The sequence below is a fragment of the Syngnathus floridae genome, chromosome 3, assembly GCF_059516105.1.
Source record: "Syngnathus floridae isolate MCC-2025c chromosome 3, RoL_Sflo_1.0, whole genome shotgun sequence".
Taxonomy (NCBI): Eukaryota; Metazoa; Chordata; class Actinopteri; order Syngnathiformes; family Syngnathidae; genus Syngnathus; species Syngnathus floridae.
Genome location: NC_142415.1, coordinates 15,205,629 through 16,207,962, shown reverse-complemented (window position 1 = coordinate 16,207,962; position 1,002,334 = coordinate 15,205,629). Strand labels below are relative to the sequence as shown.

At 41.5% G+C, this 1,002,334-nt stretch overlaps 47 protein-coding genes, 14 long non-coding RNA genes and 1 other non-coding gene across 140 annotated transcripts; 28 read left to right on the top strand and 34 right to left on the bottom strand.

The window, feature by feature from the left end:
* Positions 1 to 15,383: 15,383 nt before the first annotated feature.
* LOC148400820 (transmembrane protein 266-like) lies at positions 15,384 to 39,914 on the bottom strand. The gene is made up of 11 exons (XM_088371611.1): positions 39,268 to 39,914; positions 38,390 to 38,511; positions 32,118 to 32,309; positions 24,393 to 24,547; positions 23,874 to 23,947; positions 22,437 to 22,493; positions 22,066 to 22,204; positions 20,526 to 20,641; positions 19,884 to 20,079; positions 17,372 to 17,434; positions 15,384 to 17,252 (listed from the first exon to the last, which is right to left on the bottom strand). The coding sequence occupies exons 2-11, from the start codon at positions 38,401 to 38,403 to the stop codon at positions 16,780 to 16,782; spliced, it is 1,479 nt and encodes a 492-aa protein (XP_088227737.1). The 5' UTR covers positions 38,404 to 38,511; positions 39,268 to 39,914; the 3' UTR covers positions 15,384 to 16,779.
* A 32-nt stretch (positions 39,915 to 39,946) lies between these two features.
* On the bottom strand, positions 39,947 to 44,574 carry fbxo22 (F-box protein 22). Of its 3 annotated transcripts, none has more exons than XM_088371613.1 (7): positions 44,367 to 44,574; positions 44,038 to 44,170; positions 43,713 to 43,800; positions 43,538 to 43,630; positions 42,230 to 42,382; positions 41,884 to 42,046; positions 39,947 to 41,606 (listed from the first exon to the last, which is right to left on the bottom strand). In XM_088371613.1, exons 1-7 carry the CDS (start codon positions 44,495 to 44,497, stop codon positions 41,213 to 41,215), a joined length of 1,155 nt encoding a protein of 384 aa, XP_088227739.1. In that variant the 5' UTR covers positions 44,498 to 44,574; the 3' UTR covers positions 39,947 to 41,212. The 3 variants fall into 3 exon arrangements, with proteins under 3 accessions (XP_088227739.1, XP_088227741.1, XP_088227738.1); XM_088371615.1 differs by having other exon boundaries at positions 43,737 to 43,800; XM_088371612.1 differs by having other exon boundaries at positions 43,538 to 43,657; positions 43,737 to 43,800; positions 44,367 to 44,573.
* A 455-nt stretch (positions 44,575 to 45,029) lies between these two features.
* Positions 45,030 to 53,236, bottom strand: LOC148400818 (tropomyosin alpha-1 chain-like). Of its 10 annotated transcripts, none has more exons than XM_088371169.1 (10): positions 53,068 to 53,235; positions 52,734 to 52,859; positions 50,792 to 50,925; positions 49,755 to 49,872; positions 49,611 to 49,681; positions 49,453 to 49,528; positions 49,293 to 49,355; positions 48,979 to 49,048; positions 48,428 to 48,506; positions 45,030 to 45,535 (listed from the first exon to the last, which is right to left on the bottom strand). In XM_088371169.1, exons 1-10 carry the CDS (start codon positions 53,179 to 53,181, stop codon positions 45,532 to 45,534), a joined length of 855 nt encoding a protein of 284 aa, XP_088227295.1. In that variant the 5' UTR covers positions 53,182 to 53,235; the 3' UTR covers positions 45,030 to 45,531. The 10 variants fall into 10 exon arrangements, with proteins under 10 accessions (XP_088227295.1, XP_088227293.1, XP_088227301.1 ...); XM_088371166.1 differs by lacking the exon at positions 45,030 to 45,535 and adding an exon at positions 45,542 to 46,648 and having other exon boundaries at positions 53,068 to 53,236; XM_088371170.1 differs by lacking the exon at positions 45,030 to 45,535 and adding an exon at positions 47,630 to 47,837.
* A 1,690-nt stretch (positions 53,237 to 54,926) lies between these two features.
* Positions 54,927 to 100,972, bottom strand: LOC148400817 (talin-2). 4 transcript variants are annotated; one of them, XM_088371065.1, is made up of 59 exons: positions 100,763 to 100,972; positions 89,751 to 89,852; positions 87,306 to 87,367; positions 82,659 to 82,814; positions 82,375 to 82,472; positions 81,817 to 81,946; positions 81,444 to 81,596; positions 81,160 to 81,302; positions 80,005 to 80,132; positions 79,862 to 79,925; positions 79,673 to 79,777; positions 78,515 to 78,670; positions 77,828 to 77,929; positions 77,282 to 77,358; positions 76,646 to 76,826; positions 76,359 to 76,472; positions 76,137 to 76,245; positions 75,840 to 76,048; positions 74,967 to 75,065; positions 74,575 to 74,742; positions 74,366 to 74,500; positions 74,125 to 74,284; positions 73,874 to 74,040; positions 72,726 to 72,854; positions 72,544 to 72,657; positions 72,301 to 72,414; positions 71,493 to 71,627; positions 71,162 to 71,290; positions 70,983 to 71,085; positions 70,674 to 70,882; positions 70,133 to 70,252; positions 69,868 to 70,065; positions 68,989 to 69,128; positions 68,509 to 68,602; positions 68,247 to 68,336; positions 68,030 to 68,152; positions 67,480 to 67,623; positions 67,158 to 67,319; positions 66,888 to 67,028; positions 66,603 to 66,784; positions 66,100 to 66,232; positions 65,677 to 65,778; positions 65,004 to 65,174; positions 64,782 to 64,928; positions 63,579 to 63,680; positions 63,371 to 63,490; positions 63,157 to 63,303; positions 62,918 to 63,084; positions 62,084 to 62,267; positions 61,882 to 62,007; positions 61,578 to 61,694; positions 60,971 to 61,156; positions 60,792 to 60,899; positions 60,423 to 60,528; positions 59,713 to 59,837; positions 57,997 to 58,185; positions 57,746 to 57,928; positions 57,401 to 57,526; positions 54,927 to 57,131 (listed from the first exon to the last, which is right to left on the bottom strand). In XM_088371065.1, exons 4-59 carry the CDS (start codon positions 82,792 to 82,794, stop codon positions 57,003 to 57,005), a joined length of 7,629 nt encoding a protein of 2,542 aa, XP_088227191.1. In that variant the 5' UTR covers positions 82,795 to 82,814; positions 87,306 to 87,367; positions 89,751 to 89,852; positions 100,763 to 100,972; the 3' UTR covers positions 54,927 to 57,002. The 4 variants fall into 4 exon arrangements, with proteins under 4 accessions (XP_088227191.1, XP_088227189.1, XP_088227190.1 ...); XM_088371063.1 differs by having other exon boundaries at positions 89,755 to 89,852; XM_088371064.1 differs by lacking the exon at positions 100,763 to 100,972 and adding an exon at positions 90,189 to 90,210 and having other exon boundaries at positions 89,755 to 89,852.
* A 981-nt stretch (positions 100,973 to 101,953) lies between these two features.
* On the bottom strand, positions 101,954 to 104,069 carry ddx28 (DEAD (Asp-Glu-Ala-Asp) box polypeptide 28). The gene is made up of 2 exons (XM_088371066.1): positions 102,567 to 104,069; positions 101,954 to 102,451 (listed from the first exon to the last, which is right to left on the bottom strand). The coding sequence occupies exons 1-2, from the start codon at positions 103,835 to 103,837 to the stop codon at positions 102,052 to 102,054; spliced, it is 1,671 nt and encodes a 556-aa protein (XP_088227192.1). The 5' UTR covers positions 103,838 to 104,069; the 3' UTR covers positions 101,954 to 102,051.
* Positions 104,070 to 108,207: 4,138 nt separating this feature from the next.
* nfatc3a (nuclear factor of activated T cells 3a) lies at positions 108,208 to 145,585 on the top strand. The gene is made up of 10 exons (XM_088372026.1): positions 108,208 to 108,747; positions 118,036 to 119,215; positions 122,062 to 122,224; positions 131,616 to 131,815; positions 132,206 to 132,378; positions 132,569 to 132,709; positions 134,913 to 134,968; positions 135,660 to 135,786; positions 137,056 to 138,150; positions 144,328 to 145,585. Exons 1-10 carry the CDS (start codon positions 108,657 to 108,659, stop codon positions 144,408 to 144,410), a joined length of 3,309 nt encoding a protein of 1,102 aa, XP_088228152.1. The 5' UTR covers positions 108,208 to 108,656; the 3' UTR covers positions 144,411 to 145,585.
* Positions 117,674 to 117,755, bottom strand: trnas-cga (transfer RNA serine (anticodon CGA)). Its single transcript has one exon. It is a non-coding gene; the product is annotated as a tRNA-Ser (tRNA).
* Positions 145,586 to 146,491: 906 nt separating the features above from the next.
* Positions 146,492 to 159,783, bottom strand: esrp2 (epithelial splicing regulatory protein 2). 3 transcript variants are annotated; one of them, XM_088372028.1, is made up of 16 exons: positions 159,637 to 159,783; positions 159,305 to 159,457; positions 158,767 to 158,895; positions 155,086 to 155,199; positions 154,457 to 154,571; positions 154,246 to 154,341; positions 153,858 to 153,912; positions 153,521 to 153,631; positions 153,296 to 153,428; positions 152,691 to 152,733; positions 151,490 to 151,791; positions 151,182 to 151,409; positions 150,903 to 151,101; positions 150,180 to 150,366; positions 149,612 to 149,807; positions 146,492 to 147,208 (listed from the first exon to the last, which is right to left on the bottom strand). In XM_088372028.1, exons 2-16 carry the CDS (start codon positions 159,434 to 159,436, stop codon positions 147,047 to 147,049), a joined length of 2,202 nt encoding a protein of 733 aa, XP_088228154.1. In that variant the 5' UTR covers positions 159,437 to 159,457; positions 159,637 to 159,783; the 3' UTR covers positions 146,492 to 147,046. The 3 variants fall into 3 exon arrangements, with proteins under 3 accessions (XP_088228154.1, XP_088228153.1, XP_088228155.1); XM_088372029.1 differs by lacking the exon at positions 159,637 to 159,783 and adding an exon at positions 148,233 to 148,333 and having other exon boundaries at positions 147,061 to 147,208; positions 159,305 to 159,630; XM_088372027.1 differs by lacking the exon at positions 159,637 to 159,783 and having other exon boundaries at positions 159,305 to 159,630.
* LOC148400812 (leukotriene B4 receptor 1) lies at positions 159,746 to 161,838 on the bottom strand. Its single transcript, XM_088372033.1, has one exon. The coding sequence runs from the start codon at positions 161,775 to 161,777 to the stop codon at positions 160,734 to 160,736; it is 1,044 nt and encodes a 347-aa protein (XP_088228159.1). The 5' UTR covers positions 161,778 to 161,838; the 3' UTR covers positions 159,746 to 160,733.
* Positions 161,839 to 163,020: 1,182 nt separating this feature from the next.
* Positions 163,021 to 172,017, bottom strand: LOC148400811 (E3 ubiquitin-protein ligase AMFR-like). Of its 3 annotated transcripts, XM_088372031.1 has the most exons (15): positions 171,885 to 172,017; positions 171,603 to 171,805; positions 168,466 to 168,777; positions 168,172 to 168,264; positions 167,925 to 168,089; positions 166,986 to 167,138; positions 166,842 to 166,882; positions 166,525 to 166,657; positions 166,296 to 166,429; positions 166,097 to 166,207; positions 165,815 to 166,011; positions 165,635 to 165,738; positions 165,429 to 165,569; positions 164,633 to 164,832; positions 163,021 to 164,538 (listed from the first exon to the last, which is right to left on the bottom strand). In XM_088372031.1, the coding sequence occupies exons 3-15, from the start codon at positions 168,718 to 168,720 to the stop codon at positions 164,379 to 164,381; spliced, it is 1,887 nt and encodes a 628-aa protein (XP_088228157.1). In that variant the 5' UTR covers positions 168,721 to 168,777; positions 171,603 to 171,805; positions 171,885 to 172,017; the 3' UTR covers positions 163,021 to 164,378. The 3 variants fall into 3 exon arrangements, with proteins under 3 accessions (XP_088228157.1, XP_088228156.1, XP_088228158.1); XM_088372030.1 differs by lacking the exons at positions 171,603 to 171,805; positions 171,885 to 172,017 and adding an exon at positions 169,210 to 169,376; XM_088372032.1 differs by lacking the exons at positions 171,603 to 171,805; positions 171,885 to 172,017 and adding an exon at positions 169,210 to 169,376 and having other exon boundaries at positions 164,633 to 164,808.
* Positions 169,880 to 172,771, top strand: gnpnat1 (glucosamine-phosphate N-acetyltransferase 1). The gene is made up of 6 exons (XM_088372035.1): positions 169,880 to 170,077; positions 171,020 to 171,187; positions 171,265 to 171,327; positions 171,439 to 171,566; positions 171,702 to 171,763; positions 171,965 to 172,771. Exons 2-6 carry the CDS (start codon positions 171,034 to 171,036, stop codon positions 172,110 to 172,112), a joined length of 555 nt encoding a protein of 184 aa, XP_088228161.1. The 5' UTR covers positions 169,880 to 170,077; positions 171,020 to 171,033; the 3' UTR covers positions 172,113 to 172,771.
* A 191-nt stretch (positions 172,772 to 172,962) lies between these two features.
* Positions 172,963 to 175,942, bottom strand: styx (serine/threonine/tyrosine interacting protein). Its single transcript, XM_088372034.1, has 12 exons — positions 175,693 to 175,942; positions 175,389 to 175,421; positions 174,838 to 174,891; positions 174,669 to 174,766; positions 174,535 to 174,595; positions 174,415 to 174,451; positions 174,306 to 174,345; positions 173,984 to 174,034; positions 173,762 to 173,834; positions 173,598 to 173,688; positions 173,464 to 173,513; positions 172,963 to 173,136 (listed from the first exon to the last, which is right to left on the bottom strand). The coding sequence occupies exons 1-12, from the start codon at positions 175,867 to 175,869 to the stop codon at positions 173,059 to 173,061; spliced, it is 843 nt and encodes a 280-aa protein (XP_088228160.1). The 5' UTR covers positions 175,870 to 175,942; the 3' UTR covers positions 172,963 to 173,058.
* Positions 175,943 to 180,922: 4,980 nt separating this feature from the next.
* Positions 180,923 to 191,946, bottom strand: LOC148400808 (uncharacterized). Its single transcript, XR_015857600.1, has 3 exons — positions 191,525 to 191,946; positions 190,213 to 190,417; positions 180,923 to 182,032 (listed from the first exon to the last, which is right to left on the bottom strand). It is a non-coding gene; the product is annotated as an uncharacterized LOC148400808 (long non-coding RNA).
* Positions 191,947 to 208,516: 16,570 nt separating this feature from the next.
* Positions 208,517 to 210,470, bottom strand: LOC148400807 (uncharacterized). The gene is made up of 3 exons (XR_015857544.1): positions 210,390 to 210,470; positions 209,410 to 209,486; positions 208,517 to 209,184 (listed from the first exon to the last, which is right to left on the bottom strand). It is a non-coding gene; the product is annotated as an uncharacterized LOC148400807 (long non-coding RNA).
* Positions 210,471 to 258,665: 48,195 nt separating this feature from the next.
* On the bottom strand, positions 258,666 to 355,112 carry mdga1 (MAM domain containing glycosylphosphatidylinositol anchor 1). 7 transcript variants are annotated; one of them, XM_088370951.1, is made up of 20 exons: positions 354,802 to 355,112; positions 354,671 to 354,702; positions 354,508 to 354,599; positions 353,246 to 353,335; positions 325,736 to 325,875; positions 311,970 to 312,144; positions 292,748 to 292,944; positions 291,526 to 291,658; positions 285,983 to 286,252; positions 284,298 to 284,627; positions 283,445 to 283,741; positions 280,636 to 280,902; positions 280,355 to 280,503; positions 276,296 to 276,476; positions 276,090 to 276,113; positions 273,000 to 273,152; positions 272,749 to 272,910; positions 269,540 to 269,670; positions 262,071 to 262,188; positions 258,666 to 260,807 (listed from the first exon to the last, which is right to left on the bottom strand). In XM_088370951.1, the coding sequence occupies exons 4-20, from the start codon at positions 353,310 to 353,312 to the stop codon at positions 260,722 to 260,724; spliced, it is 2,880 nt and encodes a 959-aa protein (XP_088227077.1). In that variant the 5' UTR covers positions 353,313 to 353,335; positions 354,508 to 354,599; positions 354,671 to 354,702; positions 354,802 to 355,112; the 3' UTR covers positions 258,666 to 260,721. The 7 variants fall into 7 exon arrangements, with proteins under 7 accessions (XP_088227077.1, XP_088227076.1, XP_088227075.1 ...); XM_088370950.1 differs by lacking the exon at positions 354,671 to 354,702 and having other exon boundaries at positions 354,760 to 355,112; XM_088370949.1 differs by having other exon boundaries at positions 354,508 to 354,702.
* Positions 347,643 to 350,804, top strand: LOC148400806 (uncharacterized). Of its 4 annotated transcripts, none has more exons than XM_088370955.1 (6): positions 347,643 to 347,848; positions 348,535 to 348,596; positions 349,192 to 349,369; positions 349,426 to 349,509; positions 349,594 to 349,869; positions 350,061 to 350,804. In XM_088370955.1, the coding sequence occupies exons 3-6, from the start codon at positions 349,303 to 349,305 to the stop codon at positions 350,447 to 350,449; spliced, it is 816 nt and encodes a 271-aa protein (XP_088227081.1). In that variant the 5' UTR covers positions 347,643 to 347,848; positions 348,535 to 348,596; positions 349,192 to 349,302; the 3' UTR covers positions 350,450 to 350,804. The 4 variants fall into 4 exon arrangements, with proteins under 4 accessions (XP_088227081.1, XP_088227078.1, XP_088227079.1 ...); XM_088370952.1 differs by having other exon boundaries at positions 348,531 to 348,596; XM_088370953.1 differs by having other exon boundaries at positions 348,456 to 348,596.
* On the top strand, positions 351,507 to 352,262 carry LOC148400805 (uncharacterized). Its single transcript, XR_015857481.1, has 2 exons — positions 351,507 to 351,617; positions 351,964 to 352,262. It is a non-coding gene; the product is annotated as an uncharacterized LOC148400805 (long non-coding RNA).
* A 7,781-nt stretch (positions 355,113 to 362,893) lies between the features above and the next one.
* On the bottom strand, positions 362,894 to 370,947 carry LOC148400803 (AN1-type zinc finger protein 3-like). 2 transcript variants are annotated; one of them, XM_088371353.1, is made up of 6 exons: positions 370,557 to 370,947; positions 368,439 to 368,479; positions 367,925 to 368,110; positions 367,174 to 367,236; positions 365,556 to 365,783; positions 362,894 to 364,544 (listed from the first exon to the last, which is right to left on the bottom strand). In XM_088371353.1, exons 1-6 carry the CDS (start codon positions 370,637 to 370,639, stop codon positions 364,390 to 364,392), a joined length of 756 nt encoding a protein of 251 aa, XP_088227479.1. In that variant the 5' UTR covers positions 370,640 to 370,947; the 3' UTR covers positions 362,894 to 364,389. The 2 variants fall into 2 exon arrangements, with proteins under 2 accessions (XP_088227479.1, XP_088227478.1); XM_088371352.1 differs by having other exon boundaries at positions 367,174 to 367,239; positions 370,557 to 370,945.
* On the top strand, positions 370,333 to 383,390 carry LOC148400801 (uncharacterized). Of its 10 annotated transcripts, XR_015857553.1 has the most exons (4): positions 370,333 to 370,674; positions 370,795 to 370,967; positions 375,486 to 375,525; positions 377,780 to 380,355. It is a non-coding gene; the product is annotated as an uncharacterized LOC148400801 (long non-coding RNA). The 10 variants fall into 10 exon arrangements; XR_015857557.1 differs by lacking the exons at positions 375,486 to 375,525; positions 377,780 to 380,355 and adding an exon at positions 382,564 to 383,390 and having other exon boundaries at positions 370,340 to 370,674; XR_015857556.1 differs by lacking the exons at positions 375,486 to 375,525; positions 377,780 to 380,355 and adding an exon at positions 375,845 to 376,019 and having other exon boundaries at positions 370,340 to 370,674.
* On the bottom strand, positions 378,375 to 383,334 carry slc7a9 (solute carrier family 7 member 9). 3 transcript variants are annotated; one of them, XM_088371350.1, is made up of 13 exons: positions 383,196 to 383,334; positions 382,925 to 383,049; positions 382,541 to 382,688; positions 381,326 to 381,568; positions 380,970 to 381,095; positions 380,788 to 380,887; positions 380,649 to 380,693; positions 380,395 to 380,518; positions 379,990 to 380,093; positions 379,735 to 379,831; positions 379,505 to 379,654; positions 379,266 to 379,440; positions 378,375 to 379,000 (listed from the first exon to the last, which is right to left on the bottom strand). In XM_088371350.1, the coding sequence occupies exons 2-13, from the start codon at positions 383,012 to 383,014 to the stop codon at positions 378,939 to 378,941; spliced, it is 1,464 nt and encodes a 487-aa protein (XP_088227476.1). In that variant the 5' UTR covers positions 383,015 to 383,049; positions 383,196 to 383,334; the 3' UTR covers positions 378,375 to 378,938. The 3 variants fall into 3 exon arrangements, with proteins under 3 accessions (XP_088227476.1, XP_088227475.1, XP_088227477.1); XM_088371349.1 differs by having other exon boundaries at positions 382,925 to 383,332; XM_088371351.1 differs by lacking the exon at positions 378,375 to 379,000 and having other exon boundaries at positions 379,266 to 379,369; positions 382,925 to 383,333.
* Positions 383,391 to 383,786: 396 nt separating the features above from the next.
* On the top strand, positions 383,787 to 387,783 carry nudt19 (nudix (nucleoside diphosphate linked moiety X)-type motif 19). Its single transcript, XM_088371669.1, has 3 exons — positions 383,787 to 384,667; positions 385,074 to 385,281; positions 385,348 to 387,783. Exons 1-3 carry the CDS (start codon positions 383,891 to 383,893, stop codon positions 385,545 to 385,547), a joined length of 1,185 nt encoding a protein of 394 aa, XP_088227795.1. The 5' UTR covers positions 383,787 to 383,890; the 3' UTR covers positions 385,548 to 387,783.
* Positions 387,784 to 389,201: 1,418 nt separating this feature from the next.
* On the bottom strand, positions 389,202 to 390,614 carry LOC148400799 (regulator of G protein signaling 9-binding protein). The gene has a single exon (XM_088371671.1). The coding sequence runs from the start codon at positions 390,154 to 390,156 to the stop codon at positions 389,416 to 389,418; it is 741 nt and encodes a 246-aa protein (XP_088227797.1). The 5' UTR covers positions 390,157 to 390,614; the 3' UTR covers positions 389,202 to 389,415.
* A 7,792-nt stretch (positions 390,615 to 398,406) lies between these two features.
* zdhhc7 (zDHHC palmitoyltransferase 7) lies at positions 398,407 to 405,976 on the top strand. The gene is made up of 8 exons (XM_088371822.1): positions 398,407 to 398,572; positions 399,093 to 399,195; positions 401,623 to 401,972; positions 402,056 to 402,180; positions 402,262 to 402,358; positions 402,465 to 402,546; positions 402,722 to 402,852; positions 403,485 to 405,976. The coding sequence occupies exons 3-8, from the start codon at positions 401,628 to 401,630 to the stop codon at positions 403,665 to 403,667; spliced, it is 963 nt and encodes a 320-aa protein (XP_088227948.1). The 5' UTR covers positions 398,407 to 398,572; positions 399,093 to 399,195; positions 401,623 to 401,627; the 3' UTR covers positions 403,668 to 405,976.
* Positions 405,977 to 406,226: 250 nt separating this feature from the next.
* Positions 406,227 to 410,906, top strand: terf2 (telomeric repeat binding factor 2). 2 transcript variants are annotated; one of them, XM_088372210.1, is made up of 14 exons: positions 406,227 to 406,448; positions 406,625 to 406,720; positions 407,041 to 407,171; positions 407,401 to 407,484; positions 407,618 to 407,758; positions 407,860 to 407,975; positions 408,147 to 408,644; positions 408,859 to 408,960; positions 409,053 to 409,154; positions 409,265 to 409,369; positions 409,442 to 409,567; positions 409,891 to 409,958; positions 410,037 to 410,077; positions 410,569 to 410,906. In XM_088372210.1, the coding sequence occupies exons 1-14, from the start codon at positions 406,307 to 406,309 to the stop codon at positions 410,725 to 410,727; spliced, it is 1,911 nt and encodes a 636-aa protein (XP_088228336.1). In that variant the 5' UTR covers positions 406,227 to 406,306; the 3' UTR covers positions 410,728 to 410,906. The 2 variants fall into 2 exon arrangements, with proteins under 2 accessions (XP_088228336.1, XP_088228337.1); XM_088372211.1 differs by lacking the exon at positions 408,859 to 408,960 and having other exon boundaries at positions 406,228 to 406,448.
* Positions 410,709 to 412,188, bottom strand: nip7 (NIP7 nucleolar pre-rRNA processing protein). The gene is made up of 5 exons (XM_088372216.1): positions 412,016 to 412,188; positions 411,834 to 411,920; positions 411,382 to 411,520; positions 411,155 to 411,295; positions 410,709 to 411,086 (listed from the first exon to the last, which is right to left on the bottom strand). Exons 1-5 carry the CDS (start codon positions 412,069 to 412,071, stop codon positions 410,967 to 410,969), a joined length of 543 nt encoding a protein of 180 aa, XP_088228342.1. The 5' UTR covers positions 412,072 to 412,188; the 3' UTR covers positions 410,709 to 410,966.
* Positions 412,143 to 418,675, top strand: LOC148400795 (CDC42 small effector protein 2). The gene is made up of 5 exons (XM_088372217.1): positions 412,143 to 412,288; positions 414,219 to 414,467; positions 414,603 to 414,704; positions 414,808 to 414,883; positions 415,842 to 418,675. Exons 2-4 carry the CDS (start codon positions 414,414 to 414,416, stop codon positions 414,880 to 414,882), a joined length of 231 nt encoding a protein of 76 aa, XP_088228343.1. The 5' UTR covers positions 412,143 to 412,288; positions 414,219 to 414,413; the 3' UTR covers position 414,883; positions 415,842 to 418,675.
* A 361-nt stretch (positions 418,676 to 419,036) lies between these two features.
* On the bottom strand, positions 419,037 to 421,233 carry LOC148400794 (interferon regulatory factor 1-like). The gene is made up of 7 exons (XM_088372214.1): positions 420,982 to 421,233; positions 420,622 to 420,721; positions 420,057 to 420,227; positions 419,805 to 419,948; positions 419,665 to 419,738; positions 419,369 to 419,462; positions 419,037 to 419,237 (listed from the first exon to the last, which is right to left on the bottom strand). The coding sequence occupies exons 1-7, from the start codon at positions 421,069 to 421,071 to the stop codon at positions 419,092 to 419,094; spliced, it is 819 nt and encodes a 272-aa protein (XP_088228340.1). The 5' UTR covers positions 421,072 to 421,233; the 3' UTR covers positions 419,037 to 419,091.
* Positions 419,149 to 427,389, top strand: LOC148400792 (uncharacterized). The gene is made up of 3 exons (XR_015857786.1): positions 419,149 to 419,522; positions 419,638 to 419,754; positions 420,995 to 427,389. It is a non-coding gene; the product is annotated as an uncharacterized LOC148400792 (long non-coding RNA).
* On the bottom strand, positions 421,844 to 427,088 carry LOC148400793 (uncharacterized). 2 transcript variants are annotated; one of them, XM_088372208.1, is made up of 9 exons: positions 426,839 to 427,088; positions 426,106 to 426,214; positions 425,870 to 426,018; positions 425,591 to 425,736; positions 425,344 to 425,521; positions 425,113 to 425,206; positions 424,963 to 425,038; positions 424,789 to 424,862; positions 421,844 to 424,478 (listed from the first exon to the last, which is right to left on the bottom strand). In XM_088372208.1, the coding sequence occupies exons 1-9, from the start codon at positions 426,894 to 426,896 to the stop codon at positions 422,108 to 422,110; spliced, it is 3,255 nt and encodes a 1,084-aa protein (XP_088228334.1). In that variant the 5' UTR covers positions 426,897 to 427,088; the 3' UTR covers positions 421,844 to 422,107. The 2 variants fall into 2 exon arrangements, with proteins under 2 accessions (XP_088228334.1, XP_088228335.1); XM_088372209.1 differs by having other exon boundaries at positions 426,112 to 426,214.
* A 278-nt stretch (positions 427,390 to 427,667) lies between the features above and the next one.
* Positions 427,668 to 459,103, top strand: smyd3 (SET and MYND domain containing 3). Of its 2 annotated transcripts, XM_088372213.1 has the most exons (13): positions 427,668 to 427,874; positions 434,255 to 434,318; positions 434,389 to 434,496; positions 434,968 to 435,025; positions 435,101 to 435,243; positions 451,614 to 451,681; positions 452,307 to 452,396; positions 454,187 to 454,289; positions 454,398 to 454,508; positions 455,862 to 455,949; positions 456,069 to 456,243; positions 458,608 to 458,716; positions 458,873 to 459,103. In XM_088372213.1, exons 1-13 carry the CDS (start codon positions 427,714 to 427,716, stop codon positions 458,969 to 458,971), a joined length of 1,377 nt encoding a protein of 458 aa, XP_088228339.1. In that variant the 5' UTR covers positions 427,668 to 427,713; the 3' UTR covers positions 458,972 to 459,103. The 2 variants fall into 2 exon arrangements, with proteins under 2 accessions (XP_088228339.1, XP_088228338.1); XM_088372212.1 differs by lacking the exon at positions 452,307 to 452,396.
* On the bottom strand, positions 443,875 to 455,308 carry LOC148400791 (uncharacterized). Of its 2 annotated transcripts, XR_015857784.1 has the most exons (4): positions 455,225 to 455,308; positions 455,024 to 455,127; positions 453,953 to 454,020; positions 443,875 to 444,154 (listed from the first exon to the last, which is right to left on the bottom strand). It is a non-coding gene; the product is annotated as an uncharacterized LOC148400791 (long non-coding RNA). The 2 variants fall into 2 exon arrangements; XR_015857783.1 differs by having other exon boundaries at positions 455,024 to 455,253.
* A 1,184-nt stretch (positions 459,104 to 460,287) lies between the features above and the next one.
* kif26ba (kinesin family member 26Ba) lies at positions 460,288 to 510,406 on the bottom strand. Of its 5 annotated transcripts, XM_088372204.1 has the most exons (29): positions 509,986 to 510,406; positions 509,669 to 509,883; positions 507,530 to 507,922; positions 492,971 to 493,615; positions 487,775 to 487,956; positions 483,788 to 483,998; positions 477,219 to 477,434; positions 476,984 to 477,077; positions 475,325 to 475,470; positions 475,077 to 475,193; positions 474,300 to 474,486; positions 473,971 to 474,160; positions 472,343 to 472,514; positions 471,331 to 471,648; positions 471,093 to 471,272; positions 470,692 to 470,818; positions 470,347 to 470,578; positions 470,082 to 470,183; positions 469,871 to 469,992; positions 469,507 to 469,686; positions 469,185 to 469,435; positions 468,446 to 469,088; positions 467,322 to 468,196; positions 466,973 to 467,205; positions 466,742 to 466,891; positions 466,381 to 466,607; positions 465,239 to 465,501; positions 464,746 to 464,890; positions 460,288 to 463,849 (listed from the first exon to the last, which is right to left on the bottom strand). In XM_088372204.1, exons 2-29 carry the CDS (start codon positions 509,726 to 509,728, stop codon positions 463,701 to 463,703), a joined length of 6,810 nt encoding a protein of 2,269 aa, XP_088228330.1. In that variant the 5' UTR covers positions 509,729 to 509,883; positions 509,986 to 510,406; the 3' UTR covers positions 460,288 to 463,700. The 5 variants fall into 5 exon arrangements, with proteins under 5 accessions (XP_088228330.1, XP_088228331.1, XP_088228332.1 ...); XM_088372205.1 differs by lacking the exon at positions 509,986 to 510,406 and having other exon boundaries at positions 471,093 to 471,269; positions 509,669 to 509,974; XM_088372206.1 differs by lacking the exon at positions 509,986 to 510,406 and having other exon boundaries at positions 493,082 to 493,615; positions 509,669 to 509,974.
* LOC148400789 (uncharacterized) lies at positions 473,990 to 481,749 on the top strand. Its single transcript, XR_015857787.1, has 7 exons — positions 473,990 to 474,168; positions 474,384 to 474,491; positions 475,090 to 475,159; positions 476,988 to 477,087; positions 477,187 to 477,252; positions 477,360 to 477,455; positions 480,968 to 481,749. It is a non-coding gene; the product is annotated as an uncharacterized LOC148400789 (long non-coding RNA).
* Positions 494,939 to 509,457, top strand: LOC148400788 (uncharacterized). The gene is made up of 3 exons (XR_015857785.1): positions 494,939 to 495,004; positions 507,332 to 507,446; positions 507,634 to 509,457. It is a non-coding gene; the product is annotated as an uncharacterized LOC148400788 (long non-coding RNA).
* An 861-nt stretch (positions 510,407 to 511,267) lies between the features above and the next one.
* LOC148400786 (PWWP domain-containing DNA repair factor 3A-like) lies at positions 511,268 to 515,898 on the top strand. Of its 3 annotated transcripts, XM_088371160.1 has the most exons (15): positions 511,268 to 511,381; positions 511,461 to 511,575; positions 511,886 to 511,951; positions 512,211 to 512,512; positions 512,689 to 512,902; positions 513,085 to 513,213; positions 513,295 to 513,365; positions 513,526 to 513,602; positions 513,682 to 513,742; positions 513,826 to 513,901; positions 514,022 to 514,072; positions 514,146 to 514,393; positions 514,751 to 514,975; positions 515,042 to 515,130; positions 515,213 to 515,898. In XM_088371160.1, the coding sequence occupies exons 3-15, from the start codon at positions 511,945 to 511,947 to the stop codon at positions 515,265 to 515,267; spliced, it is 1,605 nt and encodes a 534-aa protein (XP_088227286.1). In that variant the 5' UTR covers positions 511,268 to 511,381; positions 511,461 to 511,575; positions 511,886 to 511,944; the 3' UTR covers positions 515,268 to 515,898. The 3 variants fall into 3 exon arrangements, with proteins under 3 accessions (XP_088227286.1, XP_088227285.1, XP_088227287.1); XM_088371159.1 differs by having other exon boundaries at positions 511,315 to 511,575; XM_088371161.1 differs by lacking the exons at positions 511,268 to 511,381; positions 511,461 to 511,575 and adding an exon at positions 511,686 to 511,710.
* A 439-nt stretch (positions 515,899 to 516,337) lies between these two features.
* ahctf1 (AT-hook containing transcription factor 1) lies at positions 516,338 to 532,012 on the top strand. Of its 4 annotated transcripts, none has more exons than XM_088371158.1 (40): positions 516,338 to 516,550; positions 518,635 to 518,761; positions 518,876 to 519,026; positions 519,211 to 519,313; positions 519,418 to 519,598; positions 519,676 to 519,883; positions 520,366 to 520,482; positions 520,573 to 520,657; positions 520,737 to 520,887; positions 520,966 to 521,098; positions 521,405 to 521,586; positions 521,740 to 521,801; positions 521,907 to 522,035; positions 522,217 to 522,307; positions 522,402 to 522,491; positions 522,591 to 522,731; positions 523,011 to 523,115; positions 523,187 to 523,283; positions 523,354 to 523,477; positions 523,571 to 523,630; positions 523,728 to 523,871; positions 523,981 to 524,171; positions 524,286 to 524,430; positions 524,518 to 524,649; positions 524,813 to 524,960; positions 525,041 to 525,191; positions 525,269 to 525,370; positions 525,503 to 525,641; positions 525,732 to 525,947; positions 526,047 to 526,734; positions 526,827 to 527,105; positions 527,191 to 527,287; positions 527,509 to 527,618; positions 527,684 to 527,970; positions 528,049 to 529,728; positions 530,003 to 530,222; positions 530,305 to 530,436; positions 530,516 to 530,604; positions 530,805 to 530,887; positions 531,284 to 532,012. In XM_088371158.1, exons 2-40 carry the CDS (start codon positions 518,641 to 518,643, stop codon positions 531,477 to 531,479), a joined length of 7,560 nt encoding a protein of 2,519 aa, XP_088227284.1. In that variant the 5' UTR covers positions 516,338 to 516,550; positions 518,635 to 518,640; the 3' UTR covers positions 531,480 to 532,012. The 4 variants fall into 4 exon arrangements, with proteins under 4 accessions (XP_088227284.1, XP_088227281.1, XP_088227282.1 ...); XM_088371155.1 differs by having other exon boundaries at positions 530,302 to 530,436; XM_088371156.1 differs by lacking the exon at positions 516,338 to 516,550 and adding an exon at positions 516,599 to 516,745 and having other exon boundaries at positions 530,302 to 530,436.
* Positions 532,013 to 535,504: 3,492 nt separating this feature from the next.
* On the top strand, positions 535,505 to 538,900 carry LOC148400784 (uncharacterized). The gene is made up of 8 exons (XM_088370403.1): positions 535,505 to 535,828; positions 536,282 to 536,427; positions 536,498 to 536,604; positions 536,829 to 536,959; positions 537,308 to 537,738; positions 538,045 to 538,130; positions 538,190 to 538,373; positions 538,440 to 538,900. The coding sequence occupies exons 1-8, from the start codon at positions 535,768 to 535,770 to the stop codon at positions 538,584 to 538,586; spliced, it is 1,293 nt and encodes a 430-aa protein (XP_088226529.1). The 5' UTR covers positions 535,505 to 535,767; the 3' UTR covers positions 538,587 to 538,900.
* On the bottom strand, positions 537,874 to 542,009 carry LOC148400782 (uncharacterized). Its single transcript, XR_015857408.1, has 2 exons — positions 540,236 to 542,009; positions 537,874 to 539,075 (listed from the first exon to the last, which is right to left on the bottom strand). It is a non-coding gene; the product is annotated as an uncharacterized LOC148400782 (long non-coding RNA).
* LOC148400783 (kinesin-like protein KIF28) lies at positions 539,928 to 540,986 on the top strand. Of its 3 annotated transcripts, none has more exons than XR_015857407.1 (3): positions 539,928 to 540,037; positions 540,273 to 540,492; positions 540,749 to 540,986. XR_015857407.1 is itself a non-coding variant. In XM_088370408.1 (3 exons), exons 1-3 carry the CDS (start codon positions 539,984 to 539,986, stop codon positions 540,935 to 540,937), a joined length of 423 nt encoding a protein of 140 aa, XP_088226534.1. In that variant the 5' UTR covers positions 539,982 to 539,983; the 3' UTR covers positions 540,938 to 540,986. The 3 variants fall into 3 exon arrangements, 2 of the variants coding, with proteins under 2 accessions (XP_088226534.1, XP_088226533.1); XM_088370408.1 differs by having other exon boundaries at positions 539,982 to 540,037; positions 540,298 to 540,492; positions 540,764 to 540,986; XM_088370407.1 differs by having other exon boundaries at positions 539,982 to 540,037; positions 540,298 to 540,492.
* On the top strand, positions 541,825 to 545,435 carry LOC148400781 (uncharacterized). The gene is made up of 8 exons (XM_088370404.1): positions 541,825 to 542,021; positions 542,659 to 542,801; positions 542,872 to 542,978; positions 543,185 to 543,312; positions 543,881 to 544,272; positions 544,561 to 544,646; positions 544,708 to 544,891; positions 544,982 to 545,435. Exons 1-8 carry the CDS (start codon positions 541,961 to 541,963, stop codon positions 545,126 to 545,128), a joined length of 1,248 nt encoding a protein of 415 aa, XP_088226530.1. The 5' UTR covers positions 541,825 to 541,960; the 3' UTR covers positions 545,129 to 545,435.
* Positions 545,436 to 545,547: 112 nt separating this feature from the next.
* On the bottom strand, positions 545,548 to 556,099 carry LOC148400778 (uncharacterized). The gene is made up of 6 exons (XR_015857411.1): positions 555,807 to 556,099; positions 553,300 to 553,451; positions 552,296 to 553,203; positions 551,062 to 551,129; positions 546,745 to 546,965; positions 545,548 to 545,618 (listed from the first exon to the last, which is right to left on the bottom strand). It is a non-coding gene; the product is annotated as an uncharacterized LOC148400778 (long non-coding RNA).
* LOC148400780 (uncharacterized) lies at positions 546,877 to 547,531 on the top strand. The gene is made up of 3 exons (XR_015857410.1): positions 546,877 to 547,010; positions 547,184 to 547,234; positions 547,313 to 547,531. It is a non-coding gene; the product is annotated as an uncharacterized LOC148400780 (long non-coding RNA).
* On the top strand, positions 548,567 to 550,948 carry LOC148400779 (uncharacterized). The gene is made up of 5 exons (XM_088370405.1): positions 548,567 to 548,780; positions 549,376 to 549,767; positions 550,059 to 550,144; positions 550,218 to 550,401; positions 550,492 to 550,948. The coding sequence occupies exons 1-5, from the start codon at positions 548,720 to 548,722 to the stop codon at positions 550,636 to 550,638; spliced, it is 870 nt and encodes a 289-aa protein (XP_088226531.1). The 5' UTR covers positions 548,567 to 548,719; the 3' UTR covers positions 550,639 to 550,948.
* Positions 552,024 to 558,176, top strand: kif28 (kinesin family member 28). Its single transcript, XM_088370401.1, has 27 exons — positions 552,024 to 552,079; positions 552,292 to 552,552; positions 552,814 to 552,864; positions 552,943 to 553,095; positions 553,181 to 553,216; positions 553,316 to 553,435; positions 553,504 to 553,611; positions 553,764 to 553,918; positions 553,978 to 554,089; positions 554,157 to 554,224; positions 554,333 to 554,475; positions 554,554 to 554,675; positions 554,889 to 554,979; positions 555,065 to 555,125; positions 555,200 to 555,323; positions 555,396 to 555,531; positions 555,618 to 555,736; positions 555,825 to 555,932; positions 556,022 to 556,114; positions 556,197 to 556,337; positions 556,398 to 556,468; positions 556,557 to 556,691; positions 556,772 to 556,938; positions 557,082 to 557,176; positions 557,571 to 557,700; positions 557,759 to 557,892; positions 557,952 to 558,176. The coding sequence occupies exons 1-27, from the start codon at positions 552,026 to 552,028 to the stop codon at positions 558,108 to 558,110; spliced, it is 3,147 nt and encodes a 1,048-aa protein (XP_088226527.1). The 5' UTR covers positions 552,024 to 552,025; the 3' UTR covers positions 558,111 to 558,176.
* Positions 558,177 to 558,303: 127 nt separating this feature from the next.
* On the bottom strand, positions 558,304 to 575,466 carry fzd3b (frizzled class receptor 3b). Its single transcript, XM_088370402.1, has 11 exons — positions 575,307 to 575,466; positions 573,440 to 574,231; positions 563,068 to 563,264; positions 562,698 to 563,000; positions 562,459 to 562,621; positions 561,941 to 562,240; positions 561,503 to 561,754; positions 560,230 to 560,378; positions 560,027 to 560,141; positions 559,769 to 559,923; positions 558,304 to 559,684 (listed from the first exon to the last, which is right to left on the bottom strand). The coding sequence occupies exons 2-11, from the start codon at positions 573,752 to 573,754 to the stop codon at positions 559,498 to 559,500; spliced, it is 2,136 nt and encodes a 711-aa protein (XP_088226528.1). The 5' UTR covers positions 573,755 to 574,231; positions 575,307 to 575,466; the 3' UTR covers positions 558,304 to 559,497.
* A 360-nt stretch (positions 575,467 to 575,826) lies between these two features.
* On the bottom strand, positions 575,827 to 579,387 carry krtcap3 (keratinocyte associated protein 3). Its single transcript, XM_088370406.1, has 6 exons — positions 579,225 to 579,387; positions 578,373 to 578,557; positions 578,033 to 578,092; positions 577,742 to 577,939; positions 577,516 to 577,650; positions 575,827 to 577,412 (listed from the first exon to the last, which is right to left on the bottom strand). The coding sequence occupies exons 1-6, from the start codon at positions 579,235 to 579,237 to the stop codon at positions 577,341 to 577,343; spliced, it is 663 nt and encodes a 220-aa protein (XP_088226532.1). The 5' UTR covers positions 579,238 to 579,387; the 3' UTR covers positions 575,827 to 577,340.
* A 182-nt stretch (positions 579,388 to 579,569) lies between these two features.
* LOC148400774 (nuclear receptor-binding protein-like) lies at positions 579,570 to 588,056 on the bottom strand. The gene is made up of 18 exons (XM_088371682.1): positions 587,837 to 588,056; positions 587,141 to 587,498; positions 586,815 to 586,937; positions 586,229 to 586,324; positions 586,044 to 586,133; positions 585,618 to 585,658; positions 585,445 to 585,539; positions 585,102 to 585,185; positions 584,422 to 584,480; positions 584,247 to 584,345; positions 583,947 to 584,079; positions 583,690 to 583,777; positions 583,465 to 583,515; positions 583,003 to 583,138; positions 582,877 to 582,930; positions 582,663 to 582,726; positions 581,645 to 581,700; positions 579,570 to 581,424 (listed from the first exon to the last, which is right to left on the bottom strand). Exons 2-18 carry the CDS (start codon positions 587,360 to 587,362, stop codon positions 581,365 to 581,367), a joined length of 1,551 nt encoding a protein of 516 aa, XP_088227808.1. The 5' UTR covers positions 587,363 to 587,498; positions 587,837 to 588,056; the 3' UTR covers positions 579,570 to 581,364.
* Positions 588,057 to 588,929: 873 nt separating this feature from the next.
* Positions 588,930 to 597,266, top strand: kctd3 (potassium channel tetramerization domain containing 3). The gene is made up of 19 exons (XM_088371601.1): positions 588,930 to 589,376; positions 589,617 to 589,670; positions 590,257 to 590,302; positions 590,498 to 590,571; positions 590,644 to 590,702; positions 591,413 to 591,493; positions 591,560 to 591,703; positions 591,770 to 591,854; positions 591,924 to 592,114; positions 592,189 to 592,304; positions 592,551 to 592,638; positions 592,730 to 592,846; positions 593,097 to 593,267; positions 593,354 to 593,509; positions 593,583 to 593,679; positions 593,985 to 594,178; positions 594,326 to 594,464; positions 594,544 to 594,666; positions 594,774 to 597,266. Exons 1-19 carry the CDS (start codon positions 589,306 to 589,308, stop codon positions 595,315 to 595,317), a joined length of 2,550 nt encoding a protein of 849 aa, XP_088227727.1. The 5' UTR covers positions 588,930 to 589,305; the 3' UTR covers positions 595,318 to 597,266.
* On the bottom strand, positions 589,781 to 592,967 carry LOC148400773 (uncharacterized). Its single transcript, XR_015857627.1, has 3 exons — positions 592,485 to 592,967; positions 591,939 to 592,358; positions 589,781 to 591,860 (listed from the first exon to the last, which is right to left on the bottom strand). It is a non-coding gene; the product is annotated as an uncharacterized LOC148400773 (long non-coding RNA).
* Positions 597,267 to 597,833: 567 nt separating the features above from the next.
* Positions 597,834 to 718,193, bottom strand: ush2a (Usher syndrome 2A (autosomal recessive, mild)). Of its 4 annotated transcripts, none has more exons than XM_088371582.1 (95): positions 717,673 to 718,193; positions 716,528 to 717,143; positions 715,530 to 715,744; positions 715,192 to 715,413; positions 713,889 to 714,057; positions 708,099 to 708,234; positions 706,293 to 706,356; positions 705,744 to 705,845; positions 705,489 to 705,678; positions 705,160 to 705,368; positions 704,246 to 704,467; positions 703,040 to 703,133; positions 697,624 to 697,819; positions 697,131 to 697,261; positions 696,786 to 696,993; positions 694,043 to 694,326; positions 693,454 to 693,679; positions 693,249 to 693,386; positions 693,012 to 693,192; positions 692,253 to 692,416; positions 691,980 to 692,138; positions 691,676 to 691,904; positions 691,432 to 691,555; positions 691,184 to 691,331; positions 689,370 to 689,651; positions 688,105 to 688,280; positions 687,874 to 688,021; positions 684,565 to 684,671; positions 684,083 to 684,206; positions 678,916 to 679,046; positions 676,728 to 676,854; positions 675,981 to 676,082; positions 675,540 to 675,728; positions 675,187 to 675,317; positions 674,830 to 675,109; positions 674,036 to 674,260; positions 672,780 to 672,860; positions 671,274 to 671,462; positions 670,158 to 670,298; positions 669,191 to 669,266; positions 668,748 to 668,833; positions 667,557 to 667,716; positions 666,234 to 666,396; positions 666,011 to 666,158; positions 663,434 to 663,591; positions 662,776 to 662,923; positions 661,313 to 661,468; positions 660,036 to 660,183; positions 659,112 to 659,254; positions 653,432 to 653,934; positions 653,192 to 653,358; positions 652,893 to 653,059; positions 652,738 to 652,826; positions 650,041 to 650,375; positions 649,244 to 649,399; positions 648,719 to 648,882; positions 647,973 to 648,182; positions 646,380 to 646,582; positions 646,205 to 646,317; positions 645,899 to 646,127; positions 645,517 to 645,685; positions 645,210 to 645,431; positions 638,713 to 638,936; positions 637,744 to 638,044; positions 636,586 to 636,783; positions 636,335 to 636,489; positions 633,135 to 633,333; positions 629,384 to 629,491; positions 628,435 to 628,618; positions 625,966 to 626,123; positions 624,371 to 624,529; positions 623,614 to 623,776; positions 622,686 to 622,903; positions 622,479 to 622,615; positions 609,612 to 609,693; positions 609,385 to 609,530; positions 608,973 to 609,314; positions 608,533 to 608,894; positions 607,811 to 608,180; positions 607,368 to 607,649; positions 607,116 to 607,285; positions 606,186 to 606,516; positions 602,967 to 603,176; positions 602,775 to 602,867; positions 602,500 to 602,645; positions 602,270 to 602,388; positions 602,072 to 602,170; positions 601,806 to 601,982; positions 601,429 to 601,512; positions 601,152 to 601,293; positions 600,963 to 601,050; positions 600,348 to 600,413; positions 599,863 to 600,045; positions 599,630 to 599,735; positions 597,834 to 598,470 (listed from the first exon to the last, which is right to left on the bottom strand). In XM_088371582.1, the coding sequence occupies exons 2-94, from the start codon at positions 716,996 to 716,998 to the stop codon at positions 599,649 to 599,651; spliced, it is 16,611 nt and encodes a 5,536-aa protein (XP_088227708.1). In that variant the 5' UTR covers positions 716,999 to 717,143; positions 717,673 to 718,193; the 3' UTR covers positions 597,834 to 598,470; positions 599,630 to 599,648. The 4 variants fall into 4 exon arrangements, with proteins under 4 accessions (XP_088227708.1, XP_088227707.1, XP_088227706.1 ...); XM_088371581.1 differs by lacking the exon at positions 597,834 to 598,470 and adding an exon at positions 599,234 to 599,556; XM_088371580.1 differs by lacking the exon at positions 597,834 to 598,470 and having other exon boundaries at positions 599,234 to 599,735.
* A 5,347-nt stretch (positions 718,194 to 723,540) lies between these two features.
* On the bottom strand, positions 723,541 to 863,204 carry esrrga (estrogen-related receptor gamma a). 10 transcript variants are annotated; one of them, XM_088371529.1, is made up of 15 exons: positions 863,129 to 863,204; positions 861,880 to 862,032; positions 836,099 to 836,153; positions 835,887 to 836,013; positions 812,402 to 812,564; positions 810,322 to 810,377; positions 810,028 to 810,245; positions 773,455 to 773,613; positions 761,076 to 761,500; positions 757,377 to 757,505; positions 748,963 to 749,073; positions 746,278 to 746,460; positions 730,802 to 730,908; positions 730,560 to 730,722; positions 723,541 to 728,181 (listed from the first exon to the last, which is right to left on the bottom strand). In XM_088371529.1, the coding sequence occupies exons 8-15, from the start codon at positions 773,610 to 773,612 to the stop codon at positions 727,937 to 727,939; spliced, it is 1,521 nt and encodes a 506-aa protein (XP_088227655.1). In that variant the 5' UTR covers position 773,613; positions 810,028 to 810,245; positions 810,322 to 810,377; positions 812,402 to 812,564; positions 835,887 to 836,013; positions 836,099 to 836,153; positions 861,880 to 862,032; positions 863,129 to 863,204; the 3' UTR covers positions 723,541 to 727,936. The 10 variants fall into 10 exon arrangements, with proteins under 10 accessions (XP_088227655.1, XP_088227656.1, XP_088227657.1 ...); XM_088371530.1 differs by lacking the exon at positions 812,402 to 812,564; XM_088371531.1 differs by lacking the exons at positions 835,887 to 836,013; positions 836,099 to 836,153.
* A 206-nt stretch (positions 863,205 to 863,410) lies between these two features.
* On the top strand, positions 863,411 to 887,932 carry spata17 (spermatogenesis associated 17). Its single transcript, XM_088371381.1, has 10 exons — positions 863,411 to 863,532; positions 863,791 to 863,880; positions 864,829 to 864,910; positions 866,526 to 866,576; positions 868,611 to 868,714; positions 875,027 to 875,150; positions 876,332 to 876,568; positions 877,618 to 877,748; positions 878,841 to 878,923; positions 887,231 to 887,932. The coding sequence occupies exons 1-9, from the start codon at positions 863,465 to 863,467 to the stop codon at positions 878,875 to 878,877; spliced, it is 924 nt and encodes a 307-aa protein (XP_088227507.1). The 5' UTR covers positions 863,411 to 863,464; the 3' UTR covers positions 878,878 to 878,923; positions 887,231 to 887,932.
* Positions 887,933 to 905,479: 17,547 nt separating this feature from the next.
* greb1 (growth regulating estrogen receptor binding 1) lies at positions 905,480 to 936,834 on the top strand. 2 transcript variants are annotated; one of them, XM_088371863.1, is made up of 39 exons: positions 905,480 to 906,157; positions 906,227 to 906,354; positions 907,648 to 907,694; positions 908,449 to 908,501; positions 913,011 to 913,094; positions 918,162 to 918,391; positions 924,681 to 924,841; positions 925,084 to 925,191; positions 925,263 to 925,439; positions 925,528 to 925,710; positions 926,323 to 926,436; positions 926,519 to 926,650; positions 927,293 to 927,442; positions 927,535 to 927,660; positions 927,834 to 928,019; positions 928,328 to 928,464; positions 928,630 to 928,900; positions 928,989 to 929,117; positions 929,282 to 929,452; positions 929,537 to 929,734; positions 929,813 to 929,996; positions 930,082 to 930,265; positions 930,346 to 930,482; positions 930,554 to 930,905; positions 930,973 to 931,088; positions 931,159 to 931,364; positions 931,432 to 932,041; positions 932,107 to 932,263; positions 932,344 to 932,446; positions 932,524 to 932,679; positions 932,797 to 932,933; positions 933,005 to 933,166; positions 933,245 to 933,449; positions 933,529 to 933,691; positions 934,700 to 934,818; positions 934,904 to 935,136; positions 935,216 to 935,416; positions 935,489 to 935,627; positions 935,718 to 936,834. In XM_088371863.1, exons 7-39 carry the CDS (start codon positions 924,688 to 924,690, stop codon positions 935,879 to 935,881), a joined length of 5,964 nt encoding a protein of 1,987 aa, XP_088227989.1. In that variant the 5' UTR covers positions 905,480 to 906,157; positions 906,227 to 906,354; positions 907,648 to 907,694; positions 908,449 to 908,501; positions 913,011 to 913,094; positions 918,162 to 918,391; positions 924,681 to 924,687; the 3' UTR covers positions 935,882 to 936,834. The 2 variants fall into 2 exon arrangements, with proteins under 2 accessions (XP_088227989.1, XP_088227988.1); XM_088371862.1 differs by lacking the exons at positions 905,480 to 906,157; positions 906,227 to 906,354; positions 907,648 to 907,694; ... (1 more) ...; positions 913,011 to 913,094; positions 918,162 to 918,391 and adding an exon at positions 923,647 to 923,992 and having other exon boundaries at positions 925,528 to 925,719.
* On the bottom strand, positions 927,140 to 928,030 carry LOC148400768 (uncharacterized). Its single transcript, XR_015857707.1, has 3 exons — positions 927,819 to 928,030; positions 927,527 to 927,652; positions 927,140 to 927,421 (listed from the first exon to the last, which is right to left on the bottom strand). It is a non-coding gene; the product is annotated as an uncharacterized LOC148400768 (long non-coding RNA).
* Positions 936,835 to 940,080: 3,246 nt separating the features above from the next.
* On the top strand, positions 940,081 to 950,075 carry lpin1a (lipin 1a). Of its 2 annotated transcripts, none has more exons than XM_088371587.1 (23): positions 940,081 to 940,222; positions 941,220 to 941,420; positions 941,616 to 941,711; positions 941,920 to 942,016; positions 942,174 to 942,387; positions 942,821 to 942,889; positions 943,244 to 943,336; positions 943,466 to 943,580; positions 943,762 to 943,930; positions 944,020 to 944,172; positions 944,251 to 944,344; positions 944,436 to 944,635; positions 944,975 to 945,068; positions 945,395 to 945,464; positions 946,242 to 946,334; positions 946,409 to 946,473; positions 946,562 to 946,697; positions 947,076 to 947,224; positions 947,308 to 947,394; positions 947,459 to 947,611; positions 947,720 to 947,834; positions 947,924 to 948,027; positions 948,102 to 950,075. In XM_088371587.1, the coding sequence occupies exons 2-23, from the start codon at positions 941,229 to 941,231 to the stop codon at positions 948,277 to 948,279; spliced, it is 2,736 nt and encodes a 911-aa protein (XP_088227713.1). In that variant the 5' UTR covers positions 940,081 to 940,222; positions 941,220 to 941,228; the 3' UTR covers positions 948,280 to 950,075. The 2 variants fall into 2 exon arrangements, with proteins under 2 accessions (XP_088227713.1, XP_088227712.1); XM_088371586.1 differs by having other exon boundaries at positions 944,017 to 944,172.
* Positions 950,076 to 951,076: 1,001 nt separating this feature from the next.
* Positions 951,077 to 953,354, bottom strand: LOC148400765 (uncharacterized). Its single transcript, XM_088371042.1, has 2 exons — positions 953,290 to 953,354; positions 951,077 to 952,433 (listed from the first exon to the last, which is right to left on the bottom strand). The coding sequence occupies exons 1-2, from the start codon at positions 953,352 to 953,354 to the stop codon at positions 951,194 to 951,196; spliced, it is 1,305 nt and encodes a 434-aa protein (XP_088227168.1). The 3' UTR covers positions 951,077 to 951,193.
* A 900-nt stretch (positions 953,355 to 954,254) lies between these two features.
* On the bottom strand, positions 954,255 to 963,849 carry cnsta (consortin, connexin sorting protein a). Of its 8 annotated transcripts, none has more exons than XM_088372229.1 (14): positions 963,683 to 963,849; positions 961,992 to 962,104; positions 961,433 to 961,792; positions 961,194 to 961,313; positions 960,751 to 961,007; positions 959,807 to 959,837; positions 959,181 to 959,267; positions 958,888 to 958,969; positions 958,446 to 958,467; positions 958,301 to 958,358; positions 957,257 to 957,777; positions 956,835 to 957,014; positions 956,286 to 956,439; positions 954,255 to 956,154 (listed from the first exon to the last, which is right to left on the bottom strand). In XM_088372229.1, exons 2-14 carry the CDS (start codon positions 962,002 to 962,004, stop codon positions 955,943 to 955,945), a joined length of 2,097 nt encoding a protein of 698 aa, XP_088228355.1. In that variant the 5' UTR covers positions 962,005 to 962,104; positions 963,683 to 963,849; the 3' UTR covers positions 954,255 to 955,942. The 8 variants fall into 8 exon arrangements, with proteins under 8 accessions (XP_088228355.1, XP_088228356.1, XP_088228348.1 ...); XM_088372230.1 differs by having other exon boundaries at positions 960,751 to 960,908; XM_088372222.1 differs by having other exon boundaries at positions 960,751 to 961,313.
* On the top strand, positions 963,050 to 966,903 carry LOC148400763 (uncharacterized). Its single transcript, XR_015857788.1, has 3 exons — positions 963,050 to 963,342; positions 964,694 to 964,872; positions 966,257 to 966,903. It is a non-coding gene; the product is annotated as an uncharacterized LOC148400763 (long non-coding RNA).
* Positions 964,014 to 968,062, bottom strand: tfb2m (transcription factor B2, mitochondrial). Its single transcript, XM_088372231.1, has 10 exons — positions 967,897 to 968,062; positions 967,119 to 967,455; positions 966,720 to 966,909; positions 966,495 to 966,586; positions 966,226 to 966,379; positions 966,010 to 966,158; positions 965,720 to 965,809; positions 965,574 to 965,630; positions 965,338 to 965,486; positions 964,014 to 964,837 (listed from the first exon to the last, which is right to left on the bottom strand). The coding sequence occupies exons 2-10, from the start codon at positions 967,410 to 967,412 to the stop codon at positions 964,648 to 964,650; spliced, it is 1,365 nt and encodes a 454-aa protein (XP_088228357.1). The 5' UTR covers positions 967,413 to 967,455; positions 967,897 to 968,062; the 3' UTR covers positions 964,014 to 964,647.
* Positions 968,063 to 969,037: 975 nt separating this feature from the next.
* Positions 969,038 to 974,256, top strand: LOC148400761 (saccharopine dehydrogenase-like oxidoreductase). 2 transcript variants are annotated; one of them, XM_088372233.1, is made up of 13 exons: positions 969,038 to 969,322; positions 970,490 to 970,602; positions 971,005 to 971,085; positions 971,467 to 971,596; positions 971,708 to 971,757; positions 971,839 to 971,969; positions 972,168 to 972,285; positions 972,503 to 972,622; positions 972,698 to 972,754; positions 972,983 to 973,094; positions 973,219 to 973,300; positions 973,492 to 973,581; positions 973,752 to 974,256. In XM_088372233.1, coding segments are annotated over exons 1-13 (1,284 nt in total). In that variant the 5' UTR covers positions 969,038 to 969,123; the 3' UTR covers positions 973,753 to 974,256. The 2 variants fall into 2 exon arrangements, with proteins under 2 accessions (XP_088228359.1, XP_088228358.1); XM_088372232.1 differs by having other exon boundaries at positions 969,039 to 969,322; positions 973,492 to 974,256.
* A 122-nt stretch (positions 974,257 to 974,378) lies between these two features.
* On the bottom strand, positions 974,379 to 979,407 carry gcfc2 (GC-rich sequence DNA-binding factor 2). Its single transcript, XM_088372221.1, has 18 exons — positions 978,992 to 979,407; positions 978,765 to 978,866; positions 978,277 to 978,477; positions 977,917 to 978,189; positions 977,625 to 977,725; positions 977,365 to 977,516; positions 977,104 to 977,287; positions 976,853 to 976,976; positions 976,695 to 976,731; positions 976,454 to 976,551; positions 976,179 to 976,378; positions 975,962 to 976,106; positions 975,767 to 975,888; positions 975,536 to 975,612; positions 975,396 to 975,462; positions 974,970 to 975,116; positions 974,748 to 974,884; positions 974,379 to 974,677 (listed from the first exon to the last, which is right to left on the bottom strand). Exons 1-18 carry the CDS (start codon positions 979,317 to 979,319, stop codon positions 974,545 to 974,547), a joined length of 2,628 nt encoding a protein of 875 aa, XP_088228347.1. The 5' UTR covers positions 979,320 to 979,407; the 3' UTR covers positions 974,379 to 974,544.
* A 339-nt stretch (positions 979,408 to 979,746) lies between these two features.
* On the top strand, positions 979,747 to 1,001,929 carry itsn2b (intersectin 2b). Of its 3 annotated transcripts, XM_088372220.1 has the most exons (41): positions 979,747 to 980,152; positions 984,594 to 984,671; positions 985,569 to 985,661; positions 985,803 to 985,866; positions 985,942 to 986,099; positions 986,260 to 986,412; positions 986,677 to 986,722; positions 986,921 to 987,057; positions 987,779 to 987,842; positions 988,178 to 988,315; positions 988,405 to 988,493; positions 988,661 to 988,923; positions 989,033 to 989,182; positions 989,276 to 989,416; positions 989,491 to 989,578; positions 989,778 to 989,917; positions 990,460 to 990,540; positions 990,727 to 990,884; positions 990,956 to 991,782; positions 991,864 to 991,985; positions 992,094 to 992,342; positions 992,508 to 992,704; positions 992,976 to 993,031; positions 993,284 to 993,450; positions 993,534 to 993,552; positions 993,630 to 993,751; positions 993,901 to 993,997; positions 994,101 to 994,298; positions 996,910 to 997,031; positions 997,097 to 997,203; positions 997,300 to 997,483; positions 998,137 to 998,235; positions 998,313 to 998,396; positions 998,510 to 998,593; positions 998,735 to 998,797; positions 998,935 to 999,084; positions 999,177 to 999,295; positions 999,472 to 999,554; positions 999,627 to 999,710; positions 999,870 to 1,000,043; positions 1,000,264 to 1,001,929. In XM_088372220.1, the coding sequence occupies exons 2-41, from the start codon at positions 984,665 to 984,667 to the stop codon at positions 1,000,410 to 1,000,412; spliced, it is 5,526 nt and encodes a 1,841-aa protein (XP_088228346.1). In that variant the 5' UTR covers positions 979,747 to 980,152; positions 984,594 to 984,664; the 3' UTR covers positions 1,000,413 to 1,001,929. The 3 variants fall into 3 exon arrangements, with proteins under 3 accessions (XP_088228346.1, XP_088228345.1, XP_088228344.1); XM_088372219.1 differs by lacking the exon at positions 990,460 to 990,540 and having other exon boundaries at positions 979,749 to 980,152; positions 992,511 to 992,704; XM_088372218.1 differs by lacking the exon at positions 990,460 to 990,540 and having other exon boundaries at positions 979,751 to 980,152.
* The last annotated feature ends 405 nt before the right edge of the window (positions 1,001,930 to 1,002,334 follow it).

Here is a 1,002,334-nt window from a genome sequence, read left to right as displayed (position 1 = left end):
AGACTGAGTACAATCTATCAACTTGGTGTGTCAGTGTTGCGAAGGAGAAAATGTGCATTTGGGGAAAAAATGTGACATATTGATGCTGTAAAATCGTTTAACTCAAACTCCCCAAAATTTTGTAACTCTCAAGATTATTTTTTCTACCAAAGAAAATTATGAGAATTCATTTGTAAAAAAAAACAAAAACAAATGAAAACCACTCATCATTGATAAGGAATCAAATAAAACAAATAAACCATCATGTGGAAAGAAATGAGAATATTATAAGAATTTTTTTTCAAGCAAGCAAATGTGGGCCTCTTCTCATTAGCTCTAAACACAAGCAATTATGTTATTATTGATGTCACCATATTGCGATCCTTAATTTTGTTGGCACTATAGTTTCGGTTCTAACGTTCCCCAGTCTTTTCCAATTCTTATTTTTTTCCGCTTGTGAACGTCACAGTGGGTTGAAATGAAATTATAATTTACACCTGTAGAGGGAGCCAAAACGCAAACCGCCCAATTAGTGCTCTTTAAATAAATCAGTGCGTAGGTAGCGGTGCACCTTCATTCAATTTCCTCTACATGTCATCCAAACAAGGTCATTGAAAATTCATGTAAGTAAACGTGTTAATTGAATATGAATATGTAAATCAGCTCAGATAGAAAAAAGAAACACAGAATCCGATGGACGACAATTTCCCCAAAGAGTCTCAATGCTTTTTACTCGAAAATGTTTGCCAATTTAGCCGCCGCGTCGCAAGCCAAGCGTAAAGTACACGTTTACACGTTGGATCGCTGAATTAATGTCGAGGAGATCATTTAATTGAGCTCTCAGGAGTCCCATGCTCATGTTTATCACATGACCTGTCACGTGCCACGACAACAACAAACATTATTTTTGGATATTCCTCTTTTTGTGAGATTAAACTTGATTTGATTGGACATCTTTAATAATGCTCATTCTGTAAAATGATTCAATTAATACTATTCTCAATTTCCACAAGCTAATTGAATAATTAATAGCATATCCTCCAAGGGCTGGTCACTCGCTATTTTCAGCTCTTCCTCCTATCACTGACCCACTTTTTAACCTAAGAGCCATTGTAAGTATCCAGAAGAAGAAGAAGAAAAAAAAGCAATGACGGTCACCATGACAACAGTCTCCTGAGTGGATTCCTTGCACACTTGTTGGGAGCAGCGTGCACTTAAGAAGAATGTCTCCAAAAGGAGAACCTGAGAAGCTTTTTAAAGTGCCATGTATAATTCATTTGTATTTTTTTTACCGGCTTCAACGTGTATATGTGTGAGACGTGTTCTCAATCTGTCACTGTTTGTTCTCAATGAGACTTTCTTTCTTAAATGCACACATCCAGCTGTTTAGCGGCGCGCACCCTAAAAAAAATCTCCACTGCGCACTCACACCCCAATCATGTTTACACACACTTTGCCCAGTTGGAGTCTTTGCTGTAGAAGCCATTCGAGTTGTTGATTTTAAAATTTTGGGAAAAATAGTTTTAAAATATCCCATGTTTGCCGCAAGCTTTACATTATGCCATCACCTTTTGTTTAATGAGAATGCAAAGAATGATCATGTAATGTTAATGCGGCTAAAGTGACTCCCCGTGTGCCATTATTAAAACATGTCAATAATGAAGCGTCTAATGGTCACTCTTCATTCCTTTAGGTTAGGATCGGCGTGACAGCGAGCGGCGGCCTCCTCGTCCCTGAAGCCATTTGAGCTGTCGGCGCCGTCGACCTGTCACACACGGACGCTCGGCTCTCACGCCGACTTCTCATACGTATTGACAAATTGTCTCTGTGTTAGTGTTGGCTCGTGAGTGAACGGTTCGTACAAAAAGAACAAATCTTTTCAGTGAACGAGAGTGAATGAATCACTTCCTAAGGTGATTGGTTCTTTTGTCAGTTCATATGACTTTAACCAGTAGATGTAGGTAATGTGCATTGAAGCTGGTGCCACCTCGCCATAAAACAAAACGAAGAAGAAAATGACGTGACTTCCTGTTCACGAACGAGTCAGTAAATTGCATTTCCCGTTTATCAACTGAATGGATCTGTGCGTGAACGAGTCAGTGAGTGAGTGGTTTTTATTTTCCGTTCATCGCGAGAACGGATCAGTGAGGGAACAAATCCTGACTTTCCCGTTCGCGAACGAGTGAATGGGTGAACTGCCTTCTTTCCCGTGCATCAACGGACCAGTCAGTGAACGTGTTGCGTCTCCTGGCGTGAACTATGCAAGCCAGAATGTGGATTTATGATTTACCAAGGAAAGAAAGAACCACTCACTGAAACACCACTTCTTTTATGCACGTTTTCTCCTAGCTAACGGCTAACTTTATTGCGTGAAGGGATGCGCCGTTATGCAACAATGGGGAGATTCTGCTTCTCTTTGGGTAATCTTGATTTTATAACACTTAAAGTAGTTTTGAAATAACGTGTATGCATATATACGCCTAAATACTGTTATCCAATATATCTATTGCAATTTCACATTGGATTGCTGGTTTGAGATTTACTTTTACTGTTATTATTTTATTATTATTTTTAATAAACATTCAAACCTGTTAAAACTTGTCTGGTGTTTTATTCCTTGGTTTTATTTTTTTGGGCATGAAAACAAAAATCTGACATTTGGTTAACTGCCTTATATGACAATATGTATGTGTTTTATATATTTTTTTCAATAAACATTTATGTTAAAACTTATCTGGTGTTTTATTCCTTGTTTTTAGAATTTTTGTTCAATCTTTTATTCAAACAGAAACACATTCGTTATAATAACACCAACTACAATCCAACAAATACAAAATCAAAACAGCAATGTCGGCATAACGTGTGATGGCTGGCATAGCAGCAACACTGTCACTCACTCGTGAATCTTCGCGAACGAACCTGAAAATGGCAGTGTACCTAATAGAGTGTCCGAATGACGTCACAGATCAAACAGCCAATCAGAAAGTGGGGGTGAGGGCGGGTGTGGCACTTTTCACTTTCAGTTAAGCTTTGACCATGATTTTTCCCTAATGAACTGGCCTGTTATTAGGTACACCTGAAAATGGCGGTGTACCTAATGGAGTGTCCGAGTGATGTCACAGATCAACTAGCCAATCAGAAAGTGGGGGTGAGGGCGGGTGTGGCACTTTTCACTTAAACCAGGGGTGTCAACCTCCAGTCCTTGAAGGGCCGCGTTCCAACATGTTTTCCAAGTGACCCTCGTTAAGCGCACCTGCGTGAAAAGTTTTAGCTTCTTTCACGTTCAAAAGGAGCTAAAAGTTTTCACGCACCTGCACTTAACGAGGGAATCACACGGACACTCCATTAGGTACACTGCCATTTTCAAGTGTACCTAATAACAGGCCACTTTATTAGGGAAATATCATGGTCAAAGGTCACAGGTGTCAAGCTCTAGTCCTCGGGGCCGCGTTCCAACATGTTTTCCAAGTGACCCTCGTTAACCGCAGGTGCGTGAAAAGTTTTAGCTTCTTTCACGTTCAAAAGGAGCTAAAAGTTTTCACGCACCTGCACTTAACGAGGGAATCACACGGACACTCCATTAGGTACACCGCCATTTTCAAGTGTACCTAATAACAGGCCACTTTATTAGGGAAATATCATGGACAAAGGTCACAGGTGTCAAGCTCTAGTCCTCAGGGCCGCGTTCCAACATGTTTTTGAAGTGACCCTCGTTAAGCGCAGGTGCGTGAAAAGTTTTTGGTCACTTTCACGTTCGGAAGGAGCTAAAACTTTTCACGCAGGTGCACTTAACGAGGGAATCACACGGACACTCCATTAGGTACACCGCTATTTTCAAGTGTACCTAATAACAGGCCACTTTATTAGGGAAATATCATGGTCAAAGGTCACAGGTGTCAAGCTCTAGTCCTGGGGGCTGCGTTCCAACATGTTTTCCAAGTGACCCTCGTTAAGCGCAGGTGCGTGAAAAGTTTTAGCTTCTTTCACGTTCAAAAGGAGCTAAAAGTTTTCACGCACCTGCACTTAACGAGGGAATCACACGGACACTCCATTAGGTACACCGCCATTTTCAAGTGTACCTCATAACAGGTCACTTTATTAGGGAAAAATCATGGCCAAAGCTGAACTGAAAGTGAAAAGTGCCACACCCACCCTCACCCCCACCTCCTGATTGGCTGGTTGATCTGTGACGTCACACGGACACCAAGCCTAAGCCTAACACAAACCCTAACCCTAACCCTAACCACAGCAAGAGCAAGCCTAACCCTAAGCCTCAGCACAGCAAAAGCAAGCCTAAGCCTAACACAAACCCTAACCCTAACCACAGCAAGAGCAAGCCTAACCCTAAGCCTCAGCACAGCAAAAGCAAGCCTAACACAAACCCTAACCCTAACCCTAACCACAGCAAGAGCAAGCCTAACCCTAAGCCTCAGCACAGCAAAAGCAAGCCTAAGCCTAACACAAACCCTAACCCTAACCACAGCAAGAGCAAGCCTAACCCTAAGCCTCAGCACAGCAAAAGCAAGCCTAACACAAACCCTAACCCTAACCCTAACCACAGCAAGAGCAAGCCTAACCCTAAGCCTCAGCACAGCAAAAGCAAGCCTAAGCCTAACACAAACCCTAACCCTAACCCTAACCACAGCAAGAGCAAGCCTAACCCTAAGCCTCAGCACAGCAAAAGCAAGCCTAACACAAACCCTAACCCTAACCCTAACCACAGCAAGAGCAAGCCTAACCCTAAGCCTCAGCACAGCAAAAGCAAGCCTAAGCCTAACACAAACCCTAACCCTAACCCTAACCACAGCAAGAGCAAGCCTAACCCTAAGCCTCAGCACAGCAAAAGCAAGCCTAACACAAACCCTAACCCTAACCCTAACCACAGCAAGAGCAAGCCTAACCCTAAGCCTCAGCACAGCAAAAGCAAGACTAAGCCTAACACAAACCCTAACCCTAACCCTAACCACAGCAAGAGCAAGCCTAACCCTAAGCCTCAGCACAGCAAAAGCAAGCCTAACACAAACCCTAACCCTAACCCTAACCACAGCAAGAGCAAGCCTAACCCTAAGCCTCAGCACAGCAAAAGCAAGCCTAAGCCTAACACAAACCCTAACCCTAACCCTAACCACAGCAAGAGCAAGCCTAACCCTAAGCCTCAGCACAGCAAAAGCAAGCCTAACACAAACCCTAACCCTAACCCTAACCACAGCAAGAGCAAGCCTAACCCTAAGCCTCAGCACAGCAAAAGCAAGACTAAGCCTAACACAAACCCTAACCCTAACCCTAACCACAGCAAGAGCAAGCCTAACCCTAAGCCTCAGCACAGCAAAAGCAAGCCTAACACAAACCCTAACCCTAACCCTAACCACAGCAAGAGCAAGCCTAACCCTAAGCCTCAGCACAGCAAAAGCAAGACTAAGCCTAACACAAACCCTAACCCTAACCCTAACCACAGCAAGAGCAAGCCTAACCCTAAGCCTCAGCACAGCAAAAGCAAGCCTAACACAAACCCTAACCCTAACCCTAACCACAGCAAGAGCAAGCCTAACCCTAAGCCTCAGCACAGCAAAAGCAAGACTAAGCCTAACACAAACCCTAACCCTAACCCTAACCACAGCAAGAGCAAGCCTAACCCTAAGCCTCAGCACAGCAAAAGCAAGCCTAAGCCTAACACAAACCCTAACCCTAACCCTAACCACAGCAAGAGCAAGCCTAACCCTAAGCCTCAGCACAGCAAAAGCAAGCCTAAGCCTAACACAAACCCTAACCCTAACCCTAACCACAGCAAGAGCAAGCCTAACCCTAAGCCTCAGCACAGCAAAAGCAAGCCTAACACAAACCCTAACCCTAACCCTAACCACAGCAAGAGCAAGCCTAACCCTAAGCCTCAGCACAGCAAAAGCAAGCCTAACACAAACCCTAACCCTAACCCTAACCACAGCAAGAGCAAGCCTAACCCTAAGCCTCAGCACAGCAAAAGCAAGCCTAACACAAACCCTAACCCTAACCCTAACCACAGCAAGAGCAAGCCTAACCCTAAGCCTCAGCACAGCAAAAGCAAGCCTAAGCCTAACACAAACCCTAACCCTAACCCTAACCACAGCAAGAGCAAGCCTAACCCTAAGCCTCAGCACAGCAAAAGCAAGCCTAACACAAACCCTAACCCTAACCCTAACCACAGCAAGAGCAAGCCTAACCCTAAGCCTCAGCACAGCAAAAGCAAGACTAAGCCTAACACAAACCCTAACCCTAACCCTAACCACAGCAAGAGCAAGCCTAACCCTAAGCCTCAGCACAGCAAAAGCAAGCCTAACACAAACCCTAACCCTAACCCTAACCACAGCAAGAGCAAGCCTAACCCTAAGCCTCAGCACAGCAAAAGCAAGACTAAGCCTAACACAAACCCTAACCCTAACCCTAACCACAGCAAGAGCAAGCCTAACCCTAAGCCTCAGCACAGCAAAAGCAAGCCTAACACAAACCCTAACCCTAACCCTAACCACAGCAAGAGCAAGCCTAACCCTAAGCCTCAGCACAGCAAAAGCAAGACTAAGCCTAACACAAACCCTAACCCTAACCCTAACCACAGCAAGAGCAAGCCTAACCCTAAGCCTCAGCACAGCAAAAGCAAGCCTAACACAAACCCTAACCCTAACCCTAACCACAGCAAGAGCAAGCCTAACCCTAAGCCTCAGCACAGCAAAAGCAAGACTAAGCCTAACACAAACCCTAACCCTAACCCTAACCACAGCAAGAGCAAGCCTAACCCTAAGCCTCAGCACAGCAAAAGCAAGCCTAACACAAACCCTAACCCTAACCCTAACCACAGCAAGAGCAAGCCTAACCCTAAGCCTCAGCACAGCAAAAGCAAGACTAAGCCTAACACAAACCCTAACCCTAACCCTAACCACAGCAAGAGCAAGCCTAACCCTAAGCCTCAGCACAGCAAAAGCAAGCCTAACACAAACCCTAACCCTAACCCTAACCACAGCAAGAGCAAGCCTAACCCTAAGCCTCAGCACAGCAAAAGCAAGACTAAGCCTAACACAAACCCTAACCCTAACCCTAACCACAGCAAGAGCAAGCCTAACCCTAAGCCTCAGCACAGCAAAAGCAAGCCTAACACAAACCCTAACCCTAACCCTAACCACAGCAAGAGCAAGCCTAACCCTAAGCCTCAGCACAGCAAAAGCAAGCCTAAGCCTAACACAAACCCTAACCCTAACCCTAACCACAGCAAGAGCAAGCCTAACCCTAAGCCTCAGCACAGCAAAAGCAAGCCTAACACAAACCCTAACCCTAACCCTAACCACAGCAAGAGCAAGCCTAACCCTAAGCCTCAGCACAGCAAAAGCAAGACTAAGCCTAACACAAACCCTAACCCTAACCCTAACCACAGCAAGAGCAAGCCTAACCCTAAGCCTCAGCACAGCAAAAGCAAGCCTAACACAAACCCTAACCCTAACCCTAACCACAGCAAGAGCAAGCCTAACCCTAAGCCTCAGCACAGCAAAAGCAAGCCTAAGCCTAACACAAACCCTAACCCTAACCCTAACCACAGCAAGAGCAAGCCTAACCCTAAGCCTCAGCACAGCAAAAGCAAGCCTAACACAAACCCTAACCCTAACCCTAACCACAGCAAGAGCAAGCCTAACCCTAAGCCTCAGCACAGCAAAAGCAAGACTAAGCCTAACACAAACCCTAACCCTAACCCTAACCACAGCAAGAGCAAGCCTAACCCTAAGCCTCAGCACAGCAAAAGCAAGCCTAACACAAACCCTAACCCTAACCCTAACCACAGCAAGAGCAAGCCTAACCCTAAGCCTCAGCACAGCAAAAGCAAGCCTAAGCCTAACACAAACCCTAACCCTAACCCTAACCACAGCAAGAGCAAGCCTAACCCTAAGCCTCAGCACAGCAAAAGCAAGCCTAACACAAACCCTAACCCTAACCCTAACCACAGCAAGAGCAAGCCTAACCCTAAGCCTCAGCACAGCAAAAGCAAGCCTAAGCCTAACACAAACCCTAACCCTAACCCTAACCACAGCAAGAGCAAGCCTAACCCTAAGCCTCAGCACAGCAAAAGCAAGCCTAACACAAACCCTAACCCTAACCCTAACCACAGCAAGAGCAAGCCTAACCCTAAGCCTCAGCACAGCAAAAGCAAGACTAAGCCTAACACAAACCCTAACCCTAACCCTAACCACAGCAAGAGCAAGCCTAACCCTAAGCCTCAGCACAGCAAAAGCAAGCCTAACACAAACCCTAACCCTAACCCTAACCACAGCAAGAGCAAGCCTAACCCTAAGCCTCAGCACAGCAAAAGCAAGCCTAAGCCTAACACAAACCCTAACCCTAACCCTAACCACAGCAAGAGCAAGCCTAACCCTAAGCCTCAGCACAGCAAAAGCAAGCCTAACACAAACCCTAACCCTAACCCTAACCACAGCAAGAGCAAGCCTAACCCTAAGCCTCAGCACAGCAAAAGCAAGACTAAGCCTAACACAAACCCTAACCCTAACCCTAACCACAGCAAGAGCAAGCCTAACCCTAAGCCTCAGCACAGCAAAAGCAAGCCTAACACAAACCCTAACCCTAACCCTAACCACAGCAAGAGCAAGCCTAACCCTAAGCCTCAGCACAGCAAAAGCAAGACTAAGCCTAACACAAACCCTAACCCTAACCCTAACCACAGCAAGAGCAAGCCTAACCCTAAGCCTCAGCACAGCAAAAGCAAGCCTAACACAAACCCTAACCCTAACCCTAACCACAGCAAGAGCAAGCCTAACCCTAAGCCTCAGCACAGCAAAAGCAAGACTAAGCCTAACACAAACCCTAACCCTAACCCTAACCACAGCAAGAGCAAGCCTAACCCTAAGCCTCAGCACAGCAAAAGCAAGCCTAAGCCTAACACAAACCCTAACCCTAACCCTAACCACAGCAAGAGCAAGCCTAACCCTAAGCCTCAGCACAGCAAAAGCAAGCCTAAGCCTAACACAAACCCTAACCCTAACCCTAACCACAGCAAGAGCAAGCCTAACCCTAAGCCTCAGCACAGCAAAAGCAAGCCTAACACAAACCCTAACCCTAACCCTAACCACAGCAAGAGCAAGCCTAACCCTAAGCCTCAGCACAGCAAAAGCAAGCCTAAGCCTAACACAAACCCTAACCCTAACCCTAACCACAGCAAGAGCAAGCCTAACCCTAAGCCTCAGCACAGCAAAAGCAAGCCTAACACAAACCCTAACCCTAACCCTAACCACAGCAAGAGCAAGCCTAACCCTAAGCCTCAGCACAGCAAAAGCAAGACTAAGCCTAACACAAACCCTAACCCTAACCCTAACCACAGCAAGAGCAAGCCTAACCCTAAGCCTCAGCACAGCAAAAGCAAGCCTAACACAAACCCTAACCCTAACCCTAACCACAGCAAGAGCAAGCCTAACCCTAAGCCTCAGCACAGCAAAAGCAAGCCTAAGCCTAACACAAACCCTAACCCTAACCCTAACCACAGCAAGAGCAAGCCTAACCCTAAGCCTCAGCACAGCAAAAGCAAGCCTAACACAAACCCTAACCCTAACCCTAACCACAGCAAGAGCAAGCCTAACCCTAAGCCTCAGCACAGCAAAAGCAAGCCTAACACAAACCCTAACCCTAACCCTAACCACAGCAAGAGCAAGCCTAACCCTAAGCCTCAGCACAGCAAAAGCAAGCCTAACACAAACCCTAACCCTAACCCTAACCACAGCAAGAGCAAGCCTAACCCTAAGCCTCAGCACAGCAAAAGCAAGACTAAGCCTAACACAAACCCTAACCCTAACCCTAACCACAGCAAGAGCAAGCCTAACCCTAAGCCTCAGCACAGCAAAAGCAAGCCTAACACAAACCCTAACCCTAACCCTAACCACAGCAAGAGCAAGCCTAACCCTAAGCCTCAGCACAGCAAAAGCAAGACTAAGCCTAACACAAACCCTAACCCTAACCCTAACCACAGCAAGAGCAAGCCTAACCCTAAGCCTCAGCACAGCAAAAGCAAGCCTAACACAAACCCTAACCCTAACCCTAACCACAGCAAGAGCAAGCCTAACCCTAAGCCTCAGCACAGCAAAAGCAAGACTAAGCCTAACACAAACCCTAACCCTAACCCTAACCACAGCAAGAGCAAGCCTAACCCTAAGCCTCAGCACAGCAAAAGCAAGCCTAACACAAACCCTAACCCTAACCCTAACCACAGCAAGAGCAAGCCTAACCCTAAGCCTCAGCACAGCAAAAGCAAGACTAAGCCTAACACAAACCCTAACCCTAACCCTAACCACAGCAAGAGCAAGCCTAACCCTAAGCCTCAGCACAGCAAAAGCAAGCCTAACACAAACCCTAACCCTAACCCTAACCACAGCAAGAGCAAGCCTAACCCTAAGCCTCAGCACAGCAAAAGCAAGACTAAGCCTAACACAAACCCTAACCCTAACCCTAACCACAGCAAGAGCAAGCCTAACCCTAAGCCTCAGCACAGCAAAAGCAAGCCTAACACAAACCCTAACCCTAACCCTAACCACAGCAAGAGCAAGCCTAACCCTAAGCCTCAGCACAGCAAAAGCAAGACTAAGCCTAACACAAACCCTAACCCTAACCCTAACCACAGCAAGAGCAAGCCTAACCCTAAGCCTCAGCACAGCAAAAGCAAGCCTAACACAAACCCTAACCCTAACCCTAACCACAGCAAGAGCAAGCCTAACCCTAAGCCTCAGCACAGCAAAAGCAAGACTAAGCCTAACACAAACCCTAACCCTAACCCTAACCACAGCAAGAGCAAGCCTAACCCTAAGCCTCAGCACAGCAAAAGCAAGCCTAACACAAACCCTAACCCTAACCCTAACCACAGCAAGAGCAAGCCTAACCCTAAGCCTCAGCACAGCAAAAGCAAGCCTAAGCCTAACACAAACCCTAACCCTAACCCTAACCACAGCAAGAGCAAGCCTAACCCTAAGCCTCAGCACAGCAAAAGCAAGCCTAACACAAACCCTAACCCTAACCCTAACCACAGCAAGAGCAAGCCTAACCCTAAGCCTCAGCACAGCAAAAGCAAGCCTAAGCCTAACACAAACCCTAACCCTAACCCTAACCACAGCAAGAGCAAGCCTAACCCTAAGCCTCAGCACAGCAAAAGCAAGCCTAACACAAACCCTAACCCTAACCCTAACCACAGCAAGAGCAAGCCTAACCCTAAGCCTCAGCACAGCAAAAGCAAGACTAAGCCTAACACAAACCCTAACCCTAACCCTAACCACAGCAAGAGCAAGCCTAACCCTAAGCCTCAGCACAGCAAAAGCAAGCCTAACACAAACCCTAACCCTAACCACAGCAAGAGCAAGCCTAACCCTAAGCCTCAGCACAGCAAAAGCAAGCCTAAGCCTAACACAAACCCTAACCCTAACCCTAACCACAGCAAGAGCAAGCCTAACCCTAAGCCTCAGCACAGCAAAAGCAAGCCTAACACAAACCCTAACCCTAACCCTAACCACAGCAAGAGCAAGCCTAACCCTAAGCCTCAGCACAGCAAAAGCAAGCCTAAGCCTAACACAAACCCTAACCCTAACCCTAACCACAGCAAGAGCAAGCCTAACCCTAAGCCTCAGCACAGCAAAAGCAAGCCTAACACAAACCCTAACCCTAACCCTAACCACAGCAAGAGCAAGCCTAACCCTAAGCCTCAGCACAGCAAAAGCAAGACTAAGCCTAACACAAACCCTAACCCTAACCCTAACCACAGCAAGAGCAAGCCTAACCCTAAGCCTCAGCACAGCAAAAGCAAGCCTAACACAAACCCTAACCCTAACCCTAACCACAGCAAGAGCAAGCCTAACCCTAAGCCTCAGCACAGCAAAAGCAAGCCTAAGCCTAACACAAACCCTAACCCTAACCCTAACCACAGCAAGAGCAAGCCTAACCCTAAGCCTCAGCACAGCAAAAGCAAGCCTAACACAAACCCTAACCCTAACCCTAACCACAGCAAGAGCAAGCCTAACCCTAAGCCTCAGCACAGCAAAAGCAAGACTAAGCCTAACACAAACCCTAACCCTAACCCTAACCACAGCAAGAGCAAGCCTAACCCTAAGCCTCAGCACAGCAAAAGCAAGCCTAACACAAACCCTAACCCTAACCCTAACCACAGCAAGAGCAAGCCTAACCCTAAGCCTCAGCACAGCAAAAGCAAGCCTAAGCCTAACACAAACCCTAACCCTAACCCTAACCACAGCAAGAGCAAGCCTAACCCTAAGCCTCAGCACAGCAAAAGCAAGCCTAACACAAACCCTAACCCTAACCCTAACCACAGCAAGAGCAAGCCTAACCCTAAGCCTCAGCACAGCAAAAGCAAGACTAAGCCTAACACAAACCCTAACCCTAACCCTAACCACAGCAAGAGCAAGCCTAACCCTAAGCCTCAGCACAGCAAAAGCAAGCCTAACACAAACCCTAACCCTAACCCTAACCACAGCAAGAGCAAGCCTAACCCTAAGCCTCAGCACAGCAAAAGCAAGCCTAAGCCTAACACAAACCCTAACCCTAACCCTAACCACAGCAAGAGCAAGCCTAACCCTAAGCCTCAGCACAGCAAAAGCAAGCCTAACACAAACCCTAACCCTAACCCTAACCACAGCAAGAGCAAGCCTAACCCTAAGCCTCAGCACAGCAAAAGCAAGACTAAGCCTAACACAAACCCTAACCCTAACCCTAACCACAGCAAGAGCAAGCCTAACCCTAAGCCTCAGCACAGCAAAAGCAAGCCTAACACAAACCCTAACCCTAACCCTAACCACAGCAAGAGCAAGCCTAACCCTAAGCCTCAGCACAGCAAAAGCAAGCCTAAGCCTAACACAAACCCTAACCCTAACCCTAACCACAGCAAGAGCAAGCCTAACCCTAAGCCTCAGCACAGCAAAAGCAAGCCTAAGCCTAACACAAACCCTAACCCTAACCACAGCAAGAGCAAGCCTAACCCTAAGCCTCAGCACAGCAAAAGCAAGCCTAAGCCTAACACAAACCCATTAGGTACACCATCATTTTCAGGTGTACCTAATAACTTTATGCATTTTTTGCACGTGTCAAGAATGTGTATTTGACTACTTGCTCTTTATTTTGGGGGACACCAACACGTTACACAACGTAAAAGACATATACATATTGTCATCTAAAGCAGTTAACCAAATGTCAGATTTTTGTTTTCATGCCCAAAAAAATAAAAACAAGGAATAAAACACCAGACAAGTTTTAACAGGTTTTAATGTTTATTTAAAAAAAAATTAATAATAATAATAATAAAAGTAAATTTCAAACCAGCAATCTAATGTGAAATTGCAGTAGATATATTGGATAACAATATTTAGGCGTACACGTTATTTAAAAACGACTATAAGTGTTATACTACGATACAAGTGTTTACCAGCTCAGTGGCCGGGGAGGAGAGTGTCCGCCCTGAGATTGGGAGGTTGTGGGTTCAAACCCCTGCCGAGTCATACCGGTGACTATAACAATGGTACCCATTTCTTCCCTGCTTGGCACTCAGTGTAAGGGGTTGAAATGGGGCCCCCCCCTGCTGCTCACGATCATCGGGACTTTTGGCACTTGTCTATTTCGACCTGGCAGGCAATGGCCGTCTGCACTCTTTTGTACTAGTCATGTGCATTCCAGTTTTAAGTGAAGTGAATCTTTAGAATCGATTCACTCAAAAGGTTTGTTTGAATATAAAAACAAGGAATAAAACACCAGACAAGTTTTAACATAAATGTTTATTGAAATCAAAGTCAAAGTCAGCTACTAATAATATTAAAAGTAAATTTCAAACCAGCAATCCAATGTGAAATTGCGGTAGATATATTGGATAACAATATTTAGGCGTATATATGCATACACGTTATTTAAAAACGACTATAAATGTTATAAAATCAAGATTACTCAAAGAGAAGCATAATCTCCCTGTTGTTGCATAACGGGGCATCCCTTCATGCAAGAAAGTTAGCCGTTAGCTTGGAGAAAACGCGCATAAAAGAAGTGGTGTTTCAGTGAGTGGTTCTTTCTTTCCTTGGCAAATCGTAGATCGACATTCTGGCTTCCATAGTTCACGCCAGGAGACGCAACACGTTCACTGACTGGTCCGTTGACGCACGGGAAGGACGGCAGTTCATCCATTCACTCGTTCGCGAACGGGAAAGTCAGGATTTGTTCCCTCACTGGTCCGTCCTCGCGATGAACTGGAAATGCAAAGCACTCACTCACTGACTCATTCACTCACAGATCCGTTCGATTGGTGAACGAGAAATGCAATTTACTGACTCCATGAAGAGGAAGTCACGTCATTTTCTTCTTCGTTTTGTTTTCTGGCGAGGTGGCACCAGCTTCAATGTGCATTACCGACACCTACTGGTTGAAGTCATATGAACTGAAAAATGAACGAATCACTTTCTTTCACTGAAAGAAATTCGTTCTTTTGAACGAATCAATCACTCACGAGCCAACACTATTGCCATTGTGTGTGTGCTCAGTTTGTAAATCACAATTTTTCATTAAATCATAAGACTGAAATAAAATGAACTATAACCTTTGTTCATATTTTGAAACTTTAACTTTGGCTGATAAAGCTAATTTGAAACCCAAACGCTTACCCGAAGAACCAATTTGACAACTAAGACTGGCTTCAACCTTACTTTGAAACCAAAGTTCTTATTAAGAACAACCAAGTTTTGGATAATTTAATCTTTCAAAACCATAATTTGAAACCAAAACCCTGGCTTTGAAACCCTTAGCTCGTCGGGTTTCGAACCCAGACTTTGAATTACTAACTCTTGAAAGACCATTTGGCTACTCAAAGCTCAACCCAAATTCTCTAGTCCCAGTTGCTATGAGTAGGCCAATCAGCCTCTTGTTGTGACAGCTCTGCATCTCAAAATGAATAATTGATATTGAAAATGCATGAAAATAGAGTTGCTGATGTTAATCAACTACAGCAAGTGAGTGACTGATCATCAGGGTGACAATGAGCACGCAAGCAAAAGGCGCACTAACAACAAACATCTTGATCCTGGGCTCCCTCTGCTGTAATCGAGTTGAAATTGTACATAAAATAAGGAGAAAATAACATTTATTTGCAGCATACTCAGCATTTAACCAAATATTAAATATTAAAATAAAATTAAATATTTAAATGGAGCCATTTGATTAAAAATGCTTGTTAACCCTTGGATTAATTTTTTGCACTGATTTTGATTTTGCCCTTATTTCACTCTCGCTCATTAGATTTTCACAATACGACGACATGTAATATATATGTGTGTCAAAATACATGAGTGACAAAGTTTTCTGTTAACCAGTGTTATTAATATTATGTAAATGGATACACGTTAGACAGAGAGCAGTTAGAGAAATACTAATGTTTTATTTTTGCTATTTTTCATCAAAACACAACACCTGTATTGGCAATGACATTCCCCTCCATCCGCCCCAAGTATGTCAAGTTTACAAAACTGTCTGTAAACATTAAAGTGCAAAAGAATTTGCTCACAATTTTAAAGGATCATGCTGCAAACACTCGCACCTCATTAAGAGCTGGCATCACTTCCAAACTTTTGATTCCAATCAAACATTTTGGCCAATACTTTTTTTTTTAATAATTCAACAAGAACAACGAAAAAGTACTGTATGTATAAATCTTGTTATATTTCCAACTCGGTCATTTGAAAACAATACTACAAAAAAAAAAAGTCATTTGTTAAGGAATCCAGTCATGTACCCTGTGTGTCTCTTTTAGGAAAATAGAGACCATGGTGGATAAAAATTGATCACAGAGGTAAAAAAAAGAAAGAAAATACTCTAAAAAAAAACAACAACCTCTAATTACCTGTTGGAAAGTCCAAGATGAGAAACAGCATCTTTGTTCATTTGTTTGGAATACTGACCAATGAGGTTCACTGAAGGCTTAAACGGCCCCTTTGCTGGTTTTGATTGCTAGAAAGTTCTGTGCCTTTAAGAGCAGTTCAAAGCAAGTATTTCGGACGTGTGTTCAACAACACGTTAGGTCCAGGAGGGATTAACTATCAATTCAATATTCCATTTTATGGGTTGGTAAAATTTCAGAATTCTCTAGTAGATGTACTCACACTTGGCTATTTGAAACATGCTCGGGCTCTCTTGACTCCCAAAATCCAGTTCATATGATGATGATCGCTCCTCTCATCAGCTAAACACCACAATGCACAATGGAAATAAACAACACAAAATAATCAACAGAGTCAAGAAAAGAAGTCAACAAATTGTTCAATGATTCAAAGGCACATGAGTCTGAAACTGCCACAGTGCACAATAAAAATAAACAGAATGACTCAAAATAATCAACAAAGTAAAAAAAGGTAGTGGCACGTGAGCAATGGACTTCTCATATAATCACTGCTCCTCTCAGTAAGCTTAAATTTGTGAAATAAAGCGATGGCACTCTTGAATGGGTCAAAGCACGACTGTTGGAAGTCAGACACGATTCCAGAGGCCAAGTGTGAGTACACCCTGAGTTGTTAACTTCTTTAGACAGCAAATTAAGACTGAATCACCCAAGTCTTATTTTTCCTTACTGGTTTCAAGACATAATTTGAAGATCCACTTCGACGTGGGGGGTTGTTGTATTTGTTGTGCTATATGTGGTCAGCTAGCCTCCTCCTCATATCCATCATGGAGGACCAGGGAATGTTGGAGATCTTGGTCCTCAGTGAAGACAGAACAACTCTCACGAGGTCTTCATCAAGTGCAGATGTAAATGTGCTATGTGTCCGACATGTGTCCCAGAGGCGTGTCGGCCGGACCAAGAAGACGGTACTTCTCCTCCAACGAGGGCTCGGCGGCGCCGCCCTGTAGGTGGATGAGCGGCTTGGTTTGCAGCAGGACGCAACCTCGGCCCCGCCTCTCCTGGTGGTTCCTGCGGTTGAACACCTTTATTCTGTTGTCCAGCTCCGGGCTAGCCTTCTCTGAGCCTGTGGGACTGGGGAGCTTAAGGTTGACCGGATCCACCGTAAGTCCTTTCTGAGCGAGGCGGGAGTCCTCAGAAAGAGACGAGAGGAGCTCCTGGACCACTGTGCTCTGGTCCTGTCCCGAGAAAGGAGGGGGGCAGCAGGGGTGGGAGCTGTAGTTCAGGTTTAGGTCATGAGCGGGATTGGGCTGGATGTGATTGGTGGGGCGGTGGATGTCAATGGAAGCTGTGGTGACCACGCCGGTTCCTAAGCCACACGTCTTGCCATCTTTGGAAAAGAAAAAATAAAGTCACAAGTCTTGTTGAAGTCATCTGCATCTTAATTTTTTTTTTTTTTTTTGCATAAGGTTAGGGTTAGGGTTAGGGTTAGGGTGTCAAGAAACCTACCACTGCTTGCTTCGCTGTAGTATTGGCTGATGTAGTTGTTCATGTCATCACGGACAACTGGATCTGAGTAGGTAAACAAGACAGAATTTTATTCACAAAAATTAATGAGATATAAAGAAAACATACATTTGAATGATCTATTATTAGCTTAGCTGGACTGCAATAACTGTTGACATTGCACTATTGAAATGAGTGTCACAAAGTAAACAGGCACGGACTTAATTGGATTTTACACCCTTGCGGGTACTGATCCATTTCAGTATAAACACTACCAACGATTTCAAATGGAACCTATCTGTAGTGTTTACAAGGAAATATTGACAAAAATGGCTTGTGCCTCAGGCCACAGGTGCTTAAAAGGCTCACGCTCTGCCGAGTAGTGCACCAGGAAATAGACCGGACCCGTTTAGGCTGGCCTCAGCTTGACAAAAGCACGGAGGCTCTTTGTTGGGGGGGCCGATGTGCGCGGTTGAATGGCGGTGATCTTGTGCTCGCTTGATTGGTCTTGAGCTCACTGTCTGCTGGCTGAGTGCGAAGCGCGAGTAGCTTGAGTGCAAGCCCCCGTCCCGCGGGACACGCTGCTGCTGCAGACTCTGATGGGTAATCTCATTTATTTTTCATTCTAAAATATTAATCCCTGGGCCACCCCCGGAGAAGAGGCATTGCACTCACTAAAACAAGACGGAGACAATCGCTGCACAATTAATAACACATGAGTGATGGAGGTGAGGCTGGGAGGGGGGGGGGATTAGCTGTCCGGCATACATAAAAAGGCTCTCGGCTCTTTTTTTTTTTTTTTTTTGTGAGTCAGCCCAGTTATCAAGCTGTCACTTGTGTGTGGAAGAGGAGAAGTGACATGCTGGGTCCTTTTAGTGCAGCCGTACACTCTACTGTACACCTGATGTAGTGGTGGCCAAGTCATTACAATCAATTTGGATATAATCACAAATTAAAATGATTTTTCTCTGATTCCTTGATTCCAATTCCTTGATTCTATTAGCATGCTCTATAGCAGGGGTGTAAAATTCATTTTTGTCACGGGCCGCATCATAGTCATAGTTTCATTCTGAGGGCCATTATGACCGTCAACAAATTGATGAATAAATAAGTTTGAAACCAGAGACTAGTAAAAACGGTTAAAATATTTTTAAAAGATCAATGGTAACAAAAACTGCTAGCAATATCTGTATTTTTCAAAAGTAAAGACAATTTGTAACTTTAGTATTGACACATGAAGTTGATGCACAATTTGTCTTCGGGGGGGGGCACATAAAATGATGTGGCGGGCCAAATCCAGCCCCCAGGCCTTGAGTTTGACACACATAGGGTTGAAGTACTGTCACTGTGACTTAATGCGTCACACGTGAAAGAGTTATTCTACCTGCTGAGGCAGATTTCTTTTCTGTACTGGTGCCTAAAAAAGTAGCTTTTTGGGGGTGTTGCAGTGTGAAGATAAGAAAGCAGCAGAGCAGTAAGTGCTCAATGACCTGCTTCGAGGAGCAGATGTCGTGCTTGAGTGACAGCCGATGTTGTCACCGTGTGACACGATTTAGTACTTCGAAGGCGGCATAAGACTCCATCTCAGGGGACACTTGGACTTTCTGGGGCATGGTGTCATGGTTCAGGTTGAGAAGGGAGATGGCAAACTGACTTGATTGAAGGTGACTTGACCTGAACCTGCTGGCCTGCGATTGCTCCTCCCAGTGACCATGTCGGCGTGGAAAGGCCCACTTTGTATCCCGCAGCCAGATTTGCCACCACGGCGACCCCATGGGTCAATATTGTGGTTCGCGATTGAGGTTTGCAGGTGAATGAGAACAGATGTTGACAGGAGCCCACTGCCCTCTTAACAAGGCCCAATGCACAGAGCACTCTGTCGCCCAAGTTGACCAGGTGGCTGAAGCACGACGGGCGCTGAGAGTGACACAGTGTCAGAAAACATGCTTGTTTTCTCCAGCGTTCAGCACATCCTAAAAGCTTTTTTGCATTGATCTGGTGTGCCTGCGGTCAGATGGCTGTGCTGTGCGAGGATGGAGGAAGCTACGAGGCCGCTCCAGGGCCATGCGGGGCCTTGCACCATTTAGGAACTGTTTGTTGCACATAATTATGCACATACGTGATGCTGCACCTCTCTGCTGGTTTGTCATGCTGCCTTCTCAAGCAAACGCTCCACCTGGCCTGATTACATTCACTGGGCTTATTTAAAATATTCTATTTGGCCTAGATAGTTAAATTCAATTGCAATTAAATCAACATCAGACTCTGAAGTCTTTTGTTGATGTTTTGTAAAAAAAAATTCTGTATCGAGGGGGGGAGTGATGTCATTGCCATAACTTCACCACTTACTGTCCACAAGGGGGCATATTTTCCCTGGTTTCTCTGGTTAACACATTTTTTAATGTGTCTGTTTGTTTGTATGAACTTCCAAATTGTCACAGATAAGCTACAGTAGGATTCCACTTCTGTTCCCACAATATTCACTTGCACTGAGACCCCGAGAGTTTAAGTGTACCTGCAGCGTTGTGCAGCTCTCTGGGATTCCTGTGAGCGCCCTCGTCATCAGACTCCCCAGGAGTCAAGCCCTCCACAACCTGGAAACTCCTGCCCTGCTTTGCCCACACACGATGCATCTGCATAGCAGCCTCGCGCTCCGCCGCCAGGTCCAGGTCCTGCTGGGCCAGGTGAGCTCGCAGCTGCCTGATCTCAAACTGTACCACAAGGATGGAGCGGTGGCATTGCAAATGAGGACGGATGAAGATGAAGACAGGATGGGGAGGTGGAAGAAAAAATTCATACAGTGGAGGAAAGTCAGGGATCTGTATCAGTATATCCAATTTGTTTAATTTAGTTAATTTGGTTAACAAAAAAAGTATAGTTTTCAATTTTCACAGATTGTGTACTTTTTTTTTTTTTTTTGCAAAGATGTGCGTGGGATAGCGTCAGCGGAGTGGCATTTGGAAGAGATTGACTCTATTAATGAAGCTTTGCTGCCCCCTTGTGGCAACAAATTGACCAACACCTCCCAAAATAAAACATTTATCTGGAATAGTTGCACCCCCATCATGTACATTATGCAGTGCACAATTTATTAATGCAACTCTGCAGCTCACTCATGTGTTTGGTGTATGTTAGGATGAAATGAAAAGGTGCTCACAGCCTGTTCCTGGCAGATTTGCGTGAGACGCTCCAGTTGCTCCTCTCGCACTGCTTTCGTCTTCTCGCACTGTTGAATTTCCAGTTCCATCTCGACTTTGACTTGGAGCACGTAAGCTGAGGCCAAAAAGGAAATGGATACGTTATATTGAATACTTCATGGGAAACAGTTTAAAAGATTGTAATAAAGCTTATACTTGATTGGAACATACTTTAGCAGGAATTATAAATGTGCCTTAAATAAAACTCAAGATACCAAACTGAGCTTCAACGCTGCACATTGAGCAAATTATTTCATTTTTTCAACACCCCTGCAGCTACACCACTAGGTGGCAGCAAAGTGCTTTGTGGCAATGAAGATAATTCACATTTATTGAACATTTGAAATCATTTTCACAATTCCCCTTAAAGTCATGCCAGAGTGACAAGACTTAAGATTTGTGTATTATTTTCATTTTATAATTCTTTTACTTTTTTCATTCATTAAAAATATTAATTATAATGGAAAACCGATGTTTTACGAGGTTAACTCAAATATATATTTAAAGAAAATTTCAAAATAAATTTTCATGACATCTGCTGCATTTAACACAAGGAAGGTGGACATGAATAGCCACACTTAAATTCACAAAGCAATTGAGTTAATGTTGAGACACAATTTCCAATGAACCAGACTGTCCTTTTAAATCACAAGCCGTCACCAATTCTTGCTTTTGTCACAAACATAACGTGATCCAAACTCACACGACAAGCTAAGTGACAAATATACGGGCTGAGAGCCCAATTCACACACGGCCACTCGGTGAAGACGTCCTCTCTCATTCAGCTTGACACAAGCATCAAGCTAATTGTGAGAGGGACTCAATCTTGTTGTAAATGTGCACCTCTCACTCTCTGGCGTGTCTCCCCGTCCAGCCAAACAAAGAGGCTCAATCACTCACATGTATTAAAGGGAGCAGGTGGAAGTGCACTGAGAGATCAACACCTCAACTGCATGAAGAAGAAGGAAATCAAATAATACCGTCATGGGAATTAGAGCCTGGATTACATGACGATGAGCAAATATGATGTCATAGTGACGATATCCATGTCCTCCATTGTTGGGTTTTTTTGGGACAGTGATAAAGTGCAACTTTATAATGGTTTTGAGGACTATTAGTAAAAAGCACCTCTCATCACCGATGAGCAAAGTGGAAAGAGAGTTGCTGTGTGGTCTGTTTGCATGCAGCAGGGGGACCACGGTGAGGGTGACCTCGACACGGATATCGAACCGGAGCGCATTAGCATAGAGGAGAACAACCACTATATTCATTACGGTCCCTGTGAATGTGCTTATCCAGACCCTACAATCGATCCAGGCCTGAGTAGACGAGTGACAGCAAATTACTCTTGGGGATGATCAATAGCTATATTGCTCTGAATAGTAAATAATTTGTATAATGATGGAGAGAACGAGGTCAGGAGGGACCAGGTGCTCACAGCAACCCGTTAACTCGGTCCATATGATTTAATAAACGGCGTGGACATTGTCTTTGACTCACCGTCGATGATCCTCTTCACCCTCCAGATGCGCAGGGTGATGATGAGGCTGATGGCGTCCCAGGGGCTGCTGGGCCCGTTGGCCACCGTGGAGGCCACCATGGGGGCCAGGGACAACACGATGACGGCTCCATCAAACACCTGATGATGACAACGCTATGCTAATAAAATGCTAGTGAGGTTTAATAACCTAAAGCAGGTTATTGGGCTATTAACATTGGGGGGAAATACTAACCATAGTCTCAAGTTCTTACTGTTCCTACAAAGTTGGACGCAAACTAAGACTAGGAAATACTAAATGTGGTCTTGTCCCAATACTTTTGTCCACATAGTGCACACTGAGTATGATACGGTAGAAGGTGAAGAATGGTACCTCGACTTTGTTTTCGATGTAGTCCCAGATCCCGAGCACAACAATTCTGAAGACAGTCTAGAGACAAATGAAGACATTAAGTTATGTGATCAACCGCATTAAGGTCCATCTTGCACTTTGTGGTCACTTTAGCGACGCGCCTTTCGGCAGCACCATTGATTCACCCGCCAATTAGCATGAGAGGTCACGCACAAGTGGTCCGCCAAATCCATCATGCGTTGGTGCCATTTGGATATTTGATTTGGAGCCAACGAAGCGAAACGCTTTAGAACTTGAACAATGTTCTGACTGGTAGACAATACCAAAGTCATTAAACACCCTTTAAACGTCCTCCCGTTGACTCTTCACATATGACGTCATCGGCGAGGATGGATCATATTGCTTGAAGCCCCCCCTTCCCCCCAATGCTCATTAAATTCCACTTCAATTATTGCTCCTGCTGGCTAGATGATAATTAACGTTTGGTTTAGGGCATTAAGGCCGGCGCCGGCAGTGTAATTGTTTTGCACTGGAGTCAGGCCCACGGGTCAAACGTTTCCCTCTTCATTTAGTATTGCACAAATATAAAGTTTTGTCTTTTAAATGTTTTAAATTACAATTGTACTTCAAAAATCAATCGTTTACTCACCATAAAGCCCTTAAGTGGCTATTCTGAAGCCGAACTATCAATACTAGTATGGACAGTAATGGAAGGAAGACATTAAATGGAAAAAGTGAACAATCGTAAACATAATCAAGTAACAGCGTCTACAGCTATGCTAATGATGATATGATACAGGAGGTCTTTGCTTTACAACATAGCCGCCTAACCAGATTTTTTTTTTTATTATAAACATCAGTACACACTCTCCTATACTGCATCTCTGTAGTCATAATTACAGTAAATATTTTCAGGATGAAATAATAAAATCATCAGCCACATAGCATAAATTGCTTTCGTCTTATTTCAATGTTTTTGTAAAACAAGAAAAAACACGCAAAACCAAAAAAGATCCAATAAAACATAGCAATGTGTGTTCTAAGATTTTTTTTTTTTTAAAAACTTATTGAAATATGACCAATTATAATATGTGGCGGATGAAATGAAAAACAGGGGAAAAAAAGAAACAAATAGAAATAGACGTTGGTTAAAGCACTCATTAGCATCTAAACCAGACGTACTGAGATTTTGTTTTAAATGCTGCTTAATAATGAGTAACGCAGCAAAAAACAATCCAATACTTAATGCAATTGTTAGGAATAAAAAGGATCATGTTTAATTGGTTGTTGATTAACATACGATAAGTAGTGGATTCTTTCCAACTAATTTGCTGTCTAAAGTAGGATAACATCAAGATCAGCTACCGACTCATCACTTCAGAATTACCTGGCTAACTAAGAAGTAGATGAGATTAAAAGGCAGAGTCTCAGCGGAATAATGGCACTAAATCACATTACCTCTGAAAAGAAAAGTGACAGGATGATGAGACTGATCCAGTGGATGATGCTGGCAAACTGGAAAGCATTGGTAACTGCAGACACAAATAAATGCAGCCTTGAAATAAAGTACACTTCTAAAGCACCAAGTCGTCTTTCAACTAGCGAGGACACTGTGTCCATCACGGGGCCATCATTTACTCCAGTGTCAAATTGTCTACAGCGCTAATCTTTTCGGTTCATTCCCCGAAGACTGTGCTATCATTAAAGCTGAACGCTGGCCACCAATCAATGGAGATGCGCGCTCGCCTCCTGCCATTGACAAGATGCCTGCTTCGTTATCCTGTCTCGGCATTGCTGTTCATCATCAATTGGCAACATGCACAGCCAGCGCACGTTTGATTGGCACCACTAAAAAACAGTGAGGATGCACTACTGGATTTGACTTAAATTTGTTTCCCCTTCTCAGTTACTCAATGTGGTCATTACAAAACAAGCAATTATCAAAAAGCATGTGTTGAAATAAAAGGATGGACTCACATTGAAGGAGTTTGGTGTCGATGAGTAGCTCCAAGGAGAGGAAGAGCACCACCAGGATAACGCAAGCTACTAGGACACAATTGAAACCAGCACTGAGCAGACACACTTGCCATAGGGCCACTCGACGGCCACAGCAAGGCTTTAGCCAGTTGGACCTGCAACACAACACAACAAAACTGTGGTTGTCTATTTCTAGATGAGGACATATTTGTGACATCAAGGTAAATTTACATAGACGGATGGAAATGGAAAATAATTTGCAAAGCAGAAACAACCAATTAAAATTGAATTTTTAAAAAGAGTGACACCAGAATGTAAAGAGAGTGCTTAGCAATAAATCTGGAGTTCCCATTGTGGCCAACAGAGGGCGGTAATTTGAAGAGATGCGCTCTAAATTGAACTAAGGTGAGGATGTTTAGACTTGAGATAAGAGAGGGCATTGACGGAGGAAGGGACAGTGAAGCTTTGTGAACTGCTGATTTGAGCATTAGCTGCATCTAAGACTGGAATTTTAATGAACTTCCAATTCATCAGGCCATGAAGAGGACCACTGTAGCAGAGCTTGATTGAGGGTAGCGGCATGCAGCAAAATCAGCATCTTGACTGTCAAGTGAGAGAAGTCAAATAAGATGGAAAACAGTCTCAAATATTTTTTAATAAATGGAATTGGAGTTGCAACTGTTAATTGACAACTAATTGTTTATCAAAATAATCAATAATTAGTTTTGCTATACTTGATGAAGATACTTTAATTAGTGACAAGTGTTTGAATGTTAATCATTTTATGTTTGTGCATTTGGTTTTACTTTGAAATAATGTCCTGATAATAATATAATATAGGAATGATAATTAATTAATCTAAAAATCAGATTCATATATTAATCAACAAAATAATAAATAAAAAATTGATTATTAAAATAAGGGTTAGTTGCAGCCCGCATATGGAATGTCATCTGTCATCTGGCAATTGACATGTTGGCCTTAAATAGTCTAACATGACCATTTTTTTTCCATCATTTCAAGTCATACTGAGAAGCCTGAGGTAGGAGCACTGAGAAGGAACAAAGCCTCTCAGCAGTTCTCCAGCTGGAGCGGAAAGTTGGCACCGCTCTCAATTTTTGCCTCCTTGCCATTTGCTGGCACAAAAGAGGTGGTCGACATTGGTGAAGTGTTTGGCCCCTTCATCATTTGACGTCTCCATTGCTTGGCACACGACTCACAAGATTCATTTGAACTGAAATGTGTCTGTGTTTGGAATTGCATCGCTCTTTTGATGGGTTAACACAACAACATAAACTAAAAGTGACCACAATTAGTATTATAGCTCTCTAATTATTTTTTGGGCTCAATAGCACAAAAAAGGGAAGGCTGTTTGGGGAGAAGTCATCTAAATCCACGCTCTTCATGACACGCGAGGGATTTGCACTTCTCAGCCTGCAATAATAACCTTCATCAAATAATTTACAGCCACCACCAGCTGTCTCTTTCATCTAAACCACTTGCAGCATCAACTTAATATTTGATACGCTTAAGAATAAATTCTCCAAATGGCCTCAAACCATTTGTAAAACCACATTCAAGAAACTTTTAAACACTTCCCTGCAAATTACTATCGTCAGGGTTTAATGTTGCTTTAACAAATGATTTAAAAAAACATTTTTTCCAATTTACTACTGTGGCGAAACAGAGCCATAATAACAGCTACAAGGCCAAGAATCCTAATTTGCACAGTACAAGTACAAATCACAAATAATGTCAAAACGTCATGTCAGATTTCAGCATATGTCAGTAAAGCTCCATTCAAGCATCAAAGTAGTAAGTTATGTGATCTAAGTAGATTCACATTCCGAGCACGGAAGAAGTTCAACCACTGTCACCGTTTTATACTTCTTTAAAATGTCATTCAAAAAAAAAAAAAAGTCTTCCTGTATTCAGACAAATTGTGTTCACTGTTCAACCTTAGATGTTCTATTGTATTTGAGTAAAGAAAAAATACGGGGAGCCATGTTCCTTTGCTAGCAGCAGCCTTTGTGCATTGATGCCAGGATCAGATTTATCATCAGAGGATATTAAAATGAGTCCACATGGCAATAAACCTTTGAGTTATGATTTCCAATGATAACACCGGCCATCTTGTTACAGGCTAAATGCGACATATCACACACTCAGGCACAGATTAAAAAAAAGCTTGCAATGAGACCAGGAAAGGAGGCGGAAGTAGCACTGATAAGCCAGCCATGAGTGTATTGTTAGTTCTTGTGTGGTGCCAAAAGTGGCCCGACCCGATCCGGCCCAGACGGGGCGTCGCAGAAGCTGCTTTCGACACATGGGGGATATTAATGAGTCTTACTCAAGCAACAGAACAAATTCTTCTGACCCATTAGGCTCTGACAGTCTGTCACAACCACCTGGCTTGAGTCATAGTGGACAAGTTCAACCTTTGCAGCTCAATGCATTTTAGAGAAAGTCTTTATTTATTCATTTATTTATCTATTTATCTATTTATTTATCTATTTATTTAAATGAGCTCTTATATGAACCATTTTCATAGCTGCGCGCAGTTAGATATTGGCGTAAACCAATCAAATAGGCTCCGCCCCTCTCTTTAAAATTCAGTACAGGTGAGGTATGCAATCTAAATGCTTGAAGCAGTCTGAACTTTTAAAGAACTGTGAGAATCTCCACTTGTAGATGATGTGAAGTTGGCTGTCACGTGACTGTGTGGGATTTTTTTTTTCTTTTCAGGCTAAATCAAATATGGAAATATCTTTCTCATTTTAATTCCTGCTTCCGAAGCATGTGTTGATACAGCTGTCAGCACCCGAGATGGAGTGGGCCTCGACGGGAGGGAGATTAAATCAGGGAGGGTAATCGATAACGGTGTGTCGATTGAGACACTGAACGCTGGGAGACCCACAAGCGTCTGATGATCAGCTCTGGTAAATAATAAAGTGTGTCTTGACAAATACTACAAACGTTTTCGACTGGTATATTCTTTTGTCTTGGATAATGGATCCAAAATAAATATAGATTTGCTCAGGTGTACCTAATATTGTGACCAGAGAGCTCCAGATAGAAATACATGCATTTAAACACCAAATGAAACTTTTAACTCTTTTGCCACTGGCTTTGCCCGCAGCAGAGGAATTAAGGAGTCTGGGAGATAACATGAAGCAGTCGCTCCCTGGTCACTGCCTCTGACAACTTCTCATACTGGCTAATTAAAGTGGGCCAAATTACTCGACTTGTACTTCTCTCTCACTTCTGACAAAGCATTTAAAAGTAGGAGCGATGATGAGTTCGTTTGACCTTCACATGGCACTCTTTCAGAAAGATTTAAATTGACATTATAGTAAGCAACTAAACAGTAAAAAACAGCCAGCAGTCACCTTCCGCCTCCTAAAACCAACAGAGTTATTTCCAAAATTGGATTTTTTGACCTTCGCCCGAAATGTACTGGTGACGGGCAAAGATGAACTTTCCTCTTTTATACCCTTGCTCACGTCACGTTTCGAAGAACCATCTGGACCCCTTTGCACATTTAGAACGGCCGCATCAGCGGCATATGCTACTATTTTAGTTTCTGGCAGGCGTGAACTTCTCCAACAGGATGGAAGGTGACATCATGCCACAGCTCACGTATGCACTAATCAAGCCAAAAAAACAACATACCGGCTCACACAAAGAAAAAAATACATTAGTGTAGCCCAAAATATATATCTTTGGAGCTTACAGGTGGTTTGAAAAATGATTCTCCCAACTCAGAAGATGAACAGGACAAGAGACTGGAGGCGGGATTCAGGAAGTATGACCATCATCATCTTTATGATTGCTCCACTTGTCACTCACCGCTCCATCAGTCAACCATTAAAAAGGTTGAATGAATGAGCCTCCTCGATAGCTCCATCAGCTCCCACAAAAAGCAAGGAACCCAAACTTGAAATAATGAAGAAATAAGGAGAGCCAACAAATAAAAGAATCATGACCACTGTGGGGGAAGAGTGGGCATCCATAAAAGTGCTGAACACAAGCCCACGCCACCTTGATCCTCCCAGCATTTTTCCAGACAGGAAGATGGATGGACCCAAGTCTATTAATAAGTACACTTTACTCAACAGGGCGCCAAAACTGCTAACACTGCAAACGGCCCCTGATACGAGTTGCAACTACCACCTCCCACAGTGGTGCCCACTCATCTCCCGAATGGAGCGACAATGCAGTTAAGCGAACTCTCCGAGCGCAACTTGGAGGCTCTCTGGAGCCTGACGACAAATGATCGCAACACCATTTACACCGGGTACTCCTGGAAGCTTCGACTTGATTATGGGAAGGAGGAGGAGAACAGCTGAAATCTGTCAAAAATAGATTTTTTTTTTAAAAATGGGAAAAGCGAGGCTATCTAAATATACAGGGCATCAACGAAGCAATGCTATTGTTCCTAATGAGCTGTGACAGCGCAGGATAAATTGGAATATGAAGTGAAGCATGATTACAGAGGATTAGATAACAAGCGCCACACAGCCCCGGTTTTTCGCTCGCGCTCGGTTTATAAATACATTTGCTGGCGTTCCGTCGGCGCATGCACACTTTGGCGGCGGTGGCGTACAGTGTGAGGCGAGAGCGGTAAGGTCAGCTCCACCTTCACAATGCTACCGGCTGTGATATGCAAAAAGCCGTTGACGGGAGGTGCTTCATCACGCCGTGGCAGCCTCTCGTTGTGATTAATCCCCTCCGCTTGCTTCCCGCCATAAAACGCCGGCAGCTTTACGTTAGATGCAAATTGTGATGGCACCTTTTTTTGGGGTGGGGGGGCTCGTGTGGCACTTGAATGGCGCCAAGGGTCTTCTCTGTGCTCTCTGTTAATGGTTGCCCAATGTAGATCTGCAGACTAATAACTGAAACAACACTAATGGAATGAATAAGTGAATAAATATGTGGAACATTTAGCAGGATTGAATACTTTAAAAGTCAAAGTGAAGGCAACTAAATGGGAAGAAATGTTGACTATTTGTATTCGTTATTTTTGTTTGCATCTGAGTTTCTCGTGTACAATAGATTGAGACAGAGCTTTCCAAAAACAAATTAGAGCAGTAGAACTAAAAATCTGCCGTAAGCAGTGTGTGTAAATCCAGCCTGAATCATCTGTTTACTACCTGTAGTTCTATCGCCATTATATCCATTAAGGTCATGCCTGACTGGGCCATTTGTCAGCTGAATTGGATCGATGTCAGATTGCTTTCTCCCCGAAACCAAAAAGCATCGACTTTTTGATCTGGACCAAATCAAGCTATTCAATAGTGCTGTCAAATCAATCATATAAACTGCGGACCACAGGGAGCGAGTCTGAAGAAGGGAGCAGACCCAACCCCATCAAGATAAAACTGTCAGTTCCATATTTGTCTTTGTTTGTCTGGATCTTTTGGTTACAAGCTGTTTACTCATTTGCAGGGATTGACTTTGACTTTGATTATCAGAACTTCCCCGAAAGATCCCGATGTTCTTTTTAGCTTTAGCGTGTCTAGCTTTAGCTATGTTAAAGCGAGCTTTTGCATATCTAGTCCATATCTACAGATGAGCAAAACATACAAAAAACTAAATTGGCCTTCTTGATCTGTTTTGACAGTATGCAAAAGGTTGAAGTGCGTGCTACTGCCACCTACAGAACTTCAGTGGAACGGCATCCAATTCTAATCTCGTCCACACTAAATGATACATAAACCTTGACCCATTGCTAAAAGAAAAAAGTAAATAAAGTTTGCCTATGTTTCCACTTCCCTAAATAAGTTTTGCTGACATTTGCACACATTCTGGAGTAAGTGGAAATGGGCAATCCACTTTCTCAGATGGGGTCAGTGGAGCCGCTAACATTCCATCTCTATACGTTTTCATTTTTACGGCTGTGGATTGCTTCGCCACCGCCGGCCGGAGTCTCGGCTCGGTTCAAAAACACTTCATCATCCTGTACTGCCATAAAGGAAAAAAAAAAGATTTCATCTGCCCCATTTCCCTTAAAGGGAGCTCAGCAAATGGTCTTTCTCTTACGCTAGATGCACTCTTGCTACTCAACTTCTATTCATGACACACTATCATGGTCCAAAATGTTTGACCGCTTGGTGTTGGGAATATGCTGAGTTGACAATTTAAACCGTAATTTTGAAAGCGTACAAATATCATTTGTATGCCCAATCATAATTTAGCTTAAAATGGGTATTTCCTGATTATTAGGAAGTTCTAAAGTTCAGAAGCTCCTCCATCACCAGCACGAACCAGCAATAATGAACTCTGGCGTAAACAGTGATGATTGTGGATGAGTTATTTAGCAAAACTAACTACCTGCTACTGCGGGCTAACTTTAAAGGCATATTGATTGTGTAATTAGCAGACGGAGGCCTTGTGATACTCAAATCTAAAAAATGAACTAGAATTGTGTCAACGACGTCCTCATGGTGAGTGAGATCTACTCATTTCACATGATTGCAAATTGGATGCACGATTATGATGACATATTTCATACACGGTCAGCTTCCCATGCCAAATAATTAGGTTGTGTAAATTGAATTATTGCTAACACAGCCCACGACTGAGCCCGGCTTTAAAGTGATGCTTGTCTCCAAAACATTGCCTTGCAGGTGCTTTACTGGTGGAGCTACAATAGGAAATGCTGCATGCATAATTCAACACTGTAGACACAGTCGTGTTTCCCACTAGCCTTCCCCGGGACACAAAAAAAAAAAAACTGTAGCACTCACCGAGACAAGAAGCAAAGCACGATAACAAAATGTACAATGTTTATCGGTGCAAATACAAATACGTGCCAGAGTGAGGTACAAGTATCAGTGCTGCCAACTGCGCCGCTGTGAAACGGTCGGTTTAGTGACCTAAACGATATAGTTGGACCGGGCTCGTAAATTACAGCATGGGTCCATTGGCTCCCTCGCATCCGCTTACGGTGTTGATAAGTGTCCTGATGAGAGTGTATGTTACGCTGGGATGGAGTCACAGGTGCACGACACAATGGAAAGACTGGAGCGTGGAAAGCAATGTGACCTCCTTTCCATATGTCACACATACAGAAGGTAAACATAACTGTTGGAATCAAAAAAATCTCTTTACCTAGCCAAACATTGTACCTGTTTTAGACAATTTCCCTGCAGCCTTTGTTATGTTAGTAACTTAGTACAGTAACTAAATTGCAGTAATATAAATCTTTATACACTATATTAAGCTTGTCATGCATTGGAGTTTAATTTATATCCCAGAATGGGAATAATCACATTGTATAACTGCGGGCGTGTTATTTTCATATCGGCTGAAGCCAAAATAGAGAAAATCTTGTAGAAATATGTTGACATCTGTGATGTAACGGGTAAGCTTGCTAATTAATGCAACAAAAATAAATATCTGTGATCTCACAGCAAACACTGACATTATTTGCTGGATAGCAATTTCTAAGAAGCACATTGCATGATATGTAACTCGCATTTACCGTAATAGAGAACAAGAGTGGCGATGAAAAGGTTTGTCGTCAGCATGATTAGTAAGTTTGATTAACCTTTTTTATGATGATCACATATTTCTCATTATGCAATAATCTGTTGCAGTCTGTCAGTGCAGATGTCGAAATGCTTCCAAATAAAATACCCGCTTGGGAGTGGGAGGGGTGGGTGGGGTGGGGGGTCTACTTGTGATGTGTCATCAGTGCAAACTCATCAACACTTTACTCACCCTTCCCGGGCTTCATCTTCATCGGCATTGGAAAGGAGCTGCGAGCCAGCCATCGAGAGGTCCAGCGCCGCGAGCGGAAGGTCTCGGTAGCCGAAACTCACCAGCTGGACCGGAGGAGCCAAGCATTGGTTCTCATCGTCCACCTGCTGGGAGATGACCTCCAAGTCTGCCAGAGCTGCAGTCCCCACGTCCCTAGTCGACCACCAAGACAAGACGGAAGACGTTATGATTGCGCTCGCTCGTTGCCTGACATTTAAGTGTTTGATAAAGAGTAAGAAATGGATCAGTAGAAAATGAAACGCACATTTAATTGTGCTTACTTCCTCTTTAATGCAGCGGCCGATGCGTAAAAATAGTAAAAGATGGCAAGCAAGACAATGTGAGCGGTGACATAGCAAGGCAGCCCAGATGAAAAAGGAGTTTAATTATTCAGTCGGGCAACACATTCTTATTCACAGCGTTGCCCTCGGGGTACCAGCGCTGGGTCACCGAGGGTCACGCACAAACACCCACTCGGCATCGTGAAACGACTGAGCGCTCACGCGGTTTAGCAACAACAGAGAAGTTGCCGGTCCGACGTTTGCTCGGAGGGAGCGTAATAACTGGGGCGTGTCTTGCTTGAAGTGCAACGCTCGCATACATTTGTGACCACTGTTTAATGCATTTTCAAGCAGCACAAAGCAGCAAGAAAGGACGAGAAGAGGTTATCGCTTTGAAAATCTGAGATACATATATATATATATGTATAAAATCAAATATAATAATTACATAAAATAAATAATTAAATATAATAAATAAATTATGTATGTATATATATATATATATATACATAAAAAATAGTTTGTTGTATTATTGCAATAATGATCTATGATTTGGATAACCAGCTAAACCACATGTGTCAAACTCAAGGCCCGGGGGCCAAATCCGGCCCGCTACATCATTTTATGTGGCCCGCGAAGACAAATTGTGCATCAAATTTGTGTGTCGATACTAGAATTACAAATTGTCTTCACTTTTAATATCTTTTTTTTTTAATATTTGACCAGTTTTTACTTGTCTGATTTGAAAAAGAGTTATTTATCAGTTTGTTTTGTAGCTTTTACTGTATATAATATGAGGTGCTAATTCATTTATTTGGGTTTACAGTTATAATGGCCCTCCGAAAGAAGCTATGACTATAATGCAGCCCGTGAAAAAAATGAGTTTGACACCCCTGAGCGAAACCATCGCTAGCGCTGATGTCATTGCTAACCTTACTCTTCAAAATGGGGTGCAGTGATTGACTAAAAATGTGCTAAAGTGGTGAATATATGCTTTCATGACTTGTAGCACATATTTTTCTTCATCAGATTTTGATAAAAAATTTGAGTAAATGTCACAAAGAAATTGGCGGGGAAAAAGCAACGGTCAGAAAGGAGACACGCTCAGGGGAACAAGGATCTCTTGTGAGACAGATCCAAATGAAAGGAAGACTGAGGGCAGCATCAAAACAGGCCATTGCAACAAAGTACTTCAGTGCCCAGAGAGAAGGCACAGCAACAAGTTAACATTATTTTTTGTTATTTCTACATTTCACATTGGCAAATCCCCCTTGACAACACACCCTGATCCATCTTAGTGTCTCAAAATGATAGCTTAACACCACGGTCGGCAAACAGCACAGCCAAGACCCAGTTGGGCCGCCTCAATTGAGCACGGAGGTGGAAACAAACGGCGAACGCGGCCGCAGACTGACTCTCCGCGTGTTTGTGTGCGATTGTTGTATTTTTAGACCAGAGCAGATGCTGGTGTATCGAGTCTGATGTGATGTCATTGCCTCTTCCTTTGTCAGCTGAGTAGATCCCCACTCGCCTTCAAACGTCAAAGGAAGTCAGGCACGGGTGGGGGTGGGCATGTCAGGGGTTATGCAACAAGCTCAGGGGGACAACAAACAAAAAGAGGAGCTCTGAGCAGTAAAAGAGGGGAAATGGCGCTGAGAGAGACAGGGAGGATTGCATGTGAAAAGTGGAGGTAATAAATGAATGGGAGGGAGGTGTAGATTGGAAAGGCGAAGATGGATGGCGGAGGAGAGGGAAGGATGAGGGCAATGAAATGAGATGATGAGGAACCATAAAGATGGAGCCGCCACATTCTGTTCAAGTCAGCCTTTTTCACATTTATTTCAGCTACAATTCGCTGGGAAAGAATTCAAAATAGCTCGGCCATTTCACACGTGTCTGCAAGTAGTGGCTGGAGGCACGCAGTTGTTTTTACGTGCCATCCATTAGGGGCGTGCATCTCGGCACAAAAAGACGATACGATTCGAGGATTTTAAAACGTAACGATTCAATTTGGTTTGATTTTTTTACGATTTGGACTGATGTGGTGCAGCTGCGGCTTTTGCCGTTTTTATGAATATGCAAGCTTTGACATGTTTGTAACTATTGAGGTTGTTTTATGTACATGTTGTAAAAGCTTACATGTTGTTGCATTTTAAAAACATGACAAAAGCCCTAATTTTAAAGTTAACTCAATTTAAAGAACCAACAAATTGTCATCAACGTCAAATCACTTTTTGTTTCCTAATGGATAAACATATGACACATCCAGCATTAATTGGGACATGGTGTCAATATAATTAACTTAAATTTTGTCCATTGTCAATCTCACATGCCCCCATAATAGTAGTTGTGCGACTTTGTTTCAAATCCATTTGCACTTTTCAAGTCCCGCTTTAAACAGAAGGCTTTGAATTGTGATGAGAGAGCACCGAGTGACCTGAAACATTCACAAGAGAAGCACGCAACGTGACTGACTGACAGATGGACAGACAGCGTACCTTTAGGAGAGGAGAGACAGGTACACACATGAAGGATGGAAAGGTACACACATACACACTCATTCACTTACTCACACAGTTTATTAAAGCATACAGTGCTAACGCTGAAAGGCTTTTGGCTTAATCGGCACAATCGTAACTCTTCAAGGTCATCAACGTAGTCTCTGATGGAAAGTGCACAGTTGTAGAGGAACTGTTTAACTTGTTTTATCATTTTGCTTAAAACATTAATTGTGAGTATATTTATACATGCTAGACAATTTCAGATTACACAGAAATGTAATATTTATTTATTTATTTATTTACTTATGACGACAGGGAAGGTCTTTCCTGAAAATGATTAGATGTTGAATAATTTGGAATTTTAAGTTAAAAAATGGCCCAAAAGTGAAAAATAATGCCGAACCAGATGAGAAGAAAACAAAGAGACAAAGTGGCTGATATGGGTACTGTATTATATTTTCAGTAGGTTCTTTTCCCCCCTCTTAGTTAATGAAAAGAGCATTGGATGTTATTGCAGTCTTATCTCAAGAGCTCCTGCCTTCATCCCAATTTGATGGGATTATTTCCCGCAGCGAGAAGGCCTCACATTTCTTTGAAGATACACAAAAACAAATTCACCCAAGGCCAGGATGCTATTGCTCATACGGCAAATGCAATATGTATTGTGCAATTCGACAAAATTGATATTGAAGGGGAACACAGGAGCTTCTGCAGACCACAACTTTTTTATTGTCTGTTCAGCAATTTGTGTGTGTAAGCGATGCCGCCTACATGTGTGTAAATGCAACAACAAGCCTGTGCATACAAATAAATGAGAAAATTCATGAGAGAAAAGGCTCCCTCCCTGCACAATTTTACATAAGCACAACAAATGACACACTGATCGGATTAGTTTTGACCAAGATATTACTTTGAAGTTACAGCGGGGAGTCAGTACACACCTGTCACCAAATAAAGTACTTCCGATTAACCCCAAATAAAGTTTCGGCAGGCTTCAGTTCTAGCATAAAACCTTTGCGGGAAAAAAAGCCTGCTAGAACTCCTGAACTTTATTTGGGGTTAATCAGAGGCACTTTAAATTGCTGCATGTTTTTTTTTATCATATGTGGATTTTCACAAAATTAAATTTTGTGGCAGCCTATGTTTGTGTTACTGGGGATTTTTTTTATGCAATAATTAAAAAGATTTTTATTGCTTTGAAGAATTACTGCATTGAAGTAATAACTACCTGAGGAAAAAGTCAGTATTATTTAAACATTTTAATATAAAAGTTTACAAAAACTCTGTTATTCAGACAAAAATAATCATAAAAAATCAAATACTTAATTTGTGTTGGACAGCAACTATAAATCATTGTCTTTGATGTATTTTCTTGTGCGATTGAGTTCGTATGTGCCCTTAATCAACTTTTTATTGGATTAATGTAATATTAATGACTGAGACGAGAGAAATAATGAAAGGGACAATATAAAATCGTTAACTTTCGTGTGCAAAGCTTGCCACAAACACATCGTATTGCTGTGGCTTTGCGGTCTAACGCACACACACACACACACACACACACACACGCACACTTCATGACCTTTCTTAGACCCCCTGACGCTCTTGTACAAAAAGCAGCTTGGTAATTGCAAATATACTCTGAACAACATTAGCACATGTACACACTAACGAGCCATGGAACATACACACACACACACACACACGCACGCACACAGAAAGAAGTGATATTCAGGGGAGTGAAATCTCCCCGAGGGAGGCAGATAAAATTAAATAGCGGACTGTAATATTGAGCGCCAGGTAGGAAAGGTCATTACGAGACAAAAGTTGCTCAGGGGATTTCAGTGGCCAAAACAGAAGGTCATGTAAGTGACTGCGAGGCAGAGCCACTGAAGAATATGCTTCATCCAGCAAGTGTGAGTGTCTCGCTCATGATAACGGTCATCCTTTTTGAAAATGAGGAAAGCCATGCATATTTTTGAGATATATTATCTGGTTTGGGGTCATAGCTGACCTGAAGCCAATGCGAGCTGACAGGATTCAAACCAGGGAACCTTTCAACTGTTTGTCAGATATGCTAATCACTAGGCCACTGTGTTGCTGATATCAGCAATGATTAGGTTAAATAAAAAACAAGTGGAAAAAAAAAAGGTATCCAGCTACTTTATCATCAGTTCAAAACGGCTTTAGTGAACTCCATGCACTTATACAAGTTTAAACTTTTATTAGACACTGTTCATGAATCATAACCCCAACACCACCCGGACTTTCAGTAATATAAAACTAAGATCTACTACCCGATGAAAATCACGATGATAAAGACGCCGTAAAGTGGGCTAGCTGAACGAGGCACATCAGGTAGATGGCAGTAAACGGTAGAATGACTTAAAAGATGCCTCACAGAATGTCAATAAAATTGAATTAGATTGGATTCGGATTAGCAAACGTGATGTGCTAAAAATATATTTATGAGCATGTATGAGTATTTATGATTTTAAACACTTCATAAACCAAACTTGTATTCAGGGGCACCACCTCAGGAAAACTCCTTAATACTGCACTAGAATTCAACTCCAAATATATTTTTGTCAGCAACTAGAATAAAGTTGACTGCCCCCATAAAATAACTGAATATTATCATTTATGTCTTTTTTCCCCTTCTTTTTAATCTTCATTCTCTCACGTTCCTCTTTCATCACAGCTTGCCCACCTCGCAAACACCCACTCACTCCACTTGCAAAGATACTCAGAATAGACTGTTTGATTGGCTCAAGTCCCATCACAAAGCACACAGTTTGTTTGTGTATTTCCTGTATGCTTGCATTTAATGTAAATTATTAGATTTGGTCAAAATATTGTACTGAGCCTCTATCAAAAGGTGACTAGAGTGACTGGACTAGTCAGGATAGGCCCAGTTCACCTGTGACCCAAAAGAGGACAAGCGTTGTTGCAAATGGAAGGAACCTGACTCATGCAAAAAAAAAATTGCAAGAAAAACATCCTAGCACTAAGCAACCTACACTGATTTTTAACAACATGGCCTTCTGGTCAGGGTTAATGGAAAAGGAGTGACATTTCTGCAGAATCATACATGCAGTACTATGGATTTTCACATTTGAAAGTGAAGATGAGGCAAAAGACGGCGGGTCTGCGGAACCTCTGGGACTTTATTGACAACCAAATTACGGTTGAAGTGGAAGAAAAAGCCAAAGCAGCAGAAAACACAACAAGCTCACCTTGCCTGTCTTAGCATTTGTGTCACTATTGTGAAGCACTTCTCATGTACTTTGTAGTATTAACACAAGAGGAGATACAATTAACTGATGGATTAAGATGCCTATGCTCCATTTTAGCGAGGGCAAAATTCCGTATGAAGCAGAACACAGCCACATATTGAACAATGTTGTCGTTCTTTGCACGTGTGCATGCGTGTGTGTATATATAAACTCACCCAGCATTAGCCATGTCGTCTGGTGAGAGGGAGGAGAGATGTGTAATTCTTATTGCCACTTTCCACTCGTCCGTCCTTCTCTTGTAATTCACCGCCTATATGCTGCTGCTTTCATGGTGAACCTATTGAGCAGAATACATTGAGAGTGATGAGTGACAGACACAAAAAAAGTATTTGTACAGTGGAAGTTGACATGGCAGGGGGAAGCAACAAACCCATAGCGATGGATGAGATGAGCCTTAGGCTACATTGCCAACATTCAACGTGTTGTAGTAGTTTAGCTTCACCTACATGATCTGATGAGATCCAATGCAGGAGTAAGTGCATCACACTTGCACATATAATCAAGTCAGTCATTTCACAATATGGATGAATTTGTTGAGTTTTTGTGTGTTAAAAAAAAAAGGACTAAAGGTATTATTTTTGTACAAATGTGGTTGTAGTGGTATACAAACTGCAAACTATTTTCCCTTTATTTGATTACAGTTAAAAAAATGTGTACATATTAATCGAATAAACATTTGTAAAATTTTACTTTTTCATTATAAGGTTTTGGTGAGCTATAAATGAGGGTTATTAAGAGAAGAACTACATTATTAAAACTGCAGTATTAAATTAATTCCTCTCTGACAATAGCAATTTAAAACGTTTCAGTTTTAAATTGCTATTGTGCTACTCAAGTTCCTGGTTGGGAATAAAGTAACAAGTAAGATTTTCAACTACGCCAACATTTTGTGTCAAAACTTTTGACGACTCTTCATCACTTCACACTTGAATGTGTGAGCGCGTTCAGGTGGAAAAAGTATTTTGTGAGCTGCCCAAAAAAAAAAAAACCTGAAAATGGAATTTATGGAGGGAAAAAGAGCTACTTCGCCTACCTGAGTGAGACTCACATGGCCGAAGAGTAAAAGCTCCCCCCGAGTGAACCTCAAGCGCGACACGCTTCGTGGCCCGGCATCGTAGTAGCAGCTGCTGCACTCCGGTTCGGTACCACCGCCACCATCAAAACCGGAGCCATGAGATGACGCCGCCGATCGGCGGAGGGCTTCCCCGGCGAGCTCAGCGGGAGTCCCGCGGAGGAGGAGGAGGGAGCGAGTACGAGGAGCTGTCCGAGTCCTGAAGCGGGTATCCAGCTTCCTTCCACGGTAGCAATGTGGGCGAATTCTCAGCTCAACGGCGTAAGAAAGCAATTCGCCAATGATTCGGGTGACATTTGCATCGCTCCAGTCACGACGTGTAAAAAAAAAATGGATGAGGGCTCGCCAAGCATGCAATGAGCTTCCCTCACGATCGTCAATTGTGGAGAGCCACGAATGTTTTTATTAGCTTTACGCCCGCTAGGTCCGTTGTCGAGAGCGTTTTTATGGTTTCCAAAAATAAAGATACTATGGGAGTAGAGGGTTTGTCTTCGCGGCAATTGGCTTAAGCGTTTGTCACTCATCGGGATTAGCCAGCCGATGGTTAGCGCGCACATCAATCAATGGATGCTGACCATGTTAGACGCTCGTTGCACAGCGTGGGAGCTGAAAAACACACAAGCACGTAAACGGCTCACGATTCGTTTTGTTTGAGGTCTTCATTTATTTGATTTGGGCAGATAGAATGAAGATCTGATTTTGGCACGTTGGGTAAGAAAAGTGCACTTGTCACCCAGACGAAAATAATTCTCTCAAAAAAAAAAAAAAAAGATTCACTACATTACATACATTCAAAGAAAACTATACTCACCTATTATCTGTTGAGAGTTAGTACAAGAAGATGAAATATGATGAACATTTGTGGGCTTAATGTATATTTTCCTAAAGTTTTTCTATGGTTTAACTTGCATAACGGGCTGTCCACCTTTTTCTGTTGCAGCGCTTGTACTTGAGCTCAAATTTAAAAAAGGGGCAGTATTCTTAAGCAAAAATATTTGAACTCTTCAAACAAAACACAGAAGGATTAATATTAAATATCAACATTTACACCACAATGCAACATACATGTGGAAATTGCACCTTGACCACAGCCAAAGTCAACATTGAAAACTGGAAGGCTGTCAAATTTGAGAGTACCAAAACATTTGCCAATATTCAGTTAGTTCCCATCTCCACTTAAGATAGAAAAACAAAGCCTAAATGCTGTGCCAGGTGGTGATGACCTTGAAACCCAACAATGAAAGGGCAACAGTATTACATATTTTAAGTATTCCCCCCAGAAAACTTTGTCAAGATTTGGCATAACAGTTGGGGAAGATTCCTTTCTGTTTCCATTACATTAAAGGCATGCTTGAATGCATTTAGTATGGAAGAAGTGAAAGTTCTTCAAATGCTTTAACAGAACTAAAACAGGAACACAGTGCCACCCCCTCCCACCCAAAAAAAAAAAAGTCATGTCAACTTTACCGCTGTTCAGTATGAAAGGGAATGATGACGAAAACGAGCTTCTTCTTTTTTTTAACGGCAGTGTAAAGCTTCACCAAAGCTCTACAATGTGCTTGTGCACATATTGGGCATGCGTCTGAATACTTTTGCCCACATTGTGTAGCAAAACTGCCCTAGCTTTTCAAAAGGAAAGTGACATCTACTTGTACAGGAAGAAAAAGTGCCTTTGCCAGAAACTTTTTAACAATAGCTCAGGGTGCAAAACCCTATAAGGTGACCCAAAATCCGCCTGAAACATTTATGTTTGACAAGACTGCTACATCACGGTAGGATACGATAAAAGATGACGCGTGTTATCCTACTGTAACTATTGAGAGAGACGCAAGCGGTTGGCCGAAAAATGACTCCAATGCGTTCCTGCTCAATTTGTGTTAGTCAAATGGTAGTGAATTTGTAGCCATCAACCCAAATGGACCAGCGTCATGACCGTGGTGTACTCGTGCTGAAGACAGTCCGCGTCGGAGTCGCACAGTGTGTAGTCATCTTTGACGATGCGGTCGCAACCGATTTCGCCGTTGCCGAAAAGGCCGAACAGCGGAACTCCGGGGAAGACCTTGTGGAAGGCGTCAGCCTCCACATTGTGCTGGTTGTTATAGTAATTGTGCCCTCGGCCTACGCACGCAAACATGAAGCCCAGAGTGTTCCTCTCTGGGATTTTGGCGGCTTTCAGCCTGCGGATGGTGTCTTCGGCCGCTTTGGGATTGCTAACTTCCTGGTCCAGAAGCACCGAGGCGCCCTGCACTTTGGGGCCGCTCAGGGCCAGGCCCACCACACCATACGCACCCCGGCTACAACTGCAAAGAGCAACAATGTTGTCAAAGATGGAAAAGTACAATGCATCTGCTTGAGATTTCAAATGTGATGCTAGTCAATCCAATATCAATTAACCAACATCATTTTTACAATAGTCCAATAGTTCGCAGTCCTGAATTGTCCAAGCTCCACCCCCCCATGCTTTCACCCAATCACATTCAGATCCGCTAACAAATGCGCCCTGTTGCGTAAATACACACACCCTGCCTTTACATGAGCAAACAGCGCACGCAGCGAAATCTGCTTTGTGTTTCTTACCAGAGGCTAGCGGGAAAGACACTTTCTACTAGTCCCCCTGCGATGAGAGCTTTGCTCTTGGCCAGAGGCGTCAGGATTTGGCCAAGGAAATGGGCTCCTCCAGGTTTATACGCCTCATAGACAAACAGCAACACAACTCTCAACTCTGGGTTGTCAATGAGTCCTAAAGAAGCCCATGAAAAAAAGAAATCAATACACTTCATGGAACATTGTATCCTTTTATAAGAGTCACCGTGAAGAAACAGTATCTCACTGTGTTGTAGTGAACATTTGCATGCGTATTGTTAAAATGTCAACCATGTTGTTTAACTCAGATTGTGATTTTTATTAGCACTGCTACACTCACCAGCTTCTTTCAGAGCGCTCTGAGAGAGGGACTTCTTGCAGAAGTGAAACGGTCTGATGTGGACGCCTTCCATGCTTGGGAACATGATGGCAAAGCCGGCCTCTCCTTCCTGATATTCCTTCGGAGGACTGGAGCGAGAGCCACTGGGAGTTACTGTAAATAAACATGTGCACAAATAAACATACCATACATTAAAGGCATCCTCTTGGTGCTGACCATATTTTGTTGATGTGCTAAAGGACACGTACATTGCAGAAAAGATTTCACACGCCCATGTCTTATTTCTCCCACATGCGCCACTCTGGGGATCATTTTTCAATGGCCTGCAGTCCATAACCAACATGCATAAATTACTTGTACTTCAGGCTACAAGAAAACCCATTACATGTCATCCCAGCCTTCATACACCGCCATACATAATCTAATCACAGATTTTCTCTGATTGAATTAGAGCCACGGCGACCCCACGCTGACCCCACCCCCTGGCAGCAATATCACCAATAAATGAGTGTTATGGTAAACAGCCGGGGCCGGCCATTAGGCCTGATCGACGGCAGAGGCCTGACAAGCCATCATCCCCGCCAAGGAGAGCCCGCCTGATGGAGAGTCACTTCTCCGCAGGGTTGTGATTATGTGGAGAAATGGCGAGCGTGGGGCGCCGCAGACGGGCCATCTATTAGGGGAGGGGGTGGGGGGCCGGAAGCAGGCAGGGAGGTGCCAGCTCCCCTTCTGACTCGGCACGGGCGGCGTGGATTAATGCCGAGGATGTCTGCGGAAAAACGGGCGATCCCTCTTCTCAAGTTGCTTGCAAGGTGTTGTGCATTATTCCAGCGCGGAATTTGTACGTCCTTTCTCTGCTGCCCGCAGTTGCCAAGGAATTCCCACTGGTGTTTATCTTGCTTTGTTTTTTTGATTGGACATGTGGACACAAATGCTGGTACCCAAGTTGTATTTTTTGGCATGGGCACAAAACTCTCACCATTAACAAGCAACCATACCAGCTAGCCGGTTAAGGTTTTTCCTAAATAACAAGAGGGCATGAACAATGATGTGCGTCAAATTCTGAATAGTAAAAGGTGACCATGACTATTAATTGGTTTCAGAAACTAATAGAAATAATGCGGGGGAACTGACAGTGCACAGCGAAGTCTGCCTAGCAACAAGTGACTATACCCGTCAACCGACTTGACTATTTGTGTAATGCAGGGGCAGCAGCAAATTATCATGCCTGCTAGTTGGCCTGACTAAGTTGAATTTGAAAGCAAGAGTGGTGGTTGGCATCTCTAGAACAAAAAGAAGCAAACTTACAGACAATTCCTGGTGCAGCAATGCCCATGATATCACAATTCTTCGGGAAGACCTGACTGAGCTCCTCAACTAGACTGTGGCGGCTCCTCTTTGCTTTGAGAAAAAGAGGACTGCTTAAATCTGGAACAGATTTATCAAGCATGCAAAAAACACTGTTGTAATACTGAATACAAACATTTTTTCTGTCTGTAACAGTAACCTGGAAGTTTGACAGCTTCGTGGTCCATCATCGTGAGAACCATTTTGGGCAGAAGAAACACTTTCTGTAAAAACATAAGTCAAGTGCAAGATATCAGGGGATGACACCAATTGTCAACTGTAGGCTTGGAACAACTGTGATTCTTTAGTGATTAAGAGCTATATAAAGAAACCCAATGTTTGACTGAAATAAAATACATTTTTATTTCAATTACAAAACAAAAGCCTTATCAAGTGTCTGTATTTGGTATCAACTTTACTATAAGCCCACTATATCTAATATTGTGTGTGCTTGTCTTTACCTCCACCTCCTCAGTCAGACTGTTGCAGAGGGCATTAACCTCCGTGGTGGACGGCCCACAGACCGACACCCAAGTAAGCTGCTGCTGTGTTCTAAGCACTCGTCGGGCACAGTTGCTCCATAACCTGCATACACTTTGGAAGTGAACCACACGAACATATGGTTAGGATTGTTAGCGGGGTGGAGCAGTGCTGACAAGTGCCTGTTTAGAAAAAAGTCGTGTACAACAGACAGTAATGTTTTAAGTCATAGTTATACTTTCACTTCCCATAAACAGCCATGTTGAGCCCCTGAGGACTTTGCTACTTGGGCAAGAAAACGTTCCCCTACCTTGCGATTCGTAGTAGAGATTTGGTCGGAACGAAAGTAAGAATTCGCTCAACGACCTCCACAACGTTGCTCAGTACATAAGTTGCCTTGTTATCAGACGGAGAGACGTCGAAAGCAGGATTATCATCCATTTTCCCTCTCGTTTTCGTTACAACGGTGCCCTGCTACGGAATTTCACTATTGACCCGGAACTGTTAAATATAGTGACGTCAAAAGAAACCACTGCCCCTATCGGCCAGGAGTTATAATAGCAAGTGATGCCACAGGTTTAAATTATCTTTACAACGTAAAGATAAATGATTAAATTATCCCAATGAATAATACGACATGGAAATCCGTTTGAACATTTATCCATAAATGGTTTTATTTATCTATCATTTATCCATATTGGTTCTATACCATTTTTTGTCCTCATCCAGTCTTACTCGGGTAACATGATTCAAGTGTGCCACATTTGGACACTTATTGCAAACTTTGCTTGTAAAACGCCCAACAAGTGGAAATGTGTCATGTCTCTAACCCTTTTAGGCTCCTGGACCCAACGAGTAGCACCAAAATGCCCAAGTCTAACTAGTTCACAAAAAATGTCAGACTGGGACATTACTAGTAAGGCAGTCTTCTACTAATGGACTGAATCGTCAAACAAGGCCATACATGAAGAAATATACTTCATTCAACAATTTATTTATGATCTTAACATTTCCATGATCATAAAATTGGTATGACAGAAAACAGCTAAACAATGAAACAAAAAGAGTTCTGAGTGCAAATACGTTGTGTACATTCAGGCAACTGTGTTTTTTTTGTTTAAGGGGTAAACAAACAAAAAAAAAGAGAGAGAAACTAACTACAAAAATATTCAATAAAAGGTTCCTTGGCTTGATCATAGCTGATCAACCACATGATATGGTTTTGGCTGGGAAAAAAAGTGCTTATTTTTTTCAACAATAAAGACATACAGTGAATGCTATGTGGTTACAGTGCTCATCTACAGTAGCTTGTTTCTTATTGAGGTCTGAGGAGACACAAACGCATCTTGTGTTTATGGCAGCCATGATGTGCCAAAGTCAGTCACCATGTTGGAGGTCAAATGTTACAGATCTCATTTAGAGTCTGATCCAGCATCTGCCTTGCACTCTGGTCCTCTTCTTTAGCACGATCAAGTTTATCTGTTAATATAGCATGGCAGCGTTAAGACCCGTTCAAACAACATTGCAAACACAAACAGGAAGCCCGGGTCACACTTATGGACGTGGACACAAAACAAGTGTAAAGCACAGCTACACATTAACAATAAGTGGGGTCAATTTTAAAGTTAACTTTCGAATATTTGGAATTTGAGTTAAAGGCAGGGCTGTGATTACGACTCCATCAATCAAACATACATTGCATACATTTTTGCAGTTTTCTGCCAAAGTAAAAAGTTCGGCTCCAGAAGCATTTCTTCTAAAAAGATCCCTTTACGTTTGGTGAAAGTTGAGGGAGCATTTGCCTTATATGAAGACCCATGTTTGATGAAGATAAACAATTCAGAGACAACATGTAGGTTTTTTTGGTCAGATTGCTGAATTATTTGGTATTTGCCTGTATCAACAATTCGTTGTGCATCAAGTACCAGTGTCTCTGAGTTTTCAGCATAAATCGAGCTGCACAAATAATGAAATCCAAATGGAATTCCTTGTCTACACTCAGCGGAAGCATTGGATTTTTCATTTGTTGACAAGCTGGCAACAATTTCAAACGCGAGTTACTGACCCCTGCTGACTCAAAGTGGAACAACAACTAGAGTGGACGGTGGCTTCCTGGAACGTGAATTATTGGCTTTGCCTTTCTGTTCTGGGAATTTTACTTGCATAGAGGAGGCCCATCGTACGAAAAAGCCTGAAGCACACAAAATAAAGTCTTCATTTGAAACAGAGTGGGTTTCTCGATGCTTAGGAACCACAAGATTATCAGTTTTCAATCAAGGTCCCACAGCCCTGACAGTAACTCAGAAAAACAAATACCAAACACCAATAATTGATCATTTGCCGGTGTGTCTGACCTTCCGCAGAGAAGCCAATGAATCATGCAGTATGATACAAAGAGTCCCAAAAAATATTTTTTTCTTCTGCCAATTGAAAGCACCCATTGATCGGAGCTGTGCACCGAAGCCTGTTGAATATGCACATGGCATCAAAGTATGAGGACATTTGTGAAGTGACCGCCTCACGCCTCGTTTAAGGCTACCCGTAGCTCGTTGCTGAGATGACGGTTTTTCTCAACCTGCTTGTAAAGGTGGTCTTGACAGTCGGAAGGCAGGTGAGAGAAAGAAAGGAAAAGAGGAGATAGAAGGCAGGTTAGTTGCAGAAGACAAAACAGGGCGGCGGAGGTTAGTTTGGAGCAATATACCAAAGACATTTGTTCCTTGTGAGCCAGCTAATGCATTTTTTGTCGGCCAGAAAAAAATAAATCACAACAACGCTCGTTGCCATCAGCACTGGCTTGTGTCAGTCATACTAGCGGAGACAAATTCCTAGGTTTTTTTTTTTTGCTTACTTGGTCAATAAAGATGATTCTGATTAATTTAAGTGGAGCCTCTAAAGTACAATACTTACACATATTGTACAAATACACACAATCACTTGTCACTTGTTATCGATCTACGGCTATACACAGCGGAAGCAGTGTAATATCAATCCGTGACGGAACTAGTCACTCAATTTTCTGGTATCTAAATTGTGATATGCAGGACCTAGGCTGGATGATGTGGAATTCAATGCTGATACCTAACAGGAGCGTATATGGAGCTTGCTCAAACCTCAATTGGGGGAGAGGAAAAACAAAAGTGACGGCTTGTGACAAACCGAGGATTTAAAAAAACATTTTACTATAAACATTGGCTAACTTGTCCCGCAAGAATGTTCATTGGCAGGATCTATTACTGTCAAAATCCCTTCATCATTAAACTGTGTATTTTTGTTTAAAACCTCTATGGCAGTTACAAATGTAACATTTATAATTGTAAAAGGTCTACAATGCTAACAATTTCACCCTGGACCAATATTTACATACTACTTTAAAATGTTACACTACATGACAATAAAACTCCTATTCATAATAATCGTCCTCCCACAGGGACGGGGAACAGCGAATGGGAGAGGAGCTTTGGAATTTATTCAAAAGCTACTCAACAAAATAAATTAAGACAGGAAAAACAAAACTCAAATAAAAATGGATATATGGACTTGAAAATTGCAGGAGGAAAAAGGGGAAAGTGCGGACACAGATGGAAGAAGTTTTATTTTACAGCAAAGTAAAACGGCTTGAAAGGTGTGTATGAGAGTTGGTGGCGGCAGCGGTGGCTCAACGTGGACACAAAGCGGCAGTAGAGGACAGTACAGAGAGAACAAAAGACAGGGAAGTCCGAGCAGCGCTGCACAGACAGATGACGATGAAGCAGCATGTGGCTTCTGAGATGAACGCATTTAGCTGTAGGAGAAAAGAAGAAACAAAAAAGTGAAAAGGACAAAAAAAAGACAAAAGGCAGAATGAAGCATGCAGAGGGGAGAAAATAGATGGTAAGAAAGGTAAAGTGTTGCATACCGAGGTTCTCGACTAAAAACTGCATTGCGTACTTAATTATTAGATAGTTAGTGGACATACAGGTGTATCACAAAAAAACTGTCGTCGAAAAAATCATTCGAGTAGTTCAATTCAAAAAGTGAACCATTAAAAAAACGAGCTAAACATTCTAGGAAAATTCCTAATTTTTTTAAATGGGAAAACTCATGTGTGTTTTATTTCAAGAGCTATTAAATTTAGGGGTTTTCTTTAACTTACTGTGTGTGCTGAATCTGTCAAATTTTTAATCAAACTACTACATTTATTCTATTGAAATGCACCTGTACTTTTCTGGACTAAACACGCCTAGAGCTAATTGGTTAACAAACTCAGACATGCCACAAGGGGGAGCTATTGTCTGTTCAAGTGTTCAAGGCTGTGCGTGGGTCGACTATTAAAAAGGAATAGCACACACAGACACACACAAACACACACACACAAGCATCCTGTTGAATTACATTGAAGTCATGTCGTTGAGGGCGTGGTCCAGCTCCTCGCTGATGGCCTTGTACTTCAGTTTCTGGGCATACAGCTCATCTACGGTGGGGGAATTATTACCACGACGGTGGATCGGATTGAGATAAACCAAAAGAGGAAAGAAAAAGGGAAGGAATGAAATGATGTCAGCCAACCAAGGAAAAAAAAATAAAAAATCTACATATACACACACACAAACAATGAAACCATGAAGGGAGCGGGACAGTAATAGAAACGCAACAGCTGCGGTAGAAGTGACAGATTCCGAAGGAGTCGTGGAAAGCCTTGGCCTGACACCTGCCGGCCTTGAACAGCCAGCGGATCGGAATGCAAGACACAGGCGAGGGGCATCGCTGCCAAATCAAATAACAGCACGGCCGCCTCAACTTTTCTTTCACTCGCGATAAACCGTTGAAAAGCGTGACGCCCGCGTTAATGATTTGACATCTATATTGCATTTCAAAGAGCCAATTTGTGAGACCTAAATTTGGGTTCTTCTATTGGCCTAGTAAGATTTTAAATAAATTCATACCCTCCAGGTCATCAATACTCTTCTCAAGCTTGGCGACTGATCTCTCGGCGAACTCAGCACGGGTCTCGGCCTGCGAGGAGTTAAGAAAAGATTAGCGCCCGCAATAACGAAAGTGATAATTCAAAATGGGTCATTTTAGCTCCTTATACAGGAAGGAACCATATTTAGTAAATGCAATTAATGCATGAAGCACATATGGTCCCTCCGCTATAGAGCCATCTCATAATACAAAAAAAGTTAAGCAAATAACCCAAAAATACACAAATGAAAAATTTGCTTCAATAATTCTCAGACGTGAATATGAGCCTCCTCACCTCCTTCAGCTTGTCTGTAAGAACCTTGATCTCTTCCTCATACTTGTCCTCCTTCTGTGAGTACTGTGGTTCCATACAAAGAACAACAAAAAAGTGTCACAATACCACAAACAGCTTCAATGATGTCATGTTGCGTCATTCTTCTCTTCTGCTGGCTTACCTTCTCTGCCTGAGCCTCCAGAGACTTCAGGTTGTTCTGTACGGTCTTGAGCTCCTCCTCAAGCTCAGAGCATTTACTGTGGTTTTATTGTTTGGATTGGAAAGTGGTCATGAAACAATGCTATATCCAAGTATAACTTTGAAATGTGAAGTTGTTACCTCTCAGACAGTTCAGCGCGCTCCTCTGTACGTTCCAAATCACTCTCAATGATCACAAGCTTACGGGCCACCTGAAGTCAAACATGCAATGTGAGTTAGAGTAAGGCAAATCTCTTCTAGAAGTCTTCCAGTTGAGAAACTCGCCTCCTCGTATTTCCGGTCAGCCTCCTCAGCGATGTGCTTAGCCTCCTTCAGCTGGATCTCCTGCAGCTCCATCTTCTCCTCATCCTTCATCGCCCTGTTCTCAATGACTTTCATGCCTCTGAGGGGACACAATTGGCACGTTAGTTATTTCAAAGCAAAGATACAAAAAAAGACACTAACTAATCAGCTATAAAAATACCAAACACTTGAGCCTGTTCAAAATGTGGACATTGCTAAAGATCAGGGGTGAGTGTACATTCCAACTCACCATGCAATTCTATAAGCAAATTAAACCTCGGAGGAACCATTATGAAACATTCCTATAACATTCAACCCAGAAATGCTGACAAAAAATGTACATATACATTTAATAGATGCTTCATGCATGCCTATGAAAACGCCTTAGACGGAGGATTCTCATTTTATGACAGCATATCATACCTACAGCCTATTTCATCTGCACCATTAATCGAGTCCATCACAATTACTATTACTACACATCACAATTCCAAATTGCCATAATTGGAAAATGTTATTATCAATAGCTATTAATATCCAATGCACTATGTTTGCTATTCCAAGGAAACCATTGTTCAATTTATACATTTGCACCATTATTATTATTATTTTTTTCTCTAAATAAATTTTGTTTGAACTTTTGTCCCACCTTGTTTAGTGATCCTTGAGGGGGGGAAAAAGTACTATGTAAACTATGTACACACTGCTGCATTACAACATGTGGCCAGATGTGGCATCACTGAGACAGATGCTTGGGAGTGGTCTTCCGACATACAGTTTTTGTCAAGAGTGACTCAAATAGGAGCTTGTTCAAAAGAAGAATCATTTTTTAATGTCACAGTATTGCTTAGGTTGAGGGTATCTGGTCACGCAGCATAGGATAAGTGACCTTTGAACTCTGACCTTCAATACAAAGCTTGCATTTTCTATCTTCACATTTGATAGTTTCTAAATATCCTGTGGGTGCTGTTGAAACTTTTTTTCGATTATCATATATAAATGGAGTGGTGTGCACGTACCTCTCGCTCTCATCAGCAGCCTTCTCAGCTTCCTCCAGCTTGGTGAGAGCCGTGGCCAGACGCTCTTGGGCACGGTCCAACTCCTCCTCAACCAGCTGGATGCGCCTGTTCAGGGAGGCCACATCACCCTCAGCCTGGAAAGGGCACCAGACAAGTCAGTCAGGTGTATTTGCAGGAGAGCTGAAAAAGAAAAACTTCTCTCGTGGGACATGCAGCATCCAAACAAATCTTGGGCGTGGTGAGGGATGCAGAAAAGAGGGAGGGGTGCGGTGGGGTGTTGCAGTATTTTAGCATAGTTTGGGTTGAATTATCAAAAGTTTATGATTGAACCAGGACATTCTAAGTCATGGAAACGGTTTTAGGCTAAATGATGCTTGTGGGATTTAGCACAAGGAGGAACCTGTCGTTAAGCTAGCTACGCGTTCCAGGGCGTTTGTGGTGATGGTGCGGGGGGGACTCACAACACAATTGTGTCCATACAATTCATACACATAAAGCGACACTGTCTGGGCCTCGCCGCCACGCTTTTTTGACCAGATTTACGCCTAAAGCCGTCGGGAGCCTCATGACTAATTGCCTTAAATCATTAGCGTTGGCTTACTGCTTCCCTCGCGCTCCTCTCTAGGTTGAGTTCCCGCTGGAGGAAGGCAGCCCGGTCCTCCGCCGCATCCGCCTGCTCTTGTAGCGACTTGATCTTTTTCTTCACCGCTTCCAATGAGCTCCCACCGGCCATGATTGTGACCCAACCGTCGTTCCGGCTAAGCTAGTGTTGTTCTTGTTGGCCTCCACAAAAAGGCGCCGCCGCCGGACACAAGTCGAGATGCGCCGCGTTTGATCCCAGCCCCCACCGCACTTTAATCAAGTCCTGATGAGGATTGGGACGTGCCACCGAACCCGGAAGTGACTCACTTCTCACGGAAATTATTTAACAACTGAATTTATATATACAAACTATGAATTATATGCATTTTTATGTTTATCCTAATTTTTAATAAAAATATTGTCTTTTATAAACTCGTTAAAAATTAGGGCGATCTAATTAAGGAACAAATAAAAAGGGCACCTCCTACTGGAAAATTGAGCTATCCCACAAACTGATCAATTTCAATTTAAAAAATGGCTTAACGTTATTATTACTGTTCGGACTTTTTCATTATGTGCACAATTATTATTATTATTATCATTGTTATTATTCTTAGCATTATTATTATTATTATGATTATTATTGTTATTATTATTATTATTATTATTATTATTATTATTATTGTTTGCTGACCGAATAAATATGTGACAGACTGACCAACTGATTAACAAACTAAATAACTAACTAATAATTAAGTAACTAAATGGCTGACTACTTGAATAAATCACCAACTGACTGACTGATTTCCTACTCAACTGATTCACTAAATAAGTGGACACTAACGACTGACTAATAGCTAAATTAATATCTTACCAAATGGGTATCCACTTGATCATTGAGTAAATAATTGACTTATCTATTTGAATGCTTTGAATCACTGTTACTAGTTAGGTTAGTTCTTGAGATAAACTAATTTTAAAAAATATTTTCAACTAAAACGGTCACTCTGGTTATTCATTGTATACATAGTCAGAAAATTGGTCATTTATAATAACATAATGGAAATGACCCATGCCAACTGGAACAAGTACATATCTGTCAGGGTTTACATGGGCCAAACATGCTTGTAAAATCACTCTGGTGTAACACTAAACCAGTATGTGGTTTGGTGCCACCGCCTGTGGAATGTACTCAGGAAGCCAGTATAAACAGTGACCTTACCATATAGAGGACATGCTAAATATAACATTCTATCCACAGGTACTTAATTATTGCATTGTGGAGCCATTAATGTAGGGAAGCTGGGTGGTTGAGATTTCAAGGTCATTTCAAGGTCACATGACTGAGGCCTGAACTCACGTCTGTGGCTTTCTTCTCAGCCAGTTCCAGTTTTTCCTGGGCATCCTTCAGGGCCTCAGAGTATTTGTCCAACTCGTCCTCTGTCGACTTCAGCTTCTTCTGCAGTGCCACCAAGTCATCCTCAAGCTGGGACACACAGAGAGAGCGAGATACCCATCATTAGTTTTTAGGCAATTATGGTGTCCCACTGCGAATTGTTCACCAATGTGAAGAATATTCAGAAATAATCACAATAATCACTGGTATTTTATTTATTATGGCTGTAGACAAACACTAGAGTGCGCGTAAATCCATTCGCTCCGCGCGTAAAAGCGCACGAGCATTGGATGCCAACCTGTTTGCTTCTGTCCTCCGCCGCTTTCTTGTCCGACTCAGCCTGCTCAGCTCTGTCCAAAGCGTTCTCTTTGTCGAGCTTGAGCATCTGCATCTTCTTCTTGATGGCATCCATGGCTGCTTAAGTGTTGGTGTTTTTTGCGCCTATAAAAGAAAAATGGAGTGGAGCGTCTGAACCACACTGAACGCCAAGCTGGAGTGCGAGCTCACCCAGGTTGTTGTGAGTCAAATATGTCTTTTCGGATAGGCGGGTCACAAGACACCCAATACCTTTTTGGAAACCACTGCAGCTGCTTCCCTCGACAGGAGCCCCTATTTTTTGCGAGTCTTCACCGATTCGCTCCTTCAAGACATTTGACCACTCGTGTGACCATACATGGGGGATGAATGGGAGTCAAACAGCCCGTCACCTTCTCCCTCTCTTTCTTGTGCCAACAACACGTTCAGCCCTATTTTCAACACAGCCCATGCAGTAACATGAAGGAACATGCTGATCATAATGAACCAAAAATATAACATTATTCATTTTAAAGTATAGTATTGCTGATGTATTGATTGTTTGGTTTCCATAAATTACAAACGCTGTATTTATTACTCACCTCTTTGTTTGTTGCTCATGTGCAACATTCTCTTTTGTACTATTTTCTGTGGAACCAGAATTTCCTGAGGGAGCAATCCCAAGGGATAAGTTAAGTCTAAGTTTTAATATATTATTTAATTCCCTTTTAATAATTATCCAGTCATTATATCATTTGATCGATTACAATTGAATAATGGTGTTTTAATTGCATTATTATTTTATTTTTTAAATTTAAGTGAAAAAAGAATTCAGCTTTAACTGCTTTAAAAATAAGCATGCGTGTATTTATTTATTTACAAACTATTTTGATTTATTATACATATAACCTATCAATATATATTTATAGATATTAATTTACAGTGGATACAATATCTATATGTCATCTCTGGCATTAGACAGTCAGGGTAAATTAAGTCGTGTCTGAGTATCTTGTGCATGTGAGCTATTCATGCAAAGCAAATCTATCTGATTAAATAAGCCTCATGTGGAAGTTACTCCCCCTCCGAGTGGGGTGTCAGGTTAGCCTGTGGCACTTTGTGTTTGTGTTCCAGGGATCATTTAGGAAGCTCCTGGCTGGCATACTTAACATCCTGGCTACTACTGGACGCTCTCTCCGTAGAGGATCATCATCCAGCTTGTCTGAGTGGCTCTCTGTGCTGATGCATGTCGGCAAGTTATGCCGCTTTAATTGGCCACCCTGGCTCAAATGGCTTTTAGCTTTTCAACAGCCCACCCGTTTCACTCCCCCCCTCACCTTGTGCTCCTTCGATAGTTCACAGGGCCACTGGCACTGTTGCAGCTGTCACCTTTTCAGTACTGTAAACCCAAGTTACTCAGATGTGATTCCTCACACAACATTTAAAACTTCTTAAGATTCAATTTCAGTGGCTTGTACAGTATTGGAAGGTGATCATAAAATAATATGTGGTAAATGGGATTCCATATCTAAAAGGAGTACAAGGAGCAGCTGGTAGCGGCCACAATTGATGTCGCCTGCTCAAATTTTAGTGGCAGACAAATTTAGCTTGGCTGTTAGCGGACGGGCCGGGCCTGCGTATAGCTCCAGGTTTACCGCTGACTCAGAAATGCCATCTTGTCCCAACACCAAAGCAACTCAGAGACACTTGTCAGGCCTTGTTTACACTTTGCTGAACATTTAGCAAACAGGAGATGTTTTTTCCCACAAGTCTCTGTAGATTTTTTTTTTTTTCAAAAGTAGCTCTCCGCTGGAACACAACCACAGTAAAGCAAATCAAAATGCTCAAATACAGGGCCGTTGACACAATGCAACACTTTATTTCCAGTAAATACAAAAAAATAATTTTATCATGGCCGGATAAATATCTTATATACGTAATCTTTACCATCTAATCTGTTACGGGTAACACATACAACATTTGTAATATGTTCCACAACATCCTAATGGTGACAAATGTTGATTTACTTCTTATACAGGTTAAAGGGGGAGATGTGGGGGGAGCTATTCATTCATAAAATGCCTATGCACATTAAAAAAGCGGATTGACTGAAAAACAAAGCCAGTTTGTTGTTGGTTTTAAAGCAAAAGCGTGCATGCCAGATGACAATCAGATCTCGTTGTCATTATGGTCATCTGGAAAAAGGCCTCCAGTGAAATAGTACTAGCTTCCCTCAACAAGGCCTTCAAACATGACAAACATACAATAATGGAAATGCAGAACCACCATCACAAAAAAAGCCCTTCATGAGTTCCATCATTCCCAAAAAAAGCCTTACGTGTCATAAATTGAGACATGATACAGTACAATGCCCGAAAAGGAGTTTGATGAAATGCAGTGAACCAGTTATCATTCAGGTTGCATAAAAATGCAATGAATGAATCCTTCAGTCAGAAATTGGGAAAACATCATGAAAATGCAGTGACCATCTCCTAAAAATGCTTTCCAATGCATCATAATAACAAACACGGTGAAACATCATATAGAAAGACCTTACATGAGGCAGAATGATGAGAACCCTCATGAAAGCGCAGCGAACCAGTTTGATCATCCTTTATCAAAATGATGAGAAACATGATGAAAAATATAGAGAACATGAATAAATTGCAGTGAACCAGTTTCAACACCCCCCTTCTAAAAGGCCATTAAACATGTCATATTGAGAGACTTTCCCGACGGCAGGTAATTCTACACTTGGATGATGTCAAAACCCACAACAACAAATGAGAACCTCCATTGCCCAAAAAAAAAATATGCTTGTGCTTCCACTCACACACACTGTAGACACTGTATAGGCTACGGACTAAGGCACTAATAATAAAAATAACACTATGAGCACACACACGTGATTCTCGTTCACACACAACACAACAATGTCAATTTGAAGTATTGTCAAAGTATTTGTGCATCCATATAAGTTTGAACAGTTATGATATGATGCACTTGAAGTCATGCACTAACCTGAACATACACTTTACATGTATGTTTTATTGTAATATAGGCCATAAAGTAAGGCAAAAAGCCACTACAATCACATTTTGGTAAACAAAGGGCTCAACTATTGCAGGTAGTATATCTATAAAGCCGCACCCTTCAATAAAATAAAAAATTGAGATTTCAATTCATGCTGCAGAATTGTGCTTGATTATTGTCAACATGATTATTGTCAATTTTTCAATTACTCGAAAAACTACTTATAAAATAAAGTTGCAACATTTTGAGGTATTTCTCATAATCAGCCAATTGAACAAATTTCAAATGATTTCATGGTGGAAGCAAAAATAAGCGTCCTTATTGTTATTTTGCATTGATCTCTGCCGGACACTGACACTGCCCTCTACAGCACCATCCTTGTTATTGCATCAGATTTATTTCTCCAAAGTGTGAAAAGAACTTGAAAGATTTCCGCGAATAAAAACCCCTCAAATTAAAAATAAATATTCCTTCAACGGTCTCTTTAAGTCACCTTTGAGTCTGATAGGCTGCACGCTGTAGATTCAAGGTCTAAGACAAACATGCAGGTCATTGAGCATGTAGGAAAATTAGTCACACACAAAAATGTCCATGAGATAAATTTACAGTGACAAATATGTAAAACCATCCTTTGTCGATGGAGTCACGTGACTCTCTCATGGCCATTAAAAAGACATTCACACAACGCGGGAACAATCATTTACGAACGAAACATTTCACGCGGTCGCTCCCAATTGAGTCACATTCGGTTTGATATCAGTCGAAGTAGCTGTGTTGTAGGAGGAGACACATCAGTGACGTTTTTGTCCCAAAAATCAGCAATTTGAAGATTAACACAGAACTGTTTGCTTCCAACAAGTCTCAGCAGAGGAGACGTTTCAAGAATAAGTCGATTCTGCGCTTATTTTAGTTGTTATCCTCGCGCAGTTCGCTTGGCAAGAACTTGTATTGCTGCTGTCTGATCTGAGCTAGCTTTTTGCGGGCTTCCTCCAGCTCCCGCTCCTTTCTCAGCATCTCCTCCTGAGCAGCGATGATCTGCAAGGAAGAAAACAAAGAATGAGATAAATAAATGAAATAAATAAAATAAGTAAATGTGCGTGTATGTTTATTTGGAACCTATAAGGACAGAGTGTGCCATCTAGTGGTTAACTAATAGAATGCAGTGACCAAAGTTTGAACTGCAATTTTTCAGCAGAGGTGCAGGTAAAATTTCCTCACAAATGACTTCTAGTGACATATTTGTCATGCTGGAGTCATTGATCCATTAAATTTGTGATTGGGCCCTTGAATAATGTGTTGTTTACCTGGGCAATGCCTCCCACAAACTTGGTCTTGACCACCACGTTGTCTTCGTCGGCTTTGTCGAAGGCCGCCTTCTGAGCGGCTCGAACCAGGTTGTCGGACGCCTTCTTGACTGCATTGCCTGCAATCTGGTTGAACATCCAATGGGACCGTCACATAAGATCAGGAGGCACCCAAATGTTCCATTGCTATTATATATGTACATTATACACCGATACCGAGCACCGATACCACTGTTACTTTTAATACATACAATTTCCCTCCAAAACGGATAGATAACTTTAGAAAAACAGTCAATAAAGTATTTTTTGTTAAAATGGCATCAAATTAATGACACTCAATCTGACCTGCAGTCTCCTCATGGCCTCAGAGTCTTGGTCAGCCTTCACCTTGCAGGCCACCAGCAGCTGAGCTGTGGATGCGGCCACCTGTTTGGCCGAAGAGATGAGCTTCTCCTCGCTGGCGTGGCCTTGCACGGACGCGTTGGCCGCTTCGCACAGGTTGCTGGTGGCCGCCGCCACCATACGCGCCTGAGAGAGGCCACGTGCTTCGTCAGCCATCTAGTCAAATGTGTCGATCAAACATTCGTCGTACTCACAGCAGAGATGAGCCCCTGGGACCACTGTCCGTCATCTATGGCGTTGGCGGGGATGGAGCCCACTTTGCCCTGAGCCACCAGCTCCCTCTGGGCGGCTGAGGCGGATTTGACCAGGGCGCTGGTAGCGGCGGCGATGGACTTGGCCGCCTCGAGGATCTGCTCCTCGAAGTTCAACGTTTCGTCTGCCAACTGAGGGGAAAAAACAACAACACATACTTCCATTACACGTTTCTCACTTTGCATGCAAATTGTTCATACTGTACCTAGAAGGGGCCGTCGTGGATATAATTCAGGATTACCTCACTTTATCCTAATTTGATTGCGTGTTGGCATAATTAAACACAATCCAACAACTTTTATTTTGCATTTAACTGTGTGGATTTGAAGGAACCAAGGGATTAATTATCAAAGTATCACGTATTTACTTTTTCAATGTAAGTTTCTTAATTTTTAATTTCAAGATAACAGTTATGGGATCTGAAATTTCTTTTGTTGTTGTTTTTGACATTTTTATTTAATTTTCATGAATAAGTCATTAATTGAAATTACAAAATGATGTGCTGACCCAAATAAATTTGATTTGGCTTTGAAGGACGTCTGCAAACCAACGCTGAAGAATCTAAATTGTGCAATGACTGACTAAATTATTATATTACATTAAAGTGTTTGGATTAATAACACACGTGACCTCTTGCACACAGACATATGCACATTCACACGCCACAAGTCTGTAGACAGAGCGGGACACTGTAGGAATATGTTTGATATATAGTTGGGACTGAATAACAACCTAATATATCAAACATATCAGACAGAGCCCTGCAGAGGAGGCCTCCGGAGGCGGGGGCAGGCAAGGCAGGGACTCAAGGAGAGGGTTAGGGTAGAAGTGGGGTTAAAGGTTAGATTGATTTGGCGTGGGATTTATCAAGAGCATATGTAGGGTTTGGGATTTAGCTCAATTTACCACAGATGGAAGGAGGGGGATGAGGAAGAAACAAGTCAAAAGGGAATAAGGCCAAATCTTGGGAGGGGTATTAAAACATTTTCATGGACTAATGAGTTGGATTTGAAACCATGAGGGGCTCAATGTTTACAGGCTGGCACGAACGATTTTTTCCTCTCCCACTGAAAATGGGCTGGACACATGAGGAGGGGTGGTGAGAAAATAATTTAGCAGCCATTGTAGCGCCATCACTGGACGTTGTGGGGAATGTTTCAACAGGGAGGAGACAAGAGACAACATCCACATTCCTGAAAATACTCATTTGTCACTTTATTTACACGTAAGCACACACAATTTAAACAGTTATTTAGATGTTGAGAAAAAATGCACTTGGCAAGTTTTTATTATTGGTTTTATGCTTATTAGAAAAATATATGTAGTTTTAATGTGCCTTTATACTGACGTTCAATGTTGTAGAAATTCCAGTTTGAAATGCAAGATGGAAAATGTGTGATGAATGAAAATCAATGATCAAAAAATATCAGAATATTAAAATGAAATTCTAGTATGTATAGAAATTTCAAAAATCTGGTCATATTGATTTTGCTTTATAATACTTTAATTGTGATTCATTTAATATTTGAGAATTTTTTTATCAAAACTATTTGATTTATTTATTGATTTCTTTTCAAAACTATTTAATTCTAAAAGTCTACATATAAACAAATTCCTAACTTCTTGTGAGTCATGTATAAAGGCGTGTGGTGTCTCACCTTGGGCTTGGCTCGAGGTTTGAGTTGCTCCAGCTTCTTTGCGGCAGCCTCAATGGACGCCGCCGCCCCGAGCAGCTCCGTCTCCGCAATCACCGTCGGGTCCTCAGGGTCCACCCACTCGGAACCTGGATCGAACCATGACAACATACCGGTTACAAGCTCGCTCGCAGAATCAAAACGTCGCTGGGTCATGCCTCACGACAACAGAGCATCGGCACATTCACGCATTCCCCGGGTGCCACATTCGGCGCATGAAGTGAGTGATGTGTGTTTCAAACAAAAGCGGATTGAACTTTGACATCTCCGTGCAGCAGCTGAACTTTGAGATGGGATGAAATGAATCCATGTTAGCGGCCAAAAGATGAGAACCAAAATAAAAAAAAAAACTGTCAAGCTTTTGGTGAAATCAGTCTCAGGATAGAAAACAACACTAACTTACCTTCATCTGTGGTGCCAAAAAAGGAGGAAGACAAGCGGTTAACAAAATATCTCAGGGAATGAAGCAATTTGTTCCGAAGGATACACAACTATTATGTATACGTAAAAACAGTGCTACTCAGCGTGGAGGAATTTGGATGTATACTTTTTTTTTTTCTTCAGAAATTGCACCTTCATTCTCACAGTACGTATCCAGTTTTTTCCTCAAGGAAACAAAATTGTCTGCAAAATTCTGTTTAGTTGAGCAATATATATAAATATAGTCTGATTACCTTTCATGGCCTCTGCAGACTGGATAAGTTCTGTGACTGCTCCTGCCACTCGTTTTGAACACGCAGCCAGCTGCTGCTTCTGCTCAGGAGTGGGCCTTTGCAACACCTATGCACAAAAAAGTACTATTTACTGCCATCTTGTGGCATCTTAGGGGATTTCAGAGAACCAAATACAGCGACTAGGTGAGTTTTCAGCAAATAACAGATGATAGGTTCTCCAACAAAAAAATCCCTGAAAAGATGAATTAGCGAATAATGAATAAATAAATATGCAAGCAAATCACTGTACTTTAGTCCAAAATAAGGAAACAAGTGAGGTCCAAATAATATTGAATCTCATACAATTTGCAAAACAGAAAAACCACCCACCATGAGGACTTGTTCAAGTAGATCAATGTATCCGGTTGTGCACTCTGACCCAAATCTCAGCGCCCTGTTCTTCACTTCCTCGTTGACATCAGGATGGTAGGCCGCTTGCTGCATAGCACAAACACAATCAACATTAAAGAGGTAAACGCTTTCAGGGTCACCTGATCAACTATAAGAACCTTGCAGCTGGCGAGCATGTCAGAAATGGCCTTGCGGCTCAGGTTGGCCGTGTGAATGATGTCCTCCTGTCGAGCCGAGTTCCCGGCGGCCACCGCTTTGGCCGTCGCCATGGTGATGCCCTTGGTTATGCGGATGAACTCTTCGGGCGTGGTTGTTTTGCTCGGAGGATCGCGGGACTGGAACAACTGCGGATGACGAAATGGGGGACAGATGTCATATGACAAGCCAAAGACACCAGACATCATAGTTACGTTTTACCCATAGTTACGTTTTACCAATGTAAACAGAATTATATATCTTTATTATAATATATTATTTTAAAAATATTTTTATATTTTTGTATTGTTATATTGTTGCATTTTTTATATTTTTATTTTATGTATTATATATTTTTATTATAATAGGTCAATGAAGAGTAGGTAAAACTCACTAATCTTAAAATATATTATATATCATTTGTTCAATATTTGTCCATCCCTATATAGTCATTAGGTAGTAGCGAATGATTCTGAGCTATCGGTTTTTAATTCTTCAACAAATGGTGATTCATACATTAACACTGCATTTATTGAAATTAGAGCCCAACAGCAGCCGATGTCATCTCACCGCCGTTTCCTGTTTGATGCACTCGATGGTGGCCTCCAGCGCTCGAGTGCCTCGCGTGGCCTCATCCTCCACGGCCTTCACCGTCTTCAGCAGGGACGTCACATTGGTCACCATCACCTGAAAGCAAAATAGAATTGTCCATCATTCAAATTTGGCAGGGTTATAAGTAATACTCCATTTAGAAGACATATTTTATCTAAACTGTATTTTTTTCTTTCAGCTGGGAAGGATTTCAGCTCACACATGACCTTAATGATGAGGTCAAGCTCTGTAAAAAAATGGATGGATGAAATGGTGCCCGCACCTTTGCCGCGCTCTTGAGCTGGTACATGGACGGGTCATCTGCAGCTTTGCCGGCGGCACACTTGGTGGCGCTGATGAGCTCCCCCAGCGCCTTGGCGACGTCTTTGACAGCATTTATCAGAACCACCTGGAGTTCAAACAATGAGTTCATGAGGCATTAAGAAATGTGAAGTCAGGTTGCTATGACAACTAAACAGTTCAACCTGTGTCTCTGGATCATCAGAACCAATGCTGGCTGCGCCTAGTTTGACCACGTCAGTGAGCTGGGTGATGGTTTTGGCAGAGGACTGGGCGGCCTGCGCCAGCTTATCCTGGCCAGAAGCGGCGCCTGACACCAACATTTTTGTGTCCTCCACTAGAGCTTTGGCCGTTTTCAGGATGTTTTCTCTGAGAAAGAGAAATGTCAACATTTGTAAATACATAATTAAATCACGTCCGATACAATTTCTCTTACCAAGTAAATGGGATTTAATCATCATTCATTAATCATTAATTTCATTATTTATAGAGTATTTTTTTTCTATTTTGTGTTTATTTTATTTTGTATTTATTTTGTGTTATGTTATTATTTTCTTGATTTTATTTTCACTCTGTTACACTATTAAATGCTGTGCTGTGGATATATTTCTAGATAAGCTTTCCGTGTCAGAATCAATGCAGAAATAAAATGCGTGTAAAAGTAAAAGATCAAAAACGAGGCTTTTTGTGAATTTTCCAGTTTCATGCCACCGGAGGAACATGATGAGCCATGTCACAAAACAATTTATCATTTCAATCTGGGATCATCTTTTCAGTCACGCCGTCACACCAAAGCAGCCTATTGTCTCCTTTTGTTGTCACAGTGAAAGATGTGACAGTTCATCTTGCAAAGCCTGAGGGGTAATTTGTACTTTCTGACGTTCAGAAAATGTTAAGCTCCCCTTTTGTCTGCATGCTACTAAGTCATTCTGTCAGCTTCTGATAACAGATCCCCACAAAGTCGATTTGAAGCTACAGACGTGAGAAATTCTCCAACAAACAGATTTGGCCACTCCCACCTGTGGTCGGCGAAGGATTCGTCATTTTCGGCGTTGAGCGTGCCAGCGGAGGCGAACATGATGGTGGTGTCCAAATCGGCGATGATGCCCGACACGGCGCTTGCCGCTGTGATGCAGGCCTGCGTTCCTTTATTGCCTGCCTGGAGTGCCGACAGCACCAAGGACACCTGAGGACCCCGGCAAAAGACAACGGTCAGAATTTTTGCTTTTTTTTTTTTTTTGTTCGTGATGATGCTAACCTTTTCTGTGACGGCGCGTGCGCAGTCGATGAGCTCTCGCTTGGTGAAGCCGTCGGAAGGCGTGATCTGCAACGACCCGGCCTTCTGCACCAGGTAGATGCAGCCGTGGCCCAGCTCCTGCACTCGGGTTTTGATCTGAAAGCCGATCTGGGAAACATGGAGCAGACAAGTTGCTCACGGCAGTTGCTTTTTAATGCCTGCCAGGTCACCGTACCTCTTCGGGCTCGGCCGTGTGGGCGGCCTTCCGTCCCTCGATGGCCAGCTGGCTGAAGTCGACCGTTACCTGAGAGGCCAGACCTCCGAGCTCATCCGGACATGTCACCGATTTAGTCATCTAAGTCATAACACACCAAACGTCATTATTTCAGACCTTTTTCCAAACATTTTATACTAAGTAACATTTAAAGTTTAATGCGGTTTACCATTTCCTGAGCAGTGACTGCAATAGCTTTGGAGTGTTTCACCATACTGGTTTGGTAATCCACAAATGAGCCTTCGGGCTCAGGCGGCGTTCCCTCATCCAGCTGGAGAAACAAGAAACATTCAGTTTGCATTTCAAACAAGTATGCATTTTAAACTATGACAACAAATACAAAAATCTAAATGTTACACCTTTACCAATATAATATATCCCTAAGTTCATGCAGTTTTTAATGTGCTTATATGCAGAAAACTACATGTCAAGTGAGTTAAAAACTAAATAATAAATAAATATGTAAACAAACAAATAAATAAACAAATGAACTAAGTGCCTTCTTGCAACATAAACATGGAAGAACCACAAGTCAGAGTCGATTGGAATTTTAATAGTCGTTTAAGAAGCCTTGGCCACTTAACATAAGATCATCTTTAATAATTTAGACTCCACACTTTAATTCAACCGAGACCCTTTTGACTTGCTTTGCTAGGTGCTGCTGTTTCTAAGCAACTGAGTTCAAATAGGCTCAGTAAATAACTTAATATTATGAAGTACCGCAACTAGAGCACACATAATTAGAGCTTACTTACTATCACTACCATTATTTTCTAATCGAGGGAAAAAGGGAGACGTTAAATAAAGGAGGCATTTATTTATCTTAAGTGGAAGGTGGCTCAAAGCTATTGCATAGTGTGACTCCTCCTGCTTGGAATACTAATAATAATGCAGGACCAACTAGAACAACAAGCAGATTGTTAAATAAACACCTGTGTGACAAAATTGATTATCTTTATGAAGGCAGAATTGATAACTGTGCATGAGGGAGCAAGCATAGTAATTGAAGCATCTGGTGAATATTTAATCCATTTAAAAAAAAAAAAGCCTTGCAAGTAAAAGGAAAAAAAAAAAAAGAAAAAACATGATTGCCAGCTTGCACTGTATACATTACGGCGTCTGTGTTAAATTAACGGATCACAGGGAAGCCAGCAGACAGAAGTTTGGAATATCGCAGGTACTTCACGTTCACAAAGCATACAGACACTTTGGAATCTGACATTGAGCTGCAGTAGTTTAATATATATTGACACGAAATTTAAACAAGAAATTATATGGAAAACATTTCGATGTCTGTATATAAATAATTGGTTCTCTAGATGTGCTGCTGATTTTTTAAATGAAAAATTAAATAGCCATAAACTGGATTTACCTTGGCCATGGCCTCCGCGATGGAATCCACCATGCCGCCGACCATGCCAACTTCACTGGCGGCCTCATTCAGTGTCACCATGATGTCATCCACTGCCTCCTTCATTAACTGAGAGGCCTCGGCGATGGCATCGTGAGTGTGAGATGCCTGAAAGTTGTCACTACAATATTACTTTGTACAATAAAAATGGATGATGGTAACAACTGCCACTGAAGATCTGACCTTGCAATTTCCTCCCCCCTCCTTGGCGGCGTAGAGCATTTGCAGGGCGGACTCAGCCAGGGTTTTGGTCTGATCCAGGAAGGTCATCTGCTGCTGGTGGTCCTTCAGCTTGGACGCCACGCCCACTGCTGCCCTGCTCAGCGGTTCAAAGTAGCCAGCCAGTTGGGTCACCTAAGGTCAAACATCAAATCTTGATTACAGGAAATTTATTTTTTTAAAAGTTATATACATATATGGACTTTACGGACAAAAAAAACCCAATAATGTTATCGTGCCAATGCCTCAAAACTGAACTTCTCATCAGTTTGGTCATGATTCCATTTCTGTACTCAAAACTGCCACTAGAGGGTATACCTATACATTAGCTATGGTGTAATGTATTACGGCAAAGATTTGGAACTTTTTTGATATCCTATTAGGTTGCAACATTATGAATAAGCAATGTGAATAAATGCTCAAAACGGCTTTTTTTGAAAAAAATCAATTTAAATTAAACATTTTTTAAATTAAAAACTAAAATGTGTCTCTGTATCACATTTATTTTTGCCTATTGCAAGCGGATTTTGAACGTATCCCCAATGATAAATGACATCGACTCTACTTCCACTTTTGTCTTGCTTCACGCTTAAATCATTTAAGTAAAGTCATTAATGTGTTGCCCTATATAGCGCACCTTGTGTCCTAGTTGGGAAGCCTCGCCTCTGGCAGCAGTGGAAACAGGGTCGATTAAGTGGCCAATTTCCTGAACGGAGGACGTCAGCTGCTCTTGCAGGGCCTGAAAAGAAGAGGAAATGAAAGTACATTTGTTCCTGTGTGGCCTTTTCATGTGAAAGGTGGAATTGCATTCACAGTGCTTCATTTGGAACCTTGACATCAATGCCCTCAAACTGAATATCTTTTCTGAGAGACAAAAACCACAAACAACCTGGTTAAATAAATAAATATGCACACACAAAATTAAAATATTGTTGCAGCATGAATTTTGGCTTTTTTTTTTTTACAGTGTGGCACATGCAAAACATCGAATGAAAGCATCATTTGATAAATCAAAAGAAAAAATGAAATATGTTGAGTCCTTTTCGTAACGGTTCCTTACCTCCAGAGAAATGTCGTCCCTGCTGGGTAAGTTCTGGCTGACCGCAGCCAAAGAGGCCTGCTCAATGTCCCGGATACATTTGTTGACGTTATCAATGGATGAGTCGCACTCCCGCTGGCCCGGGGCCTTGTCCCTGAGATGGAAATGGGCCAGAGAGAGAGAGAGAGCAATAAAATAGATGGGGGGAGAGAGGGCGAAGGATGACAAACAGGACAGAGTTAAAAAAAAGATGGACTAAAGGAACATGTAAACACAAAGGATGCAGTTTTTACATCTATCCTGGCTTTGAAAAATCAAATCTGGAAAACTACATAAAAATAATAAAAAAGAAGAATATTGCATTTTCTTATAAAACATTGTTTTTAAAATACTTCTGTATTAATATTCGACGTTTATGCTGTGAATATGTGAACTTAGACCCTAATATAACATAGTGATGAAAGTAAATAGGATTAGCGTCAACACAGGGTAATTGTTCCCCCCCCCCCCCTCCCACAACAAACCGGATGGCGGTGATGAGACTCTTGATGGAGTCGGAGACAGTGCGGGAGTGACCGGCCAGAACGGACCAAGTGGGTGGGTCTTTGGGATTGATAACCAACGAGCGGGCGGTCTTGAGCAGATATGTGGAGCTATCAAGCATGGAGCGTGCCGATTGGATGATGGGCTCCTGAGCCGTAGAACCCTGCAGCCAAACAAGTTGATGGAAGACTTTAGAGTCTAAAGTCTAAACTTTAGACATAAAATGCCTTTTGCCTAGTATACTACACAAAAAGTCTGTGACTGACCTCGTGGCTTATCTGAGCCGGGATGCTGGCAAATTCTGGGTTGGAGGCAAATATCGTCAGATTTTCCACGGCTTCGATGAGCGGAGCTGTGGCCACTCGACACCTGTTCCTGTTCTCATCTGAGAAATCTCCATCGAGAGCCTGAGAGAGAAAATCACAAACAAGCTCTTGCTGTCATGTTCCACTGATTCTTTAATCCAATGCTTACTGGTTTAAGTCCTGAATGGACATGAGATTTGTCTGATTAGGCTTTGGAAGGACTAGACCCACCTTAATGGTTTTGACCAAGTTGGCGGTGCTGTTAGCCACCTCCTTAGCTGATTGGACAAAGTGTCTCTTGGCGACCGGGTTGGTGGTTTTGGAGGAGGCTAGACGGCAGGCGTTGCACAGAGCAGACGTGTGCTTTGCAACAATGGTGGCTGCTGAGAGCACCTGCAATGTTGAGAAATAAAAAAAATATAAAAAAAGACCATAAGATTAATGGTCCATTAGAGGCCACTGCAGCATTTACTCAAAGTATCCGATTGTATCTTAAAGGTGAGAAACAATAAACAATACCTGTTAGTCTGTTTTATTTTATGGCGGAATGTACCTGGGAGGCGCTACTCTCTGGGTCCACAAGATTCTGACAGGCCATTTGAATTGCCTGGTTGGCTTTAGCAAACTGGATGGGGTCCACCAGTCCCTGGTGACCTGCGTGACTGTTGGGGTCGGACACGCCCACCAGGTAGGATGCCTAAGGATTAAAAAGAAAAAAGGCTTGGGTGTATATGGAACTGCCTTCTATCAGTGAAAAGCCACAACTTAGATATTAAAATAAAACTTTGTTTTTAAAAATTAATATTTGAAATATATTTAAGCCAAGTTTTTAAACATATTGTAAACTTATTTACTTACTTATAATGGCAATTAATTTCATTGAGAGGAAAACATTTTGAATCAAAGCTGTGAAGGTCAAGTAAAAAAAAAAAAAAAAAAGCGATAACTATAAACTGGAGATTTCCACAATATAGTAACAGATGGCTCAATACGTTCCACAATAAAATCTGAAATTGCGGGGCGTAAATAATCACCCAAGATATAGTACTGGAACATTGTGATCACTTCACAGGAATTAATCACATTTGGGAATTTGTACGTACCTGTCCTGCAGCTTCAGTGAGCCCGCAAAGGGCCTTGGACGCCAATCTGACGCAGTCTCCGAATGACATCACATCTCCCGTCTTGCAGTTCTGGGAAATTCCCGCCATTGACTCTCCCAAGACCTGGCCGGACCAACATGAATAAAAAAAAGCAGAGTGACAGATTGTGAGATGAGGGATGTTTTAATCTCCCAGTTGGGAGACCTAGAAGGCTTACCTTGGAATTTTCCATGACACTCTCGATGCAGTCAAAGTAGGAGAGGTCATTGATGGGTTCATTGGGGTTGTCCAGCATTCCTCGGACAGCCTGGAAATTTTTTAGCAACTTCTTTTACACAGAGATAAAACATTATCCTACCTTTGCCTTTTACACAAAACCAATTGAAATTGTAATCTGCGTAACAACACAGAGACATATCATACTCCTCCAACTTGTTGCTTGGTGGGAACCAGAATGATTAAAAACCAGTGTGGTTTACCTCAAGCTCTCGCAGGGCGTTATCACACTCCTTTTGGCCGGGCGCCTGCTGAGTGCACAGCGTGATCAGCTGGTTGATGCTGTCGGTTACAGCTCTGAAACAAGAACTGGAAAATTACACTCTGAAGCAGTCACTTTCAAGCTTTTTACACCGAGTAAAAAAAAGATACTTAGCTCTTTCATGTAACACCGTGACGACCAACAGTAAATAAAGTATTCATAAAAACTATATTTTATATTGTTAGCCACTGCGACGCTGTACATTCCAAATTGATATACTTAAAAGTTAAATACAACTATAACTATGCTAGATAAGAAAAACGTGAATTTAAGATTCACGAAAATTTTATTCAGTGATCCTTTTGCCTACCACTAGAATCACTAGTGATATGTGGGCTCTACACGACGACACTACCTGCTATGAAAGGAAGGACACTTATCGTGACTATCGATTCCAAAGCATAAAAAGCAGTGGCGGTACCTTGCAGCGGCTGCGAGCAGATTCTTGGCGTTGGCTGCAGCGGGATCCACTGACAGGCTCTTGGCGGCCAGCAGCAGCTTGCTGGAGGCCATGGAGATGTTCTTCAGGTTACCAATCACCTGCACTTGGTCGTCCCGCTTCTGTGAAGACAAGCCATGTGAGACAAAATAAACAACAGCAGCAAGAAAAACTTTCAAGCCAACGAAAGCACAATTGGGAAATAGTGCAGTTATTCTTTTTAATAGGGAAGTTGGGAAATAACAATCAGCACTAGCTTTATCTCACAACCTGCATGTAAAGCTAATTGATGATTTAAACTCCAATTCAAAATATGTGTCCTGTGATTGGCCGGTAACCAGATTAGGATGGATCCCGCCTTTTGCCAAAAGTCAGCTGCGACAGGCTCTAGCTCACCCGTGACACTAATGTGGACAAGCGCTATAAAAAATGAATGGCTGGATGAATCCGATAATTTATGGTTATGGGTGGATGATTGGGCTGCCAATACTGCTTTGCCTTGCTTTATAAAATGTATACAAGCTCTGCCTTATGGCTGGTCTTGACAGGCTCAATTTTTATTATTTACTGATATTGACCCAAATGTGCTGAATCACCAGGATGATGGATGTTTTACTCTGATGGAAGGTGTGCTTTGTGTTTTACGCAACGTACTGTATGTTATTATTTATGCGCTTTGTGTTACGAAATGCATAATAGGTGGTCACAATGGGTTTTTCTTTTCGTTGATTTTGACCTAGAAAATGGAAATGTCAAAAAGGTAGCAGGAAATAAGATCTGATATTATTTAATTTTCTTGGCCGTCTCCTCTGGCAGTGTCTCATATTATTTTGTGTCAAGTTTAAGGGAAGCAAAACGGACCTGAGTGTGCCCTGCCATCTCGATGCCGGCGTCCAGGAACTCGTCAAAGTCTTCGCTGAACTTCCCCGACGCCACCGCCAGCTGGCTGCTGGAGGCCCTGGAGGCGTGAACCACCTCGCCCGCAGACTGGTTCAGGTCGGCCGCCGTTTGATTGAGCTCGCTCTGTGCCTCTTGAAAGGTCTTGGAAGGTGGCGGGATCTAAACGCAGCATTTATTAACTCCCTGTGCTTATAAAAACATTTTTTTATTGCTTGCTTCAACTCACGCTTTCAATGAGGAGCTTCTTGCTGGCTTCGCCGATGCTCTTGAGAGCCATATCTACGTCCTTCTGACCAGGCAGACAGTTGACGCAGTTGTTCAGTGAATGAGACACGGCCTTGGCCACCTGCAGGTTCAACAAAGACCTTCTAAATACAAAATGCGGCCACACTAGCAAAGCAGCATCACCTTTGTGTTTGTTGCAACCTACAGCATTAATGAATTTGGGGAAAATGAGATGCTAAGGCATAAATCATTTATGATGTTTTGCTCATATAAAATGCCACCTGATTAATTAAAATGCTTTCCCTTGCTTATTATGACAGATGTTGAGCTGCTTACTTCCCTTGCCTGCATGTAAATATTTACCAGAAAGTTTCTTATCAGGCAATTGCAGGTTTATGGAAGTCTCACTAACTTTTTGGGGTATCAATTTAAGACCTACATATCACAATAAGAAATGGTAAGAAAATGTACTCAGTAACCTTTAAAAGTCTGAAGAAGTTTAAATTACGGCTATATTTTTGTTATATGTTGTCAGATCTCACCTGGGCCAACCTCTGCTGGCTCTCAGCGTCACCGGGGCAGATAAGCGCCTCCTTGGCCTCGTGGATGAGAAGCGCCGAGCCTTCCATGACGTCGCGGGCCGAGTCCAGCATGGCGGCGGCGGCTTTGGGATCGGTGGTGGAGGCGGCGACTCCGCGGGCCGCCTGGGCCAGCGTCTTTAAGGCCTGCGCCGTCTCCCTGGCTGCTATGCCTATAGCACAGCAGTGCATTATTCAAAAAATATGAGAATTTATTTTTACCCAGCTCCGATTCATAGACATACTACGCAGAAGTTAATTGTCAGTACCAACCTGTGTAGTGCTCATTGCCTTGTGCAGCACAGGTGAGTAGCTGAGCCATGGAGGACCCAACTGACTTGGACGTGCTGCCCAACTCCTGAGCGCACTTTTCCAACTAAAGAAAAATTTCACAACATGCAATTTTAAATAGAAACTTCTTATTTTGAATGAGTAAAGTGACTTCTCCTTACCGATTCTCCCGGCAGCGGTTTCAGCTGTGCATTGCCTACAGCCAGCCTGGCATCCTGCAGCTCAGTTTTCAGGGTTTGGATGGCAGTGAGAGCAGAGTCGATCTCCATGGGGCCACAAGCTTCATGAGCCTAGAATAAAATAAAATCACTAAATCAATTAATTGGTTTCAAATTTTGTTTTCATATTATGTTGTTGTTGCCAGGCAGATTTCAGCAGCTGAGCAAATCGACAACACTGCACAAATAATGCGACAGGCCAATTTCTATGCAGGACAATTGAACTATTTCTCTGTATTAATTAGAAAATACAAATTGAATAATTGTCTACTACCTTCTGTGCGGCTGTCCTCAGCTCGGCCAAGCAAGTGGCCAGGTTCTTGGCACACTGACCCAGTTGCATGGCTGCAGCCTGATCCGTCACCGTGGGAACTGATGACTTTGTGGAGGTCACCATTTTACTCCCGGGCTATGTACAACAGGGAGCATACAGGAAATTGATCTATTTTCAAATTTGCTGTGTAAATCAAAACTCTATAAAGGTTATGATAATGGCTGTCCCTAGATGCTATTTCTCACATATGGCCGTTTAAGAGTTACTGATCCGATTTGAACTCGGTTGCTAACCAAAACAGCAGCACCTACGTGGACATGTAAACAGGCTAAGATGTGAAGGTAGTAGTTTCTTAAATGATGATTTAAATGGCCGCTCCACAATGTTGTGTGCATCTAGGTTTACATTCTGCAAAGCTATATAAATTCCTCCCAGACTGCTTTATTTCTTGCCATTTCTTCATAATAGTCCTTTTAAACTCCACTTCACTTGACATACATTGTAATTTACTGCTAACATTGTGCAATAGCAACCTTCTGCTGAGCAAATAAACTCCCACGGCTACCATTTGTCGAAATAGAGCAGTTCAATCAACGAGCTTGTACAGAAACTCCACCACAGGCGTGCTTCTTGAGCTATTAGATAAAAAGAAAATAGGTTGTGGGTTCATTTTAAAAACATCCCAGCATGGTCCTATCTCTATTTATACTTTCTTCGTCCTCATTTCTAAAGTAGTCTTGACAATTCTGGGACATTAAGTCTCAATATTCCATTTTCGTAAAACCCGTGTGGGTGTCATGTGTTGCACCTGTAGGAAGTTCTGGCTGGCAATGATGAGGGCAAGCTGTGCACTGATGTCGTCCGGTTTGGCCTGGCTGCTTCGCACTCCTTGGACCAGCTGAGGGATGTGGTCAGCCACCGCCTAAGTTACAGAAAATCGGTGGTCAATTATAGTTAATATGTAAAATCCTGATTAATGTTGATGGTCATTATACTTGACTGGCAGAGACAAATGAACACAAATTGTTTGTTATAACCCAATCCTGCTCACCTTGCAGCTCTGAACCAACTGCTGGTGAGCGGCTGTGTTCTTGTTGGAGGCGGCGGCATTCTGAGCGGCGGCGATGGTTTGCGTGGCAGCGGCTGCACCTTGCTTGGCGGCATTCTGAATCGCACAAAACGGTTCAAATGATCATTTCTGCCCTCTTAGCCCCCAATCGGAATCCCGCGGACCTCCAGTCTGTTGATCAGCTTCTTCTTGATGGCGTTCTGAGCTGCGGCGTTAGTGGCTACTCGCAGACCCTCAGCGGCTTCCCTCAGTCGCTGCTGCTGGTCTTCGTTCTCGGGATAGGCCGCTGCACCCTGAAGGCAAACGTACATCATTCCAAGAAAAGCAGCTATTTTTCTTGAGGGTAAATTAAATTCCAGACCAGTAGAATTTATCACCGCCGTCTTTCTATTGACGCCAATTAAAGAAAACAAGTCATTTGCATAATTATAAAAACCTGCTAAAACCCTTCCAGAGGGACAAATGACGACACGGCGTGCATGAGCGAGCCAACGCTAACAAGCTTTCCAAATCTCAGGGACGCTTTGCTACAGCAATATAACACGAGAAAATGGAAGAGGAGATCAAACAATGAGCGGTGTCCAGAAGTCTTCTATCTTATCAGTTTATCAGTCGCCATGGCAACAGCTTTGAGATGAGGTCCAGCTGATATGTGTAGAGGCAACTGATGGTAAATTAAAGCTTTATTTGAAGTAAATAGCCGGAGAGCATATTTTTATAGTCACAGTGGAAAATAGGGAGCTATTCACCTCAGATAAATTCATTTCCTAAATTAGTCTCGCTTTGTCTTATTTTAGCATGCTAACCCAAATGTCATATAGTATGTTACACTAAGTTTCAGACTGGTTGTATTATTAGCTACAACACCTTTAGGCTTCATTTCGATTCAAGGCAGGAATGTGTACCAAGTGTAGTGTTACAGTAATTTGTTGAGAGGGAATGACACAAGCTAAATTAGGATCAAACGGAAAGTGAGCAGCGTTAAGCCACGCTTGGAATCACAGTGACTTAACATTCATATACACAGCATTGCCAACTTTCAATTTTGGGATGTTTCTTACGCTTTGATCGTGGTCCAGGAGTCAAAGTGAGACAATGAGCGTAGGCAGAGTTTTTTTTTATAATCTTGTACAGACTTAATTAAAATGTCAAACTAAGAGTACAGGTCAGTGTCAGGTCAGATGTTTTTAATTCCAAGTGAATGACTCATTGACTTTATTAAAGTACTGTTGCACAATTTCAGAGGACCTAATCTTAGAGATGGTAGTAGTAGCGAGTAGTCGGATGGCAAGAAAGAGAGCAAAGATGATACCTTGGCTGCTTCCACCATCCTGGCAGTGGCGTCGGCCAACAATTTAGCTGCCGCCAGCAACTTCTTAGAATTGTCCATGTCCACCTCGGCTTCTGCATCCGACCTCATGGCGTTCACCAAGTCCGAGGTGGCTTGGGCCAGAACCCGGGCCTGACGGACCATCTCTCCTGTGAGCGGGAGGCATACACGACAATGGGAACGTTATTATCCCAAAATTAAATTTGCAAGCAACACTAGCTTTTCGGCCTGACCTGCATCTCCCATGGAGGTGAAGATGCTCTCTGTGACGGTCATGATGGTGTCAGTGGCTTGGTCGTAGCGGCCGATGGGCTCTCCTCTGGAGGTGTACTGGCGGACGTGATGCAGCAAATCTTCTAGAGCTTGATTCACCACGCTGGCTGCTGCGCTAACCTACAAAACAGGACAGGAGCTTCTCGTGAGTCCAAGTTTAGCCACCATGACACCTTCTTGGGGAAGGAAATAACAATGAACCTGCTTGAGGAGTTCTCCGTCCTCTGTGGCCGAGAGGCAGGCTTGGACGCAGCTCTCCACCGAGCGGTCCACCAGCTTCCCAGCTTCAATGAGCTGCTCCTGGCAAACGGGGGAGCTGATAGAAGGACTCACCACCTACAAGCATGTGGAAGGAGATGCCATGAGAAGAGATGAACACTTAACAAGATTGATTCGGGTTTATGCAGTACCTTGGCGCACGCCACCAGCTGCGAGGTGGACAGGGCACACTGGGTGGCAGCGGAAATGACTCGGTTCTGGAGAACAGTGTCCTCTGCGACCTGGGCCACGTTCTTTGCCTTCAGGACCAACATGGCGGCGGCGTTGGCCACCGCCTTGGCCAAGTTCATAAGGATATCCTGCACAGGAAGCAAAGTCAGAAGGACCAATCACCCGAGAAATAAATTAAAAAAAAAATATGGCGGCCATGTTTGAAGGTCATTATATTGATTCACACTGAGGAAAACTAAGGAGACGAGTTCTGTTATCATATGATTATATTTTCAAAATAGTTGTAATATCTGAATTTTTCGACATAGTTTGAAGTGCACCGTTTTGACAAACAAATGGGCACCATGGTTACCTGGAACCTCTCGTCTGTTTCGTTCTCTCCAATCTGCCGGAGCAGGTCTCCGCTGGCTTGGCCGATGCTGCCTGCTGCTGTCAGCACCGTCTGTCTGGGCTGAACACACACACACACATACACACTCTTAAAATGGCTTTTGCTTAACCTGTTTAAGGTACTTTACATTGCTTCAATGCTTCATTTGAAAACATTCCAACATGGAAGAGCATCTCTAATTCTTCAAAACCCTTCCACATGAAAGGGACTATGCATCATGACTAGCCGAGAAATGTTTTTTTTTTTTTTTTTGCTGCTACAGAAGAAACAAACAACTTTGAACAAATGTCAGGCAGATCGTTCCAGTCCTGCAGCACAAGTCCATAAAGTCTACTCCATTATTCATAAGTAGGCGGGTCAACAAGCCACTTGCTGTCTGAAAATGCCTTGCAGTCAGCTTCATGTCACTCACAGCTCTTTAATGTACAACGTACAGTACATACATGCACATTGAATAAAGTGGTGAGGCAAAGTCGCATTACTCAAAGATTGCACATTTCATTCCGGGGCCTCTGGGTGTGTAATTAATTTGGACACAACAAAGAAAGGTAATTATATAAAAAGGCCTATGTGACACCAGAAAATAAAACTGCTTGCTAACTTGCCGTAATTCAAAATCTATTAAGCTGCCAATTAACATATTAACCTCTAAAAAATGATATTGCACTATAAAAACATTTTGCTCATCTTGGTTAAAAATGTGAGGAATATTCAATAGAAAGGACATTACAAACAGATGGACACACACTTGGCCAAAAAAAAAAAAAAATCTGCTGAAACCCGGTGTCTGGTTTTAAATAATTTATCTGTACAATGACGATCGATTTCCCTTACCTCTCCAGAGGCAGGCTCCACGGCTTTGAGCAGGTCAGACACGGCCCCCGCCAGCGTCCTGGCGGCCTTCATCAGGTCGTTACCGCCGCCGACCTCGTCCTCCATGAGAGCGGCCAACAGCTTAACGCCCTTTGACATCTCAGTCAAGTTAGACGAGATGGTTGTGATGGCGCAGCCCACTGCCGTGTAGTCCGTGTCGGTCGGGTCGCCTGGCGGGGAGAAATGATCGAGGACTTAAATAGTGATGTTTTTTTAGAAAGACCTCAAAACCAAAGAATAAACATGGCGGCTACTGACCGGCAGTGAGGTTGACGACGGAAGCGGTTCCTGCGGTGATGGCGTCAACCTGAGAGTGAATCTCATGTTTGGATTCATCCATCTTGTTCTGGATCCAAACTTTGGAGGCCTGCACAAAATGTCAATACAATTTTATTTATACAGAGAAGCTATAACAAAACGCTTCACATTTAGCAATGGGACAACCACAAAGACAGTGAAAACACAAATGAATTAACATACCATGTCCTGTCCGAGTGGAGGCAGGTCATCGACCTCTCCCAAATCAATCTGAGCCTTCTGCACGGCCTGCATGCTGGTGTTGATGGTTCCCATTAAAGCTTGCTGGGCTGAACTCTGTAAAGGAAAAAAAACATCTTTTAAGTAAACAGTCTTGCTTTGGAACAGTTTTGTCAAGTCTGCTTCAATTTGACTCAATTTCTCTGGAATAGCAATCTTGCAGCTTTTTAAAAAATACATTTTTGGATCATGTCTCTCATGTTAATTAATTGTGGAGAAACTTTTCTTACCAGCGGTGGCATGTGTCCACGGTGCATCTGACCCATGGTGATCTGCTGCTGAGGAGACGGCATGGAGCCCACGCTGAGCGACTCAGTCCCGATGGAGCCGGATCGGATCACTCCGGGCAGCGCCACAGAGCCGTGCTCCGCCCGGCCGACGCGGTTAAACTGCTGTTGGAGGATGGTGGACCTGAAGGTCCGAGCGGCATTAGTTAGCATCACACATCATAACAAGAAAAATGAGATGGCCTCGATGGGAAGCTGAAGCTCGGACTGGAAAATGAGCTTGCACGTCTAATCAGGAAATGTTTGGATGGAGCTTGCGTTTTCCCAGTGCTGCAAAATTTCCTCTGGAGATTATCTCCCACGATAAAATCCAGAGGAGGAAGCGCTGGTGTGGTGAAATGAAGTCCTGGAAGATAGATGCGTGAACTGTGCTCCAATTTGGTGTGGAGGAGGAAATTGGAAAAAAGAACTCAGTGTGTAATATGTTGTTTTTGTAACACTAGAATGCAATAACATTGTGTTGTTATAATAACACCATCATGGCACAGCTGATAAACTTGTAGATACAGGGAAACGAAGAATGTAGTTCCTTCTTAATTGAACTAGAATTAAATATGTTATTATTTTGCTGTTACTTACTTTTTAGGCGATACAGATTCTTCAAGCATGGTTGCTTCCTCGTCACCTTCCAACCCAAAACGATCCTTGCTTTGTTTCTGTACAGTGGGGATAAAAAATATGCTCAGTGATTTTCTTTTTAAATTATATACAGTATCCAGATTTTACTTGGCAACATTTGGAAAATAAGTACTACGATTAAAAAACATGAAATGTCCCCTACTCGGCACAAATAAAAAACCGAGATATTTGTGTTTTATTAAATTTGCCTACAACTGGCAGACAAAATTAAATAATTGATATGATCAAGGGAAACAAGAATTCAAATAAACAAATCAATCAATCAAACAAACAAATAACTAACTAAATAAATAAAATTGCCCTTACAGTCTGACACTTTTAGATTACTTTTGTAAGGAAGAGTAGGAAATTATTGCCAAGTGAGGACAGGTGATAATATTCCAAATATCGAGAGCAAAAGGTGCTTCGACATATCGCTTGCACACAAATTAGATGTTATCTTCCTCTGAAGGATATTGTTTGATCGCGTGGAGATAAAGGCCTCACCTTTTTCAGAATGATGTCGATGTAACCCGCGATGAGCTGCGAGATCTGCTCGCCTTCGGTGGTCTGCACAGAGTAGTAGCTCTCCTGGTACTCGCCAAAGTCCTGCACAAACACAAACCCAGTAACGTCAACTCTTTAAGCTTTGACCTTAGAGAAAACCAGAAGCGAGATCCAACCCAAAGCTAATTAGCAGTTCACAAGGCAGCAAAGTAATCCCAACCATCTGAATTAACATCATAAAAAGGGAAACCAGGTGGGTTGCTTCTGCATGAAGTAATCCGTGTTGCTCATTGACTTGTGGCCGCACACACACGGTGGAATATCGATGAGTGAGGAGAGGCGTTCAGTCAAACAAGTGCACGAGGGAATTTAAGAAGCGAGGGAAACGCTCGGGTTGACTGAGCTCCCGGAGTGCTGATTCATCAACAGAGAGGCACGGCCAAGTGTGCTTCGGGGTGAGGGCAAACGAAAAAAGACAAACACTGTGTGCAGGAGAACGGCACTAAATATAAACGCAATTTCTGGTGTGGAACAAATTATGGACAGCTGGATCCAAGTTTCATTTCATAATCAGTAAAATAATAAAAGTGATTTCCGAATATACTTCATGAACAGAATTACTGAGTCTGTGTGGTGTGAAATTATATTTCGTCCCGCAAATTCCAAACTGTTTGACTTTAATCTTACCAGGGTAAAGCTCTTGGGCGAGGCGGCCCACCTCTTGACGGTGGTGAGCGGCCACTCTTGCACCACATCTTTGGTCTTCTCGTCCACTCTCATCACAGATTCTTTGGTGATGCCCAGGAGGCGTGGCACCAGCTTGTTCTTGCTCTTCATCTTCTCCTGTATTAAAAAACAAAGTCTGTTCGCTCATTGTCGACGTGGGGTGGGTTTTAGTATTTGTGTTTGGCAATGCGTTGATTTCACAACAGCTGGAGTAGCACACTGGATTTGTCATTACTAAGATTCTATGAGAAGAAAACGCAAAAAAAATTCGGCGCAGACGGTAAGCAGATGAACAGAACGTGACGGTCCGTGACGTCGGGTCACTGGGGTCCACTTGTGTAAAAGTTATGGCGGGAATGTCAGTTGCGTGGAATCTCGAGGGGGTTACAAGGTTGTGGGGAGACTGAAGGCAGGGCTATTTTTAAATGCCTCTGCTCTGTCGGATTACACTCAAGGCGAACCCCAAATGACAAAGGTCGAGCGGATTCCACATGAAAGCCGAGACGAGGCGGAGAGGCGAGCGTTTGAGATTTACGTGTTTCAAGTAGAAGCAGTGCATATGTATGATAGTCGATAGTTTTTGATTTATTAACAAGGATTTGCATTTTTACAATGGACCTTTTTTGCACAGGTCTAACGAATTCTATTTGATAGCAATCGTGGTATCATAAAATACTAAAAAATTCCGATTAAAGTTTAGAGCATTATATGTCATGCCTTCTTTGAGAATTAATTTTAATTACCTTTAAATACTTCATTTGATCTCATTCTAAAAAAAAAATTAAAATACACAATTCATTATTTTTGGTATACTGGATATTAGTTTTACTGGTTTTCACAGCGAGCGTGAGGGAAATGACCAATGGGGAAATTTGTTACAGGACATGAAAGGCAAGTAAAAATTGAAGTGAACCCCAAACACTTGCTGGGTAATTTTCTTCAACTCCCTTTTTATCCACTGAAATCCAAAAAGCTCCGCAAGTAGATGTCACTCGGGAGATAAAAGGCTTCCACTTTATTTTTTTTTTTTGGTCTTTTCTCAATTAACTCAAATGCAATAAGAAAGAAGAACCGGAGGCTAGCTTTTTCATCTCTTGAATCAAATTATTGAGAGCCCACCTTGACCAAGAAGAACGACACTCCGTAAGTCCGTAGAGACCTCGCCAGTTTGACGTACTTCACTTTGGCTTCGATCTCTGTCATTTCTCCGCAGTTTTTGTGTTCCTGAAAGTGACATCACAGCTTGATCTAACTTCTGGAAGATTGGTTGAGTGAAGAAAACCTCAATAAGTCACAACATAGCCTCACCTGAAATATTTTCTTCTCAGATGCTCTTTGCTTTATGTATTCTTTGGGAAGAAACTCCTTCAAGCTACAAAGATTTGAAAAGAAGAATCAGCAATTGTGTTTGGAGGTGAGACAAATGAGGGCAAGGCAGGTTAGTTACGTACTCTAAGAATCCAGGTTTGTGTTTGTGCTCGATGTAAGGTCCAAACTGGATCTGAGCCTGGATGCCGCCAAATTCGCCGGCCTTGTCGAAGGACACTGGGTGTGAACCATTCAGAATGTCATCTCGAGCCTGAAAAGAAAGAAAACTCCATCAATGTTAATCCCCGTGGTTAATACGCAATGCCAAAATGACATCCATTAATGGGGGATTAATATTAAAGCGGAACGAGGGTGTTAAAATGGCAGCTTAGCTGTCTATATCTAGTAACTGCATAGGGTAGGGAAAGACAAACAACACTAACACGAATCAAAAATTCTGCCTTGCATTTGATTCAAATATTAGACTTAAGTCTGGAGTCCCTCAAGGTTCTGTTCCTTGCCCATTTCTGTTTTTTCTCTCTAACTGAGCATTTCGCAGTCTTTTTATTTGTTTATCATTCAGTCAAGCTATCCATCAAGATAGTCCATTTGGATAAAAGTATAAATCTCAAATGAAAAATCATATTAAACATGTACAGATGTCTCTATCTTGGGTAACTACGGTTTTAATTTGATGATCTTAGGTAGGGAAATCAGTAGCTAAGTTTAATACAGGATACGTAGATGTTTGTTGATGTTTGACAGATACCACGTTTTGCTGATTGTTTTCATATTATTGAAACCACCCCCTGTCTCCTTTCATGATTGATGGCCACAAGTAAAGAGTTAATAAAACTTCACTGGATTTCCTCAAGATGACCTCACCGGCTTCTTAAAAGCGAGTCATCCCGCATGTAATCGCTTACAGTGATTCTGCAGAGACTTCTAAGCAGAACCAGACCCCCGGCCCCACATTACTAGCTGTTCTCGACTTCTTACAAGATCCAGCTGACAAAGTGCGAGGTACTCCATGACCTCGCCCCCTGGCTACAGTTCAGGCCTCCTTGTTCCACATTCCACTTTAAGACCCACAGCTACTATCCGAATATCCCCTTTCCATAGAAGTGAATACAAAATATATAGAATCATCTTCTGGTTTGTTTATTGCTGGATTTTAATAAATAAATAAAAACATTCATTAATGTGCGAGGGTTAGGGTTAGAACCAATCAAAGAGACGGGCAAGATTAATGTATACATATATGTAAATGTATAAATGTGTTTGACTGGGGGCCCAACCTGCACATAAAGAAGATTGAGCTGGACCGGATCTCTGGAGTCAACGTTTTGGTCCGAGTAGAAGAACTTGCGTCGCAGCAGGAGTGTCTCGCTCTCTTCCACACCTTGTTCCCTGAATGTCCTGCTGTGGTCCAGCCAGTTCACTAGCAAAATAATACGCATTTCCACAAGTAATTTATACGTATTACTATTCTACGTGTTCATATGTATTAATATTACATTTAAGGTGACGACGGAAAGATTCTATTTTTTAAAACAAGGATGAGGAAAAGCTGGGAACTCACAGTCGTCGTCAGTGTGTAGTTTGGCTTTGAGCTTCTCCATCTTTCTCTCATCACGCAGCAGCGTTCTGTCCTTCTTCAATGTTCCCATCCCTTCTTCTTTCTTCTCCTCCACCATCTCCTGGATCAGCGAGTACTCCTCATAGTTGGTGATTCCTTCAGGGGAAAGAGTCATCGCCATGCCTTAGATACGGACTGCGTTTATTATTCTCTTAATATTAGATGAGTTTTTGGGATGTTTTTATTGCTTTTGGGCAGTCATGCAAACAATCTTTACGGATATTATAAAAAATATATTTATATCTGCATCCTCAGGCAGTATGGGAGCAATGTGGTTAGCTCATCTGCCTCATATAGTTCGAGGTTTGAGTCGTACCTATTCTACTGCATATGGTCACAAGCAGCTCCCCGACTGTTTTGGAGTCATCCACCATGATGGTTTTTACGGCCCCATCCAACATTTTGATTTTCTGGGGCCTCTGCTTCTTCTTGTATTCAAGAATGTCCTGCGATGTGAAAGAGGGGCGAACACAAAGATAGGAGAGCGGGAAGGGGGGGGAAATGAAATAGCGATGAAGCACAGAGCGAGACCGAATGTGCCCGCGGAGGAAATGATCAAATGGGTCCAGGTTTTAGCGGGGCTGAGACGAGCGAATAGAAAGCACAAAAAGCGAATTTAGCGGCTGCCTATCACAGCCCGACATTTCCGTTTGGTTCAATTACAATGAGGAGAAATTTGATGCGGAAAAATTGGTCACAGTCACGCATTACACCTTTGGTGCATTTGAAATTCACTTTATATGCAGTGACTTTAGATAAGTTATTTTTACATTTTTATTTTTTATTTTCTGAGAATTATAATTAAAATGAATTAAAAATAATTAACTTAATTAAAAAAAAAAACACACACACTCATATAAACTGCAATATTTACCCCATTACGAAGCATGTAGTAGTCAAGTGTCCTGCCAGATTCCAGCCAGATGCCTTTTCTGGGGTCTTCATCAGACAGGAACAGACCATAATCCGACGCTAGACCACAAACATGAGGATTTTTGTGTAAACTACAAGCCACATTGAGACCAAACTTCCTTTAAAATCACAAATGTTCATAACAAAATGACAAATCACCGCTCTTTATTTTCACTCTGTGAAATAAAATGGTGTTCCAATACTTTTGTCTCATGTCAAGCGATTGCACAATTCCAGTATTCTCACCCTGTCCGGTCTGCGCCTCGGGAACTCTCTCGCGTATGATTCTGCAGGCGTCGTAGACCGCCGTGGATGGCTCGAACTGCATGGTCTTGACCACGTTGCAGTGGCGCACGCAGATTTTCAGCGACAACACCACCATCTTGGCCAGCGGGGTTGCAGCTACACCAAAGCAAGGACATCAAAATTGAAATCAGTCCAAATATTAATATTTGGTCTTGTTCAAGTAAAGCTGCCAATATTTCAGTTTGGATCTGCCCAACAGCATCTCTCCCATATCTAACAGAAATCATTTTCAAACATTCGAACAAAGGATCTCCTGTCTGGATAGCAATGAAGGAGGAGCAGGATTCCTCTGTGTCTGAGGTTAGAGGTAAAAGGTCATTATGGATGAGCCACAGAGGAAAAGACACAGACAGGCTTCTCTTCTGGCCCGTCTGGCTCCTAACCCTGACTCACACGTGGAGAATTTGCTTCCTATGTGATATGTGTTTGCACCCGGGGCAGAAGGTGTCGCTCCGCCGCCCATTCTTGACACCGCACTGCGGGGAGGTGATGTGAATACGATGAGGTATTTTAAGGATTACATCGGCCTGAGCAATGTCGTTAAACATCGTTCGGTGTGTGCTTGAACGTGGCACACCGATATTTTAAAATGAAATAAAAATAATGTGGTGATTAATAATAAGGAGTCAGTAGCACAAAGCCTCGCTCGTCTCCCAACCCACCAGTGACACCTACACTGTTTTATCTGCTGCAGCCTCACATAAGCGTATCATGCCGAGCAAGCAATCTGAGCCAAGACTCTGACAAAATGAATAACAATACAAATGCAAAAATATAATAAAAGCAAAGTCAACTAATATTATTCTCATCGTTATATAATACAGTTACAAGACAAAAACATTTTGCAGACCCAATTCCCTTTCTAACAGAGTGCCGACGTGAGTCCTGACATGTAAGCAGAGACAGAAAGCAGGAGCATGCATCCATTGTTCGATAGATCGATGATGCAGAGCACACCCAGACCTTATTACTGTAACATGGCCTCTAATCCAATAATAGCACGGCCCACAAGTCAGCAGTCCCAGCCAGGCCAGAAAGCATCAACTTCATATTTGGCAATGGGCATGTCGCTAACCTAGTTTGTGCAAATGAACCAGGCTGGAGCATCGTGATAATTAGTCCATCTGCCTTCTCTGGTTGGCCGATAAATTAGTTTCCGCGTAACAACTGCGTTTTTCCAGAGAGCAGATGTGCGGCATATTATTGCTGGCCTCGGGTAACGCCCGCTTGGCCAGGAAAGAAAGATAAGAACTCACCGTAGGATGTGCAACAAGTTTTACAGGAGACAAGAAAATTATAGCAAATGGTTTCATGATGACGAGTTTCTTGAGATCTTGAAACAAATGAACGAAGGAAATGATCCGGTTCACAGCTATTGTGAACTACTTCCAAAGGGGACTTACTGGATGTCAGATTTTCTTAAGTATCGGTTGATGGTATTGGCAGCCACCGGGAGTCCTCGATACCTTAAATTTAGGTATGAAATCTATAAATTATAGCAGTAGTCGTCCATCCCAAGCCATTGATTTACAAAAAATCTAAACACCTGTCTAACCTTTCATATTGTCATGCATAGAATGTAAACGAACATCTAACTAAAAAAAAAAAAAAAGAAAAAGATTGAAACAGTCAGTTTGCTCAGTCGCAAACATCAGATTCACACACATTCCAAATCTATATGTCCACTCACATCTTGTGTAAACATTTGTCTCATCGATTCACAACACAGAGACTTGGTGTAAACCTGTAGGTCCGGCCAATGTAAACATCTACACACAAACAAGATCCATTCCTACATTTGTATCAGAGCCAACTGAACTCAGAAGGATATTTGTCACATTGACCACATTCTTGTGCAAACGACTCGATGAGAATGAGCCAGATGTATTCTAATGTTTGTCCAAAAACAAGATAAACACGACACACTTCATCACAAACAGTTCTATTTAGGCTATAATTTGAAAAAGCCCACTTTCAATTTGTTTTATTATTATGATATCTTTTTTTAAAAGTCAGGTTTGACATCCTGCTTTTCGTTCAGTATTCATGACTTGACTTTAATTCACAGCAACACACTTCAATTTCATCTCGACTGCAAATGAAGCCATAACACTGGACGCATTTTTAAAGATTCATCAGAGCACAACATATTGGTCTCTAATGGTTAGCTCTAGGGTGTTTTTGTTGTTGTTGTTTTGCCTTTGTGTGCACATAAATGAGGAAGACTGAAGCAGGTGACTGGGTGGGATCTCATACAGCAGGCAAACAGTTGTTAAACACTCCCTTTAAACTAACACAGCTTGAACATTCACCACCATCCACTTGTCTCCTGTTCCCCCCCCCCCCCTCCCGAATCATCATTTCACTGGGAACGACAGGAAATCGAATTAGTCAAGCCTCTCGACCACAACAGGAAATCTGCTTGAGATTTAAATGCAAACCGCAGTTGATCTTTTTGGCACGTTGGTCAATATCGAGCCAAATTTTAACCCTAAGTAAGATTCAGAATGTAAACATCTGCACAAACATTCGTCATGAAAAAGGTGCAGGTTCAGTGTTGGTTAAGTAAGTAAACCAAGTTTGACTACATATGGCAAATTCTCATATCTCATATATAGGTCAGCGGTGGAATGAGTCACAAAACAAACACTAATTGTGCTCCTGACCCGCATAATGGAGATAGACAAACAAATGTCAGGTCAAGTGCACCATTGAGGGAACGTCACACGATTGTGCTCTGCTTTGCTTACAAAAGGTAGCGCACCCAAAGGAAAATGAGGCTTGGACTGGTTAAGGAAAATTACAAGATGGATAGGTGGAAAAGAGAGCGGAAGGAGGAGGGAATGTTAAGTACGTATTTACTTTTAAAGCGCTTTGTTTAAATACCAGACATGTCACACTTAAGCTTTTCAGGTCATGTAAAGGACTAGAATAAATTAATAGAAATTCATTTTTCAAAAAAAAACCAACTAAATGAACTCAGAGATTTGGACTATAGGGACCTCAATGACTCGTTTGCTATTTTAGAGGCTTTCTTGTAACCATGATAGCCACGCGGACAAGTCTGCCAAGCAGGCCAATACTCGTCGTCTACAAGACCTCAGAGGAGCAGGTGATTCAATAAACGGGAGTCTGCCAGTTGCTGTCATGTTCGTGCCGTTGCATCACGGCTAAGGATAGTCACAAAAGTCAGACGGTTACCCGATCCGCCGACTCATCCGTCGTCGCAGTGTCCTGCTGCACTGGTAATTGCTCCCAGTGAGCAAGACTTTGCTGTCTCAGTGTCGGCTTGTCACTGACGATATGGAGAAATATCTTCATTTGAGGAAAGCGAAACTTTCTCAAGGGACTATTGCATGATTTCAGAACAATTTGATGCATAGTTTTGGAAAAATAGCCAGCAATATTCTTATAAATTTTGCCACAGTTAATTTATTTATAGTACTAGTACTGTCAACCACCAAAATATTGTAAATACAACAGTGCGAAGTCTCATGAGACACTTTTTCCCCCCTTTGCCCAAATTAGGTAAAATTAGGGCTCTTTTTTAAATAAAGTACCATTGTAACACGCATCAACAAAAAAGAGGCCAACTATGAGTGTTTCAAATAATGAGACCAATGTTAGAACAAAGAAAAAAATTCCATCAAACTCTAATTAGGTCCTTGTCAGCCCTTTAAGAGCGGGGCTAAAAAAAAAAAAAAAAAGTGTGTGTGTGGGGGGGGGGGGAGCCGGTGTCAGCATTTTTAACATGGCGGGTCACATCAAAAGGGTCCTACATTTAACTACCCCCCGAGTGTTTAAAGCTCACATCTGGGGAGGGGTGTCCATGCAGTGAAGCCAACAGGGCTTCAAAAAAACAAAAAAAAAAACACTGCAAAGCGAAGATGCGCCGCTGGAACGCCAACCTCATCTGCGGCGCAGAACCAGATGCCGCCGCTTAATTGGCCTGTGAAAAGCCGAGTCAGCTTATACAAGCCTGTCGTCATGGAGTGACGGAACTCAAATATTTTCTGATTTCATGTTAGAGGTAAAATGAGACCTGTACACACTACAAGATGATTTAATATTCTTGCGAGAAAGAACAGCAGAACTTTCTCTTCTATGTCACGGCCCATTATCTTCACCAAACATGAACTGTGCTCTCTCTGACTACCATTGTTTTCTCCTAGCCCAGGGAAATGGTCTTGTCTGACTTCATCATCCTCTGATTCAATCAAACAGGACCTATGACCTCAATTGCAAACATAATCAAATGGAAAATCAGTATGAAGAAAATCACATTATTTACAAAAACTCATACAACACCAGAGATAGTAAAAAAAAAAGCTATCCAAGCCAAAACACCAAAAATATATCTAGTAACCATTTGTAAAAAAAGGTGAGTTCCAAAGAGTAGTTTAACTGGAGAAGAGCTTTAATTCACATCAATTAGCTTCATGTTACTATGGCAACCCTCAGACAATGGCTAATATAAGCTCTCTTTACCTCTGCAAATTAAATCAACCAAAATATGCTTCCTCGCCCTCCATGTGTTAATTGCACACTTCTCGAGAGTGACGACAGGTGCTAACAAGCAAAACTTACCTTATCGCTGGAAAGGAAAAGGCCGCCTTCCTTCCTTGTGTGCGTTGCGCTGATCTTCACAGCTGAAACGACAAACAGTGGACTTTGAGATATCGACCCGCACACGTCGAGTCGTTAAATAAGCAATTTGAATGCAAATTCTTCAATGAAGTGACATTTTGTGACAATTAAAAGCGGTTGTATCGAGTGAGGCAGTGTTCCCACTCAGTATAAAAATGGGATGATGCCAATAAATTCAGTATGTGCGGCACTTACGAAAAAAAATCGTCCCGTCGTGCTTTAATGGTGTGATGTTAGACTAAAGGGCATGATGGGAATAAACAGATTTATACATTGTTCTGCCGTCACCTCTTTGTGGGATCCATCAACCGTTAATGGGTTGACATTCTATGTCCAAAAAAGGATGGCTAGATAGACATAAGTATTTTTTTTTTTTATAATTACGAATTAAGATTTTAACATCACATACCGTAATTGTTAACATTTGTAATTGTATTTTTATTTGTATTGTATCATTATTACAGAAACACATACAGGAAAATGGGTAAAACGTCTATAGCATAATTTTTTACCAGATTTCACATTAATGATAATTTTCTTTAGTGTTGCTCTTTTTTTACTTTGTTGCGTTTTTCTTTTAATACAAACTAACAGTGATTGCTAGGATCATTGGAAGGCAGCTAATGACTTGGGGCAGTAGTGTATCAGTAACAAACTGCACTATCCATATTTCTCTATATGACTGATGGAGGACAAGAGAAATGCTCCGAAGGTGGCTCAATATAGGAAAAATGAAATGAAATGAAATCCACCGGTGTGATCAATGATGCAAAGCGGCACGCCAAGGCACTCATTTTTTTCCCCAAAGCATGCAGGGGGTTGGGCATTTTATTTTCATGATGCATGATCTCATTTGACGTAGCTTCCAAATCACATTAGAAAGGGGCAGCTAGGAACAGCTGCATGAGATGACACCATGGCGCTAACCGCTAAGCTAAACCCGCCTCCTCCCGACTGGGCTGGGGTAACCTCATCTCCCCGAGTGTCACTTAGTCACAGGAAGTTGGCTTATTTTCCCTGCAGCCACTGACTCACTTTTTGGGTTGTCTACAGGAGGTCGAATGATGATTGTCTGCCATGCAATGATGAATGAATGGGAAAAAATGTTGGAGTGGATACTACAGGGGATGACATTCCTTGACATGCTGCAGGGATTGTAAAGAAGTGGAAAGTTTCTGGACAATTTCAGTGGAAAGATGAAAAAAAGGTGGTAGTGGAAATATTTCAATTTGTATATTAACAAACACAAAGATTTTGTTTTGACATAATGATAGGATTAAGCAGACATCCATGCAAGATAGAGCCCCTTGCCTACAGTTCTAATTTTTTGCTTCACTTGGTCATATGAATAAAAACAACTTTTACAGGAACTGAATATACGAAGTTATGTGAAATGCACTCATTAATATTCCATCTTCATAAAAAGCCTTAGAGGATGGTGTCCAGAGGATCAAAACCACATTCGAGTAAAAAAAGGAACCCTGGAAAGTGCAGAAGACATTGTGATGGAGAAACGCTAATCCTGCTCACTTTTGCCTTCGGGAAAATCAATGCGAGCATTCCACACAAAGAGAGAGAGCGAGAGACCTTATCTTGAGCAACTTCACAGACATTTAGAATTCCTGAGGGAGTTTGCTTCCAAAAGCAAAACGCTGAGGTTAGGTAACAAGAAGCAAGCGGCAAAAGAAAATTAACAAGCAATAGAAGGTTGATCACAATTGGGGGAAGGGTCTCCATAGGGGTTAATGCTCGAGATCCAAATACACCACATGGGAATTCACTGTGCAGACAATCTTTGCAAGAGCTCAGACAACACGGTGCCCCCTTTGCAAAAAATAAATTGGGAAATGTCCCCCACTAAGTGTGTGTGAGGGGGAGTATGTCTGGCTCAAGGTGGGTCTCAGCATCCTGACACCATTACCGCAATTCATCGCTGACAGGCTTGGAGGTCAAATTTCAGGAGACAGAATATGACAAAATGACTTTTGAAGTAGTTGGGTCTGTGGAGTGCCTGACCACCCATCAAGTGTGAAATTAAGAGTGAACTATTCCATCTTTCCATCCTACTCATGATGTGACTCGCTAGGCTGGGTGGAAATCCGGAGCCACCTTCAAGTGGCGGCTGAAACAAAAGCATTGCAATCTTCACCTTTAAAAAAATATTGAACTCGAGATCCAATGATAAAAATCTTCTTAATAAATTCTAACAGAATTGTATGGCGGCATTCAACATTCAAACCATCATGCAACTACAGAATACTATCCAACAGAGCTTCATTTTTATCCTCATCACTATTTTACCCTTTTTCCAGAGAGTTGAGGACATCTGGAGTGCAGCTGTTGCTATGCATCAAATGCTACACACACACATGCATACACACTTACTCACACACACAGTTGCAACATAATGGCATCAGCAGCAGAGGTTACGGGGTCAGGAGCCTTGTGTCCAGGCACACTATTTAATCTGCTCCAGCTACAGACAATCTGTGGAAATCAAACAGAATGCTCTCACTAAAATAGGCAGAGAACACACACACATGCAAAGTAGAGGACCGCTTGTGTTTCTTCTATACAAGGCAACCAACCATTTGACACTCTTGGGACTCTTGTCGCTGATTTGTGTTGCGTTGTGGAGGACGTTTGTGTGTGCGTGTGTGTCTACTAATTCAATTACAGCCTCTCAGTTCCTATTCTGTCTAATTCAATGAATGGAATCAACCCTAAAATGTCTTTGTAATCATATTTTCAGTGCCCAACTAGTTCAAACACTTATGATTAATGTTTTGTTTGTGGAATATCAATTCAAGTAGCAAAACCCACCTGTTTATTTTCATTTTATGGGACGGCCATTTTGACACTTGCCGGCGACTGAAAATGACATCACAGTCGTCGTCTTAGGTCACAAACAATCACGACTCAGCTTCAGAAAAACTAATGTTATTGCAGTTGTCCATAGTAACCAACATAAACATGTCGAGTGTCTGTAAATAAATGGGACAAAAATGATCATCCCCTTGGTTACCATGTTTTGTTTTGCTTTGTTTTTTTTTTTACATTTCATATGATTCCCACTGGTCAAAAATGTGCTATTACAACAAAAGTACATTGTTAGAATTCAAATGACATAAGAAATATGTGCACAGCCTTTCGTTTTCTTTAAAAGCTGAATTACAAAAAATAGAAAGGCTAAATAGCCAAAACAAAAGGAAAATCAAAGGCAAGCTTTTTAGCCTCAAAGCAAATCATAACTACATATTACAGTGATTTATATCGAAAAGACTCGTCCTGCGAGGCTATGATACGTTGGCAATGTTCCAGTGTCACAATAATAAATGAAATGATAAATCGCAGGCATCACCAAATGTGAAAAGGCTGTATGGGAAATACAGATCAAAAAAATTGCTGTTGAATAGGATGGATTAGGTCTGCAGACATGTTTGTGTATACATACCGGCAACTAATCACAGCACACGCTGCAAGAGAAATCATTTTATTTATCTTTCTTTTTTAATCCACCACCCAGAAAATAATGATATTTTTCTATGTTTGCCCTTGAAATGTCCAACAAATATACATGCCAAGCATGAAGGAAAAAGAATACAAACAATGGAAGTCATGTCAAGACAGTGTTTAGTTTTCCACACTGTCGAGCAGGAAAATGTAAAAACTATGCCACACTGAACGTTATCATTCCAATGGCAACAAAGAATGGCAATGAGGCTGTTGTATTTCCATCTATGTAAAGAAGACAACGTTTTGTCTCAAAGAATGTGCCTCACTTAAAAAAAGTACAGCATAACAGCTAAATGCTGATGCACCATGCTTGCTTTGAACTTTGTGCTCTAAAACTGTTTTACAGGTTTTATATTCAATTAGTATGAAATTGAAATTGGAGGTTTAAGAAGAACCCAGGGTGCCTGCAGAAAAAAACACACAAATCCAAAATGGAATATGCAAACTCACAACTCTAAGCACAGCACTTTTCATGAAAGGCTAATGATAAATACTAACAGAACGCTACCGCAACATGTTGTCCTTTCAACAATTTCACCAAAAAACATTTCGAAATATGCTCCTCCATTGTTTTTCTAAAGTTTGGGATATTTTAATTCTGGGTCAAAGCAGACCAGAACAATCTGGATCAAATCCATCTTGAGGACTTGAAGACAAGACAGATTCTTCCTTGTTCTGGTTCCAGCACACGCTTACTTTCATCGGCACAATCGCCTAACAACCAAGCAGCTCCATCCATCCAAATGACTGAAGGACCATACACAGAGAGGTCGTTTCACTCCACCAGCGTCGCAGCTTTGAGCCGACCGGGCCTTCCCTCATGAACTGGCCGCCTAATCTTCCTTTGCATCTCCGCAGTAGAGAAAAGCGAGTCCTCTAATCCTCCAGACAGCTGTGACTTAGCGGACAGTCGGCCAGCAGCCATGACAAAATTCCAATTTAGTCAGCGGCTATGCATTGGCACACATTTCAATTAGAATAAACACTCTTATCATTTTTCCATTAGCAGTAGTTGCGGAAGAGGTTTTCCAAAATGGATGAGTGACTTCCTGGATGCCACATGCAACAGTAGTGAATTTACACTTCGGAGACACCCGTTCCACCATTTCCCTTTCAACCATTGGATAACTTCTAGTTTAGTTGTAATTGAGCGTAAAAGCACTTTGGGCCCAGAACTAAATTGTGTTCAGTTGCTATAAACGGATTGTGCACGCTGTTGGCAACAGGTGGAAAAGTAAGATTAAAAGAGAGCTGATGGTTTTTATTCTGGGTGAGCACTACAAGCGTAAAATGAGGTGTTATGTGATGGAATTGGAAGTGTTAGTTGATGAGAAACAAACCAGGGGCAATTCTAGGATCAGAAGTTTGGAGGTGTTGACAGTCTTGGCGCCAGACAACATCCGACGGAGGGCGGGTGGGCAATCGGTTAGCGCAGGGGTGTCAAACTCATTTTTTTCGCGGGCCGCATTGTAGTCATAGCTTCTTTCGGGGGTCCATTATGACTGTCAACCCAAATAAATGTATGAGTACCTCATATTATATACAGTAAAAGCTACAAAACAAACTGACAAATAACTCGTTTTCAAATCAGACGAGTAAAAACTGGTCAAATATTAAAAAAATAAAAGATATGATTAAAAATGAAGACAATTTGCAATTCTAGTAATGATACGAATTTGATGCACAATTTGTCTTCGTGGGCGACATAAAATGATGTGGTGGGCCGGATTTGGCCCCCGGGCCTTGAGTTTGATACCTGTGGGTTAGCGCTTCATGCCTCAGACTCTCCAGAAATTTCCAATAACAATACAAAAGCCCCAAGATTTGTTCTTCATCGATAAATTAAAGAATTATTTGCCAATTTCACCCCTACAACAGAAACCCAACCAGGATTTCCAAAATGAATCCAGCTGAACTTGTACCACTTGGAAACATGGCTATGGTTTTTACAAAATCTAATTGCCACGATGAGAGCAGGTCAGAACCAATGACCAGTTTCCTGTCTTTCAGCTACCAACTGGAGTGTTTCACTCAAGTGGCCACTTCAAACTAAGAACTTGAGAGGTTAAAACTCTCCGGAGTACTTAAGTCTATTGTGGGCAAATGATACAAGGAGCTCATTCTTCACAGATAAAAAAAAAAAAAAAAAGTTGATTATACAAAACAATGGCGAATATCTACTGTTGCAAAAAAAAACACTCCAACTCTAAAGGCAGGTGCTAGTCCAGGCCGTGGCTCAGGAGACACTCGAGAAATGGAGCAAAACAACACGAGAGGAACACCAACTTCAGGCCTATTGTGGCTGAACAATCCAGCTCGGACCAAGCCCCAGTTCCTTCAACTCCACGAATGAAAAGCTCTTTCTCTTGAGCTCTTTTATAACCGAGCAACTGCCACTTTAAATCCTCTGCTTTGCTTTGCATGTCACCTGTTACAACGGCCAGGAATAGAAAATATACCTGCTTTAGAGCTGGGAGATCATTTGCAGAGGATTTAAATAGCAAATGGGTAAGGTTTGCATTTGAAGGGACAAGTTGGATAATACGGAATATGAGCCAATAGAGTACACAACAGAGGTGGCAGGACAGGGCCCCAAAGGCGGATCATCTTCGGTAGGTGTGGAAGCAGCTGTCACCCAATACATTGAAGAACGGCCTTGGATGTAACTTAACCATATGACGTGGACTTTATTTGATGTGCAAAATGTTCAATGTTGATTCGCTACTCTGTGACTTTCTGAAAAAAACATTCTTCAAGCTTCCGATTGGTGGAATTGAAATCGCAACAATTAAATATTATATATTACATTTATATAAATAAATAAATAAATAAATATAAAATTTATATAAATCTTGACAACTTATCATATATCCTTAAATACTGCCCCTCCAGAATGAATGCCGAATAAATAAATAAATAAATAATATTGCCTTTACACTCTAACACATTTAAATTAATTTTGTAAATAAATAAATAAATAAATAAATAAATAATATTGCCCTTACAGTCTAACACTTTAATTACATTAGTAAATAAATAAATAAATAAATAAATAAATAAATAAATAAATAAATAAATCTATAGATAAATACTTTTCTCTTGTGATATCTGATACTGCCACATGTCCTGGTAGACGTCTTCAACACAAACACTGAGCAATTTAAGGGACGTCATGGCAACTGCAAAGCTAAAACATCACGAGACGTCGTCCGTTAACCATTCACGTGCGTGCAGATTCACAGCCGAATAAACACGCCTGATGCCTTTTTTTATCCCGCCAACTGTCTTGAAGATGAAGTGTCAACTTGCTTGCAAGCTACACGGCGGAATGGAGATTGAGAAGTCAGGGACAGATTTGAGTGGCAGAAAGAGAAAGGCCTCTGAGATAAAGATGGAAAAGAGAGAGTGGAAGTGACAGAGTGAGCAGGCTGCTACTGTTTCACTGCTTGGTCAGCAAATTGGAAAAGCAGCACCGAAGGGACGAGGAGAGCGGAATTACACGCATGCTGGAGAATGGTGGAAATGTCACAGTTAATACAGTATGTCCATGTTAAGCCAAGCGGGTAACTCTTTGGAAAAGAAAAAACAATGGCAATAATCAACAGTGTACTGGACACTTCATTAGGTACACCAAGTTGGTACTCCAGCTGCGAAGTAGGAGAACATGCAAATATCGCAGAAGAAAGCCAGAGGTGATTTTATGAAAATAAATTCAGTTGGTTTTACAGAATCTTGCGAACAAAACAGACACCTCTTAGTTCTTAAGCTTAAAAGCAACAACTCGACTGAATGTGTGGGTCTGTTGCCATGCGAGCGTCCAAATCTTTCTCAGCTTGCTGTTGGCAGAGCGAAGGAGCTCATTTCCCAAAATTGATATCTACGACTTTAATCTCTGAAGCGAGACTTTTCCTCCCATTTCTCCTTTGAAATTTGTCTTTTTTACTTGCTTTTACGGCTCCTCTGAGGCACATTTATCCACACGGGCAACTTCATAGTGTTAAAGTGCAGAAGCTTGAATAAGGTGGTGAAGAAACGAACAATCACAAAAATCCCATGTGCAACTTACTAACTGCCATTTCAATCACACTGCGAGAACAGCTGTAATATTTTGCAAACCAAAGCAATCGAGGAGTTAATACCTAAAAAGTGAAAACTTAAATTTTGAATTCCACGACACATGTTGACCGTGGGTGAGTGAGTATGAGCCTCCCACCCCTCCTCCCTCCTTTCCCAGTAATTTCCCTGAGGGTATGCACTGCACTGGGGAGATAAGTAACCCAACTGAGGACAAGCCTGGCATTCTCGCCCCCCCCTCGGGTCCATGTGAAGAGAGGAATGTGACAATGCAGCATTTGTCTCCTTGCCAGCTGGAGAACAAGCTGCACGAAAGCATGTTTGCATCAAACGTAAGCGTTCACAATAAGACTTCTTTACAGTGTTTCAACCCCTACTGGATTATCGCAATTCAATTTCAGGAAGTAAACAACAAGCACTCGGGGCGAATCGAATCCTATATGGCCTTAGTTTGACACTGCGTAACAAGTTCCTGAAATGGCAGCAGTTCACGTGGATATAAATGATATCATTCAAATGCCTTCTTTGTGGTGTTCCACAGAGTAAACAAGAACCTGGGCAGGTCCGTGAGTCAGAACCACCTCCAGTTTTGACTTTCAAAGCCTGACACACAACAAATGCACTCCTACCATTTCTTTGGTTGATGGTCAATTGTATTTTCTAGTTTGGTCCGAACCACAAAATCAAAAACCCATCACACATCACCACAACTGGCAGGATGCAGCAGATGGATGGCGTCTTTCCAAATGCCCTCGTGAACTCGCTGGACAGGGACCACCCCAATCGAAGCTATTATTCGACCGCTAATATGACCACATTAGCAAACATGGCCTCTTATTACATGCTGGACAAATGAAAAGCCATCTCCAGCCCCTTGAGCAAGCAACAAAGCTTTCTCAGAAGCTCTACAAAATGCCAGGAAAGGAATGTTTACAGCTCAACACTCTGAATGCTGCTTCTTCTTCGTCGTGTTCCTGACCCCACTTTCTACTCCCAGGCCTGGCAGCGTTCCATGAACTTGCCCTAAACTAATACACACAGGATTGTTTCCCTTATATAGCTCGGTTCAAGTGACACAAGTCTTTGAGAGCCCATTTAAGACTGAATGGTTCTGGACAAACACCAAGTTGGGGCGCTTGGGCTGACAGAATGACTGTGTAGCAGTCGTTCATTAATGGCCACTTAAAGCGCTATTTGTGGTGCCGGCCGTCAGCGGAGGTTTGGATGTGTCAAGTTGGGAAGGCGGTTAAGCAAACAAAACCGTGTCTCGATGGAAAATGCTCTTTGATCGATAGTTTCTCGGACATACTGTATGAAAGAGCTTAAGTGAAGTGAAAACAAAGGAGAGCAACAGTCGGCGAGTTTTGCTGAATGATAGTAAATTCGGTGGTTGACTTTGACACCTGATTCCGTATAGGTAACTTTAATGCGGAAAGACAACATGGGAAAAAATTCCAACTTCAATAGGCAGCAGGAAAGGGGGGTTTGATAGACATTCCAGACATTCCACATAAGTCTGTCGACCAGTAAATGGACAGTGGCGTGTTGGGCTCCCCAATAGAAGCGTGATGAAAAGTTTTCAATGAAATGACAAACATTCGGGACGGCACAAAAACGATATGCTAAAAAAAATCCATGATCTACAGTCAACCTCTGGATCGACAAAGTTTGCTCAGCTTAAAGCAATTCAAAGATGCAAACATCAGGTGAAGGCAACAGAACTAAGACTCAACACAATTCCTCATACAGGTAAATTTACTTAGCACACCAGCGATAAGAAATTCATAACATTAATTGATTAATTAAATCAAAATTTGGTCAGTGTCTCGACCAGATTGTGATGAAACTTGGGAACACCAATGTAGTGTCAATTTGTCAATGGCTGAACTTGACCCTTTCCATTGGCTCACGTCCTCTGGCCTTTTTCAGAGGGGTGACACCCTTAGACACGGTTTGCCGCCAAACATTCGCAGCAAGAATCCAATCCTGTCGGGAAAACCAAGAATAGACACCCGGAGGCCGTGGGGGGGCCCAAGAGACCGATGGAAGGGGGTGGGATGCATTTCCAGCACTCCCAGCAATGTTCCCTAAGAAAGCTGCGAGTGACTCTGCAGGGGAATTCTACCAGCGGATTAGTTTCACACACCACGGTGTCACGGCGACTAAAATACTCTGATGACTGATTGAAATGTGGAAATTTGTCAACAAACGTGTTGAATAATGAGATGGCCATTTGTTCAGGACTTTGGGAGTTACAAGACGACGTGTATAATTTTGTACGTTCAGCCACTCTTGGATTTAATAGCTACATTTGTGAAACATGACGTTGGTAACAAGAAGACTGACACCATAAGTGAACTTCAGAAATTCTGAGACTGTTTGCAAGCCAGTAGAAGGATCGTGAACCAGCCGCCTGGTTAAGTGTCTTCCCTGGTGAGCTTAAAGGATGCAGGAAGAAGCATACAAAGCCCGGTGATATCTGAAGAGCTCATCCTGAGGTCAAAGTGACTCTTTGGCTTGGTAAAAATACCCAAAATTGAGATTTATACTTAAAGTGGAAATATTGTGAAAATTCTGTACAGGTGGTGTATGAAATTGAAGTGTCGTCATGCTTTAAAAATTAAAATCCCAATAAGAGTATAGTTATTTCGAGAATTTTTTTTTTCGAAGGCAAATAAGGATAATTCTTTTTTTAGTGTGCTTATGTATATAAATACACCCAGACAGCTGGAAGAGATCATGTGACAAATGGTTCTGGAAAGCCCATTAAGAAGACGCTTGAAAGTAGCAAACTATAGCTGTCATTCACTTTTGGCATTTATCAATTTTTATTATGAATACAACTGAAACTTTTATTTTTGTTTGTTTGTTTGTTTTCTTGACAGGTTGCTTTAAAGAGGACGTTAACCCCAAAAATTTCTTTACAATAATATGTTGTATGTGCCCCCATTAGTCTCAACACGGCATTCGGATTAAAATTGTGTTCATGGAATATGAGTTATCAGCAATATTTTTATTTGCTACTTGCTGTCCATTGAAAGTGACATCACAGTTACCAGGTCTCATTTCACAAACAATCACGGGTCAGCTTCAGAAAACCGCTGAGCTGTGATTGGTGATGCTTTTCTTAAGAAGGAGGCCAAGACTGGAACGTTGTGATTCGACTCTCATGTTTAAGGTTACATATGCAGTGGCCGGGTCACAACCAAGTGTGACATTCTGCCCTATCAACTTGAACCAGGCCACAAATTCCTCAGTAGCCACATTGTTGACCAAATCTGACCATCTTTGAAAAAGAAATGCAAACAAAAAGACTCCCACACAAAAATAACTTGCAAGTAACTTCTTACTATTATGACTCCCTCTCTCACTGTCGTGTTCTAAGTGATGAACAGTAAGGCTCATTCACTTCCTTCTCCTCAGGCTTCTTTTTAAGCAGGGCTAAAAATCAATAAATAAGCCATGCAAGGCTAATGAAGAGTTACAGGCCACACCCCTTCACACATGCTCACCAGAGGTTAGTCAACCATCATCAATAAATCAACTCGTTCGTCTTTCAGTCCCATGAAGCTCATGTCTACCAGTGATTTCAGCACTGAACATGTGAACAGTTACGGCGCAGCGGTTTGTTCCAGCATGCTGCGTTGAGATCATTAAATTTAAGTGGCAAATAGCATTACTGTTCACGACCACTGCAGACACCGTGGATCAGCGCAAAGGTAATGAAAAAGCTCTTCATTTGCTTTTTTGCCGACAAGGGCGTCCGATAGAGTTTGGCCAATTGACGTTAATGGACAGGGAGCTGCATGCCAAAATGGTTTAACTGCAAAAGACAGCAAGGATTTTTTTTTACACAACCCAAGCCAACTCAATGACTCTGAAACAGTTTATTCCATTTCCTAGGTATCATGTCTGTGAAGGACAGTCGTACACTTGACAGCTTTTTTCCTGCTGAAATTAGTCAGCTTTGAGTGGGCGATTTTATCTGATGCAAGAGTTAACCCTGCCTCAAAATACTGCGAGGCTGTTAAAAAGCCTGGATTGCGTCATAATAATAAAAGGGGCGGAGCTAGGGTGTTGCAACTAGGCAAGAAAGGCGTTTATACAAATAAAGTCCTTATTTTCATGTTCTCATTTAAATCAGTTAGTCAAAGAAAATGTTCATGTCACATCCTGTCCAAGTACTGAAGGCCTCACATTTGGCACCTCCACAGCAATATTCGATAATTCATTCTCCATGCTGAGAAACATGATTTTCAGCACACAGTCACACAAGGCTTCATAAAAGACTCGGTTGATTAAGCTGCAATTTGAAAGACACATCGTCCAAAAATGCACAACTGTGCTGAAGGACACAGTTGAATACAGAGGAGGTCCACATTTGCCAACTCAAAAGATCAGCAATGTATTTAATTTAACTGTTCATAATGTTGAATTGAAAGGATTGACGTGGACTGAGAAAATACATCAATAATATATTTTTAAATGACTTGGGGAATTGTGGCTAATAATTTGTGAAAATAGTTTTGTGCGTCAGTTCAGGTCTGACATTTTGGATTTAGTATTAGCTCTGTGGGTCACACACTATTTATTCAGCAATTATCCTTTTTAACTGAGTTTCTCGAACATATACACATCAGATTTGGGGTCACCAATCTTTTTAAAACTGTGAGCTCCGTCTTGGGTCCTGAATAATAGTAGGAGCTTCCAGTTTGATACAAACTACTGGAAAAACAAATTTGTTCAAATTATGTGGAAGTAAATCAACTTCTCATCGCAAGCAAATGTTTTGTCACAGGAATTATCGTGGCAAAACAAATTTTATGCAAGCAGGAGCAGTTAACAACTTTGCAACTATGATTGATCCCAAACATTTTCTTTTACGTTCTCTTCCCTCCTGGTTCACGCTTATCACTAAACTACTCTGCAATAATGGTCCAAGTGGGAAGAATGATCACAACATCCAGTGACATAGCAAAAAAAAAAAAAAAAAAATCCACAAAATTACTGCAATTAGGTTAACTGTGGCAGGAAGCTACAGGTGAGGTGGACGAAGACTTCCTCATGTCAGCTCACCTTACATTACGAAAAGCACCTTCTGCACAAATCTGCCTCATAAAAATGGATGATCTAAAATTGAGATGATTATACCACACACCACTACGCAAAGCATGGTGGAGTGCTAGCAGGCTGCTCTACTAGAAGGGGTGTGGCAGTGGATCCATGAATTAAATGTGCATGGGGCTGCAGGATGAATCCATGCATGCACAAGACACTCACTTGATAGTAACAGCCAATGGGATTAATTGGGCAACATTATCCATGATTCTTTACATTGGGGTTGGTGAATGCATAACCGATGGGTGGGGTCATTAAACAAAGTTGCAAACAATTCATTCAGTTGTGCTTGACACATGAACATGGCGGGGAGCCGTGCATTCGAATTTGCCCCCCACCCCTCCTCGGGGCAACTCTCCAAACAAAAGCCACCAGAGACGGCTGGCTCAACGGCATGCTGCAGCAGCCCTAGCCGGTGAAGCCGTAAGAAGAACCGGTCAAGACTCCACAAGTTGCACGTCGATGGAACGAAGCATCTCGGAGAACGCAACTTCACCCGTCAATGCACACGCACCGCAACACGGCAGCAGTCACACGCACGCGGCGTTGGTTCTTCTCCATTTAATAAGCCCTGATAGCCAGAGAAGGTCAGGCGGCTTTTTCGGCGAGTGCCGCAGGAGAGATGTGCGCCGCGGTAATCGGATTACACTAATGTTACAACAACAATAAAAAAAAAAAGGGCAGCCTACCTTTAGACGCTCCACTGGCGCATCGCAGGGCGCACGGTGGCGGATACTTCCGCTGATTCAGCGGCAAAATAATATCCTGCGCGAGAAATTTCCAAGTGGCCGGATAGTGTGAATGTGTTGCGTGGAGGGACAGTGGTGACTGCGCGTGTAATGCGCGTGAGTGCGTGCGCGTAAAAGGGGAGGGGGAGTAAATCCTCCAGTGGGGGCACAAAAGGAAATACGTCACTTTAAATGGACCACGCTTTGTAGTCCATTCAGCCACTCCCACACTGTCAACAGGGGATAATAACCACCAAGATTTTATTTCAGTAGAAATAACTCATGGATAATAGTTGGTGACTAAAAATGACTTAATCATTCAATAAATACTTTCAATACATAAATTCTATATTGATAGCAAATGCAATTTTCAATGAAATACAATTTTAATCGAGTTGCAGCTCAAACTACATTATTTTTCAAAATGCATTAGAATAAAACAATCTCAGTGAATCAACAGAAACTTCAATTAATTTGTAACTATTTTTGCAAGTCATTTTTTAATGAAAGGATTTGTTGCACAGTTCTTCATTTTGAACTGAATGATTGAAGAATAAAGTTGCAGAGAACACTCAGGCTATTAATGGATAGAAGGGAATAATTTCCCGAGAATCCAAGGAAAATTCCAAACATTCTAATGTTCACATCTGTCTGCTACCATAATCTCCACATTTCCTCCACCCCCACGCCAAAACTTGGAACTGTGATAGCAAAACGTCTTCGGAAAGAGATTTATATTTGGATTGATTCCCGTCAGCTGCCCGTGAATACGTAATCTGCGTGGCAACATTCCATGTAGCATCAGTAACGCAGAAAAGGTTTCACTTGGAGGCTGACGCATTGCTTTCAATAAGTTACCTGCAGCAAAAGAGGAGGGGAGGTTTCCCTGCAAGGTAAAGACATTTCGGGCCATGCGGACGCACCACATTAAATCTGTGCTCGTTAAAATTTGAGATGTGTATAATTAGTGCAGGGTGGAATGATTAAGTCACACAACCATGGAAGCCACCGGAATGGAAAACTACAAATAAGCATTAATTAATCACCCTGTGGTTAGGGTCATCTTTTACAAAAATACTATAGTTTATTAGGAAATCTAAAAATCTGACAAATACTGCCATCTAGTGGTTAATCACTCACACTGCGCCTGTGTCATAGCAAAGGGAGCATTTATTGTGGGAGTTTCCATAAGCATAACTTAATAAGCAAGTGCTATAAAAAGATGCAGGTGGACATTATTGCATGGTCCATCATGCTGATTCTTCAGTCTCCACTATAACAGGTTTTGGTTCCCGTATCTCAGACTCCATACCAGGCAAACTAGTCCTCCTCCGTGCTGCAATCTCTAGCTTCTGCACAAGCTCCACCTCCCACGGATGCGTGACGAAGCTGAGGACTTCGCCGCCTTCGCACCCCCCGGCCCTCCCCACCCGGCCGGCCCTGTGGATGTAATCCGTGTGTGACTCCGGGAAGTCGTAGTTGACCACTAGGCGCACCCGGGATGTGTCCAGGCCTCGCGAGGCGACATCCGTGCACAGGAGAACGTCATCCATGCCTTTCTGGAAGCGGTGGAAGATGCCTGCACGATGCGCGGCCGGCATCTCTCCTTGGAGACGAGCGTGGGCCACTCCCATCTCCTCCAGTGAGTATCTGTTGTGGAAACAAAATGACCCATCTTGAGAATACCTGAAATAAATCTTTGAGACAAAATGAGAGCTAAAGAACACAAGTCTTACTATATCAAATCATATTTTCTATAACCTACCCCAGCCAGTTGACAGTGGAGGCCTTGTTGCAGAACACAAGAACGGCGTTTCCACCTGCTCCTCCATGTTCCTGCTGGAGTCGTTTCAGGTAATGGTTGAGCTCCAGGACTTTCTCCTGTCCTCTCACCTTGAGGAAAGTTTGCTTCACATGCGGCATGAGGAAGTGCAGCATCTTGCTCTTGATGACCACCATGCTGCCGAGATCCGTGACTTGGCTGAGGACCTCGCCGACACCGCCGGGGAAGGTGGCGCCCACCACAAGCAGCTGGGTCTTACGGGCGGGGCCTCGCGTCTCGGTCGGGGCGCTGGCGATTTCGGTGTACCGCAAAATTTCCTCCAGCATGTTGGCGAAGCTCGGGTCGAACATGGTGTCCGCTTCGTCCACTACCAGATAGCTCAGGTGGCTCAAGTCTAAGCAGCGTCTCCGCAAGGCTTTGACCAAAGCGCCTGGCGTGGCTACTAAAATGTCAGGAAGGTCTTGCTTAAAGACCCCCTTGATGCGCCCCACGCCACGTCCGCCTCCTACCGTCCTCGTCACCATGCCCAGTGGGGCGCACAGGCTCCTGGACACAGACGCCACCTGCTCAGCCAACTCCCTGGAGGGCACCACAACCAGAGCGTGGATTTTAGGAGACCCCTCCTCATGTATCTCCTCATGCAGATGTAATTTGTGCATGATTGGCAGCAAATAACTCAGCGTCTTTCCACTTCCTGTCTCGGCTGCACACAGGACGTTGTGACCCCTCATCACCTTGGGGATAGTCTGCAGCTGAACACTGGTGGGATGACTGATGTTTAAACGTTCCAAAGTCTCCACCAGTTCCTTGCAGATGTGCAGTGTATGGAACGTCTTCACTGGCGTTTTAATATCCTCCTCTTGTCCGCTTCCGGAAACAAAAGGCGCAACAGATTTGATGTTGTTGACGGTGAAATAATCCCCGAAGGACTTTTTGTGCTTCCATCCTTTTGAGCAGAGTGTCGGCTCGTCAAATTTGCCATGCGTGTATCCTACAGACTGGTTCAAACTTGCGTTCCTGCTCTGGATGAGGAGCTTGCCAGCTTTGCTCGTGTTGATATTGTTCTTCCCTCTGGTTTGCTTGACATTCTCAATGCGATTCCGCACAGACTGAGGGACACGGATGATGGGGATCTCATCCGTAGAGGCCGCGCAAACCGAAAAATAAACATGATCGCTTGAGAGACTGCTTATTTTAGTCCGGTGAATTCTCAACGAAGCCAGAGCCGAGTAGCCGACCTTCAGAGACAACATTCTGAAAACGTCACGCGAGCCAGCTAGCGGCTAAAAGTTAGCAACGAAGAAGCCTGACTAGAACATGGAGCTACCTATTAAAACAAGGCAATAAATATGGAATATTTATCAATTAATTCCAAAAGCAAAGGCAATATGATTCCAATACGCCATTAAAAAACTACCCGAGAAGACCATGCGTAACTTGGCGATTGTTGATGACGAATGTCGGCGGACGCGGATTGATGACGCACTTATTTATTTACGTATTTTCTGGTTTAAAAATAAAAAACTTCATGTCTAAATATTCAAACGCACAGTATATGATTGATATGCACGCTTTAGAAAAACCACAACTGAAGTTTTTGTCTAAAAGTGCACACATATCCCGTATATTAAAGAAAAAATGGAGTTTTCACACAAAAACAATGATTTATAATTTTGTTAAAAAAATAATAATCAATGTATATGTCAGGCACTGATATTTAATCACACTAAAAATCCAATAAGTGTTTGTCTTTTAAATTGTTTTGCTTCAGAATGTTCTCTCATCTACAAATAACTTCACACAACTCACAACATCTAGCTCTGTATATCAAAAATAATATTTATTATTCTTATTCTCATTACTGTATTGCTTTTACTGCACCTAAGGTTACTTTTACTTGGATTTTTATATATTTCTCTTGTTTTCTCTCCCTGTGTTTATTTATGTGGTTGATAGACTATGTGTGGAATTTGGTTTTGGATATTTGTCAGAAATCATCAATATGGGGAGTGCCATGATGTTAAAAATACCTCACTAAAATGTGTTTAGGCAAGCATGTGATTCTGCAGGATTGTCACGTGTACTAATTTTACGGAAAAAATCTTAAGTCGACTTTTATTAACATTTTCACGACTAATTAAAACCTTAAGGTTTGTAAATCATTGGGTGCCTGTACTGGGATTCTTATGAGGATAATCCAGTGTTGCTGCTGTGCCATTGAGCATTTGATATAACGGGTCACTAATCTCTTTTTGTATGAAGAGGAAGGGGTCCAAAAGAGGGTTACTCATCTGAATGTGTTCATCAACATGTTTCAGTCATCACATTCATGTGCTGCTGGCTGTTAGAGAATTGATCGTCCACAAGCTGGTGCGCTGAATGAACTCAGTCCCGGTCATTGATTAACAGTATCATCAAATGTGTCACAAATTAATGTGGCTGTTGGAATCTGGACTCCAATAAGAAAAACTCTTTAGTCAGGAAAAACACAGTGTATCTGCTTAAAGTTTTATGATCACATATTGGGCCTTATACCAGCTCATAAAAGCAATTTCACTAATTGACCACTAAGGGGAAGCACAAACTCATCTGTATTTTCCTGTAGGCAATAGTAAAATTGAAATAGTAACATTTTATGAATTTTAACTCTTCACACATATAACACACAATGTGTTTTCATAGTATTTGACACATATAGAGGATTATATTTACAAATATTAATCATAGGTGACGCAGTAAATCTCCCTGTGTGGAGTTTGCATGTTCTCCCCATACTTGTGTGAGTTCTCTGGCTTGCTCTAGCAATTCATTGAATGATTGTTTGTCTGTATCGGCCCTGTGATGTAGTGGTGACATATCCAGAGTGTAATTACACCTCTCACTTCAAATTTATCTGGGATAGGCTCCAGCTCAGCCTTGTGATGAAAATATGCGATAAAGAAAAGGGATGAATAGAGGAGTTCCCGAAATAGTTCTTGAGACCTTTCAGGGTCATTTTTACTGTATGTAAATCCACACGTACTGTGTTCTTTATCACTATTTGATCATTATAAATTGAGATTAAAGGAATTAATATACAATGTATTTTCACTAGTTCTAAATTGGATATTCGATAGACGTCTTCTACAGATCATTTGCTTTTGCTTTATTGCCTCAGTGAGTCCTTATCTGTCCACATTCTAATACAGGACTGCCCGTAACTTGATATTTGTTGACATTTCGCAAACACCTGTTGCGTAGGTGCTTACGTTTGCTTTTCTGCAACATGTGTGTGTGTGTGGGTGTGTGTGTGTGCACGCGTGTGCGCATGTGCTTCTGCAAATCCTTGAAAGAATAGTGTCGCCTCAAAAGCACACAAAAAATAGTCCGAGATGGGGAAACAATGCCGCTTGCTTGTGCTTTTCGTCTAACTTTCTCTAGAAGAACAGACCACATCGGCAGCCTCCCACACAAATTGCCCTTGTTATCCTCTCTCTTTAAAGGTCGTCTGTTAAGATAACAGGTGCATGTATAATTGAAATGTGACTTGGGTGTGTATGCAAGGCGAAAGTTCAAGCCGTCTGGTAACTAAGCACGACACATTATGTGATATACTGTACATTTTATATTCATTTTATAAAATGTAGTGAAAGGAGGGAAGTTAGGTGGCACCATTACAGACACAAAGTGTCTTAATATCCATTCAGTGATCTACCAGAAAGCAAAATAGTCACATATTTTTCAATTCACAAAGTAAATACCTGAGAATGCCACATGTATGTGAAATAGTTCTCAGAAACCTTCTACAACTAAATATCAGTGCAGTGACTGCTAACGCTATGTGATTTGGGAGCTACTGATCAACTACAGATTTTGAACATGTACCCATTTCAATGAAAAGTACGATTAAAAGACGCTCATTCTACAAGTATGAATTCAAGGGTCAATAAGTCAATGTATTTTGCAAGAGTTAAGAACTATTTAAAAGGATTGCATGTAGGGGTTACGCTGATGTTTTAAGATGAAGATTAAAAAGAAAAAAAAACACAGGAAATGTGATATTGATGCTTTCAGATGGCTTCTGTATACCGAACGCGCACACGCATCTGCCATCGGTGTCACAAATACGCAGGTGCTGTCGACTAACCATGCATTTTGTACCAAGAGTGTGTTTGGTATAAGTTTTTTTTTTTTTTTTGGCTGCTTCTTGGTTTATGGAAACTCATTGACAGACAAGTGGGAGGTGTACAGAATGCAATTATGACATTGTGACTCAAATGGTAAAAACATAAAAGAGATATATAAATCCATCCACACCTTTACTTGGATTGACACTATTTTTCCTTATCTCATGTACCATCCCTCCACATCTGTCCTACTTTACTGGATATAAACTTTTAAATCAATGTTGTAACAAAAGAACAATGTAAACAAAGCTAGTAGAGGCTTGAGACTTTTGCACAGTATTATATTTACTTTTTGTTGAAGTGCAAATGACACTCTGCACAACCTTATAAAGAGTTACTACATTACTAGTTAATATTTTTATTACAGACTGAAATAGCTTTAAAGCTTTGTTGCAGCACTTATCTGATATGGCGGCAGGGCTCTTGATCAAATGCAAACATGACTCACATTTACACACTGATGCATAATAGACTATGCACATCGAAGACATCAAAACAACTCGTTAGCGCTTTACAGTGCATTAGCCTGTGTGAATGTGTGTATGGCCACCAGATCCCCAGTGAAGCTTAACCTGAGCCTGAAAAGACTGATGGGTTTATTGCAAACAGAGGGCTTAAAAGGAATGGGCAAAACCTGTACAAACAGATCTTTCATTAAAAAAAAAAAAAAATCTGTGCATTTAAATATTTTTCATTAATTGTATTAAACAGTTGGTTAAATCATTATAATTATAATTATCTTCAATAACAGAATAAATACAATCATTTGTAATCCATGCAATTATTTTATAATTTGAATATATCAATTTTACATGTATCTGTTCACGTATTTATTTATGTTTACTTTTACTTACATGCAGGGATGATTGGCCCATCTGTTTACTTTGAAAATAAAAATGTGACCCTAGAGCAAGAAATTGCCCAACCCTGACCTAAAATTTGAAGACCGTATTGCACAGGCTGTTTAAGCAGCTAAAACGTGTAGAATATAATGAACCTGGTGGATGACTGATTAATTACATTGTTGGAGTATTACCACCAAATCCTAAGAAGCCAAATATAAATAAAATAAAAATGTTGAGACTTTATTTTTGTAATGATAATATAAACAATATGCAATATACTAATATGTATATTTAATGGTATTTCCAAATTAACTGTTAGTTTCAGCTACAGGTTTTTTTTTACCCTAAAATGTCATAGCTGTATATAACAACGCGTGACAAAACACGTATTGTGCAATATGGCAAACTTTAAAAACAAAAAATAAAGGTAAAAAATGAAAGACGTAAAAAAATACAATTAGGGACATATAAAGCAATCTATGATGAAAATGTGCTGTTGTCCATTGTCATTACAAATCCATCTTTAAGAGTGTAGTCGTCCCAGCAACAAGCGCGTGTTCGCGTGCGCGCGTGCACGCGTGCATGTGTGTGTGTGTTGTGTCTGCTGACATCACAGCTGGAAGTGCCTTGTCACGCGGGGTTAGTAAAAGTTGGGATCGGAGCTCCACAGGGCGAGAGAGAGACACAAGTCAGGCCGGCGCAGAGGCAGCGAAACCGGGCTAAACATTACCCGACCATTGGCTGCGATTACGACAAACGGGAGACAACTCTTCTTTTTGTTTATATTGAGAAAGCGTGGCATAGACTTTCTCCTAAGTTAACCCCCCCCCCCTTTTTTTTTTTTTTTTGCCAAAGACTATTTTGGATTTGCAGAGATAACGAAGGACACTTTGGTTGCGTGGTTCGATCAAGCACCAAATGAAGCAAAGTTGAAGTTGGGCTTCGGCGTCGTGCCACTCGGTAAATGTTGCGACGTTTTCGGAGAGCGTAAACCCTGCTTCGACAGTCGATCGGCGGCGTGGGGGGGTTTCAGAGACTACTGAGCCGAGCTGTCAAACCCGATGACGGCGGCAAACTGCCCCGGGAATGAGGAGCTGGACTTCCGACTCATCTTCGGGGAGGACGGACTGCAGCAGCAGTTGGGCCCCGCAGGTCAGTGTGCTTGCCCGGTGCCGTGTTTCCCCCTATGCATACTCAACTCCCGTATTTGCGTTTTATTATTTTTTTTTTTTTTACTTCACCCCCCCCCCCCACCCCTTCCCCCGCTACTTCACCATTTAACCCTGTGAATTTAACCTCGTTAGTTGTGCTTGAGAAAGTCAAATGTTTACACATCACTTGTCTATGGCCGCCAGCCAGAGAATAACAGCAGCTGTCATTAGCCTGACGTGCTAACTGGTAGTGGAAGTGTTATTGCCTCAAAAAGTTGAGTGATTTCTACTTTGCTGTCATGCATTGTTTGTAAATATAAACAAGAACAGGTTTACTGAAGATACAGAAATAATTAAATGTAATTGTCACATGGTGTATTACTTATTACTACTTAATTAATAGTTATTTGTTGTTATTACATGTGCATATGCTGTACACAGTGTACAGGGTTTGCGTGCATGCTTAAATACGTTAAATGGTGCTATTTACCATCCACGTTTTAGAACTATATATTCCGAATAGAAATGGAAAGGATTTGTCCCATTGTCAAATTGATCCCTGCGAGTTCCTGCACAAGATGTGTCCAAAAAGTTGCACTCTTGGTGTCACAAAGGTTCAAACCCAACTCCACGCTAAAAGTTTTTTTCTTCAATGTGAGCCAGATGATCAACAAGCATGTCTTAAAAAAGATCGTGCTGCGTTTGCCTCATTCACTGTGCATGAAGAGGTGAGTGTTGTAGCTGGACAACTTGTAGCTGAGCATCCAACAGTTCCTGGCAGAAAAAAAACTTGTCGTGCACAAGCAGCCTTAATATTGTGTGATTTATTTTTCTTTTTTCTTTCCTTTATGAGCTCAAAGTGGGCATCAAGGGGATTCTTTATGAAATTATGGATGACACAAGTTGTGGCGGATTCCAAGAGGCGTGGCAGAGTGTGTAAAGATTACTTAAGTCAAAGGGGGAAAAACATTTTGTGAAATATCTTTTGTGACACCAGTCCTGCAACATTTCTGGCACTGATTTGACCTCCTCAGTATCAATATTGTCACTGTCGTATTATAAAACCTTTATTAACCAAAAAGGTAATATCGTCACTCACTGTGGATAAAGAACTGCTGTATTATAAAACCCATATAAAAATTTAAATATACTAAATTACTCACTGTAGCATTCGAAGACTATCTTAAAGATAGTCAACGTCATGCATCGTGTTTTTTTATCGTTCATGAGTGCCATACGGGTGCTAAAATACATTAGTTGCTCTATATTAAACGATATCAAAATCAAGGTTTACTCGCCAAAAACAAAAACAAAGCAGTTTTAATAATATTGCTCTGACTTGCTTCACAGAGGATGTGAGTAGGCGTCGGATGTTTTGCACATGTAAAATACTCCCAAATGATGCAAGTTTGCACCGATTTAAAAACAACACATTTGAGCCATACTAACCAATCTGTGTGATCGTCATTATTTGAGTCATGATTGATTCAAGTCCTGCATTTTTATAGACTGATCATCGACACGCCACGAAGACTGAGTAAAAGTTGATGGTTAGAGAGATTTTTCTTTCCTCTATTCATCCACACTGTGTTGTTTATTGGTCCTGTCATTGACTCCAAACCAGCAGAACCAATGAATGCTCCCACTGTGTTATTTTTCTTAAATTTTGGAATACTCTACGTATATTCACGGGATAGCTGCTACAAGATTGAATCCGTTTTTTTCCCTGGTTGGAATTGTTTGAAGTGCAGATGGCTCGAGGGAGAAAAATTACACTACTTTGAATAAGCTCTGTTGTAAGAAAAGCGATTTTAATTGTATTTGGATAGCCCAACTTGGCCAGAACAGGGAGGTGGGGGGTTATTCCTGTTTAAATGAATAAGCAGAGCGTAAAAGTAGGATCACACTAAGAGGGAGTGTCAATCTATTTTCTCCTTTCTCTGAAGGCAACACTCATGTCATGGCTTGTTTTCATTTTCATTTTTTTTTTTTGGTAACAAGCTCGTGAACTACAGTGTTTCAAACATGTTTCTACAAAACGTGGTTTTGTTCCATCGCCTCTTGCGGACCTGGGCTGATGTCATTTCACGATTTGGAATTTCAGTCTTGTAAAAATATAGAGGTTGCGTTGCCAGAAGCAAAAAATAACAAGAGCTTTATGACGATGGCTGATGTTTCAAAACAACATTTCCCACCAAGATCACCTACAGTTTATATAGGATACTTAGTTCCAGAGTTCCAATTATTATAAAATTATTTGTTAGCTGTACAGGCAATATTGTAACCTACAGTGACCTCAATAATGGTCATAAAAGTGGAAGCAGTTGTTACCGTTTATTACTAATCTGTTAAAAACCTACAAAATCTGAAAAACTTTTTGATGATGAATGTATGAGCGAGTTATGAAATGTTGTGTCAATGATGCATCGATTAATAAAATCAACCGATCCAGTCGACTCATAGCATGGGGAGCTAACATAGCAGTTTAAATCTTTACTCTACATTTCAATCGCACAAATGGATGGTCTTAAAAGCTCAACATCATAAAATCCATATCAAAGTCTTTAATTAAGAAAAGGCTCAGGGTGAAAGCCAAAGGGAATAGAAGAAAAAAAGGAAGTAGAAACATATCAAAATAAAAGCAGGACTCAACACAAGACACATTTCTGTTTCATCTTCTAACATGGCTTCTTGCAATCATCTCCATTCATTGTGACATGAAACATTCACAAACTAAAAATACAGCCCTTGGAAATGTTCAGCCAAATCTAACTTTTGGTGCATATTCTTCTACTTCATCTACCTACATGAGGTCCAATGATTTTTATTCTCCTCTTATTTGCTAGGGAAGTCACTTTTACTGTAATCGCAACTCTAAACTGTTATGCTGCTTTTCTACTTGCATAAGTAAACATGTGAGGCATTCATACTAATTTAAATCTGAGTAGTAGTGTGCATTTCCCTACACTCCCTCAAGCCTCCGCTTTGCTTTTCCCATCCTGCTCGTCCTCTAATTATACGTCTTTCTACCATTTCTTCATCATGCTCTTTGTGAATTCTTTGTTGCACAGGATACGACGTAAGAGGTGAAATTGAAATATGTCAGTGTTATTATTTAGATGCAAATTCTACCGGTTGGGATTTTCCCTGAAATTTTCTGGAAATGGAGCTACCCTCGAGCCTAATTAGAACTCTGCTGTAGGTTGGAACATTTATATGTGGGGAAAAAAAATTAAAGGAAAGACAAAACAGAGTATTTGGTGGGTTGCCCCCAAAACAAAAAGATTAAATGGAAGACGGTTGCAGAAATGGGTAAATGAAATTAATGGAGCACTGACAGTTCTTTTGTTTCCATAAAGTAACTACAAATAGAACGTCCATCAAATTATTTTTTTTGGCTTTTTGATTTTTTTTTATGCCACTATCATCAATCACATGACAGGATTGGCGAAACATAAAAAGCTTTCAAAATGCAAATTCTGATTGGAAAGGCAAGATTTTCTAAAACCAGATGAAGCGTCTAAAATCAACAAAATTGCTACTTTTGTCTAAAATAAGCCAATTTGGGTGAGAAATAAATGATCTTGACTCAATGTTTTGGGTTTTGTGCAACTTTTTGGTTCTTGTTTACTAAGTCACACAGTACCAGTTACTCAGGTACCATATTTGTTGCTAAACTCCAATATCACAATAAATTTCATTTCAAATTTTATGGTTGTCATCATACATGACATATAGCAATACAGCCACCTGACATTAAAAATATTGATTGACCTTAAGGAATTAAGCAATTTCTTTCAAATTGATTATCTGAACCGATTCCCTCGCAGTCCTCCTCATTCGGGGGAACGACTGAACGACTGAAATTACATCGCTCTCATGGTGAACTATTTTGAGCTCCCAAAAGAGAGCGGCACAGGGCAGACGGCAGTTTCTGGTGACTCGATCATAGTCGGTGCGGGAGGATCTGTCTCGTCCTAGCAGCCATTTTTTTTACATTTTCTAACCATTTGGACACTTCCATGATCTTAACGAGGATAGGTGTAGAAGAATGCTGTGCGCCACATCTCCAGGTGAGTGTGTCGGCACTCACAGACTCTAGCCAGGTGTGTGAGTATGTGTAGCAATGACTAAAACCATGCAAGTACGACCTCATGACGTCTGTTGGAAAATAATTTTATCTTCCCGCAAAACTGGACCTGAGTCAGCGACAGTGAATGACCGACCTATGAACTAAACTATAATCCATTTTTTTAACGTCTCAGCAATTTGGAATTGTATGACTTTCCTGGAGAGCATACCGTTGAAATCTCTCTTGGATTAAAGTTGTTATATGTTTGCATCTGTAATTTTTCCTCTGTAGAATTTTGGTTTTGCTGGATGAAATTTAAAAGAGACTTTTAAGTGACCACAATCGTCATGAAAATGTCAAAGGCAACAAGGTCAGCAGCCTGAGAGTCATGCACAAGGTCAACATGTGGGAGCAGACCACCATGCGGGTGCCCCCTAACCCTTCTGAACTTTGGGGTGGGGGGGGTCCCAGCACCCTGTGTGATGAATGAGACGCTTGTTTCCCCGGGGCGAGGCATGACTAACAATGTGAGGCATCTGTCTAGTTTAAATTTAGTGTAACTGAAGCTACTGCTGGCTGTGCTGTATCAACATATCAGAGGCTGCATTACACCGGAGAGAAAGCTGTTTTAACTCCTGGATCTCCTTTCATTTGTTTCTTTCTCCTCACCGTTCCCTTTGTACCGAGGGGCACAGGGATTACAGTAGTTTGAATCGGAATTATTTTAGGAGCCACCTTTAGGATGTATTTCAGTCCAGCAACCAGTTGCTATTGTCATCTTTAGCGCCAGTCGCCAATGACTGAGCCAAAGTTGGGACTGTTTCTCTTTGACAAGAATATAAATTTAGTATCCATAATGAGAGTAAATTTCATTTGCCACTCATGAAGATTATCACAGGATGATGGTCCACATTCCATCTGCGGCCCATAAGGTTTTGCCGACCCTACTACATGGGTCATAACCGGGAATGTGGACCATGTGGACTCTGACAGCTGGGCAAAAATAGAATTTCGCGCCAACTGCGAAGAGCGTTCCAGCCATATGCACCAGCTATTCCTCCTCTCATCGTCATAAACAACATCCAGCTTCCCAACATCCGTCCTTTGAAGATTCCCGGTTTTCCTATTTGGAGCAAAGCATGTTGTTTATGGTGCAAGGTGAATCTGACATGCTTGCTTTGTTTAGAGTCTCTGCGTATTTTAGTTGTGGCACATTACAAGATTGCATCCGATTAAGTTCAAGTAAGAAGCTTTCTTAGTGTTTATCAAAAAACACGTTAATGCATCTTTAAGACAATCATGGGTATTTACTTCCGGTTGTTGTTTGGCACTGAGTCTTTATCCCATAATGTTATCTCAGCATGAGATTGTTAATTAGGAGCCTGATTTAGCTGCCGGCGTATGTTAATGGTAGCTTAGGGCGAGCCTCTGTTGGCTAGTGAATTTTCTGTGACGGCACGGGAAGGCTTTATGAAGTCACACTCACGTTAACGTGACATAACGTGCAAAAAAGAAAAACAAGTGGAAATTAAACAGAGAGCAAAAAAACTAAAGAGTCTAATTCACCCAGACTAATCTCCTGCCACTACCATCCGAGATTTATATTCAGACTCAGCAGATACAGGGAACCCCAGCAGGTTTGGCACAAACCCAGGCAGGAAGGTTTTAAGCCACAGGTGACGGCAAACCTTTGTCACACCTATGCATGTGCGTCACTAGGTCCCGTTATAGAAAAGTAGGCCAGCAGACAGCCCACGAAATCTAAAAAAACAAAGCTTTGTGAGACTACGTGGTAGGTGATTTGTTACTTAACGATTAGGAATGACCTACTACAAGGTAGAATGTCAAAGTCTTATGTAAAATCTTGTGTTTTAATGAGCTGTACGTCTTTGTTTGACATGATTTTTAGTTTTGCAGTGTACTCAAACAACCATACTTAACATACTTAAAAAGGTCATCTAGTTCAAACAATGAAAGAATCTACCTGAATATGCTGAGCTAGGAAAAACATTGCTGTTTTCACGCTTTTTGAAAAAGTCGTGTCAGTCCACTAAACTCATCAGGGAAATTTCAAAATTGAAGTGGTCTAATTGGTTATCCTCTAGTCTAGAGTCATTGTTTGGGCCATAATTTTGCTGCAAGCCTTCGTCCAGCACCTCCCGACGTGGGTAGAAAGAGGAGCCAGGGCCACTGGTCAGAATACAAAGCCTTTTGTACGTGGGGTGTAAGCAGATCTGGTTCTAATCAAGTTGCGTACCCACCAATAAGGGAACCTGGTCTTAGGTTACCCTCTTGCTCCTCTGCCACATGGTTTTGTGGCAAATGCGTAATCCTAGACCGTGATAAGTCTTGATGCATGAACATACGTGCACAAATGGTACATTTAAAAACAATGCTGCTCTAGCTCTTTGTTGACATGGAAGAGTTCGTGTCGTATTGATTATAATCCAGGCTAATTCAATAAGATACATTTGTAGAACTATTATAAAAAAAGGTAAACGTGTTTTTAAATGAGAAAACAGCATTAACCTGAATCTGCTCTGAGTGAGACTAACCCTACCGTTCTGTTGTTAACTGGACTTTCTCAGAATATGGGCTTGTATGTCACTGTCGGTCACAGGCCTCTGACACACTTCAGTGAGGAGGCGGAGGAGGGAGGAACAAAGTGCCTGTTGCCTTCTCCCCAAGCAAGAATCCCCAATGTTACAATCATTCCGAGGCTTAGTGAATAATAACAATAAACCCAGGTGGATGTCAGTGAGAAAGTTTCCCTGTTGTTATGATCGTTTTTTGTTTTTACTTTACAAACATTGTTCTACAATGAAACGGTGTGGTTAAGCTATTAATAACTGAGGTACAGCAAATCCTCTTAGAGTTCTTTATTTAAACGGATTGGCTGTGATGTATGGATACTTGAGCAGTGTGTGACGCACTGGTTTTTCTAGACCTACATTGGAGATTCACTCGAAAGCCGTCGCTTAAAAAAAAAAACCTGGAACCTCCACTCTTTTCCATTTCTTCCCCGTGACCTCTCCTAAGGTGAATGAGCTTTGATAGGGGGGGGGATTCCCTATCACCCGCTCCTTTCCCCACTCTAGAGGTTTTAGGTCACGGGCTAATAATATCCGGGACCAGGTAGCGGCGGCAGTCCCCTGTATGACACTCGACTTTGCAACGCTGCCACTTGACGCCTGAAAATGTCTCTAAGCAGAAAAACATGAACCTGCTGACTTTGACAGCTTGTCATGAAAAGTGAGAGAAAGCCCCACGGCAATTTCTCAAAAGCCACATTTCAAGGGATAATTTAGAGATTACGGCAGTGAATATTTGAACGGGACAACAAAAGGTTTTGTAACCTTCCAGACTAGAGTGCTAAAAAGACCTTAAAAGGTGACTACTCTCGTTTGCTTTGAGACTCTCCTATAGCACAGTTTTGGCAAATTATCCTGAACCATCATCGTCATAAGAGTCTTCATTATGAAATTCGCAGTTTAGTCTTTTCCACAGAGCGTCTTCCGCTTGCCTCAGTAGTGTGTAAGATGCTGCCGTCGGAGGAGCCAATGTTCGGGTCTTGTGACAGGCGGCCTGGCCCAGTGTGAAGCTGAGCAGCTCTAAATAGAAAGCTTGCTACGGCTCCTGCTGTTACTGTTGTTAGGAAGGGAGTTTAGAGGGGCCGGTGTCCCTCTCTGTCCTTTAACCGCAATCTCTGATTTGACAGGCCGTTGCGGTTAGAAACTGAAAGAACGTTGGAAGTTAACCTTACAGTTAGAACACAAGCCAATGTTTAATTTTTGCTCATTTATGCAGAACACAATCACAAATACTCTGGAATATGCTGGTCTTACACATGTTCTGCTTTAACTTCTCAGGTAGAAAAAACAAAAGATATTTGTTCCTACTCAACAATAGCAAAGCTCTTTTTCCCTGAAGGTTGTGTGGTGTGTTACCAGTGTAACTGGAAAAACTACGTTACTGATTTCCACGAAAACCTTTGCGCAAAGGAAGAAACCATGACGATTTCTGTCAGATCTCTGCCAAGAGGTTTAAGATATTGCTTTTATCGAAGGGTTGTTGATTAATTGCTGAGTTGCATTCCGACTGTCTTATGACATGGTACTTCAAAGCAGCTAGCTGTTTTTTTCCACTTTTCCGAGAACCTACAAATGCCTCAGTCATCTTGCGTCTAATCTGCTTTTTCATGATCCGTTTCCGTAATTTACAATATTAACACTCGCCATCAAACTAGTAGAGAAGTTATTGGCGGGGGCATTGGGGAAACCTAATAGTTGCTGCAGAGTGCATCCAGTGCATCCAGTGGGAGTTTATCAATAAATACCAACAATGTAGAGCCAATGTGCTCTTGTCTATTTGTTTGTGTGTGTTTGTGTGTGCATGTGTGTGTGTGTGTGTACATGCTCCCTGTGCTGAATGACTTTGGGTATAAATAGCCTGCCCAGTGCAGTGTGATGACAGCTGACAGCACGCACCATTGTGTGAATTTGTTTCCTGAGTAGTTTTGTTCATCGGTTATCCCTCTTGAAACCATGCCTGTAAGGCAGATGTGGTAACACTCTGCAATTTCTCTCCTGACGTTGGACTCACTCATGGAATGAATCTCTGGAGGAGAAAGGAGTTCCAGTTATAAGAATTGCTGCATCAATTATTTGTGGAAAGTCTTGAACCTTAATCTCTTCCAACAATTTGTTCGAATTTAGAGATAGTTGGTCATGAGCAATAATAACTATTCTTCTACATGAATTCAATACTTTGTCCATTGGTGACTTTCCCTGCGGCGTTGGAACAGGTTTGAGCTTTTCAAGGGAACTCATTGTTCTTATAATAGCAATAAATTTTACGCTGCGAGCAGGGTTCGAACCTGCGCGGGAATATCCCATTGGATTTCGAGTCCAACGCCTTAACCTCTCGGCCATCGCAGCTGATTACGCTGACACAGTTAATCTTATATAAATGTCCAGCTCACACAGATGCCTAGCTGGTAGATATCACAAACGCGTTTGAAAACTTCGTTTCGTGCCACTTTTTTTTGTTATCCCTGTGGATACCCCCCACTTTCTCAAAGAAAGCATTTTAATAAAGGTTGTTGGTAAGGTTAGGTCGGGATAGGCTCGCCCTCAACCCCGATGAGGAGAAAGAAGCACTCTTAAAATAAGTCTGGCAAAACTTTGTGTTAATATTTCATTTTGTGTCTCCTATTAGATCTGGAGCCAGATGACAACACGTCGTTCTACATTATAAACGTGGGGCAACCCCCATCAGGGGTCACGAACCACCAGTCAATCAGCCTCCCCTGTCATGGCATGCAGTCGCACTCCCCGCTCATCAGCACTTCACCTCGCCTTCAGTCATATAAACAAGGACCCGTGCACCTGACTTATGAGGCCCAAGACTCAAAGTATGGCTCCTCCCCCTTGCTCCATTCTGCCCCAGTGGAGGCACCAAAAGCCTTTGAATGCCCCAGTATTCAGATTACCTCCATCTCCCCGAGCTGCCAGCAGGAGATGGATGCCAATGAACAAGACCTGAGGGCCAACGGCCCCGATAGGGAGTACCACAGTGAGAGGCCTCTGTCCAGAGACCACCTGTATTTGCCTCTCGACCACTCGTACCGGGACTCTTCTCTCAGCCCGAGCCCAGGCAGTAGCCTCTCATCTCGGAGCTGGTTTTCCGATGCCTCCTCCTGCGAATCATTTTCCCACATCGATGACGATGTTGATGCTGAGCTCAATGAAGCCGCCGCTCGCTTCACCCTGGGCTCGCCGCTCACGTCCCCGGGCTGCGCCTCCCCTCAAACGGGAGTCGGCAATCTGGAGGTACAGCCGCAGTGGCAGCACCCTCACCCCTCCTTCGTCCAACACTCCGTCACGCTGTCACCTCGACAGTCCCCCTGCCACTCACCACGCACCAGTGTCACTGACGAGAACTGGCTTAGCCCACGGCCACCTTCTCGGCCCTCCTCACGTCCCACCTCACCCTGCGGGAAGAGGCGCCACTCCAGTGCGGACATCTGCTATCCTGGCTCCGTGTCGCCACATCACTCTCCCTCACCCACGCCAGGACCTTCACCTCGGGGGAGTGTGACAGAGGACACCTGGGCCGGCAGTCCCTCTATCGGAATGTCACCCTTTCAGTGCTGCCCGTCCGAGGCGGACATCCCATCTAAGACACGGAAGACCTCGCAAGATACCACAGCCATGCAGCCTCCAGCAAAAGGAGATTTGGGCATAGATGACAAAGGAAATATGCCTCAGATTCTAGACTCTCCCTCAGAAGAGGCACTCCACAGTCTCAAGAAGGATGTGCACGGGGAACAGTTCCTCGCCGTGCCCTCCCATTTTTCATGGAATAAACCCAAGCCTGGACACACACCTATATTCAGGTAACTCTCATCAAGTCAAAGTTGTGGCATAGAATTAAACCGTGGCAAATCTGGACAGGCCAAGGACTCTCCCTTGACTGTCCTTTGTATCGCCGCAAGATGGCCGCAATGCTCTCAGCAGGTAGACCAGATGTCTTAAAGAATAGTGGTGTAGAAGAAGAGCGGAGCCGTCTGCTCCATCTCCATGGAAGTAAAGGTCGGATTTGAGGGTTGGATTCGAAAGCCCCGTCAATTTAGACACCGGCATCCGCTCAAGATATGCTGGAATTTTTGTAATGTGGTCTTCAAATTCAGTCTTTGCAGAACGCAAACGTTAAACAGTCAACCGCTGTCTCCTTTTAAGCTCCGCTCACTAATAACACCCACCGATGCAGTTTCCTTGCAATACCCATCCCAGTCGATTTTTACTTGAAAAAATATTGGGAATTTTCCTCCGAGTCGGCAATTTCACGCACTTAGCGGACTTCAGTTATCTCTTTGATGATTATGAACGCTATCACTACTTGTTAAGATTTGAAAGGCAATTAATTGGTCAAGGCCACAAAAAGGACCCATAAACAAAGTTTGTGCACTGTTGCGAGCTGCTGTAAAGATTGAACGTTTTAATCTTCAAGACAAATAACAGTGCAGTAAAACCAGAGAGAACATTGTTTGACTCGATCCTCTTTGATCGGAATCCAGAATTCAATAAAGGAACTTTTGAGTTATTTAAATCTCATAATACAGTACTTATGCTATAATGTCTATGAGGAGAGGTCTTCTAAATATTATCTGCATTAAAGGGCGTTCATGATGTATTTTTTTTTTCAGCTAAAAGTCTGCTGCGTGTTCACTATATGAAGGCCTTCCAGGCATGCACTGGCAGGCCTTGCCGTGCTGTAAATCAGCAAAGGGTATATATGGTAGCAAGGTCAACAACACCCACCCGTCGTTACGTACATAGACTGATGTCAACACGTGCAGATGACATAACACGCGCTTGCTCATGCGAGCTACTTTCTCGACAACAACAATGTCCAATTAAATTATCCAGAATATTCTAAACTGTTCTCACACTGCTGTTGTGACAGGAATAATGCTTTACAGGGAAGTAGCTCAGCTGTTGATGTCTTCTTTAGTGCTTCATTTGCCTGAAGAAATTATTACTTGACGGTCAACACAATTCTGAACAAATAACAAATCAATTAGTGGATTGTTGGGTGGCTTTATCTTCCCATTACTACCGTGTCATGACTGACATAACGTTCAAATGGGTAAAAACGTGATCATTATCTTTGGCTAGCCATATTCTAGTTGTTTTCTAAGGCAGTGAGGGATTTACATCACTACGAATGATTCATTCTGCAGGAAATAAACACAAAAGAGAGGCTACATTCAAGGTAGCCTTCAAATTGGAGCAGCTTTTGTGCACCGTTATGACATTGTCAACACTCAAAGGAAGCGGCCTCTGAATTGGGACAAATTTAGTCAACTCAAGTCTGGAATCTAGTAAACAACCTTGAACTAGAAATTGGACAAACACTACAGATAAATTGCCAGAATGGAGTTATTTATGAATTAAATTATCTTTTTTGTGTAGTAGTTCTCCTGAATTATAGAAGTTTGTTATATATATCTAGAATAATAAGAGTTATGTGATTGGACCAGGAGCCACTCCAGTAGGACATGGACATTAGAGAAAGGTTATGCTGAGACAAACGAGAGGCCAACCCTCTGTCTCTTCTCATGTTTCATCTGGCCTTCTCTTCTTCTGTTACCGTGACAGCCTTACAAGTCACACTTGATCAGGTGGTTATGTAATGGCCGCTTTCAAGAAAACCTACAGATTAACAAATTGCCTGTACAATGGTGACATATTGAGTGACTTGGAAAGAGTAAAAGTCGGAAAAAACGTTGCGATGGTCATGTTCCTCCTGGGAAAACGTCTGGTGTTTATCTGACCCATCCACAATTCTAAACACCACATGGGCTTATTTAGGTATCACCGCATTCCCTTTTTTACCCTAATTTAATATAAATACAAAGAATAACATCACAAATCCCTTTCAATTGCCAATGACTGGGTTGATATTAATGATTCATGGCTGTGATTGCAAAATTGGAGCTTAAATGATTAACTTCACTTGAGGAGAGTTCCAGTGGAGAAGCTGTATTTTTTCAAGTGCGGTTGTTCAAATATAATTGTCACCACGCAAATTAAAAAAAAAGGGGGGGGGGGCAGGGGGATAAATGGCGCACAACACCATAGAAGGCAGCTTGGAAACAAAAAGTGCCTTGCGGTGTTGTTATTGTGAGCTGCTGCAAATTCTGTCACAAATTCTTGTTCTATGGTGATCATCACGCTTTACTTCTTACGTAACATCATAAAAACTTTAAAAAAAAAAAAGAAAAAGAAAAACAATGTACTTCCGTGCCATCTCCAAGATTTGCCTTTGCCATTTTTTCTGGCCAAATGTTTCCGGTTTGAGATTGTGTTTATTATGACAACATACCATTTAATCTAAATTATTAAATGGTATGTTATTGACGTAAATGATGATGTTACCGCCTTGATTTGATTTTTTCAGCAGACCATTTACACAATGTTTTGCACAATGTTACTGCTGACAGGGCAAAACAGTTGTTTTCTTGTTGGTGTCCAGTAAATTATTTCCAGTCAATTTTTTGGAAAAATTAAAAGTTTTGGTGCAGATTCAAGTCAAGGAATTTATTTCAAATAAAATTTGAACCATTTGCATCACTACCTTCTTGAAACGTTCGCAATGTTGTTGTTTTTTGGCTGCCATCTCACTACCATTTTAGTTTAAATGATTTTTCTGCGTGTGTGTTTGGTCTTGTCTCCTCAGGACCTCCTCACTTCCTCCCCTAGACTGGCCGCTGCCAAGTCAGTTCGGCCAATATGAACTGAAGATCGAGGTGCAACCCAAAGCACACCACCGAGCCCACTACGAGACCGAGGGCAGCAGAGGAGCTGTGAAAGCGGCGTCAAGTGGCCATCCCATTGTTAAGGTAGCACATTTGACATTTTGACACCAGCTCATTGTTGTGCCTGACACTATTCCAATGCCTATTTAAAAACCACATACCCAAGAGTTCAACTCTTGCACCCTTAAGTTCTGAAGTTCACATACAACAAAACAGTCTGAGCCGAATTTACTTGCTGAATTCAGCAGCCACTTCCTCAGAGTCTGTTTCACCACTTTTCAGGGATTTCCTTCCGCATTTGAGACCCAGTGTGTGTTCACTGCAAGCGTAGAAAGTCCCTTTTGCACTTGGAATACTTTTCATATTTGCGGTGCAGATGCCAGTAACTGATAATGTATTGAGACTATTTTTCTTTTAATGCCTCCGGGTGTTCCCTCAATCGTTCTTACCAATCATTTGACTTTTAAATCTGCTGTTACATTTTACATACACACATTAAGATTCATTTTGACATTAGCCGTTTAGAGAAAAGCATATCTTGAGGAAGCATGAGATCTCATTCCAAGCAACACACACGTAACAATCCCCCCCCCCCCCGTGGGATTCAAGCAGAACCTGTTGTGAAACTTAAAAATGGCGGAATACCTGCTGAGAGCTTTAATAGTGAGTGGCCTTATCAGCCCATCAGGAACACCGCATACGTCACAATGGTACATTCACACTAATCATATTTGATTGAGAGCCATGCGTCAAAAGTAGAACAAAAGCCGTGATGTCAGCATATTACACAAGACGACAAGGTACAGCTGGTATCAAAAGCATTACTTCTGAAAGTTTGTTTGATCTTTTTTGAACTTTATGATTTTTTATTTTTTTTTTTTAAAGATTTTTTTTTTTTAACACATGGGGCACATGTATTAGACTTTTAATTGAAGCAACATTTTACTGATAACAGTAGTTTACTTGTTGGACAGTCAAGCCTGAATAGCAATTTGACATTTCAAAAGTGGCAGTTTGATTTCGGCGACTTGTCTTTACGTCTTGTCAATTCTAACGCTGACTCACGTGTTTGTGGTCTTTCTGTCTTTGGCATCGTGTGTCATCTTTTGTTGGCTAACAAGCTTTTAAAAGCTCAGCGATGCGTTAAGTATGCAGAGCAAGCACGACATGAAACAATCATAACCAAGTTTAGAAGAGTATAACCGAGTTCCGGTCGGAAAGGTCAAACAGCTGTCGGCATGAACTCTCTTGAAACGAACCCAGAAGACCAAAGTCTTAAGAAACGGCCTCTGTCTGTTCTCACACATTCAGGCAGGCAGGCAGGCAACCCTTCAGGCTGATAATTAACCATTTCAATCTCAGCGTGACCAAGATTCTATCCTCCCATATGTGACGATGCATAATTTAGCGGTCAAAGTTTGTTAACCGAGCCTTGCTGTGCACATGCCCTAATTTCTCATCATTTGTTTGGGCTCTTACCTCGCTATGTATGGTCTTTAAAATTAAATTAGCTGCGATTTGTTCTTGAAATATTTCTTCCTGTATGTCGTTGCATTTTTAATAGACCGGCACTTCAAATCAAAGAGATTTTCTTATCAAAACTTGCCCTTCAGCTCTTATATTGTTTACTAAACATCTCAACTTCATCTTAATTCAACGTCATTTACCATGTGACATCATTCTTGTTATTCCCAAAACACACACACACACGCACTGTGCTTTTGCAGAATCTACTTAGTATTAGGACATATAGGTTAAGACTGCTCAAAAGCTAATCAAGGGTTAACTTCAAGTTACTTGACCCACTCCAGTGGTCACAAGGGGGTCAGAGCTCATGCGAGTGTAAACAAGCTTGTGCATATCGTGTTTCCCAGGTGCACCCAAGGTGTGGATAGTGCTATTCCCTGAAGGCACAATAACACTTGAGCTAGCAAAATCTAATCACAGTTATCCCGCCGTGCAATTAAAAAAAAAAAAAAGCCACAATTTATGTTACAAATTATACGGTAAGAGTTACAAAGAGGATGACACAATGCAGGTTTTTTTCTGCTACTTGTCTTGCTATATTCCACACATGAAGTACTCCAGCAGAAGCAGCACCAGCAGCTCCGTTACAAATTCCCTCGTCTCATTCCTGTGAGCCCTGCACTATATTCTCCGTGGAGCTTGACTCGAGTGGTGTGATGTCACTCGATGATGCCACGGCTGCCATATGGGCATGGCCGTCACTTCCTTTTGTGACTGTGCTGGGCACTACTGAGCTGCTGCATCAACAAAAAAACAACAGGGACAGGAACTGTAGGTCATGTGTGTGTTTATCCACCTATACGTAGCATTTTTGTTTTGATTGCTAAATAAAAACTAGATAAATGTGTTGTATAACTGTGGCTAGTATCTTATAAAAGTGGATTTTGGGAGTTTGAGAAACAATATTGCTGACAGCAGATCTTTATGTAATGACTGTGGCTGTGTTAGCCATTCCTCAGGGGCTAGCCACAGATCACAATCGGTGCACCCGTTGCTAGGAGACATGTAAGTCCAAAGCCTCTCTGGCTGACTGAGGTATCCTTGTGCGTATTTAACCAGCTTAATTGAGTGCTGCTGCGCCCACACAAATACAAGGAGTACTTTAGTAATACCTGCCGAACCACGGATGGATGCGAGCAGGGTGGCGGATATGACAAAAGAACATGCAATTCAAAACATTACACAGCATTGTTCAGCAAATGCGTACGGTGTCATCACACAAAAAAACCCCCATCTTGGTAGAATGTATGAAACTTTCAAGGTCGAGCATGAGTTCAAGGAAGCCTGTGGATCTGTGTTCATCGTCCAAAATGTTTTTTACCCATGAAAATAAAGTAACTGTTCTTTGTACAGGTCCACCGAATAATGACGTTAAATAAAATGATTCAGCCATTATAATGACAGTGGACTGAAGTATGTGAAGGGAAGCTTGCAAAAGACACTTTATACAAATGTAAAAGTAATTGAAAGGCTGATTATGAATACTTTGTAAAAGGTTATATTAAATTATTTATATCATTATTTATATATATTATATTATCCATCCATCAATTTTTATATATTATATTATACTATATTATTAAAAAAAAAATAAAAAAAAATGCAAAGTTAAAAATGATTCAGTCCTCCAGTTTTTGTTTCTCCACAGAATTTTGTTTAAACTCCAAATGCCATGACTTCATGGACAGTTGGCAATGAAATCAAGAGTTCATACATCTGTTCACTTCGACCGTAAATGCCTCCAACTATTCTAGCTGATTCTGATTTATTGTTTTGATTGCTCGTCTTCTCTCAACCCCCTTTTATATTTTGCCCTCTGTTTATTTCTACGTGCCGGCTCTCGAAATAGACTGGTTGCCATAAGTGGTGTGCAGACAACAGCAATTCAAAGCTTTTCACTTGAAGCTGCTGTTGCTTTGCCACCGGGCTTTATTTGATGTAACCAGGGTGGGAGCCATTGGTTGTAATCAGGCTTAGCGCACAGCGAGGAGAAAAGTCACAAGGAGTATGAGTTTCATAGAAAGGTCGGGGGAGGATAGAATGAGGGGGGGGGGGGGGGGGTACAGGAAGGAGTGAGCGCAGAGCCGTCCTCCAAGGCCATATACAGCTCTGATGCAGTATACAGTAAATGCTTGTGCGCGTGTGTGCACATGTATTGACCTTGTTTAAACAAACAGTCAACTGGCCCCCTGGCTCCCGCTGCCCTCCCTGGCGTGCTGGGCAAACAGCGAGCCTTTGAGATCAACGCACTACATATGCGTGACTGAAAAAAAAAAAAAAAAGACTGACATAGATAAAAGAGCAGCTTTTTAAACAAGTTCCCTCCATATTAGGAAGCAAACCATCCAACTTTTGGCATTATTCAATTTCGATTTACTGTACAGTTAATGTTTTAAGTAACATTATAAAAGTCCTAATTGTCATACAAATTTAAAGATGTTATTGTTAGCTGCAGTGTAATACTCACGAAAGAACTGTGGTATATGCAAACTCCACAAAAGGACGGTCTGAAGCGAGATTCCAATTTCAAACCTTGAAACTGTGAGGCAGAAGTGCTCCAACTAAGTACAGCTGAATTAAAGTAAAGCTGTTAATATAAAGGGGAGGAACAGGGAGAAGTTTTGCAAAGTGATCATATCGTGAGCTTATTTGCAGGAATTTAAAAAAAAATATTGTATATACGTTGTACTGCTCATATAGTCAGAGGCTCGACCCTTTTGTAGGTCACAAAAAGTAAAACGTCTGCTTTTATGATTATCTTCACACTTTCATCTTTGCCATGACTCAAACACTTGGCAAAAAAAACCCACTAAAATACACAAGCAAAATTATTCACAGGAAGTCTCCCGTGTCTTGCGAAAGTCTCGCTTGACAGACTACAGCCTGATAAAAAAATGACCCGACTATTAACCCCTGAATTTACACCAAAGTCAAATGGCTCCACCCCCCCTCGTTCTCCTCTCTAGTTGAATTTGAAGAGCGGCAGCTTATGTGCGTAAGAAGCCCCTCGCTCCCTCACATACATACGCACACGCGCATACTCGATTGCATACACAAAAAGTCTCACCATGGCAACGGTACAGCAACACAGGGAAACATTTAGCAGAGTCAGGCGCTGGATGTAAGAAAGTGTCGAGTTACGGTCTGAGCCGAGGTGGACGCTGACTTGTGACAAGAGTCACCAAGCAAAATCGGGATAGCAGATGAAGTCATATACGTATGCTGATTCAATTTGAATCCCAAATGATATGACCTTTCAAGAGCGTATACGGATAGCCAATTTGTCTTTTGGCCAGGTATTACCTTGAACACATCTTGGCCGCGTGTACAATATCATGTTTACAAGCAGTGCTGGAGGATGTTTTTGCCCCTGAGCTTGTTGCCCTTATTACTGGACTAGTGGAACAGATGAAGGCCAAAAATAAATTTAGTGGGAGCTGAATTTGTAACTGTATCCAGCTATTTTATTTTAGGGGAGAGAGTTCATCCCCAGCCCAAATCCAGTCTACTCAGAGGCAGCAGCCCTTACAGTTGCTTAATAGCGTTTAATACCGAAGTGATCTTTTTTTTAAGATCCATTTTCTTGCTGACCAGCCAGCAAAGTCCGTACGGTTTGCTGCAAAGACCACGCTCGTGCGGTATTTCACACTTAGCACAGATTTAGGAGGCGACTCCGAAATGTGAGACAAGTCAAGAGTGCATGTGGTGTTTTTTTTTTTGTGTTGTTGAGATACATCTTCAAGCAGGAGTCCTCTTTTTACCCTTCTACAAAGAAGCCACCATTCGTCTTTTGTTGTTGCATAAACACATTGTGTTCAAGCCGGAGCGCTAGTAGCAGATGACTTGCACAAGGTCTAAAATTAACACGGGCCAAGTCCAAACTAGGGTTGATTTTCCATTTGGCGCATAAATATCTGAAGGCAAATGTTTGTACTAAAATAGTCCGTGTCATAAAAGACGTAGCGGAGTGTCTACCATGTTTGATGTCATTTACAGGCTGTCTCAATTTGATAGATGCAGAAACACACCAGCATGTAGCTCAACATGGTGCAACAAGTTTTTTTTTTTTTTTAGTACTGTTTATACTTTGAGAGCCAATCCAGTTTGAGACTGTCTCTATGCTTGAAGTTTGTCGCTGGTCACCAGCTCATCAATGGTGGTGCAGAACAGGGGAACATAATAGACTACAAATTTATAAGTTTTGAAGAAAAATCAAGTTGTACGAAAAATGGCTCTGAGCTGCCATCATGTGTGATGTGAAGTTATGTGACTTATTCATACTTCTTGTCTTTGGAAATGAGCGCAACTTTTTTTTTCCAGAACCGCACGCTTTTCCCCCGTCATTTATGTAGCGTTTACCCTCATGAGCGACGCAACCGCGCTTCAGCTCTTGTTTTTAAAGTAAATGTTATTCTTCCAGCAACCCTCCTTTTATGGCTCATGTGTTTATTTTATGTTAACAGAGACACTTTTGTGGATATTTGAAGCGCCCTTTCAGAACTAATTTTAATTTTTTAAATCAAAGCGAGAGTAAATTGAAAATAATCAAATTTGCAAATCAAAGCGAAAGTAAATTAAAAATAATCTGCTTTTTAGAAACGGTTGGATATTTGAATAAACGACTAACAGTTTGTCTGTGCGGTGATTTTCAAGCATCATTGCAACATAAAAGAAGTCTTTTTTTTTTTGCCCTCTTATCACGGTTTCCTGCTTGCTTGAAAAAACTAAAACTGGCTTGTGTTTTTGTCAACACGTCAGACCAATTCATAACGACATAAATTAAAGCTTCAAGGAGTGACGAATGGGCCTTGCAACCCTTACAGCCATTACAATTGAAACTGTAGCCCGAGGACATAATGAATATATTTAGCGGAATTCCAAACCTGACGAGCGCAATGTCTATATATTTCAGACGGATATATGTGTTTTATGAAGCTGCGAGACAGTTCAGTATATTCAAGTTTTGTGTTTCATTGTCATTCATCCAACTTAGTTGCAATTAGACAAACTGTCAAGTTAGTCATTGAAGTACTAAGCCAAAAAGTATTGAAAATGGTCGAATTACCCAAGTGGCAAACTTCCTTTCATTTTTTCAGACATGGCTTTTCAAGACTTGTAGTTGGTTCTACTCTTAATGGACATAACTATTTCATTATGTTGCTTTGTGAAGCTGACTTAAGGTTTGGCATTTCCCAAAAAAAGCCACCTGTAGTCTCATCTGTGAAATCTACCTGAAAAAGATTCACCTTAAATATTGCAAAGCCATTAAGAGGGCGATTTAGAAGAGGCAATTTCAAGGGGGCTTCAAAATGATCAGTTGATGATTTAACGGGCACAGCAGTGGAAAAAACAACTGCGGCATGTGGCAAAGCATCACATGATGTTGAACTTCATCAGTTTTGGTGAGGTTTCTTGTCTTTCCACATGCAACTCTTAACTTGTTTTATATTGTCTGCGGCACATGTGCTGCTGCTGCTGATAAATCCGTTGTGAGCAAGCGCTGACCATCTGGGCAAAGCAAGTGCGAGCGTGTGGTTTTCCGAATTCAAAAATCATGTCATTTACATTCGTGGACCATTCAGACTGGGGTGCATAATGACCTGTTAGCTTGTTACTAGCATGATTTATGCTTTCATGTGGTTCTTAAGATCCTATGCGGTTGCCAAAGATGAGCCCATTACTGGTTATTATGGAGGCCACATGCTGCTCCTTCGTATAACTTCCTTCCGAATACATTTCAAGTGCCAGATACTGTATTTTACAACAGGGAGTGGGATTCTCTTCAATATATGCTGCACCAGAAGTTAATTCTCTGGTGTCAGATTGTAAGCTCTAGTTTCAACTCAGCACACACATAAATAAGTAGTCAGTCATATTTATCCCGTCATGCTTCCATTGCGGAACGCAATGAAAAGATCTGGTGAAGTACACAAACTCTGTATAAACATCTTTCCGGTCTTTGCTTTCCAACCGAGGGCAGAAATTTGTAGCTGAAATCGAAACACTTTGAGCAAATTAATGGATTTAAGTGGCGCCTAAAAAGTATCAAAAGAGGTTTCGTGCTGTATTTCTTGTTGAGCAATATCCAGATATTACTGCAAATAACCCTTGAAATGTCTACGCTTTGAAATAAAGATAACATCACTGTGTGGTTTGCATTATATTATCTGGTTGTGGTCATTAATGTCTTTTAAAGGCAATGATAAATTTGAGGGATTCACTCACAAATAGCCTGTGAATCCCAAGAGAGGACAGTTCTAGAACACACTGTATCAGTCTCAAGATTCAATGCAAATAGTTGGGGAGTATAAGATTAGTTACACGGTATTTTCACAGGACTAGCTGGGTTCAGTCCTACTCATCTTTTCGGCATTAGTAGACAAATTATATCCTAGGAGATACTGAGGGCAGCAAGAAAATGGAACGCAGTAAAATGTTGACGAAAGAGTTGGGCACTGCAGTGCCAAAAACCAACGGCAGAGCAGCAGGGTATGCTAACGTTAGCATCTGTGTTTATTTTTCTCATTTCTGGTTTTAGCTGTGAGTGACCAGAAGTGGTTTATACCACCCATATGGTTTAGACTGGTAGTACCACCAATTGCCAATAAAAGTGACGTACGTAGCCAGTAGAGCCAGGGCAAGCTGAGTGGAAAAAGGTGCTTAATGGGGATAACGACGACAACAGTTTTTTTAGGGCGTACCTTTGAATTATAATTCTGGTACTTTGGTTGTGATAAGTAATGATTTGCCTTTTGATTAAGCTTGTTGTATTCACATAAGTCAATGTAATCCAAGGCATGGTCGTGACTATTCACACAAGCCTTTTCACTCAGGTTGGTTTTGGAACAGCATGTGACAAATCCCACTTGCTCTCCCTCCTGTTACCACAGTATTGGACGGAGCGTTGACGCGGTGGCGTGTGACGCAAAGCTCAGAAGAAGATGGGGTCAGTAACCAGCTGTAGCTCGGTTGAGGCTTGGCAGTTCGCAGGGTGAAAACAACACTGAAAGACCTTGTTCTCCTCTAGCCTCGAAAAGCTGCCCTCCATCTAAACTGGGGTTTGGTTGGGGGGGGGTGGGCTACGAGGGCAGGACAGGGCGTGCAAATGTGAGCGGGGGTGCCATCCCACCGTCACCGAGTCTGCCAAGCACAACATTTACAACAGTAGTGGGATTGTTTCAGAATAAGGTCCAGCTCTCATTTCCATCTTGCCCTCGACTCGACCAGACACGCAACACTTTCCGCCATCAAATATCTCACCTGTCTTCTTGAGTGGAAACCAGGGTGCCAACTCTCAGGACAAATGGAGAAAGCAGCTGTTTGGCGGGTGTGCAAAGCCAACACGGTTGGCAGGCGTTAGACACAAGATTTGAAAAGGCCGACAACGTTATTACTGGCAATTTTCTCTCCTTGTCATACTCATTTCAACTATGAACAGACTTTAGACACACTCTACTCTTTGGGTAACCATGGCTTGTCTCTGAGCTGGTACCCTGAGAGGTACTTGACAATAAATCCTTAGTTCCCTTTGATTAGTATTCAATTAGTTAGTCAGTACACACTATGGTTCTTTTCAATCAGACATGAGTCATGTAGAAGGTATGAATTCTGTTATGGTAGCGAGATTGCCTGTATTTCTTGATGTCATATTCTGCTTTACCACAGTCGCACCAGGTAAACTTCTGGGGAACTACTAGGTCTGAGGCATTACCGTCTCCTGAGCCAGGTGTGGAATTGGAAAAAACATTGAGGCCTATTAAGTGAATCATCAGTTAGAACGTCAAAATGACAGATGAATCTCCGGTGCCTTTGCCAAAACTATAACAACCTTGAGCCGCCATTTGAAATCCCTCCCAAACAAAAGTCTGACTGCTGACTGTTTCTTTGTTCACACCTTACATCTGGATCTGCACTCCCGAGTTTGATTCCACTTTCTGTCATGTTTCAGCTGGTTGGCTACAACGAGAAGCCTGTCAACCTGCAGATGTTCATCGGAACAGCAGATGACCGTTACCTGAGGCCGCACGCGTTTTACCAAGTGCACCGCATCACTGGGAAAACGGTAGCCACGGCCAGCCAGGAGATTGTGATCACCAGCACGAAAGTTCTTGAAATTCCTCTCCTGCCTGAAAACAACATGTCCGCCAGGTACATGTCACAAGTATTTCTTCCAGGCTGCATTTTTCATTTACGAGCTCCCGCCGTGAGGGAAGTCCAACCCTGTTTATGGGCTTCTTCCAATGTGAGTTTTTATGTATTTTTAATTTAAACCAACATAAGGTGGTGAATACCAAAAGAGTAGAGAAATAAACTTTATGTGACTATTTAAGATTCAGCATCAGGACAATATTTGCGTAAGGCCCTGCTTCATTTGTTTACACTGGATTTAAATGGAAAGGATGTGGTCTGGACTTTCCCACTCATTTTACATTCTAAATTGAACATAATTCTTCCAAATCCCTGCCGTGCTTGTATTTTTTTTTTTTTTTCCGGATTTCACAATTTACTTCCAACTGCTTTCCCTTCCTCTTCCCACAGTATCGACTGCGCGGGCATCCTTAAGCTACGGAACTCAGACATTGAGCTACGGAAGGGGGAAACGGACATAGGAAGAAAGAACACAAGGGTACGCGTGGTGTTCCGGGTTCACATCCCTCAGCCGAACGGGAAGGTTCTGTCCCTGCAGGCTTCCTCCATTCCTGTAGAATGCTGTGAGTCGTAAACATACACACACTCACACACACACTATCAATCACGTTTCTCTCACTGACGTAAGCCACCTTTTCTTTTGGTGAAAATGTAAATATACTTTGGAAATGTCAAAATTTTCCTGTGTATACGTGAACAACGATGACTTAGTAAACTCTCTTTTGTCTGCAACCTCTGCTGCGTCTCGCCCAGCCCAGCGTTCGGCTCAAGAGCTGCCCCAGGTTGACAAATCCAGTCTGACCAGTTGTCTGGTCAGTGGGGGAGAGGAGATGGCCATCACTGGGAGCAACTTTTTTCCAGAGTCCAAAGTCATCTTTTTAGAGAAAGGCCCTGGTAAGAGCTTCGTTGTTACTTGTTTTTTTTTTTTTTGGAGTGCTGTAACACAGCTTTTAGAAATAAAAAGATCAATTCACTTCTGTTCTCTAAAGAGAACAAGTAAATAGAGCATTCACTGAGCCAGTCGCTGCCTGCCCCAATTACTATTGTTGTGCTGTGTTAAAATCAAGTTCACACGTTACAGACAGAAAGTAAAGTCGTGTGAGTGGGAGACCCTTTTAAAGATCTCTGAGAGAAATAAGGCACACAGGAATGTCTTCAGCTCTTTGACTGCTATGCGGTGAAGCATGGCGTAGATATGCAGCGTGATTGAACGGTCAAGTCCAAAACACAGAAGCAAAGGGAAACCTCAGAGAGGAGAGAAAACTGGGAAGTGGACTTTTGAAGAGGTAGAATGACTATGAGCCAACAGGGAATGGAACATGACGATGATGATGGTGATGATTGGGGATTGTTTAAACGAACCCCCTCATCTCTACTAATCTGCCCGCTTTAGTTCAGAAAGGCCCTGATTGGAGTAATTGTCGTAATGGAAGAAATAAGAAAGAATGGAAGGCAGTGACTGATATTTTTCCATTTTCCTTAACTGAAAAACAACAGAAGTTGTGTGATTATAGGATGGTACCATAAATGGCTTGAGTCTGACACTGATCTCTTGCCTCGAAGCACATGTGATCTAACTAGGGAAAATTAGATTTTTCGTCAAGACCGATGATTTCAGATCAAATTTAGACGAATACTTTGAGAAGTCAAGACTAAGTCCAGACCAAGACATTGAAACATTGAGAAGATTCCAGACTTTGTGGAACTCAGGCCAAGACTTGGATCAATTGAGACCACATCCAGACAAAGACTGAGGGGCTTGAGACAAAATCTAGGCCAAGACTTTGAGAGTTGAGTCCCAGATCAGGACTTTGATGGATCTTGTACCAAATCCAGCCCAAGACTTTGAGGAGTCAACACAACCCCATCAGCCTTTTAGATAAAATCTGACATGTTTTTAAAACAAACAAGAAAAGTCTAGTGTCCTTATTTCACCTGTTGCAGATTAGCAATAAAATATTTTCCTCATTGGATAGCACTGATAAACAATTCATAAAATTCTTCTACTATTTGCGTACACACATCTTTAGTATTTCTTTTGAATAGAATAGTAAAATAACCACACTTCATCAGACATTCAAGCTAAGACTAAATAAAATATATCAACTTTACAAGGATGGAAGTGTTTATAAATGAGACTAAGCAGCGACTGCTGAGCAGTGACAGACACACTCACTCGTTTTTCACCGTTTTTTCTCTTTAGTAAAAGACAAACTTTAGTTATTTGATCATCTGGCACAGAAGTCGCATCTGCCCGATCCGAGTCATTTTCTTAGCTAGGTATGAGCTTCTTGTTGGTGCTTGTCGTCTGACGGAGCATGTGGGGCCCTTGCTCCAGCCTGTTGAATGTCAACAAGACGTGAAGCAATAATGCACTGCTGTCAGCTGCCAAGACATTCAAGGTCATTTCTTCATCTGGAAAGAAAATGTTTCTCTCAGTGGATACGTTACTGTCTACTGCATTACCACAGATAATGCATTGGTTCTTATCTTCGATTACAATTAGGGTAAGGTTAGCTTTAAAGCTACAGAAAATTGAAAAGCCTAAAATGTTCCTGAGATTAGAGAGTGGACTCAAGGTCCACAAAGCCTCACCCTCCGTGCTGTTTCGGGAATTATGAAGGATCCCTTTGTGGTTTTGGGGAAGACGCTACGCAGGTGCCGACTGCGGTAACATCATTAAAATGTGGCCTTCAAATAATGTAGCTCGAATCTACATTCTGTACTAACATAGCAAATCAAATAAACTTTGAGTCAATGGCTGCAGTGTCTTCCAACCACAGGGGCCTGTCAGTGTTCCCTACCATGTCTAGCCAAATAATTAAATCCATCATAGGAAAACGGCAAAGGATGTTTTTCAGCAGTTTAAATAAATACTGTGATTCCACTGTGCTCTTTAAAATGTCAGCCAGGCAAGACAAATAGGAGGATTACTTGGACATTTGATTCTGAATCGAGTCGTCACCACTCAGGTTTTCTCCACGTGGACTCTAAAAGGACACATCAATAACAAATTGTGTGGTCCCTTGACCCATTCGATTGTCCAGATGGTAAAAGTAAAATTTTTCTCCCCTCTTTTTTCATTACTGTCTTCTAGATGGGCGGCCACAGTGGGAAGTGGAAGCCAAAATCATTCGGGAGCAAACTCAAGGCGTGAGTAGTCTTTTTGTGACTTAAACTGTAAATCGAGTGGAACGCAATCTGCATTTCCATACAAATATTTTCTGCAGAAATTCTGAATAATTTTTAAAAATTAATTCAACAGTTTTAAAGCATCAATACAAACTATTTCACACATATATAAGCAGAATCTTAAAATGGTAAAGACAAATGTGGGGAGGTAATCCATATCCCACATATGTTTAGACTCACTGTCACACTGTATACACATCAACTGGTAATGTAATGTAAATTGTAAAAGTAAAACATACATTAAACTCTTCCTTTAGATTACTAGTGACAACCAGTTGTTAGCTAATGCGAAAAACTAATGTAGCGGTTGACACTCTTGTAACAAGAGAATGGACTAGTCAAAGTCAAATCAAAAGTTCACACAATACCGGCTGATCATCTGCTCTGGAAGGGGAACAAATAGGAAAGTAGAAAGGTCCCAAGATAAAAGTTGTAAGAATGCTAACCATGACTAAAAAGAAGCAATATTTACCCGCAGTCATCCACATGACTACTGATGGGGATCATGTCACTGAACACTGACTAATTGAGGTGCACCAAAATTTGCTATTGGTTGAACCACCAAAATTGAAGTTTCACTGTACCGATTTTCTGTTACCAAGTACATAAAGTGAGTTGAAATAATGTGCATTGTTTTGCTTTTCCCCCACAGTCGTGCATTGTCGTGGAAGTCCCTCCCTACCACAGTAAGACGGTGAGCTCGGCTGTGCAAGTGCAGTTTTATGTCTGCAATGGAAAACGAAAAAGGAGCCAATCCCAACGCTTCACCTACCTTTCAGGTGAGCTTAAAAAAATACTATCTTTATTTTCAGATTTTTTTTTTTTAATGTCGCAATTTCTATATGCTCTTACATTTCTGCACAGACATGATGCAATCCTTTTTGTTTGTGGCTTCCTGTTTCGTCCCACCCTAATAGTTCTAGAGTACATTTAAGACGGCGGCACACTATTGTATCACTAAACCATTTTGAACCTGACTGTGACGCAGTGAAGTACCACAATGACACAAACACCTGCTCGCTGTTGATTTTGTCAAACCTTCTCTAACTCCAAAGCCTCTTTTCGTCCTCAGTCTTTTTCCGCTCAATGTGGTGGGCGGAGACTCCTGAGACTCTAATGCCAACATTTGAGTGTCTCCCGGTGTGTGTATGTGTGACTATACACGACATCGCGCCCCTCCACCCACCTGCTCTCTCTATTTGCGAGCACGCCCACTCAGGCAGTTCCTGTTCCTGTTCTCTTTTGACAGTTCGGGGCAGCCAATGACAGCAGAGCAGAGTAAACCCTGCTCTGTTTGCTCGCAAAAGCAGGTTTGCTGACACCATCAGAGGCACCGCAGACACCACCTGCTTTATTGTGTGTGTTTGTGTGTGTGCGTGTGGGTGCAGGAGGTGGTGGTCTTCTAATAAGTCATGTTTCCTGTCTAATAGGTCATGTTTCCTGTCTTGTTGTGAGCTGGGTTGTAACGAGCCCTCATTTAGTCTGTTTGATAAAGTTACACAAGAAAGGAAATTTACTATTAGAAAAAATAAATATATCCTGTTGTAGAAAAAGTCTTTTCCTGTCAACATCAGATTAATTATTCCTTTTAGTTTAGATGTCTGTAGATGCGTCGGGACGATAGCTTTGTTTTTGTTTTTTTTAACCACTCGTCCCTCCATCCCAGAGGCTTGATGGGGTGAGTCGAGGGCGTGAGATCAATGAACTCGTTTGTTCTATTGCTCTGGTCCGTGCTGGGGGGCATTCGGGCATTCAGCCTGTCACACAGCATTTCACGTGATGCCGTCCAGACTGACCGGCAGCATATGCTCGCCCTCTGAGTCTGAGCTGAATGAAAATACTAATAACTCGCCTGTTCATTGTGTAAATAGAAAATGTGGCTTTTATTTAAATTTAAATTTTCTATCTTTCTGTCAGTCCAACTTAGTAGGAACACTTTGGAAAGACATATGTACACTGTCTCTGCATTTCTGAAAAATGATCGTTGCAGCTTTAAAAGTACCGACTTGATGGATGTACACTATCTCCTTCTTTCTCCTAATCTTCAGTGATGGTGAAGCAGGAGCACCGGGATGAGCTGGACCATCCGGCTGTACCTGCCATGTCCATGCCTCTGACACACACTGCCAGCCTGGTGCGCCCTCAGCTGCCTTCCCCCGATCAGGGCCACCCATCGGATAACCTTCTGTCCACCTCCCCGCACGGCCTGGCCTCGAGCTCGGGACCCGTCCTGCTGCCCCTGCAGTCTCCCTGCCCCACACTGGGCTCCCCGTCCTTCCAGCACCTGCCTCACCTCCAGGGTCGCGGTTTGCACCATGCCCCCGCCGACTGCCACATGCCGTTCCATCCGAGCTCCTCTCCTGTTCCCCTTCCTGCCTCCTCCTCGCCCTCTCGGGCCGCTTACCAGCCCATGCAGCGCAACCAGAGTCACGCTCATAACCTGTCCTTCAACGGTCAATCCAGCTTTTCTCCTCAGAGCTACGACAGGATGCCTTTCCAGCAGAGTCCCGGTGCGGTGTCACACCCAATGAGCATGGGGATGGTGTATTCCTCCTCCCCCTGCTCGTCCCCGTCGACGCCCGTGTCGTCGGGCCCAATCGCGGGTTCCCCGCAGAGCCACCAACCACTCCTGGCCCCCTCATCCCCTCACCTTCACACGCTCGGAGGCTACCACTGCTCCCCGAATCCCACTCAGGTGTCCTCACCTACTGGCCACCCACTAGTGGGGCCCCACACTTCCCAGCTGCAACGAGCCATGGCCTACCACCCAGTGAGTCAACGCTCAGCCTCCTGCCCCACGCCGTCCACTGCCCCTCCTCCGCATATGATCCCATCGGCCCAATCGGGGCCTTCATCCCCTCAGCTCCACTCACTGCCCTACCAGTCTCCCACTTCCTCTTCGCCAGGTAACAGTCCCTTGGGCCCCTTGCAGCATCCGCACTCAGGACAACCTTCTCCTCAGGCCGCTAGCCCGGTCATGGCCGGCTTGTCCCCGACCGCTACGGGGCCTTTAGTGCACCCGCTAAGCCCCCCCCAGGGGCCTTTCACATCAGAAGTCGAAAGGCTGAACATCAAAGAAGAGCCGGAGGACAGGGAGCCCACCTTCCGCACGATAGGCCTCCAAGACATCACGCTGGATGATGGTAAGATATTCAAATGATATTTACTAAAGTGTAAACTAACAGATTGGAGTTCAAATATGGTTTTGTGCCAGTAATTGCAAAAATGGAGACACAACAACCGGTTGATTCTCGACTGAAATTGGCATGCATCATAGTCAGGTTGAAGAGCACGCACATAAGAGTTCAGCTGCTTTCCAGATGAATCTTTGCGAGATAGTCAAGGCCATTCATAACAAGTGGTTGCATAGATTACAGCGAGCGTCCACGTCTAAAACAAGACACCGCTCGGGGATTCAATTACATCATGTGACATGCGAGGCAAAGCCATACCCCATGATGTAAAACAATACTCGTCAGCATCACTTTATGTTCTGTGAGCTAAATCCTTGGTGTTTGATTACAGTGATAGGGTTTCATCTGTCAGTGTGGCCACAGACTGAGAGGCAGGACTTTATTGACTACGAAAGACCCACAGGGCTGATAAGCGAAGCATCAGATTAAAGGCTCCAATTCTATTAGATCTATGGCGGACATTAGGAGACTAATTACCTCCACCAGACGAGGGGGTTACGCTTGTCATTTGTTCGCTTCGACTATAGTAAATCCATTCAATTCTGGCTCCGATCTGGATAAAGTTGCAGAAGGAGGAATATAAGTTTTGTCATGAATAGTACGGTCCATCAGAAAAGCAAAAACAGATTGTGTGTGCTGCTGTGATTGTTCAATCCTGTGTACTCGTGTTGTGTTTTCACAAGTCTAATTGGGATGCTCAAGAGAACATGTTGACTTAACAATTAGCAGTCAACTCAGTGCAAAGCATGACACCGCTGGCTTTTACCCCCCCAGGATTTCTTTTATCTGAAGTACATGTCTCCAAACAGCCCCTTATCTGCCTGTCAGGAACTTGGCTAGTTCGCCATATTCAAATCAGGGTCGTACGGGGCGGGGGGGTTAATAAATAGCCTGTCGAGATTCTGTTGTTACATTGTGTGCTAGCACGGGTCAGCCTAATTAACACAGGCTGCTTGTCAATAAGTCATGTGTGAAAATCCAGTGAGGTTCATCGGGGAGCCGTGTTTATGCAAGCGCACACGCCACTGAGTTGGCTGTGTGCAGGGTTAAAAAAAAAAAAAATCTCCAATTTTAATTTGAACATGCACATTAAAGTTTGCGGGGTTTCTTCTATTTGTTTCTGACACACTTGCGTACTATCCGGAAGGGAAAAGTACATTGTGCTCTTTTACGAAAAAGTTTGAGAGTGACACAGTTCAGCCGGGAATGTGAGCTCCCCCTTTGAGCCTATGGCTAAAAATAGCTTTGTGTGCCAGCCCGGCTCTGTAGGCCATGTTTTGAAGTAGCAACATGGAGCCTGGCCCCGCTCTGTTTTTAAGAGGTCACTGCCTGCTCACTAAGTAAGATCGGATTCACTCTGTGCCACTGACAGACGCAGCATATCACTGAGTGCATTCACCAGCCCTCCATGCAAGGCTTTCTGCTGAGTCATGATTAAAAGTACGTTTACATGGCAACAATCATGTCCAAACATGTGTTTCTTTCTAAATTATGACAAATGCCTGGTCAATGGCTGGCAATTTCACACACGTGCAACTGCTTGGCCGAAAGGCAACTCACAATTGTACCTGAATCAATGTAAACAATTTTTGCAAAAAGTTAAATACAACAGAACTGCAACATAGGTAAGTAGGTTAAAAACAAGTTGTAGTTGCTAACCAAAAACATCTTCCAAGGCAGATCACTTCACAATATTGTGTGCATCCATGTTTACATTCCGGGATTTATGAATTCGAGGTTATGTTCTGCAACAGGTATATTTTTTTCTGAAACCTCATATATATATTGTATATTACAACGCATGGTAAAATAAGTCTAGTGTAAGCTTTTAATAGGTCAAAATTAAAATATACATATAGACTGCGCTCTGCACGAGAATTGCACCCCGAAATGTAAATAGGACCTGGAGTGTGTGTAGAAAAACTGCCCTCGTTAGCTAGCAGATGGCCCTTGTGACGTACAGGCTGGTGTAGAGAAAGAAACAAAGACAGAGAAAGAGAGACAGGGAGAGAGAGAGACAGGGAGATTTTGTGTCTTTAAGGCTAACTTTTCAATATTGTTGTTAAGAAAAATATTTTTTAATTGTTTGGAACACCTCCTTCCATGCTGTTGTTACATTTCGCGCAACAAACGAGTTGATGGAATTATTAACCAATGAAAGTAATGAGCCAAACCCATCTCTATTTTCTTGCAGTATTGTGTGTGCATGTGTGTATGCCACACAAAAACACAGACACACAGGAGGTAAGGTGACAGACTGACAGACAGATGGGCGGACAACGTTAACGTCCAATCACTCAGCACGGCACCACGGCCGAGACACTCAATTTGGAACGTTTTCGGCTTCAGACGTACGAAATGAAGGACGGCTGCTCTTTTTCAAAACGTGCCGCTTTCTTAGTAGGCGCACGTAATGAAGTGCGCAATTGCGTAGACTCTGCCGTCTTACGTTATCATCCACACAGGTTTTTCCGTTTGTTCTAACTCAGCTGCCATAATAACAGAAGGTCCGCCTCAGACAGCACAAATGTACACACAGCAAGTGAAGCGTATAGACGAAACAACCTCTGACATCAAAACTATCAGTTTATCATGGTGAAAATCTGCATTACACAGATTCTCTAACTAAAACATTTTCTTTTACGAAGTGTTACTTTTCCCACATGCTTCATGCACATTTAAACGTAATGCAATCCTTAGTTATCAAACTACCATCCAAAAATATACTGAGCTCTCATGAATTTATTGAGTGCCACCTAATTGAGAGCATTCAGAGAATTTTGTTTAATAATCACAAAAGCACAGAAACTACCAACTAAACAATCAGGCTTGCTTCTTTCATCACACCCAAATAACTTGTTTCTACCTTATTTCATCCCAGACATTTTTGCAGATCTATGTTTACAAAAGATATTTAATCAAAAATCTATATATAAGAAAATAATTAGAAAATATAGCAATTCTACAAAATAGAATTTTTAGTAACATATTTCTTCTGTTGCCACTGTGCGTGAGTGAGTTCACGAATAGATTTGTCTAGCAAACCTCCTGATTGGCTGACATTAAAAGAACCTTGGAAAAAGGATGGAAAAAAACACATTTCCATCATATTAAAGCCAATAACAAACATTTGCGGCTCTGTTCCCTTTTGAAAGAAATGGAAATGGACGTCATGTGTCATCTTTCCATACCATGAAGGTCTCACAGAGGCAAAAGCTTAGGAAAACGGTGCCAGTGCTTCCTTAGCCTTCCAGACAGGAGGATGGAAAGACCTCCATGAGCACGCACATACTAAATTCAAACCATGCTTGCGTTGTTCCTCAAACGCTAAACACGTTGTTGGGGCTGTTGTCACTCATCAGCCTTAGAAGAGTTCCAAAAGCGGAGAAATGCATACAATGCACATAATCTGTGTGGGAGTCACATGAATGCGATCCTGCAAACGTGAGAAGATGTGCACTGATGATTTTGTTTTGTCTACTTGGAATGATGACATGTAGGAACAGAAGTTACAATTAGCTGTTAGGAGACAATTGTCACACACTCTTACATGATTATCTTCTATAATAGGTAATTAAAGGCTTAAGGACACTGTCTGTCATTATGACAGTTGTTGGAGACTGTTTCACCACTAAGTACAAAAACACAAAGTTACTCAACAGTTTACTAGGCAAGAATCATGTCAAGAAAGAAAAATCCATCAACTTCAAGAAAGCCACTTTGGGCAAAGCAATGATTTTTCTAAAGAGGACAACACTGCTGGCTTTTGATTCGACCGTTTGCAAAAGACGTCATTAACAAAGCCCTGCAAAGTGGAAACTCTCCTCAGATACCCCCCCCCCCCCTTTTTTTTTGTGGGCAAATCAAGCCTCTTCCGCGCAAAGCTTTTCCATTGTGGCTCTTTATTTCCTTGAACCACTGTGCCAGTCTCAACAGACACTTTTGAGAATGTGGCATAGTCAGTTGGTCACTGCACATGAGTGAAAATGAAGACGGAACATGTTGCAGAGAGCGCTGGCTTTTTGGAGAGGGCATCTTCGGTGGTTCATAAATCTGACTGTCATCAGCATAGTGATTGAAGGAAATCCCATACTTTCTCAAGATGGAACCCAGGGGTAACAAATAGAAAGAGTTGTAGAGGGCTTAATATTGAACCCTGCGGAACGCCGTAAGATAAGATTCAAACCAATCCAGAATGCTGCACACAAATACGCTTGTATATTTCAAACTTCAAGATCACGACTAGTGTTTGCCGTCTTCTCGCTGTAAAAAAGCAGGGACATTTTTTTTTTTCTATATCTCAATGTGAAACTTGTATATTTTCCTGAGATTTGTCAACTGTTATTCAACTGAAGCTGTGGATTACCTCATAGTATTTTGCAAATAGGGAGCCCCCCTGCAAGTCATCTGTAGAGGGTCTCCCTCCGGTTCAGGGGAAAGCATTCTACCAGTAATTACGCGAGTGGGGCAACAGTAAACCAAACTTCAGTCTCCACTCAAATCTCTCTTTCGCTTGTGGCTTTCTGGTACTGAATTCAAAAGAATCTGTTGATGACGTCAAATGTCACTAAGTTACCTTTGCAGCACACTCATTGAGCAGTCATAGGTCAGAGCTTATGACGCATGACATTTCTGATAGAGGAAACAATCACATACAGTGGAAGTCTAAAAGGGGTGTCACAACTTTTTCTCAATAAACAAGTTTAAATTTGGTACAGTGGAAAAATTAGTGATTGTTTCTGCAAACACCCACAGGACACGGCATGTCTTCCACTGACCGCTTTGATCGTCATACGTTGATATTTGTGTGAACAAAACAAACTGCCTTCTTTTAACCCTCTTCGCACCTTGCTTTCGTTTGGAAATGTATGACTATATAATATTCCAAGCTGTGCTAATGCAAATTATACTTGACCAGGGTGGGGACTTTGGTGTAATTCATTTTTTGTTCCATTTATCTTTGTAAATATATCAACAGACATCAAACATTGAATGATACCTTTTAGTTTTATAGTGGCAACTTTTGGATAGTCTAAACTTATGGAACCTTTACTGGTAGCACTCTGGATTACTTTAGAACCTGTCTAGCAGTCAAATTAAGCCTCTGTACTTATGGTGTTCCACAGGGCTCAATTATAGGGCCTCAGCTTTTTTTTTATATATATTGAATGACCCTGCATGGGTTCCATCCTTTTGAAAAAGAAAAGTAGTTCTGACAAGGAACAAATTAGTTAAAGCTAAAGTTACTTTGCTACAACGGGATCTGCACCAAGCTATAAATGAAATTTTCTGTGTGAAATTTTGACACAGATTAATTTTTTTCACTTGATTCATCTTTTTTTATACATGGTTATAAAGTTGATCTTTCGTTTCTTAAGGTACTCTGAGAGGCGCATTAAACATATAACCATAAGTAGTTATGTTTTCAAATATATGCATCGTCGCACACAAGCCCAGTGCGAGCGTGTGGTTGGGTTGACATAGGGAAGGAAGAGCCTCCCACGCCAACAGGATGACGCGACCCATGGTGGCCAGGCACGGAAAGCACATGCGCCACGGCAATAACTTGACTTTGTTTTTGCATGAACATTTAGTGGCAATGATTAGAAAAAACAACTAAGAATACCATATATTTCATTCTATACGCAATGTGCCCCCCTCCTCCACAAATCCTTGCTGAGCAGCTTTGTGGAATGACTTTTATTCAAATGAGTTACGGCACGCGGGGTCTTGCTTTGCCGCGTTTTTTTTTGAAGGTGACGACAGTGCAAAGGAAGGCCAAAAGAATGCAATGCGTGCTTCCTTTACCAGCCAACAGACAAGCTGGAGTCATCTTCCAGCACTAAACCAGTCCATCCAGCCTCGTTGACGACATGCCGCCACACGGGAAAGAGTTACACGTTCAACTTATTCGTACAAGCAAATGACATGTAGGATTTAGTTCGCAAAATGTCGCTTAGCTGATTGAGAAAATTCATGAGCCTTCTGCTATAATTTCAGGAAACACTTCAGAATTAAAAAAGAAAATAAAGAATCCACCAAGTTCACCAATCGTATTCTGGAATCGGCCTGAAATTTCAGTGACAAAACATGTACAAAAACGTTTTCATTCTTTCTTTTCCGCAGTTAACGAGATCATCGGCCGAGACATGTCACAGTCGCCCAGCGGCCGTGGCGCCGTCCGAACGGCCCACGGCACACAGTCGTAGCCAAACGACCGGATGGCCGTCCCAACACCAGGGTACTTCAACTCCCACAGTGCACCACCTGTCAAGCCTGCTCAATATACTGTATACATGCATCAAGAGCATGAATGTGGGTGATTTGATTTTCTTTTTCACAAAAATCACCCTTTTTGAAACGATCAAAGCATTTACGATCCCTTTGAGGAGAAGAAGCAGCTCAACATTCCGCAACTGTCAATCAAATGTAAAGCTCTGGACATCACTCACGCCCCCTGCTGGCAATACTTGTTGTTGTTCTTGATATATAGACGCCATAAATTGGCAGTAGATAACATTTTTCTATTAGCAGAAGCCCCACCCTGTACTCCTTAAACATAGTTGCTTGGCACTTAGATGTCAGCAGATGGCGCCAAAGTGATATTTTTACATTAGGGATGGCTTTGGCCTGAGCGCAAAAAAATATCAGATAGGTTAAAAAGAAAAATGGCAAATGCCGAACCGCAAATGAGCAAGGGTCACTGTATTATTTATCACTATTACCTGGTACTAGCATTGAATGGCAGCAAAGTTCCCTTTCCAACCAAATGACCTGAAATCTCCATTTTATTCAGAAGACATAAGCTGGCTGCTCATTTTCTCTGTGCAATAATCTGAAAGAAAAAAAAAATCTCCCCAGTGTGCCTTGTTTGCAACGAGACAAAAGTATTTTCTAATAATAATATAGTTCACAAAATGTTGTCCAAGGTCTGGATGTGAAGATTTTTTTAAACAAAACCAACCCCAGCAATATCACTTGAACTGGACCATTTTTTTCCCTGCTGGTCTTATGATGATGATAATGAGTCTATGCATTTACCTTCAGCCTAATAAGCCTTCACAAGCCCAAAATATGAAACCTGTAGCGCAGGGGTGGGCAACCTGTGGCTCGTTGGCCATATATGACCCACCGGACGGAGCAAATGATCTAAGCCCACCTCGTCGGTCTTTTGAGGAATTCACGACAGCTATCTGATGACTTAATGAGAACTGAGGAAACCCATCCCTGACAGAGACCTTGAGACAGCCAAGGCCCATATTGTGTGTGTGTGTGAGAGAGAGCGAAAGAGAGGAGTGTCTAGTCCTATTTTAAAGCACACGTGTATCTAAGGCTATGCAAAGTACAATAAATATGACAAAGGAGTTACTTTAACTTCACAGCAGCAGAATGACAATTTTTTTTAGGATGCCTTAACTCGTTTTGTCAGTGTGTGTTGTTGGATTTTTTTTTCTTTTCCAGGGGGCGGGATGTTTTTATGTTGGTTGTTTTTTAAAGCATCAAAACAAATCAAGAAACAGTGTCATCTTCGGCCGCAACCAAAGAGTGAACAATACAGCGTGTTCCCACTTGACAAAAAAAAAAAAACTGTACTCAACTCTATTTTTGATACAAATGGATGTCATGTCATTCCTTAAAAAAAGATTGGGGACATACTGTATGAATACTGAATGCGATAAATAGATATGACAAATAAAAAGGATGACACGTATATGACGTTGACAGCCTTTGCAGCTTTTTTTTTTTCCTTTCATGTGTTACCCATCTGTATACAAACTGTTTTGTACAGAAATTTAAAAAGGGAAATGCAGGTTTAGCTGATGTTTACCAAGCCTTGTATTGTCAACAGTTGTATATTTTGTATGTTAAAGGATTTTTTTTTTTTTTGGTAACTTCTACGACTGCAGTGCTTTTGGAAATTATTCAAAGGGAATAACTTGCATCATGCTGTAGGTTTTCAAAAGTAGTGACTATCAATAAAATGACAAAAAAAACCTTTGCCCTGTCTATTTTTCACTCTATTTCTTTTTTCCTTTATGCAGTCATTCATTGATATATTTCAACTTTTTTTGTCACACACACACAAAAAAAAAGTCAATTGACAAAAACTGCATGCAGACAAACCGTTTGTGCGACCGCTCATGAGCTGGAGCCTATCCCAACTGATTTAAACAGTGGACTGGTTGCCAGCTAAAAGCTGAAATAAAAATGACCAAAAACTAGGCCAACTTTTGAGCTAACTTAGCTTGCCTTGAGCCGCACTATGTAGACATGGAAAAGGAAGTGCTCATTCATCAATAACATTTTTATTTTTAACACTTATTCACAATTCTTATATTTATATATATGGCAAAGAAAAAATGAAACAAAAAAAATATGTATATATATATATATATATATATATATATCTCCTCCCTTATTGGAGGTTTAACAATAGGAGTGCTAGTGTTGCACTCTGGCTAATTTAGGCAATTTGTGGGGCAAGAGTTGGGGGGAACCAAATCAGTAGTTTTGTCACACAAAGTCAAAAAGTTGCCTTGTTGTCCTTAACGTTTTCATTGGAGCTGCAGAGTCCAAAACGGAACACAAAAGTTGGTTCATCGCACGTTAAGCAACAATACGAAATCCGGAGGCGAGGTCAGATGGCTCCAATTGCAGGAAAGCGGGCATCCAAAACACCCTCCTCCTTCAAGCCATACTTGACTGTATGGTTTTTGGCTGCTCAAGCTGGCACAAAATAATTGTTGATTTGGACAAAAAAAAAAAAAAAGTGCAGACAAATGCTTAAGTAAGAAGGAAGCAGCCATGTACACGCGCTGACCAAAATGCATTTGGAGTCAGTCAGTCAGTTGCAGAAGGCCAAGTGGACCTGCTGGCCGTAGAAGACGTGACTGGAGCGCTCGGCCACAGCCCGGCACGCCGCCTCCTCGCTGGGGAAGGTGACCAAGGCCTCACCACTGCACTGGCCGTTGAAGTTGTACAGGATGAGGACGGCGTCCGGCTGGAGCTGCGCAGCAAGAAACAAACTAAAAAACCTAGACCTGCTCATATGTATAGATATAAAAAAAGGGGGGAAAAAAGGCATCTGCCTTGCAAATAGGTTTGAATTTTATGCCAAACACCAGGGGCGCGCCAGCGAGTGTGAGTGAGGATGATTTCACACTCCTGAGAAGAAGAGGAAGGGAGGAGATGGCAATGTTAGGAGAGGTCATTTTGATCCAAGAAGAACACAGTTCAGATTGATCTATTTGGGTTAGTTAACTAGCATGCTTTCTATAGCAGCGAAAAGGAGAAGAGACGCTGGAGGCGACAGGACAAACTGCTCCCAAAAAGTTGCTAAGTAACACGCCAAACACATGCATGGTAGGCCAATTGAGCACTCCAAATTGTTCTTAGGTGTGATCATGAGCATGAATGATTGTATGTGTATGTGCCCTGCGATTGACTGGCAACCAGTTCAGGATGCCCCCCCCCCCGAAGTCGGCTGCGATAGGCTCCAGCACGCCCGCGACCCTCGATAGGATGAAGGTGGTATAGAAGCTGGATTGGTAAATAAATGCTGTACAAAAGTGTTTTTTTTTTAAACTTGCAGTGGGTAAAAACATTTATCAAGATAATCACATGCACCCTGGATGAGATTATCTTGATAAATGATTTGCATCAACTGCAGAGTATCAAGCATCTATTAGGCTTGACTAGCGAGGAAACTGTAATTCATGCAACCAAGACATAAATTAAAACTATAAACTATGACTTTTCCAACGCAACAGCACCGAGTACGTCAAGAAAATATTAAAAGGTTATACTGGTTATCATAATGTATAGATTTTTTGGAAAAGCAGCAAGGGCCACTCCCCGTTTATATTGACGGGAGGGACCCTTGCAGCTTATTCAGCAATCAACACTCAGAACTACTCTAAAAAGCAGCAAGGATTCATTTGGGGAAACATGCAAGCCAGCAAGCTGAGTCAGAGAGCACAAAGAGCGAAGCAACGCGGCGTCTCGTCCCGCGGGGGTCCGAGACGGCTTACCTTGGGGTCAGCCCCTACAGGCAAAGCCATTCTTTGGGCTGAATCAGACTCCTGGCCTGTTCGCTCATCTGAACCAAGCTGCCGTACTCCTCAGGGGCGTACTACACATAGCATGGTAACCAACACAGTCAGCCTGACACTCATGCATTTACTATTACGTGAACACACACACACACACACACACACACACACACGTACACACTAAAGGATGACACTCACACTTAAAGAACTACATTAAACCTGCAATGTAAATCCAGTGGTACCTTGACTTACAAGTGACCCAATGAATGTCTATTCTACTGCCACCTGGTGGCTGAGGCACGCATACCATAAGGCGCAAAACGTCAATGGGCATTGAAGCATAAATCATGAAATTCCCTACAATCTATTACAATTCTGTTTGTTTTTATCTGTTCTGCATAGTACATTTTGTCCTTGTTTAAAAAAAAAACATGCTACAAAGATGTGTCGTTTTCATCTCAATGGAGAGTGATGATTTGCATGTGGTGACAGAATGCATTGAATTCATAAGTCAAGGCACAACTGAACAAGATCCTGTGGCCAATAGTGATAGGCATATGAGCAAAAACAAAGACACAAATGGAAAGGTTGTTAAGAGTTGGTAAGTGAGAGAAGCTTTGGGCTTATTTTTTTTTCTTTTTCTTCTGAGTAATTCTTTTTTTAAAAAGGCAATTAACCAATTCATAAAATGCTGTTTGTATCTTCTTTAGGGAAAAAAAGATTAATTTAGTTGAATGAATTGCTAAGAATACATTTCACTTAACTTTCAGGGAAGCTGTTAAATGATTGGCCAAATATTACAGGACTCCTGACATCAATAATGGCCTGATTAAAGAAGTGGCATGTGGGTGAAACTATTCCCATCCCAGGTCTTCCATCCCATCTACTAAAAATATCATCTTTAAGTTTCATACTCGAAACAGCGAAAATTATTTTCATTCAAAATTAGTTGAAAATATAGTGAATGCCACATTATCCACAAGTAGACTAAAATAAACAAATCCATAATTTGAAAAAAATAAATACCCCCATCCCTAATCACAGAGTCAGAAGCAAAGTCAGCTATCACACACAATTCAAAGGGAGCAGAGGCAAACACCAAGAACAAAATAACCTTCCACCTAAAGTCCAGCCATCCTTTCTAGCTGGTCAAGTCAAACCTCACGACTCAATCAGCCTGGCAGCAAATGATTATGGGAGGCAAAAAGGCACTTGAAACCAAGAGTGCAGTGACAACACCAAAAATCACATGACCATTGTTCACACCAATCTCGGCATCAGCATGAAGACCTCGACTAAAACCCTCACATCTCTTGAACACACTCGTGCGGCTCAACGTGGTAGTAGCAGAGACTGACCTGGTAGCCCTGGAAAAAGTTGAGGATGTCTTTGACGCCAGTGTTGTAGGGGAGGCCCTGCATTCGCACCAGAGCTCCAGGTTGGGGCATCACCGGAGACGAGGCGGCCGCTGCTGCGGCGGCCGCGTGGTGAGGCTGGGCCACCACTGATGGGGAGGTTGCGAAGTAGCTCATTGTGGAGGGGGACACTGGGGGGCTGCAGAGAGAACCAGGCAATTTAATAACTTAGTGGTACTGCTGCTCATTCTGTTTATTATTTCAGGAAGTTGACAAGATGTACTTAGCTCAAATAAAGCTTGGGAAACACTGGACAGTAAAAAACCGGCAGTGTTTGTCAGCAACCAGCAGATGGTGCTGTTAATCTAGCTGCATTGCTTGGTCAAAACGGTAGCGATCGCACATTGACACTTACATTTTTGTGGAAAAAACACTTGCTTTGGTTAAAAAAATTCTAAAAAACAAAAGACTACAGAAACCCATACATCACGTAAAAAAATTATCTGTATCTAACCATAAGAGGTCATCAAGACAACGGATTTATAATTGAGCAAAAGGGTGACAGGCATACCTGGGATAGTAAGCTGTGTAGTTCATGTTCATGTAGAGGTGAGGTTGAGGTTGGTAGTAGGCCAAGGCGGGGCTGTGTGTGGCCTGAAGAGGCCTGGGAGCGGCCAGCAGGGGGGGCTGGTAGAGGCCTGCCTCTGACAAGATGGCAGGTGGGGTGGGGAAGGCGTAGGCTGCAGGAGGCGATAAACCTACAAGAGTGAAGGACAACGATCCATTTAACAGCAAGCACCTGTTGAGTCTACTTTTCGTGAGAAACTTCTCAAATGATCATTTCTTTCCCTTTCAAAACGGTGATTTTAATCACTTTGTACATGCTTGCTATTTTATTCATAAAGCTGACTTTGTCCATCAGGCTGCCATTGTCACAAAATAAACAGTTAAATGGCAGCATGGGCATATTTACATATAAACAGCTGCCATCGACTCAGAGGCTGTGGGCACACTGAAAGGACGCCATAGAACCTTTTAGGAGAGAAACAGTTGGAGAAAAAAAAATCCAGCTACCAATCTAATCTCTACGGGAGAGAGTGAGAGCAAAGGGCAAAGTGCAGTTTGCCTCCATGCAGTCAAAAGTGGCATCCTCTCTTCAGACTCATTCATTCTGATTTGAGAAATGAACCCACAAAATGGTACATGAATCTTAAGGCAATTTACAGTACACAGGCCAAAATGATTTCTTTCAGACTATCACAATAGTTTGAAGTGCTCAGCAGACTCGACTTACAGGGGAGTTTGCAAGGCGGTGGCGAAAGGCCGCTGCGGTTCAGGGTTCCTCCCATCAGTACAATGCTCATCTCCTCCGTGGAACACTGGAACACCTCCACGTAGCGGTCCTTCATGGTCTTCTTGTGGCACTTCTGGGACACCATAAAAGCCTTGTCCGGGGATTTCATCTGAATGAAGGCATCGCCCGAGGGTCGGCCCTGAGAGGGGAGCCGAGCAATCAGCTTTATTCTTAAGTCCCGGCCGGCCACGTGATCACGAGGTCCAACCGCGGTCTCACCTGCTGGTTGAGGACCATGTGGACTCCGTGCGGTTTTATGTCAGTCGTGTGCTCGCCCATGAACTCCAGGATGTCTTCGATGCCGGCCGTGTATGGCAGGCCGCGGAGGCGGACGCAGTCGCGAGTGCCGCTGGCCGTCGGGAGGAAGGGCGGAGTGGCGAGGACGGGGACTATTGGCGCGGCGGGCAGCGTGGATATCAGGGGGGTCGACAGGTAGCGAGTCAGCACCTAGCAGACACAAATGTAGAAAACATAAAAATCAGTGTGAAGAAGAAAGCAGTGGTCAGTTTTAGACCATCTTAACTGACCTGTTGCACCTCAGCAGCAGTGCTACGAAAGAGCTCGATATAGCGCTTGCCCAGGATCTGCCTGTGCTTTTTCATGGCGTTCTGGGCGTACTCGTCGCAGGAGAAAAGCACAAAGGCATCGCCCGTTGGTCTTCCGTCTGGGTATTTCACAAACAGCAGACCCTCTGCGCCGTCTGTGACCGGGCTCTCGGGACCGAGGAAGTCCAAGACTTCCTGTGGCGTGGCAGTGAAGGGCAGACCTCGCATGCGGATGATCACCTGGTTTTCTTTGGACAGGAACTGCGTCACCTCATTTGACGTGCCTGGAGATCAAAATGAAGAAGCCTCTGGGCTTAGCGATCATCTGAATCAGTTTATATACTCTAAAAAGCACTTTTTCTACAGTATCTTGATAGCTAAGCTCTACTTGGCTCCAGTTGCTTCTGTATTTGATTTTACACTGCAAAAATAACGACTTGAAAAATATATTTACATTTTTTGCACAGTCATTCCGGAAGGGTATTTTTTTTTGTCGTTAACCGATTTGTGATTGTATCACTTTTCATAAATGATGTAGTTTGCTTGAAGTATTTACTTAAAGGCCAATGTGTGACAGTCTACATCGATCTGCGCTCGTTCCGATTAAAGTCCACTGAATTTCTTTGTGAGCTATCTCTCTCGGGTTACGAGTACGCCGCGCACCTGAGGCCCTCGGCCCCGGCTTTGTCTCTTCACACCCGCTTTGTGTCAGCACCGGACTGCACTTTGTAGCGGTCGTCAGCCTGCTCCCCCCTCGGGGGAATGTGGACTTTGAGGTTGGGCAGAACAGGTGAGGGTACAATTTCTGTCCCACTAGTCTGTGAGGGTTGAAGAGATGAGGAAGGGTGCGCAATGTGGAATGGAGGGGAGGGGTGGGCTTAGCTTCTCACAAAGCATCTTTTATGAGTCCAAGATAAGCTGCTGGAGATCACTGGGATGAGACAGGCACACAGGTAACAGGAGAAAGCTAAAGAAGAAACCTTCCTTTACTGCCATTAAAAGAATCACTCTTTGAGAGACGTGTGTGTGTGTGTGTGTGTGTGTGGGGGGGGGGGGGGGGGCTTGTTTCCTTAGTTTAAAAAAAAAAAAAAAACTATTTAGAAGACCTGCACAAAAACAGAAAGCTTTTCACAATAACTCCTCATGCACACAGTGCAGAAGGGAGAATAAAATTCAATCTGACCTCCTGCAATCTTGAGGAATTCCTCTCCTGTGGCCTTGTAGACCTGAAACAACAAGGAGGAAATGTGAATTTAGTCATAAACCGGAAGATTGAACACGCTCTGTATATATTGAAGTGTTTTATCATTGTTTTGCCACACAACTGATGCAGTAGATATTAAAGTGGCGACCATCTGCGTGGTTCCTCCCATAATATTTATTACACCCGACATGCAGAGAAAAAAAAAACGACATAACTCCAACCAATAGGAGTTAAACAGCGAGCAGAGCTAACAAAACAGCCAGTAAAGGAGCCTGTGACCAAAGAGGAGAACTTTGCAGCCTGCACAAGAAATGCATGACCACTCTATGCATGCCTCTTTTTCAACAGAGGGCCAAGCTGACCTGTCAGCAGCCTGTCAGGGTGCTATTTGAGACACCACATGGGAGAAAATACAGGAACCACGACAAGATGGTGGTCTAGTTTGACTTATCACAGTGATGCAGCAGAACTTGAGGCTTGTTTTGTTTTGGACAAGCTATTTCACAATCTCAGACTGCTTATTAAAGACTTGACAGAAAAACAAACACTATTACACATCCGGTGGAATACGCGTTCAAGCTGACCTCGATGTAGCGGCTGCCCATGTGGTGCTTGTGGCGCTCCAGTGCCAAGTCTCTGTGTTCCGAATTGATGAAGCGAACCAAGGCCTCGCCATTCCTCCTGCCCTGAGCGTTGAGGCATAAGGCTACACCCCCTCTGAAACATATTTGCATCTTTCAAATCTGTTCAACTTGCTACCGAAGTAGTACATGGTCTAATTTGTGCAGAATCCAGACAGTTTCACTTACTTGGCTATATTGAGGCCTTTGAAGAAGCGAGCAATGTCTTGGTCTGAAGACTGCCACGGAAGTCCTCGCGCTCTGATGATTGTCTCGTTGTCTACTGGCTCTGTCTTACTACTGTAGGGGAAGACAGCACGAGAAATTCTAGTTCACATCAAGCTCAATGACGGTGAGTTTAAATGTCACTGTGGCGTGCGACAGATGGACAAGTGCTTGACAGCAAAGATTTAAAAGCTTTACTAATACATGTGCTACAGTTTCTGCTGAAACACATTATGCCCCGCAGCCAGCTTCAAGGCGTGACAGTAACAAGACGTTTGTGTCGAAAGGCTTATAAACTTACCACGTGCCAGAATCAAATTTGTACTTCACAGTCTCCACGCAGGAAAAAATGTGATCTAAACAGAGAGAAAATCTATCAAAAAGACATCATACAGCTCAAGTTAACAACTACTCAACGAGTAAGTGCACATTCTTCCTGTTGGACATTCAAGTTGGGCTAGTTCTGCTAAAACAAGCAAGACAGGTTGTGTGCCAAAAGTGACAATTACAGAAACCCAAACAATAAGGTGGTTCGCTCAGGAAGGTTAACAGCTATGTGCTAATTACCGACGACACTTCAATAATGCTCGACGGGTGCCTTTCTGCAAATGTCCAGATGCTCGTAGATCACCACGTGTAGAGAGCACCACAAGTGAGTAGAGATGATGCCAAGGGTGGTGGATACTTACTGTAAGGCTCAGCTAGGATGCGGAGGATCAGCTGCACCATGCTCCTCACTTCCCTCACTCCCATCAGCTGCTCTGACACGGCAGCGAGACCTACATCTGCACGCCCGGTTAAAGATATGCAACGGGTATTTCTTTGACCAAACAATCCCAGCGCACACTTGTTAGAGAATAAAAAAAATTCTCAGGAATTTAAGTGTTTTGCAAAAGATACGTTCCAACATGGACGGGAGCTCCAGCTTGTCTGCAGGGTTGGCGTTTGGGCAGCATTTTTCAAACTCTTTTCTCAAGTCCACAAATGAGAAGAAACACTCGGGAAGGATGAGATTCTGTGTTGCAAGAGACCACAATGATGTGCTCGGGCAGGCAACCGGAGCTCAACATTATAACAATGGAACAATGTTTTTTTTTCAAATATATCCCTAATATGGGATGAAACAACTTGTGCCAGAAGCGTGACGGTTTTGCGCAATGGTTTTACTGCTCGAAGGCAGAGCAGCAAGTCTCTTCAGATTCAAAAACTTTTGTTCAATCTCTAATGAAAGTGCAACTGTCGAAAAAAAAAAAAGTTCTCTTACATGATGTCATGTCTTACAGTCATGTTTTAATTTTGCAATGCGCTAAATCAAATGTGTACATTTAGGCCCAAGGTCTAGGCTGTCAATCATTTCCTACTGGGGCACAAAAAAAGGAAGGAAAAAGAAAAGTATTTTATCTGGAACTTGATCAGCTTGCACCTCTCTCTTACTTTCTATTTCATGAACCAGTTTAAAGACAAAAAAACAAAACAAAACAAAAAAACAGCTGAGTTGTTATTTTTTGCCAGTGTGGGAACCCATTTACCTTTTTGGAAGCCTCGGGGTGAAGAGCCTGTCGGATGACAAGGGGACTGTTGACACAAAGAGTGTAAGAGCTCCTGTCGAGACACTTCAGTTCCGATGTCACTGACTGCTGGAACTGCAAAACCAAGCACAGACAAAAAAAATTACTGTAATTTCTCAGATAACAATTAAGTATTGCTTGTAGTCACTGTCAAAGTGAATTATATTTGCAAAGGAGAAATAGCTCATAGAATATCGTCAGATTGTGCAGGGGACAACCGACACTGTATCTTGCGGTAATTGATTGACACGCTTATTTTAAAGTTTGCGTACAATTCAACTGCTGTGCAAACAGTGGTAACAAAGAGGAAAGTGAGAATTAACTAAAGATTGAAGGGCAGACAAGGGAAGGCGGTGCCATGTTTGTTGTTTGGATTGCGTGCGTTTGTCGTCACAAACGAGGCTTGTCTGACAGGTTTGACTGTTTGTGGAGCGTGGGAGGGGAGCGACCACGCTTGTCAAGCGGCCATACAGGTCCAACCTGCCTTGTTTAAGCGATGCTAAAACCCGATCCTGAACACCAGTGCCCTGCACAAAGATCAGATACACACTGTTGTGTCAACCCGATGCTAGAAATTATTTAGTACCAATGTGAAAAATATAAATCCCACTAATACTTTGGCTACCTTTTTGGAGCCGATGTAAAGCCAATTCACACCAAGACAACAATATTTAATTAACTTGGTGGCGATTAAAATCGGTTTCATTTTTTAGTTAAGCTTTTCTTGGAATTTGACCTGTCTTATGTTTCTAAACTTCCAATTTGGATCTTAAGATGAGAAAAGTTGTTTCTCAAGTTCCCCTGGCCTGGGGAACTGAAAAAGATCTTCTACCCACTGAATCCCAAACGCTGCCATAGGCGACAACATAAATTAGGTCGAGTGAAATTGGCTGACAGGCAGAAGTCTCACGTGGCCACGGGCGACATATGACTGATAATCAGACGGTGAATGTTGCAGGTGCATGTTTGGACCCGTTTCTCAGCGTAGCAAATGCGGGGCCACGAGGCCAGGCCAAATATCTGCTAACAAATGAAGAGAGTAACATTTCGGGGAAAAAAAACCCAAGTTTCATTAATGATAAATCATCATAAAGTTGTCAATAGAATCCAGTGAGAATTCCTGAGCTAAATTAGCTACAGCTACAAGTTTCGGTTCGATGATCAATCGTCACCAAGTGCAGATTCTGCACTGGTACACAGATGTTACCAAAAAAATTGTTTATTTAGCTTCACACGGCAAGTGACAACCAGACTTCCTCATAACAAGAAAAGGCTTGCCAAATGATTAAGCAGGTTGGCCATATGCAAGTTTCTCCAGCAGCGGTGACACACCCGCAATTTTTCATTCAAACTGAACAAATGTGTTGGAGAGCTCTCTTCAGCGAGCATCCAGATTAACTCGACACATTTTCCCAACCTGTCTCAACAAGGACTGAGAAGAAAAGAAGAACGTAAAAAGAGAAGTAGTAAGCTGACTCGAACAATACAACCGGAGATTTCATTCCAACATGCTTGAAGCAACTACAAGGAATTTTCACAATTGAGGGGGAGGAGATGGCCTTTGAACGTGGTCCTATCACAAGTCTCTCCCCAGTGAAGTGTTTTTCAAGCGGAGGTGAGAGGAAGGCTGTTGCTGGTGGTTGCAACAAACTCCGATAAGAGCGTCAGGGTGTGTCATGGAAGTCCTTAAGTGTTAAAGGGCATCTAAAGAACCACCACCAAGGGTATTTATTAGACAAACAAACATTAAATATTGACGCTAATTTTATAATCACACTTGTCACAACCTAGCGAGACAGAGAGGGTATGCAGAGAATTCCGGGGCTAGAGTAAATAGAATTTCCAAATGTGCGTGACATTTTTCTTTTTTTTTTTAAATAAATATATATATATTTGATGACACTCCCAGCAGAGGTGATGCATGTTTGATTTGAGTAACTTTTGTGACTCTTCGCATGTTGATTTAGGCTGAAATTCCCCGGAGAGTTAGTGTAACCTTTGCCACCTTGCAAAACAAGGTTGTTGTGTTTGTTGAAAGGTGGTAGAGTGATTTTCTTTCACCCTAAGAATATGTTGCATGCATCACCAAACGGGCTGTGACATGCTGCAAATGCGCCAAGTTAGCAACTTTTAGCAATGCGCGTTTCTAAAACAACAATAGATCATTGAAGTTGTGACATCTGCATACATGTCAATGGCATATTTTAACAGTATCATTTAGTGGTGCAGAATCTTATTATGCCCATTCCTTGTCACAACTCAGTCAACACAAGAACTCGTTACTGTGTTTTGATAAACCAAACTTCAAGAACCTCTGGTTAAGAATGTAAAGTTGGGGGAAGATGACTGACACTTTGGTTTTCACTGAATCAGAACAAGAGGACGGGCCTCTTAAGTATTGCACAACATCAACGCAAATGTCAAGCAATATCATCAATTGCATTTTTTTTTTTTTTTTTTACTTCCCTTGGTGAAGCAGAGTAAAAACAAGCCACAAACAGACCAATGGCAAGAGATTAATGGGTGACACAAAAGGAATGAAAAGACCCAAGTGATTGCTTGGGTTAATATTTGAAGGTTCAGCACACAAACTAACCTGAGGGAACCCTCCTCGATTGAAAACTTAACCGTCCTTGTGTAGTTCACTGAGTATGAATACAAAACAGCGCTAGCATGAAAGCATGATCAAGACAGACTTTCAAGAAACCCTGACAAGGATGGAAAAAGGAGCACCCAGTGCAAACAAACACGTTTGCAAAGTTGCTCAATTTTTTTGACAATTACTGTCCGCTCCCTTCTCCAGCTCAGAGATAGGTGTGGTCGCAGGTAAACAACCCACCTTCCAGATGTCTGCAGGATGAATCAAGCCAAGACAAGACCGGACCTGCGATGACGCATAATCTCTAACAACCTGGGGCAACGCAAGATCCTGAACTTGTAGACACTTTCAGACGTTAGCGCCAACCCGCCTCCATAAAAGGTCATCGAGGAGATTTGCTGTTCTTGTATTAGAGCATAAAGAGATCTGTGGACTAAACGTGCCCTACAAGCTCCTCAAATTCCAACACTGTAAAGTGGGCACTAAAGATTTAACGCCACAAAGTTCAAACAAGTTGAGGGAAAACCATCTTGTGAAACTAGCGAGTGAGGGGATGACAGGCTGGCTGCTAAAATAAAGTCATTATGATTTTGCATCAGTACATTATGAACATGTTTAAAGTCATTTTCCCCCTTTTGTTACAAAAGCCGGTACTTCACATGTTTTTTTGCACAAACTACACAAGACCAGGGAACGCATGAAAACTCCACACAAAGAGGACAGTGCCAAGATTACTTTTGTACTCACATGGTTAATGCTTTCTCATCTTTAGATTCTAATTCTTTAATTTCTGAGTGGTATTATTGAATTTTTGGAACATTAAAATGCTATTTCAAACACTGCCTCTAAAGTTCATAAAGGTTATAAATTGGCAACATTTTGATTCCTGCAATTTCTTGATTACCTACAGACAACTGTTTTTTAAATAAATACATTTCTGGAAAAAATTGTGTCTCATTGAAAGGTTCCATTGCATCTTTGAGAACGTGCTGTCGGAGGTCAGCAGACGATTTTAAAATGCTCAAGGGGTCTTCCAGACTCACCTGCTGCAGAACGTTATCCAGGGGGTCGGCATTGACAAGGTCGTCCAAACTGATGCCCGTCTCCTCTTTGCACTGATCTGCAAGCTCCAAAGTGTCTGGCTTGACAAGACATCTGTTTAGCTTGCCCACCTGAATGGAACAAACCTTTAGAATTCCATGTCTCGGTAATAAGAAACAACCTACTTAACAGGTTGGCCTCCCATAGAGGAAATGGACAATTGAGAAATAAAATGACAATGTGGTTGCAAAGGAGATTTAATAGTAAAGAGCTGAGTTGACATGGTAAATCAAAAAGGTGTGTTTTTGCTCCAAATAGTTCAAACCCAAGGAAAAAAATTAGAAAGAGAGAGCCCCCCCACCACCACCATCACCCCCAGCGACATTTGACCTGCACACCTGTATAGAAGGTGCTAAACAGCTAGCATTAGCACACACCGTGTTGATTTATGTCAACCAAAAGTTAAAGACACGATACCGAATTAAAAGTACACAAACGCACAGTCGAGTATAAGACACTGGACGATGGAACGGGCCGTACCTTTTTCTCACGTAGGTCCACAATTTGCCACACCAAGAGAATTATTTCCCTCTCATCCGAACCCAGTTTACCCCCATTTGCACCAGCTGTTGCCCCAAAGAACACCACCAGAGTATCACTGTGCGAAGCCATCAGGGACCACAAGGGTAAAAGCTACAATTAAAGCAAAGATTAAACTAAAAACAACACGAGGGTTCACCTTTTTCCAAGTGATAAGAAGAGCGAACAAAAAGGTCTGGAAACTCAATTGAGGTAAGGGGAGAGTTAGAAAAAAAGAGGGGAGATTATTTTCAGAGGGAGCCACGAAGGAGTTTTGCGGCCAGTCACTCTACCTGTTGCTGTACTTGAGAATGTTCTATCCAGCGATACTGGTTTGACTGGTAAAGAAGGGTGGAAAGCCGCGTTTCGTTCACACGAACTCCATAACAAGCCTTGGAGGGTTTTTCAGTTTTTTTTTTTTTTTTTCTTAGTTACCTGTGTGTGTCTCAACCCTTGAGCCAGGCAAGTGCCGTAGGCGTCTTCTTATTGGCTGTTTCACAAAGGTGAGGGCGGGACAATGAGGCGTATTATGTTATCTGATTGGTCAGTGGCGTTTAACCAGGAAGTAGTATGAAAGAAAAGGCTGTGATAGAAGGCTCCATGAGGCATTCCAACCAATAATTAATGTGTAACTATTTGTATCCATCTATGGATGTAACATTTCACACTTGAGAATGTCCATTAAGCATAAAAGTCCTTATTGCCAAGATTTCCAAATTCTGTGTTTTGTTACCTCAACACAAATATATCTGTTAGACTCCACCTGTTTGCCCTGGATAAACCAATGGAGTTAAAGTTTCAAAGGCGCGTTTATACTCCAATAGGTCACAATGTTTGACAGCTATCCCAAAATTGGATACAAAATTGAAGCAGTCGGGGTTTCAAAGGAGGGTTTGACTTGTATTGGATATCATTAGATATGCAGAGGTGGCCCTTCATCACGTTGAAGCAAACTCCATCATCATGTCTAGGAGAAGGAAGTAATCAATAAAAGAAAATGAGTGCAAACACTGCCACCTACTGGTCATAACACTGATGAGAATAATTGTTGACAAGGAACTTGGTACTATTCCATCTCCCCTCTAGTTTTTATTATCTGACTTACACAGTGCTGTAAAACTTACCCAAAGATGGAAATAACAACAAAAAATGCTTTGACTAAAATAAGGCACTTTGAAATTTCAGTGTTTTATCTGCAGTCATTATGGCGGTTTGGGTTAACAGTCGTTGCACTGAGAGCTTAATATATTGGTAAGAATCAAAACATTACTGTACTTTATTTCCATGGCAATACATGTACTCGTAAATAGTTACATTTCAGATGCATTAAAGTAAAAACAGGGATATATTGGTATGTACAAGCAGTTCCATAGAGCATTAGTTCACATGGCTATGATGGGTTGTTTTCACAAATGTTAGTTTGCTCTTTTGTCTCTGAGTCACAGTGAGAGCTGTTGGTCTGATCTGTTCTGTTCTGTCTCTTGGACACAAAGGAGAATTCCCTGCTGCCCTCACCTGGAGAGGTGCTGGAGATATGCTGGAAGAGCTTCCCGATGCCCGTCTCCCGCAAAGAGCTGCGGAAGGAACGGGCGGCAAACATGTAGAGAACCGGGTTGATGGTGCTGCTGATGAAGACCATGGCTCCGCTGATGTAGGTCATGTTGTTGCGCGCATTCTCTAAATGCTCTCCAACCTGCGGGAAGGACGTCTCCGTGGCGAGGATAATCAGCGAGAGTATGTTTCCTATGTGGTAGGGCGTCCAGCAAATGGCGAACACCACCACCACACTGGCAATGAGAACCGTAGACTTGCGTTTGGACTTGAAGGTCATTTGAGTAATGCGGGTGCACAGGCAGCCGTAGCAAACCACCAGGATGGAGAACGGCAAAACGTAGCCTACCAGAGTCTCCAGCAGCACACACAGCAGCTCCTGAGTGGTTGAAGAGTACTGGTTGTACAAACAGTGCTCCTCTCCTGAATCCTCACCAACAACCCGTGTGAGGAGTGCGGGCACACTGAACAAGAAGGCCGCAGTCCACAGACACATCAAGGCTTTACTCAGGGCCTTTTGCCTCTTCCATCCGGCCGAGGCGAAGGGATAGCGCACGGCCAAAAAACGTTCCACGCTCATGAGGGTAATGAGAAAAACGCTGCCGTACATACAGGAATGGATCATGAAACCCATGACTTTGCAGGAGACCTCTCCAAACACCCAAGAGTGGACCAACGAGTAGATCCATAAGGGCAGGGTGACGAGCACCAGCAGATCGGCGGCCGCCAGGTGAAGAATCAGCACCACCGTGTGCGAGCGTTGCTTGACGTGGCGCAGGATGGTCCAAATCACCAGCAGGTTGCCGGGGGTCCCGACCAAAAAGGACAGGCCCAGGATCACGCAGACCACCACCATTCCACCTTCAAATTCCTCAGCGGCCATCTCATCCAGAGGAGAGAGCTCGCTCAAATGTGAGGTGCTGACACTGGCGTCTGCATCAAGAGCAAAAACAAAGTGCAGCACCAGCAAGGCCTCACTTCCTCTTTCTTTGCATGAAAAAGTGGGCAAGTTCCTGTAAAGGGTGACTCATGCTTTCACCATACGATCAACAATAGGTTTAGGAATATGCATTCATGCACATCAACTCAACATATTATATGATCTCAAACTGCACATGACAGAATGCATGAGTAATGTCTTCTGTTGAATTATTGCTCACAGTATAGTACTAATATGCTAACTTCAGATAATCTGATATACCAACTTTTCCTGGTAATGATGAAGGAAAATGTAATTTTATGGTATGAGAGCAAGAACACTCCACTATTGAATCGACCCCTGCAGAGATGATTTGAACACCTCTTCAGTGTTTGTGTAGCTCCACACTCACCAGAGTTAAGTCAACACTTAAAATAAATATTTAAGAATGGGAAAGACTACATTTTTTAACTTAAATTGCAACAGTAGACAAGTAAATCTTCTTAGAGACAGTCAGATTTAATTTGACTCCATAAAAGTTTGCCCTGACCAGGATTAAATCTTCTGTTCAAAATCACTGGCGCTATACATAAACCGACTGATCCATCCACGACTCATAATGCAAGACAATAATTAGCAAAAAAATCTCTGCAAATAACAAAATACGGTCATAAGTACATCAGCTATTTGACAAAGTCCAACTTTCACTGTTGACCAGTCTCTTCTGTGAGTTAAATAACCTCATTGGTCCAAACTCTTTTTGTTTGAATGTCAATGTTTCCCCATGATAAGAAGGAAGGAAAGTAGGAGGAAGAAAATGGCGCTGACTGGTCTCTCTCAAAGTGAAGAAGTGCAGGTGCAAAAATGGAGTTGATCTAATGTTAGAATAGGCCTCTTTGGCACGAGTGAATAGCTAGCTTGCCATTATCTTGCTATCTCAATCTTTCTGGCATACATTAATTTAATTGAGAAGGCAGCCTCCTGGTAATTACGATTAACATATGAGCATTAATAAATCATTACTATTTTTTTTTTGAATGGGGATTACTTGTGTAGCACCTGTACTTCAATAAGATACAGGTAAAAGTTAAAACAATAAATATACAGCATTAATTAATATTTAGTTAGTTAGCTTTTTCTATTGAACCGCATTACATTTTAAAAACATTGTTTGTAGTTCCTGTTAAGAATGAGGAACACAGTTACATTATTTTGCTAAAAAGCTGCAGCCACTTGTTTCTTTTTATTGAGTATGTATTCTGTATATCATTTACAAAAAAAATTAATTTACAGGATGACCCATGATGAAACCATCTTATTTTGTAGGCACATTTACACTGGTAACATTTAGTCCAAAAACATGTCTTTTAATCGTTGATAAATTCAGAAATTTTTAGAAATTAAGATTTAAGTGACTAAAAAAAAAACAATCCAAATGCTTCTTGTTTCAATAATCCAAGTCACATCCCAAACAACCTTCCCCAAATAGCGAGCAAAAACCATCCCATGTCAGCATTTCAAACAAGGGTGGTGAACCTGGAGGCTGTCCACCATACACAGCATTCAATTCACAGTTCGTCTGAAGGTTGATTTGTTTTTGGAATTGTTCAATTCCAAAAACAAATCAACCTTCAGACGAACGGTTATTTAAAAAAAACCTAATCGATGAAAAATAAAACATCTCCAAATTAAAAAAATAGTGATCATGTTGCTTGCTGGTATGTCCCCCCCCCCTTCCTATTTGAATAAAAAAGGCAAAACAATTCCATTCACCCTTTTCCTATTTGAAAATGCTAAAATCAGACATGAGATGCCAAATACTCTGAAAAGAATTCATCAACAGAGAGAGTAGTTCAAAGAAGGAAACCCATCACACTTATACAAAACAATACTTCCTCTTTGTTGCTTACAAGAGAAGATATTAGAACTCCCCCAAAAATGTACACACCTAAATATACTCCCCTTGCTGGTTAAATAACAACGGATGGAAATGATACATCTGACACATCAATACTTCTGTTTGCAGCATTAAAACATTCATGTCCAGACTGAAAAATACTAAAGTGACATTCTCTTACACAAGGGTAAGAAGCGAACCAAAAAAATAATAAAAGGATTTTGCCTACATTGACTGCAGTTCACAGTTGAAAGCCATAAAATAACACACTAGTACATCAGATGTTTTTGTTTTCCGGAAGAGAACATAAGAATCCTGGAAGGGGAAAAACAAATAACCAAAGAGCTTTTCAAAGACTTGGTTTCTCTGAACGCAACGCATGCTCTTAAAATTGCTCTGCCGACAGCTCAACTACATTGTAGCTCCCTGCCTGCTCAAGCTGCTGCTTTCAATGTGTGGCACGTACACAAAGAGCATTGGGATCGACAATGCTCCCAGTAGCTTACCTGCAAAGAGTGACGTCGAGGCCCGTCCCGATTGTCCAGCCTCGAGAATAAGTGATGGTTACCGCCGATTGTACTGCATGTACATCGTGAGGGGGAGGAGTTAAAAACACTGTCATCATGTCATGCCTTAGCGGTGGATGCTGAAATCTGTAGCTTTTGTTTTCAGGGCTCGGGGTCCTGTTGCATGCGTCTCTCTGCGGCCGCCGCCGTGGATCGACGCCTCAGCGTTGTAGAGTCGAAAAGTGAGAAAGAGTCTTCCTCCTCGTCCTCCAGGCTGGGAATATCATCAACCCTCTCCTCTGGACTTTTGGTCAGGTATCTCCTGCAACGGTGGAATGAATGTGTGGGCATCAAACATAAAAATGCTTAAATGCATTAAAATTTGCCCGCCTCTGGTTTTCGAGGTGCCACTGTACCTGCGCGCTTGGTGGATCAGCTCTTCTTTGCGTTGCTTTAACATTGTCTGCCTCTCCTCAGCAGACTTAGAGAAGCGACCGCCTCTGGCTTCCGTGTTGTCGGGCTCACTGGGACCCTCAGCGGCGACGGCAGCGGTTCCGCTGGGTCCCGCCTGTTCGTCGAGTGCAGGACTCACCTGCAATGCACCGCGTTCAATGGCCTACAACCATATTCAACCTTTTCATGGTCAACTTCAAGCAATCCTTAATAAAACTGCATTTTATTTTTACTCGGGTTATCTTTGTGTAGTATTTACACTTACTTAGCTCCTTCAGAGTTTGGTAAGAATTTGAGAAGAGGACAAGTACTTTTTCATGGCACTGCACTTACCCATGTGCATGCATGTGCCACCTACATGCAAAAGAAGTAGGGATGTTCGATACTACTTTTTTTTCCCAGATCGTTACCGGTACGAGTACTCAGGTCTGCTTGAAGTACCGAAATTTTCCCCAAAAACAATGATAGGTCATTTTTTAAGAAGACATCATAATAAAGCAATTTTAATGAGAATTTTCAAATTTTGAATTTACGATCAGAAAATCACGAGTACCGATATCGTGAAATAAGGCTGGTATCGACCCAGATACCTGCTACTGTACTTGCCCATCCCTAACCTATTGTTTTGCATTTTCAAGCTACATGCATCAAGTTTGGCACCAAATGAAACCAACGTGGGAAAGCACAAGTTGACCAATACCAACATAATAAGCATGCCAGTGCTATATGAGAATACTTCAAATTTGACAGATGACAGACCTGTGCAGGTGGAGGGAAAGGCACCTGGATTCGCCCCTCTAGGATGTTGTCAGTGGTGACCTCTACAGAGCGGGTTAGCTGGAGGTCTTGCATAACTAGGTAGGAGGGCACCTGAGGGAACATCTCCTGGATCTGATGGGCCTGGCGATACACAGGTACAAAAAAAAATCACAGGGAGTATTTAAAAAAATTATAGAGAAGCTTACCATGGCTGTCAGCTGGGAGTTGTTAGCCTGAGCGATCCCCAAGATGTTGGTGGTGTGCATCACTTCTACTGAGAAACTGGGCAACCAGCTGGCAATGCGTGAGCCTGTGAGAGAATGCTCGATTAAAGTGCCGAGCTCCCACACTGTGTGGAAAGCGCATTTTTGTGCGTGCAGGCAGACCGTCAAAGTGGAAGAAGTGATTGTGCTGATTGATGTGCGGTCTCGGATCTGCAGCGGCTCCGGCGGGGCCGGCGTTGTCAACCATGCGGGTGCCCTGCTGCTGGCCTCTGGCCTGCTCGCCTTCGTCGTTGATGTTGAGCGACGTGCGACAAGTGGGGCACGACGTGTCCTGCTCCAGCCAAGAGCGCAAACAAGAGCTGGAACACAAAGAATACACATGCAAAACACCGCAGATAGGACTCTTTCTTTAGGTCTCGTCAAATCCTACAAAATCAATCTCACTTGTGGAAGAGATGACCACAGGGGAGCTTGCGCGCTGTCACCATGGCATCCCAGCAAATTGCACAATCATCATCGTTCGCTGCCAGCTCCTCGGCAGTGGCAACCGCAAATCTGTTTCAGAGCGTATGGAAAATGAATAGTTTGTTTAAAAGGGGAAAAATAGCAAATGATACTTTCAGGACAATTGATTTCTTTTCACCTGGCCTCCATGTTGTTGATGACACGAAGGTAATTTTTGTGTCTGCGGATGCGGCGCTGCACCTCATGGAAGAGATATCGCAGCTGCATGAAGATGACCAAGCTCGCCATGGACAGCCAGATGTTACCGAAAAGCTGATAGGCCACATATCAACGAAAAGGTCGAACATTACAGGAGGATGAGGTACAAGCAGGCGGATGTGTCTGTTCAGTTCCACTTATTGCCTCACCAGCATATGAATGTGATGCATGAGGTCTAGAAAGAGCATTGCCAACTCCATGACAAAGTCTGTGTAATAGACATAAGTTCCTTTACTCTCCCATGTTCCTGGGTGCTTCAGGTCCCACAGGTGGATGGAGTAGCTACAAAGGAACAAACAGAGAAGGAACATGACAAGTTAAACGACTCAAGGCCATTATCCTGGGACAATGTCCACTATTAATCAGTTGCATCCAAATTAACAAGTGAAAAAGCTCATAAGACAATTCACGTATGCAATATCACGTGGATACTGACCGGCCTTAAGCAGGCTTTAAAGGGACTTACCGCATGATGACGTGTCCTGTGCGAACAGTCACCATCAGGCACTGAAGGCAACAGACGAACATATTAGTCTGCTCCATATAGATTCAATCAAGTGCAAAAAAAAAAAAAAAAACATGCGATGATGAGCGAGAGAGAGACATTTACCTCTGCGGCCATAAAAGAAAGAGTGTGCATTCCATGAGATTCCCCCATCATACCACAGACCACTGCTAGACCACAGCAGTCCAACAGCAGGGAGACAAGCAGACACATGACTCGCACGTGGCTGTTCATGGGAGTGGAGGGCGAGAAGGACAGCTACAACAACAAACAACAATGACAAGGACAGTTAAGGGTAGACTGTTGGTTGCTACAGGATTATTATTATTATTATTTTTTAAACGCAACCAAATATTCATGTTTGTGTGCACAACAACTCGCTGGAATCATAGCTACTATTTTAAATGTCATTAAGAAAACACCAAGGCAAAATGGTGGGCTGCCGGATTGCACATTTATATCGCAACTCTGAGGTTGGCTCCCAAACAAAGATTAGACAAGATGTGTGTGGCAATCGCAGTATGTGCACAAGCCACAATTCACTTTTGCACAGCTCAGTATAAAGTTGAAAAGACGAAATGACACAAGCGCCCAGTGCTGTTTGAAGACGCTGGAAGGAAGTATTGTAAACAAGAATCTTAATCGAAAAGACAGACAGAGGTCCCTGTAAGGCCTAAGACGGAACCCCATTGAGCACTATTAATAGCACCAGAATGTTGCAGCCTATTAGGTCACTCATACATTTTCCCTGGCTACAGGGCAACACGCTCCTGTATCAGATGGTGGAAAACAAAGTATCATATGATGCTTGTGGAGCCGTGCTTAGCCGGAGGTGTCTTGGAATACAGGGAAACCTCCAAAAACACTTGAAATGTCTTACAATGGAATATAAATTCTGGATAATGTAAAATCACGTAATCTAGACTGAACTTTGGTTTATTTGTCAGAACAAATTGGGCCTTTGGGTTTCTGAGGTACAACTGAGTCTGTTAAAAAAAAAAAAAAAAAAAAAAAAGAAGTATGTGATAAAAAACAAAAACTTACATATTCAAATCGGTCTTTGCAGAGCTGCACCATGAGATGAAGAAATACCAGTGCTGAGAACCACAGACACCACATAACCACCTCCTCCACTGTCTGTACGTTCAGCACGCCAAAAATGAATATAAACTTGTAGAAGATGAAGTTCCAGAACTTGTCCTTGAGATGCTGGTGGAGTTCAAGTTAAGAGAGAATCAGAAACAACACTCATGTTTGCTGAGACTTGGGGATATTTGTATTGCAAACTCACCTGTTTCTCACTGACTCTGAGAGGGCCAAACACCAAATACTGGATCATTTTTGCGATTAACATTAAAAAACAGCAGACTGTGTTCACTAGCACCTAAAAGGAGAACAAAAGCAGACATTTTAAAAATATATATAATCACAGGTTCTGCATTAAATGTCTGTGGGCCATATCCAGCCGTCCATGTTTTATAATCGATGCCACAACTTGCCCTTGATTTCTGCTCAAAATAGCCACAAAGATAAAAAACAAATTCAGGAACGATTGTGTAATATGAGGAGCCAATTATAAACTCACCCATACAAAGAGGCTGTCTGTCACCAGATACCATAAGACAGTGGTTGCCAGTTCTGTGTTACTAATATCATTATTCAAATGTTCTAGATCCACATCCGTGGGCGTTGGGGACTCATCCGCTTCCAAAGATCCAAAGCCAGGATCGGTCACAGTGGTGTAGGCGCTGAAGATGCTCCCTGCCAGCAGAACCGCTGTCAACGCCGTGTAGGTCTGCAGACTGGGCCATGGGAACCTCTCCAGAAATAGCAGAGGCATTTCTGCGCCGAGTGTTCTTTCCCCTTGTTAAAACTGTCGTTTGTCCCCGGTTGAGACCTTTAAAAGCACAAGTTCATTAACTGAGGTGACATCCAGGAGTTTAGTTCAATGCAGATTGCAATTGCATGACTACATTGACGACGGGCTGGTTCTGATAAACGAATACGTTTTGTGCTAGGAATGCTGAGAATGACGTTAAACAGGTGAGACGTTTACCTGTTAGCACGACAACCTAGCCTGCCGAGTTTATCCATACATCAAGCCCTCCCCTTCGGAACATATTTAGCTCATTTATTGACACTCCCTTAAAATAAACAAAGTGAGTTTCTCAGCGCCACGCTGAATAATACCGAATCCAACGTTGGATTTGATCTTTCCGCACGGCTAACGTCAGCTAACATTAGCTTCTAAGTTGGCTAACATTAGCTACTTTGCTAATCACTCTTTGCTTCAAGATGAGACATTGACACGCATTAAACTTTCACTTACACAATCTCATATACAATGTCCAACCTGCGCGTTGTATCGAGCGCAGCGGGTTTTAGGAGTCTTCCATGAAAAACATTGTCAACATCGTCATGTTTATTTCGCCGAGCAGCTGCCAAAGAAGGGGGAGGCTCCTGTCTTCTGCGCCTTGTCACTACGTCATCATTTTCGAGATCGACGTCCCCCAGTCGCCCACTAAACATATGTTCGCATCTGTAGTATTACTAAAATAAAATTGCTTACGATCATTCGTATCTGGTTTGCTTTCTGTCATAGGTTTACTATTTCCATATATATCTTAAGAAAAAAAATGCCATTTATGGCTAACTATTTCCACATATATCTTAAGTAAAAAATTCCATTTATGGTTATAGATGTGAACTTAGTTTCATTGAATTCATAATGAAACGCAATACATACCTCTGTATTTTAGCAATCGCAACTATGAGTCTGCGCTAACCACAATGCTATTATGCAGTAAGGAAAAGCAACAATTATATGACAATTAAATTATTTAAATAAGTGTTGGTGCTTTGTTTGTGGACAGGAAAAAAAATGTAGTGTTTGAATGTCAAGGTTAGCTTGGTTGGTTTCATAAGTCATTTAACTATTAAAAAAAATAATAATAATACAATTACATTTTTGAATGACGTCATCGGAGTGCGACTGCAACCACTGGGAACTTTGCCACGTCACAGTGTCAGACGCAAACACCCACCGTGGTGGTGTGGCCATTAAAAAATGCATCATTTCGAAAGGGAGTTATATTGCTTGACCTACTCGGCATTTTGTAGAAGAGTTTAACCTCTCAGCTACCTTAATTCGTTGCGGAAATTCTACTCTGTCGTTTGTTCTTGCTTGCTGTTTACCGGTAAGTACTTTAGCTAGCCGGCTAGCCGCTTAGCATCTAAATTTAAATAAATGTGGGCATTTGAAGTGGTGACAGTTTTGCTTTTTCTTGCCACGATTTAGTGTCAATCTAGAACTCGTTTCATGGGTCTTATTCATCATTTGAATCGAAAGTTGCTACTACTCAACATCAAATTAGAAGGCGTCCAATGATTTTATTTGGAAATAGTTTTGATCGAACAAAAACGAGCAGTACTTGAAGGGAAAGGAAACAAAATGAACTTTGAACACATTGGACTTTCAAACAACTAATAAAATTGAAACCTATCCCTCCTGAGGATTTTATTGTTCAGGCTTTATCTAATTTATTTGACAGATGTTAGATAACATTAAGTAGCACCTAATTACATCAGTTTTGACGATCATTTATTGCAGGGCTGTTTGTATTTGATCGTATTGGTCTTGTTGGGGTGTAACTAGTTGCTTTCTGTGGAACAGTCATACGAGTCAACAGCAACACGCTATATTCTGTTGCTATGGTAACCTCTGTTCTGGGACCTGGCTCATATCCTGTATAGACAAATAGGATTTTATGACTGATTGTAGAGCACACTAGCTTGTAAAGAAGTCTGATGTCACTTTACCAAAAAGGAAATATTGGAACTACGAAATTGTTTAAATAAAACAAGTTACGCAGAAATCCAAAGTATTATTGAGTAATTGTGAAATACCGTACAGAGTGTCATATTTGTTAAAGTGCTTGAATTTGACCTCAATAAAGGTGTATGAACCCTAAACAGGCTGAGAATTTGTGTGACAGGTCAAGGTTAAAGCAAACAGTCGTTATTGAACGTTACTGTTGTTTTTTGGAAATTCTCTGTCATCCTTTTACACATACACACACGCACATTCATGAGTGTGTATTCTCCGCAAGAGCTCATTTATATTCTTGTGGGTTTCCCAGGCTAAGGTTGTGGAATGCTGCTGGACGAGACTCCATTGTTTGATCCTTCTCTGCTTCGGGAGTTAGATTGGAGCAACAACAGTGTCTCCTTCTCCCCCCTCATCTCGCCCTCCAACCCAGGCCAAGGCTTGGTGCTCAGGCCCCTCTGCCCTGCCGACTTCAACAGGGGTGAGTGAACCATCTGCTAAAATGGCCTACAAACTTGAGGTTCTTACTCCAACATGTTTCTTGTTTTTGTCTATCAGGGTTCTTTAAGGTTCTATCTCAATTAACCGAGACGGGTGATGTCTCCGCAGACCAGTTTATAAGTAAGTCAAAGTTACTCGACTCAATGAAAGTGATCCTGAGCAGCTGTAGCTTAACAGCGAATTTCTTCCTAGATTGTAATAAGCGAAATTATTATTTTTTTTATCTTTCAGAAAAGTTTGAGCACATGAAAAAAACAGGGGACTACTATGTGGTGGTGGTCGAGGACACCAATCTTGGTCAAATTGTGGCAACGGCCACTTTAATCACGGAGCATAAATTCATTCATTCTTGTGCAAAGGTATGTTTGTGACTTTATAAAAGTGCATTTACATACCTTCATACTAATGAGATGACCGAAGACCCTGAGGTGCGAATGCTCCATACAAGTGGACTGTTGAGCTTGAACTCAATTTGTGGAGGTGTTTGTTTGCAGAGAGGCCGAGTGGAGGAAGTAGTGGTTAGTGACGTGTGCAGAGGCAAACAGCTGGGAAAATTGTGAGTGTACCACTGGTTGGTCACACACTTTTGTTACCTTCGCTGAAAAGGAAATGCTAATGTTTGACCACAAACATCTTTTCTCATGAGAAAATGATCAATGTTGCTTAAGGATATTTACCACAAGTATTGTGCTTGGTTTTCGGAAGAGGACTTGGTTTGTCTTCCTCCTGTAATTTCCTGTCCTTCTCTCTCCCACAGGTTGATGTCCACATTGACACTACTCAGCAAAAAACTCAATTGTTATAAAATCACACTGGAATGCGCACCCAAAAACGTTGCTTTCTATCAAAAGTTCGGTTACGGCGCTTCAGACGAGACTTACATGCAGTGTCGCTTTTCCAATTGAGGAACTCTGGGCTCCGAGCGCAACTTTCCACGCTGACCTCTGACGTCAGACAAGGAGAACATTATGGTGGTTCGGAGTGCGTCATTTAGACACTGAGTAATCTCAAAGAGTAACATCCTGACTTCACAGCTGAAGTAAACTAAAACATGTGTTGAACCCACCCCATCCTTTTTTTGTTTTGGTAACCGTGGCTACCTCACTACAGCAGAACTCTGAACACGGGATCATCACTGTCTGTAAATGTCTTTTTTTGTTACAATGGTAACAGAAACTTTGAATAAATCAGCCAGGCATTTAGCTATTTCCTTTAAGCATCCAATAATTCATCAATAAATCATTGTGAAAGGCAAGTAACCAAAGAACAATAATCAGATCTGAAAAATGACTGATTTCGGTGAAGGTGTAACTCCCATAGGATTTAAAATCGGTGTAAGCCAACAGAAGTTTATGAATATTCAATGTCATTAACGGTTTATTTTTGTAACGCTGCGATGATTACATTTGTGATGGGTGGGACGGATTATTCAAAAATTAGATTTGTAAATTCATATTTAAGTGACTTTTTTTTTAGTTGGGCTTGGGGAATGTATTTAATGTAATTTATTGCCAAATATGTACAAAAGTAAATAAAACAGCTGTAAAATACAGCATACCACCTATTTTTTTTGTGGTTGAAATCTGAGGGCAGCACAGATGCTTCTTAATCTGAAACTCATTTTTTTCAAGAATCTCTTCTTTGCATGCTCTTTCCATACTTTTGTATCTCATTTTAATAATGTTCCAAATGATTTTCAATGTACAATTGACTCTTAACTTCTTAGGTAAGATGGAAACGCAAAAATCAAATGGGTTCAGTCAGAACTTTTATTATGTAACAATTTAATCCTATCCAACATGAAGCCTGAAATTAGTTGTTAATCCTATGACACCAAAATAAAGGCATTAACTATCTCTCTCGGTTAAGTCTTGCAATGGGCGACGTCCTGGCCACTTTCCCTTTTCCTGCCTGCCCCCTTCCGGTCATCTACACAAATTCAAGTATCGAAAGTGCATTATTGCAATACTGTCCCGCTGCAAATGCAAAAATGCTTTAAATACTATAAAATTGCAAAAAATTTTTCAGTGCATTCAGCTCAAGAAACAAGAACAAAGTTATCAAATTTACTCATTCCCAACAGACCTCCACGTCTCAGACATGAGCGGTCTCCCATCCCTCCCCCCCTTAGAAAAAGGTTCAAATGTCTACATTTTTAATCCCATTAAAAATGTGAAGGAAAAAAAAAAAAAAAAGAGTGCAACACGCTAAGTAGCTAAATGTAAGCAAGGCTCATCCATTTTGTGCTGTTGTGACCTGCATTGCTCCCAAGTCGTCATCTTCCTCCAGGCTGCGCTTACGGCTTCCTGTTTCAAGAAAAGACAAGACAGCTTCGTTCAACCAATGTCAAACACCATTCAATGACAATAACATTCATTCCCTGTACGGACCTGGCATGCCCGCTTGTAAGAAGGAGCGGCCCAGCTGCATTGGTGACATCATCTTAATGGTCAGTTTGGCGAGGTAGATTGCTTCATATTCCTGCAAAACAAAACGTGCTCCAGCACATCTTTGTAAGGCTCAACGTGTCACTTGTTAAGCAACTGAAGCTCACCTGAAGCTGATGCACAAATCCCATGTTGGGGTTAATGCAGAACCTCCTCTCCTGGATGTGGCTGAATGCATCCCTAGAATGAGCGCACAGGTGAGAAGAGCAGCATGGTGGGTACGAGCTAGCCGCCTAGGACTGTATGAATAGCCCCGAAGCACTTGTGGTGCATCATTGTGATTTCTTCAGATCATTTGAAAAATGTTAAAATGGAGTACAAAGACTCACCTGTATTTCATTCCAAATGTTTCCATTAGGTAGGCAATCACTAAGGCAGCACTGAAATTGGAAAAAAGTTGATATTTGCATCGCTCCATCTATAATTATGCTTTCCCCACGTGGCTGTTCTGTGACCTTGTTCATTTTGGTTCAAAATGATCAGTTCAAAGTTAGTCTTACTGCAGAGGAACATTTTTTTCATAACTGGAAAAAAAATCTAATTCACAACATACAAGCCGTATAGAATTGCAAACGGTGTACAACTCCATGCTGTCAAATGATGTTGCAAAACAGAAAAACAAAATGAAAAAAAAAAACCTGAAAACAGTACCTTCTTGAGATCCCTGCATTTCCGTGAACCAGTACCTTTCCTAAAATGGAAAAACCAAACCAAACTCAATCTTTTAAGCTTGTGCTGTGACTTTACAATGTGATCTCACCTCCAGTTGCTAAACAGCCATCAATAAATTCTTTAGTCTGCAGACAGAAAACAAATAATACATAAATACGTGATGTCACCTAAATGTTGCCATAAAGGTATGAAAAGCGTTCAAACTCACCATGGGAAAAAATCTTATGATATTCTCCACTGGATTGTCTGCAATATCTAGCACAAGGTATCTGCACCAAAAAAACCCAGAACCAAGAGTCAGACAGGTACAAGACACGGACTGTATGAATTTACTATTCTTACCTAAATGTATGAGGGAAGTTAGGTTTAATAAAATTGGCTTCGATGTCTTGGCGCACACAGACGACATGCGTGATGCCTTGTCGCTCCAAACACTGCAGCTACACCACAACATAATTTATTACTAAACATTCATTTTATCAATACGTGCCACTGTGTAATAATACAATACCTTGCTTTTCATGGCAGCAGAATAAGGACCTAAAAACAGTCCGGGTAATATTTCCTAAACAAAAAACAAACAAGACACAGGCGCCATTTTATGAATAATCTAAGCACCTCAATCTATTGTGCAACTTTACCAAATAAAGTGTCCAGTGATTAAAATAAGGTATATATTGGCAGTGGTGTAAGTTAAGATGGTAACAACTAACTGCACAACACAGACTGGTGCACAGCTAAAGACATATGTCTAAAATATAATAATACAGCTAATAGAAAATTGATACATTTGCAGGTTGTGAAGCGATGACAACCATGCCAGCTTCCAATGTTTCCCGTTGGGAACATTTGCTTAGAGGTCTACCTTGGAGATTCCACAGCAAATAAAACCTACGACCTTCAGTCATATAGTTAACACATTTGTTCAGAAACTGCGAGAAGGCTGCTGTCAATCACTGCATCCTAAAACCTGTATTTCAGTACCTACTCCTGAGATTTTTTTTTTTTAAATGGCCATTTTGACAACACGTTTAATGACAGGTATTGTCGAGATGAACATACCTGCATTTCGCGTCTCATTGGATAAGCCCAGTCCTGCAAAAACATATTTAAAATGAAAACGTTGAAGTTTGAACCACAATTAAACTACAACTACGTTATGTGGCTAATGCTAACATGCTAGGAGTGTTTTTGTTAATTCAGACTTTAAGGTAAATTTGACAATAATTCACGTTGCCGCAGAAAATATTCGTCTATCGTGACAAAACTAAAGGAATAATGTTCACAAAAAACGACACATTTGTACACAGATTTAGGGTGTAGTTAGCGGCGGCTAGCTAAGGTGAGCTAGCCGTCCAGAACCAACCAGGAGCTCCTCCTTGGTGGCGGGCAGAGAGGGGAACTGGAGCTTCATCTCCTCGTCCATTCCGCTTAGGCGTTCAGCCACGTTCACCAGGCCCGGCACGTCGCAACCCGATTTGGCTCTTATCTCACGGGCGGGGTTAGCTAGACAGTCGATGTAGTTCGTCGCCAGCCTGCACATGCATGTCCGCCATGCTGTCCCCCCTGACACTCCGAGGGCGTCACGTGACCAAGCGGCCGACAGCGGCGTGGGTGGCGAAATAAATAAAACAACAGTGACATCTAGCGTTAAATGTAGGAGGTGCACGGGGTGACACCCAAATTTAGAATTGGCCGATGATGTGGAACAGGAAGTTTAGAACGTTTGAGTGCCCCCTGTGTCTGACTCAAGGTTGGTGATTTTAATTAATATCATTAAAAATTAAATTAATAAATTAAAAAATGTCAAACTCCATGCAAATGCTGCTAACATGCACAAATGGGAGAATATAACTTTATTCTAACAACATCAAATTATGCATGAAACAATACAGAGTAGGTTGTTTATTTTTTATTGAAGGGATTTAGTAATGACGCACTGATTCATGGGCCCTTAATTGTGTTTACTGCTTTATTTTTTGGGAGGGCCTTCGTCCCCTTGCTGCTCATGAGGAGTGCTGCCTCATTAAGGACACAGACCATTGAACGTCAGACCACTTATGAGTCAGGTCTCTTCACAAAAGTACACCCAGGGAAGAAATCCTGATTAACCTGATTGATTTAGGTTAGTAAAAAAAAAAAAAAAAAGATCACCACATGCTCATCTCCTCAAGCATCCTTTCACTGGCACACTACTTGCAAACAGATGCAATCTGATGTCGGTCTAGTCACCTCAATTGCTCAGATTCTTCTTTGTGGTCAGGTAACATGTTTGTGTTGCCTGGCACAGGTGACGGTTTTTCATAATGTAACTTTACACCTCAAATGCAATTGTTGCTATCCACCAGGAACACAAATGTGGATAGATTTAATTACTCCTGGACACATAATATGCTTTGTTGCCAGGAGTTCATAGGTTCATTCATAATGCAACTTTATACATAAAATACAATCCATCCATCTCGTCTATCTGTCCGTCCATCTGTCCATGTATACATAAAACTTTCCTTCCAGATATTTACAAGATATTTACAGATGCTATGTTCTCTGCTTTTACTTTTGCTTTACTCTTTTCAAATATTATGAGCGCCCCTCCCCTGAAAAATGTCAACCAGGGATACGAGTTGCCTCGTAAACAAACAATATGTGAACTAATATATGATCAGTCTTGACTTGCTATGAAAAACGCGGCTTTTTGGGAATGCAAAATCTCTGTTTGATCCCTCCCCGCTGCTGTCCAAAAACCAAAGCAAAGCATGGGGAGATCACTCAAGCTCCTCGCAGTCAGCTCCCAGTGGGCCGCTAAGTTCAAACCCAGATCTATCCTCCAACATATCTGGAGGTGATATCACACGCTCATCTTCACTCCACCGCAAATGCGCTCATTTCATCATGACACACACTCCCTGTGAATAGTTTATAGCAGCGCCAAGGCAAAGTTGAGTGAAGACGGAATCAAACTGTGCGCCTCTAAACTGTGAGGCGGTTGTGCTCCCCTATGCTAATTATTTGGGCAAAAAAAGTTTTGACTTTGAGCAAATCATTTTCAACTCCATTCTGTGTGATATGATTCAATCTCCACAAGCTGACATTTTATCAGAAATGCTGGTAATGAGCTTCAGCCAGACAGAAGACATTGAGTCAATAATATATCAACATTGTGTCAGCTGTAGCAACGCTTTAGGAATTTTAAGGATGTTCAAGTAAAAACCACCGCAAATTGCCTGTTTAAAAAAAGCAATTCAACAGTGAGTAATTGAGTGGAGCGTTAATTGTCGCTTTTGTTGGAGCCTTTCATTCAGTTTCCACGGAGATTCCTCCTTCGCTGTGTAAAAGCCATGCAGGAGAGTGTGAAGCTCATTTAGGATGCGAATTTAATGATGATCGGCATTAACCTTCAAGAGAACACACACACGAGCAGACCTCTCGCATTTTTTATTTATTTATCCGGAATGTGTTGCTTCCCTGTAGAAACACAACTAAAGGCGTGCATCGGTCAAGGTCAATCTAAATAAATTGGCATGGCTCAGCTCCCATAAAATGCAGCTGCTCCACAGACCATTTTATTTTTCCTGATCAATCCGAAGAGATGAAAATGAGGTTTTACAATCAATATCTTTGGAATTGTCCTGGGAATTCTGTGTTTGTGTCAGATTTGGCTAAAAAAAACGAGACTATTATTTTTTATAAAAGGCAAACAACAAAATACATGTCACAAATTGTCCTATTTAAGATTTAGAATGGCAGCAAACCTAAAATTTGGAACGGCGCTAAAAGAGGTATCGCACCAAGTGGTAAAGACTTGCGAGTGTTAGCAAGCTTATAGAAGAGACTTTTTTTTGGGTCGAGGTCTCAAAAGACTCTAAAGATGTTCACCAGGCATTCGAGAACAGTTTTAATGGTTACAATTTTTGACAATTTTCTTTTTGTTCACACACTCCTTTTCTCACCTCTCTACTTTTGTCCAGGTGGACATTTTATTTAGAGCTCTCCCCCTCGTTTCCAATCCTCTGGAGGTCTTATTAACAGACACACAATCCTCATGTTTTATTGCCTATGATAAAACCTCGCCACCGATCTCTCATTACTGAGGGGCTCTTTGGAAATGAGCCCTACATACAACGTCAGATGAATATCGCCTGTAATAGGGCAAAAAGTTAAACGCACTTTCAGAATCGAGGTCGAGTCCCCTTTGCATGAATAAGCCATTAGGTTGGGGCGCATTATGGGAAATTAAACATGTCTGCAGAAACGTCGTCTTCAGACATTACAAGCTTTCCACGTGCAGACGTGTTCATGCACATGAATATCCGCCGTCAGAAGAGACGAGACGCGATGCATTATTCAAGGGCCTGCGTTTGAAATGTTTCCCCAAATGTCTTTCATGGTGGATTTCAGTCACAGTCTGTCTCTTACTTCTCTGGGGTCCAACTAACATACTTGGTCCCCGCAGGTCACTCACGTGATGGTGGTCATACATAAAATAACATTCCACTTAGTGATGCACTTGGACTTTCTTTTCTGTTTTAGGGTTCGGTTTGCTAAATGTGACATTGCTTCATCACTCATCATCATCACTCTTGTCGTGTTTTGCGGTTTATAACATGCCAGAATCTTTTGATGATATTATGGACTGCCGATAATACAATTTGAAAATTCCTAGAGAAATGCTGTTGATTTCCCGATTACCGTAATTTCCGGACTATAAGCCGATTCCTTTTGCTTTGTTTTTCGTGATATTGTAAAAGGATTTGTTTTGGAAATACAGGTGATAGAAATGAGGAGATTTCATTTAAAACTCTTGCGGTTTATAGTCCGGTGCGGCGTATAAATGAACAAATAAAGGATTTTTCCCTAATTTTAGCTGCTGCGGTTTATATTCAGGTGTGGCTCATCGTACGGAAATTACGGTAATTGATGGACTAATCGAGAGGATAATCGAGTCCATACAGATTAATTTGTGACACCCCTTTTCTATACAACATTTTTCGAGCGCCACCATGTGGAAAATGTTATGCTACTCGCAGTCGCGCTTTTGACACCCAGACTTTTCCTGGCGAGAGGGTTCGACACCCTCATTTTTCCTGCTGTCTCCTTCTTCCTCCACTCTATTGACAGCCATTTTGGAGCGCTCACAGCTTGAAAACGCTTCAATGGTTTGACGCTCACATTTTTTCCCGGCGAATGGTATCCACACCTACATTTTACCTGCTGTTACTGTGCCCCGCCCCTCAACTACATCCCTCACACCTTCACAGCTTTCCTCGCCTCTGACGGACATATTTGCGGAGCCCGTTCATCCTCAAATGAATCCGAGCTCGCAGACCCTGCCCTCGTTGATGCTCCGTCGTCTCCCCTCATTATCAGCCACTTGTCCGCGCAGCTGCTCCTCTTTTACTAATTAACTTCTCAGCGTAAAGGGGGCACTTAGGCTAACAGGCGCTGCCAAATTCTTGCTAAGTAACGATTAGAGCGAATCAAAGTCAACCTGTTCCAAGTGGTTGCAAATATTTGTGCAATTAGCTCAACTCATCAGGGAGTTTAAATACTGTTTTTAGTTTATTTACTCAAATACAAATGGGTGAAGGTGACTATAGGCTGGAGGCCTTTATTTCTACAAAAATTAATGCATTTTTAAAATAAGATCGCAGGTGTTGACGTTTGGATCATATTTAACAGCAATTCGGCACAATTGGCACAAATAAAACGTGACTTAAACATTGCTCGTACAGGTAATTAACGTCTTTTAATGAAATAATTAATTTCCTATTTAATAGGAATAATTGAAAATTAGAACATTTATGCCTGTCAATTGAATGAATTGTGTCTGACTTTGGAGGTTCCACCGTAATTGGATTAAAGTTGCGTAGCGGAGTGTTTAATATCCGTAGACGACAGACTGTTTTATTCCACTGTTTATGTTCCCCCTGCTTCGGCCTGCTGTCAGACGGCTGCGAGCAAAGCAGTGATGCAGCAAATCATTAACACGCTTTGACACACTGCTCTCGGCGAAGGCTCGCTCTCCAAGCTTTGACTGACAAGTGGAGCGCCCGGGTCTCAGACTGGTGATACTCCCGTCTTTTTTTTCTGTTTGTGTATCGCACCCTTTTGCTGTTTTGTTGTTGCCCGGCTTGGCTCCTGCTCCTGTTTTGCTACAGCGGGACGCCGCCAAAGAACACAGTGAGAGCTGCGAGTGTCCTTCTACAAACAAACCCACGCTCCCTCTGGCCTTCCCTGTTTCCTCTCTTCCTTTTTTTCTCTGCAGGTATCGTTTACGTTTTTCTTGCGCTTTCGTCCTCCTAAAAGGTTAACATTTGTTTTTGAAATACAAAACAATTCATCATGATTACAAGGTGCATAAAAAGAGTAATGCAATATTTGAGAATCCGGAAGCTCTGACTAATAAAAGTAATCAAACAAACTCCAGGCTTTAATTAGTCCTGTAGGCTCGGCACAATAAAAATGGAGAACCTGAGGACTTAATTAGATGTGTTGTGCCTATTTAGTGTCGCCCACTTGTCCGCCGCCACCTGAGATTCACTTGATTGCTGGAATAATGGAGGAGGCGTGCAGCTTTGCCACGACTGCTTGTTTTTTATTCCGGCAAGTGTCTTGAGGTCACATCTTGCTAGCGCTGGCCTTGATGAATGATTATCACATGCATCAACCCAAAAATTCCTCAAATGGACAGAAAATGAGAACGTGAAAGTAAATCACAATTTTTTTGCCTGCTCAAGCGCAATCGTGAAAACCTTTGACCACCTTTCTAACTTGATATATTCAACACTGATGAGATATTTGTTTGTTTGCATTTGTATTCAGATGTCACGAGTGGACAATCACAACACTATTGCGAGATAAATTGTACAATCAGTGCAGTTGTTTGGTCACTGGCGCGCTTGTAATCAGAGGCCTGATGAAGCTTCAGGAGAGGACTCTTATAATGAAATCTCGTTGCCAAGAGTCTGTTTGCGTCGCTTCTCAGTGGGAGCAAAGGAGGCCGCCTACTCGCTCGGTGGAACATCTTTGTAATTCGTGAAGCCATCAAGTGTGAGCGAAAATGTTCTAATCAGTGAAATCGTTGTCATCGCCCCTCTTTCAGGTCAGTTAAAGTTAAGAAATAACATACATGACTTTCCACAGGATAACAGATGATGCCACAATCCATCATCATTCTTTGGCCCCGCCCCTCCATGTGTGTTGGCCAATCAGCTCCCTGTTCCTCTTCAAACTTCTTGGATTGTTCATATAGGTCGCTTACGTGCAGCAATGCATTCTGGAATGTTTTTTTTTTTCTACCATCTTCGACCTCAACTTGCTTTATTATAGCATTTTCAAAATATTTTGACAGCTTGCTAGCTGATCTACAACTTACTGCTACTGTGTTTGGAGGAATCGACCCATACACGATGTCCAAGGTTGATTTTTCGGCGGAAATCTCGATATTGTTTACTACCTGGTGTTAAAGACATGCTCTGTGACACAGCGCCAGATGAAAGCTTACAAATCACTGGAGGCTTACAACTATTTTTGTCAAAAGGATAGATACAGAGTGTAAACTTCAAAATCTTACCCGAAGAATCCGGTTAAGTTGTTGTACGGGTAAGTAAACCATCATGTTGCTATGAAGTTTGGGAACTTTTTTCGGGCGTTGTCAACTTGACTGCTGGATTTGGCTTGTCATGTTGGTAAGGCACCTCAAAAACCTGCAAAAAAATTCACTTGACTTATTTGGTACATATTAATGAACATGAGCATCTCTAAGTGTAGGCCAGAGGCAAAGCAACATCCTCAGCTCCCTCAGCGTTTACCACCTCTTCTGAAAGAAACATTCAACATCTAAGATATGTTGTTAGTCCCTGGGGGAACTTTACTCGCTGAACTTCATGTCTGCAAAAGCATTGATGAAATTGGAATGTTTCCAAACAACATGCTCATATAAATGCCTTGGAGACTGCCAGCAAATGGGCCCAGATGTTGATTGCGTGGTACATAATTGGACCTTCATCAACCTTGATGCTACTGTGGAAGCTTGACGAGGAAGAAAATGAAAGAGCCACAAAACAGGTTTCAGATGAAGATTTCATTTGAATGAGATTATTTCCTTTAGATAAAATGGTTCCTTATTTTAGCAGCTAAAAACATGTACCATTTGCAGTCGCTAAACGTTTGCGCCTCTAATTCCTCCACACCACCAACAGCCACCCGCAAGCTGCTGTGCGACATCCTCCACAATTAGCACGATAGCATCCACCTTAATGAGAAGACTGCTTGCCAGCAACACACGCTAATGATAATTGAAATCACGGCAATCATTGCTGCTATGCTCTTCCCTCTCGTTTGCATTCTCTGCGTGCCTCATCTTTTCCCTCACTATGCCTCTATAATACAAAAGTCACCCATGGCGTTATGTTTTTGAGTGCAATTGTCGTTTGAGATTGTTGTTCAAAGTCTTCGAGCAGAAAATCATGATTTTCAGCAAACGTGAAGCCAACGTTATCCTCCCCTCGCCACACTGTATTCCATCTTCCGTTCCTTTTCCTAATCATTTATTATGACTTCCCCTGACACAAACTGCCAGACGGGCAGCAAATCAACATCTCTTTAACGTTAGCACCACTTAACTTCTATTGTGCTTATTCCGCAGCTTGTTTGGTGTTGGGAGATGGATGCGGAGTGTGATAAAGCGATACGGCGTTGCAGTGTGGAGCGCTGGCTGCTCCCGACAGCGACTTAAATCAACGTTATCGCGCCTGGCTCACCCGTCGTCTCTTTATGAAATAGCACCATCAACTTGTTGTAACTCAGACGAATTTCCTTTGAGAGCCGACAATACGCTCGGTCATGGAGGAAATCACCGTTCGTTAACTGCTTGTTAGTCATAAATAAAAGGTTAACACGTGTAATGCATGGTTAATTGCACAACTTATGAGAGCCCGCGGAGGCCGAGCCATGTCGAGTTGATCATTAGAGTACAGCGCGGATGTTTTGACACTTCCAGCAAATGAGATAGTGAGAGTGACAACGCTAAATGTGAAGGAGCAGATGTTTCCATTAAATATGTATGCAAGAGACAGACTGATGCTTGAGTTATGTGTCAATGGCATGACAGCTCGCTCTATGTATATGTTGTGTTCAGTGTGTATGTGAAAGCACCGACAGATGCTCTCATAATATTATGGGAGGACAAGTTGATCACAAAGCTAAGTGTGCATGGTTGGAGGTTTTTTTTCTTTTGGTGTTTTCATAGACGAAATATGAATCTGTCTACCCGAATCTCAAATCCATCCGAATCACATTACATCGCCGCGGTGTGGATCGATTCATGAGATCCACAGATATTTAAGTGGCTAGCAGTTAGCCACTTCTGTTGCCACACCGGCTAAGTGCAATGGCAATTCTACGGCCACGCACGGATGTAGCGTACTTTTCCATGTCTCCACATGAAATGTGAAAGCACCACAATTAAAGGGAATAAAAACATCTGCTTTGATTGGCGGCGAATTGAGTTGGATGTGTTCACACCCACAGCGGCGCAAACCACTCTTTTCCTTAAACACAGTCTTTTGCATGTCTAAATGACCAACATGCGGTGTAACACACCTCAGGGCAGATTTTTTCCCCCATATGTAAATGCCGCTATGTGCCAACTAGAAAAACACGATAAGCACAGAAGTTTACAAATGCAACAACACGCCGGAGAATGCCGCCGTGACGGATGAATTTGGTTACCCCAAAGCGAGTCGAGTCGTTCCACAACATTGACAGAGAGACACAGTGATGTGTATATTGCGAATGAGAGAGACTGCTAGAGAAAGAGAAGAATCATCTGCACGTGTGTGTGAATACGGGGGAAGTGTGCGTGCTCTTGCATGTGTGTGTGTGCAAAGTGTCAACGGCCGCCGTCCAGCGAAGTAGAGCGCAAGGCTGACAGTGATGGAGAGGTTCAACAGAGGAGGGGAGAAGGAGATAAGTGGGGCGACAAGAGCGGCGAGGACGACAACTTAGTGCAGTCGATGACTCCGGGAAGAAGGCAGACTGAGAGACATTATCAGACAACCAGGGGGAGAGAGTGGGAGGTCGAGACTGGCAAAAGATCCTTGGATGATTCCATTACTTGGGAGAAGAAGTTGTTTGTCTTTGTCTGAATCCTGTAAGAAGGCTGCAGAGTACGAGTTGAGCCACCGGCCTTAAGCCTGGCCAATATGAATCTTGCTAAAAATAACTTATAAATAAGATCAACCTGCAGTGTCAACACTAGTGAACTCAATTTTCCTTTAATCAGTTTTTTTATGAGATGATGTCAAATTATTAGACTAACCTTGCGAGGCAGTGCGATCATTTCTACAAATAGTATGCTAAAAGCATACTAAAATTAGGTTTGGACTAATATAAAAATAAAATCCAAATTGATGTTACCGTTATATAAATAATTCATGTCAAGGACTATTGCAGAGAACGTTATGTGATATCCACAACTGAATGAATTTCACCATTGTTAGCTGTGGTGCAGCTGTTTTGGTTAGCCAAATAGTGAATATACACAGCAAATACTCTAAGGACTACATTGTTCTGTATCTAAAAGGAGCCTGACAAAAGAAATCTTTCTTTATGCTGTCCATCCTCAGCCAATATGGCTGACTCTAAGTGATCCAGACAGGCGAGATTTTTAAAATGCTATTAGAAGTATTCCAAATATCCCCGGAGACTGGGTGCAATAGAAACAGAATGCATAAGATGTTGGCAATTACGTTAACAGGGCAGCAAGATTGTTTTGTTTCCCGTAGGAACACTACTACGCCTGACTTTTTAATCTCGATGAGTGATTTTCAAACCCTTGTTGAGATGTCACAAAGCATCCGGTGAGGCCTTCACTCCCCCGTGACCTCGCCGTCTCTCTGACAGACTCCTGGTGGGCGCCGTGTACCGTATTAGCTCAGCTCTGCCCCGGCTGAGTTATGGGCCAAAGTGTGCCTGCTTGGCTCGGTTTTTAAAATAGATGCAGTTTGCCTAATGGACTAAGTGAGTAGCTGCTGGAAGTTATGAGCCACGTAACAACTCTGCCAGAAGACGGCGCTGTAAATAAACAACGCTGTCGCCTTTACAATCCTGTTGTCCTCGTTTAACAGGCCCCGCGGTGATGTACTGTAAGACTTTGTTGCTGCCAACCGGGTATTTCTCAAAGATTAGATAGAGAGAGAGAAGGTTAAAGTAGGACCCCAATTTACTTTGAGAAGACCGCTATTGATTGTGAATGTCCACTGTGTGCTGGGCGCTTGTTGCTAGGAGATTTTTATTCTGACGGTCACGACTGGGCTGAGATTTAGCATTACCACTGAGTAAAGTATCCTTAAAAGAGACCTTCTCAATACAATTGAGGCTAGAGAAGCCAGTCAGAAAAACAAGCTGCAGTGAAGGGCTGGAAAAGCATTTCAAGGGAAAAGAGAATTAGAGCCAACTTTACACACCCTGTTTTTTGTGTTGATGAAATCAGCTCATGTTTGGGGGCTGTTTTATGGAAGTGAGCAACTGGACGTCTTCATGCCCCACATACAAATATTGATTTCACTACCATGTCAAGCAGAGTAAGATTTGTGAAACAATTAGCGAACACTCTTAGCTAATGCTAATCTTTACGGCAAACAAATCTCCATAAAGTGCTACTTACGTTTTGGCTTTGACCTCGCACCCATGTGAAACCAATGTTTCAGAAAGTGACTTTATATTTTTCCCCAGACTAGCTGATCATGTCAAAGGTCAACAAATTCCCTGTTGCCATGATTGCAATGTAAATGAGCTGTTGTGTAACTAACAGTGGGGCACACACATTCTCAGAAATAGCAAAATCACGCACCCCCACCTATTTGTATACACGGGATTTAAAAGTCAATTTTCCATACTATGTTCTCTTGAATTGTCTGCACAGGAATAACATTATTTTTAATATAGAGCGTGAAGTGCCGTTTATGCTGTGCCTTGTGAGCAGCTGTTTAAAATAGAGGGCAATAACAGTAATCTGGCTGCTCCGACCGCTTGTCAAATGCGAGCTGAGATAATGTCGTTCTCTTTCGGCTCTGGTCGCTCTTTTCCCTCCTAATCTCCTCCATGCTGACTGGCTGCCCATTAAGCAGCATCGTCTCTCTCTGTCTCATCCGCAGGGCGCCTTGGCAAAAGCGGACCCCGCCATGAAATGGTGTCGGGAATTGCTTTCCGCTTTTCTTCAGCCACAGCAAGCTGAGCAATTTACACCCAGGTGTCCCCTCTCTTCCACTTGACACAGGGTGAGAAGTGCATTTATACAAAAAGAGTGAGGAGGAAGACATGCAGAGAAGAGAGAGAAAGAGGAGGGAGGCAGACATTGCGTTTGAAGGAGTAAAAGATGGAAGGCCGACAGTGCTGGATGAAAAGAAGACAAATAACGAAAAGGGCATTCAGACTGGACCTCAATTCAATGCTAGTAGCTCATTTTTACCTCTTCTTAGTTCTCGTGACATCAACTTTGTAGTCCCTAACCTTAACCCCTAACCCTAAACCTCCATCGACAATCTTGAGTCTCAAGGAACAAACTATGCCAATCGCAGACCTCCCATCTCACTTTTCTTTGCATCTTTACACTTTTTACTTTTTTTGACAAGATCATTCCCAAGTTGACTGCCGGCTGATTTCCCTCGACACGCACGCAGGCGCAACGGCACAAACAGAACACGTGTGAAACGGCGTCGAGTACGTTCCCAACAGTTTGCAGCCTGTCATCAAATTCCCCCAACGGCGGGTGAAAACACCTGTCGCTAATCCTAAATCATATTTTCATGCGGGTGGTGTTATTTGATGGTGTGAATTCACCAGGACATCAACGCTGTCGAGGGACTCCGTGTCAACCTCAGTTTGTGCAGTAATAATAGCAACATTGGTCAAAAATACGGTATTGCTGTTTATTGGGGGATGGAAATAGTATCGTTTGAATTATCTATATTTTTATTTTAAGGTGTCAATACTGGTGTTGATGCATTAAATATATTTAAATAGTATTTCAATATTTACCAAAGGAATACCACTATTAGTACAACTACTATTTTTTGCAGCATCTTAAACTTAATCAGTTATTGTACAAGTAATGTGAATTACTTTTAGATGGAGTGTGCGTCATTGTCACCTAGCAGTTGCACACATACTATAATGAAGCAATACACGCAAGCGTTCATTATGGAACAACTGAGCATCATAATCGGTCACATGATATGTTGTGAATCGTGCTTTTATAGCTTTCAAACATCATTTGCTTGTAATGGAATGTGTCCTTATCCTGGTGTGTGTGTGTGTGTGTGCTTTGATTGGCTGTATTTTTACAAACCACATGGATGTGAATTTAAAGCAGTGGGTCATCACTTAGAAAATTGGACTAGAATAATAATGAGAAGAGTAAATCAAGTATACAGACAAGGATGCTTCACAAAAGCTTATGTGTACGTGTGTGTGTGTGTGTGTTTGTGTGAGTGAGTGGGAGAGCTCCAATTTCAACTTGACTGATGAGCAAGTGACAAAAAGGCACAAGAGCGACACATGCATGTCCTTTTACATAAGCGTGCTCGCTATTTCTCCAGCGGGGCTGTCTGTGAGTGGGTGTGATATAGCACTCAGCTCTCAAAATGTTTAGTGATTGCAATAATATAGGCGCCATATGCGGGTTCCTTAAATGTAACATTAACTCTACTTTGAATATACAATGAATTACTATTAGGAATACTTGCACAGAGAAAGATATACAGAAGAGTATAAATGGATGTCATTTCATCCATCCATTATAAGTGCATTTATTTATTTGTATGTATGCATAATTTATTTATTTATTATTATTTTTAATTAATTAATTTATTTATTTATTCATTAATTTATTAACTGATTAATTTATTTATTCATTGTACAAAAATCTACTCAAAATACAAACCCACCTTGATGATGTAAAATACCAATACATAGTCCCAAATAAAAATGAGATAGAGAGATGCAGAAAAGAAGGAATAAAAGTTTGGGGGAAAGTAGATTTGTAAGTCAACACCATCATTTGGAGTGAGCGAGAGAGAAAGAGAGAGAGAGAAAGAGAGAGAGAGAGAGAGAACATGGATGAATACAATGGAGCAGGAGAGAGACCAAAGATGAATACAATCTCCTCGAAGGCAGGAAGAGAAAAAGGCTGACAGCAAAGACCTCCTGGAAGAGAGGAGCATCCTTGTGAGGATAAAAGAAGTGTAATCGCCCACTTGTTTCTTTCTCTCCCAGAGGCGCCCATCTTGAGAACAACTGGTGCTTTAAGCTTGGACAGATAGCAGGCATAGGGATGGCGTTTTTTGGGGACACATTTCCACCCGTACAGTTTTGTTGTTGTTTTTTGGCAACAAATGGTGGCTCGCTTGTAGATAAGCTAAACGCAGTCTGGTTAAACACATATCTAGCTTTTTTCTACCTTTTAGAATCCACATGATTAAAATGGAGGACTGCATGCATTGACTGTGACTTGGACTCAAAAGACACATCCGGCGCTATCAGAATCATCGGAACCTCTGTGGGTTTCCCAAAAGGTCAACACACTCAAAAGATTTAATGAAGGGGAAAGATGTACTGATAAATAAATATCACAAAGATGTCAGTTTTGAGTTTCATTTGACGACCTTTCTTTTTTTAAAAAAATCAGTTCAGGACCATTCCTACAAGTATTTTTTGCTAACAGATGTTGGGCCATAATTGCAGCGTTTAGTGCTCCTGTTTCGCTATGCAACAGTGATAATTATGACGCAGCTGCTGACAGAAGAAGACGTCCTCAAATCTCGACCACGGTCGCAGTTGAGAAGGTTTTAACGTCACCTTGATGATCGTTGTTCCGCGGCTCGGAGAATGTTTTAACAGCGCATCTGCTCGCCGATGTCGGTTTGCCAGTTAGCACAAGCAGACGACGGCTTCGCTTGTGATTGTTCGCTCATTTACGGAATCTGTTGCATCAAACACAATAACACCCACGTGAACTCTCGTTTTTTAATGAGGTAGTTACAATGTGATTTTAATTGGTGCTTGTTTGTTTGTCATGTAAGCTCCTCAACTCGTGATGTGTGAAAGTATGTGTGACTGCAGCGGGGAACCATTTTTCCGGGCCCATTTCACTTTCTATAAAGTCCTCTGACTGCCATGCCAAATTTATGGTATGTCAAACAAACTTTTTCCCATTTTCAATAGCGCTCTAGCAACAACATACAAATCCTACACAGGAACCCAGAACCACCTGACCATGAGACAGACATGCTAACCACTAGGCCAGAGATCGTCAACCGGTGGTCTGCGGCCCTCTAGTCGTTGCAGGTGGTCCCCAAAAATTAGAAATGGAAAATAATTATAATTGGATTTATTTAGACTTGATTAATTTGCCAGCTAATTTTGTTAATAATTTCCCCATCCAAATTATGTTAGATGTATCTGAGAGTCCCAAAATAGACATGTAAATAAATAGCCTGTATAGGTCTATCCTCCTTTGGTGGAAAATAAAATAATATTCCGTTAAAGCAGTGGTCCCCGAGTTGCTTCTTGCTTATAATGGTGGTCTCTTGGACAAAACCACTTAAAAATCCCAGTGTTGCTTTAATAAGACGCTAACTCGCACTACCATTCCGAATAGCTTGTAAACTTTTTGATTTTGTTCCAAAAGTCTTTCAAAATAATCTTGAATAGTTGTCTCTTATTTAGAGATTTCATCTGTGGTATTTATAGCTAGCTTCTCCCTTGATAGAGAACCTCGAGATCAGGTTTTTAAAGCAGCAACAACACAACGATAAAATCCAGTTGTCTTGAAGGCACACTGGGGGCTATGTTGTGGGAATTAAGGAAATGTGAGAAATCTTACTTCCGCTCTCCTGGGCGGCAGAAGAGGGATCAGCGTCGGATAATAGGGATCACAAGGCGACTGGAGGGATAATGAGGATCCGCTCAGACGTCATCCCTTCACCCTCCTGCTAATTTTCCTCCAGCTTCCTTTTTCGCCATCATTGATGAAATGTATCACCTTTTCGGTGGTTCCCTTGGGAAGTCTTTGGCTTTTCACTGGATGCCTTGTTCCAACAACAAAGAAACACAGAAGACACAATGAGTAGAAACTGGAGTGGTTCAATCAGACTTCGGTTCACTCACGGGAATTAAAAGGTTAGCTTTGTGAATGCGTTATGTGGCTCTCCATATAATACAAACTTGACCTTTTTTAAAACTTATTTTCAACTAACATGAGTGGAAAAATACCAGTAACACAACTCACTAAGCCTGTTGTGAAGTATGTAAGAACAACCAAGATTTTTTTTTTTTTATCTCTGTAGCCCGGACACGCTCTATACTTTGAAGTTGTTGACGTCAATCAATATTTCACCTTGACTCACTGTACACCATCATTCATTTACCTTGAGTACTTTGATTTTTTTTTTTTCCCCCGCTGGCAAAAAAAACTTCTTCACTCATTTTTCAAACTTCGCTATTCATATCAAGTCAACTTAAAACTCCAATGAGATACACGTTTCATGTTTTCTTGACTTGAATGATTCTTTCCACCAAGCAGTGTTGACACATCAAAACAACACTAGGCTGTGACTTGGGCGTCATAATTCACAGTTTCAAAGGTAACATCACATTCATGGAGCCGCCAGTCACCGACACAACCTCAAGCGGACCGAATGGTTCTCGCTGTTCGCTCTTGTACAACTGTTTTCACAGTCTATATGTCAAGCCTCCTTCCCTGTCGATTCTTTCCACATATCTCAAACAGAATTATTCAGTCGTAGCCCGTGGCCAAGAAGACAAAGCTAGAAGCAGGCAGATAGCTAGCTGGCTGGCTAGATAGATAAATAGATGGATTGACAGTCCTCCTTGTTTTGTCACTCACAGTTTTATTCTTGAAAGTTTTGTCTTTGTCACTTTGGCTCCACTGAAGGATCTTGAAACCTTACTTTGACACTGAGTTTGAAACATTAAAATCCCTTCGAGGGTTCATGGCAGAGTTTGCTACTTTCCAATTGGCTCTTTGAACCAAATAAAACCTCAAATATATTTCAACCAGTCAGATCAACAGGGGATGCAGGTGAGACCATTGAAGAAGTGTCAACAAAGACACCACTTAATTCATTTTGTCCTTCAAACACAAATTAAAAGAAATCCCAAAAGTCATTCATTACCCAGATTCAAGGATGTCAGTCCAGAATATGATCCCTCTTTTTGTACTTTCAGAGCTTGTCATCTTAGTGTTTTACAAGGTGGTTACCAAATGAGGTGTCCAAACTAAGGCCCTGGGGCCATTTGCGCCCCATCATTTTATTCTATAGTGGCTCTCAGCATGTTGAAAAAGTTTTCACAGGGCTTGCACCCCCACCCCCAAAAAAGCGAAGGCGTTGAGATCCCCACATCCCACTAAAATTATTAAATTGGACTTTTCTATGTCACGGATGGAAATGGAGCTGGGCGACCAAATGCAAACCAACAGAACCGGCAAACTAATAACTTAACAGAGACAGAGTGACAGGGTTAACCGACAGACCAACGTGGAGAGAAGCGAACCGAACCGAAAGACAAACCGACGAGGCGAGAGACGAGAACAATTCAAAAATGGAAGCGAGGGGCTGACAGGACTTAAATACACGACAGGTAACAAGAGGCAGGTGACTGTGATTACATTGATTTTGAGGTAACACAGGAGGGGAGGGGCGACGCGAGCAGAAACCATGGTAACATATACACATAATAAAACAAGTCGTGACATTTTAGACAGACAAAGAAATTATTCATCGTAAACTGGAACAACAGTTTTCTATATCATATCTAAAAAAAAATCTTCTTACAGATGACTTCTGAATGTGTACGGGACAGGGGCGGATGTATTCTTGTGGGATAGTGGGCAGTGGGCCACCCTAAAATCTTGAAAAATCAGTTTACCTTATGATGTTTAAAAGGCAGCGTTCAACTTAATTGTCACGATAATTAAAAAAAAATCCTGTATCTGTGGAAGGTGCAAAACACTTCCTTGACGCACGTCACACTCCCTCCATTAAGTTTGGGCAAAATTAGTTAAGTCATTCTTGAATGACGTTTGTAACAAGGCAAAAACTCAACCTCTTGTCATGGAGAAGGTAAACATATTTCCTATGTACGATCGACATGACGATGAGACACGGGATCATTTAAGGGATTGTAGAGACTGCAGGAACTCCTTCACAAAGAATCATCTAATTGGCCTTACATCCTTTAATAAGGGCGAATGCCGCCGGGCGCATCACTGTGTGCTTAATGAGATGGCTGGCCTAATGAAGAATGTCACAATGTGTCGGATTGGGGCAATCAGCTCACCTTGCCCCTACGAGGCGCTCACTAACATCCATCCCTCATTATCTGGCTTCTGTTTCAGCCTTTGTCTCTGTCACACCGAAAGACTTAATGGCGGCTTTAGAATTTGGCAACTTTTTAATAGTGCAGACTTGTGACAGATGTACGTACACTTTATTTGCCTTTTGACGCTGTCATTAAGGGACCTATCTTGTCCAGCTTTTATCTTAAAAAATAAAACATCAATTTAAAAGCTGCAGAATTTTAATGTGTTCATCTAATTGGATGCTTCATATTCGCTGGAGTAATAGCAAAAGTTGCTGTCAGAAGTTCAAAGTTGCTGCAATTATGGTGAGGGTGTCACTAAAACCTACTGAGCCATCAGCGACACCTGACTTCTGCTCGGCGACCTGTCATTTGCTCTGATGCTTTGCGCTTTTATACTGAGCAGGTTCCATTAAATGGGCCAGTGAATTGGTCTGGAATTGGTGAGTTTTCATCTCAAGAGAAAAAAAAAACTCTTCACCTTGGTATGAAAACTTAAAAGTTATTTTTATTCAGTTTTATTTTTATTGCATGAGTTATTTTATTTTTCAATTTATTTAGTTGTTTTATTATTTATTAAAACTTAAAAGTTATTTTTATTCCGTTTATTTTTTATTGTATGAGTTATTTTGTTTTTCATTTTATTTTATTGTTTTATTATTTATTAAAACTTAAAAGTTATTTTTATTCCATTTTATTTTTATACCTCAAAGACAAAGATGAATTTGGTGTAGACCAGTGGTTCTTAACCCCCCCCCCCCCCCCCCCCCCCCCCAAAGAGGGGTTCGGTGAATGCGCATATGAAACTGATGGGGTTCGGTACCTCCAAAAAGGTTATGAACCACTGGTGTAGACTGTATCAAATGAAAAATGTCTGCAATGTTTCTAATATTCTAACTTTTTCATGTAGCAAAATGAACTTTTCCCTCCATGACAGAGTTGAAAAGTAGGTTGCGGTCCCACCTAGATTGCTGTGACTTTAAAATTAACACGCTTCCATCCATGGACTATTAAAAAAAAAAAAACCACCGTTGTGTAAAAGAGAGTTGAATGGTTTGCTTGACAGACACATTTTCAGAAGTAGGCGTAAAACAAAACATTCGCTTGACTGTTTAATTTCATACTCTTAATACCCCAGATACGATTTGTATACAAAAAACAACGACTAAAATTACCCAAATGATGTCCCCTTGACAGAACAGTACCCGCAAAATGTTCCAAAGAGACAGTCAAAGCTCCCACAGGCCCTGAAGCAGCAGACATGTTCCCACAAAAAGACCCAGACTGTGAGTCATCCAAGGGTCACACTCAACTTTCATCACTTGGCCACTCGGCCGTTCCCCGGCTGCCAGCTGTCCTCAGGTAGCGCTTCTATTTGTGAAGATCCTAATTGCTCGACTGTCTGGGGAACGGCCGTTGAGAGTGCGACTGGATAATGAGCTCCCTGGGAGGCGATCGGTAGTTAGCTGAAGCAACACTGGACTCGGCTTCCTGATAAAGGTTACATACCTCAGGGGGAAAATGTCACAGTGCGAGGTCTGAGAAGGTGTTTCGCTCGCTTGTCCTTTGGCAGAATATTCGGGGCTTCTATCAGATCAGGTGGCAAGTTCCTCTTGGAAGCGTCTTGTCAGCTGACAGAAAACTTTTTTATTTATTTAGTCATGACTCACAAAATGACAATAGGGAAAAAAAGGTGTGGCATGAAACATTCATTTTATAAGCAGTAAGGTTATTTTGCTTCTCAAATATGAAATATTTTAGCCATCAATAAATTTGAGACTGGGGTGTTAAACTCATTTTTTTTCGCGGGCCGCATTGTAGTCATAGCTTCTTTCGGAAAAAAAACAGATATTATTAAAAGTGAAGACAATTTGCAATTCTAGTAATGACACACGAATTCGATGCACAATTTGTCTTCGCGGGCCACATAAAATGATGTGGTGGGCCGTATCTGGCTCCCGGGCCTTGAGTTTGACACCTGTGGTTTAAGTGATAAATGGTCATATAAAATTATTGGCTTGAAAGTTTGTGCTTTATTATCACACAGCAAAAGTTTGAGGGCATGTTGTACAAGCTCGTCCCATTTTACCCAACGTGTGTGAATAAGGAGGAATATCATCAGTAACCATCCGGAGAACCCATTAAGGCCATTAGAATAGAATATAGAGTCTTGCTGGGCTGTCCTTTTATTCAAGTCTTTTTTGTTATTTGGACACCTTGCTTTTTATCTCTTTCTTCTTATTAAGGTCTCACACGTGGTGAACTAAAGGGACCAAAAAAATAGTCGTGCCGCTCGGATTGCGCGGCCGAGAAATATAATGGGAAAAGTAATCTGCCTATACTAATGGAACGAGTGGAGAACACTAATGAATCTCTAAACGTCTTTTTGCCTCTCTTCAACCTGACATGTTCTCTCTCTCTCACTCTGTAAATTACTTAGCCATACTCCGTCAATGATTATATTTTTTATCCCCTAGGTCTTTAAAAGTGCCACATCAAAAAATACTATATAGCAGAATTTGAGAATAACATGCAAGTCCATATTAACATAAGAAAAAAAATCAAATCCATAACTAAACGAAGACGAGCAGACTAATACTGTGAAACTGCAATCTCACATGATCTTTGAACATACCGTACCAAATTATTGATTTACAAGGATTCCCTGGAGTGTGTGCAGAAGTGTTGGTCTGACCTCCAAACACCCAGCTCCAATTAAGAGAACAGACACTTGTTGAGAGGGTTAGACAGAGTTTGGCCTCCTTGCAGACTCATAAGCACTCCTGCAGAATACTGATAGCGTTATTTCTGCTGTGGTTATGTTAATATTAGTAGCTCTGGTCAGGTCGTGGAATGAAGACCTGGACTCGCCACTTGATTCTGTGGCATGTGATAATTAACTCATTCGCTGTCATTGGTAGCAAAATATGATTCATTTGAAATTATTTCATAATATGCCCGTCTCGTAACACTCGGTTTATAATTGTAAACATGACTGGCTTTAATTTGTAGTTTGCCTCTATTTGTGTCATTCATCAATCCCACATTCTTTTCCCAGCCCGTGGCCATGCAACAGAGCATCCATTTATCTTCTCCGCGGCATGCTGACGATAATCTTGGGATGTGCGTGCTCATGGTAGCAAAAAAAGACCCTCGTAAACAAACTGGCGAGCCAGTGGGCCCAAAGCTCACAATATCAAAGCGAGACGGGGAAACAGACCAGGTGACGGTGCGAATCCGGTGTGATTTAGGGGCATCATCAAAAACCGGGCAAGGACAATGCTTCACTGGAGCTTGGTGGAGAAATGAGAATTGGGGGGAAATGGGCAGAGGCAATGAGGAATATCAGGATAGGGGTGAACTACAAAGAAGGGAAGAAAGATTACTCTAGGATATGGTGGCCGGAGGATATGGATTGGGCTGCGATCGGCCAAGGCATCCTGAGATATGGCAGATGGAGTTTTTTTTTTTTTTTTTTTTTAAATTTAACAGCCCCAGGGATGAGCCTATGGCAGGTCTGTCTGTGGAAGGCTGACATGGATAAACTCCCAATTTAATGTAAGACATAGCGCTTAACTCTAATAATGCCTTCCTGGTTATGGAGTGAAATGCAGAACTGGACACTGACCCATCACTTCCAACAGATGGCGCTGTTTTGCAAAGGGCATTTTTATTTAGTAGTTATTTCCTTGCTTAAGTGTGTTGCTTAAATTATTGCAAATACTTTTTCCTTCCGTTTATGAATATATTCATAATACAGTGCATGGGGTAAATTTGATTTTATCACGTCCACATCTTGCATGTGCAAATGTCAGGTCAATAACTGAGCTTCAGTCTCCTCTTGTTTAATTGGATCATTGTAAGCGGCTCTCCTTCACGTACTGCTTATCCACCTTCTTTGTCTTTACTGTGGACTTGTAACGTATTTGTCAAGTTCTGGCTAAGCTTCTACCAATAGGGGGCAGCGGTGTTCAGTGTGTATATGTGTGTAAGTATATATGAGCGAGAGGGAGAGAGTTCTCCTAGGGAGTTCTATTTCTCCTTTCAAGGCGTTTTTTTTTTCTCTAAAATATATTAAAGTTGTCACAAAACAAGACCTTGAACCAAAATGTCATAAACGAAGGAAGCAAATTTCTCACTTTGACTAAAATCTCAAAACTCACTTTGCTGGATAAGTAAAGCAGCCAGTGTGTGGGTTGAAGCACCAACATTGAGGCAGTGTGTATGTTTGGATCGGCCAAGACTTCTTGACAGTCTTGATACGTCGACTTAAAATATTTATACGTTCCTCTTAGTCTGAGAAAATGAGGATTTTTCCTTTAGCGTCATATAATAGGACATGCCGGCGCAAGTTTTATTGGAAAGTGAAATTTCTGGGAACAAATGCCCGTGGATTGCAGACACTTTTTGTGTGAGTGTATATGTGTGTGTGTGCATGTATGTGTGGATCTATCCATGTGTCTGTTTCAATTATTTCCTCACTATCCTGGCAGACTACTGTTGCATTGTAGGCACAACCAGCCCCACATCAAAGTGAACCAGGCCCACAAGGACATATTTAAAAATCAATGAAGTCTTGGATGTAGCTAAAAAATTTATATCATTCGCTGGTGTATGTGTGTGTTTGTGTGTATTTCTCTCTCTCTCTCTCTCTCTCTCTCTCTCTCGCTCTCTCTTTCCCTCACATACATGCATTAGTTACTTGTCACCCACAGAAAATATGTTCACACTATGCTACTGAATGTTAAATCTACTGCCAAAAATAAGTACGACCCTAAAAGCTATTCGACCCAATAGGGCCCAAAGGTCAAAAGTCAAATAATTTGTCATGGGCTGGTTCATTTAAATTAACCACTTCTGTTTTTTTTCTTATCATTTTGTTTTGATTGACAATATTATCTCAAAGCTTTTGCTTTCTGGCCTTCTGTCTTACTAAACGTATACATCCGTTTCATTCATGTACATCACACCCATGAGGAAGTGTTTATGTATGATAATAGGTTATCCTCCACTGCACTTTTATAACCAGCAAGAGAGACGCGTTTCATGAGTGATTTTCAGTCTGGCAAAGCTAGACAATAACTATGAAACAAGAAGCGAAAATCTAATTGTTTACAGCAACGGGACCATTGTTTCAACTGACCTTTAAGTTGCATAGTTTGCTAGCGTGTGTCAAACCTATACTGAGTTTTATGAAGAGAATTCCACAAGATCAAGAAAAACGTAAGAGCGATGCAATGCTCTATTAGATTTGATTAGACTTGGATCAAAGCCTTTTTAATGTTGAGATATATTCACCGGGGTCTGCGTAGAAGGGAACAGAGAGAATCAGACGGGTAATGTGTTTTACACGGATTCAAAGTTGTCATATTCCGAGAATGGGTTAGCACTCAGGTCAGACCATTTCATCCATTGATTTGACAATTATAAGTGATAATGAAATTGTGGTAAAGATGTTGAAATGTGGATATCTATAGATATGGCATAATAAATTTGCAGCATTCATCAGGGTATCAACAAGGTGTTATTACGAGAAGAGAAAGAAAGACACAATGTCACTAAATGCAAATTCTGACATTGGAATACTATCAGGCCATATTATTCTTGTGACTTTATAAATAACAGTGGCAGTCATGAAAATTTTAAAATGTCACACACTGCATGAGGTCTGAGGCTTTCATCATCTTCTCACATCTTTGAATGGCAAGGAGATGATTTTATCTTTGTAGGTGTTAAATTTGATGCAGTTGTGAATTAGAATTGTTTCCCTACTGACATTGTGTTTGACTTTCTAGGTTTTGCTGTGGTTTATTTATTTTTAATTTCCATCTGCAGTCTCCCCACAACCCTGTAGTTTTTTTTTAATCACCACCCAGGATCGTCTCAAATAACATTTGGATACAACTTTGCGTGTGGGCATTCTGGCTTTACTGTACCTGCAGAAGCGAAATGAACCTTATTGCTATTCGTGCTTTCTGCTGCCAAATGGCCTTTAATTATTCAGCTGAATAAATTACCTATAAAGCAGAGAGTGGAGTCATGGCATGCCAGGAGGGAGCCAGCCTGTCAGCTTCAAAGGGTTAGAACCTGCCCAGATTCTGTGGGCTTCATTCCACTTAACACCAGTCACTAGGCATATACGTATGTCTTGGCTTTCATAATCCGGTCTTAAATGTCAGGAGGTTGCAAGCTCCCCAAGCGTGGGCCCAACTATTGAATAGATCTCACTTTTAATTCAGCCTTTGTGGCTTTAGTGGCTTTCACTTGGAATTAAGGGAATAGAGGTTGAGGGAGAGGTCAACATCTCAAGCAATCAAAGATGAATTTCGTTTATCCTAATGCGCCGCCGATGAGCAAACACCCTTGGCGCCTTTGAATTAATGACTCTCTACCAATGGATCATTTTCATTGTGGAAACCCTTCGTGATTCTCTTTGGACTGCACACTGCTTTACATTCATTTTACATGTCCAGAAGGTTCTAGAGAGTTCCGCCTTGTAAACTCACTGACCCCGTGTGTTTTTGCCAAGAGGCTTTTGAGGGCAACACGCTTAACCCTCAGCTTCTCTGGTGGCTTAAGACGAGTCAAAGAGAAAGAGCCGTATATTGAGTGGCTGTGATGTTTGTCTCCCAGTTGTGCAAGCACTTAAATGGTCCAATGAATTTGAAGGCTGCAAAAAAAAAAAAAAAAGTTGATAAGATCGTGCACGTACATTTTAGCGCAGCAATGAGGTGGGAAGTATTCCTTGAAAGAATAACAAGTTATTTATGAGTGACTTTCTGGAGTCTCGCCAACAGATGATGTCTGTATTTTTTTCATTGTTGGATTTCCTGATAGTCGTATTTCTCTGAAATAGACAAAATGTCAAAATAACTTTCTAGTCATTTTCCATTTTTTTTTCTTCAGCTATCATTCAGTTGTATAAAAGATATTGCCTTTTTTAACAGAGTGAGTGAATTTTCAGGTATGCTCAATGTTATTCTTGAGGACAAAATTATCTCTCGCTCGCTCTCCAGCTTGGATTTGAACTTTGTGTGTGTGCGCGTGTGTTTGAAAGAAAGCTGAATGTGCTAATATGGTATAAACGTCAACACAGACTCCTGCTGCTGCTGTCACATTTCCTCTGAGTCACTGCGCTGTCAGTGCTACTGACAAGTATATTATGCAGCTTAGAGCTATTAGCTGCGAGGGTAGTTAGAATCGAGGCAATTTCAAAGAACTCAAGATATTAAAGTGGACATATAAAGAACATGATTTTGGTGCAATTTTCTTCCTATTGTAAAACTTTCTCATTTTCTTGGAAGACAAAAATACATTGAAAAGTAAAAAAAAATCACTGGGAGAGATTCCTTAAACAATGAAGTGGTGAAGTACTAAACTAAAAAAAAGTTGTTGTTTTTTATCATATCTGAATCCTGTGATGCAATTTTCTTACTGTTGTAAAACTTTCTCATTTTTTTTGGAGACAAAAAATACATAGAAAAGTCAAATACTGGTAGACATTAAATAAACAGTGAAGTGGTGAAGTACTAAATTAATTAAATCTGATTAAAAAAATCATTTTATCATATCTGAATCTTGTGATGCAATTTTCTTCCTGTTGTAAAGCTCATTTTTTTTGGGAGACAAAAATACATAGAAAAGTCAAATACCGGTAGAGATTAAATAAACAGTGAAGTGATGTAGTACTAAATTAATTTAATCTGACTAAAAAAAAAATCTTTTTATCATGTTTGAATTCTCTTTTTAGTACAGTACAATCTTAACTTTCAGAATTATTAGCATGCTTCCTCCCCATCTTTCTTTTTACTGTCATCTTTCTTGTGAAGCCATTCACCACGGTGGGCTTGATTATAATGTTTATTACCAGCCAACAGCGGCAGACAAGCCAGCCATGCACGCCTTCAGGCCACTGTTTGGTAATAGGATTTAGATGAATTTCACATGCTGACGTGTCACCGCCGTCTAGCCTCGCCGCTCAAGCGGCAGTCCCTCATTACACACCGTGTCACCGTCAGCCCGCATCGCCAACAGGCGCGCCACTTTTTTTGACATCGGGACAGCCCGTTTATTCTCAGGTGAAATGATGGGGAGGAATGAGGGATGGTATGAAAGGGAAAGGCTTGAAAACAATAATAGTACACACAAAAAAAAGTTCCTATTCCAAGTTTGGAGCATGTTGAGGGGAGTTGGATTTTTTGCGCAAGTAAATTTGAGGGAATAACTGCAGTGAAACTCTACAGAGGTGCCATTTGAATCTCGGCCTCCGCTTTACAGCCGCACTTGTGCGCTCAGGTTGATGATAAGCGCCACCATTATGTTCTTCAAATATACTCGCATAATGAACCCGGCTAGTTTATGAGTCAATGAAATGAGTCATCGTTTGGGATGAAATTTTTTGACAGCTCAGTGAAAGAGATTCTTGTTTAACTGGAATCATTGCTATTCATTTTGCGGATGTGTGAAATTTACTCACTCTATTTCTTTGGAAATGACAGGAAGTACAACAAATCTATTTTCATTGAATGTGAATTAGGATTATCAATTTGGTGTGTTTCATTGAGGGGTGGGCATTTGAGTAATGTTCCAAGAATGACATTACCTGGTCTCCTTTTAAAATAAAATGAATAATACTTAGAAGCTTTCGATTTTGAAACTAGTTATCCATCAATTTGTTTTTTTTTTCCTAATAATATGAGGTTAACATATGGTTTCACAGCCATGACGGCACCCTAACTGATGTGGCCCATGACAAAAATGAAACAAAATTGTAAACAAAGACAACAACAATAAAAAAACCTGATATGTCAGCGTGTTGGTTACGCTGTGTCTTTTATGAATAAGCTTCCAGATGATGACAATAAAGCAGCAAATAACTTGCAGTCAAGCTTCATTAGCTCCTCAGCAACAATGACAAAAACGCTCCATGCATTAGACCAAATGGAATCAAACAAAACCAAACGGCTAATATTATCCCAGCCTCTTTATTCCACTCCACATGTAATCAGAAAATATGGCGAGCAAAGCGCTCTTGGAGAGTAAAGCCGGGACATGTCGGGGAGGGTAAAATAAAATCCTTTTTGCAATCATAGAAACTGGTTATCTTCACCAAGCAATTATTTGATTAGACCAAGGAAGGGTTTAAATCATTTAGGCCACTTCATAATAATGCAAGGACATGCGAATCCCAGAAACCAGGCAAACAGAACGGGGCTAAGCCCCAGTATTAAGACATGTAATCCTCTCTTCCCTCGAACAGCCAATACAGAGAAATATTACTGTACTACTCATAGTTATGCAGTAGTTTACTTTTAAGAAGTCATTTATGTACTCAGGCCTTGTATCCATATTGTCATATTAGTGTAGAACAAACCAAACATTCAAAGGCCCTTATTAAAACATACAACAAACAAAAGACTAATTAAAGTGCTGATAAGTCGAGCGTGGAAAACCCCAATCCACCCATCCTCCGTCTGACAAGTGATGCCTGACCACACTTAAAATTGGACCACTTTCAAAATATGCTTAATTTCCCCTTGGTCTGTTTGTGTATGGAAATCACTTCAAAATGGGATGTTGACCTTTAAACTTAGTCAGCGATGCTGCATAAAATGTCAGCTTCTTGGGATAGCTGAAAATGCGCGGTTTAATCAGCTTATTCACATAACACAATTCAAAATACAATGTTTGGACTAGTAGGGTTATTTTAATATTCATTGAAATGATATCAATTACATATTTGTCTTGTAGGACTTGTGCAAATGTATTTGCATAATAAGAGGGGATGAGGCTGCGGCACAGTGCGTAAAATGGATTTGACCAAAGGGTTAATTGAAGCTTTAGACCCAATTAAAGTGCTCAGTGTGTTAATAAGGTGAAATTTGAGCAACGATATAAATTTCCGTCCCAGACATTAACTCGTGAGATTTGTTACAAGTACCGCGTCACTCGCAATCAAAATCATAGTAAATGTTCAAACCATTGAACAAAGACACCAAAAGTGTGGGAGGAAACGAAAAAAACTTTTTGATTTACTAGCAATGTTGGCATGTCAGCATCACAAAAGCCTTTTAAATAGCTTTGCCATTAATGCTCGGTGACAACTCGGCCACCCACGAAGGCTTCCTGTGATGCAGCCAAATATTGTGTTGCAGCAACCGATGGACGATAATGAAATGGGTAATTATGCAACCGCACATTTCACACTGATGCTAAGCTTGTCAACAGACAGAATCTATAATCAGTCACCAGCTCTGTGGTTCCCGCGGGACCGTGCTGCTTTAATGAAATTCGAAGGAAAAAAACAGCAAAAGAATAGAAACCGTCTTTCTGCAGATATTTATTATATGTTCTCAGTTGGTTTTTTTTGTGGTGAAGCACACCGACAAGAAACATGTCCTTTGAGAGCAGCGCATCATAATAGCAAAACAGAGAAAGCTATTTTCAGAAAATGTTGTTTGCGCCGCTTAAGCTTTCATGACATGCAAAGAGGGGGAGATGATAAAATGGCAACGATTGAACGCACCGACGATTTTCAACGGAGCTCTGACATCGGCGTTACCTGGGGGACAGACAGCCAGGAGCTAATTAATCATCCTCCGATAACAATATGCAGCACACGCCGCGAGATAATTAAAGGTAACGTTGGACATCAGAGCGTGATATGTCGCTCGAGAGCTGCCGCAACCCGTTAAACGGTGAGGTTAATTCAGGAATCGCACACCCAAGTCCGGTTGAATTAGGGTCACATTGATCCTCATTGATCCTTTTTGCCAACTTTCACATAGTCAACTACCACATCTTGTTCCGCCAAAGACATTGCTGATTAGCATCGTTGACAAAAAAAAACTTTTTTGTCAGCAACCTTTGATCAATATCCTGAACTCCCAGTTGTTCCTGATGCTGCGTGTCATCAATATGTGAATGAGGTGACGGTGTTAAAGCACTTTGAATACCTTTGAGGTAGAAATGCGAAAGGCCATTTCCCATCAGAAAATTGACCTCTTGTGACAATCAAAAGATGAAAATAAAAGAAAGACAAGCAGTGAGTGTTCAATGAAGTGAAAATGATCAATGAACAAAAGAAAAGTCCAATCAGCAACTGTCAGTTTTCTTCCCACAGACGCTCGTTGGCAATTTTTTTCCTACTTCATTGGCCCAACCCCAGACTCAGTCACCCAATCGGAAATCAAAGACACAGTTGTCTCAAAGACAACTACGTAAAGTCTTGCAACAATCCACGTAAGACAAGTGCAGGTGTGCTGCAATACATATTGCAAAGTATTTCCAGGAGGAAACGCTTTGAAAAACTTTCGACACATAAGACGAGACACAAAGTTTTTCAAATTTTGCTGTCTCTGAGGCTATCAAGTGTCAACTGAATGTGCTTGGATGAGCGAGTGTCTGAATCTGACTGGGTGAACTAATTTGTGGGCGGAGCCTGTGCAACAAAGACTGCTTGGAAGTGAGTGAGTTTCGTTTATGGTAGTATAAGTGGATAACAATGTTGAGCATTGCTTTGAGTGTTTTGGTTTTTCTCCACTGGGCAATGAAAACAATGCATGTTTGACCCATTTTCCTGTATTGCTTCCAGTCCTGCAAACTTAACGTTGACTTAAGAAACATCAAGGAAATTTCGTACAAAAACTTCTCTTCACACGGGAATTGAACTTTCTCTGTCCTCCATCTACTGTATCTGTGCCACTAGATTGGACATGTGACCTGGCCCCAGTTGTCTCGACTGATGTGTAATTCTGGGCAGTGAGCTCTACCGTTCTCTCGTCTTAGACACAGCAGGGACCCAGATCTTTAGTTGCCAGTATTGGGCGCAGTGGGATGGTATTGTCCAGATGTTGTTCTCTTGCTCTCGTAAACCAAGAGGGCCTCCCTGCCAGAAGGAACTCGCTGCTCTAATTTTCCCGACACTATCTGTGCTACTTTGTGTGTGGGGGCTGGAACAGATTTCCAAAACGTTTGCCTCATAACTACTGAATACTGTTGGGTGAAATGATCTCCGATTGTGAGTTGTCTCTTATTCTCATTCTTATTCAGCACACTGCCACGTCATCTTGATTTGCAAAGGCTGTTTATTGTCTCAAGTAGCAATTTCCCTCTGCACTCTTATTGCTTTACCTTGCTTTCTTCTGCTTTGATTGTCCAAATTCCCCAAGGTGGTTTAAGCAAGGAAGTGGTGGTCAAAGGCTTTAATCCAGGATGGCACCGCTGTCATTATTCATCAGACGGGCGACTATGTCCCTTCCAATTTCCTCTCCGAGTCCATCTAACGGACTTTGAACTCTCCTTTTGCTGCCGTCTCCTTCATGAATATTCAACACGCCCGGCCGGGGTTCTACACACAATCTGTCTCCCGCCATCATTCCTACACCTGAACGCATTGATGTTGACATTCTTCTCTGTCTCAATCTGCTCTCCTTCGCCTTTTTGCTACTTGTTGAATGGCTTGTCACTTCCTAACTCCTTCAACCTCTCGCTTCTTTTAGTCACTCAAACTGTCTTTGCTATCTTTACTGATAGAAGTTTGAAACTCACGTAATACTCGAGTTTTTCTGGCTGTCATCAGTGGCATGTGTTTAGATGCTCATGCTAATAATGCTACACACACATCCCTATCACGGTTTTCCATCTTTTGCATTTCTGTCCTGCTCAATCCTCGATAGATGTCTGGCACTCCATTCTGAAGCGCTCCCGCTTTTGATGCCGCTACAAACACGGCAGCTGAGACAGCGGCCTCCAACAGCTTTGATGCAATTAGCCAACAAAGTGTGAAGCAGAAAACCCTTTGTAGCTGTTTTGTGCAGTCCACAAAAACAACGTCTACACAAGAGGATGGGGATGAGTAGACAGTGGCTGGGGTTGAGTCCCCCCAGGGGGCAATGGCGCCGATTCGCTCTTAAACTGTGAAAAAGATGGACGAGTGATGAGGGAGTCTCTAATGGGACTGATGGAGCTCTGTGTTCTGTGATTAGCAAAGGGCATGAATATACAAAGGAATTTGGAAGAGCGCTTTCATGAATACACAGGATAAGGTCAACGCAGTGACAAACACACTGATATAATGTAAAGGCTGCCACGGGAATGCTTGGAATGGAGCCGAATGAGTCATTTTCAAAACTGGCGGATACATTCTGAGCTAATAGATGCAAAACACATCAGCACTCTTGATGTTTCTGTTTGTTACTAGGCAAGTTGTTGCAGACTGGAAGTTCAATTCTGAGTTTCCAAAAAAGACCATCAGGTTGGCGTAAAGCCACGGAATGAAGTAAGCGTGGCTATGCGCACTAATCGTAATAAATGTAATCATCTGCAATCAGAAGCTGCTATTTATTGATATTTATTGTATATCCCTGTTCAATATGATGCTATAATCAGTTAATCGAACAATTGCGAGGAAATAGTCAACTCAAGTTTGCATCATTGCCCACCAAATCCGCATAATTCAAAATGCACCATCCTCACCAGAAAGTTGCGTTTGAAAAATGAGCTGACTTCGACGACAGTATCTTGTGTAAATCATCAACTATTCCTTTTAAAGGTCAGGGCTTTTCTGTTGTGTCTGTCAATTGCTTCCACATTAAATTAAATTTCCCAGGGGGCTGAATTAAATGTCGGCATTGTCAAGACAAATCTAAAAAGCTTTCACCAAACTATTTGAAACTAGATCAACAGTTAAGTATCCCGCACTTATTTTGATGTTGTCTGCAACTAACCATCATGTAAGTAATTAAGTTAGCAGCTTTTTGGTTTCTGCAGTTATGACGACCCTGTAGTTGTTCCAGATGAGTTTGAAGTAGCACCACCGGGACACGTTCGTCACCGTTAATTTGACAGCAAAATGAGATTAAATAAAACTCGGAAAAAACATAACCAAGGCGGAAAGGAGAGCGGTAGAGATGCGTCAAAGCGAGTGGAAAAATAGCAGGAGAAGACTGTTTGGCAAGCTAATTCCCAGATATCGACACGGCTTTGATTTCTAACTGGAGGGAAGCTTTTAATGAGGGCTGTTGTTTAATCAAAACACAACAAACCTGCTGCTCCCCTTCAAACTGTGACATTAATGGCTTGGACATTCAGATATTAAAGTAATTTACTACCTTTAGTCCTGCTATGACTCCAGATTAAATCCTGCTCTCTGGGAATTTACCAAGTAATTTATTTATTTCTTCTTTTCGATAGTTGGCCCGAGTGGAGGGATACCTGGAGAAAAGATGACATCGGTGAAAAAATGACGCCAGTAGGGACAAACAGTTTAAAGCTTGTGCGAAAGCAAAATCGCATAACGTTACGGTTTGCCTTGGTGGTCTCCAGTGCTCTCATTAGGAGGCAGCCAGAGCTTTTTAGAGTAACCCCCTCACCCCACCCCCCGGCCCCCACACAGTCAAATCCCAAGAGATGGAGAGAAGCTAATTGGAGGTCTGTCCTGCTGCCTGACACAAGCGCATCATTTCTGGTCAGTGGAACTCATCTTGCTGTGTGCATGAGGGAGCAAGCAAACGCTAATGATTAAAAAAGGATGTTACACAAAACTTAATAGGGTTGGACATGATTCTTATAATGATGATTCGATGATTCTTCTTCTAATTGATTATCATCTTGTCATCTTGTTCCTCTGCTTGGGTGGGTTTTCTCCATGCTAGGTTAAACCGTTGCCACTACCCCAAAGTCACATGGGCTAGCCTATGGCTCACATTTGAGGATGAACGTTTATAAATTAAATGGTATTCATTCATATGCATACTTGTGTTGCAGTGGTAGGGGGCCAATGTCCACGGGATAGAAATGATTCCTTCAAAACACGCGACGTCAGTCTACGCCGAAATCATTACTTATGTACCACGACACAATCACTGACCTATGATTATAATTGCGTAAAATCAAAAATACAATGGCTATATTTGTGATGTAAGGTTGCCTCGTCAAGTGATGAGCATGTCTGCATCACAGCTCAGAGTTCCTGATTTGAATCTTGGCTTAGGCTTGTTTGTGTACGTGTTGGGTTTATTCAAGGCTTTAAATTGTCATCAGCTTTGAATAAAATATTATTCCAGCCTTTGTCTAATGGTCATTTGGAATACGTTATACAAAACAGTTGGATGGATGATGTATGAAATAGCAGTACAAGAGTTTTATTTTAAGTTGATATGCTTTATTGATAATCAAAAGTTAGCTGTTGTATTAGAGTAAAGTTCAATATTTTTCAATTGCACTTGGGAGAAATCTGCTGAATTTTACCTTGCAAAATTACATTCAATTCAGAGGCTCTCCCGTTGAGGATATTCGATTACATCTCAATAGCCTATTGCCTCCTCTCCCAAAAACGATTTCATCTGGCCAAAGTGTGTTTGTGTGTCTCCAACAATTAGAGGGCCTTTGGTGTTTTCATTGATTTTGACACTAAGCTGCGCATTTACCAGAGAACATTTCTTACATCTTGTTCTCACTCCCAAATTGCCAATGAATCAAAAATGTCAGCGGGCTAGAAAACAGAGCTCGTTAGCAGGGCTTTCAGAGGAAGCTCCTCGCTCAAACATCTGACAGCCTCGCTTTGATCGATAGCTGTCGACTCATTGGAGGGTCGTCGAGTTTCCACTAAATAGACTGAAACACCAACTGAACACGATGTTTAACTCAGCAGCCACCTGTTTGTAGGAAAAAGAGTGATTCGATTACTATATTTGTATTCTGCTTAGCGTATGACTCAGTTGCAGCAGGATACTGATGCAACGGGAGCTGCAGACTTCCTCGAAGGCATCACTTAAAGACCGGGTCAAAGAGCAGGAAGAGCTAGATATGTCTTCATTAGTTATTTATTTCATTCCCAACATGACGTCACTCACAGCATGACTGACATACAATTGTCTGCACATCCAGTTTTAAATAGCAAAGCCAAGGTCTCATTATTTATTCGAATCAGGTTCATAATGAGGCAGCATAGTAATGAGCAGGCAGTTATGTAATTTCACTTAATTTGCCTGATAATTTTTTTTTTCTTTGTTCAGCTTTTTACAAATATTTACAAGCAGAACAATTAAATTATCTTCAACTAGATGGCAGAAGGAACATAATTTAAATTTGTGACTACATTTTCTCTAGTCATCAGCATCTTTCTTTGCTACCGCCTTATAGTGACTTCTGTATAAACACGAGAATTTTGCATTTAGCAAAGTAATGATCCGGTCACAGCAGGGCAGAACATGATGAGAAAAAAAGCATCTCCAAATAGCCTCTGCAACGTGGTGTCTGTCAGCTCACCTACACAGCTCTGCTTGTAGACCTTCTCTACTTGTGAACACCAAAGTGTGGGCAGAGCAAGAGGAAACTGAGAGGAAGAAGTGCTTCAGGTGCCTCTCATGTCCTGCTGGGCTGACCTCAGAGCAAGTCCCGTTGGGCTCCGGGCTCCAAATTAGTCATGGCTCGCTCTGAAGCCCTTCGCTTACATGCTCCTGAGGAAAGAAGACTGAGAAGAAGAGAGGGAGGGAACCATCAGTCACTCTGTGTTTGTTTGCTCACAAAGATGGAAACAAGCAATCACATAGATTCCGTGATACATCTATCTTCTATATATACATAGACAAAAAGGAAGAAGAAAGCATTGCAAATGTTTGTGTGTGCCTGTGTGTGTGTGAGAACAGGAGCAAACTTCAAGGTCTATATTGAGTTGGCGGCAGCAGCGCCAGAGGACCTGAGCAGAATAGCCTTGGCATCGCTTCCTTGGCCAATTAATGTGAAGCTGTCTGGGTCCAGGGAAGCTATTAGACTCTGGAAGAGAAAAACACATTAAAAAGGAAGAGGAAGAAAGTTCAGCGCTATCCTCCTCCACCCCCCTACAGCGGTGACGCTATGTAAAGCCCCTTGTTTTTCTTGACTGAATAATAGTCAAGAATCCCCCTCACACCCTTCCCTCTCCCTCAACCCCACCTCTTATTTCAAAGCCTGTGGATATGGGCAGAGCATCTCGCCTTTATTAACCATCTCACTAGAGACAGGACAAGCAGGCAAGGCGCCTTTATTAAAGGATGCCGCCCGGGTGCAAGCGTGGAGATTCAAATTGAGGCAGACAAGAACACACTGAACCCATCGCTTTGCTTAGTTAGATGAGAGGCAGAATTTGTGTTGATGTTAATCAAACAAGCAACTGTTTTTCTTGTTTAATAAGCGCAACTTGAAGTGTCTGCACAAACTGACCGGGATAATTGAGTGTGTGCGTGTGTGTTCGCACCCATGTCCGTAGCCGTGCGCCAATGTGTGTGTGTGAAGATAATTCTTGAGTAAATAACATGCCGACATGCACACAATTGCTTTGTACGCACCACTTCTCTGAACTCAAGTCAAAGTGTAAATTAGAATGCAGCCAAGTTCATTTTGTGAAATATTACAATATATGTGGCGAGGGATTTAATACAAATTCTCATTTGTAAAGGAATAGCCACTTAGGTTTGATCGAACCCTAGGGGTTCGGTGAGTCGGTGTCAGGGGTTCGGCAGAGCCTCCACTGCAGATCGGAATTGAGCAGGGGGACTAAATGCAGCTTGGACCAGGGTTAATTGAGGGAAAAGGTAGTTGGAAGGGAGGATGAGGGGAACAAGACCAACAGAACCAGCAAACTAACAACTTCCTAACAAAACAACAGGACTGACTGACAGGGTTAGAAACGAAACTTACCGACAAAGACGTGAGACAAGAAGACATCAACGATCCGAACTGGAGTGACAGGAAAACAGGACTTAAATACAAGACAGGTAACGAGAGGTAGGTGACTGTGATTAGTGCATAATTGTGAGTAGACACAGGAAGGGAGGGGCGAGTACACAGATAGAAACCATGACAATCTCCACATAATAAAAGTCGGGACAGTTCTTTAAACAAGGTGATGTCCATCCATGGGTCATTTTGTGCACCAGTAAAAAATATTGATGTCTTGAAAAAAATAAATAAAAATAAAAAAATCACTGAAGAGGGGCTCGGTGACTGCGCATATGAAACTGGTGGGGTTCGGTACCTCCAACAAGGTTAAGAACCACTGGGCCAAGGTTAGCTTGCTGTTGGTAGAATGCATTTGTGAATGTCATGGCGTTGTTGAATGGTTCATTGAAAAATGCTAAGTAAATTAGCATGTGAGGTCTCATTGGCACACAAATGAATGAATATATAAATAAATAAATAGTAAAAATAATCCTCTGCGCATTTAAATAAAACTTGTTTATTTATGCAATTCCTGCCATGCAAGCTCCCTGTGCAATCACCTCATGTATTTGAATTGAGCATTTATTAACTCTTTGATTCAATCCAAACTTCCACAACGCGATAAAGCAGAAATGCAATAAAAAAGCATTTAGAAAGAACTAGCTGTGGCTAGTGACTACTCTAATCTAGAGCCCTCATATCATTCCCATCTGTCTCCGCTTTGCTCGGCCCAGCTTCCCACAACTGCCTGACCGTGGCACTTTGCTCTGATCCCTTCTTTCCTTCACTAATTCTTTTTTTAAGGACTTGATTCTCTGTGCAGTGCACTCTTCCTCCCCTCCAATCTTATTTTTGAACACTTTCCACACACACGTCTTATCTGGTGACTACAGTGCATCTTGGGGTGATTGGCCGCAGGGTTTAGAGATTATTTGGAGGATTTGAGCCTCAGGTGAATTATATTCCCACAATGTCGAGGTAAGTGCCTGATATGTTATCAGTGGTAATCTGGTCAATTTGTCTTTTTAATCTGCGCACGGATAGGGCAAATATTGTGACGAAAACAGTCAAATCAATAGCGTGAACGCAAAATTCTACAAGTCATTGACACTGGGAGCAAACACTAGGAAACTAATGGAAGGATAAAAGGCAAAGTCACAAAGTTGTGACGTCATGTTTATCCAACGCAAATTCAACAGACAGGTTGCATCTTTTGGTAAAGTTTCAATAATGCCTGTCATGAGGAGAAAAGCAATATGAAATGATGGATGAAATGTACTGCACAGGAAATGAAAGCAAGCCAAATTGAGCTTTTTATCAGCATGTTTATGTTTATGATCGTGGGTGGGTCAGCATGAATGGACATCTCAATGTAATAAAAATAACTTACATTTTAGGTTGTGTGTAAAAAACATGACATCTCGATTAATTCCTACTAAGAATCAATATAAATCTTATAAAGATACATATACTGACTGAACTCACAATATTAATGGTCATAGAGATGACTGATAGAGAAACAATTCCCTTCGAAAATAATTCTGTCAACCAGGCATGTCATTTAGTTCCTGATTGTAAAACAGCCACATGAGGGTGCATTGGTATCTGTGAAAAGTATCGTGTGTTGTTGGTCGTACTCGATACTTTGAAGTAAGGCTGATATCGGTTTGATACTATTACAAAAAAGTCAAGCTCAAAATTATACAAGTTTAAGGTTTTCAAACTTTCAGGCTGTGTAGATGTCAGATTGAAAGTCAGCAAGTCCTTCTCTGAGGTCATGCTCCTGTGCCACAAATCAATGTATTAATCATTGCAGGGTTGAAGATGCAGAATTTCGGGGCTTACTCTCAGGTCAGGAATGGGTGCGGCGTCACCTTGAATGACCAAGATTAAGCTGCAAAACTTCTCGACAATTCTTTCAAAAGAGTTCCTATGGTATGGCTTCAACGAATGACCTCATTTTGAATGTGACTCGTTCAAAGTATCGCTATGACACAGGACAGGCACTGTGTTCATTTGACCGTGCCTTCCATTTAAGTGTGTTCAAGTTCTCGATGTCTGCACATAAAAAAGCAACAGGGAGGCTAGAAATCTCCAATGCTATATTTACTTTCCTCTTGCAAAGGGAGGTCCAGATGGCCCGATCCGAAAAAAAAAAATCTGGCAGCATCTGTAGCCAGCAGGCCAGATGGAGAATGGCACACATTTGATATGACTTCAGTCATAAGAAGAAGTAGAACAACAACACACGTCCAAGAGTGATGGACAAGTTCACAACCTATTTGTCACCTAGTTGTTTTTTTTTTGCTTTGTAGCATATTGCAGGAGCACTTCGGCATCTCATGTAAATTAAGAAATTGGATTAGACACCCAATACAGTTTATGAGAGCCAACAAAAGGCATCAGCTACAGTGCCCGTACAAAAACGCACAATTTTGATTGAGCATGGTGGGAGATTCTATTCATTTATTTATTTATTTATTTGTTTGTTTGTTTGTTTACTTTGTCATTTATCTTTAGGGCACTGTCAACCGGCAAGAGACTTGGATAATTTCTGCGTTGAAGCATGGTAGGCCACGATAGAAATGTCCTGGTGCGAGGGGACCTTAAAGCTATCCAATTTTTGAGGGCTTTTTGACTAACTGAATTGAAGTGATGCTCTAAATACATGTTATACACCAGAAGTGCTCAACTTTTTTTTTTTTTTTTTTTTTTTTTTAACTGGATAGTTTGCAAGAGACGCCTTAAAAGGTGAAATATTCAGCCACCCACTGCATCGACACTCCAAAAAGTTGGGATAGTGTTAGTTACTGAGTTCAGGTCACAAGGCTTGTTGCAAACGCGATAGAGTGATGCTAGCTTGGATGTTGTAGCCAAGAGCTGTGCTTGTGCTCCCGAGTGGGAGGCTCGTTGAGGGTCTCACTCAGAATGTGTCAAACTTGGAGATGTACATTTTCACACCGGCGGCGAGCTCACTGACTCCCTCACTTGCCAGCATGAAGGAGCAGAGAATAAAGATGAACACCTCTCCAGGAAGTCTAAGCTCTTCATTATGGAACCGCTGTTGAATTCCTGTCCTTCCTCAAGCCCACCTTTGTCATCATGGTTCATAACAGGCCATGTTTTGTTTGCTAAAGACATACAACACTGATGGAAATCTATTAACACCTACTCTTGGCAGATAGTGGGATCCCAGCAAGATCAATTCTGTTTGACTTCACCCCAACATAAAAAGGTCAGGGCTTTACACGACCACAGCAGCATCTGGCCCTGGTGCTAATTAATCCAAGCTGCCTTACAACCGGCCGTCAAGCACTTCATCAGCACCGGCCGGTAGCTGCCGTACGGGGTCAGCGCTCCTGAAGCAAGCAGGGTGCTGAAGCGTGAACACACCTCCTCAACGGTGTCTGTTCTACTTCTCCGGTGAGAAAGGTAAGAGCTCACTGGGAAGATACTTTGGATGTGGAGACACTAACCTTTATGAATTTAAATCCCTGGCTCATTTATTTATTATGTCGTCATTATAAATCACATATGATTTAATATTATTTTATTCTTCATAGTTCAGCCGGTGATTTCATTATGAGCGTTTTTTTTATTTTTTTTGCTTGTACAAGGAACTAATGGGGTCGATGAGTTTGCTTGTAGAAGGAACTAATGGGGCCAACGAGTTTGCTTGTAAAAGGAACTAATGGGGTCAATGAGTTTTGCACAGGGAAAAAGAAAAATGGCGATTATGCTGGAATTATGCTGCGCCTGGCAACCAGTGCAGGTTCACGTCTTGCCTAAAGTCAGCTGGCATAGGCTCCAATTACCGGTGACCCTTAATGAGGACAAGTGCCATAGAAAATGGATGATGGATGGATGGAGAAATTAAGGCAAATGACAAGATCCCAAGCAGAGTAGACGGAATAACACACAAAAGTTTGGAAAAATAAATTGTCAGACTTTATGTAAATAATTTCCTGATTGTTTGAGCTGGCCAGCACAGGGATGATTTAAAACAACAACAATAATAATAATAATAATAACAATAATATTTCCCAGGTATGCTATTGAGGCTGGAGGCTCCCTGCACATGCTTACATTTCTTAAGCATAACATTTTCCAAACCATCTTTTCAATTTAAGTCCGATTTGAACTAAAGAGAGAGTTTGAAAAGCCCCAACTCCTCATGAGACTGCTTTATTCTGCCCTCTGAGTGGTAAATCCCGCCGTGACAAGATGCGTGCCTGCATGCTGACAAGGCATTAGCGAGCCTTGGCTACCTGGCCTTACTATGTGCAGCCATTATGCAGGGTTCCTGCCTCCTGCAGCATGCAGGTGGGATGTGGGACCTACTTATTACAACCCAGATGTGCCTGTAATCCATCACTGTCTCTCTTGCCCCCATTGTACTCTTGAGGATGTCTAGAGCACGGCCTCTAGGTGTGCGTGTGTGAGTGTGTGGGGCCATGGCCTGTTACCTCTGTCTTTCTTTGTCGCCCTTCAAGTGTATGTTGCAGTGGTCAATCTTTATTCATGCATTGGTGTATGTGAAAAGTTCAACTTTTATTCCTAAAGGTGTAAACGTCAACTTAAAGGATAATAGTTGACAAACATGATTTTGCAGGCCACATAAAAAATGAATTTTCAGATCTTGAACCCCGGCCTTGAGTTTGACACTATAGCTTATGCAGTCGACCTTCTTGTCTGAGAGGCAAAAATGTGTTCCCGTTATTATTTTCAGATGCTACGATTTGCACTCTGGAGCAAATTTCTAATAAAAAAAAAAACCCTCAGATATACTGACTTCCCCTCACCATTATTGTGATCAACAGCTGATTGGCACTTTGTATTTCCCACCACTGGCTTACCTTACCAGCCCATATAGGACTAATAAAGAGTCATTAAATCACTGCACATATTAATAATAATTGTTCATAATTAGCACATGTACTCCATCTTTTCTTGCTGCTATAAATCTAAATAGGTCATTTATGTTTGAGTAAATTACCACGTCCCCGTCAATACTTATATTTTTTCATATACTAGATGACGATGGCTGGCGCAAGGCTCATTACTTGTGCCGCTCATTATTTTCTCATTATGTGTCACTTCTCCTCCCCAGTCCAACAAAATGGATGATCTGTTTTGTTAAGTAAGAGCTACAACCGCAGGAAAATATTTGCTTCAGTCCAAGACAACCTTGTTAAACTTCACCCGTTGAGATAAATTTAGTTGCACTGGACACCTCTCAGGCTTTGACAGCGTCAATATTCTCAGGTTTCGCTGAACATGAGAGGTGCCTGCTTCCTCCTCCCCGCATCGATCGCGCTTCTAAAAGCTATAATCCTTGTCTTTAAACGCCTTTCCGTCAGCTCGAGTGTTACTAAAGAACAGCAGGCAATTAGAGCGTCCAGTTAAGGCGGCTTTTATATGGCGCCGTTGTCCCCTCACTGCGGGCCTCTGGAGAGTGAGTAATGCGGTTTGGTGGATGTTGCGCCCACACAAGCCCCTCACCCTGACACTCGGGCTGATTTAAGAGCACCATTAGAGGTAATCTTTGCCCCCACGTTGTTCCAACTCGCCTTGCAATATGTGGCCACGTTCGCCATTTTGATTGAGTTCACCTGAATGCTGACCAGCATGACAACAAGGCGTCGAGATAATCGAAAAGAATTCCAAGCGGCACAATACAATTAAGCTCTCGGTTGATTCTTGTCCTAACAAGTAGTTTGTGGGTTAGTCTCTGCATCCTCTCCGCCAATCGATACTTATATGTGCTAGTGGATTGCTTACCACCGCTGCTGCCCAAGCTAATGAGCTAGTGGTTAGGGACAAGCAGAAATCAATTTCAGGAGGTTCTCAGTTAAAGCCTTTGTTGGTTTTCCGGCGCGTCCAAGCTAACGTTTGCAAGGTCGGGTCGGGGATCTGAGGATGCGCGAATATTTCCTTGCCGGTTCACTCCTTTAATTGCCCGATCAATAGATTCTGTGTCAATTGCATCATGCCAAGAAAGCAGGAAGCAAAAACAAGAGGCAAACCCAATCTGGCGTTGCGTACTTCCTCCTGGGACTCATCTGTCACCCGATCAATACAAACGATGACAGCTCACAGATTCGGCATCGTCTTTCATTGGGCCACCCCAGGAACCTTTCTGGACCATATAGAACCTGCCTTCTGCTAGCGGACCTGCCACAATTGCTCACTCCAACTATTGGGCCGAGGTGTGAGACACGTCTTTGTTCACGGTGAAAGTGCTCGGAGGAGGCGATTGCGTCGCCAGTCGGGATGACAGTCAAGCGGAAGCGATGCTGATCTCAAGGAGATAAAAATAGCAAACAAGATGAGGCAGGATTTTGGTTGTTGTCCGTCCACGCTGTTTTCATTCGAGTCCTAAATGACGTCATGCACCTGACAGTCAAATTCATAGTCTATTTTGTCAATTGACCTTTGTCAATATATTAGTGAAATTGTGTGATATAAACAAGACAAATACAACTGAACAAGTCACAGGAGTCTGTTGTATAAAATAATCAAACTGGAAGACTCAAAGTTCCCAATTTTACAAGTATGTTCACATTTTGAATATAATTCTGAAAAGTCTTACAGTGGTAGAAGTCGTCTAAATTATATGGAAATGGTATTTTTATTTATTTATATTGTGACAGCCTCGCAGAAGTGAGGTGTGAAGATTGTGACTATAATTACCGCCAAGTTAAATTTCACGTTTGTATTTTTTACTCGAATGCCAGAGCACAGACAGGAAAGTGGCATCTTTGGGAAAGGTCAGCGTTCCGTATTTAATTTGATATAGAAAAGATGGCGAGAGTGAACCAAGAAGAGAGGAAATGTGATGTGAATGCAAACTCCAATCACAGCATTCTGCGTTGTTTAAACTCCAATTTCAGCAGTTCATATTCAAAAGTATCTTGCTCATCTGTTAGTTTTTATTTCATTTTGATTCATAGCTGTAAGCTTGTTTGAGTTGTGTGATGCAAAGCCTTGGGAGAGATCTTTGCTCTGATACAAGCCATTGCGGAATCCCGTCACATACCAATTTGTATGAAACAGATTTTGGTTCACTACATCCAAGGACTAACATAATACACTTTCTGAATGTTGAAGATACTAATAAAATTAAAATGTGAAGCATAATCCCTGAGGTGCAATTGATTAAAATGCAGGCAGTAATATAGAAATACACTTTTCCTTTTAAATTTTTCCACCGGTGCCATAGGTGGACCTTAAAAGTGAATTAGTAGTGATAGGGAACATTGGTCGAATGGGAACCATTAAAGTCATCTGTCAGGCACCCTGGCAGGGATTAACACATTTCAGGGATATTAACATGCAGGTTGTTACTAAGAATTAAGGTCATTCAAATTCTTTCCAGCAGCCCAGTCCGCGAATTTGACTTCCTTTGCATGATACAAACCCCGTTGGGATGGCAGTGGAGCTGAGTCAGAGTATATTGCTGACCAATTAGTGGACCATCCCACCTTCATAAGACATCCTGAGCTTCAATGTGAGCCTTTTAATGTGCAAGGCTCGACATTCTTGAGGTAGTTTCTCATAAATAAATTCCAGCAGCAAGCTGAAGCTCTCAGCAAAATCAAATATAACTTGTCGAATCATCTCACATGCACCAATACTGCGTCTTTCAGATGTCCAAAAAAATAATATACTATATATACACACTGTAGTTTCCAGACTATCTGTACTTTTTTGAACCCTGTGTCTCATAGTCCAGTGCATCTTATCTATGGATTTGTCATGATTTATGATATAGTAAGAGGATTTGTTTGGGTAATACAGATAATGAGAGATGAGTACATTTCATTTAGAACACCTGCGACTTATACTCGGGTGCGGCTTATATATGTATGAACAAAACAGGATTTTCCGCAAATTTTGGCTGGTGCGGTTTATATTCAGGTGTGGTTTATAATCCGGAAATTACGGTATGTATTTTTATATTTATATTTATATTAACATTCATATCTGTATGTATATTCAAATCTATTTTTTAATTCATACAAATATATATAAGTATGTATATGTACGGATAGGCTAACGATATAAAACGACAGCCTGTGTGAAAAGGCAAGAGCAGGTTTGTAAAAGCCTATAAGAGGGAGCGATGAGACCTGATCTAAGAAGGCGGGAGATGGATGATGGCCCCCGAAATAAATGATGGACCCGTGCGCTCACCTAATGCGAGTTGCAAATGGATTTGCCTTTGTCCCGAGGATACGCAAGCCATCCTTGAATTCCCGTCAACGCTTAGGGTAGCTCATATGCGCGCACGTGGATGCAAACAAGCAGCAAGCTCATTTATGCCGCTGTTTATTACTATTATCGCAAACATGAGCTGCCTCTCGCTCCGTGACGGCTATCATCATCATCATCAACTGAGGCTCAGGTGTTTCTCTGGCTTTCACTTTGCAGGAAGCCACCACACTATTTCTTGCTCCATGGTATCTCATTCTCACGGTAGCCTGCAATCTCATTTTCAACTTTATTAACTTGTCATAATGTGGCTCTGCACTCTACTAAGTCGATCGAGTTGTTTGCAGATTGACTGCTTTATAAGCTTGTTCAAAGGAATTGTTTTTCTTCAACATTTAATGATCCCACCAAGTGTTTTTCCTGTGGTTTAATGACTCCCTGGCACATTTTTATCACTCAGCTTAAACATCATGGGTTTAATTTAGGTGTGTACCGCTTATCAGAATTCAGCTACCGGATCATTTTGGGTGCCCATTATTTTAAAAGGCAATTACTGCCTGTGATAATTACCTTAATGGACAATTAAGACGGACTAACTTTATCATGGTATAATTGGCGAACGTTTGTGGCTAATAGGCAGGAGAGGCTGTTGCTTGAGGCGCTACAAAGCAGTTCAAAGGATGGAACCACTTTGAATTTGTGATTTATTCACACAGAATAAAAACGTGCAACAACTTCAATAGGTTATGCAATATCTCTGAATATTACAGAGACGAAGAGAATTTTTTTTTCTTCGATGAAGCTCCATTCATTCCATAATTGAATAGAATGAGCAACTTCCAGTAGCAAACACATGCATATTTGTTGAACCAGCTGTTAACACTGACATCCATCTGGAGAATAGGATCAAATGACAACATCCCCTTCCTAGCTGATGATGCACTTTAAATAAGAAACAGTTATTAGTTATATTGCAGAACGTTATACCCAAGTATATGATTTATGCACAATTAAATAGAGTATGAATAAAATGTTTTCTTATTTTACAGAATTAATCACTTCCTCCGTGCGGGGCGGACTTGTGTGTTATGCCTCTTATATGCTGTATTAAATATCGTTATGTAATGTTTATAGGGAGGTTTGTTTACACCGTGTAACTTTGTGTAATGTAGTTATGTGATGATAAACGACACTGCATGATGCTACGCTATGCTTACGCTGCTATGTGGGGTTTTGGTACTGTTACACAACATCAAATCCTGTGTGGAGTTTGCATGTTCCTCACACTCTCCATCCCTAAGTGCCGGCTCTCCCTTCTCATCCCCACTGCAGTGCCTCCGCAGCACCCACGGGAGCAGGTGGTAGAGGGATGACGCTTTGCTTTGATTGCTGCTTGGCTGCGGGCATTCCCGGGGCCGAGGAGCCGCGCCGCTTCAGTCGGCTGGATGTGCTGGTAAATAATCCCGGCTGGGGAGAGAACAGAGAAGCTGTGGAGGGATGGAAAGGAGAAAGAAGAATGGAAAGGAGGAAGGGAGAGGCAACCTGTGCGTAAGATTTTGCTGATTGCAAGTCATACCTGTTTGATTTTGATTGGTGTCGGAGGGAGAAGTGACACTGATGACTTGTGGTCGACGGGATTTTTTTTTTTTCCTGCCCCAAAAAAATTGAGCTCTGAGACAGATTTTGCAGGACAAGAAGTAATATTCAACCTCACAGATAAACTATACTAAAAGGAGACATGCAATTTCATCACAATCTTAAACAGTTTCCAGGTGTATTAATGAAACTGCTTTCCGTCAACATACAAAAGTGATTAAAAAAAAAAAAAGCACACTTAACATCTACTTGTTAAATGCTGGTTCAAATCACTGTCTGTCTGTCTAAATATTTTGATGTATTTTTAATTCTTTATAGAATTAAATTAATTTGTACCATTGCGATGCCTTGATTTTAGTGAAGTTAGTACACAGCCATAAATTCAATACAGCAGCATAAAGATGCTAATGAAATAATCACTAAAACAGAACATATTATATCTGTGATATATGGGGCCAGAACTTCTTCTGACACTGCTACAAAAGCTTAGTGTTGGACCGTATTTATTGTTGTATTTAATAACTTTTCTAAACACTCTATTTTTCACCCAAAAGAGACTTCTTGTGTTATTATTGGAAACTGAGAATCCCTTCAAGGTAGAAATTTCTTCACATCGAAATTGCAAATGAATTGCTAATTTGAGCACATACTGTAAAAGTGGCTTAAATTTTCCTCGTCACGTACCGCATAGAAAGTTCTGCTTGTTTTGTTTAGCACACTTTTAACAGTGGATGCCCAACCTGACTAATTTGTATCCAGTTGGTGGAATTTAATCATATACTGTGCACCCCACAAAAATGTTAACTCATTTTTCACTGCTCGATAACAGAAAGACAACACCACTATTAATGCAGTGTCACTGTACTGTCCTGGTTTACTGGACCTATTTCCAGAATGAACCCATAGTCTCCCCCATGCTAGTCCCTTTTCCCCTCGTCTCTATAGAGATCGTTCTGCTATGTGCCGAGTGCAATTTACACTTGCTCCCACAAATAAGTTACAATTAAATATAAATCATACACACGAGGGTAAAGCTGATTAAGATTTCAAATGCGTTCAGCTTGCCCTTTTTAAATACTTTATGAGAATGGAAGCCGTAATTGGAGCTCTTCCAGCAGTGATCGATCTTTCTTTCTCTCGTTATAAAGAAAGCCGTAGTTCTCTAAATGACAACGTTGCTTATTAAAGGTAGCATGCTTTTTTTAGACTCATCTTTATTAAATTAATGGAAGGACTGAATAGAGACGAGTATACATGTGTAAATATATTTCATTTGAAGTATACGAAAGAAATGAAAAAATATCCGGACCACATGGCATTTTTTCTTTGCAGATTATTTGATGTAGAAAAACCACACTGTGGCATATTTGATAAACCCCAACCTTGACCTGGATGGCGAAAAAAGTAAGTCTTCTATATCCACACCATGCTCCACATGGATATTTCTCCACCCCTCAGGAATTCAGCAGATTCCACTGTCGTCACCTCTATTATAGGACCCGCTGGCCCTGAGAAAAGCAAATGTGAGGCACAAGTGAGAAGTGTCATCAGATGAGCTGCAGCTGACTTCTCATCAGCTCACACAAACTTCAACTTTGCCTCTCACAGCCGGAAAAGGTCATCGATGCCCCGAGGTTTCTTGAGCTCACGCTTTCACTCCCACATCTCTTCACCCTCGCTACCATTTTTAGTTGTAAAAAAGCTTCATGATCTCACCACAGATGTGGTAAAGAAGCATCGCTGTCAGGTGGCATTTATCAAACGTAATGTTTTTACGCGTACTGACGTCAAGTTGAAAAACAACTTAACACATCTCTCAATTTCATAATGTGCCACATTTAAACCAAATGTGCCATTTAAGAGAGCACAACAGAATTGCTTTAAAATCAGACTGGATAAAAAAATAAGAATAATGAAAAATGGTCATGTGCATAAAGATGTTAAGATTTGCTAAGAAGGAGACATTGGTGGTTGAGTGAGTGTCAGGCATTCACAAAGTTTGTTAGGCATTCACAAAATCAGAAATAACATGAAGTTCGAAAGTACTGTGGATCCAACCACCCCCGGATGAATTGTAAATAATTGATTAAAAAAAAAAAAACGAAATGAAAGGAACTGTCCCTCTGGGCTGCTAATGTCTGGCATGCAGTGCCACCGAACAGGATGTGCTGTCCGACTACAATCTCGGCTTCTGTATTGTGCTGTAAAACCTTTACAAAGCACATTTAATACAGCCAATTTGAAGGCATTGATCGAAATTTCCATCTACATTAGCAGACCTGCCATTATAAAGCCTAAAGCAGAGGGATTTATGATTCAGCGGTTAGCTTTCCAGTCTCTTTATGAGTCCACTAGTCTTTACCAGCCAGGTGCTAAGCCAGATTTTACTAGACCTTTATCTTTTACTTCTTCATTTTGAAAAAGTGTACGGTAAATCTCCATCTGTAGCCTTGGTTATTAAAAAATACATACAGCGAGACAAAAATTTTGAACACATTAAATTATCAGAGTATTATATTATCATTGTGTGCATGGGGTTTTCTGTTTATATTACTAAACAATTGAAAATAGCCCATCTTGGAAGTAAGTGCAGTATTTTTTAACAAACTGAGATAGAATGTAACATTTTATAGTCTTTGGCAGCGGATACGCGATGATATACAACATCGTACTCGGCGTGACCATTTAAAATTTCATTCACAGGTGACTGGTGTGTCACACTCAGCATTCCAAGTCAGTGTTGATGAAATACGGTCAGAGCAATATGAAATGGATTAATATGGATTGATATTCCCAGCTCAGCTCATACGTTGTGATTTACAGATGCAAATGACTTAATTAAGTGAACGCTTTTAAATGGAATTTGAAAGGATGAAAAGCTCAGAGTAAATCAAAGGACTTAAAAGTTTGCACCAAAGGAAGTGTTGAGGGCTCTTGCCATCTTATAACTGGATCTGGGTCAATTTTACATAATTATTACCTCACGTCAAACACTGTTCTCCGGCGGTAGCGCTTGCCAAATTACGTGATATGTGTTTCTGTGCATTTACAAGTTTCTATAGACCGGCAATAATATAAGAATTATGACTTCATTCCCAGGGTGAGTCAGCCACTCCAGCAAAGTTAGTTTAATAGTCCGAAAAGAGTTTGACTCACACACTTCATGAGGACATTTGATGATGAGCACAAAGCAATGATGATGATGGCACTCGTTTCTTGACCATTTAAAGCTAATTGTGACGAGCCGTTTTGTCCGCACGACGCTTGCAAATATTGTAAGTAGGACACCGAGTGTGCATGGTGATCACAGCCTGCTCTTTCATGCAACCTCGGGTATAAGTCAGCCTTCCTTCAGCAATGCCACATTGTTTATTTTGTTTATGCAGGTCACAAGTGGCCTTTGGCTGGAGTGAGCAATGTGACAAGCAACACTTGAATTGCCTTTACATGAACAGAAAACACAAATAGTTTTCAAACTGAAACGCATTTGCAGACTTAAAGATCATTTTTATGGTCTGGAACCAATCTTTTGGAAATGCAGTCGAACCTCCAAAGTGGAACAATTTGCAGTCCAATAAAATTATTCTGAATAAATATGTTTTAGAAATTAGGATTGGAATTAATGTTAATGGATGTTTACCATTGTACAGTTTGAGCCTGAAATTTTACTCATAATTATTCACTTCTTATACATTTATGTATTAGATATTAATTCACTAAATAAGGTCCACTGTACAAGAAAAAATAACTCAAAAGGTACCAATGACTAACCAAAGATCTGTAAGTTCCTCAACAAACTTTCTTAGAAGTCTTTTATAGCAGATCACTTGCTTTTCTTTCCCCAGTGTGATGTTTGTAACTGTGTCCTGTATTATCCCAACCGGCCCCGTCGACCATCTCATGGGGGATTCGGGGAGGGCAGTTTGCTAAGTAGTAAACCTGTGTTCTGTCAGGTGTCATTAAAGTCCAGAGGGAGTCTGAGGGGAGCTGTCACAGCGAGGAGTAATGGATGTCTTCTTCGTTGATTGCTAGCAGGGATGGAGTCAGCACAAACACCAAATTAGAAGTGACACTTTGATGGAACCAAAGCAGGAGACACAGCGAGTCACCCAAATTAGACGGAGGATGGGCAGAAGGCTTGTAAAGTAGAAGAAAATAAAAGAAGTGCGTGGATAAAGCAGACACAAATGGAATTTAAATTAAGTGGAAAGGGAAGACAAGGGAAGTTCAAATACCCCCAAAGGACAATATGACGTTACTACCTGTTTCAGTGTCATGAGAATTTGGGGTAATCTCCACTGGTCTGAGCAGAGTTTCTGTAACAGGTTCTATTTTGATATGTTGGTACTGCCCTTTGTTCTCATTCTTGTAAGATGAATAAGACTCAAACAGCTTTCAGTGAACATAGACTTTGATTTGGATCTTTTGTGACCGGTGAATTGCATTTGAGTTCATTTGTTAGTGTTGCCTGACAAAAACAAGAACTGAGTGAAGACTATATGGCGCCTCATGCTAGACAGTGACTTACCCTCCTTTGTGATCAAACGTCAGAGTGGATATATTTCAGACCGAGTCATATAAACGATGATATCATGCAATTTCTGGCAAAGTCAAAAAGTTTGACGGCTAAATGCACGGAATAAACTCTTGGAGGATTTTGTGGTACACGCTAGGAGAAAAAGCTCGATTCAATTTGTCAAGAGTTTCAAACAGTGAATTAGAGCACGGCTTTCCAGCTGCACTCCCAAAATGTCCTAACCTTCATCTTCCGGCTGGCCAGTTCTGAGCCGATATCTTTCGGAATCCTTAGCAAATAATTGCTTCCTATCTCAGTCGAGTGAATTTTGACTGGCCTTTAGGTGTCTGAGACCTTCATTAGCAACATCGCTTCAACATCACAATGAGGAAATGAGTTGAACGAGTCATAACTGGCTAGACGAGAGGAATGGGCTTCAAATGCGTCAGAAAATAGAAAGCCTTAGATATATAATTAATATTGATGCACGTCGGTTCCTATGCCGCCGTGACATTTTGCGACCGGAGTGCAAATGTCGTCATGCAGCGAGAACATGCAATCAGAGAATTATTCTTTCCTTCATACCTAAGGGATCTCAATCTGCTTGATAAAACCTTTTCTTCTCCAGTTTTATGTCTTTGTTTGATGGTGACAGACGTGAAAGAAGAGGAGAAAGACCAAAAGGTTGTGACATTTGTGAAAGACAAGGACATAGACCATCCACAAGGCCATATCCCCCGGGGAATATACTCAACACACTTCCAAGGTTGTCTTCTCTGCTTTTAAGTAGCGCAGAGTGGCAACGAGGCCTGACAGCATCATTTGCCCCGCCGGAACCTCAACGCGACGGTTCCTGCTCAGGGAAGCGTGGGGGCCATTAAAAATGAATAGATCAATACATAAGAATACACGAACCCCCCCCCCGGCTGTCTGTTTTGATGCAGAGAGCAAAGGGAGCATTGAAGGATAAAAGGTTGGAATAATATGGCCGCTACGTTGACAAGCACTGACAGAAAAAGTTAGGACGCTTCAAGGTAAATATGATTCGAAACGATTGTTTCCACATGGCACAGAAGTAAATATGTCTGTGGGGGTTTTATCAATATATAAGGGGTAATGAGTCATGGGATGAAATTAAACTAGGTACGATGTTTTGAAAATCAAAACAAATGGAAATAATGGAGTTGGAAAAAGAAATTCAGGCGAGATATGATCTATCCGTCTAAAATTAACGTTTGACCCATTCAATAATCGAAATGCTCTTCAGTCATTCATTTCATTCTATGATGTCAAATCCACAAGGCCATGTGCATCACTTTTTAGCAATCGAGTGGTCTTTTTTTTTTTTAATTTGAAGGTTAATTATCTGCAACCAGCTTTGTATTTTGGGAAAAAAGCACGAAGGGAAAAGTTTGGGGGATTACTTGTATGAAAGTTTTCTTTTCTTTTGTCATGTCATTTGAACTATTCATCAGACTAAACATTCATAATTAATGAAGAGGTCAGACGTCGGAAAGGTCAATCCTAATTATTATGATTCAGACTCAATTATAGTTACAATCATAACATTGTGTCTTGGTTGAACCAGCCAACATTACCATACTAGATATAACTTGATATTTTGCATTTTTATTGCCTCATATAAATTCCTTGGCCATGCATACATATCTTTGCCCTGTATGAATAGTCATCGACATCGGGCACTGACAATTTTTTACTTTTCATTTACAAGCCCGTATTTAGTTTTTGTCTCCAAGTACCGTACAGTACATTTCCAAAAACTATTGTTCAGTTTTACTGGACTTTTGTGTAGGCTACATCTTATCACTGCTTGTATTCAAATATTTACTATTTAAGCACAACTTATCTTTAAGTAATCTTAGTTTTCTTTTTATATCATAAAACACAATGTGATTTTGAAAAATGTGCATAATGTTACGACTGTTTCAACTTTCTTAACTTATTAACTAATATTTTAGCCAATCAAGTCATTGGCCGGAACGTCATGGAGTTGCCACCATCTTAAAATGAAACAATAGAAAATGCACACTTGTTTTTAACTTTTAAAACATGACTAAAGTAAAATATCACAGTATTTTATGTCATGTAGAGCAGAAAATCAGATCTCAGCGTGTGATTTTCTTGAAACTTGAAAGGATATGATGAAGGCGGCTCACATTCACGCAAGCAACTCAGTTTGACAGGGATCACATCATCAACACCAGCGGTGATCAAAGTATGGTAGTCTGGCAAAAAGTTGGGTAATTTGCAAAAACCTCACAAAGAGAGCTCCTTGGTCACTGGAAGTGGGAGAAATATCTGATGCCATTTAGGCTCAGTACTGAAGCCGGTGCTGTTGTGATTTGGTGCTTTCAAAATCTAATCCAATGATAGCTGAGAGATATTTTATCGTGCCCAGTTAGCACCAGCGGTATTGCATCACTGACCTCTGAAGCTCTTTTGAGTCATGCCTCAGGGTTGAAAAAAAAATGTTTGATAAATCTCTTAGCCCTTCACCTTGGCTCAAAGTCGAACATTCGGGTTGTGAGACATTCTTGTTTAACTACGGTTGGGTTTCGACATGTTTCTTAGAATAATAATCGCGCTACACACCGCATGCTAACAGGTCCGACAATGACAAAGCCATCATCATTCTTCTGACCTTGATTGCGCTACAATGAGCCGACAAAGGCCTTGATTCTCAGCGCACCTTTGTGAAAGAAAAATGATTTATTTTGACTGACGAATGACTCACGTTGGGAATGTCAATGTGAAGATTGTGAGTGATGCAAGACACTCGTAAGACATGCGGCCCAGTCTCTGACCTTGGATCCGCATGCACAAACAACAGGACATTGACCATTATGCAATTTTCTATTCTTCTAATTTCTAGTTCACAATGGTAAAACGGTCACCTAAGGTGACTAATTTAGCAGCCGTGCCTAACGTCTGCTTGTCTCTGTCATTTAAACGCAGCAACTTGAATAAAAGATGCACGTGGAGCAGACATGGTGGATTATGCACATTAGTGTTGTAGTCTCACCCAATTTGAAATGAGTTAATTAAAGCAATCCATTTGCATTGTTATGCTTTTCTTCGCCTCAGGAAAAAAAATCCTGTGGGTGCTTGAAATTCTTTTATGCTTCCAGTTGTTATGTTGTTTTCTCAATGACGTTAATATTAATAATTTGTTACATGGAAAAAAACTAAAAAAAAAAAAAAAAAAAAAACTACCCCTCCGCGAGTCGTCACCTTATCGTGGTGGAGGGGTTTGCGTGCCCCTATGATCCTAGGAGCCATGTTGTCGGGGGCTTCATGCCCCTGGTAGGGTCACCCATGGCAAACGGGTCCTAGGTGAGGGGTCAGACAAAGCACGGCTCACCCAAGCCCCTTATGATGAAAACCATAAATGGACTTTGTTTTCCCTCGCCCGGACGCGGGTCACCGGGGCCCCCCTCTGGAGCCAGGCCTGGAGGCGGGGCTCGAAGGCGAGCGTCTGGTGGCCGGGTCTTCGCCCATGGGGCCCGGCCGGGCATAGCCCGAAATGGAAACGTGGGTCCCCCTTCCCATGGGCTCACCACCTGTGGGAGGGGCCGAAGGGGTCGGGTGCAATGTGAGCTGGGCGGCAGCCAAAGGCAGGGACCTTGGCGGTCTGATCCCCGGCTGCAGAAGCTGGCTCTTGGGACATGGAATGTCACCTCTCTGGCTGGAAAGGAGCCCGAGCTGGTGTGCGAGGCAGAAAGATTCCGACTAGATATAGTCGGACTAGCCTCCACACACAGTTTGGGTTCCGGTACAAGCCCTCTCGAGAGGGGCTGGACTCTCTTCCACTCTGGAGTTGCCCACGGTGAGAGGCGTCGAGCAGGTGTGGGTATACTTATTGCCCCCCGGCTGGGCGCCTGCACATTGGGGTTCACCCCGGTGAACGAGAGGGTAGCCTCCCTCCGCCTTCGGGTGGGGGGACGGGTCCTGACTGTTGTTTGTGTCTATGCACCAAACAGCAGCTCAGAGTACCCACCCTTCTTGGGGTCCCTGGAAGAAGTGCTGGAGAGCGCTCCTTCTGGGGACTCCATCGTTCTACTGGGTGACTTCAATGCTCACGTGGGCAATGACAGTGAGACCTGGAAGGGCGTGATTGGGAGGAACGGCCCCCCTGATCTGAACCCGAGCGGTGTTCTATTGTTGGACTTCTGTGCTCGACACGGATTTTCAATAATGAACACCATGTTCAAACATAAGGGTGTCCATGTGTGCACTTGGCACCAGGACACCCTAGGCCGCAGTTCAATGATCGACTTTGTAGTCGTGTCATCGGATTTGCGGCCGCATGTTTTGGACACTCGGGTGAAGAGAGGGGCGGAGCTGTCAACTGATCACCACCTGGTGGTGGGTTGGCTCCGATGGTGGGGGAAGATGCCGGTCCGACCTGGCAGACCCAAACGCTCTGTGAGGGTCTGCTGGGAACGTCTGGCAGAATCTCCTGTCAGGAAGAGCTTCAACTCCCACCTCCGGCAGAGCTTTTCCCACGTCCCGGGGGAGGCGGGGGACATTGAGTCTGAGTGGACCATGTTCCGCGCCTCCATTGTTGAGGCGGCCGACCGGAGCTGTGGCCGTAAGGTCGTTGGTGCCTGTCGTGGCGGCAATCCCCGAACCCGCTGGTGGACACCGGCGGTAAGGGATGCCGTCAAGCTGAAGAAGGAGTCCTATCGGGCCGTTTTGGCCTGCGGGACTCCGGAGGCAGCTGACAGGTACCGGATGGCCAAGCGGAACGCGGCTTCGGCGGTTGCTGAGGCAAAAACCCGGGCGTGGGAGGAGTTCGGTGAGGCCATGGAGAATGACTTTCGGACGGCTTCGAGGAAATTCTGGTCCACCATCCGGCGTCTCAGGAGGGGGAAGCAGTGCAACGTCAACACTGTATACAGTGGGGATGGCGTGCTGCTGACCTCGACTCGGGACGTCGTGAGTCGGTGGGGAGAATACTTCGAAGACCTCCTCAATTCCACCTACACGCCTTCCATTGAGGAAGCAGGGCCTGGAGACTCTGAGGCGGATTCTCCAATCTCTGGGGCCGAAGTCACTGAGGTAGTCAAAAAACTCCTCGGTGGCAAGGCCCCGGGGGTGGATGAGATCCGCCCGGAGTTCTTAAAGGCTCTGGATGTTGTGGGGCTGTCATGGCTGACACGCCTCTACAACGTTGCGTGGACATCGGGGACAGTGCCTCTAGATTGGCAGACTGGGGTGGTGGTTCCCCTCTTTAAGAAGGGGGACCGGAGGGTGTGTTCCAATTACAGGGGAATCACACTCCTCAGCCTCCCTGGTAAGGTCTATTCAGGGGTGCTGGAGAGGAGGGTCCGTCGGGAGGTCGAACCTCGGATTCAGGAGGAGCAGTGTGGCTTTCGTCCTGGCCGTGGAACAGTGGACCAGCTCTACACCCTCGGCAGGATCCTCGAGGGTGCATGGGAGTTCGCCCAACCAGTCCACATGTGTTTTGTGGACTTGGAGAAGGCGTTCGACCGTGTCCCTCGGGAGGTTCTGTGGAGGGTGCTTCGGGAGTACGGGGTGCCGAGCCAACTGATAAGGGCGGTTCGGTCCCTGTATAACCGATGCCAGAGTCTGGTCCGCATTTCCGGCAGTAAGACGGATTCGTTCCCAGTGAGGGTTGGACTCCGCCAAGGCTGCCCTTTGTCACCGATTCTGTTCATAATTTTTATGGACAGAATTTCTAGGCGCAGCCGAGGCGTTGAGGGGGTCCGGTTTGGGGACCTCAGCATCGCGTCTCTGCTTTTTGCAGATGACGTGGTGCTGTTGGCTTCTTCAGGCCGTGATCTACAGCTCTCGCTGGAACGATTCGCAGCCGAGTGTGAAGCGGTCGGGATGAGGGTCAGCACCTCCAAATCCGAGTCCATGGTCCTCGATCGGAAAAGGGTGGAATGCCCTCTCCGGATCGGGGATGAGATCCTGCCCCAAGTGGAGGAGTTCAAGTATCTTGGAGTCTTGTTCACGAGTGAGGGGAGGATGGAGCGTGAGATCGACAGGCGGATCGGTGCAGCGTCGGCAGTAATGCGGACCCTGTACCGGTCCGTTGTGGTGAAGAGAGAGCTGAGCCAAAAGGCAAAGCTCTCAATTTACCGGTCGATTTACGCTCCTACCCTCACCTATGGTCACGAGCTATGGGTCGTGACCGAAAGAACGAGATCTCGGATACAAGCGGCCGAAATGAGTTTTCTCCGCAGGATGTCCGGGCTCTCCCTTAGAGATAGGGTGAGAAGCTCGGTCATCCGGGAGAGACTCGGAGTAGAGTCGCTACTCCTCCACGTTGAGAGGAGCCAGATGAGGTGGCTCGGGCATCTTATCAGGATGCCTCCTGGACGCCTCCCTGGGGAGGTGTTCCGGGCATGTCCCACCGGTAGGAGACCCCGGGGACGACCCAGGACGCGCTGGAGAGACTATGTCTCTCAGCTGGCCTGGGAACGCCTTGGGATCCCCCGGGATGAGCTGGATGAAGTGGCTGGGGAGAGGGAAGTCTGGGAGTCCCTCCTAAAGCTGCTGCCCCCGCGACCCGACCCCGGATAAGCGGAAGAAGATGGATGGATGGATGGATGGATGGATGGATGGATGGATGGATGGATGGAAAAAAACTATTAAAATATTTTAAAGATGATAAAATAAAAATAAATAATAGTTTTCCAAGAGATTCCCATCTATTAAAATACACCTGTTTGCACAAAAAAGAAAATGATACTTTGATAAATTTACATTAAAAAAATAAAAAATAAATACAAATCAGGCAAGCTGAAGTTGGCAATAGTAGCGACACTGCCTACTTGTTGCATGCATGCGGTCAAACCACCATCACGTCATACGCTAAGTCTGCAAATAAAATATCCTCTCACCCAAGATGGCCGCTCTGCTCTGCGTGATAGCGTGACATTCCCCACCCTGTCATGCAGCCACCTAATCAGCCTCTGCCCTGCAGGAAGCCATGATTGGCCTGGTGTTGCTCCATGACCAAAGCCGGCAGTAAAACCACCACTTAGGATTTCAAGAGGGTGTTTGCTTCTTTTATGCAGGAGCTGTCACCTCTGATGAGCTGCGGGAACCGTGGAGGGTTGTGGCAACAAAAGCTACGCTCTGTCATTCAACTCACTCGTTCTGTGTGTCACATTGATATCCTGTGGGAATATCCAATGGTTAAACAAACATTATAAGAGCTTGACCAATTTTTGGGCAAAGTATTTTTCAAAAGGATCACAGCGTAGTCATGGTTATCATTTCTGCTTCACAGATGCAAGGTCATTGGCTCGATTCTTTGAATGTGCATGTTGTTATCGTGCTTATGTCCATCCTTCCATATTCCAAATCCAAATGAAAAAGAATAAAAACATGGACTACTTCAAACCTGCCTGAAGGTCTCAAATCTGATAGTTTATCTGAATGGTCAAATGTGAATCTGTCACTATACTTTAAAAGAGAGAGAGAGAGAGAGAGAGAGAGAGAGAGAGAGAGAGAGAGAGAGAGAGAGAGAGAGAGAGAGAGAGAGAGAGAGAGAGTCCACATGGTTTGATGAATTTAATCCAGTTGCGTCTCGAACAATCAAACACGTCTCACATCCAACGTTTATCATTGTGTTTTATCTTCATGCGGTAATCCTGGATGAAATTTGGGTGCACGTCACTGACGTGATGCAGATATAAAACGATGTCACCTATTCTCTAATCCTCGACAGCAGAGTATATTAAATGTAAATCCCCAGCTATTAGAAATTGTGACAATGGGGCCTCAAGGTGGGGTAGGGGTGTGTGGAATAATGCAAGAGAAGAGTGGTTTAGTATATAACTCTTCCAAGGTTCCATTGTTTTTTTTCCTCAACCCTTCACATGTATGAAGTCATTCACTTCCTCTTTTGACTGCATCCACTGAGAATGTCTGAGATAAGGCATCTGCTTTTGTGGCCAATTTGTATGCACGTGGTTGTCTTACTAGTAACGGTAAAGGAAGAGAGCTAGAGAGGAAAAAGAAACAATTAGAGCCATAAAAGCTCATAGCTTCAGGCTTCGAAGACCTATTCTGCTACCATTGAATCGTTATATGGCCTTGTGATGTTTGAAAAGGAGGTCCTTACTGATAAGTGTGAGATTGAACAAAGGCGCCAAGAAAAAGAAGACCAAAGTGAACATTCTCGTGGTAGAAAGAAGTGAAAGGAGATGAAGTAAGGCGCCGCTAACTGCTGTAGTAAAAAATAAAGGCTCGGGATGGACTGAACATGGCACATCAAGGCTGAGCTAAGCCAAGCAGCACGCAAGTGGCTCCAGAAAAAGACAACTTGTGTGAAGAGCAAGGGATTTATTAAAGTCTAAAAATAGGGCCAATGTCAATCCTACTTTTTACGAGTCACACTCCACATCACATTGATGGCAAATCTAGATTTAGGCTTCAACCCCACTCAGAGATGTTCCCAATCCCCTCATGATGAGGCAGACGCGCTAACCTCGTGCCCTATTGTGTTGCCCCACGATAGGCTATTTGCCTATAAATGGGATGTTAGCACAGACGCCATTAGCCGGTTAGTAAGTGCTTCACACAACACTCAATTGCCTTAATTAGAATTCGCTGCTCGCCGATTGAAGCCAGACTCAGTGATCCATCCGAGTTGAAAGGGGAGCAAATTGTGATTAGTGGATAATAGACACTTTTGCACCATTAACCCGAATGAATCAACGTAAACAAGGCTTGTTGCGTAGAAAAAAAAAAATACGATTACATTTGCTGCGCTATTACCCATTTTGTTTGTCTTTGTGTTTCAGAGTGGTCATGAGTAATTGATGCCCAAATCAATATCAGTACTGATTTAAAATTTATGACAGCTGTCAAAAAAATTGACGTGTAGATCGCTGCAAGACATATATATTAGCAACAGTAGTGCATTTATATAAGCAAACACATTTTATTTACGAAATTTCAATTCTTTATTCTAGCAGTGAGACCTTTTTTCCATCCATCAGATTTGCCGATGTTAGTACGTTTTATGCTATCTTGTAGCCATCCTTTCGTTCACTTGGGTCTCGCTACAGCTGCCTTTTTAATTGCCTGCGTTTCCATCCCTGCAGTGAAATTCAACACCTCATTAAGGGCTTCGGAGGAAACCTGAATCATTCACTGAGAACAGGCAATTAAAGAGGCGTTGGCATGGAGCTCGGTTGGCTGATGTATCGATTGACTCACTGTGCTTGGATGAGTATTTGTCTTTTATCTATTTTCTTTGTCTACTATTTCTATATGATGATAAATAATACACTTGTGAGATGGCTAGATTGTTTTTTAATTTCAGTTAGCAATTAAGCCTCCGTCATATGATAATGAATATCTGTCCAATAAAATGCCCTGGCCGCCCTTTAATGGGGATTTTGACTTTGTAACGTTGTCGTCCCTTGTCGCTAAATTACCAATTACCATTTTTAATACCATGTTTCTGTTTGCCAAAACTGTACAAAATCAAGGATGATGTAATATACATTGGAAGTTGCCCACAAATATAAACGAACCTGTGGCTTGAATATAGATTTGTTTTTTTAATATATATTGTACATGTTTGAAGATAATTTCTAAAACAAAACAAAAAGTGACATGGCAGCCAATGTCGAATCGTTTATTTTATTTTCATTAGTCCTCGCCTACGTCCTTGGACTTTCTGAGGATTCTGATTGGATAACAATCAATTACTCTGCACCAATCATAAAAAAGGAAACGTTGCAAATGTATGAGTGTGCCTTTTCCCCCTCTCTCTGAAAACTAATAGCCAGAGCCAGAAAAGCTGAGTGTTTTCTCACTGTGCTTGCTTGCTGTGACTAAAGCTCAGCATTTAATTTGAGCCGCACTCGGGCAAAGATGATTAATGGAATACCTATGCACTCTGATTGCTTCTCACAGGTGATTTAAAGGTATAATAATCCTTTACAATATTGCTCTGTGGTTTCCAGACCATTAAAATAACACTGGCTGTGTCAGAGGAACACAAACAGTTCATTTAAAAGAGATTGCTGGCCAAGTGCTGGAACTTGGAGACAGGCGCAGGGGAGTCATTCCTAAGGTGTCACTTCTTTCACTGTTTGCATGGAAGATGAATGGGAAACATTTACCGTGGCCCATATCTCACACGCCGAGGATAATTCACTTTTATGCATACCATTTAATCTAAGGTGGCTGTATACCTGCAAATGAAAATATTTCACTCTTACAATAATTTTAATAATTCACAATAATCTGAGCTGAGCTAAAATGTTTATGGGTAGCGTAAGTCAATTTGCAGTCCTTATCGCAAATGAGAAGCCAACAATAGAAATGAAACATTTAGAAATGCATGACACGGACAGACAAAAACGCCGGGAGACAGACAGACACTCCCAATTCACCGTTGGCTCTGTTTGTTTGTTTTGTTTCTGCATCAGTGTTTTCCTCCTGTCAATATTATCCTTGATTAGCATTCTGCATCAGTGGAGATAACAACTGTGTTTACATCTGTTCAAAGTTTCCAAATAGGATTCATCGTGTCTATAAAAGGAGAACTTACTCAAAGTATACATTTACGGTAGCGGTCACTGTTCGATGAAATTTGTGTCAAACAACACAAAACTCAATTTGAATAAAATCTTTGGATCTATTCATTTATATGTCAATGAAGCAATCAATGCAGGAGCTGAAAAATAATCTTTAACATGCCACGGGTTATATTAGTCATAATTATTTACAGTTCCACAAGGAATTATATAAGGCCCTGCAGTATCTCGCCTTGCTTTGTAACGAGGGAATATGTGCCGGAACTGGTGCCTTTTTCGTCTATAAAAAGAGGATGGAAAGGTCAAGTTGTTTCCCTCAAGAGCTAGTGGGTGTCCTTCTGAACTTCTTTCACTCGCACGACGCTTAAAAGCCACCGTATGAGTTTGTTGCGGCTCTTTCAAGGCAAAAAGCACACATTTTATGTGGCAAAGGTGGCAATTAAGTAAGTGCCTGTCGCAAGTGAGTGCGTTTTTTTAGAGAAGAAAAGGTAGATGTTAGCCACAGAAATAAATGATCAACAAAAAGTGGCATTACTACAAGAATAGAATCACACTTTTTTTGCCTAGAAAAAAAATTCATGTTCAATGGTTTTTTTTAGATTACAAGGAGGGTTATATATCACATTAACATGTTTGTTTACACAGTTCAAAGCTAGCATTTTGAGAAAAATGTCGTATATTATCAAGAATCATCGTTTTATCAAGAAAAAAATAAGCATTTTAGTTGTAAAAAGCTATTTTGTGAACAAAACTGTCCAGAAGCACATTAAACGAGCGGGCTTCCTTTATGCAACTGCACACATTCCAGGTGATGCTGACCAAAGTAGCGGCGTCACACCTCTGCTACTCCCACCACATTTCGTACGTGTTAAGTTTCTAAGTCGATGGCGAAATTGAGTTTCTCTAAGTTGATTGAGTCGTCCGAGTCCGTGCTCATAACTGAATGGAGAGCCCAATTTCCAAAAGTTGCAAGGCAAGCGAGTGTGACAAGAATCAAGCGACATGTCAATAAGGCAGCTCTCGCACAAGTAATGGCTGTCTGTGCTCATTTTGAAGGTGACTTTGTTTTACTAATGGCCGTCACACGGCCCTGTGTTGAAACTTGAATTGATTTGCAGTCACATTTTCTCCCTCCTGCTCTTAAGAGCCATGCATCAGTTAGTGGCTAGTGTATACGTACGCCCATGCCAAGGTCATTTTCAACATAAGAATGATAGAGTCTGACATTAAACCCTTTGCCTGCAAATGGGCAGATGCTTCGCTCTGGAAAGTGGCTTGCCAAGTGTCTGCTTTTATCACCTTGCGGGGTTCGGCTGAGAGGAGTTGGCAGACTGGTACGGGGGGGAAATTCCCTCCGCATTTAGCCAGTGCGCTCGCACTCTTCTGCATGATCATTAAGAGCACAATGGACACTTAGCTTGCGACAAGTCCTGCTCAAATGTGGACTGCGTAATGCACATCTGAATTTTTTTTTGCTTTGTATTACTTTCTCATGATTAGTATTTCTGAACACTATACTTTAAAATGCTTGTGTAATTTCAATAATTACAGCCTCAGAACTTTTGAATAGTTCCTCCTGTCTGGTGTTCCAAATTAGTGGAAAAAAAAGCAAAAAGAGACATCAATAAAAAGTCGATGGAGGTCAATATGTATAGCTAAGTGATCATCAAGGCTTCAGAGTGTGACCGCCGGCGCACCATTTGCAATCATTACACGATGCGATTGGACATCCAAGCACACCGGAGAGACACGCTTACATGTCGTTAGTTGTTCTTCGATCTTCCTTTCATGCATGTCAAACACCAAGAGGAAGAGATATTTTGAATCTGCATCCCCTTTAGAAATGGACCATCCCGTTTCTCGCCACGTACAACTCGGGGAACGGTAGTCATTCCCAGCTGTGGTGGCTGCGTGTTGTTGGTGAGCCACAAGCAATTTGCATCCCCGAGCCAGTTATTGCTTTGAGGCTGAACTCTCATTCCAGTCGCCGAGTGCTCTTATGAGTCCCCTGCTACGTTTACCAATCTGGAAAATTGAGCATCGGACACGGAAATGGAAGGAATTGGAGGTGCGGAGTTCGACAAGTGCTGATAAGATCTCTTTCTGTAATGGCTAAAAGTCACAACATAAATGTTGACGTAGAACAGGGATGGGCCATTTAAATCATTACTATCAAGGGGCCACACTGAGCAGCATACTTCCTAACCAGATCCAACATGTTAAAAAAATGTTTCATTTACACTTTTTTTCCTCTCATTTTATTACAACTTTTTTGAAAAAAAAAAGAAAAAAAACCCTAATAATACTAATAAAATAATAACCCGAAAATTAAAGAAAGACCAATAAAACAGATAAAATAATAATCCTAAAAATCACAAAAAAAATGTTTGGCATTTGTGCATTTCAATAATTTTAGTCAGAAATTAATTTAGTTTTCATAGTTTTCATTTGTCTACATTATTTTTGTACAACTCTTCTCAGAGTAATGCAACTTACTCTTGTTCATTATTTTTTCTTTGCTCATAACCTAAGAAGTCATTTTTACTTGAAGTGCATTGTGGAATATATGTCGTTGATGATCTCACAACAAACACAAACTTCAGTCTTTTGCCAAACAACTTAATCGCAAGAAAAATAAATCCTATAAATTCTTAATAAAGTAGAAGTGACCTATGGAGGACTTTTCATATCCACTTGAGATGACCCTACACTTCCTGTCCGGAACAATTCACTATAATTGTAAAGGTTAGAGCAGAGTGGACCGGGGATGGGTGGGGGGGAAAGAAGGATGAGGCCGCAAAGACCTGCACTCAATAAGTCTCAGGTAAGACTGCTATTTATTAAGGAGGCAAGCCAGTCATACTTGGATTAAGGTGGGCAAAGCCAATCCTAACCAATATCCGCTTCATCCATGTGAGTGTGTGTGTGTTGGGGGGGGCAAAGTGACCGTGGTATTGGTTCCTAACAATGCTCCTTCAAATTAATTTTTAAGTAATTTCTCTAGTTCGAATCATTCATTGATTCTATTTATTTATTATTCCTAAAATGATTTTCTAATTCTATATATTTATTGTTCCATAACATTCTGAACATATGACATTGACCAGTGGTAATATATTGGTGTCTTTTCCTGTCAAGTTTAACATAAATCCTTCAACCCTCTGCAGGTTCTTCCTTCAAAGTTGCCCACAAGTCCAATTTGATATTTTACTGCTTGTGGTTGACAGGCAAACGTAAATCTGCACACTTGCCCTAGTCTTGTTCTTTCTCGTTCACTTTTTCTTTTGTCCCTGAAGCTCTTTTGCCACCTTTTCCGTTTCTCTTCTTCATCTCTCAACACAGCGTTCTGGGCGAGCGAATTTGGCGTGGCTGCTAATTGCCAACTGGGCCCGGAACGATGCAATAATATCAAAGAGACCTTTTTTCCTGGTGTAGAGAATGACAATGTAGACTGGTGTAAGAAAAAAAGTCTTTCATATTGTGGTGTGTGTGGAAATGACATTCAAAGCCTTTCTTCCTTTCAAGGTGTAGTAAATTATGGAGAGGTAGCAGCATGTGACGTAGATCCTGCCTTTTGATTGATAAAAAGTGACTTTGACTGTCACCTTGCATGCGAAAGGTGCTGTGGAAACTTCTAAAGGAATTCGTTCAGACATACCTGCAAGAGGAAAGATGAAGGAATTTTTTGGGCGTCCATTCTTGTTTTCACCGAACAACACTTGCTATTTTTACTGGTAAATCAGACTGCTTATTGGATGGGAGTCATCACGGTGCGCTGAGCTATACAATTGAACGCATACTTCTTCAACTCCAAGGACACTGAACAGTTGCATCAGCCACTCTTGTAAAAAAAAGTACGTTTTATCTGCTTGTCAATAAAAAGACACTCCTTCAGCAAAAAAAAGAATTTAACTGTTCAATTTTCTTTTCACAAAGGTGAAATTGTGGAAGCGAACCACTTACACTCATAAAAATGCACTCATCTGAACTATTAGCTATTTCTTCCAATGAAACCATCACTAATGCATCATCTTGATTTCACTACTCTCCTGTAATGAAAGAGGAAATCCGCAGCTAAAGAGCAAGCCAGTTCCTCTTCCAATAAACCAGAATTTTAGACATGACTTTGAATTCATGATTTTGATTAATAGAGCTGAGTCACAATGAAAAGATTCTGAGGCCCGCTTGTTTTGACTTTGTATGTTCTCCCTGTGGCTTTCTCCCACGTCTATTATTCAAAACAGCATCTTTTTCAATGCAAGACAAGTTCACCTCACCTTGTTTCTCCAAATAAGGAAGGACACCTCAACTTTTTGATGGTAATAATATACTTCTAGCCATTGATTTTGGGCAGAAGACAAATTGTACCTCTGAGGGAACAAATCATGGTCTGATGCCGTTATTTCACTCGGGTTACAAATCAGCAAAGTTATGAGACTGTTTTTTGTCAGTAGCTAAACAACTTTTGGAATGTAGCTTTCTATGTTTATAGCGGAATGATGACCCTAACGCCCTCAATTTACTCTTATTCTTGAAGTTACCGCCCAATTTAATAGAAGCTATCCTTTTCTTCACGGTTGCAATGAAGGCCTATTTGAGCTATTTTATGGGTGAGAAGTGGGTTGCATCCTGAACAACCAATCACAGGGCATATAGACAAAAACTTTCCCACATATGGATTGTTAATACTCTTGAGCTAGATCAGTTTATTGCTGTGACTTTCTCTTTGCTGACTTTGCATATTTCTATCTATGTTTGAGAGAAAAACAATACACGGCTGTGCACGAGTCTTTTTGGCATCCCACTGACAATATTCTGCAATTCACTCTTTGCACAGTGAGCATTAAAGACCAGCAGACCGGACTGGCGGAAGTTCCCTCACTACTTTTCTGACTGGGAATCTGATCCAGGCCACTGAATCCTAACCAGGAGACCACCAGGCTTTGTTGTGTTTCATGCATTAAGAGTCTGAAAAGAATGAATTTCATATAATTTTTTGCAATGTGGGAAGAAGCTGAAGTCACCGGAGAAGCATGAGGAGCACATGATCTGAACCCAGATTGTGCATTCGTAGTGCTTGTTTTTTTAGTTACCTTTTAAAAAAGTGCTTCTCAATCTCTCACTTGGTCAACCAGTGACTCAGTCTTTCTTCACCTGTCAGTCTCTTTTTCATACACAAAAGCTCCACGTCTCCCTCTCTTTCAATCTCTCACTCCCCCCTTCCTCTGTGTCGGACTGAGGTTGTCCATCAGTGAGATGAGGGCCAGACACAAAGCTATCCTCGGAGGGTTAGACACTGTCTGACAGCTCGGGGCTTGTTATCCAGGCCAGATATAGTGGCGACACGTTCGATTGCAGCTGTGCACCGAGATGGTCAGAGACTCGGCACGGAGCATATAAACAGTGTGGGCTCTCATCAGATCTTGGAAGCCTTCATCAGATTGGAACTTTTTGAGACTCGCCTGCTCCTACTCTCTTCTGATCTTTCATCAAATTCCCGTACTATTCATTAGTTGAAGGAGTCCATTCAGGATTGATGGAAAAGGTTGCATTTTGTCACAATGTGCTATTTGTTTACCTGATAACAAACTGAGAGTTTAGATTTTAGAATAACAATCATAAATATAGATGGTTTGCATCACAGATGAAAAATAAGACTTATAATACATATTGAGTAAAACTGGAGTTTAAACTGAGATGAAGTACTATTATGACTAAATGAATTGGAATTGAGGCAGACGTGGCAGAACTAATAAATCATGTTGTCCCCCAGAGAATAAACGCTGATGTGTACACAATATTGTTGAGGAATTGCCCGTCAGAGTCTACCAGAACACTAATCATCTTCAGATCATATTTGATATTGTTGTGGACTCATTTTCAACAATACTCATAACTTTAAATCAACTTAAAGACTCATTTCTAGCATTGATAGGTGCTGCTGTTTTGGTTAGCAACAGCCATATCATATTGCTGGAGCGTTGTAGCTGACTTTTGGTCAGCTGACTTCAAATATACTCAGTAGTTAATTATGTAATGTATGTGAAGTGAATGACTACCTATTTAATCTGCTAGAAAAATGGGAAGGCATATGTTTATTAACTTGAATCTCTAATTAGGTGAGCCCCGGCATCTATATAAATGGATAAAATCTAGTAATATTTTGGTTTTATTTTGCCTACTGGTTGTTATGATGAGCAAAACTGTTTTGACAGCACTCGCTGCCCTTGAAGGTGCCTTGAAGCAGCTTGGGAAAAAAAAAAGGCTTTTGCTCTCGGAAGGGAGCGCCACGTTGCAACCCACTAAAGAATGGAGAGACTAGAAGAGGGGAAAACAGGACAGAGAGCAATGGCTGCACCATTAAGAAATAGCCTCTAAACTGCATCTGACAATGGCCGAGATTGCACCGGAGCACAATTCAACAAAAGCTAAAGTGGCCATTTGAGAGGATGTGCAGGGGGAATTTGAGTTCCTCAATTGGGCTGGGGGAATGCCCAGAGATGTAGTCCTGCATACTAGCAACCCGTTTAAGCATGCGAGGGCGAGAAGAGCAGAGAAGAATGGGCTCCAATGCTTAACCTTAGCTCTGTGCAGTACTCCATGGAGAGATGTTGTGGTGTAGCTGGAGGGATTTGTTGGGAATATTCAAGTAGGAGCCACGGGTGGATTTCTCCATGTGGAACCATAATCTTGACCCGGTCAGCACATAACTTGATATATAGGATGAAGGAAGGTAAAGGATTTTAGGCTTACTGCATGAGCATGAGTTTAAGTGGGCGGGGCATTTGCCTGTTTTGCCCAGAGTTCTAAACAAGTAGATGAAAGTTTTTGAGTTTGTGACTAAAGTGCAGTGTAAGGAGGAATCACACTAAATGCTTTTATTACTGTTTTTGTGTATTTTAATAAAGAGACTGGGAAATCTTTATTAAAGCAGCATAGTATTACTTAAAAAAAAAACACACGTAATGGCTTAATATGATTGCAGCCCTTTTTTAATCTTTCCACTCAAGCAGTGGTAAAAAAAAAATCACTTGAGTTAAACTAATTTGCACTTGTAATAAACCTTGAAAATGCTTTTACTGATTTGTACGCTCTTCAAGCGCAAATTACTGCCGTGACAAGTGTGCCGGCGTTTTGTGCAGTTTTCCCTCCATCCAAGTCCATTGCTCACTCCTACTTTGTAGGCTGCGAGGCATAACAAAGACCAGCGGAGCCGCGATATTGGCAATCACACAAGCGCCTCAATATTTAATGAGCGGAGTAAATTAGCCATACAAAGCAATCTATTGAGCCTTTCCTCTCCACTTTGCTGATACATGCACACGATATTACACACAGAGGTGGGTTATACAGCTGAGCCTGAAAATTTTGCAGAATGACTTGCGAGCTGGAACACACGCAGGCACAAACCGTAAACGAAAATGACATTTTATCGGAACAAAACTCCTGTTTCCTTCTTTTGACGTGGAAAAAAGTCACCAAAGTTAGACAAGAGTCTACCAGGGGAAATTGCTGTTAAATTCTACCTTCACTGTCCAAACAGCAAGACCATTGTTGCCAACAGTGTAATCCCTGCACTCACTCAACTAAAGCTGATTCACGAGTATCACAAGAGACTTGTCACGCTCCACCAGCTTGCCTTTTTGGGGAAATAATTGGATAAATACGGCCTGTGATTGGCTGACGACCAGTCTAGGGTAGGATAGACTTCAGCGCACTTGTGCCTCAAATGAGGATATGGCCAGATAGATGTATAGCTAGCTAGATAGGTAGATATACCTAGGTAGGTAGGTAGATACTAGACTAGTCTCGTCCATTTGTTGCATTTCATTCTCGCAGAACTCTCTTCACTGCTTGTCTGACAACTTTTCACATCGGGCCGCACACGGTTATGAAATAACGCCAGACAGAAGCCTCTACAGAGTGCCGCTTGCAGCGATCAACTTCAAGTTGATTTTCAAAAAGCTGCATGTGGCCAAGCTCTACTCGCTCTTAGCGGTGTTCCCAAACGATGAGGAACAATTTACATTTAATGTCGCCGCCTCAACGCACGGCACAGATGCTGTTTCATGAAACAGATGGTCCTACTCTATAGACACGTTCTCCTCTAGCATTTTATGGTTTTATTTTCTTCACGGTTGAAACTGTAGGCTCTGAATAGTGCTCATAACCTTTTCTCTGTTAACTTTTATGCTTTTATCAATCGATAAAGGTATTTGTTGATTGAGGCATCGCCAAACCTCCAAAGTGGAACACAATCCATTCCATGATGGACATTCAAGTTTTTGTAAATGTCCAAAACACAGTTCAACTTAAACAATAGGAAAAATACTTCGCACAATAAGCAAAATGTGAAAAAGTAAAAGTAGGAATCATACATTAAAAAAGTAAAAGTAGGAATCTGCTTTCCTGTAAAGTTTGTTCCAATAACCAATGCACCTTTTTGGGAAGACCCGAGGACATCTGTATTTTTTTCCCCCATTTTTCATTAAAGTGTGCAGAACTTTAACCCTCCTGCCTGCAGCAATCCCCCCACGGATGGTCGTGTCTTTTTAGGGACATATCCGTCCCAGCTGAGCAGTGCCACTGTTCTTCATCCTGGAAGGATGTACTGTAATTGGTTGCTCCTGGGAACTGACTAGTCTCATACAGTGGCTATAAAGTCTGCAGCCCCCTGTTCAAATGTCAAAGGTTTTTTGTTGTAAAAAAAAGAGATATAATAAATACTTTAAAGTTTCCTTCCATACATGTGACCTATATAACTTGTGAAAATCAATCGAAAAGGGCGAAGCAAATATCTTGTCCACGTGTGCCAAATTTACCAGACTTCTTTTCACTTTCCAGTGATTTTGTGTGTGGATTTTTTCCTGTTACCTATTTTCAAATTTACAAACTGTTGGCCTTGAAGGCGTCGAATGGAAATAAGGCTGTGAATCTTGAAATGACTTCGCTTTGTTGTCCTGGAATCACCTTTCGTGATTCTGCAGCAAATATGATAGGCCTATTTGAACAACGCCTCAAAGGCATAACATACCTTGTCTGAAGTGTTCTCTAACAGATGACTGATAACATCTGCATTTAATGGACAGGCAAGTCAAGCAAGATCTTTGTAGAGGTGAATGTTATTGTGTGTGTTGCCTGAGATACATATTTATCATCCCACTCCGATTGCTGAGGCCAATGCAACAGACTGCTAAGAAGGACGCGTGGGGTGTAAGGGCAGCTTGTGACCATGGGGTGATTGTCTGACTTGATTTCTTCATCAGCAGGTGCCAAGGTCCACTGACACATGGGCACACACATTCACAAACACACACATGGAATGAAGCATATGCATAAGCAAAATCGCTGGCCAGTGAGAGTCCGGCACCTTGTGCTGAGGTCACATGCTGAGGTAACACTTGATCCGTCCATATGATCATTTTGGACGGGTATTCCGTCTCATTTTCTGCCCTACTTATTCTGGTGGTAATTAAATAAGACTGCACGTTTCTTGTATTTGCTGCCGATGCTTTTCCTGTTTTGTAATTGACGTCATGGATTTGGTGAGGACCACATTTGCTTTGACAAGTCAAAAGTAAGATAAGAAAACAAACAATCGAAGCTCTTTAACGGCATTTTGAATCTTTTTTTCTTTACTCCTGTAGCAGAGTACAACATTAAATACTAAATGGTTCAGTGAAGATGTTAATGTTGTGTAGAACACACAGCTAATTCCAGCAAGGCAAGAAATACAAGGCTAAAATTCTTAATCTTTTGGGTAAATTTGATTAAATATGATGACAGAAATGTTACTAAAGGCACATTTTAAGTTCTAAAAAATGTACAACATGATTGCTTTTGTGTAGAGTGGAATCGATTCTAATCAATGCTCCTACATTGCTATTCATTTCAGGAACCTCCATTTGCCCGCTGTACAACTCGAGCAATAAATAAATGTTTGCAGAGAACATGAACTAGGCATGAGGTCTGCTTCGTATGCTGCCATTGCACATGCACACGAGTGCGTATTCACAGTTCTTCCCAAGGCGTGTCTTGAGAGTTGGTTATTTTTTCTCTCCTCTGGCCTTGCCGTCACATCGTGCCGAGTCAATTATGAGTGGCAGAGGGAGTCCCTTAAGTAAACGATACAAAGGATGCATTATGGATCCTCACGGAGGTAAACAGGACCCTGTGACCTTTTGGACTACAGGAGCGAGACACAGAGGTAAAAGTCAGCCCCCATTCCTCCAAAAAGCAGACGCCTGGATATATTTTTCATTACACCAATATGTGGTTGGAGCCCCACGATGAGGGTCTGATAATATTAATGTGCATTGGATATTTCGCTCCCTTTTTTCATGCAGTTTCTCTGCATTTCTATGCAATGGTCAATTTTGTTGACCGAGCATCTCGGCAGACAAGATGTAAAACCGAGACGTGGTCAGGGACAAGCGAGTGTGGATTATCAAGTGTGGTTGGGTAAAGTAGGTTGGCAACAGGAGCCAAAACAGGTCTGAAGCACAGCCAGTTTACCCAACCAGAAGTGACAGCAATGCAAGGTATAAGTAGCTAGTTAACGAGTTGGGCGCAGGTGTGGAAATGAGCAGCAGGTAGGTAATGAGCAACAGGTAAGTGCTGATTACTATTTAACAGGATGGGAGGGGCAGGAGCAGAGAAAGAACTGTGGAGGTGCTGATGGCGCCTAATAATAAATATAACATTGGTGAAAATGGGTGGACAATACTTTATTTACTTTGATTATTGATGTGATTATTCAAAAACTTTATAATGTATTCTAAAAGTGCATTAAAAATTTATATTTTTAAGCTAAATAAAAAATAATTATTATTTTCTAATAGAAAATAAAAATATTATTTCTATACGTATATTGAATTGATTTTTGGTCTTACAAAAATATTATAATGTGACTTAAGTTTCATTCTTATTTGTTTCTCATATTATGAAGAGAGGTGTTAACTGCAGATCTCACAGAAGATTGCCGCTACAATCTTGATTGGATCAAAAGTACAAAAAACAACAACAAAATGGATTAATGTCACATTTAATCATCTGACACTAGCAGGTTGTCTTCCAACCATGTCAGATCACAGATGGTCTCCCAGTCAGATTTATTTTCTTTCGCACATATTAAACTTAAAAAAAGTCCATTAAGAATTCATTTCACAGTTTATGACCCTGCACCGGCTTCTCCCAACACATTAACTGTCGGCTTTGTGACACAACTTCCTGGGAGGTCTTGGATAAGCTTAATACTACCAAAATAGAAACATAAATTGTGGAAATGCCGGTGGTGGTGAGTGAGAAGCAACTGAGTGACGCTCTCCAGACCCAAATTATGTCACTATCCATATAAAACAAGAGGAAACCTTCATGTGGGAGACCCGGCTGTACCCACAAACCTTATCAAACACATTTTTCCATGCAACATGACTTAACTGACATCTCTTATATAAGTTCACATGAATGAAGTCCACACGGGCTACTAACCCACTTCCTTAAGAGATATACTTTTCCGAGGTGGCTTTAGAACAATGAGTCCCAGAGTAGAGGCATCAAGAAAAAAATAGCCTGGGGTATTTGTCATTGTCATCTGTGACAAAGTGGGGATTTGTCATTGTTAGGACAGACTCCAGTGGCTACAAATGTTTCTTTCAAATGTTGCTTAAAAAAAAAACACAAAAAAAACCCCTACAACCTCTGGAGTAACAACAAGTGTACATTGGAGGTTTGAGCAACTCTCACTGTGATCCAAGCGCATCTCCCACATATGTCATTCCCTTAATGTTATACTGTGTCTCTAGAGAATGTTGAATACTCACAAGAGTTGACTGTGCCTCATTTTCTTCACCACTGCTTTCATTCCAGAAAGACCAGATTGAATGGCGTCTACTTTGGAAGACTAGCTGAGAAAAAAAAAATAAATCAACAGTTTTGATGTAAGTGGGAAAAAAGCCTGCTCATTACCACTGACAGTGTGGCGAGCATATTGTGCCAATGCAATTTTTTTTTTTTTTGTCTAAAAAACCTCATTACAGTTAATCTGTGCTTTTAAATCATGTTAAACAAGAACAAAAATAACTTGAGAATACGGCTGGCTTTCCCAACACCCGCTTGTCCTATTTAATAGTCTTAGGAAGAAAAACGACTAATATTTTGGAGGGACTAATTAGCTGATTTTTTTTTTTTTTCCAACATAGGAAGATATTTTAGTATGTACAAAGTGCATAATTAATAAGCCAAGAAACTTAAATGGCTTCTGGGGTGTTAAGCATTAATTACCTCTGAAAATTAACATATCCGCCCCATCATTTTTTTTTTCCCACAGTGAATTGAACACTGCAGAATCGACAGTGAGAAAGAAGGCTTGCTCCAAGGGGGCCTGCCGAGGTCATGAACTCCCAAACTTTACAAGCATGTGTTATTTTAATGCAATTTATTCACTACTTCAGGCCAGTTTGATCCATGACACAACCTGCCACTGTAACTGGTTTAGAATCCAAATGATTCTCAATGCAATGCTAACAGCGCTATGCTATTTACTTCTATTTGTTAGGATTTAACCGGACTATCTGGCATAGAACCTAATCCGTTCCAATGGTCCGACCATTGCCATCATTAAAAGTTTAAATATGATACATGAAATGTTTGGGAACACTCTTTCATCATTAATTATGTAAGGGCACATATCTGTAAAGAATTGTACTATTCTGCCCATTTTTCTTTTCCATTGCTTCTTGATTAAAGTCGTTGATCATAGCAACCCATGATCTTCTTGTCTGTGTTTATTACTGTCTGCAGTACACGCCTACACTAAAGCAGAAAATGTTTTAAAGTGATATGAATAGAAAAATCCAAAATGCTAAAAAAAAAAAAAGTCTTGCATCATATCCATTCTCCGGTTTTAAATAAAATACGTTGTTCAAATGTATTCCCAGAATACAAACAGTTCGTAATCCAGCTCATCGGGTGAAACCTCTACCCCCTCATGTCAGGTGACCAGGTTGTGAATCACTGATCTGAGCAAAGCAATCATAGTCCTGTTCATCTTCCAGCAACTTGGGTCTCCATCTGTGTGCTCGCGTGTCTCAGATCCTGTCTGGAGCCCATCGTCGGACTCCAGGTGGCGGCCATCTGGGTCTCGCAGCTTAACACGCAGCATGGCTGCTTGTGTTAGGGAAGCATGCATGTGTTCATGTGACGGTGATCGTCGCGGGTGTTCTCATGTGTCAACTCACACATTTCAATGTGGATGATTTTTTTTTTTCAGATTTGGCCAACATGCAGAAGAGAGGTGAAGGGGCTTAATGATAGTCAAGTTGGGTCTGGCATAAAAATATTGTGCAGTGGGAGCGAAATGTGCGTGAAATGCATATTAGACTGAGTTTCTCATACTTGCTCACAAGCTTTTCCTCTCACGCCTCACTCTCAAAGTTATGACACACTGACTGCAGTAGTTATTAAATATTAGGTCAGTTCATAATGTCTTATGGAGAGCCACTTGCTTATCTGGAAGAAGTTTGGAACCTGAGGATGGCTTCCACATCTTCAGCTAAACAGGTTTTCAATTGGGATTGAATCAAATCATCTAGTATTGTCCATGAGTACTATATAATTTGCATTTTAGAAGTAACTTGAGCAACACTGGGTATCATACAAAATAATAAAAGCAAGTTAAATACAGCCAACATTTGTCTTCAGTTCCTCGAATGTCAGTGTTATGAATGTCCCGTGTTCACACGCTTTGGGACACGTGTTGTCAGAGCCCACACAGCTCCTGCTTAGAGTTGATTTACACTCTTGTTGTGGACAAGCCAGGAGCTATTGTTCTCACCTTCTCTGCACAACCTTCTTCACCGCAGCATCAATCACACCATAACGCTAACACACCTCTGCCATTGTGCTCACATATGAGGACCAGCTTTGTGTGCTTGCCTGCTTACCTTGCTAGCGTCTGTTGTGTCCCCAAAGCCCACCAGAGTACCAGCTATCAAAGTTACGCAGGCTGTGCTGTGAAGCAGAAAAGTAAACACATCGTGAACCGCCCAGAGTCTTTTGGAATAACTCACAGTGGCCATATATCATAGGAAGGTGGCCTGGATAAAAAAAAAACAAGACAGATTTGGGTTCATAAACAAGGGTTATTTCACCACTGACTTTGAGAACATGTGGGATTTGGAATGAATTCAGATTAGAATTAAAATTAACATTTTGGAAAGTCGCAGAGACAGCCATGTGTTCCCATTATTCCAAATTGAGAAATAAATCTGGGACACTCGCAGTGTTATGAAAATGCTGATAGTTTTGTCCAACAATTGCCTGATTTTATTTAAGGCAGCTTGGGTCCAGTGAGTGTGAATTGTTATCTGTATCTATATTATATGTGCCCGGAGCTCCAATACAGGACTGCCTTCTGTCCACAATCAACTGGGGTAGGCTCCAGCTCCCCGCAGCCAAGACGAATCAAAAATGGATGGATGGAGGGATGCGTTCTGAAGTCACCTTTAGCTTTACACAGTGGTGCCCATGCATTTTTTTGCACTGGATTATTATTTTTCTTTAATTTTGGCCCAGTTTTAAATGAGTAAAAATCAGCATCAATGGAAAAAATCCAGACATTTTAATTTTACCGTCTCTTTGGTTTGAGTGAACATAAAAAAGGGACAGCTGCTGAGAAACTGCGGTTCTCCTCATTCCTAAATCTGGATGGAACCCACACGGTCTCCCTATTAAGACACATGCCATCTTCTTATGATGGAAGAAATATCAAATACATTTTGAATATCAAATGTATTTTCATTACTTTCTATTGGGAAAGCACTGAACAAAAGAAAATGAAGTCTCAGAAGTCCAAATCAAAAGGCCTAGCTGTGCTTTGGATGTTTCTGGTTTTCTTCAGTTTGCTAGCTTCTTCTTGGCAAAAAAATTAAAAGAAGTCTTTGTTCAGCCACGTGTGTGTGTGTGTGTGTGTGTGTGTGTGTGTGTGGTGACTAAATGGAGCTCGACCACTGGAAACTTTTGAGTCATCTCTCATGACGGGGTCGTCGTCTATGTCATCTTTCCTCCCTCTTCATTTGTCAAGCTTGGACGGGAAGTCAGAGGATTGGTTTGCCGCGGTTATCGTCGAAGCTCAGCTGTTGCCGCTAAGACGTCCTGTCATCTTTATTGTGCTTGGGATCATTCTAACTCGGCTGCCTGTTTCACGATGTCATACTTTGTCTGAACGTAACCACGGCAACCTTTCCGGAGAGGCTGTAAAAAATGTATAAAATTAAAAGATTATGAGTCACCCGACTCCAAATGGACCTTACCTCATAAACTCAAAATGAGTTTAATCCTTCACCCAAATATTCCAAAAGTTAATTTATAAAATAATGTCAAAATAAGATACATAAAAATCAAACTATGGTAATTATCTCATAATAATTACAATTATTCTAATGTATACATTGGACGACAATCAGCATTTTTATATCATTCCTCTAAATCTGGACTTGCACTTCATCAGTCACAGATACTGCTGCAGTCTATCATGCTGGAATAGTTGCTAAGCAAAGATCAATGGCTTTTCATTTCATGCCTCATTGATCAGCGCGTGTGTATTCTGTTAATATAAAACTTGGGATGCTGTTTCGTCATCCTCTTTAATTACTCTCCCGATAGCAAGCGTGTTAACTACTTTGTCATCCATTCCACACACAAAAAAATCTGTTCTTAAAATCATTATTTGGAGTTCATCCAAATTTGAGGCGTCTTCCTTCTTCCCAGGGCGATGCATTTGAAATTATTAAACTAATAAAAAGAGTTTATGCGTGTTTAGCATGCAATATCAATAGATTCAACTCAGTGTTTCCAGTGACTGGCTAGATTCAGACAATTCAGTGAATTTGGTTTATGCATTACAGGCCGGGTACTTCATTTAAGGTTCATTCATTCAAGTTTTTAAGGAATTTTCATGAATAGTGATTCACTGTTTCTACGAAGTCTGTTAATCTGATTTCCATCTTTTGCTCACACATGTAATTTAAATCCTATTAGTTTCCTTAATTACGTGATACTATCAAAATATATTTCATATTTGTGGTATTCTATTCTACACGTATTCACACCATAACCATTAAAAATATTTTAGTTGTTGCAGTAACATGATTGAAAAAGTAGAGACAAGCAAAACCACAGTCAGTGGTTATTTTAAGACCTTTCGAGGTACATCAGAGTCAAATACATCTTGCTTAATCTGACTTCATCACTGTGTCACTGAAGCGAATAGCTAATAGGTCTGAGCCTGAGCTGTACATCATCACAAATCCATACTAACATAAAAAGTAGTTTGGGGCAAGAGGGAGACAGTAAAATATATTTAAATGCATACAAATACAAATCCCTAACACTTTCCCTGCTACTTTCTTTTTCTTTTCTTTCTTTTTTTTATATGCAATTTTTCAGCCCTGGGCTTTAATGGCATGAGATACAGGGAAGTAAATATTGCAAGTAAACTTTTCAAAACACCAGTCTACCATTTATTTTTGCTAATAAAACATGGGTCTTATATTATTGGCAAAAATATCAGTTTCAATGTCAAACAATCACCATCATAAGACTTTTATGTATCATAAAAACACTATTTTAATTATTTGAGGAAACATGACAATACTTCTCCGACATGTGCACACAAAACTGAGATTTCGTTGAAGGATGGCCAATGAGTTTACACGGGGCACGCAAAATCATGACACACGAGATTACGTTTAAGTAAACGATTGCTGCAAAGACTAGGAATAAAAAGTGTAAATCACTGTCAAAACAAGCTTTTGATGGTGTTGTCTCCCTGTAGTGCGGCCACTTTGAGATTTCTTGCTGGAAGAAAGCAAGGATTTCACAGGGAGCCGGGCGGAATGGTGATTTTGTGATTTTTAATTAAGGCCGTTGGTTATGTCTTTGGCTTGAACACAGTAGCAGCGTGGCACGCCGCTGTTTGCGATGGAAGAAAGCAGCACGTTGCGTCTCATTAGAGACACTCGTGGGGCCTCATCAAAGATCTTGCCTTCCTTCTTGCTGCCACTTCCCTCCCTCAATTCAAGCCCACCTCCCCTTCCCGTCCTTTTTTCATAATGTACCGTTTTCCCAGTGCACCGCTCCCAACAGCTCCAGGACATGCTCAACATAGACTCCAGCAAAACACTCCTCGGGATGCTAAGTTTTGCTATGATACAAAACCACACAGTGAGTCCACATTTTTTTTTCATGCAACTGTGGCGCTACGTGAATTAATGTGGAAAGTTCCTTTGGCTCGTGTCTCCCTGTTGATGGCATAGAAAACATGCAGGACACCGGCCTTCGTGGACCGGAGTTGCCTAACCGTGCTTTAGATTCTGTTGGGCAATACAAATAAATTACAGGACTGATATAAACAAGCGAAATGTTCGAGTGAATTTACTGGCAATTATTGTAAAGCAGATTTGGGAACTCTTGTTGAAAACGTGTCCTTGTTTGATGTAGCTACGCAAATAATCAAATTAATTCTCAGGCTATCTCTCAAAAGTCGTCATTTTGATTTCGATTTAAAACCCGTTCTAAAACTTTATCTCGACGTATATTGGAATGTACCAGCAACGTTTCTCATCTTATCCACAGGTTTGACAACAATTTATGGAAAGGTTCCTATTAGAGCGACACGATTGCAGAGCAGCAATTACTCGAAGAAGCAAAGCTGAAGTTGTGAGCAAATAAACGATCTAAAACCAAGTAAAGTGATCTCTCCCTCTCCGTGTCACACTCCGCTTGGTATTCCTCTCGACATTCTTGAGCAAATTGCTGTGAGACTTATAAAGGCAGCTTCCCGCAATAGAGCTATCACCTGGGAACTGCTCAGGGTCTACGATCTATGCCTCGTGCACTTCTAACTTGGAATGTGATTCCATCAGCCCGCCTGGCCAATTAAGCCCTAGCAGCACATATTGGAAATGTAAATACAGCCAAAGGTTTTACTCTTAGTCTTTCTTGATAGAAGAAGCTGGTATTCTTAAGAACACCAATTGTCTCCAGCTATCACAGGTGGTGATTAAAGCTGCGAGTACTCATGAGTGGGCTTTTGAACCCGAAAGCTGTTGCTGTGTGGAAAGTTCTGGAAGAGTATGAGGGAAAGCAATTAGTTTCATTGTAGGGATTATGTTTAACAATCTGCTGCAATAGACAAAAAACACGTAATCATAACCATATTGTTGGGTTTTGTGATGCTCCAACTTTGTCGAAAATTTTGTTGTAATGACGTTCCCAAATCTTTTGGAGGAGATTGAAGGGTGCTGAAATTACCCTGAAATGTCACTCTCAACATAAAATGGCTGACTTCCTACATCTTTTGAGATTTTTATGTGGGTGACTGCAAGGCTGCAGAATTTCTTGAGTTTGTAAGACATGGGAAGCCCTCAAAGTAATGTTTGATTTGACTAACGGTGACAAAGAAACAAGCCCTAATTATTTTCAAGCCAAGGTCAAGCTTAAAGACAAAAATATTACCCAACTCTGCTGTCAACCTTTGAGTACCCCCCTTCCCTCAAGTAAATAGTAGTCAAGTGCTGTAGGTCCTCTGAGTGTGCAGCCGGTATATTAAACCCGGGCATCTTAATGGTCCCTATTTGTCCACAGTGGCCCTTTGCAACTTCAGCTCATTGGAAATATATCTGAAAAAAACACAGCAGTGCACGGGCAAATAGAATATGCATCTTTCATTGATCTGTTCGCCTCCAAAGAACTGTTGACTCAGCCAGAGGAGAGCAAGTTGGCTATATTGAAAATCAGCTCCTCTGAGGGTTAAATGTACCACTTGCCTTTATTCATTGGATGTCTGCCCACACCTATCTTATTGTTACCTATAGCAGAGACTGCTGCTTATACGAGTCGGGAGAACTCAATCTCTCGTGTGAAATTCCATTTCTAAGTATTTGCTGCCTGAAGCTTCCGCTTGTCCTCATTTGCCCGTTTTATTCGCATGCACATATATATTTAATGAGCTAATAAAATACGGTGGCAAGATCTCATAAAGTGATTTACGGATACATACGCAGCACTATTGGAAGTAGGTTTAACAACGACTATAAACTGTCATTGAATTAATTGAATTTACCAAGATGAGCCATAACGCATACGAGTGACAGGATTCTTAGTGAGTAGGTGTGGGGAGCCCCATCATAACTCAACATCACATTACAGTCACGTGATAATATATTGGCGAGAAGACATCGCAATATCGGTGTAAAGAAGCCAAAAAATAATTGAGTAAAACACAACAACACAAAGCTAGACAATGCCGTGAACGAGTATCAGTGTTAAGATATGAGTTTGCATTTCACGCGCTATCCATTCATTCCCCCCAGTGCACGGCCCACCATCCTCCTCCAGCCTCATTTGCGCCCTGTAATTAACTCTGAATATCTTTCTCAATGTGGAAATAAAGCACAATTTAGCTCAGATGGCAATCTAGTGTGCATATGTGCGCGTGCCCTTGTGTGTGTGTGTACGCATGTGTGTGGAGGCTAATTGTAAAACAAGCACAAGGTTAATAGCAGCAGAATTAAAACTGAGATTAGATACTGATTAACTCCAAGCGGATGGATGCGGGAGGCGACGCAGAACAAGGAAAATGGACTGGAGCAAGAGGGAAGACGGAGACAAAAGGAGCAAAAGAGGAAGATGGAAGTATGTAGCCAATAAAATCTTTCTTTCCTTTCAGGGCTAACTTGACCAAGCTTGTGTGGGGGAAAATAATTGAACATTTTAAATGATAGAACAAATAAAAGACGCAGGCCTTCAGCATTTTTTAAAGATATTTTGTTTGGCCAATCCGACTCTCATTCAAAGAGCCGTCTGCAAAACATGCTGCGAGTCCGAGTCCTCCTCTTTGTCTGCCTCGTCCTAATAGAAAGCACTTTCTCCTGCTCATGTCCTCCACTGAGATGCAGACGGAGGTCAAATCCACTCATCGTTTTTCCAACTCAAGTACTGAGATATTTGTCAGCATGAGCTCAAATCTTCATTTGAGGAGACCAGCTCATTGCTGCAGAATTGAAAGTGAATTGAGTGACAGACTTCACAGCTTGAGGGAAGGTGGACTGTGAAGGTGTTTGATTCTGCCATCATAACTCTAAGTGGAAAGCCGTGAGCTCACAAGAACTCACCGAACTAGTACAGAGGTGTCAAAGCTCACAAATAAAGCAAATAAAGTCACGTGATTGTCCAGAATCAGTGTGGCAAAATCGGCATCATTGGACAATCGACTTTTTGGGTACTACGTAAGAGTAATCAGAATTCAATTGCCTATGAAACAGGTTGACATCAAGAACAAATACAAGCTAACAATTCTCTTATTAACTTATGTGGCGTATATTACCAATTTTTGTATTTTTCTTCTTCTATGCAGAACCATTGGAACATAATTACACCCACACACAGGTTTCCTCATTTTGTCCTTTGTATTCACCCGACTTGTTTTGCTTGTTATAGGCATTCACTTTTGTTTTACCAGAACAAGATTAATTTGAGCTGGAGGAATACAAATCAGTGTTCACCTGACAAATGCTATTTGGTCTCCCCTAATAAAGGAATGTGCAGGAAGAAGGAATGAATTACAAATGTGCTTTCGAGGGTTGTGTTAGAATTTACTTTAGGAATGGATTCCCATTCATTTTGCTAATTAATTCATTTTGCACTTCTGCTTTTAATGATGGTGGGTAAGTCAGTGGCATGATCAAAGAATGCAAAGAATCGCTTTGGTTCAGGTTATTTGTCCGTCCGTCCGTCCGTCCGTCCGTCCATCAATCTATCAAGTTACAAACTTTTGCACAATACTGATGTACAAAGTGATAGAGTATGTACTCAGCATATGTCAAACTTTAAGACAAACTGGAATTACCCTAAATGGAAAATGGATCGGTATTGTCTTGTAAATCCAAATGAAATCAAAGAGCAGCTTCCTGTTCAGTTTTTTTTTCTTTTGTCTGAGAGTTACTGCATGACCTTGTCTATATGCGGCATGCACCAATCGATATCTGTGATCATTACAGCGAATTCTAGCTGCCTGCCAAGGAACATCGGACCTCACAATTTACTTAAAACCGAAATGATGCACATTCTTGCATGAGCATAACCTTAAAATATGCCAATCCAAGGCACCTTGCCCAATTGCAGGTGTGCATGAGTATGTTTGTTTGTGTGTGAGAATTATTATAAATGTAATAATTAATCTCTACATTTGTATTTATATAATCATTTCAAAAGGCAATGAAAGGCATATGCAATAGATTTGATTTGGTTGTGGGCATGGAGAGACTGATAAAGGTCAGTTTTTGTCCAAACGCGTACATGATGGAGATACCATTTGGCATGCAAGCACAAAAGTACGTCTTGGAAGAGAAAAGATCAGAAAGAGCTGACCTTTACCACACATTCGGGTCATTTGCACTCTTTTAACGCTCTCATGAGAGCGTGAAACATTTATCGGAACAATTCCACCTTTTACCTTTACGGTGGCCGTCTTTTTTTGAACTGAGGAAACATTTAAAGACAGCAGAGCAGCAGAGCTGTGATTGATGAATAATGTAAAGAGGACAGTCGTAAGGATGTTCAATTGTTCCTGCACACTCATGGCCAACACATAAGGGATACGCGTGGCCGAATATCAAACCAATGGAAACAACTCTCCAAATGTAAACGTTATGTTATATTATATTATATTATTATCAGTGTTATTATAAGTGACGTACATACATACATATGCAAGATCAAACATGAGCCATGCTGGCACACAAACTAGATGATGATTCAATAAATAAGTGAAATAAATGAACAATACACGGTGAGCAATCATGTTTGTGTGACTAGGCAGAGCGCTGCAGTGTAATAGATGGTGTGGTATTTGTTTTGACGGAAAGACCTTGTGGTGACACGGCGAAAGATGATATGTGTGATTCATTGGACGTTACGCACAAATTAGCCTTGCACATCTTTGGATATAAAACTCATTAGCAAGCCAATGCTGATTTTTTTTTTCTCATTGCGGTGGGTGTGTGGGTGCGTGTGGGTAATTTATTTCCTCCTTAGAAATCTCATTAAATGTCACGTGTGTTGTTCAATCAATCATATCCACAGAGAGAGCCAGAAAGATGATTCACTCAAGATGCAACATTGATAGTGAACAATATAAAATCTTGACTTCATTTAAAAGTTTAATCATATCCAAGTGAATTGCCATTTAGCATGTATCGTTATTTGTCTACCATATTAGACTGTGAGGTGTAGTTTAAAAACGCTTTGGATTAGAATTGATTCAAATTAAATCAGATTCTTCTGTTACAAATGGATATTAGACCCACAACTGTAAAAAAAAAAAGTTAGTATGCAATCAGTCATGCCATTTGTTGGCAAGCAAGTGACTGCCATATTTCTATTTACTTGAGTTGGATAATCCGCCAAAGCACCTAAAACTCAAAGCAACAGGACCGGTATTACACTGTAGTGCTTCTCACATGGCAAATTCAAACTATTCAAGAGAGCGCACAAAGTATATAATAGGTGGAATGCTAAGCATCAGCGTTTTGTACCCAGTGATGATAATCTGCGCTTCAATGACTATCAATGATGTCGTGAAGAAATATAGTAATGTTATCAAATGGGTTGTTGCTCAAGGAGTCAAAAGTCCGGCAACACCATCTGGATGTGCTGCAGGATTTGTTCAAAAGGGTTCAGATTAATTGCATTACAGATGCCCTCCAGCTACTGTTTTCTAATAGGACTGTTTTGATGTTTGTATTGTGGGTGTTTTTATTTGCAGTGTTGGTGATAAAGGTAATTATATTTTATTTATTTTTTTCCTGAGGGTCTCAATTTGAAGCAGGGCATTTATTTGCTCAAATGGGCAGCACGCCAGCGATAAAAATGATTGAAGGCCACCGTTTTAGGGAATCTGCGAGATTCACAGAAGGTATACCATGGAATACAGCTTTATGTTTCTTTGATAAACACAAAGTAGATTAGCAACCGGGTGGTGTTTATGAAAGAAATATTTCGAGCTTGGTTCTTACCCAAACAAAAGTGTTTATAAAATGATATAAAAATGAAGAGTTTTTTCTTCATACAAAAACAGATGAGCACCCCTTCAGCCTTGTAGTGCTCATAAATATTATCCAGTTAAATTCTAGTTAGTTGGTAAAAGATTGTTTCAATGTGCTGTACCGGAAAATGTTTCTTCCGTCACAGCTGGCAGTTGAAAGAAAATGCGTACAAATGTTTTGCGTACATGTTTTTTTTAAAATAGCTACTACATTAAGGAAATGTAACAAAAGCATCAGTTCACCGTGAGGCACAAAAAAGATCAAAACGGGACACGTTTAAAAGCGCAGGTCTGCTTTGCTTTGCTTGATTTAATTCATCCATCTGTAGCGCTTTGTCCAGCGTGAGCGACATACGTGGGAACCAAAAGTGACATTGACATACTCTAGAATGTACACTTTAGCAATAGCATGTGGTCAAGGCAAAATGAGATTAAAAAATAAACAATAAAAATGTGAGGTGACACAGGCGAAATACAGAAAACACTGGAAAACACGCCGTAATCGACGTAGAGATTTTTTGTTGAGATATAGAACATAATGAATGATTAAACAGGCTACAGTTGTACTCACAGTTTAGACCTGTAGGAATAAACACATAATTATACATTACAACTCATTATTGATGTCATTTGGACAAGAAGATAAAATGTGATTATAAATGCAATGGTAAACTATGGGTTATAGAGCTATAGATATGAGTATTGCTTGATTTTAACAATCATATCCATACCACGCAATGTAAAGCACGTAACCCCAAAAGTTGTGTCGTATCAAGAAAAATCACTCATGTCAATAAAAATGAACGGTTATGTGGCGATACACGCTTTCATTGCACAGCGAGAATATTTGTGACTGTTCACAAGACAGACATTCAAGCGTTAAACAATGTAGGCAGATTTCCTCCATAATTCACCTTTCGCCAAGACCCGCCCACCTCAGCGAGCATTCCTTCAAAGGTCACATCCAACTTTCAATGTGATGAAATGAAATCCTGCAAAATAAAAGTGAATTGCTGCATTGCCTAATGACCGAGATGATGGACAATGACATTAAGGCGCGAAACGTTGCGGCTAAAGCTCGCGAACGCTCTGTTTACTGATACAATCATTCAGGAGGTTAGCTCAGCTTGCTAGGGCCTCATGTTATTAATGTAACGTTAGCGATTTGGTTACTGTGCTACATTATATTGCCAAATTGAGCTCATGACCTTTGACAGACTGCATTGACAGTCGAATAACTTTATCCAATTACCTTTTGCAAATTATCTTCATTCGAGTTGTGCGTTCTGTCCTGCACTCTGATAAGCATTTGCGGTGCATGATTTAGCGAAAAGGTGAATTGTACACGTAATCTGCTCTCCACAGCAGCTACATACACATCTCTAGCTTCTTCTTCCGGGACATTCAATGACTTGCACTTTTCAGCTCTCAATGCGACACACACACACGCACACACTCACTATGTTCGGTACGGTTACCGCCTGACACCTGTGTCACAACACTCACATCACCCATTGCCCATCGCGGCATAAAGAAATCCAAAAATATCAAAAAACAGGCAAATCGTAACGTCACATAAGTTCAATAAAACCCAAAGGAACAACAGAGGACGTATAAATGTTGTGCTTCTTTAATTTTGTTACATAGAGTCCTTCAGCATCCCCGCTTATGATTAAACTTTGCTTATATTTAATATATAATGATGAATGTACACGTACATATAATCCACGCTGAGCTTCCTTTTTCCGTGGTGAGCAAAGAGGCTACCTCGAGTGGCCTCTTCCTCCACCTTTCTTTCTGTCAGTTCATTCATTCGTTTTTCACTTAGTATAAGCCGTCCCTGTCGCTCAGCAGCTCGGCCGGTGACGAAGGTCAGCAGAAGGAAAAATTCACCCACATTATCTGTCTCGTTCGCCAGCTCGGCGGAATCCCTCGTGCTTTTCCCTCAGGTAATCTTTGGTAAGAGTGTCCGACACTTTGGTGTGTCTCGGGGAGAGAGAAAGGGGATGTGGAGGAGGGAAGAAGGGGGTCATAAATGTAGGCTAACTATAAAGACGAGGAGACACTTGACATGATTATTATGAAATCTAATGGGCTAATAGAGGAGGTGTTTGGCTTAAATACATGATAATATGTTATAGTGTGTCATTGGAGCAAAGTGTTTAAATAAAGTAAAAAGCTGCGTTTGCACGGATCATGGATGCAAGGAGGACAAAAGGCGAGTGGGGGGAAGAAGTCTGGGAGTCGGGTCGAGAGAAGAAGTAAGAGCGCGAGTCAGGGCAGTGTCTGTCAGCACAGACAGAAGGTGGCGCTGTGGTCAACTGCTCATCATCTGCAGAACAGGGTGACGACGCAAGAGAGGACGATGGTCATCCATCTGGCTAATGGAAGCGCCTGTGAGCCGCCGATCAGAACTAAGAAAGAGAAGAGCCATTGAATGAGGTCATATTGACGACCAAAACCTTGACATTTTGAACGCAACTCATCTATTTACTTCTTTATGGATAAGAAAATCAATGTTCAAGTGAGAGACAACAAGAAAATGGACCGCTGTGACAAAGTAGTCAGAGAAAGCTAATTCAGTTATACCTTCACCACCTATTTTGTAGGAAAAATATGTTTTAGTGTGTAAGTGAACAAAATATTTTTAGTCTATGTCATTGCTGGCTCATTTGTGAAAAGATCGGAACCACCAAGATGATTCCAAAAAAAGACGATCAAACATGATTTTGGTGGACTATACATTTGTTTTGATTAATCCATCAGATAGACACTAGCTATGTCTTGAAGATAAATAAAAAGTTCTTCCCACTTTTCTGAACACTTTGTTATTCCTTGTGTTTAGCTCACCAAGTGCATTACATTGGCAGACAGACGAGTTTGTGTCTTACAGCGAATGCTCAGCCGCCCGCCCGCCCGCCCGCTTGCCTGATAATTACCCATCTGCCTGCACGGAGTGTTCCCACTCGCGCACAACCTGCAGGACAACATCATACAAGTCTGAAGCGCTCAAGAGCTTTCCCCTTCCTGTTTACACCATCATCCATTATTCAAAGCATCCGCCAGTGTCTTTACGCACACATATGTGCCACATCTCACATTAGCGAGTATGCGAGCAGGCACACATGGCAAGCTGTGGGTTTGAGGAGCTAAATAAAAAGCAGAGTGTTAATAATTCACTTTCTCGGTTTTGTTGCTTTTCCCGGGCTTTCATGTTACGGGCCAAGCTGGCTGTGAACGTGTTCTCGCACATTATATGCTTTCACAATGACCTCGCAGCCAAATAACAAATTGTTATGAGTCACCTTTACATTTATCTGTCACTCCATAAATAAAATATGACTCAATATTGGCAGACAATCATTGTGAATAGCCAGGTATGGACTTTTATTATACTCCATCATCATTATTATTATTATTATTAATTCATTCATTTACATGGCATATTAGAAGTTCATATATTTTATTTAGAAAAAATATTTTTTTTAGTTACTCATGATTGTGTTCTTATTTTAATTATTGTCATTTACGTTCTGTAGTTTGTACATAATAATGCTATTTCAAGGACGTTGATTTGAGTTGTTAAGTAATTTTCTTCAAACTGTAACAAGCTGCTCTTGCATAATTTTTCATGTAATTCATGTTTACCTCTGAAAAACAGTCCCAATCTATCTTACCTGTCTTACCTGCGCTGGCCATAGTGTTTTGCTGTTTGCATTTGCCGATTGTGATAGACACGTCATCGATAGCAATGTCGCCCTCGAAGCTCTTCCCTCTAATTCCTTCAAAAACAATCTGGAAAAGACAAAAGAGTGTGAGTAATTCCTAAAATGGAAAATTATTTCAAGGAAACACATAGTATGAAACTCAACATTTAAGTAAGTTAACTCTGATTGAATGGCCATGATTGTGGGGTCCCTCAAGGGTCAGTCCTTAGACCCTAACGACAACAGTTCAATGAAGGTGTGTCACTATCAAAAACAAATTCATTACAGTATGAACCAACATTTTGGAATTTGTGAATCGAATTATAAATCCAACAATCTCCCAATATATAGGAGCGATCTTCTTTTATGCAACCACAACAACAAACACATAAATACAACAAAGAGACTCATTTACAAACTTTCAGGCGACTTTCCCATTTCAGGCAGCAGCCATCTGGTTTTGACTGACAGTCTAATTACTGTGGCGTGCCGAGGCTCCAAAAGCCCATCGCACCCAGCTAATCAAAAGCGGAGCATATTCTGCCTGGAATATACCGGGGGAGCGCAAACAAACAAGGAATCTACTTTGCTAGGGTAAAGTAACAATAATGGCACAACTATAGCAGATACTGCCAAAAGTTTGCTTGTATAAAACATGACAACTAATCTTGTCCAGGGAAAAATAGTGATGAAATGGCATGCTATTGGTGTGGATTGGCGCCACATTGAGGTGTGCTGATTTAAATTCCTTATTGCTCAATTCCATGAGAAAAAAACACAAAAAAAGTTGGCTAAATTAGACATTAATGAAGTTAATACATCAAAAACTGCAGCCAAAATGTTTCACATATAAAGAAAAAAACATGCAGTGAAAATCTTCCTTGTCAAAATATTGCATTTTCTCTACTAATTGCGGGGCATGATAAAGTAAATTACCATGATGGCAGGCTTTTTTTAATAATTGGCTCTAAAATGAAAAGTACTCTATTACGCCTCTTCCGTAACGGCCAATGCTAAGGTTATGCATTATCTATGAACGACCTTCATTTGCTGGGTAAATGCATGTTCTTATGACAACATGGCTGCATGCATCATTGCACTAGCAAACATGTTTGCTCAAAACACGTCAAAGTTGAGCTTGTTGCATAATTAAAGACACGGCAAAAATAATTGGGCGATGCAAATCCAGAGATTAACAAGTGACCTTGACAAACAAGCACAGTTTCCTTGAGCCTGTATGGAACGCAAATAAGATGCATAGCAAATTGCATAAAAGATAAAAGAACAATATCTTAAAACATAATTCATGCTGCTTGATCTGAGGAGTCTTTGTCACTTTGTTTGCAAAGACAATTTTTGAATTCAGGTTTTTCACTCTTCCACAAAGAATTTTGTTTGGTTTTTGAGCAATCCAAAGAATGCAACATAAATACACTATAAACTTCTTATAAAACGCCACTTTCCATTAAGTTGTAGTGAGGCATCTTCAAAAGGTGAGAAGCTCCATTAGTATTTAATTAATTTATAGGTAAATGTGAATCGCAATCCTTAATGTAACAATCTGTTTGTCTTCAAAAGACGACGATTAAAAAGTAAGCTTTGTCAGCGATGTCAGGTCAAACTGTAAATAGATCTAAAAATGAGGTTACGGGTTACAGAAGGTTGCCGCTGCCCTTACAATGCCTGATATATAACGCTGACATTCAGCAGTAATTACGTACCCTACTTTGTGACACGTGTAAGATGCACTCACTTTTAAGTCCTTGTCGAAGAAGCATGTCGGCAAGGGACTCGACTGCGTGTTTGAGTGTGTGACTCCGGGATCAAAGCGGCTCCAGTAAAGCTTCCAAGCCGGCACTACCAATGTGTCGCTTTGTAACCTTTACCGCTGCCATTGATGTGCGGTTCGCGTACAAGAGGGGACGCGGCCCCAAGGGACGCTACTGCAGGAGAGTGTGACTTGAGATAAAAAAAATAAATAACTACCCAGGTAGCAAACTCCGCACGGAACACAAGATGGCCCCTGGGTAGTCTACACTGGAGCAAGTCGGGACACGCTCTTATTATACAATACAATACAATACAATGGAGATGTGTTCGTAGAAGTTCTTGACCTGAATAAACAACTGGCATGGAGGCCAGTAGCTTGAACTAAATCAATTTTAGACAGGATGCTGATTGGCACGCTTGTAGGCGGGAGACAGATGGCGCGTTGCTGGAACAATAACAAGCCATTGCCGCAGATCTGCTGACTGACAATGCGAGGCAATTTTGAAATGTGCACGCCAAGCTAAAATCAAAATAAGAAGACATTGTTTCGGTTACACGCCTCCCCTGAAGGTGCAATAAAGATAAAATTAAGAACAGAAAAAAAAAAAGCTCATAAAATGACTATTTTCATTTTATGAATTTCAATCATGTTTCTGTTCGCAGCAGTGAACAATTTGAATATTTTCACAGCAGTTGCGTTTGGCCGAGCTCTTGTTTTGGAGGGACAGGAAGCGAGGCAGGGCCTCAAAGACATTCACTTTTGTTGGCAGTGGCAACAAAGCGAGGGAGAGCTGCTGAGACGAGTGGCAGCACCTCAAAGGCCTTGGGCGTTTGCAGTCAGTACGCTGCACACAGGACGGAAAAAGTTTGCCTTCTCTGCGGAGACGCTTTTGACATGAAACAAACATCCATGGGAGGCCGCATGTGCTGACACAGATAACATTTGCTTAAAACTCACAACTCTTAGGAGGATTCAGAGATAGATTTGACAATTGTTCTGACATTTGAGAAAGGTGAAAAAAGGTAAAACCTGAAAAAAAATATATTTTTGAGACTTTTCTTACATCTAAAAAGTTAAGATGTCACTACATGGTCTTCCAAGCCATGACTGACTCAACATCTGGCGATAAATGCCATCTTCACAGGTAAAGATCATGTGATCACTTCAACAAGAACAGGTTAACACGGGTCACTCGCGGTGCCTGAACTCAACATTACTGACATTTAACATTTACCTGACTTCCCAAAAAGATCAAGCGAGCAGTCGCACACACATACGCGTGCGGAAACTTAAAAGGGCAACTTCTCGAAGTTTATATGTTAATGTCAGTGTACTTGTCACGGTGAGCAAGAAAAGCCGGTGTTGTCTCTTCGGTCGTGTCCCCGGGCGTACCTCAACTACACTACAGGCAGGGGCTTGTTATTTTTCAACTTCTCATTCTAATTTATGCAAAGTGGCTGGACTGGCATTTGCTAAAAAAACAAAACAACAACACAACACAAGCATTTTTTGAAAGTTGAATCCAACATTCAATTAATGAAGTGTATTGTGTCATTGTGAAGCAATAACGGCATTGGCGACCGGATTTGGAAAACTGCAGAGAATAACTTTGCAATAAAACCAATTTAGATATGTAGAAAATTACATTTTGAGTCGACAAAGGCAACAGGGCAAAACAGACTTTACAAAGCAATCCTTTACCATATCAAAACCAAAATGAAACAACCAGTTCATTCGTGTATTTCCCTTTGTCAATCTCAGACAGATTAATCATTATCGATCGGAACAGAACAAACGCTCACCGCCAACAGGGTGGGAAGGAACGACAATGTAGGAGGAAGACACGGCACTACCGGAGGCGCTCTTAATCAGGGCAAAAAATCCAGAACAGAGCAAGAGAGAGAAAAAACGATGGAGGAATGAAACGGTCAGAGAGAGAAATGGGATTCGCCCTGCGGCCGCTGATACATAACGAAGTTTTAAGAAGGAGGGAGAAAGTGTGACAGGGAGGGCTAACGCAAAAAAAAAGTCATTTATCAGCTCACCTCAGATGGCCTGTGCCACATTCACGGGACTCACCATACTTTGTGTCCGTATATGTTCAACAGCTTAAAAGTATTTCGATATCTCGGGGCGTTGCTTTAAAAATGGCATAAAAAAATTCATGAGGCTATAAGAAACAACTTGATTAATTCTGCAAGAGTCAAATGTCAAGTGTTATTTGTTTGCGCGTGTAGTTTGGGGTGCATTAATAATTTATCACTCCATATTTGAATATCTTTAAGGAAATATCAATAGAGAGTCATTAGTCTTATAGATGACATTTAAGAGGAAGTTTAGCACATTATCAGCTTCTGGAAGTTTTTTTCGCATCTTGAGGTGACCATGACTGATTTGTATTCTTCCTTTCAGTTGAGCTCAGGAATTGAACGTCACGGACTCTGACAATAAGTGGACGAGTTGCTTGCATGAAGAAGTGAATGTTTTATTGCAGTTCATTAAGAACCACGTTGAGTTTGCTTGCCCCTTGGCCTGCTAGCGCTCCACCTTCATTATAAGACAAGCTTTGCACATGAGCCGAATGCCTAATGCAAGCCGGTCAGTTGTTCCGCTCAATAAGACATTCCAATTGGGTTTTCCAATTTTGATATTATACAAATGTGAGCAGTGTCGTAACGGCATCAAAGTAAAGATTTTTAGCCCAATTGCATGATTAGGAATGTTATGCTAAGAAATCACCGGGTTACAATAATGATAAATAGTCAGTGCATTTATATTTGGGTTCGTTGTATATTATTCAAGATCCACATTTACAGCGCTCCATTATTACCATGAGAGCTGGAAAACACGTATCGGTCGCCAAGGAGACAACGCTTCTTTCACACGCGTCTCTCTCATCCATCTTACTTTACGAGTCTCGATATGATGAATATTTTAAAATGCAGTAATCACTTTATTGAAGCTGCAAATATATGTGCCACATGTTTTTTTTTCCCCCCCTTCTTTGTCACACACGCTTTCTCATATTACAGACTGCTGTCAGTTTTACTGTGAGCAGGAAATTGGATAGTTTGTCCAAACCAGCATGTGCTGCTCTGGTAAATTTCCAACCACTATTTTAAAATTTTACAAGCCGACTCGTGGACATACATGATACCACACTCTACACGATTTTTAATGCACTAGAGTCGGATTTGGAAGACGCATCTTGTGGGGAAGGTGGAGCGATTTGATATTAAAGCACAGGCATTGCCTTATGAATATTCATCATCAGGTTGGCCATATGTTACACATTAATGATATGATATGCACTCCAAAAAGGCTATCAAAACTGTCTAAAAAAAAACGTTTAAAAAAATACATGACGTGAAATGAATGGATTTTATCTGCAAGGTGTTCTCCATGCATTAGAAATGAACTTGTGTGTGCGCTGTATGTTTACTGAAGGTGCTCATTACATTGCTCAATCAATACACCGCCGAGACTGCCTAACATCCCCGAGGAGTGCACCTCTGCCCGTTCACTCTTTTACACGTATCCCAATGTTCCCCATCCAAGTGAAAGGAGCACATTGCTGCAGAAACAAAGTTAATGAAGGGCTCACGCACCCCCCAGCGTAGGTCTTCAGTCTACATTCATCATGGTTTCGATTTCCCCCATGCACGCGCACACAGAGAGACTCAGGAATCATTACGGCACAACTTGCAGGCATCCCCTGCACATAAATAAACATGTTAATTGACCTGTCATTGCTAATTGCTGCGGGGGATAGGAGACTGCTGCTGCTATGTGTGTGTGTATGTGTGTGTGTGTATGCTAATGTAATTGGATCTAACATGGTACTTACGCAGGTGGATGTGTTTTTTTCAAAGACAGATGTTTGATTAAACAATGTGTGTGATTATTGTTTTCCTTTTTTAGTAAGGACTGAGTAACCAAACAGTCAGCACTGTGTTGCACCGCAGAACCAGACAGAGGGAAAGACAAAAAAAAGTAGACTGATACAAAAAAAGAGAGGGAAAGAAACCGAATTGGTTTGCTGTCGCTACTTTTCACACCAATGAGTTGGAAATTTACTCAGCCTGATGCAAAGAAGCAAAGAGTGATCTTGCTGGATGGATTCAAAAGGTTTTCTGTCCTGACTTCTTAAAGTCACCTAGACATGAATACCATGAAAATAAAAGCTGCAATTCAGATTTTTTTCTGTCTGATATTCATCAAACCCAAATTTCTTCAGTATACAAAAAAAAATCAAAGGAATTAGCCTTGTTGTTCCAATACTTTTGGAGGGCACTAAATTCAAATATTGAATTTAACTTTTTGACACAATACATCTCACACCAAAATGTGTGGATGTGTTTGTGTGTTTCAAATTCAGGGGAATATACAGTACTTGATATTCATAAGTTGTATCTTTGTCATATTATTGAAAAATAATATGATCAGCCAAGCTGTTGTGTACAACCCATTTTGATCTGCGAAACAAGCGTTAAAACCTTGTCGTCCGCCCGGAGAACAGCACATCCTCGATGAGGCAACTAATTCTTTGGCAGCCGTGTAGACGAAGCTTGTTGCTGACATTCAGCAGAAAAAGCAGGTGAATGTTCGCTCAAAAGGTCCTCGCTGATCAATATGGACTTCTATCCAAAAATATCAAGCTGCTTGAAAACAATTAACTGGCAATATCAAAACTTAATGCAGATGTTGACATTATTTGAATTGCTCTCATTAGTTCTGATCAAAACTGGTTTAACAAACTATACGGATTGGGCAAAGAAAATTCTTTTCAAAAGCTACACTTCTGGCACAGGCACCAACAGGACAGATGCTTTGAGATTTATTTTTACCACATTGGAATAAACGAATTCAATAACCTTGTCTGCAATTAGCTTACCGACATTTATTTGCATTTACAAGAAAGACTAAACTAGTAGAATTGTGTCAACTGCATGCGCAAGTAGGCTTCTGTGAGCTCATAATTACAGTTTTAAAAATTGTATTCACCCCTTTCTCTGCACCACAATTTCCTATGAAAAATGGATCAAATTCCAAACAAAGTCTGAGGCTCGATCCTTCGCTGGATTCCTTTTATTCCAAGCAGCCCCCAGAGTGTCTCCCCCCGCACCTCTTTTCTATCCGACTTCCCTCTTGGGAAATATGCAGATGAGAGGAATCCTTCAGTAGATGAAATCTCCCAAAGATAAGAGAGTTGACAAGAAAAGCAAGAAATACCATGTAATACCATGGAAATAAAAGCCTCATGAACTCTTTATTTTTGTTGTCTTCTTCTTGGACCAGCAAACTCACAGTAGAGTTGAAACATGCCGTGGGCCTGATCCAGTTTCAACAAATAGTATTGAGGTCTCTATTATGGATGACTGGGTCACAAATTCAGGTCAAGTCATGGCTTTGCATGCAACATATGTAGGTGTAATAATAATAATGAAAATAATATTAATAATAAATAAACAAAAATATTGTTTTTCAGCAAATATCCATGACCCTGACGTGCATGATTTTTCTTTTGTATATTTCCTCTTCTTCCAAAACACAACACAATCATTTTTTTATGCTCCTTATAGCTGTGCTGTTTTTTTTTTTCCTTTTTTTTTTTTTTTGTAACGATAAAACAGGATAGGATAGGATATTGTTCTCATTGCGCTCTTACCTGAAATGGTCCACTGGGACTGATGTCAAAGTACGCTTTCTTCCAGTCTGGGCCCTGATGACCTGATTTGGTCCACAACATGGAATCCACTGAGGCAATGCTCCTCACTTTCAAAAGAACATTAAGAGTGCCTGTAAAACGGAATTGCAGATTTAGAAAAGCTGATTAAATACATTCATTGGACATAGCGCATAATACCATGACATTCAATTCAAGAGCTGTACCTCCAGTTACAATGATCTCAATAGATTGTGATTGTTTATATGTTACATATTCTCCCTGTGCTTTTTAGTTTTACATTTATTTATTTATTTTTCTTATTTATTTATTTATTTATTTATTTATTTACTGGTACTCTATCTTATATCCCTTCTCTATGTGCCTCGTGATTGGCTATGATGAGTCAAGAGAGTAAAAAGCGCCTCTGATCCAAACTGCCTGTGGGCTCCAGCTCACGCATGACCCAAGTGAGGACAAGGATGGCACATCAGATTGTAATCTTGTGGCTTTGACATCGATCTCCAAAGGCTTGGAACCTTTTAAGATTTTGAACCATGGCTGATTTGCGCCCACTTATTGAACCCATCTCATTGTGATGTGTGCTGGCCATTTCACTGAGCCTATTTAAACCATATTGTAAAAGATTCCATCACATAAAAAAAACATTAGTAGAACATTAGTGGCTTTCAAGCAACTCTACTGGAGTACAAGTTATACTTTAGCTTTTAAACATTTTTGCCAGACATGAATTTGAATATACTGCCAGCTTTGTTTAATATTATGCCACAAATATTTGGGCGATTGACCGGCCATCCCACCTAGTAACTTTCAAAATCGCAAAAGTTATTCACTTGCGATTTAAAACAACGTCCCTGAGGTCCTATACACAAGCTCGGAGCACAGTTCCTCGAACTCTCTTAGGTCTCAAGGTTGAAAGAACTATTCATCTTCTTAAGCATTCTCAGACTGCTCTCAAGTGCAATATTAACCAACATCTAGTCTCTTAAGACATTCCTAGGCAGCACTGCTAAGGTATTTTATGTGTTTCAATTTGGTAGGAGTTTTTTTTTTGTTGCTAGAAAATTCATCACTCCATATGCCCACAAAATGTTCAACCGACTCTCATGGGTGATATTTGTTTTGGAGGTAATGTGACTCGAGACTTGAAATAATTAAGCTAGTAAGTAATTAACATTTTAGTCTGTCGCAGGGGATGCGCGCCAAGGGTAAGTGTACTGTAAATGACACCGAAATCTTTTTGGATTACGACTGGAAGATTTAAAAAAAAAAAACTTTTAAAACACACTGGAATGCTTTTAATTAAAAACCTCAACAGAGGATCATTTAAATAACTGTTCATTTGTTTTCCATCGCCATGCACTCAAAACAATCCAACTGTTCCAAATCAGCTTGCCAGTGGCTTGGTCCAAGAAACAGCCAAACTAAACCTCGAGTACAGAAACATGAGCAAATGGTGTTTACGTGCTGCTAAGAGTGAAGAGTTGCATTAGGTGACCCAAACTACTCAAGGCACCCACACCTAGCCTAATACGGACTTTCATGTTCCACATTTAGCAACGCAAAACACAGAATATACGCCATAGGTGCCTTTTTCTATAACCTTCATGTACTTCCTCTTGAAAACGGGTCGAGTACGTACGTATCGGTGCTTTTGTGTCGTCTGACTGCGTGTGAACATCAATGTGCTGATGGCCTTTTCAGCAGCTCATTCTACTCAAGCCCTTTTACACCACCTTGGATCTCTAACAAAGCCTTTCATGCTCTTTTGAAAGCTTTTTCTGAAACACTGCTTCACTCATGCTTCCTCATTTTGCTAACATCCAGCTCTACTCTTTTTGTTGTAGTAGCACCTTGCCTCCTTTATTATGGCCAAGGAACACACGTTGCGACAAGACGGTTGCGGCGTGAGCTCGGCCGGTGGAAGGCAATTAAAGTTAACAAATTGTAAGCGAATGGGAGAACAACAGCATGGATGAAAGGGGATCTTGTAGAGAAGCTTGGCGTGAACTGCTAACAGATTGTTGTAATTGTAAGCAAGCACCAGGTGACAGATGTTGCCTTGCTGCAAAGCACCACCATCAGGGATGAGAACTTTGAGCCTTAGAGAAAATTGCCCTGTTTCTCGGAGAATTTACTACCTTTGTAAACAGTCCCTTTTTGTGTTTCGGTCATCAATCCTAAAGTATTCCTATATACTCTCGCTCAGCATTCTGTGCTTGGTGGAGGTAAGATCCCATAAAAAAATGATGAACTTGATTTATTGATATTTTATAGATATAACTGGAAATGTCAAAAAAGGGTTTCTGAGAAAAGCAAAACAAAAACAAATTTTTAAAAATGTTCCCAAACGCAAAATGATTTTTTTAATGCTAAATATTTCTCATAATTAACATGTACAACTATTGGCTATGACTATTTACCAACTCAAATCATCTAAATAACACAAATAGCAAAAGCAGGCGTTTTTTAAATTAACAAGTGGCGTGAATGTGTGTGTGCGTGTGTCTTAGGTTGTGCAGGCTCTGAGCTGAATGCCTTGTAGCTGTGTGACAGAGCATATTATGATGAACAGCTTGGCCAAGTGACTGAGTCTATGGCGCCATTGCTATAAATCACACACCCACTGCCCACTTCAAAAACAAACACACACACACACGCACAAAGGCACAAGTGGAAACATACAAAGACCTGCCACCCCCGGGTTTGTCTACACGTCAAGCTCTATGGCTCAGGAACAGAAATCAAGAGTCGCACAGAAGCGCGAAGATCTGAGAACTTTCACTTTTGAACCCTCACAATTGAAAGAAGACCAAAAAGTAAAAACTCAAGCGCATGTCAAATGTTGGAATTTGAGTGTGATCTTATTTGAAAGTGAAAACTGACTTTCCTAATGGAAAAGTATCTACAGACTTCTTAAGAGCTGTTTTTAAAGGCCATTTTGATTAAATTTAAGACCTCGCATTCACTAAATGTGACCGTTTGGAACGAGACTTATGAGAGTGAATTTAAAAACTCTACAAACCCTTTTTAAAAATGTTGTAATATAAAAAAAAAAAATAAGAGCAGAGCAAGAGTTTTTTTTTTTTTTTTTTACCATTCATGCACCTTAATATTATTTGTCAAGGAAAAAAAAGTCTGCATCATGGGCCTTGCGGTGTACATGTATTATTCTCCTCTCATTCACTCACCAATGTGTTTGCCCTTCATGTGGTAGAAGAAGGAGACACAGTATGGGACTCTGCCGGATCCCTTGGGGCCCCTGACCGTGGTCACGTTAAAAAGTGGAGAGAGCAGACGAGCCTTGTCCCCCGGAACTCGTGGCCGTGATGCTTCGATGTACATGTAGTAGCCTGAAAGAAAAAAAAAAAAAAAAAAGCGACATTCAGAGATGCGCACAGCTGCGTGGAACTGCAAATTAAATTCATTCCCCTTTCCTCACCCTCTTTGGTTCCGCTGCGATCCGTCTCGGGGCCTGTATTGGCGGATCTCTTGGGATTCTGGGTCAGGTGATTCTGTCGCGTCCAGTCAAAAACGTCGCTTCGGTCTTGTGAAAAACCACAAATCCTCTCATCCTCAAAGCCACACACGTGGTCTGGTGCGTGAATGTGGAAAAGCAACTGTGTTAGGTTGGGGATACATTTCTGATAATCCTACATCTATTTCTTTTTTTTTTTACAGATAATGTGGGGAGTCTGAAGTGGTTCAATATGTAAAAATTTCAACAAAATATGATGATATTATTTCTACAACTATCAAAAGTTCCTTTATCATATAATTTTCTCTGGTGGTTTTTACTTTTAGATAAGTAAGTAAGTAAATAAATAAATAAATAAAAACAGCCAAGTTGGCATTTTGCAACCTGGCAACTGCCCTACTTGAATCCGTCATATTGGATGGGTTTATGAAAAGAACTTCAACCTCCAAGTGACTTAACTCGAAGGTGAGTTAAATGAAAAAGCCAACTGTTTTGTATCTTGGGATGTTCATGGGTTAAAAATCAATACTTTCTAGCAGTCAGCCAAGAAAAAGAATCAGTGTCTGACCTGGATTACCATCAAATAATGTTGGCTTTTTTTTTTTTTGGTCGCTGTTTCTAATTCAAACCGCTGACCCAACTCCCACCCCGGCTCATGTACATGTGTGCGCTGACACATCCTCCCAAAGAGCGCCGTGTGATTTTTCGGGTTTTTCTTTGTGAAGATGGACTGGAGCCAAGTGCAGTTTATCAATAGATCTGGACAGGGAATGCTCCTAGAATGCCACTACATAGATCACTTCAGGAAATGTTTCTGTGCTTGCTTGCAAGGGGCGTACAGTACTTTAAAAAAAGAAGGCTCACATGTTTGCAACTGAAAGCCTTTGCATACGTCGGACATCATAGAATTTTAACTTTACAAAAAATTGGTTCTAAAGCCAAGAATCTACAAAAAAACGAGAATTGTTATCCCTCGCTATGCTGATATACATATTTTTTTTAGGGAGTCCTATAAATATTACTTCGATTTCATAATTGTATTCACAACTGTTTTCAAGATAATCTGATTTTTTTTTTCTATTGTAAATGACATTACCGAGGAAGATTTACTTAAGTAAACCTGACAACCTCAGTCAAATGAAGAAGAATACTGAGGTGGAAACGTTGCAAAGCTGGAGTTCACACTACACTTGTCTGCCTGGCATTGAAATTCAGAAGTTACAAATTACTTTAAAAAAATAAGATTCAACAGGGAATTTCATTGACCCGATCCAAAACTGAGAACCATGAGTGGATCTCCTTCGCACAGCTATATGGCATCTTCATTCTTCCAAAATAATTTCCTTTGGCTTTTTTTGCACTGTATATCCATTCGCAAGGTGTCAACGATGATAACTTGAAGACTGTCCTGTCCTAAGAGATCAAATTATTTTACTCGCCCCGGGCGCCGACCACCCACTCTGTGGCGCTGTGTTTTAGATGTTAACCAAGGAATCTCTCTCACTTTCAGCTGTCCATTTACACTCTGGCACAACCTGAAACTCCCCACACACCAGAAATGTAATTTAAATTCTGTATATTTACTCATGTTTAAATAAGGACATCACAAAAAGGGAGCGTAACATCTTCACATTCAAATGCGAGCCAAGTGTAATATAATTAATGAATAATAAGTCAGCCCAGCCTATTGATATTTGGCCAATTAATTGTACCCTATATTTGCTAATTAGAGTCTTCGTGTGCATGTGGGATCCGTTGTTGATCACTTTAATCAAATTCTACATAATCACAGTATATTAAATCAATAAAACCACTCATTCATCGGACTTGTGTTTACTATATCTGCTACTCTGCATAAGCGAATGGCATCTGTGTTAGAATTTGTTTCAAGGGGGTAATTTATTACTATTCACACCCTGCTCCGCGACACCCACACGTTTCAATTTGCACCATTGTTCTCACAGTCTGTTTGTTCCAATGTGCAGTTGTATTTTAATTTCATCATGCTGGCAGAGCTGAGTGACACCAGTGCCAGACAAATACTGCATGTCGCTTACTGAAGAGGACAGAGAACATTTGGCGGGCTGATAAAGACGAATGACTGAAAAGTTTTTACAAAAAGAAAGGTTTGAGATGCACAACCTTAAAAGAGATGTAGGTTGAATGCTGCGTTAAAATAAAACGGGGAAGAGGACAGATTGGATGAGCTTATGAGGTTCGACCACAGGAGAAAAGTATGGAACGTAAACAAAAAATATGGCTGACAAATGCAATAAGATTTTGTTTGTTTGTGGAGAGACAATCTGGCTCTCAGCAGTCTGGGAAAACAAACTTTTTCTTTTTTGCCAATTAGTTGAAGGCTGCAGGATTATCTTAAGATAAATAAACACCTCCTTACATTGGTTACTTTCATTTTCATCTGCAATATTCAATACTTGGACCAAATCAAGCTCACGATGCGAACGATACTTTTGTCAGATTTTTCTAAACAGTTGATTTAAATGACAGCCAGCATAATTTTCAAGCAATCGATCATTAGAGTAAAACTAGTTTTCTTTTTTAACCTCTCAATAATAATAGTATCATTTTTTTTAATAAAAAGTGTCAAACGCATCATTCCAAATTATTATGCACAACAGTTTCCACAAATTATAGATTTATGAAGACCTAAAAAGAGCCTTTCATTGAATTTGTTCATGTTTACTGAAATCAAAACCTATTTTAATTTAAAAAAAACATCTTAATAGGTCTAGTTACACTTTATCATAGGACCCTTTGGCTATCATCTGTTCCAGACATTTATCAAAAATATAGACAGAGTGTAATTTTCACATGCTTCTCAGTACACACACTCTTCCCTAAAGCAACCAAATTTGATCATCACAAGACTTTACAAATCACTGTTGACAGTTCTGGGGGCCATAAAACAAATTGGCTTTTCGGTGTAAAAGAAAAAAAAAAAAATGCGCTGCTAATTTTACCACTCTGTCATCAATCATTTGACAGCAACAAGTTTAGAAGATGAGAAGATGGAAGCTGAGTGAGAGAACTCACCTGTGGATCTTGGGTAGGTGTACGCTGTAAGAAAATGAAGCCCCGGTTAACATGATCCAAAACAATCAAGGAAGTAAAACCTTTAAAGTCAAACAATTGTGTTTTTGGTCAAATTATGCACTGATGTTTTGTTAATTGTGAATCCATGAAAAAACGTTGTGTTCAATAATTTCGGTATCCATTGAATCTATTTATGGATCACTCACGCTCTGAGTACTGGATGATGCGACTGACGTATTCCCCCTTGCTCCACATGGTGATGGCGGCCAATCGGACCTCATAGGAAAGAGGTATTCTCAAGTCAGGAATGGCATAGGACAACAGCACCCCATTCTCAGGCTCCTTGTCCTTTAGGTCAATGTGGTCCGACATCAATTTTTGTTTGTTCTGAATCAAACACAAGTGTAGAAAGAGAAAAGTGGAACTCAGATATAATGCACGAGAAAAAGGTTACGAGCAAGTACAAATAAATTCCCAAAGTGCACAAATTCAACAAATAGGATCACAAATACAACAAATGTGCTTGAGACGGAGCTATAATGAAAGATACACTCGAAAGATTCCGACTGCACTACAGCCGGAATAACTTCATTCCCAAACTCAATTCCCTTCTCTGCTACCTTTGGGCATATTTTGCTGTCTTCTCAATTCCTTTCCTTCCAAATACTATAATTTCAAGATTTGTACCAGAGCACCCAGACATGATAACAGACCCATCATCGGTTGTGGTATCGCCCAGCCATGCTGACGGCTCCTTGCGGATAAAACTGATCAGTTAATGAGGATACAAGGTTAAGCAGGACATTTGTTCTAAATCTACACCATTCCGATATAATTAGATTAGAGCTTCACTGATTGGAGCTCTACAGATATTGTGCAGTGGATAACCGCTAATGGTATCGTATTGATCTGCGTATCCTCATATGATTTCACGAGGGTGCGTGCCCTTCATATTTCCTTTAACGACCAAGTATGAGTCAACTCTAAGCATTTTACCAGCATGCGTCTGAGACATGAGATTTTAATGAGCTCATGTTTAATAGGAGGAAACTGACACAATTTGCTGCTACATGGAAAAAAAAAAAAAGAGGTATTTAAAAAGATTAAAATATTTAAGATAAATATTTTATTTATTTTGATTATGAGGAATAAAAAATAAAGATATAAAATTATTATAATTTATTTGCATTTTGGTACAAAAATCAACTGCTGTAATGGTTGGATATTGTGCTTCATTCATCTCTTGACTTCTCGAACCTCACTTGATACGGCACTAAAACATAGCCAAGTGGAACAAATGCTAATTTAGTGCAGTTGTAATCTTGTAATATTTAACCCCAAAAAATGTGTGTATTTTGTAGACACCATTTTAAACTGACAACGCTTTAGCTGTGTTAGTCCACCCCTGCAGCGAAGGCTCCATTAGCTGTGTATCTGCCGCTGATCCGAGCTACTTAAAGACCTGACAGCACGGTACCTCTAATGTATTAGGTCAGCCACTCGACCATGACACGCTGCTACACGTACAGCATGCAATTATCAGATAATGCATGCAACAGAGGTGTGTGTACGTGTGTTCATGTGTCCGTGTGTCCGTCTCAAACATCTGACAGTGACTTAAAACAGTGGCCAACAGACACGGACATTGTGAAATACAGACGGTGCATACTGGTACGCAATAATTGTTTGATAATGTTAGTTTTCTGTCAACAACCTGCTGTAATAAAATATACAGAAGAGCCTGTCCTTCACATATATAATGTGCTCACATGCCAGAAACTGCATATGCCCACACTGTCATACAGTATTTATATCAATTTACTACCAGCTAACACTCATTAATCAACATTTAGGTTCCCACTTTATTGCAAGAGTTACACCCCATGTAAACATTCAAGCATCACATAAACACAGTGTGCATAATGATGCGCAACATAAGAGAAAAGCGGAGCTGTGCACATGTAATATGCATTAAGGATGTGCTAAGTGGGAGAGATGAGTCACTGATGCAATGAGCCTCAGAATTTGTGTGTCTGTTTGTATGCATATTGTTTTCAGCCATGAAAACAGATAAAAGATTATATATGTTATGAAATGGATGCAGCCTTCTTGAGTCAACAACTGCTTCCATCCAGAACTCCACTCTCCATTATGGAACTTCTATGAGCTCTTAAAGCATTTTAAGGGCTTCTTCTGGTCCGATTTGAACCATCTACCAGCAAGGATAACATCAAAGTGTTCTCTACAGACTTCTTGCCTCACTAGATACAAACCCGCTTATCTCAATTTCAAAAAATGTCCACAAGATTTTTCTTTCGTAAAGATACGCCAAGTGATGAACAAAAGAGTGTAAGATGGTGGAGGCATACAGACAATGGAAAAAGTCAATTATGCATGTGAACTAACTACGGATTGAGAACATGAGAGGAGGCGGCCACCTCAAATAATAATGAGTGTGAGGTTAATTATTCTCTCATGCTCTATTAATGGATCTTTTTCACGACTTGATCCAGCAGTCCGCTGCTGTAAGCCGTGTGGACGTAAAGCCATTGTTGGTGTATGCTGTATGCTTATTACTTTTAATTCACCAAGATTTATTTTGCTTTTTTGGTCATTTCTCATATATATGATAATGGAAGGTGCCGTGACACAATCTGGGTATTATTTTTGAGCCCGGTGCAAGTCTAGCAAAAAAGTTTTCGAAACTCACTAAAAAAGCCATCAGAGAACGAACATGACCTAAACAAACACACTTTTTGTTCAACTTTTATTAACACTCCAGACATGAAGAAGCCAACACGTGACGTTCAAAAGTAAATCAATTCTCCAGTAAAGACATCTGCTCCACGTCTGATATGAGCACTTGTGTGTTACCGTCTCAACGTGTCCCCCGGGAGCCCCACATCTTCGGGCATGTGCTAAAAAGATGGAGTGCTGAGGCGTTAAGAGGATGAGCCGGAGAAAGTGTAGCCGGAATAGATGGCTTGTGAAATGGATATGGTATTACTTTTCAATGTTCTGCCCCTCGAGTTAATAGTTGAAGGGACCGTTGAGATATCATGTTTTTCTTGTCATTTCCATTTTATTTCTCCCCTTTCAATACTGTCCACGGTTTTTCTGTTTTTTGCTTCTGTCTTCATTTGCACCAAACATATATGCCGTTCAGTGTAAAAAAAAAAAAAAAAATTCTGAAGAAAGTGCCATTGAAGCTATTGCATCACAGCACGTTATTCCAAGGTAACAGTATTTTACTCAACTATAGGTTTTGACCACTAATTCAATTCTATGAACATCTGAACACAATATAACAGCTAGAAGAGCTGCAGGCTTAGAAGTGGGCAATAAAATGAATAAAAAGGATTCTTGTGCGCGTGTGTGTGGTTTATCAATTTTTTCCTAATCAGAGCACAAAGCGCAGCGAACGAGGGGAAAGGTCTGAGGCATACAATGAAATTGAAATCTCAAGGAAGGACACAGCTAAATCTCCTCCTCTCTTTAGAACCGTACTTCATTTGGCTGGCAACCCGGTATAAAAAGAGAAGAATTAACTATTCAGCTGCACAAAAGCAAGCTGACATTGTCTGCATTCTGGTTTGCACGAACGCATACACACACACACATACTGTGGGAAAAAAAGCAGTCTAGCATTGAGGGGCTCAGTTGAGATGAAAAAGAAAATAATTTTTCCAATGTAGCCACTTTCTTTATGTATTATGTTGCAATATTGGTGCTGTTCACTCACTTCTCATGATACAGACGATTTATATTTAGCCATCCTGTGTTTTGTACTTCACGTAATGTTACATGCTGGACCTTGGTGTGAAATGAGCTGTCACGTGAAAATAAAGTCACTGACAGTTGAGAGCCTCAGAAGAGAGGCCATTAAAAAGAAGAGGTGCATGGTACCATTATTCATTCAGTCTCAGTCCCCAATTGATTAACTACACATTTACTCACCCTCCCAGAGCTCTTCAAGGCTCACGGTTACTTTGCACGAACACCCCGCCACATACAGATGTGTGTTCCCGTGCTTCACAAAACAAGCAGATCGCAGAGTGTGTTTATGTGTGTGTATTGGGATTACAGTGTTTCGCGGGTACCTCCACCTAAAGTCTTTGTATACTGACTTTGGACCAAGACATGGCACATTGGCCAATCACAACTATGGACAAAATTCCAACCCAGAACCTATGACTGTGACATCAACCACAAGCTAAAAATTTCAACTCATTCCGCAGGTTCCTTCAGTGCATACTTGACTTTACCTTAAGGACATGAATCGAGTAGCCGATGATACGATCTGTGGCCTCTGGGTTTTTCTGGGTCCACTGCAGGTTGTAAGAGTAGTTGTTCCCTTTCAGAATCCTCACCGGGTTGGGCGTGTCAAAGTAGAATTCAACCTCGTAAGGTTGTGCTGGGGAGCATTGCAAGGAAAGAAACCATTTTCGTTGTTTATATATGCCTCTTCCACCAACAATTCCATAATTTCTTCATTTTATTTGAGCGTTTGCTGCCACATCATCGTGAATTTGTTTTGTTTACTCACCAGAAACCTGGAATCTACATGTAGATGTTCCTGCACTATTGCTGACTCTACACTCATAAGATCCATTATTGGTCGGGTCCAGTTTGAATCTCAGCTGAGGGGTCTCCTTCAAGTCCGGCATGGGCATCCGGACAAATTCGCCGTTGCGGTACCAGCGGAAGTCCGTGATACGTGGCGGGTTGGCGCGTAGGACCGAACACCTGAGGGTCACCATCTGAGAGTTCTTTGCACGTGTGTCCTGAAACACTGGGTCCAGAATGGGAGGATCTGTGAAGACAATTTTGGTAAATTAACCTTTCCTCATGTATTAAAAGATCTAAATTCTTGATAATACCCCATATTACCAAGATATTCCAAATTTCCAGGAAGGGCATACCCGTCTCTCTTGCTAACTTATGCTAACAAGTCACAATTAACCTACCTGCAGCCTTGCCTGCCTTTGTGGCTAATGACTGACTAGCCGCCGTTGCCCCGAGGTTAACGAAGACACAACGCAGATAAATTAGTCCACCCCGAATCACCAGGCAGCTCTTTCACCCTCAGCTAATCATGTGCATCGTAGACATGCCTGCTAATGATGGTATTGCCCTATTAACGGCAATGAGATTGCGTGTTCGGGGTCCCAAAGGCGAGGCAGCGGGGCTATAGTACATTATGAGTCACGTTTATCAGATGCAGGTGTAATTATAGTCTAATCTACGTAATGAGCAGAACAGTCTGATGGGAGATGAAAAGACAGTAAAAACACTGAAATACAAGACAACTTCTTGCTGTTGGACATTTTATAATGGCCACTTGTTCAAAGCAGCATACATGTACTTAATGTAGTGTGAAGCTGAAGGTTGGCTGAGCGGTGAAGGGTCGTCTTGTAATGCCGTGCGCTGATTAGTGTACGGTCACATAACCTGATGCCGTTTATCGGCACATACAGTATGCATGCTGATGTCTGACTTTGGTAACACAAGTCAAGGACGCAGAGCAGGTAAACTGTGACGAGAAGACCCTTATGTGATCCATTTTTAGTTCTTAACACAGCATAACATAGGTGTCTATGCCCTTTTGGGCAATTAAGCATGACCCTTTGGTCACAGGTGGCATTTTAAATCACTCCTCCCGGGCTATCATTAGTACCCTAGATACATCCTCTTTTTAAAAACATGGAAGATTATGTGCTTGGATTTTATCCACTATAGCTTGTGTTACACTTTCTACATTAAAGGTATTTGAGATCTTTGGAAATTATGCCACCATCAGACCTTTGTATCTCTTAAAAAGCCAAATATGTCCGTGACATCTCACTAACTCCTTCAAAAGCTCTCAGGCATCTCCATTTTGGTTTGTTTGCCACCCGTCTTTGTGACACACCGCAATGTTTCGTCTCATCAGAAGAACGCAACGAATGTAAACAAAGGTTTCGTTGAATGCAAATAGATTCCTTCGCCGTGACAGCAAAACTGACCGAGCCTAACATTTACAATAAACAAAGTAGAAAACAAATCAGAGAAGGAGGTGGTGTGCAGATATAGCAAGGAGGAATGACAGGTAGGGCGAAAGCAACGAGGAAGACGAATGACGTGGAAAGTGCAGCGTGAAAGTGAGCGAGGTCGATGATTGAATATGAGCGAAAGGATGGGGAGACGGAAAGACCGGACCAGACAGAGGGTGAGAGAGGGAGAGGCTCCTCCCTTCGTCATCTGATTGATGATGATGAGAATGGCAATGAGGAAGAACAGCCAAGTGGGATGGAAAGAAGAAGAATAGCATGCAAAGAAAATAGAGTAGAGGGGGAACGAGTGTGCCAAGACTGCATAGCATCTGCCGTAAAAATAATGTCATCGTTCCCTCACATCAATTAACAATGCTAAATGGACAAACAAAAAAGCCCGCATTTAATGAAGAACAAATTAAGAATGGTGTGAAATGTAGACCCATCTGTTTTCCAACACGTTCCTGAGTTGTTGCTGTGTTATCTACCCTCCTGTTCCATTGCCATAACCTGACAATAACACTTTTTTTTTTAAACTTAGCACATCACCATCCATCTCGTCACCTTCCCAAATGCCACTTTTCCATTTCATCCTCGCTCTTGAACCTGTTTTTGGTCCACACACTCTATCCGTGTGTCTCATCTCTGTGTTTCTCTCTGCACCCAGAGTGGGGCGGCCACCTGGTCCATTAATCAGACTTGGCCGGTGTGGACAGCGCGGCTCACACAGTGTTGTTGCCCTTCCGCCCGGCTTGCATTAGCAAGCCCTGTAAATCCTTGCGGAGGAAAGGAACACAATGGAATCCGGTAATTTAAACTGCTTCGTTCTGCTTCGGGTATATCATATAAATTATATCTTGGCCTTTGGGTGCCTCAAAGAGAATAATAATATTTGATCTTTCTTTTTATGCCGGGTACATTTAACTATACTCTAGACTACTTCAGTTACAGCACCTCAAGGATTTAGCCGATTTAAATAATTAAAGGACAATAAAACAGACAGGAGGAATGATAAAGGCAGCCTCAAACCAAAGGGACGGGGATTCTCTTCTTCAGTGGGAGTTAAGTCAAAGGGGTGCCAAATAGATTTGGAAATCATTTTATACTGACAATAAACTGTTGTTTTAATTCTGGCACAAGTTTTATTTCTCCAAGGGAATTTTTGTATACTCACTTATAAGGCAATATCACCAAAAATGCCATTACTATATTATGGGACCAAACATTGCCCAGGGCTCAACAAGTTGAACAGACCCAAGGTGCTCCTGTTACGGAGCTAAAAAACGGATTTCTTGGGTGAAAATTATTCACTTTAACACTCACATTGCACATTGAGCTGGACCTGCAGCTCTCGCCTTTTGATGTTGAGACCGTTGTAAGGAGCAGTCTGGCAGCGGTAAGCCCCCATCATGTCGCGGCTTATGTTTCTCAGCCTCAAGCGGCCATCGGGCGTCTCTACCACAGCCTTCCCAGAAGGCATCAGCAGGTCCTTTTCTACGCGGGACCATAAGACCGGTGGTCGTGGTTTGCCATCCACTAAGCACACCAGCTCAGCTGTCCCGCCTTCTCGTGCGCTAACCACCTGACCGCTCGGAAGGACCATCAGAATTGGGGGCGATACTAGAAGGAGAGAAGATGCAAAAGATTGAACATTCATTAATAGACATTTTATAGTGGCTTAGGGCTTAGTATGCAAGGCAGTGGTTAGGATCTGTGAGGCTAAGAGGTGAGCGTTGTAAAACCCACAGATGGTGTCTGACAGTTAAACGTGAAAACAGAGGCAGATGGCGAATAAAAAAGGTACAAAAGAAAGTGACGTTAACAAGGCACATTTTATTGAACAATCACACCGCTTTAATGCAACATGGGAACCGTGAAAAGCAACGGCCGCTCAGTGTTCGGCGCTAACATTGTGGCTAATTACGCAAGGAGCAAAGGAACTAGATACATGTTGGCATGAAATTTTGTCAAACAGAACAGGGGCCAAATTGAAAGGTGTTGAGGTTATTGAACCGTATTAATAAGAGAGAAGCAACACAAAATGGGAAATTATCTAATGTGCTAAATCAGCACATCTCAAAAACTGCTTGACATTTAGTCTTTTAACTGACACACTTTGGAAGTCATGCAAATATGTCAGATAAGTAAAAAAAATAGACAAAAACAAAGACCTTACCACTGTTCTGGGAGATGTTGACATCCACTCGGAGCTCTGGCACACTGCTGCCCGGGAAGTTTGCCACGCAGCTGTAGGTTGCCAAGTCTCGGAATTTCAAGTCCACAATTTCCAAGCTGCTGGTACCCGGCGCCATATCAGGGTCGCTGCGCAGCAAGATCAGACTGTCCGTGTTGAAGACCAAGGCGCCGTTCTTGTACCAGGTGTAGTTGACCTTGTCCTGAGGGTTGGCATCAACATGACACGACAGCTTGAGGTCTCGACCCATCTGGATGCTCTCGCTGTCCTTGTTGGAGTCTGGAGTAATCTGGAAGGTCAGGTTGCTCATAGCTGGGCCAACAGAAGACGAGAGCTGGTTAACTGCAAGCTGATTAAGCCAGAAAACATTTCTCAAAATAAAAAGGAAACTGAAAGTTTCGTTGCTACAATGTGATTTAAAAATTATTTTGTAAGCAGTCCTATCTCATTTTAAATTGAGTTTCTGACATTTCCTTTTTTTTTGCATTTTTAACAGTACAAGGATTACGACTGCCACTTATGATATAAATGTGCGGATCAGTTATTATTATTAATATCATTATTTATTTATTAAAACCAAAGGCAAATAAAAAAACAACGTGATGCAAAATGTCTCAAAGTTCCAAAAAGAGGAGCAAAAAAGTTGATTAAAAAAGGAAGCGTGAGGGGGTTTGGGGGTGGGAAGAAAGCGTGTGACATAAAAGGAGCCTTGCACAGAATAAAACTGAACGTCGCTACAAGAGAGGAGCAAAATCAAGGACAGACTAACTCTCGCAGTGTCACATTTCATTTTCACTTTCAAAAGCTACACATTCCCCAGAAGATTTCAACTCTGAATACAAAACAGTTGTGTGTTTCTCTCGTTACAGGCAGCGAGCAGTTTAGGCCGGGGATTTCACTTCAACATCTTCTCAGAGATGCCGGGTAATGTCACGCATGAGGTACTGACCATATGTTTCACATGCATTGTGTGTGTGTGTGTTCAGATTGACATTGTCCTTACTCTGCTCACGCTCACACACAAGCACGCACTGAACGTGTTTCATTTGCTGCCTTGTCACCTGTGTTGGTGCGATGAGGCGTTCAGGCCCATTAGGTTTACAGGAAAAAGCAATCCAGCATACATTGTCAACGGTGTTAGCTAACGGGCGAGACTCTCGCTAATTGCATCCATTCCGCTCCAACTAATTGGAGTGAATAAAGATGATTAAAGGGACTAAAAATAGCTGCAAGGGAGAAGCGATGGAAGGCTTTCTATATCAACGGTGGGTTGGTGAACAAAAGAGGAATACTTAACTCGCACGTTCTGACATGATTTTCACCAGTTTGTCATAATGAGGGATCAACTGCTTGCATTAAAAATACACATTCTAATGTAGGTGGGTGTTGCAGCCACTGTTCGAGGTTACATTTTGAATCTTCTTTAATTAAGAATAGTTGTGAAATGAGTTCACCTTAGTTGACTGCCACCATCCTATGCTTAAATGTCAAAGCAATAAAAAAAAAAAGGCCCAACGATGGCTCACAACTTGTTTTTTAAAGTTTTTTTTATTTAATATATTATATTTTTATTCTCTTATCTGCTTGCTGACTGCTCTTAATGTTGATTCTGCACAGCACTTTAACTGAGCTCAATTAGTGTGAATGGAAATAATTTGGCTACTTACTCCTGACAACAACGTTGATGTTCTTACGAGCAGGGTTGCCCACGTTGTTGACAGCCGTGCAGTTGTAGAAGCCCGCGTCTGTTGGTGTGACGCCCCTCAGAATCAGCTGGGGACCGCGAACCTTGGCGTTGAGGGGGAGCGGTCCTGGGTATCGCGACCAGGTGACAGTCGGCGGAGGGAAACCTGCGGTCACTTCGCATGTGATGACAACATCCTGGCCGGGATCCGCCACCACCGTGTCGTTGACGGATAGCCGGATCATCGGCGGAGCTGGGAAGTGATGCGATCATAGATTATAAATTAATGAGGTTACCTTTAAAACTTCCATATGTTTCTCACTGAGGCTGCAAAAAGGTTTTTTCTAGCACATCAGGTTTTTGAGGCATTTTCATTTTTTGTTTTAAATTTGACCTATAAAAGCTTGCTTAATACCCATTTATGGCCATGACATTTCAGGGAAAGAAAATCCACCTGTTGCTGAACCGAACCATGAATTCATAAATATTACGAAATGTATTATCGTCTATATATTATTATGAAAACCTGACATGCTACAGAAAAAACACTGATTACAAAAAATAATAAAAATGAGTTGACCAGTGTATGTGTATTAATTTAAATATACTTCGGCTTTACAATGATTACAAAGTAATATTTGAACTGACAGGAGGACACTACAGCAAGGATTTAAAGCAGATTTCTCTCTTCTTTTTTTTTTATCAAACTGAGATAAATGTAATCCTCCGCATAGTACTGAAGCCTTCCATTCCTCTAATAGTTTTTTTTTTCAGGACATCTACTCAATCAATAATTTTCAACAGACTGCAATCGCCTAAATTGAAGAGGTGCACATTACACAGAGACCTAAAAAAAAAATCTGCACGTCTCTGCTAAAAGCAAGAACACATGCCTCCACACACACAATGGATGAATACGAATGAACACTATGAGCGACAGAGGATAATAAACATTTGGATGATGCTGAGAAGGACACAATGTAGTCAACAATAATATAATGATGCATTTTTGGAGGAAAAATTATGAAAGTCAGCACCCAGTGTGGTTCAACTTTTGCAAATTACCAGCCTCCCCTGCTGATATGAGTTAAAATATTTTATCGGCAGCTTTGAAGCTCTGACCTTAAAAAGTCCCAGCCAAAAGTAAACAAAAAAACATGGCTGACAGCCCACGATAAGCTACAATTTGCTTTGTTTGTGAATCGATCATTTGACTTTCAGCAGCGGTCCGGACAACAAACAGAATCTATTTGTCGGAAGAACATTTTACCGAATTACTCATCTACAAACTATTTATGTGTATACACACTAATTTCCATACAAAACAGAGTGTCTTTGCTAAAACAAAATGTGCTACAATACTAATAGACTATATTCTACTGTTTCTTGTCTGAGGTCAAAAAACTCACATCCCTGTTTTTTGTAATTAAGCATATAGCATGTACTAGCTGCTTAGAAACATTGTTTATATTTATTTACAGCGCATTGCAATTTCTCCTAAAGAAGGATACATCTGTGGAAACATACACACACGCTGTCGAGCGTGCAGCCCCTTTACAGCTTTTGACTGAATTTGAGCAGTCGCCAGTAAATCCAAAGAGCGGGAGAGTTTATTCATCCCCTCATTGATTAGCGCAACTCCCTCACCACTATAGCTCCTCGGTAATGTGCCATTTCGACAAGTGTGCAATAAATATGATTCAATCAATGGCTGGTAAAGTCTATTGTGTGTATGCTGTGAAAACTGAACACCGATGGGCAATTTCAAGTAAGAGCGCGGAAAATGCTCTGGTAGGAAATTGTTTGGCATGAATGGAATTGAGTGAAGTAATTGCTGAACACTGGAACAAATCCTGCCAAGCAATGTTGTCCCTTAGGATACAGTGGGGAGTCCTTGTAAAGGTCATGGCTCAAAATTATATATATTAATTAAAACAAAATGATGTTAAGTATCAGGTAATTCTTTCCAGAGCTTGTTCTATTTATTTATAGAATTATTTTACTGGTGAAAGGAACTAAGCAATCACAGCATACAAAAATAGAGCAAAACTGCAGCTGTTTGTTGATGATTTTGATAATCATCCAGCACATCTTGCAGACCAAAACACTGCACTTCAAAAGCATGACTCCAGCACACGATCCTCAATCAAACACATGAGTAATAAAAACAAGGCAGAAAATACTGGATGCAGGTGATATTTGCTTATCAAAGACATGGTGGTTGGGAGACTCTAATCTGTTTACATACCGCCTGTAGTTTTGTCATCATAATGATTTTAGAGTGAGTGTGGTGGAAGCAGATCAATAACTCCGAGCTTTATTCACTTGGTTGATCTGGTTATCGCTATTGGTGTTGGTGTAATCAATTGCATACTAATTTTTGTTGATAAAAATAAATTGAGAAACAATCATTAGAATTCAATTTTATTTTATCAGTAGTGTCAGTACTGTCAAAAAAAATTAATAAATGCTGATCACTGGAACCATTTAATCACTTTACCTTATCAGTTTGAATTCTGACGCCACAATGTCAGGGGAAACAGTCGCTCCACCAATTTTTGGATGGATCACTGCAAATTTAAGGAGGTAAAAGCCCTATATGTTGGTGTACAGAAAACAAAAGGCCAGTATTTTTTTTTTAATTTAAGTCTGATTTAGATAGACTACAGATTATTGGATTCCATTGGGATGGGAATGTCCTAATCACCAGTCCCATTGGAGTCACCACATGCTCATTGGCCAAAACTAGCATTGTTATTTCAAAATAGAAAAGATAAAATATAAGGTGTGTTTTGTGAAGAGAAAACCAAATATGGGACCGAGGAGATAAGTGACCCGAGGAGGGGAAGTGAGGATTGGAGAATTATAGCTTCAATTTCCTCGGGATATGTGGCAACAGCGGCATCAGCCGCCACTCGTCGCCAAACTAATGGGATTTGTGCTCAGCGCCGCACTTTACAAGCAGCTAACAAATGTTTCCCTCCTTAACACACGTTCTCTTTTACTCCACTCTTCATTTTGCCTTTGTCACGCTGTCAACATTTTACATAGTTGTTCTCTGCGCGACAAGCTCTCCAGTCATACTCACTGTCCGTAACATTCGGTACACCTGCACAGCACGATAACGTCTAATACCAGCACAGCATAAAAGTAAGTCTGCGCTTCAAAGATAACCCCGCTCAGTGTTTATTGACATTATCAGAGTGATATTCATTTAACAGGCCAGATAAAGCACTTACAATGCTCATAAAGAAAAAGTGAATTGCTCATAATGTTGGCACTTAAAACAACTCAGGATGATTTTAGAGACTGCTGTGTAATAGTTTTCTTTTGACACCAACTTTGCGTAAAAAAATAAGGTTGTAGGAATGTATTGGCGGCTTTTCTCCACTTCCACTCCACTCCTGTTTCATTTTTAAAGAGTGTCTTAACCCTTCTTCAGCAACTTAGTATTCAAACGGCACCTCAAATCACCTCTGAGAAGTCACATGACCTCTTTGAGCCAATCGGCACAGACATGTCTTGATAATAATGAAACATTTATGGAGGCATCGGTAGCTTGGTCCACAAGGACTTGGCTTTGTGTCAGCAAGGTCTAAGGTCCAAATCCCACAGAGGGTTTTCAAACAGATTGTAGGAACTGGAGAGATTCTTGCCAGCTTCTTTGGTTGGCACTGTTGATGTTACAATTCAATGTGTTTATCTTGCTTAAAGTTAGTCAAGTCCAAACATTTACACAAGTGCTATATAAAGTGATATAAGAGCAGGAATTACTCCTCTGCAGTGGTGCCAACCTAATATTTAGTTGTATCACGCAAACTCTTTCCAATCTTGTTCTCAGAACTTCTAATAGCACTTTGCCTACCACAACATGGCCTCACCTCCCTCCACCGTTGTCCCTGTGTTCCTATTAGGCACGAAGAGGATTTGGCAGCTGCCGTCAGTAAGTGGTAGGACTGGGATTATGATCCCAAAAATCAATCAATCCCCTTGTCCCACCGCAGTGAAGCAGCAGTGATGGCGTGACCCAGTTGGGGCAATCCAATCTAAGCGGTGAGTGACGGACGCCACAAGGACACACGGAAGCTCAGCGGAGAATAAATACAACTAAATATCACGGAGGATGGAAAACAACTGTCTTTGTCTTACTTTACTTTACTTAGTCTCTCTTGTCGTCATTTTTTCTTTTTTTAACAATGACGATGGGATTTTGCACCAGTCTGATAAGGGACTGCTATAATGTATAATGTTACTAGAATTCATGACCCCATTTTACTACATTCGTCACTTTATAGCCCGTTAAAAGTCTCCCGAGTGCTGAGACTCATTTTATCTTAAATATGATGTGCCTATATATAAAATAAGTTTTGGGGGAATGAAGATACTCGTTTAATATAATTTAAAAATGAGTACAGTTTTACAGGCTGTGCACTTTAGTATAATTTTAGGTTGGTGTAAAATTTGAATTGCTTTTCATTCCACTGGATTGCAGTCATTGAAAATAAAGTTGATTACCGTACATTTTATTTAAATTCTTTGCATATTGCAAAGCTACAGGCATACAAGAACTTTTTATAGTACACACACATGCGCGCACACACACATAGAGCAGTGGATTTCGTGTCACTATTAAACTATGAAGTTCAGACACATTGGTTGTTTTGGTAACTCAGTGAGCTTTTATGCCAGCACACGTGTGTGCGTGCATGCATGCGTGAGTGCACGTGTGTGTGTGTGCGTGCGTGTGACTGCCATAAGCACTGTAATCATTTTTTTTTTAATAATTAAGGGGAGAAACCTCAAACTTTGAACACAATGTGTTCCACATGGCTGGTTTGACTTCTGAGCAACAGCTCAGTGTTGCGTTTTCCAAAATATTCTCAAATGAAATGTAAAGTTAATTTACCGTTTCCGAAGTAACAGCAGCAACATTTTGAAAATGTTTAACTGTGTCACAAAATACATGAAAGCAAATAAAACTAAAATAAAGCCAGCCAAACAGACAGACCGCCATAGGCTGTGGATATTATGCTTTACATGCAAAGAGTTCTCTTGAAAGGTTCCCGTGGATAAACTCATAAAGTTGGTATCAGAAAGAGAGGCATAGAAAAAGCCGACAACAGCGCGCAAAAACAACAAGCCAGCCTCAAGAATAAAAAAACAAACAAAGCCAGTGCATCAGTTTGACCATAACGAGGCTGACAGAGCTGTCAATGGCAATGTTGTTGCTGGGCGGCAGCGGTGTGGAGATGGATCGAGCGCTGCGGACTGAATTGGAGATAACAGGCAACGTGACAACTGAATTGCAGCTGACGGCCCTGTGATGCCTTTTCAACAAGACGGCTTGGCAATTGGGCGCACCGGGAGGCAGGCGAGAGGAGAGACCCAGTAAATTTGAGGGGAAAGTGAAAAGGCGGAAGAACAAACACTGAATGAGGTGGAGAGAGAAGAGGAGGTGGTTGAAAAATAAAGAGGTCAGATGTGATCATCTGGAGGGTGAGCAGTAACAAATGTGTTTTTACTTACACGTGCTGTTTGTGAGCCTGAAGGTGACTGACTTGTCTTCAATGTTACACACATTTCGAACCGACACCTGGCAGGTATAATCGGCAAAATCCTTTGTTCTCAGATTTTTCAGCTTCAGGACTTTGGTTTCACCCTGAAGTGCAAAAAAAAACAAACACGTTTTAAAGTGAACCACTGTTGCGGTTGACGCTAGACATAATCTGATGACAAACAAATCGGTTGACTTCATTTTAATTGTTTCGCATATTGAAATCTTGTCTGAAAGATCTTTTTCATTTCTATGAGCCGTACAAACACAATCACATGTGCCAATCATGTGCGATGGCAGATCCGTGTTCCGGACTGTTTCGGTACCCGCTGTGTTTGTTCGATACCATATAGGCGATGACTGGGCTGATCGATTCGTAGCCAGTCTTGACGATTACCATACTCTGCTGCCAGGACAATTGAACTCCAGGGAATCTGCTTTGTGCTTGACTGGTACACTGAGAAACTGAGTAAAAAGGAACTGTTGTCTTTGTCCTTTCAGACATGCTTGAAAACTTTTATTTACCGTAACTTATTGATCAGTAAGTGAGAGTACGCCTTTGCAAATAGAAAGTTGGTTGAAATGTCTTGTGAGGAGCAGGTTGTGCTGATAATTGCAAATAGATTAGAGATTAGAAGACAAGATGATACGTCAGCAGGTCAAGGTAAAGGAGGTTGGTCAGATGAGCAGGAGAAAGTTTGGAAGTTGGGTTGCTTGAATGGTCAGTGAATTCTTTGGAGTTCAAAGATGGCAGCCTGCTAATTTTACATTTACACTTTATATTGTAGTATGTCTTGTAAACCCAGTGTTCACTCTTTTCATTGTTTTTGGCCATGACGGTCATTGGAGAAGAATATTGGTACTTTATGGTTGCATCATTTCGGGCCTGCATTATCGGCGTTTCTATAGAGGGGAATGCCGACCCTATTTGATCATTGCGGCTTTTTACGGCCACGGGGCAGTATTTTTGCAATCGTGTTGTTCAGTGGAAATGTCAGTGCAGGTGGGCTAGATGGATGGATAGCTGGAGGAGCTGAGGATGAGGAATCAGGAGCATCATTAAGGTGGAGCCCGGAGGAGATGTCATTTGAGATGTAAAATGAAGGAGTCTGATTGCTCATCACTTCTTGGTTTAGCTACTTTGGTTGACTGAAAGTATTGCGATGTAGAGCAAATCTGGAGAACATTCGGTACCTGAGTGTAAAGTGGCTCGTAGATATCCACACCGTTGTCTTTGCTTTGTTCGATGAGCACGTTTGCCCGCTTCCAGATGAAGCGAGCGGGCGGGTTGGAGTTGACGGTGCAGCGAAGGAACACGGTCTTCTCCTGGTAGTAACTGCCGCGCACGTCACTGATGGTCTGGTGAACGGTCAGAACTGGTGTGTCCAGGTCTGAAAAAAATACGATACCAAGTAAGATCTCGCCACTCATCAAGACATTAAAAATTTCATTCGATTTACTGTCCACAGTTTCTTTTTGCCATGTGCCTCTGTTGCTTTGAATTTCTTCTATTATTATCATTTTTTGTGGTCATATACATCCAATCTGACAATTTGCACTGCTCCCATGTTCACTTCCTCAATGTTAGTGTCATCTCCTTTTCCCATGGTGGATGCAATTTCACTTGCTGTCACAAGCATGTTGCTCTCCCTCTGTATCTGCCATTTCTCCAAATTTCACTGTCACTTCCATTTCTCATCAGCATCCGTCCTTCCCAATCCCCTTCCCCTCACTCCACGCAGAAGTTATGTGTATTTAATGCGGCCAAAATGAAATAATATGCTCATGATGATCATTACTGCATTCCATCTCATAGGAATGGGCTGACTTGTCCGTGTCACTGCCGTGTTCCTCGATTCCATCATGTGAGTATGGCAAAGTAACAAGGGAAGTGGTATACATGTACTGATCTGATTGCATTCTTAATCTGACATATTCGGGCGGAACCATGTGTAGTAGATTAAGCATGCTAGATCTTGTGCGATGCTGGAAAGGGCAATTTTGTCACGAATGGGTTGCGTTATACACGCAAATCTGGATTCCGTGCCCTTGGTTACTGGAGATGGCCAGAACAGATGGCACGTAAACAAAGCAGCAATTAAAACGAGTGATAAATAATTAGATGTCTTAAAAACAACAACAGGAGCATGTAGGACGAAGGAAGACTACCTCATTTTCATGATTTATTCCTTTTTTTTTATCCGTAAAAAGTGTTTGGGGACAAAAATGAAACTTTGGAAATACATGCTCAACAAACAAAAATGTGCAAATCAGCTAAAAAAAATAAAATTAAATTTTTAGGTTAAATACAAAAATAGAGCTATATGCTTAACTTTATATATTCATCCCAAAACTTATGTAAAAAAATAAAAAATACTATTTTGCCCAAAAGAAAAAAACTCAAATTTTCCATCTTCCCTTTGCTCAGCAGGAAAGCTGTGCGCATCTGCTTCATGGTGCAAGATTTCATCATACTTAAATTTCGCTGACAAACTATAAAGTTAGCAAAGATACAGACGCAGCACCTCCAACAATGTCCCAACAGCCAATATTAGCACATAAAAATGTTCAGATATTGTTGCATAGCAGATACTCCACACTGAAGTCGTCTAAAAAGTTCAATCTCAAGCAAAACCTGAGCACGGCGTACCGTGACTGACCCAGCTAAGCTGCTTACTCTAATACATCTCTCATTTTAACGTTGCTCTCGATCTGTTTGGCTGAGATTTTCCTCAACACTCTCTGAAGTGTTCACCTGTTTTCCCCCAGCTTTCATCTCAGTGCGGACGCCCTGGTTCTGATAACGACAACACGCCGCTCGCGACAAAAGGCCCAGCAGGAGGCGTGACAGCGCAGCAACAGCGAGCGCCGTGAGAGGCGATGCCAGCAACAGGGCCTTCAAAAGCTGGGCGCTTGTCAAAAAATTCTGCATGCCTCGTCTTGGCACTGCCAGCGTGTGCCTGCGTTTGAAGGAGATTGGGTAAAAAGAACACAATCAACTTTGTTTACTTGATTTTGGGGATTGTGTTCAGGCAGATTTGTGTCCTTGCCCGGTAGATTATTTGCAGTGTGGCGGTAGAGCTGAATATGTAATGCAAGGTTGTGTGTGACAGAAGGCAAAAGAGTGCTGTCATTCTGTCTGTACACGATTGACACATGCACAAATAAAGAGAGACAGCGGATTGATTCCTTTGGAAATGACTTCATAGTCACTAAGGATTGTGTTATTTGAGCGACTGAAGTGCCATGTACAATAAACATGTGACTTATTTTGGATACAAAATCACATGTTGCCAGAAGGACTTCCAGAAGAGAATAGAATTACGTCTTTACTCAACAGTAAAACGTTTTAACTTTTGATTCCAATGAACTACTTTGAAGTGAGTTGAAGCGCTTCATTTAGACAAAAGTAGTGCTCGACTACCATCTTGTGGAATCTTGATGCTAAAGAACTACTTGGAAGTGAGTTGCGGAGTTCCATTTAGATAAAAATAATGCTTTTATGCCATCTTGTGGCAGCTACTGGCAAGAATAAATCTTTTTGAGGCAAGTCAATTACCAGCGGATTTTCACTAATGGCAGCAGGGCTTAGTTCCGATACACTGTTCCCCAATTAAAATTTGCACCAAAGGCAGCATATTGGCTGGACGAGATACCTTCATTAAGCAGCTTATACAAGAAGAACCATGGCAGTGATCTCCTTAGAAATAATCCATTGTAACAGCCATGGCTGAGCGAGTGTGCCTTTGTAACAAGTCAACTGTGTTTTTATAACAAGTTGACCTCTGCTCACCAATCACCCCCAACCGCCCCCGTAAGAGGACGGACGGCGCCCGCGAGCTTCCAAATCCTCTTTGATTTCCAATATCATGCTCTATTCCCTAATAGCACTCAGGGAGTAGACGGCCATTAAGGGAGCAAAGAGAAGATGACAGGCTCAATTGAGTGAGAACGTGTCATGGAAGAGAATTAGACGTAGTGTGTGCCGAGGCGTGATTATGTGACTGAGATGTTTGCTTGCTATCGCCCAACATAGAGCAGCAAATGTACTTGTGTGAGTCAACACGTGATTGTGTGGCAATGAGTTTACCTCCTAATAAAACAGATTTTAAAATTGCTTTCACGATAGCAAAATGTATTTGTGCTTAACGAGGAGATATTTTCTCTTCAGTTAAGAAAGAATGAGTGCTCTTCGGGATCATTTAATGTGCATTACAAGATAAATATTGATTGCGGCCATCTGTTTCTTTTTAGCAGCTCGGCACATACAAAAGTGTGTGTTAAATTATTATGGTTTGTTCGAGGGTTGTGCTTTCGCTGACACTCGATTTGGTTCGTTGCCGTGGATCAACAAGTTTTATTGTATTATGAAATTAACAAAATACCAGATAAATTCGCTTCCCCTGCAGGATTTGCTTTCTCAGCAATGGATTAACAAGCTTTATTGTATTACTGAATTGACGAGTAACCCTAAGACTGTCATTCCACTAATGAAATGACAAGAAATAAGAAAGACAGTGATTAGATCTTTAAAAGTTTCATGTTGATTAAAGGCATGAGTTAAATTAATGTCATTATAAAAGTTAACACTGCCCAATCCGTTTTCTTTAGCGCTTGCTCTCAGCGTATCTGACGAGAACTACACTTAATGAGTACCAAAGTAACAATTCTGCATGTGTATGAAGTTTGAGTGTCAGATTTTTTTTCTGTCTGTATTAACGGTAGTTCATTTAAAACTCACCTTGCAACAGAAAAAAATGAAAAAAATTCAGAAACTGGGATTAAATTTCTGTGGCTACAACCCATATATGTGATGTTTAAACACGTCTGTGGATTTTTCTAATTCTTACTTTTTCAATCAAAATACATTAATAAACATTACTGACCACACACGCACGCACACACAGACACACACACACAAATATCATCATAAATGCACACACACGCAAATGTACATGCAACAAAATGCATAAAAAAAAGATGCAAAAGACTGCGCCTGCAGGGAGGCAGACTTGCCATTTGATCCAACTTCGCGTCTCGTCAATTATTCAGCATCCTTCGCATAGACATAGCGCTAAAGAGGCCATGAAACATGCACAAGACCCCCTTTTGGAAATTACAAGAGCCTGTATTTAAGGAGTCAAGATTGATTTATTGATAGGGGATTATTGTCGAGCACACTCTCCTTTGTTCATGAAAAACAAAAGTCTTTGGATCTTTTGTATTCGCTAATGCCATAAATATTAAGGTAGATATTTACATTTACTTGACTCCTCTTTTTGAATAACTTGAAATAACACGGACGAGTCGATCCACAGCATTCCCATGGTGAAACAGATTCTCTATCATGCTGCAAAGGTGCAATATGAAATTCTAAAAGTGAAGGCTCAACAGCTCTTGAATGTAAATTCGATGCATTAGCCACGGGGTATCCTGTGTATTGCAAAAGTGAGCTATGCCGTTTAATAATGACATCATTAATTATGTGAAAAAACAAAAATACTGTTTTACTCAATTGCATCACTATGGCGTGACTGCATAAAAGTCTTGAGTTTACTTCACTCGTAGGCACAAACATTTTTATGCTACTGTGATAATAAGACATTGCATCATGTAGCAGATGGCTTGTGTTCACAAAAAAATATTTCTAAAGGATAGTCAGGGGGGCTACATAAATGGAGGAGCAGAGTTGCTCAACTTAAAGGGAGAGCTCGCAGGTTTTTTTTAATTGTCGTGCCTGACGAAGAACCACTTATAGGAGAGCGGAACCAAAACCGTCAAGGTGAACCAGTTTTGCATGTAGTTAATGGGCAAGCTTATGGTTAGCTTAGCTTCGATTTCATTTCACTCTTTCGTCTTCTCTGTGGACATCTACTTTGTAAGATGTTGAAGCTAAGATAAGATGTTGAAAAGCTGAAAAAGGTGAAACGTACTATATTTAGGGCTTTGTTTACAGGAAACAAATCAAATGTTCATCCCGAACTTACACAATTTACTGAGCCAACGTGTTATGTACAAGACATAATTATGCGGCGAGCCTGCAAAATGCCATTAAATATTAATGGCGGGATGATGTCTTATCTCGGGCAATAAGACACTCATTTTGGCTTTGTTGTTTACAGTGCGTGTTGTGGTGTCGCAGCACAGACTCAGGAGGGTGTTCCCAAATAAGAGTTCACCTTCTGAGCCATCAGGTGCAAGTCATGCAAACTATATGCACGGTGGGGACACATATTCAAACATTTGCACTCACGCACATCGTGAACGAATTTTTGATTTTTACTTTTGCATTCATTTATATCTAACTGCAAGTAGCCTATGTTTTGATTTACAAATCAGTTGGAAAAAAACATGTTCTTTGCATAAAATACAAAAGCTTTGGTCGTGCAATGCCTGCATGAAATTAAAAACACTAAAGTCTTTTGTGATCTGCCTGTTTGTCTTTAAATGTGTGTTTGTATGCTAAATTCAAAAAGGCGTGCCGCTACACTTTTTCTCCACACAGATAAAACCACAAATGAATCTCAGTTTTGTGGGTTCAGCCCACAGGAATATAAAAGGCGAAAATCCAGGCATGTGCCAATAAATCCTTTCTGAAGTTATCGGGGAGAGGAGCTTAGAAGATAAAAAATGCCCTTCTAACGCTGTCTCTGGACGTAATGACTTCTGGGTCAAGGTGTAACATAACAGCCTGCATTGTTACACTGCATCGTCTGAGAATAAACAATATCGTTGTATCTAGTGTGTGCATAGTATTATAAAAGGGATATATGCATAATCTGCAACACACACAAAATTAGGAAAAGAAATCTGCTACAAATTTGTCTTTTACAAAAATAATATGAAAAAAAATCACGAATTTTAGCTGGTGCGGCTTATAGTCCGGTGCAGCTTATAGCCCGAATTTTACGGTACTCCGTTTTGATTGAATTCCTTTCATTACAGCTGTGAGGGTTTACTGTAAGTTATGGCGAAAGCCGGAAATATTAAAACTATGTATGGTAGCTCCACACTTGACAAAGAAAAAACAAAAAAGTTCCACGTTTGAAGGAGTTACAGAGCCCCGAGATGGATCTGCTCCAGACCGGAATCCAGCTTATCACACGCCCAACAGAAGTTGCTTATCTCATCATTGTGCTTATCAGGCAGTCTTTTGAAAATAAATAACAACACCTGCAATTGTTAGCCTGTTTCTCCAAACTGATTTATATGAGGGAGGGGGCAGGCCGCCAAACAGCCACCAGAATCTTTGCTTGCACCATCGAGAAACTGCTGAGCCAAGCAAGACCACACTTAAGAAAATGTAACTCTATGTTACTTCCTAGATTTGTAGTCTTGCAAGCACCCGACACGTTTCACTTTTCTTCGACTATTTTGTGTCTGTGTGTGAAGAAGAGGCTATGAACTAAGATAATTACACTTACTACCTGATTTTCCTTGACAGGACATATATTACAGCGAGCCATTTATTTGTCCTAAGTAGATGATACTAATGACTACACGGGGCCGTGAGAGGGATGGCCGTGATTTGAATATTTCTCATTAGATTTTTGTTTGTATCCTGGGAAGGTTTTATTTCTCTATTTACATCTTTCAGAGATTATTCTACAGGCTGATTTAAAGTCAGTTGATTATATTTGTTATTGCCTTTGCGCACCATAATATATTTTGCACTGGAACACAACTAAAGCTTGTTGAATTGTTATACTCTGGAATCAGTAAACACGTTTCATTTTGTTTTTTAAGTAAGGAAGAAATGGTGGATTTGGTGTGCCTATATTACCGGTATATGTGTGGCTAGCGGCAATGAATCATCTTGTTAGCACTAAGGTCTTATGTAACACTGCATAATTAGTGTTTCATAATTGGGCTAATAATTTTGATTGGTAAATTCTATTATCAATCCCGTTTAGTTGTCATTTAGTAGCATTGGTTCATATTTAATGACTTACACAGTTGCTGTTTGTATTGTTCGGATTTCATGAGGGTCAGAATAGTTAATTCAAACTTCCGAGCATCGTTTGTCACTGTCAAAGCCAGAATATGACTCATTTTGATTACTATCGAAGATGACCTGGCAGATCAACCCTTATTGGTCCAAAATCCCCACAATGTAAACAATTGCGTTTCATCTTGTATGTATCATTTGTCTGTATCAAAAAAAAAAAAAAAATGCTAGCAATTTTAAATGACATATGGCTGTAATTACTGAAGATGCTTGAGGTTATTGCAAGGTCAGAGCGGTCGTTATCTTTGTCTCACTGGGAGAACACACTATCACCTCATGGCAAAGTAGGGGAAATCATTATAAAGAACCGAAAATGGTAGCAGTTTTATTTTACAGGAGTTTAAAACACTTTTAAATCTAATTTATTCTATTTCAAGAATATTCTAAAATATTAGTTAAAAGTATATTGGCACCATTTTTGACATCCTCACTATTGTTCGCGGCACAAAATTGGACATGAGACATCAATATCTCATCCAAGAGATTATAAGCAATATTCATATTTTGCCTCGGCACTATTCTACACCTACATAAAGCCTCATTGAGAACTGTTTCTAACATTTTGGTGTAACAAAAGCAGGACAAAATATTGGAGTGTGATCTTGCTGTAAACTGACTGAATACTAATGGCAGACGCATTCCCACCAGGACAACATCATTCATACATCATCCTCGACTTTGTTCCTGGTGTATTCCACTACATTCTCAACATTTTTTGTGTGTCTCATGACTTAATCCTCCGATCTCGCCCCCCCCCCCCATCTCCATTCTAGTCCTATTTCAATTTTTCTATCTGTGAGAATGCCCTGAGGCACCGTCCATACTTTATAACGCTGCCTTCATTACCCAGCCCCGCTGCAGCTGGCCATAAACGGAACACTGAAGATGTGGTAGGAGGGAAGCTTGCACAAGAGAAAGGATAGAATTAGGGGGAAAGGAGTGGGAAGGGTCAAAATGCATACAATGAGTCAATTGTGGAGGGAATCGTAAGGATGGATATGGAGCTTGAGACTGAGTGTGAGTATAAGATGCGAGGACAAAGGCATAAAAATCTTAGTTGGAAGTTATCGGCGACAGAGTGGGATGAAAAATGTCATTGCCGTGAAATAATATTAAGATTGTCTTGGCTTTATGGCTCTGATGAATACAGATGCCGTGGAGGGGGGGGGTTGCCCAATTTGAAGTCGGCTACAAATACTCAAGAAATAAAAGATCATTTTGCTTAGTTTCCATTTCATAAAAGGTGTTGTGTCAGATATTGAAGGATAGATGATTTTAGCACATTGTTAATTTTGGGATGGTTTTTTTTAAATCTTGGGAAAAAATGCAACTATCCAGATCAAAAATCTTTTCCCTATGTTCATTTTCCCGAAAGCAACAGTTTCCGAGCCCTATTCTTCTAATCTTATCATTCTACACACCTCTCTGTGACCAAATGCATTTTGTTCTCTCTTGAATAGAAATGTTTCTCCAACCCTGAATAAAAAATGTTATATGGTCCTGATGCCTGAAGTGGTGCTAAAATAATAGCGGAAAAAAATGAACACCAATTCCTATTTTTTATTTTTTTTTTTGCAATGACTTCAGAAGAGGTCTCAATTCCACAGAGACCCATTTCAGTCCTTGCAGTATTCATTAATAGCGTTGGCCATTGTTTGAATTTGAATGATTTGATCAAACATCAAAACTAAGCATGGAAATGTTTTACATTTTAGGAGAAGCCAAATGTTTCAGTCATTTCTTGATACTCATCTGCGCCTACATAAATGATTACCTTGCCCTTGGCACCCACTTCCAAAAAGTTTTTGCTTCTATCTTTTCTATAACATTTTGATTTATCCTGATAAAAAAAAACACAACTTCACCAGCTTTCCATTCTAATAACATGGTAACTGTAACAAATAGCGAATGACAAGACAAGAATGAAAGCAAAGCTTCACCTTGCCCACTTGAAATTGGAGCTCATTTTGCGCTCATTGCACTCCAACACTTCATCAATAATTGTACCAGTGAGTCCATAAATTTCAGTAAATTGACCTCAAAAGGCTGCCCTGAAATGTGATCACGGATACTCACTAAAAGGACGGGGCTGTATTATTTGCTGCCACGTCATGGGGATGCTAATTTAACAAATTCCTTTAATTAAATGTTAATTCAAATTAAATTCTCCGTAATGCTTCTCAGCAAAGCTGTTCTTATTCACATTGTTAAAAACAACTTTTAATAATTATTTAGAATTCCAAATGCTTTGATGTGACCTCGGAAATGTGCTCAAAATAAAACTTTTGCATACAAATCTAAAAGTGGCAATTGGTGATGGTATGGTTGATATTATATTTTATAAACGCAGAGTAAAATGTTTTGCCATGTGTTGTATGTGATGTAATCACCACAGGAAACCAACCAGAAAAAAATGGATGTATTTCTTATCTCCCTAACCTCGAATATGGCAGCGTGCGTCAATAATGGGTAAAAGAATAAATAAATAAATAAATAAATGAAAAACTGGATTGAATAGGTGGTCTCAATTTCTACTTCTTTGGCTTGCGTAAATTATAGTTCACCGTGTTCAATTACAGTACTCAGCATCGCGCGGTTCCTGGAAAGCTCAAAAGAAAAAAAACACAATATACCTCATATAACAATATCACCAAAGTAACTTTGCAGCATCTCACAAAGTTTCTTCAACCGTTTTTTTTTTCTTTACATGTCACATTATGGACTTTGCAGAAAATGGATGTATATTAGTCTACACAATTATAAACTTTTAAACTTTTTTTAAACTTTTTAAATTTTACATAACAAAATAAAATGATGATTATTCTGGTCAACTGCTATTAATTCAGAACCCATGGCATACATTTTTCACTGAGTGCTGGCCTAATATATTTGTTAAGCACTGTATATCACATACATTTTTTTTCTTTCTAGACATTTGGCGTGAACGTCAAGCCTGCACTTAAATATGCATGAGGCACAGATAAACTGCCATCTGAAAGAAATCCACATACTGTAACTCTTGGCCATAAAAAATATTGAAAAATTGAGGGGTGGTATTTGTAACCTCACATAAGAAGGGTGATCATTTTTCAACCAGCCTTCAAGGTGGTTCTATTCAAAGATCTCGTTTACCTGTCAGTTGAGGAGAAGAGCCTCTGGCTAAAGCCAAACTCTGGCAAGATTTTTCCTTTCTTTCCCTAGATTTGCCACCTCCGATAATCAATATCATTGCACTGCTTTTCATATTACGCTACGTACTGTGAAAATCTTATGTAACGTCTTGTTACAAATCTTGTTGTTAACGTCTGACCTGGTGATTTGAGGCATCATATTTTGCAGAAGTTTGCAGATTTCTATGCAGGACGTTTTTTCTCTTGTTATAACCCATCATTGTGAAATTATTTATTTAATTCTTAAATACATGTAATATATTACTCTCTAGGCGGCTCGGTGGCGCACTGGGTAGCACGTCCGCCTCACAGTTAGGAGGGTGCTAACATTAAGTCCTCTTCTTCTATTTTAAACTGTTATCTGTTTTTTGTGTACTGTTGCTCATGACTTAATTGTGTAGTATATCGGAGCAATGTCATATGAATGGTCTGTTTACTGAACATTTTTTCAGATCGTCATCATCAGATTGCCATTAACTGAACACTCAAAATAATCCCAAAGGGACCAATATACAAAATCCATTTTTTTTTCTTCCAAATCCTATTTTTCTATAAATTAAGTGGCATGAAAGAGCAACTTCCACATAATATGATTCTGACGCCTCCAGTTTTTTAATTGCATCTATTTGATATAACTACTGCCTGAAATGTTGATATATGGCACCATGTTGTAAAAGCGTACATATTAATTGTCATATTAAGCATATGCCTGGGAAGCAATGGCACACTGATTGTGATTTATGCTCTTCATCGCCATCTGTTCATCCATCTGTCTGTCTGACAAGACAAACTGTGAAACTTCTCCATGTGCATATAATGTCTAGACCATTCAATTTGTTTTTAATATGCAAGACTACCACCTAAGTAAAAATCTTTTATATATTTTTTTAATATTTATTTTGAAAGTATGAGACACTTATTACAATCCATAGAGCACATACCATCCAACATTTTCACCCATGAGTTAATTCAACTTTGCAAATGAATATACCTAATAGATGGAGGTGTTTACCTTTAGCACCTCATGTCACGCTCTATTGAGGAAATGACACCGAGCTAATTACAAGTGTGACTGCAAAAACTGTTAAAATGCTGCTCACACACAGCCTGTCAGGCATTAATCACCACTGTTCAATATACAAAGGTGATGTACCACAGGCTTCACTTAACACATGCGGTCTGTCAATGTTGTCAGAAAATAGACGTTTTTTTTTTTTTTTCGTTTGAATGGTGGAAAAGCATTGTGTCATTTCAAATTACTTCTTTCGGGTTCAGTGTAAATTGTAGCTCATTTGGTCAATGTTGCGCTCTTCTTAGTGCGGGAAATACTAATTATGGCGGTGCTAAAGTTGACTCATTATGGATATTGTGGCATGGCTTGCATCTCTTGGCAAGTCAGTCGGCTGACCAATGTGAAGAAGAAAAGGCAGAGAGGCCAAAAGTGGAGTAGGCACAAATAAATGGCCAGTTCCCACTAAAGTGGTGATTGGAATGCTTTTAGTATTGGTTGCTAAGGGATTTTCATGTTGGTTGCTATTGACAATATGGAGAAAAAAAAAGGATGTTATTTAAGTAAAAACCTGCCCATTAAGGACTGGGGGTGGGGGGGAATCTAAGGCCATTGGGATTTCCAGCACAATATAATCAGCGTCTGAAATAAGTGAGATTGTTTCTTTTGTATGTATGAAAAGCACTGGTGAGCATTTTTGATTTCAAAATCAGCCCCTGATTTAACATCTTTATGACGACAAGAAGTCATGCTGAAGGCAAAAATAAATCGATGATGCATTCTTGTCAAACTGCCAGAAATCCCTGGGAGGAAAGTTTCCAGCGCACTCTGAAGGACACAAACTAAACTAATAAAGCAAAGTCATTTCTTTAGTAAATAAATATGTGCCTTAGCTGAACAATTAAAAATAAAACAAAAATACCGCAACCATTTATTTCTCCTTCCAACTGTATTTCAAAAGTAGCATCCCACAAAGGTTTGTATTTGACCTGAGGTGGTTTTATACGTCAACTATTTTGACAGGCGGCCTTACGGAACGCCGGCCACTAAAAAGAAAAACCACAGAGGCTCGAGGACAAAAGGCCACCCCCGAAGAAAGCACTCACATCTATTCGATAAGACAAAGTGCAGAGAGCTCAGGTAAAGAAAAGCGCGATAAGCCTGTGATCATTACACAGATGCATTCCGACAGCCGGTTCATTAAAAGACCATTTGAGTCCAGACAATTGTTTCTGCATGCGTGCTCCATTTACAGTGCTACACATCATGAGTGCTTTTATACCAGCTATTTTTCACATCCTGCAATTTCCTTTAAGGCTTTTAAATGCGCTTCATCCAATCTCTGGCTAGGTTCTATTTAATCTTTGCACTCAGTATAAACACTTTAAATCGAATACATTTGTTTATTAGCATTGTTCGGAATAATGGCAACAAAATCAAGTTAACGCAAATGTGAGACACTATAGTGTCCCTTTGTCCGGAGCAACAATTTAAAGAAAAAAGAAGCAAATGTGTTCAAAAGTAAGTGAGCACTGGTGTTTTTTACTTTTAAGCAAAACACAAAATATGAGTAGACAAGCCGAAGAAGCGTTATTAAAACTCAAGAAAACATAATATAGTCCTTTGGAATAAATGTAGTGATTTTAACACAGTACGCACGTTTATTCATATTCTCTTGAAGCAGATAAAGCAACGAGACATTAAAGATGAATGTCACGCGAGAAGGAAATGCCCCGCCAGACGTTTCATCCGACTGAGCTTAAATATCAAAGATGAACTTAATCAAAAACAGATGTATTCATGAGGAAAAGGACAATAGCTGGCGTACCTTTTCATATCGAGCGCCTCGCCATATCTATGGAATACATTTTTGCTTGGTTAAGTTAGAAAAACCAGGACGAAAAGTGACAGTACAGGACTAAATTAAACTTGATAGAAAGAGTGACATATTCCCTTCCTTGCAATATCTTTCTTTGACGGCAGGTCCATATTGATGAGCTGATATAACCATGTCAGTCTAAACTGAGCTGTAAAATCTTCTTTCTTAATTGAAACTTAAGCAAGTCTATAAACAAAATGCAGTCATCCAATATAAGCGATTGCAAATTAAATCCACGTTAGTGTTCTGTCACTTTAATTTCCAACAGTTGACAATGGCATGATAATCTGTCAGCCATGAAGGTGAAAATTACCACAGTTCTGCTCATCTTCTATCCACTCTGCAGTTATAATATCATTTGCGAGTATGTCGTGTATTTTCCATTTAGTCTGATCATTTAATTAGCATATTTGAGCAGAGGTGAAACGAATGCAGGAGTGCTGAAAAAAATGACAACACAATTGAGAGATGGAGAAAACAAAGAACCTGGCTAATTTACAAATTCAGGTACTGCATGCATATATATATATATATATATATATATATATATATATATATATATATATATATATACACACACACATATATATATATATATATATATATATATATACACGAGCTACTTTAGCAATTTCATGCCGTTTTTCCAGCTTTTGTGATTTTGTAAAAATGTAAGTCAGTGGCTTGATCGTTAATCAACTATCTAGCTCGAACTTCATCGTGACAGGCAGCTGAATCTCTCAACCGAACATAACATTAATACAGTACCTCGGACGTTATGTTTTTTAAAGGCCAGACATCATGTGCTGTATATAGAAATTCGTCCTCAACATGAGTTTTTTGTTGTTGTTGTTGTTCCCTTATGTTGAAGCAAGTCACGTATGGAACATTGATTCCCCTTTATGTCGATGTTACAAAAGATAAAACAGGAGTTTTGCTGTCCTTGGCAATAGCTGTGCGGTTGTTTATTCACACTTTGTGATGCTGCACACCTTCTGGCCAAAACACAGCAGTGTGTGCTAGTGTGAAAAGCCCCGGGACGTTTGCACATTACCAACAATATCGCACCCAATGTAGCATCAAGACATTTCCCCCTGATGGAGAAAACAGTGACATGGGAATGAATTTACATTTTGGTCACACACTTGAACTTGAGTCTGTCTTTTGAATAGGCCATCCTTGTCACGTGTGTAGGCCGTTTCATCAGTACAACCAAAGACGAAGAATAGTTATAAAATACACAAGTTCCAAATCAGCACCACGGTTGCTACACTAAAGGTACACTATTGGGTTAATTCCTTAATTAACAATACAAACGCATTATGTTTGAAGATAGTGGCCCTGTGGCAATTAATTGCAACCTGAAAAAGTATTTTTGTAAACTAATCTTTACTTTTGCATGTGTATATACAGTACGACGTCTCCTATATGACAAATAGGTAGACAGCAGCAGCCATCAGAATCAAGCCAATCCTAAGCAGACTCGTCCCAAGAAGAAAATTTAAATGAAGAGACACGAGTAATGATTTAAAATGACAAAATATACAAATGAACAAAGCACACTGCAACAATTGCACAATAATCTGTTAAAACACAAAGCAGGGGCACTGAACAGGGAGTCTAAGTATTTAATCCTTAACAAGACACAGATGAGCCTCAATATTAAAAAGTTAAAACTGGCACAGAAGTGTCCAACAAAGTACCATTAAAAAGACGAAAAACAGAGGAAAGTAGAGGAGAGAGATCCCAATGAGACAAGGCATTTTGCAACGCACACAAATCACTTTGTAAAGTGCAAACTGAGGAAAATCAATCGAATCTCGAATAAAACATTGCACAAAGAGCAAGAGGACAATTCACCGCTTCAAAGAACAAGTTAAAAAACAAATCAAAAAACATGACTGAGATGAAGAGCAATGGGAAGTGAGTTTCCATGCGTCTTGGAACAATGAATCACCTTTTTAACTTCTAATCTGTCAAAAGGTCACGCTATCTTTCCAGAGGTTCTTCCATTTTTCACACAAAAAAGTCTTCCTGCTTCGTGTCAGTTTGTGTTCTTCATGCTCCAGCTAGGGCATGTCCAAAGGCCCGGCGGAGAAGATACTAGCGTCACAAGGTAGCCCTTGTGGGTTTCAGCCTCCTTGCATGCGTCCTCTCAAGCATACGAGTTGTAAGGACGAGCCAGGTGTGGAGTCATGCCAAGGTTACACAAACTCACTGGAGTATGTTTACACAATCATGTGGAAGGTTTGCGTGTTTTAGTCTTTTTTTTTTTTTTTTTTTACAGCGCGACCTTGACTTTGATTTTATTCGTTCCGTGACAAAGATTGTCTATTTACCCATATAGTCTAACAATGTTTCTCATTAAAATAAATTCAAACACCATTAATCTGTTGCAACCCAACCCCCCCCAAAAAAATAACTATTTGTTGTTTTTAGGTGGGCATGACTTAGTGAGTGACCTCAGGAGACTCCAGCTCCAGTTGGCCATTTTCAATGTGTTTTGCTTTTCCACATATTGCAAAAAAAAAAAACGAAAAAAAAACACTGATGACTCAAAACTCCACAAATATAGACAATGGGGGCATTTGTAAATCAAGGTTACCACTCAGCTAAAAAAATAAAACTGTAAATGCAAAGTGTCCCTTCAGTAAGACGACAAGAGAAAGAAATGCAAAATCTGACTCAGACCTTCTTCAAAAGGAGTACATCAGGTCCCACTTGAATAAGCGCCATCAAGTTTAATGACCGCATGGGGACAACCAAGACTGCACAAATGAAAATTGTGCATGATAATTAATGTCAAAGATCAGTTTCATGAATAAAAAAGAAAAACATTTTATCTAATCATGACCAATGAATCACCAGGACAAAAAGCGAGCGACCATACTGATTTTTACCATCCAATTTCCCAGTGAATTATCGACAGGTTGCTAAGAACCACAAGCTGTTATTCTACATGACTATCACCATCCAGCAAGTTCTGACACAAATCATTAAGTTTGTGTCAAAATTGTCAATTTTCCCACTAGCGGATGCACTTCGATCAACACCTTATAGCCTCGCTCCTAATCGTTTACTCAAGCATCGTATGTCGTATTTCATCGTTGAGTGGGCTGTCGTCATATTCAATGTCATGCAGATGATATTCAATTAAAACTCTCTACATGACTAAATATCATGTCTGGATTGACGGCAATAAATAGAGGCTCGCTAAGGAGGCATTTGGGACATATCATCAGCTTCATCAACGCTGTCATAAGTCAGTCATGCGACATAATGGGAATCCATTTTGTCATCATCACTATTAATGACTGTATTCAAAAGCATTGACCCGTGGAGACTGCCACTTACCTGGTGCTGTCCGGAGAAGAATAGCCAGCGAAGGACATCGACCCTTCATTCTGCCCCTCCCCCATATAATTACATAATATTTCTCTTTTCAGATTAAATATGTATCATCGGTTGGGTCTCTGAACCAAGTCCATCCCATCAGTAGAGGCTACTTGTAGTTAACCCTCGCCTGCACACTGCCCCACTGTCTCAGTCGTTAGGGTTCCAGGTCATCGGTCATCTGGTTGATAAGAGTCTGTGATGGGAATCTAAAGAGAACTAGGGCGAGTGTTTGCAGTTAGGGGTTGCTGGTTGGCTGAAGTGACGTGACGGAAGTTTTTATGAATGGATTCTGTGACTGGCAGATGAAATACATTTTTTGGGGGACAAAACTAGTGATTGAGCATAGCGTGAAATGAATAAATGTTAGGTTGGTGACAAAAAGGACAAATGTGACAAGCCTTCTGAAAACAACTGATTAGTTTAGCTTTGAGTATGTTCCCTCTCGGACGACTGCAGTATTTTTTTCCAGTCTTGAATTTCTCGCTCATTTTTCCTCTTTTCTTTTGTAGTTCCATCTGCCATTCAGTCTGCTTGCAACCTTTCAAAATCCAAGTGCATTTTTCATCTTGTGTGAAGGCTGTAAAAATTTTAACTGTGTGAAATTGTGTTGTAGCTCAGTTCCTTGAAAAAAACCGTGACATTGGAATGAGTTGACAATATGATGTCTATTTTGTTATTTGTAGATGAAAATTGCCATAATTTGCCCTCCACCTGGTTGTTTTTTTTTCCATTAACTGCTCTTAATGCCATTGAAAGTGTCTTTTATGTGCCTTCTCCGAATCACTGGCAGCAGTCTCTTCTGATATCTCTACTATTAACCTGGCAGCCATTGCTAATTGTTACATCGCTTTAGCTCCACCGCCAAGTAGGAAGTGGCTCGCTAGAATTGCTTCTGACCCCTGCGTTTGGGGGATGGGTAATTGAACAAGCTTTGGCCGTCAGAGCTGGTTAGCCTCACAGAAGTCCCGTCGCTTCTAGGCCGACGATACAAGCCGGCAGACACCCCAGCAATTACCAGCTCCCCAGTTGAGGGGTGCCATGGGGAGAGGCACGGAAGGAGGGGGCCCTCATTAAGGTAAGGGGAGTGGATGAACGATAAATCTCTGTGTGTGTGGCTGGGTGAGAGTGTGAAGGTTAAATTGTTTGGTTTAAGAGGTTTAATGGTAAGGGTCTGTGAAATGCTATTGAGGACTGCGCACACAACAGGACTGAAGGCAAGATGAATTTAGTAAATGTACTACACGGAATTGATTTTTTTTTTGTCTTATAAGCCCTTGGAAAATCAGGCTTTAAAATGGCCATTTAAAGGATTGGATCAATGATGGAAGGAACTGTTTGGGGCAACGTATGCCTGGAGTGAATTAATAAGGATTTTAAGCCTGCTGGGAAATAAGCATGCAAGTGGAGATACGAGTGTGTGGGACTGCTCGTTGTTGTGTGTGTGTGAAAGGGTGTACGGCAAATGGCCATGACCTGGCTCCTGGCTCACGGGGACAGTGGGGCAGTGACACAAGCAACAGCAGCACGGGGCCCCTATGACACGACAAGGCTTCTCAGTGGTCACGTTAGCATGAATTTAGAATGTTCTCATTTAGCCATGTGATGGGTTTAATGACCATCACCAGAGAACATAGCTTAGAACATAGGTGTCAAACTCAAGGTACGGGGGCCAGATACGGCCCGCCACATCATTTTATGTGGCCCCCAAAGAAATATTTTGAATCAACTTTGTCATTATTACAATTACAAATTCTCTTCACTTTTTAAACATAGATATTGCGAGCAATTTCTTATTACCGTTCACCTTTTTAAACTGTTTGAACAGTTTTAACTAGTCTCTGATTTCAAAACTAGTTATTAATCAGTTTGTTAGGTAGCCTATACCATATTGACAGTCTTAATGCCCCTCCGAGGGAAATTATGACTACAAAGCAGCCCGTGACAAAAACAAGTTTAACACCACTGGTCTATAAGAACATATTTGTGGTGATTTGATCACATATTACAGTAATATGACCTCATGTTATCTAACCATTTATGATCTAAGAGAGATGTCAGAACTTAAATAAGCTCGTCCACTAAAGACACACAATGAATATAAAAAAAAAGTCCCGAGCCTATTAAAGCTCAGCCAAACCATTTGGTACATACAATACAGTATTGCCCTCAACTTGTATTGAAATAATTCTCACTATAAGTCTTTCTTCTTTCTTTCTCCCCCATTTGTTAGCAGTACGTCTACAACCAGGATGTGGCTAGTGTCACTCTGGGAAATTACTCGTCTCGTAATTATTAGTGTCTGGGCAGAAGGAGATGTTTTATTGTAAAAGATTGCACCTTTCAAACAATAAAACTCTGACTTACTGTAATAGACTACAGTTCAAATTACTTTTCAAAGAAGAACTTTCTCTTCAATAAGAATTGACTGCAGCAGGTACTTTCAAGTCTAATGACTTGGAACATTTTGAGTGATGAGAGTGACCAGAGAAGCATTGGGTTAGGGAGCCCGTACTACTCGGACTAACTGTTGTAAAGCTTTCAGAAAGTCCAGCTGACTTCACTTTTCACCCAGGAGCATCTGAGACTTTTTTCCAGAGGGGATTAAATCCAATTGAAGGACCACACACCTGCATTATCTCTGCACTTTACTCGTAAGTATATATATATTTTTGTACTTTGTTGCATCTTCTTATCTTCACTCCCAGATACCAAAGTTCTACTTACTCGATGAATCTGCCCTTCAATGCACCAGCTGTGCTTTTCATCCCCTCCAGCGTAAGTCATCAGATACTCCTGGAAGCCATTCCCACCTGAAATCTCCTCAATCTGTCTTTCATCTCTCTCTTCCCTCAATCGCCCCATCATATGGTCCCTGGCTTCCTTCGTCCGTGGGAATGGCTCGAGTGTGAGTCAGCTACATGTGGAAGGAGTGCTGCTCCTCCTCATTTACTTACACTGCACATCTACACGGATGGACTTGATGGCAGCCACCCCCACCCCGTTGTCGGCTTTGCAGTAGTAGCGACCCCCCTGCACCCTCTGGATGCCTTCGATGCGCAACGTCTCATTGTAGATGGACGTCTCCTGGAATTTATCGGAGGCGCTGCCGGCTGTCTTCGTCCATCGTACCTGAGGAGAAGAATAGAAGACCTGTTTAGGCATTGTCACTCCAACCTGGACGAGATGAGCAGGAAGTCATGTCAACACAATCTAGTGATACAAAAACAGGCGGGATCAATATGAAATTATTAGTTTGTGTGACTTGTAGAGATGAAATCATGGACACAGTGAGTGACACTAAGCGCTGCAGCACTTGTGGCGTCCATGACGCTCATCTGGGACCATTCAGCGTTGGAGACCAACTCTAAAAGGCTTTTCACGCTCGAATTACGCCATGAGGAGAAACGAAGCATTCCTTCCACTAATCCACTGCACAAACATACACTCAGATACACGACAGCCTGTAAACTCAGACTGCATGACTTTGATTCTTACTGTGTGTTTTTGTGTGTGTGCGCATCCCATTAATTCCTATTAACCCCTCTATCAGTTATCAACCTCCGTGGCTATCAACCATGTTCTGTTGAGGAGGTCAAAGAGGATAATGGGTAAAAGTCACTGCATGTACAGTGTGTGTGTGTGTGTGTGTGTGTGTGTGTGTGTGTGTGTGTGTGTGTGTGTGTGTGTGTGTGTGTGTGTGTGTGTGTGTGTGTGTGTGTGTGTGTGTGTGTGTGTGTGTGTGTGTGTGTGTTTAAAAAACTTGTGCCATATGGATTAGTGGATTATCAGGGGCCCATGCAAACGCTGTGTGTCTGTTTATTCAGCTCTGTTTGTAGGAGGGATTTAGATCAGGCACTCTGCCATTGATCAAACTGGTCAAGGTGAGCAATGACCCAAACTCTGCCTGGCCATGCTTTGCTGACTCCACTTGTCATTTACCCTGAGTGTGCAAGTGTGTAGCTTTGTGAAAGGCAAAGTGTTCAAGTAAAATAAACATTTTAAATTTGACACCACCAAAGTGAGGAGAGTTGTCAACAAGCCAGACGTAAATTAATGAATGAAAAAAAACAAGGATTAAATAATATAGTACATGGAAGACGTAGACAATGAGTCTATTATGTAGTGGAGGTCTTTTAAGCGAAAGGGCCTGCGTGTATGTGTGTCGGAGATCTTTTTTGTGTGTACGTGCAAGAAAGAGCAGGAATCAAAAAGCGTGCTCGACTGTAGTATCTAAAAAACGCGGCTGTCAGCTGTGTGACGGGGAGAGAAAAAGGTGCTGCGAGTTCCTTCACTGGGGAGGTGGATGAAGTGAAAATACAGCCGAGTGGTAAGGTGATAATGTGAATAAAAGAGATCTTGAATGTGATGCAGATGACAGGCAGCCGAGAGGGGAGATTTTGTCAGCCTGTGACACCGGCAGCTGAATGCCATCACCTGCACGTGCGTTCCTTACTTGCTTTCTTCAGTGTGTGCATGCGCGTGTGTGTGCGTGCAAGTCTCTTGAGGATGGAGCTGTGTGGATATCTTCCAATGCTCCCCCCCCCCCCCCCCCCCCCCCCCCCCCCCACCCCACCTTCATCTCTTCAATGTCTGGCAGCTTCTTTCTTCCAAAGTCTTCTTTTACAGCAAAGTCCAACTCTCACTTCGTATTAGATCTTGACTTGAAATACATTTCATTTGAATGCCGCACATTCCGATAGACAACCACATTTACATTTGTTGAGAGCCGCCCCCCTTTTTTTTCTTTTAGGATGTCGTGCATTTCCCCTGGGAAATGACTTGACATAAAATGCAGTTTGAGTTCAGCTGTGTCATGCTGTCACTTGTAGATATGTTTCAATTTCAAAATGTCAGAACATCAGAAGCTGCAGAAATGAGGGAATACTTTGTGTATTACAACATTTGGGTGCCAGTCTGAATTAAGACATCCTTGCTTCATTCTGTTCATTTTGGCAGGATAACTCTGAGCTACTTTACCACAACAACCCGCGTCCTCATAAAAACCGCCACTTCCAGGCTCAGAAGAACCTCACTCTGCTAGAGCAACATCCTGACACAGCCAACCTGGCTCTGTGTGATTATTTTTTCATCCATCCATCCATCTTCTTCCGCTTATCCGGGGTCAGGTTGTGGGGGCAGCAGCTTTAAGAGGGACTCCCAGACTTCCCTCTCCCCAGCCACTTCATCTAGCTCATCCCAGGGGATCCCAAGGCGTTCCCAGCTGAGAGACATAGTCTCTCCAGCGCATCCTGGGTCGTCCCCGGGGTCTCCTACCGGTGGGACATGCCCGGAACACTTCCCCAGGGAGGCGTCCAGGAGGCATCCTGATGAGATGCCCGAGCCACCTCATCTGGCTCCTCTCAAAATGGAGGAGCAGCAGCTCTACTCCGAGTCTCTCCCGGATGACTGAGCTTCTCACCTTAATTATTGTGATTATTTTTTATTTTCCCTAATTCAAGTCGAAGATAGTGAGAGGAATCCATTCTGGAGTTCGGAGAAAACAGTAGTGTCAGTATTCGTTTTCATTTTGAGGGTGTGACTGTTTTTATGGGAAAGTGGCTCCATTATGGCCACAATCAGAGTGCTCCTATAAGAAATACATTAAAGCAGCAGGCATGTAAAATTCCCATTAGCGGTCATATTTTGTGCGGTCATTACTGGCAGTACGTTGAATAATGTACATTTGAAGAGCAACCATAATATTTCACATGATGCATAGTGGGCAGACTTTATATGCGCTATTCTAACTGACAACATAGCTTGTAAGATATGAAATCAATATTTTTTTTCTTCACTTTTTTTGTCAAGGTAGATATGTGAACATATGCACATTCATGATTTATCACGGTCCTCGAGTAAACACAGCTTTAAAGATGTCCGTTTATTCTGGGTAGCTCTTATAAACTATGGATTATAATTGCTTGATGTTGAACAAAGAATGTCACAGTGGCCCATACATCTTTCATTTTTTCTGTATGTGGCCTATGGAGCAAAAAGTTTGGACACCCCTAGTCTGCACATAAGTATGGCTTCTCATATTTCATTTTATTCGTCCGTATTAGCCTCTGAAATGTACCTTTTATCATCTTTAGATGTCTATCTCAATCTCTGAATCCCTGTGACATTCTGTCCTTACATGTAAAAATATCTTTCTGGCCATGCTCCGAAAAACACACACACACAGCTTCTTGCCTGCTGATCTGTCTGAGAGCCGCTCGTTTCTCTCATCAGAGTGACACATCACAACAGGATCCAGCAGATTTCACCCAGCTGCTGTCAGACTTCTTTGGCCCGCTGTCTAAAGTGTAAGCTGTCAGCACAACTAAACAACACCAGAGGCTTAAGCAATGAACTGCATTGACTGGAGTGCAGAAAAGGAAAGCAAACATGGCTTTGACATCACTTGCTAGCTGTGTCAATGACTTGGAAATTCTCACTCAAAAAAAAAAGTCGAAAGGACTATTGATGTTTGCTGCAGTGTAGCTGTCGTTAGGGGCTTTCGCGCTTTCTCGTACAAGTGCTTGTTCAGCTCATTCACTGCCGTGAATGTTTATATTTCTCCGATGGAATCCAAATTTTTACTGCCATCAACGAATCTATTCGTCAAGTATGATTTTCAAAGGGTCGATGTGGAAGAGGGTATTTTCTGTAAAACATTTTGAACCACTAATTACCACTAACGAACCCTTGCAACAGATCCATCACTTTGGTTTTGAGTAGAAGGTAACATTTTGGAGAATCTCAGATTGTCGGCCATAAGGGAGAAAAAATGCCAACAATTTTAGTCTAACAGAGTTTGTTGTGTAAACAGAGGGTGTGTCATAATCAGTGTCACAAAAACTGTCAACATTATTTCAAGCCACACTCGAGTCATCCAGTGATTCAGCGATGGGGTCATAACGGGTTTCTTAGTTGTAGAGCTATAATTAAATTTTTATCTGACCTTCAAAAGGCCTTTCTCAGTCATGTTTTTTACAGTTTGAGGCATCACAAAACAAAAAAAGATACTGAAATACTGAAATGTTTTTTCCCATTAAAAGGTTGTTGCAAAAAAGTGTATTTTGGAACATAACATTGTTAAGGCTCAAAGTTACAAAACAGCCATCAGTCCATCAGACAGGAAATTTCCCAGACACATCAACTAAAAAACTCATATTTGCCCCATTACAATGCTGACATGGTCCTTGCTTCCATGCAAGGTATTATACAAGTCAAGGGTATATCCACAAAGTCAAAGGCGTCCACAGGGGTCGAAAGGCTTGATCATCATTTAATCGGATTAGATACTGTATTTACATATCTGACAGTGTAATTAAAAGTCGATAATCTGGCAGCTTTGCAATTAATTGCTATCCAGAACAAATAATGGATCAAAACCAGGATCAAAAAGCAAATCTACAGCTGACCAGTCGATTCCTTATCTTAATGTGCATCCAATTTCCAGTTTGTCTGGGGTTTTTTTGGAGTCACCTCTGTCGACTTTTCATGCACATGTTCAGTGTTATGTAACATTTGAAATTAAGCAATGTGAGACTTGAATGTGTTCCTTGTCTGACATCTTTCAAAGTACCAGTCGACTTTTCATGCATATGTTCAGTGTTACGTAACATTTGAAATTAAGCAATGTGAGACTTGAATATGTTCCTTGTCTGACATCTTTCCCTCAGTAGCACTGTGGTTTCTTTTGTGTGTTAAAAAGTTTGTAATCCTTTTTCCTCCCCCTCACTAACCCATGATGAGCTTTGCTATGCTCGTTGTCTACTCCTTCTTTTTATGCATTTGTTGATGTAACGCCAGCGGAGTCAACGATACACTGCTTTATCCATCCAGCTGGCTCACTCACCGTGAATAGGCTTAAGATGGTAATCCTGTTATCAGGGAATACTACTTGGCGCCAGCGCACAACCACACACAGATACAGAAACACACACACAGAGCCTCAGAAATGCACAGACTGTATGAAAGCACAGAGGCTGCATAATCTTCTCTGAGTGAAGTATGAGAGCGGCAAATGAACACAATCGCAAGTAGTCGAAGATATACGGCAATAAATTGCATTGAATGAATGAAGAGTTGTGGATTCAGCGGATACATGTTCAGGTGGTTGTTGATGAAGATGAGAGACAAAGGAGGGTTCAATTCTCCGTATAAATTCTCAGTGGCGGCGGGTTAGAGTTGAGCGAGGGGTCAGGAGATCTACAAAAGGGAGGTGTGCACCACTGTGGGAGTGGCCAAACTGGACTTCAATCAAGGCCAGTGAAAGTATCTATCTATCTATCTATCTATCTATCTATCTATCTATCTATCTATCTATCTATCTATCTATCTATCTATCTATCTATCTATCTATCTATCTATCTATCTATCTATCGCTGTGTTTCTAGAGGATGCTGATTGGTCCAAGATCAGCTTGAACCTTACCAAGGGGGGGATTTATGAAATGATAAATGCATATACTCTCAAATCCATCTTTTAAAGAGAGTAATACAACTTTGCCATGTAGGAGTAGAGGTGGGGCTGCACAGCGCTCAATAAAACTGACTCATTGATATTGAACACGCCTTCCTTCTCTTTAACCTTGTCATACGATATGAATGACTGCATTGGTCATTTCGCCAGAGTAATATGATTCCCAAGCTGTGATAACATTACAGGAAGCAGTGGAATCATCAGGTTTTAAGGATGGTGGAATGTCTTTACAGCAGATTGCCAACTTGAATTAAATTGCAATTATTACGATTTATTGTTACAATTTAATTTTCTTTGTATTTGTAAATATGCCAGATATTTGAATGGATGGATGGGCAGACAAAGTTGACAGCTTGTGAATGCACTTTTTCAACAATGGAGACTTTCTGTAATTTTAAAATGCCATTCATGTTTGGCCTCAATGTACCTCCTACAAAAAAGCCCTTTTTTTTTTTTTAACTTTGAAGCATCAACATTCATACAGCATCTTTATTTTAACCTTAGAGAGCCCTCTGTGCAAAGTGCATTACCACGGTAGCCAACTTTCTTGCATTTGTGGTGATGTTTTTTCACTTAATCATTGATTTTTATTGCTTCAAAATCAACTTGATTTTATTTTTGCCTCTCTGTGTATCAAGCAGTTAGCGATGGAGTTGCCAAGGCGGTGCAACTCATTCTTTAACACCTTCACCAACACATTTTAAGAAGTTGTGCTCGCTATCTGTCAATTCAACATGAAGTGTGACATTTAAAAAAAAAAGTATATTTATAAAGTAGATGCAGTGCAAATTTTATCTTTTAAAATTCCCCTATAATAATAATACAGAGACTGGAAGCTTGAAGAAAATGAATAATAACTGCATCTCACGGCGTTAGAGATCAAAATTGATGGGAAAAAATATAGATTGTGGAGATTATGAAGTCGGAATAGTAGAGTTCACAAGGTCTATCGACTAGCATGGCAACTGGTGTCATACTTTTAACATATATTTCATAATCATACTTGGAACAAAGCATGTAAGAACAGCATTGGTCACCGAGTTGAAAGATATGAACTAAACTCCAAGCAAATGTAAAGTTCCTAAAAGAAGACAAACAAGAGGCAGACTTTGTGTAATTCACTGAGGAAAAAACACTTTGTCCACAAAACTAAATGGGTCCATTTAAGCTCAATAATGGTGAACTCTCGCAAATAAATCCCGAGCAATTGTGAACAAGCTTTTTGTGTCCGAAACATGCAGCAGATGTTCCACCTTGGCCTGCTGCTTATTATTTCTCTTGGAAACACAGAACCCTGGCAGACCTTTTTTTTTTTTTTTTCCATTGACGTCACAATTGTATGTTTCCCAGTTCACGAGTTTGAAATAAATGAGGTTGAACACGTAATGGCGAACATATTTGGAATTTTCTTTTGCCAGCCCACCTTCTCAACTTGGCTCCTTCCCCCGGCTTATTAGTCCTTTACACTGTGCATGATTCATCACAAGCACTTAAGTCTTTTAAAACTTGTTAATTATAGCTTTGCGTCTGCATAGCCGCTAAGGAGTCTGGTTCAGTTAGGTTCAGATCAATGAATTCTGACCAGGCTTGCATTTCCACTTTGGCCTGGTGATAGCTTCCTTTGCTACAAAAATAGCATGACATCATTGTAACACATCAGCAGGTCATTCACTTTAATTAAACTAATAGGATAAATGCGACACAATGATGATGCTTTTTTTTCTAGAAACATGAGAGATGGGACACAATTTCCTCTCGCCAACATAATCCACAGGAGTCTGAAATCACAGAAAAATATGCATTGTGCCAAATAAGAAGAACGGATTGACTGGTAAAAGCTTTTGTGATTTTACTTGGACATCATCAAGTAAAACATTAATCACTATCATATTTATCCCTCAACTCAATCGACATAGTGCTGCTCCTCTTTGTGTTTGAGCCTTGGCCAACAGGGGGCAGTATACTACATGGAGCGGGTCGGAATTCGTCAATATTAGCACTCAGTTCCAAAACTTTATCCCTCAGTCTTGTGAAAGCCTCTTTAATGTCAACTGTTATTATCTCCATGCCTCATCATCTTTTTGTCCGCCCCAGCATCCAGTCAAAGGTCAAGCTTGTGACCTTGTCTGTGTCATGTGGCCACTCAGCAGCCGCGTAGCCTCACGCTGCCACCCGATCAGCCCGCCCTCGTCCTCGCCATCGATCGCCCTCCACTCACCCCTCAAGGATGGAAATCCAAACCCACATTCCAAACCTCCTCTGCCTCGCCACTTCACTCTTTTATGGTTAGCGCCACAGCTCAAGGTTGCAGTGACCAGCAGACCCATGAATAAATAATAAAGTGGCTAGGAATCACTTTCAGAAAAGCCATTTACTGTCCTATTGTGTTCTTGAAGAGGTGATGTGAGTGAGTGTCTCAGTGTGTGTGTGCATGTGTGTGTATACCAAGAGGTTGCCGAGTGCGACTAGAACGTTTAGTTAACTAAAAGCCTCGCTGGCCAGAGAGTTGACTTGATGCAAAAATCACCTCTGTGTTGACCTTGGGTGTTTTTCCTCTTTTTTTTCCCCCTACGACAGCATTTCTTCTTTCCTACATGGTTTGTTTTTTCATCACTCTTTCTGGCCATGACCTCTTCTGCAGCTCCGTCTTCCCGTCCTCCATCCATCTCTTTCCACCTCCTGAGATTCATTGGAGCCTGCTTCATTTCTTCCCTGCTTTTCATCTCCCATCTTTCCATTCTTACCTTCCGTTGTTTTTCCCCTTGTTTGCTTTTTTCTTTGGTTACTTTAGCATTATCAAGTAAGCATTGTTGCTCCCTTTCAGTCATCAATCTTTCTTGTCTGCCTTTTAACTAATCCGTCATGCCTTTGTTTTTTCCCTTTTCATCTCGTCATTCTTTTTTCTTTCCTTTTATGCATTTCACCATCCCTGACATTCTCTTTTTTTTTGTTTCTTTGTTGCTGTCAATGACACTTAAGTGAGCAGTGATGTCATGACTTGATGTATTGACTGTTGCAGTTTGTCTCAAGTGAAGCACAGAGAGAGAAGTGAGAGGAACTCTTCTAAAAGAACAAAAGTGGTCCAAAATGATTTTTAAAAAAAATCCCTCAACATAATATGGGGAGAGACAGAGAAGAGCATGAGGCAATCAGCCGAAGTTTAAAGTGAGATAATACGTGAAACAAAAAGATGTGAGACCAAAAGGAGAAATGATCAGATTGCTCTGTGGGTGAGTTCTCTTTTCAATCCCATCCAGCTCGGGCAAAGGTAAACAATCGCCCCTGATAAAGAACTGGACAAATCCTCAATCAGCCTCATTCTGACCCAAGCGGCCTCACCTGCCTAAATGTGAGCCTCCCTCTGAGGGAAGAGTAAAAGCAAATAGAAATAGGCATTGATTGAAAAAGCACAAAAAAAGACTCTAAATCAGGACATCTTATGATGGTAAATGAAGCCATTACACACGGCAATTTGCTGTTCTAAAGCCCAAGGATATGGATAAAAGATTCTGGAATGAAATGAAACCACTTATCTAATAAATTAACTACAACACATGGCCTCTCATCAATAAATGCATTTCAATGTTGTCGGCACAAATTTGTTGGTGTATTGTCTCTCTGATGGCTGCATACAGAGAGAATTATGAGGACGCTCTTGATAAACTGGAATGCAGTCATAAATAATAAAGCAGCCAGAGTAGACTTTGAGCAGCCACAGGCAAATCCAAACTTCTGCTAAAAGGAGGAGAAAAAGACATCACAAGCTCAACTTTATGTAACTTTTGTGCTTGTTGACTGCAAAAATTGTTTTATTCTTTTTCATTTGGTGCATCCTTTCATTGTATTATTCATACAATTTTTGTAAGGTTTCAATGGTTTTAAGATAAATGTTTTTTTCCCCCATTCTTAGCTACTTGAACTTTTTGCACAAAATTGTACATTAAATATTCAAGTCTAGCTAGTACACCATTACAAATGATTTGGAAATTGTTTATTAAGTAGATTAACACAATTTAATGATAGAATAAAGGGCTATTAGTCATCACACTCATCAACTGATTCGCCTTTATCATATTGATGAAATTGATCAGCACTGGACTCATTCAGTATTTACGGAAAATCCCATCTTTGGCCAATCAAAGACTGGAACAAGACCAAAATCTAACAAATAATTACTAATTTCTAAACACTTGTGTATTTTTATACTTAGTTATTTCACATCTTCAGCTAAAAATATTTAAAAAATAAAAATAACAATTACTACATGTATTGTATTGCGCTATTGAGAGCAAGTATGAATTGTTTATTTGGGAAAATATTCCATAAGCGACTGTAGCCAGAAGAGGAAAAAGGAAAAGAAGAAGAAGTAAGAAGGCAGGGGCTCAGGTGACACGGATCACATGATCAATACAGCTGATGGAGTGCAATGGAAAGGCAGTATGCCCAAAGGGAGACAACGGAGAACGCCGCAGTATGCTTATCCTACACACAACACTGGCACAGAGGTCAGCACAACTACTCATCACTTCTATTTTATAAGTTTCTTCTATATAGGCCTTACGCACTATTCTATGTGGTGTAAAATGGATAAAAGTTGTCTTGTGGGTGTCAAGGTGCAACGCACTGTATAATGCAAGAGATGGTAATGATCCGTCCAATACTCACTGGAAAAAATGACTAGAAAAAGTTATGCTTACTGCTGATGTGTGTGGAATCAACTCAAGACTGTGAATTCTGCCATGACCTTTTTAGTTCTACTCCAAAAGTTATGTATATTTGTAAAATTTCAAAAATATTTGGAAGAGGCCTACTGGCTCCAATAAAAATTAAAAATTGAATTAAAAATATAATACAAAACTTGAATATTATTTGATTAATGAAAATAGCATTCAAAATATTTTTGAAAAATGTCAGAATATTTAAAAAATTAATTTGCTTTATTTCATTTTTTGTCCATTTTCTGTACCCTGTGCCAAAGTGATCAAGTGAAGATGTCATGTTTTCTAGTTCTATATATTCTACAGCAAGTAATAATAAAAACTATATACTATCTAGCTTTGGTTCCCCTCATCACATTTATGACTCCTTTTTGCTCCTTTCCTTGTTCCTCCTGTAATCTTGCATCATTCAATTTCAGCTATATTGCCCCAACCATCTAATCTTTCCCAATGGTACGCTTTTTCATCCACGCGTGTGCTTGTTTTCACATTATCATCAAGTATCAACGATTGCTCGTCCTGACACACGTGTGAAATTAACAAGCTGTTTGCACCTTACTTGGCTTCACGCTGGATTTTACACATTGTGAGAACAAGAAACTAAATGCAGTTATAAAAGCAATAATAAAAATGTCTATTTTTCTCCCCCGTGGTTACCTACAGTACATTATCTCCCGATATTGTTTTATCAGCTTATATGTGGAAAATTTAATCATCCGGTTTCATTTTCGCTACCCCCAAGGTTTCCCTGTCTGGAAACATATCCGTGCATGCATAAACAATGTAAGGCTTGTACTGATGCGCATATATACTAAAATAAAAAGCTGTCATGATGATGTAGAGCAGTTCTGCACCACTGCAAACAAAAATGACAATAATGGCCGTATTGTTCAATTCATCCATCATCAAAATTGAGCATTTTCTTTGGAAAGGCAGTAATAAATAAAGTAAAGAAGTATTAACTGGTTTAGAATGCATTAAGAAGGGAACAAGATTTTTTTTCTAAAAAAATAAAAAATAAAGTAAAAAAGTATTAACTGGTTTAGAATGCATCAAAAAGGGAACAAGATGTTTTTTCAAGATACTGATACGATACCTTGCGAAGGCCATTGTTGTGTGCTGTATAAAATTGTGGTCTGATTTATTATTTTATTTAATCTCATTCAATGAATTGTCCTTATTCATATTTTCCAGAGGAGCCAGATTTCTATCTATGCAGTGATAACTGCCACTTCCTGTTCTATGGTTAGCATCACAAGTTCCTGTCTGAAGGATTTTTTTCCTTTTGAGACATATTTGGAGTTCCCCCATAACGTGAAGCATTACCAAAACCACACTCCAACTCTACACAACTGACAGCAAATTTCCTTCCATCTCTCGACACCTCCAAGGAAATAAACGTGTGTTTTTCCTTTTTGTTTTCACAATAGTTATTATTCCCGCTCTTCGAAAAGCGAAATAAATCCTACGAAATTGAAGAAGGCAAGAGGGCCTGTAGTGCACGCACTTTGTACATATAAACACAAACAGAAGAAGAACAAGGAGTAAACACACAAGCACTGTTTTATTCATGTTGATGTGATGCTAGTGGACATGCACCCGTGAGGAACACTGCTTTTCTCACCTAACACACACCCACACAAAGCACACAATCCTTCTGTAAGCTCTACTCACACGCGCACTCACACACACACACGCACACACACGGACCCTTACAGCCCAGAGTTCACCACAGGACACCAGATGTTTCCAACATCTATTTGCTCTTGGTCCTAATTTGGCCCCCAGAAAAGCAGGTTGTTATTGTTTTCTTCCCCTTTTAACACCAGTGGTTTGTTTGTCACGAGGCAATTTTCACAGATTCTTCACTAAACTTAGTCGACGTGTGTAGCACGCACCGTGGCAGGAAGTGTTTAAACCTGAGGGCAGTTTCTAAAAAAATAAATAAATCTCACACGAACATTTTGAAGTCGGTTTGCTCCAGAGAGGGAACACCAAACAAATTTTTGCCAATTAGAATTCCCTCAGGAAAGAAAAGGCTGTGACAAAAATCGGCATTCAAGCAACACTTTTGGGATGGATTAGAAAGTCATCTGTTGCCGGGGGCAGTGTGTCTGAGGGTGTTAATTGTTGTGTTGCTGAGTCATAAATGTGTGAAAGAGTTTCCTGCTTCATCAGAGGATGTTAGTATGACGTACTTTAAAGAGGTCGAGAACATCGTGTTGTTTCCGACAAAAAAATTCCATCTAGTATTTTTCTTATGTTCGGAATCAGTATGTGAGATGAAGATAGATGAATGTAGGCAAAGAAGGAAAAGTTTTTCTTTTGCCTTGGCTTTTTTATCTTTCATAACTGTGAAAACTTCACAGTGAACATCAATCCAGGTGGATTCTGTGCTTCTCCACTTTTTCTCCAGAGTCTAACACCTTGATTTCCAAATCAAATGCAAACTTTAAAGTGATTTCCAGACCTTCATGCTTCTGTCTGCTTTAAAGTAGATTTGATCTGATGTTAATTTTGTAACAGAACCAATGACGGATACCAAAGGCGGCTTCAATGGGCGTTACTGTGTTTGATTGGCCAAGAAACTGCTGACCTGAGCCCCAAGGAAAATCCCTGAGGTGCTGTCAAGAGGAAGATGAGAGACACTACGTCGACCCAACAATGCAGATGACCCGAAAGCAGCTAACAAAGCAACCTGGGTTTCCACTACACCTGCAAGGCCGCAGGCTGGTCGCCTCTATGCCACATTGATCGTTTTTGATTGGCCTTATGTGATTTTAAAATTTTCTGAGGCTTTTGATTTTAGGTTTGGGTCTATTTTCCAATTTCCGAATCATGCAAGTAGTCAAAAGAATCACATTTTTGTATTCCATTAATCCATATAAAGAATACGAATCCCAAAGGCGTACAAGAACGAGGGAAACTACAAGTGGGTGTTTTGTTGTGCTTGTAACGTTTACTGCAGTCTCTACTGAGAGCCATCCCGGGAAAGAAGCCAACATGTGCGACCCATAAAGCCGCTGCGTAAATTCATTTGTTCTTCTTCACTTCTCGCCAGATTGGCTTTAAAAAGTGCAGGGCACGTTTCAAGTCAAGCGACAAAGTAAATGGAAAGAATCTTGTCGGAAGGATTTGCTTTTGTCTCAACTGCTTTTGGTTGTGTACAAACACAGAGAATGACGAACGGAAATGCTTTGTGGTTTCATTGAGCACGTGAAAACCAAAAGGGATGGAAAAAAGAGCTAGGGATGCGCCGATAAATTCAAAATAAATATGAGAATTCCATCCAGACGCGGGCATTAATGTTTTCGCAACAACCAGTTGCGAGGTGATGTTTGTCCCTAAAGCTACACAAGGTGCTAATGCATCCTAACAAAAGCAAAGTCCTCATCGGTCCTCAAGCATTACTGTAATTCCTAATGGAAAACATTTGCCAAAATTTGAAACCCTTACTTATTATTTGAAGGCCTCCCAAGAAGACAGGTAATGTGTGTAACCATCCCAAACAAGAAGCAGATGCAAAAGCTCACCTGCGGTCTTGGGTGTCCTTTCACGATGCATTGAAGCACAAGAGTGTCTCCCTCTTTGATGGTGTAGATCCTCTCACTGATGTTATCGTCCTTGACGTTGCACGCGGCACCCGAGTGCACAATCTGGGCGTTGGCAGGAGCTTTGGTGCGTGCACGGGTGGCGAGACGGACAGACCATAAGAAGAAGGGGGGAGAAAAAGCAGATTAGGTAATCAGTAAAATCTCTGAAAAGCGAAAAAGGTCAGGAACTTTATCTGAACATGGATACTTTATCAATGTAGACACGTAGACACGTAGAAAACACCCCAAAATGTCAAGGCAAGATGATTTTTAAAGTCTAAATAAGTAACAAGTTGTATTTTTATGCACTGCTCTGATTACTACCATTAGGACGATCAGTGCTAGCTATATAGGCAGTGTGAAGTAATTTGAATACCAAAGGAGATGAATTGGCGTCACCATGGTAATGGCAGAGACATGCAAAGAAAATGATTTGTAATAATACAACATTTATTGTCTGACATAAATATCACAAACATTCAAACAGATCCAAAATCTTTTTTTTTTTTCTCAGCTATGCAACACGTACATTCCTGCATGGTGATTTTTAAATGGAATTCATGACTAATGTATCCCCCAAAGGCTCGCAGTGACCTATGAAGAGCCTTGGCTTGTGAGCAATTAGCATCAACTGTCCTCACTCCCCCTGTGACGATGGGAGACAGAAGAGCGGAGGGGATGGGGGGGGCGGGCAGACGAAGCAAACCAGCGGGCGAGGAGGGAAAAAGGCCAGAGAGGAGCGTTAAACCCTCGGGAGAGTCGCGGGAGTCGGGACAGCACAATGATGTGATTAGAATCGATTCACGCGGAGAACAAATCCACACGGTGCTCAACAACTGTTAGCACTGAACAGACAGCGTGTGAGTGGGCGGCCTGTTCACCTCACAAGTTCAAATCGTGTCAGGTAATGTCACAGCTCATCTCAAGTTCAAGATTTGAGTTCATGCTTCTGCTTTTCAAACTGGGAAACAGTCGAAACACAAAAACCAAGAAAAAAAAACCTCTTTAATCGACAAGTGGTTCTTGTTTTGTTTTTTATAAGTGGCTGTTTGGTTCAAGGACTTCCCTGATAATTACACAGCAGAACCCAGAGGTTGGATTCCTAGTTAGAAGGGCAGTTTAGTAGCAGTTAATGTGGGAGGGAGGGTAAAGCTTAGCATGCCCTGTGTACACATGATCATGCTCACAGAATTTAAAGTCTGAGCATCCAAAGGATCCCACAATTGAAATTGTGTGCTTGATCTAGGACGAGTGTGTGGGAATAAGTTCAGAAGACAGGGAGCTGATATAAATGGTGAATAATTGTCTGCTTATCGCTGATTGGCGTGTCTGCATTAGTTTGCCTCTCCGGAGAGGCGAGGTCGGAGAGAGCAGCTTCTCTGTCTGCTACCGCCTCTGGCAGCTTGGCAGTTTCGGCTGTCTGATCGGTGAAAGGCGTGACGGCAGAGAGGCGGATATGCGGGAGATGGAGAGAAATGTGAGACAGAGGAGTGATGGAGAAAGAGGAATGGGGAGGGGGGATTACTACACTGCTTTGGTGAGTTCTGTCTGAAAGGTGCAAACAACTACAAGGAACCGAGTCTAACACCTCTCATTGACATGGAAGACAATGTAATTATTGAATGGACCAGTGATGAAAAAAAAAACAGCTAGTGAGGGTACAGTCAGACCACTCAAAGAAACAGGACACTCAACATGTCTTGGAAAAAAGAATTTCTGGTCACCCTGCCCGATGAAGAGAAGTCGGTAAGATAGCATCCAAGCTGGCTGACCTTGCGCAAAATGCAATTTACACCTTCACCTTATCCAAAACTGTAAAAACAATCGGGGTAAAAGTAACTTACTTTGTGTCAAACAGAAGAGCTTGAACGTTTAAGTACTCAAAGAACGATCATGCCTCACTGAAGATTCTAAGCTTCCACCTGTAGAGCTCCAAAAACATCATTTGAAAACAACCAAGCTCTACAGAAAATGGATGAGCGGATGAGAAATGTGTCTGACAGTGTGAACTGGGACCAAATCTTATGTCGTGCTGTCACATTGTGAAGACTACATTAAGCAAGGTCCCTCTTGTGAAAATCTCTTCCTCCTAACATTGGCGCCGTGTTCCGTGCTGCTCAGACACGCATCAATTGAGTTAGCGTGAAAGACGAACATCAATCTTTTGAATCTGCTGCTGCTCCACCAGGAATCCTTCCAACGGTGTTGATCCATCAATCAAAATAAAAAAAAGTACATGAAGACACTGATTGAATGTGTTGTCTCCACATGCTTGGAAACATTCAATGTACATTAGTCACATGTGGAACATTGCAAGTAGCCGCTCTGATTAATTGAGTCCTCACAGCCTGCCATGTTTGTTTTTGTGTCTAGGCGACAGGACATCTCTCTCAAAAAACAAACAACGCCATTGGACGGCTGCTTAAAAAGTGTTTGACGGAGCGCCGGTTGCAATGTGTGTGCGTCAGAGCGACTGGTGTATCTTATGTTTGTGTGTCGTGTATATCCGAATGTTTCGCGAAGGAATTCCCGCCGAGGCTCATGAATTCCCACTGAGGCTCATGAATCCGTTGGAAGGCGGAGCCACGCAGGAACGTGATTGATATGCGTAGTTATTTTATGGGGCCGCTCATGCATGCAGATGAGCTCCGTTTCAATTCCCTTCGTTCACAGGAGGCCGCTGAGATGCTTTGGCACTTCCTCTGCTATCATGGCGGGAAAAGAAAGGCTAACGTCGGAAAGGAAGAAGCATCACTGGTGTTGATGCCACCAAGTGATTCCTTCACACCAGCATACAGACAACAACAAGAAAATACTCTTAGCTCACAGAGTGACGAGATCTAAACAGTTGATGCCATGACCCTCATCCAACTCCCATGAGTTCTCTTTCATCATAGCTCAAGTGGGCCTATGGATATCAAAATACGGCTGCTGCATTGATTTAACATTTGACCTGACCGGTAAATGGCCGCCGTACATGAAAGTACTATCCAAAGTAACCTTAATGGTGCTTTCAATCAAATACAAGTTGCTGATTATGTGCTTACCCATAAAGTTGATACACTCAGGCATGTGCATTCACACTACACAGGTCAGAGAGTTTGAAGTAGTAATATTAGACATAAGTAATGAGCGAAAAACCTTCTACAAGCCAACAAATAAATAGACTTGATTGTTGAATAGCCTCCAAAAGAGACATAATGGGAACCAAGAAAAGCCTACGCTAACGTGACCATGAAGAAAAGAAGATTGCAGCCATCACGGTCACATTTTGATTAAAGGTTTGAACAAATGTTTATTGAACAAAGATTTATAGATTTGACACAGGTGTGAAATCCGACGTTCTTTTGTTGAAATTAATTTGCAGATCGGGCCATGGTTATGACAGTCCATTTCTAAAACATCAGACAAACAAGAAGCAATATCATATTGTCTCTTTCCAAAAACTTTTTTTCTTCAAATTAAGCTTGTCAGAACAGTTTGCATGAAGTTTGACTTAGACTTCAACAGCAACTCCACAGTTTCTTCTCCAGGATGAAAAGAGTCAAAGAGATAAAATTGACTTAGATCTTTTTGAAAGATGGATGGAAGTGATGAGATTAGAAGGGTTAGGTGTGTTGAAGTGAAACAAAAATGTCTAACGGGAAAAAGTATCAGTTCACAGAAATTGCTGCCTTGGATTATGAATACATGTAAGATTACAATAAGAATACCATGTACACAGCAAACACTGTTGATGAGCTGACATTGACACCAGTTTAACCGTTAACATTAGCCTTGTGAATAAAAAACATCAAAAGTAGTTTAATGAGTCAGGCAACAGATTGTGTATGATACAATAAGCGGTTGACAAGCTACTTAAATCAGATCTTAATGTCACCGTTGATCTCTGTGTGCCATATTTGTTATGTATGTGCTCAAGATCTACAAGATCTAAAAAAAACGGATCACTATGACAGGATAAGCTACGTCCCCAAAGACAGCATTTTTTTTCTCTCTGTACAACAATGGCATGAAAACGGGAATTCAAAGACAGTTTCTCTTAAATAGGATCATCTACTTCCTTGATAGTAATTATAACTTAACCTGATTAAAACACATTTTGAGACAAAAGCCACACCAGAAGGCTCTCATCGAGGATCTGCGCTCGCAGGCTGGCTCATAAAGGTTTAAAAAATTGGCACTGTAGCAAGGAGCTCCATCCATACACGTATTGTGCTTTAAAAGCGTTTGGTAAAATGTTAAAATCATGTCTAAAATGAACTGGAAGATGTTCAAATTAGGGTGATATTGTCTATTCAAGTCAGTCGTGTTGGGAATCTGCTGGAGGCAGGTTTTTTTTTTTTCCCATTAAAATCCAAAAGATACTTGAAATAGAAGGGGCTTTTGGTTGGAAACAGTAATCAGATCTTGCATGAGGTTGTTGTTTTTCAACAAGCTGAATCAATAAAATGACTTGTCTCTGTCTACTGTGAGGGGATCATGTGGGTGTCTAATATATGTGACTTTCAATTCTTTTATTATTAAGTCCCATGAAATCCTCCTTCTTTTTGGCATTTGGTATCATTATCAAGATTGAAAATTGAGAATTGAAAGGACACTGCAGAGACAGGTAACAAACAACCCATTCTAAGAACAAGGTTTCTGATTTGCTCCTCGGCTTTCCCCACATCTTTCCCACCAACCTCTGTGTGTCTCGTAGCATCTGTTAAGGCAAGAACCAATGATGTGAGCGAAAGACAGGGGATGGTAACATCTGGTGAGGAGACCAAAAAAAAAACTTCAGCTTCCTTTGAGTATGTGAGCGTGGCACCATCCATATGCCACCTAAACCTCCTTAGGTGTAACATATGGTGATTCTGGTCAAGCTAGCTAGAATAGTACGAGTGTGATGACGAGAGGCATGGAATAATACTTCCATCTTCTACGAGTGTGCCGTGATAGAGAGGAGAGCGGAGGCAGCACAGGCCAACGGGAATATAACCTCAGGATGACGGGGAGGGAAGAGGAGAGCGCAGCTTTATATTTCCAAGGCGATGAGGTCGTCTGCCTGACTGTCGACATGACCTAATTCTACTCAACCGTATTACGCCAACTCCTTTTTAATGACACATACGGAAGCGGATAACGAGAAAAAGAATTCCTTGTGCGTGCGTGAGGAGTAGTCGGAAAAGTAGCGAGCCAGGTGAAGTGGGCGGAAGGAAGGAGGTAAGAAGAAAGGATTCGGAGGAAGCGGAGAGCGGGAATTAAAGGCTGGACTGGATAAGGGAGAAGGTGGCGGGAGGGTTAGATGTAAAGTTCCAAAAAAACCAAATCAGAAGCAGAGGGAAAGAGTTTGAAAGTGTTTCTGAATTCAGCGGAACAGAAATACTAAATGAACTCATCTATAATCTCGGATTTTAATACAGTGGATGGGCAGAAAGTAATTTGTTCCAGGACGCTGGTCAACTCTAATTTGTTTGGATTGAAAATAAAAACAACTTCCACAACCCTCAGCCATCTTTTAATTAAAAAAAAAAAAATCATTAGCAGCTAATTTCTGAAATTTGACAGCTTCATTAAAAAAAAAAAATGTTGAAATACCAAAAGACACCCATGGCAAGGAACATCTTTTTGGCAGTGAATGAAATGATTGAAAAAGCAATAAAATTTAAAAACATAAAAAAAAGTACAAGAGTGGGTCTGTCAAAGTGAAAGAAACACAAGGTCTCAATTCAATAAAGCTGAAGACAAGGAGGCGTCAATGCACAACGGCCTATATGAGCCTGTCAACTTTGGATATTAATATTAGTTTCACACAAACCCACCGGAGTCGCTTCACTAATTGATCAACGACGCATTGTTAATGTGTCACCTCGCTTTTAGCTGCCATCAAGTCCTAATGAGGAGTTCGAGGTGGGATTTAAAAATTGTGACACATTTTCTGTGCTTGCACGTGACACAAAGCACACCTGTTAAGTGACTAGTTGACATCTAAGGCGCATATCAAATTTTTCCCGCAGCATCTGATGATGACGAAAGTGTTTTCAGATCTCATTTCTTGCTGGAAAGACGATGCAAGCTGACCACATTTACCAAACAAACAGTGGAATGCACTTTGTGGCTGTATAGATTACAAAGGCAGTGATTCTTTGACAATGTGTTATTTAACAGCGGATTAAAAATTCACCAGATACAAAAGCCCAGATCTGATGGTGGTGGCTTGTACAATGACAGGAATTCAGAAACAAGAAAAAACATGGGGGAAAACTACAATTTAATGGAGCGCATTCAATAGAACAATTTGTCAATTGACTGCAATGTTCTCGTGCGTTGTCTGGAATGCAGACGAATTTAAATGAAGCATAATCTTGCGACCGGCCAATGACAGGATCTCATCAATCTGTCAACTGAGTCCCGCGTGAATTTACCCATTCCGATACGATCTCCAAACCATTTTTACAAGACTGGGATGAAATTGAGAAAATAATGGATTTCTGCCAAACACTAAAATATCACTCGATGATGGATTGCGTCTGGGCAATTTCATTGATCAGGTCATTTTTTTTTACTTTTATGGACTAACTCCAACTAAACACTCGTTTTCAAAGTGCAAGTGTCAATCACACCCTGATTGTTTTAAATTAGGTCCACTTATTCAACATCCAATACAAAAAGCTTTTGACTGCCGTGCCATAAAGGTGTAATTCGTCGTAGTGTAGAATCCTGACCAATAAAACTTAAGCAAAACCTCAGTGATGGTGAGGTTGGCACATTTTTAGGCCACCACGGGAAATACTGAGACATTATTAATTATCCCTCGGGATGTTGTTTTCGTACACAAATCTAAAAGCATTAGGCCCTTTGAGCTCTCATCTTGTCATCTGGGTACCTCTGTAGTTTCACTCTGCGTCTTGGTAAAAGCTGCATGAGTGCCTGGGTAACATAACTGGCTCTTTTGAAGTCTTCTCTCTCCTGTTGTCGTCAAACAACTACAAGTGGAGGAAGATTGTTGAAAGTGAGAAAAATGTCTCCTAATTGGCAGCATGCAGAAGAAGATGGGACCAAAGAGGTGCTCTGATTGAATTAAAAGTGATGCGGCAGGCAGGCACAACAAGGAGGAGGTAGTCCATACCAACGGGCCATTTCTTTAGGTACGCCTGCACAATATGATGAAGCTTGCTACAAGGATTGCCATTTTTTTTATTTCTTGACAAAAAAATAATGCTCACTTTTGACCGACACAGTTAAACAATGTTACCAGAATATTATATATGAAGTGAAAGTGGAGTTTAAAAAAAAACATGACTCCACATGTGAACTCACCTAAGAAAGTTTTATCGTGCTTTGGTGCTGCTTTTTTGGTTAAATTGGTCTCAGATGGGTTAGATTGGGGCCTTAGAAATGACAAAATTATACACGAAAGATATTTTGTTTTTCTAATAGCCATGCATCTTGGGATCCGTTGTATCACAAAAACAACCAGAGTATTGAATACACTCTTCTACACTCAGGGGTATTGTGTCAAGGTTAGAATAGATTGTATTGTAACATCACTGTGTGGCATAACCGTGGCAACGCTGCAGATCGACAACGAGAGAATGTGTAGAAAGAAAACATATTCCATAACATTGCCACACGCATATCAGAGTTCAGTGAGCAGAAAATTCGGCAGCCAGGTAGAACCAACACAGAAAAGGTGCGGTAAGACAAACAAACTAAATAGAAGGTGAAAGAAGGAAGTGAAGACAACAGAGAGAGAGGGAGGGGGGAAAAAAACGTGAGCAAGAGGTAGAAAGAGAGAGCGATGTCAGTCAGTAAAATGCCACCCAGCCTGTCACATATCTCTACAATATTAATTAGCCCGTGCCACACTTGTGAATAATGGAAGAGTCCTATTTAACCAAACTGAATTATTTAGCAGCTGCTTGGCCTCGTGTATATAACGGGATCAATAAGCTGCGAGCGCAGGTAATAAAATTCCAAAGAAAGAAGGAGGTGAGGCTCACCTGCATTTCCATCCAAAGTATGTGTGTGTCATGAGCGTTAAAAAAATGATCATATTGAATGGATTAGCATTACAAATGTGATTAAATGTCAGCATGTGCCTAAAAATGGAGCAGATATACAGTAGTGTATTTGTAATGCTTGTTTTATGGCCTCCCCAAACATACCGAGGCATGAAGTCATAAAAATGGTTATAATCAATTGATCCCAGCTGACTTTCCTATCCCCGGATTGGTCATCAGTCAGTCCAAGCAGCCAATTCTCTCAGACTCCCATTTACACCATGACCAAGATGGAACTGAACTTAACCAAAAAGTCCGGCGAGCAAACCATCAATGTCTCTCAAAATCAATTATCTTAATGTTGGTGGAGAATTACAAACGACTTGAGCGCCGGTGAGAATTGTCTGCTGCTTATTGTCAGCACAAATATACGCAAACTCAAGATGTTAGCCCACCGCAAAAGGATCTTTGCAATTCGAGGTCAACACTAAATAACTCCATTAGCAAAACTGTTTTGCTGGGGAAGAAAAAGCTTGACCTTGTCCTTCAACTAAGTGCATGATTCCGGCGAACATTTTGTGAGCATCTTTGTGTACGCTCTGTACCAAAGCCAAGTTGTGTGCGTTTGTCTTGGCTACACACTGCAATTCTTTTTACGATAGATCAGAACTGCCATTATCACCTTTCTGGGAAACGGATGCAAGCAGAAATTTGGAAGATCTCATTTGGATATGTATCACATAGTGAATAGGAGTTTTTGCAGCTCAAGAAGTTTGCTGGCAAAGAAATGACTCTTCAGTGCCACAAATGGCCAAAAAGGAAGGCGCTTCAAGGCTGTAGGGCGAACTTATGATTGTATTTGATTGCAAATTGATCATCAGTCCCGGCTTTGAAACTTGCCTTGACAACGGCAATTGAAAACACATTTGTAGGGTTATCAAGTCTGTATTATCAACACAAAAGAAAATAGAGACAGCAGCAAACAAGATGATGCCATGTAAATTTATGACACAGCCGAGCATCCAAACAGAATTTGTTCAAACTCTGACTTCAGACTTATTTTGTCCATCTCATCAGATATATTCACAATCGTGGACAGTGTACTGATTTTCCAAATGAGGAGAACTTAATAAAACAATTGGAAAATTGTAAGAAATTTGTGAAAATTGGTGTTATTAGTATACCCAGGTTCAAACAGGAAACACGGTAAGTGTAAAAAAAAAAAAAAAAGTATCTCTTGGCAGAAGAGAGAATGTGATGAGGGGAACATAAAAAGGAGGAGGAAATGAGTTGCCGGACTGAAAGTGAAGCAGCAGCAGCTCAGACAAGGATGAAAAATGGGCAAGACAACATAGAAGAGGAAGATTTATAGTTTCGGTTGAAGTGAATGATGAAATCATGGAGAAAACACTCTGTCACCTGTGGTGAGGTATTAGTTGTAGAAGGATTTATTTATTTTTTATAATAAGAGCCCAATCCAAAATCTACAGATGTTGAAGTAGATTGCAGCTAACGAGAAAAGCGTGGGAAAAAAGATACTCGGGTGACCCTGCGATTCTTGTTTGCACTTAAAATGGACTTAATGGAGGCAAACGAGATACAGAAAAACATTCACACACTTTTGCATGCTTACTCAAGCATAAAACTGTGTAATGTACATGAGCGCCTATGGAAAAAGTATGGAGTCGTTAAGTTCTCGCTCGCCTTGGGAGAACCGAGCCTTCACCAAGATGTTTTTCTCAGTGAGCGGCCGTTAATTTAGGAATAAAAATGTAGTTCAGAGCCACGCTCTGAGCCACAACAAATTTTTCGCATATGGCTGCGTGTCTTGGGGGCCGTGTAAATTGATCAAAGCTGAGCTCAAGTGCGGCGTGCTAATGCTTAATGTACCGAAGGCAAAAAGCCATCTACCAGCCTTCATTAAATGCTCGCACGCGCCAAATGATGCTCTACTATTTCCGTAGGTCACAGCGTTGTCCAAAATACATGTGATACTCTTCCAGTAATATGGTTAATTAGCTTATTAAATCCTCTGATGAAACTGCATCAGCCGTGGAACATTAACTGGGCTTTTTGAGGGATTTCTCGCAGAATCCATAAAGATGAGAGTCCTGCCCTCTTGATTTTTTGATTGTGTTTTAATTTTAATTTCTTTTTCTTTCCGAGTAAGATGACACTGCAGTGGGAGTCAATCTTGTAAATAAAAATGTATTTTTTCATGATTGGTATGGAAAAGAACAGGCGCTAAAAATATTGATAGTGGTGATAAACTGTGTTTAACTTGAAAAATAAGCCCTAATAATCAGATTTTTTTTTTTTTACAGTTGTCATGTGAGGGCATTCAAAGATTGTGTTTGGAGTCAGTTTATTTTTATGATGTACTAGATGGTGGCTCAACTTTTTTACCTTCGGTTAAAGTGCGATAAAATGTGACGTGTGAGTTGTATCTGACACAATTTACCATCGCATTAAACTATTAAAGTTACGACCGTGACTCTTTGTTTTAGCACGTTCTAAAATGAACACTGGCGTGGAAACATGGTGCATCCGTGGCTGGTACGTCGGCAGCCACATCGCCAATATTCCTTGCGTTGCCATGGCAATTAACCAGGCTTGGGAATATCATAGTCACTGGCACTAGAGGCATATGACTCTCACATTTGGGGCTCACTCGGCTGACAAACGAATTAAATAAAGCCCAGTTTAGGTCCGTGCTTAAAGCCCCGGTTGTGTTATTTGCAGGGATTCAAGGCAAATAGTGACTAACTGCCAAGCACAGGCTCCTAACGTCTCTCTAAATACTACCAAACACCTCATAAAACGGCCATTTCTTGCCTTATTGGTAAATATATTTATACTGCAATCTGCCTCATAATGGTGGAAACACAGTAAAGGTCAATTTCCTTTTTGAATCTGCAGTCTTGTCTTGTGGTAATTTTAGGTTGGCTAAAAGCTAGAACATAACAATCCTTGATACTGTTATCAAAATACGCAAACGCTAAGGCCATCTGTTTTTAATTGTGAAAAGTACATGAATCTAATCTAAATGGCCAGATATGTTTATGACGATGCAAATTTATGTTAATCTAAATACATCTCTAAATAACTTTTTTTGATATATAAAAATATTATCTGTTACTAATATTGACTTACCAATTCTGAAATTTTCTATGAATTTTTAAAATAATCTACCAATAAACAGAGAGTGACTACAAAAAAAATTCTCACCTCACCAAATAAACTTGACACAAATATCCCAGTCTGTGTCTGGAGATTAAAATCTTCCTTGTATACTTTTATCTGTGTCGTATGTTATGGTTCTCATGTTTAGACCAACGCTCCCAGTTATTATCACAAATATAACTTGGTCACGTTGCAAGCCTCACACTCAATAAGCTAAATTATTCACATTCAATCCAGTTCCCTCATCAAACAATCAATAAATAAACAAGTTTGCACATTTAAGGAGTGTTTGCGTTTGGGCTTGTATTTCTATGAACATGGTTATTTTTATTGAGTAATTTAAGAAGAAATATATGTCTTTATAAATAAAAGCAAGTCTGTATGTAGTAGTGGCTCTAATAGCTTCTCTTCTACCTCGCCGTACCTTTGCTGGCTGTTTAAGCACAAGGCAGAGATGAATAATGAGGCTATTATAACCACAGCGGACCACAGAGCATCGTCTGCTTCTGTTCGATTGTATGCGTTAGCGTGTTTAGATGGAAGTGTGTTTGTGTGTACTTGTGTGAGACTTTGGACCGTAAGCCTGTGTGTGTCCTCGTCGTCAATAAGGCTGATGGATCCTCGCTCTACATTTTCCACACTCGTGCTGCTACAATGGGTGCGATTCATTATTCAGTTTATGGAATAAGTCCTGTTATTCAGTTTGTGCGTGTGCATCTGTATCTAGACAAAGAAATTTTGTTGCCCATTGAAATGTTTTTTGCTGTGGATGTCTTCCTCAGGTGCTTTTTTCATCATCATCATTATTTGTCGTGTCCACTTTGGCAGCTGGGATTGGCTCACCTGTGGCCCTATTGCAGCCTAACACGATGGAAAATGGATGGATGGATACAATTTTCTACTCCAACAATATTGTTATCATTATTTCCAAAAGTGAGTCAAGGGTCAGGCTGGGAGAACCTCCGATGACTTGTCTAGGGTATTCTCCAAAGACTTGTCTCACATCACAGAACCGGTTGAGCATTTGAGCGACCCGTGAAACCAGCATCGACTTCTCTTCAAGGACACGTCGGCGGATATCGTATACACACTCCTGTCAAGCCTGCTGACATAAAACACCAACTATCTGGTAGAATGGGGGAAAATGCAATTCACTATTAACATGTCCAATTTATAAGAAGAGATTTATTGAACTTGTGCAGCGCTCCTCGCTTACAATTATTCTCCGACGGGCATTATCGTTAATAAAAGAGATAAATTAAAGATGTCTTGTCAAGCTCAAGGACAGCAACAGAGAACAACAGAGAAGCTTCCGCAAAATAACCCAAAGGTAGTCACGGCGCTTTTAAAAGCCGAGCCGGCGCGCATGAATCAACTTGGCAGACAGCCGACACTCCGGTGAACAACATTTATATTGCGTCAACAAGTTTCAAATCAATTTGGCGCCAATAAAAGAACATATTTTCTTGGGCTTGTGTTCAAAGCTGTCAGTGCCAAGCTGAAAATGCAGCAATTCCACAAGTGGGATGAAGATGAAAGTGCACAAAATCCCCAAACATGCACATAGCAACAAATAACACATCCCTCTGGAGGACTATTTATAACTCATACAGTTTTATCTTTTTCCATCAACTATGTCGTTTGTTTTGCGTATAGTGAAATCATTTTAACTCTTTGTCAAGCGCTACAATTCTGTCCGACCATTGCAACACAGATGTTGGCGCCTCTTAATGAGATGCGCGCTTAAACAACAAGGCAAATGCACAGTCATATGCATATTTAATGTGTTCTCTGTCAATAAGATTTAATTACTATGTTGCATGCTTAGCTATGAATGTTTTATGACAAAATGGCCATTAATGTAAACAAGTTGGTCATTGTGTCCTTTGTTTTCACTTGAATTATGTCCGCATTCAACCGACAAACCAAAAAGGTCAAGTCGTGTGAATATGCTCGAAATCGAGCAGGAGTTTGAAAATGTTTCATTAAACAACAAGGAGAGTCACACAGAATTGTGATGACGACACCTGAGAACTGTTCGACATTGTGTAAAAAAAAAAACAACATATATATGATGTCTCCTTTCACGTAAAATGTCATGATTAATATTCTTTACACTTATCAAACATGAAAGGTAGGCAGTGAAGCGCAGTCCTCCAGCCAGGTGGAAAGACTGTGGTCTGCATTTCAATACCAAAAGACTCCTCAGTTTGTATTCACGTTGCTACCTGGATAAAAGTAAAAGTGTACCCACTAAGAAAAATGATATTAAGGCGCTCTGCCAAGTCTACAGAGGGGGAGGGCAGTTATAAAATAAATTATTCACAACAAAACTCAAAGCAAAACAAAAAGGTGCTTTTGTGAAACGTCCAGCAACACACCCATGTTATAGTTCCACTCGAGATGTTCCACCGATATTCGCTCCGTGAGTACTGACTGATACTGAGAACTGCTACTTGTAATCTTTCTGATGTCTAAAATGTCAGTGTTTTGTTTTCAGGCCAAAGAAATAAAACCACCATTTTGTTAAAGTAAGCTAAAAAACGTCATTTAGACAAAAGTAGTGCTTGTCTGGATTCTCATGGCATCTAAAGGCAATTATATGAAGGGTTCCATCCCTGTTCCCTGAAAATTGTACGCGAACACCAAATCAGCATTTAATTACACATAACCTTAACTTTGAAAAATCATTTCAAAATATCTAATTATTTCCATTTTCTATAATAATAATCCTACTAAATTCTCACTCAGGCAGACTTCCATGTGAGGCAGCTGAATGGATAATGGATGACTTAGTCACGAGCCAACTTCCTCAAATGAACTTTACAGAAATGTTCGGCTTATCTGGGCCAGTTTGCCTCGTTCACATCGATTAACACAAACAGACATCAGCTCCTCCATATCGCAGCATGCAAACACAATTACGTCCTGTCGATTAACCTTACAATTCCCTTGTCCTTACAAATCTCTCCATTCTTCGCTTCCAGCACTATTCTCTCCTCCTCTGCTGACTTTCTCTCCACAGCCCACTTCTGAACCCGGCGAACAACGGCGGCGCCTTCAATAATTCACTTTCCACCCCCTGAACAGGTTGTTTGCATTGCAGGGTGCTGCGGGCGGGAATAGTGAAGCAGAGGAAGAAGGAAGAACAGAAAGATGATACAATGAACAATAAAGCAGAAGATACTAGATGAGGGCTTTTGATAGTTGTACTAAAAGAAAAAAAAAACAAGTGGGAAATGGTTGGAGGGTGGCAAAGTGGGCCCTCGTCTGCGTCACCTCAAAGGAGCCACGTTGTCCGAAGAGGCAAAGCGCCGAGGAATGGCAGCAGGCCATCCAATTAGACAACACATTGAGAGAAGGCTCCCCAGGCACAGCGGGGATCAGGAAAAAGATGCGGACAGCCGGCTCGTGATGTGCCAAAGTCACTGAATGCTGAAACTTGATATTCTGCTCACTGTCACTCCAAATGGGTCGCTTGCAGATTTCACACTGCGATGGGTTTTGTAAATAATAACAAACTTGATTTGCCATCTTTCCCTGTCCTTAATGTAAATATGCATTGAGATTTTATTACAGATTGAATTTTAATTATCTGGCATGCGAGAATGAAATTCCAACCAGCAACAAGTAATGATGATGCAACAAGAACAGAATTCCTTGCAAATTGAATTGAATTGTAATTCGGTTGTGAAGTCTCACAATGATTTATGTAAATGAAATGTCTGAATGGTTCAGTAAATCAAAATAGTGGAGTCATTTGAAGTCACTCTTTGTATTTTGTTATTGACACTGCTGCGCTGCGCAAACAATCGGGAGCCAAAACGATATTTCCGAAACGGAAGTAGCTTCATTGTTTCTTTCATCGCACTGATTCATTGCTCCTGTTTCTTTTTCATTTAGGGAGCCGATGTGTCTCGGTGTCTCCAGAGAAATATTTCTTCGTATTTGGCTTCTCCGGATGCCCTTTGCAATGTCGCCCTCACTGCGCCTTTGTCTGCTTTTTATTTGAACCTTTTCGCCCCGCTGAGCACCTTTTCTCCACAATGTCATAAGCTAGATCCCTATCACAGGAACTGAATGGCACTTTGCTTGTAAAAGGTGGAAAGGTGGTGCAGCGGATATAAACTCGCTCGCTTTTATTTTTACTCTTCTCACGTCAGGCGCGAGTGTTCCTTTTTTTTTGCACCTGCTTGTAAAGGTCAGCACTCTTTATGCCTTTTTTCTGTTTGAATAATCAGTGCCCACATTACATACAATGATCGGACAACATGAAGTAAAAATAGACTATTGTGGAAATGTTTTAAAGTCAGAAGTTAAAATTGCCCATATTGGAAAACGTCACAAAGCACCCCCTAGTGGCCAAGCAACCAAATTGTGTCTGATTCAAGCACTATCCTCATTATTTAACTTTGCCACCCACTCTTTTTTTTTTGGACCGGCTACTCGCTGTTGTTGCCTCGCTTGTTTTCTCGTGTCAGCCTTCCAGTTTCAGCTTCCCAACAGCTGTCTGCAGATTTCAGCCACAATTGGGGCCCCTCATCGTATATACGAACTAAGTGGAGAGGTGGGCGGATGCTCGCCGCTGAATCAATCGGCGAGGACCTGACAGCGAGGAGAGAGATAGCGGCTGTTGGAAAAAAAAGTCAAACAGAGAGGAGGGATCATACTGAGAAGATGAGATTGGACAACATTTAAGTGGAACACTAAGGAAAAGGAAAGTTGTTTGTAGAGGAGTTGAAAGAGGACGGAAATGATGGGGAAACGCTTTCTTAAGGGTTCACGCACCAAATTTAAGCACGTTTCAACTCAAGTGAAACCTCTTGAGTAAAGAGCCCCTGAAGTTGTACGAACCGGAATCTGCGGGAGGAAGTGCTTCGAAACTGGAAAATGTCAGAGTTCGGCATGGATTGAGTGAGGCAAGAGCAATCAAAGGATTGTTTTTCTCTGTGGCTACAAATTGCCATGAGAAGAGAATGAAGTGATTATTGGGGTTGAAGGCACGTAAATTCTGCTCATCAACAAGTAATGTGAAAGCAAATTTCAAGCCCGCCTAAAGACAAGCACAAAAAGATTCCAGGATTTTCAAGCATGTCAAGCACCAGTTGTAAGCCTCTTTCTTGACCTGTGAAAGTTGTCCTAGTTTCTGTAAACTAAAGAAGAGCAGGATGAGAAGAGAAACTTCACTCAAACATTGCCGACAAACAGCATCTCGATGTGAGTGAGATGTGAGATGCATGGCACTGGAAAAAAAAAAAATAAACATGGCCAAGTGTGAGCTCAGAGAGCTAAAACTCTCAGAGAAAGATTTTCTTTTTCACTAAAAGCGTCATGGGTGAGGAAAGGGTGCGCGGTGGAGGGAAAGTGAGAAAGGCTGAATTATTGAGGCCAGACGTGTCTCGCTCGGCACATGAGGTACTTTCACAGCGATGATGCCTCCCTGCTGTCACAGAGTTTAGATGGAGCCAGGAGCGCACTGTGGCTGTTTTGTTGCTCAGATTTGTGGTTTGAACAGGCTGCGGCGCTGCACCTCTAAAGTCACTGTTGGTGAAAATGAACAGGGGCGCCAACACTAAGGTCGATGATATAGCAGAAAAACACAGATGGGTTGACTTTCTGTTTTGCAAGTCACACACGTGAATAAACAACAGTGGCAAATTCTGAACCCGCTTAATTGATTCGTCATGGATTAAGGTGGCAAGGGGCCGCACCTGGCCGTGAAACACGACTGTCAATCAACAGTCCAATTAGTTCGGAACACAGCAATGGGATGGTTTATTTATAGACCCAAAAAAAAGTATTGCACTGTCCAATTACTGCTTGACCCGACTGATTTGCTTAGCGCAGAACAGCGGTGTCAAAGTGAAGAGACGACAAAGCAGAGGCGGAGACTGAACGTGAAGGACATGAAGAAGAGTGAGAGTGACAGTGGGAGCGACGTACGGGAGGAGGCGGGCGCTCTGATGTGAATCGTGTTCGCGCCGCTGTTCACAAGCATCCTGTCATCTTCATGAATAAGTCACATGCCAAATGTTCCCCACCCTCTCCGCTTCATGCACGCCACCCACAACACACACACACACACAAGTTGCAAGAGCAAAGCCACATTAGATAATTGGAAAAGAAATAGCCCGTCCCGATGTCAAAGTGTCACATCATAAAAGTCCTCCATAAAAGTTTGTATTGCATGTAGACAGTTGGGTCTATGGCGTGCCTTCCCAGCTATTTCTGAAAATGAGCACCGTTACATAGCAATGACACTATTTTACATACAAACCACTCCTCCGAGTTTCTCTACCATGACTTGAAGATCAGCTCGGTGAAGATCCAGAGTCACTTTCAAGCAAAGGCCAGACTGCACTGTCTTAAACACAATCAGGAAGCTCTAAAGGACTTCATTGAGCAAAAGATGATAGGTAAGCAGAGCTGCATTTCAAATTCCCTTCACCACTAATATTAGCTTCTGATGAGAGGCATATGCTTGACTATTCAGTGAAGCTGTCAGTGTGATGGGAACGGTGGGACGGTATTTGGTGATGTGTCCGCTGCATGCACCACGTATACTGATCCACACAGTAATTAGGTGGTTTGGTGTTGAAGTGCTGCTTCCACAAGGGAAAATATCATTCATGCTTTTTTTGTCGGCCCACTCGCCTGCTTCACAGTTGATTTATTTTTAGATATGCAGCTCAATGCGTCGCTGCCCGGAGCTCTGCGCCTTTTGTCGTCATGGTAACTAAATCTGTACTTATCATTGGCCCATCCGTTAGTGCCACTCCCTCAAAACAGCAGGTGTGTAAAGTCTACTATTATTTTTGATTTTATTTATTTTTTTACCTATTTATTGATTATTTATCATATGTAGATTTATTTTTATTAAAACACAGGGGAACTATTTTAAAGTGTCAAAAAAATCATTGCATTATAAATGTAGAATGAAATAAAAAGTAGGCTATGCATGATATAATTTCTGTGCTACTATTTGAACTACCAAAGAGGCTCAGCAGCAGAGCTAATTTTGGTCTCACACTTTGGCAGGCAGGAAGTCACCCTGGCTGTTCTTATCTGATGATTTATAGCAACTAATTAAAGCTTAACGCCGGCATTAATAACATATGTGCAAACCTTTCATAAGTATTCTGTTCTAGTCGCTGTCTACAAGCTATGCCCAAAGTCACAAGCAAATAAAAATCTATTCAACCTGTGCAAGTTACCACCAACGATATCCTAAAGCGTGTTTGCGTACGTGTGCGGTGCTGACACAACTAAGTCGGGAGATAAATTCGAAAGTTCATCCAAAGGTGAAAATGCAGAGTGATGTTTGATCATCAACAGTGTAAAAAAGTTGGTCGAAGCAAAGATGGCAACATGAAATAACAATGAAGAATTGAACAAACGGGATAATTCTGTTGGCACCACGATGCAAAAGCAAGATCTTCCTTATCAAACTTCAACTTGTGAATTCTGACTTGCTCCAGTTTTAACCCGGAATATATACTTCAATAGGTGTACCACGCATGATGTATTCATGCATGCAGTCAGTGGAAGTTTGCTTCACTCAAAAAGAAAACTTCTAAGGTCAAACAAATTTGTTGAGTAGCATCAACATTGTTAACCAGCGACTCATCCGAAAATCTTCACACATGTCTGCTGTGTTAAAATCAAGCTCCCATGTGATGACATCAATGAAACAGTAAACTTTTTTTCTCATTTTTGTGTCATTCGAGTCCATTAAACTGCTGCGATGGTAACAACCATGCTCGCTTTTATTGTCTTTGTTTTAAATGGATTGACTTCTTTTTACACTTGCAATAGGCTCATTAAACACATACGGCTGTTATTAGTTAATGGAAAAGTACGCTCTATTTGTGTGAAAATCTGGATTATATTCATACATTTCAACCTCCAAATTGTTGAAAGCGTAAAACAAAGATCCAGTTTAACATGACATGCAAATTGTAGAGTATTTTTAAAACCTTTGAGAGGTAGATTTTACAGATGGAGTGCCGTTTTGAAGCGTAATTACAAGCTTCACTTTGTAAAATGGAATTCAAGGACACCCAGGACACCGTGCAATCAAAATATTCAATTTGGAAAAAAAAATTGTAACCAACATCTCTAACAGTTTTGTGTAATTTCCCTTAGAGTAAAACAAAAAAAAGTCTAATTATAAATGTTGCAAACTAAAATGACTAACCATGATATAATTCTGGTAGATGCTATTTTAGCTCATGTCGAGATCGACTTTAGACTGAAAGCATTTTATTCCAGTGGAAAATCTATTTTGGATTCTCCTATATGCGCAGTCACTTGAATGGGAGGCAGCACCTGCCATATTTGCTAAGAAGATATACTCTGAACTGCTACCCGGTGCCCACCTCGGGTTGACGCCGGTGGACGAGGTGATAAATCACACCTCCCGAGACGTCATCTAAACGCTCTTATCCTTTAACCTCAGGTAGCAAGGCTAGTGTAAACCATGGTCAACATATCACTTCGGCCATAGTCCTCTGGCTGACCTGCGGGTTAATAGAAACGTTGTCAGGCATTCATATGCGCTCAGCCATACACCAAGGAAAGGAGCAGAGGAAAAAATGGGAAGAATACACAGGGATGATAGTAGCGGACAATGTGCTGAGTAAGCACCCAAAACAGGCAGGCAGAGAGCCATCTCACAGCTTCTACTAACAAAAACACCTTGAGTAAAGAGCTTATTTAGACATCAGGTGAAGAGACAACATTTGAAACAAGGCGGGGATGACCGATACATGAGGAGAGGGATAAAGATAAAAACCGCTCTCATGTGCGAGCTTCCATCTAGACCTGATAAATGAAATCATTTCGAGTCAAATAAAATAAAGAAAACAACACGAAATTGCTTTGGCTAACTAGAATCTCCAACCTTGTTTTTCTCTTTTTTTCCATCCCCTTGTATTTGAAGACTCTGACTATACATTGCAACAGATAACATTTAACCTTGGGGAATTAGTCAGTAGAATTTAGTAGAATCATTTTGTTCATAATTATAATGTATGTTTTTCCCACTTATAGGAAATAATAGAAAAAGCAATAATACGTTGACTGGACAGGCAAATGTCTTGCACTGTCTCTGTGGATATTGTTGATTGTTTGAATGGTTGAATGCTTTCGTCCCTTGTGGGCACATAAAAATGTCTGTCAATCTAGCTCGCTATTTAGTAATCTAACAGTACTATTTATATCCATCCATCCTTCCATCCATCCATTTTCTGGACCACTTATCTTCACTTGGGTCACAATGTATATATTTGTGTTTTTTTAAGTGTAGAGCAACAAGCATTCACATCTGTGGACAATTTTAAATGTCGACCTAGTATGCATATCTTGGCCATATTCTACATATGATTATATATGGTTTGCATTATCTGGTATTTTTAGGAGATTGGACTGGCAATAGTGTGGGACAATTTTAAGGATAAGAAAGAAGACTTTAATTTCCTCCAGAGGAATGTCTGCTATTCTCCCACTTGCACTTTCTTTTGGCCTTAGAACTACAACGTGGACATTTGAGAAAACAGAACAAGGTGTACTTTTAAATTTACACGGACTTTAATTTTGATATCTACTGAGGAAAATGTCAATTGAAAAGCTGACGATACAGATGATAAACAGGTAAAGGATACAATTTGAAGATGAATTACTTGTATGTTCTCATGTGTGCTCGAAAGTGTTAAACATAAAAAATAAGAATTATCTCAACTTTAATACTCCGGTCGCTTCCTTTTGCCTTCTCCCCTTCCTTCCTCTCCTCTGCCTCAGAGCCGCAGATAAATTATAGATGCTTATTAGAAAAGGGCAATATTCAGCATCCCAAACAAACTGAGCAGCAATGGACATGAAAAGAGGAAGCAACAAAAAAAAGTGCTGATGATGAGATTGTGAAGAGTTAACATTGCAGGAAAACTAGTGAGGAAAACCAAGAAACATTTTTATTTCTAGGTCAACTGCGGAGTAAAGTGCCATAAGAAGGTGCTACTTAAGTACTGCATGAAAATTACAGGTAACAAGGAGTAAACTGTCAAGAAAATCTATGTTGAAATGGAGTGTGCGTGCGTGTGTTTGTGTGTGTGTGTGTGTTGTGTTGAATGAGTTGGAGTCACTTCGTGTGTGAGAGTTTTGAAGTTTGGCGTATTACTCCTAATCCTTCACTAAGTTGCGAGTTAGCGCTTGCAAGTGTCAGTTCACGCGTGTAATGCCTACGGATTATGTTCCATCCACATTAAATGGACAGGAAAAAGGCATAAATGCAATATGGAGGCAGGGAAGTGTGGCGGGGACTATGTAGAGATTTAAGATTTTTTTTTTTTACAAATTCAAAAAGTTCCTAGGTGTTTTATTGAAACATTATTTCTAACATTTCTCTGTCAAAACACACAAAAACTACAGATTCCCCTCTTTAAGATTCACTCATTATTCACTTACAATTTAAGTCCTGATAATGTTTAGTCCAATAGAGAAGACCTTGCTGACCTTGACTGTTTTTGAAAAACTATCATGGCAGACTGATGGCAATGTGTTGCATAGTCCTGTTACATATATGTTAGATATGTTACATCATGGTACACGATGTTTGTTAAGTTATTACACGGCAGATGCAAGACAAAGCGCGCTTTGATGCTACAGTCCCTGCTGAGCCAGCAAACTGTTGCCGTGTAACGTACACACACACACAAACACACACAGTTGCACAAGCCACCTGCATATGTCCGCACGGACCGACAGAGGCACCCAAAGGTGCCTCGAGAGAGGACAACAGTAAATGAAGCTCACACTCTGAAATCCATCACGCACGCTTTCACACTTGGCCTCCCGAATGACGCCGTGGTCGCATCTGTCTACCGCGGTGAGTGAGAAACAATTATAATGTGAGGAAAAATACGACTGCTGGCATTTTTGGCTATTTTTCTCCTAAATTTGCCTCGGCTTGTGGTTATTTGCTATTGTGGCCATGGTGGTCCCACATGTGCTGCCAGCGCAGGAACTGTGGTGACCTTCTTATTGGTGATTAATCGTGTTTTTTTTTTTTTTTTTAATCGATGCACACACACGGCAATACAGTATAAACACATGAACTGGCACATTGCTTAACAGAAATTGATGGGCTTTCCATCAATCTTCCAATTTTTGAAAACCCGACACGGATGAAATTGCTAAAATCTGCAAATGACAGTCAACATCCTGGTCATGCACAAGCCATCAGGGGCATAAGTCATATTTGTTGCTCTAAGTTTCTTTAAAAAATGCTTTAATTTTTTTTTCAAATTATTTACAATATATTATTTTAATTATTATGTTACATAATCTGTGTATATTTTTATTTTATTCTTTTTTCATCGTTTTTCTTTTTTTCCCAAAATGACTTTTGTGGAATATTATATTTGTACAAATGATGCTAAGCTTTGTTAAGTGACTTTAATACAAAACAAAAATTTGTTTTTTCTGAACACAAGCGGCTGGATGAATTTCTAGGTACATGATCAAAGCTGACCTGCACAGTGTGTTCTTAAATGACACTATTTAAACAGACAGACGCTGGATGGACAACACGGTGGACACACACAAAGCGAGGGTGTGAAGTATCTTTTTCATCGGTAAGTGGAACACAAAACAACTTATCCAAAATTTAAAGTTATTTCTGTCAATGACCGCAATTCAGCTAAATTTAAAGTTATTTCTGTCAATGACCACAATTCAGCTAAAAGACACGTTGGCCTTTTTTTTCAAAAGTTCATTCTTTGGTGTGTTTCACTTGATCTGAGGAGGTTAAAAAAAATATGAGAATACGCACAAAATTGAAGTATGAAGAAATTGATAAATACTAATGTTTATCACGCAAATTTGTGCGAACGCGCAACTAGTCAGGCACAAAGTGTCCTCGTCAGATAGCAGCACAAAGGATCACAAATGGAAGAAATTGTTCATTTCATATTTAAAGGCAAAGTTTTGGGCCAGACCAAATTTCCATCCTAAATACTTTGAGGAATTGAGTTTGGACTGTTATAGCAAAGATAGATGAAATTTGCTGGACTGTGCCGTGATCTTATAAATATGGACGGCCTTCTAGCGATAAGACAGAACCCAAATGGCGCGCAATTATATGTGTTGACCACCTACAGTAGAATTGACAGATAATACAAGCAGTGTTTTATTTTCTTTTTTATTTAATGCTGCATACATTTCTTCCAGGTCATCCAAAGACGCAGCTAAACTTTGATCTCTTGATTCAGCCTGATTTCCAAACCTCAACTTTTAGTAGGGTAACATCCAAGTGGGTGTCAACACAAATCACATCCATTCATGGCATTTCGTAGAAAATTGCAGATTGCAGATGGTTCAAAATCGAAAGGGAGATATCGAAGATCAGGTAATAATGATATTTCCAAACCTTTAAACACTGCTAATATTGTATTTGTGACTCAGCAAGGCGGATTAGAGCGGTTGCAGTGTGCCTGGGGCTGGTCGCTCTTCTCCTGCTGGGTGTCATCATAGCCATGCTGGGCCATTGTGAGTACATGATTGTACTGTACCAACACTTGCATTCTTATACGATTCTTTGAAGGATTTCCAATATGCTTTGTTTTGTCGCAGACATCGGACCGTGCCGTGGGAATGACATGGAACAAACCAGTGATTTTAGCGCGTGTCCCAATCTGAGATTACAATATCTCCAATTGCAAGGCAGTTACAACACCTCATTAGAATTGAAAAATAAGATGGATACCGAGCTGTCTTTTCTAACTGAAGAGATGGTCGCTCGTGAGGTGGAGCTAGACGCCCTCAAAGATAAGCGTGATGCCCTCGAAAATGAGATGGAAGACATGCAGGCTGAACAACAACAACTTCAAACAAGGGTGGAAAGATTACGTAAGTACTACCCCCCCCCCCAAGAAAAATTCAAAGCTAATCATTTACACTCACCATTTTCTTTGTGATTCTAATAATGATGGTCTTGTATGTCTCTAAATCAATCATTTTCTTGTGTTGGAACTCAAAAAATAGTGTTACTTCGAATGCATTTTGTTGCATTTAAATGATCAACTTTGTGCTTCTTTTAGAAAGGGAATGCCCAGGCGACATGCCGACCAAAATATATGGTAAATGCTACTACTTTTCTCAGTGGAGCTCTAGAACAACATGGGACCACAGTAAAAGAGACTGCGAAAGCCGAGGAGGTCAATTGGCAATTGTCAAGACAGAATGGCTGGCGAGGGAATTGAACTATAGAATGCATTCCCAAAATGGATGGATCGGTTTGTCTAGTCATTATTCCACGTGGAAGTGGGTGGATCGTACCGATATGTCGTCCCATTCCAATATGTGGCTATCTGGGTACCCAAATAGTTACAGCCATAGACGCTGTGCTGCGCTCAGGTCATACAATGGGGGATTTTGTGACCTGCAATGCAATGAGCAACTAACTTGGATTTGTGAGAAGGATCTGTGATATCACAAATAACATGCAGTGTTAGTGTTGGCTTTGGCACATGTCTGTACCCGCATGTTCAAGTGTGCAAAACTAACCTTTGTTCAATACCTGTGCACCAGCAGGGGAAATAACTTATATATAATTTGTCCCCCAATATAAAATAGTGAAACACCATTGTAAGTTTTGTTTTAAGTAACGTTTTTTTAACATTGTTAACTGACACACATATGTATAACAAAGTTATCCACTGTGTTAATAACAGAGAGAAGAACCTTTTTGGAGGCTTAACTGTTTCCACATTTCCACAACTGTAAATCGTTTTTATATACAAGTTGTCAAGTTCTCTGAATAAAATTGTGAAACACCATTGTAAGTTTTGTTTTGAGTAACATTTTTTTAACATTGTTAACTGACCCACATATGTATAACAAAGTTATCCACTGTGTTAATAAAAGAAGAACCTTTTTGGAAGCTTAACTGTTTCCACATTTCCACAACTGTAAATTGTTTTTGAATACAAGTTGTCAAGTTCTCAAATTTAGCAAGCTTTGTGATGATGGGGACATTTTGATAAGCACCTTTTAAAAATGGGCCAAAAATGAAGTCACTTTGCTTTTGTGCACTACCTATGACACCCTTTCCCATGATGATAGTTTATGGTTACATACAATATATTACGAGGACTCGAATCTGGCGCCTTAGGGTCATTCTTAGCTACTTATGAACAAACGAGAGGAGGCGACGTAGATTCAAAACAAGGGCCAGGAGGATGAGAATGGCGGCTAGGAAAAGAGAGTGTGACCACACAAAGTAAGTCAAAAGTCTTTACTTACTAAATACTGGCCTACATTTTCCTGTGATGTTCTCTACAGCAATGAATGGAGGTTTACCTTGTGAAGCAGGGAATTGTTTGCATTCGTTTAAAATGTATACGTCATAGTATTCTGTTAGGAACATAAAAGTGTTTGAGTAATGAATTGGAAAATAAAGTAATACAAAGCTACAAAGTCAACAAAGAATCCAAGGAACACTTATGAAACAAACACAAGAATGTTTCCAAAACTTCATGGACAAAAGTAACTGAGGCTGGTTTTGTGACCCACTCTGTATGTGTGACACAGCCCAGGAGACTCCAACAGTTTTTGTAAACCACAATGAAAAACGGCTCAACTATGCCAGCGAAGGAGTGAGTCTGAAGTTAACGAAGCAGTTGCTCGACACCATCTGGCCACTAGAGGAGCCACGGAAATTTTGTTACTTTACGATTTAGTTGCTGCTCAGAATCTGTAACGATTCAGATATTTGAAGCTTTTTGCACACAACTGTAATCTAATTTGGAGTTTTTAAGATGTGACAAGATTCGAGTTGCATGCAAGATGTAATCCATCCATTTTGTCTAAGGCTTAGCCTGTACAGCGTCACAATTTGCTAGAGTTTTTATTTTCTCGTCTCTCTTTGTCCATTAATTCTAGAAAACAAATGATATTGAAGGCGGTATTGATAGTTCACTGTAACACTGAAAATGATATCAGGATGATTTCCAAGTGTGGTGAAGTAAGATTGGCTCATGACAACGCCGGTCTGCGGCACCGTGACAAAACAGACCTTGTTTGCCACGGCTGCCATAACGCCTCGAACATCCCAGTCGGCGTATCCAAGGCGACAGATTGGCTCGCGTGTGTTTGCTTTGAGGCGGAACACATGGCTGGGGAAACCAAGACATACACCAGTTCTGCCCCTCAACGTAGAGTCCATACCTAGATAACTCATGACGTGACTAATGTCCTCTAATGTTGAATGTAAACAATAAAACGAAAAATGAGAAAAGAAATATGCATGCAACGTTATGTAAAGTTACACGGGCTCTCTATAGTGATATGTAAAGCGCTGAATTAAAAGCTAAAACTTAGTGGTATTACAGTGGCTTCAACTTTGTTTTGATTCTGTAATTTAACTACAGTTCAGTTGTATTTAACTTTAAGATGCAATATATTTGCATTTAATCTTTACATGCAATTTTAATTTAACTCCTATGCAATATGATTTTTGATATGATGTTGACTCTCACTCTCTCTACCTCCCCCACACCTCCCACAGACACACACACACACACACACACACACACACTCAGTAAGGAAGACAGCTGCCTCACGCTGAGTCTCAGTTTTTCCCTGCTTCTCTTTCTAAGCATTTGCTCATAGGGGTTCAGTTGGTCTCTTACCGCGTAAGGAGCATGTCTCTTGATCTGTATGCAAAGTGCCTTGAGATAACCCCAACTTGTGAATTACCCCAAATATAAAACATTAATTGTGAATACATTTCGTTAGGTTTGAATTTGACCATTGACAGTGCTTAATTCCCGACAATCAAGAAAAAAAATGTTACATTGAGTTAGTTAGTTCTGCGTCTGACATCATTGCTTATGTCATGTTGAACAAATTGCATGACAATGGGATTTTTTTTCCTCACAAAACCTTGCCATTAGAGTTTTTGGCAATCAATCTTCCACTTGCACAAAAGTGTAACTTTCAATTTAGTTTAATATCAAAACACTCCTATTTCAAAAACATGACTAATCACTTTGAATGTTTATCCATACAGAATCATTTCTACAATCAATTCTGATCTGAAGAATCTGCCAAAGTAACTTGGAAAAACTTGAGCTCTCTTGAAGCAGTCATTTCCACAGCTACAGCTAAAGTTCCAGATAAGCAATATCTTCTATGATTGGAGCTCATTCAGTCCAAATGGATGCAGCAAGAGTCGACCAACATACTCGACAAATGATTTGTAAAAAAAAAATCTCAATCTTACCGTAAACACCTTGGCAGCGAGCAAAGGGATAGATGGTAGAAAACAACAAAATCCAAAAAAGTTCCATGTTCAGCTGTGCTCCGTCATAACCTAAACAAAGGAAAAGAGAGAACATCTTTTACAAAGCTGAGTGATTGCTGTCATGAACAAGAAAAACAATGAAAGCACTCGTACAGTAAGCCTTTTTGGCCAATTGTTTTTTTCCCCCCGTTCTAAACCTTTAAGCCGTGAAAGTAATATTCTCGAACAAGCTCCCGCTGCATGGCCTACAACATTTCATTCAATTTAAAGGGCGGGTAATTCAATCACAAATGGTGGATTATAGGAAGCTTACAAGCAAGGCATGGTAGAGCATCAACGGGCATGCATTGTATTTGGGAGCAATTTAGCGTGACTGTCCTGGTCCAAGTCAGTACCGGAGCCGGACTGTAGTAATCGGAGGGGATGACCCAAAAATGCAGACAGTTGCTATAATCACTCAGTAAAGAAACTAAATACATGAACATGCAGGAATGTCACAATATGAGTTATACTTGCACAAAGAGTGCAAATCTCTCAGGGATGTAATCACAAACAAAATTGGTGGACTCTTTCCAATAACAGTTAACCAAAAACAGGAAATATTACTACAAATGTGCTTTCTATTGTTTTGGTACTTTCTTGAAGGTTACCAAAATATTAGGAACATCCCCTTCATATGATGCAGTGCAGTTTGGCAACACAACAATAAACATGGTGTTGAATTAAGTTGATCTGAAATTAACTTACAGTTTTTGCACTGTGCACGCAATGTTTCGCATCCAGTGATCATCAGGTGACTTTATCCTCGAATTTTTTTACCTAATGTGTTTGCTCATCTATGCCATTAGCGTATATTGAATGGTTGCGCAATCAAATGCAATTCGTTCAGCTGTCACTACTTGAATAGGAAGTGTGCAGGTGTCCCTAATATTGTGACCAAACTTTTCGCGTTAGGAAACCTCAAAAAAAAAAAAAAAAAAAGGAATTGCTATTCCCTCAACGGAAAATGACCCGAGAGTTGTATAAAGCACCATAATATAGAAGTTTTTCCTGTTTTATTTTAATGACTGTTTCAAAGATAGCGCTGCTCGGCATGACGCCAGTTTATTTTCAAACATGGTGTGTTTGATCATTGAACCATTTTAAATGCATGCAAAAGTGCGTACAGATGCATCCTGCACATAAATCGTTATGGATATGACTAAATCAACTCGTTTGTCCACGAGACAGTGTCCGTCTACCTTATCTCGGTGCGGTTCTGTGGGTCAGCCAGCTCCCCCGCGCAGCGCGCTCTCGTCCGGGCTCCGCTCAGAAAATTCCACCGCTCCCGCTTCTGCACCACGAGAAAAGTTAGAAATCCTCCCGTAAATCACTTGAACGACTTGAGAGAAATCTCCACAGTGCCTTTAACACTTTTACACCAGCTCCAATCCAGACTGCCAAAATTCAAACCAAAACATAAAAGCCCAAATCAATAAAACAATTCTCCTCACACAGTCCTCCAATTGTTGCGCGGATGACGGTGCGACTCTTACAAGGCTTGTGTGTGGCTGAGGGTGGAGCGGCGTGGACCTCCGCTCTGGTGAGGAGGCTCAATCAGAGCCGTGTCTGTGGACTCCAAGTGATGCTGGCCAAGTGCGAGATGTGCGCAGACTGAGAACGAGCGCGCCTGTTTGTGCGCAGAGAGAGAGAGGGAGGAGATGGAGAGAGAGAGAGAGGGAGGAGGAGAGCGAAAGGGAGGACAACAGAGACTCCACAGTGGTGAGGTCGCGAGGAACAGGTTGTCCGAAAAGAACACTAACAGGGAGCTCTCCTCTTGGTTCCGATGGGTCACCATGGGGAGTTGTGCACCATTTGGGAGGCGTTCAACACCAATTAGGAGCTAAGAAAGGTTTTTTTGGGGGGGAGTGAGGGAGGACTAATAACCCCCTTGCCTGCAGACCAATTAAATGTGACAGTCAGAAAAAGATAGACGCACTGATTTCCGTCCCTCCCCTCTCGCTGTTACTTCAGAATAGTGTACTTAGATATTTGTCCACAAGAGGGCACACTTTCAGATCAACACAGCTGTACCTGTACTCAACTGGACACTTTATTAGGTACCCCAGTTGCATTATAAAGAGCTATGTAAAATCAGAGCGGTACATGAATATACACTATTTTTAGTCAGAATTTTAAACTCTTTCCACCCATTGATGCTTGTGTGACATCAACGTAATGTTTAGTGTTTAAGAATTGTAGCTTCAATTATTTTTCTGTGACATTTATTTAAATGGCCTATTAGAATATTGGGAGGTCAACCACATGTTTATAGCATGACAAAGAAGGCATCTAGTTATTCAAATCTCATTTTCAACACTGAGTTTGTGATTTTATTTCTTTCTACATTGTATTGTTGCTCATATTTTTGGTTCACTAATATGGACATTGTGTTAATATATAAGATGTACAAATTAATGCAACCACGTTATTATTGTTGTTGTCTGCTTGCAACTATAAAGCACAGTACATCTTTAGCTATATGCTTCATGCTTGTAGTCTATTTTAGAGCAATATATTCATCTTGTAATATTAAGTATGAGTCATGTAAACAAATAAAAAGGTCTTATTTGCTATCATGATGGACAAATACACAAAACATAATAGTATTGATAGTTCAATCAGTTTGACGTTCTGATCATAACTGTGGTTGTTTGCATTGCATTACACTGAGACGTGTTCCTAATATTTTGACCCACGTACTGAATGTACCTCGCTGCAAACTACACTCGCAATTACGCAACATTAATATAATCGTATCCATTGACCAGTGAGTGCAGACTGAAAGCGTTTAGCACATAAAACTATTTTTTGTGATGACATTAGCACAATTTGAATTCACATCCCGCATCCCCACTAAGCAGGAATGAGCCTCAATTCAATTAGGACAGAATTCAGATAAAAATACAACATAATTTAATGCAATGGTTAAAGTATCCTTGTAAGAAATGACATTGGACTCTAATGCAGGCAATCACATCTGGGTAATATTCTTGCAGACGTCTGAGATGAGTAAACTGGAGATACATTAGGGAAGTGGAGCTATTGATAAGCGGCCACTAAGACATATAATATTTATTTTGTTTGTTTATGTATTTAATATGTTAAACAAGTTTCTTTCACGATTTCCCTTTCCTTAGAAAATAGAAAAAAAAAAGTCCACGCCCTGACAAATTTGCAAGCAACACAGTCCATCATTGTTGAGGTTTGTGGTGGACCAACTTAGAGACAATGCAGCAAACACTCGATACGATGGGATTTTATTTAGAGCAGCCATCAGAGAGCTGCATACTGTAATGTGATATGAGGAGCTTAGTTAACGCTTTTTCTCTGGCACCAAGGCCTGTAATTGATGTTCCATCAGTGCAATTCAATAAGAGCTCCAAGTGCTGTATATCAGCGCTGAGCACTTCGCACACACCAACGGCTAAATGGACAGGAAAGATACACTTGAGACCGTCAATAACTTCATTGTATTTGTGCATGTGTGTGCCACAAGTACAAAAGAAAGACAACTATTAAACTTTGATGTCAGTCTCCATGGCAAATTAAACATGTTTGAAGAATAGATTAGAATTGGTGGATGATGAAGATGACACTGTGCTAATGAACTGCGAGCCTGCTCTGGAGTGAACAAAGGCTTCATTTGAAATAATCCTTAATGTCTCTGGATGCATTATATGATTCCAATTCGTCCATTTGAAACAAGCTAGCCATCAAATGTGTGGGTGGATCATGAAAATACTTTTTAATCACACCCGATAACATAAAATAAATATTTGGTGTGCATATTTAGCTCAGCCAATCATAGTGGTGGATCGAAAATCTAGCTAAAAAAAAAGAAAGAAATATTTCAACAATGTGTGTTTGTTGGACACCAGTACTCCGGATTCTTACATGGCAACAAATAGAATCTTAAATGTGATTGGTCAAAAAAACAAATAGTGTATTTTCTTTTGGCTTGGTAACAATTAGAAAACACTCAGACATTATTAAATCTATGGAACATTTGCAAGACAGACCAACATGAGACAAGATGTTGTGTCTGTCCACGGACTGGCTGGTCGTCATCAACTTCTCCTCTCACCAAACACACAAACACAAATCCAGAAAGGGCCATTTTTCACTGGGTAATTGGCGGCAAGGCACACGCTCTCGGGATTCGATAATTCATAACCTCCTCCCTTCCGATATCGGATCGTGTGTAGAAATGGGCTGAGACGAGGGGTGAGGAGCTGGTGGGTGGGGGATGAGACGAGGGGGCTGCATCATTAGAGAGGAGAAGTAATGGCTCTTATTGATCTCCTCACGCTCTTGCTCTCCTCACCATTTCATGTTTAAAACAACACTGATCCTCATTACCTCGACAGCTGCTGACACCCTGATCAGCGCGCTGGGAAAGATGCAACGTGAGGAAGAGGGGAGGAATAGGTGAGGAAGAACTGATTGGGAATGAAAAACATCACACAAGGACAGAGGGAAAAAAAATCAGTCTGTGACGATTTGTTAATGACTTACTCTGTCGTTAAAAAAGTCGTTACATTCACGATGCATGGTTAATGTAAAAATTTAAAAACAATAATAATTGATTTAAACGCATTTTGAAACTATTAACCTGTCATTTTTAATCAATCCTTGAAGTAGGGGGCAAAAAAAAGGGTTAGCCTCTTTCCATTTTTGTGCTCTCCTTCAGATTTGAGTGCTTAATAAAAGTGATTGTTTGCTTGTTTAGGTTGTTCCAAACAAAAAATATTGGATATTTGTTTATTGAAAATACATTCTTCTTTTTGTCTAACCTTCGTTTTGCTTCCCGGGACTTAGGATCTTTTGCCTCAGGCTCCACCACGCAAACCTGACGATGTCTGACACAGTTCTTGCCATAACGTGATGAAAAATATACGGCTGAAGCATAACAAATATTTTTATTCACCAAAAGGATAAATAAGAAAACAAGCGACTTTTTGCATTTCCATTTAAAAGAATATGTTGACAAATTCCTCAGTGTTCCTTTAGACTCCAAATCGCAGAAGAAAAAGAGCTGAAAACAGAAGACGTTAACTTTTATGCACCACCATGGAGCTGTGTGACATATGAATCATATCTGCTCACAACTTTGACACCACAGGAGCTTTTACTTCAAAAAGTCTCTTCTTTTTTTCACTTTGGCTGCTAATGCCCTCGGCCTCTGTTTTTTTTTTTTTTTTGGTTCCATAACAGTGCACAAGCATTCAACACTCCATTTCTGTAACAAGCCTATTCTGGAACTATAGGAGGGAGGGAAGGGGTGAGGAGGAGAAAGAAAGCAGTCAAATGGAGAGATTGGCTCCTGAGGGGATGATCCTTGTTGTGGTGGCATTTCCAGGGTCAGCTCATTGCATCCCGAGCACTTAACAAGAAAACCACTCGAAAGCCGGACGAGTGATTACTCTAATTAGCTTTGCATTCTCCCGTGCAATTGTACGAGTGAGCGCCACAAAAAAACAAACTACGGCCCACCTCGGCAGCTCTAGCGGTAAAGCCATCTGAAAGCTGCGATACCCACAGGAAATCATCAGTGGAGGAGAAATGTCAGCCCTCATCTTCTGACCCCGCAGATAAAAACCATGCGCATTATCAACTCACTCACAGCCCCCGAGAAGTTAGCATACAACCAGCACACACACACACACACACACTTTAAGATGCTTGACTGCTACGACATCAAAAGCTGTGTGACAATCTTGCTCATTAATAATGAATGATTTGCCACAAAGAGTGTCTCGAGGTCTCTGCACTCCCAAAAGTGCACTCAGTGTGTGTGTGTGTGTGTGTGTGTGTGTGTGTGTGTGTGTGTGTGTGTGACACACACTTGCCTCCAAAAGCCTCGATTGATGGTAGTTATGTCAAAGGCATTCTTGAAAATCTCTTACGCAATCAATTACTTCACTGGTCTGTGGACTATAACCACATCTTGCATAATAATATGTGCTCCTAATACAGTGTTGCCTTGGGATACGAGTTTAACTTGTTCTAAGATCACATGTAAAGCATGTGTAAAGCCATTCACACACATTAAACAAAAGAATGAACCCAATAAAAAGACATAATAGGTCCCTTTGGAGTATTTTCTTTCGTATTGTGTGCCCCTTGTTTGCTTCGTCTATTAATGTGGGCATTCACATAGATGGCTTTTCTTTCTCTATACAGGGGAGAGAGAAAAAATCAATCCGTTCCAATAACACACGAAGAAAAAGAGTGTACTGAATGTTATTTGCAAAGAAATTCAATTGGTAGCAGCCAGATAAGGTTACCTGGTTTAGATAGGAGAGGCAGGAGTGTGAATGCTCGCAAGCTGGGGAATTGCAACTAGCATGTGTTAATTGAGCACTACGTAAACAAGTCCTGATGAGAGTGACTCTGAGAGGTGGATGACAATTGACTCGGTAGCTCTTCATTTTTAATAGCAATCACAGTGTCACATTGCGGCGGGTCATTATGATTTTCCGGCGAACAGGAGATGAATCCAGCGGGAAGCCGAGTGGCTTTGAATTAGTTGTCTTGAATAGACTCTTTCGTTCTTTATTACCTATAAAGGATGTGTTGGGCTGTACAGCCCCAAAACAAATAAAAGTCAGTGTTTAATATTTTCAGTTTTCCACCACATGGAGCGTTCTATTGGGACATTGCTTTCTTGTGATGGATTCGTTCTATTACCAATTTGGCTTCACGAAGCAACATTCGAGAAATGTATTTTCTTGATGAATCTGATTTATGTTCAATTTGTTTCCCCCAAACAAGAAATCTCATGCAAAGAAATATCCAATGTCACATAAGGAGACAAGGATAATGTGTCTAAAAATGGTCAATTGGTAAAATTGAAATGAATTGAATGCATTTCAGCTTCAGGATTTTCCTCGTATGTGATTGGCTGTCAGGCAGTGAAAATCTCATTACTCATTGATGACCCAAAGGAATTTCAGAAAACTCAAAGATGGATGCAAAATGTGAGAATATGTGCTTCCCAAGTTCCCTAAAAGTTTATGACATCAAATGAATATTATCAAATCACATCTCTAGAATGAAAGTTGTATTTTATATTTCTAGTTTTACCCCGGAATAAGTAACAAGGTTTCCCTCCCACACATGTTGTACATGAATTTGCTCAGTGCCTGGGTGAAAGCCAACCTCCGTGGAGTTATCCAATATCATGGCTCACCCCGGATAAAAGACATTTGTTCTTCCCACATCCATACACCAACAGGATGGGCGTGTGCAATTTGTTCGCCACGGCAACAAGAATTAGACGCAATGCTGAATTTATGTTTCTGCCTCTTTCAGATGCGATGTGCCAGGTGTCATAAGGGAAATCGTATCATTGCCTGTGTAATGGAATCCTAGAATGAAGTGGGCGGGGCTACTGTGATTGTGTGAGTATACCTTTTTTTCCAATCCTTTCCGATCAATCTAATGAGCTTTATTGCTAAGGAAGCGCCTTCACAGTAATGGCCCATGTAGTGATTTGACGCTTAAATCAGATAAGATATCTGAGGACATTGTGCGCTTTCGATACAACAAATTATTTCAAGTAGAGTACATGATTAAACATTCTGATTAGTAATCCGTGCAGTATCAAATGATATATCAGTTTTATATATTAGATAAAAGTGTCTCAAAGTTAATTACATTGAATGCAGAATGTATTTGAAGGCTAAATTGTGTGTTTTGAACAAAGTACACGTATACGGTGACAAAAAATGCATCACGAAAGCACTGAGTGGAACATACTCACTGCTCAATCCATCAGCAGAGCTTCATCAGAGCCTTTTTTCCCTGTTCACCGCTTTATCTGGCACGATTCAAGGAAGTCATCCAGAAGAAGCAAGATATGCCATCTTCTTCTTTCTTAAAGGTCAGACGGAGAAAAACGTGTTCAGTTGACAGTAATGGCTTGCCACTCTGGGATTGGATCTTCCATAGTGCAGGCTGATTTTCTTTTGAACCTGACCAAATGTCACAAGCGGACATGATGAGCAGTGTAAAGGCAGCTAGAGTTCACTTAAGTATCTTCGGGAATGAGGATGCATGCTCATAACACACTAAGAGGCATTTTGCATTGAATTTCATACCAGATCAATCAGTTAGAAACCTTTTGGAAGATGGGGTGTATACATGCATACATTTCCCTAATGAAAGTGTGTGAAATCTAACCTCAGTCTAAGTGGCTTAATGTGTCGGATGACATTACATATACAAGTAGCGGGCAGTCAAACGCCCACGATGTGCTCAATAACCTCTCGACGTCATTTACTGGAGAATCTCCATAGGTGTCAAACTCAAGGCCCGCCACATCATTTTATGTGGCCTGCAAAGACAAGTTTTGCATCGACTTTGTGTCATTACTAAAATTACAAATTGTCTTCACTTTTTGAAAAATAAGAGTTATTGCTTGCAATTTTTTGTATTTTTAGCATCTTTTTAAACTATTTGAACAGTTTTTACTAGTCTCTGATTTCAAAACTAGTTATTCATCAGTTTGTTGGGGAGCTGATACTGTATGTATATAGACGATGTTCACAGTCGAGGGAAATATGACTACAATGCGGCCCGCGACACAAATGAGTAGCGGCGAGATGAACCAAAGCACACCAACCTGTCCCTTATCTTGTTATTTTGTGGGAACCTTAACATCATATTACATAATTTACCCTATATTTGGCTCTATTGGTTGTTATTCTTACACCCAATTTAGAATATAAGGCACAGAAGTTTTGTCTATCACAGTTTGACATTTACGGGAAGTGGTGAGTGAATCAAAAAATATGCACGAGATCCTATTTGTGCGGAAAACTTTACATATATTGTACGACATCATCATCTGTATCGCGGTACTTTTTCAAAACTTCAAGTCAAAAAACAAAATGTTTCAGATGGAAGATGGTGGCATTAAATCAAGATAAGACTGTCAGAAGAACGTGTCAATCAAAACTAAACCTAATCATTATTTAACAGCTCTTATATTGGTCTGGCATCAGAGCTTCACGAGAAGATGCCAACTTCCAGCAGTTCCAAAGCAGAACGCTAGTTGCACTAACACTGGAAGCCCTCCAACGCCAACCTTGGAAGTTGCATTTTGATCAAGTCGACATTTCCTGTTTCTGTTTTTCCTACTCACTACACGAATTAATGCAGCTTGGCCCGCCAAGACTCATTGCTGCTGTCAGAAGACTCTTTAGTTTAAATTCTCCATTAGAAAACACGGGCGCGGCCGCATATAAACATATTAGTTAAGTAGATGAGAGCGCCTTTATAGCCGCTCCCTTTGTGAGTTGCGAACACATGCTGACATCACCATAATGAATTGGCTGGGATGCAGCAGATGGCACGAAGCCATAAAACACATGCGGAGAAAACGTGTCGAAAAATTCAAAATGCTGTTCTATGCAGATTGCAAAATAAAGGAACCAAGGAACGCCTGGTCCAAGATCTGATTACCAACCACTGTGCCGAGGGTCATGGGCCACCCCTGACCACCACATATCTCCGCCCCTGCCTGTGCTCCACGCACAAAATGAATCTTAAGTACTACACATCAGTAAGCAGTTCAAGAGGCACTTTTTTTATCTTGTTTTATTCTCATTAAAAGGGAAAATAAGCAGGAGGAAAGGAAAACGTAAAGTCATGTAAAGAAAAAAATATATATAACAATTTTGTAATATTTTTTAATCCCCCAAATACCATGAAAGAAAAACTCTACACTTGGGTGTAAGTCAAACTGAAAAGCAAAAAAAACTGGTTAAATAAAAGTTTTCTTCATGGTACACAATATTCAATACAATTTTTAATAAGTCAACATTACAATTTTACTTTTTTTAACAGGAGGATTTACTATTTGCTGCACCTCATCTAGTAAGAGGGAGGAGAGGCAGCAGAGAGCAAAAAGAGAACAAATAGAGTATCTTCAACAAGATTAGTTAGAAATCAAAACACTGGCCAATACTGAGGACCGATTAAGTACCTGAAGGTGGAAGAATGAAAAACCCAATAACCCTGCTCATGAAGTGAAGACCTTTAAAAATATGTATAACCAAAATAATAAGCTGAACCACCACCAAAACCCTCAAAGAGAGGAACCGCCGAGTCAAAACAGCTCAGCATTAGTCAACGTAGCGCAAACGGCAATGTGTGTATTTACAAAAGTGTCAAAACGCTGGAAGAGGAAGTACAATGCAGGCTGTCATGAAACACAGACAACTTAATACAATGTGTGGGATATAATGGGAAGGTTTTTACCAAAACGGACAAAAAGACAATCGTATCAGTATTCAATGAAAACCATGTATTTTCAAATAATTTTACCTTTTCATTTCCTTTTTTTTGCTTGAAAGAAAAAATGATTTTCATTGAACACCACCACGTCTTACTCAGTTCCAAAATAATAAAAGACAGCCTGATGGCATTTGAGTCAAACTCAAGACTTGCAGATTGGATGTCCTGCTTGGACAAAAATCCGAAATGGAAATACACAAAGAGGAGCTTGGAAGAAAGAAATTTCCATATCCTGAGGTGGGTAATGACCAGGTTGGTTAGGATTATTAGAGGCGGCAGAGTCCCACAGTTGTACGTCTTGCTTCGGTCAAACAAGCAGTTGTGGATGATTTCTTGTTGAGGTAACGAGATTCAAAACTCTCACTTGCCCTCTTCATCATCATATTCTCTTTTCTTTGAGGTATCATCATCAACCAGCTTCCTGGACAAACGTCTATATCATTTGTCCTCATAATGCTTCTGCTCATTTGTTAGTCCACTCACACGTCTGAATTCTGGAGGGGAGGGGGAGTGCGGGGGCAAAGAATTGAATAGTCCCAAAGTCCTTTTGCTCTCTCTGGTTTTCATTTGTGAACTGGGATTGTGTTTAGCAGCAGGGATACAATCAAGCTGACAGAAGCACAAAAAGTCTGGGATGAGTGTGGATAAATGGGACTTAAAGAGAGCGAGCATCCTTTTAAATGAATAGACTGTACAAAAAAAAGAGAAGGGAGGAGGAAAAAAAAAAAGAAGAAATCCCTGCTAGGGCTTTTGTGTAAAGATTCTCTCTTGGGCGACGCTCAAGAGCACTCCTCTCCGATGCGTTGGCAGGAGCGGCCTACTTTTCGGTCCAGTTTGACCATTTTGAGAACAGCCTCCTGGCGCCCGCTGCCAAGGTGATCAAAAAGACAGTCGTGTTGCTCCGGGAGCCGATGGAGCATACAGAAGACATAACCTGGACGTGGTGGGAGGAACAAGGTTCAGATCATTTGAACAAGACCCATTAGCTGTGAGGGTGGTCACGTGATTCAAATTTTGCACTGGAGCAAAACTAGCCACCTATGGTCAGCTGCACTTTAGAAGTTCTACCGTATCCTAAAATTTTGGTTGGACCAACCCAGTGAATCATTTTTTTTTTCTTCTGAGTCTATAACCATAAAGGCGGTAGCACTCAACACCACTGTTGAGAGTGTTGCCACGCATAACAAATCTTATTAGTTGACATCTTCTTAAATCCATTCATTAATACACATAATAACACTGTTGGCATTCAATGAGCAGTGATTAAAAAGCCCAGTTTGACAGCGGCTTGATATGCAATTAAAAACACTGTGATTGCACAGCGCGCCAATGGAGTGGAAGGGAGAACATTATGTAACATTAAAAGCCTCTCAACGGGAATGGATGAGGAATATTGCCTTGACGAGAAAAAATAGTCGATGCGCTATCATACTTCAAAACATTTATGAAGTCGCTTACCTGAACTGTTTTTAACATCCCCAATCTTACTGTATAAACTGTCACAATATTAAGTATCCAGCAGAACCACAAACAAAGTAATTACCACAACAATTCAAATGACTCTAATTGCATCTTTTCAAAGTAAACAATAGACTATTCGGCATGGATGTCCCATGCACACACAAAAAAGGGAGTCAATTTCCAATTAAAAACGACTCTGGGGGACTTTAAACAGATGTTCTTTAAAAGCAGTGAAGTGTTGCTGTGACTTTTTAAGTACGTTCATTTATATGCAAACAAGTTGATTAGCAAGCACGGTTATTGGTTTAGACTGCATTAGTATTCCTTGTAATTGTCTTGTTTCATGTTCAAAGTGAATCATTAAGGTTATCTCTAGTGGCCCCACATTGACCCCCCCACCGCCCCACTGACTATTTTTTTATTGGACTATTAGGAGCCTTATCCGAGAGGATAGAGTGAGGATTCTAAAAGTGTGTTGTCATACCACAGCGACAGGAGCCCAGCTCTTGTTGCACCAGCTCCAGTTTGGTTTGGCAGCGATGGCAACGCTTGCGGCTCCGCTGTTTGGAGCCGCCGCGAGACGACGCAGAGGATGATGATGATGACGCGGAACAAGATGATGACAACGACGACGATGACGACTCCTCGGCCGCCGGCACTTCACCCACTCTCGCTCGCTTCTCAGGAGAGCTGTCACTTTCTGACTCGGAGGCTGCCGACACACAAAATACATAAACAATGACGCAAAAAAACAAGAATCGCACCATCCATCTTTTGGATGCCCCAATTAATTGCTTGTTGTATCATCCATTAATACAAACCACAAAAAAAAAAACAATGGAGCGTAACCACAATCTGTATTTCTGCTGAGAAGACAGTTTAAGAGAAAGTGTATGCAGCTGCAGCACAGTGTATTCCAGAGGAAAAGCTGCTTAACATCTCACCATTGATCCAAAAAGAATTACATTCTCAGAGTATCTTAAGGGATGGAAAGAGAATATGAGCGACGAGTTGAACAGCTTTAGGAGAGGATTTATTCCAGGCAGGACAAACAAGTTCGTATCAATATGATTTGAAAATAAATACATAAATAAATCCAGGGTGACATACCCTTACACATTTTGGAAAAATGTCAGTTAAAAAGTCAGTTTTGCTGCGTTTGGTTTTTGCGCTTCTAAAATGGAATTAAATCCCGTTAAATATAAAGCAAATGTGTTATGCCTGATCACTCCTTCAAAGCATGGTACACATTTTGCATACTCTGCCAGGTTACAACTGTACGCTAAAATACATGTACAGTGTACTTGAACGAATGCCAAACAATCAGCCTCTCTTGCACATTAGTGTTTGAGTCTTGCTCAAGTCAAAAGAGCATGAGAGGACACAGGAACAGTATGTACCTGCAGCCAGTTGAACCGGTCAGCACGACTTTTCTCATCAATCCTGCAGACTTTTTCCTCTGGCCGAGCCGAATGCAGATCGGCGCTCAATAAATCTCTGGGAACTAGGCCAAGCTCAGCTGCCAGATTCTACCGCTCCGTACCATCAATATGAGTGTGAGAACACATCCGACTGCACTAGTAATTGTGTGAGTGTGTGTATATGTTGTTAGCACATGACCGCTCTCATCCCTGGCTTTCATCTATCCTGGCAAAACTGTGTCAAACTGAAAACTGCTCAAACTTACCTGAGGTACAAGAAAAGGTAAAACATTAGGAGAATTAATTTGTCAAGTGACGCATTTTGATTCCGATGTTAAATATGTAGAGAGAAGGTTTGAAGTTAAGTCTGGAATGGCATGACATTTGAGTACAGTAACCATAAATAAAAATAAAAAAAGACTGAAGAGTAATGTATAATAGGGCTGACTCTGTGATTAAATTAGCCACTCGACGAGATGAGCCACAGTTGCCATAGCGATAGCAGAAATGCCATTTAACTTTTGAAAGCTAGTCTACAGTTTAAGGGCAAAGTTTAATGACATGCTGTTCTTCATCAACAATACCGACTGTGAGTCTGCTCAACTAAAATAGCCACTGACGACAAGTCCCTTGCTTGAAATGCAGCAGGGCGTGATGTTTTGCAGTCTCGGAGAGACGTACCTGATTCAAAGGAGCGTTTTGTAGGAGTGGAAAGTGAGCTGAAGGCTGTGTCTGTGCTGCATACTTCTGCAACACAAATGAAGTTCAATAAGACAAGCAGGAGATGCGCAGCAATGACTAAATGCTGTTTACTGCCATACAAGGTTCAGAGGGGGGGGGGGGGGGGGGGGGCATAATACACATGAGGGAGGATAGAACTGAAAGTGCTGGGTTAGCTTTACCTTTTATTACACTTCATCTTAACATATAGAGTAGATTTACTGTGGCAGGCCAATTTCAAAGAGTGCAAAAATATGTGAAGGACTACACATAACTGGTACTGTAAGAAGTAAGTAGGGCAGAGTTTTGCTGCAAATGTCCTTTTGGTAGTCTTTTAGGTCAGGACAAGCCTTAGCAAATGACCTTGCCACCATACAAGGGTGACAGATGTCCTGGCAATTGCAGGTGTCCTCTTTAAGTGTACTCTCACACTGAAAAGATAACCCTGAACTTTCAGTACACTGAAAAGATAACCCTGAACTTTCGCCTACACTATCTCTGCCATGCGGGATAAATATAGTCTGGACAGCTGTGGCTTTATCTAGCTGTGTTCTACAAAAAAAGTTGCCTTGGAAAAATGTATATGTGGTCATTTAGGTCATTACCATTTTCTTATTTGTATCACGTCTCTAATTTTAGGAGGAGAGACCTTCACGCTGTTTGGAGTGCTTTTCCAGTCATCCAATATCCAGCAGTTTTTTTCCTAACTTACCATCCTGAGCAGGTAGAGAGGTTACTGCTGCATCTCCTGGCAAAGGATCATCGGAGGAGTCTGACATGGCTATGAAGGACTGACTGATGCCTTTGTTTGTTTCACTGCAGAATACGTCTGCTTGACTGCTACTGCTGGGGCTTGAAGAGGCTTTTGAGGCACCATCTGGCTGTTTCTTCTGAATGTCTATGGCAGAGTACAGACTTTGTATTAGAGTCAATATTGATATAAAGTGCTCTTAAGTCCTCACCTGGTTATTATGAAAATACCTTTTTTTTTCCCAGAAGAAAAAATAGTATGTGTGGAGCAATTGTCAAGCTTAATAATGCCATGTTGAGGTGGGAGACAGTTTAGGTACGACCCCCCACACACACATCAAACAAACAAAAAAAGTACCTTCAGCTACTTTCTTTTAAACAGTAGCCTGACTAACTGAACAGTAAACACACTTTGGGTTAACTGTAAAACTTAAAGCAGTGAAGACTAAACCAAAAAGTCAGTAAAAATAACAAACCTGCAAAACATTTGGAGCACAGATTCATCGTTTTGCTGGACCTGGGGAGAAAAAAAGCAAAATAAAACATTTTCACTAAAAAGTCACTCAAGATTATGGATTTTTTATGATAAATGCTGGTCGACAACCCAAGTGAAAGACTATATGCATGTTTTCAAACATGATTCAGAATTCCAGGCTTACTCATTTAGGATCCCTGCTCAGACAAAAACATCCCCTTGATTCTAGTCGTAGGTGTTTTTTCCCTGTCTGTACTTCAGTAGGAAATGTCTTAGTCTGAACTGAACACCGCCACCCTCCCGATCTTTGATCAAAAGTCTGGACGGGTCACTGCGACTTTTCTGATTTCAGTGACAGCTCAAACATAAGAGTTGATTCTGGCTGGCCACTGGGAGATAACTCATTTCCTTTCCAAGCCTGTTTGCCATCTGTGCACCAAGCATGACGCTCACACACATTCTGTTTATTCGGAGCACACCTTTGTATCCATTTCTGAAAAGGGGGTCAGCTGGTTCAAACCCCGGGTCTGTCTGTCACTTTGTGATTGGTACAGAAAGGATGTGTAGCTGGGATATGAAAGATGCAAAAACTGCATTTTTTGTTTTTACATGACAAATGTTTTTCTATTCTGTTTTAAGCAAATGACCAAATAATCAGGATCATTAAATCAAAACTGTCAAGCATACATGTGGCTCAACAACCTATAGAAGCCAGAAATATGATGGCTAATCTCTATTTTCCTAATAGACAAGGCTATGGCATGCTTAAATGGAGCTGCAACATAGTTGCAAGGCCTGAAGATACAAGTTGGCAGCAAATCACAGTCTGGCTACTCCCTTTCAAGTTAAGACCTTGAAAAGTTCAGATTTACTTCTTGGGTGATACCAAAACTACATACCAAATTCCATTCAAATTTGTCCCCAAGTCTCATCTTGTCTAGCTAAAAACAAAAAACTTTATTGGCGGAGACTTTAGATTCATCACAGTGGCAGGAGAGGAAACAAACGGGAAGAGAATGTCAACATGCTTGTTAGGGCTAAGGAAGTCGGAGCACAGCACGACCAATCAGTCCCATAGGTGGTCCAACGTTGCTACTAATGAAAATGATTGGAAGAGATAAGACGACAAGCTCTGCCACCTGACTGATTCTGTCTAAATGACACACTTAAAGAGCTAAAAAGCTTTACTAGTAAGTCTTAATCTTTATGATGATGTCTGGCAGGAAGACTCTCCCACAGTTTACTTGACAGTAGTCTCAATTGTCACAATGAAGTAAAAAAAATGCTACAAAGTTTTAACTTTAGTAATAAGTGTCAACATATGACTTTGATCATGAGGCTGCAGGTACCTTCATCACAGCCCCCTTTTTTTTATTTTTTATAAACAAGGCTGTGTGAAAGCCTTTATATTTGTTTCTCCAATATTTGCATATTTTACCAAATACTACCACCACGGGTGTGTGTTAATATGATATGCGCAAACATGATAACATTAATATTAATCCTATTACCACAGTCGTTCTGGTTTTGTTTATTTGTAAAGGTATTTGTAGACTAACTTGTCTCTTGGTCAATAATCTAATTACCTACTTAAAGCAGAGTTATGTTGAGTATAAATAATGTTACCGTTGTAATCTACAGATGAACAAATGTATATATTGCAGTCTCAAACAAAGAAACAATTCAGTACTGTATGTCATAATGCAGTATTTCCTTCAAATACTTCCAAATGTCAGGATTTTGCACTTCCGTGCTACAGGAAAATCTTGTAAGATGAAAGAGGTGGGGGGGCATGAAACAACGAAGTGTCTGGGGGAACCAAACGTTCTCTAAAGTTTCATTTGCACTTTTACCACGCCGTGTTATTTTCCCTTTTACACCTGAGACATGAGCTGGATTATCCGTCCTGGTCTGTCGGGAGGAAGTGAACGAGGCCAGCTGGAGTTAGCTACAAGCTAATGCTACAAAACAATGGGGAAGGGAGGGAAGGAGGAGGGGGCTCATAACAAGCTCATCCCCGCTTGAGCTGCTAGCGCTAATGGCTAAGCAGCTAAGCTAACCGTCGAGAGTGAAGCTAAAGAGCCACAAACAAAACGTTTAAAGAGGCTCCTGGTCTTACCCCCAGAAACCACAGGGACAGCGCGGTGGCACAACGTTGACATTACTCGGGGGCTTGCTGCCCTCGCTCCCGGTGTCCCCCATGTCGGTCTTCCGTGTTGAGGCTCTCTGTGTAGCAGGTGAATCCGGGGATGGAGCGAGGGCCTTTCAATTCGCCTACAGATCCCCCGTCTGATTTCGCATAAAACGCGGTGGCCCAATGAGATAATCCTCTTCTTGTTTGCTTTCTTTTCTTTTAGAATCACGATGAGCGTGGAGCAGTTTGCCGACACGAGCGGCCACAAAGTCCGGTGGATTAAAACAGCCTTACGCGAGAGTGGAACATGGGAGCCGTCAAAGCTGATGACGGACGGAACCACCGGGGATTCCTGGGCCGATCAGCTGGAGAGAGGAACAACCCACTTGCAAAAAGGTAGGGGGAGTGGGACAAACGGGGCTACCAAATAATCTACCTTTTACATTCTTCCTCACAATATAACAAAAATTTCCCCATTAATTAGATCATTTAAATATTATTAAAATTTAAAAGCCGGATAGATGTCTTAGAGGGAGCTCTTGCTTTTGGGTCATCATGGTAGGTTCCATAAAAAACTCAAAACTAGGAAGCCCACGTTTTATAAGTATTTTCACACTCAAGCGTCACTTCTCAGCACAATTATGCTTTGTTTCATTGCTCTGTTAGTTTACTGCACACCCGAAAATGTATTATTGTTATTAAGAGTAGTAGTAGTAGTGGGTTAGTAGTAGTATCATTTTCACATTCTCCAAATTGATGTTTTTATTATTTGTCCAGACATTTTAGAGAGTGCATACAGGGATGTAAAGGCAACACACTGCAAAGATTGTGTTGGCTCAATCTGTGATTGAGATTTTGACTTTGATAGGAGTCCTCTACGCAATTTGCTCAATCTGTTCTAACATTACAATGCACAAATCAAGAGGTTAGGGCTAGGTTGAATAATTTCAATGTGGAAGAACCTTACCCAACCGCGTCGAACTTCCTTTGGAACTTGAATTTATATTTTGACCCATCACCACCACATGAGCATTATTATATCGCACAAAAATCCCCATAGACGCATTGCAGAATCTTCCCCTGAAAAACGGATGATGCATACTTCTATTTCTTCTTTCTTCTATTTTCACATAATGGTAGTGTCCTGGCCATGCATCCCAATACTTTTGTCCAACTACTCAACTATCCCACAGGGTGAAAAGATATTTGATGCTTTTGTCATCACTTTGAGCAGCAACATTGCTACGTGTTTTTTTTTTTTTTTTTACCCTTACACAGCAAGTCCTGTTCTTTCCCATGAGAGCAGCAACACTAGCCTCAATGTTTATTTCCCTAGGCTCCCCTCAAAGTCCGATCAACCGAGCTATCTCCAAATGTTCTTCATATTACTGTACATGATGAAAAAGAGATGAGGTTTCTATGTTGAAGACATGTCAGGTGTTTGCTCAGAAAATAAGCACTGTGTAATGTTTATTTTGTACAGTAGCGTGCCTCGACCCATGGAATAGATGATTACTGATTAATCAGCGACACAGACATTAATTCATGTGTCAATTGATAGTGTCGATTCCTGGCAGCTAATGTGAGGGGGACCCACTTGGAAACATGCTCCAAATGGCTTGGAGGAGAAATCTATGTCAGCAGATATGTCCATAAATGAGTCTTTGCTATCTTTTAATGCCATCTGCAGATAGACAGCCCTGCTTGTTATTGACTGGAGGACAAGCCACATGTCACCGCTCAAGGATTCACATTGAGGGTGTTTATCAGAAAAATGGGATTACCTTGATGTCAGATAACTGTGAAAATGCTGGTGTGGGTTTAAGCAAGCACACTCTATGGGTGGCAAGATGTTTATTATGGATGTAAACGTTCAGCAATTTGCAGGCCTTGACCAAGCATGGATTTTGTCATGTGGGGGGGCTTGTTCAAATGGAACATGCATCTTTCATAAGGTAACACACGCGGATGAAATTGTTGGTTCCCTGCTGTTAATGAAAGAAAAAAACACGCAATGGCCATTTATTAAAACGAAAAAAAATAAGACATTGCTCCTGAATTGTGGTTCAATTGAATTATTATCACAGGTTGCCTTCATAATTGTTTCAGTCATTTGGCCCTTCAAAAAGGTGACAAGTAGTCTCCGCAGAATGTCAATGTTTGTTTATTTACCGGTTGTCAGATCCAAGTTATTTATGTGATCAGAAATATTTTTTGTCATTAGCCGAGGAGTCACTGGCAGAGCTAAAGGGGGGACGGCAGGGGCACTGCCACCACCCGGAATATAGTTCGAACCCCCAGGTGCCAGGCCAGATAATTGAGTTCTTCCATCTATCAACAAAGATTTTGCTGTTTTTTGGAGGAAGGGTAGATTATGTCCATTTTCATTAATTTCAATAGGGTATTAATTTTTCTTAGCTGCGAAAGGCAGATTCCATTTGCCTGCGCACTCATTGATTTTGGCAAAATGATGTGATAAAGACTCCAATCTGGAGGTTTACCACCATACAAGTCTCGCTTGACAGATGAAGAGGAATGTCTGACAATGAGCTGCAAGATCATAACCAGTCTGTGAAGCGCTGGGGGCTCCAGGCGATGTTTAGAAGTGTGCACAGATGGGATAAACATCAGAGAGGATGCTGCCAGACACTCACTAAAAGCTGTTTGCGCTCCTTCATTCCAGACAAAATGCCCCCCCGAACAGTATCAATTCCTTTTAGTTTTTTTCTAATTTTCCTTGCACGCCTTATTTTTTAAAGCATACTTATAATGATGATGTATTTTCCACTTAGTTTCTCTTTTCAACACTCTTCTCTCTTTCACACACACAAACACACACACAGCACAATTTACTGGCAACATTTACAGACATGCTTCTGACTCACCACAGATTGCAACACTCACATACAGTGCAGACAATACACAAAAATGTCACACGCTCAATTCAGGGAAGTCTTAAGGGCACGGCTGATTCATCCGATATTAGTTCTTTTAAAATTGTTGTTGTAGTTGCTGTTTTACATGTTGACCAACACATTATCGTTTCAGACAAAGAAAATATTCATTCAAATACCCATCCAAAAAAATAAGGACAAAATAATCACAATGTTTTGGCTGATTTTTCTCTGTTGGCATCAAATTTAAACAATCCATATTGGTCAGGCCCCCTTCTTGTTACCTCAAATAAAAGATGTAAAATTCGTATAGATAAAAAAAAGTGACAAAATTGTATTGTGATAACTTAGTGAATTATGAATAATAATGTGTCAGATATGATTCTTTTCTTTGTACAACTTCAACAGCGACACCACCTGCCAGCTTTTGCTTATCCGGCTTATCCAAACCTGCAACAAACCATGCTGCGTTTTTAAGATAAGTGAGCAGTCTGTGTGTGTGCAGTTTGTGAACGTGTGCGTGTGTGTGAGAGAGAGAGAGAGAGAGAGAGAAAAAGAGAGTGCAGGAAAAAAAAGACATTGCCAGACAGTTTCAAAAACAGCCTTCTCTTGAGTGTCTCCACTGTGTTCTGAGTGGAATTTAAAAAACTTGTTCAAAAAAGATGTAAGCCGTTTTTCACATTTTCACTGGCATCTGTGGCTCTGTTTGTAGATTGGTCCACTGTCGAAGTGTCCTTGGGCACGACTCTGAACCCTAAATTGCTCCCGGTGGTGCATGAATGAGTGAACGTGAGCCTCTGTAAAGCACTTTGGGTACTTTGATGGTGGAGATATGGCACTATAAATGTGCACTCCATTTACCCTTTTACAACCAGGTTCAGTGTTTAAAACCAAATAGGTATAAAGGATGTACCGAAAATATGAACAAGGCAGACTTGGCAGAACTAATAAATCACCCAGGAGCTCGGATTATAAACACAACATGTTATGCAATCACGTTTGAGTCTACCAAAACACTAATTGTTGTTAACAATACCATTTTTACATCTCCTTAAATATGGTGTAGGAAATTCATCATGATATGCCATACAACTTTTATGTTCTTCAGTGCTGCTGTTTTGGTTAGCAAAGGAATCTAAACGTGACCAGTCGTTATATATTTAAATTCCAATCAAATAAAAAACAGAGTCACAAGTACTACTACTTTTTTTGCACTCAGTAAAAAGATCATTCCTTATTGGAGGACACTGGTTGAGCAAATATGGTATTTTAGATGAGTCACATTCATTAAATGAATGGGACTTCTGCCATGGTTGAACAATTCAAAAAATTCCTGTTGATCTTGTTTGTTTTAAGAAAACAACATGACTTGACATTTTATGTAAGTTTTTCTCATACATTACTGAAGGACCCAGAAAACAAGATGCATCCTGACTGCAAAAACAACAGGGACTCGTAGTCAGTTATGAAACTGAGAGGACAGCCTGTTCCAAGAAATAAATCATTCCAATTTTAAACAAGTTTTTTAACCTTTCATTTTATCTACATCATTTGCTTTAGCTATTTTATTTAGTTATTTTTTTCCAAATGAAAGGTTGCTGAATTGATTGCAATATTCTTACGCAAATCATAATTCAGCATCTGATTGTGAAAAAAAAATCCAGTAATGTGATGATAAGTATATGCGGCTAAATTGTAATCAGAGTATCCCTTTAATGAGTCCATCTTTGAGTGTCTTTTGTGTTGTCTGTGCTGAAGTGCGCCATGGTTTCATCAGCATATTTCCCTCTCAATCAGTCAAGACTGATTAGGATGCTCTCACTCAATAACTGAAGAAGAGAAACTGCACTTGATTACATCACAGCGAACGCAGCAGGTCTTAGTTTTATTAGTCGTCGCAATTCTGCAGACAATTTTCAACATACTGTATGTTGGCTATCAGGCAGTGTTATGTTGAAATGCATACAATGTTTGAATTTTATTTGTTCTTTAAATGTAATACTCTTTTTTTTTTTACCAGTTGCTGTTACCAACCAAGGAGGTATCTGAAATTAGTTCCAGTGAGTAATTAATCATTTTGGTTATTTCCTAGCTTATAGCCAACAAAAAAAACACCCAAGACATTTATATTATATCATATGTTTAATTTGTTCTGTGAACATGCTCGCAATTCAAAACATTTGTTTCTCAAATCATCTTTCCCCATTGAAATGAATGAAAATGCTATTAATTCGTAACAAATAAAAGAGTAACAGTATTGCCTGTAACATGTTTATGGGAAGAAAAATAACACTCCACAATATTGTATTTCATAGAAACATACACTTGTAGACAGTGTACATTCTGCTCAAATTATTATTCTGCTTCTTCTGGGATGAGATTGACTGCCAACGACTCCAGAGTGGACCCTGCCTCTCACCCAAAAGTCAAGTAGGATAGGCTCCAGTTCAAAGCTAATGAAATTTCTCCTTGAACCTGCTACACATATATAAATGTATATATTTTTTTTAAAAAAACATCCTCCTACTAGTTTTCCTTATCTGTTTGTGATGTTCTGCACAGGAGCACTGTGATATGTCAAACTGGGCGCCATGATCTCGAAATCCGCAGGGGAGTATTTCTATCTGATAGAGGCTTTCATCTCCCCTTTTGGCCTACCTTCCTTTGTGGACCACCGTGATGGTGCTCAAGCCTTTGGCCTTTTCCATCATCAGGCTGAGCTTTGCTGAATATGCCACAGCTCCTCTCTGTAGTGAATGAAAGAAACCCTTCTGTCATTGGCATTCAATTTAATGTTAGCGGCAAAGCCAACATCTTCATTCTGATTTGTGGAGAGATTTTGTTACCAAATAAAATGACCCGACATGGTTTATTTCAAAACAATATGATAAAACACAGACAACGTTTTTTTATTTTGTTTAAAGAAGTGCTGTATTTAAAAAATTATCATCTGCAACAAATACACAATGAGCTTCATTAAATTGTTTTGCCACACTTCATAAATGGCGGTTAAGGCTCTAAAAAAAATGATCACATTGTCCATGTGTAAGAATAACAAACAATATTTTGCAGTATGTTGTATGTTCTATGTTAAACTATTACTCATAAAACATCTTCAATGCAGCCAAATAGATTATCAATTGAAACATAAAATATATATTATAGAAGGCACCATACAAGTATGGAGGCCTAATATCTGCATTAAACAATGTTCCACTGACATCTAGTGGTAATGTTTATTTTATTTGTTTTTTTTAATTCTCCTGCAATTATAAGGTTAAATAAAACATTCTGGTTGCTCACATTAATGCTTTATTTCAAAACATCTGAATGACAGCTTTCATTAACAATAAAATGCAATGAAATACAAAATACAATTTTAAATGGTAATTACCCTATGAATAAAAAAAAGGTGGAAAATACATACCATAAGGTTTAAACAATTTATTTTATATGTTGAATTATATTAATATAATTTAATTTATTAATTTATTTATATAAAACGTTAGAAATATAGTTAACCTGATACTTCTCTGACAGTGTCAATCAAAAGTGACCATCAGAGAGCCTCCATCAGATAGGAATACTCCCCTCCAGATTTCGGGATCATAGTGCCCAGCTCGGTGTACCACAGTGCTCCTGTGAAGCACAAAAAACAGATAAGACCAATTAGTGGAAGGCTTTTTTTTCTCCCTGATTGCAGATTCAAGGAAACAACTGTTGTGTGTGAGTTGTGCGTGAACATCAGGGGGAGATCATTCAATCTGACTTTTGGGCAAGGGGCATCTGTATTGCGGCCTTGATGCTAGCGATCCGGAACTGGACCAAGTTCAATAGCAGCTCCCCCAGTCAGTGAGGTCACAGTGGCCCGCATTGCTGGAGGACGATATCAGAGTGAATTCCTCTCCTTCATCTGAACTCCTCTGTAGGCCATTAATAGAGTGACCCACCATACCCACTTGGCTGTTTGAAGGTCTTGGACACAAGCTGACTCATTAACAGCGGTACCTTGACTTAAGAGTTTAATTTTATCCTGCCTTACCTCTTAGCTCAATTGTATCTCAAATTTTGTCTTGAAACACAAGGCAAAAAATCAGCCAAGTGACTGAAAGTGGGGAAACATTTATTTGATGTATAATTTGGTAAGGTTAAATTTCTTTTATTTTTTACTAACCGAAAGTTTTTATATCTATTACAAGGACGACAGCATTTTAGAAAGAAAGGTAAGCACTGCCACCAATGTAGAGTTGTCATGGCAACATGTTCATTATAATAAATAAAGAGGTTATCTGAGACACTTGTACCATTTTGAAGGTGCCACTGTAAAAATACATGTCCAGAGTAAAGCAGCACAGCTTTGGGAGAGATGAAGAGGCCTGAGCCGATCATGGTGCCCACAATCAGACAGACGAAATTATTTGTACGCCAGGGGTATGAATAATTTTGAGGGTAACTGTATCTAGCCTATTTGCAACATGGAAAAATCAACAGTCAAATTATTCATAGCCCAGGCAGGAGTATGAATAATTTCGGGCTTGTACTGTATAACACTGACTCTCGAGCACTGTGCTGAAATGATCCAACCTGTGTCAACCAGTGGCTTCATAGCAAAAATGCTAAGCCCTGAATCTGAGATGATTTTTATTGCTAAAGAAACAGAAAATATCAATTCTTTACAAACTTTTCCACCCCTGCTTTGTGAATGATTTGGGATTTTTGTAGACGGGCGCAGTTAGAAATGGCCGTTTCCGCCGCTGTGGGAGTGAACAGTTAGCTTGATTCCTGGCTAATCAAACGGCTTCGCTCATTCCCTCTAAATTCCGTGTGGGTAAGGATTCAGAGGGTTCCGTGCATGCTGATGTCATTTTTAAGGATAAAATATGATGACATCCACCACAACAACAAAAGCTTTCTTGCATATAGTGTTTTATTGAAAAACATTGAAGTAAACAAAACAGTTTATCACATACAAATTGGATATCAAGCAATTGATTACCAGTTCATCTGTTTGTGCAGTTATTGTTTATGTCCCCTATTTGTTTATTTTTGTTTTTCTGTGACAATAAATGTGATTCCACTCCAGGCTTTTCCACATAAATAGCACCATTTTACACAATAAAATACAATGAAAGAAAAAAATTAATAGTGAGGTGTTTGATTTTGATAAACAAGACAGGGGTTGGGGTATAAAACAAAATTTGAAAAAATTAAAGAGAATATTTACTATAGCTCTGTCTGCAACAGTTAAAACAGATCGTCATTATTTTGTACAGGCTGAAAAGTTTATACAGTTCATCAAGAGTGTGCAGTGTGTATCTAATAATATGGCAGTGATGTAAACAGGAATCCTCATTTAGACCCGTGTTTGTTTTGGTTTAGATCAAGAGATTAAAAAAAAAAAAAAAAATCTCCAAAGGTCTGACACGCTCCCTGGAACAGGAGCCAAATGGATGTTGACCTGGTTATCACCTTCTCACTCGCTTTTCTCAGGGGGAACGACTTCCATCAGGAGTTGCAGATGCACAGTGATAGGTCCTATGAAGGGGTAAAGGTCAAAGCAGCAGGAAGTCAATTATGTGTACGGCTCAACACAAACAATCATTCCTGCAAAGATTTTTGGTTCTTTCAATAAATATGTTTATTCTGTTAGCTGTCAATCAGTCAGTCATACCACAAAGACAAAAGTCTCAAACTCATTTTTATCATGTACCCACAACAGGTAACCCAAAAGCATTCTCTCAATTTTACAATAACCGCTATCTTTTTATCCACTCTTTTTTTAAGATTTAAATGTACTTACTCATGATCCTGCGTGCCCACTCGACCTTTAGGTGGACAAAGGGGTAGTACAGAAGGAGCCCGCTGAGGATGAAGATAGCACAGTAGAGGTACTCGATGTCAGGACTGTCAATGATGGGGGCCAGGACCAGGTAGCAAGAGATGAGCACCATTATGATGGGAATTATGATGGGAACCTTTGTAGAAATGCAAACACTTAAGCTATTGTTGCAGATCAAAAAGAAAAAGATATGCATGCACCTTGACTGGTCTTTTCAAGTCCTTCTTTGTGAAACGCATGAGGATAAGAGAAAACATAGTCAGGCCGTAGAAGGTCCACTGAGCAAAGCTGAAGTAGTTGATGAGGATGTTGATGTCTGCTGGCATTATGTATAAAATAGCCAGAAAACCCTACAAAAGAAAAAAAAATACTTTAGTAGCCTTACTTAAGTATTAAAGAGTTGATGAAGTCACAACAACGAGGCACTCACATTGAACATGAGCGCTGGCGATGGGGTGAAGCGCCTCAGACTAATAAAAGATAAAATTTCCACCATGTGACCTTCTCGGCCAGACACATAGGCCAGCCTGAGAATCAAATCATACATTTACATTATTTTTAACCCGTTTGCTGCTGTTGACGACTTTAGATGTCAAAGATTCATTTTAGCTGGGCTGGCAATCACGACTTTGCCCTTCCTCAAATGTCACCAGGGCCAAATCTTCAGTTTCTGTGTGTTCTTTACCTGCCTGCCGTAAAGCAGCTTCCATTGGCTGAGCCAAATGTAGAAAAGACGACAAAAAGCGGAACAATCCAAGACATGGGATAAAGAACTTTGTCTCCAAATGTCTAAAAGGGAGAAAAGAAAAAAACAGAACAGAAAGGGGCATGGTCCATTTCATCGGTAATGAGGATAAGTGACAATTGAGAATGCATAAATAAATATTATGATGTAAACAATGTAGCAAAATTTTCATGCAGGAATTCTGACAAAACAATTCAAAATCTGTTAAGCCATCATCCGTGACTTTAAGATGAAGTGACTTGTTGCCAATTTATTCTAATGTGGTTTTTTTTTCTGTTCGACAAGTTCGAACTTTGCTGGTGACCTTGAATATTTCAATCCATCTCATTTGCCTTTTCCTCTTACCACAGCTACAGCCGGGGATGACAGCAGCTCATTGGTGGTCATGACAGTCAAATATGCAATGTTGACCATTACGTAACACACAATCACTAAGGGAATCCCAATGAGGATGGCTAATGGCAGGTTCCTGAGGGGGGAATGATTGTGAAGAAAAAAGATTTTTTTAGTGTACATGTGTTCAAATTTAAGCTAACCTATCCGACTATATTAAATTGTGACATAAATATTAAAGGATCAAATTTGTATGTGTTTCGTACCTGGAAGGATCCCTCAGCTCCTCTGTGATGAAATTCAATTGACTCCTGAGAAATAAATGAAATGCACAACAAGTCATATCAGCACACTTTTTAAGACACATGAGGTGGCTAATTGCATTACTTTGAAGATAATGTTTACCATCCATCATAGGCCCAGAGTCCATTATAAAAGGCAAGTCCAATTCCTCCCACAGAAACTGCCTTGCCATCAAATGCGTTTGACAAATTCTCTGTATTTCCTGAATGCAGATACAAATATGAAAATTGAATCGACTGAACATATTCTAATCTATTATAGAGCTAACATTGATGAAATCTCACCTTGCGCCAAGAGAACGATGCCAGCTACCACTATGATGATGATGATTAAAAGTTTGGCTCCAGTGAAGATGTTTTGCACGTAACTCGCCAATTTGACACTGAAGCAGTTTATGGTCACAATAATAACTGGGAGGAGGAAAAAAAACATTACGGATTGATTGTCTATAATAGAATTCTATATATTGGCATTAAATTCCTCGTAAATATATTAGCGTGGACACTAATGTTCATTATTATTAAAAAACACTAAATAAGTAGCTTTGACAATAAATATGTCTTTTCTGTAACTATGGTGGCATAAGAATATCCTTTTTTGTGTAGTTTACAGGACAGTAATAGTAGTAGCTGATGAATACCTATGGCTACAGCGGCCAGACCCTTTGTGACAATGACAGGAGGGCTGCATTCGGGATAGAAAGGAGCCGAAGCGTACTCGGCAAAGCTCAGCGTGATGATGGCGAAGGCCGAGGGCTTGGCCACCATCACGGTGGTCCACGAGAAAAGGTAGGCTACCGGAGAGCCGAGAGCCTCCATCAAATAGAAATACTCCGCTCCGGATTTGGGGATCATGGTGCCCAGCTCGGCATAGCACAGAGCTCCTGTGAAGAACAGCACAACACATTATAATTTTTTTTTTATGATAATAGGCTCAAGAAAACAACTTATTTGAATTGGCTTGGATGAGAGGCAAGAGACAGCATGGATAATTAGATCAGTAGGGTCCTATTATTATTATTATTATTATTATTATTATTATTATTATTATTATTATTATTATGAAATGCATATTCTTATTAATAGTACCCCGTTGCCTTAAAAGTCCTGAAATTTTTGAAAAATAATTTGCCATATTATATTAGTTTCAAACATCGAAGCATTGACTGAAGCAATATTTGTTTTTTATTTCCTTGTACTGTAAATGATTCAGTTGTTTGTCTAGTATGTGTGCATGTGACAATGTTCACTTTTGGTGCCATTACATATAGGTGAAGTGCTTTTAGTAAAAGTGTTCTAAATGTGCCCTAATTTTTTTTTACCAAGTCAGCAAGGGAAACCATTAACATGCGAAGCAAACAAACGCTTTGCTGATAATGGCATGGAATGGCAGCCTGTAAAAGTTTGTAGTATGTAGGGAGTTCTTTGGGCTTGAGGATGCAGGAAAACATCTGAGGTAGAACACAGGAAACCATAGAAAGTGGATTCATGCATCATATATATTAAATTGTATAGTTTTTTTTTGAAGAATTTTAATACCACTATTTGTTATACAAGTGCAAAAACAATTTTTTTGAGAAAAAAAAACATAATTTAACCTTATTTTTTGTGACATTTAGTGTCGAACCAAGTAAGTTGGTTCTATCATTCATTTGACCCGCTTCATTCTTTAAACCAGCCTGTTCAGTAGTTTAATGACCAAAAGTCCTTTTATTTCATTTTTATTCATTTATCTCATTAACTAATTGGTTAATTGAGCTATTAGTAGTAGTAGTAGTAGTAGTAGTAGTAGAATCATCATTATAATAATTCCATCATACATATGGAGTCAATAAGAGCTTGTTTTGCTTTCTCACCCAACATGGCTAACACCCCACAGGCAGTCCAGATGAGGAGGCAGGGCCCCACAGCTCCAGTGTTGAGCAAGACCGCTTTGGGAGAGATGAAGATGCCTGAGCCGATCATGGTGCCCACAATCAGACAGACGGCGCTTAGCAGACCCACCTGAACTCAAACACACACACACATGACTCTCCCGAAATAATACGATATCACCAAATTAGATGAGGAAAAAAATATGTTCTAAAAAACTAAAAATGATGTTCATCCATTTATGCATGCTCTTCCACTAAATGGCAGAGAGAATAATTAACCTTGTAGACACCCGTCGCCATTATACAACAGAATAATAGCATTTTGATTACATTAAGACCTGATTCTCAAGTAAATGACACACTCACCTCCTTATGAAGGATCGTGGCTTTCTTTTCATGTTTGTCCATGATTGTAGAGTCCCTGGAATGGGCAGTGGAGCCTTTCTGGTGCTCCATCTACTCACTTGCGCTTCTGTCTTCCGTTTTGGTCTCTTGGTACGTGAAAGGCAAAGAATGCGTTACAGCACCACAAAAAAGTTCATGGTTAACTTTGATAAGCAAAGATCATTTCATTTAAATTATATTGCCTATTGTAAAGTCTGCATAATAAAATCTACAATTATATTCCGCAAACAACCTTCAGTCAGGAAAAAAAAAATAGCTAATCCATGACCATGAGTATGCTCAAAGCCAGCTTCAGTAAGTGCAAATGCAAGCAAGAATGCAAAAATTAAAACTAGTGGCTTGTCCACAGGAAGATTTTCTTCTGGTCTGGAATCACCCGATGACCCTGAAGGGGTGGAACTTGGCTAATGACACATGGAGGTTGGTAATAAAAGCCAGTCATAGAAACTCAAAAGGAAATTGTCTGCTAAATTTGGTTAAGGACTTCATTCTAAAGAAAAAAAAATCTCATGGTCAAATGGTGTATATTAATGTAGATAATGCAACAGAAACCCGTCCCTGGTTTCTGGGACTCATTTTACAGCCCATAAATTTAATGGCTAAGACTGGCTCACTTGGGGACTGATTCTGACATAAAACAACCCTAAGAGAAAATTACAGGGGTCAAATGAATTTGTTTTGGTGGGATGGATTTACTGGTCCAGAATACAGTTAAAGAACGTGTTATCATCCAGCCTGTAGATGGCAGCAGTTGCTTTAGATTAATCCAGCCTGTAGATGGCAGCAATGAGGCCTCTTGCCTTGAGGTCAATGTTGAGGTGGGCGGAAATAGTTTTTAATACTTCCGGGTATCCCGAACCAAAACAACTTTACCCCGCAGTGACTTTCCAATGAATTTGTCAATAATTTAAGATTTGTCGTTTTACAATGAATGCTGGACTGAAACACTGGAAGGAGGCGGCTACTCTCATTTTAGTCGCGGGTCAGAGGCTCGGCGTGAACAGTTTATCCACGCCGGGTATTGCGCGTTCTCAGTCGCCGGTTAAACCCGAAGGACAACCTCGGGTTCCTCACCCGTTTGACTATGATGTTTTACTCCTTAAACGAAGTAGTAAAAGCGGATTCATGCCTAACGCCTATGTGTTCCCCGGTGGTATGGTGGACTCTTCCGACTTTTCCAGTGAGTGGTTGGACGTTTTCAGAGCTTTCACAAACGCTCCCAACTTTGGCTTAAGGAGCGTCCAGCAACCACCGGAGACCAGACCGCCAATATTTGCTACAGACAGGCTCAAATTGGGTTCGCCCATCCCGGGAGAGGTCGCATTTCGGATCTGCGCTTTGAGGGAGACATTCGAGGAGTGTGGCGTTCTGCTTTTTGTGTCCAAAAATGAAGAACTGAGTTTGTTAAATAGCCTTCAAGACAGGCGTGCCACTGATGAAGTTAAACATTACAAAGTCAACGAGCTTTGCAGTGATGAATTGAACAAGTGGAGAACTTTGGTGAACCAGAACCCGTCAAATTTCCTCAAGATGTGCAGGGAGTTGGAGGTGCTGCCCAACATCTGGGCCCTCCACGAGTGGTCCAACTGGATGACCCCTGAGGGACAATATGGCGTGAAAAGGTTTGACACGGCTTTCTTCATGTGCTGCCTCGAGGAGAGACCAAATGCACTCCAAGACCAAAAGGAAATTCAACACTTACAGGTGATACATGCAGATGTGTGTGATGAATTTGTTTGTCCATATGTTGTCAGTTGGAGGAGGCAAACAATAGTGTCAATATAGAACTTCTGAACTTGATTTGGGATTTGAATGAGATTGCTTGATTCTGAACACAGCCAGCCCAGTCAGTCATGACACACTTTTTCACACTTTTGCAACATTATCCCAGTTGTCTAATTTTATTTCCTCTCCTGAAAAGGTATCAATATGGCACATTCAGAGTGGAAAAAGTAAGGATGGGCGAATACTGATACCGGCCAGGAAAAAAAAGTTCAGAAACGATATAATGTGGTCTCATGATGCAATATCACTATCACCAGGTATTCAATCTGGGTGCGTAGACTTTTTATATCTACTGTAGCTCACCTAGAGTGTCAATGCATCTCAGTGGTCAACGCCCTTGGAAATCCTGCGGAGCTTCCGGGCTCGCGATTTGTGGATTCCTCCCCCGCAGTTCTACGAGCTGAGTCGCATGTGGCGCTTCCCCTCGCTGAGCAACCTCAACGCGTTTGCCAGGCGACGCGGCGCCGACGGCTGCGAGCGGTGGCTACCTGTTATCTTCCTCCAGGACGACAGCTACATATCAGTGCTGCCAGGTGTGTGATTTGTCACCCCGTGACTGATGGTTCTAGTTTTGAAATTGTTCTGCTCTTCTCTTGCAGGAGACCAGCTGTACCCATCTAACAGTTCAGAAGCAACTAAGGTGGAAACAAATGGGGAGAATCAAAAAGGTTCTAAATCTGCACTGCATCGCTTCTTGATCTCAGACCCGTACAGTCCAGAACTGCAGGTCAACATCATGCCCAAGTACAACCACACGCTGCCTCTTATTGGACCAGTGGACTCCACAACGCCTTTGTGAACACAGTAGGAACAAATCACAAACACGGACACTCAGAGGGAAAACACACCAAGTTTTGTGGGCGTACTCACATGAAGCTGTTTGAGTTGTGCCAGGCTTTGAAAACGATTCCCCCTCTCATCACTGCCCTCGGCTTCGTCCCATTTAGGCGTGCCTTGTATTGGTTATGCAACACTGGATTTCAAGTTTCTGAATTTTGCGGATTATTTCTTATAGTTGATACCACAGTGCAATGAGTCAGTTATCATGCAGAATTTTCAAGGAACCAGCAAACACTCGCTATTCGCAATACAATAGGGTGGGCCATAAATTACCATGTGTAGGAAAAAATAATCGTTGGACAACTGTTTTTATCTGAAACATTTAAAATGATACACTTTCATGTGTATGACCCACCCTATACTATCCTAAATTTCACTGTACGGTGCTTTCCTCTGCCGAGAAGATTCAGTTTTCATCACTGCTTGTTTGTGAGTTGACTGTATTTCGACACTGTGAGTGTTTTCATTGAACTTTTTCCCCCACATTGAAATCTCAATTTAATAATATTTCATGCATATGCAGGAAATGGGTACATTTGTTGGTGTTGAGCCAAGGATGAAATTCTTAAGTATGATATTGTGGAAGCTTCAAAAACTGCAACGCCATTGTAGGGATTCATCACATAGAGTGAAATATTTTATTTTTTTCATTATAACTTTCATGATTATTCATTTTACTACTAATGAAAAACACAAATTACTACCCCTGAGCCTATTTCAAGAAATTGCTACTTACTTAATAATCAATGTTTAATAAGAGTATAGTTTTTTAATCTCCTGAATATAATTAAAAAAAAAAGATTAACACCAGACTTTCATGCAGCCAATATTTATTTCAGAAAAATTGTCTTTATATATTTATGTGCAAAATTTATTTGACTGTCTCAGCATCCAATCCAGCCTGAGAATACTTCCTGTTCTGTGGGTATTTATTTGTATTAAGTTAGGATCTTGTATTTTTGGTGTCATTGTGATTATAGTATTAATACAAGAAGCACAATTTGTATTGGATTTTATATTTTATGAAGAAAAATCAAAACTAATTGCATTTACTGTGTGTATGTAAATGGAAATATACAGTAACAGTACGTCGTGATGCATCACAATATCGTCGTCGTGTGTGTGTGCGTGCATGTTCATGCCCGAGCGTGCATTTTTGTATGACAGACAGGCTAAGTTGAAATAACAACACTCAACCTTTGTGCTGTTTGCCTTGGAGAGTCAGTTGAGGGTTACCATGGCAACTCCACAGCCTTGGAAACCCACTATCTTTGTCGGCGGTGCTGCGTGTGGCTCGCATCTGTGTCGGGCACTCTGTTTGGGTGAAGAGTCACTCACCTGTAAATCACCCTGCATCATTAAAGTTTAATTCCGCTTTTTAGGAGGAAATTCTAGAATTTGAAAGCTCGCAAAAATATCTGGCCGAAATAGTCTCCAGTGTCGACGTCCTTCACGCTTCAAAAACCACCAGGCCGACATTTTAATCTGTTCCCTTTTTGCCATGTTTAATTAATCACTTTCATATTTTTGGATCTTTTGGAATTTTCTTGAAATGAGAAACAAGATGCAAAATTGTGTTCATGCAGCAATCTTAAGTACTTTCTGGCTTTTTTATTTAAAGCAATGACAGCACGCCACAAATCTTTTTTTGTCAGAACTGCGATAAGCTTGAAACATTTTATTTTCGGTGTCTCTAATGGAAAATAATTCACTTTTCAAATGATGAATTTGTACTGCAGCCTTTATACAGCCCAACAAAAGCGTCACAGCACAGTTGTAAATGAATTATTTTTGTCTCTTTTTTCCATGTATCCACTTTCAGCTTCCCACTAACCTTGAGCGGTTGTATTTTAATTCATCGGCGCCTCAGTGCACTCCTCCTTCGAGTCTTAACATCTCCTGGGCTATTCCAGGAATACACAAATACTCTTAGAAGTAAAACCATTAGCCCGGCAGATCAAGCGTCTCCATTGGAAAATTGAACAGCATTTAACCCTAAGGTGGTTATGTCCGAGCTAATAATCGTCTGCTTAAAATCCCTTTGGCTTTACAGCGTTTACCGTGTCACGGCTTGACATTTGGCACTTTTAAGACCGAGATGATTATCTCAAATGGTAATGTGTGGAAGACAAAAAAAAGGCATGTATTTTTGTAATCATTTTATTATAATAAATATACCCGATTTATGTACATTATCTGACACAGATGACTCTTTGTACAAAACCTCTATTCATATATATATATATATATATATATATATATATATATATATATATATATATACGTACACATGTCGCAATACATACTGTACATTCAACCCTGAAAAGTAGCACGAGCTTAACAGTGAACTGGTGCATTATTTAAAGACTGTGGTAGTCTTGTAAAGGTCCACAAAAAAACTCTGATAACATAGCATTGTGATTTAATGTGCAGCAATCTGATGTGGACAACCTTTGACAACGACATTATGGAACAGAGCCCATTAAATCACACCCAGCCAGTGAAAAGCTAACTTTTGCCTTTCATACTTTTGCCCCGGTCAGTTGGCTACATTTGCTCTAAACAAGTCTACATACTTAGTCGTCAGGCTACGTGAGCTCTCCCGCTAATCCACTTGGATTACATGTCGCTGATGGCCAGATACATCCTTAGCAATTGAACACATTTATGAAGACAGACTGGCGAGAAAGGCAAAGAACACACAATGCGCTATACGCAACCTCATATTGGTCCACCACTGAGAAAGAACCGATCCGATTTGTCTTCTGTACTGTACCGCAAATCGTAAAAGCTTTAAATTGGTTGAAAAAAGATCTCCAATGGTGCATAGCGTTTTGTCGTGTGTGAGGTATGTCATACAAATCATGCCTGTCAGTGTCTAATGTATGGACTATCAGTTTGTTGTGTGTCTGATGTCCCGCCATGATGTTCCTTGTGATTGTGTAGCAAAGCCCAACTGACCCACAAGGACAATAAATTTTAACTTCTATACACTATTCATATATATTTTTTTCTCCATTCTATCTTCTTTCCCAAATTTTAAACAACCTCCTGGACCCTAAAAACAGGCCCACTTTACCACCAATTGTGCCTGATGGGCAGTCTTTTTTTTTTTTTTTTTAATCTAGTGCAAATACATTGACAATTCAAATAACTTACTGTCAGTTGCAAGTCCAGTTTTTCCTTGCAAGACCACAAAAAAGTGCTGCTTTTTGGATGCACTCGCTTCCCTCCAGTGATGATCAGGGGCAAAAGGAGCAGTGCCCTACAATGTCCAGTAGATGGCCTGTCGTGTATATTTAACACAGAATAATGATCCAATAGCAAAATTGTCCATTAAAAATTCCTTATTCGGCTGTTTGGGGAATGATTTCTACAGTGTGTGTCTGTCACAAGGACATCTCGGACACGGATTTATTTGTATTGACCTAAGAGGCATAAATGATTGTGCCCCATAATTTCTATTTAGCAACAAGTAGCTGGGATGAGGCAAAAAAACTGCACAATTCTGTTGGCAATGTTTTAAAGGCGAATAGGGGCCACATTGGGGGAAAAAAACAACAACCACAAATAGAGTTGTAATCAAGAGATTACAATACAAATACAAAAGGAATATCGTAAAACACTTTATTTTCATTGTGGCCCTATATCATCTCCAACATTCCTGATTGTGCAAGATGAATCACAAATTATGGTTTTGTCTGCAATTTGGAGGATAATTTGAACATCAAGACAGTAAGAGATGCTACTGTACTGTAGTTAAGTGACCCACTGTGTACCACTGCACCAAAGGGCTGAAGCCCTCCCCTCCAGGGACGGGCTGTTCTTCAGGACATGTTGATGACCAGATAGCCAAGCACCACCGCCACGGTCACGATGACAAAGAAAACGAACACAGCGCAGATGGACGCGAAGCCCGTGTCGCTGCCACCTCCCCCCTCCTCATCCTTGGGTTCCTCCTCGCAGATGGAGATGACACCCACAGAGGAATTTCCCACACTCATGTTGGACTTCAGCTCGGCGCCCGCCTCCTGCTTGGCTTCCACGGCCCACGGCGCCACCTGCACCTTCATCTCCATCTCCTCCATCATCTGGCTCACCTGGCCGATCTCAGCCTGCAAGTCCCGCAAGTCAGCCGTGTCGATGTTGCTGTCTGCTTCGTACTTCATGTTCTGCACGCTCATGGCGCGTGCCGCCACGGTGCTGGTGCTGCCCGTCATGCCCGTCTGGATCAGGTGCCTGGTAGGCACCTTGAGCGGGAAGTCCTGGCCTATCTCCAGGGAGCGCTTCATGTCCACCTCCAGTAGATCCATACTGCTGGAGAAGAGCACCCATAGCCGCTCGTACTCGGCGCGGTCCTCCTTGCTGATGCTCTTGTCTTTAAGCAGAGAAGTCAGCTTAGTCCGGTTGGCCACGGCCAGCTCCTGCGCCTTTTTGCGGGTCCGCTTCAGCTCCTCGCGCAAGTTTTGCGAGTCTGACGTGCTGCCCAGAGCCACGACCAGGTGTCTGTAGCACGCCGTCACTTTATTCAGGGCATCCAGCATAGTTTTACACTCCTCTTTGCCCATGGCTGCTCACCGACGCGCTCTCTCCCCCTCCTCCTGTTCCTCCACAGAAATATGACAAACGAGAGAAATGGCGATCTGCGTGGATCACCTCTCTCCTATGCGAGTGCACATTCCTTTCTATCCTGCATGCTGCTTCTTCTCCAGGAGGCTTACGCGCCCTTAAATGGGATTTAGCTTTTTCCCCTCGCTCCTTTACGCACGGATGCGCAATAATCCCGCAATGTGTTTCTTAAAAATATCCACACTTAGCTACAGGTGGCAAAAATAAGGGGCGCCCAAAAAATCAAGTCCGTATATTCTAAGGTAACGTCGGAGAGTCATTCGGCGTTAAAGAGGAAAGACAGCGTCCACTCGACATGGAGACGTTCGCCGTTTGATTCCGTGTCTATTTTGGTGTCGGAAAGCGCAATGGATGATGTTTAAATGCCACTAAGCGCCTTCTGTGGTCACGTGTGCGCGTGGAAAGCGATGTCCACCGTGACGGGCTGCAGAGGAGGAGGGGGAAGAGTGCGAGCGAGCTCGTTGATTGGCTCGCCAAGGTGCTCATCACGTGAGGGACGCACACAGGCGTCATTGGGTTAGGCCAGTACAGTACCGGAGATCCCATCAGCGTGACTTGTCGCCTTCAGCGGCTTGGATGGCCGCCTTGTGCGCTTTTTTTTTTTTAGGTACTGCAACAATCGGAGGCGGCCAAAGTACGCACACACTGTAGAGTAAAAACGGACTCTGGTGATGGGAAGTAAATCAGTGGTGAGGTGAAATAGGTTAGCTAATTTCAATTGTGACTTTATTTGAAACTTGATTCATTTAAGGTTAAAATTGAATTATTTTTTAGAGCTTATGCTTTAATTAATTCCAATGTGATAGAAAGGAAACACAAATATGTCTATTATAAGGACAAGTTCATTGTAGTTTTTTTTATAAATATTTTTTTTTCTAATAATTCAATTTCTTATCCCAGCTGTTCTTGGGTGAGGTACACCCTGAACTGATTGCCACTCACAGAGCACATATAGACAAACAATCATTTACAATCATCTATGGACGATTGACACATGTTAATTCATCTAATATCCATGCCTTTGGAATTTGGAAGGTCGTCCGAGTCAGTATTTGAAGAAAACCCATGCAATCTGACATGCATGACTCCATGCCCGAGGTTTCAACTGTGCCCTTTTTGCGCACTTTACTCCTCCAGCTTGCGAGCGGCATGCCCACACAGTTGCCAGCGGAGGAGTTGGGTTGTTGCACTGCTTAGATGATGTGTTGTTTACCTGCACGGGCCCCGCTGTGTTGAGAGGTGGCAAAGGCGCAACTTGGCGTCTTTGCCCTGTTTGCTCTTTTTGAATTATTGAAGCGGATGGTGCCTAATGATCTAGTGACAGCGGTGTAACGCTAATGGACTTGAGCACACACACAGAGAGAGGGGAAGTGAAGGAAGCTCAGGTTGTTGTCCGTGTCGTATATCGTCGGCTTGTGAATAATGCAGTGGTTTTATTTGGATTGATGTTTCTGACATATTTTTTAAACAGTAAATACCCTACACAATCCGTTAAAATCTGATACAAGAGATTTTTCAGAGTCTGCATTACAAAGATTAGAATCTCCAGTATTGATTGATAAATAAGTCAAGGTACTGTGGCATACGATGATTTTTTTTTAATTCAACTACAAAAATAAAATACATTTTTCTCCATATTCAAATTTATTGCAGTGTAATAATAGAACTGAGGAGTCAATCGTTGGATCCCACTTATGCCAACATTTTTATTGGTTATATTAGAATTTTTTATTCTGGTCCGATTTTACTTTCAGTTCGAATTAATTAATTTTTATCGTGTGTGTGTTTTATTTTTTTTATGAGTTTTAGAATTACTTTTAGTTTTTTGATATATGGAATCTTTGTCAAGTGTAAGATAAAAAAAAAAGGTCGCTGTTTTGTAATAAAGTAAACTACACCCTTCTTTTATTCCAACATACAAGTGGTACCAAAATAAATGCCTTTGAAATGACCCCAAAGCTCCTGGACTGGATGATATTAATTAAAAAAGACTAAAACGAATGACATTTTCATTATAATTGGAGTTAGTTTTATAAACACAACATAGTTTCAATTAGTCTTGATTTTTTAAGCAGTGTAGTTTTTATTTTTTTTCATTTTCACTGCCTATAATAATCTTGCTTCTAACACCAAAGTCAATCTTTCTCTCTATTATTACAATAAACACCGCGATTATTTTGTGTAAAAGTAATCATATCTCCTGCTGTCAATCTAATTGAAGTATTATTATCTGTTGCCGCAGCTCTTGTACAGCTCACCATCTAATGAGTGCAATTCTGACTGCGTCTGAGATGTTTTTGCTTCTGACTCAACAAATACCTGCGTCCAATTTTTTGGGGTTGTTCTTTCAGTTTGGATTGTGGCAGCTGCAATCCTTTCAATGTGTCTCCATAGCAACCTGTAACCTCTTGCTGGGGTGCCTTCGGTTATTTTTCCCAAGGTAATCAACGCATCAGCACGATAGATGGTCTATTGAAAGGAACATTTTTCAAGCGAGCGGGGCGCCTTCATACAATATTATTCCAATGTTTTGTGCATTCCAGTCCTAATGCCCAGCCTTACCCGAGACCAATTGTCGGCACTGATAAAATGACAAGGCGTTTTAGAGTGAAGAGTGTGGGGGATGAGTCAGATGCAGCCGGGTCGATGGCTCTCAGACTGATCGCATCAGTGTGATTTCCTGCACGGAGGAGGCTCCTTAAAGTGCGCTCAGGAAACGCTCGACGGCAAGGCTTTCGATTGTAATGCAAGAGGTCAAATGCCTGCGGTGTAATAGCGTGAACATCCTGATAGTTTTCCGAAATATTCAGACCCGAATTAAAGCGGTAATGTCTTCTCCAGGCTACTCTCTATTGTTGTGGTGTCTTAAAATAGACACATTAAAAATGTCTGGCTTGTCGTAACCTTCAAGTCCAACAGCGTCATGGTAAGCAAACAGAGAGCACAAAAACGTGACTCATTGCAGTATTTTTATGAACTGCTCACGACAGATTTAAAGTAATGTTTGAAATTCTTGAGTGGCTCAAATTTTGAGGCAGACACCAATCTACATAAAATGTCGCCCCATGCTGTGTCACAAGAGACATGTTTCCCGTCAGGAGCAGCATGATTGTAAGGTCATCTGCATTTGTCACAGGGCGGATACAACCTGTCCTCTGGGGACACGAGAGTGATCACTCACAGAAGAACCCCCACATTGTCTGACTCGCAGTAGCTCCTTGTGAGACACACACACACACACACCAACAAGATATCCAAATGTCGTCCATGTCCAAATTTTGTAAACACACATTGTGTGATTTTTTTTAAGCATATTTGAGCAGCACTTTTAATGGCAATGATATCAACATTTGTGTTTGCTGTGTAACATATCTTCCCATCTTGTCTCTGACCTTTCAAAATGGCACCAGATTTGTTTAAGCATGTAAAAAAAACATCAACTCCAAAGCTCGCTGCATTTTAAAACTAATTGGGGTGTCAGTGCTTGTTTACTCAATTTGGCTGAAAATTCATCTTGACATCTGCTGTGAGACGTTTTTCATTTATTTTTTCATCATAATGGCCTATCATTTATAAAGCTTGTTTGACCTGAAATAAATATGAAAATGGAAGAAATCCTAACCAAAGCCACAACCACTCAAGAGTGTGAAATGAACTTTTACATCCTGACACTGATGCCGTAAATGATGACTATAATCCAGATTAACGGGTAAAGATTTTGAGATTATCAATATAATGCGCACTAATGCATCTTCTGATGAAGGTTGTCAACCCTCGCAGTCTTCCTTATCGGGCATTTAAGCAGGAAATGATGGCAACTTTGCATGAGATGTGCTGGTCAAAAAAGGATAGCACCAACCAGGACGTGACACAAATCTGCTTCAAGTTTCCATGAAGGATCCAATCCACCCATAAAGAAACAAAGCCTGTAGCGCCCATCTTGGCAAGACTTTATGACTGCGGGCATGCGGCCTCGTGATTCTCGGAACTGAGTTTAGAATGTCCCACAGTAACTAAAGCTGTTTTTAACCATACCAGTCTCTGTAATTCAAAGCATTTGATATTTAGTATTCAAACAAAAATTGTGTTTGTTAATTAACTACACACAAATAAAAAAAACAGGTTTTCTGGGTGTAAAAACAAGTGTCCCAGTTTTTAAAGTTGGATTATTCCTGTGTAACCAAATCAGGTAAAACAAAGTAGGATTTAACAGTTTAGGATCTAGATTGTTTATGTGGTTTTGGAGCTCTTTGGTTAAATAGAGACAGATATCTGAGGACCTCAGATGGAGACTATTTGTGGTCAACCATACGAGGAAGATTCAGGCTGGCTGGTGCAGCGGTTATGGAGAAAGAGCAAGTCTGTCTTTGTTGAATTATTGATGGAGGGAGCTCTTCGTCTGTGTGGTCGCTTCCACGGTGCAGTACCAAAGAGCGGCTTGAATTGTGAGCTATGTCTCAACCTTGCGAAGGATTTCTCCTTGTTTGATGACACACACTCTCTCACACACACAGACATGCTCTCGCAAATGGATTCACATCTCTCTCAAAGCTCTGAAGCGCAAGCAACGCTGACCTTAAAAGCCCTCTTATGATGTTAGAACTTTTTTTCGATTGAGGCATGAGGTGTAAATGCGGCCAACTACACTTTGTGGACAAAAATATTCGAACAAGATCTGGAAAACATAACATCTAGAGTGTAGATCTACAATTTCCATCCATCCATCCATCCATCCATCCATCCATCCATCCATCCATCCATCCATCCATCCATCCATCCATCCATCCATCCATCCATCCATCCATCCATCCATCCATCCATCCATCCATCCATCCATCCATCCATCCATCCATCCATCCAAAATTGCGTTACTTGCGCCAATAATTAGACACTGTTTAGTCTCTCACATTTTTGTCAATCATTGCATCGAAAAATATTTCTGAATTTACTCTGGCCACAGGAGGACTAGCATGGCCTAGAAATACATTGGCCATCCCCACATAGATATAAACCAAACCTGATCGATTAATTAGCCGATTTAAATGTGTACCCGTCCTGTTTAAATCCGTCCAGAATTTGTTCCATTCTATTTCAAAGAATGAAAAGACTCTTCAGAGTGCAACATGGTAACCCAGCACCTTTTCCATGCTACATCAAATTGAGGCGGAAAGATCCGTGGCATCTGCCAGGTCAAGGCTTACCATTAATCTTATCACTACAAGATAAACTTTAGAAAAGTCAAGGAAGGTTTATCATCATTGTCAGACTTGGAGAGTAAACTAAAGTTTATTATATTATTGTGATGGGTTGATAATTGGGCCTTTTTACAATAGTTCCTCCGAGGATTTTTTTTATTTTTTATTTTTAAGAATTACATGGCAGACCAAAATAAATGCCCCCACACCTGATGTAGGAGTGACTTACCTTTTCATTTCTGCATTAAGTCCTTTGGCAAGGCTGTCAAAGCACATTGACTTCAACAACATGACTGCACTATACTTAATAAAAGCACAGCACTACTGGGCTGTAGTCTTCTGAGTTTATTGTGCTTTCACCAACAGTTTTTTCACATCCAAACATGTGGTGAGGGATGATGGCATTGAGGGCTAAAAGGTCTTTGGGCCTTTGCACTGTTTGCCCCCTGCACTTTTAGCAAAGCAAGGAGATTGAGTTTGTCAGAAAATCCCCTCTAAAAGGCTTCTAGCTTGGATTTGTACTGGCTAGCCGAAGGTGGATACGGCATGGATAAGCCTGTGATAAGTCAGAGGTTGCGACATTGTGGTGTGGAGCTATGTTGTCCTTCTTGCCACTTCCCGTGCCCCAGGGAGGAAATATTAATAAATGGATGATGTGTAAATATTCACAGTCATGCTTGTCTGACTGGAGGGAGGCTCTTTGGAATTTCATTTTGGATGGATGGACGGACAGATAGATAGGCACCAAAGAGCCTTCATTTCACATCTTCTCACAACATTTGTTTCTTTTTTTTACTGCAGCAGATGTGATGCCTGGTCCAAAATCTGTTTTGGGCACAGTGAGGGTTTAAAAATTCACGAAGACAAGCCTCCCTTCCCTCGTTTATTTTTCAACAGATATTCCCTCAAGTTGCATGCCTATTTTAATTGCAACAAGGATAGTATTAATAACAATGCATTGTGCCCAAACATAATCAATATGCAGGGGTTCTATTCTACGCCACTGTATAATATTACACACTTTAAAACACACATTAATAGGTCAGTATAATACAAAAAAATAAAAATGACTTCTTGCATGAGATAAAGAATACCTGCTCTTGTGTATCGATATATATTAGCTGACTACATGTGCTTCTTAGGTGTTTTGCATTGTTTGTTATCATCAAGCTAAAGTGACTTATCTAAAGCAAAACAATGTGATTGCTTTGAAGACACGTTGGCTGATTGTTTTACGCTTAGTTTGATCTTCAATGCTTACACTCTCATTCCCCAAATGTGTTCGCTGTTCACTGATGATGTAACTTTTGTCCCTGATTTGTTTTTCATTATTGCAGCAACATGCACGCCGACAAGGGGAGCATGTCACACTACTCCGCTCCCCACTTCCACTTTGTGTTCACGTCATTACACTCGAAAAGCCAGAATGTCAACAAAAGTGTGCGCCAAAATAGCAAAGCACAAAGCCCCACGAGAGTGATTTCATTTGTTACACAAGCACTTAGCATTTATTATTTAATCACACGCAAGGCCTCTGATTGCATGGAGATGTGGAATCAAAATGTGTTGCTTTCTGCTGACTCTAATAGTTTAGCTACACCAGCCACAGTTATTATAACCATTTGCACAATCTCATGACATTCAATACAAGAATTTTTTTTTTACAAAGTTAACATACACATCTGCAAACTCCACCCACAATAATCCATATAGTTAAATTACTGACTGTGTCAGGCATGACTGAACTTAATTGCCCCAAAATGTTTTAATCTTTATTTTATTTTTAGTGTAGGTTAAACATGTGGATGAAGAATGTAAATCGATGAATAACGGTTCTGATTTGTGTGTTGCGTCTGGGTTTGAAAGGGTGATTCAGGGACTAAATCAGTCCAGATATGAGGTGATGGATGCTGGAAAGTTCATTTATAGTAGCCTGTCAGTTCTCCTTTGATTTGCCAGTCTGATGCTCTTTTAGCAGAGAGAGGCGGAGAGAGAGAGAGAGGGGGGGGGGGAATGTGTTAGTTCTGGAAATGGAAAGGGCTTCAGTCCACTGATTCAGCCTTTAATCTGCTTTAGAGGATTGCTGTGGTATTTCTCTGTGCCTCTCTCTAAAACTGGAGAGCTGATACAGGGTGAAGTTGCGGGTCGCCCCTGCGCAGCAGCAGACAGGCCTGGTGGGTGGGTGGGGGGGGGGGGGGGGGGTGCAAGCTGCTTGTCTTGTTTGGCCTTATAGTAATCCACTCCTGGGAAACACGTGATGACGGAGGGTGCTGCCAGGAAAGTCCTGCTGCTCCCTGCCGGGGAAGTGCAGCTGCAGGGCATCTCTTCCCATGACCCATCATGCTTCAGGTCAATAGTGTTACCTCACCGACTGGACCGGTTGTCAGAACGAGGTGGAGGATGGCACATTAACTGTCGTTAATGCGCTCCACCTTTCATTTCGATGACTTTTATTGGTCTAATTTTGTTATGAGCTACAAGTACTGACATGTAGTAGCAATTCCAGGAAAGATCGGTTATCATTGTTCAAATGATCCATTATGTACTTGGCCTGAACTAATTGTGGTCATTTTGGAAATCCTCAGTGTGATCTAAAATTATTGAATCAGATCTCACTAGAATGAAAGGGGAATATGTATATATAATTCTACTCAATCAAGGTTTTAAAGTCCAAGAGTTATTAAAACAAAGATAAATATTAATATATGGCAGAGAAGAAAACCTGCAATTTTACAAGGATAAAGTTGTATTGTTGTGAGTAAAGGTTATAGTAATAATTACTGTATTACATTTTAATTCATAATCCTAATCCATAATCTTACTCATTGTATCATCAGTTGATATTCCCCCCTGACAACTTGTTTTATGATTGGGCGTGTCAAACTCTTTGACAGATCAATATCGCTCTCTATCGGAGATACATCAGTTGCAACTTTATCGCACCCCACAGTGTGGCGCTGTCGAGCCAAACATCGTACCCGTCCTTTCAGCCATTGGCGGAGAGGAACCGAATCCCGGAAGCTCCGACAATGGTTGATGGGATGTGTTACTGCCCCTTCCGCGGCTCTGGTAGCCGTTCTCCAGCTGTAGTCCGCCTATTGTGAAGCTCTCAAAATGAATTTAGAAGACGTCCACGAACGACTATGTCAGAAATCTTGAGGTACGTCGCCGAAAAAAATGCCTGATATTCGTACTCTTCGCGCGCATGCCGCGGTAGCGAAGCTAACAAGCCAACTGGCTAGTTAGCTAGCGAAATGTAGCCACCTGCCTGATAGCAGGAATGTCAAGCTACTATTATATTCACGGCAGATGTTTGTTTACGTTCTGGACCTTGTCATTTAGACAAGTAGGAGAACTCAGCCGTGAAGCACCGTGGGTAGCTCATTATTTGTCTTAGTATCATTAAGATGTTCAGACAAGATGGGAAATGAGAAGATGGTGATTTACTCGCTGGTCGATGAGGGGAGGGGCTGCAATCTCAGTCTTGCTTTGCTGTAGTGCTGTCGAAGCTATCATGTTGTGTGGGCGTCCAAATTGTAAAGTCGGAAGTTGGTCAGTGTCAAAATAGTTAGTCATCGTTGGTGTGGAAAAGCATGTGATTGATGTGAAGTGAGTGTCGAACAATATTGGTATGCTCTACATCCAACGTTAACTAAAGTTTCTGTGTTTATATCTTCCAGGTGTCTCCTTTTCCATCTTCATGCCTACACACACCTTCCAAACCACATGCTGATCCTGAAGTCATGCATCAAAGTATGTCAAGTTAAGGATTGAACATACTAGGTAGGGGACTCTTCGTTTTTGTCATTTCTAGTCACTATGTTGTCATCCGCCAAAGCTTGACGAGTGGCATTCCTTGCGTTTGGCAGCTAATCAGGAGGAGCCTGAGTGACACAATGTTTCCTCAGCATGTCGTTCGTTCATTCATTCATTTTGATATACTTAGACCGTATTCTATTCTGGGTCAACGAGTTGTGATATATGTTGTTGTTTACTTTAGTGAAGAGGCCTTGTCTATCTCAGGACTGACACAGAGAGAGATAAATGACTCGCATTCACTCCCATCAGCCATTTGACGTCTTTTATTAACCAGATACACGGTGGAACTTTAAAGGTTAAACGCAAACCATTCTGGATGCCGCTTCAATCAATTTAATAATGGATGTTTACAAAAATGTTTTGTAAAGTCTTTACTGTTGGGACCACAAAAGTTGTGCTTTCGCGTTAAGGCTGATGTTGCTGTAGGGTTGCATTGATGAAACAAATAACTGGAATGGCTGGAAGTCAAAATTTGGGGGATTTTGTTTGCGTGACAGTGAAGCGAAGTGGAGTTATGCGCTCTAGTTTTACTTGTACAGTTTTGGGCCGTGTGGAATTGATTCGTCGACTTAAAGGTATTTGTGTTGAAACTGCACTAAGTAGAGTTGTTTCTTTAGAATATGTTTTTGAAGTTTTAGTTGATTCATGACAGGATATCGAAAGGTAATTTGTTTGCACCATCATTTTCCGCTACATGGATACTCAGTGAGATGAAGTCTCCCAACAACTTCTTTGTCGTTTTGCTAGAGACTTTTGTTGTGTTTCTAATTAATCTGTGTTGTGTGCTGCCCTCTTGACTGGGAGTAGTGGACAGCTGGAGGACCAACTGCTGTTACTTTAATGCCCCCCCACCCCCCTTTCGTCTTATTGACCACTGGAAGAATCAATACTCCATGAAGTAGCGGAGAGTATCCTGCCCCTTAACACTGATACTTTCTCTTGTGCAATGATAAAACATTGTGCTCCAACACCTTCACATTAACGCTGTTTGGTCACGTGTGTTACAGCTTTTACAACCTAACTCTTGATATCTTCAGACTTCAAAACAAAATGTCCCATTGAGGGCAATTCTGTTTAGAATAATTAGCTGAATGATTCCACTGTCTCCATCATAAACCTTGCTTCGACCTGTCATTTATAAACTTAAAATTCAAATTTTAATACTTGGTAAAGTTCAGTGGTGTCTCGAACCAAAAAGATGAAAATTGTGTGGGCGTCCCAATATTTATGGAGCTTATTGTACAGTATGCACACGTCAGTCTCATTGAAAGACTTTGGAGCTTCTACTGTGCTGTATCAAATCTCTTTATTCCCAGCATTACGGTCAGTGATTGGAAGCATATCAGATTAAAGTGGGCATTTTATGGAAAGAAGCTGTGTTGATATTGATATAAAGTGAAAGCAAAGGAGGGCTTAAAAGCGCTCTGTAGCTGTAACCTAATCAACGCTTTGAGAAATTGGGAACAGACAGATGAAGGTATTTTGCCGCTCTGCAGGTTGAATACTAAATTGGTCAGAAAAGGCTTCGGGCTATTTGCTCTGCCAATGTTGTTTGCTTCGTCGGCTTTGTCTCGGCGAGTGAGTCTCGGCAAGTGAGTCTCGGCGAAGCTGTTAGACGGCAGGCAGTAACAAGGGTCATTAGAGCCTCGTGCACTTTTGCTGCAGTAACACTTACAAAGAGGAACAATGATTTATATTGAAGCTGCCAACGCTGTTTGTGGAGTTAGACCTCAATGTGCCTTTGCAACTCGACATTTCTTTTTTTATTCATACAAGAGAAAACCTTTGGTTTCTCCGTCCCCTGCACAAACAGCCACAATCCCCTTGGGTGGCTTTGGAGAATTGGCTTTAAGACTGTGACAGATGAGTCGACGGACGGGCGATGGTAACAATCGGTCCGCATTTTGTCTGAGCGAGGCCAGCCTTGAGTGATGAATGCCCAAACGCGTGTTGAAGTGTCGTCATCATCAATCATTGGACCTGAGAATGACTGCCTAGCCAAAGAAGACTTTTTATTTTTCAAATTCATTGGTACATTGACAGAGGTCTCTCTGCTCCCACCCACGTACCTTCCCTCACACATTGTCACGAGGTAGCCAAACAAACAGGACCTGAGCATCATCGTTGTGTGCTTTCCATATGACTAAAAAGGAGCCTAGTGGGAGGAAAGCACGGTCAGTCGTACCAAACATTTCCACAGATATCATGGATGCCCATTTGGGCGGAGGATTGGGGGTTATTTGAAGTTAAACAGCGACTAAACGGTTGGTTACTTGATTATTAAAATAGTTGACGATTAAATTGATCATCGATTGTTTATTATGTTTGAGGTAAAAAAATGTTTGCATTTTTACGTTCTATGAATTGATTGCAGTTTGTTGCCCTCCACAGGCAGGATGCACTCTTCCAACCACCGACTTCGAGATATGGAGCAGCACCACCCGTTGCTGTCAGCGGGTAACGACGTTGAGTCAGGCGGCCTGGCGGCCGGAGTGATGGTCGGCGGCGCCCATGCCGACCACACGGCCGGGAACCGCACGCTGTGGTTCATTCAGGACAGCTGCGGTATGGTGTGCGCCAGCATGACTTGGTTCCTGGTGCTGTATGCCGAATTTGTCGTCAACTTTGTCATGCTGCTACCCGCCAAGAACTTCTGGTACTCTTTGCTGAACGGCGCCACTTTCAACGCTCTCGCCGTGCTCGCTCTGGCTTCCCATCTGCGTACCATGTTGTCCGATCCGGTAAGTGGAAGTGCCCTCGTTCAGACGCATTTTGTTAATAACGTGTGCTATTCAAGTTTGTGTTCTGGCCGCTGATTCTTTAGGGCGCAGTTCCGAAAGGCAACGCAACCAAGGAGTATATGGAGAGCTTGCAGCTGAAGCCCGGTGAGGTCATCTACAAGTGCCCAAAGTGCTGCAGTATCAAGCCCGAGAGAGCGCACCACTGCAGGTCCGTCTCGTCAAACAATTAAATGGTACATCAGCGTCTCGGCATCGCTCATAAATATTTTCTATCTTTTCCCGCTTGCAGTATTTGTAAAAGATGCATCCGAAAGATGGATCATCACTGTCCCTGGGTCAATAACTGTGTGGGAGAAAAGAATCAGAGATTCTTTGTCCTTTTCACTGTAAGTGCACCCGTCCTCTCAGAGGAGTCCACTCGACCACAATGAATGACTTACAAATGTACAAGTTCAAATTGATAAAATAATAAACTGGTTTCTTTCTCCACAGATGTACATAGCATTGATTTCAGCTCATGCGCTTGGCCTCAGTGGTATGCACTTTTTCACGTGCATTAAAGTGCAGTGGAGCGGTAAGTACTTCATCACACGGGGGGGGACATTCTTACACAATATCAGCAGAAACAGACCCAATACAACACAATATTAAAGGATTATTGTATTACATTACATTAGGAAAACTATAAACAACCGCTGAGTAAGTGACTTGTCAGGAACATAATGCTCTTTTTGTGTCATCTGCCGTAGAGTGCAGCGAATTCTCTCCCGGGGTCTCCGTGCTACTACTGATATTCCTTTGTCTTGAAGCCATCCTCTTCCTCACTTTCACTGCTGTCATGTTCGGTACACAGATCCACTCCATCTGCAACGACGAGACGGTCAGTACCCATCGTGTGATAAGTTAAGCCTCGTTTCCAACCGAGATGGATATTTCATTTTGGAGCCCCAAGCATTATTTTGCCACTCTCTGCAGTAGGGAGGCTTTGCTCGTGTCGCTTGGTCATGTTAGAATGGAATGAAAAGCAACGAAAAGCATTCAACTCATAGATAATGCTGTTTGAAATCCAACAGCACCTTCCTTGCCATTTTATAGTGAATTCCAATTCACAGCGTTGGCATGGAAACCAGATAAGGCAACTGAACTACACTGGTTGATGGAAACCTGGCTGTAGATTGACATTTACTTTAAATGATGATGGAGAAAAATTTGATCAGCTTCTTTTGTCGCGCGGGTGTATCTTAGAATATGATTTTGTAAAAAAGTTCATTTCAGCAGTCCAATTCTAAAAGGCAAACTCGATGAATGTTCTGATTTCTTGTAAGATAAAGATTATTAAAAATAAAATGAAAAATTCACTTTTACTCATTTAAGAAGAGCACTCCATTTCTTTAACAATCAATTCCATGCAGTCAACCAAATGCTGAACAATTGTAATGCCCAACTCTAGTTATCATTGAGTGACTTTCCAAGTAGCATTTGCTTCATAAAGCTTGTGTGGGCGTCTTGCAGGAGATTGAACGTCTTAAAAACGAGAAGCCCACCTGGGAGCGTCGCACCAGATGGGACGGAATGAAAGCCGTGTTCGGCGGTCCGCCCTCCCTGCTGTGGTGCAACCCGTTCACGGGACTGCGTCTGCGTCGGCTGAAGCACTTGACCCAAGCTCGCCGCCCCGGGTCTGAGTTTTCCGTCTGAGGACACGGAGCGCCTGGAATGAGACTCTAAAGAAGGTGACGGGATGGACGCGAGTTCACCTGGGGCTGGCCTTCCTGCGTGGTGCTCCGGTGGGTCTACAGGACGTCCGCCACCTCCACTGCCTGTCCATACTCACTCCCAACATCAACTGGAAGATTTTTTGCTTTGTGTGGTGACGCATGCACTGTATAACTCTTGGTGAGACTTTTATTCCTTTTGGGACCATCAACTCCTTCTCTCGTGGCGCACACGGCTTTGTGTTTCTGTTCCTTTTTTGTTTTTGCCATCCTGATGAGATTCAAAATAAATATTTGACATTGGGGGCGAGCGGCATTGTTGCAGAGCTTAATGGAAGAGCCACACAAAAGACACGCACTACTCGCACGACACTTGAGCGAGTCTCGCGCGCCAGACGAGTGGAAGTGTGCTGCTTTGATTTGCATGTGTGCAATCAGCCTCAGCCGCTCCAGACTGATGAGGCTTTTTTATTGTCTGCAAAAGGAGGACCAGATTGTACATAACAAGCCTTCCCCAGGGATGAATGGCTTTTTGCCATGTTTTATGTTCTGCCTCATTATTATTTATCTGGATTGTTGCTTGAGCCAGTAGATAATGTGTTTTTTTATGAATATGACTCACCCAAAACAGTTTTTGGGAAGTCAAGTTTCATCTTACCTAAACTGGGTTGACAAAAGGCCCAGAGAATCAGTATCCCAAACTGCTGTCAAAGTGGCTCCATCTTGTGGAAACCAGAACGCTCGTGTGTGTGCAGAAGAGCTGACAGCATTTCAGAAAGCCTTGCAAGCCTTCTGCAACAGCAAATTTTTGGAACCCGGTGGCTTCGCATTGTATCATGCGGTGTGATGTCGCGGACGAGGACCCACAAGCACAGCGTGTCGTTGGCAAGGGCCGATCTGTCGAATTGCAAAACTGCTTCTGCTTAGCACGTTCAACGACTCGCATCTACCATTAGTATCTGGCCTGAAAACAAGCAAACATTTTCCAGTGTTTTTAGAACACTTAATGCCTTTCAATGTCATCCTGTGAGGTGAATTTATATACATGAATGATGGTTTCCCCTCATGTTATTTGTCTTTCCATTAACTAATACTTTTTCGCACTGGATAAATATGGCTTGAGTTCAGATTTTAAAGTGTTCCCTTTTGTGGTTGGCAGGGGAAGGTGTCTTTTTTCCTTGCTGTTTACACTATAAATGGTTTGCTTCATGGAAGCTATGTGACGAATGTAAAAACACTGGCACACAGAACAAACTGTTATCAGGGGAGTTTTATTCACACAGACCTCATTTCTCTTGCTCTCCAAGCAACCATTTTGTTCTGATTTGATGCTGTCATATCTTTTAACTCTAAATGTTTTGCAGTTATCTCTTAAAAGTATCAGCCCCAAGGTGGTGTAGCGGAAATGGGAATGAAGGCCAGCTGAGCATGAGTCAAGTCTAAACCCATGTGATCTGTCCCACCATTCAAATCTGACAACAAATATAATCTGGGAGGAATTGTTATAAAGAAAAAAAAACCTGAAAACATTCAGTTCATTAATGTGCATAATGCAGGACTGGAATAAGATTTTCCCTCAAAATCAAACAATTGTTACAGAGGTGGTGGTTGGAAAAGCAGTATGTTGTCTATTTTATATGAGCTTGTCAAGTAGTTGATGATTGAGTAGTTTTGGCTGAGAATAAACATGTATACAGTAGGACAGTGCCGTGTATGTTGATGATGTAAATTATATTGTCATCTTAAAACAATGGAATAAGTCATTTTGAACCCCCCCTCCCAAACAACAGACTTGTCTTTTTTTTGCCTTAAACATCTCTGCTGAAATCAGCTACATCCTTTGTGTGTAAACAGAATAGTCAATTCTACCCCTGAAATGAAATTATAAAAAGTGTTTTAAGTTTTTTGCTGGAAAAAAACTACATGCCATTATTTTGGGAAGGTGATGAAACAATGGAAGCCTTTACAGGTTTGGCGTAATCCACATGGTGTTATTATCACCATTATTATTATTGCTGGTAGTATTTTTAATTTCTACATTACACTACAGTGACATCACTGGATTGTTTCACTTGGACACTATGCCGAATGAAATTTATTTCCCCATTCTTTTGAGAATGTGCCCTTAAGATCAAGTCCTTCGGCATTTATGAGCGTAAAGGTTTCTATGATCATGGTATAAATTGAATGTTCTGAGGTTGCTTTTTTTGTTTTGTTTTTAATTCAATATATCTGCCAATCTTATGTCATGTTCAATGTCCTTTTAAATAAACATTTAAATAAGGATGCCCATTTGTGTCTAAGTTTTTCCATGTTTCATGATAGAGGTTAAGAGTAAATCAGGGATTTTTTATGATATTCCTGGCAAAAAAAAAAATCCCAAACACAAACGCCATATCTCGACTAGCCAAATGTAAACACGTCAACGCCAGAACTCGACACACGAAATGACGTAAACAGTCATTCGCTGGCTGACGAGCCTCTCCGAGCCAATGGGGGGCGCTCCACTCAATCGTATGTCCTTAAAAAACGGAAGTGCCGCTTATAAGATCTTCCGAGGAAGCAGCCCGCGAACATAGCAGCTTCCTTGTTGTTATTGCTCAAAGTCACTGTGGTTCGAACATGGCGGAGGAGACCAACTATCATTTAGAAGTAGAGCCTATCGCAAACCGCTGGCTTCTAGATCATTATATATCGCTTGCGCTTCTATATTTTCATAAAGGTCAATACAAAGACTTTTGTGAAGTGAGACAAGTGGTCCAAAGTAAGTACCTCCTCATCCTATTCATAGGTGCGTCATTGCTTTTACGTGAAACAGTACCGTATGACTGTGTGTGTCTGTTTAGATAACATTGCCATATTTTGTTTGTGTTCTGTCCAAGCGAGTGTTTTAGTAAAGGTGCTTTATGAATAAAATTCTTATGACTTTGTGTCCGGCAGGTATCATGTCCCGTCCCGTGGCAACAAGTGAAGTGTTACCCAAAAAGATTTTTGTAATGCAGTTACTCTCCCGCATAAACGAGGGCGAATCACTTGGTGAGACTTCCGTCTATTCATTCTCCGGGCACTGCCTTGGTGTCATGTCTCAACTCATCCACCATAATAAATTGACAAAAATAAGTTAGTCACCACAATGTCATTGTAGTTACTATATAAATTAATAATATGACTATTTTTTATTATTTTAATCCTTGTGTGTGATGTGATGTGATGTGCTCTGTTTTGTTAATCGAGTAGTCCATGCTAAATTGAAGAACAGTAAGAACGTGTCATTTACAGTGTCTTCTGACATGTTTGAAAAAATTATGTCTATATGTTGGGACCAAACTTTGCTTTCATTATATTTGTCATTACAGATGTGACTTTTGAAAAAGAGGGCTCACTCTGCCCGTTGGAATCCGCCCTTGTGCAGTTGGAAGATCTGTGTGGGACAAGTGATGTTTCACAAAATGACTTGGAAAAAGTTTGCATTTTACTGAAGGAGATGGTATGTGCACACAATGAACTAGGAAGATGTGTGCATAACAAATACTTTATACAAGTATATTGGTACTGTTAAAGTTTAAAACAATGGGTGTTGGTCCAATTTATTTGTTATTAACAGAATTTTTCATCGACAATAACATAAATAGAAAAGAAATCTTCTCCAAGGTCAAAATGATTGCCATCAAAACATTTAGCAGATTGCATTCAGTGAGGTTATTTTGTCTCTTCAGATTGTGAAGCTTTTCATCAAGAACGAAAAATTTGACAAAGCAAAAGAATTTCTCCGCCGTTTCCCTAAATCACAGCTTGCCAAGGTGAGTTCTCTTGCAAAACAGCAATTTATTTTCTTTTATACCATCATAAACGAGAAGAAAGACTAATTGGAGCATGATGTTAGAATAGAAATGTCAAATAAAGTTTGGCAATAACGCCCTCTTTGACCCATAGAAAAAGATTTTCATGGAGCTCATCAATCTGAGATGCAACAAGCATAAACTTATTGAGGAAATGGACTTCAAACACTTAAAGGACCAGATCGTGGCCTTCTGCCGGGAATTCTGCCCATTCTCTGTTAGCTTTCTTTACAAGGTATGACATGAAATAAGTCTGTGAAAAATAGGTTACTGCTGTTCCTTACAGATATACAGATGAGTACATTTAATTTGAGTGCATTTAATTGTTTGTACCAGGCTGCAAAGCAACTCATTGATCAACTTGAACAGCAAAAGAAAAAGGACACAACTGATGAGCCAGATAAATGCGGCCCCTCCACAAGTGCCCAAGTCAACGCTGAGCTGCTGACCTGGTCGGTTCATAAATCACTTGAGATTGCTGTGGGATGTTTAAAAAAAAAAGTTATTTTAAAAGCATGTTTGAAACAGTTTAATGGTATTGGGTTTATCAGGCAATTTTTTTCCATGCTGTTATTTTCCAATGTGTTCACAAGCCTCCACGTTGTTGTCCTTCAACTTTCTAGTGACGCTTCTAATATCCCAAAAGACCGACTGGAGATTGCCTACCAGGCTTTGGCTGCACCTGGTGACATAACATTTTCTCATCTGGAGGAAGAAGTTGAAAATCAAGACACAGTTCTAAATACTGACGAGGAGGACATGTGTGGAAACTCAGAGAGCGAAGAGCTTTTCCAGAGGAACTCAGGCAGCCCTCTTGAAGCTGCCCCGGCCGCCCCTCTTACTCAAACCGATGCCCCCCCTCAATCCAAAACCGCTTCAACGCGAAACACACTCAGGGGAGGAAGCGGAAAAGCGAAGAAGAAACAGAAACGTTACAACATGTCAAGGATGGTGTTGGAGTCGGACAGTCAGGGCAGCGTGTCGTCTGCTGTCTCTCAGGAGCAAGAGGCAAGAACAGATGAGCCGGCGCTGTCCCAATCATTGCTGTTTCAAACCCTTGAAAGTGACATGGAGGTCGTCCCGCTGAGGAGACTTCGATCAGTTACGTTGGCAAAGAACAGGTACATTTGTTCGTGGGTGCGGAATGCGTCCACTGTGTTTCTCCTATGATTACATAAGGTCAAAAGTTAAAGTGCATTGCTGCACACTGTTATAATTTCTGGAATATATCAACTCTTAATTAGGAAAGTACAATCCCATAATTTACAGCCAAGATATTTGATCACAACTGTCGAATGCAATGTGAATATGTTTGCCTTCTTGATCTTCTGCTAGTGATGTTGAGTCAGCTCTACAACTTGAGGAACAGTTGTCTAACTCTGTACCTGGCAAGCAAGTCTCTCAAGGAACATGTCGTAATCAGGCTTTGTCATCTGGGTAGAATGCAATGCCCTAATTTGCAGTCAAAATATTTGATCATAACTGGAAGATGTAACATGAATACCTTTGCCTTCCTGATCGTCCGCTAGTGATGTTCAGTCATCTTTACAACGTAAGGAGATATCATCTAGCTCAACTTCTGGCAAGCAAGTCTCACAAGGAACACCTCTTAAACAGGCTTCGCCAGCTCCGTAAGTTTGTTAAGGCAGTCGTAGTTTGGGGGTGGGAGGGGGTGTATTATTTATTCATTAATGATTCCTCAGTACAGTTCCTTAACTAGCCTTCTCTTTTGTTGATGTAGAAAGAGCACCGAATCAGAAGATTCATCATCGGACAGTTGTGACATGGTGCAGGATACTCCAGTGAGCAGTCAAGCAAAAAAATGTGCCAGCAATCCTCCGAGCAAGCAAGTGCACATTATTCTGCGAGATTCTTTCCGATTGTCAGGCGATACAATAATCCTCAATTATTCTTGCAGGTTTACGGGAAATAGAGGTGACGTCGTAATTCCAGACTCATCATTGGATAACTCACCTTCTTTGAATCCTCAGTTGCATACCCCTCCAAAAAGTTCTACGCCGAAGAAGCGCTCCCATGCAAAATGGTCAATACTTTTCACCATTCCCTTTTATGTGAAAAATCAATTATGTGTAGTTTGGGCAGAATGGCAAATTGAGGATCGAGCAGATAAATATTTTGAGTTGAAGCATGTTTTGTTTCCTCTTGATCGCTAATTCTGAGCGGTGTGCTGTGAGGAAAAAAAATGATATTTCAGATGAGTTTAAAATTCCATTAATCCATTTTAGTTTGGTGGTGTCACACATTGTGCAAATCTCATCACATTTGAATGCACTTAGGTGGTTGGCTATACAGTGGATCACACATGCTGCTTATTTAGCATAGCCTCTTTTTTTTTTTTTTTGACAGGAAGGAGCTGTGCAATCAAGCCAAGGAGACCAAAGCCACTTGGGGTGAAGAAGTGGAAGTTTTCAATGGTAGTACAAGAGGGAAAAAACATTTGGTATTACCATGTAATTGGGTCTAATTTTTGTTGTCGTCTTTTTTTCTTTTAGAAACAATTAACACGAGTCCATTATCAGGGGTCAAGAAGAGGGTAAGCATTTAGTTTTGCGATAAAATGTTGACCTCAATGTTTACAAATTGTCTCTTTTTTTTTCTATTGGAATTGTATTATTTTTGTCTTACAAATGTTTACAGATCAAAGGAGTGCAGTTCATCAGCTAATTGCTGCTTCACCATGTTTGATTTGACATCTTGACCCGAGTTTGCCTGGGTTTATATTAGGGCTAAACGACCAATTAACAATAAACTGCCTTTCATATTAAATAATGCTTAATATTTCTTTATCATAGATTATTTTCTATAATTGTTTAGCCCTAATTTCCATTCCATTTGCTTTTCTTTAATGTATTCAGGACTTAAAAGATTGAGCGATTCAGTGAAGACCAAATATTAAATTGACATCAATAGCTCAGTTTAGTTTGCATGTAAGCTTTGAGACAACATAGTCCTGGAATAATTAAATGTAAAGAATTAAACACATTTTGACTTCAAATAAGTGAACATTTGCCTGTTGTGTTGCAGATGTGGACAGAAGAGGAAAGCCAGAAGCTCAAGGAGGGAGTCAAAAAATTCGGAGAGGGCAACTGGACAAAAATTAAGTTGTATTACCGCTTCAGAGACAGGACAAATGTCCACTTAAAAGATAGATGGAGAACAATGAAGAAACTGAACATGGTTTGAGTTTATTTTCACTATGCAACTGCAAGTTTTTTTGTACTCTTTGTATTCCACAAATGTGTTAGTTTGTTGAATAGACATTGAGTTCCTCAAATGTAGCTATTGTTTGTTGAATAAATGTTAAATAATGTTGTCTTTGTAACATTGTCATATTATAAAATGTTCCTTTTCTATGAAAAATATTTTGTTTGTGTTTGAGTTGATAAATCAACAATCTGCAGTCCAACTGATAGAATCTTGATTTATGTTAATGCATCTTCATTCCTGATGAACTCGCCCACATCAGTCTGGTGAAACACGACGATGGACATGGGGTCCACTCGCCGACACTCTTGCGTCGTCTTGGCTGCCACACCAAACCCCTGAAAAATAATGCCATGCGATGATGTCCTCAACAGGTTGGAACTTGAAGCATGTGCAGAGTACCTACCAGGGGCACGTCAGACATGGAGTAAACCACCACACCCTGGTACTGCATAGTGTTCTCCGTGATCCTGCCCAGACCGGACTTTAGGATGTGATTTCCATAGAGGAAAGACTGTTCTGCTCCAGGTTTCACCCATACCTTGAACTTTATGAAAAAAGCATTCCGTATTTTATGTTACAATTTTAACTTCTTTACATAGGTCTTTTGACCTTAAACTGAATGAAACAAACCTTTGCATAGGGCGCAAGGAAATCCAGAGCTGTGATGTGTAGCCGGAACTTCTTGGACTTTGTAAATTTGCCAAAACATGTGCCGACTGACACTAAATTGGTCCGGCAAATGTTTGTGGATAGTTTGAGGAGCTTCTCACTGTGGAAACAACAACAACAATCAATTGCTGATAACTTTTTGAGGGGTTTCGTTGGACTTCTTGAAATGTTCTCAAACTATGGTTTCACTTGGGGGGCTTAACAATATTTTGCAATATGGTATGTTACACCATTTTGAAAGCGTGCATATCAACAAAAAGTATGAAAGTAAAAGTACGAAATCCAGTATGCATTTTTGTAACAGGAAATATGGAGTAAGGCAGACACGGAGATCCTCATTGGCATGCACTTTCTTAATTATTTTAACATTATAATGCTTTAAATATAATTATATTTGCTAGTAATATGATTACCTCATGTAATAGACGCGGTCATTGTGAAGCCTGAAGCAGTATGTGCCGTCTGGTCTATCCACGAGGAGCTTTATGTTTTCTCCTATACTGTAATGAAAGGAAAATATAAATTACAAGTTAGCCTCGCATGCTAATCCAAGTCGTTATCAACGCGCGACAAAATGTTCTCGCACTGCACTTACTATTTCGACAGCTTCTCAAACATTGCTTTCGTCTCTTCTTCTGTAAGTGGCCTCATCCTTAATAATAATGAATAAAAATGCTAGTCTTGGAAGAATAACTGGATCCTCCGAGTAACGTGCAAAACGTGGGTCAATACGGAAGTGGTCACACTTTAAAACGGAAGTTGAGTGAATTTCCCCACATTGTACTTCCTGGCGTTTTTTTTCTTTTTTTTGCATTCTCTATCTTTGCAGTCGACAGTAGCTGTTGACTCCGACAAACCAGTCGCTGCGGTAAGATCATTTACCTTGTACGCAGTATATTTAAAACGACGAATTCACTGCGTTACATCTTAATAGTGGTGTAAAGTACTTGTTGTTTTAAAATCGTGAATTTGTGTCACACTATCGGAAATAGGGCTAAATTAGCGCGGCTGGCTAGCTGTCAGTGGAGGAAACAGCGATTGAGCTAACCCTGTTAGCCACTCTGATGCTAACGCGGGGTTTGATCATTTAAACGCGAGAGCATAACACGCCCCGAACCAAACATTATTTCGATCTTTTTATCGTATTTTACGTATTGACATTTGATATACGCGATTTGGTATACATCGAGCTTTTATAAGACGCGTTGATGCATAGTTGCATAACCTTAATTTGTAAATACAAGTTAAGGTATTGCGTGTTAATTCGAGCTCAAATCGATAAAATAACCCCTCCATAGCTGCAATATATTCATTAAATGACCTGTCTATTGTTACACAAGAAATCGGCCTCTCTATTTGAAAGTAGTTTTTTCTTGTTATAGTGTGGACGTCTTGAATTCGTATCGACCTTAATGATGTTGTGTAAAGCCAATATTTAGAAGGAAAGAAAAACACTGCATCATAAACTATTGTTACAGTTAGCTGTGTGGGAAGGGTAGAAAGTGTCTAGCATTAGATCCAAATAAGGAAATGTCTAGTATCAGCGACCTTAGTATTTGAGGGATCTCTTTTTTCCTCTTTTTTTCTTTACTACAGAAAGTATCATTTTTGGTGCCAAGCATCAGAAGCAATTTGGCTATTGATTTTCAACGGTAGCTACCCTGACCTGCATTTCCCCGTTATTACATTGCAACTTGTAGAACTCAAGAACAATTTGTTGTTTAAAAATCACCAATGAGAAAACATACAGTATATTTCTTTCCATACAATCTGGCTCAACCTGCTTCTGCACAATACATTTAATAAATGTAGTAAACTGCAACACGGATATTGCGCCTTCATTTGAGGAAATTAACATTGTAGGCAACTCCAACGCAATCGGTGTGACCAGCTCGAAAGATTATGCTATATTAAACATTTATCATTGCTTTGGATGCTGTTACAAATGAGTTTGGCATTCTGCCTAGCTCATATGCTAGCCATGACTTTGGCTCGTCAGAGGTTTGTTGGACTGCGTTTGTTTACAGAATAAATTAGTCAGGCAGTTGACCTTCAGGGCGAGTTTGTTCCTTGTGGAAACTCAGCACACTTCTGTATTGTCGAATCATACCTCAAAAAATCTGTGAATGCATCATCATTTTTTTTCCCTGGCCTGTCATCCACCCTAAAACGGTGTCAATCCACCAATTGGCTATTCTTCCGAAACATGACGCATCCATTGGGACGTCTTCCAAATTCAATTATTCTCTCCTAACATAGCCTGACCTTCACATTCCTCCACTATTTTTTCATTCCTGTCACATTCCTGTCAACAACCCATGTCACATGGTGTCTCCATGTTGGGTCATCTTTCTTAAGAAATTTTTGGGGAAATAACCATAGAGTGTTTGGTGAAATGGAGCTCACCCTATCACTCTCATTATACCCCCTCCAAACGTGAGCTTTATCGACTGTGTCGATAGTAGGTCGCGGCACAGGCTCGTCTGCTACATTCCGTTACTGACCTCGTTTCTTTCTCACTGTCAGCTATTGCAAGCATTGGTGTGCTCTCACATTTTGCAGTCACGCTTTACTTAGTGTAACTACTAGCTCTAAGGCATGATTTGGAAAACATGTAAATATGTGCTGAAAGTTCTCATCGAGGTTTGTCAATTTTTGTCTTATCAGAATCGTCATTGTTTCGAGCTTTTTGTTTTTTAATGGCAGGAATACAACTTATGTCAATTTATATTCGAGAAAACATGTAAAAACCTTTGTTATCTACGTCAGATGCTTATTTTTGCTCAACTTTTGGACAGGAAGGGGTGCCTGGTACTGGGCGGACACTTCTTGTAGCACACGTTTGTCCCGAAGAGAGCTGCGGAGAGACTGCCATCAGTTTCCACGGTGCGTCTGCGGCTCTGCTGACATCAGACAGACAGGAAGGCAACGCGGCGAGTGGCGGCTCAACCGAAACAGGAAACTGCTGCAGCGGTGTTGTCACTGGCCTGGGAATGACTGAATTCTGGGTTTGTTTCAGCTGCTGTATTGCGGAGCAGCCGCAGCCTGTAAGTATACCATTTTTGAAAAGCAGGCAACAGTTTAACTTTTGAATTTTTCCACTCATCATATAACTTGAAATGCAAATCAACATAATGTTAGTGAATGTATTTATTTAAAAGAAAAATCAACATATTTTCCAGAAACGGCGGCGGCGAATCGACCGCTCCATGATCGGCGAGCCAACAAACTTTGTTCACACGACACACGTCGGGTCGGGCGACATGGGCCTGGGATTGCCGTCGGTAGGTTTGGAAAAACTCTCTCTTCTCAGTCCTTAAAGCCACCCAAGTCGTATTTAGTTGCCTTAAATTGTCTTACTCAAAGCTGCTTACTGACTACTTGCAGGTGGATCTGGTTCAGGCCCAGATGAAGTCCAAAGGCGGCTACGTACACGGCGGCTCTGAAGGCTCACAATTATGAGGTGAGACGTGCGTACGTTTCTTTGACTTGAGGTGGAGTTGCTTACCTCAGTAGCCCAGCATGAAGATGAAAATGTTACATTGGAGCCTCTAAGGTTAAACATAACATCCATTTTGTTTCAAAGCACAGGAAATAAACAGAATAATTGTTTCCAGATTCAAGGCAGCACAATCTCCTCTCAGTTTTGTGGTTCAGGCTTTGATTCCTTAGCTGCTGTCTGTCTGTCTGTGATTAGCTGGCGACCAGCAGCAGCCATAAGATATCCTGCTTTTCCCTTAATTAAGACAAGTAACATAGAAAACGAATGGCAGTTCCAGGGTCAGCCCGTTACTGTCATAAAATCTAACAGCAAATCTAAGAAGTGGTGAAGTTTGAATTGATTATTGAACAAATGATTACAAAATAAAGCTGAATAAGCACATTTATGCACAGCCTCCTATGGCCACGACTGAAGCCCAGATACTTCACATAAAGACTGGCTAATGGTTAACCAGTTAACAGCCAGTCGCTAACCTGGCCACACATTTTATGGACTTTGACCAACAATTATTGCAAAGAGAAAGTTTACAAAACAAAACAAGTCATCATTCTTTGTAACATCATCAAATTTCGGCAGTACATATATAAAGAATTAAGTGTTTTGTCATTGAATTTTGTTTTTAATTTTCAATGTGATTCCAGCACAAGATGGGGGAAATGTTATGATAATCAGAAAATCGCAAATGGTGTCTCTGTCCAGCACAATAATTGTGCAGTTTTTTTTTTTTTTTTTTTTAACCAAGTAAATGCTAACATAAATTATTATACGCTATCGTATAATTTGAATTAAGCGTTTCAACAGGTTTTTTTCTCTGTAATGGAAAAAAAAATCTGCTCTCCAGTGAGCCGCAAAAAAAAACATGAGTTGGTTTCATTGTCATTTATGAGCATCCTGACACGTGTTTTCTTGCCCCCCACAGTCCGTTCAAGTGCGGCAGAAACTACTACTGTTGTTTATAGGAGGAAGCAGTTCACAGTCTGTCACGGACGCCGGACCAAAAGATAAAAGTACTGCTCTTCCTTAATGTTGTATATATATTTTTTATTTTCCATTCCTTTTTTTTTTTAAAGAAAGCACTGCTATCCATTAGCTACCATGCTGTTGCACTGTAAAGAGGAGGCTTTATTTAGTACGCTCGTCATCATCTCAGTCAGACGTATGCTTGTGCGCGCGTGTGTGTGTGTGTGTGTGTGTGTGAGCGTGCGGGCGTGTGTGTATGCATGTGGAAAATTCTGTCGCTCTCGTAGCCCACACGGATGCCTGTATTTATTATCGCATTTGCAAACGGACCTCACGGTGGCTGGGCCACGCCCGAGACGTGGAACTTTCTGTTTCCGTCTTTTTTTTTTTCCTTTCTTTCTCTCTCTCAGAGGTTTGACCAAGGATAGGTGGAGGTAGCAAAGCAAGACGCTAGCTTTTGTTTTTTTTCTTTTGGTTTTCAGAGAAATCTTATGATCCTCTGAGTTGTTTTCAGGGTTGAAGATTGCTGTTTTCTACTAAACTTGAATTGAGTCGTGTGCACTGGACCATTTACCATGTACACTCACGCCTGCTTAGGAATTACGCTTTTTTTTTTTTATACTCAAATAGATTAAAATCATGTAGAATTTTAATAAACTATGAACTTCCTTATCTGTCTTCATGTACTTATTATTTTGTAAGATTTTTTTTTTTAAGCAGAGGCTTGTAGTAGATTCTTGTTTTTGAAATCTAGAAAATCATGCAAGCTGATATGAACTTGAAAGTATCCCCACGCACACAAGTGAGTGGGTCGGGTTCCACACAGATGCCAGTGTTCTCCTCCATTTGAACCTGGTCAATGTTTTATCCACCAGAGTTTTTTCATCTTAGCTCTTTTGTCAGCAGGGTATGATTTAAAAAAAAAAAAAAAAAAAAAGCGTCTTGGGTCACGGGCCAAAGGAAGAACATTTGTGTGGTGCTCGCATATTTGTTTTGTGTATGATATTTTATAGATATATTTTCTCTCTTAATGACAACATTAAAGCACATGAGGGGAGTGGGTGTCAATGAACTTGTACACTTTTAAGTACTGATCCAAATTAGGATTGTTTGGCATTTATTAATATCTGCTCTTAACTGCGTGCCATGATGCCATATTTCCTCAAATATAGGCCGAAGCTCTTTTTTTCATTTTTTTCTACGAACCTTTAAATGCATTATAATTTCATGTTTTAATGCAAGTCTGAAAAATTATCTCCAATACACCAACTTCCACTTTAGCATCATCCATGTGTCTTGTATACAAGGTTCAAATTTGGTGGCAATTCTTGGGAAGAAAAATTCAAGTGGCTCTACGAAGGCAATATTTGGTGGTACACTTTTCCACCATGCTGCAAGTTTCAAATTAGGTAGCATAGAATTGGCCAAACTAAACCTAACTCCAACTTGGAGCAAAAACAATTGACAAGTTGCTTGGAAAAACTGGGAATGTTTCCCCACTTAATAGTTTAAGTAGATGTCGCACTCAGCCAATTTAATCGTTGGAGCGCAGGCCGCTATTTGAGGAAATATGCAAGTTTTGCTCTGTCAGGCTAAAGCTACTAAAAGCCCTGCAGCCTCATCACGGACCTACAATCACATCCGACCTCTTTTGTCGTCATACGACTCCAGCACATTTGCTTCACATTGATTGTCGTAACGCGATCGCTGGTTCAGTTTCATCGTCTCGGCCTTAATGAGAGCAGCTATGGTATGAATGTTAACCGGCGCTAACGTTCTGTGCGCCGTTTATTGCTCACCGGGATCTTTTCAATGCATGCATGCGCTTCTGTGTATGTGTATCTCCTGTGGTTGAACACGTGTCCATCAGAATGTAATTGTACCATAAAGCCAGCAAAACATGTTTGTGTCTGTCTGTAGCAGGCAATAGAAGAAAATATACCAGCCAGAGTCTTTATATCCACTCTAAAAGATATTATTGTCCCCAAGTCAGTCACCCCAGAAAAAAAAAAAAAAAAGTATTTACGGTGACCTGTTTCCCATTATGACTTTTTTTTTTTAAGCTTTAAAGTATGTAACCACTTATAGGAGTTCAATATGTGGAAAGTTCTTCACATTTGTTTTTCCACCCCATCTGCTGGTTTACAGTGGATAGAAAAAGTCTTCAATGCACACCCCTGTTGAAATCAAAAATAAAATTGAGGGAGTCGGCACACACCTGCCAACATTTAGTTGCTGGTGTAGTAGAATGTATGAAGAAAAATGTTAGGAAAAGCCTACTAAAACATCTGAACTTTATTTGGGGTTAGTCAGAGGCACCTTTAAACACTAGGTGTGAATTCTGAACACAGCCACATCCTGGCTATAAGAGGGTGTGCACACTTGTGCAACCACATTCCCAATTGTTTAAATTTTACTCCAAATTGAGATCTACAGGTCATAGGTTACTATTTTTTTTATTTATTTTTTTTATTATGAAAGTGTTGTCTCTTTTTCTGTCCATTGTAAATTTCAACTTGTGAACAGCAGGGTGTACTCGAGGGTTGAGTTGAAAGTAATTTTTTTTTTTATTCCCCTTTTGAGTTGTAACATTTGTTTCATGCTGTAAGGCAACAATAAGAAATACATATACTTCTGTTTTAGTTACATTTTCAATGTTGTATAAATTGCAGGGCTGGAGCAGTCTTTTCCCACCTAAGGGCACTGTATGACATGTCCCTTCCATTAAGAAATAAGTCCATCCTGTTTTTCATTTCTGCAAATGGGAAATAAATGTCACGTGTTGATGTTTTACTGACTGTGTCGTCCATTTTTAAATGCCTCAGAAATATATCTTTTTAAACACAACATCTAAGTAAATTTAATGCAATTAAAAGCCTGTCTCCAACTTTTGGGTTTTGTTTTAATTAAATAAGTTTAATTTTACATTCAGTATTTAGGGGGCTAGAGAAATTTTCACACCGATTTAAAAATTTGAGATTTTTTTATGTTTGTGACAATGGTGTGCAGAACCATTTTCATTGAACATATTTTTTTTTTCCTAATGGTCCTAATAATGTGAAATGAGATCTTTTCCTTTTGTTGCTGCAGGGAGTCACTGACGTGAGTATGAAGCACTTAAGCATAAAGAAGTTACATGAGCTTAATGCGTGGCTTGGAACAAGATCTTTCATCTTTTATTTCAGTGACGTTGCAGAAATAAAAAGTCATCAGGTATGTGACATGCACACACAGACACATTGTTCCTGATGTTGCCACTCTGGGAGGCTCTGCTGATATAACAACCGATCTGACGCCCCCAAAACTTCATTGCCGTTGTCTATGTGCAGGGAGAGGAAGGTGTCATCAACTGGACCTAAGTCAACAGCAAATTTGAATCAGAAGTGTTTCCTGAAAATTTCCATAAATGTAGGGCTTTTTTCTATAACCTATTATTTAAATCACTTTTTAACAATTAGAATAAATTGTAAGTTCCCTAGTACATACAGTGCCAGTGGTCCCACAGTGAGTAAGCCTTCCATCCTCTCTGAGCACAAGTGTGGTGGCACGCCTCAGCAGTGCTGCTGCTGTGACCAATCAGCTGCAGAAAAACACAAAATAGATCATCCATTGAGGAGACACCCATCATCCAAAATATTAGGTACACTTTCACATCTGTAACACCAGTTCTGACTTCACAAAGATTCCAATGCTCATTTTGCAAGTGTTGATTTAGCAATTTGTTGATTGATGTGACCCGGAACTATTTCTAATAGTGTGATCTTCTCATGTCGCTACATAACCTTTTGATGGTCAGGAGGATCCTCTCGTGATACCTTGGATGCGTCCTCCTCCTTCATGGTCTCCAATGACGTGTCTGCATAGTGACAACAGTAAGGCAAGTCCTAAATTTCTCAATCATTTGAAGCTACAAAAGGCTCACTCTGTATATTAGTGACGCTGAGTGATGCGTCATGTGTGCTTGAAGTGCCGCTTGGAGGTTGCCATGGGAGTGGCAAAACCTCAACTGATGTAATCCCTCTGACACTTTGCTGCTTTTTGAGGCGCTGACTTGGCATCCTGAGGCCTAAAGGGAGTGGAGGGACTGTTTGTGACTAATTACTTGCTTCAAAAGTACTATTTTGTTAGACAAATATCTTCATCATAGGCGTAACGCATAGTTTGTTGCATTCACCTCGGTTGCGAGGGGGGCCAGGGAGCATCTTGTAGACTTTGTAGGCGTCGCAGCCTCTCTTGTTGCTGCGCTCACGTAGCTCAAATACATCAGGGAGAGAGTTGAGGGCACAGCGGAAGTTGGCTTTCCAAGTCTTTGGGTCTGCTTTGTGTTGGCCTGGACGGTATCGACCTGCAGTTGAGCACGTCCTGTTTGGCTTCAATTTATTTTTTTAAGTTTATCCATCCAGCAGACGTTTTGGGCTTCGTGTAGGTGTTCCTAATGGTTTGTCTTGTAAAGAAAATCATGCTGACAGTGCAATATGATCGCCTTCAGTTCACGTTAATGGCGACCAGGCCATTAGCGATGCAGCCAATTGCACATGAGCAAAGCGTGACAGAGGATCCGCTTCCTCCATATGGAGCAAAAAAAAATAATTTGTTTCTCAAATTGAAATGAAGAACGATTTGTCAGGCTAAAAAAAATGGATGGTTTTAGGGCAACATGTATATTCTTGAGCTTTTTTTATTTAGACTTTTACACTGAAGGTGACTAATTACACATGAAAGAAGTTAATGTGCCGTACCAGTGTGCTCGGCCCAACTCCTGAAGAGAGTGGCGTCGTGGTCGATACTCCAGCCGTGACGAGCTGCGTGTTTCCACGGGATTTGGAAAACTCGCTCTGACTTGAAAAAAAGAAAAAAAAAAAGCATCCATACTTCAATACTATAAAATGTACTGTGGCCTTGACATTTGAGAAATTGTATACGTTAAAGATTCATGTTAAGATTGTGAATGTATGACTTAGTTTCATAATAATATATTTTCTTTTCCATCTGAATCTTGTAAAACTGCAAAATTAAAATTTTATTTGATTGCGCAGGTGTAACAGATGTTATTGTCCCGAGTGTACGTTGTGTAGACGTAGCTTCTGAATATGATGTACCTTGTCGATCCAGCAGACTCCTGGATACTTCCCAGACTCAATCTGCTCCTCCAGCCACATCCTCAGTCTCAGGCGGCCAGCTGCTTGCATCTTCAGTCCAAACTTCAGGTTTGTTAAGAAGCTTTGTGTGGACGGACGCTATAGGTGTCACCAAGCCCTTGTCAGTTTTGGGAGGCTTGCAAAAATAAAGGCTCCGCGTCAATTCACCTCTAATCGGCCAATCGGAGGCCTTCTCAGCCTCTCACAGGCAATCTTTGCTCCTTAACTGTCTCCTCAAGTTACAGGTAGGGTAGGGCTTCGTGGCCTTAAAATAAAATATCCGCTTTCTCTCCGCAAATATATGATTAAAGAATTTGGACAAATGACAACATTCCAATATTTTTTTTTTTGCAAGCATTAGCTCATCTACTACTTCTTAAGAGAAATATCTTTTTTCAAAACATAATAAATAGTGATAAAATTGCTACCTTTAATAAAAAATGCTTTTTTAACTTGGTAAAGCATTATTGATACCATGCGAGTATTGGATTTCATTAGATTCAACAAATGTACCTAATGAAGTGTCCAACAATTGTTTATTGCTGCGTTACTTCTCCTTCAGAAGCTCTGCAGTAAAATTAGTTTTAGTAGTTCAATTTCAAGCATCAGCGAAAATGATTAATGCACTGATGCGTTTGCATTATTCATTTATTTTCACAAACATGACTCTTCTGTTGCAGAGAAAAAATGAGGAAGTGATTGCACAATCTTGGTTGTGGATGAGGTGTGGCCTATTGCTCACTCTTCACTTCGACAAACAATCATTCTGTAGCATCAGTCTCCCTCCCTCCCTTGCTCGAATCCCAAGAAGGTGACGACAGTATTTTTCTCCAAATTTGTGCAACTTTATTGGCAGATTTGTACTGCACAATAATAGCAACAACATATACAAAAACATATTTTAATGATGTTGATTACATTAAGTCCAACCAAACGACAGAAGCAATGCCTAACTTTTTCCTCTCCCAGGGAGGTTCTAATTTCGACATTTAGCGAACAAGCATTCTTAAGGAACAACCCATTTCATTTTAGTATAGAAATACACAAGACCTCATTTGACAAAGTAATGACGGCATTTAGTTCCACACTATATCATTTTGTAGCCGCTCTCTGTGATAATATCATTGCTCAGGTCAGTCGAGATTATTGGCAAAAAAGGCATTTGGGGCTCAGGGAGGTGTTGGTGACCGTGTTCAGTCGACGCTGCTGGTTCTGGGCCTGAGGGGCCTCCGGGCATTACAGGTAGAGACATCTCAAAAGCCGTCTCCGAGTCTTTTTTCTTGATACCTTTATGTTCCGAGAACTTATCACACGGCTTCGGCGAGGACTGAATGACTTTGTAGTGGTCATCCATTAAAAGCCTGTCTTGTAAGCTTTCAGGTGTGCAGTCGTCGCCTTTAGAGGCATCTTTGATCGCCCGGTCGTCTTTTATGCCGCTTCTTTGGCCTGCAGGAGTTACATCAGGCTGCTTTGTTAAGCCCCGAAACACTTGGTAGTTGTCTTCTACTGGAAGATTGTCTTGTAAATTGGCAGGAATATACGAGCAGCATTGAACCTCTTTTAATGGAGTTTCTAAAACATCCTCTTTTTCACCACCCTTTGGCTCTCCAACTTTATTATCAAAGTTTTGCCTTAATCCATGAAAGGCTTGATAGTTATCATCTATGGGAACGTTCAGATTTGCGACTACAGGGATGCAGGTGATGCTTTTCGTGACTTCTTCCAATGAGTCTTGTAAAGATTTCTCTGAATCTTTGTTTTCATTGCCCTGCTTCCCGTGACTATCTGGGAGCTGCCTTAAACCTCGACAAACTTGGTAGTTGTCATCCACTGGGACAATGCCTTGAAGGTTTACAGTAGAATCTTTGAAAGTATTTTCTACATCCTTCACCAGGTTCTCCTTTTCAACACTTTTCCTTTCTCCAACCTGATCATCCCTGAAACCACGAAAATCTTTGTAGTTATCATCCACAGGAAAGCTGGGGGTTGATTTTGTCGGGGTGTATGTTTTGCTTAGACAAACACCTTCAAAAGAATTTTCTGAGGTCTTCTTCAAGTCTTCTTTGCTGCCACTGCTCGGCTGTCCAAACTGACTATCAGCGAGCTCTCTCACACCACGAAACACTTGGTAGTTGTCATCTACTGGAAAACTGCAGTTTGAGCTTGGTGAGACGCAGGTATGGCCTTGTTTGTCACCTTCTACAGATTTTTCTAAAACTTTGTCTTGGTTTTGTTTCCCACTTTTCTTCTCTTCGAACTGGCTTTGAGGAAGTGCTCTTAAATCCTGAAACATGAGGTGGTTGCCATCAACAAGACAAGGAAAGCTATTAGGTGTGCAGGTATCAATTTTTGTGACATTTTCTAAGGACTCGTGTTGTTTTCCAATAGTTTTCAGCGCTCCAATTTGCCCATCAGAGAGAAAAGGTAAACCATGGAATGCTTCGTTGCTGTCAGTCAGACAGAGCTTTGAGCTTAAGGGTGTGCCGTCTTTATTGGTATCTTCCAAGCAATTTTCTAAAACCTGATCCAAGTCTTGATTTTTATCATTGTTCTGCCCTTCAAACCGACTATCAGAGAGCTCCCTTAAACTTTGAAATGCTTGGTAGTTGTCATCGACCAGAAAACTGTGATTAGACTGCGCTGGGAAACAGGTATCGCCTTTAATGGAATCTTCTGAGAATTTTTCCCAAGCCTTGTTTAAGTCTTGTTTTTTAACGCTTTTCTGGTCTTCCAAATGACTATCAGAGAGCTTGCTTAAGCCCTGAACGGCTTGGTAGTTATCATCTACTGGAAAAGTGCTTTGTAAGCTTGCAGGTAGGCAGAGGAGATCTTTGGTGGCATCCGCCCCTTTGTTGCAAGCCTGACTAAACATTACTTGGCAGTGCTCATGTCCTGCTACCATTCTGGATTCAACATCTCCAGAGAGGCTTGTGTTGCTGCAGCTGAGGGATGGATCTGAGTTCTCACCGATTGAAAACCTTCCAGAGTCTCTGTTAGCTTGGTGAGACGTGGCGGTCCGTGTGTAGGAAGACACTGTGGTCAGGAACATGTTTTCTTCACAAGCTGATCCTTGATTGTCATCACAGGTCGTCCCGGCGCCTCTGCCTTGGTATCCAGAATCGCACAGCATTTCAGACTGAGCATGACTCTTCAAAGGGTCAGCTGTTACCTGAACTGGACAGCTAGGCTCGACAAAGGAGTAGGATATTGGATTTTCCAATCCAGAAAGTTGCTTGCTCGGACTTGGGAGAGCAGCTTTGCTGGACTCTTTCAGAAGATGGTCTGTTGAAGCTGCTACTGGGACGATGTTCATCAAGGCTTTGCTGAGCGCCCCTTGAACACCCGCAATGATGTCTACAGCATCCGTTAAAGCGTAAGTGAGAGAAGGCTGGCCGCTACTGAAGCCACTACTTTGAAGGAGACTCTCGGTGCTGCTGTCCATTAGGGAGCCCTTTGACCTGCAACAGAACAACCCGTTACCTGAAACACCCGTCAACTTCACAAGAAATTAAAGCTATGAGGAAGTCATATCAAGTGTAAACCTTAAGGATTTCAAGCAAATCCCAAGTAACTGGCAAAACTCAAGTAGGTCAAATCGAGCCCCTACAAGGTTTCAATGCCATCTTTTTCAGTCTTTGGAACTTGTGCCTTCAGACCACCTTTAAGACTGTTAAGACTGTTCTTAAGACTTTCTGAACTATTTCTGCCATATCAAACCAAGAAACCTTTGAATCTTTAGAAGGTTGTCCTGAAACATTTGTCACTAACCATGGTTTGAGGTTACCCGGGTTAAGGGTCTCCACAGAAATTGATGAGATGATGGGGGGCATAGGCTTTAAAATCTGCAGCAAGGAAAGAAATGACATAAATCTGCATCAACCTTTCGACCCTTCAAAATAAAACCTAATGAAGACAAAGATGGAGCCACATCAAGTATCTCACCTCTTCCTTAGTCGGATGTATTTTGAGAAGTTTGGAATTTTGATCGCTGACTGAGTCCCAATACTTGGCTTTACACCTACACAGGAGGACACGGATCAAGCTCTGCAATGCATCTTATGGCGGAGAAAAGTAAAAAGCTTTGCGGCTTACTTCACGTAGCAGACGTACGCCGCACTGGTGATTGTAACGGCGAGCAGACTGAGGCTGATGATCAGAATCAGTCGGAGGCTCTTACGTGACGCTGCTGTTATAGTCAAAAAGTACAATATCAAATGAACTGAGCATGACAGATCCATTTGGGGATTCTGACACTTGCAGACCCCAAAATTCTGAACAGTTGTGAATATTTCTCTATTCTGGCTGAACTGAGCCAGGACTTACGAGTTGTAAATTCATACTCCTCGCTGCGGTCGCTCGGCTTGCTCTCCCAAGGTAGCGAATTCTGAACTGTGACAACATAGGTTGTACTTGGCTCCAAGTTTGCACGAAGTATTTCAGTGGTAAAACACAAGTCGCACTCTGGCTTCTCCACCTGTGGTGCTTGTAATACTTCGGACATCTGGTAAGTGAAAACAAGGTTACCCACACACACCCACACATATATGAGCAATGGAGCACTTTTCCTTACCTCTTGCGTTTCTCCTTTTTTGCGGTAATACAGGTGTGTGTGTAATATTTCTCTTATATGGCGTTTGTTGATGTTTGTCCTCCAAATGACTTCAAAAATCCCGTTGGTCACATTTACTGCAACGATGGTTGGAGTTTGGGGTTTGACTGCGGAGGAACAGGGATGGAGAAAAAATATAATATTATATTATTTCAAGTTTATATACATATATATATATATATATACATACTATATACACACACACACACACACATATATATGGGGATGTGTTGAACTCACAGCTGTATTTCACGCTTATGTTTTTGGATTCCACATATTTGCCATCTTTATGGACAAATGCCACGTGATTTTCATCGAGGACAAGAATCATACGGATGGAGCAGCAGCATTTTCCGCTTGCACAACCCACGGGAAGACAGTAGCGCTCACTGTGGAAAACAAAATAAAAATAAATTATTATTGTTAATAGCAAATTACTATTATTATTTTTTTTTCTGATTGCCAACAGGACTTACCCATACCCATCTAGGCTCCTCAGAGTCACATTGTAGTCAGTGCAGTTTGGAGCGTCAAAGTGACAAGACATCAAATCGTTATAGTCATTGATGCAATCGAGATTGAGTCCTGTTGCAGTGGATTGACAACAAAAACGTATTATTGCATTGTTAATAGACCTGTATGACCAAATTAAAAAAAAAAGGTTAGTAAATTTCAAGTGTATGCTGCAATTGTGTAACAACTGCCTGATGACATGATTGTTTGAATCTGAACTTGGATTTAAAAAAAAAACCTCTCTCATATCTTTGTACAAAGGTCAAACATGTATGTCATTTATTTACTTGACAAAACATATTACAGTTAATCTACATACTGTACATTTTGTATTGTTGCTATGTTGCATGTTAAAATCGCCATAACCGATGTCAACATTGACAGCATGTTATTTATGTCCACGTGACGTAGGCGTTACAATCGAGTGTCATGTCAACGTTACATGTTACGATTTACATTCCCTCTACATACTACATGTTACTTATATGTACCTGCTGCAGTCATGATACGCTGTTGACATTAGTCAGTACTTTTGTTAAAGACTGTAAAAATATGTGACAGTTCAGTACATGTTATACAGTAGTCTAACTATATAGTACATTATCGACACGAGGCAGTAACAAGTATATACTATACATACTACAATCATGTTACAATTTATAACTAGTTATGTCAACATGTTGTCAGAGGACGTACCAGAGAGAGCTGCTGAAGTGGCGATGTTTCCTAAAATAACAAGGACGACGACAAACATCCTGGGGGAAAAAAAGACGGAGGTTTATTCTCTTTTAGCCCAAGCAGCCCAGTTTGATTCCGTACGAGCAGAACACTTCAATTATTGACGATTGGTATCATGTAATTCAATTCGAGTAATGGTGCAGGAATTGCCGCAGTCTGTAGAGCGCAGACTTCCTCATTTGGGAAAGTCTTACTGGAATTGCGTGCGTTGATTCCTGTGAAGTGACACTCCCATTTCCTCCTAACTACAACGAATTTGGATGCAATCCATGCGCTCATCAACATGATTTTTGAGACTGGTTTCTTTTAATAAAACATTGTTTATTTTCGTGGTTGCAGAGTGATGGTCAGTGGCGTGTGTCTTGATGATTAAACATGAGCACAAGTTATAATAATGATAATAATAATAATGCAACTATTATTATTTCATTCTCATACCCACTGCGTGTTCCCGTGACTCACTGTTCAAAGTTCCCCGTTCATAGATAAACTTTGAAAACAACTTTCTTTTTTTTTTTTTTTGCTAAATCTTTCTGGGGTGCAATACTTAACACAATTGTTACGCTGGATGGATTGATCAAAAACGACATTGCTTTTTAATGTAACTGTTTTTAAATAATGTTTTACTCTGTTGTTTTGTTTCTTTTCTGTCCTCCCAAAATACAAGAAATTGTACCATTATTTCTAAATTTTATGAAAGTAGAATAAATGTATCGCTCGCAGTACTTTTTGTTTGGAGCATAGCTGAACACGAGAAGCAACTTGAAATGGAACGATGACGCAACGACGCAGCGAGTGTGCGTACGTAAACCCCACGCGATTTTCCAAACATTATGGCGCCCATGTTGCAACGGTTTGTCAGTCCGGGCAAAGGCAACGGCTTGCGTGCGACAACTGCAATCAAATCTGGAAAGTTGCTTTTCTCTTCCGAGCCTTTGGCAAGCTGCGTGTCGGCTAAAGTCGCCAAAGATGTGTGCCATCGCTGCTTCGCGAGGTAAGACGTTCGATTTTGATTTTAGCAGCCCATGCAGACACTTCCTGCATCTGCAGTTTGTGGCCCCTAGATGGCGTTGTAACTTCACTTATCATTTAAAGGCAGTCTGCAGCTTCAATTGTTGGAACCATAGAGAAGTTATCCTGATGAAAAATACAAGTTTACGCCACAAGAGGGCGCCTTTGAGAAAAGTTAAATACACATACACGTGATTACAAGGCTCAACATTAATTCATTTACTCAATGTTAAATAAAAATGTCATCTTCTCAAATCTTAAGATAGAGTAAAAACAATAAAAATCAATAATAGTTTGCACCTTCACTGAATTCCTTTATTATGGATGCATGTGTGTGTGTATGTTGGTCAAGAGATTTTCATATCATTGTGTTAGTGACTAAGTGGCACAAATATCTGCCTGCACGGGGAAGACAGTCGTTCATTGATTTAATATTTGTAATCGTGAGAGATGTGTAAACTTGAGCTACTGACACCAAACAGCTGTAGAAGGAACACACACTGGTGCACACATAGCTGAAGGCAAGGATTGGCATTATAGAAGAGGAGCGTTTGTTGTTCCGTTTTCACTAAACCATCATTAACCTCACAGCATGACATCATTATGTGTGTGCACAATTATTTGTGATTGTGTCTCAATGACTCACTGACAGAAAGATACGTGTCGTGTCGTGTGTGTGTGTGTTTGCACGTGCACTAATTGTGCAGGTGGAAGTGTGGAGCATCAAAGCTACAGTTAATTACAGGCCTTGAAGGCCTGAATGTAAAGTAATGAGTGATGAGTACTGAGAAATATCACACACACACACACCCACACACCCACACACACACACACACACACACACACACACACACACACACACACACGCACACACTAGATGGATGGCCAGAGCTCAAGGTCGAATGTTAGAGTTTTGATCAGCGTGATGAGGAGGGGTCATCTTGGGAATAAGGACAGGAAGTGGTTTTGAGTTTGATTGCTCCAATTGCAAAGGTCAGTATAAGGTACCATTAATGAGCAAGAGTACCATTAATAGTTTACCATGCAGTGTCATGACTGTTTTAGCACAATAATGTAACATGGCTTTTTATCTTCCTTATCTGCTTCTGTAATATTTGTTGCATACTCCAATACTCCCAAAAAAAAAAAAAAAAAAAGACACTAGCATAGCACCTTTTTTTGTCAGCAGAAACTGGCTCATTTTCAGGATTTTTAATTGCTGGCAACATTAGATCTTTTGAGCCGCGTTTTGAAAAGCGAGGCGCAGGAACGCTAATGCAGCGATGCACCACTAACCGTCTGTCAACTACGATGAATTATATTCATTATATTAACATTAACACATCTTTTTTCTATATTACTCAGATAAATATTATTTAACACTTAACATTTTCTGCATCCATTTTGTGCACACGATTTAGTGTATTTGATTGACTTCCTTAATCATGTGATGTGCATCCTATCTGCCCCCCTCTATCTTGCTTACCCCCCCCCCCCCCCCCCCCCCCCCCAATAAAGGCATGGGTGCAGTGCTACACGATGCATACAGATTGCGGCGTTAGGTGCACACTTTCGTCGAGCTAACAGTAAAAGATGAGAGGAGGGATATCACGCAAGTTAGCACTTCCCCTTCCCCACCCCCCCGGTGTCCCTCGTCGCCTCGTCTCGTCTCGATTTATTCTCCCATCTGCTTCTGCTTCTGGCTTCCCTCGCTCTTTAGCTGCCTTCGCTCCTCATATTCCTCCCACTTGTCTGTCCATCATTCGCATGCAGTTTACCCAGTTTCTACTCTGTTTCTTTAACAAAAGCCTATTCTTCATGGAGATTGTTTATCTTCTGCTTTTTACAACTTGTCTTGCCTCTTGCAGTTTCACACACAGACACACACAAACGCACACTCACGCACTGCATATCAGTACACTGAACTGTGAAGTCACGGTTCGCCCTTCACAATTTCACCAATTGGCACTTTTTCCTGTGGCTTGTGTCTCCAGCTATTTGCTGGAAAATCTATTTGTGGCTCTTGTGTTCTTTCTATAGCATGCTCAGATGCCACACAATGATGCCAAAGCTCTGGCTTAAAGAAAAATAGTAATTGGTGTCAAGGTAGGGTCCGTGGCAGGGCTCGGTTCCGAAATCCTGTTTTTACATTACATAATCTTTATCAATCCCACAATGGGGAAATGTGGGCCTTATCTGAATTTCCAAGAATGTCGTTAATATTGTGTTCTATTCTGAACTAGAGGAAGTCGTTGCAGTTAAGTCTGTTGTGGTAAAGCCACGCACTGACGAACATAAACTATTTTTGCATCAAAGGCTTATTCAATGAAGTGTCCCTCAGGGTAAATACAATCCATTCCTCCTGTTTGACAGCTTCTCGTAGAAAATGTAATATGATGTAGTAACAAGAAATATAATGGCAAACGACTGAAGTGCCTGGCCGAGCGGTCTAAGGCGCTCTGTTAAAATCAGTCAAGTTATCGTGTTGGAATAAAAAAAGACACAATCTGGATGCGCTTCTTCTTACTTCTTAATGCATTACAGAGATCTTGGATCACGAGATGCAATGCTTGAAATCAAGTGATTCAATCTTCTGATGTGATCAGGGCATACGTAAGGACTTAAAAACATACCTTACAGCTAATAAACACGGAGAGTGGGGGGAATCACATTTTCTGAAGGTTAGGTCTTTAAGTGCATGTGTGTGCGTTTGCATTAAGCTGTCTTTGCGTCATTACGATATAACACAACCCCATATGAATTCCCTCAGGTGTTAGTGAATCATCTTCCAAACAGCTATTAAGAACTCAGCAAGATTGCTCTCAATGCCACACATCTGGCGTCTTTTTCTTCACTGAAACGACACACACACACACACACACACACACACACACACACACACACACACATGGAGTCAATTTTAATGATGTAGTACTTTAGAGTGAGAGGATATCCAAAAGCCTTTATCTCATCATACGCGCAGGTACAATGAAATTGAAATTTATTATGGTGCAACCAGAACCGGAATCCATTCACAGACCAGATCCTCCAAAATTTATCATTGTTTTATGACTTGGCTTTACTGAAGTATTCGCCTCGTGTGCATTTATTGTCATATTTAAAGTTAAGACTGTAAAAAAATTAGATTTTTTAACAATAGTCGCAAATGGTGTGTGTTGGCCCACAAATACTGGATGGTAGGATTCATGAATTAACTTATGTTTGTATCTAATGAACATGTATTATATGGCTGTCGTGTGAGTGAAAGTCGCAGCATGATGCAGAAAATCCACCCAAGCGCAATCGGACACCTCAGAAAAAAACACCACACAAATTAATAATCTAAAACACGCGCATGCAAAAAAGGCTTTCACGGCTTTTACCTTACTGCGCTCGGTACTGTGGGGAAATTAATTACCATGCAGCATGCACATACATAACACACTAGCGCTAATTAAGCGTCTGATAGGATGAACTTTAAAAAAAAAAAAAAAAAACATGTACTCTTTAGTGCCCGCTTTTAAGCACTTGCACATTCATGCCGAAACTGAATGTCCATCCCATTTGTTATTCTCGTGCTTTTTTTTCCAGCCCCCACCCCCCAGCAACTTGTTTAATTTTTTCTTAGCTCTTTTAATTTTGTATTAAATTTCTAGTTGACTAATTGTTTCACTCTACATCTTGAAGACTGAAAGGAAGATGACGAGGCAGGCTGATGATGGTTGACTTTATAATTCAGTGTTGGTAATGAAAGCCATTTAATGTTATTCATGAGTTTTCATAGCGTGCCAGCGTTTCAACCTTGGACCTGCCATGCACGAGACGTCAACTTCACAGGGCATCTGAAGAGGATAGCACCAGGGGGAGAAAGGAGGGAATTGAAGTGAGGGAAAAAAAAAAAGATTAAAAGGGAGCACGTTGAGAGGGAGCTTAATGAAGGAAAAATGGCTGAAGGTGAGAGCGATGCACACCATTAGAAATGATTACTGGCTTTGGATAGAAATATGAAGTGATGCTCATCAGTTTATTTTTTTAGTAGTCTGTTGTATTTGTCTTCCTGTTTTTGCTTCAGTTGTGCTTATTTATACAAGCAGTCTGTTCCTAAATGCTGGTCAGCCTCTTATTTGTTAAGCTTTTACGCTCAGTTGGATGATTATTTTTTTTTTTAGATCTTAGAAGAGAGCTGTAATGTTTTTTATTTCTAGTAAAAACCAACAAAAAAATTAAAAGAAAAATACAATTCAATAAATGTAAAAAGAAATTCTGTCCTCAGTGTTTCAATGTTTAAATATTTAATTACGAAATGGCAAGTTGGAAACGTTATAAACTACTCATCTTTACTGGTAGAGCTGATCCACTTGGACTAATTGGAATCATCAATGAATGGATGTACAGTAATCGTCAATTCTGCCTTTGTTGCTAGGTTACACCTTTATCTCCCTTTAATCACGTTTAACATGGGCGAATCATTGATTTTCCTCCTCGTTAAACGTGAGTGGCACCTCCTCGGCTTTTGTTCTCGCTGCGGTGTCGATTCGTGCTGACACAGCACATTTCCCTTCCCTCGGTGCAACGTGACTGTCGATGGGGTCAGACCTTTCTCTGAGGAGAGTGCTTGCTTTGGTGGAACATATTTGAGGATTATTCTACATGTGGTTAGTTTCCCACATTGTCTGGAGTGTTTGGAGAAACCTTTCCCCAAATAAGGTTGTGGTCAACATCAGTCTTCCTGATGGTGGGATTTCCTGCCGCCCGCAGCAATTTGTGATATGACTGGACGTTAAGTGTGTAACTTAAGCTAAGTGGCTTCGCTGAAGTTAAGCAGAGCGCCGCAGAGTTTGGCTCTGGCTCGCCTCTCTATCTGTTGTTATTATTGCCCCCGTGTCTCACGCTGCCGTTTTGGCTTTCTTCGACCGTGGGTGGCTTCTGTCTCTGCACGACAAGAATAGCTGTGTTTTCAGTACCAACCTTCACCCTAGCTGAGGCCTATAAAATTGGAGATTGGAAAGGGAGGACAGGAGGAGATGGATGGAGGATGGTGATAAGTGACATTCTGTGGGGGCAGAAAATGCTGCTATTTTAGTTCCTTTTTTATAGACTCTGGGGGCCAAATGCGGCGCCCGAGTCGAGTCCCACACTGATAGGCCCATGTAGGAAATACTAGTCATGTGACTAATACTGGCATAGAAGAATGAAGCATGTTTTCCTATTATATTGTCGTTTAGACCATATGCTGTATGATAAGCCTTCACTTCAAAATATGGATTTGGTTCAAGCATACAAGACTCAGACAAGTTGTCATTCATTGTCCCCCCCCCCGATCATTTAATTAATGTGCTACTGTTTGGTTTACAACACAAAGATAACAAAAACAAATGAAAATTGATAATTCCCCTTTAATATTCTATTCCAGAGACAAATAATGTAATGCTAGTAATGAACCTGTATTTTGTTCTTTTATCATTTTATCTGCGAGGCGACCGTACTGGATTTGTTGTTGCAAGAGCAACCAAACAAATAGCGTTTCTCATATTGCTGCACTTTGCCAGCTTTGTTATCTCTCTGTGGTGCCTCCATAAATCTGAAAACCCGCAAAAAAGCCACAAGGAAAGAAACACACATTTTTGCACAGCAGAGTTTTAGTGCAATTTTGTAAGCATTGTTTTTAATGCTTTTTTTTTTTTTTTAAACTCAATGGACATTTTGTTTTTAGATGTTGCGTTGTTTGTAAGCATATCTGTGTCGGTCTGTACTGTAGCTACATCTTACTGCAGCCTTCACACAACTCTACAAGTCAATCCTATTCCTGACACTTTGTATGACTCAGACAGTGTGCGCCAGTGTGTGTGTGTGCTTTTGAACGATTCTTTTCCCCAGTGTCTCTGTACTTGGCCCAAGGGAGTGGACAAAAACCGCACTGCTCTGGATTGTTATCAGACTAACAAGCATCCTGGAAAGGCCGGCAATAAAAACACATAAAAATAAGCATCAGAGTGGAGTGAGGTGGAAGTGCTTATCTCATAGATTGCTTTTAAGATTCAAATCTGAAAGATGGCTTGGTAGATAACAGGGTGATGTTATGAACATTTTGTAGGAAATGGCCAAAAGTTAGCGGGCACAATAAGCTCTGCCAAATACAAAGATGAAGTAAAATGTGAGTGATGATACGTTTGAGTCTTGAAAACCCTCTCAGGGAACACAATGTGATCAAAATGAATTGAGCGTGGATGTGTATACAACCAACGGGAAGTCTATCATCACTGTATATAATAATTATATATCTATTTTTTCTAATCACTGTTGTGCTCATCTCGGAGCTCAGTCGACTATAATTAGTGTATTATGTCTCTTTCTCATGTCAAGGCATGAGACCTTGTTACGGTGCTCCCAGTGCAAGATGGCTCGCTACTGCAACATCACCTGTCAGGTATATAAGACTCGTGTGTGCGTGAACATGTGCTCTCTGGAGTGTTTGTCGAAATTCTTCTACCACACAGAAACAAGCATGGTCTGACCATAAGAGGGAGTGCAAATGTCTGCGGAGCATCCTTCCCAGAATCCCTACCGACTCCGTCCGACTGGCTGCAAGACTCATTTTTGCTTTGGTACGCACACCTCTGGAATTATTTATTATATTATATTATATTATATTATATTATATTATATTATATTATATTATATTATATTATATTATATTATATTATATTATATTATATTATATTATATTATATTATATTATATTATATTATATTATATTATATTATTGTTGGTCTTTAAAATTAAATTAAAGGAGCATCACCACGGCTGTGCTGATCCCGGTAATATTTTGTATACTAGTTTTGTTTTAATGGACCTCCCTAACAGATGGACGACTCTGTCAGAGGTGATCATTTTCATTTAGTTTGCAGTTCATTTCGCCGCTGTTGGCTGCTTTGTTGCTGTCATGTTTGCACTTCAACAGGCGACTCGAATGGGCCCATCTGTTCGTATAACAAAAAGATCGTCCTGGGTAAAATGAAAATGGGAATATTCGGATACTGCGAAAATAAAACTGCTTTCTAACTCTTATCTTTTAGATGAATCCAGCAAAGACCGCCAGTGAGGAGCTCTACTCTTTCTACGAACATGAATCACGTATGTGTTCCCTAAAACGTGCAAATTGTCTCTGTCGGACACACCACCAATCAACGGAATTGTGTGTGTATGTAGACCTGAGCTCCATGTCCGAGCAGAAGAAACAAGGTCTGTCTCAGCTGGCATCCATGCTCGAGATGTACCTACAACAGGAAGTGCCTGAACTGACTCCGGAAATGACATCGGCCCTGCCGCAGCCCCTTGACTTGATCGCTAAGGTGAGCTAAAGGCACGATGAGTTGTTAGCTTCTGTGCAGCTCACAACTCCCTTGTTTAGTGCAACTCCCTTGTAGAAGCACTAAACAAGCCCAGTGAGAACCGCAACAGGCAACTGTTTATTGTCTTTAGTGTTCCCTACTGAGCTTGGCTTGCACACCAACATATGTCCACGATCATGCTTGCATCTGCCATTGGATCCCTCCGCGTGTTTGTGCGTGTCTGCTTATTCCCGGCACAACCTGGGGTCTTTCCTCACTGGAATTCAAACCACATTTCATTACATGTACAAGGACGTGTTTGTGTGGCTCTGCTCAATCATCGGCAAACATGCGCGACTCTAACATTTTTACGACCGCGGGGCCATTGTAATCAACACGAGACTGTTGTACCTTCGAAATGCTCGGATGCACACGAATAATTTAAAAATTGAAAGCAGCCAGGTGAATTCAAGTGTTAGCATGAAAGCGGCGAAACGGGCAACAGGCTGCTGCAAGCTCCATGGTCTGGCTGTTCAACACTTAGAGCAATATACATTACAATTTTAATAGCTGCACGTGTTCAATTGAATACATTTTTGTTAATGTGTGAAGTAAAGCTCACAGAGCTGTCGCCGACAATATATTTGCAGCGTGTAGCCTCAACAACAAGGCATAGATTTCTACATCCTTCCCTAATTGATTGAATATCATGGAGCTTGACGGTGAACGTGCGTTTGCATAATATCTCGGGTGAGATATGGAGTTATTGTGGATTGTGACGGCAGGAAAATACGTTGATTAAATGCGTTTCAAGATTCCGATGGGAACTGTGCCGTATTTGGTGGAAAGGGAGGTGAGGAGTGAACGGCACTGTTTAGAGAGAGAGGATGAATAATGTGCAAGGACAAGAAATGGCAGAGCTATTCAAAGAGCAGGAAACCATGTCTCACAACTGGAAATGTAAAAAAAAATAATAAGAGGCCTGATATCCTGCTGGTGGTGGCAATTTTTCAACCATTTCTTACAGAAGATGAAAAATATTTCTGATGATCATTTCAAGGATGAGGTTTTATTCCCCAACATTACATGTAGGGTAAGAGTTATGATCTCGAATAGCAGGCACTAACTTGCATGGCCTTTGACAAAAGATCTAAAATAATTTAGCGAGGCTAAACAGTGGACATGAGACATCAGTTAGTGGTTGAAATGTTTTCACCAAAATATATCAACACAACATTCTCAGTTTTCTTTTCATGGTGAGTGAATTCAAATGTTTACATGAAGTGCTCATGGGAAGAGTTGTTTTTACCCGTACGGCCACTTTATTAGGGAATTGTAGGCGTAGAGGACTGCAGCCTTGCTTGTTGTTTGGAAAAACACCCAGGCAGATTGTTTCCCGTATTTAAAAGAGGGTTTTGGTGACCACGGAACATTTGGCAGATCACCACAAGCGCAAAATGATTCACTTTCAATTAGTCTAATTGTCTGAGTCACTTATCTGATGTCTACCCAAGTAAATATGCTTTTTAACTACGTGGGACACACTGACGACTGAATGTCCAAAAACGGCAACCACAAAAATCGGTTGCAAGGCATCGCAAAGTATCACAAGGGATGATCCAAGCATCGAGGGTTAGTTTTGTAATTCAATTTTAATTCATTTAATTAATTAGTTGTGCAACTACTTTTCTATGCTGAAGTCTGTCCGACCATTCAGGTAAGAGGCAGGGTCCATCTTGAACTTTTTTGTTTTCCTCAACATGTCAGTTGTGTCATGCTCAGAGAGGCCTTACGGAACTCCTGCCAGCATTTGCAAATATTCTTTTTGCCTCTGCTTCCATGTGTATCCCCATGTGGAGAACCACCACACGCTGATGTTTGCTGGCCAGTCGTACAAATCCCACCAAGTCTCTTAGCCCCCATTGATGGGTTTATCTCTCCGAGCCTCCGCGCTCTATAATCCTATTACTAAAGCTGTGAACTTTCTGCTGGTGCTGTTAGTTCAGTAACACACTCGTATTAGACTCGCAGTGTGTACAGTGTGTATGTGGAGTCGTATGCATTGTTGTGTTAAGTGTTTAAGGCTATTAATAGGCCCTTTAAGGCTATTAATGTCACCATGCCTCTTATTTCTCAGCATGGAGAGAAGAGCGAGTCCAAATCCTCTTTTCAGGAGTTTAGTTTTCAGTAGTAATTGCAACAATCACCACTAGATGGCAGATGTGTCTTAGTTCATACGCTCGGTCTTAAACTCTCTCATAGTACGTGGTTAGCCTATTCATTCATTCATTCATTCATTCATTCATTCATTCATTCATTCATTCATTCATTCATTCATTCATTCATTTATAATTCTAGGCATATAGTTTGCTTCCAACCCTTTGTTGGATTAATGGATCTTGTATACATGCATTCAAAATGTATAATCGAAAAAAGAAATATCTTAAGCTGTCCATATTTAAAATCCTCTGTGACCCCCCCCTAGTAGCACTGATGAGAAATTGTGGGCCATCATTTAAGTTGCCCTTCCCCGATCAAAGTTGTACAAACAAACCTATCCACACTTTAGCGACAAACATTGATCAAAGCCTTTGGCTCATTGATTGTAGCTGTAACAAATGTTTAAATCTTGGCTGAGGTCGTAGTGCCCTTGCATATGCGGCTTTCCTGACTCTCTGGCACGACTCATTACTTTTCTGTTGCGCACTCTGACAGGCTGGCGCAGCGACTGTTCTTTACGATTGCTGATCTGCATATGCAGGACCGCTCTGTGCACCGTCCATACCCATGTCTCCCATCAAATATGGATGGAGCCTGTATTTTTCCGCAGCGCAGATTGCGGAGCTATCGCTGAAAGCCGCGTCTCGTCCTTTCCAGATAGTTAATTGTAGTGGCTGGCACAGCGCTGTAGAATTAAGTCATTAACCGACACATGCCAACACTGACACACATCTACACAGGTAGTTTGGTGATAAAGTGCCAACGATGAGATGAATTAACTTCGTATGTGTGGTTACCATAGCAACTGCCCAAAAAACAATTACCTCAGGGACATTTACACGAGCTGTTTCAAATGCCATGTTTATAGTCTCGCTGTGATCCGTAATGTGCTAAGAGGGACTTGTAAATGGTGTTTGGCCACCGGATCGATCTGTTGAAGAGGAAGTCTGCTGATTATTACTTTATTTTATCCTGCCTTCCAAGTGCATCCCCTTCAATATCAATTCTCATTCCTTTCTTGTTAGTCCTCACAGCACACCTTTTGGATATGCGGTAACAAACGAGGAGTTTGATATTGTATACTTGAACTATTCACTGAGCTTAATCATGCAGGTCGTTACAGTGAGTAATGTATAACTGTCAGGGTTTTGTACCATAAAAATCATTCTTTATGCTAATGGACGCCGTCTCACCAATGGTCGTATATTGCATCTCAAACACACTCTTGACGTGAAGAATGGAGTAATACAACTGCATCGTTACTGCATTTTGTAATCCCAGAAGAGTAATGAGGCAGAGTGATTCGCTTTTGTGTGTTGGATGTTGGCAATGTGTGTGTGTATTTGTTGGACAAACTGCAATAAGCATTGACAGATGAGATTTGACTGAAGAATCTTTTATTGCTTCCCTTAAGCTACGTCCCCTCATGTGACATCTCTGTGTACTTGGAGTGTACAGGTTTCTATGTTCATGATTGAATTGCACATTTTTGTGTATGAATGAGGTGTTTCGAAAAAGTTCCAGGATTGGTGTCGCGAAAGATATACTTCCGTGTGAATTAAGGGGCTCATCACTAAGTCCTCTTTTGACAACTTGGGCGACATCAAGATGACTGTGACGACAGAGCTGTGGAGGCTCCCGGAGTAAAATCCTTCTCGTAGTGCATGAAGGTGTGGCTGAGAAAGCTAGGAAAGTACGTTCGGCACTAGCGGCAATACCGCATTGCTCGTGCAGCTCGCATGTCTCCACATAAAATCAGCTCACATATAAACGACTCCTAAGCAGCTCCTCCGTGTCGTCTTCTCTTTGTCTGCTTGCCGCAGCCTTTCCGTCCGACCATCATTTACCCACGTCACTGACACGCCATCATTTCCTTTCTCCAGGCGGGGCCGAGAGTCGGGATGCTGCGGTCACATCTCTGACAAAGACCGATGGGAGAATGAGAAAAAGCGATTTGTACAAAATCTCGTACAATGTCGTTGATGTCTAGTTTTGACGGTTAAAATCTGTAGTGTGACAAAAGTGATCAGTGCTAGTCACACTTTGGCTTTCAAGTCCAAATAATAACAACCGGAGGAGTTGCTGCTGATTCATTATCAATCCATTAACATTTAGTTATGGTTAAAATAGTTTATTAATATTGTTTAAAAGCTGGAACGTCATTTTCTGCTTTGAAGGACCACTTGTATTTTTTTTTCCAAAATACACTACCTGCGCTGAGTCAACCCAAAATTAAAAATAGGAGATATCAAATCAGTTTACGTAGGTTCTTTGGGTGCGTCTACCGCAAAATGCCAGGCATTGTTAATAGAAGTTTATTCATGATCTTATCAACAAGGGCTTTCTAACATGTCTTAAAAACATCCAATCCCTGTTTTCGCTGTTGTAAGCAAAGACGGCGAAACTGCATGCACAGCACAGGTAGGTCGAAGTTCACATTCACATACTCACACATTCCCTCGGGTAAGCAGCATCTTCCCAGCTAATTCTGCGTTCTCGTCTTAAAGCTTGTGCACATCTTGGTGTGGGCGTGATTCACTCTGCCGACAGATGTGGAGTTGATCTGCGAGTGTGACTTAGTGTTTGTGCGGAGGAGTAATTTATTCCCTTCACAAGTATTTGCTAGCTGTTGAGCTCTGAAATAGAATGCAGACACTCGAACCCGACAAATAGGAAAGTTGTCATCATTCTCTAAACAAGAACTGCAAGTCATGTTCAGCTTTATTAATTACTTTTTTAAAATGCATTTATTTATAATTATTATTATTTCTGTTTTATGAAGAGCGTCACCGGTACGGTGTCACACTGTTTACCACGTCCGCCCCACAGTTCAGAGGTGCAGTGTTCGATTCCAGTTCCAACATTCCTAGGTGGAGTTTGCATGTTCTGTCTTCCCTTTCTGTTCCTTTTGTTGCACAGATGTTACAATTCCCTGTAGCTATTGTCTTGCTCGACCCTTTAATGCCGCCACAGCACTTCCTGACCCAAAATTGTACCCAGAAAGTTATTTAGTTAGTTTTAGTTTGTTCGGTCCCAGCTAGTGTCTAGACTCATGTGTCAGTGTGTGAACTTATTACAGTAATCCCCGTGTGAATATGTTAGCGCTCATCCTTATCTCGTGAACATTTCCTCGGCTTTGCCATTGTCCCTAATTAGCTCAGGCTTTACGTAATCGCTCACACTCATAGCCACACGCACGGCGGATTAGTGCTTGTCCATCATCAATTAAGTCAGACAACATAACTGGAAGGGATTTACAGATGGACTGCGTGCGGTCTTACAAAGAAGGAGTGAAGGTGAGACAAAGAGAAGTTTCAGGAAAAAAAGAGTAGGAGTGAATCTGGATGTCATTCCAAAGTTCTGCAAAGTCATTTTCATCAGCAATATGCCAGGCTTGATTCTCCTGCGTTGTTGTGTTGTGTTTGGCAGCGTCGTTTCACTTAATGGGCAGATTTTGACTCCAGCTGCCACATTCACTCTCTCTCGTCTCATTTTGTCCTCCCACGGACTTTATCTGCATATGCTTTCTCTTGCTGCAGCATTTGCATTGATTACTGTTTTGCACTTGTTTGGATAGATTGGAAACACGGATACAAGCTGATATAATACAAAATGCAAATGTTTGCTATTATGTCTGATTTCCTTAATGTTCTCCAAAGGAAAGTGTCAAAAAGCGATTTCTTAGCTACATTGTGCTTACCCATACAACTCAGGTAAACAAACAGTTATGACGCTGCTTTTTATCAAGGATGCAAAACAGTTTTACAATCATGAAAACAAAGACTAAATACATTTTGTGAAGCTCAAGAGCCTTTAAAGCAAATCACTTAACTTTTTTTTTTCTCAAAAGTAATACTTTGTAAACTTTTCACCGTTGGCACTCAACTGACATGAGTATTTTATTGACAGCTACTCTTCTACATATTCATTATTGTAGTTCACGAGGATTGTTGAATAGCACACCCTTAAAAGCCTACTTTACTTGTTTTGAATCGAATCCCCAGCCTTTACTGAGGTCTCCACTTGACTGAGTGGGATTTTAAATTTTTCTCAGCGGGGTCTTTGACCTGAGTTGCTCATCGCAGAGGTTGCCAAGCAACCACTGGTCTTTTCAAAAGCGTCCATGTAAACATTATCATAGCCTTCTGTATTCAGTTATTAACCTCTCGATAAGCATGTCAGGTTCGTGATTTCGTGCCGATGAAGATGTGAATAAAATATTATCTAATTCGCTGTTCATGGTCAAATTCGTCAGCAGGGGTCTAATCTTTATTTGCGGATCACCAACATTCTGAGAACTGAGCCGCTTTGCGTCGTTCCTCCTACAAATTCCGGTACTTAAAAATGATGCTAGAGCATCACCAGCATCACTTGACAACATGTGTTGCATGTTATTTTTGTCCAAATTTTTTTCAGATTCTTTTTATTAGACACACAAATCCAGAAATTACTGTTTTTCATTTTACATTAATATTCAAATGTGTAACACCATTTGTGTGATTCCCATTTACATGTTCCTGCTGTAACTGGCGCCCAATTTGGCAATACACGCCGCCACTCAGCCAAGACTACAACCAACAAGTCTGGCTCCATCCAAATGGGACGTCATCCTCAGACCAACAGCAATAAATCTATCTAATTAGTCTTATTTCATCTCATTAGTTTGATTAGCCCAAAAATCATAAACCGCAAATTTTGGTTTTATTTGGAACGTGGATGCCAAACCTGGCAATCTCGGTGTGATGACCAAAAGGTTTTACAGCTAATTTATGACGCTTTCATTTGCATGCTTTTAGATTTGCTGCTAATTGGGTTTGTTGTTGGGTTACAGCCAGGCCAGCTGTCGACGTTCTCTACGTGAAAGCCGAGCCTACAGATTGCTGGTTGTGTGGCGCTCGAGATGGAGTATTTATCTTTGAATCACACTTACTGGAGCCTAGTCATTATGTTACATCTCGATATCACTTTGTAGTGTCAAAACAATTTCTCATCCTAACAGCTCACTTCCTCTTCTAAGTGCACATTATGTCGCATTCCCACGAGAAACTACGACTTTGCAAACTAAAAGAAATGTTCAGGATTGTGCGTATATTTTGTCCTGAAGTTTCTCTTAATTCTCCTTTAACAGTGTATGTGTGTGAGACATCTTTTCTTGCCCCTTTTGTATCGACCCGGTCTTGCAGAGCACACTGGGTGTCGTCAGCACTTTTTCTGATCCAAAGCCAGCAGGACGAGATAGTGAGATGAATGGAGTATTGCACAGATGGATTGAGAGCCATGTCTAACCTTGTTTGTGTGTGTGTGTGGATGTGTGCTGGCCACAACACATTTTCTTCCTGTTTCTCTGATGAATGAAGAATAAATTTGTTTGATGAAAGTGAACTAATCGCAGTTGGGGAAGATGAAAAGCGGAAGGACAAACACTCTAGCACCAATGTCCCTGTGGGGTGGGATATCTAACATGGTGTAATTACAGTAGGGAGCGCTTCTAATTGACTCCTGCCGCGAAGCCCCTGAGTCTGCAGTGTGTTTGTGTGAGAGGGAGCGAGATAATCCCCCCTTGAGAGAAGATGCTTTAATAAACAACTGCTGCCTCAGTGAAAATCACATTTGTGATGCAATGCTAATGTATCTCTGTTAGGGCGTATTCTTTTTTTGTTTAATGAATACAAATGTTTCTTCCTGCATGGCTGTTCACGATTGTATGCGCCATTAGTCATCACATTGGGTCAATGGCTAGTTTTTCCACATCGACTAGATCCAAGCCTGATTTTCAGTTTTCCCCGGTTAAAGGTCAAGCAATCATTGATGCGTCCATTTGGGATTGTAGTCAACAGAAACTAATGACCGTATTCCTGTTAAGCGCAACCAGCAGTGCCTTTAATGCACTGGAGGAATCTGAGCAATTCCTTTAGATTAATTGAAATTGAATTTTTGAAATTCATTTTAACACCTTACTCTGACCATGTGATTCGTTGGATTAATACACATAGACTTTTTAGTTCAACACCAAATTCCTTCTGCATGTACTGTATACGTCTTGATACATCAAGAGATATTATTTTGATCATCGCTTCTCCTAATACTTTGGGTAAGGTCAATGTACAATGGTATGTATCAGATGGTTGTGAGTATTCAAGTGTATCATCCGTGGTGTCATTTGACCATGGGCAAACCAATTTTGAAACTCATAGTGATGATCAGACTGAGATGGAACGAGCACAAGTGAGTAGCATGACAGATGGCGAGGCAGGTGCTACCATGTATTAGTTTTTCTTTGCTTGCACATTAACACACATATAAACACTTTGTAGTGTCGTCCTTGCTGGTCAAGGGTATCTCCTCGCTTCACAGCTACTCTTTGGTAACATTTTCTCTCTCATCAACCAAGGTCATCTGTGATGATGAAAGGCAAAAAAAAAATGGACTCAATTGAAGCTCATTAAATCATTTTATTTGAAGCAGGGATATAAAATTAAAAGCCCCCTTTCCCGTCTGCGTGGGCGGTTCCCCGCACTCAAGCGCTTATCTGACATCTCACAGATTAGTTTGCGATCGTTTATTCCGCACGGCAATTTTTGCTCAGCACGCCCATCCCCCAAGTTCTTTAGCTCCCTTCCTCCTCCTCGTCCTTTCATCATGCCGTGCAGAGTGCTTATTGAAGGCCTTCACCTCTCTGAAGGAATCCGCAATGAGCTGATGAAGGGTAGAGCTTGAGGGGAACAGGAGAGAATGAGAAAGATAAGTGCAGTTAGGCGATTTGCTATTGATGTTTTTTTTTTTTTTTTTTTAAACCAGGTCCAAGCATGTCGAGCAGATACGGTAAAAACGACACAAACTGTTGCTAGTTGCTTGTTTGGCTACCGTATTGATCATTACCATATGCACAGAACAAAAAAAAGTGGTCTGTTGTGGATTTGTCGACCAGCTATGAGAAGTTGAGCTTCAAAAGGACTTTTCCTCATTACTCACGATTCTTCCTCTTGTTTTTTTCCACTTGCTCCTGATTCTTGTTGCTTTTGGTAAGACCAACAGTTCCTAAGGCAACTTCAAAATAAAACACCCGCATCCATCCGGGCAGACTCGAGCATGCTTGACACGTTCATGCGCACTTACCCCGGCATTCCTAGTGGTGTCGGGGATTAACCTGCCGGGGCAATTGTACAGCTGCTGTGCGTGAGCTCCGCTGAGCAGGAAAGAAAAGGATCTTCTAGGATGTGGTCCAAACGACAACACACACATACACAAGTTGCTCCTGTGTGGGCTGTTTTGCTCATGTTTTATTGCTAGGCGCTCTGTATTGGGAGCTCTACCACTTGACAGGCAGTGTCATTACGTTGACAAAGACACGAGATGGTGACTAAGACGTAGAGTCTTTATTTTCCAGAAGAGGATTGGGGCTGTGACTCTGGTGCGGAGACTGGAGGATTATTCTTCTAACCACTGCTAGCGAAAGGTCTAAGCCCTCCCTGCAGGTGTGTGTGTTTGCGTGTGTGTGTGAGCCATATTTCCTGAAGCAGGATCATCTAGTCCTCTCTTTTTTCTTTTCCCTTGCTTTATTTTGACACCACTATAATATTCTGCCGTGACAGGATGAACTAGAATGCCTTTGCTATCGTATGAAGTACAAACGATACCTTCCTTTTGAAAACATGACCAGAGCAGATTTTATGTAGAATAGATATTTTATTCCAGTCTAGGACAGTAAATCAGATTCTGTTAAGACAACACAGCAGGTGGTCGGAAAATGTTGAAAGGAAAAAATTGATTGAATTCTGAGATTTGCCTGTCCATTCATCATCCGTTTTCTGTACAGCTTATTCTTATTAATGTCACAGGTGAGCTGGATGTTGGTTTAGAAGCAAAATCAACTGTAGCCCTAAAAATGTCTGCATTTCAGCCTACTAATAAAACTAAAAATATTTACAATATGGCCATCTCTGGTCTGCGTTTTCCCAATTTTACTGCTCAGTGGAATCAAAGCGGTGAGCAATTTCTCTGAACTATCAGACCTGTTGGAGTTCCAGGAATCTTTTTCCAGTCCTACTGTTGTAAAACCATAAAACGAAACAAACATAATGAAGGGGCACAGGGCAAGATGTTGCCAATATTGTTTTCATTCAGATTTTAGATTTCTCCTACTCATCCCCATTGACTTTTAAACACAGCTTTCATTTTCTTCTCCTTCATATGCCTCCCTCCCTCACTCTCGATCATTTTGTGTTCATCACAGCCTGCATCTGTTTTCACACTCTAGCCAATCTCCTCTCTGCCCATAGGGCTCACCGTTTGTTCCTGTGACAAAAATATCATCTGTGACTTTCCACTAATTAACAGTCGTGTGGGTGTGTGTGGAGTAAGAGTGTGTGTCCCTCCCAGGGTAACAATCAGTGAGAGCTTACTTCTATTTGTTGCATTTGTTCTGCGGAGTTTAATAAGCCAACTTTGAATAGATAAATGAATTATTGAGTAGCATGAATTTTGAATGGGATAGCACCGCCATAGAACAAAACTCGCATTGCGGATTTATAAATAATGCACATTTGCTTATTTACTTAGTTGCACAATAGTCGCTGCTTGTAAAGTAAAATTTAAAAACACTCATGTTTTGTTTTCAAACCTTGAAGGCGTTCAACCATTGCATAATATTACAGTTGTCATTGCTTTAATGTCAGTCTAGCATCAACGACCCACATTGTAAGAAGCTTTCGTCACATAGTTGCACACTTAAAAAGATGGATGAGAGCAATTTTCATTGTTTGGACTCACATAATGTTTACACTGCACGGTCACCTCCAAGCATCCGACTCAGATGATTTTAAACCACTGTGCTTATGATCCTAACATGTTTAAAGGGTACTATTAACATGCATTTAAAAATGGCTGCCCTTCTTATTTGCATAGTCACTTTGACGTGTCATAGTAAGACAAGATTCCAACAGTTAAACTGAACTATAAAACATTTTTTGCAAGGCTCCTTTTTTGCCAATGTTTGGTTTCCCAACTTCAATGTGGCCTTTGTCACAACTAAAGTGTGCTCGGTTATTGTTTGGAGTTATTCGTATTCACTCAAGTCACTCCTCAGCTAATTCTCAAATTGCTTGTCTCCACACTAATCTCTTGTGTGAAGGACACTCAAGTTGGTGAGTGTCACGTTATGAGTTCTCAAGGGAATCGAGTCCAAACGATAGTTACCTTATCAACATATGTCTTTTGATCTTCTTTACCTTGTCTGGCACTTTAACGGACAGCGACAAAATTTCATTGTACAATTTGTTCTAGAAAGGTGCTTTCCTTTTGTACATATAACAATAAACGCTTTGAATCTTGAATTTAAAAAGTCATCCCATAATCGGTAGTAACCTGACAGCTCAGGTTGCCGGTACTTTGGAATACATAACAGAGTGGTGCAGAAACACTCACTCAAATCGCCTTTTTTTTGTAGCCAAGATTTCCTTTACCCATTAGAAAGTTCCTCAGCACACCACTGCCTTGGTGATTTTAACAAATGTCTGTCTCTGTTTTGAGTTCAATGGAGTGTGACCGCAGTTCATAAATTGTGTCGCATACAAAGGTCGAAAAAGTGAGGCCGTTGTCGATGGCAGGCGAAATCCACTGCTTGCAAAATAACAGTGTAAAAGCGCCAGAATAGTATGCCCTTCTCACTTAATTCATTACTCCATTTGACAGGTATCTAATGAGTTTTTGGTCTCAGTCGCTAGTTTTCATGTCTTTCTCATGCAGAGCCGTGTTCCTTTTAAATTTGTCCATTGGCTTTTTTTTTTTTCTCAAATAAAGCAGATTATAGATAAATGCGGATTTGTCGACCTCTTGATTGACAGACAGCTCCCATGGCAAATGGGCTCCATCAAATTAGAGGTTGGCTGAGCATATTCATTGGAAAACTAAAGGATACTGACAGACTCAGCATCAAGATAACAGTCTTTGCAGTCAGCATCGTTTTTATCTACAGTTCAACAAAGAAGTGAACCTATTAGTCGCTGGGAGAAGGCATTAGTGCTCGTGCTATTAGTTTTGGGAGATACTGTAATTATAGTTATGCAAACCCAGGATGAGAGAGTGTGTGTCATTATTATAATGATATTTTAATTATGACTATGCATTAATTTGTCTATGTCTGCATATTTGAAATGTCCTTGAGCAATGGTAGGAAAATGTCAATCATTCAGTTGTGGAATTGTGTGAGAGCAAAAGGTCTGTGTGGATGTAGTTTAGCTTCCCAGAGGTGGTGTCATGTTGCTCTTTGTTAGACCACAAATTAATTGAGGCTAATCTCTATTGGTGTAGTGATAGACTCACCTGACCAGACCTGGGGAGCGGTGATAGTGTGTATGTGAGTGGAAATGCTTGTCTTTTTTTATGCTCTGCCTCCAAGTGACTAGCAACTAATGCTGGCTGTTGTCTGAATTTTACTTAGTAAACTGGGATTGGCTCTGACCTCTCTCAACCCTTGATGTAGCCAATAGTGTATTTTACCTTACTTTAATTGATTTGAGGCATGATTCATCAATTTTTTTTTATCATTATTATGCCCATCACTCTATTTTTTATGTATAGTTTTGAATCCTTGTCATTTATTTAGTTTTCACAAAAACACTAAATAAGAAACAATAAGACGGACTATGGTGCAAAGTTACAAAGTTATTGAAACTTGGTACAATTGATTGAAAAAAATCCCAAATTAAGTATTAATTTAATCATATAAAATACATTGAAATAGCATGCATAATAAGGGTAGATGAAGAAGATTTTCTTTAAAAAGCTGAATATTTTTAACTTCCTCAAATATGCCTTGAGGTAATCTTTGCCTTCTCAGATATATCCTGAAAATCCTTCTTGCAGGTTTCAGCCTCCTTTGTAAATCATCCTTATTGGAAGTGGGAAAAGGGACTAGTGTTTGCACTTCATATATCAGCTGCAATTCAATCGCACCGAGGCTGGATATGTTCTGTATGTTTTGTAGCGATGGGATCGTGTTGGAGCTTACTCCACGCCACGGATGCGTACTGAAGATGCGAGAGACTGAGTGCTGCTTTCGGATTTAATGAAAGAGCTTTTCATTCAGACAACGCGGCAGCAGTCATGCAGAACAATAAGATTACCTAATAGAACGCTGCTCTCAAAACAATAACATCTTTACATTATCTTCAGTCATATCTCATCCTTCTCAATTGTATCTTTCCCTGGACACGCTAAGGCTGTGCACACACTTGTTTTGAAGGTCCATATTTTTCAGAAAATATCCCCAACATGATGGGAAGATGCATTTGTAGAATACCGCAAGCTCGCACACAGCCTTGATAATGATATTCAGAATGTGACCTTTAGGAGGATAGTCTGATTATGTGGAATCATGTTAACACAATTAGTAACACAATTGGGTGAAAGGCTTTGAACTCATCTATATGGTTTGGGCATTAACCTGTATTAGACATATATGGGCAGAAACGTGACTACGAATGAATGAGTGATAAACTGCTCGTTGAGATTTATGCGTTTGCAGTGTTTGCGTGTGGCCGTTCGTTCGTTCATCCACGTGTGTGTGTGTGTGTGTATGTGGCTCGTTCAGCCAATGGTAAGTACCAAGTTGACGAAACATGGCAGTTTTCTTTTCCTGTTTATTCTTTGAGATGATTCAGTATCAACATGGAAATGAGTCCTTCGAGAGCAAGACGGGGCAATCTTATGTTCTGTCACATATGCCCCAGGCCAAGTGATGTTGAGTAATATCTTTGTGTATTTGCTCATAAATAATAATCGGTGTTTAATGTACCTTATGTTTGTGTCTTCTCACATTACTGCGTTTTGTTAACAAGCTTTATTGTGAGGGACGTTTTCATCAGTCACTTGACACATTTGTGAGTGTCGAAACAATTGAGCCACTTATAGATAAAACAAACAAAACACTCCACTTGTATTTTGGTCTTTTTGATTTGACTGAGTCCCTTGTTGAAGCTGACCCTTTCTTTTGAATAACAGAAATAATACACACAAAAAAAGCCAAAGTGATAATATTGTCCCAAATATGTATCGGTGACACTCAATCCAGAGCTATTTCAAGAAATAAAAGCAGAATTGAAAGTTATTTATAGAGACAGCAAAAATAATGTGCTTATTTTGGAACTACGGCCCAATTAGAATGACAGGAAGTCAACACAACTGATAGCGGAGAAAGAGCAAGACGTTAACGATGATTAAAATAAAAAAAAAAAAGCTTTGTTGTGGCTCAGCAACAGCATACAAGAAGGATGGCTTAATGATGATTTGTTTTGTTGTTTATGGGTATGTTAGTATGTCTTTGGAGGGAAGAGAAAGCAATGATTAAGTCATAAATACTTTATCGGAGCATTATTAGAGCGCTTGCACACGCCACACACAACCGCTCGTCGTGTCTAATGGCCTTTGTAGTGTTTGTCAAATTGACAGGAAGTAGGTCTGTTTCCCAGTTCCAGTCCCATTAAAGACATAAAGCACCCACCCGCGAGTTCTTTGAACAGACATGACAGAAGCGAGCAAAGCGGCTCCGACATGAGACGACTCTCTATCGCTTCTCAGCATCCCCAACCCACATCTAGTTACTACTTAGAAGTGGGACACCCATATGCGGCTCCCGAACGTCAATAACGTGATGTTGTTAAGCTCATTTACCGCTGCGTGAATACTTTTTCGGAATGCATCTAATTGGAGAAAACAAGCTCAAACCACCCTTTGGGGAGCAGTGTTGGATGCTTTAAAGGTTTACAAAATATCGAACGACAGACTTGTAAAATTAGATTTATGTTCCAGAACAGCCTGAGTATACTTGTAAGCACATTTAAGCTCTCTTTCCATTAATCAGTACAGTACAAAACATATTTTGCATTTTTTTTTCTGAACTGGTCAGGGAATGGTCACCCATTGACGAGTGTCGACCAACTGGTCACTGAATTGAGGTTTTTGTGAAAGTTTGATTTCTGAATTGTGGGCCCTGAAGAGCGCTTGACTTCCATGATGTTCCACCAAATTGACAAATTGAAAATTGAAACTCAACTTCAAAGATGTGTCATTATGCTTTAAAAAACGTCGACTGTGACAATTTTCAGAACCTGCTGAATAAGGTTAAAAAAGGTATCAAACGCAAGAAAATGTGACATTTAGTATTTTCTTCCCCCTCGGTGCGTGACATTTTCGAGCCGGAATGCCCCCCTTTCTCCCATTTTCCACTCCATGGGCTTCTCACCACACCCTTCACTTCGTTATTCATCTGTCCTTCTTCCGTCTCGCATCCGTCCTTTTTTCACCTAGTATTAAGAGCACATATATTTCGTGTGCCGGACACAGCAATGCGTTCCAGACACAATGTGGGAAAGTGAAGGCACTCTCTAATGATGTCTATTGTGAACAGCAGCTCAAATTCTACCAGGCACATCAATGCGCAATGAAAACCTGCTGCTATGAATGTGCGCTTTATTGTTTCCTCGGGGATCCTTTTATTTCATTGTAAACAACGTACGTACATATACGTGTATGTATATATATATATATATATATATATTGAGTTGAGATGGATTGATAAGAGCCCCCCCCAGATGTCTCATAGACGATCCTCTCCGCTGTTGTCAATCCTTACAAAGTCACACTAGAGGCTTGTAAGTGGTTTTATTAAGACTCAGGTGGATGCGTAAATGGATCAGCTGCAAGTGTTGGGAAAATAATGTCAACGGCCAAGTTTTAGAAATGTCCTATTTTATCAAGATATTCATCGCCAGCTTTGATTGGCTGCAATTAAATTTATGATATGTTGATTATTGTGGTTGGCAGCACTTAATTTCTTGGACCTCCTCTGTTACAAACTCCATGCCCACAATCAGTTCTGCACCTCGGATTTTGCTTTGTATTCGAGATTATTTGATTGATCAGCAGATGTAGTGTTTTATTGAACTGATTTCCTTGAAGTTAAAAAAAAATTCCAGCATAAAATTTGCATAGTTTTTTTTTATCTGCATAAAACATTTGGCAAGTCAAACCCAATAAAAGGTTTGGAGGTGCCAAAGTCTGTTTGAAAATGATCAAAACAAACGATGAAAAGAATGTTTCGTTTCCTGAAGCAATTTAGTCTAATCTTGTTCCTTTTCTTTATCTTCTTGTTTCACCCTGTTTTTGTCCTTCAGGTGACGTGTAATTGTTTCACCATAAGTGACGGAGAGCTGCAAGAGATTGGAGTTGGGTTGTATCCCAGGTAACACACACACACACACACATGCACAAAGGGCCTCATGTGTAGAATTCCTAACTAAATAGCTTCAGCTCCAATATAACTCCTAATTTTCTTAGCGCTGACTTTCGGATCACGCACAGAACAGTAGCATCAAATTCAAATGCAATTCTCAAGTTGACAGCCAATTGACAGCAACCGAAACGACCCCGCATACCCTTTACCCACTCGCTTGCGGATGCGCCCATATGCCTATTTTCTTGACAGTCTTTTGAAGTCCACATAACTGAGGATATAATGTTATTCTCCCTCTTTTGTGTTGAGGAGAAAAGTTGAAAACTTGACAGCTTGTGTTGAGGGTTAAGGACACATGGAGATCTACTCGAGGTTTGACTCCAACTGCTGTGACTCAACACACAGCAAGGGGCAACACGTTGTAATCCCAGTATCAAGACGAAGGGGAATAAACTGGGAATTGGCCCTCTCTGGCATGTTGGAGCTTCTACACACACTCACGCGCACACACACACTGCAGGTATCCCAGCCAGATTATCTGGCCAGTGTTGAGATGTCAGATGGTCACAGTAGTTTTATCACAGCTCAGCCAAACCATGTGTGTCGGTGTGTGTGTGTGCGTTGTCCATTAAAGATGGGCCTGTTGTCGGGATGGTCCCCTGCCTATTCATATTTTGTGTTGCCTAGCAACCATGGTTTCACCCAGGAAAGAAGGATTACATGGGTAAGGCTCTGTTCATTATTCCTGGGCTATAGTGTACCCCCAAAGAGTGAGGTTCAAGTGATCACACTATGGACCTGAAAGACAGAGCACACTATCTGTACTCTGAATTTAATTTATTACATCATTCTCTGAACCAGATAATAGCACGGTAACTCATTTACCGTCCATCCAATATGTTACTCCAGGAACCTCACAAAAAAAAAAAATCATACAATCCCATTTTTTTTTCATAGCCTGCTACTAAATGGGCTGACAAAAATAAAAAAAGCTTGCTCCGTAAAGGTCTGTATCTTGTACTCGTTGAATGCTTTTATGTTAAATTGTTACAGACATGTTTAAATATCATAAACAGTGTGTCCAAATTTAACCTTTGATATCTTTAACCTTTAAATATCAGGCAAGAGTTCTGATAAACAAAAAGTGGCATTTAGCTTGCAGCTGTATCGTAATAGTAAACTAGCTCTTGAAAATATTTCTCAGGAAGCCTTTTCTATGTTTACCTATGTGGCCACAATGTTAAGCAACAGTTAGTTTCGAGGAGTGCCAGCACACACTGGTAATGCTTGTTGTCGTTTAGTTCATTCAACTAATTAGTATGCTAAGGAGGTGCTGCTTAATCAGATAAAAGCATTGTGTGGATCCCTTGATTCCTAGTTGATATTCAACCTGGATCGCCCCTATTGTAGGTTGTAGAACAAAGCCAGCAGGTTGCAGATGGCTTTACAAAGGTACATTCAAAAACACACAAACACACGCACACAAAAAGCATGAGAGCAATAATCAAGGGGATCATAAACACAAAGGTCTTCAATTTTTTTCTTGTCTTCTGGGTAGAAGATGCCTTTTCACATTTCTGGCTTACCTATCTGTATTTTACATTTTGTTGCATGTTTCAAATTCACTCTGCGTAATATTTATTCCAGTCATCCGATAATCAGTTTACTGACAGCATAAAAAAAAGCAGTGTAAAAAAACTCCTTAGGAAGTCAATCAAGTGTTTTTTTTTGTTGACACTGTTTTGAAATGTGACTATGCATATGGGAAATAAGCTTTTGTTTTGACAGAAATGGAGTAAATGTCTCTTGGCTTGCTTGTGTGCACTAGTAGCGACTTCGAATAGACAGACTGAAAAATAAAGAGTGACATTTGTTATGTTGGAAGCATAGCGCTCATCTTGACCCAAATGTGTATTTGTCTGCATTTCATCAACTCGTTCATTGACTTTATGGATCATTTGAGCCTTCAGTCTTGTGCCATCCATCAGAATCATGGACCAAGAAGTGCATCCATAAATGCCTGAAAACAATTTATAGTTTGTTTTTTTAGTGGAAACAATTAAAAGAGGTCCATCTTTCCTAACATTGTCTAAATGACTAGTTGCTTCCTCAGCATAGTGAATTTAGTGACATGATGACTGCAAGCGGGCTAAAATGGCTAATAAAACTGGGGCAGCTTGTCACAGAAGTGGAAATGGATAGCCTACATTAAAGGTCAGTCCACTTTTATTGAGACTGGCCTTCATACTGGACATTTATACAACCAATAAATGGACTTACCTTTACACTCACCACGCTGCTACAGTCACAACTACTTAGAGTTGCCCAGTGGCACCATCCTCTCGTTCCTGTTGAAAAAAAAATACATAGGAAAACAAACTTTGTTTATTTTATGCTGAAGGTGCAAAGACAGATATGTGATTCTCACTAGCACATGGCTTATCTCTTATTCCCCCTCAAACCATCTCTCCTCACTCTTCACATCCCCCCTCCCACGTCATGATGTCACCTCAGTTTATCGCTGCTTAACCACGACTGCAGGCCAAATTGTGTGATGGTGTTTGAAGGAACGAAGCTACACCTGAGAGCTGTTCGGGATATCAAACCGGCAGAGGAGGTACTGAGTGCACAAGAGCACAGAAATACTCCACAGAGTCACTGAGCTCTGGAATGAAGGAAATGTCTGCACAATGTTGAATTGAATGTTTTTGTTTTCTGTGTTTAGCTAACAATTAGTTACATAGAGACGCTGTCATTGACGGAAGAACGTCAGAAACAGCTGGAGGACCAATATCATTTCACATGCCACTGCCAGAAATGCGACTCTCAAGACACAGTAAGACTTTAAAATATTCAACTGTGGAGAAAAGTAGTGATCTTGCGGGATCTCTGTGATTCTCTTTTTAAGATTGCCCAAAAAGTTAAGGTTGAGGGATGTTAATATATTTAAATACTTTTTCTCCCCTTTTACACGTAGCATCTAAATTGTATTGAGATTTTTCTGGTGTGTAAAATAGTTCACTGTCTTGTATGAGAATTATTTAACTGCCATGCCACTTTTGGACACTTTCAGGCACCCTATTCCACCCTGCCACATTTCAAGGACCTCTGATAACCCCAAATAAAATTCAGATTTCTTAGTAGGGTTTATTTGACATTCATTTTTCTAATTTTGTGCGATCACTATTAGTTTTGAATTGGCCCAATCATCCCAAAAACACGATACCGCCACCACCACGATGTTCTTTGTGCCAGAAATCCCTCTTTGAATGAAGTCCAAAATGTTCCACCGTCATGGATGTGTAAAGTATTAAGAAAAAAAAACACACCCACTAGCTATGTTACTCTTACCCGAGCGTATCAGAGCAGAACACTCTCATTTTATGGTGTCTCCTGCTTGCTTCCTCTCTGTCACACTCGCTGGCCATCTGCCTTCTCTTCTGACTGACTGCCTTCTGGGAAAAAATAACCAAAAAGCTATCACCTGCCCTTTTCTTTTTCATCTGTCTGATCCCCTCCTTGGATTATAGTGTCTCACCATCTCATTCTTACCCTGACTTGCGCTATCATCCATTGTATTGTCATGCAACATGCATGCACTTTAAAGTATCTTCCATGCGCCCACGTGCACCCTCAGACTTTATTTAATCCGCCTTTGTTCTGCCCGCGACGGTACGTAACGGCTTTTTGTCACGCCGCCGCTCTCTTTAATCTTCCGATGATGATGGCGGGCTGCTGGGTTGTGACCCATAGTTGACATCGAACCTTGTGTGTGTATATGCTCAAGGTGCTTTTGTGTGCACACATAAAATACTGTAACCCACAGTGCTTGTAAAATAGCTTTTTGCAGTTTTATGATATTGGTGCAAGCTTTCAAGGTTTCAGACGAGTGAAAGCAACCTTTGACGTCCTTGCGTCTCCATCAACGTGCCACTGATTGTGTTGAAAAAGAAAAATTGGGTTAGTCTTGGCAGTTGCTAACAGATATTTGTCATATTTTGCCTGTTAATGGCTTGTTGGCTAGTTTGTCCTAAATTACATATTATTTTGACAAAAAAGCTTGCCTTTTGCATGACTAGATTGCTCACAATTACTTGGATCTCTTGGCTTACATATTTCACAATGTTTGAGCCACTTAATGCTTTATAAAAAGTCATCCTGCAAGATTTTTGTTTCCTCTCTTTTCCAGGACAGACTCATGCAGTCTGGTGAACAGACAACATGGCTAAAGTTGAAGGAGGCTTTACCCAAATTAGAAGAAATGAAGGCAGCCTCAGGTATCTTTTAGCACGATGATGTTAATTGATTAACAGTTCCTTTCGGTTAAATTCGGCTCCTCTTAAATCCAAGCATTCCAATCCAGTAGCAATAGTTTCTTTCTCAAATAATTCTTCAGCTTGGCAAAGCCTTCGAGAGAGTTGTACACGTCTTTTATCAACCGAGGGAGCTGACGTGCCTGATGAAAACCTCTACAAGCTCCGATTGACCGATATGGCTCTGGATTGTGCAGTTCACCTCGCTCAATGGGAAGAAGCCACAAAACACGGGGAGAGGACACTTCCAGTTTACAGGTGAGAAGAAGCGCAGTGTTTATATATGTTATGAGATTTTTTGTTTTGCCACAGCAGTGCCAAACAACAAAAATGTTCACCTAAAAAAATATTTTTGTTTTATGTCCTGGAGATCTTGCGTTGGAGAGAGAAATACTTGGTTGTGGTTGATCATGATGCATTGAAGTCAAGCAAATAATTCAATTTCTTATCTGTGGTTATCATCACATATTTTCTCTTCTTTGTATCACTGGTACATTGTTGTGGTAGAGTGACCAAAAAAACACAAAAGCCAAAGAAAAAGAAAATCTCAACGTCCCAAGTGAGAAAGATCTTAAAATAGGAGCTAGAAAGAAAACGAGTTGGAAAGTGTGTGTTCTTCTTTAAACTTGACTTTTTATCTATTCTGCTCCAGTTACTGCAGTAACTTAACGTCTCTCTCCATCTTCCATCCTTCCCACATTCTGTATTCCTTTCTTCCATTTTGACTTTTTCCACCATTTTCACTTTAGAATATAGAGGCATTGCTCTGCTACAGGATATCTCCTCAGTACAAATATTTTCTCGCTTTAAACAGGGAGCCTTGTGTCCATATTTCACATGATACCATGTTTTCTATTTTGTTTTATACTTGGAAGACAATATTGCGCAAACAATGTAGCAACAGAGCGAATATCATGCAAATGTATTCCATTTGGTCTTTTGCAAGAATGAATGTACGGCATTGCTCATTTAAATTAAAGCTGCATTCATTATAGCTTTGGCCAGAATACAAAACACAATTAGGCAGACTATAACTAATCTCTCCTCCGCATTTGCATTCACAAAGATAATCCTTGCTTTCCTCTCACAAACATCTCGAGAATTCTATTTTCCACTGGATTTCCCTGGAAATGCATGCGTGCCTCCTTCCACAAGTGTCAACATCTCCTCGGTGCCCTCTTCTCATTCTCATAGCCCAGGGCTGTGGCCTTCTAACGAGCTGCCTTCCACATAAACCTATTTACTCCCCGGGGAGGAAAATAAAGGGGGGGAACCCTAATGAAATAATTGTAATCACTGCCAGTGTGTGCATACAAAGATGAAACATAATTGGAGTTGCTTCTGCATTTGTGTTTATTTGCTCGACGTGGCCGCTTGACTCGCCGTCTTGCTAATTAAATCAATATTGTAACTTGTTATTATTCATTCAGCAGTAAGACCGATTTAGTCTTTGAACTTCCCGTTTAATGATGGCGTTCCTAACAGGGACAGGGAGGAATTTGTTAATTGCTTGGCTCTGCGATTATCAGCTAGTTATCTTTGAAGGGGAAAAACATTTGGCTTGTTTGTGAAATTAATATAAAACTGTGTTGCAGTATTCAATTATAGAGCATTTACTCTGATGTTATTTAAATATTATTAATTACAACATAAAAACACGTCACTGGTGGGTTTGGCTTTATTTCACAAGCAAAGGATTCAGATGAAAGTTGCCCGCAATGTCGACTCTTAACAGTGTCACCAAGCTCCTGTAAGGTGCCCATGACCTGACACAATATTGTCAAAGGGCTTCACTTGACCTATAAAAGAATTCTGCCAATATCCAGTTTGCTTGTGTGTGCAGTGTTGTTGTTCAGCCTCATATTCTTTAGAATCAAATAAGTCCCATTCAAGCTGCTGCACTGAATTCACACTCGCAGCTATAGCGGAGATTGAGCCGACCCTAGAGAGGGTTTTTAGTCTCACTCGACTTCATCTGGAGCATTTTCTTGCGGCTTTAGCGAGGTTACATCGAATCATTTGGCATGGATAATCAAGACAGTGCCTGGTCGGGGGACAGAGGAGGAAATGGAAGGGAAGGCTTATGAGGGAAGACTGCAGGAGAGGGGAGAAGGCAGAGTGTCACCCACTTTAATCCCTGCAACTAGCTGCACGAATTTAAATGAAAAGGAGGCGAGCAGGGAGCATGATGGTTGAGAAAAAAATAGAGGACAAATACTCAAAAAATGTTCCTGCATTAAGGCTGGTGTGTATAAATTATGAAACCACAATTTCCCTTTATATATCATGATTCATTTATTTATGCACAGTTGTACTGTACGTGTGTTGGTGTGAACAAACGGATCGGGGCTGTGTTTGACACCATTAAACAAATTCAAATTAATTCCCAGGTAAACAAGCAAAATCTTGCATGGTGCATGCTTGCCATCTTTCACGTGTTCTAAATGAATGCTAACAGTATGCAAATTCTTCTGTTGCAGCTGTTCAGAAATAAATCCGTGAGAGATGCAAAAACTGTAAACTATATGGTTAAAAGAATTAACAATTGTAGACTATAATTTCTTGTTGCAGCTTCTCAAGGTCATATTTGTTTTAATCCAATTCGCTCTTCTTGTCTTGAAGACTTTACTACCCTGATCCCCATCCCGTCCACGGAGTCCAGCTAATGAGAGTTGCAAAGCTGCAGCATTATTTGGAGCGCATTCAAGATGCACTGGACACTTTCAAACAGGTTTGTACGACAACTGTAGATTCCGAACAATCCCCCGTAAAGGTTTATAGTAAGTTTTTAGTTCATCCTGACATTTCACCCAAAAGTCAAATCGCCCTGACCTTGAGTTTGTTTTGAAAATGACTAACTGAAAGTGTTTTCTTATCTGTCCACCAGGCCTTTGAAATCCTCAAGATCACCCATGGAATTGATCACCACTTTGTGGCTGATTTGTTGGTCAAGATGGAAGAATGTCGCTTAGAGATGAATCGATAAATCAACTTGATGATGTAATTCAAGGCAAGCTGTAAAAAGTTTCTCTTTCTTTGAACAGCTTGATGTCATGAGGGCTCCAAGTTTGTTTGCAAAACCTGACAACAAATATAGTTCAAGTCCGTTTGTATGAGATTCTTGTCTCTTGTGTCTAATCTCTAGATTCCATTGCGGTGAGTTTGTTTGGCGTGTGTATGTGTGTTTATAGCAAAGGCAGCTTCTCAAAACATCCATCCTCCCCTCACCACATATCCATCACACACTTCCCATGATAATCCCTGTTATTGTGTGGGTTATTCTGTCAGTGTGCGTTAAGGCTGAAGAGTGTCTGTGATGGAATGTGGCAATGTGGTCATGCTTCACACGCACACACACGCACGCACGCATGCACACACACACACACAAGGTTGCCTCTTTGTTAAAAGGATGACAACATTTCCTCTGGGAGCGTAAAGTGTGTGTTTATGGGTTATGGGAGGATTACTGTGACATTGTCTGCTTTCACAAATAAAAGGTTTTGCATTTCTGACACTTTTCGCTATCTACATAGAAAAGACTCGTCGATTAGTCAGCTGTGAATAACTGGCACTTTACCATAGTTGTTCAGATTATTATTTTCCAATAGTATATGAAGCAAGAGCTATATCAGTCCAATTACCCTCATCAGTTACGAATAAGCATTTAATAAAAAGGATTACAGTATTTCATTAGGTTGCAGTTTCCAGTTCTATATGTTAATATTTGGTTTATCCTATTCCGGAAATATAACAGCTGCTTGAAGGATTAACTGTAATTTTCAAAAATACAGCCCTTGAGATTGTATTAAGAATTGTTGGACGATTGCCTTTTCAAATTTATTCAATAAAATAATTTAATAGTAATAATGCTTGAGGTAGACTTTATAAAATACAAAATTCTGACCCTAAAGACAGCCCAACAATAGAAATGTCACACTACATCTCCCTCCATGTCTCTTTTTAGTGGTTGTTGTTTCCTCTTTCTGCCATCAACCGGCACAGGCCATTAAACCAGATTTACTGTCGTCACTCTCACAGCCTGTCACTTTTCCCTCTCTCATTCGCCCAACACTTCAAATTATATTCATAACCTCTCTTTGTCTAACTGTTGCTCCAACATTAAAATTCTGCAGCATGCAACACAAAAACACTTTAATGAAGTGATTCTTTGCGTGCTATTAGAGAGAGCCAGCACACCACTTTGAAACTTTTTTATTTTTTTTTTTTGCTCTGCTTTTGCGCAACACTGATAGATTGTATTGCATAGTTGAACTTTTCCAAGAAAGCAAACACACGTTAAATTTTTGAATACATTCCTTTATTTACATTCGGCCATCTTTTTTGTCCGCTGTGTCAAAAGACAGTTCCAGCCTTGAATCATGCACAGAGAATATCACACTTGATGCACTTCTGAATTTTCACACTGATCTCCATTTTTTTATGACATTGTTAGCGCATCTGTTCTGCAGATTGGCACTTATGACTGAAAAAAAAAACTGAAAAAAAAACAGACTTGAAACAAATAAGTTGTCTTGTTTTTTGACATGTAACGATATGATAACTCTCACATCCACAAACATAAGACACATTTTTTTGGCCATTTATCCACCTCGAGAAGGGGATTTCCATAACATTGCCATTTATCACACTGGGCTGGTTCGTGTAAATAATGTTACATACACTAAGATTTATTTAACTATTTTCAGTTTAGTCTTCAACCATGGCCAAAAGGAATAATAGGTGAGTATAAATGTGATATGTGCACAATATATACAGTTGATCCTCAAATTATTTATACCCTGGACATGTTTTGACTGGAAATGACAGGGGAACATGGCAAATAACCGTTAAACATCATTAAACATATTGTACGTTTCCATTGGGATTTTTTTTTTCAACGATTTGTTTTACCCTAAGCATCATCTTAACATCTAGCCAAATTGGACTAATTTTGAACATGGAATGTTTTCCAAACTGAATAAAAAAAAAAAAAAAAATGAGATTAGCATATAATTTCAATTATTATTTCAATTACATTTTACCATCAGTTGACTTCATTGTATAATTTTTTTAGCTTAAAGACCCACTTTAATGGTAAGTATGGCCAGTGAATGAATCATTTTGGACATTAACAACATGTTTAGTATATTTTGTGTGTTTGGCAACATATATACAGTTATCTTTTTTTTTTATCCTAAATGCATAGTAACCTTTAAACATCGTAAGGCTTAAATAAATACACATCAATAGCTGAAATAAATAGACTTTGATCCACTATGAGAAAGAAAATAAGAAACATTCTGATGTTGTACTCTGTATAAACACATCGAAAGGCCAGTTTATCAAACATACATTAGCGTTTTTGCTGTTCCCAGGAGATTACCTCCAGTCTGCCTCTGCATGTGGAGATAAATGACTTTCACTTAAGTCAGCCAGCCATGAAAAGGTCCAAAACCTCACACAGTTTATATCCTGCTACTCTGTTACATTATCTCCTCCAATTTGGCATACATTGAACACTGAGAAACAAATTGCTCAGGAGAAGGAGGAGGGGTAGTGAAGCATCGAAGCTGCTGTAGTGATGTTCAAGATTTTGTTTTTTTTAAAGGTTATTTCTGACACAAATCACTCTTTCATAAATTTATATTTGTACAAACATTTAGAGCATAAACATCTCAAGCACCATAGAGAAGAATATAAAATCATGTAAAAGACATGGAACCCAGCAGAAATCACCGCCTCTGAATTTTTATCCCTAACTAAAGTCCTCTTTAAGTTGATTATATATGAATACATTTTTAGAAACAGCCATAACTACTGCTACTTTTTGGAGGCCATAATTCCTTATTCTAATTTCTAGACTAAAACTTGCAACTTTGTCCCGGTGATATTGTAATACTTATCTAAATAAAGGCATTGTTCAATTAAATGTAAGATCTATTTTCCATGGCCAATAGCTCTCAGTCCAATGTTGTGTCTCTGAGGTTTTCACGTCGGTGCGAAGGCTTCATTAGCTGATTCATTGCAGATCCGTGACATAGCGTCAAGAAAACTGTCATCTCGAATGAACCGCAGACGCAAGACGCATAATGTCCCCAAATTAAAACCGAATGCGGTTAGCATCTCTACATGGTCCCATTGCCTTCCATTAGTATAAAACACACACACTGACAAGTCATTGAGTTTCTTTACAAATAGAGCCGTACGACACGGATACAAATAACAGACAAGCGTCAATCAATGGATGCGCCGACGGGAATGAAACATTCCTGGGCTGCTTCGTGAACACGGAAAAGCCATCACATCATGAGCAACGCAGAGATTTTGAGAGTAGAAAGTCAAGCTCAACAAGCCACCAAAATAAATAATAACTTGCATTTCCACTGAAGTGCCACCATGTATTTGGTCATTTTTTAGTTTTATAAATAACCTGATTCCATTTGTTCTTTTTGTATCTTTTTAAGTTACTTAATTTAGGTCTCTTGGCCAATGTCCTCAACATGTAAAACATCTTGTATGAGAAGTGTTCGGGTTAGTTAGAAGCTTGACGGGGTGGCACAAAACAAACAATTTCATTTTGTCAGGTTTGTAGAGCCCTGCGGTTTTTAATATTCTGCACACGGTACAGTGTTGCCTTGAGATACGAGGGAAAATAAAATTAAAGAAGTTTCTAACTTTTTAATGACTCCCAGGGGCTTTAATGTCAAACTAAATATAAAACTAGCAGAATATCACAGCAGATAATGTCTTTGTCCAAAGAAAGAGACGCAATGTGAATTATGACATTGCATTTTATAGTTTTTACTATATGTACTTGTAAAGTGCAGGAAAATAGAGTGCTATTTTAAAAATTAAACGGAAGCTGGAAAGATTTTTGGCATTTCGATATGGAAAGATGATTTAACAACCTTTTTCGAGTGGCTAAGGTGGTCTTGAAGGAAGTAAATTAAAATCTCAAGGCAATACTGTTTGAGTTTAGAGACTGGTGGATTAGGCTCTATCTCACCTTCGACTATAACAAAGACAAGCACTATAGACAAAAGATGGATAAATCATAAAAGACCCCCACATATGGCTGAATTCACTTTTTTATGGCAGCTCAGGTGTACTTGGCGGGGGCCTGGCTCCCACATAAATTAAACCCACACGAAGAAGTACATCGCATTTCCAGATGGCGATGAATCCATCAAAGATTCTCATCTTTGTATATTTTCCTATGCTAGCACCATACTGTATGTAGACAAAAAATCAAGGAGAGTCTTGGTATTCTTGAAGCGTTAACAAGGCACTTTTTCTCATTGAGTTTATTTATCCTTCTGACTGCTGACTACTTCTTGGTCTTTTTTAACAATTGAACAAAGGGGCATGCTGTGGGCCCCAATTTCTTGTTTTGTACCTCTGTATTTAAAAAAAAGATGGCAATATGGGTCATTTGCCACCAGTTGGTTGTTTGAAAGCTTCTTGGTAAACTGCTTCTTCAGCTGTTTTGTCCTTCCAGATGAAGACAGGCTCTCCCCAACGGCCATCTACCTATTGTACATCTCCAATTGATTCATCCATCACTTGTCCCGCTTACCTACACGTGGAGAAGAAGTATAGAAGATTGGCTCAGTCCATCACAAGAACCCTTCTTTCAATTATCCCAGACGAGAAGTATTTATTTGGCAGCGGTTTCTACATTGACAGAAAAGGTGTTCAGACACCTCGCCGTGCATCTACCGATGTCTGGATGACACGTCAAAGCAAGTGATCATCATGAGGTGAGCTTTGCAGAAGTTCACTCTATTCTCCAGTTTGTCCGTCACCGTCTCCAGAGCTTCCAAATATTCCAGTGAGTCCACCTCGTAAACCTGCTGCAGCTCGACTGTATGAGGAGAAGAAGACAACTTCAGGTTCAAAGTGAGTGACTCGAATTCCTTTAACAGTGAGTATGTTGAGATCCGATGAGCGTCAAACATTTTCATGCACATCAAACCAATCAGCGATCCTCAATGAGTGTTGCATCATCGCGTTAAGTGCTACTTTGTATTGATTTGCAATGGCTCTTATCAGTGGAGGCCACTGCTTATATATATATTTTTGCACCACTTCATCTTAGTAATGAGGCTTTTATGCACTTTAACCCTGCTGTAATGTCCCTCTTTATGTGATTGCACTGAGAAGCTTCTGGCAGAGTCCCGTCACGTTCTTAACATTGCCATCCTCATTCATCCAAGGAAAAGCAGCACATCCAGTTTGTGAGCCCTGACGTTGTTGCCCTCACATTGAACCCTCATGCAAAGTCATATACTGCCACATTCATCACACTTCTCTGCCCAAGTATCTAATTAAGATTCTCTATTGAGTTGTCACCCATAATGTTAGCTATGTGGTTGCTGTTAATCGCTTACAATGATGAGTGAGTTCATCATCACAATTTAAATGATCTCCTTGGAACCACTGACTCGCTGGACTGCTGTTCTTCATGTGCACATGAAGGCGATGTAGCTGATGTCAGAGCAAATTTTTCACTTTACTTGCATATGTTGATAAATGTTGCATTTGCATGCAGCAGTGCAGCTAAATGCCACATCACCATGTTTGCTTTGAAAGCTAGGCTTCACTAATTGAGCCATGTCAAAGAGCTTTCATAGCATCTGAGGGATCTTGTTGTTCAGAGGAATCAGTCAGCAGAAGGGAAAACAAATTTCAAATGCATGAAATATGCCATTCAACACAGTATAGACAGACATCATCATTAAAACCATGTGAGAAACTTACACTCGGTGGTCCATGTTTGAGGCTCCAGCATCAGGTGCTGTTTGGTTTGTTCCAGCTCTTTCTTCAAGCATTGGTATTTGGCTCGGACCTCGCTGATGCGCTGCTGACGGTGCTCCAGCAGGCGAAGCTTGCCACTGACGTAAACCTGATAAACACACAGCCACAAAATGAGTGCACAATCTATTCAAGTACTCACATACTTTTTCACAAACCCCTCAAGAGCTCTGCTGTCTACTGGGTGGCACCGAGCAGCCTAACAGGCACAGCTGAAATTTAAGTGCTTCTCAGAAGAAACCGACAGAGGAATCTAATTTCATGCTTTCCTTTCTGTAAAACACTGCCATCATTTCATGTCAGATTAATGTGTGGCAGCTAAACCCTCAACTATAAATTGTATTTGGCATTCAGTGTGGTGCATTTGCTTAAAAAAGCGAATAGCCTATATTACGTTCAAATATTGTTTGTATATAATTGATGTCGTTTTTCGTCCCACCTTGGTCTCCACCTTGTCCTTCCTCCTCTGCAGGCGCTCGACGTCATCGATCTCGTACACCTTGATCTCAAAGGCCTCCGTTGTGGCGGCTCCCGGACCTCGTAGGTTTGCAGAGGCGGGCGGCCCCAGTGGTCCGTCCACCCAACATGCCCCCGGGCTGGAGGAGGAGGAAGAAGAGGACGTGGCAGCCTGTTTGGCCGAGCGGTGAGGAGACGTGGAGGAGTCCAAGGTCAGTGCCGGAATCAGACGACGACGCTGGAGACCTAAATATACATAGAAAAATGTCAAAGATACCTTGGAGCAGACTTTCTTGACAGTGAGCAAGCTTTCCAAAATGCCAACAAATCCACCTGCCAGGAGGTGATTTTGCACTCCGGTAGCACAACAAAAAGGTTATTCCAATTTATATCGATAATGAGACGCGCACTTTGCTGAGCTGCCTGTGTCAAAGCTGATTTGACGCACATATCCATTGTCATGCTCAAGCAGTGGCCTGTGATTTGGCAGCCATAATAAAGGCTCCTGCGTAATGTGCTCGTGAATGTAGATTCATTATAGCCAGCAGCAGCAGTTCCCCTCTACCATTTCACACATGATTGGTCCAGGTCACCTTTCCTACCTGACTCCTTGTGCAAGCATATTTCCCGAACACACTCACACACACACACACACACACACACACACATTTTATTTCTACTTTCACTGCTTTTGACACCCCTAAGACTACACTTTGTCACTTTTTGGACTTTTACGGCTTTCAATCGATGGTCTGAAGCACTGGTCGCAAGTGCAATTTTTTGTGCTGTTGGAATTGCTGAGTGAGCATGTTAGCGTTGCTCTTAAGAGGATGCAAAAAGTAAGACTGATACATTTGAGAGGTTAGAAAATACTGATTATAGAAAATAGTTGTACTTTAGCAAGTGACAAATGTAAAAATATGAATGTCAATAAAAATCATAAGGGCATGTAATTGAAGGCTTGCTTAAAAATTACAGACCTTTAAAAGGCCAATTTCTAATCTAATAATCTTTTTGTAGATACAAAAACTAAACTCTAAGGGGGCATGTTTGCACACTACCAAATTTCATATTCTTTTTTTTTTTTTTTGCACAATTCTGCTAACAAGCAGTCAAAGACCTCACCTCCTAAGTATCCAGTATTGCTCCTGCTTTTCTTGTTGCTCTTGGAGCTGCGTCTGGAGGAGGTGGTGGCTGAGCTGTGCTCACTGAGCGAGTCTTGAGCCGAGGAAGTACTTCCTGTGTTCTCGCTGCTATCTCTTAGCATGCTCTCGTAGCCGCTGCTGCCACCGCTGTGGTAGAACAAGGCCGTCTTCCCCATGGCCGGGGGCAGTTCGCCACTCAGTACGCTGCTGTTAGATGCCAAAATAAGACCCGTGTTTAGAAAATAGAATTTACATAAAAAGAAAAAGTTGACCCCACCAATGCACTCAGAATTCAAGGTGAAAGTTCTTTAACACGAAGTTCAGTATGACTGCACAGATACCTGTTGTCGCTGGCATGGCCACTGCTGCATCGATGCGGTTTTCTCGGAGCAGTGATCTTGCTGTAGGGAGATGGAAGGCTTTGGACTGCTGGTGCTCTTTCCTCCACTGTGCCTCCTCCAGCAATACCGCCTGCTACCGGTGCCCCACCACTGCCATGTCACAAAACATTGTCAGAAGATCTCTTTATTGCTACTCAAGAGAAAATCTTTGATAGGTTAAAACTGGCCAACCTTGCCCCTACAGTGACTTTTTCCTCTGCTGGATCTGCACCTCCTCCCTGGGCGTGATTCCTGGAACGTGAACCGCCACTTCCTTGGAGAAGCTCTGAGATACGGCCGTTGACAGCCCGCAGGGGAAGCTTGGCAGCCAAACTTCCTCCTCTACTGCGGCTCAGAGACTGCGTAGACCACGATGCAGGAGAGGGTCCCTGCTGCTGCACAGGAACTTGAATGCTGCTTTGTGGCTGTGGAAGGAGATGCAGAGCTTAGTCTGAACGTGAGCGTCTGGATATAAATTTTTGACTGTTTATCTCAATCAGTAAATCACAATTGTAAGTCAAGGTTTCAGATAAAGTCATACCTTTCCATTTGGGGGAAGGCTAGAGCTTCTATTTGAGGCTTGGCTCAGAGACTTGGTAGAAAAGCTGAGAGTCTTGGTGCTGGAGGCAGACAGACTTCGGGCTTTGGGACTGCTGGTCATCAGTAGCTTACTGACAGCCGAAATCTTTGACTGACCACTTGATTTGGCAGGCGACTGCGGAGCGCTACATGTACCGGGACTACCTCCAGCGCCGTTTCCGGCACGAGTGAGGCTGCGCCCAGTACGAGGTATGGTACCATCTCCCTTTGATCCTCCCCCTCGGAGGCTTTCAGCCCTTTCCAGGGACAAGCAGTCATAATGGTGCGATCCACTGTTGGCTCGACCAAGAGAGTTAGTTCTGCTCGCAAGTTGCTCCAGCTTTGCGCTAAAGAGTCTACTACTGTCGATACTGGAGCCACGCTGCCTGGTGCCACATGGATCATCTGTAGAACTGCCCGGTATGGAGACCTCATGGATGGGCTGGTGGAGTGGACTGGCTGCCCTGTTGCGTAGGTCAAGGCTGGACTTGCGTACAGGTGGCAAAGGTGGCATCCCTCCCTTCTTGTGGGAGAAAAATCCTTGTTTTCCAGTCGAACCCCGGCGGTCGAGTGTGGCACGTGGACTGCAGGGAGTTGAAGAGGTGGTACCAATATTCCTGTACTCTGTTGTGCTTTCTAAACCGTCTTGGCGGTTCAGCCGATGCCAGGCACGAGGGAGACTGGCAGTTCGATGGATTTCTGGTTTGTAGTTATCAACCAAGCATTCTCCTTGAGCAAGACTAGTGACCATCTCACAGCCATCCACCACTCTCTTGAAGGAGTCTGGAGATGATATCACCTCTGCGCCTGAACTAGAGCCACCATGATCTTCAATGGCTGACAAAAGAATTGAAAGTCAGTTATTCACTTTGTAATCAACATTCCACGCATAATCTGCTTCATTAATATTATTAATAATCAAAATAGACTTCTCCCAATATTGAACTGCAATATTAAGTTCTTGATTTCTTTTTGAAAGCTAACAGGCTATTTCTTGTCTGGTGACTAATCAACTGGCCCATAAAATTTAAACAAAGCAAAACTCATTTTGTGAGTAGTCGAGGCAAAAAATGGGTATTTTCTCACCATCCCTGCAGAATTTCTCAATGTTTCCATTTCCAGCTGCTTCAATCTTCTGCCCTGATTGGCTCTTTGGATGCACCGCCTCCCTCTTCACTGGCCTGACTTCTTCATTGGGCCTCCCATCCTCCATACCACGCATCAGCCAGGGGTCCTCAAAGCTCATTTCACTGGAAATGGAAGCTAACTGCTCTGTGTTAAATTTTGTTGGTGAGGAGCAGATTATTGGTTGATGCACAGCCATCTGTTTGATAGCTACACAAGAGTGAGTACTGGTTGGGTTCTTGAAGGTAGAGAGGTTTCCAAGTGCTGTCAAAGACTGGATGGTTGTTTTAGCCATAGATGGAGGCATTTTTCTCAATCTGTCCTTAGTTGGCATTCCCTTCTCCCCTCTGTTCTCTGACAGTGCTCCTTCTAGACTCCCTCTTCTAAAACGTCCACTGCTTCCATTATCTCCTGACCCATCCAATCCCAAGGAAATTTGGTTGGGTTCAGCCAAGGCTTCCCCTTGATGACTTTGAGACTGGCTGAAGCTGTGAAGTGAGTGATCACCCTCACTGCACGCACTCAGATCACTCATCCAGGAGGAGATAGGGGTCATCACTGAGACAATCGTATCCCCGTCCATGCGGAGCTTGGCCATTGCCACCTGTAGAAGAATTTAGTATGGCCACCATGTATATTTCATTAGCTTTTCACAGAGTGTATTTCAAATCCAAATGTTAAACATGTCAAACACACCAACCTCTGCCATGGCAACAACCTCTGTAACCTCAGAGCTTGTTGCAATCACACGAAAGCTCTCTGAAGCTCCATCCTCTACCGGGCTTGTGAGCACTCCACTGGCCTGGACGTCCACAGAGCAGCAGTCACTATTGAAGCTGATAATGCTCGGTGGACGACAGGTTAGACGCTGCGTCATCATGAGAGCTGTGTCATCGAGTGCCTCCTCATCTATTGATAGCTCCTCACACAGCAAGTGATGTCCAGCTAGTCCTGCAGTGGTCATGTGTGTTTTATTTCAGATCTTCCCTTCAGTTGTAAAAGCCAAAAAGTATTTCACTCACCATCCCTGTGTGTATCCAAGGGTATCGGAGGGACGTCATCATCACAGAGTGTTTCTGCTGAGCCCAAGCTGGTAGACAGGGATGGAGTCAGATCTTTGACTTGTGGACTCATACCAACAGGAGATGTTCTGGACAATGGACACTCAGTGGAGGAACGACCGCTGTCTGCGGCCAGACTGTCTGTATTGTAGAAAACACATTGAATTTATTTAGTACAGCCCTACCATTGACCGGTAAGCAGTCCTGAGGTAATTTTCTATACTGATAAGAAAAACTATGAGTATTTGGACTTTTTAATATGTGAATTTTCTACTAAATCGGCTTGTAATAAGCACATAATCGGAATATGTGTGGAAAGACATACTGTCTGAGGTCAAAGCTTCTGTTGCTTGTTCATCCTGAGTGTGTGAGGACAGTGGAGATGTTGCTGGTATCACACCCTTCTGAGTGTACACTTTACACCGCTGAGACGGGGAGGACGGAGGCCTGGGGACACCCAGAAGTATTACCACGTTTTCTTTTCATATGCGTCTTTAGCATCACACAAAACTTTTTTTTTAAAAATTGAACCTCACCTGTATTCTGAAGTTTTCGTCAGACTGGCAATCCCAAGGCGCGGTGACCCGAGTGGCCTTGCTTTCCCCTCAGTGTTAACTCCCATGGTCACACTGTCACGACTGTCCAGATGAGATTATTTTTTTAATGACAAAATACCTTAATTGTGTACACCTCAATGAGATCAATTATAAAAGGATAATCAATCAAACTATATTTTGGTTAAGATTGGTTGGTTGTGGTTGGAGTTTGAGTTGTAGTTGTGGTGATTCAATGTTGTCTTACCTATCATGCTGGTGTGAGGTCTTGGCCCTGTGCAGAGGGTTCGAGATGTTGCTTCCTGCAACATTCCTACTCCCAGACACGAGGGTGGACCCGGAACTCTGTGTCAGACTGTGGATCATGGTCTGAGCTAGCTCTGCCTCCTCCACCACCTCCTTTATATCTTGCAGCTGCTCATCATTTGTTTTCCTTCTGGACTTTTCTGTTGAGGAGGAGGAGAGCTGGACTGCACCGCCTGCAGGAAATTCATTAGTTACTTTTGGTATTGGATAATTATCAATAAGATGAGGAAACAGAGGAGAAAAAAAGACTTCAATGGCCCTATTTATTTGAATGCAAATAATTCACCTGTTTTGGCCTCTGTGTTTAATGGAGCGGCAGATGCATTCTCAGCAGGAGCGATTGAAGAGGGGAAACACGGCTCTTTGGATTCTTGCTTGCAGACCGAAACCTCCTCAAAGGGAAACTTTGCCACCTGAGCAGAATGAATGTCAAACAACATTTAACACTAGATTGATAATGCTCTTAGTCCTGTGAGCCTTTTCTCGATTTTTCCCCAAGCTGCTACACTTCACTCAAAGTCTTCACAGTATGGTGCGGTATAGATTTGCGCAAGTAGACTGAAGTAAAGGTGCTGCCCAGCATGGGTTACAGAAAAATATAATGTTGCAGTGAAGGTGCACTATTCAAAATGTTCCTACACTATCTCCAAACTTGCAGGGTGGCTTTGGTGTAATATGACTCCTCACCTCCTCACTGCCATCAATGCAGTCCAGCCTCTCCTGCAGCTCAGCAAAGGTGTTACATTTTAGACACTCTGCCCCCTCCTCAGGCACGGTGGCCAATGGCTGTCCGAGTATCGATTGAGCGCACTGGGCCTGAGCTGTACCGCTTGGTTGATCCTGGCTTTCGGGTTCAGGCTGCACCTGCTGAAGCAGAACTTCAGGAATCAGTTATATGTTGGATCAGGACCTAAATGTCATTTACCTTCTGGACCGCCTGACTTTGTAGCGTTTCTGATTTTGCTCGTAGCAGAGCGGGAATTATTGGCACAATTTCCGGCGGACCCTCGTTGTCTGTCAGCTCTCGATCTGATACCGCGGCCCCGTTGGGACCAACATAGATGACGGTGTCACATGACTGCTCGCTACTTGAGTATTGCTCATCCTGGTCGCTGGAGAGGCGCAGCAGCGGCACGGTTGAGTTGGGGTCACCACGGTGATGGAAAGGCCTCAAATGAGTGGGCCGACGCATGCGACCTTCTTCGCAGGAGCTCTCTCCTCCAGACGAGCTGGAGGTGTATTGCTGAGGAAAGATGATGATGACAGGCACACGGTAAATACTATTTTTGTACAAGATTACATTTTTGCTTCTCAGGAGAGTGACAGAGAAAGAAGGAACAATTCTATTTCTGAGACTCGTCACCCAAGAATGTGAAATAAATGTCTAAACAGTGTTATCGCTCATTTTATCATCCCAATTTAGGAACAGAAAATGTTTGTTCTTTGTTCTGATGACAGCGATTGAATTTTGTGTTTATTTTTGGACTAAAGATGGATTTTGCATTTTCCGTTATTTTATTGATTAACGTTTATTGGGAGGTGAGCACTGTTGTTTCATCCATCCATCTAAAAACTAAAATAGATTAAAAAATGTGTTTATTAGTTTTTTTGTCCAACTGCAAAGATAAATGAAATACAATGTCATTTATTGTATAAATGTATAAACTTAGACCTGTTTTTAGCTGATCAAAGTCTAGTCTTTCTCTCACCAAATTGTCAGGTGCATGTTATAGAAAATGCCATTAGTGTACCAGTCCACTAAATTCCTGAGGATGAAAATGTTCCAATTCTCAGGCCAGAGCGCATTGCTGTCTACATAAACAAAACCCCAACATTTCTATAAATATTTTTCTGAATCGCAAAGAAAGGGCACTGTGTGCTCTGTGTGGTGGTGCACTGCAAATGAAATGAATGAAGCAAATGTTTTATTCACTCACCACGGTGACCTTCGTTTTTTTCTTCTTCATGCGTAGGACGCGGGACGCGATCTGGATGGTAGAAAGGCTTTCCGAAAAATCCGCCGGCGAGGCCGAGATGTGAGCGATCATGGTGGTGCGGCAATTTATGTTGCCTAGCGACTCCCTCAGCAACATGGTCAGCTTGCTGTCCCTTGAGACAGACACAGAAGACAGCACACGGTATGGGCTGGATACGTTGACGATGTCATAAGAAGGGTTATTAATAGCATCAGTCACAAATATTTTAAAATAGTAGATTGTGCTAATACATAAGAGTTGAGAGGCAGAACAGATTAGAAAGGCAAATTTAATGCTAATATTCTGTTCTATATATGGATTAGTGCAAGCAAGCACAAAGGTTTTAAGAGAAGCACTGCGGATGTTAAGCAGTCTAATATTGGAAGTTTATCTTTCTCTTAGGAGATTAAACTTGGAGACTGAAAATACACAGTGTGTTTAAGAAGTATGCTACTGAAGCCATTCATGCCTTTTTTGGCGTGTATACAATTTGTGTGCCATGACCATACATCTCCTGCTGTTATCCCTTTTAAAAAAACACGCAACCTGCGGGCATATCTCTTGAAAACACATTTGCATTCAAACACATTCGTCTTGACCTCTTCTCTTTAACCCGCACTGCTTACTGCTCCAGGGTTAAACCAATCCATCTCTCTCCTTCTCAGAGTATATATATAACTACTACACTTGTACATACATGAGTACAGGAGACATTGAATGATTGATTTCAGTCTCTTCTTGATACTTGTACTGGAGTACATTCAATCCAGCTCTCGAATGCATGTGGCTTCCTGTCAAACACGGCCAAAGCCTCACCAAACACATTCAAAATGAATTGCCATCACGTAATCCCACACTATAGCCTTGAAGTTACACGTGCTCTCATGAGGTTTGTGGCGTGTAAATCCTTTCCCGATCCCACATTATCTTGAGCCACCCAAAGTAAGAATCCCTCTTCAATGAGCTTGTTTTACCAAGTAGTGTTGGTGATTTAATTAACCCAGCATGGCACACAAAGCCTCAAAAAGAAGGCAGGAAGGAAGGTAGAACAAGGACACAGAATTCAGGGGAATGTAGAACGAGGGAGATTTGCATAGTGTACAACCGCTAATGCATACTGAAATTTTTGGGGTTGTTGCTCTTTTTCCCGTTTGTCCTCTGCCTTTTGTTTGCCTCTCTTCAACTGTTTATCTTTCTCACTCCTTGTAGCTTTCATCCCAAAACCGCAGTGATGAATATGCAACAGCAGGTGTTGTTTCTGACACTGACTGAAACCTTGGAATATGAAATGCTACTTTTCTTTCTTTATGTCACTCTGGCTCTCTCATTTATTCGACTGTTAACCTTGTACTGAAATACCTCGACGTTTCAGGCCTTCACAGATATTGCAGTACATTAAAAATATATATAGAGATATTCTTTTTTTTTACTTGCAAAAATTGTTCGTGGCCAACATAAAGGCTATGGACTTGATACAGTATTTTATTGCTTGACTTGGTAAGTAGCATCCATTTTCTACTCGTCTTGTCTTATCTTCACAGGTGATCTTAAACCTGACTCAAATGAGTTATTTTCACATCGAAGCTTACTTGTACGGGATATGTTTGCTCCCGTTGACCAGGGCCAGAATCACGTTGCCGAGGGCTGACAGGGAAAGGCACAGAGGTGCCGAGCTGGGCGAAGAGCTCTCCTTGCCTTTCCCGGCCGTCCCGCCGCCGAGGACACCGACGTCGCAGCTGCCCAGGTCCAGCAGATGGAGGCGACTGCGACCTCCAGACACTTGCAAGGTGGAATAATGGAAGAAGAATTTAGGAGACGAGCAGGGGAAGGCTCAAATAACATTTGAAAGCAAATGCTCAAGGTCCAAAAAGTTAGAAAATATTTTCGTATTTGAATTGGTGGAAACATAAGAACTCACTTCCTCCCTTGCCTGTCTTCTCCATTCGGTACTGGTAAATATGCAACGTAAACAACATGTGTGAATTCCTGTGGTCTTCTTCAGTGGTGTCGGGACGTTGGCTGCTGTGGCGGGCCGCAATGGCCGCGTCCAGGAACCAGGCCGCCTTCTCCGGTGTCGGAGCACGCAATTCGGACTGGTTCTGGAGCTGCGGTGAGTGAGAGAAAACAAGATTGATAATTTAAGAAGGCACAGCCAGACAAGAGGGGAGGCTAATGTATCGATGCACGCCACCCAGCGTGTGTTTATACGATGGCCATATTCAATTAACACCTTTCTCACGTGCATGGTGTGTGTGTGTATGTGTGTGTGTGTGTGTGTGTGTGTGTGTGTGTGTGTGTGTGTGTGTGTGTGTGTGTGTGTGTGCGTGCGTGCGTGCATGCTTGATTTACTGCAGGGTATCATTACTGATGAGATTATGTCAGATTAGTGGGGGATTACACAGATGTTCTTGTATCACACCCCCTAATCCCATATAGCATTGGGCACACACACAATTTTATTCGTACTCTGTTGCCCACAAATAATTAACAGGATAATCGCAAGAAATAAAATTGTATTTAAATAATCTTGATCTCTCCGTGCTTCATCAGATTTGCAATATCTGGCTTCTTTAGCTTCTTCTATATCTGCCCTGTGATTGGCTGATTCACCCACACGCACAAACACATAGTACCTACGCACATATTGTACACTCACAAGTTAACACAATGTGTTTTATATGTTGCATGTTTGTACCTGCATGCCACAGATGGGGTCCTCGCACAAGTAGACTCCAGGAGACTGTCCATCCTGTAAACTGCCCGTGGCTACCTCAGAGAGTAAGTCCTTCAGGTTCTCTTCTTTGCCCCAAACCTTTCACAAGCACACCCATACAAAGAAACAGTAACACATCTAATTTCTGGTGAGCATGCATTACATCTGATTAAATTTAAAAAGTAGCCACTGTGCATGTTTGGAGTATTTAGAAAAACTCAAAGACGAACCTCAACTGCGGATACGCGGACAGAGAAGCGCGCCCCTGTTTTCTCCCTCCTCTCATTGATGAGTTTAAAGAGCCAAGAGATGGCACAAGGGATAATACCTAGCGTCTGCAGGGAGTCATGGCGGCCAATCATCGTATAAGATTTGCCTGGATCAGACAAGACAGACATACAGACAGTGTGTGAAATTCAATGCGTATGAAGTGTGTTTTTCCCCTTGGGCACACACACAGACCTGCTGTGGCTGTCAGGAGATCAGAATGCAAAAAAAAATGTGTGACACCCTCCTGAAGACTTATAAGGGCATGAACAGGCTGTCATGTGAAATGTGTCTGATTTGTTCTGCGACACAATAGAGGATCAAGTCCTTGTCAGCGGCACTGTAAATTTACTATGTTCTCTCTTCCCTCCTGTTTCCCTGAGAGTTGTGACTCACTGTCACAATATTAATGTATTTGTCACATAGTATAACAATGATTTTGTATGAGTAGGTTTATTCAGATTTTTTATTTAGTCATGAAATGTCTGCCAATTTTGTAGTGTTACTTGTTTTTCCTATTGTTGAAAATAACTAGTCCACCTCAAAACTTCAACATATCAAAGGTTCATAATCCACTGAGAAGCCATTCAAGGGTATTAGAAGGTTTTTTTCTTTACAAAGATAATGCTCACTTTTGATGGACATGTTGATAGAAATGTCTTCAACATCCTACAATTTGGGACTTGGCCATAATTTCTGCAAAAGGGAATAATTTGCATTCCTAAAGGCCCTCCAATAAATTTAGTCACACTTGGACTTTTAGTCATTTCTCCATGTTCGTCGAAAACTTGACTTTATGAAAGCAGACTGTGTGAGCCGGCGTGTGTCTACAGCCAACAGCCACAGAGCCCGCCATAAATGCTCTGTGTGTTACTTTCCCTATTTTAATTAGTGAAAAAGTTAATGCCCTTGTAATGCAGCCTCATTACTATGGATGGCCGTAGGGGGACTACATCAGCGCTCGTCTGTTGTTACGGCCACTCCAACGAAGGAGGTCGGCATGGTGCGATATCACCTCGTAGAACAGGAATATTGATTGAAACAGCAAAGCCTACTGCTGTTTGATGGATTCGTCTGTTATATAAAATGACTCACTTATCATTTATCAAGTACAATTGAGCAGTGACAAGCACAAGCTCGTCTCTGCGCGCCTTGCACATATTGTCTTAACACAGCAGGGCTTCTATTCGAGCGGAGTAATTCTCAAAATGTCCTAGTGGTAATCTTTGTGGTGGTACAGGAAAGAATCACTGCCTAATTACAATTGTAATGACATTTTAAGTGCAACACATTTCCAATTTGTATTTTAGAATTGTTAAGGCCTACAACTAATTTATCTTGGTCGTGATTGTGGTACATGAAATCTTTTAGAGGAGACTTCAAGTTTCCTAGGAGTTTCTAGGCTTTGATCGCATGTTGGTTGTGACATGTTTTAGTTTATAGTGAGAGGTCCCGACCCTTTTAGGATTGCCTTCAAGAGGATTAGGTAGCTAGAGACAATGCAGGCCCAGAATGACATACTAATCCCCTTCTTTCTTTTTTTGTTCTGATCGATGAGAGCCAGCCAAGGCACATTTTGTCAAGCACATGTGTGTGTGTGTGCGCGCATGTGTATGTCTTACCCAGCTTGGAGTGTCCAAAACAGAAGACACATCCATCTGCTCCATTCACTACTGACTGAATCACCTCGGCAACCGTTCCCGCGCACACTTCCGCCTAGCAACAGGTAAGGCAGGACAATCATGAAGAACCAATTAGAGCTGACGTCAAGACACTGTCAAAACCTGATGTTGGGTTAGCATTTAACACTTATGTTGCGACATAGAAAAATGGAGATTACTCGGCGAGCCCAATTACCTGTGACGCATCAGGGGGGAAGGCGGCGTCAAAGGTAAAGATCTTGGGAGGGACCTGGCTGGCCGCTGCTCTTTTCTGGGAAGCGGTGCTTGCTGTCTGATTGGTTGACGGGTCCATGATGATGATCTGTTTCTTCCTCAGGTCCACTTTGAGAAAAGAACTGGACTCGGCCACATCCGACTGAGACGCTGGACACACACGCACCATCACTTTCACCTGAAGAAGAAACGCCTTTAGGTATTAATCATGAAAAACTATGCTGTGGATACATGTTTTTTCCACTTAGATATACAATGCAAATACTAAATATTTAAATATTTCATGGACTAAGGAGATTATGAAGACAAAATGTGAGGCTACACACAAATTGGCTGTTGTGTTACTATGAGCCACTCTGAATTCAATACATCCCCTAATTCTTTGCCACGCTTCTTTCTGCCTCCACACCCCTTGGCTTCTATTTGCCTAATGTCAAAATCCTCTTTTAGCCGCATTTCCATTCCTCCCACTGCCATCTCAAACTGTTAGCAGCCTCAATTTAAGCGCTTGACAGCTCCCATTGTTCGGTTTGATAGCAGAGGCCGCAACACGCTGCATCACTTCAGACTGCAATTTATTTACTACTTTTTTTTCCCTAGCACATCAGGTTTTTGTTCTGTTTTCATTTTTGGTTTTTAAGTTCGACCTAAAGCTTGTACATTATGAATTTTACCATTAGGTCGTAATGTTTCAGAAAAAAAATCCCACCTGTTGCTCAACATAACCCTTAATTCATAAATATCACAAGATAAATTCCTATATTACATATTATTATGAATATTTGAATCATTAGCATTGAGAATCAAGAATCAACAATCATTTCCACACAATTACGATCAATTATAATCAACCATTACGCCCAGGGCTACCTCCTATGAATACAAAACATTTTATTCATTTTTAACACATAATTTCACGACCGAGGGACAAAAACAATAAGGGAGCTGAACAAGGTCACGCTTCAGTGAGCAACCCCATCTTAAATGACAACTGGGTTATGAAGTGTAAAAGCATAAAAGCCTCTCTGGTGCCTGGTAACTAATATAAAAATATATTATGTAGCCCATGTTGTAGAAAGGGGGATATAAAATCCAAAGAGGTCTTAGCGCAGAGTGTGTTGCTGTTTATGTGCACATTCATCTCTCGCTCTCTCACTCACATCTAATAACATATTAACAGGCTTTCCTTTGGTTGCATCATTAAATGACCATGGGCCATTTAAGAGAGTTGGTTCAATAAACTGTGTGTGCACGTGCCTATGTGTGTATGGCTGTGTATGTTTGAGTCCCTCCCACATGAAAATAATTATCAATTTTAAAATGTTGCTTCACACTCACCTGTGAAAGAATAAATATGCAACCTTGGTGACCCAAGTGAACTAAGCAGTGGCTCTGTGCCAGGTCAACACTTTGCACGTCACACAAACACACACACTCCAACACACACTTGAATTCCACATGCCCTCTCGTGACCCCAATAAAAGAGCCCATCACATCAGTGAGAGCCTGGGGGAAGGATTTTACTATTGCATGCTTTACAAGGCGTAACTCATAAAATCTTCCCTCCTCTTGAGAGCATTCTCTCTTCTCTTGTCTAAGTGTGAGCGAGTAAATAAATGGTGGATACAATCCACGAGGCCACGATGTATCAGGTCCTTTCAAATTGTGAGATAAATAGCAGTGAAGAGAGGGGCGAACATGGATGTGTACGAGAAGGCTCCACTCAGCAGCCACAAAATTAGGTACACCTGCATAATCCAATGAAATCCAAAACCACCGCTGCATAAAAAATGCTGCCTTGACTCAAGTAATGAGAAACACTTGCTCGGTACTGTATCCCACCGGGCATTTTTGTTTAATTAAAGGAGACACATTGTGGAATTTTCCACAAATTAAAACGGTTCCCAAATGTCTTTATACTCTTTTGACAAAATATCTTAACAATAAAGAACTATCAATCTCTTTAAATAGCCCTGTTTTTAGGAGGGTGGTTGCGTGATATGCAAATGAGCAACTGCTCACTCTGCTGTGTGCCAATAATGGTACAACTTTATGTTACCATGACGGCGATCGAGCATAACTCTTGAGAGAAGCATGGCTGCCTATATAGCGAAATATGTTTGAGCCACAGTCTGAGTCATGTTTGAGAATTGTTCTGGTGTACGTTAATGATGTGTGTGGTGGTTTTAGTCTAAAGCTGCATTCAAATCTTGCAAGCAGTTTCAACACGACAAACTCCACTTTTGAGTTTGGTAGAGATGTCACAACGTCTGCCAGATCTGTTTCTGTGTGTGCGTTTGGACCAACGTCTGCCACTTGATCTTGTGTCAAAACAGTTGGTGGGAAATAGCTTCACAGAAACACAAATCCAGCAAGCTTGTATAGGCCAGCAGATTCATCCATCTTCTTAGTCTTTCCAAAGACATTAAATGCCAAATAAAGCCGCGCACCGAGGAGTACGAATCTATAGTATCCCCCTTGTATCCCATAACGATCAACCTAATTGGTGACAAAAGCACCAAATGGTCCTGAGCGTTTAAACCAGAGTCAGGCTAAGTTGTGTTTGCATGTGTGTTCTGATGGCTGCAGTATTCTCAAAGGATCCTTGGCCTACTTCCAGCCTGGTATGGATCAATACAGTATGTGAAGCCAAGCACCATAGCCAATTTCATGCAGACACACTTTGTTGATGAGAGAGCACAAAGCTAATGGACTCTTTGTTGTGGTTATTGAAAAAAAGAGTGCTGGTGAGACAACACTCCACACATCCCTTCATCCCTCGCTCAAAATGGACGTTCCCTCTATCCTTCACGATTGTGTCATTTCTCTTTCACAGCACTCGGAACTAATGGCTCTCCCAGATATCTGTTCGATGGTTTCACCTCCTTCCTCTCCTGTTGCACACGATGAATCGGCGTAGTCTAGAGTTAGCTTCTCTTTCTAAGATATTTGAAAGGCATGCTTTGCAAAATTGGCCAATCCTGACAAATTGTATTTTTGAAAGATTTACGAGGGTTTGTAGTAATTTACAGTCGAACGCACTTTTCCAGACGGATCTGCTACGCCTTCATACATTCTTGGATGGATTCTTCCGACATCCTCCGCATGACATCACTCATCATATCTACGAATCCCATGACCTTGGGTAAAAGGAAAATAATCATAAGGGATCCAGCGCAACCGTGTTCTTCTTGGCCAGGAACTGGGAATGCTCAATAGTGAAGCTATCCTGACATACCTATTGTCTCTGAATGAAGTAACAATCTCTGTAGATGTGCAGGTTAGTTGCCTGACCTGCATGTAAGGGGTACGAGTAAAAACGATCCTGACCCCCCCCAGGGTTTTTTTAATGAAAAAGCCTGCCCAAAAAAGCAAATAACCCAAGCATCGCAACATCTGTGTGTACATGTGTCAATAACATGCTCCACCTCTGCCAGCACTGAGTGTATTAATATTTCATCCACAAGGTGGAATACAGCAGTCTCCTAACAGACTCACTTATTCATTTAAAGGCATGAGAGCACACACACAACAAACGCACACACACACGCACAATTTGCTGCCTGAGAGGGATCACCACAGCTATTAAAAATTGATTAGCTGTCATAGTATCATCTCCCCCCAAGGTCAAGTCTCAAGCCGCATGTGCATGCAAAATGTGGAGTGCATAGATGAGATGGGATAAAAAAAAAATCTGCCTCTGTCCTCTAGTCATTGAAAACACTGAGAAATGGAGATGAGCCGGGATGAAAGGATGACCAGGAGCAAGCTTGAGGGTAAGAATGAAGAAGTTTAACCCTTTAGCTTTTTGTTCCCTCCCTTTTAATTCCCCTTCTCGTATCACTGACTTTTACATTTGTATTTCACCAGACTATCTTGTTCTTCTTATTTTTTATTATTATTATAAATACCAAATAAGCAGGTGATATGAATACTCAAACTCAATAGGCTGGTGTAACATTCTGTCCAAGGCACTTAATAAGGATTTACTATCAAATTAAGTGTCAGGCTTTGACTTCTAATTGCTCATGAAAAAAAATGGAGAAAAAGCAGTGGGTCATTTTTTGGATAACATGACTTTGCTACATTGTCAAATTGTAAAATGGAATTTCGTTGACTGATACTTGTGTGCCCCCCATGCTCGTCAATGAGAGTCTCCCGTCTGCTTGATTTAATTACGGTGATGTGAGGGGGCACCTACGACCTATAGTACAGCATGAATGGACCGTAACAATACCACAAGGGAAGATGAGATACACACGCCACTCAGGAACATCCTCCAAGGGCTTTGGATTAATTTGACATCTTTGACGGTAGCAGGTTTCAGCTCCTTGTAACACACGTGCCCAGCGCAGGCTGCTGATTTCCCCCAGCTTTAAGTGTGACGTCTCAATCTGGTTTCTGCCATATTAACATTGGGCCAGCAAACTAAGCATGTAACACAAGATGAATCTTGCAGCCTTCCACTGGGGGATTTTTTTGCTCATTGTACATTTTTCAATGTACAATGTAAACCTTTGAAATGCAAGGTGCGGTGTTGGGGGGTGAGCAATGTGTGCAAATGCCATTGCAGTAAGGTAAGCCGACCCCCACTGCTGGTGACATTTTTCCTGGAGAAATGTCACCCCGGTCATTTTGGTCCCCACGTTGGAGCATGCGTATTTGATTAGCTCTCGGCGAGATGTGATTGATTTTGTATAACACAAGCTTGTTATGTTGAGAAATAGCAGGATATGGTTCTCGCTGAGAATCACTACAATTTCTATTCCACATCACAGCAGTAAGGTCTCGAGCACACTGCTGATACAGGAAATTTGAGAATAAATCCAAGCAAGCAGATATTGGCTCTAAATAAGGGAGTAATTTAGTTTTAGTATATATTTTTTTAAATCGAACCCAGGATGGAATGAGCACAACAGCCAATTCAGTCTACAAATTGTGTTTTATAATAATTGATTATTTCTAGGCTGAAGCATATTCGCAACAATAGTATAGAAAATAGATGGATGCATAGATGGATTTTTCTGATAATGAAAAAGAAACAACAGGCTAAGTCAGTTTGGTTAGATTAAGATGCTACAAGGCAGACTGTATGTGTGTGCGTGTGTGTGCATGCATGCGTGTGCGTGCGTGTGTGTCTTCCTAATAACTGAGGAGACATCTGTCACTTTCATATGGAGATAAACTCGGGATGGAAGCTAGAAAACGAGCCTTAATTGATTGCACACAAAAAAAGGAATTCTTTAAAAATGTTGGTTTCGTGCCTAATTTTACTTACGGACAGCAGAGTGACAAAACTCAAATTAAATAACAGACACAATTTATGTACACTATTATGCTTTCCGACCATGTCAATTAAAACTGAGCATTGGTGAATGCAGTGATGTACTATATCTGATTCAATTTGGCATTTGCACCTCAGGGGTCACCAACTTGGGTACGCAAGGGTTCCTATCCATGTTTTGGATGAATCCCAACACACCTGATTCAAGTGATCAGTTCCTCAGCTGTCATTTCAATCAGGCATGTTGTGGGGGGGGGGACACGTCCAAAACACAGTGGATAGGTGCCCCGGAGGAACAAAGTTGGTGACCCCTGTCCCCGTATATGAGGAAGAAAATAAAGCCCAGGGAAAGGATTTACTTTCATTATTAAAACTTTTAATGCTGGGCGATAAAGTAGAGAAATACTGTTGACCACAGAATTGCTCAGCACTGTGATGCTTCGAGAAAAGCTTGCAGGGCGAATAAGTAAGGCTTGTTTGTTTCCATTTTAGTTTTAGGATGCACTCCTGTGGCCTCTGGATAGAGATGACACCCTTTATATAGTAGCTCCGTATCACAATAGACAGGGTCTGTTTCATGTCTGTTTAGTTTTATCAAATGCAGTCATTTTGTCATGCCAATACAAATCCAACCTTGTGGGTGAACAGTCAGTGAGCCCATTGACTGTTCGCGGAGGGGGGGGGGGGCGGGGGTCTAGAGCACTAAAAACTCATTACACGGACAATCGATATTGCACACACTTCAGCAGCATGAACGCCTCCTCAACCACATCCACAGGACGTACACGCACACATTTCATCAAGCGCAGGCTAGGATGACAGATGTCTTTTGTCAGTTTGAGCTATGTTACCATGGTAACCATTAGGCATATTTTGGTATGATACGGCAGAGGTGACACCAAAGAAAAGCATCCAGCTTACAGTCAGGGTTGTGAAACATTCTGATACTGACATGCAACCAATTCAAATTTGCAGTACTAGTACTACTATAAGTAAAGTTTACCTTTAAAAAAAATAATCCATGTAAGGCTTAATAAAAGTTATGTTAAAATGGAGAAAAAAATAATGACACTTTAACCTGGCCAGTTTTCTGAAAATATCCCCATATACCTTTATACATCAAACTGGTTTGTAAAAAAAAAAAAAACAGGGACATGAAGAAAATCAACTTTTAAAATGTTTTCCTAAATTAGAAATATGAGAATTGAATTGAATGAGAATTATCATTAAATAAATACATATCTTACCTTTCCGGGACCAGGAGTGTCTTTAATCTTATTGGCTGCACGTAGAAGGCAGGGAGGGGCCGGGGGCGGGGCTACCAGAAGGGCGGAACTGAAATTTGTGGGGAATAATTGGCTGTCGTAATTTGGTGATGCCGATGTCACGGGCAGCGGCACTGTTGGTGCAGCCTTCAACTTCTTCTTCTTGGATGTTAAATTCAGTTTCTGTGCAGCTCTGACAAGGAAACAACAGATGAAAGTTTGATATTGTTTCCATTCAAACACGAATTGATGTTTTTATTTATGAAGATTTGCTTGCTAACAAGGATCTACAATTGCATTCTTAAAGTTGAACAGGAATGTTAATTGCAGACTGGAAAATATACACGCACGTGCACATCCACACCGTTGTTGACATAAGTAGCAACATCTGGATGGGGAGTGGCTCATTTGCTTTCTTGTTGCTCTATTCCCTGTGGCGTTGTGCTCAAAGGGAGCCACTTTAAAATTATATTTATATTTCTGCTGCATCTATTCCCAACTCAGGCGCGCGCGCCTTTGTTCTTTTTAACTTCCACTTTCCAATCTCTCCTTCTTCCTCTCTGTCTGCTGCCCTTATTCACTCAACACTGCATCGTTTTTATCGTTTCTTGACTATTTTCCCCCAAGAGAGCGCAATCGTCATAGAAGGTGTTGTTGTAGTAGTCAGCACACTTGCATTACAATTATATGGTTCTGGATTTGACTCTTAGCTATGGTCATTCTGTGTGGAGTTGCTTCATAATAGCATATTAGTGCTATTCAATTACATATTTTCCATGCACAGCTGAATTAATTAATTCAGAAAAAAAAGAACATTATTACCAAGTAATTGAGCTCTGAAGCTGTCGGAATCCTGCGTTTTGTCATTCTTCAGATATACTTTATTAACGTGAGGGTAGAGCGAGCGAGAGGACCTCCTGCCCTGGTGCACACTCGGTCAAAGAGCTATATCTCACATCATTGGCTTTCAATTAAGTGCAGCGGGTTACTGAGGTGCCTGCCAGGTGGAGGAGATGGGAAGGTGGCTATAGTGTGGAAATAATGGAGGGGCCATACTAGAGGAGCAATGTTGATTGGAAATTGAAGGTTAGCCATTTTAGACCTTACTGTTTTTTTCAATAACGTTGGGGAAGTGCACCATTTTGAGAACAAAGACGATATTTAGTGTGTACAGGATGCAACCAAAATTTACAGCTGACATCGGGGGGAAGGCAGACTACACCCTAAAGTGGTCGCCAGCCAGTCGCAGGATACATCTGGAGACGAACAACCAATCATCCAAATATGCACACCGCCTATGAGCGGGAATTGATCCCACGCTTCCCGCACGCGAGCGACTTTGACTTCTACAGTTTGATATTCTATATTGTTGCAACCTTAAATGGTTGGAGTAAGATGATGGACACGCGCTCACGGGACTAGAATCCTCCTCATGTCGAGGCATCACTTTACTATAATCCCCTTGTCAAATCCATCAGTTTGACAAATTGTCATAAGACATTCTATGACTGTGCGTGTGTGTGTTCTGTGTGGTGTACATACACACACTTCGACATCTAATTGGCAGCGTTTGGAGACAAGTGGCCTGGGATTTGGCTGAGTGGATCTATTCCAATCTGACTCTAAAATGAAGGGTACTTGTTTTCCATCCATCGACTGCCTCCCCCCATCCATCAGCACCTCCTCTGTCAGCCAGCCTCCATCCTTTTCATATATAACCCTCCAGCCCTCGGTTCCCTTTGTTCATTCCTCCACTCGTCTCCATCCTTCACTTCTCTGCTGTCCCCTTTTCGCTTCAATCCCTCTCGCATCGCAATCAACCACCAGATCTACCTCTGCATTTTAATCCGCTCTCACCAATTATTCTTTATCCTCTCGCGGCACTCTCGTTTCGCCTCCCCTCAGTGACTCTTGTGGCTTCAGTGCAACAGCTCTTCAAAAATATTAAACGTCATGCTCAGGTTGAAATTGCAAGTACATTCCGACAAATACAAAAAGGATTTTAAAATTGAGGCCCGGATCGTGGGTTTATAATATCACAACACTTTATTGCATTAGACTTGTCTAAATCCCCATACAGATTCACAGTCGAACAGGAGCTTGAAAAAATGTTCTTACTATTGAGAATTAGAAAATATATGAAGTAGGACTAAAACGATTAATCGTATAATTTGACCAATTCAATAAAGAATCACATAAAAGTTTGCACTACAACCAGACTAACTTACCGAAGTGACATGTGGGAGGTTTTTATATGATTTGATTCTTGCATTGGCTCTTATTATAATGTCCAGTTGTTTAGGTAAAGAACCTAAAACAATTTGTTTGATATAAAAGAAACCAGTGAAGTGATGTCCAGTTGTATGTTATATGATGTTGAGTAAGGGCAACCCATTTAAAGATTTTCTATCTTCAACATTTCTGATTCTTTGCTAAATTCACCACCAAGTGTCATTTTGGTCTTAAAGAGGCATTAATGACAGTAAGAAGTACAAAGAAAGCCTCTCTCTCTTAGCTGTTCTCCTTTCAAAATAACAACACCTTTCCAATTCACTAAGTCACTTGGGACCAATTCATTTACTCTAGGACCTCCGGCTATGCACGCACACCAACCACACAAATCCCCAAAGAGGCAATCGCCAGAGCATGCAGTAAAAAATTCCTGCACTGATAGAAACTCCCTTCCCCCAGTAGGAACGCACGCACACACACACACACTCACACACACACATGGACCTAGCATGTACAGCATGTCTCCATCTTTTTACCCAGCGTCCCCAAAGGGCCACTGCCGCACGAGGGGGGGAAACGACAGAGCGCCACCGTGGTTTGAGAGTGACATATTCACGGAGCCATTGGCACTAATGAAAGATATTAGTCATACATGCATTAACGGAACGATGGAGGAGGTCAGTGTGGAGGCAGGAGGATTTAGAGAGAAACTTGGAAGGAAAAAAAGAAGCGAGGAGTGAGAAAAAAAATGAAGGCAAGACAATGGCATCGAGCGACAAAATGGAAATGGGGATTTTGTGTGTGTGTGTGTGTGTGTGTGTGTGTGTGTGTGTGTGTGTCTAATAGGGGTGTCTGCATGCAATTCACGTCTAAGGCTAAAGAGCATGGCAGCCATGGGATTTAGCAGCCCTGCATGGCTGCATCTACCATGAACACACAAAAACAGGAAAAAGGACTGCGTAAACAGTTTTGTGTTCAAAATTAGCATTGTGTCTCACACACACGTGTTTGATGTGTGCAGCAAATTGTGTGTGTGTATGAAGGTCACACTTGGAACAAAGGAACCACTTTGTCCCCTTTGACATTCTTAAGAAAAAGCATCACAAGATACACAATCCAATTATACGCCCACAAAGAGAAGCCAAATACACAACAACACACTTGACACCTGCAGCATTATACTAACTATGTGTTCTTTCAACGTAGACGTTGATGCTTGTAAGTGATCCCAAAAGACAGCTGCTTGTGCACGGCTGGAATGTGAGCCAGATGTGTGTTGTGTTTGTGTAAAATGTCCTCCCGGTTCAAAGGTGAGCGAAGGAAAAACGAAAAAGACGGCATGATTACATGTTTGTGTGAGTTCCACTTGAATTTACAAGCTGGTCATGACACTTTAAGGGTTAAGAAAGTAACACCGGAGGAGTGTGTCAGTAATATATAGACGGGGCGAAAAAGGACAATAAACACAAGAGTGACCTGTAACTGTATTTGTATTGCTTGCTCAATGTGAATCTCAACAGTGGCTCCGTGGCTGACACAATCACCGCCTTTGTTAGCATTTATTATTTAGTGTTCATTTTGAGCTTCCCATCCTTAGTCATCAATAATTTATCCTCCAGTCTTATTGGACGTGTGTCACAATGGATGTCTTCAGATTTAATGACATTTGAAAGATGATACTGTGCTTCATTTCTATAAAGTGATATTGTATGTAAGGCTGAACTGAGTGCATCTTACCTGGCAAAAAAAGAGGCTGCAGACGAACTGGTGGTCTGCGACGTGGTGTTGGTCGCCGCAGTGTGTGAGGGTGAGTTTGTGTGTGATGTTGAGTTGCTGTGTGAAGGCGAGTGTGTGTTGTAGCGGTTCAGGGCAGCCTCGGTCAAACCTTCTCTGGATGCATCTGACACCATCTGGGAGATCTAAGTTAGAGACAAGAGAGAAAGGAAGGATGAGGAGAGTTCATTTTGATCACAACCACTTTTAGGAGATTGTGTTTTTATACTTGAAAATGAAATGGGAGGGAGAAAAAAAACAAAGGACTGAGGTACGAAGGCTACATACCAAGAAAATGAGTCTGTATGTGCTATATGTGAAGCGCTTTGTTACAGCTGCAACTGTTGTAAAATGCGCTATATAAATAAATTTGTATTGTATTGTATTGTATTGTATGGCGGCCATTATGCTGTTTCCAGGGCAACCCGGGAGATGTGAATTATTATTTTTTTGCTTTGACTTGTGAGCTCAAATGTGAGGTATGACCATTGTGTGATAGCATTGACCACAAAGTACATTACAAGCATCAGTTTGCCAGATAGTCAGCCAATGTGTGTTTGTATTCTGTTTCTGAAAAAAAAAAAAAAAACAGCTATGGATTATTGATTATTGTGCTTCCATTGCACTAATAAAAGGTCATTTTTCTTGCAAGCATATAAATAGATTATCCCTATGGGCAGCTAGTTTTGCGTGTCCACCGCTGAATCCATGTGTGTGTGCTCGTGTGTGTGCATATTTATTGCAAAAAGGTTCACAGGGTCCAAGCATGCAGCTTGCTGTCTTGATAAATCACCTCTAGTAAATGAGATGCCTCTATAGTTTATACCACACTCCTCTGTGCATTGACGCCCATTTCCAGTCGCTCACTGAGCTTTCCACTACTGCATTATTTAAGCTTTGGTGACCACTTATTAGAAAACAGGTCTGGTGGGCAATGTGGAAGACCAACCAGGAAAGCCTATTCATCTTGTCCAGCGAGAAGAAAGGAATTTTCTAATACTATATTGATTTTCATATATGTACGATAATGCACAGATTGTGTTTGTGTGTGTAGTGAATGTCCTCTCCACTCCAATTTGGCAACGGCAGTCGAATTTCTTTGTTCAGCTGGGCACTATATGACATTACATTGAGATTATGGTTGAGTCTGAAAAGATTTAAACCCTGGCCAAATTTGACCTGATATGTTTTAGCTGGAAATGAGAAACACGAAACGGCCATTTTAATCTCCTACATGGTTAATGCTTGAACTGCGTAATGTTACAGTGGCTTGCAATAATATCAAGTGTAGCCTTCACTGCCAGTCAAATGTTTTGACACACTTTCTCATGCTAATAGGAAAATGTGGGGCATTTTTTAAATTGTTTTTATATGATTTTTTTTGCTCAACTATAAGCAATAATTTACTTATCACTAAAAAACAATTATGCACAATATGGTCACCGATGACAACATTAGGTATACCTGTACGATGTAGATGACCGCCGTTTATGATACTGTCGAGTTTTTATATGCACCAAATCATGAAGTTGTTCAACGTAAACTCGTCACAACATTGTGACCAATTCTACAGTCTAATGAGAACCCAAAAAAAGGAGGATGCGGTACAGTGTACACCAAGCCAAACTAGACAATCACAATAATAAATATATTGTTCTGTGAATTTTTTTGACAGTCAGTCAAAACTGAACATTCTTATCCTTAAAAATGCTTCAATGCAACTGGATATCTTACATCATTTCACTGAAATTGTGCAGGTGTTCCTAATATCGTGAACCGGCACGGGATTTGATGGATGTGACAACATTCCTAGGAGGTCAAAAAGTGAAAAAAATCGCATGCTTATTCTATCAACCCTCCTCTTCCTCCCTTCTGTTCTGTTCTTTCGGTTTTTAAAAACTGCACTCATTCATCTTCATTATGAGCCAAACTCTATTTCCAAAACATTCACCTTCCTCATCTGTCTCTCATAGATTTATTTTATTCTACCACTTGTTTCCAAAAGCGGGTCATGCTATCACACCAAGAAATCTGGCCTGGAATTTAGAATGAAGAGTAATTTATCTGCATGCGTGTGGTCTTGTCTGCTATTATCATGGGACCAGATCCACCTGAAACCAATCTAACCGCTTTACTGCAGTGGAGACAGTGATGCACTGAAAAAGTACCGCCAACAATTGTGAGTGATTCCGATGGAGCTCAGGAGCTAGCTCTGTGATATTTCCAATGACAGACGTTTGCTGCAATCATGACAGGGAAGAGAAATGGCCTGGTGGCTATTCAAAGAAAATTGAAAGAGGAGGCCATGGATCTGCTCTGCAGCAAATGTCTCAAGTTTGACAGTGCCTGTCTGTCATCTTGAAATGTATTAACCATATCATCAAATAGATCCAGGGGCTCCAAGCATTGGCAGTTCCACGCCCTTTCGGAGGAAACAGTCAGCATATAACATAGTGCTCTACTTCACTGGGGTACGTTGGCTAAGGGGGACATTTCTTGAAGAGGTTTTATGGAGTTGATAGCAGAAGTGAAAATCTTCATGCATGCTGTGCTAAGGAACCGAATGTACTGAACAAAAAGTTCCAAAGCCAGTGGCAGCTTGTCAATGTTGCCCTATGACATTGTCAGAACATAACTCAAATTAAAAGTCTATTATTTGTCATTTTGAGGTGAGTAGTTCCACGTCTGCAAAATCCTGCTATGGTGAGAAAAATGTATTCAACATGAACCCAAGAGACTGTTTAAACTCTACGAACAACATCTCTTTTTGTTGTTTCTCCCTCCACATCTCTCCATGTTGCAATCTCTCCCCATATTACACTTGACAAAACGTCTTTCGATCATCACTGTTGGCAGCTCCTCCCCCTTTAGCTTCCTGTCTCTCAGGGGTGCAAGTCTAAACGCTTGTGATTTATGATGCTGCTCTATTTCTCCTCTACTGGAGAAGCGCCATTACTGTCAAAATTTATAGCTGAAACACTGACATTGCAAACCTCCCACCAAAGACACAAACTACTAACAAAGACATGCACCACCACGTTGAATGGAGACTGAACACTCACTGGACACTTCATTGGAAGCATTGCCACAGAGAAAATAATTCAACAAGATGTTTTATTGTTGTGGTTGTAGTTTTTTCTGGTGTGTGTTGTTATGCTCATATAAGACAGTGTAAAGTATTTTCAATCAAACATTTGTAATTTTGAAAGTGTTTGCGCCACACTTAAAAGTACGAAAAAAAAGTACAAATAATTATAAAATCACATCATTACAAGAATAAATAATTTGAAAATGTTCAACACATTGTGTAACTGGTCAAATCAAGTCGAAATTTGAGAATTAAATTAAAGTTCAGAATAAACTAATATTGCACTAAAAAGTGTACTCACATCGCAAATATAACTTTTTTGTCATGAGACAAAGTCGTGATTTCATGAGGATAAATTTCACTATCTTAATGTAAAATGTGTTAGTAATTTTAGAAAATCCAGGTAATTTGTCTGCCTATTTTGATAGAAGTGTTTAAATGAGAATTCCAACAATTTTATCCTGGTCTCAAGAAAAAGGCAGCTGTGTACATTTTGTCATTCACTTCATAATTCTTGTAACATGCATGTGTATATGTACTTGTATTATTTTGTCTTTTCTCATGAAGCAATATGGCTAGTTGCATAACTGTACGAAATTTGATTCTTTTATAATTTAATTCCCATTCTACTTTGTACTTACTATCGGTCGTCATATATAAAGCCAAGGCATGACAAGCCAGCTAAATGTCACCAATTTTTTTTTTTTTTAGATACCACAATCACATTCGAATCCTGCACTGAATATCAATTGGAGAAGTATGGAAAGCAGTAAAGATTTAATTACTATGAAGCAGATAACATTTGAGAGGAAGACAAGATAAATTGGCATAGGAAATAAGTGCAGAAAAATTGCTATGTGCATGTATGTGTGTGAGAGAGACAGTGGATGAGTGTAAAATGCGTGGCTTACCAGGGAGGGGGGGTGACGTAGAGTCCCTAGAGTTCTAATTATCACTGTATGAATTATTACATCTGTAGAACACGTTTGCATGAAACCCCCCCCAACACACACACACACACAAACCTCAGGATCTCCCCTGGAGTCCCTTCGCATACACCTCTGGACTGCTCATCACTGCGGGCGTTCTTTCTCCTCCCTTATCTATTCTTGTTCCCTCTCTTCCTGTCTCCACTAAACCATTTCAGCATGTTGGGAAGTCTCTCAGATGACATTTTTAACAGTCTTCAGTGGTCTTGGCGACAAAAATATGTTGGTGTTGAACAGGCATGGACTTGAGGTCCAATTTTGTCATCATACTGTGATGTGTGCTCTTAGTATGGTTTAGCAGCTCTACACTGCAAATTTCGACCATAAACATCTTGTTAAATAAATACGTTTTTTGAGCCAATGAAGTGTCCATTTAATATGCAGCAGAAAAGAAAAGCATGTAAGATGGGAGACTGAAAGAGAAAAAAGGATGTAAAAGTGTGTTGTCCGTTAATGTGTCCACACTACATTAACTAATTAATCCCAAATGCAAACACATTAGTGTCACTCTTTACCTGCCCATAAAAGCAGATTATCTCCCCTTCTGTTGTCATTGGCTGAAATCCTGCGAACCAAAATCAATTTGAGCTAATCCCTCCAGTCATGTTCTGTCACTTAGTCAAATCATGATCACTCCATGATGGTGTGGATGTTGACTGGTTGTCTGTCTCCAGAGGTGGTCTATCATTAACTGCTAACTAGTTCAGGGTGGAGTCCCCCTTGATCATAAACTGGATGGCAAATATACTCAATAACACCCAATTTTCTTAAATACCATTCTCCACCCAAATGTCTGCCTTGCCAGCCACTTGAACAAATAGTCGGCGAAAAATAACTGCTTGTTACTAAACCTACATCATAAACTTAAGTAGGGAATAATTTGCTCCCCATCCAATTTTCACCTCATTAGCAGCCGGGAACCAAAAATAGACAATTCAAATGTAATGCCAGTAACAACTCTGACGACCAATATTAGTGTGTAGATCCATCCTGACGGAAGACCTCCTTTCAAATAGGCCTTGCCTCTCTGAGGTTGAGTGAATTAAGGCCATTATTTGAAGAATTACTCTCGAGATAGCCTACCTGGTACGGATAGAGCGTAACTCCTCCATTAGTTCTGTTCATGTGTTGATGCCCTGCTGTGTTGTTACTGCTGTTTGTGCTGCTATTCCCTGGATTGTTCACTGCACTCACAATTTGCTGTTGGGCCACGGCCGTTTTTCCAGAACCGGGCGACCCGTTCCGTCTTTCCATCCCACCTCCGAGGCCCAGTGAGCTGGGTTTGGAGCCCAGTCTGTGCACTTGTTGATTCAAGGGTGCGCAGGAGGCCGTTTGTCCGGCAGAAGGACTCCCGTGAGCGGAGGCGGACGCTGCGTGGCTGGGGCTTGGTGTCGGGGTCTGGTTGGGACTCGGCGACGGTGATGAGGGACGAGTGAGGTGTGAAACGGCAGCTGCGGATGATGAGGAAGAGGAGGGGAGAAACGAGACGGGCCATTCTCTGGATCCGGAAGCTCCCTGGGATGTGTAGCGCCCAAAGAAAGGAGGCGGGGATGAGGAAGGAGACAAATCCCACTGGTCCAAGGTGAGCACCAGGCGCACGGCTTCCTGTTTGAGCTGCGTGAGGTGAGTGGCGCACACGTCACAGCGACTGTCGCGCTCGTTCCATGCCCGCCGGGAACTGTTGGGGACTTGCAGCTTATCATGGAGGAGGAGGGGAAAGGATGGATCCTAGGGGAGGAAGAGGGAAACACAGATTAGACTGTAGTAAAAACTTTACTCTGAAACTAACTTTGGTCAGCAGTTCTTAAACTGAACATTTCAAGTGCTAAGGCCAATAAAAAGACGTCACTTGTTGCAGCGTACTAGAGACATCCGGTTCAGACGGAACATGTCAGTACTTCATCATCAGCAAGGAGGCTCGGCAGGAAGAAAATGAATCAAATTGATGAACTCTCCGTTGAAGTCCGATCGATACGTGACGTATTGAGATTCACTTGTATGAGCATCTCGTCAATAGGTACATAATGTGCGCGGATCACCTCGTATTCCCGCTTGTACGCATCCATCAAAGCGACAGCTGATGAAGCGGTAAACCAGGCAGAAAGCAGATCAGACAGTGAATGACTTGGGCCTGTGTAAGGGAGCCTGTCAGCCTCAGCCGAGCGAAGCGAATGGGGTAAGAAAACGCTTCTTCAAACAATTTGATGATGAATTCAGACATATTATATCGACTGGAGGTGATGAAAAGCCTCAGCAGTGCTGACTAATGGTGACCATTAACCCACTTCAGGGCACTTGGAATATTGTGGTCCCTCAACGACTTTGTACGGCTAACAATTCGGAATCGAACCTACTGGCTCAAACGGAGAAAAATAATCGATTATGCTTAAAGGGCTACACCCATCCATCAGTTTATTTTTTATTTTGTAGTCACCACTCGCCAGCCAATCACAGGACACATCTCGACAAACAACCATTCACTCAATAGACCTTTCAGATCCAAATGTGGGTTTTATACTGGAACTGTTTATGTGGTTGATGTGAGTTTTGGTGGCCTTTTGGTACGGCAAATGTGTCAATGTCTGACATACGGACAAGCGGGCATCTTTTAATAAAATATAAAAGCCTCGTAGTGTACACTTTCTCGCTCAATGAATCTACTGTGTGTGCGTGTGTGTACGTGTGTGTATACATGTGTGTACGTGAGTGTACGTGTGTATGTATGTGTGTGTGTGTGTGTACCTGTGGTTTGTTGACACAGGCAGCTCTTTTACATCAGATGAAATGTGGCCTTGTTCGTACACACGCACACACACGCACACACACGCACACTCGATGTACATTGGGATAAAAACTACCTTGTTACTTGGACAAACTGACAAAAACATCAGCTTTAAACATTGACATACAAGCATGCAAGTGTCCAAACATGCATGTTCAGAAATTTTGGATCAATTCAGAATAATGTTAGGTTAGGTTTCAGTTAACTGGGGAACATTTCCTCTTCTACATGTTTCTAGTGAGACTCAATTAGTGACAGACAGGTCAACCATTTAAAGGGGTAGAACCGTTTGGAAATGTTTGTTCAATCAAAGACACAGGCCACATGGGCAGCTGGTAAGAAATGTTTGGCTGCTTTAAAGTAACTTGTGTGTGTGTTTCGTAGCATTTGACAATTGGACATTTGAGTATTTTGTGTTGTTTGCACCATTTTATTTCAAGGTTGATAACCTGCTTGAAGTGCAAAAGGAAATTTTAACAAATTACCCCCGATTGCACTGAGTTGTCAGCCCCCAGGTGTACTCTTCCCAAATATCCGATCAGTGCATAATCCTGACTGGCATGACACACCACACACACATGCGACATCTTAAGCTGACTAGTGCAGACTGTTTGCAGAATTGCCCGTGACATGAATGCATGTCATGACTTCTCACTGTAAACTCAATAATCTGTGTGTGGATGTGCTAGATATGATAAACCAAACAAAGCACATCAAATATCTGCATATTTGATTTGTCAATTTTATAGTATTCTATCAATGCATATTTTTGGAGCAATTAATCTTTCACACTGAAGAAGCAATAAATTGGACATGGTGTTCAATGCTTGAGATGAGAGTTTTATTTGACCAAATTGGAGAAATTTGGGCAGTAGCCAATCTCTCTCAATGTAGAAAGAAAATGAGAGCTGTGGGTTTGGGTGTGTGTGGTTGGCTGCGGGGGTCAGTCTAGAGTGGGAAGCATTTTAATGTGTGCTGTTCACAAACATTTTATTTTCCTCTCTTGTGTGCTTCTACGTTTCCGTTTTCCACTCCAAACCTGTTTAGTCACTTATCTGTACAAACAGCGGTAACTTTATAGAATTGCCTGCTTTCCGCTGGTCCAAACACCATAATTAGCCCAGTATCATGTTGTTATGTTGGCAGACAAGCTTCAGCTCAATTTGAAAAAAAGTAATTTGATGGGACGACATGGGCAATTTTATTTTCCTATAACAATGCCAAAATGCTTTCAAAACATGATTATCAGCCTTATTAGACATATTAACACAGTGGTGGCTCAGTAAGAACATCTTGACAAGGAGCGTGCTGCCTGTTCCCTGCATATCATCGTCAGTCTTTGAGTTCATCAGTATTCGGAGGGTGACTGCATCAGTCTCAGCACTAGATAGTCGATGTGCGCCTGATTCATTTCCTCCGACAAGGGCAGACAAACACGACGTGTGCAGGACGTGAGGGAGTGACAGAAAAAATGCTGTGAGGCCGAAACGGCAGACGGAACATTGACCTGGTTGACTGGTGTGTGAATGTTCGTGCATGCCCATGCAGACTTGGCACAAAGGGATACTGAGATTTGATGGGAGATGTCAAGTCACTCGTGTTACACCCTCAGTATGTTTTCTGCATGTGTGCACACTGGAGGTACACTCAGTAGTTGCAGTACATGGACTTGTCAATCAAATACTCAACCCATATACTGACCGACAGCCTTTAGCAGGGTAAAATGGACCACAATTTATATTTCTCCCGTGGGATGTTGAGGTAATATGATGACTTCAGGTAGGATCTCACGAGACCTCAGTTGAGCGAGCGTTAAATGATTAAAACTAATATTTTGCTTTTTGGATTTATTTTGCCCCAAAATTGTGCTAAAAACACTTGATCTTTGTGCCCCTTTTACTTCTCATTGTAAAAAAAGGAAGCCTAACAAAAATTCTAATTTATGAAGCAAATAGCATGGAAGTGTGTCTGCAACACAATATAATCAGTTCCAGTTGAGTGAGCAAGAAAGACAAAGCTCTCCAATACTCATTTAGCTCCCTACTCACTTTCATGCGCTGGCTGGTATACACACATGAAGCCGTATTCCCCAGCAGGTCTGGGATGGGTGAATTCATGCAGAAGAGACACAGACGGTTTCCTGCACTTCACAGTACACACACACATGCACATGCATGCAAGGCAGAAGGCGGGAGTGGGAAGCCATGATAAAGGGATGAGCAAGGAGTAGAAATGGAAACAGTTAAGAGAGTGTGAAAATGCTATAAATTGCAAGTAGGAACGCCGTTGATCATATGATATCATGATGGAGGGTAGCAGTGTGTTTATGAGTTAGGACTGAGTGGATAGTTCAGTGCCGAATCAAGGTCAATGATGTATGTTATAAATGGTTTCAGACACGGCAACCACATACATGCACAAGAATTCTCAAGATGCTGTTTGTTTTTATTGTGTGTGCGCTTGTATCAGGCAATTATTATTAATTGTGTGTTTTACTGTCCCACTCTAAGGTAAAACTCATTCTCAGCCAATCAGCAAGAATGGAGAAAGCACACGGAACCATAGCAAATTCTCTTGGCCAACAGACAGGGCTAATTCTAAGAATAACAATTTTGCCACAAGCTCCGATGATCAGCATCCAAGCTCACTTGGAACACTTTGATACTACAGTACTTTCTTAGGAAATTATGAAAATATAGTCATTCATTAAAAATTATAGACATCTCACTGAAAAAAACAAACATACTTTCTAAGTACTTTCATACGTTCTGTTTTGATTGACACTGTCCGAGAGGTATTTATCAGTCCAAATCTTTGATACAGCCTGCATATGAACAAAAGATACTACTTAATTATTTTTAAAAAGAAAAATGACTGTTTGAAATCAAGGTCAAATTTGACATTGCTGGAAACACTTTTAGCTTATTGTATGTTCAATTGGTCCAGGTCCAGTTTCGTCCCCTTAAACAAATGTGAAAATAAAACTATAGCACCAAAATGCAAAAAAAAGAAAACTACATGCTTGTAATGTTGACATGCGGCAACCAAGAAAAAGATGGAGTAATGTCTGCATTGCCATGGCGACGTGAAAATTAATTAGCATGCCCACCTAAGTAGCTGCAGGGGAATGTTAATAACCCGCTGCATTGTTGTTCACTTGGGATTTCTGCTGTGTTTGGATCTTCACGTTTGCATGTGTGCGTGCCTCAGAGCGTTCCCCAAACGGTCATTTGGGAATAAGTAATTTTTGTCATCATAACATGTCTTCAAACACAATCTTAACTAAAGAGCTGCGTGAACCTAATTATAGTTTGCTCATTGACTGTGACCAAACCTCCAGAAGGCAGCATGGCAGCCATTCGACGGACTGCTCCCGTGTTTGATCTGAATCCAGACTTGGGCGATGTTAACGGCCTGCTATAAATCACTGCAAGTGTTTTCTACAATGCATCAACGTCCTCAAAAACACACACGCACCAGCCGTTGAATTATGAAGGCTGCCTGCGCTTCCTTGTAATCCACACAAGTCATCCCTCAGTCAGATTTGGATGCATCATCCAAGATGGTCGCAGCCTTGAAATGTGTCTTTGAACAGCCTTCCCGACAATGATGCTGATGACAAGCTTCGGCTTGTCGGAGTCTACTTTCATGCAGCGCTTCACAGCCATAATTAATTGCTTGGGTCAACGCTACTACGGATTAACCCGGGTGAAGCGCTCGCCACAAAAACTGGGTTTTGTACTGTGAGCACATTCACATGGGATAGCAAAAATAGGACGACTTGACCAGTGAGTGTTTGTAGTGGGTTGATAAACTTTCTAAGTGGGTACAAAATACTAAAAACAGATGCGCCATATAGCAAGCAACTCTTTATGTCTGTGCCCAAGCTTAAAATGAACGGAACTCGGTGTCACTCTCCATCTTTGTTTCTGACTGTTTTGACCACATAATGCTCTATGTTCATGAGCGGCATAAATCCAGCACGGCACGCGACGTAACTTTGTGCCCAAGCGGATTAGACCAAATGTTGGTCATTTTGCAGACTAAGACAGGCCAATGGTGAGAGGACTGTGGGAGTGGTCACAGATTGTAGAATGGATTCTCTCTCTCTCTCTCTCTCTCTCTCTCTCTCTCTCTCTCTCTCTCTCTCTCTCTCTCTCTCTCTCTCTCTCTCTCTCTCTCTTGCTCCCTTTAAGTGTCTCTGACATTGATGTATTGTTTGTCGACTCAGGTAATCCATCTTGCCATGTCCCAAACCCGAACACAGTCGCACTCTCCTCCCCTAGCACTCTTGCTCCCATCCATATGTTCCTCCTTCCAGTATCCTTCCATCCCAAGGTTAGTGAGGGATGCTCAAGAGGTCGATCTGCCTGACAACTCTAGCTTACATTTGGCATAAGTGCTTCAAGCCTCTGTATTCTGGCTAAAAGGCAAGTGAGGCTTTCATAATTTGAGAAGCAACCTGAAGATTGCATTAAGTCATTCACACCTCTGTGCACTTAAAATGGCCCAAACTTTAAAAAAAAAAAAAAAAACGCTGAATAGCTCTAAGGTAAGATGGGAAGCCAATAAGTGTGTGCAAAATGGTTCGTAAAACACTAAATAAACATACCCCCTCTGAGTGTGCACTTGGACCATCTTAAGAGCCTCTTTAACTAAAATGCCTTCCAAACGGTCCGAGTCAGCGCCAAGTGAGTTTGCCTTCAGGCGTCATGTTCACACAGTGGCACCCATTCATTCACGGGACCTCCTGAAAGCAACCACTGTGTACCAACGTTAGTTCGACTCCACGAGGGATTGCTCGACACTCACCGAGATATCATACTCAGATTTACACTAACATCATACGGAAATTATAAGAATTATAACTGATTGTTAAGAATTCTGGTGATTCGGTGGAACTAACATCCCTCCAAGCATCTAAAAATAATTTCTGCATAACATAAAACAAAACCCATCGGGCGCAGATAGCTTTATAATTCCATACGGCTGACAAATTCGACCCACGGGTCTTGAGCATATTACAACAGCTGTTCGTCTCCTGCTGTGCGGGAAGATCCGGGGTGGCGCATTTGATTGGATGTCCAGGATGATGTCGAGTGAGTTGGGAAGAGTACATGAGAGGGATACATAGGGCTGCATAACTCGATCCCCCGATGTACAGTCAATAGCAGATAACGGTAAACAACAATAATAATTTCAGAGCTTTTAAATGGAGCCACACGGGCTCCATCTGCTCGAGGTAATTGGAAAGTTGAACTGCTTGAGGCTATTCGGTGTCTGACTGAGGCGCATGCGAGGAACAAACCAATTTAATTCTCTCTTTACTCCGCGCACACACATTGACGCACATATGCACACACACACACACACACACACACACACACACTCTATCTTGCTAAGCTTTATCTTTTGTACTTTCTTTCATTTGTCCTCTTTATTTCCTTGTTCCTGATAAGGAGTGAGGATGAATGGCATGAGGATATTATTTATGTCGCTTTGCACAGATGAAAGATAGATATTCAAAGAAAGTACATGATGCTAAATTGTGCTAAAATGCTCACTTTTAATTTTGATATTAATTTTGCAATGTTTACTTTTGTGGGTTTTGTTTTTGCAGTGGTATAGAAATGCTTTGCATCAGACAGAAAATTAATTCCAGTATTTTTTGTCAATTAAATTTGTGCAGATGTACCTCATGTGGTCTCTGCAACATTGTGTAATATTAAAAAAGATGCAATGCAACCACAACAAAAAAACACATTGTTAAATTAATGCATCTATGACCGTGAGAAAGGGAGACTGAACTGATAATTCTCTTTGGAAATCTGATTTTAGAGCTTAATAGTGTTTTTGCTGCTATGTTTGTTGATCTGATATTAAAGAGGATCTGTAATGAAGTCAATACAGACACATTAGATTTACACAAAAAACTGATTTAGTGTAATGCAATCTTTACTGCTGTCTCAGACGTTTTCAAGATCAATCACAGACCGATGTAAATTAATCCAGCCACATGTGGAAAACCCCAGTTGTAAATTAATCCACAACTTGTGTGTGTGTGTGTGGCGCGACCTGTGCGACCCTTTACTCAAATGCCAAAAGAAAGAAACACAGTTTGCAGAAAAATATAGGGCCCACAATCTCTTATTTCAGTCTGTATATACTCGTTGTACTCTTTACAGCATTCATATAAACACGACTACAAATATTATGTGGTATACTTTAAATACTACTCTATCTGAAAAACATACTTATCCGGGAATTGACTTAAAAACTCAAATAAATGTCCATTAACTCAAAGAACACACTCACATTCAGTATATATAACTTTTCCCTCACACCTACCACGACACCTAGCATGATGAGTTGAAGATGAATGTCTTCTCTTTGACAGCTTGTGACAGTGAGTCTATGTGAGCTTGGATGGCAGCCTTCTGACTCGTGTTTGAAGCGCAGTTAGCGGGTCTTCAAATAAACCCATCAGTGAGTGAGACTTCACAGTCAGAGGGTAGGAGCTGGCACATGATGCTAAAGAAACATTTGGCCAGCTACAATTTCTCATGTTGGCTCTGCTGCTGGAATCTTCAGACTTAAAAGCACAAGTAAGCGCAATGCCAAAAAAAAAAGTCACATTTGATGGCTGGCCAGGAAGATGATAGGCGTTATGCACAGATGTAGTATCGGAGATATCTCAATTCATGTATCACACATACAGGTAGTGTGAAAATACGGCCAGGCGACTGATGCTTGACGACTGTATGATGGAGAGGCAGTTGCCATGGTAGCGATGGACGTCAAGGCATCAGGTGCTTTAACTACCACTCTGCAGTGTACGGCAGTGTGTTCTTGTTAATGAAATCCACCAGAGTGCATTTTCATCCAATTTTAGCTTTCCGTGGCTTTTGTCTGTGAGTAGGCGGGATTATTATAAATGTGATAAATGTTCATTTCATAAGTGAACTTGCACTTGAATGCATGTTGCTTCATTAGCTTCTTAAACGGAGAGAAAATTGATTGACAGAAAAGTGAGAATGAAGCTGGAATTGAGGCCATGGAAGCACAAGAGGAGCCTTGGCCCACTCAGTGCTTCTTTATCAGACCAGTCAGGCAAGAATAGTTCTCTTTATTTACCAGGGTCAAAAAAAGCAAAAAACACACCGCACTCCTTATCCATCCTCGGGGTAGACTGTTGTGGTGTGACAAAGCATTGTGTCAACAAATAGTCTGTATCCTCCTTCTGAATAGTTTTTTTGTTTTGGGTCATCGAGTTTTGTTAGATTTTTATTTTCTCCATATTAACAAATTAAATGAGTGAATTGCAAACCGCCTGCAAAAGCAACTTGTTTCTTCTGAGGCAGCCTGCTTTTTGGCATTTATGGTGTAATTAGACCAATTAGCCGTCTCCTCCAGGTCAATGCTTGAACAATAATAATGGTATCGTTTTAAGAATTTATTAGAGAATCATATGAATAATTAATATTACAAGTAGGCTATTTTCCAGCAAGGTGAACATCATTGTGGGTGTGGGTGGTTCATGAACACAATTAATATTTCAGCACAGTATCACAATGGATGGATTTATATCTTGCATATTGCACACAGATAATTTTCCAAAGCCGTGCTAACAAAGTGAGGTGTCCCGTGGAATGAAAGACTTTTGTTCTTTTGAGGTTTTAAGCTGATGGTTCCACTTCATCCCAAAGGAGCTCAGCAAAATGAGATGCGTGGTTTCGATAAGTTGAGCAGAGGGGAAACGCTTGCTCTTATCTGAAGTCTCAGTGCTCGCGAGACGTTATCTTGTTCGTTTGAAACTGTCTGGGAAAAGATGAGCTGCGTCTTCAAGTCGATTTGGATTGGGGGGGTTTTGGCATTTAAAGTTGTTACTTTGTCGGGAACATAGCGGCATTAAAAGCTATGACATTACACAGCAATTTAGCATTATCTCAGATCTCCAATGTTGTTTCTATACTCAACAAAAAAATATGAAGGCATTGTTTGTTCATTTTAAGTTCAAACAAGTACTGCCACATTTCTTATGTTGTCACTCTTAAACATGTCTTGTTCCCATGGAAATCATACATATACACACACACACACAAAATTCAAACCCTTGATTGTGCGTTATATGGGCTGAAGACTCGCCCACAGTCGTGCCCTCTACAATGATCAAAAACATATGTTTGTATAATCGTATATTTCAACTGGTTATTTTCGCATTACACTTTGAAGCATTATGCTACATAAAGTTTACATTTTAAAATAATACGCCTTTGAACATGTCATCCTCAAGTGCCTTAAAATGCTGAAAATAAACTAAATAGTAAAAATAAATGTTTTCTTCTTTGGACTTCTTTCCCCACCTCACCGAGTTTGTTCAGTATTTCCTGTTTGCGTACATTTACTACCATAATGACAAAAAAACGTTGCCAAAGAGGTTAAAATAGGAGTACTACTCTACCATAAACACACCCAAAATTAAATTCAATTGCAAGCATTGGTCAAAATGCATAGCTGACAAAATACACACACACACACACAACAGACATGCTTCAATTCTCTTCAATTAAGCAAACCCCGCTTCTCAGAGGTCCATCCACTCACCATCTTGCTCTATATGGTAATGCCTTTCACACCTGAAGGCATCAAGAGGGCATGCTCAATTTCACTATCATCTCACACACTCACACACACACACACGCACACACACAATACACATGAAAGTGATATACAGTATTTCCTTCCTGTCTCTCACCAACCCTATGAGAAGGCCATTGATGCTGATGGAGATATGTATGCGGCTCACATCTGTCACACGTCGCTGCCGTGGCAACACCAGCTGCCGTGGTTACGCTAGGCTTACCTCTATAGTCTTTGGGGATTTACTGATTACAGGGAAGCTCACTACCTGCATGCATGAAGAAGCACATTTTTATGACTGAAAGCTGGGCAATCGTAGTTTGAGTAGAGAGTAGTAGATAAATAATGATCAATATATTGGTTGTTTATAGCGGGATTGTTTGAGCTGATTGGACTCCAAGTGGTTTGACCTCGCTTGTGTTTGGGAGCTGGCAAGTGATCTACAAGTGCAGTTACACAAGTCAAATCTCTGCCTAACATTCTGCTCAAGGTCAGATCATCTCCTGATTGGATCGTTATTAAAAGGATTTGTGTGGGTTAGCGGTTAATGCTTTCAAGGACAATCCAACCTCTATGGAATACTGTGACGGGAAGGACTATTGTTTGTTTTACCGCATGAGAGTGATTACATGTGCAGTATATGTATCTTAGTTAGACAAGTTATCAAATATGTCCATCAATACTTATAAGCATCCACAAAGTGTTAAAACTTTGCACATCTGTTGAGGGTGTTGCGTCTTATGACCCATCCTTGGACATGCATCAATACTTCTGCTAAAATCAACACTGTAAGAGCAAGCATGCGAAATAGATTTCCATAAAAATTCAAAGTCACGACTATGTCATCAGTAAAGTCAGTAAATCTTCAAGTGTTATTGAGAGGGGAGGGAATATATTCCCAAACATGGCCTATTACGGCTTTTGTTTTGGCATCCCAAAAATGGAAGTGTATATAGTTGGCTTTATAAACACACCTTATTTTGACTTTTAGATTTGAAACAGATACTGTCCCTTTAAAACACACAAATAGTGACCCACTTTCCTGAGCCGAACTCCAACGCACACACACACTCACACACACACAGATGAGTTTTTATGACTGGGGTGTGTGAGTACACAGACAGACACACAGCAATACAACCGCATGGACACAAGCTTTAAGTGAGCACAGCTGCCCCTGCCAGATGTGCGTCAGAGTCCTGCGGTCACAAGTGTCATGCATCAAAATAGTGAAACACACACTGTTCAATTTAATCCCTCTCCAAGTGCATTCTAATGCCTTGCACTGTGCAAAACTGTTTTATGATTCCTAATTCAATCTGGGGAACTAGTGGATCATGTTTTGATTGTTTTTTTTTTTTTTAATTGTATTCCACGGGAAATAATATAAATATGTTCTGACCCAAATGCGCCAGATTTTACGCCCACGCCCATGTGCGCTATCGAGGAAAAGAGAGCCCTAAGTGTTGATGAACAGCCGGTATATGGAAACACAGTTAATCCTTTGGTGATGAAATGTTGCCTGATGGCAGCAGTTCCAATTCTGAAGTTTTGTGTGAATTTAAGGGGGTGCTATTCCCCTAAAAGTCATCATTTACTCAAATGCACATTTATCTGAGGTAGGTGAAAGGTATGCAGAAGTTATAAAAAGTCTACACACCCCTCAAATGCCATATTTTTGGGGTATTGAAATAACACGACCATGATAAATCATTCTCACCACTAATGTGACCTATAACATGTACAACTCTATTAAATATAAAATGGTTTTATTTTTGTTATTTTATAGTAAGCACACCCTCCGACAAATGGGAAATGGCTGTCTTCAGAATTAACTAGTCACGTTCAAACTCATGTTCACCACACACAACTGCCAGCATTTAACGTGCTTTTCACGAAGCCAAAATTAATTTTAGATGTTCTAGTAGACTTTTCATGACTTTTTTCCCTTTCTAGCATAAATCTGATGGCTTTGGGCTAACATCGACTGTTCCTTTGACCAATCCATGATTTCCTCCACCATGAAAAGTCTGGAAATTATTTATTTTGTTTAATTCTTTCACATCCCAAAAACCTGGCATTTGAACATTGGTGTGCAGACTTCTCTTTTGTATGCTTCTCAACCAGTGCAAGTGAGCAGTCATACACATATACAGCAGACAAACCATTTGCAAAATATTTAATAGAAACACTGTTGAAGGTCATCATTAGCATACTATTTGCACCATTGTGAGTGCGTCGGCATGTGTGTGCGTGCATGTATGTGTCAGGCATGATTCCTCAATGTATTCATATCAGTGAATTAGAGACAGGTCTAGAACGAAGTGTGGGGGGACAACTCTAACAGTGTGGGGTCATGTATGTCTCAACATCCTGTGGGAATAACATGAAGTCTCATGCTGGGGAACAGAAACACAAAATGAGCCCACACACACACACACACATTCTCAAACTAAACTGCTTCACTGACATTTTTGGTGAAGGAAAAGGATAATCCGGTCACATCGCTTCACCAAGAATGTGAATCTTGCTTTTATTTGACTCACAGCACCTTCAACCTTTAATTCACTGGAAGAAAAAAAAAAGGTCATTCAGCCAGATATTGAACTACAATGAGATTATATATCCTTTGGGATTGTTGTTCTTCATAAACTATCGTCACTTCTCTTATTTGGGCGATAGACAATGACTTTGTTAAGATCAATTAAAGTAAAATTTAGACTCAGACATTGAATCGAGATTCCGACTACTTTTAATATCATCACAATTGAACTGTGTTCTACACACAAAAATGAAATCTCCCAGTGGGATAAAATAATAATCACTGCCAGAGGTATCCTGATGAATACATTATGTTTATTACTGTAGCCATAGTTTGCAGCAGCGTATTCTACAGTTGCTATTAAGCATTTGGATTGAATCTCATTAAATTGTTCCGATGTACTTTATTGAGGGCCTGGCGAGCGCAAAGCTCCCCATGTAAAATGTGTTTAATTTGTTTCCTCAACCAATTACAACACTAAGTTTGACCACAGAGAGGAAAATAGTAGTCAGACCCCCAAATCCAACTGTAGAAATAACAATCTAATTGGTAGTCTTCCCAGCAACGGTTTACATTGGTCTGATTGTTTTCCAGTTTCCTACTGTCAGTGTCTTAACAAGCTCTCACACTGTTCATTCCTGACTTCTGCTTCCTCTCTGACCCCCTGTTTCTATAGTTTATTGCTCCCACAATGATGCAGAAAACATGCTTATAGGTTGCCAATTAACTCCGAGCTTGATGTGTGACCCTGCTGTATTCCTAACTGGAATTCAGTCAGCTGCAGCGGAAGACCTAAAGGCATAAATTATGCCATTGGAAACTCAATAACTCAGTGTAATTGCAATTCTTCTGTGGACAGTACATGAGCAACCTGTGTAATAAATTGATTTTATATATATTTATATATCTTGGTGGTTGGTCGGTAGGAGCAACAAGGTAAAAGGAGGTCTAAGTTGAGGCGCAGATGGTGTAAAATGTTCACACGCTAAAATCTGTAATGAGCAAATGAGTGTGTGCAGATGACATTGTGAAAAATGATTTTCATGCATGATGATCAATGTGTGCAGGTTACAATTTAATCCCTTTATCGATCAACTCCCAGCCTTCATGGCGTTCCTATTGAGAGTCACCGCTGCATTTGAAATCGATTGCATAGATTAGCCATAGGACAATTAAAAAATACATGAATATGTATAATTAAACCACCTGTCAAAGAAAATAGAAAAAAGCAGCAAATCTTTAAGGATTAATATGCACTCTAAATGCTCTGCTTTCTCAATTAATCTATTTTATTGAATCCCACAAGACGGGAAAGCACCGTGCAATAAGAGAAATGGATTTACTGTATAGGTGATGTGATCAATAAGGTAAAAGGAATGCTCAGCACAAAAATCCTACTAGTCTTGTCGCTGTGTGTGTGTGATGGATGAACACCTCAATCCGAGAGCAAACAGCGTTTGGGTCTCCTCTCCTTGTGCAGATGGTCAGTGAGTGTTGGATAAATCAGCGCATCCTCTTGATTTATGAGAACAATAACCCACATTACAGAGCTACACCTAAGGCAAGGTAATGATGGGAGGCCCAATATTTCACGGGTAAGTAAATTAATAAGAGCCTCTGTCCAAATGTCACAGTTGATGAAGGAGTGAGTTATGTGCAACACACATCCTGTACGTACCTTGCTGGAATAAGGTCCCGGGATGAGAAGTTTTAACGCTTGTCTTTTCAGCTCTGTTAGCCTTGTGTTGCAGTTCTCACACCAAATCCCTCGTTCACTCCCAGGGGAACTTCCACTGCCCGAGGCCGGGGAGCCCGTCCCAAAACCCGGAGAGCCGCCAAGAGAACCCGGAGATCCGGTGCAAATCCCCGGGGAGATGGTCCCTGGCGATCCAGAGAGGGACCCCGGTGAGGAGATCCCCGAGCCAGGAGAAGGGGTGCCCGTTGAGCTAGGCATGGAGCCAACGCCCTCAGGCGCGGGACGAGAGCTGGACCGGCTGGTTTCCTCGTAAGCCTTTCGGTACCATGTGTCAGAGAAAAAGGAAGCTGATTTGGTGGGGGAAGTGTCGGGTATCTGTGGGACATTTAACACAGGAGAGAACTTGACTTGTAGGCGCATAGGAGAAGAGGCATTTATCATCTCAGACTCACTAAATCCATGGAGAGAATAATTTAGATTAAAAATATAACACTTAAATATATGTTAATGTTTTGTGGCACCATTATTAACTATTGCTAGTGTCACATCATGGATGATGTTTCATTGGCTAATTGCTTTTAAATTGGAATGGTAGAAGGTGGTTTGCACATATGCAATTGTTTGTATGTGGCTTCACCAAATTCAAAATGTCACATAATAATATAGAATTTCATTAGATTTAATCAACAGTAGAAGCTCTGGGGTCAAACATAATTTATTCTGCAATGCTGGTCAACCTGCATTATTATATTCAGATTTAGAAATGTTCATATAATAATTATTTGATATGTCCCAGTGTCAAACTGCTGCCATTATGAAAGTCATATTAACTCTGTGAAATTCTAGAAACAGCCTTTATCACAGAGGACCACTTCAAACTAAAGCAACACTAAAACTGAGTAAGATTATTTCAATAATGGGAGATTTATTGATACAGCTCTTGTCACGCATTAAAGTGGGAAAATATTCCTAATGATGTGTATATTTAGCAAACGTGCTTGCTTTGAAGAACTCATTTTCAAACTTTTTTTTTTTTTTTTGCAAATCACAACAGTCAAGACGCCAGATTCTGCTCATTGACGTGTGTTATTAATACTCAACCGAGACTACTCCTCAAACCAATGGGAACATCAAATGAGCCACAAAGAGTCGGGGTGTTGATGTGGTGGCACGGTGGCTCCTAAAATCTCTCATAAGAGCTATAATAAGTGAGCTGAAAAGACTGACATGAGGGAATGCTTGCAAGAGAGGGGGGTGGGTAACATCTTGTAACTGTTATTAGGTGCTAGACACGCTCATGTGTGTATGTGCGTGTGTGTGTCCACATGTCTGTCTGTCTGTATAATTGATAACTGTGTGTGGTTCTCATTTAGTGGGGGGGGGGGGGGGGGCTTAAAGTAATTTAGAGCTCTGATGGTGACAGTGCATGTGACAGTCAATGACAACACTAATAGAGCTGGAGAGTCTCATGGGAGACATTCTGCATGTATGCACCCCATTTGGCCGATTATGAAGCAAATAACGGTATTACCAAAGGTGGAAATAGGCCGATGGTCTGGTATGCGGCCACGGACCTGTGATTGGGAACCACTGACTTATAGTCCTCAATATACATGAATGTAGAGGGAATGCAAAGGGCAGTTAGCCCTGAATCTCTGCTTCAAGTCAACATGCCTAATTCCTGTACACATTTATGCTTGGGACATGGCCACTGAATTTCCTGTCAATTGGCTCAATGAGTTTTGAGCAGAAATGTGTTCAGAATGTGTTAAATCATAAATATAAGTATATACGTAAATCATAGGTATAAGTACAATTTACATTTACACATACAAAAATGTGTCTTTCATTAGTGTGAGAGGAAGCTGGGGTACAGGTAAGTCCCACACAAGCACAGATAAAACATGCAACCAAACCTCAGAATTGTGAGAAAGACGTGCTAACCACTTTCAGTCATATACGGTATTTAATCATTTTAGGATTGAATAAAATCCGAAATGAGAACTGAGAGGAAATTGCGTCTTCAAAATTGCTTTGGATCTGTGGGACGCCTTAACGTGAACTGGATTTTTTTCTTTTTTTTTTTTTTTTTAATAAATTACTAAACTGATGTTTTCTTACCGTGTACTTTCTCCCCCGGCCGGCCGCGGATCTCTCTTTAGACCCAGATAGTGAAGTCATGGTGAAGGTGTGCAGAGGGGCGAAGAGGAGGATGAAAACCACGGGATCGATTTCAATTAACAACACGCCCCTGCAAAGTGCACTTGGAGCTCCTTACTGTAAAAGCGACTTCGCGTCACTCCCAAGGTGGAAACCACTTGTATTCCACATTTTGTCTAAAAAAAAAAAAAAAAAGTTTCACTGAGTTACCTTTGGAGAACCCATCAAAAGATCTGTAATTGAATCTGTCTCGGGTCTGCTCTCATCCTTTTACGCACCAGGTTCATCAGGTACAACCAAAGCAAGAATAAAGTCACGACGTGGATTCAGTCGACGGCGAACACTTGTCTGTTTATCCAGGTGGTACTCGGAGCGGCTGCCTCCTGTTGACTGTACGGAGCTCCGCGCTCTGTAGACGGCAGACGCTCACTGGCAAGACGCCGGCGCGCCGCACATCTGGATGAGGAGGCGGAGCGTCGCTGCTCTAATGAATTTGGTAATTCTGCTATCGTGTCATGCTTTCATCGACCTTGGGGATAGCACGTTTTCTAATATTGAATATGCGGTTCCCAAGTTCTAATGATCCATATATTGCACATTTGAAAAATGTCACAAAAAGTGGATACACGTGGTCAGTTAAGCACATACTGCCCTCCAAAGGAAGTGCGTGTGATTATTCTGACTATCCATTTTTTTTTCCCCACAATTTCCCCAGTAATTTTCGAACAGGTTTTAGAAAACAAGAAAAAACGCGCAAACATATTTCAGAAGAGTCCTGTTGCCTTCGTTCAATCTTTGGATAAAGTTTTGACCCTAGGGTTTGTGTTAGGCTTAAGCTTGCTTTTGCTGTGCTTAGGGTTAGGCTTGCTCTTGCTGTGCTTAGGGTTAGGGTTTGTGTTAGGCTTAGGCTTGCTCTGGCTTTTGCTGTGCTTAGGGTTAGGCTTGCTCTTGCTGTGCTTAGGGTTAGGGTTTGTGTTAGGCTTAGGTTTGCTCTTGCTGTGCTTAGGGTTAGGGTTTGTGTTAGGCTTAGGCTTGCACTGGCTTTTGCTGTGCTTAGGGTTAGGCTTGCTCTTGCTGTGCTTAGGGTTAGGGTTAACAGTTCTTCTGCACCTGTATCAAGTCGTTTTGCTTTAATAATTGATAATAATTGAGCGCAGAGAATACTGTAGTGTATTATAACGGTTCAACACTGTCCTCCTCAGTTTGGATTGTGTTACTGCACCTCATAGAAACTTGTTCAGTCTTTAACGAGGATTACCTTTCACAACAATAACAAAATATAGTACAGTAGCTACTGTATCTGCACAGGATTAAGAACGACAAAAAAAATATCCATATCCGATGTTTAGGCATTGTTTGCGTATGAATAAATTATTTATATAGCCGACATGGCTGATGATGCCAGTGATAAAAGAAACAGTATAGGCGTCAGCCGGCTCCAGAGCAGCCGTCGCTACTCAGTTTACCACCACCAGTGTGAATGTGTGAGTGCATGAGTAATGTATTCACTGTAGATCGTCTTTGAGTGATCCATTATTATGTTATCCAGTTAACTGTGGTCATGTGACTCGATGCCCTCCGAACGTTAGGGGGCGATAAAGGGAATTTGCTAAAGCTCCACTTTCCGCAATGGTGCCCGTGTGACTTGAAGTCGCGTTCGGGCCCGTAGAAAATGTTAGTATAGCTTTCAAAATAATAATAACAAAAATAAATACTGCACAAACGTTAAAGCAAATTCATCCTTTACTATTAGAATCCAACGGGTCGTCTTCCTGAACCAGAAGACTGCTTGTTATTGCTCGCTTGGGCACGTAATCGTGCATTTTGTATCTGGCTTCCCTGTCATGTTGCGGAGGCATGGAAGAGAGGTATGTATCACATAGTATTTGTATTTTATGACTGCAATACGAATATTAAAGCTTGTTTGCGTGGAAAATGTTAGCTTGCTGCTCGTGTTGTGGGGGCATGAAAGAGAGCTTTTGATCACGCGGTATTCTGTGGCTGTATGTAAGATAGCAATACGAATATCAAAGCTTGTTCGCGTGGAAAATGTTATCTCGTGTGACGTGCTTATTTGTCAGCTATAATAGTAAATGACCTATGTCGTAGTATGTATTGCAAATTTGCCTTCTTCGTTCTGTAAAAATGATTCAACCTGGATGTATGTCTGTGTTCCAGACCTCAACAAATGAGGATATCGCCAGACTTCTGTGAAGTGCTTTTATGATTTAACGACAATGAGAGGTACTTCTGTTGTGTCCTTGTTTTTTATTTTTGTAATGGAAACCGTTTGAGAGCCTTCATATCAAAAGGGCCATGTACATAAAACGCTACTTGTCTTCGCTGATAAGTCAGTTCAGCTCAGAAGTGTCTTATCAGTGGATTTTTTCTACTAGTGCTTCGTTTGACATAGCCTACTCGTACGTACTAAAGTAAATATCTGTTAATACGGCTTGTCATGGTTCTTAATGGATCCCACACTAAGCATGTTTTAAATTTCCAGGTCGACCAAGGAAATCATGCAAAGGGGAACCAACTAAGACGTCAAGACAAAAATGGAACCTTTGTGATATTCCCTCCCTGGCCACGGAAGAAACGAGTCCTGCGTCGGGCAGTAATTCCTCCACTGAAAATCAGTTCACTGCGTGTTCCTTACAATGTGAATACACCCCAAAAAGATGCAGGAGAAGCCCAAGAAAAACACCAGAAGCCTTATTGACGTCCACGCCTTTGCACAGTTTGTCCACCAGTCGACTGCCCAGTGTTTGCAACAATGTCTTTGAAGCAGAGGGCGGGAATGATGAGGTATTTCATGATGTATTCTTTTGAGGTTAAATATTAATATACAATGTACATAAACAATGATGAAGTGCCCTTAAAAGTATGACTGCTTGAAGAGCAAAAAAAAAAAAAACAGTGCAACCTGAATCGAAGGTTTTGGGAAACGCTGAAGCTTTTTCCTAAAACCTCTTGTGCCATAGACATCAGAGGTTGCGTCACCACCCTACTCGTTGAGGTCCCAGAGCAGGAAGAGAAACATAGGGGCCACCCAATCCAGACAATTTAGAAAAAAACTACCAATGACGCAAGCCGCTTTGCCTTCACCGAAACATCGCTGTTCCAAGAATTTGAAAAAAGGGACCATCACTGCTTCGTCAGTTGAACCCTCACGACCAAGATTTGAACTAAAGGAAGGTAATACAGCTCTGTGTTGCTATATTACTGTCCACAGAATTAGGCTAGACTTAAACTTGACAGAATTAGGCCTCGTGTAATTTGTTTGTAATTGATGTTGAGCTTTTTTTAAGGTGATGCTAACTTTTATCTTTTACTCTGCTTCTGTCTTTTCTGCATCGTCGTCTCAACCCCCCAACAAGATGAGTCTGTGCTGTCGCCTGATCTGTCCATCAAGTTAGGCGACTATGAGGAACTACTGCCGCTTTCAGTCCTGGAAGATGAGGAAAGTGATGATGAAGAGGAGCTGCCAAGCTTCTTGATGCAGACAAGTAAGATTTGTGTGACCGGCAGCGTCTGTATGGATTGTAAACAAACTTCATTGTTTACTCTGAAAACTGAATGTATTCCAGGGCCAGAGTCTATCAAAGAGGGAGTGTTTGTGTGGTGCAAATTTAGACGCTTTCCCACATGGCCTGCGCTGGTGAGAGCAAAAACACACATGGATCTTTTGTTTCTCATGTTTCCTCCCAACTTTGGCACCTGCATGGCTGCAACTACCCCTGTGCGCGAAATTCCGCGCAAACCACTTTGCGGCTATTTGTGTAAAAGTAATTCTCTGACTGTTTTTTCCCTCTTTGCAGGTGAGACATGTAAATCATAAGGCAAAAAAGGCCAGCATTATTTTCATTGATGATCAGATGAGTCGACAAAAACGGGGGTGTGCATTTAGCTATTCTTAATAGTTGTCTTTTTGCTTGCTGCTTATGTGTCAGAATATAATATTACCTATGTTAAAGGATTATTGTGCCTCTGAAATCCCTGAAGCCCTTTGACTGTGAAGGAGCTGATGAGTTGGCGGTAGGATGATCAACACTAAACAAAAGTTGTTTTTTATATACATCTACACTGGTGACAAATATTTCTAATGCTGACTCTCATAGGCTGAAGCCAAAGAAAAGTATGCCGCTATGATGCATTGGGTCTTAGAGCTCATAGCAGACTACAGAATACGCATCGGTAATTGTGTTTCTATTTTGTTTTTGATATTCTTATCAGAATATTTTTTTTTATTATCAGAATTTACTTTGATGATATTCTGGCAGGGTTGTAATTGTTTTTTTTTTTTGCTCTTTCTAGCTTGTGGCTCCTTTTGTGGCCCCTTCCTTGAATACTTTAATCATGGCATGAGTGAGTTTAATCACACTTAGATAAATTCACATTGCACTATTGAATTGTCCTGATGAGTCTTACCCTCGTTCAGGTTATCCCGTGAGGAAAACGCGCCCGTGGGCCTCCCCAGAGCAACAAACCATTGTGAGTGATTTGCTGTTAGAGGAAGAGGACCAGTGTGTGAATCCCAGTAAAGATTGTGAAGAGCAGAAGCAAGAGGTGGTCAACAAGTGTGCCAAAAGGTTGCTTCCAGACCGGACCCAAGCTGCACACAACCGGGCCAACGAAAGGCTTGTGCACTTTATCACCAAACGGCGCATGGTGGAAGAACGCCTGCTGGTATGATTTGATAAGGCTTGAAGCATTTGATGCAGTTTTGGGGATTCTTAGCAAAACCTTGAAGAGAGGGGATTGTTTTATTTCCAATGTTAAATCGCGGTTCATTGTTACCATCATTGCTTTATTGCTTTTTTTTTCTTGATTTTTTTTTTCCCCTTTGTTTACTTTTTTCTTGATTTATATTTGTCCTTTTTTCTGTTTTTCTTTTTTATTTCTTCATATATTTTTTATTTTTTTCCTCTTTCTGACAGAATGTTTTTTTAAATGAGTGTTTTGTGCAATCTTGCTAACTTAAAACCGTGATTAGTACTTTGCAAAGTCAGCTAACATTTGAACACTGTTTCCGTGCTCCCTCAGGCTGTGATTCGAGGTCAGGCGCAGTCGCGGTGGCTCCGCTATTTTGAGAGCTCTAATGGGAGCCATTTTGGAGTGGAAACTTACCTGGAAGATAAAACGCAGTTGGACAAGATGTACAGTTACCTGAGCGAGCTCTACGAGACGGCTGCGCCCACAGCTCCTGGGAAGATATTGGCCCAAAACATGAAGCGCATTCCATTTGTTTTGGACGTGCTTCTTCCTGAGGTATGGCATACTGGTCTGGGCCTATTAGAAGTGTCAAAAGTTTTTAAATACATGTTTGTTTTGTAGGCTATCACATATGCCATCGCTGCGATGGACAGTATCTCTATAAAAAAGGCAGAAGAAAAGTACATAAAAGGACGCTGTTTAAGTAATAGGTAAAGAAAGCTTGGGTCCATGTTTTAAGGGAAGAAAATGATTGATGATGAATGATTAATTTGTTTTCTTCTGTCATTGTAGGGAAAGACAAGCGTATGACTTGATGATTGAGCGGTTCAGTATGAGAAAATCCTAGCAGCTGAACACTGAGTGTCAGATACTCACAGAAGGCAGTGTTGCTCTGGCCGGAGCGAGCAGTCTTCTATATTTGTGGATTTGAAAAACACGTGGAAATTGCGTATGTATTTGTAGAAATCATTTCAACACAAATCTATTGATTGATATCTTTAATTCAAACATATTTAAAACATAGAAAGAGAAAAAAATAAAACATATAACGCTTTAAAGTGCCATATCTAAGTTCATACAACAAACAAACAAAGCAACAAATTGGAAAAAAAAAAAAAAAACAATGACAAAGAATGCTCAAAAATGCTCCAGCTCTTCTTCATTCTCAATAGCATTTGGTCCCACCAGATGGACTACATGTTCGGCTTCCTGAACATTAAGTTTGAACAAGTTAAAAGTAACTTGTTCAAACCCAATCAGATTGGGTGACTCAGCATTCCAATGAATCATGTTACATCTTGCAGATGCGAATGTCACGTCTAATTATTTAATGAAATTATTCAATACTTTATAATTAATTGCCTGCTTGTACATTAAACATCATTTTGATATCACTGCTTTGTGTTACAGCAATTGCTTCTAACCATTCCAGTAAAAGCATTGTACAAAATGCAAAATAAAAAAACATTTTAATTTCACTTGTAGTTGAATTGTACTTCCTTCAGAGACTTCAAGAAATGTTCTCTATGAAAGTATTGAGAAAATCCTGCATCAAACACATTTAGCATGAACATCTTAATGTAATTGACATTATGAACTCAAAAATGCAATAAGAATATAGTCTGGAGTGTTTAAAAACAAGAATCATGACATGACTGATGCTGAACCTGAGAAAAGAATTTATTTGTATATATTTTACATTTTTTATAAACTTATTCGACGAATGACCTGGTCAATCATAGTGTTAAAAATCAAATGTGACCTTAAGGGCAAAAAATGTTCCCACTCCTGAAAAAAGTGCATAAAGTTGATCCGAATGAATAATTGCGCTACAACCTTGGCATGTAATACATCCGCCAACCAAAAGGGGGTGGCAATAAGCAACTGGGTCTATATTCGGTAAACAGACGGGCGAAGAACAATTGCTCAACGCTTTCCCCTTCCTACCTAGACACACTAAAAAAGGCGCTAGATGATGCTGAAGCTTGAAGTTCCCTAGAATCTTTTTAGACTTGTCATCCATTAGAGGCGCCAAGCGACTTAAGAGCAACATTCGTTCCGTGCTGATTATGACGCCCAACAGCCAAGGATAACGAAACCTACCGATTAAAGCAATCCTAAGGAGGCAAGGTAACGTAATGACAACGGCTGTAGCGGCTAGCGGGCGGCACGTTGCATCACGTTTTCCACTGCTATCTAGAAGCTAGCTGAATGAACCTAGCTTCTTTCACCCGCTTATTCTTACCCGGTACACAGAATCAAATAAGGAAAACAAATCTGTTACCCGTTAAGTAAAATCGAACTTCGATGCATCTAGTCGCTAAGGTACATGCTATGCTAGTGCTGTCAGACCACACGAGCGCTTCGAGTTGTAGCTGCTTAAAACTGGGATATTTTTTCATGCCATTTCCTTAACACTTAGTTTTATAAGCGGTCAAGAAGACGATCGTGGCTGTTTGCAATGACCACCGGCACTGATTTCCCCAAATGGTGTTGAAAATGAGCCAATTTTGCACGAATATGCGTGAACTGCACATTTTGAGCGCACACTTACACTGCACTACATCTTATTAAAACGGCAAACATTTAATATTCCACCATACCACGGATTCTGGATAGTTCGCGCAAGTGTTTTTTTTCTTCCCCTAATCGTTTTAGTTGCACGCGATCATTCCGTGACCTTTGCAGCCTGATAACTCAGCCAAAGTGGATGTAGGCGACTTGTGACGTGATGTGTAAACAAGTTACAAATGATGTTACCTCGCGTGATGCATCCACGGGACGCTGTGAAAAAAGCAACGGAGAGAACAGCTGTTTGCTTACATCATGCTCTGCGCTAACTAATGTTGATCTGTGCCCCGCCGCGTTAGCCACAGATTAGCATTTTAGGTAACGGAACATTTCACATACTTTGCATGTCCAGCGATCTCATTTAGGAGTTTGATTGTGCGTTGACTTCGAGGCTTGCACGCTTAAGAGTCACTTAGCTTGTCTTGTAATGCACTTTATATCATCTTGACTAGATTTCGGGAAGCTAAGGTAGGTTGTATAATTATCGATACTGCCCAAGTTGAATAATAATTCAGGTGTCACGATGACTAAAAGTGTGCTTAATAGATGTTTAGAACGTGTGTTCATGCTTCCTTCATAAATGTTTACTCCCGACTGTCAGCCTTGCTGCGCAGGAGTCCGCTTGAATCCATTGTGTTATTTTCCACGAGACCGTTAGGGAGCGCCGTTTGTTTTTGCACTTTCCATCAGTGGTTGTCAAACAAATATTTCATATCCCACAGCAATGCTGTGGACACGTCCTTTCTGTGCAGTATTCCATCGCATTTATTTGTTAATTGGTAAATACCAACATGAATTACTGGCTTTCAGACTACCAAGGTGAATTACTGCCTTTCATCTGGCTGATCATGACCTAGAAGTGGTTTTCATCCAAATATTTTAATGGTTATGACTTACTTTACTATAGTATACTTTAGTACGTCACGAAAATATGGTTACGTTGCCAAATTTGGGATGGAACTTTCATAAATTAAAGTTTCCCTGTCTTGTAATAGTATGCATTTTTTCTTACGCAACAAACATATCTTATGTTAAGATACATTTCTTGTGATTATAATGCATTTGCCATACCTACATGAAATTCCATTGGAGTTGGTAAAAGGTTTTGCTTAAGCTTAATTTTTGCTCCTTTTTTTCCACTGTTCTGTATGGATAAAAAGGACACAGATTGAGGGTACGAAGTTGATTTATTTTTTTATTTTTTTGGTAGTAACTGTGGTGGTACAGTGAAGCCAAATGTATCTTTTTGTTGCACTTCTTTTTTGTGTTTTGGGACTGTCGAACATGATTTACAAATTCAGTTTTAACACTATTGCGCTTTGACCACAAGCTACTCTTGACACATGTGTCCATATCATTTGTTGTTCACTGCCAAGTTTGAACAACTGGGCCACAACTGCTTTTACAAAGAGTCCTTTGTACTTTGGAACTGGGATTTTTTTTTTGCAAACCACATGGTAGCAAGTAACCAAGAAGACACTTTAGTGGTCGTATAGATGTTATGACAATGCATTACATTTGAGTTTGCGGGGAATCGGTTTAATTCTGGTACTTTAAGCTGAAGATGTTTAGGGAACATTGTATGCCACTAATATATAGACAAAAACAAATATACCATGTTTTAAGGTACATTGTTCTTGCAGTGAGCCATGCATGAGCTGACAGCCCAGGTCACCAGCAGCCTGCTGCCTTTCCCTGCGGTGACCCTCGAGGCTGTGGGAGAGGATGAGATCACGCAGGACTCCGTGCTTCACGGAAAGTTTACCGTAGGTGGGTGCAGGGCCAATCTTTCTTTCATGTCATCCTGCCATATAGTTAGATTTTTCTCAATGCTTACTTAAAAGAAACCTGACGACAAACTTGTTGTGTTCTGGGTTCATGAAGGCCGCGGAGGACATGCTTGGCTCGCCAGCGGCCCCCATCTTGAGATTGTCCACGCACTTACAGCTGAACGTATGTCTGCATACCGCTTTCGTGGTGGAGAAGAGCCCCCGCCCAGTATCCTCACGGCGAGGGACTTCAGTTGGCTCAAAAGGTCAGAGCGATGACTGTCGCTTTCTTCCCATTTGTACTTTTTGACCCCAAATGTATTTCCTTCGCAGCCGTTTGTATGTGTCTTTGTTGTCATGAGTCAGAAACAAGCTCACTGATGAGTATTTTTGATGGATACATTTGCTGGAGGAAAAATCTGATTCTAATAATGTTCTTGATCACATTAGGTCTGGATTGCTAGTGGGCTTGGAAGAAACAGAAGGCAGTGTGCTGTGTCTGTATGACTTGGGACTGTCCAAAGTGACAAAGGCTGTGGTTATACCAGGCAGTGTGAGTTTCCTCTGCTCTGCACTAAATGACATCACAACCTCAATCTTACAAATCACATTTTATGTAAAAACGTTTTATGCCTGTATTTTTTTGCTCGGCTGTAGATTACAGCCATTGAGCCTTTAGTGAGCTATGGTGGGGCAAGCACTTCCACCCAGCATCTCCACCAGAGTCTTCGCTGGTTCTTTGGCATCGCCGCTGTCGTAACAGATATCGGCCATGTTCTGCTTGTGGACCTCTGTCTGGATGACATGTCTTTTTGCCAGAGTGAGCTGAAGGCTTCAGGTGAGCTGAAGGAGGCAGTACTACTGTGTAGTGAGTGTCTCATTCTAAGTCTGTCATCCCGTTCTTGGATTTCACAGGTTTGCAAGTAGTGACCAAAACTGCGAGAGAGATTCCCAGGCTCCGAGAAGTGAGCCACAGAGAGGGCAGACACCTTTCACTCCAGCTCAACGGACCAAGTGGTGTATCCGCTACAGCCCTGCAGTACATCCCCAGAACAAACCAACTGGCCGTGGGCTTCTCTGATGGCTACTTGCAACTATGGAACTTGAAGTCCCTCAGAAAAGAGTGAGACTTTCTCTCATTTCTCAAAATATACCTTTTCAGTCTTTGGGCCAACAGAGTAATGTGTAACCGACTGCGCCAATTAATTTCACGCCACTCATCTACGGACTGCAATGCAATGGAACAACTTTGAAACCTGGTGTTGTTTGTTGGGAAAACATTTTGATTCTTTAGTTTACACGATATTGCATATTTTATGGAACCACAAACAACATGGCTGTATTGTCAAAAAAGAAGAAACTCTCGCCAATCATAGCTTCATTCACTCATGAATTTTGGTGACAGAGACTTTACACTTTGCTCTTTTGCCACAAGCACATTTAAATTAGAACTGTAGTTAAATTAAGGCTCAGCAATGTTTTTAACATCCATGCGCCTTGATCAGTGCACAGTAAATGCTTACTTGTGGAAGACACTACTCCAGAGCAGTATTGTATCTATATATTCTAAAAGCAAGTGTACAAATGCCCTTGTTGTACTTGCAGATACCACTCCCAGTTGGATGGTGGCAGAGTGCCCGTTCATGCCTTCACTTTCCAGGAGCCGGAAAATGACCCCAGAAACTGCTGCTACCTCTGGGCTGTCCAGTCTTCTCAAGATCAGTAAGTTTACAACACAATTACGTGGACTAACCGTATTTAGTTCAATAGATCCACTCAGTCTCATCTCTCATTTCCTTCGCATCCACACAGAGAAGGAGATACGGTCAGCCTCCGTCTGCTACAGATGGCTTTCAGTGAGCGGAAATGTCTCGCCTCAGGGAAGATCCTCTATGAGGTATGAGGAACATTACGCCTTCTGTCTAAGAAAAGCGCTCGTCCCCACCTGCCTCCTTACCTGTTATTATGCTGCTCAGGGTCTAGAGTACTGTGAGGAGCGTTACAGTCAGGAGCTGAGTGGTGCGGCTTTTCCTCTCAGAGCCCAGACCACCAACACCCGTCTGCTGAGCTGCCGGACCATTGAGAAATTTCGACCCCACCCAGACAGGGATGACAGCCTGAATGAAGGTCAGATTGGTCACATATTACTGACAGATATTTGTATTTGTACATTGCCATATATATCCTCCTTCCTCCATCTTTCAGTCGCATCTCCAGACACCAGTGTGTCCATCTTTATTTGGCAAGTCAAGGCCTATGGAGAGGGAATGCCATCAACCTACATTGGGGTTTTTGACATCAACCGTTGGTACCATGCACAGATGCCAGATTCATTCAGGTACAGTGGAGCTTGTGTGGATTGTTGGCAACTTCACTAATGTATTTTGGGTTGTTTTAAAAGATTAATCAACTCTGCTACTCTCTGTGCCTCTAATTGCCCCTTGGGGATAAACGAAACAAACTAAATGTCTATTTAAAATGTAAATGCTTTCAAATCGCTAAGAAATGACCAATATTTAATTCCTCATAGGATAATGACTATAATTTGCGCAGTTAGTGCTAATTGAGTGTTAATTGTAATCAAATATTGTTATCAGCTCATTGGGACAGTAATTTGAGTTGCTTTGTTTGTTTTTGTTTACAGAATGGGCGAATCTCTGCAGAACTGCCCCTATCTGGCTGTTTGGTGTTTGGACCCAGTGATACAAATGTCTGCTCAGAAGATCTTACTAGATGTGATTGTGCATGATCACAGTCTCAGTCGGGGCCTACCTTTAACTTTTCCCCCACCAGAACAGTACTTTAACCCGACCGCATACAACTTTGGTAAATGTGTTATCTGTTTACATGTTGTCATTTTTAAAATAAATGTAAACTTTGTTTGCTGGTTTGGCTCAGGTTTTCAATTGTTGTAATACTTTTCTATGTAATAAATTACCATAACATCAGTCAGTTTTCCTTTTTTTTTTTTCTTTATAGATGCTACTTGCCTGTTCAGCTCTGGAATTGTTCATTCAATGTGCTCTGGATATCAGAAACAGGTTTGTGGCTCATTCGTTATATTACTCATACAACAAATGTGTCCATCTATTTTTTGAAGAACACCTTGGCTGAATGTTTCCATTGCATTCCTCTTCCACTCTCAGACCTTGAGCTTTTTGAAGAAAGCTGCTCCATGTTCCAGTGATGTCATTTCCAGCAACTACTCGCGCTGCCTCATGTCAGGCCTCCTATCATCTCGTCTTGCTGACGCACACACCTCCAGTCTCTCTCAGGTGCACGTCATTTTTTTTTCCCAAGTAATGTGTTATGTAATTGTCCATTTCTTGCTGTCTTTTGCGTTTTTCTAACTTTATCCTCTCAAGCCTTTGGTATATGACTGAGTCATCGAACAGTTTTTATTGTCTTCTACAGAAGCTTCATTTTTTCACCGCAACATTTATCAATTGTTTATAGGAAGAGCAACTGGATGCCATCCTGTCGACTGCAGTAGAGACCAGCACTTTGGGACTGATCACTGGTTGTATCAAGCAGTGGACTACAGAGGGTGAGAGGCCGTGTCCAGAAAGTTAGATATTTGTTTTCTGTTTGGCACCACTCCATATAGACTGTGATACTTATTTTTAATTATGTCCTATCAGAACAACCTGGCTCCGCACTAAACCTTCGCTATATCTTGGATTGGGCGTGGAACAAAGTGACCCAGACCAAGGAGGAACTGGATGGCATTTGTATGTTCCTGGACATTCTCATTTGCAATAGAACACCATGTTGAAAAGAATGAGAACTTTAAGGTACCATCAATTGTCACTTGTGTGTTTGCACCCAAGGTGCACCTCTGTTCGACAGCTCGTCCAACTTCACAGATCCTCAGACTATACAGCTGCTGCAGCACAATCAAAGACTTCTGGAGAACCTCGGCACCATCTTCCGCTGTCTGCTCACTGAAGCTCAGGAGCTCACGCAGAAAGGTGATGCACACATTTCACCACACGCTGAAACATTGCTTTCAGTCATTGTCTGCCAGAGGTTTCACAATACAACCCACTGGAGTCGATATGGCAAATATAACGTAATCTGCTTATGCTCCGGTTAATAGTTATTAACGCATGCATGAGAAATTGCTGATGTACACAATGACTACTGAATTACAGGAATGCCAGTCAGGTTTGATCATCTTCACCTCGGTTTCATATTTACAGTCGAGTAGATTGTAATTAATAGTTGCGACTCTTTATTGATTTATGCAGGACTCGTGGGACTCATCAACAAGAATGTGGCTTCTAGTCTGATTTCCAAGTACGCTCAAGTGGTCCTCTGGTTCTGTCGCACTGGCCTGCTGCCTGAAGTATCAGGTAATCATGTTTGGGAAGAGACTTTTTCATTGTGTTTCCACTGCGCGGCTTATAACTTGTTTTCTCTATAGATGTTGATGCCATGCAGATCTCCAGGCCTTTCTTCAGTCACTCAGTCTTTAGCAACTATTACTCTATTCGCAGGGAGGAGCTCACCTCTTTGGCAAAGTGAGTGCTCTTATTTTATTTTTATTGTTTTCCCTCCCCAACTTTATTTAATGTGATACTTTTGTCACAGGGGGAAGTGGTGTGCAGACTGCCTCATGATTGACAATTTGGTTGGCCAATGTGGAGAACATTTGGCCAACCTATGGAAAAGAGATGAAGGTGGAACAGGACAATACCCTCCACCGAGCCTTCATGTATGCTTAAGTGTACCTTATCTTAAAAACTCACCATACGTATGTGATGCAAAACTATTCATGAACAGTTGATTATGAATATCTCATCTGCAGGCTTTGCTGGATATATATCTACTGGACAGTGTTGATGAGGCTGCAAAACATGCGATTGTATCCTTCACAAACACAAGTCGGCCATACCTTTGTGGTTCATTGTATCAGTATGTCAAAATCATATATCTATGTGTTAGCCTTGACTTGCTCTTGGGTAATCTACTTATTGTTGGATGTCATGTGGTCATTCCCCAATGAGGAGGGATCGTCGGTGGAGTCTTACCCCATAGCTTTTGACGTCCCTATTGGATTACTTAATCTAGTGCAAGGCCTTTGGCTGCTGGACCACCGTGACCACCAGGTCTGCACGTACAAATATATGAATAAAAAGCAACTGCCAACATGACTATTATAACTTAAGCTAACTTCTCCACTGTTTCCTATCCCTATTCCCTGTCTCTCCTGATCAGCGTTCATTTGAAGTGCTTCTGAATCCGAACACTTCTCGGTGTCAATTTGAGTGGCTGCATGAGCGTGTCCTACAAGCGTTAATGTGTGAGGGCCAACATTCCATGGCACTCCGCTACTTTAACGCCACAAAGCCCCCCGTTTGCTCCATCTCTCAGGCCAGACTCTATCTGGCTGTACTGCTACACAACAAGTAAGCAGACAAACAGCAATACAGCAGTAGTTGAGTTTTTATTATGTACGGCTGTTACTTTCCAACATGTTTGTGTAGCTTCAATAACTTCCCAATGTTCTTCCCACTTCCCAGGTGTCTCACTGAGGCATTGTCATTGCTACGGCAACACTCGAATCTTCTCAACAGGGCTGAGCTGCTTGGCTTTGTGTACGAGAGCTGTCAGGAACTGGGCCTCATCAAAGAGTTGCTCAAACTACCACTTGGCCCCACTGAGCAGGTCACTTTTGTCTTAATAGCTTTTAAAGCTGATTTGTAAAGATACTTAGCTTTCTAGTTTACCATCACTTCTTTGTTTTGTTCTTAGGAGGCTTTGGAAAATTTTCTACAAGGTACGGGCGGTCTCCAAAACAGGGAAATACTAATGGTTCATTACCTTCAGCAAGCTAACTACATACCAGCCCTGCGACTCAACCACAGCCTCAAAATGCAGCTCGTGGTATGACACGCATCCAAACACAAACTCTTTGCAACTTAAGGTCATTTGAATTGCGAAACAATTTGTAATTGCTAAGCTTCAAGAACAACTGTTCCCGTCATCAGTCTTTTACGTATATAGATAATGAGTTAACAACCATATCCTGTTGTTGCTTTATTGTTAGAATGAGCGAGACCCAAAGCTTAAAGAGCGATCGGAAACTCGCAACTCTATATTGGAGCAGTACGGTAAAGTTCTACCCAGAGTTCAGAGGAAACTGGCGATGGAGAGGCCCAAACCCTATCAACATCCCAGCACCATCTACAAAGAAGGTAACAGGGGCATGAAATGAGAGAAGCCTTCACATACATCTTTTCATTTGCATATCTTAATTTTCTCCATTGTGGTGCAGTGACTCGTCCACAGCCACTCTCAACCATCAGTAAGCGTCCTGCTAATCAGAAAGTGATGTCTCGAGCGGGCTTCATCAACAATGTCTTGAACAAGATTGAGGAGGTGTGGTTGGCCAAAGGAGAGACCCCACCATCTTCCCCTGCTAAGAGGTAACCTAACAACAAACTAGATAAAGCATTTTTTAATTATTAGCTTACTCGTTTCAAATTGTGCCTTTCTGTTCAAGAACTGCCAGATTCCTGAGCCCTCCACCTAAGCCTGCATCTCAAGCTCAGATGGAACCATTCCTGGGAACGCCAATAACTATGAGCTCGAAACGAAAGTCAAGGTACTTCCTTAAAAGCCAGAGTAAAGCATTGTTCCATCAAGCAGACTATTCAATCAAATAAAAAAAAATGGACTCTGTGTTCACTATTCAAAATTTGTTTCACTCTCCTCCCTCATCTCACATTTGACATAGGCAGGTGGACTTTATGGTTCATCCTTCCTGCCACACCCCTCGACCTCTTCTCAGCCCTGACAGACCCTCTTGGGCCATTCAAAAAAGCACCACCAAGGTCCCTGAATTCAGCTTGCTACAAACTCCCCAGATCGTGAAGGTGAAAGTAAATGTTGATCCCTTGTCACCGTTCAAAGTAATATCATTTTCTGTAAAATTTTAACATACATTCCACTTCTTGTCCTGTCAGCGTGCTCGTGCCTTGGCTGCTTCTGGTGCCATCTTCTCAGACTTTACCCCTCAGTCCATCCTCCGCAATAGCCAGAGGCCCACTCCCATGGCCACTCCTTCTGCATCACCAGGGCGCTCAGCCACCCCTCCTCTTCGCAGCAAAGACAGCAGGATCTCTTTTACCCAAGTCGCCGGATCTGCTGCATTGGAAAATGACATGCATTGGACCAATGGCGTAAGACCAGTGCACTTTATAAACTTCATCTATGCCAACTAACTGCTATGTCTTGTATTGTATTGGGATCAATTGTATCTTTTGTATTTTCTTCTCTAGATGGCAACGGACAGTGAGATTAGCCTACTCACCAAAAGAGCCAGTTTGCCTCGCACACGCAAAACCTGGTCTGCACAACTTGATGACAATGAAGAAGCGGAGTCGCCCCATGTGAAGTTCATGCCACCTGAAGGTGGTATTCCCTCACCGCAGCTGAGCTGTTCTGTAAAGGAATCATTCTCGGTCCAAGAAGCTGGAAAATTAACCAACCCGTTGGACTCCAAGCAAGCTCCACTCAGCTTGAGCTTTGACACAAGTCAGATGACGGACACCACCCTGGAGTTCTATGATGCAGACGAACATCAGGAGGATGAGCATATCGACCCGGATAAAGATGACGTTGTGACTGTGAACCTCAAGTTTTTCAGTGAAAAAGAACCAGAGCAGAACTTTGTTCCAGCGACTGAGCCAGCTTCTCTGCAGCTATCAAATGATGTTGAGAGTGAAGACCAGGAGCTCAAGGAACAAGAGACTTTTGAAGATGAGATAGAGATCGCTGCGGAGCAAGAGGATGACAACAAAGTAGAAGTGGGGAACCAACTCGACGAGTCGGGAAGCGAACAAGAAAATGCTGAGCTTATTGTCAAAGAACAAGAAGTTGAATGGGAAATGGAGAAAAAACCTGACACTGAATCAGGGAGCAAACAAGAACTTGCTGAAGTAGACCAAGAACAATTATCCGGTCAAGGTAATTAATTATTAGATTCATCACATCAAGCACATTTGAAAGGCCTTCTTTCATTCATTGTGTGACTTGACATCACATGTTTCTGTTGCTAGGTGACTTGGTTGACACTGCCCCAGAGACAGACTCTCATCCTCAGTCGTTGATCGCAGAGAACAACACAGCGCAGTCAGAAGTCCTCGAGTCCACTGCCATTTTAGAGCACGCTCAAGCCGTCACGTTCACGCAGCATGTGAACGTATATGCAGATGGCGACGCCACAAACTTCATCCAGCACATGAATGCATTTGGAGACACTGAAGCTCCAGCCTTCACTGAGCATGCACAAGCATGTGGAGACACTGACCCAGCTGAGAATTTGGAGCAAACAACAGGTGTGTCCTGGGAGAAATAACAATGCTCGAGTGATTATTTTATTTGTATGAATAAATAATAACCACTCAATTCTTCATCCATTAGATTTGACTGAGTTTGTGGAACGGCATTTGTTTGGTAGTGGCCTGTCTCCTCCTCTGACTCGGTCTGGAATTCATACCTTATCACAGCCAGCCAGCGGGTATGTGTTTTGATTTACCCTCTACATATTACCAATACAAGGCATGGGAGTTAGAATTTCTTTGATCAACTATGGTGGATGATAACCCAAGTGATCAATTCTATTAATTGTAGCGCCATTTTGGTATTTAGTTTCTTCTTGGATTACAAATTACACATTTTCTGTCAGAAATCAAAAACGCTATTAAAATGGAAAAATAATTCCCCCTTGCTTTATTTCAGTGAGGTAGAAGAGGAAGAGCAAGCTTGTGCCGAAGCTCCACCCACGTTCTCCGACCAAAAATCCACCGCCTCAGTGTCATCTTCCGAGTCAACAGGCACAGACTCCCACTGTGAGGAAAACGCGTGGTTCCCTGTGCCCCGTTTAAATGCTCACGCTTTTTTTCTTGTCTCCTAGCGGTTGTTAGTTTGAACGATAGCGAAGAACTTTCGAGCTCTGAGTCTGAAGAGGGGGATGAGGATGAAGAGGAGGAGGAATCTGATGAGGCAGAGGAAGAGAAGGAAGAAGAGGAGGACTCTGGTAGTGAAGTGGAGATCATTCAGGAGGTCCACGGTAACGGGACGCTACGAGGCCTCCCAGCCAGCTCGGCATTTGGTCATGAAGAACACAATGACTTCTTATCGACTTTCTCGGAGCAGGAAGCTGCCCAGTTTTCTCTTTTACCGCCAGGTGTTGAGATGAAGGTATTGTGCAAGTGAAAATCAAAATCAAATAAATGTCAGTGTTGGGCTTAAAAGTACTGTTTGTTTGCTTGCTTCCAGATGGTCGGAGAGGAATTGGAAGGAGAGGTATTAATGGTGAGACTTGGCGCTGATACGGAAGCGGCAGGGGCGCTTGAGGATGAGGGGCCAGTGTCGTCCTACATGGAGCTCAAACCTTCGACCACTCTCCTGGTTCCGCTTCAGCTCATGGAGGACCAACAGGAGGAGGTGGACAGCGTGCCACTCCAACTGCCTGACCTGCAGCAACCCATCGCACCGGACGAGCAGAAATGTGAAACTCATGGCACTTTCTCGTTGGTGCTGGACATGGATGAAGATGCCGATAAGGTGGCGGATGTTTTACCCGCGGAGTATTGTCCTCAGCCACCGGAACTTATAACAGTGGCCTCAGATGATCCTGCAACAGACCCAAATATTGTGCTTCTGGCACCTGATGTGCTTGAGTCTGAGGCGGTCACACCAGAAGATGATGGCAATGAAGTGGAACTTGAAGATGAGAATGAAATCAAGAGGCAGGTTGAGCCACAGAATGAAATCAATAGACAGGTTGAGCCAGAGAACAATTACACTGAGGCAGAACTGAATGTTGAAGACCCTCAAGAACATCTCGCTGCTGAAGAGCTTGAGCCAGACGTTCCAGCAGACTCTGAGCCCACCCCGCTGCAGGACGCTGCAGAAACTGTGGAGGACAGAGAAAGCGAGAATTATGCGATTGTGCCAGATGATGCCTATGTGGAGATGGAACAAGAGGCACCTGGAATAGTGCAAGTTGATGCCTATGTGGAGATGGAACAAGAGGCACCTGAAATTGCTGAGACCCAGAAGGGCTCTGAAGAAAACAAGCCTGCTGAAATGGAAGAGGCTGTCAACCATGCAGAGACCACAAGCTCTCCAGAGGAACAACAGCAACATCTTGATAATAAAGAAGAGCGTCCAAGTGAGATCAAAACAAGTAATGAAGAGGTTCAAGAAGCTTTCACTTCAATCAATGAACCTGAAGAGCATGTCTCAGAAACCTCAACGTCTCAGAAGAAGACATTTCAGTTCACTCCCACCCGAATGACTACACGGTCGAGGAGAACGGTTACGTTCATCACTCCTGTCTCCCAGGAACCGGAGGTTGGAGATAACAACCAAGTAGTCTCCTCCTCACCCAGTCGAACCGCTCGAAAGAAAGAAGCCAAAATTCGAGCTGATACACCTCGGAGAAGCTCTCGCAAAGTTCCTCAAGTCCAGGAGGACAGTCCAAAGAATGCTCAGGATCAGGAGGAGGGAATGGATGTTAACGATACATCAGCTTTACAAATATACTCTAACGCCTCTGCGTCCAGACGACGAGCTTCTCAAAAAGCTGCGCCTGTAAAAACTCCCCTTAGAAGTAAGCTGGATGCCAGAGAGGAGGAACCAGATGATATTGCTCCCAAAGCAGCCACCAAGACTTCCACCCGTGCCAAACGCACAAGCTCTCTGACAGACACTCCGCGGGGGTCCAGTCGGAAAGTCCTTGACAGCAGTGAGGTGTTACAAACAACAACACTGGAAGTCCTAACAGAGGAGGACAAAGAACATGTGGATGTTTTTTCACCGACGGTCACGCGTAGCACCCGAAAGACCAGGCTCAAACCATCAAAGGAGGAAGAGGACAGAACGCAGCCCAACTTCAGCCCCTCGAGAGCCACGCGTCAGTCCAGGCGCAACACTTTGAATGTCTTTCCACAGGTATGCGGTCACCTCTCGTGTGAATTTATACTAGTGCAGGACATAGAAAAAAAGCTCAAGGTTTACAGCTGCAAAGTGAAGACAAGTGGCACTACAATATAGTATCAATGAATCAAAATTCAGGTCTGTGGATTTATTTGCAAATTGTAAATTTAAGAAATTACGCAGATCTGAGTGGCTGGACTGGTAGATATTTTTCATATTCTGCAAAATTGGTGATCGGTTGTGATGTCATAATTTGCTGATCAATCAATGACATCTTCAACACCTTCAGAGTGCAACAAAGGAGGCGAGCATCAGCCATGACTTGCTCGAGCCCAAAGTGAACAGCACTGCGGGTCGCGCGAGCCAACGGCGGAGAACCAGAGGAAAACTATGGGACCACCCAGAGGAAGACATGGTCTTACTGGCTACACCTTTGGAAGTGAATTCGGAAACGCCGGTAGCAGACGCCCTCATCAAGAGGCTCCAGGACGAAGAGGAGAAGCAGAAAGGTACAATGTGAAACGCCATTTCAAAACATGACCTAGTGCACTACATGTTCACATAGGCTACTGTTGTTATTCCCTGGAGGAGCTGTCGGAAAGATCTCAAAGACCAGGAGTATGACATCATCCATAGATGTCCTGATGGTGGATTCTGCAAAGGACGAGACCAGCGCAGGAGAACATTCATTTATCTACTTGCCCTCACGGAGGCGAACAAAAGGTGATAGTTATGTCAATCTCACCACCAATAGTTCAGCACCATTCTGGTCCTTATATGAGTGTGTCTGTGTATTTGTCAGCCAGCAGAGCAGAGTCTCCAGAGTCTGCAGGCCCCAGTGAAGATGTCCAAGTGGCCGTCACTCGCAATACGAGAAGAGGTGCTTCAAAGGTCAGCATTTATAGTTTTAAAATGAAATCTGTGGATAACCTTGCCCTTCTATCCATTTTGAAACTCAAATGTGGCCTTTAAGAAGACAAAGGTTTGCCCATTGATCGTGTCGTCAGATTAGATTAGAATAGAATAGAATTAGAATAGAATAGAATAGATCTACTAACCTATTTTGACGTCAGTTGTTTCATGCTTTTCAGAAAGAACTGATTTCAGATGACGACGACACGGGAAAGGCAAAAGCAGTTTCCAAAAGCAGAAAAAGTTCCAAACGAACAGCCAAGTAAGAAATGCTTTGGACTTATTCCTTAACTTCTATAGATTTGTCAATTTACTCTGGTCAAAAATGTTGTACTCATTTTTTAAATCAAAAGTCAAAGATATATTTTTTTATAAGTTAATTTTTTTTCTGCACATTTTCTGTCATTTTTAAAGTTTGATATATTTTAGGATTTTTTTTCATTTTTTAAATCAGAAGTCAAAGATTCAAGTTAATTTTTTTTCTGAACATTTTCTGTCATTTTTAAAGTTTGATGTATTTTAGGATATCATAATTACATGTCTAGTTTTCTCTAATAGACATAGCATTGTTAAAATTTAAAGAATGCCCATTCCATTAGCATCCTTTCATTTTTCTTTTTTTTTTTCTTTTTTCTCAACACACCACCTTAAAATCCAGATCTGCCGCAGAGCCGCTTCCTCTAGTTGAAGTGGATTTAATCTCGCCGCTGCCCAGCCCAGCCAATCCAGCCCCTCAAGCCCAGAAGAAAGCGAAGAAAGAGCCAGCCCGGACGTCATACGGCATGAACCTCCGCCGTAAACGCATCATGGACAATATTTTCACCAAGCCCGTAACACGCAGAAAGAACCTTTGATTGAAAATAGACTTAAAACTGCTGCTAAAAGTGCTTCTCAGTTTTTGGGGGGGAGGAGGGTTGTTCAATGCCTGCATCAGTGGCAATCGTTTTGGTCTGAACCTGGAAGTTATTGGCTGCTTTAAGACACAGAGGCTCCTGTTAAAAAGCACCAGACAAACGTGTCACTTTGCCTCTTGTGAGGCTTTAAATCTATTCACTTTTACATTTTAGCTGTTTAATTTTTAATATCTTTAAACACTGCTGTTAAGAAAAGCAATCAATGTTTCTAACGTGTAAATGGTTATTTTTTTGTTCCAAATAAAGTTAAATAATGACTCTTAAATAATTAAGTTCATTTGGAAGTTTTTTTCCCCCACATTTACTTCATACAGTGATCCCTCGCTACTTTGCGGTTCGTTTATCACGGCTTTGCTGCATCGTGAATTTTTTTTCCAGCCAAAAAAACATTGTTATAAGAGTTCTAAAAACATTTGCAGTGTTGTACTTTGTTATAAAAGAAATTGTTATAATAAAAGACTTCTGGAAACATATTTACAGTATTGTACCTTGTTATAAAGAGTTGTCATAATAATAAGAGCCCTAAACTCGTATTTACAGTATGCATGCTTTAGCTACATATACATCTACAAAATGTGCATGGTAACTTGTGACCACTAGAAGTCCCTGTCTAACCAAGCTTTACAACAGAATGTTACATCTACATAAGTTACACACACATACACGTATCATGTTTATATTTACAATTTCTGTATATTGTTTATATTGTATTATTTACATGTTTGAAGCTAATGTTCTAATAATATGCAATTAGATTGTTTCATGTATATCTATTGACAAAAAATGTACAGATGAGTGACCCTACTTTACAGAGTTCACTTATCGCAGGGTGGTTGTGGAACCAATTATCTGCGATAAATGAGAGATTACTGTAGCTAATTACACCGTTAGTCTTAAATTTTCATTTGGATGTGTTATGCTTGTAAATGCACACCAAAATCCCTTTCCAAGTGCAGTTCGTTCCTAAACGGATACAGTTGTATCTTTTAGTATCTATACCAATAACCAATAATTTTTTTATTTCTTTAGTAATTAAAAGGACTAAAGTCTTTGTGTCTCTCTGTGACCTTGGATCTGCGGCGTTGCGGAGAACAGGAGCGTTCCTCGCAAGGAATGCGCGCAGACTCTTGGAAAACATGTTGGAATGCGGCCCCGGGGACAAGAGCTTGACACCTGTGACCTTTGACCATGATATTTCCCTAATAAAGTGGCCTGTTATTACACTTTTATGAAATAACAGGATTTGTTCCCTTACTGTACTTATTATAAGGTACACTTGAAAATGGCGGTGTACCTAATGGAGTGTCCGTGTGATTCCCTCGTTAAGTGCAGGTGCGTGAAAACTTTTAGCTCATTTTGAACGTGAAAGAAGCTAAAACTTTTCACGCACCTGCGCTTAACGAGGGTCACTTGGAAAACATGTTGGAACGCGGCCCCGAGGACTAGAGCTTGACACCTGTGACCTTTGACCATGATATTTCCCTAATAAAGTGGCCTGTTATTAGGTACGCTTGAAAATGCCGGTGTACCTAATGGAGTGTCCGTGTGATTACCTCGTTAAGTGCAGGTGCGTGAAAACTTTTAGCTCCTTTTGAACGTGAAAGAAGCTAAAACTTTTCACGCACCTGCGTTTAACGAGGGTCACTTGGAAAACATGTTGGAACGCGGCCCCGAGGACTAGAGCTTGACACCTGTGACCTTTGACCATGATATTTCCCTAATAAAGTGGCCTGTTATTAGGTACGCTTGAAAATGCCGGTGTACCTAATGGAGTGTCCGTGTGATTACCTCGTTAAGTGCAGGTGCGTGAAAACTTTTAGCTCATTTTGAACGTGAAAGAAGCTAAAACTTTTCACGCACCTGCGCTTAACGAGGGTCACTTGGAAAACATGTTGGAACGCGGCCCCGAGGACTAGAGCTTGACACCTGTGACCTTTGACCATGATATTTCCCTAATAAAGTGGCCTGTTATTAGGTACGCTTGAAAATGCCGGTGTACCTAATGGAGTGTCCGTGTGATTACCTCGTTAAGTGCAGGTGCGTGAAAACTTTTAGCTCATTTTGAACGTGAAAGAAGCTAAAACTTTTCACGCACCTGCGCTTAACGAGGGTCACTTGGAAAACATGTTGGAACGCGGCCCTTCGAGGACCGGAGGTCGACACCCCTGGTTTAAGTGAAAAGTGCCACACCCGCCCTCACCCCCACACTCTGATTGGCTGGTTGATCTGTGACATCACTCGGACACTCCATTAGGTACACCGCCATTTTCGGGTGGACCTAATGACAGGCCAGTTCATTAGGAAAAAATCATGGCCAAAGTGCCACACCCGCCCTCACCCCCACTTTCTGATTGGCTGTTTGATCTATGACGTCATTCGGATTCGTTCACAATGATTCACAAGTGAGTGACAGACAGCGTTGCTGCTATGCCAGCCGACACATGTTATGCCGACATCGATGTTTTGATTTTGTATTTGTTGGATTGTACTTGATGGTGTTATTAGACCAAATATGTTTGTGTTTGAATAAAAGGTTGAACAAAAAATCTGTTACGCCAACATTTGTTATTTTGGGGGACACCAACTCGTATAACAACGCAAAACACATACATGTTGTCATATAAAGCAGTTAACCAATGTCTGATTTTTATGTTTTGATTGGCGAATATAAAAACAAGGAATAAAACACCAGACAAGTTTTAACATAAATGTTTATTAAAATAATAATAATAATAAAAGTACATTTCAAACCAGCAATCCAATGTGAAAAACAAGGAATAAAACACCAGACAAGTTTTAACATAAATGTTTATTAAAATAATAATAATAATAATAATAATAAATAATAATACAAGTAAATTTTAAACCAGCAATCCAATGTGAAATTACAATATATATATTGAATCCCATTATTTAGGCGTATATATGCATACACGTTATTTAAAAACCACTATAAGTGTTATAAAATCAAGATTACCCAAAAAGAGGCATAATCTCCCCGTTGTTGCATAACGGCGCATCCCTTCATGCAATAAAGTTAGCTGTTAGCTTGGAGAAAACGTGCATAAAAGGAGTGGTGTTTCAGTGAGTGGTTCTTTCTTCCAAAATCGACATTCTGGCTTACATAGTTCACGCCAAGAGGGAGACGCAACACGTTCACTGACTGATCCGTTGATGCACGGGAGTGAGGAAGGCAGTTCACCCATTGACTCGTTCACGAACGGTGTCTGTAAAGTCAGAATTCATTCCCTCACTGATGCGTTCTCGCAATGAACTGGAAATGCAAATCACTCACTGACTCGTTCACTCACAGATGAGTTCACTTGATGAATGGGAAATGCAATTCACGACTTCTACGTGAACGGGAAGTCATTTTCTTCTTCGTTTCGTTCTACGGCAAGGTGGCACCAGCTTCAATGCGCATTACCGACAACTACTGGTTGAATTGAAAAAATGTTCTTTTGAACGAATTGTTCACTCACGAACCAACACAACCTTGGATCTGCGGCGTTGGGGAAAAACAGGAGCGCTCCACGCATGGAAGGCGCGCAGACGGCGTCACCGCCTCTCAAAACAGAAACAAACCAAATAGTGTGTAACAAGCTGTCAAGCTCCTCCGCTGCATTCCAACGTGTTGATTTCATGTTGCGCCTTTAATGTGCAGGTTGCTGTCCCTGCACGGTTCCATCTAATAGGTTCTTGCTGCTGCTGCTGCTTTCTGATACTATTCGTGAAAAGCTCATATATAAATGTATCGATATTTAGCGTCGGCCTTTGGGTTCACAGTAGAGATTTAAAAAAAAAAAAAATTAATGCATGTTTAGTCTTTTTAATATTTTTTTACACGTCTTAAAAGGCTTGTCCGAGGCTTTGAAATGACGTCACTGTTCTTTTTTTTTTTTAAGCCAAACTCCACACATGCACGTTCAAGTTTTGATTTTTAAGGAACAAAATTTATGACGCCTCCCTGTCCAAAGCCGCGCAAAGAGCATCTCTTTGCATTCTTTGTAAAACGTATGATGCCTCCCTGTCTAAAGCTGCGCAAAGAGCATCTCTTTGCATTCTTTGTGGCGTGATGTGTGCGTAAAGTTGAGGGGGGGCATGTATTGGGAGCAACTGACAGGCACACGTTGGAAATGCACGTTTAGCAAGCATCCACTGTGGAGCGCCGACGACGCACCACCGTCTTAATTCCCAAGTGGTTTTCTGCTTTGTTTCTGGGCCCAACATGTCACCGTCATTCGCTGCCAGGTTCTTCATGACCCTCATTCTGTGTCAGACCTGCACTGGTGAGCAAACAATTTATTATTTGATATATTATTTATATGTTATTTTAATAAATGCTTTTATCTCATCTTCATTCCACTTGGAGGTTTTGAATGTTTTCTTATTTAATAGCACACTTGTAAAACTGCTGGGTGAAAAACAACCTAATTTGGGTGAAACGTCAACTTCCTGGTTGGTCCAATTTTTCTCCTGGCAATTTTAAGAGTGCATACATTTTAAAAGAGAAAATAATTAGTAAAATCCACTATCCAAAAATTGCAACAAAGTAAAGAAAGATCGCATTAAAGCACATTTCTGCCTTTAATGTGAAGAAAGCTGCCAGTGATCTTTTTTAAATTATAAAGCCTTTTTTTTTTTTTCCATACAAAAACACTGTTAGACCCATAACGGCATTTAAGACAGCCCTCAAAGTTCCGAATGCTGTCGTGGCTGATATCATGTTTTTCCATTTCCAGGGGTGTCCAAGTGTCCGAGTGAATGGCTGACATACAACGATCACTGTTACCTCTTGGGCATCCGATACAAGACGTGGCTGGGTGCTAGGGACGATTGTGTGTCCAAGGGAGCCCGACTGACAAGCATTTTGGACACATCTGAGCAGGTACCAGGACTCGCTCAGTCACTCACTTGCTCACTTTTCTCTCTTGTTGAACTTTCCGTCTTTCCTTCAGAGTTGGCTGACGTCTGCACTAAAGAAAGGGTCTTACTGGATTGGCCTGTCACGTAAGGAAGTCGGAAAACCATGGCAGTGGGTCGATGGAAAATGTTTCAACTACTCGTGAGTGTCCTCCCATTGAAAAAGTGCAACATAGCTTGTGAGCCCCGGACGGCATATTCGCTCAAAGTTGCATACTTGTTGCTTTAAATGATGATGTTGAAACTTGAAAAAATACCTCACTATTCATGAACAAGATCTCTGAAAGAATTCTCTTAATTTGAGAAAAACATCACTGAAATAGTTGGTGCCAAAAACATTGCAGGTTCTCTTGCAATCTTTTGCAGGTTCTGGCCTCACGATGAGCCGAACAACGTGAATAAATCTGAAAACTGCGTTGAGATACGTGCGCATAGCGGTAACTGGAACAACGACCAATGTAACGTTAGTCACGACTTCATCTGCAAGAGGCCCCTTTGTGAGTATAGGTCTTGTTTTGTAACTATAGTATTAGCGTGTCACTACACTAAAAAAGGATGTCATGCTCTCCTCCGTGGAACCTTCTCACAACCGCCACTGGGCCTTCCCATCAAAGCCAGTCTTGTCAAATTGATTCAATATTAACATTGGTCAACTCTCCCTCTTGAACTTTTTATGATTTCATAATTAACAATGTTTATTGAGAAATGATAACTTCTGAGTAGTTCCTTTTTTTGCCAGAATATGTTCACAAATCATCTCTCAAAACGTGGCCACTGTTGAACCCTTTGTAGGACCCAACAGCAACATTTGAGTATCTTTTAATGTGCGCTCTTTTTTCATATAGATCCCACCATCACTACAGCCAAGCCTGTCACCTGTCCTCCTGCTCCCTCTCCCAACACCACTACAGCCAAGCCTGTCACCTGTCCAACTCCTGCTCCCTGCCCCACTACGGTCAAGCCTGCTACTTGTCCAACTTCTCCTCCCGCCCCTACTACCACCAAGGCTGCCACCTGTCCCCCTTGTACCGCTACCACTAAGCCTGCCAGTCCCCCTTGTACCATTACCGCTGCCGCCAAAGCTGCCACCTCTCCCCCATGCACCACTACCGCCGAGGTTGCCACCTGTCCTACTCCTGCTCCCTGCCCCACTTGTCCTGCTCGTCTTCCTCCGACCAATGGGGATCTTGAGATGTGCGCAATCTTCGCCAAGGAGACGGGGTGTTCCTCTCGCAACGTGTCATGCTCGTGCCTGCTCGCCATGACTGCCGACCCGGTGAGTCAATGGTTTGTACTGGAGATGCCAAAAATGTTTATTCTCCTGTTGTTGTCTCTCAATTGTATAAACTTTTCTCAAGAAATTCAAACATCAAGTGGGCATTGCTTGTTCAGCTCAACATATACACCAAAATAGTCTTGTGGTATTTATTTTCATTTTTATGGCCAAAGGTGATCGTAGACACCAGTAAATTGGATTCACCCACTTCCAGTTATGCTTTTCCACGTTGTCGCGAAGAACTTGACCTGTCTCCAAAGTGCATCGCCTTGTTGTCGGCATTCTTTTTTGTTGGGGTGTGCACAGAAGGGTGGCTTCCACTCTCCGCTCAACGGTCTCAGCGTGGCTCGGAGCATTGTCATCAGAGGACGATCCACTCTCCAGGCAAAGAGGTATACATACACACACACAAAAAAAGAAGGCAGGTAGTTCAACGGCATTTGTGCGGCAGGCTGGTGGTCAATCTGGACGTGCGTGACGCCAGGAGCAACAACGCTACCACGGTGCTGCAACTGAATATAGACTTGACGAACCAAACCTTCACCCTCAACTCAAGAGTGGGCCGCAAGTGGGGTCACGAGCAGACCAGGGACCTTCCCCAAGGATGCCCCTTCAAAGCCGGTCTCCCCTTCAAGGTGATTAAATATGCTTGAAAAATGAGTTGAGTTTACTGAGCCTGCCGCCATTTTGTCACTGTTCAGATTGTCATCAAGTGCGGGAGTGGCACTTTCCACATGAACTTCAACGACCAGCTCCAGGTGGAGTTCACAGGTCCTCAACTCGATATCGGGAGCATCAATTGGCTGGAGGTGTGGCAAGTGATGCTCAGCGGCGTCCAACTGATGTGATGACACGGCCGAGTTACGACACTTCCTGTCAGGGCGTCGGCATGCCGACAGCAATCAGCTCTGTTCTAATGTATCGGTATCTTTAGGGCTTGGTTGCCACCAGTTGTTTTTTTTTAGACTAGTTGTGTATGATAATCTCACAGTACAATATATTCACAGCATTGAGGCGCTTGCATGGAAAATTGAGTGCCGGTCGTAAAAAGACACTTTAATTGAAAACAAATTAAGTTCTTTTCTGAAGCGTATATATATGTCACTTTTTTCAACTGATGTACGCATGTTTGAACAAAAATAAAGGCGTTAAATCTTTCTAATGATTTCTTTCAGTCAAATCTGTACCATCTCCAAATTGAACTGACATGAGACTCATATTGAGGTTTGCCAAATAGATTGTTTATAAGATGTGTGGTGAAAAACATACGTGACCATGGTTGTCTGACTGGGTTGCAGGAACAAGCAGCAGCAGTCAGTCTTTGATGGCATCTGTACCTAGGTAGGACAAAAACCGAACAAATAATCTGACACAATTTCTTCATATAATAATGATTAGATTTTATATGCTGCGATGCATATGAAATAAAATCTACCTGTTAATGGGCTAAACGTCAGTGCACAAACGAAGAAAAACAAAGAAAAATATTAACACAAATCAGGTCAGGTATTAAACCGTATGCAAATTGGAAAAAAAATGTAGACTGTGGCGACCCTTAATGGGAGCAGCTGAAAGGAGATATGACATTAATTTCTGGCTTCATAATTCGTATCCCGAGTACTGATACATAGCTTATTTTCTCAAGAGTGAGTATTTATCTTTGATAATTGGACCTCTCCTGTGTTGTCACTGTGTGGTCTTCAAGTGAAATGTTCTTGATAAGGTGCTTTTGAAGATGATTTTCTAAGACTCCAATCACCCAGGTTGAGATAAAACCTCATAGCAAAACTCAGTTTTCTCTTTTCATGGTCTTTTAGATTGTATTTATTAACAAGCCAATCAAATGTGAAAAACACATTTGTAAAATATGTGCTAATTTTTTCATGCATTCATCATTTTTATTTTCCATGGGACATAAATGACCCCCAATAAGTGGAATGTTGCACGCATATGAATGATTCATGGTGGCAGTCGACAAGCAAGGTGAAAGTGAAACCTGATCTTCTGCTCAACTTCACTAACAAGCAATATAGCATACTAATGGAGGAAATACTATAAAACAACCTGGACAGGTAATTGTTGTGTACTGTTAACTATTTCAAATCAAATCATCTTTTCTTTTCTGCACATTACAGTGTCTCATTATACAGCATGTAATATGACACAGGTAGGTGTGTGTGTGTGTGTGTGTGCGTCTTTCTCTATGCCCTGGCCTGTGTCATTCCTCCTGTAATAAACGCCAGACATGCACGGCAGGGACTGTGTCAAAGTGGCCGTCAGAGTCCGACCATTCAACAAGGTCAGTGTGTTTTCATTCTCTCTTACATTTTCTAGAGTTAGCTTTTGTACTTCTACAGGTACATCACATATCTTGTGGTAATTAAGTTGTCTGTTTCTAAAAGTGCCCTGTGATTGACTGGCAACCAGTCCATCTATCATCAATATTATAATCTGAAGTCAATGAATGAAGTCATAATTTAGTTCAAGTTCTAGGTACCTGATGGAGACGTATCGTTTTTCCATCGCCCATTTAGTGTTGTTCACGGTCCTGGTCGACAGAGAGAACGGGATGCAGGCAGCCGCTGCATCATTGCCATGGCAGCAAACTCCATCAGTATCCAGGACCCGCGCGACTCTCAGTGCCGCCGCTCCTTCTGCTTTGACTATGCCTACTGGTCCCACAGCGGTTACATCATTCAGGACCACACTGGCCTCTACCTGCCTGAGGAGGCAGGCGGGCGCTATGCGGACCAGGTAAGCATAGGGGGGCATAACAGAAGCAAATTTAGAAGTACATATTATTCTTCTTACATTATAAAATAATAAAGGCAGATTCAAAATTAGCACAAAATAGGTATGTATGTGCATTTTAACATTTGACATGGCATTTTTGTAAAAATGTAATTTGCAAAACTAGTGACACGGAAATAAATCACAGATGGCAACGCGACAACGTAAAAAAAGCCAAAGTATAGTGTGTAAATATTTTTTCCATGTCATCTACCACCAGGACTGTGTCTTTCAGGACCTTGGAGAGGGAATACTGGAAAATGCACTCCAGGTACCAAACATCTTGGCATGTGAAGACATTGACAATATAGCAGACCTTGACTCTGACTTTGGGCTTGTGTCTCACATTGTGGGTAGGACAAATCTTAATAAAAAGAGCAGGAGTGCATACAGAGACTTAGTGTGGTGAGATTGTTGTAAACGATCTGTACTGCACTCCTCGCGAGCACTTGAATTAATATTCTTGTCTCATCGTGTTTTTTGTTTGCTGATTCTTTCTCTTTACGGTTAATATGTCAGTGAAATAAACCTGACAGACACACTACATTTCATTTGGTTGTGTCATGCCTGTAAATGCACCCATGAATCCCTTTCCGGGTACAGCTTGTTCCTAAACGGATACAGTTGTATCTCTTTATTTAGTAATTAAAAGGACTAAAGTCTTTGTGTCTCACTGTGACCTTGGATTTGCGGCGTTGCGGAGAAACAGAAGCGTTCCTCGCAAGGAGGGCGCGCAGACTGCGTCACTGCCACCAAAAAACAGACAAAGAGAATAGTCTGTAACATGTGGTCAAACTCCTCCGCTGCATACCAACGTGTTTATTTCATGTTGCGTCTTTAATGTGCAGGTTGCTGTCCCCGTGCGGTTCCATCTTATAGGTTGTTGCTGCTGCTGCTGCTTTCCGATACTATTCGTCAAAAGCTCATATATAAATGTATCGACATTTAGCGTCGGCCTTTGGGTTCACAGTAGAGATTAAAAAAAAAAAAGAAATTAATGCATGTTTAGTCTTTTAAATTTTTTTTTACTCGTCTTAAAAGACTTGTCCGAGGGTTTGAAATGACGTTACACACGTCCTGTTCAATTTTTTAAGGTCGAACTCTACACATGCACGTTCAAGTTTAGGAATTAAATTTATGACGCCTCCCCGTCCAAAGCCGTGCAAAGAGCATCTCTTTTTCATTTTTTGTAAAACGTATGACAACTCCCTGTACAAAGCCGCGCAAAGTGCATCATCTCTGCATTGTTTGTGGCGTAATGTGTGTGCGTAAAGATTGGGGGGGAGAGCGGGGGGCATGTAATGGGAGGAGCTGACTGGCACACGTTTCAAGTGCAAGTTTAGCAACAAGCCATACACCAGTTCCATGCGCACCGACGACTCACCGACATCTTAACTCCCAAGTGGTTTGCTGCTTTGTTTCTGGGCCCAACATGTCACCGTCATTCGCTGCCAGACTCTTCATGACCCTCATTCTGTGTCAGGCCTGCACTGGTGAGCAAACAATTTATTATTTTATATATAGTATGTTATTTTAATAAATGATTTTATCTAAATTTTCTTTATCTAATTTATTGTCTTTCACTTGGAGTTTTTGAACGTTTTCTTCTTCGATGGTCAAAGAACACTGGGTCAAAACCAACCTAATTCGGATGATAAATTGGAACATCAACTTCCTGGTCGGTTCAATTTTTATCCCGGCAATTTTTGGGGTGCAAAAATTTCAATGAGCACGATCTATGTAATCGGAGAAATTAATTTGTAAACTTCACAATCCAGAAATTGCTACAAAGTGAAGAAAGATCGCATTGACACTGGTTTCTGCTTTTAATGTGTGGAAAACTGCCAGTGATTTTTTAAAAAAAATCTATAAATCCATCTTTTTTTCTTTTTAAAAAAATCTGTTAGACCATTTGCAATTCATGTGCAAACCCATCTGTATAGGCAAGTGCCATTTGAAACAGTAACATATTTTTAACAGCCCCCAAAGTTGCTCGAGCTGGAAGAACACAGAGAAAAGTGTTGTGGACATTGTTAGACGGCAAGCCAACCCCACCTTTTCGTCTTGCTTCACGTGCCAGCAAAGTGGCCCAATGCTGTCATGGCTCTCATCTTGTTCTTCCATTTCCAGAGCTAATCGGGTGTCCGACTGGATGGCTGGAATTCAACAAACAATGTTACTTCTTCGGAAAGGACAAGACGTGGTGGGGGGCTAAGGACGATTGTGTGTCCAAGGGAGCCCGACTGACAAGCATTTTGGACACATCTGAGCAGGTACCAGGACTCGCTCAGTCACTCACTTGATCACTTTTCCCTCTTGTTGAACTTTCCGTCTTTCTTTCAGAGGTGGCTGTCGTCTGCACGAAAGCAAGGGTTTTACTGGATTGGCCTGTCACGTGAGAACTCTGGCAAACCGTGGAAGTGGGCAGACGGGACCTCTTTATCCTATTCGTGAGTGTCCTTCCATTGAAAAAGTGTAACAAAGCTTGTGAGCTGCTAACAGCATATTCGCTCAAAGTTCGTATTAGTTTAAATTATGATGATCAAACTTGAAAAATACCTCACTATTGCGGAACAAGATCTCTGATAGAATCCTCATGGTCATTTGAGAAAAACATCACTAAAATAGTTGGTGCCAAAACTGTTATCGGTTGCAGGTCCTGGAGTCGCAATGAGCCAAACAACTTGTATGATGAAAACTGCGTTGAGATGTATATGCATCGCGATGGCTGGAACGACCTACATTGCAGTAAGAATCGCGACTACATCTGCAAGATGCCCTTTCGTGAGTATAGGTATTGTTTTGTAACTACAGTAATAGCGTGTCACTATACAAAAAACAATTGGTGATATTTACTTGGGGGGGGGGGAGAAATTACATTTTGTCCACAACAAAATGTTGGAAAGCGTCCAAGTGGCATGCGCGAGAGCCAGCCTGGAAAAAAACCTAGGTCGACTTCCCCACGTGCAGAAGACGGCGCCACCTCCGGGCCAAATGGAGAAGGATGTCATGCTCTCCTCCGTGGCACCTTCTCACAACCGCCACTGGGCCCACCCATCAAAGCCAGTCTTGTCAAATTGATTCAATATTAACATTGGTCAACTCTCCCTTTTGAATTTGTTTCATGATTTCATAATTGGCAAAAGAATAGAATAGATAGATCTTTACTGTCGTTGTCACATGTACAACAAAATTAAAATGAAATGTTTATCAAGAAATGATAACTTCTGAGTAATTCCTTTTTTTTTTTTTACCTTAAAGCATCTCTCAAAACGTGGCCACTGTTGAACTCTTTGTGGGACCCAACAGCAGCATTTGAGTATCTTCTAATGTGCACTCTCCTTTCAAATAGGTCCTGTCTGTCCTACCATCACTACAGCTAAGCCTGTCACCTGTCCTACTCCTGCTCCCTGCCCTACCACCACTACAGCCAAGCCTGTCACCTGTCCGACCCCTGCTCCCTGCCCCACTACAGCCAAGCCTGCTACCTGTCCTACTCCTGCTCCCTGCCCTACTACCACCAAGCCTGCCACCTGTCCCCCTTGCACCACAATCACTACCACCAAGGCTGCCCCCTGTCCTACTCCTGCTCCCTGCCCCACAACCACCAAGCCTGCCACCTGTCCTGCCGGTCCTCCGCCGACAGATGGGGAGCTCGAGATGTGCGCAATCTCCACTAAGGAGAAGGCATGTTTCTCCCACAACGTGACATGCTCGTGCCTGCTCACCATGACTGCCAACCCGGTGAGTTAATGTTTTGTACTGTAGATGCCAAAAATGTTGATTCTTATGTTGTTGTCTCTCAATTGTATGAACATTTCTCAATACCTTCAAACATCAAGTGGGCATTGATTGTTCAGCTCAACATATGCACCAAATTAGCCTTGTGGCATTTATTTTCATCTTCAAGGCCAAAGGTGATCGTAGACACCAGTAAATTGGATTTCCCCACTTTGTAGGGAAGAACTTGACCTGTCTCCAAAGTGCATTGCCTTCTTGTCGTCATCTTTCTATTTGTTTGGGTGTGCGCAGAAGGGCGGATTCCAAGGTGTGCTGGACGGTCTCAGCGTGGCCCGGAGCATTGTCATCAGAGGACGATCCAATCTCCAGGCAAAGAGGTGTATACACACACACACACAAAAAAAGAAGGCAGGTAGTTCAACGGCATTTCTGCGGCAGGCTGGTGGTCAACCTGGACGTGCGTGACGCCAGCAACAACAACGCTACCACGGTGCTGCAACTGAATATGGACTTGGAGAGCCAAACCTTCACCCTCAACTCCAGAGTGGGCCGCAAGTGGGGTGACAAGCAGACCGAGGACCTTCCCCAAGGACGCCCCTTCAGAGCCGGTCTCCCCTTCAAGGTGATTAAAGATGCTTGAAAAATCAGTTTTTGGTGCCGAGTGATTGCAGAAAGAGCTTACTGAGCCTGCCGCCATCTTGTCATTGTTCAGATTGTCATCAAGTGCGGGAGTGGCACTTTCCACGTGGACTTCAACGACCAGCTCCAGGTGGACTTCGCAGGTCCTCAACTTGATATCGGGAGCATCAACTGGCTGGAGGTGTGGCAAGTGATGCTCAGCGGCGTCCAACTGATGTGATGACGCGGCTGTGTGATGACGCTTCCTGTCAGGGTGTCGGCATGCCGACAGCAATCAGCTCCGTTCTAATGTATCGGTTTCTTTTAGCGCTCGGTTGCCACCAGTTATTTCTTTTTTAGACTAGTTGTGTAAGTGTCACGGTACAATACATTCACAGCATTGAGGCGCTTGCATGGAAAATTGAGTGCCGGTCGTAAGAAGACACTTTAATTGAAAACAAATTAAGTTCTTTTCTGAAGCATATATATGTCACTTTTTTTAAATTGATGTACGCGTGTTTGAACCAAAATAAAGGCGTTAAATCTTTCTAATGATTTCTTTCAGTCAAATCTAGCATCTCCAAATTGAACTGCCATGAGACTCTTATTGAGGTTTGCCAAATAGATTGTCTGTTTATAAGATGTGTGTGGTGAAAAACATACGTGGCCATGGTTGTCTGACTGGGTTGCAGGGACAAGCAGCAGCAGTCAGTCTTTGATGGCATCTGTACCTAGGCAGGACAAAAACCGAACAAATAATCTGACACAATTTCTTCAGAAAATGATTAGATTTTATATGCTGCTTTGCATATGAAATAAAATCTACTGTATTAACACCTGTTGATGGGCTAAACGTCCGCGCACAAACACGGGACAAAATGTGTGTTACCACCCAACATGAAATAAAAAATATTGGCACAAATCAGGTCAGGTATTAAACTGTATGCAAATTAAAAAAAAAGTCAAAGTCAGGAGATATGACATTAATTTCTGGCTTCATAATTCATATCCCGAGTACTGATACATAGCTTATTTTCTCAAGAGTGAGTATCTATTTATTCATTGTGTGGTCTTCAAGGGAAATGTTCTTGATAAGGTGCTTTTGAAGATGATTTTGTAAGACTCCAATCACCCAGGTTGACATAAAACCTCATAGCAAAACTCAAGTTTTGTCTTTTCATGGTCTTTTAGATTGTATTTATTGACTAGCCAATCAAATGCGAAAAACACATTTGGACAATATATGCTAATTTCTTCATGCATTCATAATTTTTATTTTCCATAGGACATAAATGACCCCCTAAAGTGGAATGACCTGGTAAATAATGTTGCGTGCATATGAATGATTCATGGTGGCAGCCGGCAGGCAAGGTGAAAGTGAAACCTGATGTCTTGCTCAGCTTCACTAACAAGCAATATAGCATACTAACGGAGGAAAAACTATAAAACAACCTGCACGGGTAATTGTTGTGTAATCAAATCATCTTTTCTTTCCTGCACATTACAGTGTCTCATTATACAGCATGCAATACGACACAGGTAGGTGTGTGTGTGCGTGTTTCTCTATGCCCTGGCCTGTGTCATTCTTCCTGTAATAAGCACCAGACATGCACGGCAGGGACTGCGTCAAAGTGGCCGTCAGAGTTCGACCATTCAACAAGGTCAGTGTGTTTTCATTCTCTCTTACATTTTCTAGAGTTAGCTTTTGTACTTCTACAGGTACATCACATATCTTGTGGTAATTAAGTTGTCTGTTTCTAAAAGTGCCCTGTGATTGACTGGCAACCAGTCCATCTATAATCTATTATAATCTGAAGTCAATGAATGAAGTCATAATTTAGTTCAAATTCTAGGTACCTGATGGAGAAGTATCGTTTTTCCATCACCCATTTGGTGTTGTTCACGGTCCTGGTCGACAGAGAGAACGGGATGCAGGCAGCCGCTGCGTCATTGCCATGGCAGTGAACTCCATCAGCATCCAGGACCCGCGCGACTCTCAGTGCCGCCGCTCCTTCTGCTTTGACTATGCCTACTGGTCCCACAGCGGTTACATCATTCAGGACCACACTGGCCTCTACCTGTTATAAAATAATAAAGGCAGATTCAAAATTAGCTCAAAATAGGTATGTAGAAAAGTTTGACTGCATTTTGACATTTGACATGGCATTTTTGTAAAAATGTAATTTGCAAAACTATTGCCACGGAAGTTTTTTAATCTTCACAGATGGCAACGCGACAACGTAAAAAAAGCCAAAGTATAGTGTGTAAATACTTTTTCCATGTCATCTACCACCAGGACTGTGTCTTTCAGGACCTTGGAGAGGGAATACTGGAAAATGCACTCCAGGTACCAAACATCATTACGTTCTTATTTTCAAAAGAGACAGTAATAATGTAATTTTGAGCTGTTGGCTGATGTGTGTAGGGTTACAATGCCACTCTGCTGGCTTATGGACAGACAGGCTCTGGGAAGAGTTACTCTATGGTGGGCTGCAGGCCCAGTAAAGGCCTGGTTCCTAAACTGTGTGAGCGACTGTTTGAAGCCATTAAAGAAAACCAGGAGATGAGACAATGCCAGGTATGTACGTGCAAGTTATGTTTTTGTGGATGTGGACACTTGTTCCAAATGTTGTCATGTTTGACGTACGTTTGACATTTGAATTAATATTCTTGTCTCATCGTGTTTTTTGTTTGCTGATTCTTTCTCTTTACGGTTAATATGCCAGTGAAATAAACCTGACAGACACACTACATTTCATTTGGTTGTGTCATGCCTGCAAATGCACACGAATCCCTTTCCGGGTGCAGCTTGTTCCTAAACGGATACAGTTGTATCTCTTTATTTAGTAATTAAAAGGACTAAAGTCTTTGTGTCTCACTGTGACCTTGGATCTGCGGCATTGCGGAGGAACAGGAGCGTTCCTCGCAAGGAAAGCGCGCACACTGCGTCACTGCCACCAAAAAACAGAGACAAACAGAATAGTCTGTAACATGTGGTCAAACTCCTCCGCTGTCAATTGCGTGTTGCACCTTTAATGTGCAGGTTGCCGTCCCTGCACGGTTCCATCTTACAGGTTGTTGCTGCTACTGCTTTCCGATACCATTCGTGAAAAGCTCATATATATATGCATATATAATTAACATATAGCGTCGGCTTTTGGGTTCACAGTAGAGATTTAAGAAATAAATTCATACATATTTAATTTTTTAAATAATTGTCTTTAATCTTTAAAGGCTTGTCTTTTTTTTACAAAAATATGAGGATGTGCAATTACATGTCACTTGTTTGTGTATGTTCTTTGTGTGGTTTTTAGTTGTATAGACTTTTAGCTTTAATTTTTTTTATTTTAGCAAATGCACTGGTTGGTTGGCACTTTTACTTTTGTTGTACATGTGACAATGATAATAAAGATTATTCTATTCTATTCTATTCTATTCTATTCTATTCTATTCTATTCTATTCTATTCTATTCTATTCTATTCTATTCTATTCTATTCTATTCTTGTCCAAAGCTTTGACATGACGTCATAGACGTCCTGTCAAATTATTTTTAAATCATATTATAAATTATTTTCAAAGTCACACAATCAGTTTCAAGTTTTGTTTTTTCAGAAACAAAACCTATTACCCCTCCCTGTCCAAAGCCGCGCACAGCGCATCATCTCGGCATTCTTTGTGGCGTGATGTGTGTGCGTGAAGTTGGGGAGGGGGGTATATAATGGGAGGAGCTGACTGGCACATGTTGCAAGTTCAAGTTTCGCAAGCAATCACTGGAGTGCTGACAACGCACCAACGTCTTAAGTGGTTTGCTGCTTTGTTTCTGAGCCCAACATGTCACCGTCATTCGCTGCCAGGCTCTTCATGACCCTCATTCTGTGTCAGGGCTGCACTGGTGAGCAAACAATTTATTATTTTATATATATTATGTTATTTTAATAAGTGATTTTATCTAGTCTTTCTTCATCTAATGTGTTGTCTTCCACTTGGATGTTTTGAATGTTTTCATATTTAATGGCACACTCGTAAAACTGCTGAGTGAATTTGGTAATTAGAACCTCAACTTCCTGGTTGGTCCAATTTTTAACCCAGCAATTTTAATGGTGCAAACATTTAAATGAGCACCATCTATGCAATGGGAGGAATTAATTTCTAAAATTGACTATCCAAAAATCGCTACAAAGTAGAGATTGCACGAAAGCTGAGGAATATGCGGAAAGCTGCCAGTGATTTTTTTAAATCTATAAAGCCATCTTTTTTTCTTACTAAGACACTGTTAGACCATTTACAATTCACGTGTAAACCCATCCGTAGAGGCAAGCGCTATTTGAAACAGTTACAGATTATGACAGTGACCAAAGTTGCTCCCTGCAGGAAGAACACAGAGAAAAGTGTTGAGGACATTGTTAGACAAAAAGCCACCCCATCTGTTTGCGGGAACCAACAGCAGTATTTGAGGATCTTCTAATGTGCGCTCTCCTTTCAAATAGGTTCTGTCTGTCCCACCATCACTACAGCCAAGCCTGTCACCTGTCCTACTCCTGCTCCCTGCCCTACCACCACTACAGCCAAGCCTGTCACCTGTCCGACCCCTGCTCCCTGCCCCACTACGGCCAAGCCTGCTACCTGTCCTCCTCCTCCTCCTTGTCCTACGACCACCAAGCCTGCCACCTGTCCCCCTTGCACCACAATCACTACCACCAAGGCTGCCCCCTGTCCTACTCCTGCCCCCTGCCCCACTACCGCCAAGCCTGCCACCTGTCCTGCTGGTCCTCCTCCGACAGATGGGGAGCTCGAGCTGTGTGCAATCTCCACCAATGAGACGGCGTGTTCCTCCCACAACGTGACATGCTCGTGCCTGCTCGCCATGACTGCCAACCCGGTGAGTTAATGTTTTGTACTGTAGATGCCAAAAATGTTGATTCTTATGTTGTTGTTGTCTCTCAATTGTATGAACATTTCTCAACACCTTCAAACATCAAGTGGGCATTGATTGTTCAGCTCAATATATGCACCAAATTAGCCTTGTGGCATTTATTGTCATCTTCAAGGCCAAAGGTGATCGTAGACACCAGTAAATTGGATTCCCCCACTTTGTCGGGAAGAACTTGACCTGTCTCCAAAGTGCATTGCCTTGTTGTCGTCATCTTTCTATTTGTTTGGGTGTGCGCAGGAGGGCGGAGTCCAAGCTGTGCTCGACGGTCTCAGCGTGGCCCGGAGCATTGTCATCAGAGGACAATCCAATCCCAAAGCAAAGAGGTAATAACAGACCCCCCCCCCCCCACATATACACACAAAGAAGGCGGCTAGCACAAAGGCATTTGTTCGGCAGGCTGGTGGTCAACCTGGACGTGTGTGACGCCAACGGCAACAACGTTATCACGGCACTGCAACTGAATATGAACTTGAAGAGCCAAACCTTCACCCTCAACTCCAGAGTGGACCGCAAGTGGGGCGACAAGCAGACCGGGGACCTTCCCCAAGGACGCCCCTTCGGAGCCGGTCTCCCCTTTAAGGTGATTAAAAATGCTTGAAAAATCAGTTTTTGGTGTCGATCGATCGCAGAAAGAGCTTACTGAGCCTGCCGCCATCTTGTCACTGTTCAGATTGTCATCAAGTGCGGGAGTGGAACTTTCCACCTGGACCTCAACGACGAGCTCCAGGTGGACTTCACAGGTCCTCAACTTGATATCAAGCGCATCAACTTGCTGGAGGTGTGGCAAGTGATGCTCAGCGGTGTCCAACTGATGTAATAACACGGCCATGTGACGACGCTTCCTGTCAGGGCGTCGGTATGCTGACGGCAATCAGCTCCGTTCTAATATATCGGTTTCTTTTAGAGCTCGGTTGTCATCAGTTATTTCTTTTTTAGACTAGTTGTGTAAGTCTCACGGTACAATATTTTCACAGCATTGAGGCGCTTGCATGGAAAATTGAGTGCCGGTCGTAAAAAGACACTTTAATTGAAAACAAATTAAGTTCTTTTCTGAAGCGTATATATGTCACTTTTCTCAACTGATGTACGCGTGTTTGAACCAAAATAAAGGCGTTAAATCTTTCTAATGATTTCTTTCAGTCAAATCTGTACCATCTCCAAACTGAACTGACATGAGACTCTCATTGAGGTTTGCCAAATAGATTGTCTGTTTATAAGATGTGTGTGGTGAAAAACATACGTGACCATGGTTGTCTGACTGGGTCGCAGGGACAAGCAGCAGCAGTCAGTCTTTGATGGCATCTTTACCTAGGCAGGACAAAAACCGAACAAATAATCTGACACAATTTCTTTAGAAAATAATGATTAGATTTTATATGCTGCTTTGCATATGAAATAAAATCTACCTGTTAATGGGCTAAATGTCAGTGCACAAACACAGGGGACAAAAATGTGTGTTACCACCCAACATGAAATAAAAAATATTAACACAAATCAAGTCAGGAATTAAACCTTATGCAAATTGAAAAAAAAAAAAGTAGGCGACCCCTAACTGAAGCAGCTGGAAGGAGATATGACATTAATTTCTGGCTTCATAATTCATATCCCGAGTACTGATACATAGCTTATTTTCTCAAGAGTGAGTATCTATGTATTCATTGTGTGGTCTTCAAGGGAAATGTTCTTGATAAGACGCTTTTGAAGATGATTTTGTAAGACTCCAATCACCCAGGTTGACATAAAACCTCATAGCAAAACTCAAGTTTTCTCTTTTCATGGTCTTTTAGATTGTATTTATTAACAAGCCAATCAAATGTGAAAAACACATTTGTAAAATATGTGCTAATTTTTTCATGCATTCATCATTTTTATTTTCCATGGGACATAAATGACCCCCAATAAGTGGAATGTTGCACGCATATGAATGATTCATGGTGGCAGTCGGCAAGCAAGGTGAAAGTGAAACCTGATCTTCTGCTCAACTTCACTAACAAGCAAATAGCATACTAACGGAGGAAATACTATAAAACAACCTGCACAGGTAATTGTTGTGTACTGTTAACTATTTCAAATCAAATCATCTTTTCTTTCCTGCACATTACAGTGTCTCATTATACAGCATGTAATATGACACAGGTAGGTGTGTGCGTGCGTGTTTCTCTCTGCCCTGGCCTGTGTCATTCCTCCTGTAATAAGCGCCAGACATGCATGGCAGGGACTGTGTCAAAGTGGCCGTCAGAGTCCGACCATTCAACAAGGTCAGTGTGTTTTCATTCTCGCTTACATTTTCTTTAGTTGGCTTTTGTTCTTGTATAGGTTTATTGACCCATGTGCCATAATCACATACCTTGTGGTAATTAAATTGTCTGTTTCTAAATGTGCCCTGTGATTGACTGGCAACCAGTCCATCTATAATCAGTATTATATTCTGAAGTCAATGAATGAAGTCATAATTTAGTTCAAGTTCTAGGTACCTGATGGAGAAGTATCGTATTTCCATCGCCCATTTGGTGTTGTTCACGGTCCTGGTCGACAGAGAGAACGGGATGCAGGCAGCCACTGCATCATTGCCATGGCAGCAAACTCCATCAGCATCCAGGACCCGCGTGACTCTCAGTGCCGCCGCTCCTTCTGCTTTGACTATGCCTACTGGTCCCACAGCGGTTACATCATTCAGGACCACACTGGCCTCTACCTGCCTGAGGAGGCAGGCGGGCGCTATGCGGACCAGGTAAGCATAGGGGGGCATAACAGAAGCAAATTTAGAAGTACATTATTATTACGTTATAAAATAATAAAGGCAGATTCAAAATTAGCACAAAATAGGTATGTAGAAAAGTTTGACTGCATTTTAACATTTAACATGGCATTTTTGTAAAAATGTAATTTGCAAAACTATTGACACAGAAATAAATCACAGATGGCAACGCGACAACTTAAAAAAAGCCAAAGTATCGTGCGTAAATATTTTTTCCATGTCATCTACCCCCAGGACTGTGTCTTTCAGGACCTTGGAGAGGGAATACTGGAAAATGCACTCCAGGTACCAAACATCATTAGGTTCTTATTTTCAAAAGAGACAGTAATAATGTAATTTTGAGCTGTTGGCTGATGTGTGTAGGGTTACAATGCCACTCTGCTGGCTTATGGACAGACAGGCTCTGGGAAGAGTTACTCTATGGTGGGCTACAGGCCCAATAAAGGCCTGGTCCCTAAACTGTGTGAGCGGCTGTTTGAAGCCACTAAAGAAAACCAGGAGATGAGACAATGCCAGGTATGTACGTACATGTTCGTACATGTTATGTTTTTGTGGATGAGGACACTTGTTCTAAATGTCCTCATGTTTGATGTACTCACAGGTCTTCTTCAGTATGTTGGAAATCTACAATGAGCAGGTAAAATAAGTCATGATGTTGCCATGGGAATAATAATCTTCTTTCATCTTGTCTTTATCTTAGTGAATAACCTCGCTCTTCACCTTCACATCTCACCAGGTGGTAGACCTGCTGTCTCGTGGTTCTCGTCCTCCTGGGGGACTCCGTGTCCGTGAGGAGCAGCACAGGGGCTTCTATGTTGAGGGTCTGCGAACAGTTCCTTGCGATAGTGCAGCACAGGTGGCAAGACACCCCACTGTACAAAAAAATAATAATACTCAAGATGTAATATTCTACAAATGCTGTAGGTGGAGCAGTTGATGGAGCAAGGCACCAGAACCAGAACCACGGCCGCCACGCACATGAACGCAAACAGCAGCCGCTCACACATGCTCATTGTGTTACAGCTCAAACAGGTGACGTCCATTCTTATCTCACAAACCACAAATTACAATATTGATACTTGTCACTAGCAAAGATTTAGTTAGTGAGTTACCAACTGTTGTCTTGGTGACAGAAGCCCCATTTGCTCATTAATTAATGAGCCCTTTGTGAACTTCTTGTGAAGATCTTGTCTAAAGAGAGCGTCACCAAACAGTCCAACATTAACCTGGTGGACCTGGCAGGAAGCGAGCGTCAGAGATCGGCGTCATCCGAGGCCGACCGTCTCAAAGAGGGCACGGCCATCAACTTGAGCCTCACTACTCTGGGCAATGTCATCAGGTACGCGCGGCCTGCTCTTTCCGTCATCTATTTTTTGACATACTTCTTCTTGCTTGTAGTGCCCTCGCTGACATGGCGGTGGGGAGGAAGGTGGTGCATGTTCCGTACAGAGATTCGGTTCTCACCAAACTGCTGCAGTCTGCTTTGGGGGGAAACAGCCGCACTGTTATGGTGATGACTGACACACCATCACTGTGTTAATACGTACTCGTAGGTACGATACATGTTCATGTTATAGATTGCCACACTGAGCCCTGCGGACATCTGCTATGAAGAGTCTCTGTCCACACTACGCTTTGCGGAGAGGTACAATGGAAATATCTTGAAGGAGCTTTTGGGTGCCAGTGATCAACCTCGTTTTAAATTTTTCAACTCAAACATTATTGTGAGTAATATAGTTACCGTTTTGGTTAGGGCAAAGCACATCCAGAACCGCCCTGTGGTGAACGAGCGCCCCACCGAGCGTCTGGTCAAAGAACTCAAAGCTGAGAATGCCAGGCTGATGCAACGGTTGAGTCGACTTGGCCAGGATGGCCGGAGCGCCAATGATGAAACCAGTAAGCCAGCTGGCCTGTTGACTATATTGTGACAGAATTTCATGAGTGGGGTGATTGTGTGTTTGCACGGATGCTCAGAGGAGATCCGTCAGCTGCTGACACACAATGAGCTCCAGATCAGAACCATTCACACTCTGTGGGAGCAACATCTGCAGGAGGCACTTCGGGACTGGGAGCAACAATATGCCAACATCACACAGGTACTTGCACGCACATACACACACACACACACACTCACACTTGAAACCCTAATCCTAGTTTTAAACCCTAGTTTGAAACTCTAGTTTGAAACCCTGACCCTAGTTTTAACTGAAATTTAAAATAGTTTGGGTACAAAATGAAATTTTCCCAAGACTTCACCCGCGTTACACCGACTCCCATTCTTTTTTTTAATGTGCATGTTTGTGTGTCAGGAGAGGAGAATGATGCAGATGTATCCTTACATCCTGAACATCAACGAGGACGCTCAGCTGTCCGGTGTAGTTAAGCTGTTCATTCAAGAGGGTCAGTAATATTTTATTCATCAGTCTAGCATAGATGCATGAGCAGTATTGACGTCTTTTAATTTTCACCTTTGTGGTTCTTTCAGGTGAGTGGGACATTGGCCTCAGTGAAGGCAGCCTCAGAGCCATCACCATCAAGGGTTTAGGGTACAGATGATGCTCTCACCATGGCTCGCATAAAAGACAACAATCGTGTAATACATCGTGCATTTGTGTTTCAGGATTCAACAGCGCCATCTTGTGTTGAAGAACAACCAGCGGCGTGTAATGCTAACCCCGCTGAAGGGTGCCAAGGTGACCATCAATGGAAAAGCGGTTTCTCAGACCACTGAGCTGCAGCACCTGGTGGGTGTCACCACGTACGCTCAAACATTTTGTCCATGCGAGGACATAACATTTTCATCGGGTTCCATCCAGGACCGACTCATTCTCGGGTCCAACTGCACTTATCTTTATATCGGTTTCCCATCTGAGAGAGTCGCTAATGATTGGAGTTGCTACGACTATGACTACTTCCTGTCTGAGTTGGCCGCCGCTGAGGGCATCCACCTGGGTGAACCAAAAACATTAACAACTGAAAGTTGTTCCTGATTTTGTATTTCGTTTTTTGAACACTCAGCTAAGGCCATTTATGTTTAGGTGAAAGCAGCTCAGATTCCAGTCAGACGGATCCCAGTTTGCTGGCCGTCTTTTATGACTACATCAAATTGATGCCCCTGGTGGCTGAAGCCAATCAGATGAGCCAGGAACTTAATAAGGTAACAAATAGTTCAAAAAGCAGTTCAGGTAGAATGTAACACGATGCAAGATGACATTTATGATACTCACATCGATGATGGTCTGCAGGATGTGGAGTTCAAACTGGAGATTAAGAATCTGGTGCTGTCCGACTCAAAAGGACACGACCTGGAGAAAGAGATAGTTTGCAGAGTCACATCTAAGCATACCAAACAGGTTTCCACAAATCTCTCACATCTCATTACAGAATAATTGCCCAGAATCTATAAAGGTGTTTATCATTTTTTTTATTCTTCCATGGTTAGGTATGGATATGGTCCAAGGCAAAATTTGTAAACCGCAAATTCCTGATGGAAGAACTCTACCAGCAACATCTGGAAGAGATAAAAGGCTGTCATGTAATTTCAAACATGAATCTCTCAAACTTCTTTCTTTTAGCACATTTCCAAGTAGGACTTGAACCTAATGAAATTCTGCCAGACAGGAAAAGGCCTCTCCATTGCTGGCCTGCCCAGAGACAAAGACCCTTTTTGGGATCCAGTAGAGCCGTTGCTCCTGGGCACTGCTCACCTCTGGCTGCAGTCTCTGGCCTTCCGTATTCCCGTGGACGAGCAACTGGAGGTACCGAGGCTGTAGCTCGTCATCATACTGATGACACTAATCATAATGTATGTGTGTTAGGTGCTTGGGTCCGAAGGTAGTGAGGAGGCCATTCTTCAAGCTAAGCTGATTCCTTGCACCGCTGACGGATTGTACTGGACAACACACTTGCACGACTTCCACTTCAAATCCTCAATCCAACAATCTCGCAGCCTTCAATTTGTCTTTCCCACTCGGCAGGCCTCTGGGCGAAGACGACATCCTCATCGACCCGTCTGAGCTGCTCGGCCGGCGTCTTGACGTCCAGCTGGTTGTGGAGCAATGCTTCGGTTTGCGCTGGATCAGGGAGGCTCGCAGTCGAGGCATTCAGATTGGGTCTGCTTGATGACACACAGATGGAGAAATGATAGATGGCCAGATATTACAAGGCTTCTTTTTGTGTTTGCATTAATTAGTTTCAGTCTTTTGGACAGCGGCGGTCGTCTGTACACGCCGACTGCTTGGCACAACGTCAACCCTGCGCTACATCACAAAGTACACTTTGCCTCCCTTCGTGTCTCCCAACAGCTACTCGACTACCTTCAGAGCAGCGCTGTTCTTTTGGAGCTTTGGGGGCTTCAAGGTGTGAGCGTGACAAGGCGACTAAGTCACTCAGGGAAACGAGCAAAAAAAAAAAAAAGATTTTAGAATTTGTTTTGTATCCAAAAGCAGATTTTTGTAGAACGTTGACATGTATGTAACGGCGAAAATTTGTATTTCTGACAGAGGGCTGTGCAGAATTGGTATCATCTGTGGAAGGCGCTCAAATGAGCACAGAGGGCCTTGTCATCATTGATGAGACTGGCATGGTTAATGCTATTGTGAGTCCAATTTTTCATTTGTCTCCACCACCACGGCCTTGCTGAAATCAGCATTGCAAAGCAAATGTGTTACCATCACATTGAATGCCTGCCGCAGAATGAATCATTAAAAGACTTAGTTTGGTATGGAAAGTGAATTTAATCATACCGGTAAAACCCGTTTGCACTTCAAACATGGATTTGGGTTTCAAACGAGGGTTTGGGGTTAGCGAGGTTTGGGTTAGGGCTAGGGCTAAGGCTAGGGCTATGGTAAGGGCTGGGGCTAGGGTTAAGGCTAGGTTTAGGGCTCAGGGCTATAGTGAGTGAGTGTAATGGTAAAAATATAAAGAAACAGAATAACATATGATTCATACTTACAGCATTCACACAATGAATGGTTGCATGTAACGTGCAGCCTGCAGATTGCTTAGAGATGAACAGTTCACTGAGGAGACTTCAGAGAGACCTTGAAGAACAGAAAAGAGTCAATAACAACCTCATGAAGGAGAATCAACTTTTAAGAGGACAACTCAACGTGACCAACGGTAAAACAATCACACAAATACATCAGTCTGTTTCCACAATGTCACATCTCTCCAGTAGGCGGTGACAGTGGGCGGAGTCGCTCGGTTCGGCCAAGTTGTGACGCAGAGTTTGCCCGCTCGTTGAAGCAGTTCTACCACAACATGACCTCAGTCAAGGCTCAGCTGCAGAGTCTGCGCAGACACAGGCCCAGCGTACGTCCACATGCATGCTCCTATATGGTCACTTTGAGCAGCTGCCTGTTTTCTGGCAGGAGTCATGTGACCTGATGGGACTCCGCCTCTTCGTGGACGAGCACAGCGGTCTGCTGAAGGACTTCTCCGAACAGCTGGAACAAAGCGTGTCCGCTCTCAAACAAGACGTCGCCGCAATCGTCCGACGTAAGCGGGAACGATCGGGAACTTGGTCTTGACTCGAGGAAACGTTAAGCACTGAGTGTGAAATATGAGTACAGAATAAAACACAACTCATGTTCAAACTGTGTCTGTAACAATACTTTAGATCGCTATTTAATTTAATTTGATACTAATGCGTTCAGAGAAACCCTGTCAGACATCAAAAATAAGAGACGGAAATTTAAGTAATAAATCACAAGTGTGAAAGTCTTAAAGTCCATAAAAAAGTTTATTAGACTGCTTGTAAAAGTAGTTAAAGCAGTTGCAAACTGCAAATAAATTAAAACACAAACAGAATTGAGGTTTTTCATTTTTTTACAATATCAAAGTGAATGCCCACCACATTTGCTCACATCACTTGCATCACAATATGACATCTGAAAAACAAATGTTTCAGTACCTCACAGCCTCGGATAAATCAGTTAGGGCTCAGAGAAGAGTTTTTGCTTTTTTTTAGTTCATCTGTCCATGTCAGTTAAGTTGTGCTTACTAACAACTTTCAGCGAGACGTCTCATTCCCAAGGTCTGTAAAAACACAGAGGCTTGTTGCAAGTCTTAAACAAGACCAGTGAGAGAGCATTTACAGGCAGGAGAGGCAGAAGGCAAATTTGTTATTGATGAGGATGGAGAATGTTTGTAGTACAAAGTGTGTCGTTTGTGTGTTACGTGAAGGGGAAAAAGAGGTTTTTGATAGGAGCACAAAATGTGGATCACACAGGCGAGATAGGGTCACATGGGGGAGGAAAAAAAAAAAAAAAAGTCATATTTACATCATGTCGTGAGTCGGATGGGCAAAAGAAACAGACTTCAGCAACTTCAATAACTCAAAGTGTAGTAGTGACAGCTATCAACTGCTTGCTCCGTTTTACTGGTGTTAAAAGAAAAGCTTTGTTGTCATATTAACCGTTATATTGGGCTATCTATTTTAAGAGAAAAAAATTAAGATAATTGAGACAATTTGGTTTCCTCCGCTAAGGTATCGGATCGGGACTCGCTCGAGTATCGGCAGATTGTCACAATTAAGTTAATTGTACTTAGGACATCCCTAATTTAGATGGACCTGTATTATTTACTAAGCAGATGCCTCAGTGCAAAAATCTATCGATCAATCAATCTGATTAATAAAACTCAACAGTTTGAATCTTGTCCACTCACACACATCCTGTACAGTACAAAAATAGGTGAGGTAACACACAATGAGGTCCACAGGTTCACATTAGGTCCAAGTACAAATGAAGTTTGCCAACAATCAGTCTGGTACGAGACTTATTTTTAATGTCATTAAGAAATTACTGGACAAGCTATTGAGGATTGTTAACAGCAAAAATGTGTGTGTGTGTGTGTGTGTGTGTGTAAATCCAGTCTCAACATGTAAAAAGCCTCTTTCACCCTACTTTGAAGTTGTTAGGCGTTGGTGCCATCATTGTCGGTAACTTGACCCTCACTGGCCGTCGATCCGTGAGTAATGAGAGTGGGCGGAGCCTCGGTCACGTCCCTCAGGCTTCCATGCGTGGATAGCGGGTGGTCGAGGCGCGGCGCGCTGCCGTGGAAACTGCGCTGCTCCACGCCTCTGTAGACCACCGCGTCGCTCCTGGAATTACAGAAGACAAGAGAGCAGTGACTTCACCGGCCGCTTCTATTGCGGCGGCGGACGGCTTCCCGTTTTTCGGCCTACCTATCGTCGCGAGCGCGTCGCAGGCTGCCGTGGTAGCTGACTTTGCTGTGGACGCTGCCGGCTTTGCTCCTGGTGGAGGCGGGCTGGGTGGGGTGGCTTTCAAGGGGCTCGTCCAGGTCAGCCAGGTGAGTGGAGGAAGCGTGAGTGGAAGTACCCTAAAAGAGGAGGACAAAAATTTGTCACCATGTTTTACGTCATACCCCACTGATGAGCCTTACATTGATATATACAGTATGGTATTGGTTAAAAAAAAAAAACCTGAGTGGACGTTCCTCTGGACTTCCTGATGATGGGGGTGTTGGGTTCGCGCAGCAGTGACTGGGCCAAGTCGGGCTGCTCTTGTAGCACCTGACGAGATTCATTCACCCCACTACTACATGGAGACATTTGGAAGGGTCTTAATATTAGAGATCATAAGCATAAAATTCAAAACGGAGGCACAAATAAGTAGCCCGGCTTACTCTTTGCGTCTGCGTCCATGCAGGAAGCCGGCCCACTCAAAGCAGGTCTTCTTGCTGGCCACCCAGAAAGCAGAGGGGATTCCCACCACTAACATCATCAAGTATTTTATGAGGAACAAGGCCACGGACGGTCGACTGGTCTGCTCCACCTGAGGAGAGAATAAAACACAGGCCGGGTTGACAATTTAGAAAGAAATAATAGATGCCAAACTTCATCACTGACAATTGTGGACGATTGGGGAGAAGCGCTTCTTGACTCTTTGCAGCCGACACTAGGGGGCAGTATGTTAATTGGTCAACTCATTTGTCTTGTGAAGTTGGGTTTTTGTGACTTGGACACTCATGTCACCTAAGCAGATGGAGTAGTCAAATCAAAGTTACAAAAAAAATTGTATGAAAAAGAAGGAAGGGAGAAACTGGGTGTGCTTTACGTTGCAGGACAATTATATTCCCACATTTTGGTGCAAATTAGTTAATTATGTTAATTGTTAGTAAACTCAACCCTCTACGCGCATAAGCAAAAATGTTACCAAAAATAAATTACAAAAAGTCTACATTTTTCTTTTATACTACATTTTAAAGGAGGGAAAAAGCTCAGACTTTTGTTAATCATTGTCGTTAGAAAAAAAGGGAACTAACTTAATGAAATGATCCCAAAGCAAACATACCACATTCAGACACTTATTGGCAACACCGTGAGATGAAGATCCAGTGACGCGTAAAAACATTGCAATCCCAGCACGTGCGTAACATAAGCACTTGCACCTGCCGCCACCCTTTTCCAATTACCGCGTCCGTCACAAACTGGCTGACACATCACTTCCTGAAAATAATTAGCGCTTGGTGAAGCTCATATCTGGTAACTAGTGGGCGGAAACGAGGCGAAAGTTTGGCATGGATGCTTGATGTCTTCGTACTGATTCCGTTTTGAAAGCCAGTCGCGTCTAAATACACCACTCTTCATAACAACACAAAGACCTTTTAGAGTTGGGGAAGCAGAGCATGACTGACTAAGCCCAGAGCAAAGGCAGCAAGTGTGTGAGTGGGAGTAGAGGAGGATGACGATGATGATGATGATGAGGAAGAAGAACCAGTGTGGGAACCAGAGGATACACTGAAAGACAAGAGTTAAAGAAAGACAACACACACTGCCGCTGTTGTTGTGAACTTTGGGCTTGAACGCATTACCCGGTCTAGTGATGCATACTGTCCACTCCTTAAATACCTGCTCATTCAACAGAACACACATGCGCGCGCACAAACAGTCACCCACCTTGTACGGGCACGGGATGTGATAGCGGCGGCAGTTCTCCTCCATCCAGGTGGTCTCCCACACGCCGCGGTAGGCGTGCTCGTACACGTAGCAGCCGATCACGGTCAGCAAGGGCACCAGGTAGAGCACGGAGAAAACCCCCATTCGGATCATGAACTTGACGAGTTTGGTCTGGTTCTCTTTCTCCAGGGGGATCTCCATGCGGACGCGGTTCAGCGCCACGATGCCCACTAAGAGAAGAGAGATACCCACCTGGCGAGGCGGAGAGACAAATAAATGGAGGCAGGCCAAAAGTCAAGCATATGCTCGGCCATTTGCCGACCTATCATATTGCTTCACGTATCATTTCGTCCACTCACTAATCTTTTATGACTCTCACCCACTCTCTCATCCTCCCACACACAGACACACACTCATTCATCTCCCGAGCGTACTCACCGCCACGTTGAGGCAGAGCGGTGCCAAAACAAACCACCGCAGGGCGTCTATGTCATAGAGCCCTACGAAGCACACGCCGCTGATGCCGTCGCCTTCGATTTTGTTCAGGGCCAAAAGGGCGACGGTGAGGGCCCCTGGAAGCCCCCAGGCCACGGCGTGGAAGAGGAGCGCTTTCTTTTCGATGGCTTCGCTGCCCCATTTAGGCACGGCTGCCAGGAACCATGTGATCGTTAGGATGACCCACCACAAACTGCCAGCCATGGTGAAGAAGTAGAGGATCATGAAAAACAAGGTGCACGCCTGCAGGATGGGGGAAGGGAAAAAACGATCAGACCTGAAGAAATCCACAACCGTGGGACTCTTACTATTTTATTCCTACCTTGTTAAATCAACGATTGGTATCATGAGAAATTATCTTTTTTTCTTCGCTATGTCATTACGATTCAAAAATCCTCCACCACTACTCGGGTACTGCTCTATGAAAATCCAAAGAAGAGGAAATGGCAGAGCACGCTCACCTTATTGTGCGAGCCCTGCGTTATAGTCGAAGCTTTGAACTGCGCGTGGTTGACGGAGTTGCACGCCACAGTGTCCTCCAACACGAAGCCCAAAAAGAACACCAGCGACACCATCACGTAACATACAGCGTAGAAGATGATAGGCCGCTCCGGGTACCTGAACCTAATGAGGACAGGGGAAAAAAAACAAAAAAAGATAAATGATGTCAAATTTAGAAAGAACGTGTTGTCCTACCCACCTGGTGACATCGATGAGAAAAGTAAGGAAAGTGAACAAGGTTGCAGACAGACAGACAATGGAGGTGACCCCGATGAAGTATCGCGTGAAGGTCACTTCCTGCTGGCTGAAGTACATGGACGGACAGGGAGCGGAGCAGTCTTTCCTGCCCATGAATGAGTAACCCAGCTCCGGTTCCATCTTTAGCTCTCTGGGGCACCAGAAGCCGTAATCCCGCTGGACGCTCATGGGCGATCGGTCGGTGGGCTCGGAGCCTTTCTGCAGGTCCTCTCGGCGAGGGTACGGCTCGTCACAGTCGGGAAACCTGCAGGTGGGCAAGGAAGACAGATCCAGCATGGTTTTTGGGATGAGATTATTTTTGTTTTAATAACCTGCTGCACTCCATGTCATCTGGCCAGGTGAGTCCAAATATGTCCATTAGTCTCTGACAGTCGTCCTTGGCCCGCCAGCAGAGGGCACGGCACGGCAGGGACACCTGTCCGTACACGATGCACACTGGGGCGTAGAGGGCGCACAGGAACATCCTCAGGTCAGGGCTGCACACCAGGTTTACCACTGGATGGAAAGGCTGTGACGCAGAGACAAAGATGTCATGCACAGGTTTGTGCACCCAAGCTTGCATAAAGCACAAACAGGTTTGAATAGATTTGCTCTGCAAATGAAATGGGCTGAAGTGTGATCAGACTTAGTATTCTATTTACATTTAGAAGCTCATGAAAAATGTAGAGCAGCACGCCGATAAGCAAACATCTTTATGATGCAGCAAAGGCAGACGGCGCTTGGGGGAGATTGTTGATTGCAGTGGCTCGGACAAACAGCAGCTGCCCTCAGACGACTTTGGCTTCTATTGGCTTGCGACTAGGACCTGACGGAATTTTTTTCAGGCTGACGCCGATACGCGGCAGAAGCAATTTCTGATAACTGATTACTTGGCAGACTAATTTAAAAAAAAATACAAACTTCATTTTTTTTGGTCCGGTAATGCTTATGACAAAATATATGAATTATAGGCTAAATAAATAAATAAATACATACATACATACATAAATAAATAAATGTTGTACAGGGGAGGGGTGCTTGGATGTTTTCTTTATATAGTGTAATATGGTATTGTGTGTGTAAAAAAAAAAAAAGCAAAATCCTGAAAAAATAAAAATCTGAATATTTTGGCCAAATTAAAAAGAACCTAAAAGCAATAGCTAGCCATTGATCGGTCAGGCCCGACTTGGAACTGTGAGCGAGATAAATTTGAGGTTGCGTTGAAGGTCCCATGAATTGGTGAACAAAACAGAACGCCTGCTGGGATGCAACACTGCTGTGTGTATAAAGTATATTTGATAAAAACAGTGCACTTCCATTGACCGACAACAAAAGCGCCTGCACGCGCTTCCAGGGTACAAGTGCGCTCGTGCAAAGACTCATCCATGTGTGATTGTGAACGTCTTTTGTGTGTGTTTGTTTGCGCACTCAGGCTTTGTGTGTATGTTTTGATCGTTCTCAATTGCCGTGTTCCAGATCTGCACATGTTCCACCAGTAAATGGGTGCAGCGGTGCGTGATCGGCGTGACATAGTTTTTGGGCTCATGCAACACGACTGCGTGTGGGCACGACTGCGCTCATCTTCACTCAATAATTTACACGTCTGCAATCCTTGAGCATGTACACGACGTGTTGTAGGAACATACGGAACCTTAAGAGCGCGGGTTTTCAGACAAGGTTGAATTTGACAAGATTTCAATGCAATACAACATATGACATACATGAGGTCTGTACTTTGCTCAGGCAAGAAAAAGTTGGAAACGTTCAAAACAGTACACACTTGTGAAAATCAACTCAACTGATAATTTTTGTTTCCTAGCATATCATGCAAATTATTTTCACTGAGATGTATCCGATCCCGTCTGTCCATGCATGTCGACGTTGAGCCTCAGGCAACACTTAACGGTTCGTACATCAGTGCGTTTTACTGGCTGAAGGGAGAGGACCTTTGTTCATCTCTGCTCATCTTAACTCAAGCAGTGAAAATGTGTGTGACTTCCATTTTGTGTGTCCTCATTCTGCCCGTTTTGTATTACAGCTCTCGAAACGGGATTGCAGTCTGTCCGGCCGATCGTGTTGTGCGGCCTCCAAGTGCGCAAGGATTGCGTGCATACACAGGTCAATGCTGGAAGCGGAAAGTGAGGGCAATTATCTTCTGTGGGGTGGGGCTCCACTAAAAAATGAATTGTCAGACATTTTGACGCAAGCTGCTGATGGAAGAACCGAGAATGTAAAAGACATAAAATCCCTTAAACGTAGCCTGAGGGAGAGTACGTGATGAAAAGATGAGGAAGGGGATAGCGAGAAAAGGATCACATAAATCTATTCCGGCAGCCTCCTTTGATCGAGGCTTCTAGACTGCTTGTCTGTTTCTGCCCTCCCGTGTCAAGGCGCTAACATGACTGAAATTAAACTGGAGCTCAACACGGGCCTCTATTTTATGTTCACGCCAAAATTTGGATGGATCAATTTAGTGTTCCCTACGACACAAGGAGGTGAAAGATGAATACATTTGCATATTTATTAGGTTCTAGCCGACTAGCTGTCCAACAGTACTTTTAATAGCACTCGACTGGACAATGAACATTAGTCGCTTACCACTTAGTCACTGCTCCATTAAATCAAAGAGGTACGTATAATAATAATGTTATCAGTAAAACCAAGAGCGATATGTCATTTCCTAATTTTGTGCTTGTATCAGGGGGTGAATTATAGATAAAGCTAATCATTGAATTAGGAAAAATAAAGCAATAGAAACAAAATGTGTGTATGTGTGTGTGGGTGGGTGAGGGGCAAGTGTGAGCGTTTAGAATGAGAAGCAGGTTTTTTTTTTTTTTTTGACAGAGCAAAATGAGAAAAAGCCCCTGACTGCTTCAACTCCTGTTCAATGGAAGGATTACGTTCCTTTTTCTTTACTCCTGCGCTCCACAATATTCAGGGGGAGGAACCCCCAGAGGAAGGAAAAAAAACAACCTAAAAATGAAAAGAAAGAAAGCCAAAGAATGACATGGGCACATAATTAAAAGTCGAATAGCGAAATCCAGGGGAGAGATGCCAGTTAAGTGATTAGAAGTGTAGTGAAAAAAATGCCAGCAGCTATTTTTCGCTAACACAAACACATAACAGTCGAGTTTCTCTGCTTTATTTTCCCCTCGTCAATACTTTGAAGCACCTTCTACTAACATCTCCACGGTAGCGAGAAGAGGAATGCTGTATCGACTCAAAACAAGAGATCTTATGAGTTGTTTCACATTTATGTACTTGAACAGTTTGTTCAGCCCGAGGGACTATTATTGGGACTAAGTGCGTGATGAGGAGTTGTTGTCGAAAATTCAATCTGTCAGCACAGTACAAACGCAAGCACACGAGTCAAGTGTAAAAAAGAAAAGAAAGGACGGAAGGAGGGATCAGGGAGAAGGGCCGAGTGACAAAACAGGCAAAAAAAAGGAAACTAAAGTGGACTGGGGAAGAAAAGTGGTGGTTTCCCAGTGGATTAGGGAGTCAAATGGATTGGAAAAGGTGTTCAGAGTGTGAGAATGATATACACACACATTTTCTAAAAGCTGCCGGCAGCTTGGTGGTGCGGCCAAATCAAGTAGACAGACGATTGGTTTGAAGCCCTCAAAGAAACAAATCCTGATTTGGCAGCAAAAAAAAAAAAATGTCTATCTGATCATTTTATCTGCGGAGAAGCAGCTTCAGTTTTTGCTCAAGTGTTTATGTTGTGCATTTGTCCATGTTAAGAGCCATTGATTGAATTTTGCGAAGATCCATTTAAATGTTAGTTTGGGAAATTTGAAATGCCTTACAGGCACATATTAAAATGACTAAATGCAAAGTGCAATGTGAGCTTTTTGCTGCTAAACCTCAGCAGAGACCATCTGGATCCCCCCCCCCTTTTTTTCTTTTTTTTTTTTTAACAAGTCAGGGACTCACACTGTGAGTGGGGCGAGAAATCTGTCAGTGGGGCCCTGCGGCCCGGCCCAAATGGTCTCAGAACACACCTCACTTTGCATCGCTGCATCATTCTGGATGACGGTTCACTTGCTTTTAGCGCCCCGGCACTCCTTTTGGGAGGGATTCAAAAAACTTGGTTTCACCTCACCGCTCGCCAACATTTCAGATATTTTTCTTCTTACCTAACAATTCTGCACATCGTTAACTTATCAGTGCATGACAATTATGAATTATTCCATTTGACGTGTAACAATTGCGGCCTCTTGGGTCCACCGCAATATTTATCCAGGCCTCACGTGGTTAATCAGGGACTAAAAATTACAAGATACTCAAAGTTGCCTTCTCAATGACGGTCTGTAGACACGGTGCCGACTGAGAACAGACAAACTGAGGCTGTCGAGATACTTGCCGCACTAATCACTGAAAAGAGAGTTAGCAAAGAAGCAGTCTCCTCTCGCACTGTCTGCTTTTCATTCATTTGTTCCCTTATCCGTGTCCATCCAGCCTTCAGTAGGGGGGACCGGACAAAGCTGATAATGGCATTCCCCCTCACGTTCATTTCCCCTCCTCCTCCTCTGGTACTATCTTTTTTCTCTCTTTATTCATCTCGTCTTTTGCTTGCCTCCCATTTACCCCTGCAATTATTCTAGCTCGGCACTTATCCACATCCTTCACATGTCTCTTTCATTAACTTTGCCTCCCTGTTTGGTGGATTTACAAATATTGCTTTAAGGTCTTTATGAAGCAGGCTCAATCATTTTGTATGGCGGCAAAAGTCACATTGGTGGAAATTGCATTGCAGGTCTTCCAACTTGTCGTATTCGTACTGTTTACATCAACTGAAATTGTTCAAATTATGACTCTGGTTCCCCTCATGTGAGCATTTCATTTCATTTGGGCATGCAGTCATTATCCGCTTCCTTTCCGCTCCCCTCCCTGCATGTGTGCCTTCTTCCATTCCTGCCCGTCCTTCTCTGCCTATTTAACTGCCATGGCAACAGGTGATGTGGCAGCTCCAGCAGGCCCTTGTGTCTTGGAGGATAAGGGGGGGGAGAAAGGACGAACATGCGCACAGCCCCGAAGATGTAGTAGAGCAGTGACGTTGAAAATGGAGATGAATGTGTTAGCGCCCACGCACATCCCGCCACAATACAAGTTGCCTCAGTGAGCCCATCCGCTGATAAATCGACATTTTGTCTTTGGGAGAGGAGGACAGAAAGTGTTGAGTGGCATTACCAGTAGGAATAATTTACTTTGTTGACATTTATTTGTAACGCTGGCTTGTATTAAGGGCTGTTGTTGTCGACTTTTTTTTTTTTTTTTAAACAATATTCAGTTCCTGTTAGATATTGATTTTGAGCGTGTGACTATTGCTATACAATGGGGGAAATATTTTAGGGGTGGTATGATCTTAAAATATTTTTTTCATAAAAATCCAATTTCCAATTGAAATAGAGTGTGATGAAAACAAATGATAATTTTCGTACCCTCCCTTGTGGAATTTGGTTTATTTCTTCTGACCACAAAAGGCTTTCAAACTTGTTTTTTTTTTTGCAAGCATCACTTTTCATTTTTGTCATACTGAAAATAATGTAAAAATATTTCCGCTCAAAAAGTCCAAGATTATATGGCGCGGCTGCAGGGAAGTATTATGGAGCACGTCCCAAGATGCAGAACTCAATTCCAGTTGCCTTTTGTTGGCTGACTGGTTTTGTGTGAGAAAATGACAGAGTGGATGCTAGTTTGAGTCTGGACTTACCTGTAAGGGTTAAACATCTCTCACCAGTGGACCCACTGGCACGCATGCACAGCCACACTCACAGTTATTTTCCAGTCCGGGTCACGGGTTCAGATTAAGTCCATAAGACATGGATAAGCTATATTTATGTGTTTAACCAAAGCTGAACACTGCAGGACTGCACTTACAGTAGATTCAAGCAGACAACAGCACAGAAGCCATTAAGGGTCAAAGCATACAGATTTTGCTCCAAAATATGATAACTGGTCATCATAATAAGTGTATAATGAGCACAACCAGTAACAGTGGCAGCTAGGCACTCAATTTAAAGAATCTATTCCAATGTAATTGGATTCAAATAACAGTTATGTTTTATGGAGGAACGGCTATTAAATTGGAATGATAGGAATTTCCCAATCCCTCAGGGAAACAATGCACATTCATAAATGTAACATGAGATACTGGCTAGTAATTGTTGGTATCCTCTTGCGCAAGGTATGTGTCAGTGTAATGCTTGTACGTACAGTATGCGAAATTCCAGAAAGTCCACACACACATTGCAAAGCAGTAATTGACAGCGGGCTTCGGCGAGCGGCGGAACGGTGTTCCAGCCGTGAAAAAGCTCAACAATGCGTCCCTAAATCTTGCTTAACTTGCCATTGTGGAGCCGGATAAGCGGCAGTGGCAGCTATGCCGATGGGAACAGTCTGCCAAAAAAGCAGCACCAGGCAGCGCCTTTGTTCCAGGCATAAATAAATGATTGCTTCATTTGGGCTGGCAGCTTCAATAGACTCTGTGAGAATGAGCATGATAATCAAGAGTTCAACGGGAATAAACAGGAACATTTAAACGAGATGAGGACCTGTCTGTCCCTGCCTCGGTGAATAGCACGCCTCTTCAGATGTACCCGGCGCGCACACACACCACAAGAAAACGACTCACACTTTTTTTCCTCCAGCTCGATTCTTTGGCACACAATGGGATAAAAGACACAGCAGACCACACTTCAGCACAACAAGTCGTGAACTCTCTCACACAAGCTCTCTGTCTATTGCGGGGACCTCGTGGCCCCGGGGTGGCCCTTCTTAAGCCCAGCAAGTTGGATTTTGAAGGACAGGCTCCACGCTGGGGGAAAGACAAACAGCGGAGACAGTAGGCCTTGGAAAAACTTTACACAACCTGTCACTCTGCCACCGTTTTCTCCTTAAATTCACTTTCGGGTCCAACGTTGTCCTTTTCCCCTTACAAATCTTTTCAGACTTTTGTAATACTTCAACAACGGACGCTTTTCTATTCAGTGACGGCGCACACTCACAGAATACCTTAGTTTGTGCTATAAACCTGAAATAAATATTTGATTTTCTAAATTGCTCAAAGTATTACTTTGAGAAAAATCTGATCCCTTGAGCTCTTTTGTCTTATGTAGGCGGAGTTAATGGTCATGGGTGGTCCTGTGGGATCAGAAAAGCTCTGAAGTGTCTTTTAACACTCATTTACTGCATAAGTGACCCCTTGTCAATCATCTATTTGTATCTTTTTTATATACATATAGTTAGCTTGTTATATATTATAGTTGGGTTGAGAACTGTCAATTTAAAGTGCAATAGAACGAGCACCTGCTCAGTTCAATTGTCCTAATGGGGCATCATATTCTTTCAAACCACATTAGCATACCATTACTGTCAAATGGATACTTGTGTATAATGGAACCAGAAACCACCTCAAGGAAAGGATGTCTGTCTGCAGAGGCGTACAATGAGGTGTCAAGATTGGATTTCTATTAAAAAATGAAACTTGGGAGAACATAATTTCTTAGTATGTGTCAGTATTTCCGAGTGGTAACAAGCTCTCGTATAAAGACAGGATAAAGACCTTTTAAGACCTTTTGTTAAAGCTCCATTAGAGTGACCTAACAACTACAACATGAAAGTAGGGAATTAGTTTCATAATGTATGCTCAGAAAGGATTGCATTTTACTTTCACTCACAGCGACTCCGCTATCCATGTTGCACCAAACCAAAGCGCAGGACAAACCCAATGCAACAACCACCAAATAAAAAGTTAAAATCAAAAATCATTTTTTATATTTCTGGTAAAGATAAAACACCAGTATGTAGAAGCTTTTTGTTTTATCATACTTTTGGGGTGGCGACAAAAAATATTTCAATTTAAGAAATAATCCAAATATCACAGACTACCCATAAAATACTACTCTCTCTGCATGAATCAATCCATCTAAATCTCCAGCGTACAAAGTACACGGCCTTGTAATATTGTCCCAACCTACGGCCCATCTACTGGGGACCATAAAATACCATGGCAGATGGACGGATTGACCGTGGTGACGTATTCCCAAAGACAGAATTTCCCCATTTGCACAGCCAGCCGCCATTACAGAGGCACTCAGCTTAAAGTCTCTCACACCCTTTAGCTCAGGTTTTAAGACTATTGTGGCAGATTGGCTGGTAAAAATCAATGTCGTCATTGTGGAAGTGAGCAAGAGATTAGCAGCTAGTTAGCAGTAGTGAAGGACGGCAGCTGGCACCATTAACCTCCCCGGCTCTCACACTTACACACATGCACACAGGAAATACAGTTAGGTCATCAGTGAAACACAAAAGCGCTGCTCTGCAAAACAAGTTGCATGAATGCTAAATTCATGTGGGCTTAACATTTTAGATTGAGAAATTATCTATTTCAACACTGTGATTTAATATGTACTGTTTACAATTCATGCACTGAATAGTTGTGGTGAAATTATTGGACATTACTGAAACATGGTAGGAGAATAACGTAACATACTCTGTTATTTTTTTTACCAGGAGGTTAACGTACAAGCACGGCGGCACAAAAATAATCCATCATCGCATCCACAAAGTGACTGTAGCTGCCATTAGTAGCCTCAGTTCCGAAAGAAAAAAAATACTTTGCGAATCAGGCTCTTAAATTCCTTGCCACATGGCGCTTATGAATTCACGACAATACATTGTGACAAAGCATTGTCCTGCAGTTGTTTACGCACACGTTCAACAAAACCAGAGTCCAATAACACAAGGTCACCGCAAATCAAAATCGAGTAGAGCCAAACCATTCTGAGCCATGTTAAATGGGTGTTTGTTAACACAACACATTAGCTGTTGTGTTGCTCGGATTGGTGTTACTGAATTTCTCCCAGAAGGACTACTCGAGCCTCTGGTCTGAACAGAGGAATGCTCGCAGGGTTCAAGTTGCGGCTCGGCCATTTCCAGAGCGCCGTCTTTCTATGGCTGGAGGGCCACGCGGAGTGTCTGTTACAAAGATACGTCGTCTCGTCATGTGGGTCAAAGGGAGTTCATTAACAGATGCTCCTCACAGACTTCAGTCAGCCATGTTTGGACATGCCATTGGGGAATTAGCCAGGCTGTGTTAATTTACTGAGTGAAGTCTTTGACAAAGTGAACAAACAACGCATGAAATACAGCAGTACGCAATACCGAAGACTCCAGATTTAGTGACCTCCTCAACCTCAACCGAAGCCAGCGGGACCAACATGAAGACTCGAACACTGTCTCTAGTCTCAAAAGAAAGATTTTTTTTTTGGGTAAACAAATCCTTCCTGCACAAACAGTAATTAGTCACTATTAATCAGCCACACCTCCATCTACACCTTTCGTCCCCAGGGACTAAAAAAGAAATAACAAAAAGGTGGCGTAATATGATATCGATGGATCGTGCACGCAGAGTCTCAACTCTCACAACACCAAACATTTGGTTCGTTACGTGACCGTCCTCAATGCAAGAAGAACTATTAGTTTTCGGTGACTGCACGCATTCATCCGTGTGTGTCTCCGGCGAGGGTAACATGTAGCTGGAAGACACAAGCGTAACATGACGAGGGCAGATCAGATGCTCTTAACACTTTGATATTCAATGCCTGACTACAAGTACCTGTACAGCGTGCGCACCTTCCATGTATCCTGTTGCAGACATTGTGCTAACTGTTTCAGTGTGGGGAAACATGTAAAACGCAATCTGGTACCAAAGGGTCTTATTTGAAAAGCCAGTTTTTAAAACTCGAGTATACGTGGGTATTCTTAACCAACGAAGTGTTATGGAATTCTTTTCTTGGCATGAACCTTCAATTTGAAAAAAAAAAATTTCAGACCTGAACAAATTTATGATCATTTTAAATATGCTTTTTAATATCTGCAATTGCAGTCTCCAAAATTAAGTTGTCATAAAAAAGATGGCCTACACTGTTTATCCACAATTTTTAGTTGAATTTGGTCCAGGTTAAAAAGCATTTACCTTATTGTCTAAATACAGTCAAGTGATCCGACTTCATTTTTTTTTTTTAATTATTATTATTTCATTGTTTAATGTGATAAGAAATGCAAACCAGTGATAACATTTCATGAGTAATTTGGGCAATTATTCATGATAATTTATATGTGCACACATTTTTAAGAATACACAATTCCTACTAAATTTGGACGATTTGTTCAGACGGACAGACAGACAGACACACTTTTTTGCAGGACTGTGTGCAACATATATTTTCTAATGCTATTGTTGTAGTCAGCAATGTAACAACGATCTGTACGGATAAATCCTCAGCCTTTTCTTGCAGTGCAAAGCATCTTTGTTTTCTCTAAGTGTGAATGGTGGCTGATTTAATAACATTTTCAGAGGACATTACAATGCTTCATGACACAGAGCAATACAGAGATGAAAACCAAACACGGCTGTTCCGGGCGAACCCACCAATTTGTCGACTATGAATTGGTTGTGGCTGCATTGTTGAGTCGACCCCCCCCCCCCCCTCCCAAACACATGCGTAATCACATTTGAGCTCTTGAGCTCTTTTGTTTCCCTTTCGCAGGTGCGTAACCCGACAACGTGCAACATTGCAGGCTGTTGCTTTACAGTTTTCAACAAACCTACTCATATGCTGTAATTACACCCGCCGCCCCCCGAATACCCTGCGGCGGCTATCCAATTTCACACAAGCATACAATGCACGTACGTACCTCCATGGCAAGCGCGGCTGTCTGCTGGTCGTAGTGGTTGAGCAAGTTGGGCATGAAGGTGGCGTTGTAAGGCAGATCCTGGCACATTCGCAGTTTGATGGGCTCACAGCTGAACTCATTGTGGCTCTCGATGACCTCCATGTGTATGGTCCCCGCCGGGGGTGCCATGAATAAGAGGAGCAGGAAAAGTGGGATGGGGAAACGTGGAAAACAGGCAGTCTGTCTGCAGGACATGGGTGACGTCTTGTGGTCTGGGATACATTCTTTTTGAAATGATTCCTGCATCGTTATACGGCAGAGAGGCCAGACTATCATCAACTATCGCCTTGAGCGTCGCTGATAATTGGTTTAAGGCTTCTTCGCATTGGAGGCAACCAAGTCCACACTCGGTGGGGATTTAAAAAGCAGAATCCCACCTCTTAATAAGAGGCACATTATGGAGGAAGATGGAGGCCCCACTGATTGGCGCACCAAGACAAAGCAGCAGGAAAGAAGCCGCCTCTTGTTCTTCACTATTTACTTTCAGCCTTCAGACTGCGCCGACGCTTGCTACTGGCTTGCAGAGCATCTTGCGGCATTCTCCACCTCCTGGTTTATTCCATGGTGACAGCGAGGGAGAGAAAACAGCTCCTGTGGGTTCTCAGTGCCTCTTTTGTCTGGTCACCCTCGCCTCCAGCAAAATCTCAACAAAACACACAAGGCCGTGATATCCATTGCTTCCTCCTCCTCCACCTTGGAATGATTTTTCTCTATCTTCAAGGTCTCTCGCATTCTGGCTTCTTCAAGCAGGTTCTGCAGGTTTAGAAGCGCGCACACACATGCACACACAATTAGAGGAAGGCTCAATGATCAAACAAGCTGAATGGGCTTTGTGTCAGGTTGCAGTGTCCTTGTCAATATCAGGGCTGAACAAGTAATCAAATTCAAATCGACATTGCAATGTAGAAGAATGCAATTTTTAAATGACAAAGGCTGCAATCTGGGAAATAAAATCTTCATGTATATAGGATTCACATTTATGTATATTGCATTTATTCTAAGTTTAGTGTTTGAGTGCGGTCCATGCGCTTTTAAAACATTGTTTCATAAAACATGAAAAATTAAAGGGATAAAGTCTGGCTTTGTTTGCATTATTGTTGAAGCCCAATTTATGGACGCATTGATTTACGTTATGTTTGTGACTGCAGAATATATCGAAAATATAGTCATCGTGAAATGGGATGCATCATAATTTATTGCATGGTTAAAAAAAAAATCATGGGAAGAGGAACGTGCAAAAAATAATCACTTATTAAACCGCAATGAGATTTTTTTGCCCCCAAATAAATAATATACAAACACCGATTTAGAACACAAAATGAAATCTAGCAGGTTTCGTGTAATTCCCTTCACAGGCTTTCATGTTTGAGGTTGGCCAGGCAACACTACGGCTCGCTGTGGCTCGGTTTGAAACATAACATTTTTAATTTTAGCAATGCCATAATTCTGCAACGATTACGGACCGTGTTGTTAATTAGAGGGTACCAGAGCCAAGCAGGCTTCCGTAGACCTTCATGCGCGAAACAACTTGTCCAGATAGTTAGCTACCTTTATGCTAATGACAAGAACACCTTTGCAAAAGCGCTACCCGTCCTGCTCGTACCTACGCTAACATTCGATCGCTCAACGTGACTTGTTCGAAAAGGCGAACGATCGCACTCGGTTCCTGGATGGTTTGACGAGCCATGCACGCTCTCCGTGTGCAAGCACATCAATCATAAGGGGGTGGCTGTCGCGTGAACGTGTCATCGTCGCGCATAAAACCATTTCAAAAGGCGTTTGCGAAGTCAAAGTTGAGGGAAATAAATTGATACCAGACGCACTTTACCTGGCAATAGCGCGGCTTAGAGAGCGGTCCGGGTGTTCCAGTGGATCTGTTCACTGCGGCGCTCCAGTCGTTGTCCGCCGCTGTATGCCTGCCTGGCTGCAGCGCGTGCAGCGAGTGCGCGCAATCAACGTGAGCGCGCACGCCCCCCACTGTAGTGGACACAAGCCGAGAGGTCGACTGGACTAATAGGTTTTTGCGCATCATTCGTTGATGACTATTTTGTTTAATCAATATTAAATATGGTGGAGTATTACAGTGGCAGACCGTCAGGGTCAGCAAAGACTAAAGGCTAAAAGAAAAAAGTTACAACCTAAAATCTAATATTTGTTGCATCTCCAACAGTCTATATGCTCCAAACTGTAGCTTTCATCTTGCACTGCAGGAAGGGAAAGAGTTTTACATCAACATGCAATGCTTTTATTCTACACATCGGGTATCTAATATGTTTATATGTGATTATCGTGATAGTGCACAAAAAGCACAGGGTTCGATGACAAGACAAGCATTGGTGGGGGAAAACTGAATCAAAAAATATTTTTTATTGAAATGGTCCAATAGGAGGTGTCTCTGGATTGGAATGGACAATGCTAATTTCTTTGTGCAAATAAAAAAATGTTGAAATATTCCTCGTAGCCTGTCAACAACTTGAAATGAACATCAGTTCAGCGGAGCAAATCAATTTAAAAATTAATGTACCACATTCACATGTGTTTGCCCACTACTCAAGTAAATGCATATTTTAAAAAAACGTTTCAAACACATGCACATTTTCAGGAGCTCAAGATTCTGGGAAAATATTTACAGGGCATCGGTCATTTGTCCCGAAAGTACAAGGAGCACAGAAAGCTTTATGTGGTGACCTCAAAGTGAGCCTGCCTGATGGCACGGGCCTCAAAGACTGGTCACTGAGTGATTGTATCAGGCAGCACAATGTCAATATTTATCCCTCACGGAGTCAGGATTAGGGCTGCGTGCTATGATTCCCTTCCGCACGATTGAGCACAGCACTAGATTAACTGTTTCGCGGCTCTGATGTGATCCTCTCTGTCACTGGGATGTGTGCATACGTGTGTGTTTATGTGTGTGTGTGGTCCGTGAATGCTAAGACTGTTGGCCCACATACTGGCCGAGCCTTTTAATACAGAAAAATAATGTTCAGTGAGGCCTCACATGCACTCAACATCATTGATACAGTATGTGCTCATGCACAAATTCAACTAGATCTTTGCAGGCTAAACATAAAGAACATCTTTTTACTTGTTCACTCTGGGGATGGGCAATATACAATAATACGTAACAATAAAACCTCATATCTATCAATTGTGAATTGCTAATAAAAATTGGCAAAATGAAACGCACTACGAAGCTTCACACAGAAGAAGCGCTGTTGATTAAGGCTTGCCAGTCAACACTCTTATACTCAAAAAGCTCAATTAAGTGATGGAAAATGTTTTGTTATCTTATGATTTAAATTGCCAACAAAATAAAATCTCTGAGGAACAGGCCTCTGTCTTTCTGTGTTTTTCCTTCTAAACAGATCTAAGAATAAATTGTGAATAAGAACAAAAGGCTCTGTTTAACCAAAACCAATAAATGCAATTAAATAGGTCCAAGTAATTTTATAAATTAATATTGTGTCAGTCTGGTAATCAGTATAAACAATATACTGTATTACAAAAACAATGTGACTTAGGTTTGAAGGTTGGTTCAGAATATTCACCAAAATGAATCTGTTACATATCAAATGGTTACCAAAGCTGATAGAAAAATTTCATCAAGATGAATAAAAATGTACAATAGTTTCCTTCATATTGAACAACAGTTTGAGCATGAAATGAAATTGACAAGACAAAGCAAACTTACTACACATAAAAACTGCCCTTGTGTAAATATAGAAATACTGCGTATCAAAGACTTTCAATGTATTTCCTCTTGGTTCTCCAACAAAATCAATCAGCCCGCTCATCTCAAAACTACTTCAAGATTTACAGATGTGAAGCAATGGAGTGTTGGTACTTGCAGTATTTTGTTTCATCAGGCATCAGGGTTGACATTTGGGCCAATCAAACGTGTGCTGTGTGGCGAGCGCTCCACCCCTTCCTCCATCTGTGCGAGAGGAACAATGAGGAACTTGAATGTGTGAAGAAAAAAAAAATGCACAGGACTTTACAGCTCTCCAGCATCACCGCTCACACACAAATACACACACCTGTTCTTTATAGTAGGTCTTTCCACAGGCCAGCAGCCCCCTGAGAGTCAGTCCTACGATAAAGCACCATACAGACAGGCCACACTCCGCTGCTGCCAACACAGCACTGGTGAACCATATCGCTAGGGTGGTGTCCTAAGATGAACAGCATATAATAATAATAATGATGATAATAATAATAAGCAGGGGTTAATCACTGTACATTGAAAGGAGAGTTGAGACTTACATAAATGCGCGTGGTGTCGAATGGGCATTGTGCGCTCACGGGAGAGCGAGCGTTGGCGGGCACCACTGTTGTGTTACACCCTCGCATCAGACCCTGACCGTTATGAGCGACCGTCACAGTGATGGCCAAGAGGAGGCCGGTGCAGCACGCCGCTGAGAGCAGGGCGTTCAGGAATGAGGCTAGCAGAAGTCCAATGTGCTGGAAACATACAGAGACAACATGTTAAATGTGATCAGGGGTAGCAAAAAAAAAAAAAGAAAGCTGCGATTCCAGGTACAGTAAAAGTCTTACCAGCTTGAAGATGCGAAGGTTCCTTGACACCACAATGGCGATGATCCCTGTGGCAATGCTCTGAAATATGAGTCATAAACAAAAATATTGGTTAGGTCAATAACATTGCCTTTTATTATAGTTTCACATGAGGTATGAGATATAATGTATTATCTTAATTAATTGTGCCACCATGATTACTTTCTGTTTAATGTATGGAGCATATTGAATATATTGTGGAAACAACTGATAATAAACAAGTTCTGTCTTGTTTTTCCTACTCCAGTAAAAGCACTGGAGCAAAAGCTCCAATCGCGTACATTGTTTTTGAAACAGCGCAAGAATGAATACTTGACCTCACCAGCAGACCCGAGGTGACAGAAATTATGTTAGCTGCTGTGTATTCGGTGGTAATTTCTTGGCTGGGTTTGGAAATGTGTCGCAGGACACTGCCATGGACGATAGCGCCAAGGATGAAGTTTATGTGGCCCACCAGGATGAGTGCCAAGCCCTTTTGCATCAATCTCCCCGGCCCCTTTTCCTTATCTGCAAATACATGCAAGGAATTACAAAAAAAAGATCATATTATCTTTCAACATGCATAGGTGGTGATGAAAATTAATACAGTTGAAATGGTCAATATAAAAATATTACTTTTACATTACTTTATTGTTGTAGTTTTGTAACAGGCAACTAAAGAACTGTACTTCTAAGGGGAAAAATAGTTATGCAGTGTTCAATACATATAGAAACAAACAATCCCCAACAAATACATTAACTAGATTTGAAGTTATGAGTGACTCACTTACCGCATGAACCTCTTTGAAAGTAGGCCAATTATGTTACATTAATCCACATGATAATTCTGCATTACAAATGAGTGCTAATGAGATGCGAAGGTTTCACCACAGTGAAGCGCATTTGTTTTTACAGCCTTTGTCGTTTCACTGACTCCCCGAGGGGGAACGACTTTTTTTTTCATCGGGGGACTTGCCGTACATGTCTGAGCATGAATGCGCCTTTGAGTACCTACTGTAATATGTAGAATGATCGGATTTATATAAACACCCCATGAATCAGGTAGATGAAATCATGTAACGTCGTTTCATTCACTGACATTGTTATTTCCATGCAGAAGGCCTGGGCGTCAACAACGCGGGCAAAACCAATCGAAAGCGTCAAAAACCACTTGTTCAACTTTACAATAACTCACCAAAAGTACACATATTTTCTTCTCGGCCAGGTGTGTTGCTTTGAATATAAAATCGACGTAATAGTAATGACGCCCTTAGTTTTCGAGCAACTTTTCCCACCAGCTTCCCCCTGTCAGTGCTGGGTCCACTTCCGGAATGACGTCACAGCCCACCTGACGCTTACCTGCCGAAAATGAATTTACTGGACAACAGCATAACATTATCACAACGTGGTAAAAACTGAACCCAGGATTATAATCTTTAAAGGTAGACTTCAGTTTCAGTTCCAAAATCCTAAATTCTACATATATATATCCTCAAAATATGATGCGACTGTACTATTGCACCAAATATTAACAAACCAAGAAGGTTTTCACACATTTATTCAAAAGCAGTCGTGATTTGTACATTCTATCAAAATGCACTTAGAAAATACAGTGACATTCTTGTCATAAACAAAACCCAAATATAACCTTTGGAGAGAAAAAAAAAATGTTTACATCATCAATACACAATGGGAAATATTACTCGTAGTAACATGAATACAAGTACTCACGAATAATTTATTTTTCTCCAATTATGTGTTTATGAACGGGCTCATCAAATTGAGCACTTGCATCTACAATGGAATCTCTGAAAGCCAATAATATAATGGCCGAACTGTTTGGAATTCAACCAACAATTTATGAGGAATATGCAAAACTTGGGAGTTGGATTTATCATAAGACTTCAGCTCAGTAAAATCTCAAGGGCCATCCATCTCCATGAGTAAAGCATTTTTCCATTTCTTTTGGGGGGGGGGGGCATTTTGAATTTTGAGCGATGTCATCACATAAGTGTACCAATGGAGACTGAAGACTTTTGTGCGATGTTGAAAAGTGCTTTGCCTATCTGTGTTCTGCTCGTACAGAACCATATTGCTAACTATAAAAGTAGATCGGAATGTACACTGGAAAGTAACTATCTAAGCAACATCTACTGACTCAAATATAGACTCATGTGCAAAATATCCCCGTGCTTGGTTTTTCAGTACAGTCTGCGGTCTTGTTCAATCAGTTCACTATGGCTAAATCAACAAGAACAGGATTTTTATAAAAATAACAATGCAGATTTTGTGTCTCAAGGTGAAGGGTGACTACATTCAGTTCATTACAGTTTTGTTTCAACATTATTGTGCAATTGACTCTGCAACATAATTTACAACCAATTGTGTGTGTGTGTGTGGGGGGGGGGGGGGTTGAGATCATTAATACTGTTTTCTGTGTTCTTGATACCTGTCATGAGACTGTGCAGAGATACAAAGTGCAAGGCACATTGTCAAAAAAAAACAAAAAACACCTGGGGCAACAAAGGGATCAAATTCTCATTCAACTCAAGTGGCTCTGCCATGAAATGAAAATATGGGCAAAAGTTTTCCAAGTGGCTCAGATACCTACCATGATGTTGTGAAAGCATACTATGAAAAAGAGGAACACACGTCACACACACAATGCAACATAAATAAAAAGCGTGAAACTCTCTCCTGAAAATGGTTGTATGTTAAGGAAAAGGCTTTTGAAACATCCGTATATGGCATCAGCGTAAAAGGCACAGCCAATAAGTACTGTCGGTAAAAACAACGAATAAGACAAAAAGATGCAAAGTGAGATGAGAGGTTTTTAAAGTGGAACAACATATAAAAATAAAGAACAAGAGAAAAAAACCGTAACACTGAGTTCGTAGCCCCTCACAGTAACAGTTTGCAGATACAAGATTGTCAGCACACACACGCGCGCGCACAAAAACAGGAAAGGGGCTCTTGTTCCAAAGGCTTGCTAACCAACTGAGCATTCAGCCATTTATATGTGTTGCTGTCCACCTACAGTTGTGAGACTAATACTTAACATTGAACCTGACAGGATGAACAAAGAGCTGGTAATGCGCTGTCAAAGCAAAATTGACCAATGAGAATCAATCAACGGGATGGATAACGTCAATTGCCGACGCAGAAAGGCACAGCCTCGCTCATTTGATATCATCCAAATGCACTTGTGAGGTTCATCCCTGATGTAACAGAAACGTACACTGTTGGGTTTTTTGGTCACATTCAATTTTAAGAATCCAGCATTTTGAGTGCTTTTAAAGGGAAAATGTAACAGACTTGTGGTGGAGCACCTAGTGCTAGTTAAGAGCTTGACGCAAGCTTTCTTGAAGGAGTGAGGCTATTTTGGTTTGGTCCATCTGCGGAGAGAACAACACAAATTATTACAGAAAAATGAACACGCAGACAAAAAAAACAAAACAGAAAAATCCATTAGTGTGGGTGGGAAAGTGTACATATAAGGAATAGCAATTGTGCAACACACTAGAGGGCATGAAGCGCAGTCAGCAGTCGTTTTTCCTCACAATATCAACCACCCACACAGAGTCAGTGTCAATCTATTAAAAGCAGTCTACACACCTCACAGATGAAGCCCAGTTGCACCAATTCTCCAGCCAAATTGTGAACATTTTCTTCTGAAACCCAAAGCAGCAGTTAGGAAACATAATAGCTTGAGAAAATCCTGCTCACATGTTGTTTTCTTAAAAATCTGCATTTGTAAAACAGAGGCATCTGACACAGTTGTGACTTGGGATCATATGTTTTTTCCATAAAGCATTCATCTTACGTTACTCGTGTTTTAATGAATGAGACTTGTATTTATATTTTAGTCATGTTTCTATGTATATTTCTATACACTGATTTCTATACAGTGATATCGTAAAAGCAGAGGAGATTAAGTGTCCAAGTGTGTCAGTGACACAAGAAAATGCAAGCTGCCAAGAGACGGCCAATTTTGACACAAGAGGTGACAGCTGTCAGCTGCAGTCTCCTCTTGGGAGTGGCTTCTCGAATGCGAACTTTTAACATTACACGTTACATGTACCTGCGTGAGCGAGTACATTTATTATTCTGACCGTTAATACTGCTAGCTTGTAAATTATTCTGTCATTTCCATTCCGCTTGTCAAATGGACTCAGCCAGAATGTCACGTATGTAAATGTGGGTACGCACGAGAATTCTTGCTTTTGGCAAATATATTGTTCGGAACAGATGTGTTCAATTTGGGCCTTTAAAATAGATTGAAAAAAAAAATAATAATGAGAAAAAATAATTCCATCATTGGAATCTGCTGGAACATAAATTGAAAGGTTGTGGCAGGCAGACGCTGCTGAAAATAGTTAGCACGCTCTGTCAGGCATCTCACGCTCACTTTCACACATGCCTCAGTGCACACATATGGACACATCCTCAATATTAACAATGTGAGTGGGATGGGGGGGTAGAAAAATGTGAGCGCAATTTCAATAGGCAATGGCGTCGTAGCCACAATATACCAAAACCGCTCATTCTTTTTTGCTTCTATATATTTACATTCAGTCTTCTGGGTATTACATTTTGTGTGTGTGTGTGTGTGTGGTAGCGGCGTGGGTCTTACGAGGTAACATGTCACAGCTTAGATGTCTGTTCAGCCTGTCCTCCAGCTTTAGCAGCAATGTCAGCTAGACAATCAGAAACAATTGAGAGCATTACATTTCAAAATCATATTTTTGTATGGAAGGAAAAAAAAAACCCAAAACCTAGAGAGCATGCATTGCCAATGTTATCAGTGTTGTAGCATTTAATATTTTGTGTCGGGTTTATAAGCTTACATGATATTTGGGTCCCTCTTCAACGAGTTCAACATTGCACTGCATTTGAATGACCTGAAGGAGACCAGACAGAAATCAGAGTTGATTTCCTCCTATAAAGAAATATAAGCACTGCGTCTCACGCACCCGCCGTGTCTCCAGCTCCGCAGGCTCAGGCGTAGGAGACTTGACCACAGGAACGACAACAGGAGATTTAACATTCAGCCGTGGGGGCTGGTTCGGGGAAGAAAGGCCGAACGCCGTAAGGGGGTAAATCCCGTTTCTGATTGAGAGAGAGAGAGAGATGGGGACAGACATGAGTTTACAGAGGGTTTGGAAATGCAGAAGACGACTCTGCACAATCCAACCTATTACGTCCTAACCCATCCTGTAAGCAACAATATGAAACGAAAGTGGCAGATGGAGGGTAAAATAAATGATACGAATGCAGGGCATAGAGGCTTATTAATGTCAGGGCACCAGAGGATAACAAAGACAACAGGGTCCATGAAACAGATCACTTCTGCCCCCAAGTGGAGAAATGGGACAGAGTCATCTTTGGTGAGCAGATGCAATCTTATGAAACATATAGAGACTCTTCTTTTTTACCGAACGTCCTCCAGGAATTTATCGAGTTCCAAGGCGGGAAACTGTGACAGTCTAGAGGAAAACACACAAACAAACTTAAGATATGAAATATGATCTGTTTGTATGTTTATAAAGTCTTTGGTTATATTTGTAGTGCATTATTAGCTGATTAACTGCCATTAAAAGGTCAACTCCATGTCATTATTCTTACAGGAAATGACAAAGATGGCCAAATGGGGTTCTTACTTGAGCTGAACATCTTTCTTGTCAGCGATAATGAGCTCAGGATCCAAGTTTTTGGTTATTTCCTCCAGGGCGTTCTCTGGGATTATGTCTGGACAATTACAAGCCATCAACAATCAATGTTGAGTTGTCGCGTTAAAAGAGGCCCGAAAAGGTGTTATGGTTCCAGACTGTTTTGTTATTTATCGCAACTACATTTTTCTTGGGTCTTATTACAAAACACGAGACAATAGAACACAGTCAGTGTGTCAGAGGCTCACATTGATGGCTGACAATACAGTGAGCAGCAAGCAGCTTCAGTAGTGGCACTTCAAACAGAGCCTGATTAAAGAGCAGCTCTCGGGCAGTGGGCCTCGTACACGGGTCACAATCCAGGCACTTTTGAATTAGCTCCTAAAAAGCACACAACAATATTGTTGCCTTTCATTGCATGAGGAAGGCAGCGGAACTTTATGTAAATGAATGTTTGAGTCTTTAGTAGATGGCGCTTGTAAAGTTATCTCAGCCCGATGTTAAATCTAAGATGTAAAATCCATTTATCCTGCCTCAATGAGCCTTACCCTCTGTAGAGGGTCTTCCAGCAACTGTATCGCAGTATTGACCGCATCCTCGGACACATACGAAGACTCCCCATTTCCCTGGATCTCCGAAAGAGCCATCTGCAAATGCACGCATAGGAGATGAACATCTTGCGTGTGCCTTATTGTTCATTCTGTTTGAGGGTTACTTCAGCACCTCCAAGGCACACATGCCGAATGAGTAGATGTCTACAGCTGTGCTCATGTCAGTGACAGCTGCAAGCAAACAAAGGAGAAGACAATCAGAGTCCAAAATGTTCATCGCAAGCCAAACATCTGTGGGAGATCTTCAGCACATTGTCACAAGGACGGTAAATTAATGAATGAATGATGTCACAGTAGTACACGCTCATCTGAAACCTTTTCTAGTCTGCTTCCCGAATAGTGTCGAGCTCCCCTTGAGCAAGGCACCAATCGAATCACACGGCACATAAGAGGCCCAGTAGTCTTTGCACAGCCCTTTGCCTATAACGTCTTTTTTTTGGATGCCTGCGTGTGTGTGCAACACAAATATACAACAGAGTGTTAAATTTGAGTTCAATTTTCTATTGTTGGTTTACAATGGCAAACAAATACATCCAAATCTTTCTCTGGCACCCTCTGGTGGTGAAGCTATACAGAAATTACAATAGCCTCACACAAAGCGCATGCAAAAATGACCACAGAGCTAAAAAAATAAATAAAATAAAATGGAATTTATCCACTTTTGCCTTTCTATTTGATTGCCTTAACTGTGTGAACATTCACACTGTGAGACAGCATCACACAATCCAGTCTGATTTGTCCCTCATTCAGTATCGGTACCATTTAATATAGCGTTGTTTAGCCATCTCTTACCTCCATATTCTGGGGCAAAGAAATGCAAGTTCTTCTGTTCCTCATGGTATGTCTTCACGTGGGTGTTGATGGTGTCTGGAGCAACTGTGGTGCAACAAAATTAGAAATGAAAAAAGGGAAAAGTTAAGGCTCAATAAAAAAAAAAAATTTCATTGAGTTGGGTAGAAAAAGCACAAGCAGACGTAGTAGCGTAGTCTTTAAAGTAGAATGTGTGACCAGATTAAAATAGATTTCCTAATCACATGTGTAAGCAATGTGAAAACTTGTTTTGCAACAAATAAAGACAACGCGAATGTCACTTAGCTTGAGAACAAACTGAGGATTCGGAAACTGGTCTAAATACCTGATCCGATCTTGATGAGACCATTATGTTGGATGAAGATGGTGTCACAGGTCAAGTTGCCGTGGATGATGGGAGGGTCACATGAGTGGAGATAACTGCAGGATGACAACAACAAAGACTCGTGTCCCCTCTGTGTGCATGTGACCATGAGAACGGAGGAGCATCAGACCAACCTGAGAGCTGACAGGATCTGCGTGCACCACCTCTTCCAAGCCTGACAGAAGCACAATCAGAATCTGCAATTTATCACTTTAACCCAAAAGAATGTTAGCCTTTTATTTATTAAAATAATATATTAAGTGGGTAGATTATACTAAAATTCACCATAATTACAAAATTCATTTTCATTCATTCATCTGGTGAAAGTGGAGCACATTTCACCTATTGCAATGTGTAACTCGAAGACTTTAAAAGAAAATCACTGCATTGAGTATATTGCACATAATGGCTGTAAATATGTCTGTGCTTGCACCGAGACCCTCAGGTAAAAAAATGGCCCAGATTAACTCGCATCCCAAAACCGGTTTTCTATTCTCATGTTATATTTCCTGAACAATTGCACAGTTCAATCAGATTGTGTAATACCAGCCAGCAATTACCTTTTCATTCATGGCCTTGTGATTCTTTTTGGTCTTCTTCAGAAACTGCTTCAAACTTCCAGATGACATGTACTCAGTAATGAAAATCACCTAGAAGAAGAAGTCATGCCTTGTGAGAAAGTTTTACTCAAGAACAGACCCAGAATATAATAGGGTATCCAATGTATTTAGTTGACACGGCTTACCCGGTTCTCCTTAGAGTCAATCCAGTACTTGTGGAACTTGACAATATTTGCATGCTCCAAATGCATCAGGTTATCAAAAACAGTCTTGACTTTCTCCTGAACACAGCAAGCAAATTTATATCGTTTCGTTTCATTTCATATTTTGTTTCGTTTCAGTTCCTAACATGAATTGGACGAGTGAGCATCGTGTTTTCATTGTGGAAACGTTTATCAAGAATGAATCTGTAACTGCAACTGTTTGCGCTTCGGACTTGGTAGACATGATCCCGCACCCGCTCAAAACACGATCTTGTTATGGGTTACTAACTTCAGAGCCAGTGGATCAGCATAGAAACGAAATCAACCGGCCGACCTCGCACCGCCAGAACTCCAGAAAATGTGGCAGCGGTAAGACCAAAATACCATTATTCCAAAACGAAATGAAAATGAAATTAAACTAAACAAAATGGCATTATATGTACTTTTCGTATATAAAAACAAACAAACAAAAAAACCCGTTTTTGTTTCTTTAATTTATTTGCATTTAATTAAACCTACAAATGCGTCAGATCATTTTGCCGGACCCTGTATATATAGATAGCCTTACCTCCAGCAGCTTGGAGTTCTTCCTCTCAGAGAACATGACTTCATTCCACACAACTTCCACCCCTTCCTCTGTATCCATGGCCAAGTATGCCGTGTCGATCCCGGGAACGTTCCGCTGATTCACCTGAAAACCAATCAATGGCAAGATTGCGGCGATGCGGCAATCTCTTCCATCGTAGAAGTATCACACTGTCACCATCCTCTTAAAGATAGCGAGGGGCAAATCGAAGTTGCCTGAACCACTGAGGTATTGCTTCAGCTAAAGATTCATTACTTGATGTTTCTTTGGCATCAGCTCGCTCCTATCCACCCTTGCTAGTGACTCACCTCCTCTCTGCGCTTCTGCCAACGGCCACAGGGACTATCCTCCAGAATGTCAAACTCGTCTTCACTTTCATCTTCCTCCTCAGTGGTGCTGGAGGCAGGGGGCTGTGTCGGGGTCCCACTTTGAACCCGCTGAGCATTACTAGACATAACCCCCACCGCCGCAGACTCGGTTTTGTTCGCCTCTGCAGGCAGGGATCCTTTCCCCTCTGCCTCCGCAATCATGGCACCACTTTTGCAGACTGCACTGTCCTCCTCACCGCCTCCTGCTACTGAGCTGTGTGGGTGACGGCGCTCCTCGATCTTTAGAGTTACTCACACGTCCATCTTCTCAGAAGTCTTGCATTTAGACTCCACGGGGCTGCAAACACAAGACGCTTTCATTAAAGTGGCAGGAATTTCTTGAAAAAACAAAAACAAAACAAAAATAAGCCACTTCACTGTAACTCTAGAGGTCCTTTAAAGCGTGTTGTGAGAAAGGTACGAGCTGTGCTCACAGACAACTTTTAAAGCGTGCACCCGTTTAGACTTCAGTCCATTTAATTCGCTTAAGTCTCTTGCCTAATGAAGTCTCCCATCTTTAGCGTTTAAGACGTTTTCTCGCACTTTTTTGCTAACTTACACAGCTAACAGGCCAATAAAAGGTAAATAAACAGCACGCTAGCATGACATTAGGACGCCGTACACGAAGACGTTTACCGTGTAGCACAGAGTCGACGCCACGTTAAGCAGTGCAGGGTTACATGTTGCTGGAAACGACGGCGAAAAAGCAGCAAAAGTTGCAGAAAAGATACACTTAATCGACTTGTCGTGAAATTTACTGTTGGTTTTCAAGTCTGCCGTGGCCGGGGTGGGAGGGGCAGGTTTGCACTTGAGGAGCTACTCTTTGCGCAAAACAGCGCAGTGTGACGCCACCGGCTCCACTAACGCAAAAAATGACCATTTCAACGATTTAAGACTTGAAATTAATTGTAAATGAACATATTAACAACAACAACAAAAAAAAGTCTGACAGTCAGTCTAGTGGTTGTGTAACTAAAATACATTGAGAACACGATCCACCGAATTTAGCCACGTATTGTTGACGTCCATTGTGCCTATTTTTATTAAATAAGTAAATAAATATTGTGCCATTGTGCCTATTTTTATTAAATAAGTAAATAAATATTGCGCCATTGGTGCCCATTTTATTAAATAAACAAGTAAATCAATCAATCAATCAATCAATCAATCAATCAATCAATCAATCAATCAATCAATCAATCAATCAATCAATCAATAAACCAATAAATAAATAGCGCTTTTATGATTTACATCTTAGATGTCAAGCCGTTCACTGAAATGTCAAAGTAATTATTAATGCTAATTTTATTTTTAATCAATTCTATACGTTTTGCAATCCGTATTAAATGTACAATTGATATAGTAATTGTAATCATCTATATATTCAAATGTACGTATGAAATGCTTTATTTTAATAAAGTAAAATTAATCAGCATTAATCAATACAACAAAAATAACTAATACTGTTAAATGTAAAGAATGTAATGACAATTAGATATACACATGTAAATTGGCCAAAATAATACAACAATTATAGGACTTGACTGATATAAATGTTCGGTGTATAATTGGTGTAATCCGGTTGAAATTAGTATTATAAACATAAAAATACGTATAAGAAAACACGCGGAAGTGTCTTCACACGAAAGCAGAAGTAGTTGTGAGGGCTTCTCTCGCTCTCGATATGTACTCTCAACACAGCTGGTTCACGTGTAGTGAGATGCTTCTCTCGCTCTCGATATGTACTCTCGGCACAGCTGGTTCACGTTCCAGCGCAAGATGTTATTTACGATGAACACGACAGCCTGGCAGTGATGCGAACGCGTCCGTGGGCGATAAGGGAGCCATTACATTGTTACAATCTTGGATTTTAAAGCTCCACCTTGTTTGTTAGGATAGAGCAAAACAAAACAAAGGTCGTCTACATTTCGTTCGTGCGCTTTAGGGGTGTTTTCATGGAGCGGAGAGACGCGGCGGAGGGTGTCAGGCTGCGGAGTCTGGACACCAGCTGAACCAACCGATCTTAGCGTGATGTTAGCATGCTAGCTGACGTGATGAAGCGCTGACTGTGATCTTGTTTGAACTGCTCGCCCGGGGTTCACATCATGGCGACCAACGGCTGCGACCTGACGACGGGGATGGGGGAAATCATCCAGCTGAACGTGGGTGGGACGCGGTAAGTCCCATTCGCTGGGCACGATGGTCACCGTGGGGGTAATTTGAGAAACTGGAGTGTAAGATGAGATGTGCATGAATGGTGTTTGCACACATAATCGCATTGCATTTGTACTTTACAGCAGTAAAGTGCTGCTCTTCTTGGACCATGTTCATACATGCATGTCATCCCGCATTAGCCACATCACTGCTGGTTGATATTAGTAATAACAACAACGTAACACTGTCACGTGTTGTGTAGGTTCAGCACCTCCCGACAGACCCTCATGTGGATCCCTGACTCTTTCTTTTCGAGGTAACAACATTAATTTGTCATTATTATTCTTTGGAAATGCAAGGAGATTGTGGGTTATGTGAGGACAAGCAGATGACGTCACCACACTCCCACAAAAAAAAAAAAAAAGAACACGCATCAGCTCAGTCAAGCGGTTGTATTATGGCAGAGAAGTAGACATGTTCCATTATCTCATCTTTGTCCCGCTTTATGCGTCACTTTTGGCCGCAATTGCTCTGCTGCTGGGAAGATGATGCAAAAAATAGTAATGAGTTACACCTATATATGATTTACAAATGCAATATAAACCCAACATGGTTTTTTGGCCCCAAGCCGGTCTCAAAGTACTTCATGTACTTTAGCTGGAAGTAAATAGCTGTAGACTTCAGGCAAGGAGCTATTACAAAAATGCTTGTTAAAAGTATCTTTAGTGAAATACAGCAATGCTGTTTTACATGTGCTCATTTGCCAGTGGTGTTAATGGGAAACATTTAAATAAGAATCAGGACTGTTCTGCTTATCAGTGTTGAAGATATTTGTAAAAGTGCTGGTGCATAGAAATGGATACAAGCTTGTGTTAACTGCTTTGTGTGTGTGTGTGTTGCAGTCTGCTGAGTGGAAGAATATCCACTCTTCGGGATGAAACTGGAGCTGTAAGACAGACTTTCTTTATGCATTCAAAATGAGGACAGATCATTTTTCTTATGATGCAGCATACTGACAAAGCTCAGAGTGCTTGATAATCAAAAACGTCTTTTGTGTGTAGATACCCCAAAACAAGTTTAAATTGCATAGAAAATGTATAATATTCATATAATATAAATCAATTTCTCATTGTCCTTGTCTAGATATTTATTGACCGAGACCCCACAGCTTTTGCACCAATTTTAAACTTCCTCCGAACCAAAGAACTGGACCTGCGGTAAGAAAGCTAATCAAACATTATGCTCACATGTCATCAAATTAATAAATCTACTTGTATATTTCTTCGCAGCGGCGTTAACATCAGCGTTCTGCGGCATGAGGCTGAATTCTACGGCATAACTCCCTTGGGTAAGAAAGGAGAAGAAAAGTGTAGTAAACTGGTGCATTGTTTGTTGAAAGCTTTTCTGCAGTCGAAATGGTCTCATTGCATCATTTGTCAAAATGTTTACAACAGCCCAATAGAATTTGATTTATAATAAGTGAAGTTAGGACTCCAAGAGAGGACCTCTTTGATTGTTTTACTTCCCGTTTCACCGTCGGAACTTCCCATCATTGTCTTTGCACTCGAATAGTAGCGGTAACCTTTGTGGGCACTAATAAGGAACATGCCTACATGTCTCGACAGTATATGATTAAAATCATCCTGTTTGTGTTTTACGGGGAGCCATTGTAGAGTTCAAATATACATAAATGAGAATATGGTGGAAAACTAATTCGATGTTTCAATTCAAAAAGTGAAACTCGTATAGATCATGCACTTAGTTAATTTTTTTTTTTTTTTTACATGAATTTGTTCTTAAAACTAGCTGGAATGAATTCAGGTAGTGATAGGAGCTCGTTGCCGCACTTTTGCGAATCGCTCTTTTATAGCTACTTAAACCTCCAAACTCACTATCTGACAACTATTACTTAAAAAGCAATGCTTTAATATTGAAATGAGGTCAGAATTAGCATTCAGAAAAGTACTTTACCTTTTGAACTGAACTACTTAAAAAAAAAAGATCTCTTCTGTGATGTTCTGCATTTAGTAATGTGTTGTGTCATGCTTGTACGTGTAGTGCGGCGCCTTCTGCTGTGTGAAGAACTGGACCGCTCGTCATGTGGCAGCGTTCTCTTCCATGGTTACCTTCCACCTCCAGGTACAACCAACTTGAGCCTGTTTGAGAATATAAAAAAAAATTGATACATCAATGTTGTTCTCTCAGCTATCCCTAGCCGCAAGCCAAGCTCCGCCTCTTCCTGTGATGAGCGTGCGTGTCCCAGTGGAGCGGAGGGATTCAGCTACGTCGGTGCTCCTCCTCATCCTCCCCTCCCCTGTTCACCAGGTCTAGAAGGCACTCATAAACTTGGTGAGTGACTCAAACAAGGTTTGTTTACATGTGAGGCATATCACCTGGGCCTTTTTTCCTGTTCAGGACCAGACCCCCGCAAGGTGCTCATCATAGCGGGACACCACAACTGGATTGTAGCAGCGTACGCACACTTTGTCATCTGCTACAGGTAATTCTGTCACGGCAACACAAGTGTAACTCGCTCACTTCCACAGGCTGACAAAAATGTTCCCGACAGGATAAAGGAATCTACCGGATGGCAACAGGTGTTCTCCTCTCCTTGTCTTGACTGGACCATCGAACGCATCGCACTGAACGCCAAGGTGGTGGGCGGCCCGCACGGAGACAAGGACAAGATGGTGGCCGCCGCCTCCGAAAGCAGCATCATCCTCTGGAGCATCCAAGACGGAGGCAGCGGCAATGAGATTGGTAGATGAGTGGACAGCAGGAAATGAATGGTGCTCGAAAAGGGACTTACTTTGTGTTTTATTTGCCCCCACAAGGAGTGTTCAGCCTCGGTGTGCCTGTGGATGATCTCTTCTTTATCGGAAACCAGCTGGTGGCGACGAGCCACACGGGGAAGGTCGGAGTGTGGAATGCTGTAACGCAGCATTGGCAGGTATGTGACGAAGAGATCTTTGTGTGCTGCTCACACACTGGACTTGTATGTGTCCTGGAAAGACAAATAAGGGCATGGGCACTCACATATTTGCTGTACAAACAGTGGTCCGCCGGCACCAGGGTGTCGTGGACCTGCACAATCTGGTTAAATGCAATTTAGCATTTTCTTTTCTTTTACTTGTGATGTGGAATGACTTTTACTTCAAGACAATTATAGTCCGATTAATTGCTGCTCATGTCCCAGGTTCAAGATGTTGTTCCCATCACCAGCTGCGACACGGCCGGGTCCTTCCTGTTACTGGGCTGCAACAATGGCTCCATCTACTACATTGGTACACACATACATGTTATGTTTTCTTTGACAAGATGCCAACATCGTCTTCTGAACTGTGATACATAAATCTGTTTTCCTCCTTTTGCTAGACATGCAAAAGTTCCCACTGAGGATGAAAGACAACGATCTCCTGGTGACGGAGCTTTATCACGATCCCTCTAACGACGCTATCACCGCACTGTCTGTCTACCTCACGCCTAAAACCAGTCAGTCGTAAAGTATTACACTTGCGAGAAAAAAAAAAAAGAGTACTAGGTTGTTGTTTTTTTCAAAGCGCCTACAGTTTACAATGTCAAGAGATGTTCAATGTTTGTGAAAATTTCGAAGAACTGCACAAGGGCTACCATAGATACAGTTGATGGAATGCTCAAAGTAAATTTAAAAATACATGGGAAATGACAGCAAAGATATTTAGGTCAGTAAAAAAAAAAAGGTGAGTTTTTTTTTTTTTTTCAGGTGTGAGTGGGAACTGGATCGAGATTGCTTACGGGACTAGCAGCGGTGCAGTGAGAGTCATCGTGCAGCATCCAGAGACGGTGGGCTCGGGCCCTCAGCTCTTCCAGACTTTCACTGTTCACAGGAGCCCCGTCACAAAAATCATGTTGTCTGAGAAACACTTGGTCTCAGGTGAGGTGGGGGGGTACGATGGCATATATGAAAGATGAGGGTCACAGCTGTTACATCCTTTCTTGTTCATTCTCTACTGGCGGCAGTGTGCGCTGACAACAACCACGTTCGCACGTGGACGGTGACCCGCTTCCGAGGGATGATTTCCACCCAGCCGGGCTCCACGCCCTTGGCCTCTTTCAAAATACTTTCCCTGGAGGAAACGGAGAGCCACGGCAGCTACTGTTCAGGGAACGACATCGGTGATAACCAGCCTAGTGTCCTGAAGATTGGTGAAGTTATTATTTCCTTGAGTGAGACGCATTGTGCTCTCAGGTCCGTTTGGAGAGCGAGATGATCAACAAGTATTTATCCAGAAGGTTGTTCCCATCACCACCAAGCTCTTTGTGAGACTCTCATCCACTGGGAAAAGGTACGTCAATAAACACATGATATTAACATCTTAAGAAATTTTGAATATAGTAAGTACATTCTTATTTTTGTCATATATAAAACAGGAGAAGTAATTAACTACACCGACTGGTTACTAGGTCACACTAAGACTGACCTGTGAGAGGCAGGATGGCGCCACAGTGCATCAATATCTAATAGGACAAAAAAAAAAAGAGTACTAAATAACTAGGAAAAGTTCTGGCTGTGCGATTAGTCGATTATTAAAATGTTTTGTTAAAGTGATTTATTTTCTCTTGTTTTGAACCTGATCTTTTTATGTCATAGAATCTGTGAAGTGCAGTCTGTGGATGGGACCACCATCTCTTGCTTTATGGTGCGGGAGTGCGAGGGTTCAAGCCGGATGGGCTCGCGACCTCGCCGCTATCTGTTCACCGGTCACGGCAATGGCAGCATCCAACTGTGGGACCTGACCACCGCCATGGACACTGCCAACAAAGGAGAGGAGAAGAAGAAAGTCGGCAAGTGTCACAACATTCTGTGGTGCTCGCTTTGCTGTGATGTCATGTGTGGCTCTCATACTTGCCAGCTGTAACAGAGGCTCCTTGTGAAAAAACAAACTTTTCTTTGTCAAAAGTCTGACAACTGAAGACGTCTCTATTGCGTAGAAGTCGGCGGCCCCACAGAGGAGGAACTTCTGCAGCTGTTGGACCAGTGTGACCTGAGCACGTCCCGCTGCGCCACTCCAAACATTAGCCCTGCACCCTCGGTGCTGCACCAAACGCGTCTCAAAGAATTTTCCTCGAGGTAAAGATCACATCAAATAGAAAGCTGCCACCTTACAAACGGACACATCACCGTTCCGGTGTCGACTGTCATCCGTCAGTGTGCAGTCACAGGCTCCGGAAGCCATTCCTGAGACCCAGGTGACCTACGGAGCTGTGCGGCCCTACAGGGAGAGCCCCCTGCTGGCTCGGGCCAGAAGAACAGAATCCTTCCACAGCAACAGGTGAAAAACTTGACAATGCAAACACCTTGTTGATTTGGAAGCTTGTACGCCGCTTTAGCTCAAATTTGAATTATCCAAAATTGCTTTACCTCTGACTTTGTCCACAGAGACTTCCAGGACTTCAGCCTGAGTCGTGGCCTCCTGGACAGCACAGAGCAGAGTTCCAGTCAGCCCGCAGACATCCGCCGTTCCCTCTGTGATTTTGGGTCCGAGGAGAGTGAGAGGAGGCTGTCCGCCATGGAGCTGTGGACCTGCCGCAGCAACAATGCGAACGCTTTGACTGCTCCGGGCAGGACGAAGGCTGAAGGCGGGAGTCAGGACTCTCCCCGGCAGCCCCCGGACAGCCCCGGCCCCGGAGAAGCTGATGTCAGACGAAAGGTACACTTGCAGCCTGAGGAGGGGGATGGCACAGGAGCTGCTCCAGATGGGGTGAAGGTGGAGGGAGGCGCGAAGAAGAGGGGAGTTTTGGAGGTGGGCTTTCTAGGGAGGAAGAGGGCACCCCCAGTCCCGCTCCTCTCCTCGGGATCCGAAGGCGGCGGCAGTGACTCATCCGCCACCGCTTCTCCTTCTCCCACCAAATTGACATCCTGCACCTCGCCGCGACACAGGAAGCTTACTGCTGAGTTGTCCAATCAGGACAGCAGCCTTTGACAGACTTCTCTCATGGTACAAAACTTGAGTGACAGTTTATCAATCCAGAATGCATTTACACTGCATGGCTCAGGTGACTAAACTAGGCTGAGATGTTTCCATTCATTTTTAAAATTGGAATTGGATTAATGGGAATTAAGCAGAGATTTAACAAGGGATTGAAGGTTGGCTCTTAATAGCTAGATATATGCAAGTACCTTAAATTAACGTACTGTTATGACTTTGCGTGCGAACCAGGATCGCTGTAGGAGTTCTAGTTAGCATGGATGTTTGCTAGTTAATTCCCACACTTCAAACTCCAACTGAAATTTACTGGAAACCTCTGAGATGTTTTTCCTTGAAACAACAAAAATAAACAGCTGCTTTAAATTTAAACTACTACAATGAAAGCATAGACCATTACATATGATCTAAAATGTGACATTAGAGAACACTTTATAGAACACTAAATATGGTTCATTAGCAAAATAATTGCTGACAGTGGGTCATGGAGTGTATCCTCCAATAAATCAAACAAGCAAACTTAACACTATGTATTTTTTTAATTATTGCATTATTTATGCGATGACTTGAAATGTCTGCCCTATAAGATAGTCTCAAGTCAATCAGTCAAAATTTGTCACTTGGACCTGCAGTGTAAATCCAACAAGGTAAAGCTTCAGCTTTCCTGTGAGCCCAAACTGGATGAGCCCATGTTGATGGAAACACCAACATATAGTAACAAACTGGAGTCAATGGTACAAGACATTCCCATTAAAGTGAATATTTAGATCAATGTAATAATCGTTAAAAGTATTGTATTGACAGTACAGTCAAATAAGAATTTGTAGTATTTGACAGTCAGCTGTCAAGATGCACATCAGCAATGCGCACACAAAGATGACGAGATGGTCATGTAGCAACAAGATAGCCAAGGTGTCTGCTTTTTGCTACCTGTCTGCATTCCCCACTTGTTTTATCACTCCTTTTTTCATGCTTCATTGCATTGAAAGGCACATACAGTACATTGAATGCACGTGCGAAGCATGCATCATTTAAAAAGAAATACACAGGAAAAAGTGTATTGTGACTCACAAGTTGATAAAACATTTTCAGAGAATTGAATACTAAAAAACGTTTGCTCCATTTTAACAATGCTACATTATTTTTAACTAAGCTTTATTATTATTATGATTAATGTTTTTCACAGTGATGCCTGCCTCTGCAAGATTATCCAAATTATTTATATTTTTACAATTTCACAAGGATCCTACACTACATCACTTTATCATGTTTGCCTCATCTTGTGTGTGCCTTACTCAACTTGTTTTAATGCTTATCACTATCAGCCCGTTGCTTTAAAAGACAATGAGGCGTCACGTCATGGAATGACATCAGCGGACGACTTTAAATAAGTGATTGATATCAATTAGTCTTGTAAATAGTCGATTGTAACTGGAAACTGGCTTGGGGCGCGTCTTCACTCTAGTTAGCTGCATGTGAACCGTCGAGATGACGCGCCTGGTTTTTCGCACGGTGTTTTAAATAAAGCCTGGCAACATACTGGAAAACAGACGAGGCTAAATACAAGGTCATGAAGTCAAGGGTCATGTGCGGCATCCTTGAAACGCACACTAAAAAACAAAAGTACTACCATGATGGATTCATACCTGTGATGTTTTGTCGTCCTTTATATTGTTGAGAATTATACACACACTATAGAATTGATGCTATTGGACCTGCCGTTTGCACTATGAACACATACTTTTATTTTATATACAAGTATATACTAAATGTATCAATGTGTTAGCATTCAAGTTGCTCCTTGTTCGTGTTTACATGCTGAAATATACCTTGTGTGTGTTAAGATAATAAATCCTGAAATGTTATATTGGAAGATTATTTCCACTTGCCTACAGCTGTGTCACCAAAGTGGACATTTGGACACTCCAATAAAGAATTATCATGCAGTTCATTTGTTTGGTCATTGGTTAAGAAGATGTGTCTTGTTCTATTCTCTGCTTGGCCCAATTTGAAGTAACGTTATATCATTGGTGTGCAAAAATAAATTCCTTACAGTGATTACTTTGTTAGTCTAATAGCAATATTGCTTTTGTATTGCTAACTTAGTGTTCCCAAATCAATTCCAAATCAACAGATTTTTACATGTTTTGCAAAGATGTTCAAAAATGACCTAATAACTACTATGCTATTAGGTAAACATTATTGATTGTAAAAGAAAAGATGTCAAGATCACAGGTGAAGTTCAACTTTATGACAAAAATTGTTTTTAATGCAGCGTCACACTTTCTGGGATTATTCTTTTATGTAAAAGCTTAGGCATCCAACACGACTGAGTTAAGGTTGAAAGTAATGTAATAAAAAATAAAGTTTGATCAATTCAAAACTATTTATACATTCATTAAATTAGTATTATTATTGTGTATTTATTCTAAAAATAATTTCAATAACATTTTAAAATGTACCTTATTTAATGTTATTGTCATTTATTTAAGACTGAAAACAACTGGGTGAATGATAAAAAGTAGTGAAAATAAAAATGGATTAGATAAAATATATTACAATTTATAAATGTATTAGAAATAAATATAAAGATAAATAATGGACTACATAATAACAATCAATACATTGTATCCCCCCCCCCCCAATCAAGAGTCCCCACTAATTCTGAACGACTTTTGTTGGAAGACAGGCAGGGCCCAAAGGTGTTTACTTCATCTCATAGTACACTGTGGCAGTACACAGTTTACCAACAACCCCACCCCCCAAAAATCAAATCAGCTGAATTTCTCCATGAACTTGGGGGTGGGGGGGGGATGGCTTCATTTCACTAACCTCCTCGTTCAGACAGTCTCCTCTTTTTTGAGACGATGTGTGTCGTCACAATGATTTATGACTTTAATAAAACAGTGTGTGTGCATGTTAGTGTGTGTGTGTGTGGCTCAGGGCCACATTGTCCTTTACAATCACTCCACGCGCTCTCATTTCACCCCCTCGCTCTCCTCCCTCTGTGGCTGACAGTAGCTGCGAAAATGTCCATGAATGTGTGTGTGTGTGCGTGCGCGTGTGTGTGTGCCCTTGACTGGCGACCTTGAGTGAGGCCGTCGTTCTCACTGCCACTTTTCTTCATTTTCCAACTTGCCTTGATGCTCCCTGAAGGGACGTAGGGGCAAAAAGTAAATTAACGCTGCGTCTTTTCATATAGTGAGGCAGGCCCCTGTGTGTGTGTTTGTGCACGTGTGTGTATGGTGCACATGTGAACTAAGACGTTGCTTGGCGAACTCAGCAGAAAACATCATTAGTGTGATTTGGGGGGGAAAAAAAAAGTTGCAGGTTTGGTCGCCTGGAAAGAGATGAAAGCGATCATTTCTACTGCTATACTAGCAGACCGTGTTAATTTATTTGCTCTATTTTAGATTATTCCTAAAGTTTGTCCTTGATCCCCATTACTTAAATGCCCTCAAACATTTTAAAATGATGGCTAAAACATTAAAGTGACACGGCAAACTTTTTAAAAATCAATAAATGTAGCTTTAATCTTTATATTAAATCAATTTAATATCAAGAGTGTGGAAAATTGAAGATTTAAACTAAGCAATTACGTTATTCACATTTTTACAAACAACATACGTAAGATACTATAAAATATGAAATAAAACAAAATATGAATCATAAATAAAAATGTAACATTGAAATAACCTGTGAAATATATAATTAAAAACATTTTTTTGCTCACTACTATCCTGGAGAAGACTTGTTTTTGTATTTCCTTTTGTGTGTGTGGATTACATACAAAGAAAAAAAAAGAGTAGAGTGTGTGTTGGCCACATCGCTTATATTTGATTTCATCTAACATTATTAATTTACAGCAAACATAAATAATACTGCCACAGTAACAAAAAAAAAACCAATGTCATAATACATTAGGCTTCTGTTTTGTCCAGAACAATAAGTCATCTAATAAATACTGGAGTCTCACATACACTGTATAACAAGCACTACAGCTAAGTTCTAACTGCACTGTATGTTCCACTCAAGACTAAACTCGCACAAAACTTGTGCACAATCAAAATGACCTCAATTTAGCTAAATGAAAACAGCAGTTTATCTCAGAAATAGTTGGCATTCAAAAAGTAACATAAACAAGGCCTTAGAAGTCATCTACGGGGCGACTGGTGAGTCTTTAAATGAGGCACAGTAACTTGAAGAAGCAGCTAACAGCAAGACAATCAACTACAACTACACAACAAAATGTGAGGCTAAATAAGAGCTGTTTTGTTGTGTATTCTTTACAACCATGAATGAATGATACCTGATTGGGTGCAGTGTCCTTAAAGATGAGTGTCAGTGAAAGTGGCACGCTCCTTTCTCACACAACTTAAAGACTTGATGGTATCCGCAAAGTCTTCCTCCATGTACTGAAACAACAACATGAAACTTTTTCACCATTAATATACACTAAGAGTTGTTCAACTCAATTGAAAAAAAAAAAAGTTAAGATTTATATAGTCGTGAGAGGACATCAAGCTATAGTTGTCATCTCACCAGAGGGTTGTCCCAGCAGCCATCTTCCGTTACCAGAGCTTTCCTGTCAATCAGCTGGCTCAGGCTGTGGTGCAAGGGATGATGGGAGTAGGCCTGGCTTAGGTCCGATTGCCTGGGGACCCTCAGCACGGTCATGGGGTTTAATGCCGAGCCACCGCCCACTATCTTGGTGTCGGACAGGCCCTGAAACGTACATTTGGATTTGATTTAAAGCAGTGGTTTCTCAACATGGGGAAATGTCAAGGCACACCACCGAACAAAAGCATCACAAAAAGTAATATTGTCTAGTTGACACACACAGCATGGACACACACACTCACGCGTGAAGACAGCATGCTCGCTCAGTACCTCAGTATACACAGTGTAGCTTTTAAGTGTTACGTTGTTGATCTCAACACAGTCTGCTACAGTGTCAAACTGCAGGGGGGAGGGAAACAATAAAGTGGACATTTAGGGTTAGCCCACAGTGGGAAGAAAAGTCTTACTGTGAGGCGATCGGGATGAAGCACAGAGCCGGAATGATGTTTAGAGCACAAGTCGGGATAAGGCCTCTGAGGGACGGACAAAGAAGGAGGTCAGAAGAGGAGAAAGATGGAGGAGGTGAAGAGGAAGAGGTGTTTGAATTCAATGAATGATACAAAAAGGAAATGACGGAGACAACGTAGGTAACCATGAATAAAATGCCGTCAACAGATCCGAAAAGAGATTTTATTTTTTTAAATAACACTGAATATGAATCACCCATGATAAACTACACAGCTAAACAGAGTTTTCTTTACATTACATTTAGACTGGAGGGACATATTATTGGTCTCATTACAGGTAATTTTTTTATTAATGTAATGCAATTCAATTCCAAACATTTTAATTTCTAAATTCAACCACATTGCCTTCTTGAGAGGGGTAGTTGGTTTTCAGCTCCCACTAGTGGCGATAAAGTAAATTGGCTGGACAAAAAAATTGCCATTCCAACGTGCAAAAGTTGCAAAATAACCAAGGATCAAAATAATTCAATTTAAAAATGCTATATCATTTACAATAAATACAAATTCCTTCTCTATCTCTTACTGGCTCATTGTCTCGCTCGCTCATTCACTCACCGTGTATGTCTCTCCTCCCGCCTTCCTGCTCTTCTGAAGCATGACCAGAGGAGGGCGATCTCTGGCTGATGGATTCTTCCTCAGAGCTCTGGGAATGATGGGGAAAAACATTCAACCTCTATCTACCCATTGATCTATCTATTATGCTTTGTATCAAGACTGATTGGGTTAGAGTGGTGGTGAAAATACCTTTGCAGCAGAAGGCCCGACAGGATGGCCAGCACGAAGAGCCCTAGCAGCGCCAAAAGCAAAATGAACCACAGCTCAGAATAGACTGGTGCTGCTGGCATGCTCGCTCCCTCTTTACTTGCATCCTCTGGATCAACAGGACCTGTGGGTAGAATGCCAGAATATTTGGACAGAAGTATCGGAACAACTGGGCAATTATCAAAAATATTTTGTCATTATTTCATATTCTCTTTTAATACAATGTCAAACGGTGTGTGCGTGTGTGTGAGTGCGCTACCCAGGCCTGAAGCGGGGCTGTATCTGACAGTGGGAGTGGTGGCACTGCCACTGTCTGTGGTACAAGTCACCTGAAATGACAGCGCTGCGGAGGACATGGGGAGAAAGACAATGTCGTTTGAGAATCTGAGTGGATAAAGCTGTTTTTTACAGGTTTGAGGAATGACACACAAGGTGGGACGAATCCTCCTTGTGAAAACAGAAATTAAAACATAACCCTGTCTATCCGAAAGGAATGCTTGTGTTTTGAGTGACTCTTTTTGGTGGCAAGGTTAAAAGGTAAAGCGTAAAAGCATATTTCATGTGCAAGGATTGAAGGACCAGGAATCAAACCAAGAACCTCAGGAATGTGAGGCAAAGTTGTTAAAGTGCCCTCACTTTTCTGTGACTTGCGTGGAACATGAAGGTAGCTGTGGAAGCCGCTGTAGATCCTGAGCTGGCTCTCCGTCACCGTATACTGCCTCAGGTAGTCATTCAGGGAGAAGGAGCCGGTCCAGTCAAGCCAAATGACCGTCAGGTTGCTGCCCACCGACAGCGGCGACACATACTGAGGAGCTGTGAAGAGAGAAACATGACACACTTGCATTTACACTAACTGAATGAATGGAAGAGGTGGAACGAGAGAGTGCAGAGACGTGACAAACCTTCACTGAGGGTAACGACAGTGGTCCAGTTGGAGGCGGTGCTGCCCATGTTGTTAAAGCAGGCTACTCGAAGCTCATAGGCGGAATATGGCTGAAGACCTGCACATAAGTATCACAGAAAATTAAAACATAGATTCGATTTGACTGCAGAATCGAAACGTGTATTTTTTTATCATTTTTTACATTGTAACTTCAAACCTGTCACATTGTAGCTCCGCCTCTTGCCAAAGAACGTGATGTCTGCTGGGCCAGTGACACAAGGTTGGCTCACAGGCTGGGGGGGTTGCGGGCAGGCTGTTCTACGGTGAAGCTCACAACTGCATACGAGGACCCAAAGCGGAGCGACGGACAGTGAGATAACATCATCGCTACGACCCCTGAGCCGTAACGTCCCTTCAAAGTACAGTTGACGTTCTCCCCCCCCTCACCTCTCGATGATTCCGTTGGGTTCCAGAGGCTCAAACCAGGCAAGTTGAGCCGAGCGTGAGGTCAGCGTGACGGGACGGGGAGGTGGTTGGCGAGCCGGGGGTGCGGCCAGGGTGCGCAGCTCAACCACAGGTCCCTGGCTACAGCACTACAGTCACAGGCGTTGGTCAATTTCACTTTACTCTTGACTTTTAGTGAAAAAAAAATCACTCATACTTGAGTTCTTTTAGGGTATTTTGGTTTGAATTTTAAAGGTCTGACTCCCTTGTTTCATTACCTGATAACAGGTGCAGGCCTCCACTCCGACCCTGTACTGTGTGTAAGGCAGTAAACCATGAAGTGTATGTTGATGGGATGTTCCCTCTGAGAGCTATGGAAAAAAGGCAGAATGGAGTTTGTGTTCATACCACTTTAGGGTTTCAAACTGCTGAGCAAGTAAGTAGAGGGGAGAGAGCAGTCTATTCTTTACCAGAGTGACGTGGTCGTTACGGTCTAGTGAGAACACACGGTAAAGGCTGACGACGCCATTGGGCCGGGCCGGAGGACGCATTTCCACCAAGGCCGTGGTTGCCGAGACGTGTCGTAAACTAGGCGGAGCGACCCCCTCGGGCGGGGCGGGGCCGGTTCTCCCGCTGACCCACGGACTAGATGAACGGCCGGCCGAGTTCACTGCCCACAGCTGCCGGTCAACAACACACATTAGAATTTCAGACGCACGTTATCGGCTCTTAATCAAAGTGTCTCTTAATTAGGCGACATGCAACAGGATATAAGTCAATGTATCGGATCATCCATCAAAACTAGCATCGGGCGTGAGAGCGAAACCTTTTCACCATGCGAGCCATCGCTAACATATCTGCATGACAATTACTTTTCACCTTCATCAAGGAGTTAGACACACACACACACACACACACACACACACACACACACACACACACACACACACACACACACACACACACACACACACACACACACACACACACACACACACACACACACACACACACACACACACACACACACACACGCACTCGCACACACACACACACACACACGCACACACACACGCTAATCTTATTTGTGTGCTTGTGTTGGCCACAATTAGTGGGTGTAAACAGCGCAGGGTCACGCAGGGTGGAGATTTGCATGTGTAAGTCATCTGTAGCCTGTCAGAAGTAGTGCGGCAGGCAGATGGATGGGTCTGAGCTGAGTTGTTTAAAGTGTGTATGTGTGCGTGTGTATTGTTTGTGGCCAGAAACGGCGAGGCCCGCGTGTGAATGTGTGCGCGCAACATGTTAAGAGTCGAATTAACCTCAATAATAGTCAATTAGGGTGTGATCAATCAGAGTGATTGATCTAAGTGACAGCACAGATGGACTGAGAAGTGAGAGGAAGAGAAGGCGGGAGGATGGAAAGACTGGAAATGAGGGGGGAAGAGAGGCCAAAATATTTTTGAACAAAGAGAACACAGAATTAAAACCAATACATAAGATTAGTATAACTATTAGTAGGGAAACAAGTTGCGTCTTTACACGTGCTTATTTTTTTTCCATTGCAGTATAACACATAAAGATTATTTACGAGATATACTTATGGCAAATAGAAATAAAAACAAACATTTTAAATACACTTAAATTTACTTTGATTGCTTAACATGGGCAACAGCAGCAAATAAACGTAAATTCACTGAAATCACCCGAGCTATTACGTAGTGGTCAAACTGTATAATTGCAGACAGGCATTAACCTTGGAATCTGGTATAAACTCAAAATGAGACACACTTGGTTATGAACGCCCAGTTGGGATATTGTAGTGAATATAAAATGCAATAAAATATAAATTGGGATCTTGTGTGTTGTGAGATTGTGCTCCCAGGTTCTCCATAAGGATCCACTCCATTAAAGTGCGTGCACTCTTAACTGGGCTCATTTCATGTCCGTTATTAAGGCCCTAATCAGATTTATTGAGATGATGATGCACCTTTTCTGATAAATATTATAAACATGAAATAACACTCAAACTGATGACTTATGTTGTACTTGGTACAAAGGTTTTACTTAAAAAAAAAAGCTTATTACTATTTTGATTGTAAAATATTTTTTAAAAAGTTGAGAATTTCTGAGTTTTTACGTCATTGAAAAGTACAATTTTACTTTTGAGATATAAGTACAACAGGTATCTTGGGTTGGATGTAAGCATGACAACATCTAGGTAGGCCTACTACTCTCGATTTGGGACAATGCTTAGAATATTGTGAGTTTCTTAACATCTGTACTTTTGTGTATAGAATTTGGCCACTCATTGACGGTTGATCCATGACATAACTTCACTGTTCTTTTCAATAAACTTGTATCTTAAAACAACTGATCTAGTTTGCCCAGCAACAACAATGCTCTGAGGTAGGCAGCAACACTGTTAAAATGTCTTGCGTTGCAAGAAGTGATTAAAAAGTTGCTGTCACGCAGACGAAACGGCGATGAAAAAAACTTGCAACCCGGAGCGGGCTAGATCACATTCACCTTGATCCATCTCGTGGTCCTTAAATCATAAACAGACTTGTTACTGCGTCCACTCCTCTCTTGTACTCTCTCCTCCTATTGGGCCACCATTTGGCTTGTTAGACACAAAATAAAAATACACTCCGTTTGCCGCCATGGCAACAAAGGACTACGGGGAACTTCCCGGCTGAGTTTGAGTGCTTTTATTGGCCCGTTGGACCACAGGCGGCGTGGGAGTGCTCTGATAGGCCGACGGACGACTTGGCGGGTGCATCCAGTTGGGGTGAAGGGGCTAAGTTGTGTGAAAGTGGGCAGTAATTAAAACGACGCATAAAGCTGTCAATAGGAGCTTATGACCCAGTGTAATTAGCCTAATATGATTTCTCTCTCTGGCAGGGCTAAACTGAGCTGACGTATCGTCCTTGTGTACGCCTGAAACACCAAGACAGAGTCGGTAACCGCCAGTAAACACGGCGACGTTGAAGTGGCTCCAATATTGCAATAGTGATGATTTCTCGCTGACTGCCAATGAAGAAATGTGACAAATGTGAAAAAAGAGATTTATCATTTGTTTAACTTTATGGTGTGACTCTGACACACTCACGTGGGGCACCTCTGGGTGCCCATGTGACCGTGGACAAAACAAACATAGCGACACCTCGTCCCCACCGTCGGAAAATCCCCAGGGGACATGTAGCGGTCACCATTAAAAGGTCTTTCCAATACAAGCACTGTTACCAAGGGGACTAACGGCTAATTCGATTGGCTGGCCGGTAATCAGGAAGTGGGGTGCTCTGAGGGCGGCGTGATTAATAGCGCCGTTGCCCGCCCGTCATCTCCCAGAGCTCCTCCTTCCTCCTGTCATAAATTAAGACCCTCGTAAATAAAAACAGCACCGCAATCAGGCAAACTCAATCAATTACGCAGGTTCTCTGGCCTCGGTTCGTACATCTGACAGGCGGGGATGCTAATGTTATTGTTGCTTCCAAAGGGCTTGCCTGTCAATTAACATATCAACGCGGAGCACAACAGGACGAATATGGAGCCTTCTATTTACCACCTGTCTGAATACATGGCTCCTGCATGTGCGGGGATCAACATTTGCCAACGAAAAACCAAACTACAATATCACAAAGAGAAGAAACAGGTACAAAAATAAAGTGTGGTGATAAAGTTCAATATACCTGGTACTCATAAGCAGTAAATGGCAGGAGCCCCTCATCCTTGCAGCTTGCGGATGAAGAATTGTAGACAAGAGTCGCCACGTCATTTCCACGGCTATCGGCGGTGAGCTCCAGTCTGCGGTACAACTCGTAACGTGGGCTCCTCCCATTTGGTTGAGCTGGAGGGGACCAGGTAAGCAGGATGGTGGTCTGGAGGCCAGTGAGGGGGTCGGCCTGCAGGTCTAACAGTGGCGCAGTCTGTCCGGTGGGGGGAGCCTCTGGCGTGAGGATGGATGCCCAGTCGCTGGAGGAGCAGCCCAGCTCCGTGCATGCCTCCACCCTCACCTCATACCTACAACATTATTCAACATGGAGTCATTTGTCTGGAGTTGATGGGCACTCGCGCTACTAATTGAAGATATTTATAATTGTGGTTTGAGGTGTTTGTACAAGTCAAGACTGGATAAGGTAACCAGAATAATAGAAACATCTGATACAGTTTTGTTGTGCAGCACTGCGAACTACAACAATGACACGTTTGGTTGAGCCTAATATTGTGGTCAGTGAGTGTATATTGCAACATTAAATACCAAATTTTATTGGGGAATGGCTATAAAATCCAACAAAACTAGGAAGGTGTTTTAATTTTAGCTTGATTCAGCAGTTCTGTATGCTCCACATACTATTTTGCATGAGTAATTTCAATTTGGGATCCAATATCGTGAAGGGCATTCTGGTCCATGGAATTTTCAGTGTAATTTTGTTATACTGTGGGGAGCGATAACCAAAGCAACTAAAGCGTTAGAGCTGTTGTAGAGAAATGCAAGACAGCAGGATTAAAAAAAAAAAGCTTAAAAGACACACATCATGTGTGAAGTTCATTTGGAATTACTCAATGAACTTAGTTCCCTAACGGTATATTGATAAAATAGGAAACAATTGCACAAAAACCTGCGGTAGGGAGCGAGCCCCCGCAGAGTGGTGTGTCTCTCGGAGAAGACGTTGTCCTTTGGAGTGTACACGGTGTTATTCCCACCGAGCAGGACGGACTCCCTGTGATATATCGTGTAACTAATAATATCTCCATTAGGACGGGCGGGAATATTCCACTCCACTTTCACCTAGACAGGACACAGAAAACACAGGTCAACACTTTTAAACAGAAAGATAAACTCATTGGCGACTCAGTGTGTTTGGATTAACCTGATTTGGCCCCAGATTTGTCAGCAAGGGGGGCCCGACACCCGAAGGGGCAGCTGGGTGAGTCTTGGCTGAGGCTTCAGCGCTACTCACAGCTCCTCGGCTATTGTTGGCCCTGACAAAGTAGCTGTACTCCACATTGGGCACAAGAATGAAGTCGTGGTAATGAGTCTCCGGGCCCACGTAGATTACTTGGCCATCTCTGCGGAGTTCGTAGCCTGTGATGATGCCATTGGGATTCTGTGGTGGTGCCCAGCTTACTTCTACTGACTCGGGACCGGTGACCTTCAGTGGAAAAGTTACAGGTCTCATTGAAAACGGTTTCCAATGGCCTTCACAATGTTCTGCTAATTGTCAAAGAACAACGGGCTGGATATCTACCTAAACATCATGATTCTTGATAAATAGCTGCATCAGCCAACTGTTGATTACGTATGCTAATGTACCTTTAGAGTGGGGACGTGCATGTCCAAAGGAGGAGCCTCCTCGGTCACTTTGGATGTTTTTGCGCTGGCCGTGCATCCACCGCTGGTACACGCCAGCAGTACAAGCTGGTAGGGCGTGTGAGGATGAAGGTCTACCAGCGCGGTCTTCAGCTCACTACCTCGATAAGCTTCTTCATTGTTCACCTCGAGTACATATTCGGTCACCTCCCCATTCTGGGTGGGTGGTGGAGTCCAGGAAATGTCCATACTGCTGGATGTAATGGAGTTCACTGTGGGAGCCTCCACGGTTGTGGGGGGAGCCTCTAATGTTGTAATGTTGGTGGGAGGGCTTGTGATGCAGCCCTCAGATGTACATGCTGTGATTGAATAACTGGAGGAGAGTGAAAAAGAAACATTTTGATAGCTTGATTTGGTTATTGTAGTCATTAGCAGGCTGTTCATTTTACAGGCACGATTTTAACATAGGCCCAAAAAGGCCTCCAAAATTGTCAACATTGAATTATGGACTAAAAATTACATTCAAAATGTATTAATAGTCAGTATGATATTGACAATTGATGATTGTACTTCAGAGAAAAGGGAAAGAGTGTTTTTATTTGTTTCATTTCTGACATATGCAGATCTTACGCTTCTGACCTCTGTATGACCTCTGGTCCTTACTGTGTTTAGTGTGTATTTTCATTCTTATGCTGTTTTAATCTCTCATTTTGAACAAGCCTTACCTATATCTCGCAAAAGGAAGAAGATCCTCGTCGGTGTAGCTGAGCACGGTTGGGTCAAAACTAAAGGAGAAGCTGATATTATTCCTCTGGATCCTGTAAGACTGGAGCACGCCGTTGGGTTCCAGAGGAGGCGCCCATGACACCACCAATTCACTGGGTCGGCCCTGAAGGTGACTCACGGTCGGCGGGGCGAGGCCGCGAGGCGGGGCCTGCCTGGTCGTTACCGTTACCCAGGTACTCTGAGTGTGGCCGGCGGGGTTGTGAGAACGTACGGCGAACTCGTATCGAGTCCAAGGACGCAACCCGAACACTGTGTAGGAGAAAGTGTGGTTTTCTTGTGGGGATGATTCTCGGAACAGCACCTGGGTGATTGACAATGATAGCAAATGACATCTTAGTCAAGGAAATAAAAATCAACCAGGAGGAACCATTCCACGTACTTTTTCTCTGTTAGCATCCTCTTCTCTGCTTCTCCCCCTCCCCACCTGATCGGCACTTCTTCCCAGTAAGTGGTATTCGTCGATGGGCCCATTGGGCTGAGCAGGACCTTCCCAGGTGAGCCACACGTGGTCTGAACCCACAGAAAGGGGCGCAGGCGGGGGCTGCGAGGCGGGTGGAGCTGCAGCAGTAGTGACATGCTGAGGTAGGCTACGTGTGCACCCTGCTGACGTGCAAGCTTCGAGAGTCAGAGTGTACGTTGTCCAAGGCTCCAAGCGGCGAAACAGGAAACTGCGTGAGAGCCCGCTGAACTCCAGGTTGCCCTCGCTGTACAAATTGTACATCTGATGGAGAAGAGGAAGCGGTAAGGTTTACTTGTCTCGTTAGCATGTCTGGATATTGAGCAGCATATACCGTGATGACTCCATTTGGAGAACTTGGTGGATTCCAGTTGAGCAGCAATGACCTGCCCTGCTCTTTCTGCTCCACACTGAAGTTAGCCAGTCCAGCAGGAGAAGCCTCCAGGGTCCTCGCGCCAACCCACTGACTTGACACACTGCCTGAAGGAGTTAAAAATGAATGTTAAAAAAAGTGAATCAGATGTTTGTAAAAGATTTTAAACTCAGTGGTCACAATCCAACCTGCTTCATTTACAGCTTCCACTTGTAGACTATATTCGCTGTCAGGCTCAAGGCCAAAAACGGTTGCTTCGAGGACTAAACCCTGAAGATGAAAAAGGAAAAAACAAGTAAGCAGACTGTCATAGTCACGCAAACAAAGCGTAAATATTTTCCCACAACAAGGAAAGACTGGAACAATGACAAGCTAAAACTAGAAAATGCAATTTCTGGAGAAATTGCGTGTGAAGGCGAATACTTTGAATCACTTCTTGGGGAATGATGCCGAATGATGTTGAAATTAGTTGAATTTCTTGAGAAATGTGGAAAATAGAAGTGTAATACAAAATTTAGGAGAATTTGGTTGAATTTCAAATTTGAAAGTTTGGAATTTTTGGTAAGTGGGAGGTTGTGGAATAGGTAGGCAAAAGATGAACAGTTGAAAGTTGGAAGGGGTAGAATCGGTTGAAAAATGTAGAAATTAGAGAAGAAAAACGAAATTTAGAAAAATTTGGTTGAATTTCAAATTTGGAATTTTTGGCAAATGGGAGGTTGTGGAATAGGTTTGCAGAAGATGAACAGTTGAAAGTTGGAATGAGTTGAAGAAGTTGAAAAATGTAGAAATTAGAGTAGAAAAACGAAAATTTGGAGAATTTGGTTGAATTTCAAATTTGGAATTTTCGATCAGTGGGAAGTTGTGGAATAGGTAGGCAAAAGATGAACAGTTGAAAGTTGGAATGGGTAGAATTGGTTGAAAAATGTAGAAATTAGAGTAGAAAAACGAAATTTTGAAAAATTTGGTTGAATTTCAAATATGGAATTTTTGGTAAGTGGGAAGTTGTGGAATAGGTAGGCAAAAGATGAAGAGTTGAAAGTTGGAATGAGTTGAATCGATTGAACAATGTAGAAGTTAGAGTAGAAAAACGGAATTTTGGAGAATTTGGTTGAATTTCAAATTTGGAATTTTTGGTAAGTCGGAAGTTGTGGAATAGGTAGGCAAAAGATGAAGAGTTGAAAGTTGGAATGGGTTGAATCGGTTGAACAATGTAGAAGTTAGAGTAGAAAAACGAAATTTTGGAGAATTTGGTTGAATTTCAAATTTAAAAATTTGGAATTTTTGGTAGGTGAGAAGTTGTGGAAAAGGCAGGCAAAAGATGAACAGTTGAAAGTTGGAATGGGTTGAATCGGTTGAAAAATGTAGAAATTAGAGTAGAAAAACGAAATTACGAAGAATTTGGTTGAATTTCAAATTTGAAAATTTGGAATTTTTTTGTAAGTGGGAAGTTGTGGAATAGGTAGGCAAAAGATGAACAGTTGGAAGTTGGAATGGGTTGAATCGGTCGAAAAATGTTGAAATTAGAGGTGAAAAACGAAATTTCGTGAAATTTTGTCGGAATTTTTAACGTGAAAACGTGAAATTTTTGAATTTGGGAATTTTGGGAATGTCGAGAATCATTCCGAATGTGGTTTGAATGTGCTGAATGAGGTGAATTTAAAAGGGGAATGACGTAAATGTGAAATGTCGAATCTGCCATTGAGAATGAATGGGGAAAAATTTGTCGTAAATTCGCGAATTTTGCGAAATCGGAAAATTTTCGGAACGAGAAAAATGGAAGCCCTCATCTCATGAATATTTGGAATACGTCAAAAGTGGAACGGAGTGAATCGGATGAATTATGTGGAAGAAGAAGCGGGACAAAAAAGTGGCGGGAATAAAATAGAAGAATAATAATAATAACTAGAAAATGCAATTTCTGGAGAAATTGCGTGTGAAGGCGAAGACTTTGAATCACTTCTTGGGGAATGATGCCGAATGATGTTGAAATGAGTTGAATTTCTTGAGAAATGTGGAAAATAGAAGTGTAATACTAAATTTTGGAGAATTTGGTTGAATTTCAAATTTGAAAGTTTGGAATTTTTGGTAAGTGGAAAGTTGTGGAATAGGTAGAAAAAAGATGAACAGTTGAAAGTTGGAATGGGTAGAATCGGTTGAAAAATGTAGAAATTAGAGTAGAAAAACGAAATTTAGAAAAATTTGGTTGAATTTCAAATTTGGAATTTTTGGCAAATGGGAAGTTGTGGAATAGGTTGGCAAAAGATGAACAGTTGAAAGTTGGAATGAATTGAATAAGTTGAAAAATGTAGAAATTAGAGTAGAAAAACGAAAATTTGGAGAATTTGGTTGAATTTCAAATTTGGAATTTTTGATCAGTGGGAAGTCGTGGAATAGGTAGGCAAAAGATGAACAGTTGAAAGTTGGAATGGGTAGAATTGGTTGAAAAATGTAGAAATTAGAGTAGAAAAACGAAATTTTGAAAAATTTGGTTGAATTTCAAATTTGGAATTTTTGGTAAACGGGAAGTTGTGGAATAGGTAGGCAAAAGATGAACAGTTGAAAGTTGGAATGGGTTGAATCGGTTGAACAATGTAGAAATGAGAGTAGAAAAATGAAATTTTTGAAAATTTGGTTGAATTTCAAATTTGGAATTTTTGGTAAGTGGGACGTTGTGGAATAGGTAGGCAAAAGATGAACAGTTGAAAGTTGGAATGGGTAGAATCGGTTGAAAAATGTAGAAATTAGAGTAGAAAAACGAAATTTAGAAAAATTTGGTTGAATTTCAAATTTGGAATTTTTGGCAACTGGGAAGTAGTGGAAAAGGGAGGCAAAAGATGAACAGTTGAAAGTTGGAATGAGCTGAATCGGTTGAAAAATATAGAAGTTAGAGTAGAAAAACTAAATTTTGGAGAATTTGGTTGAATTTCAAATTTAAAAATTTGGAGTTTTTGGTAGGTGAGAAGTTGTGGAATAGGCAGGCAAAAGATGAACAGTTGAAAGTTGGAATGGGTTGAATCGGTTGAAAAACGTAGAAGTTAGAGTACAAAAACAAAATTTTGTAGAATTTGGTTGAATTTCAAATTTGAAAATTTTGAATATTTGGTATGTGAGAAGTTGTGGAATAGGCAGGCAAAAGATGAACAGTTGAAAGTTGGAATGGGTTGAATCGGTTGAAAAATGTAGAAATTAGAGTAGAAAAACAAAATTACGAAGAATTTGGTTGAATTTCAAATTTGAAAATTTGGAATTTTTTTGTAAGTGGGAAGTTGTGGAATAGGTAGGCAAAAGATGAACAGTTGGAAGTTGGAACGGGTTGAATCGGTCGAAAAATGTAGAAATTAGAGGTGAAAAACGAAATTTCGTGAAATTTTGTCGGAATTTTTAACGTGAAAACGTGAAATTTTTGAATTTGGGAATTTTGGGAATGTCGAGAATCATTCCGAATGTGGTTTGAATGTGCTGAATGAGGTGAATTTAAAAGGGGAATGACGCAAATGTGAAATGTCGAATCTGCCATTGAGAATGAATGGGGAAAAATTTGTCGTAAATTCGCGAATTTTGCGAAATCGGAAAATTTTCGGAACGAGAAAAATGGAAGCGCTCATCTCGTGAATATTTGGAATACGTCAAAAGTGGAACGGAGTGAATCGGATGAATTATGTGGAAGAAGAAGCGGGACAAAAAAGTGTGGAGAATAAAATATAATAATAATAATAATAACTAGAAAATGCAATTTCTGGAGAAATTGCGTGTGAAGGCGAATACTTTGAATCACTTCTTGGGGAATGATGCCGAATGATGTTGAAATTAGTTGAATTTCTTGAGAAATGTGGAAAATAGAAGTGTACTACAGAATTTTGGTGAATATGGTTGAATTTCAAATTTGAAAGTTTGGAATTTTTGGTAAGTGGGAGATTGTGGAATAGGTAGGCAAAAGATGAACAGTTGAAAGTTGGAACGGGTTGAAACGGTTAAATAATGTAGAAGTTAGAGCAAATCTTGAATCCCCATAGAGAATGAGTGGGAATTAAAAGAAAAAACAATTGCGCCAAAATATTTTGAAATTTGGAACAAAACGATAAAAAACGGCTTCAGGAGGTTCACTTTTGGGGTTAAAATGTTGAAACGGGTTCAATCGGACAATAAATGCAAAAGTTAGCGCCTAATGTAGCTATTTAGGGCAGTTAATGTTGAAATAAGGTCACTTCCGGTTTGATTTGGGTCACTTCCGGTCTATTTGGGTCACTTCCGGTTTGATAAGAGGCACTTCCGGTCTAGCTGAGGTCACTTCCGGTTTATTTGGGGTCACTTCCGGTTTAATAAAGGTCACTTCCGGTTTAAAAAGGTCACTTCCGGTTTGATTTGGGGTCACTTCCGGTTTACTTGAGGTCACTTCCGGTTCATTTGGGGTCACTTCCGGTTTGATTTGGGTCACTTCCGGTCTATTTGGGTCACTTCCGGTTTGATTAGAGGCACTTCCGGTCTAGCTGAGGTCACTTCCGGTTTATTTGGGGTCACTTCCGGTTTAAAAAGGTCACTTCCGGTTTAAAAAGGTCACTTCCGGTTTGATTTGGGGTCACTTCCGGTTTACCTGGGGTCACTTCCGGTTCATTTGGGGTCACTTCCGGTTTGATTTGGGTCACTTCCGGTCTATTTGAGTCATTTCCGGTTTGAATAGAGGCACTTCCGGTCTAGCTGAGGTCACTTCCGGTTTATTTGGGGTCACTTCCGGTTTAAAAAGGTCACTTCCGGTTTAAAAAGGTCACTTCCGGTTTGATTTGGGGTCACTTCCGGTTTACTTGAGGTCACTTCCGGTTCATTTGGGGTCACTTCCGGTTTGATTTGGGTCACTTCTGGTTTAAAAAGGTCACTTCCGGTTTAATTTGGGGTCACTTCCGGTTTACCTGAGGTCACTTCAGGTTTGATTTGGGGCACTTCCGGTTCATTCTAGGTTCATTGGGAGCACTTCAGGGTCAATCCAAGATGGCCGCCACACTGGAAGTGGGGGTCAAGGGTTGAATTGTGTAAGCATAGTGGAAGTGGGGGTGAAGGGGTGAATATGGTAAGGATGAAGTGACCAAAGTGAATAAAGTTGGAATGGGTTGAATCGGTTGAAAAATGTAGAATTTAGAGTGAAAAAACTAAATTTTGTAGAATTTGGTGTGAATTTCAAAATAAAATTTTGGGAAATTTTGGTAAGTGGGAAGGTGTGGAATAGGTAGGCAAAAGATGAACAGTTGAAAGTTGGAATGGGTTGAATCGGTCAAAGAATGTAGAAATTAGAGGTGAAAAACCAAATTTTGTGAAATTTTGTCGAAATTTTTAACGTGAAAACGTGATATTTTTGAATTTGGGAATTTTGGGAATGTCGAGAATCATTCCGAATGTGGTTTGAATGTGCTGAATGAGGTGAATTTAAAAGGGGAATGACGTAAATGTGAAATGTCGAATCTGCCATTGAGAATGAATGGGGAAAAATTTGTCGTAAATTCGCGAATTTTGCGAAATCGGAAAATTTTCGGAACGAGAAAAATGGAAGCGCTCATCTCGTGAATATTTGGAATACGTCAAAAGTGGAACGGAGTGAATCGGATGAATTATGTGGAAGAAGAAGCGGGACAAAAAAGTGGCGGGAATAAAATAGAAGAATAATAATAATAATAATAGAGAATGGTGTAGAATAACATATGTGTGAAGGCCATCGCCTTCACACAATAATAATAGAGAATGGTGTAGAATAACATATGTGTGAAGGCCATCGCCTTCACACAATAATAGAGAATGGTGTAGAATAACATATGTGTGAAGGCCATCGCCTTCACACAATAATGTGTCATGGGGATTTGCGATATCAACATTACAGCATACTGAATGAGTAGGAAGCGGCAACGATGGACTGGCAGACGGTCGTCCCTTAAGGCTGCCTTCAAAGCCTGCTGAGTGTTTGTATCACACGTGCATCCTTTCATAGCTCTCTCGCAAACAAACAGAGGCACAGTGTGTCTGCCAGTAGCTTCGGGCAACGGGATTCAGCCCCAAAAAGCTGGCACTCGCTCCAACAGCCATGTGTGTAACATCATTTACTCATTGATAAGGAATGCGCTGTTTGAAAAGGAATGAGATGCTTTTTGGGAATGGAGATCGAAAGCAACTTCTGTATGTGTGTAGACGTTTATGAGAAAATAATAAATCATTATTTTTAAATATATTCAGGCGCTCACATAAAGAGATTAGCTGTTAGGCCAATTCCATGCAGTGGCGAGGGAATCCAAATGGCTCCGACTCAAACGGAATCAAAGGAGAACCCAGACAAATCAGCGTGCCGTGGCACCAAGGATGAAGTGCCCGAACAATGAGCCCAATACATGTCTTGACTGTCTCCATGTCTGCCAGCCGACATGTTTGTCATAGGCAGTAAAATAGGATTAATAAATCCCCGGACACCCGAGACGCACGCTAAATCCTCCTGCAAGTTCGCAGCTGAGAAAGGAGAGAGAGGGACTTGAAAAGACCAATAAAACAAAGTACATAAGTAATGATATTGAGGGCAGGGAATTAGGCAAGAGTGATGGGGAAAAAAGCGAAGAGCTGAGTAGGTAAATAACAGGTGAAGCAAATAAAAAGCGGCGCGACAGACGGAGGGAGGGGAGGAGGAAGACCCTGAACGACTGAGCCGGCCGGCCTGGCCCGAGAGAGTCGCAGGGAAAGAGAGAGATAGATGTTACAAAAGGGAGAGACGGATTAAGTGAGCGCGAATGAGAGATCTCTCCACCTTAAAAGCCAGTGAAATATGTGAGGCATGTGGCCTATAAAGCGCTTAACATATGCACATTGTCAATAGCAGCATCTGGCGCTGGCAGCTTTTATAGGAGCGCCGAGACTCTGCTACACGCCTCTAGATGGCAATACATTCAAACACTTTATCGCTGGAACGCTTCGCATTAATGGCCTCCTCACTGCACGTGCGCCAGGAAATTGAGCACATCAGCTCACACACACACAAGCAGGCTGTAATCAAACGCTTTAACTCGGAAGCGCACTACTATTACATTCCATTAACAGCCCCCTTCATAATAATTTGTCCCTTAACACACACAGACGCGCACATGCAAGCAAACACTTGAAGAAATCAACAAGATGAGGTAACACAAGGTTTAAGGTGCGCGATGGCAACAGGAAATAAAACTGGGCTGTGAAGGACAACACAAAAGAGGTTCACCTTGTTATGGATTTAATATAGTGCTGCATGCATGCAATTTGCAGTTTTCTGTTGTGTATCTGTTATAGCGGTACGAATAGTAAACCCTCGATTATTAGCTTAATTAATTAAGTTGGAACGTGGATGACAAATTCTTGCACTGTGTGACCTCAAAATTGTGTACACATTTAATTGCCTAAATGTCTTTTCACACTTGTATGACAGTCAAGAAAGTAAAGATGTTACGTTTGCCTGATCAGTTAAAAGTTATGATGGTGACAGTTTGACCTGGCAACAGGGTTGCTGTTTGGGATTTTTCATTATTGTTTTTTTAAATATGAGTTATAGTATTCATTCAAATGTCTGCAATGGACCTTCTTGTGTACGGACGTACAGCAAAACCCAAATAAATAAATGTAAGATGAACCCTGAACGCTCATGTATGATATTGATGTAAAAGATGAAAATAAAATACATTTCTGTTCGTTATGTTTAACACCGTTTTTTTTTCAGTTTTCAATTTTAGGTTTAGTTTATTAGTTTTTGTCAATGACAACAATCTTGCCTGGGAACATTTTCAATTTGCATTATTCCATGGGGAAATTGTGTATCGGATGGAGTGGGTTACGAACAACCGTTGAGGTTCCACAGCCTCCTATCTAATCACGCCGATAAAGTGAGTTACAGTTATGGTAATTAGAATCAAAGATCGTAGGTCAATGTGAAGAAAGCCAGACTGCGTTTGGTGTGAGATATGAAAAGAAAGGTTCAGGTTAACCTAAAATCAATGCGCAAAAGCACACGTATGTGGGAATGACCACCACCTCCAGTTAATCACGACAACGGAGGGGGAAGGGGGAGAGAACTGCAGAGGGACCGCGGAAGGGGGAAAAAAAAGTACCAACGAGAAAATATAGAACGATGCCACATTCTGTTTGGTGTGTCTGGACTGGCACACAAAATACTTTTCATAAACCTGCGGGCATGCCGACATCCGCGCGCATCTTGTTTTTGGGTTCTCTGCTTGTGTGCGTGATATTCAGGTGGAGAGGCATGGTGCAGCCGCAGGGACAAGTGTGTGATACTAATTAAGAGTAACCATGTGTAATTGTCAAAAGAATTATGCTGATTATCTCACAAAAGCCCCAGCCAGTACCGGGCCCTGCAGAGACACGGGGACAGAGCAATATTAGCATATGGCCACGTACTCACACGTGTACTCTTCTTCTCTCTTTGTCTCTCTCACTGACACGTGCACAGGTAGCAGTCAAGTGAGCGATCATACAAGAGCGAGCCGTGTCTAATGAATGGTGAACGTGGACCAACTGGTGGGTCTCAGGTATGTCCCGCTCCACAGGCCACCTCTGCCCTCCCTGCTCCATTCTATTAAGTCCCGGAGAGATAACAAAGCACCACGCCGGCCCGCCTCTGCTCATGTGTCGCAATTCTTTGTCTGTATGGCAAAGCGCAGACACGGATCACATTTGACTTCAATTCAACCGCGTCCTGTCGTCGGGTCGATTAGCGCAAGCTGTGGCGTGAGCGGCGCTGTAATTGTTTTTGGAGCTTTCTGAGGTGAGAGCACTTTGACTGCGTGCTGCTCTTTGGTGCCCCATGCCAAGCTGGCAAGCCTTCTTCACATGTGCGTGTGTGTACGCAATTATTTGTGCATGCCTAATTCGATGTTGCTGGAACAATTGCCGCATGTATGTTTACAAATGCCCTGCATGGGTGTCCCCACGAGTCATCGTGAGTTAGACAAACTATGACACACACAGACATTTTAGGCCACACGCGCAAGCAGACCCAAAGCATGCCATTAGGCATGTGGGTGGCTGCCACAGAGGTAGCGAGGGACTGCAGGGGTCTGGACCAGGCATGTCCACTTCACAGCGACATCCAAAATTAGCTTTGGCGGCTTCCAACCGCGGGAACACAATATTTACAGTCTTCATGCTATTCTGACAGTGCCTGTTTACCTGTGACATGTGGTTAAAGACCAGTCAATCGAAGTCTGGTAAGATGAGAGTAGAAGGTTGAAGATGATGTGCATGTTGCTTTTTAACATTCTTGTTTTGATTCCAAGTGATGGCATGTCGTAGGCATTATTATCCCTCTAGACTAGACAAGTAGCAGTTTCCTCAAAAAAAAAAAAAAGCAAACAGACCCTCACACTTTGAAGTGATGACCATCATATAGTGGCTGCCATTAGGACAAGTGGAGGGGCAGCGCACTGAATGGTCCAGGCTCTTCACAAGACACAATAACACCCAACCTGTCATTACCGGGACTAAGAGCTAGCGAGCGAGCTGGCCAAAGAAGCAATATAAAACCTCTCTTGAGAAATTATCACTTGCACGAGTGTGAGCAGTATGGACGAGGAGAAAGACATAACAACTGTTATTTAGAAGTGAGGTATAGAAAAGCCAGACGGAAACGTACGGCCGGAGAGGGAGGAGTTGGGGAAAACACCAGAAGATGGAGATTGCCGCAAAGAGGAGCAGCCTGATTATTTGGCCGCTTATGCAAAACGCAGAGAGCCCTCCAATCAGAGTTGAAGACCTCTAACGAAGTTGTCCGATAGGCCAGAGGCCCTAATGAACTCTGCATGCGAGTCCTCTTATCCCTTCTTCTCTCTTCACCTGTTTTCATCCTCCTCATCGTTCGCCTCGCCGCCTCTTCTCCCCACTCCTTTCTGTCCGTGGCTCGTTAAAAAAGGAACGCAAGGGCAAAGCCCGAGAATCCGCCCTTCTTCACCCACGTCCGGTGGGCCATGTCCAACACGTAACTCTCAGGTGGGCGTGGCACTAAAATGATGGTATCCACCCTACGTGCTTGTACGGCATATGTTTAGCGCAATCATTTATTTCACTGCCACATCTTCCAAGGGTGTATGATGAAGTGTACGCGCGCCATATTTGAAAGCACATGTTGGCTTGAAACATACTTGGCTGGCTGGCCCGTGCTCTCTGATGGGCCCTTAATGATAAACTAACAGATTGTAAACATGCTGCTTGCTCGCTCTCCAACTAGCGCTCCCTCCATCAATCTCTTCCTCTTTTCTTCCCTAATTCCACTTCCATCTCCACTTTCATCTCTTCTCACCTCTTCCTTCCCCATTTCCTTCTTGCCCCTTTGCCCATCCCTCCCTCTTTCCCTTTCTCTCTCTCTCCGCCGCCTTTCCTGGGGTGTTTTTTAAACAATGTGTCCTTCATGTACGGTTGGTTACGGGGCGTACAGAAGGACATCATTAGCGCTGGTGGTTAAGCTGTAATTTACACCATTACCGAGGTAGGGGCCATTTTTATTGCCTAGTAAATTTCAGCTCTGAAATATTTAGACCATATGGCTCAATTTGTGTAATAACCTTAATTTCCAAGCACTCTTCAGCTCCCTTCCGCACCGGCTGTTGTTGGCGGATGATGTGTGTGCACGTTTGCATGCGTGTGCACGGCCAGCATACATAGACACACACACGCACGCAGAGGCAGGTGCATGGTGAAAATGTAAGCGCATACACTTACACTTAATCTCTAACATCCACATTAAACAATGTCTTGGTTCACGCAGACGCGCACACACACACGGACATACAAACGTACGCATACACACGTACGTATGCATGCCGCTAGCAGATTAATAGGGTGTCAGCTTGTGTTTGGGTGAGGGAGCGTCAGGCGTTGGCCAGATGGTTCTCAGGGATGATGACTGTCAGGGGTCCTGCTCTGATCAATGGCATGTATTAATACAGCACACATAAGAGAGACACATTCACATACTGATGCACGGGAAAAAAAAATGTCATCCGTGAACACAACATCATAAGCGCATGGAGTGTATCCACAAAAAAAAAACTATGCACAAATTCACACATACATACACATGATCTTCTTTCCCTAAGGGGTCCCGAGGGCCAGAGTGAAACATCTGGAGGAGCCGAGGGAGGGAGGGATATAGAGGACGGGACAGTAAAGAGGAGATAATGGGAGGGAACAAAAAAAAAAAAAAGTGATGGTACCAGACAGGGATGAGAAGGTGGCCTGATTGGTCAATTGAAATGAGGAGCTGGAAGCACTAAGAAAGCTGATCAATGGACAAACAAAAGACAGGCTCTACAGCAAGTAAAAAAAAAAAAAAGGAAAGGAAAGAAGCAAGCCAGAAGCAAGCTCCACTAAACAAATGTGTGGCTTTTGTCCTCTAAAGTCAGCTCTCAAAATGTGGTGATCAAGCAAAAATTAAACCTGAGTAATGAGAATCGTTCTAGTGTGGAAATGAACTATAAAAAGGAGGGAGAAAAGCTTCGGAAGAAGCAGAATGGCACGCAGTAGAGCCTAGATCTCCGCCAAGGCTGAACAAACCCAAGCCTGTCCATCTTCTCAGGACCTGCTGAGTTGTTCTTCTTGTGCTTAGTTTCAACTTCAGAGGATGTTGCAACAGACCTTCTAGAGTTTACATCATATGGAAAAATCTGAACCAATCACATAAAATGAGTGACGTGGTTATTGCTAGTGTTGTTTTGGTGAAATTCTGCTAACAGGCAAGCCACAACGTCCTCATCAAAGATAACAGCAGATATCGAATCGGATTGGAGAGCGTAGAAGAAAAAGAGGAGGTCCAAAAATAGAGCCTGAATGCAAGAAAGTGAGCCTGACAGCCATGTCCGAGTGACTAACACGTCTGTCACTGACTTGCAAGGCATGGCGAGAGAAAATGTGCGTTGTGAGATTGCACGTGCGTGCATGTGTGTGTGAGAGTGCCAAACAGCGTGTCGGGGGCTAGCAAAGCAGGCCGCCTGCGCTCCGTACCCTCATTCCGTCCGATTGGCGTGACGACCCCATTAATCAGCCGGGCTGGCACAGAGCAAAGTTCCCAAACCCAGCTCCATATCAATACACACACAAATATATACAGGGCCAAAGGACATTCATGTACATGAACACACACACACACTGGCAGCAAATTGAGGGATGTGAATAGAAGCAATTTAAAGGGGTGTGTGTGTGGTTTTGGGGTAATTTGTTATTTGTTGCATCTGAAGGCTGCACAAGTCGCACAACCTCAGAACAGCACTGGAATGCTGCTCCTCCGAGTGCTGACTCACAAATCTGTGACTCCTAAAAATAAAGTCAATGCTGTCATATCAAGGTTTCAGCTATGTTTTTTTTTTTTTTTTTTTTGCTAACTCTGACTATAACACAAACCTCCTCATAAACTCCAAGTGGCTTCTTAACAACTTCCCATCAGTCTTGAATGCCATTTTATAAGCAAGTACAGTAAATAAATGTTGAACCCTCTTTTAATCCACCCTTCATTGACACCCTTTGTGTGTCTGTGCGGAGCATCTGCGATGAAGGCAGGTGCGTGACAAATGACTGCCACCAAAATAAGTCTATGCCATGTCAATGAGCCCCCCCCCCCCACACACACACAAACAGAGTGTTCCATATCAATGAGAAGGTGAAAGGTCTCCATTTACATCTTGTATTAATTATGAGTGACAAGCCAAAGGTCACGGAGGGAGAAGAAGCCACACGTTTGTCTAGAATATAGATCTCTACTTGTATCTCTTCTCCTCCATTCACTCTCCTCCCTGATCTATCACCCTGCCTCACCCTTCTTGAGGTCCGAAGCACCTCTTTTACTTCTGTACCGACACTTTCCCATTTCTATAAATATATTATCGAATGACTGCTCATATTCGAACAATTATCTTGGGGCCTTTTGCTTGAGCCCTACATGTCATCTCCACAAGTGAACATTGCGATGGAATCCAAACACAAACATTAACAGAACCAGTAGAACCTGAGCGAACCTAACATATGTATCAAAGAAGGTTTTTGAGAGTGTGAACGTTTACCTCTACAGTAAGTGCAAGTGCGGCAGGTGAGTTGAATGTAGGGTCGGGTTGGTGCTTCTTGTAAAGTAGTTTATAGTGAGAAATGACACCGTTGGGCTGTTGTGGCTCACTCCATTTCAGGTGGATAGAGTATGCACCTGTGAGCAACACGTAAGGCTCATCATATGAGATATTTTCAAGTTAAATAAATAATAAAATTTAACTCACCGGTGGGTGTGGCAGCAGGGGTGGTAATATTTCTTGGCCGTGCTGACAGGGTCCGAGCTGACGTGCTTTGGCTTCGAACCGAGCCTTTAGAATTGTAGGCACAAAGCCTGTACTGGTAGTAGGTGAACGGCTGCAAGGAGGGGCTGGCGTCGAAAAACTCTAGTGGTCCACTAGACCAGATGAAAACCAGCAGTTCCTCCTCCGTTTCCATTGGGGACCTGACAGATCACAATTTGAAGGTAGAACAGATCAAATCAAGGTACTAAATTCAAGATTCAAGAGTTTTTATCAAACCAGACTTTATCAAGAATATTATTTAAGGATGTTTTTCGTTTTTACTTGACGCAATATTATTTTTCCATAGGGATGTTTCACACCACCTTTTTTTCAGACTGATCACTATTTGAGTATTCACAGATCTCTATTAATTATAATAAATTAAGTTTAATTTGTTACAGTGACAAAAAATTGTGAACAAAGACATTTACTTCTAACATGTGATGATCCACCGTAATGTCCTATGTTGAAGGACTCGTCCTTATTTAAAAAAAAAAAATTAAACGTACTTAAAACGTGAGAGAGAGCAAAGAATTATCGTTACTTTTGTGGCTGTCTAGCTAAGTGTCCTCATGCCAGGTGTGTCAGAGTGCCTATGTGTGCTTCTATGCTAATGTATGTTTTCTGAGGATTTAAAGGTCTTAGTCCAATCTGACCCTGCATCCAGATCACACACTCTTTGGTCAACAAGCAGAGCGCGACCTTCGATGGGACTAAAAACACACACAAGAACATGCACACACATAAGAGAAGGCTCTGCTTGAAGATGAATCTTTCCAGAAACCTTGAAGCTAATCTGAACTACATTCATCTGTGATACACTTAAAAAGCAAGAGGCCATCATTGAAATGTGAGGTAAACATTGATATACCTGTATATATGGTAGGACGTGATGATGCCGTTGGGTTTTTGTGGGGGAGACCAACGGATCTCCAGGAAACTCGAACCAGCTGCGTTAACCGAGGGCGGTGATAGATGTTCAGGCGAAGCTTCAAAAGTGCAAACATGCGCAGCTTCTCCGACGCCGCAACCCCCTACACGGGACAAAACAAGACAGTTTGGTGACATTTCTGAAAAGGTCACACCAAGAAATCATCTACATACAGCAAGTCAATAATTCCAAATATACAGTCAAGAGTTGTACAGAGCTTACAGAAGGACCTTTCGAACCCAGCATAATGACCTCAACGCCATTTAACCTGGCTATGATTAAACAAGAGACTGTAGTGACTCAATACTTTAACTTCAGGACAAGGCCCAATATGGATTTATTGCTGAGTAAGCGCCATGAGGCCGTTTCTAAATATTTTAAGAATCTTGAGAGACATTAGCATATCAATTTTGGTGTACGGCAGGCGCCATCAATGATCTTAGAAAAGTGATTTTTTTTAAACTTAGTTTTCCCATGTAGTGGTTAATATTTTTTCCATTCACAATGGAATGTTAACTGTGTGTGGAGCTCAGGAGGTGAAAACAGATTGGATTCTTAGATATCGTGCAATTGGTAAAGCTTGTGGATGACAAAATCTAAAATAATATAATATAGATAAAATAAAATAAATTAAAAAAGGAAAAAAATACACACATATATATATATATATATTTTTTTTTTTTCATTTTACACTTACCACTCTGACAAGCCTGCACGCGGACATCGTAAGCAGTGAATGGTTGAAGTCCTTTAATAATGAGGTTCTGCTTTTGGCCTGTAGCATGCATTGTGGCACCTTCACGTCCGGGATTCAACAAGATGTTATAATTGACGGGCTGGCTATTGTTGAAATGAGCTGTGGAAAAATAGATTACAAACACACACAATCAATACTATCATCAATCCGCTTTTATAATCTCGATCTCAATTTCCATTGGCAAAAATGTTATTGTCGGCAGAGCTTCTAAAGAAAGTTTCCAAATCCTGATTAAACATTCGGGAGCTAATTTGATTCCGTGTTGACAGATAAACCAAGTCCCCTTTGTGAATATTGACAACAACTTGACCATACAAAATTCTACATTATATTTGGTCCTGAAAACAGCCAGGTCTTAACTGTGGGCTCACAACCCGGCACAAGCACACCAAAGTAAACAGAAACACACTGACCACACATACTCATAGACTGCGTTAATATTCCCCCTGAAGGTTTTTACATAATTCAGGCCAACTGTATTGTGATGGGTAATTCAACATTCATGAACTCTGGATATCTTTGAGAAGGAACTGATTACCGGACAAATGAGACACTTCAATTATTCACCCTCCCACCAACTTATTTATAAATATGCCACTTTCTCCCCTACATAAATCTGACGTATGATTTTCAAGTCATTCTTTCTCAAAACATAGCCGTATACACTCATACACAAATGCAGCCACAATGAAAGAATTTATTCCGTCATATTAATAGCCACACGTCAGCCCTTTGACTGTTAATGTATGCATATGAAGACCCAACCACATGTGTATGTATATAGTATACCCAGACACACTGTCAGAGAGCACACAGACGCACACACACGTCGGAGACACTCCAGACTCTGGGAGTTAACCAAGCGTGAGAACCCAGACGATATTTCCTCACCTTTAAAATCAACCCGTAATGACAATAGAATAGACCTGCCTATGGAAATATTTCCACTGTGATATGCACACACACACACACACACACACTGGAAATATAGCCAAGCAAAACCGCACACAAAGCTGAACAAAGTGAAGTGTCTGTGCTGGTTGGCCCTATAAGCAGGTTCCGAGATAGGAAATCATGCTAATGAGACCTTAATGAGCGGCGATAGATGGGTTAGGGCAGACAATCAGTAGCCCATAAGCATGAAACTCATGCCACCAAAGTGTATGCAAGCGTGTGTGCACAGGTCCCGAGAGGCCAGAAGGTGACTAGTAAACTACTTTGGGATTTTGTTTATGCTTGACCTGAGGAAGAAATGATTCAAATCAGAAATGCTTCCTGCTCAGTATGCTGTGATGTTACTATTATCACTATTGTTCTGATTTCACATGTTTATTATTTTACTTATTGGTGTTAAATAATGATGTCTATGACAATGTTTCTTCACATGCACGCACACACACCTGTCATGATAAGACAAATATGTATTTCATAGTTAATTATATCATTAAACACAATGACAATGGTGACTAATTTGCATGTCATTTTGATGAAGACGCTGTGAAAATGACCATCCATCTGTTTGGACTGCTACTCACCAGGAGGGTCCCAGGCCAAGGAGATGGAGTGGGGGCCGGTGACTGTCACGTTGTGTGGGGCTGGGATCTCAGTGGGGCATGAGTATGGTGTTTTTATAACATATTTGTCACTCAAACCAGAGCCGCCGCCTGTGATGGCCTCCAGTTGATAAACATATCTGAAAAGGAAATAGCGGGAGAGATGATTGGAATTCACTAAAGATAACGTTTACACAAAACTATTTATTTCTGTGTACAAAGTGCATGTTTTATCCTTAACTGAAGTGTTTTAGGCTCATTATCTGTCTGGCTATATTATTTGGTGAGGGTAAAAAATATGTTTTTTTTTTCTTTCATGTGTCCTTTTTGACTACATTGCAGTTTGGTGTTCCTCAAGGTTCTGTTCTTGAGCCACTCTTGTTTTTATGGAAAAGGTTTTACTAGGCTATGTTGATTAGCTGTTCTTACATCACTGACTATATACATATTCTCTGCTGAGAAAATCTGATCAGGTCTGATTTGAGGCAATTTCTGAGCCATTTAAACATTTGAATGCCTTAAATGTGGATCCATTTGGAAACCGTGCAAAATGGCTTTTAAAAATGTCTCTCAGTCAAATGTGAGACCTCCGACTATCTTGTGATAGTTCAAATCAGTATCTAAAGGATAAAAACTGCCTGCTTAAATATTCAAGAAAGTTGGTTCAAGATGTAATACTTTCAACTTGAACCAGCCTTGGGTCCCACATTACATCTGCTCTTTCTTCACTCCACTAGCTGTAGAAGTCGGAGTCAATTAGAAGAGCCTGTTCATTACCCTTACGGGATATATAACCTCACCCCTGGCAACATTAGGACCTTCACGTTGCTCATTCAATTCATAGAGTGCAACACTTTTTTTTAAAAAATCATTCTTGCACAATAACCACAGATCAATCTTAATTGTACCCTCTAACATTTTTTCCTCTCTATTTGCTTCAACCCCAATTATTTTTTTCTGGCACCGTCCCTTGAAAACAGCAATGTAAATAAAGCTTTACGTTTCACGAAAATGATCAAGTCAACATCCCTCTCTTCATCATCCTCATGCACTTTTCCATCCGTCCCGCCGCCTCGGCCGGCACGCTCGCTCCCTCTCTCGGTCATGACATCATAAGATAGATTTACCTTTTAAGAGCGCGCGGCCGGCTGGCGCAAAAGCCTACATTAGCTGTGTAAGTGGGCCGCCATTTAACATTAAAAGCCTTTAATTTGCTATAAACTCGGGCACACATGCATTAATAGGTGGCGGTGCTGGGTTATTGTTCCTGGGCTGAGCGTTTTAAACAGAAGGCCATTAGCACCTCGGCGGAGGGTTAGAAGCCAGTCAGGAAAAAAGGGATTAAAACGACTCATATGTTCACACAGGCATGGACATAAAAATATGAAACATATAGTCGACACGATACCAAAGAATGATGGAAAGAGAAGTAATGAAGAAAGAATGGAGCATAAATCTAAACATTATCACAGTAAGATAATCGCTTAAACGCAAACATAGCCATGACATATCAAAATAAAATGACACGCGTGTGAGTGGACTATTTGCATCAGTGTGTGTGTGTGTGTGTGTGTGTGTGTGTGTGTCCTGTGGGGCCCGCCACAGGGAATAGGTTAATTCTCTCGTCATCTTAGACACTTCCTGGAGTGCCGAAGCAAAGTGACAGCTAATCAACATTGTCATAAATAATCAATGGCCACTTGGTGCAGACTCGTGCACGTGCACAAAGTCATGCCTGGACACACGAGTCTGCTTAGATAATGGGGCCGCTGCTCCCGGTGTAATTCTCCGTTGCACGGCTAAATTGGGAAAAGGAGGTGGAGGATGGGAATGAGGTGAGAGCGAGAAAATGGGAGGAGGTGGAGTGGATATTGGGAAAGTCGGGGGGGGGATGCCCTCTGGCAGACAGTATGGAATTAGGGAAAATGAAACGTCACACACGTACAGTCCTTACATTCTTACATCCATGATGATTTTGATCTATTCATCTATCTACAAACACATAGAGAAGATGAGGGAAAACAGGTGGTGGGAGCGAATGTATCGCTTTACACCCCCTATAATTAAAAACGGCAAATCCATCCCGGAAAGAGGCACAGATTAATAAAGGTTAAATGAAAATAAACAAATACATAAAAATCTACGCTTCGTTGCTGTCGGCAAGCAAAAGTCAGATCAGATTTGTGATTTCACTGCACAGGCAGCGTGTGTATGTGTGTGTGTTTGCATCATGGGCACGTCAAATATTTGCACATTAAATGGCACAAACAGACGTATAGAGAGTGCAGTCCATGGAGGGAGACGCGGACGGACAGAGAGCGGAGCCTTTAAAGCAGGGTCACCCCGACTAAGAATACGCATAAACATGCATGCAAATCTGGAATTTAATTATCAATGAAGCTACAAACGCAGTGTGGTTTTTGCAGGTCCCGTGTTTATGATCAGATGTACCTGCGGTTTGGCAGGAGGCCAACGTCGGTATAATTCTGGTCACGGTGGTCCCCGGTAAAAATGGTGTGACCGCCTCTACGCAGTCTGTACCGGGTGACCAGTCCGTTGGGTCTGACGGGCGGATCCCAGAACAGTTCCACTACAGATGTGTTGACGATTATGTGTCTGGGACTTGACCACACACCTCCGGTTGGAGAGAAAGCACAGAAAGTTGTTCATTAGTTGCTGTGGATTGGGCTGTTGGAGAGATTTTGATCCAGCACATCAAATTTTAAAATCAAACAAAATAGAGGATACAAATCAGCATCGTGTATTTAATACATATTGTATGATGCCGCCCCACTGATGTAAATAAGCACAGCCTTTTAAATAAATGCTTTTAGACTCTCACAATAAAAATGTTTTTTTGTGCAGCCAGTCATCATTTTTAACCATGAATTGCCCCACTGAGATATTTCATGCTGTGACATTTAATTATGCACAAAGTGCAGTTTATTGAACAACACAGGCAACAATTCATTATGTTTGAATGACAGAAAAAGACAAGACATTATTTTCCAGGAGCTCAGGGAGACATCTAGTAAATCACATCCGCTCCTGAAGGATTTCCGGACTTTCAAAAAAAATAATAATTTATGATATTTTCATGATGTCAGTCCGTTTTTTTCAGTTTCCAATTAAAACGGTTTTCTCATGATCAACCCGCGTGTCTTTGACAGAGAATAGGTTACTGTAAATTACACAGTTTTAATTAATTTAAGTTGATGTGATTGATTTATGTGGCGGTGCCGTCAGTGACATGAAGACACCGGAATAAGCGAAGGGAGGGGCGTGAAGGGACAAACGAGTCACTAAAGACATTGAACGCAGCATGAAAAGATAATATAGAAAAGGGTTGCCAAAATAACAATGTGTGTTTGTGTGTGTGTGCGTGTGTGTGTGTGTGTACCAGTGGGGGAGGCTTGCAGGGTGCGTCCTGTGGAAGGTGAACTGGTGCCACATCCCACAGCTGTGCAGGCCACCAGCACAAAAGTGTAGTCTGTGAATGGATGCAAACCTACAGCATAAAAAAAAAAATCATAAAGTACAGAAACAATTTTTTATTGAATTTACTCAATTTGCAAAAAATAAAATCATCTGGATCCAGATACCTTTTTTAAGTAGCCTATAAATCTTTTTAAAACTGATATCTGTATCCAGGTGATTGTATTTTGTTCATCCAGTTGACACATTATAAATGGTCAAATTCAACACCACTTTTTTCAGTGTATAAATATACAAACTACATACTTATAAATCGGTTCTTGACTCAGACTGTTGAGTTTGAAGTTTAGAAGCTAAAGGTTAATTATGCTAATGAGCTTTTTTTTTAATGAATCTACACAAGTAAAAAAAAGCATAAAGCCAAATAAGGTGACGTGAGTGCAAAAGTAGGAAAAAGGACAGTTTTCCAAACATATCCGTCCTCTCGCATTGAGTTCCCCCTCCCTTCGTTCTTGCCACTCTCAACGGATGGATCCATATCTGTCCGCGCTAAATTATGCATGCCATAACTCAATAATGAAACAACGTAAAGACGGGCAGCTGCGGCGCTGACACGGGATGGAAGCGGTCTGACGCTGTAATGTCATCAGCGTTTGATCTATGATAATTATGATACCTTGGTATGCGTTTAGGCTGCGGCGTCCTGACATGATTTATTTATGGGCCCCCCCTTGCTACGCAGTCTTAAAGAAATCACAGCCACTTGAGTGGATCTTTAAGTGTATGTGAGATTTATTTGTTGGGAAATTTAACAGGTTTTCATTTTATTTTAGATAACGCAATACAAAAACTTTAAATTTTCCGTCATTCCTCACAGTGACCCAAAGAGCGAAATGCAAATGCTCCAAGGTGTGATAGACTTGACTGAATGTTTTATGGTCATTCACTTAGCAGCTGACTGCACACAACAGCTTGCAAATCAAATTCACGACAAACGAAAAGGCGTAAAACTGTTTTCGCTCAAATGATGACTCCAACAATAGACTGTGGCACTGCCATGATATGTGCTTTAGAAATATGAATATTACATATATTATACATATATTCATGTCAAGCTATAAATAATATTGATCTAATGGATGTATACAGACACAGTGAATCAATTCTTTATCCCCAAGCGGTTTAGAAACATGCTTTAGGATGATCTTTTTAATGTCTTAAAATGGACTCTAGGCTTGAAAACATCTAATAAGTGACTTTAATATTCATCGTGATATTGATTAGAATGGAAAAATAACATATTGTAATGCGATAATTTAGTCAATAATCTAACCGAGCTGCAGCTGGTCCTCCCCTCGGTGCAAGTTTGGAGGACAGCAAAGGAGACGATCGCACGAATAACACACAGCACCGTCTCCTCACTCGCAACTGCTTGGCCTGCTTAACATGCCTTGTGGGCCTCCGTGCTTAACAACCACTGATCAATGGGCATGTGTGTGTGTGTTCGCACTATTGCTTGTGTTTGGGTTAAATAAAGAAAATCTGTCAGCCAGGGTTGAATTGTAAGGCCATGGTGCACCGTTTAATCACGTAGCTAAGGATATGTGTAAGTAAGCGTGCGCGCATACTAGCATAGTAAATGTCTGGGGGTTCAATGCTGAATAAAGTAGCAAGCAGAGAATCACTCAACAGAAGTCCGTAAATTAAAATATCACTTTTCGGCAAGTATATAATGTAAAGAAAATAGAGTGTGCTTGGGAAGGGGTTTCAAAGATGACAGAAATTTGAATACAAAATATGTAGACAGTGTGAAAAGTGCTGTAAGTAAATATATGGGAATAAGAGCAGACAAAATCACTAAAATCAAACAATTACGCTAAAACTCTTATCAACTTCATTTTTTGTGCCGTCTGCTCAACACACAAGGATGACCTTTATCACTCATCCTAAAGAGGGCAGTGTTGTTCTGCTGGTGAAGAACTGGTACGTGTGTGAGTGTGTATGTTTTTTGTGTATCCATGTGTCGTGAGATGAAGGTGCACCTACACACACTCTCATCCATACAGTACATGCATGTGCTTATATGCCTGATTATGGAAAGGGAAAGGAAGCTTCAATCATTTTAACAGTGATCACCAGCAAGTGAATAGCGGATGGAGGGCATTGGGATGGCGGCAGGACGAGACGAGACCCAAGGTGTACCTTTGTGAGAGATGAACTTTGAGAACATGGTACATACTGTGAGGCAAAGAAGCTGGTGGCTAACTTTGTGTGTTTGTGTTGTGGGAGGAGAAGGCAATAAAAAAAGTAACTGTTCCAAACTGGAATTTTATTGACAGTTTGTCATTGCTTGTTTGCGTCAGAGAATATGACAAGATGATGGGCCCAACTGTCAGCGCAAGGAGTGAGCGTCACGTATTTGTAACATCAAGTAGGTGAGTTTACCTACTCTGATGATGAATGAAATCATCATGAGGAGAATGAGTGAAATCATGATGAGGAGAATGAGGAAGCAAAGAGGGAGGGTGCTATGATAACACCTCTTCTAAATAATTAAGAGTTTGACTTCCTGTCTGTGTGCCTTCATCGGAACGCTGAGATCAGATATACACACACCAACTTGTTTGGATGTAAAAGAGGAGCACATGCAAAGTGAATCTAAATTGTAATGTAGAGAAAATAAATGAATTTAGTATTCTTTAATACAACTTTCCAAGGTCATTCTATGCGCTTGTTTTGTGTGATGTGCTTGAATTCATTTTTGAAAAGTTTATTATTCTTTTTTTTAAATGTAAATGTATATAATTTGGGTTTTTCATGGAATTTGATGTGTTTTTATTTTGCTACATACTGTACATCACTGATACTGATGGAAGAAAATTCCCATCTTATTTCTCTCCATACACACTTTGGAGCCCACACCAATCAGTGCGTACAACGGCCCGTGATAAAAAAAAAAAAAGACAGAAAGCATGAATAAATAAAAGAACATACTCTATTCCCTGCCGTTGTGAATTAATAATGAGCCTACAAAAGGCCAATTAAACACATGATTAATGCCATAATCTATATAATTGCAGGCAATCATTCATTGCAAGCTAATGATGGCAATGCTTAATATCGATTCACATGGGGTACCTTTGAACAGCAGAGCTTAATTTTATCTATGAAATGTCATAACTCCTAACAGCTAAAAATTAATAAAGGGCCTATGTGTTGCTTTTCCTGATCAACAGCGAGAAGATGGTAGCTCTTTATTTCATGCAACCTCAATGTGCACCTGCCATGTTTTTTTTAAAGGGTTCTGATTTTGGAGTGTGTTATGTTAATTTTTGGTTGTGCTTTGCGTTCACATGTGGGCTGGATAAGAGCGTGAGCGTGGTGGAAATCAGATGTATATTTGGTCATTAGATGGCTTCTACCCAAGGAGCAGACATACATAAATGCATGGAAAAAATAGAGGAGAAGAGAGGAAGAGAGGGGAGAAGAGGACGTGACGGACAAGGAGACGGTTTGGAGATGACAAAGGGAAGAAGGAAAGATGGAAGAGTATTAAGGGGAGTGACAAGTTTGTGTTGCGGGGGCAAAGAGATGGCAAGAAAAGAGGCTAAAGGAAACAAATTAGTGAGAGGCTGAGTACAAAAAAAGAACATGACAGACAAGTCAAAGAAAAATGAACATGAGTTAGAAACAAGAAGATGATAACTGTTTCTTACCAGTCAGTGTAAAATTTCCGGGTGCTTCTGTGTGTGTAAATATGGTGCCAAGACCGGTTTGGTTCAGGTGATACCGCTGCACTCTTCCATTGGGACTCACGGGTCGGACCCAGCTCATGTGAAGAGAGGAGGGGCTCAAAGCTCTTACCACTGGAGACTGCACCCCCTCTGGGACTCCTTGAACTGTTACTGCCACCATCTGAACATATGGAGGACATGCACACATACAGGAAACACACAAGAAAAAATATTGATGACACACTTGGAACTTTTTTTTTTCCCAATAGAGTCATCTTTTTGGTTTAAAATGCATTATAATTATGTCTGAGATTTTGGTAATTTTCTTTTTAAGCAGAAATATGGAAATGACTATAAACAAAAAGTTCACAGAAGTACTGAATATAGCAATATTAACTTTATGAATGGAATTCAAGACTATACACGCTTATAATTAAAACTTTATCATCAATCATAACTTAAGAACTGGCCAAACAAATACTAAATTGAATGGATTGCGGTATCAGTAGTCGCCTGGCGGATGAAAGAGAGAGCGTCGAATGGCTGGGCAATCTGCTGCTAACGGCAACAGGGATATCCTGCCTTAATAGACTGTCACGGACACTTCCCCCACCTGTCCCGCACAGTGCTATGCAATTAGAACACTGCTACTACAGCTAAAGAGACGCTCGTGCGCCCCACGCACAAACACAAACGTATGGATTTAAAAAACAAACAAACAATAAAGTCAAACATTAATGATGGAAAGTTATTTTTGTCTTTTTTGCTATGGTGGCAGTATAGAGCTAATAGACAAAATTAAATTTAATTTGAATTAGAATAAACTACTTTTTTCTTCTATGTGCCAATTTTATACGTCCCGCCCATTTTCTGGTCCATTCCAGCAAAATGTTGCCATTTGCATCCCCATGGAAATAAAAGGAAAAATATGTATTTTTAAAATAAAGTAACCTGAACAGTAATCTGGCTGTATATTCAATAAATACAATTTAAAAGATGAATTTAATCTTTTGAATTGACAATTTAATACACAAAAATAATCCTTTAGAAATGTTATACTTTTATATATTTGTGTTACTCCATATCAAAACTATATTTTAAGTTGATTTTCTAATAACAAAACAACAAACAAAAACAGCATTATTTAATTTCATGTTATATCCACTCATTAATGAATATTAAAAAGCAATGTTCGCCAACTGTAATGAAGTTTGTACTTTTCCTATTTTGCTTGTGAAGTCACAGGAGTGTAATTTCAGCAACTCGGGAAAATGACGTAAAATATAAGGGCGAGGGATGATTGTCACCGAGAAGTCCAAAGAGTGGCTAGAAGGGGCAATGTTGGGAGTAGGGAAGAAACCAAAGTAAGGACAGCAGCTGGGAGAGGTTGACGTTCCTATCACAGGAATGACAGCAGACAAATAACAGAGGCAACAGGACTCGAGCATTTCAAGACAAAGGAGGACCAATCGCTCTACCAACCTCTCTAAGTGACCAAGCGTATTAGATCAGCACCTTCTGTTGTCGCGGCAGGCGTGCGTTCAAGTGTGCGTCTGTGTCTGCTGTTGTGTGTGGATGCCAGGTAATTGCGCTGGTGTATTAGGTTAGCCCACCTTGTCCCATAATTGGGAATGTTTGGCCAATTTTCACTGGTGTACAAACTAATCCAAGTCACTCCCTTTCCACTCTCTACTGGGACTGTGTGTGCTGGGTTTTGTGCTTCGTGTGTGTGTGCGTGTGTGTACGACAGAGATTGAGTTTGTTGTTTAACTGTGCTTGTTTACGGGGGGGCTCGCCTGGTGGTCATACGGCTGGATACTTGGAGAAAGTTTCGTTTTTATGTCATGATAGAATGTTTATTATTGGTGACGTGCGGTTCTGAGATAACTACAAGACTTGAATGCAATGGAACCACTGAAGTTGACTGATTGTCAATCACTAATGCCTCAAAATATTTAACTCCAAACCACCACGCTTGATATCAGAGACATCAGATCAGTAAGCATCAAAGGATGACTGAACTGTGACAGTGGTTTGGCTTTTTGCAAGAAATCTCATCATGCGGCTTATGAATGAAGGTTTTTTTCTTTTTTTTTTAACACATTCATGACTTGAATTTTGTTTGATGATTATGGGGACACAGAATGAAGCAATAATACAAATTAAATGTGGCTAACATTTGCTAAACTCACTCACTCACTCACTCACTCACTCACTCACTCACTCACTCACTCACTCACTCACTCACTCACTGTGACTAAAAATGACAACCCAAACACATGATGATGAGCGCAACGAAATGGAACATTTCAATTGATGCATCTTTCACTATTTATCTTTTTAGCCATTTATCCTCCTTTTAATGTTCCTCCCATGACCATCGACACCATCATTCTTCCAATTCCTCATTTATTGTAAGCATTTATCTACTCATCATCAATTTCTCTAGAAACCCAAGTTGAAGCTCCAAAAAGTTCCACAAGACCCTCATTATCCTCCATGTAGGCCTCCTGGTGACGCATTGGCCTCTTTACATAACTTTTTGCCAAATAATAATACATGTTCAGTCAGCTATAAAAGCAAGACAGACACTTTTCAACAGGAGCTTTCATCTGTGCTAAGCCGGCGAAATTAATTGTTGTGTTGATATCAGCTCAGCTACAGCTCAAGAGATAGCGGAGGGGAGTTACTGTGTGAAGCTATTATGGATGCTATCACAAACATCAGGTGGACTCAGCAAATCCAAAGCCTCACATACAGTACTGGGGGGAGAGCACGAGCGGCACCCATGTTCTGACATGGAAACAGCAAAGCATCCATAAAGCGTGAAATTATCACGTTAGAAAGTAAGCAAAGCTGTAAATGGAGTACACGGACAACCTTAAAGTGACAGAGTTCAGTAAAACAAGACTGAAATGAAGCAAGGTCCTTGAGTTCAATAAGCTAAACAAGAGATTAGATAAGAGCACAAGGAAAGGAAATTCAACTAATTTGCCATTAGAGCTGCTATCTCGGCCCTCTTGTGTCAGATATCATTCAAGAATGCTCAAGAAATTGAAGGCCTAAATAATTTTCACATGGATTGATGATTATAAACTTTTACATCAGAGCCCAATAGAAGAAATAGTCTGTCACTTCACGGGCACTCTAAAAAAACAAAAATCATACAAACACAGTCTTACCTTTGCACTATCAGTGCACCCGGCCCTGTTGCAAGCCCTCAGTTGGTAACTAAATTCCTGGAAAGGTCTGATCCCACCCACATCTGTGAAGGTGTTCTCATCGCCGCGGTAACGCTCTTGTCCATCACGTAGTATCACATAGTGGGTTATGACTCCTAGCAAAAAGCAATAGCAGAAAAATTATAAGCATAGATTTAAAAGATAAAGCGTCTTTAACCACTTAGGTGCAAAAAATCCGCATAAACACATACCATTAGGTCTAGCAGGTGCTTGCCAACGCCACTGGATGACATCACTCCGCTCACCCAGCCGTCTCCATCGAGGTGGGGGCACTCCCCATGGTTTGTCTTCAGCGGTGGTCACTGTGATCACATCGCTGGAGCATCGGCCAAAACTGTTCCAGCCCCTCACTCTGTACTCGTAGGTGGTGAAGGGCTCCAAGTCTGAATCTATGGAAAATAAGTCAGACAGTGGTGCACAGTTTCAATAATTTGCAGCTAAATAAAATGAGCAAAAAAAATCCGTCTGCTCCCGTGCATTATTGTACATTGCAAACCATCCACAATAACAACATATTGTCAAAGCCCTCAAAATATTCCAAGCAATTGCGCACTCAAGTATAACATAGGGAGCGTGTTAATGTGCAGGCCCTAAACATTATGTGCTTACAGTAACAGCAGTTCAATTTGTGTAAACCACTAAGGGAGCATTGCCAATGGCAGCAGACATGACACGAACATATAACAAATAAATGCGCCGGTCGCTCGCCGCTCGGCAAGCTGTAAATGTAAGGCGGTGACGGGGGCCTTGTTACAACCCTTCTGCCGGGGTTCGCGTACAGAAGTATATATAAAGACCGACGCACTTGCCAACACTCACGCACATATGTGGCAGAGCTTTTAAGGAGAGCTGAGGGACCGCCGCTGTAAATGAAAGCATGTTTTAACCACCAGTCTGGGACTATTGTCTTTACTACTATGAAAACCCAGGCTGCAAAAACACACACGGGGTGACATGCACATGCAAATGAAACAAAGGCTGTGCCCCCATAAATAGACACATGCCTCAAAACTGTTTATGTATTTGATTAAGATGTGACGTGTGTGTGTGTGAGTGGATGATACATATTTATAGCATGTGTGTGAGATACATGGTTCTATCTAAGGGAAGTATAGCATGATAGTCGGTGTGTGCATGGGCAACATCTGGTGGATGGCGGGTGGTGACAGCTTTATGTGCCTCTGCCCAGATGGTGTCACAGCATCGTCTCGAAACTTATCTTAACCACCTCATGCACAAACACACAAAGCAACGGAAACACAGAGAAGCACATTGGGCAGACATTTTGGTTTTTGACCCACATAGGCCTAAAAAAACCTACTACCATACGATGACACAAATAAAAATACCTGTATAGGTGTATCTTTGGGCATCCCCGCTGTACACGACCTCCTCATGCGACATGCACAAACTCGGCTCATTCCCCAAAATGACATTATTTAGATGACTGATGTTTGTGTGTGTGGAGGATCCTGTGATGAGTGCCTCAGATGTGGCGTCCATTGTAGGTGAGTATGAAGCGGAGGGAGCGTCAGGATGTGCAGACATGACCCATGTGCAGGCGGTCGTAGATGGGTCAATGTCACAGGAACCACAGTAGGCTGTGGAGGATGCTGACACTGGACACAGGGCACCCTGGAAACACTCACTCTGGGAAATAAGGGGGAAAAGACAGATCAGTATGCCAATATTGACTCCCTGAAGGTGTAATGGCAAAGTGTCCTAATACTTTTGTTCATTTAGTGTTTGTTTGAGGTATGTGATGCAATGACCTTAATGACATCATTACAGCTAATGGGTTGCCACCCTTTGTGCTCTTGTGCGCACACCATAGTGTGCATGTCCGTGTGTGTGTGTGTGTGTGTGTTGTGTGTGTGTGTGTATGCTGACACCACATGACCCGAAATGATGAATGGAAGACGGAGCAGCCCCCAACTCCAAGAGTTGATCTGTTCTAACTGGATGTGACTCTTCCTCCATTCAGTGTTGTTTCGATTGGTTAATACAATTATCACATTGATTCATCGAATGTTAATTTTCACAATAGCTGATCAGGAAAATTTGGTGTGACACCCATGCCTACCTCAGATACAATGAAAATATTTCTTTGGTGCTCGAAGCAGCGCTAAGACGAAATCCGATTAGGCAGTTTATAAATTATGATCTTCGTGCTATATTGTTTATCTGTTATCTTGACGCGGGGGGGAAATCAATATCACAAACAAAACAATCTATCCCAGATGACTGTGATTAAACCCAATGCTATTTTGTGCAGTTAAAACTTTTAAGCACAATAAAAGAAAAGTGACCAAACAAACCTCCATCAAAAGGCCCGGCGTGGGCCTGCTGGCACACACGTGTCGTTGCGAGTCAAAACCAATTCCACTGCAGCACCCTTGCTCTTGAAGCACAACTTTTGACCCACAACACTTCAGTCTGACTGTACTATTGCCCGATGGATGTATTGTTGGAATTCCATCACTGTCCATGCAGCAAAGAGATGTAGAAGAATTGATATACTCTTGAGCACAGCAGGAAAAACCTAAGGAAGAAAACGAAAACCTTATAGTTTTGTGTTAGTTGTGTGTGACATTGGCATGTGTTGGCAAAAGGTGAGGTCATAGATGTGAGGGTGAAACAAAAGTCAGAGGGAGCTGAAGATGGTCCCGCGTCTCTCCTGTGGCTCTGGTAATTACCCAGGTTGAGGCAATCAGGTTAGTGAGACATCAACACAGCTTAGCTGAAGGGATTGTCATGCTCTGGCCTTTCAGTGGATTAGGGCCGTAATATTGTCCTGCTATAAAGCTGAGTCAGCAAATCACCTGCTGTGAGGATGCATTGGAAATGGAAATGAGCGACGCACACAACGACTTAAATATTCTTCCCGTTCTTAAAGGACAAATTGCATTTCAACCAGAGTCAAATAGTAAAAGCTTCTCATTCTAAATCAATGTGGGTAAAACTATAAGAAGCTCGAGCTTCTGGTTAAAATAATGCAACTTTCATGAGGTATTTAGTAAGTGTATGCCAACGGTTGATGACATGCTGATCCGCGGTGGCGTCCGCCTCCAGCTGTGGAGCTCATTTTATTTGACAGCCGACATTAAACACCAAGTCATTGCTTTGTGTCACGGCCTTGTCCTCTAATGGGGCTTGCAGCTAGTTGCAGTGTGATAAATAACTTATTGTCTAACACCTCCATCAGTGTTAACTCCTCATGCAAATCGAATGCCGCGGATTCAGAGCGAATCTCATCCCCTGCTCGGCGCATTGTAACCTCGGCACCGTGTGACAGCGCAATATGCGCGCGTGGACGTGTTTGTGATTGTGTGACATAAAGGCAGTGTGACGGCCGGTAACTCACTTAGCGGCGGCAGCTGTTGCGGAGCAGAGGCTCGCTGGCCAATTCCCTCAGCGACTTACTTCAGCTTCAATGACGAGCAAATAAACAGCTCAACACTTTTCCAAATAGCTTTTCTACACTCATCGCTTGTCCTCTCGCCATCGTCACCTTTACGCCAGGCTTTCTTCTCGGCACTGGCAGCCCTCGCTCGACATTACACCTCGACACCGTCTGCATATGACTATGGAGAGGTATCAACCTGGGGGGGGGCATAATCCTTAACTGGAATATTTATGGTTGCAAACAACGGTTGTGTGTCACTGGGCGTCTTCCAATTGATACTGTATGTACCGTAAAAATCGCTCAACAAAGCAATCAGGTTTCAATCAGGGAGGGTCAAATGAAACTTTGAAACTTTTCCTTTGAAGGGCATTTAGTCTGAGCAAAACATGCCACAGCTTCTTCAAAAATGAAAATAGATGAGAAATTATTACCATATTATGTGTAGTTGAGAAAAGTTGAAAAATGCACTTAACTTCATCTTTAGTGTATTAATTGATGCTGAGCTGTTAAAAATATTATTGGTCAAATTCCATGTTTAAAAAATGTGCAAGCAGACAATGTACATGCAAACAGAAAAACGTGTACAATGTCAGGGTGGACATTTTGCGCTAAGGTTAAAATGGATCTTATACATCTATGGCCGTCAATGGCAGTGAAGGAGTAACCACATAGCATAAGATATGTTCTGTTTGACAAATGTATTTCAAATTTCTTTTTATTCTTTTGTTCAAATCACTTGATATTTTACTGACAGAGTGGAGACGTTAATAATTAAAATGTCCCTCTCCCTTCAAACTTTTTCTGTGACACGTTTCCATCTATAATCTCCATTGTTATCAGCACACGACTGTATTTCCAATAAACAAAAACACAGAATACATGTCACAAAGTTCCTCCAGCATTTGTGCATGCACTGTTTACTATTGTGCTTTTAAACTTTTGTTTCATATTATCGTGCATTAAACAGAAATACGATCCCTGCCTTTTGCGAGCATTATCTATGTTCACGTTTTGAAACATGCATCGGGTTTCCTCGCCCTCGTTGTGTATATGTGTTTGTGTACGTGTTGACAGCGACTTATCACACACATACACACACCTCTTGTTTTCTCTGTAGCATCGCGGAACGCTTGGGCCCTAATCTTCAGATTTATGCTGGATTTGCATACATTCATTAGCAGCGTCGGGAGCGCTGCATCAACACAAGGTGCTTAGACAACGTGAATTATTATTAGGGGTTTCCACATTCCACTTAATGATAAGTCAATATTTAGCCCTGCCAATGAACTACTGATAAAAATGTGTGTTGTGGATTAGGGTTATCCGGGCTCTCTAGGAGACTAAAACCCCTCCACAACTTTAAACAAATCAAACACTTTTAAATACCTGAATATATTACCATGGCTTTGGCACAGGGAGAAGTAAAATATAGCCACAAATAGTGGGGAAAAAAATGGTGTGACACATTCCAACTAAATTTAAAGGTCATATCAGTCAACTATTTCCTGTTGAAAGATGTTTACTGCACAAAACATGGCCTTTTTTTTTTTGAGTGACAGTACACTCTTTCCACTGGGTGACATGTGAGATCACACAAAGCAAAGTTTCCCAGTGGACACACACATGTAAAGCTTGGCCAGCAAGGACACAACCTAATGTACATGTACATGTCCCACGTGACAAGACCTCATGTCTTAATGAAGTCCTTCATCTTGTCAACATTACCAGTTATTTGTGTAACATCCAAATGCGTCCAGTACTGTAATAAATTATATTTTCTGGCTTTCCTTGCTAATTAGTGGAATGAAGCCCTCCTGCACGCCACATTTAGGTATGTAGATCAATAATATCGTTTACCATACTCATCATACCACTACAGTGCTGCCAGCCAAATGTAATAAAGTATGCAAATATTTTGTTCTAAAACAAAACTAAATACCTAATATACAGATTAACAGAAGTATAACGTAAAACAAAGACAGAGCTGACTGTCCTTTACTGTATGCAGCGGACAACCTCTGGATTTATTCTCGCCAGCCAATGTAATAGAAAATTCATCATCATAAGTACATTAACAGAGAGAGAAACGTCTCCCTGTGTTCAAAGAGCACTTTATCTTGCAAAAAAAAAATTACCCAGACGCTTCTGTTTGGAATCCACCACTGTTGGCCGTTTGCTACCCATCATTGATGAGGGAATTTTGGCAATGATTTGCATGGACAGGCATACATACGCACACTCTCACACCGACTGACATTTGTGTTATTTTGGCAGAAACCATAAAAGAATGTTTAGCTATATAGCATGAAACTACGTAAATATATTCAGAATATGCAGAGACAACGAGTTAAAACAAAACATATGGAAGCACACATGCAAAAAATAAGCCGCACAACTCTTGCACGCACACAGACACTAACACACACACAAACGCACACACACGCGCACACACACATGCACACATACAAGAACACACACACGCATCCACTCTCCCAACTCCACTCGGCTCAGACTGCGCAAGCTTAACTACTAGGATAATTTCCCCCCAGCAAATGGTCACTGTGCCCTTGAAAAACATATTTGATTATTACTTTTTCTCCCCCTTCTCTTTTTTTCTTTTAGCATCATCACAGCCATTTTCATCACGCGCACTGATGATGGCACGGCAAGGCGCGTTAAGATAACACCCCGCCACCGCCAGGCTTTTAACACTTAAACGGTGAAAAGGGATATTCAGATTTGTCCTTGAACGTTTGGATGGGGCCTGCTGGGCTGGGACAGAGGGAGGGAGTCAGTGAAGGAGTTAAAGAAACGCTAGGATTTTTTATTTTTTTAAGAGAGGAAGACATGAACTTGGGGAGGCTATTTACAGTGGCGCGCGCACACTGAGAAATGGGTAAGGTGGGGGCTGAAGGGTCAGTGAAGGAGTGCATGGTATAAAGTGTAAGTGTGAAGCGGAAATGATTAGCGGAGCTCACACTGCGGTGGAGACCGAAGTCAATGGGAGGCCATAGACACCACATGCGTATCTTTAAACACCATCTAATCTCACCTTAATCTTACAAGAACATCTAGCATGCAAACTCGAGGAGATGAAAAAGGGGGCAGAAGAAGAATTTTCAAAGTTGCTCTTGAACTCAAACCACACAGGTCAATGTGTAGGAAAAATTGCAACAATATTTCCTACAACTTGTTTGACAAAGAGGCATAGGTGACACTGTATTCAAAGGGGATTTGTTTCCTTCCCCATACAAAATGGACTATCAAGTAGGGCTGGGTTTTATGGGGGAAAAAAAATCATGATTAATAAACAATTATTCATTGAGTTAGAAATTTAGTATTTATTCGAATAACAAAATAGAATTTGAAATTTAATTTGAAAGAACAACCATAAAATAGTAAAAACTAAATAAATAACTAAAAATAAAATGTGCTCACTCGCAACCCTAATGAAGATAAGCCCCAGAGAAAATGGATGGATGAATAGATGGATGTTATTCGATGTTTCACCATCAACAGGGTTCTTGCTTTCGAAAAGCGACAATGCATGAAAGATTGAAGAAGAACAATTGAGAATTGCCGCCGTAAAGTGCTGACAACACTGAAAAGACTCTTAAGATGGGATGCTGACATTTCTGACCCTGATTCTATTTCCTGTGATTGAATTGTCCCGATTCACAAAAACATTGCACATTAAAGTCTGTTTTCCCAGTAACTGTGTTGCTTTAACTTTATATCTACACCCTGATAGTTATTGTGTTACCGTGCGAGCATCTCCGTGTGCGCACATGTGCATGCAGGCCAGCGTATCTGTTGCCAGACGGCTGTCTCCCGGCATTGGCGTTCCCCTGCAGCGCGTCTGTATGGTTGTTGACAGTACGGACGGTAATGTGTGATAGATCGCACTTCAGGGACCCCGTAATCACATCAGCCTAACCTAGTCTATCAGCTGGGCACAATGGGATACCCTTCACTCCTCCTTTAATCTGCTCCATCTAGTTCTTCGCTAGCGCACACTTTCTTCTTTTGGATCTGCCGTTTGAATTTGGCTGCATACATTTTAGTCATTCAACCGCCTGGCGCTTTTTTGCAACTTCTTGGATTTGAATACATCTGTCATTAATCTGTCCATCATAAAAGCGACAAATTTGTCAGCATGTTGCGAGGGAGCATCACGACTGACCTGTGCCAAGGTTAAGCAGGCTATCCTATAATAGGTGAGCATGTTGTGTTTGGGAGGGTCTTGAAACAGACGTGTGGGGTCGAGGTTGCATCGCTGGCCCCAGGGCTCCCCCTACACCGCGGCGCACCCGGCAAATGGCCCTTAGCCTCGCTAGCGCCGCTAGCCCTGCGATCCATCATACCATATGCTCTCAACGGGGAAGCTAACGCTAATGACTGATGAGTGGCTGGGAAGGGAGAGGGAGGGGGAAAAAGCAGGAAGAGGAAGAAAAGGTGCCGACATGAGTGCCGAGGAACACAAGGCCAGAGGCTGGAGCAGTGGAAAAAAATGAAATAGCGAATCTATGGAAAAGTGATTCTTGACTTTTGTGTGTGAACTTTTCTAGGCTAATAAAGAACCATAGGCCCCTTCATATGAGGCCATAGCTCATATGAGATGAATTGAGTCCATGTGTCTGTATCTGGCACTCAACACAAAGTGAACCCCGCAGAGCATACCCTGTTGACTCCATGCATGTGTGTCTGTGTGTGCATGTAATAGGTATAGGTGTGAAATTATGGGAGTGAGAATGTGTGTGTTATTTATCCTGCTGTGTGCTTGGCAGTGCCCTCAACTGAGCCATCCAGAGTGTGTTTCATCATCATCTGCCATGACAAAGATGTCTAATGACACACACATTCACCTATATGTGCGCAAACCCACTCGTGTGTATTCATATCCAAGCGCACACATGCACAGTCCCATCTGTGCCATGGTATCTGGGTGCGTCGGGACACTGCAGGAGGAAAGAAAGGGAAACGACCCCGCGTTCCTGCACCATGTGTCTACCTCTTCCCCTGATGCTTAATTCTTCTCTGTCATTTTCTCTAGTTGATGGGCTTTTTTTGTTCCTTTACAGATTTAATTAGAATAGCAGACATGGTCATTCTTATGTGGGTCAGCACTGAACTGAACGCCTGTATAGATACACCTGTCACCTGCATATGGTGCTTTAATTTTGACATTCAGATTCATCACCAAGAAGCTTGTTTAGGGGGAAATTGCAATGGTATATGTTATTGGTTTGCGTCGAAAAAGTTTTGCTAAACCCTTTTTGTATGCATACAAATTGGTGACCCCTTTAAAAATCTTTTTTTTTTTAAAAATCTTATTTTCTCTGACCTGACTGCAAAATGTCTTTTGTGTTTGCTTGCTGTGACATCAAGTTGTGTTCTTTATTCTCTCACCTGGAATGTACGCATGCGCTTGTCCTTCTTCAGCACCACCACAGCAGACGAGTGCATCATCTACAATGTGGCCTCCGCAACACTGGACTCTGTAACCATCGTGGAGGCTCCCACTGCAGCACAGCTGTCCGCCTTTGGTGGTGTAAGGAGCGCCCCCACAGCAGCTGTCCCCAGGCCCCACCGAGACACGGCCCTGCGAGTGGTCGGGGCAGCAGTATTCATCTACAGAGACAAGGTCGGATGAAGGGAACTGCTGTAAAGTCAAACAAAAGTAGGAAAAAAAGGAAATCCCAAGGAAGATACTTACTAGCTTTCAGGTGAACATAGTATCCCCCACAGCACTGGTGGTGAGGCAGAGTTGGCAACAGTTTGCCATCACAGCAAACTGGACTGGTAGAATTAGTAAAGCTCAGATAGTGCCCGACACAGCAGTAATGATGTGGCATCTTCTCATATAATATTCCAGTGCAGCAAATCTGATTAAAAATGAGAAGAAAATAAAGTTTTCAATAGTAAAAATACTGCAAAAACAGACTTGTTTGATTTTTTTCAAATTCTACTTTTTTCCTTTGCTTTGACTGTGATTGCAACACACATTTGTAAAACAGAGAACCTTGCATTGAGTATAGAAGGAGACTTTTTGATATTGAGACAAAAGAAGAGGACAAAATCTATATGGCGCTAATCACCTGTTGGTCAGGGTGGAAGCAAGACGTGCCACACACATGATGAGTAGCGGGACACTGCATGTAGGAGCATCTGAAAATCACGCCGTCTGAATCTCCTGACTCTTTCCTCACATAGGGCGTGACCTCCGCTGACCTCGAGCCACATGACCCCGAGGTCCGTTTTAAGACATCGTAGCCGAGTATGATGCCATTCGGTCGGCCCGGAGGTGACCAATCCAATTTGACAACCCTGGCAGGAGACAAAAATGCTGATGACAAAGATGAGCTGAGCCAAAGACCGACAATTCAAAATATATTTAGCATCACCTCGGACTGAGTACTTGAGCGTGCGGTGTGGTCATGTCGGTGGGTAAGTCCTCCACGGTGGTTGTCAGAGTAACATTACTCCTCAAGCACGCAAAAACAGTGCACACCTCCACCTTAAATACAAACGCATTAGTAAACATATAAGACTATACTTTGTGTTTCTCAATATTTGTACCTGAATGTTGTAAACAGTAAAAGGCAGCAGATTGCCCAGCAGGTAGGACCCCGAGCTGTTGTCTATGCTGACATGTAGGCGGTCGTCAACGTAAACTCGGTAAGCAGTAATGACTCCATTGGGTTGGAGAGGAGGCGACCAGAGCACACGAACAGCACTGCCGTTAACCGGAACCACCTCTGGGGCAGACATCCCATCTGGCTCTGAAGATTGGTGCACAGACCCAAAAACTTCAATGAGCTCAGGCAAAGTCAGTCAGTCGAAACAAGGACAGCATCATACAGCAACTTTTGTCACATAGTCACTGCACACTGATTTGATGACATCGCATATAAACCATTAGACAAAATCCACAGTGCTAAAATTTTAAAATGGCCTGGAACTGCTCTATGGTTGAGATCATAAGGCCAGACTTGTAAAATTGTCAAAAAACTATGAGTTATAACAAAAAGTCTACTGAGTGTAGCAAACTGTTCAACTCATAATAGTTCTCATTTTTAGTGCCCACCTCTGAACTGTTTTGGTCCAATTCTTGAAATAAAACTGGAAATGGATCGCTGAACGATTTGCTGACAGCTAACAGAGGCAGCATATTATTGTTCCTAAAAGGAACTGACTGACGGGTGGGCACTGCCCTATTGTTGCATGAAAATAAAGTTGGTGGGTTTGGACCGTTTTGGTTCAGTTATACTCGGTGATGTGTGTGGATGACATCTTAATGCTAAAAGAAAAAAAAAAAACACCAAAATTACCCCGAGATTCCTCTCAGTTAAACGAGCCATGCTTTGCATTTGGCGCCCAATGATCATCTAATGTTTTTAATGCACTTTTTAGTCTACTGCACAGATTACAGAGGAAAAGAAAGGCATCTCCGTGCTATTATACTTCCAAAGACAGCGGGGTAATAAAAATAAAGCGATGGTTGGAGCCAATGGAAAGCAAAGACAAGATAACCTTTATTAGTCCCGCAATGGGAAAAAATTGAAGAAACTAATGAGAAAAAAAACTTGTTTAAGTAATAAAAGTACAAAATAGCTTCTGTAGTGATGACAATAAATACTATTAGCTATTTTTGTAAAGCTCACATTGCTCTGTACAATGAATATAATTGAAATGGCTCTAAACCGTAAACTAAATCCTCAGTACTTTAAAAGTACTCCACCTAATGTAGTGGCCGCTGGTAAATACCAATTATTATTGACTGTGGTTTTTTTTCAAATGTATAAACAATAACCTTGACAGAAAGGTAAAGTAACAGCAGCTGGGTTGCCATGTTTGCCGTCAAGCGGCGTGTGTATTTTGTGTGTGTTACGCCTGTGCACAAGCTTTTTACAACACCTTAAATCTGCCTCGCATGCACACTTTGTATTGATTTCATGCCCGGCAACATGTATTTAACATCTCCCCTGAAGCACCGAGACACAGCAGAATGCACATTAACGCAGACACTTAGCAAAAGTGTATTGAATTTACACACTTGGTGCAATAGCAGCACTCACGTTAACACTGGTAAATGATATATGCTTAACACACAAACACGGGAAAATTAATAATGCGGACTTGAAAGCTTATGACATGCATACATTTACACACCTCCATCCTCTGTGGTGACGTTAACTAGCGACTTGGTTGTATTATGTGCACCATTAGACACGTGTATTGACACTGTGTAGGTGGTCCTGGGCCAAAGGTCAGTCACAACTGCGGAGAAGATTTCTGGGGGAAACACAAAGGTTTGTCTGGAGTTGGCAGAGATGACTGAAAGAAAGTAGGACTCCACGTCACCCTGCAGGTTGTGCAACGCTGAGGAAGGACAGAGAGTTTGGTTAAAATGATACTTCCATTGGATATTTTAGTTTGTGATTATTATGTGGTATGGACACAGACTGGACACTCCATTAGGTACACCTGCTCAATCCAGATCAGATCAATACAAGAGCTGCACCTTTTTTTTTTCTAGATGAGTTCATTTCAGGGTTAGAATAGTTGGGGATTTTTTATTACAGTTAGTTTATTTTTATTTTCATTAGATTGTTATATTCATATTTACTTTACTTTTAATATTACATTTATATTGAGTATGTGTTGAGTGCAAGGTCAGCTGGGATATTGTGAACAGATGATGAATCTAAGAAAACAAGCAAAATTATCATAAAATCATTATACCCTGATTACCCCAGTGCACTACAATACTGCTGTGCTGCTTGACACGGAAGTTACAAAATAAATGAAAACCAAACTACAAATCAGCCTACTTGGACCTTCCTATATTCAACCGAGCAGGTTATACCTAAAAAAGTGAGCCAGTTACACAATGTTTGAATCATTGTTACTCTCACAGGGTGGTGTCCAGTTGGCGTGAAGCGCTGTGTGATTGACAGCGTATGCAAATAGAGTTGGACTTTGGAGAGGAATCCCAGCCATGGTAACCGCGATGACAATTTCTCCTGAAGTGAAGCCCACATCATTGCGGACCACTAGCTGATATTGGTACTGGGTAAATCTGGCGAGAGATGACGGCAGTATGTTTACACCTCAGTGTTAAGATACGAAAAAGCAAGCAGTGTGCTGATGAGTTCAAAGAGTATGTCCCTTGATTGCTTGAAGCAAAACGAAGACTCCAAACAGTACACCCAGAGTGAGCAAAGTGAGAGTTAAAATAACAACAAAAATACATCATCTTGCAGCAAGTGCCAAAGCGAGATTAGGGTGGCGCTGCGTGAAAAACAATTTAATTCTTTGGAATATTTGCTTAATGTATCTTTGAGCGGTATTAAAAAGATCGGCATCAGCCGCGGCTCGCCGATCGGTTCTGCACACACGGCCGGCTGCGTTTGCTCTAGAGCTCATTTCAGTAATCTCACCTGCTTAGGCCTTTATCTTGGTAGAACAATTTGGTGCCGGAGTAAACATGGAACCAGCGATGGAGATCTTGGGAAGGGTTATGGGATGGGGCTGTTACCATGGGGACCATGCTGACGGCCAGAGGCTGGTGGCTTTTACGTCGCAGCAACTCATATCTGAAGGGGAAATAGGAATAAAAAGAAAGCACACGCGGGATTAAATGTTCAGGAGTGTGTTGACATACAACACGAGTGCAGCTTTGGTTTTAGCGCATACGTGCTAATGTGGCTAAACGCCTGGGAAAACAAAGAAACAACTTTAGCTAAGTCCTTATCACCAATTTCCTCCTCTTCTGCCTGCTTTCTATTTGCTATCCGTTTATGTCGACTGCACATTCTTCCCTCCTTCTCTTGTGTTTTTTCTGCAGGGTTTGTGTTTTCCTCTCCCCACAGTGATGCTAATTTCTGCTGTAATCAGAAAAGAAGGGCTTAATGCCACCTTTTAAGCAAGCCACTTAGACAAACACGCAGAGCTGAGCTGTGCAGAACACAGAGGCGGGCTCATGCATTTTAATTGCCTGTAATGAACAACTGACTTTTACATTGAGACTTGTTGCCACAGAAGCACTTGTCAGAACAGAAAACAGTGGCGGAGGGAGCACAATTATCTGGTCAACGTTAATAGTTTTACCCTTTCAAGACCTTATTGAGTACATAACACGCAGGAGGCGTTAAAAAGTATGTTTTTTTTACCGATGTTCAATATACTTTCAGGACTCCACTGTTAATGAATGAAACATTTCCTGTCTCAGTACTACCTGATGTTTGGTCCATTAGGTCTGTGTGGAGGTTGCCAAGAGACCGCAAGGAAGGACTCACTGACGGCCACCACTGACAGCGGTGCCAGGCCTTGGGGGCTGGTGGCTAATGTGGTAGCCGGAGAGGGCAGACTTTCTGTGCATCCGCCAACATATCCACCCCCGTTGGAACACACCAGCACACTGACGCTGTAGTTTGTGTAAGGAATTAGGTCCGTTACTGTCACGACAAGCTCAGACGAATTGCCGCCGTTGTGGAAGATGCGAGGCTCTGGGAGACGGATTTCGTAACCTTCGATCTCACCGTTGGGAATCAAAGGTGGAGACCATGTGACCTGGAAGAGAATGGTAGAGTTGGAAATTTATATAAACCCTAGATGTAAAGACAGTAGGTGAATTTTTAAATGACAGTTTGACTTCATCGTTTTGAATGAACAAAAATTTCTTGAGTCAGCATTCCTGAGCTCAAGTCAAAACCGGGTGCTATTTCTAGGGCTGTTAATGATATTACAACATTTCAAAATACTACTCAAAACACTGCGTGAACATTTTCTATCATGATAATTTCATACAGGACACAACAAATTCACTTTACATTATTTCCCAAGTGAAAGATTGTTTCAAAATATGAACAAATCAGAGTTTCGACAGCGTCCTTAGAGGTGCCACTATTCTTAGCTTGCTGAGGACAGCAGAAAGCTTTTAGATGGATGAACTACTGGAAGTCACGGCACAGTGTGTGTGTGTGTGTGTGTGTGTGTGTGTCTCGAGAGAGAGTATCTTGATCAGAGAGTGGGCACAGTGGACAGCATGTTGCCAGAGTCCTACAAAGTGTTGTCTTGTGGGTGGCATTGCGTCTGCAATCAAATTTCTCGTGAGGAGAGATAACCTGACTTTGACTTGGACGGACGATTCTTTTCATCACATTTAAAACGGTGTGTGTTTGTGTCCACGCACGCACGTACAAAGATGCACGCGCACGCATGCACAAACGGCATGCTAAAATAATGAAAGGGCGGCCGGTAATGGAATTGCCGCATGCAAAAACAAAAGCTTGCAGTTGCCGAGCGGTGCATCTGATTTGGAAGCTGTTCAGGCTGTCAGCATTTTAGGGCGAAGGATGAAGGTAAGTGGTACACACAAATGTTAAAACACACAAACTCATTTGAATCTTTCGCGTGAATTATAGGCAACCGTGCAAATGTGTTTTCTAAATACATTCAAATAAAAACGACTGCAAACGCGTGTGTGTTTATACTTCTGACTTACGCCTGCTACTCTACTTTATGCTAACAGACTGAGAGTGTTAACACGCAAACTGTCATGTACAATAAGTCATCAGTTCAGAAACGCTTGAGACTTATGAGTGTAGGTGATTAGGTGGTCAAATGCTGATGAGAATATTATGAATGAATGTCAGGAACAATTATTTCTCAGGCAACCTTGATATTCATTTAACAAGTGTCACCGTGAGGTGATACAGGACACCCGCGCACCGACAAAGTTGCATACACACACACACATATATATTTATATATATACACACACAGCCAGCTGCATATGGGCAGGGTCATGTTGAGTTAGGTAGCTCATTTCCCAAAGTGCGTGTAGGCTGCGCTTTGTGCTAGAAGTCATTTACAGATTGAATAGCCTGATGTAATCTGGAGATGGTGAAGACAGCGCAGACCCTCGGCTGACACGGACCACAGGGGCTAAGGCCAGTACAGTCTGCGTGTGTGTGTGTGTGTGTGTGTGTGTGTTTGAGCAAGAGAGCGCCAAATGATAATGTGGTGAGTGAGGTGTGTGAGCATCATGCTATTATTATATTCAAAAGAAGGCATTGGGAGAGTGCTTTTTAGCTGACAGCACAATTCTCTCCTTTCAACATACAAGCACCAATGCAATGACTTGAGTATGCAGGTCAACGAGGAAAGAGGGAAATTATCTCTCTGAATTTCAGCGTAAATGTTAAACAGATAAATAGCCCAAAAAATACAAGACTATTTATTCATTTTACCCGATTTTGCAATATATATTTAGAGCGAATGCTAAAATTGTGTAGAAAAATCCAGAACAAGAGAGCATTTAGAGAATGAAAGCAAGTATAGGAGTCTAAATCCTCTCTGTTGTCAAGGTCAATTGGTAACCAGGAAGCGGCAGGCCTGCCTGTCCAATTAGCATCAACCAGGAAGAACATTTTCCTTCTTGGATGTGTGACCCCTAAAGCTTTGCAGCTGGAGAGATGACAGGGGTGGTTCTGGAATAATGACAAGCATTAGCATTTTTTGGCTGTTAGCATTAGTGCAAGGCTGTGCGTGAAAGTGTGCGTACGCGCTTTGTGTGCATGCAGCCTTAGTGTCTATGTGTTTTCTTGATAGGCCTTGATGTGGGATTAGCCAGAGTTGGAATTTAACGCTGGCCCCTCCTTCAAAATGGCCGACAGGAAGGAAGCCGTCTTCGACAGGGTCACAGCCCCGCCCATTTTGTGAAGGGGACCTTGAGTTGAATGTTTTTGCTTTCTCATTAAATCCCGAGAAGCAAAGACAGAGAAATGAGTGTGACATTGCTTTGACTTTTCAACACTGTCAATCTCACAGAGAGTGGATAGATGCACAATTACACTTTCTTGTTTTGGGTATTCTACAGTTGAAGACACAAAGACACAGTTAATGAAGGTCACATCAAAGTAGCGATCACCTGTAGTGACTCCGGTCCCAACACTTTGACCCTTGGCGGAGTAACACCAGCAGGTCTGGAAGGTCTGGTAGTGATACCCACCCAAGGTCCTGCAAGTACGGAGATACAGAATTATTTCCTTTTAGGTATGAAATGCCTTGCAATCACAATCTTACCTGTGGAAGTGCCAGCCTGATTTTGGAGAACAAGTCTATAGTGATAACTTGTCCATGGACTAAGTGCTGATGAGGAGTCCAGAAAGGAAAGAGGAAGAGGGTCTGGAGGAAGATGGCCTACTGTGGAGATCTGTTCCGTCCCAGAAACTTTCCGTTCAATTAGCCACCTTTGCCAAGATTTTTAACATCAGAAATTCAGCCAGCAATCATAGTCAAGGTCAACAGCTGCTAAATTCTAATGGTTCTCGGGTGTTTGATTTGTATGTTTGCAGAGTATAACATATATGATCATATCTCACCGCTCCAAAAGTCCGTTGGGGCTTTGTGGTGCACCCCAGGACAGAAGCACCGAGGTAGGGGTGTCAGAATAAAGGTGAGGTGCCGGGAGGCCTTCAGGAGGAGCTGGCAAGGTTCGAAAGTGCAGAGCTTTGGACACGGCGCAACCAACACTGGTGCAGGCTTCCATCTAGACGGTTGGATAAGGATACACTTATCAAGTTGAACAGAAGTTCCACCATAGTCAGAGGGCCGTTATTAACCTGAAGGTGGTAGGATTCGTATGGCAGGAGGTGAAGGAAAGTGTAGCTTGTGGTGTTCCCTGACACATTAGCTGATGGAAGGGATTGACTAAAACCTGTGAGTGGGTTTGATGAATTGGTGGAGTGGAGGACATCTTGATTGATTAAACGTTCACTATTCGGTCTGCTTGAAGCGTATCCGTTGTGAGTCCCTACTGGGTTTTGATACACCTCTGAAAAATCTGTCTGGTTGCCCTTTGATCCAAGCATGGCAACATTTGATGCTGGCTCCGAGTTTTGACTTGAGTACAGATGATCCTGTTCAGTTTTTGGATTAGAACGAAAGCTTGAGTTAGATTCCAAATTGGCGCCAGGTTTGTGAATTAAATCAGACATATTGCCAGGATGTAGATAGAGGCTGTAACTTCTTATCATGCCATTTGGTTGCAGGGGCGGGACCCATGTGATTGTCACATTTCGAGAATGCACCCGTGCAATAGTCGGAGGGGCAAGGGGACCTGGACCTGTTGGGAAAATGGAGACAAAATAAATGGACACAATTGGAAAGCAGTATCAACATCTTAGTTACCTTAAAGGCTTCTCTTGCAATTCAAACCCAAGTGATTATCATTTAAAGATGAAAAGGTTTCTAGTAATTTCTCTTATACAATAAGTAAGGCAGTCACACATCCATTTTTGGAATGAATTGAAAAGTGAAAAAAAAAACACTTGGGGCTTTATTTTTGTAGACTGCACTGCACCAAATGGGCATTGTGGCAGACCCAGGGCATATTTTTTTTCTTCTTTTTTAAATTTTTTTAATCGTTCCTGGCATAACTGATCATTTAGTGACTGAAAGTAGATCAGCTTGGAGCAGATCTAAGTTGTGGCGCAGTGAATGTTTTGTAGTTTTGGGTCTCTACTGTTGCATCATACTGATACATACTGCCTAATTTTCATTAAGACTGAAGAGATGTACCTAATCAAGAATCCGGTAAGTGCAACTGACTTGTATACTTTATGTGTGCCAAAAGACCTGTGAAAATGTTACGTCCTTTCCGTCACAGGGCCTGCACCACACCTCCTCTGGCATTTACATGCCACTGTATGCACTCACATGCTTACACACACACACACCCACGCACGCACGCACACACACGATGCAGAGAGCAATAATGGGGCTCTGTGAAGGGCAAGCAAATCAAGGTGACTGAGCTGACTGAGGAAGCGTGCTGCGCCACTAAGTGCTACCGCTAACCGCTAACGGCTTTCCCAGATGCAGATGTCTGTGTGCATGCATACTAGAAGGGAAAGTATGAAAGAAGATGAGCAGTCGAGAATACACATGTATGACTGGTTGAGGAGTCAAGTATGAGATCAAGCACACGTGTAAGGATATGCCATCGGCTGTGTGAGTGTTGTATCAGTATGTCCCCATTTTTGGTCACCTGGAATGAACCATAATTACTTTTTTTTTTTAGTTTTTAATATCCTTATTCATGAATCTTTGAAGAAACTTAGAATAAGGAAACCTTGATTTTGCAAAGGGAACTGCTGCAGTGAAGTATAAAAACACTTGAACCAGAGGTTAAAGCCATTAAATGTTTTTGAGAAAGAAAAAAAAGGAAGCATGTAATCTAGCGTTGCTTTGCAGTTAGGCTTTTGAAATACAGTAGATCTTTTTTGACGTCAGGCTTGAAGGTTTTCTGACAGTTGTCAATAATGCAAAAACTCTGACTAACTACTCCCCTAACTCTCGCTACCTCCCTCCCACTCTGTCTCTCTCTCTCTTCCCTTTGCTCTCCCTGCTAAATAAACAATGCAGCGAGTTGACCTTTTGGGTTAACAGGTTTTTATGCTAGCTCTACTCAGCACTCACACTGATTCAATTACCAGCAAAGGACCAGTGAACCCCACGAATAAGCGAAAGCCCGTCTTGCTGACTGTCTGCTAGGTGCATATCTTCCTCTGGTGCAATACTTGCAGTTCCATCTCCACAAATTGGGGCGCTTCTCTTTACAATTTAACTATATGGATAATTAGACATGCCTCTGTCTGTAGGAGTAGCCGTAGTGAGTAAGAAAATTAGGGAGAGCTGTATGTTGCTTTACTCTAACATTGCTCTTGTGTTTACAGTACAAGCACATTTTTAGTCATTCATTTCAACAACCAATCATGGATTTCAAATTTCAGGCCAGTATTTCCATCCAACAATCTTTGAAAGTCAGTCACCTTGATCAAACCTCGCCCGCACACAAAGTAACCCCCGTCGTCACCACCCTCCCCGTTCCCTCTCCTCAACCCCCCCAAAGTGTTGAGTGTTATTTAAGCTTTACTGGCGCGTGTAAAATTCTGCAATTTGAAGGGCTGTTAAGTTTTTCAATTGAAATTTTCATTTAAGATGCAGGTGATTCTTTTTTTATTTTTTTTCATTTTACTGATACTTTACTACACTCCGGATAGGAGGAAAGGGGCGTTGCGGGAATGTGTGGTAAGGCCCCCACCACACTTATTGTGGTGTCTTGTTTTCCCCGTGACCGTCTCCGTTCCCGTACCTCGACAACCCTGCGTCTTACCTTCCTCCTCTATCTTCACCCTCCCTTACACCTCCTCTCTTCAGTAAAACATGGTAGCAGAAGGCTAAAGCGGGAGCGTGGGGGCCACTGAGCCCTAAATCACATTTATAAGGATTTGGTTAGCATAGTAATAACACAATCAAGTGACAAGAGGCGAGGGAAGGGGGAGGGTCGGAGACGGTTTGCATCTATGTACGTATAGAATTACTTTCCAGTCCTTTGTGCATATCTCGTGCATTATTATTATTATTTATCATATTTGCCATAATATCAGTTTCCCTACATTTCAATATGTAACAATATCAACAATATGTATCAATATCATTTGGGTGCACATGAGTATGGGTGACAGGTTTTCTGAAGGTGGATGGAGCTGCTAAAAGTCAGAACGGAAGCCAAGCTTTAGCATTATCGGCACGCTTACGAAGCCGTGTCAAAGCGTGACAAGCAATAGTGTGGGAATTTACATTGCATTTCATATCTTTACTTCCTAATGTCGACGTTGCTCGAGGAGACGCCGAGACGGGAAAAGAAGCCAGCGAGAAGGCACGATACGTTTCCAAGGTCACGAGGTTGATTTGTATCCCTGACATGGAGAGTATACCTAATGTGCATTATATCCTTTCAAGAACTACGACTGAGCAAGTAACTCAGAGTTGTCAGTCATTCAAATTTGTTTCAATAGAACTTTCAGCTGCTGACATTTGAGAGGGATTTATATAATTCCTGCTAACCTTCAGACCAATCTGTGGGATATAAAAGGGGAACCAAACATTTGAAAATCATATATGGCATTAGAATCAAATGTGTGTCTTAGCCAGGGCATGGAATAATTTAAATCAGTGAAGTGGAAGCCACATTTCTACAGGTGACAGCTAAAGATTCTCAGACCCTGAGAAAAATAAAGACTTTTTGTTGCTGTCTTAAATAATATGGTAGGCTAACTTCATGTTTCCAAAAAATTCAATAAAATACATTTTAATTCATGGCGAAAAAGAGCTGACAAGGGCAAATAAAAGAATTTGCAGACAATGTTGAGGCGCCACAATAGGAAAAGCAAAACTGTTGACCGAGTGAAGTGATTACAGATGATTAAAAATGTTAACCTTTCACAAAGCCGGTATACGTACTCTACCTTACCAGCAATCTACTCAAGGATTAACCCTTTTCCCAGAAAACAGAAGGAAAAAAAAAAATCACAATAAGCAAATCTTTCATCATTTTTCTTATCTTTTTTTTTCCAATCATCCTTTTGGATATTCAACAAAATAAGGCATGAAAAGGAAAAGAGTGTGCCTGACTAGCAAGAAAGTGAAAATGCTTTATTAGTGCAGTCACTTCATCATTAAACAACATGAATTCTTTGTGTCGCGTCAGTACCTCTCACCTCTCCTTTTCACTCTTTCCTTTCAATTCAATTTGGTGAATTTAAAAACGGTCACTCCCTCACACATACGGATGAATCATATGCGTGCTGTCAAATACTGCTAGGCTGAGAACATTTTGTCAAAACGGCGCTTTTAATCAGTCTCTCCAACATGCTAGAACACACTCACACTTGAATACACAGCTAGGCAGACACACACACTCTCTTAGATCACTTAGCTGGTGCGAACATGCGAGTAGACAGAGGAAAGGGAGCTGTCCGACACGGCTGGAGTTTATGTTCACAGGAGCCATCTGTCTGTTCTGCAGCGGCAGGAATTCATAGGGACCAAATTACATTAAAAAAGATGGATATAAAACTTTAATGGAATGATAAAAAGGAAAGGAGGAAACGTGGGTCCCTCCATTTCTGTGTTCCGTCATTAGGCTTCTTCTTTCTTCCCTCCCCCATTTTTGGCTGCCGTTCCTTGTTCTATACCTTTGCTCTCTTTCTGTACTCCAATCTTGTCTTTATTTCTGATCTTCTTCTATTCTGTCTATCGTCACTTGTAAATAGTTAAAGGGCAAGTCAGTCAAGTAAGAGAAGTGGAATTCTGTTGAAATGTAAAGAATACTGACAGAGGCGAGAGGAGATGAAGAGGTGAGGAATGTGGAGAGGGGGAATGGAAACCTGTATTACATAGTTTATATGAATTTAAAAATTCAACATTTGGTACACCACAGTAGAGTATATATATCAAATGGGTCAGCAGGGTCACAGTTCACAACCGAGTTACATTGGAGTTAAACGAAATGGAAAAAGTACTGAACACAAAGAGCATGTTTGAAGGTGTGTTTTGTGATTATGGTTGCCATAATCATGATTTTAGAATATGCAAAAATCTGCTCAATCAACTGCATTTAAAAACTCATGCTCAACTGAATATAAGTATGTGTGAAAAGCTTTGGTGACGTCAAGGATTTGCACGCAATAGTTTTCTTCTCCACTCTCAAAATGAAAATAAAAACTGACAAATGATCTCATCTTAGTCATATTTTTTATGACTAGATTGCCTGAAAAAAATCAAATTACTGCAATATTTCATTTTTTTGTTCCTGATAATGGGGACCTACAAATATGTAACCAGCATCTGTGAAGTATATTGCATCCCCAAGTCACACATTGTCAAGGATTGTATACTTCGACCTAATTTTTGACACTGACACAACTATTGCTCTGTTTGTTACATTTTGTCTTTTGAATGTCAATCTGAATTCCAAGTCGAGGGAAATGGGAACATTTAATACTATAGCACATCCAAATTGTGTGTGTGAGCCTGAAAGCACCAGTGTACAAGGTGTTCGTGTGAGCACCACCACTAGAATTTGTACAAACATCTTGTGTTGCGTACATGCGCACAGATCAAACGTATGCAAATCTCAGCCGCTTAATGATTATGTATGCCGCAATAATGTGCCGCTAATTAATATATAACTTTTCACTGAAGAGGCTGCACCAGTGGCTAATATGATTCTATTACCACAATTAGCCCACAATGACACTGGCGAGGTCACTCACACAAACACGGACACACACACACTCAAGCACTGTACAGTACACTAAGCAGGTCTCGCTTTCTCACACTGTCAGGTTCAGCCTGTTCATGTCGCTATAGTAACTTCCTCATCTTTGGGTTTCCCCTTTTTCCCTTTTTTTAGAGTGACTCCAAATCCATAAAGAAAAGTCACTGTGTACTTACGGTCCTCTGCTGTTCGGAGGGTTTCCCAGACTCCTGCAGTCTGTCCATGTGTGTGTGATACCACAAGTCGGAATTGATACTCAGTGTATGGAGAAAGGCCCGGCACGTTGTAGGAGAAAGTATCTGTAGCGTTTTCCAGGAGCCTGATAACGAACAAACTGACAAATAGCATTAGCGGCACACATTTCATAAACCTATTTCAATAAACAAAAGATACCAGTTATAAGTGAAAGCAAATAATGCCTGAATGTTTTATCAATTTTACCATTGTGGAAAAGCTATTCATAGAGCCTCTAATGAACTCAACATTAATGCAAGAGCGCTCATATGAAAAAAATGGAATGGTGATAATCAAGTTTTCATTATAATCCACAGACATTTGTCAGCGGTGCACGAGACATTCAATCAACAGTTCGGTAAAAGAGGTATCTCCCTCCGTTAATTGCATGAACCATCCTCATTGCTTTTAATCACATGGTACCCGCTTGGCTCTCATGTATTCGTACACGATGAAGAAAAAGCGGGGTAAAGTAAGAGAGCCTTGTCATAAATGAGGGACCAGCGGCCATTTAGCATTAGATGGACACAAGGGATGAATGAATGAATAAATCAGGGAACAATGAGATCTGCAAAGCAGAAGAAGAGGAGGGCATGCTTGTCTGATATATAATACATGTACCTAGTCATTTATTTATTACCACAGAATGAGAGCCTCCTCTTCTTGGATTAAATTGCAATTTGTTGTCAGGAAGCATGTAATGAATACATATCAGATGCATAGCCCCGCTCGCTTTATTCGGGCTCATGTTCTGTACCTGTCTGTCTCCTCTGCGCTCTGAAATTCCTTTTTTGGTGGCTTTTTGTCTCCACTTCATCTAGTTCAATATTTTGTAATTTATTTGCATGAGACATATTTTGCTCCACCTTATCATAGCTTTCTGGGGTGATGTTCTCATTTGAAGGCCGTAGTGAAGAGGGCCCGGGGCGTTGGCGCGGGTTGGTTCGGACCAAGACACATTTAGACTGGTGCTGGTAGAATGACTGAGTCTCAAGGCAGACAATCCGTCTGGAGCTGAAGAGAGAGGAATGGAGGAGGAGAGAAAGGAACAGTATCACCATGAGTGCTCCATGAGTGCATGTGGTATTTCTTGCACTCGTGTTAGCATTCCAAAGGGTTCACATAATTTTGTCTCCCACTATATTGTTATAAGACAAAATAACATAAAAGATGAACTGACAGCACAAGTGGTCTCTATTTAACAAACACAGGAAGCTTAACTCTTCAGTGGGTCATTTTTACTCTCAAGAGTGATCAAAGTATTTGTGCTGGAAAATGACATCTCGAGTCAGGGTGATGACCACACTCTTGGTGGCAAAGGAGGGGACCCGAGGATAGACGGGATGCAAAAACGTTAAGAGGAGAAAAGAAGTGTGCCGGTTGTTTTGACTGCGTTAAAATAAGAGACGCTCTTTGGGTGCCAAGAAGTGACCCTTCAATCAAACACTCTGGTCTGGCGCGACTACAACCACACTGATTGCACAAGTCATCTTAGCACAAGGATGGCTATTAGGCGCGTGCACGCACGCACACGCACAAACACGCACACGCATACACACGAGTGAGCCTTTGTCTCTCTCATGCTGCGTTAGCAGGTACAATATCAGAGGTGTCACTAATCGTTTTAAACTATGCACTTTTATGTTCACTTCTCTGGGCCTGCTCTCCTCCTCCTCTCCTCTTGTGTCTCCCGCACGGCTCGCTCGCCTCTGTTCTTTCTCGGAACAAGGACGCATCAAGACAGTTTGCCTTAAAGACGTCTAAAGAGATGCCAGAGGCGCAGAGGTAGAAAGCCGGCTGGAAAGAGAGGAAACGTCTGCTATTTAAAATTTATACTTTCTCATGTCTTTGTTTTGAACTTGAACACTGGAACTTTTCCTGAGTGGGTCTTTTTGTTGTTGGAGAAATGGGCGCGGTACATTTAGTCTCTGTTCAACTCTTTAAAATTAACTAAAGCGCAAATGTGTATTCTTGTTCCTTCACTTTGGACTGATCAGCTTGAACTAAGGTGACTTGTTGATGACGCACATGGAAAGTTATTATTGGGGATAGTGAATGAGATAAACCAAATTTTCCCAGTGATGAGATTCGAGGACAAGCAAAGTCAGATAGTTGCCAAAGAAGCTTTATACATTTGCTCTACCTGCTGGAGACGTGGTCACGCGAAGGGTCGGGCTCTCAACACACCCCTGCGTGTTGCAACCTTCCACCCAGAAACTGTAGTCGGTGTACGGCTGCAGGTCCGTCAAAGTCAGCCACCCGCCGGCAGCCGTGCCCGCGTCCAGCGCCGTGTCGCCATCTGACAGACGACAGATAAGAGAAGCACCGTGAGAGGACGTCGCGTACGTCGACAGCCATTTTGGTCACGCTGCCATTTATTTATTAGCGTCATCCATGTGATGGCGAGAATGTGATTAATAAAACATACGCACGTGGAACGGGGAAACGGAGGCGGGAGAAAGAGTTGAAAAGAGACGAATACTAACTGGGAATGATCAAAAGAGAGGTTTCCATATTGAGGTTATGCAAGGATAGTCAAAGAAAAGGGATCAGAAAATCCCACAATGGAAGCCTATCCAATATATTTAGATGGACAGACGCACACAAACACATATCAGGCCTGTGTGAACTGATGAAGGCACCGTGTGTATCAAAGCAAGACTGGCTTATGGGGAACTAGAGCGAGACACCATCTCTCTTTCTTCTGCATCTCTTCCATCCCTCCCTCCCTCCACTCGTTTTAATCTGTCTGTTCCTGAGTGAGGCGCAGATCAAACACTGACTAGAGTGCGTGCGTGTGTGCGTGCGTGACTTGATGAATCTGTGCAAGTTAAAGGACCACTGTGCCAGTTTGTGGTTCTTTTCTCATTTTGTTCAATTTTCTTCTTCCCACCTTTCTGTCGACTTTTCTTGTTTGCGTTGGCTCTCTTTCCACTGTTGTTGTTTGTCATGTGTTGCGTAGTTCCGACTTGCAATCTTTTTCCAACGCATCTATGGAAGCGGGAATCTCTCATCCTGTTGTTTTACAGCAACTTGACTTTGTTCTTCACTCAATCTTCATACTTTTGTTTTCTGTTTTTTATTTACTTTGGTCTCACGAATTCTCCCCAAGATACACAGGTGAAATCATTTCTACGTTTTTTCCCCACCACCACAACAATTTGATTATTCTTCTTATCAGGCAACACTTTTTTTTCTTCGTGACTTTCACCCAAAGTTACCGCGTTGGTACAGAGTCTTTGCAGTCATATTCTTGTGTTTTACTTATTTGGCCTGAATTTATTCTCACAGGAAAAGCTGATCATGCTGAAGCACTGAGGTTTAAAAAAAAAAAAAAGGTTAACTAATAAAATTTAAGGTTGCATTGTTAAACTAGTGCAACACAAGGCATAATGGATTACTAGATAACCTCTGTTTTTGTTTCAGAGGAAATAACAGAAATGGAAATAAAATGTCACATCATGACAAGTTGACAATATATGGCAATTTGATTTTGAATTTTGTGCAAACTTTGAAGTAATTTTTTTCCTGAGAAGTATCTACAATTTGAGATTCAACTGTATAAATGTTGAAAACGTAAATATTCTGCTTAAATATATGAATTACCTTGACTTTTTTGGTGTAGGGAGTAGCTCATGTAGCCATTAGGTCGAGGTGGTGCAGTCCAGCGGGCTCGTAGTGACCGAGAGCTGTGATTGGTCAATTCTAGCAGTATTGGCCCTTCAGGGGCCATCTCTAATGTGCGTACTTCCACCTGATTTAAAAAACAAACATCTGTTAAAAGTACTGTTATACAACTTAAGCTAATCGCCAGAGTGTTTGTTAGGAATATGCTCTTTTCCTCTATTTTACTTGTTCGCCTGCGTCAGCTGTTTTTTTTTTCACCGCGTTTGACTAAATACAGCATCCGTATTGGGAAAATGCCCCAAAATACGGCCTGTCGTCAGAGGCATCGTTGAGCAAGGAGTGACATTTGCCGGCAAATGTCAGTGTCGTCACGGCGACCCTCGTTATTGAGCTGAGAGAATCGATCACCTTTATGACACCCGGCAGCACGCACGTGCACATCAATGCACAGACGTTTTATAATGCTTGCAATAAGAAGACCCATATTTTGGTCAACCTTATTCAGAGGAGGAATTTTGGCAACATCTGCAGTATGTCTCCAATTCAAAATATTTAAAAAAAAGTGAAGCCAGTATCTTAAATTTTTGTTGACAACATGAATCAACACATAGATGTGTGCCAATAGCATCTCACTTACCATTGGTCCCTTGCCACAGCCACGAGCCGTGCACGCCTGCAGCCTCAGGACGTGTCTGCTCCACGGGGAAAGCTCCGTCACCTCAAAGAAACTCTGGGAGGAACTGGCGTTGAATATAAGATCACTGTCCATCCAAAGGCCGTAGCTGGTTATGATGCCTGAGGAAAAAAAAAGTGATTTCAGAATGTAAAGCTTGACATACTGGTGATTCTACTTAGATGAAAAGAATTGGGACACCTGTCCATTACATCTACAAGAAGTGAAAATAAAATAGAGTTGCATTGTAAAAAAAAAAAAAAAGAAAAAAAAAGAAACTGGGACTTGAGACGTGTCATTCAAAGACAAAGACGGCAGTAACACAACGGAGGGATTTAAAGAATAACCCAAGAGAGACCGATGCCATGCGCTCACACATACTGGTGCCATTAAGTATGTGTGCATATAAACTACACACGGACACGAGATACAGGACTAGGCCAAGCGCGCATAGACGCTAGCCCAATAATTACATTACATTACATTACCTCCACCTAATAAAAAAAAGGAGAATGGCACCCAAATGTACCTTTCCTTCATAAAAATGCATACTGCGGGGGCTCAAAAGATCAGTGGTAAGAACTAAGAGTCTACTCTGCTTTAATCATGTGTGGGTTTTATTATTGCTCAATACAGATACACACACCTATCAGGAAAATGAAGACACAAAAACCCTGTGGACACCGGTTACATCAGGGGAGCTCTTAATGTGGCCAATCACATGCATGTGAGGGTGTCGCTATGTTTGTGTGTGCCGATGCGTGTGTGTGTGTGTGTGTGTGTGTGTGTATGAATAAGCCCATATCAGTATAGGCTGTAATAAAGACAGGTTGGGAAATGAAGCAGCCAATGCATAACAGGCTTATTTCCCCTCTTTGTCTGCGTGTTGCCCCGACCTAATCCCCGAGAGGATTATCCCCCACAAATCCCCCTGGAATTGGGGAGAAGGAGGAGAGAGAGAGAGAGAGAGAGAGAGAGAGAGACAGGACGAGTGAGGGGAAAATAATACAAAATCTCGCTTCTCTGTAACCATCACCATTGTCATTTTCATTTCTTGACAAAAAAAAGAGAATGGAGAAAAGGGCGTCGCGCTCCTCTGCCTTTTTTTTTAAGTTAATAATTGAAAGCTTGTTAACAATGAGGAAGTCAGGTAATCGTGATTAAGTGTCTCCCTTGTTATACATTTCTGTCGTCAGATGAGGAAAGGTTTAAGTAATTTACCCTGGCTAATATGCGCACACATCACAGGCTTTATGGAGCGAAATGCACTCATGTGGCATTAAGCCTAAAACACACACAATCCACACCGCACGTGCACACACACATTATGGAATTAAATATACGTTAACGAGCATGGCAATACCATTTGATAATATGCGTTTGTATGTTGGAAGCTGTGAAATTGGCTGGCAATTCCTTACATGGTTTTCCTCACTCCATTTATTTGGTTTTGTTATCACACTGTAGTCAGTTCATCATGAATATGTCAGCGTATTGTGTGCTAAGTGGTGTTAGCCAAAGCTACAGGAAATCTTTGTTATGAAAACTGAATCTCATACATACATTGAAATGGATTCATAAATCCTGAGAGGGAGAGAGGGAGCGAGAGAGAGAGAGAGAGAGAGAGAGAGAGAGAGAGAGAGAGAGAGAGAGAGTTTCCTCATGTTAACAGAGGTAAAACAATTTGTTTTGAAAGAAACCAAATATGTTAGGAATTCTTGACGAAACTCAAACTCTTGTCGAAAAAAAATGTGAAAGGCATCCAAGTAGTTTATTTCATAATAAAATAAAATAAAAATTATGCCAAACAAAGTATGCGAGCAACTTCTAGAGGCCACTACTGATGGAAAACCCGAAAGTCACAACATCGCAGCAAACATTGCAAATCCTGTTTACTCACACACTGATGCCAGACAAACATTGAAGGGTGTAAAAAAATATAAATACTCATAATTCATAATAATGTATTTAGTCTCAAGTTCTTCAATGTGGGAATTTTATGCCAGAAAATTTGTGGAATTTGCATTAAAAATGGATGGATGGATGGATGGATGGATGGATGGATGGATGGATGGATGGATGGATGGATGGATGGATGGATGGATGGAATTTTAAACATTGCACATTGAAACTACAATCTCGTGCGTCCCCAATCCTCAATCAAAGCAGGTCTGTAGCATACAACACATTTTAATTGGCTGCGGGACAGACTGAATGGAGGTAAAAAGTACCAGACAGAGGAAAAGGGGCAGAAAAGGAAGGGCTGCGAGGAGACGCGCTCCAGCATGCAGTTCTCTTCTCAGTCAAAAGGGAGCACTTTTCCTCCACTTAAAAGGAGCAAAGGAAGGCGGCGCGCTCTTCTTGCACGGTATGGTCTCCTGGTTTCTCCCTCTCTCTCTCTCCTCATACTATGCATATTCATATGATTCATATTCAACCATTCTTTTTAGCCCCCATGTGTGGTCTCAACATAAATGTCTTCTACTTGGACGTTCTACCATGGATGGGGGATCATGATTGCAAAATTAAAACATGCCTCACCATTTGGAGTATCAGGAGGTGTCCAGCTGATGTGCAGAGCATGCGGGGACAAAGGGGTGACCAGTGGTGCCGGGACATTCTCCGGTGTGCTTTCCTCAGTGACAGCCTGAGCGGAAGGGCTTCGTGTGCAGCCACCGCCTGTGCAAGCCTGAAGCGGACACACAAAAACATGTTCAAGGATTCAAGAGAAAGTAAGGATTGAAAACCAAATCAAAAGACTCACAGCCACTGTGATGGTGTAGGCCGTGCCAGGAGTGAGGTCACGGAGCGTGTGCTCTTCAACAAGTTCAGAACTGTTGTGGACGATGGTAGGCTCCGCCCCATTCTGTGACACCAAGATGGAATAGAACTCCAGAACACCATTGACCTGAGAGGGGCGAGACCACCTGATGATGGGGAGAATTCATTTGTTACAATAAAGTCAAGCATTTTGCATAATTACACCAATAATCCATCAATTTATCATATAAATCTTTCTAAAATTCATGTCAACCCCTGAGGAGGCCAACTCCCTTTAGGGTGTTTGCAAAGGGGTGGTAATTTTAAAATGTGATGAATTTTTTGGTTCCGCCAGTCATGGGATGACTGATAAGCATGTGTTAGCACACAATTAGCCGCTCTGACTAATCTATCACATTCTTTATAAGATTTCTACTTTGTCGAGTGGCACTCAAAAAGCTTGATGTTTAGGAAAGCTCGCATTTCCCTGTGCAAATATCCTTTTTTTGTGATCCGAGGGCAGAGCATAAATCTGCTGATATTGCTTCATCCCCATCCCGGAGCCTCCCTCAACCTTTCTCACAGTCTCTCACACTCACTTTCTTCCATTTCCTCCCCTCCCCGTCAAGCTTTCAATTAATCACCTTTCTCCCTCTTCATTTTTCTCATAGATGTTGCACATTTCTGTCTTCCTCGGCCTTTCTCACAGACATAATAGGGAAATATTGACCACGTGTGATCTTTTGACCCCTGCCTGTTGTCAATGTGCTAACAAGGCAATACATACTCCTTCCCACAGCAGGTGAATTTAGAGCCGAAATCACCCGCGGAACACCAGTTTTACAATTTGTCAAGACGTTTATGTTTACAGAATTAGAACGTGTTGAAGATGCAGTTTTGGTAACTAGTACAATTATACACAAAACATTTTTCTTAACGTCATCATCTAGCGTCTGCTAAGAAATAATGTAAAAGGAAGAAACCAAATATTGTGTTTGCCTGCGTTTAAGTCTTTTTCATTTCCCATAACTTCTCGTGGACACGCCGCACTCGTAAACACGTACACAAAGTCCGGCGACATTTCCAAATGACCAGGACGGTAAAAGGTGTAAGAGATTTATCTTCCTCCCTCTAGAGAGGAAAGGTCAAGTGCAGTGTGTCAAGTGAATATTCTGCATGGTAAACACAACTTCAGAAGGTCACCACAACGCCGTTGCCCTTTCCCTCCTTCTACAGTATATGCACAGCTATGAGATGCCTTTATCGCTCTTCCATTCCTTCATGCAGTCGCAATTTTCAGAATGTGTCAACAACAGCGAGCGCTTACTCCACCAGAATGGTCCGCGAGTCGAGCAAGGTCAGAGTTGGCGCTCGTAGCGGGCCGGGAGGAAGCTGAGAGGTCAACACTGTGACCTTTGAACTGTTGGTGCATCCCACAGCAGTGCATGCAGACAGCAGCAGTACGTGAGCAGTATAGACGCCAAGCCCTGAAATGCACAGCGAGGCAGCATGAAACAGACGCAGAGGATGAATGATGGCATCGTTTCATAAAACTAATCCAAGCATGACAAGAAAGCTACACGCCATAGCCACAATATTAGGTACACTTGCAGTAAGAAGACCAAATAAAAAACGCTGTATTGACTCATGCAGTCACAGAAATATTAACATAGCAGTGTTTAATTGTTCTCGTAGATTGCATTTACATGTCAAAAAAAAAAAAAATCTGCTTTTTTTATTGTAAGTCTTTTGTACCTAACAAAGTGTCCTGTGAGGGAATTTTTTCCCCACTCTCTCAGGCCAAATTGGAGCCCTGGATTATTTGGACTAAAATATTCCTTGTTTCCTTTGTGGTTGTTTCTCTTAGTGTGTCACAGGCGCTCCCGCTGCCCCTCCCTTGCACACTGCATAATTACTATGTCCATAATCCTTCCAATCAACATGAACATCAGACACATTATTAAACCAGTATGAATGATATATCTGTTGCCTTCATTGACCCAAATAGAGACGCACGCACTGCATAATGTAAGATTCGGGCTAATTTACTGTACTCTTATCAAATATGAGGAGATTCTTTCTGCTTTTTGTAGAATGTGTGTTTGTATACTTATGAGAGCTACTGCATCTTATAACCGCTGTCTCACTGTCTTTATTTGCATCTGATGTCTCAGGAGTGGATCATGTGTTTTGTCCCCTTTTTAAGTATCTCATGTGAACATTTTCAAACTGTGTGTTGGCAATTGTGCCGTTATGTAGTGTTCTTTGTTTCTCCGCTGCCGCAGTTTCAAGTGTGTGTATTTTAAAGTGCTATCCCCATGGTAAGAATAGCGATGCTCTCGTTTGGCTCTTTCAAATGCAAATAACCTCCATTTTGCTTTTCCTTACTCCCCCATTTTTTTTTTTTTACACTACGGCTGGGTCCTGAGGCTGGGACATGCACACACACAGAGACGCGCACACACACGCATACACACGCGCACACACACACACACGTGCATTATTGCTCTCGGCATACCGGTAATGTTGTGGTGTCCCTCCTCCCCGCTGTAGACCATTTGGTTATTCTGATAGAGGCGGTACTCTGTGATAACACCATTGGGCCTATCAGTGGCACAAAAAAGTCAGATGGGGATCATCATTCACTAGTTAATACGGTCTCAAATATTGGCATTTAGATGCTTTCAAATTATTCTTTAAACACTGGGAAAATAATACAAATGGTAAAAAAAATAATATGGGCAGACGATGCCCTATATTGTAGATAGGATATTATTAGTAGTAGTAGTAATGTGCGACATTCAAGGTACTGAATGGAATTCTGCATTTGCTGCAAACTCACAGCCAGTTGTTACATATTTCACCAATAATTAAATGCCTGGAAAGCCAATAATCTGCAACGTGGAAAAAAATTGTGTACTGTATCCAAGTAAGCGCTGTGTATGCAGGTGTCCGTGTTACCTTGCGGGAGGTTTCCAGGTGACAAAAAGAGCTGAGGGTGAGGAGAGTGCAGTTGGAGCAAAAACAGCATCAGGAGCTGATGATGAAGAAAATTAATATGTTCATTTTTTAAATAAAAAAGGTTAAAATATTAATTAAGACTGGTGTCACCCAAAAGTATTTCAAACACAAATTAATTCAATGCGGGACATTTGTTTTGTTCTAAGTGTCAGAAGAGGCCGGCATTATGGTAGGACAACTTGAGGCTGCTTTACCACAACAACGTAGCTGCTCACAACGTCCCGAGTATCGGAAAGTAGAAAATCAAGAAGTACATCGTTGTGTCTGTGTCTTGCTTGACCAGGCTTTGTGTGATCACCCAATTTGCAATGTGACACCGGTCCTGGAACTTTCCATTTATTGTATGACTGTCGTCCTACAGCAGTGTCCAACATTGAAAAGGCAGACTGATAAAAAACATGTATAAGAATCACGTAATCCCCAATGTTCTATCATCAAAATTGTTGATGTTGAAAAAAATGCTTCTGAGCTTTAGGGGAAGTGAGGTTTTTTTTTTATGTGTGTGTATTTTTTTCCTTATGGATATATTCTGTCTCTAACACCGTCCAGTATCTTAACTCAAGACTCAAGGTGGATCAATAGTAATCTTTTTTTCCCTCTTTTACTTCAAATTGATTTTTGCTACATCTCCGCTGACCCCAACTGTCACATTAACACCCCAACAAGACACGCTAGTCCCACGGCAGATTCATGTAGAAAGAAAAAAAAGTATCTCACTGTGCCACTCAGCAAAGCGACATAACTAGCCCTTCCATTTGTCCTCATTTTCCCCCTGCTGTTTTGTGAAATCTTTTTCTTTCGTCTTACAAATGTCAGATTGGTGCACGCACGTCTGTGTGTGTGTGTGTGTGTGTGTGTGTGTGTGTGTGCGTGCGTGTTCGGTCTGCGGTGAAGTGTTTGGTCGTACCTTCCTCTGGAGTTTCGAGGACTGATCTCAAATCAGTAACATCGGAGTGCTCATTGCCAAGACTCTCTGTGCAGCCAGACGTAAAACAAGCACTTACAGTGACCACGTATTGAGTGGCCGGAGTGAGACCGGACAACACGCCTGAAAAAGAGGAGCACTGACTTAAAACTGTGGAGTGATTTTCAAAGACAACCTATAGAAGGACTTTGTGTCTTAATAAAACAAAATATTCAAATATATATACATATCTTTATACTTATGGACTTTGGCTGTAAAATTTCAATTCCCTTAAACGTACTAACTGCATGTATTACGCTCTCCGCTTGCGTGTGTGTGTCCTGCTCTTGAGGCTGATGTCGCCAAGTACTTTGGTCATCAGCTCTGTGACGCTGTTGCTATGTAGAAGTACGGCAGTTGGCAAGTGGAGTGTCCTTTTATTGTTTTTCTCTGTCCCCATCCACTTTTTCACTGTTCTCCCCACTCATCCTCAGTCAACCTCTACTTGTCTGATAGAGCCTCGCTCTCCCCTTCTCGCTCTCCCTCTCTGGTTGCCGCCCGTCTTTTAATTCAATTAGAGGCCAGGGCCCCACTCCACTGCCATTACACCCTCATTTGCGTTCTGTGTTTTCCAGCCGTTGGTGTGATTCCACAGTCGGATGTCGAGGCCATCATAAATTAACAGGAAGCCTTATCACGGATGGACATTATGTCTGGCAAAGAGCGAGGGGAGGGGACATCGAGACGATTGGGAGACGTTGAGAACGACTGGGACGGGCAAGCTCATCTTCATATTTGCCCGGAGACATGGAAGCGTGGATGAGACGGCGACGAATAGCAGGAGCGGACGGCGTCATCATCGTCGTCGTTGCAGAAGACGAAGTGAGGAAAGATCGAAAAATGAGAGAGAGTTGGAAGGAGCGATGCCAAGGTATGACATCATGGGGATAGTCTTGAGTGTCTTGCTCCAAATGAAGACAGTCGGCAAATGCTGGGCGCTCGCCAAGGAGACATTAACGGGTTTGCGTTTGTCAGGAAGACCCCACAGTGAGTGAAAAGGACAGTGGCGATGTATTTTTACAATAAAAGTTGGGAAAAGAACATGCAAGAACATTTTACCTGTGAAGTTTCCATTCGCCAGGTGTACGGTTTTGATCGGCTGCATCTCTGGCTGATCTCTTTGGTAGGCTCGCAACTCATACCTGTCAATCACACCTCTGACATCGCCAGTGGGTGGAGCCCAGCTCACCTTGGCACTGAAACCATTCAGACACTGCATAGCAGAGGGAGGTGGAATGAAGCTTGGTACTAGAGTGAGAGAAATAGAGGGGATTATTTGATGTGCTGAAAAAAATAAATAACATGATTATATTTTTGGAGTAGCAAAAAAAAAAAAAAATTAAGGTAGCAAAAAGGTAAAAAGGGACAATCATTCCCGGTTCCGACTGACCAATTTAAAAAATTACATCTATTAATTGAGAAGAAAAAAGAGAAAAATACACAGTGGTGAATATGGCAATCCTGTTCAAAATAAAGACCAAAAAAACATAAAAACAAGCCAAAACAACAGGTTGGAAGTACAAGAGGTTTAAGTAAAAGCCTCCCCCATCTTTACATGGTTTAATAGGCCCACTAAATCATGCCTGCTATTAGCATAAATAGTATTTATGAGAGTAGTAACTTTTTGAGCGCTGATTTAGTAGAGCCGCCCATTCATTCTGGGCTATATTTCACTGTAATCAACCTCCCTCCTTTTCAGCCGTACTCGCCTTCCCTTTCGGGACATGCCAGGAGGGCCGTCTACTGTCAAACCAGCCTCATCCTCTTCACTTCCTGTCTCCATCCATCTTTACGTGTCTCTATACATCTGTCGCGAGTCGTCGCCTATTCTCATCCCGGACGATTTACAATGTGTTGACGAAACAACTTCAAGAGAATGCTAAACATTGTGTACAATTTTTTTTCTTTTTTTTACACCACCAAGCAGCTCTTTTATCATTTCTGTCTGACATGCAATTCTTTAATGGAAAATACTTCCAGAATCACAAATTATTTTATGACCGAAGAGTAATTTCCTCCCGATGCCAATACTACTTCTCCACTTTCACTCCAGCCATGATTACTCAATCATTTTGCAGCTTTTTTTCTCCATTTTCATTCTCGCTGTCCCTCCTCCATAAGCGCTCACCTTTGCCTCTCAATCCTCCCGGCTCGCCTCTTCCCTGGCTTCTTAATGTATTTATTAGCACCTCCCCTCCATTCCTCTGTGTGGTCACAGCACAGCAGACCTACCAGTGTATCGTTCACTACTAATGAGCAGCTTTATATTACACAAGGGAGAAGTCGGGCCATTCTGGGTTAACAGCCTTTTACTGGGATGCCCTTTATAGTGGCTTTATCAATCTCTCATAGCGTCAGGCGCGTGTAATATCACTAGCTCGGGATGACTCTCACATACTGTACAAGATGTAGTGGGGTTTTTTTTCCGTCCAAAATCTCTAGAGAACCTGCAACAGGTGGGAGTAGTTCCCGTTTGCCTTGAGTCACAGCAGGGCTTAAACAGTTTTGTAGGAGAATTTGTGAATGGAAACAAAGTCGTTAAATTAGATAACAATATTGTCTTACCTTTGCCGCAGCTGCGTCCTCTTTGCCAAGGCGAGGCTGTCCAGCCTCCTGCACCCAGAGCTATGATCCTGTACAAGTATTCTTATGTATGTGTGAATGCACATGGCAGCAGGAGGTTAGAGAGAGAAGAAGAAAAAAAAAAAGGCATGACAAAGATTTTTGGTACAACACTAATCTTCATAAATGTAAAAACAGTACATATTAAGTTCTGGAATCCTATTCTATATGGGAGGGAAAATATTAGGCCCATGATCATAAGCGTATTCCATCATGTGTCAAATGTGATGACAGCAGTGTGATGGCATCGGAATGTATGGATGCTAATTGAATGGGCTCACTGGTGTTTTATGGATGATGTGACAGCTAAATGACAAGATTAATTGAAATGTACATAGGACTTTACAAAACTGACCAAACTGAGGAAAAATAACGAAAAGACTGAAGCTAAATATTTAACAATGAGGGAAGCCAATGCATATTTACAAGGAATTTATTTATCTGATGAAAGCAGAGTACGGTCCTCATCGTATGAATAAAATATATTATATTATTATTATTATAAATAAAAACATTTTCAGAATTTTATGTATGTGTCCTTTGAAAACATATTGATTTGTCATTCTGCTGACAGAAACCCTGCAAAGGTTTAGCAAGTTCCCATTTGTGTCACTAGACATAATTCCGCGGCCTTCTTGGTGAGCTTCATATTCATTTCCCTTGACTTTGCCCCACACATTCGAATTTGCATTTTCAATTTTAAAACACAGCAAAGTAAAAAGTGCACTGCACCGCCTACAGCTCACGCAAGGTCAAATGTAATTTTGGAAAATGTACGTATGTGTGCGGGACTGTCTGTGAAAGCCACGTAAATCTCCGCTCTCAGTAATGTTTATGGACCAATGTCATGCTGAAAAAGCCTGATGTTCAGATGTTTTTTTTTTCCCCCTCAGAGGATCAAGGGAGCCCTGCTATCCCATAAAGCTTCAGCATTTATCTGGAGTGGCTTGGTGCATACCTCGTATTCAGTTTATTTGTTTTGATGTAATACATGTATGAGATCAAACTTGCAGTTGTCAAAAGAGTTGGTGACCTTGAAATATGCATCACATGTTGGCTACAGAAATTCACATTCCACTGAGGAGATTCACCGGTAATTGCAGGCAAGTGTGACATCATACTTCCCAAATGCACTCATCTTATACAGTCTACGGGTCAGACGGAAAGAGTTGATGAAAAAGATGATTTGCAATTCTTACCAGTGAATGGCTGCAGACTGTAATCAAAGGCGTGTGTCTCTCTACCAGTGAAGGCCAACACTGAATCATTCCCCCTGCAGTTGTAACGACTTTCACTGTTAGGACAGCCGTCGAGGTAGATTCTAACGGAGCGTCCCGAGGCTACGGAGAGATTAACACTTTGACTGACAGGAGGGCTTGTTTTATCACTTTGAATGGTGAGGCCTCTTATGCAACCTCCAAAGCCTGTGAGGACGGACAGGGGAGAAAGGGAAATGGAGAGGAGAAGAGGATAGAAGAATGAAGTTTGTGTCTCAGTATTGCATCTTGTTCATCAAGTCCTGACTTCATTTAGTGTTGGTAAATGTGGGTTATCATAATAACGGCCTAGAACTTCACTGACTCACCTTATTTAGATGTATGCAGTTTAACAACACAATAATATTGTACAGTGATATGAGTTGCACACATTCACTTTGTAACCAGACACATAATACAAAAAAATATCTTATCATGTCATTGCAAAAAAAAAAAAAAAAGAAAGAAATCATCCGAACAACTGTTCAGATCTCAAAAAGTTCATAATTTGGGTCATATGTATCGGTAAATTAATGCCTGTATGAGCATTACTGTTTCATATTTTTGACATGACTCTTATAATTACTAAGTTCTACAGGTCTCCCTTATGCATCATGTAAAAAAAATAAATAAATAAAAAATAAATAAAAATATAATCACAATTTAGAAAGAGACCCCAATATAATTAAATGATTGTGATCAAATTTGGCTGATTCTTTTGGACATACATATCTCACCATGTCTGTGACTATGGATGTCCAGAGCCCTGTGTTTGAGTTGAGGGGGTACCCCACCCACGTATAACGGTGAGTCAACCTGAAGCCTCCCCGCCGTTCCCGCTTCCCTCGTCTCCTCTGCCCAGTCATCGACAGCGGCAGAGATGAGCGAGCTGTGTTTCGCCAAGGAAAGCTGCTTCCAGTCTCCATCGCAGTAGCTAAGCCCCGCCCACATGCTAAGCTCGGTAACGTGACCTCCGGTGGAAAGAAGGAATGACAGGAGACCGCTCTTCAGCTCCACCTAAATGCATGCATCAACAGAACTATCACAATGTTGTCCATTGTATAACAATCTGATCTTTTCTTTCAAAAACTTACCAGCATATAGTCATCTGTCTTTGTGTTGTATGTAAAGAGCAAAAGTGCATTCAGTTGATCTGTTCTGAACTCCAATGAAATGTCAAAGTCCTTTCCTCCACTAAACACATCTCTATTTAACTCCAGGTAACCTAAACACAAAAGGGAAGAGCATTGAACATAAGTAGCTACGCTAAGTAGTCAGCAAGGGAGCAGATCCAAAACTTGATGAATTAAATGTGATTGATGATCCCCACTTAATATACTCCCGACTTGCAAATCTCAGCTTCCCTAAGCATTAAAATGACAAGTACAATAACATCACTCAAGCTAGAAATCTGTACCATTATCAACAACAATCAAGTTTGTCCTACCATGACCCAGAAAATGGGCTCCCTCCACAGTATGAATGGGGCATCCCTCCCAGCTTTCATAGGCTGACATTTTATTTGTGGCTTTTGTCCAGTCCAGAGATCTCCACTGCTCCGAGGGGCTGTCAGTCATCTTGAAACGCAGGTCTCTCAGGCAACCAGAGAAACCCTGTCGCATCAGCCGGGCAGACCCTGGTGGGCACAGACAAGAACAGAAAAAAAAAAAATCTCGAACCGTCAGTCTTAAAAGGTTTTTACAACGTTGGTTCTATGCTTAAAATATGCATCCAAAGTGCAGACACAATTCAATTAAATTCTTGACCTTAGAATGACCAGATGTTTCCAAGGAGACAATTACATCAGAAAAAGCCTTTAGAATTATCCCCCCCCCAAAATGTCAGCTAATTTCATTCATATGCCAATAGAAGATGGAGTTTGACTCACCTGAATCTTTTCGCCGCAGAGCAAACTCTTTTGGCAGTCCTCCAATGAACACTCCTGTATTCTCACCAATTATCGTGCTGCCACTGGAGGCTGAAGAACTACCTGGTAGAGCACATGTGTGAGGGTATACATATTTTGGGAAGAACTGAGGGGTGAGGGTAACACATATAAAAAGATTAAAATGTTTTTTAAACAGCACATTAACTGCATTGAAGGTATTACCAATGGAACAACGTATGGAAATCATCATCGATCATATCGTTTTCTCTTATGATAATGTGTTGATACATCATCGTTAAATAACTATCACACTTTTACTGGGTTCCAAATACTTAGTGAAGATTGATATGCAATTGAGTTACTATGGAATTCTCTGCTCTAAATATACTTCTAATTTAATTGATTAAAATAAATCTAAATGAAAGTGATAGCATGCTATACACTAACCAGCTGCTCTGGCATAGAAGGTTCAGTAGGTGTGTGTGTGTGTGTGTGCGTGCGTGCGTGCGTGCGGGTGTCTATACGTGTGCGTTTTAAACAGTACTTTCCTCAAAGAGCATCTGGGATTAACCTGCTTAATACCTTAACAACTAGAAAGTGTACACACAATGAAGCAGACACACACACACACACAATTACTTCAACATCCCACACAATTTACATTAACAGACTTGCATGCGTGGACTCTCGCGTTAACACTTCCACACCCACGCAAGCAGGCGATACATGTCGGTATGAATGTGCTACCTCTGTATTGATTGTTCACAACGATTGTTCCCACGGCCCCTCGCCTTGTTGCAATGATGTGGTGCCATTTTCCATCGTTGTAGCGGCGTTCTCCGTCCCCTTGTGCGCTCACAGCCACGACTGAGCCCTACATTAAAAATACAACAATGTGGAATCCAATAAGAAGATGAAAAGTAAAAGGATTGTTTAGACACTTTATCGGAGAAATCAGGAGTTAATCAGGAATCTCGCTGCTAGCTAGCTCCTTGGCTCATTAGCGACACACAGTTAGCAACACGAGAGTTTTATTGAAATGGTGATTGTTGAGTGAATCAAAACTACAGACTGGACCAATCTAAGGTCTTCTATTACTTGTGTATCCAGGCAATAGTACACAGCACTCGTTCATGTAAAATCACCATAAGCGCACTCCAGTGAGCCTGAAGACAAATGTCTCCATTAAGTCTGACATCATTGTTGTGATCAGCTTTTAGTAAGTTCCAGACAAGTAACGTAGTAAAACATGAGCACCAGATCAGTAAATGCTCACAAAAAGTCAGTGACAGCACAGAGGCACCACACAAACAGTGATGAAGATTTAATGATGGGATCAATAAATGTATGAATGCCAAAGTATATCAGCCTCTGGCATCTTTACAAGCAATGCTAGCTGGCTCTTCTTAACAAGACAGCGGGGCAAAAGGTGCTCTGCCTCATCCTCACTCTTTTAATGGGACACACAACCGGACCAAATTCATGCCAATTAAATACTCAACAAATGCTAAACAACTCACTGGTGGTGCCCTTGAGTAAGTCATTACGAGAATTAACTGCGCTACGGGCCGAGCTCTATGTGATTGATAGATTAAGGCCTAAAATATTAGAATGTGAAATCACAAAGCAGAAAGATCAATTGTTTAAAATCACACCCAGTTTTAATCCACTGTTTGTATCATAATCAAAAACAGACAATAAATAACAGCTTAGAACATCAAAAGTCATCTTTTAGAAGGCTTCTAAAGAAATCAATTAAAAAAAACCTGCAAACATGAAACACGTTGAAATTAGTGCTCACCAAAGCAGTCATTGCCATTTGTTGCGTTAATCTCCTGATAAAACTAGCACCGATTTTACTCAACATTTATCAGGACACTGTATTACTTTTCCTAAATTGTGTTGATGATACACGAGTGTTTTTCTTACGATAAAAAAATAAAGAAGAAGAGGGAGACAGCCAAAACACACTAAGCAGGCATTTCATATTTTGTAGTCCGCCATGTTTGTCATGTAGGCCCTTTGTAATCATATCACTTGCCTGCGTCATGCTAAATTACACACCGTGCACTAGTAATCCCATTAGCCTAGCGCAACAGGCTAATCGGGAAAAGTAATGGGCCAGGCTGGATGTATCTAGGGGAACACCAATAAACCGTGAGACTAGCCCACTATTAATTATCCCAAACTAACCCGAAACAAAAGAGTCAGCTGAGTTGCTGAAAACACACACACACACGCTTAATCATGCAGCAGCATATAACTAACACTTAAGCTTCAATTTGATTAAGACATTTGGATACGGATGAGGATGGCATATACTGTATGGGCTTGTATGCATGTTTTTTGTTTGAGAGCCTAATTAGATGGTCACCACATGGAAATACGTGCAATCATCTGCTATCATTGCTTTCATCATCCGAATCATTGACTCTTCAACCCCTCTACATGTGTCTGTAAGGACGGATAAGGGAAGAGAGGCTGCTGCTGTGTGTGTGTGTGTGTGTGTGCGTGTGTGTGCGTGTGTGTGTGTGTGTGTGTGTGTGCGTGCGTGCGCGCAAGGGTGCAAAGCTTAATTAGCTTGCAATTGGTATTCACGCGTGGTGACTGCAGGGAATGAGTTAATTGCAGTCCAATTCAAACGTTGACACACTTTTAAAGTTTTTTTCGCCCCCCCACTCTCGCTCCATCTCCCTGACAGAACGCAATGAGCGGGGCTACAGATCACATTTATAAGATGAGAGCAGGCGAGGGAAGAAAAGACAAAAAGAGAGGGGAAGACTGAAGAGGAGGTGAATTAGAAAAAAAAGGTGTGCAAATATGTCAAGTGAGCAGAATTAGATTTGAAATGATGAAAAACTGGCTTAAATGAACACCAATACAAATATTATTATTACTTATGTGACTAATGGTGAAACATTTGGAGTGTCCATACCTGAGGGTCAAACAAAAAGTAGGGGCGTCCATTTTTAATCTGAATAGCCAGAAATTCTTCCTGACGTCCAGGAGACAGGGCACAGAGCAGCAAGCCATCTGGAGAGTGAGTCTTGAAACTCAACTCAACACCTGAAAAAAAGTAAAATGAGAATTTTGTGATAAAAGGAAACAAAGACATTCATTTATATTTCTCGTTACATCTCCATCAAGTTCACGTTATCCCAATTACACCAAAGCTCTAAGCGGACTTCATTTTCTCTATAAGCCAACTGTCGAGGATAATCTTAGCACTAAGATACTTTGGGAAAACACGAAGCTCGGAGGACGAGCCTCAGAGGACGGACTTGATTCCACTATTTTAACAGATCTCACTTGTAATCTCTTGCTTTTATCTATGAAACCAAAATCCTCTTAAGATATTTGGCTTTTCCTCCCCACGTCAAATGCATCACATTACTTTTCATCGTCATCCTCTCCTTCACAGTGCTTGCGCAGAAAGTGAAACCCAACAAGTTTGCTTTGGAACCAAACTGTTCTGAATTGTTTTCTCTTAATACTGTTTGTTGTTACCCCAACAAAAATCTTGAGTGATTTTGAATCCAGTACATGTCCAGTTCCTCACTAATGCCCAAAACCTACTCCAAAAAAATCTTCTTCACACACAGGAATCTACCAGCATGCTGCGCTGTCATGTACCAAAGGATCTGAGATTGAATTTTAATCCTCGACTAGGTCTAAAGTTTCATGGGTGCGTCTCCAAACGTGTGTGTGTTTCTCTCTGTAGGGAATGCAAGTGTGGGAAGAGCTCAAGAGTTAAATGCAAAATGTTCAGGGTTCAACACGAGCCGCTCTTAGCAAAATAATTAAGAGTGGATTCACTTAGCATGCGGCAAAGTCAAACAGTTACATGGACTAGTCAAGATGAGCGCAGATTAACCATTTCCAGATAGATTAGAACACTTTTCTGAAAAGGAACATTTTCTCACAGGCTACAGCGTTGCGTGGTTTTATACCATTGAAAAATGAAATTACCAACCAGTTACATGACACAATACGTCATTTAAAGATAAAAATAAAATTGTGCTGACTGTGACTGATTTGTTTCTCTCTTGAATGTTTTATAAGCACATGTACGGTATATAGAGTGCACAACATGCATCGAAGACATAATCAAAAATTCCTTCCATTCAAACATGCGTTGTGTATGTACATCAAGCAAGCATGTCATTTACATTGCTGACCTTGTCAGTGCAAAGAAGAGTGAAGTCATGACAGATATCTGACATTACATTAGCCCCCTTTAACCTTCTCTTGGCTGACACTCTCCTGATCTCTTCCCCTTGCTTTTAACCTTCCCCCTTTTCTTCTTGACCTCTTTGGCATTACTCACTCCGTCTTCCATATATACGTACAGTATATTGATATATTTTTCCTTTGTTTGCATTTCATTTTTTTATCAATGTACTATATACTACCTGTATGTAAAGATAGTTGTTGTCTGAATTAAAGTGACACGAATGCAGAACATATAATTTTCCAACTTTATTTTTGCAATGTCACTAAACGTGAACATCTACTATTTTCTCTCGCGACTAATCGAGGATAGCCCCACTACCCCATCCCACCTTAAAAATGCTTATATAAATGAACCACAATATGGGCTGCGTCCACTGTACTACTTGTTGGAAAACTTTCTCTTTCTTTCAGATTAATAGGACAATCAATAGACCTCTGTCTCTGCACAACCTTGCCCAAAAAAACTTCCTTTGTAGAGATATTGACAGAGTATTATTATTACAAATAATAAACAAACCAATTTGCCCTCACTCAAATTAAATATCCTTTATTGGCTTTTGTCATAACAATAAAGCATTTTTTTTTTTTTTTTTATGTTTTCAACTGATTGTGTTTATCTGCTCGGGAGGGACAGACTGTCAACACATGCTCAGGAAGGTCCAAGTGTACAGCGGCTAAGTAACACTCTGCTCGTGCTCAGCATTACTTCCCTGGGATTCCCCCCCAGGACTTGTGCTACTTCACACTGACAACCACTTTGGAGCCATCAACAAACAGACCTGAGCACGCATCATGACAGGCGCGACACACACAAACGCACACACACACAAATCAGCTGAAGCATTTTGGACAAGGATTCGGCTAATTGGAAAAGACTTATCAGAGTCTTGTCAAAAGTATCTGGGAGCGCTGCATTTAAGGGTGCTTTCACACTTTTGTGTGTGCCTCATTTGGTAGAGGATGGCAGTCAGTCACCAAAGGGTCACAAGTTGACTGTCCGCTGTTCAGGTGTCCTTGGGCAAGACACTGAACCCCAGTTTTGATTTGCAAAGCACTTAGGACGGTATTTAAGTGCAGTAGATTTAGCATTTTACCATTTATCTACCACATATAATTCACTTCCTTTGGTCGCAATTAAAAATCCATGTAAAGCAAAAGTGCATCACACCAAACCATACCGGACATAATTTTCTTTGTGTGTTGTAAAAATAGTGATTCCGATTCAGTGACTGTGTTCACACATTACAAAATGAACCCCAAAAAGGAGACAAATGTTATTAGAGATCATCACAATATTTCTATAATACTTCATGATCAATCTTAGATTTTAATATATCAAACTGTTTTGATTCAGTTATTGAGTTGGTCCTATTGTTGCCCGTGTTGTTAAATATTTCTGCTCTCTCTGTCTCGGTAAACGGACGAGGTTGTGTGTAATCATCTAGCCAACATAACCTGAATAACTCCAGTCATGTTAGCTCTCTGCTGGCATTAATCAGAGCTTGGCGTATTAATGAGAGCGCGGCAGCTAGCTAATTACACCCATAGATTCTGCTGCAGCCCATTAAATATACAAATGACAGAATTAAAGAGCCCAGCCTCTTCTGATTAATCTTTAAATGGGGAAAAACTAATGATGTCTGTGCAAACTTTCCTTTCACACATTTCTCCCCTCTCCTCTCAACATCAATGCCTGGCAATCAATCATATTAATTAGGGAAAAATAATTTGTATCATTTAACATTTCCCTCTTTCCTGCTCAGTCACTCCAGTGGTGCTGCAAGACCGTACTGAATTAAACGTGACTGGAAACGAGCCAAGTCTATTTGTTCCAGCATCCACTCGTTCTTTTTTTGGGGGGGCGGGCCTAACCACTGTTTGTGATGTTTCATTTCTCTTCATTTAATGAAGGCTGAAGAAATACATCTGGATTAGTTGAAATATGAGGATGCATTAAAATCAGCCCCTTTCAGGCTCCAATACCAAAGAAATACAAATGAGGAGAGAGAACTGCATAATCTGTTTTAGAGCCGGTGTCCATTTAAATCCATTATTTCTTTCAGTGTAATGTATTCCACACATATTCCTTCAACGATAAAAGTCGGGAGTCACATCATGGGAATTTTATGTAGAGACGCATCATAGAAAAGATGAATGGACTAACATGCATTTATGGAAACAAGCACTTAGTGGGTATTCATATCAGTGCACTAATTGCATATACTTATAATCCTCTTTTAGCTAAAGTAAGATTCAGTGTGGTACATAGTAACCTTAAGTACCCCGGATTCGTTCAGGATTAAGAGACGTCGTTAATCACAATTGAAAAAAAGAAAATCTTTTTATGGAAGTGTGCTGTCCAATCACAATAAAAGCAACCTACTCTGAACAAAAATAATCATTTGGAGGCCATAACACAAGGTCAAAGGTCAGACATGGGCGTACAGATGTAAAGAGTGGATACTTAATGCTTTTCAACAAAGATTTTGCATCCTTGCAAATGTACCTTTAATTGACAGATTTGGAAAGGCGATCAGAGACTATGAATAGTATAAGAAAAAACTATTGCTGATTCAATAATATTAATAATAGCTCCAAGGTGCCTACCAAATGGGACGTGAGTTTTGTATGTAGAAGCATTAAAAAGACGATCCAGTGTAACGGAATCCAAATGTGACAATTGTTGGTGCACAAAGTTGCTTGGTTTCCGCAAGGCATCAACGATTGACGACTCTCTCCTCTGTGATCAATTGACTCTCGAGGGGGCATTACACTGCATTACATTCATAATCCAATTTGGCTTTGATTTGTTCGCTGTTCCGTGCGCTTCGATGGGAATAATTGTCTGTAGATGATGCTATTAGTATTGATGGTTGGAAGAGGGTGATGGTTTGAGGACTGCTGACACATTGATGGTCTACAATAGATCCGGTCTGAAAGTGATTGTCTGATCCATTACCTTTTATGAAGAAGAAGATTGGAGGAGAAGAAAGGATTCCACTCAGAGAGAATAAGTTTTCTTTGTGATCAAGATGCATGGGTGGGACAAAATAAAAATAACATGGCTTTGAGTGTTCACTACAAAAAGGCCGAAGGCCAATGACGGGGTATCTGTGCATCCTTGAATCGTATCACACATCGGGTATCGAGATACGTATTCAATTCTCTTTTATGAGAGATGTACACCAAATATATGTCAGTGATTTTGACGTTGCTGATATTTGGTTTTAATTTAATCAACTTGGTTAGTTTGGGCTTTGGGTAGCTTCTACATGTTGCGACAGCTGTACCACATCGAATTGAATCGTAATCCCATTGTGACCAGTTGACGAGGTTTTGCATCGTGAAGCAATTGAGACAAGTTGGAATGATCACAAATTTTTCTTAAAGTCGATTAAGTACATTTTGTGAAATACCCGTTCCCGCTTTAAAAATATGAAACACATACAATGAAGTTACGATACAAGCGGGCCAACTAACAAGCTTCGGATGGCAGAGAAGAGCTTTTGTCGCTCAAATCGCACTGATTAGTATCAGCAGTCATTAATTATGAGCGTCAGACTGGCTGATGTTCTCAGATGAAGCAGAACATGTTTGGCTGAGCAGCTCAACCCTCTAATGATGCTGGTAAACAGAAAGATAATTGTCCTTTAAGATGACTGCAGAAGTCATCCTAAAGAATTGTCACGAGAAGACTCCGTTAATGCAGAGTAATTAGTCATAAATAAAAACAATAAAATTAAAAAATATAATTATAAAAATATAATTTAGTTCGTAGATCTTGAGATGTAAAATACATCAAATTGTGTCACTGGAACCATGTTGCGTTTACTCAGCCCTCTTGCGTGAATCAGAATGTGACTTCTTACCAGTGAAGTCGGTGTTCACAGGCAAGGTATCACGAGGAAACTGGTAGTAACCACTGCCAGAGAACCTGGTGCCTCTGATGAGAGGACCTTGAGGGTTAGAAAGAGACACGTCTGTCCTCTCCACCTGGGAAAAAAAAAGTATGACTGAATGACTACAACAATACTTCTACCGGAGAAACAATCTCCATTCCAGCCTATTAGACGTAGATTTCAAATCGTCATAATTGGCTCATGAATAACTGAGCCATTGGAAAAAAAGATGTGTTTCATGAGGCTGCCGTGATGGTGACCTTTGACGACCAAAGTTCGTGTTGACTAAGTGCATGTTTGCACTGGATGGATTGAAAGCCACTGGAGACTCACCTGGAATGTCATGCTAGTTATAAAGACAGACACATTGTCCCTCTTGTTATGCACAACTCTTTCCCAAGATTATTCTGGGGTGCGCATCTGCAAAAACCGCCATTGACTTGTTTACATACCTGGTACATAGGGGGTGGTCCATTGAGTTGAGTTGGGACATTCCAGTCTATCTCAATGGTACTTTCGTTGACTGAGAATAGTCGAGGTGCAGACAATCCTGTTGGAGCTGCAAAAAAAAAAAAAAAAAAGGGGGGGGGGATGCTCACTTTCCAATTGCTAAAACTAAACATGCTTATTTAATTGATTAAATAATATCTGCTGTTGAGTTAAAAAATAAATGCACGTTATGATATGAATGCCAATTACGCAACATATGGAATATTCTCATTCCCGGCTTTAGCACCATGAGGGCTAAATTTTATAGTCAGAACGATATGGTACAAATACATAAATCAATATACTTTCAATCAAAACTGGTAAACTGTACTTCATGTTGAATCCTCAGAGTGCATTTTGTATACTACCTCGTTTTGAAAAATTTGTCAAAGTCCTTAATTGGACGTCACAAACACATTGGTTCCCCAGATGCCCGATCAGAATTACATACTATATTATATATATTTTGTAAGAAAATTTCATTATATTATTATATTAAGACTTTTTATTAGTATGCTATACCTACAGAGAAGCCTGATAAAAACTAGGTAGGTATTAGTAAAAGTTGATTGATTTACATAAAGTATCCTGATTGTTATTTATAGTATACAATGATACAGTTAGCAAACGTCACAATTTCATTTAGCGGAGGGTCAATTTAATTCCCTTCCTTTAGATGTTGAATTAAATGTCTCTTTGAAACACACCGGGTGCTACCAGAACCGTGGCTTCAATATGTATTCTAAATAAATCACGCTGAGACCGGTTGCCATGTTGTGCAGTGATATATTTAAGAATGGAGAGCAGAAACGGCCAGTGACGGAATCGTGTACGGATGTGTGTGTATTAAGTGTCTGTTCATTCTTGTGTTTCTCGGAGTGTGTGTCTCCCTCTAATGGTCTAAATGGTTTTTGGTGGGCGTAAATTAACTCTTCGTGACACACGCGTGCGGCCATCTTCGCTGCGACTTCTAATAGAGCTCTTAAAAGGGGAGTGGACAGCTTCTCATCTTGGCACATCAAACCATAAATTACTGCCAATCAATAGCTTACCAGTCTATTGAAATTGAGCTATGGTGACATTAGGGACATTGTCTCCTGCACACACACACACTTGCAGGTATTGCTTTAACTCGCTGTAATAAAACTAAAATACAAAATTACACATTTACCTCACAGGCGTAGCCTCAAACACACATCCCTACAAAGGCAAGGTTAAGAGTCCAGCAGAAAGGTTAATTTTAGCTGCCGAGATTGTAATGAAGTAGCCAAATTGTGGAGCAGCTCCCGGGAGCCAAAGTGCATGTTGGACTTTTCTGTTTTTGCAGCTTGTGACATGTCTTAACAGGCTCTTAAGCGCGCCGTTACACCACACACACAAGCACGCAACTTATTGACATGGTCATCGCTTACCATGCATATTTCTCCCCTCAAGAAGGGCCTTAGGCCAATTATGCGGAAATCAATAAAGTCCCTGTTCTGTTGAGTGGTGCTACAGTGTGAGTATGTATGTGTGTGAGTCTCCGCGTGTGTGTGTGTCTTGTAGAACAAGTCTTTATAGCTGTAGAATACATAAAACATCACCATCAGCCCCTGATTAGCCACCCACTTTACGTCGTGATCGATAAGTTACCGGAGAGACGTGCGCATGGAAACAATTGCAAATGCTTCAACACATATGGACAGTTTGCATCTGTCTCAGCGTGCACGCTAATGTTTGGTCATGTGCTTACTTGTAGCTCCGCTGGTTTTGCAGATGCTGCCTGCTCACTTACAACAGATGGTAGCAGCCTCTAATGGCCCACTCGTATGTATGCTAGATTTATTAGTGCATCAGTAACACACTCAAGTGCACCTTACTAGCAGTTGCGCTTAATGTACCACTTAATGCGTTTTGTGGAATTTCTCCATAGTTTCCTTTAGTACACAACATTATGTTGCATTTGATTATGTTAACATGATTAAAAGAGATTTTGAACCAAACATGCAAGAGGTTTCCATTTGAAACGAAATGCCCGGAGCGTGGAACATTACAAATTTGTATTTCAACCAAAGTTGAAGATAATATATGGTGATTTCAATTTTTTTATATTCCAAAAACATAGCATTTGAACAGGGGGGTGGAGACTTTTTATACTCTATTTAAAACAATACTGAGAAGTTGTATGTACCTTTTACAGGGAAAAAAACACACAACTAATATTGGAATAATCTAAATATTGACATTTGTGGAGGAACCTCATGATTGCAGTTTTAAACTACCAAGAATAAAGTGATACACCGTATAATGCATGCTATGCAAATTGTTTTAGATGCAAAAAAAAAAAAAAAACTAGCAAACGGCATATGTCGCTATCATTTCTTAGAGTTGAAACAAGGGACATCTTTGGCGTTGGATGAAACAAAATGGAGGCAACAGATGTGGCTGTTAAAAATACATTCAAAAAGTCAACTGGGTACAATAAGCCATATTGTATTGTACTGTATTACAGTCAAGAGAAGTCTTTGGAATCGCTTAAAACAAACATTGGAGCTGTGTCAACAGATGTAGCCATTAAAAATACATTTAAAAAGTCCACCGATTACAATACGACGGATCATTCATCATCATAAGCAGAGGAAGGACTTTTTAAGAATCGAATGGACTGAAAACATGGCTATGTCGACAGATGTAGTAGCTGTTAAGACTACATTCAAAGGCTGAACTCCCCGAGCTACTATTTATAGACAAAAGCATGTTTTTGTCCGCCTCGACCATCCACCCACTGTCTACTCACCCAAAACGATAAACAACACAACAACAAAAAATATAATGAGGAGTAAAAGTAGTACTATCCAGAGTGAACAGATGGAAAAGTATGTGGTGGGATCAACACTACAAAAAAAATAAAACACATAAATGCACACACTCTCATGAAGATTGATTCATGTTTCTCTGCAACCGTGTTCCATTTTTTTAAAAGACAGAAATGACAAATGGAGTTTGTGAATATGGCAAAATAAAGTTGAAAAGGAACATGAATGCAAATGTATTTTTAAGGTGTATTTTAAGCTTAAGTGTGCAATACATCTGCCTACCGCTAGGACTGACTGTGTTTCCTCAGCTGGCGATAGGTGAACATCACGTATTTTGCATATTCCGTTCAACCTAATATAATGAGTATGACTGTAATAAATAATTATCCACTCAGTGCCAACTATATTGCTGCAATACAAAGCAGCACATGCAGTATTGACTCTTGAAAAAGAAAACAAGCACGTTTAGGGTGTTACCTGCTGGATGTGTCTGTCCAGATCTCGCAAGACTAGTAATGCAGCCTTTCTTTGTGCAGAGTGTCACAGTAAAGTTGTACACATGGTAAGGCTTCAATCCTTTTGCTATGTAAAGGGGCTGGGCCGAGGCTCCAAACCGCTGCAGGACCTTCAAGGAAAACGAAAAAAAAAAAGACTATTTTATTATTTATTTCAAGAGACCTTCACATAAAAGTGAATAGAAATACTAACCTGGCTGACAACTGGAGGAGCATAAGTGTTGTTGGTCTGTTCCGTCAGCAAATTGACATGATATTCTATCACCTGCCCTCTGGCAATGACCCCATGACCTTCAGAAGTATTCCATGTGACTTTAAGACTGGTGGAGGAGAGCGCAGTCACATCCGGAGGAGCCATCAACTCTGGAACTAAACACATAAGTGGCTTTAAATTGTTGATCCGACTGATAACAGTCACAAAGCGGTTTTGGAATATAGCCTAGCATGTATACATGTGCGCACAGATTCAGTGACACACACAGCACATTTAAATGATGTTATCGTATGCGTTTTACCCAGAGTGATGTTGGGGGGCAATCATTTAGTCTTAATGAGCCATATCATCTCTTTGAAATTCAAATACCTTAATGAGTACCCCCCTAAGAAAGCACACATTGAACCCCCCACGCACACGCACACGCACACACACACGGACATATTTTTCATTTCTTCCCTCATTTCCCTCGTTCTCACTCACATTATGTCTAACAGTCTGTTGTGTTATTTTTAAATAAAAATCGGATTTTATTGCGTCTGTTGAAAGCGGGTCATTTTTACCGGTGAGCTTTTACACACCACGTTCCGTTTCATTACAAGTGTAGTGAATGAGAAAATGCTGCCACAGCCAAATATAGATAATTGCTGAATGTTAGATGATGAGCTACACTGCAATTTTATCCCTCAAACATGTATTTATTTTCAATGTTATAAAACATAGAAATAAAAAAAGAAGAGAATAAGAACGGAATAAGATTTAAAAACAATTACACAGTCACAGTGTTACTTCAAAAGATTTTTTTTTTTTTTTTTTAATCTCATATTAGGAGTTTATCATTTTATTTCTCTTGAAATTACAAGTTTCTTTTTAAACATATAAAACGTTTTCGTAATTGTAATTCTAATACTTGTTTGATTTTTATTGTTAAAAAACATCTATTTTGGTCATTTTAAGACTTCAATGACTACTTTTTCATTTCAGTCAAATGGAAAATATACCTAATATGTTGCTGAGGTTACCTTATCAGCAAAGCTCTGAGCTTGTGTGGGTGGAAAAAAGGAAAATAATGTGCATTAAACCTTAAATGAGTCCAATGGATATTAATGGTAAATATTCAAAATATACACATACAATAATTTACATTAATAATACATCAACCGTGTGACTTTTCTTCTTTTTATAATACAGGTTTACAATTTATAAATGAAAACGAGTGAACAGGTCAGAAAGGGCATACAAACCTCCCTCCGCTGTGCGTGCGGTGCTCCACCCTGACGTGACACTTCCTGCCATATTGACACTAGCGACTCTCATCTGATAGGTGGAGAAGGCCTGTAGGCCGGCCACAACGGTGCTGCTCTCAGGGGGCAAAGCTCTGCTCCCGTTGACAAGCTGCGCTTGGAACGGGGCGCTTGGATCCAGCCACCCGGTGCTGACAAAGATTCTCTTTTCACCAGTCAGAGTTGACAGGCTGTGAGACTCCGCCGGCCCCCGTAAAAACAGCTCGTACCTTGTGATAACTCCTGTAGAGGAGCAGTTAAAAAGGTTATGTGGAGTAGATTAAAATGCCGCCATCATTATTGATTGATTCAATGTTGTAGTATGAGATATTAAAAAAAAAATGCTTTGCATCATCGGGCTCTGGCTTGAACCCGTAACAAGCTTTTAACAGTGCGGGCCAGATGTGAGGTAGGTAGGGAGCATGTTGGGAGTAACGTTGCATGAACGTGAACTTTATTTCTCTTCAAAAGCAGGCTGTGGATAACTGCACCGCACCCTGAACCTGTCTAGACACTTTATTGCTGAATACTTAACCATCCCTGACAGAATGATTTTTTTTTCTCCCACCCCCTTTCGCTATGTGCTGGTATCTCTTACACCGACAACACTCGCTGACACGTGACAAAACTGCTAGATTATCGATCTCAGCACAATAAGACTCCAACAACTCTTTCCAAATACTCTGTACTCTATTGCCATTGCACTTTCGGAATAGGCCCAATTTTTCCTACCTCAGCTTCCAATTTAATACATAAAGACTTTATAAAATGAATGGAAACACAAAGCATGCTTACTACTCTTTTCTACTGGTGGCAGCAAAATGAAATCACTTTTTTTTTTTAAACAAATGCTGATGCTGTAAGGCTATCATAGAGAGTCAATAGTGAAGGCCTGTCCTGACATGGCCAGCTTTACATTCATAGGGGAATCACGCGCTTGTCCGATCTCAATAGAATTGCAGTAGGAAAATGACGGAGCTAGATTAGAATGAAAACAAGCTACTACTTTTTGTAGAAATAAACTGAGCGTGGGTGCTTTCAATGTCCCTCCCCAACCAGACTAGTCTTTGACTCCGGTTAAGAAGAACACCATTAAAAGGGTTAAGGTTAAGTCTTAATAAACTACGTTCATGGCAACCGATACAAAGGTGAGGGCAGCATGCTACTCGGTGTAATATATGACAAAGATTAACAGAGAAAGACTGAAAAGACACAGACACATATGATGTGAAAACCCCTGTCTTTGGAGGACACTGAGCCTTAGAGCCATCGCAAAGCCCTCTGGATTTAGCAAAGGCACTTGCGCTTGTGTGTATTCCTGTTAAACGGAGCAAGGGGGGGGGGGGGCACTTGGAAGAATTGAGGGACAAACACAGTTGAGTTGTTCTTGATGAGAATAATCAGCATGTCAATAAGTGAAAGTGGTCACAGAAGACTTTTCCCTTTTTATTTCTGTTTGGATTTGTATGCATTTAGGAGTCATTTTAGTGCAGCACCTACTTTGGACTACTGCCAAGCGTTGAAATTCATTCTACCTTCATTGCCTCAAGACTACACAGCGTAAAGTTGTTAATGTGAATTTTAAAAGTAGATGAGAAAATGAAAAAAGATCTCCATGCTTTACAATGGCCATCCTGAGCGGGTTCTGCCTCAGGTCAAAGACACTTTAAGAGTCTGTCCGTTTATGGAGAGATTGTGTCACCGCTATAGATTCAACAGTACACGAGGCAGTCGTGAAACTTTACAGTTGTGTAGTTTGGTTGACGATGACTCACCGTTTGGCTGAACGGGTGGCTCCCATGACGCAAACAGGGTGTGAGGTCCAGTGGCAGTGACCTTGGGTGGCGATTGGTTTTGTGGGGGTGCAGCAGCTGTCAGCAGTGACAAGGGTGAAGTGGAAGTGCAGCCTCCAGATGAACACGCCTTTCAAGAGAAGGGGAAACATCTCATTTAATGCTGAAACAAATCCTTGCTAGACCCATAAAAATGCACGTTTTTGTAAAGTAGCCGTTTTCTGACCCACCTCTAAAGCGACAGTGTACTGAGTGAAGGCTTTTAGGCCACTTGCCACTGCTTCAGTCAATAACCCTATGTAGTGGATGACAGGCTCGGCTCCACTAGATGATTCTATTGAGGACAACACAAACCTGTGGAAGACAAATCAACAAACAAAAATATGGTTAAGTGACAATCCCTTTTCTTCTAATTTTCCTCACGGATAAAATTATTGAGACAAAATCTTTTTAGCTCCTGAGACACGTCCATACCTTTCCACTGGGCCGGTGTTATTCAGTGGAGAGCTCCAGCTAAAGCTGGCGCTGGTAGGGCCGGGTCTTCCCACAAGATTGAAATTCAGCTGGTCCAATTTAGGTGGCGCGGCCAAAGTTTGGTAGTAAGAAGTGGCGCTAACTGTCTCACCGGCTACGTTAGCCGTAATTAGCCAGTAGGAATAGTTGGTGTAAGGAGACAAGTTGATGTCCGTGAATGATTCAGCACCTTAAGATGACAAGAGAGATGTTCAAGGACTTTCAAAATGACTGGAAATATAGAATCCAGTGTGTTTACACTTACTGAAAGGATAGCGACGCTGTATGCTGTGCACGGGCTGCCCGTCTCTTATGAGAGTGTAGTTGAGGATGTTGGAGTTTGGGGAATCAGGCTGATGCCAAGTCAGATTAATGGAAGAAAAGCTGAGAGCAAAAGCTACAGGAGCAGGTTGCTGTGATGGGGCTGCAAGGACACAAAGAGAGCACAAGATCAAATTTGATAGACAAGACAGGAACTGTGTCAAACAAAATCAGAAATCTGCACTTGTATGTTTTGTGTTTGTTTTGGAAAGCAGACCTTTACTACAGCCATAGATGTTCTCTGCACGTAAAAGGCTTGCTCCGTGTTGACACGCATCACATTTGGCCCCAGTAACCAGCAGCTTACACTGACACAGTCCTAAATCTGAATCACAGGAACCATTGACACTGCCCACCGGGTCACAAGCACATGGTTGGCATCTGGACAAACAGCGGGAGGGCATAATTCAAAAGATTTGCAAGAAGATCAAAGCACGTCTTTTTACTGACAAATTAGAAGTATTGCACAGGATGATATGTTAATAGACAAAAATATTGCGTGATTATGACACCCGTTTATTATTTAACAAGCTGATCATATGATAAACATTTTGTCTAAAGATTGATAATGCAATTCAAAATGATGAAGGCAAAAACTAATTTGGTGTTTCTAATGGCACTACATTGTAGTATTCATAAAAAATATATAAATAAATTGAAAATCCTTCAAATATCACATGTAATTTGTTATACTGTAGAATTTTTACTATATACTGAATACACTTAAATGTCATGATTGACTGTGTGAGTGAGTTTTACAAAAACTGCACTTTGTCAGTATGTGTGTGCATGTGTGACTAACAGTATCGTGTGTGTGTCTTGGTCACTCGTATGGTGTTACCCACACTAGGGCAGGGCAGTGGGTGATTTTCGGGCCAACCGCCTCACACTTTCACACGTACACAGTTGAGTGTTTTGTTCCTTCTCACTTATGCATCACCTTTCTAAATCATCAATATTGTGTTTCTTAGTGTACCTTCCTAGACCAGGGTTGAAACCAAAGAAGGTCTCCTGACAGCGATCACAACGCCGCCCTCCCACCGAGGGATGGGCACACATACACTGGCCAGTTTGGCTTTCACACTTGCGTTGTACTGCCCCCATGGGATGGCAGTCACACTCCACACACATACTCTGATCTGGAGAAAGGTAGAAACCTGAAAAAAAAAAAACGTCATTCTTGTTTGAAATCATAGTCGCCGAACACACCCACCTGGTCGGCATGCGCTGCAGTCTTTCCCATAGCGTGTTGGCTTGCACATGCACTGTCCTGTCGAGCTATCACACACTGAGCCAGCCACTGTTCCTCTTGGGTCACATGTGCAAGGAGCACAACCCTGGACTGAGCCATCTGATAGGACAGTCAAACAATATTAATTTCTCTTTCACGTGCAAACCATATTATTATTATCTCTTACTCTGGATATCTAAACTTGTGTTAAAGTAGTTGGGGGCACAGTTGGTGCACTGCATGCCCTCGACCCCCTCCCTGCATGGGCACTGGCCAGTCCGCATATCACATACTCCCTCCGGCGCGGTGCCGTTGATGTCGCACGCACACGGCAGACAGCCCAGGGAATTTCGGCGTTCCATGGTGTGGTAACCATGACGACAAGTGTCACAAAGATGGCCTTCCACGTGTTCCTAAAAGGAGAGAAGCATAAGAAAGATGAAATCTCATGCAAACACGGGAGCGACATGCCAACATGTGTGGCAACCATAAGACAATGATAAGCCTGTTTATAGTCTTATCTCCTATCGTGCTGACTGGGAAGCAGTTTCAGGCTATTTGTCATGTTGTGGCAGATCAGATACCAGTTGAGAGCCTGGACACGGCTGTGGGAATGATACAAAGAAAAAAAACTACATTCTTTGTCCTAAAGTCAAAGTTTTTCCAACAATAACCTAATTAAGCCGAACAGTGGCCCGCTGTGACTTTTTGATTGCTCAACATGGTGATTTTGTGTGATATAATTAATAATGAACAATGAAAACATGTTAACTTGCCTTGCACACGCATCGGCCTGTGTGAGGATCACAATCCGTCCCAGGTAGCGTTCCTTCTTTTGAGCAGTTGCAGGGGGTGCATGTTCCCTCCAGCCTCAAACCAGTCAAACCAGGACCACATGAATCACAGCGCTGACCTCCCACCCCGGGCTTACACTCACATTGGCCCCCCTCAGGCTCACAGAATGGGCTGAGGGAACCCATGGGGTCACAATTACACGGAACGCAGCCGTCTGCATGGGACAGGTTCCAAAAACCAAATTCACAACGGTCGCATGACAGACCTAAGAGGAGAGCAGAGGAAAGGAGCGACGTTACAAAAAAGCTGTGTGTGTGTGTGTGTGTGTGTGTGTGTGTGAGAAGGGGGGGGCTGAGTTGCGCTCTGATTTGCCTCACTTGTGCATGCATATACTATGAGGGGAAGTGAGAACAAGAGAAATGGTGTTTGAGTGTATAAAACTGCCATCATTAGGGCTGGGCCCTCTACATATGATGGATCACTTACCTAAGGCCAAACACTTAATTTCACTGAGCAGGAAAATAAATAAATTAAGGAACTACAAAGAATGGAAGGAGGGGGGGGGCAAGGTGATGGAGGGATACAAAGATGGATGGAGGTACCTATAAATACACTCTGTTACAATCTACTACCACTTTGGGGTGGAAACAATAAGAGGTGAGGTCTGTTTGACATCTCAAGAGGCAATCTGACGTACTTATGTAGCAACACTTAAGCCAAACACAGAAAACACATCTTCATTAATTATTTTTTTAGATTGTGTAAATGATAAGTTAATAGCAGAGGACTGAATTGTACTAGAAGCGGTTTTACCGTAGCAATACAACTGGGCTGGTTAAAGTGTGATATGTGGTATGAGTGAGCAGTGCTTATTTGAATATGCCATACGTATTCCATGACAGGCAATCTGTCCCTAAATGGATGCCTGGGGGCAACACAGTCCCCTCAGCCCTTTATGAAGGGAGCCTGTGTTCATATATGCTGGGTGTGAATGTGTGTGTGTGTGTGTGTTGTGTGTGTGTGTTCTGTTCTGCAAAGTGTGTGGCAGACACTTGGCATTACCCCCAGTGCTCCCACTTTAATGGTTTTATAGATATGAGTATTTCTTGCCATAGATCATATTTCATACTAGTACAGACCCACTAAAAAATTGTGACTACGACTATGTGCGTGGTGTTAATGTAAAGAATTGCATCATGATATACTACATGGTACCGGACCCTCACAATAAAATGACAATATAATTACAGAATTTAAGACTACAATCTTATATCAGAAAACCATTAAGTCGTGTCCATGGATTCAGGCAACCAATCACACTTAACGACAGTTTAGAGTTTTTACTTGAATGTTGAAAGAAAAAGGCATGCACGGCAAGAACAAGCCGGGTAGGACCGGGATTCGAACCTGTGAGCTTTGGACTGTGAGGCAGACAGGCACGACACTGGTTTTGTAGGGGTGTGTGTATTTTAAGGATCTGACCCAGGCCTTTTATCAGTAGCCAGCTGGTTAACAGGCTCATGCATCACCATTTCAAACACTATTATACACACAGAGCACCCTGGCACCACGCTAAGAGTGTGTGCCCGCCTGTACACATTCCAGTGGCGTCCCTCTGAAGCGCGCCGCGCCTGCCATCGCTCTGCTCAAAGTATCAGCTTGGCGGTAATAAATTGCCATAATCAAATCTCATTTCTGAAAAATACCTGTGGGAGCGAGCAAACAAACAAGGACAGAAGAAAGGGAAGGCCAGCTCTTGTAAGAGGGGGAGGGAGGGGGAAATACAAGGGGCCGCGGCAGTTTGTTTTAATCAACTTGGCATTGAATTAGAGAATTAAATAGCAGCTTAGTCCTTGATGGAATGCATTCACACCCACACATGGGTGTGAAAGGAAACTTGCAGAAAATTGATACCGGAAAAAAAAAATGCATAAACCCATCCGCTTGCTCCCCCTTTCACATACGCTTTAACGGACATTACACATATTAGCAACTTTGAACAAACACACGCACACACACACAAGCGAGGGGGGCCCTTGGTAGCGAGGCTTAGCTATAACCACGTTGCGTTGAGTTGAGGAGTGCTGGCCGGTTTTGCATTTCATACGAGCGCGCTCTTCAAAGACACACAGGGGAGAGAGTGAAAGTATTTATCACAAAGAGACGCATAACGGCTGCGAGCACCGCCGGCGGAAAAGCCTGTTTATTTTGGCTGGCATAACACTTTGGGCTATGGATGTGCATGTTTATGAAAGCGGGTACACACATGCCTATTTTGAGGGCACGCACAGTTTATCTGCTTTAGCCTGGCAATGACGGGACAGTTGATGTATTGACATTTCAGGACTTAGATGATTCAGACTTTGACCAAAGTTCATGCATCCATTTGCTACAGCCATTATTCTAATTAGGGTCATTGATGTCATGGCGATAGTGATGGGAAATGAAGCTTCAAAGCTGCTTCATGAACCAGTTATATTTTTCCAGTCCTCTAAAGGGTACTCTGTTCAACATTGGACTAAAAGTAAAAAAATACAATAACTAATTCATGAAGCACATTTGAAGCTTCATTTTCACATCACTACATGGAGGCTATGTCCTAGATAACTTTGTGCGAGAGGCAGGGACTGCTCAAGACTGGTCATCATATAGGAAAACATACAGATACCCCTCCAGTCTCATTAAATGACTCACGTGTACCTAATGTAATGGCTGCGAATGTACCTGTCACATGGAGTTTGCACTGACACTGTCCTGTATGCCGGTTGCAGGTGGCAACACTTCCCGTGGAGGAGATGACGGTCCCCATGCCACTGCAGTTACAGCGAGTGCAGCCCTCTGGATTGGAAGCTTGAAGACCATACCAGCCAGGTGAGCAATCCGCACAGCGCCGTCCCTCTACAGAGGCCTTGCACTGACACTGGCCTCCGAGCTTTAGGTGTGAAATGCAGGGGGGTGATGGCACAAAAAAGCAAAATACATATTGATTCAACTTTTACTCTTATTCCCAATCCAACTACATATCAGTCATGGCAAGTGAAATTGTCACTGGTCAAATAAATGTGTTACCTGGAAACACTCAGTGCTGCCATTGACAGTTCCAGCAGTGTGACATTCACAGGGCTGGCACACGTGGACTGAAGTGGCATCTGACTGCTCCAGCCTGAAAAATCCACTTACGCACAGCTCACAGTTCCTACCTAATCAAGACAGGGACAAAATGCGCAAAAGCACAAAGCCATCAAATCAAGGGACAAGCTAGAAACCATTTAAAGATCAAGAGAGTCACTAAGACTATTTATGTTTCAACTTGATTTCTCTCAGTTGTGGTAAAAGTGACTTTGCAGGGATGAAAAAAAAATGGAGGACAGGTACAAAAGCTCAATAAAGCAGGTGGGAGGAAATTTCAAGGCACTGCCAATAATCTATTCAATGAATGAAAGGTATAGCTACTTAAAACATGTAACATCAAAAGGATGTTAAGTACCAGTACTTTTTTCCATTATTCATATTTTCGAAAAATGAATTAAGACTGTTCTGGCAAATGTGGCGATTACAGTACCCGTAGTATTGTGCATGCAGTTGTTACAGACTCCTCCCCCTCCGAGATATCGTTCGTTTGGTTGATCATCAGCCCAGACCTCGTAATGACAGGAGTGGGCGTGGCCGTAGCACTGACAAGGCCGACAGTTCATTGGTTGGAGTTGATCACCAGGCCGGAAGGGTTTGTCATTGTAGAGGGATGCGCAACGCTGGCACTGGCAAAGGATATAGAATTATATTTGTATTTCACATACTACCAAAATGGACAAAGAAAGTTAATTTATCACGCATAATTGTTCTACAGTTGAACAATCTTGACAACAATTAGTTACTAGCTACAAGCATCGTCATTTTCCGGCCTTTCAGAAGCTTTTTGAATAACCACATTCTAACAATGATTTTGTCAACGCACCGGCCACACACAAGGCTGCATGAAATCAAACATTGTAAATGACAAAGGCCTTTTCTCATAGTTCATAAAAACAGTCCCGTGACATATCGCCCATTTTAAAAACACAAAGATCGAGACACAATAGGAGATGGAAAATGAAGACAAAAATCTGCGGCCCTTGTTAATCATAATACAAAGCGTGATGGAATACACAACTGAACAGATAATCATGAGATATTGTATCCTTAATAATAGGAAGCCCTCGGCATTTACACACAAATTGACTCGTTCACACAGCGCAGGGAAATCAGAACGTTAATGAGAAATGACTTGCAACAGCCAGCGTTCTCTCACAGGCACACTTTCATGTCAAAATAAACATAGCAAGGTGTACGTGTGCGGCACATGGTGGGTTGGGGGTATGAAATAAAAAATGCATTTTTCTGTTGCAGAGTGCAGCAGCAGAGGCGAGAAACAGCAAGTACAAGGCCTTTGATTTTGTTCAGCAGTCAGTACAAATTATGGTGGACAAGGGGGGCATCAAATGGGGGGATTAAAAATGTATTAAAAAACACAGGAGTTCCTCTCGTATGTGACACATGCAGACCTGCACTAGGCCTATTAGCTATGACAGACGGAGGAGGGGAACTGTGGGAGGACCGGAGAGGAAATTGGGGGTAGGGTAGCCCCCATTATGTAGAATGGCAAGAGCAAACTGGTGTGAACAGAAATGAGGTAAAGGAATAGCTTGTCGTTTTGCTTAATAAAAACAGGTGGGGCAGTGGGAGAATATATTGGTAATACGAAAGACAAACAAAAAAATTCTCGAGATGCCTTTGTTTTAGCTTATTACTCAATCAGGGGTTGGCTGGACCTCTTAGATCCTCAGGAATATTAAATCTTAGAACATTTTGTACAATGCAGTCTCGGGCACAAGACTATCGACTGCAAGCTAGTTTCAAGCATTAATTATGAATATTCATCCAATGGACTTCATACAAATTTTCATGGACCGAGTTGAAAACGACCACAATTTGGTGAGACAGGTGGGTTGCTGGAGATTGCAGAAGAATGGATTGACTATTGTGTATCAAGGATCAAATAATACTGGATCCAAATGGAAAAAGCACGAAAGTCAGAGGTATCGTAATCATCCTCAAGAGTTAACAGTGGTGGCCGCGACAACCCCTAGCCACCATTTAGTGACACTCCTGTACTCACACAAATTGGGTGCGATGCATGCTCACATTCTGCCACTGTTTCGTGCATGCCCAAATCTCTTCTCCCTGTCCATCTTGGTACATCTCAATGTCCTCCAACTGCATCAAAGTGAATCCAAGTACTTTCCTCTCTGTACTTTGAAGAGACAGCTCGTGTAGTAACTTCCTTTTCTTGGCGTCATCCACCGGGGAAGGAGTTCAAGAGCAAGACGTAGCCAGTTTACAAGTCTCTCCCTTATCATGCCCCTTTCGTCTCCTCAACCTGAGCATAGCCATCTTCCCAGCCTTTCCCACTTCTCTCCTTCCCCCTCATCTCAGGCGTCCCCCAACAACTTGTTCTCATAGCTACATGGAGTATGTGAGCAGGAAATATTACCATAGCAAATGAAAACGGGGATGACCCCCTCCCATTTTCTTTTTATTCAATGTTGCATTAAGCTCCCTTTCTCGCAGCCTGCTAATTAGTCGAGGGATTGGTGTTTGGGAGTTAAGAGTGCACACTTGCATTCTTTTCTTTATATCAAAAGATTTTGATGCCGCTGCTCCATTTCCTTCAAACCACATATGGCAGATGAAAAAAGTTGATATGTTATCAATTCTAAAAGTCTCTTTTAGTCGATATGTCTACAAATAAGATAAAGCAATGCAAATATCAAATTGTTACATGACTGAAATATTAATTCTTAAAAAGTTAATTTACACAATGTTATTGACAATTGCTACAATTTCACGTCACACACTTGCAAATAGTAACAATTTATACAACAAAAGGTGTCACATTATGTCCTAAAAATGACTTCAACAAAATTTATGGATCTGAGTTTTACCAATAACAAATGATGAAGAGAACACTTAGGCCATGGTGTGTTCTTTTTTGTTCATTAGCAGAAGAGAAGCAAAAAACATAATGTCCTCTACTATACTTACAACAATGAAGCTCTATTTTGATTATAATGCTACAGAGCCATTACCTTAGAGAGGTTGCAGTATATCGTGAAATAGAACTGCACAGCCATACCGTTTATTATATGCTTTTATGTAGCTAAATGAGAGGTGCTCTTATTTTCTAACACCTCTAGCCCATACTACATAACACTTTTATTACATACTTTTATTCTAATTTGTTGTGTAAACTTTATCTGCATGCGTCTTCTTTACCCACTACACAGAATTTACCTCTAGGGGATCAATAAAGGATTATCTTATCTAATCTGAGGAGATGTCTTTGGACCAAGCAGATGTATCTAATGTAGAAGAGGTCATTGATTGGAAGTGTTTGTTGGCTGTAGGGCTTGACAGCACTACACTGTGTGCTGCATGGATGGATGGATGCATGCTGGGTAATATCAATTTCAGAAAATCTCTTTTTGTAATGTCACTTCTCTACTTATTGGGATAGGATCGTTTGAAGCAGATAAGTGAATACACTTGAGTCAAAATGTAGGAAAGGAAAATATATTGTAAATTGTATTTTCCCTGGGAATGTTCTGGAAAAACCTGCTGAGTGAGAAACCTGCTCTAATGGATGTGTGGACATTCAGATGGCCTGTCACAAGCATCTGTGCATGTGTGCGTGTGTGCGTGTGTGTGTGCACAGCATCAGTGTGCGATAATCTGCTGGGGCAACTCATCTTATCCTAAAAGCCATGACCAATTTCACGCTCTCACTGGAAAGGTCGAGCCCCAAGAGTGTGTGTGTGTGTTTGTGCACACACTCGTGTTGTGTGTATCTAAAGTTAACCCAGTTAACCCCTGCCTAGGTGCAAATCTGCTGTTGAAGCAGATGTTTGCAGCAGAGATTGCGGGCGGCCCTTCTTAACGTCACAGCCTATCAATATCCATCACCCACAGATGCAAACACAAACAGAAAAGTGCCAAATTCAACTAAACACAACACTTATAAATGTCTGTTAGATTAAAACAGCCATATTAGTTTATTAATCTTCTGGATCAATAAATTAGCAATTTTTTGTATTCACTGGTCGGCCAACTTCTATTTGACTTGACACTGGCATTTAAACGGGCTCGGAACATTTAGGGAGATTGCATCCCCAAAATTAGATTTCTCAGTAATATGATTTTTTTTTCTTTGCTTCTTCCACTAACACTATTATGCCATCGCTTCAAATTTAATTTTGCACTTGGAGAGCTCTCTCATTTTTTTTTCCATTGTGCAAAACCATCAGCGCTACATAAGGCCCAAAATTGTCTTCAAATATGGCGCACCACAAGACTTTTACACCTGATGTCAACAGTGCGTGCAATCTATTAGCGTGAGTGAACATGCCATTTAAGCATCTTGCTATGGGGAGGGATCTTGCCAAATCAGGCCTACAGCATAATATGGTATGGTGCCATATGAAACACAACACATGATATAGTTTTCAGATATGACTGAATCCATCAGATGTGGAGGGGAAAGAATGACAGATTAAGTGTGACTCGGAGTGCGCATAAGAAAGCATCAAAAGGCACGGTGAGAAAGCGAAGGGTGAGGAGGGGGGGTGCATGTTTGAGTGTGTTTGAGCTTCCGCGAGTTATAAGTGTGTGTCTTCCGAGGCCCCCGTTGATCATCTTGACACATGTCTGAGCATTTCTGTCACTTTAATGTCACTGTGGAAATTCTGCAGATTAGTTGAACATCCGTCATGGTGCGGGGCCGATTCAAGTCAACAGAACGCATGCAATATTAAACGCTAATATTCCCCACAGCCTTTTATTACAGAGGTAGAAGAAAGGTCTTGAATATTCACTGTGAGGGATGACGCGCAGAGGCTTTGGGAGAAACGTGTACAGGGAGACACACACACACACACACACGCGCGCGCACACACACGCACAATTTGCGCTAAAGTCTTTTGCCAAAATCTCCAGTGACAGAAATGTACATGGCATATGCACAACAAAGTATGTCCAAGTTACAGAATTTTAGAAACTCAGTAAAAAAAAAAACTAAATTCAGTAGAGTAGGAAAAAAAATGTCTCCAAAATATGAACGTTGTTAATGACATGAAAGATATTCCTTGATCACGACTCAAGCAAATTCATTGGAATCTTTCACCACACCTGGGACAGAGGCAAGATGGATTCAAATGAATCAAATGCCTTGCACCGCAGGCAATGTGAATTGGGCAGCGCTCAAGAAAAAGAGCAGTGAAATGGAGCAAAAGACAAACAGAGAGAAAGACATCTGATTAGAGATGCGTGCTGAGGGAATGTCATTGTTCTAGTCCATTTAAGACATTATTTCAAGTGAGACCCGGGAGAGATGGCATGAGACGGAACAGTCGACAAAAGGATGGAGACGGAGGGTGTCGTGCTAAAAGAGATAACAAGCGTAAAAAGAGATACAGCAGAAGAGATTTTTTTCATGCCCATTAGTCAAGATGACAAACTCTAATTGACAATGTCTTATTAATTGCGTGCCTTATGTGACAAATTACAATTTTGTCTACAGTCAAATAAGGCAGTTGGAAGGAATCAATTGGGAAGTTTTGATGTTTACTTATCAACATAAGAAATGATGAAAACCAAGTCACACGTGTTTTAATTGATAAATTCAGGCAGGCATTTCTCAGGTGAGGCGTTGCAGGCGTACAGAACTTTTCACTGCTGACCAACTTGGGCGTGAGTCAGAAAAGCTCCAGGACTGGTGTCATAAAAAATATATTTCAAAATGCAAACTACATGTTTTCCTTTTCATTGTAATCACCCTGGAGTATCAACTGGACTTCTGGAGCTATTTACATTTTTACGTTTTTACCTCTAGTTGCATTTTGTCCAAATTTTGTCCAACTTTTACATATAAAGTATTTTCTACTCACATTGTTTCCCTCAGTGTGGCTTTCAGGCAGGCACAGGCAGCGGTAGGGTGATACGCTGGTATCGCAGTGATCTGCGTGGCCATGACACTCACATCTTGGAACAAAAAAATAAGATAGGCATAGTATAAGATAGGAACTCGACAACACTGCACAATCAATAATGATTCTTACAGATGTAAGAAAGCAAATAGATGGGAAGCTTTGCCTGCTTTATGCTTTGACCGGTACATTCATGGAATGATAGAAGGGCCATTAGGAAGATCCCATTCAACATTTATAAATGTCATGCTGAAAATGATCAGAGCAACAAAACATCCAGCAGACAACCATCTCACTCTCTCTCTCTCTCTCTCTCTCTCTCTCTCTCTCTCTCTCTCTCTCTCTCTCTCTCTCACTCTCGCTCTCTCACTCTCTCACTCTCGCACGTACATACAGCGAGACAGCCTTTTTAATTATTCATTCAGACATTCCGATGATTTTCTTTCTTTCATTCCTTCTTCTGTGGATCCTTGCACCTCTTGCTCCCTCTGTGCCATTTTTCAGTTCTTAAGTACGTGGCTCGATTAATGGAATGTGATGCATGTCAGCACCCAGGGCTTTTCCCTACATAATTAACAAGTTGTATTGTTTTGATGTAGCCGAGTGATTGCCCCCGAAATGTTGTGCAGCATTTAGGGTTGATTTTCATTACACGAAATTTGCTAAACTAACTCAAATGACAGTTACAGACTCGTTTATGCTTCAGAACAACTGATAATAATTGCTTCCAGAATGTTAGCCCTGTCAACACATGTTTAAAATAGCATCACCCAATCATTTTGTGTTATGAGTCCAAACTTTAACATGCATGCTATGAAATGAAGGAAAAAGGCTTTAATCATAACTACAAAGCCAGCAAAATATAAAACTCCAAATGAATTAAAAAACAAAACAAAACAGTAGCTTCTTTCTATCTGGTAAGAAAAAGATATCAGATAGAACGAGGCAAATTATTTAGAACAGTAGAATGCTACAAAAAAACAGTGAGCTAACTTTTGAGTTAAGACAAATTATAATCAATAGTAAAAAAAAAATGTATTATATGATAATTTTTCCAGAAATTTTCATTAATGCACTGCTTTGACATTTCACAGCTCTTTTCTATATATAAGCAGTGAGGCTCTGTCAGTATCCCCTGTGAATAATTAGATTTTATTTGTAACCTACCTGCCACTGATTGTGATTTCATTGACAGCATAGTGTCTGTGTCGGTGGTCCACCCCGGCTGCTCTGGTGTGGTACTGTCCTCCCAGACGTAGCCGCACCTGAGTGGCATGCACCATCTCCTGAAGACTCGGAGTGTTGTAGAAATCATTATAGCCTGGTCTCGAGTTTGGTTCTGGGCTCAGCAGGCTGATTGTGATGTTACCGCCAGAGTAGTGCTCCTCACTGGAATATATTGAGAAAGAAAAAAAGAAAAACATAAACTGCCTCTTGTGGGATTAAATAAATATAACAAGATAAGAGACGCAAATCTTCCAGATCAAACAAAGCTTTCCCTTATTGATATGATTATCAGCCGCTAAGGTCAGAACGTGTTTTATTATGTTGCCAATTTGAGGTTCAACTGCTCTCCTGCCAAATTAACTGGTGCATGCAAGTGTGCCAGGCACAGTTGTGTGTGATATAATCTGTCAGTCAAGCAAAAAATGAGCAGTGACTACATAATCTCTGATCTCACAAAGGTAGGGGACCCCAGCCAACTCGGGCCTTGATACCAGCAGAAGCGCCAAAATGTAGCCGGTGAGACACAGTGTATGCGCTCACGAATATGTTAGACCGTGTTCCAAGTTTGGTGGGTCTGCTATCAAAGGAGGGCCTGGAAAAAGGAATCTGCCAAAGGCTGAAGGAAGGTGAGGTGAGTTATAATAAAGTGTGCCTTTAGTCTTGATATTCATAAATCAGATTTTAAAATTCACATTTAAGATTTAAGTAGTACTTATTTTATGACAGCTTTCTGACCTGAAATCAAATCTTAGCGATATTACTACAGCTTGCAATGACTTGTCAAATAAAATTATCTTTGTGTAGAATATGTTTAAAATACAACTTTTGTATTCAAAAGTATGTGTCGGGTCTACCTGGGCAGTTGTAGACAGTTGACTGAGTCCGGTGTCAGCAGCGGTCCATTGTTCTGCATGTCAAATACACTGCAGTCTTTGGCCACATACTGCCAGTCCAACCAGGGCTGCTCTCCGTTGGTGCCGTTCTGCTGATCAGTGAGTCTTTGCCTTTGGATCAAGAGCGACTCAGGCAACGGGCCAGCAAACTGAATTAAGACATAGAATACCTGAAATGGAGAGTAGGGAATAAAAGTTAAAAGAAAATGGACTGCCAAAATTGTATTGAAAAAATCTCAACAAGAGGTGAAGAAAGTCAGTACATGAAATTACCATTGACATTGAGTTACCTGGTACTGTCCATTTGCCAGATCCACAGTTATAGTGAAACCTTCGTCCAATTCCTGCATAGTCATGAGCTTGGAGCGCCACACGGTGCCCATGTCTTGATCGTTGATGTAAGCCAGTGGGTGTGCATTCAGGTTCAGTCTTAAAACTCTGTCATTGGTCATGTCTTCAACGCCATTGGGGATACAATGTCTGTTCACAAATAAAATAAATAAATAAATAAAATAAAATAAATGATGAAAAAACATTGAGTGTACCTTTCTACTAAGGGATGCACTCTGGGATGAGTGGCAGGGCAGCGACATTCAGACTGAGAATGGAGCTGTGGCAGGACACCGGAATAAATCTCTACTATTTCCCTGTTGAATGAAAAAGCATTACAAAGAAGTGTTTGATAAAGTAGAATAACTGCATGATTAAAATGTTTAAATGACACTTAGTTTTACCCAAACAGACAATGTTTAGCACAATGACGCCAAATCTTTATTCTTAAAAGAAAATCTTTAAGCACTTGGTAATTGTTTTATTTGACAGAACACAAGCACAAAATAATCATAATTTGTCTCATTTAAGTCCTTACAATCTACATTAGTGTCAAAAGAAACTAATTGTCTTGAATTGAATTTCTAAGGGAAATCCTCCAGAAGCAGTATGGATTTTAAGACGGAAGGATTAGACATTTCTTTCTTCCTTCAACTATTTATCATTCAAAACTAATCAACATCTTTCGTTTCCCAGCATCAGACAGCCTCCGTCGATTCATTCACAAAAGCATCCATAAGGACACGTGTGTCTATCCACCTTACCTGTTGGTCAAAGTGGCAGGATAAAATCTAAAGTCCTGCATCCGCCCCATGAACTGATTGGACCCTGGAGAGATGAAAAGAACACCGGTAAGGTGTTAATGGGTTTGTACTAAAGTCGGAGAGTGAGAGGATTTCACAGTATTTAGTAGATTATCTTATCGGTTTCTTGATAACAGCTAAGTGAGGCTGCCCATATACCTGCTCATATAAGCTTGCTTCATGATCCAAGGCTGACAAAGATCAGTCACAGTCTGCATTTGGTGCCACTAAAGAGCAGCAAGGCTTTTAAAGCATTTGCATTAGCCTGGCAAGATGCCAGAAAGTCATTAATTACTGAGAAACACGGTGTTTATCACACAGCTCTTACTCTATACCTGAAGATGTGATGTGTGGATTCTGAACTTCTGTCTATATAATAGGATACAATATAACCGAACTTTATTTATATGGCGCATTTTACAGCAGCAGCAGCTGTCACAAAATATTTCACATGTAGCAATAGGACAACCAGAAAGTCAGTGAAAACAGTAAATTAAAGCAAAAATTAATATACAGTAAGAGAAGAGTGACAGTTGAAAGTCAAAGAATAAAAACGGTGTGCGAGGAAACGACTGGACTCTACAAAGAGGTGCCATCAAACCCAGAAGTGAACACATCTCAACACACAAGCTTCTAAATGTGACAATGCTGGCTTGAACATGAAAGACTAAAACACAAACGGGCAATGATGTCGATCCAAAGACAGCCCAAGTGTTTTCGTGTCCAACAAAGTTGACAACAACTGTTAGAAAAAGGATGTCGTCTCTAAGCGTCGATAGAAGCCCTGCCATATCTAGCTTTGTCCGAATGTGCGCGTTTGTGAGTATTCCAACAAAGTCCAAGCGTGAGCACGCTTGGGTGCGTGCGCATTTGCATTTGAGGGAGGCTTTGGCGCGCTTGGCTCGACTACACTGTCCAAGGTGGTTGAGTGTATCAAAAACCGAAAGACAGTACGAGAGTGTTATGGGATCTAAGTGCGTTCGAACAGTGTGTGGTTGTGCAGCCTGAGACTTTGGCTGAGAATTTCTTTAGCGTGTGGAAATGGGATTATGGCTTCCTCTGTAAAGCACTCTGCCTATTGTTAGTGGGATGATGCAAGGTATAAGCCTTAATTCTCTCTTCTGTGTGGAGGTCTCTGGCTTCCAAACTGCACGTTTCAGTCATCCGCTGCATCGCTAAGTGGCTTTTTATGTATTTCATCGGAATTGTTGACAGCAGATACCGGCGACTATACGTGTGTTGTTTTTTTTTAAGGCAAAAAAATTACACCTGATCCTTTGTTTCTTGTTACTCCTCAGACACAGATTCCTCCCACCAACAACAGACATAGTTGCTAATCAATACTTCTGATCAGCATTCGCACAATCAATTCTCTGGTCAAAATTCCAGACACAGCCCCCGGGGTTCGACGATCAGCTACACATACACACACACCGCCGAGCCAATCACTTGTATTGATCACAACCTCTGATGTGATCTTCAACTTATCAGATGCTACCTGCAGTGAACCAAAGATCAATGCCTGATAAACGAGAAGAAAAACACTCGTTTATCACTCCGGAGATGAACGGATATCATTTTTCTCTCAATCTCTCTCCTATTGACTTAGAGATGGCTCACGGGCACTACCAATCAATCACAAAAGAGAATGGGTGGTATCATTGACATATTAACAAACACACACATTTTCAACATTAGGCACATGATTAAGTTGTAAATATTACCGGTTCTCCAAATATCACCTGTCAATATTTGTGCCATGTTTACCTTTGGAGCCGAGTCCCACCCTCATGGTGCTGTCCTCATTGCTGTCATGCAATCTGAAGGGCAATGATTGGGTCTCAAAAGGTGTCCCGTCCTCCTCCAGCCCATTCAGGAACAAACTGGCATGTCTGTCGTGCACCTGAAAGTCAGTCAGAATGACACATAGAAGTTGTCCGGCATCTTCAGAATTTTTTATGGCACTGCTCCGAATTGCAATCTCCTTTCGTCATAAAAGAGCAACCTGTCCATGCATTCAACCTGTGCAACAATCTAAGTATACAAACATTTTTGTTTTGCATATCTTTGTGTGACCCAGTGTGCGAGTGTGAATTATGCATACGACTAATCTTCCAACTCATTTCCCCAGTAGCGGGAAAGCCTGGGGCTAAACTGCCTCAGCGCAAATGAGCTTTCTGTTTGACCAAAAATCTCTGCGCTCTTGCCTCTGTCCTCTTTCGATCTGCAGCATGAATATGGAAAACGGCACAGCCGACAACATTGTCAAAGCAGCGGCGGCTCCCTTTCACATCAAACCCGCGGGAGGGAGCGGGTAAAAAAAAAAGACACCTCCATAAGAAAAACTTTAATGTGTGCACTCTTTCCCTTTGCACAATCTCCAAATCCGCTTTTTTGGGAAACACTCTGTGGATACTGATAATCGTGATTCTTAAGACCCCCTTCCCTCCCTCCCTCATCCTCCATCTTTCATTTGCACTGGTCTTCCTTGCTTTTTCCATTGCGTCATTTCACTACTTTTTGTTTCCCTTCTCTTTCCCTCAGCACCTTTATTAAAACAATTAAAAGGGATATTTACAAAAGTGATATCTTTCTGTCCACTTTTCTCACTCTCTCCTTTCCTGCCCTGTCGCTCTCATTTGTTGTCATCTCGAGGAAAGTTGAAAAGGTGTGAGGAGGGAAATAAGTCAAAGAAAGAAAAAAAAACGCCTTTAGGGGATGAAGGCAGTCCCAGACAAGTGTCTGCCTCTCAGAGGATGGTTAAGACGCGCAGACAGACACTTTCATGATGGCTGATTGAAGACTGGCAAGCGCACGAGAGCTCAGGAGAGAATGGGAGTAAGAGGAGGAAAGGGAGGAGGAAGCAGAGGCAAAGTCAGAGAGAGGGAACCAGAAGAAGGGCCCACTTTAAGAATCTTTAAGCCCGAGCCGTGTGGCTCTTGGGGAGATGTGAGGCAGTTGTCAGAGCTGATGTAAATGAATGCTGAAGCGCTTCATCCTCCTTCGTTGCCACGTGCCCTTCTGAAACACAGCCAAGTCCTCTTTGTTAGCTCTCATAAACACTTAGTTTTTATTTCCTTTCTTCGATTAATCTGCTTTTGCTGCAGTTCTTTCCTTTACCGCTCCATCTGGAGAATTTTAGAACTCTTTGACGATGTCGGAAGTGTTTTTTTACTCGACTTTTAAAGTGGCGATAACTGGTTTCATTTGGACTGATGCCATTTCATCTATAGTGAGATTAAAACACTGCTATGAAGGTACCTAATCTGTCTCGTGTTTAAAAACAATAACTTCTCTTTTAAACAAAACAAATATTGAGTTGCTTGGTTTCGTCTAAGATGCCATGTTGGCAAGGAGTAGGTATTGTTGGCACCAGCTAGAGGGCCAACAGTGGCGTGATTGAACATTCTGGTAGAGGTCCGACAGGTGAGGCTCCTTGTGGGGTTGACACTGGAGATGATTTATTAAAAATGAAGTAACTGAGACATCACATGTACGCACCTTGAAATGTTTCTGTACGCTCCGCCTGATTTGTAAATTGAGGTGAGTGCCTTCCCAAATCATGTCCAATCAATTTTTCACAGGTGGCCTGAATTTAAGACCCTAACCCTATTTTCTGCCAATATCTGTCACTTATATAAATATTTCAAGAGGAATAAGACAACACCTGGAATGCACATGTTCTAAGATCCTTTAAAACATCCTTTGCGTTTATAAAAAAAAAAAACACTGGCAAGCACCTAAGCCTCCGTGAAAGCGAGGTAAGTCATACCATGAGTGGAAAGCTTTTAGTGATCTGTAGAGGAGCATTTTGAATCAAGCTCTTCTCCATTTTCACACTTGTGCCAAGCTGTGGCTAAGTACATAGTGTGGACCACAGTGTTTCCCCACTAAGCTCACTTGATAGCGGTGAGCTACAGATAGAAGCGGCAGAGAGGAACTCGACATACAAAACAGACCTGCCAGGCTATGGAGACACTGCACACAAAGTAAATGCATTTCATCTATCAAGAAAACCGCCAAACGTGAAAAGGAGGATTCGATTTTTTCCCAAAAAATCTCTACTGGCCTTGTTTTGATTAAACGTGGCACTTTTGTTTTGTATAAACACCAGCATGTTGTTTCTCCTCATCTCAAACATCAACAATCCTCTTCCCAACATCCTGGCCCAGACTGTCTTCACTTTCTCTTCACCCCTACCTGAGGCTTTACTAGTGACTGAATGAGTGACAAGCCACTCACTGATAAGACAAATACTAACACAGCCAGGGAAGCTGTCAATAAGGAGCAAGCGAGTGAGATAAAGGAGGGGGTGTAGGGAGGAGTGAATCAGGGATGCTGGAAGGAATGGTCTAATAAAAGACAGATTTCAATGTTGACAAAAGCAAAACTGAACAAGAAAAGAAAGAAACCTGTTGATTGGTGAGGCTTTGAGCTTCTGCGTGGACTACAGAGAGTCGATTTTTGCTTCCGCTTTGTCAAAGACTGTGCAGGCCTGTCGCTGAATTTAGTGAATGAGTAGAGCCGCTGTCATTGGCTAGAAAGTAAGTCGGCTGTATTCACTCCCACAATGACGCAGACAACCTTTTCTACTCGCACCGGTCCCAAAAAAAATATGCACAGCAAGAATGCACTTTGTTCCAGATTTGTACTGAGCGTGAGAATGGGGCCCTAAATATAAAATCAGCTAGACATTTCAATAGCACTGCACCTAAGTTGGGAACTGGTTCTCCTCCATCACCTATCCTTGTATGTGTCCTCAAACAGGACCAGACAAACAGAGACCCTCAGGGCCTCAGTGTAATTTTATAACAACACTGAATGATCTCTCCTTAATGCCATTACATCGGAACTAATCATAATAAACTTAACAACATTTGAGCTTGAGACACAATTAAAAGTCCAATGTGATTAGTAGAACAATTGCATCGTCTTCACTCTTCCTTCACCTCTCCCTCTCTCCCTCTCTCCCTCTCTCCCTCTCTCCCTCTCTCTCTCGTTTTGCACTTTCTCTTGTTTTCCTGAGCTTCTCTTTCATACCGCCCCCCACCCATTACCACAATGAACTGTTAGCAGCTCTGATGTACAGCCAATATTCACTCTATCGTATTACGTCGTGCGCGGTGTGCAAGGCAAGAGATAGGAAGCGGAGGTGAGGAGCAAAAGGAATAAAAAGAGAAAAAGAGAGGGGGAGATACATTTGTTCTACTCATCTCAGTGCTAAAAGATACAATTACCTCTCACAGCATATTATCCATGTTTTATACCAGCCCAGGGCCCCGTGCCTTTGCCTCGTCGCGCTCGCCCCGTGTAAGGCCCATATTTTAACACTAGCTATGACAGTTTATTTAAGAAAAGAAAATTGTCCCCAGGGAGATGGAGAGGGGGAGAGAGAGAGGAACAGGGTGTGAGTGTAAAGAAAATGAGAGGCAGAGGGGGAAGGACGCGGAAGGTGGAGGCGAAGAGACAATGAAGGGGTGGTTGGCGGCGGGAGGGGGTCTTTGAAGAGATAGATGAGGCTGGGAAAGAGAAAAGGAAAGAAGCAGAGAGGGGGGAAAAAGAGATCGAGGGCATATATAAGGTGACATGCCAACCTTTTAATAAAGACCATTAGTCTAGAAGACTTTTTTTTCTTTCAATGCAGGAAGCAATGAGGGGGGCGCTCTGAAAGAAATAATAATTAAAAAACGAGAAAGGAAGGATGGATACGTGGAGGGTTCTTTGTAGTGGCACAGATTACAACTGGCTCAGTCATGCCTACTACACGGACCTTTACCTTCGTCAACACAAACTACTGCTTAATTAACTAATAAAAGAATAGTGAACTAGAAACGCATGCATGCAGACACGGTCTTGTCCATTTGGTTTGGGGAAAGAGAGTGGAACCTCTAAAGTTGAACACGTCTAAGTTCATAACATTGTAAATTCAAGCAGAATGTTGGTTTAGAAACACCTTGAAGTTGAACAAAATGTGAAAAAAAAAAAAAACTAGAACGGCTCTCACTTTTGCTCCAATCGCATTCTACCAATGGGAAAAACGAGTTTCCAGCCAGTGTCCCAAAACCGTTTTCTAATGTTGGCTCTGGTAACCAATCACTGCACGAGAGGAAACTCCAAGGCATCATCTATGAGACAGTGAGGACTTTAATAACCTAAACGTATGAACATGTGCTGCTACCTTGGCAAAATCCTGCTACGATGTTCAAATGAGCCACAGATTAGAGTCTTTGAAGTGAACTATCACTACTTCCTAAACCCCCAATCCCCCCCCACCCTTTCTCTCTCTCGCTCCAGTCCCCTCCCGGCTACCTTTTCCTCCGCTACTCCGTACATTGTTATCATAATCAGATGAGACAACTACCTTGGGAGCGGCAGCCTCCCTACAGCACCTTGCTCTTGGCCCTGTGTGTGCACACATGTGATTGTGTGCGTGCATGTGTGTACATTGCTCCCGGCACTCGGAAACCCGTGTTCCTTTAGACTGTCTTTTTTGCTGTTTTGATCTTTTCAAACCGACAGATGACTGGTGTGTGTACGTGTGCGGGAATGTTTCTAAATCTCCTTCATGGGGAAATATCTGTATTGCGGCTGACACACAGCAACAAATTAGCACTAAACTGCAAGTTGCTGCGCGAGCGTGTGTTAGTGTATGTGTGTGTGTGTGTGTGTGTGGGTGTGCGCAGGCATGAGAGTGGCAGTATGCGAATGGTGTTTGAATGTCAAGGATGATTATGTTACGACTCTGAATGGTCAAAGCCGATCACATCAGCACGCCATTAAACAAAAGGGAGACTGATTCACAGGAATACACGCGAACACCTCTAAGACATAACACCCTGGTAGCAAATTGGCTACAAGGGTTGCGTTATCTCAAGCACATATATTTGCACGGGTATTGTGGAGACACAGGAACCTGCACACATTAAACTTGCAGTACTGTAATGTGCAAGGCATCTGCCTAAAAACTAGCTAAACAACAACTAACTAAACTGAACTAGCTAAACAGTGTTCAACATCAGTGTTGAATTGAGTGTCTGATTAGAGACACTTATACTGAACAAAAATTGATCCAATCACATTTTAAAGCTAAAAGCATGAAAAGCAACAACAACAGGTATCGAAACATGTTTTCTCCCACTGCCGCCTTGTTCTTTTTCCGAGATGCTGAAAGGGAGATTGTTCAGCAGAGCAACGCGTAAAACGATACTCTTCCACCAAGCACAAACATCCTGAGAGTCTCTTACACCCTCAAAATGTCCGCCCCTTCACAGGCGCCATTTGAGAAGTTTTATGGCCAAAGAAAGACTGCTTTTGTTCTTTGAAAACAATCCCTATGATATTTGTGGTCCTTGCTCCACTTGACTCCACTTGACTCGTATTTGAAGAAATCTCATCAATATGTTTTAATCAAGTTATGCTATGTCTGTATTTGAGAAAACAGTTGTTTGCTGACTTCAGGAAGAAGAAAAAAGTGCTGGTCCATCCATTCATTTTCAAAAAACTAAAAAAATAATTCACATAGAACTAGTTTCTGAATGCATTTGTGTGTTTTGTTACCTGTAAAACAATGTGTGTCCACGTATCCATCACGAGCCGTCCCTCGGTTTTAAAGCTGACAATCAGAGGTTCTGAACTTGTGGAATGAGTGTACTTTATACTGACGACCCTTTCCGACACTGTCACTGAAAAGACTGACTGGTCCCTTGAGCTTTTCTCCAGCAGCATCCTGAGAAAGGAAAACAAAAGAAAAAAAATGCAAACATCAATAAGAAATGACACGGGGTGAAGAGGTTTCTCAGCACCAAGACTTGAACCAAAAACATTCATGTTGAGTTGAGCACCACTGGACGCAGTCTCTCATTTTGACATTTATACATGTAATATTAATATTTTACACGACTACTGGGGTTCTGGTGCTACACGGGTTGCGGACTCGCACAGGCGAACACCTTCCACGTGTCATATTAACCACCATCAGTGACATTTTATGGGAAATCCCGGCTTTTATAAACCCAGGGACGCCTTCCATATAAATCACTGATGGATGAATGAGACAAGAGCTTCTGGGTGACACGTACGAGTGTGAAAAGAAGCACAGGAAATATAGTCAAAAATACTTTGTCATTTTTTTTGCTGATTTTCAACTTGAATTATAAACATGTCATCTTGTTTATTCAGTCTGACACTGCTAAAGGACATTTTGAAACTTTGAAGTTATGGAAAACTTCTCATGCTATATTTCATGATCATCTCCTCTTTTAGGCATTGTAATAACTCTGCTAAGTAAAAACAGGTGGCTGGTTGCATCCATTCAGATGTGTGCGAATGACCGAGAGACAAAATAGGAGATGGACGGAGGTGAGGATTGAGACCTCTTTTCATCTGGAGACTTTGATGGCGGCCATGGCTGCGCCGACTACAAAAGACAGTCGGCTGACGACAACATCAGAAAGCCACAGAGGGAGAGAAAGCCGGGTACAGGTGTCATGTTCAGCAGGACAACAAGACTTGCCTGTCATCTGAATGTCCAGGGAGACAAGTTGCACAAACAAAAACTCAGCGCGAATCATGAATGAGATATGGCAGACGTATTGACAGTTACGCTGAAAAGATAAAAGCCATTGAGCGGAATATATTGTAAGTTCACTTTTGAAAAAACACATGCAACCTATGTAATGGTTTCTGACCGTTCTGTCAGAAATGTCAATCAAACGCTTCACTTTTTGGCCTCTGCATCTCATTTCCACTAAAAAAATCTAAGTGATGACAAAAGATCAAGAGCAAAACCAATCAACCTCAACTGAGGCTAACTTGGATTTTTAACCTATTCACCCATAAAAATAGTAAAAAGCAGACTCACATCTCTCCGAGAGAGCTTGGTTTAATCCACAACGCCAGAGTGAGGGATCCCGATGCTCCCATCTTCTGAGAGGGGGGAGACAGCAGACATTCCTGCTGGCCTTGAGGAAACACAACACTACGGGAATCCCCGCTTGACATCGATGTGGTCAAGCGGTTCAACTGTGATCTCTGACGGAGGATAGGATGAATGTCTTTAGCATCTTCTGTGATGCAAGCACCCCTGGTTCGAAGGAAAATAATGAAATTGGTCAATATTGTCCCATGAAGATACTCACTGACCAGAATGCCTCGAAGATCTGGTCTTAGCCATGGATAATCATTTAAACATCTGATTACCTGTAAGCAGGCAATAGTAGTGGGGCATAAGGTGGCATGGAGTCTCTATTGGGACACTCCTGGATGCAGGAGGCCCGATGGCACGTCAGAAGCTCGGCTTGTGAGGAAGCCGTCCGGCAGTAGACGCTCCGATCCGGAACCCCACAGCTAAAACGAGGCGGCGAGGTGGACACGGGTTTGAAGGCACCAATGTTCTCCATTGGCGGGAAATGTCCCTGATATAACGACAGAAGGTTGAACAAGTGTGACCGTTCCTATTTCGCCTGGACCTCGTGTACTTATTCTTATCAGCAGTAAGCCGACACACATGGATACAGTAATGACAATCTCGTTGAGAGCCACGCAATTTAACGGCCTGTGCGTTAACTAATGTATGTGGAACTCATCCGGTGGATGGCCTGTCTTAAAAGCACACCGAGCGATTGCTCGCGTACACTGAAAATGTGTGAGATTAGTTAGCAATATAAAAACGAGAACATCTAAAGCAGTTGTACCAAATACTGCTATAAGAAAAAAGAAATTTAGAACGGTAGCATTTTGGAAGGACTGGAATTTTGCTTTAACTATTTAAGATGATGAGCTTGTAAAATCCAGACTGTAAAGGTAGAATTAAGGTCATCTTAAATATTTTGCCATTAAATGTGAAATGTGTCAATGAAATGGCTCAGTGTTGAACTACCATTAAACAGTGCCACATTTACTATATTTAATTTATTGCTAACTAGTGATGCTACATTTATTTTTTATTTTATTTAAAATTTCATATTCTATACCTATTTTATAAATTTTATAATTTTGGACATTTTTTAATCATTTTATTTAAAATTGATTTAAAATTGAGACCCTATACAAGAAGAATAAGATGCATGTAAATACTCTGCAGAAAAAGTGATTGAGCCAATCCAAGTCAACACCACCTCTGACTCAATTCGAGCCAGAAACAACCCAGAGCAAAAAGACTCCAAATAGTCACCAGCAAAGCTGAACATTTTTCTTACCTGTGATGAAGCAGGTTTTGGAAACAGGCCAATGAAGAGGACACATATACAGAAGAAGATAGCTTGCCACCTCATCACCAACATTATTTTACAGTCTCTCTTAACACGTTCTTCTGGACAATTTTTTACAGGATATTTGTAGCTTCTGCTCTTGTTTTGGTCCTGTTGGAGCTTATCTTCTCTTTGTACATCAATGAATGAAATCCTAGCAGCTTCTCCCTCAACTTTTCCAACTTGCCAGTCGCAGTCAATCCATAATTGATCTCGCCATGTTCTTCTCTTTCCACTCTTTGGCGGTCTGTCATGTTTGCGACCCCCTGTGACCCTAAAAGATGGTTGAATCCAAGATTTTATAACAGTATATGTGAGTTTTTGGAGCATTCCTGAGGCCAGTGGGATGTTCCAGAAGCTGGAGATACCTTGGAAGCCTCCCAACAGCGCTTGAATAAGTGATGACTGGCATGGTGTCATGGTGGCCGAGTTAGGGAGACATTTTTTGCAGGCCGCTGCCCCCAAGGGTGAAGGTGCAAAGCTTAGGTGTCGGTTACACTGCCTCTGTCCGCCGCACACACCGAGCACAACCAAAGCCTTCGCATGATAGCTAGGATTTCACAACCTGTGGAGGGAGGGAGAACGGCAGAGAAATGTGGTCAGAGCAAAATCCAAAATGAGACAAATCTGAGGCAAGTGAAATGCCATGCAGGCTATTCCCTGGCCAAAGCCAACACTATCATGTACAGCTTGATGGAGGCACGGCTCAGCTGATACTGCTACATCACTTTCCCCCCTTTTCTTCATTCCCCATTGAATTAAACATGCCCTGTTTCCTCCTGGCATCTGGCCTCCAGGTTCTCATACAACCCGACGGCTTTTTTTCCCCCCGCATTGGTTTGCTGGAAATTGAGGCTTATGTCAAAATCTCTCTTCATTGCAATGCTTATCAGCTTCAATTTCACATTTTGACACACATACACACAAAAGGAGGCCAGCGGAGCAGTCGGGCTCAAGTGTTGAATTACTTGCACCCCGCTCACAATAATGTGCCTTGGAGAGGATGGACACAGTGTATCTAATAACGGTGGCTCACTCTTGCTATATGCCGTCACAAATTTGTTACAAATAAGCAAAAGCAGTTTGCGGCTCACCTGTTGCTGCTTGCTCCCGCTGCACAACGCTGTATGTAAAAATCCAATTTGTTAAATCGACGCAACTACCTGTACGTGCAGCCAAACCGCCGTCACTTGCCAGACGGGAGGGAACGGGGCGGAGTAGTCCTTAATTTGACTCGTAATAGTTGCTTTGGCTCAACTTCTGGTATTATGAAGGGGGGTAAAAAAAACTCCGCAATACAAAAAAAAAAAAAAAAAAAAGTTATCCGGGTTTGCCAACTCGTCCCCGTGCTCTTCTCGTCTTTTTCGGTGCAATCTCAGTCAAAACAAACAACACGCGCGGACGCTGCACCTAAGTAGATTAGCAGCAGCCAGCCGCCATCTGGTCTCAGGCGCAACAAGCCGCGCTCATTTCAAAGTAACGATCGCCTCACACATTACACTAAACTCTGGTATTAGTTACTGTCGCGGTAAAAAGAAAATAACGCTCACTAATGACAGCCGTACCTTAAGCATATTCAATAATGTTCTGACGGTACGCCCCCACCTGTGTGGGAAGAGGCTGTCACTTAAGTGGCTCTTACGGTGGAGGGGACGCCGGCACCGTTACTAGGCAACGGAGATTATTACTGGTCACTGGAAGCATGGTCACGCATTACGTCACTGATTAAAAATATGGACTATGTCTCATACTTTCGAGTGGTCATTTGCCCAATGCAGAGTGATTGACAAAAATGGATAATCTTTAAAACGTGGATCAGAAATAATTCAACTTGGGTCAATTTGACCCAACTATCTGGATTGTTTTCAACTCATAAATTGTCTTTAGCTATAATATTTTGCCATACTAACAAGTTTTGTTATCATACTAATCGTGTTTGAACAGCTGCAATTTGCTTTGGTGGAACAAAAGCATTCTAACTAGGTTTTAATTAAGTGTTCCTAATGACCTTAAGGAGATTAGAGGTTCGCCTTCTAATCAATAGCAGCCAGAGAGGAGCAAAGGGAGGGGCGGGGGAAGGAGGTGACTAGGGGCTGGGGAAGAGGTAGAGAGGGAAAGGGGTGGAGGAAATAAGGGAGGAAAAAGCAAATGGGGGAGGAGGAAATTGGGGTGAGTGAAAATTGATTGATGACGGAAGGAGAAATGGAAGGGTCGTGCTGGAGACAGGCGGAACCACACTACACACTTGATCTGAAATATTAGCCAAAAGCAATTAGGAGAAATATAATTAGAGAAATCAATATCCTAGATATGAAGAGTGGATGGATGACTGGCTGGAAGAAAAAGTGCTACATGGTTTGGGTGGAAAAAGGGATCACTGATGGATGGATGGATGGATGGATGGATGGATGGATGGATGGATGGATGGATGGATGGATGGATGGATGGATGGATGGATGGATGGATGGGTGCAATAATACAGTACGATAAATGCATAATGGTTAAAACTATGAATGGATGAATAATATTACATTGATAATGGATAGCCGTGCTGTTAAATGAGTGGAATGATGGTGAATTAATTGTGGGATGGATTCATGGATTGGGACAGAGACAGATTGTTGTTGTTGTTTTAAATAATGGATGCCTGGGCGATTGTAAATCTGGACTGAAATGTGGGTGAATTCATGGTTGGACCAACAAATTTTAATTGTTGTAAGTTGCACGACAAATGTGTATGATTGAAAAGATAGGAGCATACTGTACATGTTGGTTGGATGAATGAGAGATGGATGTTTTCACTGAGGATCAGGCGGACTAATGGGTGAATGGATAAAAAAGATGCATGGATGGCACTTAAAATATCTCTTGGTCTCCTCACAAGACATTGGGACAAAATGTTTCCTCTCATCCTACTTTGATGCACTAATTTATTCAGCCAGACGCATTAAATTCCAGAGAAGTGCTATCTCACAAACCGGATTAAAACTAGAAGACGAGCACCCAATTAATAATGTCTCATTTTGTAAATTACTTATGTATGACTTACATTTGATTAAATTGTGTTTGCTGGTCTAATAACATTAAGCGTAATATGGTAATGTGTGCAGTAAATGTATTGTTTCTCTGAATCTCCGCAGCAACATGGATATGAGGAGCCATCCTGGCCCTCGCGGCTGATTAGGAGTCGTCGTCGCTGGCCACTTTACAATATGATACTCCTACCCTGCTAGATGGGAGGAAAACTGGATTGAAATATATTAATATATATATCCATCCATCCATTTTCTGAACCGCTTAGTCCCCACGGGGGTCGCGGGCGTGCTGGAGCCTATCCCAGCCGTCATCGGGCAGTAGGCGGGGGACATTAACATATATATATTTTTTTAAATATTTTTTACTCATATCATACCAGTTACCATATAAACAAAATGCTGCTTCCGATTCATACCAGAAGCAGCATTAAATCCTACATTAGTAAACCTTAAATCTATTCTTTTTCCACAAGTACTGTTCATCCAATCCTCCATTCTACCGGCACCTCACCATGCCCCCAATCCCTCACAATTTTCTAAATGTGCTCCCATTTCTGTCCCTGTTTCCTGCCTCGTTTTCTTGACATAAATGAATATATTCTAATCCATGTTTATCATTCATGCACCTCAACTCAAAATGAAATGCACCAGAAAGTAGATATAAAAAACAATTTGGCTTTTCCTGGGCTTTCATACCCTCAAGTCACACTGTCCATATTGTGTGTGCACACTGTGTGCCCCTTATTGGGGCCGGGGCCAGTGGCACCCTCAGGGCTCTGCCGTCCAATCCCCTCCATGCTGCGTGTCTATAGGATTGAATTAACCTCCTGCCTCTCTTGTCGACGCACATGCGCATAATCATCCCTTCTCATGCACGCCCCCCCCCCCCCCCCCCCCACACACACACCACCATATGCTAGTTACCTATCTGCTGTCCTTTTACAATTAGCATTGTTTACGTCAACTGGTAAACGTTACACAATTTTCACATAGTATTTATGGTTGAAGGTTTCCAAATACTTTAGAGCAAAATTAAGGCTGTTTTTTTCAGATGTCGATTCTTGATATTTGAAATCTTTTAGCCCATATATGTTTTTAGTCTTTTCATGTTGTTCTATAATGTGACCCATGCTAAAATAAGTTGAGATATTCTATATTGGTAACCAACCTGGTGAAAGATAAGTCTCGGTTGTGGTGTCTTGATTTTGTTATTAATAACATTCTTGCCATCTCCAGCAAGCTCTAATTGGTTCGCCGAGTAAAAGTGGTTGCTGCATATCAAACGCTCCGGCTATCTCTGGGCCGCTAGCAGGGGATTTAAAGTGCCACTAATTCACTGGCCAGTGACACGTCAGACTATTTATTAAAGTACACTAACTTAATGAATGGCCCATAGAATGGAGAGTTAAAACATTTAGTGTCCTTCGAGAGAGATCCAGAGAAATAGACGCACAGGGTGGGTTCGCAGGCGGATGGAGGGTGCTAAAGAGGGAGGAGAGCGTGAGAATAAATGGCCCATCGTATAGAGTTAAGACGTTAAAAGTGCAAATAGACATCTGACCCTCTTATAGCTCGCAAATGCAGTTCAGATGCGCGGCCACCTATGCCGCTTTACACCCCGGGAGGTGGAATGGTAAAGGGATAGGGAATGGTGGAAAATGGGGTGACGGTGAAAGAAAAAGGGAGGGCTGTCATTGGAAATGTGAGACAGAATCGAGCAAAGATAATTTATAGCGATGATGAATTCAATGAAAAAGAGTGAACCGGAAGTGTCAAAAAAGGCATATAAAGGAAGAGAGCAAAGAGCGAGCGCATCAATCATAGAAGGTTTGTGCAAACGTGTGGACATTAATTGCAAGATAGCATGTAAGCTAATGCAGGGAGGGTGTGGTTGACCATAGATCATGGAGGCTCTGCAAGTACATTCAAAATAAACGCAGACCTCGGCAAAGGCCGAATGATGGCAAGCCGCGCTGTAAATATGAATGTATGAAAAACTGCGGTAGAAAATATTCCCCTCCTGTCCTGTAGGTGGGAGTAATTTGTATTACATCGGTCTGTGAGATCTGAAGCAATCTATGATGGTTATTTCTAAAAAATGATATTATTTTTGGGTACAACAAATGATGTGTAATGAAAAAAAATCTATGATTGGACCATATTCAATTATGGCAATTGCTATATTTTGGGTGTCGCTTACTATGAACCAATCAGGACACAGTGCCGTTCTTGGGAGGCGGGGCTTATGAAAACACAAATGTATATCATTTCAATTCACTTGAAATCTTCAATCTCTCCGATGTATTCAGATATACTGTTGGTTTTTTTGTGTCTGTGTTCATATGTCTACTGTGCAAATCAATCACTCTTTATCTGAGTGTGTGTGTGTTTGTGTGTGTGTGCATGTGTGTGTGTGTGTGTGTGTGTGTGTGTCAGGGGGACTAAGAGATGTGAAAGGCCATTACCACCACCAGGCCATGTCACTCGACATGTGAAACCCATGGGAACCACCCGACTGATACCAGGCCACACACACACACGCACACACACACGCACGCACACACGCACACAGATGCTCTAAGGTTACGTTAGCGCCACTGGTGCAAAGTTGCACATTAACACTTTTCCAAGGCCTCAAACAGAGATGGTTATCCTTCGGGACTGTCTACCACTGCTCAGATTGGGGGAGAAGTGAGGGGGACACCTTTTCGGTTACGCTTCATGCCAATGGCTAGAGTAATACATATGTTCCATAACGTTCATGAATGTATCTAATAAATTGTGTGTGGTTTCCTTAAGTTGGGAATATGGTCAGTTTTCCACTTAACGGTTGGGTAATTGTGTTTTGCTATTACAAAAATCTGAGAATTCACAGAGGCCATTAGAGCATTGAGGGGATATCAGCCAGACAGATAAGAAAAGTAAGAGATGCTCGCCGGGAGATGCAGATTGAAGGAGCGATGTAGATGAAGCCAGAAGGTGGAGGAGGCGCAGAAGGAGAGAGGAGTTAAGTCGGCTATTAGCGATGCGGCGTGCGGCGCCCACTCTTACACGCGTTCCACAAGGTTAACGATAAGGGCCCCTCGGCAGCTGAAATGCTCAAGTAGCTTTTATCGTATCATAATAATGAATCAAAGATAAAATAAAATAAATGAACTCCAAAAGGCAAGCAAGTAAAATGAGACATATGCGCACGGAGCTGAGCAGGCAGACCGACGTGAGCGGGCGAAATGTGCGAGAGTCATCTGAGAAGGCCGGAACTTGTTGAAAAAAAAACATGAGAATAAAATCTTGTTCATGATGGTGAAATCTTCTGATGTCATCTGGTTGAAAAATATTTGCCTGCAGGTCAGATCCCACCCTCAAACCCCCCTGTTAGAAGAAGCCTTCTTAAAAGGCTTCATGGCTCTCTGCTACATTAAATCTTTGGCCTCTGCATCCCATTTACTGCTGCTGGCTATTAGATGGGGGAACGGGAAGAGAATAAAAAGGGGAGGGCACAACAGACATGGCTGAATGTTATCGTCTGTTTAGTGCCGCACGCAGCATGTCTTACATCCCTGAGTGTGTGTGCCGTGCCCTTGGCAAGAGGAGAAGATCGAGTTTTTTTCCAAATGGACACTAGTTAGCCACCCACTGGAGCAAGCTGTTCACACTTGCCCACACCTCATCTTGCCCTCCCCCAATTTTATGAGGGCAAATCAACTTTTACTTGTGACTGACTGACTATCCATCCGTCCGTCCGTCTGTCCGTCTCTCCATCTGTCTCTCCATCCGCTCATCCGCTCATCCGCTCATCCATCCATCCATCCATCCATCCATCCATCCATCCATCCATCCATCCATCCATCCATCCATCCATCCATGGTATCCGAATAAATGTCCTGGAATAAATGTAATGTCATTTGAAGGAGGAAGAGAACAAGATTCAAAACTGGAAGCCTGGTTTTAATCGATATTGCTCTACTGTAATAATCCTGAAAGGCATAGTCTGGAGTAACACATGTAATGCTTCAAACAATAGTCGTTTAACTTACAGAATCATAGGTCTCTCTTTTTGCATTGAACAATATATACAGTGTGAAATAAATACATTTACACAAATGGACATTATCATTGGAGCACACTTGTATGATACACATCACAAAAATATACAGGTAGGTTTTTTTTTTCCTTTTTCATTTTATGATGTGAAGCACATCTAAAATCTACGAACATGTTTTTAATAACAATACAGGGGGTCTCCCCCTTCGTCCGGAACTCTTCACAAGGCAAGGGTCTTTTTTTTTTTTCCTCGAAAAGTTTTTATCCAAACTCGCTCTCGCCCGTGAATGTAGGGGCAACTGGCGGTTACAATTAAATACAACAAAATGAGTGTCGAGCTGGGAGGGACAAACAATCCTTTGCTGCTCCAGCTACACAAGTCATAGATGGATTACATACAATATTTGCAGCTAATGCGTCTGAGTAACAGAAGAACATTTCTTTCATGGTGCTTAAAGTGCAACCAGGTCAAACCACCCCACTCCTTTTCCCATTGCACCTCATGGAAAATACCAAACGGTCTATTTGTATCGGTTTAAACTTCAATAATTGGTCATAAGTGCAACTTGTCAAGAGTTCAGTCAATAAAATATTGCTTCTAAAAATGAAAACTTTTACAAAGTTGAAGCATCCTGCATATTGATGCATATTGATCTTGGACAAGAACGGTGATACCTTTGCGATCAACTGAATTGGCCCATACGAAAAAAATATGACATTAAAGATTGCTGCTTTGAAGTCACATCAAGTGCACAGTTGCGATCTTTGAAGTATTTTCTCTCGGTTTAATTTGACAGGTGACAATTTAGACTGAAAACACGTTTTTTTTTTTTGTTAAAAGCACCTTTTGTCTTACTGTATAAAAGAGAAACAAAAAAGCAATAATGTACTTTTACATTACATGTTGAACTTCAGGATTCTTATAAGAGTTCTAGTTTACATTTACAGACTTAGAGACAATTAAAAGATACGAGTTTAGGCCTCACTTTTCCTCAGAAGTAATTAAATACATATAAAAACAGCATTAAATCATTTCAAGAACAAATGAACAAAATGGTTGAGGTGTTGTCAAGCTGCGTGGAAGGTAGTTATGTATATGTACAGCGAGCTTATCAAAAGGTTCTCCTTGTCAGTCTGTCTTTTAAAAGATATACAGAATATTGTTTGTTCTACAGTAACACAAATGACCCTTCCCTTTTAATTACTTGTGTTTAGCATTTAGATACTAAATAATTTGTTAAGTATGAGTAGTCAGGTAAGAGCTGAGTGCTGAAATTTAACCCGATGCCACGATGCACTGATCCAACAGCCGGACCGCATGGCCTCTAGACTACTGAGATTCTGCACACTGTACGAGGACGGCAGTCGGGACAAGAGAAGCACTCATGCACGCCTCCGATTGCTCAGCAGAAGTGGGGCGGAGCCAAAACAGAAGGAAGACTTGAGGGGGTATTAAAAGCAAAAAAAATTCCGCTGCAGTAGACATGGCGGAAGGTGAAACTTTCGAGGTTGAGCTACGTTTTTTTTACTTTTTAAAAATCTTTTGTTTCCAATAAAATGTCTTATGTTAGAAGTGTAATCTGTCTGTATTTACAATATACAATGTTAACGAAGGCTGAGAAAATAGCCACTAATATTTAATGATGTTTGCGAGCGATGTTAGAGATGGACTATGCTTAACTCCTCAGCTGCCAGCTTCTAGTAGGTTGGACAAATATTTTTATCCAGTTTTGCAAATTACATACATAATGTGGATTATTATGTTTAAATCCCCAACTGTTAAAGCTATAATGAGTGATCAAACTCTGGGCTATGGTTGTATTTGAAAAGTGAACAAATAACGTGTTATCATACATTACAGGCTGTAACTTTTGTTTTTATCTTTGTCACTTGAAATGATTGCACTTTAAGAAATTCAATGTTCCAGAACAGGAAGTGGGATAGCAAACTGGGCAAATCAGTGAGTCTAGGCATGCTAATTTTTTTAGCACCATTTCCCAGTTTCCCATACACTTTTGCTTATTTATGGCCCATTTCCACCAAGTGCTACAATTCAGCCGAGACTGCATAACGAACATTTCAGAGTTCTAACAGAGATTTTCGTTTCAAACAGAACCAAAATGGGATATTGCTGTGTGTGATTTTTAAACAGCAGTCAGTCACAGATTGATTCAGTTTGACTTGACTTTCATCGCATTATATTCAACGACAAAAAACATTGGAAATAACTGAACAAAAAATACCAGATCATAAATATAGTTCAGAACAGAAGTGAAGCGTAGCACTTGGTGGAACCATGGCTTTTAACTGTCCCCGCCTTTTCCTACTTAGCTATGGAGAAAGTGTTACAGAAAATGTTGCATTTGGTCACATGACAAGTTACAAACATGAGTTGAATAAAGTGAACACTGCTCATGTTGACGCCCATCACAATCTGACTTCATGCTACAATGTCATGACTGCTATGTATAAATTTCCAACTCACAAAAAGAGAAAAAATAAGCTACGTATTCTCCCTAAAGCCCGTCCTTGCACACTCTTGTCAATACACTCTTGCTTGGAAGCCCCTAAGATAAACTTTGATTTGTTATTACATGATAAGTTGTTATATTTATACATACATGATGACCACTGAGGGTGGTCAAGCTGGTAGAGGAAAATACAGGATGACTTATTTACAAGCTTAGTATTGGTTACCTTAGCCACAATTATTATGAGATGGAAGCCAATAAAGAAAAATAAAGAAACTTTTTAGTCACCTTTTATCCCGACAGTGGCCCGTCACACTTGTGGAACTTTTGCTCTGAGGCCATCTTGTTAAGATGATCTTGTGAAGGAAGCTGAACAAGGAGGGAAGCACTGAGGCGCCACTTGACTGTCTCTTGACTGAAATACGTGCAAGGTGAAAATACTGCAGATTGACAAAGACAATATGAGGAGTTGTCAGACCATTGGCCACTTTGGCACTGCATGCTACCAACTTCCATGGCTTTCATGATTTACCAAATGTGCATGTGAAGTGCAGGTGTTATTGTTGTCTCATTGGGGTTGCTTTCCCCAACCTACAATATCTGTGTGTGTTGCTTTAAAAGGCGGGGCTGAATGGTAAGTGACGTGGGAGCCAGCGAATGAGCGCATAAAATTGCCGACCAGTGGCTAACTGGCTAAAATTTCTTATTACGTCTTTTGGTTACAATTTGGTCAATAAGTGATTTATCCTTGACCACTTGTGTTGGGATCACAAAATATTCTAAATAATAGTGGTGGACTACATTGAATTGAAGTGAGGAATCATCCCACATTTTGGACTTTGTCTGAGAATAAATCAGTTTCCTTCTTTAGCTTGTCTTGTTTCGACCGATAGCTTCAGTGCATGTTCAATCCAATGTGGTTTCCGTAGCTGGCAGCTGACCTAGTATGAAGCAGAAATGTGATCCGAGCTGGTACAATGCAGTGGAAAAGCGACATTTTTTTTCCTCTCTTAAATTCATCACGTTTATGTCTGACATAATTTTGCCAACAGGTCACAAGCAGGTGACTTTTTGGGGAAGCAAGTCCAGCAACCAATTCCAACTACAATCTTTGGACACGCCTGCTCTCTGCATGTTATCAGCACATGGAGACCGCTTTTGAATCATTCGTAAAATAGAACAGTCCAGGGCCTCAAATTGATAAATCAAAGTAAAAAAGGCCAGAATTTGGGGTAATGGCATAAAGTTGCTGGCATCCGCTGAATGCAGTTCCATCTTTTGGCAGGCAAAGCTCCTCCTCACCATCTTCTTCTTTGTCCATCCAAATGTCAATGTACACATAATGTGATTACAAATGTCCTTAATACTTCTTTAGGATTTTTTTCCCTTTATCTTCTTAAACCCTTAAAAAATTATATGGGGGGGCAAGGGAGAAAGTCTCATCAGTTCTCCAAACATTTCCTTTTGAATTTGTCTTCATTGGAGCAAGTTCCGATTAATAATGTCATCATTAAATGCATATGTGAGTGCCATTGTCAGTGTTTCTGCACACAACAATAACAACAGCAGGAAGTGTCATCCTCTTCCCCCTTAAGAGGGGGCGGGGTCAAAGCAGTCAGCGCCCACTTCCCAAAAAAAAAGGTCAACCAAGCCTTTTCGTTTGCAATCAGAGACAGCAGTGGTTGAAGTTAAGAGGAATAGCTTACTTGTTTAGTCATAGGGGGTGAACTTAAGGGACATATTATCGTGTGTGTTTGGGTGCGTGCGTATGTGTGTGTGTCAAAGATAGTTGCTTGGACTTTACGCCCTCACACTTTGGCCTCCAGCAGCTCCAGGAAGAGTTTGTGCATGGGCACTTTGCCGTCTTGCTTGATGCTGTAGAAGTGCTGCACGGCCTTGGTGGAGGTCTGACGGAGCAGCGGCAGGGTCATGAGCAGTTTGCCCGTCCGCCGGGGGTCCTCCTGGTGCTGGGAAGCCTCGTAGTCCTGCAGGGCCTCGTGGAGCACGTCCTGGAGCTTCTGCACTGCATCCACGTCCTCGATATGCATGGAGTCTGGCGGGGAAAATGAGGATTTTGTGCATGAATGTGACATGCATGTTTTCTTTTTTTTGGCCTCAAAGTTGCATAAATTTTGTAATTTCATTTAAATTGAATTCAAAACATTAGTGGCCCTACTGTACACAGTGAAGGCCAAAAGTATACTTGTAACGTGCCTTTATTTTCCAAATATGTTATCTGGCACCTTAACACAGAACATAGCGTCTTTTTTAGATTCAGAGCTCGTTCGAGCATGTGTCTTTAAAAGTGCGGAGCAGTGGGCGTGATGAATGAACAGCCACACAGACAGGTGGGCGGAGTCCAAAAAAGATGGAGTTGTAGGATGATGGAGAGATCGGGCAACACCTTAAGCGTGTGTGTTTGTACACACACAGACGTAATCCCTCTTGTTGGTAGCGTGTCGTTTTCAGCACACGTGGCAGTGTGCAGGCTGAGAATGTCCCTCAATAATAATGCTCCATATTGGCCCTTGGGGAGGCCGAGTCTTAATGTGAGCTGGCCTTTAGCTCCCGACCTCTGATCAATGGATTTGATCAATGGCTACATGCATGTTAAATAATAATCACAAGGCAACTGCTGATCCATACACCCACACTAACACACCTGACTACACACACGCGGTACGTTGCCAGTTAGTGTGGCTGGATAAACACAAACCGGTATTAGCCGATCTGTGTGTTGCAAAATATTTACAAATAATCAGTTTTGATGGTAAAATTGTGTGTTGTGTGTCTCAGCCTTCAGTTTACAATACGGATGGATTACAATAAAATAGCAAGGCAGCCGCAGATGTCATATATACACAAGGCTGGATCTATAGAGTGTAATGCAAGTATCAGTATGCAGGAGCAGACCACTCGGGTTTGTCCTATAAGGATCAATAGAAAACTCAGCTTGCATCTTCACAGTTTATAAAGAAGTGGGTGGTCCGATCCCATATTTTGTTTACTAGATCATTTAGTAGTTTTATTTGCATGACAATACACAAGATTTAAAATATGCAGTTTTTTTTCTGTTTAATTGTGGATTCAGGAAATGTGAATAAAACACACATGAAATACAGCTGGATTAACTCGACACAAGTGTAGTTAATGTTGTGTGTTTAGTGTTTTGCCTTCTAGTCATGGCTGCTGCTGTACACTCTCAAACTAAACAGCGTGACTTAATGAGCGGGAGCTGTTAAACCACAACATGGAATACGATTCACACACATACATGAGCACACACATGTCTCCTGTTTCCCATGGCTAGTTGAAGTGTCTTTACATGTGGGGCACGTTTGTTAACATTTCTTAAGGCTTGCATGGCTTCATTAATGCAGACGATTAGCATCCCGTGAATTAATTAGTGTCAGTGCCCTTCAAAATGCTAATGCTAGCGCTCCGTTGTCTTGACGAACACTTGGCCCGTGCTGCAAAGTTGTTGTGATTCACAGATTTTGTTTTCTTACAATTGATGGACAATTGAAATAAAATAGTTATTCCAGAATATGACCTGTTCAAGCTATTCTGACAAACGTAGCTGTATTGGTGTGTATTGGCTAATATTTTCTGTACTGAAATTATAAATCTTGGGGAACACCAAGATGTGTCTTTTATCATTTTACGCTGTGCACAAAAGAGAAGAGAACTCAGGTCCATCGCCCCATTGGAACCGCCCCTAATCACACCACTGCTACACAAACCAATAAGGTATGTCAAATACTAATTCTAAATTTCAGTGGCATCTTTATGTGTTTCACACTGATTAAATTGTTGGAAAGTGTGCGTGTGAGTGGCAGATTTGGGCTGTCGGTGCATTGATGGTGTCAGGATTGGAACAAAAGGCCCCTCCCTCAACATTCAAAGCTCCCTCCATTGCATCTCCCATTTAAACACATTGTATTGACAGTTCCCCCTTGTAATTAAAGAGTACTGAGGAGCTGGCCGCCATCCAAGACAAAGTTCAAAAGACGGGTCATGGGAGGGGAGGGGCGAGCCTCGCGCCTCAGTATATGTGTGTGTGCGAGTGTGTATGTGTGTCAGTCAGCTGTCGATGCAGCCGGACACATCAGAGGGGGGCCTTTATCGACAGACTTTGGGCTCGAATGATTTCACCTTATTTAACAGGCATCTGAAGAGACGACTATGCTAATTGTAAAAAGGAAGGCCACTTTGTACAAGGTGGGCTACAGGTCGCACAAGCGGCCGTGTGAGAATGTGTGTGTGGAAATAATTTTACACAGGTTGTTTATGTGAGTGTTACTCACTTTGGATGAAGAGAATTGAAAGGAGCTCTTTGATGGCTCCGTTTAAATGAGTCCCTCAGGAATGGAGATTCCTGGGATTAACTCTCTGCACTTCACAAACAAACGTACAGAGCTTTTATGTTACCTGAATTAGCCAGTGCGATGGCCTTCAGAGTGACAAACTCCTCCTTGTCCAGCTTCATGGCTTTGTACTTCTTGACCAGCTGAAGGATGGTGTTGTTCAGCTCCAGAAGTCCAGCCAGCTTTGACTGTTCCTCGTCCATGATGTAGTCCTCGGCGTACACCAGCTAGTGCCACAAACGCCAATAATTAGGAACCTTCGGGTGGAATTTTAATCAGAGCCAGAATACAGAGAACAATACAAACCTTGTCTTCAAAGGAAAGCGAGCGGTACACGACACGCAGGATCAAGATCTCCATCCATGCACTCTGCAAAAGACTCATCTGGTCTGCTAGAGACAGCGTGGAGAAACCTGGCAAAAAAAAACAATAAGCACAACATGAGATCCATACTCCCTAAAAAAACAAGAAGGTTAAAGGTTCAAGTCTTATTCGGGTGGACCGGATCAAAAATGTTTTCGCCTCCTTAACTGCCTTCCTCCCTGCATCCACCCAGCTGTCCATAGGATTCCTCCTCCTCATCGGCTTGCCGCCCTTCCGCCCTCCCCCGTGACCAGGGGCATCCTCTGGGGACAGGTAAGCCTTATCTCCCCCTGACACAAGCCGTCTGGATCAATGTTGCCCATCGCTGCTGCACTGCTCAAACATCCTCTCTAATTGCACTTGTAGCTTCAAATTTCCTCCTTTCTTCAATGACAACCCACTCAATTTGTAATTGCCTATTCACTTTGTTGACAAAAGTATTGGGACACCTGGTCATTACATCCCCAGGGAGTGAAAATCCATCCATTCTCAATAGTAGACGAGTTGGAGCTTATCCCGGGTAACTTTGGATGAGAGGCGGGGTATACGCTGGACTGGTCGCCAGCCAATCATGGGACACGTAAAGACAAACAATCCTTCACACCAATACTGACACGTACAGACAATTTAGTCCTGATTGGTCCAATGCAACATTTCATTTTCCTCTCCCTTCCCCTTTAATGGAACACATGCCCACTCACACCTTCCTCACAGCTGTCCTCACCTCACACACCTGTCCACCCACACCTGCGCCAGAGTGTGCACGCCACATGTGTGTGCGTGCAAGTCTTTCATACCAGAGGTGGCCCATGTGAGCGCACCTGTCATACTGCACCGCAGCACTCCGCTATGTGTGTGTGTTTGGATGCACATCCTGCCAGGAGGAGTGCGCAGATGAGAAGGAAGATATTTCCTCAACAACATCTGCTGCCGTGCGCCTCCTCTTGAGTCGGGGGACTGCGTGCCAGTGCATGTGTGTGCGTGTTTGCGCATGTGTCTATGCGTTCGGGGGCTTCTTATCGCTCGGTGTGTTGATGGGTAATGGCAGACGTCTCATTATGTTCAGGTTGCAGGCTATTGTTGCTTGAAACATGCTTCAATTCATTCCATCTACAACTACTACTGACATCCCAAGCTTACTCAGATTGTTGCACACACATAAAAGCCCCTGAATGCATACACACTGATACAGTGAAAAGGATTGACTCATTGCCAAGTGGCAGTGCCTTCTACTTATGATATAGTACGTAATCAAAAAGAGCAGGGCTCGCCAATGTGGTGCTCGCAAGGACCATAGGGATATGACATGCACGGGCCTTTTCTAAAAATAGCTCACCAGAAATGGTGACATTGTGATTGTCTAGGGACGTTGTAGAAGTATTCAAAGTAATCATTTGCAAATATGGAAAAAATATATATATATATATATACACTGCACACAAACATATGCTTACATTGCTGTCAACAAATGTCCCTCCTGATTCCAGCTGATACGCCACAAACGCACGCTTACTCCAGTATAAAGGGAAACACCAATAATTAAAAGCTTCATGATTAATTTATCAAGGCCAAGTGCAGCGTTTCTTCTCAAAGTGCATCAATGACTTTTATCTGGTGGAGGCACTTCCTGCGCTTGTTCCACTGCAACAATACACGTGCCGGTGAGAATGTGCATAACGTGTTGTCTCATCAGCATGTTTTCAATCTGTGGGCAAGACGCGCTGTACACTGCGTGTGTGCGTGTGTGTGTGTATTCCGGTGTGCAAATCTGAGCCCAACGCGAAAACCCCTCTCCTCCTCCCCCCCGATCCTCTCCTCACGAGCCTGTCTGTGCCGTTCAGCCATCCAATGCCTCTTATCTGTCTGATTAATAGGTGGCCAGCTTCAGGACAAATTAATTAACAGATAACGCCATCTCGCAACCCCCCGCCCCCTCGTCGCTCACCCCCCTGCCTCCTTCTCATGAAGCGATCGATACGGCAGAAGAAAAGAAACATCAATGGGAATTTAGTGCTGATGATGGAGAGAGAGAGAGCGGTATTGATGGAGCGAGAGCACCGGGATGAGTGAGGGAAGGGAAAGTAAAACTAGGGGGGAGGGAAACGGGATGAAGGCTGGATACCCTTTCCTTTCATACCTGTGACTTCACTGGACAAAAGGGACTTCCTTATTTGGCTCTAATTACATTTGCTTTCTGCTCGTTGTTGATAAGGCATCTCGTGCTGTGTTTGTGTACAGTAACCACATACAATCTGTCTTTTAATTAACCCTTTGCAATGATGTCATAGCCTGCTTATGTTATAAATTAACTTGACAATCAATTTTTCACTATAAATATGTTGTTTATTTTTTCAGCACACTACAGCAATCCCCAAAGTTTGTGTGAGTGTTTTTTTTTGGGTGAGTGTGTGTGTGCGTGTGTGTATGTGTGTGTGTGTGTGACGGGGTGACAGAAAGAGGCTGAAGTGCAGTCACGCAGACTTAACCTCCACCACTCGCACTGACAGGCTCTTTTCTTTCTTTCTCCTCTCTCTCCTCTATCAAATACAAACACACACATACACACACACACGCGCAAAGGCAAACACACAAACACAAGTAGATTCCCCAGCCAGCCTGCGGCCTGTTTGTCTGCCAAATGAGTCCTGACTGCACGTTTACACCCGAGACCGCACAACAGCCTGGCACACACACACACACGTAGGCACACACACACACACACACACACACACACACACACACACGCAAACACACACGCACACAGGATAGCCCTCTCTCATGCCCCAGTTGCCACACAAATTCACCAACATTTGTTTTCTTGTGGTTTCAGGGCAAATGAGAACCAGTGAAGACCGCTTGTGATGCTTCTAAGTACCTGCATGTGTGTGTGTGTTCTCTTGTGCGCCATGTGTTAGTGTGTGATGTTGTGTGCATTTGTGCATTTGTGCACGGGCAATAGCTGGTGCGTCCAAGAAGGCGATGGTGTGAGCGTGCAGTAATGTGACAGGTGTGAAAACAGGCTGCAATGGTGATCTTGTCCAAGTTATTAACACATGACTTGCTGTCGCCGAATTTGACACTTGGAGGACATGTATCGATAGATTCACTATCAATCATTAGTTTACAAATTAAGAACATGAATATCACTCAGTAGAGCACAGATTGAAGTGAATTGTTATTTTTTTATGTTAGTAGGTCACTTCCTGGTTCACAGAGGATGGCAAAAGATTACGGGACAATGGGATGGGGGACATTGGCCACCTGGGGCAGTATTATAGGAATATTTATGTTAGCTTTATTAGCCACAATTTTGTAAATGTTTTAACGTTTAAACTAAACTGGGAATAGCAATAAACAGCATAGCTTCGTTTTTTAAATCTTTTTTTGTTATCTGCTGCTTGTTGTAAAGTTTCCTGCTACTATTTAGCACTTGTAACTCAATTTTGTTTTTAAATCATAGCTCAAGGCTGATCACTGGCCCTTATTTTGAAAATCTTTAAATTTGAACCAGTTTTAAGTCATCAAAGTCTGTGCTTTTGCTTTAAAAGGGAGTAGTAACTGGATTTTCTTTTTTAAAGATTATCTTATCTTTAATCCTACAGTGTTAGTTTATGAACACATTGAAAAGTATTGAGTTGCTCAAATAGATGCAGCCATTTTATTTTAAATATTTTTTTCCTACAGGATGATGTAAAACGGATGTTCTGCAAGAAAACAAGAACCATTGCAGTTCCTGGTTTTTGTGTAAAGAAAAATAGGAAACAGATATTAATATGTACATAAAGACATCCTGCCTTGGAGCATCTTCTCTGTGCTAACAATGACACTGAGTTCTTTCTTATTAGAGCGCCGCCTCAGGATAGAATAAGACAAAAGTCCGTCAGACTGTCTGAACAATGAAGCCGCGGAGATTTGCACAGTTATCAGCAGTGTAGGAATGTGCTTCACACGCTGTCACATAAACGGAACACAATGCAACTCAAGCGAATATGGAGCAGTGCTTCAATAGTTTCGTCAAGAAGCACGACAAGCCACATCGGTTTGAATGTTACCCACAATTTAGTAGAAATTTGAACTTATTGTGCCTCTAATAAAGACAGAAAATTGCAACAGATATGTTTGGTTTTGAAATTATTATTTTTTTCTACAAAACAGGTTCGGTGCTTTTACATTGAGAACATAAAAGAAAAGTTTTATACAAAGTTTTGATACAAGTAACTCAAAATTATATGCTTTCTAGTAATAGTACTAGTTTGCCTTCGCGACTTAATATATGCCGTGGAAAGATAGCGGGTTCTCCCTTAGTACTCATTTTTTTCGGGGCATGTGTGTTTGTGTGTGTGCTTGTCAAACTGTTTGGTACCATAAGGCCAGACGCCGGCCCAAATGAACACGGACCCCCTGTGATCGCTTTGGCCAAGCCCAAACAAACAAAGTACACACACACAAACACATACACACACCACTCACCAGCTGACCCAATTATACAGAGATGCGCAATGAGATGGAAACGCATCTTCGCAGAGAACCAGTTAATTTAGAGGGTTGTAAGTAACACACAAAAACACGCTAACTCGTAGACAAACACACATGCACACAGACCCATACAAAATAGCTGTCCGTTGACAAAAACAAGAAAGCAAGAAAAACCTTTGACTGCTCGAGTAAATAAACAAGCAGAAAACCCCATCGATGTTAGAATATTAACTTTCTAACAAACATTTCACCCCTCCCCTGTACAGTTAATAAAAAAAAGTGAGAGGTAAAAAGATGAACAGGTGAGGTTGCGGTCTACTCTGATGATAAAATGACTTTGGGAGCAACATTGAGAGAAAAGTGACACCACATCAGTCACTTTTATTGCTTAGGAACACATTCATTATGTACATAATCACCTTCACCACCTCTCACATTGTTGGCTAAAATATCTTTCCTCCATTTCCTTAGCCTCCCGAGCCCCTCCGCCACCTCTCCTTGGACCGCACCCCCACTTTCCGAGCGTGTGCGGCCTCAGGGAGAGTGGAGCAGTCATAGGGCTGTGCTCGCCTCTAATCAGTGTGAACAGCCAGCTAATTACCAAACCCTCAGCCCTGGCTGACTGTTAATTGCATACATTAGACACCATCAGCAGCAGTGGCAGATTAACACTTAAAATCTTCCCATTGCTTTAGTGGATATGAGTGTGTGTGAAACAGAGAGGAGCTTGTGTGTGTCAACCGCGCTGCCTCGGTGGTTGCGGCCGCTCATATTTAATAGTTAATTAGAGCCAAACCGGAGACGCGGCCGCACCGAGGTGGCTGCGGGGTGTGGGTGCGCCCGGGTCGCCTCGGAGGGGGCAACGCGGAGGCCGGCCGGGGTCTCTGCGGATATGCCAGATGGAGTGACATTAAGAGCACTGCAGTGGAGCCATTTCAAATAATAAAATATCAATATTTACATTTTAATTACCCACTTCCAGCTCCACCAGGGCTGTGTCAAATAATGTGCGCGTGTGGGTAGGCATGTGCCACTTGGGTCCTCTGAACTCCGTACAGAGTCGTGAGCCCCGCCCGACTGACAATCATCCACTCGGCTTGAGAGTGAACACACTAAATATACTCTTTTTTTTATCTTTACTTTTTCCATCCTGCATCCTGCTACTGCCTTTCATGATTCAATGCTGATGCAGGCAGGAATGACCACTGTGTGTGTGAGCGCGTGTGCGCGCGTGTGTATTAGCTTAGACGTGTTAAGTCTCTGTGGGTCTCACACACACTGACACTGCTGACATACAGTTTTTCCAGAAAAAAAAGGTGAACAGTGAAAAATGTAATTAGAGCTCCAGAATAAAGAGACAGTAGGAATAAAATGGATTAAAAAATACAGTAAATAAAAAGAGTTATGAACAAATGAATCATATTCAGGCCACAGTTGAGTTCGGTTTGTGTTCTCTTTGAGATGATTCACACAATGAAGATGGCAATAAATTGTTTTAAAGTATTCATACACTTACTCAATTTTTCATATTTTTTATAATTTTAATCTACCAGGATCTGATCAGATAATGACAACGCTAATGTTGTTTTAACTGTAGCTGGGACGTGAATAAGGAAAGACTCCTCTGTGCCAAAGACTGATCGTTTCTCTGTTGGGCCGCAACAGCGGGAATTGCCAGACAACAAATATTGGGTAATAACTATAATCATAAATGTTGTTTGCTGATAGAGTGCAACACAATGCAATTATTGGAAGAATTCCATGAAGATTCATTCAAACAAGAGATGAAGCTTCCGAGAGGATTTGAGATCAGACGGCGGGGTTTTAAAGCGACTCAGCTGTCTATGTATCAATCTGATCTGTAATGAATTCACATTTCCCAGTTTGTTCAATTAACCGCGTTGTGGCTGTCTATTGATCGCTTGCTGGATTACCTGCTCGGAGCAATTTCCTGTAATAACGTATTTTTCTGAAGAGGCCAAATCCCACAAGTATCAGAAAAAAAGGCCCATTGTATTTTATTCTCCAGTCTTGATGTTTCACTGAACTCTCACGAATGAGTTTGTCCTCATTTTGATAGAAATGGATGGTTAGAGAGCTAAGAAATTAAAATTGCACATGTAATTAATTACAAATATTTATGTTTGACTGCTATAAAATCTACTCTACTCAAGATCTGATCAACACATGATGAATGCGTGAATAAAATCTTTTGATTGTAAAAAAAAAAATCAAATTCTAATGGCCTCCTAGCCACTAGTGTGGTGTCCATGTACGAGTTTATGAGGTGGTGTTGATTCTATCTTTCTAATCCCCCGTAGCTTCCCACAGAGCCACAAGCACACAAACTCCACAGGGATTAATTTAGCATTCACAGATTAGAGATATGCTCTCCAATATATCACCATCATCATCATCATTCAGGATAAGCATGGAAGAGGGGATTCTCTACAAGGGAGGATTTGAAGACAGACAAAATGAGAGAAAAGATGAAAATCGACGCACGTGGACCTTTCTAAGCGCCTCGTAATGTCCTAGCTTGGAGACAAGAACATTAGGACCTCATTCCACATTCTCATCTGGGCCCGAAAAAAAAAAAAAAAGAGCCCGGGCTGAAAATCTTAATTAATTGTCCAATAGTGCTGCAGGGTCATTATGCATTGCAATAAAGAAGCGTGTAATTATGAGATTTAACAGCCATTACAACGGCCAGGAACTCATATGTCATCATCAGCAAGCAAGCCAATGCTTTGCTTCGGCTGAGTGTGTGTCTTGATGGACGGCACACCGACACACAAGCGCACAAAAACATGTTTGGATTCTTTATGGTGGCCTTTCGTGTTCAAATAAACTCACAAAGAGAATGCCCGAACATAACTTGACAAATGTAAACGTAGATACCCAAAAGTACACCCCAAGATACATTTTGGGTAGACGATGAGGCACATAGCTACGATAGCGGCCTGCAGATGAAACATCCCATCAGCATGCTTATAAGGTCGAACACAAAGAAAATGTAGAAGGTTTATGGTGCGTTAGCATCGTAAATTAGCGCGTGCCCGAGTGCGTTTATGGACGCTGGCTGGAGCCGCGCCAGCGAGCGTGCAGGGCTATATGAGGACCAATGATTGTGACCTGACCAGACCTCACCAAATACATAACAATAATATTGAAAAGACTCTTTCAACTGCTTATTTGCCGCTGAATGATTTCCTGAACTATGTAAATTTGTTGCATATTTTTTATGACTCATGATTTACTGCTTGGTTGTGAAGATGTGAAGAGGACTTTAAAAAAATCGAGCTATAGTGAGTTAAATAAATTGACATTAAAAAAAACCATTTGGTGTCTAAAGGTGTATAGTTTGCCTGATGCTAAGTCAGCTTCTACTTTAGTCTGCTGTCTGAAAAAAAAAATCCTCCACAGTAAAAAAACAAAAGCCAATCGTGATCTCTTTCTTTTAATAAACCAAGTCGCATTAACATGACTGATACTTATGGTGTTGTTGTTTTTTGGTTTACTTTTATGAAAAATATGGAAAAAACAAAGGTGACATACTGCAGACTGTTGATAAACAATAATGGTGACAATAATTGGTGAACGGAATGATTGCAGCGAACAATATCATTACAAAGACACGGGCACACACACATACAATTATCCAAACTGTTTCCTATCAGTAGCTGTGTCTGCATGAGGTATCTCTTGTCTTTATGCCTATACGATATTTAGATGATTCCCCGTATGCGCGCGTGTGTGTTTTGTACGCGCACAAACCATACGTCCTCCTCAGCTGCTGACAGGCAAGCTCTAATCCCATTTTACGACCTGCTTATCCTCTGATGGAATGGATGAATCATCCCGACTCTTATTTAAGAACAATGGATGGAAAATAGGGGAGAGGGGATGCGACAGACAAGAGAAAGAATATGGATGAGGAGGCCGAGGAGACAAAATGATGCCGAGGTAAACAATGAGGAAAAGTAAACAGATAAAGAAAAGCAAAAGGGAGGGAGGGAAGAACTATTTCATGGCTGTCTGTGAACTTTGCATGAACCGGCAGAAATAATGTGATGTCATGACAACCCCTTTCCCTCTTCCACCGCATTTGCTTCATGCATAGGTGAGCAATAAACTTATGTGTGAACTTTTATATGGATTTTGATGTGTGTTTATGCTCGGCACGCCGGCAGCAACAGAATCGGATGAGGATTTTTTGAAATGGAGTTTGGCCCCGTGCGTAATTATGATCATCTATCTTTATGCCCTCCGCCATCATATCATATCAAATCACATCATATCGTCTATCTTTCTCTTACGCACACACATAGCGAAACAAATTGAAAGTAGTAAAAGATGACTGTTTGCAAGTGACAACTCGGATGATGATGATGGGCTCCGATGCTGATTTATTTGTCACTACTCATCTCGTGTCACATATTGTGAAACTGTAAACGCCGCGCTGCGTGTTTGGATGTGAGCGGCTCCACATTGGATGTGTGACAGACACTATTCGATGCAGATTAGCCCACGTGCTCGCATTGCGGGCTTGGTCTCCAAAGGCTGACAGATAAATGGATTTGGTTTGCTAATGTAATCAAGATAAAACAGCAATGGGCCGTTGAGTGCAGTATTGGTTTTTACACACCTACTGACAGTGCTTCCTGACTTTTACAAACAAAAACCTTAATTAATCTCGGCACTTTTAATGGGATCTGAGCTCATTGCTCTAACACTACAACTTGCGTGGAATATGCTATACGTAGTATATGCCGTGGAAAATACAAAGTTGGCTACAAAAGAAGTTTGTCCTAATAAACAATTCAGAAATCTTTACGTTATAATTTACTGTCAATGATACCGTGATATGAACTTCGGGCTATATTGGTCAGTCCGACTACTACTACTACTCAGGTGACTTTTGAGTCGTTTCCAGTGTTGAAAGTTAATCTAACTTGGTGCGACACACGTGAATACAGTTATTGTGGCACTTGGTAGAATGTGTGAAAGGAAGAGTCATGCGTGCATATGCGTGTCTGTGTGATGTGTCGACTCACACTGCTGTAAAGATGTTCAAGGTGTGTCACCAGCAACGTGTGACCTGATGAAGGTAAGTGTCACTGTGTGTGTGTGCGTGTGTGTGTGTGTGTGTGTCCCTTGGTCAGACACACAACAGAGGCAGACTGGCCCTTGGTCACATTCACGTTTTCACCTTGTCAAAAAGTCGCCACACGTTTCTGCACATGCTTTGCAGTTGTACAAACTACCTGCAAACTACAACTAATGCTTTCTCATAAAACTGGTCAACAGGAAATTTTAATTAAAGCTGGCACGTGTTCCGAAATGTATTTTTGGCGTGTATTTAAAATAAATGTGTTAACTTATTTCTAGCACATCATATTTTGAAGCTATTTCTATTTTTGTTAACTTATACCAAGCGCAGCACGGATTCTAATGAGTTGTAATTTATAGCCATGATGCTTCCGAAAAAAAAGACATAAACCTAACCCATGATCCATGAATATTAATACATATATTATAATATCAATATTTCTTTTTATTTTTATTATTTACGTTTTCTATTATGATAACCTGACGTGCAGAGACAAAATAAGGGCAGATTTGCAATCAGTGCATAAAATAATATGATATTTTTGTAAAGTCCGATTTTGAGTCTTACGTGAGCTCTAAACACATTGTGCGGTTGTTCACTTAATTGTAGTAGCTAGTGAGTGCATGTAGAACAACACATTTAGAAACAGATTCTAACACAAATCAACCATTAAAGGAAATACCAAAAATACATAACAATGGATGGAAAGAAGAACATGCTTTCCTTTGTTTCCCCATATTGATGACGTGCTTCAATACCTTCAAGCTTTAACCCAATAAAGCAAGCTCGGCTTAATCCAAACATAAAGATCAGATATCAAATATTCTCACGCTAATTTGATTCCACCAATATTTGTTTTCATCTGCAAACAGGCACGTGCTTGTTTGTGTGGGCCGCAATAAGCGAGATGGGACGTCTCCAATGCAAAGATAAGAAGATGGACCACAAAAGGCGCCCATGCAAATACACACACAGGAACACATTTGGAACCAAGGCAGCGGCCTCTAAACATGTTACGCTGCGCCGGGAGGAACATGACTGGAAATCAAACACGCCTAGCAAGGCTATGAGAAAATCAACAGCAAATGGAGACACATCCAGGTTGATAAGCAATGAAGAGCCGAGCCGAGATTAAATACAATTTCAAACCCTAATATACTATATTAAAACCGATTTGGATTGAATATGAGAACTTAGAAGTAGATTATCACGAAGCACTGCATACATGAAAGATATATTAGTAATCGGTGTCAACTCATTTCCTACTTACCCCCGCCCAAGTGTTAACAGCTTGACATGATGAATAGACACAAAATAAGCGGGTACAAATACAGTCGCGGTGTGTGTCAAGGTGAGCGTTTGCGTGTTTGAGGAGGCACTGAGCATGCTGTGATTGTCAAGGTGAACTAGTGTCGGAAGACAGAATGGGGCCAAAGCTGCTGCTGACTTTATAGTATGTGCGTGTTGTGTACACACCTGACGTTTTATTGCAGGGAGGTAATGGCGCTGAGACGACAGCACCGGCCGCAACTCGCAGATGAAATGTATGCGAGTGCACAGAAGAAGATATTAACAAAAGTATTGTATAGTGATGTCACAATATAGTGCTTCAAGAGTTTAAAAGGATATAGTCATGTATGTGTTGAGCGATTGATAATCAGCTTCCCTAGGCTTCACTGAGGAGTTACATCACTACCACACGTTTATGCGATGAAGTGTCATAATGAGTGTCAGAGTTAATTTAGGGGGCTGCAGTGTCGCAGTCAAGTGCAGCCATTGATGAGAATATCTGCGTGTGTGTCTGCTGAGACCCGACATTTGATTTGCTAAAAGGAGCTGGACACCTCTATGAATCAATATTTGCTGAGAGTGTGAGTGCCTGACTGATTGACTGACTGCGAAGTCACTTGACTGACTGACTGGCTGATTGGTTGCTAGCTAGCGAGCAAGGTTGGTGACCTGGCTACAAGATGCCCAAGATGGAACAAGGTTGGCTTGGTAATAAAGAGGTTAAAAACACAGTGGCAAGAGGGTGAAGAGGGTCAGAGCGGGAGTGGGAGAGGGTGAGGAAGGTCACATGAACGGTTGAAGAGTTGGCAGGGGACTACTTGGCCATCAGGTCAAATGGTATTGTGTTAGAGGCGCTTTGGGGCTAGTGGAGCTAATACATATGACACCCCCACATAGAGCACCATTTACTTCGCTTCATTCAGTCATAAATGTATTCATGAGCTATAAGTCTTGACTAAAGTGTTTCTCCACTTTGTGTTTTCCAATTTCTCTTTACACAATGTATGCTCACAGCATTGTCAAAATAATAAATTTAATTGAAAATAATACACGAAACACATTTTTTATAGCATTAGGGTGAAAAAAATGATTTATGAAAAACAAACATGGTGCAATTGTCAAGGAAGAAGCGAATGAGTGGGGATATTCGAGAATCTCTTGCCAATGACCTCTCACTTTCGTGACAGAGACTCCACACTTTGCTTTTTAGCAACAGATTCATATTGTCACAGTCAGGTGGACCCTCTAGAACCAATTTTAGTCTGTTTTAAACAGACAGTTTTATTTACATAGTACAGGTTTTGCTGTCCGGAGCTGGCAAAAGATTGAAATCCATATCCATATTTAGTCATTCAATATTTCTTGTTTTAATAAACAAATCAAGACTTTTGGTCAGTTTCCTTGTAGGGTTTTTATTTTTATTTTTAACTTAACGATCATTTGAGAGAGAATGTGGTTGATTAAACGTCATAGGATTGACAATCTGTGTAATGATCAATAATGGGTTGAGCCAAAATGACAGATAGTACAAGAAAGCAAGGCGGCCATTTGAAAGTTTAGAGTTCCCCAATCCCCATGCAGATCACTTAAAAGAACAAACCTCCTTCACGTTTCCTTCAACCATTTTTACAGCTCAATCAAAATGAATCACGCTTATCCAGAGTGTTAAAATTGAAATGGAATGAAAGAAAGTGGAGGATGAGGAGAACCAAAAGTATCAGGAGATAGTGACGCAAGTAAATGGGGGCGGAGGTAATATCTTCTCTTGAATAAAGAAAAAAAAAGCAGTCTTATTGAAGACCTGAGGTTTTGCTAAAATACGGCATTAGAGCTTCTTGTTGGCCGATTGGTTCATTTGTTCGCTTCCTCGCTCCTCTGTCAAGTCAAGTGCTCGCCTTGCCTGCCTGTCTTGGCCTTTTGTGTGGCCATGTCTAGATAAGAGCGACCGGCATGACTGGCCGCTCGCTCGTCATTTAGCTATTATGCAGAGAGAGGGAGACAGTGGATGAAAAGAGCAGACAAATTGCCTTTTCTTTTCATTCACACTCTCATTGGCTCCTGTTTAAATATTTGCCGGGCCTTCTCTCTCACCTGACTGCTCCTAATTCCTCCTTCATTCACACGCACACACTTGACTGTGACATGCGGCCTAATACCTGACTGCAGTTGTCTCCTGGAGAGCTATTAAAATGAGGTCTTCTCTGCGCTAACTCATATTATTGGACACCACAGGCCTGGGATTCATAACATCGCACAGTTCCTCAAATTGTGGCTTCTGCTTTAATTAATCACTAGGTGTGCAGTTTTTACCTACCTAGTCAATTGCTGTACACATTCGACCGCCATAATTCACTGCTTCATTGTGTGCTACTGTGAAAACTTGCTTAATCATACATTTTATTAAGTATTGTTTTAAATCACAATGTTTATATTTTGGAGAATGGAGACTGTGGAGTTATTTACTCTAAACTGCTGCCTTGATCGCCTACTGACACTTTGTACTCATCCATTTTGACAACACGCTTCTTTAGTTTACCCACTTATAGGCCGACAAATATAATCATGAATTTCATTAAGAATTGATATTCTGACATAGAATGACGCATGTTTTATTGGAACATATCTTGTTATCACCATTATAATTCAATTGTATTAAAATATGCCTGAGTATAAATGACCAATCTAAGGAGAAAAGTCTGTCAATCTCTGCAATGGAGTAAACTCTTGGCAACTAAATGAGGAAATAAAGTCAAGTACACACAAGTTTGAGTGTTTGTCTCTGTGATACAGAATTTACGTGCATCTATGTAAATTCTCAATGCCGTTTTTATTTCTCATCCCATTACATCTCTCTCCTCATACACGTGTGTGTGCTTTAATATTCTTTGCGGGATATCAAGAGACACACACTAGCTGAAACCTCATTTTCCTCCTCTAATGACATATCAAATGTTTGCATATAGGCCATATCAGTATGGAAATGCACGCAGGCATACAAACCAAGCCTTGGAATAAAAGAAGCAATCAAAGTGATGTGTGCGTGCGTTGTGCGTGCGTGCGTGAGCGAGCGCATGTTGTCACCAGCTTGGACGAGCATGTGTGTCAAACATGACTTGGAGCGCATATAGACACACACGCGTGTACACACACAGCCCGGCCTTGTTATCCGGGGGCCTGTCTCGCAGGCAGCCTCTCTAACGCTGAGTGATGTTTAAATTAGTTTACAATTTAGCCTCCTCGCTATCTGCAGACGGCTCTTAACTCAGCGTGCGCGCGTGTCGTGTTGTTGTGTGCGGGCCTTTGTGCATGTGTGAGCGTAACAAATTGTTGCCAGTACGGCAGACATCTAATGACTTCAAATTAGCTGCCTGGCGCTCGCCTTGACACGTTGTTACCACTGTTCCCAGCCTCTGTGTATGTGTCACCATGTGTGTGTGTGCGTGAGCAGCGCAGCGCAACCATATCATGAAGCATAAATTGGCTTCACCTCTCCTCACTCTGCCTCTGTCTTTTTTCTCTTTGTCTCTCTCCATCAATTTGATTAAAAAATTACTGTAGCATAGCAAGAAAAGTGCACGCGCGTGTGTACGCGTGTGCGTTCATAAGTAAAGCGTCTACGTGTGCGTGCACACTCGCGCAAATGAATAGAATACAGTAGCATTTATTCAATTGAAAAGAAAAGAATAGACGAGTTAACCTTCTTATCTTACACGGAAGAGGATAACAAATGTTGAAGTCCGGCATTTCGCTCTGAGAATCCTTTCCACTCAACACTAGATCACTTGAGAAGTGTGTGTGCACGTGTGTTGTGTGTATGTGAGCGTGAGTATTAGATCAGTGTTCAGTGTTGTAAACAGAGCTGTGGATTGCCTCGCTCTGTTGTCTAATCACGCCATCTTGCCGGTGCCGAGCAATCGTTGCTCCGTGCGTGCACACAACCGCTCACGCGTACTTTAGCCTGTGGATAACCAGGTTAAGCTGGCCTCGTCTCTTGTAAAAGAAGGGGAGGAAGCAAAAAGGAAAAGAAGGAAGTCAAGTTTTTATATGCAAAAATAACTTTTGGCATGTGGATCAATGACTGACATGCTTGCTCACTGTCTGCACAGAGATCAATACAAGCCATGTTCATCTCTCATCTCTGTTTCCTTCTCTCCATTCATTTCAATTTTCACATTTATTGATAAAAAGAATTCGATATTGGATCGGAGAGCCTTGTTGGGAATGCCATTGACTGCATCATAATTGATTGAGACGGTTTAATATTTATTCTGATCTGCGTATCATTGCAATGCAATAAGACCATCCGTCCCATCAACCCACCCACCCTTGTATGGATTGAATATACGTATATGTTGTGTACAATGTGAAAGCAGTTGGTTGGCCAGATGGAGGTGTCAAGAGTTCAAACTGTCTGGGTGTGGGGATTGAGGTGAAAGGTCACATCATAAGTGTAAGCAACACCAAGTAAGCATTGGCTGTGTGTGTGTGTGTGTGTGTGTGGTATCGCAGCATGCACACACATTTAGCAGGCTTCTCCTACCTGGGATGTGCTTGGCCCAGCCAATGTTGACCACCAGCTCTCTGTCAGCCAGGTCGCACAACGTAGTCAGAGCCTTGATGTCGCTGTCTGGTACTGTCGGATCGGGCATGGCGTAGATCTTCTCTGGTTCAGCCACCAGCAGGTGAGAGACGATTTTGTTATCTGCAAGGCAGCCAAAGGCAACTGACATGACCACCAGACGAGGAGAAAGACACAAAGACAGAGAGAGAGTGAATATATATATTTATCTACATTTGAGCAAGATGTTTCACACCAGTGCAGGCTAAGAAATCATCAATACAAGAAAAAGTCGCATGCAAAGACCTCAAAGAGATGACACGGATATTTCATATTGAACAGATACATAGTACATAATCATTCAGATACACAATTTCACATGCAAATCACACGGTATAATATGCCACCGCTTATGATTGCAAGAGCGTCTGATTAGCCATGAAATGTTCAGGCAAAACACTCATTATTTGCTCAAGTCATTTTTATAGACAGTGTAAAAAAGACTAATTAGATTCAATAATGTGAAATGAATGGCGACCATAGCATTAGGAATGGAGGCAAGGCATTCTCGTGCATTTTAGAGCAGAGGGAAGGCCCATATTTATTTATTGTATATTTTTTTTAAATGTACAGATTGGCTAGGATAGTTATATTTTGTGTGTACTATGTCAAATAGTTTATTATTATTATTATTCAATATTGTATTGTATTTTCTACAATGAATGGGTTAACCAGTTATTTAATAAGAAAAAAGAATGCATAAAAAAACACTTGAACTGACTTTTTCTTTCTTTTTTGGGGATGGGGAAGCTAAATAAATGCAATAAATACTTCAGTACTTGTGACTCAATGAAAGCGGACCTTTGTTTATATTTTAAATCTTTTCGGTAATCCAGTGTTTCGCTTTTCTGGTAATTTAATATTGATAGGGTTTGAATGGTATCATGATCTGCCCTTTTATTGCACCAATCAAGAGCAGTCTTCCTAATTTTTGCTCACCATTTGTGCAATGACAATAAAGGTTCAAATCAAGTAATTTGATGTTATCATAGAAAGAACATCATTATTGCGGTGATGCTTCAAAAGGCCACGCGGTGTTGCCGCTCGTTTCCCACCTCAAAGATGATCATCAATAACATGTAAGAGGGAGATAATAGTAAAAGGCAAACAGCTCAGCCAGTAATAGTGACATGTGGTGATGAGATCTCAATGGCCATTAGCAACATAGATATCCTGCTCCCAAATTAATCCACTGACTAATCAAGCTGAGGAATGACAACAGAGAAGAACTAAGAGGAGTCACAACAAATAAGGAATTGAGTGTTATGGTTTAAAAATATCAGTTTATACACATGTGATTGTTCGTGTTGCGAAGGTAGAAACAGGCGAACAAACATGTACACCCACAGCTCTATATCTGCAAATAAATTTTATTTAATGTTTCCTTAATGAGAATCAATGCAAGACCATTTCCAAACACTGAGCTATTGTCCTATTCTCACACAATCAATGTGGACATTGTAGATTTGGTTAGACATAAATGGGCTGCAGGAGAAAAATAGATACTTAAATATATACATGGAGTGTTATTTCTATTTTATTTACTTTTTTTGCTGGTGATTTTTGTGGGTCTAGAACAGTGGTATTTCATCAACCCAAAACTCAAAAGCTTCAAATTTTCCACCCTCCAACAAGTCAGTGTTACTCAACCCTGGGAGGGAGTTGAAGGAATAAATACCTCTTGAACTTGTCAAAAATGCTCTAAATATTTCAAACCAAAATTTAACCCATCAAACTAATAACAATCCGAAGGTCAATAGGAGTGGGGATGTGTCGGGGAAGTTTGTCATTCTGTTTGTGGAAGCTACTGATCAGAGTGTATTTGTTCATACAATAACATGGCCACAATTGAATGATCCCTTCATTTCTATGATTAGTGGTGCAGAATTTAGCCTAAGCTCTCATGCAGCCATTCAGCATATTGGACTAAATCAGAATATGCTCCAGATTTAAGCAAAATGGGCTTTAGGGAGCAAGCTGCTAAACACCACTCAATCTCCACTGCATGTATGCATGTGTGTGTATGTGTGTGTGAAACCAGACGGTTAGCTAGAGAGCTAACTGTAGTTTGATGTGGTTGCCAGATTGGATTTAATCCGGATTAAATTTCTGGCTGGTCTCTCCCTCCCTAACGTGCGTGCTCCTCCTCTTCTCCATCTCTGGGTTCACCTCCCATCTTTCACTCTTGCTCTTGTTCATTTTCCAATCATCAGCTTCTGGCTCGGAGTGGACTTGACAGTAAAAACAGCAAATCCGGCCAGAGCTAAATGAATATCTTTAGAGTAAAATATGACACGTATAAAATGTTATGACCCTAAACTGGTAGCTGTAGAAACAAGGAAATAAACTAAGTCCCAAACAGATGGGCTTCTCACCACCCTGCGTCCATTTATGTGTGAGCGTGTGTGTGTTTGTGTATGTGAGTGCGTAGCCCTTTTTTAACGGTCCAACTGTTGTCTACAAGAACACGGCCTGCGTGCAATCATGCAATATTAGTGGAGACATTGTTGACCTCTGCAGGTATGAAAAATCCTACCCTTGAAATCCAACCTGGACAAGGAGTACATGCATTTGTATGTGTGTGTATGTGCACGTGTGTGCTCTTACATGGCTTCTTGGCAGGCAGAGCCAGCTGAGGGTTCAGATAAGGACTGTTATCGGCATCTATCCGACGTTTATACTTCTGTCTTCCACCGCGGACCCTGTCCAGACGAACACCTGGAAACAACGCAGGGATATAATAAAAAAATGTTAATTGCAGCACTACGCCAATGTTAAACCGAAAACAATCACTTAGTATACAAGTAAAATGTTTGCTTTCATGTGAAGTCAATGTTTTTGTTTGTAGAGTGTAGAATATGCAAATAATACAAACACATTTGCTCTTAATAACACATAGAGAAATCAATCTGAGAGCAAAAGTAACTCGCACATCGTTTTTGTACACTCTCACTACTTCTTTTTCTGAGGCCAATTGCTATCTCGTTCTTTCTTCCTCTGTCACCTTAATTAATTGACACAAAGGAGCTCTAATTTAATTAGGCTTGTCTCTCGGGGTATTGGATGTTACCGTGGTTACCACTTAAAAATGGATAAGGAAGACATAGGTGTCATGTGCCCTGGAGAAAAAAGAAAAGGACTTTTAGGGTAATGTAATGCGATTAATAACAATATTTTTTGCATGGCTTTTGACTAATTAATTGGACTGCAAACTGCTAAACCTTTTGCTAAGTTGACCTCTGGATACCGGTTTCATTGTTACAGTGATACCTTGAGAAACCTTTCCAGATACAAGCCATTGTTTGGTTGATAAAAACTTTGAACGTCTCTATAGTTCCCCCAGGAGGAATAAGTACAATGTCCTAAACTGAAGCAAATGATGTGGCAAAAAATAATTATTTTTTTCATTTGATTTAATCATGACATGAATTCTATTTTTTCTGAAAAAATTGTTTTTTTAATCTGGATAAATGACATTTCAACTTTGCGTTACAAGTATGGTCACAGAACAAATTAAACTCCTATCTCAAGGCGACTCTGTTTCAGCTGATGTTTTTGTTAAGAAAAATATAAACCAATACATTATTGCTTGGTTTCACAAAGTATTTCTGTAGTGTGTCTGGTTTTAAGGCAAAACATTCGACAGCCAAAGAATCACAGAATTAATCTTGCTTAGATAACAAAATGAGAACTAATCATTTTAAAAAGGCTCACATGCATTTGTTTAATTAAGACACGACTTTTTGTGGGTGCGTGCGCAAAAAAAGAGACGAGAGTAAAGGCATTTTAAGGATAATCCAGTGAAGATTATTTTCTTAGTTTAACAAGCAAAACTAATCTGTGGAAGAGCTGCACTTGCTATCTTGCCAACGCACGCAGACAATGATTGTGAATTAGTGGATTATTGGCACAAAAGAGGGAGTGAATATTAACGGAAATGTCTGTTGTGCCAACATGTTATTTACAATTAGAAGTAAGAGTTCACGCATACAATATAGATAACTCATGCTAAAATTGAAAAAACATTTTTGACACACAAAATAAACATTTATATAACTAACTAAAAGTAACTATAATAATATTGTATAAATCCTTCCTTTTTTATTTTCATCGATTAATATCATACATGAACTTTCAGGGTTCATTTTCAATGTATTTAACTTGGTATTGCAGTTTTCTTTATTACACAATAATTAGTGACCATTTTATTTTAAATCTTCCACTCAACAAATAATTTACATTAAAAAATGAACTATTACTAAAAGTAATACAAACTGAATCGAAATAAATCCTTTTCAAAAAACTAATAAAAACTAACAAACCAACACTAAAAAAATACATAAAAGTAACTAAATAAATAAAAACCCAACACACAAAGCAAAATAATCTCAAATAAATCTATAATGAAAAATCCCGAAACTATTACAACCTGATGGGAGGAAGCCGAAATACCCTGAAAAAACTTTTTGTACAAAATCCTACTAAATTTTTGTATGGATGGACAGAATCTGCCCGAGAATTAACCCCTTCAAAAATGTTTGTGTGTGTGAGTTAGAGAGTGGGGTGGGGGGGTCTGACAATCCAGTTGCAGTGGGGGAGCAGTGTCAGCAAACGGTCAAGAAACTCTGAACAGCAGGAGTTCAAAAAGCACTTCTCCATCAAATGTACATGCACTAAGCATCTACAATGACCCGGGACAAGCGAGTAGCCTGCTCAATCCTGCACCTGCACGGACGAACCTTTGGGCTCATCTTGGAGTAATGGCTTGCCGATGCACGCTAATCTGAAAGAATTAGAAACACTTTCTTCCGGAATAACTGTGATGAGCTGATCCCCCCCCCCCGCCGGCTCTCCCTTGTAACTTAAAAGGACCGGCAGTTACTTCATAAAGAGCCTTCTCTAACTACCTCATCTATTTTCCACCAAATTAACTCTCCCCCGGTGCTGATTAATGATCAAATCTAAATGAATCAAATTAAAAATTGAAAATTATATTTCCAAAGCCTACAAAAAAAGAGACGGGGGGGAGGCAAGGGCGGAGAGTGGAAGTGCTTTAGCTCATCCTAACAAATGAGCCTTCAAATCATAAAGAATGGCGTTGGGAAAGAGAGGGCAAAGAAAATGTAGGCTAGATGTGGGCTGGTAGCTAAAAATGCACGAGGGAGAGCACAATAAATGAGTTTATGGGAGCCGAATGGAAATAAAATGTTGATAAAAGATGAATGAAGAGAAGATTGTGATGGGGGAAAAAAATTAAAAGGTTGGGATGGTTGGGGGTTGTAATGCATGGCCCAGTTAAAGGGAGTCGAACATTTAAAGGATGGAGAAAGAAAGTGGGAATGTTAGAGCTAATAAATGAAAGGTTGAGAATAATGAGAGTGGATTGAGACTGAAGAAGTCCTCAGATGGACAAAGCATGGGCCAATTCACTTCCACTTGACAGATCTAAGAGGAAGGATGGATAAAGATTTCGCATCGCCTATTATGTTGTGAATTGTTTTTTATGGAAGCTTTATGATGTAAATGCTCTTTTATGGTAATGGAAATAAAAGTCTGTTCTTAACTGGATAAATAAAGGTTAAATGAATATAGATGTGAGGAAAACGTTGAAGTCGATAAACTCCACAAAGAATTTACTGTCCTAAACATGAGTGAAAAATCCTCTGTAAATTATCCAATCTGAAGATGAATAGACAAAAAATATGATTAGCATTAAGTTGACATCAATCTTTAAAACGTCGATGCAAAATAGCTAAGTCGACCAATGTGACTTTAGAAAGAATATTTATAATTTGGCATCTTTTTTGAAAGCTGATGATGTGCCCGTTGAACAACAATGCTGAAATACAAAAGAAGAGTGATTTCAACGGGCTGATGATGTTAGGTAAGTCGTGTTAGAGTCGGGGCAAATTGAGGGGTGAAAAAAAAGTCCAACGAGAATGTGCTGACAGTGAGTGAGAGAAAAAGAAGTCAGGCTGAGAGAAGACCTTAGCTAATGCCGAGACAAAAAAAAATAAAGCCTCTGACTTTGTCAAGACGAAAAAAAAAAATATCTGCCCACACGGCAACTCCATATTCTAAAAAATGTGCTTGTTTCTGCTGAGGACATTCAAGATGACAGAATTTGCATTTTCTTTATTGCTGCTGTAGTTTGACTAAAGGTAAAGGAGGGCTTGAATTAAAAGATAAAAATAAAAAGCTGATATTGAAATATTGAGGTTATGGCGCGGTGAGGAACGTGTGTGTGTGTCACGAAGTGTCTTTTTCATTTATTTATTATTTCCTAAAGATCAGATCACATATGACCAGCCGTGCCTGAGGGAGCGGGCAGGTGGCTGCGGTCACTCTTGAGTGAATATGTGTGTGTGTGTAAGAAGGTGGCCATGTGTTTGAGTTCAGTGTCAGGTCCCTTAAAAAAATAATACAAATACATTTCTCCAGTCAATGTTTCCCCCTTTCATGGACCCAAATCATGCGGTATATTGACTCGTGTTGCCCCAAAAAATAAAAAAAAATAAAACCAAGTGTTTGTGCGACATTGGTCCACTTACTGCAACCAGATGCCGCATACTCACACAGTCACACACATCCACATTTGCATGCACACACACTTAGTGAGGAAAGACTACAGGCCAAATTTAGCTGCATGCTTCCCATGAGGAAGCACCAACCGCCACCAGTTGTCTGGTGCTTCTCTCTTCCTTCATTTCCTCATCTTGTCTCTTTCCCAGCATCCCTCTGCTCTCCTTTTCTTTTCATTCTATGCATTCTTCTTGTTTCCTCCACCCTATTAATCTTCAATAATCTGGTCTGCTAATGAAATCAATAAGTTGCTAAAAGTGGAAGGGAAATAACTGTAAAATTGTTAAAGATCTGCATTCCCCTTAAAGGATCGACAGTGGCCTTAAAGGGTCAAAAGATACCCCACCGGTTGTGCTTTAGTTCGGGACGTAACCTCCATGAACTACAATTACTTTCTTTGCCTCTGAACGTCACATGACCAAACCCAAAAGACAGCGACGAGCCCATGTGCGCTCTGATGTCATTTTCGGTTGATAGCAAAGTAAAATGGCCGCTCCTGAGCTAAATAAAAGCATGTCGTCTTTTCTGCTGAATTCATTCCATAGAACCAATATTAATCACAATACCGTATTTACACTGAGAGCTGCAGTGTTGGGGGCAATCGAATATTTTGTTATAAAAAAAAAATTTGAGTCGACTTTAACTTTAAAAAAGTTTTACAGAATGATGACGCACAAGAGGAGCCACATAGGGACAAAAATCACACACACAGAAAGAAAGTCTTATACACAGATTGTGGCATTCCACCCAATCTCCCTCATTAGGTCTTGGGGAGCATGGCCAGAGTTGGCACGAGCTACAGCGTGTGTGTGTGTGTGTGTGTGTGTGTATCTGTGTGAGGCCACATGCCAGGATTTATATGAGCAGCGCGTGGTCTTGTGTCCCTGCTAGTGGACCATCTGAATCCAGCTGGCCGTTTACGACTTGATAGAGATGAAGGCTCTGGTCCCGGCCCGGACATGTTGCGTCTCTTTGAAGCAGGACGCGTGTGACGTGGCGTCATCAAAGCCAGCCGCACCGTTGTCAATAGCGGCATATGCACAGTACACATGCACCCGCCATTCCTGCCAAAACCTTTCATGTTCAATTGTCTGCTGCGCGTTTTGTATTCACATCACGGCACTTTATTTCGATGCCAGACCTTTTTTCGGGGGGTCCAAATGCACATAAAGTGCGTTTAAAAGGGAGCAAATCAAATAGCTAACACAGACTCCCCTGGTGATCGTTTAGCCCTCGTCTGCTTCATTATTTTCTGCCAATCTTTTACCTGCAATCATCCCCACCTCACTCCCGCCACACGCAAATACTTCTCCCTAAGCCCCGCCCCTACGACCTTTCGGGCTTCAGCTGACGCATCATTATGACCTCATTAAAAATGGACAGACAGTCATTGCCAGAGGGAAGTTCTCATAATAAAGTCAGGCTTTTTAATTGCCTCGCTCCAGAAATTAGCTGCTCCATTTTGGTGGGTGGGCGTCCCCGTGTTGTTTCACTTGCCGCCTGCCTTCCTCCTCTTGTTTACTCCTCTTCCTGCTTCCCTCTTTAAAAGGCTGCATGTGCTTGGAATTTGAATGATACTGCTGATCAAGCGCATAAACTCTAAGGTCACTGATGGTGCAGTGGGTCAATCGCCTGACTTCCATGCAGGTGAGCAGTCAAGAGTGTAGTGTGTCCAAAGTCAGCCGGTTTAGGCTCCAGCTCACCCAACAGCCTAAGCGGCATCGGAAATGGATGAGCGGATGGATGTCAAACCTGATCGATGCTGTTGCTGATGTCAGGGTTGTACATAACATTGCATGTTATGTTCATCCATTCGACACACTGTCATTGGCGTCAAATTATGTATACAAATTTATCATGAGATTTTTCTTTTTTTTTTGGAGTATATTTTTGCATCATATTGCTTTGTTTTAATTTTTATAAGCTTTAAGTGCAAGACAACTATAAAAGTCATCCATCATGGATGGTTTCTTTAAAAATAGGAATTATCGAATAATCACAGTTATGTGATACTAAAGTTGGGAAAATATTGCAATAAACACACACTATCAGTGTTTGCTCTGCTGTAAACTCAGCTAGTCCTGTTATCCTTGTAAAGAAATAATTTATTCTGCAGCGTTTATGTTGGATTGTAGTAGATTGCAAGCTAGACAGCAGTTTGCAGTAATCCCTTACAGATGAAAGCAACGATAAAGGACTATGTTTACTTCCTTTTAAGTGCTATTCATCTCTTCCCATTCTGCTTTAGGATGCAAAATGTGAAAAACTTCAATGAGCCATGTTGTTATGTAGAGTGGGACCCTGTGTATTAGATTCAGACCTACCGGTACAAATGGGATGGCTGTGGTCTGTCAGCTTGATGTATATTGTATATATATATAAATATATATGGGCCTAGTATTGTGTGCGTGTCTTTCTGTGAATGATGTATGTGCAGCCACTAAATGCTGCTATTTGTTTTCCTCTTTCAAACGTGATACAATGAAAGCATTTAATAATAAATTGTAAAGCTCAAGTTGAGTTTTTCACCTTTCCTTAGACAAATAATATGAGTTGAAGCTGCCAATAATATGTGGATTGGTCCCGTGAACGTGCATGCAAGGAGACTTATTGGACACAACGGGAGATGAAACATGGCTTCTGCCAATGTGAGATTGACTAGGAGAACAAACGTTAAGGGAGCAGCTTGTTGGGAGGGAATAAAGGGCGGGGGGGACTCAAGAAGAGATGAGTTGGCATTTATAGTGGAGGGAAAGGTTTTGTTGCACTCCTGGGAAAATATCGTTTCTTCTGCTTATTTACAACACCATCTACATGCTGTTTGCTAAGGTTTTGCACTATGTCATGTCAAAGAGGCAATACAAAAGCTGTATCAGAAAATTGTCACAGGAGGTGCTTATGTTTATGTGTGCTTGTAGCTTTGCAGTTCACTGCATGATAAGGAAATGTCTTTTCAATGGTTGGTTGCCTTTTTTGTTTGCTAAATAACATTTGGAAAAAGTGGCACAATTTGGTGAAACACAAGAATGATTGATGCCAAAGCATCACTATTGTTTGTCAATTGAATAATATTGGATTTTTATTTTTTCATTTTGTGAGTGATCTTCTTGATCCTAACTCGAGTGTGTCCAACATTGGCTAAGGCTTCCTGATCATAATGTCAGTCCCACCAAATTATTTTATCCTGACTTCATGCGTACAATCAAAGGAATATTAGAATATGTATGGATTTGTGATTGGCTGAAATGGAGATGATGGGACCTGAAGCGTGAATATTTCTGTTTAAATGACATTTGACGGCTTTTGTGTTTGAACTCTAGTTTTATGAGTATATAAATTAAAAAAAAAAACATTATCATCCCTTTCCAACTCTCATTTCGTATGTCACTATACTGTAGGTAAACTGTACCTAATGAAATGTCCGGTCAGTGTACATCACCACGCTGGGATGGAGGAGAGCGCAAATGTAGAGGTGAGTGGATGGATGAAGTGGTTGCACAAGCATGAGTGGGAGAAGAGGAGGGCGGCGGAAAGACAAGAATGGATGGCGAGGAGGCTGCCGTGCGGCGGGCTGAGCCGCGTTCCCGGACCACGGCCGGGAAAAGGGAGGGCGGGGGGCGTCGTCCAGGTCTCCCATCAATTACAACCTTGACCCTCCTTCTCCCTCTGCTTTCTCTCACACACACTTTCTACTTCATTCGGCCACCCTGCCCCCCCACCTTGCCTCTCATCCTCCCCAGCCCCTCTCCTCAGCGCCTATAAATCAATCTCTTCTCCCAAGCCTCCTCCCTCCCGTTAGTCCCGTTTCTTAGACTTTCTCGGCCGTCCTCTTCCTCCTTGCGTGGCAGAAAGTGTGGTGGGAGTGGAAAGGTCAGAGGTGGGAAGACCAAAGGCAGAGAAAGAGGTAGAGGTACCAGGGGAGTGTGAAAAAGAGAAATGAGTGCATTTAATCAAAGTGGTGCCAGGGCAGTCATATCAGTTGTTCCTTTTCAGCACTGCTGGAGCAACTAATGTTACCTCATTTAGACATCACATATGTGTCGCGTGCATACTTGTATGTGTGTGTGTGGAGGGAGTGAGTGTAATGCATCAAGACAGACAATAAATCATGTGTAACAAGTGAATGAAAGCAATGAAACAGGAAATGAATCTATTGCATTACATGTAGCATCCTTATAAAAAATCAATCCCCGGAATGTGTCAAGAATTTCGTAGAAATTTATACAAATAGCAATGCGTATTTTTAACTTCGTAGGTGATGACAAATAATTCATTTATTTATTTTGGTTCAAATGTATATGAACCAAAAGAAGCAAAATGAACATTTGATAGGACTAAATTCTTGCATTTATTGGTTAGTTCTACTTGTTCTGTATTTGAATGCAACGTCACTCGTGATTACTTTGCTCACAGCTAACGGAGAAAGATTAGGAAGAGACCTTTTCCCTTACCCTCCCTCAGCATGCCCACGGTCAGACACTTCATGAAGCGGCAGGCCTGGCACGACTTGCGTCTCCTCTTGGTGATTTCGCACTCGTTGGTGGCTGGACAGCTATATTCGATGTTGCCTGTGAAGGGAAGCGCAAAGGAGAGGGTTAAACTCGGGAAATGTGGTTGCTTGACGTCAGGACATGCTGTAAGAGAAAAACACCTTAGGAAAAGAGTTTGTACAATGAGCATCTATTTGATGCAAGAAGCCTTGTCTTAACAGCCAATATTGATTATTTTGTAGGCCTGATTTGTTGGTGTTATGTACCTGTTATGTATTTTGGAGACACAAGCTACAAAATTGACTTGAAGAGTTATATTGAACAATAAGATAAAAATATAAAACAGTTCTTTTTCTTCCCAAAGTTAAGTACATTGCCTCAGTAGCCGAGTAAGGCTCAAGTGTCTCCCAGTGAAAGAGAATAAACAGTGATTACTATTGACTGCTGCTGTGGGGAGGATGTTTTCTCATTACTCTGCTGATTAAGGGGGCTAGTTAGCTTGGGAAAAGGCTAAATGCACAAACTGGTCTTAATGGCTAACAAGACCCTCGTTAATTGGCCATGTTAGCGAAAGTAACTGGCTAAACATGCTAAACGCCAGGGAAACCTAATAGACGCCGCTAATGGGACATGTTAGCTCGCTATGTGGAAGATACTGGTGGAGCACATTAATTCAGCAATTACTTAGCACTAAGGCTAGATGTGCTAATGACACCGAACCTTAGTTCGTAATGGGCCTCGTTAGCGCACACGAACTAGCTAAATGAATAAGTGCGCTAAAGAGACACTCACAGCTGGTGATTTGCAGCACCTTGACTCAAAACTGGTTTGCATGAAGGATGCTAGATAGTAAACATATTATATCGGCCTGCATTAGTAGCGAGTGGGCTGCTCTTTGTATGCTATGACATCCTTCATGGAGAGAGGTTAAAATGTAGCAAGATGTAATAGCTCCACAGGAGCGGATGCGTCTTTAGTTCTGCCTACATGCCTCTTCTTGGACACTGAAGGTGGGCTTATAGAAGCCAATGATTCTTCTCGGAGGCTTCTTTGTATAATGTGCAGACGGTCGGTGTCCAAGGGGGGGGATATATGAGGGCCTCAAATCCCCTGCAATCTCCTTTGAGGTGTGTGCGTATGTGTGTCCACATGCTGCATTACAATTGACTGCCTTTGTTGAGTGTGTGTAACATGAAGGCTTGAGTCTACAAAGTGCGCAATATACAGCCGGTGATGAATCATGGTTTCGTTTTGTATCAAAGCACCAACCCTTCCATTATAAATTTGATGGATACATTTTCTGCCATTTGGTACTATGTAAAATGTTTGCATGTTGGTTAAATCTTTTATATTTACAATATTTTTACCACCACTTGATCTGACCAAAAGCTGTCTGTGGCTTTGTAGCTTTCATTCTGTGGCTCTCGTTTCATTTCATCCCGTCATTCCACACCCACACTCGCCTTTATGCATCCCCCCTCTCTCAATAAGGGGGTGATAGATGCTCGTTGTCAGGTGTTGCTGGACTGACGCCACAGAAACAGCAGCTGCCACAGCCACTTCTTCCATGCTGTGATGCGCACACAAACACAAACTCTCTCCTTCTCACACGCACACAGAAAACACAAACTCTACATCCAGGTGCCTGGCTTCCATCCTCCATCATTTCCATTCCAATATTTCTTCTATAAAGGCATTGTTTATTCAAAGGCTTGCTCTCTTCCTCTTCTACTTCTTTTCTACTCCACGCTCTCCTCCCCGTCCAGCTGGAGGTGTTTTTTTGGTGATTACCTGCGGTTTTATTGGCTAATGGCTTGAAACACACCAATATGGCTGCCACTGCCCATCTGAGCCTGGCCCCGCATCCAGCCAAGGCACACAACTTTGAGACACACAACTCGTGCATAAACACGGGCACATGTGCACACCCATATTACTGACGTGCATGCTCGCCAACGTGCGCAGACACTGTGTGGAAGAGTTTGGCTTGCGCGGTGGCCAATGATAATGTCATGACCCATTTGCTCCAAGAGGTCTAAGAATAAATGCGAGCCAAACATATGAACTGTAATGATAGCTAAATCTACATAAATTTGTAGGAATAGGTTGGAAAACAAGCTGTTGACTAGTTATAAAAAGAATACTTCATAATGGTATGAATGGAGCCCTGCCCCAAAATGTTTTTAACAAGGAAAAATAGCATTATTTTGGAAAACATATTATAAAAATCACAATAAAAAAAAGAATGTAACATATCAAGCAGCAGATATCAGGAAGTTGGTTCAAAATTCAAATTCAAGCCCCCAAAATTGATGCAGCGACAACTCCTGACTTCAAAACTAGTCCAGTCAATATCCCAAATATTAATATTATTTTTTTTAAATTTATTTGGTGTTTTAAATATTTTTTTAAAAATACTGTAACTCCTATATTGAATCCTATTACATCGTCCAGCTGTACCTGAAGTGTCCATATGCGAACCTTTCGTGACAGTGGCCCAATAATAGTCAAGCATTGTGACCTCGAGCCTGACCTGCAACATATATGTATCTACAGCAAAGGAAGGGTGGGGATTACAAGTGGAGTGAAAATGATGGAACAAAAACCAGGCGGACACGCAAGGTCACACTGCCAAATAAGCTGGGCATCATATCTAGACAGTGGCAGTGCGCTTGTGTTTAATCTGTAAGCGAGTCCTCACCTATTGAACTTTTAACAAGCTCTCCAAATGAAATGGGCCACGTGGACAGTTTAGACAGGGCAGCAATTGCGGATGAATTAAGGGTCAAAGCAACACACGGCGTGATTACAAGGTCATGTGTATGTGTGTGCGTGGGAGGTGCGTGTGACAGTCTATTTAAGTGGGAGTTTGTGCGTTTATCTCGACACGTGTGGGGCCCAATCTCTTTGTCGGGCATGGACCTGATCTCATCCCATAATAAACACATACAGGTCATCTGCGGGTTGTGAGCATCTAGTGGATAGAAGGCGTCCATCCCCCTTGTGTCTTGCCCCCTTTTTTTGCCCCCCCTACCCCTCTGGGGTTTTACTGGGAAAGCTGCTTATCAGAAGCAAAAGAAAACAGCGACGGCCAGGTGGATGGATGGAAGGGCAGATAGATGAATCCTGTCTGATATGACTGACCGACTCAATAGATCAAAGATGGCCGGACCGCTGACTGCTAGGAAACAGAGTTTTCCTGTAGCAAAATGACTGACAAGCGTGCTGACTTGACAACTGACTGACGGTCCCATTAGTCCTCTCTAACTTGAACTAATCTGGTTAATCATAGACATCCACCAGGTCAGTTTGTTGTTCACGTGGGGGAGGTGGGGTGCATATTGCACAAGACTTCAATTCCAGTCTGGTCCACTTACTCAATTATCATAACCATACCAGGAAATTAAAAATGGTGGCAAGAGCTCAATTTACAAATAGTCATTGTTGTAAATTAATGAAGCCGTAAAAATAGGGGATCTGAACTGGATTCTTGAGGGACTCCTGTGTGAGATCCAGGAAAAGACCCATGAGCTGCATCCTCAGTTTGACATCCTTCCTCAGAATGTCCTTTCTGTGCTATATTAAGTGTACCAAGTCTAAAAAGCAAATATGGATGCAGACAAGAGCAAAGGGGATTAAGAAACCAACCTTGAATGGTGCGTTTGAAGAAGGCCTTGCAGGCCTCGCACGATGCCACACCATAGTGGTAGCCGGAAGCAATGTCCCCGCAGACCAGACACAACCTCTTGGGCATGGAATTCAACATGTACTCGCACTTTATCTGTGAATCTTCCCCGATTGTTGACGAGCAGTCCTCGTAGCGCTTTGATCCGGGGCCGCCGGCGGGACCCAAGGGCCCCGCGCCAGAGCCGTAGAGACTCGGGGAGTCTAAACCGTTGGGGTGGCCGTTCATGGTGGACGAATAGGAGCCTGACGCGTCACTGGAGCCGCCGGGGGAGTGATGGTTTAGACTGTCGGTCAGGGAGGCGGGGCTGGATGGCTCGGTTTTTATATACGAGGACGGACAGTTGGACTCTAGGTGGCGCTCCTTACTGGACATTCTGCAGAGAAGCCTGGGGAGAGAATCAGAAAAAAAGACTGGGAATTAATTTAAATGTGGTGCAATTATGATGAAAAGTTGCCTCCTAACCAACCTTGTTGTTCTTCATTCGTTCTGATTGGTTTAAAATGAAATGAAAAATACTGGGCTAACGGCTATTAGAACTCCACTAAGTGAAAATGAAGCAAATCTCTGCAGCTAATTTTTACATCCATTACTCTACGTAATGTAAAAATCCTCCTCCAAATTGTTCCTAAGTTACAAGAACCATAGACTTGTCTAAAATGTCTTGGTTGGATAAAAAAAATTAAGATTCAAAGGGGCCTAAGACCAATCCGGTAATTGATTAATTCATTGATTGCAAGTCGTGTCACTCTGCTTATGTATGCTTCCTCACATGCTACAAAGCTCTTAAAAATCCATCCATCGTTAAGCTTTTTTCACCTCGTTCATTTGACAAAGAGAACATTGGTAGGTTAAAAAAAAAAGAAAGGGAACCACTAGGGGCAGCCTCTGTAGGACAGAGCAGCAGGGAGCCATATGCACTATCACACACTCACTCACACACACACAGGCAGCACATGAGCATGCTTGGGGCCGGTCGCTCATCCGTCACTCGCCAGTCAATAGGAGCTTGTTCAACATGAAGGTAATCAGTAAGCAGCCTCTTTGCTGCTCCATCATCACAAAGACAGCCACACACACACACTCATCCACACCCACAAACACACATTGGTGGCTGAAGAATTTAAGAGCTGCACAGAATACTTGAAAAGACAACAATAACATTTCCTTTCCTGATCAAATCGTTTCCTCTTCTTTTCTCGGTACAAATCTTTGACATACTCTCCAAGGAGAGTGTTGTTAATGCCAATTGCAATTAACAACTATCTTCTGGCTGTCTATTTCTCCCCTTCTCATCTTTTGTCCACTTTACTATCTTTCTGCCTGTCTCCCTATCACCTCCTATTCACTGCCATCTATCTCTTTCTCATGGTCTTTGCATTGCCATGCTCTTTCTCTCACTCTGCCACTAAACCTCACCCTCCTTTCCCTCCTCTCTCTCGTCATTGTTAAAGGCAGAACGCACAAAAGGGGTTTTTAATTAAGGCAGGATGCTGCTAAACGAGGGGCTTCTAAAGTCCAGTCGGCCTGTAAAAGATCCCCGTTCTACTGGGACCCATAAAACACAGACAGTGTCTTGGCGAAGAATGGGCTGCTTGGGAAAAGGAAGGCTCGGGTGGGGGTTGGGGCACACCGAGTGGATATAGACAAGGGAAGCAGGTAGGCTGACTGTCAACCAAAGCGGGAGATGGTCAATATCAGGAAAGAAAATTGGCTAATTAACTAGACATTTTAAATACCTAATGACAATATTTTTTCCCTTGTCTGCTTTGATGCCAATTTTGCCAACTTTGATGCCACATTCCAAAAATATATGGAGTAAAGCCGATACTAAGGGATAAAGATGCAGTCAAAGTATAGACATAAAGCTAATCTTGAAGATTACCAAAATGGCCGCAGAATGGTGAAACATGCCTTAAAGGACTTTGATTTTAACCATCCAATATTTCTCCCTTGCCCCAGTCCTTCTAATTTGGCGGGTCCATTAATGGAAGCTTTGTGCTATCCAGCAATGCTCATAAATCCATTTATCTGATGCTCAGGCAGGCCTTTAGTTAAGGATGAAGGAAAAAGTTTCCGGATGTAAATCAAGACAGGGGAGAGATGTTCTGTATATATACAGGGAAGGTGTTAGAAAGGGTGGCAGATATGAGTGATGGGATGGAGATGGATCACTGATTCATTGGCTGAAGGAAGTGAAAACACAGTGATGACAGAAAAAAAAAGGCAGCAGAGCCATTTAAGCAGATGACGCGATGCTGATGATTTAATCTCGCTCTTTATGCACTTTTGTGCCCCTCCCTTTCCGACGTCAATCCCTCAGAGTGTCATTAAGTGAACGAGTTTAAGTGCCAAAAGATCCCATTTTTTCCCTCTTTTTCTCCTTTCCCCCTCACTCGCACCTTTTCTCTCTGCTTATAAATGAAAAATAATGGCCCTGGAAGGGGGAGGAATCAAAGAAGAATGGGAGGACATGCGAGGAGGTGGAGGAGTGGAGGAAAGAAGATTAAGAAATCAGTCAGTGCACTGTGCCGAGCGAGAGGTTGAATGCATTTATGTATGTATGTTATCAGTATAATTATGTCGCTATGTAGCGGCGGCTCACTGCTGAAAGAGCAATCTTATTGTGCCTGTGTGCTCTCCGGATGAGCGTTAAAAGAGGAGGAAAGGCTTGGCGCTCATCGTTCCTTTATGTTTTTAAGTGTTTCAAAAGATTTCTATAAAGAGGAGAGGTCTGGAGGTGTGCGTTCAAAGACGCAAGCTGAGAATTACCAGATGAGGCCAGCGTGTATCGATGTTTTGCTTTTGTCATTTAAAGGGTTTAGTTTGCGTCATTAATAAATGATCGGGAAAGTGAGCGATCATCAAAATAATAAAACATGTATCCCAAAAATGTCTTAATAATTATCACTTTGGATTGACTCTGTGGGGATGGTAATAATTGAATGTGATCTGTTTGAATTTTCCAACTTTAATCGACACTACATTATATTCACAGATAATACCATGGGGTTGATCAAATAGTTAGTTATGGAGTCCCGCAAGGGTCTGTCCTTGGACCACTTCTTTTCAAATCTTTACGGGCTTCCCATTAGGAAACACTGCACTAATTTCCATTATTAAGGAAAGTTCATTGATCAATGCAACAGATTCTGCCATCCAAATTTCAGGTGACTATATACAGCCAAATTATTGATCTGAATTAATACATTACTAGTATGTGTTTCCCCCCTCCATGTTAGTTTAAGTGAAGATTTAAAGTTTGTATATATTCATGGTTGCGCCTCAAATATCGCTAAGTGTTACGTAATTCCTAAGTTACTTTGACATCATATATTCAGGAGGTTAATTTATCTGTCTTTTAGAATGAGGCAACACACACACACACGCACACACATCAAAACTATAAAGCTGACTGCCTTGCCTTGTCTCCATTCCCTGATCAAGCTGTGTTATTTTCTCCTCCTCGTCTTTCCTCTTGTCTGTTTATCACCCTTCTCTTCTTGAGGGAATGGCAAGTAACAGAGAGAATAGAGTGATGTTTGGAGTAGTGAAAAGGAACGGAGGGGCAGGAGGGAACGAGTGTTTTGTCTCGGTGTCGCGAGTGAAGGTGGTCCAGCAAGCTGTCATTAGAGTGGCGGTCTGATGCAGCGGCCTGACAACTGGCAGAGGCAAACATACAATCATCGTATTAGAGCCACTCTGCCTCACTCTGTCTCTGTGCCGCTCGAGCTCTATTTTTCTGAACACACTCTTTTATTATATGAAATCTGTGGACTGCCACCTCCAAAGTGACTCGGAAAACAACTCCAAACTGTTTGTGAACCACCTCGAGGAACCGGGGAAAAAAATCACCTTGAGCAAGTCAGACCTTTAGTTAAAAAGACCATCTTGAGAAAAATTGCATTTCTTCATTCAGAAATTGTGTGTTGAGAATTGTAGAAGGTGAGCAGGAATGCCAAAAGAAAAAAAATGAGGCTGTGGTGAAAATCACAGCATATCACCTCAATCTCCAGATATCATACAAATGGTACAATGATATGGCTTGGCTGTGAGCAGCATGAGATCTAACACCAGAACAATCTGATTGGTTGCTTGGTAATGTCTTAACATCACTGATTTTGCATTCAATTATTTATCTATTATTATTTATTTTTTATGTATTATACTGCCACCAGGTGGCCAAAGCCCATACACCGGAAGGAGCAGCACAATTACAATTAATTAATCATGATGTATAAACTTTTTTATTATTTATATTTTCTTTAATTATGTTATTAGGCTACTATAATGTTTTATAGTGTGCAATATTATAAGGGCTATTTTTTGGGGGTGGATGCTGGATCGGATTCATCGCATTTTCATTTATTCTAATGGGGGAAGATGTTTTGTGTTTTGCATCGCTCAGCCTTCACACATGAGGGGAAAACATATTTTTGACACATAATGGAATTAGTGACAATGCAATTCCCTCTGTGACACACAAAGCTAGCAGATCAGAGTATAGTCATCTCTCAGTATTCAGATAAGAGATCTTTTGATGCTTAACTGCCATTGTGAGAAAGCACCCCAAGTGAGCCTAAATACTTCCAGTGAACCTTTTGTTTAAACATAACCGTAAGTCGATGAAAGCCACTTGTAGGAAAATACATTTGACAAACATAAGTAGAAAATCCAATCTATACGGAGAAGAAGAGGAGGCATGGAAGGGGGAGGAGGGGGAGGAGCAAGCCAAGGCAAAAGAGGCTGAAGAAAGCATTAGAGGAAGAGACGGCAGAAGTGCTGACAATGTCGCCACCGCAGGCTGGCTAATACCTTTCCATCACACCCAGCATTGTGCTCACCATGCTGATAAGAACACACAGTCCAATAAGCAAAAAAAAAAAAAAAATTGTCACAATTCTATCTGTATGATACTAGCAATGCTTCGGAATGGAAAAGACGGACGGGGGTATGCATTGAATTAAAGAATGGGGTAAGGACAGGAGTCAAAGAAAGTCCTTTTATATTTCCATAGTCAAATGAATAAAATGATTTCATCAATAAGCTGAATTGCCTTTTCAGGGGCTTATGTAGCAGGGTTGCTGAACTGCTTGTCAGCTGCTTAGTTCGATGCGTGAGGGTGCCAGCATGCACAAACAACACGGCCTGCACATGGTGTTTGTTCACAGGGAAGTGTACACTGTACACTGTCTGAAAAGTGTCTCAGTCAAAGTTTCCCATTGGACATGATGTGTTGTGAGACACGATTTTATGTACAAAATTGAGAGTTTATTGAAAAAAAGTATTTACAAAAAATATTTAAATACAAAAAAACCTAAAAGTAGCTTATTAAGATTATTAACAGCATGTACAGCTCAAAAACATGATTTTGGGGGGGGACATCAGTTTAAAAAATGTTTCCAAAGACCCGAAACAAGCATAGTTTTTAAAAATACGTTTAGAAGCATTCTGCAAGCTGACTTCCCTTCCGTAGCTAAATCCGGCTTCACCATATTTGCCTTGAACTGCAGACCTCCAACCACTACTGGGTTTATATTCCATTAGCGATTCTTTAATGTTATCAGGACCTAAACCGTTCCGCAATTTACAGATCAGCACCAGAATTTTAAAATCTATTCTACAGCTGCCTGTGAGCCAGCGCAAAGCCTTTAGGATACAAAATTATTGTGGTCGACAAAATAAATAGCATGGAGTGCCTAAGCTCCAAAGTGTGATATTTCCTATTTCGCAGCAGTCTCAAATGGATCATTTGTCCCCCTCCAAAAAAGTACACCAACATTTTGCCTGTGTGTGTCAATGCATGCTTCTGTTTATTTGTATAGAGTCATAGTGTGTAGATGATTACAGTTGTTACACCGGACAAAAGTGAATAGAGGAAAATAAAATCCAACAGCGAGAGTTGATTCCAACCACTTTCCCTCCCACTGAGCCCACTTTCTATCATCTTTTGGACCTTTTCTTGCTATGTCTGCATCTCATACAAACACACTCTTGCCACGACACATCAAACACACACACCAGGGAGCAGATCAATTGTTACAGTGTTAGGCGTGCAGGAAACCTGTAATTCTCTTCATTGGCTGCAGAGTAAACCCCTGATTACATACAATCAATGCCATAATGGGCAACACGCGTTCCACCCAATGGGCTGTCGGCCAGTGAAGCCAGCACGTGTGGCGCTATTTTTCTGACTGATGAATATCAATCATTACCGATACTACACATTCAAAAAGATACATGGACAAAGGTCACAGTCAAAAATCAATGTTTGTCTATGTTCATTTTTAAGCTAACGAGACTATGCAAGAAACGAGTGGCACGATAAATAAAGCAATGGGATGCATTACTTGCTGTAACCAGCAGAGGTGCTGTTGTTTCAGAAGCACAATGTGAGATGACCTAAAGGGCAACTATACATGCACACAGACCGATGGCACACCTACTTCTGGCATCATTATTCCTTACAACATCGATTGGCAAACAGGCGTTCAAAACATTCATCGAGATTCTCCAAAGAAAAACACCACTGTCTCAAATCGTCTTTCCCCATTGAAATGAACGGATATGCTACAAATGTCTTCCTGCCCCATATTGTGCTCCTTCAGGTATGCACACCTTGGCCAGCAGAAAAAAAATAAAGAGAATTAAAAATATATGAGCATATTGGATCCAAAATACCTGAAAAATATGTTTTTAACATGTTCCTGTATGTGAACAAAAAAATACAATTGTATAGTACACTAGACAGCCACACACAAACACAGACGCAGGTAGACGCCACCCAGTGCATTTGTGATGAAGGCTAAGACTTACAAGAGCCCCACTAGTGGGGCTATTAGGATGCATCCTGGGGTTTGTAAAGTTTACACACCCACATTCTCCACAAGTGAATGGATGAGCAGTCGGGGGGTGTGCGCACACACGCAGGGCAAGCTCAGCCAAACGCTATTGATTAGGAATTATGAGCTTTTCTAACAGCAGCCAGCAACTGAGGAATTTTGAGTTTATCGTCGCACGGTGCACATGTTAAAAGCGCTACCACTGAGGAGGCTTTCTTCAACATTCCAAATCAAGACATTCCCCTTCTTTGTGCATGAGTGTAGTAAAAGATGAGCTGGATTTGACGGCCGGTGTGTGTGTGTCAACACATGAGCAGGGGGAGCTTGTTTGGTGTTCAAACGTTGTCAGATGAGAATCATAATGATTTAGGTCATTTTCTGGTGAGCGCCAGCTGATAAATGTGTTGCTGTCTGCTGCTATCTTTGTCACCCCATACACCTCCCCTCTCTCTTTCTCTCTACCCCCCCACTATCTATTCCTTGGTAACCCCTCCTTCTCTGTTTTTTTTTTTTTATTAGCTGTGTCATTGTGTTCATGAGAGTGGTTGTCCACTGTGAGAACAGTGTTGAAAACCTCAAAAATACTCACAGGCATATATTTTTTACCTACTGTGAAAATAATGACCATTATTAATATTACAGCTTACTGAATACCTGAGAGTAACTATGACTTTTACTCATCTGTGTCTGTATGATTACAGAGGGAACTCTAGAAGGAGCCGCACAATGAATTGGATTGAAGGATGAAAACGGATGCCCAAACTGTTAATTAACTCCAATTATTTTCTCACTTTGTTTTTATAACTTACAATACTATAGAGTGCTATTTTTAAAACACCAAAAAATCAAACATTTGTTGATTAGATTTGGAAAGGCTGGAACAGTTTACTGGGATTTCCATTCATTTCAATAGGGAAAGATGATTTGGGATACGTGTGCTTTGAGTTACGAACACCGTCGTGAAAAGGATTAAGCTTGCATGTCCCAAAAAATATCTGTAAGTGATTTAAATGAGTAGTGACTTGATCCAACGTGTTATGTGCACGCCTTCAGATGACGGTGGAAGAAAATGTGCATACATAAAAGGATGGAAATTGGCTGGTGCTTTTAGAAAAGAAAGGTCAATGATCAAGGTTAGTGTTCATCTCCTGTGCGCACGCATGTGAGTGTGTTCAAAGTGTTATCAACAAGTATTTGTGGAGCAACAGCCTTTTTTTTCCCCCACATACTTCTCGTGACATTTCTCTTCCCGCTACCTCACACTTGGACAGATAGAGAGTTGAGTAACAGATGAAATTGCACAGAAGTATAATAAAAATAAGCACTTTAAAAAAAACAAAATATCCTGAATCGGATTAAAAGCACATATTTTTATTAAGCAGATGGTGAAAGAGGATTTCCACTCTAGTAAATATGACAGGGCTTTCAAATGGGAGACAGGAGGGAGCGTGAGGGCAGGATGTGGAGAAGCGACAAGGAGGAAATGTGGAGGCAAAGGAGAGAGAAAGGCCGTAAAAGCCGGGGAGCGGAGTGCGCGTAGTAAAAACGGGAGTACATTTGAGGCAATGAGGAGGGGAGGGGGCGAGTGCAGAAGAGGATAAGTAGAAATGGAGGCGAGGAGACACAAGTGAGCTGAATTCTTTAAGCAGATCAGATTGGAGGAAATTGGGCTGTCACGACAGGATTGCCATGATTTACACCTATCCATCACGCTCGATGACGACCAGAAGAACGATGGACAATAAGGCACGCCGGCCCGAAAACGTCAAAATCCTGCCTAAATATTCACCCTCTCCCTCCAGCCACCCTGTTTCTATACTAATAATTTCAACAGGCATACTTTTGGAATAGGGGGGAAGCGGGAGTACCTGGAGAAATTTGGATTCTATTCCGTTTTGGTCAGTCCTACTCTTTGTGTCCACCATTCAAGTCCTGCCAGCCACTTGTGTGTGGCTTGTTCTGGTGTCGCCCACAAATGTATTTATTTATTTATTCATTTATTTTTATCTTTTTTACAGGTGCATTTTTTGCGGGAGGATATTTCTCTCAATTTCTCTGTGATTAATGTATGACTCCTAATTGAAAGTTTTCTGATGTTCTTAAGATTGTCTAAGGTCTCTACTTGATGCCATTCAAAATATCAATATCATTAATCAATATGAACAGCTGTGCTCATGAAGGTGAAGAACGTAAGGTGAAAGAAGAAAATGTCCACCAGTGACCACCATCCAGTGCCCGCAGCACATTTTATGGTCATATTCTGCTGACATTCCTCCTCCTCTCTGCCCCTGATCTTGCTGCTTTTACCTCCCTTGCACTCTCACCTCCCCCCTTCCTCCCCCCTCCCTCCTCTCACTTTGGCCCATGCACCTTCAAGCTTGGTGTCCGGACCATCTGTTAAGGAATCTAATTCACATCCACTCATAATCAGGTTTGGAGAGCCCGCTGCCACTGTCTGCTGCATCTGTGCTTACGTTTTGTAGGGAGGAATATACGTTGACTTCTGACCTCCACTCTGTATGTTTGTTTCTGTATAAGCGCGTGTGTGTGTGTGTGTGTGTATATGTGTGTGTGTATGTGTGTGTGAGCGGAGGTGAAGGGGGGTGGAAGTTAATGAGAGGTGAGTGTCTGAAAGTCTGTCTCTCTCTTTCTCCCTCTCGCTCTCTCTCTGCCCCGCCAGTAATCCTCTTCTATAAATCTGCAATCCAATCAGCGTTGTCCACAGACACACACAAACGCACGCTCACACAAACACACACTCGCATGCGCGCATGCATGCTCGCGGAGCTGTTGTGAGGCCCATCTGTGTGTTAAGGCAATCTGCTTTATCATTATGATTACATTGGGCTCAGTTTACAGCAAGTCAATGTGTGTATGGTGTGTGTATGTGTGTTGGCGTTTGCGTGCATGTGTGTGTGCCATTGGTGCGTGGCTGGCTGACATTAATCACATTCCCATGGTTTGATGGCCTAAATAAAATGGGGAATAATATTGTTGTCGTCCAATGAAAACAGAAGAACTCCAAACACAAATTAAACATATCTGCCGAATTACCTTGCAACTTTATGGCACCATCTGAAAATATGGCAGAACAAAACTCAACAAAAATAAAAATGAATAAAATATGCAAGAAGTATTCATTTTTCATTAATAAAGTAAAACATTGTCTTTCTAAAAGTGTGACGTGAATTGTAATATCTACAATCTATAAGTCTTATAAACTATTTCACATGAGTTTGAATTTCATTCCGTGGGCACAGCAATTGCAGTGTGCACATGTGTGTGTGCACATGGGTGTGTGCGTGTGTGTGTATTGTAAACAGTGTAAATAAATCCCATCAACACAGTTGGAGTCCGCACACCGTGAGTGCTCATGAGATCCGATGCTGACCTTCTGCTCGCGTGTGAATGTGATGATCATCAAACATTTTCTTTTTGATAGCCTCTGGCAATAACACAAATTATTTAATATTGGGAATAAGTACATCATTTACTTTATCTGTGGTTTCTGGGTTCAGATACAGTTTTTAGAAATTTGATTACCTTATGTTGCTGCATATGAAGGGCAATAAATTAAAACGGCTTATCAAATGCTTTGAGGGCGTTTGCCAGAATAGTGTAAATATTGTGATGGATAGCATCCAGTTGTATCTAATGACGTGTCTTATTATGCAAAATATCTTTTGAGTACAATATGAAAATAAAGATAAAACAAAATGTTTTTTCTGTCTAAGGCAATTGTGTCACACACACACTCACTCACAGGTACACACTGGCGGACACATACACATACACACAAAGAGGGTGCATGGAGCGGTCCCCTCCATGATTGGCCGAGAGACTGCGTGAGAAAGGCTCGGCAGACCTCTAATTGGCTTGACCCAGACTAACCCTGAAATCCTATTGGCCTAAGACTTCCAGTCTCCACACGAAACACACACACAGATGCACACAGACACACACAGACAGACACACACACACACACACACACACACACACATGCACTGACACACGCTTAAAACTGAAGGGCTACGAAAGTTCCGGCCTGATAATACAGTCGTTTATCTATAGCGCGGCAAAAGCTTATAAATGAATTTAACAATAACTGACATTCATTCATTCATTAATTCATTCATTCGTTCGTTCGTTAGTTAGTTTGTTCATTCGTTCGTTCTTTTATTCATTCATTCATCCAATTTCCAAACTGCTAATCCTCGTACCATGAAAAAAATAATCACACTTACACCCCATGAGGCTTTTGGTAGACTAGCAATGAAGACAATAAGCTGCATTTTCATGTCATACATGTTTGCATAAATCCCACGACTCAATAAAAACATAAAATGCTAATTAGGAGTAAATCGCATACTTACAATGAGAATACGGCGTGTCTACGGCTTGGCCACACAAACTCAGAATGATTAAAAGACTGAACAAGTGAGAGACGTCAGGCAGCGAGAGAGGAAGAGGAATGTGCTCGCTGTGTTTAGACATGAAACAAGTTGCGTATTTACAGTTGTGCTTCTAAATATGGAAAGTTTCAGTTTACTTGGTTGGTGTTAGTTAAAGTTTCTTTTAAGGCTTAGTTCTATTATTGTCTTGTCCTTGAGCCTAAAAATTAAGAGCACAATGTCGTACGTTATGTAAATATGTACCATTACAAGAATAATGAAGCTGTGTTTAATAGTTAATTGTAGACTTTATCGCAACATTACGTTTTACACTATAGAGGATTTTATATTTCTAGTGCCATCATTTAGATTTGTATCAAAGTTAACAAAATGCTTGCGGGTTCAAAGAAAATTGATGGTCAGATGGGTGGAACCATTATGATTTTGCCGAGCAGATTGTTAATACTAAATTCCTGAACCTGCACCTCTAAAAGACAAAAATCATTTTTCTCCTTTATACTGCTAATCTTGCAGGATATTTCAGAAAAGTTCCAGGACAGGTGCAACCAAAGATTTATTTCAAACTCAAACTACTAGTTATCCCCTTCAATGTGGGCCAGACTAACATGTGGCTGCTTCATTATGACAACGTGCCTGCTCATAATGCACTGAGCATCTGACAGTTCCTTGCCGAGAAGTCTGCCATTGTGCGGGAAAAACCTCTCTACTCACCCACACTGTATGATTTCATTTAAATGTTTTGCTCAATCTCAAGATCATGGGGGAGGGTGATCAAAAAGACCTGTTTTGAAATATCAAGTTGGCCATAATGACAGAGCTGAAGAGGATCCAGGAAGAAGCCTTCCAGGATGGAATGACAATTTGGCAGAAATGCTGGCAAAGTGTGTTTGACTTCAAGGAGATTACGTCAAAGGGGAAAACCTTTAGCTTGGATTTGAAAAATATCAGTCCTGGAACATTTCTCTTTGTCCAACCAAGTACTATGCCAAGTGTTATGCCAGAATGACTATGGTGAAAATAATTATCTCAACAACAATGTTATGGTGGTTGAGTTGCAGAAAGGAAGAAAGTCTTTCATTATGTGTTACCTTGGATTGTAGAGGGCATGTGGGTCTCTCATGTGGTTGGCCTCGAGAGGCTCGTAGCTCTGGTGCATCCTCCAGGCGCCAGCGCCGCATTTAACGTAAGTTGATTTGGAGCTGTCGTCAGTGCTGCTGTTCACCAGTGGGCCCTTCGATAAGTTCATTCTGGAAGACAGCAGTGACATTTTTAATTTTTACTTGTTTGTGGAAAAGGTATAAAAACAGAAGCAATGATGCTTTTTGGCTTATATGTGGTTCAGCAATAAACAATCAAATAGACGACAATTTCAGTTGAAAAGGTACACATTAAATGGTTAGGATGAATGACAAATGCATACTCTCATGGGTTTACACATGCAGACTCTATGAATGTCTCCCTAAAATAAAATAACATTTTGTGGAGTTGAACATCGGTGGTATCAATAAACACAATGACGAGGAATCAGCAGTCCAAATCATTTAAACATGCTCCCTAAATATGTCAGTAAGTGCTTTTGTCAAGCAGGCTGCCTGGTTGAGGCTGCGAATAAGGCCATCAGATGGAGGGACTAAAAAGCAAAAAGCCCCGGAGGGTGACGCACGATGTGTGAAATCAAAGGCAGTGCAGTGTCAGGGGAGAGGTTGTCGCTGGAATGATAAGGTCACCGCAGTCAATGCAATCAAAATTCTCCTTTGCGAAAAAACTTAAGTGATTATAACAGAAGGGCTGCCAGGGAGGAAAACGAGGCTTCTGTTGATGTCAAAGCATATTTTGCCTCTGTCATGTCGCTAACAAGCAAAAACCGAAAACGATGCATGATGCGGTAGAGTTCAAACTATAATAATGAACATAATTCCTATTCTGGATGTGCCTAATATTGAAAACTGTAACGAGTGCAAGTAGGGAGGAGTCGACCAATCCAGAAGCTCCCCCGCTCTCCCTCCCTCCACGTAGAGAGTGAAAGGTGGAGGGTGGGGTTGTGTAATTTGTTGGTTTTAGTTCCACTCTGGTGAATAGGACCAATCGATATCTTGCCGCTCCACACTCTTATTGGCTTTGCTTGCCATGTCACAATGCTATATAGACAGAAAACACTTCATAGTGCTTTTTTTTTTCTTCCATTGTCCTGGTGGTGCTAACAGAGGCATTTCTAGTACAGTGCTATTAGTATTGCATCCAATCCCATAGACTTAATTCAGCCTGAAATATCCTAGAGGTTTTTTTTGTTTTTTGTTTTTTACAAAATAGTGCACTATATATTTTGGATGGAACAGTTGCGTTTTTATTTGTATGAGTTCAAAACAATCAAATCAAATATATACTAAATTCCTAAATACTAAACTGCTCATCATTTGATTTGAATAATGTAAAAAGTGATGGTGAACTGTAATTCTGCTCATCCTATTCCTATCTTCACTGTGTGTGTGCGTACTGATGCGTGTGTGTGCGTACGCATGTGTGTGTGTGCGATGCTCTGACTCGCTCATGTGTTGCTGGCCCATCTGTGAACAGAATGACCATGGCAGTGTGTGAGTGTGTGTGTATGTGTGTGTGCGTGTGCGTGTGTGTGCGTGTGTGTGCGTGTGTGTGTGACATGCAGATGTAGTGATTGATGAGACAGTTGCCATTCTTACTAATGCAAAAGGCACCTACCCCTGAAGGAAACAAATGCCACCGCATCCTCACACTCGCACATATACACACACAGACACACACACATGCACTGCACCCTAATTACCCTGCTACACAATGTGATGTCATCACAACACATATGACATACAATAGTACTGCAGAAAATGCTACTTGTATTATTTTAGTGTTACTAAGACTATCTCTCAATGCACAAATTTTATCTATTGGAAATTGGTGCGGGGAATTCAGATGAAACCCAGGAAGAGAAACCACTTTGACCTTATTATACACCACTGATGGGCGATCAGTGAGAAGTTCCTATTCCGCCTTTTAAATGTAAATAAGACATACTACATTGGAAATTCAAATAGTCTAATGCTGTTCTGCATGTGCATGTTATGGTCATGTGTGTTAGGAAATTCGTGCAAAAAAAGGACTTTGTAAATTGTTTTGGAGTGCTATGAATAGAGCATAAGTTTCGATACAGATTGTTTTGCATGTGCACTTCAGGGAAAGGGCTGTTTTATGGAGTTCATACAAAGTTCATTGAACAGAAATCAAGGTTATATGATGATTACTTGGAAGAGATTTGTTTTTTTAGTAACGACTTAAATGTTCATAAAAGAGTTTTTAAAAGAATGTTTGAGTAGTGTGTGCAATCAGTGGAAACATTTTGATGGTGACTGCAAAAAAATGGTTTTAATGAACAACAAAACACAGCCGAATGCTAATACTTCTGAAACTACATTTTAAGGAGTTTAGACTTGTACATCAAAAAGATTTTTATTGATAATTGTTCTAATGTGAATCCTTCGACTGCAGCATGTCTTTTTAAAGTGCGTCACTGCAATGGTTCACTTTTGTGCTGCTAATGTTATGATAAAGTCTTTGCACTCTTTCTAAAGGATGACAACTTCATCTCTAAAGGTGTGTGCCTATATTGTTCATGTGTCTGCATCAGGGCAGATGGAGCTCAATGCAGTATTCCGTAGGTGTGTGTGCGAGTGCAAGCGGATGCACTTGTGTGTACACGTTAGCGTTAGCGACGGGAGCTGTTAGCGGGGCAGGCGGCAGATGGGCTGTCGTTCTTAATAGGGACTGAGCGGGTGCCGAAAGGTGACAGCTACGCACAGGAGGGGGAGGGATGGGGGTGCGGTGTTGGGAGGTAAATGGCGGAGGAAGTATGGGATAAAGCGGAGATAAATTATCCGCGGTGAAGAAGAAGAAGCGTAAGGATCACCTGCGACGAGGCCTCCTGAGGGCACGCTGTGTTGACATTGCTGCCTGGATATACATTGTGATCTACTTGTGTATGTGTGTGTATAATGACTTTTTATTCATTTATCTATTCAAGATAAAACATTTTAACTTTTAATTATGTATGAATCAGAAACACTATATTTTCACAACCATGTCATTGAATTCAAAAGAAAAAAAAGATATTTTGTTGCCGGTAGCTGTTAAATCCGTAACTTAAGAAGAGCATCCTTTATATCCACATTAGAATTGAAGTTGATTTCAAGATTTGATATGTTGTTGAAAGTTATTGTAAGAGTAAAAGTTCGTGTCAGCTTGTTTTTGAGTCGAAAGTTCAGTTTTATTTGGTTTAACAAATCGACGTCATTAAATATATATTGACATTTTGTTAGGGTTCATTTATTTCTCAATAACATTTTGTTAAGGTTAGGGTTCATTTTTTTCACAATACAATGCTCCTCTTTGCTGTCGAATGAATAATCTTGAAGAAAAAAAACCCAGAAAAGTGCAAAAAGATTTGAGTGAGAAGGAAAAGAATCTAAAGTGAGACGTGCGTCTGCCACATGAAGCATGATGGCAAGATGAGTGTGGGAATATTTCACTGTCAGTCTGCAGTTGGCATGGTCATCCATTTCTTTCATTCTCCTCCCCTTTCAAAATATATCCAATTCTTTTTGCCCCCACCCCCCACCCCCCAATTTCCGCACGTAGCCCGACAACCGAATCATACAAGGCAGGACCTTTGGATGTCTCCTCTTCCTCTGTCTCACCTGCCTTCCCTCACACACGCCACCTCTCTGTCTAAATTTGGTCTATTGTGGCCCAGTCTGCGCTGTCTCCTCCCATTAGGGTTAGCTTTACAAGCCGCGAGCATCACATGATACACACACACACACGCACACACGCACACACACATGCACAATTTATCATACATTCACCACATAATTTTTAGATTTAGTTTTGAACTTTTAGCAATTTTTTTAAATCACCATCGCTTCTCATCGCAAGATGCTTAACTGGTTTTCATTGTTGTTGTGACTGACAACAAACTCAAAACAACCAAGTGCTGTAGATAAAGTAAAAATTTGATGAAAATAAAATAAATGTTAAATCTATTAATTAAAAACAGTTAATAAAGTAAAACACAACATAAAAGCTGAGTTGAAATACAAAGAAGAAAAATGAGTTAAAACTAAATTCTATTCAATTTGATAGCGTACATATAATGTCAGTCCGCTGCATATTTTTTGTGCTATGTGCATTACATTGTGTAGAAAGATGTCAGTGATGAGGCACGCTGCAGTTGTGCCAGGGGTTGAGGGTTTGGGTGCCTTGCTCATGGGCACCCTGACATGAGGAAACTGATGAGCTGCTCTGAAAAGGGATTCAGGATAAATAACCGCAATGAAGAAAGCCAATCTTGCTTTTGTTTATTCAAGATGACGGAGAAAAAAAATAAAGCAAAGCACGTTCTTCCCCCCCCCTAAAACGCTGTGCGGCTAACAAATATGACACTAAAATTATTTTCAAATTAATGAAATTAAGTCTTATCATATTTTGAGGTTTTTTTCAACTATTATGATGCTTTTAGAAAACTTTTTTTTCATACTGCAACCTCACTTTAAAATAAGTGGAACCTTCTCCTAATATTGCAACTTTGCAGTTTAGCAGAGGTAATCAAAACTCCAACTGTGATAAGTTTCAAGTGAGGGCGGTGGAAAAAAAACAAAAAAAACATTTCTACCACATTACGTAAACCTGTCAAATGAAGAAATGAAGTGCAAATCTCCATCAAAGTACATGGAAGGTAAGCAGAATCCTTGAGAGCGAAATGACTTGATAGAAAGCAATAATCACCATAATCATGAATGCACATCGTGATGTATGGATCGGCCGGGCCGATGGATGCGGGGACAGGGAATGGGATACAAGGGGTGGGGGGGCTGGGGGGACGAGCAGGATTGCCCCTCACTATACATCACTCTCTGGCTCTGTGTTCTTTCAATCAGCTCTTTGGCATTCAATCACACAACACACACACACGCACACGTTTGGCTCGGCGACGGTCTCACGGCTAATTGCGGTGAGTGTGTGTCACAGCTGGTACAGTCCCCTCGCACTGCTCTTTCAACACATCAAGGCCGCCATTGACCCATGACACGCACACACACGCTGACACGTGCGCACGCGCTGATTGATTGGGGGGGTCAAATTCAAAACATCAAGGCTTGTCGTTTGACCATCTTGACAGACAAATACAAAGTGAGACTTTTTTCTATAGCCGAAACTATGAAGACGCGAGTTGGGGAGCATGTTCTAGAATTTGTGTGTGCAGCCGTGTGTGTGCTCATGCGTCCGGCAGACGACGAGGCTAAAAGCTGGGGGGGGGGGGTGTCAGACAAAAGCGGCCACCCCCACCCTCTCGTCTTCCTTCCTCCCACCTATCCCTCCATGTCTGACTCCTTTGCATTCCCCCTCCCTCCCTCTCTCCCTCTTTACGGGGAGCAAATTACTGCCGGAACGTTCGGACCCTTCACACCACAGCGAGGGCCGACGCTTGTGTGCGTGAGTGGACGTGAGGACAAACCTGAGAGAACACAAATGCCATCGGGACGGCCGAGCGGACGTATGAAAAAAGGGGAGGAATACCTCCTCTCTCGGCCAGCAGTGGGTCATACACACAAACACACAAACACACACAGCCAACAAATCAGCACGGCACATATTGACATGCCCTGACAGATGAATTAAGTAAATGATTTTATAAGGAGATTAAAAGGATTTTAATTTACGCAATCTCTCTTTGGTCGACACCCCCCTCCTCCTTTTCCCTCCCACCAGTCAGCTTCTCTCTCTCTCTATTGCTCTCTCCACTGCTCGCTTGAGAATTTGTTGAAAATAGAAATACAGGTATAGGAGGAGAATGCATGACAGTTGGAGATTTTTGTTGAATTGAGTACAATCGTTTTTTTAATGATATTATTTAAAAGGAGCAAATGCAGTTCATGTGCATCATTTTAAGCATTTTGGGCGTTTAAATACATCTTAAATCTTGAATCTTACTAATTTTAAAGATTCTACATGGCTGTGTAATGGCTGCTTATGAAGTAAAAATGTGTATATATATTATAAAATGTTAAAAATGACAATTTATAAATTTGGGTGTAATATTTAGAAAAACGTACATTGGGAAAAAACTCCCCACGACTCTGATTTTATCATTTCATATTATTCTGTTTACACCTTGTGTAAAAAAGTGAATTTACGCTCTCCCTGTTTACATTTGTATAGCAAATCCCACACAAAGAACAAAATCAAATAATTTGAATGCCAGTCCTGAGAGAAAATCATTGTGATGGAGCTCATTTGACTTTGCGTTAGTCGCCTTCACGACGTGCGTGCACGGCCGCCGTGACGACTCTTTTTCATTTCGCTCGCCGAGGAAAAAGAACAAATTTGATACTGAAGAAAATATACTTTAATGATATGCTAATGGTATGTATATGATGGTGTGTGTGTGTGTGTGTGTGTGAGTGTGTATGGGGGGTTGCGGGTAGGGGGGGTAATTATGTTAATAGCTTAAGCGGCACTTGTTGTTGATGTTATTATTGTTATGATTATTATCGGTATCATCATCAGGATTCTTAAGACTTTAATTAGTGTTAGAAAGCAGCGCCTGAGAGCACAGCAGGGGAGCCGAATAAGGAGACGAGGAAAGCTTTGCTCAAATTGTCGCAGTGGACTTTTCAAAGAGCTCAGTCTTTCGATACATGTCTTGTTTTACATGACACGTTTGTTCACAAATGTCACATGGCTGCTTATTTGCACAATTCCATTCAATTGAGCGTCGGGCGGGTGATGACGGAAAGTGCTGAAACTTCAATTTGACTGTGTGCGCTTCGCAAACCGGTTGCACTGGTTTGCATCTGACAAATCAGCATGTGTGTGTGTGTAGTGTGTATTTTCAAGCAATGTGAGTGTCTTGTCTTTTGTGCCAGGATAGAAATGATCTTATGATTTTTTGTCAGTTTTTAAATCTTCTATTAAAGAGTGGAAATTGAAGTGATTGGGGGAATTGATTTAACTGTATGCCTTTCATGATCAAAGTGTGGAACATTTTGGGGAAAGAATTCAAAAATGGGTTGTGAAAATTGAATATGTCCTTGCTCTGTTTTGAAGAAAACAAGTCATTCAAATCATGATCAAATTCTACATTTTAATTAAATCTAAAGGGGAAAATGCAAATCGCTAAATTCAAATTGGCCTCCGACTGGATTTTTTTCCCCTTTCCACTTATACACATGCAACTTCTGATTTCAAATGCATTCTTTGCTTCCGTCTAAATAACTTGAACCTTTTTTTCCCCTGACAAAGCTTTGACACACATGAATAAAACCCAAATGCACAATTTTGCCCTTCTATGGTGTCATGTGCTAAAATCCTGGCCTGGGAAAAATGTGTGCCTTGCAAATGTTGATGCAAACACAACTGTCACTTCACGCATCCCTCTCATCACTCCAGTTCCACCCGCAACACATTCAGACTGCTTTTGCATGGAAAGTACAGAAAAGAATATATTCTATACATTTCCATCTGCTTTTCATGCAACAGACATACACACACAAAATGAGCAACTTGATTGACTCCAATGCATGTGTGTGCGTGTAATTCCTGCACGGGGGCCACACGCTGAGTCGGCCGTCTGTAATGCGACCTCCTCAGGCATTTAAGAGCGCACTTCCCCTCTTTTCATCTTACGGCCCTTGTCCTGCCGTCTCGGAGAGTGAGACGTGTAACCTCAGCGCCCCGCTACCTTGTTCATGCTCTGCTTGGATGAACACGCTTAAAACATGCACACACATGCATGCAGATGGAGCTGGGTAAGACTTCAGGGAAAATATGTCAAACTTGGAGTGTGTGTTCTTAAGTGTGTCCTCTACACACACACACACACACAATGCATGCAGAAACAACCTTCACAGCAACATTTCAAACACTGACAACCAACGCAAGACAATGACAGGTACGGCGATGAGCCAATTAAAACAAAAGGTAAAATTTACCTACTCTTGTTCAGAGTGCATTAAAAAACACTCGGAGAGCGGACGTCCTACCAAATCCATCGGCGAAAGCGGCTCATTGTCATGTCAACCTCCTCCAGAGAAAAAAAAAGGGGGGGTTGCGAAATTGATGTTGAAAAGTTTCAAAGTGTGTCCTCCTCTTCTTCTTTTTTCTCCAGTCTCGGTCCTTGCCTCCACTTGGAGGGAGCGACGCTATTTGAGCGCCGCCTGCACTGATCTGCTCTGCGTGCGTGTGGATGGGAGTGAGTGAGCGAGCAAGCGTGCGTGCGTGCGGTGAGTGGGGGGCTACAGGCGCTCACACACAGTCAGCCAGTCAGGCGGGCAGTTGGGACGGAAAGCTGTGCCGCTGTCCTAATCAACGACTTAAAGCCCCAAATGTGGCTCATGAATATTAAGCGGCGGGTTTGCATATGCGCTCCCTCAAGGCTGCCGCTCCGGCCGTCATTGGTGGACCCTCCGCCAATGACTGCGGGGAGGGGCGGAGACGGGGATGGTGGGAGGGCCGGGGGCTGAGCCAGGGAGGGAAGGAGGGAGGAGAGCAGGTGGAGAGAGGGAGGGACCGGACAAAGAGGGATGCGGGGAAAGAGAGATGAGCAAGAGACAGGTGAGAAGGAAGATTTAAGGCAAGACAGCTCTTTATTTTGCCTTTCTGTCTCTTCATTATCGCCCGACACGGGACGCGGTGATGTACGGGAGCGTGTTAACGAGAACATGTATTTTGGGAGACAACCACAAATGAGATTGAAATTGTGAGATGATGGAAATTTTGAGGCCCTAAAATTCTTTGCTGTTGTATCTTTTTTTTGCACAGCTCCCTGCCATTCTCCACATTTCCATATTTCAAGACAATTTGGATTGTTGGAAGTGGAACTCCCACGTTCTCAGAGAAGGAAGTGGGCATAAGGAGACTTTTTCCACCACAAGGGGAAACAAATATCCAGGAGACTCAATTTCCAATGTTTCTTCCTAAAAATCAGACATTTATGCTCTGCTCCAGAAAGGGGAGGGGGGGAGCAGCAGAATGGAGATGGGGAGGAATGGGGGGGATGCAAAGATGAAAGAAAGTGCTTGTGATTAGCAGCTTTGCAGCAGCACTGATAATAAAACATTTCCTGAAACCAATCTTTGCTTTGATGTCAATGCGTGTGCACGCGTGTGCATAGCTCGATATTACTCGGGTGCGGAAACTGAAATATGGAGTCAAATGTTGCACACGTTTGTAAGTTGTACTTCTTGTTGTTGTACTATGTGAAGGTAGTTCAGGGGAAAATGAGTGTATATTGTTAGCATATTTGTCATTTTTAACATACTAAACTTTGTAAAAAAAATATATGACTGGACTATATTTTCAAAAATATAATCAGGTTGTATAGGAAATTTCTGGATGGATGCTTCTATTGCTGTGCACACTGGGAAGCATCTTTTGCTTCAATGATGTCATCGTTTAGCGTTTTTAAGCAACATCTTAACTTTACCATTAATGACTCACTCTTCCTAACAAAAGTGCTCCCAATTTTCAGAATGTAAGGAAATCTTTTGTGACCAACCAATTTCAAGCCACACTGGGCATTGTGAAATGGATTTAGGTCTGGGCTCTGACTGAGACATTCCACAGCTGTAACATTCTTCCGACAATATTTCGTTGATGTGATCTCAATGACATGCTGAAAGACAAATGAACATCTTCATTTTTGTCCTTTACGGATGTGTTTCTTTTTAATTCACTTGCACAACTGATCGTCTGTCAACATACATGCAGACAGACATGATACTAATCGCTACTCGTTCATTGCTGACAACTGATGAAGATCGCATTCGTATCTGGGGGAATTCTCACTTCCCAACACCAATCTTGACAAAACAAAGAGCTGCATGTTTCCTAAACACACACTCAGATGCGTTGCCTGCCGCTCGCACAGAGGCGCACGCAGTCAGACATACACACATTTGCTCTGAGGTTCATGTACACAAGCACGCACTCGCACACACACAAACACACACACAGTTATGATGTATCCAGGGACTTATAAGCATCGACAAAGATGAGTGTGAATCAATGCTGCCGTCACTACTGGGCAAACAAATGCTTTACCAAAAACCTCTGTCTGTTAAACACACACACACACACACATGCACACACAAGTTCTGTGCTGAAAACACAATACAAAATAGGGGCCAATAAGGAAATTATTTTACTTATTCAGGTTCATGATAACTAGAAATCACAAACTTTAACTACTTCAACAATGACATTTTGCATATTCTGGATTTGTACAAACAGAATCTGAATGCAAATTTCTTAAAGTAGACAAGTTACCCTTATCAAAATTAATCTTTTGTTCAGTCCTTCGCCAATTAAAAAAAATAGTGGTTCTTTTAAACAACCTGGACTCATTGTGTCTTTTCCCCCTTGCTGCTCTATCCTCTCAGTGACCCCCCTCCCCATTTTCACCTTTACTCCCCCCCACCCCGGACTATTGATCGTCTCTCAGTCAATGTGCATGTTGACAGTGACCCCTTTAGGCCACTTCTCTCTCTCCCTGGACAAAAATGGCATGTCTCTTAAACACAAGCCTACAACAATTTAAAGACCCCGAAAAAAACAAACAAGGAAATAAATACATGCTGTGTTTGTGTACTGTACATGTTTTGATTTGTGCAAAACTGCGAACGAAATCCATACAGATAAAAACCAAAATTCTAAATTGTATGAAAAAATAGTCATCTGAACTGTTATGTCTGCTATGAATTATTGAGTTGACAAAAAAAAAAAGACCACACTCTCTCAGTCTTCTGCTGTTGGTGTGTGCGCGCGTGTGTGTTTGTGCGCTTGCGTGTGCAGAAGAATTATCCCTTGCAAGTCATAGTGTCATCAATCACACCACTCAATAGGCCACAGAAAGTTCACAGGGGTGCGATCGGGTCAGAATAGTATTGTAGAAATTCAAGGAGCTGCTCACTTAAGTGCCTGACCACAGGCCGCACATTGATAAATGTCTGGCACTCATATAAACAACATTACATCTTCATGACGGCTTGGTTTACAATACGTATAACACAAAATTAAAGCAAAGCCAGAGGAGGGAGGGGGAGGAAGGTGAGGGGGGAGAAGGGCTGTAATTCGCTTCTGGCCAACAGAGGGAGCTCTGGATTATGGCCACTTAACAGATAGGGACTGCAATTGCATCCTGAATAAGGAAAGGTAGGACAGCACATTCAAATTCTATTGAGTGGCAGTAATATTACAGAATGGTGAAGATTAAATTAAGCAAATAATTGAAAAGTGTTTCCAGCTTTGTTTTGAATGTGGAGGGCGTTGCAAGTCAAAGGTCTGAGACCAATTTGGTTTCATCATGCTGGGCATGCTTTTTGTGAAAGTCAGGTTGTGGCAATGACTTTAAAGAAAGTTGGTCTGAAAACTGAGAAGTGTTCTCTCTTATTCTTGATATATTCATATGATTGTGTCAATAAACAGTTGTTTATTGTTGCTTTGAACTTGCAGTTTGAGGGAGTCTTTTATATTTCAGCATTGATTTAAAGCAGTGGTTCTCAAACTTGTCTCAGTAAATGTTGGCCCAGGTGCTCAACAAAAACAAAGAGCGGGTTTTAGGCCTAAGAATAAAAACTGAACATAAATTATGATTCAATTATAATGAATTACATACAAGTTACATGAAAATCTTGCCGTAATAAATGTTTGAAAACAAACACAAGATGAAGTCACTGTAACATTATGCACAAATTTAACATTTAATTCAATGAGTCAATGATTTTGCCAATCATTGATTCAAAGTATGTGGGTGGGATAAAACAATATTTTTTTTAGATGTCACAACAGCATAGCAATATTCTGACACCTCCATATTGCGTGCCACGTTCTTTTGTTCAGCGGGCAAAACTACACAATTCCAGCTCACGTCCATCAGCAGCCCAGCAAGGAAACAGTGGCACATACACCCATCCCGACTGCCTTCATTTCAAGTGAATGGCTCCATAAAATCAAATACGTTTTTTCTCATTTACTGGCCAGTATCCATGCTGGACATAGAATGTTTCAGCCTGACACCAATTCTTAGATATATGTCTCTCCTAACATGGACTCAAGACAGCAGACAAGACATTTTCCACATCACATCCAGCAAAACACATTCACCCACTTGAGGTCAACTGTGCTCTAACTGCTGTCGGTGATCAGATTGTATCGAGTTGTGATCTCATCCCAAGTGGACGTTGTTGATAGATGTCAAAGGTACAGAGTTCATTTTGTATGGTCTCTAAATTCACATGTCCAATCAGACATACAAATATGAAGGTGCATCTCATCGTACAAACATGGTGTACGGTTGACAAATTAATATTTTGAATATCAATTGCCTGACATTTGAGTGTTTATTTTCTAATGCAGTAAAAATGTTTTTCAAAGTACTCTAACTGTTTGGAACGGTTTCGTTCCATCCATCTATCCATACATCCGTCCGTCCCTCCATCCGTCCATCCATCCATCCATCTGCAAAAATTCATTGTCACCATAGGCAAGCTAACAAAACTAGCAATTATGTTGCAGTAATTATAAACCGAAAAAAAAATCTTATAGGTTTGTTTTATTTTGTTGTTATTGACATATGCAGAGTATTACAACACGTCAGGCACTTATTCTTTATCATTGGAGAAAAATGACTAATGTTGCAGTCAAACTCGCACAGTGCACTCGGCCCTTTCTTTATACAAAGGTTTGTATTCAATAGTTCTGTGTCATTTATTGTCCTGATTTTGTGTTGTACACACTAGTGAAACGTAGTTAAATTGTAATTGCAGTAGTCTAACGGTAACACACACGTGCGGGTAAAGAGCAGTTTGCAAGACACACAGAACATAAACACACTCCACTTCATCTGTTTTAGTGTCTAATGACGTGTGTGAGTAATTACTTTTGAGCCAATATGTGTGTGCGTGGGTGTTGGAGTGCATGCGGTGCAAATGCTCATGTCTTCATGTGGGCTTTTGTCTATGTGTTTGCCGCCAATGAGCGGGTTTAATGGCGTGTGTGGAAATAATCACTTAATGGTCACAGCGCTCCGTCTATTGTACGCATGTTTAGCGCTGTGATGATTTTACTGTAAAATAACTTGTAAGATATCGTTATAAGCGGAAAAGTAGGGAGGAAAAAATAGAATCAATTGAAATTATTAAAGAGGAAAACAAGCAGAAAGCTCTCGTTTATCTCATCTGTAATTCTCCACAATAACCCCTCCTTTCAATGTTGCTCTCTAGAGCGTCAGCCTGTGAATTTATCGTTGGCCCAATGATTGCTTCTTGGGCCATGATGGCTGTAAATTGCTTTGCCATTTGGTAAATGCTGGCAGTTAGAAGGTATACAAGTAATTATTTCCGCCTGTGCTGATTGAGACATAATTCCAAGACGAGGCAGTGGGGGGGAAAAAAATATGACAGTATTTCGAAACAACTGTGTTTTAATTTCCCAGCATTCCTAATTAGAATCTGTAACAACACGGCGGGTTTTTATACGATTTCCTGCAATGAGGGCAGAAATAATTAAAATGTCAAGAGGAAATAAATATGTATAAACAAGGTGTAATTTTTACAGTGCACTGCACCTTGTCAGCGTGTGACTTTTTGAGAAGAAAAACTGTGTGGGCGAACAATGCGGGGACATTTTCAGCACACACACATCAGAGTCAATACCCAAACCTCATTCTGTGATCATTTATATTAAAAAAAATATGCTCACAGATCGTTTCATCAGAAACTTGGTCGGCTCTATTCAAGCAACATTTTAGAGAAACACAATTAGGAATGTCAGCTGTGATTTCTTAATTCGTTTTATTCTCAAGTTTTTAACTTGCAACTTCGGCAGAGATTGGATTAACGTGACACGTGCCAATCTTAATCTTTCTTATTTTTCAAATCCCAACCATCAAGACTCAAGAAAGTCCCAAGTCCTTTTTGTCATGGCCAAGTCATTCAATCCAATTGGCATTATAAATGTTATTCAACTTATACAACGCTGCTCTTCAGAGAGGCCAAAGATGGTCAAATAATGACACCGTTGGCTGATTTATATCCAAACTGTATGCATCCAAAACACTGCAACCCCTGATCTGTTAACAAGACACTTTGTGCCAACTTGTTGCAGGACAGCAACACAGACTACATCATCATTTAATGAGCTCCATCTCCAAATGAATAACAGAAGTGAGCATTTCAAAAGAGAAAGCTGGAAGTCCTGCTGCCATTCCCGGAGCATTAGGAACGTCCAGCGGAAAAGAGGCAACACGCTCACACTGATGGGGAGCGCTGATGGAGATGCATTCGAACTGGGCTTACTCAATTACAATCTGACAACAGCTTGTAGCCCAGCTTCGCCCGAGTTCACACACACACAAACACACACACACACACACACACACACCTAAATGAATGCTGTAACACAGCAGATATCGCAGACTTCATCAAGCCCTCAATGAAAGAGGTATCAGAGACAAAGTGTTTGAGCGTTACCTGGTAATTCCATTTACGAGGAAGCATTTTGCTGACATTTTTATCTAGCATGGAAAGCAATAAATTGGGGCTGCAAATTGCTTTTTTAAAAAAAACAATGTTTGGCCAGCATAAAAGCAAACGGCTCATATGTGCAGGAAATACCATTTTTGTATAATATAAGCATTTTTGTGTGTGTTTTTGTAAAGATTATTCTGAGAATAAAATTAAGACATTTTAAAAAATATAAGTCAGCTAAGATAAACCGGGTTTTTTTCCTCCCCAAAAAATAGTACTTAAACAGCCTTGGATATAAATACTACACACAAATAAAATGACCGCAGGCTAAAAACACAAATATGAGCAATCGACATGTTTTTACTCACAAAAAGGTCAACGGTGTGCTCAAATGCAAACAATTCTCTTTTAATATTAATACGATATGCCGAAGGCTAACGCACTTCTGAGGGTGTATACGTTTATTAGATTCCTAGATTCCTGGGAGAAGCATGCCGTAGGGATAGAAGAAAAATTCAAGATTCCGTAACGATATGTTGGAAGCTGACATATGTACAGGCATGCTGATAGAAGAGGTCCCTGTAAGCCATTTGCACATATCTGTTACATTAGGTTAATGACGAACACATTCGACTTGCATTGCACGGAATTTGACCTCTGCAATTAACCCATCGCAGCAGTGGAGAAAGCAAGTACCCGCCATTAGTAGGCAGTTTTACAACACTACGACTGAGCTATTAGGGCAGCGAGGTGCCTTGCTCAAGGACACCTCATTCATTACCAAGGGCATTTATTTTTACAAAGTATTTCATGGAATATGTCTTAATTCTTGTTGGTAATTTAAAAATATAAAACATCATCAAATCGCGAATAATTCATGGTTTAGTCTGCCTTTGGCCCTTTGACTGCTGAGATGAACTGGGTAAGCGACCTGAAATGGTTGAATGGATGGGGAGGTGTCATTTGACATTACCCATTTGGCTGATGGCAACCATTTTTGTAATGTGTGTTAGCACCACATAGAGGCCTGGGGTGGAACAGTCACATCCTTTGTAAATAAGCATTACTGCACAGCCAAGTGTATGCGAAAACGCTAACATTCTTGATATAACATTTATATCTTTGCTGTCTTGCTTATTCATTTGTGTGTGTGTTTTCAGTCATGTAATTTAAGAGGAAGAAGGTAAAAAGAAAAAGAATGGAGCACTTCTAGCATTTCTAAGAGATTCCCAAGATTGATGGTGTGTGTGTGTGTGTGTGTGTGTGTGTGTGTGTGTGTGTGTGTGTGTGTGTGTGTGTGTGTGTGTGTATTGTCCCCTCACATCTCCACGCCTCCATCACCTTTCCTCTAATCAGGAGTTCAAATCAATGACATTGTCCAAAACAATAATTGCCACTCCTTAAACTGCTTCTCTGGCAACATGCTTTCACCAAGAAACCTTTGGGCAGCAGAAATGTGCCTCCCTGCCTGTGCGCGCGTGAGGAGGATTAAAGAAGTATTTTCTCATTACGAGGGTGTCTGAATGCGAAGAAAGCGCTTCTCACATTGTTTTACAGCATCCCGGAAGCTCAAAGCTCAGCACTAAGGAGCTGAATGCCCAGCAGGCCCACGTAGAGGCCTGAGGGGTCACAAAGGGTTCATGAGCATCCATGTCATTTATCAAGCCACTTTGGAAAAAAAATGGCTCCTAATGAGCAACGCTTGCACACAAAAAATGTAACCACTTTGTCATTTTATTTGTTTAGATTTACAATTCAAAAAAATAATTTGCTTTAGATTGATAATTATGACCAGCACACTGAAATAAATGAACATTCCAGACTATTCAAATGTATTGAGGGCCAAAAAAAATAAAAAACAACACAAAGGGAGTTTAAAAGTGATCTGGGGAACGAGAGAATGTGCAAGACGGTGACCGAAGAAACAAGAGAGCTGAAAAGAAAGATGGAAATGGAGATGGAAGGAGAGATGTCTGCTTTAACAAGGTGCTGAGCACGACAAGCCCTCGGGAGTGCACGCTCCCTTACCCTCTAAGATTAGACATCTCTCTCGCTCTCTCTGCTGTGGCCACGCGGGGGGGACGGGGGGGGACATGCCACTATCACAGGGGGACACCTCAGGACCCTCTCTCGCTACCCTCGTGCAAACTTCTTCATCCTCCTTTTTTTTTTACAAATACGAGTGAGGCTCGTCATTATAATCAGGTTATTTTGATAAGTTGTGTTGCATGCTAACAAAGTTGTTTGTCCTGTTTCATTTTGTCCACCCCTTTCTCTCTTTCTCGGCTGAAGTTGTTTGACACCTCTCTCCCACCTGAGCATCTCAATGTGTCAGGACAAATTAGCTGAGACTCACATCTGTCTCGCTCCCTCCGTCTGCTCGCCACTCAAGCGCAGAGAGTGCCAGGCAGTGAAAGGAGGGGGAGAAAAGATTGATAATGTGTGTATAAGGGGGGGGGGGGGACAATACGCATCAGAGGAGACACCGGGATGGCTGAGGAAAAGTAGAAGGAATTAAGTTAGAGGAGAGGGGGACACGAACGTGTGCATTTAAATTTGAATGACGTATGATGGGGGGTAAGGGAATGGAAAAAAAGGGTTTATAATTGCGTAGGGTATTATAGTATACTATTTAAAAGTGTTTTTTGTGTGTTCATAGCAAACAGTTGAAAGCAAAACAATTAAAAATTGTATGAGTGTCTCTGGATTATCATTAAACAATTATTACTCGTACAGTTAATATATTTTTAAAAATATTATTAACTGTTACACAGGTGAAAAAAAAGGTAAAAATGTATGATCAAACTACATTAAATTTTGGAATAGTGTGTGTGTGCAAAATTGTGGCAAAGCCTCGTCTTACAAAAAACCAAGATACAAGTTGCAATTCCGCTAAGCTGAGTTTTTTGTTTTGTTTTTTTAAACATCATTATCAGTGTTCAGCATTATGGCATCCAAAATCAATAGTAGCGGCAGTGTGCCACTTCTATGAGAATACAATATAATTTATGTTAGCCAATAATGGCAAGCTTTTTTTTTCTAATGCACAATAACACTTGAATACTAGCAGTAGATATTACGTCGTTTGAAAACTTTGACATGCACTCTCACATATTCACATCTATCACACACACAAACACACACACACACACACACGCACACAAAGGCCTATAACAATGCGACAAAGAGATCAGAGAAACGGGCAGAAAATAATAGAATCTTCATCCCAAGTAATCCATATTCATTCTTCTCATCCCTCTTTCGCTGCACGTCACACTCCCTTCTATCCGACATTCAAATGAGTTGTCTTTTCTCCCTTGTTAGACACACACGCACACACCAAAACACACTAACACCCACTTGCCACGTCTCTCGCGCGCACGCTGACACACACACGCGCTCTTTCTTGGATACTTTCTGCCCCGTTGCACCCCTGATAGCAAATTGAGCGCCTGCCGTCTCTCTCTTTTCTCTCACTCAACCATCTCTGGTGACTCCTCTCATCTTCCCAACATCTTCACCCTCCACCACTGCCATCTTTCTTCGCCATCCATCCGGCCCTCTATCCGTCCGTCTGTCTGTCTATCATTCTTCATCCGTTTCTCTCTGGTAATCTGTCGCGATCCTATTAGTGGAAGATGGAGGTGTGATCATGGTTTCTGTGTGCTAACAGGGAGCGTGCTGCCATGGATGACAAATATGGCACATGCGCGACGCACATACACACACACATATACACACTCACATGCAGCCATGCAGGGAGAGACCACTTGGTAGATTTCATCACCGCTCGTAATTATGATCCTGTCAAGTCCACAACGTGGCAATCCATAACAAGACTCCCGCGTGCACACATACACACGCATATTTCGTTACATCGCCTTGCTCATATACTTAAATAGTAAATATTTAATAAAAAAAAAACTCTTGACAATGTCAAAAAGTCACATACAAAGCACTGGTTGTAAATAGTAAGAGACGATGCAGTTTACATTAACTCACGTTGGTCATATTAGTGTGTGTATTATTTGCTATAAAGGTTTCGATGACATATTTCATGAACTTGGAACTCAATATATGCGGTAGAAGTCCATGCACGTGTTTATGTACATGCACATGTACGTGCGTTTGAACCAATGTGTGTGTGCTCCCTTCCATCTCAGTCCCCAGTGTTGACACATCATGTGTCAAGGGAACCTATTAGAGACCCTCACAATGTTATCCCACACCTGACCTCCACCCTCATGGGCCTGTGCAAGATTTTTTTTCCCCCCGAGTTAGTATCTCAAAACATTTGTGTTGTAATTTCATATCAACTTCATAAATGAAGTCATCAAAAGTGACATGATCCACATGGAATGAACCCGTGTTTGAGAGTGTGTTTACATGTGTTTGTTTTAGACTCCCAAATAAACTAAGGGGTCAGACCTCAGGTTACCCCTCTATATCTGACCTCATGACACCATTGGCTCTATAAATCTACCAGGCCACACTGTGTTTGTGTGCGAGGGTGAAAGACAGAGTGAGGAACTTAACAATATGCCACTAAATGTATTCCTTGTGTTGTTTTATTGTAGAATAAATTAGCTTGATCATCTCTTGAAGATGAATTTTTGTTTGTATGAACTAACTTCTTCATGAATGTCAATGCTTAACTAAATCACTACCATTGACCGCAGAGCAAATGTGAAACAAAATTTGGAGTTCAGACCATCATCATGTGATACATCAACAATTTCAGCAAATGTGTGAGCCTCAGAGTGTTTAATTAATTATTAAATCTTTTTTTCATGCCAAAACTAAAGGATACCGGTAAAAAGAAACGATCTGGCCTTTGAGTAAAATACAATTAGTTGCATAAATATCAATTCTATGAACAAATTAATTTAACAACAATAAATTGAAAAAACTATTGGCCAATTCTAGCTTAAAAATTAATAACAAATGGTACAATCTGATGATGTCACTTCATGCGTATTCTCCTCCCATTTGTATGAAAGTGAAAAATATTCACGTGACATAACTAAGTTAAAGCTTTAATGGTGACTTTATGAGGCAGAAACTTTTATCAGTTGTCATTCAGCATGCCAATCTGTCCTCTTCCCCATCACATCCCTCTCGTAACAACCAAGCTTGTGTTTACTCATCCTACCACTTGCTAAGCTTCATTTCCACTTCCAAACTATCGTCCTCTCTTGTTGCACACTCTGCTCACGCCCCGTGTTGCTTCCTCATCCGTCTTCACACAAACCCGCGTGCACGTGCCACACACACACACACACCCACACATCTCCCCGTTTCCCTGCCTTGTCTCTCCAAAGTCGCTCAAGCACAACTAAGCCAGGGGTTTGAGTCCCAATGAGAGTGGTTAGGGCAATCAGTGCTTTTCACACCCTCTGATGTTCTTAAAAGGTGGAGGGATCAGATGCCCCCTGTTGTACCACTGCATCGCACGCACACACACACATGGACAAACTTACTATCCAATTGCACTTGTATGCACATTCTCCACATATGCCTCGACATACTCACAAATTCACGCGTTTTCTTGAATGGCCACATCCAACATACACAATGAACCTTTACCTCCTTCCTGCTGCTCTGCAACTATGTTAAAAATCAAAGAGCCCACAGCATACACTGTCAGATGACAGAAGTCGTAATTCTGCATTGAAATTTACGCACAAAACTAAATTCACCCTCACAGCCATGCTTGTCATAACGCCATTACATCACTCCTCACTGTTGGAAGGCAAATAAGCATTTGAAAAGCAAATAACATGGTAGCTTTGTCACATTTTCTTTGCTTGCCATAACTTACTTCTACTCTCCTATCCTCTCTTCATCAAGCGTTCGTCTCACTCACTTCAGCCTTAGCCAGCGGGCCTTGATGAGCGGAGGCTCTTAGTCACATTGAGGTCAGTCTGCGCACACGCACACACAGAAGGGAAGGGTCATCCTGGCAGGGTTACGCCGCACAAAGTCAACTCGCCGTAATGTGGCTGCTGTCGCCTGCATCACACCCTCATGATCCAATTAGGAGCCCGCATTCCTCCAATCAGCTGCCGTGGCAACCGGCGGGCAGACGAGCAGGCAGCGGCAGGCGGGCAACGCCAATCTCATAAGTGCTTTTAAGGGATTAGAAGGTGGAGGAGGAGGAGAGGGAGGGGCGCACCTCGCTCCCTCCATCCTTGGCGCCTCAAATTATTGTCGGACTTCCAAATACGAGTGGGAGCAGAATGGAACAGGGCGGCGTGGGTGTTTGGAAATTAGCCACAGATTGAAATGGAAAGAAGAGACGATGGGACGGCTTGGTCAATTAAGAGAAAATATATTTGCCAACTCTTTACCTCTGCAACTTGATGAGACAACCAGATGAGGTACCAAAGAGTGAAAACTTTTTTAAAGGAGCTGCTCAATGACAGAAAAACAACTTTCAACTACCACAATTACAAGTTTGCATTGACAATTGACTTCCATAAAAAACTGACTAGATGAAAAAAAAACCGAACATGGTATTTTCCATTTCAGCAAATTTGATATAAAAATGTTGATCTTGTCTGTTTTGTAAGACAATTAATTTCTTGGACTGGTTTTGCAGTGTGATGACATGAAAAGCAACTTTAAAATAATTTGTTTCAATATTAGCCTCCTAATTGGTTAATTTATTAACTCAGAGTATCCCTGAATTTTTAGCTCTAATCTGGAAACTTTAAATAATTAAAAAGCTCTTTTTACTAAATTCACAAATAATGGAGATGCCCGTGTTTGCAGTTGAAGTCTTCATTTTGTCTTTTTGAGTTTTTTAATATGAATGTGATTTTTTCCCCAACTTAGTTCTTATTAATACCCCGAATAAAAAAAATAGCTTTAATCTAAAAAATTAAAATAAAAAAAAATTAAAATATTTTGCATTTTGAAGTCTCACTACTCGGTGCGCTCAACAACAAACAACTTTTATTCGCTCACTTGTGTGTGTGTGTGTAGTAGAGAACCTGGACATGTTTGTGTGTCCTGTGTGTGTGTGGTTAGCAACACTCTCCGAAGCATTTCGCTTGAGGCATCGGGACCTCAATTAAAGACACGCAGCACCTCTAAAGTATGAATATTTCACTATATCTAAGTCCTTTTACCTTGGAATGACCTGATTGTCCCACCATGTGAGTGTGTGTGTGTGTCACTTCATTACCATAGAGGTGTGTGGAAGTGCATTCAATCTAGTGCTCGGGTAAAGACATGGACACTAATACAGGCACAGAGGACTTAGTCCAATGACACAGAATATTCAGAACATTAACGCCCTTGTTGGCCTTAGAAAGGCATCTTGAGGTCTCAGCGATATAGTTTGTCGTACGTTCTCAATGAGCCGAGACAACTCAGAAAACAAATCACAATGTAATGCAATGGGAACTACATAAGTTATCTTACTTTCTTGAAAGTGACAAGTTAAGTTTGTTATATGTTTTAACTACATTGCAAAAGTGGAAAAAACAAAACAACAAAATGCATTTCAATGCACCCGCATAACAAACCAACTCTAAAAAATGTTATTGAATCAAGTAATGAAATGTTGATTGACTGTGATCAAGTAGAAAAATGCTTTTTTCAAATTTTATATTTTTTTTTTGCAGAAAACATTTTGTCCTGATCAGAGATATTCATCATCCCCCACCACAGTAAATCGACATTACTCCTTCCACCACATATGCTGCCTGCCTTTAAATTCTCCTAAAGTAGATTAACTTACTATAGAATCCTACTGAACTCTTGCGAGGAAAAAGTCATCATTGACTGGGGGCAAATTGAAAAGAATGACTCACAAGCTTCTGTTTAAGTAATTTGGCTATTGATCAACTAGCTTTTCCCCATATAATTGACCATTACTTATGGATTACCAATACTAGAGCCACTTAGACCCTGTAGAGGTGTTTTGGTAAAAAGAGCATTGTTGCTACTCATGAATCCAGTCAGATTTAATAAATCTGTTCCAAATTAGTATGTATGTGTGTGAGCGAGATTGTAAAAACAATAATGTGAGTGAATGGAAGTTATTTTAATTGACTTATTAGTCTCCCCCCCAAAAAATGAATAGGTAAAAGAACAGTGTCCAATTCAGTAGTTTCCATACAGACACATCAACACACACAGGCAGCGGTGGGAAGGGAAGGGAAACCCGAGCAGGACCAGAGTGGGATAACAGAAGTCCAGGAATAGTTGCAATCGATGAATGGATATGGACAGAAGGGAGGGGGGAGATGAGTGGTCTCCTGGGTGGAGCGGTGATAGTCTTGCTGGGGCTATGCGAGACCCAATCCTTTCCAAAACCAGGGAAGGAGAGGAGATACGAAAACAGGAAAGAGAAGAAAAGTGAGCAGAGACACCTAAAAGAAGCATGATGTCCACTATATGAAGCCAAAGATGAAAGCACAGGCTTGCTGCCAACGGGTTGGAGAAGTGATTTTACTTTTGAAAGGGACACACCAAACTCCAGAGTAGCTCTAAAAACAACTATTGATGAGAAGACCCAGTCAATGGCCATCAGTGGAAAACAGAGCCCACCATTAGCCAACCAGTCAATCGCTCAAGCGTTGAGGGTAATTCTAGCACACAAAACACATCAGCGGCAAGAGGACACCCTGCTTAACAATCTGCAATCCTACCATGTGACATTAGTGGTCTCGTGCTAACTTTTTGGTATAAAGTCTCTGTCATGATAGGAAAAGTGCGTGTGCATGTTTGTGTGTGTGTGTATCTGCTTGTACGCATGAGAGGTGGGAAAATTGTGCATTAGCCAGCCAGCTAATCAATGGAGGAAAACCACTGAGCCTGGGACCATGCTTATGTTACATCCATCACTATTTATAGGCAATCGTGTGTGTGTGTGTCTGTGTGTGTACATACGTGTGTGTACATGTGCGCACACAGTTGAATTCAACAGCCTAGCATGAACAAATTAGACTCAATATGACGTATGTGAACCATGATGGCAAAGCAGGTAAAACATTTGAAACCAAATCCAATGTGTGTTTATACAGTACAAGAACTATGTGGATCCATTTTCTACACCACTTTTGTGCTTCGTAATTGTGAAGAGAATCTCCTCTGACTTTCGGCTGTGGTAAGCAGTCAACTCACAAGTTTTTAGTTTGACTTTTCAAAGTCAAACTAAAATGGTCACTTTTGGGGAAGTGAACAGGAATCGGTCGGGTGGACCACTACACTATCAGTAACTTCATGACGACACCAGTACAGCACTGAATCCTTAACATGGCAAGAAGACAACTTCTTTCAACAGCCTCCACCCCGCCCGCCTTTGCCCTCTTATCTATCTTTCCTAGTGGGAGGGAGACAGATTAACGTCACCGCTGGTTTACTTATCATACTGGTGCCAGCGCAACCCTGCGAGGGATCGAGCAGGAGCGCAGTGCATCACCACTTAGTCTTGTCAGAGCGTGGATGGCGGCCACTTGTTTAGTAGTCTTTACTGCTGCTGTGATTGACAGCAAATAAAGAAGCTTTGTCCTCTTTAAACCAGAAGGCCTGGAGTGAGAAACGGTTGCTTCACCAAACAAACGTAAACCACGTTTTACAGCGTACTGAGCATTTAATCATACCTTTACCTTTTCACTAATGTTGCTCTGCAACCGTGCGTGTCTGTAAATGTGCGCACGGCTGTCTTTGTTACGTTAGCCAGAGCCGCCCCCACTCGCATCGTACGCAATCGCAACATGCGCACACAAACACCGAGAGCTTAATGAAGCAGAACTCAGCCTAGTGCCCATTAGCCTGGTAATTAATAATTTCTCCCTGCCTCTTAACATACTTATCTCGCAATAGGGCGGGGGTGGGGGGTAGTTTGTGTGTGTGGTTTAGGTGCTGTTTTGTGCCTGACAGTGCACGTGCATTTCAACAGATAAAAATGTGTGGGTAATGTTTTTCTTCATTACTTACCTCTTTTTATGACTGTAGTTAAAAGTTGGAAAAGTATTGTTTCTAATCGACTGAGCTTCATTCTATGCCGAAAGTTGAAACATTCAGAAGCATGCCGGCGAAAGCAAGTCTCCTCTCCTCAAGCTCCTCACAGAGCGTCTCCCTTTGTGCACTTGTGTCAAGAAACAGAAAAAACGAGACAGGCGGCCAAGTTCAAGACTTTCACTTATGTTCCATTAAACTATTGACAGGAATCGGTTCTGTGGACTCATCTTCCACTTTGGTTTCCTTACACCCCATCAGCTGTTTTCCTTTTCCCTGTGATCTCAACGACCAAGAGGGAAAAGACTAAAGGAATAAAAATGAGGAAATGTAGAAGTAAAAGGTCAGACGGCAATGCTCGTCTACTGAAAAAAAAAGAAGAATCACTTGTCTCTGTCATTCTGCGAGCTTTATTTCTTCCTTCTTTCTCTTTCTATTTCCTTCATCGTGTTCACTCTTCACATTCGCATCACCGACTCGAACATCAAAAGGATTCGAGTAGGATAGGGAGTGACAGTATTTGCGATTGGTATGCGGACGCACATCTGTGATTCTAAAGGCTTCGACTAAGTGTTTGTCAAGAATTAAAGACAGTGTTTTCTGACAATCTCTGAACTCTTCCTTTATCTCCTTCTGCTTCCAAGCCCTCCCTCCACTTTTGAACTCCACTGTATCGTAGCATGTGAACCTGCACAACAAAGATTTTCAGGATGTCCAACGAAACTGTGCACCTACGTTGAATAATCTAAAAGAAGTGATTACGACGTCATTAACGCTTTGCTCTTCATTTCTACAAGCTCGATTGATTGTGATCATCACCATCGTTTCTCTATGTTGCTCACAAGTGTGTATGAGGGTGTGTGAGTTGGAAAACACATTTGGGTTGCACTCAAGGCCTGGAAACAATGAGCAGCAATTTCTTTGAAGTCCAATGCAATGTTCTATCGGGTGGCACTGTTAATGGCTGATAACAGTGCTGCATCTCATCTCCCCCTTCTCTCCCTGTTTCTTCACCTCCTACTTCTCACTTTTCTTTCAACTACTCACTCTTCTCATCAAATCTCACAGGAGTACGAATCCTGTTTGGGTTCCTTGAATGGTAAGACAGCGAGCGAGCCTTGCGGTGCCAGCAAAAGCGACTGGAGTTGATTTTGGCGGAGAAGCTCGGTAATTCTGTTAAACCAACAAAGACGTTCCATTAGCCCCCCCCTGGCGTGCTGCAAAACAGACGCTGTGGCGCTCCCAAAACACAAGAGCACAACTAAACATGCCAGAAACACACAAACACACCCACTTCAGAGACATGTCTGTACTGTGTGAACAGATGCGCACACATTTAATACAGTTTGAAAACACTATCGAGACCTAAGCATTGGGATGACATAATTGATTGACCTTAATGTGGTATACAAGCCTATATCATAAACATTATTGAATTGTTTTTATAATATCATGGTGAGGGCCAAAACGTAATGTAGTGATTAGTTTTATTACTCCGTTGCTCCCATTAATGGACTTATGTTTAAGTCACCAAGGCAACTATTTATAGTTAGAAAATCAAAAGTCAAGTTGTACATTAACTCCAAAATCAATTTGTATTTCTTCCAAAGCCCATCTCGACAAATTGAATAAAGCTCACACCGGTCGTGACATTTGGCATGGTGGCAGGGTTGGACAAACTGAGAGTAAAGCAAGCAAGCTGGCAGACAGGAAAAAACAAATGATAGAATGGCAGTCACACACACCAACAGTAGATTTGAGCTCTATGACGTAGCGCTATGGGACACACACAAGCACACAAGCGTACCAGTTGGGATATCCAGACCTGCCACTGTACAGGATTACCTCTGGCATGGGAGTACTGGTATCCCCTCATCAGCCCGCTAACACACACATACGCATTGCACACATCACATGCTAATGCTTCACTGGGCGAGCTGATAAGAATGTGTGTGAATGTGTGCTCGCGCAGAGAAGTCTCTGATGGCAAGGATTAGAGACTCTTGACTCTCTCAGTCGTTCAGAGAAGAACTAACCGGCGGCAACATGCTCGCTCTGCGCATGCAAAACACAAACAGGAAGTGCAGTGCAGCACACTGAAAATAGCGGGGATAAATAAAATAAATAAATAAATGCAAAAATATTTTTCTATATTAAAATATAAAAAATAAAAATATATATCTATATATATACACATATATAAAATATGAGTGACATTTTCTCTCAAATCTGAGCTCAACAGAACAAAACTGATTTTGTTTCACTTTAAAGGTTCTAATGTCAACATGTTCCCTTCCCTTTTCTTTACAGTGCTGTGTTGGCCTTGCTTGTTCAAATGAAAACAATATCAGTCAGTGCGCCTCTTGCAGCAGAGACGCAGAGAATGAGTCAGAGCAGGAGAGCAATGCAAGGATAGGAAAATAGAAATGGGAATAACATGTCAGAAAGGACAAGACAAATGTTAGAGAAAGGGAGAAGGAGCACTTAACCCCTGGTTAGTGGGGTCACGTCCCAGTGGTCGTGGGGAAGAAGGTCCTACGCCCGCACACACTCACATAAACACACACACTCACACAAACGCACACACATTCTTGTACGTACGTACAAACAATAAAGCATATTAACACACAGTGCCTCTACTGGACAACTAAAACACGACAATTCTTGCCCCAAACCAGAAATCAGACAGTACCAAGACTGAACTGTGATGTAAATAAAAGAACATTAAATAGTAGAAAATGACAAATTTGGCAAATTGGTTGATCGTCTGTGAACTAGATTGCAGTCACAAACTCCTCTTGTTCATTTTATTGTGGTGATCAAGTTGTGAGCGTCATACAAACACACAACTCAATTTGCTTGTGGCAACAGCCTGATTACTGAGGTCACCTGCTGTCTACCGTTTTGCTTCAGTCATAGTTCATGAATATGAATATCAATATTCATGAATATTTGCCTTGAATATGTTTAGCATTATCGGCCACAACCATTTTGATGGCTCATGGGACACCCTACAACACCAAATAATAACTCAGGATGAGATATCAGAGACAATTCTATATATTCTTTGACTTTGGCCCCTCAAATTTGGCCAAATCATCCCCAAGTTACAAATCATATCTAGGCCCATGCTGAAGACATGACTGCAGGACATGTCCATAGACCGCAGTGGGAATTAGAGCAAGTGTATAATTTGTGTGCAAGCATGTTTAAATACAAAGTGTGAAAACAATGAGACAGACAATTGGAGCAGGTGGACAGAAAAGACTGAAATAGAGAGCAAGTAAGTGCAACTTAAAGTGAGAAAAAAAGGGACAGAGCGAGAGAGAAAAACAGAGAGAGAGAGAGAGAGAGAGAGAGAGAGAGAGAGAGAGAGAGAGAGAGAGAGAGAGAGAGAGAGAGAGAGAGCATCAATTATTTAGTGGAGGTAACATGAAGCTTCCTTGGATCAGGCAAACCGCTGTTTGGTCCCCAGAGAGCAGAGAGAATGAATCAGGTTGAATTTATTAGAGATTCTTTGAGTGCACGCATGTGTGTGTGTGTGTGTGTGTGTGTGTGTGTGTGTGTGTGTGTGTGTGTGTGTGTGTGTGTGTGTGTGTGTGTGTGTGTGTGTGTGTGTGTGTGTGTGTGAATACAACTCAGGCACCCACCTTGGTTTCTGCTATTACGACACACACACGGACACATCCTGAGAATCCCAAGCCTGTTTCTAGTTTCATTAATAAAACAGCAGCTCTTTATATGTGCTCTTCCCCTCTCTGTCTTGCCTTTCATCCTCTGTTTGTTCACACACACAGAGGGATTTCACTTATGTGTGAGTGTGTGCGCACGTAACCTCCGACTGGGATTTGGGGATGGCCCGACTGTTTGTTCATCAGTCTGACAATAGTTGGCCCCGCTGTGGTACATATAAAATGTGATCTCTCTTTCATGACAAGTGAAGGGGGGCGTCACTCAATGCAGGCTTTGTCATTAAATGTTCCCTATGGATATTAGTTCGTAATATCAACCAGCTTTGTACATTTTTCTATCGACAAGATTTTGCCATTTGATTTGCATCACTGTCTGGTTTTGTTCATAATATATATCTATTCACATATTATGTATGCATATATATTTATACTAAATATATATTTATATAAATAAATATAATATCTATATATTGTATTTATATATTTATTTATATAAATATATATTTCATTCTTGAAACTATTTTGATGATTCTATGGTTTTCTATGGATTTCTTTTTAATTCAATTTATCTGGTACCGCAGCCTCCTGCAACTCATTGTGTTCAACCTTTGAGATTCCATTAGCTTCACTCTTCCTTGAGTCTATTTTCACTGTGCGTTTTAACTATATGTGAAGCTAAAGCTGAATAAAATGTATCGACGCCTTATGTTCACCTGCGTGTCTGTATAAATTTAGTGACTGTCTTATGAGTGTGAATACATCTGGCTGACTCAGTGCTTCTGTCTCCAGCACGGCAGTTGAATCTTATCTGCACCACCATGACGTCTATGTGTGTGTGTGAGTGTACGCATCATATCAGGAATAGGAATCTTAACAACACTTTTTCACATTAGAGAGCAGGAAACGTCAGAATGCTATTGTAAGAGAGCCACTTCCTGTCCGATAAACAAAAAAAAAAATCTATCTTGCGCACGTATAGACAGACAGGAAGAAATCCTGACAAGCAGAATTTGCTCTGCGTGTGTCTGTGTTTTACGCCATCACTCCCATCAGTCTCTGTTTCTCTTTCTTTCTCTAATAAGCAGAAGTTTGCCGCTGAGGGCAGATGGGGCAGCACAGATGAGAGAGGAGAAGACAAGCATTCAAACAATACAAAGCAAGAAATGCCGTGCGTAGACACATCAACTTTTGAAATTGTTAATAAAGATAATAAAGATTGCTCATAAAGTTTCTTTCTCCACAAAGCAATGGCATATACATATTATTCCATCCATTCTATACAGCTGACTTGTGGAGAAAGACACCACCGAATTGGACACCAGAGAGTTCCTATTAAATCACAGTCAGGCCAATGAACACAAATAAATAAGTAAATTAATAAATAAATCAATAAATATATATTTCTTTATAGTGTATATTGTATGGATACTGCATGTATGTCCTAAGTAGCATCTACACTCCACTGATATGTACCCCCCCAAAAAAAAATATTTATATTTGCGTCATATCAAAACGTGGGTTAGACCATGTGTTTGTAATTTTGCAAAATAACCTAAGCTGGCGGATCTGCACGAGGGAGGTCTGCGCCGCTGTGGGCAATCAAAGCAGCTTCTCCCATTCCCTTGAATAGTGGAAGACAAGTCACACACTGACAGTTTCAACCATGGGGATCCAAAACATCAGCATATATCACAATTGTTTCCCGCTGAAAATGCACTGTCTACAAAAACAGAGCCCTCAGTGGTAATCAGAATCATAACTGCATGCACAGCATTGTCTCCCTCTGGGTCCACAGAAGTCCCGCTGTGTCTTGAGGCTACACAAATTGCCTCAATGTAACACCCTCATCAAGATAGATTTAAGTCTCTGGAGTAAAGAACACCAAAGTTTGTGTTCATCAGTGTTAAACTGAGGCACTCACTGCCATTAGAGCGAGTGACACAAAGTAGAGAAAAGATCTTATCACGCATTGTGATCATAACATGGCTAAAAAGCCATTTTAAACTGAATAACTGAACGTTTCTTCACCATTCCTTCAGAGAACTAAACATGTGGACAGACTCTGTCCATGGTGCTGATAGTGTGCGAACATGAAATGACGTAACACACAGTCCCTGAAGTTAAACACAGAGAGGCATCTAAAACACAATATCCTTTATGAATGGAGGATATTTTTCTTCAGTGTGTAAGCAAATTATCTCATATTCAATTTAATGATTAATGGAAGGAACAATTACAATTAGGGTCCAACCTGCTTATCCTTCCTAATAGCAAATGCACTGTGCAGTCAAAACAAATGTCTGTGGGGTGGTTTAAATTCGGAAAAAAATATTTTCCAGGTCGTTTTCTCTTTTAGCCTATAAGGATGGTAATAAATATGCATGAAGCACACAGCTCCATGCAGGTGACTACTTGACTCCATACGTTCTTGTTTTTCTCAGGCACAAAGGAAGTGAAGGAGATATGAGCGCAATCTCGGGGGAATGAGCAGTTGTGTTTTCACACCATCACAAGCTGAAAACCGACACACTAACGATGTAGATTTTAAAATGCTCCAGTTGAAAGTGTATTTCAAGGGGTGCCATCATTATATAAATTATGTGACCATTTTTTACGAATTCATTTGGAATTTGGGGCGCAAATAAGCAAAGCACAGATTACCACAAGAGGGCAGTGAACTTCTCAACAAGCAACAATCTGACAGATACTGATCACTTCTCTAAGCTTGTATTGCCTCACGCCATTTCCAATTGAAATTAATTGTGATACTAAATATAAATGTAAGAGAATTGAACAGTGTGTATATTTAACCAAACTACACAACCTTGTGATACAAATGTTCATTCTTCCTTCTGGTTCAGCAAATGTTCAAGCCAATAATGACTCAAATGTCTAAAATGAGAGAATAGTTCAAAAGTAATGGATGACATGAGGGGAAGAGAAAAGAGAGCAGGAGGAGGTACAGAGGGGATTTGGGGAGAGGGAAAGAGTGCGGAGAGAAGACGAGGTAGGTGAGCAGGGTCAGACGGCGGGAGGAAGCTAAGGTTTTTATTTCCTGGCGAGGTGGGACCTCGCATTTACCCCTGAGGTCATTGGTCATTGGCAGGGTCGCTTGAGAGCAGGGAGGGGAGGGGGGTTATGTCTCAATCGTGAAGAAGGGAGAATATCTTTGCAGCAAACAAGACAATGAGACAAGTAATGGGAAGAAGATGGGGAGAGAAAGAAGTGGGAGACCTAGTTTCACTCGGGAGGGGAAAGGTTGGAGGAGGTTGAAGGAGTGATAGTCCTCAAGGGAGGATATATGAAATACGCCAACATAACCCCATAAAGACTAAATTGAATCATTCTACTTTAAAATGAACCACCCTTGATATTACGTGAAATATATTGAGGTACACATCAAATCATCTTTCATTGGAGAGATGCTCACCCCTAATATACGTACATACACATTGAATATTGTTAAAGCGGCTAAAAAAATACTTTTTAGGAATAAAATCTGCTGCGTTTTTTTTTATGACCTACTACTAGTGTATGTAATTATAATTTGGAGGTGGTGAATAATCTTTTTCATCTCGCCAAAACAGTGTGCGTAATTCAAATTTAAGCTTCCAACTTTGTGGTAATAGTTTAAAAAGGGTCCTGAAAGGCAGAACAATTCATGAATGTCCAGAGGGAAATTCACATTTCTTCACAGTTCTGGTGTCATTAGTATCATGACTCAATAAATGCATGCCTCTGGTTTCTAAGACCCACGTTTCTATTTGTTCTTAAGACGGCCAGTCACACGTCCCAGTACGTTACTGGACATCTGTAAGACAGAAGATGATTCAGTCAGCTAAAAATATGAATGGCCTTTCAGCTCCGCCAGCCACATGGATTAACAACTCTTGCAGCTTTTCCACTGGGCTCGAACTCTGCGGCAGCATTGGCGCTGACCCACACTGGTGGAGAGACATCGCGTATCAAAGTGGTCAAGTGTGATCCATCGTTGTCTCTTTTGAAATTCTGCTAAAGACTAGGAAGATAAAAGTTTACTATTTGGAGTGGAAAATGTACATGTCCTTTCTTTTTTTTTTAGATGTTGCTCATCGTTATTGGTGTGACAATACGATAATGGATCACGACGAAGTATGAATCTAGTGAGTGATGAGAAATTTCATGTAAAGGCTTATCTATCTTTAGTAATTCCATGAAAAGAGCGCTGAGGGGAAAAACATGCTGTCCCCCTTACTAATGAAGCTTTCAGCCCTGTGCCACATCCCTACAATGACAGCTGGCAGGGGAGGGGCAGGAACTACATGCCATGAAATAAGAGGGGGGAAAAATTGATTAGCAATTTTCATTTGCTGCAAGCTAAACAAAGGAGCTCTGCCGGCGGAAACTCTCTTGACGTTGTTGGGACAGGAAAGTGATCTTTTGGGACCTCAAGGCATCTATTGTTTAGTTAGAGAGGATGTTGGGGGTGGGGGGGTGTTGGGGAAGGGCAATGGGGATTGGAAATGGGAGGGCTGAGGTGAGAAACTTGTGGGGCAAGCAGGAGAGATGTTAAGGGCAAAAGGGAAAAGAGTGACACGGTGGCAGGTGAGGTTAAAGACTGGAAGGAGTAAAAGAAACAGGCCTCACTGGCAAAATTAAAGCACGGGTAGTTCAACGTTTTTAAGTTTTCCATGATATGCGACATCATTCACTGTTGTGCAAAAACTGAATATTCACATCCAAAAAAACAGTAGTTTAGCAGATAGAGAAGAGATATTAAAAATATACTTTACTGCCAAAGTTGTTATGTTATAGCGATGTGTTGGAAAGTCACCTTAGCTTAAGCTAACAAAGAATACATAATATCATAAGTAGGCCAATTAGTAGTATCAGTTTCCGGTGTGTGTGTGGGGAAGGGGTAATCCTTTAAAGAACAGATATTTGAACACAAAACCTGGACCGATTCCTGTAGTAGACAGACAATTTAACAATACTCACAAACATGGACTGTATTTTTTATCCTTTCAGAAAAATGACTACTGCAACTTACTGAGAGGTGGACAAAGTATGCACACCAGAAGGAGCAGCACAATGTCTATTTAAGTGAAGCAAAAAACATGGCAAAATCTGTGACGTTGCTTGAGCTTTGAACTTGCCCTTTCCGTGTGTACAGTTTAATACATTCTCATCAACAGCAATACCAATATAAATTTCTCTCTCTCTCTCTCTCTCTCTCTCTCTCTCTCTCTCTCTCTCTCTCATATATATATATGTATATATATATATACGGTCATCAGGATGTACAAAGTATAACGATGGAAAAAAGACACCCTAATTCATGCAAAACAAATGGAAAACTAGCAGCTGTTAAGTGAGTGAGAGGAGGGGGGAAAATCAACTTTTAAGCAAAACACTAAAGAATTCTAAATTTAATTTTCTGCAAGATTAAACACAATAATGACTAGCTTTATAAAAACCCATAACTAATGGCTTCCAATGAGCTAATCTATAAGCATTGATCTGCTGGGTATCTCACAGACTTGCGGTGCAAAGTGGATAAATGAAAGAGAAAAAGGGGGAGGGATGGATGAGGAGAAAGGAGGATGGGAAAGAAATTACAAAACACACAACTACATTGAGGGAACAACTTTTTTTTCCAAACAATAAAGTTATGCTTGTGTTTGCTCATATAGAGTAACAAATATGATAGACAGCAAAGCAAAAGTACGGTTTTATTATTGCCTTGTTTTGATACTGAAATCAGCAAAAACGTTTGGATTAAATGGGCCATATTTTCTCGCTTCTGGCTGATACTGTATCAGATCGATTATTGGTATCTGACTACTCTAGGCTGCAATATCGGGATCAAATCGATAGTGGAAATGTAGGCTGTGGATCCTGAGGACTGGTCGCCAGTCAACTGCAGATACACGTACATTCCCAAACTCTAAAAGTAAAATGACTTATCCTCTTAAGGCATGTGCTAATCCTGTAGCAGCTGTTTCGTTTTATGCAAAGAAAGAAGAAAACCCCACAACATAGCTGAACAGAATGCAAGGGCGATTTGCAAACTAGCAATATTTTATCTGGCTTATCCTGCACTTGACAACTTTTTTGAGGCTCACTGATGAAGAGCCGAAAGTGGTGGCACATAAGGAGAAGGAAAGCAGGAGGGATGGAGTGAAATGAAACAATCCTCATTTGAGAATGGGCAGAATCTTAAAACCAGAGAGGGTTTCTTGCGTTAATTCCTAGGGATTAACTTTCTAAATACTCCTATTCAAGACAATTAATTCATGCATATATCACTCGCCGGCTCTTTTCATGTCATTTAAGATGATGGAGGGCGACTCTGTGGGGAGGTCGGATATGTATATGGGGATTAATGCACACGGCAATTTCACTATGGGATCACGCGGCTACGTTAACCGTGACGCAGCATATGCACACACACGCTGATGTATACATTGAGATCCTAAAGAGCAAATGAGGCTGCGACTGTGACGACCGAAGGGGGGGGGGGCCTCGAAAAAGTTGACTGACGTATTCTGACAGCTGAATACTAATCATGAGATCAACCTCTGGCTAAATCTACAGGATCTCACCGGGGCTTCTGGCTGGGAGAAGCATAAAAAGGATTAGAAGTAAATACAGCAGGCTTAAGGAGAACAGAGAGACAGCAGTGGACAGCCTCAACAACTTGAAACTAAAGGTTGAGAGTCGGAATCAACGGAGACGTGAATCACAATTAACAAATGAACCTTCCAAAGCTGATAACCATTCCGATGTCGCCAACTGTTTGGTCAGTATGTCAAAGCAGGACATTTTTAGAAGACCTCAGTCAGTCAGTTTGTGGACAAAACAACAATAATATTGAAAACGAGGCCGCTATAAATCTGACATTACATTACACAGTCTCACATATTGGCCAACAAAGCTCACAAACGAACCAGTGACACGCTTAAATTATTGAGCGTCTGACCTCAATTGGTTGGCTGGAGCAGGCTCAAGCGCACTGAGCTGACCTAGGCCACTACGATACAGCGCAGTCAAAACATGCTCACCCTGCAGACACGGGTTTATAAAGTCTAAAAATAAACCGTGGCATTGTAGAGTCACTATGTAAATTCATAAATAAGTGAAACTGATTGGACACCTGAATAAATATAGCCACAGACATGCTATCAATGCACACATGCTATAATTTGATCTGCAAACATATTTGCTGAGTCGGCGGCCGCGCTTGTCCCGCCACGAATGATCAAACAAACTGGACACGCGATTCCCACAAGGCCTCATATGACACGATGCAACCTGGGGATTTTTTAGATGGGGTGTGATGGCATCTGCATTACCACTGGCCGAACATCAGAGTCCATGTGAAAGGAGAGAAAGTTTGTATTGGCTGCCAAATGTCATGATGTCAGTCATTTGGCACTGCGTGTGGTAATCTTCCGCTGTAATGTCACTTAAAACTCTTTCAGAAATATGAGTAAGACATTGGCTCCTACTATAGATGTTCATGAGTGTAACCCAACTAGTGCGACGGCATGCTGCGTGGATTATGTCGGATGATGTTACAAATAGTTCAGTGGGACAAGTTTTTTGGCAAACCTCATCCGGTTCAGACACGTCCCTTCAACCACAAGCCATGTTTTATATGTTAGCTATAGAAACACTTAAAAGTAAAGTGAGTTTTGATGTACTGTCAAAAGATGAATAAAAAGTACCAATATGCTTGCTAAAAACTGTTTTGTTTTGGGAGGTTTTCAAATATGTGTTCCAGTCATTAAGATGATGATAATCCACAAAGGTTGAAAGAGGCAACTGGACTTTTGTTGTTTGAGGAATTTGATTGTTTTTCCCTCATTTTCTGAAAATGATAAATGATAACTTGGGCAATTAGGCTTAAAAGCTAATGATGTGCCTAGTGATTTCCAGCCACATTCAAAGTTGACTATTTCATTTACCAAAAATAGGATTCCTCAATTAACTAGGCTGGGCAAATCGTCGCCATCACAAAACTTTTACCATTTTTGAGGTCTTGTGATCTCATAGTGATTTCATAGATAAAGACAGCTACAAGGACAAATGTTTGTGTGGCCGTTTGGACAAACTGTACCACTCGTGGGATGTTGCACTTTAGATATTCCAGTATGTGAACGTTTTCATCTTGAATGTTTTTTTTTTTTGCCACAATCCTTGCGATTGCTGCAAATGTAGTGCTTAACCTTTTGAAACATTTTCTACAGTCAATTGGCATTTGAATTTTTGGAGCAATGGCTCTATGTTGTTTCTGCCCACTTTTGTTGTTTTCAAATGTGTCACAACCTTTAACGTCTCACACTGGCAGAGATGCAGCCAAACACAGTGTCACCAGTTTGGCAGGTCAGACCACAAGTAGGAAAACACACAAACACAAATGAACACACACACACACACACGTCTTGTAGCGATGCATGTTACTCACTCCGTCCTCCGGCTCTCTTCAGAGTTGCGGTGCAGTTCTCAAGGACGCTGCTGTCTCACATCTCTCGTCACTCTGGCAGAATTTGTCCCTCCCACAGTCTCATTTTCATTCTCAGCTACAGAACATTGCCATCCTGCTCTCCAGTCCTGGATAGCAGCTGAGAAGCAGGGCTCATTCTGGAAAGCCATGGGGCAAGGCTTCGCGCTTTCCTCAAGTGTCTGGTAGTACGAGAAGGAGGAAGTGAGACACTGAGAGGGAGGGAGGAAAAAAAAAAGAGGCGCTGGACCAACTGACCACATGGACGTGCCACTCCAGGACAGCTACCCTCTGAAGAAATCAGGACAAAGTCTCTGCAAGGAAAGAACAAGCGGTTTTAGTGGAGAAGCTTTATACAAAAATGTACATCTACATACATTAGCAGTTAATCTTGGTTGGGAAAGAAGTTAAACATGAGTTACTTATTATTATGCATCACAAACCAGATTTGCTGTAAATTCAGAAAGTTCAGTCACACAATCATTTATTTAACCAGAAATTAGAAAATGAAACCCATTTTTATCATTGAGGTTTTTCTTTAAAAACAAAAACCTGATGTTTGAACTGGTATGTGTAGATTTTTAGATACATTGTGTCAAGTAATTTAAACTAAAACGAGACAGGTGTTTTTTTCTTTCTTTCTTTGTGGGGACTGAAAGGTTACATTGATTCATAACTGGCATGTGCTCAAAAAAACTATAATACATAGTTTACAAAGTCAAGGTTTCAATCACCGCAAAAACTGCCTGTCAGCGTTTCTTTAGGGCAACGTCCGGCTTCAATATGATTGGCTGCTTGGAGAGATCACTAAACGAGATGTGTTTTTGAAGTTATTAATGAGAGGCCAAACGCTTTTTTTTCCCCCGTCCTTACACACACCCAGCAGAGGAAGTTCCATGTTTTACATTTTCAAATGATCACTTCTGTCTAGCATTCCTAAGATATCACAGTGTTCAATTTTCACTTGCCATCAATTCACACTAACTGAACTATTTTTAGAACAGGCCCACGAGCCCACTGACGTGATCTTAAGGGCTGACCTGTTGCTTGTGGCCCCCATGCTGGTGTCCTCTGTAGTTTAGCACAATGTTGAAGCCTTCAGTGCAAATACTCTCGCCTTGCCACAGGGCAAAGGGAAGCCATGCTTATGCATTTATAAAGAAGCAACAATTGATTTTGCTGTGGGAAATGCAACACATCAGCACTGGCTTAACACTCTCGGGATCAATCGGCGTACTTTTACAGAGACATCACCACTGAGTGGTTTTTTTTCCCCCCCTCACACAGTGATAATAGTGTTCACATACAACTTAAGTCAGTCCTGAGCCAAGTATAGCTCTCTGACCAGCTCCAGCAGTCTTTAGGAAGACATTTATCTTATTTTGAAGGTAGTCATTTTATTTTGATGTTGTACTGTATGTGGGCGGTACACGTTGGGACAAACTTCCAACATTGTTGTGCTAAATTTAGCAATTTTTCTAACCCCTCGAGCGGCCACTTCAAAAAGTTCAATATTCATATTCTTTAACTATAACAACATCCATCTCCCATACACTGATGAAAACAAAACAATATAATACTAAATACAAACATACTGTAAATACATTCAATCAAGAAGGAACTCAATTGAGGTTGGCACATTGGCATGGGGCTCGACAACCATTCCAGTTTCTCACATGGCCCCTTTGAAAAATTAAATGCCCTCCCTTGATGTTAACAGCTGCTTACCGAGTTGCCAAATGCCTCTGAAGGTCGTACACATGGATGACAAAAAAAAAAACCTCCCAAAAAAAAAATGCATTGATCGTAAACTAGCAAAATAAACCACTTTAAAGGATTAATTTGCACAACTTTTCCTTTGGCATTTTGAGTCTTTTTTTCTGATATTATTCCAAAAGACGTCATAGCCTCAACAAATATGAGTAAGGAAAATAACGAAAACAAAATCAAGTGTTCACTCGTTATCCAAGTTCAAGTAGTCGTGTGACACATTTCCAATTGTGTGAAGGACGGTTCTTTGAGTAAGTATGAAAATGTGACAACGTCGCTAATAAACATAGTATAAAGAAGAAAAGAAGAGCTCACAGAGGAAAGAGGCTAAAAGTGAGAGAGTGGAGCAGGTAAAGATGGTGGAGGGCAAGGACAGGGGTGTAGGGTGTAAGTCACTCCTGTCCCCATCACCCAGTCCTAATTTACCCGGAACAATCAATCACATGAGGAGGCAGACACTGATAGAGGACTAGCGTGCAACAGGATCCACCTCACACACATCCACACGCACGCATACACCGGGAGACTGAGGCTTGGAATGCAACAGGATCTGTCCGCGCACACACACCTTTTTTGCTGACTTGAGGAAATAAAGTTTGCAGCTCATATCTGTAGCCTCCACGCTGACTTCTAGCAACTAGGCTGTAGTGTGGACCAAAGTCACCTCCAGTCTGTGAGGTCCACGGCATGGGGTCAGGGCCCACGGGAGATGCTGCACACGGGAAACTCAGCTGCGCAATATAATATTAGGACAGACACACTGTCACAAAAATAACGCAATAAAAAATCTCGAGACAGCAAATGATACCTGTAAGGAAATATAACCTGATTAAAGAATTACATCCATGTCAACACTGAAGCTGAAGTTTGGCAGTGACTTATTACAACAGAAACCAACACTGTGAATCTTCAACTCGTTTTCTTATTTATGACTAATTTGACTTAAGACTAATTGAAGTAGTGCTTCATTTATCCAGTAAAACATCCTAAAGCGCCGCTCTGTTTGTGCGTTGTCTCCATTATTTATTAGAAAAGGATGTCACATTTAATTTAAGCCCAGAACAATATTAATGAAAATGGAGCACGGGCAGGTTAGCGGACAAAATAAAATTATCATTGCTTGTAAATAAACAACTTTTACAGTAAAAGTCAAAGTTGGGCAAGATTTGTTTTTCAATTCAATATAGGTTCCACGTTAATCGATTAATCGATGAATAAAGCCCATTTACCTTGAATGTTACAAGGTTTTGATGTGACAGAGGCGTGTAATTCAAAGTCATGTTTACCTCAGCACTGTACGAGTCATTGAGGTTGTAAATTGATGTAAATCTTGCCTTAATTTTGCTCCAGGTTTGCCAATCTCATGCCATTAAACGTATAGCCTGCGTAGCACTTCCATTGATTAACAGAACGACAACAGCGTCAATGTGTCACAACGTGCACTTGAGGTCAGGGACTTATTGCCTAATTTCAACTCGTTCCCCTCCCTCCCGTTGTCTCATCCATTCGCTCATCCCCCCCCCCTGTCTAAATAGATATTGAAGTTTTTCTATTTAGGGCAGAAGGCGTTTAACTTCGTGAAAGGCAGGCAGAGGGCCATCCATCTCGCTATCCACCTCCTGACATCTTTAAATGCTATCGACACACACGGCGAGCATTAACATGCAAAACTGCGCCGCGTGTTTGATTCGATTAGCTCATTGCACGCATTTTGCCGTGCCTTGGTGACGACATTTTGGCTGCGCTCAGACATTTTCACATTGTGACGTTTTAGGTTAAGAGCTAGAAAAAAATCAGATTTTTTTTTCTCTGCGAGTGAGAACCTGTGTGTTCTGTATGTCTGTCATTCTGGGTTTTCTGAATGTGACATACAGAATAAATGAATGTTCATTCTTTTTGAAAGATGAGCAATTTTAGTATTTGGACTGGAACAAAATATTTTTTTAATGTTTTCAGTTGCCTTCACTAAATTAAAAAAATAGCTTTCAATATGGAAAAAAGAAGTGCCACATGAAGCAATGGACAAACCCACTTTCAACTCTTACAAAATGTGGCATTTAGGAAGACCATGGTTTAAATTGAACATTTTTAATTTCACTTAACTGTGCTCGACCTCTTCAGAATGTGCAAGTGTACCTAATGTGGTGTCTCGTGGGTGTATTGACACTGACACAGTACGCATGAGTCAAAGCACTCTCGACTTGTGCCAGCAGAGTTCTGTATCTTTGCTGCCACCTAATGCAGCTCTCACACACACCCCCATTGCTTTTGTCTCCAGGTCAAGCCTGGGACTTTTAAGGATGGAAGAATTGCAGTGCCATTGTCAGACTGCTTAGCTTTATAATAAGAGATGTTTGTGATATGCTAATTTAATACATTTTGCTTCCCTCTTTCTGTCATTCTATTTTGCCTCATCAATCTAATCACTTCTCGCGGATTCCGCAACACACGTGGACGCTGTCAGTGGCCGCTTTAGCACAATATCATGCTATTCTTGCATGCGAGGAGTGCACGCAGGCCCCCGTGCAGACTTGCCTAACACACATATGTGCACAGCCGCTCACACACGTCTTCAATGCTTTTCATTTTAGTGATGGTTCACTTTAATAATTATGAAAATTAAATCAAATGTAATCAGCGGATTAATGCGAGCGATGAGATAATTCAGCCGCATGGTAATGAGATCAGGGTGGATCATCTATAAATCTCCAGCAAAACGCTGTGAACGAGGCAGGCTGGAAGCTCCCCGGCCCCACGAGATGGGATGTAAAGTCAAGTCACCCTCGTGTCTCGCAAATTAATGCTTAGATCGCTTTCATGCGCTGACAGTAATATTTTGGAGACATATTCCCATCGCGGCAAGCTTGGTTAGTTAGCCTACCACGGAGCGTTTTACGATAAGATATGCTAACAGATTTGCATAACCTAAGTATTTTGTATTTTATGTATAAAATGTAATCATTCTTTACAAAAATACATCATCACAGGTGGTGTACATAATTTATGAGAATAAATCTTTCAAAAATTCTAAGTGATTCCTGGTGCTGCTGTTTTGGTTATCAACATCTTTAAATGAGCTCTACAATTGAGAATTTGTTTTACAACGGTTTATGATGATAATCATGGGATTTTTAAAAGTTTAAAAATCCAGAACCACATCCCAAGCCTGTCCTTGTCCTTTTTCTTTGGTCACACACACAGACATATATGCAGGAATCGAACTTGCGGTGTCGGCACACAATACAGGCAGTGTACCCTTACACTATCTGCCACTCTCGCCATCCTTGTCCTTTTTCTATTCCTTCCTTTTATGCCAAAGCTTGTCTTTCCCTTCACTCAGATGGTTCTCCTCGTCCGTCGTCCTTAATCACAGAGTGTGGTGGAATTGATAACCTTCCATTACCATATGTTGCTCCGTGATTAATGTTCTCAGGTCATCCTCGTTGTTTCTCATTCATAGCTCATGTCATGGCCCATAAACGAATACCTAAAAGAGATCCGCGAGATGATTCCCACTCCAAGAGGGCACCGTGAGTGCCGACGCTCGGCGTTAATCTTGAAGTCTTAAAGAGGGCTGTTAAGAGTACTGTAAGAAAGTAAAAAGAAGACACGAGAGGAGAGAAAGGGGTCTTCTTTCTTTGAGACTGAATGAAATATTCCGTTCCATTTTGTCTGGCCGAGCAGGTGTCAGCGTTCTGCCAAATGGAGTTATTAAGGACATAAATCTGAAGCAAGCGCTGATTTGTTGCATCCATCACCGCATGTATATTAGCTACCCTCATTCTGTTATGAATCTGCTGATAACAAGCGTCAAGTATTGGCCAAGAGATCCACAAGCTCCATATGCAACACTATTTTCTTTATAATTAAAACATTTTTGGGAGCCAAGCTGTCTTCAGAAATTCAGTCTATAAGTAGTAACTGAAATAAAATACATTTGAACCAACCTCTAACCTAGAGCATAATGATGAGGTATTATGATGGCAACATAAAAAAATGCTTGTTCAGGGTCAAGGGCATTTAGTTTGGTTTATTTTCAGCATTGCTTAGGTTATCAGCTGACAGCTGTCAACACACTGAAACGCTCTCACCTCTTCCTCGGTGTCTGACAGGAAGTACAACAGTGAGCAAATAGCCCTCGCAGTCACTCAAACGCTTGCATGCCAAAATTGGACATCTTGCTAATGTCGCTTGGTAGACATGAAGTGTAAACACAAAGGTTCAATGCTAATTATTCAGAGACACGAGTTGACCTCAAAACAATTTTTCACTCACTTCATCCACCCATCCGTCCTTTTTTGGCACTAATTTTTATTAGGGTCATGGATAAGCTGGAGGCTATCTGACTTGAGACGAGAGGGGGTACGCATCCTGAACTGGGTACCAGACAATCGCAGGACACAAAGTGGATAAACAAACGGCCATTCGCAATCGTATTCACATCTAAAGAGAAGTCAGTCTTCCATTATTCTCCTACATAGTCTTATGTTTCATTTATGTGGAATTGGGGTTGGACAGGGGTTAGATGCATACGTGTTTTGGGGTGTGATGGTATATAATTATTATTTTCCTCCATTTTTCCACCAACAGACCAGCCACAATTAAGAGGGAGCACACAATAAATCAATTTACAATACACAGGTAGACAACAGATTTTTGCAATGTCAATTCTATTCAATATATTCACTGATTCACTGTCAAATGTGTTGTCTTGTCTTGTTGTCTTTTTATCAGTTTATTGTTACGACTGTCTTCTCACCTGATGAGTGTAGACATGCACGCATAGTGCAATAAATACAATGTGACAACACACTATCACTGGATTGTGAATGCATAATTGATAAGGCCGTAAATTTGATGTTACTCATATGCTTACACGTGTGGGTTCAGTATTGATTACAGAAATTGTGTATTGTTGTTATAATAAGATATACGTTTAAAAATCAGGAGGTTAGGGAAGTTAAAATAATTTACTTGGGTTGATTAGTTCCATGTATTTAAATGAGCGCCCTGTAAAGCAGGGCTAAAAAGCTGGGGCCGTATGAATATTTTTAAACAACGTGTGCTTTGTTTTGTTTGGTTAACTTTGCAGAAATTCCATGACAAATTACATTCCAGTTTTAATTTTAAGTGAGTGTGTATATTTCCCAACGGGCCTTCTTTCTTCCACGGCTTCCCAGAGGACTTAAGTCGACTTCAATCACCAAAGACAATTGAGGTCTAATTAAGCCACTTCTAATTTAAATGTCGGTCTGGAATTTATAATAATATTAGCCTTTACTTACAACGGGCCTACCATGAGACGAGACGCGGAGTGGGTGACTGATGAGACGAACGGCGAGAGAACACAACAAAGACCCGAGTGGGAATGCGCGTGGAAAAACAGCCACTGCAAGGAGGCAAGAATGAGAGGGAGGGAATATGAGAGAACGAGTCAAGTGTGCATAACAATGCGCGTCTATATTTAAATGGTGCAATCGAGCCGCTTGTTGAAACAGAAGCCTTTGACTGGACGGGATGTGCCAGTGAAGGGCCACGCATACATTATGGTGGAGTTGAGATAATTTGTCGACAATTAGCCAAAACAGGCTACGGCGAGAGGCTGATTAGCATGTTGGAGCCAGAGCACCACAGGAATGGAGACGCTGGGGCTTTGAAACCGACATGAATTCAACATGGCTCACACTGGCGTACCTTTCTTTTACCTTCATTTTTCTCGCTGTGTGTTTTAATATTTATGCAGAGGGTAAATATGAATATGAATGTGCTAGCAAACCAACTTGTTTCTGTGTCAATAACAAGAAGAAAAATGAGAGCCGATGAACACGATCCCGGAGGGGAAAATATCGTGGGCACTTTTAGTTAAATTTCTTGTTGCTTTTTTCTGTTAGCGGAGAGCCAACACATCAGAGACCAAAGATTTTTTTTTTTTTTTAATATTTCCGACATGGTTTTTGGTTCCACTGAGATTATTTTAATATGGTGTCTTGTTTTATTCAGATCACATGGTGAAAATATTTGTTCAGGTCTATTTCATTTAAATTGACATAAGGGAAGAAAATGCCTGTCTAGTTAATATGAGCCAAATTTTAAGAATTCCTTTAAAGATAACATAAGGTACTTTTTTTTGTATTCAACATGAAAAAGTTTGCCACACTTTCTACGCTGCACACTCTTTATACCAAACATGATCGATGCAAATGATCTTTGAACGCCATCCAATGACTCGAGTCCAAGAGTCACGAGGGGGGCCATAAATTAACCTTTGTGTTGCCAAGTGCTCAGTTGTAGCAGAAGGTGGGAAATTGCATGAGGATGAATGATCAGTGTATACAACTCATCCACTAAGAAGGCTTACAAAGGCAAACGCGGAGACGACAAATACGTGCTACTATCACAATTGTTAATGGATCAATTGAGTCATTCATTTTGTCTCGCCTCATGCACTCATGGTCATATAAAATATACAGCAAAACATTATATGGAATTATTTCAAATCTCCAACACAACATTAATCAACAGCAATGTGACAGCAAATGTCTGGAGCAAAACAATCACAGCATGCATCTCTTCACCTTTTCTTGCTTCTCTTTGGACCGCAGGCGACGTTTGAAGCTTTATCGTAGGCGCGGCTGTTTCATATCCGCCAGACGAACGCGTTTAATGTCGGAGGGGAAAAGGTAACATCTGAATAATTACGAGGGCGCCAAGCTGCGAACGCAAATTACTGCTACACGGCAACACATGTGTATTACACATACACATGGTCGCACTTGCAGGGAGGGCTACCCAAATATGACGTGCATGTTAGAGTTTGTCCCAGTTCTTTATCTTTAACGCTCGCTATGGTAATAGTAATAACCAGGACGCTGCCTTCTTAGTTTAACTATTTAATGTATGCCGGAAAGATCAATACACAGCTGTGAAGCCTTCTCTGCAAGATTGTGGGAGAAGGTCTAACCTCCACCTACAAAGTCCCTACTCGTATACTATTCTTGGCCGCCCTCCTACAAGGGGGTGACTCTGTCTAGCCTGTGTGATAATGTATGACCTTGGAGTCCTAACTGAGATCAACTACTATGTACAAAGAGTGTCATAGAGAAGCCAGTGAAAGCATGAGAAAGGTAACAGAAAGCTAACGCCATAGCTAACCACATATGCCAAAGAGGCCCATTCTAACATGCATACAAACACGCACACATACAGTGCTCTGCTACTCACTACTTTTATGTCACGGGTGTGGGAGTATGTAGCAATTTGGTTTCACTTTACAATTGCGTACTACTTTGTGTTGGTCGAGCTCATAATTTATCACTAAAATAATTTAAAACTGTGTCTGTTAAGTGGCAAAACATAAAAAGGGTGTGTGAATACTTTTGCAAGGCACTGTGTGGCGTTTGGGCATACTTTTTACAATTTTTACTTTTTTACGTGTAAAACAGTTTGATTTCAAGAAGAGGATGATTGCATACAGTTTTCAGCAATTATAAAACCCTTAATGGGACAATTGAGTTTGGAGGAAAAACAACTGTACGCTGTAGAGCGTCAGACGGGAAACATTTACGACCCCTAACTAGCAGTAAAACACCGGATGTGTCTTTCCAAACAACACGGGCGGCACCTTGTGTTTGTGTGTCACCCGCTTGCTGGTGCCTTTAATCAGGCTGACAGACAGACAATACAATACTCCCCGCCATTTACCTAAAAGGCTGCTCAGTCATCTGTCAGCTCTTTCACATAGTGATGCTTTGGTTCCCTCTTTCTCATTCACTGAGTGTCAATTAATCTTTCTCCATCCACCCAGCTCGTGCTCCTCCTCTCCCGGGCTCGCTCACTCTCGCACACATCCAGTCGCGCTGTCTGCCGCCGCCATGCACTCGCTGTCCGCTTGCCAGCGTAGTTACGCTGACGGGCCGACAGACAGACCTTTAGGGTGACGCCTGTTTGCCTTGTGTTTTATGGCGTCGGTATTGTGAAGAAGGCATTAAGCATCTGTCGCCGTCATTAGTCAGCCAACACAGTCGGTCCGCTATGAGGTTCGGATGAATGACGGGGGAGAATCCAAATGCTTACATTGTATTATTTACTTTTCTTGAGCATTTGATTACATAATCAGCGCATTCCGAGCTATTGTTTGGGTCCATCTACCCCACTGTGTCAAAAGATCACCAACCACTATTATCCTTCATAAGGAAGTAGGAGTCCAACAAACAAAACTTATTTTACCCCTTTTATTTTTAGAATGACTTTCTGCAGGCCATTAAAACTGCGTTATGAAATGTATCGTGCATAAAACCTTTCAGAATGTTTAAAATGCTTTCATAGTGGTGCCTTAAGATTTTAATTTGTTGTGTGGCAAAGTTTTTAATTTTGCTGATTGAAATTGGAAATGTGATTATACGCATGTTCCAGCCACACAAATACCGCCACACATTTTGCTTCTAATAAAGAAAAAATAATGTGTGACATCACATGACATAAAAATGAACTCAGGTTTATCTTATTACTCTACAAATTGAATTATTTGTGTGTCGGAAGTGTGATTTCAAGGGCGTGGCCTGAGGAGTGATATCAGGGGCTGGAGTCTGGTTGTGTCAGTAGTGGTCGTCGACAGCAGCTTCTTGCAAGAGTTAGCATTTGGTATGTATGAGCCTGATTCAATATACGGCTTCATTAAAACTAAGAGGAGGATTTTTTTTTAACACAACAGGATTCTTAAAAGTCAAAAGCTTCTTCCCTTTATCCAGAGTAAAAATATGTTAAGTCCATTATGTTTACACTGAGTGTCACAAGGCCCCCATAAGAATGTCGTCTAACCTTTTAACTTTTTACATCATTTTGTGACTCTGCAGCTTGAATGCAAAAGGAAGGAAATTTCAATTCTGCATCGCTGACACAAATCTCAAATGTCAAGGTGACTGGTTTATTCAAGACTCCTCTCCCAAGGTAGAGGTGCGGGTTTTTACAGTAAGTACATGCAGCTGTCCACTCACATGTTCTTGGAGATCCGTCTCGGCGCAAGTGTGCCTAATGTAACGCCCCGAGCCAAGCGCCCACTGGGACATGATGCGCAGACAGACTTATTCAACAACACAAATAAAAATCAATAAACAATCTGAAGTTTTTGCCCTTAACACTGCTTCTTACTTTAAGCTGTTTTTTTTTTCAATGAATACATAACATGGATGGACCTCAACGGTGACGACAGGGGCCTGTCCCCAGTAGAGATTACATTGTGGGGGAGAAAAGTGGCTTTGTGTTGGGAGAGGGATGACTTATACGTTTTCACAAGCTCCCTGTCATGCCTGGTAGTCAAATTAAGACGCTCTATCACTGCTTGGTGTGTCTGATAACATGTACAAGGCAACAAATAATATTTTAGATTTACCACTCTGAGAAAATATCTAACATGTTGGTGTGTAAAATAACTGATGATTTAGATTTCTGTTGATTGTGCGTAATTGATTTAGTTGTGTAAAGCAACTGAGGCAAAATGGAGTTGATCAAGCCGTCCATGCATTACAATTTCGGCAATGAAATAGGAGTTGAGAAGATTCAGCGTCCGATTGAAATACGATTTTAGAGTTGCAGGTAACTGACATTTTACTTCAAACCACTTTTTCATTGTATAAAAAACGCTGATACGAATACATAAATATAACTGTTACTTGTAATTTAAAAAAAAGTGAAAAACTAACAAGGCTAATATTTTGTGCAAATACATAAATATTACTTATAATTTTAAAAATGAAAAACTAACAAAACTAAGGTTTTTTGGCACTGTACTCGTTTTTGTTTTAACAGCCAATTTATTTCAGCCTCCGGTATGTATGCTTGTGAGTGTAATTGTGCGTGTGTAGCTCTATACGTGCTTATAAGGGGCTACTTTGCCAAGAGTGTTAATTAAAGGTCAGTTCAGGACAGATTCTCTTCTCCCCTTTTGATTCCACTACCAGGTCACCGGCAGGCTACCATGTGTGTGTGTATGAGCGCAAAAGCCTCATAGGTCTAATGTGGCAGAGAGAGGTGAGGGCTGGTGGGTCTTTGGGCTACGAAAACCAGCAAGTCAACTCGGGAAGGCTCATCATGGGTTTAGGCCTCTGGCTGCCCCCCCTTCCCGGGCAGCAAATTCTGCGCACACGCCCTACAGGTTGTGAGGTCTTTAAGGCTAGTGTCACATCAAATAATGGCATACAGTCTTGTTTGTTTTTCCCCTATATGATTGCACCATCACTGGGTCTTCTAGGGAACTCCCTACATTCTCTGTGCCCCCAGAAAGTCATCACAATTTTTTTTTATATATTCATGAGAGAACAGACCATTCAAAATTACTTACTTCTAACCTTTTAAATATGGGTATCTTTCTCATTTTTGAACAAAAATCAGTATAACAAAGGCCAATAAGGTCTTGATGGAAAAATTAAAACTGAAGTACAGTTGAGTATGTTATTGCATTCAATTAATAAAGTAGAGTAAAACACACAACGCAGTACAGGTGGATACTAGGTGCTTTAAAAGTTGGGTATGATGGTATTTTGGTGTGTGTGTGTGTCCTTTGTGTGTGTGCGTGTGTACTTTTTCAGACATCTATCTTCACTCTGTCCATCAAGAGAAATCCAGCCCGCCTCAGCCATACCAGCTACCGGATGGAAGGGAGACCAAACAAACTGGATGACAACGGATACCTGCCTTACTTTTAGAAAGAGGGAGATAGTGGGAGAATAACAGGCAGAGGACAGGCAACTGGGAGGTCAAGAGACTCAAAAAGGGAAACATCAGGACAGAGAGGAAGGGAAAAGTGAGAGTGTGAGAAGGAGGCTCTGATAGAATGGAAAAACTTGCAGAGAATAGACTTGGGCGATATGATTCAACCACAAGAGTGGTGCACTGTTACACTGGCAATATATGGAACGTAATTGAGATATCACTTGTGACACTTGGTGCCACATGCTTGAAGGCAAGTGCGAAAATAAATTAATGTTATGCAAGGAAATCTCAGGGGGGGTCCGAAAAAAATGAAAAAATTTTACAAACCCCCAAAAAAATCTTCAAAAAAAGATGATAAAGACTCATTAAAAATAATCTATTGGGGAGTGTGGGAATGCGTGGAAAGAATTTAAAAAATAATCAGAAATTATGCAAAAGTCAATTGAATGGCCTGGCACATGGGGGTGGGGGGTCGAAGTGGCCCTACGCCCCCCCCCCCTCTTTGGCTCTGCCAATGCTAAAGAGAAGAACATCAATTCATAATAATTATATCATTGTACCCTGCACATATTAATGACACCCTTTTCTACATGTAGCAAAGAAGTCCTAGATCAAAACTAAATATATAACAACTAATGTCCTCCATCGCTTTGGAATTTCAATTCTTTGCATTGTGGCAAGGCCCTTTATGTTAGCTAACACGAGCAAAACAATAGTATCTAATACGTGCACTAAATTTACCAATCAATTATTTTCCTAGAGTCTATCATCTGTTTGTCCATCATTTTGTTTGTATAGCAATATTTGTGCGCAAACACACACATTAGGTTTCTGGCCCTTGGCTCCCAGCATGTCCTTCACTCCCATTGAGACTGTTTTGGGCTTCTGCTGTTCTGGGTTTTCCGATGATGAGTTATTTGTGTGTCACATTTGTTCCCTGTTACGTTGAGGGGATGAAAGCTGAAGGAAGCCATTTGATTGAACTGTCACTAATCCCTTAACAACACGGGGCAACCAAGATTGGGTAGGACCATACCAAAGGGGGGAGGCCATCGGCAGGTGGTTAGGACAGAAGATTGAATGGTTGCTGAGATGCAGCCACACACGGGCCAAGAATATTGGAGGCAAATTACACCACAATATCGCAGATATGAAAATTGTCATTTTTTGGACTTGGGTTCCATGAGTGGAAACATTACTTACAGTTCCTTAAAAAGCTTAAATGACTACTGTTCTGTACTATAAGCCATGCATTTAATGTCCTCTCCTTAAATCTGAGGTCTGGGCATGGGTCTGACTCGATGGTGTTGCGATAACGGAATCATTGTGCATGCCACAGATCCGGTGCAAACATTATTGAAATTCTACAGTTGCTATTCCGGCCACACCGGAGGCATTAACATGATGCACCAGGAAGTGCCCTTTCTATCTAGTGAGGCTGCGTGCATGGGTCACATCACAGAGAGAGTTGTGGCTCCATCCATCATCTGGGTTATAGTTAGCCGCCTATGCTAATGCCTGACCCAATGAAAAGTTTACTGAGAGACGGACAAGGACATTGGGGTGGACTCTTGTCATCAAAGAGACACACAAACACACTTACACGTGCACACAAACACACATATATAGAGGGGCCTGTCATATTTCACAGCACACACTAGCATAAGGTGAGTTATGGCCATGTCACAACATCGAGGGAGTGTGTGTACACGTGCGTGTGTGTGTGGTCATTTTTTTTACATGAGTATGTGTAGGTGTGTGTATAAATATACATAGTCCACTCTGTATACATTTACTTATAAACACCCCCCTTCACTCCAATTTAACATTGTCCACAATGTTTCCTGCATGTGTAAATGACAAAATGATTTATGGAAAAATTTCCCAAATAATGCCCTGGGATGGAAAGGGGGGGGGGATAGCCATAACAGCATGGCCCAAAAAAAAAAAGATCTTAGACCAGCTCATGCAGGCAAGCACATAAATGAACACATTCCTCGCTGCACACCCACAGAGACAGCGGCCCCCCGCGTGCGATCCTTTCTGATAAAACAACTCTATAGATTTATGATCTGTAAACTAGATGATGGAAGGATGGATGAGCAGAAGGACGGATTAATGAAAGAACGTATGCATCGGAGACGGTTGAAGGATGAAAGGACGGAAGGACAAACCGATGATCGGACAGAGACAATGGAGGATGAAGAAGATGGCAATGACAGCAGCACTTTGAGAAAACACTTTTGGGGATTTATAGCCTTTAAAATGGACGGCAGACAAAAAGATGGATGGAAGTGTAGGATTTAAAGAATTACTTGGATGGACAGTTGGCCTAGAGTCTCACTGCCATGTTCATGACCAAATTAGAAACATCAAGTTAAACTAGGTCAAAAATCATTTAATGTATTTCCTCTGTTGGATGTCATTAGGTTGTGCAAGTGTACCAAATGAAGTTCCCACTGAGTGTTTAACAAAAGGCGATACAAGAAGGAAATTGTCAAGAGAGTGACAGACTTCACAGAAGTTGTGAACTCCTCTTATTTTATTTCCCTAGACACTATGTAAGAACGTAAGCGATACTGAAGTGGTCTTGGCTGCTTTGTGCGCAGTGATTCCTGGAGGAATTGTCAAAGCATGAAATAAGTTCAGCACTGGGAATTGTCTCATTCTGACTGTGTGCAGTTATTAATGGTGTTATCGCTCTGCGCTGGTAATTACGCTCTCGCAGGGAGCCGACTTTGACAGGACGAGACGAAGAGGAAGACATACTTTGATCTTCTGTGAACATGACGAGCTGAGCTCCAAGAAAGAAAATTTGCCTGTGGTCCAATGTATTGGTGTTCATTTTTGGGATTCCATCATATCAATGGTGTGACAAATATAACAAAGTTTTAAAATATATGGCGCAGCCAACTGTTTGGGAGTATTAAAGCAAAGTAAATAAAAGGTTGACAGTGAAAACGAAGATTAATTATACATAATTTCTATCCACACATTTTGATTTCAAATAATCTATCAGAGACCCGTTCCTTGCTTTGTTCTTTACCTCCACTTATTTATAATCCTTTCCCCATTCTGTTGCCAATCTCCTCGCCTCCCCTCATGTTTTACGGTGCCTTTCAGTGTCATGTTGCCATGTGTGCCGTGGTGTAAATAGGTTGTGTTAAATGCTCTCATGTCCCCAGTGAGTGTTAACAGTGCACAGAGAGAAACTGATAATCTTTAAACGGGGCATCTGCTGGCATCTGCTTTATCTTTATTATTCCCCGGACACGGAGCAGGAAACTATACAAGCTGACACACACACACATACACAGCAGCATGGGTAACGTATCAAAGGCACGCAGTTTGCATGCATGATGCAGAAAAGCTCATTGTCATGTCAGGCAGATAGAGGCCTAAAAGAAAGTGTTTTGGGTTTAATGGTTTGTATAGACAAGACAAATTTAGGTTCATACACAGCGTGATAGCTGGCCCAATTGGTCAAAAAAAAAAAAAAAGAACGAGGAGTGGGTTTGTCACATTTTCCTCTGGCCTCCTTTTGTAGAAGGCATTCTCATACTGAACTGTATTTTTTTAAATTCCAGCACCATCATAGTAATTTTACTTAAAGAGTAGGAATGTTCATATTCATATTGTGGGTTGAAGAAGAAACCACACGTTTATAAATGTTCTGGTGCAGTGGAATCTCCAGAAGAACGATTGAACCATAATGCCAGGCAAGACTTTAGCAAAATTTAAGTGTTAAATAGATTTAAAATTGACTATGTAGACTATACATTGGAATGTCAGCGAGGCCAACCATTTTGAGTTATCATCGTTTCTGTTTTTTTGAAACGCTATTTAATAAGTCAATGGTCTAATACGACAATGAAAAAAGAAAACTCAACTTCCAGCAAGGCGTGACCAGAAACAAAGGCAAATGAAGATTTCCGTAGGGAGGCCAAGCTCTGGCACACACCTGAGTCACAGTGGCGCTATGAGAGCGTGTGTGTGTGTGTGTGTGTGTGTGTGTGTGTGTGTGTGTGTGTGTGTCTGTCTGTCTGCATGCGTGTGAGTGCGTGCATGTGCACATCCTTCTGTCTGATTGTCTGATTAATGAAGACATATCAGTGTGATAATCCTCTCTAATAAGCGCCAGTGGAGCAGCCCTCAACTGTGTGCCACAATGATATTACAGTGATTATAGCTCAGGAGTTTATCTTTTTAGTAATTTGGAATTTTCGCATGTTTAAACGCCAATAGGTTATACAGGACATTTAGATGCATGTGTCTTTTTATATGTACATGCGCGGATGTGATTCTTTAAAAGTATGCCCAGATGCTGATACTGCTTTAATTAACATTTCAACAGCAGGAGGTTGTGCGTGCGTGCATGTGTGCATGTATGTGCGAATTGACAGCTGAACTACTGTTTAATGACCACTTAAACTGCCAGAGCTGAGTGGATCATTTAAAGACAGAAGATTACCTGCCAGCTAAATGAGCAAAAACACTATTAAACACACACACACGCACACACACACACACACACACACACACACACACACACACACATACATACATACACACACACGCACGTACGTACACACAAACACAAGTTAAATACTCAATTACAGTTTTCAGCTCAAGAACTAAGCTGTAAGTCAGTTGACCCTACACCAAGATCTCCAATGAATTGCGTGAGTACTTCTACATGCAAAGTTGAACTCAATCGACAATCAATTCAAAAATTTGAATGTAAACTTTACCTAGTTTATCTCTATCTATTTGTTTACAAAAGTTATTGTTTCGTAATTTAATGTATATTATGGCAATATGTGATTTTAATGGTTTGATATGGTATGAGATTATCATAAAGGTAGACAAATAGTTGCATAGAAATAGGATTGACAGGTGGAGTCTTGCTTCTGACAGACAAGCTGAGAGTATTATTATAATGGCATTACTGATGGATCCTTATATACATATCTGAGCGTATCCGTGTTCAGTAGGCAACGGCCTACTTCACGCTGGGTCCCTCAGCCTGATGCCATCTGTTCTGCCAGCACACGTACACAAACACACTTGCACACGAACACGTGCACAAATAGTATATTAATCCATCACATTGGCACAACTGCAGGGAGGTGACACTAGAAACGCACACATACTCCTGAAGCCAGATACAAATGTGCTTCCTTGGGATATGCACATGGACACAAACAAACATTAAAATACACAGGTGCTGGATAAACCTAGAATCTCTGGTTTTGGGGGTTAGCTTAAGAGAAACCAGCTGCGCTTACATAGGATCAACAACAGTTTATGGATAGATTTAAATATGCGCTGTATAGACAGACTGAAATATTATGAATGGGACCTGTAATTAATGGTTTCCATGTGCAGCAACACACTTAAGTGAACTTGGTTTAGACAATAAAAGCATAATGATGACACTACACATTTAGAACTAAATCACATTTAACCATAAACCTATCAAGAGTTATTGCAAGCGGCCTGACTACCCTGAGAACAGCGAAGAACATCTGAACTTTATTTGGGATTAATAAAAAGCACTTTAAATGGTGGTGGGTGTGCTGTCTCACTTGTACATGAATCTGATTGGTTAATTCAAAACATAGCAACTCATGCAATCACATTATGCCGATTTTATAACATATCCACTATAAATGCTAGCAGGAGAGTCACACCCGGCCCAATCCTCAGTCTGTGTCACTTGCGACAAAGTCAAACATCACGTCGAGCCAGATGAAAATGTGACGGAAATAATTTCTCAAAAGATGATATATTGTAGGGCTTATCTGTCACCGTGGCCTCTCATTGTGACACAAATGCAGGAGTCTGGGTATAAACTACGTGTTTGGGTATTCCGGCTATGCCCGGACTGCATATGACCAACATATACTCGCAGACACACGCGCGTACAATGTGTGCATCCATGTGGCGCAGCCCGGACGGTGTACGAGCAGCATATCTGTCAGTGTGTGACAGGTTGACAGCTCAGGCTCCCAGCACTTTGTCCACTATCATCACGTCAAAAAAAAAAAAAAAATGCGCAAACACTCTCACACGCACACAGTTGAATGAAAATACGGAAAAAAATAATCTGTCCACATATACAATTAGTTGCAATTGGTAGTTCTGAGTACTAGATTGGAAGCTGGGATGTGGAAGAATTTTGGGCTTGGGATTTACTGCACTCCCAATAGAGTACAAATTGCAACTGAGTTTTGACGGCCTACATCTCGAATGCTACACTAAAATTGCAAGAAAAATGAACAAAGGTTAATGTAACGGCAGCAGTGCGACTACTTTGCGGTAGCTTGTTCATACCACCAGCAACTACTTGGGTGTTTTATAATTAACAGAAAATTGCCAAGTCATTTTTTTTAATCGTGACACTTCTGTTCATTTATTACAAATGACTCCTGAATCAGAGTGAGTTGTGTTTTTGAACTTCAATTCTGCAGTGCAGAGTGACTGTTCTACCTTTTGTCAGAAATAATGAAGGTTGTCATATAAAATTATCTGTCATTGGTGTATTGCAAATGTTATTTTTCAAAAGTAATTGTGGAGTTAAGTACTTGTACGGGTATCGGTCTGAAAAGACTGAAACATGAATAGTATGCACTGGGGGTCACGAAACACTCTACAATAAATAAATACATAAATATGAAACCGCCAAATAAATAAGCTTGTTTTAAAATATGTTTCTATAAAAGCTAACGAAACCTAGATGACAAAGACAACTCAACCTCGAGTTCCTCTAATTCTTGAGAGCGTCCGTTTATGCCAGTTGATCAGACAGGTGCCATAAAACTGTTTGAAAGCTTTTAGGCGTGTGTCACTGTGTACCGTCACTTTATTTCCTGTCACTCTCTTCTGAGCGTTGTTTGTCACAGTGGAGATGCAGTAAAAAATTTCCTCGGAAAACAACAATAATTCAAATTAATTAAGGATATCAGAATCGGTCGGCTATCGAAAAGCAGCAGGCGCGTTCATGAGTTTCTTACTGATTGACTGTTCAATGTCACTCCAAAGTTATCAGGCCTTGACTGACTTACAGGCTCATGGCAATGCTGAATATGAGGGCCAATGGTATTATCTCGCCATAATGGCTGCATTTAATGATACACACGCGCGCCTCGAGTCTAGTTTTTATTTCAGTTGATGGAGTTCTGCCGTTACAAAACCAAGCCAGGTCGGAGCAGATAATTTGACTCGTCGCCACAATCGCGGATCACTGCTCCAGCACATTTCATACAATTAAGGATTGTGGATTTGAAGCAGTCTAAACAATGGGCCCAAATTAAATTTTGACTCTCTGTGAAAAGCGCTGCGGCTGCGCTCCAAGTACAATCCAACAGAGAGAGAATACAGACGTCGTGTTTAACAGGATTGCCGCGCGTACCCTCCCACAATAAGGCACCGTTTCCCTTCTCTGATATTCTATTACTCTCCGTCATCCTCTCTGTAAAGACTCAATGGCTCTTTGGTTGGAGTTCAACTCAACAGTTTCTCTATTCTCAAACCACGACTGTAAAAATCTGTATTAAAAAATGTCAGTGAGCAGCTTTCAGAGTGAAGCCCGGAGCATATGAGGACCAAGACAAAGATAAATGAAGTATGACATAATTCAGCAACTAGAAGAATCCCTGAATTGATTCTTTCCTAAGCAAGCATCCTGTATCGTCTTTGACGTCTGCTAATCAAAAGTTGCAAAAGGAAACGACTAGTAGCCTTCCAGTTCATTGGTGACAACTTCCCAATCGAAAAGCAAAAACTTATCTCAAAGAATCTTAATTAGACACTACATTTTGCGGCACAAAAAAAATTATTTCAGGTGTAGAAGCCGCCCGAGATACGTATTAGCATATATTGAGAGTTGAAGCGATCAGTCGAATAGTCAATGTATCAAATTTACGACTTACATTTAACGCTTGACCGACAATTTACCAATCACACATTTTGTTGAAGTCTATTGTAGAGTAATTTGCTAAATCCAAACGAAGGAACTCACATTAATTATAACAAATGAGTGGATTTTTTATCAATAGTTTTCATCTGTTTCTGTGCCTGTATCAAAACACGACCGGTAAAAAAAGTTGGAGTCGGAATTATCAATACATTAGGTTCTACTAAAAAAAAACCAAAAAAACTTTAGTTGTTTACCTACTGCTATAGATTATGTTTAGATGCAATATTAAGCATGAACAAAAACAACACTATAGACAAGAGGACATTCTGCAGTAACTAAAGCAAGTCCGTGTCAAAGAAAGGAAAGGGAGATTACAGCGAGACGTGGGTTGAAGCTAATGAAGACAGAGGGAGAGAAAAGAGACATTCAACAAAGTTTGACGAAGAAAGAGGAAGAATTGAATTGAATGAAACAAAGACACACATTGACTGAGTATTTCTTCCCAAAATGGGAAAGAATTCAACTCTCAGCGGAGGCGAGAGCTATTCTCTGTGCATTAGCATTAGCAAGAGTTCGCACACTGACGAGCCAGTGCGCTCTGTTCAAGGTCAGAAAGGGGCACACACGACCACAGGCCACCCCACACACACAAAAGCACACGCATTTGTATTCCAAACTAGAAAAAAGGGTTTCGCACATTGAGAGCAAACACAGCCGTACAAAAATTGGCAGTTTTTGGTCCAGGCAAATTAAATGTGTGCGCTATTATTTCATTTTTCTCGAGTCAAGTTTTCATTCCAAAAGAAGTCAAATGGATGAATTTAATGATCATTGCGAAAGGTTAGGCAAAAATTCAGGCATATGGAGGAGTCTATAATGGTGCACAATTTGGTGGAAATCCAAATTAGGATTGTTTAGCCCTGGCGGATGTCCACCCTCCTTTGAGTGGCAAATGTTTCTAGTCCCTCTGTCTTGGACTGGTTAACCTAAGTGGAATCATTCCAAGCACCATCTTACAAATTAGGAAATTCATCCTTGACAGAATTTAGATAATGTAAACTAGTTTTCCAATTGACACTTTTACTATGGAAAATTCTTAAGCATCAACCTTTTTATAGTACTAGCTGACAAAATGTTCAAAGCAGCTGAGCTCAAAAATCAATTTGGTGCTCCATCTTCACACAATTTGTGGAGAAGGCTTGCTGCTCTTCTGATTGTTGACGCTTCTTTTTTTGGCATAAATTGTCACGTGGCTGCTGGCTAACCATCTTGCAGAAACTCATTAAGACATTATTTATGCAGAGAGCATTAGCCGTGTTCACTGTTAATTCGGCCTGGATCACTAATGAAAACACTAATTCATCTGCGTTGTGAAAGGTGGGAGAGATCATTTACTGACAATTCCAGAACATATTTCAAAGCATCTTCACACGCCGTAAGGAAAAGACCTCATTGATTCAGAGTAATTATTTGGATATGGTCACAAACATTCAGGGAGAAGGACACAAATTAATAAAAAGGGGAAGAGAGAGCGCAGAGGCTATCTGTGATGCGATTCTCTGATAACCGTAATCAGAAAAATGCAGATGGCGATCCAATTCCTGAGACAGTTGATGGGTGTGAGACGGGGTGCATGAGAATTAGAATGACAAAAGCATTTTCTGTGTTTGTGATTGCAAATTATTTATGCAAATTAACAGATTGGTGAAGCGTTTTGAAGACCGAAAACCGATCCCACTTCACCATCCAGACATAAACCTTTCATGTAGGAGCCATGTCACTTTTGTGGAGATATTTTACAGACAAGTATGACAACATTTTTGAGGGGGCCACAAATTATGTTCCACAAAATGGATGATGAATTCCACTGGAGTGGCGAAGGAGGCGGCCACTCTACGCTGCTCAACTGGAGCCAAGAAGGCAACTCACTGCTGTTTCCCGACAGTTTTCCTTTCATGGTTTTATTTTACAACTGCTGCTATTACTTTTCACTCACTTTTATTTTGTAACATGAATTCCTTATTCTTATTTGTTTTCACACACAGTCTGTATTGGCAAACTCTCAAATGTTTGGGCGGAAAATATTGTTATTGGTGCATGCAAGATCAGTTTTAATTTTATAATTTATAATGTTCATAAAAGTTTAGTGAGCTTGAGCACAAAGTAAAATTAATTTGCTTTACATTATGTTCTATGGGGAAAACAGTGTTGAAGGTAAAATAAAATGAAAGTCAACCAGCGACACGGTACAAACAGTATTCAACTTTGGAGTTTGTCTTGAGAAGAAATACTGTATTTTCCTTAAAACTGCGCTTGTGTGGTCAGACTGGTTGACTGGACTTATTCATCATCGAGCACATGCGTGTGTACGTGTATGAGTGTGCGAGTGTGCGAGTGTGCGTGTGTGCGTGTGTGTGTGTGTGTGGTAATTACCATTCAGCAGTAGCTAAAGTGACATGTTTGAAGAAGAGATAAGGAGACATAAATTGGCCGGGTATAAAACGGTGATATTTCCTCCACTGCTTTCGAAAAACCCATTTACTCTGCCTCTTTAGCATGTCAAGACCCCTGTCACAACCCTCTCATCCCCTCGGCCAGAAGGACTCATGTGCACACGCGTACACACACACTCACACACACACGCTGCACAGTCAGCCGGCTTCTTGCAAAAGTGCTCATCTGCATTGGGCTATTAACTGGCAGCGACACACACCGAGCAAGACTGAACGGGAGAGTGTGTGTGTAAATCAGTGTAATGGGGCCAGGACCTCGGTAGCTCTAAAAAGAGAGCAGACATGTGGAGGACAAGACATGACTGCTATTTTTTTCTCCTTCGTTCTTTCATGAAGAGAAGCAGCAATGGAATGCATCTGTTAGCAGACACAGTGGTGCTTGAATAAAAGCAGAAATGATTTTAATTTGTGCAAGACAAAGAGGGTTCATCAAGAGAGTTGGTCAAATGGGGCAGGGGTAAGTCAGGGTGTTAGGAACGCTATTAAACTGTTGAGTAGTGTGCTGGGTTCAAAACAGTTTGTATGGCGTTTGGCGACTAGCTTTACTCGAATTTGACATTTGAATTACAGGTGAACATTATTGCAGCGTGGCAATTGACAGAAAATCAAAAATGAGCATTCGCCACAAAAATTCCACGTATATAGGTAAATCCACCTGGCTGTCGTGTCAATTCAAATCAGTATGTACACATTGGGTTTTACAACACAATAAATTATAAAACAATAATACTTGACTATATTCATAGTTTCATATGTTCCTTTGGTAAAAAAGCGAATTGTGGGGAGTCTCTGTCCCCTTGCAGGGTGCAGTCGTTAAATGGGACATTCAAAAATGTTGTGATTGCAGGGTTTTTTTTTGTCTACCAATTTGGTTCCAGTTTGCACCAAGTTTGACTTCCCTGTGCTTAGTTGGCTGTTATTTTAACTATTGAGTGAAAATATTCTCTGTCTACTAAGACTACTAGCAATGACTAGTCTGATCTGAAAAGTACAATTTATACAACCATTGTTGTATCACAAGAGTGAAAATATCCTTGAACTAAGTTGTAAAAGACAAAACCTTTTTAGTCGCGCCACACAGCGAAGATTGGGAGTCATTTCAGCGTGCCACGCACTCCAGGTCGCAGGTTAGAGCCCTTGTTGTGTTGCGGAGCAAACAGATACCCATACACATACAAACACACACCACGGGGGGAAAGAGGTTAGGTGGAAAAAAGGAAGGAAGAGAAAAGGAAAGAGGAGGTGAGGTCAGACCTCTCTTTGGCCTCACAGCTGTGGGCGAGATGAGCCTTTTTCCTCACAGGTAAATAATAGCCACACCCTGGGAGTGGGCGAGCGGGTGGGGGTGGGGGGGGCAATCTTATTTTGTATTGTCTTCTGTCTGCTTCCACTGACTTCTCAGACTGTTAAACATTCATAGATTTGTTTTTAAACTATACTCAAACCATATTTGGACATTTTGATATAACTCCCTGGGACTCGTCAACAGCAGCCATTACAACATCCTAATAAAAACTTAGCATGTATTAGACGAAAGAATAGTTCTCAGGAGGTAAACTAATCTGAAGTTTAAATACGGGTGGTATTAAGCAGGTAATCAGTATTCTACAAAGAAGTAACCTTCTCCGAGCTGATGGAGTCAAATGAACACTAAGTGTGTGCGACAGTGACAATGACTTAATGCTCGTGTTGTCTGTAAACAAGCCGGCCGACCGGCTGGATTAAGTCACCTGCCAGTATACTCCAAGCTGAAGAGGCTTTTTGCTCTGTGAGCGCCGCTTGTATAATTATTTCAAACACGAGGAAAAACCAAATCATTTTACAACGCGGATTTACATATGATTAGTGTCATACAAAGACTGGATTACTGCAAGCGCTGCAGAAAGAGCAGATTTTTTTTTTCCTTTTCTCCCTCTTCTGGACTTGATTCATGAAGCCTGAATGTAAGTTATCACAGCTCTCTCGAGTCACAGGTGACAAAAACAGACCGAGTGTACTTTGTTTCAGAGACATGATGTCCATTCATACACTGGAAGTTGTATTTTTTTTCCACATGAAGTAAAGATGTTAATCCTATATTTTGTAAATCACTCATATTTTCTTGATTGAATCAAATAAATACAACTCCAACTTGATTTCACTGTAAAACTGCTTCCATATTATTTACTAAACTGTATTCCAGCATCTTTGTTTCCCCCCCAGGAGGCCGAACATCCCAACATGCGCGCAGACATGACACAGAATCATCTAACCAGCCAGTGGGGGAGTAATTCATCGATGTAATAGGCTTTAGAAAATGACAGCATTGTGCGAGTGTGTATGTGCATGTATGTTGATCCAGCCAGTTGACTGTGGCCCAACTGGCAGCTTATTAAGCAATTTGGATCCTGCCGGGAATCTGTTGATGTATGCAACACACACAGTCACAGATAATGATAATGAAGGAGGTTATATTTCTGAGGAAGGTTAACAGTTGGATAATTTTCTTTTGTGTGCTTGGCGAGGATATATGTATGAAAAATTGTTTATCGAACCCAAACAGGCAAATTTGCACCGTAACAGCTTTAGTGGGGATATTATGGATGGAACTAAATTAACACACATGCATACATAAAATAAAATAATAAATTCATAGTATTGCATTTATTTATATTAATTATTTTTTTATTTATTTATGTTATGTTTTATGTAAATATATTTTTATTTCATTTATAGTTTTTTATTTAATTAATAGAGGTGCGTGTCTAATATTTTGTATTGCCGTGACCAATAAAAAAGTTGCAGACACACACACACACACACACACTCAGGCAATGGTGATGGACAGAGAGGAATGCTGGAAGTTATTGAGTAGATTGTGGACCAATAACAAAACCATTCACCCACAACAACACACTGCCCTCACTCCTCACCTGTCTGCCTTACTGCACTGCATTCTGGGAGGTGGGGGGGAGAGCCGAACGGAGCAGCGATAGGATGTGAAAGTCGTTCCGCTTGGGCAACTCGTTGATTTGCATTCAACAGCGAGAGACAAACACACTGGCCGGGCATAGCGGCAAAGAGGATGTTTGAGATCTCACATGCGATTCAACAGCAACACACACACACTGGGCTAATTACTGACCTCTTCTGCTCAAGTGGTGCAAGGAGGGAGTCGCAAGAGGCAGAGCGGCGGTGACCTGAGGTAAAACGGAAGGAAGCGGGATTAGTGGTCAAAGGCAATGCAGGCCTCGCTCTCACAATGTTTCTGGCATGTTATTTTTCGCTTTATGATTCTGATAATGATCATATTAGGGAGAAGGGGAAGGGGGAGGAGAGGATGATGGGCGCCACACGTGAATGTTCCTCCTGTCGTTCCTCCATTTTACTACCACACACTGTGCGCAGAGAGAGAGAGAGGGAAGAAGATAGAGAAAGACAGAGAAGGGGGGTGCTCCTCAATGACTAATTTTCCTTTCTTTTATGGCGGCATAAATTTAAATGGAGGGGGGTTTGAGGGGTGGAGAAGAAATCCTTTTAGCGGCCTGATTTATGTACGTCTGATGGGTGAATCATAGATCACCGCCTGAAGATGGCAGACACACTGATGATGATGGGGCCCTTCGACGGGGCCCGCTAATGCTTTGCCGAACAAAATGTAACCAATCTGCGGGGGCCCTCAAGCATGCAATAGTCCTCTAATAGAAACTATAGAGAAGTGCGGCACAGTAGCTGGGGGGAGGTGTGTGAGTATGTGTGCTGTCGGAGTTTAAGAGGAAAAGAAGGAAAACTAAAGGAGCTGAGGGGCAATGAAGCAAAACAGTCGGGCGATATAAAATTGGGATAATCGCGGAGTGAAAACATGAGCGTAAAGATCAACTAGAAAGTTAAAGGGGGCTCAGGTAAAGGACACTTTAGAAGTTAAAAGACAACAGATTCCCAAAAATACCAAATAAACTGGTAAAAATAAAATCGCGTGAACGTTCACCTTTCAACATGGGATCACACTCATGCCTCCGCACACACAGGCATGCGCACGGCGCGGCACATGCAGCCCCACCAATCATCTTTATATCAAAACATCATTATGCTGTCTGACAGCAGCTGAGATTCCGGCGAGGCCTCCTTGTCATAAATCGTCAGCTGTTGCAGTGCTGCAAAGAGAGCCTTTTCATTTAGGGATGTCACAGCTCTCCAGAGCCTCGTAAAGGTTGTCGGAGACTCGGGAGAAAAAGGAGGAAGACTGACAGGAAGAGTCTTGGCTAAGAAAGGAAAGTGTAAGGATGGCATGTCTTGGAAGATGGGCTTGACCCCGGAGATGGCAACAAAGAGGAACTGGAAGCGGGCATTTATGCAGGTGACGGCACAGGTTCTGAGCGAGGGTAAATAATCTGGACAGGAGGGAAGGTTGGCGCTGGTGGGAGGAGGAGGTTCATTGGCCGGTACTCCGTTGTGGCCTCTATGTTTTTAAAACAATTCGCTTCGGTGTCAATGTAAAGACAAATTGGTAACAAAATGGGCAGACAATCAGAGCTGCTACATCAGGAAATCCCAGTTTATTGCGGTCATCAACTAACCAAACAAGAAGACTAAAACTACTGTTCCGATAGATAAAATGAGTAGGCCTAGAATCTAGACTGGGCAACATATTTTACCTGTAACTATTGCCTAAGGCCCAACCACTTGATTCACAAACACCTAGCACCTCCAACGACTGAACTTCCAAAGACCGACACTCAGCCGATTAAGGGCGAGCTCCTTCAACAGCAGGCTCAACAAAGTCTCAGGAATAAAGACTCGGAAAGAAAACACAAGGCGTGAGACTTCATTGATCAAAATATCAATAGCACCTTGGTGTCCTTCCACTTCCACTCAGGGTCTGGCCAGGTGACAATAAGACAATCCCCAATTTTACACACCTCATTCATCTTTTTCAGCAAGAACTCTTCTGCTGGATCTACTAGAATGAGATCGCACAAGTGCAGGGCAGAGTTCAATCCCACTGAATCTGTTTATTGGCTACTTTGTACAGTCAAGAAGCTCATCAAAAGGTTCAGGTGAGTAAGCAAAAAACAGCCCATTAATTTGTGTGGAGGTGTTTTTATATTTAATTAAAATAAAGGATGTGTATGAAGACCCAATTCACTATTTTTTGTTATACTAAAAAGGCAATCTGCAAAAAAAACAAGAGTGTGTGTCTATGTGTGTGTGAGTGTCACTAATGTACTGCAGCTCCTCACTGGTGCTGACAAAAAGACAAGTTTGCGTAGCTGGTGCTAGGGTGTCCCTTCAGGGCTTCCGTCCGTCCACTGGCACGGGAGATGAACTGAGACAAGATGTCAGAGCAGGAAATGTCAGACCACTGCCAAACCGTCGTGGTACACACCCCTGACAGGCACACTCTTACACACACGCACACATATGCACACATACACACATATAAAATAGTCATGAAATTCATTGTACAAAAGCTTTTTGAACAATGCTATGAAACGTGTCCCGGTTAGTTTTTTGTAATATAATAAAATCCTACTTTCAATATTTTTAAATTAAACTAATATAATTTATATATTTTATTTTATATTTTTTAATTTTATATTTTTCCCCCAAACTCTGAGATAGAGCTGGATGATAAAGACAGAACAGGTTTGCAGTGGAAAGTCAACATGGCAGAGAGAAGAGCGCAGCAGTAGTTCATGTCCGCTGGCCACTTTGTTTTCTTGTGTGGTGTGTACACATTACAGATGTCTTGAGTAAGGCCTCCATCTGTAATCCCTCTTCCCGTCGCTCCCTCACTCTCTCTCGTTCTCTCTCTGTTGTCCTCGGGACTCAGTTTTCCTTAAGTGTGTCAATTTGGGTCTCCTTGCTCAAGTTCAAACATTTAGCCCTCAAACCACCATTTGTCTCCAACTTAGCAGACAGAGTGACTAAAATAGCAAAAAAATACCCCAAGAAATAAAAAGCAGGGAGAGAGGAAGAAAAGCATCTTGTATGTTTGACGGCACTTTTTGCTGCCTGGTTAGATCGCACGCACGCATGCACGCACACACACACACATCAACGCCCCTCCCTGCCCCACCCCCGTCTTGTCTGGCTACTGGCTGTGCACTTGCAGTTCCTTCAGGGCGTGTGGGGTCACACTGTGTGAGTGTGTGCGCGCTGGTGGGTGAGGGGAGTTCACCCAATGCCAATCCACGCCTCAACCATCCACACTCACTCACCCCCCACCACCCATGCTACAGATGATGTGCCGTCCGGCCGCATCTCCGTCATTGTGACGATGAGTGCTGCTGCCAAATGCCCCGCAACCAGAGTCACATCTGCTCCTGTCTCTGTCGCCACGGCGATACTGCCGAAGTCGGCACGACAACCGGCACATGACCGGAGGGGGGGCGACGACGGGTGGCGCAGACGGAGAATGAGAGCGACGCAGTCGGTGACGGAGATGATCATTTAGAATGTTTGAGCTGTTTATTTACAGGCTGCCAATAAATACAAGCCACATGCGACGACGACATTCTGATCAAAATGATGAGGCAAACCAGCCTGATGCTACTAAAAGAGACAAGGTGAGTCAGACAAACAATATAGGCCTCAAAAACTCAAGCAAGTGATTTTTACAAAATCAGGCCTTGTTTTGTTTGTGCCTTTTACTTTTGTACCTCACAACTAATACAGTGTTGGCTTTAAGACTATGTACACTTTTTTGACTAATTTATTTAATGAAAAGGCAAATCAAATCAAATATTCTGGAGCCAAACTTTGATATTTCAAAATTTGAAATAGAAATAAATGGTCAGAAGCGAACACAATGTATATTACTCCAATAATTAACATAAATTTATTATCTTATTTTTTACAGTAAACATATTTATCTCTCATAAAAACAACATAAAAAATAATAATATTACGACAAACAAAAACTAATAAGTTGAGCACCAAAGTCGATCACACAATGAGGTTTCAAAAATAAGCAAAGTTAAAACAACCCAACTACATGTAACCACAGCAAAAATAAACTTCCAGCACTACCATGCTCAGTTCTGAGTACGAATCCTCCAACGCCTGGTTATGTTTTGCGCCTCCCACCATATATTTACTTCCATCACTTTGTCGATTTCTCGTCCCCTCCTCCCTTCACCATTGCTAAACAATTCATTTCCTGCCTCCCCCGTCTCTCCTGCCAGGGTGTTTATATTTGCCCAGCCCACGGCAAAGTGCCTAACAAGGTGGAAAGAATTAGGGGTGAAAAGACAGCACTGCTGCCAGCTAGGGTCTCTCTGCCTCTATATCGCTCCCGCTCTCCCTCTCGCTCGGTCTCTCTCTTTCCGACAGTAGATGAATTTCACATAATGTACTTCTGACTTCTCAGACGACGATGGAGCAACAACACAAACAGTCGAAGGTGGTACCATTTTTTTAAATTGTTTATACACTTGAAAAAAAACGCGTTGAATTTACTTCATTGTATTTTGTCAATGGATTAAAATCGTAGATTAAAATGATCTGAACCCAGATACATTTTTAAATTAAAAAAAAATATTTCGTCAACTCACTTGGCGTAAACATTTTAAAAAATTAACAAATATTTAATTCACTCTACCTTATTTAAAACAATAGATTTGGATTATAGTTTTGCGTTTTGGGCAATTTCACTTCACAACTCCCTTTCCCCTCTAAAGCAAAATAAAACAGACATAATTGAAAAAGCTCATCCTATGATTGAAGTCTTTAACCTTTGACTTTCCAGCGTTCCCCGCTGGGTAGGGAGCTACCTTTCCAGGAAGAAAAGCACGGCGGAAATAAGAGTGACTGGTGTTTGGTATGCATCAGCCCTTTGAATTCAGTCGGGGTGAAGTCCTATACCTGGCTCCTTTCTCCCTAAAGTAAGGTGTCGCATAGTCTCTGCATATCACACACTGAATTATGCACTATGACCCTGCACAGTAAGGAGGCTGAATCACACTAGTTAAGGGGGAGAGAAGGTAAGTGGGAGACAAGAGGTCATGCTGGTTTGATTTAAAGGAAGGCTCCATGTTACATAATACATCCTGAGAATTATTAACGTTAGCAGGAGTTAAAAATGTTCTCTCAAGAATGTACTGTAACCTTAATGTACAAAATCCATACACTCTACTTACATGCATCACTTGGACTGCAATATTGTTTTTTAATTTCTTATTTGAAATTTTAGCAAGTTTGGATTTATTGGTTTTTAGATAAGATTTTGTAACAGCTCATTAAGAACAAAATTCTTTACAAAAATATTGCAATGATCAATTGCTTTGAAATTTAACTTTTCAAATGTTCTTATATTATTGATATTTATGTAAAAATATTTTCAAGAACAGATTATTTGGATATCATAGTTAAAAGTAAATCTTTCTGATTATTGAAAAAAAATGCATTGATATAATGGAGGGATGAATTGAGCATATTCTTAATTTAAAATGTATTGAAATAAGTCTGCTGTGATCAAAATCAGTCCTTCTACCAGCACAAGCAATTATATGGGCTTGGATTTAACCATTCAGGATTATTTTATTCATGAATGTCAATTTTCAGGGAGACTGTATGACATTCACTGTCCATGGTGCTGAAACCGCAACTAAACTGAGCATAAGAGTGATGTGCACATTCTATGTTCTCAAAGCATTAAAGTTAAATGTTATTTTAAGCCATAAATAACTATTAACATATTTTTCCTTAAATGAGCTCAAGCTAACACACAAACACTGTGTGAGCGTGTGGAAACCTGCACAGAAAAACAAATACTGATACACCCCAACAACAACACACCTGCTGGTCTGTTCCTGATAATGCTCAGTGGATGCTCTCACCTTTTACGGAGTCTATCCACTGGCTCTATTTATAATCCTATCAGTCAGACACGCACACACACACACACACACACACACACACACACACACACACGTCTACATTAACACACACACACACACATACACAGAGGGTTGTTGCAGTACACTTGTGCCTGGGTGTCATGGTCGAGATGGATCCCAGTGCGGGGTCCAAGCAGGGTTTGCTTGAGTGTGATAACAGCCTGTGATTTGTATCTGTAGATGAAGCATCGGCATAATAAATGTTCTCCAGCGCTCACCTTCCTCTGTCTCACTCAGTCACTCTTTTTCTCTGTCTCCATTTCCTGCTTTGTTTGAACTCTAAAGTTTGGACCTCCTTTTTCTTTAGCTAAGCAACATATAATAAAAAAAAAATGGCCACACACATAGGCAGGCAGAGCATGTGTATGAGAAGGTGTCAGTGCTATTCTCAGGTCAGCTGGGTTTGATCTTTTCCACCTTCTGCTTTCACACATTACCAGTCGGCCTGCGGGCTTAACGGAGAGGGCGGGGAGAGACATCACAATGGGAACGCTGCATGCAGAGGCGTCAGCGTGATGACCACTCACGGCTGCACTACTCTTAGTTCTTTAGCTTTTATTTCTGTAATGTTAAAGCAATAATCATGCCGTTTTTAAAATATCCATTATGCTGGAGGGGGGGGGGGCGTTGAAAAGTCCTAAAGCTACAGATCGCAGTGGCCTCTGAAATTAGCAAGGCCAACAGTATTAGAGTAAGTATGTATTTTTCTATGTTGGTTTCATCTCAAAAGTTTCAAAATAATTTGGTTAATGTTTTTCAGGCTGTGTTTTTTTATCAGTGCAAAAGAGCCCGTTTGCAATAATTAGGAAAAGTGACCAATCATATAAATAAATCGTCTGTCATGTTCTTTCAGTGACCTTAACTCCACATTTTAGTTTTCCAGATAGTTCAAAACTTTCCTTTCTGTCAATTCAACTCTGTGTGGTCTTGTGGCTGCAATTTTTTTTGACTCAACAAAAGGAATCCTGGCTGCATTTGCGCTATAGTTTTCTGCTGGTCTGTCATAAATTTCTGTCTGTGGTATTAGCTGAGGTTAGGTTCTCTTCAATTCTCCTCTCTGCAGTCAGTCTATCAGCTTGTTATCCCTTCTAACCCTCTCTACTCATCCTCGCCTAAGGCTCACACCTATGGGTGAGTGACTGTTTGGCAAACTCTTCCTTTTTCTGCTCATTCTATTAATTCCTTTGCTAGTTTCAGTTAATTTTACTTTCAATTTCTGTCTGTATATGTTTCACTTGTTTTACAGTAGATTCAATTTTTTTTCTGGCTGTCCCCATTTCAAATACTTGCTTTGTGAGGAGTGCGGAATAAAGCCATGGCAGATGTATTATATACGTATATAGCGCTAGCTTCAATATAGCCTAATTTCTCATGATGAACCGCAGCCCAATCCTCACCTTCATCATCTTTAGATCTCTTCGTATGGAAGTGGAAAGAAATCAATTTTCACTCTTATTAAGGGCGGCCTACTCCTACTTAAGCCTCCGATTCGAGTGTGTGCATACGTCTGAGTGGAAGTTGTGAGCCGGGGTTACTCCCTCTCACTGCGAGAATCTTTCTTTCCCCCAGTCAGCCCCTAATGTATGACTCCCTTCTTCTTTCCTTTGTGTTCATTTGTCATTCGTATTGCCCCCCTTGTGATTATCCCAGTGCATATCAGAGGCTCTTAATGAAGATTCACAACATTTTCCCCTCCCAGCTAATACCTTATCAAAGGAGAAATCTCGTTCCGGAAAATCAATTTTCTTTCATAATATTAAGTCCTCCCCTAATGCACTTGCATGCGTGATTCCTTTTATTTAGTGCCGCAATGCAACAATGAGGGACTTAACCCTGAAACCTGCGCACTCCATCTACACTCGGTTTGATCTGATATCTCAATGAGAGGAGACGTTCCAAGTTTGTTAAAATGCAGTTGGAAGAATTCTAAACTAGTTTCAAGGAAAATGAGAGCTTCATATTGATGCATGGTGCACTGACTACTTTATCCATTTATCATATTTTAGCTTCAGTGGTCATAGTACATGACAAGGTGTGTGCGTGACTATGTACAATTTGGTTATTCTTTTAAATTAGGTCATTACCGCAAAGACAGACAGGACACAGTCTCATGAAGTCAAAAAGAGAAAGAATGACGTCTGACGGAGGTCATAAAGCAGACGCATTAACTAACAACTCGCGGCGTTCCCAGAGTACATTTTCCTGGAGAGCACAGACCGGACTTCCCATTTCATTCTTAATAAGAACAGAAGATACAAAATCAATATTCCAAGGTCAAAGTAATGCTGCTAATCTCGTAGGGGAAAATGCGTATGTCGATGTGTGACAGCACATGGTTGATGAAAAAAGGCCCTGCAGCCTACTGACCTGTTTTTTTTATCTCTTTCACTGCAGCAAGAAGGTAATTTTGGAAGAATTGGCATTGATACTTGGGCAAAGTGATCAAGAAGTGGGCCTAAAGAACGTATCGGTTCCCTGTACCCCTGCAGTGACCATCGCAGACACAACCTAAAAAAAAAAAGTGCATCAGCAACTGTGGCTCTCCTTTCCCACATGCAAGGGCATCACAGTAACTATACTGTACTAAAAACACGTTAAAAATTATAGCAAAACAGAGGGCCATGAACACTGCCCTGATGCGCTCCAGAAAACTTTACAATGAAACTATCAACACCAGAAAGTTTTTTCCACAGTTTGTTCCAGAGTTAGCATCTGCAGTGAAGATCTCGGCCCTATATGGAAGAGCTGCTGGGTGATAGATAAAGTAGGGCAGGGGTAATGATGAGGCATCATCGATGTAAATGATACTCAAGGAGGCCTGCTGCGAGGTGCGGTGGTGCTGCGAGCAGGTGAGAGAGACACCAGAATGCGAGAGAGATGGGAGCAGGTGAGAGAGAGAGAGAGGCTGGATGGATGGAGGAAGGGAGGGAGAGTGGGAATAGGGATGATGAAGAGGGAGAGGAGAGAGAAACAGAGGTGTTGGGGGTGGTGATGTATGTGGGCCTGTCAGAAAGTGGTCGGGGAAGATGCAGTGTGCTCCTCACACAGGGGAAGCAACACCCCCACCCACTCAACCACACACATGCATTTGGCTTGCATCCCACAGCCAGCCAGCCAGCCACCCACAGTCTCTCCCTGGGCCAACCTGGATGGAGAGCCTGACTAATAACCCTGAGGTTGGTGGGTTGATCCCCGCCGCAGACGCGGGTGTTTTCTGGCTGCAAGACGGCAGCTGGAGGGTGGCGCGGTATTACTTCGAAAGTTCTCGCCAGCAATGCCCTTGAATAAGACACCATGTCCCATGATGCACAGCAGGGGGGCCCTAACACCTCTGACAGCATGTTAATGTATAGCAAAGCCTGCGTATGGCGGGGATTAGCAGATGGGATGCACAAACACCCGCCTTGGTCAACTCAAATAAATTGATGGAGCAGATTATATCGATACTGCAAAGGCTTTTTTTTTATTTTATTTAAAAGTTACTTTTCAGGTTCTACGCAAGGAACAATAAGAATATCCATCTGTCATTCTACACGGATGCATTTTATTGTTTCTTTTATGCTCTAGCTCTCCGAACACACCACAGGCAGAGTAGTGCACGGGCCTCAGAGTGAATTTGAGAGATGTTTGGGATTTGCATCTAGAACATGAAAAGTGGGTATAGGAAATATGCTAGATGAAGTAGCATATATCTTTAGCGGTAGATTTTGATTGACAGTTGAGCAGAGCTTAGTTTAGCAAATTCACCAGACACAATCCCAGCATTTAGAAATTGAGAGAACTGCTTGACGTCATGATTTTGAAACTTAACCTTGTACATTTGATTTTGTTTTCCTCATCATTCAAAAATACTTTTAGATTTAATACTTTTTAAAGGTTAGTTTTTTAATTGCCATCACACTGTGTATACGTGTTAATCTAAATAAATGTCTTCAGCATGTGTTCCCACGCGCGTGTTTGTTGGCATTTTGAGTTGCCGAGCAGACTAATCCATTCTCTCCACAAGTATGGAGTGATGCTGTTGTCCTGCTGCCTTTCACACGCACACACAAAACACAGAGACACACTCAAACGCACAAGCACTTGCCATGCTGTGTTACATGGAGCCGCGATCACATTACCCAGCACTGGACCCTACGCACACACCCAATATAAGAAGCAATGATTCACCTGATGGGCAGGCATCCACACACAGACACACATCGTGGTCCTGCTGACAAGCTCTTCCACGCCAGATTAATCTGGTTTACAGTCTTATCTTAACACAGATCATATCTCAACACTAACACACACACACACAACCCTACCTAATAACAAAACCACTTTTGGATGAAACGCGCACACACACAGGTTTAAGAACACAACTGAGTGTTAACCCACAGATGTTCCAAGAAGAGCGCAAACAACCAATAAAATAAAGAAATGGCTGAAAATGTAGAAAGAGCCTGTCCCATTGAGGGCTGCTGTGAGCAGGAGGTGGGCAGCAGGAGAAAGTTTGCGTTGGAAACAAAACATCCCATTAGTCACAGTGAGGAATACCACACTCGCCCCCCTACTTGGAAAGAAATATGACCAAAAGAATATTGACATTTTAATCCCCCCCAAATCTCAGTGTCCTTTCTGCCTCACAAAGGTCAGTTCCATTTTGGAGCAGACCTCTGTATTAACTATTGTTTTCACCGATCTGCACAGCAAAATAGAAGTGTGAGAGCTCTCCTAATACGATGCGTAATCCTTAGCCACATGGTCCAACATGCCTCTACTCAATATTCAGAATTTTCACTTTGAAAAAAAATCTCGTCATTTAGTTCAGGATTCACACCGGATCTGAAAGTCGAGTTGACTTCGAAAAAGAAATAGATGAGAATCTGTATAAAGGATGATGGCTAAAATAAAGGAAATCAGATTAGCCGCAGTTGCTTTGGATAGTTTACAAAGCAAAGTTATGCATCTGCACCAAGTGACAAAATGTTCAGAGGCCAATAAGTGAGCCATGTGGGATTCCAGCATTTAGAGGAACCTTTTTAGGGCAACCCCCCTCACCCCCTTACCCTCTTCTCTGCCTCCCATCTCCCTCCGCTTGGCTTCTAGAGAGGAGACGTATTGATTTGGCGTCTCCTTTCCATGCTCAAGATGAAACAATTAGTGAATGTGGAGGAGGGAAAGAGGAGTGTGGTGAGATGTGGACTGTGAAAAGATTTCAGCTTCAAGAGAGAAATGGTCATGTTTAGGTTGAATATTCAGTAGGACTTCATGTTGGATAAATATGTAAAAAAAACATGGGGAATCTTCTGTTCACGCCACACACAAACAGAATGGATGTCATTTCCAATTTCTCACCCATTTCTCCCATCAAAGAATGTGAACAGAGCTGAGTTGGGGAATAAATAGGAACAAACAAAACAAGGCACATCATCAGCTGTGATGCGTCTCTATCACATCGCATTAGCCCTCATGTTTCCGTCTCATGGCTGCTTTTGCCTCCTTCCATCTCCTTTTTCTATTGCCACCTCCCGTGCTCTCATTTTGCAACGGGCAGCTGTCGCCTACGAATGTGTATGTGTGCGTGAGAGGAGTGTGTGTTTGAGTGGGCTGTCCGTATTGAATGCTGTGAGTGGCCTCTACTGGCAGACTGAAGGGAAATAAAATGATTCAAAGATAAAATGAATGATTGATCGCAAAGAGAAAAAAATTATTTACATGACAGATTAATATATTATTTAGCTTGGGTCATATAGATGAAGACCTTATGATATGTACACATACCTGTCCAAATGCCAGGTTATCATAAAAAAATGAGACCAAATGACCAATTCAAAACTTTATGCAACATTAAAAACCTGTGCAACTGAATTCGAATTGCGCAACAATTTTTACACTGGGGATGAGACTATGTTCAGAATGAACCAGTCACGTTTAAACTCACATTAAGTGGGTGTCCGCACACAATTGCCACCATATAAAGAGCCTCTGATTAAACCCAAGTTTTAGGTTTTTTTAGTAGGCCCAAAATTGTCTATTTTACGATTGAATTGTAAGTTTTTTTATTTATTATTTTTTTATTACAGTTTAACACGTTTTTCTTTCTAAAACGCAGAGTGTGCGCATGTGTGTGAAAAAGTCTACGTTGGGCACAGCAGAGAGAACAGCAGGCCATAGATTTATTGCTTACAGGGGAGTAGAAGGCTGCGGGCCTCAGGGGTCTCTTCTGACATCAATAAAACAATGACACACATCGACCCGACAACAGCCCACTTGCTTCATCACCAGGACAAAGTAGCATCAATAGTTACACAGAGAGTGGCGGAATATGAGTGAAGGCGCATGGAACATAGGTCGCGTTCTAAGTGATTCGTGTCATTAAACACACATGGCCCTGCGAGCGCACATGTGGCTTCATTTCATTCGAGATGACAAAAAGCTAGAAATGTGCTCATGTGATCACATAGGAATTTTGAGCACCTTAGAGAGGATAGAATTATCAATCCTTAGAGTGTTCTGACATAGACAATTATGAGAAATAAAAAATTAACAAGTAGAGTGACAACATTTCAGTTTTTCATCCCATCCTCAGACTGTAAGAACTCGAGGTCCTTGATTTGAATCAGCAGATTTTTGGTGCAGTTGGGACATGGCGTTAGCTTGCTAGCTTTACACCCCGAAAATAAATCTTTGCTTCGGACATCTGACAGCCAGCGTGTGAACTGGGGCGCTTCATGCTGACGTTGTAGCTTTAGAGTCTCGTTATCACGCCGTGGAAAAGCCCCCTTGACAATGACAATTGAGCCAGACAATTCCCAAAAGGAGGTCAGATATTTATTTTGACAAGCCTTTGTAAAATCTAATAAAGACTCACACAAGAATAAAAACTCTAAAAAAGTGACAGAAGTAGTGGGGTGAGAATAAAATTGAAGCAGCACGAAAGGAAAAAAAGAGGGAGGGACGATGCTGCAACATTGAGTGGACAAAGTTACCACTGAGTGATGAAAAGTCTATATGTTACCGCGGCATCATAAATTACGTCCTGCAACGTATGGTGAAAGGGGCACGAGGTTTGCCGCGTATGTGTGTGTCATCCAGAAATAGGACACCCACACAGCTAGTTAGACAGATAGCTCAAGAAAACAAATGGCTTTTCTCACCTGCTGCACCCCTATTTTACAATGGTGCTGCCAAAGTGCACAGACACACTTCTAGATAACTACGTTGGTACAACAGCAGAGGAATTGATCAGAAATGTGAGATAGACTAGATCATCCATTTCACAACCGCTAACAAGAGAAGTTAAGATTGTGTTGATGTGACATGCATGTCAAATGGCAGCTGTTCCAAGCACCAAACAGGACATGAGGTTATTTTGGGGCTGTGTTTGTTGTAATGAACACAAATGTGCAAAAGGTATTTAGTGGCTATTTTTAACTGTCCGCATTTCTGATGTTGTAAATATTAGTGGGCGGCGACAGAGCTGTAACATGCAAAATCAACATTTTTTTTTTTTAGCTTTGAGCCATGTTTAAAGGCTAATTCATCACCAAAAACACCCCGAAAATGTATTTCAGAGAATTTTTATTCTTGAAGCCCTGAATCTGAATATTTGGACAATCTTTAGCCTAAAAAATGGTTCCAAACAATTATTCGATTATTAAAATACGAGACGATTAATTTAATAACCGATTTAGTTAAATGATTAACTTTGACACCTCTACTCGCCTGTTTTCTGAGTTTGGTCATGTGACACTCAAACTTTAGAAGAGATCATAACTATTTCAACGTGCATACTTTCTGCGCCATTTTTGTTTTGTATTGGTATGCGGTGAGACTTTTCTCTTGCAAAACCAAAGAGTAGGAAACACTGATCTGCCATACATGTGTTTATTATACTCTTGTGGGATCTAAATAGGTAAAATGTGGTAAGGTTACCATGGTAATGTTTTATAGGCACTATAGTCAACTTTCAGAGAAGAGGAAGTTCTCAAAGCTGACTTTTGAGATCCAGTAGGACACAGCCAGAGGTGGATTTGTGAGCTTGGCTCAGTGTCTCATCCTCGACCATAAGAACATATTGCGGCTACCTGTGCTCTGTTTGTGTGTTTACTAATAAATCATCTTATTACGCATCATAAGTAGGCCATCATAATTAATTGGCCAGTCGAGAGAAGCTCTGACAACAAGCCCCCGGCGGTGAGCATGCACACACAAAGTGTACATGAACACAGCTTACACCCACGAGCCGATAATCAGACAACACACACACACACTCAGAAGCAAGCGGGCCACTGAAATTGTGAACAAAGATGCAAAACGAGTGTATCGCCATATTTATCTAAAAAAATCCAAGGTTGATAAACTAATCAATTATTCTACCTATTTGTACCTACTCTATAGTGCAGTCCAGCTTTGTCACCCTTTTGTTGTGAGCGCACCAATGCAAGTTGCACAAAGAGCAATAATGTCCACATCCTTGCGCCGTGTGAGAAGGTCAGCATGTATTCAGATACATGGTAACACAAGAACAGAATGAACAAAACACACACACACGCTCAGTGTGATGTCCTCGCGAGCATACAAGTGAGTCTGTGATTATGAAAAGTGCATCCAAGTGTGTGCGTGTCGACGCAGCTGCTTTGTTTCCAAAGGCCCGCCACCATAGGTACGGTGATCAGGATATTGTCCTCTTGAACATCAAGGAAGCAGAGAGTGAGTGGAAGTGGTTGAAGGGAGAGTGGGAAAGGTGACCCTGTATAGGAAGAATGAATGACCTCTGATAGCCATCTTTAGATCAGTGGAGAAAAAGATACCTGATTGGGCTTTGAATAATTTAAAGGGACATTCCGCACAGTCTTGTAACCCCACCCTCGGACACCCCGGCTAAAATAAACAAATGTTACTCTTGACTTCAGATGAATGGCTGATCCAAAGCATCGTCTGCAACGTTTTCCCTAACTTGCATTAGTTCTTATTTATTATTTAATCTGGATTTTATACATGGAAGAGTTTTATCTGGAATATAATACATTCAAGAGGATTACCTCATTTTTAATCACAATCTTGACAATTGAAGGTCACGGCAAGAGAGGAAAATGTTGTGTCAACAGTGCTTAGGATGATGAAAAGTTGGGCAAAGGAATAAGAGATGTGCTGTGCTCTCAAGCCAGAAAATTACCCAAAAAAAAATGATAGTAGCAATTTTGAGACTGCTAAATGAGGAGGAAAAAAAATATAAATACAATAAAATTAAAACAGACTGCTTGTCTTTGACTGAGGCTATAATTTAACATTTTATGTATTTTTTTATCTTTTTTATTTCCCTTTTTTAGTGACGCAAATACTTCTACATACAAACACACTTACGCCATTTAATTATATCTTGCAAAGTGACAAAATGACAAAAACTAACAGTGAATGAGACTTCAAGTAGGCATTTGTTACAAAACAGCAAACTTAAAAAAAAAATCCAATCAGAAACACACAACTAATTGTTTTTCCTTACTCAACTCCAAAACTCTTTTAAAAAAGGCCATTACAGTTAACAGAATCAATCTCAGCTCACAAAACATCAAGTAAATTGCGACCCAATGATGAGCTTCACTGAACGTGTCAGTCATTCGAGTCAACGGTACACACACTTAATGAAATGCTAGCTCAACAAAACGTCTAAACAAATTTATCAAACTAAACATTCCAGTGTATTTCCCCAGAAAATTAAAAGACCGCAAAAAGAGCAGCAGAAATTCATCTGGTGGTTAATTCAAGATATGAATTCCACACAACGAGCCCAACACGAGAGCACTTTTCAGCCATCCTGCTCCGGAGTTAAACGTATGTGTGGCAGCTGTGATGAAAAGATTTATTATCCTAATTTGTTGACACCTGCACTTGCGTTCATGTGAGACGGGTGAAAGGCCAAGGTCAGGTTTAACCGGGTCAAGTTCAGCCGCACTCCTTGCTGCACCGCATTATGCAGTCAAGGGACCGAATTAGCATGACAACCCGATTTGGCCAGCTTCTTTTCTGCAGATTCATCACAATAAGATGTGCGCACACACACATAAGTTAGGATAAGACACACTATTGGTAAACAGGTATTCAAAATGCATGAAATAATTTAATAGAAATAATATTGTGGACTGCAGCTTTGTTTTAGCCTCAATTGTGCAATACTGGGCCGCATTTGCTCTAAAATTAACATCTAAATTTCCTCAATTAGTAACCCTCCCTCTAACAGATGATGTGCCCTAATTGTATCATGCAATAAAGACAAATAAATGCCTCCCATTACCAACAGGGGGGAAAAACTGTGTTGTAACTAATTATTGCAGTTCAGAACACTACTGTTCACTTGGTCCTTAAATAGCACTTATCAACAGCATTTTTTATGTTTTTTTACGAGAAATGGCTTAATGTTTCCCTTTCAAAATGTATTTTAGCTGCTGATTCAAAAAATGTCCACTTATTTTCTGGCACTTCAAGTTTCTGTGATATGTTCATTTTTTTTGTTTGACATAGAAAAGCTTGCCAATACAGATTTTTGGGGAATTTTCCTAAAATTCTACCTGTTGCTGAACATAACGCTTAATTCATAAATGTTAGTAAATGTATTATTATTATTATTATCATCATCATTATCATCTCAAAATTTAGTAAAATTTGTTGACCAGTGTGGTTAGGTACGAATCCTCCATGACCAGCCAAAACAGGAGCACAGTGTCTCGGGATGAAGTGTATATTTAGCCTTGCAAACAAATTCAAGGCACAGTATTTCAGATGATCTTGTTTTTTGGAAACTACATATTTAACAGCGATAAGTGTTCCAGTGTGCGTAATCTATGATGTACTTATTTCTAAATTGCGGGCTCAGTTGTGTTCACTTTGCGTTTAACATCAGTTTGACATGAATCTTAATACAGTGCTAGCATTCTTTACCATTACTAAACCCGTGTTTGGAATTTGTTGAAATAATGACAAAATGGCATAGGGAGCTCAACAATAGATGTGTCAGGCTGCGTAAGAATGGAAACACCGGGTTGGTGATCATTCAGCAAAGCAAGGAGAGACAGTGGCAAAAAAAAAACTAAATCTAAATTAAAATGTTGGATGCTGGCTTTCCAATAGGACCTTGACACAGCAGTTGACCTACTCATGACAGAATCCCAGTGCCGCGGATTTGGAATTCTATTAGTATTACCAGCTACGAGGTGGGGAGAAAAAAAATGTCATGCAGTCATCAGGAAGAGACCAATCCATAGCTTCTATCCATCAGCCAATTACTGGTGCTAAAGTGGAATTAGATAGGTATTGACAATGAGAAGAGGTAGAGGGAGATTAAGGGGAGAGATGGAAAGACCGGGAAGGAGGAGGGGGTGAGGAGTAGAATGCTGCAGTCCTGTAAGAAATGTGAAGGGAGAAAAAAAATTCCATTTAAGTATTATTTGCTTGTGATTAGCTGGCGACCAGTCACCTGTGACCCAAGAGAAAATAACCGGCATGGAAATCATTTTTTCATATTTACGTATGTGTTTATATGAAGTAATAAAGCCTGTGTGCGGCTTAATTAGGTAGACTTGAGTAAGATAAACCTATGAGTTAGAATTGAGTGGGTTGAAAAACAATTCAGCGAAGGGTCAGCCAACAGCCATATCTGCAACCATATTGAAAAAAAACGAAATTTTAAACAGAAATTGGGATCTTCATATTTTTAGTTTGAAACCTGAAATATTAGCATTGCATTGTGATGAGTGCAATAACAAACAAAAAAAAAGATAAAACAAAAATGACTAAGTATAGAGAATGTTACGCTACACTATGAAGTGGATTCATGCCTGCACGGCAGATCTTTATAAGTTATTGGAAAAATAGCCGTGGCGGTGTATTGACACAGCTGGCTCTCCGATCAATACATCGAGAATGGGCAATACATTTTAATTTAAAGCTGTTCAAACTTTAGCAGCAAATCCATGCGGCTCAGAGCAGAGCAGCCTCGTGCCTGCCCCATCCCGGTAAACACACTTACACACACAAACTCCCCACACACACACATACAGGTTGAGAAATATAGCAGCCCTATCTGCTTGATCGCACGCTTCTTACGTGTGGCCATTTGCTCATGAAACTTTCAAAGCTACTTCTAAATAGTATTACAATTTTAAAGATGATCAGCAGTCAAAAGAATACTTTGTTTTTCATCTTAACATCTTCATTGGTATGAGTGCGTGTCTGCCGTGTGTAAAGTGCAAACGACTTGAGTTGATTTCAGAACAGAAACATTTGTAATTCAAGACCCAATTTGACAGGAGGATGATCAGCCTGCTCAATTAGCATAATTAATTAACATGAATCGATTGATGCAAATTCTTTTATGAAGTCCAAAATCAAATCACAGGACTTTTCACTCTTTCGTACTGGCGAGTCATTCATTGATCATCTAACAAGTGAGATAATGGTGGCTGTATTGTATTCCTATTAGGTTCTTCAATCTCAGTTCAAACCTACACCATCATTAGCAGCTCATTTTCCTGCACATTGTGATTACCATACTTTTACATTTCCAGGACACATACTTAAAAGTTGCAGCTATATATTTCTTATAATTTAAGTATTTCACGGACAGGAATATTACTGTTAAGTCAATATCACCATTTGGTGCCTTAGAAACTTCAACATTTCACCACCCAAATTTTCATTGAACTTTTTATGTTAGAAATCAAATTGATTGAACACAAACAATGCAAGGAGCAAAATATGAGAGCTGATAAGAGAGTGGACACTGACGGGGTGGACATTTTTGTCTGTTAGTATTTAATGAAGACTTTTTTTTATCGATTCATATTTAGTTTATGACAGAGTGTAATATTAAGATCCAACTACACCCATAATGAGAACATTACATGAGTATAAATATTTTTATCCGCAACTATCTACTGTGCTGTAAATAATAAAATCATGTTAAAAAATGATGTAATATTATTGAACCTATGCAAATGTTTGGCCACTTCTAAGTTGACCCTATTATTGAGTGTTTGCAAACAGAAAACCCAAATGACCATGACATTTTTATATTTTGATGAGAATCATCAGTACAGATTGTGCATTTGTTGTGCTTGTGGAGGATTGCATTACCTTTTCCTCTGTTATAAATGGAAACTGCACAGTCAAAAAACAAAAAAAAAATAGGGACCGACTATTAATTAACAGACAAATTCTATCCACAGTCCCTGAGGGTTTCATGTGAAGACAAACATAGTTTGGAACGGCGTCGCGACACATGCTCCCACACGTGCTCTCACGTTCCCACTCAAACACACCTAATATTGTTATATAGCTGTCAGCTTGGCAGTGGTGTGGGTTAATCAGAGAGGCAAGGGGAAGGGTGCTATCTACTCACCACACTGCCACATTTATCGATTCCATTTACACACAAATGCACTTGCACTCAGATGTGCGCACACGCATACAGACACGCACAAATTGACACCCATTTTCTCCACAAGAACAGGCACCCATAACACCCCTTTAACAATTCTATTGGCCCCAAATAGATTTTCCCATTTTACGCCGTAGAGGCAGGGGAAACACTGGAGCAGAACTGAAAGTGATATAAATGCATCAAAAAACAGATGAACAAACATTGGGGGAAGATTTATTACTGGGAATTTTAATAAAAGTTGCAGGCGGATGAATTGATTTTGGTTTAAGGGCGGGTGTGCTAAGGAACAATTTATCGGGATGGCCCAGGTAAGATGCATTATTTTCCAATTGTTATCCGGCTCCGCTGTTTAAGGGGCTGATTTGTGTTGTGTGTTGCATTTTATGGGCAAGAAGCAAAGGGGAACTTTCCATGATTTAGGTGGGATGTATTAATCAAAGGTAGCTTGTGTGAACCATAGATCGCCACGCCAAGGAGGCACAGGTGACAGCTCATTCAGGGGAAGAATGTTTTGGGGCTGCACATCACCGCTTCTCAATTCGGCTTTCTTCTTCACACTTTCTCTGCCGTCCTTTTTAGACATCACCCCTTCCTGCTTCATCATCTTTATGAAATCCACCACCACCCCCCTCCACCAGCAATCCCTTCCTACCTCGCTATCCATGCCTCTTGGTTACAGCTCAGTGCACATTTGCTTTTAATTTTACGAGGCCGAGAGTAGCATTTAACCATCCATGCGGCAAATAAACGGGGATTAGGAGTATTTAGTGGTTTCCTCCTCACTAAAAGCCTCGTACTTCCTCGCTACTCAGTGACCTTTGCTGCTGCCGCTGACATGTGAAGAGACAAGCCCATCATCATCATCCGACATGCACTTTCACTCTGCTTCCACTTGATATGGCAGTGCCTTTAAATGATGTACTGTTTGCCTTTGTGTAAATGGCTCACTTGCCACTCATTCAGCAACTTAGTCTGGATGTGTTGGCCTCTTTTAGGGTATTTTAGTCAGCTGTTCCCCCCCCTCCCCTTTTTCTTTTACTGCCTTTGTATAAGCAAGTGTGGGGTACCTTTTCCTAATAGGGGCCATTCCAGTCTGGTGAGGGTTAGGAGTGTGTAATTTATCAAAATTCAAATTAAAAATGACCATTATTTGTCATTTTAATTACTACACTCCACATTATGAAATTACCATAATTGTAAAAATAACGATTTAAATTAATACTCAATGCACATTTTTATACAAAATACAAGGAAACCATAATTTTTTTTGCATTTGTACGTTTTTTGTTTCAAAATAACAGTTCAAAAGGAATTTACATAATTAGTGTTATAAATAAATTTAGTTGTCTTTATATTTTTTACGTTTAAACATTTTGTTTTGCACAAAAAAACGAACATTTGAATAATCGTCATTTCAACTATTACACAAATAATTGTAATCAGTATGTATATAATTCTAATGATCATATTGATTATAAGTATTTGTGATTTGAATCATATGGCAGCTAGTATCTCAAAGTTACAAGCATGGCATGCCTTGGCTACCCATAGGACATACACATTTAGTGTTTTTTTTCCTCTAAATCTCACTATGTGTTCACATCTGCAACATTGTAATATTTCAATCGCTCATATCGTGAGACTACTTACTACAGGAGTCGCATGAAAGTGAACACTCAGATGTGTTTATTAGACACTTTTCTATCTAAATTCACAGCATAATGCGCAAGCAAACAAACACCTGTGTGATAAAAGGCTATTTGGCTAGGCCCAGCGACCTGTGGACAAGGTTGATTTTGTTTACTTGAATTTCGTATTGCTTTCTGTAATGAATGGGCTTTTCCATGTGAGGACATGCACACTAAATGTAAGGTACATTTCACGAGAAGAAATATTACTATTTACATTCCTTCACTATTACAATTATTGTATTAATAAATATTTAAGACGTTTTCTTTGCTTATTTTACAAAAAAAGATTACCTTTGCATTTACTCAGAAAGCCTCTAGGGTAGATTTAAAGTAAAATTTCAATCATGGAAGTCATTCAGCTGTGAATATGGGAGTGGAAAACAAATCTATGTGCAGGGATAATGGCCAAAATGGCCAAAGCCAGTCAAAGTTCTTTGGACACAGACTGCGAACCACAAATGGGAGGCTGTTGATGCGTGTTATCGCCAACAGCAACCAATAACTACTTGATACGTGAGTATCCTTTAACCACCAAGAGTTTCTATTTACCCACCAAAACACAATGAAAACCGATTTAGTGCCATGAATGCTCATGGAATAGTTTACCAAAGATTTGAGCACCTAATAGTCAATATGCCAGCAGCTACCAATGAACTCAGCAGAAGGTCCTTTTATTTATACATCATGCCATTGATGTACGATACGTTCTTCTGAATTCTGTTTATATGCTTAATAACTCCAGGTCAGTTGTTCAGTAAACATGTGAGGCAAGTATACACAAATTTAATTGATTAATTATTCAGCCAGGGGTTGTACTAGATTTCTTCGTACCATCAACATATTCAGACAAGTCTATACTTGACTTTGGAATGAACTAGGACAGAGATTGTAAGACAAGCCCTACATCAGGTCTGACCTCAGAGCTCACAAAGGTTCTTCTGGCTAAAGGGACATAAAAATCCAATAGACACACACTGCAAAATCTTGGCCACTCTCAAGGTAGACTCCATGTCTTTCACTTCCAGCAATAGTCATGGCCTACTACCTTTGTCCCTACAGAGTAAAATGTACAAGCCCTTTCATTTTCAAAACACATACACAAACAGATAAATGGCATCAGGGGCCTCTGTGGCCTATGAACAATGCCCAGAGATCCATAGTAGTCAAAGGTCAACCTTTGGATGAGGGACTCAGGGCTCCAAACACTGAGGTGGAATGACCCTTTGCCATTGACCTGCTTCTCTCTCGCTCTCTCTTTCTCTCTATGAATGTCAAACGAAGGGGTCACAAGCATTGTTGGTCTTCAACTGTGGTAGTGATGTCACTATTGTACCTCACAGTTTATAGTAGTGGATCTGTACACTGTGCACTCGCAACCAAAGACCGCTAAGGACTACGTAATTGGTTTGGGGGGGGAGTCATTGTCAAGGGAACAGTGGCCCAAAGGCAAGTGCACCCCAAGCTACATGACTCCATTGCCATTACTGCCTGCCCGAGGCTCACGTATAGAAATGATGAGATGGGGCTCTGCGAATAGTGGGTGGTAAATTTGCACAATTTTGGTACAGTCCACTCCCTGAGCTGAGACCTATAGATTGTCTTTTCTAGACGTGATGGACATTTTCTCTTTTGTCAGGCTAAGACAGCAATACAAAACTTCAACTCTCACAAATTACAACCGCCAGCATTTAGAATTAAGCTGATTCATAAAAAGCAGGACTATGAGCAAAAGTTAAGCAAGCATGAAGAAAGGAACGTTGACAAGAACAGCAGATGTCCCGGTAAATGTTCACACAAGAAGAGATTCATTAATCATGAAATGACGCCACATGTTAGTGTGTTAAATAAATGAAAAAATAGACATTAAAAAAAAAACATCAGTCTATCTGAGCCAAGACTGCTGTACTTTTCCAGTGTGTGCATGCTGCTGTTTGTGTGTCAGGGCTGATTGCTCTTGACTTCATTAATCTCTGCAGTGTGGTTATGATTAGCTCTGCGAGGCATGCCAGAGGACATCTGACATGCTCACACACTCACCGTCAGGTCTGGCCACCTCTCAAGCCTACCTCTCTCACGCTCCAAACAATTAGCCATCAGCTAACGGAGGTAACTGACGTCCAGTGCCGTCCTTACTTTGCTTTCATAATGACGTAAAATGTCTTTTTCTGGAGTGTTCATACATCACTTACACTGAAAGTCTTTCTTGTCAAAGTTAGTGTTTCTCAAAGTATGGTGCGGGGGCTCATTAATGCCCTCAAGAAACCATAAATGGTCTGAGTAACTTTTGGGATACTGACTCAAAATGAAAATGACAACATTTTCCTAAATATTAAAAACACACAAAACATTCCAGAACTTGCACCACTTCATTGTATCGACTTGACTTGATTGTCCAAATGGTTTACGTTATTTTGGCACTTGAAGCTTCTTTGTTTGGTTGGTCAAAATCAGTCTCATTTCTAATTCTTGCCTGTATACGCATGCACAAACACACACATACAGCACATACAGGAAACACACTGACATATGATTCTATTTGTGTGATTGTGCGTCAACACAAGACACTGCGGTGACAAATTGTTGAAAGGAGGAATGAGAGGAATAATGATGGACAATAATGCCACATGTGTACTGTAGCCAGTGTGTGAGCATGTGTGCCGATGAATCTCTCATCGTGACAGCGGGGCCGGCAGCAGTGAATGTCCTTCTGGGTGGGACACACACACGCACACAAACACACAGATGGAAACGACCACACTAATGGATCACCCCTGTCTACACACAATCCGCCACAAATAATGATGAACCACCCCTGCATTAAACTATTTTACACAATGCTCAATTCATTACTTCCCTCTCCCTCTTCCTCTGCCCCTTTGTGTATATAGGTGAGCTAATAAAGGTATGATATTTCTTCTCTATCGGCACAAGCATAGTTTTTATCCATTAGTAGCATATTAGGATGGGAAATAAGGAGAGGTGCGGGTGGAGAGAGAGAGAGAGGGGGGTGGTTTTAAATTGGTTTAAAAGCAACAGAGAAGCCGCAGGCGTTCAAAAATGAGAAAGTGTTTTCCTCAATGGAGAACAGCGGTGCCAAACTATGCTTCTTTTAAACTGGTGGTAAGCTTATGGTTCGAGGGAATACACACACACGCACACGCACACACAGCTGTTCAAATCACACATACTGGAATGTGATTAATTTCTGATTTGATCAATTGACATTAAACTGTACCCTAATTTCCAAAAGGTTTGCTACCGTGATAAGATAAAAATAGTGGCATAAAAAAAGCACTGTATGTCTATAATCAAATGATTGCTTAAGTTACTTTGATCAAGTCAAATTCATAAGACTTCTTGCACACTGACAATCAAACATTTTGATATTTATTATTTTAAAATTGTACAAACTGTTGAGTAATTTTAACTGCAACTGTTTATACACATTTTTTAATAATCCGTATACAGTACATGATGTATGTATGTTTAGTTTAAATATTAATTATGTTTGCTCTTATTATGTATATATAAAGAAGTGTAGTAGAAACCCAATAGGAAACTATCTTACGAAATATTTTACATTTTTCCTGATACGGTCACATTGCATTGTTTTTGTATAGACCTGGTTCAATTAAGGTGAGTTTTATGTCTAAAAGATCCTAAAAACTATTGCAATAGCTGATAGACTGATAAAAAAAGAAGGATTCTCTGGCTTGGTTCATTGTAGCAGAGAAGAGAAGAGTCATTATGGATTTCAATTAAGTGATCCCTGGCCAGAGAGGGATGCGTCAGAGTGGGGGGATTAATGTGCTGCGGACAGATGTTTAATAATAATGGTCGAACTGGCCCTGCCGAGAAACACACATTCCACCCGTTGCACCCAGCTGAGGCGCGCACACACAAACACATGCACGGACACCCACTCCTAATCACTCATACACCGCCACACACAATAATCACTCACGCACAGTGGGGGAACGGAGTATGACAGTCTTACTCACACATATACTCATCCATAGACACACACTGTCACTCCATCAAGAAAGTGTGTGTGTGCGCATTGGTTTTTATGACCAGCGCTGGCCACAGTGCATACGGCCCTCATTTAGGAACAATGGGCATGGAGAATGACTGGTTGGATGAGCTTTCTGACTGCGAAGAGGTGACTGGAGGCGTGTTAAATGATATGCCCCGTATGGAGAGAGGGAGCAAAGGGGAGAGGGTATGGATGGCTAATGCTGGATAATGACTAGCTCACTTTGGAAAAAAAACATTTTCTTTCAGCGACATCGTGAGGACGGCCGATGAGGAAGGTAGATGAAGGAAGGATGCGAATGTCGAGACGATTGTATGTATAATAGAATGAAAAGAGGATAAATGAAGATGTTTGCAGAATGATTCTGCCACCTAGTGGCATTTTATAAGTATGGTTTGTTCATCGTGTAAAATTCGTTAACATCTGCTTGGCCAAATATGTTCGTATCTTTGGAATTGCTCATATTGTACTGGATTAGTCAGACCTGTTCCCACATGTTCTGTTTGCACATTCTCGCTTAATTCGAGTAATACGGCCAACTCCCACATTCCCCCTAAACAATCACGTTAGATATATTCAAAACTTTAAATTGCCTGTTTAAAAAAAAAAAAAAAAAGATTCATAAGAATATTTCCCAGATAATTTTGCAAATAAAAACAGACCATGAACAAGAACAAACTTGAAATAGATTAGACGGTGTGTAACCATAGCGTCTTCCCATGAAGTGCGTTCACTCAATTTTTTTGAGTCACCCTCTCACCTAGTGACACCGAACTAGCAGGCGGCAGGACAAATGGGCCGCTGCCGTCATCACAGTCATGTCAGAAAACAATACTTCGCATTCGATGTACGTGCAGTCTTGCCACAGCCACGTACCTTCAGTAATTACTGGAGCGACCATCCTCCCGCCACTCCAACGATGGATAGCCTGAAGTGTAACCGGTTCACCCGAGAGTCATAACTCTACGTAGCACATCATCTGCCTTTTGCTCTTCACAACTGGTGTGGCCTCCTGGACAGCAAATTAGCCTGAGAGAAAAACACAGAGGAGAGAGAAAATGACACACAAAGCCAGCACATCATGAAGACACAATGTCATTTACTTGCAACATGTGTGTTTGCCCATCTCAAAATGGCTGCAGGTTTATTTAGATATTTTTGTGTCTGGGTTTTTTTTTTTGTTTTTACAAAACATTAATTTATATGCACAATATGTTGTGTCCATGCTATGGCAATGCACAAGTTCTTTCAGTAAGTTTGGGCCTTGGGGAGGGACCAAGTAATTTAGGTCTTGAGAAAAACTTTATAGAAAACCTGATCTAAGGATTACTCCATAATATGTAGGCTAGATAGATATCTTTGCTTGCACACACACACACACACACACACACACACACACACACAGACATGTGGAAGGGATCATTTCGACAGGTGAATATGGCTGAAGAGGAGGAGAGGTGGGGGAAATGAGGACCGAAATGCGGGGAGAAATAAACTGATAAGTGATGATGAAGAGGGGAAGATGAAGATACTGTCAGGAAAGAGGCAAAGTGGATGATCGAAGGGAATGGGGGACTTGTGGCATGGCAGATCAATCAATACATACAATCTGCATTCACAGAAGAGAAATTTTATCCCACTTAAAAAATAGCTTTCTGCCCATTCGTGCTTCATTTCTCAATTAATTGCAATAGCTTTAACCTTGAATGGGATGTTGGATTCTATTTGTATTTGTTATTGTCTTGTCAAGTATGGTGTATTTTTACTTATTCATTATGATTAACTATATAAAAGTAATAATTAAAGGAAAAGTTACACTAGTAGTGCTTTCCTGAATAACGTATTGCTACGGTTAGCATTTTGGTCTTTTTCTACATATTTCAGCTGTAGAATGCACACTAAACAAGAAGTAGGGTGAACAACGTTTATTAACATGAGCAATGCATGCACACAACTCATTTTTAACGGGGACTCACTAAATGTTTATTCTAAGATTTGGCTGTAGAAAACACGTTTTGCGACATTGCATGCATTTTTATTGCAGATTGCAACCGAACATGACCTAGATTGTATCGTGCAAAAACAATATGTTAGAAACAAGAATCCAAATTAACTCACGACTCACCTTTTGGATTTATTTGCATGGACTGACTCTATTCTGCATTAGCGTGATTCGCTTTACAACAATCAGGAAACTCACCGTGCAGAGTTGGAGGAGAGGAGGGGCTGTCACTTAATTTAAAACCCAAAAATAAAACAATCATCAGTCTTCTTGAATACCAAATTCGTCGCACTCTGGAAAGAGGTATTACACAAATGGAATAACAAAGAAGTATAAAAGAAAATGACAGAAAGATATATATATATCTATATATATTTTTATAGCACCGGAAGTTACCTGTGATCGCTGGGGCGTCAGCTGTGTTTCCAAGGCAACCGTAAACGGACCCTTGAAGTAGAAATGGCAGAGCTCGAGCGGATTCAAACAGTGCTCGAGGAGTTCCAAAGGCTCCGGTTCTACAAAGCAAGGTATCACTAAATTAGATGCACGACACAAAAAGCCAGTTTAAAATTTGATGCAGATGAGATAATAAAATCAATCAGAGCTACGCGAAATGTGCCCACGCTTAAATTTAAGTCGATCCAAAAAAAATAAATTGAGATCGGCAGATTCGGAGTAGTTTTGTTTACCAGATGCAGATTTAGACGCTGTTGATCTGTCAACCTACGTATATGTTTCTTTTAAACAGAAGTATAAGACAAAGTGGGGTTTTTTTTCTGCTTCAGGAAAGTTGAAGCAACTAGACTGCGGGAATACATGAGCGCTGTCCGGCTTCAGAGCTGGTTCCGAGGCTTCAGGGTGCGCTTTTACATCAGGTAATGCTTTTACCAAGTCTTCATTTGTCATGTGACAGATTACTGCATTTTATTTCATACAAGCACAGCCATTTTCTCCATATCCTCCAGGGCTGCTAAAACATCTTGCCAAGCATGGCTATGTTAATTTACAGGGAATACCCTGATGCTGGCTCACTCCCATAATTGTAGGACTTGTGGATCTTGGTAAATGGCCTTGAGGAATAAATGTCGCTTGCTTCACGTGTTCATTCCGTGCCTGGTCCGTTCTGCGACCCGGGCACCATTCTGCAGGGTCAGCAGACAAACTTCCAGACAGTAGGTTAATTCAGATTACTTTAGTTAATTGATCAATACGTTAAGTGGATAATTAGCAACAATTTTAGCTGCTTAAGTGCAACTCTGGGGTTGTGCTAGCCCACTATAAGCATTGATTTTCCAGGTGTATAAATGGCCTTTTGGAAATTGATGGCCTCATTGGAGGTGGAGATTTGCAATGGACTTGCATTTAGAGCATGTTTGAAGATGAATACAAATGTGCGCCGCTGCATAAAGGGGGAGAAAGGCTCATCGGGAGTGATAGAAAGGCCTGGAGGAGCAGCAATTTTCTGAGCGTTCGTGTGTGTGTGTTACATTAACGATCCTGTGACCTTTGAATTCAATTCCTTTACATCATAACACTTGTGAGCAGAAAGCAAAATCAGTGTTTTCCTTTCTTTTCAATAAAAGTGGCATGAGTTCAGTTTGTAATTGACCCCCACTCTTTAGTCAACACCTAATTTAAATGAATTTCATGGAGGATTGCCATTTTTAAGCCTTTTTCATTCTCATTTGCAGCTCTCGCCGGCGTGTTTTAGCTTTTATTTGACACACCAACAAAGAGATTCACAATTTAATTTGAGATTTCCTCCCCATTTCAGCCGCAAAAAATACCCATCTAATCCTCTTCCCAATATGACTTTATGACAGGCATCTGCACAAGAAGGCGGTCATTATCCAGAAGATATGGCGGGGCTTCAGAGCAAGGGCACGTTACAGACAAATGGTGATGGTAAGCCAGAACGAGGAACAGCTATAGATGTATTGATTTGGTTATGATAGCATGCATTAGAATTCAATTTCTATATGCCTAAGTCTCTGCATCTGACCTTAAGAAATATAATTCACTCATTACACATTGGGAAATTAGCACTTAGGAAATAGGATGTAATATGCGATGGAATTTTATCTGCATTGCAATTCCTGGGATGCATTTAGAATGAGTGTGGTGAGGTAAATGGTGGTAGCGGAAGTGTAGGAGAAGTGTGTGTATGTACGCGTGTGTCTATATGTGTGTATTTGTGTGCTTTAGTAAAACAAGGCCGCCTTTTCGGCATATTGCCTCCAACTGCTTCTTAATTGAACAGATTGTTGATACCGGATCCAATACCCAGCGCTCTCACATATAATTTTCCCCTGGATTGAGTTTTGTAAACGTATCACAACAAGCTATTTATCATGCCCCTAAATTGACTGTTTGCTAAAGCATAACTGCCAGCCGCCATTTGGGAGGCGTTCAAAAAAACGGGGGAGACGGCAGCGAGGGGCGCTGAAATAAACGATGAAGGATGTGTCACAACGCACATATGGGCTTAAAAAGAGCCAGTTTGGGAACAGACGAGCGCTCATTTGAATCACTCACACTTTTCACAGTTTGGAATTAGCCCACTGAGGTTTCATTTTTCTAATCCATTAAAAGGTCCAGTTCAGGAAAAAAAATTCTCGTCGAAAGCATCAGAATGTATATAATGCGTTTTAATTAGCTTGCTAATAGTTTGCCTTTTGACCAGGATGTCAAATTATATTTAATCAATTAATTAAAATGTAAAATTATTAAGTAAGCCATCTTTTGCACTACCACTTTTATTCATTGCTGTTTTCTTAACTTTGCACCTTGCCGCTTTCCTGCTTCCTCCACTCGCAAAGCTGAGAGGAATTACAAACAAGCCAGAAGTTGTGCAGGCAGGTTAATCAAAATTTTATTACTGATCGTCAGGACCAGAGTCCACCTATTGAAATCTCAATTCCTTCTTATATATACACTCCCTCAACTCACTATCATGACATATGAGTTGCACAAAAGTCTCATCTCCAAACAACAAGCTTGTTTGTTATCTAAAAAAAAAAAACAAGGTCTGTTGAGATATGGATCCGTTTTATGGACGACTCTAAAAATGTGGCCCCAGTGGTCGGGCCCGTCCATTCGCTGCGAATGCCCCGCTGCATATTCTCTGGCCTTTTTGTGAGTCTCTTCTGGCAGCTCTGTCATTGATTATGAAATCCAGAGGAGAGCGTTTGGCCGTCATACATCTCCATTAGTTTGCTGCTTCGGCGCCATAGATTTTCCTGGCCCTTGCGTGTGTTGGTGTATTAAGAGAGCACTGTCCTCCCCTTGATACAAAGTCCCCCTAATCACTCTCTCTCTACCTCCATACCTCCCTGACTCTTTGTCTTTTTCCGTCACTGTTCCCTTCCTCTCCTCTCTTCTCTTCTGGAGTGGCCCTACCTGTTCTGCCTATGTTAAATGTATTATGTATAAGCAATTCTTTATCTTTGAAACCTGCTGTGGACAGATCAGAGGGCTGTGAGACAACATGTAACGGCATCTTTTCCTTTTGTGTTCACAGGAAGCATATTTTATCATGAAGACCAATTTCTACAACGAGATGGCGATCAGGGTAAATATCGGGACACTTAATCACAACCCTTCATTGTGGCAAAATGACACAAAAAATTAAGCAAAGCCAGGTTTAATGAGTAGGAAAGTAGCTCAAGCGCAGTGATGTTCTTCTCGGCCAGGAACTGTCTGATGCTCAAGGGATTGTGAGCAAGTGCTTTGTCATGGTGAACCAGCGAAGAGTTGTCCTGCAAAAACCCCCATCTCTGCATACTCACTGAAAAAAAGAAAACACTGTAGAATTTATTTGTAGGTGTGAAGGTTGTTTGGCCCAAAATGTCTATTTTGTAAGTATTCAATCTACAAATTTTTGTTCTAGTTTTATTTATTAAACCGAGTAAGAGTGTTCAAGTGTTCCTATTTTGGGGCTTGAGCAGTCTCTATTGTTCAGCCACTCGAGCTTTGACTGACATTTTTACACGATACATTTGCACAGAAACCTTATCGTTTTTCACAATTCCATATGGGCTCTTCTTTTGGCTAACAGCTCCATTCTGTGTCAACCGTTAAAAGGTTTTACAGGCCAACAAAAAAAAGTCTGCCAGCTTTTATTGAAGAGGTTGCATTGCTGACCAGCTGGACAAATGTTTGTCAGAAAAAGGATGGAAATTGAATGCTTTATGTTTTACACTTTTATTGGAAAATGAAATAACCAAACTTACCACTCAATTATCTCAGTAAATGTCACATGAAACATGATGACATATATCCAGGTGTAGACTTTGCTGCTAGAGGTCACTGGGATAAAAGGTCAGGGGTTGCTGTCACCATGTGGAGCGAAGAACAAGCTACTTAAGGTGGAGAAAAAGCCTCTTTATGACCCTTATAAAATATCACAGCTTCCTCCTTTAGAGCACAATAGCAATTTTAATGGGAAGGAAAGGAACGCGAATTGAGCAGGGAATTGACTCCGTACTTGGTGATGTAAGAAGTTTGAACCCCACAGGGGCCAAATAAGACTTTGCTTTGCAAAGTTAGTGTTTCACTTTTTGAGGTTAATGACAGTTTTGTCTGGATTTTGTCACTAAAGTCAAATTGAACATTATAGGAACAGTCCCGGCATTACCCTTGACCAAGGCACCGATCCCCAGAAGAGCAGTTACTTGAAAAATAAACCACATGTATCTTAAAATAAGATTATAAACGATTAGCATTAGTGCACCGTACTAGACCTAAATGAAAGTTTCAGAACTTGTTTTGTTTTATGCACAAAACTTTGGATTGTGTGTGGCCTCGCACTTGCATTCGCTGCACATGCGAATAAGACTGAAATCCAGCGCCAGTGACCCTTTACAAGAACGAATCAGTGAAGGGCGACGGTACTAGCCAAGCCTTCATTACCAACGAAATATTTGCTAGCATGTGAATGGAAGCGAAAACACACGGTGGGAGAAACAATCATCCCCGAATCCCCCTGTGACTTTTTCCTTGAATCGCTCTTGTCGCTCTCCTCCATTTTATGATGCCGAGCTAGCTAACGGAGGATAATGTATTAGTAGCGTAATAGAAACCAATGTTTACATGCTGCACCTCGGATTTGTATCACATTCAACGGCATCGATTTCACTTGTCAACAGAGGTCAGCAAGAACTCGAGAGGCGGCAATTACTTTATTTAAAATTATCTATTGACTAGCAGATCAATGCTAATTCTCATTTTGCTCTTTGTTGTTTTTCCCGCCCCATCCTCCAGCCGTTGTTTCTCCCATTCCCCTCGTCTGATAGTGTGATGATTCTTTTACTCGTGGTTGTTTTAATCTCCTAATTAGTCTGAAGGACGTCCAGCCTCCTGCCTCACAATGCTTCACTCTCATGTGTGGGTGTGGGTGTGAGGTGAGGCTAATCTACAGCCTCCACGATCAATCTGGAAAACGTATGAAGCAGTGACAGCTGTCCATCCCACCTTGGCTTGTCCCTTTATTATGACAGTGAAAAAATGCCTTATGATATGTTGTGTGATTTAAGGCTGTTGGCCGGGCCATTAATGTTGCCATCTACTTACATAATGTGTTTTCTTTTATGCTTTTCCTCTACAGATCCAGAGAAGGTGGCGAGGATTCTTTGTGCGAAAGTACATCCATAGTTTCTATTCACGCAAGAGCTATCTGGAAAAAATTGCCAGTACTAATGGATTAGTAAGGTAAAGAAGATAATACAAAAAAGTATACTTTGTATACTTTATATATTTTGTGTGCATGTGTGTGTGTGTGTGTATATATATACGTATGTATATATATATATATAAAACATTACAGTGCATTCTGCATTACCTCCTATTAATGGGACTGCAATTAGTTGACAATGAATATAAAGTGTAATAACTAATAGAGATTAAAAAGAAGACAAATTACTCAAGCCAATAGATGAGCATATTGAGCATGGGCCAGAGCACTAAAAAAGAAACTGATCTCTTAAACAATTAAAACAGGAATAAGATTCTCCCATATTATTTCCTCCAAATTACTTCATATGATCTGATTGCTTACCTCAAACCGGCATATGAGGTACCAAGCAAACGAGACACAGTTAAGATCTGTCCTTGCAGACTAGATATTCCCTCAGAGAAAATATAAGGGAATGAAAGTGACAGAGAGACAAAGAGAGCGTTCAGAAGAGGGAAGGGAAAAAAAATCCTCGAAGGGCTCGAGGCTAAGGGAAGGGAGAAGTGAACGATGTGAAGAAATTAAAAATTAGCCTCTGATGTGAACCCCAGCTGCTGCATTAATATAACACCCCGCGCTTCAGGGCTTACTGCTAGTGCTACACCATCTTTTACTTCTGACAAAAAAAAATCGCACTTAGTTAATAAGTCATATGTTAACTTTGTTAATATATTTTACCGCTAAATATCTTTAGGCTTTTGCTAAAATTAAATGTAAATTTGTTAACATGTCTTGGATCACTGACTCCCAGCTCGCCCCCCACTCCCCAACAGCAGTTGCACCTTTTTACGAAGTTGAGAAGGGAGCATGTGAAAACCTATTAAGGAAGTCTCTCCACTTCCCTACAATAACAAACCAAGTCAACCGGATACATCTGATACTTTTATTTCATAAATTCTTTAACTTTGGTCTGATCGAGTTGCTATGACTTCATCACATTGATAAAGCAGTACACATAATCAAATCTTGAGTTATATAATTTGCATATCTCAATCCTTAATGTTAAGAAATAAAAAAAATTGATTGACTTTAAGTAGAATTTCTTAACTAATCTAAATAAAGCAGAACTATAATCATAATATTTTCATCTAATTTAGTTAACATCTCCAAAGCCCCTCCTCTACTGCGGTGGGGGGCGTTGAGGTCATTTTCTCTCCAGTTAATCACATGTTTATTTAGTGCCACCGAGGTCGTGATCAATTAATGCCGTGCGGGCGTTTATTCGAAACATCCTGTGAGCCGCTGAGCTCTTGGCTGCCTGATCAGTCATCCCGCAAAGGTCTGGTTTTTAATCCACCAGCGTGCTCCTTTCCTCTCGCAAGACTGTATGTCTGTCCAGCACTCCAAATGAATTATTCAAAGTTGGACTAATGGTCCCCATTTAGCGCAGAACGATCGGCCATGCATGGTAATCATATTGGGGTATTGCATTCACTGCCTGATTTATTGCAGTTTACATGTTGTGCTTTTCAAAGTATTTTCTTACCATTTAACAGCAATTGCGTTAAATATAATGATTACATTTTTGTGTCTTTATCAGTCAGTCTGTCAAGCACATAACAAAGCAACAGGTGTCACTATAACCCCAAGCATAACTATTCAGCCAATCTGAAAGATGAAGAAAGTATTTTTTCAGTGAAGGCACAATAACAACTAAACATGAAAAAGCGAAATCACACATGGGAACAAATAAGGCAGTTGATTTTTGGCTCAATGTCATGCTTGAATATAAAGTTGGGGATAGTCACATGATCCATTCCGGGATGCTGGATGACTACTGATTTGTTAGATTTTGCCAGTACTTTCCAGTTTATTCATAGCACCCTCGTTCAAAAAGATTTTCAAAAATAATAAGTTTTTTACAGGTTATTAGTCAATCTTTTGATGTTATTTATCTTGGTCTATTTTTTATTTGAATTAGGGCTGCAAAGACTCTTGTATTTGCTCAATGTACGTGTGTAAATGTGTGTGTGTGTGTTTTTCTTTTCAACTGCCTGTGTTTGGTCTTACCACTTGATCTTGAATTCTTTATCTCCTGACCAGCATCACCTCTTTCTTCTTTTTCTAATTTTGCTTTGTTTGTTTCTTCCTCTTGCCCCCACCGCCATGGCCATCAGTCGAGCATGCTTGCTCACGCATCCTCATTCATCCTCGCTCTCCTTCTGCATAGCCTAATGAAGTCAGGACCCTAGCGCAGTCCCCACTCTGCCACACTTTTCCTGGGCACCCCAACAATTTATCACTTTGTCAGCGAGACACTTAAAGTTCCCGGGCTTTAATAAGGGCACACGGTGGGACAATGGGGGCAATTAGGAAAGCAGAGCAAGGCTGTTTTGCATATTTACTAAATGTGCTGGAGTCATCGCCGCTGCCACCAACACGGGCTGTTGGCTGCATGAATTATTCCTCTATCTGCCATAAACAGCTGGGTAATTATTACTGCCATCATCTGATAAATATTCTCCCCATGATGCCGCAACAACACAGGAACATCTGAAACTTATTTTACTTGAACTTGAAGAAATGCACCGACGGCGTGGCCGGGGTTATTTATTCTCCTCTTGTGTGGCGTCTCACATCCTGCAGCTACTTCTTCTCCTGTCTCTCTTTTCTCCAGCCTTCTTCATCGCTCCCTTTCTCGTGTCCCTCTCAAGGACATTGATGAAAGGCGAGCTGCTAGACTGGAGTGGGGGGACCTGCACTGGCAACACTCCCCGCTTCTGTGCGTCACTCTTTCTTTTGCTGCTTCTTTCTGATCCAGTTTGGTGGAGACAAGTTCACTCCCTCAGTTTGATTGGATTTGTATATTGAGCGCGCGTGTGCGGTGTAGCATAATCTGGCTGCTGTGCTCTCCTTGACTCTTAAGAAAATTACTTTTGAGGAGGAAACAATGGAGGGACATGAGGACGGTCTGAGAATGTTTTAACTTTTTCAAGAAAAGCACGGAGCGAATGATTTTAGGACTTTACAGATGGAGATGATCAATTTGTGAGTCACTTAAAAGGAAAGTCAGTGGGAAAGGCTCAATATATTGAGCTGGTCATTGTTTCAATCGGCTGCCCGACACCATTTTCTCCTCCTTGCCTGCTATTGAATCATTTAATTGGAGCAATTAAAGCAGCCAATCAGGTCACGTCTCCATTAAATATTTACAAGTTGGCCAATTAGTTGCACTGTTGCTGGCCTTGATGACCGCAAGTGTGGCCCGCTGTCCCGCAATGTCTCAGTCTCTGATATCCCATGAGCCCTTGACTCCCCATTCTGAACCAGGAGTTAAATTATTGAGGGAGAGCTGGGAAATCTAGCTGTACTATATTAGCCATTAAATAAGTGAACAGACCTGGGTCACGTCGGTTTGGGTTTCGGTTATTTGAAACGGCTTCAAGTGAGCTTGATTAGCTCCCGGATTCACCGTCTCCATACTGGATTATATTTTCCCCTGTTCAGTCATATTTGAACTGTCTTTGTATTTTTCTTTTTTATTTCTGGAGATGAACTGGAACCTCTCAGTCAAAAAAGTCAAACTCTTTCTTCATGCGGCACTGTGGAACTATGTACTGTATAATTGTCTACCAGTTTTGAAAAGTAACAATTTAACATTCATCATAAAGAATACAAATAGGTTAGCCATTGTTTTTTAAGCCTCAATAAAAATGAACCATTCAATTTAATGACAAACACCTAATATGATGAGCCAGACATTTCTTTTTTCTTAATCATCATACACATTCAAAAAGAATTTACCGTAAGCGTTATAGATCTGACCCAAAGTTTTGTTGAGGTAAATGTGAGTCCACTTATGGTGGATATCACATCCCTTTCTGGGCATGAAAAAAAGCCAAAGAAAATGAAAAAGTGCCTGTGAACTGAACTGAGGGCACCTCACAACATTTTTATGTGACTTAAAAAGCACTTTATTCCCTAAAATGCAGGTGTCGTTTTGAACTTTCCAACCTAAGGGGCCTTTCCAATTTCGCTTCCAATCTGTTAGGGCTTTCATTATTCGTGCCTTGCTTCACGGTAATTTTAATTTGTGACATTCATGTGAAGCTTCCCAAAATTCCTGGTGGCACCCATAAGATTGGGGAGGGGATATTATCTGCCAAAATAACCACAAACAGATGAACCACTGCCATGGTGTGTTTCTGCTTATCGCTTTACCAATTTCCTTCCTTTCTTTCTTTTATTTGCACCACTCATTCATTCACTTCTACACACACGCACACACACACACACACACCAAGTGCATGTGCAGCGTGCCGAAGAGGGCTAATGAGGGTTGTATGTTGTGTCGGCTGGTTGGGTCGACACAGATCGAGGTGCCTTCAGCCGTTACAAATCTGTTTGGCTTTTGTCCACTACACAGCAATTAATAACGTTGGGGCTGGGGGCAGAGAAACAAAGGTCACCCATTCAGCCCGACACTCACACACACACACATACACACACACTCATCCCATAACAATTTTCAATTCTGAACACAAATTCAGGAAAACCCTTTTAAACACTGCCTGAATATTTACAGCTGTTATTGTCTACTTTTGGCTGTCGAACAGCAGAAATATTGAAGCATATTTATATTACAAACACAATTTAATGCATAAATGAACATAAATGCTTTCATAAAGTACCTTGTTAGGCGTGCACATTGAATTCTTATACGAATCATGCCGTCCCAGAGTAAATCGAAACTTTATATTTCACATTAATAAGTAATATTCCTGTTAGCCAAGGCGACGAATAGAGGCCAGGCAACCTCTATATTTATGCATACACGCACTATCATACATAAACATGCACAAAGTCTTAAACTACTTAGTTCGACACCTAAACACACACACACACACACGCGTATGGGTAACGTTCTGCATATTTCATTTATTTTGTAATTTAATCTGATGCTGAGAAAGAAATGAAAATGCAAAGGCGGCGGGGACCATGTTGTGATTTCTTTTTAAATGCCACTAGCCGATGAATATATTAACCCGCCATTACAGACCCGCTAAGAATATTCTGATTCGTCTGTTGAGGTCTGTCATTGAAAATAGAAGTTGGCTAGAACAGTAGAGTGAGAGCAGTGAAAATTGACGAATTGTTGATGAGCGAGAGCCAAACTCAGAGCGGGATTGCTCTTGAGGAAATAGATTGGCTTTACGTGTGTGCGCGTTTCCACATTACTCTGATATGAGTGCTTTAGTAATTGTTTTCCAATTCCCACTTTTAGGTTATTACCCCCCTTGTAACAATACGTAAGGCTTTGTGATTGCCGGATGGAATTGCTGTGTATGGGCTTTTAATGCATCCCATTTAAGCAGCTTGGCTTAACAGATGTCACAGACAGACCTGTCCTGGCTGTTGTGATGAAATATATTCATCATCCTCCCACTTATACCCTCACACTCGCTCACCCCCCACCCAACACCGTTCTCTTGTTTTTCTCCCACGGTACCTCCGCTGTCCCAGCCTCTTATTATCAGCCGCTTTTTCATTCATCTGAAGGACACTTCAGGGAATTACCAGCAAAGGCTGCATGCTAAATACAAAGCCACGACTACACATTAATTGTACTATATATGCTGCAATTTTCACATTTATTTATTAAAATGTAAAGCAGTTTCTTCTGCGTTCCATATAACTCAAGCATAATGAGGTTTATATTTACAGAATTTTAACATATGAAATCATTTTGTCCAAACTAGCGATGGGTGAGTACGGAATCCAGGAATTTGTATCGGGCCGATACCAGCATTGTTTAAGAGTATTGGGGACTCATGTCGATGTCAATACCAGTCATAGATACTTAAAAGAAATACATCAATAAAGCCTCCTATAGTCAGTGTCACACTGACTGTTTGACTCATCATGTGCGTCCGAAAAACATTAAGGTCTTCGTAATTATCTCTCATTGTGTTTATTGAAATTTAATGTATCACTCATAGGTTCTAGTGGTATCAGTACTTGAGTACTCAACAGTGATGGCTCATAGTGGTATATGTCTGGAAAAAAAGTGGTATTGAACATTCTTAGCCAAAATAATTTTGAGAAATTGAATGTGATTGAATCATAAGACACATTCAACGGTATCTATGAAGGTGCACCATTTTCATTATTTCCTTTGGATCATCATGACATCTACTCAACCTAATTTAGTAATCTAGTTTAAAATTGTTTGTCTTGGCAGAGATCTTTAACGATGTGTGACATCATCGATACACAACTATATACAATGTCAAAGATGCTGGTTTGAGATGAGTTTTGAATCTGAATCTGTGCTATCCATGTGTTTTTAGGAGAGAGATGGATGAACTTGAAGAGCTCCAGAAGAGAGAAAGACTCTGTCTTCTAAGGGTGAAGGAGCAGAGATCCAAACTCTACCAAGCTTACAGATGGCACCACCTACTCAGCACTGAGCAGGTTGGTCATGCACACCTTGTTATTAGATCTGGTCATGATGGAGGTTCCATGTAGTATCTGCTTTTGAGACTGATGTAGCTCAGTCTTTCATGATTGAAGGGTGACAAGTACAATGGAAAGCTTGTTTTATTGTCTTAAGCATGCAGTTCATTGGGCATTTAGTTTAGAGGAAAAGTTTTGGTGCTCCTGCAATCCTCTGCTGGTGTCTTCTCTTTCTATAGTTACTTTATACATTGTTGTCTCTTTTTCTGCATATGGCTTGGGACTCTTTCCCTTCATAGCTCTGACCTTGTCAGCAGTGAATAGATGGCTCTCCCACACAGTTCATCCTTCTGCACTTCTCGGACCCCGCCACACACACACTAAGAGACACACACGCATGCAGACATACTCACACATGTACACGGAGGCATACTCACAGCTTACCAAAAGGCCCCAAGTCCCTCTGACAGAGACAGAGATGCTGTGTTCTTGGGGTCAACATCATTGCTCTTCCCTTAGCTTGCTCGTTGCTACGTTGGGCTCATGTGTATGTGTGTGTGGCAAGTGACATGTTTGTGGGGGGGGGTTATTTTGCCTCTGAAACATGTCTCATAAGCAGTTAGATAAGGTGTTCAGTCAATATCAAAATTCTGTTTGTAGGATTAGCATAGAAAGTTGTGATTAGTTTTTATTTATTTATAATTGAATGAATTGAAGTGACTATTTGTTTTTTTGTTAAAATGAGTTCATCAATGTAAGAACACACATGATCTGCCATTGCCCAGTTTAATATATTTGTACTTAATCGAGTTTATTTTAGGAATACAAACTAAATCCCTGTCAATAACCTTTACTAATCAACTAGTCTCTAAATATTATTTTGAAAAGAGCTGAGAACAAGACACTCCTCATTTTCTACTTAAGCCCTTTTCTCATTTTAGGAGTGTCCTAAATAGCAAGTGGCGTTATTAGCATATAAAGTAGAGTCCTACAACTCAAAGCTTTGGTCTGGTAATTAAAGTGCATGCAAAAGGATCACTGTGATGTGAATAATTCTGGCTCAGTCAGGCCTAGTGGAACAAATCCACTTCAGATCTTGTTCATGTGTGTAGTTCTGCTTGTGTTACCAATTCTTGTCATCTGCTGATGTAAAGTAATGTGAACATGCTTTCTATCTCTTACCCTCACTCTGTCTTTAGCGACGAGGGGTCTTCAACTCTCCATTCAGGACGGCCCCCCATGAGATGGAGTTACTACTGAGGCAGGTCAAGTACCAGGCCCCGACCAAGGTTGTCCCTCAGGACTACGCTCATCTCACACCTGCAGCTCCAACGCTCCCCAGTTTTTATGGGTCTATTGAATCCCCGAGGAAGACATTGAGAGCCTGCTGTTCCCCTAAGCCCGTACTTCCCCGCATAGGCAGCACGAAACAGAAGGTAAGATGGTATTCAATCGGAATTGCACATCACTGAACATGCAAAGTATTAAATTATTCCCTCCAAGCTCAGTTGTAGTGTCGGAATGAGGAATTGAAAATTCCAAAATTCATATCTTTTTCTGGCCCCATGCCACACCTGTCCACAAAATTTGATATCAGTGTAGTCTTTTTGGCTTGCATAATTATGGCTATAATCTGGAAGATGGGGTGAAAATCAGTTATGAGAACAATAGTGTCTTCCTCAGGATTTCACACCACAACATGAATGTATAGAGAATATATAGTTTTTTTCTGATGTGGAGATTTAATAACAATAAAAACATTGAGCAGAATGACAAAAATATAAACGATATAAATTTACTATATTCTGTTCAATTAATGCTGACAGACACTGTTTTAATTTCTTTTCATTCTTTCTTTTGCTCTCACCCCTTCACCCCTAACAAGTGTGATAACTATCTGCTAGTGATGGATAAGGTTGAGATGCAGGCTGAGGAAGTGGTCAGGCCAGACCACTGATCCCTTGACGATAGGGGCAAGGACAGGTTGCCCCACACCTGGCTCTCCCTCCGCCCCTCGCCCCCAACCCACCATTTAAAATGCCAACAAGGTCACCTCCGTAAAGCAACAGCACGTACCAGCTCCTTGATCTGTACTATACTAATTAAACATTCGCACAAGTTACACAGTTGTGTGAGCACTTACACTGGAGAATTGTGGATATGGAGAAATCGTGTTTAAATGATTACGCCACTTGAATCTCGTCGTACAGACAGGACATGACTTTTCTTCATCTTGCTCCCGCATTGACACGGCTCGTCTTTTTTCATCGCTCCCTCATCCTCAGACGGGCTTAGATTTATTCTCAGTCTTTTTTCTCTTCACTCGTTGCCTCTCTCGTGCGCTCACAGGAGGAGAGATGAAGAGGATTGACTTCTGCTTTTAGCAGTAAACCACCACCTGTGGGAGAGAGATCAGACTAAGACAGAGATGGGAGAAGCTGAAGCTGTTATCATTAACTGATACTAGTTTCTTTGGTTCTCTCAGGTCCGGATCAGAGACCCCGAGCAGATGTGGGAGCAAAGTGGACTTGTTGCTGAGTCCTCTGTTGGTCTGCAGACCTCGTGCTCACACTTGGAGGAGGCTCAGAATAGGTTGCGACTCTACAGTGGCACACTGTGAGTCAAACGAGTCAAATTTTTTTGAACCTAGTCTGATACATTCACACATGGACCACAGCATTAGGTAGACTCCATTCATTTTAATTTATTATACAGGGAGAACATGAAAACTAGATTTTCCAAAATTAAGGCTTTAGTGAGCCTTACAAATAACATTTAATGCTTATCTGTGCCTTTCAAAAGATAAAAAAAAGCCACATTTATGAACAATTAAAATTTTTGCTTTAGAAAACTTTTAGGTTCAAATATCTTGAACCACAAAAAAAGGTTGCCATTAAAAACAGTTACATAAAACTCCTGAAATGTTATGCAATTAATTTTGATCCTTCAGCCAATTTAAGATTGCCTTTAAACGAGTCTTAAAATGCTTACATTGCACTTTCTTAATCCAAATGAGACTCTGTGAAAAGTTTGACTGTCACACCACATGACAACCAAAATATAAGACAAACCTCAATGTGGTGCACTGAAACAGTGCAAACTACAACCACCAAATGTATTTTTAAAACGGGAATTCTACATTAAGTACCAAATGAACACATCCAAATGTGGTGATTATTTTAATAGTGCACATTTCTTATTAAGAGTGTCGCATGCTTTTCCATGTAATTAAGACCCCAGTGTGTGTGCGCATGTATGTAACAAGTGTCGCTGCGGTGTATTTGTGACTTTGTTAAACACTTGATTAGAACCTCATTACTACTCACAGACTAATCTACTCGGCTATGTGTGAAGTGCTTGTATTAACCCTCAGCTTGATCTCGCGCACGCTGTAATTTCCCTGGCAACACAACAAAAGACCACCCGTTTTTCCTCACCACTTTACTCTTCGTTGGTATTTAGCACCGCTTCATTCAAGCGAATGAAGCTGCACGGATAAGGATGCAAGTGTCTGACATGGAAATTCAATGACTGAAGCAATGCCAGGTGAAATAACTGCCTGTGATTCAAACCAGTTCCAGTGAAGATAAATATGAAAATATCAGAAACAGCTTCCTGTGATGCAGTGTACTTCTACATCGCCGAAAACTTCAAACATAATAATAAATGTGTGAAAAAAAAATAATATCTGTTTTTTGCTTTATCCAGAAGATATACGCCACCATTTGAAACACAGCAGCAATGACATTCCTTGTCCACGCAATGCCAAGACCTTCGCATACCAACAGAAGGTAAGTTGATAATTCTGAATACAAATATACTATATTTATTTACTGTATTTCTGGAAGTTCATAAGTCATTATTGGAAATGAGATATCCAATGACTACACTGCTCTCAAGATAATGTGCACTTGGATAGAGTCCATTGCTACCTTTGTGGTTGACATGCAAATGCGTCCAGTTCACATAGATATATAAACAATAGATTGGGGTTAACTGCGGGGTTACCATGGCTCCTGCCTCAAGTGTAACACAATATTCTTCCTTGAAATAAAAGAGGGGAAAGAGAGACTTGGTGCAGTCAAGCCCTTTCAATTGAAGTTGCACAAATTTGTCAAAAGTGACAGCAATTTAATAAATCGCTGCTCTCTATCACACGCATATGTACACCCACCCACACACGCCAACGCAATTCCCAGTTATGCCCTCCATTGCCCCCTCTCCATGTATACGTAAATGAGGTGTATGCATGGCCGTGCGTGTGTGTGTGTTGCATGTCGGAGAGTAAGAGTGTGTGCGCGTGGGCCCTGCGGTCTGGTCCAGGCATTAGGTAATTGACTGTGTCTTTGCTCAAGGCCTTTCATGGATCACCGTCCTTTATTAGCTCACTTCCCAGCATGCACACGCATACATATATGTGCATGCACACACACAAACTTCCCAGCAGTTCCACCCCAACCTCTTACCCCCCACTACCAGCAGCACCCAGACCCAATTGCCCGGAAACGAGGAGTGAAACAAGCGAGAGGGAAAAAGAGAGAGAAGAGCCAAAAAAAGGAGAGAACAGCGACACGGGAGTGAACTAACACGGCCCCGGGAAGTGGAGATAAATAAGAATGGGGATTGAGTGGGTGGATGAATGAGGTGTCCTGCAGCTGATAAATGGACCTGGACCAGTATAGTCTGTTCTGATCAGCTGGAGTCCGATTGAGTGTACGTTTCACTTTCTAAAAGACACCTGACCAGGGTTTGGGTTTGTTGAAAACAAAATGCTAATATTATGGCGGAACTAAGCACCCAATGGATTGAATATTTGATTTACTAGTATTTCCCAAGTCATAGCGATATAACACAGGTGCTTTTGCAGGACGGTGTTAAGTAGATCTTGTTTCCCATCCTTGGCCCACTTCTATTATATTGCTCTCCCTCCGTTGTTTCATCCTCGTGTGCCTCTCTACCTCTATTTGCGCTCTCTCCTCCGCCCGTGTGGTAATTAGTGCGTAAGTCCTATCGTTGGAAGCACCCCCAGCTACAGCAGCAGCCAGCAGAGCTTTTTGTCACAGCTCAGAGGGCCAATGGAGTGGACAGCTCAGCCTTGATACTCATCATCTTCATACTGCGCCGGGGCCACGGCTCCCCCGCAGCCACATTATCTGCCTATGCTATCCAGCCACGCTCCTAATTATTTTCAAATCCCAGCCGAAGCCCTATCACCCGGCCTGCCACGTTAGCCCGCTCCGCTTGTAATCATCACCTTAAGCCTTGCTTTGTAGCCTCGAGTCCCATCATTAGCATATCCCAATTTTTTTTTTTTGCTAGCTGTATTCTCTGCCTCTCTTGCTTGACCATCACGGCTCTGGAAATAGCCCATGACTCCTGGACCTTTATTTACCATACCCATCTGTGTCACAGCAAGAAAGGCTGTCAGTGTTAATGTGCTGTGCCCTGTCACGACTTGCAGCCATCCACACATAATCACACTGATGACAGTCCCCACCTCTCCAGGAATTCAATGGCCCCACATCTTAGACCAAGGGGTGCTCGCCCTTCATCCATCGTCCGTCTGACCTTGCCCTCTTTACACAGGTTCCTCACCGACGATCAACTCCTTGGAAGTCTGAACTTTTCTGTTTTATGATTTCATGTGTGAATCACGATAACAGGCTAAAAATCTGCCAGGCATTTAACTGGAGTCTACCTAAATTTATATGTCTGAGTATTTGTAGTTCCAACCCGTTGCATGAGTAATGCATAATTTCAAATGTAGTTTCGGGAAAGCTTTCTCTGTCGGGACTAATTTTGTGGCTACGTTATTAGCCATGTCACCAACGGTACTGCCTGTAACCATAAAAGGATAGCTAATTAGGAGACCACGTGCAAATCAAATACACAAGACTGAGTGGTCACGTCTGTGTTTGCTTGCGCTCCCAGCATATCTTTCCCCTCATATTAGACGGGCACCCATCACAAGTTTGAGAAATTAACGTCTGACCACACGCACAGCCATGAAATGCGATCTTTAAATCTCAAAGTTTGAGCTTGTAGTTGGCATTGGTACAGTATAAATGTGCACATGACTTCGAGGTGGAATACCCTTTTGCTCCCAGCTTTCTACCAGAATTATTATCACCGCAACTAATTTATGCAGGTTCGTTTTAATGAGAGCAATATTCATCTACAATTAAAACCCCAAAATGATATACAAGTATAGATCATGTATATTGGTAGGGCAAGTAGGGGGCAGCTAATGCTTGAAGTTCCCAGTGTTACCGAAACTATACATTTCCTGTTCTCGCTCGTGTCCATCTATCATCCGTCATGCTGCATAAGTGTAGTAGAGGTTACCATGGTGGGAAAGAAAGAACGTTAATTCTCCATAACAATTTTACAACATGCGTAAAACTCTGCAGCCCTTTCATTTGCACAGTCGTAAAACATTCCCGAATGGCATTTTCTTTCCCACTCGGGAGTGTGTGTTTTTCAATTAGCCCACACTTTGCCTTCATTATGGCAGCATTTTACTCAGAGAGGCCTTCAGCAGGCAGGATGATGAACACAGCCGAGCGTACACGTGCGAGCTTTCAAGTATGCAATCTCAATTAAGTGATTTAGAGTGACGCTAACTTGTCAAATGAGTGAATGGTTGACATAAAAGTTAAATGATGTAGTGTAAAGAACACAACATTGAATGTGATTCTGTTAAATTCACACAAATTTTGTTGGATATTCTTTTTCTTTTCGCAAAAAATAATTCTTAAACATTTGCTGATCTGGGTCTCACAAGAATTGCAAAAGTCTCTCACGATGTGTTGAAGTCAGTGATTGGGTCGCCAATCATTAGAGGCATTTTCATAGGTGTGGTGTCTCAGGGGCATTCAACTATTTATTTATTTATTTATTTATTTATTTATTTATTTATTTATTTATTTATTTATTTATTTATTTGCTTAGTTACTGTACATTGAAGTCAATGCTAAGAAACTTTATAGGCATAGTTTGCCCGTTTTGCCTGTTTTTCAACTTGGCAGTCGACCTGTTTATGTGAAGACCTCATTGTTGCATTTGCTAGTAGATGGTTTACACAGTTTGCATGCATGCTTGCTCGCGCAAACTATGTGTGAGTTATTGCCAGTCAGCACAGGGTGCATGTGTGAGGGGGGACGGGGGGAGAGTTGCGTGTCAGTGAGACCTGTAAAGCGAAGCAATCACAAACACTTAAATGTGCAAATGGCACTGATGTCCTGTGTTAAGCAGCCTGTGTTGACTGATGAGCCTGTTAACCCCGCCTGAAACAACTCCAGTGCAGGGGATTAGACGTACACTCGGGCCTCGCAGGCTCCTATCCCATTTTGCATTGGAATTGTGCATATTTAATCTAAGGTGTGTGCCATGAAGCAAAGACCCCCCCCCCCCCCCCCACACACACACACACACACCCTTCATCTATTCCCAGTTTCTCATTATTGATGTGCAACAGCACCTCGAGGCTGGGGTCCTTAATTCACCAGCAGCAATCTTAATCTAAACCTCAGTCGCTGCCCCTCTTTCCTGCAGTGTGCGGCCTCACCTGAAACCAAATCTTTCTTGTAGCCTTCATTCCAACAGTCTTCTCCTCTCTGCTTTATCTGTTACATGGTATATGTTTGTTTCTTTGTCTAGCATCAAGCAGCTGTTGTTCAAAGTTTGGGTCCTCTTGTCTGTGACTGATTATGAAAAAAATAAAAGCACAAATAATGTACTACCATAATCGTAATCATAATTGACAAAAATTGATTTGGATGAAAATTTCAAACTCCTCCTTTGAATTTAAGGTCCAAAAGTACTTTATTATTTTACAATTACTTTTTTTTATTAAATCATAGTTGGACTACTTTTTTTCATATCAAATTTTCCATTAAAAGGCACTAAACTGAGATCTGAGACAACTTTATTGTCTCTGCCAGTAGTCTCTCACTTCTGTTGTCAATCGGACTTATGCTCTTTTGTGTGTGGATTCTGCCTTTTACTTTCTATGTGTTGAAACGTACTGTATGGGGCTTCTTTGTCTGTTCCCTTATTGATAGGATTAAGTGTCAATGACAAAGGCTCGCTCTCTCATCTCATTTCGCCCCACAACACTTTTATCTTCATGGCAGTCAGCATGTTGTCTTATTTTTTGACTTATCTTTCCTTTTTTTAATTTCTCATCCATGCTAACACCACCGCAGTTTTGTGTGTGTGTGTGTGTGTGCGCATGAACATAGCTTCAAGAAGGACCCCGTGCTGTTTGTGTAATTTCTTGTTTGTACATGTTTCTAGACCTCTTTGTGCCCTGCACAGGAGGAGGAGATATGCAGAGAGGTTGAACAAGACAAGAGAGATTGGTGGAAATGGAAAGACATGAGGGGAGGGATGGGGTGTGTAGGGGGGTGTACGAGAAAAAACAGGATGATAACAAAAGCAGCTCAGATTTCACAGACGCATATTTCATCAATCATGTGAATAAGTCGTCGTGATTATGCATGGCGGTGGCAGGCCAAGAGGGGTGGTGGGTGCTGGTGATTACCATACACCATAAAAGCTGCTTTCTTATCTCACACACACTGATTAGTTTCTGTCTGCAGATAGCTTCTCACTCTTCACTTCTTCCTGTATGCACACACACACACGTACATACACGTACACACATAAGAACGGGATGTGGACAATCACACACGAGCCAACAAATTCCCTCATAATCAGCGATAGCGTATTGCTAACGTGTTCGTCAATAATGACCGCCATTTCAAGGATCTAGAAAGTAATCAGGAAAATAGCTAAGTTACTTATTCATGTCTACTGTGGCATTCATTCAGATTTTTTTTCTTTAAATTGAATTTTAAAATTCCGTTGCGCAATCACCCCCTAAGAGTTAAACTAGCTAAAATCGTTCTGAAGCCTCATCCAAAACTTAGGCCAATAGTAGTTAGTGTTCATTAGATCTTAATGAGTAGAAAGTAAAGCAAAAGTGTCATTGTTTTGATACCGTAGGTCAATTTCCACCAAAGCAGGCCTTCACGTGAGAGTAGAAATCGATAGGAGGAGGTGAAAAATTAGCTTCGTATGAACGACCTCGCTTTGTGTCTCAAGCAGGTGATTAGAAATTACTCTTTTCTCTTGCACGGGAACTCTGTCTTGCTCAGATAGTTAACGTCAACTCATTTGGAAGCAGGCTAGGTTGCTGCGTGGCACTGTCTGAGCATGCGAGAAGCGTGCATAGGACGCATTAGGGCCTCCTGACAGGGGCCCAGGTGAAATAAGTGAAATTAATGGAGCTCCTTTCATGTCGAACAAGGCCGCGGCACCCCTTTCACGCCGCGTACAGTCGCTGAAAAGTCAATATTTTTTTATTACTCCTCGCTTGCCCTACATTCTCCGCTACAAGTGCTCCACTCGCTAATTGGTTTCAGTTTGCCGAGAAGGAGGGAGTGAAAGAACAGGTGAAAGAGAGGGAGAGGAGTCCGTCCCGGAAAACACTGAAACAAATAAATCTCATATTTTTCACAGTTTTTTTTTTTTTCCAGTTGAGGGGTAACGTGCTGATGTGATGAAGTTGAGGGAGGCAAAAAGAGATGTGAGGGTAAATGGCTGGTTGGAGCACACTTGCTCCCCAGAGAATATGATGATATCCAGGAGCCCGCTAATGGGGACGAGTAGTTTAAGTTGTCTGGGGGCCCTGGCTTGGTCACCCCTGGGGTTTCTCACCACCAGCCATACTATATGCGGTATTTCTGGAAAATTCTCTGCAGAAGATACATTCAAATCTACAATTCTACACAGTTTTTTTTTTTGAAAAAGTAAAAATGGTCAGTAATGTGTCTTAGTATTGGGATATGAAATTTTGGCAAACGCATGTCGGACAATTTGTTATGGTTTCTGCTGATTACCAAAAGAACAGCATGTAGACAGACAGTGACGCATTGTGGCGTCAGCATAATGCTTTGGGGTTTTCTTCAGATGGTAGTAGACGCCAAGACAAGGTAGAAGGAATTCTAAACAGCTCGAAATCCCCGTCAGTGTTGCACAAAACTTTATAGCATCTGCTAGGATACAAAGTAAAATGTCCGGTAAAGCCTGTTCTGATAAAAAAAAAAACATTTTGTTAATCACCTGTTAGATACGAGGTTAGTGTTGTTGTAACACATAAACAATCCAGCCTGTAGTCAGCTTGAAGGATTTGAAGCAAACTTTGCAAATCAGTATATTTTGCATTTCGTCTGCAATTAAACTGCATAAGTGTGTGTGCTCTTGTATTTGTGTGTACTGTATGTGTGCTGTCTGCCAGTATGCCGTGTACTGTTGTGCTAAACTCAAGTGGCAGGGGGGTTAGCCTCTTTCAGAAACAGCACAGCCACAAATTGATGTGACACTTTGAACCCCCGCCCTCCCTCCCCGCAAGCCCACCTCATCATCCCCTCCCACACACACACACACACACACAAACACACACACACACCGATCGGCCTCCAGTTAGAGGGAGATTCCACCGGGTCTTGTTTTTTTGCTGCATCGCAGCTTTCACAGCTATAGCGTGTGCACGAGGGTACGTTTGAGGGTGGGGTTCGAGCGTCCATTTTTTGGTCATGTTAGTATGTGTGTGTGAAAGAGCTGTCACAGAGGGCTGGCATCACCGTCCACTTTGCCATCTCTTCTGCAGCGTGACAAGTCCCTGCTCGCTACCCTTTGGCACACTCCACACACACACACTCCTCTGCCACACATACGGTATAATGATATGTGAGCGCACCACTCACACATTTGCATCCCTTTAATGTACATCATGACGACATGTATGTATGTACGAGTGCACTGGTACAGATTTACGACTCTGTGCTTAATCATTCTCAATAGGGGGGTCAGCAAGTTATTTCGTACGATTTTTGATATTTTGTTTAAGCTTTGCATGGGTTCCAAAAATTCGATTTATTTTGATAGTAGCTATTTTGGTGAGTGTGTCTATTTATTTGTGCTGGTTCCCTTCATGGAAGTTGTGGACATCAGATCTCAGAGGGGCCACTGTTTGTTACAAGGACAGGCTTGTCCCCGCCCCCGGGCGTCGGCACGACGATGATTGTCATGGCGATGGAGTGTGAGTGACAGGCGGGATCGCATGTGCTAGCCGCGGAGCAGTAAATTTCAACAGCCTCAGTCCCTGACATTAGTTTGTCCTTCATCAAAACTTTGCTCTCGTTTACAACTACCACTCCCTCGCTCCTCTACAAAAAAAAATCTTTCCTGGCACCATATAGTCTTATTTAATGTAAGGGATCAGTTTGGAGAACATGTTGTAATCCACAGCACGCATGATTTAATGCACCATTTGGTTCAGGTTATCTTTTTGTGTGCATTCGTGCTTGGCCATTTGGTGAGCAAGCTTCATTTTTTTGTACAACACTGCAAAAAAGGAGGTCAGTTTATTTTTTTTTTAACAGTCTTAGACATTCATCATTAGTCTGCTGCCGGTAATGCTGCCCGTTACAGTCATGATTAAGAGCCTCGCTTAGTTCCAGCAGCCACTGTGGTCTTACACGCGCACACACACACATTTCTAACTATTGTAGTCGTTTTATGGAAAACAGCATGTTACACCATCACCTTGTTTCCTGGTTTCTTATTTATTTGCTTAGGGGCACTAAATAAACCATACACACACACACACACACACACACACACACACACACACACACACACACACACACACACACACACACACAGATACAATACACATCAGTAGGCACCCTATGAAAGTGGAGAGCAGCGCCCCTAAAACTGAATGGCCCTCAAACAATTCAGAATAGAACCAAACTTGCAACATCAACAAACGAAAGAGAACGTAAGAAAAAAGGGGAAACAAAAGGTAAAAGCCCCATATCAAGCTACTGTAAGAGAAGCAAAGTATGGATTTGGAAAAAAAAAGGTGAACATTCTAGTCCAACCTGCAGAGGGCACAGATCACAGCCAATAAGCCAAGGAATGCGTGACAAGATAGGTTTGTCTTTGTTTATGTTAAAGTGTAATGTCAATGAAGTTTTCTGATGGAGACATATTGACCCTACAACTGATTATTTCTGTATCCTCAGATAATGTGCACCAATAATGAAAAAGTTGGACCATTCTCCGTAAATGACACTGCAGGACTGGGCCCTCAATGGCCTCAACAAGGAGTACTGCATGATGACAACGTACAGTGGAGCTCTCGTTCTGGACCGACATCCAGCCTCTCTCAGGAGCATCCAGATGCCAAGCAGCAGGTTAAGCACTGTCTCCTACCCACAAGTAATAGACAGCACTCGTAAGCACAAATCTATTTGGTTCACCTTCCCAGTTTCTTGATATTAAATTTCACTTAGATGAAAAAGGAAGAGGAAACTGCATACTGGAGTCAAATCTAATGTCAGAACATTGCTTCACTTTGTTATATTATGAGCACATGTGTGTTTTATGAATCAATGGACTTTCAGTTTGCAGCTATGAACATAAGTGGTTAGAATGGTATTTTGAATTTTTAAAAACTGGTTATGGCATAATGATGCAATTATCACCACTGCAAACAGTGTTGTGCAACATATAACTGTACAGCATTTTTTTTACTCTGTATCTAAATCATACTCATTAGAATATAATCTTAAAATATAATAATAATCAATTTAGCTGTATGACCATTTAGATAAGATTATTTTTATTAATAACATTAAAATCACCCAAAAATACTCATGATCAGTTTCTCATATTTTTACAGAGCTAATAGAAAAGTACTACTTTCGATGACAAAATAAAATACACCTGTGCCAACTGAATGAATTGGCTGAATGAGTTTTAATCAATTTCCCTCTCCTGCAGTAATTCTTATTTTCAAGTTCAGTTTGTGAGTCAACAAAAGGACAGTACACGTCAAAAAAAAATTGTATCTTTGGAAAAATACCCGTGCATGTTTCCTCTCTTTTGAATCCTCCCACCCTCTCCATGCCGCAGGCACTCCCGCGGGCCTTCGCTGTAAGGCCTGGAAGGCTTAGCAGAGACAGAGCATTTAGTAATGGCTTCTTAATGGGCTTGTCGACAGCCACATTAGAGCGCGGTGCAGGCGGCGGGCGAGGCCGAGCAGTGATATGCCAAGCCAGATGCCGTGCCAGCTGCGGCACTCGGCTCACTCGCTCACGCTCTCATTTGTAATCACATTTCTCAGACGGATGGATGCCATGTGCGCAAGAGCGCACGAGCAGATACACATTTGTTGCCCTTTCTCTGCGCCTGCCAGGAAAGATCCTTTTAATCTGCCGCTCCACATTTTCTCTGTCGCGTCTGTCACCATCATCAAGTACCGCCTGAGAACATTTTACAAAGGAAATGATCATATTCCTTTTTAATGATTGGATGCCACCGCCTTCTGTTAATATGTTGCTTCATCTTGTCCTGATGTTTGAAATAAGAGGCTCTCTACTGGGGATCAAACTAGTTTTTGATTTTCTTACTGTGGGTTCAAAGTGAAAAGTGGCATCTTCTGAAACTAAATTTGAATGCTTAAGAGCACACACTATTGTAAAGTGAAATTCCAAGTTGTAATATTAAAGTGCCATTATTATTATTATTATTATTACTATGCCTGTGTACCTAAAAGAATGTCCAGTGAGGAAGTCCATTAGTCGATCCATAACATACCGTAAAGGTTAAGTACAACGTTTAACCTTTTACATGCAAAGCTGTAAAATAGCAGTGGTCTGTCTGGCAGTGGATGCCTTTAAAAAGAGGACTTGTACAGTGGGTGAGGGGAGGAGATGAAGGAAGGCTTCAAGGATACAAGTCATGGCAGTAAATGTGGAGATGAGAGCAGGAAGTGAAAAAGAAAAAGTAAAGAGAAAAGGTTGGTAGAAAGTGGGAGGAGTGATTAAATGACTACATGGATGATTGGATCAATTAATGAATGCTAATGCGCTTCAGTGTCATTACCAAAGGTCTTAAAGGTCTCCAGCAGGGGGAGCCGGGTGTTAGTGTGAACAGGAGTTCGCCTTTGTGTGTGGTGACTAGTGCCTGTGTCGATGGAGGAGTCAGAAGGTGATTCTTTGTTTCCACATCTGATCAGACCTTTGTTGCTACCAAACCAAATTTCCCTGCATCAGCGATGAGCAAGCGTGATGTGGATGCATAGAGAATAATGTATGTGTGTGTGTAGTACACTACACGTGTGTGTTATTGGCAGCTGATAGCATTTCACAAGTTGAAGCCTTGAATATAGACGGCCGTCCCCGGACGCTGTATCGACAGCTGCCAATTGTCACTGCGCTGACTGACAGTGTTGTATTGATGGACAGTAGCCGCCGACAGAGAGGTGGAGGGCGAAACAAAAGGGAAACAATTGCTGAGAGGCAGAAGAGACAGTAAAAAGAGCAAAGGAAAGGTGTACAGAAAATGCTGACTAGGTGCTAGTGAAACTTTGTTAAGGTCAAAAGAAGACACGATCACCTCACTAGGTCACCTCTTTGCAGTGTTTCCCAAACGTCATTGCAGCAAAGCACATATTTTACATCATTTCCATCATTTCCAAACCCTCAAACTCGTCTATGAGAAGGGAAAATCAAAATAAACTAGCAAGTGAATAATGTGGTTGCAAAAGTGTGCACACCCTCCTATAGCTAAGCACGTGATTGGGTTCTGAGTTAACCCATCACATTCAAGCTCAGTCAGCGCACGCTACGATTTAAGGGGCTTTATTAACTTCGAATAAAGTTCAGATGTTCAAGTAGACATATTCTGACATTTTTTAGTCATGGTCCTCAAAAATCTTCCACGGCAGCAGAGTGATATCACTCACATGGTGGCAGCACTTGCTACTTCTGGGGCCTTAGTCAAGATGGACGGAATAATGAATAGTTAGTAATAGCAAAAAAAGCAACTGAAAAAAAAACATCTGGAAACACCAACTGGAACACCTGTGAACTTTATTTGAGGTTAAATAGAGTGCATGTGAGGTGGCTTCCACTGAACACGAATTTGAATGGGATTGGTTTCTGTCACAATGTGTTATGTTAGTTAGCAGGAAAATTCCCTTTTCCCAACACCCGGCTGACCCTAGCATGCCCCCCGAAATACAGTATCGTGCATACGCAGACAGTATGTCGCCCGTGTACAGAGCACGTGTGTTGCTCTTCGCCTCAGGAAACTTGTGGCTGATTCCATTAGTGGGAGGAGAGCATATTTAATGAGGGGAGACAGCTGCTGGTAGAGGGTTCTTGGTGGGCTTCGAAGTGTTGGGGGGAGCAATTAAACACATGCTCAAAACTGGCCACTGGACACTACTTCTGCCAGTAACAATTTTAGGATTTCGGGGCGTAGCCTCAGTGAAGGGATCCTAGGTTCGAATCTCGACTCGGACCTTCCCGTGTGAAGTCACAGTTATAAAAGGGAAAAGTCTTTATCGGAATTGAAAATGGCTGCAGATGGTAAGCAGTGAGGCTGTTTTAAGCGGCGCTAAATGTCCACATATATACGTGAAAATGTCCCAAAGCACATTTTCAGCATGTTAAGATTGTAATTGGATGGTTTTCCCCTTTTAACGCGAGGGTATTGTTGGCCGCCTGTGACGTACTCTGCTTGATTGACGGGAAATGAGCGAGGAGGCCGGGCAGTGTGTCATAACGTTAATGTGGTAGGTAAAGCCCCGAGGACACGCACACAAATAACTCCATGGCTGGACTTCTATCCATATTCCCGCACCAGACACCTGGGTTTTTCCATATGTCCATGTCTCAATCTCCTTCCGACCCACAATTCCCTGCTCTCCCTCCCCATCTCGCTACATCATTCACATATCAAAACACTCCTTCACCGTTGTGGTCCGCGTGGCGTTTTTACCACAGGTTAATAATGAGAGGAGAGGTGTGTGACCCTGTCAGAAGTGTGAGAAACTGACCCAAAGATATCAGACAGAGGCCGAGACCCCCGGCCCTGAGGGCGTCGAGTGTATGCGCTAGAGAGAGGGAGAAGGTTGGCGGGTGTGTGTGTGTGTCCGTTGCCTTCTTCTCATGGATGACATATGTGAGGTCATTTACATGCTATTACCTTTCCACTGGATTTGATGTGCCACACACACACACATAGTGGCCTGGTGTGATGCCCCTGTCAGATGGGAAGGGATGGGGGGTAGGTCACGTCTGTTTCCCCTCTCTGTCTCTCACACATACACACGCGCACACACACACACACTCACCTGTCTCCCCCCCTTCGGTGTACAGTTACTAAGAGAGTTGTCAGGAGGCCCATGTGAAGCATCAACTGTTTGACATCTGCCAGTGTCTCCCCAGCACACACACACACACACACACATACACACACGCACAAAGTCTCACCTCATTTGAGAACAACAGAGCATCTCCCTGTGATCAACATTTACACACAGTCATCATTTACCAGTCACAGCTGCCAACACACACATAGAGACACGGATGCGCACGCACAATTTACAGTCAGTCAATTAGTCAATCTGTCACCATCATAAAGAGCCGTATTACTTGGACAGGTAACACTTTTTAATTGTAAACAAATATATTATCTACTGTAAAATAATGTCAAAAAATGTGATTTCCTCCAGGCACATTTTTCTGAAAATGTTCTTTTGCAATAAATTCCAATGCAGGTTCTGCATCATCAAGGACCTCTTTGCCGTTGCTGCTATCACATAAAACACAAATGACAACTTTGGACTTGATTCGTTAAAAGCACACTAAACTGATGTCTAATACATCTTTGATCCCCTTCCAAATGAAACAACAGATACAAGCCAATAGATACAAGCCAATCTGTTTGTTAAATTTGTTTTGTTCAGCTTTGGATGCTTACATCTGCTGTGATCCAGATAGACAAGCCTCCATTTGTCCCACTTTCATACAAGATAATGAAGCTGTCATTCGCAGACAGCCAGACAACTTCATTGGATTGGTTCAAGAGCGCAGACGACTGCTTGGGGAGACACACACACACACTCATGCACATACATATGCGCACAAGACTGCGAGCAATCCCCTCGGCCCCTGTTAAGCATATGTCAAATATAACCGCATATAGAAAGCGAGATTGTTTGACATACGCGCAGCCAACTGAATGGCAAAGACACAAAAGACAATTAGATGCACACGAAGCACATTTTGTAACATGCAAACAGACAAGACAGTCCCGATAGCCACGAATATGAAATCAACCTTGAATGGGAAAACCCTCTGCGAATACTTGTCTCCACTTTACAAGTCAATTTCATATAATGTAACCGCGAACAATTCCAAAGAGATTTAAAAACAATGTAGAAGCAGCCAGTTGATGAGCAGGAATGAAAAGAGGGTCACAAAGAGGAAGTGGGCGAGTGGCCAGGGTGCATGACAAGTTGAGTATGTTAAAATGAGGTTGAAGAGTCAGATTGTTGGTGCAAAGTCCAGATGTTAAGGCATACGATGGTTTAACAGGTTAACACGCATTGAATTCATGTCTTGACTAGAATCAGAATTTGATGTTAAAAGAGCATCTTCATTCTGTTCATCACTATTTGGATATACAAGCCAACGTTCACCTGATTTTAATTTTTTTGCGAGTGGCAATGAAATTCACAAGAAACAGCAGATTGTAAACAATTCTTCCAAAAAAGACCCGTTGACTCCTACTAGCTGTTTACCATCATTATCAGTTGAAGTTCAACAAAACCACATAATAACTTACAAATGTTAGCGCTATGCTAATACACAACGCAAAACACCATTGACAGCCTCACCACATCAATATTGCAGTAGGTTAAAACAATAAAAGTGACATATACCTGAACACAAACAGTGCCGCAACACTCATAGACAAACAATATAACATTACTCAGTGACATATTCTTGCCTAAAAATTGATAATTTTACTGCAGCTTACTGAGTCACACGGTTGTGAAACTCTTCTTTGTGTGGTTGTAAAAAATGTTATCGTATAAAGACAGAAGTAATCTATTTGAAAGTCTAAACGAGTGACAGGCGTGGGTGTACAAAGGACACTTCAAGGTGGTGAGGTCTTTAAGTCTTGTTTGAAAACATTGGCTCCTACATTTCCCACAATGCAATTTCTCTTCAGAGTCTCCTTAAGAGCCCCCCTGGAGCTTCTGAGGAACTGTGGTTCTCTCATCAAGGCTTGCATTAAAATTGGACTTCAAAGCTGAAATCATTAGTTCAAATAAAACACTGGAGGTAGTGATTGGAACAGCTCTTTAAAAGTTTACTGAAGTGCGGCACAATTGGACACATCAAGATGGCCACAGCCGGAAACCCGGGCATGAAGTGTCTGTGTTGTTTGAGCAAATGAGAGAGAAGAAGGAAGGCTGTTAACTTGCCTTTTTTATCCGATCAGCCGCAAACCCACTCATCTTTCACTATTCAAAGACAAGACATAATTACTGCTTTGAGTATTTAGCTTCATAATTTACTCGTTCTGACACATTATTTACAAGCCTTTCCTCCGTCTTGGGCTCCCGGCAGGGGTTCGCCTCTATAATCTACTCTGTTAGGGCCGATCCAAGTTATTATCACTCTCATTTGCTTATTAAGTGCTCCCTTGTTTTCTTCAAATAAAGTTATAATTAGAGATTGAGCAGTTTGAAATACTATCTTCTCTTCGTAGAATCTTGACTGGGATGAGAGAGAATTGTGTTTTATCACTCTCGAGGAGTTAATGAGGATGTGTGCAACTGATGCTGTTTGTAAGCGTGTGTGTGTGCTTGAGATAGAGTTAGTGTATAGAGTGGATGGATAAAGTCTGCACACCCCTGTTTGAATACAATTTCTGGAAAATATGAGACCAAAATAAATTATTTTGTAACCTTCTTCCACCATTAATGTGGCTTATAATGTGTTAAATTTTAATGTTTGTGTAGCCACCACGTTTTTGGGCCATTTTGTTGTTGTTATTTTATTTTCTCTTTAATCACTCATGGCCCGCCATAGCTCAAGCTCAAGATAGCTTTCGCTGAAATGTAATTCTGAAGTGACACCAAGTGGAAGGAACTGATATCTTGTCGTCCCGTCCCAGTCATATCCTTTTCAAAACCTGCTATAAAGGGAAAGGTTGGTGACAAAACCAGACAATTTAAAAAAAAAAAAAGAAACAGGATACTTTTTTTTTTTCCTTTATCATACTGTTTTACTGCATCAAAATGCCACAGAAATCTTGAGTATGCACAGTAGTCTACTTTACTTGAAATTAATAAGAACTCTCGGGCCTCTGAACTTGGACGGAGGGAGTTCTTAGCTTTGAGAAGCAATCAAAAAGGCTTCCCGAGGATGGTCCACTGATCCGTTTTTACCTTCTCATGACCCCCCCTGCGGGCCAGGCCCCGTCTTTGAGTGGAGTACATTAGGACACGGCCCAGCGCCACTCTGATTACATATGCTAGCCGCGCTAATGAGCTGAGGTGGACAGTGGAGGACTGCCGCTGTTTATGGCAACTCATTATCCGGCCCATTGACCAGAACTGTTCTACACATCACAGAACCTTGTGTCCTCTACATCTCGTCGACCATCACCCTGCACTCGTGCAGGAGGGTGGGATGTATGAAAAAGTGAGGTTGTGATTGCTTTGTGTACCCGCCACAAGTAAGATGGTGTTGTTGGTTGCGAAACCACTTATTTGCTTGTTTACATGACAAAAAATGAATCCCAAAGCTAATGATCATAGTCACGTCAGTTAGTTCTATTAAAGCGTGTGTTAGCGAATCTCGCTATTGCCAAGCGCGTGTGTGTACATCGCTATGATGGCCTGCCAAAGTAAAATGTTTGCGGGCCCTCAGAGAGACGGGGGCGCTAAGCTCAAGGGCACATTTGTTTCAAGCTAATGATAGAATGTAAATGGAGCAAATTTCCTCGGCGAGAACAGAAGCGGCTTTGGCTCCAACACACAACTCTTTCACGCACACACATACACAGCCATCGTGGCATCGTGTTGATGGAGTGCAGAATCTCATTACGCATCTAATAGAATAAGTGTAGTGTGCGTATGGGGAGAGGAGAGGAGCAGCCAACCTGATTAGCCTTATCACTTTATTATGCCGCTCTGCACGCAGCACACGGGACAATTGCATTAGAGAGGAGCAGATGAGCTGAAGGCAAGGAGAACTCAGCAAACACTGCCTTAATTGATTCCTCACCAAATTAGCAGGGACAGGTTGGAAGGAAGGGGTGGGGGCCATCTCGCTGCCTGGCGGCTCGAGACGCTTCGACACTCGGCGGAGGACTTCCTGGTCCACTGGTGAGGTGGATGACGTGTGCTTGTGAGAGGCCTCCTGTGGCAGCCAAGGTGGCAACTCAGCAAGCCTCTCTAATGATCTAATTGATTCCCCCCAAAGGTGAACAAGTACAGATGAGGTGAAAACCTCTCGACAAATTTTGCCTTTGGCTTTGTCACATGGGCACACCTTTCAAGTAGACTTTATGATTAATTAATCTTTTTCTTGTAGTATTTGGAACAGCGTGAAAATATTAGTAATACTACTAAAAACGAAAAACAATCACACTAATGTATTGGTGCACGTAACAACCCCCGTCTTTCTGTATGTGCAAGCAAGACGTCAGATCAGGTCTTTTTAAGTCTTCATCATGTTCTTTCAAAGCTGCTTTTTGGGTGAAGGTGTGCGCGAGGGAGAAAGAGGTGGGAGACTGAGGACGCGAGAGGGAGTGAGTTTATCTTTGTCTCCATAGGCGCCCCTGGGGATTGTGGGATAGCAGAGGGTAATGAATCTGATTGGCTGCTGGGAGTTTTTCTGCTTGTGCTGCGCTTTGCTCACTTGTGCAAGTTCACTTTGTTTCTGTGGCTAAGTTTGGGCAGTATGAAGGACGGCGAGGTGGACAGAAAGTTTGGGATGGAATACATGCGCATGCATGTTATGCATATTATTGTGTGTGTGAAGACACTAAAACACTAACTTAAGCATCAATGACTCAAAAGTGCTTGTGTGATTCAAAGGCAAATTTTTTCAGAAATGGAACGCTTCAGGTCACTGGTGGATTTTTTTTCCACTTTCAGAACAGAACCATGATGTTCACATTTGCTCCAGACGTTCTGGGCACTTTGTATTTTGAAGGCTTGTTGGTTTATGAACCCCTTGACTGACTGCCAATACACTTTAGAAACACATTACAGATTACAGATCAAACTTTGTACATTCACTAGACCTTTACATACTGTATGAGTGCGTATATGTGGTGGGGGGGTTGTGCGGGGGTCACAGCAGTGCGTCCTCTGCTCTCCCAGCAGGTCACAGGCGACAGATGTTCCCAGCATATGTGGCGAATTAATTAGCCGCTAGTAAACAGAGGGGGCCGCCGCCATGAGCCACCACTCAGGCCGCGCTGCCGTCGAGCCGCGACGGGCCACCTTTTGTCAAAATGTTTCTTTCCTCTCTGCTGCGTCGTTACGGGGGCGGGAGGGGGGCATCAGTCTTTCTTGCTGGAGCTCTCCCAACCGCCCAGGTCAGGTGCACGTGTCAAGCTGCATCTGTTGGTGCAAACGTGTTTTTCTATTAGTCAGAGCCGCTCTCTATTTGCAGCCAGGTAAACATGTTTTGGTACAGACGAACTCATTGATGTCTACATTTCCACAATTCCCACAACTGGGATGACTGGAAACACTTTAGAATCACTTTGGATATTAGGCACACTCACACACAGGGCCACTCACCTAACCCTTTGTTGGACAATTTGAATTATCATATTAACTAAAAACAAGTCTTTATTTTATCGTATGTTATTGTATTACTCAGCAATGATATACTTTTTTTTGCCTTGTGCTTTTTTGTTCATTTGATTGTCTTATTAGCAAAAAACTTGCCTCCATTTTTGTAGCACTTTGAGATTATTTTTATGAAAAGTGCAATACAAATAATTTGTATTGTTATTATTATAAACATAAAATTGTTAATAGGTGTGAATGTGGCCATATTTAATGAAAGTAGGTTCCTTCCAACACGAATGACATTTGGTGTGTTGGTGTGTGTGTGTGACTGCATGCATGTGTGTGTGGCTGCAATAATGAAGTTGTTAGTTAAAGTGGTGGCGACCACTTGGGGCTGGCTTAAGCTGTGTGTGATTGCTTAGGGATGGGACACACACACGCACAGTGAGAGTCATTACTCTATTACGCACATAGACTATTGATTTCCTGCCATCTTTCCATCAGGTGAGAGCTTGCCAGGGAATATGGGAATGAGCAGCCTGGCTGGGAAAATCAAAGTGTCACTCCTCCTTTTGCTGTCTTCCTCTCTCGTCTCCTTCATTACGGACACATGACAGGTCAAAGCTGTTGTTTTTTCCTCCTCTTCATCCCTCAATCACACCGCTCACATCTCAATCCGACGTGTTCCGATCCGTCGCTGTCTCTCTTCATCTGGGTCCGTCCATTCCGTTTAGCTTCCTTTTGGGTTTCTTTATCCTTTCCTAACCTCGGAATGTTTCCGGTCTTCCTGTGCCGGGGCTTCCCTGCGTCTGCGTGATGGATTCCTTCCCCTGTTGTCTTTGCCCCGCTCTTCCCTCAAGTCTCTAGCGCTCTGCACAATCAATCAGCAGACCACCCTCCCACCTCTAAAACCCTTCTAGTCCTCTCCTCATCCCCTCTTATCCCAAATTTCCTTCACAACAGTCGATGTGAAGCTCGTTTCAGACCACAGCTCTTTCCCCGTAACTTTTCTGCATGTCCTTTCTTCCCTAAAACTTCCCCTCATCCTGCGGCCTCGACTATCCGTCACCCCTTTCTAACCTTCTGCTCTCCCTCTTCATTTCACCTGCTGTCCTCCTCCCTCCTCACCTCTCTCCTCCCTGAGAGGAGGATATGGGATCAGAGGATGACAAGGGTATCTATATTTAATATTAATGGCCACGCAGGACCCCGGACACACACGCATATGGACACACACGTGCTCCCGGCCAAATAAAGAGTGATCAGAAGGCCGCTGCTTCCCCTCAGGACGGTAATCTCGTGTATGCAACACCCACCTACGTGCATGGCGCTGCAGGATGGATGTGGCATCATTAGGTAGAGGAGAGTGGCCGTTCTCAGCTGAAGCCACAACACTGGGGCTACACATCAATCTGTAGCCACACACACTCCCTCTGATACTGAATGAACACACACACATACACGCAAGAGGAGATGGGGCAAGCATTACCGCAACATGGACACTTTAACAGGCACTCACATGGTTTATTTATAATGCTAGTACCATTAAAAAAATTCAATGGAGAACCATATTATTATTATTATTATTGCTTTTCCGCCCATTATCTGTTAATATACTTATTATAAAATAAAATATAAAGGATTTCTGACAAATATTTCCCTTAGGAAATACATTGAATAATAATTTTTATCTGATGATGTCATAAAAGCTGTACTAACTGTAAAAGCATTGTTTTAAATAACGTTTTAAAAACAATAACCACAATTTGTATTCAAATGTAAAAAGAATAAAAAAAAGATTTGTCCTAGTTTTAATGACAAGACGTAATTAGTACAAACCTTGAGCTGTAACACCCTATCATAACTACAGATATGAGCCTCACACCTCATTTTAAAAATTCTTAATTGTTACCATATTTTAAAAATAAGTTAAGCAGGAACAATTAAGCATTGTCTTAACTTGGAAAATTAGTTTAAATTCCTCCACATTTATACATTTACCTGTCTTCAAAGTTTTGACTCTGTGTGTTTTTTTCACTAAATTTACTTAACTTTTAAAAATACATTCTTGGAGAAATAATTGCTACATGAGCCACTTCTAGATTCTACTGTGCCCTTGGGATCACAAGCACTGCTGCGATCATATTTATAGCTAAAATGCACATTTGAGAATTCTGAATTATTGTGGTCTTAATGATGTCTAAAATGTTTCCCTGAACATAAGCTTTTCCGTGTGCATGTGTGTGTGTGTGTGTGTATTTATCAGTTAGAAAGTCCACCAATAGCTGCTTTAATATGCTGATTTCTGCAGGGGGAGCGTATACGTTCGCATGTACCTTCAATGTATTTTATCGCAGTTTTATTTTCCATCCTATAGTGCTAATGATCTACCATATAAGAGAATAACAAGCGTCGACTGCAGATACCATCTGCCTGTAGGCTACACACACCTTGTACTTTAGTGTGTCTGCACAGTGTCTCCTTGGCTTGCATTGATCTGTGGCTATCACACTGTATCGCGTAATAGGATGCTTTGGGACAGGGGCAATATTTAAATGAAAGGCGACCAGTGTGCATATGCATAGACACAACTGTCTTCCTGTGTACTGTACGTGCGTGCGTGTGTGTGTGTGGAGGGGTGCACTTTCCCAGCCGTCAGAGGCATTGTCGGCCATATTGGCAATCAATGGTCAAACTCCAGCCATTGAACAACTGTCCGCCTTTTCAATTGTGTCCCGTTTGAGAAACAATTTGACAATAATGTCGGCTTGAGAAAAAAAGACCCGCGGTCAATACGCAGGGAGAGTTGTGTGAAGGACAATTTAGAGCGCCTCGTCATCCATATGAGTGAGTTGTGTATGTATGTGTGTCTTTTGGACAGTACTCGCGTCAGAGCATTGTGTGCCCTTCACTGATAAACAGCTTCTAGAGTTGTTATAACCGAGTTAGTGTGTCAAGCACACACACACAAGCACAGACACACACCTGTCTACATTTGTGTGTGTGAAGGATGAAGAGAGTTAAATTAATTAAGTTGCTAATTAAAATTGAAAAGTTCACATGACAATACACAAGTGTTTACCTTCTGAGTTTATCATTAGGCAAAAATTATACAGATTAAAATTCTTGTTTTTGTTTATCCTTCCATCCATTTTCCATACCGCAACATACAATATTTCAATATTGATGAAGATGTTCATTCCCAGCAAAATTTTATTCCGACAATTTCCTCCCTAAACAGGATGCAGTTGTTGAACATTTTTTCTTATGGCCCACTGTCAAATAGTCTGCAATCTCTCTCTCACACACACACACACACACACACACACACACACACACACACACGCACACGCACACACACACACACACACACAGTCTTTTTGTCATGATAATGGATTCTGTGTTGTTGGCTTTCAGGTCAGCAGGTCAACATAAGCTTCTTAATGGACTGTGAAATAACCCTAACTGCATTAACCTCCCTCCAAACCACACACACACAGACGCACACACAGGTGTGTGCTTCCTCATGCATATAGCGCATACATATATATACATACAGACACACACCATGGCGCACAACCCACACACGTACACACCGTGCGCTCAGATGCGATTGGATTGGTCTTTAATTGGCGTAGGGGCGATCGCACCTTGAGGATGCAGCGAGGGGCCTTCAATCAGACAGAGTGATAGAGCGAGGCATGCTGGGAAGGAGGAGCAGTGGATGGATGGAAAACAAATGAGCCGGCCTAAAAAAAAAAAGCAGACACCCTCACACCTATGCATGCGCACGTTAGGTGGACTACATTAAGATAATGTGCAGTGCAAACCGTGTGTTGCCTTTTAGGGTGTATTAGAAAGTGGCTCTTGTTTGACCTCCACCAGGTGTCATTCTTCTATATGCTTTCCTCTAATACAATCTTCCATGCATCTATCTGGCATCATTTGGTTATGTCTGATCCATTGCTATCTTTAATCAATCTTACACAAAACAATTCAGCTGATTTAGACTTCAGCAAACTTCATGGATGCAGAGTTTTGGTGAAAATGAGGATTAAAATTGCAGGTAGAAAATTTTATTTATTTATTTATTTATTTATTTATTTATTTATTTATTTATTTATTTATTTATTTATTTATTTTAGGGTTTTTTTGCGCCCATTGGTGCATCCGGGTACCAAAATGGCCCGCAGACTGGTGGTTGTGAACCACTATACTAAGACATTCCTGTTCCGGCTTGTAGGAGTTTTGAAACTTATTAAAAAAATAAATAAATAACCAAGTTAAAGCTGCAATGACAGATGTGCCCGTGTGTAATATTAAAACAAGCTTCTCAGGCTAAATTGTCTTCTAATTCCTCTTCTGCTTGCCTCTCCTCCTCTCCATTGCCAAATGTGTCTCCCAGCGAGGGGATCACAAAGGATTTGGGGTGTTGGTGGGGGGATTTAGCCGCGTGTCTTAAATCAGTCTTAATTTTTTGCTCTCCTCCATTAAAGAGCCACCATTAAGCTCCTCTCTTCTCGCCTCATTTCCCTCTTCCTCTTGTTTCACTTTTTCAATTTGTGCGAGAGGGGGAGTTCGCTCCTCATAAAATTTCACTTTGGCCGGCCTATCATTTGCATCTGAGCCAATAAATAGCAATTAGCATTAACAATTAAACCAGCCAGTGGAACCGCGGGCAGCTCCCTGAGATGGTCTGATGGATGGATGGCACGCTGGCTGTGAAAGAAGGGAGGGTAGCTTTAGCTTCTCGTTTAACGTGTGTGTGTGTGCGTGTGTGTGTGTGAGTAGTCGCTAGTACTCGCTACATGAACCCGCACAGGGCGCTCCAGTATATCTTGCACTTTCAAAGCTAATTTATCTACTGTCTCAGTGGCCTCATCACAACACACTCATCAACCGTGTGGGCAGAAATGCCAAGCTGGCACACCATTTGGTCCACCGTTAGCACACAAATTTTCCTTGTTAATTGCACTCATTAAGTAACAATTGATGTGAGCCGGCCATTGTCATACGTCATGTTCCCTACACTTTGCCCATGTAGGTTTGATGTAAACAGTTTGGAACCAAATACAATCTCTCATTCAGTCTTGTGGCCTGCTGTTGAAGTTTTTCAAGTTACTAAATAACTGGATTTGGAATTTAATTTGGAATTTTAAGGCACTGCTGTGAATGAAAATGGTTAAATGTCAATTACGTGTTTAAGTGACAAATAGTCCATCCAATAAGGCTGGATTAACAATTCAGTGTAGCTCCAAGTACCTGATTCAATTATGCCAAAATAAATGCCTCAAAGGCCTAAAAAGCAGTTTTTTTGGGAGGGGGAGTACAACCTGCTACTCAAATTGCAGGCATAGACCTTCACAAGCCAGGCAGTGGTCAATAATCCAAATATTACATGTTAAACAACATTTAGTTTCCTGGGCTGATGCTTCATCGCCCGTTGATTCAAAATGCATTACTCAGCAATTAATTTTTAAGTCCTGCTGTATCCAGCACAAAACGTTATGGATTATCCAGCCATACTTACCTCATTATTCTCTAGGGTTGCCGATCATAAAGGGGGGAAATCCTCCCGTGATTGCCCAATCACACACACACACACACACACTTTAAAAAAGTTTCACAATTGATAGCACCAAAGCACTACATTAAGCTCCTCAACTCACTCCAGGTGAGCTATCTCACCTGACCGACAATACACTACACTCTGAGCCGAGAAAGCAAAAGTAGGGAAGAATGTTAGTGACTAGTTATGTTAGAATAAACGTCATAGCTTATGCCAGATGCTCTCTGCAATTGAGTAAAGCTACAATATGAGGAAATACATGATTTAATAAAGGCATAATATTTGCTACAGTGAGATAGTGCAGGTGTCCCTATTGCTGTGTCCGATGTCCATGCCTCAGCGAGTGTGATGACACCCAGCTGTCACATGTCCGGTGAAAATAATCATGTAGGTGCCTTGCCGTGGAGCCGTCCATCTCCATACATTAATCACCCCCAATAGAAAGTCCTGACACAGCAACTACAGCGGAGCCACTGCCCTGCCTAACAAAGCATAGAGCAAGGACACGCGGCGCCAACGGTGCACAGGTGTGTGCGTGCCTATGTGTGTCTACGTGTGAGGTGTGCCGCAGAGCAAGAAAAAGACTGAATAGCAAAATCAAAAGAAAACATGCGACATGCTTTCCCTCTCTGTCCCAACACGTCCTTTTGCGGGTTTTTTGGGGGGGGGTTGAGGGGAGGCGTCTTGGTTTTATTGTTATTACCACGGCAACACCATTAGAGAGCTCCATGTTCTTCTCCACTGGAGCAATAAATGAAGAGGGCCTAACTCCCTCTCGTCCTCCTTTCTCATACCTTATTCACGTTCCCACTCGGTTCTTTTGCATTTCTACTGTCCGTTTTCATTCATATTTGTGCACGTTGCTATGCAGATTTTACCTGGAACAAACTCGGAGTCACACACACATACACACACAAAGGATGTAAAGTGCAGTGGTACTTGTAAAGGACAGGTGTTGCCGTCACGACGTGTTAATTTTCAAACAGTCTTATTATAAACGCACTCTTAAAACTTCAGACGACAACATGCATGCAAAGCGATATTTTCTTCTTATTCACAGTAGATTAAAACAATGTCAAACATTTAAAAATGAGGTCATTAACTTTTAACTTTAACCTTCGAGACAATTGCAGGTAAAATGGGTTGTTTTGATCGACTATAATAAATAGATAGTTGTTTTCTTAGATAGTTTTTAATTGTTTTTATCATTTAAAATAGACAGAAAAAATGTTTGGATGAGTAATTTGCCCAAACTTATCATCAATTATTTAACTATAGTCGTATTGTGCAATATGTATTTTTAATGACTTCAAAAATCATTGTCATTTACTGAATGTTTTTAAGCTTTTTTTTTTCTTCTTTTCTCTAACCGGTAATTTTGTTTTTTAAAGGTGAATTTTGTCTATTTTGGAGAGTTGGGGATTTTAGATATTCCAGTTGAAAAAAATTCTGATCAGTGTTACTGCAGTACTTTCTCTTGACAGACTTCACAATACTATTCCACTTAGCAAACTCTATTGACGGACTTAACGACCTTGAACGGTGGCCCATGACAAAGTGATGAAAGGCAGATGACGGGAGGGAAAATAAAAGATGTGAAAATGTGATAATGGCGAGTCCAAAACGAGTTTTTTAAAAGTCCCTGCAGTAAAAGTAACACTTGAACGGCTGCTGGGGAAGAATATTTTACAAGTGCCTTATGACAACACATGAGCCTCCCAGACACAATCCAAATAGCAGAATGTTGAGTGTAACCAGTGCCTACCTGCTCCTATAAAAGACTTCGACAACCCGCAAACGTTTGACTCACACATTGAGCGGACAGACACACACACATACAACAGCAAGTGGACATGACAAGGTCAAAGGAAACAAAAATGTTCAGATGATTTAATTCGCATATAGAATGTCTGCATTTGCAAGACCTTTGCCTTGTTAGCCCGTTACTCACTAACTGAATATCTTCAACTGTTTGTTTTGGCTTCTCCATTGGCATTGTTGCTTCCCACCAGATATCTCTGGACGTGGATTCCGTTGGGAACAACAGTGTGGGTCATATATCTCATATTATTTGTTTCATAAACGGCAGCTGAATAACCAATTGCAAAGAGTAATTGTTTCCTTAAACAAGGCTTTATGACCTCCGCTAAATGCAAGCGAGAGATATTGTTTTTTATTAGCCTCGGCAGAGGTCTATTGGTGTAGTTAATTCATGTGTTTGCATGTAAAAGTGTGCAATGAGAATAATAATCATTTTATTTCTGGTAATATATATACATATATACCATTTTGTATTCAGATATTAGTTATTTAATTGTTGTACAAGGAAATAAAAAACTAAAATAATTAAAATGAACATTAACAAATACTTAAAATAAAAACAACTTTCTCTTTTTCATATTTAGTTTGACAGTAAACTTTGAGTGTGAGTGGCAATAAACAGCTTAAAGCATTGCTCACTATGTGCCAAACTGTTGCTTGTTATTTTGTGAATTGAGTTCGCTGCAACAATCTTGAGTTTTTTCCTTGCAAGTCAAAGCAAAACAATCATCAAGGTACCATACATAAACAGCTTCTCAGCATCCATCTACCCGTCCAATTTATGTCCTGAAAACACCCTGCGTCATCATTAGCGACCCCATTTCTCCCAAACCTTGATGCCGCACGTTCTTTTAATCCTTCCAATCTAACCTCTACATCAGTCTACTTGCTCATCTTTCTCTCTTTCCTCTCATCCTCTTCCTCCACCTCTTCCCCCTCTCGTTCGCCACTCAGGCTCCTGCGTCTCCCTCACTGCCCCCGGAGAGAGAGATGCTAAAATTAAGTGGTGCCACTTCTCAATGACACTTTAATGATAGCACCGCCGCTGCACACACACACACACGCACACACACACACATACCGGAGAGATGTACAGTATATGAGCATCTGCTAAAGATAGGCCCCTCAGACACAAACACACAATGTGAGCCCACACACACACTCGCACGTCCAAACGAGTGAGCTTTCCTTTGTCTGGCCCGCCACAGGGAACGCGGGGGACGGGTGGAGTCTAATTAAGAGCGTCTGCGGGGAGACGCTTGGGTATGCATTCATGGGTATGTAAGTGTGTGTGTGTGTGTGTGTGTGTGTGTGCGTGCGTGTGTGTCATTCCAGCTTGGCATCATCATCACATGCCTGGAACTGCCTTCATGGCTTGTGTGTGGACAACAGAGGTGCTGACAGGACTGCTTGGCACAGAGGTGCTCAGGAAGAATTTTTTGGAGGGGTGGGGGGCGGTCATCCTTACATACTGTTTGGATCAAATTTGACCCCTTTTGACATATAATGACTTTCTATCATCACCCAAAATGCAAAAATATTAACATATGTGGTGCTCCTATATGGCAGACACACGCACCTGTTGGTGTTTAACCTGTAACATATGTGCGTGCATGGAAGATGAACAGAATGGAACTTTGGAAAATTATTTACTTTTTATGTTATTGTTTTTTTTTTACTGTACATTTGTTTTCCTGTTTGTGTGTGTGTGTGTGTGTACATGCATGAGTGTGTGTCAGGGTTATCGTAAGGTCAGGGATGAAGCTCCAGGGAAGAGTGCCAAGTGCCATTGTAACAAACACACACACACACACACATGCACACACAAGAGAAAGAGTCTGGCTGGAGCAGCCAGAACATCAGCAGTGCAATACACCCGTCGTTTTGGAGGAAGATCACAACATCAAGAGATAAAAAATCTAAAACCCTCTCAGTTCCTCTGTAAGTCTAAAACCCTCTCATTTTTCCCCAGAGCAGAATAGTGGCTAATATTTTCTCTCCTGTATACAGGTGTCAAGCCTTGCTGCATCCCGGTGTTCATTTTGTGCCCCCACACACCACCAGAGGAAACAAACATCAGCTGCCAGCGTCCACAATGAATACAGACAACGCGTATGCTGCCTGCCACATGCAACCAGGTGTGTGTGCATGTGTGTGCGCTTGCTCCCGCACGAGTGTGTGACCTCGGGATGAGCGCTCTATTCTGAGCGCTGCATACCGCTGAATTGAGTTCTGTTACAGCTTGCGTCGTCTGGTCGGGTCTAGTGCAAGCGCACGTGTGTCAACCAAGGTTGAAGCGCATCAATATCTCAAATGGGACTTCACTTTCCTCCGAGCACACAGAGGAATTAAATTACAAATAGCGGCCTCTGCTTTATTAGTTTTTTTTAATTATTACAAAATTAACCTAAAAAAACTAAATGTTTTATAGTTTATTTAATTTCAACAAAATGTCCTGCGGAAGATAAGCTCACAATGCAAATGCATAGATACGCACAGGCATATATTTTTTATCCTCAGTGAAAAACGACTAACATATGAGTGCAGCTTTTACAATTAAATGACCTTTCCCTTAATGTCAGCATTTTCTGCCATTGAGTAAATAAACAAAAGGCAGGGCATTTGAGGAAATATTTTATTAGTGAAAAGATGCACACACACTCGTAACTGTATTTAACATCTTGGAAATAATTTATCAACAAATGTATGAAAGTTTACAAATGAATGTGCAGAAACATAAAATGTGTCTTGGTGCTGTAATAGATGAGCTCAAGCATGCAAGTTGAAACACTCAAGGTTATGTGACGATCAGACTCTTATTTATATCGATGTAGGTATCGATTTCTGCTTTTAGAAGTGCATGATGTCATCTAATGTGGTTAATTATTTTTTGTCCTTAAATTTTGGGGGGGAAGTTTGTTGCAAAAAGTTTTTTTTTTTTAAAGTACTTCGTAAGTCACCAGCCTTCAACATTTTCATCATGCTGCTTCAAATGAGACGTCAACATGAAGAACACACACACACAAACACACACAATGAGCGCTTTGCCATATCATCAGCCCGACATGCAATTGTTTTGATTTGTCGTCACAGGGAGGCTTGTAAAGTGAATCTAATCGCATTTCCATGTCCCGTCATATTCTCATCAAAGGAGCTGCTCGGACTGCGCTTTTCATTGTCACACACTTCACTCTGCATGTGTGTGTGTGTGTGTGTGTGTGTGTGTTAACAAGCACATGTCCATAAAAGCGTTGTCAAGTAGCGCACCGCCGTGGAACAACACGTTTCACGCTGTTCGGCCTGTAATGAACTTACTGATGAATGAAAGCGGAGGAAAAATTGTCAGAGGGGAAACGTTGATACTTAGTCACTCTTTGCTCTGTTGTGGACTTTTTACTTCCGTTCTGTCTCTCTGTGTTGTCTTTTCTCAGACGTTCTCTCTTCCAGCTGCCTCAGTGGAAGTCAAAGCTCTTGAAGGGTAGGTCAGTGTCATGCGCGTACGCTGGCGCGCGTCCACAAGCTTCCACATGTATGGAGGAGACAGTGCACTGTGGGAAAAGGCTGTAGTTCATGTTGCCTGGGCCTGACGTTAGCAGAAGTGGAGTCGGGTTGCTTTCACGTTTCAATTCTCATGCGTCTCGTTCTCCGTCACAACGGTAAAGTCAGTTTTGTAGTTTACACAACTACTTTGGGATTGTTTGCCAGTCAATTGTATTACCTTTTTTTAATCTGACCCTCAAAACCTTTTGGAAATTACAGTCACACATGTAACTATGTTTCACTAACAAAAAGTGTTTTCCTCCAAGTATTTTGAAGTTGAGTTTTGAGGAAAGTAACAAAAGTGTGTTTAGGATGTCAACGTGTGCTCTACTTTCTGAGAGCAGGATGGAGGGAGATGAAGTGTAAAAAGAAGCGTAATTAGGCCATGATTTGAACTCTCTTAGTTCCTCCCTGAGAGAGAGCACCGGGTCCTGCCAACTTTTATAAATCGAGCCAGTCTATATATATGTACCTGTGTGAAAGTGTACTTATATGTGTCTGTGTGCTTGTGTAGGAGGAAGAAATGAGGCAACTTGAACAAAGTCTACCATTAAATAGAGATCCAGGAGGGCGGCTTGGATGCATCACTGATTTCAAATGATGCAAGACTTGAGACCAAAGACCAAATTGATGCATGCTTTTGTTTTATCTTAAAATTGATCTGTCAAAACTTTTTTTCTGTTTTGCCCAAGGTCTCATTGGGACACACGTGCGACCATCAGTATTTTACAGCTTTGCAGTTTTGGTAAGCAAATCATTCCGTTGCCTGTGGCTCATGTTCGTTCTCTACTAAATGAAACTGCTTTTTTTTTTCATACAATATCTTACAAAACCTTCGAGTATGTTACATCATCTTTGTCATTTTAAATCTCTTGCTTGTGAAATTACTGGTTTGGTGTCATGCGGTGTAACATTAAGTTTGTGTCATCGAGGGCTTGAGGCTTTCAACCAAGTGCAATTTTTATTTCTTGCCTGAGTTAGTATGGAGATAAAACTGGCAGCACTCAATATATTACTTTTCTTTTTTCTTGTCTTCAGCTCTTTGATAGCCTATTTAGGGACCACTAATCAATTGATTTTTTTTGTATCCTCCCCTGTGCACGTACACACACATACATATACACACATACACTCACACACAAATACACTCATCCATTAATGAATGGATGTCTAATTAAGACTCCAAAAGTGAGGGAGTCACTTCTTTTATTTTATTGCTAGCACCTACCATCATCTCTTGCTGCTATTTTGCATTTTAATGATCATTAATAAACTTTTATTGTTTTGTTAATTATAATACCAGCCTCCCCCATAATAGGGAAACAGAAATTTTCTGCTGCATGAAGGCAATAGACAGTGGGAAAGGAGTGCCATGGGAAGGAAATGGAGTGGATCCTCTCAGGTTGAACAATTTTTTTTCCTGTAATATAAATATTACTGTACATAAATAATGAAAAACCAAATGGTAAAACCTCAGCAAACAACTTTAGGGGGTTCCATTGCATATATTCATTCACACTAATGTTTAACAAAGTCTATCCAACATTGTGGGGGTGTGTCCGTGCTTATTTTAATGATGGTGTGCACACTGGGCCATAGAGGTGCTAGGCCAGGGACGTGCATGATGGATCGTGGAGGCCAGTTGATAGCGCCATTACTCACTCACTCTCAGGCACGCACACATTGGTGCAGTTCACACCTGCCTGACACCTGTTCCCAGCGGGGGTCTGCGGTCTGCCCCTGAGACCAGCCCCAAAATTAGTCCCCATGCATGCCTGAAAATATAGTTTGCAAAAAAAACATCTTTTCAACTGGAAGGCCAATCCTGTTTCTTGGTCTGTCCAGTGGTCCACCTACCATCCATCTAATTGACACTACAGCCTATATATAAAAAGTCTACACACCCCTGTTCAAATGCTTTGTAATTATATAGTTTGTGCTTCCACCCTGCCCATTTTTAAACTCTGTTTGTATAGTTTGAAGTTAACTTTTAAACTTGACTTTAGTCATCCCACTCTATTAAACTAAAAAAAAAAAGGCAATATCATCAAGAAATGAAACTGTGTATTGTGGATCAATAGCTTGGAGGGTGAAAAATGAGAGGTCAAGGTGGTGAGAAATGAGTCAAAAGAATATTTACTGGAGACTACAACCAAGAGTCAGGCCTACATGTACAGAACATGTCCACGTGTACAGAAAGTAGCCAGACAGAAGGACAGCCAGCTTATGTTAAATGTAGGAACTGGCGAGCACGGGGAGGAGCACCTGGGGACACACAGCAGCCATATGTTGAAGCTTTGTCTCGTCCTACAAAACTCAGCCTGCCCTTCATGTGATTTGTCAAAGGGCCGTGCGCGGTGACAGGTGCGCGCTTGCAGCGGGGCCCGAGACGCGCCGGGGTCGAAACATGGAGGGGTGTGTGTTGTTTAGGAAGAAAAAGAAACACAGAAGGGAGCTTTCCAAGCAAGGTGCCTCTGGGCTTTTTTTTTTTTTTTCCTCTGCTCCCGTTCTCCTCTCTTGTCCCACCTCCCTGGTCCCGCTGCACCCTTCTACCCCCGCTTCCACTCGTACCCCTCTAACTGTGTCCTCCTGTGCAGGGGGCTGGGGCGCTGAACAGATTATGGCATAATTAAGGCGCTAAAGCAGCACATTATCCACCTGGTGGCTTAACTGGGGTGGCTAGCTCTGTGGCTAGGCTAATCAGTGTGTGCGTGTGCGTGCGTGTGCATGTGTGTGTGTGTAATTGCACTCATTTGCATGTATGTGTGTCTGCAGTGGGCATGGAGGCCCATCTCACCTGATTAAGGCCTCTTAGAGGGATGTGTTAAAAGCATTAGGTGAGGACAGGAATGTAATTCGTCATGTTTAAAGGCTGGAAATTGAATCAGGGATTAAGAGGCAGCCAAATGAGCATACACACACATATTCACACACTGTATGGAAGTCATAGCATCCTCCCTAGTTTCCCGCGTCCTGTCTTCATCTCTTTCAGCTTTGTTTGTCCATCCGTGCAGCTGAGAGACAACACAGCGCCCTCTATTTCTCTTACGCCCTCTCACCACTGTCCTCTAAGTGCCTGAATTGAAAATAATTGTGCAGACAATGCAATCAAAAGAGGAAGCGGGATAGTATACTGGGAAGAGACGCCGGTATTATTAGGTTGGGGAGACTACTAAGTGTATAGTGAAATACCTCAGAGAGTCATTTTACACCTTCAGACTTTATTAAAGCTAATGGGTTTATATAGACCTCCCTAAGGCTGGTCTATTCATTACTTGTAACCATTAGGAAGTATTGCACACACACACACACACATGCACACAACAAAGTCAGGGTGGCCGGCGGCGAGACAGGATGAGATCATGAGAGTGCGTCTTAAAAACACTTTAAAGTTAAATGGTACTAGATGAGGTTAAATAAGTGTGCTGAAAATGAATGGAAACAAGATCACATTCAAGGACTTACAGATGTGTGAAAAATGGCTAAGAATACTAATAAAATTTATTTCTTTGTAGTTCCATTTATGGACTTTTTTAATTGCCTGTTATTATTATGATTAGTAGTGACAGTTATGGTACGATTAGTAAGAGTAGTATTACTCTAGCTAAATATTTTCAAATGATTTTAACATAATGGTTCCCCCCAAAAAAGTTTTTTGTGCACAAGAAAACAATCAAACATTTCAAACTCCCAAGAAAAAGCTCATTTTTATTTTATACATTATCAGGGGCACCGTTTTTATTGATCATGTTCTTATTTTGACAAAGCAATCTGTAACGCACATGTTGATTCTAACATGACAGACTCAATAGAACTGTAACAGTGAAATGCTCAGAATATGTATTTTGCTTGTATCTTGTTCTTGAGAAACGCAATGCACTCCCAGCATGGTCCCCGTTTTCTAATTGAAGCTCTTGCGCAGTGATCGCCATGAAGGTTCAAATGCAAATCGATGTGGGAAGTGTGCACCAGCTCTGTGTCTCCTACGGGTACATTAAAATATGATTTTTTTGTGGAAAGCAAGCTACTCTTTCTCAGTCACAATTTACACATGATTAAAAATAAGCACCTTAGTTCCTTGCTCTTAATAAAACAGCACCAAGACAAAAAAGCATGTTAAAGTTGAAAAAAATTAAATTCAGAGAGGCTGAGTCATTGTCAAGGGCATTTTTTCTTAAATACAGTCGGCCTATATGAAGGGCAAGACATGTCCTCATGTTCATGCATGTATTAAATTAAAAGTGCACTGCTAACAAGTCGGCATATGCTCCTGAAATATTTCATCTGGCAAACTGAAATATTATCATATATTATCACTTGGATTTTTTTTTTTTTAACCAAACGTGAAGAATAAAATGGTTTGGGGACCATGTTTGATTACATCAAAAAATTTAATTATGTGATTTGGTTAGACTGTGATCTATTACAATTTAAAATAAAGACAGACACAAGAGCTATATTTACTTAAAACAACTCAAACAAACATTAACAATGTTTTTTTCAATAGAGATATTTAGGTCTCTTTCTTACTTTTTCTATATTTAATACCTGTGTTTTCTATACTTAGATTTAAACACTTTACCTTCAGTAGGTTGAATCATGTGTGCATATTATTTGATCTCCTTGTTTAATGTTTTATTTTTAGACTGGAGTCACAGTAAAAGGTGCACAAAAATAATTCAATATGAATACTTTCAATGTAAGTTAATTAATTGCAGGAGGTACCAAAATGTTTAATTTATAAATGCTGAATCATGAACAAAAAACTTCTTGCGTAACCTCAGTAAATATCTTCATTGCCATGTGTGGCTTGATGAGACAAAAACAAATCCATAAATAATAATTATGTAATACCTTCGTAATTATCATGTAATTATATGTAAAAATGCCACGCAGCTGCTTCATGTTACCAGGCTCATTACTCACGTGACCTTGACTACGTTTGATCGTCACACGCAGTTCAATGAGACTAATACGCCACCTGTCCCGTATTTATCTCTTATTACAGCTTTTTATAGTCCTGCATCTTTTTATTTTTTAAATGCTGCCTCATTAGTGCATGGTTACAGCAAAAAGCACATTCTACGTCTTCACAGTTTCACAAAATCCAATGTGTTCAATTTGCTTGCACATGCATGAAGTCAAATTAAGTTTAAATGTCAGCTTCAAGTGGAGCAAATAAGTGATTGGATTTTTTTTTTTGTCATCATGTCAACAATGAGCCGCTGTGCTTTCTTCACTTGATGTGTGGCAGTTGCAGTGGTGCTGCTGGATGACTTGTCTGCCATGAGCTCAAAGACAAAGAAAGGACGGTCATTAGATGGCTGTGGAGCATCAGGTACTCTCCCATCTTTCTGCCTCTGTTTTTCCGTTTCTCACATACACAGTGATTTCATGTGCGCTGTGGCTCCATGTTTGGTGTAATGTGCTGGTAGAGAGCGCCATCTACAGGTCTACATCTACCTGCTTTGCAGGTTTAAAAAAAAAAAGCCTCAGAAACTGACACAAAGACCTTTTTGAACTATTAAGTGGCCTGTTTTTGAGCAGTAGACGAATGACGATTAAAATAAAAATATCTAAAGTGATTGACGACTACCAACTTCAGAGTACTGTTTCCAAACCTTTATTGAGACTTAAATTAGACTTTTGAGCACTTGCTAGTGGAGGTGCATAAAATGGCTAGAATGTGTGTTGTTAAAGTTGAAGTTCCTCAAAGCTTGACTGAGAGCACTTTAGTTTTGTGAACACTTGCTTGTAGAATTTGTTTGCTTTGGAAAAGTGATGAATGACTGTGCCCCATTCCATTCTTCATTTCATGTACGCAAAAGTCAAAGTCATAGCTTCCCCGGAGAAATGTCAGTATGCTGGCCAAAGCTCAATGACCACTGCACAGGGATCTTACGTTTACGTAATGTAATCACCTAATCTGTTTAGAAATACTTTTACGTCCTATTTGGCAGATGACATTACGCAAAAGTAGTTTTTGTTTTGAACTTTTTAGTGTCAAAACAGGAGAATATTGAATGTTTTAAAACTGAATGTTGAGGTAGAATTTTTTATGTTTCTATATGAGGACTTGGAAGTGTGGCCTGCCTGTGGGTCTATAGGCACACACACACACACACACACAATATAACAGTGGAGTGTGTTACTTCCCTCCCCTGCCCACTCACTGCCCCTGGAACAATTTCAATTTTAATAGCTTTTACTAGTATGTAACTGAAGCACAGGAGACACAAAAGGGAAGGACACACACACACACACACACACATACACACATTAAAGGGGAGAAGTGTAGACCCCCTTGTTCAAAATAGAGCCATCAAAAAAAGAAGGCCGACCCACAGAGACAGACAGATAGAAGGACAGACAGATCCCAGGAGCTTCTTGTAATTATCCCCGTGGACAAGTTGCCTCTGGCAGGGCTCAGCTACGTACCCCCAACACACCCACTCTCGCCGCCCTCTTTCTATTCCTCTTCCCTTCTCGCCGCAAACCCCGCAGTTTGCTAATTTCATCCCGGGGATTAGCCCCTGCTTGCTTGTCTGTCTTGTAATATTTCTTGGGGGGGTGAAATATGGCCTTCTTCTACTTATAGTAGGACTTAGTGAGCTCGTGACCAACCATCCTCCCTCCCTCCCCAAACGGAGGGTTAAACAAGGAGACGAGGAGAGAGGAAGTGAAAGTGAATCTTGTACCTGCAGGGCAACACAATCTGTTTTCTTTATGCATAGAAGGGAAGCAGAGATGGAGGGAGAGAGGAAGGTGGGGGAGTCATATATCCCCTGCTAGTCTTTTGTTTAACTCTCTTTCATACCCCGAAGACTGATTTACCTTTTTTGTATTTCACATTTGAAAACAGTTTGAAGTTCTTTCATAACATCTGTGACATGCCTAACTGGCTGCTCACGATGCCGCTAATATGCCACTAAGTGTTACTACTCCAAAGTATCCACACGAGTGGCCCGAGAATGTCAGTGTATGTTGCAGGATGAGCGCGCCCATGCACAAAATGACCCGCAGCCCGGTGTCTATCTCACTGTTTCCTCTCCATCACTCCAGCCTCTCATTAGAGCCGCACAAGCCCGGCCTGTCACGTAATTAAAGGCAAAGTTATAAATGACCAGCAGGCCAAAAGCCATATTTCACAGGTGGACGCATATTTATTTATAATTTTTCACCTTTTAAATGTGTTTTTTATGCAAATGAGCACCAGGACACTTTTCAATTAACTTTGGGGGGCAGTTCCTCTATAAGTGCCACAGAGGCTTGTTATTAAAAATAGAATATTTTTGTTATCCTCCATAAATTATTCCCATGTGTCACATAAATTGTTTGGGGTAATGTATGTCGCTGTGTTCAAGGCTCTATTTCTCCTCACTTAACTACTCGGCGATTGCTTTTTTGTAACTAATGCATCAATGTTTTCATTCTCTGTTGGCTAAATACTGCACACATTATATGCAGCCAGGTAGTCAGATATGTTTCTTATATGGAGACAGACTGAAAGTTTCCCCCTCATTTTCTCCTTAATTGTCCCACAGGGAAAAAGCAAGAATAAAAAGGCATTCAGTTTCCCTAGTGATAAAAATGGTGCACCACATGAGAAATAAATGTAGTGATGGGAAATGAAGCTTCAAATTTACTTCATGAACCAGTTGTGGTATTTTTTCACTCCTCTAGAGGGCACTGTGTTCAACATTGGGCGAAAAGCATACTGACTTGCCATTTCCTAAATTCTTTTATTCAAACCAACAGTGTCATCCGGAGGAAACAAAAAATACAACTAATTCATGAAGCACATTTGAAGCTTCATTTTCCTATCATGAAAAATGTTGCTTTGAATGTGTATCAGCCAACATTACATCACATTACGTCTTGGTGGTGTAGAGCAGGGGTTTCAAACTCTGGCCAAAACTGTCTCACTGCACTGTATTACATTAGCCAGAAAACAACTGTTAACCAGAAAGAGAAACAGCACTATCTGGTGGGGGGATGCATAATTGGACCCATGTTCCATCACAAGCACGAATGTAGAATTGGTTCAAATGTGCATACGTGCGTGCGTCCGTGCGTGCGTGTGTGTGCGCATGCAGCTGTGCCCTCTCCCTGGTGCGTAAAAAACATCCATTAATTGAATTCCCTCTAATTTTCCCCCGTCAGCTTCGCCTCGCAAAGCGAAACGCCCGCCTGCCACGCGTGCCACGCCACACTTCAGGTGTGCTGGATAATGGAGGATGACATTTGTGTCCCATCATGCCTCGGGGGCAACATGTGATACATGGCTTCCTTCTATGAAGGTTAAAATCGGCTCACCTGCCTTTGGCGTTTCATTACCCACTTGTTAAATACTCTTTTGGTAATAAAATGATTAAAGGTTTTATTGCTTCACTCAAATGAGGCCTTTTTTCAAATGGGAGTAATGACTTTGGATATGCATTTACTGTATGTCAGTGGCTGTTGTGTGTGTATGTCTGAGAGTGTGTGTGTGGACAAGTGCAAGTCCAGTGTGTAAAATAATGATCGTGACAGACTTGACAATAAAGCTACCATTACTTTCAACCAAACGGCCTGTGCCGTCATTATGTCTAAAGCAGTAATACCTTTCCTCTCACGTTCAAATTGACACATTTTACCTTTGTGGCATCATCTGTGTCCTCAAGCAAAGTGTAGTATTTCTACTCAAATGAATGGGCCTGACTATTTTTTACATCCCGAGTTAAGCACTGTGGCTATATCAACGGGACATAAAATATTATATTCGAGCCATTAAGCGGAACTACAAGCCTCGCCTTGGCCAATATGGCTCCTCTGTGACTTAGCAAATCGTCATACCTGGTATCGTTTTGTCTGTGAAAACAGCTGTAAAGGGCTTTGAATAAATGTTCTCCCTAACCTAATAAACCACTTTCACACAGTTTGAGTCAGGACAGCAAAATGGCTCATGGCTAGTGACTGTCTGTCTTTATTTCATCCATTTATTAGAACACAGGTATGTGGTTAAATTGAAAAAATAGTGGTGATGGTCTGAAAGTCTGATTATGATTTTCCTGTTCTGTTCCAGGTTGTCAGTCAAATTCTGATTTCCTTTTTGCTGAAAAAAAAGTGACTTAATTTTATACATCAGTGAAATTGCTTTAAAACTTTGTAATTGCCTGTAGGATCCACAAGATGGCAGAAAAGCACTACTTTTGTCTGAATGAAATTCCTAAACTCACTTTACATAGTTGAGTTCCTTGCAGACCACTGTGGTGCCAAATCACTGCTTTTTTACTAAATAAAACTGCATTTCTAAAAATTTTAACGAATAAAAGAGAAAGCCATTACTATAGCATCGAAACAAATAGCTTGTGAGTTGTAATTTTTTAATATCCTCAGAACCATTGTTTATTAAATGAGTGGGTCAGTCTCCCTCCGGCCAGAGGAGTTCAGTCCATGTGATATATGATGGCAGTCCACTCGTCTATGCTCCACTGGACCCTGTCCAACACCTGTTCTCCCATCAGGGGATGCTGTGTTGCCGTGGCAAGGCTACGCCACCGCACAGATTGGGACTGCCCAGTTGGGGCTGTGGAGAGGATGAAGTATGAGCTTCCCTGCTATGAAATGTAAACGCTAACTGGGAGGGGGGGCCTCGGTAGAAATAAATGCTCCCTTTGTGGAAATTTCTCATTATCATATATGCATGACTGAGTGAAATCATAATAACTGCAGATAGATGAAGCATATCTGATGGATGTGGGATGAGGGAAACAAGATCTATTTGAGAATATACCTCCGAACTTGTCACACTTATTGGAAACTGGGTTGGCTCAAATTAACTCTTGAAGAAATCATTAGCTTTGACATTCACATTCTTTCCCATCCTGTACTGTAAATGGTTTACATGGCATGTCCAGTAAAACATATACACATTTTTATTGTGGTTTAACTTTAAGCAGTATAAGTTTAAGCAGACTGTTTATCTATTGTCGAGACTTCAAATTATAGATTACATATTGGGAAAATTTTATGCACAAATCCAGTCGGTTCACAGAGGGCTTACAGTACATTTTGTTGCAACTGTACGTACAATACCAGAGGAAATTAAAATGCACTCTCCAATTTGTCCAGTAGAGGGCAATACATACCCATAAATTTGGAATTGGGTAAAGTTTTCAACGAGCAATTGGAAACCTTGTGTTTGGGATATGATCATTTTATGAATTAAATTGAATGTAAATGTTTGAGTGCATGTACATTTCAGAAATTGAAACATAATTTAAGTCAGTGTGAACATTTTGCCTTGAACAGTCTTATGGAAACAACTTAATATTTTTTCACAGTCAGACTATTTCTGAATCAACCATCCTGTTGTAAGAAGAATATTAATCAGAGCAATTTTTATTCAATTATTTCTTTACAGAGAAGACCAAGGAAAAGAATGATGCCATTTGACATGTCGGGTGTTGTTGGACCGTACCAATATGGCCGGCAAACGAGGGGGAGGTCCTGTCTTCGACCAGGGATCAAACCAAAAGTGATGACATGCACGACCCTCAGTTTGTCTCGAGCCGGTCAGATGGAGACAGCTGGGTGAATTTATCGACCTTTACGCACGAATTACTACGACTTTTGTCCCGCCTGGTAGGATAGGTGAGTATTTTTTTAATTGCCATTTTCGGGTGTGGTTCACATAGCATACATTTTGCCAACTTCTTCACTCAGTGGAGGATGATGCTGCGTGTCGCTCATGCAGAAAATTGTCAATAATTTGAATTTCTTTAAGAGCATTGAATTTCAACTTTAACAATAATATCGCATATAATAGTGATTTTGCGTGTATTTTACACGTTATACGGTCACATGGAATAATTGTTTTGGCAAGTCTTTATATATATGCATATAGGTTTGTCCTTTTTTGCAAAATCAACACGTTCTAATAACTTAAATTATATTTGATGTGATGCCAACTCAGAGAATGCATCCCACAACCAATGATTGTCTGTTTGTTGAAATTAGTTTTAATTATTGGAGCACAAATCATTTGGAAGGATATTCTTATAACATCAGTGTAGCACTGGCCTGGGCAACGCATGTCATATTGGACACAGGCTGCTCAATTATATGGAATTTAACTTTTTTTAATCGAATTTTTCCACATCTTTTTTATGAAGAGTATTTTAATAATCCACATTTGTTGAATTATTTTAGCTTTTTTACCGAAATTTATTCATTGGTTAACAATAAGGGGTTATTATGTGGGTCAAACTGACCCACAGCAAAGTTTTGATTTATTTATTTTATTTTCTAGAGGAGGGGTGGGCACGTAGAGTTTTTTCTTAATGGACTGGAGGAGTATGATGGCCTCTTCTCTTAAGCCAACTTTTTATTATTATTATTATTATTGTTATTATTATTATTACATTATATTGCGTTATTTTTTAATCCCTTCTGGTTCACCCTACAGTGACGCAAAGGATGAAAAGGGAGTCAGTCTTGTCAAATGGAAAGGCTTTTTTAAAATTATCTAATTATTTGCAATTATTTGTCCTTTTTTATCATTAAACATCTAATAGGTCACACTGACAAGTGTACCAAAGAAACAAATAAAAAAGAGGGTCAAGGTCATGATGTAATTTAAAAAATATATATATATACATATATATATATATAATTGTCCAATAAATATTTAGTTGTGTTGTACATTCAGCTTTCTATGTTTTAAACCTCCTCTTCAAATTGTCAGACCCATCTGTCAGTTTTTTTCAAAAAACAAAGTGTTTCTTAATGTCAAACATTTGCCCACTTGTATCGTAGCATGTTCATATAATCCTCCAACAAGCATTTATTGTTTAATGAACGTGTTATGTTTGTGCTAGCTATGAAACCAGCAGGGTTTTGCTTGAAAAACACTTCAAAACGACGCACGAGCGCAGGCACGTACACGCACGTACAGCATTTTGAAGTGTTTTTCAATTCATGTGCTGACTCGTAAATAAACAGTGCTTGTTGTGAGTCATGATGACAGGGAAGGTACTGCGTGTCGTGCATGCTCAAAATCCAGATTATCTTGACGCTAGACAACACACGCTCGCTCAGAGTTACTGCAGGAAGAAAGCAAAGAATAATCATCTCAAGGACGTGTGCAGTATGATAGCAAAAGCTGCAGGCCGACCACAATCAGAATCATTTTTAATGGCCAAATATGTGAAAAAAATGCAAGAAATGTGTCTCCGCCAGTTAGAGTCACTCTAGTACCTTTGGTAAGACACTATAGCAAAATATACATGGAACATATTCCCAAATGTAATAACGTTGTGGTACATGATTGTTGAATTGAATTTCATGCAGATTGCATGGGTTTGATTCTTGGCCAGTGCCCCAAAACCCAATCCCAAACCGGGATTTAAAAAAAGATGGTTTGTTGTAGGGGTTCAATCGAGTCAACTTTCCAGATCCAAATTAACATTCCGAGTTTGAAGTCGACCAAAGACGCGATTTAGCCATCTCGTCTTTCATTCGGTCAATTTACAAATAACATCTGACTCGCCCCCCCCATTGCCGTCTCTAACCAAGACAGCATGTTCGCCTGAGAGTGTAAAATTAAGATAGCTGTGGATGAGCATAGCAGTTCGCCTTGCTAGCCAGCTATTCCGAGCGTCGCTTTCAAACCGATGGACTGGTGATGAGGAAGGATGGCATGATGTGAAGCTCCATTTGTGTCGCCAATAACGCTCAGACAACAACTGCGAGAACTTTATCATAGCACAATAGGCCACAACCAGAGTTTTTACCAAAAATGAAATTGGCAGCATTGCCGCAAGTCTATCCTCAAATACAAAAAAGCACGAGTGAAATACAGAGCATAAAACTAAGGAATGCTGAATTTTCTTGAGCCTGGTTATGATTTCTATCTTAGAACTATCTTTACAGTATTTCTATGCCAGTTTGTTAAAATATGTCTTTACGTCAAAATTTGAGGTCTCCTGTTCTGTGCTGAAAAATATCAATGAATCCATCGATTAATTGACTGACTCCATTTTATCACAATAGCGCGACACAGACGTGCAGTTTAAAGTGTGACGAATGAAATTGCAGGTCAAACATTTAAGTTAATGGCAAGGGTGAAGAAGCAAGTGCCAATTTTGCTGTGCATTGTTCAATAGCATCAATTCATCTCATTACTGATGACGTCATAATGCGTTTACGCGTGGACGTATAATTATGCGCCCTGCTGTGTATGTGTTTGGTGGAGGGGTGTTGACCCGTCAGTGAGGCGGTTGGCCGTCCTCTGCCATCGATCTTACGTCGGTTGAGCAAACTGTGAATGAGAGCATTTCGTCGGGGTCATAGGTCAGCACCAGGCATATATTGTTGGGGCAATTTGTGACATCGCTTTGCATGTGTTTGGGCTGTGGATCGGAGTGCAAAGTGCCTGCCGCTCTTCTTGCAACACTCACCAGATGACACCCTCTGTACATACTGTAGCGCACACACTCGCACGCAAAGCCACACACACGCACACACACACACACACACACACTTTTGTTTTTAATGCATACACAACCGTGTATGTGTGTGTGTGTGTGTGTGTGTGTGTGTGTCTCTGGATTTGTGTGTGTAACATGATCTGCTCTCCAAGGGGTGGAGGATGGACGCTGCAATCCAGCTTGTCAGACTGAAAAGAGGGAAAGAATAGCAGGGATGGTGTGTGTGTGTGTGGCTGGTATGCAGCCCGGGCTAATAGTAAAAGAGCCTGGGGTTCTTATCTGACCTCTCCTGTGTTGACCTTTCACCTCTATCCAAGACAAGCCCTTTGTGTCCACCGAGCTCGAACCTTCGAGAGAGCGTCTGTGTGTGCGTGCGTTGCATCAAAGTCTTGCCTAAACATTGTTATCTCCACTGACCTCAGTGGTGATGAGACCTCAGTGAAGCTTTTATTTTCTCTAAAGTTCCCTCCATAAACATTCGGATATGTTGACTAGAATATTCGTGTGTGTCAGTTGTGTACCGTGCATGGTGTCAATATTGATTGAGGAATGAATGCCGGTAAATTGTTACTTTAAAAAAGAGCTAAGTGTTGAAATGCTAAGCAGCCCGTGTCAGTGACATCCTGAAAGAAAGGGGGCTCCCGAGTTTAAAGGGGGTCCTAACTACAGGTTTTGTATTTGGGTGCCTGAGTGTGGTGATGGGAAGGCAGGGACCAAGGGGTCATAAAACACTACAATAGTGTCTCTCTCCCCAGGGTGAAAGAGAGACAGAAAGAGAAGAAGAGATAGGGAGGCGGGGGGCGGGAGGGGATTTAGGGATGAAAGGATCTCCCACTTCCACGTCAGGGAGATGGGAAGGAGGGGGGATGCAAAGAGGAAAGATCAACAAAGGTTATGTGAAAGATTTAACCACAACGAGTATACGTAAGTCTTTTTTTAGCACAAACCTTTAATAGACATTTTACTTGTTCTGGTGAAGGAATATATGTATAAGTGAAAAGTTGCGGAGATCAGCAATCCACAAAAAGGCAACATGATTAAAAGCGTTCCTGACCACTGAGCATATGGAACAAATCTGATTGACATATCATTCGCTTAATAGCATGATCACTGTGGTAATTTTGAATTCAGTCTAAATAATAACAAAAACAAACATGCTAAAAAAAAATCTATATAAATCATCACTCATTCGGGACATTGATGAATCCATGCAACTGGACTCTTCTTGTTTGTTGAATTTCTACTTCCTTGTTTTCCAAAATCGTTCAAAAATGACTTAGTCCATTCTGCTAATAGGCTAACCCTTTCTACATTTTTAAAAAGCAACTTTCTGGACACCCTGTGATATTTAAATGCTTTCCTCTAATATTTTAGTGGGGTACTAATGCAAAGTGACACTTTGTCATTTGGATTGTTATGTTGATTGACTGTTGGTCCCGGTTTTTGGTCGGGAGGACGCTTCCCTGCTTTCATCCTGTGTCTCCCCGTGGTTGTAAACGTCAGTCTGCTGTTTTCCAGAAGGTGTGATTACTTCCTCTGCTTCCTCTCCTTCCATGTTATGACCGGCCTTCCTCCCCTTGTCTCTCTACAAAGCAGTGCGAGGCAATGGCGGTTCGCATTGTTTCTTTACATCATGAAAGTGTGGAAGCAGAAGGTTGTTGTCGAAATGTGTATATCCCCCAAATAAATGCTAAGGCCAGAATATTAAGTTTTTACATTCGTTTGTACAGCAAACTATGAACCACATCCAGTTAACTTTTACCGCAATTGGAATTATATACATTAATAGAATTTACCAATGATGACACCCGACATGCTATCATATTATCAAACTCAACGTAATTACCAGACTTCTTTACACTTTTGTGACAGATGTGGAATGTTCATCTGCGACACGATGGTCCCTAATGGAGACATTTTGTACGGCGTTTGGATCTGATTAGATGTTGCCGTTGTTCCTGATAGTGTGTTCACTGAGTGAATGTTTTGTTCCTGCTGTGAAACAACGCAGAAATGTTCGTCACTGTGGAGACGGACTATTTGTCTTGTTACTAAGTTTTGTTCTTTCCATCTTAAATAGCTTCAGCTGAAAAGGTTCTCAGAATCATCAAGCTTTTTGGGTAACTGCGGTCCTGCCATCCATCTCGTAAGCGCTACGTCACAAAAAGCCCATATGTGCTTTCTTTATTTTTGTAGCTGACCTACAGGTTGCTTAGGTCAGATAGTCATGTTTGTCTTTGTTAGTGTGTTCGTGCACATGTACGCGTGCGTGGTTGTGCTCGCTTGGCTTCGTATGTGAAATGGGGGCCGCCAACATATGAGCAGAAGGGGGATTAGGTTGGCATTAGCATCCGCCCGTGTTAATTGCCTCCAGGTTGACCCACTTTGGTTACCAATAGATCTGCTGACCTGCCACATTATAACAGAGTTGCACAATGAGTATGGGAGGGGAAACAAAGCAACAATTTCTGTTGTGGGAATTTAGTGTGTAAGACTAAAGTATTAAACCATGACATTGAAATGAATTCAGTTATTTACAGCCTACATGTTGTTGAGTTGAAGTGTCAGTTGAACAGATCACATTTTGACTGAGTGTTTTCTTCATTGAGGTTGCGGTGAACCAGAGAGAGCTGCGGGAAGAGAGAGAGAGCGAGAGAGAGAGAGCGGAGAAAAACAAAAAGGGAGTAGCGTCTAGGTCAGGGTGTCCTTACTCTGTCAGTGCAGCTGATTTTATGGCATGCCGTCTGGACACATGCCTCCATTAGTAAGTGCTGTTAATGTGTATGCGGTGATGTGCCTCTGGAAGTTTCCGCCTGTTCTTTGCCTTTGCAACTCTGACTTTATTTGATTTTTTTTTTAAAGATTATCTTCTCCATTATTGTTCAAATTAAATTACATTAATTATGGGGGGGGTGATCTTGCTGCAACACTTAGTTATGTGATCAAATAATTGCTGCAGTTATTTTTTATTTCTGCTCCTTAGTCTGTTTGAATGTTTTGTCATGAAGGGGGACCACATGTCTTTCTTGGCAAAAGTTATTTTGATCGATATTTGTTATAATTATATTTGTTGGTTCTATTGACTGTTTTGTATTATTTCCACATCCAGTGGCCAAAGGGGTGTATACTCAACTGCATACCAAGTGTTAAGATGTCGTTGTGGTTGCAATCTTTATTGACGAATACAATTTAGAATCCATTTAAATAATGACGTTCAGAAGTCTTTGTGTACTTTCATCCCACAAATGAATTATTATACCTAAAATTATAGACTTTAACGCGAACCAGAGTGACTCATTCGTATGCTCTTCTTGCCGCAACCCAGCCGTTTTCTCGACTAATAACGTTTGGGAAAGTGTGCTTAAGGCCTGTACTGGTTGATCATTGACCTTCCCTTCAGATGGAAGTAAAGCAATGAATCAAATTAGAGGGATTCTAACCTGTTTTCTCAGATCACCAATGGGGAACTCCTATGCGGGCCAGTTGCGGACCACGCGCTTTGAGGAGGTCCTTCACAACTCCATCGAAGCATCACTCAGGTCCAACATCGTCGTGCCGCGGCCAGTTTTCTCCCAACTCTACCTGGAGGCGGAGCAGCCGTCGACACACAATGGTGACACCCACGTGCCACTTTCACAATCTCCCATAAATTGTGTGAATGCTGCCCCGAAAAATGCCAAAAGGCTGAAAAAAGGAAATAGCATGAGGGCCATAAGCCTTTTTTTGTATCAAAGCTTTGGTAGTACTTGCAAATGACCCGAAATGTGTGTATGTGTGTGCTCGCACGTGTGAGAGAAAGAGCGTGACCTCAGAGGTGCCGCTTTGACAGTAACTGTCTTCCATATCTATCCGCAGGTCGGACGGAGAACGACGAGGAGGACGAAGAAGACGGCTCTGAATCCAACAGTCCTCCAATACCCTATCAGATGAAGCCCCCTCCTGATGGATGCTGCACCACAGATGGTTTGTGCAAGACAAATTTACTCTTTACGAGCCAGTTCTTGGTCAAAAATAGCAAGTCTCCCTCCCTGTAGGCTTCTGTCAGGCAGGCAGGGATCTGCGTCTTTCATCACTGGCATCAGACTCCTTGGATTTGTTGCCGGGATTCATGCTGATCGGGCTGAAGTCCCCCTCCCTTCCCGAGAATCTGCTGGTGGGCGCCGTGGACCATCGTTTCCTGCCAGATGAACGGGGTCACAACGCTCTGCTGGGTAAGACAGAAGGAAAATCTTGAGCGCTCTCCATTAAATGCAGCTGGGAAGCTATCGATTCTCAACACGCCCACGTGTTTGCTCGCAGGCTTTTCGGGATATTGCATGGGCTGTGGAGAAAAGGGCTTTCGCTATTTCACAGACTTTGCCAACCACATCAACCTGAAACTCAGCACCCAGCCTAAGAAACAGAAGCACTTAAAGTTCCATCTGTACCGTGACAACCAAGGTGTTCTGGTTAAAGGAGCCCCCATCTGCTGGAAGGGACACGGTAAGATTGGTTCGTATCAACTTTATAATACTTTGGGGGGTTTCATTAGAATTAGTATTTTACTTTTTTTTTCCTATTCAGTTGGTGTTAATGTGTTTCTATAGCATGTTTGTTAGTTTTAGTTTTGATTTATTTTACTAGTTTGTAGTAGATTTTGCATCAGTTATATTTATTTATTTATTTTTTAATTGCTTTATTTATTTTTTTAATCGAGTATTCATTATTATTTTTTCAAGAGTAGTGGCTCCTCAGATTATTTTTTAAAAGCAGAGCAATTGTGACCAAACTGTTAGACTGCCTGGTGGTCATTTTCTCCAAAGGTTAATTTTACCAATTCGTGTACACACTGCAATAACATTTACGCTGGTCCAGGTGGACTAGCAGTAAAAGGGTAAGAACAGGTCAGACGGAAATTATAGCCTGAAGGTAATGACATCACACTCGTGAAAAGGACACTGCCCAAATCAGCAGTCCGCACGCTCAGCAACTATAAAATCCCTTTTGAAGATGAAGAAGATACTTAATTATTGAATATTGTCAGGCACCACAATGAAGTGAGTCCACCTACTAAAATGAATGTGATGTTAGTAAATATTCTCTGCTGCGTTTCAGGTGGGCGAATAAGACAGATGAGCTCGAGTCTCTCTGAGACTCATGCGGCGTCAGATGAACAGTCATCGAGTGCAGCGTTGTTGCATTCCTCACACGCACCTAGCAGCTATGCAGGTATAACAACAAAATGGGCACTTGCACTTCCAGATGAAGTGACAATAAGAAGTTACTCAGTCATCTTCCTGTCCATATGCAGCTGCATCTCACGCAAACGGCATCGCTCAAACTTCCGATACCCCGCAGTCGCTGACAAATGGCACCCACGCCGCTTCTTCAAGCACTCAGCCGGTGATAAATCATTCGGGACCAGGGAGACCATCAGCTACAGGTACCGTAAATGCACAGTAAGAAATGTCCAAAATTACAATTTAAGATGTTTACATAACGTTGGCTTTTTGTCACATGCCTCAATCCATATTTGTGGTCAAACTAATAATATTAGATTCATGTTAGGGCCATTGTGTCTGCTATCATTAACCCCCTGGGTTTGTTCACACCTCTGAAAGGGAGCGCAGCCCCCTGTATTATAACGCCAGCGCTGTAGGGGAGGCTGTCAGCTGCATTGTTTTGAGGATCGTCTTTTGTCTGCCTGATTTCATTTGCCAACACTTGAGGCACTAAAATTTCCCCCCTCACTTTCTTCTCTCTCCCTCGCTCGGTGGCCTCTATAAACCGGGGTTGTAAAATACTCTCTTCTTTTCCTTGCTATTTTCTCGCTGAATAAAAAAAGCTTCCTTCCTGTCAGTGTTGTGTTTTTTTCATGACTTCTCTAACAAGTGCGACTCCAGTCTCCATCGCTGCATTTCAACAGGGGGTTTAGTACAAACATAAAATTCAACTGCATCCAAATAGGCTCATTCAAAAACAATATAAATTGTATTGAAGAAAACTCAAACATTTGAGAGCAGTCAGAAAGATGCTCAGTAACTTTTCTGTTAAATAAACCATTATCCATTGTTTCTTGCTCCAGGGTTGCAGACAAATGCTGGACCCCCCAAAAAGAGGCATAAGGGTTGGTCTCCTGAAACTTCAAGTGCTTTGCTAGAAAATGCAGGGAAGACGCCAACATCTTCTTCACTTTTGACATCATCAACAGTAACTGCAAATGGAGCCAGATTAGGTAAAAAAAAAAAAAAAATCATAAAGAAAAAAATGCTCATTTAATTTCATATGAGGTCTAATTTCTTTAGTTGTGTTTTCTTACACATTTAGATGCCTCTGCCACACTGAGCTCCTCCTCACAGAGGTCCTTAAGCACGCTTTCTCCCTCTGGGCTGTCTGTAGCTGTGCCTGATCAACTGTTGCACACTTGCGGATTACAACCTGTCATCTTTAAAGGTCAGACACATTCATATGAACAAATTCACTGCCAGCTGGAGTCAAAGCAGAACATTTTGGCTCTTTGCAGGTATCAACCCCAGAGATTTGTCAGTTTAGATTTTCATCATTAGTGCAATGATACTTCAATTAATTTTGTAAAATGTTTATCTGCATACCTCTCCTGGATACAGGTCATGGCCCTCTTCCACAGCTGACTGGCAATTTTAGTGAAGTACTCGTCAGCTCTCTTCTGCAGAGTTGCTACTTGAGCTCTCAGACCCTCCCTAGAGTCTATCAGCACTACGGACCCTCGCCTATTCAACCCCTGTCTACTGAGATGCAGATCCTCCTCACTGTCTACTACCTTGTTCAGCTCGGTCAGTGTCACATGCTGTTAACACCTGAAAGCACAGCAGCATCCAGCTGAAACGTGATTCCCCCCCCACACACTTTATTTTTGTTATTACACTCAATGGCCACTAGACGGACGATTGGCATACATTTGTGTTTATAAGAAGATTTATGAATCTCAAACTACAAATTTAAAAACTTCTTCAATAGTTTTTATCCTGCAAGCTTGTTGTGTTTTTAAAACACAGTTTTCCAGAGAATTATTTAAATTGTTTGATTTTACTTGTTTCCTCCATGTTTATGATTTCTGTCTTCTACCCCCAACATTTGCAAGGCCCCGAGCAAGTGCCCCTGATTGAGGACTTGGAGCAGATATTCATGAGATCATGGAGGGAATCCCACCTCAGTGAAATCAGACATAATCAACAACCTCAGACAGCAGCCACCCAAGGGCGGCACTATGGAATTGAGGTTCCGTATATATTTAGTAGGAACAGTGATGTATCTATTATAACCTGTGCCAATCAAGATGCTATTACTGTTTCTGTTGTTCACAGTAAATTATGTTATAAAAATACATTTGTACGATTTAAGGTGCGTAGCAGTCACATTAATTTTCTTTCCTTGGCTCTTCAGGCCCCTCCTGCCCTTCCAGGGCTCCCTCAGCATCTTGGCTTAGCACCACAGCAGCCTCTGACGCCCAGCCAGCTTCCTTGGCTCGCTCAGCTGGCGGCGTCGTCCTGCGGAGAAGGGGTGGTGGTGTTGGGAGAACAAGTTGGATCTTTGGCTCAGGGCCTTCAGCAGATGTTTAGCAAGTTAATGGAGGGACGCTTTGAAAACACAAATTACATCGTCGTCATTGTGACCGCTTCTGGACATGAAACGCAGTCCTGTGTGGTTGTCACAGGTGGGAATTTGAATCTTTAAAAATAAAAAAAAAATGTTGTTTTTTTTAATTTAAAAAGGCATTATGCATTTGTGTGCTTTCGGTATAGGTAAACACCAGTGTCGGGCTTTGGCCGAAAATATGTTTTCTCCCAATGAGGGTTTAAGAGAAATCAACCAGCAGCTTTCCTCTGGTGAAGCCCAGGAGCTAATCCAGTTCTGCAGTTCCCTCGGACAAGGTGTGCTTGATTATCGCCCTTGGAACGCACGAGTCTTTGTTGTATTTACTTTGTGCATGTTCTGTCCTGTTACAATTTGTATGATGATATGACGTCTTGTCTACGGACACGTTGACGTGATTAGATGAGGCATACCCAGTATCTAACTTCCTGTTTCGGTGCAGACGGTGATATGGATTTCCTCCTGGACAGCGCAACCTTGGACAGCAACGAGCCTTCTCCTTTATCCAGCGGTCAGGAATCATCGGAGGAAAAAAGCGTGAAAAACACACACAGTCCAAAAGACTCAAACAGCCCGAAAGATAAAATTCTGCCTTCTAAGGAAACTTGTTCAGGTAAGACAGATGACACAAATACTATTTATTTATTTATTTTTGCAATTATTTTTATTCCATGAACCTGTGTGTGCACGCATGTAGAGTTCTCAGTGGAGTGGCGGGACATCCGACCCATCCAGTTGGCAGTGGCCAGAAAGCTGCTGTCTCATGTTTGCGCCATAGCAGACTCCAGCACACAGAACTTGGACCTTGTGTCCTTCGACAGAGTCAACTTCCTCATCCTGGTCCCGCCCTCCGAGGTCACCTTTCAACAGACTGTGCTCCACCTGTGGAGCTCTGGTAAGTCACATGTCTCCACACATTTCCATTTCTTTGACTACTTTCCCCGTCCACGTTGACTTGAACCTCGGATTTCAGGTGTTCTCCAAGAACTCGGAAGTCTGGAGCAAGATTGTGTGTCTCAGCGGGAGGCTGAGCGCTATGTGGTGAAAATGGATCAAAGCGCTCAAGTGCGAGTTGACAGCCTGATACAGGAAGCACACACCAACTCCTACACGCTTTACATCCTGGTCCATGACCACGCCCACTGGGACGTCAGCAGGTCAAAAACAAGCAGACAAGCAGAGTTGAATTCAACAAGAGTTTTTACTTTTTGACATTTGTTTCCTGTATCTATTGTTTCACAGTGCTTCTTACTGTAGCGCGGACTCGGGTTTGGGTCTGGTGGACCAACTGCTGAATTCCAGACGGGTCAGAGATGCTCCAAACATTCTGATTCTCCACGTTACTTCCTTCCCATTTGCTCTGCAGACACAATTCACACGCATCAGCCCCTATAATGAGATCCACTGGCCGCCTTCATTCAGTAATGTGAGGTTTCATTCTACATGCGCTAATAAAAACATCCGTACAACAGAAGCACATTGTAACTATTTGTTGTGCATATGTAGGATGTGGATTTGTATCACGAGAGAACTCGCTACTTTGGTGTGTCAGAGCTTTTAGAGTCGACACGCTCGGGAAGCAGCCTGCCACTGATGCGATGCGATTCTTCTTTTGAGAGCATGGCATCTGCCCTGGAGGAAAGGTACACACTGTCAGCCCCAAAAAAAAAGCTATATGTAAAACTGCTTAATATATAAAAAACGTTTCTTATAGGTTTCCAAAGCTGCACAGTGCCGTGATCCGTACGACAGTTCTGATCCACCACTACTGCACGGCACTGATGGCCGTTTCTGGAAGAATTGGCGGCTCACACAATCTACACAAGCACACGTCTGTGGAGACGCTGGGCATCGTGCAGGCGCTGCTCAGTGCCGCCCAGCAATGCCCCGCCCACCACGGTCACATGATCCTGCTGCGCATCCCCTCGCTGGCTCTGGCGGCGTGGGCGCATCGGCGGCTATCCCGGGTGAGGAGACAGCTGGGTCTTGAAGAGAGATTTGAGATCATACTAGGGAATCCAAGCCAGCCGCTGAATGTTGGACACAGCTTTATTGATCAAATTAAGGTATGCAAAAGTAGTGAGTAAATAGTTCAAGTCAAGAAATATGACTTGACTTTTATGCCTTATGTAGCTATGGCTAAAAATCCAAGAAGCTGATTGGGTGCCTCGTACCTACTTGGAGCTTGAAGCCCTTCCTTGCATTCTGATCCTGACGGGAGCTGAACCTCAAGGAGAATCACTTCCCAGGTTGGCACGCTAAGACCAAAGCAGTTTAGCATTTAGCAATTTTAATATTGATTTCATCCTCGTCCCTCAGGTCACTAAAGTACTGTGACCTTCGAGTGATAAGCTGCTCCTATCTTCAACGTACCACACTGGAGCAAGAGTTGGGACTTGCGGCATACCTGCTGAAGGCGGAGTCCCGATCCCCGCATAACCCGGGGCCGGGAAGTGACCTGCTGGAGAGCGATGCGGAAAAACTCAGTAGCACCGACAATGAGGAAGAGGAGAGCCAGGAAAATGGTAGTCAGTGATGATTTATTCAATGACTTCATTTGTATTCATGTGTTCCTCTTTGCTTTCCTTCTAGAAAGCTCTCCTGTGTCCTCCAACCAGCCGCTCCAGTCCAGCCCGGATGTTGCAGCAGCAGCAGCAGCAGACCCGTCTCCAACCCAGAGCAGCACATCAACGTCCCCAAAAGCTCCAAAGAGCACAGTGGAAACCACGCCGTCTCCCTCGCCAGCTCACATTCAACTTCCTCCCCAGTCGTCTTCTCAGCCATTTGTATTCCATCAACCTTCAATTCTTCACCCAAGTCAGTTGATAGCCCAAACGTATTCCCTGGCCCAACCCATTTTCCAGCCGCAGATTCTGAGCCAGAGCCAGTTACTAGCTTCAGCGAACCCCCAACTTTACTTCCAAACGCTCCCGCAGCACCAAATCCCCCACGCACCACCCCAACAGCTGGCCCCTGCCCGGCCTCGTCGTCACCCTTCCAAATCCACTTCTTCCAGCTCTTCGTCGCCCCGAGCCTCTTCGCCTCATCTGAGCTGCTCCTGGGCACGGGGAGTAAGTCGGCCGCCCTCCGTGCTCCTCCCCCGCTCGCTTTACGACATCATCACGGCCAACGATGGCAGCGGCCTCCCGCGATGCACCTCCTTCCTGCCGCATATGTCGGTAGCGTGGGCCAGCAGCTTCAGGTGAGACTCCCAACAACAACAACACCTTCCTTTTCTTCCACACTCACAAATGCTTTTGTGTGCAGACCTTTGCTGAGTAAGATGATGACGTGCACAGAACAGTCGCTTTACTACCGCCAGTGGACGGTCCCCCGCCCTTACCACATGGACAGCAGCAATCGCACCGAAGGACGCAGCGACAACTTTCACCCTCGCAGGCTACTTCTCAGCGGACCCCCGCAGGTACTTCCGATCCTTTTCTTACTCAATGTCAAAATTCACGCTCAGTATTGACATTCTTTTGGCGTAATGTCATTGGACAGGTGGGTAAGACCGGCGCGTACCTGCACTTCCTGGGTATTCTGTCTCGGATGCTGATCAGGCTGATGGAGGTGGATATCTATAATGAAGAGGAAATCAATTTAAGTGAGTACATGCCCAGATGATAATAAAGAAATCATTTACACAGTTGTGTTCAAGTGTTGTTTGTGCGTGTATTTTAGATGTCCAATTAGACAGGGTTCAATACAGCCCGCCCAATGCCTTGTGGCCGGACCCAGACGTTATGAAGACTTTACCCTTTGACTACATAGTCCACGACCCCAAATATGACGACATCAGCTTAGTGTACTGCCCTGGATATAGACCAGCCTCTGATGGTAGGCACGGTCCGACAAATATCGAAAATGGTCCACAAGGGAGCATATTTATATTCAACAACTTCATTTCATGATGTTGTCACTAAAGTATTGTGTATTTTTTGTTGCCTTTGCAAGCCAACCCAGCGCACCAAGAGGAAGTGTGCCTCCGGAGGCGCACAACCAGGATCAAACTGTCCAAGTATGCGGCCTTTAACACTTATCACCATTGTGAACAGTGTCACCTCTACTTGGGCTTCAACCCCAGATACCAGGTCAGCATCACCCAAGCGTACAACTATCGTCAAATATTTTTTTCCAAGACTTTTGATTTTCTTGAATCTAGATGTATGAGTCTACGCTGCATGCCTTCACGTTCACCCATTTGCTGCTTGGAGAAGAAATCCAGCTCTACTTCATCATCCCCAAGTCCAAAGAGCACTACTTTAGTTTCAACCAACCGGGAGGCCAACTGGAGGGGATGCGGCTGCCTCTCGCCGCAGACCGGGTGAGTCTGTGGCAACAGGCCTTGAAAAATGTGCTGCTGTGATTAAACATTCATACATTGATGATGCTCTTTTAACAGAGCCCAGACTGCATCAAGAGTCCAATCTTCACTCCGACCACGGGGCGCCATGAACACGGTCTCTTCAACCTTTACCATGCAATGGACGGAGCCTCACATCTCCACATCCTGGTGGTCAAAGAGTACGAAATGGCCGTCTACAAAAAGTACTGGCCCAACCACATCCTGCTGGTCCTGCCTCCTGTCTTCAATGGCGCTGGGATAGGTGCCCGTGTTACCGTCACACAACCCGCAAATTTGTTCACAGTGCATCTTTTTAAAAAGTGCTCCGGATTTTCTTCCAGGAGCTGCTCACTTCCTGATTAAAGAGCTTTCATACCACAATCTGGAGCTGGAGCGCAGTCGTCGTCAGGAGGGCAGCGGCTCCATCAGTGACGTCTGGCCCTTCATTATCCTGGCGGACGACTCGTGCGTAATGTGGAACGTGGTCGACTTCGACGCACGCAAGTACATGCTCACACACTTTGTACTTGACCTACAATGGTGTTTCTCAATTTTTTTCCACCAAGTACCACCTAAAAAAAATGCAAAGAGGATTAGACCATTCTTGTTTCTTCATTACTTTTAGTGCATGCTACAGCTAAAGCTGCATTTGTTTGAAGAAAAGTAATAATGACAACAAAAATAGCTCATCTGAGTTTAATTACAGGGCTGATATCCAGACAAATTCTGTGGTTTTCCTGATAAAATCACTTCAAATAGCTTTGGTATTGTACTGCCAAAACACGGATTCCATTTTTTTTCTGCTGTTTTCTGTAGTCACGCAATACATATTTAATGGCACCAGACATTCAAATGATTAAGAAATTGAAGAAAACAAGACGGCCTAATATTTTTTCAAAATTCAGTAGGTCTGCATTTTCATCAAAAAAGAGAGAAAGTGGATTTACTCCCAAAATTATTATTTATGTAATATTTTACGCCATGATAACAATATCCACCGTTTTAACATTTTAAACCTAGCAAAATAAAAATATGCAAAATTAAATTTCGTTCAGTACTAATTATACTTATTTTCTCAACAAAGATTAAATGTGCATATTGCAAAATATAAATACAACTAAACTGTACTTATAACGCAGTGCTTGAATCGTAAAACAAATGCACCGTTCATGAAAAGTGAGGAAATTGTATTTACACCACTAGAGAGAGCCCACGTTCCACTAATGCTAAGGGAACAAACGACCATGTGGAAACAGGAACAGATTTAACAACGTGAGTTGTGCTCAAATATTTGCAGATAGGTTCACCAGGAACATTCTGAAGAACTATTTTCTATAAACACTAATAATGATATTTGGCTTCTCTAAAGGAGAAGCTGTTAACTGCTGAAAGTTGCCAGCTTTCACAGGCAATATAATATCTGCAGAACTCCAAATGGGTTCTGCAGATATGCATCATGATGGCTTACCATGATACTTAACAATTTTTTCCCCCCTCTGCTGCTGCCGCCAGTAGTCCAGTGGAACATGCCGCGTCACTTAAGCAGGTGTTGCAGCACATGGAAGGTTGTCCTGACCTGGCCCACTACGGCCTTTGCGGGATCAGAAAGTGGAGCAGCCGTGTACTCACCGGTTGGTTCAAAACCTATTTTCATTCTTTGGAAATGCCTAAATAGTCTCCCGGGACTAAAAGGCAAGTCTGTTCTCTTGTATCTAGGCCCCAATCAGAGAGAGCCTTTCTCCAGAGGTCACCTCCATGACTTCCTGCTTCTCAACGTGGACCGGAGTCAGAACGTCCAATACGACCAGAACCGTTTCACTTGTCACGACGTCGACTTCACCCTGCGGCTGCACAGCGCCGGACTGCTCGTCTGCCGCTTTAACAACTTCAGCGTTATGAAAAAGCAGATCGCCATCGGAGGTTACAGGACCTTCATCATCAAGACGAAGGTAAGGGCGCACATCTAAACATTCGTCCGACCGTTGAATATCTTTTTGGGGTAACTGACGAGAGGGAAAATGTGCCCAGATGACGGACGTTCCCACTTCAGTGGGGCCCTCTCAGTACGTCTGTGCCCCCGACAGCAAGCACCTTTTCCTGGCCACCCCGGCTCAGCTCCTCCTGGAAAAATATCTCCAACACACCAGCCACAAGCTCTTTCCTCTCAGCACCAAGAACTACGAACACCCGGTCCTGTCTGTGGACTATTACATTAACCTGGGCCCCGAGGTAAGGCACTTTTTAGGTTGGAATTGGTTTGAATGTACACGCTGGGTTTCACTTTGCTATCCATTGCCACAGGTGACGGTGTGTTTCGTAAGTTCAAGGCCACACTCGGTCAACATCTGCACCACAGGCCTGCTGTTCAGCGGCCTTCTCCTCTGTTTCGCCGACGCATTCGTGACCCCCAGCTTCCTCAAGAAGTTCACCTTCCTCAAAGGTACACCAACATGATGACAATCAAATGTACCTAGTAAAGGAAATCATCTTGGGAGTCATGGCTCGTCCGTCCGTCCGTGCCTCCCCGCAGGCGCGACTCTTTGTGTGATCGGTGCAGATCGTAGCTCCTTGAGGCAAACGGTCGGCCGGCTAGAGCTGGAAGAGGAGTGGAGGTTCCGGCTCAGCGACGAATTCCAGACAGCAAACGCCAAAGAGGACCGACCCCTCTTTTTCCTGACAGGAAAACATATATGACTTGGAATGAAGACTTGGACAAAAAGTATTGTTTACATGCATGATATGTGCTTTGAACTGAAAACTGCCATTTACAATCCCTTGAAGAAACTCACCACTTGGGGATTTCTCAGCGTACGAGTAGGGAGCCTGCTTTTTGGCGATAAATTAGAGGGATTTGTATCAAAAGTGAGGCACTGACAAAAAAATAAGGAGGTTTTTAGAAAATAATGATGACGATAACGTAGTGCTTCACATCTTTTTGCGCACTTTCCTACTAAATGTGCGTGAGAAAACGATGCAGGTACAAGTGTGTGCAATGTTTTGATGCAATATTCTGCAGCTTTACTTTCTGCAGACCTGTAATGGTCGACACAATCATTCATTGTATGAGGGTAGCCGATTTTTGGCAACAAGCGTTTTTTTTCCCCCCAATAGATGTACATGTATTTGCATGTTAATTATTTTAAGAGTATTTTGAGTACTTATTTACTGCATGTGTAAGACTGGCTGTTGTTTCTTTGTCAGGATGTAGACTTTGTATTGCTTCCATTTGATTTTTTTATACTGTAAATTGCATTTCATAATGTACAGCTTTGAACGCATTCATTTGTATAAATGTACAGATATTTGTAACTTCTCTTGTGTTGAGGTTTTTTTTTCAATCCTAATGTTAATTTTTTAAGTTTTTTTATTTCTTCAATGATACTATTTGCCTTCCATGCTATTTTTATCTGTACTTCTTCATCCCACACTGAGCTATGTGTCAAGTTTTACACTTTAATAATAGATGTCTGATACTTTGTGGGTGCACTTTATGTTCGTGTGAGCAGTTGTTGTGCTGTGTATAACTGGCATGATGGCGTCAACAATTCTACATATGGTCCTCCCTCCAGCTTTCTCAAGTTACCTTTGACTAGTCCGTTACTAGATTGCGTTGGAGGTAAATTTAGTCTAAAACCTGGCACGCTGCATTTGCTACAAATAAAATTACATCATAATGTGCACCGTTGTTATCTCAACCACGTGGGGAACTTTCATCACACTTCAGGTCACACTTGAGAACAGAAGACATTATATAACAGCACCACTATGTTGAGCCTCTAGGGGCTCAGGCTACTCCTCCAACACTTTTTTCCTTTACACTGTAGCCAACTACATGGGGGCCCAATGTTGAACTATTTACTTTTTTATTGGAAGTATGGTCCTCTTTTGGTGAAATTGTGTGCATGTCAAACATACCCTTTAGATTCATGGCCAAAAAGTTCATCCTTGGTTTGGGGTGTGTAGACTTCTTTTTTTTAAATCCAGTTTTCAAAAGCTTTATGAATCACCTTTGACATCGATAACAGCTTCATGTCTTTTTGAATAGGGTGCACCTTGGCTCAGCTGTTTTGGGGCACTTTTGCCCATTTCTCTTTTAATCACGATGCATCAGGCTGGTGGGGAGGCCCAGTGCTCTTGAGATGTTCAATCGGAGTCCAGTCTGGGCTCTGACTGGGCCTATACAGTAGCATAGCTTTTGCATACTTGCAAAATTAATCACAAGACACCACTTGTGGGACACCACAACGTGGGCAGGGCCAATGTTTTTTTTTTTTTGGTGGTGTGTGGCTCAGTCTGCCTCCTGATAGGCTGAGACCCACCAATGCCCCCAGTCTCCTTGAGCAACACCCGTCTCTGCCATGATTAAATGAGCACATTCTTGACCTTGAAAGGAACTCATCACCAAGCTTAGCAAACGTCTTTCATCCTCTCAGGTGTCTAAACATGTCCAACTTCCAGTGTGTACTGAGCGCCATTATTTTTGGAAATGAACGTTTTTACTACACTTCTTTCATTCGCCCTCATTTGTGTGTATCAAATGAAGTGTGCAGTAAGTATGCAGGGATCCAGAAAATGTGATGTATTTTCCTGCAGACATAGGAGGCACATAGCTGCACAACCAACTGTCTGCAGCCCACAAACACATTGAGGAAATTCTCCCTCCAAATTTGCTCTAAATTGTCCTTCTGTCTCCTCCCACTGAACTCTCTCTGCTGGCGGCTCCTTGGTAAATGATTCAGTTCTTGGAAAAGATTGCACGTGTTTCCTTGTTCCCTGCGGCTGAGTTTTGTGTGTGCGTGCGTGTGTGTGTGTGTGCGTGCGTGTATGTATACATATTCGTGTGTGTTTATGAGAGACTGAGTAAATCACAATGGTCACGTGTTTGCGTAGTAGAAACTATGGACTGATAACAAAAAACTGTCCTCTGATTCTGCAACAGTGTGCATTTGAACACACGCTGTTGCATAGCATTAGAAGCAAAGTGCGGTGCCCCAACAGATGGCGCTGCTTTGCTTTCGTTTCTATTTTATACTCAATACAGAGCAGTATTGAGATACTTTCCTTTTGGTGACTTTTTTGTAGTGTCCAATCCCTAGTTTCTGCGTATCATTCAGGGAGACTTGTGGGCATGGCTGTATTTAGTCAAATGTTTATGCCCAATTGGGCAATTACAATCTAATCCTTATAGCTTTGCCTAGCAACACAGAAAAACACTTGGAACAATTCTTTATTTCACATTTATTGCTGTGAACATAGCTGGGGTACAGCTTTTTTTGTAATGTTAAAATTTACAATGTTACCTTAACAACTCTACCTAGCAAGAAGTGACCAGCACAAGAAAAACAACAAATGTACCAGGTTATTTTTTTGTTTATTTTGGTTATCTTCACTTGCTAACTGGCAAGGTAACCAGAATGATCCGAAACTATTTGTGTGCAATTGATTAACAAATTGGCTTGCTGCCGGAGAGAATATGGAGTTAAAAAAATAATCATCATTATTGATTTCCTGGCATGATGATGCATTGCTTTGAATCAAGACTGATATGTTTCGACTAGTGTTGTTCCTACTGAAAGGTCAGTTGTTAAAAGCAGCATTGGGTTCTGCTGGGCACACACAGTGCTACATGAGGCTTGGTTCTGGGAATCACCAGGCAGCGTGTCATGGAGCCCCGCCAAAAGGGGGAGACCAAGTGGGGCGGCAAGCTTTGTTTCTTTATGGCCACAATCACGTTCAAGGCTTATTACATAATTGTGCATCTGTAATCAGATTACTGAATTATGGGTGCAGAAAATGGCAAGTAGAAAGTTTGTTTACCCTCATCTGGTCGCACCCACTCAAACAAGTCTAGCTTCAACACAATTGTCTTTCACATTTTCCTGCATTAATATGAAATTATTGGGATTTTTTTCCTGATGCACTGATTTAGCCACAACGATTTAGTGTGTCACTATCAGACTTCCTGTTGCACACACGCATGTGCAGGAGATATTTCACACAAAAGACTGAAAAAAATATAATGTTTTGTATGTTAGTAAACGCAAGCAATGGAAATAAAAATTATATGCACAGCTGAGTTGGGGCTTGTCTGTATATTTGTATATTGTGTGTATATTTTGATTTTGTCAAGCGTGACACAATGTGTTGCACAACAGCCTTCAATGATTTCAAGTTACCTAACTGGCATTTCTATTTTGGTTTCCTAGCCTCTAAACACATCTCTAGTTCTTTGTGGAGAAGTGCAACAGCAAAAAGAGTCGAATTTCAAATAAGTTGAATGGAAGCAGGAAGTGAAATACATTTTTAATAATGACATTGGCTTCCCTGTGCGGTACACACTGAGTACGTCACATGACTGTGATGAAAACAGGACATCAACTTGGTAGATAGAGTACAAGTGGGACCGGGCGAGGAGATATTTGTGACCTCACTTGCTTACAATAGTGTCCAAAATTTTAGAAAGAACTCAGTATGAGCCCATGCACTACTACTTCTGCAAACTGCAACCACAATAATAAACATATTGAATTATGACATATACATATACTAATATTAATACACATAATTCAAGTCTCAGTCAGTTCAATGATGAACTGTTTGGTTTTAATAAGCTTTAAACTAATTTGAGACAATTAGACGCACAGGCAGACAGACAGACAGACAGACAGTCAGACAGGCAGGCAGACAGACAGACAGACAGACAGACAGACAGACAGACAGACAGACAGACAGTGCTTAGCATGCCAGAAACTGCAAGTGTTTTTAACAGTAGAAAAACATACTATGGTATTGTGTGTTTTTTCCCGTGGACGTCACTCAAGTTCAGCCAATCAGAGAGCGTTTTATTTGCGGTGTGACAGCAGTGGGAGGAATATTTGCACTGCAGTTTAAATAGCGACGCAGCGCTGGCCAGAGGAAAAGCATCTAGCAGAGGGATTGTTGTGACAATGTTTGGCTTGAGGACATATAGGTAACAAAACGGCTCACATTCGGACGGGAAACACCCGGAAGCTGCAGAAAAGCCTGCCTATAAATGTAAGTAGGATGGCGTATCCGCGCATTTAGCGGAATATTCATTTATTATACATGTGTCTGATTGTGTGTGGTGGGTGGCTTGGCTTGTTTTGCACATTATATGAATGCGGCTGCTTGAATGGTTGGGCATCGATGCAGACTGCAGAGCCTCACCCATGTGGAACATAGTTACATGCTTCTCAAGGCCGCTACACTATTATGATTTTTGAGGTAATTTTATATTTTTAGCAAAAATAATCTGTCATTTTTTTGTCCATTTTAACACGCATTAAACTGATATTGTCATGTAGTTTATTTGCATACTCTTTCACCCATCTGCCCAATGCTTGTTGTTTTACTTTGAAATGATCAGTTATTGTATATGTTGCTAATTCAGCTGGAGGTAACGTTTAAAAAAAAAAAAAGGTTCTTGGTGTGGCTTTTCTGTTGATAACACTAGATAATGTGTCCTGAACGACCCTCCGAGTTGTCCCGTGATTGTCTATTACGTAATAAACACGCATTTTGATTGGCTGTTAAGGAGACATTTCCTGGGAAAGAATGTGTGTGTGCGTGTGTTCGCACATGGTCAGTGTTGACAATGACATCAGAAGTACGAACTGTGTCCCTGATTCACTTGTGCATGTGTGTAAACAATGCAGTTTGTTCACTCAATTTACCCAGTGGCACCACCCTGTGTTGATAAGACATGATTTCAAATATAATAGTTTTGAAAACATACTTAATCATTATGCAATATGTTTATAGCTGTGGGTACTGCTCAGACTCCTGTGGTTCTGTACTACTTCATTCATAATAGTTTGGTTCACATTGTGAGCTGCAGTCAAACTATTCTCCCAATATGATCTAAATGTTCTGCTGGATGAATGATTCTTGTGGAATAAGTCAAACATTCCGCAACAGTACTAATCAAAACAAAAAGTCAAACAAGTGGCATGATGCTATTATGAAATGGTCAAACTGTTTCATTAGAAACTCTGCTTGCCTCTGTTTCCAGTTGTAGACCATGAACTATGTGGGTCAGCTGGCGGGCCAGGTGTTTGTGCAGGTCAAGGAGCTGTACAGAGGCCTCAACCCCGCCACGTTGTCGGGCTGTATCGATGTGATCGTGGTGCGCCAGCCCAATGGCTCCCTGCACTGCTCGCCCTTCCACGTGCGCTTCGGGAAGATGGGCGTCCTGCGCTCACGGGAGAAAGTGGTTAGATGATGACAGCACTTCATATACTGTATAGCGCTTATGTACTGTAGATTTCATATACAGTAAGGAAGTTTTCAGAGTTACATTGTAATACTCTGATGCATATTCAGCAAATGCATACGCTCTATAAAGTCCATCAAAAGACCCAGCAGAATATATGATAATATATATATATATATATTTTTTTTTGTGCAGGTGGACATTGAGATCAATGGAGAGCCTGTGAGTTTACACATGAAGTTGGGAGAAAATGGAGAAGCCTTCTTTGTTAAAGAAGCTGAGAACACGCATGTGAGTGTTGATCGGCATAATCATAATAATCATAACTCAAACATTAGGATCTCCAAGTAAAATGATCATTTTCTTTTTAAAGGTGGGTTTATTTTTTACTCTTACTACTTACTGTGGTCCAAAAATGGTCATGTACTCAATATTTAGAGGAAAATTAAGTGATGATGGAGGCTTTTCAATGTGATTTGATATGATATGCTCCTAACAGGAAGTGGTTCCAGCCTATCTAGCAACGTCACCCATCATATCGACAGGTGAGCAGCTGATGGACTCCAATTTGAGCAGAAGCAGCGCACGTCACCATGGTAAACATCTTTAAAACCAGCTCACGTTTTGGCACTGGTGGAGCTAGGATTTTTTTCAGGGGGGCAGTTCCCCTGCGGCCCCACCCCTGTAGCTCCGCCAATGCATTTTAGAGAAAAGCCCCATTGTTTTTATTAAGACTCTTTTGTTCTGTCACAGATAATATGATGTGCGGCTCGCTTCAAGTCCAGAGTATCGGGCCGCAGCAGGGCGATGGAGGAATGAACAAGAAGAGGAGAAGGAGAAGGAGGAAGGCTCGGCCAGATGGCGGAGGAGGAAGGCGGGATGAAAGCGGGGAGGAGTTTTCCGATGATGATAACATGTTCACTATTGACCTGAGCTCTGATGAGGAGAAAGAAGGAGACAGCGGAAGGTGTGTGTGTCTATAATGGATTCAGACTGTTCTTCCTCTGTCCCCATCCTTGCTGCAGAGGAGATTTAATATGCATATTTGTGTGTGAAGATGCAAAGCCCGTTGAGAAATGGCTACAGTTGTTGGAGGCGCTCCAGGAATTTGTCCTGTTCTCACAGGGCTCTCTGTTTCCTTGACATAATGGACCACAGCAGTGTCCCTGTTGCTAGCTTTCCAAGCTTTTTTAGGAAGTCTTACAACACCGATGGCATGGGAACATTCCTGAGACGCTTTGAACTGACTGAGCTTGGTGGATTGAGTCAAGGAGCATTTTCATCATACATATTTTATTTTAGAGCATGACGAATGATAGTGATTCCAGTTTATGGAAATTCGGTTTACTATGTGGCTGTTCAACTCTGACTGTGTTGTGTTTTTTTTTTTTTGTCACCAGAGCTCTACACAGTAATCAAGACTCGGCAGCAAACACTCACCCTGGTACAAACTGGACACGTCCACAAAGGTAGGCAAACATTTGGCCACATGTCACACATACATATATAGATTAATTTTTTGTCTATTTCTACATAATGAAATGATTCACCTGACGGGTTCAATGTAAAATGGAACATGAAGCTCTATTGAGTTTAAAAGCTAGCCAAAACAAGATTGTAGAGATAGCTGAGATCAAAGATTGAATCATGACTGGGTCTATTTGTATTACATTCCAACTGATTGTCAGCGTTTGCTTGGTGGAGAGAACATGATGTCGTCTGTGTTTATCGTCTCTCAATGGGTAGCTCATGACGTGATTCACTCTGTCAATTTTCTCTTTGGCTCTTCTGTTGTGATCATGTTGATGTTTATCTTCTCATAGCCATGTGATTAAGGAGACTCTCTCCATCCCTCCGTCCTGCGGTCTGTCCATCTCTTGTCCGCAGCAGACCTCTCACTTCTCCTCCCACCTTAGGTATCTCTTTCACTTAGCCAGAGATGGAAATTATCCAAATATTTTTCTAATACAATGCTGACTAATAAAAAAAATTGAGCTGTGATATATATATATATATTTTTTTTTAAAGTGTGACTTATTTTTTAGTAATCCAGATGACTCTCGGTCTTCAACACCTAAAAGCGACTCAGAGCTAGCCAATCGGGCTAAAGACAACCCTGAGATGCTGTGGACCTGGGGGGAGCTGCCACAGGCCGCTCAGGTATTTACACACCCACGTACAGACACACTAGCTCTTCAACTAGCTAACATTTTGACAAACAGTTTGAGATACCAAGCTGCTAGAAATGTTCAGTTCCACAATTAAGATTCAGGGGCAGCTGAATAGGTTTGTCTCTTTTATTCATATGTGCACGCATGAAAGTTCTGTTCTCTTCTCCTAGCCATCCTTCCTGAGTTCCCATCAGAAGCTGGACTGCGCCACGTCAGTCTCCATCCCGGTGTCCTCCAGCACGCACTTCAGAAGCATCAGTGATGGCGGCCCACCGTCTCGACCTCTCTCAGGAGAGCACCCCGATTGTGAGAGTGGGGGAAGGATTACAGAAGAGAAAAGTAAGATTTTGATAAAAGATACTTTCATGTTCTTCTCATAACCTTGCCGGAGCTGCTCCTCACCATTTGGCTATGTTTTTTCTCAGCAGGAAGAATGGTGGAGAGTGTAAGTGCATCATGCGCAGAGATGGAGAGTTTAAGCACATGTTCACCAGCTCCCAGCATTCTCCCTGATCATCTGGAGGAAGGCAGAAACAGAGGCAGCCCAATCAGAAGAACGGATTCTCCTTCCAAGAGGAAAGGTATGAGCACACTAATCCAAAATAAGCACTGAACCAGATGTTAAAATGTCTCCTTATTTGACGACTGTCTCACATTAGAAAAAAGAAGCCAGCATCTTGGTGCTGATGGCGTATACTTGGATGATATTACAGAGCTGGAGCCAGAAGTAGCTGCTCTCTATTTCCCTAAAAGGTAGACATACTTGGGAAAAAAAACCATCGTTTTTTGTATTGGCACTCATTAGCACGTGCTGAATGACTTAATTGAGCGTCTCCTTCCTCAGCGACGGAGGTGGTGGTTCTATGAAGGTGGACTCGGACGTGGTGATGACAGCCGTCCGCAGTGCAAATCAGTCTCCGCAGTCAGTGGGCAGCTGCGGGATGGACAGCGGCGTGGATAGTCTGTTGGACCACGTGGGGGACCTCCCACACGTCGCCATCTCGCTATGCGGCGGTCTGTCTGACAACAAGGAGATCACACGAGGTACGTCCAGGACTTGGATGATGATGAAACATTGTTTGTCTGTTCACTTTCACTCAGTTCCTTGGTGTCAAGATGGCACCAAAGCACTACTTCTCTCTAAGTCTATAGTTTGCAGTCAAGTAGTGCACATCAAGTAATCCACTTCCGCGTAGAATCTTAATATATCTCAATAAGCAATGCAATTTAGTATCCCAGATGGACATTAGCAAATATAAATATTGAGCTACAAATTTTCAGCACATTAAAAGTCACGATTGATACACAATATTCAACTTTTGTGTATTTGTGTTTGTGTGCACACTCATGTGTGCACGTGTATGTGTGTGTTGGCCTCGATAGAACACTTCCAGGAGAGGGCAGTTTCCTACCAACAGTTCTCCGAAAACCCTTCCCTTATCGATGACCCCAACCTGGTGGTGAAGATTGGTAACAAGTATGTATAACGCACACTTATAGTACGCACTGTATGTTGGCACTCATGTTCATTCATCCAGTGGTCACTTTATTAGAAACACTTGCACACCCTTGACATATAATATAAAGCAGAGGTCCCCAACCACCGGGCCGCGGACCGGTACCGGTCTATGTGTCACTTGATACAGGGCCGCCAAGCCGCACAGGAAAAAAAAAAAAAGTATCGCCGATCAATTAATTCAGGTCAAGACGCTCGTCCATTTTATGATATTAAGTAGCTCTTTTTCTGGATGTCGTTAGATTGTTGTGGTCAGTATGTGATTGACGATGTAATATTTTGCAAAGGTACTACAACTGGAGTACGGCAGCTCCGGTCATGTTGGCCATGCAGGTCTACCAGAAGCCATTGCCACAGGTAAATCATCAGATTTTCATGCTTACACTAATCTGACTTTATCAAGACTTCCAAAGGTTGAAACGTTGTGGTTTTAAAGGCCGACCTATTTGTTGTTCAAATTATTGGCTCATTTCAATGTCACAAATTTTTGTTGAGTGCCCTTATAGAGCTTTGCAACTCTTTCCATCCTCTTCTTCTCTGCACTTATGTATGCACTAATTTGTAGCAGATTTTCACTTTGGTGTACTATTTTCAAAGCTATCCTAAGGTTGTATCACTTTAACTTGCTAACGTGTGTTTCAGTTGCTTTTGTCAATATTCACATGAACCACATTGGGAATTATATATCGAAAGCTTGACACCAGAGTGAAATGTAGCTTGATGTGAGCGTTCTAACACTTTAATAATATCATGTCTTTGTCCCCTTTTTGACCTGTTCTCCCTTTTATTTAATTTTGTTGTGTCTCCCACCATCCATCCCAAGTTTTGGTGTTTGAATTATTTTTTTTCTGCTTTCGGCCTCTTCACGTACTGCCTCCCTGGTTTGTTTGGTCCCAGACCTGCTGAGCCTGTATGCTAGTTTTGTTTTATTTCTAGTATGTTGCTCAGCGCATGTGATTGCCTGTCTTGTGTGTGGTGATGTTGCAACCCTCACTGCATGCATTTGCTCAGCTAGTGGCAGGACATTGTGGTTTGCTTCACTTTGTGGGCTATTTTTAGATCCATCATGTTCTCTGCTCGTCGGTTTTGAGTTTCCAGTGAGTTTTTGCGTGGTATGTGCACGGTTTTGTTCAGGCCTCCGTGGAGAACATCATGAAGGAAAAGATGCCCAAGAAGGGAGGACGTTGGTGGTTCTCCTGGAGGAGCCGGAACAGTGACTCCAAATCGGTGAGCGCACCAATACAAATATTTGTCATGTGATCAACAACACGCAGCCATCTGATGACAACTTTGTCCTTCAGGAATCAGTGACAGAAACCACTGGAGACGGAGAAGACAGTTCCATTCCCATGGCATCATCTATGAGGTTAAATCCACACGCTTCTCTTTAAAACTGTTTCACAGCTTTCACCTCGTGGCCATCATCAAACTGTTTGGTTTGTTGGTTTTGGCAGGATGAAAGACGAGTCGTCCTCTAGTGATGAGGACCACAGACCCACTTTGGTGTCTGGAAGCTCCCAGCCTGATGCTCTCCTCGCTTCTGGTAACGTTTGTTACAGGAAGACTCTTCGCCTCACCTCAGACCAGCTGGTAAGCAATATTTTTTTACAGTTTCAATAAGATAAAATAAAATGCATAAATGAACAACTTGACTGGGATATCCGTAAAAAATATTGTATACCTACTTGCTTCAAATTATGAATCCTTTCAACACACGCATAGGAAAAGCAAATGTACCAAATCTGTAATTCATAAAAGGTCCATTTATTTTCTGAACTGCTCATTCTAATTTGGGTCATGGATATGCTGGAGCCTATCACAGCAACACAATTAAAATATTTTAAGTCCATTACAATACGTTCTAAATTCTTCATGCTAAATATCCTTTTGACTTTTTTTGAGGGGGGGGTGCATTAAAAAAAACATGTCAATGTGTAAAAAATCAAAATGTGACATGTTGCTCGATAGGTGAGCTTGCAGCTGAAGGAGGGTCCAAACGAAGTGGTTTTTAGTGTGACCACTCAGTATCAGGGCACGTGTCGTTGCCATGGCACCATCTATTTGTGGAACTGGGACGACAAGCTGGTCATCTCCGACATCGACGGGACCATCACCAGGTCAGACTAACTACTTCAGTTGCAGCTCATGCTCCACTAGAGGGCAGCCTTTTCACAGCGTTAAAGGTGTCTTGTGATGACAGGTCAGACACACTGGGCCACATCCTCCCCACGCTAGGAAAAGACTGGACCCACCAAGGCATTGCAAGACTCTACCACAAAGTCAGCCAGTAAGTGTCAATTAGCAACTGTTATTCATATCTATGTCATACTTATTTCACAAATATGTTTCAGAAATGGATATAAATTCATGTATTGCTCGGCGAGGGCCATCGGTATGGCGGACATGACCCGAGGTTACCTGCACTGGGTCAACGAGAGGGGAACCATGCTGCCGATGGGCCCGGTGATGCTCAGTCCCAGCAGCTTGTTTTCTGCATTGCACAGGTCGGTCTTTTGCACACACACTTATCAGTCACAATATTAGGTACAACTTCATAGCCTAATGGCATGGAAATACTGTACAGATTAAAAAGGGATGTTATTTGTTTTTAGGGAAGTGATTGAGAAAAAACCCGAGAAGTTCAAGATTGAGTGTCTCACTGACATCAAGCATCTTTTCTACCCTAATACTGAACCTTTCTATGCTGCTTTTGGCAACAGAGCTACAGTGAGATCACACACAAACACACACACATACACAATCAAATGTGTTTTTAAAGCTCTTCCATGTGTATTTGTGTGTGTGCATGAACCCAGGATGTGTATTCCTACAAGGAGGTGGGCGTTCCCCTCAACAGGATCTTCACAGTCAATCCCAAGGGGGAACTGATACAGGAACATGCCAAAACCAACATCTCCTCGTAAGATCGTTTTCCTCTATGATCTTTCTCTATGCCACACACTTAAGCCTTAAACATTTGTGTCGTCTGTCCAGTTACGGGCATCTCTGCGAGATGGTGGACCACGTCTTTCCAGTTCTACTCCAAAAACAAGGTGCTGACTTTCCCCGTTCTGACACTTTTAACGAGTGCGATTACTGGAGCGAGCAAGGGCCCGATGAAAGCAATCAGGACAAGGACGACGAGGGCTCACAGCTTCTGGAGAGTAGCTGAGCACACTTAAATATGTCTTACACAAGTGAGGATGAGACTGAAACCAAACTCCGATCTCGAATGTGATTTAACACTGTGCCGTTCTTCAACAAGAATCCAATAAGCTCACAACACACGTCTGTAAAATGGGAAGCTATAAGAAGAAAACCTCATAATGTCCAAATACCTCAAAATTAGCACATGAACAACTAATGGACAATGACAGTATGAAGACCCGTATGTTGTACAATGACACGTTTACTGAGTCGTCATCATAAAAAAGAAAAAAAAAGCACAGTATCATTTGTTAACTTTTACTCTGGCAGTACATGTTACTTTAATCAATACGCAGATTATTTGCAATTTTGCATATTATTTTTGAAAAAACTTCTTCATTTATATACGGGAGAATGAAAGGCACATTGCTCTGAATTGTGATAGTCAGAGAAAAAAAATGTAAATGAAACAATCAAAAATAATTCTGCCTTTTTAAAGATAATGCAGCTATTTTTCAGAGATTATTCATTTAATAATCATTAGTTGTTTCTTTTATTTTTTTAGCTACAATCACCTAATCATTATATTATGAATTTTCAAATGGTAAAAAGTAATTTAAGACCAATGTATGATTAATATTATTAATAATACCTTATTAAAATTATAAATGCCTCTTTGTATATTTATAAATATAGAGAATAATTTAAGCAAGGGCATTACTGTAATTAATTATATCCTATTAACATTTTATTTTTACACCTGTGCAGGTCTTAATTGAAATTTCATCAATACACTGTAGGTACAGTTTAAATATTAAATCGTATAAATATTTTAGTTACTTTATTTAAAGTCTTTGTAAAATGAAAATGAATGTCTTCTAGGGTGTTTCCAGTAATCATCTTTAAACGTATGATTTGAAATCTCTAAATTCACTTTGTTTTAACTACATGACAGGAGCAAAATATCAGAAAGTTGTCTCAGTGTAATTAAATACATCTCTGATAATGCGAGTCATTATTATCATCTTGAAGGTGTTTAACCAGATTGTCAAGGTGTACCTAGATGTTCCACACCTCAAAGTAAAAGACAGAATTCACCTCACTCCACTCAGATAAACACATGTGGTCACATGACCGCGCTACTGTGAAAATAAGAAAGTTACATACACGCAGGACAATGCAATTGATGATATCTGGAGTAATTATTACTATCAATGCAACTCTTTATAGCAGGACTGCTATGTGAAATAGTATTTTTTTGGTATGTGTTGCATATATTTGTATGCATGCATGTCCACTCACAACTCATTGGGAAAGCCACTGTGTATACAAACAATGTTCTGTATAAATGATATTGCTAAAGGTTGGTGCTCACTAAAGCAATACAATATTTTCAGAGGCTGTAAACTCGGTGTATTAATTTATATGCAGCAAATTCGCACTTGGAATGCAAATTGAATGTTTGTGAATGCACTCAATGGACTTACTCGTGTTTTTTGGGGGGTATTTTAGTTATGTTCACAAAAAATGTTTTTTTACAACAGTTGATCAATAATTGTACTCATCATATGTGTGCCTGTGTGCTTGTGTATGTGCCATTTTTGTTATAACCACTATGCATCCTCGTAACATAATACAGGACCACCATCACAGACTGGTCACCTCATTTCTGTTAAAAGTGAATTTGTTTTTATTAAGTACGTGTGTGTTTGTAATTATCATAAAGTAATATTTATAACACAACCAATGCAATGGACTTCTCAAGATTTTTTGGTGTGCATTTTTATGATGATTGAATTCTTTCTGTGAAAGATCTAATAAAATTGTTGACAAGTTCATAATTGTGTACCTGTTTTCTATTGACAGCAGTGGAAACAGTTTACCGGCATCAAAACATTTTTATTTTCTTGAATTTTAATACTGACTAAAATAGAACAAACTCTCAGACAAATATGTTTGTATTGACTAAAATAATCAACAGATGACTGAAGCTCTTTGAGGGCCCCCTGTCACATCTCATCCCCGGTTGTTCTATTATGTGTAGGTTGTCATGGTTTCTGACCGCGTCTGTGTACTCACCCCTCCCTTCCTGTGTCTACTCACGATCAATGTACTAATCAAAGTCACCTGCCTCTCGTTACCTGTCGCGTATATAAGTCCTGTCTTCGTTTCACACCCTTTCCGGGTTATTTGTTGTCACTGGTTTCTTGTCTCGTGTCTCTCTGTTCGTTCGGTTTTTGTTTGCCAGCCCTGTCAGTCAGTTCTGTTGATATTTGTTAGGCTGTTAAGTCATGTTAGTTTACCGGTTCTGTTGGCTTGTTCCCCTTGTCCTCCCTTCCAACCAGGGTTTATTGAAGGGAAAAGGTCCCGTCAATAAACCCTGGTCCAAGCTGCATTTGGTCGCCCTGCTCCATTCTGATCCTGCCTCTCGTTACCTGTCGCGTATATAAGTCCTGTCTTCGTGTCACACCCTTTTCGGGTTATTTGTTGTCACTGGTTTCTTGTCTCATGTCTCTCTGTTCGTTCGGTTTTTATTTGCCAGCCCTGTCAGTCAGTTCTGTTGATATTTGTTAGGCTGTTAAGTCATGTTAGTTTGCCGGTTCTGTTGGCTTGTTCCCCTTGTCCTCCCTTCCAACCAGGGTTTATTGAAGGGAAAAGGTCCCTTCAATAAACCCTGGTCCAAGCTGCATTTGGTCGCCCTGCTCCATTCTGATCCTTAACACCCCCAGCGTTAAACACACCAACACAGCGTCTAGTGCAGGGGTGTCCAAGTCCAGTCCTCGAGGGCTGCATTCCTCCATGTTTTCCAAGTTTCCCTCGTTAAACACACCTGATTCAATGATCAGGCTCCTGCACAGGTGTTTAACGAGGGAAACTTGGAAAACATGTAGGAATGCGGCCCTCGAGGACTGGACTTGGACACCCCTGGTCTAGTGTCATCAAATCGAAGAGGTGGGAGCCTTGGTAAAGTCCCTCGTGAGGCCATTGCCGCGCTGGTGTATGCGCATGTGCTCTGTCACACGGTACTGGCGGGAAAAGGTCATGGGGCAGCGGGGGCAAGAGAAGGGCCTCACCCCCAGGTGAGTGCGCATGTGTCTGTTCAAGGTGCCACGCTGGCTGAAGGAGTGCGTGCATAACGAGCACTGGAACGGGCGACGATCAGGCTGCAGCGTGCTGGGCGTGGACGTTGATGCTTGAATGTGGTCGGACATGGCGGGAGCGGTATAGGCCTTTTTACACGCCACACGTTCCCTCATCACTAAAAGTCTATTAGCGTCATTTGAGGAAGACCCCGTGTTATCTTTGTTTGTGTGACTGTGACCGATATCAGACACTTTTTCATATTCCATTGTCTTGTCCAGAAGTAAATGACTGGATGTTTGGTTTGCAGGTTCCAAACTATCGGAGACTCCGGCCTCTTCATCACTGGACTGCTGTGATGAACTCCCAGAATGAAGCATGTAGTCACTCACATGCTGCTGTGTGACTTCAGTGTTCCTAATGGTGACGAGTGGCTTGGATTCCGACATCTTGGAATCCTCCTGATGCTGTGTTCTTGTCTCACAGTTGTCTTTCAGGATATTCATGCAGTGATCGTTTCTTACACTTGGATCTTCACAGTGGCTTCCTGCGTAGGAGTCTTCCGCAAGAGCTATCTCGTGTGAGTCATCAATACGCTTGTTCCTGTAATGGTGAGTGTCTGCCCAAGAAGCCACTTGGAGACCCAACATTGCGTCTCTGCTGCTGTGACGTATTACCGGTACTGGCCCACAGCACCGGGCTGTGAATACATTTTTACATTTTACATATTTTTGGTCTTCTCTGGCTCCTAGTTTCTTCTCTGTACGTGACAACTCAGGACTGTTATCCAAGTCCTGAGGGAAATGACTTCTACAAGTCCTAAAAGGCTCATTTGAGGCTCTGTCTTCATCATTCACTTCCATCGGTGGCGCGTTCATTAGAACCTCCCGCAGTTGCTCCATCTCCAAGAGGCGAGCAGCAGCAAGTAGGTCATGGTACTGTTGCCAACTCTGAGTGGTAGGCGGAACTCCCGTGTAAATGAAGTCTAACACTAGCTCCAGCACAGAGTGGGCCAAGCATGGAGCATGCAGATCCACCAGGGAACCTGTTGAGGAGAGGATATTGGCCAGAACTGGACTGGAGGCAGCCAGAATACACCTGATGGAACATAAAAGTAGATGTAGTAGGTCATTAAAAGATATATATATATAAATTTTCTCAGTTGTTTTTTCTATCGTCAAAAGATTTGCATGTTACAAGTCATATTAATGGTTGGAAATGTTCAGAAATTCTTTCTCATTTTGAGAGATCACAGAAATTTGACATTTGAACAAGGGTGTGTAGACTTTTTATATCCATTGTATCACTTGCATGCAACTATAGTACATTAACAAAAATAACACCAAAAAAAGTGCCTTTTCATTGAGAAAACACCTTAATATTAGTAGTCTCAGATTTACGTACTTGTGTGCTGGATAGAGATGAGCTGGGTCCTGTCTCTGTCTGAGGACACAGTCACACAAGTTAGCTTGTTCTCGTTGGTGGTTCAGACTTGCCAATAATAAAGCTGCATGGCGACCCACGTCCTTCATGTAAACAGGAGACAAAATAGAGTGTAAATAAAAGAAGCCATTGCAGCTTGTATATTAAACAATGGCAGGTGTGTTCTGACTCCCGTTAACTTGAGTTTGAATGTGTTTGGTTAACTCTAAACACATGCCAGTTAGAAAAGGGTGTGCACACTTTTGCAGCAATAGTATTTCATTTATTTTGCTTTCCCTCAGCTATTTTGTTCCATTCCAAAATAAATACACTATTATCTACAGACAAGTGAAATTTGCTTCAAGAAGTTTTCTCCTACCTCCATGTCGTGGTGAAGAGAGATGCGTATCCTGTGTGTGCACAGTCCGCTGAATGGAGCTAAAAGCCATGGTGGAGGATATATAGTAGCGTGTGTGCTGTCTACGCACATGCTCCCCATTGGAAAGTGATCACAAGCTTTTCAGTCTAGAACCTCCGTGTGACGTAGAGGAACAGGTGCTTATAGGGAGAGCTGGCTTCTGACGTGACCATTTCCATGGCCCTGAATGGAGGGTACGCTAAGCCCGGCCCACTGGGTACCAACCATGCAGCAGAGTTGTAGCGAATAGAGCTCAGTGTATTAGGGACAATTTTGTGTGTTTTAAGTTCTTCTCTGTTGAATTCAACTGAGAGGGATGTACTACGAAACTCACACTATTGCCACACAACAATTGTACATATCGCCTACATGTGAAAGTAGGCGATATAAGAAAGTGCGCCACCCAGCAAGCTGGCACAGTGTTGACAAGACCATATCAAGGCCCCCCCAGCCAATCACGTGCTTGTCACCCCTCTTCATACCCAGCTACTTTTACTGCCACAGGAGTAGCTTACTTGGCATGTGCCCAATGGAAATACAACTGGATGACACACATAAGAGGGCCATTTAAAATAGAGGCCTTGACGAATCAGGACGGCCTGAACTAATACCTAGTGTAAAAGTAATTGGTGATAGGATAGCGTACGTGACTGGAAAACAATGTGACGCAGTATCAGATACGCTGAATTTACAGACGACTGTCGGCCACGTCCGCCGTAGAGTCTGAGTAGGACAAAGGTTGCACTTTTGTTTGGATCTCATTCAATGGATGTGATTTATATCTATAGCCATGGGACTCATTTGTATACAAAGATTTATTTTTATATATATTTTGAATTATATTCCAACATGTGTAAAAACACCTGGAGGACAGTGAGTGTGATTCATGATTCCTCACAAAAATCTTTAAAAGATTTTAATGAGGTTCAAGGGGTCCTTGATCTATTTAGGTGTAAGATGCATCCAGTGATTAACTGGGTAATTTCAATAATTACATTGATGTGTGTTAGTGAGTTATATAAACTCCAACTGTGAGCCAGGTCCTAAACAAATACGATAGAAGGAAAAACACAAGTAAATCAATGTTTCAACCCCAGACTTTACTTCATGTTAGACATGAACAAGTATCAAACATTTTCTTTTTTTTTTACCCAAGTTCAAACCTCAGTGAACTGATTGGAAGCAATGCTTTGTTAAGATTTCGTTAAAACAAAATACAAAATAGAAAAGTTCAAGTCAACTTATACATTAAAATCTGCAGGCAAGAAAGACCTTTACATGACATTTTCCAATGCATTTTTTTTTCTACCACCAATCCTTAATATATTGAGTCTTTATCTTTTTTAATGAGGGACATACACAAACTTTAAAAAGCTCATCAGTGGTAGACAGAACCTAATAGTACACATTTTGTTGTCAGCTCTTTTTGTGAAATTGTTTTATGGTCTGAAAACATGATCTGCTAATGTGACAGCCAAGCCAATCTGCCTGATAGAAAAGTGATACAAGCATATTATACATGTTAAACAAATAGTGATTACAAGTCAAAGAGGCCCGAGGAGTAATGCCAACACGAAAAATTAAAAGCTTCTGTAATGTGCAACATTATTAAATGAGAAAAGTGACAAAATTAAAATGTTTGCATCCGCTGACTCATAAATTAAAAATAGAAACTATTCAAGACAATTTTCAGAGTCACCTGAGCCAGCCAGACGACTCGTGCAAATAAAAACAAGAGGGACTCTACAATGCTTGACATCATCATGTGATGAATGAATGAACGAATGAATACTGTTTTAATCTAAGATGATTTCTAATGCATATAAGACACCGAATGGAAGCTCCTCTGGTGCAAAAACTGTACCTTCGCCTTATTTGTTCGAGATTTTCACACGGCATCCGACAACATGCAACACGACATGTTTTGATGCCGGATGTAGAAACATTTTAATAATGGGAATAAAAAATGATGCTCTCCACCCAAAGGGTAAATAGCCTTTCAAAATTGGGGGAAAAAAAAAACCAGTGGCTCTCACAATGAGGATGCTACCCATAAATCCTGAGATGCAGAAACACGATGCTACATGACATCCCACAGAAGAATTATTAGTTGCAGGAGGTCTCTAGTGTGAGGATAATATTGCAATATTACGACAATAAAAAGGATCGTACCAGTCTTGTTAAACATTCCTGTAGGTGTATGATTTATATCGATTTATAAATGTACAAGTAGAAAAACACTGCTCAGTGGTGGAACAATGCATAGATTAAAAACTGCGTTGTTACTCGGCGAAATTTTCTGTGGTCCAGCAACAGCTCCATTTCTATTACAAAGAAAACTTGAAAAATACAAAGTGTAAATGCCTGACATATGACCGAGAACATTCATTCAGCGTATTAAGACATGATTAAGACTTAGCAATGCATGATTATTGTTTTTTTACATTTGTGATTTAACAAACCCCTCCCAAAAGTCAATTAAAGCAACCGAAGAGGTTGCAATAATTTTGCAAAATGCCCGTCAGGCCATTATTTGTGCAGCATGTGTAGAGAGCAGGTTGCAGCCCTCCTGTTTACAAATACTTTTTCTTTTTTTTAAACATTTGACAGCAGTGTCAGCTGTTCTTCCTGTGTTCTTGAGGTTTCTCCATGGAGAAGTACGAATCCAGTCTGGCGGCCTGAAGCATAAACGCTCCTCTCACTTTTTCCCTAATAAGATGGGATGAGACTGACTTGTACAAAGCTGACAATTGTCGATTCCTTGCTGCTATGATGGACTCGGGCCTAACCACTGATGGATCTGAGCTATAGCCCGCTGCATTCGTCCAAAGTAAAAGTCCACATTTCTTGAGAAGTCCTGGCATACGGAGGAGTGCACATCACCCAGAGCACAGTAAAGGGTGGTGCCTCCCATGCTGATCACCACAGTAACCAGACAAAGCAGGAAGAGAAGCAAGCATGAGTCTCTGCCGCCAACATCTGCAAAACAGGTTCAAATTAATCACTTAAATTTAATTTCTAATTTCTGTACTGTAGCTGGCGTCTATTCCAGCGAAATATCCGACTGGTATAATGTGAACAAATATCAGGCTTCAAAAGCAGAAACTTACCACTATCAAATCCATCATCTGCTACTTTGAAGCGGACTCGTCTTTTGGCAGTGGGTTTATCGGATATGGACTCCGGACTAGCAGACAAACTAACTTCGTCGGAGGGAACATTTTTCTTCTTCAAGATGGAGATGAGGCCATAGGCAGGAGATATCTGAGAGGTCACAGAATAAAGAACAGGATGAAAACCTTCTGTCTCGACACTAGATGTCACTGCGTCACACAATATGCAACACTGAAATGTGAACTACATCACCCATCCTCCCTCCAACATTTATTACCCTGCAGTCGGCAGTGCTTATGTACATGTCCCAAACAATCAATAAATGGCGAGTCGGCACTAATGGACGCCTATTCCAGTTGCCTTTGTTAGACCACATTAGCAGAATATCAACGAGTCGGAGTCGTTTGGAAAAAAATGCCCGTCTCTGGGACGGACAAAAAGAAAAATCCTATTTAGATCAGAATATGAAGATAAGACAATATAGTTCCAGAGTAGATCAAAATCGATAGAGTACATGGCTGGACTATTACATAAGGTGTACAGACCTCCTCTATTGTGATGAGTTTCGCCATGTCGTCCAGTGTGACAGCTTCTGGAAAAATATCAGCCTTCTCATTCTCATATTCTTCCTGCTCCTCCTCTTCCTCACTGGCCAGCTTGGGGTGTTTCGGAAAACCATCTAGATGGCCATCATCATCCTGGTGCAGGCTGCTTTCGTTTCCCTCCTGCAATCAAAAACAAATGCAGTGCTTAGAGTACGCAGGAAACAGCAACAGATGTTCCACTCCCAGTTGCTCCGTCCTAACAGATATCTGGGACATTTTTAAAAAGAGGGGGAAAAACTTCATTTTTGTACAATTGAGACCAAATTTATTTTCAAAAAGAAAAAGTTTACTGTCGAAGACTGACTTGTCGCCAAGTTAAAAATATGAGAAAAATAGAAACACTTAGTAAACAAAATTTGTACCTTGATCTTTTGACAAATCTCCTCTTTTTCTGCTACTTGAGTTTCCTGATGCAGATGTTCCACGTCCACATTTATCCCATTCCGCTCCTCCTTGCCTTCTTCTTCTTCTTCAGCCTCATCTTCCATCATCGGCGCTTCCGCTGCCTCTTCTACATTGCACCGATCGTCTTCCCTATCCACCTCCTTTTCCTGTGCTGAAACTAAATCTCCACCCTGCTGCTCTGCGGGTTTGGACTGATCCATTTGTCCAGCTTCAGAGGGGTGCAAATCATCCCCCAGAGCTGAAGTGGTCCGTTCCAGACACTCCCCTTGTTCTCCGTCACTGCCCTCCACCTCATCACTCAGCTCAGTCCCATGGAAACCGGCCGTCCCTTCTAAATTGCATTTGGGGGCTTCCCTGTCCTTTTCGGGACTGTCCGGGGAATCCAGTGGAGGTGACAGATTAATGGAGGGCGGATGGCTGCTCTGTGGACACGAGGAGTCTTCGGCTCTATTCTCCATTGTACCTTCAATGTGTCGGGCTGAAGGAAAGGAGACACAAAATGGGAAGAAAAGAATTGACATGTTTTACAATCATTGGTATAGAGAACAAGGACATTAAAAAGAAGTGGTAGATTTTTAAATTAATATCTTAAACAGTAGATAATGCTTGCTTTTGACTTTGGGTTTCGCAAACATGAACGAACACCAGATAAGCCGTCTTTCGGAGAAAAGCTAGCAATTTCGAAGATAAGAGAAATGGGGGGAAAACAAATCAATCAGAGCTATTCCACAAACTCTTGTCATAGTCAATACATCAACTTGGAATGTACAGAAAAAGAAAAAAGCTATACATTTCAGAAGGAATAATTTAGCTACAAATTCAATTTGCTCAAATCTGGTGACGACTGACTACAAACATTAGATCACATATTTCACAAGTTGCTGTGACCTGATAAAAGCCACCGAATCACGTTTCAGCTGTGCCTGTGGGTAAACACCCTGCTTCAGAAACAAATCTCTGCAAACTTGTACTCATGCAGATTGCAACTTTCTCTCGCTCACCTTGTGGAGGTAATGCATCACCTTGTTCGAGCAGGTGCCTTACGCCCAGAGATGCCGACTGTAAACACAAATATAAAAACACTTCATGAAAAAAAAAACCCATTATCACTCATTTATATTTACCGAGACAAAATAATGATCTTACCGCTGCATCTGCTGCGTTTGGTCTACCACGAGGAGACAAAATGACATGGTGGTGAGGAATCTTCGTTTCGTAAATTAAGACATGTAAGATTTGGTGACGCTTCATTACACTGCCAATCTAATATTAGCCTGAGCATATTTCCCGGGCTATTAAAATGTGTGTGTGTAAGAGGGAGTCAAGTGAGGTGAAACTTAATCAGCACAATAGCTCAAATATCTAAAAGTGCCCAAGTAGCAGTTCAGCCATTACTGCAGTACTCACCGCCACAGTTACGCTCTAACTTGCAAAGGTGGCGACACGAACATGACACTCTAGCCACCTTGGGTGTATTTTATTCCTGTGTATTGTCTGTTTCTTGGCATGTTATTTTATTTTAACTTGGTTAACTGTTGCATTCAATATATTAACATGCCAGACCTAAACTAAAAAGACACATACTGACCGAGTGTGCGTCTGGCAGATGTCTCTGAGAGTGTCCAGATGTCGGGCTTCTAAACTGCACTGGCTTCTTATACACCGACTTTCTATGAAGAACAAGCAAAGAGATAAATATTATTACAATGGATAAATTGGTGAGACGTCAAACTCGGCCAAGTATCTATATTGTTGACTTTAAGTCAGCTTGCTGAACTTGGATGTAAAAGCAAAGATGAGCAGAGTTCAGTGTGGGGGGGTCAAGCGACATAGATTTCATGACAGAAGTGCACCGTGAATATGAACATGCGTGTAAATTACCCCACTGTTGCTGGAGAGCATTCAAGTTGTCCAACACTCTCTGGTGATAAAGCCTCTCCAGTTGAATGCACTGTAAAGCCAACTGGTCTGAACAACACGAGTTAAAGAAGACACATTTTTGTAAAGCGCTTTGTTATGGCAAAGGTTGTTGTGTGTAAGTAAAGATGGATTATTATTGTCATAACTTGATTCGGGTGGAATGACAAAACAGAAGAAGAGCGAAAAGTGTAGAGGATAAAGGAGTGCTCATGCTTATGTATATATGTAAGCAGTCATAATACAATCCTTCTTTGACAGGGCTCAATACGCCCTCTATCAGAAAGAAGCCCTCTCCTTTATACATGCACAGAGATGCTATACATGATGCAGGGAATAGCTCGACGCAAGCTCTTACATACTTTTTTTTCCTCATAACATTCTCTGACACCGCTCGTGCGGCACCTCCTTGGACTAATTATACTGCAACAGATGTTAATATTAAATATTCAATTAATGTCAATAAATTGTGCGTACATTAACGCACAGTCAATTGTGTTTTTTAGGAATTCCATATTAGAGCAAAATCTGCCCTCCATAAAAAGCCTATCAAAATACATAAAGACTTACGCATACAATGATAAGGATACAATCTTCATGACAGACAGAGGCCTCGGCAATCTGCAGGAAGAGATTATCTTTAAATGATGACAGGGAATTTTCTAAGAAAAGTATCACTCTGGAGCATTAAACTAGACTTGAGCTTCAACCAAAATGCAATTAAAATGAAGAAGAAAAAAAAGACAACATGAGGACAATAAGGCGATGCTACAACAGAAATTCTACCTCTCCTCGGCCCGTGTCAGTGTCGCTTTTATGTTGCTCGGCTAAACACAGAACAAGTGTGTATGTGTCTCAAGTGAGAGCAGTACAGATGACACAAAAAGCTCTCACATTTGAATTTAAAGGACCAGTACGTATTTAGAGGGATCAAATATATTCGATCAAATCTGCAAGTTGAACATATCACTATCGAATATTTTCAGAATCGATTATTCTAGTGATTGACTAATCAAATAATCAGATACAATTTTATTTACATTAAAGTGTCTTAAAAATATTGTTTTCCCCGGTTACTGTTTCATAACCAATTATTTTTGCTTCTTTGGTATTATTTAGCGATTAAAAAAAAGAACTAAACAAGTTAAGCAATATCACACAAGGAAGTTGGATGGTCATTGTTTTCCAAAATAAAAGCAGATTTGAAAAATCTGCGTATTCCCAAAATGCATGTTTAAACACGATGATCAAACGAAATTATGCGCTTCATTACAAACTAGTCTTGCACACATGAGCACATTCTTACTGTTCACATTCTAAACGCATCCAGAAAACACAATGACAGAAATGCTTTACATCTCAACGCATACACCTTGTCCAGCAGGTAGGTAGCAAGCTCAACTATTTGCTAGGAATGTCTTGTGATTGCAGTGTTGTCTGCATATTTCAAAATGACAACATAACTCGGAGGTATGGCATAGTGAGGATTTTTTTTTACAGGCGTTTGGTGTTGAAATAAAGAAAAAGAGGTTACCCAATGAAGGTCTTGTGGAAGGCAATCATCATCTCCTCTCTGGGCCAAATGTTCCAGGGATGCCATCAGAGCGGAGATGGGTACTGAAGAGGAAGTGCACTCATCTGAGTGTCTAAGTGTCGTTTCAGAAACGGATTGCGCACCAGTCGGTATCTGCCCTGTGGAGAAGGCAAAGGGCTCTGCTGTTTGGCTATGAGATGTGATAGAAGAAGCCTTTATGTTGGATGTCGTCTTCAAGTGAAGGTCATGAACAAGTCCTTCAATGGGGGGAGAAGAAGTGGTAAGAGGTGCTGAAGTGGATTGTGCATTTCTGGCAGTAGTTGATAAGACATGTTCAGGTCCATCAGTGCAACTCTGACTTGTGTCTGAGGTGAAAGATAAATGAGGAGAAAGCAATGGCCCCGTGGTGAGGGTATCTCCTGAAGTGCTGGAAGCAAACCCACCCAAGTCCACTTCAGTCTGGCCCACTTCCAAAGGACTGGTGGGACATGAGGTTTCTTGGAGTACGGGGGATGTAGGTTCTGGACTTGTTCCAGGACTGAAAGGATTCTCCAGCAGGCTTCCTAAAGAGGGAGAGGAGAAAATTGTTCAAGACACCACCGTGTCCAAATTCCAGGGCTGCATTTTATGCCTCACAGTTCAAGTGCATTTTTATTTTTGGTTCGTGTAATGCTTTCTGTACCTGTTTCTGAATTGGAGGAATCAGTCATGGGAGTATCTGGAGACTGGCAGTGCATTAGGCAACTGGATGCCTCTGATTCTTCTTCTTCGTCCTTCATCAACTCATCAGTGTCCTCCTCCTCTTCTTTGCATGTGCTTTTGTGTCCTTCCAACTCCTCCTTGTTCTCCCCGTTGTTGTTGAGAGACGCTTTCGAGGGGAGTCCAGTTCTGGAATCATTTTTCAGAGCTGACGTATGTTCCGTCTGAGTGAGCGGGTTGAGCTCATTGAGGTTGTGAGGTTCAGGGTGGGGTGTGTTGTCACAATGGTCGACCCCACCCGCTATAACTTGTGCCATTATTCTGCCTTCATAGTCCAACTGGCCTGGAGACAATGTGGAAAGACACAAAAGTAACATGGTCAAACTATAGAAAGAGATATCCACTCACTGATTTCACAATATGGTGTAATATTAGGCACTAAAATTATGCAAATATTTGGGGCTACTGGTCAAAAGACACCCTGAAGTATTTTACTGTAAGTATGAAGTCAGACAAAGGACATGTTTCTTTCTCACACTCACCAACATGATCCATCAGGCTCCACCCTGACAACCTTTAAACTTTCAAGCGTGCTGTCACCAATCAAGCAAGTCCTCCTTCCAGCCACAAGAGAACGAGAAAAGAAAAATGGCTGCTGTGAAAGAAAAAAAAAACACACATTACACAAGTTATGACCAGCCTGACTCATTCATTGGTGGAAGTCAGTGCGCGAGGGGCAAAACAGGTCCAAAGTCGTTCCTGATGTGCCAAACAAATCGTCACAACTTGTAGAACAAGATTTGGAAAACGACTCTTTGTACCACATATTTGTATTACTATCTGGAAGCTCGACAACAAATCCCTGGATCCAGCTAATGCAGTAATCAAATAACAACCATTTGCAACACATTTATAATCACATGGAACAATGAACCTTTATAAAAAATTCACAAAAATGTAACTACCTGTTTTTAACAACGGTAATAATGGAAATAAAATAAATATAAAACTGCAAACTTGGAGGTAACACTAACATCGATAACTGACACAATCCTGGGTATACATCAACCCCTCTATAATAAACCCACCCCAAATAAAACAAAACTGCAGTGTGTGACAAAAGTGTGAAGAGGAAAAGAAAAAAAGGGAAGCTTGTATATCAGTGAACGTCATGCATTGCACTTTGCATGATAGGATAGTTTGCCAACGTCACACTGTACAATATAAAAGTGATATTGGAGTATTTGCGCCACAGCTACTTTATAACATGCATATAAAACAGTCACAACCAGTATATAGTCAAATTTGCAGAAGACACGGAGAGACATTTTTATATGCTGTGCTGAATAGAAACAAAAGATTATGATCATGTTATTCTTATATTAAGATTGAATCAATACCAACCACCATGTCTTATGTCATTGTTACATTACTTGCCATTTTTTCTTAATTAACAGCATCGGACCCAAAGTGTCCCATCCAACAACCCACCCTCTCTTCTTCTCTACGGGGGGTTATAAATAATGAAGGACATGAGGAATGGAAAGCGCGCATCATCAAACAGGAAGAAAAAAAACAAGGCCACCCAAGAGGAATACCTACATCGTATGGACAGATTACACTTCAAACCAAAGGAAACATCATTAGGAACACCAACAGGATCGAATCAATGGCCGTGTTGGTGTGTCGTGTACCTAATGAAGTGTCCCTCGGATACGTTTGCGTCTTCTCTGTCTTTATAACACACGCATTACGTTTAGTTAACCAAGCTTTGTAGTCCAGTCGCACATCTTCCGTATAACACGACGGGCCTTAATGCAGTGCCACCTAGCACAAAGCTCGGTTCGGCGACAGGAGACGTGCTGATCAAACGTTCACGTGATTATCAACAGGGTGAGCGCTTACCCTGGTTAAGCGTCAGCTAGTTAAATGTGCTTCTTTGGAGAATGTTGTCAGGGTTCGTTTGCACAGTGGCTACGGTTACGATAATTAGCATTATCGTACGTTACCTGAGCAAAGATTCTGAAGGCGTCGGTCGATACATACGTTCGCATGCTACGATCTTGGTCAAATTGAGTTTACATGGGATTTTTTGGGCTACGGTTACCAAATGAGTCGTACAGAATACAGCGGCGTTGGGTAATGTTAGCTCGCCTCCACATCTGCACAGCCCACAAGACTATAACCATGTCATTGTGTCACTGCACGCTCGTTTGCTTTAACGTGATCTTACTTTTTGTTAGCTTCTGAAGAACACTTGTTTCGCATGATCGATCGCCAGGTAATCCAACAGGAACACCACTTCTCACTGACAAGGTTGGTGAAAGGTGACAGCTTGGATCTGAACGTCAGTGACACTTTGTCGAGGATGTTGTCACAGTGGTGCCTATCGGCCACCGGGGGCGATGTTAGCAACACCAATACCAAATGGCTCGGTGTCGTCCTCTTCTGGCGACAATGGGGATGGCTAGTGTCTACGTCATCGGGGGACGAAAACGTCATTTCTGTTTTGGTTAACTGTGCACTTTTTGGTTTTATCTTGACAGCCTTCCAAACAAAATTCACACAGTTTAAAATGTTTTATTTTATTCAAATACAGGGGTCGTGTATTGGAAATTGCGTGACAAAAAAAATAGATAAAATAAAATTGAAAGGGCTATAACTATTTCCAAACAAATTACAGTCCACAGAATCGGGATAGAATTTAATTCTCAATATGTCAAACAGATTATGCCACATTGGAAAAGTGAACCGTTTAACTAAAAAAATAGTCTTCAAAACATAAGCATATAGCTTTATAGCACTTGCAGTAAAGATTTTTTAAAATGTGTAACGTACCAAGCGCTTCAGAACCTCCAGAAGTGATTACAATGAGTAAAAAAAAAATGTAGTTATGAAGCACTCAAGTTGAAATCTTTTAATGACCTTCTACATACTTTGCTATAAAAGCAAAGGTTTTTAAACATGAAGGTCAGCAAGACATACTGTATGAATTCTATTTCACCACGTTATAAAACACAGTTGGAGTCCATTACTCTGCTGTTCACACACATGAGCAATTATACTTTGAAATCCATCTGTATATATTTTGGACTGACCTTGTCCCCGTTTAATCATCGTTATTTGTATTTCACCATTAATAAATTACACTTTTTTGTACTTGACATGATCTGTTTGTCTAGTACATGCACATGCACTTCAGCCCCATCCCTCTTTCTCAGTGTTCTCCATGATCTCTTCATAGAGCCAGCTCTGAGTGAACTCCTGGCTCTTGTCCATCATCTGGAACAGCTGAAGATACTGCATAGGATGAAGCTGACCTGTCAGGATATCTTGTGGAAGTCCCATCGCGGACAACAATTTACTCCCACTGTCAGGTGACCAAAGACTTTAAAAGGAAAAACAAAGAGACAGAGCAGAACGGTAAGAATGTTTCACATTAACCGTGTATGCCAATTTCCTCACAGTATGAATGGACAGTTGGTGCATGCGGTTGGGATTCAATTCCAAGTCAGTTTTTCAATCCCCATCCATGTTTTTCAATCCCCCCCCAAACATCTGTAAGCGGCTAACAAAATTAGAGTGGATGCAAAAAGTCTACACAGAAGCAACAAGGCTTCTGTCTAAGAAAGCAAAATATTACAACCACAGAAATTTGTTTTGGTTTAAGGCACTCAGAGCTAGGTTTTGTGCGCGTGCGTGTGCGCAAACTTCCTTTTAATACGAGTTTGAATTTGGTGGTTAATTCTCATCGCCTGATGTCCACAACAGGAATATTTTTTCTCTACCTTTTTTGGCATTTAAAACCAAAATAATTCAGTTAAAATTTGGAAAAACTAATGTTTGCATATCCGTGCTGTTGAATTGTGCAAAACTGTGATTGCTTACTTAAGCTTGTCAATGAGCCTCCCCTTCTTCTTTGCCAAACACTGTTTGACCATCACCATCAGGGTGGAGGCATTTGCGGGTGTGAGGCCGCCAGAGAACAAGTCGGCCCGTGGACGCAAACGAACTAGGCATATGTGATCATTGGGAAGCTGAGGAATAAAAATGAAGAAAAGTGGAACTGTATTAAAAGCACTTATGTCAATCCTGTTTACATTAGTAATTGAATAAGTCATTACAAGGCCTTTGGGAGGAGGTAGATTCTGTTTGGATGTCACAAACGACTCCCAGGGCTCCTGTGAATGCAAATGAACATATGGACACATAACAAATGGTCAGTGGTTGCACAGTCGAGTAAAAGTTCATCTTCTGACACGCTGTATACCTTGTGTAGGAGTTCAATATGACAGGCCATCTGCCACAAGACACTGAGGGGTCTGTAATGCCTCATTTGGCCAGCAGGAGTCATCATGACCTGACAAAGAATTCACATACAGTCCAAGTCAATGTTTGGTATATTGTCAGGTAGTCGTTAAAAGGAAAGCACAGATATCGGTGTCATAGACAGTTGTTTGCTTTTGCAATATGGAATTTATTCTGTTGGTGTTGCATGTTCAAGAAATGTTTTTGTGTTTGAACAATGTTTGAATCAAATCAACCTCATAGTCCTCTTACCGCATACTCCCGCTCACTCAAAAAGAGGTTGAGCTCTATTCTTCCGTATCTGTAGAATGACAGCCGCTCAAATAGAGCATAAACTAACTTCAGCAGGATGGCACGTTCTTTATTCTGCGGCACGATGGCCACAACTTTCACTGGAAAGTCTATAGAGAGAAACAAATAAATATTTAGACAAAATATAATAAAATACCTTTTTGTGCTGTTTCTCACCATCTGACCAGTTGGTTTCTGTAATTCCCAGGTCAGTGAATAGTTTATCAGTGGACATTACTGATGGCTTGTTGCTTCCACCCCAGACCGGGTCCAATCTGAAGAAGTCACAATGAGCCACTTCCAGCTGACCATCAAGAAGGGCTTCCAATCCCTAAAGTGATGCAACATCATCCATTTCATTCACTCGTGAAGACTGCCTTACTCAGCAATGCAGCATTCAATTTTCTCAAGTGGAACCTGAGAGTCTGTTTGAGAGGGTTTCTTACCCGCAGCTCATTCAAGAAATATTTCTCTGTCTCAAGTGCCACAAGTTTGTGAACTCCAGAATTGAGCAGGGTCTTTGTCAACACTCCGGGACCTACGGCCGACAAACAAACGCATGCAGCTGTTATTTCCATTCCAAAAAAAACAATATATGCAATATGTGTGCGACAAATGCCAAATTGCAGAAGACTACAGACCATTTTAACTTTTACTGACAAAGCACATACCTGGGTTGCATTCAATGAGAATAGTCTTGTCACTGTTTAGGTCAGGCCCCAGATGGTGTGCTATCACTTTAGCCAAATCTGGGTCCACTATGAAGCGTCTGACTTTTTTACAGGCCCGAGCTTGACGTATATTATCCTCAAGTTCACCGACATCCAAGAAATCATTAAAGCACATGGAACGATATTGACCCTGGGGGAATAATGAATGAAAAGATGTTAAGTCCCTTCTACCACTATAATGTTGAGATAACCAGAAGCACAGGAGTAAACCATGTCAATGTCAAGCGCTCAGGGTAAAACCTACAAAACATTTGAATACTGACCCATGAGGGCCAGGCCACACCTACAAACAGAACATTGGGGAAAAAAATCCAAGTTTAGGAACAGATAAGTGTCTACCTTCATAGCCACAGCAGACAAGTTCCTGTGTGCGAGTGGTGAGGAGGGGGACGCCCTCTCTGCACGGGGCTGTTGTGAGTTTGCACCAAGCGTAGGCCGACCAGGCCCAGGGGACAAAGAATCAAGGCTGTAGGCCCTTGTGTGAAGCATGGGGAGCCCGGGCACTCTCGGAGCAACCAACATTGTCCTTCGCAAAGAAGACTGACTTGTGATGGCCAAACAGCAAGAGGCGCGTGAAGCCAGCTCCAACAGCCTACAGATGTGGGCGGACATGATGGAACTGCAGACAGCCATCAAACGTGGAAAAGGAACTCAAGAACTCTGGCGAGGTCCGTGCCTAAAAGGAGGTGAGAATAAAATATGCATTTCTTGGGTCTTAAGATGCGTTATGTCAATTTTGTACATCCCTTCCAGCCTGATTTAAATGCCATAAGGAAGACACGTGTAAATTAGTTATTACACGAATTTAAGTTTCATAACGGGTCATGTTACTTTAAGTTTATTACTTCTGTAATATACAGTACTGCAATGCACTGTTAGCCCTCCAAGCACGTGTAAGGCATACATTGACGTAGCACAAAATAACAGGCATTTTAATTACCGATGACTTGTTCTGCTTTTGGCTTCTAGTCCTAAAACCACTTTCGTAAAGAATAATATTTTGAATCAAAAAGATGGGACAAGGGAGGAAACTGATTACGTGAGCAAACGTGCTAACTGTAAGCTTCTACCGCTAACCAACTAACTAAGCAACGATGAATAAAGAAGTAAGACATGCCTCAATGTGGAGCTCCTCTGGTATATTCAATTTTAGCAAAGGCCGGCCTTCAAACTCGTCTCAATGAAGCCTGTTTGCCCGTAAACTCTGTGACATTGGCTCCGTACATTGTGACCCCACGTTTGTTATGAACGAGTAAAATCGCTCGCGTTGGTAGTCGCATATTAACTACGTCAGCAACATTGGTCCGGGCACATGGAGGGAAATTTCTGGAAAATATCCACATTCAACGGTATTAACAAAAACGTCATTCTCTTGAGACAAATGTTAATTAGTTGTAATCGTATGTTTTCCATGAAATTGTGTGTTTATGCTTTTCCTCTAAGTATTTTGGAATTTGTTGTGAGAACGGTAGTGTGCGTGAACGACGTCGCCATGTTTAATGTGGCACAATGACGCAGTCGGTTTAGCGAATGCACTCATGTCTATAAGGATGACTAGTTTTCATGCGCCGTTGCATGTTTATTATGTTGCTCCATTTGCCATTTGGCATATTTGGTGATTTGCACTTTTGATATTTTGCATGTTACGCTGTCTCAGAAGCGAATATAGAAGCCTTCCTGAAGTTATTTCTTTCCTCCACCCCTAAGCTCCGCCCTTGTGGATTCTAGATATATCGATACGATTTTAATGTTGATATCCTTGATATTATCACTATCACTTCGACACCAGCTCAACACTGGAGTTTCCCTTTGACTAGAGTCGTTTCTAAAAGGAGTCACTCATACTCGCTACTCACAACTTAAACCACATTCAGTTGCCCCCAGATAAGTTATTTTAAAAAGTGCCATGAAATTATTGTTTATTTAGCTGACTCAGTATCATTTATGCTTAGACCTTGAAGCAACATATGCACCCCATTAACATGTGGAATTGCAATGAATACATTTACTGGAATTTTAAAAAAAAAGCTACCTCTTATATTTGATGAGCAATAAATTAATTAATAAAAAATGTGTTTTAAATGTGAATAAACCTGTTAAAATATGATAAATATGAATATGACTTCCACTTCAAACGTTGTCAAATAACTACTCGGTCACAAATATTCATTTAGAACTGACGCGCAATTGTGACATATCGGTATCTTTATCACGATACCAGTTTCTTCGATATTAAGGCTTGCAGTATCATACGTCAGATTCTCTCGCTTCTTCCGGGTAGATAAGCACTGTCAGGTGTGTGTCACTGGTCGCCGTGCTCTCACTCTATTTGCCCGCTGTCATCATGGCGAGTGTTCAGACATCCTCCAACAGACCTTATCATCTGGTGATTTTTGGAGCCTCCGGGTTCACGGGACAGTTTGTGGTGGAAGAGGTTGCCCGGACGGCGTCCGAGGGTCCAAAAGGGAACCTCAAGTGGGCTGTGGCTGGTAGGAGCAGGCAGAAGTTGGAGCAAGTTCTGGAGCAGGCAGCCTCTGTCCTCGGTTTGTATCGGGCTTTATTTCTTTTTTCCCTAACTGCCGATTTGCTTTAAGACGTGAAGCTGTTGAGAATTGACTTTTTGCCGTACCAAATTCAGCATTGAAATATTAAATTGGCATTGTTAGACTTATCTGAGTTCACCTTTATCCAAGACTGATAACAAAAATAGTGACTCTGCTGAATTCCAAAGTACAACCAAACTAACTCCACAAATCACTCTTATTGTTCACAAATCGACGTCAGATTGCAAACATTTTTAATTTTGGAACATCCGTAGCTCTAGCATTCATTACCTGCATCATCTGGAATGCAGTGCAAAATGCAGCCAAGTTGATTTTCCAGGTTGACAATGGTCTCCATGCAACAATCTAAAAATGGAAAGTAAAGCCTAAAACCAAATTAGAACCTCGGCACATTTCTGTGTTCATGACAGTCACCAGAGGATTAAATTGGCATGATTTGACTTTCATCCACCCCTCTCTTTGTCTTTGTCTTTTGGGAGTGCACAACAGCTGATGGAACATACCATCTCACTGATCAAGCCCACTTTGGAACACACGCACACCATTTTGTTTTGTAACTGAAATTCTTCTTACCACTTGGCAATTTTGCAAGGCTCAAAAGCTCCCAAAGAGCCATAATTAATTTAATTAGCACTTAACTGTAGTCCCAAATCTGAAAATAAACTAATATTCTTTGAAGAAAAACCAAAATATCAAATAACTCGTGTGCGGCAATTGCATTTCAATTAGATCAAATTATTAGATTTTTTTTCCCCCACCTCCTCAAAAAAGTAATTGGCCAAATGCACTTTCTAATCATTAGCTATACTTGCTTTTTTTTTTTTTTTTTTTTTTAAGCTAGCAAATACGATTACTGCCTTATTAAGGTTTGAGCCACACTGCATGGGTAAAAACTGGCCCAGTTTGCCAAGATGTCAGATTTTATTTTTGGGGATGCAAACAATTATGCTCTTATTGAATCTGTAACTATATCTTCTGTAGGTGCACTTGTTTGATATTCAAACTAATTAAAGAAGCACCTTAGTGGGACAAATTCGAATGTCCTCTTGTGAATCTTCCCCTTTGAATATGGGAGAATGGGTTCCCCTGTTCTTCTGAAAGTTGTGAACAAAGGATGAATCCACTGAAGCGCCTCTCGTGTTGCAGAAAAGCCCGAGCTGAGGACCCAAGTGGACATCATTGTTGCAGATGTGGAAGAACCCGACTCTCTTACGGCCATGTGCAAGCAGGCCGTCATTGTTCTCAACTGTGTGGGGCCTGTAAGTGCACCGCATGTATTTTTTCATTTTTATTTTTCCAGCAAGTGCTAGCTTTGTCTGGTGACACACACCTTTGTAGGCAACATTTCCATCATATCCCCCTGCTCTCTCTCCTCCTCTGGCCATCTCTCACACTACAGCATTCATGTACACAATGACGGCCACAGTCTGGCGGTGCACAAACACGCCTTGTGTCCAGCAATGCCGCTTTGCATCTGGTAACCCATTCTGATTCTTGTTTCAAACAAAAGTTTGCCTTCCACGGTTACCCACAACTGTTACCCGCTACCTCTCTATCAGTTTCCTTGGAATTTCACCCGAAAGCCGATTACATGTTTTATTTTGAATTCAGTTAAGGGCTATGTAATATGGGGATGAATGGATTTGTTTTTGTCTTAATAGTACAGGTTCTTTGGTGAGCCAGTGGTTAAGGCCTGTGTGGAGAATGGAGCACACCACCTTGACATTTCCGGAGAACCTCAGGTATTCATGTGAGATCACAAAGTCGTGCCCAATTTCGACTTATGAGTCAAGTCTACTATTTGCAGCAAAAACTCCCTTCTTTGAACAAATCAACATTTCAAATTGTGAAATGTGTTTTCAAATCAAATGTAATACTGCAAATCATAAGACCGTTAGTTATCTTTTAAAAGGTCATCAGTTTCTGCAAAGGAATGTAAGCGCTCTTGAACCATTTCACGTGATCTGATCTTGTTGAGAGACTTTCTGTTCTAAAATATCACATTGAAGCAACGTATTTTATCACATTGTATCCATGATGCTCGTTGGTATTTTTTTTTGTCCGTTTATTTTGCTTATGCAGGATACGCCTGATTTTGCTCTATTCCACACATTTGTGTGCAGTTTCTCGAAGGCATGCAGCTGAACTATCATAACATGGCAGCCGAAAAGGGCGTGTACATCGTCGGAAGCTGTGGATTTGACTCCATCCCTGCTGACATGGGGGTCCTGTACACTAGGGAGCAGTTCAAGGGTACAGAGACATTCTTGCATAATTGCGAACGACTGTTAGCACAGTAGCCCCCCCTAATCCTAACCACCCCCACCTCCCTGTAGATAAACTATTTTGCCACAATGTTCTCAGGTACTCTAACTGCATTGGAGAGCTTCCTGACTGTCAATACTGGCCCTGAAGTATGTGAAAACATTTGATACAATTCTATGCCAAAGAGTTGTTCCATGTGACTGTTGAATATGTTTATCTACTCTTGACAGGGAGGAGTCATCCACGATGGCACGTGGCAGTCTGCCATCTACGGCTTTGCAGACAGCGACAAGCTTCAGAGTCTTCGCCGGAAGTTTAACTACAAACCGTTGCCTTCTTTAGGCACCAAGCTGCAACGCAGGTATTGTATGTTTCTAAGGGCTGGGCAGGACCGGACCCAGCTGCAAATGTCAAAAAAATAAAGTGTGATTTGTCTGAGGAATGCAACTTTTTATTTATTTATTTTTTTAACGTTCACAGCTTTTCACCTATTGCTGATGAGTCTGGAATGCATAACTTGGCTCACTGGAGTGTACCTTTCTACCTGTGTCTTTCATAGGGGTGCATTGTTCTACAGTAATGAGATCCAGCAGTACACGGTGCCCTTCATGGGTTCTGATCCGTCAGTCGTCAAGCGAACGCAGCGGTTCCTGGTGGAGGAATATCAGGACACCCCGGTTAGTTTGTAAAAAGAAAATAATAAAAGTTGAACCAAATTTAATCTCTTCCTATTGGAGACAAGGGGGATTTGCTTTAGTCAGCACAAATGACATTTTTATATTTTTACCTGTCATACAAGTGTAAAAAGACTTAGTAATTAAAAATAGACAGATCAGCCAGAACAGAGAAAAAGCTAACAAAAAAGCTATATATTGAATATTTTCCCTTCTCCAGGTCCAGTATGGAGCCTATGCAGGCGTTGGTGGCATTGGCAGTGTCATCAAATTGATGTTTGCTGGCATGATGTTCTGGTTGTTGGTCAAGTTCACTTTTGGACGGAACCTCCTAGTCAAGGTAAGGTGACAAATGTGCAAATCTCTTACTGAATATATGGATTTGTATGCTAAAGTCTTCGCTGTTTCGTCACAGCATCCAGAGTTCTTTTCCTTCGGACTCTTTTCCAAGGCTGGACCAACTCGGAAGCAGGTGAATGTGTACATTGAAAAAAAAAACGAGATGAAGACTTCTGGAACTCTTAAGTTTCTTGTATAATCTTTAACAAATACTAGATGTTTAGCATGAATGTATTGATTTAAAAAGTTAAATAGAACTGATCTTTTCTCAGGCCGTGATTATTTTACGAACCTTTAGAGAGAGCCCATGTACCACACTGAGTATCACCTAACTAACCGATCAACTGTGTATGCATTTCAGATGGAATCATCCTCGTTTCGCTTTGCTTTCTATGGAGAAGGTTACACAGAAGGGCTGGACCCCACCCAGGGAAAACCTAATGGCAAGATTTGCACGCTGGTTCAAGGACCAGGTAAACGATTGCAATTCTTTGAACTCTTCAATTAAGAGTTGTTGTTTTTTTTTTTTTTTAACAATTTATGAAGCTCTCAGCTGTTTACCTTTTAGACCCATTAACATTGTTTCTCCCTTTTTAGAATGTGGCTACGTGGCCACGCCCATTGCTTTAGTGCAGGCAGCTCTGACAATCCTCAACGAACCTAAAGCCTTGCCCAAGAGGTGAGTCATCAAACCCTAAAAAATGCAGACTTACAAGTTTACAAGTGAACACCCCATATATATATATACCATACTAGTTAAATGGTATCAAAACAATATCGGCACAAACGGTGTGCTGCAATGCAGTTACTTCATATTTATAGCTTTAAATTTTTATAAAACCCACTTTTGTTTCCCCCCCCCCTATATAGTGGAGGAGTGTATACTCCAGGAGCTGTGTTTGCGAAAACCACCCTGATCAAGCGTCTCGACAAACATGGCATCCAGTTCTCTGTCATCTAGTAAGGCTCCTGTACAATTATGTGCTCCAGGATTTACTTGAAGCATTTGGAAGCAGCTGCAGAATAACATCTTGATGTTTCCAATCTAGAAAAGCTCATTCAACATTGACAGATTGCGTTCCAAGAACACTTTTGTAATCATTCTTTTTGCACCCTTTTTTGTCCTGCAGAATGCAGCATTACTCATAACTCACTGCCTGCAAAGTCATTTAGCACCAAGTACTACCATCTTGAGTACAAAGATACAATTCAGATTTTGTTCTCATACAATCAAAATGTTTTTGCAATGCACAACAGCTTTTGCAGCACTAAGGCAGTTTAATTTGTGCTGTAGAGCATAGCAGCTTTGTGTTTATTTGCTTACTTGTGTTAAAGGCATCCTCAACTTGTATTTGTGGATAATGCTTGGAATTCCACCATAGTCATCTTGTCCCAAATATGTACTTGTTAGATTGAGCATTAAGATTGTGCCCAAAATGAAATATTCCAATAATAATCTGCATAAATTGCTTTTGTGGTCTGGAATGATCTCAACTAGCATGTTGCTCTTACTCCAGGCTTGTTTTGCATTCAAGTGTGAGTGAGGTGTGCAGATAACAGGTTTTGCGGATTTGCCTTTTTTTGTGATGAATTTTGCTGTTTTGGGTCTCGAATAAAGTCAGCTCTTCAAACAGATGTCTTATGGCTTTCATAATGCTAATGCCTTTTGGAAGAAATCCACCAGTAGTTGTTCCCAACAAACATTTAGCTCCATTTAATTGAAGATACCGTTTGAAGAAATATACACTAAAAGCATCTTGGTGAATAAAATGCAATTTTATTTAGAAAAATAGTCTTTCCAGTATAGAAACTGTATTGCTTAAAAAAAACGCATGAACACACTTTCTCTTGGCAGTGAAAAGCCTTGAATTTTTTTTTTTTTTTATCATTTTTTGAAAAGATATGCTTTTATCTGATTGTGGTTCATTCCATTTCTTGATTGAGCAGCTGATGAGAGTAGATAACATCCTCATAGTGGTATTTTTCAGCTATGCTCATGATGGCGTTGTGGCATCGAATTCGGCTCAGAATTTGCAGCACTTCAACCACTGCAAGCCTGAAGACGGGGAACAAGTATGGATTACATAAATCCAGAATAATAAGCGTGGTTGTCAAACTTTCACTACCTTGTGTCTGGTGCTTTGGGAGGTTGTTGTTTACAAATGTTGTGAGCCTTCTGAATGAGGTGATCTTTGAAAGACTGTAGCTGAGGCAAACATTCATTTTCTCCTCCAAACCAACTAGTTGGCAGGCTGTCTGCAATCTGAACAGAGACAGGATAGTGCAAGTTTAGAACAGAAAATGTAGAAAATGTGTGCTCTTCCTGTTTAGAAAGCAACAGTATTTACCCTTTTACATGCATGAAGGTCAGTGTTGGAAAGCATCTGGCTGCCAAGGGTGATCATCAGGTACCGGCACAGCAGTTTGTCTAACATCAGCTCCTTCAGCACCGAATCGGGCAGCAGTTGGTTCCATTTTCCCATGTTTCCTAGTAGCTAGCACAAGCATAACAAAACAAATGCATGTGTTAACAAGGTAATGAAAAAAAATATGGGAAAATATTCACTGGTGTCAGGCAGAATCTTCATATTGCCAAAATGATGTGGAAAAAAAAAGTTAGCCATTTCCAGCACTTTGGGGAATGTGTGGAAAAAAGAAAAGACATTTGTGGACTGACCAACAGTAAAGATTTATGATTTTTATTTTATTTTACCAAATTGTGACTTGGCATTTCGGCCTGATGCCAGTGCTATGCTAAAGTAGCACTCTCTTACCTTGATAGCCATCCAGAACTGTTGGTTCCTGAAGTGACTGTGAGGAGATAACCTATCTTCTAGAAGCCTAATAAACCAGCAAGGAACATTTTAAAAACATGTTAGAATAAAAATAAAAAAAGTAAAGGAAAGAAACTGACTTTTTGGGGTACAACGGGATAAAGACATCTTCATCCACACAGACCCTCAGTCGGTCAATCACAGCCTTGGTGAGCGCCTGGGGACATGAACGCACATTAATGTAGTTCAATTCAGCATTTGGGTGTAATTTCAGGATCAACAAACTGTTGAATGCACATTTAGGTTCATCCTAGAGTTTGTCCCACAAGCTGAATATCTCAAATTTTGTGTATGTTTTAAAACAAGCTTACCGTGACCGGCTTGCTCTTCTCTCCTTCAAAAATTGAATAGTCCTCCTTCAGCCGGTGACACAGCTCAGTGAGATGGGTTGACTGACGGAGGGACATGGGGTCCCAAACCAGGTCCACAAAGGCTGAACACAGAAGAGGATGCAGTTTGGTTTTGTTATTTATGCAACAATGGATGGGTGGGGGAATGTGTGCTACCTGTTATTTTGGGTATGACTGTCCTTTCGATGACATTAGAAAGCATCTCTCTATCTAAGTGCTCTAACTCTTCATGACCGTGGCCATGACAAAAGGTCTCCACTGCGGTGAACCATGGGAGCTTTTCAAAGTCTGTGCTGGTATCCTGAAACACAAACACACTAAATCATCTCAAATCTTCTGCATGTGTCATGAAGTGTTCTGAGCATGTAAGCACCTTTAGAGGGTTCCATCCAAGCAGCTGATGCCTTATGATGGGGTTAAGCAACTTGGGCAGACACAGAGAGATGTAGGCACTGTGGTAAGAGTCCGAGTAGAAGCTTCTCCATTCTTCAAAGCGAGATAAAATCTTTTTAACGTCATGAAAGTCGTCGTGAACGTCAGAAAAGATTTCCTGGGACTTCAGCAGGATGGCAGCTAGAATGAGAGCAGATAGGGAAATGTGTTTGTGTCAGCATTTCAAGTGTATACGTTTTTTTTTCTTCTCTTTACCCATCTCCTTTTCCAGATGTTCTTCCTCTTCACACGAAAGCAGTGTATCTTCAGGCATATCGCCGTCTTCCACAGGTTTATCACAGGTGCCTTCCACTCTGCATTATGAGAAGCACAGCACAGAGCCGTGTGAGACGTCAGATGATGTGGCTGGTGAGTGTTTATCCCCGCATTAAAGCAAAAGGTTTGTAAACAACTGTATAATTTAAGTGATTTGTATTCAGAATCGAATCTAACTCACCTCTGAGTATCAGCGCCATTGGTGGAGTTTTCTGTGGCTGAGATGAAATAGAAAATAGCGAAAAGTGGATTATGCTAAGTGATATTTTCATTATGGCTCATTAGCAGGCCAATAATTAGAAATCAATTGAGAGGGATGGATTGATGTAGCCAACTCACAGCTTAGCTGCTGTAGGTGCTGGGCATGCTCCTGGATCTTCTGTCGTCTCTTGGCGCACAGCGCCTCCATTTGGCTCGACAGTAGCGTGTGCAGCTCTAGTTCCAATGAGTTGATTTCAACAATCTGCACTCAAAAAGAGCCTTGAGTAAGAAACCCAACTGAAATTTGACATTTTAAGTACATCTCCTTAGCATCTATAAATCCGATGGCCATCATGTGCTTTGGGTGAGCAAATCAAATGGCATCTTACCTTCTCACGCAGACACTCCACCAAATTATGGGAAAAGAGGGTCATATCTCGGTAAAACTTGAGTTGTTTTTCTGAGGAGCTTTCCTCCAGAGATTCCACAGAGGTTTTAGCGCACTCTGCATCTCCCTCCATCCGACTCAGCTGGGCTCGCCGCGCACTGTGCACCTCCTTCAGGGAGTCCAGTCTGCAAACAAACCCAATCACCTGAAGGACTTGAACCACTTGGCAAAGTTGGAATTAAAAGACTAACTGCAAACCTACGTTCCAGCTATCCTCCTCTTAACCATTGAGACAGTGACGGAGGGGAGTATCTTTGGGATCTTGAGACCTGCTGATTTCTTCTTTTGTCTCGGATGTTCATCGTAGTTGAAGCTACTGCAGCTGTAGTTGCTGGACTCACTGCCTGTTGGGCTCTGAGTGTGAAACGAAGCAAGAGAACCAAACTATGAAGTCAACTTCACTGGAGAAAAACAATTGGAATGGAATTTATATCCCAATAACCGTTCCACTAATCTTCATACCTGTCCGCCAGGCTGTCTCTTGACTCCCTTCCCAATTTGGGTCTCCTCCCAAAGCTCTTGCTCCTCTTCGTCACTCCCTGACAGACTGCCAACACTTCCCTCTGATACACAAAACTAAATTACTTGAAGCACAATAGTCTCCTAACGTAAAACCATCTACACAGTAAATAATTTGATCCCTCTATCAGTGATTTTCATTAGGTGCGTCGGGACAAAAACGTGGGCGTTCTGAAAAACACTTTCAAACATGTAGCCGAAAACACGTACTTATGTACTTTTATTTCTTCCATACCAAGTTTCTCCGCGATCCTCTCCTTGACGGTTTTGAGTCGCGGCGCAAACTCAATTCTTTTCTCATGATCATCAGGTTCATCATCATCATCATCATCATCAGCGACCCTGTCTTCATCCTCCTCCTCCTCCATTTCCTCTTTATGGTAGCGCTCTGGGGTGCTAGCGGAGGAGTTTCGGCCATTTTTGTCAAGAGGGATGAACTCTTTCTGGGCTCTCGTGTCCCTCCTTTGCCTCTTAGCTGCTTCGATGGCCCTTGCACTGGGGATCACAACTGTACACAAAATAAACATGGCACATTTAGTCTAAGTATTGCGGCACCACCGTATGTCAGGTAATGTAGAATACGAAAACAACTTACATGGTTTAACAGCCGAGTAGCTGCATTTTGAGGTCGATGAAGAGGAACTGGCAGCTCCATCATCATCATCATGATCATCATCATCCACCTCATCATTCACCACTTCCTCATCATTGTCATCACTTTGGTGAGAACTATATGGTGATGCTTGGCTTTCATTATCTTGCCTAACAGAAGCAGATGTGACGATCCCTTCTGGTTCTTAAAAAAAGAAGGTAAGGAATGTCTTAATTACTTCACACATCTTTGATACATCAAGAGCATTGATTCCGTACAGTAACATGACATAAGCGTGCAGTGATAAATCCTCATGTGTCCATTGTCACTGAATATAGATTTCTACAAAGTACTCCTTTGTCCTGTGAATATCACTGTGCTGACAAAAACCCATCATCTGCTCTAGTCGAATTCAAGTCTATTTTCATCACATTAGCATCGACTTTTAATGGTGCAAGCCCTTACTAAGTTTGAATTGAAACGTTACCTACCAACTTCGTGGTTGATCCTGACAGGTGGAACTTCCTTTTTCCTTACTTGGAACAAAACGGCTTTATCAGCAGACTTCTTTAGTTTAAACTCAGGTTCCAGCGCTGAAAACAAAAATGAGGTGTAATATTCAGTGACTACGAACATTGAAAGATTTTTTATGAAAAGATAACTCTGCTCTGTTAGCTAACTTGTCACTGTGGCGTTCTCCCCATTTAGACATATTTACGTTCTTTGTCGTCAGAGAAACTGAGGACGGTGCTTGTTTTCTTCTTGATGCCATCATTTACGTCGTTGTCATTTTCTTTATTGTCTGCCGTGAGCGTGGATATCTCCACGTCCTCTCCATCACCCTCATCCACCTTTGATGAATTCGGCTCTCGCTTCGAGCTGCATGATATTCCACGGGAGTGACCAACTCTGGACGGCTTAATTGCCACAACCGCTACGGCCTTCTCTGACCCGGCTCCATCCGCAATGTCCCCCTGACTTTCTTCTTCATCACTCGAGTCTCCTTTTCTCTGTCGAAAATTTCTCCTGGGCTTTTTGTTGAACATTTTTAATTCCTAAATTGACAGATGAACGTCTTGTTTTCGAAGTAGGGGCAAACTAGTTTACGTCATGTCAAAACGTATTTACAAGTGTCGTAAACAAGACGTAAACGTATCTCGGTGCACTGTGGGTTACGTAGTCTTAGTCGAACGACCTTGAGCGGGTTGGCACGTTGCCGCTTGCAAATGCATCTGCTAAATAGTTGCATGTGTCGGATCAGCACCGTTAACTAGGTAGATGAGTACATCAACCTTATTTGTCCAAATGTATCCATTACCTTTTTTAAACAACCTTTTTTTTCTGCCCTAATTAAATTGCGCAACTTTGCCACATTCAAAATGGCAGCGACGTTTACGTACAACGCGGCTGTTATGGGGTTATGTACCTTAGACATTGATGGATACCTACATTTCTAATTTTCTCCAAGTTGGTAGACGCGATCATATTGTCTTCTGACGTCACCCCATCCATCAGTCCTGTTTCACGTTTGTTCCTCCCCCGCTGTCATTTACGTTTCACTTTTGTTCCACCCCGGGGAACCGCGTCTCTCCTCCCAGTCACTGCACCGAGAGCCCCGCGGAGCAGCGCAACCACTAGGCAACAGAAGAGCAGGCAGCCAAATGGTCGTCAGCCATGTTGTTGGTGTGACAAACTCAACGAGCTGTCAGCAACAGGTCCTCCCAAGAAGTAATAGCAAAACTAAAAACTTTCAACGCTTTATATCTCCCTCGTTTCTCATTGGATAAGTCGTCGGCAAGAGCAGGATATTAATTTAGGACTTTTGGAAAACTCGGAAATGTGTCATTTTACTGACCTTAGCGAGAGATATCAACCAGAGGTAAGTTAAAAAGAAATGTTGTAAATTGCCCTTTCAGGAGTGTTATCATGCTTTCAAACAATGTGTAGTGTCCCACTGCTTTTATTAATGTAACAACTCAGAGAAAAATCTGCTTCTCAATGATTTAAATTGTGAAACTCAGTGCCATGCAACGGGACGTAATTGGTACTGGGAGATAAATCGTGCTTTCTAGTAAAATTGTGAATTCATAATTAGATAGATGCTCCAATGCATATTTTACGTTACGTGCCTATCGGTGAAGGTGGATTTGCATGTCATTGAAACTCGTTGAGCAGGTTGCAGAAAGCAGACGAGCGATCTGAGAATGTGTGACTTGCAGAGATGTAGGGCTGAAACTACAGCTGACTTTTTTTTAAACAGTGGTCCTCAAACTGATTTTTTTACATAAACAGTTGCACCATAACGGTCAGCATTAAATTAATGTAGTATGTCTGCGTATAAATAAGAAAGATGACCGAAGTTGTATTAGGTAAAAAGGGCACCTCATTTTATTAAACATTGTTACCCCATGCAAAGTTAGCCCATTAACACTGCACTTTAATATAACAGCATTAAAATCACTCAATGATTCAACTAAAACGTTTTGCACATAAAAAGTTCAATAAAAACCCTAACCCTAACCCCCCATACAGGGAACCCACATACGAGTCTGATGAGTGGGACGAGCCCCATACTTTGAGAAGCATTGCTTTACAGGCCATTGCTCAACACTGTTTGTGTATATCTTATTGCCTCATAGTATGACACATTTACTGGATAATGATCGGAGTATCACTTTGATGTTGCACTCCTGACTGCAAACACTGCATAGCTCTACAAGATATACTAGTTTGCATGGCTGACAAATAAACATTGGATGATAAACAAGTCCCCACTGTCAGTTTGTCTGTAAATAAAATGGGATCATTTTATGTTTTGTGACATTTTTGTTTGGTGGTGTGACTTGAGATTTGTCTCTATAGAATATTTTCCTTGGCTACTTAAAGTTTTCAAATACAGCTGTAGCACACGTGATTGTGCTTACAATTTTTCTTTTTTTTTTTGCAAACTTGATCGTCCCTGCAGCAACACTTCAGCATGGTATGAAACACTTCAAAAGGCCCCTGCAGATTTGTGAAATGTGTTTTCTGTTGTGTAAAACGTTCACCTGCCAGCCACATGATCATAACATACCATTAAAAGCAGGCGTTTCAATCACGAGTCGTAATTGTCATGCTGACTCAACCTGCTTTGCTTACTTGAGCACCCTTGGTGGCTTTCCACACTATTAGGCACTGCTACAACAAACATGTGGCCGCTAGTACAAGCGAGCAAGAGCTAGCAGACTTTTGTCTGCAGTGTTGCCAACAGCAACGTTTTTGCAATATTTGGCAACTATTCCAATCCCACATGCAACTTTTTTCCAAAAAGAGCCTTGACAGATGAAAAATCAGTATTTTCTGCATTGTGGTCAAGATTTGGCCTGATAATACTGTATGCAAATCTGCAGTTTCATATACATACACGGCCACCGTAGTTAGTGCTCACTGCTCTTGGTGCAAAATTCCTTATTTTTTTCCGTAGCTAGTTTCTTGAAGAACTCATAAATTGGGTCACTCATAAGTCGAGGTACCATTTTATTGAAGCAGGAGACATAAGAACAAGGAAGTGGTTTGAGGTTTATTTCTCATCTGTCTAGCTCAGTGTGACCCCCTTTTCAATGTCTGCTTGGTTTATTATTAAACGATGCACTGATTGGAATTACATCTCCAGATTCATTGCTGCTATTAGAACGCATAGTCAGTGCCAGGTAGGCTATTTATCCAACACTTCTGTGTTTTGTACATAGCTAGTGAGACAGGCATGACCTTTTGAACAGCAGCTGAAACCAAGTTGAAGCATTTGAGGTTAGACTTGCACAGGCAAGCCACAAGTGAAATGACAGACTGCAGTCTGTAGACATGGTAGAATTAAGCGCCTAATGTCTGATGGTTTATTACCAAAAAATGTCTGCGCTGGTCACTACAGTGGAATCTCAGAAGTCCAACACAACCCGTTCGGACCTTTAAAGGGACAAATTTAGCACTTTTTTTCCTGGTTAGTGTAGCATGGATACTGACTTTTGAAGTCAAATTTCATACTGCTATTTTTAACATACAGTAACTTGACAGTAACTCAAATCTCCTGGTGAGTTTAGTTCATCTACTGAACACTGTATGAAATTCTGCAATAAAGCAACTCTATTTTTCTAGCACCATCAAAACAGCGCTTTTGTGTGAGCGTTACTTCGAGAATACGCTCTGTGTTCCATCTGTCCGTTCTTTGTGTTCTCACACACTCTGCCGCCCAGTCAACCTTGTGTCTGTTGCAATGCAAATATTAAAAAGGCTGCTGAATTCATTTGGAAACTCATGGCTACTTTGACAGAAGGCCTGTTTGTGCATTTTTGTGTAATATAAACTATGTAAATAGGGACATTTTAGAGATGTTTAGAGATCTAAACTGGCCATCTATAGTCGGCCCATTGTGTGTAACAAGTCTTTGATTCTCTGAGTCAGGCAGTGATCATTCTGATTCATATTGTGTTTGTGAAATATGAGTTAAGCAGTAAAATTGGGTGAAAGCATCCTCTGGGAGACATGCTTGTACTCCAGAAGCATAACGGGCTCTGAACCAAAGAGGAGAAAGCATGTAACTGAGACGAAAGGAAAGGACCTGACCCAAAAAGTGAGACGAGGCGGAGAGCGACAGATGGCAGGCAGTAGATTAGTCTCCCGCTTTGATCTTCGATCCTTGTGGGCATCGATTGAGTACAATCAGTCCAACGAATCCCTCACTCACTCTGTTATGCCTTTTTATTTTTCCCCAAACAGTGTTTTTTGACCATCTGTAACTCTAGCTCCCAAAATAACTTGTCAGGCATCTTTTTTTGTTCTGCTGTCCCATTTGGGAGTTAGTGTTCTCAGATTGCTGTGTCATGTCCAAGCTGTCCTGCTGCCAAAGTCAATGATAGCTTCCTGTCAGCTGACTGATGATGAGGAAATACTTGGTTCTGATTGCCGGGAAGGAAATGTTGAGTAGAAGCCTGGAATGTGTCCCCATTTGCTTGTCATTCTTCCGGGTCATTTCTTTCCCAGAGCAGTGAATTGATCGCAACTGGCTTGGAACTTCCAAGTCAATCTAGGACACCCAGAGCAGTATGGTTGTGTTTGATTCAATGAGAAATCCCCATTGTTGGTGTACTGAAGCTACTTTTATTTTGGTAGTCTCTTTGTTTTCATTAATATTAAATTTCTGCGTTGACGATCACAATTCTCACATAATTCCCATGCTTTTTTTACTTTAAAGGTATTAGCAGTTTTGATTACAGTTACAGAGTTGCCGCTATGCACATAACTAAAGCCACTTGTATTGCATGTTAATTATTTGTTTTATGTTAAGTTCAATAATAAATGTCAATTGGGAGTGGCCTTTAACAGCTTGACCTTTTATTTTCAAGGTTTACTATCAGCGAAACTGTTGCTGTTTTGTGAAGTTTGATCAATTGAGTTCCGCTCTAATTATCTGGCGCTGGTAGCTCAAATTTCTGCTTACAAGTCATGCATACAAAAAAAATCACCTGAGCGATGACTCGTATCTCGGAAAAGCTGTACGCCGGGTTACTTTTAAGGGAACCTGCTCAAGACTTTGTTCAGATTTCAAAAGTGTTTTTCACATAGGAAAAACAGATCAGACTAACGCCATGGTTGAACTTTTATTAACTGTACAAGTCATAGTTTAATATTTTTAACACTTTGTTAGTGTTGTCATGCACGACAAGTTTTTTATCTCACACACTGTAGACTTGTTTTCCCCCAAAGATGTAGTCAATTCAGAAATGTATGACCACAGGAGCTCTTGACTTCATAAGTTCCATTGTGTCACTGTCACCATTTTCTTGCTCACTATATTCTTTAACAATTGACTGATTTATAAACCTTGACATGTTGAGTCATGTTCATTCAAAGCATGCGAACCAAGAATGAATGGAGCGAAAACTGTTGACGTGACATAAATCAACGTGGTATAAATATGTTTAGGATGACTCCCACTCTCATCTCAAGCAAAATTACTATTTAATATTTTAGTGTATGTTTCATACAAAAGGTGCCATTCTATACAGTGAATGTTAATGCCCTCACTTTAGCACCAATAAAGAGTGACTGTGGATAGTGTTGGTACCTCTCCCAGTATGCTTTAAAAGGTTTGGAAGGTGGTCTGAGTTACCCAGCCAGAGGGGAACAGGAGAAGCCCTGTTAGACTGTGCTGACTGGCTAAAAGCTGCCTCCTGCTTCCTGCTTGCCTTGTTCGCTCCACGACTTGCTGTACTGTGCTGTGCTGTACTGTTCTGTCCTGGCAGCAGTGCTGACTGATGACTGGGCTGCCACTGTTTGTTTTGCAGATGACTCAAAGCAGTAGCTGAGGACACGATCGGGAGTTCAACCCCTCGCTGGGTCCCCGACACCAGCAAATATGAATGGTAAGCTGGCTCCTTGTTTGGATGAGTGCACTGTGCGCATGTATGGTTGAATAGTCGTCTTTGTTGGAGAAAGCGATGATAAGATAACCTTTGTGTGCAAGTGGACTTCATTATAACATGTGCCACAACTACCGTTTCTGATTTTAGTTTCGCAACTACCATTTCTTATTTTAATTTCATTGAGCTGTATTGCATTTTCCCATGACAGTTTTCAATCACTAACAGTAAATCTGTTTCTGTGGTTGTTTAACTTAACACTTAGTTTAGGGAGTGTCTAGTGTCTTTGCTATTTGTGTGCCATCTCCCTTTGGTGCCAAGTGCTTGTTTGCTTTTCTCAGGTGAAGGTTTTGCTTCCTGGTAATGATCATCAGTGTAATTTTATTTGAACAAGGCTTCTTCCTGTGTGTTTAGGTCATTAGTGTAATGTATCATTTAGAAACAACTGAGCAAGAGTGAGATTAATGACAAGGTCAAAAGCATGCATTGGCAATATAGCATTTATAGGAATTGGAAGACAAAATGGATTTTGGGCTTTCTATGCAGGTTCCACTTTTCTAGAAATACTTCCTACACAATTTTGGAGTGTCAAAGTCAGAGTTCAAGGGGTTGAGGTCAGGTTTCTCATGTTCCTTTTGCTACACCAAAGTCATCCAAGATAGTATGTACAGTTTAGATCTGGTTTTGTATTGTCGGAAGGTCCCAAACAGCCCTTTCCTCATACATGGTTGGAAGCATAGAGCTCTCTAAAAATATCTTTGACGCATAAAGACTCAGTAAAATCCATCCAACCCAATTTATTAATTAGTAAATGAAAAGGTATGTAGTATATAGTGTTAGTCTGCCTCATATTGTTTCGCTCACAGTTGTTTATTTTTGTGTTATTTATTTATTTTGCAGGTGGTGCTAATGTGTGGGCTGTCACGCCAGAAGAGAGGTTGAAACATGACCAAAAGTTTGATACCCTGGCCCCTTCAATGGGTTATGTTTCAGGTGCATCCATAAGTTCACAGTTTTTTGGTTTTTTTTTTTTATCTATAAGGTGTATCTTGGTCATTATTTAAAGCAGGATCCCTCTCAACTCATTTAATTTATCTATTCTATCTTTCTTGTCTTTTATCTTCCTTTCTGTAGGTGAGCAGGCAAGGAAGTTTTTCCTTCAGTCGGGGCTACCTGCTTCAGTTTTGGCTGAAATATGGTAGGAAATAATTGTGGAACAATAAATTCCCCCCCAAAACTATCCTCGACTAACAATTTTGTTGCTCAATCCCAGGGCTCTTGCTGACATGAACAAAGATGGCAAGATGGACAGGTTGGAGTTTTCCATTGCGATGAAGCTTGTGAAGCTCAAACTGCAGGGAACGCCGCTTCCTTCTGTCCTGCCAGGCATCATGAAGCAACCTCCAGTAGCTGTTCCCAATCTCAGCTACGGTACTGATCACACTCTAAAGCAGTTTAGAACTGTTGCTTTGAAGCAACAGATTTACATCCAAAAATCTTGACAAGATTTTAACACTGCCTTTTGGTGGATTGCTGTCATGCAAGTTGGCTATCATCTAACTCATTTGCTTGTCACGTGTTTATGCCTTAGGGATGATGCAGAACATGTCCCTGATGCCTGGAACCAACCTTTCTATGTTCACACCTGTATCCATGGCAACCCCAGGACCCACCTCTTTGCCATCAATGGCAGGCCACAACCTGGGATTTATTCAGCCAATGGCTGCTGGCACCTTGGCCACTGGTACCCAATATTTACGTTGTTTTTATATGTATAATTATTTATCCATATGGTCCTGCTACTGGTGTCGTTTATAATGCAGGAAACTATTCGATCACTCTTGATTGTTTTTATTTTTGCCATAGAATACACCTAAAACAAAAGGAATCTGCTTATGAGCAAAGGTGTAATGGCTGTGTCCTAATACTGCTGTCAATATCATGTATCATCCATCTTCTTGCTGATGCGTCTATAAATGAATGGAATTTATGTTGATGTATTTTTCAGGTCTTCCGCTTTCTGCATCCTCCTACGGTTCTCCTCTTGCATCCAGGTAACACACACACACACACGCTAATATTTCAGTGCCCAAAACAATAGCCCTTCACATTATCAGCCACTTATCTAGTGGGATGCTTGTAAATTATACGCTATACATCATTTATTATTCATCCATCTGAAGACTGCGAGGACTAAGCCTCAGTATATTGGTGTTTTTAGCTTTTATTTTTGTATTTTCTTTGTGCTGCAGCGCCACTTTGCCACCCTCCTCAATGACTGCCCAAATGGCAGCAGGCCTCGGGGAGTGGGGCGTGCCACATGCCTCCAGACTCAAATATAGGCAGCACTTCAACGTCTTGGACAAGCAGATGACGGGATACCTCACTGGTACTGTGTGTGTGAGTGTGTGAGTGTGTGAGTGTCTATTTGCACAGTGCACTTAGGTCATACAAAACCCAACTATGTGCGGCATGCAGGCGTGGATGTTCATGAACAACCGTTGATTTCATAAATGTTCCCTCCCTCTTTTTTTCGCTTTCTTTTTTGGAATCTGAATTGCGTCAAGCATTGGCTATCTTGGCAAGCGTGTATGTGCTTGTGTGAATGGCAGGCTTGTTGGACCAGTTTTTCTGAAGTAACCATAGTGAGACAATGAGCACACACCTACTCAAGCCTGCCTGACTTGCAGGGCAGTTATGTTTTTTAAAGTGTGTCCCAACATAATAAATAAAGCAAATTCATGGCTTTATGTGGAATTATTGTAGTCTCCCCACCTACCAGACTTTGTACTTACAGTTTTGTTCACATAATACTTTTAGTCGTGTCTTATACAAACTTTCCACACCTAGACATCAATTTCTTTCTCTCACATTGTAACCTGACTTTAGTACGTATTTGTGATGAAAATTGAAAAAATTTTTTCCTAAATCATCTCCTCATTCTGCTGAAATTGCCTATACATAGCAGATCATGTAATTCTACCTTTAATAAATATAATCATTCAGTTTTGGTTTAAATACAAAAATGGGGACAAAGACTATGAGCATTATTTTAGGCTGGATTACTATGTAAGAAAAATTTAAATAAATAACATTCCATTTGTCTGCAGGTCAGCAGGTGAGAGGTGCCATGGCAACCACAATGCTCAGTCAGACTCAGCTCGCCTCTATCTGGTAAGGAAATATGATTATAAATGCAAAACTATTCGTAAATGGTGACGTGTACTTCTAGGACAACCATCAAGGAGCTATCAAATTGTTGTGTATACATTATGTAGTAATATCATACGTTTATTTTGCTTCAAAGTTATAATTATGATGTGGCCAGCGACAAAAAATTGTTTGAACACCCCTTATCTATATTATCTAAACTCTATTTGTGTAAGCATGTTCTCTGTGTTTTTATAATTTATCTACGTACTATATATATGTGCATGCACAAATGAATACGCATGTATATTTGAATCGAAATATAACATAATACACACAATGATTTAACCTTTCTACAGGAATTTGGCTGATGTGGACAAGGATGGCAAGCTTTCGGCCGAGGAGTTCATCCTGGCCATGCATCTGGTGGATGCAGCCAAGAGTGGGCAACCACTGCCGCGAACCCTGCCAACTGACCTGGTGCCACCCACACAACGGTATGTATGTATAAAATGAGCCAAAAGAGTCACCACATGACTGCATTATCATTATTTGCTGTCTGAATGATATCATCCTTTTCTCACAGGAGCCTTGCAAATGGATCCAGTGTGTCCAACTATGCGGCGCTTTATGATAATTTTGATGTTGAACTGACACAGCAAGCCAGAAGCAACAGTCAGTTTTTTTCCTTATTTTTTTCTTTAGAATTTGAAAAGTAGTGCCTTCATTCCTAGACCTGATATAATTGGATTTTTCAAATTATTTTTCTTCAAAATTAAGTTGAACCATTTACTGTAAGTGATTACATGAAGCATTAAAATTGTGTACCTGTCATCCTTTAGTGTCATTCGAGGACAAATTCAAAGCCAACATGGACCGCGGTAATGCAGAGCTCGAAAAGAGACGATTGGCGTTGCTGGAAGCGGAAAAGAAAGAGCAGGAGAGGCAAGCTCAAAAGGCACGAGAGGAGCAAGAGCGACGGGAGAAAGAAGCTCGCGAAGCGGAAGAGAGGAGGCGGAAAGAGGAGGAGAGGCGGCTGGAGCGCCAGAGAGAGTTGGAGAGGCAGAGAGAAGAAGAACGTCAGAGAGAAATTGAAAGAAAAGAGGTGAGGCTCTCTCAAGAAACCCTTCACATTTCAAGAGGAGTTTCTGGCGCAACTGTTCTACTCGTACAAAATTATTCCCCTGCTGTATATTGTTGGGTTTTCTCTACAGGCTGCACAGCGGGAGCTTGAGCGGCAAAGGAAGGAGGAATTTCAAAGGAGGAAAAGAGGCGAGCTCCAAATAAAAAGGCAGCAGGAGCAGGACGACATCATCCAGCTCAAAGCTAAGAAGAGGAATTTGGAGATGGAGTTGGAAGCCGTGGTTAGTGATGTCAAGCGACTGGAGGCTCAATTGTAAAAGTTGCTCCAACCTGGGTGGAGATTTCAGGTCATTCTTTGTGTCTTAAAACTCAAGGGTAACAAACAACGGCAGATTTCTGACCGTTTGCGTGACATTCAAAATAAGAAGAAGCTTCCCAGGACTGAGCTGGACCTTATTAATCAGAGGAAAGATGCACGCCATCTTGACATCAAAAACATTCAGCAACAGATTGAGGTTAGTGTTGGTTTTCTTTCTAACTGTTTAGGATTACCATTTTGTTTGCTGAATGCAACAAAACTTTTTGACAGGAGTTCCAGAAGAAATTAGCCCTATTGACCCCAGAACAGAAAAGGCTGACAGAGACACTCCAAAGCATGGCGGTGAATAACCTGTCAGGTTGGTGTTGTTGGTGGTAATATTTATTTTGCAAACTGACACAAAAGACATCATAAGAAACACAAAAATGAGTATAGCGTGTAACCCAATGCAACGGTTGACACGTTAGTATTAATTCAAATACATTAAAATATATTTCTCCTATAGTATTTGCCTCATAAATACCAGCTTTTTGTGCTGTCTCATCCTATGTTTGTAGTGTCCACCATCTCCAACTTGAAGCTCAATGTCAACCAGAAGCGAGGTGCATGCACAAACCTGAAAACTCAGTTGGAAGCCCTTGAGAGAGAAACTGCTGCCAAACTGGAAGAGCTGGACCGGTATAACAAAAACATGCAGGTAGAATAAGGCAACATCATATGTCGCAACTTGACATAGCATCAGTTAAAAACCTTGCAGTCACATGAAATAGTGAGTCAATATGACTGTGTGTATGGGTCACACTGCGTCACGCTTTATGTAACTTAATTCCTCATAGCATTTATTTACTCAAAAGCAGATAGTGGATACATTTAGTCTGTTAGTGACATTTGTGCTAGAATGTTAATTGCCAGTAAAGACGCAATCAATACATTTGATGCTTCAAAGCGGCATTGGTTAGTTCACTACATTTGAAATTCATCGGAAAAACGCTTTGTGCTTCAGTGCTGCTGGATTGGTTATCGACCAAGTTCAATTTGTCTCACCCATTAATGCTTATATGTCTGAGCGCAAACACAACTTGTCCATGAACTACAAAGTTTGATAATGTTCTCATATACAATTGTGTCCAACTTGCTTTCTCCTTTTCAACATTATCTTTTGCTACCTTCAACTGTTGTTTGTTTCTTCTGCATCTTCCTCCTGTCCTCTTGTTGCACATCTTCCTTGTAACTTTGCAGCATGTGGGTGCTAACGACGCTTTGCTTGAGGCAGTCGTCTCACTGCTGGCCTGCCTGCGTAATCTCTTCTACCTGCTGAAGGTTTTCATTCTTCTTGTCGTTCTCAACTTTGAATATCTTTTATCGGCTGGTGTCATTGGCTATCCCCATTTTTTTATGTTTTGACCCCAACCCCCTCACTCGTCTAACATGTATTTTTACTTTTACTCCTTTTGCTCAGCCCCTTACTTGTTAGTCCAGTCACCCCCTGTTTTTCATCTACATCAGGAACTAAAAGCGAGCCAGCAAATGCAGCAGGCAGCACTCGAGAACCTGCGAAGCATCAAAGAGGACAAAAAGCAAGAGCTGATTCGAAAGAAGCAGGAGCACGAGGAGAGGAGGAAACTAGAAGAAGAGAGGAGGCGGCAGGAGGAGGAAGCTCAAAGGTCTTTTACACGTGAAATGCCATCGAACCTGCTGGACGATTTTCACATTCGTGTTTTCATCTGTTTTGCAGGCTTATCAAGCTAGAAAAGGAGCGTCAGTGGAAGGAGAAGTTGAGGAGGGATGAAGAGGAGCGCCAAAGAAGACTTCAGGAGGAACGTGAGGCCAAACAAAGGGAGGAGGAGGAGAAAGAAAGGCAGGCTCTCATCCAGGCAGCAAAGTTGGAGGCCGAACGAGAGCTCAGGGCAAAGCAGGAGGAGGAGCGCAAGCGCAGAGAAGAAGAGGAGAGGAAGAAAAGGGAGGAGGAGGAACGCCGGAGGCAAATAGAGAGACAGAGGCAGGAGGAAGAGAGGAGAAAACTGGAGGAAGAGAGGAGGCAGTTGGAGGCTGAGAGGAAGAAGCTGGAGGAGGATAAAAGGATGGAGGAAAGGAAAAGGAAAGAAGAGGAGGAGCGACTGAAGCGGGAGGAGGAGAGAAGGAGGCTGGAGGAAGAACGCCTAAGGAAGCAAGAGCAGGAGGCAGAGGAGAGGAGACGGCTTGAAGAAGAACGCAGAAAGGAGATGGAGCGGGTGGAGGAGGAAAGGCGGAGACAGAGGGCAGCCCAGGCAGCCGTCCGAGACTCTGAGGAGAGGAGGAGGTTGGAGGAGGAGGAGCGAAGGAGAAAAGAGCAGCAGGAAGAGGAGAGGCGAAAGAGGGAGGAAGAGAAACGGAAGCTTCAGCACCAACAGGAAGACGATCGGAGGAGACGTGAGGAGGAACGAAAAAGAGCAGAGGAGGATAGAAAGAGGAAGGTGCAAGAAGAGGAGAAGAAGAGAAAGGAGCATCAGTCCAGTGGAGGAGGCAAGATTGACATTCAAGAGAAGCTCAACTCTTTGCTTCGAGGACTGGAGGAAAGGAAAGGTAAGTCAATACGACTTGAGATGGTCAGATGATGAATGAGGAGCTTCTTGTTTGGTTCAAATTGCTCATGTGCCACCATAGGCCGGCAACCACGGACCATGCAATCCAGCAAGTCGGTGACTCTTACGCCCTTCAGGTCACTTTACCCGTTCACGGCACGAAACCACGAAGAGCTCACTTTCAATGCGGATGAAATCATCGAGGTATGATTGCAATCACCTCACAAGGGCTGCCCTCCAAAATCAAATCAATTATCTTTGCACTTGATATATTCTCTCCTCACTTTCCAACTCTCCGTCCTCTTCTGTTAGGTGGATGAGACTGTGGAGCCAGAGGAGGGTTGGTTGTATGGGCACAGACAAGGTCTGATGGGTTGGTTCCCAAAGAGCTACGTAGAGAGGGTGGGCCAGTCGGACTTGGCAGCCCCTGCGCCACCTCCGAAGTTGCCCATTCAGTCGCAGCTTTCTAATGCTCTTGAAGCGGCAAAAGTAGCTGGGACTAAATCTGCCTTCACCCCAACGCACTCTCCAAACTCTACTCACTCTGACACACCAGGACAGGTAAGTTAGCTTTGTTGGATTTATTATAGGATGATATCACACACAATTGACATGGCTGACATAGCTTGCCTGGAGGAACTGTTACCATTTCAAACCACACCACGTCAAGAAAGCTTTTCAATGTCTAAACGTACCTATATGGAGACACCGTTTTTCTTTTATCAGCAGGTGGTAGGGAACCTGCTCGCCCAGGCCCTGTGCTCCTGGACCGCAAAGACGGACAACCATCTGAACTTTGAAAAGGACGATGTGATTCAGGTGCTAGAACAGCAGGACAGCTGGTGGCTGGGAAACCTGAGGGGAGAACAGGGCTGGTTCCCCAAGTCTTACGTCACACTTGTGGGCGAAGGGGACAGTTCAGAGTATGTATTCAAATACACACAAAAAAAGAACAAGATCGTTTTAACATGTTACAATATTTTTTTTCTGAAAGCCTTGGTGGCAAAACGTCATACAATCAAATTTGCACAATAGATAAGTTTAAGTCATAACAAAGTAAAGTTTATTTCAGCAACTCTGGGAAATAACATTAATACTGCTTTGTATCATTTTCAGCCACTCACCAAATTGCAAATAGTGTTAATGAGTTCTGAGTGTGTTTATAAATTTATTTCTCTGTGTTTGGGTTCACAGCGTGACAAACTCCACATCCGGTGGTGCAGAGATGAGCAACAATCAGCAATTTGAAGGTGAAATCAACCGCCTTAAATATGGCATTCATTCAGGGAGAATGGATCTTGTAATGTTCAGCCACAGCATTAGTAGCAACTGAAACTCAGCTTTATGATCAAAACTTTGGAGAGTTCATAATTTAGGACATGTCTTATCCATGTCCTCACATTGGTCAGATGAGTGTATTTGGCCGTTAGTGTACTATTTTGCATTGTTGTGGTTACAACTTCATGGCTGGCTTCAAGCTTCTCATCACTTTTTCTATCTAGAGTACACAGCGTTATACCCATATGAGTCATCCGAGGCTTCAGATCTGACGTTCAGAGAGGGGGATGTGATCTTGGTGACCAAGAAAGATGGAGAATGGTGGAACGGCGTCATTGCCGACCGCTCGGGCGCCTTTCCTGGCACCTACGTCAAACCTAAGGAAGCGGACGTAAGGATTTTCGAGTACTAGAGCTCTAGTTGATGTCGCCTAAATTATTTGTGGTTTTAAATCATTTTATTTACGTTTCTCAGGTGAGCACAAAGAAGAGAGGTTGGTATCTTTGTCCTGATTGTGATATTACGCTCTCCATGGCATTACAAAATTTACTCCTATTTGTTCTTGCACAGAGATTGGCAAGGTTACTAGAGCCCATTCCTCCTCTGTACCTGGCCAGCTGAACCTGGAGAACGGCCAGCTCATTGTCGTCCTCAGCAAAGACGCGTCAGGCTGGTGGCTTGGAGAGCAGCAGGTCAGTCGTGCTCGTGTGATCTACTACTGAACAGTAGATGGCACCAAATGATTGTGCCCTCTATGTTGTCCATTTAAAGTTGGCAGCAGGTGAAAGTCTTGTCTGATAAAAGTTGTGATAGTCATGCTTGTATGTGTGTTTTAAAACAGGCCCGTGGTAAAAAGCGTCAAAAGGGCTGGTTTCCTTCCTCACATATTCAAATATTGGCGTCTAATAGCGGCAAATCCACACCAGCAGTCCAGTCAGGTAAAACAATTTCACAGCCATGATTACAACTCTTATCAGAATGAAAAATACTTACAGGCCTTAGATACAATGTTTGGCTCATTGACATTGCCCTCTTCCCTAGGAGTGTGTCAGGTGATCGCCTTATACGACTATGTAGCCGCCAACAAGGATGATCTGAGCTTCTCAGCGAATCAGCTTATCACCGTCCTCGACAAGAGCAACCCGGATTGGTGGAAGGGAGAAGTCAATGGGGCTACTGGGTTGTTCCCTACCAATTACGTTAAGATGACCACAGGAGACGGTGACCCCAGTCACCAGTGTAAGTAATGCACGTACACATGACCGCACCCTTGAGTCATAATCATCGCCGTCATTCGTAGTAGTAGGATGATACGGTGAACCTTACTCACCCTCCATGTAAGCATGTTTCAAGTGGCTTGTGGGAGCTGTTCTATCATCATTGCACTTGGCATGCAGTTTTCTTCTTGGTCTATGCTCTTTTGCACAGCACGCAAATCAGTGCGTTGTTGGAGATAATTATACAATGCAAGCTGCAAATCATTCAAAAACACAGCCAAGTACATTTAAAAACAGTTTTACAGTGGAACCTCTGGATTCAAACATGATCCGTTTCAAGAAAATGCAACGTCAGGTCTTCTCTGATTTAGAATATCATTTTGCCCGTAGGAAATACAGGAAATGTATTCCAGGCTCAAACTGTTGCCGTCATAGAAACGCTATCAAAGTACGTTATCAACCGTATGAGTTAAAAGCATAAATTGTGTTCACTTGTCCATAACGTTGATGAGTGGTAAACAAAGATGGCTGTTTCAAAGTTAGACTAAATACAGATTTATTACTTTCTTTTATTAATATTATCAATCACTGAGGCTTGGAGCATTTCCCCATAAATGTTTAGTTCTACTCTAAACTACATAACCCCTGGTTTGTTGGATTTGAGAGGTTCCACTGTTTTTTACCTAATATTCAACCCAGGTTTCAGAATAAAACATCAAGACAATCCCTTACATTGTGGGGAAATTCACATTGATGACTCAGCATCAGGAGCAACTCAGGGGTCTCAGTATCTTCCTCAAGGAAACTTCGACTGGTCTGTGGGGAGCCGGAAACTCCCTACTGCTAGATGGCCACTCCTCCCTTCCCCTTCAACCATGCTGCCCTGCAACTCATGATTTAAGGAGATTTTTTTTTTCCCCCCTCTGCATCAGCACTTGTAGGGAATCTTCTAGGTACAAACCGGAGTGGTACTTGCTTGTTAGCTTTTAATCTCTCCTTTTCATCCCATCTCCTCCTCCTGTTGCTTCTCGCTGATTATCTTACCTTCTCCTCTTTCTTCATTTCTCCACTTGTTGCCCTCCCACCCACTTGCCCTCTTGTCTCCTTCTAGGATGGTAGAATGGGCTCCACCTCCTCTCCTTCTCCCGGCTTCAGAGAAACCCACTATTAGTGCACACTGCTCTGACGGAGTAGTATTTGGTTGCCCGGACCGTCCCATCTACTGACTACTCTCAATTGAATACTGTCATGTTTTGGAGACTTCTTCTCACCTCGAGAGACGTTTTAGAACCGAACGAAGAACCATAAGCCTTTGTGCCTTTTTCAAAACAAATATACTTAGAGAGGGGTGATTGTGGGTCTTTCTATGGTTTATGCTTTTCTTACACTTTTATTTTTCACCCAACTTACGTCCTTGCTCAGCATCTATTCTCTCTTTTTGGGGGCGTCCATGATTTATCTCACCAGAATGCCTCCAGCGATATTATCCAGACTTCTACCACCTTTTCATCAAGTTTGTTAGTGCCTTCTTCAGCTTATCCTCAGTGGAAGTGGGAGCATCATTATGTTTGCTTACAAGACTACAATATTGATTTTTCTTAACAGCATGCAAGCTTGAAGGAGAACCTGTGTCTAGTGCGCTGCCATGTTGTGCTAATGAGAGAAAGGGCAATTTTCTGCTTAGGTTTTAATGATCTGGTTCAATGTATTTGCAAGCTTTGGTCAGATTTTAAGGCTTCAAGAAAACAGAATGATGTATTTATTTTCTTTGGGTTCTGCCTTAAAATATTAAAGCTTTGTTTGATTTCACATTTAAGTGTTAGTGTTATTATTCCTTTATGTATATTCTTCGGTCGCGTACATACATGTGTGTGGGTGTGTGTGTCTGTCAGCAAGATGGGTTGACCAAATCAACCGTTAACATTCTCCCTGGTTGATGTTTGTCAAAGAACCATTTTTCATTACCCCCCCAGTAAAAAAGATACCGTATATAGATAACTTTTCTCATCTTAGATGCAGTTCTTAACCTAATTTTTTTTCTACGGCTGTAAAATGAAATCAACAACCTTTTTGTTCCAAACATGCCACCATGAACCAAAGAAAGAGTCCCTCTCCTTGTTTTGGTACAAACAGATTTATTTTGCGCACAGAAACATTTGTAATCTGTCACCAGCAACACTGAGAAAACAGCCAGAAGGTGAGGGAGACAAAGACAAAGGTGTTGAAAAGTCATACATGTGAAGACAGGGGAAAGAAAATCATTTTTTTATTATTTTTTTATTTGAATGATACATGAAACCTACTTCATGTGATGACTTTAGAGAGCAGGTTTCATTTTTTAAACCTCTGGGATGAGGTAAACAGTGAGTGTTTGGTTAGTGAAGCAGAAAGAAGAAGGGTGAGTTTGGAGTGCTCTCAAATGCTAAATCATGCATCCGGTAAGTATGCACGTGTTGTGTTCTCATTATTATGTGACTTGACAGCACAAGTTTAACACAATTATTTTTTTGGCCTAAATGTTTTACAAAGAAGTAGTGCAAAGTTGCTTCAGTTATAGAGAATTACTATTTTGTTTTGCCTTTGTTTTTGCATCCCAAATACCTCGTCTTGTGTGTGTTTTGTGTGCGCTGTAGGGTGTGCGGACCTGACCAGCTTGGAGTCGCTGAGCCCGCTCGAGAAGAAGAGGCAAGGCTACATTCATGAGCTGCTACAGACCGAAGAGAGATACGTGGAGGACTTGCAGACAGTGCTTGAGGTGCGACAAAGCAATCCATGTTAACTGTACATCTGCATGGCAAATATCTGTTCTGATCATTTTAGGTTTTCCATAAACCCATGTCGGAATCTGGACGATTGACTTCTGCAGAGATTAACATGATCTTTGCCAACTGGAAAGAACTGATTAGCTGCAACACTAAACTTCTCAGGTTTGTGCTACATCCACTAGATCAGGTTTGCAAATATTTTTAGTTTGCTTCAAACCTTATTGTGTCGATGTATTTTTTTATTTTATTTTTTGTCAGGGCGTTGTCTGTTCGGAAGAAGAGCGGCGGGGAGAACATGCCGGTGCACATGGTGGGAGACATTCTGGTTGCCGAGCTGTCCCACATGCATTCGTACATCCGGTTCTGCTCGTGTCAGAGTCAAGGAGCCGCACTCCTGCAGACTCGCACTGACAATGAGCCTGACTTCAAGGGCTTCCTCCAGGTAGGACTGAGAAGTCATCCATGTGTTTTTCTGTGTATATCCTTTACTGCTTTGACTTAGACAGTGATTAGTAATTACATAACCCTTTTCAAAGTTTTATCCTTTCATTTTGAACAGAATGTGATGTCCCACCCTTGTTGCATAGATTTGCATTTATATACATTTCAATAAGATGGAAAATGTAATTTATTTTATCAGTTCAACTTTGGGAACAAAGGTAAAACTTGTATGTTATTTAGATTCACCTTGCAGAATGAAATATTTCTAGAGTTTATTTTTTTATAATTTTTGGGATCATAGTTTACAGCTAACAAAACTCTCTTCTCCAGCTCTTGAAATTAGAAAATGATGAGAGCAGTGAGCAACAATCAAAATAATAATTTTATTTACATATTAAGTAAGAATTTAAATTCTCCTGCGTCTGAGTGTGTGTATATAATTAGCCTGCTAAAATAAATTTACATGATAAATGATAAATATAACGATAAACGAATCTTAGATTATTAGAAGATAAAAATGGGATAACCCTGAATGTGTTTTCTGCCTACTAATCAACTTCCACTAGGCAGATTGAAGCCTTGGCGTTTTCATTCATTTGCGCTCATCTAACCACTTGTGGCATTTTGAATCTTACCTTTGCTGTCATTTGTCAGAAAATCAGCTCAGACTACAGATGTAAAGGGATGCCGCTGTCCAGCTTCCTGCTCAAGCCCATGCAGAGGATCACACGCTACCCACTGCACATCAAAAGTGTATGCATGTCCAACAGCTACTTTTGTGCAGTTTTGTGTCCAAGAAAAACAGAAGTAAAAGTATTCTCTCATCTTAGATTCTGGAGTGCACTGCAGAGGGCCACCCTGATAGAGGCCCTCTGAAAGAAGCTCTGGAGAGAGCAGAAGAACTTTGTCAGCAGGTGTGTAATGCATTAAGTGCATTATCCTATTTTGGTGTCATACGGATTGATTTAGGTGTGCATCAAACACGCTTGCTTTTTTTGATGAGTATATTTTACTTTATGCCAACCAGGTCAATGAAGGTGTGAGAGATACGGAGAACTTGGATAGGCTGGAGTGGATTCAAAATCACGTCCTGTGTGACGGTGCAGCCGAGGTATTACGTTGAAATTTCTAGCAAATTGAAAATGATTCAATGCAATTTGAATTCATAAGTAAATCGCTGCCATCAACCCACACAACTAAAAAAAAGAATTCTAAAAAAAATATATTTTTCCCCCCTTCTCTCCCTCCACAGAATATCGTTTTTAACTCTATCACCAACTGTTTGGGCCCAAGAAAATTACTCCACAGTGGCAAGGTGACTGATGTAGTCGACACAAACATTTCAACCACTATTCCACCATGCTTCCCTTATTTTACGTTTTGTCACCTTTATGTTTTATTCCTTATTCAGCGTGGATGTTAATTAGCATTTGTCTTTATTATGTTTGCAAGATCTACAAAGTCAAGAGCAACAAGGAACTTTGGGCCTTCCTCTTCAACGACTTCCTGCTCTTGACTCACTCAGGGAAACAATTCACCTCATCCGGCATTGATAAACTGTTCAGCACCAAGAACAACACACACCTCAAAATGTACAAGCCGGTAAGACACAAAATATCATGCTGTCAATCAACTTGACGTAGTTTTTATTATCATTCTTTTTTTTTCCGTTGATATCTGCTGTTTTCCTGCAGCCTATTATGCTCAATGAAGTTTTGGTGAAACTGCCGGATCCTTCTAGTGACGATCCCGTCTTCCACGTCTCGCACATCGACACGGTTTACATACTGAGGACGGAGAACATCAATGAACGGTAGCCATGCACACAAACACACGTACGCCTGAATAGCATGTTGTGCGTTGAACATGTGCATTCAAAACTTTCAAGAAGGTCAAATGAAATGAACCTGTTAATGTTAAACTGTTTGTGAGTAGTATATGTGTAATTTAGGCAGCCAAAATGATCAATCTGATCCTTTGCGTTCGCAGGACAGCCTGGGTTCAGAAGATCAAGGCAGCGTCTGAAGAATCTCTCCAGAAGGAAAAGAAAACGCGGGACAGGGCCTTCCACTGTATGCCTTTCACACTGTGCCCAGCAAATGTCATGGTCGCTGTAGATGAACAACTGTTGCTTGTCTTTTTAGCTCGATCCTTGAAGGGAACTGGAATGGGCCGTCTCCTTGTCACAGTCTTGGAAGCCTCTGAGCTGAAAGCAGTCAGGTCCAATGGTGAGTATGAACGCATTTGCTCAATTGGGTGGCTTTTGAGTATTACATAGTTGCTTGACCCAATGGTCATCATGATCATATACTTTAGGGGCTTTTGAATGTACTTCCTCCTGCTTTCCGTTCATCCTTGTCAACCTTTCCATCCTCTCACCTCCATAGGTAAAATGAATCCATACTGCGAGGTGACCTTGGGATCTCAGGTCTTCACGTCCCGAACGCTCAATGACACCACGTACCCCAAGTGGAACTTCAACTGTCAGTTCCAAATCAAGGACATTTACCAAGACGTCCTCAGCATCACCATATATGAGAGGGACCCATTTGCTCCTGATGGTCAGTTCCACTCTTTATCGTCGCGCCTCCTTCACATAAAATGTTCACATGAGTTACAATGACTAAGTACTAGTATTATTCTTTGAGTCATTTTTCAATGAAATCCACTTTTACATTTTTTCTATTAAATTCTGGTGAGCTGCTCTCTTTTTTTCTTTCCCAATTTAGAATCAGTATAAAAACAGTCCAACTCACTGTCATGATCATTTTCTCTTCTCAGACTTCCTGGGACGGACAGAGGTTCCCATGGCAAACATAAAGAAAGAGCTGGAGAGCAAAGGCGGTGGAGCGCGGCGTCTTGTGCTGCAAGAGGTGTCCAGCGGGGAAGTGTGGGTCCGCTTCGACCTGCAGCTCTTTAATGGCAAATAGCTTAACCAAGGCCTGCCTTAATGTTGTGATGAAGGAAGGCAGAAAATCTGTCTGACATTACCCCAATCCTTCTGAAGGGCTGTTTTTTTTTTGTTTTTTTTTTGCTTGCTTTTACTTGAATGAAAAGGGGAATATTAACAAATCTTCAATGAAGCAACTGTTGAGTCAAGTAATTCAGGGCAAAGTCCACCAAACAAGTTGTAGTAAACTCGAGGACCTTTGCTCCAGTCTGAAGCGAGCATGACTGATGGTTTTGCTGATATGCTGTCTACCCCCATTTTGCCATGAAAACAGTAGCACTAGTTTGAACAAAGTCTACTGCTGTAGATAGATCTCAGGCTATTTCATTCTGGGTCAAGTAAGTCTCTGTTATGACACAAGGTGCCGTCTCCTCTGTGTCCTCTCTTCTTTTCATGTTTGGCCAAGTTTGCCATCTTTGTATTGTGTGCCTGCAAGCAAAAGCTCCTTTCAACCCGTTGAACTTTGTGTGCATTATTAGCTCACAACCAATTTCTAACTCAAAGTTAATTTTGTTGATATCAAAGCTTGTAGGACACACTGTTCTTTGCCATATGTTGACTGTGGTTAGGGGAGATGATTTTTTTTTTTTTTTTTTTTTAATAGGAGTAAAATCACAGCAATTTTCCAGGGGCATTCTACTAATTAACTGAATAGTGTCTTTAAAAGTGTCTGTGTTTCTTATGTATCTTTAAATTGTCTAAGTTGTTGTGGAAGGAGATAGGTTTGTTTAATGATTGTTCTTTAATTTCTAATTGTCTGGTAATACAATCAACACCTTTTCCTCTTTTTTTTTTTGCCCCTCTCAAAGTCCCTCGCAATTATCTTTTACATTCAAGTCCAAAACAGAAGCTGTGCAATAATAATAATAATAATAGAATTAAGAATTCTCTTTTGTGTTCTGTTCTAAGTGAATCCTGCTGTTTATTTACAGCCAGTGTGCTTGCTGCATCACTTTTCTCAGACAAATGTATAGTGTGACTTTTTCTGTTCTTCCATCCCACCACAGATGTGAATGTCACCACACCCTCAGCGATGTTTAATGATTTGACAGTAAGCGCCTGCCGGGGTTCTGCATATTAATTACAATGTGTATTTATTTCTTTATTTATGTGAGGGACTATCCGAAGGTATAACGCTTACATAACCATGTTCATGTTCACTGGTATTTTTTTTTTAGGGTCAGCAAAACATGTTACCATGTTTTCTGTAATTGTTAATTCCTCTCTTGCTAGTTCAACCTGTTTTAGATCTTTTTTAAATTACATTGATTTGACTTTTTTCCTCTTTTTTTTTTCATTATTCTATTTTATTTCTGCACAGATACTGGACTGCATAAGTACTCCCAATAGAATTGTGAAACGTGTTTGTTTGGTTGTACGTTTTGCAGCCATCTGCTGTGCCCGCCGTGTCTGTCCGTTTACCTGCTGTTTGTAATATCCTGGGCCTGATTGAGGCACTCAAGGGTTGTCGAGTCAAATTAAAGACATTAAAAGTGACCAGACTAACACATTGTTTGAAAGGCTCACAAAAATTTACTTTGGTACCCCAATAGAGCAAGGAATCCCAAATGTGAATGTTTTACCATCACTAAGTGGGAATAATTTTTCAATTGTGTTATATTTTGAATCCATTTTGTACATAGTAGTCGAGGAGGGAATTTTGGAAGAGTAGAGTGCACAAATAGACCTCATTAAGTCCTTCTTCACCCTCCACTAGTTCTGAGTGCACAGGAGCAACAGTGATTGCATAACTACACTGACAGTGGCTGTGAGAGAGGCACACACACGCTCACAGCTGTGCAACACAACATCAGCTGGAGTCAACCTACTCTGCCTACAGTGGGGTTTTTTAATCCTGTAGGGACATTATTAAGATTATTAGTTACTCCTGCTCCGTATAGT

Coding starts and splice junctions, on each gene's coding strand:
- LOC148400820 (XM_088371611.1), bottom strand. Junction 23,948..24,392: donor CGACACCAAACTCCTTCAAT/GTGAGTCCATCC, acceptor TTGTGTCTGCAG/TTACCAATGCTTTCCAGTTT. Junction 22,494..23,873: donor TGTCACTTTTCTTTTCAGAG/GTAATGTGATTT, acceptor ATTTGTCTCTAG/ACTGTCTTCAGAATTGTTGT.
- fbxo22 (XM_088371612.1), bottom strand. CDS start 44,497: ATGGATGATAATCCTGCTTTCGACGTCTCTCCGTCTGATAACAAGGCA. Junction 44,171..44,366: donor TCTCTACTACGAATCGCAAG/GTAGGGGAACGT, acceptor TCACTTCCAAAG/TGTATGCAGGTTATGGAGCA. Junction 42,047..42,229: donor GAGCGCTCTGAAAGAAGCTG/GTGAGTGTAGCA, acceptor GGGCTTCTTTAG/GACTCATTGACAACCCAGAG.
- LOC148400818 (XM_088371166.1), bottom strand. CDS start 53,181: ATGGATGCCATCAAGAAGAAGATGCAGATGCTCAAGCTCGACAAAGAG. Junction 49,873..50,791: donor GCTGCTGATGAGAGCGAGAG/GTACGTGCACAC, acceptor GTGTCCCCTCAG/AGGCATGAAAGTCATTGAGA. Junction 46,649..48,427: donor CTCAACGACATGACTTCAAT/GTAATTCAACAG, acceptor CCGACTGTCAAG/ACCACCTTTACAAGCAGGTT.
- LOC148400817 (XM_088371065.1), bottom strand. CDS start 82,794: ATGGTGGTGTTGTCGCTGAAAATCTGCGTGCGCCACTGCAACGTGGTC. Junction 63,304..63,370: donor ACACGGCCGAGCCCGAAGAG/GTACGGTGACCT, acceptor CATGTTTCCCAG/ATCGGCTTTCAGATCAAAAC. Junction 61,695..61,881: donor AGCTCAAGAGCGCGGCAAAG/GTGCGGGCACCA, acceptor TTTTGCTTTCAG/GTGATGGTGACCAATGTGAC.
- ddx28 (XM_088371066.1), bottom strand. CDS start 103,837: ATGTTGTCTCTGAAGGTCGGCTACTCGGCTCTGGCTTCGTTGAGAATT. Junction 102,452..102,566: donor TCCACTGTCAACTGGCTGGG/GTAGGTTATAGA, acceptor TTTCCACAACAG/ATACTCACTGGAGGAGATGG.
- nfatc3a (XM_088372026.1), top strand. CDS start 108,657: ATGACGGCGGCAAACTGCCCCGGGAATGAGGAGCTGGACTTCCGACTC. Junction 122,225..131,615: donor GTGGCCATCCCATTGTTAAG/GTAGCACATTTG, acceptor GTCATGTTTCAG/CTGGTTGGCTACAACGAGAA. Junction 135,787..137,055: donor ACGCTTCACCTACCTTTCAG/GTGAGCTTAAAA, acceptor CCTAATCTTCAG/TGATGGTGAAGCAGGAGCAC.
- esrp2 (XM_088372028.1), bottom strand. CDS start 159,436: ATGGCTTCGCACAGTGATACTCTGGTGGTGTTCTTTGGGGCAACAGCT. Junction 153,429..153,520: donor AAAGGCCTCAATATAGCCAA/GTAAGTGAAACT, acceptor AATATGTTTCAG/AGGGGGTGTAGCCTTATGCC. Junction 151,102..151,181: donor ACATGGTCCTCAACCAGCAG/GTGAGACCGCGG, acceptor CTCCCCTCTCAG/GGCCGACCCTCGGGCGATGC.
- LOC148400812 (XM_088372033.1), bottom strand. CDS start 161,777: ATGGCCGCTGAGGAATTTGAAGGTGGAATGGTGGTGGTCTGCGTGATC.
- LOC148400811 (XM_088372031.1), bottom strand. CDS start 168,720: ATGCCTCTGCTATTTCTGGAGAGGTTCCCATGGCCCAGTCTGCAGACC. Junction 167,139..167,924: donor GCAAAGACCGATTTGAATAT/GTAAGTTTTTGT, acceptor TTGTTGTTGTAG/CTGTCCTTCTCGCCCTCCAC. Junction 165,739..165,814: donor TCACTTCTTCCACTTTGACG/GTCTGCCTGCAC, acceptor ATTCTCTCACAG/GCTCACGCATTGCCAGCTGG.
- gnpnat1 (XM_088372035.1), top strand. CDS start 171,034: ATGCTGCTGGACGAGACTCCATTGTTTGATCCTTCTCTGCTTCGGGAG. Junction 171,188..171,264: donor CCCTGCCGACTTCAACAGGG/GTGAGTGAACCA, acceptor TTTGTCTATCAG/GGTTCTTTAAGGTTCTATCT. Junction 171,567..171,701: donor TCATTCATTCTTGTGCAAAG/GTATGTTTGTGA, acceptor GTTTGTTTGCAG/AGAGGCCGAGTGGAGGAAGT.
- styx (XM_088372034.1), bottom strand. CDS start 175,869: ATGTGCAGGCTGGCGACGAACTACATCGACTGTCTAGCTAACCCCGCC. Junction 175,422..175,692: donor CCACCAAGGAGGAGCTCCTG/GTTGGTTCTGGA, acceptor ATGTTTTTGCAG/GACTGGGCTTATCCAATGAG. Junction 173,835..173,983: donor ACATTTGGAATGAAATACAG/GTGAGTCTTTGT, acceptor CGCTCATTCTAG/GGATGCATTCAGCCACATCC.
- LOC148400806 (XM_088370955.1), top strand. CDS start 349,303: ATGGCATTTCGTAGAAAATTGCAGATTGCAGATGGTTCAAAATCGAAA. Junction 349,370..349,425: donor AGGGAGATATCGAAGATCAG/GTAATAATGATA, acceptor TTTGTGACTCAG/CAAGGCGGATTAGAGCGGTT. Junction 349,510..349,593: donor CATAGCCATGCTGGGCCATT/GTGAGTACATGA, acceptor GTTTTGTCGCAG/ACATCGGACCGTGCCGTGGG.
- mdga1 (XM_088370945.1), bottom strand. CDS start 354,056: ATGATCACTGGATGCGAAACATTGCGTGCACAGTGCAAAAACT. Junction 291,659..292,747: donor ACGAGCCACTTTACACTCAG/GTACCGAATGTT, acceptor TTTGCACTTCAG/GGTGAAACCAAAGTCCTGAA. Junction 262,189..269,539: donor GTCCCAGTGGACCATTTCAG/GTAAGAGCGCAA, acceptor TGTCTTTTCCAG/ATTGTTTTTGAAGGAATTAG.
- LOC148400803 (XM_088371352.1), bottom strand. CDS start 370,639: ATGGGGGACACCGGGAGCGAGGGCAGCAAGCCCCCGAGTAATGTCAAC. Junction 368,111..368,438: donor GTGCTCCAAATGTTTTGCAG/GTTTGTTATTTT, acceptor ACTCTGCCATAG/ACATTCAGAAGAAACAGCCA. Junction 364,545..365,555: donor GCTGGGCTCCTGTCGCTGTG/GTATGACAACAC, acceptor CACCACGTCCAG/GTTATGTCTTCTGTATGCTC.
- slc7a9 (XM_088371350.1), bottom strand. CDS start 383,014: ATGGAGCACCAGAAAGGCTCCACTGCCCATTCCAGGGACTCTACAATC. Junction 379,832..379,989: donor AGCTGCTTTACGGCAGGCAG/GTAAAGAACACA, acceptor TTTGATTCTCAG/GCTGGCCTATGTGTCTGGCC. Junction 379,655..379,734: donor CGCCAGCGCTCATGTTCAAT/GTGAGTGCCTCG, acceptor TTTCTTTTGTAG/GGTTTTCTGGCTATTTTATA.
- nudt19 (XM_088371669.1), top strand. CDS start 383,891: ATGAATGCTGGACTGAAACACTGGAAGGAGGCGGCTACTCTCATTTTA. Junction 384,668..385,073: donor AGGAAATTCAACACTTACAG/GTGATACATGCA, acceptor AATGCATCTCAG/TGGTCAACGCCCTTGGAAAT. Junction 385,282..385,347: donor CTACATATCAGTGCTGCCAG/GTGTGTGATTTG, acceptor CTTCTCTTGCAG/GAGACCAGCTGTACCCATCT.
- LOC148400799 (XM_088371671.1), bottom strand. CDS start 390,156: ATGGGCAAAGAGGAGTGTAAAACTATGCTGGATGCCCTGAATAAAGTG.
- zdhhc7 (XM_088371822.1), top strand. CDS start 401,628: ATGCACTCTTCCAACCACCGACTTCGAGATATGGAGCAGCACCACCCG. Junction 402,359..402,464: donor GATTCTTTGTCCTTTTCACT/GTAAGTGCACCC, acceptor CTTTCTCCACAG/ATGTACATAGCATTGATTTC. Junction 402,547..402,721: donor CATTAAAGTGCAGTGGAGCG/GTAAGTACTTCA, acceptor CATCTGCCGTAG/AGTGCAGCGAATTCTCTCCC.
- terf2 (XM_088372210.1), top strand. CDS start 406,307: ATGGCGGAGGAGACCAACTATCATTTAGAAGTAGAGCCTATCGCAAAC. Junction 406,449..406,624: donor AGTGAGACAAGTGGTCCAAA/GTAAGTACCTCC, acceptor TGTGTCCGGCAG/GTATCATGTCCCGTCCCGTG. Junction 407,485..407,617: donor CTAAATCACAGCTTGCCAAG/GTGAGTTCTCTT, acceptor TTTGACCCATAG/AAAAAGATTTTCATGGAGCT.
- nip7 (XM_088372216.1), bottom strand. CDS start 412,071: ATGAGGCCACTTACAGAAGAAGAGACGAAAGCAATGTTTGAGAAGCTG. Junction 411,521..411,833: donor GACCGCGTCTATTACATGAG/GTAATCATATTA, acceptor TTGTTTCCACAG/TGAGAAGCTCCTCAAACTAT. Junction 411,087..411,154: donor CCATGTCTGACGTGCCCCTG/GTAGGTACTCTG, acceptor ATTATTTTTCAG/GGGTTTGGTGTGGCAGCCAA.
- LOC148400795 (XM_088372217.1), top strand. CDS start 414,414: ATGACTGAATTCTGGGTTTGTTTCAGCTGCTGTATTGCGGAGCAGCCG. Junction 414,468..414,602: donor TTGCGGAGCAGCCGCAGCCT/GTAAGTATACCA, acceptor CATATTTTCCAG/AAACGGCGGCGGCGAATCGA. Junction 414,705..414,807: donor TGGGCCTGGGATTGCCGTCG/GTAGGTTTGGAA, acceptor GACTACTTGCAG/GTGGATCTGGTTCAGGCCCA.
- LOC148400794 (XM_088372214.1), bottom strand. CDS start 421,071: ATGCAAGCAGCTGGCCGCCTGAGACTGAGGATGTGGCTGGAGGAGCAG. Junction 419,949..420,056: donor TGGCCCCCCTCGCAACCGAG/GTGAATGCAACA, acceptor CACTCCCTTTAG/GCCTCAGGATGCCAAGTCAG. Junction 419,238..419,368: donor ACTGTGGGACCACTGGCACT/GTATGTACTAGG, acceptor CTGTTGACTTAG/GTCCAGTTGATGACACCTTC.
- LOC148400793 (XM_088372208.1), bottom strand. CDS start 426,896: ATGTTTGTCGTCGTCCTTGTTATTTTAGGAAACATCGCCACTTCAGCA. Junction 426,019..426,105: donor AGGAGCCTAGATGGGTATGG/GTAAGTCCTGTT, acceptor TGTTTTCCACAG/TGAGCGCTACTGTCTTCCCG. Junction 424,863..424,962: donor TACATCCGACTAAGGAAGAG/GTGAGATACTTG, acceptor TCCTTGCTGCAG/ATTTTAAAGCCTATGCCCCC.
- smyd3 (XM_088372213.1), top strand. CDS start 427,714: ATGGCGCCCATGTTGCAACGGTTTGTCAGTCCGGGCAAAGGCAACGGC. Junction 434,497..434,967: donor CAAGACTCATTTTTGCTTTG/GTACGCACACCT, acceptor CTTATCTTTTAG/ATGAATCCAGCAAAGACCGC. Junction 455,950..456,068: donor AGAAATGAAGGCAGCCTCAG/GTATCTTTTAGC, acceptor ATAATTCTTCAG/CTTGGCAAAGCCTTCGAGAG.
- kif26ba (XM_088372202.1), bottom strand. CDS start 507,988: ATGATAAATGCCTCTTCTCCTATGCGCCTACAAGTCAAGTTCTCTCCT. Junction 477,435..483,787: donor ACACTCCTGGTCCCGGAAAG/GTAAGATATGTA, acceptor TTTCTTCTTCAG/GTGAAAGTGATGGTGCGTGT. Junction 463,850..464,745: donor TCAAACATGGACCACCGAGT/GTAAGTTTCTCA, acceptor CTCCTCATACAG/TCGAGCTGCAGCAGGTTTAC.
- LOC148400786 (XM_088371160.1), top strand. Junction 513,902..514,021: donor AGACTACAGAATACGCATCG/GTAATTGTGTTT, acceptor TGCTCTTTCTAG/CTTGTGGCTCCTTTTGTGGC. Junction 515,131..515,212: donor GGACGCTGTTTAAGTAATAG/GTAAAGAAAGCT, acceptor CTGTCATTGTAG/GGAAAGACAAGCGTATGACT.
- ahctf1 (XM_088371155.1), top strand. CDS start 518,641: ATGCATGAGCTGACAGCCCAGGTCACCAGCAGCCTGCTGCCTTTCCCT. Junction 530,223..530,301: donor CGAAGAGGAGAAGCAGAAAG/GTACAATGTGAA, acceptor TATTCCCTGGAG/GAGCTGTCGGAAAGATCTCA. Junction 530,888..531,283: donor AGTTCCAAACGAACAGCCAA/GTAAGAAATGCT, acceptor CTTAAAATCCAG/ATCTGCCGCAGAGCCGCTTC.
- LOC148400784 (XM_088370403.1), top strand. CDS start 535,768: ATGTCACCGTCATTCGCTGCCAGGTTCTTCATGACCCTCATTCTGTGT. Junction 538,131..538,189: donor TCCACTCTCCAGGCAAAGAG/GTATACATACAC, acceptor TTTGTGCGGCAG/GCTGGTGGTCAATCTGGACG. Junction 538,374..538,439: donor AAGCCGGTCTCCCCTTCAAG/GTGATTAAATAT, acceptor GTCACTGTTCAG/ATTGTCATCAAGTGCGGGAG.
- LOC148400783 (XM_088370407.1), top strand. CDS start 539,984: ATGCACGGCAGGGACTGTGTCAAAGTGGCCGTCAGAGTCCGACCATTC. Junction 540,038..540,297: donor GAGTCCGACCATTCAACAAG/GTCAGTGTGTTT, acceptor CCTGGTCGACAG/AGAGAACGGGATGCAGGCAG. Junction 540,493..540,748: donor GCGGGCGCTATGCGGACCAG/GTAAGCATAGGG, acceptor ATCTACCACCAG/GACTGTGTCTTTCAGGACCT.
- LOC148400781 (XM_088370404.1), top strand. CDS start 541,961: ATGTCACCGTCATTCGCTGCCAGACTCTTCATGACCCTCATTCTGTGT. Junction 542,022..542,658: donor TCTGTGTCAGGCCTGCACTG/GTGAGCAAACAA, acceptor TTCCATTTCCAG/AGCTAATCGGGTGTCCGACT. Junction 544,892..544,981: donor GAGCCGGTCTCCCCTTCAAG/GTGATTAAAGAT, acceptor GTCATTGTTCAG/ATTGTCATCAAGTGCGGGAG.
- LOC148400779 (XM_088370405.1), top strand. CDS start 548,720: ATGTCACCGTCATTCGCTGCCAGGCTCTTCATGACCCTCATTCTGTGT. Junction 548,781..549,375: donor TCTGTGTCAGGGCTGCACTG/GTGAGCAAACAA, acceptor CCTTTCAAATAG/GTTCTGTCTGTCCCACCATC. Junction 550,402..550,491: donor GAGCCGGTCTCCCCTTTAAG/GTGATTAAAAAT, acceptor GTCACTGTTCAG/ATTGTCATCAAGTGCGGGAG.
- kif28 (XM_088370401.1), top strand. CDS start 552,026: ATGCATGGCAGGGACTGTGTCAAAGTGGCCGTCAGAGTCCGACCATTC. Junction 552,865..552,942: donor TACTGGAAAATGCACTCCAG/GTACCAAACATC, acceptor TGATGTGTGTAG/GGTTACAATGCCACTCTGCT. Junction 554,676..554,888: donor AATATGCCAACATCACACAG/GTACTTGCACGC, acceptor TTTGTGTGTCAG/GAGAGGAGAATGATGCAGAT.
- fzd3b (XM_088370402.1), bottom strand. CDS start 573,754: ATGATAGTCTGGCCTCTCTGCCGTATAACGATGCAGGAATCATTTCAA. Junction 563,001..563,067: donor GATGACATGGAGTGCAGCAG/GTTATTAAAACA, acceptor GCCCACCTGCAG/GTTTCCCGACTGTGACGAGC. Junction 562,241..562,458: donor CGCAGGGCTCGCACAATAAG/GTGAGCGTGCTC, acceptor CCCATCCTGCAG/GCGTGCACCTTGTTTTTCAT.
- krtcap3 (XM_088370406.1), bottom strand. Junction 578,093..578,372: donor CTGTCACCTCGGGTCTGCTG/GTGAGGTCAAGT, acceptor CTCATATTTCAG/AGCATTGCCACAGGGATCAT. Junction 577,651..577,741: donor TCGACACCACGCGCATTTAT/GTAAGTCTCAAC, acceptor TGTTCATCTTAG/GACACCACCCTAGCGATATG.
- LOC148400774 (XM_088371682.1), bottom strand. CDS start 587,362: ATGATTGCGGAGGCAGAGGGGAAAGGATCCCTGCCTGCAGAGGCGAAC. Junction 585,659..586,043: donor ACAAGGCCATGAATGAAAAG/GTAATTGCTGGC, acceptor TGCTTCTGTCAG/GCTTGGAAGAGGTGGTGCAC. Junction 582,727..582,876: donor AAGAGGGACCCAAATATCAT/GTAAGCTTATAA, acceptor CTGATTGTCTAG/CTGACATTGCTGCTAAAGCT.
- kctd3 (XM_088371601.1), top strand. CDS start 589,306: ATGGCGACCAACGGCTGCGACCTGACGACGGGGATGGGGGAAATCATC. Junction 591,494..591,559: donor TGGTTACCTTCCACCTCCAG/GTACAACCAACT, acceptor TTGTTCTCTCAG/CTATCCCTAGCCGCAAGCCA. Junction 592,115..592,188: donor AGGCAGCGGCAATGAGATTG/GTAGATGAGTGG, acceptor TGCCCCCACAAG/GAGTGTTCAGCCTCGGTGTG.
- ush2a (XM_088371582.1), bottom strand. CDS start 716,998: ATGACACCATGCCAGTCATCACTTATTCAAGCGCTGTTGGGAGGCTTC. Junction 692,139..692,252: donor CATCTATGGCTGTAGTAAAG/GTCTGCTTTCCA, acceptor GTGTCCTTGCAG/CCCCATCACAGCAACCTGCT. Junction 609,694..622,478: donor CACTTGCACTTACTGTAGAG/GTAAACGTTCAC, acceptor TTTCATCTTCAG/GGTTTAGTCCTCGAAGCAAC.
- esrrga (XM_088371524.1), bottom strand. CDS start 781,440: ATGGATTTGGTAGGACGTCCGCTCTCCGAGTGTTTTTTAATGCACTCT. Junction 757,506..761,075: donor CTTCAAACGCACCATTCAAG/GTTGGTTTCTTA, acceptor TTCCCTTCACAG/GCAACATCGAATATAGCTGT. Junction 730,723..730,801: donor CGCTTTCCTTTGAAGACAAG/GTTTGTATTGTT, acceptor TTGTGGCACTAG/CTGGTGTACGCCGAGGACTA.
- spata17 (XM_088371381.1), top strand. CDS start 863,465: ATGGCAGAGCTCGAGCGGATTCAAACAGTGCTCGAGGAGTTCCAAAGG. Junction 863,533..863,790: donor CTCCGGTTCTACAAAGCAAG/GTATCACTAAAT, acceptor TTTCTGCTTCAG/GAAAGTTGAAGCAACTAGAC. Junction 866,577..868,610: donor ACAACGAGATGGCGATCAGG/GTAAATATCGGG, acceptor TTTCCTCTACAG/ATCCAGAGAAGGTGGCGAGG.
- greb1 (XM_088371862.1), top strand. CDS start 924,688: ATGGGGAACTCCTATGCGGGCCAGTTGCGGACCACGCGCTTTGAGGAG. Junction 926,651..927,292: donor AGGGAGACCATCAGCTACAG/GTACCGTAAATG, acceptor TTCTTGCTCCAG/GGTTGCAGACAAATGCTGGA. Junction 934,819..934,903: donor GAGCAGCCGTGTACTCACCG/GTTGGTTCAAAA, acceptor TCTTGTATCTAG/GCCCCAATCAGAGAGAGCCT.
- lpin1a (XM_088371586.1), top strand. CDS start 941,229: ATGAACTATGTGGGTCAGCTGGCGGGCCAGGTGTTTGTGCAGGTCAAG. Junction 941,712..941,919: donor AAGAAGCTGAGAACACGCAT/GTGAGTGTTGAT, acceptor TGCTCCTAACAG/GAAGTGGTTCCAGCCTATCT. Junction 942,388..942,820: donor AAAGAAGGAGACAGCGGAAG/GTGTGTGTGTCT, acceptor TTTTGTCACCAG/AGCTCTACACAGTAATCAAG.
- LOC148400765 (XM_088371042.1), bottom strand. CDS start 953,354: ATGGAAATGGTCACGTCAGAAGCCAGCTCTCCCTATAAGCACCTGTTC. Junction 952,434..953,289: donor TTCCTCTACGTCACACGGAG/GTTCTAGACTGA, acceptor ATGTTCCATCAG/GTGTATTCTGGCTGCCTCCA.
- cnsta (XM_088372222.1), bottom strand. Junction 958,359..958,445: donor CAAACGCAGCAGATGCAGCG/GTAAGATCATTA, acceptor TTGTGTTTACAG/TCGGCATCTCTGGGCGTAAG. Junction 956,155..956,285: donor AGATGATGGATTTGATAGTG/GTAAGTTTCTGC, acceptor CCTGTTTTGCAG/ATGTTGGCGGCAGAGACTCA.
- tfb2m (XM_088372231.1), bottom strand. CDS start 967,412: ATGGCTGTCTGCAGTTCCATCATGTCCGCCCACATCTGTAGGCTGTTG. Junction 966,159..966,225: donor AGAAACCAACTGGTCAGATG/GTGAGAAACAGC, acceptor TTCTCTCTATAG/ACTTTCCAGTGAAAGTTGTG. Junction 965,631..965,719: donor ATATTGAACTCCTACACAAG/GTATACAGCGTG, acceptor TTGCATTCACAG/GAGCCCTGGGAGTCGTTTGT.
- LOC148400761 (XM_088372233.1), top strand. CDS start 969,124: ATGGCGAGTGTTCAGACATCCTCCAACAGACCTTATCATCTGGTGATT. Junction 971,970..972,167: donor GGCACCAAGCTGCAACGCAG/GTATTGTATGTT, acceptor TGTCTTTCATAG/GGGTGCATTGTTCTACAGTA. Junction 972,623..972,697: donor GACGGAACCTCCTAGTCAAG/GTAAGGTGACAA, acceptor GTTTCGTCACAG/CATCCAGAGTTCTTTTCCTT.
- gcfc2 (XM_088372221.1), bottom strand. CDS start 979,319: ATGTTCAACAAAAAGCCCAGGAGAAATTTTCGACAGAGAAAAGGAGAC. Junction 978,478..978,764: donor CAGGATCAACCACGAAGTTG/GTAGGTAACGTT, acceptor TCTTTTTTTAAG/AACCAGAAGGGATCGTCACA. Junction 976,107..976,178: donor TTGGATGGAACCCTCTAAAG/GTGCTTACATGC, acceptor TTTGTGTTTCAG/GATACCAGCACAGACTTTGA.
- itsn2b (XM_088372220.1), top strand. Junction 990,885..990,955: donor CAGGAGGAGGAAGCTCAAAG/GTCTTTTACACG, acceptor TCTGTTTTGCAG/GCTTATCAAGCTAGAAAAGG. Junction 999,085..999,176: donor ACCTCAAAATGTACAAGCCG/GTAAGACACAAA, acceptor GTTTTCCTGCAG/CCTATTATGCTCAATGAAGT.